The sequence below is a fragment of the Neofelis nebulosa genome, chromosome 7 (genome assembly GCF_028018385.1).
Source record: "Neofelis nebulosa isolate mNeoNeb1 chromosome 7, mNeoNeb1.pri, whole genome shotgun sequence".
Classification (NCBI taxonomy): Eukaryota; Metazoa; Chordata; class Mammalia; order Carnivora; family Felidae; genus Neofelis; species Neofelis nebulosa.
The window spans coordinates 20,774,773-21,737,692 of NC_080788.1; the positions used below are offsets into that span (position 1 = coordinate 20,774,773).

Sequence of the window (962,920 nt, forward strand, 5' to 3'; positions counted from 1 at the left end):
GAAAACCTAGTGAGTGAATGTCCACTTGTGTTACGTGAGTCAGTTCCTCCTCTGTTTGACTTAGTGCATTTTCACTTGGTGCAGCACACATCCGGCATCACCCAGGTGGAGGTCCAGGTGAGGGGATGCGCATCTGGAGGCAGTGGCTCTGGCCTGGATGGGGACGCAGTGGCCAGGAAGGATGTGGCAGCATATGCAGGCAAATGGAGAATCCAGGGTTTGTCGTTTGCCTTGACTGGCAGCTTGAAGATTGCTTAGTGGCTAGGAAGCCGGCTCCCGTCACAGAGGTGTCCCAAGGTGGGTCATAGAGGAAGACTCCCAGCACTCTGTGCTAACCAAGCTTTCCCAGAGAGAGAGCTGGGAAAGCCCACTGTAATGTGCAAACTGACAGAACCATGTTGTCATCCCAATAAATTGGGTCACAGTTAAAGTAAGATCTGTTAATGGCATTTTTAACTTTGCTTTCAAACCACTTGACAGCAAAGGGACAGTTACCCGGGTGTAGAAAATTTGGTGTTTTCAGAATTCACAAAGAACGTACATATTAAACTTGTTCCAATCCTATTTTGTAGGAAACTGCGGCTTTACAAATTGTCTTTAGGGCTCACCGTAGAGCCTCTTTCTTCCGGGCCATGGGTGAGCATTCAGGTCCGCTGGAAGCTGGCACACACAGGGCTCACACAAGACCGTCCTGAGCCCTTGGTCTCTGCTCTGTCTTCGCAGGTTAGGCTCTTCTGAGGGAGCTCTGTTTCCAGTTGTCTTAGAAACCACATACCTATGAAGGCTAAAAATTGAGTTCTGTTACCATGAGTATTTTCCCTGCAGGGAGGATGTAAGCCAGTTTTCACTTGGTGCCCCTGACAAGTGGGGCTAACAGAATGCACAGGAGCCCCCCACGGCACAGCCCATCTCGGCTCTGCAGGGGGAAGGTCACACAAGTGTGCGGGGGTTTTGGCGTTCGTGTATTCACATGAAGTGTGAAGTCACAACTTTTTTTTGAGACAGCGACAATACCATTCATCTACAGGCGTCCTTCTAGTGTGAAGTGGATTTGAAACCTAACAGTCGTAATTCTTTCTTTTTTTCTTTTATGAGACACTGAGATGGAAAATGTAAAAACAGACGGGGAACCAGTATGCTAATAAGATCTAAATGTTAGGGAGAAAAGCACAGTATTCACACTTAAAACCCTTCAGTGCTTGGCCGCTGGGTTTATGACAGAAACAAGCCTCAAATCAGGACAGAGGGTACCGTTAGCTAGAACCCTGGTGGTGGGGCTTCTTGCAGGGGACGTTGAGGACCTGGGATTTCCCAGAGCGTCTGGAAGAATGAGTCCCTTTCATGTTGTATGAGGACAACTTGAAGGTGAGGGCAAGTCTGGCGGAAGATGAAGCTTGTCTTTGGGCCCTGGTCTTGGTGCTTACCAGTTGGAAAGAGTCATGAGGGGGGCAGCTGTAGGGTTTCAGAAATCCTTGAAGCCAAGTGATTTAAATCAAAATTGACTTTCTCAGCAGACTGTTACTTACTAGACAGTGTAATGCAACAGTGCCAGGGTTTCACTGGGTTCATCCGAGCGAACCAGGGAGGAGGGTGGATGTGCAAATGGATGCTCCCCAAATAGGGGCCAGTGCCCCGAGAAGCTGGGGCCCCCCTCCCACCCCTGCCTTCATGCCTCTGCTCCTCAGGACAAGTGTGTTTTTTTTTTCCTCTTCGTTTTTTAATATTAGAGTAAACGTAGTTCAAGTGTTGTATCAGGCCTTGGGGACCTGCCCCCTAGTTGTAGCAACTGTTAATGCGCCACATTTGTGACAGCACGGACGCTGGGAAGCATCCGAGTGGGCGTGCAGGATACTGCTCCTTTCTCCCCCGGCTTGTGTGCGGACGTTGTGGGGACACAGCACAGTACTGAGAGCAGATTGAAACCAACAAGGCCAGAGCAGCTTTCCGCACGTCCCGGCCTCAAGCCCCCAGGCAGTGCCCCTCAAAAGAGTTTTTGTGAGGGGCGCCTGGGTGGCGCAGTCGGTTAAGCGTCCGACTTCAGCCAGGTCACGATCTCGCGGTCCGTGAGTTCGAGCCCCGCGTCAGGCTCTGGGCTGATGGCTCGGAGCCTGGAGCCTGTTTCCAATTCTGTGTCTCCCTCTCTCTCTGCCCCTCCCCCGTTCATGCTCTGTCTCTCTCTGTCCCAAAAATAAATAAAAAACGTTGAAAAAAAAAAAATTAAAAAAAAAAAAAAAAAAAAAGAGTTTTTGTGAATGTCTCCCCAGAAGTGAGACCAGAAGTTCAAGTCCATGACCTACAGGGTCAGAAGTTGACAGCAAAGCTGGGAATGTTCTGCTGCTCTGGGACAAATAGGGTTAATGAAGGGATGTGGCTATTATCTTGAAAACTGCCCGAAACTGAATCACCCACTTGCCTGCAGGAACCGACCCCAAATTGCACTTAGTTCCTCTTTCAAGTGCACCCCTGTTTCTTACGCACAAACTTCTCAATCTCAATTAAAATTTAGAGGAGGCATGAAGTGCATTTTGTCTTAGGAGAGAACACTCGAATACCCAGGGCCATGCTAGTATCAGGAAGTGTGGGTGATAGGGAAGGTTCCAGCCCATTTGCCTTCAGAGAAATTCCACAGCGGTTACCTGTTTACAGTGTGGCAGAGGATGCCTTTCTCCCAGGTTCCTGGCACCCCTTCTTGGTCCTGGCACCCTCCAGCCAAACACCCTCCTCCTCTCTCTCTCTCGTTCTCAGTGACCTTTGCCATCCCTGAACGTGCCACACTTCTGGCCCAGCCCAGAGAAAGGCTCTCACACTGTCCCCTGACAACACACCCACCCTGGGACAGAGCAGTAACTGTTCAGCTTGGTGGGGCTGCTTGCTGGAGCAGTGAGTCCGTCCTGACATATACACTGATTTCCCCAAACTGGAGTCTCCCGGCAGGTGTCACCCTGGAGAATGGTCTGGGACACTGCTGAGAACAGCTCAGCACAGAAGGGTGTGCATGGCACGTGCCCTGTGAACAAACGGCAACAGTCTCTAGTCAAAACCCCTCCCAGTGAAACCTAACTGCTGGTTCCACCCAGAACTCTGGCCTTATCAAGGGCAGGTTGGAATGTCAGTGCTCATTTCCTGGTGACCCTTGGCAGCACTAAAACTGTAACTTGAGGAAATTGGCAAATGGGAACGGGCTCACCCAGCCGAAAGCTACTCCGGCCTGACTGTGGATGGAAAGGACTCCAGTGCGTATGGCTTCCTGCCCTGCAAAGCCACACAGCCTGCATTGATGAGAGCTGCTGGAACTGCAGAAGGATCTGGAGCGTCCTTGTGGACAGAGGATGCTAAGTCACCTTCCAGCTCCACTGCAGTACTTGGGGGAAAGTCACACAAGACCAGCCAGCCTTTGTGAAAGTGACCACTTGTTAACTTTAGGCAGCACTGGGTCCACAGACCTAGGGAGGGGCTAATTCTGGTGTCTGTGATGGACAGGAGGATCTGGGCCCACAGCCACGTAAAGAGAGGACAGTATGAACGATCCACACACGCTCAGCCTTTGCACAAAGAATTTGGAGCCTAAATGGTTTTAGCTTTAGAGGGCAAGGAGGGACTTAAAAGTCATTAGAGCCAAAATGAGTGTTTAGGGCAGTTGTCAGGTTGCAAATGGGCAGCTGCATTTCCCATTTGCCTTTGCCGTGATGCCGAACAACTGGGATCCGCAGGAAGGTTCCTTTCCTCCTGCTGCCAGGTCATCCGTCTCCCAGGACCTGTGACCAGGTCACAGGCTGAGGGCCCAGGCTCATTGTTTATGGGATGAGTAGGGGTGTTATTGGGGACCCCTTTAAGAAAACCATCCTGTTTCCAGAAGGCGAGAGAAACCTCCCCTCCAATGCATAACTGATTTGGCAAGAATTCTGCCTGCTCAGCTGATAATTTGTGGAATCATAACTCTTATCTGCAGAGGCGCTGCCCCACCTCCCTATTTTCTCCGCCTTATTTTATGTTCAATAGCAAGAAAGTGCAGGAAAAATTACGAAGCAGCCTCAGTCCTGTCCACTCTGGGCAGAATGGTCAACCCGCGCGTGGCCCGGTCCGCAGGGTCTGAACCTGCCCGCCCTGCGGTGACGGCAGCCATTTTTCTCAGGCAGCCAGGCTGCCGCTTTCCACATGATGACTTTCGCCTCCTAGATGAGCTTTTCTGCAAACATTATAATTCTTGTCAACTTACTGCAATTTGAATTTCATGGCAGTTCTACATTTTATGCTAAAATTACTCATTTTCCCCCATTGCGGCAGGATGATGAATACTGTACAGATGGCAACTGCTACTGTTCTCATGAGCCTTGCAATTAGGAAGCAAACGATAAAAACCCCAGACTTGTTACCTACTGAACGATTTCCAAGTTTGAAATGCACTGAAAAGAAAAAGTTGTCACCAGCCCTGCTGGGAAGGGAGCAGGGGCTTCATGAGGACAGAGTCCTACCCTGACCAGGCAGGGCCTCTGACCTTCTGGGTCTGGGTCTGGGTCTGGGCCTCTCTTCCTCCTCCTTTCCTTCCTTCCTTCTTCCCTCCCTACCCCCTCCCTCCTCCATCTCCTCTTCCTTCCTCTTCCTTTCTCTCCTCCCCCCCTCCCCCTCCTTCTCCTCTTCTTCTTCTCTTCACCTTCTCTTCTGCCTTCTCTACATCTGGGTTTCCTGAGGAGATAAACAAATACCCATGGTACTCAAGGCAAGTGACTTTAACCAACACTGCTGACCACGTGCAGGAGCCCTTGGCATGACCTGATGAGAGAGGCCAAGGCAAGTGACACGTGGCCCCTCTCTCGCTGGGAGAGATGAGCCACGTCCACAATTACCCATTCCTGCAGGGGCCAGCCTCTCCTGCTTGCACGACCACCAGCAACCCTGAGGCCACGGCTCCGTCCCCATCCCCCTGGGCTCGCTCCGGCTGGGGCTCCTCCACAGCCCCACACACCAAGGCGCTGCTCTTGCTGCAACGTGGACGGCAGGCTGGCCTCTCCGACCTGCATTCCACACAAGCCAGAGCAACTTTCTACCCTGCAGCCCTTCGGCCTCCTCATCGTCCATGTCCATTGTCCAAATTCTAGCCCCTTCCCCTTGGTGTCCCAGCCCTGGCTTAGCTCAGCCCTCCCGGCCGCACCTTGGCTCATCTGCAGGAAGTTAAATTACCTGTTGCTCACCCACCCATTTTGAAAGTGGGGATTTCATCTCTATTCTCACATTTATCTCTTTTTAAATTTCTTTTATGTTTATTTTTGAGAGAGAGCATGAGTGGGGGAGGCACAGACAGCGAGGGAGACACAGAATCTAAAGCAGGCTCCAGGCTCTGAGCTGTCAGCACAGAACCTGACGAGGGGCTCAAACCCACGAACTCCGAGATCATATCCTGAGTCAAAATCAAGAGTTGGATGCTTAACCCACTGAGCCACCCAGGCGCCTGCCCCTCTTTTAGATTTTCTTTTTTAATTGAAGTAATGGTTTCAGGAGTACAACATAGTGATTCGATGAGTTAGTACTTCACTCGGTGCTCATCTCCATAACTGTAGTCCTCATCCGTCACCATACAACGTTATTGCGGTATTACTGTGTTTCCTACACTGTGGTTTTCATCAGCATTATTTACAAGAGCTAAGATAATGAAGGTAGCGTAAATGCCCATCAGTAGATGAATGGATAAAGGTGGTGTGTACACACACTCACACACACACACACACAAACACACACACACACACACACACACACACACACACCCCACAGTGGAATATTAGCCATAAAAAAGAATGAGACCTTGCCATTCACAACAACAGGGGTGGACCCAGAAGGTATCAACCTAAGTGAAATAAGTCAGAGAAAGAAATACCATATGATTTCACTTATATATGGCCTCTTTTAGATATTTTAAACACATTTTATTATGACAAATTTTAGGCATACAGAAAAGTCGGAATAGGGTAATGATCTATATACTGTCTTGATTCAACAATTGCTATGCTAACTTTTCTCCATGTTTGCTTTATATCGATCTATACACACACAGTTGCAGACATCATGATAAATGTGACATTTCTTATAGACAAGGGAAAGATAGACTCTTTAATAAGTGACATTGGGACAGCTGGCCAGCCCCTTTAGTGGGGAGTTGTGCCCACTGCAATCTTTGGCTAAAATAAATTCCAAATGAAACAAAAATTTTAATCTGAAAAATTCTATGATGTAAGTACTAGAGGAAAATATGGGTAAATATTTAATAATTTGGGGACAGGAAAGGACTTTTTAAATGTGCTGTAAAACTCAAAAGCAATGAAGAAAAAGAGATAAATATGACAACACAAAAATAAATATGGTAAAAGCATGCCTCACGAGCTGACTTTAAAAGAATAAGAAGGGCACCTGGGTGGCTCAGTCAGTTAAGCATCCCACTCTTTGATTTCAGCTCAGGTCACGATCTCACAATTCATGGGATCAATCCCGATGTTGAGCTCCATGCTGATAGTGTGGAACCTGCTTGGGATCCTCTCTCTGCCTCTCCCCTGCTCGTACTCTTTCTGTCATTCTCTCTCTTTCAAAATAAAGAAACTTAAGAAAAGGTATGGGCAGCAAATCAGAAGTCAAACAGAAAATTTTCTCCTAGTCACATGACTATTTAAATTTCAACTAATACAATTAAATCAATAAAAAAATTCAGTACATTTGCTCTTGTCACAATTCAAATGCTTCACAGTCACGCAGGGTCAGTGGCTACCATATTGAACAGTGCAGATTATAAGTCGTTTCTATCATGGTAAAAGAAATTATTTGCACCACGTTGTACAAAGAGGTCTTGCAGCCCAGTTTTAAAAGGAAGACAAATCCAAGAGCAGAGCTCAGTAATTGGCAGTTCCCAGAAGTGTAATAGCCAAGAAACATGGAAACACGCTCAATCTCGACCACCACGTGAGAAATGTCAAAGAAAACACCAAGGTCTTGGTGTCCTCTTGGGTCTCATCAGCTTGCAGAAGACTGAAAACCGAGATGACACTTGGAGCAGGGCCCAGCCTCGGGAAACACGCACTCACACAACAGAGTGGCTCTACCCTCCCCAAGGACAAGCACCTCTTCTGGTGAGCCAGAAACCTTGAATTTCAAACTTCCAAATCCTTTGGACCCAGCAATTCTGCTGCTAAAAATTTACGTCCCAGAAAAACAAGCGTGCAAAGTCAGATCTACAAGGATGTTGGCTGTGGCGCTCTTTGTAACTGGGTGGGCGGGAGTAGGGGGAGAAGCTAGAAAGGATCCACTCTCCATGAATATGGAAATAGGGGACAAATGGCTGGAAACCCAGCCTGGCTGTGATATGGTCACAGTGAACAATGCAGACACGCAAGACTGCTGGAGCTGACAGAGAGAAACCAAGAAATGATGAACCCAGAGGCTCTGTGTGGTGGGGAGCCGCGTTCCCAGGTGAGCCCGCTCCTCTGTGCACCCCGGCACCTGTCATGGGGTGGGGAGGGGCTTCGACTCTGTGCCTCCACCTCCCCTGTCCTAGAGGTGACAGCATGGAGCCTGCTGTGGGCTGTGTCCTCCCCAATTTCATTCCATGCCACCCTCACCTGCAATGGGCTGGTATTCAGAGGTGGGCCTTTGAGAGGTGATTAGGGGTAGAGGAGGTCACGAGGGGGAGGCCCCATGATGGGGTTAGTGCCCTCACAAGGAGAGACACAGCGACGCTTGTGTTCACACTCTCTAGAGCTCTCTCCCCTCAGATCCCCCAGCGTGCTGGAACAAAGGAGAGATCACTTGAGCCCCGTGAGAAGGTGGGCATCCACAGAGGGAGCCCTCACCAGCATGCAGCCCTGCTGCCGCCTTGACTTAGACCCCCCCAGCTTCCAGAGCTGTGAGAAAATGCCCACAGCCTGTGGCACTGTGCTGTGACCACCCGGGCTAAATCAGAGCCAGTAGGATCACTGCTGTTTAAATGAATAAATCCACAGGAAGCACATGGTCAATCTTCAGCAAATGTTATTGTTATAACATATCCATTCTTTTGTTCTGTTTTGTTTTGCAAGAAAATGTAGTGTCTTTCTTTCTTTACAACTGACCTGACCTTTTTTATTGTGGTAAAAAACACAAAAAATTAAATATACCATCCTCAAGTCTATATTGTTAAATGGACGTATCTATCTGTGATGTATACGTATTGGCATAGAAAAGATTCTTGAGGAGTATATATCAAACTTACCAAAGCTCATCTCTGGGACTGGAGAGGCGGCAGATATTATAAGGGTTCTCTCTCTCTCTCTCTCTCTCTTTTTGAGAGATACAGAAAGAGGGAGAGAGACAGAGCTTGAGTGTGTGTGCACATGAGGGAGCAGGGGAGGGGCAGAGGGAAAGGGAGAGAGTCCCAAGCAGACTCCATATCCAGCTCAGAGCCCAACATGGTGCTCCGTCTCACTTCCATGAGATCAAGACCTGAGCCAAAATCAAGAGTTAGACACTCAACCCACTGAGCCACCCAGGTACCTTTAGGGGCTCTTAATAAATGCCTATAAATTTTACATTTTTTCCTAACAAGGATGGTTCATTTTTATCATTGGGTAAAGGATAAGAATAGAAAGGGGTAACCCTGGCTGTCTTAGTTGGGCTGTTGTAACAAATTATCATAGACTGCGTTGGGGGGGAGGGTCTTTAAGCCATGGAAACATAGTTCTCACAGTTCTGGAGGCTGGAACAGGGTACCAATATGGTTGGTTCTGATGAGAGCCTGTTTCTTGGTTTATAGATGGCCATCTTTTCATTGTAGCCTCACTGGGTGGAGGGGCAGGGGGACTCTCTGGGGACCCTAATCCCATTCTCTCTGGGGACCTAATAATCACCTCCTCCAAACCCCACCTCCTAGTTCCATCAGATTGATGGTTATGAGCTTCTGCATATGAATTTGGGGGGACACATACTTGCACTCCATGACTGTGTAAGCCAAAGACCTCACTTCCAGATTTGTGGTCATGCTGGCTGTGTGGGGACCTCACGATGTAGCAGTGCCTGTCTGCTGGCCTCTCGCAAAAATCACATAAAGGGGCACAGGCACCAGCCCCCCCACCCCCACCCAGCAGCTTGCCAGGGCTAGGTGTCCGGAGGGGTAGTCTGGAACCAGCAGCATCCCCCAGTCCTGTGGAGGGACCATCCAGGCTCCCAACTGCCCAAGAAATAGGTTTCCCCTCTGCAAAACCTGTCACTTTGAGGTTGCCCCAAAAATTCTCCCTGAAGCAAGCCTGCCATTCACCAGTTCTAGTTTCCAGACTTCAAGGAATCTGACAAAGCGGTGTCCCCCTACTGGAAGAGGGGACTCCCTTGTGCCTGTGGCATGCCACAGCCTGGCCTTCGGTGAGTGGGACTTACGTCTTCATTCTGTCACCAACAAAGCCGAGATGTAGGAACTCACCATTTTCAGGAACAAGGAGGGCTTTTTCCTTCTCTTTGCATAGCAGAAAGTTACAAAACAGTAAGTTCAAATTTGAGAGGGAAAATGTGTTTCAAATACATTTTGTTTGTTAAACACAGCCAGCTAGCATGCTGACTTACTGGTGAAGGCTGGCTTTTAGTGTTAAAGGAGAAACTCCATGTATCTGATTCCTTGACATTCCTTCTGAAAGAGAGAGCATGTAAGTTTTTTTCTCACACCACAACTGGGCTTGTAGATTTCTTTAGCTTTTTGCCCCAACCATTTAGTGAATGGTTCCCTCAGCCCGTGGGGAAATGTACATTGGTTTAATAAGTTCAAGTGTATTTTTCGAGTGGCTGTTTCTTTGTTTACAAACTTGGAGCAATGAGAATACAGGAAAGGGACAGGTTCCTGGAGAGGGACAGAAAGACATGACAAATATCTCCCCTTGTCTCCATCCAAGCCCTGAGCACACTGCTGAACTGCGTGGAGATCGATGATGGGTAGATGTGATGAGATAATTCATATCAGTGGGCTGTGCTCTATGAGAAACACCTAGAGAGCATCGTAAGAGCAGTCCTAAGAACGAAAGGGTTCAGAGCTCAGTTGACTTTATAGAATTCTCACATGCCTTGTTTCCTAAGGAGTCAGATAAGTGTGGTGACAGTGAGCTCTTCCTGCAGCCTGCTTGAGATCCTTCCCCAAGCCAGTGCAAGGCCCCTTTAGCGACAGCATAGACACCAGGAGAGAGCGGCTGCTCTCTTCTCTGTAGTTATGCCAGGACCCATCCTTGTCTAAAAACAAATCTAATACCTAGTGAACAAGGAAGCAGAGCTCCAATAATACCATTTGAACACCTAGATCCAGCTGTGACTGAAGCATCCCTTGAATGTTCTGCAGGACAGTCCTTTCCTCTTTGGGGGTTGGACATCACTGAGCTCCAAGCAACTGGACACGAAACCCAATGGCCACCCAAAACTCTGGGCTTGGGAATCAACTCTTCTCCCCAGTCTCTTCTTGAGGGTTCTGATGTGGAGACATACACAAGGTTTATCAGTGACTTGTCATTCCTCTAATAAGCTTTAATTTTTCCTCCTCCCTGAGGGTCCACCACCCAGGAGGCTCACTAGCATAGGTAAGGGCATGAGTCCTCAGCCACCTGAGTATGCAATTACTCCCACAGCACAGTGGATATTTAAGCTGGGAGCGTTTACCTTATGGCAGCATTCACTGCCCCCACCTGCTGCAAATGCTGATCTGGCAAATGGCAGGAGTTCTGCCAGAACAGCAGCCCCCGATGAAGCTACTCTTCCAGGGTCCCTGCAACCTCTTGTCTCTCCAGGGGACCGGCGTTCAGCCATCACCTTGCCTCAGCCCCTGTTTTTGCTGCAGGAACTCTGGATGACTCACCTGCTGGCTAGGCGGTACCCTGGGTCCGCAGCCATCACCCAACCTCCAAACCAAACCAAGTGCAAACCACCTCCAGAGCACATCCACCGGTCCAGGGCTCCCTTGGGAAGCTTCCCATAAGGTCTTCCAACTGGCTGGCTGTGATTGTGGCCCTCTGCGATGTGTCCACAGCCTGAACCTACCCTCACCTCTCCCTGTCTTCCCCTGCCACCCTGCCTGCCTCCTGAATTTCACCTCCTCCATGGAGCCCCCATGATCACTCATTCCCCAAACACTATATAACCTGGCTTATGGATTCTGGGCCAGAACATCTCAACTTTTAACACCTCAGATGAAGGAGCAGGACTTATCTTAACACAAACAGCTCAGGGTCACCCGGAGTCTGACATTTCCTGTGTGTTCCATGATCTTCCCTGGCTAAAGAAAGAAACCCACTACTTCTTATTTGCTGTACTGAAAAACCCTCTTCTAGGGAGAAGGAGGACCACTACATAGGAGGGCCACCAGGCAAAATCCATCAAAAGCACACACCGGCCGGCCCAGCAGTGCCCTTTGGGATCTAATTAGTACGTACTCACGGGGAGGTGGGGGTGACAGCCAGGAACCCTCTGCCTGCCACATGGGATGGAAAATCTCTCCACCACCACTGCGTCCACATCTGAACCAGGCCCAGAGCAGCCCATAAAACCCCCTCGACACCAGCTACCAGGGCAGGACATGGAGGGGGCATGATTTGGGGTGGCCAGAGAAGAGGGTCTGTGGGAAATGAAGAGAGGGGTGGAGAATAGCCCCAGGAGAGGGGGACAGGACTGGGGAATTAAAGGAGAGCTCCTGGGAGCAGAACCCACAGGGCTTAATAAGGGAGCAGAGGTGGGGGGTCCAGAGGTATCTGTAGGGTGGCTCATGGGAGGTGAGCCAACAACCAGGAGACAGACCCTGGGAGGGGTGCAGGAAGGGGATACTGAGGACACAGTGAGAATGGGGAGTTGTCAAGGGCTCCTGGGTCATATGTGATAGGAGCCTTGCAGTAATCGGGCTGGAGACCCTGAGACACACTCCTGACCAAGAGAGAAGGGCCTGGGTGAGACTTGGGGAGGTGTTGGAGCTGAGGCAACCTGAGTGCCCAGTGGCCAGGTGAGGCCAGGGTGGACATAAGGGTGTGGCCCTCTCTAGACAGATGGCATTTGAGGAGCCCCGAGGGGTTGGGTGAACTCAGGGTAGGCTGCGAAAGACCTCCAACTACTGAAGAGCCAAGAAGGAGGCCGTGTGGGAGGAGGAGAAGGAGCATGGAGGAGGTGACAGCCATGGAGGAGGCCAGCAGAGCAGAGCAGGGGACAGGAATTGTGAGGGGTTTGACCTCGGGATGGAGGCCATTCCCGGGGGTCTCTGTGAGGGGCGGGAAGGGGCAGGAAGTGCAGGGAGGGGTGTCCAGTGACAGGGTCCCCCTCTCTCTCTTCCTCCTTCTCCTCATGCCTCCCTTGCCTGTCTTGTTTTTCATTTGAAAGATTTACATATATTTATATGCTGAGAGGAAAAACTGTCCCTTCTTTTCTTCTTCCTTCCATTCCTCAAAATTCTTAATCCCTCAAAGCAGTCCATCTCATGGGGACTTAGAAGAAAGAAAAATCTGATTAAAACTTTGCTCAGCCCAGCAGGGAGAACAGGGGAGCATTTGCTGACTCTGGGGTGGGGACAGGCGGGTGAGGGAGAGGGCTTTCTTGGCCCCCTTGGTCTTATCCAGTGTCACAGGCCCCTGAGTGAGTTGAAGTTTCTCCTTCAACTTCCATGCTTTTTACCCAGGGCTGACACCCAGGCAGCCTACAGCCCAGGACACCACCTCTGAGAGCCAGGGAAGGCCTCCTGTGGCCAGCCAGGCCAGCAAGGAGCCATGACACCATTTCCTAAGTGAACCTCCTGCCTGGCCCACAGGGGAGTGAGGTAAGTGGCCATGCATGCTTGTTTTTCCAGATTCCATTAGAGCAAAACAGTCATAGCCGAATTCTCTGAACATACACACAGCAACTGGACCTGGGTCCCCATGTCCCAGGAAATGGGACAAACTTGCAGGTCAACCTACCCCCAATTCTGCCTGTGAAAGCATGCACTTAATGATAAACCTTCACAAAATGGCACCTGTGGGCCACGTGTGGTAACTTCTGATCAACCTCAGTGTTCCAGTGGCTAAAAAACTCCAGTCATCCTGGATAACTGGAATTTCCCAGATTTGATTTGATATTTAAGAAGGGGAAACAAAAAGAAGGCAGCAGTGTTTTTCTTAAACTTTCACCTGGAAATCTTTGAACTTTATGGGGTGGTTAAGGACCCTTTGAAAAGCTTATGACTGACTTCTTCAGAAGAGCAGGACCTTAAAAGAAACACTTGAGGCCGCACGAATGCTGTGGTGAGGTCTCCTCAGAACCTCACAAAGCCATGGTGGGTGCTGCATCCACTGCCAAAGCTGATGCCACTGTGGGTGGCATTCGAGGAAGATGGGGCTCCTCTGGGACACCATGTGCTGCCTTTGAAGGGGGCCACAACCTCATGGCCTCGGAAGCTGGGAGGCTCGTTGGGGTCACCTGTACAAACAGAGAGCCCACAAGGACCCCAGGGTGCATGAGGGGACTCATATCTGGAGCCAGCTTTTATGTTAAAAGGAGTGTCTTTCTACTTGGTGAAAATTGAAATGTCGGAGCAGCAAATCAAACAAAAGCTGCCTTATTGACAAATGGAGAACAGCTTCCCATCTTAGTCTTCCACGGGTGTGAGGCCTTGGGCTGCTGAGTGTCCTCTGGGCCTGGGAGACAAAAGTCCTTGCCTTGCAGAACCCTTCCCTGGACCCCTGAGGAGGGCCCCAGTAATTTTGTGTCATCATTTTGTATTCTTTCAACTCTATTTATTTTGAGAGAGAGAGAGAGGGAGAGAGAGAATCCCAAGCAGGAGTTATGCTGTCAGTGCAGAGCCCTACGCAGGGCTTGAACCCATGAACTATGAGTACAAGACCTGAGCCCAAACCAAGAATCGAATGCTTAATGGACTGAGCCACCCAGGCGCCCCCTATATTCTTTTTCTTTTCTTTTCTTTTTTTCTTTTCTTTTCTTTTCTTTTTTTTTTAACGTTTATTTATTTTTGAGACAGAGAGAGACAGAGCATGAATGGGGGAGGGTCAGAGAGAGGGAGACACAGAATCTGAAACAGGCTCCAGGCTCTGAGCTGTCAGCACAGAGCCCAACACAGGGCTCGAACTCACGGACCGTGAGATCATGACCCGAGCCGAAGTCAGACGCTTAACCGACCGAGCCACCCAGGCGCCCCTATATTCTTTTTCTTTAAGAGTACTCCCTAGTCTTATAAACTCTGAGCCCCATAAATCTTTTTCAGAGTGTCGTGATTCAGTGTGGCTTTTACTATCACAGAAGTTCCACAGAGCCTTGAATGAGTAAACCCAGTCTAGCAAGTTCGTAAAGTGGTGGTAGTGTGGGTCAGAGTACATGCCACCTCAAAGGGCTGGCCCTTGTCCACAAATACCTAGTCTCCCCAAAGACTTGACTCAGTAGGTCATCCCCAAACAAACCGGTGGCTGGGAATGGATGCTGGAACCCCCGTTCTGTGCTCCCAACTAAAGTCTTCACGCGGCCTGCTCGAGGGTCACTGCACTTCTAGCAGAGCAAGTCTGGCCCTGGTGCCCTGTCCAAGGACTCAGCACTTTTTTCCTGTCACCCATGTCGCCTCTCCCCTGCCTGCCGATCCCACTGCCATCCTCTCCCCCCAGCCTCAGGCCCCCAGTGTGGCTCTGTCTTGAAGGTGAATTCCACAGGCTGCATTTAGCCCAGATTAAAATTGCTGCAAAATGAGATATTCAAAATCTGCGTGTCGCTCAAGTTCATCACAAATGAGAGATGCAATCAAGTCCTTTATCTTGACAGCAGAGCTGACGTGGCTTTGCAGTCAGTGGCATCTGGAAGCTCTGCCTCGATGTGGCAAGAACTTTCGGTGAACCCCGGGCTGGGCTGGAGTGACAGGTGCCCCAAGGACTCCGCTCCTTGCCTCTTCCAGGCAGCGATTTCCAGGCTAGCACTTTCTTACTTTTGGCAAGGGGGGACGGGGATGAATGATGGGGAGCGCTGAAATCAGCACATCATTCAAAATGGGACGTACATGGGGAAGTGACTAGATCTCTGCTTCCCAAGGCCCTTCTGAGGAAGCTTCTAGAAGACCTGAAACGGTCTGGGCCCTCCTTGAGCCGAGCAAGGCAGTGAGCAGCCTTCATCTCCTCTGCGAGGAGCCTGACAGGAACCAGACAGGCCTCTGGGTCAGCCTTGCATGTGATGAGCAAGTTCCTTAAGATCCAAGTTTTCCTCCTGAAGTAGTTCTAGTGAAAAGTGTCTTGAGCCTCAACACTGGTTTGTTCGCAGGCAACTTAACTCTGCTTTGGGCGCCAGTGAAAAAGCAGTGGGTGCCCTTCTGTGGGGGTGGGACTGGAGGGTGGGAGTTTGAGTGGGGGTGAGGCTGGGGGGTGGGCATGAGGAGTGGGGGTGAGGCTGGGGGGTAGGGGTGAGGAGTGGGGGTGGGGGTGGATGAGCATGAGTGATTGCGCAGATGTTTGTGTATAAACGTGAATGTGTGAGAATGTGTGTGAAAGTATGAGAGAATGTATGCATGTGTAAGAGACTGGGTGAGAGGATATGTGTATGTGTGTGAGTGCAAAAGTGTGTGCCTGTGACAGAAAGGAGTTGTATGTACAAGAGAAAGCATGCATGTGTGAGAATGCGTGTGATGGAGTGTATGAGTGTATATATGTGTGTGAGTGTGTAAATGTGTGTAAGAGTATGAGTGTGTGTGCGTGTGTGTGTGTAAAGCTGTTTCATTAACTGGAGAGCGAGGAGCCTGAGCCCTGGGGCCGGCTCACCCGAGGGAGGGAAGCGCCCGCACACATGGACACCAGGGTACCCGGGTGGTGCCTCCACTTCCTGCAGCCCTCCCTCTGCAGCCACCCTGCATACCAGGCTGGCTGGTACCTGGCGTCCTGATTCCAGCAAGTTCATCCTGAAATCCACCCAAGTATACTGGGCAATTTTTTTTTTGTCTCAAAAAAACACTTATTTTTCTGACTTCAAAATATGACACTTTGAATAAAAACGTAAACAAAAAAAATTACAGTGTGTGAATCCACTTCCTTCAGATACCATGGTTAATACTTTAGTCTATTTACACTGAGTTTTTTAATGCCCATTTTTATGACATGGGATCATAATGACTATATTGCTTATTAGCCCACATTTTCCCACTTTGTGACTTCAAGAATTTCCCCTGATACTAAATATGCTTCTATTTTTAAAAATGTTTATTTATTTGAGAGAGAGAGTGACTGAGCAGGGGAGGTGCATAGAGGGAAAGAGACAATCCCAAGCAGGCTCCACACTGTCAGTACAGAGCCTGATGTGGGGCTCAAACCCATGAACCATGAGATCATGACCTGAGTTGAAACCAAGAGTCAGACGCTTAACCGCCTGAGCCCCCCCAGACGCCCCTGATATTAAATATGCTTCTAGACTCCAGTGTTCTTCACAAGATTCATTCATGTGGGCAGGTCATGATTCAACGAATTGAGTACATTTTTTTCTCAGTTTTATGAAAGTGTCTTCTATATATTCCTGAGGTAAATTCCTAGAAATTAAGTTACTGGGGCAAATATATAACCATTTAAGATTTTGGTTCCTGGAAATGTAAAGGATGAAATGTGAAATAGGTACTTGACCTACCATATAAACTTTTACTATTACAGAAATTGCTACTTAATCCTTTTTTTTCCCTGTACCTCATGTCTAGAAACAGGGTCTCATCATAAAACAGTGTACACGAAGCAGGTTTGGAATGACCTCAAAACCGGCACAGCAGCTACATTTGTGTGGGTGGGTTTTTATCTGCCCCAGCTTTTTTTTTTAATTGATAATTTTTTTTCGATGTTTCTTCTTATACATTATTTATTAAGATAAAATTCACATATCATAAAATTCACTTTTAGGGTATTCTCTTCAGTGGGTGTGAGTATATTCACAGATTTGTGCAACTTTCACCACTATCTGATCCCAAACATTTTCTTCACCCTCAAAATTAACCTACACCCATTAGCACCTGCTACCCATTCCCCTTCTGGCCCAGCCCATGGCCACCACTAATCTACTTTTCGTCTCTGGAGTCGAAACATTTCGTATTAATGGCATCATAATATGTAGTCCTTTGTGACTGGCTTTTCTCACTTAGCATGGGGTTTTCAAGGTCCATCCATGTTCATGAATCAGCATTTCCTTCCTATTTACGGTCTTCTGTGTGTGGATATACCCCATTTTGTTTATCCACTCATCAGTTGATGAGCATCTAAGTTGCTTCCACTTTGGGGGTATTATAAAAATAATATTGCTATGAATATTCATGTACAAGTTTTTGTAGGGACACATTTTCATTTCTCTTGGGTCTATTCCTAGAAGTGGAATTTCTGGGTTACGTGGTAACTCCATGTTTAATTTTTTGAGGAACTGCCAAACTGCTTTCCGAAGTGGCCAAAAGTTTGGGTTCTCATTTTTGCTTTTATTTTTATCATTACTTTGCATGGCTGCTAGGTTTCTTTTTCCTGGACCAGCAATAGCAGATCACGGGGTATGCGCAGTCTACCTGGTTTTGCAGATCAATTGCTCCCTCTTCTGTTGCCAGAGTGAAGGGCACTTCCTTAAATAAATGACACCTTTTTCTTCTACCATATTTTGGGATGGTGCAATCTTGCTTCACGCTTGCGCTTAGTTTTTGCTATTTTCTTCTTCGCCTGCCCCTTAGGTGTGCCATAGACATGAGCAATGGGTGGTTTGGTTTTCTCTCCTTGCTCATCTGTACAATTTTTAGGAACATGGGTGGAGAGAGTTGAATTTCAACAGCTGCCATTGTCCTTTGGGACAGCCAAGTGCATTATTTTTAGACAGTGGAAAATGCCATAGGGGAAAAAAAGCAGGCAGTGATGATAGAGCAAATCAGTATTCTACGTAGACAGGATGTAGTTACAAGTTACCTTGTGTCCCTTAAAAAGATGTGTTGAAATCCTAACCCCTAGTACCTGTGAATCTGACTTTATTTGGAAATAAGGTCTTTGTAGATGTAGCTGAGGTCATACTGATTGGGGGAGGGGGTCCCCTAATCCAACATGACTGGTGTCCTTATAAGAAAAGGAGAAGGTACACCAATGTAAAGGGTAAACTCCAGGTGACAATGGAAGCAGAGATTGGGTGACTCATCTACAAGCCAGCATTCTGTTGGGGACCCCAGAAGCTAAGGGAAAATGTAGAACAGATTCTTGCCTTGAGCCTTAAGAGAGATCCTGGCCTGGTTTGACCCCTTGATTTTGGACTTCCGGCTCCAGAACCTTGAGGGAATCTGGTTCCCTCACAGTCACCCAGCTTTAAACCACCCAGTTTGTGTTTCCTGCAGCCTTAGCCAACTAATACTGACATCAAGCAAGGGCCATTCTACTGGCTTACTTCCCAGGGAAGAGATTTTCCCTGCGGAGGGCACAGCCAGTGCAAAAGTTCTGAGACAGGAGTTTGCCTGGCAGGCTCAAGAAGCAGCAAAGAACATAAGGTGATCATGACCAAGCTTAATGTGGCCACCATTCTCACTGTGCACTTGAAACCATCGTGTTTTACACCTTCCATTCACACCATGTTATTATATTAACGATCGTGCAATAAAACTGGGGGGAAGGGAAGCAGCAAGGAGGCTGGGGACAGAGCTCGCAGGGCAGCAGACTGGGGGGAACACCTGTCCACCCGCTACGCTCGGCACCCAGAGGACTTCAGATCTGATTTTAAAAGGGCTAGAGGGCCGTTTTCAGCAGGGACAGTGCAATCAGAGTTTCACGATGCAAACCGCCTAGCTTTCCTGTGGCGAGCAGAAGCGACGAGACAAGAGTGGAAACAAGATGGCCACCGGAGGAAAAATGGTGGCTCTTGGGGCCACAGTCGGGCGGGAGGGGGCAGAAGTGGTGCGGGCGGGCGTAGCTGGAAAGTCAAGCCAACAATATCGCGATGGGTGGGATGTCGGGTGAGCGAGAACCAGAGGCCAGTCAGGCTGAATTTTTGGCCTGCACCGCTGACACCCTGGGGGAGATGGAGCCGGCTGGAGAGAAAGGAGAAAGACAATTTCGGGTTCGACGTGTTACGTCTGAAATGCCGATTAGACATCCAAGTGTATAAACAGCTTCTGTTTTCTCTCTAAAGAGGATTGAAACACGTTCCCGGAGTTTCTTAAATGCACACGCCTAGGCTTTGCAAAATGCAGATGGGTCATCGCTGGAACATTTAGACGTTCGGAACAGATCCCGTGATGCGCTTACCCATCCTGTTAGAGGAACGGAGGGCGCCTGTGCCGAGAATGGCTGCGGGTCGGGCCTGTGCTGCTCCGGGAGACAGACTATGCTCAGCCGGCGCTCCCGCGGCCTGTCAGCGCAGTTCCCCACAGACTCTACGCCTTTAATGGCAGCTTTTTATAGCGCAATCCAGTTTCCTCCCATGAGGAGGGAGTCGGAGGGGTGTAAGTGTTCCCTGGAGGGTCTCCATTATCCCCAGCAGGAAAGCAAGTGGTAGCAACCCATGTTGTGTGCCCCCCACAGCGAATGATCTGTGTCACCCCTTTTAGAGAGAACCTTTTCATCTAGGGGGAGCACAACAGTTAGTTAAGAGAGAGAGAGAGAGAGAAGGAGACCAGGATAGTTGAGCAATATTTGCATTTTGGCTAGATAGAAAGTACTCAGCAGCTGCTCTGTAAGCGGTGTTTGAGGCATTAAGGCCGCTGTGTGTGTGTTTACTATTGAACTAGGCTCTGCTTATAGAGAATTCATCATACCGAGCCCAGAGCACAAAAACAGGCTCTAAGAGAGTGGAAGATGCAGGAGAGAAAGGGCATGAGGTAAGGCAGTGTCCCTGTGGAGGTCAGAGGCTGGGATCCAGTGCCCTGGGAAGGGCTGGGGTGTGACTCACTGGCAGGACAAGGAGAAGATGGAAGGGTGGGCGCAGATATGGGGGGCTCAGAGCAAGTTCCCAAACCAATGGCTGAAACTTTTTCTTTGAAGTAGGAAGGGAGAATGAGAATCAAGGGCTTCAGGAAACCAAAGACTTGAAATAGTCACAGCAGAGGGTGGTAGAGGGAGCTGACTTGGGGGCACCTTAGGTTTGCGGGGCATGCGGCATCCCTGCTGAAGGTGAGATTTCTCTCTGGCAGTGCCCCACAGTGCTGGTATGTAAAGACAGGTAGATGCTGGTCCATTTAGCTCAGGTTTACCCAGGTAAGTATAAAAGGATAAAGGCACAAGGGAGTTCCAAATGTTGGCGAGAAGACCCCAAGATTGGTTGAGCAATTTGTCAGTGTAGCCCAACTGTGATAACCATCAAAATGCCCACGTTTTAGCAAGTTAACACTACAAACTAGATTTCACAGCCCAGTCTGGGGTCAGGTCAGTGGGACACTGACAGCACCCAGCCTGAGCACGGGGAAGGAACACCAAGTACTGTGGGTCAGACAGAAGTGGAGGCAGCATGGCCTCATCTAGCTGCAAGGGATGCTGGGAAATTGTTGGGAAAAGTTGTATGTGTATGTTGTATGTTGGGAAAAGGGGGAAAGGGGGTTTGCCAACAGCTTCAGTCTCAGCTGTTCTTGATGAGACAGACCATGGAATCCAATGGCACAAAGGGAGACGGGGAAGTGAGAAAGCCCCATAGGAGTTAGAAGAAAAAGAATCTCTTCCCACTAGAGGAAAGTATGGCAGGTTTGAAAAACAACCTGGAGCGCTGCCCAGACCTGCTGGGACAAAGCAGCTGTGGGTTCTCCACTTTGGTGCGGGGAAGTTCAAAGAGACTGAGAAGCCATCAAGCAGGCTTTGGCAGATGAAAAAAGGAGGTAAAGTTTGGCATCACAGCTGCAGCCCCCAAACCAAGGATTACTCCCCACCTTTGAGATGCAGAATGACCACGTGTACATTAACACACTTGTCCTTAGTTCTAGTCACAGACTGTCACCACAGCTTCAAGAAAATATGGCCCTTAACTTTTATAGTGTAAAAGAATTCACATGTAAGAATTCTTTAGATTTTAAAATATTTTTAAGTCAATAGGCGCTGATTGGCAAAATGTAAGGCTACCCCCTGTATCCAGTGCTGTTACTAAAAATGATTCTTAGAAATGACTCCCTCTCATTCTCCCCGTATCCCTGTGAAGCACACTGAACATGTGTGTGACAGATGGAGAGGCTGAGGCTCAGAGTATTAGGACTCAGACCTGTGCCCATGGGGGTTAAGAACTCCACTGAGCTGGGCAGAGGTCGAGGCAATTATGGATCTACGAGAGGGTCAATCTTGTGGATGGAGTGGGCAGCAGGGGCAGACAGAGAGAGATGTGCTGGAAGGTCTGGATGGAGTACCCACCCCCATGAAGGGAAGCAAAACTCCCCCCTTCCAGGCCAGGCAGCAGAGCCTAAGCCAGTAAAAGTGGCCCTGTCACGAGTGTCACAAAGCCCAGGCAGTGCCATGAAGAGGATGGCCCATGAATATCACTATGCCGGGACATGTGTTACCCTATTAAAAAAATTGTTTTTATTTCAGGATACATCCTCACAAATCTGATTTTTATTTAGTTTTTGATTTAGTTTTCTTTTCCTTTTTATTTTAGGAGGAGGGAGGGAGAGAGAGAGAGAGAGAGAGAGAGAGAATGAGAATCCTAAGTAGGCTCCACACTCAGCACGAGGTCCGATCTGGGGCTCGATCCCACAACCCTGGGATCATGACTTGAGGCAAAATCAAGAGTCCAACACTCAACCAACTGAGCCACCCAGCTGCCTCACAAATTTGACTTTTTAAAAAATACACACAATAAGCAGGAAAACCAAAACCATGACCCAGTTGTCTTTTTGACCTATCTACTGGTTCTTCTTTCTGGAGGCTCCATATTCCCAAGTAACCAGAGTAGGGGATCTTTGTGAGCATTCAATCAGGCATCTATATTTTCTTTAGGTAAATAGTGTTCTGATCTAAGTAGATGTGGACACGGAAAAAACATCCATGTTTTAAAGGTTAACGAATGTGTCATTGCTCACATTTGTATTCAAATACTTTTTACACTAGTTTAACAATGGTGCTGAGAGTATCCATTAACAGTGAAATGGAGACTGTAAGCCATTAATGGTTTTATGACTTCTGTGTATTACAGCCATGGAGTCTTGTAAATTTGTGTACATGTGTATAGCTCATTAAATGTTCTACTGAATTGTAATATTCAGCCTAATATTAGGTTGTTTATAGTCAGGTTTTAAAGTAAAATCTCAGAGACAAATTAGGTCAGCTAAATTAAAACACAGGGAGGGTGTCTGAATTCTATTATATAACCTTTCTTCTTCTCAAAGGATATAATTCTCTGCATTCTTCTGAATGGAATTTTAATTTCCTTTTTCAATTAAAACACTAAAGAACACTTTTGGCTTTGTTTGCAATTTACATTAAAAAAAGGAATTCTTTACAAATCAGTGAAAAAAGAAAATGCTGCCTTTATGACCTACCATACTCTTTTTTTTAATGTTTATTTATTTGAGAGAGAGGGATAGCATGTGAGCATAAGTGGGGGTGGGGCAGAAAGAGAGGGAGAGGGAGAGAATCCCAAACAGGTTCCTCACTGTCAGTGCGGAGCCCAACACAGGGCTCTGTCTCGTGAACTGTGAGATCATGATCTGAGCCAATATCAAGAGTTGGATGTTTAACTGAGCCACTGAGCCCCGCCCCCATGACCACATTCTTAATCCATCTAAATATTAATGTTTCACAATAGGTTTGTTTATTTATTTATTTATTTTAATGCTTATTTATTTTTTGAGAGAGACAGAGCATGGGTGGGGAGGGGCAGAGAGAGGGTGAGATGCAGAATCCAAAGCAGGCTCCAGGCTCCACAGTGTCAGCACAGAGCCCGATGCGGGACTCAAACTCATGGACCCGACTGTCAGGAGATCATGACCTGATCCGAAGTCAGATGCCACTGAGCCACCTAGGCACACCCCAGAATAATTTTAATAACTGGATTCTAATGGCAAAAGACAGAAATAAACAAACATTAAAAACTTTTACATGCAAGTGTGTATTTGCACAATTTGTCAACAAGAAATATGAAGAAATACTGATTGAATTTGTTCATTACTTCAAAATGTAATTTAATTTTAAATTAGGAATACATTCCATACTTCAAAAGGTATATATCTAAAAGGCATATAATAGAATGCTCCTTACAGCATTGTTTATAATACCTCAAACCAGAAACAACCCAATGTCCCACAGTAGCACATAGATAATTATAGTGTGATATATTCATGCAGTGGAATATCATATAGCAATAAAAAATGAACAACTACTTACGCAGCAACGTGGATTCCTGCAGCCATAATGTGGAGGGAAAGAAACCAGTAATAAAATTATCCATATGATTCAGTATGATACTATTTCTGTGAAGTTCCAAAAAAGGCAAAACTAATCCATGGTGTTAGACATATGATAGTTGTTACTTTCAGGGAGGAGAAACAGGACAGTGTTTGGACAAAAGCATCCCTTCTGGGGTGCTAGTTATGTTCTATTTCCTGATTGGGGTAGCGGCTATCCAGCTATGCTATTAAAGAAAGAAGGGCTACTTTGTTATTAAAATGTGAGTGCTGCATTTATGGATTTCACTGACTGGTTCCCCAAGGGGAAAAATCAGGGATTTTACATGCTAGAAAAGAGAGGTTCATTATGGTTTTGCCAATTATGGATTGCAGCTTGTACTGAGGATTGGCCGGGAGGAGTCCCTATGGATGTATATCTTTGTGTGAAGCCCATCTTGTTCTGTAGCCCAAGAATTAGGTTGGGTGACCCTAACAGAAGTCATTCAGACTCTTGGTTGTTTATCAGCTTTTCTAGTGCACTGCTCAAAGTTTACTTATTAGCTTATTTATCAAAGTCATTTATCAGCTTGGGCTGGTTAGAACAGCATTCAGATTTGATAAATGCCAGGCAAGTGTTGCAATGATTGTAAAGTTGTTCTTTCACAAGCACTTTCTAGTGGCCCTGCCTTACTCAGGGATAAAAAGTTGAACTCAAAGGATAAGAAAATTATCAAGGCTTTCCTATCCATATTAGGTTCAGATCAGTTTTGAGTATTGTATCAAATAGATTTTTTTGTTTTATTTATTTGTTTTATATTTAATGAGGTGTGATGTATACACAGGACAATTCTTTCTTATTAGTATACAGTTCTCTGAGATGTGACAATCACACATAGTTGTGTAACCACTGCTACCACCACGCACACAATCAAGATGCACAAAGATCCCCTCACCCATAAAAATTACCCCCTTTCCTAATTCTCAGTCGTTGGAAACCCATGATTTATTTTATTTCCCTATAATTTTGCCTATTTTAACATGTCATATGTCTTTAAAAAAATTTTTTTTAACATTTACTCATTTTTGAGAGACAGAGCATGAGTCGGGGAGGGGCAGAGAGAGAGAGGGAGACACAGAATCCGAAGTAGGCTCCAGGCTCCAACGAGCTGTCAGCACGGAGCCTGACACGGGGCTCCAACCCACAAACCATGAGATCATGACCTGAGCCAAAGTCGACCGCTTAACCAACTGAGCCACCCAGGTGCCACAATGTCATATGTCTTTTGAATCTGACTTCTTGCATACAACATAAGGCATCTGAGATTCATCCCTGTTGTTGTGTTTATCAGTAATTCAGTCCTTTTTTTTTTTTTAAACCAGGTTCCATGCCCAGCACAGAGCCAAATGTGAGGCTTGAGCTCATGACCCTGAGATCAAAACCTGAGCTGAGATCAAGAGTCAGATATTTAACAGACTAAGCCACCCAGGCACCCCAGTAGTTTATTCCTTTTTATAGCTGGGTTGTGTTCCATTATACTGATGTACCACAATGTAGTTATGACCTTTCCCCAGTTGATGAGCAAACAGGAGATTTCCAGTGTTTGGTGATTATGAATAAAATGGCTTTAATCACTTGTATACAAATAAAGGTAAGTTTTCATTTCATTTGGGTAATACCTAGGAGTAGGATTATTGGGTCATATAGTAAGTATATGTTTACCTTTATAGGAAACTGACAAGCTCTTTCCCAAAGTGGCTGCCCCGTTTTGCTTTCCCACCAACAATGTGTAAGAGTAAGTTGCACTGCATCCTCACCAGCAATTGTTATTGTCCGATTCTTAGAATTTCAGCCATTCTAATAGGTGTGCGGTGGTATCTCATTGTGGTTTTGTTTTTGTTTTCTCTAGTGGCAAATAATGTTGGGCATCTTTTCATTTTTTGTATTGATCCAAGTTTCTGTCTGCTATCAGAATTCTTCTACCTTAAAAACTTCCTTTAACATTTCTTATAATGTAGATCCGCTAGTAATGAATTCCCTCAATTTTTGTTTGTCTGAAAAAGCTTATATTTCTCCTTAATTTTGTAAGATATTTTCATTGGGTATATATAGCATTCAGACATGAGAGTTCTGTTCTTTCTGCACTTTAAAAATGTTCCATTGTCTCGGGGCGCCTGGGTGGCGCAGTCGGTTAAGCGTCCGACTTCAGCCAGGTCACGATCTCGCGGTCCGTGAGTTCGAGCCCCGCGTCAGGCTCTGGGCTGATGGCTCGGAGCCTGGAGCCTGTTTCCGATTCTGTGTCTCCCTCTCTCTCTGCCCCTCCCCCGTTCATGCTCTGTCTCTCTCTGTCCCAAAAATAAATAAAAAACGTTGAAAAAAAAAAAAAATGTTCCATTGTCTCTTGGCCTGTATAGTTTCTGAGGAGAATCTACTGTAATTCTTACCTATTTTCCCTTTATCTTGTGTATTTTTTCCCCTCTGGCCTCTAAGATACTCTCTCTCTCTCTCTTTCTTCTTGTATTTGACTCTTTGAATATGATGTGTTTAGATGGATGGTTTTGAGGAAAGGCAGTATTTATCTTGCTTAGTATTCAACAAGCTTCTTGCATCTGTGGTTTATTTCTTTCATTATTTCTATAAAAATCTCAGCCATTCTGTCTTCAAATATTTTTTATGTCCCTTTCTCACTCTCGTCTCCTTCTGAGATTCATATTATATAGTGTTAGGCTGTTTGATATTGTCTCACAGCTTTTGGATTGTCCTCTTTTTTTTTTTTTTCCTGTTTGTGTTTTGATTTGGGTAATTTCTGTTAACCTCTTTTCTAGTTGATTGATCCTTTCTTCCATGGTGTCAAGTTTTTTTTTTTTTTGAAAGTTTATTTTGAGAGAGTGAGAAAGAGAGACAGTGCAAGCAGGGGGGAAAGAGAATCCCAAGCAGACTCTGTGCTGATAGCAGACTATTCTGCTGATAACGCAGAGCCTGACATAGGGGTCAGTCTCACTAACTGTGAAATCATGACCTGAGCTGAAATTAAGAATTGGTCACTTAACCAACTAGCCACCCAGATGCCCCTGGTGTCAAGTCTTCGTGAGCCTATTCAGGCATTCATCATTTGTTTTTACCATGTTTGCTTTATTCTCAATTCCTATTTGATTCTTCCTTACAGTTTTTACTTCTTTGCTGAAATTCCTCATCTTTTTTGCATATTGTCAACTTTTCCATAAATCTTTAACATATTAATTGTAGTTATTTAAAATTTCCTATCTGATACTTACAACATCCAGTCATATCTAAATCTGCCTTTGTTCATTGCGCTGTCTCTTGAAAGGAGTTTGCTCTTTCTTGACTTTTTGTCTTGCAATTTCTGGTTGAAATCCAGACATGGTGTATTGCTCAGTAAAGGCTGAAGTAAATGGTATTTGCACTGAAATAGGAATGGGAACATCTTCTTCTACTAGGCATTTAGGGTTGGAAGTTTAGTCAATATAAGCAGTAGCCTGGTTTGGTTTATCTTGTTTCTATGGTTACTCTCAGTACACCTCGGGCTGCAAAATTCTCTGGTTTTACCTTATGCATAGATTGGGGCTGTGATGACAGAGTTTTTCTCTTGTTCCTGTTACATTCTCAGCTTTATGTTTTTCCTATGGTCCCATGCTTCAAAGAGGATATATGGAAGAAGCTAAGGACACAGAGAAGCATGAAGAATTGGGGCCATCACACTCTATCATAGGTACCAATCTCTCAGAAGTTGTATTTATTAGAATTGCTTTAGAATCTTTTTGATTCAGGATCATGATGTTTGATGAGATGTAAGTATGCTACAGCATTTTAGAACCTGTTTATATATAATTTGACAACCCTACTGATTAGAAACAGAGGTAGAAAATGCATAACTAATATTTACAAAGCACTCTTCCCTTTGCCAAATTCAGGCCATGTGAAAAGATCCTATGGTACATTTTGTCAGATTTTGGATAACCAGTTGGCTTTTTCTTGAGTTTTATGTAAGGAACTCTCATTTATCCAGTTTTAACAGGACGTTTAGCCAGCAAGCAAATATTGCCTTATCATCCTAGTGTATAATCTAAAGCATTTCTGTTATCTAGCATCACTTCATCAAGAAAGTTCAGGCTTCAAGTTTCTTGGATTGGCTTCCTCTGCCTTCTGTAATATATATATATATATATATATATATATATATAAACTCATACATATAACATGTTAATATACATTTTATATATTTATATATGTTATATATATATATATATATATATGTATATAATATATAATATATATAATTTCCCCAAGTGACCAATGTTGACCCATAGGCAGGGACATCTCTATGCCCCTATTCAGTAGGAAGAAGTTACAGAAAAGAAGACCTTCCACCTTCAGCAACCTTAAAGATTTAAGGGTCAAAATTGTTCACAGGGGAATGATGAGGGAAACAAAGGTAGAAAGAAATGTAGATAAAATGAAATTTCCTTATTGTGCAACCCACTGACAAATACCTGAGGCAGGCAGAATATGATATTCTTACAGGAACTCCAAGCTGTTTTAATGTTATCATCATGATGATGAGCATAAGATCTTTATGGGAACATGTCTTAAAGAGATTAAAAAGCATAACATAATTCATAGTATATTAAGTATCAACAAGGTTAACTTACAAAAATAAATCAGTATCTATAAGGATTAGACACAGAAGTGGAAAGCATAAAGAAAAAGAGTTTAAAAAGAAGGAAGTAAGGGGAGAAAAATAGTGGTTTTGGGTAGTCTTGTTATGGTGATCTTGGGTAGAAGCTGTCTACGTCAAGTATTCATCAGCTTGGTTCAAAGTACTTGGGTAGCTACTGTCAGCCATAAAGTAGTTTACTTCATCTGGATGTAAATTTAAGGCTCAGTTTGAGACAATATTCCCAGTTGTCCTCTACTATCAAATCAATTTCTATGACCTTCTTTTGCATAGGAGATAGACACATGGATCCAGAATAAACTCTTTGTAGTTTTATGACAGTATCTGTTGTTAAGATGCCTTCATAGGATCCTTTCCAGCATTGTACCAGAGAAGATTTCCAATTGGCGTCTTTTCCAGAATACTTAGTACCTAGGTTGAAGCAGTGAAGAGGTTCTAAAGGTGAAATTTTTGAAAATCCAGCTTGCACCCATGGAAGATAAGAGTAACTATTGAATTTCATTTTGATAGCACTTAGCTAGATCTGTATGATGCAAGGTCAAATCAGCGATGTGTGCTAAGACTTACAGGTGCATGGTCTTCTAGTTATTGTCCCAGAAGTTTATAGTCTATGAGTTTCAGAATGGGCTGACCTGATGGCCACTAGGGGTAAAATTCTCAGCCAGGGATGTTCAAGAGTTTCAGAGAACTTGACCAATTTCAGTTTTTTCCCCTTAATTTAGAGCTTAGATTTGACTTATTTTTAATTTTTATTATTTTTATTACATTACATTTATTTATTATATACTATTCATATTTTTGCATTGACTTGCATTATAAAATCAAATTTGTTTAAATAGGGGTACCTGAGTGGCTCAGTCAGGTAAGTGTCTGACTTTGGCTCAGGTCATGATCTCACAGTTAGTGGGTTCGAGCCCTGTGTCAGGCTCTGTGCTGACAGCTCAGAGCCTGAAGCTTGCTGTGGATTCTGTGTCTCTTTCCCTGCATCTCCCTGGCTCGTGCTCTCTCTCTCTCTCTCTCTCTCTCTGTGTGTCTCAAAAATAAATAAACAGTAAAAAAAAATTTAAATAAAATAAATTAAATCTGTTTAAATAAAATAATGTTCAGCTCTAATAAATCTATAAAAATGCAGTAAATTTAAAACAATTAAACCATCAAAATCTTAGAGAACACAGGCAGCAACCTCTTTAACCTTGGAAGTAGCAACTTCTTACTAGACATGTCTCTGGAGGCAAGGGGAACAAAAGCAAAAATGAACTACTGGGACTTTATCAAGATAAAAATCTGCACAACAAAGGAAACAATCAACAAATTTCAAAGGCAGCCTATGTAATGGGAGAAGATATTTGCAAATGACATATCTGATAAAGGGTTAGTATCCAAAATCTGTAAAGAACTTACCAAATTCAGCACCCAAAACCAGATAATCCAGTGAAGAAATGGGCAGAAGACATAAAAAGACACTTTTTCCAAAGATGAAATCCAGATGGCCAACAGATACATGAAAAGATGTTCAACATCACTCATCATCAGGGAAATACAAATCAAAACTATGATACCACCTGATAACCTGTCAAAATGGCTAAAATGAACAACTCAGGCAACAACAGATATTGGCGAGGATGTGGAGAAAGAGGAACTTTTTGCACTGCTGGTGGGAATGCAAACTGGTGCAGCCACTGTGGAAAATGGAATGGAGATTTCTCAAAAAGTGAAGAATAGAACTACCCTATGACTCAGCAATTGCACTACTAGGTATTTATCCAAAGGATATAAAATACCGCTTCGAGGGGGCACATACACCCCAATGTTTATAGCAGCATTATCATCCACAGCCAAATTATGGAAAGAGCACAAATGTCCATCAATTGGTGAATGGATAAAGAAAGATGTGGTATGTATGTATATACAATGGAATATTAATCAGCCATAAAAAAGAATGAAATCTTGCCATTTGCAATGTTGTAGATGGAGCTAGAGTGTATTATGTGACACAAAATAAGTCAAAGATAAATATCATATGATTTCACTCATATATGGAATTTAAGAAACAAAGCAGATAAAATAAGGGAAAGGAACAAAAAGAGATGCTGGCAAACTATAAGAGATTCTTAACTATAGAGAACAAACTGAGGGTTGATGGAGGGGAGGTGCTGGGGGATGGGCTAGATGGGTGATGGATATTAAGGAGGGCACTTGTTGTGTTGAGCATTGGATGTTATATGTAAGTGATGAATCACTAAATTCTACTCCTGAAACCAATATTACACTATATGTTAAGCAACTAGAATTTAAATAAAAATTTGAAAAAAAACATTTAAAAATGATAAATAAGAAAAATCAACACGAATCCAATGACATTTATCTTTTTAAACTTTTTTTTTTATGTTTATTTACTTTTGACAGAGAGAGAAAGAGACAGAGCATGAGCGGGGGAGGGGCAGAGAGAGAGGGAGACACAGAATCTGAAGCAGGCTCCAGGCTCTGAGCCGTCAGCACAGAGCCCAACGTGGGGTTCGAACCCACAAACCGTGAGGTCATGACCTGAGCCGAAGTCGGTTGCTCAACCGACTGAGCCACCCAGGTGCCCCAACATTTAAATATCACACTATTCCCCACAAAAGAGTTCAATGTAAAATAGGTGTTGCCTGACATTCAGTTTGTGTCTTTATCTTTATTCTCAGACAAATATTTTCTCTTAAGACTAATGCTTTAACTGTTCCTTGTAAAAGATATTTAATTTATTCAATAATTCATTCATTATTTGCATTATCATCTATGACTGATCATAAGTAATTAGCTATTATCTTTCTAAAATTTTAGGTTAGGAATAATTATTATATTTATTAATAAAAAATACCCTTAATTTTTAAAATGTCATTATTTCTTGTACTCTTTTTAAGTAGTTTGTTTTACTGAGGGTTTTGTGGATTAAAAATAAATAAATATTTCTATTTCCTAAGTTGATGAGATCTATGCAGCTCTTTATTATACCAGATATTAAAACCTTAAAAGTTAATCCTCATCATCATTGAAAATTTTTATAGGGGTCAATTGTACCACACTTATATTTGTAGGATATTTTGCCCAGCTGCTCATACCGGAGTAATGCAACTCAAAGAAACCAGACTGTAAATTAGTATCTGTGTCTAACTGATACTGATACTTTTTTTTTTTCAACCTGTATAATTGATCTTCCAAGGCATACGGAAAAGGAATACAATATTTAACTTTAGCAGGATTGCTAAAGTATTGGCAACCAACCAATGCCCTGTAAACACTTTTATTTTGGCAATGGTCCACAAAGTTAACTTCTAGAGAAGTTACAATGAACTTCCCGATACAATGAAACAACTCAAGACAACTAGACTATATAATAATTTTGAGAGAAAATATATAAATTAATACTTGTTTATAATTACTTACAAAATGTATGTATACTACAATTGCTACAGACAATAAGGTACATACCCTTTAGAAAACACAATTGGTCACATATTGTTCTTTTTAGAAATAGTCATATATATTGGGGCGCCTGGGTGGCTCAGTCGGTTAAGCGTCCGACTTCGGCTCAGGTCACGATCTCGCGGTCCGTGAGTTCGAGCCCCGCGTCCAGCTCTGGGCTGATGGCTCAGAGCCTGTAGCCTGCTTCCGATTCTGTGTCTCCCTCTCTCTCTGCCCCTCCCCCGTTCATGCTCTGTCTCTCTCTGTCTCAAAAATAAATAAAAAACATTAAAAAAAATTAAAAAAAAAAAGAAATGGTCATATATAAATGGAAAGAGACATTTTAGCATCAATTCTTTGTTTTAAGTTTATTTATTTATTTTGAGAGAGAGAGAGAGCAGAGGAGGGGCAAAGAGAGGGAAAGAGAGAGAATCCCAAGCAGGCTCTGCACCATCAGCACAGAGCCTGATGCGGGGCTTGAACTCAAAAACTATGAGATCACAACCTGAGCTGAAGTCAGATGCTTAACTGACTGAGTCACCCAGGCACCCCCATTTTTGTTTTTTTTAAGCATCAATAGGTTTGATTAGCAAATATCATCCATGTAGGTATGACTGCCAAATCACGAGCCAAACGAAGTATGCCTTTGATTCTAATCATTATTGTAACTTAATAAACTGTAAATTATATCATGACTTGTAATCCCTACATACTACCAGAATTTGTAATATATGGCCATTCTAACTCACAACCCTGAGATCAAGAGTCAGATGCTCAACCAACTAAGCCAGCCAGGCGCCATATATGGTGATTCCAAAAAACACCCCTCAAAAACAAAAAACAAAACAAAACAAAAAAAACCCCACAACACCATGTGCACACCAGTAGGTTTTCCAAACCTCCCAACAGAGATATTTTTCTTTAAATGTTCAAGTACTTCATCATATCTGTGTGAACAAATCCTGGTGCAACAATACTCACTCTAATTTTCTTTCTTGTTACCTTTAGTAAGAATATGTGAAAATCCAACTAATCCTCCTTTACCAGTGCTATGCACAGACTGGCCAGAGTTGCCTTTTAAATCAAATATGTGCTATATTAACAAGAGGCCTTCTTGGTTGTTGAATCATAGTCTTCATGGCAGCTTTACAAGTCAGCATGGAACCCAAGAGATTAGCATGAGCTGAGATGTCATATCTTCAGGTTTTGTTCTTGCTAAAAGGCTATCCTGTTCATTCTAGCTGCATTTACCAAGAAATAAACTCGATCTAAGTTTTTCTCCATCTCTTCAAATGTATTTTGAACCTCATGTTTTTTGGCAGCATCATAGCTAAATACCAAAAGATCTTCACCAAGGTCACCAGGGCCAGTGGCTTTGGCCACTTCCAGATTCCTGGAAATGATGGCCAATCAGTAGCGTTTCTGGGCCATTAATTGGGCCACTGCCCTGCCAATGCTCTGGGAGCCTCCTGTGCATCTTGGACCTGTCCATCTTGCACACTGTCCATCTTGGACGTCAGAATCACAAACTCAGAGCGAAGAGGTCTAGGAGTGGCAGCTCCCTTCCAGATTCCCTCGGTTCTAAAAAAGCCAAAGTGCCACAAAAAGCTACCATTGTACACCTCCTCCTACTGCCACCCCAATATAAAGTTTTTGATAGCTGCATTTTACCTCTACTTTTCTTGGAAACTGTGGTAAGAGCAATAAGATTTTTGATTAAACGAGAACACCTTACCAAGTCCCTTTATGACTGTCCCAGTACCTAGGGAGTAGGGATGGTGTCCCCCAGGTGGGAAAATTACTGTCTAACAATTTGTGTAGTTATTTCAGTGCTTGGAGTAGCTTTTCTGCTAGAGAAGTCTTCACCATCCAGAGAATTTATAAATGATCCCAAGTACATATTCATAATCTTGTGACTTGGGTAACTGGATAAAGCCCATCTTTATGTGTTCGAAAGTCCTCTGGGATATGGCTCAGACCCATATGTATCCCACTTTTTAAGTTTTATTTTTTCCTGGGTTATGATGGTACAGATGAGGCCTAAGCCCTCCACATCTCTAGATACCAGTGAGAAATTTCCCCACAAACTCTTATTCATGGTGGAAGCAGTATTTTTACATTTTGGTCAAACTTTACCTCGTTTTTTGGGTGCAACCACATGGCCATCTTAGCTGCATTAGAAACCATTGAAATGGACAGAACAACTTTATTTTAGCAAATGTTTCTTTTGTTTCTGAATATGAGGCTGAATATCCTATGTCTGAAACAGACTTTATGCATAAATATATTCATTTTCTTACATTCGTCTCATCATAAATGAGTTCTCTCAGCAAGGCCAAAAGTGCCACTTATTTTGTTTAATGATCTGCCAGTGCATTCCCTTCACCTTCTTTTTTTTTAAAAAAATGTTTATTTATTTATTTTGAGACAGAGAACAAGCATGAGTCAGGGAGGGGCAGAGGAGAGAGAGTCCCAAGCAGGCTCCATGCTGTCAGCACAGAGACTGACTTGAGGCTCAGTCTCATAAACCGTGAGATCATGACTTGAGCCGAAATCAAGATTTGGATGCTTAACAGACTGAGTCACCCCAGGTACCCCACCCTTTCCCCTTCTTTATAATTGCTCTTACTATGTGCCTTAATGGCTATTAATTCCACCACTTGGGCTGACCCAGCTTTGGTCAGTTTTATACAAACTCTTACACAGTTTTATGTAGTCTCTGTCTAACCTCGATGGCATTGACCTCAATCATTTAAAAAGAGCATTTGTTCTGGTTGCCTGTGTGGCTCAGTTGGTTAAGCATCTAACTTCAGCTCAGGTCATGGTCTCGTGGTTCATGGGTTTGAGCCCCGTGTTGGACTCTGTGCTGACAGCTCAGAGCCAGGAGTTTGCTTTAGATTCTGTGTCTGCCTCTCTCTCTGCCCCTCCCCCGCTTGCTTTTTGTCTGTCTCTCAAAAATAAATAAATGTTCAAAAAAAGTTAAAAACAAAACAAAACAAGGAACATTTGTTCCCCATTCCATAGGGTAACATCAACTCAATCTTCCTCTTGGACACTCAATTTTACAGTTGCTGTTATATAGACATGAGGGTCTCCTTCATCAAGTAGTGGAAGCAACATGGCAGGATTAAGATTATAACAGTGACAAATGGTCACACAAGAGACAAACAATAGGGGCCAGTCCTAGTTAATCGGTTGACTGAGCAATGCTGGATGTTGCTTGTTAGTAATCAGGACTGAACAGCATGTAGAACCTATGAAGTTAGTGGTGTGGCAAGGATGTATCCACAGATGCATCTACCAGTTTTGCATCCATGATCATGGCACATAACAGGAAGGAAGACACTAGCCATTGAATCTAGAAAAATATGTAAACAGAAAGTGGTTCTTCCCATGTTGTTGAGCCAAAGCCTCTATAATTGATACCTTCCTGCCAACCCTTTTTTTGCTTCAGCACAAGGAAATGTACAGAAAGGACATAAGATGTGCTTTCTTTGTTTTTGTTTGTTTGTTTTTGTTTTTGTTTTTATTCCAGTAGACCTGGGGTTGCGGTCTCCTGTAATTTAGATTTCAAAGTGACAAAGTCAGTTCCAGCTTTTCAACTAAATTCTGGTCACCTATTTTTGGTTAAGTTCTTGAGGGAGTCAAGTTAGTCTGGAAAAGTTGGGAATCCATAGCCTAAACTTAATACCTCTTAAGTTTTGCAAATCTTACTAATTTCTATCTGGTTGTTGGGTTTAGATTTTGCTGGACCATCTAATCCAATTTTGGGGTAGAGTGCTCTCTTTGGTGGAGAAGTCACCTCCTAACTAATGTACTATCTTTTGGCAAAATTGTAAATTTTCTTTAATGGTTAACCATATTCAGCCACTTGCTCTTTCAAGAGGTAGACTGCATCCTTGTTTTCCAGGAGAGGTAAGTTGAGGTAACGTCTTCAATATTGAATGAAATCTTAACTTTTTAGGAGTGTTACCTTTTTAAAATAATTACTTAAAGAATAAAAAAAACAAGAAACAAAAAAATCATAAAGGTGCCTGTGTGAATCCCCAAGGCATTACTGCCCAAATATATTGTTAGTCTGTTCCAAATAAAGGAAAACCTATCAACTGTCTTTATTTAGAGAAATGCTAATGAAGATGAGCCAGGCCACTACTGTGAACTATTTTCCTGTTAAGTGGAACTGAAGAGAGAAGAACATTAGCATTAGGCACTCTGGAAACCTAAGAATGACTCACTGAATGGCTCTTAAGTCTTGCAGAAACTGATATCGCTTTCCACTAGGTTTGTAGGAAGGCCATGCTTAGACTTGTGAAAAGAATTTTGTTGTTGCTGTTGTTGTTGTTGTTGTTGTTGTTGTTCTGAGGATCTATGACTGGTTTATTCCTTGAATACCTTCTGATTTCAGAAGACATTAGAATGGCTTAGAAGGATACACCTGTATCTCTATAGGTTCTGTTCTCAGCATTTTCCTTCCATCAATAGAGCTTTTGTTCACAGATTGCAATGTACCAGTTGAAGTAAGGGCTCTAAAGTTCCAAAAGTCATTGTCTAGGACAGTTTAAGAAAGTTAAAGGCACAAACAGCATGCTGTGAAATTGTGTTTCTAGTGATTCTTTATTTTCTAAGAATAAGCTTTCCAGTGAGCAGTTAATCTGACAGCTGCATTTATATAAAAGGCTTCTGCCAGGTAGTTGAAAGGTATGGGAGCACAAAGGAGTAATCAGTATTGTTCTGTTGGTCTTAATATGGTAGCCAAAGGCTCAATATGTGTAGAAAAGGAAGTGGGTTTTATTTTTTTATTTTTTTAATGTTTTTTATTTATTTTTGGGACAGAGAGAGACAGAGCATGAACGGGGGAGGGGCAGAGAGAGAGGGAGACACAGAATCGGAAACAGGCTCCAGGCTCCGAGCCATCAGCCCAGAGCCTGACGCGGGGCTCGAACTCACGGACCGCGAGATCGTGACCTGGCTGAAGTCGGACGCTTAACCGACTGCGCCACCCAGGCGCCCCAGGAAGTGGGTTTTAAATACCACTGTAACACATCAATTTATCTGACTGGTTGTTGTAATGCAGTGGGGCTCAGGATAGAAAGGGTAGCACTTATGTCAACTAGGAATTGGCCTTTTTGTCCCTTTATGTTTACAGAGGTGTAGGCAGGGTCCTAACAATGCCCCCTTGCTCCAGGAGTCCTAGTGCTGGTTATAGAATCAAACATTAATGTAGGTGCTGCCAAGAAGGGATTTCATAGTTGTAATTAAAGTTCCAAGTCAGATGACATTAAGATTCAGAGGTTATCTGCATGCACCTCATCTAATCACAAGTCCTTAAAAGCAGAGGACTTTTTCCAGCTGATGGGAGAGGAGTAAGGTAGAAGACGAAGGTAAAAAGGGAAGTCAGAGAAATTCCAAGAATGAGAAGGAATCCAGGTGCTAAGGCTGGTGCAAAGATGGAGAGGCCACATGTGAAGGAGTGTGGAAGGCCAGTCCCTGGTCCCTGACTGACACCCAGAAAGAGAACCAGGACCTCAGTTCTTACCACTGAATTCTAACAGCTTCCTGAATAAGCTCTGAAGTAGATTCTTCCTCTGAACCTTCATATAAAAACCCAGCCTGGCCATCACCTTGGTTTCAGCCTTGTGAGACCCTGAACAGAGAGCCCAGCTGAGCCAACTGCGTTCTGACCTACAGAGCTGTGGAATAATAAATGGGTATTATTTTAAGATGCTAGGTTTGTGATAATTTGTTAAGCATCAAAAGGAAATGAATACAATAATTTTTCTGAAAGAGGAAAACAGGAAGCATAGCTGAGCACTTTTACGGCCTTTGGAATTAAGTCTCTGGAGCTTTTTTGGTTTCAACTAGCATTTTGTTTTCAAGACAAGCCCGGTATGGAAGCAGAAACCTGATATTTTGCCCCACCTCCACAATGGCATGTCATGGTCAGGAAGAATACCACATAATTCACTCTGAGATAAATCAAAAAAAGCAAGGTCTTAACCTTTTATTCTAGCCCCGCCAATAGATAAAATATCAAACATGTCCCACAAAACTACTGTGATGTTTATGAATATGACAATCAATGAGAAACATGTGAGCAATTTCTGGTTTCTCACCAGAAACAGACAGGTGTTGTATATGGGGCGGCCTTGGCAATATTGCAAGAGTTTTGTATGTGTTGGGGGGATTTGTTTTTGTTGTTCTTTTAAACTTTTGTGCTTTATATTTAATGAGTAAATGCTTCTGAAGTCTGACCCCCTTGCTCTTTCCGTATAAACTTGGCCTTTTCTTTCCCCAATACTTTTGCCTCTGAATCTTCCTTTGATACTGGACACATTGTTTTTTTCAAAGTCCCTGCTGTTGGCAGTATCTCCATCTATTTTTTTCACCATTTTAGTCTTTATTCTGGATTAACTGAGAACAAGAATTCTCACATGTCTATTGTCCCTGGGGTTCAGGTTTGGTGTTAGCTCCCTAGATTGGAGGGCCATGGATTTCTTTCCTTTTCTATATTCTTCATCTCTAAGTGTTCTCTGATAATGTCCTACTCTCTTTGGCAGTTCCTCTAAGTTTGTGATCCACCCAATTTCTTCTTATTGATGTAGCAACTTGGGGACTCAATTCTATCATGACTTCTTCAGATAGTGCCCTTTCTGGTTTGCTTCCTTGGCTATAGCTGACTCATAATAGTTTTATTGAAATGTTATTCATACACCAGACAATTTATCCATTTAAAGGGCATGATTAAATTTGCATTCATATATTCATGGAGTTGTATGTCTATCACCACAGCCCATTTTAGAACATTTTCATTGTCTCGAAAAGAAACTGCATCCCTTAGCTATTACCCCTCTCCCAGCCCTTAGCAACCACTAACCTACTTTCTATCTATAAAGATTTGACAATTTTGGACATTTCATATAAATAAAATCATACAATGTGTGGTTCTTTGTGACTGGCTTCTTTCAGTTAGCAAACGTTAATCCATATTGTAGCATGTAACAGTGCTTGATTTAATCTATTTGCCAAAAAAATTGCATTGTACAAATGTACCACATTTCATTTATCCACTCAACAACTGGTAGACATTTGAGTTATTTCTACTTTTTGGCTACTATAAATAATGCTGCTATGAACATCAGTGTACAAGTATTTGTGTAAATATATGTTTTTATTTCTCTTGGGTATACATGTAGGAGTGGAATTACTGGGTCATACGGTAACTATTTAAGGAACTGCCAGACTGTTCTCCAAAGCGGCTGCACTATTCTACATTCTTACCAGTAGTGTCTTAAGTTATGAAATTGGGAATTTGGAATCCTACAACTCTGTTCTTTTTTCAATATTTTTGGGTTATCTTGGGTCTCTTGAATTTCCTTAAGAATTTCAGAATCAGCTTGTCAGTTTCTGAAAATAAGCTTAGATTTATCATTTTCTGAAATCAGCTGAGATTTTCATAGGGATTACATTATTTTGACAGATCAATCTGGGGAATATTGCCATATTAACAATATTAAGTCTTTTAATCTATAAACATGGGAAGTCTTTCCATTTTTTTTTTTAGGTCTCCTTTAATTATTTTCTTTCTTTTTAAAAAATGTTTATTTTTGAGGTGCCTGGGTGACTCGGTTGAGTGTCCAACTTCGGCTCAGGTCATGATCTCACAGTTCCTGGGTTTGAGCCCCACTTCGGGCTCTGTGCTGACAGCTCAGAGCCTGGAGCCGGTTCAGATTGTGTCTCCCTTTCTCTCTGCCCCTCCTCCACTCACGCTCTGTCTCTTTTTTTTAATAAAAAAAACTATTTTTTAACGTTTATTTGTTATTGAGAGACAGAGAGAGACAGAACGTGAGCAGGGGAGGGTCAGAGAAAGAGGGAGACACAGAATCCAAAGCAGCTCCAGGCTCTGAGCTGTCAGCACAGAGCCCGACAAGGGGCTCGAACTCGCAAACTGCAAGATCATGACCTGAGCTGAAGCCTGTCGCTTAACTGACTGAGCCACTCAGGCGCCCCTGTCTCTCTTTCAAAGATAAGTAACCATTAAAAAAATAAATATTTATTTTTGAGAGAGAGGGAGAGAGAACGAGAAAATGTGCACAAGAGAGCATGTGAGTGGGGGAGGGGCAGAGAGTGAAGGGGACAGAATATCTGAAGCAGGCTCTGTGCTGACAGCAGAGAGCCTGATGTGGGGCTTGAACACACGAACCATGAGATCATGACCTGAGCCAAAGTAGAATGCTTAACTGACACAGCCATCTAGGCAACCCTTCCTTAATTTCTTTCAACAATGTTTTGTAGTTTCCAGAGTACAAATTATGCACTATTTGGTTAAATGTATTCCTAAGTATTTGCATTAATTTTGATGCTCTTAATAGATGGAATTATTTTCCTAATTTTATTTTTGGATCATTCATTGATGGTATATAGAAGTACAGGAGCACCGGGGTGGCTCAGTCTGTTAGGCAGAAGACTTTGGCTCAGGTCATGATCTTGTGGTTCACAAGTTCAAGCCCTACATCAGGCTCTGTGCTTTCAGTTCAGAGCCTGGAGCCTGCTTCAGATTCTGTGTCTCACTCTCTGTTCCTCCCCTGTTCATTCTCTGTCTCTGTCTCTCAAAAATAAATAAACATTAAAAGAAAATTTTGAAAAGAAGTACAATCGATTTTTGCATATTGATTCTGTATCTTGAGACTTTGCTGCACTCATTTATTGGTTCTAATATTAATTTTTTTTCATGAACTCTTTCAGAAATACAAGATCATACCATCTTCAAATACTGATAGTTTCATTTCTTTCTTTTAATTTTGAAGCCTTTTATTTCATTTTCTTGCCTAGTTGCCTTGGCTAGAACCTCCAGTACAAGGTTGAATAAAAGTGGAAAGAACAAACATCTTACCTCATTCCAGATCTTAGGGAGAAAGCATTCAGTCTTTTCCAACTTAGTATGATATTAGCTCTGAGATTTTCATAGATGCCCTTTATCAGGTTTAAGAAGTTCCCCTTTATTCCTAGTTTTTAGAGCATTCTCTTTTTTTAGATAATGAAATAGTATTGAATTCTGCTGAATGATTTTTCCACATCTATTACAATTATCATTTGTTTCATCTTTTATTCTTTGATGTGGTATATTACAGTAATTTTTAGATATTTTTGAAAATATTTATTTATTTATTTTTGAGAGAGAAAGAGAGAGAGGGCGGGGGTGGGGAAGAGAGAGAGGGAGACAATCTGAAACAGGCTCTATGCTGTCAGCGCAGAGCCTGATGCAGGGCTTGAACTCACCAACCCTGAGATCATGACCTTAGTGGAAGTCAGATGCTTAACTGACTGAGCCACCCAGGTGCTCCAATAATTGTTGGATATTAAGCCAACATTGCATTCCTGGGATAAATCCTGCTTGGTCATGGTGTATAATCCTTTCTATACGTTGCTTGATTCCTTTTACTAGTAATTTGTTCAGGATTTTTGCATGTGTACTCATAAAAGATATTGGTCTCTAGTTTTTGTTTGTTTTTTCCCTTGTAATATCTTTGGCTAATACTGACCTCATAGAATGAGTTGGGAAGTGTATCCTCCTCTTCTATTTTTTGGAAGTTGTATGAAAGATCAGACCCCATTAAATGGTAGAATTCACTAGTGAAACCATCTGATCCTGGTCTCTGTGGGAAGTACTTTTTTTTTCTCAGTTACTAATTCAATCTCTTTTCTTCATATACGTATATTTGGATTATATATATATTTTTTTCTTGAGTCAGTTTTGGTAGTCTGGGTCTTTCTAGGAATTTTTCCACTTCATCTAAGTTATCTAAGTTGTTGGCACACAAGTTTTTCATAGTATTCCCTCACAATTATTTTTTATTTATGTATAGTGGTAGTAATGTCTTCTCTTTTATTTCTGGTTTCAGTAATTCTATTCTCTTTTATTCTGGAGCAATCTAGCTAAAGGTTGGTATATTCTGTTTGTTGAATGATCTAACTTTTGGATGTATTGATTTTCTCTATAGCTTTTCTGTTCTCTATTTTATCAAATTCTTCTCCAATTCTTACTCTTTCCTTCCTTCTGCTTGCTTTGGGTTATTTTGCTCTTCTTTTCCAGTGTCTCCAGATGGGAGGTTATGTTATTGATCTGAGATTTTTTTCTTTTCTAACATAGGTGTTTACAATTTTAAAGTTCCCTCTAAGCACTGATATAGTTGTACCTTGTAAGTATATGCCTGACTTTTTTTTAAGTTCATGCAGCCTGAATTTTATTGTGTTATTGTAGTAAAATATACATAACATTTATCTTTTTAAAAAATTTATTTATTTAAATTCAATTCGTTAATACACAGTATAGTACTGGTTTCAGGAGTAGAATTTAGTGATTCATCACTTACATATAACACCCAGTGCTCATCCAAACAAGGGCCCTCCTTAATGCCCATCACCATTTAGCCCATCCCTCCACCCACTTCCCCTTCAGCAACCCTGTTTGTTGTCTGTATTTGAGTCTCTTTGCCTCCCTCTCTGTTTTTATCTTATTTTTTCCTTCCCTTCCCTTATGTTCATCTGTTGTGTTTCTTAAATTCCACATATGAGTGAAATCATATGATATTTGTCTTTCTCTTCCTGACTTATTTCACTTAGCATAATATACTCTACTTCCATCCATGTTGTTGCAAATGGAAAGATTTCATTCTTTTATTTTTTTAAGTTTATTTATCTATTTTGAGAGAAATAAAGAATGAGTGGATGAGGGACAGATAAAGAGAGGGACAGAGGATCCAAAGCAGGCTCTGTGCTGACAGCAGACAACCCAAGGCAGGGCTCAAACTCACCAACTGTGAGATCATGACCTGAGCTGAAGTGGGTCATTCAACTGACTGAGTCACCCAGGCTCCCCAAGATTTCATTCTTTTTGATTGCTGAGTAATATTCCATTGTATGTATATACCACATCTTCTTTACCCATTCATCAGTTGATGGACATCTGGGCCCTTTCCATAATTTGGCTATTGTCGATAGTGCTGCTATAAACTTTGGGGTGCATGTGCCATTTCAAATCAGTATTTTTGTATCCTTTGGATAAATACCTAGTAGTGCTATTGCTTGGTCATAGGGTAGTTCTATTCTTAATTTTTTAAGGAAATTCCATACTGTTTTCCAGAGTGGCTGCACCAGTTTGCATTCCCACCAGCAGGGAAAAGGTTGGGAAAGAGTTCCCCTTTCTCTGCATCCTAACATCTGCTGTTTCCTGAGTTGTTCATTTTAGCCATTCTGACAGGTGTGAGGTGGTATCTCATTGTGGTTTTGATTTGTATTTCTTTGATGATGAGTGATGTTGAGCACCTTTTCATGTGGCTATTAGCCATCTGGATGTCTTCTTTGGAAAAATGTGTAGTCATGTCTTCTGCTCATTTCTTCATTGCATTATTTGTTTTTTGGGTGTTCAGTTTGGTAAGTTCTTTACAGATTTTGGATACTAATCCTTTATCAGATATGTCATTTGCAAATCTTCTCCCATTCTGTAGGTTACCTTTTAGTTCACCATTCTTTTTGATGGATGAGTAATATTCTATTGCATATCTATATATCACTTCTTCTTTATCCATTCATCAGTCAATGGACATTTGGGCTCTCTCTATAGTTCAGCTATTGCATGGCTCTATGGGCCCACTGGGCTCAGCTGGGCTCTGATGTGCTCTAAGGGTCCCTTATCTTCTTTTTTTCCTTTCCTTTCCTTTCCTTTCCTTTCCTTTCCTTTCCTTTCCTTTCCTCTCCTTTCCTTTCTTTTCCTTTCCTTTTTAAAATACATATAGAGAGGGAGCATGAGTGGGGGAGAGGGGCATGGGTGAGAGAGAGAGAGAATCCTAAGCAGACTTGGGATTTGTGGAGCCCCACTTGAGGGGGATCAGGAACTGAGTTGAAAGCAAGAGTCAGACACTCAATGAACTAAGCTACCCAGGCGCCCCTAGGGTCTCTTATCTTGTGACCAGCAGTGACTGGGACATGTGCTTCTCATGGTGAATGGCCAGAGCCCACGCACTGAGCCAAACTGCACAAGCTCATTCAAAGCCTTTGCATTTGCTCATAATCTGAATAACCACAGATGACAAGATGCTTTCACATCTGTTAAGAACTATAGTTTTGGTGAGAGGTGTGGCAGCAGGGTTTGAATGTGTAGTGATTTTCAGCAAAGGGTCTGCCTTAACCCAAAGCAGTTTTTGGTCCTTTCTCTCCTTGAAGTAGGGACGAGCTCCACTTCTTCTATGCCTGCATCTCTGGCCTCCTATATAGTAGGGTCTGGCTCACCATGGGAAGTAGATATTTGGTGTCAAATAGATTTATGTTCTGAGGCATTTTCCTTCCCAAATATCCTTACATCATCAGAATGCAGATGGGACCTGGCCCCAGAGCTCCTGGTATCGATGACACCAGCCAATATTTTAGACAAACCTTTTCCTTGCATCAGCAATGGCAGCTTCATCTGACTTTATAGGGAATGAGTGGGGTTTCAATTAATGCCCATAAATCACACTGCCTGGATCAGACTTCTCTTTTTTGATTCCTCAATATATTGTGGACTCATCAAAAGGGCTCAGCTAAGACTTGGTAAGTGAGTCTCATGTGACCAGACTCAAAAGAGGGCAGCTCAGTGTGACCCTAAACACACAATGACAGGCCCTTGCCCTACAGTGCTCGGCCATGTGGACCCCACCAGGTTGTGCTTTTGGCTTCACCTCCCAGGGTAGCCTCATGTCTTGTTATTCCTCAGTGGCAGGAGACTATGGGGACACAGTACATCCCTGTGGCACTTCCAAGCTCCTTCATGTTGTCCATGTTCTCATCCCACGCACATCCCTCCCTACAGCCTCTACAGCACAGGATTCCTAAACACATTTGGATGAGGCTGTGTGTGCCAGGCTCACAGACCCCTAAGGACATCTCCACACAAAGGGAGGGCATTGGATGGAAAATGTGGCCAGAGCTGGCAGTGAGTTACAGGTTTAGGCCCCAGCAGCACTAGGCAGAGATCCTAGCCTACTCTGGGAGAAATAAAATGGAGTTCTGGCCTTGTCCCAGACACAACAACCGGCACTGAATTGTGGCAGTTATTACCCTTTAGCTTTCCAGGCAGCTCCCACCTATCTGGAAAACTGGCCAAGCTTCATCTATGCTGTACCCGGGGGCCTCTCCCTCCCCTATGATAAGCATCTATATCTGTTGCACATGAAGGGGCATCTGGAGGCCACATCCTTGGAGCATCACTACTCACAGCACCAGAGATTGCTGGGTGTGGCCAGTCTGGGGCGGCCAGGGGCAAGAAGTACCATCCATGCAACTGGAAAGGCCCAGGTTAGACACTGAGCACTGAGACCACAATAGAACTCTTACCCCATTTGACAACATGGCTGCCTTCTGAAATTTCTGCCTGAAACATTTTGCATAAGCTTATTGAGGTTGTGCTTTTCCTTCCCTACCTTTTTATCTTTGTGTCCTGCTTTCCTGGTTTGCCTGTTGTTTTTTTTTTAAACACTAATGACCACACCCCCAACCCTACCCCATCATATCAAACACATTAAAATGTTCCCATCTCCAACATCAAATGCAATTTTTATCTCACTATATATCAGTTGAATTACAATCGACTATTTGACATTAAAAATACATGTTATAGATATTTAACTAAAATTAATGTTGATCTTGTTGCTTTCTTTCAGAAGTTGGAATCAATACTCTCCCCTTCCACACCCTCCTCAGGCTGCAGGCCCTTGGAAAGCTGGTACTTGTGCTTAGTCAGCCTTCTGGGCCCTCCAGTGGGACTTGCAATGTGCTGTCATCCAGCCCTGGAGAAGGGCTGACAGTTGGTGGTTCCAGTCTCTGCACTGTCACAGAATCCTGGGGTACCCTGAAGGCAGATTTCCAGAGAACTTACTCCCATGGGAGTTTGCAGTTGCAATGTTCCTCCAACTGCAAGTTTACTTATTCAGCAATCAGAATTCATTCACATTGTGTGCGATCCTAATGCCGATGTCTGTTTTATTCCTGACCCTGTCCCTGAATTGGGAGCCTGGAGTAAAGCAGGCCAGGTATGTCAAGTCTCATCCCCATGTAGATGACCTCCTGACAGACAGGTGGGCCAGGGGCAGAGTGGCTAGCCTTTCTGTGTCACGTCCAGATCACCAGTGTCCCCTATAAGACTGGGATCCCCAGGGAATCTTCCACCTGAGTGCCATGGGTGCCAGGATGCCGATCCTGAAAGACAGGTGGAAAAAGCAGAAACCAGGCAGGAAAGCAGAAGTAGAAGTGACAGACCGAAGCACCACAGGGTGATCCAGACCAGGTGCCCCTGATGGGCTGCAGTGTATGCATTGCAAAGCTTGCTCTTGGGGCCTGCCCATAGCAGCCATGGCTGCAAGCGGCTCTGGACAGAAGTTGCTCACGTAAAAGGTGGTAGGTCCGTGTTCCACCTGCATGGGCAGGTCAGAGGGCTGCAGGTCTTCTGAAACCATAAGTAAGTCACATCTCAGGGAGCACATAGCTTTTATGCACAGGATAACCAATGAAATGGTTGGGCTGGACTCTTGGATTATTATTGGCAAAGTGGCAAATGCATTGTATTTATGTTGGAGATGATTATGGAAAGACAGTGCATGATTTAAGCTGTGGGATTTTGTGTTTCTCTTGTCCAATTCCTTCCAGCCCCTCTTGTGGCACTGTTCTGGGACCTGTTCCTCTGTCATGGTGGTGCATGGGGAGGTAAACTTCTGTCAAGTGGTCTGTAATAGCAAACACTTGGGGGTGCTCTGCAGCAGTGTCATTTGTCATAGTTAAGGGAGAGTGAGACAGGTCTTGAGGTTATGGAGCTCACAGAGACACCTGTCCACGGAGAGCCCAACCTCTCATTTCAATACTGCAGAAAGTTAAGAAACAAACCAAAGAAATCTTTCCTCCAATGACTCTATCATGTAATGCACAAATGCATGTATTTCTCTGGCACAGAAATTATGATATACTTTCAGCTAAAATAAAATTTTCTCTGTTAATCTAATTCTTGATCACTTTTTTTAGACTCCAATTCATGATTATTTAGGCATAATAAAAGGAAACAAGTAGATGATATTAAAAAAGAGTGTGTAGTTCAAAGTTTGCTTTGTACAAAGTGCTTGTACAAAGTTGCTAAAAGAAAAAAATATATTTTTAAATACACTTTATGTTGACCAATACAAACTGGGTGTTTTTAACAATTTTAACTAAAATGTAGTTGACATACAATATTACATTAGTTTCAAGTTGTACAACATAGTGATTCAACATTTATATACATTATGAAATGCTTGCCATGATAAATATAGTTATCATCTGTTACCATGGAAAGCTATTACAGTATTATTGAATATATTCCTTATGCTGTACTTGATCACATTTTAATAAGCATATTATAAGACATGTATATGTTTGAAAAATACACTGATTTACTCTGATATTAAAAAAACAAATTCCAGGAATTTTAGCTACAAAATAAAAGGGGGGAAAACCCCTAGTATAAAAAGAAACAGTTCTAGAAAAGCTTATAGAGACTCACTTCTCTCAGCTCCTTTCTGCTAAGAAGAACTAAAAGCCCTGGATATAATTCTTTACCCATTCAACTATGGATAGACATTTACATGGCTTTCATATCTTGGCTATTGTAAATATGCTGCAGTAAACCTAGGGGTGCAATTATCTTTTCAAATTAGTGTTCTCATTTTCTTTAGGTAACTACCCAGTAGTGGCATTACTGGATCGTATGGTATTTTCCTTTTATTTATTTATTTTTTGAGGAACTGCCTTACTGTTTTCCACAGTGCCTGCACCAATTTACATTCCCACCAACAGTGTGCAGTGTTTCCTTTTTCTTGATGTCCCCACCAACACTTGCCATTTCTTGTCTTCTCGATTCCAGTCACTCTGACAGGTGTGAGGTTATATACCATTGTGTTTTTGATTTTTGCATTTCCCTGATGATCACTGATGTTGAGCACCTTTCCTTGTGTCTGTTGGCCATCTCTATGTCTTCTTTGGGAAAATGTCTGAATAGGTTCTCTGCCAATTTTTTAATCAGATTGGTTTTTGATGTGGAGTTCTATAAATTTGTCATATATTTTGGATATTAACCCCTTATCTGATATATCATATGCAAATATCTTCTCCCATTCAGTAGGTTGCCTTTTTGTTTTGTTGACCGTTTCTTTTGTTATACGGAGGTTTTTTATTTTGGTATAGTCCCAATAGTTTAATTTTGCTTTTGTTTCCCTTGCCTGAGAATATATACCCATAAATACGTTGCTAAGACTGATGTCCAAGAGATTATTACCTATGTTTTGTTTTAGAAGTTTTATGGTTTCATGTCTCACATTTAGGTCTTTAATCCAGTTTGAGTTTATTTTTGTGTATGGTATAAGAAAGTGGCCCAATTTCATTTTTTTGCATGTAGCTGTCCAGTTTTCCCAGAATCATTTATTGAAAACGCTGTCTTCTCTTCATTGTATATTCTTGCTTCCTTTGTGGTAGATTAATTGACCATATAAGGATGGATATATTTCCGGGCTCCATATTTTGTTCCATTGATTTATGTGTCTATTTTTGTGCCCCTACCATATTGTTTTGATTATTGTAGCTTTATAGTATATCTTTAAATCTGGGATTGTGATACCTCCAGCTTTGTCCTTCTTACTCAAGAATGCTTTGATTATTGGAGATAATGATCTTTGATATAATCAAAATTGATACAGTTATGGACAAGATTCAACATCATTTTATGAAAGAGCCTCAGCAAACTAGGAATAGAAGGAAACTTCCTAAACTTGATTAAGAGCATCTACAAACAACCTACAGCTAACAGAATACTCAATAGTGAAAGACAAATTTCTTTCCTCCAAGATCTAGTGCAAGATAAGTTATGTCTGCTTTCCCCATGCTTACTCAGTATATACTGAAAGTCTTAGCTCCATAAGGCAAGAAAAAAAACATACAGGACAAAAAAGAAGAAATAAAACTGTCCCTGTATGCAGATGATATGATTCTCTATGTAGACAATCCAAACTATCTAGTAAAAAAAACCTTAGATCTAATAAGTGAGCATAGTAAGGTTGTGGGATCCAAGACCAACACACAAAAATAAATTGTATTTTTATAAGCAACAACATGAAGAAATAAAAATTTAGGAATACAATACCATTTGCAATTACTTGAAAAAAAGAGACAAATATTTAGGTATAAATCTAACAAAACATGTTCAGAATCTGTGTGCTGAAACTACAAAATACTGGTGAATTAAATCAAACAAGATCTAAAGAAATGGAGACATACTGTGTTCATGGATTGGAAGACTCAACACAGTAAATGCATCAGTTCTCTCCCAAGTTATTAATTTCCAGCCTTTTTGACATAGACAAGCCTATTTTAAAGACACATCTTAAGAAAGAAGAATAAAGTGTGGGGAATCACTCTAGCAGATAGTAAGTCTTACTATAGAGCTATTGTAATCAAGACAGGGTGAAGGGAGAGACATAGTTCACTGTAACTGAATAGAGAACCCAGAAATTGACTCACACAAATAAGCTCGACTGACAAATGCATAAAAGCAATTCTATGTAGGAAAGATAACCTTTGTGATAAAAGACGTTATAGCAATTGAACATCTTACGGGGGACAAAAAGAATCCCAACCTAAACCTCACATCTTATACAAAAATTAACTCAAAATGGATGATAGATTTAAATGTAGAATACAAAACTATAAAACTTTTAGAAGAAAACAGAGGAAGAAATCTTTGGGATGTAGAGCTAAGCAGACTTAAGACTTTACCCTCCATACCACAATCCATAAATAAAAAAGCAATACATTGGACTTCATCAAAATGAAAACTTTTAGTTTGTCAAAGACAATGAAAAAACAAGCTATGGATGAGGAGAAGATATTTGTAAAACACATACCCAACAAAGGACTTGTATGTAGAATACATAAAGAACACTCAAAACTCAACACTAAAAGCAATAATGACAGCAACAAAAACAAAATCAAACAAAAAAGACCATTTAGACAAATGGGCAAAATATATGAGTAAAACGTTTTAACAAAAGGAAATGCAGAGGACATATAAGCACACAAAAATATATTCAACATTATTAGCTATTAGGGAAATGCAAATTTAAGCCACAATGAGATATTACCACACACCTATTAGAATGACTAAAATAAAAATAAGGATAACACCTAATATTGGCAAGGATGTTTAAAAACTGGAACTCCCAGACCTCGCTGGTGGAAACATAAAAATGATATGGTTACTCCTGAGAATAGTTTGGCTGTTTCTTAAAATACTAAATGTGCACTAACCATATGATCTTATGGTGAAATGAAAAGTTATGTTCACATGGAAGTGTGTACATGAATGTTCATAGCAACTTTATTTATACTAGTCAAAAAATGGAAACAACCCAAATGTTCTTCAAAGGGTGAAAGGTTTAACAGACTCTGGTGCTTCTATAGAATGGAATAATACTCAGCAATAAAAGGAACAAACTATTGATTTATGCAATGGCTTGGATAGAACTTAAGGGCAGGATGCTTAGTGAAAAAAAGCCAATCTAAAATGGTTACATGTAATGAGTCTATAAGCACCTTCAAAAGACCATAGAGTTGGGACACCTGGGTGGCTCAGTTGGTTAAGCGTCAGACTTTGGATCAGGTCATGATCTCATGGTTTGTGAGTTCAAGCCCCACATCAGTCTCCATGCTGACAGCTCAGAGCCTGGAACCTACTTTGGATTCTGTGTCTCCTTCTCTCTCTGCCCTCCCCCGTTCATGCTCTGTGTGTGTCTCTCTCAAACATAAATAATCATTAAAAAAAAAAGCTACAGAGTTGGAGAAAGGTTAGTGGTTGTCAGGAAACCAAGCCAAGAGTTGGGCAGATAGGTGAGATTATAAAGAGATGGTATGAGAAATTTCCTTACCGATGATGATGGAACAGTTCTGTGTCCTGAGGATGGTGTTACATGAATCTGTACACAGAAGAAAACTGCAAAAAACCACACACACACATACGCACACATGCATATGCATACATGCACACACACAAACATAGGTTAAAAAAAAGTAAAACTGAATAAGGTCTGTAGTCTAGTTAATAGCATGTGCCAAATGTTAATTTCTTGGTTTTGAGATTGTACTATGGCTACGTCACCATTTGAGGTCTCAAGAAACTCTGTATTATTTTTACAACTTCTTGTGAGTCTACAATTATTTCCAAATAAACAGTTAAAAAAGAAGTCAGCACTGATGCTTGGGTTTTTTCCCCTTTAATGTAAATTTTCTTAGATTCTATAGTTAGATCTCACTCAGTTCTCCAAAATAACATCACTAAGTTACAGCAAAATCATGTGCTGTTCTGGTTGGAGACAGAATGGCGTTTACATAAATCTAACATTTTGTGGGAACACAACTCTGATCAGGTGGAGACATGTCGCCTTACACATAGCCCAAGGCCAAGAAAATGTATGGTTACACCACCCACACATTTGATTTATGGCCAGAAACTTGAGTTAGAGTGTTTTCTAGATACTACGTTGCCTATATGTGCGTGCGTATGTGCACCCTTTATTGGGGAATAGAAGAGAAGAGATAAATTCTTGCGACTTTTCTGCTATAGCAAAGCTAGAAATGTTTAAAATTGCATTTGATAATAAGAAATGAGAGAATAGGTACCATTGGAATTTTTGGAGAATTGCATGGTGGCATGTGGACCAAGAAGACACTGAAAACCCGTCAAAAGGTGAATAACAAGTAGAAGTGCTGATGGGCAAAGGGAGTTCATATCCTGCATACCTCATGGTTTATAATTGGTACAAAACTAATAATGATAACTACAGATGAAAAAAAGAAGGACAGAAATATGGAAGGAAGGAAAGGAGGGAGGGAAGGAAAGAGGGAAAGAGGGAAGGAAGGAAGGAAGGAAGGAAGGAAGGAAGGAAGGAAGGAGGAAAGCAAGCATAATTCTCAGGCCACAGGTCCAAAGACAAACAGGAAGAGGGATGAGGTAAGGTGAGGGAGCTAGGGCAGAGACCCTCCCCTACATACACACACACACACACACACACACACACATTCCAGCCTGTATTGACTTTCTTTCCTACCATCTGAGTTTTTCCTTTCAACACCTAGATTTAAAACCCAAAGCAGTCATTTGTTCAGGTACCAAGGCATCTTTGACCTCCTCCTGGAATCTGGATTTCCAGAGTTCTGCACTGTCTTGTTGTGGCTTACACCTCAGTCTACCAAAATCCAGGCTGCATGGTGGAGAAGCCTGTGGGCTCTATGCCCTTTCCCACCTGGGTGCACGCCTCTTGTCTTCCAATCACTGGCTGTGACCCTGGAACAAACCTGATTTTGTTGTCTTGAAGGATTAGTTCTCCAGCTGGAAAATGGAGAGAATTTCAGTCTTGAAGTGTGTAAGGATGAAACTGGATCACAATTTGCTATTGTAACATCCTAAGCTTTGCCCTTAGCTTGAATACCATGGCTTTAGGACCCTACACTGGAACCGATGAGGGCAAGGGGTGCCAGGCCATTCCTTGCTCAGATGTTGGTACTGCAAGGATATGTGTGGTTTGGTGCTGAGTGCACCCTCAGGGGAAGATGGCCTCAGGGCTCCTGAGGAACGGCAGGTGCACCTGTTTTCACTATGTTTCAGAAATGACTCTTCCTTCCTCACCTTCTCTCATGACACTCTGTCCAAAGTTAATTTAACAAAGCATAAAACAGCAATACAGGTACTGAAGAAGATTCATATATTTTTAATAATTTTTAAATTTTTAAAGTTTATTTATTTTATAAGAGAGCACAAATGGGGTAGGGGCAGAGATAAAGGAGAGAGAGAGAGTATCCCAAGTGCTGACAGCACAGAGCACGATGCAGGGCTTGAACCAATGAACCGCAAGATCATGACCTGAACCAAAACCAATAATCAGACATTTAACCAACTGAGCTACTCAGGCACCTCGGAGAGTTTATAAATTTCGACTGCTGCAGCAGAATTGCAAATGTGATCATAAAGCCATGGAAAATGCTGTTTGGGGTGAAAGTGTTTATGAACAGTCATCCGGCCCCACAAGGGAAGTGCCTAACTTCAAGGTTCAGGGACATTCCTCATCACTGTGACCAGCTTCAGCCTCACACTGTTCTCTCCCATGCAGAAAGACTCATTTGCTCCATGGCTACCATGCCAGCTCTGGTGTTATCACAGCAGAGCCAGTGAGGACAGTGGATGCCTGGTTACACACTTAGAGCAAAAGAAAACGGTTGCCTGAGTGGCTCAGATGGTTGAGCATCAGACTCTTGGTTTCAGCTTAGGTCATGATGTCATGGTTTGTGGGTTCAAGCCCCACATTGGTCTCTGCAGTGACGGTGTGGAGCCTGCTTGGGATTCTCTCTCTCTCTTCTTTCTCTGCCCCTCCCCTGTGCACACACTCTCTCTAAAAATAAATTAATTAATTAAAAAAAATAGAAAATACACATTGTAGTGTAGGTAAATTTCCATTTTAGTTTTCCCAGATGTGAACATTGAAACAGGAAAGGGGAGACTGGAGGTCAGAGTACCCTCTCTCTGCTGCTCCAATTTATCAAAGAGGATAAACATGTTTTAGTTTGGCATATGTACCCCATGCTTAGAGCAGTGCTAACAACAATAGCCGAAGTATGGAAAAAGCCTAAATGTCCATCAATTGAAGAATGTATAAAGAAGATGGGTATATGTATACGATGGAATACTACTCAGCAATCAAAAAGAATAAAATCTTGCCATGTGCAACAACATGGATGCAACTAGAGTGTATTATGCTAAGCGAAATAAGTCAGGCAAAGAAAGACACGTATCATATGATTTCACTCATATGTGGAATTTAAGAAACAAAACAGATGAGCATAAGGGAAAGGAAGGAAAAATAAGATAAAAACAGAGAGGGGCGCCTGGGTGGCTCAGTCGGTTGCCCGTCTAACTCCGGCTCAGGTTGAGATCTCGAGGTCCGGGAGTTCGAGCCCCACGTTGGGCTCCGTACCCATCGCTCGGAGCCTGTTTTGGATTCTGTGTCTGCCGCTCTCTCTGACCCTCTCCTATCCGTTCTCTGTGTCAAAAAAATAAATAAAGGTTAAAAAAAATTTTTTTAAAGGATAAAAACAGAGAGGGAGGCAAACCATAGGAAACTCTTAAATACAGAGAACAGACTGAGGTTGCTGGAGGGGAGGTTGGTGGGGGATGGGCTAAATGGTGATGGGCATTAAGGAGGTCACTTGGGATGAGCACTGGGTGTTATATGTAAGTGATGAATCACTGAGTTCTACTCTTGAAACCAAACTGCATATTAACTAACTTGAATTTAAATTAAAAAAATTTTTTTTTAAAATTACAAAAAAACATGTTTTGGTTGATGAAGACATGGAAATTAAATATTTTCAATAAACACTTCCCTGTTTCAACATTCTTCCTCACATTAAAAAATTGTGGTAAAATATATACAACATAAAAGTTACTGTCTTAATCATTTTTAAGTGTACATTTTAGTAGTGTTAATTATATTCACATGTTGTGCAACCACTACCACCCGTCTTCCCCAGAATTTTCATTTTGCAAAACCAAAACTCAGCATCCATTAAATACTCACTCCCCATTCCTCCCTCCTCCCCATCCCCTGGAAACCCCCATTCTACTTTCTGCCTCTATGAATTTGACTACTGTAATGCCTCAAATAAGTGGAATCATACAGTATTTGTCTTTTTGTGCCTGGCTTATTTTATTTAGCATAATGTCCTCAGGTTTCATCCATGTTGTAGCAAGTGTCAGAATATCTTTCCTTTTTAAGGTTGAATAATATTTCATTGCTTTTATAGACCGCATTTTGCTTATACATTCATTTCTCAACAAACACGGGTTATTTCTACCTTTTGGCTGTTGTGAATAATGCTGCTATGAACATGGGTGTAAATATCTCTTTGAGTCCTTACTTTCAATTATTTTGGATAAATACACATACATGGAATTTCTAGATCATATTATATTCCAATTTTTAATTTTGTGAGGAACTCTACACTGTTTTCTGCAGTGGTTGCATCAGTTCACATTCCCACCAACAGTGCGTGAAGGTTCCTGTTTCTCCACATCCTCGCCAGCACTGTCTTTTTCTGTGTTTTTGACAGTAGCTGTCCTAATGGTGGGAGATGTCTTCTTACATTTTAAGCAAGAGTAACTACTGCCATGACCATTCCTCAAGTGTAGTAAGGGTGGGTCCTAAGGTAAGACTTGAGGTGGGAGAGCATGATGAGATACTTCCTACATGACCTGGGATCATCTGTTTACTCTTTGTGTTCCTGCTATACTATCTTCTGAGGTTAAGGCACATCTTTTACATTTACTTTCAGCTTCTAACAAGAAACATCCAATCAATGGTGAACTGGTTGAATGGAAGGGATTCATTCATCAGTCCTCCCTTCCTTCCCGTCCTTTTCCTAGCCTCTCAGGAAGCCCGTATCTGCCCAAGGGAAGCCTCCATAACAGGCACAGTATCCAAGACACAGCTGGGCAGGTTCCAAGGACTCCTCCAACCTAGGTCTTTGGGTCTTAGCAGCCACTGTGGACAAGAGCTGAGCAGTCCCCTTTGCAAGATTTCCAAGTAGAAGGGAAGAAGCAGCTGCATCATTTTTATGCTTGGAGCAGGAGCTCTACAGCCCAGGCACACTGTCCCAGATGCTCTACATCACCTCACTGGCACAGGACAGCAGCTGGGCCTGCAGGAGTTAGCTACCACCAGTTCCCCTGCTCCAGCCTGCCTGACCATGGGGCCAGGACTTTGCTCATGTCCATAGTGAAGGTTTCTGCAGGTAGAGGTTTGGAGACAGGGAGAAGCCAGGAAGGGTTCCAAGATCATCTTGGAGGGTTCCAGCTTGGATTCCTTGTTCTCCCCATTTCATGACCATCCATACTTCCTAATGGCCAGTCCAGGAGCAGACTTCAGCTCCAGCATCAGACAGAAGCAGCAGCTGTACATTAACCTTTAACCAGTTCCCATAGATGTGTGAGGTCAAATCCCTACAGTAAATCCTACATTCCATATCATTCTTTGTGGTTTTGCTTCCCTGATTAAACCCTGGCTGATACAGACTCACCCACTAGGACTGAGGACACTGGGGAAGTCAAGATCAGTCTTCTAGCTAGAGTCTGAGGATTTGAGTTTCCTGGGATCTTTGCATTGCAGAAGCAAACTTTGCATGACGGGAGAACAGAGAAAGCCTCAGGAGATGGTCCAGGAACAGAAAAGCCACCTGGAACAGAGACAAGAGGGCCTCCTAGCTCACAGCCAAGAGGAGAATGACAAGCCTGGCAAGGACATGAGTGTGAAGTGGGAGGATGGCCAACAGGATTATTGGTATCAGGTAATCTTTGGTGTCTGTCCTGTGATGGTCAGTGGAAACTCAGAGAGCACCAACCGCTTCTTTCCTGAGCAATCAGATCTCCACTTGACATTATTGCAGTGAGACAGTTGACACTTTGCCCTTTGCAGGCACTGTTCAATGTTGTTTCCTTGTCCTTCAGGGGGCAGTGTGTTTGATGGGTAAGTGAGTGGGTCCTAGAGTTGATAAGTCTAGGTTTGTGTGTGTCCCAGCTGCGCCATGACCAGAAGTGTGATCTTCAGAAGCTATTTAACCCTTGTGCCTCAGTTTCCCCACCTGTAGATAAGGATATCTACATCACAAGTTTGTTGTGAATGTTTAATGCATGTCAAACACTCAGCACATGCCTGACAATGTAGTAAGTGCTCAGAAGATGTGATTTGGCTTTAAAATTCAGATGGGCTCCTGCTTAGTGCCTCACCACTGGGAGTATGGTCCTTCTCCAGCACCAGCCATGAGAATCTTTCCCAATTCTCATCCATTCAGATTATGTCTCCTACATGTAACTTTCTTTCCTTAGTGCCTACAGGGGCTGTCTTAGCTGATTCTCTGCTTTATCACCAAGAGTACTGTGGTTCTTTCTTGAGGACGGGGTTAAGCTACTTTCCACAGAAGAGGAAAACTCTTTTGTGTTTTTCCTGACATTGTGTAGACCCCTGAGCAGGACAAGTCTCTGTTAAGTCTGTGGGGACTGCCACCCTGGTATGGGAGTGCCATGTGACCAGACTAGAAGAAAAAGTTCCTTTTTCAGGGGATCCTGCCTGCAGCCACCATCCATTAGGGTAGCCTTTAGGGGCCTGAGGTTTTCCTACATTGTGTTTCAGAGAAGAATTGTACTAATTTTCATTAGGAGATAATGTAATTTCTTCTTTTTTTAATGTTTATTTTTGAAAAAGAGAGTCAGAGTGTGAGTGGGAGAGTGGCAGAGAGAGAGGGAGACACAGAATCTGAAGCAGACTCCAGGTTCTGAGCTGTCAGCAAAGAGCCCGAAGCGGGGCTCAAACTCACAAACTGCGAGATCATGACCTGAGCCAAAGTCGGCCACTCAACCGACTGAGCCACCCAGGTGCCCCAATGTAATCTTTTCTTTTACCTGGATCATGTCTGTAGTTTTTATTAAAAGAATATAGTAGCAAAGCTCTTCTCATGGGTTTCTCTATTTCTCTATTAAAACACAATGAAAAACAGATTTAGGGTTCCTTCATAGATGGTTTCCTGGGTCACTTGTAAAAAAAATAATCAAAAGCAAAAGCATACCACTATGGCCATAGCTACAGATACATGAACTGTTATTTCTAGGATGTGGAGGAAAAGGAACCCTTGTGGACTGTTGGTAGGAATACAAACTGGTATAGCCATTGTGGAAAACAGTATGGAGTTTACTCAAAAATTTTAAAAGTAGAACTACCCTATGATCCAGTAATCTCACTGGATATTTAGCCAAAGAATGTAAAAACACTAATCTGAAAGGCTATAAGCACCCCTGTGTTTACTGCAGCATTATTTACAACAGCCAAATTATGGAAGCAGCCTAAGTGTTCACTGATAGATGAATGGATTAAAAAGATGTGGTATATAAATATAATGGAATATTATTCGGCCATAAAAAGAATGAAATCTTGCCATTTGCAGTGAAACAGATGGAGCGAGAGTATTATGCTAACAGAAATAAGTGAGAGAAAGATAAATACCATAATGATTTCACTCGTGTAGTTTAAGAAAAAAACAAATGAACAAAGTGATAAAAAGAGAGACAAGCCAAGAAACATATTATTTTTAAAATTATTTTTAAATGTTTATTTTTGAGAGACAGAGAGAGAGAGGGAGGGCATGAGTGGGGGAGGAGCAGACAGAGAGGGAGACACAGAATCTGAACCAGGCTCCAGGCTCTGAGCTGCCAGCACAGAGCCCAATCGGATGGTGAGATCATGACCTGAGCTGAAGTCAGACACTTAACAGACTGAGCCACCCAGAAACAGACTAACTATGAAGAACAAATTGATGATTACCAGAGGGGAGGTAGTTGGGGAGAATGGTGAAATAGGTGATGGGGATCAAAGAGCATCCTTATCATGATGAGCACTGAGTAAAATGTAGAATTGTTGAATCACTATACTGTACCCCTGAAAATAACATAACACTGTATGTTATCTATAACTAGAGCTAAAATTAAAAACTTAATAAAATTTTTCAAAAATGAAATAAAAATCTAGGAAATAGGGAGGTAGTTCACAAAAAGTGGAAAACAGAAACAGGTAGAAGTGGAAAAAGTCCAATCCTAAACTGACAGGAAATAGCCGGTTGGTTAGAGAATGGAGACCCAGATGTGAGACGCCGGGAATTTGTGCAAAGAACTCTGGAAATGAAGATATCAGCTGCAGGCCTTCATCTCCCACGTGATAAGCTGAACACCCAGATGTGTGTCAGACTGCCCCAGGGCCTCCAGCTTACCTGGCCCCCTCCCCACTGCCATGCAGCTCCCAGCTGACAAGCTGCTTCAGGCTTCTCTGAGGGATGCCACAGCACAGTGTTCCGTACTGAGCGCCTACCCCACTGATCTGTATTCTTATGCTTAGTGACTAGGGGGCTTGGTGGTTTCAGTATCTTTCCCCCAAAGCCTTTTCAACTAAAATGCACCTGTTGATGAATTGTGCTGAGGTGGTTTAACGGATTCAGTCAGAGTTATTAAGGCATCAGCTAAGAGTTGAGTCAAAGTATTTAGTTGTAAAGGGGAGATGAGATTCAAAATATTTTAGAAGCTTTCTTTCCCTCTTTGTTATAGTTCGCATAGCACAAAGTGAAAAACGAATATTCAGGATTGATGATGCCAGCAAGATGATGAAGTAGGAAGTCCCAGATCCTCCTTATCCCCACAAACACACTGATTCAGCAACAATTCATGGACTGATTTTCTTTGTGAGAAATAAACTAATTGAAAGGCTCCTGAATCCTGGAAGAACATGAAATCAGGTTTGTTGAATATGGCAGTGAGATTTGGGACACTTTGTCCCCAGAGACCCTGTCCTCAGCACAGTGCCAACAATCAAGAAGGGACCCCTTAACTCCCAGGTTCACTCAGTGGAGAGAAGGGTTTGCTTCAAGTGTCTAGTGCCCCAACTTTTGAGGGGAGCTGCCCAAAGAACTTGATTCTGTTTTGCAGGTCTTGGAGCTCTAATGGGTCCAGCACAATCCAGCCACCTGGGGGGAAGAGAGGTAGCTGCTTAGGCTGGTAGATTCCAATGATTCCCCCTCCTGCTTAGCACAGACTGAAGGATGAAAAAGCCCAGGTCTTAGCTTCCCCTTGGCTTCCCAGGGAGGGAAAGAGTTGATCTTTGTATTCAGTACCCTAACTTCTCTGGAGCTGCCCCAAAACTATATCTGCCTCACCAGTCCACTTATGGGAATATATCAAAAAAGTAATGATCAGAATCCTAAACATATATTAGCACTACAATGTTCATTACAGGATTATTCCCAATAGCTGAAATATGGAAACAACCCAAGTATCCAACACTAGATAAATGGATAAATAAAATGTGGTATATACATACAATGGAATACTATTTAGTCCTTAAAAAGGAAACACTCCAATATGCAACAACATGGATGAAAATTGAGAACATTATGCAAAGTGAAACAAACCAATTACAGAAAGGCAGATACCCCAGGATTCCACTCATATAAAGTATCTATAATAGTCAAATTCATAGAATCAAAGAGTAGAACGGTGGTTACCAGGGGCTGGGGACAGGGGTAAATGGGAGCTACTGATTAATGGGCATAAAGTTGCAGACAAGCAAAATAAATAAACTCCAGAGATATGCTGTACAACATTGTACCTATAACCAGCAATAATATATTGCACACTTAAAAATTTCTTAGGAAGGTATATCTTATGTTAAGTGTTCTTATTGCAATACGTTTAGAAAATTAAAAAAGAAAGAAAAGTTCACCAGTGAGCACAGTCATAGAGATCTAACTGGTATTATTACATAAATTATGTGGCAATACAAAAATATAGACAAAATGGATAATTATCTTATAAAATGGGTGCCATTTGTTGTTCCTAATGAGTTATACTCAAAGCTTGGTATGCTTTTTTTAAAATGTTTATTTATTTTTGAGAGAGACAGGGACAGACAGGTTAGGGGCAGAGAGAGAGGGAGACAGAATCTGAAGCAGGCTCCAGGCTCTGAGCTGTCAGCACAGAGCCTGACGCGGGGCTCGAACTCATGAGCTTTGAGATCATGACCTGAGCTGAAGTCGGACGCTCAACTGACTAAGCCATCCAGGCGCCCCATAAACTTGGTATGCTTTTAGATATTACTATATCCATATACCCATTAGTATGGCATAATTACATTAGCTAAATTGAATCAGTTGTGAATCTGAAACAATGCCTTTTGCTATTTCACAAACATACACACATAGGGAAGCAAATGTAAGAATCTACCTCAGGTCTCTCTTCTATATTTTCAAACTAATCCAAAAAATAGAAGAGGAAGGAAAGCTTCCAAATTCATCCTATGAAGCCAGCATTACCCTGATACCAAAACTAGATAAAGACACTACAAAATAAACAAAAAACAAAAAACAAAAAACAAAACCCCTAAAGGCCAATATCTCTTATGAACATAGATGCAAAAATGGTCAACAAAATATTAGCGAACTGAATCAAACGGCACATTAAAAAAATCATTCAGCACAATGAAGTGGGATTTATTCCAGGGATGGAAGGGTGGTTCAATATTTGCAAATCAATTGACATAATACATCACATTAACAAGAGAAAGGGTGAAAACCATCTCAATAGATGCAGAAAAAGCATTCCACAGAGTACAACATCCATTCATGTTAAAAATTCTCAACACAGTAGGTTTAGAGGGAACATACCTCAGCACAATAAAAGCCATTTACTAAAAACATATACTAACATCATACTCAATAGTGAAAAATTGAAACCTTTTCCTCTAAGATCAGGAACAAGACAAGGATGCCCACTCTTAAAACTTTTGTTCAACATAGTACTGGAAATCCTAGCCACAGTAATCAGACAACAAAAGAAATACAAGGCATCCAAATTGGTAAGGGAGGAGTAAAACTTTCACTATTTGCAGGTGACATGATACTATATATATAAAACTCTAAAGACTTAACCAAAAATCTATTAGAACTAATAAATGAATTCAGTAAAGTCACAGGATACAAAATCAATGTACAGAAATCTGTTGCATTTTTATACACCAATAATGAAGTAGCAGAAAGAAAAATTAAGAAAATAATTCTGTTTACAATTGCACCAAAAAATAATAAAATATCAAGCAATAAACTTAACCAAGGAGGTGAAAGACCCTTGCTCTGAAAACTATAAAACATTGTTAACAGAAATTGAAGACGACACAAGCAAATGGAAAGACATTCCATGCTCAAGGATTGGAAGAACCAATACTGTTAAGCTTCCCACACTACCTAAAGGAATCTAAAGATTTAATGCAATCCCTACCAAGATACCAACAACATTTTTCATAGAACTAGAAAAAATGATTATAAAATTAGTATGAAATAAAAAGACCCTAAATAGATCAATAGAACAGAACAGAAAATCCAGAAATAAACTCATCCTTGTATGGTCAATTAATCTACAACAAAGGAGGCAAGAATGAGGAAACAAATGAGGAAAAGACAGTCTTTTCAATAAATGTCACTAGGAAAACTGGACAGCTACATACAAAAGAATGAAACTGGACCATTTTCTTATGCCATACACAAAAATAAACACAAAATGGATTAAAGACCTAAATATGAGACCTGAAATGATAAAACTCCTAGAAAAATATACAGGCAGTAATTTCTCTGACATTGGCCATAGCAATATTTTTCGAGATATGTCTCCTGAGGCAAGGAAAACAAAACAAAAATTAAATTATTGGGACTGCACCAAAATAAAAAACTTTTGCACAGTGAAAGAAGCCATCAGAAAAACAAAAAAGCTACCTACTGAATGGGAAAAGATATTTGCAAATGATATATCTGAAAGGGTTAATATCCAAAATATAAAGAACTTATACATGTGGCACCAACCCCCCCCCCCCATAATCAGATTTAAAATGTGCAGAGAACCTCAACTGAAATTTTTCCAAAGAAGATTATACAGATGGGAACAGATGCATTAAAAGATGCTCAATGTCACTAATCATCAGAAAAATGCAAATCACAACCACAATGAAATATCACCTTACACCTGTCAGAATGGGTAAAATAAAAAACACAAGAAATGACAAGTACTGATGAGGATGTAGAGTGAGAGGAGCCCTCATACCCTGTTGGTGGGAATACAAACTGATGTGGCCACTGTGGAAAACAGAATGGAGATTCCTCAAAAAATTAAAATAGAATTATCATATGATCCAGTAATTCCACTGTTGAGTGTCTATACAAAGAAAACAAAAACTCTAATTTGGAAAGGTACTCACTCCATGTCTATTGCAGCACTATGTACAACAGCCAAGACATGGAAGCAACCTGAGTGTCCATCCACAGATGCGTGGATAAAGAGGTGGTATACACACACACAATGGAGTATTACCTAGCCACAATAGCCATGATCTTGCCATTTGCAACAACATGGATGGACCTGGATAGTATAATGCTAAGTGAAATAAGTCAGTCAGAGAAAGACAAATATAATTTCACTTATATGTGGGATTCAAGAGACAAAACAAATGAACAAACAAACAAAAAGAGACTAACAGGAAAACAGACTCTTAACTACAGAGAATAAACTGGTGGTTGCTAGAAGGGGAGGCAGGTGGGGGAAATGGTGAAATAGATAAAGGGGATCAAGAGTTCACTCATCTTGATGAGCACCGACAAAGTATAGAATTGTTGAATTATTATATTGTACACCTGAAACTAATTCACACTGTATTATATTTCAATAAAAATTAATTAATTAAAAAATTAAAATAAAAACATCAAAGGGTACAAACTTACAGTTAGATGGATAAATTCTGGAGATCTAATGCACAGCATAGTGATTATAGTCAACTATACTGTATTATACACTTCAAAGTTGCTAAGAAAATAGATCTTAAATATTCTAACCATAAAATACATGGTAATTATGTGATATGATAAAGGTGTTAGCTAATGTTATGTGGATAAGCCAATTGCAACATAGGAAAGTCTCAAATCAATGCTCTGTTCACCTCAAACTTATACAATATTATATGTCAATTATATCAAAATAAAAATGTAAAAAAAAGAGAATCCATCTTAGGCATGTCAGGAAAAATGAAGTCATGTGTTTTGATGGATTTATACTTTTGAACTTTGGCTCCCCCACCCTTTTTTTTTTTTTTTTAAGTTTTTAAAAAGAGTTAAACAAAAAGATCAGTTATAATTATGGAAATAATATACATTGCGATAAAGTTTAGGGGATCCCTGAAACCTTAGTGCTTTCTAGAGTAGCAGAAACCCTGGTATATTTTCATTATGTTAAAAAATTAATAGTTTCAATTACTTTTTACAGTTTGCCTAGACTACCACATTAACATTTGTTGCATTGCTCAGGACTAACGGCAACTTGGGGTGACAATATGGTCATCTCATGCTACTCAGAAACTCTTACTGAAAGATCTCTGATTCGTTCAAAAGAACAAATAATAATGATAAAAATAAAGGCAATTTGAGGTCTAAAATCTTTCAAAATGTGGCATCTGTGAGGAGACTAACAAAAAAGACATATCTAGTGATGGAATATAGGACTCATTAGTTGAGTGGAATCTTAATTTGTGCATATCGTATGAGGAAATGGTGATCTGTGACTGGACCAGCCCTATTTAGCAGATGATAGTGATACTTGCTCAAAGGAAGTGTAAAGTTTATTCATTAATGATGAGCTTTTAAGCAGGCTAAAGCACATTATGTGCTCATCTTTAGCTCATTCGTGAAGAAAAAATTCAAGATTTTATTTTAGTAAAATTTTCATGTTCCCTCGTCCCCAAACTATGGAGTAATACAACTCATAATATGAGTGAATCGGGGGGGTTGTGCTTGAAATATCACAGAAGGGAATTTCTGTCGCCATAAAAGGGACCCCTCAAGCATTCTTTAAATAGAAAATTGATTCATGTTTTGGTTGTTCTCAAATGAATTTCTTTATTGAAAGATTAGTTACATTTAATCTATTCTTCCAGAATTTATGCTGTAAACTCTTACAGGCAAGCTCTGTGTCTTATTTTGTAACATTATAATTTTCTTTGTGCCTGGTAGTTCTATGAGATTTATTTATGATTCCTCAAGTAGCCAATGTTACAAATGAACAGCCTGCATTTTTATCCACCATTTCCCTTTGGCAATGTCCACTCCATTCCACTCAATACAAATGCCCTTCTTTTCAGCCTCTGTGCTTGATTTTAGGGATACAAGCATGAATGTCATGGTCTTTGCTCTCAAGAAGTTAATTGAATGTCAAAAAATGAACTATTAATTGTACAGTTGCAGTAAAAAAAAAATGGATGTTCTACTTTTGGCTAAAGGGCATTCTCAATGTCCTATACATAATAGCACCATAAACAATGACCAGTGCTTCTACATATGGCCACTCTGGTCCTAAAATAGTAGATTTATTAAACATGAATAACTATGTACCAAGACTTGTGTTGGCTTCTGTATGATATGATATTCCATATGACAGAAATTCTTTGATCACTGTTAGAATAATTCCAGGTGCATTGCAGGCTCTCCAGTAATATTTATTAAATAAACAAATAAAAGCACAAAAAGAGAAAAATTAATAATAATAAAAATGCAACCAAATTAACATTTTGTGAAGCAAATGTGAAGCTTTGTAAAAGCTTCCATGACTTTCTTTCTCCTTTCCTTCCTTTCTTTCCCCCTTCCTTCCTTCCTCTCTCTCTTTCTTTTTTTTTCTTTAACGTTTGTTTATTATTGAGAGACAGAGCATGAGCATGAGCATGGGGAAGGGCAGAGAGAGAGAGGGAGACACAGAATCTGAAGCAGGCTCCAGGCTCTGAGCAGTCAGCAGAGCCCAATGCAGGGCTTGAATTCGCAAACTGCGAGATCATGACCTGAGAAGAAGTCAGACACTTAACCAACTGAGCCACCAAGGTGCCCCTCTCTCTTTTTTTTTTCTTTTTTATTCTTTTTCTTTTTTTTTTTTCTTAACTTGACAGTGTGACTGCCTCACAGAGCAGGGGGATTGAGAAAATAATCTTGTGTCTGAGTGCTGAGATGTTGGTCTATCACAGCCTCTTTATCTGGTATCAGAGGCTTCATCTTTTCACACGGCAGGCTAACTTCTGCCACGTACTAGTAAAAGAAAGTCTGACCTAGGGGTGGTACTCTCTGTTAGTTCGTTCACAGATATTCCTTAAAAAGGAGCTTTTTGTGAATAACTAAGGGAACGCTCTGCGTCACCAAGGATTTATTCCAAACTGAGGGATAAGCATTAAAAATGATTTGCCTGCTCTGGAGGTTGAAGAACTACTGTATCTTTCTGTTGTTCAAGGTACATTGTCTAGCAACAAAATATGTGTAACCCTCCAACAGATGCTGCAGTGTGTGTGTGTGTGTGTGTGTGTGTGTGTGTGTGGTGCGGGGGGTGGGGGGCGGTCCAAGGAAGCTTGTATGATGGTAACTGCTCTCTGGGCTCTGGTGGGAGTTACATGTGAAGGGAGTTGCCTTCACATCCCTGTGCTCAAGTGACAGGGCACATGAAGGAGACCAACTCTCTGGGCACCTGCTCTTCAGGCTTCTGAGCCATTAACAGAGGCAGCATTGACCTCTGTTTCTGTGTGTCATGCCATTAAGATAGGTAAGAAGGACAGTCTTTGCACACTGGTGTGTTTTTCCCCCTCTAGCTTTATTGAGATATAACTGAAAAAAAAATATTTAAAGTATACAATGTGATGATTTGTTAGAGCTATACTTTGTGATTACCCAAATCAAGTTAATACATGTAGCCATCACCTTACACAGTTATCTTCTTTTTGTGTGGTGAAAATGCTAAGATCTACTCTCTTAGCAAATTTCAAGTAGGCAATACAGTATTACTAACTACAGTCTCCACTCTGTACCTTAGAGCCCTAGAACTTATTCATTTTATAACTGAAGTCTTGTACCCCTTGGTCAGCATCTCCTCCACTCCCTAACCCTGGTAACCATCATTCTACTCTGTTTCTATGTATTCAACTATTTTTCGGTTAGATTTCACAATAAGTGAGATCATAAAGTATTTGTCTTATTTCGTTTAGCATAATATCCTCCAGGTGCATTCATGTTGTTGCAAATGGCAGGATTTCCTTCTTTCTCAAAGCTGAATAATATTTAAGTGTGTGTGTGTGTACATACTAGGCATATATATATATATATATATATATATATATATATATATATAGATGTTATATATAGAGAGTGATGTTATATAGAGAGATGTTTTATATGTCTATATATATGTTATCTATCTATCTATCTATCTATCATCTATCTATTCCCATATAGTTCCTGAATGCCAGGAAATGTATGGGAGTGCAGGTATCTCTGAGATGCTGATTTCATTATACACACATGTACATACATACATACACACACACATACATACATATATCCATACATACCTAGAAGTGGGATTGTTGGATCATGTGGTAATTCTACTTTTAATTTTTGAGGAAATGCCACAATGTTTTCCATAGTGACCATACCCTATGTATGTTTTCCATAGTGGCCATACCCAATTTACATTCCCACCAACAGTATACTAGGGTTCCCTTTTGTCCACATCTTTGCCAATACTTGTTATCACTTGTCTTTTTGATAAAAGCCATCATAACATGTGTGGGGTAATATTGTGGTTTTGATTTGCATTTCCCTGATAATTAGTAATGTTGAACACTCTTTTGCTTGTGGATACTCAGTCTTTCCAACACCATATATTGAAGAAACTACCGTTTCCCCACTGTGTGTTCTCGGTGCCCTTATCAAAGTTTTGTTGACTGTATAAGCATGGGTTTGTTTCCCTATTCTGCTTCATTGGTCTATATGTCTGCCTTTATGCCAGTACCATGCTGTTTTTATTACTACAGCTGTCTAATAGTATAGTATTTGTATAGTTTGAAATCAAGAAGTGACCATACTCCAGCTTCATTTTCTTTCTTAAGGTTGCTTTTGCTTCTTGGAGGTGGTTTATATGGAGGTGGTTCCGTATGAAGTTTTGGTTTGATTTTTTCTATTTCTGTGAGAAATAACAGCAGAATTTTGATAGGAATTGCATTGAATCTGTAGATGACTTTGGGTAGCATGGACATTTTAACAATATTAATTCTTCCAGTCCATGAACTCACATTCTTTCCATTTGTTTGTGTCTTCCTCAATTTCTTTCATCAAGGTCTTGTAGTTTTCTGCACACTGGAATGTTGAAACAAGAAATGCAAACTCAGAACCAAACCCATGCTATCTCCTCTCTACCTGATCATAGATCCATCTGAGCACTTTCTCCCTGGTGGTAAGCTCAAGAAAATGGCTCAGAATTTTATCAGAGCTGATAAACCCACAAAATATTCCTATAGCAGAGCCTCATATTATACAAATTGAGAGTACAAAGTATTATGAGTATGAACTGCACGTGAAGTGGATGCCAAAAAATGTCAAAAGTCAAGGACCATCATCAATGACATGAAGTAAAAGGCCATGCCAATTGCCTCTTAAGGAGAAGACAAATGACAGATGTGTAGAAAATCTGGCATCTGTTTAAAAATTCCACAGAGCAGCCACATTTGCAAAGTAAGAATGCAATCTCTTTTACACATATTTTGGGAATTTAATTGTCCAAATAAAATTAGAGAACAGAGCTCGTGAATACAAGCTTAAAAGGGTGGAGTTATGATGATGGAGACAGAAATGGCAACCTTGATTTAAAAGAAACAAAATAAGTGAAGGAAACCCTTGGTAGTTGCTCAAAGACGTTTCCTGAACAATGAGATTTTCATGCCAGAGAAGGACAAGGAAGGAGATAGTCAACTCTTCACCCATTCAACATTTATGAACAGTGTGAAATCTTGGGAAGGTTTGAAAGCAGCAAAGAATGCCAAGGCACTGGGACCAAGACATTGGAGCTGAACACAGAAGGAAAAACAGGAAATAGACAAGTGGAGAGGGACCAGCATGCTGGGATGTTTGTAACATGCTCAGAGACAGCAGAGTAAGTGGCTGGGAAGGGCAAAATGAAGATCAGAAGGCAGAAAATAAGGTTGAGATGTGGATCGAGGCCATACTTTCAATTGTCTTCTTCCATGCCCAAGGGTGTTGACTCTAGCCACTTGACACTGGGGAATTATGGGCAAATCTATGTCAAGGAGCAGGAAAAAAACAAAGTGGTGTTCTTTTTTATAACATTTTTTATTTTATGAGCTCTAACGTACCTCCATCTGTCTGATAAAGACAGTCTCACCACTGTTTCTTCTTCCCTGGGTCCCAGGAGGGGTGGGTCATTTCCGTGCTGACTGTGAGCTTTTGTGATCCAAGGTTCAAAGAAAAGGAGGTGTGGAAGAGTCTCAGAGTCCAGGGCTGGGGGCTGGGAGAGCTTAGAAGTGAAAGAGCACAGGAAAAGCTGGAGGAAGTAACAAGAGTGAGGGATAGACAAGTAGGGATTTTGAGAAATGTTTCTGTGGGCACTGTGTCCCCTGTATGGTGCGAGGAAACAAATAAAGAACCTGAGTGATTTTGAAAAATACAATGTCTGCTGAACTGCATATTTTTAAACATCCCATTGGTCTGAGAGCAGCCCATGTGAATCAGGCTTCAAAGGGGTGACAGGTTGATCTGGAAGCAGAACTTATAGAAGATAATCAGAAACAGTAGAGAACATATAAAGATGATCATGGAATGGCAGCAATAGAATGGAGTTTGGGGATTGATTTGAATGGTGTGTTTTATCCAGTGTTGCTTGATTGTGAGTCTGAGGGATAGTTATCATTTAACTACCAAAGTTGTCCTGAAACAAGGAATGCATCTCCCTTCTGCACAGTGAGCTCTGCCACGGCAGAGACCTCTGCTATATCTCCAAGCCCCATCACAGTCAGATGCATATGCCGTCAATACATAATTGCTAACAGCCAGTATGTAATTGCTAACTGGAAGAATAAGTCAATGTCTTTTCTGTTTCTCTCTTCTACTCAAGGGGTCCCAGAATTGTACTCAGTAGAGTCTGTCTTAGTTACATTTCTCACAATAGGAACCAACCTGAGCTATAGACTAGAACAAATTTTTATTACTATTGTAAAACATATTGTGAAATATATTTCAATAAATGTTTTTAATCAACAGACATTTTGAGTACCTATTGTGGTTGTATCCTTTGATTTAACTGCTCCTCCTCTAGAAATTTATCCTACAGATATGCCTGTAATTGTGCATCAATTGTGTGCAAAAGGTATATTGATTGTCATAGCCAAATTCACACTTTACATGTCCATCAATAGGGGACTAGTTAAATAAACATAGTGCCCTGTTATATAGAATGAAGCAAGCAGGTCCTATCCAAGGGGCATAATTTTTCATTATTCTCCAATCCCCACACAGACACAGAGAAACCACATAGCAAAACCTAAAACCCACAGACAATATTAACAACAAAACTAGATGACAAATGATTTCCACTAACCCCAACGTGTGTAAGCTACCAATAGCCTCAAGACCTGTATGGTATCCAATTATGAGGGGTTGAAAGAAGTTAGGAAGCAAGGGGTGTGTGTGCCTGATGACCTGAGAACAGAAGAACCTCCAAACAGACTAGGTATTCACTAGAAAGCACTGTGAGCCAATGTGAGAAGCAGAGGTGGCATCAGGACAGTGGACTCTCCAGCATAGGGTGGTGTTAAGGGCTCACAGTAAGAAGGTCAGACCAGGCAGCAGCAGTTGGGCCCAAGGAACACTTAAGACTAACCAAGATGGAGCCTCACACTTGGGAAGAAGTGCTGGGAGAGGAGTCAAAATTGAACAGGATGAGAAAAAGGAAGGAAAAAAGAAGTTTCACCATGAATTGGGGGAAGGGAAAAACCAGGGAGTCCAGGAAAGCAAGTGACCATATTCTTTGACACAGAAATAGTGCCTTGTGAAATTTGAAAAGCTCTCTTAAGCTTTGCTTCATTCTAAAAGTTCAGGAAAACAGATTTCACATGAACAAACAAGCAACAAAATAGTATCAAGGTCAGTCCTATAAAAAGTTATCAAAAAAAAAAAAAAAAAAGGAAGAGCAAAGCAACTGCAACTGACAATAAAGTTGCAACAGAGAGATGTAGTCATAAAACATCAAGCTTCAGTTTTGATCTATTTCAGAGGAAAAAAAATTAAGCAAATGATAGACATGAAAGAATAACATCAATCAGAATTAGAAAAATTCAGAAATAAAGTGACAAAACTTGGGAAAAAAATAGAACTAAAAGAAAAGGTCACCAAGGAAGGAAGCCTTAGCCTACAAGGAATATGAGAGCAAATAAACAACAGATATTACCTCAGGAGGAATACAAAGTGAAAAAAGAGAAAAAAAGTAAAAAATGAAATAAAGAGATAAAAAGGATTTAAGAGGAGGGGCGCCTGGCTGGCTCAGTCGGTTAAGCGTCCGACTTCAGCTCAGGTCATGATCTCATGGTCTGTAAGTTCGAGCCCCATGTCAGGCTCTGTGCTGACAGCTCAGAGCCTGGAGCCTGCTTCAGATTCTGTGTCTCCCTCTCTCTCTGACCCTCCCCTGTTCATGCTCTGTCTCTCTCTGTCTCAAAAATAAATAAACATTAAAAAAAATTTTAAAAAGGATTTAAGAGGAAGTACTGAACACTGAAGGGTATTGAACATAGGATTAAGAGATGTTCCTCAAGAAGAAAACCAAAACAAGAGCCATAATTCAAGAAAACTTCTCTGAAATAAAAGACTTGAAAGTATGCATTTAATTCGTGCAATGCATAATTGACAATATTGGCCCAGAATGACCAAATCAAGACATAGCCTCATAAAATGACTACAGTTTAAAGAAAAAGAAAAAAAATTAACTTCTAGAAAAAGAGAGAATATGACTTATAAGGAAAAGAAAAATAGACTTTGTCCAAGACTTTTTGACAGTAACACTTTATGCCAAAAGAGAATGGATTAACATGTTTAAAATAGTGGAAAAAAAAAAAAAGGAAGCATAAGCCGAGGGTTTTATACCCCGAAAAACTGACCTTCGACTATAAAGGACATAGCAAATTTTTAACAACATGAAAGAACTCGTGGACTATTATTCCCATTGGCCCTTCCTGAGGAATCTTCTACACAACAAGCCTCAGAAACTGAAACGGTCAGAGACGCATTAGTATGAGGACTGAAGGTGAGCATTAAATATATAGAACGAGGCTCCTGGGTGGCTCAGTTGTTAAGCATCTGACTTTGGCTCAGGTCACGATCTCACAGTTCATGAGTTCAAGTCCCACATCAGGTGAGCTCATGCCCTGCTTCAGGTGAGCTCATGCCCCACTTCAGGTGAGCATGAGCCCCACATCAGGTGACCATGAGCCCTGCTTTGGGTGAACACAAGCCCCACTTTGGGTGAGCCCCACTTCTCTCTCTGTCTCTGTCTCCCTATGCCCCTCCTGGGATTCTCTCTCTCTGCCCGTCACTTGTGCTCTCTAAATAGATAGATGATAGATAGATAGATAGATAGATAGAACCTGTAGAACTAAGAGTAGATGAAGGCCAAGAGGAAAAGAACAGAAGGTAATAGCCATGTGCTCTGACAATGAGGACATAATACAACCATTATAAAATGAAATGACAATGAGGAAAGCATATGAGCAAAATTCTTTAATATTTTCAGTTAATCATATTATTGGTATTATTCTATTATTCTGAGCATGTTATGTTTGTGATATGAGATAAAACAAATGATTTCAGGATGCTTTAGTTCTACCATCACTTGTGTCCTTGAGAATCAGTGTTTTCTAGATGAAAGGAAAGACATACAGATGTAAGAGAGAGAGTTTTGTGAAAGCCTTGTGGTATCAAATTTAAATCGGAAATACTAATATTGTGATGGTTAATATTAACCATCAACTTGCATGGGTCATGGGATGACCAGATATTTGGTTAAACATTATTCTGGGTATGTCTGTGAGGGTGTTCCTGGATAGGATTAACATTTGAATTGGCAGACTGAGTAAAGTAGATTGTCCTCCCTAATGTGTGGGGGCCTCATCCAATCAGTTGAAGACCTGAGTAGAACAAACAGGAGCAGTAAGGGAGAATTTGCTCTCTCTGCCTGTCTCTGAGCTGGGACATCTATCTTCCCTGCTTTCGGACCTCAGCTGGAATTTACACCATCAGCTCTCCTGGGTTTCCAGCTTGCTTGCTAACTTCAGAGTTTGGAACTTCTCAGCCTCCATAATAATGTGAACCAATTCCTTATTATCTATCTCTATTTATCTATCTACATACCCACAAACGTTTTATCTACATTCTATCTATCTATCTATCTATCTATCTATCTATCAATCATCTATCCATCTCTCTCTCTCTCTCTCTCTCTCTCTCTCTCTTATTGGAGCTATTTCTTTGGAGAACTCTAACTAAAACAAATATAAACTTAGGAGGTATTTTATTTATATACTTTGTGTGTTTGTTTTTCTAGCTTGGTCCACTAAAAAGGCCTAGAAACAATGGTACACTCAATGGCACTGAAATATTACTTCTTCACACACATAGAAACAAGGGCTTCAAAATGATTGATTTGAGGCCCGGAGCAGGAAATGTACAAGATGAGCATAGAATATCTTGTCACACCAGATGGCAAAGAAGCTATCAAGGACCACTACAGTCAGATCAAAAGGACCCAGGAGCCAATTCGAAGAGGCTCCCATTGACCCAGATTGAATAATTTGAATTTCATTAGGATAATAACTGAAATGTGTTGAAACCCATCAGATAAGTCAAATCCATGAATTAATAACAACATTAAAACAAAAAAATTAATCACTATCAGAAGATGTGAGGGCACCAACTTTTTACCTTGGAAACTGGGAAATAAAAGGATAGATTTCAGAATTTTCATGTCCTTCCTACATGAGCCACATCACTGGGTAACCAGATAGTAGATGATTGAAAGTGAGTCTTTATAAAAAAGCCAAATTATTGGAAATTTTACTTATCAAACAGCCCAGATTCTTCAACAGATAAATTATAAAGAAATGTAAGGGAGAGAGAAGAAAAATATAAATTAAAAGAGATTAAAAGACATATCAAAATATTTTTTAAATAGGTAGGGCTGAAGTATAGGGTTTATGGAAGCATATTTGGGTAAAAGATGAAAGGAAGGTATTCGTATAAAAGTCAGATTAACATTTCTTATGGTGGGAAGAAGGAGACAGTGGTCAGTATGGGGTCAGGGCAGGGCTTCTGGGGCAGTGGGCAAGGTTCTATTTCTTGCCCTAGTGTTTGCCTTATAATAATTCAGTAAGACAACATGCTTGATTTGTGTAGTATTCTGTATCTGTATTTTATTTAAAATAGCATGATTTAAAAAATGAGTGACATCTAACATAAAACCCAAGGGGGATTTACCCAATTAAAAAGAATGCTTTGTGAACTAAGTTATTAATCAGTGATGCAATATTTGCTGTCTTTGGCCTGTGAAGATTTTTTATGTATTAAAAAAAAACTGAGTGAGATCCAGATATACTGAAATGGACCAATTTCCAAAATATATGGTCAAGTGAAATAAGCTAAAATAAAAGAGTGTGCATAATATGATCCATACATTTATGTGTCTGGGCAATATTTGTATGCACATAGACTATTCCATGGAGCACACTTAGGAACTGGGGAGCCGGGGACTGAAAAGCAGACTTACTTCCACTATATACCTTTGAAACTTTCACCATGTCCATGCTTATCATTCAAAACAGCACTTAACTATCTTTTTAAAAAGGTATTATTCCCAAAGAGTCTGAACAGCTCTTCCCTCTAATTTTATATCTGTCATCCACATCTTGGTCCCTGGTCATTGAGGAGGGTACACGTGCTGACTGGTGGGTGGGCCAGTCAGGCTTTACATAAACTGCAGGGCTTTTCCTCAATTTAAACATTATCTCTTATATGTATGTTTGTCAGCTGACAGTGTTTGAGTCTCACCTGTATTTGAATACCCTGTAAATATTGTGGTACATATCACCCTGTGTAGGGCACACAGAATAAGGACTGTTCTACCTCCTCTGCAGGACCACCCTCTACACACCCATGGAATCATTTCTTCTCTCTAATCAGCTTCTTTAAATGTTTTATTATTATTATTATTATTATTATTATTATTTATTTTTGAGAGAGAGAGAGAGAGAGAGAGTGAGTTGGGGAGGGGTAGAGAGAGGCAGACAAAGGATCCAAAGGGGCTCTGGGCTGACAGCAGAGAGCCCCAAGTGGGCTTGAACTCACAAACCAGGAGATCATGACCCGAGCTGAAGTCTGTTTCTTAACCAACTGAGTCACCCAGAGTCCCCTCTAATCAGCTTCTTTAGAACAGACTGGATCTCAGAGGGAATGAAAGCTTTTTCTTTTTCTTTTTCTTTTTTCCTGGTGAAAGAGCTCTCTGTTGAGATGCTTGGCTGAGAGAAAGGAAAATATTCAGCTTAAATTCCACATGGAAATTCAGAATAAAATATTTGAAATGTTCTGAGTCAGTTATTCCTTTTGAATTTTTTTGTTATTGTTAGATATTATAATTCCTTGGGTGAGATGCATAATGACCTCAGGGATTTATAACATAATTACTCTGAAAGTAAACTGAGAATTACTTGACATAATACGTTATGAATAAGAAGGTATCTACATAGAAACTAAACTGTCTTATAGTTTATTTCTTTCAAGAATTACTGTGGTATGTAACTCATGGGATTTTTTTTTCCTGGTTCACAGAGAATGTGCATTTTGAAGTTTTAAAAGATACTATCAAATTATCATAACCAAAGTTTGTACCAATTTATATTCTCACTAATAGTGTACACTGTGATCTATTTGCCCATTTCCTGAAACTCTAATACTGGATGTTACCTAGCCTAAAAAATTCTTATGCCTTTTTGACAGGCAAAAAGACCTATCCCGTTGTCATTATCACACTTCTTTGATTACTAATATGACTGATTATCTTTTCATTCATTATTAGCCAGTGTTTCTTTGTTTTGTTTCTTCTTTTTTTCTTTCCACTCGCACCTGTTAACCAGTTTCCTATTGAGTTCTTTGCATATTAGAGATACTGACCTTCCCCCCCCTTATAAATGTTAAACATATCTTCTCTCCCTCTGTTAGTCATCTTAATTTTGGATTAGAAATCTTACTACATAGAAATATTTAATTTTTAGGTTGCAATATGTGTCCTTCAATCAGAGTTTCAAATTAATTAGAACTTAAGAAGGGCTTTTATTGTCTTTTTCCTTAGTGTTTGACAGGGGTTTTTTTTGTTCTTGTTTTCTTAAATCCAGCCCTGGCAGAGTGAGAGCTACCACTGAGGCCCTGGGCAAGAGCCTCCCTTGCTCATATGCTTCTGTTACAATTTCTTCTCTCTGTTCTATTACCTAGTCCAATAGATTCACACTTAAATGAGAGTCAGAATCTCCCACAGGGCTTCTGAAAACCCCGATTGCTGGGGGCATACCTCCAGAGTTTCCAGCTTAGCAGGTCTGGGATAGACCTATGAATTTGTATTTCTAACAAGTTCCCAGCTGGTGCTGATGTTGTTCCAGAACCAAACTTGGAGAACCACTACTCTGGAACATTGTTTTGATATCTCGATATCTCTGGAATCTATTCACTTGTCCGTATCTTCATTGGTTCCACCAGGAGCCAAGTCACATCATCTCTTTTCTGGGCATTTGCCAGAGCTTCTTCTCCCATAGCCATTATGACTCTCCTTCTATCCACAGTGCAGCCAGAGCAATTTCAAAATTGGATCATAGTATTCTCTTCCTTACGATTCTTTCCCTGTGGTCTCTGGACCATCTTGTGATACTTTCCACATCTTTCTGCACTTTCTGCTCTTTGGCACATTGGCCTTTGGTAGCTAGATAATACCATGCTCTTTCTTGTTCCAGGGCCTTTGCACATGCTGTTATCTCTGCTTGGAATCCTCTTCTCTTTCTCTTTACAGTACAGTAGTATTTGGTCATTTGGATGACCAAATGGAGATTCCAATTCCATTTTGAATTTATAATTTGAATTATCTTTATAGTTAGGCTGCTCTATAGATCAGATCACATAGCTCTTAATGAACCCACATGACTGCCAAAATTCATATGTCAAAATGACTTTGTGTTTTTGACTCATTAAGGACTCCTAGGAACACTGCAAGGAGCAATACATCCTTTTCTCTAAGAAAAAATGGCCTTCAAAAAAGGCATTTTCTAACAATGGTGATTAAAGTGTTGAGAATATGAAGTCTAAGAATCCATAGTTAGAATATGGAGTTTTAGATAACCATTTGTAAATTGAATGAGCTTACCACATGCTTTATGTGTGTGTGTGGGGGGGGGGAAGCATCATCAGCATTTTTACAACTTTATTTTGTTTTGCCATCAGGTATATTAATGACGAATATTACTCAGCAGTGATATAGCATAGGGTTTGTTTTATTAGTAGAATATTTTAGTGGCTTTATAAAAATGTAAAAAGTTTCATTCCCACATTTAGAGACTCGCTAAGGGTCTGAAAGAGTCGTTTACAATTTCTAGTTGTAATTTTAACATTTTGGGGGTCAATTTTTTGCATGAGCATCATTTTTGGCACAAAACCAGAGATCTCTAAAGGTTTCAAGCTCTGTGTCTTGTGAACGTCAGAGGTCTAGACTGAACAGAACTCTTTTCCTTCTGTACTAGGAGAAATGGAGTGACATGTGATATAGTTAAAACTGTGGGGAGCGAGAGACTAGGTGAGTGACACAGTATCAGTGGAGAATGGAAGGGGACCAAGTTATATCTTTTCCAAAGCTCAGGTTCACACTATGAGCATGCAAAAAAGAAAGGGATTCCACCAATTACCATGGCATAGTGACTGTTAATTCCTTAAGCACAAACTCTGGTGCCAGCTCTCCAGTCCACAAATCACTGTGTAAATAACATGTGCATCATGACCAGTGACCAATCACGGCGATTGGTCCCTATGCACCTCTTGCTCAGTTCATGCACTGACAGCAAAGTGTGCAGTCACATTGCCTCCTTGTTTCTTGGTGATAAGACCATGTGGCATTTTATAAAAATGGATAATCAAAAGGAAGAATTGGCCAATAGAAATGAAAGTGCATCAAAGAAATAAAAAGTGATAAAGATGGAAGTGAAATTTTAATTGGACATAAATGGCCTCATAGAAGAAAGAGCTGACTATGGAAATGTTAACACTGCCACCTTTGGAATGACTGCACATGTGCAGCCAGATGAATTTACTGAAGGCAAAATTACAGACATAAATGAGGAAAGTAGTTGTGATAAAAATTAAAAATGAAGGTGTCCCAAAGGAAGTTAACACCAGCAAAAAACCACTTTGTGTTTTAAAAACTCTGAGATGTATTTTACAACATTTGAAAGAATAAGGAAAAAATGTTGGAAGTCACCCAACCTTAGAAAGGAGGAGACAATTCACCAAGGCATAGAAAAGTTAGTTGCTCCATATCATCAGTTCTAAATGAGAAAGAAATTACTGTTCAAAATATTCTTGATCAGTCTTAAAAAAACCCCAGCACTTTAATTATCAATGTTTCTAGTGTTTTACATTATAGTGTACTAAGTACTTAGTTTCACTACTTCTTTTCTTGTGAATTTGCAACTGACAGTAAGAGAATTTTAAATGTTTTGACAAATATTAGTAAATGTCATTGAAAAATCATATTTTTCCACTTAGAATTACTTTGCACTGTTTCAGGTTGTACAGTCATTTTTACTGTCTTACACTACCATGCAAAGTGAGGACTACATGTATATGAATAACTAAATTTTAGATTATTCAATAACACATCATGATACAACAGGAGTCAAAATAACACATGATTGTCATTAATTTTTACACATGCTAATTTCCCTAAAAGGCCGAGAAAGATAGAGAGAGAGATCTCCAGGCTGGGATGATAATGACCATGATGATGATGATGACGACAACGATGATGATGGAAGTCCTGGGATGGGCTTTGGAATTTCCACTTCGGAAATTCCAGACAAGTGGAAAAGTGTGCAGAATAACATAGCAACCCATGCAATATTATTGTCATAGGAATAATATCAACAAGGTGAAGTGATTGGCTATGGAATTTGTTCTTCTTCAAGCAGCTTTCCTGACAAATCACTTGATGTCACTGTGTCTATCTGTACAGACTAAAGGCACAAAGAACAGAATAAGCAGAATATAGATATTCTAGTGGATAAAGTTGTTTCTTGGGGGTATGGGTTAACTAGTCTGAAGCCACTCTACATGTATACTGGAATTAAACAAGTAACTTAGGTAAATGGCAGAAGTTAGGTTTCTCACTGTAGGAGTAGGAGGTTACAGATAAGCAAGATAAGGAGGCTAGAAGGATCTATGTGGTAATGGATTGGAATTGGAGACCTCAGTATGAACTCATGTTTCTCTTAAATATAGTTATATATAGAAATATCTATAGATAGGAAATGCACTCAGGTTAGTGTACACTAACATGTATTTCCTTTCCCTGTCAGCTGAGAGAGACTCCCAGCAATGGCTCCCAGTGACAACAAGCACAACCACTCTTTAGATTTTGCTTTCTAATATTCTTCAGTAGAAGGAACCAGAGATCCTGGAGAATGGGTGAATCTAGGTCTCAGATTGGAAATATACCAATGAACCTGGAACATCTTGTAGTGCCATAAAGTAAGGAAGTGCTCAAAAAAAAATTCTCCACTATAATGGAGATAAGTCAAAGGGACACAAGAGCCAACTGAAAGAATTCCCAATGGCCAGAGCTGGAATTATTTGAGCAACAAAACCAAGTTATATATAATCCCAAACATAAATACCCACAAGTCCATATTTATATAAATGGTTGAATATATAAGTAAGTAAGTAGTGGAAAAGATATAAATCTCCTAAGCAGAAGAATTCCAAGTAATTTATGTAGATAACTCTGCCTTTAAGGAAAGGGAGCACAACATTTACTCCCTATGTGTGGGCTGCATATAGTGATTTTCTCCCAAAGAGCATAGAATGGAAAGTGTGGGGAGTAACTTTACAGTATAAAAACCTGACAAACATTCCCTGTGCCCAGATGATCAAGGTCAACATCAAGAGTGATAAGTCATGTTGATATAGGTATCCTTGATGTGATGTGCTGAGAATGTGCTTTACCTCTGTGGTCTTCCTCCCCCCAAACTATATTACCCCAGTCTAATCATGAGAGAAATATTTTTAAAAGTTCCAGTTGAGGAAAACTCTGCAAAATATCTGACTAATAATCTTCAGAACTTTCAAAGTCATTAAAAACAAAGAATGCCTGAGAAACTGTCACAACCAAGAGGAGTCTACAGAGACATGACAACTAATTGTTAATGTTGTGTACTGGAAAGAATCCTAGAACAGAAAAAGACATTAGGGAGAAAAACCAAGGAAATCTGAATAAAATAATGACTCTAGTTAATGATAATGTATCAATATTGTCTCATTAATTGTGACAAATCTACCATAGTAACATAAGATGTTAATAATAGGGGAAACTGCATGTAGAGCATATCAAAACTCTTTACTACCTTTGTAATTATTCTGTAATTCTATAGATATTCTAAAATATAAAAAATTCATTTTAACAAAGGTGATTCAGACTGTTTCCTTCTTGTACTTAAAGCTCTTCCAGTCATTTGCTCATTCAAAAAATTCAGACTGAGAGACTCTTAGGTTCCAGCCACTGTGTGTGGTACTGAGGATTTAATTATGAGTAGAAAAAAACATTGATTCCCATAATATGATAGGGAAGATTAGATATGTTTCACCTCTGAAGAAAAGGTTCAAGGTGGCAGGAAAGCCTGTAAAAGGGGGCTCGATGAGGTCTAGGACTCACGGGAGACTGCTCAGAGGTGGATGAGTTGGAGGGCATGTCACAGCGGAAGCCTATTGCATGCTAAGGCATCTGGGAAAGCCAGCGTGGCTGGAGGGCAGCGAATGAAGGCTAAGGGTGGTAGGAGGTGAGGTTTGGGGGTTGACAGGGACCATCAGGGAGACTATAAGGCCTTGTTCAGAATTCTGGCTTGTTCTAAGAGTGATAGGAACCATGGTCAACTCCCAACTGCCCTTTCTCAATGATATGAGATAAGACATATGGTCTGCTTTGCTCATGACACTGTCTTCAACATCTAACACAATGCCAGGAATGACAGCTTGATTTCTTTTTTTTTTTTTAACTTTTTTTGGGTATATAATTATAGATTCACAAAAAGTTCCCCCCAAAAATGTACAAGAAAGTCCAGTGTACTCTTCACTCATTTTTCCTCAACGTAACATGTTCCTTAACTATAGTACAATATTAAAATCAAGAAATTAACATTGATACAACCCAGAGAGCTTGTTCAGATATCCAGTTTTATATGTACTCATTTGTGTGTGTCCCCCCAGTTCTGTGCAATTTGATCACATGTGTAGACTCACTTGACAACTACAATCAAGATACTGTCCCATTACCCCCAGGCTCTCTCAAACTACCCCTATATAGCCACACACTCTAACCCCCTTCCCTAATCTGGCAACCATTATTCTGTTCTCCATCTCTCTATATTTTATTTATGAATTACTTTTAGGAAGAAGGTTGACATGTTCAGAGTGACCTGAATTGTGAAAAGTGTTCCCTGCTGCTGTGTGGACTGGATTGGAGGGGCAAGGACAAATATTAGTCCAGGGGAGAAATAATGGTGGAAGGGTAGTTACAGGTAAGCGATAAATCCAGATGCAGTGAAGCAGAACATGGAGGTGGGGCTTTGCAGGACCTAAGAGGCCAAGGCTGCTGGGTGGGTTGTCATAGGATATTGAAGTTACTCAGGATGATGGCATTGCTTGAATAGAGAAGCAAGCAGGAATGAACAGCAGGACACACAGAACAGAGATTACAAGGGGAGATTTGTGGCTGACACTAGCTTGTTAACCAGTATAGGGAGTAGGCAGGTGATAAAGGTGTGACAGTGTATTATAACCAAATGGTAGGAGCCTCTATGTTATAGCCAGAAAAACACAAGGAAAAAAATGGAGCAAAGTCTGGAGCAGCTCTAATAATGACAGATTTAGGTAGGAGAGAGGAGAGGGACCTCCCTCCCACAACCTAAATCTTTAGGACTTTTCATGACTCTGATTTGCCTGGTTTTGCCACAGGTGAGAGCTGTATATGAAAGGTGAGACTTGGTCAGAACAGAGCTTCACCATCCCTGGGTTCAAGAGGCAGATGGAGGAGGAAGAGAGAGCAAGGGTGGCATACTGGCTTGCTGGGATCACTGCGATAAACTACCACAAACTGGTGGCTGAAAACAGACCTTTATTCTCTCATAGCTCTGGAGGCAAAATATCCAAAACCAAAGTATCAGCAGGGCCATGCTTTCTCTGAAACTTGCAGGAGAGAATCCTTCCTTACCTCTCCTAGTTTCTGGTGTTTGCTAGGAATCCTTGGCATTGCTTGGCTTGTAGATGCATCTGTGTTTCTTCTCTTCCTATGAGAACATGAGTCGTATCGGATTAGGGTCCACTCTAATGACTCCATCTTAACGCGACTACCTATGCAAATGCCCTATTTCAAAAATAAGGCCACATTCACAGGTGTTGGGGGTTAGGACTTCAACTCATCTTTTTGGGAGACATGATTCAACCCATAACAGCTGAGATGGGGATCAGTGCTCTCCAGGTAATGTGGTCCAATTATGGATCAAGTAAGTCACTCCTCTTTTATAGGGAGGAGCAAGTGAACTGAACTGTGCATGCCACACTGCCCCTTGTGGGGCATGAAGATGAGGAATAAGTTTCCCTTAACAAAAGTCTTCGAAAATTGACTGAATACTTTAAAAGAAGATGGAAAAACTAATTAGGCACTGATTTCAAGAGAGTTAATTCTTTTAGAAGGATTGACTTGCCACAGCATCTTCTAGCAAAGACAGAATTTTCTGAAGTCTTTTGGTATGTTCCAGAATTTGTGAAAGGTTTAAAAAAAAAAGGTATGTTTTCAGGAAGAAAGAGATGAGAAATCGTATTTAATAATGACTGAAGGGAGACTGGCAAAAGAGCTGACAGTAAGGTTTGAAGATTGAATTAATGTATAAGATTAATATAGAAAGTATTAATAGCTAATAATTTACAAAGCAGTTTGTTAAGCTTCTGAGGCAAAGCACATTATAGGTCCCCTGGGGCATTATTTGCATATTATCAAGAATTTATGTGAGAGCATTTATAAAGCACAGTCATTCTTACCATGTGTTTATGAATATTTGCATCCATTAGAAACCTTTTGGTTGCATCTTTAAACATCCCATTATATCAATCATGCAATTTTTTTCTTCCTTCCTTCTTTCTTTCTTTCTTTAAAATTTATTTTTCCTGAAACTTGAAAGGCTCTGGAATGCTCTGAAATCTTGTATCCATTCATGTGGAGCTATAGCTGTTCAAGAAATCTTTCCTTAAAAATGCAGGGAGGACCCTTTTACCTCCTAAGGACCCTTGGTCTTTCCCTTCTTCATGAATTATAATTAAGCTAGACACTTCTTTCCCAACACAGAAGCTTTCCCCCTTGTCCAGGCTCATCTAGAAGGGGCATTAAAGATTTTAGGTCACTGGGATACCATTCACTAAGTTCTGTGCAGTAAATTATTCCAACCGCCCTGAAACCCTAATTTACTAAAGAGTAGCCTACTTTTTACTAAATTACAACTGTAATTTACTAAATTTTACCGAGGAAGTAATTTCTTTAATGGTACCCTAGTGGCCTGGACAAGCAATTACAGTTTCCTGTCTTATCTAACTTACTTTGAGGACACAGACTACTGGAAAAACTGTCAGGCGCCACAATTCTACGGATGTGCTTCATCAAAAACTCACTGGTCTGCACTGTACCCACCAGAGCTGAGATGAGGCTGAATTGGGAGGAGGACCTTGAAAGAGTCAGAGGAAAAAGCAAGAGAGCCTTGGCACACAGAGTTTGTCACACTGGTGGCCAGGGCTAAAGCCAGCCCACAGCATGGTATTTCCAAGTAGAAAATACCAAAAAGAAAAGCCCCAGGTCAGGGTACCTGGCCTTGATGGGGTGTCCTTGTGCAAGGCACAACCATACCCAGTTGCTCAGCTGCTGGTTCCATTTCTTATCCATAGGGCTAAGACAGAGCCTGGGGGCACCACAGAGAGAGATTTGGTGGAAAGGATGGTGGCATAGAATCCAGAAGAACTACATTCCTCATGGTTCTGCCTGTCACTAGTTCAAAGAGCCTTGACGAGAGAGGTTGGAAGATGGTGGTGGAGTAGGAGAACCCCAGGTTCATCTCATCCCACAAATACAACTAGATGACTATCAAATCATTCTATTATCCCAGAAATTGACCTGAAGACTGGCAGAACAAATGCCACAACTAAAGGGAGAGGAAAGACTATATCAAAGAAGGTAGGAAGTGTGGAGACACAGTTTGGGAGAGAAATGGATCAGTCTCCACAGTGGGGAAAGAGCTGCGGTTGTGGAGAAGGGCAAGAAACAGAACAGCACACAGGAGAGCTCACAGGGAAAACAAATCTCCATAGCAATCGGCTTGGAAAGTGAGAGGGGCTGAATTTTGTGACTTCTAGTGACCAGCACAGCTTAAAGCCTTGAGTTTAAAGATCACCAGGGTTGGCTAGGATAGAGCCCAGAAGACATTGTGCTGCTCTTGCAGAGAAGGCAGGCAAACAACCCGTGCACATACAATGTGGAAATAACAACCTGAAGAGCACCTGAGGGACATAGTGGAGAGGTAATTTAGAGTGTCCCAGAGAAACAGCATTCACAGAAAGACCTCGAAGAACAAAGGAACTGGCTAGTGCCATTTCCCTCCCCTGCCTCTCAGCACAAGCACGGGGCCTCCTGTGGGAACCAATGTAGTGCTGACACTGGTTATCTAACTTGCTTACACCAAGCCCCACCCTACCATGCTCTGGAGGATCTGCCCCTCCCAGTCACACTTGCCTCAGTCCCACCATGGTGGGCCCCTCCTTAAGAAGACTGGCCCAAATCCCCGTTCACACTGCACCTCCCTATTCAGAAGTTTTGCAGAACCTCCATTCTGGCAGCAGTGGCAACAGGTCTCATTTCACAAGCAGACCAGAGCACACCTAGTTAAAATGCACCACATTCATTACAGGGAGGAAACACTGCCCACAATAGGCAAATAGAGCCTCTGAAGATGACTGGTCTGAAGGATAAAACGGCCAGAGCAAAACAGCAGTGAATATGCAGCACACATTGGAGACATTCATGCAAGTGTCAGGCCCTGGGGAACAGGGGACACCAAGTGGCAGGGCATTACAGGATCTATTCTTCATAAGGTCATTACCCTCAAGAACAGGAGACAGAGTTGACTTCCCTAACACACAGCAACAGGTACAGAGACTTAGGCAGAATGAGAAGGCAGAGAAATTTATCCTAAATGAAAGAAGAGGACAAGGCCACAGCCAGAGATCTAAGCAAAAAAATATAAGTAACATGCCTGATGGAGTATTTAAAGCAATGATCATAAAAATACTCACTGGACTCAAGAGTGGGAGACATGAGTGAGATCCTTACCACTGAGCTAAGGAATAACATAGCAAAGACAAAGGACTCAATAAAGGAAATGAGAAACATGCTGGATGAAATGAACAGGCTGGAAGAAGCAAAGGAATGAATGAATGACCTAGAAGACAGAGGAATTGAGAGTAATGAAGCTGAACAAAAGAAAAAGAAGTATTATACAACATGAAAATAAAGTTAGGGAACTCAGTGATCCATCAAACATAGTAACATTCATATTATAGAGTCCCAGAAGAAGAAGAGAGAGAAAAGAGGGCAGAAAATTTATTTGAAGAAATAATAGCTGAAAATTTCCCTAATCCGAGGAAGTTAACAGACATCCAGATCCAGAAGGCACAGAGAACCCCCAATAAAATCAACAAAAGCAGATCCACACCAAGATGTATTGTAATTGAATTGGCAAAATACAATGATGAAGAAAAAAATTTTAAAGCAGCAAGACAAAAGAAGACATTAACATATAAAGGAACTCCCATAAGGTTAGCAGGGGATTTTTCAACAGAAACTTTGTAAGCCAGAAGGGAGTGCCATGGTATATTCAAAGTGCTGAATGGGAAAAATCTGCAGCCAAGAATACCCTATCCAGGAAGGCTATCATTCATAACAGAAGGAGAGATAAAGAGTTTCCCAGACAAACAAAAACTAAAGGAATTAATGACCACTAAACCATCCGTGCAAGAAATATTAAAGAGGACTCTTTGAGTAGAAAGGAGAAACCGAAAGTGACAGTATAAAGGTAGGAAACACTAGAAACGAATATTTCTATAAAAAATCAGTCCAAGAACTCACAAAATAAAAAAGATGTAAAATATGTCAACATGTACCTAAAGTAAGGAAAAAGAGGAGTAAAGAATGGGTTCAAACTTAAACAACCATCAACTAAATATACACTCCTATATGCAGAAGATGTTATACACAAACTTAATGGTAACCAGAATCAAACAACATTAATAAATATGCAAATAATAAAGAGAAAGAAATCCAAATACATCACTAAAGAAAATCAGCAAACCATGAAAGAGAGAAAAACAAGAAAGGATCAGAGAAAATCTTCAGTAACAACCACAAAATAATTAAACAGCAATAAGTACATATCTTTCAGTAATTACTTTGAATGTAAATGGACTAAATGCTCCAATCAAAAGACATAGGGTGACAGAAGGGGGAAAAACACAAGATTCTTCTATATGCTGTCTACAAGAGATCTATTTTTAGACGAAAAACACCTGCAAATTGAAAATGAGGGGATGGAGAGGTGCCTGGGTGTCTCAGTTGGTTAAGTATCTGACTCTTGGTTTCAGCCCAGGTCATGATCTCCTGGTTCATGAGTTCAAGCCCCGCATCAGTCTCCGTACTGACAGTGCAGAGCCTGCTTGGGATTCTCTCTCTCTCCCTCTCTTTGCCCTTCCCTTGCTCATGCTCTCTCTTTCTCTCAAAATAAATAAAGAAACTTAAAAATAAAAGAAAGTGAGGGGATGGAGAAACATCTGTCATGCAAATGGATGCCAAAAGAAAGTTGAAGTAACAATACTTATATCAGACTTTAAAGCAAAGATCATAACAAGAGACAAAGAAGGACACTATATAATAAAGAGGACAATTCAACAAGAAGATAAAATAATTGTGAATATTTATGCACTTAACACCCAAATACATAAAACAGTTAATAACAAACATAAAAGAATTAATTGATAATAATACAATAATAGTCAGGGACTTTAATACACCACTTACATCAATGGACAGATCATCTAAACAGAAAATCAACAAGGAAACCATGGCTTTGAATGACACACTGGACCAGATGGATTTAACAGTTATATTTAGAACATTCCATCCTAAAACAGCAGAATACACATTTTTTTTTCAAGTGCACATGGGACATTCTACAGAACAGATCACATCAAAACAAATTCAAGAAGATAGAAGTCATATTATGCATCTCTTCTGATCACAACACTATGAAACTAGATGTCAACCATAAGAAAAAACCTTCAAAGACCACAAATACATGGAGGATAAATAACATTCACCTAAACAATGAGTGGATAAGCCAGGAAATAAAAGAAGAATAAAGGGGTGCCTGGGTGGCTCAGTAGGTTAAGCATCTGACTTTGGCTCAGGTCATGATCTCATGGTTCGTGGGTTCCAGGCCCTCATGGGACTCTGTGCTGACAGCTCAGAGCCTGGAGCCTGCTTCAGATTCTGTGTCTCCCTCTCTCTCTGCCCCTGCCTCATATGCACTCTGTCTCTCTTTCTCAAAAATAAATAAACGTTAAAAAAAAGAAGAATTAAAAAGTACATGGAAACTAATGAAAATGAAAATACCAATTGGATGCAGCAAAAATGGTCATAAGAGGGAAGTATACAGCAAAACTTGGCTGACATTAAGAAGCAAGATAACCTCAAGTAAACAATCTAACTTACATCTAAAGGAGCTAGGAAAAGAACAAGGAAAACCTAAATCCAGCAGAAGGAAAGAAATAATAAAGATTAGAGCAGAAATAAATGATATAAAAACTAAAAATACAATAACAGTTCAATGAAACCAAGAGCTGGTTCTCTGACAAATCAATAAAATTAATAAACTTCTATCCAGATTTATCAAGAAAATAAGAGAAAGGATTCAAAAATAAAATTACAAATAAGAGAGAAGAAATAACCACCAACACCACAGAAATACAATTATAAGAAAATATTATTAAAAACCATATCCCAATAAATTGGACAACTTAGAAGAAAGAGAATTCCTAAAAACATGTTACTAAAACTGAAACAGGAAGAAATAGAAAATTTGTATACACCAATAACCAGCAAATAAACTGAATCAGTAATAAAAAAATCTCCCAACAAACAAAAGTCCAGGACCAGATGGCTTCACAGATGAATTCTATCAAACATTTAAAGAAGAGTTAATAGCTATTCTTCTCAAACTACTCTAAAGAATAGAAGAAGGAAAACTTCCAAATTCATTCTATGAGGCCAGCATTACCCTGATACCAAAACCAGATAAAGACACCACTAAAAAAGAGAACTACAGGCCAATATCTCTGATGAATATAAATATAAAAGCCCTCAAAAAATATTAGGAAACCAAATCCAACAATACATGAAAAAAATCATTCACCATAATCAAGTGGGATTTATTCCTGTGTTGCTAGGGTCGTTCAATATTTATACATCAATCAATATGATACACCACATGGAACCATATGATCCTTTCAATAGATGTTGAAAAAGCATTTGACAAAGTACAACATCCATTCATGATAAAAGCCCTCAACAAAGTAGGTTTAGAGGGAACATAACTCAATATAATAAAGGCCATATATGAAAAATCCACAGCTAACATCATTCTTAATGGGAAAAAACTGAAAGCTTTTCCTCTAAGGTCAGGAAGAAGACAAAGATGTCCACTCTTACCACTTTTATTCAACAAAGTACTGGAAAAGTACTGGAAGTCTTAGCCACAGCAATCAGATAACAACAACAACAGCAAATAAAAGGTATCCAAATTGGTAAGGAAGAAGTCAAACTTTCACTATTTTCAGATGACATCATACTATAACCCAAAACTTCACCAAAACACTGCTAGAACTGATAAATGAATTCAGTAAAGTTTCAGGATACAAAAATCAATGTACAGAAATGTGTTGCATTTCTATATACCAATAGTGAAGCAGCAGAATGAGAAATAAAGAAAACAATTACATTTACATTTGTATCAAAAATAACGAGATACCTAGGAATAAACGTAACCAAAGAGGTAAAAGGCCTGTACTCTGAAAACTATAAAACCCTGATGGGACAAATTGAACAAAGTAATGCAAAGACATTTCACGCTCATGGATTGGAAGAACTGTTAAGAATACCCACAGCATTCTATTGATTTGATGCAATCCCTATCAAAATACCACCAGCATTTTCCATTAAATTTTTTTAATGCTTATTTATTTTTGAGAGAGAAAGAGAGAGAGAGAGAGAGAGAGAGAGAGAGAGAGAGAGAGCATGAATGGGGAGGGGCAGAGAGAGAGAGGGAGACACAGAATCTGAAGCAGGCTCTGAGCTGTCAGCACAGAGCTTGACGTGGGGCTCAAACTCATGAACCCTGAGATTATGACCTGAGCCAAACTTGGATGCTTAACTGACTGAGACACCCAGGTGCCCCAACACCAGCATTTTTCACAGAGCTAGAACAAACAATCTTAAAATTTGTATGGAACCACAAAAGGCCCTGAATAGCCAAAGCAATCTTGAAAAAGAAAAACAAAGCTGGAGTCATCACAATTCCAGACTCCAAATTATACTACAAAACCGTAGTAATCAAAATAGTATAGTACCGGCACAATAGACACATAGACACATAGATCAATAGAACAGAATATAAAGTCCAGAAATAATTCCAAAAATATATGGCCAATTTATCTTTGACAAAGCAGGAAGGAATATCCAATGGGGCAAAGACAGTGTGTTCAACAAAAGGTGTTGGGAAAACCGGACAGCAACATGCAAAAGAATGAAACTGGACTATTTTCTTAAGAAAATATACAAAATAAATTAAAATTGATGAAAGCCCTAAATGTGATATCTGAAACCATAAAAATCCTAGAAGAAAACACAGGAAGTAACTTTTTTTACATCAGCCATAGCAACTTCTTCCAAGATGTCTCCAGAGCAAGGGAAACAAAAGCAAAAATAAACTATCGGGGCTATCTCAAAATAAAAAGGCTTCTACACAGCAAAGGAAATAATAAAAAAAAAACTAAAAGGCAAACTACAGAATGGGAGAAGATGTTAGCCAATGACATATCTGATAAAGGCTTAGTATCCAAAATATATAAATAATTTATAAAACTCAACACCCAGGAAATAAATAATCCAATTAAAAATGGGCAGAAGACATGAACAGACATTTCTCCAAAGAAGACATACAGATGGCCAACAGAAACATGAAAAGATGTTTATTATCACTCACCATCAGGGAAATGCAAATCAAAACTACAATGAGAAATCACCTCATGCCTGTCAGAATGGCTAAAATCAACAACACAAGAAACAACAAGTGTTGTCAAGGATGTGGAGAAAAAGGAATACTCGTGCAGTTGTTGGGAATGTAAACTGGTGTAGTCACTCTAGAAAACAGTATGGACTTTCCTTAAAAAGTTAAAAATGGAACTATCCTATGATCCAGCAATTGCACATTGGATATTTACCCAAAGAATACAAAACCACGAATTGACAGTGACACAAGCAACCCTATGTTTATAGCAGTATTATCTACAGTAGCCAAGATATGGAAGCATCCCAAGTGTCCATCAGTTGATGAATGGACTAAGAAGATGTGATATGTATATATATATATATATATATATATATATATATATATATATATATATGTATATATATATACGTATATATATGTATATATATACACATATACGTATATATATATATATACACATATACGTATATATACGTATATATACACATATATACGTATATATACACGTATACACATATACGTATATATACGCATATATACACATATATACGTATATATACCTATATATATATATATATATATATTCCCCACAACGGAATATTATTCAGCCATAAAAAGAATGAAGTCTTGTCATTTGCAATGATGTGCAATGATGTGGAGCTAGAGAGTATTATGCTAAGTGAAATAAGTCAGAGAGAGACAAATATAGGATTTCACCCATATGTGGAACTTAACAAACAAAACAAATGAGCAAAGGGATCAGAGAGAGAGAGAAATCAATAAACAGTCTTGGGGCACTTGAGTGGCTCAGTCAGTTGAACGTCCAACTCTTTATTTTGCCTCAGGTCATGATCTCATGGTTTGTGAGATTGAGTCCTATGTCTGACTCTGTGATGATAGCACAAAGGCTGCTTGGGATTCTCTCTCCCTCTCTCTCTGTCCCTCCCATCTCGTGCGTGTGTGTGTGCAGGCTCTTGCTCTCTCTCAATATAAATAAATGAACTTAAAAAAAAAAAAGAAAGAGACTCTTAACTATAAAGAACAAACTGATGGTTACCAGAGGGGAGGTGGGTGGGGAAATGGGTGAAATAGGTGATGAGGATTAAGCAGAGCACTTGTGATGAGCATTGGGTGTTGTATGGAATTGTTGAATCACTATATTATACACCTGAAACTAATATAACACTATATGTTAACTAACTGGAATTAAAATAAAAACTTAAAAATGAGAATTAGGACAGATACATTTCTGTTGTTGTTTTGTTGTTTTTCAAAACCTGTAAGATGAACTCTTACACAGAGCACCAAGAAATAAATTGGATGATGTAGAACTGCCCAGAAGGAAATAGCAATTGGGGTCAGAGTCTTGTGCTTCTCTTCTTCCTGGCCCTGAGGCAGGTGTTGAAGTTGGGCATGGAACCCTGGAGCTCCTTAGAAGGGACACAACATGCCACTCAGGTCAGATGGCCCCAAGACCCCCCTTGAGGCCTTCATGTTCCAAGACTACCTCTCTAATCCTTGGCTTACTAGTGGCTCTGCCACAAGGGCATCCACAGGGTACTTGAGCTCTTTTGCTCATTACTTTGCATTTGATGGGGCAGAGTCTTGATGCGACCCATTATAGGGTCTAGATGATGACAGAGAGAAAGAAATTCATTGCAAGTGAGCTGTATAGGAGTAATGAAGACACAATAGAGTTGTAGAGTCCACAAGTTGCTTTTCTATTTATCACCTCACCAAAGCCTTATAACACCTTGTGGATAACCCCCGCTTTCCAGATGAGGCAACAGGTGCAGGAATATCAAGTGGCCGGCCCCTGATCACATAGCTAGGAAGAGTCGCTGGTTGAGCCAGGTGTTTTTATTCCAAGCCTGCTGTTTTTTTCCACTCTCTGCATCACAGCTGCCTGTTTTGAGTAATCTGCTGCAGATTAGGTCTGGGAGGAATAAAGAGTTGTCATCCAAATAGCTATAAATCCACAATGGGGCAGACAGTCTACACTAGCATCTTAAAAGCTGCAGTGGTAGCAGAGAGAAAGCTGAATGAGGTGTTCATTGCCACAGTTTCCTTTCATTATATAAAGGGTTTGCTTGTCAAGCACCATCTGGAAGATGATATGCAGCCACTTACCCAAGATGAATGAAGATGCACAGAGGCATATTCCAGGAGAACAGGACATACATCTTTGTTCTGTGATGTCAGATGCAAAATTGAGTTGTTTAAAAACTTACTCTCAAATACAGACACAGAAGTCATGGTATAGAAAAGGCATGATGAATTTGGACAAACCAAGAATGTGAGCTTTTCATCTGAAATTGTAAATAAACATGCTTTTGGGGTGAGATTATAAAAATCTTTTTACGGTGTGGTAAAACAGATATAGAAATCGACACACATCAAGTGCAGAGCTAGATAAATTATTTTAAGGAGAGTGGCCTTGCAACCATTCCTCCAGGTTGAGAAATTAAACAGCCAGCTATCTCAGACTTCCCTCCATATACCCTATACCAGTGACAACCCCTTCCTTCTCCTCCAAGCAACCGTTATCTGGCTTACAGTAATCATTTTCTTTCATTTCTTTATAGTTTTATCACTCAAGTATCTAACCCTAGACACTATAGTTCATTCTTGCCCATTTTAAAAAATGTAATGTGTCTGTCTTTAATCTTTAGGTTTCCTCTCCATCTTTTTCTTTTCCCTACAATTTATCTATTGACGAACCCAGGCTGTCTGAGAGTCCAGGTTTCGCTGAGTGCGTTCTCACGGTGCAGTTCAACCATATTACCCTGTGTTCTGGGTTTCCTGCAAATTGGCAGTTGGAATCAGAGACTGGATTGGAGTCAGGCTCAACCCTTTATCAGGATATAATTGATGTGTTCTTTCATCAGGAGGCACATTGTGTCTGTTTTTCACTGTTTGGGGGTCAGGAGCTGTTGGTGCTCACTGTCTATATCTAGTCATTGTGAGTAGCAAAATGGTGATATTTTAATTCAATATTTCTTTTTCAGCTACTGGTTGTAGTATTATTGTAAAATGACACATCTCATCTACTATCTGGTTGCCTAATAGGATACTTCATATAGGAAAGTCAGGACAAATGCTTAATTATTTTCTTGTTATTTTCTAGTTTTTAAGATAATGAGTTGTTTCCCTATCATTGTTAACAACCAATGAGTTATTTTAAAAATACCATTATGAGCTTGTGAATTTAAAACATATTGGACAGTTTTAAAAGCATTTCAGTGAATATCCTTATTGACACTCAAACTTCCCCATATTTAGCAAGTAGGAATATCTAAAATTGACTCCTCAATCCTTTTGACATCACCCTAGTAGTCTTTCATAGCATTTTTGCTATCTGATATGATCTCAAGCCTGGAATCAGCCATTTCTTGCATTGAAAAATGGGATTTCAAGACAATAATTAGGGCCCGAGGGATGTTTATTGTTCGGGGTTTATCATTGTTTCTAGAATCTTTACTGGACAGAGTTAAGAAATGCGCACGCGCACACACACACACACACACACACACACACACACACACAACTATACAGATAAACAAGATATCTCATGAATTCATACTGCTCTTTCCCATTCAGATTCAGGACTATAGGAGTTTTATGTAACTTAGCCTATATTCTATCTCTGACTTCTTTCCTCTAGGAAAAGACACAAGGGATGGTATAATTAGAATAACTCATAATTCCTCATTTGCTTAATCCAGAATTATGCAGCAAGAAGTCTCATGATAATTATGTGAATACTATCACAACCAATTAATTACTGAGAGAAGTTAAAGTTTTTTCATTTGTTCCCCCCATTCAACCCCAGCTTAAAAAAATAGCTGCATTATATCTACATTGTCATGGCATGTCTTAGTTTGTTTAGGTTGCTATAGCAATATCACAGACTAGGTGGCTTATAAACAACAGAAATTTATTTCTTCCAGTTCTGGAAGTCCAAGATCAAGACACCAGCAGATTTAATGCCTGGTGAGGGCTTGTTACCTAGTTCATAGATGGCCATCTTCTTGCTGTGTCCTCACATGGCCAAGGGGCAAGGGAGCTCTCTGGGGTCTGTTTTATAACAGGCCTATGAGGACAGAGGCCTCCCAAAGGCCTCATCTCTAGATATCATCACAGTAGGGGTTAGGTTTCAGCAATATGACTTTTGGAGGGACACATTCAGTCTATAACAGAGCACAAAACCAGTACATACTGTACTCTTTTTAACACTCATTTGGTCTTTTGAAATATAACAGCTTGTTTTAATATAATTCATATAACCACAAAATTTACCCTGTTAAAGTATGCAATTCAGTAATTTTTAGTGTGTTCACTGAGGTGTGCAACCACCACTACCTAAGTTTAGTACCTTTTCTTCATCTGACAAAGAAATCTGTACCCATTAGCAGAAACTCCCATTTCTCCTTTCCCTAGCCCCTGGCAACCACTAAGCCATTTCCTGTCTGTATAGATTTGCCTCTTCTGGACATTTCATATCAATGGAATGATACAATATATGATAACTTTTATGATTGGCTTGTTTCACATAGCATGTTTTCAAATTTCATCTCTACTGTAGCACTTATCAGCACTATATTCCTTCTTATGCCTGAAAATGATTTCATTGTTTGGATATACCATATTTTGCTTGTCCAGTCATCAGTTGGCGATTTTTAGGTTGTTACCATTTTTTGGTTACTGTGAATAACAACACTGTTATCAATATTCATGTACAAGTTTTTATGTAAAAAATATGTTTTCAGTTTCTCTTGGGTATATACATATGAATGGAATTGCTGAGATATATGGTAACTTCAAGTTGAACATGTTGAACAACTGGCAAGTGTTTTTTCCAAAGTGGCTGTACCATTTAAATTTCCACCTGCATAGATGACATTTCCATTTTCTCCATATCCTTGCCAAGAGTTGTTATTGTCCGCCAGTTTGGTAAAACCTTTTTAGTGGCTATAAACTGGTTTCTCATTATGGTTTTGATTTGCATTTCTCTAACTACTAATGATATTGAACATCTTTTTATACATTTATTGGCCACTTCTCTATGTTCTTTGGAGATATGTCAGTTCAGATCCTTTGCTCATTTTTTTAATTGGATTGTTTTGTTATTGTTGAGGTGCAGGAGTTTTAAAAACATACATGTGTTCTGGATTCTAGATTCTATCAGATACATAATTTATAAATACATTTCCTCTTTCTGTGGATTGCCTTTTCATTTTCTTGATCTGTCTTTGGAACAATTTGTAATTTTGATAAAGTCCAACATGTCTATTCTTTCTTTGGTGATTGTGCTTTATTTTTATTTTTTTTAACGTTTATTTTTGAGAGACAGGGAGAGACAGACCACCAACAGGGGAGGGGCAGAGAAAGGGAGACACAGAATCTGAAGCAGACTCCAGGTTCTGAGCTGTCAGCACAGGGCCCAATGCCAGGCTCAAACTCATGAACCCTGAGATCATGACTTGAGATGAAGCTGGATGCTCAACTGACTGAGCCACCCATTGCCTCATTCAAGGTCATGTAGATGTATAGCTATGTTTTCCTCAAAGTGATTCAGTTTTAGTTCTTATATTTAGGCTTTTGATGCATTTTTTTCATAGCTAAAGAACTTTATTTTTCATTTTTACTTTTTAACATAATGTTATATTAGTTTCAGGTGTACAATATAGTGATTCAACAATTCCATATATTACTTATTACTCAGTGCTCATCAAGATAAGTGCCCTCCTTAATACCCTTCACCTGTTTCACATACACCCCCACCTCCCCTCTGGTAACCATCTGTTCTGTATAGTTAAGAGTCTGTTTCTTGGTTTGTCTCTTTTTAAAAAAATTTTTTTAATGTTTTTATTTATTTCTGAGACAGAGGGAGACAGAGCATGAGCGGGGGGGGTGGCATAGAGAGAGGGAGACACAGAATCAGAAGCAGGTTCCAGGCTCTGAGCTGTCAGCACAGAGCCCGACACGAGGCTCGAACTCACAGACCGTGAGATCATGACCTGAGCTGAAGTCGGTCGCTCAACCAATTGAGCCACCCAGGTGCCCCAGGTTTGTCTCTTTTTTTCTCTTTGTTTTTTGTCTTAAGTCCCATATAAGAATGAGTGAAATCATATGGTATTTGTCTTTCTCTGACTAATTTTTCTTAGCATTATACTCTCTAGCTCCATCTGCTGTAAATGGCAAGATTTCATTCCTTTTTATGGCTGAGTAATATTCCATTATATAATATATATATATATATATATATATATATATATATATATATATATACCACTTCTCCTTTATCCATTTATCTATCAATGGACACTTGGGTTGCTTCCATAATTTGGCTATTATAAATAATGAAATAATGCTTCAATAGATATAGGAGTGCAGGTAATACCCATTAGTGTGATGACTGAGCCATAGGGTAGATCTATTTTTCATTTTTTGAGGAATTTCTATACTGTTTCCCACAAGTATTGGCCAAGTGTGGGGAAAAAAGGAACCCTCATGCACTGTTGGTGCGAACGCAAAGTGCCTCTTTAATGCATTTTTGAGTTAAGTTTTATATATGGTATGAGATAACGGTTCTCATTTAGTCTTAGTTCTAAAAGGAACTATGTATTTAATGTGTTCCACCTGTATTTATATTAATGTCTTTCCAGTTATTTTGGTTGTTTGAAGTTCATGAATTAATAAGATTCTTCAGAAGGGGTTCATGGAAATGCTAATCCCCAAGTTCTTACAGTTCTTAAACTGATGACAGTTTATTTGTTACCTTTATACTTGAATTCAGTTTTACTAGATATGAAATCCTTGGGTGACATTTTCCTTTTTTTGGTTATCTTAAAAATATTTCAGGAAGTGGAACTGGGTGCCAGGAGTAGCGGGCATGGTGGGGCCAGGACCGAGCAGGGCCAGATGGACCCCAGAAGGCAACAGAATCACTCTAGATGCCTGGGAATCCTCATTGGATCACTGTGTTTCACATAGAGACCTGTGAGCAGTCTTTCACCTTCATCCAGGAGGAAGTCACCATTGTGTTCTCTCTTCTTGGGCCACCAGGGTGAGCAAGGAAGGGGAGGGGATTCTCCCTTTGGGTCTGTGGAGATCAGGACAGTAATTTTATGGGAAGATATTTTGTTGTTTAAAAAGTAAAGTCAGGAGGAGGAGCCAAGATGGCAGAACAGCATGGAAAATTTTTTTGGGTCTTGTGTCCATGAAATATGCCAGGTCAACACTAAACTATCTTGCACACCTAGAAAACTAATTTGAGGATTAACACAACAATCTGCACAACCTGAACCACAGAACTCAGCAGGTACACAGCATGGAGAGGTGAACTAGGGGAGAGAGAAGCCGCAGAGGGAGGGAGCTGTTTTTCATGTGCCGAAGGAGGACGGAGATAGGGGAGGAACAATATGGGAAAAGCCCCCCCACACACACACACAAAGCAGCTGGAGAGATAAAGTGGAAAAGTGGAAACAGCTGCAGGGACTGAACTAAAAAGGGAGATAGAAGAAAGGAGAGGGTTTAAATTCTATGAAGACTCTATAAACAGGGGGAGTGCAGAGTCTGAAACTCTGCAGATTGATACCTGGCGGTGGTCTGGTGAGAAGGGTGAATCCCCAGGAGCAGAGTGAAGTCCGGGGCTCTTCGGGTTACACAGGGAGAGGCGGTTCCCCTGCTGGGAGGACATCTGGTAGAGGCTGTGTGGCTCCCTCATCAGCAGAGGTCCCAGTGCCTCTGGAAGACAACCACCGCTGATGCTGGGACAAGGTGGTGGGGACAAAACCTGGTGCTGGATGCATGTTGTGATTTGCCATAATCCCTGAAGTGCTGCTGCTACACGATCTTGTGAACTTTTTCTGGGGTGGACTGGCACCCAGCCGCAGTTTCTGGGCATTGGCAGCAGCACAGTCCTGTGAACGTTCCTGGGTGCGGCTGGCATGTGGCCGTTGATCAGTGAGACCCTCCCACAGAGGGGCAGAATGGGTCAAAGCTGCAGTCCCTCAGAAATAAGGGGTTGGGAAAAACAGCCGCATCTGAGATAAAACTCAGGAGTGAGGTGCTGTCTGGGGCTTGGTCACAGACCATGTAAAAGCAGGGAGTGGACAGAAGCTGAAGATAAAGGACAGGTGCACGATTGCTGATTCGGGAGAAAACAGAATTCTGATACTAGAGATGGGGTAGCTGGGTGACGCCATTTTCACTGCTCCTGTGCATGCACATACACACCTACAAGCGCCACAACAATCCACCCCAAGAAGCTAAGCAGCGCCATCTAGTGGATAACGGAGCAATTACACAAAGCCCTGCCCAATGGAGCCTACCTTCAGGATTGTGAGTCTCACTGACTGCTTAGTGTACAGACTATAAAGCACTTCATAGTGTGACTTTTAGAGGGAAATGAGGTAATTTCAATTGTATTTCATTCTGTTCGCTGGTCCATCAATTCGATTTTCTTTTTTTTTCTCTTTCATTTCTTTTCTTTTTCTTGAACACAGAAAGAGAAAAAATATTTTTCAAATTTTATTAAAAATATTTTTAATTTTTTCTACTGTATTTTTTACTTTTGTGTAAACCTTTTCAAATTCTTTTCTACTTCCATCATTTAATTTTATTCTATTTCAGTGTATTCATTTTTTCAAACTTTCAAACAATTTCCTTTTTTTTTTCTTTCCCCTTTTTTCTCTAATCTATCAAGCCCCTTTCAACACCCAGAACAAAACACACCTAGGATCTAGCATAATTTATTTGATTTCGTGTGTGTGTGTTGTTTTTCATTCTTTAATTTAAAACTTTTTAATTTAAAATTTTTTTAATTTTAATTTTTTTTACCTTTTAACTCCTTTTCTCCCTTCAAAAGATGAAATGAAAGAATTCACCCCAAAAAAAAGAGCAGGAAGAAACGACAGCCAGGGACTTAACCAACATATACAGATACATCAGATACAAGCAAGATGTCTGAACCAGAATTTAGAATCACGATAATAAGAATACTAGCTGGAGTTGAAAATAGATTAGAATCCCCTTCTGCAGAGATAGAAGAAGTAAAAGCTAGTCAGGGTGAAATACAAAATGCTATAACTGAGCTGCAATCTCGAATGATTGCCATGATGGCAAGGATGGATGAGGCGTAGCAGAGAATCAGCGATATAGAGGACAAACTTATGGAGAATAATGAAGCAGAAAAAAAGAGAGAGACTAAGGCAAAAGAGCATGATTTAAGAATTAGAGAAATCAGTGACTCTTTAAAAAGGAACAACATCAGAATCATAGGGGTCCCAGAAGATGAAGAGAGAGAAAAAGGGGTAGAAGGGTTATGTGAGCAAATCATAGCAGAAAACTTTCCTAGCCTGGGGAAAGACACAGACATCAAAGTCCAGGAAGCACAGAGGACTCCCATTAGATTCAACAAAAACTGACCATCAACAAGGCATATCATAGTCAAACTCACAAAATACACAGGCAAGGAGAGAACCATGAAAGCAGCAAGGGAAAAAAAGTCCTTAACCTACAAGGGAAGACAGATCAGGTTTGCAGCAGACCTGTCCACAGAAACTTGGCAGGACAGAAAGGAGTGGCAGGATATATTCAATGTGCTGAATCAGAAAAATATGCAGCCAAGAATTCTTTATCCAGTAAGGCTGTCATTCAAAATAGAAGGAGAGAGTAAAAATTTCCCAGACAAACAAAAATTAAAGGAGCTTGTGACCAGTAAACCAGCCCTACAAGAAATTTTAAGGGGAACTCTCTGAGGGGAGAAAAGATGAAAATACATACATACATACATACATACATACATACATACATACATACCAAAAGCAACAAAGACTAGAAAGGACCAGAGAACACCACCAGAAACTCCAACTCTACAAGCAAAATAATGGCAATAAATTCATATCTTTCAGTACTCACTCCAAGTGTCAGTGGACTAAATGCTATAATCAAAAGACAGGGTAACAAGAATGGATAAGAAGATAAGATCCATCTATATGCTGTTTACAAAAGACCCATTTTAGACCTAAAGACACCTGCAGATTGCAAGTAAGGGGATGGAGAACCATCTATCATGCTAATGGTCACCAAAAGAAAGCTGGAGTAGCCATAGTTATATCAGACAAACTAGATTTTAAAATAAAGACTGTAACAAGAGATTAAGAAGGGCATTATATCATAATTAAATGGTCTATCCACCAAGAAGACCTAACAATTGCAAACATATATGCTCCAAATGTGGAGGAACCCAAATATATAAATCAATTAATCACAAACATAAAGAAACTCATTGATAATAATACCCCACTTACAACAATGGACAGATCATCTAATAAGAACTTCAACACCTCACTTATAGCAATGGACAGATCATTTAATCAGAAAATCAGCAAGAAACAATGGCTTGGAATGACACACTGGACCAGATGGACTTAACAGATATATTCAGAACATTTCATCCTAAAGCAGCAGAATATACATTCTTCTCCAGTACACATGGAACATTCTCCAGAATAGACCACATACTGGGACACGAATCAGCTTCAACAAGTACAAAAAGAACGAGATCATACTGTGCATATTTTCAGACCACAATGTATGAAACTCAAAATCAACCACAAGAAAAAATTTGGAAAGGTAACAAATACTTGGAGACTAAAGAACATCCTACTAAGAATGAATGGACTAACCAAGAAGTTAAAGAGAAAATTTAAAAAGTACATGGAAACCAATGAACATGATAATACCACAACCAAAAACCTCTGTGATGCAGCAAAGGCGGTCATAAGAGGAAAGTATATAGCAATCCAGGCCTTCCTAAACAAGGAAGAGAGATCTCAGATATACAACCTAACCTTACACCTTAAAGAGCTGGAAAAAGAATGGCAAATAAAACTCAAAACCAGCAGAAGACAGGAAATAATAAAGATTAGAGCAGAAATTAATGTATAGAAACCAAAAAAACAATAGAACAGATCAATGAAACCAGAAGCTGGTTCTTTGAAAAAATTAACAAAATTGGTGAACTACTAGCCAGTTTGATCAAAAAGAAAAAGGAAAGGGACCAAATAAATAAAATCAAGAATGAAAGAGGAGAGATCACAACCAACACAGCAGAAATGAAAACAATAATAAGAGAATATTATGAGCAATTATACACCAATAAAATGGACAATGTGGAAGAAATGGACAAATTCCTAGAAACATATATGCTACCAAAACCGACACAGGAAGAAATAGAAAATTTGAACAGACCCATAACCAGTAAAGAAATTGAATTAGTAATCAAAAATCTCCCCCAAAACAAGAGTCCAGGGACAGATGGCTTTCCAGGGGAATTCTACCAAACATTTAAGGAAGAGTTAACACCTATTCTCTTGAAGCTGTTCCAAAAATATAGAAATGGAAGGAAAACTTCCAAACTCATTCTGTGAAGCCAGCATTACCTTTATTCCAAAACCAGACAAAAACCCCAATAAGAAGGAGAACTATAGACCAATTTCCCTGATGAACATGGATGCAAAAATTGTCAACAAGATATTAGCCAATGGGATCCAACAATACATTAAAAAAATTATTCACCATGACCAAGTGGGATTTATACCTGGGATGCAGGGCTGGTTCAATATCTGGAAAACTATCAGTGTGATTCATCACATCAATAAAAGAAAGGACAAGAACCATATGATCCTCTCAATAGATGCAGAGAAAGCCTTTGACAAAATACAGCATCCTTTCTTGATAAAAATCCTCAAGAAAGTAGGGATAGAACGATCATACCACAAGATCATAAAAGCCATATAGGAAAGACCCAACACTAACATCATCCTCAATGGAGAAAACTGAGAGCTTTCCCCCTAAGGTCAGGAACAAGACAGGGATGTCCACTCTCACCACTGTTATTCAACGTAGTATTGGAAGTCTTAGCCTCTGCAATCAGACAACCCAAAGAAATAAAAAGCATCCAAATCGGCCAGGAGGAGGTCAAACTTGCACTCTTTGCAGATGACATGATACTCTATATGGAAAACCCAAAATATTCCACCAAAAAGTGCTAGAATTGATTCATGAATTCAGAAAGTTGCAGGATATAAAATCAATGCACAGAAATCGGTTGCATCCCTATACACCAACAATGAAGTGACAGAAAGAGAAATTAAGGAATCAATCCCAATTACAGTTGCACCAAAACCCATAAAATACCTAGGAACAAATCTAACCAAAGAGGTGAAAAATCTACAAGCTGAAAACTATAGACGCTCAACCGACCGAGCCACCCAGACGACCCACACTTTTGTACTTTTAGTTAGCCTCCATTTATGAAATCCTTTCTTCTCTCTCTGTTTTACATTTAAGTCCATAATCAATTTTTACTCAGTTCTTGCATAAAGTTGAAGTTCATTTTTTGTTGTTGTTGTTGTTGCTTATAGATGTCCAATTGCTCCAATATCATGTATTGGAAAGGTTGTCCTTCCTTCTGCATTGAATTGCTTGTATGTCTTTCTCAAAAACCAGTTGCATATATTTCTGGGTTCTATTCTGAGTTCTCTATTTAGTTCCACTGATCTCTCTGCCAAAACTACAATATGTTGATTAGTGTAGATGTATAATAAGTTTCAGTATTGAGCAGAGTGATCCCTTCCAGTTCAACCTTCTTTTTCAAGATTGGTTAGCTATTCCAGGGCTTGTGCCTTTTCACATAAATCTAAAAATAAGTTTGTTTATGTCTAAAAAAAGGTTCGCTGGGAGTTTGATAGGAATTTCATTAAAATGATAGAGAAATTTAGGAAGAATTGACATCTTTACTATGTTGAGTCATCCAGTCTGTGAACACAGTATGCCTCTCCATTTTTTCAGGTGTCTTTAAAAAAATTGTTTTTAATGTTTATTTATTTTTGAGAGAGAGAGACAGACAGAGACAGACAGACAGACAGACAGACAGAGCATTAGCAGGGGAGGGGCAGAGACATAGGGAGACACAGAATCCGAAGCAGGCTCCAGGCTCTGAGCTGTCAGCCCAGAGTCCGATGTGGGGCTTGAACCCACAAACCGTGAGATCATGACCCAAGCTGAAGTTGGATGCTCAACCGACTGAGTCACCCAGGCACCCCTGTTCAGGTTTCTTTTGACTTCATCACTGTGATAGTTAATTTGATGTGTCAACTTGGCTGGGTCATGGTGTCCAGATATTTGGTCAAAAAATATTTTGGATGTTTCTTTGAAGGTGTTGTTTTGAATAATATTAACATTTTTAAAATGCTGTACCTTTCATTCCTGTGACTTATTCATTCTATACCTAGAATGAGGTATCTCCCTCTCCCTTTCACTCAGTCTTCCCATCTCCTCACATCTCTTCCCTCTGGCAGCCATCAGTTTGTTCTCTGTATTTATGGGTCTGTTTCTGTTTTTTTGTTTGCTTGCTTATTTATTTGTTTTGTTTTTTAGGTTCTACATATAAGTGCAATCATACAACATTTGTCTTTCTCTGACTTATTTCACTTAGCATAATACCTTCTAGATCCATCCACGTTGCTGCAGATGGCAAGGTCTCACACTCTTTTATGGCTAAGTAATAGTCCATAATGAACTAGCAGAATGAGAAATTAAGAAAACAATCCCATTTAAAATTGCACCATAAAGAATAAAAATTATCCAAATTATTAAATTAAATTTAACCAAGGAGGTGAAAGGCACGTACTCTGAAAAGTATAAAACACTGATGAAAGAAATTGAAGATGATACAAACAAGTGGAGAGATATTCCCTGCTCATGGATGGAAGAACTGATATTGTTAAAACATCTATTAACCAAAGAAATCTACAGATTCAATGCAATCCCTATCAAAATACCAACTACATTCTTCACAGAACTAGAACAAATATCCTAAAATGTGTATGGAATCACAAAAGGCCCTGAATAGCCAAAGCAATCTTGAAAAAGAACAAAGCTGGAGTTATCACAATTCTAGATTTCAAGATATACCACAAAGCTATAGTAGTCAAAACAGTATGGTACTGGTGCAAAAACAGACACATAGATCATTGGAATAGAACAGAGAGCCCAGAAATGAATGATATTAACATTTAAATTAGTGGACTTTGAGTTAATCAGATTACCCTCCATAATGTGGGTGGGCTTCATTCAATCAGTTGAAGGTCTTCCTAGAACAAAGACTGAATTTCCAGAGCAAGAAGGAATTCTGCCAGCTGACAGGCTTTGGATTTGAATTAAAATTTTTCCTCAGGGGGCGCCTGGGTGGCGCAGTCGGTTGAGCGTCCGACTTCAGCCAGGTCACGATCTCGCGGTCCGTGAGTTCGAGCCCCGCGTCAGGCTCTGGGCTGATGGCTCGGAGCCCGGAGCCTGTTTCCGATTCTGTGTCTCCCTCTCTCTCTGCCCCTCCCCCGTTCATGCTCTGTCTCTCTCTGTCCCAAAAATAAATAAAAAAAACGTTGAAAAAAATTTTTCCTCAGGTCTCCAGCCTGCTGGCCTATCCTACAGACGTTGGACTTACCAAGCCTCCACAATTGTGTGAGCCAATTTCTTAAAATTCTCTCTTTCTTGTGCTTTCTCTCTCACCATCTATGTATACATCTTATTCTGTTTCTCTGGAGAACTCTAATTTATACAATCATCATTTTGTAATTTTCAGCATACAGATTTTTTACCTTTTTTTTAAAGTATAATTAATATACAGTGTTGTATTAGTTTTAGATCCTTTACCTTTTTTTGTTAAATGTTTACCTAAGTACATAATTTTCTTTGGAGTGATTGTATATGGTATTGGGCAATCTGTTTTTAATTTCAGTTCCTATGTGTTCATTACTAGTTACAGAAATTCAGTTGATTTTTGTGTGTTGATATTGCATCCTGTGGACTTGCTGAAGTTGCTAAAAATTTATTTGAGTAGATGCTTTGGGATTTTCTACATTGGCAATCATTAATATCTGCAAATAGCAACACTTTTATTGATTCCTTTCCAATTTTTCTGCCTTTTATTTCTTTTTCTTGCCATATTGTAGTGGCCAGGACTTTCTTCAAACATGTTAAATAAAGTGAGAATAGATATCCTTGCTTTAGTCCTGATCTTGGAGGGAAAGCACTCAGCCTTTCACCATTAAGTATGATATAAACCTTTAAGTTTTTTTGTAGATGGTCTTATCAAGTAGAGTTTTCTTTTTATTTCCATCTTTTCTGAGTTCTGTTCCTTCTTTTCTATATTTTACAATTTTTATTTATGTTTTTCTTGCATTGTTTTTAAATGTCTATTACCTTGTTTTCAAACAGTATGTCTATTACCTTGTTTTCAAACAGTATGTCACAATTTTGATCTATTTTGTAGTTACATATGTCTGGTATGTTTTTATTGTCTATAGGGATGTTATTGTGTTCCTTACTCCCTCTTTTTTTAGAATATCCTCCTTAAGAATTTAATTCTTCTTCATCCCTATGAGAAAAGAGTAGGAAAGGGACTTCCACATCCATGCCAGGTAAGAGAATTATGATAATCAAGTGTGGAACCCCCCTAGAAAGTGGTTTTGGACCAACCCTCATCTATCTTCCTTCCTTCCTTCCTTCCTTCCTTCCTTCCTTCCTTCCTTCCTTCCTTCCTTCCTTCCTTCCTTCCTTCCTCTCTTTCTTTTTCTTTCTTTCTTTCTTTCTTTCTTTCTTTCTTTCTTTCTTTCTTTCTTTCTTTCTTTCTTTCTTTCTTTCATGTTTATTTATTTTGAGAGAGAGTGTGTGTGTGAGTGGGGGGAGTGGCAGAGAGAGACGGAGAGAGAATCCCAAACAGGCTTTGCTCTGACAGCATTGGGCTCAGTCTCATGAACTGTGAGATCATGACCTGAGCCAAAATCAAGAGTTGGTTACCCAACCAACTGAACTACCCAGCTGCCCCCAAGCCCCATATTTATTTTTTTAATGTTTATTTATTTTTGAGAGAGGGAGCAAGCAGGGGAGGGGCAAGGAGAGACACACACACAGAATCTGAAGCAGGCTCCAGGCTCTGAGCTGTCAGCATGGAGCCCAACGTGATGCTAGAACTCACAAACCGCGAAGTCATGACCTGAGCCAAAGTCAGATGCTTAAGTCACTAGGCCACCCAGGTGCCCTACCCACAGGCCCCCAGGCCCCATATTTAAATCAGTAAATAATTTCTGGTTTCATTTCTTGGCCCTTTTATTAAAAGCCTATTGAAATAATTATATAATTGGAAGACTAGAACTAATAAAGGAATTTCCATAATGCCTGTTGAATTATAGATGGGAATTAATCTATATGAGTTATGATGCCTGGCATAGCATCTTATTGCTCTTTACATGTTTAGGGCAATGCCTTGTACATAGTATCACTCAATAGATATTTACAGAATAGATAGATAAAGTTAGGAACAGAAGAAAAAAATAAAAAAAATTCCTTAAGAAAGCCATATCAATATCAAACAAAAACTTTTACTATATCTTTTATTCTAAAAAGGTACTATTTTGAGCATTGTAGGAAATCCAAAGAAATATTCATTGTGGAGTCTCTCTTCAAAGTTATGCTACATTTGAGGAAATAGCTTAGTTTGCTTTTTCTTATGGTAGCCTGGAAGATGGCTTCCAGATACCAAGTCACCTTGGCTGGGCATCTCTAATCTGCTCTTAGTCTACCAATGGTGTCAAAGTTCACCTGTCCTATTTTTGTTTGGTTTGGTTTGGCATTTGAGACCTAATCTGTCTTTACCCTCTGGTTGCAAAACCTGTGTATTTAACCTGCTTTTTGGTCTTTTCCGACCTAACTTGCTCTGCATGGGCCAGGAGAAGCAGAACCTAACAAGAGTGCCTTCATATAGCTGTGGTGTTAGAATAATAGAAAAATAATGAGCACTTAGCATTTGCTGTATGCTGGTGCTGTTCTAAGTACCCTAGAGAAATTAAATCATTTAATCCTCATGAGGAGCTTATAAGGCAGGGACTATTATTATCCTCAGTAGGAAGTGGTGAACTAGGGTCTGAACCTAGGCAGTATAACATCTGAATTTGTGCCCTAACTACCTGCTGGCCTGCCTCTGAGATGTGAGAAAAGACCTAGAAGAGAGACAAAGTTTGCATAGGTGATGAAGTAGGCTGTTCTCAGCAGGAATGGCTTACCAATGTCCAGAAGCTAAAAAAGGAAAGGCCCATGTCCTAGTGGAGTAGAAGGCTAGAGAAACATGCTGGAGAGGGTAGAGAGAGAAGCTGGGTTTGCTGGATGGTCTGGGCTGTGATGTAGACTTACTTGCATATAGCATACAGCTTAGTTGCATGAAAAAGGCTAACGTATCCCTGAAGAATTACATCTTAGCAATGTACTGTTGCTGTGAAAAGTGGGCCCAATCATATAACTGACACTAAAGATTAGTGAGTCTTAATGTTTATTTTTCCAAAGACTTCCCATTTATCCATGAGCCAAGTGTTTCACTTTTGTTTCCTACTTAAAAAAAAAAGCTATTCAAGGAGTTCTAGTTGAAGGTGACTCTCATACTTCAAAACCAAATGATAAATTTTACTCCATTATTTTCTGTTTGGTTGATGGATGAGAATTCTTAAGTTTCATGTGGCTTGACTCATAATTTTTATACATTTTCCCTAAAGGCAAAACATTACTTTCATGTATAATTTTGTTTGAGTCAGTGTGTATGAATATGAATAACTGCTTATTCTAATGAAATCATTACAATATATGTTCTAATAACCTGATTTAATAGCGCTAGTTAAGTGGAACTTACTTCTTAGCCTCATTATACTACCTGACTAATCCAGCATCATTCATTTCTCAGAGGCTTCTCACAAAATTCTAGTCAGTAGCTCAGAAGTATTAAAAACTTCAATTTCAACATAGAGTGTAGGATATAGAATTCAATTGAATAAATAGTAATCGAATACCGCTATCTGCTAAGGACTATGCCAGGTGCATTAGGGGATTGCAAGCATGAATGAAACTGTGTTTCTGTCTGTAAGGAACTCATTACTAATGAAATAATGTCACCTAGAATTCATAAAGTGCTTTAATGTTTGCAAAATACTTTTATATATTCACGATCTAATTTAAATCTCATCACAGAACCTATGCGGTATTGTAAGTGTTTCAAGTCCTGTCAAAATTAGATCTCTTTCCTTCCTGCACTAAATTGTACTTTAATTAGTTTAAATGTAGAACACTTGGGGTATAGACATCTGAATGTTGTCTTCTTATCCACGAACACAGTGCCTTTCCATTTATTTAGGTTTTCTTTGATTTCTTTCAGCAACGTTCTGTGCTGAAATGTTTGTAGAATTTTCAGTGTACCAGTCTTTCACCTCCTTGGTTAAATACTTAGATAGCAATGAGACAGACATTTTATAACCCAATGAATAGAGACAAGTCAAATTTTTCATACATGCATTATTCTCTATTAAAGTCCAGAGATGCCCACACTGCTCCCATCCCTGCAGTTATAATTATCTAAACAAATATGCTCCAGAGCTGGTGGTGATGACTAGAGGACATGAGGAAACAAGTTCAAGTTGCTGATTTTCAATTTTATACCTAGACTTGGAATTACTGGTCATGTGATAATTCTATGGTTACCTTTGAGAAACTGCCAGACTGTTTCCACCTGCACATTTTGCTTTCCCACTAGCAACGAACAAGTGTTCCAATTTCTCTACATCCTTTCCAACACTTGTTATTTGCAGGGGTTTTATTATTATTATAGTCATCCTAGTGGATGTGAAGTGGTATTTTACTGTGTTTTTTTCTTATTGTGGTAAAATACATATAATGTAAAATTTACTATTTTAACTATCTTTAAGTGTGTAATTTGGTGGCATTAAGTACATTCACATGGTTGTGCAACCATTGCCACCATCTGTCTCCAGAAGTTTTTCATCTTCTCTTTTTCATCTTGAAACTCTGTACCCATTAAACACTAATTCCCCATTCCCCCTCCTCCCTGGCAACCACCATTCTACTTTCTGTCTCTATGAACATGACTACTCCAGGTACCTCATATAAGTGGAATCATACAGTGTTTGTGCTTTTGTGACTGGCTTATTTCACTCAACATAATGTCCCAAAGGATCTTCCATGTTGTAGCATGTGTCAGAATTTCCTTCCTTTTTAAGACTGAATAATATTCCATTGTGTGTGTGTGTATAAATGTGGCATATATATACATATATATGTACATATATATACATATATGTATATATATGTACATGTACATATACATATACATATATATACATATATATATACATATATGTGTGTGTGTGTGTATATATATATATATATATATACACATCATTTGTTGATGTACACTTGAGTTATTTCTGCCTTTTGGCTATTGTGAATAATGCTGCTATAATCATTAAGTGCATATTGCTCTTTAAATCCTTGCTTTCAATCTTTTTGTATACATACTCAGAAGTAGAATTGCTGGATTAAGTGGTAATTCTGTTTAATTTTTTGAGGCACTTCCATACTGTTCCATAATGGCTGCACCATTTTACATTCTCACCAGTAGTGCACAAGAGTTCCAATCTCTCCATATTCTCTCCAACACTTGGCTATTTTCTGTTTTTTAATTAATTTTTAATTAATTAATTTTTATTAATTAATTAATTTTTATAATAGGCATCCCAATGGATGTTAAGTAGCATCACATTGTGGTTCTCATTTGCATTTTCCTAATCAGCAATGTTGAGCATCTTTTCATGTGCTTCTAGGCCATTTATAGGTCTTCTTTTATATATATATAATATATATATATATATATATCTTCTTTGGAGAAATATCTACTCAAATCATTCGCTCATTTTAAGCTGGGATGTTTGTCTCTCTGTTTTTCAGTTGTAGAAGTTCTTTATGTATTCTTGATAGTAAAACTTTATCAGATATATAATTTGCAAATATTTCTTTTCAATTCTATAGCTTGTCTGTTTACTTACATGATAGCATTATTTGATGTACAAAGTTTTTAATTTTGATGAAGTACAAATTGTCTATTCTTTCTTTTGTTGTTCATGGTTTTGTTGTCATATCTAAGACTCCACAGCCAAATCCCAAATCATGAAGATATATACCTATGTTTTTTTTTCTAAAAGTTTTATGTTTATTCCCTTACATTTAGCTCTTTGATCCATTTTGAGTTAATTTTTATATATAGTGTGAGGCTGGGGTCCAACTTCTTTCTTTTGCATGTGAAAATCCAGTTGTCTCAGCCCTCTCTGGTGAAGAGACTATTCTTTCCCCATTGAACAGACTTGGCAACTTGTGAAAACTCAGTTGGCTTAAGATAGATGTATTTATTTCTGAACCCTCAATACTATTCTAATGGTCTATCTGTATATCTGTACCACACTGTATACTGATTACTATAGCTTTGTAGTAAGTTTTTATATCTGGAAGTATGAATCTTTCCAACTGTTTCCTCTTTTTCAAGACTGTTTGGCTATTTGGAGCCATTGCAATTCCATATGAATTTGAGGATTGGTTTTCCCATTTCTGCAAAAAAAAAAGTCTATTGGAGTTTTGATACGGATTTCTTTGAATCTGTAGAGCACTTTGGGTATTGACATCTTAATATAAAGTCTTCTTATAGAAGACCATGAACACAGTGTCTTTCCATTTGTTTAAGTCTTTAATTTCTTTCATTAATTTCTTGTGCTTTTCAGCATCCAAGTCTTTCATGTCCTTAAATTTCCCAGGTGTTTTATTCTTTTAGATGCTATTGTAAATGGAATTGCTTTATTCTCTTTTAGATTGTTCATTGTTGGTCCATAGAAACACAACTGATTTTAGTGTGCTGATCTTATACCCTACAACTTTGTTGAATTACTGCTAGTAGCTTTCTTGGGGATTCTTTGGGATTTTCTATAAATATAGGATCATATCATTCTGCAAACAGAGATGGTTTTAATTCTTCCTGTCCAGTTTGGATACCATTTATTTCTTTTCTTATCTAATTGCTCTGGCTAGAATTTCTAGTATGATGTTAAGTAGCAATGTTGACTGTAGACATCCTTATCTCATTCCCGATCTTGGGGGAAAGCTTTCAGTGTTTCACCATGGAGTATGGTATTATCTGTGGATTTTTCATAAATTCCCTTTATCATGTTGAGGGAGTTAAAATGAATTTTTAAGATGCTATTTGTAGAAATAATTTGAGGCCTGGGGTGAGATTGTCATTCTCCAGAGGTGATTTGCTATTGGTTTTGCCAGCTCCTCGTGGCCTAGGCAATGAAGGATTACTTTAAGTCAAATTCAGGTTTGGGATTTCTGGGCATCTGCAAATAGAGCAAAGGGTGGCTTTTTCCTTTACTCCCTGGGTTCAGCCATCTAGGGTTCTATCACAAAGCAGGGGACTGATGCACTGGGTCCTTATTTTTCAGGGTCCTGGACTCAAAATTTGTCTTTCTAACACTGTTTGTCTGCCAAAGCCAGAAGTATAAGTGTCCAGGGCAGAAGATTCCCCGATGGTGCACACACCTTTCTGGATTCCTTCTCTTTAACCTTTGCCTAGTTTTTCCTCATTGTCTCCATACTTTTTTTGATACTTTAAAGGATATATATATATATATATATATATATATATATATATATGTATTTTTTTTCACTTCATCTTGCTTCTTAGTTGTCTTCAGCAGGAGAATTTGCTAGCCTGATGTTCCTGGAAATGGATGGAAGTTCTTTGCTGATTATTACTCTTCCAGAGGTGGAGATTGTGAAATCCAGTACAACTTTCTTCTGCCTTATAGTATGAAGGGACACATTTATTTTTCATCCATCTATGGAGATGTATGTTGGAAAGAGCAAGAATCTGATCAAGGGTACTGTAAGTGAGGCATTTGTATTACTCATCTTCCTGTTGGTGCAAGCAGGTATGCAGGCTGCCTTTCAGTAAAATCTCAGCCACCTTGTCATGCTTTGCTTAAGAACAATGGTCTCAGTCTGTTAGTCTCATCTGATCTAGCGAGAAAAAGAAGTTGCTATACTTGGTTTCAGGGATCTCCAAGAATCTCCCATAATACTAGGACATGTACTATTATAGCCTTTTGTAAGAGAAAAACACTGAGGAGCAAAGAAGGCCAGTGAGTTGTTAGGATCAGAGCTAGGGCTAAGCCATCTCCCTCCCTTCCTCCTTACTTCCATCCATCCTTCCTTTCTGATTCATTTCCATGAAAATGACTCTGTTTATATCTCCAAATTCCAATTGTTTATCAAGAGAACATTGGCTATTGCATTAATTACAACAGAATTTTAAAATTCTCTACAATTCAGAAATCATTTTTAAAATGGTGAAGTTATTTTAATTTCTGGATCAGTCTCTCCCTTTGCTCCCAAATCACATTTCACAGAGAAAGTAGATCCCTCCCCTAACCCACCAACACCAAAATCTTCTGCTGTGCCCCCTGGAGCTCTCTTTCCATGTCATTTATAAATAGAAGGTATTGATTTCCATATATTTTGGAAGCACATCTAATACATAAATGGGAATTCACTGAAGGTTTCTAACATTCGGTACTCTCCCCATGATGTGCCAACTGGCACCACACTATATTTAATTCATCATTGATACCTCCCAAGTATCTCAAATCCATCCAGTTCTGGGTATCTCCACCATCCCTACCTTAATCCAAAATACTGTCATTTCCTGCCTAGATGACAGCAATAACATGTAAACTCTACATTCTCTTGGGCATCCCTCAATCCATTTTCTGTAGAGGTTGCTTTTAGGCAAACAGACTTGAGTAATGGAAAGGTCCCACAGTGACCACCTGGCTGGATACAGACAGGCCCATTAGGCGATTCACCTCAAAATATCCATAGGCCTTAACTGACCAATGGGCTACTTACAACTAGGCACAGTTACCAAGACAGAGAAAATTCCATTTGTAGCCCTACCTCCTTGCCTTCCCTCCTTAAAAGCAGCACCCTCCCACCACCTCTCCTCAGCTGTCCTGTCCACTGCTCCCTTCTATCTCTTTTGTTCTGCCTCAGGTTGAGAGGCACCTCCCTTGCCAAGGGCTTCCACCTGACCATCACCCCATATTTGGGGACCCCCAACGGATAGGACAGATACCCTAGTTAGGCACCACATTTTCTATATTGTGGTCAGAAAGCTCTTTCCAAAGCTCCTTATTATCTGGTTTTTGGCACCATGTAGAATTCTCCGTCACACTGAACCCAGCTGCACTAGGCCTTGGAACAATGATCTGTGTACTGTCAATCTAACCACTAGACTGAACATTCCCTACCTTGGTGGCTTTTGCTAATCCTTACATCCTCAGTGTCTGGCACATAGTGGGTGCTTAACATAATTTTGGAATATTACATTATTCAATAACTCTGTAATTTACTTATTTATTCTGTTTACTGTTTCTCTCCTACCCAGAAGACATGGATTTTGTCTGTTTTGTTCACTTATGTATTTTAGGAGCCTAAGAGGGCCTGGTGCTAAGAATCCCTTGTAAACTATTGTGGAGAAATGGATGAAGGAGGGAGGTGACTCCAGTGAGAACCTAACATCCTGGCAGTCCAAGGATCTTGCTTTGGTATGGTGCCAAGACCTTAAAAAGCGCTGCCTGAGAATTTCTAGATAGAGAATGTCTCCAGGAAATTTGAATTTGTACTCCAGTGCTCTAAATGACGCCAGCCTGAGGCTCAGCCATGTTATAGATAAAAACTGGAGGAAAAGGCAGTGTTTGGCCACAGGCCAGCATTTTGAGGTCAGCCACTTTATCTGTGGAATTCCCCACCCCCAGTTCATCCCTTGGCCATCCCTTTAAATTGGAAAATAAATCCCATTCCTGCTAAGGTGTTGGCTGATAAAGGCTTGAGCTATTGCCCCTTCAAGAGGAATTTGCATTTTAATAGAGCCTCGTCAAGCCCCAAAGGAATCAATATCTCTAACGGTGAAATTTCAAGCACCAGCAACTGAGATGTTCCGGGCTAGACTCTCCAGTGTTTCGGGCCCAGCAGGCGACTCCTTCAGTTCCACAGTACAATTGTGAAAAAATGGCCTGGGGAATGACCTCCCATTGCCCTTTATTACTATGAACTTTGCCTTTCTGGCTTGATTCCTTCAGACTTCTTAACACTCCTGGGTCTCTTAATACGTGAACACATCCTTTTCAACACCAGCGGTCTTAAAGTTGTCACATCAACAGGGCCACAAAGCGAATTATGACAATCAGAACTTCCAAGTTTTCTTGGCATCTCAAAGAAGCTGATAATCAATTTAAAACCTTATACTGGCTAAAGGGAGTAGGGACGATTTAATAGGCCCTTAATGACGTTGTTCATTTAAATTCGTTTTGTGCAATTTGTTTTAAGCCCAAACTTTTCATTTGCATCAAGAGCCCTGCAAACTAAAGGTGGGTAAGAGACGTCCGTTTGTGAACTGGGAATGTTTTAAATGCCGAGTCCTCCCGGGCCCAGTTCTCAGACGATGGCTTGGGAAATTGCGGAACTGCAGAAAAGCGGCATCTTGGATCTTGGAATTCCGCATTTGGTAGGCGCTGCTGCGCGCCACACCTGGGGCAGCGCGCTCGGAATTCACCTCCTCTCTTCTCCCCGACTGGCCGCGCGGTCTCCCCCTGCACCCCCCGCCCCCGCCGCCGCGGAAAGCCCGGGTCTCGGGCTGGCCCCGGGCTCGGCCCGCGGCTCGGTCCCTGCGGCTCCGGCCGGCCCTCGGGGCCCGGCTCCCGCGGACTCAGGGTTCGGTCGCGGAGGCTGCTGCCCTCGACCTTGACGCGCCTGCGGTCCTCACTCCCGTCCCGCGCGGGAGGCGAGAGCGCCGAGGCCCGGCCGCGGGGACCGCACCTGCGCCCACCCGCTGCCGGCTCGCGCTCCGGCCCCCCGTCCCGGCCAGGCGCGCGGCGGCGGGGCTCGCGCCCGGGGACGGCGGAGGCTCGCCCCCGCCTCGCGGCAGCGGCGGCGGCTCGCGCCCGCGCTCGGGCGAGAGAACGCGCGGGGCGGGCGGGAGAGGGCGCAGCGCGGCGCGGCCGGCGGGCGGGCGGCCCTGCGGAGCGGCGGCGGCGGCATGGGCGCGGGCACGGGCAGGGGCAGCGGGCGCCCGGCTCCCCGCCCGGCCCGGCCCGCTCCCGGAGCGCGGCCGCCGCAGCCCCCGCGGCCCGCGGGAAGGCCGTCCCCTCGCCCGGCGCAACTTGCCTCGGACCCTCTGTGAGGAGAGGCGGCGGCGGCGGCGGCGCGCGCCGAGGCCGGGCGGGAGCGGGGCGAGGCGTGCGGGCGCCCGGCGCGATGCCTCGGGCCGGCGGTCCCCGCGCGCCGCGCCCCGCCGCGCTGCCCCGCAGCCTGTCCCGCCTGCGCGAGTGCCCGGGCCGCTCCCGCATCGTGCTGGCGCTCGGGGCCACGCAGATGGCGCTCGGATGCCTCATCGTGGCGGTGAGCTTCGCCGCGCTGGCGCTCACCACCTCGGCCCGCGTCCGCCACTCCTGTCCCTTCTGGGCTGGCTTCTCGGTGAGTGTCTTCGGCCGGGCAGGGGAGGTGTGCTCCGGGCCCCGAGGCTGTGGCCCGCCTGGGACGGCACCGAGGGCACCAAGTTCGGGGCGCGAACACCCGGGGCCGAGCTGCTGCAGCGCGGGGTGCAGTTCAGAAAACTCCGGGCTGAATAACTCCGGGGACCTTACCGCTCTCGGAGCATCGCTTTCCCTTTCCTGGAGCGCTGATCCCCGAGTTACTTTTCTTGGAGGAAACCGAAGCCGTGCGCCCGCCCTCCTCCGGGTGAGGGTGGGCAGCGCGCGCGCAACCGGCCGCGGGGTCTCCACTGGGCCCTCGGTGACTCTGCGCTCTGGGGACCCGCGACTCGCGACGCGCCCCGGCCGAACTCGGTGCTGGACCCAGCAGCCAAGAGGCCCTGACAGAAGCGGGGAGGCGGGGTCCGAACCGGGTGCGGGGCTGCGACTCTGCGCGCGTCTCGCCTTCGCGGCGGCCGGAGCTGGGGCCTGGGGCGGGGCGGGGGGTGGGGTGCGGCGCGCTGGGAGCGTCCCGTCCGGGTGCTGGTCAGTCCCGGCGCGAAGAACGGCTGGTCCCCCTGCGGCCATTCAAAGACTTGGCATTGGGGATTTCGCGTTTCCCGCGTGCGTCTGGAACGCAGTGCTCTGGGGGCGGCGGAACTGTGCAGGCGACCCGAACCCGGAGTCCGGGGGCGTGTTTTCTGAGCTTCAGACCTCCACGGTGCCCGATTTTCAGGCTCTTGACCCCCAAATTAGAGAAGCCAGTGACTAAGAATCCTCCACAGGAGAAAGCCACCAGGAGAGCTGTATTTTAAGGAAGTGATTGTCCGTCCCCAAGAGTTAATTGGGGGAGGGGGCATTTTATAGCCTTTTGATGAAAGTTGTGTTTTCCTTACGTTAGTAAAAAATGGACTTACGGAAATGGAAGAAATACACGCAGGGCATTTGTGAAGAGAAGCACTTGTTCTGAGAACTCTTGACATCTGTAACTACATTTGGTTTATGGTGCTGGAGTACATTTTATAGGCTTAAGCTGCAAACTCAGTATGTTTTAATTCCATCTCCAGAAATCCAAACTAAGCCTTTGTAATGAACGTTTACTGTTTGTTCTTGAATGTTGAAATTTAACAATTCTACCCAGCTTTGCTTTTTTCGTGTTGTTGCTCTTTTGTAATGGCCTCTGTTCTCCCAAGTTCACGCATGGTTTTTAAAATGGGATCTGAGTAAAACTGACTGTGAGACACCCTGATCGATACAGGTGTGGTCCTTCATCCTAATGGGGGTATTAATTTTCAAAGCTTATTTCAGACCACGGTTGAGTCTTGGAGAGCTGATTAGGAACAACAGTATGTGTGGCCACAGCTCAGAGTGTTTAAATCAGAGAGAGGAGGTTGGAGGCAGGAACCGGGGAGCCATGATTCAAACGGACCACTATATATAGTTTTCACACATCTGTTGCTCAGTTTTTAGCATTATTTAATATGCATTATTTTCATGTCGTCTGTTTTGTGGGCACTGATGTTTATGTCTGCTGCAACCAGCCTACAGGTGGCAGACTGGTAAATTAGCTTCACTTCCTGGCTCCTCCCTGAGCCTCCCTTTCTCCCACTTAGCCTTAGCTATGATTTTGGTACTCCCAAAGGGCAATGAAAAACAGCTGCCTTTTAAGAATAAAGCCAAAGGGGAAAACATTACCTGGACACGGTGGTAAAACTATTCATGTGAAAAATTCATACTCCAGTTTAGTCTACAGAGGCAAGTAAGTATGTAAAACAATAATTCACTTTGCATTTCCGGTGTTATTCCTTTCAACGACTACAACCTATTCATTTTAACTTCCCATAATTCAGAGTGGTTCTGCAATTGTGTCTACGTGCAGGCATTTCTCTGGGTTCTGGGGACAACAATGAACACAACAAACTCTGCCTACATTTTTGAGATTTTAAAGTAACCTCCACCCTCCATCTGTCTCCTACCCTACCCCCTCACATCCACTTTCTCATTGCCTTGTTTTCTTTCTTCAAACTTAATCTGCTGCAAGCACCATTGAAATTCTTTTAATACAGTGTATTCCATTTTTCACGTATTGCTTCTGTCCTTTGTAGAAGTGGTGGTTGATTCTAGTTATGCTGGGACAGGTTTGCATGTTAGCATGGCTGTGAGTGGTTAACATTGGCCCCTTACCTTATGTATGCCTATCCCCTGAGACCTGGAAACTTCCCTGAAAGGGTATTTTTCATTTAAGAACAGTGACTGGGGTATCTGACTTTATACTGAAATCAGATTGTGGGGTTAGGGCCACACTCTGGTTCCTCTGCATCTTCTGTAATGAAATATGAGGGCTCTAGAAATCTCTAGATTTCTAGGCCTTCTCTATGCTTTGCACGTAATGAAGACTCACTGTAAAAATGAGTTGCCTCTATTTAAGAAAAAGTAATGCATCAGAAAAAGAGCTCACATTTTTTGAGCCCGTACTGCATGCCAGACTTAAAGCTGAGTGTCTTATATGGTGTGATAGCACATTTCGTCTGTGGCCCTCGGTGCTCACGCTCTTGTGCAGTTCCCTCCACTTGAATTTGGACCCGGCTTCTGACTTGCTTAGCCAGTAGAATCCTGATAACAGAGGCAGTCTCAATGCTGGGCCTGAGCCCTAAGAAGTCTTGGCAGCCTCTGCTGAGCACACTGAAATGAAGGGCGATTAAATCACTTGCTGTATTTATTAGTCGAGGTTCTGCAGAGAAAGAACCAATAGCTTCTCCTTCATTCAATTGAATTGGCTGACATGGAAGCCTAGAAAGCCCGTGATCTTGCCATCAGGAAAGCCGGTGGTATAATTCACTCTGGGTCCAAAGGGCCAACAACCAGCGGTCAGTGGTTTAATTCCTGGTGCAAGTCTGAACATCTGAGAACCAGGAGTGCTGGTATCTAAGGGCAGGAGAAGACGGATGTCCCAGCTGAGTCAGAGAATGTGAAATCACCCATCCTCTGTCTTTTTTGTTCTCTGCAGGCCCTCAAGGAATAGGATGATGCCTGCCCATCTTGGTGAGGGCCATTAGTCAGTCGACTGATGCAAATGCTAATCTCTCCCACACACTCACAGAAACCTTTTACCAGCTATCTGGGCATCCTCTAGCCCAGTCATGTGGACACATAAAATTAACCATCACACCTGCTTAAGGTTACCCAGCTAAGAAGTGGCCACTGTTGGGTTTGAACTTAGTTGCTTTGAAGTTAGAGGCCACGCTTCCAGCCCTTAGACTTAAACTGTGCACCTCACCCCCCCTACCCCAGGCAGAGGCAGAGGGGATGGAATAAAAAAAGTACAGTAGTAAAGAGTCAAAGGTAAAGGCCTCAAGGAGGTCACAACTGTTTCTTAGGAAAAACACAAAACATGCATGGAAAGGTGAAGATTCAAGAAAAATTTGGCGGGGCATCACATTCGGGATGGATATGTAAGGTTTAGGGAGTACCTTGGCAAAGGTGGAGAGAGGCAGCGGGGCAGTTGGTATATCAATCACCTGCAGACCACCTTCAAATGGCATTCCTGCCCTGGGTCCTTGCTACTCAGCGGGGAGTTGGGGGGTGGACTGTCTCCCTCATAGATGAAGGTCCAGCCCATTTTGAGAGCTGATGATCTATAAGAAGAGTTTCTAAGACTCACAGAGCTAGGTCTTGAGTAGTTACCCTTTAGCAGGGAAGCTTCATTATGTTTCTTTGAAAATTTCGTAAGGCCCAGGACATCGGAGACAAATTCACAATGTGAATTATCCACATTACCAGTTACATAGTTGATAAAGACATAGTCATTGGGAGCCGACTGTGTAACTGTGTATGTATGTGTGTATGTATATTTTTTTTTTTCTGTAAAAGCAACACTGTTGGATTTTTTCATAGCCCAAAGGCAGTATATACTTGTTGCGGTAACTGAAACAAAGAAAAAATGAGAGCAGTGCCTCCTTCTATCCCAATTCTATACCCAGAGGTAACCTGTATTACCAGTGTTGGGTAATGTTCCATGCTTTTCTTTACAATCACAAAAGTGTGAAAATTTATGTATATGTGTGGAATATGTTTCTTTTCTTTTGAAAACATTTACAAAAGGATTGTACTGTACACCTTACTCTGTGACTTTTTAAGTCTAGTATATACTAAATATCCTTAGCCATAACCCATTATTATCATTATCCCCATTATTTGTAATGACTGTATTAGAGTCCATAGTATGAATTATCATAATTTATTCCATTCTCCTCCTGTTGGAGATATTCTGGTTGTAGCAGTTCTCCGTCTCTACACACATTGCTGCTTATCTAACCTTAGGGGCCAATCCTTGTTTTTGAATGCAAATTCCCCAAAGTGGAATTGCCACAGGGTATTCAAATTTAGAATTTTGTTGGGCGTTGCCAGATTAACTTCCACAGAAGATTGTAGTCATTCCTAACCACAGGAGCATTTTATAAGTGTGCCCTTTGCCACCCTCTCCCCAGCACAGGATGTTACAAGTACAGGATTTGTATTTACCCTATGGGAGAAAAAAGACATTTCCTGTTTTCATTTGATCTGCATTTCCATGGTTCCTTTATTATATGCAAGTATTTTCTTGCAATATCTTCACTTCTCATTTGGCTTAATTTTTGGCATCTTTTGCCCTATAGAAAATTTAAGGACTTTTTATGTAGTCAGTTTCGTTTGTTTTCTCTTTTACAGTTTCAGGGTTCTTTTCTCTGAGTTAAACGGGTCGTCATTACAGAGGCCACACAGATACTTCTTTTCAACTTCCTTCTGATGTTTTCAGATTTTAACTCATCCAGAATTGCTTTTGCATATGGTATGAAAAAAAGGGCATAAGTTTATTTGCTTTTAGACAAATATCCTATGTGGTTCTGTTTTGGGGCTCTATTCAGTTTTACTTTTTAAATTGTCTATTACAAAGTCAATGCAGCATCATTATTTTGATTATAGTAACCACATGTTTCACTCTCTGGTAAACCATGAGCCTCCCCACTCTTTGCTTTTTCAAAAGTGCCTTAGCTGTTATTCCATGTGAACTTTAAAATATCTGGTCCACTTATTCTTTACTTTAGGATGCCTTTATTTCATTTCTGTTCCTGAAGGGCATTTTCACTAGGTATAGAATTCTGGGTTGGCAATTCTTTCCTTTTAGGGTTTAAAAACATCCTAATTCCAAAAATAATAATAATAAAAATATCCTAATCCCTTAAAAAAAATCCCTATTCCTGCTGTCCTCCATGTTTTCTGATAGAAATCCATGGTGATATAAATTGTCATTGCCAAGAAGGTGACAGACATTTTCTCCTGTCATTTCCATTCTGCCATTAAACTCATCCAGTGAGTTTTTATTTTACTTATTATCTTTTCACTTAAGAAATATCCCTTTGGTTCTTCTTCATATCTCCTATTTTTTCCCCCTTACTTTTGTGTAGTTTTCATTCATTTCCAAAATAGTGACCCTTACTCATTGGAGCATTTTTATTATTGTTGCTTTAAAGTCTTTTTGTTTGAGAATTCCAAAATCTATCATTGTTTTCCCATGGAAGTTGACATTTTTCCTGAATCTGTGCATGCTGAATAATTTTGGATTGTGTCCCGGACATATTGAATATTATGTTGTGAGTCTCTGGATATTGTTTGAACCCTAAGGAGACTGTTGATGGTTTTGTTTTTAGCAGGCTCTCTTTCCTCCTGAGTTTAGACCACAGGTTGTGACCAGCTTACTGTGGGTTGTGGTTCTAACGTCAGTTCATTTTTCAAAATCTCTGCAGTCCTATTCAGATCTGTCCTGCACATGTGCCACTCAGTGGCCAATCTGGCAATTAGATGGTGATCTGTCCTGTAGATCTGTTCCCAAAGTTTGTGTTTTCTATTTAAGGTAGTATGTACACATGCATACCTTGCAGATGAGCCCATGAGTTCATAAACAAACTTCAGGGATCTCTTTCCCTGGCTCCTTCCTCTGTGATATGGGTGTCTTCTATGTTCCTGGGGCTTTCCTTATCCAGTCCTCCAAGGAAGCTAGGGCTTTACCTTGCTTTGCTGCATAATTCCTGTGCCTGCATTTGGCTAGGGGACATACAGTAGGAGGACAGATAGAGAATCAGCAACAAGGCTTTTCCCTGTCTTCCTGGGACCAAGCTCCCACACTCAGAGAGGAAGATTCTTCTGTGCCTTGCCTGTTCTTGCTGCTGTTATGGTATTGTGTGGGGGCGGGGGTGTGAGAGAAAGAAGAAAGAGAAATCCAAAAGAGAAGACAATGGCTATTGCCTTACTCTTTTATGGCATTGGGAGGCATATTTCCAAATCCTTGAGCCAGAACTAGAGGGCTTCCAGGCTCTTTGGTTGCATGAGTGTTCAATTTTGGGTTTCAGGCTGTGCTGAGCTTTGGCTAGGGGGTACTGAAGAGGGAAAAATGATAAAGTACTGCCAATTTGGTGGTACTTTGAATTGTATTGTTCTTCCCTAGTCCACCTGGTACTTTATTTTTCAGAGTTTTCAAGCTGTTTATTCTATGCATTCTGTTAGGTCTTACAGGTGTAATCAGTGGGAGACACAGGGTAATGTGTGCTTGCTGACTCACCTGGAATGAGAATCTCAGTGTTTTTAATATACTTACTACTTGAACCAAACATCCTATATTCAGATAAGTGTCCTTTTTAAAAGTCCACAGACACACAGTTTTCCATTTGCAATAACTGGTAATATTGAACCCAGGAGGAGTTTACTAAATAATGAGCTTCAGAAAACGATATGATGACTGTCAAAGATTTTCATAAATCAAAGGGATGAACGTTGACTATATTTAACTGGAGAACTAAAACATGACAGGGCACCTGGGTGGCTTAGTCGGTTAAGTGTCTGACTCTCAGTTTCTGCTCAGGTCACGATCTCACAGTTTTATGAGTTCTAGCCCTGCTTCTGGCTCTGTGCTGACAGTGCAGAGCCTGCTTGGGATTCTCTCTCTCTCCCTCTCTCTCTGCCCCTCCCCTGCTCACACTGTCTTTGTGTCTCTCAAAAATTAATAAATAAATTTAAATAAAAAAAAACCCTAAAACATGACAATAGGGGAGCAAATCAATGCATAAGTGTTACATGCTTTGATTATATAGAATTGTGCAGTTAAAAAAATAAATGGTAGGAGATGAGGGGAAAGTAAAGAGAAAGTAGCATATACTCCTTGTCACATTAGCTAAATTAACTAGGAGTAGAAAATGTCTCTTGAGGCCGACGAAGCAAGTAGGAGAAAGTTAAATTTATTTAAGACTATAAAGATTAGCACCAAATTAATACTAGAGACTCAAGCTGATGGTTTGAGAAGAGTGAGGGAGGAAGAAGCATCTCCTGGCTACTTGCATTATTGCTTGTAGCCGTGAGGTCATAATATCTAAAAGAAGAGGTTACCGAGGGGGTTATACAAGGTACTAATATACAAGTAGTAACTAGAACCCACATCCTTCTTGCATACCTAAAGAAATGCAGAGAGAGATAGAGAAAGCAAGCAGAAACTGCAAGCCCACATGCCTAAAGACTTTGTGTATGCGTGTAGGTGTTTTAAATGTAAGGTTAAAAAAAATCTGCCAAAGCTGATGCCAAATATATAGACTGTATTAATATATGTAAATGGGCTTAATTAACCTAGTTAAAAAACCTTTTCAGGTGAGTAACAAAGCAAGATCCAGAGATAGACCTAAAAAAAAAAGCTGGAAAGGCTAAAAGTAAAAAAAAAACAAAAACTGGACAAGATACACCAGGCAATTTCAAATACAGAGAGGGCAAGTGGACAGACAAGGTGCAGTTCATCTATTCTTGCTTATTCATGATACAAGATAATGCCATTTTCATATTTTTATTCTCCTGATGAACATTTTGACAATACTTATTGCTCCTTTATAGAGAAATGGTTTATTTCTTTTATTTAGAAATTTTCTTATTCTGTTTATTTTATTTACTTATTTTCTTAAACTCATTGTTTTTAAGTTTATTTATTTGTAGAGAGAGGGTGCACATACGTGTGCATGAGCACAAGTAGGGGAGGGGCAGAGAGAGAATCCCAAGCAGGGGTGTGAACCCATGAACCATGAGATCATGACTTGAGCTGAAATCAAGAGCCGGATGCTTAACCAACTGAACCCCCCAGATGCCCCCTTTTTTTAAAGAGACAGAGCATGAGCAAGGAGAGGGGCAGAGGGAGAGGGAGAGAGAGAATCCCAAGCAGGCTCCGTGCTCACTCAGCAAGGAGCCCAATGTGGGGCTTGATCCCACAACCGTAGAATAGGACCTGAGCTGAAATTAAGAGTTGGATGCTCAACCAACTGAGGTAGCCAGGCGCCCTTTACCTATTCTATTAATAAAATTTTTTTTAATGTTTATTTTTGAGAGAGACAGAGTGTGAGCAGGAATGGGCAGAGAGAGAGGGAGACACAGAATCCCAGCAGGCTCCAGGCTCTTAGCCGTCAACACAGAACCCGACGCAGGGCTCGAACTCATGAACTGTGAGATCATGACCTGAGCTGAAGTCAGACTCTTAACCAACTGAGCCACCCAGGTGTCCCATTACTTATTCTATTTTTAAGTAACTTTGGGCTTTCTATACCTACATTCATGTCACCTATAAATAATTTTATTTTTTCATTTCCAGTATTTTTCATATTTCAATATTTGTTTTCTACTGCTTATTTCTTTTAGTTATTGCATTGATTGAAACCTCAATAATTTCAAAGGATAGTTTGAAAGGAAACACCGATGTCTTGTTTTTCATTTTAGCTGGAATGGCTTTCATTTCATTGCTTTAAGCTGATGTTTGATTTTATTTCTTAGTAACTAGGTAAGTTTGAATACTTAAATTTTGCTACAATTTCAAACTTATGGAGAAGTTCCAAGAAAAGCCCTAAGACTCCTTAGTCTAGGGTATGTTAATAATTCACCAATTATTAACATTTTTTTTTGCCTCATTAGCTTTATCACTTGCAGATGCCCAAACGTCTGATTGACCAATGGATCCATCAGTAATGCATCTATCTACATATTTTTTCTAAACCACTTGCAGGTACATTGCAGACCTCATGCCTCCTTTCCCCTAAATACTTCAGTCTTTCCTTGTAAGGGCATAATGTACACATGGGGCACTAATAAAAGTCAGGAAACGAACAGTGACACAACAGTCCATATTCAAGTTTTGCCAATGTCCCCAAAGTGTTCCTTATAAATATTTCTCCTGCCTGCTCTCTAGTCTAGCATTCACACTAGGAGTTTAAAATTCATACGTAGGTAGTTAATTTTTCAGGTATTTTCAGTTGTGTATTTATATAATCCCTTGGTTTTTCTCCTTCAGTAATCGATAAACTGAAGTACGTTGATAGATTTCTTAACATTGAATTATCCTTGGATTTCTGAAATAATCCTTATCACTTATTCTCTTAACATAGTATTGGAATTCATGTCCTAACGTATTAAGATGTTTGCTTCTATGATTACATACAAAGGTGGGCTGGAGTTTGTGTGTCCATGCATGTTCACTGGCACACACTATCTTTATTAAGTTTTGTTAAGTTGTGCTGGCTTTGTAAAATAAATTGGTGAGTTTTCCATATTTGTCTGTGGATTAGCATGGGAAAGAGCTGTTCTTTGTAAAGTTAGCTCATCTGTAAAGCCTATTGCCTATTTTAAGTGCTAGATTAATAACCATTAATTGTCTTACATATTGGTCTATTCAAGTTGTCATCTCAGGAAATTTTGGCTTTTGGTTTTATTTATTTTTTTCTACTTGAAAATTGTCACTTGCTGTCTATTATAATCATTTCTAGTTCATTAAGTTCCACTTTTTATCCTTATTACATTCCTCCTCTATTTTGTTTTATTTTCTTAGTTTTGTAATTTTTAAGTTGCATATTTGACATATTTATTCTTGTTTAAATAATAAAAGCAATTATTTACCATTTTATTCTGTGTATAGGTATATTTGTAGCACATAGATTTTTTTAATTTTTTTAATGTTTATTTATTTATTTTGAGAGAGACAGCACAAGTCGGGGAGGGGCAGAGAGAGAGACAGAGAGAGTGTGTGTGTGAGAATCCCAAGCAGGCTCTCCACTGTCAGTGCAGAACCCCACATGGGGTTTGATCTCACAAACTGTGAGATCATGACCTGAGCCAAAATCAAGAGTCGGATGCTTAACTGACTGAGCCCCTGAGGTGGCTCACAGATTTCAGTAAAGTGTTCTTCCACTTATATTCATTTTTAGAAGCTTATAATTTTAGTCTTGATTTTTATTTTGATCCTGGGTTTCTGTAAAAGAATTTTTCTTAATTAGCAGATAGTCTTTTTTGAGAGGTGGAGGTTGGGTGTCATTGTTGTGTTACTGATTTCTTGTTTTACTTAATGATAGTCAATGCAGCTTGCCAAGTTTCTTTTTGTTATTTAGTAGTTTTTAAAATCATCAGTACATTGTTACTTTTTCAAAGTTAAATATTTTACTTTTTTTTTGTCTGTGTGATTTGTCACATTGTTTGACAGGTGTGTCAAAGTCATCCCCTGTTTTATGTTTTTAATTCTTGTATTTCTATGACTTTGCTTTATGTTATGTTGTTATTTATTTATTTATTTAAAATGTTTATTTATTTTTGAGAGAGAGCATGTGTGTATGCCCACATGCACATGAGTGGGGGAGTGGAGGGGGAGGGAGAGAAAGAGGATCTTCACTGACAGCAGCAAGCCCAGTGTGGGGCTTGAACTCACAAACCACAAGATCATGACCTGAGCTGAAGTCAGATGCTCAACTGACTGAGCCATCCAGATGCCTGCATTGCTTTATTTATTTATTTTTACCTTGATGTTGTTTTGTGTGTATGTGTTTATGACTATGCCTTATTTATTTATTTATTTATTTAATATTAAATTCATTCTCAAATTGGTTTCCATACAACACCCAGTGCTCATCTCAAAAGGTGCCCTCCTCAATACCCATCACCCACCCTCCCCTCCCTTCCACCCCCCATCAACCCTCAGTTTGTTCTCGGTTTTTAAGAGTCTCTTATGCTTTGGCTCTCTCCCACTCTAACCTCTTTTTTTTTTTCCTTCCCCTCCCCTATGGACTTCTGTTAAGTTTCTTAGGATTATGCCTTATTTATTGATGATACCTTCTGTCATAACATAGTATACATCTTTGTTGTGAGCTTTTGGTATTGGATTCCACTTTATCTGATATTCGTATCACCACTCCTGCCTTAAAAAAAATTACTACAACATTAGAGACTTTTATTGTCCCTGTAATTTTTGTAGTCAACACCTTTTTGTAGTCAACACATATTTATCAGTTTCTTTGGCTTACCATTGCTTCTTATATCCTGTTACTTTCTTGGGGCTTTAATTTATTCTTTAGTCAAAGTATCTTTAGCAATTCTTTCAGTGAAAGTTTGTGAGTGTTAATTTGTCTGAAAAAATTCTCTATTTCACTCTATCTTTTGAAAGATTGTTTATCTGGCTGTAAAATTCTAGGTTGACAGTTATTTTTCCTCAGTATTTTGAGGATGTCTTCTAGCCTCTGGTTTTGTAGAAATTCTGTTCTTATAGTCGGCTTGTAAGAAATCTTCCTTTTCTTGGGTTGCTTTTTAAGTTATCTTCTTGACTTGATGGTCTGCACTTTCAGTGAATGTGGATTTACAGCATGAATCCTGTTCTCAAGTTCAGCCTTTTGAGGATTGATCATGTCTTTCCATATGTATCCTGGACTTCCTTCTATCTTGCCAGTCTGTTTTCCTCTTGTTCAGTTTGTCTGACTCTGTCTTTCTGTGCTGCATTCTGAATACCTTCCTCATGTTTCTTCCATTTCATGAGCTCCTTTTAGCTGTTTATTATCAGCTTTTAAACCTGTCCTTTGAGTTTCTGAACTCAATGACTATGTTTTTTATTTCCAAACCTTCTATTTTTCTCTTTTCTAAGTCTGCCTTTTCTTCTGTCATAGTACTTTGTTCTTATGGTCTTGATCCTCTCTTTTATGTCTTCAATAAATTTAAGCAAAACTGGTTTTATATGCCTTGTCCTTTGGTATTTCCCTTACCAGAAGTCCTGTGGACTACTTCTGTGTGTTATCTGCTCATGGGCAGGGGATGTGGTTTCTTGTATATTTTGTAATAGTGTTTTGTAGGGGGCAGAGGGGTTGAGCACATCTTCAGTGGCCTTTTGCTGTGGAAACCTCATGTGGTCTAAAATGAGCATTCGTGGGGCGCCTGGGTGGCGCAGTCGGTTAAGCGTCCGACTTCAGCCAGGTCACGATCTCGCGGTCCGTGAGTTCGAGCCCCGCGTCAGGCTCTGGGCTGATGGCTCGGAGCCTGGAGCCTGTTTCCGATTCTGTGTCTCCCTCTCTCTCTGCCCCTCCCCCGTTCATGCTCTGTCTCTCTCTGTCCCAAAAATTAAAAAAAAAAAAAATGTTGATAAAATGAGCATTCGTTCCTTCAGAGAGGCTTTACAGAACTTCTGTTAGGCTCCAGATATCACCATCCTGGGACCAATTTCTGTTAATTTATTTGCTTGAGAGTTTCTGCCTCATGTGGTTGCCAGAAATATATTGAGTGTTTATTCTTTGAGCTTTATGCTTTGATTTTAGTTCTGGTTTTCCCTACCTCTTGTGGACCAGAGTTCCTGACTTTCCTTCCAGCTCAGGCATTAGCTAAGCCCCTGGCCATCACATCTGTGACTCCCCACCCAGTTGCACTCAACATGAAATGTTTTGTTGCTGCCTGTTCAGTCCTTCTAGCTCTCAGAGGTGGGAAGGTCTCTGTCTCAATAGAGGCTGCCATCTTGCCTGGATTGGAAGCTGATCTCTTTTTAAAACTCGTTTTCTGTGTGCCTCTTGTCAATAGAACATAGCTGGACTTTGATTTTGAATCTAACCTGTAAATCCTTATGATCTGATAGAGGGAATTCAAGGCATTCCCATTTATTAAGATAAGTGGATTTAGTTTTATTCCTTTTGACTTAATTTATTATTACACATTGTCATTTTCTGTTTTTTTCTCTTCCTTTGGCTTGCCTGGGCAAGTTGTTTTTTTTAAAAAAATATTTATTTTTAAAAATTTTAAAATGTACATAACAAAATTTACCATCTTAGGCATTTTAAAGTGTATTTTTCTGTGGCGTTAAGAACATTCCCATTGTCTACAGTTGTCACCATTCATGTCCAGAACTTCTGCCCAGCTGAAGCTCTACATTCATGAAACACTAACTCCTCATTCTCTTGTCCCCCAGCCTCTGGCAAACACTATTCTGCTTTCTGTCTCTATGAATTTGGCTGTTCCATGTGCCTCATGTAAGTGGAATAATATGATATTTGTCTTTTTGCTATTGGCTTATTCTACTCAACATCCACAAGGTTTATCCATGGGGTAGCATGTATCAGAATTTCCTTTCTTTTTAAGGTTGAGCAATATTCTCTTGTGTGTACATACCACATTCTACTTATCCATTCACCCTTCAGTGGACACTTGGGTTGTTTCCGTGTTTTGGCCACTGTGAATAATGCTGTGTGTGGCTGTGTAAATATCTGTTCTCAAGTTGATTTTTATTCCATTTTCCAACACTCCTCACCTCTGCCTCTCCATTCTTTGGGTGGTTCTTATTTTCATCTTGGACAATCTATTTCGTTTCCTTTCTTTAAAGTTAAGTTTATTGATTTATTTTGAGAGAGAGAGCATGCAAGTGGGGAAGGGGCAGAGAGAGAGAGAGGGAGAGAGCAGTGCACAGCGCAGAGCCTGATGCAGGGCTCAAACTCGGGAACCATGAGATCATGACTTGAGCCAAAGTCACATGCTTAACCGACTGAGCCACCCAGGTGCCCCCTGGACAATCTATTTCAACCTGAATTTTCTTTTTTCTTGTTAAAAAAAATTTTTTTTAGCGTTTATTTATTTTTGAGATGAGAGAGACAGAGCATGAACAGGGGAGGGTCAGAGAGAGAGGGAGACACAGAATCTGAAACAGGCTCCAGGCTCTGAGCTGTCAGTACAGAGCCCGACGTGGGGCTCGAACTCATGGACCGCGAGATCATGACCTGAGCCGAAGTCGGACACTCAACCGACTAAGCCACCCAGGCACCCCTCAATCTGAGTTTTCTAATAGCACACCAAATTAAGTGAGTGATATGATCACTATCCTTTTCATTCAAGCCAAACTGTTTCTTCACCCTTTCCCACCTCCCAGTTCCACCAACTCCTACCCCCTGACTGGCAGCCCCTCAAGAAGAAGCCTCTGGAACCTTTCTGTGTCCCTGATTCAGTTTTAAAGGCTAGTTCAAAAGGAAATGGATTTTGAACATTATACAGTATACATACTTTGAACATGTGAGGGAGAATATTTTTTACTTCATATGTCAGGCTTTTACTGGGGAATTTGGAATTTGAATCTTGAAAAGGTCAAAAAGTACCATATCCTATGGTTTTATTGAAGAGTAAAGAAAATGTAATAAAGCCCTTGATGGTTTCCTAGACTACTTGGTATTGTTGCCATATTTGCTGATGAATTCAAACCATGTCTGAGGCACTTTGCCCTTCCAGAGCTGGTGTCAGGGTGACAGCAACAGGAGAGATGTTGATAGACACAGCAAAAGCTAGGATAGGGCTTCCTCTCAGCCCCCAGCACCCTACCCTTCTTTGTTCTCCACAGGCACCTGCTGCTGAGAACACTACCCATTGAAGGGAAGACCTTCACAGTCCTTGGAGAAACCCCATGTGTCTTTCTCACTGGGGTAGTCTGTGTAATGGCTCCTGTTAGCTTTTCTGGAGGCTCCATAGGGGTTCCTACCCATGTGCCCACCTGGGATAGCCCTGGGGCCTTTCTTTGAGAGACGAGGTGTGATTTCTTTCTTTTTTTTTTGAATGTTTATTTATCTTTGACACACACACACACACACACACACACACACACACACACACAGTGTGGGTGGGGAAGGGGCAGAGACAGAGGGAGACAGAATCTGAAACAGGCTCCAGGCTCTGAGCTGTCAGCATGGAGTGGGATGTGGGGCTCGAACTCACAAGCCATGAGGTCACCACTTGAGCCGAAGTAGGACACTTAACCGACTGAGCCACCCAGGCAGCCCAGCCAGGAGTGATTTCTAGTAAAGGTCTGATTTCTAGGTCCACCATCCCTGCCATGCCTAGGTTCAGGGTACCTGAATTCTGTTTCTACATTTAGGCACTTAAACTTACCTGACCTAACATGAATAACATGTTTTGGAATTGTAGTTTCAATTTATTATCATGACCTGCTTTTATCTCCGCTACTGTTGACGAAAACATCATATTTTACTTAATGGGTATAGCATAGTGAAGTGGACGGTGATTTAAGGAGCCTACAGGATTTGGGGATACTGGCATTTTTGGGAGAGAGGGAGGTGTCAAGTCAAGTATTCAGGGCCCGGCAAATGTAAAAAAAACGACTTCTTTTGTATCAGCAGCTACCAGAACCTATTACGTACTTATCTACCACATAGGCATGAGGTTGAATTGTTGTAAAATAAGTTCTTAAGATTCAAGCACATTCTTTTTTGGAGAAAATGTAGAAAATTTGAAATTGATGAGAAAGTAAATTTTTAGTTGAAAATGCTAAAGTTATCTAATTATAAGTGAAGTGTTGGCTTGTCGTCCATGATGAGAAATTATAGATAATGGCTTTGATAGTGAACATGGATGGTGATTTTGAAATAGATATTTGGAACACTCAGCAAAATTTGAAAGGACTATGATAATGACACCTACTTAACATGTTAATAAGCAACTTAGCCACAATGAGCATATACTCATCAGAATCATCTGATTAAAAAAAAAACAAAACAGAAAGTTCTTTTCAGCTATTCACAAAGGGACACTACCTTTTTAGAAACTAATTTTTGACCCAGTCTCAGAAAAAGGCAGGGGCTCCTGGGTGGCTCAGTCGGTTAAGTGTCAGACTTTGGCTCAGGTCATGATCTCGAGGTTAGTGAGTTCTAGCCCTGCCTCGGGCTCTGTGCTGACGGCTCAGAGCCTGGAGCCTGCCTCAGACTCTGTGTCTCCCTCTCTTTCTGCCCCTACCCTGCACACACTCTGTCTCTCTCTCAACAATAAAATAAAATAAACATTCACAATTTTTTTTAATTAAAAAAAGAAAAAGGCAAAGAAAACATGGCATCTTCTTTTCACCTGCCAGTTTATTGATTGAGCATTGGTGTTCTCCATATCCACTCTCCAAGTCGTTGGTTGCCTTTTGGTGTCACTAGAAGGGGGTGAGGCTCAGTACCCACTCTTTTCTCTTAAAAGGAAATAACACCTAAGAAGTGCTAGTGGATTAATAGAGCCTTAAAGGGCACCTGGGTGACTTAGTTGCTTGGGTGTCTAACTCTTGGTTTCAGCTCGGGTCATGATCTTGGTGGTTTTGTGAGTTCAAGCCCTGCATTGAGCTCTGTGCTGCCAGCACAGAGCCTGCTTGGGATTCTGTCTCTTTTTCCTCTCTCTCTCTGCCCCTCCCCCATTCGCACTGTCTCTGTCTCTCTCAAAATAAATAAATAAATAAATAAATAAATAAATAAATAAATAAATAAATAAATAAATTTAAGAAAGAATCGAGCCTTAAGTCTCTTGTAACTGGTGGTAAATAACTTCTCCCAAGATTGACTTTCTCTTTAAAAAACAGGGTGTGGGCACACCTGGGTGGCTCAGTCAGTTAAGTGTCTGACTTTGGCTCAGGTCATGGTCTTGCCCTCTGTGAGTTCAAGCCTTGCATCGGGCTCTGTGCTGACAGCTCAGAGCCTGGATCCCACAGTGGATCCTGTTTCTCCCTCTCTCTCTGCCTCTCCCCTGCTCACACTCTGTCTCTCTCTCTGTCACTCAAAAATAAATAAACATTAAAAAAAAGAGGATGTGTAATATATATATATGTATCATGGTATATATATTCCCTGATACTTTATTTTTTGCTATATAATAAATAACAACAACAACAACAACAACAACAACAAAAAAAAAACCACACACATACACACAAAAGAAGACAGAGAGCCAGGAACCCCTTGAGCAAGGCACTGCCCACTGACTTCAAGAGTTATGCCAGTGGCTGTTCCCTGTAGTCCAGATGGCACCTCTCAGGTGAGGGGAATAGAATCAGAGTTTAGGAGAAAGAGAGAGAAAATGTTTCTGCATTGGAGAAACAGCCCTGGGAATGCATCTCTAGAAAGCACATATTTGTCTCTGTATAGTTTATGATGGTGACGGTGATTATGGTGATGGTGACAAAAAAGCATTAGCTATTTAATTTTGTGGAAATTTAAATTGAAATAGTGTGGAATGATACAGACTGAAATGCAAAAGCCATCATCCCTCAGCCTCTGCCTTCCCCATTCCTCAAAAAGTTAAATATTTTCCACCTTTCTGTTGTTATTTCTTTGGTGGCAGGCACCCTGTTGTCTTCCTGTCTCATATGTCACTGAAGAAAGGTCCGATTCCTATCTGGCTCATTTTCTTTTGTTGGCAACCCAGCCAGTTTCTCCTTTGTGGGAGCTTCTAAGGTCTACTCTTTGTTCTTGGTGTTCTGATATTCTGTAGTGTTTAGTGAAGAGACTTAGCCATTCAATGTGCCCCTTCTTTAATGCTGGAAATCTTGTTCTTTGATTATCTCTGCATCTCATTTTTTTTTTTTCCTGTTCTTCTTTTATGGAACTCCTGTTCACTGGATGTTTGACCTGGGTTGATCTCCTAGGCTCTTTAGCTTTTTCTTCCCTATTTTACATGCCTTTGTCTTTTGCTTTGTCGTCTGAAAGATTTCTTCAGCTTCGTCTTCTGGATCACCTATTGAAATTTAAAAAAATAATTACAACCGTGACACAGGGATGGACAATTGAAAGGATTCTGGAGACTGCAGGGTGTACTTGGGTAAGGCTTTAATGAAGGGAGAGAATACAGTGCAGCAACAGAAAGAAACACAAGCAAATATCAGAGAGGCCCAGGCCACCCGGGGCCAACTCCCGGGATCCTTTCTCTGTCACACAGGATATGCTTGGACTAAATTGTGAACTGTCATGATATGAGAGCGACAGTCTTATCTGAAAGTGCATCTTTTCTACCCTTCCTGGTCATGTAGCCAAAGCCAGGCTACACAGCCAGGTTCAAAATAAATAAATAAATAAAAATAAATCTAAAGCAATCAAGTGCACACCATCAATCTAAACATTTTCTATAAATGATCTGGTGAGTTGGTGCTGGTTGCCCTGGTCTGTCTGGGACCCTAGCAGAGGTTGATGTTAATTGCTGGTTGGTGCATTTCATTCTGGTTTGGCTAACTGTCTGCACTGGTGGTTCCAAGTCTCCCTGGAGACTAGCATAGGTTGCAACAGACTGGGTGAGATTAACTCTATACTCACCCAGCAATCATAATTAAAGTTGCAATGATCTCTTTCATATTTTCAGCTGATTTTTCTCAGCATTTGTCTTCCTTTCTGATTGCGTTTCTTTTTCATTTCCTACCTGATAGTACTAATTGGAAATAAGTTAAATACGTTTTCTTCTTATTCTTGAGTTCTGTTTGCTCTAGGGTCAGTCTTTTTATTTTCCTAAATCTGCCTGTTTTGTGTGTCTGATTTTTCTTATTGGTCTGGGGGTTCTTGGTTGTCCTTTTATAATGTAAGGAATATGAAAGTCGATTAAAAGATGTGCTTGGCATGTCTTCCTCTACATTCCTCTCCTCCCATCAAATGAAGGCCCAACTTCACTCTGTCTGGACGTGGGCACCTGTGGGCACTTGGACTGTGACCCAGCTGGCTGCCTCTTCCCCTTATCTTGGGCTGCTCTGAAGAGTGTCTGCTGTGAGGGATGACTTCTCTCTGTGGAAGCAGACGAGGCAGAAAGCTCATTTCTTTGGTGCAGACAGCATTCTTTTGATTTTTTTCCTGCAAACACACACCAGTGTTGTACATGTTGGGGTGAGTGCCTGGGGGCCTGGGGTCCTGTGGTCCATCTGTAGTTCTGCAGTCAGCCTTTGGGCACCCGCTTTAGGTCTCATTTCTTCATTTTTTTCCTGTGACCTGTGGTCTGGGGACTCATTGATACAGATTAGCTTACCTCTCTAAAGCCTTCTCTCCCGGATGCATGGATCTGAGACTCTTCCATCTGATTCCTCTTGTTAACTTGTTTTGCATTCCTTTAAATGGTTTTCTCTTTCTCTTCTTCCACCCAAAATATGTGCATTGGTGGGAGAATGCCAGGGGATCAACTCACATAGTCTGAGACTGGATAACAGAGCCAATGTCCTGATGGCTCTCCCTTGAGTCCTGCCCCAGTTTCCCAAGCTGTGTTCCATACCCCTCTTTCACTAATTGGTGCCAACTTTCTGGACCTCACTCTAGTTATTGCAAGAATAATGTTTTTGATCATTTAAATTGACCCATTTTTTTTAACTTCCTGTAAATCATGTTACCCTCCAGCTCTTCCACCCATTAACTCAAGGAGTTGCTTTGGGGGAAGCGCAGGTGCTCCCTAGAACAAAGCACTCATTACTCAGCTTTGAGTCACAACACTTTCTTGAGTCTCTAGAGAGACTTGTAGTCATGAAAACCATGCTTTGTTTCAAGTAAAAAGGAATCTCTGAATTCTAGGAGCCTTCCTTTATACACGGAGAACAAAGCTTAAAGGCCTGAAAATTCTTTTACCCTCATGTTCCATGTTGATAGGACAGAGGATATGATGGGAGGGAAGTTCTCATCCAACAGGAAGCAGGGAGGAAGGGGAAGCAAAAAGCCCACTGGGGCTGGAAGGAAGAGTTTTCAGGAGTTGGAGAAGCTTCTTGGATCCCTGGGCATAGCACGATGGCACCCCATTGCTTCTGCCAGATAGATGAGTAAGAATCTGAACACTTAAGCTGGTGGTCCCCTTACCCTTCATGCCCTCCAGCCTGGTGCAGGAGCATTAAGGTAGCATTTATGGAGAAGGGGAAGGAAATGTCTAGAGCGGGGGTTGGAAAACCTGTTCTCTACAGGGTAGTATTTTAGCCTTTGTGGACAAGATGGTCCATGTTGGAGCTACTCAACTCTGTCATTATATCATGAAAACAGCCCTAGTAAGTGGGTATAGCCATGTTCTGACAAAAATTTACTCACAGAAACACAGCAGGCCATATTTGGCCCAAGGGTTATAGTTTTCTGATCTCTGGTGTAAACGATTAGGCTTGAGATTTCCCACAGTTTGTGTGGGGAATAAAGACCTCTGGAAGTTTCTGTGTGGATGTGAGACATGTTAAAGGGAGCCAGAAGAGAAGAGTCAGGCCTCCTCAATGGTGAGGAAAGATACTCCCCTAGATGAGTATCTAGGGTAGACTATCCATAGCTGGGGCCTGTGGAGGCCATAGCCCAGTATCAAGATCTTCAGGACCACCCAAAAATGAGGTGAGGTAGGTCGGAGGCAGTGAAAGGCAATGTCATGCTCCCTGGGAGTGATCATGTTACGTTGCTCTGTGAGCTGCACCTCTGCAGGGGACACATGAAGGGCTGGACTGACTCTAAAGAGATGGAAGGGGCAGAATGAGCTACGTTTCACAGCTGGTCATTATGTGACTCAGACTCCTCTCTCCCTGCACTAGTGGGCACTTGTGTGACTCACAGAGTTCTTCACACTTGAGACGGTTACCTCCCTCCTCCCCAAACACCCTACTGCCAGCTTCCCATCTGCACTTGGACATGTTACAGATACCTCAATTTCAGGATGTCCCAACCTGAAATTTCTCATCTTCCCCTGCATACACATTTCTTCTCTTCTGTTCTTACCCATTTCTCAAATCAGTTGACCCAGTATCTTGTTGGTCACAAAGTCCTGTTGATTCTTCCTCTAACATATCTACTTCTACCTATCATATGTATCTCTTACCCAGAATATTTCTGTAGCCCCCTAACTGGCTTCTCCACTTCTACTTTGGATCCCCCCTCCCCCCACAACAGTCTGTCCTTCACACATTGGCCAGAGTTGTGTTTAAAAATGCAGATATGGAGGGGGCGGTGCCTGGGTGGCTCAGCTGGTTCAGCGTCCGACTTCGGCTCAGGTCATGGTCTCATGCTTCATGAGTTTGAGCTGCGCATCGGGCTCTGTGCTGACAGCTCAAAGCCTGGAGCCTGCTTCGGATTCTGTGTCTCCCTCCCTCTCTGCCCTGCTCATGCTCTGTCTCTCTCTGTCTCTCAAAAAAGGAATTAAAAAAATGCAAATATGGGGGTGCCTGGGTGGCTCAGTCTGTTAAGCGCCGACTTCAGCTCAGGTCATGATCTCATAGTTTGTGGGTTCAAGCCCTGCATCGGGCTCTGTGCTGACAGCTCAGAGCCTGGAGCCTGCTTTGGATCCTGTGTCTCCCTCTCTCTCTGCCCCTCCCTGCTCACACTCTGTCTTTCTCTCTCAAAAATAAAACAAACATTAAAATTTCTTTTAAAAATGCAAATATGTAATGTCATACTGTGTTCCAAAATGGTGGACTAGTCAATTTGGACCAACCCAACTTCTCAGAATGAGAAAAGCTGGATATGTCAAATGTGTTAGGCTAGTGTGGTTGGCTGAAAGATGGTCCCCAAAGATGTCCATGTCTTAATCCCTGGAACCTGTGAATGTGTGCCTTATGTGCTGAAAGGGGCTTTACAGGTGTGATTTAGTTAAGGGCCTTGAGATGAAGACCTTATCCTAGATCATTTGGGTGGGCCTGATGTAATCGCAGGGATCCTTATCAGAGGGAGAAGGAAGTCTGAGTCAGTATGAGGAGATGTGATGGAAGCAAGATGTTGGGAGTGATGTGGGAAAGGACCACAAGCTGAGGAATGCTGTTGGCCTCTAGAAGCTGGAAGAGGCAAAGAAATGGATTCTCCTCTAGAGCCTCCAGAAGGAATGAGGCCAGCTAATGCCTTGACCCCCAGCTCAGAGAGGGTAATTTTACACTTCTTATCTCCAGGACTATAAGATAATACACTTGTGTTGGCTCTTAGTCACTCAGTTTCTGGTAGTTTGTGACAACAGCAACAGGAAATGAATACAGTGGAGAAGTCTGGTGGGTGTAGGGGTAGCAGGAGAAATAGAGGGATGAAGATTGTTTACATTCTGATATGGGCCAAGGATGATGAGCCACACATACAGCTGGGCTTTAGCCAGACAGAACACAGGCCTGTCCCAGGTAGAATGGAATGGGTGTTACTTTCCAGTTCCAAGGACCCCTTCTCAGGTGAGTGCCAATAGAATGTGCGTGGCTGCATGTACATGATGTTAACTGTAATCAGAACAATCTCAAGAGGTAACGTGTGTTGAGTGCTTGCTTTTTGGCCAGACACTATCCTAAGGTTTTACACATTAACTCATTTATGCCTGCAGCTCTCCCATGAGCAGGGAGAAGTATCTTTTCCCATTTTGTAGATTGAAAATTGTCTGAGAAGTCCTCCTGGGAGGAAGCATTTGAGAAGGTTGGGAGGGATGTGTGCAGAGGATAGAAATGAGATGGTGGGAGAGGTTTGTCTTATACTGTAATGGAGAGGGCCTATAGTGAGCCAGGGCCCTGGGGACTGGCTCTGGTCCCATGGGCCTGTGTTATCTCCTGTGGCATGGTCATAGTTGGCATGGATTGAGTGTGTTTGGAGATCCATATTGCTTTCCCTGTTTGACCTGGTGGACCTGGATGCCTGGGGGTGTGGGGGAGGAGTATCAGACCACAGGTGTGGGAAACAGTAGAACCATTCTCCTTGTGGGGTGGCTTCAGCAGGCTGCTGAGCAGTGAGAGCAGTAATCACACAGGTGGCAGCCTGCTGTTCTCTGAGTATCCCCCCCCCCCTCTTCTCCTCTGCTCCTCTTGCCAGAAACCTCCCCACCCACCTCCATCTTTCAGGGAATGGGTGAATTTATAAGGGCCCTTCATCACCTGGCACAGGTGGCTGTTCAAGAAAAGTTTGTGCAATGACCAGAAGAATGACTTCTCTGAGACTTACCTTTATCATTTGTGGAAAGTGGGGCTGGAACCTGAGTTCTTTCTCCAAACCAGACTATGCCATGGACAGGCAGAAATATAGAAAGTCGTCATTTTACCCATTCAGACTATCCAAGTATATAATGGTGTAACATTCTAAAATAAACAAAAGCAATTGGCACAGATTTCTAGGCATTGTGGCTGGGCCGTGATTTCTGGGTTCTCAGGTAAGGGGGAAACAGTAGGAACTTGGTTGTTCAGGTTCAACTTGAGGAGGGAGTGGGCTCCTTTCTCATGGTTCAAGCCATGGAAAAGGTCACTGCAGGTGTACTTACATCACGATCCTGTAAATGAATTGGGGTTTATTCTCTTGTGGCCCCCAGTGCTTGCTATGTACTGCCTGTCGAGGTGAACATTAAGTGCGTATGGTTGAAAATAGTCCTGCCAGCCCCTCCTGTCCTGTGTGTCAGAAGGGGACGCTGGAGCCCAAGGACAGCTTTATTCCACCAGGAGTCTCTTGAATGGACTCCCTTAATTGCCTAGAGCAAGCCTGTGGGTGCCTTTGGGGGGCAGTGGGAGAGGGGCCCGTGATGGGAATTGTTTGTGTCTCAATTGTTGCTCTGTTCCTTGTGACCCTTGACCTCGAAGCTGGTTGCTGGGAATAGAGCAGATCAGTTTGTAACCTTGCTTTGGGGTTTTATTTTTTGTTTTCTAAAAAAATTTTTTTAAATGTTTGTTTTTGAGCGACAGAGACAGCATGAGCAGGAGAGGGGCAGAGAGAGAGAGACATAGAATATGAAACCACGAGATCATGACCCGAGCCAAAGTCAGATGGCTAACCGACGAAGCCACCTAAGCACCCCTACCCCTGGCTTTGGGCTTTTAGAGAAAAAACCCAAACCCCAACCCTGCCCCCTGAGAGTCAAAGTTAGGGTCACCTAGGGTGGTGTTGATCCAAGTCTGCTGGCCTTAGAGAGCTGTGGGAAGCCCAGTGGGAGCTCACTCTATAGGGAACCTGGGCCAGGGACCCCTCCTTCACAGGAAGACCCAAGGTGAGGGTGGGGGGTAGGCATGTGTGGGGCTGGTGCCTGCCAGGTGTGGTAATGAGGACCTATGACAGATTTCTGACATAATACAAGCCGTGTTGTAGAAAGACTAATCCTTTACATGTGTGTTCTTTATAAGTGAGGTTAGCTCTTGATGTACTGGCCTGCCCATGGTGAGGAACCGGTGGGTTATTTGCAGGAGGACAAACTTATAAGCCCAGAGGAAGGAATACGTTGTGTGCTCCCCACTGTCAGGTGTTCAGGAACAAGTGGCCAGCCCTTTGGCCATGGGATGGAGGGCTTCAGGGCCTGAGCTGGGTGTCCCAGTTTGTACCCTATGATGGCACGGCCTCTCCAGTCAGCCTGGGAGTGGCTGATGAGAGTTAACATTCACAGGCACTCCATGTAGGGAACTGACATTTAGGTGTGGGACTAGGGAGCCACCTGTGTAGGCCTGAAGCCAGGGGACAGAGAACTTCAGAGGACAGAGCCTTGAATGGAAGAAGACATTGTGACAGAGACAGGAACATTGGAAAAGGTAGGGGAGCCGGAAATGTGCAGGAGTCAGCCAGGTGGGTACCCTGAAAGATCTTGCAGGAAAGGCTCAGAGTAGATGTTTATTTTTATTACTCTTGGCAAAAGTATTTCCTGACATTTTCCAGTGATGAAAATACTGAATAAACCAACGACTTAGGAAATTTGCATTTTCTCTGTGCCTTGGGAACATTGATTCTTTCTTTGGGGGAAAGCTATCACATGCGTGCAAAGATTTGGGGGGACTGTGGTAAGGAGTGTGGGAAGAGGCAATGGTGAAGAACGAATTGTTTCGTTTGTGACCTGGGGTGTGTCTGACTTACTCAGGGCCACCCAGGTCATACTGAGCTCTGGAAAAAGGAAATGTTGGAGAAGTATGCAGGCCTCAAGAGGGCTCAGTGCACATCTTTTCTTCTCTGGTTCTGAGCTGATTTGGCATGTGCCAGCTTGGCTGGAGGGGGTGATCTGAGAATAGGTGAATAACCAGATGACCAGGGTGGTACCAGATAACCACAATGGTGTTCCTTGGAATGGTGTGCTAGGTTCACATAAAGCATTACTGATCACGGTGGTGTTTGCAGTGGGATTCTGTAGGTTTCATACACTTACCAATAAATAGAATGTATTTTAAACCAGTTTCATATTTTCTTGCTAGAGCGTTTCTTCTTAAAAAAAATTTTTTTAAATTTAAAACTTACCATTGAGTTAGTTTTAGAAAACACAAAGACTACCAAAAGAGAAATCAAACCTTCCTGGCAACCTTGATTCCTTCTTTGGAGAGAAGCTGTCACAGCCCAGAGAACCCCTGTGGGCGTTTATAAGACAAAAGTGAAACTTGTACAGCAGCTTGTTAGAAAAAGTGGTTCGGAGAAGTGCAAGATGAGAAGTCACAGTCTTCCTCCTCTCCCCAGAGGTGTCCCCAAGGAAAGAGGCTTTCTTTCAGACCAGGGGTGAGTCAGAAGGATAGATGCTGTTTGCACTGTTCTGACTCTTCGTATTGTCACTTAACCATGTATCTTGCTTGCAGCTCTTTGCTGATACGGCTCATCTGTTTTTCCTGAAGTCGTCACGGTGCTCTATCGAATGTCTAAAACGTAATTTATTTAATAAGCTTCTATTGATCCCACACTGTGGTGATTTTCATTTCTGTTAAAACATCCTTGAGAGGAAATGCTAGCTTGTGTAAGAATCTTCATAGGGTGTTTCCTAGTCAACAAGTTTCTAGGTTGAGGGGTACCTACATTTTGGATTGAGGTAGATTTTGCAAATTGCCTCCAAAACAGGCTGTACGGTTCACAAACCCAACATCAGTGAGAAAGCTCCAAAGCCTTCAGTGTTCTCTGCTCCATCATTATCTCCTCAGAGAGCCTGTGCTGACCCCACTATTTTAAGAGCAATTACTACTCTGTTATCTTGATTTTTATTTTCCTTCAAAGCACCTAATATGACCTGAAATTAAATTGGCTTATTTGTCTAACTAAAATCTAAACCCCATAAAGGTAAGGGTTTTGTTTATATACCACTGTGTGGTATATATACCACTGTTTTGTTTATATACCACTGTTGAGCCTGGCCTGCAGTAGAGCTGTGGACATTCACTATATATTTGTTCAATGAATTAATGAATGGACTTTGAGTCATTATGTTTTCAAATGTGATAGGGCTCCTTTTTTTTCTTTTTCTTTTTCTTTTTCACAGAACTTCCTAGCAATTCCAGTTACTTTTACTACACAACAAATTATCCCCATAGTTAGCAGCTGAAAACAGGTATTTTATTTTGCTCATGAGTTTTTCAGTGAGGAAGTTGGACTGGCTCTGTGGGGAGATTCTTATCTTATGTGATTGTGTCAGATGTCAGCTGGGGCCGGAATCATCTGAAGACTTGACTGGGCTGGATGTGGTTGCTCACATGCTGGCAGTTGTCTCTGGCTGGCTGCTAGAGGGGAACTGAGACATGTGCCTACTTGTAGCTTCTTCAGCCCTGTGGTCTCAGGGTGGTTGGACTTCCCAAATTATGGCTACTCCTTTCAGAGTATATGTCCCAAGAGCACTGGGTGGAAGCAGATGGCTTTTTCTAGCCTAGTCTCAGAAATCTCACCGTGTGATTCCTTCTGCACACTCTTGGCTAAAGCAGCCACAAGCCTGCCTGCATTCAAGGGGAGGGACACAGCCCCCGAGTCTTGATGGAAGGTGAGGCCGGGTCACACTACAGAAACGCATGTGGAATGGGTGATATTGTAGTGCCCATCATTAGAAAACATAAACTGTCACACCTGGTAATTATCACCTGTTTGTTTTTTTAGATCTACAATTGATTATCATTTTGTCAAGTTCCAAAACAAGTCCCAAATACTCGTGGTAGTTTGATAGGTTTGCAGTGAATTTATGGATTAATTTAAGGGGAATTAATTAATAACTTTACAGTATTGAATCTTCCTATACAAGGACATTGTTTTTAATTTTTAAAAATCAATTAATTAATTTTTAAATTTACATCCAATTTAGCATATAGTGCAACAATGATTTCAGGAGCAGATTCCAGTGACTCATCCCTATACGTCACCTAGTGCTCATCCCAGCAAGTGTCTTCCTTAATGCCCCTTACCCATTTAACCCATCCCCCTGCCACAACCTCTCCAGCTACCCTCTGTTTGTTCTCTATATTTAAGAGCCTCTTATGTTTTGTCCCCCTCCCTGTTTTTATATTATTTTTGCTTCCCTTCCCTTATGTTCATCTGTTTGTATCTTAAAGTCCTCATATAAGTGAAATCATATGATACTTGTCTTTCTCTGACTAATTTCGCTTATATTATACCCTCTAGTTCCACTTAGTAGTTGCGAATGTCAAGATTTCATTCTTTTTGATTGTTGAGTAATACTCCATTGTGTATATATGTGTATATATATATATATATATACATATACGTATATCATATATGTATATATATATGTATACATATACATATATGTATATATACGTATACGTATACGTATATGTATACATATATATATACATATATACACACTACATATTCTTTATACATTCATCTGTTGATGGACATTTGGGCTCTTTGCATACTTTGGCCATTGTCGATAGCGCTGCTATAAACATTGGGGTGCATGTGCCCCTTCAAAACAGCACACATGTATCCCTTGGATAAATACCTAGTAGTGCAATTATTGAGTCATAAGGTAGTTCTATTTTTAATTTTTGAGGAACCTCCATATTGTTTTCCAGAGTGGCTGCACCAGTTTGCATTCCCACCAGCAGTGCAAAAGAGATCCTCTTTCTCCGCATCCTTGCCAACATCTGTTGTTTCTTGAGTTGTTAATTTTAGCCAATATGACTGATGTGAGGTGGTATCTCATTGTGGTTTTAATTTGTCCTGTACAAGGACATGTTATTCCTTTCCTTTAACTTTCTTTTTTGTGCCCCATGTGAGAGCTGTCTGCTTAAGTTTAGCCTGTATCTGCTTAAGTCAATTCCCCACTGTTACTGTGAATGAGTTCTTTGCAAGCCTGTGTTTTCTGTTTTTGTTTGTTTATAGGAAGGGGAGATATTTAAAAATTTTGCAAGTTGTCAATTAGCTAAATACTCTATTTCTAATAGTTCTTAAAGTTGGCTTTATGGGTAAATCTTGTTATTTGCCAATAATACTAATTTTGTGTTATCTAAACTTGTTGATATCACAGATATATTTGGTCCTAATTTTATTACCCTGGCTGCTGCATAGTTTATCTTTGTAATGCATTTTTTCTTTTTTTTTTTTTTTAATTTGGGTGTGTCTGTGTGGTATTCCTTTCTGGTGCATTGGATTGTTTAGAGTCTGCTTTTAGTTTTTCCAGTGATTACTCATCTAATCCTATGTATTTGTGGGTTTTTTTTTTCATTAAAAACAATTTTTTTTATTAGAAAGAGAGTGTGAACAGGGGAGAGGGGCAGAAAGAGAGAGAATCCTAAGAAGTCTCCACGCCAGGAAGGAGCCCAGAATCAGGGCTTGAATCCCAACCCAAGACCCTGGGATCATGACATGATCCAAAATCAAGAGTTCAACTCTCAATAGACTGAGCTACCCAAGCACCCTTAAACCTATGTATTTGTTATATATAATGTTCTACTTCTTGATTTAGCAATCCTTTTTTTTTGGGGGGGAGGGGAGAGAGAGAGAGAGAGAGAGAGAGCATGAACAGGGGAGGGACAGAGAGAAAGCCAGACTCAGAATCTGAAGTAGGCTCCAGGCTCCAAGCTGTCAGCAGAGAGCCCTACATGGGGCTGGAACTCACGAACTATGAGATTATGACCTGAGCCAAAGTCAGACGCTTAACCGACTGAGCCATCCAGATGCCCCTAGCAATTCTTAAATTATATCTACTGTTCACATATTATGAAAATGTAAAAAAAAAAAAAAAAAACAACAAAAATAACCCCACATTTCCCCTTTTATCTCCTGAGTTTTATTTCTTATATTTTTATTTTTAGGTGTTTTTTGTTGTTGTTATATTTCACCTTTACAGACCAACTGGAAATCTCTGTGTCTGGGTTTGCCAATGTGAGGCCCTATCTTAACGACTCCCCTCTAAGACAGATGAGGAAATGAATGCATTTCTACATCTTCCCCTTTCTCACTTCATACCATCCAATTCAGAAGACTGCTGCTTTTACATTGTCATGTTTAAACATTTCCCATCTGTAACCATAGGAAAGTTTCTTACTTTCCTCTCTGCAGGAGTCACAGCATTATTTTCATCTCTGGGGTGATGTGAGGTGTTGAGGAAAATTCTGTCTAGTCTCTGGAAGTTACTTTCAGCTGCTTCCCTTCTGCTCCCCTCGAAGTTGGTGGCTGTTAGTGAGAACCTTCAGGACTGTTTTGACTTGCTTCTCCCTTGCTTTCTGCTTCCAAGAAGGGTGGGGCTGGGGGCTGCGAGGACCTGGGGTGCGGTGCAGAGGCTTGACAGCAGCTCTGTTCTGTTGTTAGATTTTAGGGGAAAAGATAATTTTATTATTGCTTTTCACTGTGCCATCTTCCTAATGTTTTTTTCTGTAAAGAGGCATGTGACAATTCAGTACATATTGCCATAAGTGCAGTAGTCCCATCATTGTCTTATTACTTATTTGTTTTTATTTTTTAATGTTTACTTATTTTTGAGAGAGAGAGCAAGCAGGGGAAGGGCAGAGACAGAGGGGGACAGAAGATCTGAAGTGGGGTCCGCATTGACAGCAGCGAGCCCCGTGTGGGGCTCAAACTAACGAACCATGACATCATCACCTGAGCCAAAGTTGGACCCTCAGCTGACTCAGCCACCCATGCGCCCCCCCCATCATTGTATTTTTATAGAAAAGAACCATCTAGATTAAAAAAAAATTAAGACTTAGATAGATAAGCACAGTATCCTGTGGTTCATAGTGAAGTTTCACTTGATCTTAGCCAGAAGGCCGAGAAGCGATTCATAGTGAAGTTTCAGGCATAATCTCTCTTTACTTTGAATGTAGCCCCTAGGGACATCTCCTGAGAATGTGGATAATAAAGTACCTAAGTGGGATATGAGTCAGGATTCTTATTTGCAGAAACCAGAGTCCATTTTAGCCAGTTTCGGAGAATTCCATGTAGTGAGGACCAGTGCCAAGACCAAAGCACTGGGCTTGGACAAGTGAAGACAACTCTAACCACCACTCAGCAAAGATACCCCAGCTCCCTCAGGACTGATTGCCAGCAGTGCTGTCACTGCTGCCTCCTTCCCTCCTCCACTCCTGCACACTGTCTCACGCTGCTCACCCATTAGCAAAGCCGAGGCACGAGCCTAAGCGCTCGCTGCCAGGAGGGCTGGATGGGGTCTTTCTTCTACCTTGGGGTTGTTCTCCAGACATAGGAAGGGTGTTCAGAAAATGCTGGGTGGAAACAAATTTAACAAAACAACTAGTAGGGTAGTGCTCTCTGCTGGGGGGAGGACCATGTTGGAGGCATGGTGTAGTCCTAGGGAAGGGAGTGTGCCAGGAAGGAGAAGGCATCAGGCTGGAGTTGAGGAAACTTGATCGCTCACATGTTTTCTCATATAGATTAGCTCTGTGGCTATGGGCAGGTCACTTACTCTCTTTGACTTCAAGTTCCTCATCTGTAAAAAAGGGCTTAGGAATGGCAGCTGGGTGGCTCATTCGGTTAAGCATCTGACTCTTGTTTCCTGCTCAGGTTATGATCTCATGGTTTGTGAATTCACACCCCCCACCAGGCTCTGCACTGATGGTACACCATCAGTGCAGAGCCTGCTTGGGATTCTCTTTCTCGCTCCTCTCCCACTCCTTTTCTATGTCTCTAAAATAAATAAACTTAAAACAAAAAAGGGCTTAGGAAGTGTGGTGTTTCACATCCCTTCCAGCATATGTAAGACACTTAGTAGATGTTTGCTGCATCATGCATGCATGAATCAATTTGTTATCGGATGGCCTTGGAGAAAGATAAATGAGCACAAAGAGACATCATGGTTAAGTGGGTTAACTTTCAGTTACGAATTTTGTTTTAAATTAGAGTGGTTTGAAAGTTCTGGAAAATCTTCACATTTTAGCTTTTTTTTTAAAGTTAATTTATGGCAAGAACAAGGAAGCAAAAAAGTTATCAAGAAATCTTCAATGAAAATGAATTATTAATGATTATCTTACCATTTAGGATGTTAGAATTTTTATTTGCTTTGGTAACTGTCAGACTTCAAGATGATAACATCCAGATAAAATAATAGGATGGATCTTTTCCTAAGCAAGTTAAATTATTTATAACACTTGCTTTTGCAGTACATGGAATAAATGGTATTTATTGAGTGAGTACCCAGAGGAACTTCTCAGCCTCTTCATCATCTTTGGTAGGGTGTGTTCATTGAGTGTGAACTCTATTTTAATTATATGCCGGATCTTCCTTAATTTTGTTTTTCTTGGTTAAGATTAGGAGAAAGTGAGGGATGATTATTTCTAATTTGTTCTGTCTTCCTCTGATGAGTGTTATAAAAGTTGTCCCATCTCTAATGGGCCGTGTGATTTTTACATAAAAGTTGTTAGGTATACATAGCAGGGCAAGGGTCTAGATATGTCCTCGTAGCAAATCTGGATGTGTCTGATGGTTTCATGAAGGTTAGCAGAGAGATAGTGTCTGTGAGGCTGAGAAGTGACTACAGGACCAGGACTGTGTTCTCTGCTGTAGATGCCTCACAGAATCTGTTTCTCCTTTGTTGCTTCCATTTCCCTTTTCTGTTCTTAGGATTGACTCTACCGCTAACTCCATGAGAGGGTCCTGCTCAGTTTGACCTAATCATTATATCCCACTATACCAGCAGTTAAAGGAATGTGCACCCAATTCCAGTCAGTGTGAAAGAGTGAATTCCAGGACCTGAATGGAAGTTTCTAGAAGAAATGCTCTTGCTTCCTTTAATATGAAGTTAGACTGGAAACTACCACAGACATTTAATCATCATAAGAGGGAAGTCTGAAGGTTTCTATGTGAACCCCAAGGATGAAGCTGATGCCACAGAGGCAGAGCAGAAGGTAGAAAAGAGTTGGGACTCTAGTGACATTGAGTTCCTGGTTCAAGCATGCCCTGAAGACACCACTCATCTTTAAATTTTTCAGTTGTGGGAGCCAGTAGTTTCTTTTTATTTTATGTGTGAACGTGTGATTAAATATTTCAAGTGTGCAGACGAGTGAAGAGGGTATTATAACAAATTCCCATCTTTTATAATGAAAAATCTAACTTTTTTCACTTGTATCAAAGTGCAGTTCGCCCCCCCTCACCCCCAGAGAACTAAAGCATAACAAACAGTGTTGGAAGTACCTTCTGCTGCTTCTGTACAGACAGCCCCCAACTTATGATATTTGAATTACCAGGTTTCAGCTTTATGATGGTGGAAAAGTGATCTGCATTTAATAGACAGCTTACTTTGAATTTTCATCTTTTCCTGGGCTAGCCATATGTGGTATGCTTCTTTGGGAGTGGCAGGGGCCACAGCTCCCAGTCAGCTATGTGATCACGGGGTACACAGCTGGAGCACTACCACCAGTCTGCTCCATACAGCCATTCTGTTCTTCACTTTCAGTACAGTATTCAGTAATTACATGAGATATTTAACAGAAAATAGGCTTTGTGTTAGACAATTTTGCCCCACTGTAGGCTAATGAAAGGGTTCTGAGCACATTTAAGGTAGGCTAGACTATGTTATGATGTTTGGTAGGTTAGCTTTATTAAGTGCATTTTTGACTTAAAATATTTTCAAGTTACGATAAGTTTATTGGGACAAGCACCTCTGTAAGTTGAGGGAGATACGTAGTCCTATTTATTATCCTTTCTCCTTTAATGATTTTGCTAGAATATATCTTGGTGTGGCTGCTGTGGTATTTCCCCCCCCTTTTTTTCCAGCAATATAGTGTGCCCTTTCAATATAGTAGTTAATTTAATTTATTTTTTTTAATTGTTGTTAGATACCCATAATATGAAGTTTACCATTTTAACCATTTTTGGTATACAACTCTATACAACTTCCTTCCTTCTTTATCCTCCTCTCAGTCTCTACCAACCACCATTCCACTTTTTGTCTCTGAATTTGACTACTCTAGGTGCCTCATATAAGCAGAATCATACATATTTGGCCTTTTGTGACTGACATATTTCCCTTAGTGTAATGGCCTCAGAGTTCATCCATGTTGAGCATGTGTCAGAATTTCCTTCGTTTCTAAGCCTGAATAATATTCCATTCTATGGATGTACCACATTGTGTTTATCCATTCATCCATCGATGGCACCTGGATTGTTTCCACCTTTTGGCTGTTGAGAATAATGCTGCTGTGAACAGGAGTGTACAGGTATGTTTGAGTTCCTGCTTTTACTTCTATTGTATATTTACTCATAAGTGAAATTGCTGGGTCATATGGTAATTCTGTTTTTAATTTTTTGAGTAACAGCCTAGTGTTTTCCACAGTGGCTGCACCATTTTATATCCCCACCAGCAGGGCACAGGGTTCCTGAGCCTCCATGTTCTTGCCAACACTTGTTATTGATTGATTAATTGATGACAGTCATTCCGATGGGTATGAGGTGTTACCTCATAGTGGCTTCAGTTTGCATTTCTCTGATAGTTGGGGATGTTGACCATCTTTTTGTGTGCTTGTTGGAAATTTGTATATCTTCATTGGAGAAATACCTATTCAAGTCCTTTTCTTATTTTAAAAGTGGAATCAATATGTAATTTTAAGTATTTTATTTTTCTTTCTTTCATTTTTAATCTTTGGGAATGTCTGCATGGATTATAATTTTTGGAAGTTTTTCTTTTCTTCCCCTCTACTCAGGAGTCTAATTATACACACGTTGGACCCTCTTTGCCTATCTTCTCTGTGGCTTTCTTTTCAATGTTCTTGATCTCTTTTTCATTTTATTTTATTAAGTATTTTCCTCTTTTCCATTTTCTTTTTTTTTTTTTTTTTTTTTTTTAATTTATTTTTGGGACAAAGAGAGACAGAGTATGAACGGGGGAAAGGCAGAGAGAGAGGGAGACACAGAATCGGAAACAGGCTCCAGGCTCCGAGCCATCAGCCCAGAGCCTGACGCGGGGCTCGAACTCACGGACCGCGAGATCGTGACCTGGCTGAAGTCGGACGCTTAACCGACTGCGCCACCCAGGCGCCCCCTCTTTTCCATTTTCTAATTTTATTATTATCTGTGATTGTAGAAAGGATATGTTTCTAGTTGTAGTTCTGGCATTTTTTGTATTTTCACAAAGTGATGAACACTTTGGCCATGTATTTGGTGAGATTTGCCTCTTCTCCAATATGCAACTTGTATCTGGCCCTTCTCCTTCCTTTGCCCCTATTATTTCTACTTCCAATTTTGTTTCTACTCCCAGTGGTCTTGTATTGTAAATTGGAGCCTGAAGAACCCCTGCAGTGTTATTGTTGTTCTTATACTGGCACTAGTACTTCCCAGGTATTATCTGTTGGTGATTTTGGAGTTCTCTGGCTTCCATTGTCCATAGATGTTTTATTGCTTTTCTCACACTGCCTTATACCTTACATTACTTTTATCTTAAGATGGTTCCTTTACTTTTTCAGTGTCATGGGCTAGGGCTTTCCCTTTGGTATTAGAGTTGTTAATTTTGGTACTATTTCCGGCTTTCTAGTTTGAATTTCCAATATCAAATGATCCCAAAGCTTGTCTTATCAGAAATGTCTAAAATTCCATTGTTGGCATAGGTAACATGTGTCTGCAGTAAAGGCAGAAGTAACCTCATCAAGTTGTTGATTCTGTTTGTGAAACTTCAAGGTCTGGTGATGATATAGACTTATTACATATACTTTCATTGTTTTCCTAGGTTGAACGTATTTTCTTCTTGGATGAGCATAGTCAATGACCCCAATTTTACACATGTTAAACAATGCTTGGGTATACTTAGGATTACCATTGGTAGCTATTTTCAGTTGTTTATTAGTAGGAGGTTTGAATTTACAGTACCCATATGCAACTTAAAAAAAATCTGTATTCTGTCTCCATCAGAAGAATTTGCAATGAGTTTATAATAAAAAGTGAGAGACAAGGTGGCCTTCAGCAAGTACCTTCATTGTGGAAAAAAATGACTTGGTTCATCATATAATAAGTTACTGTAGCATAAAACCTGTTCCGTTCCTTCTATTACAAAGACCATTCTTTATTAAACAGTATCTTTGTAGAAAAAAGAAATACTATATTAAATGTAGTTTCCATAAGATATCTAACCTATGCCATCATAGTAACTATGGTTACATAGTTGGTAGTTACATTTATCGCAGTGTCATACTGTTTCATCTTCAATATCACAAAGTTTGAGTTTTAAGCTCTCTTCTCATTCATAGTATAATTTTTTCTTATCTCTTTGGCCATTGATGGTTGTATTGGCAACCTTCATCAAAAAGCTTTTCTTTTTCCATGCTCATGTTCTTGACCTGTTGTACCCCTTGGGATTTACAGCATAATGTCAAGACATATTGAAAATTACTGGATGCCTGCATTTCCTCTTTGGTTAAGCTCTGAATTTTTACTTTTTCCATAATTGCCTTATGTATCTGTGGAAATTAAACAGCTGTTCTGGAAAGTCAGCTGGAACTTTGGACAGAGAAATGTCACAGTGCATCAGTCACTCCCACCAACCTGTCCTGACTTTGGGTAGTTGATGACGTACCCAAAAGAGTTCATGGTTGTAGCTTATTTTAATTGTACAGCTTAGCCATGTGAAAGCCAACCTTCTGCCCACACAATAATGCTTAGTTTTAGTCCTGTATCATTGTATAATCTTTTTGAAGACATTGTTGAGACAGTAGGTATTCAAATTTAAGTTCAAATTCAACCACCTGATACCACCAATGCAGATGTGTCACTAGGAACTGATACCTTTTATGCCTGGTTAAGTTTATACCTGCACAGGCAGTCATGGCTGTTTCTCAGCTTACACTTCTGCTTGGCAGGTAGCAGATTTCTTTTGAGAGGAATTGTGTGAGGCACCTCAACATCAGGACTGTTAACATGTGAAGAAATGTTGGGGTTAGACTTAGGGAAATTCATTGCTGTGCCTCTTCTGCTCCAAAGCAGACATAACACCTTGCTCCAAGAAAGGTTTCTTCTGCTAATTTTCCTGGGGAATTAGGAGTAACTATAGTGAAGGTTTTCCTTAATCTGAGCCAACCCTGGAACAGTCTTCTCCTGCTGACCAGTGGCCAGTCCTGGCTAGCATTACTTATTCAAAACAAAATGTATCTTTTTTAATTTGAAAAAATTAAAAGCAATTTAAAAATTATGGTAAAATATACATAAAATTTACCATCTTAGCCATTTAAGTGTATAGTTTGTAGCGTTGAGTACATTCACACTGTTGTGAAACCAACCACCAGAACTCTTCTCATCTTGCAAAACTGAAACTCCATACCCATGAAACAACAACCCATTATTCCTCCTTCCCCCAGCCCCTGGCACCCACCATTCACTTACCATGAGTTATTTTGTTCCATGTGTCAATTAATACTTAATGTGCAAATGTCCTTTCTCTAATATCTGTTTATCTGGCTTGGAGAATGTTCTAATTCTTCCTTCTGCAGTATTACTGTATTTTACAAAATTAATAGGTTCCTTAAAGGGCCATGTACCAATTTTTAATATTTAATTGTACTGAATCAGATTATTTAGAATAAAACATTTTAATAAGGCAAATACAAATTTGTATAAAATATATGAAATATAAATATTAAAAAAAATTTTTTTTTTATTTTGAGAGAGAGAGAGAGAGAGGGAGGGAGAGAGAGAATCCCAAGCAGGCTCCACACTGTTATCATGGAGCCCAACACAGGGCTCAATCCCATGAACTGCAAGACCATGACCTGAACCAAAATCAAGAGTCAGACACTTAACCAACTGAGCCACTCAGACAACCCTAAAAGTTATGTTTAATAGAAGGTGTCTTGTAAACACCTCTGATGAAGTTAACCCCCATGTATACAAAATCTGAGTAGTAATAAAAAATAAAGAACAAAGAGAGGGATGGAAGTTTGAGACTATTTTGATACTGGAATCAAGACAGCCTTGTTGGTCACCTTCATTATGAAATTTAGACAGATTGCAGATTTGAAAAAAAAATTGGAGGAGGGAATTTTTGGTCTCTTTTGGTCTCTTTTCTGAGATGTGTAATAGGTTTCTAAAGCTAAATTTTAAATTCTTTGAAAAAGTCAAATGGCATTTTATTTTCTCCACTAGATAACTTGAAAGGAAACGAAAACTATCTCCTCATCAAGTTTCCAAGACCAGGTATGTCACGTATTGGAATCAAGGCCATGACCTATGTCATTAGCAGTGTGAGCCTCTGGCAGTGTGCTCTGGGAGCAGGGGTCTACTTCTGGTTCAGAGGCATGGTGGGAGTCCTCTGGTTTACACAGCTTTAACGGACATGGTCATGATTTGCTCCACCTGCACTCAGATTTTATTGTAAAACGCATATGACCAAGTGTAGAGAGTATCTTTAAATTTTTTTTTTAACGTTTATTTATTTTTGAGACAGAGAGAGACAGAGCATGAACAGGGGAGGGGCAGAGAGAGAGGGAGACACAGAATCTGAAACAGGCTCCAGGCTCCGAGCCGTCAGCCCAGAGCCCGACGCGGGGCTCGAACTCACGGACCGTGAGATCGTGACCTGGCTGAAGTCCGACGCTTAACCAACCAAGCCACCCAGGCGCAAGAATTTAAAGTAAATTCTTACTTTAAAAGTAAGAATTTACGGGGCGCCTGGGTGGCGCAGTCGGTTAAGCGTCCGACTTCAGCCAGGTCACGATCTCACGGTCCGTGAGTTCGAGCCCCGCGTCGGGCTCTGGGCTGACGGCTCGGAGCCTGGAGCCTGCTCACGGTCCGTGAGTTCGAGCCCCGCGTCGGGCTCTGTGCTGACGGCTCGGAGCCTGGAGCCTGTTTCAGATTCTGTGTCTCCCTCTCTCTCTGCCCCTCCCCTGTTCATGCTCTGTCTCTCTCTGTCCCAAAAATAAATAAAAAACGTTGAAAAAAAAATTAAAAAAAAAAAAAGTAAGAATTTACTTTGGTGGGGGATGCCTGGGTGGTTCAGTCAGTTAAGCATCCGACTCCTGATTTTAGCTCAGGTTATGATCTAATGGTTCAAGAGTTTGAGCCCTACGCCAGGCTCCATGTTGACGTTGCAGAGCATGCTTGGGATTCTCTCTCTCTCTCTCTCTCTCTGCCCACCACCCCCCTCAAAATAAATAACCTTAAAAAAACGAAGATATTTTTGGGTCTATAGCCCAAGGAACTGAAAGCAGGAACTTTAAGAAGAGGCGTTTGTACCTGCTGTTCATAGAAGCATTAGTTACAGTAGCCAAAAGGTGGAAACATCCCAGCTGTCCACTGATGGATGAATGGCTAACAAGATGTGATCTATACACGCAATGGAATATTATTCAGTCTTAAAAAGGAGGGAAATCCTGACACCTGCCGCAACATGGGTGAACCTGGAGGACATTATACTGAGTGAAAGAAGCCAGTCACAAAAGGACAAATACTGTATGATTCCACTTGAGGTTCCTAGAGTCGTCAAATTCATAGAGACATAGAGTTGGGGATTGGGGTGTGAGGGGACTGGAGCATTAGTGTATGAGGGGTTCTAAGTTTCAGTTTTTCAAGATGAAAAAAGTTCTGTGGATGGATGGTGTTGATGGATACACAACACTGTCCATGTCTACTTAATGCCACAGAACTGTACACTTACAATTTTTTTTTTAAATTAAATTTTAAACAATTTGAAGAATTAACAGTTAAAAAAGCAAGAAGTTAGGAACATTATGTGAATGACATAAAAATATAGTGCACCTTACCAATTGAAAGCAAAGAATAAAAGATGAATTTTGCTTTCAGTACATGTGATCATTCTGATTGTGTCTGCCCCAGTCAACAAGGTAACACCTACTTTTCTCAGTTCCTGATGTTCCTGGATAAAGTACTTGCTCTTTAGCTGGTCTCCGAGGCCCCTCTGGTTGGGACCTGTGGCCCACCCCTCAGACCATCCTGTGCAGCTCCTGTGTGGTTTCTGTGCCCACGCACAGTAGCTTCCCAATGACTAACCCCCTCTCCCAAACCTTGCCCCTTCCCTCCAGTTACAGGACACTTATGCCTCTTCTTTCCTCTGTCTGGAAAACATCCGATTTCTCATTTCTAAGACTGAGGTATGTAATTCTCCTCTGAACCTGGACTCCCAAGTTCTCATAACTCCTTTTTATGCTTCATGTCTCACCTTTTGGTTGCTTTCAGAGAGGGCTCTCCTTGACCTCTGACCCCTCCTCTTGCTATTATAAGAACCCCAGCCCCCAGCCCTGGCCTACCCAGCCCTGTTCTCCTGCATCGTCCTCTCTTCTTGCTTGCTTTATCTTCTGTTTAAACTGTTTTCACTATCTGAAATTCAATTTCACTGATTCTTTGTCTTTCCCCATGGAGCACAGACAGCCTGAGGCAGGGGTCTAGGTAGGTGTGTCTACCCTGCCTCTAGGACCATACTTGGCCCACAGCAGGTGCTCAGCAGGGATTTACAGAACAAGCCAGTGAACAGATGAAATGAGCCTCGATTCCTGAAGACATACAGCTCTGTGTCCACTGGTTTTCAGAAGTGGGTCTGGTGGGCCTTTGCCAATTTGTGATGCCTTTTATAGTCAATGTAGGTCTGTGAATACCTAGTGGTTTATGATCATCAGGCCAGGAGTCATGTTGATGTCCAAGAACTGCTCTGGCTATGTCATTTTGAGATGCCAGCTGGATTCTTTTTAATGGGCTTTGTTATTTAAAAAAAAATATTTTCTTTGTATCTTCAGATAGATGCTATGTCTAGTCCAGTGGTCTCTAGAATATCATTTAAGATAACTATTCAAGGTTGTAGGACTAATTTACTGTCTACCTTTCACTTATTTTTCAAATGTTTTTTTAATTTATTTTTTAGAGAGAGTGTGAGTGGGGGAGGGGCAGAGAGAGACAGGGAGACACAGAATCTGAAGCAGGCTCCAGGCTCTGAGCTGTCAGCACAGAGCCCGAAACGGAGCTCAAACACTGGAACCGTGAGATCATAACTTGAGCTGAAGTCAGATGCTCAACCAACTGAGCCACCCAGGCACCCCTACCTTTCATTTATTTTAAAGGTTGCTTTTTATGTTTCTGTTTAGAGAAGACTGCTAAAAATTCCAGTGGTATCATCTCTATGAGCCCTGGTTGGCTTTGGCACTTTCTTGATCACACTATTTAGGGGAGATCCCATGTGCAGTTTGTAGGGTTACATCACTTTATAAATGCATCTTAAATGCTTAAAAACAAGACGATGGAAGAGTTGACAATTACTTTTATGATGTCAAGTAATTATAGGTAGCAAGCAAAGTCTTAGGCCTTTCTCTCCTGACATGTTGTAGGTCTCTTGATATATTATTTTAAGATGGCCATATTACCATAAAAGTAGAAACATATCTACCTACATTGGCTTGGTTTCCCCCTTTGAGCATGATGTTTCCCCTCTCTCTTGGCTGGTGCCTAGAAACAGTTTCATTCAGCCCTGGTGAGTGAAAACAGAGTTGACAGGCTTGCATTTTAATGCTCTCCAGTGGACTCTTTGAGGTCCCTCTCTCTTTTCATCTAAAGACTGTGGGTATGGCTCCCAGAAAAGCTAGAGTGTCAGGAAGGGTGGGGTGCAGGTAGCCAATGGGCCATGGGCTTCAGCTGTCAGGTGTGGCTCAGACCAAGGAGTACCCTTGAGGCCCTGGTGTATTTGCCCACACTTGCCTAGACCTTTTCTTGGGAGTCTGTGCCTCAGGGAAAAGTAAGAACAGTGGTGGCGGCAAGCATCTGTGGCATGGTGGGCTTCCCGGGAAGCACTGCTGTGGCATGAGGGCCTGTGTCCAGCTCTAGGAGTACCATCTATACTCTGCTGCTCAGAGTCAGCATGGAGCCCTCTCCTGCTCTGGGCAGGACTGTGGGCATTGTTCTTGGTTTTCTAGTCCTCAGGATTTCCTTTTGCCTTCCTAGGGATTTTGTAAGCCATCCAATATTATTTAGGCAAATTACATTTTCCACTTAGCTCAGCCAACCTGTATTCTGTTGCTTGCAGACAAAAGCCCAGAATAATACCAGGTGGGAGTAAGAAGTGGACACGGGGAGTCCACAGTCTGGTCAATGGGGGCAGGGCATCTGCGTCTGGGAATTCCCCCAGGTTAGGGCAGAAGGCTGGGAACTTCAGCCAAGACTGAGTGACGGGTTTCTGGCAGTCTGTGGCAGGTGGAGGGGTGGCAGGTATTCAGGTTGTTACTTATGATCTTCCAAAGCAAGAGGTGAGCCAAAAGGCACTCACTGAAGGCAACAATGGGGGGATGGAAGAGTAAGAGGTGCCTGAGGAAGTCAAGGACTGGGTCAGTTTGGAGAACAAGGAGGGTGATCCCAGAGTCTTCAACTTTCCCTTTTCACCATAGCCTGAGCATGAAAGATTTCTGATGATTGCACTGAGAGAAAGGGTGTGTGTGTGTGTGCACGCTAAAACAGAGGAGTGGGGAGATTCAGAGTGTGACCCCTCTGGTTGCTGATCACATTAGCAGGTGTGTTCACAGCCTTGCCTGGCTCTTGGTTATGGAAGACTGTGTTGGCATGTGGGGGCAGATTTGAAAGATGATCCCCACAGTCAATCCCCGCTCAGTTGTCTTCACCAACCCAAGCAGGTCTCGGTGGCTCTCACTCAAACACCCCACCTGGGAAACCAGTTTCCTCATGCTTATATCCCACCTCCCCTTATCATATCCAGACTTGAATCAGACCCCAGAAGGGCAGGTTAGTGTAGCCACTGTTACAGAGTCTACAAGGAGAGAGCTTACATACAACTGAACTTGGATTTTGCTGATCTACATAGATGCAAGTTTGGCTAATGTATGCATGAGTGGATTCCAAGGGTGCTAAGCCAAGGAGAGACAGACATAATTTTAGATTACACCAAATTTATCAGTGTGGGTGTACTTCCTCCAAAAAGAGCTTAAATCCCACATTGATCTGTAATCCATTGATTCTTTATCTTTCCATGTCCTTTGTTCTCTCATGTCCTCATCTCCTTCCTTAGGCAACCTCATTTCTTCCCACTTGCTTGAAGAGTCAGTCATTATCATACTTCTGTTGTTTGCCTCTTTACCTTCCTTGCTCTTCTATTCATCAAACTCTTTTGGCAAAACCCCAACCATGTTGGGTCCAACTCTTTGCTTACTCCATGTGTGAATCTGCCCAGCCTATGTATGGCTGGTACAAAGCAGGAGACCATGTTTAGTGGTCTAAATACCCACATTCATGACCACCTCTTCTTTCCCTCATTCACATATGTGAGAGACCCTCTCCTAGACACTTCTGTGGGATGTAGCAGGGTAGGCAAAAATCCCTGTCCTCATGGAACATACATGTTAGTGGAGGATACAGATAATAAACATGAAAAATAGGTAAAATGCATAGTGATAAGTCTTAAGAAGAAGAAGAAATAAAGCCAGGAGAGAGGGGCTGAAGGGTCAGTGGGAGGGCCTCCTTGATGAGGTGATTTTTCAGTAGAGACCTGAAGAGGTGAAGGAATGAGCTAGGCAGATACCTGGAGAAGGGCATTTCAGACAGGGGCAGAGCAAGTGCAAAGGCTCTGAGGCTAGAACCTCCTTGGTGTGTTCAAAGGACAGTATGACTACAGTGGAGTGAAGAAGAGGAAGAGCAGTAGGAAATTATTGGTGGACTAGGAATCCTGGTCATCTGGGGCCCTAAAAGTCATTGAGAGGATTTTGGCTTTTTCTCTTGGAGAAATGGGAGCTACTGGAGGTTTCTGAGAAGAGGAGGAGAATGACCTGACCTAGGTTCTAACAGGATCATACTAGTGGTTCTATTATGAATACTTTGAAGGAGGGGGAGCAGGGAGACCAGTTAGGAGGCTATTGCCTTGACCCAAAGAGAGATGACTGTGTCTTGGGCTTGAGGAAAAGTAATTGGATTTTGCATATATTTTATATAAGGTGCATTGCTCGTCCTCAGTTTATGAGTCAATCTCTAAATTAGTCTTAAAAGAGGAATCAGGAAGAAACTGAAGGAGAGATAGACATTATTCAAGACCCTGAACTTGGACTAGAGTTTATGTGGTGTGCTTTTGGTTGCAGAAGAATCATGGCATGCTGTGTGAGGCAGTAGTCTGTGTTTGTGTGTGGAAGTGTTACGTTAGGCCCAAGGGCACAAGTGTTAGGTTGGGCACAAGGTGCTGATGCTGGGTGGTTACATGGGTGGGTGTAGAGGACATTTGCTCCTTGTGGATGCTTTCTCTGTTTGGCGGCCCCCTCCTTTTTGGGACCAGTACCAATGCTAAGTACTCTTATTGGTCAAGTTGCTTTCAGTTGCACATACAGGCGTCTTCAATTCCAAATGGCCGAAGCAGAAGGAAAATGTTGTTTCAGAGTAAGAAGTCTAGACAGAAGAAGGTCTATTCGTTTCCTGGGGCTGCCCTAACACAGTACCACCAACTGGGTGGCTTAACACAGATTTGTTCTCTCACAGTCCTGGGGGCTAGACGTCTGAAATCGGGGTGTCAGGAGGCCATGCTCTTTCTGAGACTCTGGGTTGAACCCTTCTTGTGTCGTCTCCACTTCCAGTGGTGCCTGTCCTTAGTATTCCTGGATTTGCAGCTACATTGCTCCAATCTCGGCATCCATCCTCACATGGCCTTCTCCTTGTGTGTCTTCACATCATCTTCCCTTTGTGTGTGTCTGTGTCCAAATTTCCCCCTTTTAGAAGGACACCAGGCATCCTGGATTAGAGCCCAACCTAATTACTTCATTTTAATGTGGTTAAATCTGCTAAGGTTCTCTTTCCAAATGAGGTCACTTTCTGAGGTCCTGGAGGTTAGGACTTCAACATATCTTTTTTTTTTTTTTTTTTGGAGGACACAATCCAACCCATAACAGAAGATTTCCCGCTTGTTAATGTAGTGCCTGAGTGACATCATCAGGGACCCAAGTGCTTCTCATTTTTCTGCTTTGCTGTTAAGAACAGCTTGGCTTGGGGCACCTGGGTGGCTCAGTCGGTTAACCTGAGAGAGTCGGTTAACCGGAAGACCTGAGTCGGACTTCGGCTCAGGTCACGATCTCACGGTTGGTGGGTTCAAGCCCCGTGTCGGGCTCTGTGCTGACAGCTTGGAGCCTGGAGCCTGCTTCAGATTCTGTGTCTCCCTCTCTCTCTGCCCCTCTTCAGCTCATGCTCACACTCTGTCTCTGTCAAAAATAAATAAACCTAAAAAAAAATTTAAAAAAAGGAAAAAGAACAGCTTGGCTTGTCTTCAGGCTGAATGGCTGCTGTAGCTCTAGGTATTGCAATCAGAGATGACAGTGTCCAATAGGAGAGAGAGTGCTCATTTCTGTCTCTCTTCTTAATGGCAAAGAAATCTTTCCCAGGAGCCTTTTATCAGATTTCCCCTCATGTCTCAATGGTCAGACTTGAGTCACATGCTCATCCCTAAACCAATCACAGGCAAGGGGACTGGGCTAATTAGTAACCCTTCCCCTGGATCTAGAGGTAGATTTACTTGACCCTGAGTCACATGGGAAAGGGATGGACAGCCCACACAAAGCTGGGGATCTGTCCATGAGGAAGAAGGAAACATGGTTTTGGGCAGGTTGCCTACCGGGTCTGAAACCCTGTGTTTAGGGGCTGTTTTCTGGCCAGACTATGCGTCTCTGATTCCAAATCCTCTTAGAAGTGTTATAACCGGTGCTCCAAAGCAGTGACTCCCACACTGTCAAATTTTGTTGTATAGTAAAAGTTTAAGAATATTTTGGTGTCCAACATAAGTCTGCTAACTTTGTTTTTTCAGAATGAAACTGTGATCTTCTATCATATCATTTCATTACATTAAAAAAGTTTATTTTAATAGGAGGAAGTTATAAAGGACACTTAGGTTAAAGGTTAGCTTTATTTTTAAGGATCGTTCTTTACATGTAGTAAGTTCATCTCCTGACTTTTGATAAGTAGACAGTGTACTTTCACTCATTCATTTGTTCCATCATTCCATCAGGCTATAGCTAGTTACTGGTGCTTCCCCCCCCCCCCCCCACCCAGGAATTGCTTTTATTTTTCTCATTTTGTCTGGGCCAGTGAAAACTTTGACTCTGGCCTTGGTGTGGTACCCATGCCTCAGAAAATTTAACTACCATTGAGGTACAGTTAAGGTTTCTTCTCCATGATGCCTTGCAACATGCTTACCATGTTTTTTTTTTTTTGTATGGGAATCTCTGATGGACTAAGACTGCCAGAGATTTAACTCATCTCCTACTAAAAATAAATAAGCCCTCAGCCCTTAAAAGAATTTGGGGGATTTATTCTTACTGTCTTGGCATTTCATTGCTGAAAGAGATTAAATATCTTCCAAACTTGGACACCTAATCTGGGTCATTTATAGACATTTAAGAAGTATAATTCTTTATCCTTTACTTCTGTTGCTAAAGCATCCCTTTTATTCATGGTGAAATAAAACCCCTTAAATATTTTTAAGAGCAAGAAGGAATATAAATAAAATAGTGGAGTACAAACAAGTAATCATAATATCCTGGAAGCTCAGTTTTCCATTTTAGGTTTTGGAACTCATGAGCCACATTTATAAAGTCTAACATTTTATTGCCATGAAACCCGTTTTAGTCAGGTGAAAATCCATCCTCCTAAAGACTCTAATGCAGAAATCAGTTCCTGATATTTAGGATTATAACAAGAGGATTGGAGCCAGAGTTTAGTTGGCTCAAACATTCTCATGAAAGCACCTTTTTTTTTTTTTTTAAACCCAGGGGCACCTGTGCTACTGTGGACTTGGGGTTAATGTACAAAGTTGACGTTTTTGCCGGTCACATATGGTCCAATTTGGGCATAGCATACAGTTCAGCCTAATGCATCTTAAGTGCCTGAATTATGGAGAGTCCTAGGGCCCTGGCAGAGCACAACTGAGGAGATATAAAACAGGCCCAAATGCTGTCCTGTTTCTCATTGCTTGGGCCCACTGTGATCTGCAGGTGGCTCATTGCTGAGGTAGGAGTGACGTTTTCCTTCTTTTTCCTTTCAAAGAGAACACTGAGCCTCTGTCTGCCCAAGTAAGAGGTTCTCTTTCTATAGGGGAGAAATGCCAGCCTCTTGTTTTTTCACTGGGTGTCAGACCAGCTCATTTGAGAAGGGTGGGTTCCATGGTGAGGATGACCATAGGTGTGTGAAGATGGAGTTTCTGCCACAGTCCCTTTGGAATGGACCATCTGGACCTGGAATACAAGAGACTCAGTGGTGACCATGATGGACATCTCCCCAGATTTTCTGGCTGCATAAACTGCTTAGGATTTTTGTACTATGTGGTGAAATTGAATTTTTTGCCAGGTGGACGGGGGGAGGGTTGTACGTATTTCATTTAGGAAGGAATGAAGAGGTATTTCTTGTCCCTGAGTCTAGCCTGGCTGTGTCCCTGGTCACTTCTCTAGCTACTGCTTCCTTCCCCACTGGTTACCAGTACATCAGCAGTCTAGAGCATCTCTTTAATGGTCCTGACGTCTGATATGTTTAAGGTCACTCCTGCTTACTGCAACCAAAATGCATAATTTTTATGATACAAGAAAAACAGGTTGGTTCAAACATTTTTGGAGAATTGACGTTTGGTGTGCTGTGGATTCGGGAGCTGACAGACATGATACACCCAAAAAGAGTGGAGGCCTCTTTAGACCCGCTTAGCACTTCCTGCCTGCATAGCCTTGGGCGAGTTTCTGAGCCTCCATTTCTACAACTGTGGAGTGGTGATAAGGAGCCTATCTGTGGGAAATCCACAGGCAGAGAGAATTAACTGAAATAGGCTGTAGGCAGTACATTGAACATGTACTCAGTGCATGTTAATCTCCGCTTGCTCCTACAGATGTCAGAGTAGTATGGAAGGGTCTGCTGTCTTTGGGTGGTAAATGTGTAACCGAATTTCAATTGTATAGTTGAGAATCTTGGCTGTAATTTTGGTCCTTCCGCTTAATGCCTTTTATTCATTTATTTTTCCTCTGGTGACATGCTAGTGGAATTTATGTATTTTATAAGTATTTCAATCTGAGCATTGCTTTTAATTCTTGGGAAGACCTTAGATTCTGTAGGCTTTAAAATCTAGTAGGGTTAAATCCTATGGGCAGGCTCTCCAGTTTTGTTAAAACAACATAAATCCTTATTTGCTATTACAGCATATATGGAAAGCTTTCAAAATCAAAACTCAGGCTTAAGCATTGGTTTGGCTAACTTAATTGGTCAACCCATTTGTCAAGGTGAGATTTTAGTTTTAGGTTAGAAGGTGATTCTGTTTGGCACATCAGTGACCAACAGGCAGTCCGTGATCGCAGCTTCTCTTAGAAGTTGCTAGAACAGCCGGTGTTGGAGCTACTAAAACAAGTGTGTGGGATGCATCAGTTTTGTGTGTCTGCCAGCAGGAAGGTATGACCATGTTTCCTGCCTACGATCCTGAACGGATGCCTAAGTCATCAAGCAAATTTTTAAAAAAAAAAATTTTTTTTTCAACGTTTTTAATTTATTTTTGGGACAGAGAGAGACAGAGCATGAACAGGGGAGGGTCAGAGAGAGAGGGAGACACAGAATCGGAAACAGGCTCCAGGCTCCGAGCCATCAGCCCAGAGCCTGACACGGGGCTCGAACTCACGGACCGCGAGATCGTGACCTGGCTGAAGTCAGACGCTTAACCGACTGCGCCACCCAGGCGCCCAAGCAAATTTTTTTAGTAGTGTATCTGGGCTGTGAATACCGCAAGTTAGGAACCACTGTCTCTCTCTTGTATAACTACATTTTATCCTCGCAGAATATATTAAACTGTACTTGAAAGTTTTCATAAACACAGATCACTTCTTTAGCTTTTTGTTCAGTGATGTTTTCTGAATAAAATATTTTCTCTAGATTCCAGTGTAGTGAAATAAATTTAAGACTCCTCTCTGTAATATAGGATAAACATTAAAAATGGGACATTTCAGACAACCTTTTGATCCCATGGCCCTTCCTACTCCCATGTTTGGCTCTCCTCAGATTGGCCTTGCTTTTTTTCTTTCAAGTTCCAGACCCTTGATCTCCCAGTGTCTCCTCAATGTGGAAGATGCTATTACCCCACAGTGGCCTACTTTCCATGTAGTAAATGCTTCTAATGTGAAATTCTGAATTCATTTAAGTTCCATGGTTAGTTTCAAAGTTTGGAATGTCTTTGAGGAGTACTGGTGAAAAAAGTAGGCTTTTCAAATATGTTTATTAAATGAATCATTGGTAGCTAAAATTGTTTCATTCCCCCTCTAACTCCCCATCTCAAGAAGAGTCACGTATAAAAAATTTGCAAAGGCAGGAGTGATAAAGAGCCACTGCAGGTAAGAAGAAAAGTTAGAGGAATGTAAGACACAAACAAACTGGGGCAGAGGATGTGCATAGGGGCATCCACTTCTCCACCTGTGGCTGGAGACACTAAAGGAAGAATAAAGAAATGCACTTGTCTCTTTTCTTCTTTGTTCTTTCTCTAGCATTGATACCAGGCCTGTTGGGGGAGAGCCATTTTGGAGATGGGTCTTCATTTGAACTCTGAAATACTGACAGGATCTAGGGTAGAGCCCAGAGGAAAGGCTGCAGGAGGCATTTGGCCAGAGCCAGTTCTGGGCTTGTGGTCCAAACCCATCGGACAACACAGCACTTGATTATAACAATATTTTTATTGTATCCCAAAATGAAAGTCCTAGAAAATCCGACTACTTTCAGTTAGGATTTCAAATAGCTTTATAAAGCCCTAAGTATAGTGTAAAAAAATAAATGAAAGTAATTTTCAATAAAATAATATGTATTTTGGTGCTAAGGCATGTCTCCCACTAAGACACATAATGACCAGATACTTGGACCTCTGCCTACCATCACCATGGATGTGACAGTTGCCCCTTGAGGCCAGGATTGGATACTGTGTTGGAATGGCCTTGTCATTATGGCATGATTTTCTAAGATTATGACCAGCCCTGGATAAAGGTCTGGACACACTAAAGTTCCCTCAGTTGACCTGGTAGCTGCGGTCCTGGGTAACTCAGTTGTATTAGAACAATGGAGAAACATCTTGAGTTTAAGCATGAAAGAGAGTCTTAGACTGAGATTATTATCTAAACAGACATTTCACCACATTAACATTTAAAGGTTAGCACCTCTTATGTTGAAGATGGCTGCCATTCCTGGCCTGGCCATCATTCCCCAAATGCCAGGAACAGCACAGTCATATGATAGCCCAGAGTGCCCACAGGTGCCTTGAGAATTGCCATAGAGCGAGGTTCAGGGAGCTGTAAGGTTGTCTGGTCCTGTTTCTTGGTGTGAGGAGACCTCTCAAGACTGAATCTGAAGCCTTGTTCTGGAGCACCTCCTCCCCACTGAGCTATATTCAGCATATCTGGATGTGGGAGATGTGAGCAGGAAAGACAGCCAGACTGAACTCTTACAACAGAGAGGGACCTAATATACCCTGGGTCCTCATATATCATATGAGCTTTTCTGGTGGGGACTGAAGTCTACAGAGGCTGTGTGGTAAAGAGCTCAGGCAAAGGGCTGGAAGAGAAGGTCTGGCCTACTTTTACTCTGCCTCTATTTAGTCAGGTGACTTAAGGAAAGCTCCTTAGCCTCTCTGAGCTTCCATTTTCCTCAGATGCGGAATGGGCACAGAGCCGCCATGCTTCAGAGTTCCTGTAAGGTCTAAAATGAGGTGATGTATGTAAATGCTGTGTAAACTTTAAGGTAGGATTTCTATTAGCTCACCTGAATGTAGTCAAATCAGTGAATGTCTCTGGATGTCATTCTGTGTAAGACAGGGAATCAGTGTGTATTAATCGTGTCTTTTTATTTTATACATTCTGATGCTTTGACATTTGGGGACTTGCTGACCCTGGTGGGATGCCCCTCCCAGTGCTAGCTAATTCCTAGAGTTAGCAAATGACTTGCCTGCAAGTGCCTATCAAGTACAAAGTAACCAATCCAGAGTGCAAATCCCCAACCACCCCATGTATTGGGCTCTCATACTGTGGGCCACTATCTACCTATCCACCTGCTTTGTCCATCTGAGGGTCAGTTACCAGACAGCTAGGGATAGCCCCTTCACTTAGGGCCCACTGAAATCCTTCGAACTAGCTATTCCTGTCTGTTTACTCTGCCTCACCTGATCCTTCCTGTGGAAACCACAACAAAGGCTCATGCCCACACTTCCCTCTCTCCCACTGCCCCCTGCCTGACCCTGGTGCTTCATCATATGGCTATTTGGTGTGCTCTGCCTTCTGTTTCCAGGCAACTCTGAGTCAAACTTCTTCCTTGATGATAGGCACTTTGTGTCTGCATGTCTAACCACACCTGATCAAAACAAATCCTGGATGCTCTTAAAACACGGTGCCTGTTCATGCCTGTCCACAGGTTTTCAGTGAGGCATAAAGAGGAGAGTGCACACGAGAGGGCCTGGAAGTCTGAAGACTAGTGTGATGATGGTCATGTGGTCTTTCTAAAACATGTTAGGAACAGAGCCAGGAGGAAAGGTTGGGAATCAATCTTGAGTTCATCTTGGGATTGTTAGAACAGAGGCACCAGAGACTCCTGAGGTGAACACGTGGGTCTTTCTTGGTATGTTCTTGGTAAAGATGTGGGAATCTTTGCCTCAGTGGTGATGGTTAAGGCTATGGAAGTAGACACAGTTACCCAAGAAATGCATGTATGGTGAGAGTAACTCGTGGCTGAGGACAGAACTCCAGACAACCATGGTGTTGTAAGGAAAACCGGAAGAGAAAATGGGAATAGATGGAGGAGTGGTCCAAGAAGTGGGAAGAGAACAAGAGGAAAGTGTCACAGGAGTCAGTGGAGTGTGTGGGCAGCAGTATCTTTAGTTGTGCAGAGGTCAGAGCATTTGGGGACCAAAATGTGTCCACTAGGTTTGGCAAGGAAAGGATCAAGGGTAAATTGTCTAGAGCAGTGGGGACAGAAGCTGGATGGTGTGAGGAGGAATTAAGAGGTGAAGATGGGTGGGAAGGTGGAAGACAGGTAGGTGAGAGTGGAGGCTGACTTTAGGGAGAGGCAAGATGGGGTTTAATGGTGTTGAGTGGTTTTGTTCAGATGAGAGAGAGAGAGAGAGAGAGAGAGAGAGAGAGAGAGAGAGAATGAAACCAGTGGAGAACCGGGATCCAGAATGCATATGGAGAGACTCGTCTCCAGCAGAAGGGAGCTCTGCTTTCTCTTCCCCTTGGGACTCTTAAGTTGGGAATGTCATAGTTGTAGGTATGTTTATGGTGATGGGAGAAACCAAATGAAGACCCACCCTGAAACTCTAGGGGGCAGGTTATCACAAGCCTTACAGCTGCCTATTTCAGGAAATAAAACCCCATCAGGGATTGTTTTGAGAAAGAAATGAGTTAATATTTTTGGAAGACATACTGTCTGGCACCTAGGAAGGACTTTAAAAAAATGTAGTTTCCCAAAAGTAAATTATGGTTTAAATAGGCATTTATGGGTTTGGCTTGGAATCTAACCTCAGCTGTTTATAGCATGGTTTCTTTGGAAAAATATGTTCCTAGTTCCAAATAACTGACTCATAAGCAAAATTATGGAATGCAACTTGGGGTATTGTCAGTGATAAACTGTGGTACCCTTCCTTCAATTTGAAACATATTAAGGAGAAAGAAAAATATCACCAATAATCCTAAAACTTCCTTTGAATTTTATAAACTAGAATCTCCTCTTCCTTTGCCTTCTACCCTATTATAAACTATGTGAGCTATAGCCCTTGTGTGTCTATATTACTAGGTGTGTGCTCATGCATGCGCGCACACACGCACACACACACACACACCCTACCTTTATGTGGAGTTTTGCTACTGGAAGCTCTTGGGAGCTCATGTGCTCACAGCCATTTAACTGGACATATGAGAGGCCTTTGCATTGCAGGTTGGAAAATCCTAGGGGAGACTCTAATAGATTTATTTCATGTTATGATTCCTATCCCTGGAAAAATCACAGTGGCTGGGGGTGGGGGAGCATGTAGAAAGAGTATGATTGGAAGTTTGAAGTAGAATCACCTGGAATGAAGGAGAATTTATAAGAAAAATGGAGTTTTAGGCAGATAAAACAACCACATATCACTTGAGTAACATAATATAGTGTTTTTAATGTTTATTTTTGAGAGCGGGGGAGAGAGAGAGACAGAGGGAGAGAGAGATGGACAGAGTGTGAGTGGAGGAGGGGCAGAGAGAGAGGGAGACACAGAATGTGGAGCAGGCTCCAGGTTCTGAGCTGTCAGCACAGAGCCTGACCTGGGGCTGAAACTCATGAATTGCAAGATCATGACCTGAGCTGAAGTTAGACGTTTAACCAACTGAGCCACCCAGGCACCCCATTAATATAATATAGTTTACCCAGTTATTTTTAATGGCTGCATATTATTCTATTTAATGAATATAATATATGTAACCATTTTCCTATTGGTAGAGCTTAGATCCTTAATTTTTTTTTTTTTTGCTATTTGAAACACAAAAATGTAATTTGCAAGTGTGGAGGTCTGTACTTAAGTGAATTACAAAACAGCTTTGGCATATAGCCTTTCATCGTGGAACTAATCCTCCTACTATCTAGCATTACAGTTCTTTGTAATGAGACTTTTGGACTTGATTTACCATCAGAGGATGGGTTTTCTGAGGAAGTATAATTTGGCTCATTTTTAGGGGCTCTGTTTTTATATCTTTATTTTTGGGTTTCTTTACCATTTGAAACTGGCTTGTTATCTTTTGAGTGGGCACAAGGCCATCATACCAGATGGCTGTGACTGTAGGCATGCTGGGCAGGAATGTGTGACTCTCACTTGGGTAATAGAGGCTAGATTTCTCCTGGGAGTGGTGAGCCAAGAGGATGAGCATCCCTTCATTCGTTTAGGAGGACATGTGGCTTCTCTTTCAAGTCCTCCTCTTCTTTTTCTTCTTTTTTTTTTTTTTTGGTCAGCTCTCACATTGAGACTGTAGCTTCTAGTTTCAAAGGGTGTAGAGGTGTTGTAAAAATCTTGATGTTTGGAATGGAGTCTCGAATGCTATAAAATGATACTGCTGATCACCCAATATCAAGGATATCCCTTCAGCAGGGTATCTACTTCCTGAGGGAAGCGATCATGGAGTTCTGTCTTCTTCAAGCAGAACAGCACTTGGAAGGTAGGACGAGCTCAGGAAATATTTGTTCAGTGAATGGATCTGTGCCTTCTTCAGGGCTGCTCTGTGGGCTGAGAGGTATCAATTATGATGTGCACTTTTCATTATCATTGGGCCTAATTTGTTGTAATCCTAGTGGTGAATGTGGGAAACCGGAGAGAAAGGAGGTCTCGGTAAGTCAGGAGGACCCCCCCAACAATCCACAGTATGGGGTGTTTTGCTTGAGTCCATGGGCTAGGCAATGAGCTTGAGGGGTTGGACCTTGAAATTTTACACAGAAGCTTGGGTCTTGTGTATGTGTTCATTTTTCTGAGGAGGGGATTCCATTTTTCATCAGTGTCCCCACGGCCTGTGAAAAACTGAGGTTGCAAGACTAGTGAGTCTACAGACCCTGTCTCTTCTTGCTTCTCTGATTCTGCAGCCTGGTAAGGAAATGAGGCAGCCATTCTTGGGAATTACCTAGGAGTAAAGCAGTAAATTCTGTGTTTCATATCATCCAGGACTAAATTTCAGTAAGGGAGGAAGAACAGAAGGTGGTACAAGTCTTGTGAAATAACTGGTGAAAAAAGGGAAGAGAACTAGCTGACTGGTTTATTTTTCCTAAGAATGTTTCAGACATACTTGTTTTTCTGCTTAGAAGTTGAGGAGAGGGTCGTGTTTCTCAAGCTGGTCTTCCCACAGAATGTTCTTTTTAATGCAGTGTTAACTCAAATCTCATGAACCAATTAGAACTAAGCGTCCTGAAGTCCAGAAGAGGTTGGGTTGGTGAAACAAGGTGAACAGGTACGTACATATGGCATTGGGAGCAGGAAGAGTAATGGGCAACAAATGGGGACAGTGTGGAGAAATTAGGGGCTTTGCCTGGACCCCGAGGAATTCGATTTAGAAGCCCAGAAGAGCAGGCAGAGCCAGTAAAGGAAACCAACAGCATGTGGCTGGATCAGGGGAAACCAGGAGAATGTAGTTAAGGAGTTTGAGAGTGGAAAATATGATGAGAAGGAGCGTGTGTCCAACTGGGTTGATGACATCTGAGAAGTTGAGCAAAAGAACAGAAATGCCTCCTTTGGATTCCACCACATGGAGATTGTCAGGGGCCATCGGAGGACAGGTTTTGTGGAAAATAGGTGACAAAGTCAGATGGGGTGATGGAGGAGAGAGTGGAAATGTGGGAGCACATGTGGTTCTCTGGAGGTGTTAGGCTGGCAAGGATAGAAAAATGGGGAGGCACTGGAAGCATGTGGGTTTCACATGCTGGAACATCCAGGAGAGAGGGGGTACTTGCCAACTGGCTGTTCTCAAGTTTCTGCTCAGGAGTCAGTTAAGAAGTAGCAGACTGGGGGCTTCTGTCTTGAAACCAAAGTTTGTCAGTGGGGATTGGGGAGAATGATACGGAGGGGCTAAGATAGAAACACCATCTTCTAGAAGCTTGAGGGGAGCATTTGGATTTTGAAAGAGGGACACTTTCACTGTGATAGAATGGAATTGTGACCCTATTTTTTCCTCTTTTTATTTTTTCTTTTACCAGGTGATTGAAATGTTTGCAAACATCTTTCAATTCAATCTACAGGAATGCTTTTTCCCTCCAAGCTTGACATTATATCATAAACATGGAATTTTAATTTTCCTTTCTGCATCCAAGCTTGAACAATTAATTCTTGTACTTCAGTATATAGCATGCACCTCTCTCCCTGGCACAGCATATTAAATCTTCCCATTGGAAACATTTGGATTTAATAAATACAGGATTGATTAGCTCAGTTTTGAAATAAGTCTCAGTTAAATTGTTCTTTTTTGAGTTGCAAAAAGTTTTTCTAATCAATTACTAAAATAATGTGCACGTTAGGAGAGGAGGGATTTATTTTTGTTTCTTTACTTTCTGTTTGTGGTAAGGTTTTTGTTTCTGTTTTGTGGGTGTACATTCCTATGAATTTTAACATGTGTGTAGATTCCTGTAACCACCGCCAAAATCAGATAGAGAACAGTTCCATTACCTTAAAAAAACTCCCTTATTTCACACTACTCTTTTATAGTCACTCCCCCCCAACCCCTGCCCAACTACTAATCTGTTTTCTATCACTGTAAGAGGTTTTGTTTTTTTTAGAATGTCATGTAACTGGAATCATACAGTAGGTAACCTTTTGAGACTAGCTTCTTTTACTCAGCACGTTGCCTTTGAGATGAATCCATGTTGTTGCATGTGTCCGTTGTTTATGTTTTAATTATTACATAGTAGCATTCCATTGGGTGTATACACCAAAGTTTGTTATTTATTCACCTGTTAAAGGATATCTTACTTTTGGACTTTTGTGTCTGGCCTCTTACCCTTAGCAAAAGGTTGTGGCATGTAACAATACTTCATTCCATCTCATAGCTGCATAACATTCCATTGTATAGATATGCCACCTTTGTGTATCCATTCATCACATGGTGGACATTTGGATTGTTTCTACTTTGTGGCTACTGTGACTAATGTGAACAGTCATGTACAAGTTTTTGAATGAATGTATGTTTTCAGTTCTCTTGGGTATGAACCCAGGAGTGGAATTACTGGGCCATGTGCAATTCTGTTTAATATTTTGAGGAACTGTTAAACTGTTTTCCAAAGCCGCTGCATTGTTTTGTATTCCTGCCAGCAGTGTTTTGGGCTCCAGTTTCTCCACATCCTTCTCAACGCTTGTATTTTTCAGTTCTTTGTTTTTATTATTGCTATCCTAGTGGTTGTGAAGTGATATCTCGTTGCGGTTTTGATTTACTTTTCCCTAACAACTAAAAGTTTTGAAAACGTTTTTGTGTGCTTATTGGTTTTGAATATCTTCTTTGGGGGAAATGTCTATTCAAATACTTTACTCATTTTTCAGTTGGGTTATTTGTCTTTTTATTACTGAGTTATAAGAATTTGCTTTATATTCTGGATACTAGATCTCCATCAGATACATACTTCACAAATTTTTCTCTAATTCTGCTGTCTTTTCACTTTCTTTTTAAAAAATTTTATTTATTTTTAGAGAGAGAGAGAGAGAGAGAGAGAGTGAGCATGGGAGGGGCAGACGGGGGGAGAGAGAGAGAGAGAGAGAGAGAGAGAGAGAGAGAGAATGAATCCCAAGCAGGCTCCATGCTGTCAGCGCAGAGCCTGATGTGGGGCTTGAACCCATGACCCTGGAATCATTCGTGACCTGAGCCCAAACCGAGTCGGATGCTTAACTGACTGAGCCACCCAGGCGCCCCATCACTTTCTTGATAGTATCCATTGAAGAACAAAAGTTTTTAATTTTGATGAGATCCAATTTATCTGGTTTTTCTTTGCTTGTACTTTTGGTATCACACCTAAGAAACCATTGCTTTTAATCCAAGATCATGAAGATTTCCATCTCTGTTTTATTCTAAGAGTTTTCTATTTCAGCTCTTATATTTAGATCTTGGATCCATTTTGACTTAAGTTTTGCATATGGTATCAGAGAGAGGTTTAGTTTTATTCTTTTGCATGTGACTGTCCAGTCGTATCAGCACTGTTTGTTGAAAAGACTATTTTTCCACATTGAATTTTCTTGGTACTCTTGTTGGAAATCAATTGACCATAAATATATAGGTTTAGTTTTGGACTCTTAGTCTTTTCCATTGATCTGTATATCTGTCTTTATGCCAGAACTACACTGTTGATTACTGTAGCTTTGTAGTAAGTTTTGAAATCAGAAAATGTAAGTCTGCTATTCTGGTGCCTAACATTTCCGTATAAATTGTAGGCTCCAATGTTGTCCACTTTTGCAGAAAATCTAGTTGAGATTTTATTGAATTTGTAGATAGGTTTGGGGAATAGTGCCCTTTAAACAGTATTAATTCCTCTAGTCCAGGAACTTGGGATATCTTTTTGTTTATTTCAGTGTTTCAATGATGTTTTATAGTTTTCAGCATACAAGTCTTATATCTCTTTTGTTAAATTTATTTCTATTTTATTTTTTATGCTGTTGTAAATGGAATTGTTTTTTGAACTTATTTTTGAATTGTTCATGCACATTTACAGAAATATTATCAATTTTTCATATTGATTTTGTATCTTGAAGCCTTGCTGAACTAATTAGCTCTAATAGTATTTTTGTGGATTCCTTAGGATTCTGTATCTAGAAGATCATGTCATCTGCAAGTAGAGTTTTAATTCTTCTTTTTCAATCTGGATGCCTTTTATTTCATTTTCATGCCTCATTTTCCTGGCCAGAACTGCCAATATAATGTTGACTAAAAAGAAGTAAGTGATGAGAGCAGATATCATTGTTTTGTTCTTGATGTTAAGGTGGAAAGCTTTCAGTAAGCTGTATGTTCTTGGTAGATGTTCTTTATCAGGTTGAGGATATTTCTTTTCTTTCTTTTCTTTTATGAGTGGTTTTTCTATTCCTTTCTATTTGAAGTTTGTTTTTTTTTTCCAGTCATGAAAGGGTATTGGAGTTTAAAGTTTTTTTTTTTTAATATTTATTTATTTTTGAGAGAGAGAGAGAGAGAGAGAGAGAGAGAGAGAGAGAGAGAGAGAGAGAGAGAGAAAGGGGTGGGGCAGAGAGAGAGGTAGGCACAGAATCCAAAGCAGGCTCCAGGTTCTGAGCTGTCAGCACAGAGCCTGATGTGGGGCTTGAACTCACAAACCACAAGATCATGACCTGAGCTGAAGTCAGAAGATCAACTGACTGAGCCACCCAGGCACCTCTGGGTGTTGGAGTTTTTAAATGCTTTTACTGTGTCTATTGAGATGATCATATGATTTGCTCCCCCTCTTTTTAATTGATATTTTCTTTTCTAAGTTGTATTTGAGAGAGAGAGAGAGAGCGGGGGGGGGGGGAGAGAGAAAGAGAGAGAGAGAGAGAGAATGAGAATGAATCTTAAGCAGGCTCCGTGCTCAGTGTGGAGCCTGATGTGGGATTTGATCCCACAATCCTGGGATCATGACCTGAGCCGAAATCAAGAGTTGGACGCTCAACTGACTGAGCCACCCAGGAACCCTTAATTGATATTTTCTATTATATTGGCTGATTTTTGTATGTGGAATCAACTTTTCATTCCTGGGATAAATTCCACTTGCTCATGCAGTGCAATCTTTTTCATATGTTGCTGGATTTGGTGTGCTGATATTTTGTTAAGTGTGTTTTCAGTCTTATTCATAAGGAGTGCTATTCTGTAGTTTTCTTGTGGTATCTTTGTGGATTTTGGTATCAGAGTAATACTACTTTTACAGAGTGAGTTGGAAACCATTCCTTTTCCTTTTTTTGGAGGCTTGTCAAGGATGGATGTTAATTCCTCTTTAATGTTTAGTTGAAGCCCCAGTGAAGACATCTGGTCCTGGGGCCTTTATCTCCCTTCTCTTCCCCTTCCCCTTCCCCCTTCCCCTTCCCCTTTCCCTTCCCTTCCCCTCCCTTCCCTTCCAAAATGTTTTAGTTATTTATTTTGAGAGGGGGAGATGGGCAGACAGAGAGGGAGAGAGAATACCAAGCAAGCTCCGTGCTGTCAGCACAGAGCCCAAAGTGGGGCCTGTGAGATCATGACTTGAGTCAAAACCAAGAGTCCTACGCTTAATCAACTGAGCTACCCAGGCACCCCTCTTCCTTCCCCCTCCTTCTCCCCTTCCTCCCTCCCTTCCTTCCTCCCTTTCTTCCTTCCTTCCTTCTTTCCTTCCTTCCGAAGCTTTTTGACTACTAATTCAACCTCTTGTCTATTCAAGGTTTCTATTTTTCTTGATAGGAATTTGTCTATTTCATCTATGTTGTTTAACTTGTTGGCATTCAGTTGTTTGTAGTAGTCCCTTGTAATTCTCTCATTTCTGTAATGTTGGTAGTAACATCCTCACTTTCATTCCTGATATTTGTGATTTGAGTCCTCTCTCTCCTTCCCTTTCTCTTTTTCTGCCTTTCCCTGCTCTTCTTCTCTCCCTCCCTCATCCTCTCTGTTAAGTCAGTGTAGCTAAAGGTTTGTCAAGTTTAATTTTTTTAAACTTTTATTTATTTTTGAGAGAGAGAGACAGAGTATGAGTGGGGGAGAGGCAGAGAGAGAGGGAGACAGAGAATCTGAAGCAGGCTCCAGGCTCTGAACTGTCAGCACAGTGCCTGGCGCTGGGCTTGAATCCATGGACTGTGAGATCATGACCTGAGCCAAAGTCGGATGCTTAACTGACTGAGCCACCCAGGCACCCCAAGGTTTGTCAACTTTAAAACTTGGTCTTTGTAAAGAACCAACTTCTAGTTTTATTGATTTTCTCTATTTAAAAAATTTCTTGATTTTTTAAAATGTTTATTTATTTTTGACAGAGAGAGACAGAGCTTGAGCAGGGGAGGGGCAGAAAGAGAGGGAGATACAGAATCCGAAGCAGGCTCCATGCTCTGAGCTGTCAGCACAGAGCCCGACGCAGGGCTTGAACTCACAAACTGTGAGATCATGACCTGAGCCAAAGTCAGACTCTTAATCAGCTGAACCACCCAGGCTCCCCTCTCTTGTGATTTCTTATGTGACACATTGGTTATTTAGTAGTGGGCTGTTTCATATCCATGTATTTGGAATCTTATAGTTTTCCTTCCATTATTGATTTCTAATTTCTTTTCATTGTGGTCAGAGAACATACTCTATATGGCTTCAGTTGTTTCAGATTTATTGTTTTATGGCCTTGCGTATGATCTACACTGGAGAATGTTCCATGTGCTCTTCAGAATAATACATATTCTGCTGCTGTTGAGTGGAGTGTTGTATAGATGTCTGTTAGGTTCAGTTGGTTTATAGTGTTGTTCAAGTTTTGAATTTCCTTATGGATCTTTTGTCTAGATAGTCTTTCCATTTTGGAAGTGGGTTATTGAACTCTGGAACAATTATTGTTGAGTTGCCTATTTCTGCATTAATTTCTTCCTGCTTTTGTTTCAAGTATTTTGGGGTTCTGTCGTTAGGTGTGCATGTATTTATAATTGTTATATTTTCTAATTAGAGTGATATTTTTATCATTATTAAGTCTTTGTCTCCAGTAATATTTTTTGTCTCAAAGTCTATTTTGTCTGATATTAGTATAGCCATCCAGCTCTCTTTTGGTTACTGTCTGTATGGTGTATCTTTTTCCATCCTTTTCCTTTCAGTCTGTATGTGTTTGAGTGTAAAGCATTTGCCTTATAGACAGCATATAGTCAGATCATGTTATTTTTAAAAAACCCATTATGTAAATATCTGCCTTTTAAAATTTGAGTAAACACTAAATGTCAATGTTTAATCCATTGATATTTAATATAATTATCAATGAGGTAGGATTTATGTCTGCCATTTTTCTGTTTGTTTTCTGTATGTCTTAATCTTCCTCTATTCATACATTACTGCCTTCTTTTGTGTTAAATACATATATTCCAGTATACCATTTTATTCCCTTGTCTTTTCTTTTACTACATTTTTGAGTTATTGAATAGTGGTTGCCCTGGAGATTAAAATTAATGTATTAATTTATAAGAAATACTTCAGATTAAAACTTAATTACAACAGTATACAAAAACTTTGTTTATATGTATCTCCATTCCTTATCCATCATACAAATTACATTTTTAAACATTATGTTCTTGATCAACACAGATATTTAATTATTTTTTTAAACATTTATTCATTTTTGAGAGACACAGAGAGACACAAAATCCAAAGCAGGCTCCAGGCTCTGAGCTGTCAGCACAGAGCCTGATGCAGGGCTCACAGACTACCAGATCATGACCTAAGCTGAAGTCAGATGCTTACCTGAGTCAGCCAGGCACCCCTTATATAAATGTCTTTTAAATCAGATGTTAGAAGAAAAGAATTTCAAACAAAAAAATACATTTATCATCTTTTGTATTTACCTTCCTGGTGCTCTTTTTTCTTTCATGTGGATTTTAGTTATCTAGTGTTCTTTCATTTCAGCCCAATGGGTTCCTTTCAGTGTATCTTGCAGGGTAAGTTGGCTAGTGATGAATTATCTCAGTTTTAGTTTCCCTGGGAGTGTCTTAATTTCTCCTTCCTGAAGGATAATTTTTGTATATGAAATTCTCAGTTTAGAGTCTTTCTTTCAACACTTTGAATATTTCTTCCCGCTGCCTTCTTTTCTTTCTTTCTTTATTAAAATTTTTTTTAATGTTTATTTATTTTTGAGAGAGAGACAGAGTGCGATTGGGGGAGGGCAAAGAGAGAGGGAAACAGAATCCACAGCAGGTCCCAGGCTCTGAGCTGTCAGCACAGAGCCTGACTCAGGGCTTGCACCCATGAAGCATGAGATCATGACCTGAACTGAAGTTGGACATTTAACTGACTAAGCCACCCAGGCAACTTCCCTTCTGATGACACCTCCCTTCTGAAGCCACCCAGGCACTGCCTTCTGATGACAAATCAATTGTTAGTCTTATAGAGGATCGCTTGTACGTGTTGAGTTGCTTCTCTCTTGCTGCTTTCAAGATTCTTCTTGTCTTTCAATAATTTTTTTATGCTTTGTCTAGGTGTACATGTGTTTGAGTTCATCCTAATTGGGGTTTGTTGAACTTCTTTGATGCTACTTCTCATATTTAATGTTTTTCATGAAAGCTTTCACCATTAGTTATTCAAATATTCTTTCTGTTTCTTTCTGTCTTTTCCTTCTGAGGCTCCCATTATGTGTATCCTGGTATGATTGGTAGGGTCTTACACATTGCTGAGGCTGAGGCTGTGTTGATTTTTTTTCATTCTCTTCTGTTCCTCACAGTGCATGATCCATTAACCTTTCTGTAAGTTCACTCATTGTTTCTTCTACCTGCTCAGATCTGTAATTGAACCCCTATGTAAGTGTTTTATTTTAGTTATTATACTTTTTCTAACTACAGAATTTTCATTTCATTTTAGAAATGTAATTTCTATCTCTTTATTGGGTCCTCTATTTGGTGAGACAACATTCTTGGCCTATTTCAGATACTTTATTTGAAGTCTTTTTCTAGTATGTCCAACATCTAGGCTTCCTCAGGGAGTTTCTGTTAATAGCTTTCTTTCCCCTTTGTATATGGGCCATATTTTCTTGTTTCCTTGGATGTCTCATAATCTTTTGTTGAAAATTGGACACTTTAAATAATATAATGTGGCCACTCTGCAAATTTGATTATTCCCTTTCCAAGGGTTTATTATTATTGCTATTTGTTGTTGCTTATTTAATGACTCATAAACTAATTCTGTAAAGTTTGTATTTTTTGTTATGTGTGGCTACTTAATTCTCTTCACAGTTAGCTTAGAGATCAACTAATGATCAGACAGAAATTTCTTAAATGCCTAGCATCATTTAGACTTTTGGCAGTCTTTACAGAAGGGCTGTGTGTGCATTTGGGGACATATGTTCAACACTTAGCCAGTTAGTTTATAATTCCACTTTAGCCTTTACTTTCTGCTTGCACAGAGTCTCAGGGTCAGTCCAAGATGAGAGCTTAGGACTTTCTCAGGCCTTTACTGAGCATACGCACAATTCTTGGCATGTTCATAGCATTTTGCATGCTCATGGCCTTTTTTGGATATTCAGAAGTATGTTGGAGCTTTTCAAAGACCCTGTGTATATCTCATATTTCATGGCTTTTTCCTTTAAGCTTTTTGGTCAGCCTGTCTTTTGCCCTTTTGTTATCCATTGCTTCTAGTAGCTGTGATTGTTAATAATTGTTGTCAATTGTTTTCCACAAATATCCCCAGGAAAAAGACTTCATACTGAGCAAACTCTGAGTCACGTCAAGTAAAAAGAAGTCTTCTGAGTGAATTCTTTAAGACAACAACAAGACAGTTCAAATAATGGCAGTTCTCTGGGAATGGGACCTTGAAGGAACTTCAACTGTGTTTTGTCAGGTTGCTGGTATGCATCATGATTGTGGGCTGTTGGTTTTCAAGGCTGTAGCAGAAAATGGGAAGTGGCATGGGACTAGGGCAAACTCAAATGTCATAAGGCTCATTGTTCTTACTCAGATACAGCCATTTTTATTTAATAAACACTCATTAGATTGCTGCAAGCCTTTTGTTTATTTCTAGAGTTCTGAAAAAGTTGATTTTTACATTTTTTGGCCAATTTTCTCATTTCTTTTATGGCAGAGAGAATTTTCATTGGTCCTTAGTCTGCTTTTTTTTTCTTTTGCTGACATCCCTGTTTTTATTAAAGTTTGAGGGTTCTTTCTATATTCTAAGTACAAATCCTGTATGAAATATGTGCTTTCCAAATATCTTATCCCACTATGTTGCTTGTCTTTTCATTCTCTCAGCAATGTTTTAGTGTTTTTAAAAAGAGATGTAAAATTTTATGAATTCCAGTTTTTCAATTTTTTTATTTTATAGATAGAGATCATGCTTTTAGTGTTTTGTCTGAGAAATCTTTGTCAGATCCAAGGTCACAAAGCTTTCTCTCTTTGTTTTTTCCCTGCAAATTTTACAGTTTTCAGTTTTATATTTAGGTCTATGATTCATTTGAAATTAACTCTTGTGTGTAGTTTGAGATCTGGATTAAAAGTTATTTATTTTTGGGTGCTGGGTAGTTCCATCGGTTAAGCCTCCAACTTCAGCTCAGGTCATGATCTTGCAGTGTGTGGGTTCAAGCAGCGTGCCGGGCTCTGTGCTAACAGTTTGGAGCCTGGTTCTGTCTCCCTCTCTCTCTGCCCCTCCCCCTCTCACACTCTGTCTCTCTCAAAAATAAATAAACATTAAAAATTTTTTTTTAAATAATAATAAAAAAAGACCCATATGAATATCTAGTTTTTCCAGCACCATTTGTTGAAAGGCTGTCCTTTCTTTGTGGAATTGCCTTTGTACATTTCTCAAAAGTTGTTTTTTTTTTTTTTTTTTTTGTCTATATGTGTAGGGCTATTTCTGCAGTGCTCTGTTGGTCTATTTGTTTATCTTGATGCCAGTACCACACTGCTTGATTAATATGCTAAAAAGAATGTGTGTGTGAGTGTGTCTGTGTGTGTGTCTGTGTGTGTTTTCTGGTAGGAAATGAGGTCTCTGTATCAGAGAAGAAACATTTTATTACTCATAGTGCATCAGTTTCCTTAGGAGAAACATAGTGCATGCTAGTTTTTCACCTGTGGGTACAGTGGCATTGCCCGATAGCAGAGGGACTGTGAATTCAAATAAGATGGTTGGCATGTTTGCCCTTTTTCTCTTCTACAGAGAGAGAACAGACTCTTACTCTGCAATGTAAACAAATTCTTTCTAATAAAGGGCCATTTCCTAGGTTCATTACACTGGAATATAAGCAAATGGCTGTAGGGGAAGTAAATCTCTTTATCTCTCCTGAGCAATACATTTTTGCTACCTTTCAAGGCATTCAAATCACCCTTTAACTGTGTATTCCAGTGCTGCTTGTCCAGCAAGTCCAGACTTTGGAGTAATTCATGGAGAATTCTCTCTCAACATACTGTAACTTTTATATTAAACCTTGAAATCAGGTTATGTTAGTTCTCCAACTTTGATCTTATTTTTCAAAGTTGTCTTGGCCATTCTATGTCCTTTGAATTTTCATGTGAATGTTAGAATGAGTGTTTCAGTTTTACAATGAAGCATGCTGAGATTTTTATTGGAATTGCATTAAATTTATAGATCAGTATTTCTCAACCTTGACACTAGAACTCTTGACATTTTGTGCTGAATAATCCCATGTTATGGGGGCTATTTTCTGAACTGTAGGATACTTAGCATCATTCTTGGCCTTTAACCACTAGGTAGCAGAATTATTCCTTGCTCACAAGTTACAACTAATAATGCTTTTAGACATTGCAAATATCACCTGGGGGAACAAAGTCATCCCTGGTTAAAATATCACTAATATAGATCAATTTGGAGAGAATTGATGTTGTAACAATATTTAGTTTTATGTTCTGTGAGCAAATTATACTTCTCTGTTTATTTAGGTCTTTAATTTTTTCAGCAGTGTTTTTTTATTTTTTTAGTTTTCAGTGTAGAGGTCTTACACATCTTTTGTCAGACATACCTTTCTCTATTTCATGGGTTTTTTTTCATGTTTAATGCTATTGTAAATGGTATTGTTTAAAATTCAAGTTTCTGATTACTTGTTATTAGTATCTAGAAATTCATTTGCATCTTGGGTATCAATCTTGTATTCTGCAACAGTGGTAAATTCTCTTATTAGTTTTTGTAGGTTGTCACTAAGGCTTTTCAATTTTGTTTTTAATTTCAATGCTATTTCTTAGGTATAAATTGTATGTGGATTACTCCTTTAGTTTTCCAATTGCTTTTTTTCATAGGAAACATGGGAGGTGTTCTGTATAATTGGTGAGTACAACTTAATATAGGGTCAGGTCGCCAAATGTGGAATTCCATTTTTTTTTTTTTTTGGTGAATGCTGTAGTATTTTTAAAATTTAAGTATAGTTAAAATACACTATTATATTGATTTAAGGAATATAACATAGTGATTTAATATTTATAAACTTTATAAAATAATCACAATAAGTCTAGTTACCATCTGTTACCATAACAAAGTTATTATAATATTAGTTTTTAAAAGTTTTAAAATTAATTAATTGATTATGTAATTTATTTTGGGTGGAGGGGCAGAGAGAGAGGGAGAGAGAGAATCCCAAACAGACTCCATGCTGTCAGCGCAGAGCCTGATGCACGGCTTGATCTTATGACTGTGAGATCATGACCTGAGCCAAAATCAAGAGTCGGATGGATGCTCACCAACTGAACCACCCAGGAGCCCTTAAATATTATTGACTATATCCCTTATTCTGTACTTTATATCCCTGTGACTTACTTATTTTATAACTGGAAGCTTGTATTTCTTAACTTTTTTCACCTGTTTTGCCCATACTGTCACCTCCCTCCTTACCCTCTGGCAGCCACCAGTTTGTTCTCTGTATTTATGAGTCTGTGTTTTGTTTCTGTTTTCTTTTGTTTGTTTTTAGATTCTAAATGTAAATGAAATATTATGGTATTTGTCTTTTTGTGACTTATTGCATTTAGAATAACACCCTCTACGTCCATCCATGTTGTTGAAAATGGCAAGATTTCATACTTTTTATGGGCAAGTATGTGTATGTGTATGTCCGTTCATATATCAATGGACACTTATGTTATTTTCTTATCTTGCCTATTATAAATAATGCTGTATTATTTGTATTATGTGATAATTTGATATACCTATTCAATTGACCCTTGAACAACATGAGTAACTGTGAAGGTCCACTTTTATGTGGAATTTTTTACGGTACAGTACTACAAATACCTTTTTTCTTCCTTATGACTTTCTTAACATTTTTTTTCCCCTAGCTTACTTTATTGTAAGAATATAGTAAATTATACACTAACATGCAACATATGTGCTAATCAACTGTTAGGGTATCTGTAAGGCTTCCTGTCAATAGCAGACTATTAGTAGTTAAGTTTTTGGGGAGTCAGAGTTACATGCGTGTCTTAACTGCATGGGGGTTGGTGTCCCGACTCTTGTATTGTTCAAGTGTCAACCGTATACTGTAAAATGATTATCACAATTAAATTAACACAACCTTTACCTTATATAGTTACACTTTTTTTTTTGTGGTGAGAATGCTCAAGATTTACTCAGCAAATTTCAAGTGTATATACGGTATTATTAACTACAGTTACCATGTTGTACATTATATCTCCAGAACTTATTTATCTTATAACAGAAAGTTTGTACACTTTGACCAACATCTCATTTCTCCCACATTCTAGCTCCTCATAATTACCATTCTCTGTGTTTCTACGAGCAATTTAAAAAAAAAACAAACAGATTCCACATAATATGAGTGATAATGGTGCAATTTTCTTTCTCTGTTTGGCTTATTTCACTTAGATTTCACTTAGTATAATGTCCCACAGGTTTATCTATATTGTTGCCGTGACAGTATTTTCTTATTTTTTATGGTTGAATAATATTGCTCTGTGTGTGTGTGTGTGTGTGTGTGTGTGCGCGTGCGTGCGCACGTGTGCACGCATGCACATGCATGCACACACACACACACATATTTTCTTTGTCAGTGGACACACAGGTTGTTTCCATATTATGTCTATTGTGATAATGCTGCAGTTAACATGGGAGGACAGATACCCCTTTTGAGATACTAATTTTGTTTCCTTTGGATAAGTACCCAGCAGTGGGATTTCTGCATTGTATGGTATGAGATGATAGCTCATTGTGGTTTTGGTTTAAATTTCCCTGATGGTTAGTGATATGCAGCATGTACTTCTTGGCCATTGGTATGTCTTCTTTAGGAAAATGTCTATTCAGCCACTTGCTAATTTTTTATTAGATTATTTGTGGTGGTTTTGTTTTGTTTTGTTTTTGTTTGTTTTGCTATTGAGTTAAGTTTGAGTTCCTTCTATAGTTTAGACACTAATCCCCTATGTGATGTTTTGCAAATGTTTTCTCCCATTCCATGGTTTGCTTTTTCATTTTGTTGTTTCTTTTTTTTTTAGAAGCTTTTTAGTTTGATGTAGTTCCACTTATCTGTGTTTGCTTTTCCAGGGCTTTTAGTGTCATTACTAAAAAGTCATTGCCAAGGCGAGTGTCGAGGAGTTTTTTTTCCCATGTTTCCTTCTTGAAATTTTACAGTTTGTCTTATATTTACATCTTTAATCCATTTCAAGTTAATTTGTGTGAGCATTGTAAGATAAGGTGCCGGTTTCATTATTTTGGTTGCGGATATTCAGTTTTCCTAGCACCATTTATTGAAACGACTGCCCCTTCTCCCTTGTGTGTTCCTGGCACTTTGCCCAAGGTTAGTTGACCATACATATAGTTTGTTTTTGGGTTCTGAAGTTTGTTCTGTTTGTCTGTGTGTCTGTTTTTATGCCTGTACCATACTGTTTTGATTACTATAGCTTTATAACAGTTTGAAATCAGGAAGTGTTATGTCTCCAGCTTTGTTGTTTTTTGTCAGGATTATTTGGCTATTCAGGGTCTTTTGTGATTCCATAAAAATTTTAGGATTGTTTTATCTGTTTTTGTGAATAACGCCATTGGGATTTTGATGTGAATTGCACTGAATTTGTAAATCACTTTGGGCAGTATGGACAATTTAACAATATTAATTCTTCTAATCCACGAACATGGGATATCCTTGAATTTATGTGTGCCTTCTTCAGTTGGCTTTCATCAATGTTAGTTTTCATTGTGCAAAATTTTCACCTCCTGGTTAAATTTACACCTAAGTATTATATTGTTTTTGACGCTATTAAAAATATGATTATCGCCTTAATTTCTTTTTCCCATAATTCATTGTTAGGGTATAGAAACACAACTGATTTTTGTATGCTGATTTTGTATTCTGCAACTTTACTGAATTTGGTTATTAGTTCCAACAGCTTGTTTTTGTGGAATCTTCAAAATTTTTATATGTAAGATCATATCATGTCCAAGCAGATACTGTTACTTCTTCCTTTCTGATACGGATGCCTTTTTTGTCTTTTCATGCCTGATTGCTCTGGCTAGGACTTCCAGTACTATGCTGAATAAAAGTGGTGAGAGTGGGCACCTTTTTTTGGTTCCTGTATTTGAAGAAGCAGTCACCTCCTGTAGTCTTTACTGACTGACTTTGGACTTTAGTCAGTCCATGTAGCGATTCTGATGCTTTTTCCAACCCTCTATGGGTATGCCTGCTGCATAGTTTTCTGTTTTGCTCAGGGAGGGGTAGTTCTTAAGATCGTATGCTTTTTCTCAAGCCCACAAAGCCAGGGCAGGTTCTGAGAGCTGTACAGATCCCCTCATTATTCCAGGCGGAACAAGAAAGAAGTAGTCCTCTCGGGTAGTGTCCTGTACAGCTAGGGAAGCTGGGCAAAGCTCTTCCATGTTTTCACTTTCCCCATGGGAGACATCACAGTTTGAGGGGTCTCTCTTGGCACCGAGCTGTGCTGCCTGTGGGAGGGCTGATGCAGGCAAAGTGAAACTGTTTCCCTTACTGTCTTCATTGTGTCTGTTTTTGGATTTTTTTGCTTCAACACTGTGTTGAAACTTCTCTGTTGGACTCCCACAGAGATACTTTCATCCATGGGTGGTGGTCAAAATTGATATTCTGTAGGAGATGACAGTAGAAAACTGTTTTACCATCTTGCTGGCATCACTCCACCATTGCTTCTTTTAAAGATATTAATTTTTATTTATTCACATGACACAATTATATTTATTGATACTCTTCAAGTTATACTTTAGCTGTTTAAGTTACCTTAAAGAGAACTTTCTTATCTAATGAGTGTGAGAGTAGGTGTATGTGAGACGAAGAGACAGATAGAAAGAGGGAAGTGTATATTAGAATACCAAAGAATTTGGTGCTCCAAATAAATATACAGGCTTGGTTCTCTGATATCGTAAGGCAAATTTGTAAGGCACAGCTCAGAAAGCATTTCAGGCAGTATCGGGAGTACTTACTGGTGGAGAGATATTTTATTTGGTAAAATAAATGTCTGCTTTTGTATCACAGTGGTGCACATATTTCTTTGGAACATAGTTAAGCAGTTCATCCCCAAACACCTTTTATCTATATATGTTGTCCTCCTATTCTGTGACCTCTCCTCTTTTTTCTCACTGTACTAGACTTTGTCAAGTGGTGTTCTTTTATGTTTTTGCATTCTGATAGAATTTCCGAAGCTTTCCCCTGTATCACTAGTTTGGTTTTCCAGGGTATAAGTTCTGATCTTTACTTCCTTCAGTATGAACTCTTCTTCTGTGCTTATATTTTTAGTCTCTGTGGCATTCCTTCTTGCTTCAAGCGCATTGCTTTTCATCCTGTCCCTTCTGAGCACAGTCTGCTCTCTCCTGGGCTCCGTGCCCTTGGCTCACGGAGGCTCTGTCTGCCTGCAGTCCACCCAGGATGCAATCTTCAAAAGACGTTTCTGATCCTACACATCATTTTTACAGATATGCTCTCCCTCTTAATGTCTACAGTCTCCCCCTTTTCCCTGTTTCTATGGGAGGCACTTTGATTGGCACTTTTTTACTTATCCTTTTCAAAATATTACATGGGCATTTTATTTAGAATAATTTTGTTGTGAAAAATAACAAATACAATACAAACATTCACGCAATACACATTGGTGTAAAAAAAATAAAGGAGAAAGCCACACACAAAATGCCACCTCCAACAAATAGCCCATCAATGTGCCATCTGGCGAACAGCATTTCAGGCATCCCTCTGTTTATGGATATAAATAGAGAATATGTGTATAAAGAGTTTTATATACACTTTACTGTAAGGATGAGCACGAAATTTAAATTTATTTTTTTTTAATTTTTTTTTCAACGTTTTTAATTTATTTTTGGGACAGAGAGAGACAGAGCATGAACGGGGGAGGGGCAGAGAGAGAGGGAGACACAGAATCGGAAACAGGCTCCAGGCTCCGAGCCATCAGCCCAGAGCCTGACGCGGGGCTCGAACTCACTGACCGCGAGATCATGACCTGGCTGAAGTCGGACGCTTAACCGACTGCGCCACCCAGGCGCCCCTAAATTTATTTTTGTTATAATTTAACAAGAAGCTGAATATAAATATGCTTCACAGTCCAGTGGAAAATGTTATGAAAAATTTTAAGTGGTTGGAGTCATTTTTTTCAAGAACTAGAAGTTCCAAGTTTATGGTGTCTCTTGACTGCCTGTTTAAGTGCAGAGGAAATTAGCAGACACATACTTAATTTCACAGAACAGTATAGGATGGGGGTTAATACTTGGTACTCAGACAGCTTGGGTTCACATCCCAGCTCTGCCACTTGACCTTGGGCAAATCATGGAGCCTCACTATGATTTAGTTTCCTTTGTTGGTATGATAGAACTAAGAACAGTATCATTCTCACAAGGTTGTCATGAACATTAAGTGAGTTATTATCATAATTTATAATTTATGGCACTTAGGGCAGTGTCTGGCACATTAATATCATTATTTCCCCTCTCTGATTTTTCTTTAGTTAGAGTGGTAAGTTCCTAGGGCAGGGTTAGTAGCATTTGTATTCTCTCCTTCCCACTTCCTTCAATATTTCACCTTTGTCCCATACTCAGGTACATTTGGTGCACACCAGCAGCCCGGCATCTTAGCCTCTATTCCTTCTAAGCTCCTTTCTTTACTGAGGGCAGGCCTAACTTCCTCATTTTGGCCAGCTCATGTGTGGCCAGATTTTGTTGTCCACTAGTTTTTTTTTTTTTAATGTTTTATTTATTTTTGAGAGAGCACAAACCAAGGAAGGGTAGAGAGAGGGGGACAGAGGAACTGAGGCAGGCTCTGTGCTGACAGCAGTGAGCCCAGTGTAGGGCTTGAACTCATGAACTCTGAGATCATGACCTGAGCCGAAGTTGGAAGTTCAACCATCTGAGCCACCCAGGCACCCTTGTGTTTTGCTTTTATAGAATGGTTCATAATTACTTTGTCCGTTAAATTCTTTTTTTTCCCCCTAAAGTGATCTCTGCACCCAACATGGGGCTTGAATTCACAACCCTGAGATCAGGAGTTGCAGGCTGTACTGACTGGGCCAGCCTGGTGCCCCATCCCTTAAATTCTTGAAGATAATTGGTTCTTCACTTGAAGGAAAACCTACCTAGGAATAAGTTTCTTTCACTAAAGACAACATGGTCCAGCCAACCCCCTGAGAGACACCCTCACTGGTGCTGCCCTCCGTGGGATCTACTTATTCTTCCTAGAGATTCATATGTTGGTCTCTTCTGTTATGATGTAAAAAAATTTTTTTTAATGTTTATTTATTTATTTTGAGAGGAGAGAGAGAGAGAGAGAGAGAGAGAGAGAGAATGAACAGGGGAGGGGCAGAGAGAGGGAGAGAGAGAATCCCAAGCAGGCTCTGCACTGTTAGCACAGAGCCCAATGTGGGACTTGATCTCACAAACCGTGAGATCATGACCTGAGCCGAAATCAAGAGTTGGACATTCAACCAATTGAGCCACCCAGATGCCCTTGTTATGATGAAAAATTTAACGCACCCAGAAAAGTATAGAAAAAACACATATAATATACACTTGTGTCATAACAGCTACGTATAACAAATAATAACTTTTCGCCATAATTGCTTCATCGCTTTTTAAATGAAATAAGTTGCTATGTACAATTGAAACTCTTGGTACCCATCCCCTAGCGCCCCACCCCCACGGCATCCTTTTCACTCCCTTTTTGGCAGTTCGCCACCGTCTTGCAGTTGGTGTGTGTTCTTCCCGCCCACACTTTTATACTTTCTATTATACACGTGTCTATAATCAACACAGAACACTGTTTGGTGTATTTTAAAATTCACATAAATGGTATTGTGTTGTCACTTGTCAGTGCTGTCTTCTATTAGTCAGTGCTGTGTTTTCTATACTTACCCATGTTGATATGTGTAGACCTTGTTGTTTACTTTAGTTGCATATGTAATGTTTCATTGCATGAATGGAAACCTCAAGAGTTTTCCACTTTTTAGTATTACAAGTGGGCAATTCAGCTACTATTCGTATCTGACTGTGTGTGCTTTTGTGTGACTATTTCCCTGGGAAACTGGGTTTCAAACTTGCCTGCACATTTGGGTCCTTTGGAGAGTTCAAAAAAAAATGCTCATGTCTAGATCGCACCCCAGGTATTGTGATTTAATTGGTCTGAGAGGTAGCCTGGGCATTAGCATTTAAAAATCTCTCCAGGAAAATTCTCACAATGTAGCAGTGTTTGAGAACCTCTGCTTTAGACACTGCTGTCCAGTATAGGAGCCACAGATCATGTGTGACTATTCCAATTTAAGTTAGTTAAGATGAACTATATTGAAAATACAGTTTATCACTTGCAGCTTTCAAGTGCCTACTAGCCCCAAGTGGCTAGTGGCTAGTGCATCGGACAGCACAGATGTAGGGCATTCCCACTGTTGCACAAAGTTTTGTGGGAGCACTGCTCTAGGGTGCATACCTAGTCAGGCACTTGGGGCCAGGGGACACCTGCGTGCTAGCTGTGGATGTGCTGCTTTTTAAAGCAGCTGTCTTTGTTTTTTACTGCTGCTACCACACACCGCTACATGTTTAGTTCTAGGAACCTGACCTACCTGCGATGTATCGATGTATCGTCTCCCTCTTCTCTGTGCTGTGTGGATACTTTTGTGCTTCCATTCCTCGCTGGTTCTTTTCTTTTGAATGGACCAGTTCCTTGCTGAGTGACCTGGGCCTGTGCTGGGAAGGTGAGAGGCAGAGCGCTGGGGTGGGCATGGCTTCCATTGAGTGTGGTGTCAGGATCTGCCTCGCCATCATGTGATCCCTGAGATCCCTGTCTCTGAGCTCCACTGTCTTGGGCTTTAGTCCTTCTCCACCTCCAACTCTGCACCCCCACCTGGGCCAGAGTCTTGGCTCAGAGCTGGGTTTCAGATGATGGCTGACACCCTCTAACCTCCTCCTGCTCCCTGCTCTGCTGGACTGAACTGACATCTGGGTCTCTCCCACCCCCAGCCCTGTGCTGCCACCACTCCCCACCCCATCCCCCCAAGGGCCTGATGGCATTTCGAGAAGAGGGGATACGTGTGTCCCAGCATCTCCCCATGTTTGGCAGGGATACTGCCTCACGTGCTTTGGGCCTGATCATAGCTTCGTTTCCTGACCCTGCACTTCTCTGCATTTCACTCTTTTCTTTAGGGTGGAGTTTGGGACTGGGAGTTGGGTACAAGTGACCCCACCATTACCCTCTTTGTTGCTCGAGTGCCCTCTCTCTCCTTGGACCAGGAGCAAGCTCAGGCTAGACTAGGGACTTCTCAGTCAGCAGGACTGGAAAGGGCTCACATGGGCCATGGCAGTGTCGTCTCAGCATTGGGTAGTGGAGGGGGGGTGGCTTGGTTTTGGTGTGAATTCTCAGCTTCTGGAAAGCTCTCTTCCAGAGGCCACACCCCTTCTGTGGTGGCCCAGAGGCCTGACTCTGATGGAGAATGAATACTCCACGGTCACCCCAGGTACTGACATCAGGGTCCTGTTCCCACTTGCCCAGTTCAAGGGGGAGCTGCACCTCCCAAAAGGTCGTCAGCTGCAGGGCTAGGGTCTCACTGTCTTTGGAGAGGGGCTGAGCTGTCTTGGGCATAGGGAAATGGTAGGGGCAGGGAGGAAGGGGACAGTGCTGAGGCTGCTGGGGTCAGCATCTGGCTAGCATTTAGGAAAACCAGAAAAGAGGACACCTCCTTCCTGCCATTTTCCAGAGTTCAGCCTGGCCAGGTACTCATCAGCCAGGGTTTCTTGCCTCCTCAGTTACCTGCTGCCCTGAGTTGGACGCTTGAGTGTGGTGCTCTGGTTCTCCTTTTTTTCTCTGTCTTCTTCGCCGATATTTCAGAGGAATGTAGCTATTATCTTGCCCTGCTTTGTGAAATGGGACTCTTTCTAATTCTTTTTTTTAACTTTCCAGTGGATGCCATGTTCTATAAGGTTTAAGTGATCTCTCCCAAATTCTGTGTCAGACCCAGCTCGGGTCCCTCACCTGAGCCTTTAGCCTTCTGCATCTGGCTGCCTCCCTGACCAATGTGATTGTCTGTCTAGTTGACATTTTATTTATTTATTTATTTATTTATTTTAATATAATTTGTTGTCAAATTGGCTTCCATATAACACCCAGTGCTCATCCCAACAAGTGACCTCCTCAGTGCCCATCACCCATTTTCTCTTCTCCCCCACCCGCCCTCAGTTTGATATTTTAAACTCAGCATCTGCAGAGTGAACTCCTAGGCTCCCCATACCTGCTCCTCCCAGTGTCCCCCCCCTCCCCCCGAGCTCACCGCAGCCTTGTCCTTCCAGACCTTCAGGCCAGAGATATTGGAGGTATCCTTGACTTCCTTTTATCTCTGACCAACCTATTGGCAAATACTGTTGACTCTTTCAGCATGTATCCAGAAAGCAGCTCTTTCTCAACACTTGTCACAATGGTTCCAGCCACCACTGTTTCTTTTTTTTTTTTTTTTAATTTTTTTTTTAAACATTTATTTATTTTTGAGACAGAGAGAGACAGAGCATGAACAGGGGAGGGGCAGAGAGAGGGAGACACAGAATCTGAAACGGGCTCCAGGCTCTGAGCTGTCAGCACAGAGCCCGACGCGGGGCTTGAACTCACAGACCGTGAGATCATGACTTGAGCCGAAGTCGGACGCTCAACCGACTGCGCCACCCAGGCGCCCCCAGCCACCACTGTTTCTTGAGGGGCTACCAGGGCAGCCTCACTGCGGGGCTCCTGCTTCCACCTTTGTCCCCCAACATGCTGTTCTCAGCATGGGATCCCCATCAAAGCATGAATAAGATCACATCCCTCCCTGCTTTGTACCTTCCAGGGGCTTCCCACTTTTCTCTGTGTCTAAGTGCCCCACAGTGGCTTCCGGGCCCTAGATGACCTACCCAGCCACCCCCTGCCCCTCTGCCTCACCTCCTTCTCACCTCCTTGCTTTCTACAGCCACACTGACCCTGGCTCTGTTCGCTGGAGCCCACAAGGCATGATCCTGCCTCAGGGCCTTTACAGGAGCTGCTCCTTCTGCTGGGAATGCTTTTCTCCCAGATATCGGCATTGCTCACTGCCTCCCCTTGTTCAGATCTTTTCTCAGGAGTCACCTTCTCCATGAAGACTACCTTGACCACTCCATTTGAATATCCTTCCCCACCCCTTATCCCCACAGCCTGCTCTGTTTCCCTGCCACTGCCCATCCCTGTCTAGCACACTGTAGTATTGATTTGTTTATTATTTTTATTCATTGTTTATTGCCCACCCCTCCTCTACAAAGGCAGGAATTCTTGTCTGCTTGTCTGCAGCACCTAGACCCATGGCTGGCACATGGTAGGTGCTCAGTAAATCGATAGCAAAGAAAGGAAGGCATATGTGAAAGAAGATTTTGTGCTGAAATAAAACCTTATGAGATTTAATCTGACACATTTAATGGGAAACATATTTAGTATTACAATATAGGCTTATTAATCAAGAATGATCCTTTTTCTCTGATTAATATATCCAGAGTTAAACCAGTTATTTTGTGTTTCTTCTTCTTGATTGCTAGTACAATATATAAAGATAGCTTGAATGACAGTCAGTAATAATACCATCTGTAAGGCCAAGCGGTACTGGACCCGATAGCTTGGCACCCTGAGTTTTTAGCAACTTTCTACCCCTCAACACACTCACTTACCTGCCCCACCAAAACTCTGTTCTGTGGTCGCAGCTGCAGGCCACGCTGTGTGTCCCTTCCCTTCACAGGGAGATGGGAGGGGAAGGGAGATGAGGAAAGTCAGACTGTCTTTTGATGAACTCCTTCTTCAAGCAGGTTGCCTTCAAGGTAAACTTTAATATTAGAATCAAATAAAAAATATATAAAACTTTTGAAATGAGAGCCCTTAGGAAAGAGGTCTTCTGGAATTTGAAACCCTCGATGGGTTTATTGATTTCAGCTTTCACCCGGGCACACACGGCCACCTTCACAGATCAGACAGCTAACTCATCCCAATTGCTTCTCTCTGTGGACGCTGTCACGAACCAAATGAGGGGCTGGAGGAGCCACTGGATAGGCGTCAGTGCTAATCAGCGGTGGCATCAGGGTAATTCTTAGCATGCAAGTGTTTTATTTTCATATGCTGCCTAAGAAGCTGGCTTGGGCCTCTCTGCTTCCTATATTTTTCATTTGTAATAGATTTAGTAAGTCACCAGTTGGCAGACAGCCAGGACGGGTTTGCTTTTGGTGGAGTGAGGAACTCACATCGCTCTGTAATGTCTCCCTGTGCTCACCTGTGCACTCTTGTCCCGCAGGGCATGAGTCTTCTGTGAAATTGTGGGGTGTCCTTTCTCGGCTCTGCTGCCCTTCTTGGCACCATGGATACACACATCACATTCCTGATTTACATGACCTGAGCATCAGTCACAGGGATTCAGTTTCTTAGTTGCTGTGTGCTAATTACTCCCCTTGATTGACATTGTCTCCTATATATTTGCTGATGAGTGCAGTACTGGACATGATTTTTTTTTCTTCAATATATTTTTAAATGCTTATTTATTTTATTATTTTTGAGAGAGAGAGAGAGAGAGAGAGAGAGAGAGAGAGAGAGAGAGACAGAGTGTGAGCAAGGGAGGGGCAGAGAGAGAGGGAGACACAGAATCCAAAGCAGGCTCCAGGCTCTGAGGTGTCAGCACAGAGCCCGACACGGGGCTTGAACTCATGGACTGCGAGATCATGACCTGAACCCAAGTCGGATGCTTAACCAACTGAGCCACCCAGGTGCCCTAGTACTGGACATGATTTTAAATGTTCACCATTAAAATTCATTATAAATGTACCCCATAGTGAGTCTTATTGTTTGTATACAGGATCTCTTGTCTACTGCCGGTAGGTGTGGGCTGCTGGTCAGCACTCAGGTATGACCCGTCCTGACTGAATTCCCTGCACTGTGTGGCTGGCTGTCCTGCCACTTGGTCAGGATTTGTAGGGTGGTTGAGTGGGTTGTGTCTGGATTATTCAAGACTTCAGGAAGTCACTTCTCAATTTTGAATTCTTAGGGTTCCTTAAACATGTCAGAACGTTTCTTTCCAAAATTCTGAAGGAAGGGGCACTTGGGTGGCTCAGTGGTTTAGCGTCTGACTCTTGGTTTCAGCTCAGGTCATGGTCTCATGGTTTGTGGGATTGAACCCCACATCAGGTACTATGCTGACAGTGCAGAACCTGCTTGGGATTCACTCTTTCTCTCTATTCCTCCCCCACTCATGCTCTCTCTCTCTCTCAAAATAAATAAATAAACTTTAAAAAAAATTCTGAAGGAAGCCTTTAAGGTGGGTTTTCCTGCTGACCCTGCAGTTTTACTGGGGGGCTGTTCTTTCATAGGAAATAAGGACAGTGGGGCCCTGAGGTCATGGGCAACATTGTGCTGTCACTTTAGCCTTGTAGATGCAAATGGCGAGGGAATATCTTTTGGGCAAACTGACAGGTGCCTGTGAAGATGTGCCACGTGCTTGCTTGTATCCATAATTTATTTTTAATTCTCCATTTTTACTCTTTTAATGCACTTTGGCCCAAATGGCCCCATGCTTTGACGAAATCTGTCTTCAGAAAATATAGGTGATTGTGAAGTCTGTGGGGGGGTGGTTCTGAGCATGCAGGTATGCATTGTGTAGTTACTGATAAAAGAGTGACAGGAAATAGATTAAAATTGGGAAGTTTCACCTGCATAGAAGGTGGACAGAGAGCCACAGAGACCATGCAGAGGAGAGAAGTGTGGCTCCCATGGAGGCAGGAGTGAAGGAGGGTCTGTGAGGTGCATGGCAGTGGGAGAGAGAGAAATCCAAGCAGGCTACATGCCCAGCATGGAGCCTATTGTGGGGCTCTATCTCCCAAACCGTGAGATCATGACCTGAGCTGAACTCAGGAGTCAGATACTTAACTGACTGAGCCACCCTGGCACCCCTTGCCTCTTTCTTCCACTGCCAATGCAGGCCCAAGCCACTGCCATCCTCTTTTGGTGACTGCAGTGCCTCCTTGTGGCTCCCACTCAGCTCCTTTAATATGGAGATTGGCATGTCACCACCCCGCTCAAGATCCTGCCCCCTTTGTATGATCTGCCCCCTCTGACCTCAGCACTGTCTTCCCCTGGCACTCTTGGGCTTGCTCCCCTGCTCAGCAGTCTCTCAGGCCCCCTGGTGGTCTTCCTGCTACATGAGGATGCTCCCAGCACAGCACCTTGGCTCTGGCCTGTCCCACTCCTCCTGTCCCACTCCTCCTGTCCCCAGATGTTCTCATGGCTCCTTCTCTCTCGCCACCTTCTATTTTCCTCAGATTCCAGCTTCTAATAGAGAACTACCTGGACTACTCTGTTTAAAACAAGGCTTTTCCTGATAGGATCTTGAAGAGATAACTGTACTCCCATGTTAATTGCATTATTCTCAAAAGCCAGGATATGGAAGCAACCTAAGTGTCCACTGACAGACAAAGACATGTGGTATACCCATACCGTGGAATACTATTCAGCCTTAAAGAGGAAGGAAATCTCGTTATATGCTACAATGTGGATGAACCTTGGGGATATTAAGTAAAAGAAACGGCTACAAAAGGACGAATACTCTATGATTATACTTACATTTATATGAGATCCTTAGTACTGGGGAGGGAGTGGGCGGTTGTTTTGTGGATAGAGTTTCTGTTGCACAACAGTGCATAGAGCTAACACCGTTGAACTGTACCCTTAAAAACGGTTAAGATGGTAAATTTTATATTATGTGCTCTTTACCACTGTAAAAAAAAAAGCACAAATAAAGAAAAAACTAGGCCTTCTCTGTCACTCCCCATCCCCCCATTTAGTACCTTTTTTTTTCCCACACTGGAGCACCTGCCACTCTCTTATGCACTTAACTTACTTACTTAGGATGTCTCCTCTAGAACATAAACCACACAAAGGTAAGATTGTTATTGATTTTATTCACTGATTGTCTAAAACAAAAACAGACACTTCATAAATATGTGTCAAGTACATGAATGTGCCCTAAATGTCAGCACAGCCAGACCTCAGGGACCAGGACATGGACGTGGGGGTGCTCCCAGTGATGAGTTGTGTGCCTGTTAACCTGAGGATTTGTGTTCGGGTAGGAATGCTCCTTGCAGAATAGGGATAGATGAGGCAGGGTCTTGAGGTGGGGAGGGGCAGAGAGAAGGAGAGAGAGAATCCCAAGCTGGACATGGGGATCCATCTCACGACTGTGACATCATCATGACTTGAGCCGAAATCAAGAGTCGAATGTCTAACCAACTGAGCCATTTGGGTGCCCCAGAAGGTATGCTGCGTGTTTTTAAGTTGGAGCTAATATATACCATTTCTGAATGACTGTTGTAAAAGTCTTGCTGAAATGAGAATTTCCTGTTCGTCCCGCATGCCTCAAGCTGTGTGTCGTGCAGTTTCCTTGTGGTATGGTGGGGTATATGCATCACAGCAGGTATAGGTCTCCCTCCTCTGTGGACAAGGTAGAGGAGACCTGGCTTTTGCAGAGGGAAGAATCCTGCATTCTGTTTGCTTCTCACTTGATGGTAATGCAGAGCAATGGTTTTCAAACTAGGTTCCAAGGAACCTTAGGGGTTTGTCATTCCTTTTCATTTTTTTTAATTAAAAAAATTTTTTTTAATGTTTATTTTTGAGACAGAGAGAGGCAGAATGCAAGTTAAGGAGGGGCAGAGAGAGAGGGACACACAGAATCTGAAACAGGCTCCAGGCTCTGAGGTGTCAGCACAGACCCCAATGTGGAGCTTGAACCCATGAACCACAAGATCATGACCTGAGCCAAAATCCAGTGCTCACCTGACTGACCCACCCAAGCTCCCCTTGTCATTCCTTTTCAAAGAGAGCACTTTAACTTTTAGTGGCTTTACGTGTTGGTGCTCAACCTAATGGCTTATTTGGCAGAGAGTTCTGTTGCATATGGCTTTAAGTTCCTTGGGGCCAGGTATTCTAACTGGGTTTGTCAGTTGCCCCCTCTACTGTTGGGTAGTTCAAAGCAGGTGGCACTGAGATTCTTTCTTTTGCCATTTTCAAAGGGCAGGGAGTGCATATCTAAAAGAAGGCAATGAATGGAAAACAACTTTTCTTTAAGGTTCAGTACTTAAGGCTAAGACATCACACAAAAGGGGATGTTTAAAGAGGGATTTAAAAAGAAAATCTCACTGCAGATGAAAAAAGGCTGACTTTCTAAAGAACCTGACAGATTCCAGAGAAAAGAGAATCCTTGGGTGCATATTCCTGTAGCATGTATAAAATGCTGGAGCTCACCATTTATGAAGGGCAGTGGTGTAAATTGATGAGTTCATCAGTGGGGTGGGTGCATGACCAGGTACGATCGTTAGAGGGACAGCAGGTGTATTAGTTTGGATGGCCAAAACAAAATACCACACATTTCTGGAGGCTGAAAGTCCAAGATCAAGGTGCCAGCAGAGTCATTCCCTGGTGACACTCGCTTCCTGGCTTTCAGATGGCCACCATCTTGCTTTGTGCTCACTTGGTAGAGACCACTCTCTCTTCCTCTTCTTATAAAGGCTTGAATCGCATTGTAGGGGCTCTACCCTCATGACCTCATCTACCCTAGTCACCTTCCAAAGGCCCCACCTCCCAATACCATGACATCACAGGCTTAGGGCTTCAACATTTGAATTTTGTGGGCAGAGCAGCAGCATTGATAATTATGAAAAGGAGAGGGAGGATACTGATTTTATCACCTGGATGTGATGGTCTAGGCTTGGTTTTGTCCTCACCTAAGTGGAAAATGTTTCCATCTCTTTTTTAAAGCAGTAAGCACAGACTTATTAGATACTCCATATGTGTTTATTCTAAAGCAGGTCATAGTCTTATTTATTTTTATTTTTTATTAAAAAATATTTTTAATGTTCATTTATTTTGAGAGAGAGAGAGAGAGAGAGAGAGAGAGAGAGACCACTTCACACAAGTGAAGGGGGGAGGGGCAGAAAGAGAGAGACAATCCTAAGAAGACTCTGTGTTGTCAGTGCAGAGCCCAATGTGGGGCTCACGAAACCGTGAGATTGTGACCTGAGCCAAGATGAAGAGTTGGATGCTTAACCAACTGAACCACCCAGTTGCCCCGAAGGCAGATCATAGTTTTATGGGGCCTGAAGCATATACAGCTTGGAGGGCTCTTTATCACAAACAGTGCAAAACCCCAAATACTAGACAAGCTGGGCCCTCTCCCAGCCTGGAGTGTAAGAAGCCCGGAAGCTTAAGCTTCTTTAGGTTCACAGTAAATCCAATTGTCTCATTTTTTTTCCTTTTAAAATATTGTTTATTTGTCATTTTTGCTAATCTTAGCTGTAATACCGTTCATTGTAGAAAATTTAGAAAATACAGATGGGCCCAAAAACCTGCCCTAATTTCATAACTCTCAAATAATCGCTGCTCATATTTTATTATGCATAAGGTATTTTGATTCCAGGATGTGCATATTTTCACTTTTCAACACTTCCAGAGCCTGGATGGGTCTGCACAAATACACGATGTGTCAGCATGTGCCGGTGCGTGCCTTTTCTCCTGCGGCATGACTGGTTGTTGTTGGCATCTTCGATGATGCTGCTGGCATCACTAACCTCTGTAAGCATCCACCCAGGTTGGATGTGATGGAGGACCAGAATCAGCGGTGTGCATGACTGAGTGGGAACCATGCCCCGCTGCTTACTGTCATGTGCCTGTGGATGGAGGTAAAGTCCTGTGATGTGGCAATGAGAGCCCTTACCCTCACAGGGTTATTAGGGGATCAAATGAAACTGTCAGGCATTAGACTGTGCTTGTGCTTGGTATTTTGCTTGCACAGGTCAGTTCACAGATCTTTTGGAAGAGGTCTGTGAGGTTCCAGGCTGCAGGCCATGGCTAAGTACTTGGGAGAAGTTTGGAAACTCTTGACGCTCTGGGAAGGCTGCCCTTAGAGTCCCTATGACAAAATAAGCCCATCTCCCCACTTCTTCAGAAAGCCCACCTGACACACCTGAAAAAAAATTGTTTTTAAATGCAAGCTCTAGCATGCATTGGTGTTATAGTGGTAAATGCAAGCTCTATGCCCAATGTCAGGCTTGAACTCACAACCCTGAGATCAAGAGTCGCATGCTTTACTGACTGAGCCAGCCAAGGTGCCCCGTGAAAGTGGTTTCTAAATACTGAAATATTCATCTACACATCACTTTGCGTGTCTGCATGCACATCTGCCTTAGAGTCATGGTTTATTTAATAAATCCCCATTTACCCAAAGTTGTTGGGCATTTTGGTTGTTTCCTTTTTATCTACAAGGTGACTGGACACTGTACGTCTTTGTATCAAAGTGTTCGCACAACCTCAGGACAATCTAATTAGGGTAAATTGCCAGATTAGAACTGCTCCCACCTAAGGAGATCTATGTTTTCAAGGGTTTTAAAGGGCAAAATGTGACCGTGCTGCTGTCCCCAAACCTTTGCCAGCCTGGGGTACCGCTGTGGGGGGCAGGGTCGGCCAGGGGTGGGGCCAGATGCCAAAGCTTCCAATTCAGTAGCTGAAAGCTGTTAACACATTATTATTAGCATTTCCTGATTTGCTCATGACTGTTTTTACCCCCTTGTTGGCAAGTATTTTTTTTTAGTATTCAAATATTTCTTCCACTCAGGTTCTTAGCCTCGCCTCAGAGAAGAAAGGCCAGAGAGTGGTCCTAACTATAAGCATATATGCACAATGCAGCATTTAGATGCCTAAACTTTGAAATATTTGCGTCCGTTCATCACAGTATTCTTAAAGAATGAAAACATTGCAGAGCCAGTTATAATCTTGTTTGTATCCTCCCCCAGCCTGTCTGTCCCTTTCAAAAACCAAAGAGAGCATTGCTTTTTTATTTCATTTTTATCTGCAGAACAAACATGCAGTGCCTATACATGTGCTTAAAAAAATCACACAAGTGGGATTAGCTGCATGCATCATTCTGAAACTTGCGAGCAGCATTTTGTGTTGTTTTCTTTGTCCATCCAGGTTTTCTGGATTCCTTTACCACCTCTTTAGAATTCCTTTGTGAGAATATGTCCTTGGTCATCTGCATTGTGCTGTGGTGATCATTCAGCTTGTGTCTCGTGTTCTGCCTTTACGATATGGCTATGGAGAATGTCTTCTCCTGTGTCCCCTGTGCTGAGGTACAAACATATTGACAGAGCATATATTTAGAAGTGGAATTTCTGTGTCATGGGGAATGGGCACCTTAATGTTACTGAAATTGTCAAATTTCTCTTCCAGTTGTTCAGATCAATTTGTACTCCTGGTAGAGGCCAAGAAGCGTTACGTTTTCCCACTTCCTCTGTAGATGTTGTGGGACCCGACTTTTATAGTTCTTTTAACGGAAAGAAAATAGAGCACCTGAGCGGCTCAGTCGGTTGAGAAGCAACTCTTGATTTCAGCCCAAGTCATGATCACACGGTTCGTAGGTTCAAACCCCACATCGGGCTCTGCACTGACAGTGCACAGCCTGCTTGGGGTTCTCTCTCTCCTTCCTCTGTCCCTCCCCAACTTGCACGTTTTTGTCTCTCTCAAAATAAATGAGTAAACATTTAAAAAAACAGAAAGAAAACAATGTTATAAATACAAATTTAGTCATGAAAGTGGGTATTTACTTAGAATGAGACAATAAATCACAACAAGTTACAAGTTTAAAAAAATGGTTTGAAATGTACCAAATAAATCACACGATCCAGAAAAATAACATTTGAAACAATTTAGGAATTGCATGGCACAGCTCTGTAATAGTTTTCTGTATTATGAGACCACATATTCTTTGATTTGTCTATTCATATGACAGTGATTTTGTAATTTCCTTTTCTCCAGATTCTCAAAAGATATTTAGTTGTTTCTCTCTAGCATCACTGATTAAAATGATTCTGTTATTTTCATGTTTTATTACTGAAATAGTCACATAACAAAATTCACCATTCTAAAGTGTACAATTTAGTGAGTTTCAGTATATTCCAGTGTTGTGCAGTCATTACCACTAGTTCCAGAACATTGCCATGAACTCCAGAAGAACTTCCATACCTGTTAGCAGTCACCTCCGGTTTTTCACTTACTCCCAGCCACTGGTGACTACTCATCTACTTATGTTTCTATGGTTTTTCCTGTTTCTAGACATTTCATATAACAGGATTCATGCAATGTGTATCTTCCGTGTCTGGCTTCTGTTACTTTGCATAATGTTTTTGAGGTCCATTCCTGTTATAGCATGAAATAGAGTTCCTTCCTTATAATGGCAAATTATTTCTGTATATCTAGAAGTAGAATTGCTGAGTTCAATGGTAATTCTGTGTTCAAAATTTTGCAGACTTTTTTTTCAAAGCATCTGCACAATTTTGCATTCCCACCAGGAAGGTATGAGAGTTCCAGGTTCTCCGTAGCCTCACCAACACTTGTTATTTTCCTTTGTTTGCTTTTTGTTTGTGTGAATTGGTATCTTATAGTTTTGATTTGCATTTCTCTAATGATATTGAACATAATTTCATGTGCTTACTGTCCACCTGTCTATCTTCTTTGGAGAAGTTTCTAGTCCAGTTATTTGCTCATTTTTAAATTGGGTTATTTATCTTATTGTTGAGTTGTAGCAGCTTTTTATATATTCTGGATATTAAACCCCAATCAGATATATGACTTGTAAATATTATAAATGTCTTTAATTCTGTGTGTTGTCTTTTTACTTTCTTTTTTTAAAGTCATTTTTAAGCAATCTCTACACCCAACATGGGGCTCAGACTTACAGTCCCAAGATCCAGAATCACATGCTCTACTGACTGAGCCAGCCAGGTGCCCCTGTCTTTTAACTTTCTAAATAGTATCCTTTGATGCGCAGAACTTTTAAGTTTTGATGAGGTCCAGTTTATTTATTTTTTCTTCGCTTCTCTGTGCTTTTGGTGTCCTATCTAAGAAACGTTGTTTAACTCAAAGTCATACAGATTTATACCTATGTTTTCTTCTAGGAGTTTTATAGTTGTAGCTCTTATATTTAGGCTTTTGATCCATTTGGAGTTAATGTGTTTTTTTTAAGTTTATTTTTTTTTAGTAATCTCTACACCCAACTCATGAACCCAAGATCAAGAGTCACATACTCTTCCAACTGAGCCAGTCAGGCACCCCTGGAGTTAATTTTTATGTATGGTGTAAGATAAGGGTCCAACTTCATTCCTTTGCATGTGGATATCTAGTTGGAAAGATTTTATGAGAAGATTTTCCTTTCCCCATTGAATGGTCTTGGCCCCCTTGTTGAAAACCAATTAGCCATAGATCTATGGGTTTATTTCTGGATTCTCAGTTCTATTCCATTGATCTGTTCAGCTGTCCATCTGTCAGTACTACACTCTTTTGATTACTGTAGCATCACAGTAAATTTTGAAATCAGAAAGTGTGAGTCCTTCAAGTTTGTAGTTCTTTTTCAGAATTGTTTTAGTTTGGGTCTCTAGCATTTCCATATCAATTGTAAGATTCATTTGTCAGTTTTTGGAAAATATCTAGCTAGTGTTTAGATACAGGTTGCATTGAATCCATTAGCAAACACAGGCTGTCTTCCCATTTACTTAAGTCTTCTTTAACTTTATTTAACAATGTGTCATAGTTTTCAGCCTACAGGTCTTGCGCATCACTGGTTAAATTTGTTCTTGTTGCTGCTATTGTAATGGGATTGTTTTATTGATTTCATTCCAAGTTGTTCATTGTTAGTGCATGGAAATACAACTGACTTTTGTATATTGAACTTGTATTCTGTCACCTTGCTGAACTTGTTTACTAGCTTTAATAGGTTTTTTTTTTTTTTTTGGTGTTTTTGTATATTCTTTAAGGTTCCCTAGATAAGATCAGGTTACATGACAATGGAGATAGTTTTACTTCTTTCAAACTGCATACATTTTATATAGTTTTATTGCTTACAACTTCTTTGCCCTGGCTATAATCCCCAGTATGATGTTGAATAGAAGTGGACATCTCTGTCTTCTTCCTAATTGTAGGGGAAAGGTTTCATTCTTTCCTCATTAAGTGTGATGTTAGTGAAGAGGACCTGAATAGACACTTTTCCAAAGACATACAGATGGTTAACAGACATAAAAAGATGCTCAGCATCACTAATCATCAGGGAAATACAAATTAAAACTGCAATGAGATATGTCACACCAGTTACAGTGACTAGTATCAAAAAGACAAGATGTAACAAGTGTTGACGGGGATGTGGAGAAAAGAGAAGCCTTGTGCACTGTTGGTGGGAATGTAAATTGATGTAGCCACTATGGAAAACAATATAGAGGGCCCTCAAAAAATTAAAAATAGAAATACCATACAGTCCAGTAATTCCACTGCTCAGTATTTATCCAAAGAAGATGAAAAACACTAATTCAAAAAGATACATGCACCACTATGTTTGTTGCAGCATTATTTACAATAGCTGTGGCATAGAAGCAACCTAAGTGCCCATCCATAGATGCATGACTGAAAAAAGATATGGTGTATATATACAATGGAATATTAGTCATAAAAAAAGAATGAAATCTTGTCATTTGTGACAACATGGATGGACCTAGAGGGTATCATGCTAAGCGAAATAAGTCAGACAGAGAAAGACAAATGTCACGTGATTTCACTTGCATAGGGAATATAAAAAAGAAAACAAATGAACAAACAAAGAAACAGAAACAGATGTAGACTTATAAATACAGAGAATAAACTGGTGGTTGCTAGAGGGGAGCAGGTAGGGGGATGGACATGACAGGTGAAGGAGATTAATAGGTACAAATTTTCATTTATAAAATCAATAAGTCATGGAGATGAAAAGTATAGCATAGGGAATATAGTCAGTGATATTATAATAACATAGTATGGTGGTGGATGGTAACTATGCTTATGGTGAGTGTTGCAGAATGTATAGAATTGTGAATTCACTATGTTGTACACCTGAAACTAATAAAATATAATGTTAATTATACTTCAGTAATGAAAGAGTATGATGTTAGCTGTGAGTTTTTCAAAGATGCCCTTTATCATATTGAGGAAGTTCCTTTGTATTTCTAGTTTGTTAAGTGTTTTTATTATGAAACGATGTTGGAATTTAGCACTTTTTCTGCATCTGTTGTTAATGTAGGCTTTGTGCTTTATTCTGTTAATATGGTATATTATTTTTTATTGATTTTGATATGTTAGACTAGCCTTATGTTTCTGGGACAAATCCCACTTGGTTATGGTGAATAACCTTTTCTATTGGATTCAATTTGCTAATATTTTGTTGAGGATTTTTGCATCTATATTCACAAGGGATATTGGTCTGAAGTTTTCTTCTGATGTCTTTGTCTGGTTTAGGTATCAGAGTTTTACTGGTTTCACAGAATGAATTAGGAAGTGTTCACTCTGCTATTTTTAGAAGAGTTTGAGAAAAATTATTGTTAGTACTTTAAAGTTTTTGTAGAAGTTACCAGTCAAGCCATCTATCTGGTCCTGGGCTTTTCTTGTTGGAAGTTTTTAAATTCCTGACTGTCTTAGTCAGTTTGGGCTGCTATAACAAATACTGTAGACTGGGTGGCTTAAACAATGAACATTTATTTGTCACAGTTCTGGAGGCTAGGAAGTCGAAAATCAAGGTGCTAGCTGATTTGGTTTCTGATAAGAGCTGTCTTGCACATGGCTGTATTCTTACTATTAATCTCATATGGCTGAGGGAGAGATAATCTCTTTCATGTCCCTTTTAATAAAGGCACTAATGTCATTCATGTGGGCTCCCCTAAGGCCCCACCTCTTCATACCATCACATTGGGATTGGGGCTTTCAATATATGAATCTGGAAGAGACATAAACATTCAGTTCATAGCACTGACTCATTCTCTTTATTTGTTACTAGTCTATTCATGTTTTCTATTTCTTCTTGAGTCACTTTTGATAGCTTGTGTATTTCTGGGAATTAGTCTATTTCATCTGGGTTATCTGATTTTTATCAATTTTTTATACTTTTTGCTTAGAATCTTACTAATTTTGTTTGGTATTAATTGTGTTTGCTATTATTCTTTTGGTCAGTCTAGCTGAAGTTTGTCAATTTTGTTGATCTTTTCAAAGAATCAACTTTTGGTTTTGTTGATTTTCTCTTTTGTTTTTTTGTTTTTTTTTTTTTTTTCCTCTCTTTCATTTTTTTCCATTATTCTCTTTTTCTTCTGTTTGATTTAGGTTTTTTCTTCTCCCTAGTTTGTTATGGTAGATTAGAAGAAGAAGATTATTGATTTGAGATATTTTTTCTTTTTTAGCATAGGATTTTCTAGGTATAATTTCATTCTGAACATTAATTTCATTTAGAGGGAGGAAACTCTTATGAATGATTAAATTTTGGTATGTTGCATTTATTTTTTTATTTATCTCAAAGTACTTTCTAATTTTCCCTGGAATTTCTTTGACACATTTGTTATGTAGGAGTGTGTTGTTTATTTACACATATTTTGGATTTTTCCAAATTTCCTTCTATTATTTTTTAACTTATTGTGGTCAGAGAACATAGTTTGCATGATTTGAATATTTAAAAATTTGTAGAGACTTGTTTTGTACCTTAACATATGTTCTATCATGGAGAATGTTCTATATGCATTTGAGAAGAATGTATATTCTGCTGTTTTGGGATTGAATATTCTATAGATGATTGTTAAATCTAGTTGGTTTATAGTGCTGTTCAAATATTCTCTTTCCTTGCTGATGCTCTGTCTAGTTGTTCTATAACTGAAACTGAGATATTGAAGTCTCCAACTATTGCTGAATTGTTTATTTCTTCCTTTGATTCTGTCATTTTTTTATATATCCTAAGGTTATGTTGTTAGATATATGTATATTTATAGCTGTTATATTTTCATGATGGATTAACCTTTTTCTTATTATATCATGTTCTTCTTTGTCTCTAGTAGCAGATTTTGTCTTGAAGTCTATTTGGTCTCATACTTTAGCTGTTCTTTGGTTCCTGTTTGTATGGAATATCTACTTCTATCCTTTTGGTTTCAACCTATTTCTGTCTTTTAATCCAAAGTGAGTCTTGTAGGCAGCATATAGTTTGATCATGTTTTTAAGTCCGTTCTGCCAATCCCTGCTTTTTGGGGGAGCATTTAATCCATTTATATAGTGTGTAATTACCAATAAGGAAGAAATTACTTCTACCATTTTGCTGTTTATTTTCTGTACATTTTATGTCTTTTTTGTTTCACATTTCCTCAGTTATTTTCTTCTTTTGTGTTAAAATATTTTATAGGGTGCCATTTTCATTCCTTTGTTGCATATTTCGTTGTATATTTTGAGTTATTAGTGGTTGCTCTGGAGGTTACAATTAACATTTTAAGTTGTAACAAAATAGTTATTATTCATACCTACTTAATTTCATTTGTGTACAAAAACTTTGCTCTATTCTCCTCTCTCTTACTGCTGTTATTGTCACAAATTGTATCTTTTATACATTGTCCATCAGCATAGACTTATAATCATCACTTCATGCAGGTGTGTATTAAGTAAGGTAGAAAGAGGGGCGCCTGGGTGGCGCAGTCGGTTAAGCGTCCGACTTCAGCCAGGTCACGATCTCGCGCTCCGTGAGTTCGAGCCCCGCGTCGGGCTCTGGGCTGATGGCTCAGAGCCTGGAGCCTGTTTCCGATTCTGTGTCTCCCTCTCTCTCTGCCCCTCCCCCGTTCATGCTCTGTCTCTCTCTGTCCCAAAAATAAATAAAAAACGTTGAAAAAAAAAATAAATAAAAAAAAGTAAGGTAGAAAGAAATGAGTTACAAACAGAAATCCATTTATATTGTGTTTTATACTTAGCCATGTAGCACCCTTACTCGTGTTCTATATTTCTTCTCATGGATTCGGGTTACTATTTAGTGTCCCATCACTTCTGCCTGAAGAACTCCTTTTGGCATTTCTTGTAGGACAGCTATGAACCCTCAGTTTTTGTTTGTCTGGAAATGGCTTAGTGTCTTCTTCAGTTTTGAAGGACAGGTTTTGATGGATAGAGAATTACTCCTTGCAGCTGTTCTTGTCTTCTTAATTTCAGCACTCTGAATATGTCATCCCATTGCCTGATGGTCTCCATGGTTCCGATGAGATATTAGCCTTTAGTCTTATTGAGGATAACTTATACATGATGAGTTGCTTCTCATTTGCTGCTTTCAAGATTCTGTCTTTGGTTTTTGCTAGTTTGGTTATGGTATGTTTTTAGGTGAGTGAGTTTATCTACTTGAGTTCCTTGCTGAACTCTTACTAGGTTTGTATAATCTTTGAATATTGTAAGTAGACAACCATTCTGTTAGTAAAAAATAATAATATCTCTCTCTAATCCTTATTGCTCTTTCTTATTGTTTATCTCTCTTTTTTAATTCCTTGTCTTTACTAGGAATACTTCTAAATAATCAGCATTAAGTGTGCTGCTTGCATCAGGATTTGCAAAGTTCTCTTTATCAGTTGAAACAAGTTGTCTGAGAACATGGGAAACACTTGTTGTTGAATTGTTAGTAAGTTCATTAATTTTGACTTCAATTGAATTTTTTGTCATTTAAAATAACTTATTTCTACATAAACTAGAAATACTATTTTAACAGTAGGTGGTATGCTTGATAACACATAGAAAATTATCATTGCCTTTTCTTTCCCAGCAGGAAGCTATACCCCTATATTAATATTTTCAACACTTGAAGTCATAATGCAGTCAGATTGTAGACTTTTAGCGGCCTTTCTCTGTGCCCCCCATGGCCTTCAAAGTACCTCTCCGTGTCCTTAGAGTTCCACAAAACACTTTGACAACCTGATCTAGAACATACTCCTCTCCTTTCTCATAGAGGGAGATTGGGACTCACCCATAACATATGGAAATTGTAGAGTCATAACTAGAACCAAAGTATGTTAGAACAAGGTGCTTCCCACTAACAGGTGTGAACTGAATACTGCATCTAATTACTAGCAGGTAGTAATCAGTGAATCCTTATCATACTTTTAGTCTTCACAACAACTTTGCAGTCTGGGTATTATTTCTCCCATTTTGCAGGTGATTAAATGAAGAGTTTGAGGAATTAAGTAAGTTACATGTGGTGAATGTGGGTTTGGCGTAGGCTCTACTTGAGATTGTTTTCTCCTGCCTGAGAATTTTAGCTGCCCCTGCCCACCCAGAAACCCACAAACTAAACAAAATTCAAACCACCAGTAGAAATAAAAGTATTGTGCCAGATGGTTAGCACATTATAACAGGTTTGGCCTTGCTATTTGATTGTAAAAAATATAAGTTTGAAATCCTGAGTTTTTGAGTCTTTGGTTAACTAGTGCAAGAAATGAACAGTCAGATAGCTAGTGTGGGAAACATTTTGAGTTTACTTTGTTCTTCCTTTAAATCAGAGGCTACATGCATTTAAAGGGCTCTAGAAGAAAAAACCTGGGGGACCTTAGGGTTCACAGGATTGGAAATTAAAGTTCCAGGGAGCAAATTAATTGAATTTTTTTTTCTAGAAAGTGTACATAGTCAGACTCAGCAGACCCAGACATGTTCACTGACGAGACAAGATGGACAGCACTTGACTATACTCATTTTCCTTTGTTAAACTTCTTTGGACTCCATGGAATCTTTGAATTTTTTAGTACTGTAGAGCTATTTAGAGAAAGTGACATCATAATTTCAAGAGAATTAAAATATTTTGACGAGTATGACATGCGTTAACATTTTTTATGATGCTCTTTAGAGGAAAATCCTCAGGAAGTGTCTAAATCATCAGCTGTCTACTCTTTTGGCATGGTGTAGTTGGAAGAAATATGCCATCACAGGCTCTAATTGTGGAGCTGAGTGATGAGTCCCAGAATCTGCACATGTTTCTGGCTTCGTGGGCTGCATCAGGCAATGGCAGATCCACCTGGAGCGGTGATATAAGTTCTCTCCCACAGAACTGCAGACACTGATGGAGGGTTACCCTTTAGGCTGCATACAGGATATCCAGACAGATGCAAGGTTCTCTGTGTGAAATACTAGTGTTCTCGTTAACTGAATCAGAATTGATACCAATAATTGGCATGGGGGCTGCATTTATAGCATAAAATTGGTTAAACCAGTTTGTAACTGTTTTTTTTTTTTAATTTCTGTGAAATATCCACACACAAAACCAAAGAAACGGTGAAATGTAGGACAGCCCTTGAATGTGAGATTCTATTGTGTTGCTGGATGCCAATAAAAGTTGCCCTCTCTGTTGCCTGTTCATGCCCAAGGGTAAGGTCTTACTTGGAATAGCAACTCACTAATTATGCTAGATGGCTCTTAGCTCCATAAAGCATAATGTATATTGTGTTGCTTTTTGGTATTTCTAAAAAACTTGATTAGCATATTATCTTAAACCGAGGACTGCCTCTCAGATGCCCGTGGGGCCAGTTCGGTAACTAAGGAGGAAAGTAAGCAGTGGGCAATCAATGCTGCTTCTGCTGATAATGCTGATTCAGCACTTCTGCCAGTTTGACAGAAGCCAGAATTTTGTGCAATTTTCAATTTTTAGTTTATTGAGGTGTAATTTACATAACATAAAATCAATCATTCTAAAGTGAGCAGTTCACTGGCATTTAGGACATTCACATTGCTGGGCAAGCACCACTTCTATTTAGGCCCAAAACATTTTCATCACTCTGAAAGGAAACTCCATATGTATTAACAGGTGTATCTTCTTTCCCTGTTCCCCAGCCCATGAAAACCACCTGTCTGCTTTCTGTTTCTGTGTACCTACTGTGGATACTTCAGATAATTGGAATCATATACTATGTGGTTCTTAATTTCTCCTTTATTGTTGAATGATAGCTTTATAGGATACACAATTCCTGGTTGACAGCTTTTTTTTTCTCTCTCTCTCTCTCTTATAACAATTTGAAAATGTTATCCTGGGGCTCCTGGGTGGCTCAGTTGGTTAAGCATCTGACTCTTGATTTCAGCTGGGGTCGTGATCTCGTGGTTCATGAGTTGGAGCCCCACCTTGGGCTGTGCACTGACAGCACAGAGCCTGCTTTGGCTTTTCTCTCTCCTCCTTTCTCTGCCCCTTCCCTGCTCATGCTGTCTCTCTCAAAATGAATAAATAAACATTAAAAAATTGTTATCCCATTACCTTCTGGACTGCATGGTTTTTGATGATAAATTAGCTATTAATTTTTTTTTTCTTTTGACGATCATTAGTATGTAAGGAGTCACTTTTCCCTTGCTCTTTTTAAGAGTCTTGCTGTCCTTGGCTTTTGACAGTTTGGTTATAATGTATTTCGGTGTGGATTCCCCTGTGTTTATTTTTTGTGGCGTTCACTGAGCTTCTTGAGTGAATAGATCTATACCCTCTATCAAATTGGGACGTTTTTGGCCATTTATTCCAATGTTCCTTATGCTGCTTTATTCCCTGCCTTTCCTTCTGAGATTCCTGTTACGCAGTTGATTTGGTCCTCCTGATGGTATCTTGCAGATTTCTTAGGCTCTGTTCATTTTTCTTAATTCTCTTTGCTTCTCAGAGTAGATATTTTCCATTGTCTTATCTTTATATTTACTGATGCTTTCTTCTGCCTACTCAAGTTGAAGCCCTCTGGTGAGTTTTAAAAATTTCAGTTAGTGTACTTTTCAGCCTCCATTTACTTGGCTGCTTTTTTAAAATTTCTATTACTGTCTTCTAATTGTTAACACATCATTCTCCTGGCTTCTTTGGCTCTTTGTCCATATTTTCTTTAAGCCTTTTAGCATATTTAGGACAGTTGATTCAAAGTTTTTATGTGGTAGGTCCAGTGTCTGTTTCCTCAGGGACAGTTTCTGTTAATTTCTGTGAATGGGCTATGCTTTCTTGTTTATGTGCTTCATAATTCTTTTTTGAAAGCTGGACATTTTGAATATTGCACAGTCGTGATTTGGGAGGTCCGGTGACTCCTTGGGGCTTGGTGCTTCTTGCTGTCAGCTCTGTTTGTTTAGTGAATATTAAAAATTTATTTTGTGAGGCCTGTTGTATATAATCTCTGCAGGTTCTGTTAAATATTTCTTTAGCTAGTGCTGCCACACAGATTTCCTTGAGTTCCAGGACGAGAGAGGGAGAGAGGGAGAGAGAGAGAGAGAGCATCTCTCCTAGTCTTTGCAGAATGCTGTGTGTTGGAGCCCTCCTTAACTACCTAGCCAGGCTATTTCAAACTCTTCCCTAGCCTTCGCTTGCTGGGAAGACCATCCAGAGGTGAAAGATCAGTGTCTTCTCATGTCTTTTCTGAGCATGCGACCTGCTGTGAATATACACATGGCTGTCTAACCTTCCCAGTATGCATGGGTGGTTTTGAATGCCCAAATTACCCAAAGAAGCTCTCTCCCCAGCTTCTCCTTTTAGGCTTTTGGATCTCTGTTGTATGCTTCAGTGGTAATCACCTGTCCAGGATTGCTGCCAATAGTTTATTTGCCTTACCATGTTTTTAAGGAGGGCTTGCTGATCTTCTACCCTCAGAGAGTTAGTTCCATGTTAGATGAGCCCCTTGTGCCAGTTTTTCAGACAACCTCCGGACAGGTTAGAACAGACACAGTTTTTTTGTGAATCATGTCTGCTCTGCTGCTTCTGGAACAAGGGACCCGAGTCCTGCGCTGGGAACATGGGCTGTATCTTTAACCGTTTGCACCATTAAGCTGGAGAGGAGGGTGTCAAAATGCACAGAACTTTCCTTCCATTTTTATGTTACCTTTCTTTTGTTTCAGTGTTCCTTTGGTTGCTGTGAACCTTTTACTGCTTTCCAGAATTCTGACAGAGTTGATTCTATTTTTGCTTGAGTTTTCAATGTTTCTGTGGAGGGATGGGACCTTGGAGGTGCCTACTGTGCATTTTTGCTGATATCCCAGGCCGGAAGCCAGAAATATTTAGTTATTGGCAACAAAGCATGTTGTGGCCTTGCAGAGGAGGTTTAGGATTATAGCTTTAAGGCCTTAAACAGGCTAAGTGCTCAATGAAACCCAACAAGAAATAGAACAATAGAAATTCTGACTCACAGCTTTATGGTTTCTCCCCCTGCTATGACCCTTAGCTTCTTTTGTAACTTTTGGTGTAAGGATGCATTCTTTTAAAAGGATTTTTCTTTCATATTGTAAGCAATAGATACTTTGTTACATCATTTCATATTTCATTCAGTGAAGAATTTATTCACGTGAGTCATATGTGTAAGCTGTGGCAGGCCCCTGGGAAGCAATACATTTATAAATCAATGGGGCAGCATATTAGGGGAGTCTTTCTTTTCTTTTCTTAATCAATTAAAAAAATTATTATTTAAGTATGGTTAAGATACAGTGTTATATTAGTTTCATCAGAGTGATTCAATAATTGTATATATCACTCTGTGCTCACCACAGTGATTCTAGTCATTGTGCAATGTCATTACAATATTATTGACTGTATTCCCTACGCTGGATTTTTCATCTCTCCATGACTTATTTATTCTATAACTGCAAGTTTGTACCTCTTAGTCCCCTTCACCTATTTCACCCATCCCCTTAATCCACCTACTCTCTGGAAACCACCAGTTAATTCTCTGTATTTAAAAGTCTGTTTGTTAGTTCTTTTGTAGATTTTACATATAAGTGAAATCATACAGTATTTGCCTTTCTCTGAGTTAGTGGTGTTTCTTTTAGCATGACCACTTACAAACCTAGATTTGTTTGCATGTATGGTAAGCCTTTTTCTTAGCAAAAGATAAGCAAATAAACATTGTGGGTATGTGTGTCTGATAGACAAATGATTATTTTCTGTTGGCTGTATCTGTATTTGTTATAGTATATGTTTATACTGTTAATAGCTTGTGGTTTGATACTTAAAACGCATAAAATTTTAACCTTCATACAAGAATGCTCCCGGGCCTCCTGAGCCTGTACTGTTGGTGCTGTGATCAGAGATGTGTTCTGAAGCCAAAATAGACTCCCACAAATATAGTCAGCTAATCTTTGGAGCCCTGGGCTGCCTTCTGAACAATTTTGGTTGCTCACGTGACGATCTTGAAAGGGGTCCCCACCCCCACAGGTAATCCATGTACACCGGTAGATGTTGTGAACAGGGAGGGCCATGGGGTAGCTTTCCATTGTAACTAAACATTTGTATTACTAGGTGTGAACAACTCAAGTTGTTCTAGTTTGTGAAGGAGCATTCTTGCTGTCAGCCTGCACTGTGGCACATTAATAGATTAAAAAAATCTTGAAAACATTTTATCTGTTTCTTCTGAGCATTGGCATCCTGGGAGAGCCCTGGCTGTTCCCCTCCAGTTTGTGTAGTGTGTGTACCTGTCTATGCCTGTGAGTCCTGCAGGAACTCTAGGACCATCAAGTACCTAATTGGCAGTGAAGTAATCATAGCATGAATGCTTTAAAGGAGGAATCACAGATTTTATAAAAGCTGAAACTTAGGATCTAGCCAGATCTAAAATTTCCAATGAATTCATAAAACCACTTGCTTTATAATTACTTGAAAAGTAGATAATGATCAGCAGTCCCAGCACATTATTTTGTGGATATTGATAAACTTACTCTAAAGCATAGATGGAGAGGCAAAAGACCTGGAGTAGCCAATGTAATAACAAAGGAGAACAATCAAGTTGGAGGACCGATGCTGCCTGACTTCAGGACGTATATAAAGCCCTAGGAGTCAAGATGTTGGGGTAGAGGCAGAATAATATACTAATATATCGATGGAATAGAATAGAAGTCCAAGAAACAGACTCATGCAAATGTAGTCAGCTGATCTTTGACACTGGAACAAAGCCAGTTCAGTGGAGAAAGGATAGTGTTTTCAACAAATGGGGCTGGAATAAGTGGATATCCACTTGCAAAAACTCTTTGTGAAAATAAACTAAAAATGGATTATGGACCTAAATGTAATGTAAGATGTAAAATTATAAAATTTGCAGTAGGTCACGTAGGAGAAATCCTGAATGACTTTGGGTTTGGCTATGACCCTAAACACAACACCAAAGGCGTGATCCGTGAGAGAATTGACTTCATTAAAATAAAAAACTTCTGCTCTGCAGGAGATGCTGTCCAGAATATGAGAAGACAAGGGGCACCTGGGTGGCTCAATTGGTTAAGCGTCCGACTTTGGCTCAGGTCACGATCTCATCATGGTTGGTGGGTTCGAGCCCTGAGTTGGGCTCTGTGCTGACAGCTCACAGCCTGGAGCCTGCTTCAGATTCTATGTCTCCCCTTCTCTCTGCCCCTCCCATGTTCATGCTCTGTCTCTCTCTGTCTCTCAAAAATAAATAAACATAGGGGCACCTGGGTGGCTTAGTCGGTTAAGCATCTGACTTCAGCTCAGGTCATGATCTCTCAGTCCGTGAGTTGAAGGCCCATGTTGGGCTCTGTGTTGACAGCTCAGAGCCTGAAACCTGCTTCGGATTCTGTGTCTCCCTCTCTCTCTGCCCCTCCCCCACTCACACTCTGTCTCTCTCTACCTCTCAAAAATAAAGAAATGTGATAAAATTTTTTTTTAAAGAATATGGGAAGACAAGCCACAGACGGAAAAATATTTGCAAAAGTCATATCTGATAAAGGACTGTTATGCAAAATATTCAAAGAACTGTTAACACTAAGAAAATGAACAACCTGATTAAAAAATGGGCAAACTATCTGCACCGACACCTTGCCAAGAAAGACATACGGATGGCAAGTAAGAACATGAAAAATGTTTCCACATCATATGTTGTTAAGGAATTTTGCATGAAGACAACGGTGATGTGCTATTACACACCTATCAGAATGGTCCAAATCCAAAATACCAACACCATCAGAGGCTGATGAGGATGTGGAGTAGCAGGAACACTCATTCGTTGCTGGTGGGAATGCAAGATAGGAGAGCCTGTCTAGAAGACAGATTGGCAGTATCTTACAAAACCTAACGTTCTCTTACCACATGATCCAGCAGCCATGTGTCTTGGCATTACCCACATGAACCAGAAACTTTTGTCCACACAAAAACCTGTACACGAATGTTCTTGACAGCTTTACTCATAATTACCAAAACCTGGAAGCAACCAAGATGCCCTCCAGTAGGTGAATGGGTAAACAACTTAGGCACCTCCAGGCAGTGGAATATTTTTCATCACTAGAAAGAAATAAGCTATCAAGGCAAGAAAAGACTTAGAACTTTAAGTGTAGGGCGCCTGGGTGGCTCAGTTGGTGAAGCATCTGACTTTGGCTCAGGTCATGATCTTGCTGTTTGTGAGTTCGAACCCTGTGTCGGGCTCTGTGCTGACAGCTCAGAACCTGGAGCTTGCTTTGGGTTCTGTGTCTTCCTTCCCTGCTCACTCTCTGTGTCTCTGACTCTCAAAAATAAATGTTAAAAAAAAATTAAAAATAAAGAATTTTAAGTGTGTATTACTAAATGGTAGAAGGCAACCTGAAAAGTTACATACTGTATGATTCCAAAAAAAAAGGAAAACTGTAGAGACAATAAAAAACATTGGTGGTTGCCAGGGATCTGGAGGGAAGGAGGGATGAATAGGTGCAGTACAGGGGGCTTTTAGCAAAGGGAAACTACTCTGTATGATACCATAATAGTGGATACATGTCAGTAATTTGTTGAAACCCATGGAATGTAGAACACCAAGGGAGAACCCAAATGTGGACTGTGGTCTTTGAGTGATCCTGATGTGTTGATGCAGGTTCATGCATTATAGCAATGTTTTATTCTGGTGGGGGCATCAGTGATGGGGAAACCAAGTGCGTGTGTGTCTGTGGGGAATATGTGGGAACTGTACTTTTTGCTTGATTTTTGTTGTGAACCCAAACTGCTGTAAATAACAAGAATCCACTAATGAAATAGAATTTAACTTAAAAATTTTTTTAAACATTTTTATTTATTTTTGAGAGACAGAGACATAGTGTGAGTGGAGGATGAGCAGAGAGAGAGGGAGACACACAATCTGAAACAGGCTCCAGGCTCTGAGCTATCAGCCCAGGGTCTGACACGGGGCTCCAACCCATCAACCATGAGATCATGACCTGAGCTGAAATCAGATGCTTAACCAACTGAGCCACCCACACGTCCCTGAAATAAAATTTTAAAATGCAACGTTTGAGGGTGCCTGGTTGGCTCAGTCGGTTAAGTGACTGACTCTTGATGTTGGCTCAGGTCATGATCTCACGGTTCATAGGATGGAGCCCTGCCCCGTGTTGGGCTCTGTGCTACTGGCATAGAGTCTGTTTGGGATTCTCTCTCACTCCTCTCTCTGCTCCTCCCCTGCTCTCTCTCTCTCTCTCTCTCTCTCTCTCAAAATAAATAAATAAACTTAAAAAAAATGCAGTGTTCAGCAGTATTTGGGGCCAGAGGTGGAACCTGCCCATTCATCAAGTCAGAGGAGCAGTGGAGCACTCCTAACAAGGAAAGTGTCTGGGCCCAACTCTGTGATTCATAAAGGAAGATTAAGGTGCTGCTTGTTTATTTACGGGCTTCTCCTTGCCATCAGCCCTGTGTGTGCTGAACCAGGATATGTTAGGCCTGTAATTTAATATTTTTAATCTTTATGCCCTGTAAGTGTTTACTTCGCAATTTTCATTAGATCCTAAGGAGGTATGGTGGAATTGCAGAATGGGTTCACACTAAGCTCAGATGTGGAGGGGGCCTGTCAGTTCCTGATTTCTTTGTATAACTGGTCTGTTTTATGTATGAATCTCCCATCTACTTGAAAGTCAGAGTATATTAACCATGTGATTTAATATTTTTAATCTTTATGCTGTATCAGTTTTAAAATTAATTAATTTCTGTTTAATTCAAACAGATTCTTTAAGCCCTTCCTTATCACTTGAAGTGTGGCCCATAGCTGGGAGTGTGTGCATTTCGTGGGAACCTGCCAGAAATGCAGGACCTCAGGTCCCACCCCAGATGAATCAGGACTTGCGTTTTAACCATGTCCCCAGGGGATTCCTATGCACTGTTCAGTTTTGAAAAGCACCCCAGAGGCACTGCTGGGCACCTCCCAGTTCTCAGCCTTCTGCCTCCCTGCAGGCTCCTTTCTGGGGTGGCAGCAGGTTGTAGGGAGGCTGTGGCTCTATTACCTCCTGGAGGTGAGGAGCAGGGATCCGGGTGCAGAGTTCTTCGGTGCTCTGGGATCCCAAGGCAGCATCCCTTCTCCACCTGCTTGCTGCTGTCCTGCTGTCCATGGCTCAAGTTAGGCTGGAACAGAGTGTCCTCTGGTTCCTGTGACTGGGTATAGTCTGCCCTCCCCCTTTCCCACCTGACTCAGCTCCCCCTGATTCCTCATGGAACCCCTGAGCATTTGACATGTTCCCATCATACCTTTAGGGTCACTTCATCTTGCCATTTTGGGGCCAGGCTCTTTGTTTCCCTTCTAAGCTTCCCAGCCACCACCTTAGCCACCCCCCTTCCCTCTACCATGGCTGTGGGATTTTCTGGGTCCTACTTACCCTTCTTGGGAAGTTAGAGTGGCCTGGGAAATGGAACATTTAGTGCCGCCTCCTGCCTTGCAGGTTTGCTCTCACATGTCCAGTCCAGGTTGGTGTAGCTCTGCCCTCAAGCCCCTTCCTTCCTGGACACTCATCCCCTCTGCTGGGATATGGGAGACTGGGAACCAATTCTTTTTCTCTAAGTCTTCCCTAACTCTCTGCACACCCTCCTCTGTCCGCCAAATCCCCTTCTGTGCCTCATGTCCTCCTCTGACTGTAAATCATCAAGCCTTGCAGTCTCCCTGCCCCAGCCAAGGAGCTGGCCACTCTGAGAGGAAAGAGCACTGTGAGTAGGGGTCTCAATGTTCTCCTTAGGGCTGGACACCCAGCTACTTCTTGGTGTGTTTATGTGTTTCCCTTTTTATTGTAGTGAATGTTTTTGTGTATACATTGTTGGATACTTGTCTGGTTATCTCCTTGGGATGAGTGCTTAAAAGTGAATTGTAGGTGGTGCAAATTGAGATATGTGCTGTATGTGTAAAACACCCGTCACATTTCACAGACATGGTATACATAAAAGAATGTATGCACAACATTCTCATTAATAATTTTTTATATTTTTAACATGTTGAAATGATAATAATCTTGATGCATTGGTTTGGAGAAATATGTTATTAATTCCTTTTTATTTTTTTAATGTGGCTATTAGATTTTAAATTCTACCCAAGGCTTGGATTATGTTTCTATTGGGCAGTGCTGCCTAGAGGCAAGTGGGATGTGATCCACAGAGGAGTAATTGTCCAGGGGAGTAGAAGCAATGTTTAAAACAGGTCATACTTGGGGCGCCTGGGTGGCGCAGTCGGTTAAGCGTCCGACTTCAGCCAGGTCACGATCTCGCAGTCCGTGAGTTCGAGCCCCGCGTCGGGCTCTGGGCTGATGGCTCGGAGCCTGGAGCCTGTTTCCGATTCTGTGTCTCCCTCTCTCTCTGCCCCTCCCCCGTTCATGCTCTGTCTCTCTCTGTCCCAAAAATAAATAAAAAACGTTGAAAAAAAAAAAAATAAAACAGGTCATACCTTTCAGCCACCTAAGGTCTACATGGTTCATTCTTCTGGATATGTACCTTAAGAATGCCTGGAAGTAGAATTAGTGGATCATATGGTAATTCCATTTTTTATTTTTTAAGGAGCCTCCATACTGTTTTCCACAAATAAAATGAAAGCACTAATTTGAAAGGATATATGCACCTGTATGTTTATTGCAGTGTTATTGGCAATAGCCAAAGTGTGGAAGAAACCCAAGTGTCTATTCATAGATGCGTGGATAAAGACACATACACACACACACACACACACACACACACACACACACAGGAATATTCCTCAGCCATAAAAAGAATGAGATCTTGCCATTTGTAATGGCATGGATAGATCTAGAGGATATAATGCTAAGTGAAGTGAGTCAGTCAGAGAAAGACAAATACCATATGATTTCACTCAGATGTGGAATTTAAGAAACAAATGAACAAAAAAAAGAGGCTAACAAAAACAGACTCTTAAATACAGAGAACAAACTGATGGTTGGCAGAGGGGAGGTAGGTGAGGGATGGGTGAAACAAAGGAGATTGAGTGCCCTTATCCTGATGCATACTGAGTAATGTACGGGAGTGTTGAATCACTATATTGTACAACTGAAATAAACACTATGTTGGTTATGCTTAAATTAAAAAAAGGAAAAAAGGAAAAAAAAAAAGAAAAAATAGAATGCCCTTAAGTGCATTTACCTCCTCCCCAAGAGGTTGGTACCTGGAGGCTTGCCCAGCTCAGGGTCTGGGCATGATTCGCAGGTACCTTGGTCCAGTGAGCCAGGAGATCTCCCTAGACCACTGTTCCCCACTATGTCTGAGATGGGGCTGCAGCTCTTTTTTTTTAAAAATTTTTTTTTCAACGTTTTTTATTTATTTTTGGGACAGAGAGAGACAGAGCATGAACGGGGGAGGGGCAGAGAGAGAGGGAGACACAGAATTGGAAACAGGCTCCAGGCTCCGAGCCATCGGCCCAGAGCCTGACGCGGGGCTCGAACTCACGGACCACGAGATCGTGACCTGGCTGAAGTCGGACGCTTAACCGACTGCGCCACCCAGGCGCCCCGGGGCTGCAGCTCTTTGACCCCCACATCCTGTGGTCCAGGGGCCAGAAATTGGCAGATGCTGGCCAGGCTTGGTGTTTCTCTGGTGCTAAAATTCTCTGAAACATGTCATAGGCTTTAGCGTGTATCCATACTGCGAGTTGTAAGGGCAAATAGCCAAAGCCAGAATTCTGGTGTCTTTGTCTCCTAGCAACAGATTCTCTCCCCAGCACCCCCCCCCCTTTTTTGAACTTTTTGTTGAAGTCTAACATACATGCAGAGAATTGTACAAGTTGTTGAGTGCACAGCTCAATGTGTGTGTAGTGTGGTTTTTTAAATTTAATTTAATTAAAAAATTCTTTTATGAAATGAGCATCTCTGTGTAAGCAGCACCCAGATCAAGATGCAGAACCTCTCCTGTGCCCCAAGAACCTGTTGGGCTCCCTTCCAATTGCTCGCCTCCCCAAGGTTACTCTAATTCTGATTTTTAGCATTGCATGTCAATATTGCTTATTATTTGAACTTCATATAAGTGCAGTCATACCTTAAGTATTGTTTAGCGTCTGATTGCTGAGTGTAGTTGTGGTTCATTTGTATTCACTGCTGTGGCATGCTCTAGAGGAGGAATATGTCATATTTATTTATCAGTTTGGCTGTTGATGTGCATTTGGGTGGTTTCTCATTTGGGCTAGTGGGGTCAGGTCTGCCAGGTGCATTCTTGTACGTGGCCTTTGGTGAATACATGCTCCATTCGGACGGGTGTGGGTAAGCGAAGGGTTGCTGGGCACAGGGCAGGCATATGTTCAACTCTGGTAGTTACTCCAGCTTTCCAGGATGTTGTCCTGGTGTCCACTCCCTCCAGCAGTGTGCGAGACTTCTGCTTGCTCCTTGCTGGCATTTCTTGGCATTTCTTGGCCCTCATTTTGGTGACCCTTGCATGGCTTCTGCCCCAGAGAGGAATGAGACACTCACCCATCCCTTGCCTCCCCTCCCCTCCCCCACCCCTGTCCCTACCCCCACCCCCAGGTGGCATTTCTGTTCCATCTTTGCCATAAATGTCTCCACTCAGGCAAGGGGCCAAGTAACAGGGTTTGCTTGGGAGGGGCTTCAGGCATCCTGTTCCTTCTTGTGGCCCAAACTCTGGGTCCCCTTCACTGCCACGGTTTGTGCTAATTTTAGATTGGTGTGAGAAGTCAGATTATCCACTTTTGGAAATTTAAGATTGCTAGATTCTGAAGCACATTGGATTTCAGGCTACAGGCTGAATGGGCTTTTCTCAGTGAAGCTCTTTTCTCTACTTTCTCTTCATTCTGATGGTGCAGTTTCATCCTGAAATACTTTGAGGGTCACAGAATATAGCCCATGAAGGCCAGCATACAGAATTTACCCTACATGTGTCCAAATGTTGCAGCCTTCTTAGTTCATGGGTGAGCCCCAGAATAAAACAGGGGACCAAGCAATAGTGGTTGTGCCTCTGACTTCCCAGCTCTGAGGAGAGAGATTCTCTCTGCTCTCCACCCCATCCTGACCACCCAGGCTAGAGACACAGGCGTGGAACCTGGACAGGACCCAGGCACTGCTCCACTGTGCAGAAGCATTGCTGTTGGGATGCATGGATCCCTCCCACTCTTTCCATCCTCACGTCACTTTGCTTGAGATTGGAAGTCCAGAGAAAGGCCCTGTGACCAGACTTGGGTCACAGGTCTGTGCCTTGACCATTGAGTGCTGTGGGGGGGATGATATACCAGCCCTCAGGACTACCAGACCCAGTATACACACAGACTGCAGCGAGCAGGGAGAGGTAAACACAGGAAGGGGCAGTAATGTGTTGCAAATGGCAAATCTAGGGAAATAAAAATAAGGTGACAGAAGGAAGACAAATCCATATAGATGTCCCTACAGTTAATGGTTTAAAGTCCTCTATTAAAATAGATGTGGTCAGAGAATAAAACTCAGCTGTGAGTTTCTAAAATGTCACATGGGTAAACCAAGAAAGGTTAAAAATAGTGGGCAAAGATACACAAGACAGGTACAGATGAAAGGAAGTGATATTAAATCAAAGCAAAAGGCATCAAAAAGAATGAGTAAGTTGTTTTACAGTCACAAAAGGTAGATTGCACAGTGGAATTGAAATTGTTCTGACCCTTTACAAAAAAATATACCCTCAAAATACATAAAATAAAAATTATTAAAAATGCAGTGAGAAATTGACAGAATTATAGTCTGTAAGTTTCTGATTTCTTTGACAGATAAGATAAAATGAGTAAAGATATGAAACAATTTAATAATATAAAAGAACAATTTAGTAGCTCTGCCCAATATTCTGTTCTTCTAGAAGAAACTACCCATTTATTTCAAATATTGATGAACCATTTAAAAAGTTGATTATATTCTGGATCTCAAGGAAAAACATCAGCTTATCCAAAACAGGAATTATATATCTATGACCACCAGGTTATAATTTAGAATTTAATAAAGAAGATAGATAAGATAGCTGGTTGTCATTTTTTAAAAGGCAAACAAATAAAAATGAATAGTAAACACAGCCACTAGGCCCATAACCTTTCAATCAAAGGGGAAATCAAAAATGAAATGTCAGACCCTTTTAAAAAAGCCCAAATAGTACATCATTTGTATAAAGTTTTAAGATACACAAAACTATCATTTTAGGGAGGCTTCATTTGCATTGTAAGTATAAAGTGCATAGAAATGACACCAAATACTGAATGAAAATTAAAAATAACAGCAATACTCTCAATCAAACTTCTGTACATGTTCTTACAGGAAAATTTATAGTTTCAGTGCTTTTATTGTTAAACAAGAAAAAAATTTTTAAATTGAACTGAACGCATAGGGGCACTTGTACCCCAATGTTTATAGCAGCACTTTGAACAATAGCCAAATTATGGGAAGAGCGTAAATGTCCATCAACTGATGATTGGATAAAGAAATTGTGGTTTATATACACAATGGAATACTACGTGGCAATGAGAAAGAATGAAATATGGCCTTTTGTAGCAACATGGATGGAGCTGGAGAGTGTTATGCTAAGTGAAATAAGTCATACAGAGAAAGACAGATACCATATGTTTTAACTCTTATGTGGATCCTGAGAAACTTAACAGAAGACCATGGGGGAGGGGAAGGAAAAAAAAGTTAGAGAGGGAGGGAACCAAACCATAAGAGACTCTTAAAAACTGAGAATAAACTGAGGGTTGATGGGGGGTGGTGGGAGGGAGGGGAAGGTGGGTGATGGGCATTGAGGAGGGCACCTGTTGGGATGAGCACTGGTGTTGTATGGAAACCAATTTGATGATAAATTTCATATTAAAAAAAATTGAACTGAACACACCACTTGAATAGAGTAGAAAAAAAAAACCCCACAATAATCCACATCCAAGTAAAAATAGGAGGAGGGAATAAAGATAAAATTGGAGATGAAAAATTGGGAAACAGAAAAATAGTAGAATTGATGGATAAACCTAAGAGTTCATTCTTGGAAAAGCCCAATAAGATTTTTTAAAAAATTGTGTGATAAGAATAATCTTCCAAAAGAAGAAAAACAAAGAAAATATATTGAACAAAATGAGCATGTAATGCAGAGATAAGCATTTAAATGTAATAAGTGTGTGTGTGACTCTGATATACTTGAAAACTTTATTGAAATAAATGTTCTTTGAGGAAAAGATACCATCACATTTTCTCAAGAAGAATCAAAACCCCAAATGGGCTAGTGTCCAAGGAAGAAATAGAAAAACAACATTCAAGGACATTTTTATAAAGGAACAGGAATGAAAGATGTTTCCAGCTAGCTATTAAAACGTTATTACTGGTTCAATAAAATTAAATGCAAACAGAAAGCCCAGAAAAAAGTTTGCCTGTGGTAGGAAATGTATTAAAATATTTGGACTTTATTTTTATTTTTATTTTTTAGAGAGAGAGCATGGGTGGAGAGGGGCAACGGGGAGAGAGAATCTTAAGCAGGCTCCAACGTGGGGATTGATCCCATGACCCTAGGGCTGACCTGAGCTGAAATCAAGGGTCAGACACTCAACCCACTGAGCCACCCAGGTGCCCCAATGTATTAAAATATTTAACGTGTTGAATCTAACAAATCAATATGAGAAAAAAGTCCAGTAGAAAATCAGTAAAAAAATAATGAATGAAAAGCATATAAATGGCCAGTCAATATAAGATGCATGATTGGAGCCCTGATAAACCTCACTAGTAATTAAATCAGTAAGATTGATGATAACATGGTGCTTTTTGGTTTTGCAGGCAGCCTGGACTTTGGAGTTTTGTACTCAGGCTCATGGCCTCCCTGGCAGTCTTTAGCATGTGATTTGGGGCATGATGCTTTAATTTCCCAAGCCTCAGTTTTCTTACCTATAAAGTGGGTATTATAGAGCGTGTGACTCTTGATCTCGTGGTCCTGAGTTGTAGCCCCATGCATTGAGCGTAGAGATTATTTAAAACAAAAACAAAAAACAAAAACCACAATAAAGTAGGCATAATAATTCCTGAGTCTTTGGATTGTTTAAAGGTTAATAAATAGGATAATTTATGCAAAACTTTTTACTGTTACTATGTCTAGACCGTGATAAGCAGTTAATAAATAGTTGTTGTTATTACTGGTATGTTATGTCAATAAATAAAAAAAAAGATTTAAAGAATGGTAAAACCCATTGTTGGTGAAGATATGAAGAAACGGGCCCTTATACACTGCCCCCTTGCCCTGAACATGCTCTCAGAGATCAGGGCCAATGTCTGGCCTGTTTATTGTCACATCCCCAGCACCTGGCACAGCACCTGGCTTGTCACAGGTAGTGTTTTTTTCTGAATGAGTTGCACTGAATGCTGGCAAGTATTTGAGGGCTGTTGGCAGTATGATCCCAAAGCCTTAAAAACGTGTGTATTTGACTCAGCAGTTCCATTTTTTTGAAATTTATCTCGAGAGAATGGCCCATCATTAATGCAAAAATATGCATATAACAGCAATATAAATGAGAACATAAATGTCCTCCTCAAGGGGATTAGCTAAGTCAGTGTTCTCACAGAGGATGCTGTTAGCATTTTGGGCAGCTGTGCACACGAGAGCCACACATGCCTGGGCCCATCCCCATCAGCACCAGTAACACTCCCCAGTCCTGTAACAACCCACTGACAACTGAAGGATTCTCTTTACCTATGCTGTGAAATCACATATGGTCATTACATATTATTTTGTAAAAGCATATTTGTTGATGTGAAAAATGTTTATGACATATCAAAGAAGAATGAACAATTCATAAAAGTTCACAAAAGAGTATGTACAGAATGACCCCCTTTTTGGTTCATGCACATTTATGTAGATGCATGTCTCTAAGAATGTGTGTACATCAAGAAATTAATAGTGCAGTCTGGCACTCATGTGACGATGGTTTGTTTTTCTTCCTGGTGTTTTCTGTATTTTCTACAGTGAACATGCCTTAAGGCTTGCTCCACAGCATACAGGAAGGGTACGAAGCAGCAAAGTGCCCCAGAAAGGAGCTGATATCACATAGCACTCTTGGCCTTGAAGACACAGAGGGAGGTGATAGGACAGCAGGCTGAGATAGCTATGCTGAACCCCAGGTGGCTGGACCTGAGTGGGCTTCTGGGCTGGTTCCTGATAGAATGGGGGCTGCCTGACCTCTGGGGGAGGCTGCGAGCAGCCAAGTTCAGGGTGGGCCTGCAGAAGGACAGGCCTGAGGAAGGGCAGGAGGCAGACCATGTGAGAAGCATGCTCCCCGTGGCTTCTGGTGAAAACATCCAAGGCCTGGAATCTGGCTGGGGAATTGGAGAGTGGACAGGGGCAGAGGTAAGGGAATAGGGACACATGTCCGGCAGACCCGCCTGGATGGCTGTCGTGGCTAAGCCACGAGGACAGACATGCCTTTCCTCTTTGTAGACCCCGTGCTGACTTCCTTGGTGCCTGGGGACAGTAGGCACTCAGTACCTGTTTAGTGAATGAAGGTTCTAATGTCATTTTCTTCTTGTGTTTTACTTCAGAGAGCCTTCTGAAAATGAGGAAGGGTTATTTAACTGCTCCCCTACAATTCCTAACAGATGTGAATATAGACTTTTTCCTTTTAGGGGATGGTGGGGTAGTGGGAGGTGAGCTTTACAGTGGTTCCTGAAACTGTAAGCATATACTATCATACACAAAATGCTTTTCAAAATATTAACCCCTTATGTAAATAACCAGTTTCATTTTACTTTTATTTTTTAAAACATTTATTTATTTATTTTGAGGAGAGAGAGACAGCATGAGCAGGGGAGGGGCAGAGAGAGAGGGAGAGAGAATCCCAAGCAGGCTCCATGCTGTCAGTGCAGAACCCGACACAAGGCTCTAACTCACAAATGGTGAGATTCTGACCTGAGCCGAAGTCAGGAGTCAGATGCTCAACCAACTGAGCCACCCAGGCACCCCCAGTTTCATTTTAAAACAACATTATTTTAGGATAAAAAGAATTGCAGATTTTAGCTGTAAAAATTACAGAGCCAGAGTTTTATCTGTAACAGTATAATTTGCTGTCTAAAATTTTTATGTAAGTATTATGTCTCTAGATTTCAGTCATCCCTTGACATTTTATAAGCTTGTTTTCATTTACAGATCTGTCCCATTTTCTCTGAATAGGATTATTTTGTCTGCGAGTATTTCTTAATGGGCTATTATCTCATGGATGGATATTAATGTGAACAGGAGACAGATGCCCACTGTTGGGCAGGGACATCACTGAGAAGTGAAATAGAACACCTGTTACCATGGGTCAGTCTGGCTTTCTGTTGGATCTGGTTTTCCTGGAGCCTGGAAGACATGCCAGTAGAGGTTAGATGGTTGGCTAGGGTGGGTGGAAAGTAGGAGAAGGCATCCAGAGTGCTAATGAGTCTCTCAGAACTCCCATTCTGTTCTGTGATGGCTTCATTCCCCTCTGGGGAACAGTGTGGACCCTTCAAAGAAGCCGCCTTCTCTTCATCTTCTCTCTGTTTGAACATCTAGGGCTGCATCTTGCCTTGGAGTCCCCTCTCTTTGCCCTGGCTGTGCCTTCTGTCGGCCTTAGTGAGAGTCAGCTTCAGACCTCCTTAAAGTTAATTGTGCTCTACAGAGCCTGGAGTGGATGGGCCCTCCACATCCTGGTCTGAGTTTGTGACTGCAGGTGGTTGCCAAGGGAGCCAGGTGGAGTGTGGCACGTTTTCCAGCAGCCCTGTGACCCCAGCCCTGCATGGGAGAGCCATTGTGGGGGGCACTTTACTGCTCAGCTCAGTGGTAATAACAGCAATATATAGAGCTTGCCTGCTGTGAGCCTGGTGCTGGCCTAACATTCTTATCAGTCCCCAGCACAGTCCTTGGAAGCAGTAATTATTATCAGCATCATGCATGTGAGCACTGGAAGCACAGGCTGGCCCCCAGACCACACTTGTTGCTTTCACACCCACCCTGCCTCTCTGTCAAATGCTGCATGTGTGTTGGCATATTTTGGCATGACTCTGTGCTCTTTATGGAGGGTCAGATTCTATTCTGGTTTGTATAATTTAGGACTTACAGGATTCTCTACGATAATAACAGGGAGATGCTTCTATAATGGGAAAACGGGTTTCCTTCCAAAGTAAAATGAGGAAAAATCAGCATGTAATGAATGGGACCAGGTGTCTACAGATATCATCCTCCTGAGAGATGACTTTGAACTCTGTGGTCAAGGAGGTTTAGGGACACCCAAGTCCACATTTGGTACCATGACATGTAGATTGTCGGGGTGGGAATGGCCAAAAAGATTGGACCTAACTATGAAGCTGAAATGTAACCGTTTGTGTTTTGTTTGAGAAAAAGTTTGCACTTACTGAAAGACTCATCTCTGTGGACTGTTTCTGCTGCCCTGGCCCAGGAGGGTTGCCCCTGCCAGCTGGATGTAGCCTTTCTGGATGACAGAAGTGATGGCACTTGCCAGGCCAGAGCTGGCAGCATTAGGAAAGCCTGGTTTGTCCTGGTGCTCAGTCCTGTGCTTTCCAGGCAGCCTCCTGGCTACCTTTTAATGTGCCTTTTCCTGTAGGGTTGTGTTGAGTGGCCAGGCTGCTGGGAGGTTCTCCTCATCTGGTAACTAGCTGGTTGGCTGGCATACTGGCTGATAGATCAGCCCGTTGTGGAATTTTGAAGGAAGACCCAGCAGGAAGTGGTGACTGGATGGGAAGGGACAGCTTGGGGACTAGGTGACATCCCGTCCCTTCCACAAGGGGGATGTCCTGGTTAGTTAGTGGGCAGGAGCCAGGTTACAAGGAAGGAGTGGATGAATTACAGGGAGATGGAGAATACTGATGGTGGCCATGGCCTGCTGACCACACTTGGGTGGTCAAGTTTGGTGCTGACTTGTTTTCGAGGGTGGTGCCCACCAAAGGTGGTGGTCTCAGGTGTGGTGGACCTAGACCTGTAGGCTGAGCCATCTGTCTCTGGTCACGGGCAGCACTTGCAGTTAGGCATTTTCCCAAAGCCCCTGGCCACTAAGGTCGCAACCATTGATGGGCTCCTGACGGGTGGGAGCCCTGGAGGACAAGGACCATGGCTGGCTTTAGCACTGGTGGCCATGCACAGCCAGCCCTTTCCATCTGAGATATATTTCAGGGATGGGAGTGGGAGCCTTAACCACATACAACCCTGGTTTTGCTGCTTGAGAACTCTGATGACCATGACACAAGGATCCAACATCGAGGGAAACAGTTATAGATGGTTTTTCTTTGCCAGCTTCCTGGAATCTTTAGTAACTTCCTTCTCTACCCACCAGTTCTGAGCTTGGTGATTTGGACTTTCCCTGAAAGTTTCAGTGAAGTGAACACTGGTCTTTACATGATGTGGGCCTTTGCTGCGATTTCTTTAACAGCTGGAGTATGCCCCTAATTAGGGCGGATGGGAGAGAAGTGAGTTTTCATGGACCGCAGCGTTTTTCTTTAAGGTCCTAATGATGCCCAGGCTCCAGGTGGGTGTTTAAAGGTTGTCAGTACTGTCCGGACGCCTGGCTGGCTCAGTTGGTTAAGGGTCTGACTCTTGATTTTGGCTCAGGTCATGATCTCATGGTTCATGAGTTCGAGCCCCATGTCGAGCCCCAATGACAGTACAGAGCCTGCTTGGGATTCTCTGTCTCCCTATCTCTCTGTCACTCTCCCACTCATGATCTATCTCTCTCTCTGTCTCTGTCTCTGTCTCTGTCTCTGTGTGTGTCTCAAAAATAAATAAACATTAAAAAAAAAAAAAGGCTGTCAGTACTGTCAACCAGGAGACCCAGCCTTGACATGGGAACCCTGTGTTTGGTCCTGACCATCCTATGTGCTGGGTGGTCTTGAGCCAGGTGTAGAAGCCCTTGCACCTCAGGTTTCTCATCGATTTGTTAGATGAGCTGTTGATGAAGGCAGTAACACCCCTCTCAAGGTCTGGGGCCCCTTTCAGAAGCGGATGGAAGCTGTGAGCCCATCACAGATGGGCTCACAGTTCTTAGGGCTTCTGGGAGCCTGTCGGGCCCTCCTGGTCTTGAGATTGTCAGATTGTCATGAATGAATGCTGGAACACCAGCACGCACCCAGGGAGACGAGAGCTGGGGGCTCAGCTGACGCCCTGAGGTCAATCTGCTGTGAGCCTGAGGTGGGTACTTACATTTCCTGCTCTCAACTGAAGCCAACCTGTGCTTCCTTGCCGAATCAGACATAGCATCAATCAGTATAGTAGACTTTCTGACAATTATTATTATTATTTTTAACATGTATTTTCCTGTTCACCCTGAACACAGAAGGATAGCTTTTGGTTCATAAAACCAAACCCGCAGGTGTTCATCTGCCACTCCCAGATGTGTTTTATTTAGCTCATGCAGTGTTTAAAAATGTTTAATTACTTCCTAATACTTAGAACTTGGGAGACTTCACAGTAAAATATGGATTTTGAGTTCTTTTGCAAAATTGGAAGATCTGGCCCCACTGGGTGTGAATTCTCTCAGGGCAGCTGCCTTCCCGTGAGGGAAGCTTTCTGGCAGCCACGGCCCCCCTTTGTTGCCTTGTCTTTGGCCTCGTCTTTGTCCCTCCTAGCGAGGGCTTGGGAACCTCGTGTCTGAGAGGGGATGCCTTCTGCAGTGCTGTGTACTTCCTGTCCATGTGCCCTCTACTTTGTACACACAGCCATTGTTTCAGTGCCCTTCTCTAGCAGGTGGTGGGGAGCACGGAGTAGGACATGCTGAGCAGCACAGGATTACAGCAGCTTTAGCATTTCACCTAAAGGAATGCTTCCCAGTCTGATGATGCTGGCTTTTAAAAAAATTTTTTTAAGTTTATTTATTTATTTTGAGAGAGACAGAACAAGCAGGGGAGGGGCCAAATGAGAGGGAGAGAGAATCCTGATGTGGGCCTTGAACTCAGGAACCGTGAGATCATGACCTGAGCCAAAATTAAGAGTTGGATGCTTAACCGACTGAGCCACCCAGGCACCCCAGTGTTGGCTTTCTTAATTTGCTTGAAGTAGTACGGATTTTCTAGGGAAAGAGATGCTGACATTCAGCTGCAGAAGAGTGCAGACTGCCTTCAACAGATATTTGTAATGTGTTTTTAAAAATTTATATATTTTGAGAGAGAGAAAGAGAGCAAGTGGGGGAGGGGCAGAGAGCAAGGAAGACAGAATACCAAGCTGACAGCACAGAGCCTGGCACGGGGCTTGAACTCATGTACTGTGAGATCATGGCCTGAGCTGAAACAAAGAGTTGGACACTTAACTGACTGAGCCACCCAGGTGCCCCTATAATGCATTTTTATTTCCTTTCTAATAATCATGTGTAAGTGCTTGTAAGCTTAACCCTTGAACCTTTAAAAAATAGAGAAAAGGGGATTCTTTTTTTGTTCTGTTTCATTTTATTTTTGAGAGAGAGACAGAGTGTGAGTGGGGGAGGGGCAGAGAGAGAGGGAGACACACAATGCGAAGCAGGCTCTAGGCTCAGAGCCATCAGCACAGAGCCCGACGTGGGGCTCGAACCCATAAACTGTGAGATCATGACTTGAGTTGTAGTCGGACACTTAACTGACTGAGCCACCCAGGTGTCCCAAGAAAAAAGGGGATTCTTATGTGTGTATATGTGTATGAGTGTAGTGTGTACTTGTATGTGGATATATGGATGTATTTGTATATATGCATGTATACGTGTATATATGTGTGCCTGTGTATATGTGTATATACAGGTGTGTATTTATATATGTATAAATGTAAAAATGTATGTGTGTATATATGTGTGTATTTATATATGTATATGTGTACATATGAATGAATGTGTATGTGTGTGTATTTGTGTATATGTGTGTATTTGCATGTATATATGGGTGTGTGTATACATATGTATGTATGTATGTGTGTATGTATATGTGTGTGTTTGGGCATGTATATGTGTGTGTATATATTTATGCATGCATGTGTGTATGTATGCATGTGTATTTGTGTGTGTATTGGGGCACATATATATGTGTATATCTATGTGTGTATGTACTCTAAAGCCAGAGATTCCTTGTTGAAAGTGGTCATCATTTTGTGACATTTTCAAGGTGGGTTTGGATATTCAACAGTTGCCCTTCAGAGGCTGTTCTCCTCTTATATCTTCTGCTGAATTGTCACTGCTGACCCTGGAAGAATTAGATAACAGAGTATGGCTTTAGCCGTTGAGCTGTCTCCAGAGATGGAGACAAGGTAATGCAGCTGGTGCCATCAGAAGAGCGTTGTTCTATAAAATGTAAATACCAGGGTCACTTATGATCCCTGTTTTGCAGTTCTTGGGGGAAAAGATAGAGCACAATTAAAGCGGCTGCTCCACTCGGCTCTGGCTGCTACCCCCCTTCTGAGGTTCTTCTTTTGTTATGGGGTGCTCCTTGGCCCTGTGCTTGCCTGTGCCCCATTTCTCCTGCCCACAGAGCATGCTCACCATCCCCGCCCTGCAGGGCTCCTGTTTTGTGCTGCCCTTTGTGCTGTATTGGCTCTATTCCTGCTTAGAAGTGGCCTCTCTAGGGCTTCTCAACCTCAGCAATCAATTGCTGGAATTGCCCCCAACCAGACAGAATACTGTGCCCATGGCCTGGGCCCTCTGGTTCCTACCAGAGGTTAGGGTTACCTACCAGGGTTAGGGTTAGGGTTAGGGTTAGGGTTAGGGTGCTGCCTGGAGCAGTGCCTCTGAATCTCTGCATATACAAGTGTGTGTACAGCTGGGTAGTAGCTCTTTTCTCAGAAGAAGGCATTGGGTGGAAACACTGTGTGCAGTCCCTCTGGGACAGCCTGCTGTCTTGCTCTGTTGTATCTGCTGACCCTGGGGACCCTTGGCCACTTTTCTGCTATGCAGGTTATGCTGGGTGGGCAACCAGGCACTGACCAGCAGAGGTCTGGTCCTTCCTTTGTTACTAGTAAACCACCAGTCCTTCTAGCTGTTTCTTCGAAGCTCCTGCTTCTGTGCTCCCCGTGTCTCCAGGCTCTGTGCCCCTTGCCTTTCTGTCTGCCTTCCCCAGTGCTCACTCTCTCCCCAGCCTGTGCCTTCACTTCACTGTCTGCCTCTGCTCCCTCTGTCCTTCTTGTTTCCCTTGCAAGGTATATCATTCTGTCACTGCTGTTTTCCAAAGCCACTCCCATTCGTGGCTGGTGGTTTCCCTTCCTTTTGCAGAAGACTGGCTCCTCAGCAATGCTGTCAAGAAGGCTCTGCCCCCAGAGCCTTTGCCTTCTTTGTTCAGCACGACCTTCTGGTCCCTTCAACTTGTTCCCAGCACGGCTCAGACCCTGGAATCCAAGTAGCACACACTTGATCCTTCTGGCTGCCCCTGTAGCTGCAGAGGCCCCTGGGCTGTCAGGAGAAATGCCTGGTGGAGATTTTCATATCAGTGTGTGCCCTCTGTGTACGATGCTCCACCCAACAGTTGGGAAATAATCTGTTGATAGCAGAGCCTTTTCTTCCCCTGAAAGGCTCAAAATAGTTTGCTTTCGTGAAATGTGAACATGGAGTTGATCTGGATGAGGGTGCGGGCCTGGGCTCATGCCCTCTCCCCTTGGCAGCACCCCCACCTGGGAAGACCCTGATCCCCCTTCTAGATCCCTCTGGGCTCTGTGCAGCGCCCGTTGAGATCCACTGCACTGGGCTGAGCTCTACCAGGCGAATTCTGGAAAATGCAGAGTAATTCCACAATCCTCCCCTTGGCTTACTTTCAAGAGGCAGTCACTGGGGGCCAAAGAACAGCAGCCAGTATTTTATAACATTATAAGATCACACCCAACAGTGGTGGCTAATGTAAAACAAGATATGATGTTTGTCAAATAACTGTGTGAGCTAGAATGATTTTTAATGGTGACTTGGTACCAAGAAATGAACACTAACTAGCAATCAAGCAATGAATTAATCGAACAAGAGGGTCAAAGGAAGGGATTTTTCAGCATCAGTAACTTTGTCTGCTAATGCTCATCATTTGATTGTGGCTTCCAGCAGCTTCTGGAAGGATGGAGAAGGATTTTGAGGTGCATCCAGGCTTCCACGTGGTCTGTTAGCAGTGTCAACCATGGCTGAGGGGAGGGGCCTGTTGCCCTGGTAACAAGTATTTGATACCCCTGGATTGACCTGCAGGAGGAGGGAGGGAGTATGTGAGAGGGTGGCAGTGAGTTGACATGAAGTTTGCAAAGTTGCTAGTGGGCAGGTGTCCTGAGATGAAGCCTGAGAACACGCTTATCTGTTCACAGGTGACGTGCACCCTGGGAAAAGGGCATACAGACCCAGATGGGCAGTGCCCACGGTGAATTCAGTGCACCGGAAAGCAGCCAACATGACAATTGTGGTGGTCCCCTGGCAACCCTCAACCCCCACCCACTGGGCCTTGCCCTGTGCTTCCAGAGTTCATGGGCACGTTGTAATTTTCTGTGGTATGTTTGTGGAGGTTTATTTAATTCAGCATCCGTTCTTTGATCTTGTCTTAGGCTCCTTTTAGTGATTTAAAGAAATCCATTCTATGGTTTTTAAAGCTGTGTTGAACATACATAATATCAAATCCCTGCTGCTTGCAGGAAATCTGTGGTTTTAGCTCTTACTTGTGAGTACCTATTAGCATTGATTTTGGAAAAGGAGAGCAAAGTGCATCCATGGTGGTAAAGGGAGGTATGTGTTGAAGGCAGCCATTGGGGCTGGAAGGGAGACCCCTTTTTCAATTTTTAAAACATTTTAATTGTGTGTGTTAAATACACATAACATAAAATTTACATCTTAACCATTTTTAGTATACAGTCCAGTACATTCATGCTGTTGTGCAACCAACCATCTCCATTCTCCATCTCCAGAATTCTTTTCATTTTTCCCAAACTGAAACTCTGTCCCCATTATACATTAACTCTGCGTTCTCCCCACCCCCAGCCCCTGGCAACCACCATTCTGCTTTCTGTCTCTAAGAATCTGATGACTCTCAGAACCTTCTATAAGTGGAATCATATAGTATTTGCCACTTTATGACTGTCTGATTTCACTTAGCATGATGTCCTCAAGGTTTGTGCATGTTGTAGCAGGTGTCGGAATTTCTGGAAGGGAGACCGTTGCAATGGGGTGGGAGGTGGACATCTTGGACGCTTTTCCCTCACCCACCTCAAGGGCCAGCCTCATCCCTGAGAATGAGGGGGAAAACTATCTCCCAATATTTGGCCATGAAGGATTTCTCAAATGGCCTTTGTGCTGGTTCTATGAAAGGTATTACATTAAACTAGAAGAACTTTAAAAAATGGTATTTACACTTTTTCTGCATAGCTTAACAGTTGCTGTAGCCACCCTCCCCCCAAACTAGGGTTATGTAAGAAGCTCTTTACACATTCAAGAGCTTCAAAAACATATTTACTCATTATAAAATTATTTTAAAAATGATGTATTTATGGGCTAATGATTAGGATTGTATCTTAACATAATATTCAGAAGCTTAATAAAAATGAGTCCAGGGGCACCTGGGTGGCTCAGTCGGTTAAGCATCTGACTCTTGAGTTCAGCTCAGATCATGATCTCTTGGTTTGTAAGATTGAGCCCCACGTTAGGGCTGGGCTCTGTGCTGACAGCATGGATACTACTTGGGATTCTCTTTCTCTCTGCCCCTCCCCTGCTCATGCTTTCTCTCTCTCTTTCAAAATAAATAAACAAACTTTAAAAAATTAAAAAAAAAAAGAATCCAAAAAATAATTGAGGAAAAAAACTTTAGACATGATTGAGCTTTACTAATTTGTTTAGCCAAATCTTCAGATGTCCATTTGGGTTATTTATCCATGTTCCTTTTTATTAATTACTCACTTTTGAGTATGATTGGTGGTCCAGCACTGCAGATTAGATCCCACCTCAAGGACCACCTTGTAAAATGAATATTTGCTAGATTGGAATTTCTCAGTTAAGTTCAATATATACTTAGAAATATTTATGACTTCACAACTTTGTAAATCTCCACTAGTTAATCAGTATTGTGTGTATGTATCTGGGGTGGGGGTGTGCTCTCAGTGCTAAGAAACACTGTTTTGTGTTCTTTGGGGGCAATAAAAGCAATACAGTGGTGGTCTCTGCTTTCATACAGCTTGCATTCCATTCAGCACATGCCATCTGTACTCAAGAGAAGGAGCAGTGAATAGTCCGCTCTTATGCGGGATCTCTAGGTGGTGGTTCAGTCAGCATCTGGATGCAGGTGAATGTTTTGGAGGCAGGAACAATCAGAAGAGGCTTCAGGGAGGAGGAGAGACAGACCTATGGATGGTAGATAGATGGGGTTTGTCCGATGGAGAGTGGAGAAGGGCAGTGGAATGTGGGTTGGCAGAAACAGACTTAGTGTATTTTTTTTAGAGAGAGAGAGTCAGAAATAGAGCAGGATGGAGGAACTGAGTGAGAGAGAGAGAATCCTAAGCAGGCTCCATCTATGGAGCCTGACATGGAGCCTGACATGGAGCCTGACATGAAGCTTGGCATGGAGGCAGACATAGGGCTGGATCCCATGACTGTGGGATCATGACCCAAGCCAAAATCAAGAAGTCAGCTGCTCAACTGACTGAGCCACCCAGGCTCCCAGGCAGAGTGTATTTGAGGGCTGATGAGTCACACTGCAGAATGGGCAGTCTGGAAGTAGAGCAGGGCTGGACAGCTCCTTCTGTGCCCAGCTGTAGGTGGTCATAATCTGGGCTACCGATGTTCAACTTCAAACCTTAAGGGTAACGTGTGTGGTCCTATAAGGAGTGATGTTATGATAGCAAGACACTGGTCATTTCACTGTGTTGTTTCCACATTTAATCACTCTGACACAGCCTCAGGAAGTGCCTGTAACTGGGACAGACCAACCACAAAGGCATCACAGCCTTCAAAAGCATCCTTGTTAACCTGCATGTCACACTGTGCTCCCATTGAATGCTCAGGTGTTTTGTTTTTTTTTTTCCTTAGCATTTTAGTGGAGGCGCTTCCCTGCAAATGGGATCATATTTTATTCTGGACATTTAGTCTCCATGGTGAGTGATGTTCTGCCTTTGTCCATCCTTGTTTAGTGGGAGATGAACAGACCACAGGTCTGGCAGTTACTGTTTTGGCAACTGCTGGGATTTGAACTTTGGCTGGGACACTGGTTGGGCACATCTCCAAAAAGTGGCTTCTCCACTTGTCTATCATTCATGTCAGAAGCCTAAGAGGCATTCTTGATTCCTCTTTTTCCTTCACCCTTACTCCTCACCTCTGCTGTAGGACACACCCAAGTTTGCTTCCCTCTCCCCATCCTGGGGCTCCTTCTCTGGGCTGAGCCCCTGCTTCTCACCTAGAGGCTCATCTGTGGCTCACTTGTGGGCCCTGCATCTGTGTGTGGCTCACCTGGGAGCTCTGCATCTGTGGCTCCCCTGGGGACCACTACATCTTCCTTGCTAGTCCCTTCACTGTCTTCCCTGCCTATCCACTGACCACTTCTGTCCACCATCCAGAGTAATCACTACAAAAATATAAATCAGACCTCATCATCCCCCCATGTAGATTCTGTCAGTGCTTTCTCTCCCTTCCTCACCACCCTTTTGCTTTCCAACTGGGTGGATCTGGCCCTCCTATGTCTTTCCCCGATTCATGTTGTTTTTCCTGATCCTCAAACCAGATTTTTCCCTCCCCCAGGAGTCATTGCCCTCTCCACCTACAGCTCCAGAACCTCACATAGCTGGTGGGGTGCCCCCCGGCCCTGCCCTGTTCCTTCTCAAAGCTCCCCTTCCTGCACACTCAGCCTAAAGGAGCCCTCAGCATCTGCTCCCTGTGTTCCATTTGCCTGTTTCCTCCTGTATGCTGTAGTACCTGTTTCTCCTAGTTTCTTGGCGACCACACGGCATCTATCTTGTTTATGGCTGACTCTCCAGCACATAGAACAATGCCTGGCACTTAGTAAATGTATGTTGGATAAATGAATGAACTTAATTCATCAGTATTGGGAGGAGCAAGGCCTGGCCTAACCTAGCTTCAGTGATCCAAGATCCCATGGAACAAACAAAGGAAATGTCTACTTCCATGGGAACCTACTGCCTCTGAAAATTGTTAGGTAGGTCACTGATGTCTCTAAAAGAAGAAGCTTGGTGGGTATTAATATTAATTAGGTGTCAGTATTAAGCAATTAGTTTCTCATTTAAACTGGTAAAATTTTTCTTTTAAATGTAAAGAATTTTGAAAATCATTTAGATATGACTGTCACCCTAAAGAATTCATGATTTACATCAAATATCTTTATTTACTTATTTGTTTTGGTTTGCTGATTATAGGTATAATGGACCACAAACTTCAGGAATCACGGAATTGCAGGGTAAAGATGCATTTACCCAGCATTGCCCAGCTCTGGTGAAAACTTAGTAAATGTCAGATGGTCTTTTCATTGCTGCTATAATTATGATGGCATATGGTATTAGAAGGTGTTTTGGTTCATTTTAAATCACCTCTCTGCAGAAGGCTTCCTTCAGTGGTATTCATGGGTTCTTGGTCTCCTGGAGCCAGAGATGGGGAGCTCACCACATCACAAGCTCCATCAATAGGAAGAAACAAATAATTCTGCACACCAATTCTACTTCTCCAGTTCTTCCTGCAGAATTAGGAAACGTCCTTATTCCCCTTCCCATAGTGATGTCTTCCAAGTGGGAGACCACATCTGCACCCTGTTCCCTACAAAGCTTTTTGTTCTACTCATACATTCAAAGGCTTGTCACCCAGCTTTCATCTGGTGGTTGCTGGGCATTTTGTCCTTCTGGACTAGCTGGGGGGACAGGAGGTGGACCATTTCCACTGCGATCTGGGCAGCTCCTGACCACATAGCCCACTGCCTTAGGTCACAGTGATGGTCACCTAAGACCCCATGCTTTCTTCCTTTTTCCCCTGTGGTCTACTACTCATGGCATTTTATGAAGTGTGGCACCAAAATGCAAAACATTTGTAGCATCTGTTTACTTTGAAAGTTAGCATTCTAGCCTAGGGAGATAATCTGATCTTAGTTTGGTGTCCTACTACTTTTTTTTTAAATGTTTATTTATTTATTTTGAGAGACAGAGGGAGACAAACAGTGAGCAGGGGAAGGTCAGAGAGAGACAGGGAGACAGAGAATCCCAAGCAGACTCAGTGCTTTCAGTGCAGAGCCCAACCTGGGGCTTGAGCTCATGAACTGTGAGATCATGACCTGAGTCAAAATCAGGAGTCATACACTCAACCGACTGATGTCCTGTGTCCTACTTCTGAGGACACAGGCTCAATGTTGTAATCCTCGTGATGTTAAACAAGTACCCATCATTCATCCAGGTCTGGCCGGTGCTCTGTGCCCTGGACCCCCTCCTGTGTCTCTCAAGGCCATGCAGAGGGTGGCTGTGCCAGCCCCAGTGTGTTAACATCTTGCTGAAATAAAGGTCCTCATCTGCTTAGCATTCCTCTAATATGCCAATCTCGTAACCTTATTAAAAGAGAAAACGAGATGAATTTGCCTGGCACTTCCTTCCTGAGTACTCACGAGCCTGCTGCTCAGATGATCCACTCCCCCCACCTCCCGCCTGATGATCTGGCCCATGATTGACATTGGGCTTATTGGTGTGCAGCTTCCTCGATTTGCTTTTCTTTTCATCTCCGCTGCTTCCCATTATGTTTTAAAATTAATATTAAAAAATCCATCCAGTGCACAACAGAGTTAAAACCAAATAGTGTTGAGAAGCTGGTAATGAAAACAGCTGCCCCTGCTTCACCCTTGTGCACATGCACCCCCAGCCTCAGCCCCAGGACAGCCACTTCCAAGTGTCTTAGCTAGCCTTGTTTTGATTCTTTCCTTTCTTGGTGAAAAGATGTCATTATTGGGGTACATGGGTGGCTCAGTCGGTTAAGCATCCAACTTCAGCTCAGGACATGATCTCATGGTTCGTGAGCTCAAGCCCCACGTTGGGCTCTCTGCTGTCAGCACAGAGCCAGCTTTGGATCCTCTGTCCCACCTCTCTCTACCCCTCCCTGGCTCGAGCTCTCTCTCTCTCTATCAAAAATAAGTAAATATTAAAAAAGGAGAAAAAATGACATTATTTATTAATTTTGTTTTACTTTGGTAAAAATACCCATCAGATAAAATTTACCATCTTAACCATTTCTATGTGTACAGTTCAGTGGTTTTAAGTACCTTCACACCGTTGGGCAGCTATCATCACGACCACTCATTTCCAGGACTTTCTCATCTTGCAGAACTGACACTCTGCACCCACTTAGCACTAACTCCTCATTCTACCCCTGACCCACCCCCGCTCCAGCCCCTGGGAACCACCATTCTACTGTTGGTCTCTGTGAATTTTACAATTATAGGAACTTCATTTCAGTAGAAGCAGACAGTATTAATCCTTTGGTGACTTGCTCTTTTCACTCGGCATAAGGTCCCCGAGGTTCATCTGTGCTGTAGCAGGTGTCAGAATTTCCTTCCTTCTTAACGTGGAATAATATTCCGTTGTGTGGAGAGCCTACATGTTGGTTATCCATTCATCAGCTGATGGACACATGGGTTGTCCTACATTTCAGCTTTTTTGAACAATGCTGCTGTGACCTTGGGTGTACAGATATCTGTCCAAGTCCCTGCTTTCAATTCTCTTGGGTGTATTACACCCAGAAGTGGAATTGCTGGATCACCTATGGTAATCATTCCTTAAGTTTTATAACTGACCTTATATTGTGCTCAGACTCATATTCTGCCAGGTCGTAGGAGAAAAAAATGGAAAACTTCTTAGTTGATGATATCTTGGTATTTTGGTTACGTCTGTCTGTCTGTCTGTCTATCTGTCTGTCTATCTATGTATGTTTTCTTGAGGTTTATTTACAAACCATACTATTCACTCATTGTAAGTATACAATTTTATGATTTTTAGTAAATTATGTAGTTGTGAAACCAGCACCACAACCCACTTTTAGATACTCCCATCCCCTAAGCAGCTCCCTCCAGCCTGGTGAAGGTCAGTCCCTGCACCCAGCTCTCCTCGAAGCCCTGGGTCTTTGGACCTTACGTGGGACTAGTCTTCAGGATCCTCCTGGGCTGTGTGTGTGTGTGGTTTTGTGGCTTAATGAGACAAGTGTAGGGATCTAGGGCCTGATGAAACATCCCTATTTTCTACACATGCCCTGGTATCATCCTGGTGGACCTGAAGCCTACCTTCCTGACACCTGGTAGCTTTGACCCCACATAGCCTTCCAAGTTCTGCAGGGGGATCCACCTGTACCTCCTCAGCTCCTCCTCCCTGCATCTGCCAGTTTGATCACCCTTTTGTGTCCATGTCTAGGTTTCTAAAAATGCATTGGGCCCTCTTACACATGGTCACACCTCCCCATCCCCTTGTCCTTATGGATCTGTACCTGTGAGCTTTCACGGGAGAAGAGAGATGGAAAAGGTTATCACTTTTTTCACATTTTGAATATTTATTTATTCTGAGAAGGGGGGAGAGAGTGAGTGAGAGAGAGAGAGAGAAAGAAAGAACAAGTTGGGGAGGAGCAGGGAGAGAAGAAGAGAGAATCCCAAGAAGGTTCCATGCTAAGCATAGAGCCTGATGCAGGGCTTGATCTCACAACCATGAGATCATGACCTGAGCCAAAATCAAGAGTTGGGAGCTTAACCCAACTGAGCCACCCAGGTGCACCTCAAGTTATCACTTTTAGCCAGAATTTCCTAGTTTTCATTGTTTTCCAAAACTATCAAGACGATCAGAAACTGTATATTAGAATTCTGTTACTGTTTTATTGTAAAGTGTTGTAGTTAATTGGAATTTCTTTTTTCCCAGGGTAAGCTGCAGGCACTATTTGCCCAAAGCTTGCCTGCAGTGGGGACACCAAGATGTCATGCTCCAGAGAGAAGGATTGCTTTGCTAAAGAGATAGTGATAGAATTCTTTTTTTTAAGTTTATTTTAAGAGAGACAGAGACAGACAGACAGACAGATGGGGAGGGACAGACAGGGAGAGAGAATCCCAAGCAGGCTCTGCACTAGCAGAGCCTGATGATGTGGGGCTCAAACCCACAAACCGTGAGATTTTGACCTGAACTGAAATCACAAGTCAGACACTTAACTGACTGAGCCACCTGGGTGCCCCGATAATGATGGAATTCTTAATGGTTCCAAGAACTTGCTACTGAGTTCACCATCACTTGCCCTCTCAAACTATCTAATTGTATTATTAAAAAACACCAAATGAAAAATGGCATGGGAATTTCTTAAAACATTAAGCAGAATTATCATATGATCTAGTAATTTCAATTCTGAGTATGCATCCACAAGAATTGAAAGCAGAGACTCATAGAGATCTTAATTTGCCTGCCCACATTCACAGCAGCCAAAAGGAGGAAGCAACCCAAGTGCCCATCAACAAATGAATGGATAAGCAAAATGTGGCATATACAAACAATGGAATATTATTCAGCCTTGAAAAGGAAAGGAATTCTGACATGTTACAACATGAGAACACTATGCTAACTGAAATCAGCAAAAGGAAAAATGCTGTATGGTTCCACTTCTATGAGGTACCTAGGACAGTCAAGTTTATAGAGATAAGAGAGTAGAATGCTGGTTGCCAGGGTGGGTGCTGATGGAAGGAGGGGAGGGGAGTTGTCTGATGGGTATGGATTTTCAGTTTTGCAAGATGAAAAAGGTTCTGGAGATTGGTTGTACAACAGTATGTATGTGCTTAATGTTATTGAACCATATACTAAAAAATGTTGAAGATGGTAAGTTTTATATTATATGTATTTTATCACAACTTAAAAAGTATACCAAATGAATAATTAGCTCCTTTGGGGGTAAGATATTGGGATACTTTTGGATCATTAACCAATTTGAGAACTAACTTGTATTTTCTGACTTATTGAAATTGGCATATGCCTTGGTTTAGAACACAGTCTTAACTATTATATTTGGCTGACAAACTTCCGTGATAGTAGGAGTTAAATAAACTTGGCATTTATAAAATAAGGGGAAATAAAGGATAGTCAGCAGGGTGCTCTGTGACAATACATTTATCACAAAGATCACCGAGAACAAGGCAATAAATTTACAAAATAGGGTAGTGTCAGGCATGTCCAACACCCATGAAAATAGGTAAAAATAGATTTCTTGCAATCAACCTAGTGTTGTCAGGATAGTTATTGTCTTGAGAAAATCCCATTTGTAGAAAATAAATGCTCTGTAGCGAGGCACATACAAAAGTTGTAACTTGACAAGTTTTCCATTAAATGAAAACTAGAAAGAGATCAGAAAATAACTGAAAAGCTGGCTGGCTTTTTTTTCATGTCAATTTAGAGCTCATAGAAGACTGACTTCTAAGTTTTATTCACCACCAACTGCGTATTAATTGGAAAAGAGGGACGGTGACCTGGATTGGTGGTGTCAGCCAGAGTCTTTAGTTTTTCTGTATCTCAATTGTTAGCTTAGAAGAATCCTAATAATCTTTTTGTGATTGCTAAATTTCTCAAATATGTTATGACTTGAGCCTGGTTCAACATGAAATTTAAGAATTGCAACTGACCCATGGATTGTTTCATCTTTTTGGAATTAAACTTTTAGTCTGAAAATGTCTTTAGGTGTTTATACTTAAGATTAGAAAGTAGATCACTTTACAGCCTTTAATGAAGTATGGGCATATTAGCATAGCTGTAGGTAATGGCATTTATACTAACAGAGGGAACTGACTTACCCAGTCAAGTAATGAATTATGACTAATGCTGATGGAAGAGTCACTACATACAGGTCTGATTCCCCAGCACAGAGCATGAGCTGGGGGCTAGTGGGCTTCCTGGTCCAAGGGCTTTGATGCATGGGGGACTCATTGGAGAAAGTTGTCACCATGGAACACCTGGCTTTGCTACCTCCTGGCCTTGCCCAAGTCTGCATTCCAGTCTCTTAGGGGTTAGGAATGATAACTCCTTTCTCTTCATGATATTCCTCGCATAACCTAGTGGATGATTTCTAGTTTGATTAAAATATTGTACATAAAAAAACTTCAAGAGATGAGGCTCTCTTACAGTAACAGTGAAGATACTTTATAAAGCTCATGGAATTGTCCCAACTCCCTTCACCTGCTAGATCAGAGTACCTGGCCTCAGGGAAAACAATGAGACCCACTGTCCTCCCCCAAAGAATGTCATACTAACAATTGTATAGGGATTCCACCCCACCAGAGTTCATGGGCTGGGTTTCCTGTTCCTTTCCACCCCAACTTTCTAGTCTGTTCTGAGACTATATTCTTAGAAAATGACTGGGTTGACCAGAAGGACGAGGGCTGGTACTTTTGGATGGGAAAACATGGAGAGATTGACTGAGTCCTATGGCAGTGCAGGAGGGGAAATCATAGTTTCTTGAGAGCCCCACTGATTGACAATATCAGAGAGAAAGGGAGTGGGTGTAGAATCATCCCAGCTATGGATGGCAGCTGGTTGGAGAGAATGCTGCCTCATTCTGGGCAGTTCCTGTAGTTTTGGGACTGGCCCCACTAGCTCTGCACCTGGGAAAATGTGAGAATAAGTATCAGACACCTTTGGAAATCCACATAGTCCATCTATTAGCAGACTCAGGGTCTGGATCAGTCTTCTTCATTTGAGGAAGAGCAACCTGAGGAAAAGCACTCTTGGGTCTCCGAAAAAGAAAGCATTACTGCTTAAAAGAAAGGGGATGTTTTCCTGAACAATTGGAGGAGAGATATTCCTCTGAAAGTGAACAAGAGTGTGACCCAGAAAAAAAATTGGATTAAACAGTTTGTTACTCTGAGTAGAGAATTTCCCCTTTTTATGTATAGGTAAAATGTATTTCTAGCTTTGGTTGTTTAAACATAATGGTACTGGGGGAAGCTGGACAGACTCAGCATCCAGAGGAGGCATGACCATGACTTTGGCTCATCTCAAGTGCACCACTCCTTGTAAGTGGGACACATACGAGGTTGGGAAGGGGAGATCAGGTGGGCTCCTGATTGCTTTCCTTCTCCATGGTGCCCAAGACTCCCCACTCCTGGCTCAGGCCTGGGCTTTGGGGCTGAGACCCAACACCCTCTTCTGCAGGTTACAGGTGACAGGTTATGAACTGGCTGCAACATCATTACCCAGAGTTTGGGGTTGTACATAGGAGTTTCTGCAATGAGGCACATAGCAGTCAAACTGGGCCCTGACAGCAGGTGTCAGCACCAGCAGGACGGGTACAAGTCAAGGCTGTGGACTCACTCTGATCTCTGCTGAGCCTCTGCCTTGAGTACCCACTGCTTCCCACTGTGTGATGTCTGCCAGTGACCAGGGAATGGTTTGTGCCCTTGCTGACCTCAGGGCCATGAGCAGGTCCTATAGCTCAGGGCTCTGTTCATTCTTAGATTTTCATTTCTAAACTTTTAGGATCAAAACTGATATTCAGTATAATTTAAAAATAAATAATTTTCTTAGTGTACTCATGCCTGCTCTCTACCAATTAATGAGGGGGCAGGAACATCTTGATGGATGTGTGAGAGAGCTGGAGTCTGGTTGGCCACCTGGACATCCTCTGCTAGGAATTGTCCTGGTTTTGACATCGCCTTGTCCTTGGGAATCATGCTCCTCCTGCCATTTACTGAGTTCTTGGGATAGGCAGGTCTTGGAGCAGCTCCTGCATGCCAGGGATGTTACAAAACTGTTTCAAGAGCAGAGGGATTCGTCCTTGGTCTGTGGTCTCTTACTCTCCTTACCTAAGAAAATATTGTTTGCTCATTTTCTTTGATGACCTAGCACTGAGGAATTCTTCATCAGATCGATCCTTACTCCTTCATCAAACTTACTTCTTAGTGTACCTATTTGGCCTTTCTATGTTTACCAAGTAAATCTTCTTACTGTACATGAGTTATTTATTCCTGTTTCCTGCCTTTACACGCACCCTCTCTTTGCTAAATCTTATGCCTCAAATTCTGACTTCCTCCAGGAAGTCTTCCGTAATTGCCCACAGGAGCTTCTAAGCTCCCCTTCGCCATTATGTTCTGTGTATTTTATCAGCTTGTAAACTGATGGATTACTGTGGATCCATACATAACAAATATGTGGATTTGTATATGTGATTTGCAGAGATTTTGTACGTGAGATTGTGTCTCCACTGAGGCTGTGAATACTTAGAGAGCTGGCACCGAATAATCTCTGTTTATACTCTGCCCATCCCTTCTCAGTGCCTAGTACTACACTCAGAAAGAGCTTGTGAAATTCTATCACTGACTGACTTCAAGACTTGGGACAGGTTTAGTTTCAATTACAGAGGAAAATTGGCCTTGGAACCATCCTTTTGGTAACAGTAACTCTCTCTGCCTCTTCTACCTGCTTGTCCTAGATTGCTATTGTCATTCTTCCCTCTTCTCTGGCACCTTTCTGAGAAACCTCACTGCTTCCTCCATGCAGTCAGATTAGTGCGTATTTCTCTTGGCATGTCCCAGTAGAAGAACATATAAAATCCTGGCCCAAATTAAAACAAAACAGCTATGGTGTTGGTTCAAGATTTGCTAATATACTAATAGAAGTGATCAGTGACACACATTAGATTCTAATATACAAAAACAAGATATTACAGTTTTATGAAGAAGGGGAAATTGGCCATGTGGCAAAATGTTAAGTTAGATCTTCACCTAATATCATATACCAAAATAAGTTTTCAGTAGATTGGCTCAATGTAAAAAGTAAAAACATAAATGCAGTGTTAGGAAATATGTGTGACCATTTAACTGATCCCCAGATAATGAGGACAGTAGTAATAAGAATGTCAGCTGTGTCTGTTATCACAGGCTGTGTGACAAAACAGCCCAGAACTTCCCAACACCAACTTATTTTGCAGAGGAGTTGTGGTGGAAATTTAGGTTGGGTATGGCCAGTGGTTTTTTTAACCAGGCTCATTTACGAGTCTGCAGTTGATGGCCTCACACATCCGTAGTGGCCAGCTATTATGCACAGAGTGCAACAAGGAAAGCAGGTACAGCAGGCTCCAGCAGACTGGGCTTCTTCAAATGGTGGCAGCACGGCTCCAAGAGTAAGTAGCAAGCAGGTGCCTTTCAGATTTCTGCATTGCGTTTGCCTCTGCTCTCTTGGTCAAATTAAGTCACACGATCAAGTACAGTCAGGACATGAAAAAGGATTCCATTCTTTCATGGGAAGAGTGGCAACATATTCGACTATTTTTTGCAATCTGCCATAGGCACTATTTGAAGTACTTTACATATATCTTGTATTAGTTATCTCCTGCTGCATAACAAATCACCCTTAAACTTAGCAGCTTAAAATAGCAAAGGCTCTTACTTCACAGTTTCCATGAGCTAGGAATCTTGGCATAGCCTGTGTGGGTTCCCTGGTCAGGGTCTTGCAAGGCTGAAGTAAAGGTGTCAGTAGGGGAAGACTGTATTCTAAGCTCACTCCATGGCTGTGGACAGGTCCCTAGTCCTTGCTGGCCCCCTGAGGGGGTTACATGTGGACACCAGGAGACGGGGTTATTGGGGGCCAGCTGGGAGGCTGTCTGCCAATTACTAATCTTATGTAGTAAATACACTCAATTATCCTTCATTTTCAAATGAGGAAATCGAGGCAAAGAGAGGATCACCTGGTTAGCTAGTGGGGAAGCTGGGGTTGGATCCCGGGCTGAAGGACCTTGACACTCTATTTGCAGTGGAAGGTATAATAAGGGGAAAGAAAGACTGATACAATTGACCACAAATCCATTAGTGTCCCTTGTGTGTCAAACACCATCACCAGAATTGGCAAGTCAGGACATAACGCTGTCTGCCTGCCAATCCATCCCTATTATACTAAAAGCAGTCATAAATCAATAGGAAAACATTAACATCACATGGAAAAAGTCTGCCACAGACTCTCACTGGCAAGTCACTGAAGAAATATGAAAGGCAAATAAACAGAGTTTCTGAACCTCAGAACTCACCAGAGACATGCAAATTAAAATAATTTTCTCTCTCTCTCTTTCTCTCTCTCTCTTTCTCTCTCTCTCTCTCTCTCTCTCTCTTTTTGGTCCACCAGACTGGTCTTTTAAATATTAATTCTCAGTGTGGGTGATTATATATGAGGATAGATAGATTCTCTCACTCCGCACTGGAGGAAATGTCAGTGGGTGTAACCTTGCAGAAAACAAATGTTTATGTCCTTTGACTCAATCATCTTATCATGAAGGGTTTATACTAAAATTAGAGATAAATTTATGTGTGAAGATATTCACTAGGGCTTTGCTTATCTCAGTTGGAAATTGGAAGCCTCCTGAATCTCAAGTGATAGCAGGATGGTTACATCATGCCATTCTTAGATTATATGATCATTAAAACCCTATTTTCAAAGAATATTCAGTGCCCTATTGAAATCCTCCTCTCACGTTAAACGGACACAGCAAGATCCTTGCTGTACAGTAGAATTCTAATTCTGTACAATATGTGTGCAGGGTAAAAAATCCCAAATGGAAACAGGTCACAATATGAATAGTGGTTATCACCAGGTGGTCATGTATATTATTTCTTTTATTCTTTTCTGTTTTCTTCACTTCCTTCCTCAGTCTTATATTAACTGTCATAACTGGACACAAAAGCAGCCTGAAGCATCCAGACCAGCCTAAAGCATCCATGGGCCAGCAGGTGTGTCCCCCACCCTGTATTCCCTGGGGACAAAGCTGGCCAGTCCTGTCCCTGGGCATCCTCAGCAGTGGGCTGTGACGAGGGGTAGTCCATAGATCTCTACAAAGATTCTGCTCAGCAGTAATGATTTTCTGTATTTCCCTGTATTTTAAAATCAGGGCCAAAAGCCATGGGTAACATTTCAGTTAGGTAAGTGTGTGTTTTTCATCCCTTCCCCAAAAAGATGAGGTTGGTAAATCAGCTTGTTGAACCATACCTTCTCCTGTCCTATGAGGACATGGTTATGAAATTGTGTTGAGACTCACCAGAATCTCTGCCTTTTGGGGAAGCTGTTCAGTTTTCTCTCCTTGTACCGGTGTGTCCAATGATGGCTGGTGACTGTGGCTGTCTTCTCAGGGATAGCTTGCTATGTCATTTAAAAGTTGGTATCCTATTGTCATAAAAGGCCATTTGTGGTCAGTATCTCCATGTGAGTTTTAGAAGGGACAGGAAACAGGGAGGCATTTCCTTTTATGTTGTCTCATTATTTGTGTCTTACTCCTCTAGTTTAATTTCCTCTCAGCCCTTCTCTGCTTTTCCTTTCATTTCTGCCCACCTTTCCTGCACCTCCTTCTACCCCTCCAGCCTGGCCAGACCTCTGAGTTCATTTCCTTCTCTACCCTTCCACCTGACCCTGCTTCCACTGGGCTATAACTGCCCTTTCCTTTCCATACATCCCCTGGCTCCAGTGCTTTAGGGGTTTGCTTTTGGGTATTGTTAGAGACACCAGTTAAATATATTCCTTTAAATTGAAGATATATAGTCTGTGTCTTAAAGATGTGAGGCAGAAAAATATTGAACAAAATAAGACATGTGGAGATGGACAGCATTCTTTTGAGAACATCACTGAAGTGTGGAGGGATCCGGTAACACCATTCCCTGAGCAACAGTGGGGTTTCCTTCCTTTCCTCTTGGAAATCAGAGGCAGGTAGGAGTGCTAGATGGTGCAATGTAAGCATCTCTGATAAGCCCGATACTACCTACAAACATGAAACAGGTGACACGTAATGGCCACCTGTGTTTCGGGGCCATGGTCTCCTTATTAGTCTAACAGTTACTTGAGCCCGACTCCTCAGAGTGTGGCAGGTAAACCTCTTTTTGGTATTTCTGAGGCTTCTGGCGGGTAAGGTCCTTGGGTTACCTTCTCTGATGACTTCTTGCTCAAAATCTCTCCTCCCTGGGATTCCCATTATCAGTCCTCTGTACTGCCTGTATGGAGATGGGAACTGAGCAGGGTGGGTGGGTGTATGGATTCCTCAGCTTCTGATTTTGCTGGGAAAAGCAAACAACCCGGGTTGTGTGTGGGGGTGCCTGGGTGGCTCAGTCTGTTAAGCATCCAACTGGCTTAGATCATGATCTCACGGTTCATGGGTTCAAGCCCTGTGTCAAGCTCAGGCTCAGAATCTGGAGCCTGCTTCGGATTCTGTATCTCCCTCCCTGGACTGTGCTTGCGCTCTCTCTCAAAAATAAATAAATAAACTTAAAAAAAAAAAGCCAGCAACCAGGTAAACCACTCATTGTTTATGCCTCAGTGTGAATGAAGCATGCATTATACATTTCTAGTTTGGGTTTGTGGAATTAATGGAGAGTTGTCCCTATAGGAAAATCTACAAGGTGAAGCTAGAAAATATGCATTTTATTTATTTATTTATTTTTAAATTTTTTTTTAACATTTATTTATTTTTGAGACAGAGAGAGCATGAACAGGGGAGGGTCAGAGAAAGAGGGAGACACAGAATCTGAAACAGGCTCCAGGCTCTGAGCTGTCAGCACAGAGCCCGACGCAGGGCTCGAACCCACGGACCGCGAGATCATGACCTGAGCCGAAGTTGAACGCTTAACCGACTGAGCCACCCAGGCGCCCCTAGAAAATATGCATTTTAAAGGAGCCAAGGTAACAATATAGAAAACAGGAATTTTACATTTGAACTCTTACTTTCAGGAAGCATTTTTTGAAACTCTTAACGGAAGACTAAACTTCATGATTGTCTTTTTGAGCACTGCCTCTGAGCCATCCTTGCTGGTGAGCAGGGCTCCTGGGGAGCAGGGCCTCATCTAGACACGGGGATGGGCAGTGGGTGGCCCCTTCAGGGAACCCTGCAGAGTCTGGGTGGGGAGGGTTCTTTGCCAGTCAGCAGTCTCTGTTCTTCACAGATGGTAAGGACCCTCCCACCGTGGGCAGGGGGACTGCTGGGTTGTTTCTAAACCTTCCTTTCTATTCATTCATGCTCTGAGTCATCCACAGCTGTCCTGGCCCCTTCTTTGCCTCTTTGTTTGGACATGCCTGGCTTTTTACCAGTCCCCCCCCCCCTTCCCTTGGTCCTCTATGATCCCTGCATCAGCTTCCTGTGATTGAGGTCTCCTATTGACCCTCCCTGAGTCTGCGTGCTATGTTTGCAGGAGGCTCAGCTATGAATAAATAGAGCCAGCTGCTGGCCTGGTGCTGTAGACTTTTGGAGGAAGGGGCACAAGGGGTCAGGGGGAATGTGGAGAAATCCCATGTCCCTAACAGGGCAAAGAGTTTGGAGGGGTATGGGGGGAGCTGCGACCTCCATATCATGTGCACTTCAGTCCGGCATCTGCGAGACCCTTGGGCTCTTTCCAGGTCCTGTGGAGATTGGGGCAGGGCCACTGGGGGCTCAATGGGAATGGCCGGGGGGAGTGGGCATTTGGGCATGTGCTGACAGTTTCTCTTATTTATTTGGAGCTGTTAATACTCCTTATTAGTACAAATGATTTCACCATAATTGAAAGTATATTTAAAAGACAAAGAATCATCTTCCTTATTTGTAATACTCTACAAAATGCATGGCTAATTAAAACCATAAAGTGATCTAGGGTCTTTGAGGATGGCAAAAATAATAAATAAAAGTCTTGAGTCTTAAGTCAGCATATTGTTTTGGTTAGTGGTTTGAAGTGTAACTGTTGATATTATAAGATCCATTTTCTTCTTTATTATTAAAATTTTTATCACCTGTTATCTTAACTGTGCATAGTCTTCTCTGCTTTCGGGTGGTATTTGAGCATGGCTGATGGCAGTGCTGATTTATTCTGCTGAATTTCTTTCCTACAGAAGAAATAAAGGGTAATTATTCATATTCGGCACATTATGAATGTAGAGAATGATAGTTATTTGTGTTTACATTTCATCTGCCAAGCTCCTTCCTCTTTCTCTTCTCCCTTGTTCAATTGGTGATGAAGTCCTTCATCTTCTTGATGAATGTTCCACCTTCCCTGGGCGTCCCCATCACAGCACCACTGCTGGATCCTGAATCTGGCTGCCCACCCCCTACCCCAGCCCTGACTCAGATGTCTGTGAACACTGCCCTCCCTCATTCTATCCCAGACTTCATGTCTTTCTCCTCTTCAGTCTGACCCCTCTGCTTCTCTCAGGTTGGTTTCCTAGATAAAGGGAAAAGCCAAGTTGGCAATTACAGTTTTAATGGCCGGTGCTCTTTTTCTTCTGGTTCATTCTGCAGCTGAACAGTTTCATCCATGAACAGTGTTCCCCTCCCCCCATGAAGGAGAGCTGTATTCTAGTTTCCATCAAGTCTTGTTCAATTTAGTGATTTTTTTTAAAGATTTAAAAAAATGTTTTTTTGTTTTTGTTTTTTTTTTTCAGTGAGAGAGAGAATGAAGGGAGGGGGCAGAGGGAGAGACATCAAATCCAAAGCAGGCTTCAGGCTCTGAACTGTCAGCCTAGAACTAGAACTGTCAGCCTAGAACTCACAAACCACAAGACCATGACCTGAGCTGAAGCCAGATACTTAACTGACTGAGCCACCCAGGTGCCCCTAATCTAGTAATGTTTAAAATTGAAGACTAACTGGACAAGATTAGGGGGCAGTGCAGGAAGGGGGGCAGCCTGTGTCCTTGCTAGCCTCTCCTTTAGTGGCCAGGATGGAGAATGTGGACTGCTGGGGGGCCTTCAGGGCCACTGGGGTGGGGAAGAGCATCAAGAGAACTGTGCTCTTGGAGGTAAGTGTCCCTGGACCATCTTCTCTGGAAAACTCAGCTTGTATTTGTGTATTTTATATTTTCAAAGTTGTTTTCACATTACTTTTTCAAAAGCTGATTTCGAATAAGGCAAGATACCTGGAAAATAGGATGGAAAAAAGCTAGAATAAATTTGATTCACCTGGTTGAGCAGTCTCCTTTTCATCTTTACTGATGTCATGCAGCGTTTATCATGTGGGAAAGTTTACAAAAGATTGCATATGAACTATTTCATTACCGATTAAAAAAAACACTCTGCAGTCTTTGTTCATCCTGATTTGTTCTTGAAACGAACATCATCATTGTTGATTGAGTATCACACGTACAATTACATAGGTTGATGTGAACACTCAGTGCCAGGATAATGGAGGATGGAGTCATTAAACACATTTAGGATACAGTACAGAGTGGATTTTGTGACCTGGGCTAAATTGCACATAGCAGGCAGTCAGACCTGTCCAGCTTGGTGCCTGTGTACCCATCCTGAAGTTCCAGAAGTAGGAAAAATCCATCTTGGGAAGATGTCTATGAGGGCTGAATGATCAACAGACACCAGCCATAGGGAATCTTGAACAACCACTATATGTCTTTGTTTCAATCCACAAAACCCCACTATCCAGAAGGATGTTGTTCCCTCCCTTTGTGCTGTTTCAGAGAGAGCTTATGTCTGGACAGAAAAACAATCCACCTGCAGGCCAGTGTTTTTGTTTTTGTTTTTGTTTTTGTTTTAAGCACACCTGATAGCTTTAATTAGAAAGGAGAAGGATATCATTAAGTTTATTACATTAAAAACCTAAATAACTAGATGTTGCATAGGACTTATTTATTTTTAAGTAAACTAAAAAAAGTATTCAAGAACATGCATGCTTTTTGGATGGGATATGAATCATTATCTCAGACAGACATACAGGGGGTAGGGAGCAAGGGGCCTCAGCTTGGTAAAGACTGTGAAGGGATGTGGTGTGTATAATTCCCCCCTACTCTGCATTTGGTGAGTTTTAATCCAGGCAGGGAACCTGCTAGGTTACATGGCAGACGGGGTATGGAAGGAATTAAAGTTGCTATATATGCTGACCTGGAAAAGGGAGATTATCCTGGATCATCTGGATGAACCCATGGTCCTTACAAGTAGAAGAGAAATGCAGAAGGAGGAGGGTTAGAAAGAGGCATAGCTGTGGAAGAATGGCACGAGTGGCCTCCAGAAGCTGGAAAAAGCAAGTAAATAGATTTACCCCTAGAGCCTCCAGAAAGGAACATAGCTCTACTGACACCTTGATTTTAGTCTAGTAAGACCTGTGCTGTACTTCTACAGAACTTTAAGATGACAGATTTGTGTTGTGTCAAGCTGCTATGTGGTAATTAGTTACGACAGCCATAGAAAACAAATACAGAAGCAGAACAATATGAACTCTAAAGAAAAAGCCAATCCTACCCCATTCCCCACCCCATGGTGCTACTGGGGATCCAGGCTCCTTTTCCTCTCTGCTTGCCATCTTCAGCATGTCGACTCTGCCCCATGTTTCTTGTCTCAGGGTTAAAATGGGAATACTGCCTCTCCAGGTAACATGTTTATCTTCCAAGCAAGTATTGGAAACATAAAGGGGTAGCACCTGTCTCGGGAAAGACAAAGTCTTCCAAGAACCCCCAAGGAGACTTCCACATACATCTCATTAGGCAGAATTGTGTCACATGGCTGCTCCTCAGTGAAAACAGTCTGGGAAAGCAGTGTTAGTTGGGTACATTGGCACCCCTGCAGATGGGTTCTTTTGTGAAGATGGAAGATATTGACATTGATCCACAATTCTGTCTTTTGTAGTCTTTGTCCAAAGTCTGATATATCCATGCTTCAACCTTACTGGTACCTACAATTTCTCCCTCTTCTAGAGTCAGGGTCTCAGAGTGGTCAGTGGGCAACCACAACCACATGAGTTCCCATTTTAGAGACTGTTGGCTCTCCAGCTGTATTTACCTAAAGGGTGTGCCCATTATATCTTGTATTCAAGGCTGGTTATCCAGCCTTCGTTGTGCAAGAAACACCCATCAGAATTGTGATCATCACATTATTTTCAGCATAATCATTGCCCCAGTCTGTTTTGATGGGCTAACATATGCATAGTTAATCCTGCTACTTGATTATTCCTAACTCACTCATTCCCAAGGCATAGCCTTTTCCCTGGATTTCTGGTGTTTGCTTTTAAAGGGAGAGAAGGAGTGGAAAAAAGGAAATTATTGGCAAAGAATCCATTGTTTTAGACAAGGTGACTCTCCTAAGGCGAATGCAGGGGGGTCTATCAATCAGTTTTCTAGTGCTGACCAGAAAATTCCATGTTGACTGTTAAAACTTACCTTCCAGAGTCGCGGAAGGAGGGATTGAAACTGCAGTCAGGTTAGGTGTTAAATCTGGGTTTGTTGATGTGGAGCCCTTAACATAAGAGACTCTATTTTGGGCTTGTGTGTGTGTGTGTGTGTGTGTGTGTGTGTGTGTGTATGTTTAAACAAGTCTCTCCTTTTGATTGGACTTTCAATTTAGCAGAAAGATGTGATCAGAATTCAAGGCTTCAGTGCCACTTCTGGCTACCACTCTGTGGTCCTCACAGCCATTGTTGGTCCTCATGGTGGCGTTCATAGGTCATGATGTTTTTGCTTAATCTTTGTGATATTCATGCGTTATAACCTTCTGTTCACAGTTTTTATGTTGGCCATTTTCTTTGTTCCTTTTCTGATGTTCGAGTCTTAGGGAGATCATTTGTTTGGTGGTTAGCAGCTAAGAACACACATTCAAAGCTGTTGAGAGAATACAGTGCATCAGGGAGATTATTATGATTTTATAAGCAAGACAATTCCCCATGTTTGGAGTACATTTCAGAGCTATGGTTCCCAAGACCCAAACCAACCATAAAAGAAGTCAGAGAAAGACCCTGCTGAAGGAGTCACCTTTCTAAGCCAAGTGGCCTGCTCAGTGATTTTATATAATTGAGTTTCAACTTCCCCAGGTGCAGCAGCTGGTGTTGGTCACAGCACAGGCTACTCTCTGCTCAGCTAGAAGATAATCAGGGGTGTCCTATTATCAAGGACAACTTGGCCAGAGGATATAAGGATCTCTGTTGGGCAGCTGTTGTCTTAGCAACAGATTCCACAGTATCTACAAGAGTTAAGGAGAGATTTCTGATCACATTCTTATGTATATTTACTCCTAACTATGAGAGAATAATCCTTGTCAAAGGAAGTGAATCTTGAGTTGTGAATGCCTCTTGGTAATTCCTTTCTAGCTCACTGACATAAATCCAGGGAGTCAACCAATGAGGTCCAACCGTTAGGGGCACAGCTAGGTAACCTAGGAATCATTTCCTGGTTATACACCAGCCATCTAGGTTTTCATGGGCCCAAGGAGACTAGTAAGAACTGTAGACAAAGATCAATTCTGTGAGGGCACAGGCCACTTTCATTAAGGTGGCACTGTTAACAGATAGGACTTTTTGATGACAAGTCCAGCTATCTGAAAGACAAAGCTTAACCCTAACTTTGCCTCTCGCCTCCTGCCTACTGCCCCAGCAGTGGCCTGGGAGATAGGGATGTTGGCATTATTTTCCCAGGCCAGTGCCAGAGTAAAGGAAAGAAAGGGAAGACGAGAGGGTCTCATGTTTAAGATCTTGATCTGGCATCTTGGGAGGAAGCAGTCCACCTCAATGTTGACTACTTCTCTTCCTTGACAATTTGATTTGGACTGCTTCCATCATCTGTATGGGATTAGATGTCAGGTGAAGCCTTCTTTAGGTATGAGATGCATATTCAACGTTCAAGTCCCTGACATTTGGCTCCCATCTGGGTAGTAAGAAGGACCTGGTATAGTCCCTTCCAAGGAGATTCAAGGGAAGTCTGTTTTTACTGATACCAAATTCGAAGGGTAGGAGGAAACTGGAAATATTAGTTTGGAGGGTCATAGCCAGATTTTTGAGCAAACTAGAAGAATTCAGGATTCAGTCCAATTTATAGGTATATAAAAGAGATATAAAGGCAATCAATAGGATTAGAATCTAATATAGACAAAGCTCTAAATATAATTTCTTCTCTCTACATTTATCCCAACTTTGTATAGTACAATGCATTAAACTTTGCCTGATTATTTATGTAAGTGTACCAAGAAAAGTGATTGACCATATAAGCTCTTTTACAGAATGCTTTGCTTTGTAAGCAAGTTACCAAGCCAATTTTTACATCTCTCTCAAACATGACAATCCAGTCAAAGCCTTTGTATTATGGCCCGTATTTCTAATTGTGTCCTGTTACCAGCAGAACAGATTCTCACTGAACTTATGTAAATAACTATTTTTCCATGAAAAGAATACTCAAGAGTTTCTGAATTTTGGAGGGATCAAGTAGGAAGAAAAAGTACACATTTCATCTTTGTTCACAAAGGTATATCATACCAAATTTTTAATAGCTTAAGAGAAAAGAGAAAAAGATTTCTTAAAATTGAAAAAAAGCAAAACATTAGTGATGTTTTATTATTTTTTTAAATTTTTTAATTAAAAAAATATTTTAATGTTTATTTTTTTGAGAGTGAGAGAGACAGAGTGCAAGCAGAGGAGAGGCAGAATCTGAAACAGGCTCCAGGCTCTGAGCTGTCAGCACAGATCCCGACGTGGGGCTCGAACTCACAAACCGTGAGGTCATGACCTGAGCTGAAGTCAGATGCTTAACTGACTGAGCCACCCAGGCACCCCTAGTGATGTTTTAAATAAGAGTCATAAATATAATCATCCTTCCCAAAGTTCATGTATTCCTGTTACTGATTCTTATTATGCTTGAGTCCAATTTTCCTTCTAGTTCCAGAAATTCTTACCCAGTTGAGTTGTATGATCTGAAAGTTATCAGAAACCTACATCCTAGAGTACTTATCAGATTCTCTTCCATGAATTTCTCTGAAGATGAAACACATTGGCAGGAAGCTTTGTAATAGCATCTGAATAAAGCAATAACTGTCTGTAATGACAAGAGACATGAAATGGCATTGTTAAAGGCCTGATTAGAGTTCATTACAGTGCAATTGACAATGAAATTTGGTTATTTCTGTGACATAACAAATTTTAAGATAATAACTGGAATTTTGACTGATAACATTAAACCAGGACATATTGGATTTCCAGGAATTTCACATAATTTTCTGGAACACTTATATAGCCACACAACATAAAGAAGGCTTAATATTTTTACTTGATAATGCTTCCTATGTAATTTAACATAGCAAATAAGCTATTAGTTTAGCATCTAATAAGCTATTATTAGTTCCTCTACATTATTAGATGCTAATAAGCATCTAATAAGATGCTATTAGTTTAGCATCTCCCTTTTTGTAAGGAGAGACAACAAATCCTTTGAGATGTCCCAGGGTCCCTCTGAAACATCTCAAAGTCAATTCAAGGTCAAAAGACTGCATTTAGAATTTGATTTGGGGGGAAGTTTGTCAAAAATATCAAAAGGTTTGGGGAGGAGCCAAGATGGCAGAACAGCATGAAAGTTTTTTGTGTGTCTCATGTCCATTAAATACAGCCAGACCAACACTAAACCAATCCTGCACACCTAGAAAACTGATCTGAGGATTAACACAACAATCTGCACAACCTGAACCACAGAATTCAGCAGGAATTCACCCCAAGAGAAAGAGCAGGAAGAAACGACAGCAAGGGACTTAACCAACACAGATACAAGCAAGATGTCTGAACCAGAATTTGGAATCACGATAATAAGAATACTAGCTAGAATCGAAAATAGATTAGAATCCCTTTCTGCGGAGATAAAAGAAGTAAAAGCTAGTCAGGATGAAATAAAAAAATGCTATAACTGAGCTGCAATCTTGAATGGATGCCATGATGGCAAGGATGGATGAGGCAGAACAGAGAATCAGCGATATAGAGTACAAATTATGGAGAATAATGAAGCAGAAAAAAAGAGGGAAATTAAGGCAAAAGAGCATGATTTAAGAATTAGAGAAATCAGTGACTCTTCAAAAAGGAACAACATCAGAATCATAGGGGTCCCAGAAGAGGAAGAGAGAGAAATATGGGTAGAAGGGTTATGTGAGCAAATCATAGCAGAAAACTTTCCTAACCTGGGGAAAGACACAGACATCAAAATCCAGGGAGCACAGAGGACCCCCATTAGATTCAACAAAAACCAACCGCCGACAAGGCGTATGATAGTCAAATTCACAAATTACTCAAGCAAGGGGATAATCATGAAAGCAGCAAGGGAAAAAAGTCCTTAACCTACAAGGGAAGACAGATCAGGTTTGCAGCAGACCTGTCCACAGAAACTTGGCAGGACAGAAAGGAGTGGCAGGATATATTCAATGTGCTGAATCAGAAAAATATGCAGCCAAGACTTCTTTATCCAGCAAGGCTGTCATTCAAAATAGAAGGAGAGGTAAAAAGCTTCCCAGACAAGCAAAAATTAAAGGTGTTCGTGACCAGTAAACCATCCCTACAAGAAATTTTAAGGGGGACTCTTTGAGGGGAGAAAAGATGAAAATACATACATACATACATACATACATACATACATACATACATACCAAAAGCAACAAAGGCTAGAAAGGACCAGAGAACACCACCAGAAACCAACTCTACAAGCAACATAATGGCAATAAGTTCATATCTTTCAGTACTCACTCCAAGTGTCAGTGGACTAAATGCTCCAATCAAAAGACATAGGGTAACAGAATGGATAAGAAAACAAGATCCATCTATATGCTTTACAAGAGACCCATTTTAGATCTAAAGACACCTGCAGATTGCAAGTAAGGGGATGGAGACCCATCTATCATGCTAATGGTCGCCAAAAGAAAGCTGGAGTAGCCATAGTTATATCAGACAAACTAGGTTTTAAAATAAAGACTGTAACAAGAGATGAAGAAGGGCATTATATCATAATTAAGGGGTCTATCCACCAAGAAGACCTAACAATTGTAAACATATATGCTCCAAATGTAGAGGAACCCAAATATTTAAATCACTTAATCACAATCATAAAGAAACTCATCTATAATAATACCCCACTTACAACCATGGAAAGATCATCTAATTAGAAAATCAACAAGAAACAATGGCTTGGAATGACACACTGGACCAGATGGACTTAACAGATATATTCAGAGCATTTCATCCTAAAGCAGCAGAATATACATTCTTCTCCACTGCACATGGAATGTTCTCCAGAACAGACCACATACTGGGACACAAATCAGCCTCAATAAGTACAAAAAGATCGAGATCATACCGTGCATATTTTCAGACCACAATGCTATGAAACTTGAAATCAACCACAAGAAAAAATTTGGAAAGGTAACAAATACTTGGAGACTAAAGAACATCCTACTAAGAATGAGTGGGCTAACCAAGAAGTTAAAGAGGAAATTAAAAAGTACATGGAAGCCAATGAAAATGATAACACCACAAACCAAAACCTCTGTGACACAGCAAAGGTCATCATAAGAGGAAAGCATATAGCAATCCAGGCCTTCCTAAAGAAGGAAGAGAGATCTCAGATACACAACCTAACCTTACTCCTTACAGCTCTGGAAAAAGAACAGCAAATAAAACCCAAAACCAGCAGAAGACTGGAAATAATAAAGACTAGAGCAGAATTTAATGGTATCGAAACCAAAAAACCGGTAGAACAGATCAATGAAACCAGAAGCTGATTCTTTGAAAGAATTAACAAAATTGATAAACCACTAGCCAGCTTGATCAAAAAGAAAAAGGAAAGGGCCCAAATAAATAAAATCAAGAATGAAGGAGGAGAGATCACAACCAACACAGCAGAAATGAAAAAAATAATAAGAGAATATTATGAACAATGATACACCAATAAAATGGACAATCTGGAAGAAATGGATAAATTCCTAGAAACATATACACTACCAAAACTGAAACAGGAAAAAATAGAAAATTTGAACAGACCCATAACCAGTAAAGAAATTGAATTAGTAATAAAAAATCTCCCAAAAAAACAAGAGTCCAGGGACAGATGGCTTTCCAGGGGAATTCTACCAAACATTTAAGGAAGAGTTAGCACCTATTCTCTTGAAGCTGTTCCAAAAAAATAGAAATGGAAGGAAAACTTCCAAACTCTTTCTATGAGGCCAGAATTACCTTGATTCCAAAACCAGACAGAGACCCCACTAAGAAGGAGAACTATAGAACTATTTCCCTGATGAACATGGATGCGGAAATCCTCAACAAGGTATTAGCCAACTGGATCCAAAATACATTAAAAAAATTATTCACCATGACCAAGTGGGATTTATACCTGGGATGAAGGGCTGGTTCAATATCCACCAAACAGTTAATGTGATTCATCATATCTATAAAAGAAAGGACAAGAACCATATGATCCTCTCAATAGATGGAGAGAAAGTCTTTGACAAAATACAGCATCCTTTCTTGATAAAAATCCTCAAGAAAGTAGGGATAGAAAGATCATACCTCAAGATCATATAAGCCATATAGGAAAGACCCAACACTAATATCATCCTCAATGGAGAAAAACTGAGAGCTTTCCCTCTAAGGTCAGGAACAAGACAGGGATGTCCACTCTCCCACTGTTACTCAACATAGTATTGGAAGTCTTAGTCTCAGCAATCAGACAACACAAAGAAATAAAAGGCATCCAAATCTGCCAGAAGGAGGTCAAACTTTCACTCTTTGTAGATGACATGATACTCTATATGGAAAACCCAAAAGATTGCACCAAAAAACTGCAAGAACTGATTCATGAATTCAGCAAAGTTGCAGGATATAAAATCAATGCACAGAAATCTGTTGCATTCCTATACACCAACAATGAAGCAACAGAGGAATCAAGGAATTGATCCCATTTACAACTGCACCAAAACCCATATAATATCTAGGAATAAATCTAACCAAAGAGGTGAAAAATCTATACACTGAAAACTATAGAAAGCTTATAAAAGAAATTGAAGAAGATGCAAAAAATGGAAGAAGATTCCATGCTTCTGGATAGGAAAAACAAATATTGTTAAAATGTTGATACTTCCCAAAGCAATCTACATATTCAATGCAATCCCTATCAAAATAACACCAGCATTCTTCACAGAGCTTGAACAAACTGTCCTAAAATTTGTATGGAACCAGAAAAGACCCCGAATAGCCAAAGCAATCTTGAAAAAGAAAATCAAAGCAGGAGGCATCACAATCCCAGACTTCAAGCTGTACTACAAAGCTGTAATCATCAAGACAGTATGGTACTGGCACAAGAACAGACACTCAGATTAATGGAATGGAATAGAGAACCCAGAAAATGGACCCACAAATGTATGGCCAGCTAATCTTTGACAAAGCAGGAAAGAATATCCAATGGAATAAAGACAGTCTCTTCAGCAAGCGGTGCTGGGAAAACTGGACTGCAACATGCAGAAGAATGAACCTGGACCGCGTCTTACACGATACACAAAAATAAACTCAAAATGGATGAAAGACCTAAATGTAAGATGGGAAGCCATCAAAATCCTTGAGGAGAAAGCAGGCAAAAACCTCTTTGATCTTGGCTGCAGCAACTTCTTATTCAACACGTCTCCGGAGGCAAGGGAAACAAAAGCAAAACTGAACTACTGGGTCCTCATCAAAATGAAAAGCTTCTGCACAGCGAAGGAAACAATCAGCAAAACTAAAAGGCAGCTGACAGGATGGGAGAAGATATTTGCAAATGACATATCAGATAAAGGGTTAGTATCCAAAATCTATAAAGAACTTATCAAACTCAACACCCAAAAAACAAATTATCCAGTGAAGAAATAGGCAAAAGACATGAACAGATACTTCTCCAAAGAAGACATCCAGATGGCCAACTAACACATGAAAAAATGCTTAACATCACTCATCATCAGGGAAATACAAATCAAAACCACAATGAGATACCACCTTACATCTGTCAGAATGGCTAACATTAACAACTCAGGCAACAACAGATGTTGGAGAGGATGCAGAGAAAGAGGATCTCTTTTTCATTGTTGGTGGGAATGCAAGCAAGTGCAGCCACTCTGGAAAACAGGATGGAGGTTCCTCAAAAAATTAAAATTAGAACTACCCTACGACCCGGCAATTGCACTACTACATATTTATCCAAGGGATACAGGTGTGCTGTTTTGGAGGGACATATGCACCCCCATGTTTATAGCAGGACTATCAACAATAGCCAAAGTATGGAAAGAGCCCAAATGTCCATCGATGGATGAATGGATAAAGAAGTGGTATATATATACAATGGAGTATTACTTGGCAATCAAAAAGAATGAAATCTTGCCATTTGCAGCTACGTGGATGGAACTAGAGGGTATTATGCTAAGCGAAATTAGTCAGAGAAAGACAAATATCATATGACTTCACTCATATGAGGACTTTAAGAGACAATGATAAAAGGTAAAATGAGAATCTTTGTTTTTCTAAGCGGATTATGTTAAAGTTAAAAACCTTTTGTTTACGATTTGGGTTTTTTTCAATTTTTTAATGTTTGTTATTTATTTCTGAGAGAGAGAGCGCATGCAGTGGGGGATGTCAGAGAGAGGGAAACACAGAATCCAAAGGGGGCTCCAGGCTCTGAGCTGTCAGCACAGAGCCCGATGTGGGCCTCGAATCCACGAACCGTGAGATCATGACCTGAGCAGAAGTCTGATGCTTAAACAATTGAGCCTCCCAGGCACCCCTGTTTACAATTTCTTATTAATAGCAGACCAATAATCTGAAAAACCTTTGTCCTTTTAACAGAGAGAAAAACTAAAGTCTAATTTTATACCAGTGTACTTTTTATATTAAAACTCATTTAAGAAAATTCATTTTAATCTTAGCCAGATTCCTTTTCCACAGACCTTCTATAACTTTCTTTTTTACATTCAGATTTTGGCCTATATTTTTCTTCTTTATATAACCAGCCTTACTTTAGGACAAAGTTACTTTCTTTTCCCTTAACAAAAATATACTTCCATTCTCCATACCTTCTTTTACCCAAACACAGTCTCCTTTTTTTTGGGGGGGGGGATATGGAGATGTTTCCCTTATTCTAGTTGCTTTAACCATATATATTAGAAATCTTAATCCTTAGGAATCTTAACTAAGAAGTTGACTTAGTTGTGAACTGTCAGTTGGCAAACTTAACATTTTTCTTAAGTGATTTCTTGGAATTTCTCAGTGTGGCATAAAACATGTTTACTGAGAGATCCAAACATCTTTAGTTTCACTGTAATATGAAAACAAAAGTAGGTAAACTTAGACTTGGTTAGCAATGAATGTTTCAGTATTTTATCTTAATTTGGAAATGATGTGGATATTCAGTGATTTTTAAAATTTATTTAACATACTTTGACAAAACTCTAAAGTTTCAGGTTACCAAAAAGATTTTGGAAACTTATTTTTTAGTACACATACCATAAAACATCATTTTTGCAAAAAAGTTCACCTAAAAGCTTATCTCATATCTGTTCTAAGTCATTTGCTCCCAACAATTATGTTTAGATTACCACAAAGACTTCATGAGACATTAGGCAAGATTAGCCATCATTTGTCTTGTTAATGAATTTTGTAAGTGATAAAACATGAAATGATTTGATTGGCAAACTTAGGGAGAATAAAAAGTATATTTAATATTGATAACTCTAAAGATACATCTGTTTTAATGAAAACAACAATCTTACATTAGCTTTAATACTATCTTTCCAAATCATGTGAACCTGAAAAGCATTTGGGTTCATTTCTGTTATATTTCTGAGATTTAGGGATACGTAATTTATAAATGTTCATTTTAAGCCAATTAAATAGAGCTCTTTACAAATTAATTTTAGCAATACCATCTGGCAGTAGGAAATGTCACACATCTTCAACAGACATGCATAAACGTATAAACAGAGACCTTATAGCTATTGTTTTAAATTTTCTAGCCATGAGACAGGTTTGATAACACAAAATTCACTAGTACATAAAAGAACAGTGGGATGCAGATTGTTTTTCTGGCAAATGGAATAAGTTAAAGTTACCTGCTCAGATGGCTAATGTGTTTTCTACTAATACTTGTGGAGAAGACATTTAAGATTTGTCATTAATCTCCCTTTCAAATGACCATTCCCCCTTTTGTTCTACTCCTCGTAAGAATTACCTCTCTGAGGCTGGCATTTTTAGGATTTTCATCTTGAAAGGCACAGGGAAAAGAATGCAAGTTTCTCCAAGAACTTTGGTTTTCTAAGACCAATAACTTACAAACCTTTTGAGATAAATAGGGGAGATTTTAGAATTGTTAAAAATAATAGGTGAACTCTGAATTGGTAAGATAAGGACAGTGGCTTTTAATTTTTCAAAGAATTGGGTCATAGCCTGGATGTTAAAGAACTGACATATGTACCCACCTATGTTGGAATTACATTTTTTTGTTTGTTTTCCCTTGGCTGTTTAAGGGAATTGGGTAGCAGTGTATCAGAAAATCCCTCAGAGTCTTGTCAGTTCTGGAGGAGTGCATAGGCCGCCCTTCTTTGAAGGTGGATATGGGGGTATCTGTAACGTCATTAACTTGGTAGACTTTGTTGCCGGTCATGTATAGGCAGTTCAGAAAGAGAATAACTAGAATGAGTATTTGAATAAAGGAAGATTAGGGAAACAGTAAGAATTACATCATTCCTACAGTTTTTGTCTTAGGGACCTCTTGTGTCTTTTTGATTTTTTTATCAGATTTTTGTAACAAAACTTTCAGTGAAGCTCTTTTTGGAATTTTGAAGCCTTTGTTTTTCAGTGCACTTCTGAAATAGTCTTATCTAATTGGAACATTCCTCATAATGGCTATTGTAATTCCAGGTTGTAATTCCCCTGAGGGCTGGCCACAGTTTGGTAGGATCCTAGCCACAAATGGAGTTTAACCCACATCCAGTGGCCATATCTAGCAGCACATGGGATGCAACTCACATTTCTGTCTGACCTTATTTTGCGGCCCCCAAACTGATAGTTACCAAGCCAGATTCTTCAGGACACAAAACAAGCTTAGTAAGATTTTGCCATCTTTGCTAGCTATCTGAGGCTTCCAGGACTACAGTTTTTAGACATAAAACAAGCAGGTGTGCTGGAAGGTGAGGGGCTCAACTCTTTGGATTTAAAGGATTCCATTTCTTTTCTAAGTTATCTTTTTAATCTTTTTAAAGTTTATTTATTTTGAGAGAAAGGGAGAGAGAGAGAGAGAGAGAGAGAGAGAGAGAGAGAGAGAAAGGGAGAACGAGCTGGGGGAAGGGGCAAAGGGAGAGAGTGATGCACAGAGCTGGATGCGGGGCTCAAGCCCGTGAACTTGATCATGACCTGAGCTGAAATCAAGAGTCAGACGTTTAACCGACTGAGCCACCCATGCATCCCTAAAGGATCCCATTTCTTTTAGCTACTAGGCCGTCAGGTTTTCAGAACTGCACTAACATCTAAGAGGGATGTGCCATGGGGTTTGGGAATTGTGGGAGGTTTTATAGTGTACCTTGTTGGCACAGAAGTTTTCTTGAGGTTGGTGTCAATCTAACCCATTCTGTGACCAACTTATTTTATCAACCAGAGTCTTCAGGTGGTGAGCTCAAATAACATTTAAATGCTTGACCCGTGCCCACTAATGTTTATAGCCTTTTTTTTTTAACTTTTGAGATTCCCATTAGCACTGGCCTTTATCTAAAATAAAGTTTTATTCACTCAAGGCTTTGCACTGGACCCAGTACAGCTTAAATTGGAATAGCCTGATCCCAGACCCAGTCTGATTCTGTTTTTTTTTTTAATTTTTTTTAACGTTTATTTATTTTTGAGACAGAGAGAGACAGAGCATGAACGGGGGAGGGGCAGAGAGAGGGAGACACAGAATCTGAAGCAGGCTCCAGGCTCTGAGCTGTCAGCACAGAGCCCGACACGGGGCTCGAACTCACGGACCGTGAGATCATGACCTGAGCCGAAGTCAGACACTTAACCGACTGAGCCACCCAGGCGCCCCAGACCCAGTCTGATTCTGGACCCAGTCTCATTTTCAAGTCAGACCCAGCCTGACTCTAGCCAGTGTCTACCAAAGTTCCCTATGGGGAATCTGGGGATTCAGGAAAGGATTGGGGTTTTCCACTCAAAATAGGGAACTGTGCGAAGCCAATTAGATCTGGAACTCAATGCAAAGACAGCAGAGCTCAGAATTGAAAGGAACTTACCTACAGCCCATGGAAATGGCAAGAAAATGAAATGAGAGGGTTCATGGGGTGCCACAGCTGTACTTCTCATCTCCAAATGCCACCGGAAGTTCACTTTGAATTCTATCCCTGCCACCAAATCTGTTAAACAACAGAATTCAAGTGAGTAAATTTGAAGATCGAATTGGCTTTCTTAAACAATCCATCTAGCAAATAGAAAGAGCTCCATTGAGTTGCAGAAAAGGAAAGATTTTTAAAGGTAGACAGGAAGTGGAAAAAAGGAAATTATTAGCACAGAAGCCATTGTTTTAGCACAGGTTGCCCTCCCAAGGGGAATGGAAGGGGCCTCTCAGTAAATTTCTTAATGCTGACCAGGAAATTCTATGTTGACTGGTTAAAGGTTACATACCTGGGGGTGGGGAGGTGTTGAAACTGTGATTAGGTTAGGTAGTAAGTCTTGGTTTGTTGACATGGAGCCTTAACAGAAGTGACTGCATTCAGGGCCTGTAGTTTTCTTCTTAACACCACCCACCTAGCTTCTTCTTCCTGTCCTCCAAGTCTTTGCTCATCTGCTAGCTTCTTGTGGAGGCTTACCCTGACCACCTGTTAATACTGCCCTCCCCATGCCACAGGTGTTCTGACCCCTCTTACCTTTTTCCCTTTTACCCTTGTTTCCTGTAACACCTGTTACCTTCTAACATACCTTAGAGTTTATTACATTTTTCACTTTGCCTCTTCTGGCTCAGACGTAAGCTCTGTATAGGAAGGGATTTTTGTAATTTTCATTCATGTGTTCCAAGTACTTGGAATGCTGCTGGTTGGCTCTCAATAAATATGAATGAATGAATGATCTCACACCAGTGAGATCTTCCCATAGACATGCAAGAAGGCTTTACTCTGGGCAAAACGTGGAGCACCATATGCCTGGAGGAGCTGAGGATGCTTCCCAGGGCAATGGTGGGCTGGGTCTCTGAGGATGAATGTACATCATTTCTGAGCAGAAGTCCTGAGAGCCAGCTCCTGGCTCACCCTGTCTTGCCCTTTGCCTCATGATCCGCCATGTTGCAGGAGCGGCTACTCCATCAGCCTGTTCTGGAGGGTGGATAGCGTGACTTGAGCCACAGCAGACCCCCATGGACTAATTAGATGGATGGGAAATAAAATGTTATTGTTATAAAGTGCTAAGATTTTGGGGTCATTTGTGACTGAGTCACAGAAGCAACTGTGAGACAGTAGAGGTTCTAAAACAAGGAACATGGATCTTAGGGTGGATCTGAGAGGATGGGGCTGGTGCAGGCTTTGTTGCATTTGAGAGGCTGTTGGGTGTCCAGATGCAGATGTTGGGTGAGCACATGGTGTCATTGTCAAGCTCAGCAATGAGGTCTGGTCTGGAGGAGACTTGGAGCCATTGATGTGGAACCGGGCAGAGAGTCATCAGAGTGCATGAGCTCACCTGCTCACATGACAAGGAAAGAATCCCAAAGAATCCATCATATGAAAATGCCAGAAGAGAAACCAAGGAGGAATCATTGGAGGTGTTGGTGGAGAGTCAGGAGGCAACTAAGATAATTTGAGGGAATTCTGTGAAATGATATATGTGAATACCTGCATGGTGCCTAGTAGTAATAGTAAATCTTCAATAAATAGAACTATACAAACATAGGATTCATGCATATGTGTAAATAAATGCATATCCATCATTATTTTTTAATGCTTATTTATTTTTGAGAGAGCACAAGATGGGAGGAGTGGAGAGAGAGGGGGACAGAGGATCCAAAGCATGCTCTATACTGACAGTAGCCAGCCTGATGCGGGGCTCGAACTCATGAACTGTGAGATCATGACCTGAGCTGAAGTGAGACGCTCAACCAACTGAGCCACCCAAGCACCCCATATCCAGCATTATTTACAATGTATAGTCGCACCCATCTGCACATACAACTGTCCCTTGGTGGATAAGGTAAGATCCAGGACAGCAGTGGGCTCATAGCTGTAGAACATGTTGGCAGCATCAAATCCTACAGATTTCTGAGACTGTGTTACCTGACAAAGCACTGGTTGAGATGGGGGTTTGACTGCTTGCCACTCGAAAGCCAATACTCAAGAGACAAACATTGGTGGGAAAGGAAAGGTTGCTTTATTTAGGAAACTGGCAGCCTGGGAAGATGGCATATTAATACCCCAAAGACCATACTCCCCCTTCCAGGCTATGCAGGAGGTTTTCAAAGGAAAAGATGCAGGAAATGTTGAGGGGACTACGTGCCAGAGAAGCTGGTGTTCAGCAGTTAATCATTCATCCTTGCAAGGCTTACAGATTCCTCCGCTAGGCCAATTATCAAGGCTCCCAGGTGTCTCTCAGTAAAGGATACCCCTGCAGCACCACAAGCTGCATCTTGGTAAGGCAGTCCATACTCCTCCCCCTGCAAGAATCAGGGCTCCCATGTGACTCTTAATGAGGACACCATGGTCAGTGGCGGCTCTTCTCAAGTGCAATAAGGACTTATCTTCCAGAAAGTATGGTCCTTTATTCCTCAAGACCAGCAATCTGCAGGATCTCAAGGAAAGTAGGCTAATTCTGCTATAAACTATGGAGTTTAGATCAGCAAGCAAGGGGTGCATAAGCTTGAAACAAGTTAGCCCTTAAAGGAGTGGGTTGGGGGCACCTGGGTGGCTCAGTCAATTGAGCATCTGGCTTCGGCTCAGGTCATAATCTCATGGTTTTTGTGTTCAGGCCCTGCATCCAGTTACTGCTGTCAGCATGGAGCCCACTTCAGATCCTCTGTCTCCCTCAATTTCCCCGCCCCCACACTGCTTGCACTCTCTCTCTCTCTCTCTCTCTCAAAAATAAATAAAAATTAAAAAAAAAGGAGTGGGTTGGAGTGCACTGACAAATGGGCTATTGGACTGGCAACTGGGGGGATGGTTATGAGTCACTTTAGTATATAAGATACCACCATCCATCCATGGAACTCTCCCATCTTCCCAAACTGAAACTGTGTATACATTAAACACTAATTCTTCAGTCCCCCACCCTGCAGCACCTAGCAACTACCATTCTGTCTGTGGCTATGAATTTGACTGCTCTGGGGAATCTCATATAGGTGGTATTTGTCTTTTTATGACAGTATTTGTCTTTTTTATGACCAACTTATTTACTTAGAAAATGACCTCAAGGTTCATCCATGTTGTAGCAGGTGTCAGGATTTCCTTCCATTTTAAGGCTGATTCCTCTGTATGTATAGACCACATTTTGTTTTCCATTCATTTGTCCAATGGACACTTGGATCACTTCCACCTTTTGGCTGTTGTGAATAATGCTGCTATGAAGACTGGTGTAATTTAGTTCAAGTCTGTGCTTTCAGTTCTTTTGGGTACATACCTAAGAGTGGAATTTCTAGGTCCTAGGGTAATTTTATAGTTATTTTTTTGAGTACCAAAGGGAAGCTTTGTTTTTAGGAAGGGGAGACAAACTGTTTGCTGATGGTGGAAGGACTAGGTGGAGAGACTGAAGGGACAACCTGCAGAGCTGAGCCTGAATGGAGGGGGCATGGGAAGAGAGAAGGGAGAACAGTGATAGTGGTTCTGAGGCAGAGGCAGGTGGAGGGGAGGTGGCAGGGGAGAAATGCTTATCATCCAGGGCTGGCATAACCCCCTAGTGAGAGGCCTGGCAGCAGGTCTGGCTGAACCTTATGGTTGGGAAATGGGGACTCACGAAATGGCAGCTGAGCTAAAGTTGAAAACTAGATACTTAGGGCAACATCAGTGTCACTGTTTTTCTCCAGCAAGACATGGAAACTTGAGAGTGAACTTTTTTTACATGTTAATGTTGGAAATGAGGGGAGGTTTTTTAATTTTACAAATGTGGTGTTAACTCAAGGTTACTGCTGAAAATTTTTATAATTAATGCATACGGTTCCATTATAGGCAGAATAAAAAATGTTTTCTCTACCTATAGTGTTTTATGCAAAATGACATGTGTATTAGCTGGTGCTAGGCATTAAAAAAAGAAAGGGAAATTAGATCACTGCTGTAATAATTATTTGAGTCCTTTGGGGGGGATTTGTTCAGAAATCACTTTTAAAGAACTATAGTATTTTATGAGTCCATTAACAGGAAGTTCAAAAACAGGTAAAATTCATCAATGGTGATGGAAATTCTAATAGGTTGCCTATAGAGGTGGGGATTCACTGGAAGAGGTACAGGAGAACTTTTTGGGATGGTGGAAATGTCCCATATCTTGACTGGGATGTTAGATAAGGTGTATGCATTTGTTAAAACTCAAAGAACTGCACATTACAGCCTATGAATTTCACTGTGTGTACATTTTACCACAAATGTGGCATAAAATAATCTTGTAGAGTTATGGTACATTCTAAGGATTGAGACACATCCACAGAAATGAGAATAATGATGTTTAAAAACTGTAAGTCACAAAACCTAAACTGTCTGCAAGGTAAAAATTGTCTGGATATCTCCTGACTTTGAGGTTAGTAACCTATGGCATCAAACAGGGCCTTGGAAACTAATTTCTGAGGTGAAGTGGGAAAGGGTGTTTTATGTATATATATAAAAAATCAACGTACTTATGTAGTTATCCCATGTGCAATAATAAAAAGCACACATATATGGCATTATATGGTATGGACTGAATTGTGTGAAAAATGTGGCACTAAATAGACTGTTAAAAGTATATTTGTTTAAAGTATGAGAACTGAAACAAGAGACAGTTGTCTTGTTTGACTTCAGCTGGAAACCTCACCTGGGAACGTGTGCCTCAAATCATTTGCCATCCTGCACATGGGTATGTCTGTGAATGACTGCAAAAGCACCAGGAGCATTCATTCTGGGGTATGCATACGTTTTAGTGAGTGGATGAATTTGCAGATGTAGAAGCTGTGAATAACGAGGATGGTCTGTATGTATACAAACCCAGGGAGACACACATGTCTGTATTTCTGTGTTTCTCTCTCTTTCACTCAGTCTAACCCTGAGTTTGTATTGATATCTCCAGCTCTAACCCAGCACCACTGGGTTCAGTCAAGGGCTCAATCCCCCCGCCCCCACCACCTTGCTTATTGTAACTTCTTTCTCTGGCTTCATTAAATTCTTTTTAATCTAGTAAAATTCCCATTTTATTTATTTATTTATTTAATTTATTTATTTAATTTATTTAATCTATTTAGAGAGAGAGAGACAGAGAGTGGGAGAGAGAGAGAGAAAGAGAGAGAGAGAGAGAGAGAGGAAGAGAAAGAACCTCAAGCACTCTCCGCGCAGAGCGCAAAGTGGTGCTCAATCTAAGGAACCCAGAGATCATGACCTGAGGCAAACCAAGAGTCAGATGCTTAACCGACTGAGCCACTCAGGCACCCCTCACCCATTTTATTTATTTATTTTTATTTTGATGGTAATGACTCATTGAAGAGGTCATTTGTCCTGTAGAATTGTCCCACATTCTGGGTGTGTCCTATGGCTTCCTCATGGTGCTGTCTGACCTGTTTCTCTATCTCCTGGCATGCATTTCAATCCTCTGATTCCACTTTCCCTTACCAGGGAAATTGCCTCTCTGATCCTGGTAAAAGTGGCCATTGGTGGAGACCTTGTGCCAGGGAATATGTGAGGCACTGCTCCTTAATTATACTTGTAATCTCTCCACTGCCATTGGCAGGGACTGTGGGTTACCATCTTCTTTTGAAGATGAAAACACCAAACTCAGCTTGTGATGTGCAAATCTATGCAGCTGCCCAGGGCTAGAGCCAGGATTTGGATCCAGGTCTGTTGTGTTCAGTCAAGGCTGTGCTGGTCCCAGGACTGGGGAACTTGGCTCTCCAGGACGGGGCTCAGGCAACTGTATTTTTAGTTTGCTGGCTAGGTGATTCTTTGGCTTTTAAAATTTGTATTGAATTCTTTGGACTCTTACTCCTTGTTCCTACTTAAGTAACAACACATTTTCCTACATGTTGAGGCCATATCTAAGACGAAGCCTAACGTTGTGGTCACTGGCTTTTAGGATTGATGTTCAGGCCTGGATGGGAGTGTGAGTTCTGCCATTCAGGAAGACACTGCTTTTTTTTTTTTTTCCTACTATAAAGAAACAGCATCTTCAGGGGAACTGTCTTACTTGAAAACATTCTGGGAATTCAATTCTTTGCTGCAAATACCAATGTGATTTGCATTTACTTTGGAAATTCAAGCACATCTTATCCAACCTACAAGCACTAATGAAGAGCTGATGAACCACAGAGATGCTGGTTCAAATAAATGATTACAATTGGCAAGAGAAGTATAAACATGACCCTGATGAATTATAATCAAGAGTGAGTAGAAGGAGTGAGTTTATTAATTATCCAAACTCTAAATCTAGTTTCAGAATTGTGAATAATAATAGAAATTAGAGCTGGAATATTATATAAAGTGTTCAGTCACTTTGAAAACAGGCCACTTGAAACAGAAGACTGTTTTTAGGTTCATCCTGTGACATTTATTTATTTATTTTTGTACTTAGAACTGGATGCTAATCTCCTCTTAGAATCCAAATAATCAACTTAAGTTAGTAATTAAACATTTACTTAATTTCATATTTTATAGTTAGTTGCAAAAACATGACAATGGAGATGCTGGGAAGTTGCAGGATAAGCCAGGGATGTCTTCCTGGGCTTAAGTTTTGTATAATTAGTGAAGTAGAATGTAAAAGACAAGTTAAAATTACAGTAAGGTTTTAGTAACATTTTGCTTGTCTGGCCCCAGCTCCTGTCAGTTCGCTTTCTTTGGGCCTTATGAGTCCTTGGAAAGGAGGTTTGTAGTCATCAGGGATAACAAAGTAAATTGAACTGAAATTTTGTCTAAAGATTAGGTGTGTACCAGGGCACCTGGGTGGCTCAGTTGGCTAAGCGTCTGTATTCAGCTCAAGTCATGATCTGGCAGTTCATGGGTTTGAGCCCCTCGTTGGGCTCTGTGCTGACAGCTCAGAGCCTGGAGCCTGCTTCAGATTCTGTGTGTGTGTATGTGTGTGTGTGTGTGTGTGTGTGTGTGTGTGTGTGTGTGTGTGTATGTCTCTTTCTGCCCTTCCCCCACTCATGCTCTGTCTCTCAGTCTCTTAAAAGTAAATAAATGTTAAAAAAATTAAAAAAAAAGATTAGATATGTACCAAAATAGCATGTTTTAAAATATAACACTGTTGGAAATTCCATAATGTTACAGATATATTTGAAAAATATTTTCTACTGAGTAATTAATATTTAAACTGGTGGATAAGCTATGCATTAGTTCATTTTAATGATTGAACACTGAATTCATCCATTCTCTTGAATTTTGCTTGAAGCTTCTGGATTCATTTAATTTAAGAGTCTACTAAAATTGTAAAATCAAACTCATCTGTATTCAAAATTTTCTCTAGACTGGACAACCGAAATTAAATTCAGAAGTAAATCATCTTCATAGGCAGTATCGTGACTTCGGGTGCCCTTTATAGTGCCAATTTCCAGCTTTACTGTCCTTTTGGCTGAATCTGTAATAAATATTTTAAATGTGAACTTATAAGATAAATCTCTGATAACAACACCACTTTTGTCTGTTAATTTAGGAATTTTGGGGGGAGGGGAATAAAAGTTCTCTTAAAGTTTAAAAACTATTGACCCTAAGTTCATGTTCCCTGTAGGCTGTATTACAGGCATTTCCTCAGGAATAAAGTCCATGGCTCTTTGCACATGTAGGTGCACTTAGATAAGATCTATGGAATATTGCTGACATATAAAAGATAATTTGAGTATGTTGTAAAAGAATCAAACAAGTACATTTTCTCTCCAGGTGAATGTCAGTGTTTTACAATGTAATTCCTATGCATGAACAGAGAGTGACAAATGGCAAAATATGTGACGTCTGAATGCCTACTAGACCGAGTGGTGGGAATTTCACATGCTCTCACCCTATGAGTGACATGGATTGCATCCATGGGCACACGGGTTCTTCCTAGCCCAGATTCCCTATCTAGCTTTGTCGCCATTGGGCTCTCTAGTATATTGGTTGCCTAGTCAAGAGCAAAGGGTTTTATCGTTCTCCCAGTAGGTACATATACTGTACTCTGCTGTAATGTTGGATATAATTAGGCTGACCAACTAGAACTGAGGAGGTGCCCAGGATGTAGGACTTCCAGTTCTAAAATTCAGGAAGTGCCAGGCAAACTGGGACATGACATTTTTGTAGTGACATTTACATTTTTGTATTTTCTTTTGGCAACATTATTTTGAAAGAAGCTGAGGGCTCTTATTTTTATGTCTGCTTTTCCTTTTCAAGGCAGCTTGACCAGAAGCAAAGGACAGCTTTTAAAATTACACCACAAAGAATGCTTTGAAGACTTGGGTCGTTTTTATCATCCAATAAGAGAGAGATAATATCAATGAATGTTAAAAGTTAAATAAGCAGTAATGAAAACTTTGTCCCAAGCACCATCCAGGAGGCATTATCTTGGTAAAATATTTCCTCATTCCCGGAGGGTATCAGGGCATGTACCCAAATCTGGGTCTGGTTCCATCTGCAAGTTGTTGAAGAGCCAGGGGCTTTCCTCCTCTGAAATTGGCATTATTTCTTTCTCTTTGCAGGCTGGAAAGTCCATTTCCACCTTGGAACAATTTGAGAAGCTACAGATCTCTGAGCTCACGGTTTTGCAGGCTTATTAACACAAATGCTAATGGGATTATGGCTCCTTGCTTAATTAGATTCCATACACTCTTTTTTAAAAGGTTGTGTTCAGAGATCTTTTTTTCCCTGAAGAAGGAAGAAATCTTTGATTTTTAAGTTACTTTTATTTTTTAAATTACGGTACAGTAAAATTGCCTTTTTGGCTGTACAGTTCTGTGAATTTTAACACATGTACATCTTATATGCTTCAGAATACAGAATAGTTCTGTCACCCCAGAAAACTCCCTCAAGCTGGCCCTGTATAGACAAACCCACCCCCTACCCCTGACTGCTGGCAACCACTGATCTGCTTTCTATCACTATAATTTCGTCTGTTACATATAGTCATGTAAATGGAGTCATATAGCAGGTAACCTTTTCAGACTGGATTCTTTTGCTCGGCATAATTAATGCTTTAGACATCTATCCAAATTGTTATTGCATAAATACTTCTTTTCTTTTCATTACTGAGTGGCATTCCATTATATGAATGTACCACTGTTTGTCCACTCATTTATTGAAGGACATTTGGGTTATTTCCAGGCTTTTGGGCAACTATGAATGGAATTGCCATATCCTGTAGTGTATACATTTTTCTGTGAATATGTTCCTATTTATCTAGGCTGCGTACTTAGGAGTGAGATTGCTGATAAGTATATATTACAACAAACAAATAAACAAGCAAAATGCAAATTCCAAACAAAGGCAAACTCCCCAGAAAGGAAAATGGGGGGAAACACTACAAGGAAACACCTGTTTGTCAAGTAAGGCACAGTAAGTGGGAGAATACTGGAGAGTGTCTGGAAGAGGGAGAAAATGGGGAAGAAAACAACCAAGCCATTCCAGCCCCTTGACACAGGCCACAACAAAATGGCCACAGGAAACAAGCCTCACTGACATGAGAGCAATTTCTCAACCTTGCTCACATCCGAGATTCCCTGGGAGCCACAAGCTCCCATTTGAGAAACGTGGTGTTGGACTCGCATAATGGTTGGCTTATGTCTGCTGTGCTCTCTTGCTGATTCTTTTACCAGAATTCTACTTTGGAATATCCATTGGCACACAAGCCTTTTTCACAGTGTGAGACATCCTTTCTCAGACCTCAGCTTGACAATCATGGGATGAGCTGTAACATTTCCTTCCTGTGGAACTAGGGTCACTTATGCTTTAGGTTGAACCCATTGGAGCAAGACTTTTTTCTCTTTAGCTCTTTGGCAATATATGGATATATCTTGTGTTCATTTGGGCATTCTGTGATTTGTAGCACACGAGCCTTTCAGGGACACCAGATCTTATACTCCACTGTATAGCTGTGGATTAGCATGAGACACAGGTGAAGGAATGTTGATGAAAGGCAAGAATGTGCTTTTAATCCCACAAGTAATCATAAAACTTTTTACACAAATCTTGTTTTGGAAGACCAAGGAAACAATATACAGTGGGGCCCTCTGCACCAGAGAAACACATCTTTTTGTTGTTATTATTGTTAATGTTTATTTATTTTTGAGAGAGAGAGAGAGAGAGAGACAGAGCGAGAGCAGGGGAGCGGCAGAGAGACAGAGGGAGACACAGAATCTGAAGCAGGCTCCAGGCTCCGAGCTGTCAGCTCAGAGCCTGATGTGGGGCTCAAACTCACGAGTGGTGAGATCATGACCTGAGCCGAAGTCAGACATTTAACTGACAGAGCCACCCAGGTGCCCCAGGGAAACACATCTTTTTTAAAGCCTTCATGAAGGGGTGCCTGGGTGGCTCAGTCAGTTAAGCAACTGACTCTGGATTTCAACTCAGGTCACAATCTTGCAGGTTGTGAGATTAAGCCCCACATTGGACTCTGCCCTGAAAGCATGGAGTCTGCTTGGGATTCTCTCTTTCTCCCTCCCTCTCTCTCAAAATAAATAATCATTAAAAAAAAAAGCCTTCCTGAATACCAGACCTATCACAGATCACCAGTCTCCTCCAAAGCAGAAATAATGAATTCCATGGACCTTCACTCATGGATTGCTGAATTCTGTGATCAGGGAAACCCAAATGACTGCTTTGAAAGATTGCAGGGAATTCTTGAATGCCTAAAAATCAGGACATATGCTAAAATGGCATGCTAGCTGGAACTACAGCAATCATACAATCATTAGCTCATTCAGCACATTTTGTTGGTCATCTCTTTCTAGGTTCAGATATACAAAGCTTATAGGCTCTAGGAGAGACAGAGTAAACAGACAAACACATAAATCTGCAATGGAAAGCCTGGCCATAGTAAGTCTTATGATGACAAATACAGTAGGATGTGGGGCTAGAGTGATAGGTTGGTGGTTCTCAATCAATCATTAGGTAAATGGATTGCCTTTGGATTCTTTTTTTTTAACGTTTTATTTTTTATTTTTGAGACAGAGAGAGACAGAGCATGAATGGGGGAGGGTCAGAGAGAGAGGGAGACACAGAATCTGAAACAGGCCCCAGGCTCTGAGCTGTCAGCACAGAGCCCGACACGGGGCTCGAACTCACAGACTGTGAGATTGTGACCCGAGCTGAAGTCGGACGCTTAACCGACTGCGCCACCCAGGCGCCCCGCCTTTGGATTCTTTATGAAAAGGTGAGGGTGGTACAGTTTAGGTAAGAAGGATATAAAGGATATAAAGGCCTTAGGATCAAAAGGTAGCTATAGCTTCTTCTGTGTCAAGGTCCCCAGATTTGCTTATTAAGAACTTCCTTTGGTGTCTTTGAGGTCTCCCCACGAAAAGCAGACAGTGGAAGACAAGGGCTCTGGGGCAGGCTTCCCTCCTGGGAATCTCCACCAGCCACCCATGGACTGTGGGGCCAGCCTTTGAGACCTGTGATTGGGGGATTTCCTCTTGAGTTCATCAAGAGCCAAATTGGGAGAAAAGGAACTTTCTTGGAATTATTTTTATCTTGATTCAAAAGAATGCATTTTTAACTAGCTATGTTATGTGATGGGAAGTAAGATTTATACTATTAGATAAATTGGCCTTTCTTTTGTGGATATGTGAATTAATATCAGCAGCCTTAAGAAAAAAAAAATGTAAACAGGGAGACTGGGTGGCTTAGTTGGTTAAGCATCCAACTTCGGCTCAGGTCATGGTCTTATAGTTTGTGGGTTTAAGCCCTGTGTTGGGCTCTGTGCTGACAGCTCAGAGCCTGGAGCCTGCTTCGGATTCTGTGTCTCCCTTCCTCTCATCCCCCTCCCCTGCTTGTGCTCTCTCTCTCTCTCAAAAATGAATAAACATTAAAAAATTAAAAAGGGGGGCGCCTGGGTGGCTCAGTCGGTTAAGCGTCCGACTTCAGCCAGGTCACGATCTCGCGGTCTGTGAGTTCGAGCCCCGCGTCAGGCTCTGGGCTGATGGCTCGGAGCCTGGAGCCTGCTTCCGATTCTGTGTCTCCCTCTCTCTCTGCCCCTCCCCCGTTCATGCTCTGTCTCTCTCTCTGTCTCAAAAATAAATAAACGTTAAAAAAAATTAAAAAAAAATTAAAAAAGAAAAAATGTAGGTAAATTGCCATTGGAAGTTTAGGATTTCTAACAGCCAAGGAGATTTTTGACCATTAGTTCAAAAAAGAAAGGTGCATCAGAAAGGGAAAGAAAATCACATTTGTGATTCTTTCAAGGCAGGCACAGCTTTTAATTTTGTGACTAGATTCTAGTTACTCACTGTGATGAAAATGCATCCCAAAGGCTCAGTTCACTGGGGTAGGTTGGAACCTACCCTATTGGGCTAGAAACCCACCCAAATGATGTGAGGGAAGGGTACTGTCCCAGATACTGGAGCTGGGAGTGGTTCTGACAGTTCCAGTGCACAGTGTCAGAACCCTGAGGAGGGAGCATCCCAGAAGGCCCATGTGGGCACCTCAGGTTCTGAGGGGACCAGCATGGGGAGCTGTGGGTGTGGCTGAGCTTTGTTTATGCCGGGAATTCAGTCATAAATAGGACATGGTCTCCATTCTTGTGGAACTTCAGTCAGTGCTGAAGGATAGATGTTCCCACACCATGATAGAGGCCTGCCTGGGAGTACAATGAATGGGTGGAGACCAGGTGAATATACTTGGGTTACCCTGGGAGGGTGGGGGTGGGACAGGGATGATGCGGGAGGCAGGAGGTCAGTGCTGGACCAGCAGTCGAGTTGGCCTGATTTCAGGCCTGCAGGGATAGCGGGGGCTTGTCCCATCAGTGTGGATCCCAGAGTCTGAGGCTGCAGCTTGGGGTAGAGGGAAGGGCTGAAAGCAAGGCCAGGATGGAGCAGGGCCCACTACACCCCTGTAGGTGTGAGCTGCTATGTTGCTTCTTGCTCATCTACAGAGGTGCCATCCTGTGTGTGACCCCCACAGTCTTGGTCATTAGCTGTCCCTGGAGGCCTCCTGTGTGTACTGAGGACTCAAGAGTCCTGGCTCCAGTGGATTTTACAGTTGGGGCTGGGCTGAGATGGTCAGACTGGAGACACCTCATAAAGGTTTGAGGGAGATAATATAACATAATGCATATGCAAAGACAATAACACTAGAGCAGTTCTTTGGGGCGGATTGTCTGGAGGAGGTGAGGTTTGAACGGAGACCAGAGCAGTGAAGACCATTCTAGGCAGGACAGATAAACCAAAATGCAAACCAAAAACATACAGGGAGTCCTGAATGATTGGTGTGCTCATAGGACAGAGGACTGGTATGGCGGGGCTAAATGCATGGGGGGAGCGGTGGAGAGAGCCAAAGCCTAGGGCTGGAGGCAGGTTTTATTTTAATTGCAAAGCATTCCAATTGAGGTTATAAACAGGAACATACCGGAGTTACCTTGAGCTTACGGAAGTCTTTAATTTAGAATTAGAGTTGATGCGTTGAGAAAACATGTCACTAATTTCATATTTAACACGATCCACTTTGCCTCCTCATTTGAAGGTAAGTGCGTTTTGCAATGATATGGCATATTATGGCCAGAGAGCCATTTTAGAGCAACAAAGGATGAAATCTTCTGCAATTTGTCATGGCTTTTCTAACTATCAGAATAGCCTGTTCACATTGAAAGAAAATGCAAATGTGTTGGCATTCCATTATTTTCATACTTCCTAATCATAGCGGTCTTGTGTTCATTTCATTAATTTCAAGAATAGAAAATGAGGATTTTTAGACCTGGAGTAAGAGGAAAATGGATTGATCTCGTTGCTTCCACCTCCCACCCCTTGTCCTCATAAAAATGGTATTAAAAATTTTTTTGTAGGAAAATAGGCTTATAAGATTTATTTTACTTTTTAATTTATTTACTGATTTTTCCCAGGCTATGCTCTCTATGTTCTGTGTCTAGAGATGCCAGGGATTATAAGATTACAATCAGGCTAATGAGTTTACCACTGCTTGGGTTTAAAAATAACTGTAACAAAAATGGTTATAATATATAAATTTGGGGAGAGGCTTCCACAAGATAAATTTTACTTTGTGGGTTCCATTTTTGTTAAAAGCATGCCTGTAAGATCTCTCTGGGGGCAAGTTCTAAAATGATAGGACTAAAATGATATTGTCAGGAGAGTGATTCCAAGTATTGTCTAGCAGTTGTAAAAGATTCAGAATGACACATAGGTGGACCCCTCCCCACCCCTGTAGACCTGTTTCATAAACATTTAGATTCATAAAAAAGATAAGTAACATGGAATTCTTTAAGTATGGACCACTAGTTCCATCACAATAAAACCATACCTGCAGGGGCCTGGAAGGTAAGTACAACTGACGTTTGGACAATACTTAGGTTGGGGAACCAATCCCCTGTGCAGTTGAAAATCCGTGTATAACTTCTGAAACTTAACTACTTAACAGAAACTGAACTACTTTTAGCCTACTGTTGACTGGAAGCCTTACTGATAACAGAAATAGTTGATGAACACATTCTGTATTGTGTATGTATTGTATGCTGCATTGTTACAATAAACTAAGCTGGAGAAAAGAAAATCGTATTGAAAAAATAAGGAAAAGAAAATAGATTTGCAGTACTGTACCGTAGTTATTGAAAAATGTCTGCATGTGCATGGACCCATGCAGTTCAAACTTGCGCTGTTCAAAGGTCAACTGTATGTGGCGGTCCAGAACACAGGTACTAAAGCTGGATGGCCTAGGTTCACACCCTAGCTCCTCTATTGCCACCAGTGTGGCCTTGCATGAGGTTCCTGGCCACTTGACCTGTTTTTCTTCTTTAGAATATCAGATCTTAACAGTACCTCCCTCTTCAGATCTTTGTGAGCATTAAACAAGTGGAGTGTGCAAACATAGATGCACATAAAGTGTGAAGAACCGTTTTGGCACATAGAATGCATCAGTAACCCTTAACTATAATTTACGCTTCTGGAATGGAGTGTATTGTGGGCCAGCAGCAGAAGCCAGTTTTGGCTAACAAGCAAAAAGGAGACTAGCAGAAGGTTGTTGGGGAGGCGGGAGCTCACAGAGCAGGGTCAGTCAGTAAGACGAAGAATGGGACAACCCTGATGCTGTCTAGCTCAGTTTCATCAGATACTGCCCATTTTGTTTTCTTCTGCTCTTTTGTCAGTTCATCCAATACTCAGAGTGGGTCCTTGGCCATTTTGAGGGAGGTGGTTGTCTCTAGGAAAATTAAAGCTAGATTAGATCAGGCCTTGTGCAGGATGATCCTTCTCTCCTTCCTTCCTCCTTCACTGCCTTCCTTCTTCTTCTCTCCCTCTCTTCCTCCCTTTTCCATCCACCCATTCATTCAGCCATCCAGCCATCTACCCACCCATAATAGTCTGAGTTCCTGCTGTGTGCCAGGTCCCATGCTAAGAGATGGAGATATAGTTTGGATAGGACACACCAGGCCTTTGCCTGGTGAGCTTACATTCTGGAGCAGGGGGACAGGCAATACATAAGTAAACCATTTCATATAGATACATGTGTTGAAAAAGAAATAGAACTGCAATGCAATAGACAGGGTCAGGTCTCTGCCATGGATGGGGAACTCAGGGAAGGCCTTTCTCTAAGCAGGTGACATTTGAACTGACACCTCTGTGATGGATAGAGCCAGTCATGGGAAGAGCCTTCTATCTCAATGCAGAGAGGCAGTCATTATCTCTAACTTACCCTCTGAAAGAGAAAAAACTTCCTGCCTCTTCCTACTTTGTATGTTGCTGAAATCATATGCACATTTAGTTCCACATTGCTATTGGTTTTACCTCATCATCTCTTGGATCTAGGGACATCAAGGGCCTTGTTGCCTGGCCTTGACCTTTGTCTCCTCCCACCTTAGCCTGGGGTGACACATCCATATCTGCGAATTTCCATGGGCTCCTTGCCAACTCCTGAGCAGGCTTGGGGCTTGGGTAGAGTGGTCAGCAGAAGTTTGCACTTTCTATTTCCCAGTCCTTTCCCTCAGAGTTGATTTCTCCTTAGAGACAGTGTGTCCATGATGGTTGGGGTCTGTAACAATGGCTTCTGGGCATCAGAGAAGGTATAGGTTAAATAGAATTGGAAAGTCTGTCCAGCTTCTCCTGTGCAGGTAAGGGTTCATGGCCTTACATCAGGCATGGATGACTAAAGCAGTCCAGCTGGTTAGGGTGGACTTGTCATTTTGACTTCTTTAATTGGAGCTCCTTCCTTCACCTGTCACCTCCAATCATGGAGGTGTCCTCACTCTAGCTATAGGATTGGGTATTGCTTCATCCAGTTGGCATTCTAAAGCTGATTACCTGGTTACTTCTCTGAGAGTCCTGAGAAATACAGTTTCAGATCATTGCCATCTGTAGGTTTCAACCACAAACTTACTCGTTCCTCCCACCAGATCTTGTCAGAATCAGGACAGAGGTGAGGAAGGACTGAAACCAACAAAGAAGGTGACATTTTTAATGGGTTATATGTGACAGAGTATACACATAAATATAAAATCCCAGCTTTAACATAGGATACCCAAATCCAGCAAAGTAAATATTAACAGTGCCGGCATAAGATAGAGAAGACCTATCATTTTGGCAGTTAATGTGAAAACATCTGGGTGTCTCCGTTGAGAGCAAGTTTAGTGTGAGCCAATGTGATAAGCTACCTGACAAATCCTAGAGTCTTTCAATAATCCTGGTACATCTCTGTGCAGTGAAAGTTGTTGCTTATAATTCTGATGACCCATGACTATATTTAAACCTTTTTATTTGGCAAGCATTAGGGATGACTGATAGCTCTATTTTTGTATTTCACGGTTTCTAAATGTGATGCTGTTTCTTGACATTTTCATTATACTTTTATATCAGCTGGTGAGTGTAAGCTCAGGAAACTCCCACTTTATAAAATCTGTCAATTCTGGATGCTATTTATAATAAAAATAGTGACACATTTGGAAATCTGGGTGGGCATGTACTAAGAACATTGGTCATTTTAAATTCTGTTTTCTAATAATGTATTTCAACAATTCAGAAATTTTATTTTCTTTTGGTAAAATATCTAAAGAAAAATTGGAAAAATGAAGCTTTAAAAAATGAAAGTATATTTTTTGAGTGTATGAGAGTCTAGCTGTCCAAAAGCTTGGTGTGAAAGAACTGATAAGGAATTTATAAGGTTAGCCACAGGGGCTCTTCTTGATTTAGTTGTGGAAAGCAGACTTCTAGTGATTCCATGAATGTTCCATACCAGGTTTTTGGTCTGACTGTTATTTTACTCTACTGACTCTTCAACATGTCTGTTGTCTCATTTGATATCCCATTTAAAAATTAATTCTTATAATAAGTAGGTTGGCTATAGGTCACAATATTTAATCTTAATAAATAGCCGGGGAGTATTCTGTTTATATTATGATCAATTTCTTTATCTCTGTGTCAGTTTTGCACTTTTAAAGTAAAAAGGACTGGGGCACCTGGGTGGCTCAGTCAGTTAAGCGTCCGACTTCAGCTCAGGTCATGATCTCACAGTCAGTGAGTTCGAGCCCCACGTCGGGCTCTGTGCTGACAGCTCAGAGCCTGGAGCCTGTTTCAGATTCTGTGTCTCCCTCTCTCTCTGCCCCTCCCTGGCTCATGCTCTGTCTTTCTATGTCTCAAAAATAAATACAAACATTAAAAAAATTTTTTAAGTAAAAAGGACTTAGAGAAGGTCCTAATTCCAATGACTATGTGATGACCTCTAGTTTGGTATTCTCAACACATATTCTGTTAGTTCTGATTAAAAGTGCAGATTCCTGTGTGTGTAGACAGAATAATGCCTCTGCCTCCAAGATGTCCATGTCCTAATCCCCCGAACCTGTAGATGTGTTACTTTATATGGCAAAAAGGACTTTGTTGATGTGATTAATTTAAGAATTTTGAAGTGGGAGATTATCCTAGATTATCTGGGAGAACCCAATGTCATCATAGGGGCCTTCAGAAGGGAAAGAGAGGGACAAGGGGGTCAGAGAAGGAGGTGTGAGGATGGGAGGAGAGTTCAAGAGTGATGCTGGACCACAGGCCAGGGAATTCAGGAAGTCTCTAGAAGCTGGTAGAGATAAGAGAACAGATTCTTCCCCTTGGAACCAGAAGGAATGCAGCTCTACCAATCCATTTTGGACTTTAAACCTCCAGAATTGGAAGACAGTACGTTTATGTGTTTTAAGCCACTAAATTTATAGTAATTGGTTACATCAGCCATGGACCTTCCCAAGTTGAATGGTCTGGGAGTTGAGACTGAGGTGGTTTGCCCTTCTGTCCTCCCCCCCCCACCCCCATACACACTGCAGGATTCTTATGAATTGTGGATCAGGGGAAGTTATTTACTCATATTAATTTGAAAGTAGCTGCAGGGTAATGATTTAGGCCTTGGAAGCTTTGAAAATAGAACCATCAGAACAACAATATTACACATAATGTTTATAAAGACAGATTACAACAAAAATGTCTAGTTTGCTTTAAATCTAAGCAAATAAATCACCTATAAACATGTAATCTGGGGTTAAAGAACAAAAAGAAAGTACTACTAAGGTATAAGAGTCCACTCTGACATCTTCTTGGAAACCCACATGCCTACATGTTTCTTTGGCCTTCCCTCATCATTTACTCAATGATATGTATGATACATACATATATGTACTGTGTGTGTGTGTGTGTGTGTGTGCATATATATATATATATATATACACACACATATATATATATATATATATATATATATATATATATATTCTGGAAATTTTTCTGAATCTCAATGGTTAAAAAAATCAACAATAAGCATTAAATAGGAAAAAGTAGGCCTATATTCAAGGGAAAGAGAACCTGACTGATATTAGATTTTAATCCTCAAAAGTAAGTGCTAGAAGATAATGCAGCAGCATTTATGTTTCATAAAGAATAAGGTTGTTAAGTAAGATTTTGTAGGCTTTCTACATGCAAGATTTCTAAGCTCATTCATGTAAATGGGCAAATAATAGTTATCTTCAGAAATACAATGGATTTAGTGTCTGCATCCCATTTCTGAAAGAAAAAAATTCTTGAAGTGCATAAGCCAAATGAAAGAATTTATGAATAAAGATAAGGCAAGAAATGAGAAGCATTGGTGTAAATGATTCAGCAGTGAGCCATTGAACCCATAAAATATAAAGTAGGAGTAGTTGATCTAATGTGGTTGCTTCAGTAAAATCTGGGAGGTAGAGTGGAGTAGAAAATCTTGCCTTCTTGCATAGAGCCTGTAGGTTTATATTCCATTGATATATAAATGTTAGATATGTAATTTTAAATAGATATTAAAATTTAAATAGAAAAGCTATGTATAAATTCCAAATGACCAGAAAAAGAAAATAGCAAATAGAAAAGTTGACCAAAATTAAAAAAGATGGAAAATTAGAAAAACAAAAGATCAGAAAATACAATAAACAAGCATAAACATAAGAGCAGGAAAAAAAAAATCAGACATGTCGACTATCACAATAAATGTAAGTTGCTTAAATTCCTCTATTAAGAGACAGTGCTTTGGATTGAGACCAAAAGTAACAATCAGATGGATGCTATTGAGCAAAAAATGTGTTGAATGAAAAGACCCAAGGCATATACAAGGAGATACCTGGCAAGGGACAAAAAAAGAAAAGAGAGAGAGAGAGTAGGGCTATCAACAATATAAGATCAAATAGAATGTAATACAAAAAATAATTAAACAGTAAAGAGGCTTTAGAACTATTAGTAAAGTGTAATCATCATCAAAGATGTTTGGGAATACATTGTCTGATGGGTTTTGATGACAGAAATAAAATGTACTAAGTCAGTAGAATTAGTAGAACATGACCTTGTTGATAAGAGCAAGATACTGATAGACACAGACACGATAAAGACTTATTTTTGTGGCTACCAGTGAGTGAGGAACTGGGAGGGATGTGGCAGGAATTTTTTCAGAACACTGCTTTCAGAAAGACTTGAATTATAAGTAAAAGGACATGTATTGAAACTGTGAGCTTGAGAATACCTGGGGGTGGGGTACTGCCTGACGTTTAGGCTTCATGGTCATGACCAGAATAAAGAAACTGAGAGTTCACAGAACCACTGTCCTTCTTCTTCTTCCTGCTATCAGTGTTCTCATGTTGGGCTACAAGTGGTGCAGGCAGCCTGTAGCCTCTGTTTCATTCCCTTTACCTGAGAGCATAGAGCCTGTCCAGAAAGGGTAGTAGAGGGCCAACAGTGACATTAATCTCATCTTTTTTCATAACAGACAAATTCTTGAGACAGTCTAAGTGTCTATTATAGGAGGATTGGTGTCCACAGATGTCCACAATACCTTTTTAAATGAAAAACTGTACTGTGAGCCTAGCCTTTATAAAAAAAAATCAAATGAACTTAATAGAAAAAAAAGCTAGATATAAATACACCGAAATATTGCCATTGGTTTATCTCTGCATGCAGTAGTATAGGTAATTTTTACTTTCTTCTCTATAATTTTTCATATTCTCTAAATTTGGCAACTTGAGTATACATTATTTATCTAGTCAGGAAAAGCTACTTCCATCTTGAAAAAAAGGTACTCTACCTTATCTTTCTCTGAATTCCTACTATAATTTCCTATGCCAACATTTCCTCTAAGGGTGCAGTGAAAGATTGCTTTACAAGGTGTTAAATATGTATTTTGAATGAAAAAGAGATTCCAAGGTCACATTTGGGGAAGGCCTAGTTATTCAAGGTTGAAATGTTTTCTTTCTGTACTATGTATTAGAACTTGCAGAGTGTTTGTTATTCTGATGTGCACTGTCACTCTTCATGAAAGGGATATACTGTGTCATGTTTTCAGACCTCATTGACTATGGAACCTTTTTTTGATATGTGTCCCTTGAGAAACTAGTACTCTGTGGGAAACACTCCTAGACACACTCATTTATCCCAGAATTATTCATTTGATGTATCTCAGATTCCATGCAGGCACTCCTTGGCCTTCAAGATCTGGCATTATTGACTGGGACCTGCCTGGTTATTGTGTTCAGGATGTCCCAGGCAGTCCCCATACTTTCTTCTAATTCCCACAGATTATGTGCTCCATTCTCTGGAATCTCCATGCTCACGGACTACTTCAGCACTGCCCTGTCTTATTCAAATCTGACAGTCAAAAAACCTTTGTGAGTTTTTGTCAGCTTCCCTCTACCCTGGTCTACCCATACAAAGGCATTTTTTTCTGAAGCATTAAAAAAAGATTACTGATGATTTTGTAGGGGACGTGGTAGAGGGTAGCAGATTTCCCTTGCACGGTTGAGTGCCAACAACTTTCAACATGTATAGATATCAAGAGTTCTTTGGTCTTAACAGCCAAAAAGGATTTCTCTGTTATTCTTCTCTCATTTAATGTACACATGCTGGCCATTCTCTTCCAAACTCCTGGAGTTTATCTTGTTGTCCCTTCTTTTCAAATCCAAGAATTAAACATTTCTTTTCCTGCTATAATTCAAGGGCTTTTTACTTAGACCTGGCAGCCTCTCTGAAACTGTCCCAGGGTTGTAAAAACTTACCAAGAGGCAGGAGAGGAGATAATGTGTCTGTGGGGCTCTTACGTAGGTAAGAGGTCACTTGCTCAGTGCCATTGAGCTGGCATGTCTTCTTGTGTTTCTCATGTGTTTTTCAGGGCTCCCCCATGCCATCTTCAGCATCTGGAATGATGTTGGCTGCTGTCCAGTACTTAGAGCCCATTGCTCATGAAATAATAATTGAAGAAATTAACTGATCTTAATCCTTTTGGTGCTTTGTGGGCAGAAATGCCAGATTTACTTTTCCCCACAGTACCATGAAAAATAGGGCAATTTGGGAGCTTTGGTACAATTTAGGAGAGTTTCAACTCTTAAACTAAAAAAAATTAAATGTAAAACGTTCAGCTGTTTTTTCACAGGTATGATAGATGTTGGCGTTATTCAGGTGGCTTGAGCATTTCAAATTTTATGTTAGTAAAAAGAAATATATTCATGTTTACCTCTTTTTAAAATTAATTTTTATGTCATCTAACAAAATAAGGACATAGTTTAAAAAGTCAAATAGCAAATAGGAATACTTAGTAGTTCTCTGCCCTAACTTGTCCAGAGACAATTACTTTTGATTCTTAGTTTTTTTCCCGAGCACTTACAACATTTCTATAGTAAGATCCTGTTTTCTTTGATTAATCAGTCTTAGACACCATTTTAGACTTCTTATTTTGGTAACCAGTATTTAGCTTTTTAACCTCATTGTCCCTTCTTATTTCCTTATCTTACTCCCCAGAGTAGGTGTATAAGTTAAGTCAGTATTTGGGTTTAAATTACTGCATATGTAAATATTATTTATTCCAGAGCCATGTAGTGAATTATGAATTATTGACTAACTTACCTTTTTTCCCCTCAAGTTGATACTTGCCTTCCTTTTTCATTTGCTTTATCATTCAGTACCTCCCCTTGCTGTAGCTTTTCATGCAATTTTATACAGTCCATTCCAGCAAGTAATCTTCCTGTTCCCTTTTTCTTCTTGGATACCTCATTTGCTTATCTTGGGTTGATGGCTTTCCGGGCCTGCTGTACAGCTGTCATCTTGGAAAATGCTGTTATTTTTGGAATTCTCTTTACCCATTTTCTGGATCTCAAGTCTTCTTCATTCTGGCCTTGCTCCCTTGTTTTGGTGGAGTACATCCTATATTGATTTCATCTAAAAAGATGCCGCATGGTTTCAACATACCTTCTCTTAGCTCACTCTGCTGTAATGTGAGCTAGTGCTGGTCAGTCCCTACACCACAGCCCTTTTGTTTTTTTCTTTTCAGGGAACAGGCCTGCAGAATTCTGCTAGGAGGAATTTATGAATCTGTTTTCAATTGGCCTTCCCAATTTTTCCTTGTTTTAGCTCCTCCTTCCCAATTGTTACATAAATGGCAAAGATGCTCTCACTCTCTTTTGTGTATTGGCCCCTAGGTGGTTTATTTCCTCACCACATATTGAAACCTATTAACTTAAAAGCTTGCTGGTGCTTGGGCACCTGGGTGGCTCAGTCAGTTAAGTGTCCGACTCTTGGTTTCAGTTTATGTTATAATTTCATGGTTCATGTGATTGAGTCCTATGTTGGGCTCTGCACTGACAGTACAGAGCCTGCTTGGGATTTTCTCCTTCCCTCTCTCTCTGCCCTTCCCCTGCTTGCTCATGCTCTCTGTCTCTCTCAAAATAAATACACTTAAAAAAAAAAAAGCTTGCTGGTGCCAAACTTCAAGTTTTAACACATCCAATCATTTTAAAGAATAGCATGAGTAAACAGATCTTTAAAAGATTTTTATTTTATTAAATTTTTTTTAGCATTTAGAGCCTCCTTGCTTTGCATAATCTGAAAGACCTCCCTCAGCATCTGGTGGCTGTTGATAAGATCCAACCTTGTAGTTAAAGGCCCCATGCTGCTGCTGCCCCTTAAGCTGTCTGACCCTGAGGCTTCTCACTGTGCTGCTGAGTGACATCCCCTAGATGTACGCCCCTCTCTGATGCCCCTCTACCTCTACTCTAGGAGGTCCCTTGCCCTCCTTCCCTCCGGATGGTGGCCAGCTGGCCTTAGGCCCCTGGACAGTGTCATGTTATAAGGCATTTCCATTCTTATGAAACCAGGCATCACCTGATAAAGCGCATTGTGGATTACTGCCTTTTTTGGCCTTTTTCCTTGATCAGCTCCTCAGATCTACATTAACTCAGCTCTGGCTCCAGGGATGTCCAGAGAGGCCCGTGCCTGAACTTTCTGGGAATTCTGAGAATTCCCAACTGGTTGTACACCTGGTTCTGTTTTCTGCTGCTTTGGAATTCATCTTTCTCAATTCTGCCAAATCAGTGCCATCTGTCTATCTTTTTCCTAGCTTCCAAAGTTTGTTTGCCATCAATATTTGTTTATCCCTTCCATCAGTCTTTATTCCTTCCTGTTTATCTGGGCTTCTCTTTGGGTCAGTGTCCTTTAGCTTTTCTTAGTGCAGCTTTGCTGGTGAAAAATCCTGCTCTGATTGTCTGAAACAGTCTTTATTTCACATTTGTTTTTTGAAGGTTGTTTTCTTGGTTATAGAATTCTAGGTTTGTAGTTATTTCCTTTCAGGAAATTATAGGTGGTCTCCATGACTTTGCTTAGAAATTGACTTTCAGTTTTTTTGTTACTTCTTTAAAGGTAATGTGTGTGTGTCCAATTCACCCCTTTGCTGGAATTATTGAATAATTTGTGGTTTGTTATTTTATATGTTTTGGAAAATTCTCAGCCATATGTCTTCCACACTCTTCTGGGGTTTTTTTGTTTTTTTGTTTGTTTGTTTTTGTTTTTTGTTTTTTTTTCTCTCTGGGACTCAAATTACACATGTCAGGTCTTTTCATTATGTGTTATATTGCTCTAATATTATTTTTTACTTTTTTCTCTTTCTCTTTTAGTTTGGGTACTTGTTTTAATTGACCTGTCTTGTAGTTTACTAGTCCTGCTTTCTTCTGTATCTAATCTGATATTAAACCCATCCACTGAATTATAAATTTTGGGTATTTCTTTTTTTAGTCCTACACTTTTTCTCTTTGATTTTTAAAGCTTTTAATTATCAAGTGAAATTCTTCCTTTCATTTGTTTTGTCCATCTTTTGTTTTCTTGGACATAATGATTCTGAAGGTGCCCAACTAACTTCATTATCTGGATTGTTTGACAGCCATCCCCTTATGCCAGGTGGGGACTGATGTGTCAGAAGTAGTGTGTAGTCCAGGTGAGCTGCAGTCTTTTTTTGGTAAGTCCTGGCCTTGTGGGGTTTTCAAATGGTACTCTTTTGTATTCTTCATAGACCCTCCCTCTGGGGTTTCTGAATTACAGTCTTTATCTTCACTCAGCTTTTCAGTGCCTTTTTGTTAAAGATTTATGTGCTTTACCCTCAGAATTTGGAAAATATCCCAAGGGGTAAGCCAAACCTGTGCTTGCATCCCAAGTCTCTGTGTAAAGTCAAGCCAGGGTTCTCTGGCTTCTGCTTCTGCCACAAATTGGCCAATGTCTCCAGGGTAAGGACGTTGCAGAGGTTAGCTCCACTCTAGGAGGAAAGTTTTCTCCTCAGTGCAACTGCTCTGAATTTCATTGCTCTCAGCTTCTTTCAAAGAGTTAGTTTCCATATTTTATCTAATTTTTCCAGTTGTTCTTGTTGGGAACATTGATGTGCTGTTAACTACTCCAGCCTACTTAGAAGTAGAAGACCTTAATGACTGTGAACTGCCTTTAAGAAGCATAAATCAAGCTTCCCTTCTGCATAAATAATTGCATCCCTCTAACTGCTCTGACTTATTCAGTAGGACCTTTATGTAGGTAAGACATAGCAATATAAATTTTAAGTAATGGTGCCTGGAACACTGTGTCAGGGAGGATTCTTCATGGTGTCCCCTCTGCACTTGGCCAGGAGTGGTGCTGTGATGGAGGAGTTTTGTCTGTTTTGGTTGTGGGAGGAAGTTGCCCCCTGTTTGCCTTTCCTGTTGAAGGATTCCACTTCAGTACTTGACAGACATTTGGACAGAGCTCTTAAAGAAAACAAAAGCACATTAAGTTAAATGCTGCTTTTACACTGGAGAGAGCTGGTGGGCAGGAAGTGTTTGATAAAAGCTCAGGTTTTTAGAGTGCTGTTATTAATGTTTTGATAAAATACTACACTCCCTGTGCATTTTTTGTTTATGTCGTGCATAACTTAAACTTTGCAGTAGACTTCATGATAGCATGTCTTTAAAATGTGTTTGCTGTAAATTCTGAATAAATGATCCCAATCATTATTCTAAAATGTTCTAAATTGCTTCTATTCTTACAGTTGTTAGTATGCCACATATTATTCCATTCTGATTTTTTGCTGAGCAAAACATAATTGCTTTTGTGGAATATAGCTCTATTGATGGTGTAATCAGATATTAAAAATAGTATTGCAGAGTTTTGCAGAAAATACAATTAAAGAAGCAGTGAATGTGTGTGTCTTTCCACTCCTGTTCATAACTATTCTTTTCAGACTAGAGCCATTAGAGAAAATCAAATCTTGATTTGAGATTATTTATATGGAAAATAGCCATGAATTATATTTGTAAGATAATACATATTTTAACCATAGGAAAGTTTCTTTTTGTACTCAGATTATTGCACATGGGACTGGGGACTTAAAACAGTCTTTCCTAAGCATGAAATTTCTTCTGTAGTATGTCTTTGCTGTTCACGAGTGTTGACTCTTTCATGGAATTGGTTAGGCTTCTCAGTGTTGACTTTGAAACTTACTAGATCTGTTTCCTTCAACAGATTATTTCACATCTTGGAGACTTGGTTTCTTTGTCTGTAAGAAGGGAGACAATGAGCCCCTCCTGAGTTGATGCATAATGAGGTACTCGTTGTGATAGTCCTTGGTGAGAGTTGTTCCTTGGGTTCTACTCTTTGAGGCTAACCAAATGCTCTCCATCTCTCCACCTTTCCATGTTTCCCTGAACCACCATTTTAGGCATCCAGGCAAAGGTTTAAAAGCTGTAAGGATGCCTGGGTGGCTCAGTCAGTTGAGCGTCCAACTGTTTATTTCACTTCAGGTCATGATCCCAGGATCATGGGATTGAGCCCTATGCCAGGCTCCTTGCTGAGTGTGGAGCCTGCTTAAGGTTCTTTCTCTCTCTCTCTCTCTCTCTCTCTCTCTCTCTCTGCCCCTTCCCTGCTCTCACTCTTTCTCTCTCTCTAAAATACATACATACATACATACATACATACATATATACATACGTATATAAGTGATGATATTTTCATACAGTAGAATATCATTCAGCCATTAAGGTGATGTAAATGAATACTTACAGGATGTTATGTCATGATCATGATACATTATATGGTAATGATTATTGACAAGACTATGAGCCATTTTTTAAAAAATCTAGTTAAGTAGAATACAATAGGGTCCAATCTATAACAGAAGTTATGGAAGTGGTGAGAAATAAATTGTTTCCTTTTCTTCCTTTAGCTTGTAGGGCTTTCCAGAAAGCCCATATATTTTTATATGTTGAACTTGCATTACCTTTGTTATAAAATACAGAGTAAAAGTAAGAACACCGCTGCTTAGGCTGTGCTGCCTCATTGTGGCTACAGAAGTGGACAGGTGTGCAGGTGAGGGGGATGGGTAGTCTTGGGAGGCTGAGTGTCTGCACACCAAGAGCCTTCAGGAACATCACTTATGCCCAGGCCCTTTGCTCAGTTTGGGGACTGCCCACATGAAAAAGGTATGTCCTCTGCCCCCAGGACTTGCTGCATGCCAGGAAAATGGGCACATGGATGGGATGTGGGCCCTGGTGCCCTGGTACCATGGTTCCGTAGCTTTCTCCTGGGGGGCTGCACATTCTGGTGCAGGAAGGGGGAGGCCCAAGCAATTCATTGTGGTGGAGGGACCTGGATGAGGCAACACAGATAGGCAGGAACTCTCTGGGCCTAAAGATTTGGGACTTACCCCAAAGGCAGAAGAAGGGAAGAGTCTCAGAAGAGGACAGGGCGTGGTCATATCTGAATGGACATGTGATTCTGCAGAATGGAGAATAGGTTCGAGATGCAGTCAGAAGTGGGGGCAGGGAGACCTGTTGTAGAGCTGTTACTGTAGTTCTGGTGGTGAGGTGACAGCCAGGTAACCAGTGTGGGTGGAGGGTAGAGGCATGGGCAGAGGAGGTGTATCCAGTATGAGTTGGACAATGTGATGTACCTGCTTTGGATAGGATGTGAGCATGAGGTGGGTGTCAGGGAGGGAAGCGGTGTAACTTCAGATTTCTGAAAGGCCTCAGACCGAAGTAGGAAATGTCCTGGCTGGGGTGGAGGTGTGATGGCATGGTTGGCACTACTGAGTCAGACCTGCTAATAAGGCATCCAGCAGGTTTCCATAGGCTTGGGGATATGCACAGGGACCTGGAAGGCAGAGAGGCTGGGGGAAGAGGTTGGAGACACTCAATGAAGGATGCAGCAGCAGTGAGAATAAGCTGTCCCAAGACAGATCACCTATAGAGGGAAGGAGAAGGGTTGAGGAGATGGGCAGGGGATGTTTCAGGGAGGGGTGGCTGCAGGGACCAGTGGCAAGGAAAGGGGAACAGGACTGGAAAATAGCAGTGGTCCTGACCCCTGCTACCCAGCCCTTGGGGAGGCCACTACATCTATTCAGGGCCATTAGGGGGAGATCCCCTGCATGCTGCCAGCATGGCACAGCTGTGCAGGTTCCCCAGCCTCTGTTTGGGGGTCCTAGAAGTATCTAAGCCTGTGGGTAGATATAGACCATGAGTGAGGGGTGGGGGCCAAGGTGTCCCAGCATGAGTCCCTTCAATTGGACGGTCATCAGCAGGCATGGTCCTCACTCTCATGGGATGGTCAGCAGTATAGAAGTGCTCCTATGCCCTCTCATAGGAATCAAGTCCCCCTACCCCCTTCCCCTGTTATCCCAACCCTCTGCCTCCTCTGGGGACCTCACTAAGTTCCAGAAAGAAGACTCGTTCTGCACCCAAGTCTCTGTGTATGGCTTGGACAGCTGAAGAGGACCAGGGTTGGTGCAAGGACATAGGGATGCCTGGTGGGGGGGTAGCACCTGTCCCCCTGGACTGCAAAGAAATCCTCCAAGGGGCAACTGTGAATGTACAGGAATTCAGGGGACCCTGCACGATCCAGTCTATAGGCTCAAGGGATTCTGAGAAGGGAGTGTGACTTGGGACAAGTTTAACTCAGAAGACTCAGGGTTTAGGAGCATAGCCTCTGGCCCTGAGAATAGGCTGCCTCTAGGAAAACCCAGGCAAAGGCACCTTTAAGGAAAAGTCCTAGATTTTGGAGTTTGCGTGAAGTGTGCGGTTTCTAACATTAGTACAGTGGGCCTTTATTCATAATCATTTGGAGATGAAGGAGCAATTTGTCTACCAGGCAGGTTCACTTCCTGTTGTAATTCCAGTGGATTTAAAAGTTGATGCGGGTCTGTGAATTTGCTTACATAATTATACTCTGATAGCTTTTCATTATACTTGATGTGATTTTAATGGAATTAATGTTCTGTATCAACAAATACATTGTTTTTATTGTGCAAAGAGGAGACTTTTAAAAGGAGAGAACCAAAATGATTTGCACATGGTTTCTATGGTATTCTTTTCCAAACTGGGAAGTATACCTGCCCACTTCATATTTTCTTCCCTGTGTTGGTTGAGGGAAGTAGAAGGGCAGGAGGCTTTTACACACGTTTGGGTACTAGTTGGAATTCATCTTTGAAACTTGCATTTATGTCTTCAGTTCTTACTGTTCTTCAATTCTTCCTATTCTCCATCAAAGAATAGCAGCCATATGGAATTGCCTATGGCCACCTGCCTATGGCATCTTACCTGGCAGACCAGGCCTCCCCACACACACCTTGGATCCCTACCACCTTCTGGACCCTCATCACAGTGCTTGTGATTCTGGTTTCTTGTCTTCTTAGTAAGTCCATAAGTCTTCAGAGACCCTCAACATTGTTCTGAAGTAAGGGGCCCTCAGTGCAAGTTGGAATTTGGCCCCATCCACCTCTCCCACCTGTGGAAGGGAGCATTAGAGGGAATTATGTCCCTCTTACCTGGGTATACCCATCCCCTTAGAAGGTAGAATCGGCTGTTGTTAGCTTGTGTTTCAGTAAAGTATTTTTTCTATTATTTATAAAACATGGGAACCTAAAAAGTACAAGGAGGAAGCCAAAGTCCCACTCTACAGAGATGATCATGGCTGTCTTTGGGATCTAGTGCTGATTTCTTTATGTATTTTGTGTGTTTGCATTTGTATTTATTTACTTAATGCAAGGGAAATTATCCTCCCTCCATACCATTTCGTAGCCTGCTCTTTCTTTTCTTCTTTTTCTTTTATGTGGTGTGAACATTTCCACACAGCACTAAATATTCTTCTACAACATGATTTAGTGGCAGCAATTGGAAAAGACCTAATAAATATAAGCAGTTCTCTCTTGCTAAACACCCAGGTCATTTCCCATTTTCAAAATTATAAAGAACACTTTGATTAATACCTGGAATTCTTAGAAGTGGAATTACAGGTTCCAGTGGTATGCATAGTTTAAAATATTCATGATATAATGCGTGCACAGATCAAAGGTTAGTATTTCAGAAAGTTACACATTTAATAGCAAGTGTTTCTTCCCTTCCTCTCTCTTCCAGTTTCCCATTGTTAAGTTCCTTGTGAATACTTCCAGAGAGAAACATTTATGTATGTACTAGCATCCATCCATTTCTCTGTTTATACAAATGGGATGATTCTATGCACACTGGGCTATATCTTGTTTGTCAATTATTTATGCTTGAGATTTTCCGCAGTAGCATAAACAGATCTATCTCAAATTTCATAATGCATATATTCACGCTCTATGTAAATATCAAAGTTTATTTAACTAGCCCTTTATTGTTACCCACTTGTTACAGGTTTTTGCTATAAACATCCTTGTGTAAGTGACTTGCGATACCTCTGGTACTGTATCCATAGGCTGTGTTCCCAGTAGTGAAATCATTCAATATAAGTATATGCATTTCCTATTTTGAGAGATTTATGAAATTGCCATGAAATAAGACTACATCATTTTATACCAACACCAATAATATTAAAGAGGAACTTCTTTTTCCTCTGTTCTTGCCACCACTGGGTTTTATCATACTTCACCAAAAAGTTGGCAGCCTGATAAAAAGTATTTGTCGTATTGTTTTGGCTTGCTTTTAAAAAATTAGAGTAGGTTTAAGCATCCCTTTATATGTTTATCCTCCATTAAAAATGTGAACATATTTGGCCATATTTTCTATTGAGTGGTTCCCCTTTTGTAATGTTCATTTATTTAGAGAGAGAGAGAGAGAGCACACATGCACGCATGCCAGCAGGGGAGGGGCAGAGAGAGAGAGAGAGGAAGAGAGAGAATCCCAAGCAGGCTCCATGCTGTCAGCACAGAGCCCAATTCAGGGCTTGAGAACCATGACCTGAGCTGAAATCAAGAGGCAGTGCTTAACCAACTTAGCCACCCAGGTGTTCCCTTTCTTATTAATTTATATGAACTGTATAAATTAAGACAATCAACCTTTTGTCTGTTGTTTGTGTATTTTAAGTATTTTTCCCATTTGGAACTGGTCTTCCATTTTATGTTCTTTTTAAACCACAAATGTTCGTCGGCTCTTGCCATGATAAGGCTGCATGAAGAAGCACCCCAAAACTCAGTGGTTGGCAGTATCCAGTCTTTGTTTTCTGCTCTGGTTTGCAGGTCATTGGGGTGGCCCCAATGTGTGCTATATGTCCATTCTGTGGCCCAGGCTGCATGTGATGTTGGGTGGCAGGCAACATGAGATGCCCCGGAAGTCCTGGGAGTGATGGCCACCTCCACCCTGTGTGGCCAAGCAAGTTCCGTGGCCGAGCCCAGCATCGGGAGAGGATGAGTACTGTATGCACTCTCATGGGAGGCTTCCATGTTACCCGTAAGAAGCATGGACTTATGCTTCTAATATGGCGAGGCCCTGGGATTGAGAGCAAAGATCCAGTCTACTATTACATATGGATTCTTTTAATATAAACATTTGAAATTTACTAATCTTTTCTGTGAGGACTCTTGATTCTGTGTCATGCCTCAAAACACTGAATTCCTTTCAAGATTGTTTTTAAAAATGCTTCCATGTTCTTCCAGGTCTTTCAGGTTTTAATTTATGATTTACTCTTTGATTACTCTGGAATTTATTTTGGTATAAAGAGTAAGGTAGAAAATAAGTTTTATTTCTTTCCAAGTGACTAACCCATTGTTCCAATGCGTTTTATTGAATAGATTTCCTTTTTCCCTTTATAGTATTTTAATTAGAATTTCATGGACTTTGTGCAATCTGTGGTCTTTCTATTTTAAAAAATGATTTTGGGGGCGCCTGGGTGGCTTGGTTGGTTAAGCGTCCGACTTCAGCTCAGGTCATGATCTCACGGTCCATGGGTTCGAGCCCCGCGTTGGGCTCTGAGCTGACAGCTCAGAGCCTGGAGCCTGTTTCAGATTCTGTGTCTCCCTCTCTCTGTGACCCTCCCCCGTTCATGCTCTGTCTCTCTCTGTCTCAAAAATAAATAAACGCTAAAAAAAAAAAAATTAAAAAAAAATGATTTTGGGGGGGGCGGTGCCTGAGCCTGGGTGGCTCAGTCAGTTAAGCATTTGACTCTTGATTTTGGCTCAGATCATGATCTCAAGGTTCATGAGTTCATGTCCCATGTAGGACTCTGCATTGACAGTGCAGAGCCTACTTGGGATTCTTTCTTTCCTTCTCTGTCTGCCCCTTCCCCTTCATATTCTGTCTCTCTCTTTCATAATAAATAAACTTTTAAAAAATTTAAAAATGATTTTTTGTATCAAATATGAGGACTTTTATATTCTCAGTAGATATTTAAGATTTTGATATTGTTCTTCCTCATTTCATACTAGTCGTTGTGTTCTAAGTCATTCTGCCTTTTTCCTTGCTGTTACAAATGGAATATTTAATTTCATTCTCTTTTCTAATCAGTCTTTGCATGCATATAGGAAAGCTATTTTTTCTGTAGTTCATGAGCTTATATCCTGACACTGTAATGTGGGCGAGTGCTTTAATTTTCTCATCAGTGCAGTGGGGCACAAAAATCACACATGCCTTTTAGGGTTGTCAGGACACAAAGAATTAAAGTATAAAGCCTTAGTAAGTGTATGTCATACAGTCAGTGTTCACTAAATATAAGTAGTGTCATAATTTTTAAATATATTAATTTTCTAGCCATATGATTTACTGAATTCTTCTGATTGGCCTCTTTTTGATCAGTTTGCTTCAGTGTTCTAGATGGAGAAGCGTGTCATTTTCAAGTGGTAATAATTATTCCCCCTCTTTCCATATTTATAACTTTTTGTTTGTTTGTTTTGTTTTATTAGCTGGTTGTATTAGTTTTCTATTGCTATAGAACAAATTACCACAAGCACAGTGGCTTAAAACAGCACAGGTTTAGTGAGTCTGGAGTTTCCATGGGCCCAGAGTCTGGAATATTTGGGTTTCTGTTCAGGGTCTGAAGGCTGAAATCAAAGTAAGACCAGATGCATTTTCATCCAGAGGCTTGATGAGGGAAAGATCTATTTGCACAGTCCTCAGGTTATTGTGTGGTTGTATGACTGAGTTCCTATTTTCTTGCCAAGTGTGAGCTGGAAAAGATCCAGCTGTTAAGAGCTGCTCTCAAGACACAGCAGCTTACTTCTTCAGGCACAGCAGAATCTCCCTCGTGTTTCAAATCTTTGATTTCACGAAGGGCCCAGACTCAGAGGGTTTGCCTGATGAGGTCAGGCCCACCCAGGAGAATCTTCCTCAAAACCAAACTTATTTTGGACCTAAGTGTGCAGAAAAATCCTTTCAGCTTTGTAAAATACTGTAACCTAACCACAGGACTGAAATTCAACATATTCACAATCCCCCACACACACTCAAAAATAGGGGATTCTATAGGAGGTGTACACCAGAAGTTAGGGATCTTGGGGACCGCCTCATAATTCTGCACACCATGCTGGTATTTTCATATTAATTTTAAATACAGGTGGCAATTGTGGGCATTTTTATTTTGTCCTATTAAACTAAGGTGTGTTTTTTTTCATAAAAAATAGTGATTGAATTTTATCAAATGCCATTTATACCTCTTTGGAATGATAATTTTCAGTTTTGTCATATTAATATGATTAATTTTACTACTGTGTTTCCTCTTACTGAACTATCTTTTCATTCCTGGCATGAACCCCTCACCTTGTTCTTTATTCTTCTAACTGTATTGCTGACTTCTGTTTTACAACATTTTATTTAAAAATTATATACCTCTATTTATAAGTAAAATTGGTCTGTTTGTATTCTTGTGATGTTTTACAAGTTTGTAACTATTATGCTGACCTTTGTAAGAAGAATTTGGAAAATTACCTTGTTTTTCCCCTCTGTGCTCAGAAAAAAATTAAATAGTGTTGGAAATCTCTATACTTTAAAGCTTTTGAAGAATTTGCCTGTGGCTGTTTGACCACTTTCCCAATTTCTTGGTGTTTGTAGGTACATTTGGTGTTTTGATTTTGGGGGGACTTAATTGTAGTAATTTGTATTTTCCTAGAATTGTGATCACCTATGACATCCTAGGTGCGATTGATTGAATGTTTATGTCCCCCTAAAATTCACATGTCAAATCCTTATCCCCAGTGTGATGGTATTTGGAGGTGGAGTCATTGAGAGGTGATTATGTCACAAGAGTGGAATCCTCATGAATGGGATTATTGCCCTTATAAGAGAAACTCCAGAGAGCTCCCTTGTCCCATCTACCATGTGAGGCCATATGAGAAGATGGCTATCTATAATCCAGAAAGTGAGCCCTCACCAGACATTGAATCCACTGGCACTCTGACACTGGACAAAGGACACGATCCTGGACGCATTGCAGGTCTCTGGGGTCCACTACCCCACCCTCAAACAAACAGTACACAGTGAATCAAGGCCAGAGGGGCAGGTGGCTGGAGTCTGAGAGGCAGGGAGCAGGGTCAGAGCAGTATGTAGCTGGAGCAGGCATGTGCCCTGAGCATGAATCTGCACTCTAAGGTGAGGTGGAGTGGGGAGGGCTCAGACAATTTCCATGCTGAGCCATGAGCTGAGCCCCTTGGAGATCAGTGTTTCTAGATGCTGGATGCTTCTCAGTTACTGGCCGAAGCATACCTCTCTTGGGGAAAATTTCTCCATTTGGGGTCCACAGAACGTCACTGATTAAGAGCAAGCAATGTGTTGACAACAAAAGACTTGCAAGCCTGCAAGCATCAAAGAAAGCAAACTGCAGTAAGTGAGAGTCAACAGAAACAACAAGTGACAGACAGACTTAGATGCCTTCTTTCACTATACATCTTGGACTCTAGACATCTGCATATGAAATATTTAAAGCAGGTATGGTCAGAATCATACAGATGAGCATGCAGCCAGAAACTATCTGAAGCAAATAGTCATATTTGGGGAAAGATAAAAGCAGAACTTGTAAATACATAAAATATAAACGTTAACATTCTCTAAAGAAATGCAAATGTTCAACAGCTGATGAAACGTCCTTCAGGGAAAATTGGTCATCTGGAAGGCAAACTTAAGGAACTTATTCAGAACAAAATGCTGAGTGACATGGGTATGGAATATGTGAAGGGAGAACTAGGAGATTTGGAGGATGGAATGTGCATGCGGCTGTTGGAGTCCCTGACAGAGAGACTGTAGGAGAGGTAATATTTGAAGATATATTGGCTATATAGCTTCCATAACTAATGAAAAATATAAAGTCAGTTTCAGGGGCACCTGGGTGGTTCACTTAGTTGAGCGTCTCTTGATTTCAGCTCCGATCATGATCCCAGGGTCATGGGATCGAGTCCCGTGTTGGGTTCTGCGCTAAGCATGGATCCTGCTTAAAATTCTCTCTCTCCCTGTGTCCCTCCCTGGCTCGTGCTCTCTGTCTAAAATAACAATAATAAAAAAAAAACATAGTTTCAGAAGCACAGTACATCCCAAAAAGCATAAATAAAAAGAAATCTGCACCTACACATATGCAAAAATCTCGGAACACTAAAGGCAGAAAGTCTTTAAAATCTTCAAAGAGTAAGGACAGCTTCACATTTCAAGGAACAACAGTTAAAAGGACTGCTAGCTTCCTGATGGCAACAGTGGAGGCTGGGGTCACCTGAGTGGCTTGATTGGTTAAGCGTCCAACTCTTTATTTCAGCTCAGGTCATGATCTCATGGTTTGTGAGTTTGAGCCCTGCATTAGGCTGTGTGTAGACAGTGCAGAGCCTGCTTGGGATTCTTGCTCTCTCCCTCTCTCTCTCTCTGTTTCTCTCCTGCTTGTGCACTCTATCTCTCTCTCAAAATAAATAAATAAATTTAAAAGAAAAAAAAACTGTGGAGGCCAGATGACAGTGCAATAGTATCTTCAGACTGTTGAGAGAAGAAACTATCAACTTAGAACCGTATACCCAAACTACTTTCCAAGCATGAAGGTGAAGGAAGACATTTCCAGATAAACAAAAAACTGGAGTTTACCACCAAAAGGTCTGCACTAAAGGAACTTCTGAGTCAAGGGTTCATACCTTATGGGATTGCAGTCTAGGGAAGCCTGGGGACCCCATCTCAGATTAAGGTTTTCAAATGTGTACAATGAAATAGGATTACAAAGGAAACCAATTATTTTGAAGTTTTTTAAAATCAGAATATTTTAAGGGGACCTGAGTGGCTCAGTCTGTCAGTGTCTAACTCTTTGATTTCAGCTCAGGTCACGATCTCCCAGTTTGTGGTTCGAACCCTGCATTGAGCTCTGTGCTGACAGCACAGAGCCTGTTTGGACTATTTTAAAAATGTGTTGTAATAATACATTTGCTACTTTATTAACTCATTAAATAACAAAATCCAGTTGCAGGTGTAGTAACTACCCTAATTTCAGAGTAAAGAGCCCTGGTGAAAGGCTGCATCTCACAAGGCATAGTCAGGACAAATGAGTTTGGTACCAACCAGTATATGAAGGAATTTGCATCAAAGAAACATTCACTGAAGAACAGACTATGTTGCATTTCACTTGGATTTCCTTTTGACTCCTGGGTTATTTAGAATATCTTAAAACATTTAACTTTTTTCTTTTTTTCTTTCATGGGGCTATCTTTCTAATCATTTATAGTTTTGCTACTATACAGTGAGAGAATGAAAGCTATAGAATTCTTTTCTATTATGGAGGAAGTAGGCTGAGAAGGAGAGTGGCTTTCCTTGTTGACATTTTGAGTTTCATGTATTGATGCAGGCTCCAGTGGGAAGTGGCGTGGAGAAAGTCAGAACGACAGGTGAGCGTGATGGTTAGGAGAGAGAATGGTGGGTTGGGAATTGTTCTGAAGGAAGGAGGAAGAAGCCATGGATATGGGGTGGATATGAAGATGTATGTTTCCCAGAAGGGAGTTGAGATGGACATCGAAGGCTGAGGGTTTGCATGCTGGAGTGAGCCATGCCATGTGGCCCTAGGGAGACTCAGACACACAAAACCACTCAGAAAAGAAATAAAGTAGGAGGTTCAGCCACTCCATGAATCAGAAGACTTTTGCATAGCACAGGTCTGACATCTGAAAAGCTTTGAGAGACGGGGTCAGTAGACTTTTTTCATTCGGGGCAACTCAGAATATTATTTGCTCCATTTTTTTTTACAACAACAGTTCTTTTGCTAACGCTGTGAACCCTGGCTTCTTAGTGGTAAATTGATACCACTGTAGCTATTAGGCACACCTGCCATATGTTTCATGAAAGAATTTAATTGACTTTCAAGTCTGCATTCTAGAAGGACTTGCTTCCCTACCTAAAATGTTGCATTACCATTTGCCTTTGAACCAGGAATGAAGCTCCAAAGAAAATTCTTGATTTGGGGCAATGAAAGAGGACAGGATTTAAAGAGCTAATTTTTTCCAGGCCTCTGTGTTCAGGCAGCAATACCAATCAAACAGGAAGACCTTTGGCTCTAAAGATGCCATTACTTCCTGGCAGTCTATTATCCCCTTTCATCACCCTCAACAGCAGGAAATTCTGTCTCATTTTTAATATTATCTCTTGCCTCTATTTAGGCTGGGTGGGAAGTGGAGAAAAAAGTGGGTTGGTGTCCTTTTAACAACTTGCAGGTGCTTGAAAAGTTAAGTCCCCCTCTCTCTCTGAACAGTATCATGCCTTTCCCATTTTTTTTTTTTGGTCTTTTCTTTCACAGCCACTTAATCATATATTACTCTTCTCTGACCCTCTTAAATTTCTTCATATTCTGTGTAAACTGTGGACTTTGAATAACGATATTGGCAAATTAAATGGGACAAAGGTTTCACGAGCTGCAGTAATTTCACGGCTAACTAGCTCCATGACCCCGTTCCTCACCAGAGTGGTACAAAATAAACCTGAGGAATTACTGAGCTGGTGGAACATGCAACATAATTCTCACCAGTAGCTGGAATTGAGCAAAAAAATAGTTCAAACTCAGACCTGATCATTTCTGAGCAGAGGTACACTCCATTCTTCTCTGTTGCCAAGTGGACCAGGAGGCATCCTCAGGGAGGAGGCATTGTGGCACCTAGGCTTTGAAGACTCTCTTCCAAGCCATTCTCCATTCTCCTGTGCCTCCCTCCCTTGTTAGCGTGGGTACCAATGCTTCTAGGTCAGAGGAGCAGGGAAGTCAGCTTCTGGTGGGGGGAGACACGGGGAAAGAGTGGACATTTGAAAACAAGAATCCAATATTGCACTCTGGTTGTATTAGTGTATTGATAAGCTTGAGCTGCCATAACAAAGTACCATAGTTTGGGCAGATTAACCAACAGTTAAGTTAACCTCACATTCTGGAGGCTAGAAGTCTGAGATCAGGGTTGAGTTCTGGTGAGGACCCCCTTCCTGTCTTGCAGACTGTCAAAACCTCACTGTGGGGGAGCTTGGGTGTCTCAGTGGGTTGGGCATCTGACTCTTGCTTTTGGCCCAGGTCGTGATCTCATGGTTTGTGAGTTCAAGCCCTGCCTTGGGCTCTGTGCTGATGGCGTGGAGCCTGTCTGGGATTCTGTTTCCCTGTCTCTCTCTACCCCTCCCCTGCTCGCTTTCTACCTCTCTCTCTCAAAAATACACGTAAAAAAAAAACTTCACTGTGTCCCCACATGGCCTTTCCATGGTGTGTGCATATGGGGAAAGAGAGAGAGGGAGAGAGATCCTTCTCGTCCTGTAAGACCACCATCCTATCATGAGGGCCCTACCCTTACAACCTAATCTAACCCTAATTCCCTGCTAAAAGTACTACCTCCAAATACCATCACATTAGGGGTTAGGACTTCATGTGGATTTGGGGAGGACACAAACATTTAGTCCATAGTAAGTAGTTTTCTATGTTGTGTAGCAAACTTCCACAAACTTTATAGCTTAAAACAACACCATTTAGTTTCTTAGGTCAGGAGTCTGGACATGGCTTAGCTGAGTCAACTGGTCAGGGTCTTACAAGGCTGCAGTCAAGGTGTTGCCAAGGTAACATTATTTTAAGAGGTGCTAGATAGGATCGCAGGAGTGTAAATTATATTGATAATTACCATAATTTATCATTGATTATCGTATTGATAATCAAGGCTACAGGTCATCAGGGATCATCTCAGGATTTCCATGCCCCACTGAGTCTGATGATTTTATTTTTTTCCTTTGTATAGGGGAATTGAATCCACCCTCAATTAGTTATTAATGATTCTTAGAAATGTAGTTTTCCCCAGTAAAGCAAATTGTCCATATTTGTTGGAAATAAAATTATTTGAGGGAATTCATAGAATGATAACTTTATGATGGAAGTAAGGAAAGTCAAGAATTCATACTGTGGCCTTAGTTAAGTGATATTCACTTCCTTTGTGTTTATAAATGCCTGCTCTTTGGAGGTTTGTGGGTTTCCAATAATATTTCTGTTACGAGTCACTTGGTCACTATAGACATTTGATACTTTTATAAACTTCAGCTTAGGAGAGATCAAAGAGTTCTGTCTGAGCTTATTAAACATGCCTTGAGAGATCTGGTCATAGTTTAGGGATTTAGTGGGGCCCCATGTACTCATGAATTCAGAGGCCCTTCCTGAGTGAGGAGGCATTGGGCCATGTCTTAAAGAATAGGTAAAATTTTATATGGTGGAAGTGAGAAGTAGAAGGAAGAGTATAAAAGGACATTTTCTGGGAGGCATGCTTTCCCATCCTCTATCCAGGTTTTGTCTGGATGAGGCTGGTGTTGGTGTGAAGGGAAAACAGAGGACACTCTTTGGAAGTCACATCCTAAGGAGATGGCAGGGTCAGAGCCAGCTGGGCCAAACCACCTCCAGGATTTGGGTTTTAGTGACCAAGAGGAGGGATGCCACAGTGTCAGGAGAGATGACAAGAGGGAGACTGTGTTGGATACAGATGGGAAAGAGAGAGGTCATAGGCATTGTGGAAGAAGAACGAGGGACTGGGCTCAACCAGACACAGGAGAACAGTAGTCAAGGGTTTCTTTACAGGTTGCAGCTGGGGGGCATCATGAAGAGAGATTTGGGAGATGGGAAAATGTTTGTAAATAATATTGTCAATATTGACTTATTTGCAGGATGCATGCATTGAAGAAAATATACATATATGACATGCTTGGGAGCAGAGTGCCCTGTTGAGCTCTCTCTGATTCATTTGTGTGTGTGTGTGTGTGTGTGTGTGTGTGTGTGTGTGTGTGTGTGTCTGTGAGAATAAGGTTCACAAGTCTTTCCTATGAAAGACCAGATGTGTTCCTATGAAAGACCAGATGTCCAGATGTGTTTGGAAACCCACCTGAGGCTGGTGCAGGGTGTGAGAGAGACTGTTGGGTCTAAGACTTGGCCTCACCCACTGCAGAAGTGTTTGCCAAGGGGACCTTGGGGGTCTATTCAGCCAGATACTCTCTTCTGGGGACTGATTCAGTCCTTTTGGAATTCCAGGGGGAAATGCTCCAAAGCCCTCCATCCCAGGGCCCAACTGCCTGGTCCATACCCACAGCAGAAAGTTGGGGTGATTTATCTTTACAAAAGACCTTGTAAGAAAATCCCTTACTTGTAGTGGGGCCTCCCAGCATATTTCCCTGTCAAAGGGGGAGCTGCAGCCCTCTCCTCTTTATTGTGTGTGGTTGGATGTTGGCCTGTCTCTGGAATTTGCATCTGAGCGACCAGGAGGAGGGGTGCCATTGTGGGAGGTAGAGACGATAAGAGGGAGACTGGGTTGGGGAGGTAGAAATTGCAGGTGCATTTTTGGACATGTTGAGGTGGAGAGTGACACCAGGAGCAGTGCCCGGCAGGCAGTGTGATTCCGCAGTCAGGGACCGACCTGCAGGAGGTGTTGGTGGATAGTGTTAGAGGATCCCCAATGACAGATGGCTCAGGCAGAGCCGGAGCCTGAGTAGAGGTCTTGGGAAGTGGGAAGGGGAGGGAGACATGGAAGGACAGCATGGAGCAGAGGATGGCAGCCAGAGAAGGGAGAGTGTCAGGGGAGTGACACAGAGCCTAGAGGACAGTGTGCCACCCATAGGTAGATGTGGTCAGCCTCCTGTCTTCAAGCCGAGATCGCTGTACTTGTGTGTTGCACTCAGGGACCCCTTATGTGACCTTGGGAAGTGTGTCTGCCAGTGGCAAGAGCTGAAGCCACACTGTAGTGGGGAGAGAGCGGCTGTGTCTCTCTGATCTGTCTGCCCTGCCTGGACCCAAGGAGACTGGGAATTTCAGGATCAGCATCCAGTGTCTGCCTCAGGGAATATGGGCTTGGAGCAGCCTGGGGGAAAGGTTGGCCAGGAGCTGAGGGGTGGTTCTCCTGAGAACAGAAGACATGAGGGTGTTCCTGTGGTTAGGGCTACCCAGAGGGGAGGGGCCAACAGAAGGGAGTGGCTGCCAGAAGATGTTCTGGAGGAGACAGCTCTGTGGGTCCTGGGGCAGCAAAGCCTGGGGGGCTGGCCTGGGAAAGAAGCGAGCAGCTCAGAGTCAGCATGTGGAAAGCCGGGACCTCATCTGGTGGCACCCCTTCCTGGTGAGGTGGGAAGCTGGCTGGGGACCAAGCGTGTGAAAGGGTAGAGGGGGGCCTGGTAGGTCTGCTGTACCCAGCACCCATGCACAGAAGGCATGCGCTCAGGTGACATGCAAGGGGGGTGGCTCTGCCTTTTCCCAAAGTAGTGTTTTCAGTCCTCTCTGTGATTTTTAAGTCACAGGGCTAAATGACTCACAGGACCAGAGGGGAATAAGTGCCCAATGGAGACACTTTCAGAAAGCACATTTGTTCTTGGGCCTGTCCATAAAGAACATAAGTGACCTGTCAGGACCTCCTGGTGGTCTCAGAGGCCCGTGTGCTGCAGGCTCTGAACGTCTGGATGGACCACACACCTCATGGTCACCCAGCTCATGTATGTGAGCCATATTCTAGAAGTCATCCTTCTTTGGGTTGATCAGCTAATACTGTGTTTTGATCATCTGTTAACGGATTCCAAAGAGTCTTACCTTCCTGCACTGTCTGTCCTTCCAGGTGCTGCTGTCAGGACTCATTGGCGTCGTCTCCTGGAAGAGGCCTCTCTCCCTCGTGGTAAGTCCGCACGCAGTCTCCCTGGTGGCCTTGGAGCAGGGCCCTCCCCGTGGAGATGTGAGTGCTTTAAGGGCAATGGCAAAGAATTCTGGCTCTGTGCAGAAAACAGGATGCAGACCTTCATGAAACTGGCACTTGTCAATGCAGACGGGCATGTAGTTAACAGCCACCATGCATCTTCCCTCCGTACATCTGAGGGTAGCCCTCAGGTGTCTGTCTGAGATGCTCATGTGCCATCTTTGCGATGGTTCTCTTTGGGTGCCCTCCTCCAAGGACGTGCCAGGAACAAAGACATTGTAAGAAGTGTAGATGCAAGCGTTTTCTCTAGGTGTGTGAACACGTTCGTGCATATACATATGCATGCGTATGACCACAAAGGCAGCACATATTTTATCAGAGTTCAAGACATGTTGGCTGTTTGTATGTTTTGGAGACTGAAACTTGGGAGTGTAAGAGAAGACATTTATTTGAGTAGAAGAGTGCAGGGGTACCGCTTGAAGCCTTTCTCTCATTGCTATGTCACTGTGTTGGGAGGAGGGGCAGGCCTCACGGGGGATGGAAAGGAAATGATGGTTTTTCTCTCTGAAAAGTACCCCAAGCAAATTCATGTCTATTGATTTGTATGCGTGTTTTTCTCAGTGTATGCATTAATATATTTATGCGTCCGTGTCAGGACCAGACGAAGAGGTTTTCTAGGTTTTGATGGATAATGAAAAAACATGGTGTGGCCTCTTTGTCTTTTGTAGTAATCAATTATTTAAAATATCTTCTTTAAGTGATTAGATTTGGAGATAATGACATGTACTAAATATTAATGGAAATAGAAAAAACCCACAAGTCTGCCTGTTGTAAACACCTCCTCCTCATGAGAGTTACCAGGGCGTCCTGAAGAGGCATGGGGAAGAGAAGGAGTGGCATTAATTCAGTGAGCCTCTTCTCCTATGACCCATCAAGAAATTTTCTTTGCAAAAAAAGGTGTTATTTTTTTTATGTAAAAAGTTTCAAACATGCATAAAAGTAAGAGAGGCTAGTATAATAAATCCCCGTGTAGCCCCCATCTGTCTTCCATAAAGATCAACACTGGCCTGTCTTGTTTCATCCAAGCCCCTTGCTGGAGTATTTTAAAGCTAATGCCAGCTAATGTTATCAACAAGCTGACTCTTATGCAGAGGGAAATGGTGGTGGACACACCAGCTGTGGGGTCTGATGTCCTTTGGCTGTGCTTTTGGGTGTCCTTTAGGGACATGGAGGGACAGCTTGCTCCATTCCTCCTCACCTGTCCTCGCAGTGCAGGCAGAGGAAGGCCTCTGAAGGCAGGCAGAGGATGCCAAACAAGAAGAAGCCACAAATCCTTTGGGTGGGTATGTGGGCAAAAAGACAAGAGGAATGGCACCCATCACTCAGCCACCCTTCACACCTGCCCCCACACCTGGCCCCAGGATGGAGATTCTCATGAGGTTGCGCATTTTATTCTGAAGGATGCTGTGCAGTTTATAGCTGACAAGAAGTCAGGACTCCTTATGGATGTGGCTCAGGTGTGTCCTGGGGAAGCCAGAGCAGTAGGGTGGGGTGTTAGGGACTCACCCTAGGAAGCAGGATGAAACACCAGACTGGGATACCACAGCAGAACTTTCAAAATGCCTGTCCACTAATCCCTGTCCATTGGTGTAGAACCAGCTGCTCTCTGGGCAATGGTCAGCGTTTCCTCCCATTGATTTATTTCTGCCCAAGCCCCAGATAGAAGAGAAGGGGGTCCCCTAGTTTGACTGACCACTTTCCTTACTTAGGTGTGTAAGGGGGTGGCTTAGGATAACACTAGGTGCTATAATAAATCCCAGACTTTCAGTGGCTTAACATGACACAACTTTGCTTCTCGAGTGGGCATTCCAGGCAGTGGCCATTCCCCATCACGGGTGATCCAGAGACCCTGGTTGCTTCCATCTGGGGCTCTACAATTTCCTAGGCCTGTGGAGTCAGCTGCATTTCAGTGGAAGAGAAAATAGTGGAGGAGGCTCTGAAGATGACCTTCATCACTCAACACAGAGCCTGTCACATGGTCCTGTCTGGCTGGGAAGGAAGCTGGAAAATTAGTTCCTTCCCGGGCAGGCACTTCCCAGAGGCAGCTCCATACTATGAAGAGGAGGGCAGTGATTTTGGTAGACGGATGGTTGTCTCTACCATAAGAACGTTCTTCTAGTTGTGTTTACCAGGACAATCTAGTCTTGATTCATTAGTAAATCTCATTCTCTAGACTCAGCTAGAATGGCTTGAAGTCTTGATTTAAATAATTCTTTTATCCCAAGCTCCTGCTTCTGTCTTGTACCCTAATCATAGTGTTTCCTTCCTTCTGGGGGTATAAAGCTGAAGAAGCTACCATGAGTATTCTGGTTCATTTCCAGGGGATACATCACCCTCTGCCCCCACTAACAACCTCTCTGAAAGAGGCTGTCTCCCATGGGGTGGTTGGAAGAGGCAGTTCTGGGCCCTACTGCTCCAGGGCCTGCGTAGCCAATGCCTGACACCTTGCAGGGGTTGCTGGATGAGGACAGCAATGCATGGGCCATGCTGATGGCGGGATTTTGGTGCTGTCATTGGTTTGCTGGCAATATCTTTTCCTGTGAAGGGCTGGTGCATGTGTGCCCAACCTAATCTCTGCTGCATCTCCTTTCTTTTTCAATACGATCTTACATGACAGAATGGGATGAAGAAGGGTTTACTTCTTGCCCAGAGTGACTGATATGCTGGAGGGAAGCCTCAGTTAGGAAAAGGGAAGGGAGAGAGGCAGCAGGCTGTCTGAGAGCAAGGGGCAGGAGACTGCCCCTTCCAGGCTGGTGAATGTGATGCCAGAGAGAGGAGGATGAAAATTTCTGCCTGGTATTTTATAAGAGCTTTTCATATGCTGAAAACTAGTGATAGCTATCTCAGTAGAGAATATGTATTTTTGCATTACTGTGGTTCTTTTTTCCTTTTTTATTGAAGCATAATTAACATACAGCCTTTTTTTAAAGTTTGTTTATTTTGACAGATAGTAAGAGAGAGCATGTGGGCGTGCAAGCAGGGTGGGGCAGAGAAATAGAGGGAGAGAATCCCAAGCAGGCTCTGCAGTGCCAGCATGGAGGCTGATGTGTGGCTTGAACTCATGAATCTGTGAGATCGTGAGCTGAGCTGACTGAAATCAAGAGTCAGATGCTTAACTGACTGAGCCACCCAGGCACCCCAACGTACAGTGTTAATACTAGTTTCAAATGTACAATATAATGATTCAACAATTCTGTACGTTACTCAATGCTCATCATGATAAATGTACTCTGAATCCCCTTCACCAATTTCACCTATCCCCCCCCCAACTTCCCTTCTGCAACCACCCGTTCTCTGTTTTTAAGAGTCTTGTTTTTTGTCTCTTTTTTTTCTGTGTTCATTTGTTTCTTAAATTCCATGCATGAGTGAAATCATATGATATTTGTCTTTCTCAGTCTGACTCATTTCACTTAGCATTATGTGCTTTAAGTCCATCCGTATTATTGCAAATGGCAAGATCTCATCCTTTTTTTATGGCTGAGTAATAGTTCTTTGTGTGTGTGTATACCACTTTTTCTTTTTTTGTTCATTTTTTGATGGACATTTGGGTTGCTTCCATATCTTGGCTATTGTAAATAATACTGCAGAAAACATAGAGATGCATATGTTTTTCTAATTCCGTCTTTTCATTTTCTTTGAGTAAATACCCAGTAGTGGAATTACTGGATCATATGTATTTCTATTTTTAATTTTTTAAGGAACATCCATACTGTTTTCCACAGTGGCTGCACCAATTTGCATTCCTACCAGCAGTGCACAAGAATTCCTTTTTCTACACATCCTCACCAACACTTGTTTTCACCTTTCTTTTTTAGTCTAGTCATTCTGACAGGTGTAGGGTGATAGTTCATTGTGGTTTTGATTTGCGTTTCCCTGATGGTTACTGATGTTGAGAATCTTTTAATGTGGGAGTTGGCCATCTATATATCTTCTTTTGAAAAATTCTATTCAGGTCCTTTGCCCATTTTTCAATCAGATTTTTTTTTGGCATTGTATATATAAGTTCTTTATATTTTGTTAATATTAACCCCTTACCAGATATACCATTTGTAAATATCTTTTCCCATTCAGTAGGTTGCCTTGTCATTTTGTTGATGATTTCCTTCACTCTGCAAAGGTTTTCATTTTGATGTAGTCCCAATAGTTTAATTTTGCTTTTATTTCTGTTGCCTGAGGACACATATCTAGAAAAATATTTCTGTGGCTGATGTCAAAGGTATTACTACCTAAGATTTCTTTTAGGAGTTTTATGGTTTCAGTTCTCACATTTAGGTCTTTAATCCATTTTGAGTTTATTTTTCTGTATGGGTAAGAAAGTGGTATAGTTTCATTCTTTTGTATGTAGCTGTTCAGTTTTCCTAGCATTATTTGTTGAAGAGACTATCTTTTCCCCATTGTATGTTCTTGCCTCCGTTGTCATAGGTTAATTGACCATATAATCATAGGTTCATTTCTGGGCTCTGTATTCTGTTCTATTGATCTGTGTGTCTGTTTTTATGTCAGTACCATACTTTTACTTTTGATTACTAGAGCCTTTGTAGTATATCATGAAATCTGGGATTGTGATACCTCAGCTTTTTTCTTCATTCTCAGGATTGCTTTGGCTAGTAGGGGTCTTTTGTGGTTCTATACAAATTCTAGGATTATTTGTTCTGGTTCTGTGAAATTGTTGTTGGTATTCTGGTAGGGATTGCATTAAATCTATAGATTGCTTTGGGTAGTATGGACACTTTGACAATATTGGTTTTTCCAATCCATAAGCAGGGAATATCTTTCCATTCGTTTGTGTCATCTTCAATTTCTTTCATCAGTGTTTTTTAGTTTTCAGAGTACTGTTCTTTCACCTCCTTGGTTACATTAATCCCTAGGTATTTTATTTTATTTTTTTTTTGGTGCAGTTGTAAATGGGATTGTTTTCTTAATTTCTCTTTCTGCTACTTAGTTGTTGGTGTATAGAAATACAACAGATTTCTGTATATTGATTTTGTATTCTGTGACTTTGCTGAATTCAGTTTTTAGTTCTAGTAGTTTTTTGATGGAGTCTTTAGAGTTTTCTATATATAGTATCATGTCATCTGCAAATAGTGAGATTTTTACTTCTTCCTTACTAATTTAGATGTTATTTATTTCTTTTTCTTGTCTGATCATTGCAGCTAGGACTTCTAGTACTATGCTGAATGAAAATGGTGACAGCAGACATCCTTGTCTTGTTTCCGATCTTAGAAGGAAAGCTTTCAGTTTTTCACCATTGAGTATGATGTTAGCTATGGGTTTTTCATGTAAGGCCTTTATTATGTTGAGGTATGTTCCCTCTAAACCTACTGTATTGAGAGTTTTTAACATGAATGAGTGTTGTACTTTGTCAAATACTTTTTCTGCATCTATTGAGGTGCCCATATGATTTTTATCCTTTCCCTTACTAATGTGATGTATCGTATCAATTGATTTGTGAATATTGATTTTTGCATTCCTGGAATAAATCTCACTTTATCATGATGAATAATTTTTAAATGTATTGTTGGCTTCAGTTTGCTAATATTTTGTTGAGGATTTTGCATTTTTGTTCATCAGTGGTCTTGGCCTGTAGTTTTCTTTCTTTCTTTCTTGCTTTCTTTTTGTAGTCTCTTTGTCTGGTTTTGGTATCAGGTAATGCTGGCCTTATAGAATGAATTTGGAGGCTTTTCTTCCTTTTCTATTTTTTATAATAGTTTGAGGAGTGTCTCCTATGATTGAGATAATCGTCTTTCTTACATTAAACTATGAAAGGTTCTACATTATGCTAGATTGCAATTAGGAATCAGATTATATAGCTCTGATTTAAGTAATTTTTGAAAGATTCAGTGAAATATCTTGTGATTGCTTATATATCAGTAATGGAACTAGTTTCACACATAATCACAGGCAGCATATATATTTTTTTTAATTTTTGAGTGCAGTAGTACCGAGATGGCCATTAGATTATTTGTAACAACTAATACTGTTGGGAGAGTAATAAGCATGAGGCTAAAAACATTTTTTAGAATTCATTTTTATAAATAAAAAATTCCATTTATTTTGTTCAGTTTTTTTTAAAGCAAAGTAAATCTATTTTTAAAAGCACTGATTTGTAGGACTATGAGTATCATATGGATCCATTGATGTATTTAGTGCTGTTTGAATTTTGTATTATAGTTTTTGAGGAGTCTAGCTTTTTGATAGTGGTTTACTTTTGTGAAATTTTATCAACCAAGATGGAATGTGTATCAGTGAAGGTTTAATTAAAGAAATAGAACTTCTAGGAGCCAACACCTAGCATCTCTATGAGTCATACTCTTCTAATCACTTCTTTGGCCCCACTGTCCATTACAGTAACCACACTTACCTGGTCTTTGGTGATAAAGTGCTGCCACTTGGTCCCTGCCACCCTAGAATCCAATAATCCTTATTGCATTTAGGGAACCCAGTTTGATGGTACTGACATTGACACTCGGATTTCTGACTTACAGAGAAGAGTCACCGCAAAGTTCTTCAAGGATGCTAGAGTTCCTCTCACAGATTTCTTATAGTTGTGGTGAAAGATGTATTCTCTGGATCTTCCGGGGTGGGTGAGCAAGTCTTATAGGATCAATGCACTCTTATCATTCCAGTCTCCTTAAGCCTTTAGATCTCTTCCTCTTGTGGTATACTATGGAAGTCTGGCTTTTCAGCTTCATTTAGTGTAGCCCACCTTTGGATTCCTATGTCAGCTAACCAAACAAACTGAGCTTTTCTTAACTGCCGCAGCTAAACATTGAATGCCAGAATCTCTGCTTAGCTGGTAGCAATAAATCTGGCCTGATTCTACTGTATATTTCTTCTATCTTGATCCTCCACCATTAAGAGTAAGTCCTAACATTGTCCCTAGCTGTGAGACAGTTTCCAGACTGCTGCACAGGTAGGGGAAACTTGGGCAGAACCTGGTACACTTGCTGAGTTAAGGAGAAGAAGGTGAAGGTCTAGGGATCCCAAGATGGCTAGAATTCACAGAACAAAGTACCACAGAGGAGAGACTTCCATAGACAGAGAGTTTTGTAGGTCTGCAGAGGATCTCCGATGAGTATTTAGCTGACATTCATCAGCTCTTGCATGGGAGGAAACTACCTGAGGCTAGGAAAGAATCATCTGAGCAGATTAGAGGGAACAGAGCAGGCATAAAAGCAGGGTTTTCCTACCAGGCAGCCTGGAATACCTCGTGATTCACTGGGGCAGTGAGTAGAATACTCAGAAGAATCTTGCCTCGGTATGGGGATTAATTAGCTCCAGAGTACATGTTGCTCCAGTCCTTTCTGACAAATCTTAAAAGCAAGATCCAAAATAATCAAACCATTTCCAAGTAATTTAACTGTGTCCCAGAACAAAGTTCAAGAATGTTCAGTACAAAACATCCAGCACCAACAAGATAATCATCACAATGTCTGACGTCCAATCAAAGATTACTACACATGCCAAGAAACAGGAAAATACAACCTGAAATGAGGAGAAAAATAAACCAATTTAAACTGATAAAAAAAACTTACCACATGTTAAAAATAGCAGACCAGGACATTAAAACAGTTATTGTAACTGTATTCCAGATGTTCAAAAAGTAGAGACAGGAAGGTATAAAAAATACCCATTTGAACTCTGAGTGATCAAAATTACAAGGTAAGAGAGAAAAGATTCCCTGGATGAGATTAATGGCAGATTCAATAAGAGAGAAGAAGAGTTTAGTGAACTCAAGACATTGCAATAGAAATTATACAAATGTAGAACATGGAAAAAAAAGAATTTGTGAAAAATGAAAGGAGCATTAGTGAGCTATATGGGACAATTTTAAGAAGCCTAATATATGTGAAATGGGTGTCCCTAAAGGAGTGGGAATGGACATAAAAAATATTCAAAAATAAGAGAGTAGATCTTAAAAGTTCTTATCATAAGAAAAAATATTTTGTGACAAGGTGTGGTGATGAATGTTAACTAGACTTACTGTGGTGATCATTTCATAACATACATGTATCGAATCAGTATGTTGTATGTCTGAAACTAATATAATGTTCTATGTCAGTTGTATCTCACTTTAAAAAAAGAAATAATAGCCATGTTTTTTCCCAAAAATTGGATAAAAACTATAAACTCACAGATCTAAGAAGCTCAGTGTACACATAGAACAGGAAATCTGAAGAAAAACATATCAGCATATTGTGGGATTTTTAACATATGTAGAAGAAAATTTGTGAAAAAAAAGAGTATAAAGGTGAGGAGGGGGTATACAGTGTAAGACTCCTAAAAGATATGTGCAGAAGTATGTCATTTGAAGGCAAACTGCTATAAGCTAAAATGTATACTATAAACTCTAAAGCAACCACTGAAATAAAAAAATGAAGAGTTGGCTAATCCACCAAACATGGAAATAAAATGGAGTCATGCAAAATATCTAATTATCCCAAAGAAACCAGAAAAAAAAAGAAAAAAGAATAGAGAATAGATGAGACAGAAATAAAACAAATAGCAAGATTTTATTACCCATTTGAATTTCTTTGAATTGCTTGTTCATTTGTTTTTTCTATTGTCTGTAAGACTGTTTGCTTGGTATTCAGAATTTCTTCACACAGTAATTCTTTTCTGCTTTAAGTGGCTAATATTTTATTCTGGCCTGTGGTTTGTCTTTGTCTTTTTAGTTTTAATGAAGTGTCTTTTAAAAAAATATAGAATTTTTAGCTTTTTATCTCCCAAACTCTGTTGTTTTTGTTTCTTATGCGGTGTTTACGCTTGCTTACTTTCAAAGATCTCTCTTGCCCCACAATTCTGAAATTATTTTCCTGTGTATTTCTAAAACACTTATAGTTTCACTTTTTTATGTTTAGGTAATAGATCCCAAACTTACTTTTATATATAGTACGAAGTAAAGCTCTAACTTTATCTTTTCCAAATGGATAATCATTCCTCCAGCAGCAATTGTTGAATGTTCAATATTTCTCCTCACATGTGAAGTGTCATCGTCCTCCCACTGCTATGGACATGGGTCTGTTAATGAATCTCTGTTCTGTTTCATGAGTCTGTTGGCCCATTTTTTAAAGTTTATTTTGAGGGAGAGAGAGAAAGAGAGAGCAGAGGAAGGACAGAGAGCGAGGGGGAAAGAGAGAGAGAGAACGAGAGCGCGCGCATGAGAGAGGTGGGGGGGGGGGCGGGAAGAATCCCAACAGGCTACTTGCTGTCAGCACAGAGCCTGACACTGGGCTTGAGCTCATGAACCATGAGATCATGACCCGAGCCAAAATTAGGAGTCGGATGCTTAACCGACTGAGTCACCCAGGCACCCATGTTTAAGCCAATACAATAATGTTTTAATTAGTCTAGCTTTATATTAAGTCACTCTTTTATTTTTTCATAATTTTCTTTGCTACTTCTGTGTGTTTTCTCCAGTAAATTTTTGAATCAGTTTGTCAGGTTTTACACTGATAATGGTTTGATTTTGGTTGTGATTACCTTGATTTTACATATTAGCTTCTGGACAAATAATATCTATATAATTGAGAGATGGGAATAGATTTTATGTGATAATTTCCAAAAGATATTGTGTGTTCATCTTCTGTCTGGCTATAATACCCCATAGTGAGCTGTTGTTCTGGATCTCATTAGTTGTCTGTTGGATATTTCAAGAGAAATTTTCTCGGGGAATGTCTTCCATTAAGTTTTTGATCATATCTCTTCTCATATTTCTCTGCCTTCTTGAATTTATCCCACTTGGAGTAGGCAGGAGGATATCCTATCTGCTAAATTGAGGCCAAATAATTCTTAACATTTTTAATATTTTCCTCTTTTTTCTTACTTTTTGGGATATTTCTTCTGTTTGATTTTCTGGATCACTAATTTGGGCCTCAGCCATCTCTGTTCTACCGTTTGACTCTTCTGCTGAATGTTTCATTTTGATGGTGCATTATTTTCAGAGAACTCTCTTGTTATCTAATTGCTTCTTTTTCATAGCAATATGCTCACAGTTCATGAAGCATTCATTGTACGGGTGCAGTCTCCTTCAGGGAAATTAATTAGAATTTTATTTATCAGGTTTCCTCGCTCCCCTGTATTCTCACCTCCCCCCATAGGTCAGTTGGTCTCTTTACTCATCTAGGGTTTTAGGAAATTTGTTTTCCTTATATGTCAGCCCCTCCTTGGTTATCTTGCTCCTATTTACAGAAGAAGGACTGTGTTGATGAGGGGAGGTTGTTGGTGTGGTTGGTCGCTTGGGGTCTTGTGTTTTCTTTTCTGGGGCAGCATGTAGCAGGACCTGCCCCGGGATGGGAAGGCTGTCTTTGGGATCTGTGAAAGTAGAGGCCCACATCGACGGGCAGGATCTACTTTAGGCCTCCTGGGAGAGGCGCCCAGCTCAGGAAGGAGCACTAGAGTTTATTTTCCACCAAGCAGAGCTGCCTTTCCAATCTCCCTCTCCAACCTCATTGTCCATGGTGAAATTTCAGAGGTTCCTCAAGCCATGCTTGTCTGGGGCTGATGATGATGACGACGATGATGTTGACAACGGTAATTACTAATATTTATCAATCATTCTCCGTGTTCCAGACACTCTTCTAAAGACCATTCTATGAAGTGAGTACAACAAAGTTTAGTCGTGCCCAGCTCATCAGTGGCAGAGCTCAGGTTTAAACCTGGGTAATATGTTTCAGAGCCCATGCTCTTAACCTCTAGGCCAGCCTTCATCCTGCCTGCACATCAGAACCACCTGAGGCACTTAAAAAGAAAAATACTAGTTTAGACACAGGGCATCATTTCCATTTAGCTTCTTTACTAACAAGCATGGATGTAAAACATACTATGTACCAGACCTTTTTCAAGTATTCTTACCACTTGATTATTATGATACCCTGGTGGGGCACCTCCATTACCATCCCACCCAAAGGAGGAACTGAGACACAGGACAAAAGGAGGGGTCAGTAAACAGTGGGCTGGGTACCAGATCAGGACGATGGGTCCCTGTGGGCTCTGCTCCTAATCATTGCTGCCTTACTTGAGATCTTTAAATTTAGCAACAACAAAAAAAACCTCTTTCTTTAGCTTACTGAGGCATAAATTCAGCTTCCTTAGCATGTCAGGCTAAGACTTACTGCAGCACAACATCAGACTAAATAAAATGCTTTTATGTCCAATTCATTATTTCATGATTCCCTTTTCATTAGAAGCTGCCAGATAGAGGAAGGTTTTGTTGTTGTTTCTTTCATATTTTCTTTTCTCAAAAAAAGGCAGTTTCCATAGTTTTGCATTCATTCCAGCAGGTGTTTGGATGGTTCTTACACTGCAGGGGGCTTGATGAGCCCAAGTGTGTGGCACCAAGAGCTGTGATTAGCTCCCCCACTATGCTGGGCACTGGCCAGAACATCTCCAGCCCTTTGGAGCTTCATTCATTAGAACTGTCCCAGGAGTGGTACCAATAGGTGTTGAATAGTCACTCCTAGGCTTAGAGAAACCAGCCCCATATATTTTTACCTGAGTATAAATGACCGGCTTTTATAGCATCAGTTTTATTGGAAACCTATACACAAATGATGAAAAAAGATAGCTTTCACCACCCTTCCATCCAGCTTGGATTCTGTTATTTTTGTTTTATCTCAACTGCCATATTTAATGAAATGTGCAAATGCCAAGGAATTGGAAGTGTATGATGAATGAACTTCAACCTGGATTAGGGTGTTTTTTTCTCTCTTCTCATTGCTATGGCGATCATTTTCTAATATAAGAAATCTTAAAATCTTATGCAGCATCTCATGCGGCATATATATATTCACTTCTTTTTAAAAGTATCTTTGAATTTTTGTACTAACAGAAATGTTTCCTGCTGTGCCTATCAGAAATTCAGTTTTAATTTTACTACAGAGTCACATGTTTGGCCATATTTTGTGGAAGAAAATGTATGAATCACTTTAACCTTTAATATGAGTTATAGAAAGCCTGTAGGGCTTTCTTTCAAGCCCATGAATTGAGCTCAAATATAACTTTAATACGCGATTTAAAAATATAGGTGAGCTAAAAGGTTAATATATTTAATGTAAATGTATTTGGAGTCATTATTTATTCAGAAAATTCGTTATAAATCCACTTTGGGGGTTTCTTACAGTCAAGATCATGACCTCTCTTTGAGAGAATGTATTTTGCTTGATTACATTAAAGATGAAGCCCTCCTTCATTCCTTAAGTGCTGAAGAGGAGAAGGAAGAAAGATGTGCACATATTTGTACAGGTTCTTGAAACAATGCAGACTCTTACTCTGCTAATAAAGCAGCTTAAGTATCTAAAACCCTCTATCTTGTTTATGAAAATAGACTAATACACTTGTTTTTAAATTTACTAACAGTATTAAATTTCATTAGGGAAAGATAGTCTCACTAGAAAACCAAGACAGAAACAGACTAATTAAAGTAGAGCATAAGAAAATCACTCAAGGCCACGTGAAATTAAAAATGGTCAATGGTAAAATACCCATTTTTATTAAAACATGACAGCTTTATTTTTATATTTGCTTGAGTCATTTATTTCTCAATGAAAATTCTTTTATTTTGATCCATCAGGTACATTTTTAATAGAAAATGTAGTAAAACTTTTTACAAGAGACAATGAGCTTGGATAAGAAAATTACAAACAAGGTAGACAAAGACATCTATCTAGTAAGGTAGTCATATGCCTAAAAGCATAATGAATTAAATGTATTATTTTGAACTGTACCTGGAAAGAACTATAATAAGCCTTCCCCTGGTTGTTGTTTCTGAATTGCTGTTGAGAATCTTTTTAGAGAGCGGTAATTATTTCCACAGGCCAGTCTGGGGAATTTTGCTTTCTCCCACCGAGGGCAGAGAGTGATGAGTGATGAGGTCCATAGGAATAGCACCGAGGACAGGCAGGTGGTGGTCTTTGGGAGCTAAGGAGCCTTATGGAGCATACATACCTCTGTGCTACAGATGTCCAAGTATGTGCCTCTGCATGGAGTCCTGGGCTCTTTCTCTCTCTGTATCTGTCTGTCTATGGGTTGAGTGGTTTACTTGTAATTCATGTCCATTGGTTAATGTGCTGGGAGATGAGTTGCATGTAGCTGAACCTCCAGACCTTGATACGTTTCTTGATTTTGATAAACCCAGTATGTAGTATCCCCAGTTGTGGGCATCACCAAATTTACGATGTTTCCAGAAGAGCAGAGTTTGCCCCGCTGCTGGTTACTGAGGCTTGGTTATATGTTTCCTGGTATGCTTCAGTAGATGACCTTCACATGTATAACCCTGGGTTGACTCTGACTTATAGCCAATTCTTTATTCTGTGTGTTCTGTACACATAAAGGACATGGTCAACAAGCAGTAATGCTCAGAATTATCATGTAATGAGGCTCAGAGTCTGTGGTACCACAGTAGTCCTCCAGATAACAAAATGCACTGTGCAAGGCACTGAGCTGCAAAATAAGTTGGAAACTAGCGTAAGATACAGTCTTGCCTTCAAAAGTTTGGATTCTAGGTGAGGAAATTATATGATTTGGGAAAATTTAAATAGCAATAAATGTATTAAAAGTTAATATAAGATAATAGGAAACAGTTGCAAGTTAAAACTTAACAAATCAAGAAATGTATTGTACATAATTTTTATTTAGAAAGATGAAAGGAGATGATGCCTTACTGGTGCTTTTTGTGTATCAGCTCATAACAGCCCTACAAGACAAGTGTTCACTATTACATGTGAAGAACACATTTCTTCCAAAAGCAATATATAACTGGCCAAGGTCACAGGGATGGTAATTGTCAAAGTTTGGATAGAGAAACCTAGGTCCATCTGCTTCTAAAGGGTCTGCTCTTTTCATTAGGCCCTGCTGCTTCCATGAGGGTTGGAGTGGGGAAAGACTGATTCAGACTACATCTTATAGGAAGAATGGGATTCAGTCTATATATTGGATGGCCGGAATTTGGGCAAGTGGATTGCACAGTGCAATCCTTACCAGCCATCAGAACGACATCAACAAAATCCAAGAAACAAGAAAAGCACAGGGCCAAGGGTCCAGGAGAAATTCAACTGCAGAAACTTTGGGAAGAAAGGGATGACAATGGTTGAGCCACCAGCTGGTTCTTGAATCTTCTTTCTAGCTTTCAAAGCTGTCCCCAGCCTGTGTTTGAACACTTCCGGCAATAAGACATAGGTGACTGACCTATACCTGCCAATCTGTGGAGTTGTTTCTTAGAAGTGCTTCCTGGTGATACTTAACTAACTGGCTCCTGACCTCACAGGGCCATATGGACTCATTTTATTGCAGCACTGACCTAATCCCCCAGTGCTTATGGTATGGACATAAAGGTATGGTAAAGACAGAGTCAGCTGTCAGGGCAAGAGGAGTTCTGTCTCCTGATCTGAGTGGTTTAAGCAGGGTGTTCTGGTGGGTCATAGCTGACCAGGGAGGAGGTGAGGGGTGATCCCTCAACTGAGTAGCAGTGGCACGGGCAGTGACATACTTAATGTGTGTTTTGCTGTGCTGGCAATTTAATTCACTGTATTAATGATGAGTCTTGCAGATTTCATAGCCTTTGTTTATAGACATTCATCAAAAGGGTCTATAGTTAAAGGAAGTGGGGGATCTCCTGTACAGTGTGTTTTTGACAAGAATTGTCAGATGTCCACCTTAGAAATTCTTGCTGCCTCTAAAATGCCTCTCTTTCCTAATGCACTTCCTTTGCCCTGGGGTCTTCATGGTCTCCTAATAGAAAAAAGTCATTAAGGAAAAAAAGTCTAATATGCTGAGGTAGCTCTAATATAAGAAAAGTAACAAATGAAGTGTCACTAGATTCAAACTGCATATTCTTTCAGAAAAAAGGCAATTACTGTTATAAAGATATAGCATTAGAAAAATTATTGCAGCTGAGAAGTATGTGGTATGTCTATCGGTGGCACAGTTAATTTTAAAAGTATTACCAAGCATACAAATCATAAGACTGAAATGCTGAACCATATTAATTGAAAGTGAATTTAATATGCAATTCGAGAAACTGTCTCTACTTATCCAGCTTTAAAAAAATTGTAACTTATAGGCTATTAGTTATCAGATTTTCTTTCAAATGTCCAACCTCTTTTAATGAAGAATATTACTCACGGACCTTATCTTTGATTCCTGAATAATTTTTTGCTGTACAATAAGTAATGGTAATATTGGAACATCCATATTTTACCCTGATTTTTATGTGTATTGGGTCAAATTTCTGTAGGTTCCAATTTTTATTAAAATACAAAAATTCTGGTTAAGAATGAAAAGGAAACTCCAAGGTTTCAAATTTGATCGTTCTGCTATTCACTTTGCGTGGTTCAGCTATTGATAAAAAAATTGATTGAAATTGATTTAAAATAGCACTATACATATATAGGCAGTGTTATCTAATGACTAGCAGAAGTTTCTAAAATCAGTCACACTGATTATTTGCAGGTTGACTTTAGGAAGAAGAAAGAAATTCTTATATGTGTGATATTACTAAAAACAGGTCTTGATGCAATTTTCCCCCCACCCTATGTGAGTATTGGATATATATTCTAGAAAACCTGGAAGATGCAGGGACATAACTGAGGAAACACCTGCAGGGTTCTGCCCCCCCCGCCCCCACCCCCACCCACAGCCACTGTTAGCCTCACCTAGTCTTTTCCTACCGCTATTTGCTCTATGATCCATATTAGTATCTTGCAGCTCTGTTTTTGCCAATTTATCACTTCTGTCACTGTTTGCTCTCTTTGGATTTTTTGTTCTTAAGGATATTAGTGTTCATTATTTGTGGATTATGTCATCTGCTAATATAAAGTGGTCTTGCACAATTGAATGTTTTATTGCCTTTGAATTCTGCTTTGTCAAAAATTAGAGCATCACCCTCATTTCTCTTTTGTTCAGATTTGCCTATCTTTGCCTAGCATTTTTATTTTATTTCTCTGTGATATTTTATTTCAGTGTGTCTCTTAATACATATTGATTTGCTTAAACCTATTTATTTTAACTATTTATTGTTAAATCTCCTCTGTATGTGTGAATTATTTCAAGTTGTTCTTTCAGCTTTCTGCTTTTACATGGTTTTCATTGGTACTTGTGATTTGTATTGTTTTTTTTTTTCTAAAAGCATTCCATTCAGTGTGCTTTACACTATACAGATGTTTATTTTTATTTTATTTTATTTTTTTAAATATGAAATTTATTGTCAAATTGGTTTCCATTCAAACATTTAAAAGGTAAGCAGCTAGCTTCTTATTCTGCTGGCAGTTACATTTTAAAATATAGTTCATCTTTTCAGTTTTAAATTGTGAAGTATTTATTAATAAAACAAAATATATGATACATACAATGGAATACATGTAAACTATGAAGCATAACCTTGAAGCAAACAATGGATACCCCCCACCAGTCAACATAAGAAATGTAAAGTACCCACACTGGGACCTGCATTATGGGCCCCTCCCCATCTCATCTCCTGCTTCTGTGCAGAGCAGGGGTTTGAGGTTCATCATTCATTTACCACATGGGTACATCTCCCTAAATAATACAGTATTTTTATTTGTTTTTGAGCTTTATATAAACAGAATGGTTTTCTATTCTTCTATGACTGGCTTTTTTTTTCATTTCATCATAATATTTGTAGATTCATCCATTTTGTGTGTGTAGCTCATCCATTTTATTGCTGGTATAGTATTTCATTATATGAAGATATCACAACATATTTGTCTGTTCTCCTTTAGTGGACACATGGGCCATTTATATAACTTTTTTGCCACTATGAACTAAGCTACTATGAATATTTTAATACCCATCTCTTCATATACATGAGAGCTTTTCCAGTATATGCACCTAGATGTGGAATTGCTGGATCATGGGGAAAGCTTATCTTTACTTTCATGGAATAATGTCAAATCGTTTTTCCAAGGCCAACGTAGACACCTAGCAGTGTCCCACATTTTTTCTAGAACTTCATAGGGTTTGACTTGAAAAGTTTGCCAATCTGGTGCATGTTATGTAGTATTTCATGGCCTCAGTTTGCATTTATTTTATTCCTGATGAAGTTGGCCAACTTTTATGTCTTTATTGGCCAATGTGTTTCCTCTTCTGTATTAGGTGAGTTTGTGCTTTACTCATACTTTACTGGTGAATACAGATGTAAAAATTCTCAACAAAATCTAGCAAACCAAATTCAGTAGCACATTAAAAGGATCGTACACTATGAGCAAGTGGGATTTATCCCTGGGATACAAGGGTGGTTCAACATAAAAAGATCAATAAATGTGATATACCACATTAACAGAATACAAGATAAATATCATATGATCATCCCAATAGATGCAGAAAAAACATTTGAGAAAATCAATGTCTTTTCATGACAAAACCTCTCAGCCAATTTGGTATGGAAGACTGTATCTCAACATAATAAACACCTTATATGACAAGCCCACAATTAATATCATACTCAATGGTAAAAGGTTGAAAACTTTTCCTCTACAAACAGGAATCAGGCAAGAGTACCCACTCTCACCACTTCTCACCACTTGTGTTAGAGCAATTACATAAGAAAAAGAAATAAAGGGCAACCAAATCAAAAAGGAAGAAGTAAAATTGTATCTGTTTGTAGATGATGTTCATATATAGAACGTTCAAATGACTCCACCAAAATACTATTAGAACTAATAAGTGAATCCAGTAAAGTTTCAGGATACAAAATCAACATATAAAAATCAGTTATGTTTGTATACACTAATGATGACCTATTTGAAAAAGAAATAAAGACAATCTCATTTACAGTAACAAAAAATAATAACATATTTAGTAGTATATTTAAGGAGGTGAAAGATATGTACACTTTGAACTATAAGATATTGATGAAAAATTGAAGTGGAAAGATATTCCATGTTCATTAGAAGAATAGATATCATTAAAATGGCCATACTACCCAAAGCCATCTATAGATTCATTGAAATCCCTATGAAATTCCAATGGCTTGTTTCACAGATAGAAAAAGCAATCCTAAAACTTGTATGGAACCACAAAAGACCCTGAATAACCAAAGTAATCCTGAGAAAGAACAAAGCTGGGGGCCTCATACTTCCTGATTTCAAACTATATTACAAAACTGTAGTAATCATAAAAGTATGGTATTATCATAAAAATAGACACATAGACCAATTGAACAGAATTAAGAGCCTGGAAATAACCCATGGATAAATGGGCAACTATTATCTGACAGAAGAACCAAAAATATTCAATAAGGAAAGGACAGTCTCTTTAATAAATGGTTTGGAAGAACTGGATATTTACATGTAGAAGAAATATATTGGACCTTTATCTTATACCTCTCAGAAAATTAACTCAAAATGTCAACACCAAAAAACAAACAGTCTGATTTAAAAATGGGCAGAGGACCTGAGCACATATTTCTTCAAAGAAGACATATGAATGGCCAACAGACACTTGGAAACATGCTTAACATCACTAATCATCAGGGAAATGCAAATCAAAACTACAATGAGATATCACTTTACACCTGTCAGAATGGCTAGAATCAAACAGACAAGAGATAATAAGTAAGGATGTGGAGAAAAAGGAAGTCTCATGCATTGCTGGTGGGAATGCAAATTGGTGTGACTACTGTGGAAAACAGTATGGAGGTTTCTCAAAAAATTAAAAATAGGATTACCATATGATCCAATAATTTCACTGTTGTGTATTTACCTAGAGAAAATGAGAAGACTAACTCAAAAAGATATATACATCCTATGTTTATTGAGGCATTATTTATAATAGGCAAGATATGGAAGCAGCAGTGCATACACACACACACACACACACACACACAAAGGAATATTACTCGCCATAAAAATGAATGATCTTGCCATTTGCAACAACATGGATGGACCTAGAGGGTATTATGCTAAGTGAAATAAGTCAGACTGAGAAAGACAGTAACTTATAATTTCAATTGTATGTGGAATTTAAGAAACAAAACAAAGGAACAAATAAAGAAAAAAGGAGACAAACAAAAAACCAGACTCTTAAATACAGATAAAAACTGGTCATTGCCAGAGGGTGTATGGGTGTATGGGTGAAATAAAGGGTACACTTATCTTTTTTTATAATTTAATTTAATTTTTTTAATTTAAAATTTTTAATTTTTTTTGAGAGAGAGAGAGTGCAAGTGGAGGAGGGGCAGAGAGAGAGGGAGATATAGAATCTGAAGCAGGCGCCAGGCTCTGACCTGTCAGCACAGAGCCTGATGCGGGGTTCAAACACATGAACCATGAGATCATGACCCTCATCAGCCAAAGTCGGACTCTTAACCAACTAAGCCACCCTGGCACACCTAATTTTCTTAATTTAAATTCTAGTTAGTTAACATACAGTGTAGTATTGGTTTCAGAAGTAGAACCCAGTAATTTATCACTTCTATATAATGCCCAGTGTTCATCATAAAAAGTGCCCTCCTTAATGCCTATCGCGCATTTAGCCCATTCCCCCCACCCGCTTCAGCAACCTTCAGTTTGTTCTCTATATTTAAGAGTCTCTTATGGTTTTCTTCCTTCTCTGTTTTTATTTATCTTTCCTTCCCTTCCCCTATGTTCATCTGTTTTGTTTCTTAAATTCCACATTTGAGTAAAATCATGATATTTGTCTTTCTCTGACTGATTTATGTCACTTAGCGTAACACACTGTAGCTCCATCCACATTGTTGCAAATGGCAAGATTCTTTATCCATTCATCAGCCAGTGGACATTTGGGATCTTTCCATAATTCAGCTATTGTTGATGTACTGCTGTAAACATTAGGGTACATGTGCCCCTTCGAATCAGGATTTTTTTATCCTTTGGATAAATACCTAGTAGTACAATTGCTGGGTTGTAGGGTACTTCTATTTCTAATTTTTGAGGAACCTCCATATTGTTCTACAGAGTGGAGGCACCAGTTTGCATTCCTACTAACAGTGCAAAAGTGTTCCCCTTTCTCTGCATCCTCACTAACATCTGTTGTTTCCTGAGTTGTTCATTTTAGCCACACTGACAGGTGTGAGGTGATATCTCATTGTGGTTTTGATTTGTATTCTCTGATGATGAGTGATGTTGAGCATCTTTTTATGTGTCAGTTAGCCATCTGGATGTCTTCTTTGGAAAAGTGTCTATTCATGTCCTCTGCCCAGTTTTCTCTCTCTGGGTTATTTGCTTTTTGGGTGTTGAGTTTGGTAAGTTCTTTATAGATTTTGGATACTTTATAGATTTTGCCCGATATGTCAATTGCAAGTATCTTTTCCCATTCCATTGGAAGTTGTGATATATATATATATATATATATATATATATATATACATATATGTACATATGTATATATATATATATATGCATACATACACACACACACACATACACACACAATGGAATATTACCTGGCAATCAAAGAAGAGTACACTTATCTTGATGAGCACTGAGTAATGTATAGAATTATTGAATCATTATATTGTACACCTGAAACTAATATAACACTGTATGCTAACTATACTTCAATAAAAAAAGAAAAAAAATTAACTCAAAATGGATTAAAGTGTAAATAAGACCTGAAACTTTAAAACTCCTAGAGTAGTTAGGAAGAAAGATTATTGGTCTTGGCAATGAGTTTTTGGATATGACACCAAAATCACAAGGAAAAAAAAAAAAAGAAACCAGTGACAACATCCAACTAAAAAGCTTATGCACAGTTTTAAAAAAATTAAAAACGAAAAGATAGCCTACAGAATGGGGGAAAACATTAGCAAGCCATATATCTTATACACAGTTAATATTCAAAATATAGAAGCAACCCATATAGCTCAATATCAAAACCAATAATATAATTAACAACGGGCAAAGTACCTGAACACATATTTTTCAAAGAAGATACACAAATGGCTAACAGGGACATGAAAATGTTTTCAACATCACTAATCAGGCAAATGCAAACCAAAACCATAATGAGATACCACCTCATACCTGTTAGAATGGCTATTAGCAAAAAGACAAGAGATAAATATTGGTAAGGATGTGGAGAAATGGGAACCATTGTGCACTATCAGTGGGGATGTAAATTGTTGTAGCCACTATAGAAAACAATATGAAAGTTCCTCAAAAAGTTAAAAATGGAACTACCATGTGATCCAGCAGTACCACTTCTAGGTATATATCCAAAGGAAATAAAATCACTCTTGAAGAGATTTTTCTGTATTCCCAGTTTCATTGCAGCATTATTCACAATAACCAAGACATGGAAACAATCTAAGTGTCTGTGAATGGATGATAGCATAGAGATAGTGTGTGTGTGCATGTGTATGTGTGTGTGTCTGTGTGTGTGTGCGTGTGTGTGTACATACACACACGCACACACACACTGGAACATTATGCAGCCATAAAAAGAAGGAAATCCTGCATTTGTGACAACATGACTGAATCTTGAGGGCATTGTGGTAAGTGAAATAAGTCATACAGAGAGAGACAAACACTGCATGATCTCACTTATGTGTGGAATCTACAAAAGCCAAACTCACAGAAACAATAGGTTGATAGTTGCCAAGGGCTGGGATGTGGGGTAAATGCAGAGATGTTGGTTAAAGAGTATGAACTTCACGAACTTCCAGTTATGAGATGAAATGTTTTGGGGAATTCATGTATAGCATTATTACCATAGCCAGCAATACTGTATTGCATATTTGAAAGTTGTTAAGAGAGTGGATCTTAAATGTTCTCAACACTCACTACAAAAAAAGTAATTATGTGGGATGATGGATGTGTTAACTAACATTATTGTGGCAATCATTTTGAAGTACATTCATGCATCAAATCATCATGTTGTATACCTTAAACTTACACAATCTTATGTCAATTATATCTCAAGGTTGGAGGGGAAAAAAACCCTTTTCCTACCTTTAAGGTCGTATAAGTATTCTTTTTTTTTCTTAAAAATCTGAAGTTTTACTTTTCACATGTAAGCATTTATTCCACTTGCAATTGAATGTTGTGTATGCTTTGAGGTAGGAGTTCTCTTTTCTTTGTCTTTTTAATGTGGATAACTGATTGTATCAGCATCATAGCTTATTCTTTACCCAGGGATCTGTAATGCCCATTTTGTCATAAATGTTTCCATATCTGTGTGTGTATATGTGTGTGTGTGTGTGTGTGTGTGTGTGTGTGTGCGCGCCTCTGGGAAGTCAATGCTATTCCTTTGGTTCATTTTGTTTGTTCCTGTGTTATAACATTCCTTTAAGAAGGAAAGATCCTCTATCTTCTTTTCTCCAGGAGTATATTGACTGTTGTTGGCCCTTGTTCTTCCATGGAGATTTTAGAATCAGCTCATGAAGTTTCCTGAAAATCTTTGTTAGGATATTTATTGGAATTTTATTGTATCTGTGTATTATCTTGGGAGAATTGACATCTTTACATATTGAATGGTCCTGACCATAAAATACTATATCCTTCCATTTGTTTAGGCCTTTTACAAAGTATTTTGAACTGGGTTTTGTGATTTTCTCTGTAGAGGACTTTGATATCTTTTTTTTTATGTTTATTTTTTGAGAGAGAGAGAGAGACAGAGTATGTTGGGAGAGGGGCAGAGAGAGAGAGAAAGAGACACAGAATCCAAAGCAGGCTCCAGGCTTTGAGCTGTCAGTAAGAGCCCAATGCAGGCTTGAACTCATGTACTGTGACCTCATAACCTGAGCTGAAGTCAGATGCTTAACGGAGTGAACCACCCAGGCGCCCCTGATACTTTGATGGACTTATCCTTGATACCTTACTTTAATGTCTATGTAAATGATATCGTTTAAAAAAATGCATTTCACCTTTTCATTTCTGGACTACTTTTTGATTTTGTGAAAGTGTCCTCAATCCTACATTTACCAAATTACCAATCAAAGATACAATCTTCTCTTCCTCACATAGAACAGTTTGCATTTGTTTTAAGTATAAAGTTCATTGCATTTCAAGAAAAGTAAATACCTGGGTGACCATCACCATTGTGGAACTAGAGAACATTTCATCATAGAGAAATTATACCCGAAAAGAAGTTGTATTTTAAAATCTTCTCCTTTTGGAAAATGCATGTTAGCATTTTTTATTTTGTGCATATAAAACACCCTTTACATTTTCATTTTAAATTTAGACCTCAGGTTATAAATCTTTCTCTTTGTGGGACCCCCTTTATTTAACGTAGTGGTTTCACTCCCATGTTAGATGTCCAGTGACTGACTTAAGTACTACTGTATTCTGAATTTTCATTCATCTCTTTGGATTAGGTACATGAGGATGTATGTTCCCCAGGCCATGTATAAACCAAAGTAGCCATCTGTTATTTTAACACAAGAGCAGTTGGGTTAGATTCAGTATTCTTGAGTAATCATTTTTTCTGGCACTAGTAATTTGAAGGAAAGTTATGAAACCAATGTAAGTTTCATTCTGTAGTGAGAACATAATTATTTGTTTGAGATTCTTTTCTGGAATTTTATATTGGTCATTTTAATTTACTCTAAGTGAGAGATTTTTCTCTCTTTATTTTTATCTCTCTTTTTCTTTTTTGGCATCCTCATGAGTGCTTCTCAACGTTTTTTTTTATCAGCAGTTGTTTTGGAACTACTTTTTAAAAAAGCAATTAGAATGCTTAAAAACTCAAATTATTGTCTAAAACCAAAATTTATTAAAGAGATAAAGAGGCTGTCTTAGGGGTTGCCTGGAGCTCTGCATACTCAGTATTCTTTAGGGTCTAGCAGGAAATAGACGACATACTCAGTTTGGTAATGTAGAGTTTAATGAGAGACTATTTACAAAGGCCGGGGAGAGCTAAGGGAGGCCAGCAGGGGATGCTGAGAGCTGTGTAGCTGTGTAGGCCTGAAGGGCAGAGGGAAGAAGTGGCACCAGAGCCTGGAAAGAGCAAATTCATTGGAGAGTACCACCTGGGAAGAGATGTGGCCTTTGGTAGAAGAATGTAGGCTCTTATACAATGGTCCTGCAGAGAGGGAACAAATACCCCAACCTTTCTCCCCTTCTCACTATAGTTTCCCCCCAGTGCCTCACATATCTGAATTCCTGGGAGAACAGGAGAGCCCAGTTCATGTGGCCCATCAAGGTCAGCCTACAGGTTGCAGTAGAAGGTGCACAGTGGATTTGGAGACAAGTAGAAAATCTAGCAAAATTTGGAAAAACATTTAAATTCTACTATATGGCAAATATTTTTTTTAACAATTTTTATTTTATTGTTATTTTTGCAATGTCTATAGCCTGCTCTTTACTGTTTCCAATGCAGAGTTTAATTTGGCATTTCTCTTTTTATGTTTTTTTTTATTGTTTTTGTTGTTCACCTTCTTCTTGTCTTGGTGTATTTCCTTCTGGTCACCAGCTATTCTTATCTCTTCCTTTTTTGTCAGTGCAGCCTGTTCGTGTTTCATAGAAGTAATGCCTTTTTATTGTTGGGAAACTTACAGACAATTTCTAAGAATTTCTTTGGCTTTATTAAAATATTTATTTAAAAATTAGTCCTTTTGCCCCTGGTGTCTTGGAAAATGCCCTCATTCTTTTCTGATAGGAAGGCCTTATTTAAGTTGTATATTTGTGTGCATATACATATGCGTGTCTGTTTATACATTCTCGAAAGGAAGGTGATCTTTTCTTCAAGGGATAGCAGTATTACGTGGTAAAGAGCACGGATTTCATTTCTTAGTCACTGTATGACTTTTCAGCAAGTTTCTGAACCTCTATGTTTCAGTCTCCCCACTGATACTATTGGAATAGTAGGATTTTCTGTCTTGGTTGAATGACTCCATCTCCATGCAGGCTCAGCTCACTCAAGTGTACAAATGGGGAAAATGATAGAACCTGCCTCATGGTGAGCTCAGGGCACATGGTAACCAGTACGTATGTGGTGGCCATTGGTATTTAGATTGCAAGGTTTGTGGGAATGACCAGTTAAGTACTGCATCTGGGTGCTGGTTATGGAGGTGGTACTGGTTACGGAGGCTTCCCTGTGGGAAGCACAGCTGGCATTCACTTGCTTACATACATACATACCTACCCCCCCAGATACTTTCATACATATACACAATACACACATTCCCATACGTTCTTATATATACATGCATGTACAGTAGATAATTACATATACTGTGTGTGTATATATACACATGTACATATATATTCATATCTCTACATATGTATATATGTACACATATGTATATATGTATATGAATCTCTCTCTCTCTCTCTATATATATATATATATATATAGATATAGATATAGATATAGATAGATAGATATATATCCATGCATGCATAAATACATACAAACATAAACAGTCTGTCCAGGCAGGACCCTTCAGGACCTCCTTTCATAATTTTTCAGGTATTTGGAGCTCATGTCCAATGCACCTGTGTTCTTCTCTTTTGTAGACTAGTTCTTTTTTGTAGGCAGTCCTTAGTCCCATCTTTTTTTCTGAAGAATGTACTAACAAATGCACCAATTTGAAGGAGACTAAATAGAGAATCTTTTTCAATTCTCAGGAGAGAACATATTGCCATTTTTATATAATGAGGGGAATAAATTATATATTTTTAATACATTTTTTAAGATGCTGCTGCGTGGTATTCTGTAAAATGCTACTGAAAAATCAGATTTTCCTTCCTATAGAAGGAAAATGGGCATTTTAGTCCAGATTTCAGATGCCATAGTGAATACATGCTAATTTAAATGTCATTCTCATGCAAATTCTAAGTCGTTTTACACAGAGCAAAACCTGTATGCATTTCATCTAATAGAAATAAGAGATAGAATGTAAATGTTTATCTATCTTGACTAATGGAATCTAAAAAGCTGTCAAATGACAAGGGATGGATAATATCATAGGATAATAAGCAAATGAACTGAATGGTTCAGGAAGAAAAAAATCTAGGAAATATTCAAAGTCAAGTTAATATGAAAAAAGGAATAAAATAATCTGACAAATGAGATAATAGCAGTTAGGAGAAAAAGTACTGGCTTGGCTGGCGGACGGTGACAGGCGGTCGGCTTGTCAGAATGAGCGGCAGCCGGGGTGTGGAGGATGAATGTGCCAAAGGACAGGCTCATAAACGGCAAAATGATGAGTGAGTTAGTAAATCTGTCAGATGATGAATGAGCTGACAGTACACGTTGGACGGATGACGGAGGAGAGGCCATGTGAAAAAGGCAGTCAGCAGAGACATTAAGGGAAGGAGGAAGGCTGCATTCCTAAAACCAAAAAACTTTCACATTTAATATCATAAGCAGGAAAAAAAGTGGTGCAATTAATCACAGTACCTGATCTGTTTTGACGACTGTTAAAAACATAACAAAACTTCCATTGAAGACACTAAGACTCTATATAATGTGCTCATGGGTATTAATAATTATTTGCATTATATACCTGTCACTTGCTAGTTGTTACCCTATCCATTCCTGGGGATTTTCATCTGTGAAATGGAATAATAATTATAGTACCTTTCATCCTTTCATATGCAGACATTTGAGGGTTCATTTCATATGAAATACTTAGAACAGTACCTTGAACATAATAAATAATGAAGAAAGTATTGTTAGTTGCCATTGATATTATTAATCATACTATTATTACTACTATTAATTTTTTATTTTTGTTTTCTTCTTGGAGTGTAAATTTCCACCTTACACATCGTTGGTGCCTAATTTAGCATATGGATCTCCCTAAAGACTCCCACATCAGTCGAATAAATAAAATACTGATGAGTTCCCTTATCTCTTATTAATAAATATTGCAAAATTTTTTTTTTAATTTTTTTTTTCAACGTTTTTTATTTATTTTTGGGACAGAGAGAGACAGAGCATGAACGGGGGAGGGGCAGAGAGAGAGGGAGACACAGAATCGGAAACAGGCTCCAGGCTCCGAGCCATCAGCCCAGAGCCTGACGCGGGGCTCGAACTACGGACCGCGAGATCGTGACCTGGCTGAAGTCGGACGCTTAACCGACTGCGCCACCCAGGCGCCCCTTTATTGCAAAATTTTTTTGAGAAGGAGAGGCTTCTAGTTTTTTTTTCAGAGTTTAGTTTTCAAACTGTATAAACACCAGAGATAAATTTAAACTCCTGTTTGTAATTAATCGAAGTAAACGCATAAATCCACAAAAAGAATAATTTAAGAAGACTAGAAGGAAAGTGATGAAATTGAAATCCAAGGAATAATAAAGGCAGTCAAAAAAAACCAAAATTCTTTGAAAAGTTATAAGTACACAAATCTCTTATTATAGTTTAAGATAAAAACAGAGAAGAAACATGAATAGAGAACCAAGAAAGGAACATAGCAATGTAAAGAAGGGATTTTAGACTTTATATTATAATTAGAAACATTATGCACATATATTTGAAAATTTTAAACTAAATGGCTGGTCTTCAGAAATAATATCAAGAGCCACAATTAATGTGAGAAGAATAAAAAACCCAAGCAGAGCAATAGCCATTAAAGAACTTGAATGAACTTATTCAACTGATGGACACCTTGATGGACACCAGGCTTTGATGGTTATACAGGTGAATTTTAGCAAACTTTTAAGAAACAGTGGTAGAAAAATGAGGGGAAATTACTCAGCTTATTTTATGAATCTGTTTTAAAACAATAGCAAAACTTAGACAAGGAAAGTAGAGGAAAAGAAAATTATAAGCCAGTTTCACTAATGAGCATGAGTAAAAGAGAAAACATCGCAAATCAATTCTAGGAATTTATATTGAAATGCGGTATAACCTAAACAGCTTATTTTAGGGAAGAACGAGTGGATTAACTTTTAAAATCCACCAACTTACATAATTAAAAAATTAAATATGACAACCATATTATTTTTCTCAGTAAAAGTTGCAAAAGTGTTTAATCAAAATCTTAATGTAAAAACAGAAAACTAGGATAGACTCCTTTAATCTAATAAAGCATGTATCTACCTATATGCTATATAACTCATAGAATATACCATATTAAATTTTTTAAATGTTTGAAATTAAATTGGGAGCAATACAGGAAGCTTACTTTCATCACTGTTACTCAGTTTTGTCCTGGGAATTCTAGCCAATGCAATTAGATAAGAAAAGAATAAATCATAAGTATAGGAATAAGAATGGAAAAAACATAATTATCTTTACAGACTGATTATCTACATAGAAAATCTATAAACTATTAGAACCAATAAGAAGATTGATTCAAATTACAAAAATAAATAGCATTTATATATAATAGCATAAACCAATATGAAAATTGTAATTCATAATTTAATTAAAAGCCATGATTAAATTTAATGAATGATACAGAAGACTGTTCTTGAGGGACACAGAATTCCTGATTTAAATGAGGAAAGGGCTTATTGTAGACAGGGAAGTTTGGTGTCCTAAAGATGACAGACCTTCTAAAATCAACCCATAAATTAAGTGCAATTCTTATCAAAATCTCAGATTTTTTTTTGTGAAACTAAATAAACTGATCCCATAATTTATACAGAACAGTAAAGATCCAAAAATAGCCAAGTCAATTTTGAAGTAGATCTAACAAGTGGGACTCACTCTACCAGATATTTTTTTTATAAAACCATAATAATTAAAATTGTGTGGTACTGGTATAGGGATAATTGAATAGATCAGTGGAACACAATAATAAACCCAGAAACAGACCTGTGAATATTGGAATTTGATTTATCACAGAAATGATGTTATTTAAATTGACTGGACAAGGGTGGACAACTGTTCAATGAAAGCTGTCTGTACCACTGAACATCCACGTGAAAAAAGATGGGGAATGGTAGGAGACCTTGCCTCGTACAAGGTCTGAAAATAAATTCCCTATGGATTAGAGACTTAAATTTGAAAAGCAAATCAAGACAAAAGCATAAAGAAAAGATAGACCATGAAGGAAAATATTAAAACTAAAAAGTTGTGTGCATCAGAAAAATACCATAAATGTAAAAGGTGAGCCACTTGTTGGGTGAAGATGCGTTCCAAATGTGTGATCAAGCAAGGGCTAGTGTACAGAATGTTATGAAGAGCCACAGAATAGTAAGAGGCAAAGAACTCACTAGGAAAATGGGTGAAGAATCTGGTATAGGGGTGCTAACAGTGAGGTCACTTTCTTCTGCCTCTTTTTTCCCTGCCTCCACTACCTCCATTTCTCAGTGGCTGAAGTTGTTTTTTTTTTTTTTAATGAAATTTATTGTCAAATTGGTTTCCATACAACATCTAGTGCTCATCCCAACAGGTGCCCTCCTCAGTACCCCTCACCCACCCTCCCTTCCCTCCCATCCCCCATCAACCCTCAGTTTATTCTGTTTTTAAGAGTCTCTTATGCTTTGGCTCCCTCCCTCTCTAACCATTTTTTTCCTTTCCCTGCCCCATGGTCTTCTGTTAAGTTTCTCAGGATCCACATAGGAGTGAAAACATATGGAATCTGTCCTTCTCTGTATGACTTATTTCACTTAGCATAACACTCTCCAGTTCCATCCATGTTGCTACAAAAGGCCATATTTCATTCTTTCTCATTGCCACGTAGTATTCCATTGTGTATATAAACCACAATTTCTTTATCCATTCGTCAGTTGATGGACATTTAGGCTCTTTCCATAATTTAGCTGTTGTTGAGAGTGCAGTTTTAATGATTTGATGTTAATTTTTCTGGTTGTTACATCCATGTCACCAAATAACATGACTGTATTACCATTGCTTGACTTACCTCTTGCTCGTTTATCCTTGGCTTTTATTTGCCAGATGATAGACTGTCTTCTAATGTAGCTGTATGCTGTCTTTACTCTCACTGTTGGTGACATCCATAACATGAATACTATCCTTAAATCTCAACTTATTAATCCATCAACCACAGACACTACATGTTCACACCTAATCTTGTAAAATGAGTAAGTTAGCTTGGTGTCTTAATTTGAAAACTTGTGTAAAATAGTAAATAATTTATTGCTTGGTTGGTAGTGTTTGTATCCCCAAACATAAGGAGGTATTTTTTTTTTTTTTAATTTTTTTTTTTTCAACATTTTTTTAATTTATTTTTGGGACAGAGAGAGACAGAGCATGAACGGGGGAGGGGCAGAGAGAGAGGGAGACACAGAATCGGAAACAGGCTCCAGCCTCCGAGCCATCAGCCCAGAGCCTGACGCGGGGCTCGAACTCACGGACCGCGAGATCGTGACCTGGCTGAAGTCGGACGCTTAACCGACTGCGCCACCCAGGCGCCCCAAGGAGGTATTAAACAGAGATGTCTCTGGTCAGGAATAAGATGCTTTTGAGCATCTTCAGAAAATGGAAACAGTTCATAGTAATTTATTCTAGGTTGGTATGCTATTTCCTCTGTGCCTTGCTGTGAATTAATTGTGTCATCACTGTAAGTTTTTCATACTATAGGAAGCTAAAAACACTGCCTTCTTCCTGTATCTGGCAGCTTGGGATGTTTCTAATTTGTGTTATCTTTTGTACTGTTAGTTTACATTCCGGTTTGCCAGCGTGCATGTAAATAAGTCCCATGCACGAAATGTGAAAAGCCAAAATTCATGTATTCATGATTGATGCCGATTTGTATGCAATATAAGCTTGTATACTTCCCTGATTAAACTGTTCTCTGTATTTCAATGGATGTGTTAATCTGGGTTTCACAGTCCAACTTGCATTTTGTCTTTGCAATTGTGTGGACATAAAAGTGAGTTGACTTCATTTACTATGGGGATGCATGTTAGGAATTTGGGTTTTGTGTACCCTGTGGGAAGGAGCACACCCTCTGGCATTTCCTGGTGGAAGCAGGTTTTGCAGCGCAGAGGAAGTGACGCTGACCAAATGTGAAAGCCTGATACATGTTCAGGAGGGTCTGGGAAAGCAGACGGTGCGGTTGGGGTAGCAGCCCCAGCCAGTAGGCCTGGCTCCAGGGTGGGGAACATCAGCTGTGCGTGTGACAAAATGGGAAGAACTTTGAGCAGCCAGATCTGCTGTGAATTGTCCCATCACATGGGCCCTGCTACTCCAACATAAGCTCTCAAATTATGTCTAAGATGCTGAATGATCTTGTTAGCTAATGTTAAAATATTTGATCAGGGGATGCCTGGGTGGCTCAGTCGGTTAAACATCCAACTTCAGCTCAGGTCATGATCCCACGGTTTGTGAGTTTGAGCCCCGCATTGGGCTCTATGCTGACAGCCCAGAGCCTGGAGCCTGCTTCAAATTCTGTGTCTTATTCTCTCTCTGCCCCTCCCCCACTTGTACTCTGTCTCTCTCTGTCTCTCAAAAATAAATAAATGTAAAAAAATTTTTAATAAAAAATAAATAAATATTTGATTGGAAATAGATATTAGTTCACAATTATATGGAAAGAAAAAAATTGACTACTTTCATTTACACCATTTAAATTCCAGGAGGCATTTTTTCTAGCTCATCCTTATTTTATTTTATATATGTTTTTAATTTTTTTGATGTTTATTTATTTTTGAGAGAGAGAGGGAGAGAGAGAGTCAGAGCATGGGAAGGGGAGGGGCAGAGAGAGAGGGAGACACAGAATCTGAAGCAGGCTCCAGGCTCTGACCTGCCAGCACAGAGTCTGACACAGGGCTCGAACTTATGAACCATGAGATCACCACCTGAGCTGAAGTTGGATGCTTAACCGACTAGCCACCCAGGAGCCCCAGTTCTTCCTTAGTTTTATATGTAATTGTATTATTTTCCCTCTCCGGTTGTACTCCGTATCACCAAGAAGTGGGTTTATGTTTCAGGTGAGACAAGATAGGCATGCAGGGGTTTGCCTGTGTTATTCATTCACCCAACCAGTGTTTTCACTTGGAGGCGCCTCTGAGTGAGACTCAGATGTTAAGGATGTTAAGGACAAATGAGGGCTTGGAGCTAGTGGTCTGCTGGGAGAGTTAGAAAACAAGAACACCAACAGGGAAATAATCCAGGTGTCAAGAGGCCTCTGAGGCAGCCAAGTGGAGCATCATGACTCCAAGAATGCCCAGGGGCAGAGGCAAAAAAGCCCTGAGATGACAACAGCTGGTTGTGTTTTTAAAAAAATTGCGAAAGGTGCCTCTGTGAACTTTGGTGTTTTCTGGCTGCTCTCTGCCCTGAGCTGTTCCAGGTGACAATTAGAATTTCGTGTTACGGCCACCCCCGACCTATCCTTCCTCCCAGCCTCTAGATCTTGGCTCAGTTCTCTTGTTCTTGTATTCCTTTGTCAATACTACATCTTTCTGATGTTCTGGGTTTCAGACCTGGTTTTCTATTACTCTGACTCCCAGTGCTAATTCTCATATTTCTGTTCCTGGCCTGTAACCTAGACTTCATCTACTGATTGGCAGGCAGTTACCTTCTGGCAGATGTGTGTCACTACCCCAGCCCTTAGGTTCCAAGATGAGTTAAGTCCCAGCATCAAGCAGCTTACAGTCTGTGAGGAAGGATCAGACAGACAGACAGACAAGTGTAATTCTAATCAGAAGTCATAAATTACATCAAAATGGGTTTCCATGCAGGAGAGTATAAAAATAACCCTAGTTTGAAACTTCACCGGGGCCTTTATGGATGTCCTCAACTAACTTTTTATAGAGTGCCATGAAAATTTTTTTATTCACTTGAAAATATCCTCTTAACAGTTGCAGAACTGATGTGTTTCCAGTGATGTCTCTGACTTTGCCATGTGGTTATAAGAACTAGGATGGCTGGGGTGTGAGGGGCTGTTGCTCTTTTGCAACATAAATTTATTAGGTAGGCTTGTCAAAATGTACTCTTTGCTCAGACCTGGGGTGATGGGTTTAGACTGAGGTTCCTACACTTGCAGTTAATAGCTTCCAAAATGTCACTGTGTCATAACTGGGGCCCCTTGTGGCCCAGCCTTAGGGTGGCTCCTGCAGGAACCTTGATGAAAACTATAGAATTAGATCTTAACTATGAATCTCCTTAAAGTGGCAGCCCATCACATAAAGAGTATCATAAAAATCCAGTTTGGGTCTCTTTCCCAAAATTTTATGCTAATTGTAAGCGGCTGACATCATTTATTTCATCTGACCTCTACACCTACTAGCTGACCACCTCATGGCTCTTTGTCTCTTTTCCTTATACCTGTTCTCACCCCATGCCACACTCTCCAGCCCAGAGGGCGTGGTGTCACCTCATTCTCCTTCCTTCTGAAAGCAGGTGTGGGTCCCCAGGGGGTTATATATTTTCTCTCACTCTGCTTTTTTTCTGTGAAATCCTCAAGGAAAATTTTTTCTTTTCTTTTTTCTTTTCTTTTCTTTTCTTTTCTTTTCTTTTCTTTTCTTTTCTTTTCTCTTCTCTCTTCTTTCTTTCTTTCTTTCTTTCTTTCTTTCTTTCTTTCTTCTTCTTTCTTTCTTTCTTTCTTTCTTTCTTTCTTTCTTTCTTTCTTTCTTTCTTTCTTTCTTTCTTTCTTTCTTTTCCCCCTCCTTCTGTCTGTCTCTCTTTCTCCCTTTCATGAGCGGGGGAAGGGCAGAGAGGGGTGGGGGGAGATAGAATCTTAAGCAGGCAGGCTCCACACCCAGCATGGAGCCCCCAACACAGGGCTCAATCTCACACCCCTGTGGTCATGACCTGAGCCAAAATCAAAGGTCGGACACGTAACTGACTGAGCCACCCAGGTGCTCTATGGAGAAAAAAAATTTCAAATAAAATTTAATATTTGCATCTGAGCTGCAAAAGTTGGGTCAGGAAGCAGAACCTGAAATCAGATTTAATGTGGAAGGAAAACCATAATGCAGGAGGCTGCTTTTCCCACACTAAAGCTGTATTTGTTTCTCAAGGTGGCCATAACAAATTACCACAAACTTGGTGACTAAAATAACTGAAATTTATTCTCTCGCAGTTGTGGAGGCCAGAAGTCCAAGAGCAGAACTGGGCTCTGAGTGAGGATCCTTCCTTGCCTCTCCCCCAGCTTCTGGTAGTTGTGTGAATTCTTCGTATGTGGATTCTGCCATTTTCTATTGGGGCTGGATTTTTATCAAGATTGTATAAAGTCACAGGTCATGTTATAGAAGCCTGTTCACTGAGCTACTCTTGTAGCCACAAGGATTCTTTCAAATCCTCTGTCAAGCCTGTCACACCCATATTGGAAACTTTCCAAGGAGTCTCCAATTCCTCAGAATAAAAGCCAGAGCTCCCCATGTCTGTGACCACCTTCCTCTCTCACTCCAGTGCCCGTCTTCTGGACTCCCCTTGCTCATTCAGCTCTGGCCACACCCTTCCTCACTGTTTCCTGAGTCTAGAACATTCTGACCCTAGATAGCTGCAGTGCTTCAGGTATTTGCACAGATGTCAATATTCAATGTGACCAGTCCCATTCAAAATTGCTGCCCTACCTTCTTGCCCCCTCCCCTGTTTCAGGTCCCCCCCCCCTTTACCACCTTTTAATACCCTATATGATTTATTTAATTCCTTGTCTCCTCCCTCCATGAAGTTTACTGATTAGTTTTATTCACTGTCGTAGCTCCATACTGACAGTAGTGGCTGGCATGGTAAAGACACACCACAGTGCTTTTGAACTGAATCAGTGAAGTCAGAATTCAGAAATTTAAAGTTGATCTTTTTGGAACCCAAGTACAAGATAGGCTGTTTATCCCCTGTAAACTTCTTTGCACTCATTTAGAGCCTATGAACCTCCCAGACCCTGATTCAGCAATATAATGATATTCTCCATTTGTCTCCAGTTGAGTTCTCTGTAAATTTGTTAAACCAGACTCCCCATGCCTCCCATTGAACACTGGTGATGGTGAACAGGAAGGTTGGTCCCCAGGTAGAATTCTTTTGTTAAGTCTCTGTACTGCAAGAGAGAATACAAAATGCAGCTGATCTGTGCCACCCACATACACTGTGTCTGCACCACCTTGGTCCAAACAGTGAAGTCTAGGCTGTTCTTATGAACTCCTCATGAGACCCTCTAGGTGCTGACCAACTTCACGTGAAAGCCTTGTTCTAGTTATCCCTTGCCCTTTTTTTTTTTTCAGTCACCATAATACTTGTCCATCTTCTGGCACTTTCCTTTCTCTATGATTTTTCAGGTGAAGACTACTCTGTTGTAGCAGGGATGTTTTCTGTTTCTGATTCAGTTTAAGATGAAGCCCTTAGTCTCTCTGTGTTTCCTTGTATGTGTGTAAAATAAAGTGATGTCCTCACATAGGAAAAAAAATTGATAAAGATCTAAATTTTGAAAAAATATTTATATATTTTTTTGGAGAGCACAAGCGGGGGGTGGTGGGCAGAGAGGGGGGTACAGAAGATTCAAAGCCAACTCTGCGCCAACAGGCTGACATGAGCGAACCCCATGCAGGGTTCGAACTCTCGAGTCGCGAGATCATGACCTGAGCTGTAGTCGGATACTCAACCGACTGAGCCACCCAGGTGCCCCAGATCTAAATTTCAAAATTAAGAACCCATAAAAAAGATGAGAAATGATTCTTTCTTTAGAATTCTGAGAACAAAGGAAGGTCTGGTCCAGGTCGTATTTAAATGGGGCATCTCAAGAGCATTTCAGATGGTTGTGTGTGTGAAGCCATTCTGAGATACATCCAGACTTTTCTGTGGACTGTAAATAACTAGAGATCAGATTGTAAGCAAATCAGAAGCTATAGTTTTAATTCTTGGCCTATGACTTAAAATTTTGAGTTATGCCCAAATAAGCTGGAAAAGACTAGATTTCATCAGAACTTGCCTTTAAGATGTGACTGGTCCCTTTTGGAGTCTGACCTTAGCTTTCATTTGTGACCAAGAATCCTTAACATGAAAACCACCAAATTGGAACATTCTTATGAAATTTACATCATCTTTTAAGGAAAAACAAACCCTACTAAATAATAATGGCAACATAAATCTCGGTTTACACAGAAGACGATAGGCTTTCACTGAATATAATAGGAAAGTGAAATGGTGAATTTGGAAGTCAGCTGGAAAGGACTGTTTGAAGCTGAAGAAAACTGCCTTTTGTGGAGCTGTTCTGTAAAATAACAAAGACTTTTCTCAATGCAAATATTTGACTTTAATGGGATTAATTCATGGAGAAAATGGAAACCAAAGACCCTACCCACTGACTTCTGTCCCTCTATCTGTCTGCTCTGTGAGGCACCTAGGAGAGAAAGACAACTGGCTTAGGCAGCAGAGCCCCGTCTGGACTTTGGCTCCACGCACCTTCCTAATCCCTCACGGGGCCCAGCAGGTGACGTTCTGAGACCCTCTCACTTGGAGTGTCTCATCAGGAATTGGTGACCATTCTCTGTCTTCTGCCAACTTCTTTCTTGGTCTTTGGACTGGTTTTGTTTTCCGCTTTGGGCTTCTTCCCTCCCTTTGCTGGCTGTTCTTTTCCTTCTCGATTTCTATGTGCCTGGGTCCCCCAAAGCTCTCCTCTTGGTATTCCTCATGTGGGATAGCTTCTGCTAAAGAACACAAACCCTGGAGCTTACCTGTCCAAATTCGATCCTAGGCTTGGCTGCTTATGAGCTGGGTAACCATGGAAACTGAGTTACTTTCTCTGTGCCTCCATTTCCCCATTTGAGAATTAAAATGGTTTATAAGGTGCTTGGATCAATGTGTGGCAAGTAATCAGTGTCAATTATCACTGTTAATTTGCCTTACTAGGGAATGTGTTTTATAGGCCATGGTCTCAACTGAAGGATTTGGACAGGAGGTGGACATACTAACCACGCATGCCTGGGCATATGTGTGACTGAGGCCTCAAGTCCTTGGTATCTTCTTGGATCACAAAGAACTCTCCACGCTGGAGTTGTTTTTAGGTTACCCTAAAGCAGAGCCCAAGCAAGGAAGCAGGCCTGAGGAGCTGGGAGAGTGAGTGGATGGGAGGAAGGATCTCTATCAGGATGCAGCAGCAAGGTTGTCACTGTGGGCAGTTGGGACTGGATTGCCCAGGATGACCCCAGAACTGACACCACTGAGTGTTATGCCTGGAAGTGTTGACTCTCCTGTATTTGAGGAGGACACATGTGCTTCCATGGTTGAGGGGGGTCCTGTTGCAGAAGGCAGAGACACACCGTGGTGACCTGAGATGGGCTGCTGTCACTCTGGGCAACCCTGTCTACCCTACCCCAAATGCAGTTCTTTCCCAACCTCATGTTCTTCTCTCAGATTTTAGAATATTATATATTTTTAAATACAATATATAGTATTATGTTAAAAAAATCATATCTTGGTGCTTTTAAAAAGTGCCTTCTTCCTCAGGAATACATCTTCTGAATAAAACTGGACAATTCCCTTTTTTGTGTCTTAAATGAGTACAAAGCAGATAACATGTATCCCTTCATTTATACGGCATTTGTTTTAGTTTGTATCTAAAAGTTGATTTTGTCCTAAACTTCACTTTCTATTTTGAATAGGTAATATATTTATATAGTTTAGAATTTCTCAACATAACAAAGTCTAAGTTGAGCATTCCTATTTCCATCCTATTCTAGCCACCTTTCTCTTATCTCTCCTATTCCCAGTTATTTCATTCCTTGTGGAAACCTGCCTGTGTTCCTGTATGAGTCAGGGTTCTCTGGAAAAACAATCCAGTGTGTGTGTGTGTGTGTGTGTGTGTGTGTGTGTGTGTGCACATGTGCATGTGTGTGTGTGTGTGTGTGTGTGTGTGTGTGTGTGTAGAAAGAGGGAGGGAGAGAGATTTATTTTAAGAAGTTGGCTTATGCAGGAGCACCTGGGTGGCTCAGTAGGTTGAGCATCCAACTTTGGCTCAGGTCATGATCTCATGGTTCATGGGATCGAGCCCTGCATCAGGTTCTACACTGACAGTTTGGAGCCTGGAGCCTGTTTCAGATTCTGTGTCTCCCTCTTTCTCTGCCCCTCCCCTGCTTACACTCTGTGTCTGTCTTTCTCTCAAAGATGAATAAACATTAAGAAAAAATTAAAAGAAAAAAGAAGTTGGCTTATGCAATTATAGGGGCTGGCAAATCTGAAATCTGTAAGACAAGCCAGCAGTCTAGAGATTCAGCTAAATGATGATGTTGCAGTCTTGAGACCAAATCAGTTAGGGCAACAGGCTGGAAACTGAGTCAGGGTTTCCATGTCACAGTCTTAAGATTTCTTTCTACTTCAACAAACCTCTGTCTTTGCATGGAAGGCCTTCAACTGATTGGATGAGGCCCAACCACATTAGCTTTATTCAAAGACTGCTGATTTAAATGTTAGCCACATCAGGGCTCCTGGGTGGCTCAGTCTGTTAAGTGTCCAACTTTGGCTCAGGTCATGATCTCGTGGTTAGTGAGTTCGAGCCCCATGTTGGGTTTTGTGCTGACAGCTCCAAGCCTGGAGCCTGTTTCAGATTCTGTGTCTCCCCTACCCGCCCCTTCCCCCGGCTTGTGCTCTGTCTCTGTCTCTCTCTGTCACTCCCTCTCTCTCTCAAAAATGAGCAAACATTAAAAAAAATTGTAAATGTTAATCACATCTAAATAATACCTTCACAGCACCAGTTAGACTGGTGTTTGGCCAAACAATGGGGCACCATAGCCTAACCAAGCTGACACCTAAAATTAATCACCACAATTCCCTTGATGAAAATATAAGCAAGTAGAAACATAGATTCCCACTTTCTCTTCTTTCTGACACAAAAAGAAGCATACTCTATACTCATTTGCTTTTCCCATTTAGCATTACATTTAGATTAACGTTACATTTAGATCTTTCTAAATCTGGGCCAAATAGCTTCCCCATTCCTTTTTTACCAGCTCCAAATAGTGTTCTTTGCAGCTATAAAATTTTGTAAATGTGACTGTTGTAAATTTAAAATGTAAATGTGACTACATAAAAGCACAAAGCTTTTGCATGGCAAAATAATTAATGAGTTAAAAAAGCAATTGGAAAAATGTCTGTTCAGGTCCTCTGCCCATTTTTAAAAACAGATTGTTTGCTTTTTGGTGTTGAGTTGTATAAATCTTGTATATTTTGGATATTAACCTGTTATCAGGTATGTCATTTGCTAATGACTTCTGCCATTGGGTAGGTTGTCCTTTTGTTTTGTTGATGGTTTCCTTTGCTGAGCAGAAGCTTTTTATTTTGATGTAGTCTGAATAGTTTGTTTTTGAGTTTGTTTTTCTTGCCTCAGGAGAAATATCTAGAAAAATGTTCTTGTGTCCAACATCAGAGAAGTTACTGACTATGCTCACTTCGATGGATATTTATGGTTTCAGGTCTCCCAGTTAGGTCTGTAATCCATTTTGAGTTTATTTTTGTGTGTGGTGTGAGAAAGCAGTCTAGTTTCATTCTTTTGCATGTAGCTGTCTAGTTTTCCCAACACCATTTATTGAGAAAACTATGTTTTTCCCATTTGCAAATTTTTGCCTCCTTTGTCAAATATTCATTGACTATATAATCATGCATTTATTTCTGGGCTCTCTATTCTCTATTCTCTGTTGATCTGTGTGTCTCTTGTGCCAGCACCATACTGTTTTGATTACTACAGCTTTGCAATATAACTTGAAGTTCAGAATTCAAGCTTGAGAATTCAAGCTTGAGCTCGAGCTCTGTTCTTTCTCAGGAATCCTTTGGCTAGAGGGGTCTTTTGTGGTTCAATACAAATTTTAGGATTATTTGTTCTAGTTCTGTGACAAATGCTGTTGGTATTTTGATAGGGATTGCATAAATCTGTAGAGTGCTTTGGGCACTATTGATATTTTAACAATATTTGTTCTTCCAATCCACGAACATGGAATAAATTTCCATTTTTTGTGTCATCTCCCATTTCTTTCAATAATGTTTTATAGTTTTCAGAGTATAGGTCTTTCACTTATTTAATCAAGTTTATTCTTAGATACATAGTTGGCCAGCAGACACATGAAAAGATGCTCAACATCACTAACCATCAGGAAAACCCAAATCAAAACCACAATGAATATCACCTCACACCTCTTAGAATGGCTGGAATCAAGAAGACAAGAAATAACAAATGTTGGTGAGGATGTAGAGAAAAAGGAATGCTCATGTACTGTTGGTGGGAATGTAAACTCGTACAGCCACTGTGTGAAACATATGGAGATTTCTCAAAAAATTAAAAAATATAAATACCACATGATTCAACAGTTTCACTCTTGGGTATTTACCCAAAGTGAACAAAGCATAATGTATCAACTTGTCAAATCACTAAGTTGTACGCATGAAACTAATATAATATTGCATGTCAACTATATTAAAAATAAATAAATTAAAATTTAAAAGCAACTACATTCAAAAGCAAATATCAAGCTGGGAGAAAAATATTTCCAACTTCAATCACAAACAGTTCCCACTTTGTGGAAGTTGATAAGATAAAGACCAGACATATCCAAGAGAAAAATGGACATGGAGAGAGAGTTCATAGAAAAAGAGAATCAAATGGACTTAACCTTATGAAAATACTGTGTCACTGGTGGTAACAGAAAATCTAATTAAAACAACATGGAGATACATGTTTCACCTTTCAGATTGGACAGAAGCCCACAATTTGGATGACAGAATCTTCTGATGAGGCTGTGGAGAAATTGGTCCTCTCCTCCTTTGCCAAGAGGAGTGTACAATGGTACGGCCCCCGGAAGGATTACTTGGCAGTATTAAACCAACTAGAGGTGAATTCACTGTGTCAGGAATCCCAGCAATTCCCAGGGATTTGATCCTGTGGGTAGACTTGCACATCCCTGAAGTGATGCCTCAGGGCAACATTGTCTGTGATACAAAAGACTGAAAACAACCAGGAGTCCATCCACAGGGGAGCAGGTTGATAAACTATGGCACATGCACAATGAAAAACCTGCAGCATGAAGCATTTCTACAGAACTGAAAGCTTGCATTGGGGCCTTAAAAATAGTATATAAAAGATACGAGGCATACTTAACAATCTGTTTCTCTCACTGTCCTACACAAATGCATATTCAGTCCTGCCAGGTTTTCCTTCAAAAGCTATCTGCCATCCATTCTCTAATCTTGGTCTTTATAGCCACCTCTTTTGTTCCAGTTACCATCTCCTGTCACCAATCCCCTAATTTATGCAGCATCCAGAATCAAGGAACCTTCTGCTCTACACAAGGGCCCTGGCCAAGAGGTGAAGGCTGGAATCTGCTACATCACCTAGAGGGAGTGGGGCAGCTTTTTCTACTTAGAAAACACCCCTATGGTCTCAGGGGTCTGATCAGTATGCTTCTTTAAAGATACACATAGGAACCAGTCAGTGGCTCTTCTAAAACTCTCCAGTGGCCTCTTATCACATGTAGGGAAAAAAAATCAAACTTTTCCCCTTGGCCTGAAGTGCTCTGCCCAAGCTGCTGACTGTATCCAATGATGCCCTGTGCACCAACCCTTCTGGCCTCCTGACAGTTTCTAGAACACCCCAGCTTTTTCTTTGTTTGGAATATTCTTCTCCCGGCTCCTTTCGTGTAGGCTCTGGGCCAACACATCACCACCTACTCCACAGAAAGCCCCCAGGACTCCCAGCATGTCACCTGCTTAATTTCTTCCCGAACACTCATCACAAGATGCAGTGTCTTTGCTTCCTGCCTCTCTGCCTCCTGACCGTGACCTCTAAGAGGGCAGGTGTAGGGTCTGTGTAGTGCCTGGTGCATGTCAGCCTGCACTGCATATAGTGGAATTGAGAACTCCTGCTCATTCTCTGGTTCTTTCGGGGTCACTTCTGAGAAGCCTTCACTGAGCCCTCCAGCCTCATTCAGCCTTCTTTCACCAGCAGATGCACCCATCGCACCCATGTTCGACTCAGTGCAGCACCCATAAGCCTGGTATGATGCCTCATACCCCAGTACCTCTCAGCTGGACAGGAGGCTCACATCTTCAGTGCCTGCTCTGTGTATATTTGATGGATGAATAACTGGCTGAACGTTGAAAGGATGAATGGACAAGGGAACAAACGTACAAATGAATGAACAAAGGAATACACCAAAAAATGAATGAGCACAGTGAATGTGGTAGAAAAAGTGCTAGGCTGGAAATGAGGAATTCTAGATTTTAGTTGCAGCCCCACAGCTAGGGAGGTGTGCTTGAGCACATTGAGATATGTCTACCACCTGGGCCTCGAAAGGCACCTTGACCTCTCCTTGGGAGTGTTTCTCACAACTGTACTTGAAAACCAGATGTGCAGGCGCTTGACTGTCTGCTTCACGGGAACGGCAGCCCCAGGTGCAGAAGCTGGTTCTGGCTAGTTCATTGCTGTGTACCTGCACTACACCAGCACGGTGCCTGGCATGTTTGAGTAATGAATAAATGAAGCATTAAATTGGAAAGGAAAAAATAGAGTGGAAACAAAACTCAGGGGCATGTAGAGAAATAGGAGTAGACAGTCCATGGCTCTGACACCGTGGAAATCTTGGAATGGGGCTGATGATTCTTGCAGGGGTTTTAGACTTTTCTATCACCCGATCCCTCACACATGTGATTTCCTCAGCCATACTGCCAGATCGTCATTGTTACTTTTATATTTCTATTTTTTATTTATTTTTTTTTCAACGTTTTTTTAAATTTATTTTTGGGACAGAGAGAGACAGAGCATGAACGGGGGAGGGGCAGAGAGAGAGGGAGACACAGAATCGGAAACAGGCTCCAGGCTCCGAGCCATCAGCCCAGAGCCTGACGCGGGGCTCGAACTCACGGACCGCGAGATCGTGACCTGGCTGAAGTCGGACGCTTAACCGACTGCTCCACCCAGGCGCCCCAATTTCTATTTTTTAAATCAAATTAGCAACATTCTAGTCAACAAACATGGGGTGGGAAACGGTAGAAGCTTCCCAGGGTAATAACTAGTTTTCTGTTAAAAAAAAAAAAAAAAAGAGAATTTTAGAACTGTCAGAACTTGTAAAGATGTCTGTGTGTGGTGTTGCCTTCACAGTCCCACTTATGCTTAGCTTTATTGGAATGACTCTTGTCCCAGTTGGTTTTGGGTGAACTGATCTGACTCCGCTTTCCCAGTGAGGATGCAAACACATTTAACCAGAAAACATAGTGTTCTTCTAAGTATCTCTCCCCATCACTGGCCTTCTGACCACCCCTGCCTGGCTCCAGATCCATCCTGCTCACTATCGAAGATCTAGTTATTTGCTACCCTGCTCAGTGGCCTCCTGTGCCCCACTCCACACCCTGTCTGTAGAGGAAAATGCCAAATTTATTAGCAAACAGACACCTGACCAGACACCTGACAGTCTCCTGTGATGTTTTTGTCTCAAGGTTCCATGCATTGTACATGCTAACGTCCTCCTGAAATGCTTTCTTAGAGCCAGTGCAGCTGGAAAACTCCTGTTAATCCCACATAACCCACCTGAAGCCTCATTCCTGACCCTCCAGGCTGACTTCATGGAGTATTTCTTCATGTTACCACAAAATCTGGTGTATGAACTGAATTGGATGCAGCATGAGTCTACCATAATTTGGGGCAAGGTTGAAGAATTATGGATATTTTACCGTCTTTTTGTGGCCACCATGATTGCATCTGACTGACAGACTTCGTAATAATTTCATCTTGCAATAACTTTGAAACAACCCTTAAGAAAAACTGTTAAACACCAGTGCTTAAAGAGAATCTTAAATCTCCTACCCTAATACAAATTCTAATTCAGACCTAGACCAAGCTAGAAAACCAGGATATAATAACATGAAATAAAAAAGAATCTTTTATGGCAAAAATACTCATTGTCTGGCTATATCGAAAGGTATGGGGTGTCCATGGTCGATGACATTGGGGAGCACTGAGCAGACATTGTGCAGCACCTTTTCTGTCACGTCCCACTTTGGGGGGAATACCAGGACCATGTTTTACATAGCCACTTTATTAAACGGTAACATTTTCATATGTTAATGAATGACTTTGTAGTGATGAGATTACATGCCTTACAGTGACAGTTCTTTATATTTGAAAATCTTCCTAATTAGGCATCTTTCTCTGCAAGTCAAAAGATGTAATTTATCTTGAAGTTATGCATAAATTGGAGCACTGCTGGGTGCTGCTGCTGTTGTCATTAAAACATTATTTGGTAAATTAAATCTGTATTTAGTTCAGATCTAATGATTGAAATATTATTATGACATATGGTAGAGGAAGGGCCAAGCAAGTTACAGTGTGCAAATCCCCTTTATGCCTTCACTTCAGAGATTGCCCCACATCACAAAGCCACAGGCAGACCTGTCCCAGCACAGCACCTATCCTTGGAGGGGCTCCTGTCACTCCCGGTCTGTCCCCATTAAGTCCTGTTTACTTTTTTCATCTCCACTTCCTTAGGCATTAGAAATCATTCTTATTTTTCCTTCTGGTTTTCCCTTTACTTTTCCCCTTTGCCCTCACCAGGCTCAGAACATCAATGGAATAATTCGGAAATGCAGCGCTGGTCACAGATTTCTGCAGGTGCTGGACTCACGTTAGAGCCGGTGAATCAGGAATTGGCCCAGTCCTGCTGAGATTGGCAGTATTCTTGAGGACACAGAAGGCTGTGTTCCTGCAGTCCCAAATGTGGAGGACAGGGCCAGACATGGGGTCCGAGGTGCAGTGAGAGCTAAAAGTTTGAAACTGAGTGGGAGAGCACTGTTTGCTGGGAATCAGTAATTCATTTTATGATGTATGTTTTAAGCATTTATGATGCCTCACACAGTTATTTGGGAAGGGGCATTTAAAAAAAAGTTATTTGACAATTATAGACAAGGGCATAACATTTTTTCTTAAAAGTAGTTTACTCCTGTTGCTCTGCATAAGTGTTGAACAGGTATTAAAGGATGTCATCAGTTGGAGCATTTGGGACAAATGCTCAATAGGGAGCTGGGCTATGAGTCAGCCAGGTCTCATGGATGGCTAATGAGACAGAGGAATATCTTCCTGCCGAAGCTACACAAAGAAACAGTCCCTATTTGTGCTCTTTGTCCTGACTGGGAGCCAGGTGGCTATGTCCCTGGTCAATTTCTGCCAGCCAAGTTTCTTGGCCTTGTTTCTCGTTCTAAGCACCATCCCACCTCATAACCCCCTCCTCTGCACTCTTTAGATCCACAGGGGCTGTGACAGTCAAGCTTCTATCTCTCTGAACAGTTCCATGCCATTGGCTTTAGTGTCTCTTTGTCACAGCCAGCAGTGCTGGCCCCATCCCTTTGGGATTCAAGCTGCACTGAGGGTAGTAAGGGCCACAAACATGGCAGCAATGGTGTCACCGGTTCTGCAATACCTCCCCTGTTCAAGCACCTGGCAAGATGCTTTACTTTTGTATATATAACACGTTAGTGTGTCCTTCAGAGAGGTCCTTCTTAACATCCTCACTTGACAGATAAGGAAAATGACCCTCAAAGGCATTGAATGATTTACTACAAGTCAACACAACCCTTAAGTACCACAACATATTATTGGAAGTGCAGGGTGGGCTGCTTGGGTCAGAATCCCAGCTCTACCATTGACCTAGGATCTAAGGACAATTACTCTCTGTGCCTCAGTTTCTCATCTATAACATGGGATAGCATTAGGGTTTACTCATGGGTTGTTTGTGAAAATTGAATGACAACTCACAACAAACAGTTCTTGGAAAACTGCATATATGCAACAGAATGAATTGATACCAAATACAGAACTTAATTTAAAATCGTTGAAGGACCTAAATGTAAGACCTAAAACAATGTAAAACTCTTAGAAGAAAGCATAAGACAAGGCTTTACCACATTGGATGTGACAATGATTTCTTAGATATAACACATGTAACAAAAGAAAAATAGACAAATTGGCTCCAAGAAAATTTTAAAATTTTGTACATCAAAGATACTACCCACACAGTGAAAAGGCAACAGGATGGAAGAAAATATTTGCAAATAATATATCTGAGAATGGATTAATAGAATATATAGAGAACTCTTACAACTCAACAACAACAACAAAACAAGCAATCTGATTCAAAAATAGGCAAAATACTTGAATAGACATTTCTTCAAAGAAGGTATGCAAATGGCCAATAAGCACATGAAAAGATGCTGAATATCATTAATCATTTGGGAAAGCAAATCAAAACTGCAGTGAGATACTACCTCAGACCCATTAGGATGGCTACTATAAAAAAAAAAAAAAAAAACACCAGAAAACAGTAAGTGTTTGTTCAGGACGTGGAGACATTGGAACCCTTGTACACTGTTGGTGGGAATGTAAAATGGTGTAACTCTTACAGAAAACAGTACAGAGGCTCTGCAACAAAATTAAACATAGAATCACCACAGGACCTGGCAATCTCACTTCTGGGTATATACACAAAAGAATTGAAAGTGGTGTCTGAAAGAGGTATTTATACACCTGTGTTCACAGCAGCATTATTCACAAAAGCTAAAACATGGAAGCAATCCAACCGTCTGTCTATGGATGAATGGGGAAGCAAAATCTGGTCTATACATACAATGGAATACTATTCAGCCCTAAAAAGGAAGGAAATTCTGACACTTGTTACAACATGGATGAATCTGAAGAACATTATGCTGAGTAAAATAAACCGGTCACAAAATGTCAAATACCATATGATTCCACTTATGTAAGGTAACGAGAGTAGTCAAAAACATAAAGATAGAAAGCAACATGATGGTTTCTAGGGACTGGGGGAGGCAAAATGGAGAGTTCGTGTTAACATGTACAGAATTCAGTTTTAGAAGATTTAAAAAGAGTTATGGGGATGGATGGTAGAGATGTTGCACAACAATGTGAATGTATTGATACCAGTTAACTGTACACTTAAAAATGGCCAAGGCAGTAAATTTTAGAAGAAAAACACGGAATGGCAGTGTATGTAAAGAGTGCAACCAAGGCCCTCAATGATATAAACTATTACTGGTCTCTGATTTTAAATTACTCTCCCCTTGGGTTGATCTCAAAGTCTGCATGTTCAGCCACAGGTAATGTAATGCTGTCTGTCCTCTTTAGCTGCATGCTGTACATAAATATTTATTTCTCTTCAATTTCTGCCTTATGCCCCAGAATTACAAGCACAATACAGTCTCATTGTGACCAGCCAAACAGTAGAGGAACGTCTATAGAAGGAGGGAGGCACACCCCCTTGCTCTGACCCACTCTCCCTTGCTAACCTAAGTTGGACACTTGTGAGTCTCCACCCACACCATTCTGCTCCTTCCTACATACAGATATACACAGAGGGTTTTCTGTTCCTTGATTTTATTTGAATAGGAAATGGACTTACATGATACACAGTCTCCATCAGCTTTATACTTTTCACTCAGCATTTGCACATTCCTTCAGGTCAATAAATCAGACCTAGCCAATTTGCTTTCACCAGCTACTCAATACCCTCTTGGAAGGCTGCAGGAAATTTGTAATCTAAAATTAATTTTGCTTGCCTCACATAATTTAAAACACCTAACAACAGGGTAACTGAAAGCTAACAGCCCTTTAAACAAAAAACCTCAGACCTGAGAATTCTGGCCATTTTGCCCTGGGATCTGCGGAAGAGATCTCTAGGATGCCCAACCAGATGCTGGGGGCGGAGTTGGGATGAGAAATATTTAGATGTGTGCAGTGCATAGACGGGAGGACCTGAGCATTGCTGGAGGTGGTGGCATTAGGTTGGCGTGACCCAGACCTTTTCCTTGCAGGCTCTGGCATCTGGTAGGCCTGGGTTTGAATAATGCTCCACTCAGGACTCGCTGTGGAACCTGGGAGAGCTGCATATAACATCTCTGTGAAAACGGGGCTGGCACAGGCTTGACCTGAGGCCGGAGGAGATGGTGTAGCTGTGTCTATGAGAACAGTACTCCTCAAAGTGCAGGCAGATTCCAGTTGCTATTAACATTGGATTGTTTGCTTTTCATTTTATTTTATTTTTAATATTTTAATGTTTTTATTATTTATTTTTATTTGAAGGAGAAGGAGAGAGAGAGCGCACAAGCATGAGTAGGGGAGGCACAGACAGAGGGCGAGAGAATCCTAAGCAGGTTCTGCACTGACAATGCAGAGCCTGACACAGGACTTGATCTCACGAACCTTGAGATCATGACCTGAGCCAAAATCAAGAGTTGGGTGTTTAACGGACTGAACCACCCAGCTGCCCCTTACTTTTCATTTGAAAACAATGTTTTCGTTGTCCACTTGAAAATCGTTTGGTGTAGGTTGTCTATAAAGCAGATACTACACATCCAATTATCATTGGTTGTAAAGTCAAGTTTAGAAAAATGTGGCAATAGGATTTACATTGTACCAGCAAGGAATATTTTTATGAGACCTGAGGAAGCTGTTTTGCTTCTAAAGCCAGGGCCACCAGCAAAGGTTGGGGTTATGTCTCTGAAGAGACACATTGGGGAGACATCTCTCCAGTCATGTGGGGCTATCTCTCTGGAGGTGATGCCTGGGTGCGTGACCTCTGGCCAGATGCATGACCTGTGGCCCTGTCGAGTAAGAGGAGCCCATGTTTCTATAATCGTCCGCCACATTATCTTTGGAATGTCTGATGCCTTCTTGAAATGAGAGCTGTGAAGCCCATAAATGGCCAGTTAAGTTCACTTTTACTGAGTTGAATCACACTTTGCTTCTAAGCATTGTGGTAACACTCTTCTAATATCCTGTCTTATCCTCCATTTTAGTTGGGCAGCTATTAGAGAGTATAAACCTGTGATACATATTTTACTGGGTAAGTTCACTGTGTAAGCTATGGTTTGACAAAGTGCACTCCTTTATAATGGGAAGATGTATTTGTCTCGCTAGTTTGTTAAAGAGCATCTTTAATGGAATTTCAATTACGCTGTAGCCTCCAGACAAACCCACCTAACTCAGAACTAGAAAGAAAAAAAATACTTCATAGAAAGGCTGTTCCAGTTATCCATATTGCTGCATGAGAAACCACCTTGAAACTTAGCAGCATTAAACAACCATCCTTTTATTATGTTCATGATTTGGGGAGTGAGGAATTTAGGCAGGGCACAGTGGAACTGTCTTACCAATGACTAGAACCTTACTGTGGCTGGGATGTCTGTACTGGGGCCATATGTCTGGGGACTAGGTTCTGGCTATCAGCCAGCTTGCCTGATTCTTTTTCATGCCCTGTCTGCTGGAACTGGAGTATCTAAAAGGCTCCTTCACTCACATGAATGTGCGGTGCCTGGGCGGGGATGGCTGGAGCATCAGGGGCTGGCCTGACACCCCTGTCTTTTCATGATGTTTCCATGTGGCTTTTTGGGCTTTTTTAGAGCATGGTGATCTTATGGTAATTGTACTGATTACATGGTGGCTGGCTTCTCCCAGAGTAAGCATTCTAGGAGACTCAGTTGGAAACTGCCAGGCTTCTTATGACTCAGGCTCCTGTGTCCCAGAGTGTTGCTTTTGTCACATTTCTTGATCAAGGAAGTCACCAAGTCTGGCCCATATGCAAGCGGACCAGAATTACACTCTACTTTTCAGTGGAAGAAGAAGCCATCTAAATTTCAATGTTGAAGCACTTTATTATTTTTTAAAATTTTAGTTATTTATTTTTGAGAGACAGAGAGAGAGCATGATCAGGGGAGGAGCAGAGAGAGGAGAGAAAGAAAGAGAGAGAGAGAATCCCAAGCAGGCTCCACACTGTCAGCACAGAGCCTGATGCAGGGCTCGAAGTCATGAACCATGAGACCATGACCTGAGCTGAAATCAGGAGTTGGGTTCTTAACCGACTAAGCCACCCAGGCGCTGAAACATTGAAGCATTTTAATAAATTAAGTTGAGATTCAACTTAAAGTCCTATTTTAATATCTAATATTTTATTCAAACACTTAACCATAATAGCAGAAACTATATGATCTTATCCTTAGAATCCTCTGATGGTGAAAACATGCCTCTTAGAATTGATTGATGTGAGAAAAGAAACTGCTGTAAAATTCTTATCTTCTTGAAAAACTCAGCTGTGCATTCAAGATCAAGCATTGTGTCTGCAGTGGGCAGTGCACATCTCTGAGCTTGTTAGTAGGGTCATTAAGCTTCCGGTTGAAGGCCTGAGGGCCTCCCATGAGTCATGTGCAAGCCCCTTGAAGTGTGACAATGACAGCATCTCCCCAGGGCCTTCTTCCCTTGTTTTCTGGGTTATCATATCCCAGGGAAGTTGTGGGAACATCTGTGTAAGCTTATGTGACAGGCTGTTTTGGTTTGCTGGGTAGGGCTCCCGTAGCAAAGTCCCACAAGGCTTAGCAGAAATTTAGTGTCTCATAGCTCCAGGGGCCAGAAGCCCACATCAGGATGTCAGCAGGGTTGATGTCTTCTGAGGGCCCTGAGGGAAAATGTGTTCCAGGCCTCTCTCCTAACTGCTGGTGGTTTCCTGACCGTCTTTGACATTCCTCAGTTTGCAGACACATCACCGCAATGTCTGCTTGTGTGTTCACATGACATTGTGCCTGTGTCTCTGTGTTTCCAAATCTCCCCTTTTCATAAGAACAGCATTTCTACTGGGTTAGGGCCCACCCTACTTTAGTGTCCCTCATCTTAGTTCACAACATATGCAAAGACCCTACTTCCAAACAAGGTCACATTCTGAGGGACTGAGGGTTAGGATGTCAACAAGAATTTCAGGGGGATGCAATTCAACCTGTAACATAAGACAATCTCGAAAACTAATAATTTTGATTATATGTCCTTGGGAATAAGAGAAAACAGTTGAAGCTTTGGGGAAAATGTTATCACTAAAAAATAATAGAAATCAGTAATAGACATCACTGCTAGGAGTGGGGCATATGTGCCTGTTGACTGCACCTGTGCCTTGGCCCTGCCCCCACCCCCCCAACACTGGTGCCCTGAATGTCCACGTGGTGTCAGCACAGAAAGTGAGGTGTTCTTTCTTTTCTTTCAATTTATTACCACAGTATAATTGACATACAATGTTAGTTTTAGGTATACAACATACTGATTTGATAATTATATATATTAGTGCTCTGAACCGCAGTGAGTGTGGTCACCATATGTCACCATACAACATTATTACAATATTATTGACTATGTTCCCTGGGCTGTACTTTTCATCCCTATCACTTACTTATTTTATAATTGGAAGGTTGTACCTCTTAGTGCCCTTCACTATTTCACACATTCCCCATCCCCCTGTGTTCTGGAAAACATAGATTATTCTCTGTGCCTTGGAGTGTATTTCTGTTTTTCTTTCTTTGTTTGTTTTGAAAATTTTTAATGTTTATTTTTGAGAGAGAGAGAGAAAGAGCGTGAATAAGGGAGGGGCAGAGAAAGAAGGAGACACAGAATCCAAAGCAGGCTCCAGGCTCTGAGCTGTCAGCACAGAGCCCGACGTGGGGCTCGAACTCACAAACTGTGAGATCATGAACTGAACCAAAGTCGGATGCTTAACCGACTAAGCCACCCAGGCGCCCCTGGTTTTGTTGTTGTTGTTGTCATTAGATTCCACGTAAGACCTAAAGGGTGAGTGAAATAAGTCAGACAGAGAAAGGCAAACACCATAGGACTTCTCTCATATGTGGAGTGAGATGTCCTTAAAGGAGGCAGTTCACCCTGACAGGCCCCCTGCATATCTCATCAGGCTGACTGCTTATTGGGGTCATTTTCTGAGAGGGGCATTTTTGGAACTTCTTCCCCATTTCCAGCAGTGAAACCTACCTCCCCGTGTGCACTATTAGAATGCATTTTGCGAAGACTCATGCTTAAAATCCAAGTATTAAGTGTTTAGAAAAATGTGGCACACTTAGTTTCCTGAAGATGGAAGGTGAGGGTAGTATTATTGTGTGCATTTCGGGTGCTGGCAGTCTCGCTTCTTGTCACCGCTATTTATTTATCACAACATTCATAGGCAGAAAGGGAACGTGAGAGACCACCTAACACTGTCCTCCCTTAAGGAAAAACTCTCTCAAAGCTCTTCAGCCAAATGAGAATTTATTCCTTGTTTTTTTTCCTACTTAAAAATATTCAATATTGACTTCCATTAGAAGCTACCTATAAATAACCAGTATAAATAATTGAGTGTCAGTGATCTAAAGGTTACCACAAATTTTGCACTTTAAATTCAGCATTTACATGTAAAATTATGGCTATAGAATTACATCAGAGTCCTGATTTCATGTTTCATTCTCGAATTTTTATGCCACCTTCCTTTTACCATTTCCTGTTAACTTTCAGTAATTTCTTCAAGGATGGTGTGAGAAATCTGAAAGCTTTCTATGACCTCTTACATTTGCCGGTAGTAGTACAAATTTTATTAGGCACTTTTTTTTTTCAGTCAGAAGTTTTGCCCTCATGACAAGTGCACTTCATCTCATTGTATATCTAAGCTATTGACATATGATTGATGCTTTCATGATCAGATATGAATGGTATATATTTATGTTTATAGTAGATAGTTCCAAAATGCAATTTAGGTTTTTATATTAACTTAATCATTACAGAAGAACAGAGATGACAGTGTTGGAGAAGTTCTTCAAGAACATTTGATTGTGGTTTTGGGGGTTGAACAGAGCCTCTAGTCTTAGACTTTCCCCAGGGAAAAGACCTCAGTGGCACAGGTAAATGAATGCTACTGGTGTGATGCCTGGGGAAGCCAGATTCTTGGGTGGGCCCCTACCTATCTCCTGAGGATCCTGAACTGTCAGCCATGGGGGCCTCAAAGTTTTAGTGCTTTTGTTTTCTTTGCTTGTGTAGAGTTGCTTGTGAGGGAGGGTGGAGCTTATAAAGCTTGTCTGGCTTGTCTGGTGGATCAGCTTACATTCTTGCCACATTAGCAGTCATGCAATTGCTCAATGTAGGTACCCCAGGGTTTCCATTAAGTGTGCTTGCTTCATGGGACATCCTGAAATGTCACAAGGGAACCCTCTGACTATGGCAGTTGTATGCAAGGAGATGAGACTCTCCCTTTTTTTTTTTTTAACGTTTTTTTTTTTTTATTTATTTTTGAGACAGAGACAGAGCATGAACGGGGGAGGGGCAGAAAGAGAGGGAGACACAGAATCGGAAGCAGGCTCCAGGCTCTGAGCCATCAGCCCAGAGCCCGACGCGGGGCTCGAACTCACGGACCGCGAGATCGTGACCTGAGCTGAAGTCGGACGCTTAACCGACTGAGCCACCCAGGCGCCCCAGAGACTCTCCCTTTTTAAAAAAAATTTTTTTAAGTTTATTTATTTAAGAGAGAGAGAGACAGAGAGAGAGCACAAGCAGGCTCCACACTGTCAGTGCAGAGTCCAATGTGGGGCTCGAACTCACAAACTGTGAGATCATGACCTGAGCCGAAATCAAGAGTCAGCGGCTTAATTGACAGAGCCACCCAGAAGCCCTGAGACTCTCCCTTGTTAAGCTGCATTTGGAGAGTCTGCTTCCAGAAATGTGAATGAAATGGCATAGAAGACCCTCATCTTGAGCCCTGGCACCAGTGACACCTGTGCTTCCTAGTGACTCTTGACAGGAACCCAGGCAGCTTTCCTGACTCAAATCCCAGGCTCCTGCTACATTGCGCTGTGGCCTTCATGACAAGGCAGCATGAGGGAAAATGCCAGCCCATCTGGCTGTCTTCAGACATCTCTCTCCTGTGTATCCATGTGATTTTCTCTGCTCCTGGAGTCCCTGTTTTCTGGCACATAGGGGTGGGCTGCTACCTGCTGCTAATTGAAAAGCCCTCTCTGGCCCTTCTGAAAATCATGTTCTAAGATTGTTTGTGTCTACATCAAACAAGCAAGAGTTAACCCCCCCCCCCCTTTCAACAGTCTAAAACAGTCTAAACCACATGTAAATTAATTTGATTCGGGGATGGACTCCAGGGCCAATAGCTCACTGGCGGGCCCTGTGTGTTGTGAGGACACAGTCCCAGAGCCCAGCCCTTGGGGATTCTGCAGCAACCAGCCTCTGTTTGTTTGCAAAAGCGACCTGCGGTGAAGTGGATGTGGCTGACTGAGATCTCAGATCTTTGCGCTGCATGATTGCTGTTTGGATTTTTTAGAATAAACTTCATCTTTTAGAACAGGCTTAGATTTACAGAAAAATTGCAAAGGTTGTATAAAGAATTCCCATAGTTTTCCATTAGTAACATCTGACATTAGTAGCACACATTTTTTTTATGATTAATGAGCCAATATTACCATATTATTATGAAAGCCCACAGTTTATTCAGATTTCCTTCCTTTTTATATAATGTCTTTTTTCTTCTCCAGGATCCCATTCAGGACACCATATAACATTGTCATTGTGTCTCCTTAGATGCCTCTTGGCTCTGACAGCTTCTCAGTCTTGCCTGGTTTTTAGCGGTCTTGACAGTTTTGAGGTGTACAGGTCAGGTATTTTGTAGGATGACCTTCCATTGGGATTTGTCTGATGTTTTTTCTCATGATCACACTGGGGTTATGGGTTATTAGACTCTCCCGCAGAGGGAGAATACCATGCTCAGTGCATCCTCTCAAGGGCACATTCTGTCAACGTGACTCATCATTGTTGGTGTTGACCTTGATCACCTGGCTGAGGGAATGATTGTCAGGTTTCTCCACCATAAAGTGATCCATTTTTGTACTGTCTTTTTGGAAGGACATCAGAATGCATAGCCCACATTGGAGGAGGGGGTAGTTTTATTCTTCTTCTTTGAGGGCAGGCTGTCTACATACATTATTTGGAATTCTTCCACAGAGATTTGTCTTTCTTCTCCCATGTATTTATTTATTTGATTTTTTACTTGTATCAGTGTGAACTCAGAGATTTTATTTTATGCTTTGAGATATAGACCAATGGTAGTTTATTCTGTTCCTAAAACTGTTCCATTGGTACACACACTATATGTATATGTGTGTGTATGTATGTGTACATATTCTGTGTGTATGTATATTCTTACTTCCTGGCACTACAAAAATCCTCCAGGCTTATCTTACATATTTCTTGCCCCAGTCCTAGAATCAGCTATTTCTCCAAGGAGACCTGGTTCCTTTTATTGGAGGATGGTCTTAGAAACCAAAATTAGGGTGTAAAGTGTGCTCACTGCTCCTGAGAGTCTTTGTGTCTAGGTCCTCTCAGCCAACAAAACCCAAAATATACATACATATATACATACATATACTAACACCTGTGTATATTCATACTATAAATATTTCTGTATGTGAAGGAATACTCTTCTGTTTCTCTCCACTCCACTCTAAATACTTCACTTCTGGTCACTAAATGTGTGTGGGGTTTTCCCATACCAACCAATTCTCTGGCAGTCCAGGCACCACGGGGTATCCTATACTTCAGTTCAATTCTGACATTATCTGAGGTTAGTGCAGACCTTACAGGGTAAGGACTCAGTCCCACAAGACTGCCCCACCCACAGCTCACCCCACTTAAGATGCCAATTGCAAGTAATGAGTCTTAAGGTTACCCACAACTTATGCCTGATTGGGCTACAAACCAGGGCTTCTGTGACCCCCTCCTCAGGTTTGGTAATTTGCTAGAATGCCCTACAAAACTCTGGAAAATAGTTTTACCTATTAGTTTACTAGTTTAATATAAAAAGATATAACTCAGGAACTCTCTTCCATCTGATGCATAGGGCAAGATGATGCATGGGGCAAGGTGATAAGGGCACTCTGTGTCCTCTCCAGGCACACCACCCTCCCAGCGTTTCTGTATATCCATCAACCTGGAAGCCCTCTAAACCCTTTTGGTTAAGAATTTTTATGAAGGCTTCATTACTTAAATATGACTGATTAAGTCATTGGCTATTGGTGATTAATTAGACCTCCAGGCCCCTCTCCATTCCTTAGAGGTCATGGGGTGGGACTGAAAGTTCCAACCCTTTAATCACAAGGTCTGTTGCCCTGGCAGCCAGCCCCTGTACTTAGGGGCTTTCCAAAAATTACCTCATTGACAACAACTCAGGTGATTTGCAAGAGGATTGGTATGAATAGTAAAAAATGCCACATTCACCCTTATGTTGTACAGCTATTTCAGGAACTGGGGACAGAAACCAAATTTTACATCAAAAGATGCTCCTGTCACTCTAATCACTTAGGAAATTACAAGGGTCCTAGGCGCTCTGTGCCAGGAACTGGATGTAGATACAATATATATTACTATATTATAATATGTAACCATTGGTGTCTATATTAAACTAAATGTGAGGGTATAGTGATGTCTCCAACTTTAATCCAGTACCAGTGGATCCTTCTGTTACTGGATAAGTGTCCATTGCCCAGTGTGCAGTGAACTTAACACAGACACAGGCTTTTGCAGAGAAAATGGTTTTTATTGCAGGGTGCCAAGCAAGGAGACAGAAGGGCATTTCTCGTATCCTCCTCCTAGAGGAAATGGGAGCTGAATACTTATGGGACTTTACTGGGAAGGGTGGTTCTTAAGGTGGTTGTAGTGATTGGAAGTTGGAAAAAAGTGAGGTAAGGGGTAAGGGATCACTGCTTCTCTGCAGGCGCCATCCAGCGACATACTTGTACATATGTCATATGTACACAAAAATTGGCAGCATTGGCATGATGCATATGGGGGAGGGAGGTAGATGTTAGGGGTGTCATCACAGAACTTACTTTCTTTCACTTTTGGTCCCTTTTGCACGACTGCAAGAAATTCTTCCCAGTTTGCTCCTGTCTTAGCTGGTCTTATTGGTGGTTGGTCCACTTTTGCAAAACAGATTTATAAATAAGTCAGGTTAGCAGAGTTTTCTTAGGGTACACCAGTCATACATTTGTTAACTTAATATGATGGTTTCACTTCTAGTCTCCCCTTTGCCCCCATTCCAGCAGTGAGAAGCTTGCCACTCACTATCTACCATTTATTTACTTATTTGTTTACTTCCACTATACTTGCCTAGTGGTATCAGAACTGTTAACCAGTACCCCCATGAAAAACAGTTCTGTCAGCTAGAGTTCAATGCTGACATACAGTTTCTTTTGCCTTTAGTTTTACAGACTCTAGTCATTTCCAGAGTTAATTGGGCTAGTCCCCTTCCCCCTACCCCTTTCAGTGAGATTGTTTCATGTTTTTGTAAAACAGATTGTTTTGCTACATTCTGCATTCCGTCTTTGAATCTTCCAGCTTCCTAAAGACTACTTTTTAAATTGCAAACATAACTTTAAAAAAAAGAAGAAGAAGAAGAAGAAAAACTTAAGCCTGACTGGCTCAGTTGATAGAGTGTGCAGCTCTTGATCTCAGGGTTGTGGGTTTGAGCCCCACAGAGGGTGTAGAGATTACTTAAAAAAAATCTAAAATTGCATACATTGTACTGTATGATTCCATGGACTCTGACAAGTGTGTATAATTGTATCTGTAATTATAGTATCATAAGAATAGTTTCACTACCCTAAAAAACTCCCTATGCTTCACGTATTCAATCCTCTCTGCTCCTTCTAACTCCTGACAATTGCTCATTTTTTTCACTGTTGCTATAGCTTTGCCTTTTCCAGAATGTCATGTAATTTGAACCATACAGTGTCTTAGTATTTTCAAGCCGCTATAACAAAATATCACAGACCAGGTAGTTTAATTTATTTCTCACAGGCCAGAAGTCTGAGATCTTGGTGTGGGGATAGTCTGGTGGAGGCTCTCTAGGTCACAGACTTCTTATATTCTCACCTGGCCAAAATGCCAGGGATCTGTCTAGAGCCTCTTTCATGAGATACCAATCCCATTCATGAGGGCTCCACTTTCATGATGTAAGAGCCTCCCAGAGGCCCCACCTACCGATACCATCACTTTTAGGGGTTAGGATTTCAACATAGGAATTTGCAGGGAAACAAACATTCAGACCATAGTGTATAGTAAGTAACTTTTTCACACTGGCTTCTTTCACTTAGCAATATGCATCTAAGATTCACTCATATCCTTTTTTGTGGTTCGAGTGTTCATTTATTTTGTTGCCAAATAATATTCCATTGTGTAGAGGTACCATAGATTCTTTATCCATTCACCTATTGGAAGATATCTTGGTTGCTGCCAGTTCGGGGCAGTTATGAATAAAGCTGCTATCAACATTCATGTGAAGATATTTTCAAATAAGTGGGGTATGTATCTAGGAGTGTGATTGCTGATCATATGGTAAGACTATGTCTAGGCTTGTGAGAAGCTTCAAAACTGCCCTCCCAAGTGGCCATACCATTTTGCATTCCCACCAGTAATGGATGAGAGGAAGCTTCTGTTGGTCTGCATCTTCAGTAGCAATCCATATTGTCAGTTTGGGGATTTTAACCATTGTTATAGGTGCATGGTGCTATCTTATTGTTATTTTAATTTACAATTCCCTAATGACAAATGATGTTAAGCATTATTTCAAATGATGATCTGCTGTCTCTGCATCTTCTTTGGTGATGTATTTGTTCAGATATTTGCCCATTTTAAAACTTGGGGTAGTTTTTTTGTTTTCTCATTGTTCCATTTTAAATTTCTTTATACATTTTGGACACGAGCCTTTTGTGAGACATGTGTTTTGTAAATATTTTTCTTTCAGTCTGTGGCTTGTCTTTTCCTTCTCTTAACAGTGTCTTTTGCAGAGCAGAATCTTTTAATTTTACTAAAGTTCAAGTTAGCATTTTTTTATGAAGATCATGCTTTTGGATGTTCTATCTAAAAACTCATCCTCAAAACCAGGATTTCCTTGATATTGTCCTATGTATTCTTTTTTTTTTTATTTTTTATTTTTTTATTTATTTTTTTTTTAAATTTTTTTTTTTTTCAACATTTTTTATTTATTTTTGGGACAGAGAGAGACAGAGCATGAACGGGGGAGGGGCAGAGAGAGAGGGAGACACAGAATCGGAAACAGGCTCCAGGCTCCGAGCCATCAGCCCAGAGCCTGATGCGGGGCTCGAACTCACGGACCGCGAGATCGTGACCTGGCTGAAGTCGGACGCTTAACCGACTGCGCCACCCAGGCGCCCCATGTCCTATGTATTCTTAAAGGAGTTTTGTAGTTTTGCATTTCTCATTTAGGTCTATAATCCATTTTGATGTAATTTTTGTGTAAGGTGTAAGTTCTGTGTCTAGGTTCTTTGTTCTGCATATGGATGCCCAGCTTTTCCAACACCATTTGCTAAAAAAACTGTTCTTTTTCTATTGAATTGATTTTGTTTGTTTTAAAAAATCAGTTGACCATATTTGTGTGGGTCTATTTCTGGGTTCTCAGTTACATTAAATTCATTTATTTGTCTGTTCTCTTGCCAATGCCAATGCCATGTGACTTGATTATAGTATCTTTACTGTAAGTCTGTAACTTGGGCAATGTGAGTCCTCCAACTTCTTTCTTTTATCCTCCTCAGTATTATGTTGGCTATTCTAGGTCTTTTGCCTCAAAATAAACTTTAGTATCAGTTTGTCAATATCTAAAAAAAATAGTTTTCTGGGATTTTAATCGAGATTGCATTGAATTTATATATATAGTTGGAAAGAATTGACATCTTAATATTGTCTTCAAGTCTGTGAACACAAAATATCTTTGTAGAGCATCTTTGAACTTCCTTCATCAGAGTTTTCTAGTTTTCTGCTTTTAGTTCATATACATCTTTTGTTAGATTTATACTGAAGTGTTTCATTTTTGGTGCTATAGTAAATGATAGTTTTTAAATTTTCAAATTCTAGTTGTTCATTGTTGGTACATAGGAAAGCAGATGATTTGTATATTAACATTGCATCCTGCAACCTTGCTATATTCACTTATTAGTTCAGGAACTTTTTTGTTAATTCTTTGGGATTTTCTGCAGAGATAATCACATTGTCTATGAATAAAGACCTTCTTTCCTAATCTTTGTTTTGCATTATTGCACTAGCCTGTGTATAATATTGAAAGGAGTGGTGAAAGAAGACATCCTAGCTGTGTTTATTCTTAGGAGGAGAGTGTCTAGTCTCCTCACTAGACTCATCACTCTAATGATGTTAGCTGTAGATTTTTTGTAGATGCTATTTATCAAGTTCAGGAAGTTTATCTCTGTTCCTAGTTTGTACAGAATTTTTTTTAATAAGTAGGTGTTAAATTTTGTCAAATGCATTTTCTGCATCAATTGATATGATGATATGACTTTTCATCATTAGTCTATTGATGTGAAACATTACATTAATGTTCAAATATTGTACCAGCATCCTATACCTGAAATAAATACCCCTAGTTAAAATATAAAATTCTTTTTATACATTGTTGAATTCAATTTGCTAATATTGTGTTGAGAATTTTTGCACTGAGGTTCATAAGAGATGGGAGAGTGACCTTTTTCTTTCTTTACTGTTTATATGATGTTGTCATTAGGATAATGGTGGTCTCTAGAATTCTAAGAGAATCTAAAAGGAAGTGTTTTCTCTGCTTCTGTTTTGTAGAAGTGATTATGGAAAATTGATGTAATTTCTTTCTTAAATGTTTGGTGGGATTCACCAGTGCAGTCATCTGAGTCTGGTGTGGTTTTTTTTCTTTTTGATAAGATTATTGATTCAATTTCTTTAGTAGATACAGGCCTACTCAGATTGGTGTATATCTTCTTGTGTGAGTTTTGGCAATTGTGTTTTTAAAGTAATTGGTCAATTTCATCTATGTTGTCAAATTTGTAAGTATACACTTATTCATAGTGTTCCTTTAATTATTGTTTTAATGTTCTTTGGATCAATAATGATGACCCTAATTTTCTGATATTAGTAATTTTTGTCTTCCCTCTTTTTTTCAGTCATCCTATTTTCTCTATTGTTTTCCTGTTTCAATTTTATTGATTTATACCCTAATTTTTATTATTTCTTTTCTTCTGTGTGCTTTAGGCTTAAATTGCTCTTTTCTACAGTTTCTTTTTTTAATTTTTTTAACATTTATTTATTATTGAGAGACAGAGAGACACAGAGCATGAGCAGGGGAGGAGCCAAGAGATGGAGAGACACAGAATCTGAAGCAGGCTTCAGGCTCTGAGCTGTCAGCACAGAGCCCAAAATGGGGCTTGAACTCACAAACTGTGAGATCATGACCTGAGCCAGAGTCAGACACTCAACCAACTAAGCCACCCAGGCACCCCTCTTTTCTCCAGTTTCTTAAGGTACAAGTTTAGAGTATTGATTTTAGATCTTACTTCTTTTCTGATGTAGTCACTTAATACTATAAATTACCCTTAAACACTGCTTTAACTGCACATGACAAATTTTGGTATGTTGTATTTTCATTTTTGTTTGTTTCAAAATACACTTTCATTTCAATTGAGACTTTTTATTGTAGATGACATAGAATGTCTTCTTAGTTTCAGGTATACACCATACTGATTCAATAGTTCTGAACATTACAAAATGCTCACCATGGAAAGTGTAGTTACCATCCATCACCATATAATGTTATTACAATATTATTGACTATGTTCCCTATGCTGTTCATCCCTGTGACTTGTTTATTTTATACCTGGAAGTTTGTAGCTCTTAATCCCCTTCACTTGTTTCACTTATCCCTCCATCCCCCTCTCTTCTGGCAACTACCAGTCTGTTCTTTGTATTTATGAGTCGGTTTCTATTGTTTTATTTGTTCATTTTCTTTAGGTTCTACATGTAAGTGAAACCATGTGGTATTTGTCTTTTTCTGTCTGATGTATTTCACTAAGCATAATACCCTCTAGATTCTTCCATGTTGTTACAAATGACAGGATTTGAGACTTCTTTAAACCATATAATATTTAGAATTATGTTTTTAAATGTCTGTATGTTTGGTACATTTTCAGATTTTTATTGTTATTGATTTCTAGTTCAATTCCATTGTGATCTGGGAACAGACTTTATATGATTTCTATACTTAATTAAATTTGTCAAGGTGTGTCCTTTTTAAAAAATTTTTTGTAAAGTGTTTATTTATTTTTGACAGAGAGAGAGAGAGCTAGCGTGAGCTGGGGAGGGGCAGAGAGAGAGGGAGACACAGAATCTGAAGCAGGCTCCAGGCTCCGAGCTGTCAGCACAGAGCCCAATGTGGGGCTCGAACTCACGAATCATGAGATCATGAACTGGGCTGAAGTCGGATGCTTAACACACTGAGCCACCCAGGCGCCTCATCAAGGTGTGTTCTTTAGCCAAGAGTGTGGTTTTCTTGATGAATATTCTGTGTGAGCTTAAAAAGAATGTGTATTTTGCTGTCATTGGGTGAAGTAGTCTATAGAGGTCAGTTAGATCAATTGATTGTTAGTGCTGTTCAGTTCAACTGTCTCCTTACTGATTTTCTGCTGGCTTGATTTATCAATTACTAAAAGAAAGTGTTGATGTCTTCAACTACAGTAGTGGGTTTGTCTATTTTTCCTCTCAGTTCTATTAGTTTTGCCTCATATATTGTGACACTGTGTTGTTAGGTGAAGACACATTAAAGATGGCAAAGTCTTCTTAGAGAATCCACCTTTAGTTCTTTCTGTAATGCCCCTCCTTTTCCCTGATAATCTTCCTTGTTCCAAAGTCTTTTTTGTTAGAAATTGTTATTGACACTCTAGCTTCCTTTTTAATTACCATAGCATGATATAACTTTCTCCATCCTTTTTCTTTTAACCTATCTTTTAACCTTTCTTGTAACCTAAGTCTTTACATTTAAAGTGAGTTTCTTCTAAGGGTGGATGGGAGGGCGGGGGAGAGGGAAAATGGGTGATGGGTATTGAGGAGGGCACTTGTTGGAATGAGCACTGGGTGTTGTATGTAAGCCAATTTGACAATAGATTATATTAATAAAAAAATACAGTGAGTTTCTTGTAGACAGCATATAGTTGACTCTTTTTTATTCACTCTGATGGTTTTTATCTTTTAATTGGGGCATTTGAGTCATTCACATTTAAAGTGATTACTGATATAATTGGATTAATATAGTTAAATACATATCTGACACAAGACATATCTAGCACGTTGGTAGATTTTTCTAGTTTTGTTTGCTCTTTGTTTTTTTTTTTATCTTTTCATGCATTCTCTGGTTTCAGTTGAGTATGTTTTTATGGTTCTATTTTATCTCCTCTTTTAGCACATCGTTTATGCTTCTTTTACAGTTTTGTTGTGATGATTGTCCTGGGGTCTTCAATATATATTTTTAACTAATCTATACCTACCTCCAAATAACACTGTACTGATTCACATGTAGTACAAGTATCTTGTAAGAGTGTTCCCAATTTCTCCCTCCTGTCCTTTAGGACATTGCTGTCAGCCATTGCATTTATGCATGTACTATAATCACCCAACAGATCGTTACTATTATTTAAGCATTTACCTTTTTGATCAATGAAAAATAAAAGAATTTATTTTACCTCCTTTATTCCTTCTTTAGTGTTCGTCTGTTCTTTATGTAAATTTGAGTTTCTGACCTATTTCATTTTCATTCTCCCCAAAGAACTTCTATAAACGTTTTTTAGGGCAGGTCTGCAGGTTAAATTTTCTCCATTTTTGTTTCTCAGAGAAAGTCTTTATTTCTTCTTCAATTTTGAAGGATAATTTTGTTAGTTGTAGAATTCTAGGATGGTGTTTTGGTTTTGGCTTTTTGGTTTTTTTTTACCACTTAATTCTTTTTAATGTTTGTTTGTTTGTTTTAATGTTTGCGTTATTTTTGGGAGAGAGACAGAATGCGAGTGGGGGAGGGGAAGAGGGAGAGGGAGACACAGGATCCGAAGCAGGCTGCAGGCTATGAGCTATCAGCACAGAACCTGATGAGGGGCTCGAACTCACGAACTCAACTGATGCTCGACTGAGCCACCCAGGTGCCCCCCACCCCTTCTTTTTTAAACCACTGTAAATATTCATTCTGTTTATGCTTGATGTCTTGATGGGAAAGCGCTGTAATTCTTATCTTTGTTCCTCATTAAGTATGGTGTTATTTTTTTCTCTGACTTCTTTTAAATTTTTCTCTTAGTTTGTGGTTTTCTGAAGTTTCACTATGATATGCCTAAGTATAGATTTTTTTTCATACTTACCCTGCTTTAGTGTTCTCTGAGCTTTATTTGTGGTTTGGGGTCTGTCATTAAATTTGAAAGTTCTCAGTCATTATTACTTTAGGCAATTTTGATGTTTCTTTCTCTCTTCTCCTTTTGGTATTCTGCATTTATTATACCCTTTGAAACTGTCCCATGGTTCTTGGATTTTCTGTTTTCTGTTTTGTTGTTGTTTGTTGTTTGGGGTGGGGGGAAGGGGTTGTTTTGTTTTTTCACTTCAGCTTGGGTCATTTCTGTTGACCTGTCTTCAAGCTCACTAATTTTTTCCTCAGCTGGGTCCAGACTACTAACAAGTCCATCAAAGGCCTTCTCCATTCCTGTTGCAGTGTTCTTGGTTTCTAATACTTTCTTTGATTCCTTCTCAGAGTTTCCATCTCTCTGCTTACATTACCCATCCGTTCTTGCATGTTGTCCAATTTTTCCACCAGAGCCCCTTAGTATATTAATCATAGTTATTTTATTTATTTTATTTTTTTTTGAGGGGCTTCTTTTTTATTTATTTATTTATTTATTTATTTATTTATTTATTTTTTAATATATGAAATTTACTGTCAAATTGGTTTCCATACAACGCCCAGTGCTCATCCCAAAAGGTGCCCTCCTCAATACCCATCACCCACCCTGCCCTCCCTCCCACCCCCCATCAACCCTCAGTTTGTTCTCAGTTTTTAACAGTCTCTTATGCTTTGGCTCTCTCCCACTCTAACCTCTTTTTTTTTTTTTTTTCCCTTCCCCTCCCCCATGGGTTTCTGTTACGTTTCTCAGGATCCACATAAGAGTGAAACCATATGGTATCTGTCTTTCTCTGTATGGCTTATTTCACTTAGCATCACACTCTCCAGTTCCATCCACGTTGCTACAAAAGGCCATATTTCATTTTTTCTCATTGCCACGTAGTATTCCATTGTGTATATAAACCACAATTTCTTTATCCATTCATCAGTTGATGGACATTTAGGCTCTTTCCATAATTTGGCTATTGTTGAGAGTGCTGCTATAAACATTGGGGTACAAGTGCCCCTATGCATCAGTACTCCTGTATCCCTTGGATAAATTCCTAGCAGTGCTATTGCTGGGTCATAGGGTAGGTCTATTTTTAATTTTCTGAGGAACCTCCACACTGCTTTCCAGAGCGGCTGCACCAATTTGCATTCCCACCAACAGTGCAAGAGGGTTCCCGTCTCTAATCATAGTTATTTTAAATAGCTCATGTAATAATTCCAAAATATCTTCCATTTCTGGGTCTAGTTCTGTTATTTTCTGTGTCTCTTCAGACTGTGTTTTTCCTTACCTTTTAAACATGCTGTGTAATTTTTTGTTGGAAGCTCAGCATATCATATTGGATAATAAAAACTGAAGTGAATTGCCCTTAAGTGTGAAGTTTTATCTTTCTATGGCTGGGACTTGGGCCCTGTTAATGTTTGCTCTTCCTGGAGGTCCCAGAGGCCTCAGATTCACTTATTTTCCTTTGTTTGTCTCATCTGCTTTCTTTAGACTTTCCTAAAAGCTGCTCTTTGTGTCTTGCAGCTCTTTTAGCTGTAATCTGCTGCCATTATACTGGGGCCCTGTTCATATGGTGGGAAGTTTTATGTGTGAGGAAACCATTCAATAATTGCAGTGTCCTAGGAGGCCAGTGTCCCTGTACTGTGTCCTTCCTAAGTGTTTCTTAGACTTTTAATCATTCTTTAGGTGAGAGCTTGAGGGACACAGAGTCAGGAAATGCCCTTTCCACAAGTGGAACAAGACTTGGTAAGGGATTTTTACCTGCAAAAGTAGGCCTTTCTTGTAGAGAAGCTTTTGTTCACATCCCACTATGATTACTCTCCCTCCCCCTGCCACTGCCATCAAGCGATCTTTCTAGGCTCTGTACCATGAGAATCTGGTGGTGTTCTTAAAGGTAAAACACACTATAATATGAGGATCTCCCAGAGACTGTGGCCCCATGCTCAGGCTAGTTCATACTCAGTTTCCAGCTGTTTGTCATACTTGACATAGTAAGTGTTCCTACCCCTTTGTGGCTCCAGCAGCTTCTCCAGGTGAGCAGACCTCCTCTGTGACTCTCTAGTTCCAACTTTACCTTCAGATTTCTAGGTTGCAGTTTGTTCTGAAAACTTTGTTCCCCAAGGAGCCTGAGAAAAGTTGTTGATCTTCATTTTGTTATGTGTTTTTTCTGGTTGTGAGGATGGGAGTGATGACTTTCAGGCTTTTTCCATGTCAGAGCTGAAATTGGATATCTCTGTTTAGATAATTAAAGAGAACTTTGTTACTCCTTATGAATTCCTTGTTTGTAGATACACGTGAATTAGTGCAGGAATATTCATGTTTGGCTGTCAAATGGATGGCAGTAATTAGTTTGGATAGTTGGGGATTCAGAGAGTTTTTCCATAATTGGCAATCTTAATAGTTCATTCGATCTAAACATCCTCATGTTACCGCAGAGGCTCAGAAACTCAGGCTGTCTGAGCTTCTTGTTCAAAATAACTAGTTAGTCTTTAAATTACTGGTCTGGCTCAGGCTTTCTCTGACTCTCTTTTACTAGTCTGTAATGAAAAAAACCTGCAACTTAATGGCACTTATAAGACCTGTGTAATATAATAAATACATGCATTTGTTCTTTGTTTCTGATTCCTGGCACTAAGTGCCTAAGACCTTTTCAATCTCCTGAGTGACAAGAGTAGCTGTATCCTGCTGGGATGACTCTTGGCCCAGAGCCTGTAGATAGTTTCAGGAGTGGAAGGTCTCTAGAAAGACCAACTTTTTATTAGAGGATTGAAACTTTCTGCAACCCCGCCATCCTCCTGGGGCAGCAGAAGGGTTAGGGAGGTTAGGTTTGATCACCAGTGACCAATGATTGAATCAAGTGTGACTTCATTAGAAACCCCTAAATAATGAGGTTTGGAAAGCTTCTAGGTTGGTGGACACATTGAAGTTCTGGGAAGGTGGTATGCCTGGAGAAGGCATGGACACTCCCGCTGGCACTCTCCCCAAACTTTGCCCTATGTATTTCTTCCATTTAGCTGTTCTGAATTTCATCCTTTATAATAAAGCGGTAAACATAACTAAAGTGTCTTCCTGGTTCTGTGAACCATCCTAAAAAATTATTGAATCTGTAGAGGGGATTTGGGGAACCTCTGATTTGTAGCCAGCTGGCCAGAAGTGCAGGTGGTCCCAGGACTTGTGACTAGCTTCTGAAGTGGGGGCAGTGGTGTGGGACTGAGTCCTTAAGCTGTAGGGCCTGTATTGTGGCTAGTTAGCGTCAGAATTGACTTGAACACCCTGTTGGTGTCTGAGAATTGCAAAAAACCTCACACCACCTCATGGTTCCATTCATATTGAAATGAAAGAACAGGTAGGCTGCTCTTACTGTATTCTAATGCCTCCGGTATCCATGGAAGCAATGCCATGCTTTCTGGCACCTCCTCGCAGAGCTACCGCTTGGCTTGAGAATATAACACAGATGTGGAAAGGAGGTAGTCTTACTTTCCATAGCTTTTTTTTTTTAATTGAATAGGTACGTTAGGTGGCATACAGTTAAATTTTAGGAGTTAGCTTTATGTGTGGTTTTTAGCAAGTTGGCTTGTCTTTGGTAACAGCTTTATAGAGGAAAAGGTTGTGTGACGGTAGATGTTCCTGGCAAACGAGAGCATTCCACATGCAGACAGTGGTTTCCACCAACTCTTTACCACTTTGCCTCCATTTTACTAAGCCAATTGATAGGAAAACAAACTTGTGTGTGGTTGAGAATTTGCCATCAACGTACGAACAACTGTCTGGAAACAAGGAACACTTATACCTCAAATCAGGAGTTGTTTGTTAACTTTGAGGGCCAAGTTTGGGTGGGCCTTCAGTAAACCCAGCCAGCACTCTTTTTCAAAGGAAGCCAGCTGCGAAGTGAATTCACACGGTTTCAGTATGGCTTTGCACCTACCAGTGAAGAAGCCACACCCAAGGCATCATCATTAGAGTCTGTCTGGTTTGGTCACTGGTTTATTCCTTTGACCTCAGCCCCACTTATTTTCTGTGGATCTGTGCTGAAAATTCTCTCCATCCCACATATGTCTTTTCTGGGCTCCTGTGTAGCTTTTCTGGACTTTCCTTCAGTAACACTTTCTGTCTTTTTTGAGTGGGTTGGCCTCTAAAGCAGTAAGACAAATATTGTCGGAGTCTGTAGCATTTCTCATTGCTTTATGGTCAAACCCCATGTTTTCTGGGTTAGTACAGAGGCATTACTGGAATTACACAATACTGAATTTTCCTCTGGCATATCTAATATGCTTGAGTGTTTTAACAAACCAGCGGTTATGATCATTTTAATGGGAGATTCGTGTTCCATTTTGCATACGTGATGAATTTAAATTTGATTGAGTCTTTGAATGTAAGTCCCTAGAGTACACAGATCTAGTTCCTTAATGCTTTGAGGTCTGTCCCTGCCTATTTTTATTAAAATATTTCCTCATTTTAAATTTTTGTATTTACTAGAGTATTTTAAAAGGAGCAGTATTTTGCCTGTGGCTTTATAATTAACCTAATCTGATTACTGTGTGTGTGTGTGTGTGTGTGTGTGTGTGTGTGTGTGTGTGTGTGTGTTTTAATGGGACAGTAGGCATACTATGTCAGTGAGGTTTTAGGAACAGTAGGCTTAGCATAGCATCTGTGGTCCCACACATTATGTATTATTTATGGCAATAGCCTATGTAGTTTTATGGACTAGTTACTTAGAATAACTTCATTGCACATACCTGGGATTTGAGTTTTGCAATATTGAGCTATACATTCAGGCACCAGTTTGGTTCTATTCTAAAGAAACAAGGCTGTTTTGCATAATTATCAAACTGAAACAGCTTAATTCTTTATTTCTTTTTCAAAGGTTCTTTTGCAAAACCAATTTGATTTTGTGTTTAACAAAATACTTTATTTTTTTATTTTTTTTCAATATATGAAATTTATTGTCAAATTGGTTTCCATTTGGTTCCCAGTGCTCATCCCAAAAGGTGCCCTCCTCAATACCCATCACCCACCCTCCCCTCCCTCCCACCCCCCATCAACCCTCAGTTTGTTCTCAGTTTTTAAGAGTCTCTTATGCTTTGGCTCTCTCCCACTCTAACGTCTTTTTTTTTTTTTCAAAATACTTTAAAAATTTGGCAGAGTTATACTTATATATTTATTTGTTTTATATTTAGGTAAATATAAAAAACAACTAGACTTTCTTCAGTTTTGCTACACAACTGACCTTAATCATTATATCATTATATATCATTAATCATTATATCATTAATCATTATATCATTATATCATTAATTTGCCTTATGACTTAGGTTTATGTGTCCTCTTTTCAAAATGTAGGAACTGAGGTTTCCCAAACATAGGGAGATTTTAAAATCTGGCTACATGACAAGGAGCTAGGGTCTGAACTGATATCTTTCCATCTCTCATCTTTTTTTTTTTCTTTTAACTGTGGATAATTTCAAATATATACAAAGGTAAAGAATGCAGTATATTGGGCTTCAAGCACCTGTCAATCAGCTGTAACACCCCTTGGCCATTCTTGTTTCACTGATACCATTTGTCCCACTTAGTTTTTTTTTTAATGTTTGTTTGTTTGTTTGTTTTAATGTTTATATTATTTTTGAGAGAGAGACAAAACGTGAGTGGGGAGGGGCAGAGAGAGAGGGAGACACAGAATCTGAAGCAGGCTCCAGGCTCTGAGCTGTCAGCAGAGAGCCCGATGCAGGGCTCAAACCCACGAACCGTGAGATCATGACCTGAGCCAAAGTCGGTCGCTTAACCCACTGAGCCACCCAGGCGCTCCTCCCCTGGATTATTAAAGCAAGTCTGAGGCATCTTATCATTTCATTTCAAAATCCTGAGTATGCTATCTATAAAGGAAAAGGATTCCTTTTACAAAATGATAAAGTCACAAAGCCATTACCACACCTAATGAATACCAGTAAATTTGTTTTATCATAAAATATCCCATGTTCAGATTTCTCAAACTATATCTATCTGTGTCTCTTAAGTCTCTTTCTCTTTTGTTTGTTTTGTTTTGTTTTTCCTGGACCTGACGAGGGGGCTGCTAGAGCCCACACAGCCCTTGTTATCCCTTTGGACGTATACCACTAGAGAGATAGAGTGCAATTACTTATTTTAAGGTTACCTTAAAACTACTCTCTGTGGTTGAGCCACCAACCTAGATACTAATATGTCATTTTGCTTTTGATTTTAGGGATTTATTTTTCAAGTTTTGATTTAATTTTGTATCATGATCATATAGAACATTTACTGTTACAAAGTCAGATCTATACAAGAAAGGATTTTTGGAGGCTTCTGGTTGTCATCCTGTCCCCTTTATCCTGTTTCTATTTCTGTCTTCCTCCTGTCCCCACCACCTCACCTCCACCCCCATAGCAACCAGTCTTATGGGTTTTTGCTTTATACTTTCATCTAAAAATTATAAATCTATGTGTGTACTCTATACATACTGCATGCACATTAGCATACTAGACACACCGTCTTTGCTCTTGGTTTGTAACTTAATGATCTATCCTGGGGACGAGTCTATAGCATTATATAGAGATGTTTCTCCTGCTTTTTACAGCTGCACATGTGAGGGGTATTAATCCTTGTCTATGATACAAGTCACACACTCTGCCCTAATTTATCATTGCCTTTTTTATTTACTTCCGGTGGGTTTTTTTAATATGTAAAGATTCTAATTTTTACATACATAAGTTTCCTATTCTTTTTCCTTATTGCTTTGGATTTTGAGTAATTGGAAGTATTTCTCAAATTATAGGTTGTAGAGGAACTCCCTATTTTCTTCTAATACTTAAATGGAATCTCTTTCCATCTTCTCTCTCTCTTTACTTTTCCACTTACATTTCTGATCAATTTAGAATAATCCTGATATAATTTGCATGAAACAAATCTATCTTTTCCCTTTTCCACATGACTATCTGGTTCTATCAATACCACTTATTAGAAAGTCCATTTTCCCCCCAGTGGTTTTAAACAACACTATTTTCATATTCTAGAGTCCCATAGACAAATATGTCTATTTCTGGATATTTCAGTTCTATTCCACTGGTCAATTTGTACACCAATACTATGCTGTTTTGATAATAAAGGCTTTATAATATACTTTAATATCTGGTAGGTTAGCCTTCTTTGTTGTTACTCATTTCTAAGATTTCTTAGTGATTCTTGCTTCAGTTTTCTTCCAAATGAACTGCATAATCAATTTGCCTGGCTTTTAGGAAACAGTGATGGGATGTTTTTATTGATATGGTATTAAATTTATAGATTACCTTTGGGAAGAATGGTATCTTTAATGTTGACTCATGTCTAAGAACATGGTGCATCATTTCATTTATTTAAACCACTTTTTTCTTTTTTGAGTGTTTTGCAGTTTTCTTTATGTAGGCTTCAGATTTTTTGTCACGTTGAAAGTAATGGTACTTATTTATCTGTTTTATTACTGTAAATGTGGTCTTTTTCTCTATTACATTTTCTATTTGCTGTGAATGAACATTGTTTTGTATACTAAGTTTTCTTTTTGTGTTTGGGTGTACTAGTTTTGCATGGATTCTTTTGTTTTACAAATATATAATCACATGCTCTGCAAATAAAGATATTTTTACCTCTTCTTTCACAAACTTTATGGGTCCAGTTTATTTTTCTTGTCCAACTGATGGGTGAATTACTTGAACTCAGTGTTTAAAAGTAGTTCACATTGTGGGTACCCTTTTCTTGTTACACACTTTAGCAGAAAAGCCTCTAATTATCTGTTGGCTTTTGTGGTGATATATAAGTTGTATATGTATATATCTTCTATTATGTTGTGTTGTGACTTTATTATCTCCCTTAATTCCTGTTTTTTTGAGTGCTTTTCATATGAACTGATGCTGAGTTGTTTACATATCTTTGCTGTATCCTAGAGATGATCATATGATTTTTCTCCTTAGCTCTATTAATATAAGGAATGTATTTCCTAATGTTAAATCACTCTTGCATTTCTGGAATGAAATGCATTTGGATTAATCTTTGTCTTCCTGAATCTGCAGCCTTCCTTGATTGTATCTGCAGCTGGACAAGATCTTAGTCTGGTTTGTATCTTCAATGTCTAAAAATGCTATGTGTGTGTGTGTGTGTGTGTGTGTGTGTGTGTGTGTGTGTTTATCTAAGGAATGTTGAATGGATTTTTTCCTTTTATAATAATGATTATATGTGTGTGTAAATATATATATATATATATATATATATATATATATATATATATATATTAGAGAGAGAGTGGCATAGAGGGGCAGAGGGAGAGGAAGAGGGAATTTTAAGAATTTTAAGCCTCCACGCTTAGCTTAGCCCTAATGCGGGCCTCGATCCCATGACCCTGGAATCATGACCAAACTCAAGAGTCAGATGCTTAACTGACTAAGTCACCTAGGCACTCCAGTAATGATTATATTTTTAAAAACAAAAACAATGCATATTTCTACTAAAATAAGCAACATAGAAAAGTAACAACAGCAGAAGCAATGAATTAACTCAATTACACAATCCAGAAATGATCTATATTTTAAATTTTTTTTAATGTTTGTTTATTTCCAAGACAGAGAGAGACAGAGTGTGAGCAGGGTAGGGGCAGAGAGAGAGGGAGGCACAAAATCCGAAGCAGGCTCCAGGCTCTGAACTGTCAGCACAGACCCTGACGTGGGGCTTGCAACTCACGAACCCATGAGATCATGACCTGAGCCAGAGTCAGACACTTAACCAACTGAGCCACTCAGTTGCCCCAATCTATTTTTTCATATAGGTGGCCATAAATTCAGAAGTCTCTAAATGGGTATAATGATAAAAGAAGAGAGTACAAGGGAATAACACTGTGTGTGTTTTAAACAATCATTTTTATTTGAAATTAACAGAAGAAGCACTGAGGTGAAATTAAAGTTAATTCTAAACTTCAGATTGGTGTTCCTTTATGGTAAGACACATTCGTTTCTAGAGCTAATGGAAAAAACATACCTCCCAGCTGCCATTCAGATCCCCTTCATTGTAATTAATCACATATCACTTTCCTCCCCCACGAAATTACTGTGGCGATCTCACACTTTCCCCCATGCCAGTACTGTGATTTTCACTCTTGTCTACTATGTTCTTCACTGTTTTCAAATTATTTATTAGATGTGCAATGGTGAGGGTTTAATTCTCACTTTGTAATTGGTTTCCTGAGTTCTGTCCCTAGTGTCCTGTAAGAGCACTGTCTCCGTTTATCACCTTGAGTGCTTCTGGTGTTGGATTTAAATTCTTATTAGGATCTTAGGTTCCATGAAGCACTTGTGAGGAGCTTCTGTTTCTTGGTTTATGTTTTCTTCCTCATTGTCAAGCTCTGTTTTCACAGCCCTTCTGCCTCTGTTTGTTTACTTGCTTGCTGTAGCAGTGGATGTTTGTACACGCACCTGCCAACACTCTGTCTCACTCATGTGCAGTGCCACTGGCTCTGTCCTTGTGTTCCTTGGCTCCCATCTGTGTGACTCCTCTCCTATAGCCCTTACCCGGCTTATTATCCCCTGTCAGGGACAGATGTTACCTGTCAGCCTTTTTTTCTAGCCTCCAGGAGAGGATGGGGATAGCCATGCAGGCTGAGCACTGCCCTTGCAAAGGCCCTGGGGTCTTGCTTTTCCTTTGGAAACCCCACAAAATGACCCCTTGGTGGAGCCCTGGTGGGTCTCACTCCTGTGAGTACTGGCTCATCCCTTCAATCTTGGCCCTTTCTTCCTCTGTTGAGCCATGAGATACACTGTATGGGCTTCTATTCCAAAGGGATTTTAAAACAAAATTTCCTAGAGCCAGCTACCCCCAACTCTGCTCACATTGTTACCGGACAGAGAACTGATTCTGAACTCAGGTTCGACCGCTCCCTCTGAGAGACAAGGATGTTGGGAAAGGAAAGGTTGCTTTATTCAGGGAAGCCGGCAACCTGGGAAGATGGTGGATTAACGTCTCAAAGACCATCTTCCTCATATGGGGGAAGCTGCAGGTTTTTAAAGGTGAAGGCATGGGAGAACAGAGGGTTGGGGAGCTGTAGGCAGGAGAAACAGGTGCCCTGGCAGTTAGTCCTCTGTCGACACAACCCTGAGCAGATTTGCTGGCATCGGTGACAGCTGTTTTCAAATGTAGTCAGGGCCTTATCTTCTGGAAAGTGTGGTCCTTTGCTCCTCAAGGCCAGTGGTCTGCAAATCTCCAGGAAAGCAACTTAGTTCTGCTACAGATCGAGGGACTTAGGTCAGCCAGAAAGAGTGCATAAGTTTGAAGCAAGTTCACCCTTCAGACCAGCTGGAGTGCTGTTACAAGGTCACTTCAGACTTGCAGGTATTACTGGGAACTCTCAGGACTCTATTTACCTTCTGTGCTCACAGTGACTTTCGAAGGGGAGGGTGGGTAAGGAATCATATGCTGTTGGAACCTCCTCTTCACTTATTTTTGTACCCAGCGTCCCTCTCCAGTTCAGATATTGTGCCTTTCTCTTCCTTTTATCTTTTTCTTTTTTTTATTGTGCTGGTGAATTTCTTAAAATGTTTGTCCTGTGTTTTTCATGAAGAGCCGGAAGAGGGCCCTGTGGTCTTGCCTCATACGGGTATTTAGGTGAGCTCCCAGGCCCTGTGTTTCCTTCCCATGTTCCGTTACATACTGAGGCCAGTGTGGACACTTTTTGAGGGACACTGAGTGCTGAGAGTTCTGATGGGCTCAGCATGTATCACTGTCTTAATCTTTCCAATTGTGTTTTGGGATAGGCATTACTATTAAACGTGTTTATAGACAAGGAAACTGAAGCACAGAGAAGTCAAGCAACATTGACTTGATTTGAACTCAGAGAACCCTGATGTAGAACCTGAAGTGTTTTGTGTGATGTTGCCTCTGGGTGAAAACACATGAAGGAATCTCATGGAAGCCAGTTACTGACACAGGGATGGCAGTCCCCCAACGTGTGAGCAGGCATTGGTATCACAAGAACTGAAAATGTTTTTTAAGGAAACTACCCTGGGAGCTGTCAGTATTACCACTCTCAGATTAATGACTTCTGAGTGTATTTCTTCTGTCATAATTCAGTCATTCTACAAATAGCTTTCTGTTAGGTGCCAGGAACTGCCTAGGGTGCTTTATGAATATGAATCTTTCACCCTTCCCCCTTCCCACTGACCTGCAGGAGGCTCTGATTTTTGTGTTACTGACGGAGAAAGTGGAGGTCAGAGTGAAATGAGGGGATTCCCCAGGTCACCTGGCTAGTGAGGGGTGTAGTAGCTGGATTCAAGTCCAGGTTCACGTGGTCCCTGAAGTGAAGCTCTTTGAATGATGCTCCCCTGCCGGGGGTTAGGTCATCGAACTTTTGTCAGTGAGTTTTGAAGAGCTCTCTGCTTTGCCTGTGACCGATCTTTACCATCTTTTTTTTAAAGAGAGTGAGAGAGAGAGCATGCACATGCACGAATGGGAGTGGGGGACAGAAGGGAAGAGAGAGAGAATCTCAAGCAGGCTCTGTGCTCAGCATGGAGCCCAATGTGGGGTTCTATCCCACAATCCTGGCATCATGACCTGAGCTGAAATCAACAGTTGGATGCCCAGTGAACTGCACCACCCAGGGGCCCCTAATTTTTACCATCTTTAACGAAAGTGTCAAAGAGAGTCCTCACCCTTTTAAACAAGCATCAGAAGGGAAATTGTTGGGGCAGCAGTGTATGAAAGAAGTGATCTGTAGGCAGGAATCTTGGGGGGAAGATATTGACTTAATTTTCAACTGTCTCCCAGAAAAAAATAATAGAAGTATATGAAAACATTATTACTTATAAGTTAACATTTAATCCAACATATTGTTTTCTCTTCTAAAGTAAAAAATAGAAGTAAAATCTTCATAGGTATCTTAGCTTGGGCTACCATAACAAAATACCATAGACTGGGTAGCTTAAAACCTGAAATCTATTATCTCTAAGCCCTGATTGGGTTCTGATGAGATTCTGCATCCTGACTTGTAGATGGCTGCCTTCTTGCTGTGTTCCTACATGCCTATTCCTTGGTGTACACATGGGGAAAAAGAGTGATCTGTATTTTTCCCTATAAAGGCTACCAGTCGTATCAGATTAGAACGCTGCCCTTGTGGCTCATCAAACCTTAATGATCTCCTTAAAAGCCTCCCTCCAGAAGCAGTCACATTAGGGGTTAGAACTTCAGCATATGAGTTTTGGGAGGACATGATTCAGTCTATAGCAATAGACACAATAGAGAAGATGTTTTCATTTCTCTCTTTTATTTTTTTTTTTTGCTGTATTTATATTTTATCCAAGTTTTCAGCTGGATTATAAACACCAGTGGGAAGGATGTGTCTCTAAATGTCTAATTTACAAACCACCCAGCATATTGTTCTTTTTTAAAAAATTTCGTTAAGTTTATTTATATACTTTGAGACAGAGAGAGAGAGAGAGAGCATGTGCACTAGTGGGGGAGGGGCAGAGAGAAGGAGAGACAGAATCCCAAGAGGCTCCATACCATCAGCACAGAGCTGGATGAGGGGCTCGAACTCACAAACCATGAGATCATGACCTGAGCTGAGATCAAGAGTCGGACACTTAACCGACTGCACCACCCAGGTGCCTCTGTTCTTAATGTCTTCCCGTCAGGTGATAATTATCATAGAAGGTAATGAGGGTGATCAGTGTTTGAGTAAAACTTTGAATATTTTATATGGTAGTTGAAAAATAACATTCAATCAACTTTTAAAAGGTGTGTCCATCCAGAAGAGGCTGTAAAGCAACTAAAGTATTTATTTGTGATTACAGTCCCAGAGACACAAAGTCTAGTGACATGGGAAGTTTGCTCCAAATTTGCTAGCAGGAAGGGTAGATTTGCAAAGGCAAAACCCAGGTTACATAACTTGTTTTGAAAGAATTAAGATTGATGTTGGCAGAGTTTAAACTAACAGGTGGTACATTATCTCTAGTTCGGTCCAAAGTAGAAGGATGTGTTCCAAGAAGTGGTGGAGTTGCAACTGATTCAAGGGAAAAGTTCATGGTGTTCCGGAAACTGAAACAGGAGAGGTGCATGGGGTCTACTTCCCCAATCTCTTTTCAACTCTATTTTGAGTGACTCTCTTCACAATGCTTATTTTATCTTGAAACTCCTTCCACAGGTGGCTGTGCATATTTTCATTCTACCGGATCAGGTAGACATCCTGTATGTTTTATGTAAGAGAAAGGATAGGATGCTCTGTATGGTTTTAGTGGAGAGATACATTTGGAATTTAATGCTCTCATTTAGTTACAGAAAACTAGAGAGAACCGCTGCTTTAAACAGTTGGGTTCTTGGCAGATGAACTTACAAAAGAATATTGCCAGTTTTTTTTTTTCCCTGTGGGTCGTAGGTGCCTTGATATAACTAGCTCTTAGGGGAAAAAAAATATATGAGGCAAGTATAAAATGTGGCTCAGTGTGATTAGAAAGGAAAGTCTATCTTTTTAGAAATGTGTTGAACTCTGAAAGTTTTAATTAAAACTCAGACATTGTCACATGATATTCTAAACTTGTACTTAGCCTTTCCCTTGAAAAGAGATACCTCTTTCTTCTCTGTAAATGTAACTATCCTGGTGTCTTAAATCTTCCAGCTATATAGGATCACCATGTCCCTTAAGATTCAAGTGAACCTGTTCACACCCCAGTGTCCTGCATTTGGGAAACCCAGCATGCTCTCTCCCTCTCCTCCTTCCCCAAGGATGGCTATACCTGGCCCTGGAGATTTTTCCGGTCACCCTGACTACAGTTTCCTGCCTCTGCTGAATGTTCAGGCTCCCCTGAGCACTGGGTCTCCCATGACCAGCCTGTACCTATTCCACATGCTTCAGTCTGGGCACTGCTCCCCATCTCAAAGGACCTAACACAGATGACAGCAACCCATGTGGTACCAGCCATACTGCCTGGCAGTTCTGGAACACTTCCTGCATTCGTGTTGTGAATCCAGTGGTCATCTTTGGCTCATCTATTTTTCCATGTGCTTTCTAGAGCAGTAGAGTCTCACCAGTCTCCCGTATATCACGGGCTGCCCCCTCTCAGCCTCTCTGGTGCCTCTTTCTCCTGAAAGGAGAAAAGGGAGAGCCAAGTCCATGCTCTCTTGCTATGGTGGCTTCAGCTAGACCCATGGCCTGAAATACTAGCTCTAGTTCAACTTCTTTCTTGGACTCCTGCAGACTCATGTGTCCCACTGCCCAGTCACCATCTTTATATGGATGTCTGGTAGGCATCCCAAATGGAATACATCCAAAGCAGAAGTCTTCATTTCCCTCTCAAGTCTGTTCCTCTTAGCCCTTTTCCACACAAGTAACTGATACTTCCATTTACCCTGTTGCCCAGACCAAGCATTTAGCAGTCTTCCTTGACTGCTTTCTCTTTCTCTGCAGGTCCATCAGCAAGACCCATTAGCTCTCCCTCCATGATATACCCAGAATCTGACTCCTTCTCACTACCTCCACCATGACTTCCCTAGTCGAAGCCACTATAACCCCTTGCTGCACTAATGCAGCCTCAGTACTATCTACCTAATTCCATTCTGGCCTCTAAGTCTGTGAGCCACACAGGTGCCTTGGCGGTCATTTAAAAACTTAAGTCACATGACGTCACTCCCTAGTTCAAAATCCTCATGGATGCTAGTCTCACCCAGAATATTAATCTGAACTCCTCATCATTCCCTGCAAGGCCCTGTATGATTTGCCCCTTGCCCACCTCCTGGACCCTCCCCTTCTGCACCAGCCACCTTCACCTTCCTGCTTTTCCTTGGGCACCCACATGCTTGCCTTTCTTAGGGTCCATGTGCATGCTGTTCTTTCCCCTGCCATGCTCTTCCATGAGATTTTACTCTGGCTTTCTCCTTCGCTTCTGTCAGGCCACTACCCAAGTGACAGCTCTACACAAAGGCCATCCCTGAGCACACTACCTAAAATACCGTCCTTGCCCCTTATAATTTTTATGCAACAAATTCTGGTTCTCACTCTCCTTTGCTTCCTTCTTCCAAAATGAGTACAGTTGATGAGTGGAAATGGAGAGGAGAATTAGGAATGGAGGGACTCTGTTTTCTAGTGTTGAACACTAGATAAAACCATTGATTTTCTTAAACAAGGAACCAATTCCTTGAGATTAGCTTCCCTAATACCTGAGGACAGCTGAAATTATAAAGCTAAATTTTAAAAGCTAAAATATTAAAAATTTAGATTTTTTTTCCTTCTGGCTACATAGCAAATGGAAAGAAATATTGTTATATTGGTATTCCAACTGTGCTATCCAGATAATACACAGTTCTAGAATGCTTGTCAGATATCGTGGGTCCTGTATCTCAGGGTTAGCAGGGATTTTCATATTTATGGCAGTGAATTTTAAATATTTTAAAATTTTACATACAGTAAAATTCACTTCTTTTTGACATGCAGTTCCATGAGTTTTAACATATATACAGATCAGTATAACCACCTTCATCACAACCCCCCCCCCAAATATTCTCTTATATTGCCCCTTTGTAGTCAAACTTTGACCCTACTATTAATCCTTGGAAACAAATGATGTGTTCTCCATCCCTAAGGTTTTTCTGCTTCCAGGATATCATCTAACTGCACTCATGCAATGTGTGCCCTAAGAGACTGGCTTCATTTACATTTGAGGCTCATCCGTGCCTTTGTATATATAAATAATTTTGTTCCTTTTTATTATTAGGCACTATTCATTCATATCGATGTAATACAGCTTCTTTATCCCTTAACCCATTAGAACACCACATTATTTCTACTTTTTGGTGATAGTGAACAAAGCTTCCATAACATTTGTTTATAGGTTTCTATATGGACATACATTTTTGTTTTCAATAAAAATAGGTGGAGTCAGGATGGCTGGGTCATATGCAGAGGGACCCTCAACTTTGTAAGACATAGCCACACTCTTTTATCAGGGTGGCGGTACCATTTTCATTTCCCCGAGCTTGTATGACAGTCTGGTTGCTGTGCGTGGTCACCAACCTAGTTTGTTTCCTTTGCTCTGCCATTTAATAGGTGTGCACATAGTAGTATGTTACTGTGGTTTTCATTTGCATTTCCCAACAACCAGTGATGTCCAGTGTCTTTCCATATGTTTATTTGCCCTCCGTGTATCTTTTCACATAGGAATATCTGTCAGCTCTTTTTCCATTTTTATAGGAGGTGTTTGTTTGGAGATTCTTTACATATTCTAGATGTTGTTTGTCAGCCATATGATTTGAAAGTGTTTCCTCCAAATCTGCGGCTTCTCTTTCATTTTCTTAACAGTGTCTTCCTCCAAGTAAAAGCTTTTCATCAATTATTTCTCTTCCAGTTAATCAATATATTTTTTCTTTTAGGGATCATGCATTTGGTGTTATAGCTAAGGATCTCTGCCTAAGCCAAGGTTCTGATGATTTCCTTCTATGTTTTCTTCTAAGACTTTTTTTTAGTTTGATACATTACCTTTAAGTCTACCAAACATTTTGAGTTAGTTTTTGTATATGATGTGAAGTTTATATCTTTTGGCATCCAGGTACCAAATTGTTCCAGCACCGCTTTTGGAAAAGACTACCCCTTCTCCACTAAACTGCCATTGCACCTTTTTCAGAGTACATTTGGCCACATTTCTGTGAAAAGATGTTCTGGGCTCTCTGTTCTGCTCCGGTGATCTGTGTATCTACCCTTCGCCAGTCCCATACTATATCAATTACTGTAGCTTTACGGTAAGACTTTAGATCATGTACTGTGAGCTCTACAACACTGTTCTTTTTCAAAAGCTGTTTGAGTTTTCTCCTGCTTCCAAGAGGCACCTTTTATCAGTGATCTGACCATAAAATGTAGGGTTTTGCATTCCCCCACTCTCATGTACTTCCCATTACTGCATTTGCCTCAGAGCAGAGTGTGAGAGGAAAGAACTTGGTTGGGGGGGTCAGTGTGGCCACCCTCCTCCCACCCCAGCCCACCTCCCACCACCCCAGCACCAGCTCCTGTCACTGTAGCTTCCACTGCAGGCTCTCCTCAGGAGGGCCAGGAGAATCCAAATAATTCGGTCTAACAGTTGCCCCTTCTTGTCCCTTTCCAGAGGACTCTGAACAAATAGAATGAGTTTTTTCTTGGAACTTTTATGTCTGTATGAACGTCTAAGAATCTAAGCCAGAGGATACTGGTGGGAGAAAACAAAACTAAAAACAAACAAAAAGTAGGGAATCCATCATCATATGATTCTTTGAGGTTCAGTTTCCTTACTCAGTCTACCTACTCTTATTAACTTTTCAGACTCTTAAGATCATTGTTTTGTACACTCTGCCCAGGGTTTTGAGTTGTAAACAGTTGGCGAGAGAGGGTGGAATGTGCTTGTCCCATCTTAACTGGAACCAAAAACTCTGACCAAGAAATCTATTAAGAAATGTATCTTTGTATTTTATAAGTCATTTGTTCATTCATTCATTCATTCATTCATTATTCATTATTCATTCATTCAACAGCTATTATCACCTTCTAACTACTCGCACTATTCTGAGCATGTAAGATGTATCAGTGAACAGATCAGACAGAGAGCTGATATCTTAATGATGGTGTTGAGTAATAAAATTAAAAGAAGAATGTTGTATGTTTGAAAGTGATATGTGCTAGGGAAAAAGGAACAGGTGGAATATAGTACAGATATACTATACTCTCTAAGAGATATACTATACTCTGAGAGAGAGAGTGATTAGAGGAGAGGTTGCTATTTTAAATATGGTGGTGACAGCAGGACTCGTTGAGCAGGCTATACTTGGACCAAGTGAAGGAATGAGGAAGTAAAAGAATTAGCCATGTGGATATCTGAGACAGAAGGAATAGTCAGTGCAAAGGCCTTGAGTGGGAGTGACGGGTTCTAAAAATATCCAGGAGGCCATTGTGGTGAGAGGCAAGTGAGCATGGGAGGAAGTGGAAGATGAGGCCGTAGGGGAAAGGAGCAGAAAAGAAAATGTAGCTCCTTTTAGGTAACCTGAAGGACTTTGACTTTTTGTAAAACAGGGAGCCACTGGAGAATGTTAAGCAGGTAGTGACATGGTCTGATTTAACTTTTCAAAGGATCATCTGACTGCTGAGTAGAGATGAAATGCAGGGGAGCCATGCAAGGAGGAAAACCAGTGAGGGGGCCATAACGGTGTGATGGCTAATTTATGTGTCAATTTGGCTGGGCCAAAGGTATCCAGATGTTTGGTCAAACATTTTTCTGAATGTTTCTGTGAAAGATTTTTGGATGAGAGTAACATTTAAATTGATGGACTTTGACTAAAGCAAATTCCCCTCCATAATGTGGTGGGACTCATCCAATCAGTTGATGGCCTTAATAGAACAAAGATTGACCTCCCTTGAGCAGTAAAGAGTTCTGTCAGCAGACTGCCTTTGGACTTGAACTGCAACTCTTTCTCAGGTCTCCAGCCTGCTGGCCTGTCCGATTTTGGACTTGCCAAGCCTCAATGATCATGTGATCCTGTTCTTCAAGACAGTATCTCCCTGCTCCCCTCCTCTCTCTCTCCCCCCACCCCCACCCTGTGTGTGTTTGTGTATGTGTGTGTGTGTGTGTGTGTGTGTGTATGTGCGTACACACAAATGTCTCTCTCTGTGTATACACACACACACACACACACACACACACACACACACACACATCCTGTTGGTTCAGTTTCTCTGGATAACTGATTAGTACAAATAGTAACCCAGATAAGAGATGGTGGTAGCTTGAATCACATGGGGGGTAGCAGTGGGGCTAATGAGAAATGATTTCATTTAGGGTAATCTGCATAACTTCCTGAAAGTTTGGACATGGGATTCAGAAAAAGAGAAAGGTTAAAGATGATTCAGAGGTTTTGTACAATTTCAACAGAACGACAAATGTGAGAATGCTAGAAATCAGGGTGATACTTAATTTAAAAAGCAAACTCCTTTAGGTACCTGGGTGGCTCAGTTGGTTAAGCGTCCAACTTCAGCTCAGGTCATGATCTCACAGTTTGTGGGTTCGAGCCCCACATGGGGGGGTGATCTACCTTAGCTCCCACTATGAGTGCAGAGCCTGCTTGGGATTCTGTCTCTCTCTGCCCCTCCCCTACTTGTGCTCTCTCTCTCTCTCAAAATAAATAAACTTAAAAAAAGAAAACAAAACTCCTTAGAACATTTACTGGAAAAGGAGATCCTTCTTTAAAGTTTTATTTATTTATTTTGAGAAAGAGAGAGAGAGAGAATGAGCAGGAGAGGGTCAGAGAGAGGAAGAGAGAAGAATCCGAAATAGGCTCCACACCATCAGCACGGAACTTGACACAGGGCTCAATCTCATAAACTGTGAGATCACAACCTGAGCTGAAATCAAGAGTTGGAAGCTTAACTGACTGAGCCACCAGGTGCCCTGAAAAGGAGATCCTTTTAAAAAATATTTGCAAAACTGTAAAATACCTAGTCCTAAAATTAACAAGAAATATTAATAACCTATAGGAAAATAAAAACTCTGGAACTCTACAGAAAATCATAAAACGTATTTTTTAAAACATAAATAATAGATAAATACTCAATGTATTCAATACTATGAAGATGTCAGTGTTCACTGAGATGACATATAGATGTAATGAATCCCATTTAAAGTAACAACTGCATTGGAATAGGTATTGGTTTCCTAGGGCTGCTGTAACAAAGTACTGCAAATTGCGTGGCTTAACACTACAGCATTCATTAGTAGAGAATTGGCCAAATAAGAATTTACCGGGTGGTATGCTTTGGAACACTGATATCCCATAAATGAACCTGTTATAGGTGTTTTCGGGTGGCTTGGTGGATTCCCATATCTCAGATTCCTTGAAGGGTGCCCCAAAAGAAGCTGGTTCTGAAAGTACATGCCATGGTCTCTGCAGGGAACAACATCGAGCACTCCCTCTACCATCATGATACTCTGAAACTGTGCTGCTCATGGAGGGCTCAAGGCCCATGGAGCTGATGAAGGAGTTTGTATTCCAGCTGTCCCAAGGTTGTGGGTGGTTGGGGTTTCAGAAAGGCCAAGTTCCTGGAGGGTGTAGCTATAGTTGGTGGCATCAAAATTCCGTCTTCATCTGTATCAGATACTTCTGGTTGTCTGAGCTAATGTGTCCTTTCAGTGCTGTCTCTACTAACCACAGGGCAAATAATCCCACAGGGCAAGCAGATTCTGCAAATTACAGTACCATGATCCTGTGGAAATATGAATAATTCTGAACAGATTTGAAATCCATTTGCATTATTAAAAGACATTTCACTATTACATTTATCAAGAAAAGCAAAAACAAAAGCAGTTTTCTATTCTGTAAGTATAATTTCATTTGTAAAGGTGTGTGGCTGGAAACACTGTTTTTAAAATGTTATCATCTACCTGTATATATCTCACAAATAAGACTATCAAAGGGCGCCTGGGTGGCTCAGTTGGTTAAGCGCCTGACTTCGGCTCAGGTCATAATCTCACGGTTTTTGAGTTCGAGCCCCACGTCAGACTCTGTGCTGACAGCTCGGAGCCTGGAGCCTGCTTCCAATTATGTGTCTCCTTCTCTCTCTGCCCCTCCCCCACTTGTGCTCTGTCTCTCTGTATCAAAAATAAATAAATGTAAAAAAAATTTTATAAAAACAAATAAGACTCTCAAAAATTTAAAGAACTCGTTATTTTAAAAGCCTTCTCAGAGACTTCTGCTGCCCACCATGGTGAGGTAACTGGAATTGAATTCATCCTCCCACTATGAACAGTTATAACACTGGACAAAATAAATGAGGCGATTGTTTTCTGATATTAGATAATAAGTGGTGCAAAACTACAATCCTTCAGAAAGGAGAAATTCATAAGTGAGTTCTATAGTCATCCTAGTTTTCTGCCTTAAGGCACTTTCCACGCTACAATGGAAGGAAATGGAGCCTAAGCAGAGCACAGTTGTCTCACTGAGGTTGGGGGACTGAGACCAGAGTATTGAGCTGCTAAAGTAAAAGGAGTTTGTAGGGAAGCATATTGGAGAGAAGAGAGCTGTACATAGAAGGAGCTCCCGAAGTCTTCATAAGAGTCCCCAGTTATTTAGCCAAATAATTTAGCTGTACATATGCAGGGTGAGATTCTGCAGGCCCTGACAGAGAAGAACTGCTAGAGGGCAATGAGCCGAACAGATTCCAGAAGTTGCACAATAAGGCAAGGAGTTCCAACCATGAGCAGACATCACTGAACAGCCTGAGCACTGAGCTCACAGCCCAGAAAGATCATGGCTTCAGAGTAGATCTACCTTAGCTCTAGAGTAAGGATTACTCTAGACCGTGGTTTGACAATCTATGGTTCATGGGCCAAATATGGTATGTTTGCCTTTTGTTCAACCCATGAGCTAAGAATTATTTTTACATTTTTAAAGTGTTATATTTTTTAAAATAATAATGAAGAAAAATATTCAACAGAGAAAATACATGACCCACAACATGTAAAATATTTACTGTAGAGGAAAAGTTTGCCAATCCCTGCTCTAGACCCATCATAATAAATCTTAAAAAGACGCTCAAAAGGATTGAGCTTATCCACCACTAAATCAACTACTTGCTAGAATTAAATTCACTCTCTGAAGGAAGAAACTAAAATCCAGATTCTAACAGTATCATAGCCACAATTTCCAGCATACAATCAAAACTTACTAGATGAATTCATTAGAGAACAAATTTCAAACAACCAAAATGACCTGAGACATTGACAAAAGACAATTGGAAAGCTTTTACTGGCCAAAATTGGGACAATATGTTCATCAAAAGGAATAAAATTGCAGAGGAGTGAAACATATTAAATGTATTTTGATCTATGGGTTCATAATGATCTTTACAAAAAGTGGATTTCTACTCCTAGATGATGCTAGAGAACCAATTTATTCTCTTGAAGACTAAATAAAGAGAAAGATTTAATCACAGTAGATAAATAGGTCCATCTCCATATGAAAGAATTCAGACTAATAAATGAGGAAGAAATAATATAATTAGAGTATCATTACTTTGCAACTTCCAGTATATTAATGAATCTGGGCATTGGCAGCCAAATTTGACAAGCTTTCTTGTGATTGAATACAGTATGACCTGTCATCTTACCAAAGAGAAAGAACCTGAGTCCAATCAGGCCTCTAAATCCTGTCGCTTATTTTTTTTGTTGTTATTGCTTATTTATAAGAAATTCATCTGAGAAATACACATTTTGAACTGCACCAAAAGTAGACAATCATTGAATCCATACAGGAGACTACAGATGAAATGCCTGAGGTCCTTCAACAGATAAAGTATAAGGAAGAGGGAAGGATTGAGAGTAAAAAAAGACAAAAAGTCATAACAATTTTTAAAATGAACAGATGAAACTTCAGTGTCTTGGGATGCACATTTAGTGTTGAAACAATAAAAGAATGCAGCAGCAGAATGCACATGGTTCCTAGAACATTTATAAAAATTGGCCATATGCAGGGCGATAAAGCAAGCTTCACCAAATGTCAAAGGTTTGAAACAGAAGAGAGTGTGGTCTCTGAGAACAGTATAATTGAGCTAGAACTACATAACCAAAAGCTAACTAGGAAAGCTCTGTATATGGGGCACCCGGGTGACTCAGTTGGGTGTCCGACTTTGTCTTAGGTCATGATCTTGCAGTTCGTGGGTTCGAGCCCTGTGTTGGGCTCAGTGCTGACAGCTTGGAGCCTGGAATCTGCTTCAGATTCTGTGTCTCCCTGTCTGTCTGTCCCTCCCCATCATACTCTATCTCTCTCTTTCTCAAAAATAAATAAACATTAAAAAAAAGAAAGCTGTGTATGCTTGGAAATTAAGTACTATACTTCTAAATAGCCTATGGATCAAAGAAGAAATAACAATCAATATTAGAAAATATTTCGAACTGAATGATTATATCAAAACTAATGAGATACAAGTAATGCTGTGTTTAGAGGGAATTTATAGCCTTGGAAGTATATATGAGAGAAGAAACAAAGCTGAAAATTAATGACTATTCCTCTCAAGAATTTAGGAAAACAACTTAAAATTAAATGGAAATTTAATAAGGAAGAAATAATAAAGAGTAAAGATAAGTACAGAAAGTAACCAAATAAAATTTCAACATATAATAAAAAGGATGAATAAAGGCCAAAGAAGGTTTGTTGCTAACTCGTAAAATTGATAAATCCATGGCAAGACTGTTGAAGAAACCAAACCAAAGGGATAAATTACTAATATCAGAAATGAAAAGGAAATATCACTTAATTTTTTTTAACGTTTTATTTATTTTTGAGACAGAGAGAGACAGAGCATGAATGGGGGAGGGGCAGAGAGAGAGGGAGACACAGAATCTGAAACAGGCTCCAGGCTCTGAGCTGTCAGCACAGAGCCCGACGCGGGGCTCAAACTCACGGACTGTGAGATCATGACCTGAGCCGAAGTCGGACACTTAACCGACTGAGCCACCCAGGTGCCCCAGGAAATATCACTTAAGATCCTGCAGACATTACAAAGACAATGAAAGATATTGTCAACAAATTCATGACAATGCATTTGAAAATTTACATAAGATGAGGAATGCATAGAAAAACACAAACTACCAAAACTGACACAAGAAGAAATAAAAAATTTGAATTAACGGTTAAAGAAATTGAATTCATAATTAAATTCCTTCCCCATAATTAAATATCTCAGGCCTAGAGGACTTCACTGGCAAATTCTACTAAACACTTAAGGATGAAATTGTGTATATTGTACATGAATTCTTCCAGAGAATAGAAAAAGAGGGATTATTTTCCATTGCTTTTATTTTATTTTATTTTATTTTATTTTATTTTATTTTATGTCTTATTATTTACTTTTTTTGAGAGAGAAAGAGAGTGGAGGCAAAGGAAGGGGTGGAGAGAGAGGGAGTGAGAGAACACAAGCAGGGTCAGCATGGATTCGAACTCACAAACCACGAGATCATGACTTGAGCTGAAATCAGGAGTCTGATGCTTAACCAGCTGAGCCACCCACATGCCCCTCCCATTGCATTTATGAAGGCAGCATAACTTTAGTACCAAAGCTAACAAGGGCCTTATGATAAAGGGAAATTATAGGGCCATATCTATCTTGAATATAGATCCAAAATTCCTTTAAAATTTTTAATAAACGTAACTCTAAAATGAAGGGGAAAAATCAAAGGAAATATGTATAGACATAAAATTGGCGGTGTTTTCTGGAAGGAGTCAAAAGATACCAATGGAAGTATCAAGACTGGAATTCAGGTGATACTGGAGATCTTACCTTCTCATTTAGTCTTTCTCTTCACAGTTTGAATTTTCTAACCATGCTATTCATATTTTTGCTTCAAAACATCAGAAGGGGTTTTCTTGGTGGCAAAGGAGTTTTTCTTTGCAGTGCTCATTGCTAAAATAATAATTGCTATAAAATAAAAAAATAAAGGTAATTTCATTTAACAAAATTCATGAAAAGCATTGCTAATCTTTAGGGACTTCCTTGAAGTACGGAGAGGTCTTGATGCATCAAATAAACATTAGTTGACACTCAGTATTTTCTATTTGCTAAGGCTGAAAACTTTTACTTGTGTCCTTAAGGTATTCTTCAACAAAAATTTCAGGTCATCAGAGTGCTCTGTTCCCTATACTATCTGCTCTCCTGTAATTTTATTCTAATTCATAGTAGATTGACAGGCTATTAGCATATGGGCAAAGTTTTAAAATTTTTATACTAAGTTTTATGTCTGAGTCTGTGGCTCCGGATGTTGCCCTTGACTCCATGGTTATCAATTAAATTATAGCTCCCTGGAGTTCTCCAGGAAAGCAGGACTTTTGAAGCCCTGGGATCTTTGTCCAACTTTGTGTAGTTAAGCTATAAACCGATGTCCATTTTCTCTGTGCTTTTTCACTTTTGATGTTTGCTCAGTTTGTAGCATGTTTTCATTGTTCATCCTCACTACAAATATCTGATGTAATACGGCATTTTCTGGAGGCTCCTTTTCTGGTAAAATCCCATGAGGAGAATGAAAGACAAATACGTTTTTTGGAAAATTTAAGAAAGTCATTTTAAGAAATGTATATGATTACCAAGACCCACAAAAACGATTTCATTTATCATGATTACCTTTTCATCTATCTTTTCATCATAGGATGTGAAATGTAAGGTCCCCATTTACTGACTTTTTTTAAGTAGGGTGATGCTGGCTCAGAGAAGCGCAGACTCCAGTGTTTTAACGGGCCTGTGCAGCTCACTTACACTGACGGCAGATAAGAATTAATTCTAATGGAACTTGATAAAGTTTAAGTCCATCAGCAGCCACACTACTTTATATTAGATTTTCAAATGAATGAAAAATTAATGAAGAGCTCTCACAATAGCTTCATAATGGGCATATTTATAACCTTATCCTGCTTTCCAAAAATAATTATATCCCATTTTTTTCCTGCCAACCACTTTAACGCCTTTCACAGAAAATGGGAAAAGGGAGTTGCTGCAAGTAGGGTGTTTCCTACAAGAAAGAAGAAAGGTTTTGGAATCTTTGAGCAACTTGTAAGTCTTTTCAATTCTGGAACACTCTGTTTTGGAATGTTTCCTATATTTATGTTTATTTGTTTACATATCATTTATCCTTCAAGTCAATTACACATCATTTGTTTCCAAATTCCATAATTATGAAAGTCTGGCACCACGATAGAAGTTGCTTCTTATGGTGCATCAATTGTCTGCTGAGGATCCTGGATGTGTTTTAGGAGCTGAGGCTGAACTCAGTGACCCCTGCTGACCTGATTCTGGGTTACCCCAGGGAGGAGCACACCAGTCTGACCAGACTTGGTGGGGAGAGAGGGAGAAGGGGGGACTTGCTTCTACTTAGATCCATCTTGTCCCCACTCCACCCTAAGCCTCTGAGGGATTTCCTAACCCACCCAGCCCTCTTCCCAGGAGCTGCACAGTCTTGTCCACCCCTTGGAATATGAGCCTTTGGCACCTGATATTTCCTTCTCAGTCCTAGGGGGGAAGCCACTGAAAAGGAGACAAAAGGATCCATTTTTTAACATTATATGTTTTAGTATTATCGCTGCACCTTTAGTTCATAGCTGGGTGCATTTATTTCACTTTTTAGATTTGTATTATACACTCTGAACAAGTTATGTTTGTTTCTTTTTTTTTTTTTTTTTTTTTGGTCAGTGCCATCAAATTTACAGAAATGTGTAATGTATGATCAAAACAGTTTTTATTTTGACTCTAGAGTCTTAGAGGGTTTTTTCAGGTGGATCTTGGGCATTCTTAAATTAAGAAAATATGTCTAAGTGAACATAGCTTTAAAATGAGAGTTGAATTAATAAAGTTAGAATTAATTAAAAATGAACTACCCTTTTTAGAAAAAAAATGTTAAGTAATCATAAAAGTAAAAAGTGAGAATGGTCAGAACAGGCAGGGATCACTGGACAGAGCACAGAGAAGAGATGAATTTTATGCTTTGTATGTAAATTCCTTTTAAGAAAGTTATGATTTCTTAGCATGGTGATCGAGTCAGGGAAATTAGAGAATATGAATCATGATATCACTTAGAAAAATGATTATATACAACCTGGAACAAACAATATATATCTGCATTTTGTTTTCTAAGTATAATTACATACATTAATGACACAAATTTTGAAGTATAATTTCAATAAAACCAGATTACTGTTGCAAAAAAAACAGAAGGAGCTCTAGCTTTAGACCCATTCGTTGGCTCATTTGTTGCTATAGAAGAAACAGTGTATCCTTCATATTTGAGAGATATATATTCTTCTCATGATATTTCCTTATTCAAAACCTGTTGCATTGAGTACAGATTACACCATTACAGTCATCAAAGAAATAATGCAGTTGTTAATTAAAAAACAATTTCCTCCAATTTTATTGAGATATAATTAACCTATAACATTGTGTTATTCCCAGGTGTACAGCGTGATGATTTGATGTATGTATATATCACAAGACGATTACCACAGTTTAGTTAACATCCATCACCTCACACCATTAAAAATATTTTTTCTTATGATGAGAACTTTTACGATTTACTCTCTTAGCAAATTACAAATATACATCACCGTATTGTTAACTAGAGTCACCATGCTGTACGTTACATCCCTGGGACTTCTCTTATAATTGGAAGTTTGTACCTTTTGACCACCTTTACCCATTTTGCCCACCTCTGATAACCATCAATATGTTCTCCATATGTATGAATTTGTAGTTTTTAGATTCCACATATATTTGTGGGTTTTTTTTTAGATTCTACAAAGAGTTGTCTTTTTCTGACTTACTTAGCATAATACTCTAGGGGTCTGTCCATGTTGTTCCAAATGGCAGAGTTTCCTCCTTTTTTATACCTGAATAATATTCCACTATATATACATATGTATATTACATATACATTCATACATATGCAATTTCTTTATCCATTCATTCCTCAGTGGGCACTTAGTTTCACTTATCTTGGCTATTTAGAATATATAAATATTCTATATTTATTTAGATATTAAGAAAATATATTTAGAAAATATAAATATATAAACTGCAGTGAGTGCAGGAGGGCAGATATCTTTTCAAGATAGTGGCTTTGTTTCCTTGTCTCTTCTTACATTTTTTAAACTCAGGTGATTTCTGGTTCTGTACCTCTTCCTGCACAGTGGACCTCCGCATCAGCCTTTGTTTCTCCCACCTGGAGATGCCGTGGCTGCTAGCTGTTCCACTGCTGCCTAAGTGGCTCTGGGTGGGCTGCAGGGAGCCCCTCTCCTCTCTCAGGGCTATGGCCCTTGGTGGTCCAATTCTTTACCCTTGTACTCAGCATCTTCCAAGAACACCGGGTGAGAGAGGGTTGCAGGCTTCTGCCACTTCAGGGGGACCTCACCCCCATGACTTCTTCCCAGTCTTGGGGAATGCAGCTCTCCATGGGGCCATGCAACTTTTCCCTGTGCCGTCCCAGAAGCCCTTGCTCCCTATTGTCCTTGTGAGACTCCAGTTCAGCACTCTGAGGATCTGACATTTCAGGCAAGGTAGAGGCTGGACTGTTCTTGGTTTTCCAGTGCTTTGGGAATGAGATCTAAATCTGAGGATCTTCATGTACTGGCCTTGTCATCTTGTCCCTCTTCTTTCCCTTCTGGTAGTTTGGTTCTCAGTGCCTGGGGGGCCAGTGCACCACCCCCTCCAACGTGGCGGGGATCATGCATTCCTCCACTTTTAGTGGAGGAGCTTCTAGGTTCCAGAGCTGCAGGAAGGCTGGCTGCAGCATTGCTAAGGACTTCCTCTCCCACAGATGAGAAATCATCCCTCAGCCAACTGTGACCTGTGCCCCAAGAACAGGAAGGTCCTGCCACTTTTGTTGTTTTCTGAGTAATTGTAAATAAGACACATTCAGTCTCCTTGGGGGAAAAAAAGCATGATGTTTTACATCAATCACTTCATTGGAACTCTTCAAAAACTCATATTATATAATTATATATAAAAAGTGTATATATATTATATATTAAAAAGTCACATATAATTATAATTAAAATAAATATATTATTTTAATATAATTTTGTACTTATGGAACTTTTATTACTGAGATCTGGCCCTTATCTTTTATATGTGCTTGTTCAGTTTCCCGGGTAATAACAGTGACTGGATCTGCATCTAGGAAATGTTCTGTGAAAGTCTCCATATTTGTCAACCAAACCTTTAAGGTACTGCGAACTTGGTCTACATATCAGAAGAGGCACATGTTCTTCTCATTTCCTCACCAAGGGTGCTGAGGGCAGATTCCTTCCCCACCACTGACCTATATAGCTGCACCAGGACAGGTGCAGTTACGTGCCTGGGCTTCCATCCCACCCCCCCGCAACCCCCCCACCCCCGCCACCTCAGTGTACTTGTAGTTTACTAGCAGGGTGGGGGTGTGGCTGAAGGCAGAGTTGGTTCATTCTTGGTGCTAGCCTCTAAATGTTAGGCTCTGCTCCTACATTCCACATGCGTTGAACTTCCAGAACCCTGGCGTGTTTCCAGGATTTGCCAGTCTTGCTTTGCCCTTCCTGATTACACCTGTTTCTTCATTCCTGGTCTTCCATCCTCGCTTCCTAGGCTCTGAGCTCTGGTTTCCTTGGGTGGACTGTCCCACCAGAGGGGTCTCATTCTGATGTGATTCATTACGTCCTCTTTGGCTCTGGGCACCTGGCCTATAGGTTAGAGGCTTTTGCTGCCGGCCTTAGGCTGCAGGACTCCCTGGTGACCACATGAGGGGGGTGAGGAGTGGAGGTCAGGCTACAAGGAACAGTAGGATCATAGGCCCAGCATCTCTTTGCTGTTTTGCAGTTGCTACAAGGCCCCCTGTGAGGACAAGATGAGTGTATTGATTTGGATATAGCAACTAGCGCACAGTAGGCTAAAGAGTTCTGCTCCTCAGGATATCTGGACTTAAATCAGGGTGTCCCACAGTCAGTGTGTCTCCATTGGCAGAGTTTGAAATGTGCTGCTCAGTGCCACCTACTTTTGTGCTCCCTGTGTGTGACAAAAGCCATGCTCCAGGGAGAGAGCAAAGCCAAGGACAGAGAGATGGATTTCTATCACAACCCAAACCTACGTACCTAGTACATATGCCCACCTCCGTGTTCTGTCCTCTACAATAATGTTTGCCACCCAGGAGGATTTTAATCCAGACTGGATGTCATGATAAGCAATGGCTGTCATGCTGTGAATCATACAGAACCATCCTGCTGGTGTGTTTATGTGACAGCATCATTGACACAGGGTCTGTCAAACAGATTCTGTGTGCATTGCTGCAGAAGAGAGAGGGTCATCACTGTATTTTAATACTAAGTAGTATTGAGAAGCAGGAAGCTTTGCTTTTTATCTTGTTTTCCATGGCAAATTTATTTGACCTGCATCGGCATTTTTTAGAATCACATTTTTTTTTTTTTTTTTTTTTTTTTTGCCGGGGAGTGGGCTGGGTCTCCTCCCCCAGCCCTCCCAAAGGGAAGGACCTCTCAGGTTCCTGGAAGAAAATGGGTGCAGGGGAGCTGGACGGGTGTCTCCGGCCTAGCTCTCTTCGGAGGGATCGTTTCCCAGGAAGTTCGTGCTCCCCTCCTCAACCCCCAGCTTTGGACGGTCTCAACAGCAGAGCTTTCTTAAGAAAATGCTTGTCATGGCAACAGCTCCAGCCAACTCGGGCCAGACTCCGGCTCACCAGCTCTCCCGGAGCAGTGCGGGAGGAGAAGGGGGAGGAGCGAGAGCTGGAACGGAGGTGGGGCTTGGCTGGAGGCCAGACCATTACTCTACTGTTAAGGTGGCCCGATTTGGAGCCGCAGCTGCTTCCTGGTTTGTCTTAAGGGGGAATGGCGAAATGGAGGGGAGAAATCCTCTCTCGGGTTTCCACCCTGCCCTTGATGTCACTTGTGGGAAGGAAAGTAAGGGTGGGGGGTTGGAGGTGGGAAGTGGATGTGGGTGGCGGTATTCAACCGTTGCTGGGTGGAGGGAAAAAAGGAATACCTAAGACTAGAAAAGAAGTGAGAAATGAAAGAAGCATTATCCTCCCCTGCTCTGTTCCTTTTTAAACCAAGATATGCAGTGGTGAACCTCTGTATTTTCCAATCCCAAAATATATCTCCCCATTATATTATTGTACATTTTTGTGTTTTGTGACCTAATCCTATTAAAATTCATATATGAAATTATGGAACCAAAGCCTGTGATGGTTGGTATTCATATATTGGCGAAATAACTTGTTAAGGTCCTGAAAGTATTGGCAAAATTACAATCAGGCCTCAGCTAGGTATCCTTTGAGTGATACAGGTGAATTTTATTGAAGGTGGGAAAGTGGGATATAAAATATAGCACTCAAGGCAGTGTCTAGTTGTAGAAAATCAGAAAAACATGAGATGGGAGCTGAGATTGTGTCCCACTGTTTAGGTGGTGGACAGTTTCTAAGCTCTCACGGGGCTTCACTCTGTGTAGCTTTAAAAAGATAGCAATAACATTTCCTTTTGTTCTTTTAGCCTGACATTTTAAATGGACATTGAACTACTTGGTATTAAGTGAGGGTCTGGAGAAGGGTGAGGCTGCATCTCCATCTGCCATCTCAGCCTCCCTCTTTGCAACTCCCAGAGTGCTGACTGCTGGTCTGAACCATCCTCGGGCTGAAGCACGAGACTTCCCTTCCATAGAAATCCACTGTCCAAGGGGAGAAACAGTCACAGGTTCAGAGAGGTAGGGGACCCCCCAGTGAGGCCTGCACTGGTAGAGAAGCTCCTCCTAAGGATAGAGAGCATCAGTCATTTTAGGACCTTTTATGTGGTCGCTCTTAAACAGGATTTTATTGAACACCTTCTGTGTGCCAGGAAATGTTCTGGATGCTGAGGATATAGTGATGAAAAAAATAGACAAAATTCCCATTCTCATGAAGCTTTATTTTAGGTAGGGGAGATGGAAAAACATAGATAAATCCTATGTCACATGCAGGTGTTAGAGTGAAAAAGGAAAACCAGGAAATAGATAGGGAGTGTGAGGACTGGGGAGCTATTTAATAGAGTGATGAGAGGTGCTCTCCTGTTGCTGGAGACCTAAGGAAGTGAGGGGGGGTGGGGAGAACTTTCCAGGCAGAGGCACTAGCCAGTGTAGAGGCCTCCACATGTGGGCATGCTTGGCACACTCCAGGAACAGCAAGGAGAGGTGTGGCTGGAGGGGAGTGTGTGAAGGGAAAGTTAGAGGCACACCAAGGGCTACCTTGTGTGGAGACTGGTGGATGATTTAAAGGACTTTGCCTTTTACTCCAAGTAAGGCTAGGACCACTGTAATGGTGAGGAGAGGAGGGGCTTTTGAGAGGGTCCCTCTGGTATCTTTGTCTTGGCAGGGCAGGGCAGAATCCACAAAAGCAGTGAAGAAGGAATGAGATTAACTCATGTTGCATTTAGATGTGGTGCCTTAATTCTCCCTGCTGTGTTGTATTCCATTGTGTGTATGTCCCATATTTTATTTATGTATTTTATTGTGGATGGACAGTTGGATTATTTCAATTTGGTGACTATTGCAAATAATGCTGCTATGAACACTGACTTACATATCATTTTGTGCACCACTTAGGAGTGAAATTCTGGGTGCATGGATTCAATTTTAGTAGATAATGCCAAATAATTTTCTAAAGTGGTTGTTCCATTTACATTATCTCCATTATCACCAATACTTGGTATTGCCACTTATTTTCCTTTGAGCCATATGGTGGGTGAATATGGTAACTCACTATAGTTTTATTCTGCATCTCCTTGATTATTAATTACGCTGAATGCCTTTTCACATGTTTATTTGACATTTGGATCCCCTCGTTTGTGAAGTACCTATAAAAGCTCTTGCCCATTTTCCATTGTGTTGTATGTACTTATTTGTTTTAAAGAGCTCTTTATATATGCTGGAGATAAGCCCTTTGTTCAGTTATTTGTAATTTGTCAGCTGTGTCTATATACACACATATATGGATTATCTTCTTGCATTCAGGGGCTTGCCTTTTCATCTCACAATGATCTTTTTGGTGTCTTGATTGAAATAAAGATTTCCTACCTCAAGGCTAAAAAGATTTTTGTCTTGCGTTATCTTTAAATAGTTTTATTACTTTTCCTTTTGCATTGGAAACTATAATTTACTGAGAGTTGATTTGATTTTTTTAATCAAAAAATATAGTTTCATTTTTCCATATGAATATCCAGTTGACCTAGGTCCATTTATTCAAAAGACAGCCCTTTTCCTCACTGCTATGAAATATCATCTTTGTGATGTGGAAGTGTTCTTATACCCATGGGTCACCTCTTGGATTCTCTGATCTTTTGGTCTATTTGTCCATACCATACATTGTCTTAAGTAACTGAAACTTTATAAGTAAATCTTGGTATCCAATAAAGTAAGCACTTTTTTTGTTCAGTGTTGTTTGGTTATTCATGTCCTTTGCATTCTTGTATAAATTTTGTAGTCAGCTTGTCAAATTCTACAAAGAAACTCTGCTAGAATTTTTGATGGGTTATAGTGGATCTGTAAATCAATATAAAGACAGTGACATCTTTACCATAGTGTGTTTTCCATCCTATGAGCATTTATTTAGATCATCTTTAATTTCTCTCAATATTTTGTTTTATAATTTTCTGAGTAGAGACATTGCATAGCTTTCAAGAGCTATAAATCCTACCTTTTATTTATTTATTTATTTATTTATTTATTTATTTATTTAATTTTGGCGATGTGCATAGTGTTCAGTTATCTATTGCTATGCCACAAGCCACCTCAAAATATCATGGCTTAGATATCTATAGTTTATTATCCCTGATGGTTCTATGGGTATTACGTCTGCTTGTCTTGCCTGGAGTCCCTCCTGTGATGGTGTTCAAATTATGACTGGAAGATGCCTGATAGTCCCAATGGCCTCACTTATATGTATTTGGAACTTTGATGCCACTGAAGTTGGGCCTCTCCTGTCATCATTCAGTAGTCTAGGTGGGGCATCTGTCCATGACAAAGAGAGCTCTGTGAACGGGAGTGTCCCAAGAGATCAAAAGCAGAAGATACAGGCCTCTTCAGTCCTGGGCTCCAAAATCCACATGATGTAACTTCTGCCACACTCTGTTGTTCAGGGCAAGCCATGAAGTCAGTCCACACATGAAGGGTGAAACGATTTTCCCCACCTCTTGATGGGAGAAGCAGCCACTCACATTACAGTACAAAAGCACATGTGAGATCCATCTCTGGGAAAATGTATCACATATGGCATATATTTTTTATTCCATTTTCTGTTTGCCATTGAAAAATGGAAATGAAACTGATTGATGCTTATTGACCTTATACCCAACTACTTTGATAACTTATTGGTTCTGATGGCTGATCTGTACATTCTTTTCAATTTTCCACATATAGAATCATGTCATTGGAAAAAGAAAAGACAATTTTGTTTCTTTCCAATCTTCATAATTAAAAAAAAATTTTTAGCATTTATTCATTTTTGAAAGGCAGAGAGAGACAGAGAGTGAATGGGGAAGGGGCAGAGAGAGAGGGAGACACAGAAACAGAAGCAGGCTCCAGGCTTCAAGCTGTCAGCACGGAGCTGGACGCAGGGCTTGAACTCACAGACTGCCAGATCATGACCTGAGCCGAAGTTGGCTGCTTAACGAACTGAGCCACCCAGGCACCCCAATCTTCATAATATTTATTCCTTATCTCAGAGGGAACATTTTCAACATTTCACAATAAAGAGCGATGTTTAGTGCATATTGTTTGTAGTGATCAGTTAAGTTCCCTTCTATTTCAATATTGTTAAGTTTCTTATTTTGTTAGTATTAAAAAAATTTTTTTAATGTATATTTATTTTTGAGACAGAGAAACAGAGCATGAGCAGGGGAGGGTGAGGGGTAAAGAGAGGGAGACACAGAATCTGAAGCAGGCTCTGGGCTCTGAGTTGTCAGGACAGAGCCCCATGCAGGGCTCGAACTCATAAACTATGAGATCATGACCTGAGCTGAAGTCATTCACTTAACCAACTGAGCCACCAAGGTACCCCTGTTTTTTTTTAAGATCATGAGTGGATACTGAATTTTCTCCTATGACTTTTCTTTCTTTTTTTAGATGACCATAGTAAAGTTCTTTATTCTGTAATATAGTGAATCACGAATCACCTTGATTGATTTTTGAATGTTCGCTTTCCTAGATTGAACTCTGCTTTCTCATGCTGAATCTCTTGATTTTGTCAATGTTTTGTTCAGGGCTTTTGATTATGTGTTTGGGAGGGAGACTGGCCTTTTATCCACACTTTTCAAAATGTCCTTGTCAGGGTCTTGTATACGTTTTATTTGGTTATGTTTTTCTAGGAATTTGCCCATTTCATCTGTTTTCAAATGTATTGGCAAACATTGTAATTAATATTCTGTTATCCTTCTAATATATATAGGGACGTCCCTTGCTGTTGTTCATACCTGTGTGAGAGCACAAGAAAGCTGTTTCTGGGAGTGTTGAAAGAAGTTGGAACCAATTGTTGCTGTCAGGGCAGAGGTATTGCTAGGACCTTACTGGCAGGAAGAACAAGCAAACAGAAAGAAGAAAGTCCTACACCTTACCCCACTTTTCAGGCTACTCCATTGCCCCCTGTTAGAAGACTGCAACATGAAGCCACCTAACAGAAGAAAAACATAGCTTACAGAGATCCAACCCCAGTATTAGAGAGCAGTGGAGGGGCGCCTGGGTGGCTCAGTCGGTTGAGCGTCCAACTTTGGCTTAGGTCATGATCCCATGGTTCGTGAGTTCTGGCCTCGCATCGGGCTCTGTGCTGACAGCTCAGAGCCTGGAGCCTGCTTCACATTTTGTGTGTGTCTCTCTCTCTCTGCCCCTCCCCAACATGCACTCTGTCTTTCTCTGCCTCTCAAAAATAAAGAAAACTAATAAAAAATTTAAAAAAAATAGAGAGCAGTGGATTTGGAACTGAGAGATCATAGCTTAATAAACAGCACACTCTCACACTAAAATATTTTCAGTACCCTCTTGACCTCACCCCACCTGGAGAAGACTCTTAGAGTCATTTTTCTTTCTGTTCCATCTCCCCACTCTTCTCCTTTTTCCTGGGGTATTCAGAGATCGTTTGGGTCCGGGTTCTTACCAAAATCTTCCTTCTTCTATTTCAAGAATCCTTATGAGCAACTGTAGTACAATTTACATTCACATTATCATTGTCCATTAAGATTTTAAAATAAATATTACAAGATTTGTTCTCACTATTGCTTACTAAACTCTGTCTTCACCTCCCATGGGTGCTTGTTTGATTTGGTTCTTTGGCAAGACTATACTGGAGTGTTCTCAGAGAGGACACCTGAGACCACTGCTTCCCACTGTGCACCTCCCATAATCTGCTCCTTGGTACTCACATAATAATATGTTGCCTGGGCTGAGAATTTTTGGATTACAAGTGAAAAATGTGATGTTAAACTGATTGTTTCTAGAAACAACTTACTCATTTTCTCTGGAAGCTGATAGGATTGTTCTTGAAATTTTAGCAGGATGGATCTAAATTCTGCCTTTTCAGAACCCTATCAAATCCAAAGCCTTGTTTTTCCTTTGATATAGTTTCTTTGCTCATTCTCTGTCATATGTTTTGTTTTCTCCCCCAACTTCTGTGATTTATGTATTATGCCTTCTGTTTCTGCCCTTTATATCTTGATATTTCACTTATTATTTTTATTTCATTAACTTTTGTCGTGTATCTTTCATTTGAGCCTTCTAAAATAGTAATTTGGCTTTCAGCAGGGACCATTCTCTTTTACAGTACCTCTACTAGAATTTTACATTTAAAAATCAAGAATTACTCTGTTCCAGAAGTATCTTATTGTGCTCTAATAATATCTCCTTGTGTGTCCTCATTATGTTTTTGATAGTCTTAGTCTGTTTCTTCTATTGGTTGCGCTCCATAGTAGCCATTTGTTCTGGAATTTGGCTGTCTCCTTCCTTAAAACCACTGTACTTAGGTGTATGTATGAGTTTACTTTGCCTGATCATTTTGCTTGGAGTTTCCCCAATGCTGGTTTGGGCTCAGCAGGTGGCCATGACAGGATCCCCTCAAGGCCATGGTAAATAGGAAGAGATGGAAGCAGATAGCAGAAGTATTTTCCCTCTGTGGGGAAGGGGTAACTGGGCCTGGCAAACTACATTGTCTTGCTTTAGATATGGCAGGGGGAGGGGGGAGGAAAGGGATAGTGTCTGTTTTCAGAATCAAATAGGGTTAGCTTATCTTCAGGCCCACCTTGCAACCTTTTTTTTTTTTTTTTTTTTGTAAACATTTATTGTTGAGAGACAGAGAAAGAGCGTGAGCAGGGGAGAGACAGAGAGGGAGGGAGACACAGAATCTGAAGCAGGCTCCAGGCTCTGAGCTGCCAGCACAGAGCCTGATGGGGGGCCCAAACCCACGAACAACAAGATCATGACCTGAGCCAAAGTCATATCCTTAACCCACTGAGCTACCCAGGTACCCTGCAACTTGTCTTTCAACAGGACAGTGGAGTGACACCTCAGGCAAGCCTTACAGGCTCTCTCTCTGCTCGGAAGACCCCCTGGATCATTCCACTGTGGCTTGGAATGGCAGTTTCTCACTCTGAGCTCTTCCAGAAAATGCAGCCTTCCTCCATACTGCCTGACCTTTGGCCTATAGAGTTTTACTGATTTGGGCTTCCTGTGCTGAGCATGCACCTCTACCATAGGCCAGCCATGGGGTGCAACTGTGAGTCAGCCTGTGGGCACATGCTACGCATCATCAGTAGCCACAGGATATAGGAGAACATGTGGCTAGCTGGCCAGCCTGGGGCTGTCAGAGCTCAACTGTACCCTGGTCATCATATTAGGAACACTTCTAGGCAGGAAACAGGGCTAGACTTGGGGGTGCTGCATGAGTCACTTGGGGGTGCTGCAAGGACACACTGGAACTCCTGAAAACCTCCAGAGCCTCAGGTTATAACTTCCTGTCTTCTCTTTCCAAGAAAACACGGGGAACAAGTTTGTAGCATAGAGTAAGGTCTTAGGGGTCAGGGACCAGCTATAGGCCAAGTGGCAGTGAACGAAAGACTCAGTCCCCTGCAGGATGGCCTGGAGAAGCTAAAATTCCAAGTCCATCAGGTGGATAGAGAAATGATGACTTTGCTGGAAAGTAAGAGCAGTGGGAGTTTGCAGTATCCCCTTGTTCTAGTGTATGGCCGGAGTAAACTCCTCAGTAGGTACTCACAGGGAACCACTGGCTGAGGATGGGAATCACTCAGGCTAGGGTGAAGTTCCTGAAAATGAGGATGCATCTTCAGTACTTCCAAGCAAATTCTGCCTTTCCAACTTACAGACTGTAAATATCTGGGCAAACCATAGATCCTCCCTGTTCCCAGATAACATCTAAATGTCTTTTTGCACAGAGAGGGAGGCTGACAGCCACCTTGTGGGCTTGTACCACTACCTTCAGCAGTGCTTCAAGCTGGTGTTCAAATGTCTATAGATCTCAGAGCTAGGTGGAGGGGTTGGCACATGGCTAGTGACTGGGAGCCATGGCTTCACTAGGTGAAATCTGAACAACCAACTGATATATTCCCTTTGTTGGGATTCTCTCATCCACAGAAATCAGTTGGGATGCTTTGGGCTACAAGTGATATAAAGCCCAACTCACAAAAGCTTCAATGCCAAAGGAGGTAAATTATCTCAAATAACAAGTTCAGAGGTGGGCTGCTCCAGAGTTAGTTGGTTCAGCAGCCTAGAGAAGTCATCCGGGATTCAGCTTTTTTCCAGCTTTTCATTCTGCCAGTTTCAATATTTTGATGTGTTGGCTTAGCTCTACTCATGGTCACAAGATGATTGCCACTGCCTGAGGCATTACACACAGATGTAAAATGTGTAGAAGAGGATTTTTTTCCTGTGAACCTCTTTTTGAGAGCAAGTAGACATTTCTCAGACTCCCCCCGACCCCCCCCACCCCCACACACACACTACCAAAATATTCCTCACATCTCACTGGCCAGAACTGGGTCACATGTCCACTCTTAAACCAGTCACTTGTTATTTTGGTTGTATAATTTATTTATAAATTTAAAAAATACTGCCCTTGAATAAGATTAATCAAGTGAACATGTGAATGGATGTTGATATTAAGTGGCAATAAGTTGGGCTAAATTTCTGTAATTTGCACCTAATAATCACACCTGGACACAAAGGATTAGCTGTAAGCATAACAGATATATCCACATTAATCATTGTGTGAAATTTCTCAATATACAGTTTTTAAAGGTCCAAAGTAATAACCACACTGAATTAGGTAATTTGCTTACAGGTGCATGTGAAAGGAAAAGAAAACATGCATGAGTAGTATGAACCACTTGGATAATTACAAACAACTGAACAGCTCAAGAAAATTTCATAAGCACATTTTTAATGACTGATTGGATCCTAGGAAGCAGTTAATTAGCTAACATTTGCTTTTCCCATGCCACCTCTCTCAAACCTGTGGGATTAATAAAATCTGAATTAAAAAAAAAAAAAAAACACCTCTTGTTTCTCTTGAAAGAAAGATGCCCTGCTTTATCCAGCCAGATAAAGAGATGTTGTTGCCAGCTTCAGGAGGCAGGGATCCTTCAGGAAACCAAGCTCCTTGGCCTCTTGTGCATTTAGGGCTGGCTTTCCCACGGTGGCTTCCTGGTTGCTGGATGCAGCACTGAGGCCAAGCCAGCTGGGCAGGCACATTAAGTAGGCAGCAGGTTCTTCTCTGCACTTTCTTTCTTTCCTGATGCATGTGATTCTCACCCGATGTGCAGGGCTTTCTCTCTTCCTTGGATCACTTTCTCACGCACAGCACTGGTACGTTTGCTGTCCAACATGTTTGTATTTATAAGGTTGCTACTTTCCCCTGGTGTTACAGGGTGTGTTCTGTTTTACCTATTCTGTTTCTTCCTTCACCAGGCTTTGTACCTCCTTTTGTCCAATTGAGGTCAAACTTGTTTATTCCCTGGAATGCCATTCTTTCTTATTTTCTCTGTTCAAGGCTTCTGAAAGCTCCACAGAGCTGCCAAAACATCTCATGCACATGCAAGGAAAGCACTTAGAGGATCCGGGACTGAAGTTTCCTTTAGTATTGAGCTTCTGAGGGTATCTTCTAAGAGAACTAGGGACGAGTTGGTCAAATTCTCTTCTTAGCAGGGTCGTCACATATGCCCTATATGATTCACAAGTTTGCATGGAATTAGAGTAGCAATTGGTCTTTTAATGGTCTAAGACAAGTGGATAGAAGTGAGAGTTCTGGTTGAGCATAGGTTTTACTTATTCGAATGGTTTTCATACTAAGAAAGGCAATGATCATCATACCTTTTTGTCCAGGTGAGAGAGAGAAAGTCCAGGTAAGAGAAAGCGTTGCCCATGTACAAAGGACAGAGCATCTGACTTTCGTATTCCCTCCAGGGAGAAAGATACTTTACATCAATTCTTAATTTCTGAAAATATTTTTTGGGGGAAGTATCACACTTACTGGACTATATGAACTGAAAAAAACTATTGTTGCTGTTCTTCTCCTTCTTCTTCTTTTACAGTTAAGATTTTCTTTTTTCTACCAGATGGGCAGCTTCCAGAAGGTACACATGGAAATCTGGTCAGCCAAATTAGTGAGTGGACTGAACCCCATGGTCAATGAGGTGACATGTCTCACCTGAATCACTCTCACATTTCTAGATTTTTTTTCTCTAAATTTTATTAAGTTTCACGATCCTTGTATAGTTCTTGTATATAATCTCATTGTTTCCGGTTGTCGTATTTAAGAAACTGTAGGAGCTAAATTCAATTCAGTATAGTGTAGTAAAGATATGACATCAGGGTAAGGGAGACTATGTCAAAGTTTGGGCTAGATCAATAAGCAAGTTATGTATGTCTTCCTTATTAATCCATTGCATGTGTCTGAAAGGCTATTTTGGGGGTGGGGGTGGGTGTTGCCTTATTTTTTATTGTAGATCTTGTCTTCAGTGTTGTATATGGAAATGAAAAATGAGCCTGTGAAGCAAGGGAGAAGAACTTAAAATCACATACCATAAAATACTTATACTTTTGTAGATGTTAACTTATTTTGCATTTTTTTGTGAATATCCTGCATTCAGTTATACATACTGCACAATGATTAACTCAGAGGCAATTTTCACAGTATAGGTTGATATGTTTTGATATGGTAGATCTCTTTGAGAGAACAGGTACTTGTTCTTGCTCGTGAGTGGGAAGATACAGTTTTGAAACCACTGGATCACAATGCATGCACAATTGACTTTATTACCTATTTTTGATTTTGCCCTTCTCTCAAAAATATTTGAGGGCCAAGGCTATTTATGCAGCCCCCAAAGCCTACCTTTGTCTGATGTCTCTGGTACAGGAAGCCAGGAAGCAGCAGGAACAACCAAAGCCCCCATTTCCTCAAGATATTTTGCTGCTGTTAAAGATTCATTCAACATTAGAGTGGTTTTTAAATGGAGACTTCCACTTGTCCTAGAAGTCACAGAATTGTGTCACTTAAAGAAAAAGAGAGCCAAGTTAGGAAATTTATTGTCTTATGAGCAGATGCTCTGGGAAACTCAGGATGCTCCAGTATATGGACATCTAATAAATGAGGAACCAGGTATTTCTTTACATGTTACTTTCAGGATGGGCTTTCTATTTTCCTTCCAATATGTTTGTATGATTTATGATTTAGAATTCTTTCATATATTAATCATATTTTGTAGCTGAAAGTTTGCCTAACTCAGCCCTGCCTTTCTGCAGGTGAAGAGGCTGAGACCTAACCAGTGAGAAGTCTTCCAGGACCCAGAGGAAAGAAATTGGTGGCAGAGGAAGGATGAAATTGTGTTCCATAAACCATATAGCATAAGGATGTTCATTAATCACCTAAAATATAAACAAAAATCTTTGTGACAGTGGCAGAAATCATTATTTCAACAGTAGACTCTCCTCCACTTTAGTTTAACTTTTTAATTAAAAAAATCTTTCTGTTGGGGCGCCTGGGTGGCTCAGTCGGTTAAGTGTCCAACTTTGGCTCAGGTCATGATCTCACGGTTTGTGTGTAAGCCCCATGTCAGGCACTGTGCTGACAGCTCAGAGCTTGGAACCTGCTTTGGTTTCTGTGTCTCCCTCTCTCTCTGCCCCTCCCTGCTCGCTCGCTCTCTCTCTCTCTCTCTCTCTCAAAAATAAACATTAAAAAAAAATTTTTTTTAATTCTTTCTGTTGCTATTGATCCAGAAAGTCTGGGTGCCCTAACTGCATCTACTTGATGGTTCTCATTACTGTTTTCTTAGTCTTCTTTTCTGATTTCATCTCATTACACTTCAGAAGGAACATCTTATTAAAGATTCTTCAGCTTGACCTTCTTCAGGTTCTTTTTTAAACGGGTTTATAAAGACATAATTAACATATCATAAAATTCACTTGTTTAAAGTATACAATGTCTTCTTAGCATACTTCAGAATTATGCAGCCATCATTATCTAATTTTATCACATTTAATTACCCCAAAAAGAAATCATATACCCTTTAGCAATCACTCCCCATACCCCACCTTCCCCACAACAAAACTCTGTTCCACGGAAGCTGTAGCGTGTTACGGTCCCACCAGCAACATAGGAGGTTTCTCTGCATCCTTGCCAAACTTGATATTATCTGCCTTTTTGTTTAAAGCTATTCTGTTGAATGTGAAGTAGTATATATGGTTTTGATTTTGCATTTCCCTAATGACCAATTGTGGTGAACATCTTTTCATGTGATTAGCCATTCTTACAACCTTGGAGACATGTCTACTTAAATCCCTTGCCCAGTTTTACAATTGGATTTGTGTCTTCTTATTGAGTTGCAAGAGTTGTTTATATGTTCTGTAAATATGTCCCTTATCAGATACATGATTATTTGCAAATAATTTCCCCCAGACTGCATAGATTGACTTTTCACTTTCCTGAGTCTCCTTGAACACACACAAATTTTTAATTTTTATGAAATCCAACTTCTCAACCTTCTTGTTTATCACCTGGGATTTTAGTGTCTTATCTAAGAAATCATTGACAAATGGAAGGTCATGAAAATTTGCTCCAATGTTTCATTCTAAGAGTTTTTGAATTTTAATTCTTACATTTGGGTCTATGATCCACTTTGAGTTAATTTTGTATGTGGTGTAAGGTCAGGGTCCAGTTCATTCATTTGAATGAGGATATCCATTATCCCAACACCATTTGTTGTTATTCTGCTGAATTATCTTGGTCCCTTTTTTGAAAATCTGTTAACCATAGATGCATGGATTTGCTTTTGCACTCTCACTTCTACTCTACTGCTCTGTATGTGTATCAGTTTACTAGAGTTGCCATAACAAAATACACAGACTGGGTGGCTTAAACAACAGAAATTTCCTCACAATCTGGAGGCTAGAAATCCAAGACCAAAGTATTAGCAATAGTGTAGTTTCCCCTGAGCCTCTCTTCTTGACTTGCAGACAGCTGCCTTTCCACTGTGCCCTCAAATGGCCTTCTTTCTGTGTGCACATATCCCTGGTGTTTCCTCCAGGGATGAAGAAGGATGATGTCCTTATGAGGGCATTAGTCTTATTAGATTAGCAACCCACCCTAATGGCCTCATTTTAACTTAATCCATTTAAAGACCTTATTTCCAAAATCAGTCACATTCTGAGGTAGAAGGAATCGGGACTTAAACTTATGAATTTGAGGAGGAGGGAGACACAATTCAGCCCATAACAATATGTCTTATGTTTGTGCCAGTACCTCACAGCTTTGATTAGAATAGTGTTGTTCTGACATTATTGTGGAAGTATGAGGAAGTGGGAGTCCTTCAACTTTGTAATTTTTAAAGAGTGTTTTGGCTATTCTGGGTCCCTGGAATATCCTTATGAATTTTAGGATCAGCATGTCAATTTCTATTTAAAAAAATGCAGCTGCGATTTTGATAGGTAGTGTCTTCAATCTTTTATATATATATTTATGTATATATTATATATGTATACACATTTGGTTTGCTACTATTTTGATAAGGATTTTTGCATCTGTATTTGTAAGAAATGTTGGTTTGTAGTTTTCTAATAATGTCTTTGGCTGGTTTTGGTATCAAGACAGTACTGGACTCAGAATGAGCTGGGAATCGGTTCTTCATTTTCTGGAAAAGTTTGTAAACAGTCTTAATTCTTTTGTAAAGAATTTTGGTTGAATTCACCGATGAAACCATCTGGACCTGGGTTTTCTTTATGGGAAGTTTTTAAACTAAGTCAATCTTTGTTTCTTTATATTTTCTATTTCTTCTTGAAATGTGTGTTTCTAGGAACTTTTCCATTTCACCAAATTTACCTCATTTGTTGGTATACAGTTGTTTATTACTCATAGCATCTCCTTATGAACTTTTTTTTTTCCTTTTTAAGGTTGGTAGTGATATACCCCCCTTCATTCCTGATTTTTTTGAATTTTATTTATTTTGAGAGAGAGAGCATGCAAGTGGGGCAGAGAGAGAGAGAGAGAGAGAGAGAGACAGAGACAGAGAATCCCAAGCAGGCTCCGCACTTTCAGCACAGAGCCTGACATGGGGCTCAATCTCACAAACTGTGAGTTCATGACCTGAACCAAAATAAAGAGTCAGATGCTTAACCTACTGAGACACCCAGGTGCCCACATTCCTCATTTTTTTTTTTTTTTTTTTTTTTTTTTTTTTTTTTTTTTTTTTTTTTTTTTTAAATTTTTTTTTTCAGCGTTTTTTATTTATTTTTGGGACAGAGAGAGACAGAGCATGAACGGGGGAGGGGCAGAGAGAGAGGGAGACACAGAATCGGAAACAGGCTCCAGGCTCCGAGCCATCAGCCCAGAGCCTGACGCGGGGCTCGAACTCACGGACCGCGAGATCGTGACCTGGCTGAAGTCGGACGCTTAACCGACTGCGCCACCCAGGCGCCCCTCCTCATTTTTTTTTTTAATCAATATGGGTGTTCTTTCTTGGTCAGTGTAGCTGTCAATTTTATTACTTCTTCAAATTCTTGGATCATCGTTGATGAGTTTTCTTATTTCACCTGTGCCAGGTTTGCACTTATTTCTTTCCTCTGCAGATCATTCTTTTGGGAGTTGCTGGTAAGGTATTAGACTGGAACAAGTGGTGAGAGGCCCAGAAGTTTCTGGCACAGCTGACTTTGCTTTTATAAGCCATTGTGAATCAAAGAACACACTGTTTACGTGTCTCCTGAGGCACCATGAAGCAGTCTCTAGGAGCCCAGGCTTAAAAGGGAGCAAAACTGCTCAAGGCCTCATAGCATTTGACCTGCCTGCAAGGCTTCTGCTGTGGGCAATTAGTCAGCAGCCTGGGGCAGGTTTTTGGAGAACTAGCCTCAGAAAGAAGACAGCTGCAGGCTCTCAGAAGGGAGACATGGGTTTCTGACGGCTGAATATCCACAAGTACATGATCCTGGGTCTTCCCAGGCCTTGGAAAGGGGCAAGCCTTCTCCTTATCAGGAGCCTAAGTTCTCATTTTCATCTCAGGGAGGAAGAAGCCCTGTACTAACTCTCTTCTCTGCAGACTTTGAAGAACCCATGGTCTTTGTGTACTCTCCAGCCTTGAAAGCATGCCTGCTTCAGTTGTTAAGTTAACTCAAAGGAGGGAACCAGGAAGAAGAGGGAATGAGAAACAGAGGACCTGTGCAAAATTATCATTTCTCCAGGATTCCTACAGCTACCTCTAAAGTACCTCAGAATATTATTTCTGGTTTTCTGTTTATAATTGTTGTCTCCTTCAAGACCACTAGTTATGCATAGGTGGGATCTTTCTTGTCTGCCTTCATTATTTCTGTGTTTCGTTCCAATTCCCTTCTTTTATTCTTAACCCATTTCAATTTGCTCAGTTTTCTCAAAACTTATCTGTCTTATCCCTCTCTGGGTATTAGTTTTGTCCATTCTCCTTCTTGGTTCCCTTGCCCTGTGAGTTACCTCTGTTACAGGCTAAAGTGAAATCTAGAAGAAAAGAATGAGGCTTCTGTCATCTTGAACGGTGTGGCCTGTAGGGAAATGCTTTGGGTTAAATAGGAGAACACAGCTACTCTAGAATAGCAAATGTTTTCAAATATGTTCTAAGTCATCTGAAACTTCTTTCTGCAGAGGTAAATCACCAGATTAGCTCACATGTACATTCTATATGGAAAAACAGTCTTTCCTGGTTTTTACTTTGGCCTTATTGCCAGCAATTAAAATCATAAGTGCATTCCTCAACCACAGAATATGCCAAGAAACAATAAAAATATCAAATTATATTCAGATAACATCTGATTACATTCAGTAACCTTACAGGTAATATTAACTTTGTCTAGCCCCCTCCTTTTGAAACAAAGTCTCATTCCTTAATACCCTCTTTTCTCCTGCTTCATTGGGTTTGGATATTGCTTGGTCAGAATTTTTTCAGTTCCAAGTGAGGAGAACCAACTGGAAGCAGATAAAGCGAAAGGACATCTGACTTGCTTCAGTAAGTAGTTATCCCTAGTTTGACCTTGAACTCAGGATCCAGGAGTTGGCAGCATTAGGATTTCTCCATCTCTTAGATCTCCTTTGAGCTGGCTTCACCATGAAGCAGGTTATGCCCAAGCAAAGGCAAAGGAGGCTAGGCTTCCATCACTGTTTAGCTTGTTAGCTCAGGGAAAGAGAACCTATGTGAGCCTCTGAAAGGATGCTGAATAGACTTCCGAACCAGTCTCTGTGGCTGCCCTGAATCATGTGCACTCAGGAAAGAAAGGTAGAGCCTTACTAAGGTCTCCTAGAGATGGGAAGCAGTTCCTAAAGGGAAAAGATGCAGAACAAGTGGCAAAAACAAGCAAACAAAAAAAATTTTTGGCCACCACTGAGAGACCTTGTGTATTTGCAATTTTATAACTTAACAGACCTTAATGATTTTCATAAGTAAAAGGCTCCAGGTAACTGGAAGGTTTATATTTCTTGAAAAGAGTCTGAGAAGGTGCTTCTGGGCCAAATGGCTGCAATGCTTGGAAAGAGCTATCTCATCAAACTGCACCTCTCCACCACCACCCCCCACCCCCGCCTCTTCCACCAGTCAAGGACAGCTCTCTTGCCACTTAAAAGTATCCTTTCAAGAGAGATAAAGTGTTATCATGTAGTCCTGCTGTGTGATTTAACCCGTATGGATCGTTGTTATGAATGGACACAAGGGATTTTATTACAACCATTAAAATATCTGGAATCGTTTTCCTCCTGTCTACTCACCAAAATAGTATCTGCCTCCCCCGCTCCAACTCCTTTGCTCACATACTGCATACGGTCCCACTTTCTTTCACTGGAAAAGGCAGTGAAGCTGCTCATATATGATGGCTGCATGCTTTTATCATTGCTTTTCTCCCCCAAAAGCCCTTACCTGCTTTTTGCACTAGGTTGCTGGCAGAAAATTTTAAATCTTTGTCTGTTTCTGCAAGAAATACCAGGGAGTGAAGAGGAGAACCTAGTAAATAAAGATGATTAGAGATTGCTGGTAGTCATTTGCTACCAAGGAGATGAAATAAAGCAATTAATTACTCAGACATCTAAAGAGCAAGTGATAGTAGGCATTTCTTTGTTCAATGCATTTGAAATCTCAGCTAGCTTAATTTTTGCCTCAAATAATTTTTACTTTTTTGTCTAGTAATAAAAATATTAAGATCATTACCATAAACCATTTGAAAATGTTCTTCTTTTTAAACCACTTGTCTTTATTACTTCACTGGCTGAACAAAAAGTCATAAATGTCATATTCAAGTCACACTGAATTTGCTGAAAATTTGAATGTGTATAACTGCTACGGCATGGTGTCACCATGAAGTCAAAATCATTGAGAATGTATTTCTCATTTATCTCCCAAGCAACACAATCAACATTAATTTCATTTTTAAAATAATTTTAATAGCACCTTAATATGTTTTTTCCATACTTTTTCCTGATTTTTGTATGTACTTGTGTTTCACTGCAGTAAACATCTTTCTATATACAGCTTTGTAAAGTCCTCAGACACTTTCCTTAACATACACCCTCTGGAAAGAAGCAATCTATTATCAACTACCCTGTCCCACCTTATGCGAGGTACTTGGCAAACCTCTCATCAGTTCCCTAATGCCTGGATTATTATAGTAGTCCCCCCCTTATCTGTGGTTTCACTTCCCACTGTTTCAATTACTCTTGGTCAACTGTGGTCTGCAGGCAGATGATCCTCTTTCTGACATAATCTCAGAAGGTCAATAGCCTAATGCTACATCACGATGCCTGCGTTATCCCCCTCACTTCATCTTATCACATAGGCATTTTATCATCCCATATCAGAAGGGTGACATTTTGAGGGAGACTACATTTACATAACTTTAATTACAGTATATTGTTGTAATTGTGCTATTTTATTATTATTTTCAGTCTCCTACTGTGACTAATTTATCAACTTTGTTATAGGTATATATATGTATGTATAGGAGAAAACATGGTATATATAAGATTCAGTACTGTCTGCAGTTTTAGGTATCCTTTGAGGGTCTTGGAATATGTTCCGCGTGGATCAGGGGAGACTACAGTAATCTCATTTCATTGATTTGGAAACAGAAAGGAGTGTCAGTAGCTGCCTTGTTATCACACAGGTTCCTAATCTAGGCCCATAAGGCTCCATAACTTTGCTTTTTTAAGGACACCATGTTTATGTTCTGTCTGCTTTAACATATGGTTAAGAGGAGTCTCTGAAGGTGCACTGTCTTAATTCAGAACCGCCACTTACTTGCTATAGGACAGTTAATATTTTCTCTGTGCCTGTTTCTTCCTTTGTGAGAAGAGAAACATAATAAACACACAGGCCTCACAGGGTTGTTGTAGTGACTGAAGTAATATATGTACACCACTTAGAATAGTCTGACCCTTTGCAATAATCATTAGCTGTTGTTTGTATGTATTATTATTAGTGTTTGTGTCATTATCATCACAAGTTTTTCCTCAAACATCCATGGCTTCCCATGTCAATCTAAAATGGAGTGTGGGTCTGGGTGACTTCTCCATGTGACGCCTAAACTTCATTCTAGTATTATTGTATGTCTGTCTTTTCTCATGTGCATTCTCCTGGACACAGTGTAGGGAGGTGTTTTAACTGAAATCTTTTCTGACTTTGAGTATGACAATCTGCTGAGTAAAGATGCTGCTGAAGGACACTGCAGATTTACAATGAAAATGCAGCCTAATTGTTGACAGTGGCTTTCATCTCATTTTGCACTTCTCTGTTATCTGTTGGTTGCTGATTCTTCCTCCCTTCTTTCTCTCTTTCATCTTTTTTTTTTTTTTTAATTCACGTTACAGCTGATTCTATTGGACGGGACTTTTGCAGAATTTTTTATTGCAGGAGGTTTAACATGAAGCCCAAATTTGTAAGGAAAATGAAGATGAATTTTCTCATTGTAAAAAAAAAAAAAATGAGTGCCTTGATGATATATTTGTTTTTCTTAGTAGGCTTCTGTCATTAAGATGGATGCTTGAGGATATATTGTTAGATCTTGCGTGGAACAGTTATTACTCATAGCTCACTAGATTTTAGCATACTTGCATCACAACATGGAGTATCATTTTACATTTAGTATTGCAGTTCCAATGCCATTATCAGATTGCATTTTCATATTGAATTACAAACAAAACTTTTATGTTACTAACACTTAATGAAATTTTAATAAGGTTGTGTTTTGATGCTATTATTCAAATAATGTGTTTTGAATTGCTTTCCTTTGAATATATTTGCATTAAAGAGGAACTCACTTTGATTTGGTTCTTTCAAGAGTTTTCCCACTTTCTGGGCGCTGCTTTCAATAAGATAAAGCAGGAAATTCAGTTTCTTCTCTGCAAGTCAGTAAATAGAAAAGGAACACATTTGCTAAGATATGTAGAAGTAATGGCAGCAGACTGCAGATGGTTTGAGCTAATGAAATGACTCATGTTGGCTATGAGGGTTGCACATGATACCCCTGGGTTCTCTTTTCTTTGAGCCCTAAGGCTAATATATTAAAAATTAAGAAATTTAAGAGATTCGCATTATTGCAGTTCTTGATCAGTGATGCCCAAAATTAACTGAGAATCTCTTGAGAGAGCATGTTTCTGTTTGTAGCGTTCTTATTCATTTCTGCGAAAATTGTGGTTGTGGGCCCAACGCAATTTACGTGAGCAAGTGCTTTCCAGGAGAAATAAGCAAGAACACTTGATTGTAACGTGCTTTATGTGGTGGTTTGTCCTGGTTGTCTACCAGGGGGAGTTTGATGCATAATTACAAATACTGAAATAGCGAAAACATGGTTAAGAGTCCTGTTTACAAGGCAAGCCTGTCTTTACCAAACATTCGTTTTTAATAAACTCTTCAGGGCATTAGAGAAAAGTAACTGGTGGTAAATGTTTAGGCCGGTTTGAACCTGCACCGAGGGGTGGGGGTGGCAAAGACAAAGCAAATTAAGAGTCATCTGGGTCTTTTATTTTTTCAACGTCGCTGTATGTAGAGAGAAATGCTTTTACTTCACTTTCACACTCTTACCTTCCTCCTCCCCTTACTTTTCTCCTACATTCGTTCTTTGAGTTCCCTCCATCTGAAAATACTCGCGATTTTAAAACTCGTAATACTTCTGCAGTATTTGCCTGAGTCTGTGTGGTCCTAAAACGAGCCGCACACTTGCTTAGGAGTTTTGGTTCCTGTCCTCTATTTGGGGGCTTGGTAAGGACACCACTTTTAATTACAACAAAAGCCACTGCCGTGACTCGAGATGAAGCAGAGACCACCTTCCTTCGGCCGACGCACGGCGGCAAGGCAAACGCCCCTGACGCAACGCGCAGCCCTTGTGACGCAACACGCAGTCTCCGCCGACGCAAGCGCAGTCTCCGTGATGCAACGCGCCCCCCCCCCCCCGGCCCCGCCCAAGGTCGCCCAGACGTGCCGTACGCCGACCCACAATTCCCGCTGCGTGCTGCTGTCTCGCCGCCGCCTCTGCCGCCGCCCGTTACGGCTCCCGCCGCTGGGGACATGTTGCAGAAACCGAGGAACCGGGGCCGCCCTAACACCCAGGCCGAGAGGGAGAGGGACTGGGGCCGCGGCGCCGCGGAGGAGGCCCCGAGCACCTCCCGCGGGGCGGGAGGCTCCCAGGAGGCCCGGGGCACGTCGTCGCAGGGCAGCCGCCGGGCCGAGGCCTCCCCCGAGGTGGGGCCCAGGTCCCAGCAGCAGCTGGAGCTGAAGGTGGCCGAGCTGGTGCAGTTCTTGCTGATTAAGGACCAGAAGAAGATCCCGATCAAGCGCACTGACATACTGAAGCACGTCATCGGGGACTATAAGGACATCTTCCCTGACCTCCTTAAACTGGCTGCCGAGCGCCTCGAGTATGTCTTCGGGTACAAACTGGTGGAACTGGAACCCAAAAGCAATACGTACATCCTGATCAACACTCTGGAACCGGTGGAGGAGGATGCTGAGGTGAGAGGCGATCAGGGCACGCCCACCACCGGCCTCCTGATGATTGTTTTAGGTCTCATCTTTATGAAGGGCAATACCATCAAGGAAACGGAGGTCTGGGACTTCCTGCGTCGCTTGGGGGTGTACCCCACAAAGAAGCATTTAGTTTTTGGGGACCCAAAGAAACTTATTACCGAAGAATTTGTGCGACAGCGTTACCTGGAGTACCGGCGGATACCCCACACTGATCCTGTAGACTATGAATTCCAGTGGGGTCCCCGAACCAACCTGGAAACCAGCAAGATGAAAGTTCTTAAGTTTGTGGCCAAAGTCCATAATCAAGATCCCAAGGACTGGCCAGCACAGTACTGTGAGGCTTTGGCAGATGAGGAGGCCAGGGCCAGACCTGAGACAGGTGGCCCCACTCCCTCCTCTTGAAGTCAGAGAGAGAGATTTGAGCTCCAGAGGAGGTGTCAAAGGCACTGGGTGATGGGGTAGGGGGGTGGGAGGGAGCATATTTCTGTAACACTCAAATGTGTGTGGCTTTAGGATGTGTTTGCAAACTTCTGTTCTCTTTTAATATTGTAAGTTATTTGGTTCCAGCTTTTCACTTACAAAAATATTAGGAGAGGATTTTTTGTTTTAACTTGTGTTATTGTCTGTGTATTTTGGCATAAAAATTTTGCTAGCTTTATGCAAGTAGTTGGAAAACTTTGCACCATGATCTAGAACAGGTGTTTAAGAAAGAACACATTGGTCAATTGCTTTGGCGCCAAGAAAGTAAAAGCAAAGTGACTACTATCTGGTGTCTTAACTACCCAGTTTGTAAGTTAAAATAAAAGACTTTATAAATTAAAAATAAAAATGTAATTGCTTATACTTTTTTTTCCCTTAAGACAGCTATTATATATTTATATATTTTCTATGTATATAAGCATTATGCATCATCTAAGCAATGTGCATATTGTATTTTCTCCGAATAATAATTTTTTATATTCATAATTCTCACCTCTGGCCAACCATTTAGTTCCATTTAGGTTTTTTTTTCCTGCTATAGTTGTAATAAATACAGTATCTTTGAAGCAGTTAAGCACTGTGCATTTTTCAATCGTGATTCATGAGATTAATTTCTTGACTCAAAACCAGCATCTTAAAAACAGGTTTTTTTCTTGCTACAGATTATTAAGGTAAAAGCGTTTTGTAGAAGTTGCTTTACTTTTGTGTGTGTATGTGCATATTGCATCACAATCTAAAATACATTTCCTACTGGATATAAAAAAGTTGATAAAACTGTTAGTGATTAACCATACTTGGCAATCTGACTACCTGGGTTTAGATACTGGTTTCACATAACTAGCTATATGAGCATGTTACTTATATACAGATGTTTCCTCACCTGTAAAATGAGCTCACGATGCCCATGTTATGTGTGATAATGTGGTAATTTGATACTGGAAGTGTATGTCAAGTTCTTGGCACAATGCCCAGTGTGGAGGATTTTAGTTGTTAACTTTGTTCCTTAATTTTTTAAATTTGTTTTTTGTTGTTTATTTATTTATTTTGAGAGAGAGCAGGGGTGAGGCAGAGAGAGAGAGAGAGAGAGAGAGAATCCCAATTAGTCTCTGCACTGTCAGCTCAGAGCCTGACCAGGGCAGGGCTCGAACTCATGAACCTTGAGATCATGACCTGACCCGAAACCAAGAGTCAGAGGCTTAACCTGACTGAGCCACCCAGGCATCTAATATTTTAATCTTCTTGGTTTGGAGCAGTTAAATTTTTTTTTCAGGTTTTCTTTCATTATCTTCTAAATCATAGAATAGGAGTTCTGGTTCAAAAGTTACGACAATATTCTTCTAGCCTGATTCTATTGTGTGGTTTCATGGGAAAACATAACTCATGGTATATTGTGAGTATAGCCCACATAAAGTAAAACAGGACAGTTAGACCTAAGATCTCCCCTGGGCTTGAGAGCTAATTTTTTAGTGGAAAGGATATGGGTTTTGAGGTTGACTGACAAATGGAATTTGAATTCTGGCTCATACTATGTCAGCATGGTGACTTGGGGTCGATTTTAAGTTTTCTGAATCTCAATTTATCTGTAAGATCAGAAAAACAGTAACTATATTATAGTTTGTTATATGTATTAAATGAATCTGAAGAAAAGAGCTCAGTCTCCTCTCATTCCTCCATAGCTTCTGGCAAAATGTTGTTTATATTCAGAGATTCAACAAATAATTATTCAGTGAGTGAGTAAATTTAATTGTTTGGGGGGAAGGGACTACAAATTAACCCCAAAATGAGATAAGTACTTCAGTTCAAAAAAATGTGGATTTGATCAACACTGGACTAACTGCCATCTAGAAGCGTCTATGGTGGGTTTGTAGTGGTATGACAGAATGTGATAGGCTGATTGTTTTTTTGTTTTTTGTTTTCATTCTGTTGAATTGTAATTTGCATTTATTTCATCAGTTAGAATATAACCGGTGCTTGAAGGCATTTCTCCTTGGTTTGCATTTTATTTCAGTGTATAAATTACCTTGCGACTAAGCATCCTGCTTACTGGTCCCTCACCTCACTGACTGCTTTCCTCTCTGGAGTGTTTTAACACTGGCATTTTCCTCTGTATGTGAAAATTATCATTACCCAGCACCCACTGTCAGTTATGTCTGAGGCAGATATCTTCTCCCAACACTTTTCTATAGAGATGTTAGCCATTTACCTTTAATGAGTTACCGTTTTGTTTCAGGTTTTTTTTTTAAAGTTTTTATTTATTGGGGCGCCTGGGTGGCGCAGTCGGTTAAGCGTCCGACTTCAGCCAGGTCACGATCTCGCGGTCTGTGAGTTCGAGCCCCGAGTCAGGCTCTGGGCTGATGGCTCGGAGCCTGGAGCCTGTTTCCGATTCTGTGTCTCCCTCTCTCTCTGCCCCTCCCCCGTTCATGCTCTGTCTCTCTCTGTCCCAAAAATAAATAAAAAACGTTGAAAAAAAAAATAAAGTTTTTATTTATTTATTTATTTTAAGCAATCTCTACAGCCAACATGGGCTCAAACTCTCGATCATGGGATCAAGAGTTGAATGCTTCCAACTGAGTCAGCCAGACACCCCCATTGTAAAATATAAAACATTACAGACCAGATCAAGTCCTTAGAGGTTCTACCCTTCCCGGAGGTGTCTAAAGTTTGTGGGTATCATTCCATTGTATGATTTAACACTTTTACCATGTATGTGTATATACATGAACAATATATAGTAGTATTTTGTAAGCTTTGATGACTTCTATATGGGGTATCATACTGTACCCTTTTGCAACTTGGTGTTACAACTTACCCTGTTTTTGACATTTAGATACAAAGATCTGATTTATTCATTTTAGTTGTTCTTTCATGTGGAAAAAAAGTTACAAGTTTGTTTATTCATTTCCTAATGGTTAGACCAGTTCTTTCCAATTTTTTGCTATTTGTTTGCAGTATATAGTGCTTCCTTATACATGTGAGTTTCTCTAGCCAGAAATAAATTGAGCAATCATGGGGCATTGCCAAATTGCTCTTGAACTTGTATTAAGTTACAATCCACTAACATTTTATAGTTCTTTTTCACTGACCCACCCTCCTACTTCATATGAAAATTTGTCCCTTCCAGCCGTACAGTGGGTATGTAGTGATAGTTTATTGTAGTATTAACTTGCACCTCTTATTTACTAGTGACGTTAAGTATCTTTTGTTTGGGGTTTTTTTGCCATATTATTTTGTTTTTTTACCTGTTAGACCTGTTTTTTAATGATTTGTAAGATTTCTTTATATGTTCTGTGTATATTACTCCATTGTCATATCGTGCAAATAGCATGTCACGTTTCATTTTTTCTTTTGTCATACAGATGATTTCATTTTAATGTGTCGAAATCATCAGTGTAGTGCTTTAAAAAAAAGTCTCCCTAATCCTGATAAGTGTTAAAATTAATAAGTTAAAATTAATAAGTGTTAAAATTTTTGACTTACATACACATTTTTTTAAAAAGTTTATTTAGTTTGAGCGAGAGATAGAGTGCACGCACTGAGTCAGGAAGGGGCAGAGAGGAGAGAGAATCGTAAGCAGGCTCTGTGGTGTAGTGCAGAGCCCTTTGTGGGGCTTGATTTCATGAACTGTGAGATCCTGACCTGGGCTGAAATCAGGAGTCAGAGGCTCAACAGAGTCACCCAGTCACCTTACATTTATGTTTTTAATCTTTTTTTGTATCATGATTTGAGGTATGGATATAGTTTTCATATTTTTTCCTATACAGATTGCCTAGCATCAATTTCTCATAGTTTATCCTTTCCACACTGATTTATAACATGCTCTCTTATTATAAAGCCATAACTCATATAAATAAATTTATGTCTAGGACCAAATTGATTTATTTGCTATCTCTTTGCCAATGCCATGCTATTATAATTCTATAGCATCATAAGAAGGGTTTTTTTCTCCTTTTCCACTTATACCTTTTATTTTAGTCTTTTTTGCACTGGCTGGAACTGCAATATGTTTTTTAAAAAATTTTTAATGTTTTTATTTTATTTTAGAGAGACAGTGCAAGTGGGGGGAGGGGCAGAGAGAGGGAGACACAGAATCTGAAGCAGGCTCCAGGCTCTGAGCTGTAAGCGCAAAGCCCGAAGCAGGGCTTGAACTTCAGGACAGTGAGATCAACCTGAGTGGAAGGAAGTTGGATGTTTAACCGATTGAGCCACCCAGATGCCCCATGGAACTGCAATATGTTTTTGAAAAGAAGTGGCAATGTAGACTTCAAGAATGTTCCTGATTCCTTGTTCCTGATTTTAAAGGGAATCATATTTAAAGTCGTACATTAACTAGGTTTGCTTTTAATTTTTTCCCCAACAAATATCTTTAATTGTGTTTTTATATTCCCCCTTTCTAGCTTGCCTAAAGATGTTTAAAAAACTTATGCATAGCTTTTTAAATTTGTATCATGCTCTTTATTAATCTGCTAATGTGATTAAATTTTTATTTTTACTAAGTTCAGTATACTTTTTGATACAGTTTAGTGTAACAACACTGATAGGTTTTTCTGATATCTGACCATCCGGCAAATCTTCTTGTGAGTGATACATATAAAAGATAGCTTTTTATTTGCTAAAAATTTCTAAATTTTATGTCTTTGGTCGTAAGGGGAATTAGCCTGTAATTTTCCCATATTTTATTGTCGTTATTGGCTTTGAGATTACACTTATTTTAATTTTTTAATGCCCATACTTACAGAAAAGTTGCAAGTACAGTGCAAGGAATTCCACCCCCCCCCCCCAACTATTTGAATGCATTAGTTATCATGTTTCTTTAGTCTCTTTCAATTTGCAAACAGTTCCTTAATCCTTCCTTGACTTCCATGATCTTGACACTTGAAGACTCCAGGCCGTTATTTTGTGGAACATCTGCAGTTAGGGTTTGTCTGCTATTGCTTTGTGATCAGATTCGAGTTCTGCATCTTTGGCAGGAATACCACAGAAGTGATGACAGTGTTTTTCTTTTTGGATCCTATCAGTGGCACAAAATATCAATTTGTCCTATTATAATCTTGATCACTTTGGTTGAAGAGATTTTGTTTTTTGGGGTTTTTGTTTCTGTTTTGTTTGTTGTTTTTTCATCATTCCTCTCTACTGTGAAATTGTTTTGTTTCTCTCTATAATAAATCAGTAAGTTGTGTGGAGATACTTTGAGACTTTGTAAAATTGTATTCCTCACCAAATTTTCAGTTTATTCGTTGTCTATGTTTATCTGTATCTGTGTAGACTCATGGGTGATAATCTTGTACTGTCATTATTTGATACACAAATCATCCCTGATTTGGCCAGTAATAACCTTTTTCAGCTGGCTTATGTCTTCAGCCCACCCCCATCATTCTGAGACTTCCTAACTTTCTGGATCTGTCCACTATCTACTGAAAACTGGGATCACATTAATAATATCATTTCCACTCTAACACCACAGTGTTTATTCTAGCTTTTCCCCTTTCTGTCTTTGTATTTATCTTCTCCAACGATGAGCAACTTAGATCCTGTTATTCTCATAATGCTTATTTGATCAATCCCCCTATAAATAACAAGTCTCCTGTTGTGGCTGCCATACCCTCCCACATGGGGATGCCCTTTGCCCCCCAGTGCTGAGCTGACATCCTGCAGGAACTACCCTTCTGGGCATGCACCCTCCTCACAATGTTTGAGCTCTGGCTCCCTCCTGGGGCTTTTGCCTTTCTCCTCCCATATATGTATCTTGCTCTGTTATGCTTCATGGCTTTAGCACTGAATTGCCCAGGAAATAGGAAATATTATTCTGTTCTCATAAATGAGTTGGGCTGCTTTTCTTCTGCCATATTATATAAGGATTTCATGTTTTTTAAGGTTTTGAAGAAATCCACCTGTAAAATTCTCTGGGCCTGGTGTTTTTGCTGGGTAGATTTTTAACTACTGCTTTTATTTCATTAATAGGATGTTCAAGTTTTCTCTTCAAATTACTTCTGGTCACTTGTATTTTCTAGAAAGTGTTTTCATCAGTTTTCTGATGTATTAATATAGAGTTGTTCTTAGTATTTTCCTTTCATTTAAAAATAATTTTATTACATCTTCTCTTAATATCCACTTTTGCATTCTCAGAATTATTTTTGCTTTCACTCTTCTTTTCTCCCCGCACCCCACCCCCCTGCCCAAAGCCAGTTTTGCCAGGAGTTTTGGTTATCTGGGGTCCATTGAGATTTCATATGAATTCTAGTAAGGGTTTTTTATGTTGATTTATTTTTGAGAGAGAGAGAGAGAGAGAGAGAATGGGTGCATGAGCATGAGTGTGGGAGAGGCAGAGAGAGAGGTAGAGAATCCCAAGCAGGCTCCACACTGTGAGTGCAGAGCCCGACATGGGGGCTTGAACTCACAAACCGTGAGATCATGACCTGAGCCGAAACCAAGGGTCAGATGCTTAACCAACTGAGCCACTCAGGTGCCCCAATTTTAGTGTTTTTGAAAGAACATAAATTCTTGGTTTATGTCAGCACATGGCTTTACTTTTAGCATGTAAATAAAACATTTTCATTTATTCCATAACTATATAGAGAATTGTCAAGTGTTCTAAGGATCCTATTATTATGAATATGTGATGAGAAAAATAGGATTTTTAATTATTTCCTTTCCATTTAGTGAACAGAACATGTATTGAATTGGCCATCTTGTGGCTCCATTGTAGTTTATCAGCCTCGGGATACTCCAGAGTTCCTGAATGTCAAAATCATGTTCTCTGGTTATAAACTGACAAGTCCTAAGGGTAGTCAGGGGGAATACAGTGGGCTTCCATACACATTTGTTTTCTTTGTTCTGATTTATATGGGAGGAAGCAGATTTGAAAAAGTTTAAGTGTTATACCATATGAAGAAATGACATAGAAACTTCTATAGAGTTACTGTAATGACACAGCTGATATCTACACTTGATCTTAGCCAAAAGGCCGAGAAGCGATACACAGCTGATATCTAAAGATGAATTGGAAGTGAAATTTAAAGGAAAAAGATGGTCTTTTAGGGTAACAGAACAGCACAGTGACTTCATTGGCAAATCATTTTTCATGGTAGTTACTTCATTTTGTACATTTGTGAGCTTTTCTTGTTTTCTCACTGGGAAATAGCAAGCTTACACAAGTACCCTATAAAACTTAAAAATGCATTTTCCTTATTTGGCAAATTAGATTCTCATTTTAGCCATTTCTTTTTTTTTTTTTTTTTTTTTTCAACATTTTTTATTTATTTTTGGGACAGAGAGAGACAGAGCATGAACGGGGGAGGGTCAGAGAGAGAGGGAGACACAGAATCGGAAACAGGCTCCAGGCTCCGAGCCATCAGCCCAGAGCCTGACGCGGGGCTCAAACTCACGGACCGCGAGATCGTGACCTGGCTGAAGTCGGACGCTTAACCGACTGCGCCACCCAGGCGCCCCTAGCCATTTCTTTTTAAAGTAACAAATGTGTCATTGTTTCTTGCCCTTATATAGGAGATGTTATAGTTAAAGTAATCAGCCATGTTATGGGCTTTGTGGAGGTAGCACTGATTCCTAATTACTGGGCTGTAATTCTTAAGAGAAATTACTGAGTTTATGACAACTGTAGCCATCATTTGTTGGATTTTTCCCCATGTGCTGTCCTGCATTTGCATTTAGCCCATTACATACTCAGACCCACTTACCTATCTCGTTTACTAATACGTGATGCATTTTGTTTCATAAGTTATGCTTTAAAGGACTAATTAGCTCTTATAGTTTCAAAAAAATTTTCATTGTTAGATCAATAATCTGCCTGAATACTCAGATCCCTGTTAACAACTTAATTTTTCTGTCTTGGTCTCAGATATTCAAAATCGTTTTCCTATTCTAGGGCCAAAGTTCGTGGAATTTTAAATTATTCTGCCACAAAGTATCCATAGCTCTGTGGTCACGAAAATGTGTGTTCATTGCTTGCTTGAGATTGGACTGAAAGTTTTGAAAATCTAAGTAGAAGAGTTTTATATGGACTAGAATTATATCTTAATATCCATGTTTAAAAACTAATTTGGGGGGCGCCTGGGTGGCTCAGTCGGTTGAGCGCCGACTTAGGCTCAGGTCACAATCTCGCCGTCCGTGAGTTCGAGCCCCGCATCGGGCCCCTGTGCTGACTGACAGCTCAGAGCCCTGAGCCTGTTTCAGATTCTGTGTCTCCCTCTCTCTGACCCTCCCCCATTCATACTCTGTCTCTCTCTGTCTCAAAAATAAATAAATGTTAAAAAAAATTTTTTTTTAAAAACTAATTTGGTTCTGTACTAATGCTTGGAATTGGGTCTAGGAGAGCCACTGCAGCAGTACTGATCTTTGAAGATGTAAAGGTAAAGACAAAGAACCTTTCCCAGGTCAAAGACATTCCCTAAAAAATTCCAGATTGTGGGCAGAGTCTCGGTGATTTAATTGGATCTTGACTAGAGAGGAGAATGTGCATCTATCCATTTTGGCATCCACACCACTTTTTACAGCTTCTGGCCCCTGGTGGAGGCTCAAAATATGCTGAATCAGTTAATGAATGAATGGTCCATTAGTCCTTACTTGCGTAGTCATATTAATAACAGCTGACATTTAGTAATCTTGTTCTCTGCTTGCCATTTACGCAGTAAGTGTTTGATGAACTGTCAAGCTGATCCTCAGTGACATTGTTTTCTCCTCCTTACTTCTTGCAGATACTTGTTTTCATTTTGATCATTGTGCAAGAGCTGCTTATGTATTTCCTCACCATAACCTTTCTTGTACTTATTCAATAAATACTTTTCAACACCTCCTGTGTATCAGCCACTGAGAATGCAGTTGTGGGCAGGGTACACACGATCTCTGCTTCTGTAAATCCAGCCTCATCTACAGGGATCAATGAAGGCTTCTCAGAAGAGGTCAATATCATATGATGGCTGAGGGATGAGTAAGAATCAAGTGAAGGAACCAAAAGGGTAAAGCAGCATGTTTTGGGAAAAGAAAATAACATGAACAGAAACTTAAAGAATTCCTGGAATTAAAAGACCCTCACTATGGCTAGATGGTAGAGAATGTGGCAGGGACAGCTGGAGACAGGCTGAGAAAATAGGCAAAGGCCAGGTCAGCCATTTATAAGGTTTGTCAAGTTTTGGAAATCCAAGCCAAGGAGTTGTATTAAGGCAAGGAGATGCTACTGAAGAGTTTTAAGCAGAGGAGTGATGTCATTCATTCATTCATTCATTCATTCACTTATCCAACAAATATATATCAAATGCCTAGCTGGGCTCTTGGGCTAACCAGTAAATAAAATACACCCCTGCTCTTGATAATCCGTTTATATTTTAGTAAGATAATGCCAGTCCCAGACTCAAGGAAGTCAAGACTGGAGGCAGGAAGAACAAAGAAAAGCCATCCATGGAGAAGATGGTGATCATTGAAATTATAGAGTGGCACCAGTAAGGGTGGAGAGAAATTTCTTATGTAGAATTAGTAGGACTTGCTGATTTATTAGATGTGGTCAGAGTAAGGGAGGGTGAGTGGAAAATGTCTCATGGCTCTAATGTGGGAAATTAAGGAGGATGGTGATGCTAATAGTTGAACAGCATTTCAGGAAGATCTTCCTGGGTTTGATTTTCTATGCTAAGTGAGTATGAGGAGCCTCTGAGGTACACAGGTAGAATGTTGAACAGACAATTATGTATATAATTGTACAATAGGTCTGGGAGTGAGACAAAAATAAGAACCATACATCATGTTCTTAGATAAAGTAACAGAGGGGATTTACAGTATAAGAACAATATACGGATGTTGTGGTTATTGGGGATGTTCACAAATAAGTTATTTCCTTTCAGGACATTTGGTAGGACTGTATTTCTTCATCCCATTGGATGTTGAGTGTGGCCATGTGGCTTCTTTGGCCACTGAAATGTGAACAGATCTTGCATGTGACACCTCCAGGCAAGAACTTTAAGTTCTATAGCTGAAATGATTGTAGGAGCATCACTGAACTGAAGCCTTCACTGACTTGAGTGCCTGGGTGAATTTGGGGCAAAACCTACTTGACCTGTTTTGGCCATATAATGCGAGCAAAAAATACACTTCTGTTGTGTTAGGCCACTGAGATTTTAGAGTTATTTTTAACCTATCCTATCCTGATTGATCCAGAAATTGATCCAGAAATCCCACCCTGATACAGAGGAGATTGGAAAATGACCATACATGTTATATAATGGAAAAGCATTTGATAAAAGTGACTTTTGTGGCAACTTGAAGCAGGCCATGCACCTAATGAACATATAACTCTAAAATTAAAGAAGAGAACCCTGGAATGAACATATACCTTTAAAATTAGAGAACAGAACCCTGGAAGTGTGAACGTTGGTGCCTGTGACTGCATCTAGAAAAACTGTCAGGAAAGAGATGAAATTGGAAAACACTTGGTTGGTATGTATTCAGTGATAAATAGAATAGAGAGAATCCAGAAGTGTATAGATATGCAAGTGCTTCTGAATCCCCAACCAATAAAAAATAAAAATGAGGGGCGCCTGGGTGGCGCAGTCGGTTAAGCGTCCGACTTCAGCCAGGTCACGATCTCGCGGTCCGTGAGTTCGAGCCCCGCGTCAGGCTCTGGGCTGCTGGCTCGGAGCCTGGAGCCTGTTTCCGATTCTGTGTCTCCCTCTCTCTCTGCCCCTCCCCCGTTCATGCTCTGTCTCTCTCTGTCCCAAAAATAAAAAAATAAAAATAAAAAAATGTTGAAGAAAAAATAAAAATGAGAGACAACGGTGAATTAAGCCACATTCTTGAGGCAAAGATCAAATACATGGTATAGTTGTCATTCCCATTGTCAAAATATGGGAATGTATTAAAGTGGTTTAGGATAAAGGCTTAACTATGAGTTGGATGTCCAATATTTTAAAAAGAACAAGATGAGAGAAAATAATTTAAATGTGGTCTGTCCACCAAAAGCATGAAGACCGGAAGTACACAATCAAGTAGAGAAAGAGGAACATGATGGGAATGTATATATATACATACACATACATATATATATATATATATATATATATATACACACACGTATATATATACATATATATGTGCGTGTGTGTATCAAATAACATTTCATATATTTTGATATATATATCAAAAATATATATAGCAATACATTATACACACACACACACACACACACACGCATGCATGCAAATCTAAAATGTATGCCTAATGCCTAGAAAAGAAGTATACAGGTATGGCTATTGGCACATGGCACCAATTAAAATCAAATTGTATTTAGATATTTGACCTGTCAAAGAAACCCTGGCCTGAATTTGCAAAAGGTGATGACTATTTGAGGCTTAAAATAACCCTTAGATCCCCACCTTTTGTGAGCCAATGCCTATAGTCCATGTGGCCCAGAAGGGTACTGGAAAAGATAGAACCCCAGATTGGAGTCAAGGTATACAGTTTCAAAATAAATGTCATTACTTTATTTACATAAAAATGATTAAAATCTTATTTTTTTCACCATGGCCAAGTAGGATTTATTCCTAAAATGCAAGGATGGTTAAACACATGAAAAGCAGTGTAATATGCCACATTAACAGAATGATTTGAAGAAAAACAAAGCTTGGGGACGCCTGGGTAGCTCAGTCAGTTAAGCGTCCAACTTTGGCTCAGGTCATGATCTCGCATTTTGTGAGTTTGAATCCTGCGTCGGGCTCTGTGCTGACAGCTCAGAGCCTGGAGCCTGCTTCAGATTCTGTGTCTCCCTCTCTCTCTCTGGCCCTCCCTCATTCACACTCTGTCTCTCTCTGTCTCAAAAATAAACATTAAAAAAATGTGAAAAAAGTTAAACAAAAAACAAAGATTGATTATCTCAGTTGATAGAGAAAAAACATTTGAAAATTCAACAACCTTTCACTATAAAAACACTTAAAAAACTAGAAATAGAAGAAAACCTTTTTAGCATAATAAAGCCAGTATAAAAAAAAAACCACCCACAGGTGACCTCACACTTAATGGTGAAACACTGAAAGCTTTCCAAGATCAATAATAAGACAAGGATGACCACATTCACCACTATGAGTGAGCACAGTATTGGAAATTCTAGCCAGTTAGGCAAGAAAATGAAATAAGATATATTCACACTGAGAAGGAATAAGTAAAATCATCTCTGTTACAGACGTAGATGTATCTTATATGTAGAATTGTAAAGGTTCCACTAAAAAACTCTTTGAATAAATGAATTCAGCACAGTTGCAGGATGCAAAATCAAAGTGCAGCAATTGGTTGCAATTTTATACAACAGTTAACAATCTAAAAGGGGAGTTAGAATAACAATTTCATTTACAATAACACACAAAAAAGTACTTTAACCAAGTGCATGGAAGACTGCAGACTAAAGATGATAAATTTATTATTGAAAGAAATTAAGGGATACATAAATACATGGAAAGACATCCCATGTTCATGGATTAGAAGACTAAATATTTTGAGATGTCAGTGGTGCCAGAAGTAATCTGTGGATCCTATGTCACCCATATCAAAATCCCAACATGTTTTTCAGAAATAGAAAAACTCATCCTAATATTCATATGGAATCTTAAGCAATCCCCCCAATAACCAAAACATCCTTAAAAAGAGCAAAGGTGGAGGATTCACCCTTCTTGATTTCAAAGCTTTTGAAGCAATGTTAATCAAAACTGCATGGTACTGTCATTAATGACAGACATGTAGACCAATGGAATAGAATACAAAGCCAAGAAATAAACCCTCACATATATGGTCAAATGATTTTGGACAAGGGTGCCAAGACCATTCAATGGGAAAAAGACAGCCTTTGCAACAAATGGTGCCAGAAAACTGTATATCCACATAGAAAAGAATGAAGTTGGATCCTTACCTTACACTGTATATAAAAAATAGCTTACAGTGGATTAGAGACCCAAACATAAGCACTAATAATATATAACTCTTAGAATAAAACATAGAAATCTTTATGACATTGGATTTGGCAATGATTTTTTGGATATGGCAAGCAACAAAGCAAAAATAAATAAATGGGACTTTATCAAAATTTAAAACTTTTGTGCATCAAAGGAAAATCAACAGACTGAAAAAGCCCTCAGAATGAGAGAAAATTTTTGAAAATCACATATATGATAGAGGATTAATATCTAAAATGTATAAAATTAGTATTCAGAATATATAAAGAACTCTCACAACTCAATAACCCCACATAAATCACCCCAAGTAACCCAGGTGCAACAATGGACAAAGGACCTGAATGTATACCTCCAAAGACTTCCAAAGAAGATATGCAAATGACAAGCACCTGAAAAGATGCTCAATATCACTAATCAATTAGGAAGATGTAAACCAAACCACATAAGATACCATTTCACATCTATTTGAATGACTTTTATTAAAAAAACAGAAAATACAAGTGTTGATGAGAATGTGGGGGAAAAGCAGAACCTTTGCACATTGTGCATTGGAATGTAAAATGGTTGTAGCCATTCTGGAAAACAGTATGGTGTTCTCCCAAAAAATTAAACATATAATTACCATATATGATCTAGCACTTCCACATCTGGGTATATATCCAAAAGAACTGAAAGCAGTCACTTGAACAGATATTTGTACACCTATATTTATAGTAGCATCATTTACAATAGCCAAAAGTGGAAGTAACCCAATTGTCCTATGGCAGATGAAAAGGTAAAGGAAATGTGGTATATGCACAGAATACAAGGTTGCTCAGCCTTAAAAATAGAAGGAGGGGTGCCTGGGTGGCTCAGTGGGTTGAGTGACTGATTGCAGCTCATCATGATCTCACCATTTGTGAGCTCGAGCCCTGCATCAGGCTCTCTGCCGTCAGCGTGAAACCTGCTTCAGATCTTGTCTCCCTATCTCTCTGCCCCTCCCCTACTCATGGGCAGGTGCTCTGCTCTCTCTCTTTCAAAAATAAATAAACATTAAAAAAAAAGGAAATTCTGACGTGCTACCATGTGGATGAAACTTGAAGACGTTATGCTAAGTGAAATAAGCAAACACAAAAGAAAAAATTCTGTATGATCCCACTTATATGAGATCCCTAGAGTGGTCACATTCATAAAGATAGAATGCAAAACAATGGTTGCCAGGTTCTGAGAGGAAGAGTGAATGAGGAGTTATTGTTTAACATCTATGGAGTTTCAGTCTGGGACGATGAAAAAGATCTGGAGATGGACGGTGGTGATGGCTGCACAACGATATGAACTTAATGCCACTGAACTGTATGCCAAAAAATCATTAAAATGGTACATTTCATGTTATGTACACTTAATCACAATAAAATAAATAATTAAAGCATGGTAAATTTTTTTGTATGTGTTTTACTGCCATTTTTTAAAAGAGTAAACATGAAAAAAATCTTATCTTTTTTTTTTTTTTTTTTTACTTCCTAGCATCATCTATATAGTTGAGCACTTCCTGTGTCTCAAAATAGCCTCTTTTCTTGGCTTCTGTGTAGATTGCTGTCCCAATGTTTTCAATAATAATTTTTGAGCTCAATTTTGAAACTTTTCAGGCCAGTTTATCTATAAATGATTTGAATGATATTATGGTACTGTTGTGACATCTAATATAGAAAATTAATGCTGCCCATTCTGTGAAGTTAAACCTTCCCAGGGGATGCTGTAAGAATCCATAGCTACTAGAATCATTGCAGAAATATTATTAACATGAACTTGAAATATTTCCTAAATTAACAAAACATCCTCTTTTTTTTTTCTATCCTGTATATGTATTTTAAACGAAAAATAGGGGTGCCTGGATGGCTCAGTCGGTTCGGCGACTGACTTCGGCTCAGGTCATGATCTCATGACTTGTGAGTTCAAGCCCCGTGTCGGGCTCTGTGCTGACAGGTCAGAGCCTGGAGCCTGCTTCAGATTCTGTGTCTTCCTCTCTCTCCTCTCCTCCTCCCACCTTGTGTTCTGTCTATCAAAAATAAATAAACATTAAAAAAAAATTTTTTTTAAGGAAAAATAAATTTTGCTACATTTGGTGGAAATACACTACATTTATGGGTAATGAATGGCAATAATGATTTTTTTCTATATTTAATTTAGCCAAAACTTTTTAGGTACTAATAAAATATTAAGACTTTTTCACTTTTATATATTGCTGGTAGGGATGAAAAATGGTACCACTTCTGTGTTGGAGAATTTGGCAGTGTCTAGCAAAATTAAATATTTATCTTTTGATGCAACAATCCTACTTCTAAGAATATATCCCAAAGTCATACTGCAATCATTTAAAAGATGTATGAATATGGCTGTTTATTGCAACACTATAGTAAAAAATAAAAGACCAAAACAACTCAAATGTCCATCAATAGGAACCTGGTTGAATAAACTGTGGTATATCTGAGCAATGAAGTACTAAACAACTATAAGAAGGAATAAGTATTTCTATGTATGCCTATGTATGCCTACAGTTCTTCACTGTACTGGGTCAAAAAAAAAGTAGATAGAGAAAATATTTATAGTATGCTATTATTTATTTACCTTTACTAAAAACCAAATAATAGAAGGATTAAATTTAAAAATAAATGGTTACCTATAGAAGAAAGGAGGGGGAACATAATGGAGATGATAGAATAAAAACTAGACTTTTTTGAGACTTCTTTTATGGATATGACTTCGGAATCCTTTTATACAATTCCAAACAAAGCTAAACTTAAAAAAAAAAATCCCTAACAATAAAAAATGAAACCAATGAATCTGGGTTCCCAGTCAGTAGCATAACCACACATAAAGGAACCATGGTGACTCTATCACACCATAATTTGACTATTTTTTCTTGGTACAATCTACTCTAAGGATAGAAAGAAAAATCTTAAACTGTTTTCAATAATCATGTTTTTGGTGCTAGTATTAGCATTGTTATTTTGAGACTGTTGTGTGGATATCACGAGATTAAATCAGATGGATAATTGTAATGAGAAATAAGGTTTTTGTCATGGCTGAAAGGAAATAGAGATATCAGGTTGATAGAATTAAGAAAAAACCCCGTAGTTTTGAATTTGAATCAGAGACATTAGTATGATCTTATAATATATTGTATCTAACAACTGAAAATATTTAAAACTATGACCAAGTGGCAAGGATACTTCTGGCATGAAGAGTGTGGTATCTAAATATTATTCTCAGTGAAAGGAACCAAGACGTACTGTAGAAATTGCTGATTCCAGGTCTGGGGCAGGGGATACGTATGATGATTCTGGAACATCTTGTCATAGCTTTCTTGAAAGCAGGAAAACTTTCAAAGTCTACTAGAATTGTGTCAACTTGAATTGACTCTATCTTGTTAATGACTCCAGTGAATGAAATATATCAAATTTGTTTGTTTTGGGCTCATAACAAATCAAACACACACAACCCCTAAACAAACAGTACCTTTGGAGGATGCCAAAGACCGAACTAATTTTTTTTAATAAACATATATCAAAGATTATATTTGACTCGTTATTTAATGAGGGAACCAGTAAAATTAACAACCAGTTCCAAGGATAATTCAAGCTATGTGCACACATAGGCCACCAGCAATGCTGAAATAAATTTACAAATAGATGTGAAAGTGGTCAGCACCCATGGGATGGCGATCATTGCATTCTACCAGACAAAATTCATTTATATTTATATTATCAAAAATAATTTACATTACTAGTCTTATTCTGTAATTTAGAGTTGTAAAATAGCTTAAAGACAATGAAAGGCACAAATAACTCAAAAGAGTGCACTAGACAGGATATCCAGTATTTTTTTCCCATTTCAAAGTCTTTAACAAGTTTTCGTGACACTCTCTCCCCTCTTGATCATATTAATATTAAAGATTATTCTTGATTACAAGAAAAATTTTGTTGAAAGTTTTGTTTCATTAGAGTTAGCCTGATTATTTATATAGGTGCAGCAAGAATATTAACTAACCATTATAGGCCCAAGTTTATTTAGTAAATATAGCACCATATCAACTAACTATTTTGAAATCTGGAAAATAAAGAATTGAACATGCATCCTGGTTTTCCTATATGAACTGTACTCTAGAGTGACAAAACAATTGATGAGGAAAAGTATTCTATACTGATCCCTGGGAATAAAGAAAGAAGAAATGATGGATTTTACATAGCGTTTTGGAAACACTAACAATTTAATGATCTAAGCAATCATTAAGAATGGCTGCCAACATCATAGAGAGACACATTATTTACCTTCTATTAGTCTGAATGTTATCAAATCTCTGTGTGTAACCACAAAATTACAAGATATCCAGAGGATATGGAAATTTTAACTAATAGGAGGAGACAATCAGCAAAGTTAGGCTGTAGAAAACTCTATGGGACAAATAAACTAATTTCTTCAATAACTTTCTTGGAAGAAAAAAATACAATGGAGGGGAAAACCCATAAATGAAAAAAAATATCTTAAGATTTAGAACAATTAGTTTCACTTATGGAACTCCTTTGTATCCTGTGTAAACTGATTCAAAATAAGATAATTAAGGAAACGTGAACTGTGAACATTTGATATTAATGAATGATTAATTTTTCTAGAGGTGATGACATTATTTTGGTTATGTTTTCAAAACCAATCTTATTTTAGAAATATTCACTGCCATATTTAAGGATGAAATCATACAGTGTCTGATATTTACTGCAAAGTAATCTAGAGTGGAGAGGGTATAAATGAAATGCAACAGACCATTTGGTTAGTTGTTGAGTCTGGGTGATAGGTATGTGGGACTTGATTAAACTGTCTTCTCTGGTTTTGCATCAGTGGGAAGTTTTCCACAAAGAAGTTAAAAGAAATAAATTTAAAGGCCTTCTAATAAACAAACTCCTTCCATTGGTTTTCTTTAGTAATTTCTAACTTGTTTTCTAGACTGTATAAAACTATTTTGTAGTTTTATAGTATTTTCAAGTTTAGCCTCTAAGATATTTTACAATGTAATTCAAATTAAAAAATAATACTGCCCTTTAAAAAATATAACTGTTATTCATACAGTTTTTTGATCAACTGAAAGCTTTTTTAAAGCCAAATCACTTTTCCTTCAAACTTCTCCAAGTGAATAATCAATTTTTTGTTTGGTTTGTTTCCAGATAACCTTTTTCATGCTGCTCTCTGCAGTGTGCGTAATGCTGAATTTGGCTGGTTCAATTCTCTCCTGTCAGAATGCTCAGCTAGTCAACTCCCTAGAAGGCTGTCAGTTGGTGAGTAATGAAATGCAAACCTTTTGATAAAGGTCATAGGCTTTGATTTTACCTGAAAGTAATTTTAAAGATAAATTTTGTTATATCCTTGGATTTATTGTGATATTTTATAATTGTGTAAGGAATTTAAGTTGACTCATTTCTAAAAACTACGTTAAATTAAAAGCTGTCCTCCTTGTAAATCAGTTACGAATAGGATATTTTTAAGGATCACAGTGTAATGCTGTTTTAGAACAAGTGTCTTTAGTAATGATTATATTTTGGCATTTGTTGCATTGATTTTTATCTGCACTGAATTTTAAAAAAATCAATTTTACAAGTCAATCTTAAGTGCTAAAGATACATGTAAGCTTGATAATGGGTGCTAGTTCACAGTTTTTTCAATTAAAAAAGTGGATTATCTTTTAGGAATAGATCTAGGAAACTTGTAGACAGTGTGCTATGTACATTGTAGGGGATCAATAGATGGTTTGTTAGCTAGAACCTTCATTCCGTATCATGAGTTAGCTCCTGGTACGGTAATATGTGCTTCTGGGTGGGGCAGAAATCGAAGTGTATCCAGTCACATTCAGTAAGGGTATAGTTTGACTCCCGATGTGACCATGGCTGCTGGATGCGAGCCATTGGTATTTGTTTATTTACCTTGGAGACAACACAGGGCTACCTTTTAGAGCCATTCTCCTCCACAGCTGCCTGTGTACGTGCTGGGCCCATGGTGATTATTTCTGGGAGGTCAGGGGCTATACTGAATTACCTAAAGCTTTTCTGTAGCAAGGCCGTGCTTACTTTTCCTGTGGCCATGCTGTTTGTGTTCGAAGGAACAGCTGTTTCGAAGTGCTGCTCTCTACAGTTCTTAGCAGCAAAACTAGAAGGACTAGTGTAAGTTGGCACAGTTTCGATACAGAGGCACCTACTGAGTTCCCAAAACTGTGAGAGCTTCATCTTGCTATTTTCTGTTCGGTATGGCCTAGACCACCTTGATCAGATTTCACCCCAATATGATGTACAGAGTATCCCTTGGTATGATGCAGTATTGCTTGTGACTAAGAAATGATAAAACCTGGAGTGCCTCCACCATCAGAAAGGGTCACTTGCCAGCTTGCATCCATAACTGGGTCAGCCTCTTTATTCCTAAATACAGGGTGCTGTGAATATGATAACATCTGGCAACTGACAAGAGACTGCCCATTTTTCCTCTGATCCCCATTTTTCAATGCAAGGCCTTGTGTTTGGGAGACAGTGTTTGGGGTGATGAGACGTGCATGGAAGTCTATATCAAGCAGAAGGCCCACACCTAGTGTCCCATCTCAAAAGGCTGACTCCTGTGGGTCTTAATCCCAGACCCCATTTTCCTACATCACAAGCAGCATGAAAGGATAGAACAGGTAGATTTGGTTTCCTTTATTCCTTTCTGTCTTCAGTACCCCCCTGAATAAATTTAATGCACATCATGTACACTCATGCACAGTCACATACATCTTGGTTATATAGCACTGTGGAATCATCAATATTTATCTGACTTTAGAGCTTAATCCTAAGCATCGCTCTGCCCTGGCTCATACATGGCAGGTAATTCCTGAATGAGATCAGTGTATCTGCTTACTGAAATGCAGTGTGTATAGTGGAGAGAGTAGTGGATTTGGAATCAGCAAACCAGGATCAAAGTCATGGCTTCATAACCGACTACTTATATGACTTAGGACAAATCACTTTCCCTGTATCAGCTTTACTTCTCTTTCCTCTTATGTGTGGGTATTACCTGCCCTGAGCTTTTCATGAGATATTTAATAAAATAGAATGTATAAAACACATAAAAAGTATACTTCTTATTAAAAATGTATAATTATAATATATAATTACTATATATAAAATATATAATTATAATATATAATTACTATAGAAAATTAATAATAACTATAGAAAACTTAGAAAAAATACACTTGTCACCCTACAATCCAGTCTTTCCAGTCTTTTCTGTGCATATGTGTGTATGTGTATGTATTGTGCATATGTACTTGTATACATATGTGTGTGTATTTAATGTACATTTAAATGTGCTATACTCTTCATGGAGCTTCATGATTTGGTTTTTATTGACTGTAAACATTATTTCATGCTTTAAATTTTTTCTACAACTTTACTTGTAGTGGCTGCTCGGTATGAATGAATATAGCATTATTTATTTAACCAGTCTCTCTCTGCTTTTCTCATGTATGAAGGTTGCCATTATCTTTAAAGCTTTTGTTACATATTGACCTACTGCCTTCTAAAAGAGTTTACCAATTTATAATTCCAATTTATGAGAATGCTTTTCTTCCCACACCCTTCCCAGCCCTGAAAATTGTTACTTTTTAAAATTTATGCTAATTTGAAATGACATCATTGCTTTAATTTGAATTCCTTTAATAAGATTGAACTTTATTTATAATTGTATATATGTAAGTTTATATATGTACATGCATATATGCAATTATATATGTGTGTATACACACCATTTATATTTCTTGTTCAGTGAGTCGACTGTGACCTTTACCCATTTTTAGAAGTATTTATATTAGTGATTTGTAAGAACTCTTTATATATGTAATTGTATAATTCATTTATTTTATAACTGTACATACATATATATGTGTGCATGTACATATATGTAATTTTATATGTATATAATTTATATTTCTTCTATGAATTGACTGGGGCCTTTACCCATTTTTAGATTTAACTATCTTATTGATTTTTAAGAGAGTCTTACATTTTGAGTCCTACAGCTTGTATTGGTCAAATGTATTTCCTGGATTGTTAGTTGCCTTTTATGTTTAGTGTATTTAAATCTATGAATGTTTTCCTTTGTGATCTTATCTTGGAACCAATAAAAAGACATTCTTCCCAAAATCATGTTACCACCCCCCCTTTTTAAATATAGTTAACTCTTTTATATTCTGGAATTTGTTTAATGAATTTAGCTATTTTCCCCAAATGAGTAGCTAACTTTCCTAAAATGATTCCCTGAGTAATCTAATAATTTCCTGATTATTTGAAATGCCACCTAAATTCTAAGAGTCCTTTGGTGGCAAGCTACAAAAACTGACAAAGCCATAGGCTACTTATTGCAAAGACGATAGAGCCTATAACCAAGAGAATTAAAGATTAGGCTTGGGAACTGGCTGGTTCCAAGGAAGCTTCTGTGGATGAAGAAGCCTGTCCCAGATCGGCTGCAGACACCCTGAACTCATGGGGGTTTTGTTCTGCACAAGTGAACAATTCCAGTGCTTTATAATCTCTGTCCTATTTACTCTAGAGTCAGAACCCAGAGAGAGAAAGCATTTGATAGGCCAGGTCAAGACAGAAATCTATGAAACTGTTCCACTAAACTGAATCCAAGGCAATTTAAGAGGTAATTCCCAAAAATGAATTTAGGTGCTATTAGGAAGGGGAGTAGGAGGAGGCAAGAAATGTATGGTAGGTGGTCAAAAAACAACCAATATCTACTCTACCAGCATTATCATATATATGTACACATGCACGTAGATACTAGTGTCTATTTGCGTATGATTGAATTTTTCATTCTCATCTCCTCCTATGTCCATTTATTTATATTCCAAACAATATTACTTTAATTACACACACACACACACACACACACACACACACACACACACACACTAACTTATAGGGCAAGCCCTACCCCCACTGGCCTTCCAGACTTTAACCTGCTTCTTAAAAAATATTTTGGGGGGCGCCTGGGTGGCTCAGTCGGTTGAGCGTCCGACTCAGGTCACGATCTCACTGTCCGTGGGTTCGTGCCCCGCGTCGGGCTCTGTGCTGACAGCTCGGAGCCTGGAGCCTGTTTCGGATTCTGTGTCTCCCTCTCTCTCTGACCCTCCCCCGTTCATTCTCTGTCTCTCTCTGTCTCAAAAATAAATAAACGTTAAAAAAAATTAAAAAAAAATATTTTGGGGCGCCTGGGTGGCTCAGTCGGTTAAGCATCCGACTTCAGCTCAGGTCACGATCTCACGGTCCGTGAGTTCGAGCCCGGCGTCGGGCTCTGGGCTGATGGCTCAGAGCCTGGAGCCTGCTTCCCATTCTGTGCCTCCCTCTCTCCCTGCCCCTCCCCCGTTCATGCTCTGTCTCTCTCTGTCTCAAAAATAAATAAACGTTAAAAAAAAATATTCTTACCTATTCTTAAAAGTTTAGTCTTCCAGATGAGTTTAAATCTTTTTTGGTCAAGACTCAAAAGGAATATATTTAAGAGTTGAATTGGAATCACATTAAAATTATAGATTGTCTTGGGGTAGAATTGACATGTTAACATACCATGTTTTCCCATTCAGGAACATTGTGTGTGTTTTGGTTTATCCAAATTGTTTTAAAAATCCTCTACTGCAGTTTTTGTTTCCCTTTAGGATATCTAGTATATTTCCATATCTGTATGTATGTTTGTCTTTTTCCTCTGCATAATTAAAAATTAACTCATTTTCTCTGCATATATATAATAAAATATAATATAAATATAGAATATAAATATATCTATTTATATATTCTAAATTTCTTTTCTATTCCAAACTCCCACCTCCTTCCAGAAAGTTTTTGGTAGCCAGACATTTTGTATGCTTATTTTGTATATTATCATTTTTACACACATGCAAAGTCTATTCTATAAATCATTATTCACACTGCTTTTGTCAGCCGGCCATGTAACTTGGCAACACATTGTATAACAGCACTTGGAGATCTTCCCAGCTGTTAAATAGAGAGCGGCAGAGAATTCCACTGGATAGATGGATGCAGGATGACTTATTCAACCGCCACTTAATGAAGGACAGGTTAGGGGTGTTTCTAATGTTTTGCTAAAACAAACATGGCAGAGATCACCCTTTGTGCACATTCCTTACTCAACAAATAGAGAGTGGTTATTATCGCTGCTGTGGGGACCAGACTAGAGTAAAGGGTACCGTGGCCAACCAGAGAGGGATATGCAAGTAGATCTCCAGAAGAAATTACTAAGAGTGTCCTTTCAGACAAAGTATAAGAACTCACTTTAAATTTAGAATGTTATTCCTACTTTAACCTCCAAAGATGGGACACTGGACTCTTGCCAACAGTATATGACTGTGCCCGATTATCCAGATGCATGCAAACTTCTGTGTGTCATCAGAGATTTTTTAGTCTTTGCTAATCTGACAAAAATGTAAGATCTTAATCTGTAATTTGGATCTCTTTAATTAAAAGCAAAGTTGAGCATCATTTACGTTTGTTTAGAAGTTATTTCTTTAGGGGCACCTGGGTGGCTCTGTTAAGTGTCCACTCTTGATTTTGACTCAGGTCATGATGTCACAGTTGGTGAGATCAAGCCCCATATTGGGCTCTGTGCTGACAGTGTGGAGCCGGCTTGGGATTCTCTCCCTCTCTCTCTGCTCCTCTCCTGCTCTCTCTCTCTCAAATAAATAGACTTTCTTAAAAAGTTATCTTTTTATTTGCTAACTGCCAGTTCATTTTTATTGTCTATTCTACTGTCATGTTGTTGCTGTTCACAATTGATTTGTAAGTGCACTTTCTATATTAAGGAAACTGCCCATTTTTATATGTGTTGCAGGTATATATTTTTCATAGTTTTTTTATTCATTTCTTGACTTTTTTTGGTATTCTTGTGTGGAAATTTCATACACTCAAATTTCTTTTATTCGTTTATATATTTTTACCCTTAATGATTTCTGGTTTATATGTTTTGCCTAGAAAAGCTTTTCCTGCTCCAAAATTATAAACAGTTTTTTCATTTTCCTTCCAGAATTTTAGGGTTTCATTTTTTAAATATTTATATGTTTCATTAATCTTAGATTTATTTTGCTATAAATATCATTATAAAATATTATTTAAAAATAATATCATTAAAAAAACACATGTGGACGTTCCATATTTCCTTAAAATTTTAGTGCTAGATATTTTAAATACCTTGTTGCTCTGGTGGGTGCATTTTTAAAAATTATTGTTTCATATTAAAAGAAGACCCTAGTGGTGTATAAGACTTTCAGTGATTTTTTTATTATTTATATTTAATGGTATGTGACACTGAATGTACAATTGAGTCTTTGATCCATAGTTTGTCAGAAGAAATAATTATAATATTGTCTCTGCTTTCCAGCATTTTACTTGTTTTTTTGTCCTGCCTACTTATTTTGTTTAAAATTATCAAAATAACATTAGATATTAATGGTGATTCATCATTTACTTTTTATTCCTGAATATAATGATTCACTGTCAAACATGGTACTGAGCTATAGTTTCAGACAGCTTTTTTGTGATGTTAAGGTGATAAAATTCTATTCATATTTTACTGAGAGTCTTTTAAAAATAAAATGGAGGTTAAATTTTATAAAGTTCTTTTGATATCTGTTAAGATTATATATTTTTTATTTTGATCCATTGGCGTGGTATATTACATTAGTACTCTCAAGATTAAGCTACATGGAACATAATTGGAATGAAATCCCCATAGTCTTTTAAAATATTATTGGATTCTGTCTGCTGATATTTTATTTATGATTTTTCATTTGTATTCATAAATGTAATTAATTTGTAGTTTTCATTTGTCTCCTACCCTTCCATATTTTGTTTCATGATTATAAGTAATTTTTTATAAAAATTAGTTGAATAAATGAAATCTCAGGAATTTTCTGTTCCTTGATGAATATTGATACTCAAATGTATAATTCTCTGGGTCCAGCACTGTTTCATAAAATAGTTATTTAATGTAATTTTCTATTCCACCTTTTTTTCTATTTCTTTCTAAGCTTTTGACAATGTCTGTATTATTAACATTTTTTCATTGTATTGGCCTTTCCACATTTATTAATATGAAGTAATGCAGCGAATTGTCTCAAAAATATCTCTTGTAACATTATGTTCTTATTCCTTTTATGTGTATTCATTCTGCTTTAAATTTTCTATTTCTCTTCCTTTCTTGTTATATTTTTCCAGAAATGTATCTATTTTATTTATTTGATGATTCAAACTACCAAAGAAATGAAATTTTGAAAAATTTCAAAACTACAGAAGTATAAAAAGTCCTCTTTAATACCTCTTTAATGCCCTCCATAAGGGCATGTACCCTTATGGAAGTTTCTATATGTAAAATCGAGAAATAGCCTCAGATCCAGTCCTTCTTTTTGACTCCTGCATTAGGTTCAATGGATGCAAGTTGTACCAAGCCCCAACCTACAAGGCACTTAAATGGTCTCTAACTTCTAATGTCATAAATAATCCTGGAGCTCATTGTCTTATAAATAACTCTGTGGACAAGTCTGTATGTATTTATGTAGGACATTTCCTAAAAGTTGGATTGATGGCTCAAAAGGTAAATGTATTAAAATTTTTGGCTGGTAATGCCTTCCAGAAAGGGTTACATTCATACACACTTCCACCTGCAGTCTGTGGGAATGAGTGTGCCCCACTCCTGTGCCAAAGTTACATACTACCAATGTTGAAAACGTTTGCCAGTCTAAAGGATGAAGAAAGAAATCTCCTTATTTTAATTTGCATACCCTGGTCATTAGGTTGAGCTTTTTTTTTTTTTTTTCAGAAGCAGAATTGAATGTAATTGGGAAAGAATTGAAATCTAGAAAGATCAAGTCTTTTTATCCAGAAATGGATTCTCTCTTGTTTTCAGGTCTTTCATGCCTTGAGGAAAGTCTTACACCTTTGTCAAGTGCTTAAACATTTTGTATTAACTTTATTCCTAGTTTGTTTGCAGTTTTTGATGCTAATGTCAAGGGTATTTTTCATCATTTTTTAAATAAATGATTATTGCTGTAATATAGGAAAGCTATTGATTTTTTTTAAATTAAAACTTTCATTTTGAGATAATAATGGATTTGTGAAAAGTTGCAAGAAATTATGCAGACAAATCTTGTAGATTTTCCCAGTTTCCTGCATTGGTAACATCTTACAGGGTTACTGACATTGATATAGTCAAGATGCAGAACATTTCTACCACTATGAAGTTCCCTCATGTTGCTTTTTTATAGATATACTCACTTCCCTTCTACCCCTTCTCCCTCCTTAACCCTTGGCAGCCACTAGTCCACTAGAATACTCCATTTCTTTCTTTCTTTTTTTTATTTTAGAGAGAGAGAGTGCATGAGTGAGGTAGAGGGTAGGAGAGAGAGAGAGAGAGAAAGAGGGAATCTCAAGTAAGCTCCATTCTCAGCACAGAGCCCAACTTGGGGCTTGATCCCACGACCCTGGGATCATGATCTGAGCCAAAATCAAGAGTCGGTCACTTAACTGACTGAGCCACCCAGGTGCCCCTCTGTCTTTTTTTTTTTTAATTTTCAAAATGTTATATAAGTGGAATCATACAATATTTAACCTTTAGAATTGGCTCTTTTTATTCAGCATAATCCTCTGGAGATTCACTCAGGTTACTGCACAGCCTAATAGTTTTTTCCAGTTTACTCCATAGAGCAGTATTCCACCACATGGATATGCCATCGTTTGTTTGACCATTTACCTGTGGAAGGACATCTGGACTAATCCCACTCTATTACAAATAAAGCTGCTATGAACATTCATGTAAAGTTTTTTGCATGAACATAATTTTTCATTTCTCTGAGATAGATACCCAGGAATTGCTGGGTTGTGTATGGCAGGAGCATGCTTCTTCTTCTTCTTCTTTTTTTTTTTTTGAGACACTGCCAAGCTGTTTTCCAGATTGCCAATATCATTTTACATTCCCACCAGCAGCGTACAAGAAGAGATCTAGTTTCTCTGCATCCTTGCTAGCATTGGTGTTGTCATTTTTTTTTTAACTTGAGCCATTCTCATGGTATGGAGTGATATCTCATGGTGCTTTTAATTTGTATTTCCCTGATGAATAATGATGATAAACAGCACTTCCTGTGTTTCACTACCATCTGTATATCCTCTTTGGTGTAGCATCTGGTCATATTTCATATCTTTTCCCCAATTTTTTTAATACTATTGAGTTTTGAGAGTTCTTTGTATTCTAGATCTAGTCATTTGTCAAAGATGTGCTTTGTGAGTTGTTTATCCCTATTTCATCCTCTTAATAGGGTCTTTGACAGAGCAAAAGTTTTTGATTTTGATGAAGTCTGATTTATCTATTTTTGCTTTTATGGAGCATGCTTTGGGTGTCAAGTGTAAGAATTCTTGACTTACTCCTAGATCTTACTAATTTTCTCATAAGCGGGGGCAGGAACTGCATTTCCCTGGTAGGCCTCTAATTATACCTGCCTGGCTGGGAAGAGTGGGGGTGCCTCACGACTGCTCCCCAGATGGCTTATACTGACAGGGGGTGGGAGAGGGCCTCATTCTTACTGTGGGGTAGAAGCCCAAGCTCTCTGTGCCGTTTCCCTCAACACTGTGGGTGGAGGGGAGCTTAGCCTTCATCTCCAAATATGGGATATATGAGGCAAAAAGAAAACCCAGGAAACTCATCGCTGTTCCCTTCCCTGGGTCCTGAGGTCCCTAACCAGTCTATGCTTTTCAGAGTATTTTAATATACATTTTATATATAATATAGGGGTTTGGGGTTGTGTTTACAGAAATAAGAAAAGGTATATCTCTTCTTTTCCAGAAGTAGAAATGCTATTGATTTTTCTTTTATAGAACTTTTTTATTCACTCAAATAGTTTTTCCAATATATCTTTTTCATTTCCAGGTGGACTACCATATTTCTGTGAAAATAAGGGAAGGGTGTTGCCCATTTATTATGAATATTTATGTCCATATATTTTTTCTTGGCTTTTCACATTGATTGACATGGGTTTAAGTTGGCATTCAGTACCCTGCAACATAATATGCTTTTAATCGAACCACTGAGCATCATAGACACAGGGTAGGAGACATGGCAGAAAGAAGGGAGAGAGCATCTTCACACCATTAGGAGGTCCAACAGCTTAACTTACTCATTAGCTACAAAGCTGTTTACTGCTCTCACAGAAGAGGTTCAAGTATGCACAGGCTACTTGACTCAGAGAAGCCACAGCCTCTTTCCAGCAATTGATTTTTTGTTTGTTTGTTTTGTCTAACATTTATTCATTTTTGACAGCCAGAGACAGAGCATAAGAGCAGGAGGGACAGAGAGAGGGTGACACAGAATCCAAAGCAGGCTCCAGGCTCTGAGCTGTCAACGCAGAACCCAATGCGGGACTTGAACCCACAAACCATGAGATCCTGACCTAAGCCAAAGTCAGAAGCTTAACTGACTGAGCCACCCAGGTGCCCCTCCAGCAGTTGTTTTTAATCACATGTTTGTAGTCACAGAGCCCCAAGGCCTGCCTGCCAGAGTTCTCCTGATCAGGTGTCTTCCGAAGGGCAAATGAGGCAGACAGAGCATTTCCACATTGGTCTGTGGTGTCCAAGAAAGCAGTGACACCAGAAGTCAGAACTTTCAGGTCACTTTTCCCCAAGTTAGTCTGGATCAGCCCAAACCCTATGTCACCTCCTACTCATGATGAGGATTTACAAGGGAAAAAGTTTGACTAATAAGAGACCTTTTTTTATACCATGTTTTATTCCTGACTTTCACAGGTTTGAAAGTGAAAAGGGTTGACCTGAGAGGTCACCCTTTAGTGTAATGTTTGCTGTCAGCTTACGAGAAAGGTGCCCTTGGTAACTTAACGGCACTTCTGTCTAGCCTGGCTGGCTAAGATTTTTATTTTAATCAAGAATGCATGTAAATTTTATCACCATCTTTCAACATCTGTGAAGCTGATCATACGACTTTCCTCTTTTAGCTTATTAATGTAGTGATTTGAATTAATAGGTTTTCTAATGCTGAACCAGCTTCCCATTATGGAAATAGGCCCTCCTTGGTCCGGGTGCTTTTAAGGCATACATATTATTCTGCATTCAAATTGCTAATATTTAAGAGCTGTATGCCTAAATTCATACATGGGATTGACTTACGGTTTACCTTCGGTCATAGACTTGTCCAGTTTTTGTATTGGAATTAAGTATTGGATTGGAATGCTATACTTGGAGGCATTTGGTTCGATCTGAACGGAATTATTCAAGTTTGTTACATCTTGGGGAGTTGATTTGGCTGCTTTTAAATTTTTTAATAGGGCCATTGTGTTATTTACATTTTCTTGGTAATTTTTGTTAATACATATCTTTCTAAAATTGTGTATTTCATCTGTTTTCTGATGTATTCTTATAAAACTATGGGTAATGTTCTTTTATAATTAAAACAGAACTGTTTAGCAAATCTATAGACATAGAAAGTAGAATGATAGTTGCCTAGGGCTGGGGCCTTAAAGGAAAGTAGGGAGTTTGGGCAGAGTTTAAGGTTTATTTTTGGAGAGATAAAAATGTCCTAGAATGGATTGTGGCTGCACAACTCTGTCAAGATATTAAACACCAATGAATTGTAAACTTTTCTTGAATTGTATGTGATTTGTCCCTCAATAAGGCTGTTATAATTCTAAAAGTCTTTTGGTTGATATGTTTTCTCTGATTTCTTTTTTTTATAATGTTTATTTATTTATTGAGAGAGAGAGAGAGAGAATGAATGAGCAGGGGAGGAGCAGAGAGAGAGAGAGAGAGAGAGAGAGAGAGATTCCTAAGCAGGCTCCATGTTCAGTGCAGAGCCCAATGTGGGGCTCGATCTTACCACCTTGAGATTATGACCTGAGCCAAAATCAAGAGTCAGACATTTAATTGACTGAGCCACCAGGGACTCCTATTTTCTCTGATTTCTAATGCCAAATTATATTTCCTCTCCCTTGATTTAAAGGTTTTTTTTTTAATGCTTATTTATCTATTTTGAGAGCATGCATGTGCACACCCCAGCGTGGGACAGAGAGAGAATTCCAAGCAGGCTCCAGTCCACACTTCCAGCACAGAGCCTGAAATGGGGATCAAACCCACAAACTGTAAGATCATGACCTGAGACAAAACCAATAGTCAAAGCTTAACCAACTGAGCCATCCAGTTGCCCCACATTTATCTTCTTTTTTTTTTTTTCCTCAAAGACCCAGCTGCTAGTTTTGTTAATCAAGATGTGTTGTTTTGTTGACTGTGCTTTTTTTTAAGTATTAGCATTTTTTTTTTTTGAGAGAGAGAGAGAGAGAGAGAGAGAGAGAAAGAGCAGGGGAGAGCAAGACGGAGGGAGAAAGAGAATCCCAGGCACACTCCACACTCAGCACAGAGCCTGATGTGGGCTCTATCCCACGATGCTGGGATCATGACATTAGCCAAAATCATGACTTGGACTCTCAGTTGACTGAGCCACCAGGTGCCCCTACCGTCTTTATTTTGTTAACCCCCTTCTGCTTTCCCAAGGAATATTATGTTTATTTTCTACCTTTTATACTTGAGTGCCAGGGGTACTACTGATAACCCAGTGCTCTCTCTGAGTGTCACTGAATTACAGTGAAATTGTAATTTCATTTTTGCTTTGCTATTTAAGTATTACTTAAATTTATGTTCTTAAGTTCTAGGTAGCTAGAGTTTCTTTCTTTCTTTCTTTCTTTTTTTTTTGCTGTTTTTTTTTTTACTGTTGATTTCCAATACTATTGCATGAGAACATGTGTTTTCTGAACATATATATGTATGTATGTATTTTCTCAGTGTGTAGGATTCAAAATGCATTCACACATTTTTGTGTGGAGAGCCTCTTAAGATATAAATTCAATCATGTGCTTTCCATCACACATAGGATGCTGTGCAGAGAGCCCTCCTTGTGGCCTGTGAGCTCTTTGATGTGACCCCTCCTGTTTCCTATTCCTTTGGAGCCCTCCTGCCCCACTCCTCCTCCATGGAGCCTCTTGTGATGCCAACCCCCCAGCTTCCCACTCTTCCCCTAGGCCTCCAGCATTTCTCCATACTCCTACAGCCTCCTGTGGTGGTCCTTAACATCCCCTCACCCTCCCTTACAGCTTACCCTGATACAACCCCCCCCCTCACTATATTTCCCCCCAAACTTTCCATGCTGTTCCTGGGCTTCCCCCACTCCTCACCCCAGCTTTCCCAGGGTGCCCTTTGGTCCCCCCACTGCACCCCTGGCCCAGCAGAGGGAGTCCTGGGCTCTTGCTCACCTGGGCTGCTCTTAGTGCTGCACTCTCTGCATGGGCTGTTCTTCCTCCAAAGTGGCCAGTGGGAGGTTCCTTTTCATGCTCTAGATTCCAGAATAAGCGGTATATCCCCTGAAGGGCCTTCCTGGACCACCCTATCCCAGAGGTTCCACACCTGTGTTATTCTTTCCCTAGGGCATTCCGTTTTCCTCTAGAGAATGGGGGGCCTTCCCCCCACCCCCACCCCCCATCATTTCCTACTTGGCAAAGCAACAGAGGGGAAACAGCCACAGCTGTGTTGTGCCTTCTCCTACATCCAGGGCCTGGTGCCGTGCCTGGCCCAGAGCGCCTGTGAGTGAGTCAATCAGTGAATGTCTCCCGGCTGCTATTTTCCTAAGAGCCCGGGGGGGAAGATAAAAAATCATTTTGGGATTTTAAGTAAACATGCTGTTTTAGGTTAATTACAAGAAAAAGCATTGTTGGTTTCAAAAGCCTTTTAAAATGCCTCATCACGTTTTGTTTCATTGGAGGCTGCTCATACAATGAAATATTACAGAATCAAACATTTGCTTAAAGATCTTTTTCTAGGCCTTTTTTTTTTTTTTTTTGGTTCATTCTGCAAAAGTTTTGGATTTAGTTTCACACTTTTCTTGCTCTTTTTAAAAATGTATTTTTGGGGCCTCTGGGTGGCTCAGTCAGTTAAGCATTTGACTTCGGCTCAGGTCATGATCTCAGTTCACGAGTTCAAGCCCCATGTCTGTCTCCGTGCTGTCAGCTCAGAGCCTGGAGCCTGCTTCAGATTCTGTGTCTCTTCTCTCTCTGCCCCTCCCCATCTCCCGCTCTGTTTCTCTCTCTCTCTCAAAAATAAATAAACATTTAAAAAAATAAATAAAAATGTATTTTTCATTGAAGTATAGTTGACACACAATGTTGCATTAGTTTCAAGTGTAAAACAGTGATTGACAGCCCTGTGTGTTAGTTCTTACATTGCTTTTAAATGAAAGCATAACAGAATGCTCTTCAAATGCAGATCAGTACAACATAATGCATTATGTGTGTTGGTAAGTATTTCGTCTTAAATGAGAAGACACTGTTTGCCTTTTTTTTTTTTTTTTTTTTTAAATCGACTTTATTTTTTTATTTTTATTTTTTTTTCAACGTTTTTTATTTATTTTTGGGACAGAGAGAGACAGAGCATGAACGATGGAGGGTCAGAGAGAGAGGGGAGACACAGAATCGGAAACAGGCTCCAGGCTCCGAGCCATCAGCCCAGAGCCTGACGCGGGGCTCGAACTCACGGACCGCGAGATCGTGACCTGGCTGAAGTCGGACGCTTAACCGACTGCGCCACCCAGGCACCCCTGTTTGCCTTTTTTAATATGAAATAAAACATTAATAGATTCTTGTTATAAAAGATGCAAGCAATACATAAATTAGAATAAAAATGAAAGTTCCTCCCTCACTCTCTGCCTCCCACTCCCTGCCACACTGGGTAATTACTTTATGAGGCATCTAACTCTCTTTTTGTGCATTCATATTTATGTGCATCTGTGTGTACATGTACGTGCACAAACATACAGTTTTTTTCACACAGTTTTTTTTTAATTTTTTTTAACGTTTATTTATTTTTGAGACAGAGAGAGACAGAGCATGAACGGGGGAGGGTCAGAGAGAGAGGGAGACACAGAATCTGAAACAGGCTCCAGGCTCTGAGCGGTCAGCACAGAACCCAACGCGGGGCTCGAACTCACACACCGTGAGATCATGACCTGAGCCGAAGTCGGATGCTTAACCGACTGAGCCACCCAGGTGCCCCAGTTTTTTCAGAGTTTTTAAAAATAAACTCACATACTTAAAAAAATTTTTTAATGTTTATTTATTTTTGAGAGAGGGAGACAGAGTGTGAGTAAGGGAGGGGCAGAGAGAGAGGGAGACACAGAATCCAAAGCAGGCTCAAGGCTCTGAGCTGTCAGCACAGAGCCTGAAACGGGACTCAAACTCAGGAACCATGAGATCATGACCTGAGCCAAAGTAGGACACTTAACTGACTGAACCACCTGAGAGCCCCTAAACTTACATACTTTTGCCTCATTTCCCTCCTTGGTAATATTTAGACATTTTCCCTGCTCAATGATATTATTTCAGACATTTGGGTGGAAGTACATAATTGACCCTTGAACAGCATGGGTTCATTTATACAAGGGTTTTATTCAATAGATACAGTACAGTACTGTAAATGTACTCTTCCTCTTCCTCATGATTTTCTTAATAACATTTTCTTTTCTCTAGCTTATTTTAATATAAGAATACAATATATAATTCATATAACATACAAAATATGTGTTAATCAATGGTTTCTATTATTGGTAAGGCTTCTGGTCAACAGCAGACTACTGGTAAAGTTTTGGCAAACTTAAAAGTTTTATGTGAATTTTGGACCATGGGGGGTGGGTGTTGGCACCCCAACCCCCTTGTTGGTCAAGGGCCAACTGTATAAAGGGAGTTCCTCATTCTTTTAAAGGCAGCTGTGTGCACTTCCCATAATGCACCATATTTACCTGTGCTGAGAGGCAGTTAATTCATGCCCACTGTTTTGCTATCACAGACATGACCAGAGTAAACATGCATTTTTGTCCTTGTTTTTTGGTAAATTTAAATATAGTCAGGTACTAACTTTATTAAGAAGAAAATAGGAGTGTTAGGTGGCTCAGTCAGTTAAATGTCAGACTTCAGCTCAGCTCATGAATTCAAGCCCTGCGTTGGGCTCTGTGCTGACAGCTCAGAGCCCAGAGCCTACTTCGAGTCCTGTATCTCTGGCTTCTCTGCCCCTCCCCCACTTGTGCTCTGTCTCTCTCTCTCTCTCTCTCTCTCTCTCTCTCTCTCTCTCTCAAAAATAAACATTAAAAATTGTTTTTAAAAAAGAAAACAAACGTAATCTCCATCACTGTAGTACAGAGTGGATTAAAATATTTTTCCTACTTAGTATTGCTACAGGAACTAGACATTTAAGTGGAAAATTTCATAAAAGATCTATATTTAACTCATTTTAATAGATGTTTAGATATAATCTTAAAATGTGCTCTTTGTTATTTTTATACAAAACGAGTACTGATTGCTATGTGATGATAGCAATGGAGGTGATCACTGAGTTTCTTGAGCACTTGTTATGTTGAAGGCACTGCTCTGAGCACATTATATATGTTCCATTCACTTATTCCTGACAACTAGGAATAGGGGACAGGTACTATTTTATCTCCACTTTACAGGTAAGGATATTGAGACCTTGGGAGTTAGGTCATAGAGGTAGCCGGTGCTGGCTTCAGTCATCCTATGCCCATAACCACTGGCAAATCATTACATTTCTGTTTTACATAACATTTTTGCTTTAGAGTGATACTAACAGCTAAAAAAGGAGGAGAGGATGAGAAGCACCAGAAAGTGGAGGTAAAGCTTATGTCTTATTTATTTTTGGTCAAGTAAATCATTGACTACATGGGAAATACTTTCCTATATAGACAAGAATTTCAAGGAACCTAAAGCATAGTTTATATGTCACAAGAAAGAGAAGTGAAAACTGCACAGTTTTATAAGAACTGTGAGCTCTCCTCCAGCCACATCAAGCATGTAACTGGGAGAAGTATCTTTCCCTGTAAGTAAACAGTAACATGAGTTATGTTGTGCTTATCCATGATCACACCACTGTTTTTCTGACCCTAGGTCCTTTTTAATTAGATCCATCACACTGCAGGGACAGTGGGATATATTCTTGTCAGCTGGAAAGCCTGGCTATCCCTGATCCTGCTGTGCGTGTTATCTGCACACTAATTGGACATCTCTCATCTCTGCCCTGTTATGTACCTGTAACGCCAAGAACAAAATAAAAGGTGGCCTCAGGAGATATGACACCTGGGCAAGTGTTTTGACAGGAAGCAGATCTCTACCTTCTTCTTTCTTGTTTGTTTGCATTTCGGTTTGGAGAGCTTGATTTCAGCCTCTCCCCTGTGAATGCCTCCCAGGTATGATGAATGATTTCTGGTAGGTGAAGCCAGAGTACATCCTCTGTTCCTAAAAGTAATGAGCAAAGAATATTTCATAGAACCCAGGAGAACAGGTGATAAAAGAAAAAGCATTTGATAATGAAGGAAGAAGTCATGATATACTTGGGAATTATAATTTCCACCTTATCCTTATTTCCAAGTCCACCTAAGAGATGTGGAAGGGATTATGATTTTGTTAAGAGACTGTTTCCTGCATTTGTATGCAGAAAGGATGTGCTGGAGTAGGCTTGTATTGACTTGGGAGAATGGCTTATTAAATTACCAGATTTTGTGATCTGGTTATAGCCATTATTAAAAATTATATTACATAAATTACAATTAATTGCTTTCTATTAAAAACAAAGATAATATATATTCAAAATTCACCATTTTTTAAATAAATACACTTTTCTGCTTTCATGATCTTAAGGTTATTTACATCTATTATGTCCTTATGCTAGAAATACTGTAGAATGTATTATATTAATAAGGTTCTCCAGAGAAACAGAACCAGTAGGAGATATGCAGCTGACCCTCAAACAATACAGGTTTGAACTGCTTGGGTCTACTTATATGTAGATTTTTTTTTCATACAGTACAGTACTGTAAATGTATTTTTTCTTCCTTAAAACTTTCATAGTAACATTTTCTTTTCTCTGTCTTACTTTATTACAAGAAATAATAAAATTAGCAAGAACTGAGGGTCTCATGGGTGGCTCAGTCGGTTAAGCATCCAACTTCAGCTCAGGTCATGATCTCACAGTTTGTGAGTTTGAGCCCCGCATTGGGCTTTGTGCTGACAGCCCAGAGCCTGGAGCCTGCTTCAGATTCTGTGTCTCCCTCTCTTTCTGCCCCTCGCTCTCTCTCTCTCTCTCCTTCTCAAAGATAAACATTAAAAAAATTAACAAGAACTTAGATAGACTGATATTCTTTCTGTATCTGATAAACTATAAATAATTATGACTTTAAAACTATAATAGAAAAAGTTAAAACACATGGATGTTTAATATTCAAAATAAGAGTTCTAAGAAAGAGAATTCAGTGTCTTGAATATAATACATATGACATACAAAATATGTGTTAATTGACTACTCATGTCACTGGTAAGGCTTTTACTCAACAGTAGGCTATTAGTAGTAAAGCTTTTGGGGAGTCAGAAGTTACATGCAGATTTCCAACTGTGCAGGGGGCTGGCACCTGTAACCCCTGCATTGTTCAAGGGTCAACACATACATATATACCTGCATATGTAAACATAGATTCATTCAGTCATATGTGAAATTTATTATATACGAAGAGGTCTGTTATGAAGAATTGGCTCACATGATTGTGGAGGCTGAGAGGTCCCATGATCTGCTGTCTGTAAGCCGGAGACCTAGGAAAGCCAAAGGCATAATTCAGTCTGAGTCCAAAATCCTGAGAAGCAGGGGAGCGTACAATGTAAATTCCAGGTGAAGGGCCAGAGAAGGTGAGGTGAGATGTACCAGCTCAAAAATGAGGTAGGAAAACAGGGAGTGAATTCCTCCTTATTCCACCTTCTGTTCCATTCAGGCCTTCAGTGGATTGGATCATGCCTATACACTTTGGGGAGAGCAGTCTACTGAGTCACCAATTCAAATGCTACTCTTATCCAGAAATACCCTACAGACACACCCAGAAACAATGTTTAATCTGGGCACCTGGAGTTGACATGTGAAATTCATCATCACATGTGGGCTTCTCCTGCTTCTCCTCACAAGACTTTCACTGATGTCCTGCTGGTAGCTTAAAACTGGCCATGGTGGGAGTAGATATATTTTTTAATCATGTTGCTTTTACTAAGACATTGGATTCTCTTTCTTAGAACACTTATTTAGAATGTTAAACATCCATGTGTTTAAACTTTTTCTATTATAGTTTTAAAGTCATAATTATTTATAGTTTATCAGATACAGAAAGAATATCAGTCTATCTCAGTTCTTGCTAACTTTTTAGCACTTCAGTGTTAATTTGACTAAGATGCATCTTGGAAATCAGCAAAGACTAAAAATCAGGGGTTTATTTATTATCTTGCTCATTGTCCATGTCAGGTATAGATTTTCTTCTCCCCCTCCCCCTCCTCCCCCTCCTCCTCCTTCCTCTCCTTCTTTTTTTGGAAAGGCCAAGTAGTAAATATTTCAGACTACAGGGCAGGTGGTGTCTACTGCAACTATTCAACTCTAACACTGTAGCACAAAATCAGTCAAAGACTATAATTCAATGAATGGGCATGGCTGTGTTTTGATAAAACTTTATTAAACCAGGCAATGGACTGGATTTGGCCCATGGATGACAGTTTGCCAACTCTGGGTATAGATTTAAGAAAGTAGTGGAAAAAATATTAATAATGCAGATTAAACATTTAAGTGTGTTGTGTCTATAGGCATTACACTGAATATAGCACAAAAAGTTGAGGGCATACTCTTCCACTATCCAAAAGTAATATGATTCAGCAAAGAAGTTTCTCATTTCAGGTAAATTTCCAAAAGTTTTTTTTTATTTCACTTTTACCATTTTGGTTAACGTATACAAAAAAAAAATTACCCATCAATCATTTATTTATAAACTGATTTATTTGAATAATAAAAATGGATAATGAATTTTATAAGAAACAGCAAGTCAAAAAGTTGCTACAGATAAGAAGGCCAAATCATAATGATTAAAATGTCTACACAACAGGAAGATATGGCAATTGTAAACATATATGTTCCAAATAAGAGAACACTAAAATATATGAAGCAAAAACTGATAGAGTCACCTGGGTGGCTCAGTTGAGTGAGCATCCGACTCTGGAGTTCAGCTCAGGTCATGATCCCAGGGTCATAGGATTGAGCACTGAGCACCGTGTCAGGCTCCGTGCTGAGCATGGAGCCTGCTTGGGATTCTCTCTTTCTCCTTTTCTTTCTCTCTCTCCCTTCCCCGCCTCTCTCCCCTGCTTGTGCTCTGTCTCTAAAACAAACAAACAAACAAATGAAATATCTGACACAATGAAGGGAGAAACAGTTTATTCCACAGTAATAGTTGGAAGCTTCAATACTACCATTTCAGTGATGGATAGGACAACTGGACAGGAGATCAAAAAGAAAGTAGAAGATTTGAACCACACTATAGACCTGACAAACATTTATAGCACACTCCACCTAACAACAACGTATTCTATATTCTGTTCATTTGCACATGGAATATTTTCCAGGATAGACCATATGTTAGACCATAGAGTTCACTGACTACAGTGAAATAGTCAAGAAATAGCAAGTCAAATTGAAGTTATGGTTGTATAAATCATAGTTATGTATGTAGAATATACTTATGTATGGTATATAGATTTTTGTATTTTTATTATTATAAATTGCTTGTTACAAATCCTTTGTGCTATTAAAATTTATAATTGGTTCATATATGTATACAGTTTTGTTCAGAAGAATCCATTGTTAAACATTTATTAGCACATCTCTGTACTGGAGTTTTCTCCTTTGATTCATTTTCTTCTTGCTCCTTTCATTAGTACATAATTTCTTCTTTACCTGAACAACTTTTTTTTTTTCTTTTCCCCACCTTGCTTACTACATTCCACTCCAACCTGGATATTTTATTTACCCTTTTGTTCATGTTTCCTTTGTTCCAAATTCTGGCACTGAAAAGAGAAAGAAAAGAAAGAGGAAAGAAGGGAGGGAAGGAGGAAAAAAATAGTTAATGAATTAATGATGAAAATAAAGCACATCTTGTCTTCCATGTATAAATGCCAAAGTGTACTACACCTTACTCAGACATTATGTCTGGAGTCAGGACAAAAGTATTAGGCAAGAGCTTCATCATCCACTATTCCTAGGATGTTATATCATAGACTTCTTTGTATTTGATGCTACTTGACAATGAGTGTTATCACAGTGGTTCTGCCTTTCTTTGTATATGCGTCTGCCTCTATGTTGTTATTGCTCATGTATTTTAGGGCACTTGGTAAAATCATCTAGACCCTTTATTTAAGCTCTTTAGTTATTCTCTCGGCTCTTAACTGTTAGTGGCTAACTTAAAGAAGCAGTGATGTAGTTAATTCAATACAATATGTCAGTCCCAAATTTACCTACTTTGGACAACAAATCAGTTTTACAGTTTATAATTGAGTGTGGCATCCACTGTTTTTGTAGGAATTTTTAATTCAAAAAGGATCATGCAGTTATTCATATTTTCATTCCATTCCTGACCCCAATCATCTCATAAGTTGTTACAAAGCAGTTTTTCAGAGATAAGAAAAGAAATGAAATGTTTTGGTTTAAAGTGTGGCTAAATCTGGTTGTTAAGGACTTTAAAATGCATCCAGACATTTAAAGAAGAGTTATTACCTTAGTACCTATTCTTCTCAAACTGTTCCAAAAAATAAAAATAGAAGGAATGCTTCCAAACTTATTCTGTGAAGCCAGAACTACCTTGATTCTAAAACCAGACAAAGACCACTTTGGTGTTCTACACAACAAAGGAGAGTTACAGGAAAATATCCCTGATGAACCTGGAAGCAAAAATTCTCATCAAGATACTAGCAAATCGAATCCAACAGGACATGAAAAGAATTATTAACCATGGTCAAGTGGGATTTATTCCTGGGCTGCAGGGCTGGCTCAATATTCACAAATCAGTCAACAGGATACACCACATTAATAAAAGAAAGGATAAGAACCATATGATCATTTCAATAGATACAGAAAAAACATTTGACAAAATACAGCATCCTTTCGTGATAAAAATGCTCAAAAAAGTAAGAATAGAAGGAACATACCTGAACATCATAAAGGCCATATATGAAAGGCCCCCCAGCTAATATCACCCTCAATGGGGAAAAACTGAGAGCTTTCCCCCTAAGGTCAGCAATAACACAGGGATGTCCACTCTCATCACTGTTATTCAACGTAGTACTGCAAGTCCCAGCCTCAGCAATCAGACAAAAAGAAAGAAAGAAAGAAAGAAAGAAAGAAAGAAAGAAAGAAAGAAAAGAAAGAAAGAAAGAAAAGGCATACAGATTGGCAAAGAAGTCAAACTTTTACTCTTCACAGATGACACGATAACTCTATATTGAAAACCTGAAGATTCCACCAAAAAAAAAAAAAAACCTGCTAGAACTGATACATGAATTCAGCAAAGTCTCAGGATATAATATCAATGTACAGAAACAGTTATATTTCTATACACCAATAATGAAGCAGCAGAAAGAGAAATCAAGAATTTTATTCCATTTATAACTGCATCAAAAACCATAAGATACCTAGGAATAAACCCAACCAAAAAGGTAAAAGATCTGTACACTGAAAACTATAGAAAGCTTATGAAAGAAATTGAAGAAAACATAAATAAGTGGAAAAACATTCCATGCTCATGGATTGGAAGAACAAGTATTGTTAAAATGTGTATACTACCCAAAGCAATCTACGTATTCAATACAATCCCTATCAAAATAATACCAGCATTCTTCACAGAGCTAGAACAAACAATCCTAGAATTTTCTTGGAAACAGAAAAGACCCTGAATAACCAAAGTATTGGTGAAAAAGAAAACCAAAGCTGGAGGCATCACAATCCTGGATTTCGAGATGTATTACAAAGGTGTATTCATCAAGACAGTATGGTACTGGTACAAAAACAGACATATAGATCAATGGAACAGAATAGAGAATCCAGAAATGGACCCACAAATGTATGGCCAACTAATCTTTGAAAAAGTAGGAAAGAATATCCAATGGAAAAAAGAGTCTCTTCAGCAAATGGTGCTGGGAAAACTGGATAGTGACATGCAGAAGAATGAACCTGGACCACTTTCTTACACCAAATACAAAAATAAACTCAAAATAGTTGAAAGACCTAAATGTGAGACAGGAAACCAGGAGAAAACAGGCAGCAACTTCTTTGACCTGGGCTGCAGAAACTTCTTACTAGACATGTCTCCAGAGGCAAGGGAAATAAAAACAAAAATGAACTATTGGGATCTCATCAGTATAAAAAGCTTCTGCACAGAGAAGGAAACAATCAGCAAAACTAAAAGGCAACTGATGGAATGGGAAAAGATATTTGCAAATGACATATAAGATAAAGGGTTTGTATCTAAAATCTATAAAGAACTCATCAAACTCAACACCCAAAAAACAAATAATCCAGTGAAGAAATGGGCAAAAGACATGAATAGACACTTCTCCAAAGAAGACATCCAGATGGCCAACTGACACATGAAAAAATGCTCCACATCACTCATCATCAGGGAAATACAAATCAAAACCACAATGAGATACCACCTCACACCTGTCAGAATGGCTAACATTAACAACTCAGGCAACAACAGATGTTGGCAAGGATGTAGAGAAAGAGGATCTCTTTTGCATTGTTGGTGGGAATGCAAGCTGGTGCAGCCACTCTGGAAAACAGTATGGAGGTTCCTCAAAAACTAAAAACAGAACTACCCTACGACCCAGCAATTGCACTACTAGGCATTTATCCACGGGATACAGGTGTGGTGATTCGAAGGGACACATGCATCCCAATGTTTATAGCAGCACTATCAACAATAGCCAAAGTATGGAAAGAGCCCAATGTCCATCAATGCATGAATGGATAAAGAAGATGTGGCATATATATATATATATATATATATATATATATATATATATATAATACTCGGCGATCAAAAACAATGAAATCTTGCCATTGGCAACAACATAGATGGAACTAGAGAATATTATGCCAGGTAAAACAAGTCAGAGAAAGACAAATGTAATATGATTTCATTCATATGTGGAATTTAAGAAACACAACAGGTGAACATAGGGGAAGGAAAGGAAAAATAAGATAAAAACAGAGGTAAACCATAAGTGACTCTTAAATACAGAGAACAAACTGAGAGCTGCTGGAGGGGAGGTAGGTGGGGGGATGGGCTAAATCAGTGATGGGCATTAAGGAGGGCACTTGTTAGAATGAGCACTGGGTGTTTTATGCTGGTGATGAATCACTGGGTTCTATTTCTGAAACCAATAGTACACTGTATGTGAACTAACTTAAATTTAAATAAATAAATTTTAATAAATGCATTCAGACTTCGAGCAAAATAATACATGCTAGTGTGGAGAAAGAAGCAAATTACAAATCAACTTCCTCTTTTTTCTTTTTCTAAATTAATACTTTTCATATAAACAAGTAAATTGGAAATTGGAGGAGAATGAACACAGATATAGAGCAAGAGTGAAATTTAGAAATTATTTATGGTTAATCCTCTCATGTTAGAAATGAGCAAGGTGAATAGTTCTATCTATATTGATCAGATAACTTATGTAAAATTAGAATAACTATAAATCCCCCTGTTTTTACTCCCTATAGATACTGGATCTGAAAAATCTCAAGAACCCTGTGAAAATAGGTACAAAGACTTGTTTTGTATTTAATGCTACTCTACAATGAGCATCTATAGAATTGTCACCTACAAATGCTTTGTTTCTAGAATGGAAACAGAGGAGGGTTAGGATTGTTAATATATAATTTAAATTTTTTCCATTGAAATTTTTACTAAGAAATTTGTAGACTCACATGAAGTTGTTAAAAATAACAGAGATCAACTGTATTCCTTTTCCAGTTTCCCCCAATGGCAACAATATCACAACCACAGTATTGACACTGATACAGTCAATTCATCTTATTCACATTTCCCCATTTTTGCTTGTATTCATTTTTCTGTCTGTATGGGTGTTATAGAGTATGTATATGAAGTTTCATGCAATTTTGTCACCTGTGGACGTTCATATATCCACACCACGGTCGAGATACTGAACCACATATTTCAATACCACAATACAAGTATTCCTCATACTAGTCTTTTTATAATGACACCCACATCCTTTCCACCTCATCCTAGGAACCACTAATCTGTCCACCATTTTGAAAATAATGTCACTTCCAAAATGTTACATAACTGAAATAATACAGTATGTAACTATGTGGAATTGGCTTTTTTCATTCAGCACAATTCCATGGAGATTCATCTAAGTTGTTGTGTATATCAGTAGTCTGTTTCTTTTAATTGTTGTGTAGTATTCCATAGTACATATATATGACTATTGAACCATTTATCTGTTGAAGGACATCTGGGCCAACTCCAGTTTTGGGCTATTATGAATAGGATGCAATGAACTTTCATGTACTGGTTTTTGTGTTATCATAAGTTTTCATTTCTCGGGCATGAATTCTGAGAATGCAATTGCTGTATCATATAATAATTATCTGTTCAGTTTTATAAGAAACTACCAAACTGTTTTCAGTATGGCTGTGTCATTTTACATTTCTATCAAAAATGTATGAGTGATCCAGTTTCTCCATATCTTCATCAGCACTTAGTGTTGTCAATATTTTTTTTTTGTTTTTAAGCATGTAGTGATATGATTGTGGTCTTATTTTTCATTTCCTTGGTGGCTAATGATGTTGAACATCTTTTTATGTGCTTCACTGACATCTCTGTATATGGTTTAGTGAAATAAATGTTCACATGTCCATTTTCTAATTTACTTATTATTTTTATTAAAATTTGTATTTTACATTGAATTTTGAGAGTTCCTCACATAATCTAGAAATGTCTTGTGTCAAATATGTGGCTTGCAAATATTTTCTCCAAGTCCATAATTTGACTCTTCAAACTCTTCTGAGAACAAAAGGTTTTGCTTTTAATAAGGCCCAATTTGTTAATTTTTTCCTTTCCTAAATGATGATGTTGGTGTCAAGACTAAGAACTAGTCTGACAATTTTTCTCTGATGTCTTTCCTAAAGGTTTTTTAGTGTTGCATTTTAAATTTAAGTCCCAATTGAATCAGTTTTTGTGTAGGGTATGATGTTTAGGTCAAGGTTCATTATTTTGCCTGTGATTATCTGATTGCTCCAGACCATTTATTGAAAAGACTATCCTTCCTCCACAAAATTGCTTTTGCACCTATGTGAAAATATCAGTTGAGAATATTTGTCTGGGTCTATTTCTCTGTTTTCTGTTCTGTCTCATTGATCTATGTGAAACTGGGAGCACTGTCTGCCAATACTACATTGTCTTGGTAGAGTGATTCTTCCTCCTTTATTCTTTTTTTCAAGATTGTTTTAGCTATTGTACAGGCTGTGACTTACATGTAAATTTTAGAATGTGCTATCTCTGTCTTCAGAAAGTATTGCTGAGATTTTAATAGGAATTATATTAATTTTATATAGCAGTTTGGAGAGAATTGACATCTTCCTGTGTTGAATCTTCCAATACATGAATATGGTATATCTCTCCATTTATTTACATCTTTTTAATTTTTTCAACAGCATTTCATAGTTTTTAGCATACAGATCCTCTACATATTTCTTAAATGTATATTTAAATATTTTATTCTCTTTGGATTGATGGTAAATGACATTTGTTTTTAATCTTAGTTCTCTGTGTTTATTGTTACTATATGGAAATGTGAATGATTTTTATGTGTTGATTTTGTATTCTGTGACCTTGCTGAATTCATTTTTTAGTTCTAGGAATTTTTTTGATAGATTTCCTGGGCTTTGCTTCCAATATGTGTGCATTTTATTTTTCTTTCTTTCCTGTTTGTAATGACTAGAATTTCTAGTATTATTGTATAAATGTGGTGAGAATGGACATGTTTGCTTTGTTTGTAATCTTAAAGGGAAAGCATCCAACCTTCCACCATTAATGTAATATTAGCTACAGGATTTTTTTATACATTGTGTGTGTGTATGTGTGTATGTGTGTGTGTGTGTGTGTGTGTGTGTGTGTACGTGTTTCAGAATGAGATCATTTCCTTCTATTCCTAACTTGCTGAGAGATTTTTAAATGAATAAATTTTGTCAAATGTCTTTTGTTATTAATATGATCACATTATTTTTTCTTATTTGGTTTACCAATGTGGTGGATTATATGGATTGATTTCTAATGGTAACAAGTTATATATATCTAGAATAAATATTTCTTGGGCATGGTGTACAATCATTCTCATACATTTTTTGGACTTAGTCTGCTAGGGTTTTGTTGAGGATATTTTGCATCTAAGTTCATGAGAAATGTTGTGTTTTGTTTTGTTTTGTTTTTTTAATTGTCTTTGTCTGGTTTTGGTATCAGGGTAATAATGGCCTCATAAAATGAATTACAAAGTTTTCCCTTCTCTTTTCTGGAAGAGATTGTGTAGAATTGGTGTTAATTTTTCTTGAAGTGTTTGATAGAATTTTTTAATGAGTCCATCTAGACCTAGAGGTTTCTTTTTGGAAGGTTTAAAATTATGAATTTAACTCCCTTAATAGTTATAAAACTATTAAAATTATCTATTTCATATTGGTTGAGTTGTGGTAGTTTGTGTTTTTCAAAGGAGTTGATTCATTTCATTTAAATAGTGAAATTTATATATGTAGAGTTCATATTACTCTGTTATCATTATTGTAATGTCTTCAGAGTATAGCGATATCTCCATTTTCATTTCTGATATTGTCATTTGTATGTGCCTTTTATTTTTTTCCTTGTTAGAGATTTTTCTTTGCTCTTGTCAAAGAACAAGTTCATCAAACTAAAAATGGTGGTATTAAAGATAATTATTTGTCAATTTTTGTATTTTTTCATATTTGTGATTAATTTCAGCTTTGAGTCATTTTTTAAGTCATAAATATAAAGTTTATAATATTCTTTTATACATATTTTATAATTTTTTGTATATTTTTATATCTCGTGTTCCTCTGTATGCAAGATTTTATCATATCATTGCTAATTTATGCATCTTTCTTTTTTCTTCTTCATTGTGTTTAAGTGTTAATAATTAAATGGTATATTAATCTGCTTATAAAGGCAAGAGTCTTTTTTCTTTTTTTTTCATTATGGTAAAATACACATAACATAAAATTTACCATTTTAACCATTTTTAATTATATAATTCAGTGGCATTAAGTGCATTCACATTGCTGTGTAACCATCAGCACTAGCCATTTCCAGAACTTTTTCATCCTCCTGAACTGAAACTCTGTGCCCATTAAATAGTAACTTCCTGTTCCCTCCTCCCCGCAGCCTCTGGCAGCCACAATTTTTTCTGTCTCTGTAATTTTGTCTACTCTAGGTACCTCATATTAAATCATACAATATTTGTCTTTTTGTTTCTGGCTTATTTCACTTAGCATAATATTTTCAAGGTTGCTTTTTTTTTTCTTTTAACTGGTAAGTTTAGCCTATTTATGAGAGTTTGGGTGTAATTCCTATTGACTTATATGTGATGTGTTTAAATTTTCACAATATGCCTCAGAACTGCAGAAATGCAATCCTCGTTTTCTGTAATGCACCTTGACTTGGCATGTGTCTACTGATTTGGGAAAAATAAATTTGATTCTTATCACTTCCCGGTGATTTAGTCTCTATCAGTTTAAAACAGTCTCTCCTCCAAAATTAACTCTATCTCTTTTCAGAAGGTATTTAGCCCTTCAGCACTTGTTCCCTCTTCATCTTCTTCTTTTCTGTCCCTGGTGTTAATCTGGGTTTGGGAGACGCAGATTTAGCATCACAGCAGTGGGGGTGGGCAACATGTCACCTGTTCTGTCTGTCCTCCGAGCCCTTTCTGGCCTGCGCGGATGATGACCTATGGCCCACCCAGCTGGATGGTCTGTCCTGGCATCTTCTAGGGATGTTTGAGGCCCTTAGCATGGTCTCAATGCAAGACCTACTTGCTTGGGATTCTCCTGTCTCTCCTTAGGACCGCCTATGGCACAAAGGAATTCTGGGACCCCCTCACGTCCTACATGTCCCTTATGAATGTAGATATGAGGGCAACATCTCAGACCCTCTCACCCTAAATATGTGACTTCTTTACTTTCACTTCCTTGCAGCTGTCCCAGGTTAGCTCCAAACAAAGGACACTGACCCACAGATGCACACCAACATGTTTAGGGTTTCTGCAGGCTCGTAACCCTTCTCCCTTATTCTCAGCCTGATGTCAGAGGCATGAGCGTTCTGGGCCTCTAAGAAGGGACCCTGGGTGAATTCTGACCTTCCAGTTCTTTTCCTGGCTGGTCAAGGCATTGCTGTCTTTCTTTTTGGAAACTCTACCCTTAGGCCATATCCTTGGTCATCTTTCCTCTAGCCAGTCCTCTACACTGCTGCTCTCCAAAACTCCTCCTTCTCTTGGGATCCAGCACAAGGCTGTGACAGGAGCTCAGGAAACATTTGCTGAGTGCTGGTCTGAGCAGGATCTTCACAGGAAACCTCACATCCTGTGTGTGACAATCCAATTCACTTAGCCAAAATAATCAGATTAATAGTTTCTTGATTCAATCTGTTACTGTATGAACCAGTTTTTTTCTATCACTGGGGTTTTTCAGGACCCTAGGTTGAGACCCTCAATGGCACATTTTGGAGGAGGCCCTTAATTTTGTGACAATCTCATTCTTTCCAAAGCCTGTTAGAATTTTTTCTTGAGGCTCCTAGCTGCATTTATTACCACCACTCCAATCTCAGAATTGAAAGCATCCAGTAACCAAGCCAACACCAATTATGTAGCCACAGCCCTCAGAAGAGCCCCACAGTAACCAGGGCAACCCTGATTTAGCTTCATCGTGATGAATAATAAATTACGAGAGGACAGGGCCATAGGCTGGGGCTGTTGGAAATGCCTGGCTTTAAAGGTGAAGGGAAAGTTGGCAGAAAGTACACAGCGCCTCACGAGGTCTTGTGGGCCTGAGCTCCTTCATAATTTACCCTATTGCCAAGGGGCGTAGCTTTTATTCTACTAATCAGGGGTCAAGAAGAGTCATGGTGTTGTGGCCTCTCTTGGCTTCACAAGAAATTTAGCATTTGACTGCTCTTTCTGCTCTTTGTGGTTTGTCGTGATGACACAGAATCTTTCCCCATGTAGCAATGTAATTCTGTTTTAACTCATCTTCATGTGAGTGTGCCATTATCCTGGCTAAAGCTGCAATTTGAAAGTTGATTCCAAACCCCAAAGTTTTCTAGCAAAGAACACATTCTCGGCAAAATAAAAACTGATATGTTTAAAGTAGGCCAACAGTGCAGTTCCATACAAATATTTATCTGCCCTGTGTACATTCCTTTACTCTTTAATTCATTGGGTCAGTACAGTTTTACAGAGGCAGAGCGTGTATCTGGACAGACAGGTCCTGGCTCTGTGCCCTCCATGCGTGCAACTCTCCTTCTAAGATGAGGAGTGAATGACAAACAAAGGAGACCATTTCCAACAACTGGAAGCACTACAAGGAAAGAGGCAGGGAAGGGGCACCTGAGTGGCTCAGTCGGTTAAGCATCAGACTTTGGCTCAGGTCATGATCTCACAGTTTGTGAGTTTGAGCCCTGCATTGGCTCTGTGCTGACAGCTCAGAGCCTGGCACCTGCTTCAGAGTCTGTGTCTTCCTTTCTTTCTGCCTATCCCCTGTTTGTGCTCTTTCTCTCTCTCTCTCAAAAAGAAATAAACATCAAAAAAAATTTTTTTTAAGAGAAAGGGCAGGGAAGTGTTAGAAGGAAGCCCTGTGCTTCTCTGAGCATGTGACTTGTGACCTGGGGCCTGAGCAACTCAAGGAAGCACCTGAGGAGCAGAGAGGAGGATTTCAGGAGTGGGCACAGCATGGAGGAGGCCTTGAGGCTAACTGGATGAGTTTGAAGAACAGGAAGGAGGCCATGCAACTGGAGCCCTGTAGGTGGAGAGAGGCACAGGGACTGAGACTCCCAGAATTTACACCTTAGCCCTTGCTCTATGTCCTTCTGTGTGTCCCATGTACTCAGGCCCTAAGACTTCTATCCACTGAGATCACTGGTGGTTTGTGACTTCTTGGCTGGGGCATTTTGTGACCTTTTCACTCTGTCTTTCCAGTGTCCTGCCACCTGCTAGGTGATGCTTCCTCATCCCTGTATGGAGATATGTGTAAGCTGTGGGTGGGACTGTTTCATTGCCCTGACTCCTACAGTTCATGGAAATGTGAGAAGAACTTGAAGGTGAACCATTGTCTGTCCCAACAATGTGGACTCCAATAGAACATCTAGCACTCTTTAGGAGACCCCCAAATGTCAACATGTGTAGGTGTTTCCTCTTGGGCATGCCCCCCTCTGGTTCTCTGAGCATACAGTGGGGCTACCTGTGTTTGAGCACAAAGCAGGAAGGGAGCTCGGAATGGGCAGCTTCAGACTTGACTTAATCCTTTTTGGGACTTTTCCAGCCTCCCAGCCCTCTGTCAGCTGTGGCTTCTCTGGAAGAGGGTCGTCATTCTCCTGAGATGTCCAGGGTATGGAGGGATGAGGCCACCTTGCAGGGGCTGGAGATGGAGCTGGAGGTCTGGGTGCTCCAGGACCAGCTTCTCAGGTGACTTTTCTGTCCCTTCCGCCTCCTGGCCCATGGGTCTAGCGTTGTATTTATCAGGCCTTTAATATCTGCTTGGAGCGTGGTCTCTACAGGGGAAAAAATAGTAATTAAAACCAGCTCATTCTCAAGGTAGCTGACTCACGGACTGCTGAGGGAGAAGCCAGATACAGACTCAATCCAGCCTGCAGCCTTGCCTTGAGGAAGCAGCTTCCACCAAAGACCTAGTGAGCCTGAAAATGGAAACTTTTCAAGAAAAGCTGGAAATTTTATGTGAAGTTCCTCAGTTTTACTCTCAAAATTTTTTATGTGAAGTTCCCCAGTTTTACTCTCAAACGCTAGGTGAGTTCCCCCAAGAATAAAAGAAAGTTAAAAAAAATCATTGTCCAGTGCCCTGAGGGTGACTAGTCCACAGCCTTGCCTACATTCTTCCTCTCTTGGTTCTTCCACAATACTGTTGGAAGATTTTTTTTTTTACCTCATCAATACCCAGGATTCATCATCTCACTGCTTCAAAGACTGAAGAGGTGGACACAGAATAAAATAAGCAGCAGGCAAAAGTTTATTAGAGTATAAGATCATAAAGGAAGAATAGTTTGAAAAGTCTCTTTACAGAGAGGGGACATTCGAAAATGAATGCCCATGACTATAGGCAAGGAACTTTATTTTATAGGGTTTTGGTTGGCCCCTTCCCTCCCCCGCCTTGTTCCTTCTCAGGTCCTACCCTTATTTTTGTGTAGGTAACTCTAAATGCCTGGTCATGCCTTTTTGATTCCCTCCTTTCCATTGGATAAGGGGTGGTCTATGGCCATACAGTTCCTTGTGGGTCATAAGTTTTATGGTCTAACTATTTTTAGTCAGGTTTTTGTCAATTTCCTGAGGGACACCTGAGGGGGAGTAGGTGGTGTCTGTTACATTTTTTAAGAGGAACTTTATGCCTGAGGGAGCTTGCTAATGGTTGGATGCTCCCAGGATTTTTTTAAAATATGTTTTTCCCACTCAGGGGCCTCAGGTCCTAACCTTTCCCTCTCTGCCTATTTTATCCTATATTTCCCTATCATAATGCCCTCTCCCCTTACTGGATATGCTCACACCACTGAAATTGATAAGCAGATCGTCATTTGTTAAGGGCCAATTAGAGGTCTAGTTCTGTAGTAGTAGCAGTTTCAGTTTTACCTAGAAACATACCACAACACTGTGAGCAGTGCATTTTTGTGTATGACTCCAAAAGTTGTGAGAATATCACATCCTATTAGGTGAGAGACCAGAAGGAATTTAAAACTAATAAAAATGCTCTTCTTTACTGGTTAATATTTATGTTATGTTCTAGGAATGAACAGATACTAGTTGACAGGCATTTGCGTCTCTAAATCCTGATTCCAAGTGGGAAGAGCAGGAAGGAGTTGTCAGCCCTGAACTTGCCCCGCTAAAGCAAGGGGTATGGAGGGTAAAGGAGGCCCCCAGCTGCCCCTGAGCATGAGTTGCTGAGATGTGAATGGATGTTCTTTTTTCTTATTTATCTTTAGTTATTTATTTTGAGAGAGAGAGCATGCCAGCATGGGGAAAAGCAGAGAGAGAGAATCCCAAGCAGGCTCCATGCTGTTAGTGCAGAGCCCATTCCGAGCCTCTATCCCACCAGCCCTGAGATCATGACCTGAGCCGAAATCCAGAGTCAGATGCTTAACCAACTGAGCCACCCAGGCACCCCTGAATGGATGCTCTTTTAAAAAGAACGACCAAGAGGGACTACACGCCCTAGGTTAGTAAATCTGAGAAGCCATGCATAGAGGGAGCCCCCTTTAATTCTTTAACACACTATTCTGCAAGTTAATTTGACCACAGAACCTCATTTAGCTTCTTTCCAATTTTTCTGTTATTCCAAACACGGCTGCTGCAAATACTTGTTTGGGCCTTTCTGGAAGAAAAGCATTAAATGCTTCTCATTTTCTTGTTAACCAGCACCATTGTTCCAGCCTTTTCTCCCTTTCTGCCAGCCACGTGGAGCTCTGCTTTGATTACAGTGCTAACTAATGAAATTTCAGTCTGGACTGAAAATGCAAGTCTATGTATGTAATTAACCAAAGGCGTCTCAGAAGGAGATGAAGGCATGGCCCCTCCCCTGTGGGTCCAGAAGAGAAATCTCTGTGTTCAACTAGTTCCACACTTCTCCAGTGATGAGAACATCTCAGGAAGAGTGGTCTCATTTTCATGTGCATAGGGCGGCTGGTGTGAAATATTCATAGCTTTCCAACTTACGCTGTCCTTGAAAGTATCATTTGAACAAACAGGTCTTGTAAAAATTCCCAAGACTGTGGAAATCATTGCCATGTCCTGTGAAGATAACCTTCAAAGAGGGCTGGGAGTCTGGCTTAGTGTTCTCATTTGACCACTGCTGTCTGGCAGGAATGTTGCAAATGGCACCTTCAAATTTCCACACTCCCTAGATTCTCTCTCTTATCAGGATGGCAAACACATGATGAAAATTTTGAATAGGCAGAGTATAACTACACAAAGACAAATAAAAATAAAATAGCTGATGACAAGGAGGTATTTTTTTTCTCCTAAAAGATCAGGGAAAATTATGTCTTAATTCCATGATTATATATATATATATATATATATATATATATATATATATATATGTACACACACATATATATATACACACACACACATATATAGTTATACATATATATGGTATATATATAGTATATAGTTATATATATATATATATATATATATATATATATATATAGTTTTTTTAACAAAGCAGAAACTTTCTTTTTAAAATTTCTTTAATGTTTCTTATTTTGAGAGAGAGAGAGAGAGAGACAGAGAAAGACAGAGCACAAGTGGGGGTGGGGCAGAGAGAGAGGGAGACACAGAATTGGAAGCAGTCTCCAGGCTCTGAGCTGTTTGCACAGAGCCCGACACAGGGTTCAAACTCAACGGACCGTGGGCTCGTGACCTGAGGTGAAGTCCGATGCTTAATCCACTGAGCCACCGGGGCGCCCCTGGTTTATATTGTTAAAAAACAAAGTCCACTGAGTGCATATGAAGATCTAATTGGTGTTATTACATGATTCTTGAATCAGGCAGCACCCCTTCTGGCAAGTAGAGGGAGCCCTGAGTAGTTGTGCAAAACTTGGGAAGTTTTCCAAAGGAAGGAGGGTGAGGCAAAGAGTCAATAGGAAAAGAAGAGAAAGGACTGTTCCATGTGTGGTCACTTTCTCCTTCTTAGGGGGAACAGCAGGGGGTCCTCTCCTGCAGATGACCTCATCTTCCTTTGGGGGATGGAGAGGGCCCCATGACAGATGACCTCCTTGGTACTGACCAGAAAATTCCTGACTGACTGGGTAAAACTACATTTCTTCAACTGCAGTTAGGTGAGATAGTAAGCCCTGGTTTACTGACTTGGGGCTTTAAGCTAAGTAATGCCATTTGGGGCTTGTGGGTTTTTTTTTTAGCAACATAAGCTGCAATAAAAGTCCTATCTTGTGGAATTAGATAACTTTGTCCTTAATTGTTTTGTATTCACATGCACATGTGCACACACATATGGAAACAAAAAAACAAAAACTAGGAGCACCTGGGTGGCTCAGTCGAGCGTCCAACTTTGGCTCAGGTCATGATCTCAGGGTTCATGAGTTCAAGCCCCGTGTCAGGCTCTGTGCTGACAGCTCAGAGCCTGGAGTTTCGGATTCTGTGTCTCCCTCTCTCTCTGCTCCTCCCCCTCTCACACTCTGTCTCTCTCAAAAATAAATAAAACGTTAAAAAACAAACCACCTAGATTCTCCTCAGCTTTGGGGTTTTAAAAGAATACTTTCTATACTGTCCCTTTGATGCTTGTTCCAAAGCACAATTAAAGAATGTTACAGCTCTTTGCTTTCATCAGCATCATGAGTGCACTTCCTGTACCACCTGTCTGTGTTGTAATGTACTTTCATTATATGAAAAGTGGAATTTGGAAACATTGACCCATGGTAACTGCCAAGCTTCTTTGATGGTGTAAAATGTCATAATGAAAGGTGTAGGGACCAAAAAAACTCTGTCAGTGTAAAGATGGAGATTTAAATTCTAATGAGTTTGGAGAGATAAACCTAATGGAACCTTCATGGTGCTAGATTAACCTGGTCAAGCCCCAGCTATGGGGCTCACCAGCAGGCCCAGGCGCCCTGGGGGTGATCTCTGGGGGTGGTTTAGGGCAGAAGGAATATTGCCCTGGAGTGTGAGATGTAGATGCTGGGTGGTTGGGGCTGTGCTCCACTGTGACTGGTTTGCATATGAAAGGCAGATTAGATTCACAGACAAGTTGTTTACTATTTTGGTATTAACTAGCCCTGGGAACAGCAGTCCCTCCAGGATCTACAAGGCCCCAGGATGTCAGAGCATCAGATAGTGCAAAACATAAACATAATTAATACAGAACCTCTTTGAAGCTTCTAAAATCTGACTTAATTAACCCAATCGATACTTCGCGTCCATCTTTTTTGTATACTAACTCTCACACATGCATTTATGTCAGTCGGTCCTGCCAGACCCCAGCACTGGGGTGGAGAAGGCAGTGCTTATCCTAGTATGATAGGGAAAAAGGATGGGATCAAATAGGTGGAGAGGGAAAGGCCTAGGACCTGAGGTCCCTAGGTGGGGGAAACACATATTTTGGAACAATGCTGAGAGTGTCTAACCACAGCAAAACCCCCTCAGGTGTAAGGTTCCTCTTAAGATTGTAACAGACACCACCTACTCCTCCTCAGGTTCCCCTCAGGAATTTGACCAAAGACCTGACTAAAAATAAGTAGACCATAAAACAGATAACCCACAAGGAACAGTATGGCCATAGACCACCCCTCATACAACGGAAAGGAGGCAATCAGGAACGGACAACCCAGCACCTAGAGTTATCAAGCCAATAAGGGTAGGAGTTGAGAAGGGACAAGGGGGAAAAGTCTAATAAACTTTTACCTGCTGCTTGTTTTGTGTCCAACTCCTCATTCTTCAAAGCAGCAAGACAATGAACCCCAGGTATTGAGGTTTAAAAATCCTGCAACACTGGGGCAGTTTACACTCTGATGGGGTGTCAGTGGGCAGTGTGCACAGTGCCCTGAGAGACACTCGCACATGGGGTGCAGGGGAACTTGAGCCTTAGGGTACTGAGTCCCACTGGGGCAAGCAGAGGCAGCTTCCAGAGTGGGGGATGCTTTTGCCAAGTCTTAGAAAATACAATCCTGCCTTTGTATTCTTCGCCTTGGGTGACGGCAACAGTGTGAGGTGGGAAACAGAATGTGTGGGAGGAACCAGAATCAAAATGCAACTTTCTAACTGGTTCCCATCATCACTTGAAGGTGTCCCCCTGACATATTACAAGTGTCCAGCTCCATGACTTTGCATAAACCCATGGAAGCAGCACCAGGTGCAGAGATAGCATGGCCAACATCCCCAGGAGGCCCCATCTTTCCTTCTCCTAGGGGCTCACCCTCCGCAAGAGCAGCCCTATCTTAACCTCTGTCAGCTTTCCTAACTTTCAACGTTTTATAAATAGTATCCTACGTCAGAATATTGTTTCCTGCTTTTTTCATTCTTGTGTCCGTTGAAGTCCATCATCTCATTGCAAGTAGCTCTGGTTTCTCACTGTATGGACATACCACAGTTCATTTTCCCATCCTTCTCTTGATAGACATCAGGGTATTTCCAGAGACGCTGTGGAGGAGGGTGCTGCTGTGAATATTCCAACACGCATCTTATGATCAACATCCCATCCCCATGCCTTTCTGCTGGTCATGCCTACAAGTGCGGTCTCTGGGTCCTGGGGTACACATGTGTTTGGGTTGGCAGATGGTGACAAACAAGTTTTCCAGAGTGGTTTGCACGTCTTCACTTCCACCAGGAGTGTACATGCATCCATTTGCTGAGGAATCTCACATCTGTTGTGTGCTGGTGCCTCCCCCAAACCCGGGCTGTAACTTGGGGTGGAAGCACTGAGGACAGAATCGCTTCTCCCAGCTGCCGGGCAGAGAGGCAAGGAGAGCACTTGGGAGCCTCGTTATGTGCCAACATTTCTTAGCCATTTCAGAGTAGACTATCCATGTTTAAGGAATAGGCTAATTCTCCCTTAGCTGAGCATCAATGTTTTATCCTTATGTACTTCAGTTGGAAACAGGTTTTTATTTTTTGTAGCCACTATCTACTATGGCATGTGGGTTTCACCCATGTGCCAGTTTTCATCATCCGGCACTAAGTGCCGAGAGCAGTGTGTTAAGTAGGAATCTGAGGCTGTGTCTGGGCTCCATGGGGAGCAAGCATGAAAGCTGTTTTTACCACGAGCCAAAGGGGGAAAGGATGGGATGTGTGTCTTGTGTTCACCATCCCTTCTGAGGAGGACGCACCAAGTAAGTCCCAGCTCTCAAGAATTCTAACAACAGTGTTTTAGGAAGAAAAAAACAGGTAGAGTTAAAAAATCATCATAAAGCAAATTAAAGTGAGTGCTATCATTAAGAAATGAGCTGCCATCCGGTGCCTAGGTGGCTCAGTCAGTTGGGTGTCCGACTTTGACTCAGGTCATGATCTCACGGTTCATGAGTTCAAGCTCCGCATTGGGCTCTGTGCTGACAGGTCAGAGCCTAGAGCCTGCTTCAGATTCTGTGTCTCCCTCTCTCTCTGCCTGTCCCCTGCTCTCAGTCTGTCTCTCTCTCTCTCTCAAAAATAAATAAACATTAAAAAAAATGAGCTGCCAAATCTGGGAGAAGAGAAGACAAAGGTTTTAGACATACTGTGGAGATCAGGAAAAGTTTACACAAAGGAGGGCAGCTGAGCTGGGCCTTGAGAGATGTGTTTCCTGGAGGGAGTTGGTTCAAGGGGGCAGTCCAGGGAAGAAACACTAGTAATATGGGGCAGAATGAGAATGAAAATGTCTCAGCTATGGGGTGCCTGGGTGGCTCAGTCAGTTAAGTGTCTGACTTTGGCTCAGGTCATGATCTCGCAGTCAGTGAGTTCAAGCCCCATGTCGGGCTCTGTGCTGACAGCTCAGAGCCTAGAGCCTGCTTTGGATTCTGTCTCCCTCTCTCTCTGTCCCTCCCCTGCTCAGGCTCTGTTTTGTCTCTCAAAAATTAATAAACGTTAAAAGTTTTTTTTAATAATAAAAAAAAAATGTCTCAGCTTGTCCTAGGAACGTAAGCAGTTTGGTGTGTCTGAAACACAGGAAAAGTGGAGAAAGGATGATGTGTACTTAGAGCACAAGTTCTGGATTCAGTCCTCCTCCGTTGCTGACCAGTTCTGTGACCTCAGTCAAGCTACTCTCTGAGCCCCATTTTCCTCATTTGTAGAGATAGTAGAGATACAAAGTTCTTAACACAGTTCCTGGCTCACACAGATTTCAGTAACTGTCACATCATAGACACCAATTATTCATTACAACACAGTGGTTTTGTGTCCACGTATAGTTAAATGTAAATATGCATGTGCATATATCAACATATATGACAGCTGGAAAATTTCACTTCAAAATATTTATGTTTATTTTAGTGCTGAACAAAAGTCATTTTTTTCAATCCTTTTGGTCTTATTTTACCTATTATTATTATTATTATTATTTTGGAGACAGAGCACAAGCAGGGGAGGGGGGCAGAGGGAGAGAAAGAGAGAATCTTAAGTAGGCTCCATGCTCAACACAGAGCCCAGTGTGGGGCATGATCCCACAACCCTAGGATCCCCCAACCCTGAGCCAAAATCAAGAAGAGTCAGACACTCAACCGACTAAGCCACCCACGTGCCCCTGTATTCTCCCTTTTGTTTTTTTTTTCTTTTTATTTCTTTTACATTTTTTTAATGTCTATTTATCTTTGAGAGAGACAGAGTGCAAGTGAGGGAGGGGCAGAGAGAGAGGGAGACACAACCCGAAGCAGGCTCTAGGCTCAGAGCTGTCAGCATAGAGCCCGACACAGGGCTCGAATCCATGAACTGTGAGATCATAACCTGAGCTGATGTCGGATGCTTAACCAACTGAGCCACCCAGGTGCCCCTCCCTTTTCTTTTTAATAACTTTTTTTTAATGTTTATTTTTAAAAAAAAATTTTTTTTAACGTTTATTTATTTTTGAGACAGAGAGAGACAGAGCATGAACAGGGGAGGGGCAGAGAGAGAGGGAGACACAGAATCTGAAACAGGCTCCAGGCTCTGAGCGGTCAGCACAGAGCCCGACGTGGGGCTCGAACTCACGGACCGTGAGATCATGACCTGAGCCGAAGTCGGACGCTTAACCGACCGAGCCACCCAGGTGCCCCAATGTTTATTTTTTAGAGAGAGAGAGCATGAACCGGGAGGGACAGAGAGAGGGAGACAGAATCTGAAGCAGGCTCCAGGCTCTGAGCTGTCAGCACAGAGCCCAACACAAGGCTCGAACTCACGAACTGCGAGATCATGACCTAAGGTGAAGTTGGACACTTAACTGACTGAGCACCCAGGTGCCCCTATATTTACCCTTTTAAACCCTGTAGGAACATAGGAAATTTCACTTTATGTTTCTTAAGAATGTAGAAATTTCTAACTTTGTCATATTTTTAGATTATTTGAAAAATGTATTCGAAAAGGTTTTCTAAGGGTAAATCCATCTTTATAATGTATCACGGTAACTGAATTGGTTTAAGAATTAACTTTGCAGGGTGCCTCATGGCTCAGTCAGTTAAGCATCTGACTTCGGCTCGGGTCATGATCTCATGGTTCATGGGTTCAAGCCCTGCATCAGGCTCTCTGCTGACAGCTCGGAGCCTGGAGCCTGCTTCGGATTCTGTGTCTCCCTCTCTCTCTGCTCTTCCCTTGCTCATGCTCTGTCTCTCTCTCAAAAATAAATAAACTTTAAAAAAATCAACTTCGCTAATGAAAAAGGCATTCCCATTTCAAAGTCCTAAGATGAGGTAGAATCAGTGTATCCTGTATGTATATACCTATTTACTTGACATTCTTTGCATTTTTCTTTCAAAATATTCAAGATTCAGGCTGTGAGTTTTTTAAAATCCCAAACATTTCCCAAGAAATAAAAAGTGGTAGGAAATCTATAACTAATTATTAATAGTTTTTGTCATTACTTATTGCTCTCTTGGCGAAAATGTTCTAAAATAAATTGTTTGATTACATGGTTACATTTTAAAAGGATCGTTTTCTCTTTAAGAAAAAAATATCAGCCAAGGCCCACCTATGTGAAACCCAAATCACAAGAAAGCAGAAGCCATCCACATCTGGAATGTAGTCAGGGGGCTGTAGAGGGGGGCACAGTTCCATATGCTGTGGCATCTCTTCTAGGCCATTAGATGTTGACTTGGCTTATGGTCTCAGAAAGTTAGTTAGTTATTATGGTCTCAGAAAGTTATTTATTTATTTATTTATTTATTTATTTATTATTTTTTTGTCTGAGACCTTATAAGCTGATGGGAATTGAAGATACTGGCTTTTTAAACTCCCACACAAGCCATGGTCTGCAGGTTGGACTTGGGTTCCTTCCTGGCTTCTCTGCGTGGGTCAGTTGCATAGTAACTTTCTCATGAAGCTGTTGTCCTTGCTCCTGCTTGGCCAGCAGGCTGGTTCTGCAGAAGCTATTACTCCTCTCTTCCCCAGGGTAGGTGACCAGCGGAGGCAGAGTCATGGATATACCAGAACTACTGCTGAGATGTGGTACACCTTAAATTCACACAAGGTTAGATGTTGGAGGTATTTCAATTTTAAGAAATACAGCTGAGACTTAGGTATTTCTGTATTTTCTTTTAATGTTTATATTGGGAGGTGGGGGCAGAAAGAGAGGGAGACAGAAAATCTGAAGCAGGCTGTGCTATGACAGTGCTGAGCCCGATGAGGGGCTTGAACCCATGAATGGTGAGATCATGACCTGAGCTGAAGTAAGATGCTTAACTGACTGAGCCACCCCGGTGCCCCTATTTCTGTATTTTCAAAGTCAGAATAACAGGTTACAAGCCATGATTGTAAGGACAGGCTACCCTAACCCATCTCAATCCCATCCCTGCCTAGGAACAACTTACTAAGCCCCTCAAGGAGAACCAGGTCAGGAGGGGTAGCATGTGGGGCTGTGTCACTGGCTTGGCAGGGAAGCTGGAGTGATTGTGATGGGCTGGCTGGATCCCCAAGCCTGGCAGGAACCCTCTGCCTCTCACGGGAACAGACGCTCCAGTCCCTACTGCCTCCCGAGCAAGGAAGAGCCTAAAAGGCCAGGAAAGGGTGCCAGCTGCAGGGGCTCCTGTGGCAAATAGATTCAGATGCTTGGGAAGGAAGGGGGTAGTCCTGCTGTCACCAGCCCAGAGAGTCCCACTAATGCTAAACTCCCAGCAATGTCACATGCGGGAGGGAGACCGTGATGGAGAAGGTAGAGTTCGTTGGTCTTAAACTTTCTGTGTTCATGGCACTCTTGTGAATATTAAACATTATGGCAGAACATTGAAGCTAAGTCAGTAATTATCACAATGTGATGGTTATTGTTTCTTTTTTTCAAACACCTTTATTGTGATATAATTCATATATCACACTAGTTACTCATTTAAAGTGTACAATTCTGTAGTTTCTAGTGTATCCACCAATATGTGTAACCATTACCACAATTTTAGAACATTTTCATTACCTCGAAAAGAAACCCCATATCCTAAGCATCATCCCCCTATGTCCTTATTCCCACCTCCACCCCCAGCCCCAAACAACCACTAATCTACTTTCTGTCTATTGATTTTACTGTGCTGGACATTTCATATGAGTGGAATCCTATACTGTGTGGCCTTTTGTGTCTGACTTCTTTCACTCAGCATAATGTTCTCAGGATTTGTCAGGTTGTAGCATCATTACTGGAGTTTCTGGGGTCTTGTCAGTGTCATTCAGTGTCCTGAGTGCCCACCAGTATGAGAGTTACCTAGTCCTACATCAATAGGGCCTGTGTTTTAGGAGCCCTCCACTGTCAACAGCAGGGTGGCCACAGGACAACAGAGGGGTCACTCAGAATAAGCAGGACTGGGATTGGCTGAGCCGAGTTATTGAGTTTGGCAGATTTGACAGATTAATGAGAATGTCTGCAAAACTGATGTAATGCTAAAAGTATTCAAAAGTAGTGGTGAATTTTTGCAAACCTATTCTCCAATTAAAGTAATAAAATGAAAACACTAACAACTAACAATATTTGCACTTTGCACTTTTACCCCAAGAGCGTGAAGCTCAGAGAACTTCTGTGACTTATCTTGGGTCATTCTTTAGCAGACAGGACCCTGAATGGATCTGACTCTGTCCCTCATGCTTTGCTTTTCTCTGTGGCTCAGCAGGCTTGTCACCCTCAAGGACGGTCTGCCCAGTGAGCGTCCCCAGGGTCTGTGGGCTGCCCCCAAGGTTCAGCCTTCCCCACTGCGTTCCTTTTAGGAGTGTCTGAAGGTCACATATCTGTCTCATTTGTGCATCTTAAAAGAATCCAGGGGCATCCTTCTCTGTTGTCTAAGCCCTTTGTACTCCCAGACAGGCTGATGGACCATAAATAAGGGGTGTGGGGGGGGGCAGGCTGGCTGTTAAATGCTCCAAAGAGATTCATGAAAAATTACTGCAGCTTCATTTGCAAAGCTCTGCTGTGTTGTTCCCAGTGACCCGAACACTGTGGGGGCACTCCTGAAATAAATCTGTCAGCCTTCCGCACACCCAAGATGTTGAGGTCAGAGAACTGATCGGGAGGTTTCCAGAATTTTTCTTACAATTAATCACAAATTCAGTGAAACAACTGATGGAAAAGATTTATTTTGATGTCTATTCCCCGGGGTCACTGAAGGGTTATTTGACGTGATAATCTCTGCTTCCCAGCCAAGCCAGGCCTCTCCCTTCCTTTTTCCCCCCAGGAAGCAGTCTTGCCATTTACATGAGCTCCTTCAGTCTTCGTACCAAGGTAGAGGCATGATCATGTGAAATCATTCTTTGCATGTTTTTGAGATGTGAGAAAGCAGACTATATCAGAACTCTGGACACTTTGTCCAGTTGATCAAAGTGGAAGGACACAACAGAGCCAAAGGCCATGCTCCCAGATCCCAAGGTCGTGAATCCCCAGTGGTGCCTGTTAGCCAGTGGTCATGGCATGATGTGAACTTGCCAGACTGTAATTTGACTCTCGTGTATTAATATAGTTACATGGGTAGAAGAAAAGGAAAACAAGCATTTGATACATTTCTTATAGTTTCTTTTTGTGAGTTGATTAGACTCTAAACCAGATGCGACTTTCTGGAGGACCATTTGGCCCACTTTCTTTTGGGCAACATGTCTCCCTGTTATGTGCATTTCTGGTGCCCAGCACCTACTCAGCCATGAGGCAGGCCTGTGAACCAAGCTGCTCCAACTGGAGTTCTTCTCCAGAACTTGGGATCTTTAGGAAAGTTACCAATAGGTGAGGGAAATGAGGGACCTTATCCCAGCTGTGCATCCAAAGAAGATGGCACATGTTTTAGGCCACTTAGATGTCCTTAGCTGCCGCCTTGTAAGATTCCTTCTATGGTTCATAGTCTGTTCATGTTTTTGCAAACCTGGCTGTTCCAGTCTGTTTTGTTTTTCACATTGCCAATTTTATCAATTGATGTTTGCATAGAAAATCATCTATTTTTTCTAGATTTTCAAATTTGTTGGCGCAAAGTTATTCCTAGCATTTTCTTCTTCTTTTAATCCCCTCTGCATTTGTATTTATGTTCCCTTTCTCATTCCTAAATCTATTAGGGATATTAAGTCTTTGCTCATCTCCTGAAAACATATCTAGGAGCTCTAGACCCATAACCTAGAAGGTTAGCAGTCTTGGTGGACATTGTGTGTATTGTGATTGCTTTGTACTCCAGGCCTGGCTGGCCAGAGCCTTTGTTCTTATCTTTTATTTTGAGACTTTTCTAGCTTTCTGAGATTCTTGGTTTGCCATTAAAAGGACTCTGCACCCCATGTTTGTGCAACCATCCTTTTACATTTTCCTGAGTTTTTATTGTTTTAATTTAGATTCTTAGTTAAATATATTTTATTTTTATGTTTTGAGACAATTATAGATGAATAGCTTACTATGCCAGCACTATTATTAAGCAAACTGTCTTTTTCCTACTGAATTGAAATGCCACGTTTTTCATTTACTAATTTCCTATAGACTATCAGTCTGATTTCTGAAATTTTTCTATCCCATTGTACTCTTTATTTATTTTTAAGCCATGACTTTAGTGTTTTGATTACAACATTAATATCTGTTAAGACATCCACTGCTCTCCCATTATCTCTTTTGGTTTTCAAAAATTTTTTGGATAATTCTTACATGTTTGTTATTTTATAAATCTTTAAAATGATTTTGTCTGGGGTGCCTGGGTGGCTCAGTTGGTTAAGTGTCTTACTCTTGACTTTGCTTCAGGTCATGATCTCATGGCTATGAGATGGAGCCCCACGCTGAGCTCCATGCTGAGTGTGGAGCCTGATTGGGATTTTCTCTCCCTCTCTCTCTGCCTCTTCCCCACTCATGCTTGCTCTCTCTCTCTCTCTCTCTCTCTCTCTCTCAAAATAAATGAATAAACATCAAAAAATTATTTTGTCCAGTTCTATCCACTCCATTGGGATTCTGATTGGAATGCCAGCACAAGTGTGCATTCCTTGGGAAGGATCGGCAGTTTGTAGGATATTACCTCTTTCCATTTAGGAATAGGCTGTGCACCTCCATTGATTCAGGCAGTAGGTGTCAGTCAGGACACATAGTGAAGAAGCCAACTCAAGCTAGTTTTCACCTAGAAGGGACCCAAAGAGTTCACAGAGTCTCCAGGACAGCCAGAAACCAAGTTTGGAGGCTATAAGGCCAGGAAAGGAAAGATGCTTCAAATTATACTCAGGAACTGCTTTGAGGAAGACCCCATCATCACGGGGCCAGTAGTGTGACCCTGCAGACCCTAGGCTTTGGATACTGTCTCCAGAACCTCACTTCCTGCCTCCTCTGGAAACTGGCTGTGTCTGCTGCCCCCTATTTCAGAATGGAGTCCATGCAGTACATACCTGTGTCCCAAGCTCCCACCTAAGTCCTGTGCAGGAGTGTCTCATAGTGGAGCCCTCCTTTAAGGGCTCCCTCCCAATTAGGCAGGCCTGGAAAGCATTTCTGGAGAAGGTAGACCGACTCATAAGGTGAGTATTTCCCAAACTGAGGAAGAAGGCTTAATGGCATTGGGCGGCCAGGTAGAATGACCCATATCTGTTATACCTGAGTTATTGCTACATAATAAGATTTTATATATAACTTCCCATTGGTCATTTTATTTTCATATTTAATTTATTTTATGTTAATGTATTTTTAGGTATTTTGTATTTGTTACTATTAACTGAGTACAATACGTTTGTCATTTTTATTTTTTAATTTTTTTTAAGTTTTATTTATTTTTTTAGTAATCTCTTCACCCAGCATGGGGCTCAAACTCATGACTCCAAGATCAAGAGTCGCATGCTCCTCTGACTGAGCCAGCCAGGCCCCCTGCCGTTTTTATTTTTATTTGGTTGTTACTAGTATCATATTTTTAATAATCAGTATAACAAATAATCTTAATTCCAGTTTTTTTAGTATATTCTCTTAGGTTATTTTAGGTAATCAATCATATAATTTGGAAAGAAAGACAATTCTGTCTTTTCCAATATTTACACAACTTACAATATTTTCTTATTGCATTAGCTAAAACATAGGAATTATCTTTCCATTAAAGGTCACAAGCAACTCAGCTTGAAATACCATTTTGGACTTCCCAGTATCTTTTATGGTTATTGGACTTTGGGTTTACTGCATCTTTTGGATTCAGTACAGTAGTTTATATTTTGCTATGAAATTATCGAGGTTCTCCAGATTTTTGGATTTATGGCCTTAGACCTGCCTCCATTCTCTAAATCTCCAACATTCTATATTTAAAGCTCCTTTCTCATTTCTAATCATGTTTGCTTTGGCTTTTGTTTTGTTTTCTTTTGTTTAGTCTTACCTGGGGTTTGTCTATTCAAGAATTATCTTTAGGCTTTATTATCCTAATATCTTTATTCCTATCCTCTATTCCATTACTCTCGCTTTTTATGTTAAATTCTTTTTTGCTATTTTCTGTAAACTTGGTTTTGTTCTTTTCCTGATTTAAGTTTTACATTTTATTTTCAAGCAGGCCATTCATTTTTAACCTTTTTCCTTGAGAATATAAAACATATTTAAGAAAGTCTGCAAAACAAAAATATAAAGCTCAGCAGTTTATCATAAGGCAAATATGCATGTGACCTCCACTAAAATCTACAAATAGAGCATCTCCAGAAACCCAAGGCCCTCCTTATGCACTCCCAATTCACTGCCTCTCTGTTCCCAGTGAGGATAGTCACTAGGATATTACAATTAGGATATTACATTAGATTGGGTAGAAATCTTTAATATAAATGGATAATGCCAAACTGTATTCCAAAGTTGTCCCAGTTCACAACCCCATCAGGAATGTATAAGAGTTCCTGTTGCTTCACATCCTTATCATCAGTTGGTATTGTCTATTGTAATTATTTTTCAATTTTAGCCATTCTGGTAAGAGTGTAACCAACATCATATTGTAATTTTGATTTCTATTTTTCAGATTACTGTTGTGGTGGGGCTCCTTATCACGTTTCACATTGGGTTGTCTTTTCCTTAATGTTTAAGTGAGGGGTTTTTTGTTTGTTTTGGATATAAGTTTTCTATACTTGCATGTAATGCAAAATCTTCTATTTTACTCTCATTTGGGTATTATTTTATGAAAAGTTTTTCATTTCAAATACATTAGTCATTTGTTTATGATTAATACATTTTGAGTCATGCTTAAGAAGTGTTTTCCTACTCCAAGGACATGAAGGTATTCTTATCATCCTCTCACAGTTTTATTGCTTTGACTTTCATATGTTCATCTATAGTCCATGATAAAAATGCCTCCATGAGCAATTATGAACATTCCTGAAATAAATGAATTAATAAAAAGTCTCAGTAAAAAAATAGAAGATCTAAAGAGCCAAATGAAAATTTTAGAACTCAAAAATGAATGAAATAAAAAGCTCCATAGCTGGGCTCAATGTCAGAATGAAGGGGAATGAGAAAAGAATCAGTGAACAGAAAAATGGAACAGTAGGTAGAAATTACCCAAATTGAACACCAGAGAGAAAATCGACAAGAAACAAAAATGAAGAGAGCCTCAGTGGTTTATGGTCTAACATTCATGTCACTGGAGTTACTGAAAGAAAGGATTAAAAAAGCAAGGCTGGGGCACCTGGGTGGCTCAGTCAGTTAAGCGTGGGCTCTTGATTTCAGGTCAGGTCATGATCTCACAGTCATGAGTTTGAGTCCTGCATTAGACTTCACGCTGCCAGCTTGAGTCTCTCTCTCCCTCTTTCTCTGCCCCTCCCCCACCCATGCTTGCGCGCGCGCTCTCTCTCTCTCTCTCTCTCCCCCCCCTCTAAAAAATAAATTAATAAACTATTTTTAAAAAGTAAGGCTGAAAAATACTTGAAGAAATAATGGCTGACAATGCCCCAAATTTGGCAAAAGACATTAACCTAAAAATTCAAGAAGCTGAGCAAATCCAAACAGGATTCTCCCAAAGAAATCTGCACCAAGACACACCATAGTCAAACTTAAGAAAACTAAAGACAAAGAAAAATCTTGAAGTAAGTCATTAAAATAATGATAATTTACCCATAGGGGAAAAAAAACAATTAGGAAGAAAAGATTCTCTGTTTTCTAAAACCATTATAATAGTAAGTGTCCTGTTTATAGTTTATAATTCCTTATTTCCTCCTTAGAATTCTTTATTTATATAAATGCTTTATTTCCTGTCTCTATTCTTGCCGTAGGGTATTTACATGGTTGCCATAATTTACTGTTTCATCTTACTCATAGTGTAAGTTTCCTTTGCTATTATGGGGAATATTTCTAAACATGTGGAAGTTAAACAGCACACTTCTAAATAATCCATGAATCAAAAAGAAGCCTCAAAGGGAATCCAAATATATTTAGAAAGGAATAAAAATAAAGCATGACATATCAAAATATGTGGGATGCAGCTAAAGTAATACTAGGGAAATTTGTAGCACTAGTTGCTTTCATAAGAAACAAGGAAAGGTCTCAAATCAATAACCTAATTTCCTACCTCAAGATACTAGAGAAGAAAGAAAATCAACCCAGAGCAAGAAGGAAACAAAGAAGATAAGAGCACAAATCAGTGAAATCACAAACAAGAAAATAATTGAGAAAACCAATGAAACAAGGAGCTGATACTTTGACAAGATCAACACAATTGACAAACCTCCCCTAAGAAAAAAAAAGATAAAGGACACAAATTACCATGTCTGGAATAAATTGGGAACGTAACTTCAGACTCTGCAGACATCAAAAGATAATAAGAGAATAATATGAACATTTTTACACAAATAAATTTAACAACATGGATTAAATGGATCAACTTCTTAAAGAACACAAAACTACCATAACTCACACAATATGAAACAGTTTCAATTACACTATAACTATTAAGGAAATTAAACTTTTAATTTAAAAACTCCCCAAAACAAAATCTCTAGGCCCAGATAGTTTCACTGGATAAGACTACCAAATATTTAAAGGAATTAACACCATTTTCACATACTGTTTCCCAGAAAATAGAATAGGAATGAACACTTCCAAGTTGATTTTATGAATCCGGTATTACGATCTACCACAACCAGAGAGAGAATACAGTAAAAGAACACTAGAGACCAATATCCCTAATTAACATAGATGCAAAGATCCTTAACAAAATATTAGTAAGTAGAATTCAGCATATATAAATAAAATTACATATCATCTCCAAGAGAGGTTTATTCCAGGGATGCAAGGCTGGTTCAATATTCAAAAGTCAATCAATGTAATCTATGATATTAATAGATGAAAGAAGAAAATCACATGGTCAGATCAACTGATACAGAAAAAGTACTAACAAAATTGAATATCCTTCCATGATAAACAAATCCTTAGAAAAATATGCTTAAAGGAGAACTTCCTCAACCTGAAAAAGAGCATCTACAAAAACCCTACAGTGAACACGAAACTTAATGGGAAAAGACTGAAAACTTTCCCCCTAAGATCAGAAACAAAGCAAGCATGCCTGTCTTCACCACTATCGTTCAATGTAGTATATATAGTGCTAGAAGTTCTAGTTAATGCAACAATGTAGGAAAAGCAAATTAAAGCATACGAATCAGAAAGGAAGAAATAAAACTAACCTTATTTGTAGATGACATGAGTGTATACATAGAAAATCCCAAGGAATCTCCAGAAATAATCCCTTAGAACTAATCAGTGAGTTCAGCAAGCTCACAGGATACAAGATAAACATACAGAATTCAGTTGTATTTCTCTATATTAGCAATAAGTGTATGGGCACTGAAATTGAAAACACAGTCCTATTTATAATCACTCAGAAAGTGCACAGGGGTAAATCTAACAAAATATGTACAAGACACGTACACTGAAAAACTACATAATGATGAAGTAAATCAAAGAATTCTATGTAAGTGGAGAGACATACTGTCCTCATGAATTGGAAGAATCAGCATAGCAATGTTATAAATTCTCCTCAAATTGATATGCAAACATAATGCAATTCCTATCAAAACCCCAGCAAGTTTTTTTTTTTGTAGACGTAGACAATTTTATACTAAAATGTATACAGAAAGGAAAAGAAACAATTTTGAAAAAGAACGAAAGGGGAGGAATCAATTTTACTTCAAGACTTATAGCCACAGTAGGCAAGGAAGAGAGATAAGTAGATAAATGGAACACAGCAGAGAACCCAGAAATATGCCCAACTGATTTTTGAAAAAGGTCAAAAGCAATGGAGAAAAGATAGCCTTTTCAACAGATGGTGTTGGAACAGATATCTATGGGTAAAAATAACAACTTCATCCTAAGTGCCATAGTAAAAAGTAGACAAGGTCTAACCACTCTCCGAAGTGGCTGTGCCAATTTACACACTCACTAGACCTGTCTGAGGGTCCCCAGTGCTCCACATCCTGGCTTATTCTTGGGAGTTTCAGTCTTTGTAATTTTAGACAGGAAAGTACTGAAGGAACTTACTTCCCCCAAAATGAGATCGTAAACCAAGACACAAGAGAAGAGGGGATCTAACAAAGGAAAGAGAATTCGAGGTGATAAAAGAAAAATGTCCCAGCATGTACATGAGTAGTGTAGACAGACCACTTATAGATTGACGAGTCCAGATTAAAGCAGGACAGAGAGGCTCCATGGAACTGTCTCTAAGAAGAAAATAAAGCTGACAGAACATCTGATGAGTAGGATTACACTCAGGGTATATTTTCAGTTCTCTTGGGGAGATTGGGGGTGAATTAGAGACAAGCACATAGGACACTAAACAAGCAATAAAACAAAAACAGTTAAGACTTTAGAATGAAAGACAAAGATCGTATATAGTACATGGTTTATTTGACTATGTGGTTTGCACATATTTTCTCAAGGTCGATAGTTTGTCTTTCATTCTTGTAACGGGTCATTTGTAGCACAAAAGTCAATTTTTGCTCATTATATTTTTGGTGTTACTCCAAGAACTCTTTGCCTAACCTTAGATCCTAAAGATTTTCTCCAGTGTTTTTTTCTAAAGACCGTATAAGTGTTTTTTTTTTTACATTTAAATTAAATTAAAATTAAAATACATTAAAATTAAATTAAACCCCAGCCACAGCACAACAGAGTTGGTCACAGTAAATTGCTGGGATGTGCATTTACTCATGTGGGTGATGATTGGTCTTGGGCATTACCTGAGGCACTAGGTACTTACTGTAGCTTAAATAGATTTTCCCTGTTTATAGAATCTTAATTCTTCAGTTGGAAAAAATCGTTGTGTGCTCTGTAGCAAGTACTGGGCTGTGGCTTTGAATTCAGAGCAGGCATACTTTAACAAGTATCTAGCGTGAGACACCATTTCAAACTTATTATGCAGACTTGGCGGTGGGTGCCTTGAGAATCTTGTTTCAGGCCCTTCTGTTCCATTGAAGGAGACTTACCTAGACCTGTCTGCTCCCCGCAAATTATCTCCTCCTTCCTCTTCCAGCGTTAGGTTGTTTTATCCCCACAGAGTGCGATGTGATAAGCAATTTACATGAGTGTAGCTAGTGGACCATGCGATGTGCTGCCTCTTTCCAGGAATCTGTTCATTCCAAACAGGCTGCACCTCATGTTGTTCAGCCAGGGTGGCAGGCAGCAATGGAGAGATTGGGAGAGAGAGCCGTTCCCAGCCAGCACTGTTGTAAGTTCTGCGTGCATCTGTGAATAAGACAGACCCAGATCCTTCGCTTACACTCTGATGGGAGGAACAGAAGATAAACAGAATGAGTCCATCTCAGGGCATGTGAGAAGGTGGTAAATGCTATGGTCAGGGGAGAGAGCACAGGAGAGTGAGGGGGATCCAGGGTGGGGCGGAGGGAGGGAGGGAATAGGGAAAGGCAAAAGTGGGACATCAGGGGGAAGAGAGTGGATCTCTGGGGAAAGAGTTTCTACAGTTTAAGTGCCTGACATTAAGCTTTTGATTGTCAAGGTATTCATTTCAAAGACCTCCATCTCAAATAAACACATTGCCCAGAGTTACAAGTCACACAACAAATAAGGAGCCAGGCTGCCCCAGCCATGAAGTTTCCCTCCCCGCTGGGCGACCCAGATAACTGACCTCTTGAGTTATCCTGCTTTTCCCTTCCCATGCCCTAATTCCTGCTCTTAGGGTTTAAACTCACCAATAAAGAACAAACCCGTGAAGCCCTAAACACCCCACCCTGGACCACAGTAAAGGCAGAGCCCCAGGCCCCCTCTACCCTTCACCCCCTATCATGACATCACTACATGGCCCTAGGTATGCTGTGTCCCCTCCAGGAACTGCAGCCAATAAGCTTTGTTTTGTCAAAGTTCCCTGACAGTTGTTGCTGAGGAGTGTTTTGCAATCATTTCAAGAACCACGGGGCTGGTCTAGCCACAAGTGTCTGTGGGGAGCTCATCACAGGTAGCATGGGCCCAGGTGAGTGCCTCCAGGCATTCCTGATCAATAGCATCACTATCAATAGGCTGAGACCACCACAAAACAGTTCCCATTGCAAAAGCAATGACTGACTTCTCAGTCCTTCTTCATTTCATGGCATCTCTAGTTGGAAGAGAACCTGAGGGGTCTGTTAGGGAACAAAGTCCCCACAGCCTCAGCCCAGCCCTGGCCAGCCAGCAGGAAGGGGCCTTGCCCAAAGCACATATCTGGTGTGCAGGATTGAGGGGCCCAATCCCAGCTGTCCCTGAGTTCTGTGTGTTCTGTGGATCAGCAGGACAGGCTGCCTCATACAAAAGGGGGACTTGTACTGAACGACCTGGCCCTGCACACCTCCTGTGCACCTCCACTGTGGAATGTTGTTATGGGTGACAGTGTTGTTAGGGCTCCCTCAGCTGGACTCCATGCTCAGGGTGGACTTCAACTCCGGAGACTGGAGACATCACTAAAAGCATAAAAGCAAAAGCAACCTTCCCAGCCCCCGGCCCGTAGGTGGGGTGGCGGAGGCTCCTGGCAGTGGTTGGTGCAGGTATGGCTCTCCTCCTGCTGGCCTCCGCCCTCAGTTCTCCTCCTCCAGTCTGTCAGTCATCATTTTAGATCAAATTAAAAGAGCAGAAATTGAAGCATAAAGTAGGTAAAGGATAAATTAATTTGAGGTTTAAAAGATGAAAATTTGGCCCTGGACAATACCCTTGACCTATGGCTGTCCCTTTTTATTTCACTTCCCTGGAAGTCTGTGTTAGTGAGCAGTTGGGTGTGTAGGTGACAGCAGCTAGGAGTGGAGGACTCAGCCAGCAATGGGAACAAGTCAGTGAGGGTGGGTGCCTAGGGCTGTGAGTTGCAGAAGGCAGTGACTTCTCATTTCTGCAGGCTGGCGATGCCCGGTCCACTTGAGGCTGCAGGGAGGTGGGGGGGGGGGGGGGGGCGGGGCAGGCGTGCTCTGAGGGTTTCCTCCTGGGCTCCAAGCTTTCAAAACACTTGAACTGCATTTTTTCCTTCCCTGGTTTTTAATTTTCCAAGACATGTTTATTTACACAGCATTTATTGAAATGCCACACCTTATCACATTGTGAATCCTGTGACTGTAACATGTGGTGGTTGCCCTCGGGGAGCACACAGGACATAAATAACTACAGCTAGATAAAATAAGTCTCCAGCAGATCTGGGGGCGGAGTGCGCTGCCCAGAGAAGAAGCAAGCAGCTCCGGAGAGGGAAAACCAGACAAGTCCTCAAGGATGACATGGGAGTTGGGTCTTGACAGATGAGTAGGAGTTTGATAGGCCATGACATTATAGTGAGGAAATTGCTGACCCAGGGAGCGGAACATGCCAAGACACAGAGCTATGATAACATGTCTCCATACATAACTCAATAGGAGTAGCATTCTGTTCATTTCCTTTTGTTTTTAATGTTTATTTTTAATTTATTTTTGAGAGAGAGAGAGCAGGAGAGAGGCAGAGAGAGAAAGAGTGACAGAATCCCAAGCAGGCTCCGCAATGTCAGCACACAGCCCGATGCAGGGCTCGAACTCACAAACCATGAGATCATAACCTGAGCCAAAATCAAGAGGAGTTGGACACTCAACTGACTGAGCCACCCAGGAGCCCTTCTGTTCATTTACTTTATCTCTTTCTGTGACTCCTCTGTAACTGTCTGTTACTATCGCTTAGGTTTCTTCAAGCTTATTTTTTTCTTTTTCATTAATTGCTTTGAAAATCGGAATTTGAAGTTATTCCTCCTGGTGTGTGTGTGTGTGTGTGTGTGTGTGTGTTTCCATGGCTTTTGTCAAGATAAATCATTTGGCTTTATTACTTAAAGAAAACTGAACCAGGGTGCTCTGAACTGAGGCATTTTCACATGATCTTAATTGTGTAGCTCAAGTGTACCCACCAGGGCAGAATGCCGTTTTAATTGTGAGATCTGTCTGTGTTCCTCTGTCTAGATTAAGTTTGACAGTGTCGGGGTGTGTGTCTGCTGTGAAATGCAGCACCAGTCATCCGGCTGCAGCAACCTTGGGGAGACGCTGAAGCTGAATCCGCTGCAGGAGGACTGCAACGCCGTGAGGCTGACGTTGAAGGTGATGGCCAAGGGCACTGCTTATTCATGCATTCCATCCCATGCATTTACAGACATTTTAGGAGGGCTTTACTCATGTATCTATTCCTTCCACTTCTTAATTCATCTCTGTAGCTGAAATGCAAGAGGGAATATCTTTCCGGAGAACATTTTATAGGATTATAGATTTTCACTTTAAAGGTGTTGCTTTCTGGATCTCGTTTTCCATTTTTACCATTTCACTTTCCTGCCTCTGACATATGTGGAGTAGGATATGAATGGTTGAAACAGGTCTTTACAAATGTGGATGTGATGCATTCTACTGCTTTTCTAACATTTTTGCTGGTACACCATCAGGGAACAGATGGGCATTTATTTTGCCTTTTTTAAAGATATTTGGAGAAAGACATTTTACAATTTCCCACAGCAATCTATTCTTGTGTACAGCATCTGATTTTTTTAAATGACATAGAAAATTGTTTATATTATTCCTTTCTTTTTCTTCCTGCAAGTTTTATTTTCTCCTGAAAATCAAAATTGGCTGCTTAAAAATGCATATGAACAATGAACCCAGTTCTTCTCTTTTCCCTGGGTGAAAATGTGCTAAAACTTTTCTAAAAGGATGCAGCAAGGTCAAAGGAATGCTTTATGGTGATAAAATTGTATTTACAGTATGTAGGGAGCTCTAGAGTATGTCCATAGGGAACACAGTATGTGGGGAACTGGAGACTCGAAGAGTCACCCTGGAATCGGGGGAGAAAGGAGGAAAGTGTTGCCCTCTGGAATTGAGTACCTGGGTGTCGTTCCAAATGCTGGCCACAATGACCTGTTGGTCTGGGCGAGCTCCCTATTAGTCCAGGGCACTGTGAAAACATGTGGCAAATCGGCAGTGACGTAAGAGAAATAGGAAATGTGCCTAAAGTACAGGGTGGGACTGACTTCCTCTCGCAGAGTGGTTCCAGCAGCTCTCCAGAGTAACAGATCCAGGAGGCTCAGAGGAACCCAGACTGCAGCACTCAGGGGCCTGTCCTCTTATGTGCAAGGTGGTTCTTGCCACCTCACGTTGCATACAACCATGGTTTCTCTCACTATGGGCTTGCACAGGGTCAGTGTCTGAGGCCCACCGTGGCCTTTCACAGCCCTCCTGGAATGGGGACATGGGCAGCTAGTGCTCACTCTGAGATCTCATTCTGACAACTCCTAAGTCACCTCCTGACTTTTTCTTTCCGTATTTAAAAAAAAAAAAAAACAAAAACAGGGGCGCCTGGGTGGCTCAGTCGGTTGAGCATCCGACTCTTGATTTCAGCTCAGATCACGATCTCACAGTTCATGGGATGGAGCCCTGCTTCAGGCTGTGTGCTGACCATGCAGGGCCTCCTTGGGATTCTGTCTCCCTCTCTCTCTCTGCCCTTCCCTGGCTGGCACTCTCTGTCTGTCCCTCAAACTAAATAAACATTTTTTTTAACTTAAAAAAAATTTTTTTTTAATTAAAAGAAATTTTTAAAGGGTATTTCTTGCTGCCTATAACAAGACAATAGGTAATTATAATTAAATTACAGTGCAGTCACTGCCCCCTGGAAGAGTGCACAAATCCCCTAGGGAATCTCTCAGTCTGGAGGCCACATGGGTGCGTGCATGCAGTTAAATAGCTATGTCATGTCCCACTCAGTTGATGGGCTAGAGGTATTTGGTCTGAAGTCCCAAGACCTTGGAGTCCTTTATGACACCTGTACTCAGTGGGACCCTCCCAGGACCTGTCTTCTTGACTCTCTATCCCCTGAGGAGTGGCTGTGGCCTGAAAGATGGTGCTGGAACCACAGTGCTCCCTCTAAGAAGGCCCAGGCTGGGCTGACAAGCCTGCAGTCCCACCCACCCTTTCCCAGTGTCCCTGGCTCTGGTGCCCTGATGAGGAAACCACTTGGGAGGGGATAACTACAATGAAACAAAGTGAAGGAGACCTAAACAGTTCAAGTCAGTGCAGGGGAGTCTTCTCAAACGGCTCATCCCCATGGGTGTTCAAATTGCCCAAGACAATTGTGAGAGCTGAAGGCCTGAGAAAGACTACACCAAACTTCTGAATAAATTTGTTTTAAAAAACTTCTCTGGATGTAGGAACTGTCAGAGCTGGTGGCATGAGGCTCAGAATAAGGAGGATTTATGATTGAAAAAGAGGGAGAAGTGAGCAGCCTGCCCCCCAGCTGAGGGCCGGTAATGAGAGCAATGGCCTTGAGTGTATAGGGTGGGGAGCTGAGTTTCATCTGGAATCTGGTAGATGAAAGACACTTGGAAGGGAGGGTCTGTTTACTGCTGTCCTCTAGCTTTGTTATTTTCTCAAATCATTTTGGCTATCCTAGTTCCTCTGCATTTCCGTGTAAATTTTGGAATCAGCTTATCAGTTTCTCCAGAAATCCTGCTGGTTTTTTTTTTTTAATTTTTTTCAACGTTTTTTATTGATTTTTGGGACAGAGAGAGACAGAGCATGAACGGGGGAGGGGCAGAGAGAGAGGGAGACACAGAATCGGAAACAGGCTCCAGGCTCCGAGCCATCAGCCCAGAGCCTGACGCGGGGCTCGAACTCACGGACTGCGAGATCGTGACCTGGCTGAAGTCGGACGCTTAACCGACTGCGCCACCCAGGCGCCCCCCTGCTGGGGTTTTGATTGGAGTGGCATTCACTCTGTATCTCAGTTTGGAGAGAATCGACATATTCGTGATATAGCTCTCCATTTACTTAGGTCTTTAAACATTTTTTTTAATGTTTATTTTTTATTTTTTGAGAGACAAAGAGAGACAGAGTGTGAACCAGGGAGAGGCAGAGAGAGAGAGGGACACACAGAATCCAAAGCAGACTCCAGGTTCTGAGCTGTCAGCACAGATCCCAACATGGAGCTCAAACCCTCAAACCATGAGCTCATGACCTGAGCTGAAGTCAGTCGCTTAACCAACTGAGCCACCCAGGCGCCCAGTTCTTTTTATATTCTACTAGTGTTATACAGTGTTTGAGATATCGATGTTAACATATTTTCTTTAGTATTTTTGCTTATGGTATTTCATGTTTGTTAGTGCTATTTTATTGGTGCTTAAAAGTTTTTTAACCATATCTTGTTCATTGCTAGTATATAGAAATTTGATTTTTGTTACTGATCTTGTATCCTGTGATCTTGTTAAACTCACTTAATAGTTCTGGTAGCTCCTTTATAGATTCTTTTGGATCTTCTCTGTAGGCAGTCATGTGAAATGCAATGAGAGGCAATTTTACATCTTCCTTTCCAGTCTGAATACCTCTTCCTTCCTTCCTTCCTTCCTTCCTTCCTTCCTTCCTTCCTTCCTTCCTTCCTTCCTTCCCTCCCTCCCTCCCTCCCTCCCTCCTTCCTTCCTTCCTTCTTTCTTCCTCCTTTCTTTCTTTCTTTCTTTCTTTCTTTCTTTCTTTCTTTCTTTCTTTCTTTCTTTCTTTCTTTCTTTCTTTCTTTCACCTCATTGCAGTATTGGATAGACATGGTGAGAGCATACATCCTTGCTTTCCTGATTTTAGGAACTAAATATAGTGTTAGCTCTAAGTTTTTCTATAGATGCCCATTATCAGGTTGTAGAAGTTATCCCTGGTTTTCCTAGTTTCCTGAGAGTTCTTTTTATCATGGATGGACGTTGGATTTATTCGTCTTTTTCTGCATCGACTTAATGTTCATGTACTTTTTCTTTTTTGGTCTACTAACATGGTGAATAACACTGATTGACTTTTGACAGTGAACCAGCCTTGCATCCCCAACATAAACCACAGTGGGCCATTTTCCCCTCAGCTCTGCTGAGTCTGTTGATGCCTCAGAGACATCCTTCATGTCTGTGATTGTGCCTTTCCATTTGATTCTTCCATATAGCCTCTGTCTCTATGCTGAATTACCTACACGACCCTGCACATTGCTCACCTTTTCACTAAAGCATCTGTCCCAAGTGAACACATGCTCATGTTTCTCAACATGGAGATTCCCATGTCCTTAGAATTTGGGTTGGTTGGTTGCCGTGTGACCTCAGCTGTCTGATGGATTCCAATTAAGTTGTGAATTTACAGAGTGTCCAGCGTTTGGTCATTTAAATGGTAGGGGCAATGCTCTTTTTAGCTTTCTGCATCATTATCCATAATTGAATATTGAATATTGCTACAGAGAAAGACCTTAAAGTCAGCCTAATGCTTTCTCCCTTTTGGGCATGTGGTGGTCATTAATTCTGTTTAAAAATACTTCTAGCTCTCTAACTTCCCTCAATGTGGTAAGATCGTACTTCCTAGTCTCCTTGTGGTTGTTCAGTGCCATGTGAGCAAAACTTCTATGTATCACTTCCAAGCCTGAGTATCCAGTGGTCTCTTTCCCTCTGGCATGGTAATAGGCAAGTTATAGATGGGGGCTGCACCATTAGTCTAGGTACTACAATGGGTAGAGCCCCCATAACTCACCCACATTTACTCACATTGGACATTTTAGCATGAGTGAGAACTAAACTTGTTGTTTTAACCCACTGAGATTTGGGGGATACTTGTTACCACAGCATAACCTAGCCCATCCTAGCTGATGTAAGGCATCATTTTTTGTTTTTTGTTTTTTTCTTGGTTTTCTTTTTCTTTTCTTTTCTTTTTTGGTATAGGTGTCAGTAATACTTTTAAATTATCAAGTCCATTCGCTTCACTGTGATACATCTTGATATTGATCAACCTTTCTCAAATTTCTTGTGGTACCATGTACCCTTTGCACAGTGAGTTTTCATCTTGCTTTATTTCAGCAAAGTTTTCTTAAAGTATAAATCTGAATTTTTCTCTGTTGTCTTTGTTTTAGGATAGCTGAATCTCTTGGACTGCTTTTATCCATCTTTCCTATCATCCCCCCCCCCCCCAATTGTTTACATTCTTCCTTTTCCATCTCGTTTTGCTCAGTTTCTCTTAAGGCTCTCTTCCCACCTTGTTTTCTGCAGTGAATATTATCTTTGTGCTCTGCTTTTGATGCAATCTTGAGCTCTGGGCAGTCCACTTCTCAAGTCTTTGCTTCTCTATTGCTTTTTCCTTACTTATTCCGTGAGCACTTGTGTCTTTGCTTTTAGCCCTTGGATTACAGCAACCTTCTCTGTTTGTTCCCAGTTGTCACCACAGATGTCTCTAGGTGGTTAATTACAGTGGAATTTTCAATGTGTTTCATATCTTTCTTAGATCTTTTCTGATGTGTATGGATACTTCAAAGCACAAAAGCCTATTCCTAACCTATATCAAGCATTGTGCTCTATTTAAATAGGCTTTAGCATAATGAAGATTTTATACTTCCTTCTCATAAATATAGGTACTCCTTCCTCTGAGATTCTTATAGATCTAAGTGCCCCGTTCTCTAGTTTTCTTATAATTGCTGGTGCAGTCATTTTTAATGTGATCATTACTCTTAAAGTCATTCAAGCCACGCTGTGTTGGATGACACCCCTGCAGTAAAAGGCTTTGCAGCAGGCACCTGGTGTTTCTTCTCCGCATTAAAACTCTCAGAACACACAAGGGTGGTAGGAAAGAAAGGCGCTCTTGTAACAAGGAACAAATTTCTGTGGGAGCCCCTCCCTGTAGCCTACAGATGTTCTTAACCCTTAGCCAAAGGAAATGCAAAAGGGGGATATTATTTTCATTAGTTTCTCTTGCTCTTATTTTTTTGGCCAGCAATTAGAGCAGGTTCACTGGTCTCTTAATAGTCTGATTTGAGGTTCTAGCTATCTGATTAGTAATACTTCATGCCTAAATTTCCATATTAAATTATGGATTATCCATACTTTGTATCTAATGAATTCAGTTTGTGCTGGGGAAATCTCATGTAATTGGTTTAGGAATCAAAGCGCCTTTGATTTTAGTTGTGTTTGAGTTAGCTGATAGGGACTTAATGAGATTGGTCTAACTACTCACTTACCATTATGCCACCCTCCTTCCCCCTCCCCTGCTACTACCCACCAATACCAGAAAGTTGTACAGGCACAATCTGTCATCAGGGAAAATGAACAGAAACCAGTCTTCTTCCTGGCTAATGAAGAATATATTTGGAATCCAGAAAATGACGCAGACACTGCTTCACTCACCCCTAAGATTGTTTTCTATGGCTTGGAGGCCTGGAAGCCCTCTGTCCCTTGGTCTCTTTCCTGCCCTTCCTGACCACTCCTATTCCTGGATTCTCTTGTTCTTCAGCAGAGAACCCCCGGGGGCACACAAGCCTCTCGGTTAGGGTATTGATTGCCGGGTAGGGTAACAGGTAACACCTCATGTCCTACCAAAGTTTACTGCTCCACCCTGATAGGAGTGAGGGCAGGGCAAAGGACAGAGGCACAGAGGAGACCTAGAACTCCATTGTGCCATGCAGGGATCCCAGGATTGCAGAACCAGAGTCATGGACCGTCCTGTTGTCCAGCAGCTTATTGTGTGGGTAGAGTGAGGTCAGATGGCTCTGCAGGGGTCCCTGAACAAGTCCAGTGTTGGGCAGCACTCCTCAGAGGGTCTAGTTCTCCAAGACTCAAGTTTCAGCTCCCTGATGACAGGACCTGGCTGTGGGCATCACATTATGAATGTGATGAATGTGATGAATCTGTAAAAAGGGACTGAAAATTAGGATTTCAGAAGCTATTTTTCCAAAGCATTAGACAATGGTGGGCAATTTTACCTAAAGATGAAGTCTACACAGATCCCCTCTCCTGATAAAATAATATCAAGGCTTTTGTAAGATAAGATGATAAAATAAATGATAAAGGATGTTTTAGTAGTGTGATGTTTGCCTTTGCCAAGCCAAACCCAGCACAAGATTGTGACATATTTCCTGATCAGTATTAACAGAATTTTTAAAAGGTTACAAAAATCAGAATTGTTAACTGGTAGAATATGCTTCATCATATGCTGATATGATATCCATCCCAGCTTTAATTCTTTCCTAGATCCCAGAATGTCATTATGGTTTTATTATAATGATATAATTCTAATTCAGAACAGAGTTAAAAATCTATTTCTTGCTTCATCTATCTGGATTTAATTTATTGAGCCGTAGGAAACCAAATTACCCAAAGAAACATTATCAATGGACAAGGAGATAAAAGATTCCCAAGAAATCAGTTATTGAATTTATGTGCTTTCTTGTCTTATCTTACAGATGGTTTATCTTTGTCTCTAAAAACGTAAAAAAAAAAATGGGGGGTGGGGAGGGTGACAAGATAATTTCCAAAAAAAAAAAACACCTAGGGACTTGGAAAATGGACTCATCATTTAGTATCTAATCTTCAGTAAGTTCTTAACCATGCTAAAGAAATAAAAATGATTCTGAGGATAAGTGAATGGTCAACATTTTGTGACAAAAGTCACAGCATGGACTGGCATTGTGCAACACCACACACACAGACACACACACACACACCTGCTAAATGTGATGTTTCCATTTTGGAACTGGGCAGCTACATAGAGTAAGGCAGATGTATCATATCTCTGTATAGCTTTCTTCTCACCTCTGGACTTTTTTAAAGTTTATTTACTTATTTATTTTGAGAGAGAGAGGGAGAGAGAGAGAGAGAGAGAGAACAAACAAGCTGGGGAGGGACAGAGAAAGGAGACAGAATCCCAAGCAGGCTCCATGCCATCAGGGCAGAGCCCATTGTGGGGCTCGAACTCATGAACCATGAAATCCTGACCTGAGCCAAGATGAAGAGTCAGACGCTTAACTGACTGAGGCACCCAGGTGCTCCTCTCACCTCTGGATTCTTAAGGGAAACACCAATGAGTCCCTCTGGTCAGGTGGGATCCTCTCAGAGATGAGGTACTATCACACTTAAACTAGCAACCATGGGACCCATGCAAGGGGATGTCTAGAAATAGTTCTCCTGGCCACTGAACACAACTCATGTCATGATGTCCCTGAGTGGCATGTTCTGTCCCCTCCAACACCACTGGAAGCCTGCCTTGCCACCCTCCGATCTGGTGGCATCACTTTCTGTGCACGGCTGTAATACCGAGTCTTGTGGGACATCTGCAGTTACAGATCCATTTAGCATCAGTACAATTAAATGCCCTTTGGAATAATCCTATGGATCAGAGGTTCCACCCAAGAGAGCTGTGACTGACCTGTACCTGCTGAGTTAAAACAAGGTCCAGGATACTCAACATTTGAGGTAGAAGTATTTTGAGTGATATTCACAGAAGTCCCCTCCCAGGCAGGTGGCCTTGCTGGACTGGTTCCAGCAGTGTCCTCCCAGTGTCTCTTGGCACTTGTAGCCCCACTCAGGACTGGTGGATGGGCTTGCAGGTGCACCTATACCTCCTCATGCAGTCAGTTAAATGAAGGCCCAGGCATGGAGAATGCAGGCCCCAGAGGGGCTTGCTCACTGCTGGGGAGCAGGACACTTTCAGTGGTGCCAGTCCCTTGCCTTTGTCCCTCCCTTCAGTGGTTTTCCCCCAAAGTCTCCTCTTTCTGGGGAAAGTACATGGCATTTCAGGGAGATGCCTCATGCAGAGCCCTGGCATCTCATGCTCTTAACCTCCCTGCTCCAGAACCCACCTTCTGCACAAGCCCAACAGCCCTCTCCAAGGTCACTACACAACCTGGTATTTTCCCTGAACCCAGCCACCCCTCAGGGAGGCTTGGCAGGGCACCCCAGTTCTCCAGCCCAGGCATTGTCACCTTGGGCTTGCTTGTACAGCTTCTACTCCCACCAAGCCTGCTGTCTGGCCTCAGTTGGACTCCACTGTGCAACACCACCCTTCTCCCTGTCCTTGAGACATATTCACCATCTCAAGGACACAGGGACCAGTGCTCAGGCCTCCTGCACTCACTTTTCCTAGCTCCTCTCTGGCTGGTTGGCCCATACTCCCTGGATGGTGTGTTCTCTCTCCATGACTGCACCCTGACCAGCAAGACCCGTAGACCTTGCCACGAACCCTGTGCCTTATGCCTTAAACTCATGGTCACCAGCCTCATCTAGCAGTCTGTGCTGCTCAGCACTTCTCCTGCCTTCCTCCTCTGGCCATCTCATTGCTCAGCTCTGAAATCTCCTCAGTATTAGGGTTCGCCAAAGTAACAGAACCAGTGAGATGTGTGAAGCAGTACACACACATGCACGCACGCATGCACACGTATACTATACACACAGACACACATATACACACTATATTTATATTTATATATGTATATATAGACACACATATATAAACACAGAGACAGACAGATACTTTAAGGAATTGGCTCATGTGATTATGGAGGCTGACAAATCCAAAATTGCAGGGTGAGCCAGCAGCCTGGAGACCCAGGGAAGGGCCGTCATTGCAGTTCAGGTCTGTAGGCCATCAGTCTGTGGAATTTCTTCTTGCTCTGGAGAGGTCAGTCTTTCATTCTCTTTATGCCTTCAACCGATTAGATGAGGCCCACCAACATATTGGAAGACAGTCTGCTCTACTCTGAGTCTGCTGATGTAAATGTTAGTCTCCTCTAAGAACACCCTCATACAAAAATCCAGAATGTTTGATCTCGTATCCAAACACCACTCCAACCAAGTTCACACACAAAATTAACTATCACATCCTCCTCCACCCTGGTCCAAGTACATTTTCTGTCCCCTGCATCACACCATCATACATCGATGTTAAAATTGCACAACTGATTGCGTCACCACTTGCTTTTAGGGCAAAGCTCTAAATCTTGTGCGTGTCTTACAGAGTCATTATCTCCTCTCTGGCTTCAGTTTTTGTGACATTCTTGCCTCTCCCCTTCCCTGCAGTCACACTGGCTTCCTTTAGCCTCCAGGACACCCCTCAGGGGTCTCTCTGCACCATAGTCTTGGCACACAATGCTCTCTGGTCCAGAACATTCCTTCTCCTCATTTTGGTGAGCTTATTCCTCCGCACCCTTCATCTTTCACCTTCCCCCTCAGACTAGCCCTGGCCATCCTTGTGCTAAATTCTCATAATTCCTTGTACTTTATTTTCCCATGAAGCTATCACAGATTGTAGTTATGCATTTGTGTAATTTCTTTATTAATACCTGCCCCCTCTCCAGACTATAAGCTCAGTGAAGGCAGAATGGTATCTTTGCCTTACTGTGGCTTCCAGAGAAGGACATGGCATGATCAGCACTCTGTAAATGTTTCTGAAATCAATGAGTTTTTAATTCATTCATTCAGGAAGGTTTTTTTTTAATATTTTATTTTTTTGTTTTGTTTTTTTTTGAGAGAGAGAGAGAGGTGGGGGAGGGGCAGAAAGAGAGGGAGACAGAGAATCTGAAGCAGGCTTCAGGCTCCAAGCTGTGAGCACAGAGCCCAACATGGGGCTCGAACTCGGGAACAGCGAGATCATGACCTGAGCCAAAGTCAGACACCCAACCAACTGAGCCACCCAGGTGCCCTGAAGTGTTGTTTTTTTTTTTTTTTACGTTTGTTTGTTTTGGAGAGAGAGGGGAACAGAGGATCCAAAGTGGGCTCTGTGCTGACAGCAGAGAGCCTGATTGATACAGGGCTCAAACCCACGAACCGTGAGATCATGCCCTGAGCTGAACCAACTGCCCTGAGATCATGCCATGGCTTAACCAACTGAGCCACCCAGGCACCCCCTCATTCAGGGAGTTTTTTAAGCATCTTTTTTTTCATGCCTGAGTTGGACATCAGATGTGCAGAAATAAATAAAAGGCAGACTCTTCCCACCAGGTCTAATGGGGAAAAAGTCACAAGCACAATAGCAATTTCAGTGCACTATCTTATTTCCACTGTGAGAGGAAATAAAAATATTAAATTATAAAAGAATTTTCAATCCTCCACTCTGTCCTAAGGGAGGGCCATTATTTTGCTGAGTGGCCTGATGGATAAAGTGTTAGGTATACACAGGAGATGGAGGTGGGTTAGCTATAAGGACAGAATTGGTGGCACCTGGGAAACTGAGGGAGTAGGAAGATAGGATAAATATTTTGGATTCTGTCACTGAATGATCCCAAGCACACCCAGCTCTAGGTGCAGTGATAATGTGACCACAGGCCCCACCTAACCCTAACTGAAATAACTGAATGTCTATAAAAATAGATGTATTCGTTCTCCAGAAAGACAGAACCAGCAGGATAGCTACAGTTATAGGTATAGACATAAATACAGATATATGGAGATTTATTATAAGATATGGAGACCAAGATGTCCCATGGTCTGTCATCTGCCAGCTGAAGTACCAGGAAAGCCCCTGGTAAAATTCAGTCCAAGTCCAACGGCCTAAGAATCAGTGGGGAGCGGGGATGGCAATGGTGTAAGCTGTGGGCTGAGTTTGAAAGCTCAAGAAGCAGGTGCACCAGAATCCAAGAGCAGGAGGAGTGGAGAGAGAGAATTCCTCCTTTCTCCCCATATTTGTTCTATGCGGGCCATCAGTGGATTCGATGATGCCCATCCACATTGGTAAGGATTATCTTCTCTACTGAGTCTACTGATTCAAATGCTTCTGTCTTCTAGAGACACCCTCACAGACACTAGAAATAATGTTTTACCAGCTTTCTGGGCATCCCTTAACCCAGTCAAGTGGGCACATAAAATTAACCATCATGATAGGGAAAAGCCTGCATCACAGTGGACATTAAGGGTATCAACCCATCCTTTTCAGAAAGTTCCAGAATTTTTTGCCAGTTATATTGCGTGCAAGACCAAAACAAAGACAGATAGGGGAGCACAGCTCACAACTGAGCTTACAAACTCATCTCTGTGTGATCTTCCTGGAGGTCACTGGAAGCCATCTTCCACACTTTAGGAATGTGCCCTAATTTTTTTAAATATTTATTTATTTATTTATTTATTTATTTATTTATTTATTTAGAGAGAGAGCAGGGGAGGGGCAGAGAGAGAGAGAGGGAGAGAATCCCAAGCAGGCTTTGCACTTTCAGCATGGAGCCAAATGTGGGGCTCAAACTCACGAACCATGAGATCATAACCTAAGCCAAAACCAAGAGTCAGATGCTTAACCAACTGAACACCTAGGAGCCCCAGAATGTGCCCTAATTTTGAAGAGCCAGGACTGATAGGTGAGGTGGTTGGTGGGGCAGATGTGGAAGCAGCAGTGGTGACAAGGGGTATTTTAGACCCTCACCATCTCCATAGGCTGCACTCCCATTGTTTGAAATGGACAACAGACATTTTTAAGGTCTGATGCAATGTGCTTTGTAAACACAGCTTCAGGATCCCACCACCACCCAATTCCACCTAGATTACTGCCCTCAAGCCTCCATCATGTAGATGTTCTGGAGTCACCACCAAGGGATGTGCTGCCTTTGGAGTCCTTTGGCTGTTGTGGTGAAAGCAGGATTACATGCAGCTTCTTAGGGAGACACCAGGACTGGGGTCCTATGCCACACAGGTGGATACCTCTCCACCCCCACACTGGGACCCACAGTCCTTGGCACATTCAGGTAAGGAACCACAAAGAGTTATTGGCCCAATTCCTTCCTCTGTCTGCTACAGGATTGCTTCAGTGCCAGCACAGCCTGGATTTAAAGATCTGAGGGGAGCATTCTGACAAGAGCGAGCAACACACTGTCTGGGACAGTCGCAGCACAAGTAATAATAGACAACCTTTTCACTCGTAAGAGTGTCCCAGTCACTCTGGTGTCCAAACAAAATCAAGGACTCCAGGAGGAGCGCTATTGCTTTGTCTGGGGGCAAACAGACTGGTGGAAATGCTAAGGATTGATATAAATGAACGGGAGGAGACAGTGTGGGGACCACTGTTGGAGATGAGAGGCTATTTCTAACGCCTTTAGTTATTTCCAGGGCTCTAAATTAATATAGGGATGCTCAGAGGAGGAGGGTGTGAAGAGGAAAATAAGCAGTATGGGAAATTTTTCAATATAATTCAATGATGAGGCCATTTGAAGGAATGCACAAAAATGGCAAAAGGGAACGTGAATGCACAAAAGTACTTATAACGAAGGAGCCAGATGCAACTTTTGAGTTCAGGACGTAAGTTCACTGTCTCGATTGTGGTTCTGGCTACACAGGTGTATGTGTGTGTCGAAACTCATCACATTGCCCATTTAGAAATATGTGCACTTTATCGTATGTCAGTTACACCTTAATGCATCTGTTAAATGTCTTTGTGACAGGTTAAGTGAGTAGGGGAAGATGAAAAGTATTAAAGCAAAGACAGGGAAGGTAGAGACGGGACGATGCAGGAATTCAAAGATGAGTTCAGGGCATTTGATTTGATCCAGAAATCAATAAGCAACTGGTTGCTGAAACTTGGGGAAGAAATGACATAATCCTGGCAGGGCTGAACAAAAATGTTTTTGGGCCACAGTGGAAATGGGCGAGTTGACAGGGGTCACAGGACAGAGTGCATTTGACTTAGGAGCAGAAGGGAGGAGAAGGAAACCGCTCAGCAGAGGAATAATGTATAATAGTTTACATTGGGCCCCAGTAGGGCTTTTCTGGGTGGTCATCCTCTGTGAACTAGTTTGCCAGTCTGTTTAAGATCTACCACACTGTTGTTTTTTTCCTACACATTATCCCAGCTCCAGTGAAGTCTTAAAAGGCAGACTTTATCATTTACATTTCAGAGACGAGAAAATGGCTCCAGAGTATGCAGGGACTGAGCTGTGGTCTCCTAACTGGTGGTGGATCCAGATTTCTGTCTTTCATGCCCAGTCTGGTGCTTCCTCCCCCACCACCACCATGATCTGCTCAGGAGGAGGCAGACACAGAGCAGCAACAGGCACAGGGTCATTTCTGTTCAAACAGAGATGCCCTAGGCAGACCCTGCACTGTTCTTCTGCAGGCACAGGAACTGACCCCTCTGCCTTGCAAACATTAGGAGCAAGTTCAACATATTGGAACATCTGAGAATAATGTAGCGAATACCATCCAGACGGGCCCAATCTTATTAGGTTTATAAAATTTGCTTCTAATATTTCTAAAAATAAGACATGTTATTATATATTATTACAAACCCAGCTGAGTGACCCCGCCCCAGCTATGGCTCCCCACTCTCTCTGTCTGAAATTAGAAGGTGCCCAGGGTTAGTTTTGCCATTCCCATACACGTTCCGATACTTAACAAACATTGTAGCCAAAATGTGACATAATCAGTACCATAAGCAGTTTTCTGTCTCACCCACCATCATGGTGTTTATCCATGTGGATATATGTAGCTTTAATTCTGTCTTGTCAACTTCTGCATAGGTTTGTAAAACCCTAATATTCTGCAACTCACTTATCCAGTTCATGTTAACAGACATTAATATGTTTTCAGGTTTTCGCTGTCACAACAGTAATAGAATGGAAGTCACGCACTCATCAACGTGCGCTCATGGGCTAGATTTCCTTTAGCATGCATACTGTAAGGGTGCAGTGATGTGCACCTGCGCTTTTACAGGACATTTCCTATTTCCTTGCAAAGAAATTGCACCTGCCTGCTCTTACATCCGACGGAGGAGATGTCTTTGCTCGGTCCATGTCCTTGCCAAGAATTCTTGACATTCAGACTTTTTATATGATCATTTCCTATTTGTATTTTTCACCTGTGAACTGCCTGTTTTGTCTGTTTGCCTGTTGGGTTATTTGTCTTTTGTTCCAAATGATACCCTTAGTCATAAAAAACTTGCATGCAGTCTGTGACTTGTCATTTTGTTATGTTTTGGATGGCATTTGTCAGAAGTTTTCAGTTTGAATGGAGTCAAATTCTTTTCTAAATGATGTGTCCTTTTTGTGTTGCATTTAAGAATTATTTTCCCTTCTGGCACAGAAAAACTGATTCTCCCAGGATAAAATATAATACAGTTCAGGGATGCCTGGGTGACTGAGTCAGTTGAGCGTCTGACTTCGGCTCCGGTCATGATCTTGAGGTTCATGAATTTGGGCCCCACATTGGCGTTTGCTTCTCTCACTGCAGAGCCTGCTTTGGATCATCTGTCCCTCTCTCTCTCTCCATTCCTCCCTGTTTGCACTGAGTCTTTCTCTCAAAACTAAATAAATATTGCCTTTCCTGATCTTTAAGGTAAAGTTGAAATCACACCCTTACTTGGGCTCTTGATCTATCTTCCTTATTTTCTTTTAATTCATAGCACATTTCACCATGAAACATACTACTTATTTTGCTTTTTCAGTCTCTCACAATTAGAATACAAATTCCACAAAGATAGTGATAGGGCAAGTTATGGTGATGGTGGTTAAATTTCATATTCCCAGTAACTAGAAAAACACCTGACATAATTGGTCTTCAGTAAATGTTAGTTAAGTGAAATAAATATGTTTTGTTGAGTGAAAAAAAAAAACTAAATAAATATTAAAAATTTTAAAAAATGTATAATACAACTGTATTATATATTGTATATATTGTGTCATTGTAAGTACTTATTTGAATATTTAAAGTATCAGTTTAAAATCAGTGAAATTTGGGGGTGCCTGGGTGGCTCAGTGGGTTAAGCATCTGACTTCGGCTCAGGTCATGATCTGACAGTTTGTGAGTTCAAGCCCTATGTTGCACTCTGTGCTGACAGCCTAGAGCCTGATTCAGATTCTGTGTCTCCCTCCCTCTCTACCCCTCCCTTACTTGTGCTCTCTCTGTCTCTCAAAAACAAACAAACAAATAAATAAATAAATAAATAAATAAATAAATAAAATCAATGAAATTTGGGTGCCTTGGTGGCTTAGTTGGCTAAGCATCCAACTCCTGATCTTGGCTCAGGTCATGATCTCATGATTAGGGTGTTCGAGCCCTGCTTTAGGCTCCTGTCGGATGGTGCAAAACCTCCTTGGGATTCTCTCTCTCATTCTCTCTCTCTGCCCCTCCCCCATTCACACTGTCTCTCCTCTTTCTCTCTCTCTCTCAGAATAAATAAACTTGGGGTGCCTGGGTGGCTCAGTTGGTTAAGCGTGCGACTTTGGCTCAGGTCATGATCTCATGGTTTGTGGGTTTGAGGACCATGTCCGGCTCTGTGTTGATGGCTCAGAGCCTGGGGCCTGCTTCGGATTCTGTCTCATTCTCTCTCTGCGCACCCCCCCCCCCCCCCACCTTGCTCCCTGTCTCTCTCTGTGTCTCTCAAAAATAAATAAATGCAATAAATAAATAAATAAATAAATAAACAAACTTTAAAAAATAGAATTATTTTCCCCTCTGGAGGTCATATAAATATCCTATATTTTTTTTCCTGTAAGTTTTGAAACTTGGCTTTTCACATTTATTTAATTCATTAATCCACTGGGGTTTAATGATGCATTTGTTATGAGATATGGATCTAATTTTATTTTTTACATATAATCATCAGTTACTACAGCACCAGCCTGCGCCATTTATTTGTATGGTCATATGTCAACTTTCTATATTCAAAGACATCTATATCTGAGGTTTCTTTTCTTTTTCATTGGTGTATGGCTTGCCTCTTTGTCAATACCACATCATATTAAGTGCTCTTTATTAGTCTTATATCTGGTAGAATAAGCCCCCACTTTGTTTTTCAAAATTGTCTGGGCTATTTTTGGTCCTTTGTCTGCCTTCCCTTTCCTCTCACCACCCCCTGATACTAAAAATAAAAAAGTTCATAACTGCATTGCATTTTTAGGTTAATTAGGTCAGAATGGTCATTTTTACATATCTCTCCATTTATTTAGCTTTCTGTTATGTTTTTCAATAAAAATTATATAAATTTCAGTATACAGTGTTGATCATCTATTGTTACATATGTTCCTAGATGTCATATAGTTTTGTTGCTGTTGGAAAAGTAGAAAATTTTTAAATTACATTTTCTGATTTTTAGATTAAAAAATGTAATGCTTATTTATATTTGAGAGAGAGAGAGACATATGCAAGCAGGGGTGGGGCAGAGAGAAACGGAGACAGAATCTGAAACACATCCAGGCTCTGAGCTGTCAGCAAAGAGCCACACTCAAGGCTCCAACTCACCAGCTGCAAGATCATGACCCGAGCCAAAGTCGTTCGCTTAACTGACTAAGCCACCCATGAGCCCCTCTGATTTTTAGATTTTTATATAGAGAAATCCATGTGCTTTTGTTCATTGATCTCACATCCAGTTACTTCTCACTCCATTTGCTCCAGAAGTTTGCCTGTTTGGTATTGTTTGGTATTTTCTATTTAGAAGGTTATATTGTTTGGGAATAACTTTGCTTCTTCCTTTCCAATCTTGACATTTATTACTGATTTTTCTTATTTTTTCTTGTCTTCCTGAACTGGCAAGGACTTCTGGTACATTGTTTTAACATTTTTATTTTAATCACCTGGTGCTCATCCTGACATGTGCACTCCTTAATCCCCATCCCTTGTTTCACTCATACCTCCTCTGGTAATCATCAGTTTGGTCTCTAGAATTGAGTCTGTTTCTTGGTTTGCCTCTCTCTCTTTTTTCCCCTTTGCTAATTTGTTTTGTTTCTTAAATTCCACATGTGGGTGAAATCAAATGGTATTTGTCTTTCTCTCACTGACTTATTTCACTTAGCATTATACACTGTAGCTCCATCCATTCATTGCAAATGGCAATATTTCGTTTTTTATGGCTGAATAATATTCCATTGTATGTATATACTATGTCTTCTATATCCATTCATCAGCTGATGGACATGTGGGCTGCTTCCATACCTTGGCTATTATAAATAATGCTTCTGTAAATGAGGTGTATGTATCCCTTTGAATTAGTGTTTTTGTATTCTTTGGGCAAATATTCAGTGGTGCAATTGCTGGTTTATAGGGTAGTTAGTTCTATTTTTCACTTTTTGAGGAACCTCCATACTGTTTTCCAGAGTGGCTGCACCACATGGCATTCCTACCAACAGTGCAAGAGGGTTCCCTTTTCTCCACACCCTCACCAACACCTGTTGTTTCCTGTGTTGTTGATTTTAGCTATTCTGACAGGTGTAAGATGATATACTATGTAGTTTTGATTTGCACTTCCCTGATGATGAGTGATGTAGAGCATCTTTTCATGTGTCTGTTGGCCATCTGTGTGTCTTCTTTGGAAAAATGTCTATTCATGTCTTCTGACCATTTCTTAATTGGATTATTTGTTTATTGGGTATTGAGTTTTGTAAGTTCTTTATTTATTTTGGATAATAACCCTTTATCAGCTATGTCATTTGCAAAAATTTTCTCCTATCCTATAGGTTGTCTTTTAGTTTTGTTGATTGTTTCCTTCATTGTGCAGAAGCTTTTTATTTTGATGTAGTCCCAGTAGTTTATTTTTGCTTTTGTTTCCCTTGCCTCTGCAAAAATGTCTAGTAAGAAGTTACTATGGCCCATGTCAAATAGGTTGCTGCCTGTGTTCTCCTCTAGGATTTTGATGGTTTTCTGTGACACATTTAGGTCTTTACTTCATTTTGAATTTATTTTTGTGTATGGTGTAAGCAAGTGGTCCAGTTTCATTCTTTTGCATATTGCTGTCCAGTTTTTCCAACACTGTGTGTTGAAGAGACTGTCTCTTTTCCATTGGATATCCTTTCCTGCTTTGTTGAAGATTAATTGACCATTTAATTATGGGTTTATTTCTGGGTTTTCTATTTTATTCTCTTTATGTGTCTATTTTTGCGCCAGTACCATTCTGTTTTGATTACTACAGCTTTGTAATATAACTTGAAGAAGTCTGAAATTGTGATGCCTCCATCTTTGCTTTTTAAAGATTGCTTTAGCTATTTGCAGTCTTATGCTTCCATACAAATTTTATATTTTTTTTCTAGTTCTGTGAAAAATGCTATTGGTATTTTGATAAGGATTCCATTAAATGTATAGATTGCTTTGGGTAGTATAGACATTTTAACAATATTTGTTCTTTCAGTCCATGAGCATGGTATGTCTTTCCATTTCTTTATGTCGTCTTTAATTTCTTTCATCAGTGTTTTATAGTTTTCAGAGTACACACCTCTTTGATTAGGTTTATTCCTAGGTATCTTATTATTTTTGGTGCAATGGTAAATGGGATTGTTTTCTTAATTTCTTTTTCTTTTTTTTTTTTTTAATTTTTTTTTTTCAACGTTTTTTATTTATTTTTGGGACAGAGAGAGACAGAGCATGAACGGGGGAGGGGCAGAGAGAGAGGGAGACACAGAATCGGAAACAGGCTCCAGGCTCCGAGCCATCAGCCCAGAGCCTGACGCGGGGCTCGAACTCACGGACCGCGAGATCGTGACCTGGCTGAAGTCGGACGCTTAACCGACTGCGCCACCCAGGCGCCCCTTAATTTCTTTTTCTGATGCTTCATTATTGGTGTATAGAAATGCAATAGATTTCTGTACAGTGATTTTGTATCCTGTGACTTTACTGAATTTATTTATCAGTTCTAGCAGTTTTTTCGTGGAATCTGTCAGGTTTTCTATTTATAATATCATGTAATCTGTAATAGTGAAAATTTAACTTCTTCCTTACCAATTTGGATGCCTTTTATTTCTTTTTGTTGTCTGCTTGTTGAGACTAAGACTTCCAGTACTGTGTTGAATAAAAGTGGTAAGAGTGGACATCCTTGCCTTGTTCCTGACCTTAGGGGAAAGGCTCTTAGTTTTTCCCCATTGAGTATGATGTTAGCTGTGAGTTTTTCACATATGGGCTTAATTATGTTGAAGTATGTTCTCTCTTGACCTGCTTTGTTGAGGGCTTTTTAGCATGAATGGATGTTGTACTTTGTCAGATGTTTTTTCTGCATCTGTTGAAATGATTGTGTGGTTCTTAAACTTCCTCTTATTGATTTGATGTATTCTGACATGTTGTTGAGTGGAAATTGAGGCAGCAGGCATCCTTGTCTTCTTCCTGATTTTAAAGGAAATGAACCCAATAATTAAGAATAATATATTCAATAACATTTGTTGAAAATTTCTGGTACTAAATAGTATTTGCCAGGTTCAGTTTATTACCAGTTTGCTAAGAGTTTACCACTATAGAGTTTCAGGGCGCCTGGGTGTTTCAGTTGGTTAAGTATCTGACTCTTTGTTTTGGCTCAGGTCATGATTCTACAGTTCATGAGTTTGAGCCTGGGATTCTCTCTCTCTCCCTCTTTCTTTGCCTCTCTTTCTCTCAGAATAAATTTTAAAAGATTTATTTAAAAAAGAGTTTTAAAAAATTTAGCAAATGCTACATCTCTTGAGATGAGTATGTATGCATGTGTTTTCATATACATACATATACATATACATTTGAATATACAAACACACACACACATATATATATATACTGATCTCAATAAGATACAATGCTCAGACACAGCATTTGCTAAGACTTAAAACTCTAATATGTATTTAATATATTACATAAATAAATGTGAATGTATATCACTCATATATATATATATATATATAACTTGATTCTGTTATATATATATATATATATATATATATATATATATATGTAATGAATTTCTAAAGTGGAACCATTCTTGCATTTCTGGGATAAAACTCAGTCACACTGTTTTCATATGATTATGAAAATCCACTTTGCTTACATTTTATTAAGGATTTTTCATTATTACTCATGTCATATTCCTCCTTCTTGAGATAATCTTAGTATATTTTATTTTTCTGGAAGAATTGTCCATTTTGATTATATTTTAAATTCACTGATATGTGAGTACTGTGCTTATAATTATGTCTCTATTAATTTCTCATCTTTGTAATTTATTCATTCTCTTTCTTTTGTTATTCAGCCTTGTCAGAGACTAACCCATTTTATTAGGTTTTTTTTTCCTCAGAGAACAAACTTTAGGTTTATTGATCCTGTCTACTGTTACTTTCTTCAAATTTCCATAATTTCTGCTCCCATCTCCATTGATTCCTTCCTTATAAATTCCTTTTCCTTTTTTTCCCTTCTTGTATTGTGTGTTTTGTTAATAAACTTCAATCCTTCTTCATTTCTCATATAAGTATGTAAGATTTTAGTGTCCTACCTGCATACTCCAAAATTTGCTGTCTTGTCATTTTTTTTTCAGTTCCAAGGATTCTCTAATTTTCATTATGATTATTTTTCAATCCTTGAGTTTCTTAGCAATGTATTCTGAATTGTGCAGATATATGGAGGGTTTTCTTGCTTCTCTTATTAATAGAAATGTAATTGCACTGCAGTCAGGTAACTAATGTGCCTATGTTTTTTGATGTTAGTTTGCTGAACTTCACTTTGTGCCCAAGTTTGTGTCAAGTCTTTGTAAAAGCCCCACATATCATGTTGGGTACAGGTTCTGGTATGTGTGTATTAGATCTGGCATGTTCAGCTCTTCTCCGTCCTTACTAATTGTCTGTTGGACATGTTGACACAGGTGGTGTTAAAACCTCCACAGCAGTGGTGGATTTGTCCACGTCTACTCCCAGCTGCTCTTGGTTTCTGTCTTCTCTCTGCTCATTTGCATCTCGAGAGGCTCCTCTTCTCCCTCCAGAATCATGACCTGATTCTGGGTTCTAATACAAATGTGCTTTTGGCATTTAAGGAGAAGTGTCTCCTCTGGCCAGATAGGAAAAGAGACATGCCTATACTTTTAAAGAAATGCTAGAAGATCAGTGAAGTACAGATCAGAAATGTTATTTCTGGTTATAAATAGTTCCAAGTACACAAGAGGCAAAGGTTAATGAGATCATTTCAATTACTTTTGCATATGATTTGTATTTCCCACGAGTCCCTCCATTCCTTTTAACTTCATCTTGATCTCCCTGGGCCTCTAATCAGACTACATTCTCTCACCCTTAACCTTGAAGTTGAGGGTTAGGGGAAAGGGCGGCAAAGAAGCAGCCATGGGGCAGAGCTTTGGGGACACAGAAAACTTGCAGAACAATGAAAAGTGGACAGACATAAAATTTTTTTCCCCATTAGTCGAACAAAAAGTGCAACAATATAGGAGCAGTTTAGAATACTGAAGTGTAGTCTTGGGTGGGCACCCAATAATTTTTGGTGCTATTTTTTCCTGAAGCTTTCATGGATGAGGCGTAAAGGTCCTCTGCTGAAATTATGTCTCGGACCTGTGTTTTCAGTTGGATGGAGGCACTCACATGGCCAGCCATGTATAATAATCACAACCAGAGTTGATTGAACCTTGCCGTGTGGCAGGCATTGCTCCAAGCACTTCACATTTATGAGCTAATTTAACCTTCACAACAGCCCTGTGAGGTGTAGATATCGTTATTCCCATTTTACAGATGAGGACACTGAGGCACAGTGAAATGAAACAACTTCCCAAGGTCATGTAGATCATAAAGGTGGAGCCAGGACTCCTGGCCAGGCAGTCAGCTCTGGACACCCAGCTCTCACTGCCATCTGCAGGGGACAAGTAGACCTGCTACCCAGGACCATGGCCATGGGACAGTGAGCACACATGCTCAGAACAAGCTGAGGCCCAGTGGAAAAAAAAATTGCTTTGTAAATTACCAAAAAATTAAATTATGCTCACTCTGCTTTATGGTCATTGCCTTAAAAAAAATCCTTTGAAAATTGATAAACCACAAATTCATGTACTACGTGAGTGATAATACTCTTAGAACAGAATTTTTTGTGATGCATAAGTTCCCTCTCCCAAGCAGGCCAGGTGAAAGGCCTTAGCATGTTGTATATTCTGCTTCTGAACTACTCTGTGAAGAGAAGTTCTTGCTTTACAAAGCAAAGCATTAGGGCTCCCAGTATAAGGTGTCTAGTTTTGACAGACTCCTGGTGAAGTCAGTGTATCCCTTCCTTGCCAGCTGAGTAACATGTCAGTGAAGTTACCCTGCAGTTCCATTCTCCTGTCGTGCAAGGAATAAACTGTCATTTTGGTACACGGGGAAAAAATGATCCTCCATGAAATCAACAGTGACACGCAAGTGATGAACGACTCATAGGGATCTCCTAGGGAGTGAGGACGCATCCCAGATCTCAGGGCCAGTGCCTATAACCAAGTCGTATCTGCAGATATCTTCATTCAGGAAATCGCAATCTTAACAAGTTCTCATTTGCAGATTTTTCTTGAAGGGTTATGACTGTCTTATTTTTCCATTTAAAATAATGCCTGAAATAAGGTCTACTACATTTTCTGAATCCTGAATATTTCCCCATTCATCTAAATGAGTGGCATTTTCTTCCTTTCTTTTCTTTCTTTTTCTTTCTTTCTTTCTTTCTTTCTTTCTTTCTTTCTTTCTTTCTTTCTTTCTTTCCTTTTCCTTCCTTCCTTCCTTCCTTCCTTCCTTCCTTCCTTCCTTCCTTCTGGCTGTCAAGAGATTAAAATATTTTTTTATAGTTTCTGTATTTATTTTGAGAGAGACAGTGAGCATGAGTGGAGGAGGGGCAGAGAGAGAGAATCCCAAGCAGGCTCCACACTATCAGCATGGAGCCCAACGTGGGGCTTGAATTCAGAAACTGTGAGATCACGACCTGAACTGGTCAGACACTTAACTGACTAAGCCACCCAGGCACCCTGGCTATCAAGAGATTAATTTTAACTGTAGAGCTTTCATTTATAAATACTTGTAATCGACTTTTTTTGTACTTGCTAAGTAAGAGATTCCAAGACATTTTAAAGCAACTAAAAATTTAATTAGCATTAGAAAGTAATGCAAATGTGGGTCATTATTATAAGTGTTAAATACCTGGAAATGCTTCATAATGTTCATAGGTGAATTCACAGCTACCTAAGAGTTGGCCTGTGGAGATATTGGTCTCTCCAAGGATGTTCCCATGGCGATGAGGCAGAGAGGAAGATGGAGAGAGCAGCAGGACAGGGAAGCAGCATAGATTTTGTTCAGCTGCCTGCAGGCATCCTTTGCAGACTTTAAGCTGGGAGGGACAGGAAAAGGTACCCAGGAGGCTCTTGGAGGGACAGGAACAGGTGCCAAGGAGGCTCTCAGAGGGGGCACTGCAGATGGCGGGAGAGGACCCTGGGGAATTGGGAGGCCCCCAACAGTCTGAGGACAGGATGAAGACTCTGCTGAGGGACAGGCAGAGGACAGATTCTGGGGACCTTGCTAGACACCATGGAAGATTTGGACGTGGGGGTGCAGGACAAGTGGAATCAAGGATGACTCTAGGATTTTAGCTCCACCAACAGCACAGATAGCATTTTGGTTAAGCGAGAATAAGGGACGTTGTAGAAAGGCAAGGGGGCCTGTGTTCCTCTTATCCTCTCCACTCCCCCTATTCCTTCTCCCCCCACAGACTCTGTGGTGCCTTGGTAATGGGGTGCCTACTTGTTTCCTCTCTCCTCCCCACTGCCCTGCACCTGTTGAGACCTCACTGCCCTTCCCTGAGGATGTGGCCCTCTGTGTACTTACCGTGATGTAGGACCTTATGTGTCCAGAGCCCCTCATCTTCTGACCTCCCTCTTCAGCTGGACCCCCTCCAGATGGCTCTGCAGCCACTCTCCATGGAATATAACAAGAGAGGCACCAAGTGGATTAATACGGTGCCTACCCAGGTAAATGACTCAATCGGTTACTGTCCTTCATAATCAAAATGAATTCAATAAATAATGATGGAGTAACAATTTACTGCTTTGATCTGATCCCCATAGTCCAGGCCTCATGACTGTGTAGATTTATAGGGCCAACTAATTGATTCCTAAAAGATTTCCTTTTAAGCAGGCTCGAATCTAATTGGTCTTCAATTCCTAAGCAAAAGAGGTACATTAAGAGTACTTTCATGAGTTGAAAACACTCCACTGCTCTTGGTCTCCTTAGAGAATTGTTTTGTGGGAGGAGATGAACCACACTAATTGAAGCCAATCAAAGTTAACCAAAATGTGCCTGGCAGCACCGCGTGAGGGGCCTTTTGTACACTTGGTCAGCATTGGTTTCTAGACCTTCACAGTCAGGGTTATATGACAAGAGTGGTTCAACACAAGATTCTAAATCGCTTTCCAAGAAGTGCACAATGGAGTGTCTAAAGCTACTATGTTGTTAGTCTTTTTCTGTTCTTTTTTCTTTCTTTTATTTTTTTTAAATTTTTTAAAAAATGTTTTTATTTATTTTTGAAGGAGAGAGATAGAGCATGAACAGGGGAGGAGCAGAGAGAGAGGGAGACACAGAATCCAAAGCAGGCTCCAGGCTCCAAGCTGTCAGCACAGAGCCCAATGCTGGACTCAAACTCACAAACCTGAGATCATGACCTGAGCCGAAGTCAGACGCTTAACCGACTGAGCCACCCAGGCACCCCTCCTGGTTCCTTTTACTAATTCCTTTTATTGGAGAATGGTATTTAGAAACCAAAGTCTGAGTGTTGAGAGGGCTTGTTGCTACCGAGGTGACATGGTTTCTAGCTCCTCTCATTGGACAGAGATAGGAAATCGAGTGTGTATACTGACCTTTGTACATCCAACATACCTCCCCTTGCTTTTTGAATACATGGCCCCATCTAATAGCCAAGCCCTGGACCCAGTGTCTTTTTCTTTTTTAAAATTTTCCTCCAGGGGCGCCTGAGTGGCTCAGTCATTTGAGCATCTGACTCTTGATTTCGGCTCAGGTCATGATCTCACGGTTTTGTGAGACTGAGCCCCATGTTGGGCTCTGCACTGTCAGTGCAGAGCCTGCTTGGGATTCTCTCTCTCCCTCTCTCTCTGCCCCTCCTCCACTCAAAATAAATAAATAAACTTGGGCCACCTGGCTGGCTCAGTTGGTTAAGCGTCCGACTTCAGCTCAGGTCATGATCTCGCCGTTTGTGAGTTCAAGCCCTGCATCACACTCTGAGCCTGGAGCCTGCTTCAGATTCTGTGTCTCCCTCTCTCTACTCCCCTCCCCTGCTCACGCTGTCTCTCTCTCAAAAATAAATAATAAACATTTAAAAAATTAAATAAATAAACTTAAAAAACTTTCACTTGCAAATCACTTTACATGAAAACACCTCATGGGGCATTGTTTCAAGCGATGACTGATTGAGTTGGAGTCCTTGAGACGTTTTGTAAGAACCTAATCACCCCCTCTGAGCCACCCCTCACGCTGCCTCCATAGGCATTGGGTCACATGACTTACAGAGCTCTTTCATGTGACTTGAGTGTTTGGGTGTCCATCACTGCCTCCAGCAGTGCCTTGTGGACTCTCCTGTCTTAAATGACACTGCTTGGGCAGTTTCTCTAACTTCTGGTCACTTTCAGCTTTTGACATTGAGTTTGGTCCCCTTCAAATCTTCACATACAGTTTAGTGCCCCCTTCTCCATGGTCCCTCTCGACTCTCTCCACCCTAGCAGCTGTGGAGTGAGACCGGCTCCGTCCCCTCCATCTGGGGGCTGGTCTCTCTGGGGTATTGGCAGGTGAAGGGATGAGGGAAGTAGCCTTGTTCTTCTTCTTCTATCAGGGCTGGGCCTGCTCTGCCTGGCCTTGACGAGGCTGATTCCTCAGCTTTTGTGGTCGCCTCTGTGTACATGGTGGGGTTGGTTTCCCATGGCATCAGTGTTACCCTGTCTTCTCCCTTATTCGGAGGGTCATCCATGCTTTCTCTCATCTTGACAGCAGTCCATGCCCCTAAATTCATCACCCCCCCCCCCCATTGCTCTGTGGCTCTGTGGCTCAGGAGCCATGAGGACGCTAAGTTCCAATAGCCAGGATGTGACCCCAGAGTGGCTGTGTCCTTTACTGGTGAGGAAGAATTTGCCAGCCTCTGGACACTGGCTTAGCACCCTCATGTTACCAGTGGAATTGTTTTCAGAACCGGACATGGTGTCAGGAAGATGCCAAACTTCTACCACCACTAAATAGATTTGACAGACGCTCATTCTTTGAACTTCAGCTCAGCCTGAAGCCCTGTGTCTGAGGAAGGCAGCTTTGCTCTGCATTGGCTTTCTTGTCCCAACTTCGCCTTGAATAGCCAGTGACAAACCATCGGTTATCAGTGCTTTTCTTCTCAAAGCATTTGTTGTGAAGTTATTATTGGTGGACAAAACATCTAAAACGGATCATTGCCAATAAAACTTCTCTTGCCTGGAAGGCTGGTTTAAATAATTTGTAATCCATTGGTTTTTCTTTTCCCCGTCAACTATTTTTACATTATCTTGGCATTTATTCAAGAAAACTTATAGCATTAGGACCGACTGAATGTAGTCTCCAGAATGTAGAGAGTTATGACAGTTCCCAAAATTATTCCAAGAGGAATTTTATACAGTAAATTTTAGGGCTTTTCCTTAATATTCCATTGATTTAAAAAAGAACTTCACTGAATGTTTTTCATTGTAAAAGCAATACCTCACCATTGTGAGAGTTTTAAAAACTAGACAGATAGGTGATTGATAGATGATAGATAATACTACAATGGATACATTGTCTTCTAGACTTTATTCTGCACAACACTCACTTATATATGTAAATATTTTAACACATAGCAGGAGCTGTGTTAATAGTATATTAGCAACTTGGCTTTTTTCAATTAATATATCACATAAATAGATAACAGATATGCTAGTTACTGAATATTGGTTATTTCTCTTTACCCCAGCCCCTCCATCCATTATCCACTCTCTCTCAGTCTTGCGTTGGCCCCTCAAGGATGACCCCCTATGTCCTTCAGACTCCATTCCTCTGGCATCTGGTTGGGTTTGCCCAGTGAGAAGCACCAGCAAGATATTGGAAGGTGGGAAGAGAAGTCAGGACATTTATTTCCATCCTCTCCTGCTCAGAGAGAAACTGTGGGCTTTTACCTGTAGCCCCAGGTCTTGTGCAAGGGTTCCCTCTCTTGGCTACACTTTTGCTGAGTCCAGCTAACATGGCTTCCTTCCTTCGTAGCCTGGGGTACTAACAGCTCCCTATTGTTGCTCATTGCTGGATGATGTGCCTTTCTTCATTGATTTAATCAACCCTGTCCACAGAGATTATTCATTAAATTTTCTCCAGTCAGTCTCAATACTTAGTACTCAAGTATGCCAGCTGTGTACTGCCAGGACCCAGACCGACAGAGATGGATGGATGCCTGCATAGATATGTGTGCAGGTGGACCTCATTCTTATAGTGCTGTAGAGGGTTCCACTGTATAGGCTCCTTACTGACATTTTTTATTTACTAGGCAATGCTTAAGATACACAGAATGGTTTAGAAAATGATACAGTTAATTCCCATGTGGCAGTCATATGTACTAGAAAAGAAGGGACTCTCAGTTCAGTAAAAGCACCTCTCCACAATTACATCTTGTGTCCCCCATCCTTTTGTTCATCACAGTTTTTCTGCATGTATTTGTGTCCCTAAATGATGGTTTCAGTTTTTGCATGTTTTGAGATTCCTATACATGGTATTTAATATATCTGTAGTCACCTTTAACTTATGTGGAATATGGTTTGTGGAAGTCATCTATGTCGGTGCGTAGAGCTCTATTTTGCTACTGTTCAGTCTTCTATTGTGTGGATATACCAATACTTATTTACCTTTCCTCTTGTTGAAGGAAATCTGGACTCTTTCAAAGATGTTTTCATTACAGACAGTATTGCTCTACACACCCTTGAACATGTGTCCCTGGGCTCCTGTGTGAGCATTTCTCTAGGAAATGTTTCTAGGGGTGGCATTTCTGGCAGGCATCTTCCACTTTGCTAGGTATTGCTGAGTCATTCTCCAGAGTGGTTGTGCTAACGTGCACTCCCGCCAGTGCTCTTTCAGGATCCCCATTTCTCTATGTCCTTGCCAAGCCTTCTATTTTTGCCATCACGAAGAGGAACAGAGTATCTCATTAAGTATGTCATGTGCATTTTTCTGACCACAGAGAGGTGAAACATTCACATGCTAAGGGCCAATGTGTTGCCTCATATGTGTTCATATCTTTTGTTGTTTTTATATTGGGTTGTCTTTTCATTTTTAAAAGTTTTTTAAATATCCTGAATACTGATCCTTTATTTGTGTGTTTGTAAGTATGCATGTATTCTCATTCTATAGAGATAGGTAGGTAGACAGATTTTTTTTAACCTTTTTATGATGTCATTTGTCATAGAGAAGTTTTAACATTTCAATGTAGCTGAATTTATCAATCTTTTCCTTATGGATTGTGCCTTTTATGTCTTGTTTAGCAAATACACTTGATTCTCGCTATTCATAGTGCTGATGTTCTATAAAGTCATTGCAAACACTGAATGAGTGAATACCGAACCTTTGTTCCTAGAGGAAATATGGAGTTCCCATGAGCCTCTGGTCAAGACATTTTGATCAACCCATCAGTACAGATCCTTGTTTCATGTGTGTTTCTGTTTAAAGACATCTTATTTAATACATATTGTGGATTCACTAACATTGAACTCAAGGCTAACAGCACTATAACTCATCCCTGAATAAAGCTCATCCAGCACTCATATTTTCTCCATAAGGCACATCACAGCCTTCCCGCACTTTAGGAATACCAGACAGCACTTTAGCACCTTGCTTGGGGTACATTTTAAATAGCAAAATCACCAACATGAAGCAGAAACAAAAAATGTGGCACTATTTAGGCCACAAAAAGAATACTTGTTTACAGTGTGAGAACTGAAACAAGAAGATGGAATGTCTCCTTGGTCAACTTCAGCTGAGAAATATGCATGGCAGGCAACTCAAATTTTGTGCATGTCCTCAAATGACCAGAAAAGCCCTGCAGATGATTTTTGGGGTTATAAATAAATTTTAGCAAGTACATGAATTTGTAAATATGGAATTTGCAAATAATGAGAATTGACCGGGGCACCTGGGTGGCTCAGTCAGTTAAGCGTTTGGCTCTTGGTTTTAGCTCAGGTCATGATCTCAAGGTTCATGAGTTCAAGTTCAGAGCCTGCTTGGGATTCTTTCTCCCTCTCTCTCTGCCCCTACTCCACTTTCACACTGTCACTCTCTCTCAAAATAAATAAATAAACTTTAAAAAATGAGTATTGACTACACTTTCCTTTCCCAAAGATATAACAATAATCTCTTACTTTTTCTTCTAATAGTTGTAGAGTTCTGTTTTTCAGATTTAGATTTTTTTAAATTCGCATTTGTGATTGGTTGTGAAATTAATTATGATTCTGTATGGATAAACAAATATCCTAGTACCATTTATCGCTCTATCCTTTTTCTACTGATTTGCCATATGTAAATTTTCTATATACACGTAGTTCTTTTTGTTAACTCTTCTGTTCCCTTAGTTTATTTTTCGGCATTTTATCACTCTGCTTTTATAATAGATCTTGATATCTTATGAGGGCATATCCTTTCACCCTTTTTTCTTTAATTTCCATTTAATATCTTTTAATGCCATAATGGATACAACAATAGAGTATTATGTAGATTATAATGCATAATAATAAACACCTGGGACTCACTAGAATGTCACCAATCCTTGGCATCTACCTGTGTGCTTCTCCAGCAAAGGGAACTACCATCTTGAATTTTGTGCTTTTTATTCCTTTGTTGATTTTTTATAATCACATAGGTACATATGCCTACATTTAATACTGTTTATAGTTCTGTGCTTTGCTTTATAAGTGACATAATGTTGTATAAGCATTTACTACTTATTTATCCATGTTGTTGTGTATAGTTGTACTTCATTCATTTTCGTGGCTGTGGAACATTCTGTCTGTGAATGTCCATGTATTCCTCACTTCCCCTGTGGAATGACATTGGGTGGGTCTAGTTGTTTATTCTTAGTAACCATACTTGTCTGAATGAACACCTGTGCATATGTCTCATGGTACATTTGGCAAGAGCTTCTGATGGCAACAGTCTCAGGAATATGATTGTTGCAAATATTCAACTTAAGAAGATGATGCCCAGTTATTTGCCAAAGTGATTGTAGCAATTTTTACTCCCATCAGAAATTTGTTTCCTCATCAGAAATTTGTTTACCATCAGAAATTTGAGTCCTTATCAATCCACATCTCCAGCATTTAGCATTTTTAAATATATTTTGTCAGTCTAGCAGTTGTAGGAAAGGTACTTTATGATCTCAATTTGGATTTCTCAGTTATTACTGAAATAGATAATCTTTTTAGATAGTTATCATTTATGTTTCCTCTTCTAAGAATTGAGTTTCATGTCTATTGCCTGTATTTTTATGGTTATTTGTCTCTAATTGATTTGTATGAGATTTGTTTTTTTGTTTCGTTATAGAAACCCATCCGTATTTTGAGGACATAAAGCTATTCTCATATATGTATTTTACTTAATTTTCCCTTTCACATTTATGTCCTTCATCCATATGGCAATGATTTTTGAGTATGATGTACGAATAGCCAATTATTTTAGCATTGGTTATTGAATAGTCCATTCTTTTCACAAAAATCTTTGCTCCATCTGTTATGCTTCATTTTAATATTTATTTGCATCTTTTTCTAGGCTTTCTACTCTGTTTAGTTAAACAAATCTTTTATTTTTCCTCTTTTGGTACCACACTGTCTTAGTGGCTATAGTTTCATGATAAGTCTTGATATGTGGTAAGAATTTAGGCTTATAAACTTACTCCAAAGTGAAGCTGTTGTTTCCTCCCTTGAGTGTTAATATGTAGTCCTTACATTTGATATTTATCACTCCCTCTGTCCTGAGCCTTTCCCTGAATCTGAGGACCACTAGGGCATTATGGCTGGCACCCTGGGGCCACTGGTGTTAGTGCTGGGCTCTGTCTGGTTGGCTGGTGCTCAAGCTGTACCAGAGGTTAAATCTTTGAAATCTTACTTCTGCCCTTAGCCAGCAAAACTAAGCAAATCTGTTGAAGCTTAAAAAAAATGTTTATTTATTTTGAGGAGAGAAAGAGAGGAGTGGGCAGGGGAGGAGCAGAGAGAGAATCCTGAGCAGGCTCCACACTCAGCTTGGAGCCTGACGTGGGGCTCCATCTTACCACCATGAGATCATGACTTGAGCCGATACCAAAAGCCAGACAATTAACCAACTGAGCCACTCAGGTGACTCTCTGTTGAAACTTTTAAAATAGTTTTTAAATCTACCTGTTCATTTTTTTGTTTTTTCATAATTTATTTAACACTGGTTTGCTTCGTGAATTTCACAAACCAATAGCATAGTGGATAATGACTCTTAATAAACTAATAAAGTATCAGCATACTCCAAATCAATGATAGAACTATTATTCCATGCAAATGGAGATAAAAGAAATAAAGTCCAAATTTATTTCAGTTGTATCTGGATAAGAGTTGATACTCATGACCTCCAGCTGAAAAAAAACTACCTGTCCATTCTAGATCATCTCTATTCATTATTCATCATTGTGCTTCCATTTGTTAATATTTTCTTAAACATTTTGTACATAGCTATTCCATGTACCCCATGTCTAATAATCCTGGTATTTGAAGTCATTTAGAATCTAAATCTGTAATTTATTCTTTCTATGCCTCCCACTGGTAGATGGCTCATACCCTCATATACAGGATGATTTCTGATTGAGAATTTCATCTTTCCTCTCTTGGAGGCCAGGAACTGCTGAGCACTTTAGTTTCTTTTGAATGTCTGAACTTCATTCTGAAGTCTCTATTCAACTGACACTTCTTACTGCTAGCCCAAGGAACCAAATCTCGATGTTGCTGTTAGCAGTTACTCTTAGGACAATCTTGTTTCTACACTTGCTCTCTGCTCACATTTTGTAGCTCCAGGTTTGGTTCACAAGTTGGTCCTTTAATTTGGAAGGAGGAGTGAAAATGAGGAGGCCTTTGGAGATCGCCTCTGTTTTCTGCAAGGTCAGCAATGTATCAAGAACAATGCGTTGTTCAGAATCTGTTCTGTAGCAGGAGGGACCATCTCAAGAAATCTTCCAGCAGTACTACCTGAAGTGGAAGTCTGCCATGGCGATTCTTGGTCTTATGCTCTGCTATCTAGATTTTAGTGCCATCCTCTTAGTCTGCACACACATACACAGAACCTTGTTGTGATCTTTATTGGGATTCCATTAGATATATAAATTAATTTGCATAGATTAACATATTACTGAAAGTGAGTCTTTTTTGTTTTGCTTTTTTTGTGATCAGACAGAATGTTTATTTTTTATATTAAATATAATTTGTTGTCAGATTGGCTTCCGTACAACACCCAGTGCTCATCCCAACAAGTGCACTCCTCAATGCCCATCACCCACTTTCCCTCTCCCCCACAGCACCTCAACTCAAAGAGTAGAACAGATCAATGAAACTAAGAGTTGATTTTTTGAAAAAAATAAACAAAATTGATAAACCTCTAGCCAGGCTTCTCAAAAAGAAAAGAGAGAGGACCCAAATAGATAAAATCATGAATGAAAATGGATTTATTACAACCAATCCCACAGAAATACAAGCAATTATCAGGGAATACTATGAAAAATTATATGCCAACAAATTGGACAACCTGGAAGAAATGGACAAATTCCTAAACACCCACACATTACCAAAACTCAAATGGGAAGAAATAGAAAATTTGAACAGACCCATAAGTAGGGAAGAAATTGAATCAGTTACCAAAAATCTCCCAACATATAAGAGTCCTGGGCCAGATGACTTCCCTGAAGAATTCTACCAGACATTTAAAGCAGAGTTAATACCTATCCTTCTCAAGCTGTATCTCATTGTTTTTTAGTTATCAATATGCTATTTATCATTTATTCCATTTTTCTATATTCTTAAGTACATTTTGTTTCTATTATAAGTCATATATTTTTTTAAAAATCATACTTGCTGTTTGTTGCTGGTGTATGAGAATGCAATTAATTTTGCACTTTGCTCTTCTATCCAGCAATATTTCTCAATAGTATTATTTAATTTAAATATTTGAACATGTTCTTGGGTTTTATATGTAAATAATCATTTGGGAATAATGGAAATTTTTCTTCTTATTGTATACAGTTTATTTCTTTTTAATGACTTATTCTAATGGTTGAGATCTGCTATATGGTGTTGAATAGAAGTGATAATGCTAGCCATCCCCATCTCCTTCCTGATATTTGCTGTAGGGCTTCTTAACCTAAAGGAGCATTCATCTATTTCTAGTTTATTAGGAGCTTTTAAACTTGTGTTGAAATAAATAAAATAGCAACTGCTATTCTGCATCTATTGAGATTAAATATGATTTTCTCATTTAATGTGGTAAATTCCATTAATATATTATCTTATGTTAAAACATCCTTATAATACAGGAATAGGGTGCCTGGGTGGCTCAGTTGATTGGGCATCCAACTCTTGATTTCAGCTCAGGTCATGATCCCAGGGTCATGGGATCACAACATGGAATCAAGCCCCACTTTGGGCTCCATACTGAGCATGGAGTCAGCTTGAGATTCTCTCTCTCTCTCTCTCTCTCTCTCTCTCTCTCTCTCTCTCTTTCTCTGTCTGTCTTTCTCTCTCTCTCCCCCTCTGCCCCCCTCTCCCACTCATGTGGTCTCTCATTCTCTCTCTCCAAAATAAAAAATAATTTAAAAATACAGGAATAAACCAAACTGGGTCATAATGCATTTTTTAATATGCCATTGGATTTAGGTTTCCAGTAATTTGCTTAGCGTTTTTGCCTTTATGTTCACAAGAACGAATTTTCCTCTCTCATCCTTTTCATATCTAGATTTGTATTATTTGTTTTTTTAAATAGCCAATTATTCCAACATGGGTTATATAATGCACCATCATTATTACAAGGATCTGCATCTATACTCTTCTGTTCCTTATCAGTGTCACATTATTCTGTGATCGTAGATGTATGGTACATTTTGATGTGTGCAAAGACCTTTTTCTTGTCCAAAGATTTCTTGACAACACTTGTTTATTTTTTCTTTAATATAAATATATGGTAATGTTTTGTTTGACACTGTTTTAAAGCTAGAGACTAATTAGAATCACAGTTTTTAGAAATTCAGAATTTATAGGAAAAATATATGTTATAAAGGAATATAAAGAAAGTTATATTTTATAAAATATGTAGACTGTTAATAACTATATTTTATGTAAGCCTCTTGGTAACCACAAAGAAAATACCTATAAAAGTTAAACAAAAGTAAAAGAGAAAGGATTCAAGACCTATCACTACAAAACAAACAAACAAACTGGAACACAGAAGAAGACAGTGGTGAGAGGGAAAAAGGACCAGAGGCCTTCAAGACAAACAGAACACAGTTAACAAAATGGCAATAGTAAATCTTTCCCTATCAATAATTACTAAATAGACTAAATCCCCAGTTAAAAAAAAATACAGAATGGCTGGATGTACAAAAAAAAAAAAAAAAAGCAGTATCTAACTGTAAGCTGCCTATAAGAAACTCACTTTAGATTCAAGAACACACATAGGCTAAAAGTGAAGGGGTGCAAAAGGTATTCCATGCAAACGGTAACCAAAAGAAAGCAGTGTGGCTATACTTATATCAGACAAAGTAGACTTTAAGTCCAAAACTGTTTGTAGACAATGAACGTCATCGGTAAAAAGTCAATTCAATGAAAGATAAAGCAGTTGTAAATATATATGCACTCAACATCGAGCACCTATGTATATAAATTGATATTGACAGCTTTGAAAGGAGAAATCAGCAAAACAATAATAGCAGACTTCAATATGCTACTTTCAATAATAGAACATCCAGACAGAAAATCAATAAAGAAGTGGACTTGAACAAAATAGACCTAACAGATACATACAGAGCTTTTCACCCAACAGTACAAGAATACATGGAACATTCTCCAGGATAGATTACAAGTTAGGTCATAAAACAAGTCTTAAGTCAAAACAAGTCTTAAGAAGATTGAAATCATACAAGGTATCTTTTCTGACCACAATAAAATGAAACTAGAAATCAATAACAGCAAGAAAACAGGAAAATTCATTCTATATATATATATATATATATATATAGAGAGAGAGAGAGAGAGAGAGAGAGAGAAAGAGAGAGAGAGAGAGATACACATATGGTGCATGCAACACACACAAAGAGAGAAATTTATTTTTTACCTGATTATCCTTCCTTAAATTTCAGAAACATGGCAAACAGTTTTCTTGATCTTAAAACTTGATAGAATTATAAGAAAATAATTAGTCTATAAATTACAATTATTTATATAGTTACATAGGCAATTTACATCCACCAACTAAAAACTGAAAGCTATTGCTTCAGAGGGCAGAGAACAGGTTTTGAATTGGCAAATAAGGTGCAGTTCTGCACCATTGTGGAGAGTGTAAATCTCCTCATGAGTCCTTGCTCAAAGTTAAAAGTGCCATTGAACAAACAGCATATATTGTATGAGAAGCAAACCTGTCCTCTCCTGGTAGCATTTGTGTTATTGATGGTGCCTGAGAGACCAAAGCAAGGCCAAAATTCACTTAAATTTGTAGGGATCCTAAGTAGAATGTTTGCATCTTGAAATTACAAGTTTTGCAGATTCCTCCATGAATCACTTACCTTCTCCATATGACAGCCTAATTTTAGCTCCTTTTCTAAGATCAGTATTCAAGCCAGCCACGAAAACCTCTGTCTGCAAGAACTGCTTTCTACAGAGACAAATTAAATGGCCTGGGATCTGTTCCAGGATGTAACTCGTCACTTGAGAAATTTTATGGAAAATAGAAGTCACAAATTTTACACACACACACACACACACACACACACACACACAAAGATCATACTACCAACAAAAGTGTTTGTACAGATACAGAGTCTTGCACATCCATTAATTTGTTTTGGTGATGATGAATTTTTCTCTTTGTGTGGTTGGAAATTTGGAAATTAAGCATAACATTTCCTTCCAGTCTGAACTTTAAATTCAGAATAGAATAATGAAATATCCCATACATTATCAAACAAATGTTTACCAGTCATTTGTTTTGAATGAGATATTCTACTATAGAGAAGAGCAGAAGACTCGTTCTCTGTTCATGATGCCCTCTCAAAATGAAGACGGAAATATACTGTCAGGAACTGTGCAGAGTCTGAGATTTTACTTGCTTTCAAGCTAACAAAGTAGCCTGTTAGAATTAACTGTTACTTCTCTGGCAGAAGACGTGAGACTCATGGTTCAGAGACAAAGGACTTTCTATTCATGGTGAAAGCAGTAGCCTGAGCTTCATGTTGGTTTGTGTGAGTTCCCTGTGCCCAAGTCTTCAGGGATGATACAAAGGATCCATCATGGATGCCTGCACATGCAGTGAACTACATTAGGCAGAGAAGCACTGAGCCTGGGGAATGTGATGCATTTGTAATAAACCCATCCTTTGTCTAGGGGCAGTTACCTCCTTCTTCAAGCTTGCTTGTTGCAAACACAACCCTGGGAAATAGGCAGGGTAAAGAGCTGTCAATGTTTATCTTCTTGGCATGCCCAGCAGGAACTTGCAGGCATGCTCAGGACCCAGAGCAGACTGGCTCTTCCAACACAGATCACATTACATGTCAGGTAACAGTCTGTGACCAGTGTCTAACATCACAGTGCAATAGAAAATATATGGTGCAGGTTGCCCTGTGGGTTCAAAAGAGGAAAAATTTTCTGTGATATCAGCTGTTGGAGAAGATACTGAAGGAAATGAGATTCAACCTGGCCCTTGAAAACAGAATCACATTTGGATCCAAGAGACAAAGAAAGATAAGAAAGAACTGTAATGAGAGAAGCCCTTTAAATACTCCTCCTGGGCAGGGTGAGTCAGAAGAGGAAGAGAGTGGTTGTGAAAATGGGGTAAGTTGTCCAGGGACATAGGTGTTAATGAAGGTCTGAGCTGGATAGGCACTGAATTTGGGAGGGGAGGGACAGATGGGAAGGACCTACGGAGGATATGTAAGTTCAAGCTGGTGACGTGAGAATGGTGTTGAGAGTTTTGAAATCTTCACATATTTGCTTTGTTCTCAGAGCAGAGCAGCCCAGTAATGAGTGTACCTTGTGCTTTAATGCAGGAGGTTCTAAGCTCTGGAAGTCACTGAGCTTGGCCGTCCCCACCTGGAACACAGAATGGGATGGCAACACATGTTGTTTCTGGTCATACTCTCCGTCACTCCCACCCAGCTTTTCTAACATCCTTTTTTCCCCAACATTTGAATCCCTTTCCTTCCATGAAAGACCCGCTGATATAGTTACCCCTGCATCGAGTAATTAGGAAGCTTCAATAGGATAATTCTGATAAAACCCAACTCCCAATTATAACACACTTACAATTACTATTGGCTGTGGTCTCATTGGCTATGGTATAATTTTTATACCATGAGCCTTTCCTTACCTTTTGTCATTACACTTTGGCTGATAATGGGATCTCTTTCTTTATTCAAATTAAAAAAATGTTGAAAAAAACTGGTCAAGGAGCTAATAGAAATGAATGTAAGATCATTTGACCTCTGGACAATGGTATTTCAAACAACCAAAGGAATCAAACTCCTGGATTTTTAATGTTTTTTAATGCATAATTTATCATGTCTGTCACCTTCCTCTGTTAATCGTGTTATTAATATTCAGAATTTACTTGGATTGGAGAGAATTTTAAAAGAATTCATCACATGTAAGTTTACCTAAGTATTTCCTCTTGGTTTTGTTTTATACATGATTTGTTATATACATGATTTCCTAGTTTTATTAGAGGAAGTATGCACAATGGCTGACAGCAAACTTAGTATCCACAGTGAAAGATGCACCCTGTTTTAACACTTGCCATTTTGAATGACCTTATAAAAATATTTTATAGAGCACAGCTTTCAGTACTTATAGAGGATTCTTGATAAAGCTGTCAAAGAGCAGAAGTAAAGGCATTACTTAAGCCAGAGAGAGAATTCCAAAGAAACACATAAACGTAATTCCAGGTGATGTACAGTTATCTAAAAAAAAAAGAAAAAAGAAAAGAAAGCCAAACATTTTAACAGCTGGAAGAAGAAGAAGAAAGAAGAAGAAGAAGAAGAAGAAGAAGAAGAAGAAGAAGAAGAAGAAGAAGAAGAAGAAGAAGAAGAAGAAGAAGAAGAGGAGGAAGAAGGCGTCTTTCTGGTGTGTGTTTCAAATGAATATACGCCATGAGACATAAAGTGGCATTTGCCTCCTGATGCATATTCAAAAAAGGTTGTGATTTGTGTTTTTTGTGTGTGAGTGGTTTTATGTGGTTGCAAATGAGAGTATATACAAAATTAGTGTTCTTTTTAAAAGGGCATTCATTTTAATGACAGTGGAATATGTGGTCAATAAAGTTGAAATTTTTAGATTGAGGACAAAATTCAGGTACTGTTTATGTTTTTGGTTATGGTACATTAAGAGATGTCACTATATTGGTTCTAATTTTGAATTGCCTCCTGAGAGATAAAAAATATATAATTAAGATTTATACATACTATCTGAGGTTATTCTCTGGTGTGTCTTTAAGGGGAGGATGATAATTTCATCCAAGAATGCCCTCTTCTCCAGGGAGTCTGGAGCAACCTAATCCCCTGTGGTCTGGTAGGTCTGGAGATGGGAAAGAGTGAACCCCAGGCCATCAGATACATCAAGGGCACCCACAGGTGAAGGCACATCTTGATTCTGTAGGGATGACACCTAGTCCACATCTTCAGTCCTGACCTCCATAATGTGCTCCAGACCCGCCTTTCCAACTGATCAGTAACGTCTGTGTGGGCAGGCTCCTGGTAGCTCAGCTTTACATGTCCCAGACCACATTGGTTATTCTCCTTTGAAGATTGCTGCTTTCTCACAGGTCCCTGGCACAACTGCTGGCATCTCATGCTCCCACTCACAATGTATGCCTCAGAATCATCTCCTACCCATTCTTCTCCCACATTCCAGTCTGCCCCCAACCAATGGCCATGCCCTGTTGGTTTTAGCTTCAGAGTCACTCTCAGACTCCCGGTCTCCATGCTTCCTCCATGCACTTTGGTTTCATTCCTCTGCAGCAGTGACAAAATGGTTACCCCCATGTTTCCAGTCTCTCATTTCAACACATATTTATTGAGCACCTGCTACATCCCAGTTTCTATGGTAGTAGGCCCTGCAAAAGGTGTTTCTCTCCATCGTTTGTGAAAATAGCTTACATTATCTTTTTCCCAACATCACACATCTTCAGAGATATCTCATCACTTAGGAAATAAAAAAAAACCTCCTTAGCCTTTTTCCAACCACATCGTTGTGTGCTCTTTTCCACAACTGAGCTCCCATCCTGCTCCATCCTTAGTGGCTGCAGGAGCAGGGATGACACTTGAGATGGCCATAGTAATGTTGCACAGAAGACTTAAGGCAGATGTCTAAGCCCTGCTACAGCCGCTGAGAAAACTGAAACAAACAAAAAAAAGCCACCAAGAGCTTTTGGCCAAGACAGAATTACAGGAACTGGATTTAGTCTCCCACCTGAAACAATTCCCCACACCCACTCCCGCCCCCCAAAAAATAGACAAAATATGAAGACATTGAACATCAGACAGTGAAGGACAGTGATCCCTGCAATATGGTCAGTAAATGTCCCAGCTTACAGCCTCAAAAGACTCCAGGTCACAGATCAGGGAAGGGGGACTCAGGAGGATCCCTACAGACTCCCTGAGTTGGGGACACAAAGCTGAAAGTCCTAGGGAGACTAAAGCCTAGGGACTAGAGTTCCCAGGACAGGATAGTGGAGGGGAGAGAACTCTGGAGTCTTTAGAGGTTCCCTCTGGAGTATTCAGTTGGGTAATGATTAGCCCATGCACGTAAAGAAACTATTGGAGTCTAGGGAAAGAACCACAGAAAAGGTTTAGAGAACAGTGTCTATTCTCAGATGTGCTCACACAGGTCTGAGAGTAGCACTTGTTCCCACATTATTCAGAGTAATCAACACAGCTTTCCCTCAGGAGTGAGGAATAATTAGCCTTAGACTGAGCCCTGCTCATTTCTGCCTAACAAATCTGAAAAACGAGACTCAGTTCTCTGTCTTCACATTGTCATTGAACAGTTTAACCTTGGGTATTTGTTTAAACATGGTATGTTAACTTTGTCCCCTATAATATAATAACCCTCCTTTTTGGCTATTTTACAAGTCAGCTTTGAGAACAAATGAGTGGGAAAGGGATTGCAGAAAGACTTTGTGATCATAATGACTTACAGGAGAGTGGGGAACTTTCTTAAAGGATGAGATAGATAACACGTGGGTTCATGTGTAAAGGGAATTACATTCTGGGAATGCTCCCAGAATAGAAAGTCATGTGGACACATACCTCATGCATGTATGATGCATGTCAGGAAATGCAATACTTCCCACCTCCTCTTGAGGATTTGTCAATCCCTTGATTAGATCACTGAAACTAACCTCATTAGTGCCATGGTCTTTCAGGTGAAAGATCCAATTTTCCTGATAGCTTTTTGAGTATGTACAGTATTTTGTACATTTTTGAATGAGTAAAATTGAATTTGAGGCCATATCCTTACAGGTAGACCTTGTTTTATTGTGCTTCATTTTACTACACTTCTTAGATACTGTATTTTTTTACAAATTGAAGGTTTGTTTGCATCAAGCAAATCTACTGGCAACATTTTTCCCACAGCACTTGTTCATTTCATGTCTCTGTCACCTTTTGGCAATTCTCACAATATTTTGACTTTCATTATTATTATATTTTTTATGGTGAGCTGTGAGAAGCGATCTCTGATGTTTTACTGTTAAGATTGTTTTGGGGCACCATAAACCATGCCCATGTATAAAATGGCAGACTGAATTGATAAATGTATGTGTTCTGACTGCTCCACTGACCAGCCATTCTCTGGTGTGTGCTGTCTCTCTCTCTTTCTTTCTTTCTCTCTCTCTCTCTCTCTCTCTCTCTCTCTCTCTCTCTCTCTTTGGGTCTACCTTTTTCCGGAGACATAACAATATTGAAAGTAGGATAATTAATAACCCTACAACAGCCTCTAAGTGTTCAAGTGAAAGGAAGAGCTGAATATCTCTCTCTTTAAACCAAAGGCTAGAAATGATTAGGCTTAGTGAAAAAGGCATGTTGAAAGCTGAGATAGGCTAAAAGCTAGAGCTCTGGTACCAGTCATCCAATTAGTGAATACAAAGAAAATGTTCTTGAAGGAAATTGGAAGTGCTACTCCAGTGAGTACATGAATGTTAAGAAAGAAAAACAGCCTTAATGCTGATGTGGAGAAAGTTTTAGTGGGCTGGATAGATGATCAAACAGCCACACATTCCTTTAAGCAAAAGCCTAATCCAGAGCAAGGCCCTCACTCTCTTCAGTTCTACAAGGACTGAGAGAAGTGAAGAAGCTGCGGACAGAAAGTTTGAAGCTAGAAGAGGTTGCTTCATGAGGTTAGGGAAAGTCTCTGTAGCATAAAAGTACAAGGTGAAGCAACAAGTGTGGATGTAGAAGTTGCACTAAGTTATTCAGAAGATCTAGGTAAGATCATTGATGAAGGTGGCTACATTCAATAGTAGATTTTCAATGGAGAAGAAACAGTTGCCTATAGGAAGAAGATGCCATTTAGGACTTTTATAGCTAGAGAGGAAAAGTCAATGCCTGGCCTCAAAGATTCTAAAGACAGATCGACTCTGATGAAGATGCACAAGGAAAGTAATGTCGTTTTCATGCCTGCTAATACAACATCTGTTTTGCAGCCTAACGATCAAGGAGTAATTTTCAACTTTCAAGTCTTCTTATGTAAGAAATACATTTCATTCAAGCCAAAACTGAGGTGAGATATCACCTCACACCTGTAAGAATGGCTAAAATCAAAAGCACAAGAAATGACAAGTGTTGGCAAGGATGTGGAGAAAAAGGAACCCTCTTGCACTTTTGGTGGGATTGCAACGTGGTGAAGCCACTCTGGAAAACAGTATGGAGGTTCCTCAAAAAATTAAAAGTAGAACTACCCTATGATCCAGTAATCACATTACTGGATATTTACCCCAAAATTACCATAACAGTAATCCAGGAGAGAGTGGTTAAGATGGTGGAGGAGTAAGGTGACCCTAAGCTTGCCTCATCCCTCAAACACAGCTAGATAAATATCAAATCATTCTTAACACCCAAGGAATTGATCTGAGGACTGAGAAAACAAGGCTGAACATCTACAAGTAGAAAAATGACCACCTCATGGAAGGTAGGAACTGTGGAAGTTGATTTGAAGGAGAAAAGAACTGTGGGTGCTGTGGAGGGGAGGAAACCCTGATCATTGCAAGAAGAGTGAGAGAGAAAGACTGAAAAAAGAGTGAAAATGCAGAGGGTACTGCACAAGAAAACCCTTCCTAAAAACCATTGATGGGAAAAGGAGAGGGGCTGAATACTTCAAGTCTTTATACACAACAGACTAAAGTTTTAGAGATCCACGCTGCTGCTGGGGTTGTGCCTGGTTGGCTTAGCAGTGCTCTGGTGGGGAAGGAGGGCAGAAACCCGGGAGCAGGCAGCATGATTTAAAAATGCACTAACCAAGATGCAAGCCTGAATGATGCCAAGACAAGGAGGATGGACGAATCAGAGGAACAAATCAATGATATAGAAGATAAAATTATAGAAAATAATGAAGCTGAAAAGAGGAGGAAAATAAAGGTATTATATCATGAATGTAGACTTAGGGAACTCAGTTACTCCTTAAGGCATAATAACATTCATATCATAGGAGTCTCAGAAGATGAAGAGAGAAAAAGAGGGGCAGAAGGTTTATTTCAGCAAATTATAGCTGAAAACTTCCCTAATCTGAGGAGGGAACAGATGTGAAAATCCAAGAAGCACATGGGAGCAAGAGAACTCCCAATAAATTCAATAAAAGCTGGCCATCACCAAGACACATCATAGTCAAATTCACAAAATACACAGACAAGGAAAGAATCCTCAAAGCAGCAAGGGGAAAAAGTCCTTAAACTACAAGGGAAGACAGATCAGATTCACAGCAGATCTGTCCACAGAAACTTGGCAGGCCAGAAGGGAGTGGCATGATATATTCAATGTGCTGAATGGGAAAATATGAAATATGCAGCCAAGAATGCTTTATCCAGCAAGCCTGTCACTCAGAATAGAAGGAGAGATGAAGAGTTCCCCAGAGAATCAAAAACTAAAGAGTTTGTAACCACTAAGCTAGCCCTGCAAGAAATATTAAAGGGAACTCTTTGGGGAAAAGGGGAACAAAGCCAACAAAGACTAGAAAGGAATACAGAACATCACCAGAAACACTTACTTTAGAGGTAACACAATGGCACTAAATTCATATCTATCAATAATCACCCTGAATGTAAATGGGCTAAATGCTCCAATCAAAAGACATAGGGGTTCAGAATGTATAAAAATAAAAACAAGACACATTTATATGCTGCCTACAAGAGACTTATTTTATAAAGACCTAATGATACCTGCAGATTGAAAGTGAAGGGATGGAGAACCATCTATCATTCTAATGGATGTAAAAAAAAAGAAAAAGCCAGAGTAGCCATACTTATATCCGGAAAACTGGATTTTAAAACAAAATCTGTAACAAGAGACGAAGAAGAGCATTATACCACAATTAAGGGGTCTGTCCATCAAGAAGATCTAACAATTGTAAATATTTATGCCCCCCCCTTGAGAGCACCCAAGTATATAAATCAATTAATAACAAACATAAACTCATTGATAATAATAGATAATTAATAATAGATAATAGTAGGAGACCTTAATACCCCACTTACAACAATGGACATATCATCTAAGCAGAAAATCAACAAGGAAACAATGGCTTTGAATGACACACTGGACCAGTTGGACTTACCAGTTATATTCAGAACATGCCATCTTAAAGCAGCAGAATACACATTCTTTTCAAGTGCACATGGAACATTCTTTGGAATAGATCACATATTGGGTTATAAATCAGTCCTCAGCAAGTACAAAATGATGGAGATCATACCATGCATATTTGCAGACCACAACACTATGAAACTTGAAATCAACCACAAGAAAAAATTTGGAAATCCCACAAATACAGGTTAAAAACATCCTACTACAGAATGAATGGGTTAACCTGGAAATTAAAGAAGAAATTAGAAAATATATGGAAGCAAAGGAAAATTAAAACATGAAAGTCCAAGCCCTTTGGATGCAGCAAAGGCAGTCCAAGAGAGAAGTATATTGCAATACAGGCCTGTATCAAGAAGCAAGAATAGTCTCAAATACACAACCTAACTTTACACCTAAAGGAGCTAGAAAAGGAGCAATATAAAAACCTAAATCTAGCAGAAGGGAACTAATAAAAACTAGAGCAGAAATAAACGAAAGAGAAACAAACAAAAACAGAACAGATCAATGAAACCAAGAGCTGATTCCTTGAAAAGATTAATAAAATTAATTGATAAACCCCTAGCCAGACTTGTCAGAAAGAAAAGAGAAAGAACTCAAATAAATAAAGTCATTAATCAGAGAGGAGAGATCACAACTAACACCACAGAAATACCAAAAATTATAAGAGATTATGAAAAAATATATGCCAATAAACTGCACAAGCTGGAAGAAATAGACAAATTCCTAGAAACATACAAGCTACCAAAATTGACACAGGAAGAAATAGAAAGTTTGAATAGACCCATAACCAGAAAAGAAATTGAATAAGCAATCAAAAATTTCCCAACAAACAAAAGTCACCAGATGGCTTCCCAGGGTAATTCTACAAGACATTTAAAGAAGAATTAATACCTGTTCTTCTCACACTGTCCTCCCCCCCCCAAAAAAAATGGAAGGAAAACTCCCGAATTTCTTCTAGGAGGCCACGATTACACTGACTCCAAAACCAGAAAAAGACCCCACTAAAAACAGAATTATAGGCCAGTATCCCTGAACATGGATGCAAAAATTCACAACAAGGTACCAGCAAATTTAATTCAACAGTATTAAAATAATTAGTCACCACAAGTGGTATTTATTCCTGGGCTTCACTGATGGTTCAATACTCACAAATCAATCAATGTGCTATACCACATTGATAAAAGAAAGGCTAAGAACCACATGATTCTCTCAATAGATGCAGAAAAAGCATTTGACAAAATACAGCATCCTTTCTTGATAAAAATTCTTAAGTAGGGATAGATGGAATGAACCCCAACATCATAAAGGCCATATATGAAAGATCCACAACTAATATACCCAATTGGGGAAAAAAATTAGAGCTTTTACTCAATGGTCAGGAACAAGACAGGGATGTCCACTCTCACCATTACTATTTAACATAGTACTGGAAGTCTTAGCCTCAGCAATCAGACAACAAAAAGAAATAAAAGACATCCAAACTGGGAAGGAAAAAGTCAAAATTTCACTATTCAAAGGTGACATGATACTCTATGTAGAAAACCTGAAAGACTCCACCAAAAAATTCGCTAGAACTAATACATGAATTCAGCAAACTCACAGGATATAAAATCAAGGTACAGAAATCTGTTGCATTTCTATACACCAATAATGAAGCATCAGAAAAAAAAAATCAAGGAATCAATCCCATTTTACAATTATACCAAAAACCCTAAGATACCTAGGAATAAACCTAACCAAAGAGGTAAAAGATCTATACTCTGAAAACTATAGGACACTTATGAAAGAAAGTGAAGAGGACACAAAGAAATGGAAAAACATTCCATGCTTATGGATTGGAATAACAGATACTGTTAAAATGTCTATACCACCCAAAGCAATCTACACATTCAGTGCAATCCCTATCAATATGCCATCAGCATTTAAAAACAGTCCTAAATTTTGCATTGAAGGACAAAAGACCCTGAACAGCCAAAGCAATCTTGACAAAGCAAAGCAAAGCTGGGGGCATCACAATTTCAGACTTCAAGCTGTGTTACAAAGCTATAGTCATCAAAACATTATGGTACTGGCACAAAAACATACATATGTATCAATGGAACAGAAAAGAAAACCCAGAAATCTTCACAATCTTGGATTAGACAGAAGTTCTTAAACTTGACACCAAAAGCATGATCCATAAAGTAAAATTGGTAAGCTGGATCTTGTGAACATGAAACTTACAAAACTTGTGTTCAGTGAAAACTTGTGTGAAGAGGATTAAAAGACAAACTATGGACTGGGAAAAAATGTTTGCAAACCACATATCTGACAAAAGAGCAGGATCTTAAATGCAAAAAGAACTCTCAAAACTCAATAAAAATGCATCCAGTGCATTTGGGGAATGGGCAAAAGGTATGAACAGACACTTTACCTAAGAGGGCATAGATATCCAATGAGCACACATAGGGTTGCCTGGGTGGCTCAGCTGGTTAAGCGTCTGACTCTTGTTTTCACTTAGCTCAGGTCATGATCTCACGGTTCATGAGTTTGTACCCCACATGGGTTCTGAGCTGACAGTTCAGAGCCTGTGTGGGATTCTTTCTCCCTCTATCTCTCTGCCCCTCCCATGTTCATTCTCTCTCTCTCTCTCTCTCTCTCTCTCTCTCAAAATAAATAAATAAACTTAAAAAACTGAGCACACATGAAGATGTTTAGCAGCATTAGCCATCAAGGGAATACAAATTAAAACCATATTGGTATATCACTACACTCCCTATCAGAATGGCTAAAATAAAAATGGTGATACCAAGTGTGGGCAAGGAAACAGAGAAGCTGGATCATTCATACACTGCTGGTAGGAACGTAAAATGGTTCATCCACTGTGGAAAACAATTTGGCAGTTTCTCATAAAACTAAACATTCAATTACCATGTGACTCAACAACTGTACTCTTGGACATTTTTCCCAGAGAAATAAAAACCTATGGTCACACAAAGACCTTTACACAAATGTTAACGGTAACTTTATTTGTATAAGCCAACAAACTGAAAACAACCCAGATATTTCTCATCTGGTGCCTGATTGAGCAAACTGGGTACATCCAAGCCATGGAATACTGCTCAACAGTAAAAAGGAATGAACTACGATACGTGCAACAGCGTGGATGAATCTTCAGGGGATTATGCTGAGTGAAAAAAGTAAGGTTACATGCTATATGATTCCACTTGTATATGGTTCTTGAAAGGACAAAATTATAAAAATTGAGACCAGATTAATGGTTGACAAGGGTTGAGCTGGAACAGGGGGAAGGAGGTATGTTGGTCAATGAAAGGGCAACATGGGGCAGGGAGCCTTGTGATGATGGAAATGTTCTTCTTGACTGCATCCACATCAATCCTGGCTATGATATTTCACTATAGTTTTGTAAGATGCTACCATGGGGGAAACTGAGTAAAGAGTATGCAGGATTTCTCTGTATTATTTCTTATATACCTGCATGTGATTCTACCATTACCCCAAGGTAAAAAGCTTAATTTAAAAATTTGGCATTTTAGGGGTGCCTGGGTGGCTTCCTCAGTTAAGTGTCTGACTTCGGCTCAGATCATGATCTCATGGTTCATGAGTTCGAGCCCCACGTAGGGTTCTGTGCTGGCAGCTCAGACCCTGGAGCCTGCTTCAGATTCTGTGTCTCTCCCTCTCTGCCCCTCCCCTCTTCGTGCTCTGTCTCTCTCTGTCTCTCAAAAATGAATAAATAGTAAAAAGGAAGAAAAGGAAGGAAGGAAGGAAGGAAGCAAGCAAGCAAGCTTGGCATTTTATTAAATACTTAAAAATGTTGAGATACATTTTATAATTAATAAAGATTGCCCACCCACTTAAATGCTGGTGATTCCAAGATTTTCTTAGACAGTGACTGCCTAATCATGATCAAAATTGTGAAATACATCATTTAGTATCTAATAATTCGATCAGCATTGTAGAAGAATAAACAGATGTGTCTCTATTAAAGTCCAGTTTTGATTATGAAGCAAACAAAAAGCTACAAAACAAAACCTCCATGGAGTGGATAACAATTGGCCACACTTTTTCTGGACCTTGATGGAAATGCTAAGGATCTGCCTTCTGGGTTGTCAGGATGAGACTGACTTTCTTCTGCCTTTTTCTCTCTCACAGGATCTCCTCTTCAGCGTGTGTGCCCTCAATGTCCTCTCCACCATCGTGTGTGCGTTGGCCACAGCCATGTGCTGCATGCAGATGGTCTCTTCTGATGTCCTGCAGATGGTGAGTGGCCCCCTTCCTTCCCAAGCACGCTCAAGATGGCTAGCCTGACCTCCTTCTCCTCCAGCCAGTTTGAAACCAACATAGAGTGGACACTTCTAGCTTCCAACCAGAAACCCCAAGGATGATAGGCCCTGAGGGTCCATGGAGGCCACCTCATGCTGCCCTCTGGAAGACAGAGAACCTGTACATTTGGTGCCATTAACATATTTATTTTAGGCATTGAATGCATGTTAACAGAGCTGCATGTTAACAGAGTCCGGCCACCCTCATGCCCCTCTAGATGGCCTCTACTGTGTCCCCTGAATAATTTTAGTGACAATCCTGTAGCCCTAGACATCCTCTGGGCCCAGCACCTCCAGAGTGATGTGGCTTCTTCAAGCTTTAATGTTCTCTTTTAATAAAGGGAGGTGAGTTCTTTTCAAATTGAAAAACTGCTCATCTGTGCTTTTTAGACTTCCTAATTAACCCTGAGCTCATAATCTACTGGCAGGTCACTGGCTGGCCCTCATGACCACCCTGGCCAGGGTCTTACAGTCGAAGAACTGCTGCTCCCAAGGGAGAAAGATAAGAACAGGAGCAAGGGTCATACACATATTAATACACGTTTATAAGTACATCCTTAATAAATAATGAAGGCTCTTTATTATTCAGTGTAAATGAAACACAGCCCATTGTTTGCTGTGTCACCACTAAAGTCAGTACGATAAAGAGAAACTAATGGGAAGATATTGTTCTCTAGTGCTCAGGGTAGGAATCATCTGTGTGTGCGTGCATCTGTCTGTCTCTGTGTCTCTGTCTCTTGTGTTGCTTCTTCAAGATCCATCTGCCTCCCCCTCAGTGTTTTATGCATCTCACGAAAAGAAAAGCAAGTTATTCTTGTAGTAAGCTGTTTTATTTGCTCTTTCTTATCCACCCCATGGCAATACATCAGTTCATCAAGATACAGGGCCAGAGAGCATCATTACCAAGATGTTAAAAATTCATTGGTTCTAATCATATGCAACATCCGCCTCTTTGTCCCAGTGTATATCTACACAGCTGTCACAGCCAGGGCTGACCTTTCTGAGAAGTGGCAGTTCTCCGAAAGGTATCTAATTAAGCAGTTATTCAGCAGCGATGAACTTTTGGCCCTGCTCACCGAGGCCTCATGTTGGTGATTTTCTCCGGCATGTTGTGTAAAGGAAAGGTTAAGTACCATGGGGTTCTACTCACCTCTGCATATTTTACTATTGATCTGTAAATATCACACCAATTTGACCAAACTAACAGAACCAAAGGGCTATAAATGTAAACGTTTGCATTTCCTGGTTTGAAGTGTTAGAATGAAACCCACCAACTAAACAAGCATCAGGCCTATGGAAGCTGTGATAGAGTATACAACTGTAACATCAAGAGCAGGGTCATTCTATCATTCTGCCACAGGGAACCTGAGCGGGCCTGGAATCCTGGGCCTGACGACAGCCATGACTGGGTTGGAGTCCCACCTCTTCCGCATATGAGGCAGGGGACACCGGACATGTCACTGAACCCGCCAGAGCCTCAATTTCCTCAACTCAAATGAACCTAATGGTATACCTGGTGAACATTCAAGAAACATGACCTAGTCCATCCATAAATGTGGGCAGAATATTAGTTACTGGGCTATCTCAGCCACGACTGTGAATGCCATGGCCCTTGATGTGCTTTGCCAACTGTAAAACACCACAGGGAAATAAGGTGTTTTTACAATTACCACAGCCACCCTCACAACCTCTGGTTGTTTCATAGCTGAGTGTTTGCGGGTAAGTTTGCTTCTAGCCCCTGGCTTAGAAGTAGAAATCAGTTAAATTCCTGCAGGTGAGTCCTTTTCCCTTTGTGGCTATGGGCTATGGGACCAGACAAGGCTCAAGGGGAACAGGTGGTATATGACCATGGTGCATTGTGGAACCAGTGCATGATCTTGGGCACATCCCTGCCTATTGGTCCCAGTTTCCTCTGCTCTATGTAAGACTGTTCATGTTCTGCTTCCTCTTGGGTCTGCTGACAGAGGAATCACATAATGCATGTGTGTGGACTTTGAAAAACCCTGGTGTCCATGTGAAGGAGGTGGGCTTTTACCACATGGGTCAGAAGCTGGGTGAAGCTGGCCACACAGGCTGCACCCGTGAGAAAGGAGAAGTGGGAAGCCCAGGGGCTCATGGGTACGCCCTGCAGGATGGAACCTGGTACTAGTTATTCATGAAAATGCCTCAGGCTCTTTTTACTTTTTTAGAAAAGTCTTCTCCTTTTTCTCCAGCTCTACTCCATTGCAATTGACTTTAATTTTCTTACTTAATTTCATTAGACTGTTTAATTAAAGAAGTAATGTATGATCACTGAAACAAGTAAAACATAGAGATAAAGGCATAGTTAATAATCTGCCTTCTCCCATCTTATTCTGTTGAGGAAATTTGCATTAAATCCTTCCATTTCTTTATTGACTTCTTAGTGTTTATATTAACATATATATAATCTATTTTCCTTGTTCCTCCTTCCCTTCTTCCCTCCATCCTTCCCTCTCTTCTTCCTTCCATTATTTCTTCCTTTTAGCCAAATAGGATCGCACCATTCATTATCACTCTGCAGTGTGATTTTAATAGCCTGAAACTCTCATGGACATCCCTCTAGGTTAATCTACACAGAAATATATTCCTGTCTACATTGATCCATAATATGGATGTAACGTCAGTCAGTTGGCTATTTTTCTATTCGATCCATGAATGCTTGAGTTCTTTCTTTTTTTGAAAGAGGGCATGAGTGAGCAAGGGGCAGAGAGAGGGAAAAAGAGAGAGAGGGAGGGAGAGAGAGAAGCAGGGCTCATGCTCACCCAAAGTGGGGCTAGAACCACGAGATCATGAACTGAGCTGAAGTCAGATGCTTAACTGACTGAGCCACCCAAGCGCCCTTTTCTTTTCAAAAAAAAATTTTTTATTAATGTTTATTTATTTTTGAGAGAGAGAGAGAGAGGGACAGAGCGTAAGCGGAGGAGGGGCAGAGAGAGGAAGACACAGAATCCAAAGCAGGCTACAGGCTCTGAGCTGTCAGCACAGAGTCCAATGCAGGGCTCAAACTCACGAACCGTGAGATCATGACAGGAGCTGAAGTTGGACACTTAACCAACTGAGCCACCCAGGTGCTCCATGGCGCCCCTTTCTTATTTTTGATTTTGGTTTTGTTTATGTCATTGTGATCATATAGTGGTTAGTACTCTGTGTTGTGGTTTTGTTTATGCCTGTGCAGATGGTGCTTCAGTAAGCACATATAGTCATAACTCCCTTAGCCCACCTGTGCTGACCCTACTAGCCGGGTAGCCATGGTCTCCATTCCACCGATGATGCACTGCCTGCTCCCCACAACACATTTGTTCACCAGCAGCCTCCGTGGTTCACCCATGTGCCTTCTCTGCTCCCAGTAGTTGGGTCACAAGCTTTCCAAGGGACAGTTGTATCTGTCCCCAAACCAGTCTATGTCAATGGTATTTGGATTGTTAAGTGCATGTTTTAGTGCTATATAAGCTGATGAAATAGTGCAAAAAAGAGAATTGTTTATTTTACAAAAAAGGATGGAGTTCTTTGGGAAGATTCAGAAAAAAAAAAGGGGGTCCCTGGATATACTGCTCTCAATTTTTGGTGTGGGTGAGATAATTATAAGAGGTTGAGATACAGAATTTTAAAAATCTAGGAGGCATCTGCACACACATTGTTTCACAAGTACCTTTAAGCTCCAGCCCTGCTCCAAAAGCACAAAAATGGGAAGTGAGTTAATTCTCATAGGTGTAGTTTATACAACAAAGAAGACCACGGGGAGCTCTAGACAACAGACTGAGACTCACAGCAAGAGCCTTAGCCTGGCATGGAAGGAACCCGCAGCTCCTTTCTTATTTCTGGGGATCAGCATTTTGGGATAAATAACCATTTGGGGAACTCATATAATGAATGCATGTATACATGAGATGCCTAGCGTCAGAATTTAGAAAGCTGAAGTACTGTAATATGTTTGGAACTAGTGGCAAAAGGCGATCTGAGTATAAAATTCAGTTTATAGATATGGTTTTATGGAGAAAGCTTTTACCTCCAAAGTGTCTCTAATCTCACATTTTTAGTTTTATTTCTTGAGCATAATCTCATTTTTCCATTTTTCCATTCAGCTCTTTTCCTCCCCACGTACTTTATCGCCAGCCACTTTAGCCCAAGAGACATCATCTGCTATTGCATGCATCTCCATTAGGAACTTGCCTGTGAACTTCATCTTTTATTATTGTCATTTATGTTCTCAACACTAGTCATGTGCCCTGTAAAGCAGAACACCTCCAGAAAGTGCAGACAGAGCATCGTTGCCCACAGAGCTAGCAAGGGGTGTCGCGGCCAGGGACGATTGGGACACCACCTCCTGGGAGCCCCAGAATCGCTCAAGTTCACCAGTATCTTCACCTCTCTGGCTCACTCCACTGCTGGTTCAGCACCCCACGGAGGCTGGCCCTCTTTGGACCCACAGTGGCCTTCCTTGAGGTTTGGGTTTACCAGAAACGTCTCTAGGTAGTAGGTGCTACTTATGTAGGACTAGGGGACTAGGACCAAAGGGTGTCTGGTTAATCTTAAAATCTAGTTACAGCAGACAATCCTAAAAGTGATACATACAAGCTACAAACATTTTATTTTGACTTTAAATATGCAGATGAGCATTTATCCATCAGGGTTTTGATTTGGGGCCAAGATCTTCTGTTCAATTATGGGTCTACACATTGCTGTACTGAGTTGCATTTCTTTTTTTTTTTTTCTTAATATTGATTTATTTTTGAGAGAATGTGAGTGGGGAAGGGGCAGAGAGAGGGGGACAGAGGATCCAAAGCAGACTCTATGTTGACAGGCTGACAGCAGCAAGCCTGATGTGGGCCTCAAACTCACGAACTGCAAGATCATGACCTGAGCTGAAGTAGGACACTCAACCAAGTGAGCTGCCCAGGTGCCCCCAAGTTGCATATCCTGTATAAACTTCATAAAAATATCACTCTCTGCAATTTCCAGATCCTTGAAATTGGCATGAGCCAGGCAAAATGAGATGCACGAACTCCCCTGGATATCTTCTGACTCCTCTCCCTCCCTTACAGCTAGCTGCCTTGCCAGTTCCCATTTTGGCAGTGGTTTCTGCTCAGCTGCTCTCCTGTGTCGAGTCTTTCCAAAGCGTCCAACTTGGTTCTCATAGAACGAGCGAGTTTTCCTGCCTGCATTCATATTTCATTATGAATTACAGTAGTAACTAAAACTGGCCTTTAGCTGTTCGGGAATGCGCCCCTGTGTCCTGGGTAGGCAGGAAACACACATGGTACACCTGGCATGGTGGCAGGACTGGAAAGCAGCAAGGTGCCTCGGGCAGGCGTCACTCCAGGGTCTGGGGCATGGAAGGAAACCCCAGCTCATCAGATCTGTTGGCCAGGAGAGGTGGATTAAGAAAGCTTCTACCATAGTAACACTAGAGTATTTGTACCAAGTCTCAGGAAGGGTAGAGGAAGAGGCCTATTCCTCTGTATTTCTTAGTCCCTGAGGGAAGTCTCAAAGGTGTGTGTGACCCATTCAGGAGCCAGAATGTGGCAGGGAAGCTGGGAAAGTGTGCTGTTCCCAGCGAACCAGAGAGGCAGCTGCTGGTCAGGAGCCTGGGGAGGGTGTAAAAGGAGGCTGGTAGGCTTGTCCTGGGGCCTGGAGGAGACGAGTCTGCTCATAACTCAGAGGAGTTTGTGGAAATTCCAGCCCCTTGTCTCCAGACCCTGCAGGCCTGTCCTGCCCTCCATTCCTTACTTCTCCCCCTCCCCCTGTGGCCAGAGATAGAGGCATAGGGACTGAAGAGCTAATATTTGTGATGTGGTCTTGTTTAAGCCCCACAACACTGCCGTCTGGGTCTGTGACCTAGAAATGGTGTTTCCCAGTATGACCCTGTCAGGCCAGGTGGGGTGAGGAAAGGAGACGAAAACTCAAAGGGGTCAGTAATATGCTTATAGTCTTGTGGGCCCTCAGTGGTCAAGCAGGACCACCTGAGGCCTGCCGACCTCTTCACCCTTCATCTCAGACAACAGACTGTGCGCTGTTCTCACAGAGCCAAATTTTAGGGTCTCTGCTAAGTGGGCCTCAGGAAGCCCACCCTCCACCCTGGTTCCAGGGCACATGTAAGGACAGCACATGCCTAAGTTGGGATTCCCTCTCCAGAGCAGACATATGGGAAGAGACTTCCCTCCAGCAGGGTCTAAAATGCACACTCCTCTTTTGTGGATGATGAAGGCTGGGCAATAATGAAACTCCCATCAGTTGTGTGAACCCCTTGGGCTAGAGGAACACAAGGGTAGGAGTGGGGAAGGAGCAGGATAATGTAGCTCCTTTCTTCCAGACTGCCCCCCCCTCTAGCACCCCCTGTTGGCAGAACCCAACAGTTAGCCAGCTGGCAAGGGAGTCTAGGAAATGTGGTTTGCAGAGGTCTAGCCCCAGCATCTCAGAGCAGAGTCCAGAGCAGGCGACCTTGGCCTTGGAGACAGCCCCTGCCTCATTAAACGGATACTGGTGGGGGCAGGGGGAATATGTCAAGTGTCACTTGCAGCCTCCCCTTGGGGAGGCTGAGAAACCTAGGGGAACAAGCTCAGTTTGCAATGGACTCAGTCTGAGTTGGTTCCATAAAGGTGAAGCCAACACACTACTGGAAAGGCAACGTAGAGTTTAGAGCAGAAGTGGTTAAACCTGTTGTTTAACCTTTAAAAAGCCGCGGGTGTATGGGAGCATTTAAACCTCCTAATAGGGTCATCTGGGGTGCCTTGCCTCTCATTGAAAATGCTCCTTGTCCTCATTCCTGGGGGGATTGTACCTTCAGCAGGAAAGCATTTTGGCTTTTGCATTTCCTGCTTCAGTGTTTTATTGATTTTTCTAATTTGTGATACACACCAAATCAGAGTATGTCTCAATTAGACCTCAAGGACATTTGGCCTTATCCTAACTGCTCAGCTTTGTGCTATAAGCATCGGGGCTGACAGCTGTCCAAGGTGGAGTATGACAGACACACATTCGACCTGCTCATAGCCAATGACTCATCTCTATTTCAGACAATTAAAGCCACGGCTCAGACCCCTTGGAAAGGCAAGGAACGTGCTCTGTGTGTTAAGAAAACCCACACGAGACAATTTCAGTCTGTGATGTTGCATGTGTAGGCATGGTCACTATTCTTTCGCTGTTAGTCTGGAGCAGGCTAGTTTCATGGAATTTGACCATATTCAAAATTGTGACCTGACCCACACTTGGGCAAAAATGTCCTATCATCCCAGCCTTTTTTTCAAGTCCAGACCACCCTACCCACGGCTGCCAGAGGCACTTCCTACCACACAGCTTTAATAGCACTGCTCCCTAGCTCTAGCACCATCACTGGCTCCCCAGTGCCCCAAGAATTAAGAATTAATTTCTAGAGCCTTATATAAATTTGCTTTTCTTAAACACATCTTTCACTAGCTCACCTGTTACCTTCTTGCAGGCCCACCTGTTGATATCCTACCAATCTGCGGACCCATTCAAATGTCATCTTCATTAACCCTTTGTAGACTCCAGGTCTCCACACAGTGCTTGGAGAGCTCACTGACTAGTGGAACTGTCCTTGCTTGGCCATGTACACTTGACTGTCTCACGTGTCCCTCACCCCCCATGCAGTGGGAGGTCCCAGAGCCTAGCATTCACATAACACAGAGTCTTGTTGGCCCTACAGGAACTCACAGTGAGGTGTTGACTGGAACTGCAGCAATGGCTCAGGTATCTCCATGCCACAGGTAACCCCTTGGGAGCAGTGACCAAAGGGTGGGAAGTTATTGGCCATTGCTTCCCATTGGCATAAATGGAAAGCTAGGCAGAGGCAGAGTTCTTTTTGCTTAAGAGATTTTACCTCAGTTTGCTCAAGCAGCATCTCAGTTTTAAGGTTGCCTCACAGAATGTTCTGGAGCTCATCAAGGATTATTTTCCCTCAAAACAGTGTTTTTACAAAGTTTATGAATTCCCTAGGACTGCAAAACACTCATCGATACTATGTGTCCAAAGGGATCCATAATGAAATATTTGAGAAATGTTCCACTAATGATTTGGGGGCACCTGTGTGGCTCAGTCAGTTAAGTGTCCAACTCTTGGTTTTGGCTCAGGTCATGATCTCACAGTTTCATGAGTTCAAGCCCCATGTCAGGCTCTGCACTGATGGCACAGAGCATGCTTGGGATTCTCTCTCTCCCTCTTTTTCTGGCCCTCCCTGCACTTGCACTGTCTCTGTCTCTCTCAAAATGAATAAATAAACTTTAAAAGGGGGGGGGGCGCACTGGTGCAGTCCTTCTCAGGGCCTTTAACACTGTAATATACATTATAGGGCTCCAAGAAGGGAGTACAATATGTGGCATTTCCCAGTACTTGTTTTTTTGTTTTTTTTTGTTTTTTTTTTGCTGCAGGAATTTGGGAGGGGGTGGAGAAGAACATCTTGAGAGTTTGGTGTTTCCTCATGAATGAACTTCGGGAAGTACTGTCTTAAATCGTGGACCTTAGGCACCATTTTTGACTACAGGTTTTAGGTAGTATAATCTGAAGAGGAAGAGTTAGTGGTGGGGATAGAATTAAAGACTTCCTAGATTGGAGGTGCCAGGGTGGCTCAGTCAGTTAAGCGTCTGATTCTTAATTTTAGCTCAGGCCATAATCTCAGTGTGTGGGTTTGAGCCCCGTGTCAGTCTCTGCACTGATAACACAGAGCCTGCTTGGGATTCTCTCTCTTCCTCTCTCTTAAAATAAATAAACATATGTAAGAGAAAAACAAAAAAACAAAACAAAACAAAAAGACTTCCCTGGGGGCATCTGGGTGGCTCAGTTGGTTGAGCATCTGACTTCAGCTGATGTCATAGTCTTGAGGTTCCTGGGTTCCAGCCCTGCATTGGGCTTTGTGCTGACAACTCAGAGCCTAGAGACTGCTTCGGATTCTGTGTCTCCCTCTCTTTCTGCCCCTCCCCTGCTCACATTCTCTTTCCCTCTCTCTCTCTCTCAAAAATAAATAAATGTTAAAAAAAAAAAAAAAAAAAAAAAAAGACTTCCCAGACTGTGTTTTTCCTTAGAACAGAGGCATTCTGCATAGCAGTGTAAGAAACAAAGCCTAATGAAGCTTTGGAGGCGAGGCGTTCCTCACAGAGCCATCATTTTAAAGTGTGTGTTTCGCCGTCACAGCCCGACGGTTTAAATTACATAAGTTCCAAACGGATCATTAAAGCTTATGTGTAATTAGCTTAATTAGACACAAGCCACACAAGATGTCCCAAATAACTCCGAATCTCTCTGTTTTCCAGTTCCTTCCACAAAGGGCGCATTCCGCCAGCCCTGCCTGCGTGACCCCCCATGGCACCGTTCTCCACCAGACCCTGGACTTCGATGAGTTCATCCCCCCTCTCCCACCTCCACCTTATTACCCTCCAGAGTACACCTGTACTCCCACAGCTGAGGCCCACAGGTGGGTCTTTCCGGAGATGGTGGTGGTGACTTGTATTGACACCAGGAAGATAGGAGGCAGTCTGGGAGGTGGGACTGGCAAGAGCCACGCTCATTTTCAGTGGGGCAGTTGAGCCAAGGAGAGCAACCATAGGAAAGCATGTTTGATTAGAGGGCAGGGCGCGAGCAGTGAAAGAGCTCGAACCCTGGCTTAGATAGACCATGTCTACTGGGTATCGCTGCCGTGCAACAAAAGAGAACCTAGCCCGACGTGAGCAGCTCTATTATGTTCTCATGAAACGCAAAACTGCTATTGAGTAGTGGCCATTAACATAACACGTAAAATGTAATTAAAGATTTAATCGGCTCTGTGATTATTTTCATTTTAATGGACAGGGCCATAGAGTTTACTGAAAATGTCGATATCTTTCCAGAAAAAAGAAAAAAAAGAAAAAAAAACCACAAGAGTTAAAACTGCCTAGCAAATTAGACTTTTATTTCACAAGCACGATGAGTAATTGACCAGGGGAAACCCTGACAAGTGACGTGTTGATTGCCTTGAGAGAAATGTCAGCCATCCAGGCTCCTTCCCCCAGGAGTGACAGTGCAATGGTTCTGTCTTTTCAGGGGCCTCCACTTGGACTTTGCTCCCTCTCCATTCAGCACTTTGTATGATGTTGCCATCAACAGCCCTGGCCTGCTGTACCCCGCCGAGCTCCCCCCACCCTACGAGGCCGTGGTGGGCCCGACTGCCACCAGCCAGGTGAGGCCCAGGCCCCAGACAAGCCAGTTTCCTGTACTAAGACGGGCTCCTTGCATTTGGTTTTCTAATGTTCTATTTATTTTTAAGAGGGCACAAGTCAAGGAGGGGCAGAGAGAGGGGGATAGAGGATCTGAAGCGGGTTCTGGCGCTGACAGCAGCGGGCCTGATGTGGGGCTCGAACTCTTGAACCGCAAGCCGAGGTCGGACACTCAACTGACCGAGCCACCCAGGTGCCCCTGCTTCTTGCATTTGTATTTCTCTCTAAGCCTTAGAGCAAACCTGTGGTCTTATCAACGCTCGTGAAGAGCAGGCAGCAGCCTCGGGGAGTAGAACCTGCAGAGGCCCCACCCCAGGCCTGGAGATGCCACCCCAATATTTGTGCATTGCCCTCTTGGCTCTTTTTTTAAATTTTTTTTTTTCAACATTTTTTATTTATTTTTGGGACAGAGAGAGACAGAGCATGAACGGGGGAGGGGCAGAGAGAGAGGGAGACACAGAATCGGAAACAGGCTCCGGGCTCCGAGCCATCAGCCCAGAGCCTGACGCGGGGCTCGAACTCACAGACCGCGAGATCGTGACCTGGCTGAAGTCGGACGCTTAACCGACTGCGCCACCCAGGCGCCCCTGCCCTCTTGGCTCTTGTCAGTTGCATGTGAGCTAGTGTGTCTGGGGACACAGTGCCGAAGGAGCTGGTACAGATTCAAACGCATGAGCAGGGACAGAGCTCAGGCCGTGAACCGGGAACCCAGGGGAGTCTGGCCTGTCCGGCTGCACGCCTCTGTTGCTGTCTCCTGGGAGGTGAGAAGCAGTGCTGGATCCCTGGTCTGAGGCCTGGCAGCTACAGGCCAGGGAAGTGCCAGAGCCGCAGGTAGGAGTAGCTGGCTTTCTCTGAGCTGGGAAAGCCAGGTGCTCCCACAACCTCCCGGTGTCTGACCCACCACAGGCACACACTGGGGATGTGTTGGTGGAGCCTCAGTTTCTTCATCTGTAAAATGGGGATCATAACAGTACCAAGCACATGGGGTGGAACGGGATGTTTGTAATGGACCCAGCACAGTGTTTGATATAGAGTGGGCTCTGATTCAGCAAAAGCCAGTTGCCCTTTTCAATGGCATCATCCTCATCATGGTTATCATCACATGTGTCGCTCCTGAATATCCAAGGCCCCTAGCCAGGGAGGAGAGATGTGAACACTCAGAAGGTCACACAGCACCCACGTGTGGGACAGGCTGTGGGGAGGCCACAGGTTTAGGGGTGCACATGGGGAGCACAGCAGTCCAGCAGAGAACAGGCACATGCAGGGGAGCTGAGAAATCCTGCCAAGAATGGGGGCTGCAGCCTGTTCTGGGCCCCGAGCCCCAGGCAGAGGAGAGTGGGCAAAATCATGACCAGGAGCAACCACAGGGCACCAAGACACAGTCCTGGGCCCGTCCAGATTCACGCACCTTTGGGCTTCTCACCTGGCATCCCAAGTCACCTGCCAGGAAGTGGTGCCAGCCTCAGACCTGGCCCAGACCTTCTGTGTCCTCACAGCCCCTTTGAGATCTGGAGCCCACATGGTGAGAAGGCCAGGAGGCAGTCCTGTTCTCTTCTGGGCCACTCCCTGGGGGGCTTCTGGCCCTAAGGGACCTCTGGGGGTGCAAACCTAAAATGGCTGTTCAGACTCAGCCTCCATAAGCTTCCGGAGATAATTGCACCCACAGGGGAGACCACATTCTGCAGGCTGGGCGTTGTGGGACAGAAAGGGAAGGTAAGACCTGTCCACCTCTGTGTCCAGCGGGACCTTGGCTACACGGTTTTTGCAAGAAGGATTCTCCGCGAGCGTCACTTGCGCAGGTCTGCTCAGCCCATCCTCAGCCCACCCTTGCAGAGGTGACAGCCTAGCCAGCTGAGCCTCTGAGTCTCCCATCTCTGCCTACTCTCGCCCTGAAATGTCCTGGCCCAGCTCACCAGGCTGCAGACAGCAAACAGGGACTCGGCCAAGGACTCGTGGCCTTTTTTCTGTCCACAGATGTGTAGGAACCGCCTGAGGTCCGGGTGCAGAGGCAGAAGGGAGGGGATTCATTAGTGAGGGGGCAAAGTGTGACTGAAATCCCATTTCTAAACTTACAATGATTGAAATCCTCTTGAATTTTTAAAAAATCTGAGTGGAGAATTCTACCTTTCCGAAATGATTTCTTTTCTTCTTGATGATAAAAATAATTCAAATCAATGTTATCAATGGCAACTGTGTCCTGTGAAGAGAGTCAGAAGTACTCTGAGGGGAGCCCCCGTGCACTGCTGGAGGGTGCTGAAAAGGGGCATCCAATCCATTTTTGGGGGACCCGGGGAGCCTCTGTGAGCTGAAGGCTCAGGCTGAGTGGGGTGGCAGGTGGCTAGGCTCACAAGGAGGGACCACGCAGCATGCATATCCTCAAAACACAAAGCCACTCAGGATGAGTCTGAAATGAGTGCAACATGGATGGAGGGTGACCTCAGTGAGGCTGGTTGGATTCTGGGGCCATCAGGACATCCAAGCAAGTGTCCATGAGGTGATAGGGTCTATGGCTTGGAGCTTGGAGAGATCAGAGTTAGCCACAGAGGTGGTCACCAGAGTCAGGGAAACCAAGTGGGGGTGGGAGAGCTCTATGGAATAACAATACTTTGGGGTGCTAGAGAAGGAGGCTCTCCTAGCACAGGCTGCAGAGTAGACAGAGGGCCTGGACTCACAGACACATGGTTCAGGAAGGGAGAGAGGGGCCAAGTGCTGCCCAGAGGCGGTGAAGGGCTGACCCTGGTCCCCCGCTGGCTCACCATCCAGAGATTGCTGGTGACCGTGGCAGGAGGAGCTGCAATGGGGCAGTGGGACAGGTGCCAGCATTGGCTAGAGGCAGGGATGAGACGTGGGGAGGTATAGCAGTGGTCTGTCCCCGTGGTTTTTGGATTCCAGTGGGCATCCCAGGCTTGTCAATCAAATACAGATGGCTGAGCCCACCCCAGAGTTTCTGAGTCCATAGTTGGGGAAGGGGAACCTGCCAAGAATTTGCATTCCGGGGGTTTCTGGGTGGCTCAGTCGGTTAAGCGTCTGACTCTTGATTTCAGCTCAGGTCAGGATCTCAGGGTTGTGAGCTCAAGCCCCATGTTGGGCTCTGTGCTGATAACACAGAGCCTGGTTGGGATTCTCTCTCTCTCTCTCTCTCTCTCTCTCTGTCTGTCTGTTTCTCTCTCTCTGTCTCTGTCTCTCTCTCTGCTCCTCCCCTGCTCTCACTCTCTCCCTCTCTCAAAATAAATAAATAAACTTAAAAAAAAAAAAAAGAATCTGCATTCCTACCTAAGTTCCAGCTCCTGCTGCTGTGTTCCTCTAGGGACATGCTTTGGGTACTGGAGTGGATCACTCTTGTGAGATGCTTGGCAAAGAGGAGAGAAGATAGGAGATAGTTAGGGAGACTGTGGGCATAGGGCATGAGGATGTTACCAAAGGGACGTGGAAGGGTCCAGACGTGGGAGCACCTGAGCCAGGATTGGGGAGGGAAGTCCCTTGAAGGTGGAAGGGGGATGCTGAGCCAGCCTCAGATGGTCTGCTCTGCCCTGTAACCAGCAGGGGCACCAGGCAGGGCAGCAGATGGGCCTGGAAACCCCAGCAAGCCCACAGGGGTATGTGATTCTCCATTGCTGCCTTGGGGAGAAGGAGGAACTCTGCCACCACCCCCCAGCTGCTGCCAGTTGCCATCACAGAATTTGAGCTCCATCCTGGGGCTGAACTTCGGCCTGCCCATCTGTCCTCCCATTTGTGAATGGTTACTCCCATTTCTAGAAGAGAAAATGCCACAGAAGGGTGAGTGACTGTGCACACTGCCCTGTAGAGAGCAGCAGGACTTCTCAGAGCCCTTTGCTTCTCAATCCTGATGACAGGGAACACCCACCCCCAACAACACTCCTCATGATGAGTGTGGAATGCCCACCTCCAAGCCTGTCAGGGACCCTGGATGCTGGAAAGTGGCCTCTGCATTTGGGTGTGACATTCGATGCACACCATACTGGCATACCAGAAGGCTGTTGAGGAGTGTTTTATCGCTGATTTACTCTTTTTTCTGAAGCATATAGAATACAGATCTTCCTTGACTTACAGTGGGATTTTCAATCCAAGAAACCCATGTGCTTTGAAAATATCCTTAATACCCCTAACCTACCGAACATCGTAGCTGAGCCCAGCCCAACTTAAGTGTGCTCACAACACTTCCATTAGCCTGCAGTGGGGCAAAACCATCTAATACAAAGCCTATATTTTAAAAAATATTTATTTATTTATTTATTTATTTATTTATTTATTTATTTATTTATTTATTTATTTAGAGAGAGCAAGGAGGGGGCACAGAGAGAGGGAGAGAGAGAATCCCAGAGAGAGAATCTGCACTGTTAGCACAGAGCCCAACATGGGGCTTGAACCCATGAACCATGAGATCATGACTTGAGCCAAAACCAAGAGTTGGATGCTTAACTGACTGAGCCAACCAGGCACCCCACAAAGCCTATATTATAATAAAGTGTTGACTATCTCGTGTAATTTATGGGACACGTACTGAAAGCAAAGAACACAATGGTTTTGTGGGTACAGAATGGTTTTGTGAGGGTGTCCGTTGTTTACCCAGTCAAGTGGCTGCCTGGGAGCTGTGGCCACCCACCTCTGCCCAGCATCATGAGAGAGTACCATACTGCATATCACTATCCTGGGGGAAAAAAATCCAAAGTCAAAACTCAAAGTACAATTTCTTTCTAACTGAACGTGTATCACTTCTGTACCATCGTAAAGCCAAAAAATCCTAAGTCAAACCATCATAAGTTGGAGACCGTTTGTATGGGGGAGGATAATACTGGTTCTAATATGACACCGTTCTCCAAAACTATTGAGAATTCTCTAAATGGAGATTTCTTTCACATGATTTTGGTGAGAAAATCCTTAAGGGCAAAGGAAGGCCTGTCTCCTATTGCATTGGCTCAGAACCCACCAGCTTACAAGTGCCTGCACAAACATTATGTGTGCAAGAAGTACGTGTCTGAATGGCCTTTCTCTGGGCTGGCTCTTTGGGGAGGGGGGCAGCATCTGGTGATTACGGGGCCACTGCAATGCTCCCCTCAAGGGGAAGCCTGTGCCTTGCTGGGCCCATTCTCTTTGACCCCGTGGTCTGGCAGCACTTTTCAATTCCACAGACACCGCTAGGAGTCTAGAAGCCAATGAAACTCGTTCCCATCCACAGAGGGAAGGCTGCGCCAGCCACCTGCCCCCCTCCCCTGGGGCAGTCCCCCCACCTGAGGACAGCAAGGAGCTGTACCCCCTTTACGGCACAATCCTTTGTCACAGGGCAAGGCAGAGGTTAATTACTTCCCCTTATGGACAAACAGCACGTGAATTGTCTATCAGTACTCGTTTGGATAAAGAGAGGAAGACAGACTGACAGAGGAGCAAAGCAGGCATTGTGTGGGCTCTGGACAGGCGGCAGGAGGCCGCTCCTTTGGGAGAACTTTTTGATGCGGGAAGGAAAAGCTCCCTTGACTGAGCACATTCATTCTGACCCATTCACTCTCCTGGATCGGTCACAGGCACGTTCTGTTCTCTGTTTGCAATGTCCTTCTCTTTCCCATGGCTTAAGACCATACCTTGAGGGCAAGATCAGAAGGAGTGCATTTCTTTCTATAGCCAGAAAGTTACTGAGAATTTGCCAGTGTGCTATTCCTGTGGATGACAAGCTTACATTTCCAAGGACCATGGAAAACTGTGCTGTATTCTGTAGAACACAGAGCCATGAACTGAACAGAATCCCTTCCTTGTGGGACTCACAGGCTGGCATGGTAACAGGACGGCCTCCAGTGAACTTTGCTGGGACTTCAGGGGAAAAAGGTAGAGTGGGATTGGCGTGTGAACAATGGAAAAGGTCTCCAAGGTGCAGTGTAGACAAACAGTGCTGCGACAGCCTGGGACCCGGCTGGGGAGCTTAGGGTAATGAAGGAGGTTCATTGACATCATTTGGGTACAGATTTCATGACCCTGCATGTCAAACTATAGCAGTGCCTTTGACGAGTTTGACATTTGGAGTTGACACGATCCAGCGGCACCTTGGGAATTTGAATTTGGTGGCAGTCTGGTGAGTAGGAGGGCAGCCTGAGGTACAAGGCTAGAAATGCTGAGGCAATGGACACAGGAGAAGTGCAGCCAACCACAAGTCCTAAAAGTCAGTATTTATATTTTCAAACAAAATCACCTTTCCATTCAAAAATCTGTAAGCAAAGTAGCTTCAAAGATTGCCTTGGGACACTAGGCTAAAATCTTAATTCTCATTTTCTGTGATTACAGCCAATTGCCCCCAAAGAGCAGCTCTTTATAGTTCTGATACTAGCTGGTTGACCTGACCCAGGAGTGGGGAATTTGCTACCAGAAATAGGGGAGAGTTTTCACGTGGTGTGTCTTAGCCACAGAGCTTACCAAAAGAAAGGGAGATGAGGAGATGCGGCTTATTTGCATAAATGCCAACTGACTTTTTATTTTTTATTTTTTTTTCAATATATGAAATTTATTGTCAAATTGGTTTCCATACAACACCCAATGCTCATCCCAAAAGGTGCCCTCCTCAATACCCATCACCCACCCTCCCCTCCCTCCCACCCCCCATCAACCCTCATTTTATTCTCAGTTTGTTTTTTTTTTAATTTTTTTTTCAACGTTTTTTATTTATTTTTGGGACAGAGAGAGACAGAGCATAAACGGGGGAGGGGCAGAGAGAGAGGGAGACACAGAATCGGAAACAGGCTCCAGGCTCCGAGCCATCAGCCCAGAGCCTGACGCGGGGCTCGAACTCACGGACCGCGAGATCGTGACCTGGCTGAAGTCGGACGCTTAACCGACTGCGCCACCCAGGCGCCCCTATTCTCAGTTTTTAAGAGTCTCTTATGCTTTGGCTCTCTCCCACTCTAACCTCTTTTTTTTTTTTTTCCTTCCCCTCCCCCATGGGTTTCTGTTAAGTTTCTCAGGATCCACATAAGAGTGAAACCATATGGTATCTGTCTTTCTCTGTATGGCTTACTTTACTTAGCATCACACTCTCCAGTTCCATCCACGTTGCTACAAAAGGCCATATTTCATTCTTTCTCATTGCCACGTAGTATTCCATTGTGTATATAAACCACAATTTCTTTATCCATTCATCAGTTGATGGACATTTAGGCTCTTTCCATAATTTGGCTATTGTTGAGAGTGCTGCTATAAACATTGGGGTACAAGTGCCCCTATGCATCAGTACTCCTGTATCCCTTGAGTAAATTCCTAGCAGTACTATTGCTGGGTCATAGGGTAGGTCTCTTTTTAATTTTCTGAGGAACCTCCACACTGCTTTCCAGAGCGGCTGCACCAATTTGCATTCCCACCAACAGTGCAAGAGGGTTCCCGTTTCTCCACATCCTCTCCAGCATCTATAGTCTCCTGATTTGTTCATTTTGGCCACTCTGACTGGCGTGAGGTGATATCTGAGTGTGGTTTTGATTTGTATTTCCCTGATGAGGAGCGACGCTGAACATCTTTTCATGTGCCTGTTGGCCATCCGGATGTCTTCTTTAGAGAAGTGTCTATTCATGTTTTCTGCCCATTTCTTCACTGGGTTATTTGTTTTTCGGGTGTGGAGTTTGGTGAGTTCTTTATAGATTTTGGATACTAGCCCTTTGTCCGATATGTCATTTGCAAATATCTTTTCCCATTCCGTTGGTTGCCTTTTAGTTTTGTTGGTTGTTTCCTTTGCTGTGCAGAAGCTTTTTATCTTCATAAGGTCCCAGTAGTTCATTTTTGCTTTTAATTCCCTTGCCTTTGGGGATGTGTTGAGTAAGAGATTGCTACAGCTGAGGTCAGAGAGGTCTTTTCCTGCTTTCTCCTCTAGGGTTTTGATGGTTTCCTGTCTCACATTCAGGTCCTTTATCCATTTTGAGTTTATTTTTGTGAATGGTGTGAGAAAGTGGTCTAGTTTCAACCTTCTGCATGTTGCTGTCCAGTTCTCCCAGCACCATTTGTTAAAGAGACTGTCTTTTTTCCATTGGATGTTCTTTCCTGCTTTGTCAAAGATTAGTTGGCCATACGTTTGTGGGTCTAGTTCTGGGGTTTCTATTCTATTCCATTGGTCTATGTGTCTGTTTTTGTGCCAATACCATGCTGTCTTGATGATGACAGCTTTGTAGTAGAGGCTAAAGTCTGGGATTGTGATGCCTCCTGCTTTGGTCTTCTTCTTCAAAATTACTTTGGCTATTCAGGGCCTTTTGTGGTTCCATATGAATTTTAGGATTGCTTGTTCTAGTTTCGAGAAGAATGCTGGTGCAATTTTGATTGGGATTGCATTGAATGTGTAGATAGCTTTGGGTAGTATTGACATTTTGACAATATTTATTCTTCCAATCCATGAGCACGGAATGTCTTTCCATTTCTTTATATCTTCTTCAATTACCTTCATAAGCTTTCTATAGTTTTCAGCATACAGATCTTTTACATCTTTGGTTAGATTTATTCCTAGGTATTTTATGCTTCTTGGTGCAATTGTGAATGGGATCAGTTTCTTTATTTGTCTTTCTGTTGCTTCATTGTTAGTGTATAAGAATGCAACTGATTTCTGTACATTGATTTTGTATCCTGCAACTTTGCTGAATTCATGTATCAGTTCTAGCAGACTTCTGGTGGAGTCTAACGGATTTTCCATGTATAATATCATGTCATCTGCAAAAAGCGAAAGCTTGACTTCATCTTTGCCAATTTTGATGCCTTTGATTTCCTTTTGTTGTCTGATTGCTGATGCTAGAACTTCCAACACTATGTTAAACAACAGCGGTGAGAGTGGGCATCCCTGTCGTGTTCCTGATCTCAGGGAAAAAGCTCTCAGTTTTTCCCCATTGAGGATGATGTTAGCTGTGGGTTTTTCATAAATGGCTTTTATGATGTTTAAGTATGTTCCTTCTATCCCGACTTTCTCCAGGGTTTTTATTAAGAAAGGTGCTGGATTTTGTCAAATGCCTTTTCTGCATCGATTGACAGGATCATATGGTTCTTCTCTTTTTTTTTGTTAATGTGATGTATCACGTTGATTGATTTGCGAATGTTGAACCAGCCCTGCATCCCAGGAATGAATCCCACTTGATCATGGTGAATAATTCTTTTTATATGCCATTGAATTCGATTTGCTAGTATCTTATTGAGAATTTTTGCATCCATATTCATCAGGGATATTGGCCTGTAGTTCTCTTTTTTTCCTGGGTCTCTGTCTGGTTTAGGAATCAAAGTAATGCTGCCTTCATAGAATGAGTCTGGAAGTTTTCCTTCCCTTTCTATTTCTTGGAATAGCTTGAGAAGGATAGGTATTATCTCTGCTTTAAACGTCTGGTAGAACTCCCCTGGGAAGCCATCTGGTCCTGGACTCTTATTTGTTGGGAGATTTTTGATAACCGATTCAATTTCTTCGCTGGTTATGAGTCTGTTCAAGCTTTCTATTTCCTCCCGATTGAGTTTTGGAACAGTGTGGGAATTTGTCCATTTCCTCCAGGTTGTCCAATTTGTTGGCATATAATTTTTCATAGTATTCCCTGGTAATTGTTTGTATCTCTGAGGGATTGGTTGTAATAATTCCATTTTCATTCATGATTTTATCTATTTGGGTCATCTCCCTTTTCTTTTTGAGAAGCCTGGCTAGAGGTTTGTCAATTTTGTTTATTTTTTCAAAAAACCAACTGTTGATTTCGTAGATTGCTCTACAGTTTTTTTAGATTCTATACTGTTTATTTCTGCTCTGATCTTTATTATTTCGCCAACTGACTTTTTAATCACAACTGGTCAATATAACGTGTCTAGGAACAAATAAATGCAGCCTCTGAGTGTCCCATGTGAGGCCATACACACAGCATCTCCTCTCAGTGGCCCTCTCCTGCAAGAGCTGTGTTATAAACTTTTATTGCTAAACTAGAGTTTCACTTTAAATTCTGTGCCACAAGTATGTTTCTTCTCCACCCTTTTCCGCCGCCCTTATATTTAATCGAAAATGCCGTGTGAACCTCACAGCTATTTCCTCCACAGCTTTCGTGTGGCAAGGTGGCGTTGGCCATGAGGGAAGGCCAAATTCAAATTAAACCCTTGACACCCTGCTTACCAGATGTGATAGATACACTGCCAGGAGCTGTCTCCTCTCAAAACCAGATTTGACCGGGAGCCAGAGGGAAGCCAGTGATGCTTCTATGAAATATGAAATGAATCCAATTTCCTCCTGACCTTGTCCCACGGCGCATTTTATTCCTCTTGTTTTATTTATATTTCTTTATTACCAGAAGCTTTTCTTCAGGCATCAGGCCTGGAAGTTGCCACCCATCCCTGCAAAATTAAAAAAAAAAATGTTAAGGGTCAGGAGTATGGAAGGAAACACACCTTGAGGATATTGTTCCTTTTTGTGTGATTTTGCAGAATATTCTCAACAGAGATTTCCAACATTGGTTGTAGGCATAGTGTGATTTCAGTGAAAAAGAAGGTGAGTGTTGGTGGTGTGAGTCTCCCTCCCCCGATTCCCTCCCCAGCAGAACAGGATTGTGCTGAGGAAGGAAAATAGTGCATGCAGTATTACACATAGGTGGGATCAAAGGGAACATTTAGGCAGCTCTGGTTCTTCCCCGCAAGTGCGGTTCTTGCCCCCCAAACCCTGTCGCACATTCCCCGCCCCCGGGGGCACAGTTCACCTGTTTTGTGTTGGTGAGAGGCCTGCAGCCTGGTTGAAAGAGCCGAAGGTGATCAGCTGTCTGATTGAAGTAGCAGGAGACAAGGGAGGCAGAGACGTAATTACCTGAGCTGGAATGGGACCAAGCCGCAGGGGACCCCCTGAACTTCCCAGGCCTCCCCCTGAGCTCATTATTTGCAAGCAAGTCCCCAAAGCAATTCTGAAATAATACAAGGATTCAGAAATCATTTTCTGAGATAGCACAGGGGCACATGTATGTGGTATTTGTGACACCCAGACACATGGCCCATGTGGGACCATTGTGCCCTACAGTAGGGGTGGAACAGATGTGGTCACAGTGGGAACCGAGTGTGTGAGCAGAAGATGGGCAAGTGAAGACAGGGCAAGAGGGCAGATGTGCCCTACCCTCACCCAACCAAGAAGGCCTGGTCTTCCCCTGCTTGTCCTCCCGATGGCCTCTCTGGGCTGAATGATCTATTTGAGAAGAAATCTGCAAGAGCATGATAACTTCCAACATGATGCAAGCTTCACAGCCACTCAACATGACAGGACAGGACAGTGTGCCCAGGGCCACGGGGCCTGCGCTCAACCCGGCACATGGCCTGAGTGGATCTGGACCTTGAACCCAAGCTTGGACAGGGAGGAAAGCCTTCTGAGTAACCTCTTGATTCCATCTGCAGAAGGCAGGAGGGAAATGGGGCAAGTACACGCTATGGGGGAGTGTGAGAGCTCACCGAGGCCAAAACTGTCTACTAAATGCCCACCCTGTGCCCAAGCCATGCTGGCCCAGAGCATTACAGGTCTCTTGACTGTCCCCCTGTGGCTTTATTCTTCCTGGTGTGGAAGCAGGGAAAAGAGTTGTTGGGAGGAAGGGGTTAGAAGTGAGGCCAGGGGCTCTCCTACCTCCTGCAGTGACTCTGGAGGATCCTATTGTGGCCTCTTTCAGTCCCAAAGAGTGCTCCCTAGAAGTGGAAGGTGAGTGGGCTGAGGGTGGCTGGTACCTGGCTCTGGTGGGCTCTTGGGGACTGCTTGGCACTCTGATTTCAGAAAGAGAAACAGGCTTTGGCCTTGGCAGCAACCCTCTGGCCTTGGCATCCTCACAGCCTGACTGCATAAATTTAGGGGAGAATGGCAGACATGTAAGTACATGTCACTTAGTACTTCTTTCTAGAAGATGAGCTCTGAAGTCAGCCTTGATTTCTGGAGTCTGTTGTGCTGTGCCCTTCAAACTACCTGATGACCTGTTTCTTGCTGTAGCTTACGAGTGTAGATCAGCCGGCGACTGAGCCCAGCCCCGCGGACCCAGATGCCACTGCTGGCTTCAGCACACAAGGTAATCTTACCCTTTTGATCATTTGAAATAAGTTTATACTTCTCAAAGCATGTTTCCTTCCCTCCTCCTACTTCCTTCTCTCCTCCTTCCTGCGACTGCCTTCCCACCATTTCTTACTCTTTAAGGGGATAGAATTTGCTACAGCTTGTGCTGTTTAGTACCATATTAGTTCTCCACAGTTCCTCCCTTACCGGCAGCGGTAGTAAGTCAGTACACCTGGGGGATCTCATGCTTTCTCTGGTGGGATTTGCCCCCCTCTACTCCAGCGCCTTTCTCCTCGACTTGAGGGATATGGGTTTGAAGGAGCGCTTGACTCCATCTGGGATGGACCCTTCCCTGAGCAAAAACTGTACCAAGCTCACATCCACTGGGCTCCTCCCTCAGGAAGGGGCCAGGCCTGGGCCCCTGGGCCTCTGGGCCCACTGGCTTTGAAGGGGGGCACTGGGGAAAGGACACTACCAGTTGTGTCCTGGAAGGCATTGAAGGAAAAATGTGGAAGGTCCGATCTCAGATGTGGGGTGGGAGCCGCAAGGCAAAGCCAGAGGTGAGGAGGTACTTGAGGTGTCAGGAGAGCAGACAAGCCTGAGTAGCAGAGGGACACATGGATGAGGGTTGGGTGTTTCCATCTTCTTTGGGTCCCCAGGTGGGCTCATGGTTCAGAGACAGAACTCAGCTAATTCATGAGAGGACTAAAGGTCTCAGAAAGGACACGCATTATAATCCCGGGGCTGTCTGCCCTTGACCCCAACTCTTAGTTAACATCTGAGAAATATGAAGGGGCCATCCTTCTGTGAGGATGCCTCTGGGTTGTAGGAAGCCTGGTCTCTGCAGTTGTGGGATTTGGAAGTGACCTTGTCCTTTACTTGGTGGCTCCAAGCAGTCATCAAAAGCTGTGTCTAAGAAGTGGTGTCCTGTGACCTTCCTAGAGACTACTTCAGGGCACAGTGTGTCTCAGTCCCCAAGTGCATTCTAGACTTTGGGCTGAGGGGGCTCCCCCTTCTCCATTCCAGCCCCATCACTCCTGAAAACACAAGTTCTGGAGGAAAGCATGGTTGGAAAGGCCGAGCAGCCTGGTGGCTCCTGGAGTCCAGGGCAGATAGTGATGGACAGAGGAGTCAGGAATTCATCTGGGCTAGGCCTTCCTCACTGCTCAGGCTCCAGTTAACTGGGCTTGACTGAGAAGCTCGGGGCTGCTTCCAGCACCGACTCCTGGCAGAGGCGCCAGGCCTAGAAGTGGGCAGGAATATATGGAGAAGTACTGACAGAGGTTCATGGGATGGCAGACCAAGCAGGATTCACTGTAGAAAAGATGCCCCCCCCCCCCACTGGGTAATTTCTGTATGGGCTGAGGTTGAGGTCAATGTCATTTTTGGGGCTGTGCATATCCAACTGTCCCAGATCATTTATTGCTTTTGTACCTTTGTCAAAACCCAGCTGGACATAATGGCATGGGTCTATTTCTGGGCCCTCTTATCCTGTTCCATTAATCTGTGTGTCTGTCCCTCTGCCACTAGAACCCTCTCCTGATGACTGTTGCTCTGTGGTGAGCCTTAATATCAGGCAAGCCCAACCTCTGCTTTGCTTTTCTTTGTCAAGATTGTTCTAGGTACTCTAGGGTCTATGTATTTCCATGTCAATTTTAGAATCCACTTGTCTGTGTCTATAAAAACTCTAGCTGGGAATTTAATAGGAATTTCATTCAATGTGGGGGGGAGGTGGTATTTATTGTTTGAGAGAGAGACAGACGACAGAGCATGAGCAGGGGAGGGATAGAAAGAGGAGGAAACACAGAATCCAAAGCAGGCTCCAGGCTCCCAGCTGTCACCACAGAGCCCAACAGGTGGCTTGAACTCACCAATCATGAGATCATGACCTGAGCTGAAGTTGAACACTCAACAGACTGAGCCACCCAGGTGCCCCAGAATTGCATTCAACCTGTAGAGCAATTTGGGTAGAATTTCTATCCCTGCAAAGCTAAACATTCTTGTGTAGGAACATAGTACGTCTGTCTCTCTGTTTATCTGGATCTTCTTTGATTTCTTTCATCAGTATTTTATCATTTTCAGAATGCAGATCCTGAGCATGTTTTGTTAAGGGCATACTTAGGAATTTCATTTTCTGTGGAGCAGCTGTAAATGGTATTCTGTTTTTACTTTTGGTTTCTGCCTGCTTATTGTTAGTACATGTGCCCAACCATGGGACAGATGTGATTCATTCTTGTGTGATTTCTCTTGCATCCTACAACCTTGTCGGACTCACAAATTTAGCTCTAAAATTTTTTGAGGGGGGGTGGGAGGGAGATAAATTCTAGTATTATTTTTCACCTATTGAAATAAAATAGTAATGGGGATATGGATGCTGGCAAGGCCGCAGGCAGGTGCTTTACCCAGCCCTGACTGGCAGCTTGGAACTCAACCCTTTTGACAGAGCATCTTGATAAAGAGCCATAAAATGTTTATGCCATGAGATGTGGTGATCACACTTCTAGAACCGCCCGAGGGGAATAATGCAAAAAAAAAAAAAAAAAAAAAGAAGAAGAAGAAGAAGAAGAAGAAAACAAAAAAGAAAACCATAAGCATGAAGATAACTTTTGTTTTTCATAAGAATAAAAACTTACAGGGACAATGAAGTCCATTGGTAAGAGTTAAGGAAAATATGTTACGTATGCTAAATATATCATCATACATTAATTAGGAGAAATTGTGATCTATTTAGGTGAAAAACTGCAAGTTCACTGGGATTATTACTACCGTACAGTCTCACAGCACAAGCCAGTGAGGGTGTACAAGAATGAGTTACCGTCTTGGCCTATGAGCTTTTCCTAATCTTATCTTGAAGATAAGATTAGTTACCCTAATCTTATCTTTCCATTACTTATAGATATTCAGAGCTAAGTCACATTTCTCTCTCTGTGACCCTGTTTTCCTGATGAACTCAGCCATTGGATTATCACAGACTTTAAGAAAATTGGGACTGAGGCACCTGGGTGGCTCAGTCAATTGACTGAGTGTCTAACTTTTGATATCAGCTCAGGTCATGATCTCACAGTCATGGGATCGAACCCCATGTCAGACTCCACGCCGACTAAGGAGTCTGCTTGGGATTCTCTTTCTCCCTCTGCCCCTTTCTCTCTAAACAAACAAGCAAACAAACAAACAAACATTATTAAAAAAAAAAAATTGGGACCAAGGGTATATTATTATGTCCAGTCTCATCAAATGGTATATATTAAATACATACAGGTTTTTGTATGTCAATTATACCTCAATAAAGCTGTAAAAAAGCAAGAAAGCTGAGTTCAAGGAGGATCAGCAGGAAATAAATATTCTTCAAAATAGTCTTAATATACTTCTGCGTAATGTTGATAGAATTAATAATTATGCTTTCTGGTTTGAAGTGTTCTAATGATACAGGGAAGTATTTCTTCTCTACATTTATACATTCACCTTTGAGTGTTTGCCCAATCAATTCCTTAGAATAAATTCCTAAAAGTGAAATTGCTGAGGCCAAGAAAATGTGTATTTTAGGTTTTGATGTGTTGGCCACATTGCATTCTGGGAAGGTTTTCTTGCTGGTTTGCACACCCACCAGCAGTGTTTATGACACCCCAAACATCGTCATTCCTGGTGATCTTTGTCACTCTTGCAGGTGACTGTAGTACACACACAAGATTGAGTGTGAACGGCTTTTTACACATTTAGTACCTATGTGTAGGTCAGTTTAGGGTCCACTTTTTTGCAGTGTTTTGTGGGGTTATTTCTTTCTTTCTTTTTTGGTAGATTTATAAGAAAACTGTTACTTAAATAGAGACATTTTCTCACTTTTCCTATTCACTGTAGGGATGGTTCCCTGTTAATGATGCCTGTTGCTATACACAGTTTTAGAATTTTTCTTGCCAGATTTATCAAACTTTTCCATTCTGGTTTCCGTCATGGTGACAATGTCTTTCTCCACCCTAAGTGTAGACTTATTCTCCTATTTTCTACTACTATTCTTCTAGTATTTTAAAAAAGAAAAGGATTAATCATTCTGAAGAATGTTTATTTAAAGTTTATTTTGAGAGAGAGAGCATGTGCAGGGGAAGGGCAGAGAGAGGGAGAGCAAGAGAGAATCTCAAGCAGGCCTCACACCATCAGTGCAGAGCCCAATGCAGGGATCGAACCCACGAACCGTGAGATCAACACCTGAGCGGAAATCAAGAGTCCGACTCTTAACTGACTGAGCCACCCAGGCACCCCTGAAGATTTTTTTTTTTTGCATATGATTTGTGAGGTTCGGTTCATCTTTCTGTTTTCCAGAAACAGCATCTATTGAGAGGGCAAGGGTAGACAGTGCAGGGCTGGGGAAGCAAGAGCACTCTAGAAGTGGGCTGCTTCCAACCGGCTCCACCACTTGGCGGCCTCACACCCTCTTCCCCTGAGGTCGCTTAACTGTGTTTTGGAGTGGTTAGCTGGTGGGCCATGAGGATTACGTGGTAAGTCACCTGTAAGCCTCGTGGCAGTGGGGAAGCTCCCAGAAACAGAGCGCACTGGAAACAGAGAGGCCTCCCACAGGACCCACAGAAAGGGATGGATGGGACAGACCCCAAAGCTTCCCACCCTGGAGTTGTTCAGGCTCATGTGAGTCTTACAAAGCATCCCCCAGGTGAGCTGCTCACCTCAAAAATCTACCCCTGTGGAGTGATTTGCCTCACAGCAAGCAGCTGCGACGTTGCCTGGTGATGGGATCAAAGAGCAGAGGGAGCAATGCTTCTCAAGCTTTAAAAAATGTGCACACAGGTCCCCTGAGATTTTAAGACAGATTTTGATCCAGTACCCCCGGGTAAGGAAGGCCCTTGGAGTAGTGAGGGGCTAGAGCCCGATCTGACCAGCATCACAGGGATATAACAGTGGGTCGCACACTTAAGGGGCATCAGAATCCCCTAGGGGCTTGTTTGAACCCCCATGGCTGGGCCCGCCCCCGAGTTTCTCATTCATTGGGTCAGAATTCTGCCATATCCCCAGGCAATGCTGATGCTGCTGGCCTGACCCACACTTTGAGAACCAGGTGGGCATCACTGGGCTGGTTCCCGTACCTGCCTGACCAGTGCACGGCTTGCACTCGAGGCCCCAGGCTGTACCCCTCTGCGTGGGGCAGGCAGGTTCTCAGGCCCATGAGGACCTGGCTAGGATGCCCTGATGTCCCTCTAAGCCCTGCCCTTCTCTACGTGGACCCTGTTCATCAAGCACCCTCTGACCTCCACCTTCCTGTACTTCAGATCCCCCGAGGGATACCCTGGATAGGAGATGGGGCTGGTTTCCAACTTTTAGTCTCTTGTGGAATGTGAAGGGTATACATGCCCCCACCCTATACCCCTCCTGGGAATGATTCTTGAGAGATCATTTGGTGTCCCCCAAAACCTTTTTAACACCACAGAGCATCTGTAGACCTGTTCGGTGTTCACACGCCCCCAGGATTACAGGTTTGTCTAGATTTGGCATTGAAGGGCAGACTGCTCAGGCCCCCTATGGGGGAGCTCCAGGAGGCTGAGATTTTCACTCTCAGCTCCATCAGGGGTGTGAGCAGGCACTGTGCTTGTCTCGGGTGGCTCTGTGGTGGCCCATTGCCAGTTCTAACACTGGGTCCCTTGCCTTGCAGAGCCCGCAGATAGCTCGAGCCTCCTGGCATCCGAGGGTGCCACCGCACCAGGCCTAAGCCCTGAGGGCCCTGTGGGTGCCTCACAGCCCCTGCCACCTGACCTCGAGTCCCCTGAGGGCCCTGACCAGGGCACGCAGGCACTGCCAGGTCCTGGGCGTGTGGCCCGCTCCACCAGCGACCCCACTTCGTGTGCATCCAGTGTGGCAGGTATGACTGGCCCAGCCCCTTTGTGCCCCCAGCGTGTGCCCTACTCTGCCCTGGACACTGCAGGCCTCAGTGAGCTGAGAGTCAAGGCCAGGCCTTGGGACCTCAGCTTAGGGGCCACTTTGGGAATGTGGTCTTAATGCCCTAGGGCTCTAGGGAGGGAGAGACAGTCAGGGGCCCCTGTTGTGTACCCACCAGGCTTTCCACTTTCTGGCTGGGGAGTAAGGAGAGAAAGGATGGAAGCCTCGGGGTGATGAGAGCCCACTCAGGGTCAGCCAGCCCCTGATATTAGCCTGCTGGTTGTACCCCAGCTCTGGGGCCCAGGTGGGCACTCAGGTCAGGCAGATGACCACAGGCTGTACCCATCCATCAGCCAGGACTACCCTGGGCTCCACCCTTTTGGAAGTGCCAGTGCCTGCTGAGTGGTCTGGTGGGACCCAGGGCCACATAAGGTATGTCTATGTCTCAGTGATGGCTCTAGGTGGGTGGGGTGCCCTCAGGCTGGAGCTGCCCCCAGCAGAAGGGGTGTGTCTCCAGTAGCATTTCCTGGGCACCCTTGGCAGCACTCCATGTGTGTGGCTTGGAGCTGGGGTCAGAATCACCCACATGACTCTTGAGTTGGGCGGTGCCTTCCCTGGGCTGCAGGACATGGCATCAGAGTTCCTGGATTTGCACTTCACACCAGCTCCCCAGGTGGTCTTGTGTATCCTGAGGTTGGAGAACCCATGCTTCCTCCCATGATGCTAGGTTTTGAGGGGGGAGGACAGACGTATCTTTGCCAGTAGAGACTAGTGGGTATCACGGCTGCAGGGCCATTGGACTACACACTTCGTCCAATGAAACTGTAAGAACCCTGAAGAGGCCCCCTGGCTGCCTGGACTCAGTGGTGTTGGGCCAGCTGACCTCCAAATAGACAAGACCCATGCCCCAGGAAAAGTGTATCCCTGGAAGGAACTAGGAACCCACGGAGGTCATTGCCTACCAGGGCCCTGCTGGTGGAGACGTCAGAGTTTGCACCTGGAAGCTCTTTGGCCTGCAGTCCACTATCTCGCTACCTCCCCTCCCACATTCAGTTACCAGCTCACTAGACAAGATCCCATAAGACTCTTCTCCTGAAGCACCCCCCACACACACACACCTCCTTCCCCTGTGCTGGGCTCCTCTGAACCCAGGCTCAGCCTTCTCTCCTCCCTGCTAGGGCTATTACACATGCATGTTTAGGGGAGTGTCTACTCTGTGGCCCCCTGATGGCTTCCTTTGGCCTATCCTCCCCTCAGGGAAATTTGGACTCCACAAACCATTACATTTTAGGGGTGAGGATGGAGAGAAGACGAGTCACAGTGCCTTCTCTGCGTCCCCACACCACCCTGTCGGCACAGCCTCTTTGCAGCTCCACAGGACAGTTACTGTTCTACTTGTCAAAAGCATGTGCCTCCCAGGGGTCTCTGGGGACCTTCAGACATGGGATGGGGCGGAGGGGAGGCATTCTGATGAAATACACTGGGTTTGCTTGTGGCATTGGCTGCTGTGCTGTGCCCAGCCGGGGGACACTGCCTGCCCTGTGGCAGATGCCAGCTGTGGGGCTGCTCCTGTGTGATCCATGCACGGGTTTGTGTAAGTTCACGAGTTTTCCTCTGCTTATCCAGCATCTAAAATCTATCTCTTACCTGAGGGAGGGTGATTATAGTGTTACCGGGAATGCCTTTTTCCGTTTCATGTGTTACCGGAGTTCTCTCTCTGATTAAGGCAACACCTCTTCGCATCCGCCCTCCTGCAGCCAGGACCTTGAAGCAGGACTGGCCAGGGCTGCTCTGGGGACCGGTGAGATACTCTTCTAAAACGCTTTGACACCTGCTGCGAGATGGGGGGCTGGGGAGTGACTGGTGGGCTTTGTCTGAGGCCAGCCCTCCCGTTGTCACCCGTGAGCACGGGCTCTGCAGCCCTGTGGGCTTTGAAAGGATGGCCTTCCCTTCCCTTCTCTCTGAAGAGGACATGTTAGAGCCTATAACTGACTTAACATGCATGCGGCCATTTGTTTCACTGTATTTATGAGATGCTATTTTGGAGGGGAGATTGGCCTCATGTGTGAGGGTTTTTTTTTTGTTTTTGTTTTTTTTGGGGTTTTTTTTACAGTTTCTCATGCTTAATTATCAGGCTTGCTCCATTGCTATCAAAAATAGGTCAGACGACCCAGAATGTGTTTCCTCTGTGGGACCAGACACATGCTGTGGGCAAGTCAGGCCTTAATCTGGTCCTTGGTGAGTTGGTCACAGGAGACTGGCCAGGGCTGGCTTTCTCTGGAGGCACCATCAGACCAGTGCCTGCTCCTTGGGTTATCCAGAGCAGCCATGGGCCCTGTTGGAGCTACTTCCAGGTCCCCTGGCCTTGGGCCTGTGGGTACTAGGAGCAGGGCCCTGATGCATCTGAAGTGGCTCCTGTCCACCCTTGACCTGGTGGGGGGTGCTCTCCTTGCCCCTCTGGCACCCCCAGCTATGATCTTGAGGCAGACCTGTCTCTAATGCCATTGGACCCACAGGGGCAAAGGTCATTGAGGGAGGGAAGGCTGAAAAGGGTCAGTGCCCTGTGAGCTCAGGAATTCTGGCAGAGAGACAAAAGGAAGGGGGATCCCTACCCTGCACCTGCCCTTCTCTCCCCGCCCACTTCCCATTTTGCTGTCCCATCCCCAGTCCTTCAGCTCCAGGGGGCTGTGGGCCCTCTAGGTTAACAGCAGCTCAACTCAGGGCTGAGAGGGGCCAGGCCACACCAGGGATGAAGGGACACAGGACACTCCTAGGGCACCAGCCCAGGATCATGGAAATCCCAGGAAAAAGTTTGTCTCAAGCAGCCTTGTGTTTGCTTTGTAAAGAATTCATTTAACAGCTGCCTTCTGTTTTGTTTTGGTTGTTTTCAGATTTTATCTTTTCCCTTGATTTTTAGTTTCCCTATCTCACTCCGCCACGGCCTCCTGTGCTTGTCGGCACCGGCTCTCGCCACCTGGGCAGCTAGATCCCTGGAAAACGGACCACCGGTTAAAGCCAGAGGCCTTACAGACGGTCTTCAAAGAGCAGCCACACTCATTAATGGACGGCAAGGCCCATGCAGACACCAGGGTTTTGGTGGCTAAATTTTTGGAACACTCGAACTGTGCCCTCCCTCCTGAGGTACGGCACGTGGTGGGCACCTTTCGCCCGGCTGTCACGTCCGATGAGCACCACGTGGACGAGGCCATCTTCAGTGCCAATGTTCTGGACCAGGTGTGAACTAGTCACAGGTCTTGACATGGACACGGACAGGCCTGGGCCAGAGTGTCCTTGCTGGAGGCCACTGTGCGTGCAAGGAGGGGCTGAAGCCCAGGAGTATCTCTGGGTGGCTCAGACGGGGAACTGCTGTCCCTCTCTTGCGAAGGATCCAGTCCATTGTTTTCTTGGGGATGACACCTCCTACCTATTCCGGTGATGCAGAAAAATGACTCTCGTGGCCATTGTGAACTCTTTGGGTTTTTATCAGGCATGTAGCACCTGGAACTGGAGACACTAAGCATCTTCAAAATCATGGCCATCAAAAAGCAAAATTCTCCCTCACTTCTGATTTAGTTGAGTGTTTAGTGGATAGAGGAGGACAAGTAATGAGACCATTTTCTTCTATGGTTTGTATCACTCACTAGTCAACCCTTTATCATGTTCTGACTGGAAAGAAAATGGGTAATTCTAGCATGGATGGCAGCCCAGGCCCAGCTCTCTGCCCGCAGGAAGCAGGGCTGTTGTGGGAACAAATCATTATAGGGGGCCTCACGGTGGCCCAGGCCACCTCCAGGCAGCAAGCCGGTACGACAGGAAGCTTTCCTGGACACGTTCCCCCCCACCCCCCCGCCACCTCTGCCCCACCATCACCTAGTCTCCTGGGCCTCCCCTCTCTACCCTCCCTCCATGGGGTGCCCTCCCCACTTTCTCTCTGGCTCTCTGTCCATGGTCTCCTATTCTGTAGATACTTTTGGGGACCCCCTTTGGGGGTTTTCCCTGTGTCTGCCCTCCCCAGGATGGCCTGGATGGGTGAAGGTCTGGGGAAAGAGGCCTGTGTCCCAGGATCTGTGCACCTCTTGAGAAAGCAAGTCTCTGATGACCCAGAGCAGTCCCTTCCCAGCCAGGCAGTGGCCACATCTGCATTGGAGCTTGCAGGTTGTAAGTCATGTCTTTCTATAAAACACACACTGAGCTGGGGACGTGGGGCAGGCAGGCCCAGCCTCTCTGCAATGGCAGCTTGGGCATCTCTGACTTTCTTGGTCCCCCTGCCCCTCATGTTCTGGCAACATTACCAGCTGCCACTTCCCAACAATGGCCCTGGAGCAGCACTGTCTTCAAGAACTTTCTGCGGCAGTGAGAATGCCTGTATCTGTGCCATCTACAACAGTGGCCACTAGCACCTGAGCTGTGGCCTGCATTGAACAAGGCAGCCCAGAGCTGACATGTCTGAACCAAGAGCCCAAGGGCCTGGCATGTGGAGCGCGGGGGGAGGACCCGACAACTGCCCACTGCTGCTTGGTGTTCAGCAGTCTGGGGTCTGCATGCTGTCCTCTGCCTTGCACCCCACTGTAGCCAATGTGCGGAGGGCACGTCCTTGTGATTGGAAGCTGGGGAGGGAGGGGCAGGGAGGGTCTGCAGCCCAGACACCTGGAGCCCCCAGGAACTGAGGTGCAGGAAGCCTGCAGGGACAGTCAGCTTCGAACACTGTGCTTCAGTGATGGTATTGGCCATTGCCTCCCTCACCTCTGGGTGAGGCAAGAGAGCTGAAAAAATACCCATCAAGGCCTTTTGATGCCAACCGGAATGTTTCCATCGGAAAACCCCAGAGATGAATTATGAGCACTTTATCCAGACTATAAAATGGGAAATCCCTTCTCTAATTTTTCTCAGCTGAGGGCTCTTGAAGTCCCTCAAAGCAAATCCCTTCACAGGTACAGTTAATTGATGGTTTTTCCAAAGTCTCCCCTGAGCCTGCCAGCAAAGCGTCCATGGCTGTCGATGCCCTGGCCTCTGAATTCAGGGCATTTTCAGTGTCTCTGGGGTGGGGAGCCAGAGCCTAGCAAGCTGCAGGGGTTTCCACCTGCATGTGGGGGGCCCACACTTGAGCCTGGGGGCCTGCACACAGCAGTGTCCCTGGGCCGAGCCCTAAGCCTGCAGTCTGAGGCCAGCCCCTTTCCTTCCTGCTCCCACCTCTGGGCTGGAGCTGGGGCATCAGTATTATGCAGCCATCGTGAGCGTGAGCGGCCACTGGGAGCCTGCCCTGCTGTTCTGTGGCTTTTGCTTCTCCTCCCTGCGGTGGGACACTGTTTTCTCCGCCATCTGGGTCTCTTGCTGCAGCCTCTGTCTCCATGTGGGTACAAGTGGGCACTCTGGCCCGAAGTCCAGAGGCCTGGACATTCTCAAGGGCTCTGCCCTTCTCTCATCCTTTCACGCTCAGTTTTGCATTTGCTCTCATAGTAACTCTACCTTGCGATTGAGGAAACTATACCCAATTTTATACCACTCAGCTAGAACCTTCTGCCCATTCGTTCAGGGCCCCAGCTGGCCCACATGGGCTCTGGCGGGGCCCTGGGTCTTGGCTTCCAGCAAAGGTCCCGGGAAGAGAGGAGTACCAGTTAGAGCCACCAGGAATGAGCCAGGGACCCGACTCGCCAGTTCCAGTACCCAAGACCCTGCTCTGCTCAGCGGCATGTGGGAGCCAAGAGCCCCAGCAGCAAGCGCCCCAAGCCCAGACCATGTGGGTGCATGGCCAGGGGGAAAGTTGTTTTCTTTCCCTCGCTGGTGCACCCTCTCCTACCCCTCTTGTTAAAGCATCAGCAGGCCAGGGAAGAGCTTGACGGGCTGTGCCAGAAAGCTAAGGCATGGGACCCCCCACCTGCAAAGGCCTGGGTCCTGGGCACTCTCCCTGCCTTTTCCCCACCACCCAAAGGAGGTCAGCTTGGTGTGGGGCCACAGCCTGTCCAGACACTGCCATTTGCCTGGGGGCCAAAAGAACACTGAGGTGGGGGAAGCTCTGGACCCCATCTCTGTGGCAAACAAGTGGGGACTCATCCTTTACAAGGACTTAGTCTCCTTCAGCTGGTGACAATGCAAATTAAATGCTTGTAACAAACGGTGTAACAGAAAGCTTATTTCAGATGGATGTGTTTCCCCTCCCCCCCCTCAGCTGTATTGATTCACAGATGCTGCTATTAGGCAGAATTTATAGGAAATTGTTTTCAAGCCACAGGAGACCTGTTTGTACAACTTGAAGGTTGTATTTATTTAATGTACCTCAAGGTGTTTTCATAATGATCAGTGTTTTAATAAAAACTATTTCTGGCCTCTGTGTCTCTGGATCTAATTGGGACAGAGGCAGAGAGCCCATGTGTGCCTCTGAAGCCAGGATCTTGAGGAGGCAGCAGGGAGCGTGAGGCATCCGTGGCCGCCCAACTGTGTCTCCCAATATCCTTCCAGAGAAGGGCAGGGATGAGGGGGCAGAGGGCAGGTGACTGCACACATATAGGTACCACCAGTGCTGGCCCAGAGCTGCCCCTCCGTCTGTGCATGTGACATCCGAGGGTTCCAGGAGGAATGCATGCCACTGGCTCAGAGATCTCTTTCAATCTGAACTTTTTATGTGTATCAAAACCTTCTGCCCATTTGTGTGCCCCACCCCCTGTGTCATCTGCCCACAGATTTCCTCCCCAGAGTCTGTTCCCCTGCCTTGTCTTGGACAACACAACCACATACCCCTGGCTCTCCTGAGCTGAGGCCCTTTCCCTCCAGCTCCAAGGGCATGGGCCATTTCTGGCTAGATGTGAAGAGCCTCATCAGTAGCTCACAGCATGGAGAGCAGATCGCTTGTCAGCAGAGGTGGGTCCTACCAGGCCAGGTTCCCTAGATCAACAGGGGAACACCCATCACCAGGCCTTCTAACCAAAGCCTATGTTGACCCCTGCCTCCCCATGCCAGGGGACAGGCCACAAAAGACCCTAGAGGTAAGCAGACACCACTGGGATGGGTGGTCCATACACACATGGACTCACAACTCACCTCTTCTGGAGATCACTGAAATTTAAACCAAGAGAAGCACAAGGCTTCTCTCCCTTATTAAATTAGCAGCCCGTGTCCTCCCTGGGATGGGGTGGGCCAGCAGACCTGGTGACCTGTCTCCGTCACTGACCCTGTAGCCACTGCACGGCCAGCCCAGCCTGACATCTGGTGCCTGGAGCACCTACCTCTCCAACCTCACTGGAAAGGGCCCCCGGAGGCCCTGGCCTGGAAGGGGATGCCGTCAGCACATGGCACCATTGTAGAGCCGTGCTGTGAGGTGTTGAGGTTGAGGGAAGCTGGGCATCCATTTCTCAGTTGACAAACCAGCCACGCACACAGCTTTTTTATTATGACTTCAGTTTATTAGTGATATTAGCGAGTCTTCCTAAGGTCGGCTGCATGCAACACACAGGTCACTCCTTGAATACAGTAATCCTAAAGCTTTAGTTACTGCATGGTAAGGCTTCTTAAGTCACAGTGTATTCTTCAAGGCCTGGGCCAAAAAAAGAGACTTCCAGACAAAATGACGTCGGTTAACATTGACCTCGAAGGAACTGAACTAGACTACGTTTCACCGTATTTACACACGCTGTAATACTTCTCACGGTGACGCCTGGCTCGCCCAGTGATCTGCGCTCACCGCTGGCTGCCCCTGGAAGGGCCGAGATTCCCAGGATGGTTTTGGTTTTGGGGGTTGGGGGAGGGAGCTCGTGTGTGAATGCGTGTGTGTAGACAGAGATTTTTAAATAGAGGGCAGAAGCTGTGCCCCCCGTCCCTGGGAGAAGGAGCCAGTGTGTCCCGGCAGGTGGGGTCTGAGGGGGAAGGGGTGGCCTCGAGGGGAGGACAGGAGTGGCAGGCGTGGTGACAGGTCATCTGAAAACCCTGGAGTCTGAAGAATGGCTTGTCAAAGTAAAAGTCAAAACCGTGAGATTATCTAAATAAATATGGAGTTTCTGTGTTGTAGCCATCATCTTTTATTTAACTCAGGAACGTCTCCCTCCTCTTTAAATACAATCACATGTTCCCAGACGTCACTTACAAGTCACACCCCGAGAGCCGGCCGCAGCGGCAGAATCGGCCCATTCGGGGCTGTTCGGGACTGTCAGGGTGCCCTCCCCTGAGGCACCCCGGGCCCCCAGATGGGGGGGGGCAGAAGGGACGGCCACTGGCCCCCCAGAGCTTGCTGTCCTCGCGGGGCCCCTCCAGGGCCGTGTCCGCAAGCGCCCACGTCCGCTCTCCATGGCTTCAGGGAGGAAAGACACACTCCACACCACACAGAGCTACAGACAAACACCCTTGTCCGTCGCAGTGAGGAAACGGGTCAGAATGTGGCAAAACACTTGACTGTTCTACACAGATTGGTTCCTGTGACTCTCCTTGGATGAAAAGATACCCCTTTTTGTCCAAAAAAAAAAAAAAAAGAAGTGGGTCGTGAGGGCACACCCTTCAGAGAAGCCAGTGTCCTTGGGTGGGCTGTGGGGTCAGGGGTCAAGTCCTGGGTCCAGCCTTCCAGCTCCTCTGAACCCAGGTGGGCTGGGCGGTGCAGGCTGGGTGGGCCTAGATGTACAACGGGGTCTCCTGGCCCGTGAGGAGCCTGAACATAGCCGCAGGCATGGTCTTCATGTGGATCTGTCAATGAGAGACAGGGGCTGAACAGACTCTCGCTGCTCCCGGCTCTCCCCTCCCCTTGAAGGCCTCTCTCCTCCGCCTGATGCAATCAAGTGAGAACAAACACTCCAGCAACTGGCTGGCTGCAGAAACCCCCCAAGGGTTTTCTGTGCAAAGTACCAGCTTTCAGAGTGCAGGAGAAATGACCTCGTCTATGGAGGTTTAGAAAGCGTTTCCTGACACTGTATGCTCTTACTGGACCTCCCCATCCGGGTCTTCAGAGGGTTTCACACAAGCTCAAGTGCTAGTTTTTTCTGCAGCTCAAGCTGACAGCAGAAGGGCAAAAAATCAGATTTTTAATTGTGACTATGATTTGCCCACTCAGCTGGAGGCAGGCTGGGGGGTTCCCAGGCCTCTGAAGCCCTTCCCACGCAGCCAGGGAAAAGTGAGGGTTCTGGGGTCTGAGAATATATGGAGGAGGGCCAGGGACCTCGGGCCCCTCCATCCTTTGGGGTTCAGTTAGCAAATGAGCCTTTGGGGGCCTGGCCTCCCTCCCTGGATCCAAGGGGGCCCGGGGGGCACAAGCAAGGCACAAGATGGCCCCCCAGGGAGACTGCCCTTGTGGGGCACATCCCCCCAAATCCTGTGAGGGCACTGGGAAGAAGAATGAGACCAGTGGATGCACAGAAAAGGTGGTTTCTGCTCCAGCAGGGCCAGCCCAGGGCTGTGCCAGGCTCAGGCCTTGGGGCTCTGGGAGGTGTGGCTGGCACGGGTGCCACTAGCTTCACCCTCCTGGGTGCCTAGCAAGAGGTGACCTATGGCAGGGGGGGACAGTGCATGGTGTGGCCTTCCAGGGGGCCGCCCTTCCTCAAGCAACCAGGTCTCAGGCCCTTGGGTGACCAACCCAGAGAAGCCAGTTGTGCAGATGGCTTTTACAGTGTCACCTGCCCCCTGCCTGTCCCTGCCCCTAGGATATGTTTGATCAATTTAGATTTTAGTGCACCCACCACCCCCAGCATGGCTTTTTCCACAAGAATATTCTGTGTAATTCCTCAATCTGAAACCCACCCCAAACCTCAAGTCTTGTTATCGAGGAACTAATTTTCCAAATGTGTTCAGGGATGGTGGAAAACACAGGCAGATACTTCAGTCTCCTAGCCACACCCTTGGCCGCTTTTGTGCCTCTTTGAATATCAATTCATCTCAGGTCTGAAGAGCTGAAAACATTTCTCCTTCACTCCACTGGCTTCTTCATAGGTGTTGAGGCTGATCGCCCCAGTGGGGTGGCCATTTCAAACATAAGATTTTCCTTCTTTGGAAGGCCTTTGTAAAAAAGGACACTAATGGTGCCAACCTGGCCCCCTCTCCCTTTTGAGAGCCAGCCATCAGCCACCATCAATCTATGGAAAATAGGATTCCTTCCCCAGCCTGGTAGTTTCACAAAAAACAGAGTAGACCTCAGGAATTGTGGTCAGAAACCCCCTCAGAAACAGCATCCACCCAGGGACCAAGCTTCACCCCCAGTGGCTACCAAAATGGAAGCCACACTCTTCCCCACATGGCCACAGAGCCTGAGTCTGCTCTGCCCAGCTCAGCCCCGCTCAGCCCTGGGGGGGACCCCCAACAGCCCTCAGAATTAAATGTAAACTCCCACCCAGCACGGGCCCCTTTGCAACAGACCCCTCTTCCGACCCACCAGACACACTCGTGCTGGGTGAGGCCTCCTTCCGTTTCACATACTCCAAGCACCTTACTTCTCACCCCAAATTACCCTGTTCACCTGTGAACTCCTTGAGGAAAACTGTGCCCCTCTCCTCCTACCCCCGTCCACCTCAGGCTGGCATTACTCCGATGCCAGAAAGAAGTAGAAGAGGAGGAAGGTTAAAGCCAGAGAAGCAGGAAAGGGTGCATCAGCCATGGCTGGCCTGCTCTGTGGATGGGAAGACGGCAGGAAGCAGGCGGAGCAGTGACCCCACTTCTGGGGTGGCCAGAGCCTCGTGCCCTGGAAGGGCAGGGGTCCTGCAGAAGGAAGAGCTCCCAGACTGAGCATGCACATCCAGTTCTAGAAAAGGTGTCAGCCACCTTTGCCCTCTTGTTGGCTGCACAAACAGAGCCAGAGTGAACAGCCAAATGCAGCCGTTCAGCCTCGTCACAGGTACTCCCTGGGTGAGAGGCCCAGCCCAGCAGCTCAGTGGGTGTCCAGGGCTCCCTAGAGAGGAGGTGGGTCACACAGGTCAAGGTGGAAGCACATGACTAGCACAGACACGCTCCAAGATTCCAGCAAGGATGGCTCTCCTGAGAAGGCAGGTATTCCTGGGCGGGGGCGGGGGGGAACCAGTGGCTTTCCTGAGCACCTCACATACCCCACTCAGGACACAGCTGTCAGTCATGGAAATGTAGGGCCCAGATGGCCTTGGACTCAGGTTCTAACTCCAGCAAAGTGACAGGCATGGCCTTACCTCTCCAACTGAGTTAGAAAGAGCCTGGACTATCTTCTCATGGGCTGTGGCCACCACACTCTGCCCGTTGATCTCAATGATGCGGTGGCCGACTCGGACGCCTCCTCGCTCTGCGATGCCCCCTCTCATGAGGCTGCAGATCTAAGCAGACACGCATCAGGTCAGCATGCAAGTCCTCACCATGCCCACAAGGAGCTCACTGCTGTCCCCAAACACAGAAGCAGGGAAATTAATCATGCACAAAGAGAAACCCACAGGACAACTGCTTATGTATGCAATCTGCTGACTACCAACGGGCACATTTATGATTTGGAATAGGCTAAAAACAATAAAGTCAACAGCTTGGCCTGTGGGAGACCCTTGCAGGCCCTCAGATTCCCTACAGTGGCCCTGCCCCCTCAGCCATCCCAGAGCCTCTGTTCCTGGGTCAGGGGAGTGTGGAGTACTGGTAGTGTGTGCAGTTGAAGCACATCCTACAAGATTCTCCACCAGCCACACTCTGCTCCTCTTTGAACTGAAGAAATCACTGTTCCCACCTCAAGAGGAGGTGATGCATTCACGAGCCAACAAACAGAAAGAGCTGGGGGAAATGATGAGGGCCCTAAGTTTTGTGAAATGCACCCACTTGTGGATTCACTAAAGACAGTGGCATCAGAAAGGTGGACGCCCGCCCAGACAACGCAGAGAGGGCAGCAGGTCCCAGATGGGAGCTGCTGGCTCAGGGAGAGGAGGGGGGCCAGCTGCACTCTGATGGCTCCACAGGAGCAGTGCCCAAGTCCTGGAGATACAGAGGCAGGCAGGGGCAGAGAGGACACCAGGTACCTCCCCACCGCACTTTCCAAGGACCCAGTGCAAGGGCAGAAGCAGGTCCAACAGCAGGGACCCTGGAGCCGAGGCATCCTGAGAACCCGCTGGCCACCGGAGGTCTCTCCTGCCTGCCCCACCCTGGCACCTGACCACAGGCACTGCGGCTGGCACTGCCTAGACCCCGGCTGCCCCTTCCTCAGCATTATCTCAGAAGCCCTGGAAGGCTGCACCCCACCACCCGTGCTGGAGAGTGAGCCAGGCAGCAGAGGCCTAGGCTGCCAGGACCCCGTCCTCAGAGTGCCCAGGGGCCACCCACGTCATCTAAAGGCCTCACGAATTCACGGTGGCCCTTTATCCTCACAGTCTGCTTTCCTCAATCAGGAAACACTACCAAAACAGTTCTCATCTCATTGAGGATTTTGTGACTTTTTTGGGCATCTTTAGACTTGAAAAGGCAGGGAACCCCAACCCAGAGTCAGGAAGGGTCATTCTGGTCAGTACCCTAAGAGGTCAAGGGCCAGCCTGCCAGCAGGAGGCATAACCACAGGTGGTGGAAGATGCAGGGGGACAGCCAAGCCCTTCTTCCTGACTCACTGTTCTTTTCATTCCATAGCAAGGCTCGACATGACCCAAGACTCTCCTCCATGCCTTGTGGTGCACACCCCCTGCCCTCATCCTAAGGACCCCTGCCTGTATCAGGCCAACTCCTCATCCAATCCCTTGCCAGTCCTGCTCATTCAGCTGGGGCCTCTGATTTCCAAGGTTGCTGGGGGGAATGACCGTCCCCTTAAACAGGACAGCTTTCCCCCACTTGCCTGCCTCCCCTTCTCTCCCTTAGGACCTGGCATGGCAGCTTTTTAAGGCCACCATAGGCTTACAAGGCCACTGACCACAGGCTGGCCCTGGCACCACACACAGGATTCCCATCTGTCATTTGTTTTGTGGATCCTGTCTTGTCACTAATGTCACTTATGTTAAGTTGGCCTTTCTAAACCAACTTAAAAAGTGGGTCCCTCCCAACCTTCAGGGTCCCTGTCTTTCTGGTAGAGGACATATATACAGACTGATGTCATAGTCCCAGGCCACCACTGCCCAGGCAACTGGACTCCTGCCCAGAGCTGGTCACAGTACTGGAACCTGAGCACTCGGTACAGTCCAGGCTCAACCAGGGGGTAGGCAGAGGGAGAGAAGCAGGGTGAGCTGTGGCCACCCATTTTCCAGAAACGGGGAGCTCCCTGCCTGCCTGACTGCCCAAATTCTCCATACAAGAATTAAGGAGTAACTCCTATTCCTTTCCTCCCCCCTCCCAAATGATTTAAGGGCATTTTGTCCCCACTGTAACTGTTTCTCTGAAGATCCTGAAGAAGGTGCTTCGGGGTGACCTGGTTCACTTCCCAGCCTTACCAAGAAGAACCCAGTTTGCTCCCGGCCACAGCAGGGAAGGAGACACACCAGAGAAGGTGCAATCTTCAATCCCTGGTGGCAGCTTCCTCCATAGTCATGGAGGTTCAGGACAGAAGGTGAAGAGGGAGGAGAAAACAGCTCTGCACCCTCAGAGGGAGTTGCCGGGAGGATGGATCCCAACCCTGGCAGGTGACCCCGGCTGGAATCTGGGGGTCAGGCAGATGGAGAGGACAGAAGGGGAGCAGGAAGTGTTGAGGAGAAGGCCGTGTGCACACACAAGCACACACATGCACACACACACACTGGTCCCAGCCTTCCCAAACAAGGTGCCCACAGGAACCAGGGTGTGGGGCATTCCAACTTCACGGGGTGCACTTCCGTGGGGGAGAAGGCTGGTGTCTCCCAGCGGGAGACATCTTGATTTCTTGAATGGTGGTGTGGAAAGAGAGAGGAAGGATCCGTTTAGAAACAGTGCTAAGTGGGTCATCCGTGGCCTGTCTGCAAACTAATGCACTGTACTCTGGGTGTAATGAAGCTGAAAATGGAAAAAGCACTTGTGCAAGACTAACTCAGATGTCAGCAAACTTTTCCAGAGGATTCAGGGGAACTTGACTGTGTGGCACACCACTGTCAGCGGGCACAATGGTCCCTGCAGTCCTAGTCAGAGGAGAGACTGGCTGGCCCACCACTGAAGCCCTCATCAAGGCTTCAGGAGCACTTACATTGGTTACTAATGCCCTGGGCGCTAGATACAAACTTACTGGCCCCTGCACTGCTCGTAAATGCTGTTAAAGCCATGCACACGCTCCCCCTGACACCCTCCCACTGCATACAAGTGTCTGAAGGTGGGCAGTGGGAGTGTGGGTCTGCTCTTCCCAACAGCTGGCCTCAGGCCCAATGCCTGCTCTGCTCCAGCTGGGAGTGTGGAGGGCAAGTTACTTCACCTCCCTGTCCCTTAGTCCTCTGTGAAATGGTGACAGAAAATGCCATTCCCTAATTGGACCAGCCTTGCAGACACCAGCTCCACAGGGATGCCCTATGGTTGTGGCTCCATTTCCTGGTTCCTAGAACTGACATACAGATGGACTGACACCCCAGACAGATGGATCAGGGGGCCTCCGAGTACTGGCAACAATGAAACTAGATAGACTGGAAAAATGGAAGTCCTGCACACCCATGTTTAGAGCAGCATGAGTCACTACAGTCAAAAGGTGGAGGCAACCCAAGCCTATCAATGTCCATTGATGGATGAGTAGAAGACCACATGGGGTCTATTCCTATAATGGAGTATCATTCAGTCCTAAAAAGGAATGAAATTCTGACACATGCTACGAGGTGGATGAACCCTGAGGACATTATGCTGGGGGTCAAATAGGCCAGTTGCAAAAGGGCAAGTGCTGTCTGATCCCACTTATTTCCATAAAGCACCTGGAGTAGTCAAGTTCACAGAGGCAGAAGATAAAATGGTGGCTGCCAGAAGCCGGGGGCGGGGGGGTGCAGGAATGAGAAGTCAGTGTTTGGTGGGTGCAGAGTTCCACTTTTGCATGATGAAGAGTTCTTGAGATTGGCTGCCCAACTGTGTGAATGTACTGAGCACTTGAAAATGGGTAAGATTATAATCGAGGGGCTCCTGGGGGGCTCAGTTGTTTAAGCGTCCAACTCTTCATTTCAGCTCACGTCATGATCCTATGGTTCATGGGATTGAACCCCTCTAGGCTCTGTGCTAACAGGGCAGAGTGTGCTTGGGATTCTCTCCCTCCTTCTCTCTTTCTCTCTCAAAATAAATAGTGTTTTAAAAGATGATAATCAATTTTATCACAATTAAAACAAAAAACGGATGTCCTAGGAGACAGCTGGGGCTAAAGAAAAGGGGGTGAGAGAGGCCGATTCTACAACATAATGTAGCTTCTTAGCCACATGGGGCCTCTCGTTCTGGAGGAAAGACAGGGTCACTAAGCTCCAGGAGGAGGCCAGAGCCCAGGCTAGCACGTCCCCCAAACACACGTGTGCACACACGTACAAGCACACACATATGCACATACACATATGTGCACATGCACACTGACAGCTGTGCAGAGGACCCCTCCCTCTCACCTATCATGGGACAGCACCAAGATTTACTGAGATGCCCCAGTGGGACATCCTTCAGCTAACTGCTTACCCTGCACATTAACCACTGCCACCTGGTGCAGGAAGTACTTCTGTAGTGATCAAGGCAGGAAACCACAATGGGTCTGCGCAGGAGCTGACTGATGCCGGTCCCAAGCCAGGCATCCTGCCACCATCTACCCAGCTGTGGTCAGGTGCTGTGGAGGCTGAGGGACTCCCTGGTCACAGCTGGCCTGCTTGGAGGACACCGGCTGCCTTGTGGCTGCCCCAGGCCAGCTGGAGCCAGGTCTCCTGGTGGGGCTTGGTGAGGGGAGAAGGGCACATCTGAGAGCCTCACTGGCCCTGGGGACAGGAGGCTGGTGGTCATGAGAGAGGCGCCACCCAGGGGAGAGCTCCAGTACTGCAAGGCAGCAGGACACTACATGGAGGGAAAAGTTACCAGGCCAGGCCCCTGTGGGGAGGCTGGGTGAAGCCACTCCAACCTGAGCATGCTGTGAGGGGTAAAGGATAGCTCTCCTGTCCTCAGAGGAGGCCGTTGGTCAGGAATAGCCAGCACCCTCAGGCCTCCAGAATGTTTTCCCAAACACTCTCCTCCCACAAGGCCCCTGCTGAGCGATGGAGCCTGTGGCACTCATCAGCCCCCACAGATGACTGACGTGGCTGAGCTGTGGCTGTGGTGGCAGCTGCCTGGTAGATGGGCCTCACACCTCCCAAACCTTCCAAGAAGCCCCCCTGCTCTCCTCACTGCCCTCAGCCTCCCAGCCACTTATGTGGAGGTGGCATGGCCAACCCCACCTGCAGAGACCCCCCTTCATCCCTCCTCAGTCACCTGCCTTCTTCCCAGCTATTCCTCTCCCCTGTCTCTGAGAAGGAAGGCTCATGCTTCACCTCAAACCCCCATATCTGTCCTCACCACTACTTCCCCAAGGACGTGTCCCTTTACTTTCCTGCTTGCCTTAATTCACCACTGACCAAACGCAAACAAGAGGCCCTCCCCTTCCAACCCCCTATCCCCAGCCTCCTCCACCATGGTCCCAGATGGCCTCACTAGCTGTGTGACCAGAGCAAGTTACTAAACCTCTCTGTGAGGCAGCCACCTCCTCACCAATACCCATGCTCCTCCTCGGGCTGTTGTGATTTTTTAAATGTTTATTTATTTATTTTTGAGAGAGAGAGAGAGAGAGAAAGCACAAGGAGGAGAGGGGCAGAGAGAGAGGGAGACACAGAATCTGAAGCAGGCTCCAGACTCCGAGCTGTCAGCACAGAGCCTGATGCGGGGCTCGAACCCATGAACTGTGAGATCACAACCTGAGCTGAAGTCGGAGGCTCAACCGACTAAGCCACCCAGGCGCCCCAGGCTGTTGTGATTAAACAAGCTGAAGAAAGGAAAAGTGTTTGTGGGGAGGAAGGGCATCGGGCTTGTTCTGGGCTCATAGTCCCCAAGAACAGGCAGCTCCCTCAGCCACCAGACAGGAACCCAGAAGGGAGGCTACTCCAGAGAATGATACTCAGGTAGGCCCTAGAAGGCCACTCTCAGCCCCTCCCTGAGCACGGAGCCCATGCCATCCATGTAATGTTCACAGCAGCCACAGGCAGAGACCCCAGTCAATTTTTTGCAGAGGCCCTGGGGTAGCCATTTGTGCCCAGGGCACCTATGTATGCAGGGTGTTGGCAGGGCAGGGCCAGGCCAGACCACCAACTGGCCTGCTCCTGGGGCAGATACACTGTCCTGGACAGAAGTCTCAAAGGGGATGCAGACATGGGCACCTATGCCTGGGTGCAAGTGCCAAGAGGTCTTTCGCTGCAGAAAAAATGTCTCAGTGTACTTTATAGGTTTTCTTAATTACTTTCACAACGACATTTCGAGGAAAGCCCCGAGAAGTTAAGTGACTCACCCAGGGCCACACAGCTAGGAAGGTGCAGCCAACATTGGCCAGATGGCCCCACACCCTTCCCTTCTTTGTCATCGACACTGTTGGCCAACTTTCCAGCCTGCCCTGTGTTTTGTGGTGTGAATGACTGAGTTCTGTCTGGCCGGGGAGGGTGGTCAGAAATGGCAAGGGCCACACCCATGTCCCTGTCTTTCTGCAGGTGCCAAGCAGACACACAGCAGCTAGTGGGGGCCACTGAAACCCAGGTGAGGGCAAGCCTGGGCCCCTGAGTGGCTCTGTCAACGAAGACCCCTCCCACAGTGGACTATGGTCTGAATGAGAAATTGGCTCTTAGTGTGTCGAGATCTGGGGACTCTTTGTTATAGTGGTAAGTGTGTGCTAACATGGAAGGGACAGAAACGGGCCTTAAGCCCAACCCCTGTAACTCTCCCCAGCCCCGTGCACCTCTCCACATTTCTGCACCAGACAGCAACAGGGAAAACTGTGACTCATTTACAGTTGCCTTTCTAGAATGTTCTCCCATGGTGTTTCCTCTGTGGCCACGGGTGGGCACACACATCCTCCCCACCACCTGACACTGCTACCACCTACTGCACAACCTCTCCCTCAGGTCTTTAATACCAGGGCTGCCTTAAGCAATCTGGAAATGACTGGCCTCCCCTCTTCTATCCTCCATCTGTAGCCATGTCTTTGCCCACCAGGACCTTTTCAGGAAGAACATCCAAGGAAATGGATTCATGCCAGCCAAACGCAGGTTGAACAAAAGGCGGGAACTCTGAATCCAGAGCTTTGGCCTAAGGAACACGCAATGTTTGGGCAGACCAACACTCACTCAAGCCCAGAATCACCTCCTCCTGGAAACCCTCCTGCTTCCTCAGTGCCTGACATGGTGCAGATACCTCACAAATGGCTCTGGGTGGGTGAATGAACGAGCAAATGATTGAATATCTGTTTGTTGAACACAGGGAGTCAGATGTCGCCATTGGCTGTATGTGTCCAGACTGCACTGGGGAAAAAACTCCTGCCTCTCCTCCAAAGCAGGTGTTTGCCGAGAACAGCCATGACAGGGACAAGGATGCTTCATGTAGGGCCTGAGGACCCATTCCTAGGCCACACGTCAGCCCTCCCTCCCGGCTCAGGCCTGCCCTGGGAGCTGCTGAAAACTCCTGCCCTGTGTGGCCTGGCTGCTGGCCATCGTGCCCACCAGCTGGGGCCTGTCCCATCAGATGGGAGCGGTCTCAGGGACAGAGTGGGTAGAGAGCGGCCATCCCCCAGCCCCCTGAATCTGGGCCCACATGTGCACAATGAAGGTGGCCAAGGTGGAGAGGGCAGACTCACGATCCCGTTCTGCACACTGAAGCCCAGCTGGTACTTGAGGTCAGGCCGCTTGATGAGGACCGTGGTGACTGGCGGACAGCTGACGATGTTGAGTTTCACCTGCGTCTGGTTCTTTAGACCCTGCAGAGCGGGGAAGGGGTCATGAGGGAGCCTTAGATGCCACCTACCAGCACACTCTCACAGGCCTAGACCGAGGAGGAGTCGGCTGGCAGGGGGGTGGCCCCTGGATCCGGTGGGTCAGTCACCTCTCGGCCTCTACGTCCCTCTGTGCTACCTGTACACAGGGCCACTGGCTTTCCCATGTGGCAACGGGTGCCATGGCCCACCGTGTTCTGCTGTGCCCTCTGACCCATGTGAAGACAAGCTGCTCCTGGAGCCGGAGGCCAGGCCCTGAGAACCACTGTACACAACCAAAGAGACAGCACCAGGGTCACCCTCCGAGGATCATGGGAGGGGCCCTCCTCACACTGCATGCAGAGGAGCACTTTCTATCTGGAAGGATCATGGGGAAGCCTTCCTCCAGACAAAACTGCTGATGGGTCAGGAAGTGACAAGCTCAGTGAAAATCTGTAAGCCGGGGGATCTAGCATCCACACAGAGACCGGGCCAGCTGCAGCCAAGGGTGACCTCAGGCCCCAGAGAGGATGCACCCCAGGCCCCTATTGTGAGGTTAAATGCGGGGGTGAGGTGAGGATGGGGGGGGGGCAGGCCTCAATGTGGCTGCAGTTTCAGCTTGTTCCTCTGGCCGGTCGTGAGCGTTGGATGCTGCTCAGAGCTGCCTGGATATAGTGGGCACTCTGCTCCCTGCACAGCCCCATCAGAGCCTGGGTGACCAGGTACCTCAGGAACTGCAGCCCTCGGAGAGAAGCTCCAGGCAGACAAAACCTCTGCTACTGCAGACTGAGGCCTTTCCTGTGTCTACCATCTGTCTTCCTAGGTGGTTACTCATCAGGCAGACGCTCTGCTGGGCTGGCTTTGAAAGCCGGCTCCTGGGATGCTCTGGCCTTGAGAATGCCCTTTATCTCCCAGGTTGACAAGGGAGGGCAGAGGGGTGTCCTCCAGCACCAAGACCATAGCAGATGAGGAGGGAACAAGCCATAGGGGCTGGGGGCAGACCACAAACAGAAGGCCACAGGATGGCCCCCAAGCGGGCAGAACCGTCTGGAGACCCTGGACAGAGAAAAGGCAATGCTGTGCCAGGCCTCCCGGTCTCTCTGCTCTTTCTGTCCTGGGGCTCTTGGAGACCTGGTTTAGGTGTGAAGACCTCCCCCAGTCCCTGCAGGGGCGAGCAGCTCAGCATCTTCCAAAAGCCCAAGCTCACGGGTTGGACGGTAGGAGCAGCCTCCCGGCTCTCACACCCATGCAGGGTGACCATCCCTCTCAGTATGCCCCAGAAACGGGACTCTTGGAGTTAACCTGAGAAAGTCCCATGCAAATCAGGTCACCTTGCATCTGTGGGTCCTCGGCCCTTGCCGGGGGTCCGTGTCCCTCAGAACTGGCATAAGTGAAACCAAACATCCCCTTTTCACCCCCAAGGGCAGCCCAGGTCCTTCTCTGATTTCAGTGATATGGTGTAGTCTTGGGGTCAACATCACTGGGTGGGTCTGTCTGCACCTGTCTCCTCATGTGTCAAGGGGGGATTACCATGCAGTGAGAATAAAACAAGGCAGGGGCCCTGCGTGCGCACCTTGATGATGCCCTGGCAGGTGGCGAGGGGCAGCCCCACCAGACTGGTGCCGTTGATGGACATGATCTGGTCCCCGATGCTCAGCTTCCCTGAGCGGGCGGCTGGGCCGCCATTCATCATGTTCGCCAGGATCACTGTAGGCAGGATGGAGCCCCAGCCTGACTCCACCACCACCACGCCCAGGATCTCCCCCTTGTGCTTCTCCAGCTGCAGCTGCAAGGAAATCAGCAGTGAGAGGTGCCTGTGATGGGGGCCGGGGACCTGCCCGCCTACCCTCCAGCCTCACCCAGCTCTGGCTCCCAAGCCCTCTTGGGGTGCCCCCAACAATCCTGGAAACCAGGAGCAGACTCCCTCCCACCCATGCCCAGCATGGACTCCCCCAGGCCCAAGCATGGCTCCAGTGTCCTGCCTCCCATTCTCCTCACCTCCCACATACCCATGGAGGAGGCAAGAAGAATGTTCTCAGACTCCAGGCCTCATATCTGCCCCTGGCTCTTGCTCTTGTGTAGAAAAGTCCTACATCCCATCCATCCCAAGGGTCACTTTCTCAGAAAGCTGCCCATCATACATTCCGCAAGAAGCCAGGATCATTCATTCATTCAATCATTCAATAAGCAGCCTGATTATTCATTCATTCACTCATTCAACAAGCAGCCAGGGTCATTTATTCATTCAACAAACAGTAAGGGTCATTCATCCACTCATTTGCAAGCAGTCAGGGTATGGGTCATCCCCAGGGTATTTGCTCTTGTGTCTTAGGATAACTTTCTAAGGCCCTCCCCCCACACCCCCCCCCCCGCCCCTGCCCCCCAACAGCACACACAGGAACCTGCTGAGGCCTCCACTCCTGGCAGCTTTGAAACTCCCCTGGGCAGAGCACCCAAGTTCCCTGTTTTAAAGATGCTTCTCATATGCTTTTCAGAAACACCTCCTGGGTGCTGAGCTCCAGTAGATGATAATAGCAGCATTAAAAGGCACATTTTCAAGGTCATTAAGACTGATTGTAATCAGCTCCTTTGTTACAACAACACCTCATTTCACACACAAGCGCTCAGCTCGAAGGCAGGAGCAAGCATTCTGGGCAACACTTCATTCTGCAATGAGGACAGGGATTTGAGGAGCCCTTTTAGGGCTCCAGTCCTCTGGCAGTGAGCTGGTGTAGGGCAGTGCTGGCTGGCCCCAGCTCTTCAGGGACCCAGCATGGGTGGCAGAGGCCAGTGCAGCGTGGTGCCCGGGGCCCGCCGAGGGTGCGTGCAACTCACCTCCTTGCGGTTCTCTGAGTTCGAGAAGTGGATGAGATCATCGTTGTACATCTCCTGGGTGTTGATGATGTCGCTGTACTCTTTCTGGCTCAGGTCTTCTGGGTTGATGCCGTTAGCCCGCAGGAACTCCTGGTAGGCCACACTAAAGGCCTGGCCGATGGACTGTGCGATCAGCTGGGCCTGTGGGCAGGGAGAAGCCCACTGGAGACACCAGCACAGGCTCCACGCTGCCTGGAGCAGAGTGGCTGCGGCAGGGCTGGGGGCAGAGTGCACACAGAAGCCTACAAAGGACCCCTGTCCGGGCTAAAAGGAACAAATGGGGGCTGGTGCCCGAGCGGCCCCGTGGGTAAGGCATCTGACTCTCAGTTTCAGCTCAAGTCATAATCTTGCTCTTCTGGAGTTAGAGCCCCGCATTGAGCTCTGTGTTGACAGTGTGGAGCCTGCTTGGGACTCTCTCTCTCAGCCCCTCCCTTGCTTTTTCTCTCTCTCAGAATAAATAAATAAACAACAACAACAAAAAAGAGGGGTGCCTCGTGGCTCAGTTGGTTTGGCTCAGGTCATGATCTCATGGTTCGAGGATTTAAGCCCTGCGCTGGGCTCTGTGCTGACAGGTCAGAGCCTGGATACTGCTTCAGATTCTGTGTCTCGTCCTCTCTCTCTGCCCTTCCCCGACTTGCACTCTGTCTCTCTCGCAAAACTAAACATTAAAAAGAATTTTTTTAAATTGTAGGCTCTCTTCTGGTGATAGCTGTCTTCCCACTAATGCCCCCTGGTCGGCTGACTATCTGCCGTCAGGGACCAATCCTGACTGCTCCCACCTGAGCTATTTAAGTCCCAGACCATCCAGAACAAAGCACAATTTCAAAAAGTCTGAGAAAATTATGAATTGTTTGCTAAATATATTTTTGTTGCTTCCATTGGTGACTGTCCTATATTTTCTTTCCACCCCTCTTATTTCCAAAATAGACTAGAGGTATGTTCTTCAGGGAGTGTCACAGAGACTGTCAGTTGTCTCCCCAACATTTATGTCTCCTCAACAACTGAACCCAATGGCAACTGGGGAGGCAGGTGTGTGTTCAGCTGTTCTGGTGGGGGGTGTGGCTGTTCCAGGCTGAGGTCTATAAGAAGCACCAGACCTAGGGACACCAGCACAGACCCCACAGAGAAAATCACTTCTTTCCACTTCAGGGAACCACTTGTGTGGACATTACTGAATCTCTGACACTGCAGAGCCCTGGACATTGAAAAGTCATTGTCAGGCATTGCCTGTCACCAGCCAGTGTGCAGATGGGGGATAGGTGGGTGGCAAGAGCTAAACCCCGAGCTCCCAGAAGGATGCCAAGCACACTAACAGCTGTGTGGCCCTGGAGAGCAACAGGGCTCCTGGCGGCTTGGCCCACAACAGGGCCTCCTCCCCCAGCCCTGGAGTGAGGGGACCCCAGTGCTGGTCTACCCCCTGCCACCACCTGCCTCCCCAATAGCCATCAAGGGGGCCTTCTGCATGGGTGCCCTCAGCAAACCTCAGGACTGGGAAACAAAGGATTTGACCTAAATGCCTAAATCCCTTCTTCCTTCTACACACTGCATGATTTAAGTGCCACAAATGACTATGTCTCTGTAACAAAGTGGGCTGGGCTAGGTAATAATGGCAGAGCGTGGAAGGCTTTCCTGAAATAGGTGCAGATTCTAGATTGAACTGCCCTCCTACACTGGGCCCTCAACAGTTTACAGGAAGGACAAGCCAATGTTCACTGGAGTAAGCCCTGCCCACTCCCAAGATCAGTATTTTGGTATTTTGGCAGTGCTGTTTGGGTGGACAGGGCAGAGATGCTGTGTCCTGGGGACCACTAAGTGACACCCCAGCCTGGACATGCGTGGATCGGAGGGTGGGGAGCCTGGGAGAGGCACATCAGAGAACAGCAGAGCAGCAGCCAAGGCCAGAGGGTGGAAGGTGAGGGTAGGGGGGACAGGGAGCCTGGGAACTGTCCTGACCCCCTGGGGTCTCAGGACTTGCTGCTGGTTGCCCCGAGGCCTCCAGGTCTGTCTCCAGCTGACTGAGGTCCTGACAGGGTGGGAGTCTGAGAGCAACACTCCCTTCACAGCTGCACTTATAGTCTGGCAGGGCTGCCCAGTGCCCTGGGATCTACCTAGGGTTCTGCCTGGGTGCCCCAGCCCAACCCATAGGAGCTCCTAGGGACAGTGGGTTCCCTGGGGTGCCATCCAGGAGCCCTTGGCATCTCCCCGCCAGCTGCTGGTGGCAGTCTCCTATTTCCCCATCCACCCTGTGTCCTGGTGTCTCTCCCCGCTGGACTGAGGGACATGCTTGGAGCCCCTCAGACAAGGGGCTCACCTGCCCCCCAGCTCACAGCCTGGGCCTGTGGGTGCTCAATGCTGTGAGGCCAGGAGTCCCACCCAGGAAGGTAGGGAGTGCAGGGGGCCTCAGCCAGGGGCTGGCATTGGCAGGGTGGTGCCCAGAGGTGACCGACCTCCTGCAGGAGGTGAGGAAGGGAAAAGGGAGCTGCCATACCCCCAGCACTCCTTTGTGTGGCTCATCTACACCGGCCTCAGCCCAGGAGCAACTGTTTCTAGAGGGAAACTGAGGCTCAGAAAGAGCCCTGGTATCCTTACTGCCACTCCTGTTTTCTGCAGGTGTCCCACACCACTGTCACCAGACCCTCAGAGATCCCTTACTCATCCCCAGCAGCCCCCATGGACGGAGCCACCATCCAGGTCACGCTCTGGGCAGCTGCTCAGCGTCCCTGGACACACCCCAGGGGGTGGGTCCTTCCCCTCCCTCCTTCAAGGACCACTTGGGAATCCTATTCATGCCCACCTTTATTGGCCCTCAGCCTTCTCTCCTTGCACTGAAAACACTGGGCCACAGCAGCACCCCCCTACAGCAGTATCCCTCTTCTACCCCTTGGCCCACACCCATCCACAGGGGCGGGCACCTCCCCTTTGTGCACCCTGCTCCTCATGACTTCTATGCCAGCAGACCATTCACCCTCTGCTGCTGGCCTACTCCTTGTCTTACCCTGTCTTTCACTCATAGCCCTTCCCAAGGGCCCATCTTCACCAACCCCCCCCCCCCAAGTCTCTATGACATCCTCAAGCCCTGAGTCACACAGAAGTGCCCAATTAGGTGTCCACAGATATCTGTATTGTGGCAAAAAGAATATGTGTAAGCACCAGTGGGTGTGTTTAAATTTCTTCTCCAATCAGTATGCCATCACTGCAAAGCACTTCTACCTGTCTTCAACTTCTTAATAAAGATGGCTGCCTCCATCCCTACAGTCTCCAAATGTAAAAACTGGGGCGGGGGGGGGGGGGCGTTCCCCTCTGCTTCGGGTTTCTAACCTGCAAGTCCATATGTGAACAAGAATGATCCTTGCCAAGTGTCCATGGAGAAAGAGATTGATTTTTAAAAATTCTACTTTGGGGGTGCCTGGGTGGTTCCGTTGGTTAAGTGTCAGACTTCGGCTCAGATTATGATCTCGCAGTTCACAACTTCAAGCCCTGCATCGGGCTCTGTGCTGACAGCTCAGAGCCTGGAACCTACTTCAGATTCTGTGTGTGTGTCTTTCTCTGCCCCTCCCCCACTCAAGCGCCCCCCCCCCCGCCCCGCCTCTCTCTCTCTCTCTCTCTCTCTCTCTCTCTCTCTCTCTCTCTGTCTCTCTCTGTCTCTCATAAATAAACATTTAAAAAAAAGTTTTAAAAAAATAAAAATTCTACTTTGGCAACAGCCACAACAAGATCTTTCCACCAGGGGGCAGCAGAGAGACCCAGGCCCATTCTCTCCTGTTCTCACCTCCTGGCCCTGGGCTCCCTTCTCCCATCCCTATTATCCAATTCCAGGCTCAGAAAGATGCTCTCATCCCATTGAAGGAAAGAGTCAAAGGGTTCATGGTCTCCTAGCAAGTCTGCAGTATTTAAGCTTCAGAATTATTTTTCAACTTATCATGATGTGAAGTGATCACGAGTGAAAGCAGAGCTACTCCCCAGACGCAGATGTTGCCTTTCTTGTATGCAAGCCCCACATGTGACAATGTGCATCTTGACAACAGAAAAAAGTCAAGGAGTATTCTCTTTTAGGAGGATAAGGTTTTGTTAAAGGATATCTTCAGATAGCTAGCCACCAATCCCCCCGCTCCCAGCCTATTTAACTATGGTTCAATTTATAAACAGCCCTGAAGTGAAGAAGAACTGTGTTCACCATCTCTGCAAACTCTGAGTGTTAGAAAATACATCAATGACAGTGCATGGGATTTCTACCTGAGACTTGGCTTCCAAAAAGCCTGGGATGCCGGAGCCCTGGTGAAGTCTGGGCTGTTGGGAGAGGGGTGTGGCACGCCTGTGTGGTTACTTACGTCCTCGGACTCGAACACGTGGCAAATCATCTTGTACTGCTTCTTCCCCTCCTGGGCCCCGGGGGTGGTCTCAATGCAGTCCTGAGAGGCTGACCGGGGCATGCGGCGCCTGGCCATCAGCACCACGATGTTCCCAATGTCTGCGATATAGGAGATGGTGCGCAAGGCATGGTCCATCATGGTTTCCTGTCAGGAGAGAGAGGAAGGGGTCCACGTTAGGAAACGTCAGGAAGAACAAGCCATTAAAAAACACTCAAATGAAACACCTGGGTGGCTCAGTCGGTTAAGTGTCCAACTTTGGCTCAGGTCATGATCTCGCAGTTTGTGAGTATGAGCCCCGCGTCAGGCTCTGTGCTGACAACTTGGAGCCTGAAGCCTGCTTCGGATACTGTCCCTCTCTCTGCTCCTCCCTGACTCATGCTCTGTCTCTCTCTCTCACTCTCAAAAATGAATAAATGTTAATAATAATAATAACAATAAATAAAAATAAAAATAAAAAACACTCAGGTTCAGAACTTCTCAAACTTGACACTGATGATGTTTGGGGTGGGTCATTCATTGTGAAGGGCTGTCCCATACACTGTAGGATGTTCAGCAGCATCCCTGGCCTCTACCCACTAGATGCCAGTAGCATCTCCCCCTTCCTAAGCTGTGACAACCAAAGATATTTCCAGCCTTTGCCAAGTATCCCCTGGTTGAGAATACACTGCTCCAGTGAACACAGAATTTCAGGGGAGCGATTCACAGTCAAGGTGAATCTGCCTTCACCTTCAGCCTACAGCACCCTTCCACTGCTTCTTGGAGGCACGATGTTGGGGTGGAGCTCATGGTCCCTGCTGGAGGGAGAGCAGGGAGGCTGCCGGCAGTGAAGCCTGTCCCCACCTAATCACAGGTAGTCTGTGGCTCTGGAGAAGCGTTCCTTCCCTGGAAGACATGTGTTTCTCCCTAGCAGATAAGGAAGGCTCGAAGGCCAACATTTTCCACAGATAAGTTCTTCCCAGGGAGCCCAGGCCCCGGTCAGGGGACACTGAGGCAGCTCCCCTGACTGATGGATGGGTCTCAGTAGCCATTCAATTCCCTGGGCTCCTGGCAGGTCCATTACTCTTGATGGCTTTTGTTGTCTGACAGGACTCTCCACTGAGCGTCTTGCTCGTGACCCCTGCCTAACAGGCTGCGTAAGAAGGCTCAGAGAAACTAATCAGTTGTTCTTTTATGTATTTGTGCTTTTTGCACAAAAGAAAACTGGGTGCTTTGGCAGCCTCTGAAGCCCCTTTTCTTCCTCACGAATCCATTTTACAGCAGGTATTGCCCCACGTCTGTCTTCTGGGAGCTGAGCTGTTTTCTGGCGAAGGCTACGTTTAAAACCACAAGGGCCACTTTTCAGAAAGGGGGACTGGAGAGGGGCCAGTGGTGGTGGCTCCTCAGCATTTCCTGATTTCTGCCCGCATGTCCAGGGTAGAGCCATTGTCCTCCCAGACGGAGGGGCACCTAGGAACTCACAGCCTTCTAAAACACATGTATTGTCTAGCTCTGCTCGTTGCAAGGGCCCAGGAGCAACGACGCACCCACAATGCTGAGCACAGCCAGCACGCAGGTCTTTGTTGCTGTATGTCATTCCCCACACTAAAAAGAACTGTGTGCGGCTCCCTGAAGAAATGGCTGATTCCAGGTCTGGGGCAGGGCAAGTGTAAGGGGAGCTCAGAATACCTCACTGTCTCAGAAAGCAACGACAAGAGCAAAGACTAGAGGGAAGATGTTAAAAACACACAGGACCCAGTTTAAAGGTCTCTGGCCGGCTGAATTTGGGATCACTGGAGCACCAAAAAGAATAAGGAAGTTAACAGAGGTAACACAAGTTAAAAAATAAACATCAGTCCACAGTGAAGACAGAGAGAGAGAAGGAAACAAAAGGTCTTCTGCACAGATAGAGAGAGGTCTGATAATACAAGTGGAGAGCGTGACATGATTAGAAAATCACCATTTTGCACTTCCAATGTTCGAACCAACTCAAGCAAGATGATCACTGGATGCTAAAACCTTTAGGCGAAAAAGGGTGTGAGGGAACGGGGTATCCACACATCCAGTGACACCACACAGATTACTCGCTGATGACAAAGAAGCAAAGGGGTCATTACCCCGGCATCTGGCCGTCCTCAAAAAGGCCCAGTAATGGAGATCTGGCCCCAGAGTGAATGGGGCCTCCCTCTCAGCAAACCTCAAGCACACAGCATTGCCTGAGGCCTTCCCGACCCCTCCCTCCATCTAACCCTTGCCCTTGGCCTCCTTCCCTCTTTCTCCTTCTCAGCTCATAGGCGTTTATATCCTGCATGGCTCACTTCCTCCTCATGGATCTGTCTTTTCCACCAACAGCTGTGTAAAGCACAGGAAAAATGAGAAGACTCTGGCCACAACACATGGTTTACAGGTAGAAAATCTTAAGACAGTCCCCCACCGACTCTGGCCCCCTGATGGAGGACCACCCATTCAGAGGGCAGAGGGCTGCCACAGGATTTCCACCCTCCAGCTCCATTCCCCGGACCCAGCATACGGAGGTTTCAGGAAGGCCATTCTAGAATCCTGACGGTGAGCACACACAGCTTCCGAATCCCGATTTCCTTCCCCTTCATTTCGTCTATTTAATTCAGCTGCAGCCAGCACACCTACATCCCGGGCGTCTTTATCTTCCCGGCCTGATGCTCCTCGTTCCCCTGCAGCTTACTCTAGAATCCACAACCCATTCAAGACCCAAGGTCCGGAGGAGCAATGGTCCTTGGGGACAGCCATTCAGCTCATCCCAGAGGGAAAGTTCTCCTGTGATTAGAGGTGGGACGTTAGGGGTTTAATGACAGGATTTTAAACAACGGTCTTTAAAACCTTACCTGTGTGTCCGCATTTAACACCTTGATCCTCTGGGTGGAGATGAAGAGATCCACTTCGGTCAGAGTCTGGGCATCCCCCTCCGAATTCTAAGAAAGGACAGTGGATACTGTTACAAATTAAAAAAAAAAAAGAAAGAAAGAAAAAAGAAACAACTAACTTGAACAAAAGCCTGACAATTTTACTAATGACCCTGAGCGCCCCTAGAGGGAAATGCTGCCCCAGCTTGGAGCAGCCATGGGAAATCTAAATTGCACACCGCCTTCCAGCGCAATCTGTAGCGAAGTGAGTTCTAAAGGCAGTTTGCACAGGGCGTGAAGGAGGAGGGAGGAGACAGCTTCCGGAAGCCTGAGCATGGAGGGGGGCTGGACGCCAGGGGTCTTATGTCCCAGCATCCAAAGCGCAGCCCTTCCACTCCCTAAAAAGAAGGCCTGCCTGCCGACCCTTATCAAGCCCGGTGAAGGTACAGGGTCTCTGTACTCAGGCTACATGCGTTTCCTGGATTTGGGATTCCAAATATCCCCAGGAAATGGGGAAGAAATTTTCAAAGAAGTTGGATTAGATTGTCAGCATCTTCTTCTGATTTAAATAATCCTAGTCATGTCAACCGCCCAGCAGGCTTAATGCTGGTCTTCCAAAAACCCTAAGGGAACTAAGACTCCAGCCGGACTCAGTGCTGCCCTCCCAGCAACATCAGAGAAACCAGAAGAATCTGTCACACAAATGCCCCTGCTTTGTCAGCTCCTGGAATACCTTCATCATATGGTCAATTCTTATGTGTACATGGAATGTTCTAGAAGCTGAGTGCACTATTTATTTAGGGTCTGCCCTCAACCAAGATAGCTTGTCATTAGGTTTTACATCCATGGGAATCCTAACTGCTGCTGCACAGTGGCAATGAAATACAAATTCTTCCGGTGTACCCACTGAGGTAAGTAATTCTTTGTGATCACTAGGAGCCCACAGTGGCATATCTTCCACTTCAAACGAGCAGAAAGTGTGATTTAATTCCTCACTAAAAAATCTGAAATCAGAAATCCCCCTGCTGACGATTCCTCAAGAATTCAGTCACAGAGGGGCCCTGTATAATATTGATAAATTCGTATTTTAGCTCTGTTTTCAAGGGAAGCAGTCTTTGGGGCTTTCAGCCCACCATGAGATGACACTGCTTTTAACTGATTTTAAAGAGAACACACTTCTGGGGCGCCTGGGTGGCTCAGTCGGTCGGGCGTCCGACTTCAGCTCAGGTCATGATCTCACAGTCTGTGGGTTCGAGCCCCACGTCGGGCTCTGTGCTTACAGCTCGGGGCCTGGGGCCTGCTTCGGATTCTGTGTCTCCCTCTCTCTCTCTGCCCCTCCCCTGCTCATGCTTGGTCTCTCTCTGTCTCAAAAATAAATAAAAACATTAAAAAAATGATTAAAAAAAATACAGTTCAAAATAATCCAGGTGAAAATACTTTGCAGGAATGTAGAAGAACTACTTTTTCTCTGATTTGAAAAACCGGGTTATATCCTACATCCACATGCTTCTAAACATTATAGTGTGGGGCTGTTCCTCAAAATCTTTTTGCTAAAAAACAAAACAAAACAAAACAAAACAAAACAAAACAAAACAGGTTGGGGCAGAAGCAAAAAAAAAAAAAGTTTGCAGGAAGTTGAGCACTATGATGTACTTGATCAGAGAACAGGGACACACACATAGAGCTGAATGAGCTCAGACGGGGGCAGGGGGTGAATGGATTAAGCCAAAACCTGATCGGGGCGCCTGGGTGGCGCAGTCGGTTAAGCGTCCGACTTCAGCCAGGTCACGATCTCGCGGTCTGTGAGTTCGAGCCCCGCGTCAGGCTCTGGGCTGATGGCTCGGAGCCTGGAGCCTGTTTCCGATTCTGTGTCTCCCTCTCTCTCTGCCCCTCCCCCGTTCATGCTCTGTCTCTCTCTGTCCCAAAAATAAATAAAAAACGTTGAAAAATTTATAAAAAAAAACCTGATCACTAATGGTGAACAGCAAAGCTCACCCCATTGTACTCTCTGCTGGAAGAAAGGGGGAGTGCACCGTGCATCCAACAGAGGGCCAGCAATCAGGTGGGCATGTCTGTGGATGGGGCCACCATGACCCCACAGTCAGCAGCACGTCAGCTGTGTGGGGATGCTGCTTACTCCTCGTCCTGGGCTCCTATCAGCACTTGCCTGGCTAGATGTGAGCACACCAGAAAAGGAGCCTCAGCCACGATCCTGAACATCCCCTTGCCCGAAGGGAAGAACAACTCTCCATGGATATAATCAGGTGAGCCAGCCGCAGAGGCTCTTCTGAGCTGGGTCTGCCTGCTCCCACCCATTCGGGCTCTCTGGACTACAGATCTGAGGACCAGGCACAACAGAGCCCTGTTCCAGCTGCCTGGTATTTGGGCACAGGGGTGTAGGGGTGCACCGGGCAACTGCAGGCAAGGGACACCTCCTCCTTGGTGGGGCGGGGGAGCACACCCCAATTACAGGTCTGCAAAGCCAACCCATCTGCACTGCCTGGAGGCTCCCAGCAGAAAGCCGGCTTGGGCAGAGGGAGATGGCTGAGTTCCTTCCTCTCCTACAGATCAGGGAATCCAAGGAAACACCGCGGGACAAAGAGCAAATGTCACGGGGAGAGAAGTCTCACTGCAGGACGAAGGGAGCCACCAGACAGGCTCCTCTGGCCACACAGACAGAAAACAGGTGTTCTAGGTGAGGGTGGAGGACTAAATCTCTTGCTGTCAAAGCACCAAGCCTGCACCTGCACCAAGTGAGCATCTTCCAACACCAAGCATTTGAGATTTCCTGTATCGGGAGGACCCAGCATTTACTAAATGACCAGTTTTACAAACAAATGACCAGGGGGTCACCTCAATTTTTTTTTAAAGTTTGCTCATGCCCCAGAAACTCTTACCAGTGGAGAACGCAACTCATGGACAAGCTGACCTTCTCATTATCCTGATTTAGTAAATTAAACTTAATGAGTCTTTAAATATCAGAACAATTTAATTAATTCTGTACAGGAGGCCGAAGCACTCAATGCATCACATGGTCATGTGAAATGCTACATGTGAAAGCCGTTGATGGGAAACAGTAAGGTCACAGCATTAACCATGTTCTGGCATGAGAGACTGAACAAAAACGTAACAAGGGCAATGATGAGGTTCTTCTATAAGTGGGTGGTTAAAAAAAAAGTGTCCGTGGTTTTGTTCAAAAATCTATTTATCTACCAATGGAAGAGGAGGAAAAAGCTGTTTGCCACATGATTTGTGTTCCTACAAATAGGACCGCCCCCCAAACTGCATAGGACAAAGCCCAGAAACACCAGCAAACCCCTTGGTCCTACACACCGCTTTTTTCTTGATTTTAGCAGCCTTTTGCATCCTCTGAGCAGCATGTAAGAGAAAAGAAAAACAGACAAAGGAAGAAAGAAAGGAAGAGAAGGAAGGGCAGCAAAGTTATTTTAGACTTACGGTTAACACCCTGGGACTCAGACCTTGTGCTCAGAGGAAAGGGGCAGGGGCAGGATGGGTGCATAGCCATCACTTCGGGGAGCACACACACTGACCAAGAGAAGCCCACACACGTCCCCCAAGCGCTGGAAATTACCAACAGCCACCCAGATCTACGAGGGTAAGACTAAGGACAGAGAGATGCAGAACTGGCAGAAAAGCGTCAGGCTCTAGGCAGGGGAGCAGGACTGGGGTCTGGGCAGGAGGGCCCGGGGCTCTGTGCATCTCCTCCCCTGACCACCATGGGCTCACACCACAGACCCCTTTGCCTCTATAAAAGAGGTGGGGAGGGGTCTGACACGATTTCTCACCCCATAGAGGCCAGCAGCATCCACAGACCCTGAACTGCCCAGAGGGGCACCTCCTCAAGCCACCACGCCCTTCTCTCCTGACCCCCTTAGTTTTGCTGACTTGGCCTCATCTTTCTCCTGCCCGTCTGCACCCACTGTTCAAAACCAGGCAATTCAATGGGTACCCAGAGCAGCAAATACGTCAGAAATTTCTATTTAAACAAACAATGTGATTCCTTTGTTTCCCCTTCTGCAAGCACTTTGGTGCCAAAGATATACAGACCATCAAAATGGGATTTGAGCCTCCACACAAATGTGTTTTATGAATGGAATGCGGTGGAACCTTTAAAAATTGTGTCTCCAGTGGCCCGGTGGTGGCTCCTCATTAAGGAGCCAGCAGCCTCTGTCCCTAGCCCAGCATTCTTCTAGACAGGCCAAAGTCTCCCTTGGCCTCTCCAGGTGCCTCAGGCATTCCCGCTCTCCCTGCTGAGGGTGGTTGCATCCCCCTTCCCAACTCCAGTGCCTCCCCACAGTGAACCAGGGCTCTGCTGAGCCCACCAGTACCTTGACCCGGCTGACGGCCTCCTGTGCCTGCATCATTCTGATGTTTTTGGAAGGGTTACGTTCTGAGAGCAGCTGGGTGGACCCCAGGTAGTTGGCAGCAAAGATGATCCCATCAATGAGGTCTTCTGGTTCGCAGGGCCCTGGAACTGAAGAGGGCACAGTTAGCATCTTCCCAGAGGACAAAGGAACAAGGCAGCAGGGGCAGGGGACAAGGGAGAAGGGCTGAACCATTGCCCATCTGCAGCCAGCAGAGGGAGGCCAGTCTGCTTCCCTCCTCACTACACAGTGCGTGGTATAAGCAGTTTCACAAAATCAACACCCCGGTCAGAAAACTCTACATGCATGATACAGGAGGACAATTCCAGGCCCCTCAAGGCACCTCAGCCTCCATGGTGACAGCCACTTGCTACAGTCCCAGAGATGCCCCGTCCCCAAGTGGGCAGCATTTCCATGCCTGCCCCAGAGCCCTCTGGAACTCAGGACAGTGAGCAGACACTGCCTGCTACCCTACAGTTCTTCTGGGGCTTTCTCCTCCACTTCTGCACTGTAGGACTCTGGCCCTGTCACATGCCTGGGTGGGCACCCCCATCCCATACACCTCAGGTCCAGGCTGGGTGACATGGTGCTTGCTCCACCTGCTGCCTCTAGGCCAGCGCTGTCAACAGCATTTCCTGCTATGATATTGAACGTTCTATCTTCGTGCGGCTCAGTACAGGAACTGCTAGCCATGTATGGCTTTGGGGCACTTGAACTGTGGCTACTGCAAGAGGAACTGAATGTTTTTTTTAAGTTTATTTATTTATTTAGAGACAGAGAGTGTGAGCAGGGGAGAAGCAGAGACAGAGAGGAAGAGAGAGAGAATCCCAAGCATACTCCACACTGTTAGCACAGAGCCTGATGCGGAGCTCGAACCCACAACTGTGAGATCATGACCTGAGTCAAAACCAAGAGTTGAACGCTTAACCAACTGAGCCACTCAGGAGCCCCAGAGGAACTGAATTTTTTAATTTTATACAACCTAACTAATTTACATAGAAATAGCCACATATGGCTAGTGGCTCCTGTCCTGGACAGGCAGCTGGAGGTAAGATCAGCAAACCTTTTCTAAGGGGCTAGATGCAAAATATCTTGGGCTTTGCGGTCTGTCTGTCCTAGTCACCTCTGCACCTGTAGGACAAAAGCAGGCACAGGCAATATGTCTAATGAGCAAGCACAGTCCTGAGTCCGTAGTTTGTAACCATCACTCAGCTTGCCTCTAAGACCCACCCACCTTCCTTTCCAGGTCACACGGCCTTCTTCCCTCTCCCTGCCTGCCTCTGGCCAGATCCCTCCTTGTGAGGGCCCTTGGCTCTGGTTCTCAGGCTCCCCCTCGCTCCAGTGTCCCCAGGGCTGGCTATCCTGTGGCTCCCCAGGCCCCAGGGCCAGCAGTCCCCTCTGCCAGCTGTTTCATGTTCTCACCTCTGACCCACTCTGCTTCTCAAAGTATCCACTCGCCTAGCCCAGATGCCACCGTTCACCAGTCCCATAACATCTGCCCACTGCCCTTGAACATCTGCCCCCGCCCCAAGGACTCAACAGAACTCCAAACACCCATTTTCTGGGAGGCCTGAAGCTGGAAAGAGAGCCGCCCAACAAGGCAAGTTGGTTCCATTACAAATTCATGGACCAAAATGCCCTCAAAACTTGTTGGCAACCCTGAGAGGTTCCTCTGAGAAGTGCCTCCTCTCCCACTGTGCAAGCACCATTTCATAGCTTCCCCCATGTTCTGGAACTTCCAGTTGCCCATCCCCCTTCACTGTACCTGACAGAGTGTCACCTGTGCTCCCTGAGGGACAGGCAATCTAAGCAGTCTTCCTTCCCAGGGTTCTGTGAGGCAGTGGGTCCCCACTGGGGGCTGAGGATCACCTGTGACCCCATCCCTCTCAGAGTCAAGTCCTATGAGTTGGGTCTTCTCAGGGCTTTTAAACACCCTCCAGTGTCCCCTGGCAGGTTCCAAAGCCTCCTTCACCCATCCCCGCCTCCAGTGGGCCCCCTCACTCCTCCCTCTCGAAGGCAAATATCTGGAAAGAACTGCCTCAGCACATCCCAACCTAGCCGCTGTGTCCCTGCTCCAATGTCCCCCACACTAAAGCTGCACACGACCTCAGTGCCCTCACATTCAGTGGGCCTTCTGGTCATCGTGTCACCTGCCTCCTTCTTGAGACATGTCTTCCTCACTTGCCTGTCACTCAGTGTCCTCCTCCGTCTCTGGCTGTTCTTTCTTGGCTCTCTGCAGGTACCCCTTCCTCCACGAGGCCACAGAATGCTGACATCCTGGGGACTTAGTGCCTTGGGCTTCCATGACCACTTGCTTGCTGATGAGGGGTACTGTAGTTCTCCAAACCCCAACCCCATGTACTCAGCAGCCTGCTTGCTGGCTCTCCTGGGATGGCCCCATCTCAACACGTCCAAAGCAAAGTCCCAATATCCTACCACCATCCGGGCACTGAGCCTGGTTCTTCCTCTTGGACACCACCACCCTCCCAGCTGCATGGCCTTCACATCCATATCCAACCCATCCCCTGAGTGCTGTCCACTTTGCCACCACACCTATCCTGAGTCTTTCTCCAGTTGCCCATTTGTGTCCCTTCATTTCCTATGTTGAAGTCCTAAGCCCCAATGTGATGCTATTAGAAATATGACGTCTGGGAGGTGATTAGGTCAGGAGAGTAGAGCCCTCATGAATGGGGTCCGTGCCCTTATAAGAGGGACCCCAGAGAACACCTTGCCCTCTTTCTGCCACAGGAGGACATAGAAAAATACCATCTGCAGCCTGGAAGGGGGCTCCCACCAGAACTCGACCACGCGGGCACCCTGACCTTGGAGTTCCATCCTCCACAACTGTGAGAAATCAATGTCTGTTGTTTATAAACTGCCACAGCCTCTGGTGTTTTGTTACAGTGGCAGGACTAAGACATGAATCTTCCACACAGACCATGCTGCCACCAGAGGTCCTTCTAGATGGGAGATCTGATCATTTATCCTCCCCTGCTATAAACTTCACGGGGCCTCTGATTGCTCTCAGGATACAGACAGAAGTCCCTGAGCCCCCAAACACAGTGTTCCCATTCAGAGGTACGTGTCCGTGAGGGGACAAGGAGAGTTTCACTGGCCTCATCCTGACGTCAGCAGACCCCGGAGTCTGGGGCCCCGGCTCCAGCCCACACGCCCACCAGGCCACTCAGGTGCCAGGAGCCCAGTGTGTGGCCTGTAGTGAGCAGGCTTTCACCCTGAGAAGTGATTGTGCAACTTCCCTGAAACCAGGCCCACCGTGGGTTCAGGGCAAGTTTTCTAAATGATTCTGAAACTTTAGTTCTCTTTAATCCACAGGAGAAAAGGGCACACAAAGCTGAGATGCCCCAGGAGGGGGAGCGTACATCACGCTTTCACTGGAACAAACCTCAGCTCTGTGGACATGAAATTAAAGCTCCAAAGCGGGTCATAGCATGTGTGCATTAGTCTACATTGTCTGCCTGAAGATCCATACCCAGGGGCACACACATCAGACTCACACACATGTGGGGAAACCACAGATACAGAACTGCTGTCATCTCTTCCACAGCAGTGCCACGGCTCCTGCACCAAAGCCAATTTCATAAGGTGCTTTATTTTTTTTTAACGTTTATTTATTTTGAAAGAGAGACAGACAGAGACAGAGAGAGACAGAGCATGAGCAGGGGAGGGGCAGAGAGAGAAGGAGACACAGAATCCGAAGCACGCTCCAGGCTCTGAGCTGTTAGCACAGAGCCCAATGCAGAGCTCAAACCCATGAACTGTGAGATCATGACCTGAGCTGAAGTCGGATGTTTAACGGACTGAGCCACCCAGGTGCCCCTTATAAAGTGCTTTAGAACAAGGTGAAGTGTTCTGAAGTTTGAAAGAAACCTATTAGTAATACCAGGCCCTGGCAGGTTCCAACTTAGGAATGCCCCAGGTCATGCCCCATGGAACGGTGGGGGCCCTCCCATCCTGACCCCACTGTCCTGGGGACCCCGCCCCTTCTCCCCACTGACCTTGACAGCCTCCGCAGAGCCCCCAGATGATGTACCCCTTCCTCTTGGGTGCTCAGTGGTTTACTCCAGGGATCTTTGATAACACTTGTGGAAGCCTCTAGCAAACCCTCAGGGAACCAATCCCAAGGCTCCAGCCCTCAGCCCCCCAGCACTGTCCGCAGAAGCCACTGATGCCTCAGGACCTCCCTGGCTCTCCCCATAGATGACACTCTGGAAACTTCCACAGGCTGCTGGCAACACCTCTCAGCAAGCCTGAAGCCCCTCACCCGGCCCCAGCTCTGTCGTCCATGTCTGGAGGAAAGAAGCATCGCCTGCTACAGAACCAAGAGAAGGGGTCCCTTCAGGAGACTTGGGCTGGGGGCTGGGTAGGGGGAGACATGACAAAGGGGGTCCCCTTTCCTCCAATGTCCACACTGTGGGTCTGGGCCCTTTGGGATGGCCTCCCCACCACATCCGTGTCTCTGGAAAAGTTCTTCCCACACAGGTGACATTGCTGGGTCTGGAGGAGGCTGCCTGTGACAGCGAAGGTGGGTAGCCAAAGTGTTCAGGGGGTCAGTGAGGACAGAATGGGTGCAGGGGGTCTCGATGGGGTGGGGGGGCATGAGGGCCTGGTGGTAGGAGGGACTGGGGTGGAGGTTGGGAGCTGAGGGAAGGTGGGTGGGAGGGTCTGGGGGTTACCCTAGCTTCTGGTAGGTCTATAAGCTCCCTCTTTTAGTGCTTAAAAGACACCGAAGAAAAGCATACCGACCCCTGATGCATGTATAGATCAAACGTTTTTCATGCCACTGTTACCACCACCTTCCCCAAAACAGTGGCGGTCCTCTGTTGTAGGATGGTGACTTCTCCTCCAGCCCAGCTGACCCACATTCCTCCCAGGCCACCCACTCTGGCCTTCAGTCCAGTCGGCACTGGCTCTGGTGGGAGAGAACCAGCCCATCACAGGTACCTGGGTGGTAGGACCTCTGAGGGCTCCTCCCAGACTCTCCTCACCGAAAGTCCAGCACAGATCAACAAGCCCTCACCCCCCCCCACACACACAACACACAGGTATGCACACACCCACCCACGCATGTACACACACACACACACACACACACACACACATGAACGCCACATGAGCAGCGCTTGCGGCTCTGACCCCCCAGGGCCACACCTCATAACCGGGCCTGTGCACCCAGTGGGGAGTTGAGATGAAGTGGCCACCACGGCACCTGGGCCCGCAGATACAATGCGGTGCTTTCTGTGGGCGGGCACTTTAAATTATCAAGTTAATAAAGCACCTATATTACCACAAGCCCAAACACAAGAGAAAGAGGAGTCGAGACCCGAGAGGAAGGTAATCCTGGCAGCAAGTGGCCTGGCACCCCGCATACCCCGGAGCGTGGCCCTGCTCCATGACCAGCGTCTTCACTCTTGTGCGGAGAGTGACAGGGGAGACCCATGGCTGAGGCCTGTTAGAGAACTGAAGACCAGAAGGGCCACCCAGGAGAGGGGCCACACCTCTGAACCCGCAACTCCCCAGCCTGTGACCCCAGGACCACTCACCCCAGGGCCCACGCATGGTGCAGTGAGGCAGCACCAGCCAGGGCTTAGCAACCCATCAGGCACAGAGAAGGGCTCACCAAGTTACGTCACTGTCATGACTGTTTTAATATTGCAACAAGGCCTGGGGGATCTCTGCTGGGTGGGGCGGGGAACTGGCTGGTCCTCCTGATTCGGCAGAGAGGGAAGGCACCTGCCTCTCCCCCTCCTGCCTGTCAGTGTTGAGGGCCAGGCTGTGTCCCCAGGGCTGAGACAGCCATGGCAATGACTGGGACAAGGCTGGGAGGTGCCCTCTCTCAGATGGTTGGGTAAACAAAGCAAAGGAAAAAGTAAGGTTTTTTCAGACAGGAAGTAGGAGGCAGGAAGCAAAACCTGGTGTGAGGTGACAGGGACTCAGTCGGGATCTGATGAGAAGGGGAAAGGCTGCTCGCAGAAGCTAAGGGGCACAGGACCTGAATGATGGGAAGGGAGATACTTGAAAAGGAGTGTTTTCTGGGGTGTTCTGGGAAACTGACACCCTCCTTTGTGCCCTTTGGACAGTCCTCTTCCTCTCCCTCTCTCCTCTCTCTCACTTCCTCTCTTTTTGCCTCTATTTTCTCACCAGCAAAATGGGCTGAGGGGGAATTCCTGATTTCTATCTCCTTAGGGTTTTCACAAAGTTAAGATTAATAGGATAAGCTTCATAAACACTAAAAGCATATAAAGTACAACACATTAATTGCTGAATTCATAGCTTTTATTTGCACCTAACTCAAAACACAAGTCATAGATGGCACTTAGCTGAGGCAGGGCCTTGAGCACCAGACGAGGGAGGCAGCAGTGATGACAGCAGGCAGTGTTCAAGGCCAGCTAATGCACTCGCATGGCCTTGTGGGCAGGCTGCAGGACAGTGCACCGAGGCTCACAGGACAAAGGGATGCTGTGACCAGGCTGATATTAAGTGACAAAGTGGGGACCAGACCCAAAGGCAGCCACATCCCAAACGGTGGCCTCCACCATCATCAACATGAGGAACCTCCCGGCTGCAGATACAAAGTGGTGCAAACCTTTTCCAAACCCTGTACCGGATGGGGTAGGGGGGATGTGGCAGGTCATTGAAAACACCTGAAGCTGCAGCACATGAGGACAGAAAGAGGGAGAGAAGAAGATCCCAAGCAGCTCCTTCTGTGTCTGGAATCATGCTCAGAGACCAAGGGGCCTGCAGAGTCCCCAGCCCCATCTGAGAAATTCTGCCTCAGTGGACCCAGAGTGGGGCCTGGGAATCTGTACTACACCCCTGCCCCCCAGGTCACACTGAAGAGCAGTCAGTGTGGGGATACCTGATCTCCAGCACACAAGAACTCACCCTCCCCGCCATCTTAGAAGCGAAGCCCTCTGGGAGGCCAGGCCAGTGTCAGCTTTCTCACGCAGCCCCAGGTCCCAAGGGTGAGACTCCCACCTGCTCCTTCCATCTCAGGTGCCTTGGTCCTCACTCTGGAGATGACAAATTTTCTCCAGCTGGCCAGGGCTGGGGGCACCAAGGGAGGGGAAGAGGGGACAGGAGAGGGGTGGCTGCTGAATGGGGAGGGGCATGGAGGGAGGAACCCCTCCCTGTCCATCCATCAGCAGCCCTGGTGTGCACTGCAGGCACACAGGCACCTGTCACCAGCTAGGGGAAGACAGATGTCACCCCCACAGAGGGCAAGGGGACTGCCAATCACATGGCAGCACCTTCCACCCTGACCGTCAGGGCTTCTGACTGAAGTATGTGCATTTCTACTATCTCACCCCATCTTCCCCTCAGGCCTCATTCTCTCCAGTGAGTGTGGTTCCAAGTGCCCATCATTTGCCCAAGGTCACCCCATAGCTGGGCCCAAGCCACCCGTCCTCCCTGCAATGACCATTACTGACCACTAGATGGTGCCTCTGCGTTCTGTGGGAAAGTCTGGGTGGTCCTTGCAGCCTGGGGTAACCACCCACCCACACCCTCAGCCAGCACTCAGGGAGGGATCTGGGCCTGGGCAAGGGTCTTCATGCCCTATCTGTGGGGTGGGAGTCGAATGGCACTCTGTGGAGCCCATCCCTGGGGCAGGGAGGTAGGCCTTGCCTTTTCAATTGACTCCCACCCTCTGAGGTCACTTTTACCAGTTCCCGGGGTGAACATGGGCAGATCGCCAGACCTTTCTGAAGTTCATTTCCTGTTTAAATCTATGTCCCTAAATAGATATATTAAAAGCTGGCCCCGTCTCTCCCACCACTCGAATAAGCCCTGCCGGATCAGGGGTCACAGACTCCTGTGTTGTGAGGACACCCCATCCCAGGCAATGGGGTCTACCACCAGCACCTATGGACGCCTGCTCCCTGGGAAGAAGCCAGTGAAAAATTCAGGTCTTTGTTACAACTCCGACAGATGCCCACCTCCCCCGCCTCCCTCTGCGGGAGGCTCTTGTCATTCCTGCCTTGTTCTTTTTTTTTTTTCAAAAAGGAAAGAATACAAAACAAAAACGGTGCCTCCAGCATCCTGCCTGTCAGACCCACTCCTACCTGCACATTTATTAGGAAGCTGAGAAGAGCGGCCGGTGTGGGGAGGGGGCGTATTTCAGTTCACAGACACTGCTCTCAACTCCAATCATGAAATGCAGAACCAAAAATCAAACAGCTTCATTACAATACTAAAGCAGCTGGCCCTACATGTTTGAGCACAAATTGCTCTAATTTGGCCCATCTCTTGAACTAACCCTATGCCAAGACCACCAGAGGGAGACAGAACAACAAAAGAATAAAGAGAGGTTTAAAGGAGATCCCATCTCCCCAGAGAGTGATTTCTCCTTTTTAATTTTCTTGTTATGACATATATTATACAAACATAAGTGTATGTAGAATGTATCTGCCAAGTTTGGACAAAGAAGAATAGGGGGCAGCAGCCTCCTTCCTGCTGGGGGAAGCCTCCATATGAAAACATCTGTTGGAAAATCTAAGCTCTGCCAACCTCTCTAAACAGGGAAGTGGCGGGGGGGGGGGGGGGTCCCATAGAGTCAGGCCTTGGAGGCCCCTGTCCCTGACAACTTTAGGGGAAATGATCATGAGGTGGGTGGTGGAAAGAGCTTCAAACCAGTAGCCTGGCCCAGGTGATCACATGAACTCCAAGGCCTGTGCCTTTTTCTGTCTTGGATCCAGGGGGCAGCTGGGTAGAGCCAGAGCACAGCCAAGGATGGGAGTGTGGGTGTACATCTGAAAGGTCACCGAGTAGAGCCCCCACCCCCTGACACACCGCACCTCTGTGTGTCACAAAGGTATAGATCCACTCGGTGCTCAACAACTCATGAAGCAGATCTCAAGGTCCCAATTTTACAAATAAGGACAGTATGCACAGGGTCAAATGGCTTTGCACAAGACCACTGCCATTGATTCAGGTACTATGCATTTTTGAGCGTGAGGATAGAAAACATGGAGCTCACAGGCTGACATCACTCCCACAGTCAGCAAATAAATGCATCAGGATGACCCATGATGAACGCCATGGAGGAAGGACACTGTGCCAGGGAAGAAGCAACAGGGAAGCCTGCCCTCTAGAGGAATTTGGGGCAGCTGCTCTTTGCACTCAGGTCTGAAGGATGCAAAGCAATCAAAAAAGCCAGAGACAGAAAGGAGAAGAGAGCTTTCCAGGCTCAGGCAAGAGCAGTGCAAAGCCCCTGGGGTGGCCAAGTACAGCATTTTACAAGAACTACAAAATGTTCAAGCTGCCCAGGTACATGGGGTGGGCCAGCAGTCAAAACAAGTTGAGGCTGCAGAGAGAGTGCCAGCCAGGCCTGAAGGTTCTGGAGCTACACCAAGGACTGTCACTAAAGAGTATTGGTCAGTGGCCTGACCACCGTTTTTAGAAAGCAACTCTGGCTGCATAGAGGCAAACCACAGAAGGGAAGAAGGGAGAGCAGCTGGGAGGCTACTACAGCTGTCCTAACGAGTGATGGTGACGGTGATGGTGATGGTGGTGGTGATGATGGTGATGGTGATGATGATGGTGATGTGATGGTGATGATGGTGTGGTGATGATGGTGTGGTGATGATGGTGATGGTGATGATGATGATGGTGGTAATGATGGTGATGGTGATGATGATGGTGGTGATGGTGGTGATGCTGGTGATGATGATGGTGGTGGTGATGATGGTGGTGATGATGATGGTGATGGTGATGATGATGATGGTGATGATGATGATGATGGTGGTGATGATGATGATAGTGGTGATGATGGTGTGGATGAGGGTAATGATGGTGCCAGAGAGACAGTGATAGACTGGAGGTTCAATTCACAGTCTGGAATATGAGGTGAGGATGAGGAGTTCTGGAAAGCAGGTTGTGTGACTAGATGGACAAAGCTCATCTCACTGAGGAGGGGAACCTGGGAGGGGGCTGGGCTTGGGGATTCTGGGCACGTCTAGATGCAGGAACCTGAGCTTCTTCCAAAGAAGCTCAGGAGACAGCTGGACTCAGGAGTCCTACTGAACTCCTGGTGGCAGGTGAAGCTGCAGACACAGAAGAATCCTTGGGAGAAGGGGTGGGGTGGGTGGGGAAAGGGCCCAGGACCCAGCTCTATCAAGCTCTGTCACTCTGTGCCCAGAGGGGCGTCCCCAGCTGTGCCCAAGCTGGCAGGAGGAGAAAGGATCCCTCATGCTTCTGGTGCATAGTGACCAGGAAGCCAGCGGTGACCTTAGAGAGCTGCTTTGGAGAACACCAGGGCAGGGCAGGAGCCAGCCAGGGGGTTGTGGAGTGTAGGAGAGGTGTGCAGAATGAGACAACCATTCCCAAAGTCTGGTGTAGAAGAAGAGGAAGGTGGATTGGTGGCTACAGACACATGCAGGTTGGGACAGATGTACTCAGAAGCCAGCAGAGGGGAGAGTGGAAGATACAGGAGAGAAAACACGTCAGATTCAGTGAGTTTCAACAGCACATACAGGATGTTCAACAGTCTCAGCTGGGGTGAGGGGCCACGGCCCTCTGAGGAGAGGCTAGGAGCAGACAGAGTGCCAAAGCCACACGCCAGGCAAGCCACGGAGATAAGCACAAGAGCTGACCCAGGGAAGGTGTCAAGAATAGGAGAGGAGGCAGGAGGGGATGAACCTCAGAGCTGTGAAATTGAACCTGAGGTTAGACCTTCTCCCCGCAGACCTGGGGCATGGTCTCCAGGCTCTGGAAGGGTTCTTCCTGCCCTGAATACCACCCCCAGCCCTGCCACCACACCAGCGTGTCCCAGAGCCAGACACCCCTGCACTGCCATGGGCTGAGCTGTGCCTCTATGAAGCCTCTGTTAAAGGTGACCCTGTAAGAAGGCTGATATAAACAAGAAAATGCTGAGAAACCAGAGCCCTGGAACATTCAATGGGGAGACGACATGCCTGGGGCTGCAGGACAGGTTGGGTCATCACTGAAGGAAAGGATTTGAAAGTTCCACAGTGTGGAACATTGGACACCCAATAAGCAAGATGAAGTCACTGGCTGCCAGGAGGAAGAGAAAGAGTCAAGGAAGGCCAAAGCCAAGCTCAAAATAGTACACAGATCTGCCCAAGGCAGGTCCTAAGCATAAGCTTGTACCTGGGGAGAATTATAGCGCAGAAAAAGGAAAATGAATACAAAAACTGGCAAAAATGGGGAAAGGCATAGACAAAGCAGCTCTCTGCAGCAGTATTTATAAGAGCAAAGCCCTGGAAACCATCCTAACATTCCCACAGAGGGGATATCCATCCACACAGTACAGGTCTACAGAACAGCACAGAATACCTCTACTTACTGGTCTGCACTGTGTGGAACTTTGGCAAAATCTCCAGGGTTTAGTGTTAAGCATAAAGAGCAAGATGGAGAAAAGGGTATCTCTAACTCATTACCTTTTACCTAAGAAAGGGGAAGATTTACCTAAGATAAATCTTGGAATGTTAAAACTGGTTACCTCTACTGGAAGGAAAAGATTTGGGGTGTGCGATAAAAGGGTAAGAAACTAGACATCTGTGCACACACCCTGTTTTGCATACTTGACTTTAGAACCATGTAATTATTTTATATAATTATAAAACCAAATTCAGTGAAAAAAAGCAAACTCCTAAGAATTAAAAGAAAAATCCATCTAAATATGTATGCAGTACGCATTTATGACATAATAATGGAAAGAAGAACTATTCTGAATGATTTTAAAACACAGTAAATTGATGGCACATCCCTCTTGGGCTATCCTCTAAAGACCAAAGTCAATGCAAATGATCTTGAATTGTATCTATAATCACATGTCCTTGGCAATGTTGGTCTTGTTATTCTGAGACTATTGTATGATTGAAGAAATAAAACAGATGCAGAATTATGTTGATGTCCTTGAGAACAGGGATTTGGGGCATAGGAAAAAGAAGGTGCAAATGTAAAAACATTACAGTCCTGATAATATGAATCATGATGCATTTTATCTGAAAATCAGTAAGAATCATGATGCACTTTATTTTAAAAACATATAGTATATTAGTTATCTATATACATGTAACAAATGATCCCAAAACTTAGCCTGAAAACAACAAATATTTATTATCTTAGTTTCTGAGGGTGGGGAATCGAGGGGCAGCTGAGCACTTCTGACTCAGGGGCTCCCCCAAGACTACAGCTGTTTAGAACAGAGAAGGCTCCACTTCCAAGTTCACTGATGAGGCTGTTGGCCAGAGAGAGACATCAGCAGGATCTAGATTTCCCAACCAGTGTTTCAAAGGGAGGCTTCTGCCATTTCATATACTAATATAAATGTAATATGTGGCAAATAAAAATGCCAATGGGAATTTTTGTAACTATATAAGCTAATCCTAAAGTTTCTATGGAAAAATAAATATGCAAGAGGATCTAGGGAAGTTCTGAACAGGGATGACAGTGACAGAAGACAGACATCAGCCTTCCAGGTAATAAAATGCATGGTAGGTAAATCCCCAGTCAAATAAAGCAGCCTGGTTCTGGGACCTCAGTGGAGATCCAGAAACAGACCTAGATGTATATGACAATATTATATGATAAAGGCAGCATTTCATTTCAGTGAGGAATGAAATTCATGGAATAGTTTTGGCACAAATAGCTGTTTGGAAGAAAATGCTTAAAATGTAACTCCTTCTGGATCCATATACCAAAATAAATTCTGGACAAATCAAATATGTAATTCATTAAAATCATAAAAGTTCTATAAGAAAAAAAATAATGGTAAGCAGCTAATCCCAAAGGTCATACTAATCCCAAAAACCTAGTAACTTCAAAGGAAAAAGATGCATACAGTTGACTAATAAAATGTTCAACAAAGTAAAAATATGGAGGTTCCTCAAAAAGTTAAAAATAGAACTACCCTGTGATCCAGCAATTGCTCTACTAGGTATTTACCCCCAAAATACAAAAGTACGAATTAAAAGGGGGTACCTGCTGGCACCCAAATGTTTATGGCAGTATTATCTACCATGGCCAAATTATGGAAAGAGCCCAAGTGCCTACTGACTTGATGAACAGATTGAGAAGATGTGGTGTGTGTGTGTGTGTGTGTGTGTGTGTGTGTGTGTAAGGAATATTACTTAGCCATAAAAAGAATGAAATCTTGCCATTTGCAGTGATATAGATGGATAAGATAGAGGGTATTATGCTAAGTGAAATAAGACAAAGAAAGACAAATACCATATGATTTCACTCATATGTGGAATTTAAAGGAAAAAAAGGAGCAAAGGGAAAAAAAGAGAGAATTAAACCAAGAAAAGACTCTTAACTATAGGGAACAAACTGATGGTTACCAGAGGGGAGGTGGGGAGGATGGGTTAAAAGGTGATGGGGATCAGGAGTACATTTGTGATGAACACTAAGTGTTGTATGCAAGCTCTGAATCACTATATTGTACACCCGAAGCTAACACTGTGTGTTAACTAATTGGAATGTAAATAAAAACTCTACTTTTTAAAAATATTTTTTAATGTTTATTTTTGAAGGAGACAGAGAGAGTGTGAGCAGGGGAGGGGCAGAGAGAGAGAGGGAGACACAGAATCCGAAGCAGGCTCCAGGCTCTGAGCTGTCAGCACAGAGACTAATGCAGGACTTGAACCCACCAACCGTGAGATCATGGCCTGAGCCAAAGTTGGATGCTTAACCAACTGAGCCACCCAAGCGCCCCAAATAAAAACTTTAAAAAATGCAAAAAAGCAAAAGATGACAGTAGCTTAAGGAAAACTTTTACAATATAAATCAAAGGGCAAATATCCTTTATATGTAAAGAACAGTACAAATCAATAATAAACACCAAAACTCCAACAGAGGAGTGGGCAAAGGGACAAACAACCATCACGCAGGAAAATCAACACAAACAGCTTGTAAACACATGAAACGGCATTTGGCTTCACTTCCAATGGAAGACGTGCACATAACATCAAGAATATATCACTTTTCATCTGTTGGCCTGGCTAAGACCAAACGGTTGGATGGCATGCAGTGTTGGTAAACCAGCATTCTCACACACAACCCTGTCTTCCTCTTGGGCCATTTCTACCCAAATTGGCATGTGGCAGGCTGTAACCCTGCTCTATCTAGGAATGGCTTCTGTAAGAGAACTCATACATGGACACAGAGACATATCCATGAAGCTGCTCACTGCTGCACTGACTAAACACAACCAAACAATCCACGGGGGACTCATTAATACCCATCATATGTCCATGAACCTGAATCCTGGGCAGTCACTTAACAATTAGGTGGTTCTAGAGCTGTTATCTCCAAGATGTAGCAAGAAATGAAAAAGCAAAGTACAGACCCATTTGTCCCAGTGTAATATCTATTTTTAAGAAAAGGGTCTATAGTTTTATATATGTCCAAGAAATTTCTGGAAGGATTCACAAGAGACTTAACAGTAACTTCTATTCCAGAAAGGGATTGGGGGTCTGGGATGGGCAGACGGAAAAGGGAAAAGTACAGGGATGTGCAGATAGAGAAGGGAAATAAGGATTTCCAGGGTAGAATGCATTTTTAATTCTTAGGGATTTTGGCTTGATCTAAGCACTACTCAGAAATATCTTAACAAACCTCCAGTGAATAGAAGTTCCTATTTTAAAATCTGTCTAATCCCTATTCACGACTCCATTTGGAAAACTGGAGACAAGATCAAATAATGTTTGTAAAAAAGGAAAGTTATTTTTTTTAACTTTATTTATTTTGAGAGAGAGAGAGAGAGGTAAAGAGAAAGGGAGAAAGAGAATCCTAAGCAGGCTCCTCAATGTCCATCTCATGGACTGTGAGATCGTGACCTGAGCTGACATCCAGAGTCAGACACTCAACTGACCAAGCCACCCAGATGCCCCCCAAAAAGGAAAGTTATTTTGGCTTTCACAACTTCCCTTTGGAATGCTCTGGGCCCCTACAGCCCAGGTTTACCTTACTCCCATCCTCCCACCAACAGCATCCCAGACACATGCCCACCAGTCCCCCAGGCCTGCCCACTCTGTGATTCAGGAGCCTGGCCCCTCTGACAGGCTGGAGAAGAAAAGATGTGAGCTGCCTTCATTTTAGGAGTCTTAATCTGAACAGGTTCACCACAAGTGCTCATTTTAAAAGGTCAGATCATAAGTTCCCACTACATGAAAACAACCAAGGGGCATTATCATGGTGAGGACCCCTAAAAGGTGTGAGGGGTAAGCTCAGCAAGGCCAGGAGCCCTCATGTTCTATGAGTGGCCAGCACAAGGGGGAAGTTGACACGGTAGAGACAGGTTGTAAGGGACCCCAGGGCCCTGGCACCTGAGGACAAGCAACGTTCTAGCATAAGCCTAGAGCTGTTGGTGGGGTGGGGTGGGGTGTGTCTTAGGACATCTTGCATAAGCTTTGGCTGTTGGATTAGGAGAACAGTGTGAGGAACAGAATACAATCTATCAGCCTCTGTTGTTTTGTCCTGAAGCTGCCACTGTCAGACTCCATTGCTTTGGGGCCAGCACCAACTTTTTGGTTTTATGGAAAAGCCTTTTATGTATACTCATTTAGAGGTGGGCAACCACCTAGTCCACTTGGACTTATGCCACTGCCAGCCTCCATGTCCCTCAGAAGGGGATATCCTGGGGTCCCGCCATTCCTCACCACTCCAGGATTCCTCCCACAGGGAAAGCAGTGGGTCCTCCGTCCAATGGGCCCTTGCACAAGATTCACCCTGCAGCATCAACCTTTCTGGTCTGAGACGAGCCAAGAGGATCAACAGATCCTGGGGTATTTTCCTGCAGATGGTGGTCATGGGGGCCTCTTCACTCAGGTACCTCTGATGAGACAGGGCTGTGACTCTGAGCCTGAGAGGGGCCAATGGCTCTGACCTCTGGAAGGTTCTCCTGTGGACTCCCTGGAGTCTGAACCACGTGTCTTCTCCATTCTTTTTCTATTCTTTTTCCTCACCTGCTGCATGCTAAGGGTTGCTCAAGCAGTACAGTTTGGGGATAATGAGCTCAGACTCCCACCTGGGTTCCAATCCCGCTCTGCCACATACTACCTGGTGATCTTGAGTGAATGACTTACCCCCTCTGAGCCTCAGTTTACTCATCAGTGACAGCACCTACCTCTTAGTGTTATCAGGAGGACTGCTGAGTCATTTAAGAGCTGTGTCTGGCTCAAAGTAAGCCCCCAATAAGAATTCCCTGGCCTCAAGAGCACCTGGGTAGCTCAGCTGGTTAAGCATCCAACTCTTGATAGCAGCTCAGGTCATAACTCATGGTCCGTGATATCAAGTCCCACGTTGACTCTGCTTTGACAGTATGGAGCCTGCTTGAGATTCCCTCTCTCCCTCTCTCTCTCTGCCCCTTTCCCACTTGTTCTCTGTCTCAAAATAAATAAACATTAAAAAAAAGAATTCCCCGGCCTCTATTGATGGTAGTGGTATATGAAGGCATGTCAAGAAGGCAGAAAACCAGCCTGGTGAGGAATTTATGCTGCTAAGTACCCAGATATGGGTCTAATATCAGCAACCAAATGACCTCAAATGAGTTACTTGAACCTCATTTTTCCTATCCTATAGAATGAGGGGAAGCATCTGCCCTTCCTGTGGTGGCTGACCTGAAGCAGGTGCACAGCACACATCCCTGGCACTGGTGCACACTAAGCCCCCAGTCGATGTTAAGATGGTGTCTGTTGTCATTGTATAGTAACTGTTATTATTTTTCATTACTATTAACAATTACTAGGTGTGAAATAAGGTAGGACTGAAGGCCATCCCTCATAAAAACTCCAAGGAGCTTTTCTTCCAGTGTGATTTCTCAGACCCAGAGGAGGTGGGAGGTCTGTTTTCCTGTCATAGTTATACTGGGTCCTCTCAGCTAATCAGACTTTCAACCAGAAGACTGAACAAGCCCTGGAGGTTCCCCCACACTTGAAATGCTTGTTGGCTGGATTGGGTGTAGCACTGGGGTAGGCACTGGGGGCTTGTTACCCCAATACTCATTTCTAGACCTTCTCCCCTGCCCTCCCGGAAAGCCAAATACTTGATCCTCCAGTCAACACTGAAGTTGACCAGGGCACTGGTCATATGGTACAGCTCTGGCCAATGAGAGACAAGAAGGAGTCTGTTGAGTAGGTCTTCAAGGTCTTTTAAGGTTCAACTAAACATACAGATTCACAAGGTCTCCTAAGTACAAGTAGACATGAGGCTTCTTCCTCAAAAAGAATAAGGCAGGAGCCACAGTTTGCCAGTGGCATTCTTCTGTGAGTGTACACACAGCTGTATAGGAGCTAGGCAGGAGCCCAAGGGTGTGAAACACCCATCAAGGAAGATGTGTGCAGCCATCCCAGTTGAATTCAGACCCTCATATTCTCACGGGCCAATATCTCTGACAACCATTGCATGGGCATAGCTAACAGGAAATTCTAAATTAAGGCTATCTACACTGGTTTGAGCTGGTCACAAGCAGCTTTAGCCAAACTGAATTGGTTTGGGGCATCCAACATTGTTTTGATTTTATATATAAGCTGGTACAGAGAAGTGAGTTTTCTGGAATGCTAGAAGTGAGAGGTACTTCTCAGAGCACCTGGGCATTGATACTGCTTCCTGATCCTTCTCCATCTGCCTCCTCTGTACCTAGGGGGCTGACTCAAGAGCCAGGGGAATCTAACATCCGAATCATTCCCCTAAGCAGTTTGAGGGAGCTCTGCCCAGATGACACCATGATACTTTGAAAAGTGAGCTTCTTGGACCCACAAGAGCCCACCTCACTGAAACACTGTGACTGGTACACCCCGTTGCGGCATTCTGACCACCGAGGAAAGTGTACAACTTTCCCTATTTATGAGATGTCGAGTCCTCTGAATCAGGAACCCAATCAACCCTACAGTGGGGGCATGGAATGGGTGTTGTCTCTTCATGCCAGTCATCGGGTCCTGAAAAAACCACAACTAGCCAGCTGGACCAGAATTATCATAACCTATTGTGCCCTGAAGAAAACCAGTTTGATCCAGTTTTAACTTGCTAAACCTTACCTAGAACCACATGTAAACAGCTGGGCAAAACCCATTTGAGCCTACCTCAATTGGTCGAAATGGAACCAAGTCTATTTGAATGGTATAACATTGATTCCAACAGTTCAAAACTGTTTTTAGTATCAGTTTGAGCCACACTGAGCCAATACAATGTTGAACCAGTTGAAATTGGGTTGAGCCAATAAATTCATTTTCAACCAGTTTGAATTGTGTTAGCCTGGTTCAAATTAGTCCCTTGAAAGGGAACTGGAGGGGGGCCTCAGTTTCCCAGGTGTCACTTCTTTACTAAAAAAGAAAACCAGGGTAGGAAAGGTTTTAAAGTTACTTATCTCTGAAGACTGATTTACCTTGCACTTTTAAATTTTCATAAAAATTAATTACCAGCTTATTGAAAGAATTAATAAAATTCACACTGTTTATTGTAACACTAGCAAGAGCAGGAAACACCCTCCTGGCTGAAGAAAGATCCTATTTAAAAGGCTCCTTAAAGGGGTGCCTGGCTGTCTCAGTCGGTTGAATGTCTGACTTTGGCTCAGGTCATGATCTCGCGGTCTGTGAGTTTGAGCCCCGCGTCGGCCTCTGTGCTGACAGCTCAGAGCCTGGAGCCTGCTTCCGATTCTGTCTCTCTCTCTCTCTGTGCTCCTCCCCCACTCACACTATCTCTCTCTCCTTCAAAAAATAAACATTAAAAAAATTTAAAAAAAATAAAAGACTCCTTATAGTGGTGTTGGAGGACCTTTGAAAGGGAGGGCCCAAGGTTCCCTGAAGCCCTTCAGACAATGCAAAGTTGGTTATGCCAAAAGGCAAGCAGGCATTCTCCCCACACCAACAAGTGGTACAGAACAGATTGGTTCTGGTTTTTTGATCGAATGCCGAAATGCAGTATTAACCCCCTCAAAAAAAAGACAGGAGAGCGGAGGGAAATGAAGAGTCTAAAAAAGGAGTAACAGCCTGAATTTGGATGCAATTATATCCACTGTAATCAAAAGTGTTAGATCATAATTAGCTGCTTATACAGACACATTTCAATCTATTAATTCAATCATCAGTGTCATGTGTGAGGCCATTACTGAGGGTGTAATTAAATGGGATGGTCTACCGTTCCCTAATCAACTGAATCCCCCTCCCTCTATAACAATATGGGCTTACAAAGTGCTCAAACAACAAAATGCCTAAGCACCTTTTCTTATTATAATATTGTTTTCATCTTGAAGGTGTGCTTTTTAAACAAGCTTTGCAGGAGAAAACAAAAGTAAAAATACCATTTGCTTGTAGAAAAAAATGCAACTGTTTCCAAATATTAAATTCAAAGTCACTTACCAGCCACAAAACTTGGAAATGATGCCACCTTCTTTGTCTGTTAGGAAATATGAAAAAAAAAAAAAAAGAAAAGAAAAACAAAAAAGAAAACAAACACATGACAGTTTTAAATAGATGGCCCATAAGATCTAGGCTGAGTACCATATGTGAAAAGTTAAACCCCACTGAGTAACTGATGTTCCTCAAAAGTCAGCTCCATAAAGCAAACCAATGTCATTTAGGCACCATGGTGTTTAGGCAGGACATATGGAATCAATTCCCATGAGAAAACATGGGGTACAAAGGCCATCATCTAAAACTTAGGGACCCCCAGATTAGCCTGCCACTGCTAAAAGAGAGCCTAGAGACCATACAACCAATGGTTCTCCAACTGGTAGGCATGAGAATTACCAGAGCTTGTCTTTAAAAGTAAGATAAAGGAGATTGGACACCACTCTATGGGGTGGCCAGAGTTATTTCACCAAAGCTGGAAAATCCCATCCAAACTATGTTCTACAGAAAAGGGAAATAAATTATTTATTAAGGCCTCATTTTAATAACCTCCATCAAGGCAGTGTTTGTTTACACAGAATTGTTTTTCAAAATCATGTTGTTGGTTTAGAACAGTGGCTCTCAACTGGGATGATTTTTGTCTCCAAGGGGACATTTGGCAATGTCTGTAGACATTTTTGGTTGTCACAGCTTGGGGAGGGGGGTGTGAGCTACTGGCATATAGTGGGTAGAAGCCAGAGATACTTCTAACCATCCTACAGTGAAAAGGACAGCCCTTCACAACAAAGAATGTTCTGGTCCAAATGTCAATGGTGCCACAGTTGAGTAACGCTGGCTTAGAACATAACTGTCTGATAGTGGAGTATAATGAGTTTCTGTCAAACCAGGGAGCACAAATGATCCCCCACCCCCCACCCCCCCCGCCAACAAATATACCATTAGCAACACATGAACACACAGTGGTATGAGCCTGAACAGGAAAGAACCTTTCCTTCCTCCTCCTACAGAGACACCCAACTTTGTTTGACTTGAACCCCCCACCTTCCCAGGCACTGGGTGGGATGAGAACATCATGGAGAGGCCGAGAAGACCATGATGGGGTATGCAGGTCCAACATCAGAATCCTAAGCCACAACTCTTATCCTTAGAGAAAATCACCTCTGGGATGTTGTTATTGTCCACGGGTCCATTGAGATCAGAACGCTGCTGCTTCCTTGGCTGCTCCAAGCCATTGCAAACCTGGAAACCGGGAAGGGAAAGATGAGATGGTGCTTTTACACATTAGAGAAATACACCAAGATACAGTATGATACAATTTTGGGAAATGCGTAGGTAGGCATGTGTGTGTACATGTATGTGTGTGTGTGCACATATGGACATAATTTAAACTCTTCTGCAATTAGCTTGTATTCTTTTATATTTATAAAATGTTTTTGAATCATATTTTCTCTTTTTTTACCATCTGTCACCTTTATTACAATATTATTGACTATATTCCTATGCTGTACTTTTCATCTCTGTGACTTATTTTATAACTGGATGTTTGTACCCTTTAATCCTCTTAATTTATTTTGCCCATTTCCCCCTCATTACTCTCAAAACCACCAGTTTGTTCCCTGTATTTATAAGCCTATTTCTGTTTTTTGTTTGCTCATTTGTTCTTTTAGATTCCACATATAAGTGAAACCATATGGTATTTGTCTGTCTGGCTTATTTCACTTAGAATAATACTCTCTAGGTCCACCCATGTTGTTGTAAATGGCAAGATCTCATTCATTTTATGGTTGAGCAATATTTCATTGCATACATATACCACACCTTCTTTATCCATTTATCTCTTGATGGATACTTGGGTTACTTCCATATCTTGGCTATTGTAAATAATGCTGTAATAAACATGGGATGTACATATCTTTTCAAATTAGTGTTTTTGTTTTCTTTGGGTAAAGACCCAGCAATGGAATTACTGAATTGTATGGTAGTTCTATTTTTAATTTTTTGAGGAACCTCCATATTGTTTTCCACAGTGGTTGCACCAATTTACATTCCCACCAAGAGTGCACAAGAATTCCTTTTTTTCCACATCCTCACCAATGCTTATTTCTTGTTTTTTTGATTCTAGCCATTCTGGCACGTATAAGGTGATATCTCATTGTGCTTTTGATATGCATTTCCTTGATGATAAGTGATGTTGAACATCTTTTCATGTGTCTGTTGGCCATCTGTATGTCCTCTTTGGAAAAATGTATGTTCATGTCTTCTGCCCATTTTTTAATCTGTTTTTTTGGTGTTGAGTTGCATAAGTTTTTAATATATTTTGGATATTAACTTCTTATTGGATATATCATTTGCAAATATCTTCTCCCATTACGTAGGTTGTCTCTTTGCTTTGTTGGTGTCTTCCTTCGCTGTGCAAAAGCTTTTTAGTTTGGTATAATCCCAATCATTTATTTTTGCTTTTGTTGCCCTTGCCTCAGGAGACATAGCTAGAAAAAATGTTGCTATGACCAACGTCAAAGAGAAATTACTGCCTGTGTTCTCTTCTAGGATTTTTTTGGTTTCAGATCTCACATTCAGGTCTTTTAATTCATTTTGAGTTTATTTTTGTGTGTGGTATAAGAAAGTGGTCTAGTTTTCCCAGCACCATTACTGAAGAGATTTTCTCTCAATCATATATTCTTGGCTTCCATGTCGTAGATTATTTGACCATGTAAGCATGGATTTATTTCTGGACTCTATTGTGTTTCATTGATCACTATGTCTATTTTTGTGCCAGTACCATACTGTTTTGATTACTACTGCTTTGTAGTGTATCTTGAAACCTGGGATTGTGATACCTTCAGATTTGTTCTTCTTCCTCAAGATTGCTTTGGCTATTTGGGGTCTTTGTGTTTACTTACAAATTTTATGATTATCTGTTCTAGTTCTATGAAAAATGTTATTGGTATTTTGATAGGGATTGCGCTGAATCTGTAGACTGCCTTGTGTAGGATGGGCATTTTAAAAATATGAATTATCATTCTATGAGCATGATATATCTTTCCACTTGTTTGTGTCATCTTCATGTTTTGAATCCAATTTTCTAATTTTATTATCATTTTTTAATTGTGGTAAAACATATATAAAATTTGCCACTTTTAACTGTGTAGTTCAGAGTCATGAAGTACATTAACATTGTGCAACTATCACCACCATCCATCTCCAGAATTCTTTTCATCTTGCACAACTGAAATTATGTATGCATTAAACATTAATTCCCTATTACTGTCTCACTCCAGTCACTGGTCATCTCTATCAATTTAACTACTCTAGGTACCTCATATAAGTGGAATCTTACAGGATTTGTCTTTTTGTGACTGGCTAATTTCACTCAGCATAATGTCCTCAAGGTTCATCTATGTTGTAACATGTGTCATAATTTCCTGCCTTTTTGAGGCTGAATAATATTTCACTGTTTGTATATATTACATTTTATTTATCCATTCATCTGTCAGTGGACACTTGGGTTGCTTCCTCCTTTGGGCTACTGTGAATAACACTGCTCTGAACATGGGTACAAATATCTCTTAAAGTTCCTGCTTTCAATTCTTTGGGTATATACCCTTCCATGGAATTGCAGGATTACACTATAATTTTATTTTTAATTTTTGATGAACCACCATACTTTTTTCCATAGCAACTGTACCATTTTGCATTCCCAACAACAGTGTCCAAGAGTTGACACCATATTTCTAAAAAATATAAATTATTAGTTTAATGCAAATTCTAAACTCTAGGATCTAAATTCTTTAGTTAATGCAAATTGGTCAATCTACTACTAGAAAAAACAAAATGCCCCAAGGACAAGTCACAGGTATTCTCTTAAAGAGGACATCAAACCAAAATTTCTTTTACTTCAATTAACAAAATTTAAAGTTTAGGTATCTCTATTTAGTGCCTTGTACCATCCAGAAGATAAAGGCCAGATCCACAGCACTAAAATCACTGTCCAAATCCCAAAGGAGGTGTCAGTAAGCCATCATGTGAAGTTTCAGAACTTTCTAGAAATAAAGTATCAAGCAGTAACAATATAAGTATGAGGATGATGATAACAATGACATTAATAAGTTATAAGGAAATAAGTTTATATTTATATTATAAATATACACTACACTTGTGTTTATTTATAAATTTATTTTCACTTTATTTATAAAGTTATTTATAACTGACATTATTCCCTCTCCTTTTTTACAGCTGAGACGACCGAGGCTCCAGGTGTTGGCACTAATGGCTAGTTCCCACAGGTCCAGGTGGCACAGTAAGAGGCTGTTGCCAGTCTTCTCTATCTAGATTGTCACTGCTGTGTTCTTTGATGTCATTCAATCTCTCTGGGAGGCTTAGAGAAAGCTCAAGAGACATGGGCCCACCATCCTGGCACTGATGGCACCAAGCAGACCAAAGATTCCTAGCTGAGCATCCCCTCTGTGACTAAAAACACCACCGCGTTTCAGAGGCATTGGGAGGTGAGGAGGACAGGGATGGTTCAGATGGGAGGTGGAAAAAGTGGGACTGGGCTTTAAGCATGGGGAAGATTGCACACAAAGGGGAAAAGGAAGGTGTTGCCATATCCTGAGAGAAATCAGAACTCAAGCTACAGGAAGAAATGAGGCTTTCCTGGAATAGAGGGGATGCAGAGGTGCAACTGGGGCCAGGAGGGTCAGATGTCTGGTAGGTCCCTGCATCCTTGGCTGGAAGCCCAAAACACTGTCTCTATCCCAAGCCCTGTGAACAATCAGACCATGCACATGGGTGCTGGCCTCCCTCTGCTGCCCTAGTATGTCCCCAAGTTGGGGGGCTCTGGGGCTCAGGCCTGCCTGGGACCACTGGCATGCTCCTCTGCCCTCCTTCTGGGACCTGAACCCATCCTTCCCTAGATGAGAGGGCTGTGATGAGTGGACCCTATGCTGACCAAGCCAAGCTGACAGTGTCCCTTCTTGTAGCGCTGACCCTGGCTTGGGGACCACTGCCACCAGGGTCCTACTGGAGTCAGGCTTGTTTCCCAAACTCCTAGTTTAGGTCTTCCCTCTGCCCTACTGGCTCTACACCACCCACTGTGGCCAAGGTATGCCAGGCAAAATCTCCCAAAGGGGATAATGGGAACTCTCACTAGAAATACTATTCCCATCCACTTTAAAGTAAAACTCAAATTTGCGACATCCTCCCAGAAAACCTTCTGTCGTCTTTCATGCGTGGCTATTTCAAGGTCCACTTAGAGCATATCTGTGTTTTCCCTCTTGTTTGTAAGGTCTCTAACCTGGTGACTTTCCCTAGGCTGAGTTCACCGACTTCATTTCCTGAAGGTCCGCACTACCTTACTAGGAGCTGAATGGACACTAGTCATCTCCAAAAACCCTAAAGAAACAAACCAACCACTGACAAATGACAATGGGTCAACCACACCTATTGTAGACTGAATGTCTGTGCCCCCTCCAATTTCATATATTGAAACCTAACCCCCAAGGAGATGGGGCCTTTGGGATATAATTAGGATTAGACGAACTCATAAGGATGCCACCCTCATGAGTAGGATCACTGTCCTTATAAAAGAGACTCCAGAGAGCTCCCTCGCCTCTTCCACCATGTGCAGACACAGTGGGAAGGCGCTGGCTATGAACCAGGAAGTGGCCCCTCACCAGACACCAGATCTGCTGCCGCCTTGATCTTGGACTTCCTGCTTCCACAACTGCGAGAAATAAATGTCTGTTGTTTATAAGCCACCCAGTCTATGGTGTTTTTGTGATAGCAGCCCAAACGGACTAAGATAACACCGCATCTACAAATGTTACAGCTTGGGGTGGAATCTAAGTTTTCTGCCACAGATGTAGGGCGACAGTCTCTCATCCCAGTGCCAAATCCATTGTGAAGAAAAGACTGCTGCTTGTCTTGTCTTATACTGGGTGCCTTTGGCAAATGGAAGAGGTGCCCCTCTGGGGGATGCAGCCCCCACAGGGTTACAGCTTGGCCAGGTGGGCATAAGCTGGCTGCCTACACCTGTCCATGGGACACCTGGCACGGAGCCACGGCATGTGGTGACAACAGGCAATACAGGGTCTCAGATCCACTCACAGAGGCAACTTCTCCCCAAAGCTTCTATAGGCTCGACCCTATCCTCCATGTCAACATTCTCTCCACTCATCACCATGACAACCACAGTTCATAATAAACAGCTGGGGTTGTTTTCAGAGAGGTGGGCTTGGGAGAGGCCATCTGGTGCTCTAATTTCCATCTTGAGGGCAAGGTGGGGGCGCGCTTGGCAGCATGGGGAGCAGCATCTGAAATTAACATCATAGAGGCCCAGGTGGATTTGGGGCTCCCAGCATCTCAGATGAAGATGCTACTTAAATCCTTTTGTGCACTCCCCAAGGTACAGCAGCCAGCCACACCTCAAAAAAAGATGCCAGCCAGGGTTACCTCAGTTCTTTCCAGCCAACAGGGACATGAGGGCCATGTCCCTCGCCAAGTAATTGCCGCGGAGTGTTCCCGCTGCCATGGGCTGGAAGCCACATCAACCATCCACTGAGAGAAGATAGTGAGTGAGACAAGTTAAATGAAATCTGGCATAGGCGGTGGGACACCCTCCCCAGAGTCCTGAGAACAGAACACGGACCTGTGGCACAGACTGGTCCTAACATGTCAGGACCAGAGACTGCTGCTCAGGGCAGAGATGATTTGTCTGCAATAAAAGTATACTAATTTGAATAAATTGCTCTAATAAGTATCTTGGCTCCAGTTGGTGAAACTAAAGCTAGGATTTTTTAAAAGTGTCAATTCTGATTTTGTCTGCTTGATTAAATGGAAAATAAGCAATATAACCCACATTACTTGAGATGAAACAATAGCAAACAAGTGCACACACACTCACGTCATCTGTAATAAAAATCAAATACAAGCATTCTCCTGAGTGACAAGCATGTTAGTGACACATGGAGGGACACAACATCAGCTCAAAGCCAGGCAAGCCACAACCTTCCCACTGACCTGTCCTATCTCCCCTTCCACAGGACTTCTTGTCAGAGAAATTCCAGGCTTGCAAATAACTCAGGGGTTACCTGGGTGGCTCAGTCAATTAAGCTTCTGACTTCAACTCAGGTCATGATCTCACAGTTCGTGAGTTCAAGCCCTGCATCGGGCTCTATGCTGACAGCTCAGAACCTGGAGCCTGCTTCAGATTCTGTGGCTCCCTCTCTCTCTGCCCCTCCCCTCCCCCCTCAAAAATAAATTAGGTGACAGCCTTCTCTGGTGACAGCACTTCATGCTCCCTGTTTCCAAAGGCATCAGTCACCCCTACTGGTCCGATGTTCCTCTGTCCCCACTCAACAGGGGTCAGCCAGAATTTGCTGCATGTTGGGTGCTCCATGGCCGGGCTGAGAGCATAAGCCACCATGGTCCAACTGAAGATCTGACTTAGCACACTAAACATACTTCACAAGCCCCTTTATCTGTCCCCTGACATTCAGGTGGCTCAGAAAAATGACAATATTGTTCTTCTTCTGCTCCTCTTACAATTCTGATCACTCCCATGGTATTTGTCTGGAGGAGAATGAGAGCTTGGATGAAGTATTTATTCTTATAATGGTCATCCCCATGGGGGTGATCATATCTTTCTAAAGCCAATCTGTGGCTTAAAAGAATCATGACAAGATCCATTAGGGAAACCAGCCAGTAGGTCTATCTTTTAACATCTCCTGGCTGGGCCTGTGAACGGGACGGGGAAGGAGAGTTCCCTCCTTACACTCCCTCCACCCTGCCCCCATCCATATTTCATGGAACATACCAATACTAAAAAATTATTCACCATTTGTCTGAAGTTCAAGCTTAACTGGGTATCCTCTTGTTATTTACTAAATCTGGCAGCCTTACCTAGGGGTAGCCTGATGAGCTGCCATTTCCACTGAGCCCTACGTTGCACACTCATGGCCTGGTCATGTTCTCTGTGTCTGGTCTGCTAAAACATCCCCTACCGCTGACCACAGGACCACCTGGCACGTCTTTGACTTTATCATTCACTCTCTTCACTGAAGCTTCATAAAGGGCAGGTGGTGCCTGGGGTACCTCTGCAAGCCAGAGAATGAGAAGACACACGGGCAAACAAGGGCAGTTCCCGCGTGACCAGGCCTGAGGGGCTCAAGAGGTGAGCCCAAGGGCTGAGCCATTAAGGTTTGGGGGCTATTAAATCTCTGCCATTTGAGAGCAGCCGGGAACCCAGGGCATTTCTGGTGGAAACACAAAATCCTCACCATGGTGAAAAACAGTTTGTGAATCCTTAAAAAGTTAAACACCACCCATGTGATCCAGGAACTGCACCCCAAAAAAGGAGCGAGAACAGCTATCTGCACAAAGCCTTGTACCCAAATGCTCACAGCAGAATTAATGACAACAGTCAAAAGGTAGAAACAACCCACATGTCTATCAACCAGTGAGTGGATAAATAAAGTATGGTATATCCCTTGAACAGAAGATCACTCAGCCATGAAAAGGAACAAAGTCCTGATGCGTGCCATAACACAGGTGAACCCTGAAAATATTATGCTAAGTGAAAGAAGCCAGACACAAAAGGTCGCATACTGTATGATTCCATTCGGATGAAAATGTCCAGAAACAGGCACATCTGTACACAGAGAAAGCAGACTTTGCATTGGCAGGGGCTGGGGGGAGGGGAGGATGGGGAGTGACTGATTAGTAAGTATGGGCTCTCCTTTTAGGATGATGAAAATGTTCTGGGGCTAAATAGTGATGGTTGTACAATGCTGTACTAAATGCCACCAAACTGTACATTTTAAGATAGTCAAAATAGTATATTTTATTTCATGGGTATACCACTACAATTTGAAAACAATGTGGAGGGGTGCCTGGGTGGCTCAGTCGGTTAAGCATCCAACTTCAGCTCAGGTCATGATATCACAGTTCGTGAGTTCAAGCCCCACATCAGGCTATGTGCTGACAGCTCGGACCCTGGAGCCTGCTTCTGATTCTGTGTCTCCCAATCTCTCTGTCCCTCCCCGACTCACACTCTGTCTCTGTCTCTCAAGAATAAATAAACATTGAAAACATTTAAAAATAAATAAATAAAAACAAAAATAAAAATAATGTGGAAAGAATAACCTGAAGGTCACCTGCCAGCTTGTGCAGGACTAACCCTCTCCTTGGGCACAAAAGCCAAGAGAAAGGATGGTGGGCCCAGGGAAGAAGGTGGGCGATCCAGATGGCACAGATGTTCTTCTCTCCCGGTTGCCTGCCTCACGTACCAGGATGTCACCCTTGGATTCGTTTGTGGGAAAGGAGGGAAATCTACCTCTTAAAGCAGAGTGTGCTATGGAACTAGGGAGTCTTCCATTTGGTTGTGATCAATTATCAAAGGAGAAAACCTACAACCACCCCTTTCTAAAACTGTGGCTGGCCACCATCATGGCTGCTTCTCCCATAGGGTCTGTAAGTTTGCTGCAGACATTGGCACATTTTCCCATCCTTCTGCTTTAAAGATGAGAAGCCCTGTGTGAGCAGAGTTTCATGGCAGCAGCCCTCCAAGGCAGAAGAACAGTCTCTTGGATTTATGGCAGGCTCCTGCATTTGCTCAGGAGACCCGAGGCCTCTCCTACGCCCAGCCTAGAGTCCTGCACTCACATTCTGAGAAAGCTAGCTTGACAGCTGAAAAATAAAGAAAACGAAGGTCCATAAATTGAAAGGAAATAAAATGACCAATACTAAGTCAATGTTAGAAACCCATTCCCAGGGCATTTCTTTCTTTTATTTCAAGTTTTTATTTAAATTTTAGTTAGTTAACACGTATGGTAAAATTGGCTTCAGGAGTAGAATTTAGTGATTCAGCACTTACATACCAAACCCAGTGCTCACCACAGAAGTGGACTCATACAGGATTTGTCTTTTTGGCACTGGCTTACTTCACTAACTGTAGTGTCCTCGGGGTGCATGCATATTGTGGCAAGTGTCAGGATTTCCTTCCTTTTACAGGCTTAATAATATTCCACTGCATGCCAACATCTTTTCTTTTGTACTTTATCACTATGACTGTGGCACAGTCCTCCCACAAATACTGAAAAAAGTACCATGCCATGATTTCTGAATATAGGCCAAACTGCCCATAGTTTAGATGACTTGGGATTCTTTGGGTTAATTCATTATGTTTCATTCTTCTTGGCATTTAAAAGAGGGTTGGAGATTAAATATTAATGAAATATTAGGCAAGAAAAACCTTGGACAGCAATTTCACTTCCTAACATCTCCCATAATTAGCAAATTCTATGCAGCAAAAAGAGCCCTGACCTGCCATTGGTCTGGTTTCTGGAGCAGGTTTTGAGGACTGGTGGTGGCTAGATTATCCCTTCTCTCTTGAAGATTAACATTCATATTTCTCAAAGTGACTAATGTGCTATTTTTACATACTTGGGCCCGAATGAATGACTAAATGAATGAATGAACAAAGCAGAGGATAGATCACAGTGAGGAAGAGCTTCTATTTTCATGACTAGAAACAAAGGAAACAGCAGCAGCAGTGGTCAAAAGAACCCAAAAACCTCTGAGATACCTGGCGTGGGTTTGGTATGGTCCAGGCCTAAGCCTGTTTGAAGAAGACACGTGGGCAGGTGAGTCTGCATCACAGAGCATCATGGTCAAAGCCAGCAGACCCAGAGGCAGTGGGAGTGAAAGGAACAGATGTCTCCCAGCTGGCACCAAGAGCTGGTGTGAGGGGAAGCAAGAGACCCAAGACTGGGTGGGAAGTGTTGGGGGTAGTGAGGGGGCTGCATCGGAAATCAGAGTGGGCAAACAGATCTCAGAGGCAGAATCAGAGGCCACCTGCAAATGGTATGGGCCAATGGAGAGGGAGACTGACCAAGGAGGGTGAATGGACAACTTTCCTAAACAGCAACATCCCTCCAACCTTACGCCATGCCCAAGCTGCTCTCCTGGGCAGCAACCCCACATCCAGAGTCTAGTTCAGGCACCTGACCTATAACACCTGACTGCACCCACAGCAGGACACAATGGCCAACCATGGGGGCAGACCCAGCAGCACAATGGCACTGAAGACAGCATAAGGCCATCTCTGGAAATGTCTCTTAAATGGAGACAGGAACCAGATGCAGGTCTGGACTATGTGCCCCCTGCTAAAACCAGAGGAGCCAAACAAATAGATTCTGTAAGTCCAGTTCTATAAATCCTTCAGCTCCAACAGTTCGGGCCTTGGCTTGGTCTCAGGTGGAAAGACACCAGCTTCTCTAGTGTGAAGGCTGGCTGTGGAATCGGCTAACAGACCCAGACCTGGCAGGTTCTAGAATGCACCAGCAGCCCTGGGGGCACCATTCTGTCCCATACCTCCTTTCTCAAAGTTCCTGAGATGTGCTTAGTCTTCTCCAGTTGCCCATGGTCTTATTGATACAGAGTTGGGAGGCATTCTTTGTTTGCCTCCTGTGATCATAGTCCCACGATGTTTTTAGTAACTGATTAGCATTGGTCACAATCTGAATGCTTCGGGTTGAAAACCCTGTGCCCTCCATTGCCATGCTGTCACATCTCAGGAGCGGGCACCATGTATTACATTACACATCTCTGAGTCTCATGTTCAGCAATGTGGTCTTTCTTCCTGAACAGCAGATGTTTCTAAAAATTCTTCCATGGAGTCTTGTGCTTCCTCGGGGTTGTCACGTGACAGTTTTGTCAGCTGGATGCGTCTCCAGCCCCTGGAACATGTGAAGGACCATGGGAGGTGCTGCAGGGGCCTGAGGTCGGGAACTGCATGTGGGCCAACCCCCTGCCTCAGTCCCATGCCCACCCTTCCCATTCCCCAAATCTGCCCTAGACACGTCACTGGCAAACTGGTACTACTCAGATCAGTGCAATTCAGTTCAAGCTCCATGTGTACTGGGCACCTCATCAGGCCCCTTGCCTCTCATCCTTATAAACACTCCTTCAGTTCCCACATGTGAACCTCTGCCCTCGCAATCCATCCAAGCTGCTCAGGGGCTCCCCAGAAACATCTCCCCGAACTGCCCTGCTGGGGCTGGCCTTCCAGATGTCCCTGCCCCTAAGCTCCCTCCTGGCTTCCCCCTCCCAACCAAGGGCCTTTCTCCCTCTCTCCTCTCCTATTACCATCAGAATCCCACGTGACCTCTCTCAGGGCTCTCAGCCCCCATCACAATCCCAGCCCCCACGCACCTCCACATTCAGCCTCACCTGGTTGGCTCACTTCCCGAAGCTGCCCTCAAAGTCCCAGAGCCTCTCGGCTTATCATCCTTGCTGCAGCCAGCCCCTCTCCTGAGCACCCAGCCCCATCTGGACTGGGAAGCATCTGTGGTCTATCTCCCTCTAGAAGGAGGTTCGCAATACAGACTTATGCCATTTTTAATCTTTGCACCTCTGGTGCCTGGTACATCACATGGGCTGTGCAGAAAGGAACACAGGGGCCAGCAGCCCCAGGAATCTGAGCAGCCTGGCTGGGGCCAGTTGGCTTTGAAGGAGAGTGGGAGTTATGTGCAGAAACTCGAGGTTAAGGAGACACCTTCGGACGGTGATTTGGAATTAGTGAGAGATCAGTGCGCCAGAGCCCAGCTCATCTGGGTGGGGTTCTTGGTTAATTTCCTATTGGGAACAGAGTGTGAGAAAATCAGGGCAGCCCTTGGAGGTGCCTTGTTGCCCAAAATTAGAGACCCCAGTGAAGAAAGGGACTAAGGATGTCCCCAGGAGGGCATGTGAGAACTATCCCTCCTGGAAGTCCCTGCAGGAGCAAGAGCCCACCTGAGGAAGGCCTGCAGAGAGAGGAGAGACTGAGGACATGTGGGAGCTGCCCCCACCTCACTTGTCACCTCTGCTCCCTCAGGTTTCAGGCTGCACACACACTTCCTCTGTCTCCAGTGTGTCCCTGGCCAGTTGGTCCTCCTCCCAACCTGCCTTATAGTGGTGGCTTTGTCCCTCCCTTAATGGCACTCCAGAAGGCAGTGATAACAACTTGCTCATTGGTGTCCTCAGCCCTGCACAGTGTGGCCCTGGACCTAAACTGTTTGCAGAGCCTCAGCCAGCTGCCTCCCCCATATCCTGAAAGAGGCTCCTATGGATTTGAAATCATCATTGTCACCATCAGGGCAAGGGCTCCACACCCCTTACATCCACTGCAGACTCAGATCCATATCAACTCTGCTCCCTGCCACCCCAGGAGATAGACAGTTGTTGGCGCAGATAATGTGTCCAGAATGTTCCAGAACTGGGAGCCAGATGGGGTGCAGGCTTCTTGCCACTGGCATTTGCTTTCCTAACCACTGCACCTTGCTCTTTCTTCAAGGGCTAGAGGTGGGGAAGTTTCTTTCTAGATTATTGTTAGTGGAAGGGCTCTCCGTGATTTTCTTGGACAATAAAACAGTGTTTTAGAGACCCTGGCTTTAACTAGACTTTAAAAGCGCTGAAGCCATCCCAGATTCCTGCTAAATAAGCTGCTCTGTGACAGCAACAGCCACCTCTGGTCACAGGTCTTCAAGAGGCCTCATAAAAATCAAATAAGGCCATTGTGCTGACTTGACAAATAGGCCCAGAGAAATCAAGTTTGGAAGCCTGAACACATCAAGTGAGGGGCTGACAATGCCAAGGCAGTACCCTCCTGGATTTTGTTTCTCAGGGTGGCCCCAGGAATTAGTTATGGCAGGTGCTACAGCTATTCATCACAGCACTGGGAGCAGAGGAGGCTGGGGAAGAGCACAGGACCCCTGGGAACTCTCCTGTGCTACCTCCTCATGTGCACAAAAAAAAGGCAGGACCTGATGCCAGAAGAGCCGGAGCACCTGCAGAATCAGGGTCAGGGCTGTGGGAAGAAAGAGGCCACCTACACTCGAGAGAGGCATGGGGGTGGGGGGTGAGGACCTTCCCCTTCCCTCGACTGGGCCATGCTCTGTGTCTCCCAGAAACTCCTGTCCTCAGCGCCTACCCATGAGGTCTTTCTCCAGCCCTGCCCTACCTATAGCCAGGTTTGGATAGACCGCTCCCTCCTGGGCACAGTGCGAGCACCAGATACCTTTGCATACCTGCTGCCCTATGACATGCCAATGGAGCTTACCTGAGTGCCAATGATCCCAGGGTACTCCTCTCTCAGCCCCTCGGGGCCTCTTAAGACATGGTACCCTTTACTGTAAAGCAGGTGCCCATATTTACTTCCTATGACACTGAACAGGGCATGTAGGAGAGGCACCAGCCCACAGGAAGCACTCACAATGCCACTGCCCACCCCACCCCCCGGGAAGGCCCAGGTCACCCATGCACTTAGCATCGTCCCTCCCCATCTGGTGCCAGCATTCCTATCACAATCTCAAAAGGTCCTTCACAAAGCAAGCCTCGACTGAATGCGAAATCACAGCAAAGCCATCTCCACAAGGAGCAAGGATAAACACTTGTATGTTTGATGTGGTCTCAGGGCCCTGTATCATGCCTCCATTTAACTGTTGTATTAAGTTGACTATGATGTATTGACTTTCCTTTTTTTCTATTGTCAGAGGGCCCTTTTTAGAAAGTGCTGGCTGGACCGATGATAAACAGAAATCATGAAAACCCCCAATAATCAAAAAATGCATTTGGTGTGCCATCCTAGCACACAGCACTATTCCGTGCAGTTGCCGCATAAATCAAACACCTTGAACTAGATGGCCGTTGAAGTGCTGACGTGCGCCCAGCCCACAGAGTGCATGGAACAGGACAAGGCATGCCTGGCCGCTTGAGAAATCTCCAGAGCCCAAAGGAAAGGAATAAATCTATTAAGGGAGAATTTCAGGCACAGAGAAGATATTTTCAGAGTACTTTTTCTCAAGATATATGTCACAGGCTAACACATGAGAAAGAGGGGGATTCCAAAAGAGTCAGTCCAAACCAAATCCAGTCCTTGCTGAACCCAGATGCACAGAGACTACAAGAACCTGCTATCCCAGGCCGCCACCAGATCTATGGAACTATGATCTTTGGTGCTAAACAAACATGTTCTTACAGGAGCATGGAGAAGCAGCCCCCAGGGGAGCACTGATCAGCAAGTCCCTGCTCCTAGGAGGTGTACTGATGACCCGCCAAGTCCCCAAAGCTCACTCCCGAGCTGTGAGACCAGAGTCCCACTGAGGTCCTCTCTCTACACACACAGCAGAAGTAGGTGCAGAAATGGCGATTCAATCTGGATATTCAATACAAACTAGGCTGGATGCAACTCACATAGTCTTCAGTCACTGTATGTAAACAACAAAACATATCAACAAAGCTCCATAAAAGTAAGGAAAGTGGTACATGAATGATCTCTACTTGACTACTCTAGGACCTGAGCCCTCATGAACTCAGGATGTTGGGATGATTTTACAGACTGGAGGTCTTGTGTCCACTGGTCACCCCACTGGTGTCATGACACATAGGCTACGAACAACGGAGCATGTCAAGCCCTCATAATACTAATGAAATAAGGACAAAATAGAAGAGATGGCCACTCTCTGGGAGGAATACTGCCCAATTCACCTACGTGGACTCACTCACCAGCAGGCAGGTTCAAACACATCCTGCCACAGAAGTCAGCTTTACCTCTTCTAGAGGCCCTTCTAGAACTGCACAGTGCAAGGGCACCTGGGTGGCTCTGTTGGTTAACTGTCCAACTCTTGATTTTGGCTCAGGTCATGATCTCATGGTTCATGAGTTCGAGCCCCGCATCTGGCTCTGCGCTGGCAGCCCCAAACCTGGTTTGGTTCTCTCTCTCTTCACTCTCTTTGTGCCCCTACCCTGCTCATGCATATGCTCTCTCTCTCTCTCTCTCCCAAAATAAATAAATAAAAGTTTTAAAAATTAAAAAAAAAGATAACCGCACAGTGCAGCAGTCAAAGGCATGAATTTTGGTGCAACACAGACTGTTTACCCCTTGAGCTGTGTGACCATGGGTGTGGTAGTTATCCAATGTAGGTCTTAACTGCCTCATCTGTAAAACAGCAGCAACCCTAGTCCCTATCTCTTCTAATCATTCTAGGCTTCACTTAGATCATACACATGAAGTCCTTCACATAATGTTGGCCATGACCACCAACACCAGGGTCAGTTCCACCATCACCCAGGGACTACCCACAAACAGCAAAACAAGAAACATTAACTCCTCAGAAGCCAAGGGTCCCAGTGGTGAAACAGGTGACCACTTGTCCCCCATCAACTTTCTGGGTTGATGTTGAATCATCCTGGGATTGAGCCATGAAGCAGGGAGATCTTGGGAAATTGTGTGATCCGGCTTTCTGTCCCCTAGGATATGCAACTGTGGTCAGTAACTTCCTGATAGGCCCTGCCTGGGGAGAAAAGGGACTAATAACCAAGATTTGGGGGAAACATTGGCCAAGCAGGGCCAGGGGTATCTTTGTTTCAGTTAAGTCTGGGACTTCACACAGCACATGTACAACCAAAGGAGTGAATCTCTGAGATGGGAAATCTTTGCCGTAAAGTTTCTCAAGCTCATCTGCCAATCAGATACAGTCAGTTCTCCTTGTTCAGGGCAGTTACATTCTCTAAACCTGCTGTGAACTCTGCATGTATGAATACTGACCTACTTACCTCCTAGGAGAAATACAGGATGAGGTTCCTGCAAAGCCTCTGCTCACCATTTTTGTCAACTAATCAATACATAACCTTGTTTTCCATCTGTTTCTTTTTTGTTTTTGCCTTATGTGTGTTTCTCCCTAAAGACACCTTATTTAATGTGTATTCCTCACAGATTTTTTCCTTATAATAAAACTAGCTAAGAAGAGTTTAACATTTTCCTGACCCTGGATAAGAAGACCGTAAATTTCTTTGGCTCCCAGCCTCATCACAGTGCCTTCACCATGCTCTTTTTATTAATGGTCACTTCATGAATCCACAAAGTAACCCCCTTTCCCAATGCTTCCTCACACACTATAGATGTTACTTTAGCGCTTTCCAGATCAACCTCATGTACAGATTGGCGAATTTCCTCTTCCTCTTTCTGGCTGTACCATATTGTTGACTCATGGCCAACAGCTCTATCATTCACACCTACATGAAATATCTAACACAACGTATTTTTCTCCATAAGGCACATCATAGCCTTCTCATACTTAGAAACATCAGACTGCACTCCAGCACCGCAAGTGGGGGTCATTTTATCACCAAACAGAAAGCGCAAAAATGCAAAAAACATGGCGCTAAAAGGCCCATGAAAAGGACACCTGTTTGCAGTATGAGAGCTGAAACAAGAAGGCAGAGTGTCTCCTTGTTCAAACTCAGCTGGGATCATGCATGCTGACTGACTCACGTGCCTCTGCCTCTCTGTGAGTGTCCACAAATGCTTGCAAAAAGCACCATGAGTACTGATTTTAAGCTTACACATAAATTTTAGCAAGTAGGCCAATTCACAAATATGGAATACATGAACAATAAGGATTAGTCAGGATTACCTGGGTGGCTCAGTCGGTTAAGAACCGACTTTTGATTTTGGCTCAGGTCATGATCTTGGGCTCTACACTGGCAGTGCAGAACCTGCTTGGAATTCTCTCTGCCTTTCTCTCTCTCTCTCTCTCTCTCTCTCTCTCTCTCTCTCTCTCTCAAAATAAATAAATCAACTTAAAAAAAAAAAAGAACAAGGATCACCCATGCTTTGTTTACACATCTAACAGGATGCTAGTTTGCCTCTTTGATTTGAAACTCTCGGCAACAGAATTTGGCCATGCCATGTGACAAAATATGTTTTTTGCTTATATTTTCCAAATTTTCCTCAATAAACATGGATTGCTTTGAAATAGCTCTTTCTTCTCTAGAAATACTCATGCACAGATCTCTGTTCCCCCAATCACATGTGTCTTCCTGCAGTTTGAGTCTATTTCCTTTGGTTTCTCTCACATCCTGCCCTCCCTCCCCCACCCCCATCGCAGACCTCTTGGTCTCATCAGCATTACACAGGAGAGAGGTCTACCTGCAAACTGGAGCCTTTTCAAAAGCAAACACACCGAAGGAAACATCTGTAACAACAAGCAACATCTAGAGCATATAAAGTTCTCCTAGGATATAGAAAAGCACTCAGACTCCACAAGATAAAGAGCACAAATCAAACATTCATCGAAAAAGAGTAGCAAAGGGTGCCTGGGTGGCTCAGTCCATTAAGCATCTGACTTCAGCTCAGGTCATGATCTCTCAGTTTGTGGGTTCAAGCCCCACATCAGGCTCTGTGCTGACAGCTCAGAGCCTGGAGCCTGCTTCGGATTCTGTGTCTCCCTCTCTCTCTGCACCTCCCCTGCTCATGCTCTGTTCTCTCTCTCTCAAGAATAAACATCAAAAAAAAAAAAAAAAAAGAAAAGAAAAGAAAAAGAGAAGTAGCAAGATAACATGGGGAGACGGTTAAAGTTCATACCCAGTATGGGAATTTATTCTCAGGCAATAAACCAAAAGAAAACTTGTACATAGATGTCTGTGCCAGTCCAATGTGTAAGAAACAATCCCATCTGCAACCTGTATGCTTGGTGGCAGGGTATGTGCAGAAGAATGAATTAGATGGCACGTGGCCTAAATGGAACATTCAAAGGTCAGTAAAAATGATCATGAAAATTATAAGGCAACACAGAGAAACACTTGTAACATGTCAGATTTTAAAAGGTGGATGGCAAAATTACATCTGGACTGCAAAGACAACCACATGCATTATTCATATTCAATGCTAGAGTCTGAAAAGTAACACAAAAAAACCAAAAGAGCTCATCGGCTAAGGCAGCAGGAACCATAGAGGATACTTTTTCTGTCTTCCCATTTCTAATTCCATTGTAATACTGTTGTCCACACAAAGACAAAATAAAAGGCTATGCAATACTCTTCAAAGTGTCCATGATGTAACTTTTCAAGCTTTAAAATGAGGATCAGAGAGGTGAGGGATGCTATGCAATTCTTCCTCCAGCAGAAGCCTTCCACGGTATTGCCTCTCGAACTTGAATGTGACCTCTTGTCACATGTGGATTCAGTGGTTCTCCGGTGGGGCCCTCCAGTGGGGCAACACTGCTGGGCCATGGATCACACTTCAGAAAGCAGACTCCAGGTAGCCACCATTGCCCTTTGGCCGTTAGCTATTTTGTTTTGCTTTGTTTTGTTTTACTATAGCCTTAATCCCAGGCTATGACACACTAACCATAGAAGGCCCAGGGAAAGGCCAGCATGGGACTCTGGCCCCCTGTCCACCTATTTGAGGCTACTCTTTTGTTGGCTCCTGCCACACAGTCTGGCTGTCCTGGGGGGAGGAAGGGACTCCTTTTAGGAAGCAGGCTGTGATCTGAAGCAAGGAGTCACCACATTTCCCACTGGACCTCCTTCACACACTCTGGCTTTCAAGATGATTCTATCACAGTGGTTCTTTTTGGTCCAATTTCAAAAGAGTCCTCATCTGGAGAATGGGTCACCTGAGTCTACAGGATGGGAAGACCCAGGTCACATTCACCCAGGCATAGCAGAGTCCCCCAAAGGAATCCTTAGGCCCCATTTTCATCAGGAACCCTTGTCAGCACTGAGCTTGGCATCATCAGGTACTCTCTTTGATGGAGTTAATTTGTGAATGAATGAGTAAACCAAAAAAGCTATGCAATAAATAACCCGTTTAAATGAGCTTCTCTAGAGTGTCTCAGAATCACTTTGAGGAGACACTATTTAGGGAGAGAAGTTACCTGCTCTTTCACTCAATGCCATGACTCTGAGGAACAGAGCTCCTACTGGGTCTCCAACAATGGCTCAGGATGTCTCCCACCTCCACCTGCCCTTTGAAACCACCACCACCACCCCCATTCATTCCATCCTATTCATCCATCCCTCAGGCTCTCCAGCCCAAAGTCTGCATTTTTGCTCAAATTAGCATCTGGTACAGCACAAAAACAGCAAAACGTCAGGTCTTGCCCACTCCCCGTCATACTCTAAAGATAATGTTCTCTTTACAAGAACTTTGTCAGGGAAGTCATTTGTTACAAGGCGCAGTATGCCCTGTGTAGCCCACGTTAGTCCCTGTGGCGCCATAGCCACTGTTTGGCAATGAGTCCAACTCTGCCAAAGTGAAGAAGGCCGGCAGTGCTTGGGCTTAAAGCCCAGACCTTGGGCCCCGAGCCACCTGCCTTTGGGGGCAGCTCCCCACATCCACTCGTGCAACAGCAGTTTCTCTACATCCCAGAGCCCTCGGTGCAGGCACAACTGCCTTGAATGACAAGAACACCCCAGAAGTGAAGTCAACCTACATTTAATGATCTTTAAAAAGAACAAAAGACATCAACATGCAAGTAACAGAAACCAGCAGCAAGTCATATGACTTATATCCCAAACACACGTCCTTAGTGTATAAACTCATGGACTCCTCTGGGGGAAAAAAAATACTAATTAAGGCTTTAAAAAATATAAAAGCATTTCATTGTCATTTGCCCACAGAATTGGCCAAACAGAAGTTCCTTTACACAAGTGTAATAGTCATATTTTTTTTATATATTCACAGAGGGCTGTTGTTTTTCTTTTGTTTTTGAAAAGCAGCTTTTCAAATGTAGCTATCAAAATATATGCTCACTTTGATACAGTTAAAAGAAAATAAAGTTATGCTTAAATCCATTGGCCTCATTAATATGCATTTCTTCTCCAAGACTTTGTCAAACCTTCAAATAATTATTTTCAAAATAGTTATTTACAGCTAATGGCCCATAATGCCAAGCCCCTGAGCTTTCAGGAAAGTGTTACTGGGATACAATGGTCCCTGTGAAATGCACGCAGGTCACTACCCCTTGTCACTGGGGCATCCAACCACTGCCTGCCACAGTATGCACTCCCCAGCAACCTCACAGCCTTGTCAATGTCCCCTCAGCCTGAGGAAAAAAACCTGGTAGGGGGATGGTAGTCACACGGGGCCACCCCCAACCATGAACAAATCCAGCACAAACAGGCTAGAGACTCAATCTCTTTTAGGTGGGAGGGGGGTACCTTCTGGAAGGCACTAGAATGTCCACATACCTGCTACATAACTGAATTAATGCAGAACTAAACATGCACTTGAACTATGGGCTTTGGCACCTGTGTGGGCAATACCAGAGTATCCTTTGCTCTCTGGGCCCCTCCACCCCCTTCCCTCTGGGGACAGCCAGAGTCCTACCTGCTCTTGGGGCCACTTTGGCCTCTCCTCTGGAGTTCTGGACTTGGTCTTGAAGCCTCTCTGGGGGTCTCCGGAGTGCTTGGCCTCAGGAGGGAGGTTCAGCGATTTGGGCCTTCCCTCATGTCTGCTAGGGCCGTGGCTGGCCTCACTGGGTGGGCAGGCCTCCGTGGAGTCCCCGGGCCCCGGCTCGGGTCCCCGCACCAGCGCGTGTTCAGGGCTGGCCTCACCGGTGCTGGTGATGCTGGTCATGCTCAGACTCATCTTGATCTCAGCCACGATCTGGTCGATGTCCTCCTCCTGGTCCTCCAGGTCCCCGTCCCCACGCCGCGGGTGATAGGGGGAGGCAGTGCCCGTGTTCCCATTGGCCTCCGCGGGGTAGTAGTCCTGGTAGCCCTCTTCACTGGGACAGTAGTGGACACCTTCTTCCTGGTCCTGGGCCTCCAGGACGGAGGCCTCGTCCTCCGGGATGGGGAGGTGGCCGTCCCGGTAGTCCGGGCTGCCTTCGTCCCCGTGGCCATGCGGATGGGGGCCTGCTGAGTCCGTCCACTCCTCCACGGCCTCCTGGCACTCATCCGTCTCCAGGTGGCGTGTGCCATGGGCCAGGTACCCCTCCCCGTTGCAGTCCATGCCCTCCAGGTAGCTGTCATCCTCGGGGCAGTAGCGGATATAGTAGGTGATGCCCTCCTCCTCCTCGGGGAGGCCCTCATCATAATCCTCCTCCTCAGAGGTGTTGTTCACATAGTCGGAGCTGGAGTCCCCATCGGGGCTGTGGTCGTGGCACCCCTGGTCTGGGGGTGTGGGGCTCTCGGGTTGCAAGGTGGACAGCTCCAGGCCCTTGGGCACATACTCTGCCAGGGGCAGCTCTGCGTCCTCGCTCTCAGGCTCCTGGCCATGGGGGACGGGGCCAGGCCTCACCCTGTGGTCCAGCATGCTGCTCACCGTGCTCTGACGCTTTCGGTTGGCCATGGCGGATGCTCACGCAGCCATCATCACCTGCAGGCAGCCACTGTGGGGAGGAACGTTGAAGAGGACAGTCAGAACCCCACAAAACATGGCCAACCCAAGGCTCCCGCCAGGCTGCCAGCAGCAGGACCCACAGGAGTGTTCCACCACCATGTTGTCTCAGAGCAAAGTTAATGCACACCTGTTCAAATAATGTGATGTCCCCACTGCAGCTGACTCATTTGTGGAGAGCAACGCATGCCCATGCCACAGAGAAGGGGGACACGCAGGGCTGAGGGGAAAGGAGGCAGGGGCAAGGCGGGGCACCTGCCATTCACCAGGATGACTGCCTCTTTCCCAGAACCTCACCAGCTCATTCATGACTTCTTAAGAATGCTCACCCCGTTTGGGTAGCCAAGGTGACAAGACAAGGAGTCATCAGATCATGTTATTTTGTCTCAAAAAGCAAAAGAGAAGCTTTCATTCAGAAGACATGAGGAGGTCTAATGAGGAGGTAACACTACCTTCCAAGTCTAAATCCACTGCTCCTCAAAAGCCTCAAGTCCCCTCCCCTACCAGCTGTCTCACCCTCCCCAGTGCATAGAAGCCTCTCCTTCCTCCTCGCTCCAAACCAAGAGGATTCCCCAAGTGACCAGACTTGCCAGGAACTGTCCAGGCTGAGCCCCATACAGAGAAGCTGAACCTGAGCCCTAGCCTCACAGGCTTAGCAGGGTGAGGGTACAGGAAAGGGGGACGCCAGGGGGAGGACAGCACTGCCTGGCCATGGAGAGAGGGCAGAGGGTGTGGCCACAGCTTGCAGGATGTGGATCATGGCTTCACGGGGCACTGCAAAGATCCTGTAAGTCCAAATGGGGGAGGTCCTGAGGTGCCTGGGTTGCTTAGTCTGTTAAGCGACTGACTCTCGATTTCAGCTCGGGTCATGATCTCAAGGTTCGTGAGTTCAAGTCCCGCAACGGGCTTCACACTGTGTACATCCTGCTTAGGATTCTCTCTCTCTCTCTCTCTCTCTCTCTCTCTCTGCCCCTATCCCACTCGCTCTGTCTCTCTCTCAAAAGAAATAAATAAACTTTTTAAAAATGGAGAAGGACCTTACCCCACCCCCCAGGACTCTGCATTTTATCCCACAAACCACGCAGAGTTATCAGGCAACTTTCAGCAGGTGCATGACACGCAGGATTCCTGTTTTAGTCTCATCTCTCTGAGCCCAGGGTGGAAGAGATGCTGGAGGACAGAGAGCTGCAGGGAGGGAGACCAGTGAAAAGTCTATTCCAGCTCTAGGGAATGTGAGGGGCCAGCATCAGGGGAAAGCCATAGGGGATATTCAAACGGATCATTAATGTTTTATCTCTTCAGCTGAGTGGTGACCCAGATGTTTGCTTTATTCTTTAAATGGTACTTTGACATTACTTATGCCTTGTTTTTGTTTACATCATAGTTCATTTATTTTTAAAAACTTCTTCCAGTGTCCAGAGAAGAAATGAGAGCCTGTACACATGAAAATAGTTACAATGGTAAATTTCATGTTATGTATATTTTACAATTAAAAAAATTATTTTTAAGTAAGTGAGAGCTTAAGGCAGTGGAAATGAGAGAGGAGCTGTGGAAGCAATGGGCTCAGCAGGATTAGAGAGCAGAGACAGAGACTCTCATGCCAGTTCCTGCCCAGGCTCTGAGCATCCCTGGCTATACATCCTCTTTCTTCTACCTTATCTCCCCCTAAAAGTCCTAAACTAAAGACCCTTTGCATTCTGTATTCCCCAGAGCACCCACACAGCATTTTGCTTATAGTGGTGCCTAAAACACATTTTTCTACGAGACTGGGTTTACCAGATGGCCACAGTCACAGCATTATGAATATTCCCCAAAGAACGGAAGAGATAATTATTTCATCTGTCCAGACACTCAGAATGCGAGCATCATTACTGATTGAGCCACATGCTTCTGACATGTGAATTCACTCCAAGAAAACTTCCTATTACAAGAGGCTCATGAATGTCTTGGTAGCATCACTAGATGCTGAAAGATTCACAGAGCCTTCTCCAGAGCAGCCCACGGACTAGAAAGATAGCCCACCAGGAATATTATCACTGAGATGGACGCTGTAGGCTATGAATGTCCTCACAAGTTACCCCATCCCCAAGCCCCAAAACTGACAGGATAATCCCAGATATTTATTCCCAGGTAGGGATCGAGGTGCTCAGTGTTCACTAAAATACAGGTGACCAGAGGATGCATCAAAAGCACTGACCTGCCTCACAGCCATTTATCATTTTACAACAGACCTCTTACCTGCACAAAAGATAGCTAACCACCAGGGACATGCATATGCTGTAGGACTGACGGAAGGAACTTGGCAACCACCTTTTTGTGGACACAATCTCTAGAAACAACCCCCAAAATGGTTCCTAAAGCATGCAGTGAATGCAGTGGCTAAGAGACGGCCAGATTCCTACACTTTGAGAGTCAGGATGGTCAAAGGCAAATGGAGCTGGTAGTCAGTTGCCCCTGAACACTCAGTTCCTATTCCTTGGGAGTAACTCTATCTCTATATCTCCCCAGGTCATACACATCCACATCCTTGTTAACAAACAAACTAAGGTACACCGTACCTCTTAACTTCAGATTCCATCTTAACCTCAAATTCTATGTCATTTGAGGGATAAAATCTGTATGCAAATACAGACGTGTGTATGCCCACATCTACATATGACACCATCTAGGCCAATATAAGACTCAAAGATGAAAGTACATACATTACAGTAATGTGGGACAGTCCCTAATCCCATAAATAATTTACCCAAGCAATCTACAATGTGAGGCTATTCCAGCCAAAATTCCAACAGAATATTGGAGAAACTGTGACCCAATAATTCTTAGGTTTATTTGGAAGAATAAATTCGTGAAAATAGCTCAGAAAGTTCTAAAAATGAGAGTAATTAAGAACTTGCCTTATCAAGTATGTAAATATACTCTGAAGTTTGGGGCCTGAACCCATGACCCTGAGATCAAGACCCGAGTCGAGATCAAGAGTCAGATGCTTAACCAACTGAGCCACGCGGGCACCCCCATTTATTCAAGACTTAAAAGGTCTTTCAACAGCATTACAGGATTCTTCATACCAAGTTTATTCTTAGATTTTATTATTTTCTGGTGGCTGTAGTGTCTGCCATTATATATTCACCTGGCTATTGTTGGTACATAGAAAAATACCTATATTGATCTTGCAAAAGTGCATGTTCAAATTCTAGTAATTTTTAGTTGGTAATTTTGTTTCTCTCATTTCCAGCATTTTATCACCCTGTCTGGATGCACTGCCCTCGAGTGCTACTACACAGTTAAATGGTGGAGCTAGTAAAGGTCAGCCTTGACTTATTCTTAATTGCAATGAAGATGTCTTTCTTCACTTCTTACCAGGGCCAGTCCAGGATAAAGCACATATGGCACTCACCTCAGTCATGAAACTTAACAGGGAAGGGGCCCCTGGGTGTCTCAGTCAGTTAAGTGTCTGACTCTTGGTTTCAGCTCAGGTCATGATCTCCCAGTTTGTGAGTTCAAGCCCCATGTCAGGCTCTCTGCCCCCCCTACCCCACGTTTCTCTTTCTCTCAAATTAATAAATAAACTTAAAAAAAAAGAACAAAATTTAACAGGGCAACAAAAAAGAGACTAGTTTAATACAATACTTAAAAAAAAAACTATGCAAAAATAGATGATAAAAAATACCAACATGTTAAATAAAGACAAGATCAGTATTATTGATTTTTCTCTTTGGCTCAGGTTCCCATAGGGCTCTGGCTGGACACTGTGAATGATCCAGTTTTTCAAAAGTTTTCACCATGAAATACCATGCTAGTTGTTGGCTTTTCTAGAGTTTGATAGAGTGGACCTTCTGATCCAGTTCTCTTTTCCATGGATACAAATGGAAAGGGACCCACAACAGAATCCTGGACAGCAGCAGCCGCGTCTTTGAAGGTCTGCAGAATTACATTTAACCTACTGGGGCACTTTTGGTATAAGAGAAAGAACCCTCCTATTAAAGATGAAGACAGAAGGTCTGTGTTTAAATTCAGACCTCCATTTGCTGTCAGGCCTTGGGCAAGATATTTAACAGAGCGATGGTCTTCTGCCCTTGGTAAATTGGAAATGATAGCACCTGCCTTCAAGGCTTGAAGCGGGTTAAATAGGAAAATAACCAGCGGAGGCCTCAACTCCTTAACGTTTGTTTTTTCCTACTATATACAGGGAACTGAGGAAAATTTTAAATGAAATGTGAACGGAGAGAATGCCTGACAAGGTGTGTGTCTTGGGTGGGTGATGGGAACTCTGCCGACACAGCTAGCTAGAAATGGCTGTTGTCAAGTGACAGTTACCCTGGCCAAGGACACAATGTGCATGTCTGCAACAGGATATGGGTACATAAAGGCAGGACTGCAGGAAAGGAGGAGGTGTTGGGGAAAGCCAAGAGCTGCTCCTCAAAGCAGTGGTTCAGTCACTTTGTTGGGTAGAAGGCCCACCTGGGGAGTATGCAGGTTCATGGGCTCGAGATTCTGAGCCGGTGAGCCAAAAGCCAGGCCTAGAGGTGCAGGTGGTTCTGATGTCTGGGGCTCTAGGACTGCACTCCGGGGACTTTCCAGAATGGATTTGACCTCCTTGCCAATAAAATACAAGGCCCTTCCCTAGATGCCCAGGCCATCATGCTCCACGCATTCTCTATTCCTTTTCAAGATCCAACTCCTGGGTCACCTATACTCCCTGCCAGTATGACAAAGGTGGGTGGCCTGGGTCCACAAGGGCTATTCAGAGAACAGCAGGCACCTCCCAGACCAGGAAGGTGTGGTAAAGTCAAAGGGATGGGAGAAGGAAAGGTGGGGCGAAAATATCCTTGAAGCAAAGTGGTTCCTGAAAAAAAAGGAGTTCTGAGTTTATAATATCCAGTGTAGTCCAATAAAGGTGTGTTTGAAAGCACAAGGCACTAACACACTGCCTTTGCATGGGAGGGCTTGCAGCTCGATGACAAAGGATTCCAGTTATAACACCTCAGTGACAAGCAGCTTTTTCAGCACCCTTCATGTCTACAGGGAGGTCCCACACAGCTGCCAAACCTCACCTTCCTGGGCCCCAAGGTTCTGCAAGCTCATAGGCAACATCTCATGGAAAGATCTGCAGTCACTTCAGTGCATTCTCCTTCTGGGGGTGCAACTGTTTCAAGGGGACAGCTGCCCTGTAGGAGGCTATGAGGAGCTTCACTCCCCTTGGGAGAGGGCAGGACACGTGACTAATCTTAGCACATCATTTGTTAAACGAACGCAGGCAGATTTTTATACCCAGAGGTGACAGCTTCTCAGGGCATGATACTTCCCAGAGATAAGGATCACGATTTGTTCTGTGGTGTATTTAAATAGGGAATATAGAGAAGAGATACTCTCTCATAGCTGTTCCATCCACAAACAGCCACCGTTGATTTTGTCCTGTATTGCCTTCCAGAGGTAAGGATCACGATTTGTTCTGTGGTGTATTTAAATAGGGAATATAGAGAAGAGACACTCTCTCATAGCTGTTCCATCCACAGACAGCCACCGTTGATTTTGTCCTGTGTTGCCTTCCATTCTCTTTTCTATACATACATCTCTTTTGTGTGGCTGAAGTCTTGCTATAAACACTGCCATGTTCTCCTCTCCTAACATAATATATAAGCAGTGGGAACTCTCTATAATTATGATTTTAATGGCTACATAGTATTTCCTGGCCGAATAGACAGAATCTAACTATTCTCTATTGATACATGGATGGTGTCCTATTTTTATATGATAAATAATGTCCTGATGGTTCCCCGAGGATATACTCTAGGCCTTTTACCCCCTTTAATCCAGAATCCTTTAAACTTTCCTCCAATCCGAGGTCCAGGTTCTCAGAAAAGCTCCAGGAGGACTGTGGCCAGGAGAGAGTTAACCACCCCTACCAGGGGCTGGGCGGTTTGGCATGGGAACATGTGAACAAACATATTGAGGTCCTCTGCTTCTGATTAATCATATTAAAGATAAATCCTTCACAACAGACCATCTGGAAAGCAATTCAAATGTACAGAAGAAACACGATTACCTGCTATGCATCCAAGAAAATGAAAATGAGGCCCTGTGTCCAGACTCAATTAATTCTAGAACAGCAAGCACATAAATCAGTAGAAAATGCAGACCCTGATTCAGTGCTTACCACTCTCCTCCTGAAACATGCTAATGAGATGTGGGAAATAAAGGCTTATTGTCAACAATGAAGAGCCCCAGTGTCCTTATTCTAAACCACATTTTTCTTGTGCATGGGAAAACAACATTAGCCAGTTCTTAGAAGCACTACTAACAGCAGACCAAGATGAAAAAGAGTGATTCGGTGGCCACACTACAGACCAGGTAAAAATGTTATCATACAAATGTGATATTTACTCAACCAAATGGCTACTGCCCACAATCTTGTTCCTCAGTTCGGTCTCACAGGTTGTAAAGATAATAGCCTTTTCTTCCCTTTCAAGAATTTAGTTGTTTTGACCACACACAATCTGAGTTTACACAGCCCTAGAGTACACCTGTATAATCAGTTCAAGCAACCCAGGCAAAAGTCATCAATAATTTCCCCAAAACCAGGCTGAGTTCTAACACTGTCACACAAGACACTGCAACCTAGTTCAGCTCACACAGGGATATGCTTCTCTTTGAAAACTGGCAGGAAATAAAGGGCAAAAATGTCGAACCTTCAATAATAGGCTCTTAGTTAAGCCAATGTTAACACATCCACAAGACAATTATGCAGCGATTAGAGTATTTACAAAGAGCTTATCATATAAAATGCATTATTATAATTTATTCACAACACAACCAAATAAACAAACTGTGAAGAAATACATTCAAACACCAGCAAGGGTTTCCTTTGAGCAATGGTGGAAAAAATGTATTTACTTCCTTTCCTTCTTCATTTCTGAGTATGGTACTTCTATAGACTAGTAACATATAAAAAGACAAGTACCATGGAGTACAGCCCTCTACAGCCACAGCTGCCAAGTGATACTTCTGCATAGGAAGGGCATAGGTCTCAGCATCCCTTGAAAGAATCCTGGGATGAGGGTGAGGACTGATTTGTTCCATCTGGGCCTTTCAGTATGCCAGGATATCTGCCCCACTGCATCCTTCAGCTCAGAACGAGCAAAAGGGGATGATCTAACCCTGAAATACAATTTAAAAATGCTGTCAGCCCTTCACCAATGGCAAGTCCCCAGGAGCTGGTATTTGTATCCCACAATGTAATCTACACCTGAAACCAGCATTCACACCATAATGCATGGCAGTATGGTACCCATGTGTATGTGTGGGCCAGCAGACACTGCTCTTGTTAGTTACCCCTAATTGTAAGAAGTGAACTTGCTCCCACAAGAACTCCCGGAAGTGTTTGGCTTACCCAAGTCAGCGCCTGTTCTTATTTGCATTCAGGAGGAAATCAAGGGTCTGGGTAAGAAGGCAATGAAACAACACGAAAATTATCGGCAATATGCTTGAGAATGTTGAGAAAAACACATAACGTCTGCATTTGCCAAGGCCTTGTGCCAGGAAGGACATTCTAAACACATCCTTTACCAAATCCATCCTCAGAGACAAAGGACTCAGTACCCCCAGAGAAAGCAGCCACAAGACCAGAGAGAAAACGAGTCGTTTGTGCTGGCTGTCCAGCTATTTTTGTATTTTCCTAATCACTTCCAAACACATGCATCACTCACTGTGCAGATTTAAAATAAGCCATGATGGGCTGAACTGTGTCCCCTCCACCTCCAAATTTATACCTTCATGTCCTAACCCCCAGTGGCTCAGAATGTGGCCTTGTTTGGAAATGGTCACTGCAGATGTAATTAATTAAAAGAAGGTCATTAGGGTGGGTCCTAATCCAATATGACTGATGTCCTTATATAAAGAGGAAATTTGGAGACAGACCTACACAGACGTACATCATGTGAACATCACCAGAAGCTCTGAGAGAAGCAGGGAACAGATTCTCCCTCACAGGAACCAATACCACAAGCACCTCCATCTCAGACTCCTGGCCTCTGAAACTGTGGAATAATAAATTCCTGTTGTTTAATGCCACCCAGTTTGGGCTACTTTGTTACAACATCCCTAGCAAACCAATATGATCCATAAAGATTATGTGTACATTACTCAAAGGAACTCCTTTGTTTTTTTTATCTTCTGGAAAATTCTCCAGCATGTAATCAGGGATGTGTTTCCACCTTGAGTCCGACCATTGTGTCAATTATTCAAGTGTCCTTCCTTGCCTTTCCACCATATGCATTTTAGAATCATCTTATCAATACCTTTAAGTTTATTTATTTATTTTAAGAGAGAGAGAGAGAATGTGCATGTGTGCACAAGTCGGGGCGGGGGACGGGCAGAGAGAGAATCCCAAGCAGGTTCAGCACTCTCAGTGTGTAGCCCGATTCAGGGCTCGAACCCATAAACTGTGAGATCATGAGCTGAGCCAAAGTTGGACGTTTAACCAAGTGAGCCACCCAGGTGCTTCTAATACCTGTATTTTTAAAAATCTTGCTGAGAATTTAATTGGGAGTGCATTAAATCTATAGATCAACTTGGATACAATTAATATCTAAACTATACTGAACTTTCCAATGCATAAATATATCTTTCCATTATTTAGGTCCTCTTTGATTTCTCTTATCAGTATTTATAGCTTTTGGCCTACAGTTTTTGTACACGCTTTGTTGGAATTATATATATTTCTTTTGTCTTTTTTTGGTGCATTGTAAATGTTCTTTTTTACTCACAATTGCTTTATTTATATAGTATAGAAATTTAACTGTTATATAGTGAACTTGCTAAATTCATCTATTTATTTTAGCTTTCTGTAGATGCCATTGGACTTTGCAGACAATGATGAAGTCTGCAAGTAAGAATTGGTTTTATGTATTCTTTTGCAATCTACCTCCCTTTTATTTCTTTTCTTTGCCTTACCACACTGGCAAGGACATCTAGTATGACGCTAAATAGGAGAGATGACAGCCACCAGACCTTGCCTTGTCCCTGATCTTGGTGGAAAACATTCGATCTTTCACCACTCGTATGATCTTAGCTGTAAATATTCTGTAGATGTCCTCTTTCAGATTGAAGAGGTCTCCATTCCTGTGTGCTGAGTGTTTTTTAAATCATTAATGAATGTTGAATTTTGTTAAATGCTTTTTTCTACCCCTACTGAGATGCCCTTGTGGTTTTTATTCTCTATTCTGCATAACACACTGGCTTAGGTTTGACTTTCGAAGCAGTCTTGCATTCCTGAGCTAACCCCACTTGGCCATAATGTATTATTGTTAAGTATTGCTGGATTTACCTTGCTCATATATTATTGAAGCTTTTTCTACCTCTACATTCAGAATTATGTCAAATTACTGTGCATTCAAGCTTTGACCTCCATGCCAATGGTGTTGCTTTTTATTCTGTCCAGAGTTTTTAGTTCTAACGAATGAGAGAGACAGGCTTCAGTGGGCTTAATCTTGGCCAGCACCATATATCCTCCATTGATCTGCTCATAGATTTTGAAAGGTACATTAAGTAAAAACCTACTTATTTTTATTTTGTTCAATTCATCAAACATGTACAACTGCAATCAATGATACTGGCTCAGCCTGCTATCATCAGCACCATCAGCAGCAGAGAAGCCAGGCTGGAGGCAAATGGACAACTTGTACCAGTCCCAGGGTCCTCAGTCCCAGCTGCATGTTAGAATCACCCTGGGGAGCTTTTAAAAACTATCATTCCTGGGGGCGCCTGGGTGGCTCAGTCGGTTAAGCATCTGACTTCTGCTCAGGACATATAATATCTCATCTCATATATCCTCATATAATATCAGGACAATAATGATTCATGGTTCATGAGTTCAAGCCCACATAGGGCTCTGTGCTGACAGCTTGGAGCCTGGACTCTGCTTCAGATTCTGTGTCTGCCCCCCCCTCCCCCACTTGCACTCTCTCAAGAATAAATAAAAATTAAAAACCATCATTCCTGGACCTGTCCCAGTCCCATGAAGTCAGGATTTTGGGGTGAGGCCCTGATACCAGTATTTTGACTATCCCAGTGACTGAAATATGGCCAAGGCTGAGAGCACTGAATTGGAAATATTGAAAGTATGGTTGATGGCCCTTCCAGGAAGACCCTATAACCCTCAAGGTTCACAGTCTCCAGATAAGAAGCTCTGGGCCAGGAGAATAAGGGGCAACCGTGTAGGGAAAGGGAGCTTCATGTTGCTGAAGGGTTGGCCATAGCCTCTCCTCTACCACCCACTGCTGCAGGCATCTGAGTCTTTGGGGCCTTTATCTAATAACACATACCATCTCTAGGGCTCTCCTGACCCTGGTCCTTCATAGCCATCTTCCCCTTGGTCCTCAGGGAAGCAATGCTGCTCTTCAGCACAGGCCCTGACACACACAAAGTGGCTTTCTCTTTTACACCCTGGCATGAAGCTGAAATAAAGTGATATGTTTAGAGGACATTTTTAAGACTGGGGATCTCCCTGCTTCTACCTCCTACTTTTGCCAATAAGGTTCAATCAGCTCCAGCTCCTTCTAGGAAATGCACACAGGCAGAAAAGGGGCTAGGAGGGAAGTGTGCATGAGGCCCCTAGGGCCCCCAAAGCAGACAGGAGTCTAGGGCTTCCTTCCCTTAACACAATGCTTTAGCACTGGCCTGGGGGCTCCAATTACAGGACTGAGATGCTGGACTGTCAAATTTTCAAAGTAAAGCTTTGCTGATTTGGCTCAGCATTGTATAAACAGGATATGAAACCAACCTCTATCATGGAAAGATGTCAGTTTCCAAAGCTAACCATCCAAGGATAACCTGCGATTTAGATTTCCGTACCTCTGACCTCCTCCCCAGCTGGGGTCCTCTTAGTTCTCAAGTATCCCTCTGAAGCTTTGGTCACTTGGAGCTGGAAAAGGGGGTTCCCCAGGGCTGTTGGAGAGGGCAGTGCCTGGAAAACAGCTCTGTGGGAAGCCACAGTTCACTACTACCAAAACCAAGGGGGTCTTAGAATTCAGAAAGTACTGGGCAGAGGCTGTCAAAGCACAGGGCCAGCCATCACAGTGCCACCAGCCCTGGCCAGAGCAGAGTGCCAGCAGCTGGCCCAGAGATGGTAGTTGGAGCACAGATCCAGCACAAGACATAGGAGCCCAGGATCCATGGGGAAGGACAGCCATTCCAACAGGGGGAGACAAGAGTCCCACTCACTCTGGCACTGATTTCTCCCCAGTCCTAGCTCATTCAAACAGGAAATAACCAGGCCAGAGAGGTACCATCCCTGCCTGCCTTGGGCCCTCACCCACAAGGGGTGCCTATAGACCCTCCTCTCCTGTGAGGCTCCCACCCCAGTTCCAGAAAACTAGTGAGGCACCAGCTCACTAGTGATGGCCCACCTGTGATCTCACGCAATTTTTCATTCACTTCACCCTTCTGGCAAGTCCCCCCACCAAGCCATCTGGTTGGCCTTCTGGAACATTCTTTAACTCTCTGCAGATGGTGCCGACACACCCACCTGGTTCATAAGTCAATGGAGGCAGGGGCTGGATCTTGTATTTGGGGGTCCTCCAGTGCCTAGGAAAAGGGGCTCAATGAAAGCGGCTGAAAGGGTGTAAACGAAACTCAATGAGGAGATGAAGCTCCGGAAGTGGATTTAAATTGTCGGCTACTCAATCACTTTGTCAAATGATTATCTTCTGAATAAAAGATCTCCCACAGGAATTTCTTTAAATAGCCAGCTTCTCCTGGCTCATTTAAAATGACTTAACTTTATTTATGTATAACTCTTTTACAAATGTTTCCACTGTGGGAAGCAGGGAACTTGGGTACTTAGCGGAAGCTAGGGAGGTGTTGCAAAAGAGAAGATGCACAGTCGCCTGCGGGCCTGTGGCCACCCCTCCTCAGGGGTGCACCGTGGTCTCCATGCCCCCAAGCCCCCCACACAGGTTCCGGAGCTCCGAGTGAGAAAGCCCCTCATCCTCTGCTGGGGAAAAGCCAGCTCCACCCCATTCCCCAGTTTTGGGGGTCTGCTGACAAGTAGCTCACCAGATTTCTCCAGAGCTGCTCCCAGCCACCCCCTGGGTTGAGCTGTTAATCCACCCTCCTAGCGGACATTTTGATCCTTTCCACAAGATACCCAGGATACCTTTTTCTCCTAAGTAACATTTTCTTCCCCTAGAAAAGTGTGGTAAACAGAGAGATGGTGGGTATTTTCAAATTAGGGCCCTGGCTGTAGCTTTTCAAGACAAAAATAAAAAACAGTATCTGGTGGTCGCGAGTCTGAAGCAAAGCAGCCAAGTGTGGCTGGCAGGTAATGGAGAAGTCTGGGGGCAGAGGCTCACAGCTGTCAGGACTCCTGAGTAAGGGGCAGGATGGCCCCTGGCAATGGCCCCGAGCACTTCTCCAGCCTCCTAGGGCCCCTGGGGTGTCCCAGATGGTGTAGCCAGGGCAAGCTGGCAGGGGCCCCCAGAAGCTTCTGGGCCTTGGCCTCCAACTGGGGACAAATACCCCAGAGCTGCCCTGGGTTTGGGGGCTCCAGAGCCCTGCCTCCTTTGTCCCCACATGGCATCTCTGGGCTGCTTTGTTTCCTGACAGCCCCTTCACAAAGTGGCCCTCACACTTTAAGTCACTGGGGTTAATGGAGAGATTAGTAAAATCCAGAGTGCCATACCCCACTCTCAGTGCTTCTGATTCAGGAGGTCTGGGGTAGGACTGAGAATGTGCATTTTTAGCAGGTGCCAGGTAAGGGTGATGCTGCTGGTCTGGGGCCAAATGTGAGGCACCACATTTGGTGAGACGCCAGGCCCTCCTGTCTCGCCTTCAGCACCTGCATCTCTGGAATCTATAATAAAAACCCCAGGAAAAGTAGCGTAGCAGGTTCCAGATCTGAGAGGGGCTAAAATGCCATCATCACAGTATGCCCCTGAGGCCTCTCTTCTCAAGGTACGGCCCCCAGTCCCACCACCCTAAGCATGAAAGAGAAAACAGGATTTCAAGGCCACACTCACCCATTTAACAGGCCTGCAGATTCCTGAGCTCACAGGAGCCCCTGCTGGAGATAACAGCCGACTCACCCTTTCCTGCCAAAATCTGAGTAAATACACCTAATTGCTCTCTCAGGCTGTTGATGAACCTATTTTTCAACACCTGATGGCTATTTATTACAATTATTCTAATTATCCCTCAACTGTAATCCATTAAATGTTCATTCACTACTTCACTGGCAAATCCTCACTGCTCAGCTCCTCTGGCTCATGGGCTCCTAGCAGTGAGGGAAGGTCAGTGTCCCCAGGTGACAAGGCCCAACAACCAACGCGGAGTCAGCCTATGGCCTCATAACAAGCTTCAAGAGCAGAACGGAGGTCGCATGCCCTCCTGGAAGTCAGGGCTCCAGAACCAAGCTTTACTGACACCCCTATCCAGAGCTGAACACTCACTGCAACCCTCAGCTATCTGAGGCTACAGTCCATACAGGAACTTCTACATGAGTCCAGCAATTTCCATGAAAGTCAACCCAGTCATAAGATCCAGTGTCTGAATGCAGCTGGCAGCCGGGCAGGGGCACCACGGCAGGAAGAACCTCCTTGGGAGCCTGTGTGTATAAAGTGATGTCTATTCCAGCCAAGTTTTCCATCCTGTCACTGCAGTTGAAAAACGATGGCCAAGAATCCAAAGTGACAACACAGCAAGAGGATCCACTTTGGTGGTTCTCGAATCGTGGCTCCTGGACCGGCATTGTCGGCATCACCTGGGGAGCTTGTCACAGATGAAAACTCTTGGCCCCAGACAGACTGAAACTCAGGGTGTGGCCTAGCAATCTGTGTTTTCTGATGCATGCTCAGGTCTGAGAACCACTACCCCTCATTACTGTGAATTTGGATTTAGAGCAGCTGTGCCCCAAGAATTTATAGGGCAGCCGAAGAAAATGTGCACTAGTTCTAATCATGCTTCGATCTTCAAGGCAAACAAATGACATACATACATCCTTCTTAACACTTTTTTTTCATATAGCCTTCATCAGAGTGGTTGGAATCTGGCCTGAAACCTAAAGGAACTCCAAGCCATTCTTTGTTAGCTACTAAACATGATAGCAATCCGTGGGTGTGTAATAAAGAACTTGGCTGGCCCACATCCCTGGTTCCTGGGAAGGAGCCTCCAAACACTAGGGATTCCTGAGTGGTAGGAATGTCTTATCAGGTGAGCTTCCCTTTATCTGATTCCTGTCACACTTCCATGCTGGGAGGAGAACACATCCCTGAGGACTACAGTAGCTTCCTGTTTTGGAACCCTCCCAGTCTTTGTCCTGTGTGTCTCTTGGCTGGTTTGGACTTGTATCCTTTTGCTATAATAAAACTGTCATTGTGAAGTATAGTGCTTCCTGAGTTATATGAGTCATTCTAGCAACTTACCAAACCTAAGAGTGGTCTTGGGAATCCCCCAAAATTGTAGTCAGCTGGTAAGAAGTGAGATAGTCCTGGGGACCTGAGGACAATAGAATGTGGCTAACCTTGGGTGGCTGCTTGAACAGCTCCCTATGTACAGAGCATGTGCAGAAACAAAAACAACCTTCAGGAAAGGCCATGGCCCCCAAGGAGCTTCCAGCCTAGCTGGGGTTGATAGGACATGAGTAAGAGGCAAAACAAACAAAAAAACAAAACAACATCCAAAAATGCTAAACATTTGCAAAATGGTTAAGTAAACAGTTACACCCATACAATGGATCACTTGCAGCCATTTAAGGTGGTAGAAGGTCTCAGACCCATGTGCACATTAGTGTTCTCTGGACAGTGTTTTTAAAATGTCAATGCCCCACAGTCAAAGCACCTGATTTAATTGTCAACAAGGAAAAAAAAGGGTGGGAAGGGGGAGAAACACTGTATATGATATCTCTCTCTCTCTTACTATTCCACCTTCCTCCAAAGAAGTTTCAGATGCTCACTGAGTCTATTCTCTTCTTCGTGTTTTTCTGCATCTTCCACATATTTGGTGATAAACACGCTGTGATGGTTAATTTTATTTTTATTTTTTTTAATTTTTTTAATGTTTATTTATTTTTGAGACAGAGAGAGACAGAGCATGAACAGGGGAGGGGCAGAGAGAGAGGGAGACACAGAATCTGAAACAGGCTGCAGGCTCTGAGCGGTCAGCACAGAGCCTGACGCAGGGCTGGAACTCACGGACCGTGAGATCATGACCTGAGCCGAAGTCGGACGCTTAACCAACCAAGCCACCCAGGCACCCCTGTGATGGTTAATTTTATAAGTGTCAACTTGACTGGGCCATGGGACACCCAGATATATGGTTAAGCATTATCTCTGAGTGTGTCCATGAGGATGTTTCCAGAAGAGATTAGCATCTGAACTGGTGCCCCAACATGGGTGGGCATCATTCAACTCGTCGACGGTCTGAATAGAACAAAAAAGCAGAGGAAGGATGGACTGGCTTTCTGCCTGAGTGATCTTTTTCTGCCTTCAGTGCTCCTGACCCTCAAGCCTCCACACCTTCAGACTTGGGATAGAATCTCTACCATTGTGTCTCTGGCTCTTAGATCTTTAAGTTACTCTACTTACTGGCTTTCCTGGGTCTCTAGCTTACAGACGGGGGATCACAGAACTTCTCAGCATGTGTGTATGTCCTGTTTCTCAGGAGAACCCTGACTCAAACTTATGTAACCAGAACAAAATGAATCTCCTAAGGCAGTGATAGAAAGGGTGTCTTGCCAAAATTCAGCACCCTTTCTTAATAAAAACCCTTGAGAAAGTTGGGATAGAAGGAACATACTTAAACATCATAAAAGCCATTTATGAAAAACCCACAGCTAACATCATCCTCAATGGGGAAAAACTGAGAGCTTTTTCCCTGAGATCAGGAACACGACAGGGATACCCACTCTCACCGCTGTTGTTTAACATAGTTAGAAGTTCTAGCATCAGCAATTAGACAACAAAAGGAAATCAAAGGCATCAAAATTGGCAAAGATGAAGTCAAGCTTTCACTTTTTGCAGATGACATGATATTATACATGGAAAATCCGACAGACTCCACCAAAAGTCTGCTAGAACTGATACATGAATTCAGCAAAGTTGCAGGATACAAAATCAATGTACAGAAATCAGTTGCATTCTTATACACTAACAATGAAGCAACAGAAAGACAAAGAAAAAAACTGATCCCATTCACAATTGCACCAAGAAGCATTAAATACCTAGGAATAAATCCAACCAAAGATATAAAAGATCTGTATGCTGAAAACTATAGAAAGCTTATGAAGGTAATTGAAGAAGATATAAAGAAATGGAAAGACATTCCCTGCTCATGGATTGGAAGAATAAATACTGTCAAAATGTCAATACTACCCAAAGCTATCTACACATTCAATGCAATCCCAATCAAAATTGCACCAGCATTCTTCTCGAAACTAGAACAAGCAATCCTAAAATTCATATGGAACCACAAAAGGCCCCGAATAGCCAAAGTAATTTTGAAGAAGAAGACCAAAGCAGGAGGCATCACAATCCCAGACTTTAGCCTCTACTACAAAGCTGTCATCATCAAGACAGCATGGTATTGGCATAAAAACAGACACATAGACCAATGGAATAGAATAGAAACCCCAGAACTAGACCCACAAACGTATGGCCAACTCATCTTTGACAAAGCAGGAAAGAACATCCAATGGAAAAAAGACAGTCTCTTTAACAAATGGTGCTGGGAGAACTGGACAGCAACATGCAGAAGGTTGAAACTAGACCACTTTCTCACACCATTCACAAAAATAAACTCAAAATGGATAAAGGACCTGAATGTGAGACAGGAAACCATCAAAACCTTAGAGGAGAAAGCAGGAAAAGACCTCTCTGACCTCAGCCGTAGCAATCTCTTACTCGGCACATCCCCAAAGGCAAGGGAATTAAAAGCAAAAGTGAATTACTGGGACCTTATGAAGATAAAAAGCTTCTGCACAGCAAAGGAAACAACCAACAAAACTAAAAGGCAACCAACGGAATGGGAAAAGATATTTGCAAATGACACATCGGACAAAGGGCTAGTATCCAAAATCTATAAAGAGCTCATCAAACTCCACACCCGAAAAACAAATAACCCAGTGAAGAAATGGGCAGAAAACATGAATAGACACTTCTCTAAAGAAGACATCCGGATGGCCAACAGGCACATGAAAAGATGTTCAACGTCGCTCCTCATCAGGGAAATACAAATCAAAACCACACTCAGATACCACCTCACGCCAGTCAGAGTGGCCAAAATGAAGAAATCAGGAGACTATAGATGCTGGAGAGGATGTGGAGAGACGGGAACCCTCTTGCACTGTTGGTGGGAATGCAAATTGGTGCAGCCGCTCTGGAAAGCAGTGTGGAGGTTCCTCAAAAAATTAAAAATAGACCTACCCTATGACCCAGCAATAGCACTGCTAGGAATTTATCCAAGGGATACAGGAGTACTGATGCATAGGGGCACTTGTACCCCAATGTTTATAGCAGCACTCTCAACAATAGCCAAATTATGGAAAGAGCCTAAATGTCCATCAACTGATGAATGGATAAAGAAATTGTGGTTTATATACACAATGGAATACTACGTGGCAATGAGAAAGAATGAAATATGGCCTTTTGTAGCAACGTGGATGGAACTGGAGAGTGTGATGCTAAGTGAAATAAGCCATACAGAGAAAGACAGATACCATATGGTTTCACTCTTATGTGGATCCTGAGAAACGTAACAGAAACACATGGGGGAGGGGAAGGGAGAAAAAAAAAAAAAGAGGTTAGAGTGGGAGAGAGCCAAAGCATAAGAGACTGTTAAAAACTGAGAACAAACTGAGGGTTGATGGGGGGTGGGAGGGAGGGCAGGGTGGGTGATGGGTATTGAGGAGGGCACCTTTTGGGATGAGCACTGGGTGTTGTATGGAAACCAATTTGACAGTAAATTTCATATATTAAAAAATAAATAAATAAATAAATAAATTAAAAAAAAAAAAAAAAAAAAAAAAAAAAGAAACTAGAACAAGCAATCCTAAAATTCATATGGAACCACAAAAGGCCCCGAATAGCCAAAGTAATTTTGAAGAAGAAGACCAAAGCAGGAGGCATCACAATCCCAGACTTTAGCCTCTACTACAAAGCTGTCATCATCAAGACAGCATGGTATTGGCACAAAAACAGACACATAGACCAATGGAATAGAATAGAAACCCCAGAACTAGACCCACAAACGTATGGCCAACTAATCTTTGACAAAGCAGGAAAGAACATCCAATGGAAAAAAAAGACAGTCTCTTTAACAAATGGTGCTGGGAGAACTGGATAGCAACATGCAGAAGGTTGAAACTAGACCACCTTCTCACACCATTCACAAAAATAAACTCAAAATGGGTAAAGGACCTGAATGTGAGACAGGAAACCATCAAAACCATCAAAACCCTAGAGGAGAAAGCAGGAAAAGACCTCTCTGACCTCAGCTGTAGCAATCTCTTACTTGACACATCCCCAAAGGCAAGGGAATTAAAAGCAAAAATGAATTACTGGGACCTTATGAAGATAAAATGCTTCTGCACAGCAAAGGAAACAACCAACAAAACTAAAAGGCAACCAACGGAATGGGAAAAGATATTTGCAAATGACATATCGGACAAAGGGCTAGTATCCAAAATCTATAAAGAGCTCACCAAATTCCACACCCGAAAAACAAATAACCCAGTGAAGAAATGGGCAGAAAACACGAATAGACACTTCTTTAAAGAAGACATCCGGATGGCCAACAGGCACATGAAAAGATGCTCAACGTCGCTCCTTATCAGGGAAATACAAATCAAAACCACACTCAGATATCACCTCACGCCAGTCAGAGTGGCCAAAATGAACCAATCAGGAGACTATAGATGCTGGAGAGGATGTGGAGAAACGGGAACCCTCTTGCACTGTTGGTGGGAATGCAAATTGGTGCAGCCACTCTGGAAAACAGTGTGGAGGTTCCTCAGAAAATTAAAAATAGACCTACCCTATGACCCAGCAATAGCACTGCTAGGAATTTACCCAAGGGATACAGGAGTACTGATGCATAGGGGCACTTGTACCCCAATGTTTATAGCAGCACTCTCAACAATAGCCAAATTATGGAAAGAGCCTAAATGTCCATCAACTGATGAATGGATAAAGAAATTGTGGTTTATATACACAATGGAGTACTACGTGGCAATGAGAAAGAACGAAATATGGCCCTTTGTAGCAACATGGGTGGAACTGGAGAGTGTTATGCTAAGTGAAATAAACCATACAGAGAAAGACAGACACCATATGGTTTCACTCTTATGTGGATCCTGAGAAACTTAACAGAAACCCATGGGGGAGGGGAAGGAAAAAAAAAAAAAGAGGTTAGAGTGGGAGAGAGCCAAAGCATAAGAGACTCTTAAAAACTGAGAACAAACTGAGGGTTGATGGGGGGTGGGAGAGAGGGGTGGGTGGGTGATGGGTATTGAGGAGGGCACCTTTTGGGATGAGCACTGGGTGTTGTATGGAAACCAATTTGACAATAAATTTCATATACTGAAAAAAAAAAAAAAGAAAGGGTGTCTTGAACCATTCATTGATTCTTTTGCTAATTCAGATTTAGCACTTCCTGTACCAGGCACCCAGGTCAACTGCTCTGGGGATGGAGTCCTTGCCCTTCAGAATACCCACTGTGAGGGGTGCATGGGCAATAAGGGTCTGAAACAAACCCCACTGGCACTGGGGTTCCTAGAAAGGCGGGTGTCCCAGCCACACAGCACTACAAATGTGGGGGCCCTCCCAACAGAAATGGAACTTGAAGGAGAGTGCATAAGACTTTGCAGGGGAGTGCAGACAGCAAGAGGGAAGGCCTGGATGGATCATTAGTGACACCAACAATGGAAAGGGTGGTTCTGCATCGGGGCTAGGCACTGAGATCATATATCCAGTTGGGCTCTATATCACTGGCCCTAAACACTCTGATTCATTAGAAAATTTCAGCATTCCCAATTACCCAAAGCTCATCCAGGTTGAGAACCATGGATTTAGGGGCAGGGAAAGATGTGGTTGGTGAAGAAGACTTTAAGACCATTCCTGCTGCCAGGAGAGAGGTGTTACCACATAAACCAAGGAAAGAGGACATCAAGAGGCAACATCAGGTCAGGAAAGCTATAAAATAGGAGCAGGCCCCAAGCAGCGGATGCAGGTCTTGTCAAGCCCTGGGTCACAGATCACCCTTCTGCAGCCTTTCCAGCACCCAGCCTCTCAATGTGTCAAGTGCACCAACTACCTGGGCACCATGCTGCTATGCCAACTCAGAGAGATTGGAGTGGACCCACGGCACAATCTCGGAGGGGCCCGCCCCAAGCAGCACTGCTTGGATAAAGACAGAAGATGCCCCCAATACACAGTGGACAAGAAAGCCAGCCTCCTTGTTGACCCATCGTATCAGAACAGCCCATGGAGTGACACTGCCCACGCTGTGACTGGACATTCAGTGCATTTGTCTTTCTGACTGGTCTGCATGTATTGTCCACCCCCTGTGTGATTCCCACTGCAGGGTGGAGCAGGCTGGAAAGAAAGGCTCCCTGACCTCAGGGCTCGGGACGTGGTGTCAGAGGGAAGATTAACAGAAATGAAACAGAACACCGCCCAGCACTACACGAGGCCAAGTGTGAAACTCTAGTCTTGTGTGAACTGGGCACAAAGAACAGAACAGGGCTAGTCAGTGCTACTAAACAGAAGGCAGAATTTGGGGATGGGTGATATAGCACTGACACTGGGGATGAAGAGTCTAAGAGACAGATGGCTTATCTCTGAATCTAAGGCTGTCCCATGTCAGAAGTTAGTAAGATAGCCAGATGGATCACCTAAAGATTAAAAACAAACAAACAAAAACAAAAAACCTGCTGCATCAGTCAGGGGTCTCCAGAAAGAAAGAACCAATAGGATATATAGAGAGAGGCAGATTTATTTCAAGGAATTGGCTCAGAGAATTCTGGCAAGTCTGAAATTTATAGGGCAGGCCAGCAGACTAGAAATTCTGACAAGAGCTGATGTTGCAGTCCTGGGTCTGAAGGTGATTTGGAGGCAGAATTATGTCCTCTTCAGGGGACGTCAGTTTTTTCCCTTAAGGCTTTCCACTGATTGGATGTGGCCCACCCACATTATGGAGAGTAATCTGTTTTCAAAGTCTACTTATTTAAATGTTAATCACAAGCTAAAAAAAAAAAAAAAGAACTTTCACAGCAACATCTAGATTGGCACTTGACTAAGCAACTGGGTACCATAGCCTAGCCAAGATGACACATAAAATTAACCATCACAACTACACAAGTATTATTCTGTTCCTTCAACACACACCAGCCACCGGTACCAGGGAAACACAGGCAAACAAGACAATGTCTTTTTTCTCATGGAGGTGTCACCTCTTCCTGTTCTGCCAACAGATGGACATTCTTCCTCTCTATGGCCCTTCCAAGGACAGTCCTCTTTGCCACATACTTATGGTTCCTACCCATGATCTCCTCCTGTTAACACCACTTCTTTTTCTCAGTATCAAGACAGCATCCTGTCCATGGCTTCCTCTCTACCCACAACCTCCCCTGGGGTAGCTGTGGACACCCTGGGATTCAGAACTTAGGTATAATGTGGCCTGGCTGGCAGAGTCCTAGGCAGCTATGCTGTGGAAATGAGATCTTTACAATTCCAAGCTCAGTTGTCAGGCTCACCTGCTAACTGAGGAACAGGGTCCTTCCTTCAGAGATTTTTTGGAGGTATCAGACCTTCCCTCCACCAAACTAGAGGACTTTATCAGAAATCAATTTTCTCATCCTATCTTCAAGTATACTCAGAAATTTTTGCCATCCAGACACTACAACTCATTCACCAGAAACTCCAAAGGACCACCTTCTATGTAATTTCTATGTAGAGTTGGGTCTCATAATTATAAAATGGTAATATGTATCATATATTGACTTTCACACATATCTCAGAGTCTTTTCCACTTATCCCAAGACCTTAGGAATTCCCCACCTTCTCACAGCAACTAAAGCTACTTTTTCTTAAAATAACTCATTAGTAGACAGAAATGTGTGCCAAAATGTATGCATAACAGAGGGAGTTCTGGGGAAAGTGAACAAGACTCCAAGGTTGCTCTAATACAGTAGATTGAAGGGCATCAGGGGCCTTGAGCAAACAAGGGTGACTAGGTAGAGTTACTAGAGTAAGGATCAGCAATCCTTACCCCTTATGGGTAGAGGCATTCAACTCTACCCATGCCAGACCGCCATATAGTATTGGGGTTTTGTCAGCAAGGAAGAAAAAGAGTGAAGAGAATGAATGTTAAGAGACTGACCAACAGTTGTGCTGCACACATTCATGGTGAATTTTCAGGGTGGCAAGGATGAGAACAAATCCTAAAAGCTTTGAAAGGCAGCAGTGGGGATTACAAAGAAGCAAAAACCAGATTATTGGATTGATAGCAGACTTTTCATCAGCAACACTGAATGCAAGAAGACAATGGGAACATAGCTCTAAAGGTATGAGTAGGGGCACCTGAGTGGCTCAGTGGGTTCAGCATTTCGACCCTTGATTTCTGTCATGATCTCGTGGTTTCATGGATTGAGCCCTACATCGGGCTCCACACTGGCAGTATGGAGCATGTTTGGGATTTTCTCTCTCTCCCTCTCTCTGTCCTTCCCCCATATGTACTGTCTCTGTCTCTCTCAAAATAAATAAATAAACTTAAAAAAAAAAAGAGCAAAAGAAAATTGGTCAGAATTTATATCCGGCCAAACTATCATTCATGTGAGAGGTTAAGATGCAGACGTTTCCAGCCATGTAAACAGAATATGAATTCATAATGACAGTCCTGTCACACTAAGAGGAAGCACAAATACAAGAGGAACAACAATGATGGGGAGAGGGAAGGTGAAACATTACTAATCATAAATAACTGATGAGCATGAAATGGTTCAGTAATCTGGCATTCTAAAAGGAAGATCAGAAATTATATCAACACGGAGGAAAGGGCAGGGGGAAAGTGGAGGGAAGTAGGAGTATGCCAATATTTTTGTTTTGTAAGAGAGGAGGAGGACATATTCCTTTTCTCTGAATGGCAACACAAGATTGCAAGTTTCTCTTTGATCTCTGGAAGAAAGACTGAATGCAGAATTTCTAAAACAAATGGAACTCAGAAAACTCAATCCACTCAACAAAAGGTAGAAGAGAGTCAAAACAGAAACAATAAGAAAGTATCAACAAACTACAGTGTCAAGAATAGTCTGAGCATGTCAGCATCATCTGATTAAATTCACTTAATAAAAGAGATTTTCAGATTAGTCTGAAAAAGCAACACAAAATTCAGTTATGTGCTTGGTTGGGCTGAATCATGTGCCCCCCCCCCAAATTCCTATATTGAAGTTCTAACCCTTGGCACCTCAGAATATGATTTTATTTGGAGATAATTACCTTTAAAGAGGTAATTAAGTCAGGGCACCTGGGTGGCTCAGTCAGTTAAGCATCTGACCCTTGATTTCAACTCAGGTCATGATCTCACAGTTTGTGAGTTCAAGGCCCTCTCGTCAGGCTCTGCACTGACAGCCTGGAGCGTACTTGGGATTCTCTCTTTCTCTCTCTTTCTCTCTCTCTCTCTCTCTCTCTCTCTCTCTCTCCTCTCTCTCTGCCCCTCCCCCAGTCTCTCGCTCACAAAATAAATACACATTAATTTTTTTTTTAAAGTTACCTTAAAATAAAAAGGAAATTAAGTCAAAATGAGGCCTAATCCAATGTGACTGGTGTTGTCCTCATAAGAAGCAACTACCAGTTTATTCTTTTTATTTATAAGTCTGATTCTGCTTTTTGTTTTATTCATGTGGTGTTCTGTTTTTATAGATTCCACATATTAGTGAAACTATCACATGGTATTTGACTTTCTCAGTCTGACTTACTTCACTTAGCATAATACCCTCTAGGTCAATCCATGTTTCAAATGGCATGATCTCATTTTTGTATTTTTTTAAGTAGGCTTCATGCCCACTTAAGATGTATGTGGAGCCTGATGTGGGGCTTGAACTCACAACCCTGAGATCAAGACCCGAATTGAGATCAAGAGTCAGATGCTTAACTGTATATCTCTCTGGACATACAGAGAGACACCAGGGGTGCACAGGCACAGAGGGACAGCCACGTGATGAGGCAGAAGGGAGTAGCCACCTGAAAACCGCAGAAAGAGCTCTCAGAAGAAACCAATGCAGTGGGCCTTTCAGGCTCCAAACTGTGAGAAAATAAATTCCTGTTTCTTAAGCCCCCAAGTCTGTGGTGTTTTATTATGACAGCCCTAGGAAATTAATACACTGTTCTTTACACTGTCTTTTAGTCTGTCTCTTTGAAAAAGATAGATTTTCAGATTGTTTTAGAAAATCCAACCATGCTGTCTTAGTCCATCCAGCCTGCTATAACATAAAGACAATAACCTAGGTGGCTTATAAATGACAAACACTAATTTCTAACAGTTCTGGAGGCTGGAAAGTCAAAGATCATAACACCTGCAGATCTGGTGTCTGATGAGAACCCTCTACCTGGTTCACAGACGGCTGTACCTTCTCACTGTGTCCTCACATGACAGAAGGGGTGAGGGAGCTCTCTGGGGTCTCTTATAAGGGCACTAATCCCACTCATGAGGGCTCCACCCTCAGGACCTAATCACCTGCCAATGCCCCAGCTCCTCATACCATCACATTGGGGGATTTCAACATCAGAATCTGTGGGGAGAACAAACATTCAGACCGTAGCATCGAGTTATTTATGGTCTCTTGCATCATTATACCTAAAACAAAATGATACGAGACTTCTAAAGATAGAAGTGGATAAAAAGATATGCCAGACAAATGTCAACAAGAAGAAAGTAGGTATGGCAATATTAATCAGACAAAATAAATATGAACAGCCAAGTATGGAAAGGGACAAAAAGAAAAATTTCTATTAATACGAGGAAATAGGGGCGTCTGGTGGCTCAGTCGGTTAAGCATCCAACTCTTGATTTCAGCTCAGGTCATGATCTCAAGGTTTCATGAGTTCCAGCCTCACATCATGCTCTGTGCTGACAGTGCAGAGCCTGCTCAGGATTCTCTCTCTCTACCCCCCACGCCCCGCCCCCTCTTGCACTGTCTCTGTCTCTCTCAAAATAAATAAATAATTTTTTTTAAAAAAAAGGAATACTACACCAAAAACATCATGCTCTTGTATCAGTTTAACAGCATTCCTTCAAAATATAAACAAAGTGAATAATTACAATAAAAGGTAAAATTAGTACTCATGATCATATTGGAAGTCTGTAACAGAAGTAAAAATAACTAGATGAAATTAAGTATATAAAGATTTAAATCAAAATTAACAAGTATGACAAAGAGATTTACTTACAATTTTGTACCCAACAAAGAAAGCAGAGTTAAATATATATATGTATACACACACACACACACCATGTGTGGCTCCTCCCCTGATCTTGGTGTGTGTAAATACACGTGGCCTGTATTTACTGAACTTGAAATATCAGAGCTTCCCTAGCATGACCTGGAGGAGGTAATCCAAAGCCTCAGAGGGACACAAATGTTGGACTGGATTTATCATGTGTGACCTACATATTCAATGATTCTTCCACTATGCTCCAAGAGAAAGCCCAAAAAATACTCTATTCACCATGGTTTTGATAAATACATTAGTGAAAGGAGCACTTGTACCCCTGAAAAGTAATGTGGTTGCTCACTTTTCTAGGCCAGCGTGACAGTAGGGGATGCCACCACCAAGATGAAATCCATGATGCAAAGGGAAAGATAGGATCCCAGAATATCAAAGGCCAAATGGTGGGAATGTTAGCCATAGAGAAAAGCAGGAGTGTGTCAGTAATCCAAACGCTTTGGCCTTCAAAGATCTTTGGTGGTGGTTGACTGGTCATGGTACCCCAAGGAATGAAATAGATGGACAGCCTTCTAGAGTATGGCTTCATCTACATGATAGGAAAATCTCAAAATACATGACTTGAGTTGCCAAAGTAGAAAATCATAGTTTCTTACTCAAGTTTCCAGAGTAAGTCAATTCACACACCCAGGGTCCCTTGACTGAAGAAGAGACTGAACCCTCGTGATGAGGAACTCCATGTGCTATAAATCTTCCTTGGTCTGGCCATTCTTTCAGTGCAGAACCCAGAACCCCACATAGCCTGCCTGACAACCCCAGCAAGTCCTGGTGCAGGGTGCAGTCTGGTTCATACAACTGCCTGCCTATGTGTGTCCCTCAGCAAGCACCCCTGCAGAGCCTACACACAGCTACCTGTCTGGGCTTGGCTGGCAAGCCCCTGACAGCCTGCATGCAGCAAGGACAGTCACACACCAAGCAGTCATTACTTCTGCATGCCCTCATGTGTCTTCTGCCCTGGCCAGCATCTGAGCTCCCAGAGAGCCCAAACCACCAACTGCTGATCACCTGCCCCTACCTGCACCCTCAGGGTGGCCTACTGTTACAACACAAACTTCCCTGCTCTCAGGTGACTAATCTATACCTTATCCAAGGAGAGCATGTCCTTCCTTAGATCTCTCCCAGGTTTATCTTTCTTTGGGTACTCTCCATCATTCCTAGGGTACCATAGAGGATTTCCTATATCTTCTAATTATTCTTCTAAAAGATTTAATAATTCTTGCGGTACCTGGGTGGCTCAGTTGGTTAAGCGCCTGACCCCTGGTTTCTGCTTAGGTCATGATCTCACAGTTCATGGGGTTAAAGCCCTGCATCGGGCCCTGTGCTGACAGTGCAGAGCCTCCTTGGGATTCTCTTTCCCTCTTTCTCTGCTCCTCCCTGCCGATCTCTCTCTCTCTCTTAAAATAAATAAACTTGAAAAAACATTTAATAATTCTTTTTTTTTCAAGTTTATTTATTTTGAGAGAGAGAGTGAGCAAGCAGGGGAAGGGCAGAGAGACAGGGAGAGAGAGAACTACAGACAGTCTCTTTGCTGTCAGCACAAGAGCCCTATGTGGGGCTCAAACGCATAGACTGTGAGATCATGACCTGAGCCGAAACTAAGAGTTGGACACTTAACTGACTGAGCCACCCAAGTGCCCCTTATTAATTCTTTAAAGAAAGCTCTCCCCATTTAACCTACTGCATGATTTCTATCACCTGGATGGACTCAAAATGCTACATGGATAGTAAAAAACAACTACTACATACCTTAGGTTTAAAAAGTATGCAAAATGTAAATTATAAATTTTTAGAAATGAACAAAAAGTTGGATATCACAGCTATGGGATATGGCCAAATTAGCACTCAGTAGGAAATACACACATTTACTAGAGAGTTTTTTTAAGTAGAGAAGATGGTCAAAGGTATAAAACAAGCTTAAAGAAAGGAAAAGTGAATATTTAAGATAAAAAGCAGAAATCAGAAGAATGTTAGGTAAAAAATTTTAAAAGACAAAATCCATCAAAAGTTGGCTTAATGTGAAAAGAACATACACTAAGGCAAACATGATCAAGAAAAAAAATGAACAAATATATTTGGAAAAGTGGCCATAATTATAAGTGAACAAAAGTTTTAAAATTATAAGCATATGCTTTTTAAAACTTTATACTCATAAACTTACAAATCTAACTGAAGGAAAAGAAATATTTTCTTAAAAATAAAAATTACCACAACTGGCTCAATAAGTAGAACACATGAATAACCATAGAAGATATTTTAAAATAAATAACAGGTGTAACTTCATAAAGGCACCAGATCCAGATAAACTTATAAAGTGAGATTTATCAAATTTTCAAGGAACGTCATCATGTCAGATCCCAGAAAAAGATGGAAAACTAAAGCAACTTGTTTTATGAAAACAAGACCAATCCAGTCTCCTATGTGGACACAGGTGCAAAAACCCTAAATAAAACTTCAACAAATAGGTTGAATACTCAGTGTAAGTATTAAAAGATTGATACACTATGACAAAAAATGTTTATATCATAAATGGGAACATGGTTTGACCTCAGAAAATCTACCATGCCATTAAAATTGGCTATTATACCAACTTCATATTTTGAAAATTAATAATTGAAGGAAAACAGCCAAGCATTTATTCTGTTTTAACAACAGAAATTATATTTTTCAGGATGGCCCAGTTGATGGGAAAAATCTATTTTTTAATGAAGAATGCCATAAATGTCATAAGTGCAAATGGTATGAGAGAATTATTAAATACAATTTATAACCTTTAACAAGTTAATTGGTTCAGGCCAGGATCATCAATGGATAATGCAAGGTTAAATGAACACCCAATATATATGGTACCAACGAGTCTCAAGAGGAATAAACAACTTTACAACAGATGATCAAGCTGTCATCATCTTAAGCATCATCATAACCAGTCAGATCAATTAGTAAAAGTGAGACAACCATACACCATGTGTGAGTTGTGATATGTTACAATATGAAACACACAGCATCACTTATAAAATATTCTTGCCAAGAAATTTTCATCTGAATCCAAACACGATTTAGTAGATTAATCACTGAATACATACCCCTTCTTCCATGGGAGAAGGATCCCAACACCCCCCCACACCCACTCCATTGATATTGAGCTTGGCAATGTGACTTGCCAATGGAATGTGGACAAAGTGACAATATGCAAGTTCCAAGACTATGCCGTGGGGGGCCATCTCGTATTTCCACTCACTGCTCTCATTTTCCTAGGATCCGCCATGAGCCGTGCATGCCCTAGGCAGTCCCTGGGGCTGAGTCTCAGAATAACCAGGCTGTCTCAGACCAGCCTGGGTCTCAGATTAAGCATGTGTAAGGCAGGGCCACTTCGGCACATCTGCAATCTGAACAAACCTGCAGTAACTGCCCCATAGACTGTGAATATAAAGAAAAATCCTCATTGTTACATGTCAGTTCGATTCTGTTGTTGTGATGCAGCAAAAACTAACACACAAGTGTATGGATCTAAATTCCAGTTTACAAGAACCACAAGAGATGAAGAGAAAGTTAAATGATACCACAAGAAAACAATCAAAGATGTAACTTGATACACAACAATTGGTCTGGTTCAGTCTTTACAATCAGTAAATATAATGGAAAAGAAAGCAGGGGTCGGTGGTGGTGCGCCTGCGTGGCTCAGTTGGTTGAGTGTCTGACTATTGATTTCTGCTCAGGTTATGATCTGGTGGTTCATGGGATGGAGCCCCACATCAGGATTTATTCTCTCCCTCTCTCTCTGCCCCTCCCTCACTTGCACTCACTCTTGCTCTCTCTAAAAATAAGTAAACTTAAAAACTTAAAAAAAAAAAAAACTGCAAGAGCCAAGATGGCAGAACAGCATGGAAATTTTTTGTGTGTCACACATCCATGAAATACAGCCAGACGAACACTAAACCATCCTGCACACCTAGAAACCTGATTGGAGGATTAACACAACAATCTGCACAACCTGAACCAAAGAATTCAGCAGGAATTCAACCCAAAAGAAAGAGTAGGAAGAAACGACAGCCAGGGACTCAACCAACACAGAAACAAGCAAGATGTCTGAACCAGAATTTAGAATCACGATAGTAAGAATACTATCTGGAGTCAAAAACAGATTACAATCCCTTTCTGTGGAGATAAAAGAAGTAAAAACTAGTCAGGATGGAATAAAAAATGCTACAACAGAGCTGCAATCATGGATGGATGCAGCAGCAGCAAGGATGGATGAGGCAGAACAGAGAATCAGTGATATAGAGGACAAACTTATGGAGAATGAAGCAGAAAAAAAGAGGGAGATTAAGGCAAAAGAGCATGATTTAAGAATTAGAGAAATCAGTGACTCATTAAAAAGAAACAACATCAGAATCATAGGGGTCCCAGAAGAGAAAGAGAGAGAGATAGGGGTAGAAGGGTTATGTGAGCAAATCATAGTGGAAAACTTTCCTAACCTGGGGAAAGACACAGATATCAAATTCCAGGAAGCAGAGAGGACCCCCATTAGATTCAACAAAAAACAACCATCAACAAGGCATATCATAGTAAAATTCACAAAATACTCAGGCAAGGAGAGAATCATGAAAGCAGCAAGGGAAAAAAAGTCCTTAACCAACAAGGGAAGACAGATATGGTTTGCAGCAGACCTACCACGGAAACTTGGCAGGCCAGAAAGGAGTGGCAGGATATATTCAATGTGCTGAATCAGAAAAATATGCAGCCAAGAATTCTTTATCCAGCAAGGCTGTCATTCAAAATAGAAGGAGAGATTAAAAGTTTCCCAGATGAACAAAAATTAAAGGAGTTTGTGACCACTAAACCAGCCCTTGAAGAAATTTTAAGGGGGACTCTCTGAGGGGAGAAAAGATGAAAATATAAATACATACATACATACATACATACATACATACATAAAATACATAGATGCATACATAACAAAAGCAACAAATATTAGAAAGGACCAGAGGGGGCACCTGGGTGGCTCAGTCGGTTAAGCGGCCGACTTCGGCTCAGGTCATGATCTCGCGGTCCATGAGTTCGAGCCCCGCGTTGGGCTCTGTGCTGACAGCTCAGAGCCTGGAGCCTGTTTCAGATGCTGTGTCTCCCTCTCTCTGACCCTCCCCCGTTCATGCTCTGTCTCTCTCTGTCTCAAAAATGAATAAATGTTAAAAAAAATTTAAAAAAAATCTTTAAAAAAAAAAAAAAAAAGGACCAGAGAACACCACCAGAAACTCCAACTCTACAAGCATCATAATGGCAATAAATTCATATCTTTCAGTACTCACTCTAAACGTCAATGGACTCAATGCTCCAAACATAAAACATAGGGTAACATAATGGATAAGAAAACAAGATCCATCTATATGCTGTTTACAAGAGACACACATTAGCCCTAAAGACACCTTCAGATTGAAAATATGGGGATGGAGAACCATCTATCATGCTAATGGTCAACAAAAGAAAGCCGGAGTAGCCATACTTATATCAGACAGTCTAGACTTTAAAATAAAGACTGTAACAAGAGAAGAAGAAGGGCATTATATCATAATCAAGGGGTCTGTCCACCAAGAAGACCTAACAATTGTAAACATTTATGTGCCAAATGTGCAGGCACCCAAATATATAAATCAATTAATCACAAGCATAAAGAAACTAACTCATCGATAGTAATACCATAATAGTAGGAGACTTCAACACCGCACTCACACCAATTGACAGATCATCCAATCAAAAAATCAACAAGGAAACAATGGCTTGGAATGACACACTGGACCAGATGGACTTAACAGATATATTCAGAACATTTCATCCAAAAGCAGCAGAATATACATTCTTCTCCAGTACACATGGAACATTCTCCAGAATAGGCCATGTACTAGGACACAAATCAAATCTAAGCAAGTACAAAAAGATCAAGATCATACCGTGCATATTTTCAGACCACAATGCTATGAAACTCAAAATCAACCACAAGAAAAAATTTGGAAAGGTAACAAATACAAAAACTTAGCCCAATGAATGGGCTAACCAAGAACTTAAAGAGGAAATTAAAAAGTATATGGAAGCCAATGAAAATGATAACACCACAACCCAAACCTCTGGGACACAGCAAAGGCAGTCATAAGAAGAAAGTATATAGCAATCCAGGCCTTCCTAAAGAAGGAAGAAAGCTCTCAGATACATAGCCTAACTTTACTCCTTAAAGAGCTGGAAAAATAACAGCAAATAAAACCGCAAACCAGCAGGAGACAGGAAATATTAAAGATTAGAGCAGAAATTAATGCTATTGAAGCCAAAAAAACAAAAAAAAAAACAAAAACAAAAAACAGTATAACAGATCAGTGAAACCAGAAGCTGGTTCTTTGAAATAATTAACAAAATTGATAAACCACTAGCCAGTTTGATCAAAAAGAAAAAGGAAAGGGCCCAAATAAGTAAAATCAAGAATGAAAGAGGAGAGATCACAACCAACACAGCAGAAATAAAAACAATAATAAGAGAATATTATCAGCAATTATACACCAATAAAATGGGCAATATGGAAGAAATGGACAAATTCCTAAAACATATACACTACCAAAACTGAAACAGGAAGAAATAGAAAATATGAACAGACCCATAACCAGTAAGGAAATCAAAGTAGTAATCAAAAATCTCCCAAAAAACAAGAGTCCAGGGCCAGAGGGCTTTCCAGGGGAATTCTACCAAACATTTAAGGAAGAGTTAACACCTATTCTCTTGAAGCTGTTCCAAAAAAATAGAAATGAAAGGAAAACTTCCAAACTCTTTCTATGAAGCCAGCATTACCTTGATTCCAAAACCAGACAGAGACCCCACTAAAAAGGAGAACTACAGACCAATTTCCCTGATGAACACGGATGCAAAAATCCTCAACAAGATATTAGCCAACCGGATCCAACAATACATTAAAAAAATTATTCACCACCACCAAGTGGGATTTATAGCTGGGATGCAGGGCTGGTTCAATATCTGCAAAACAATTAACGTGGTTCATCACATCAATAAAAGAAAGGACAAGAACCATATGATCCTCTCAATAGATTCAGAGAAAGCATTTGACAAAATACAGCATCATTTCTTGATAAAAACCCTCAAGAAAGTAGGGATAGAAGGAGCATACCTCGAGATCATAAAAGCCATATATGAACAACCAAACGCTAATATCATCCTCAATGGGAAAAAGACTGATAGCTTTCCCACTAAGGTTAGGAACAAGACAGGGATGTCCACTCTCGCCACTGTTATTCAACATAGCATTGGAAGTCTTAGCTTCTGCAATCAAACAACACAAAGAAATAAAAAGCATCCAAATCAGCCAGGAGGAGGTCAAACTTGCACTCTTCACAGATGACATGATACTCTATATGGAAAACCCAAAAGATTCCACCAAAAAACTGCTAGAATTGATTCGTGAATTCAGCAAAATTGCAGGATATAAAATCAACGCACAGAAATCGGTTGCATTCCAACAATGGTTGGTGCATTGCACCAACAATGAAGCGACAGAAAGAGAAATCAAGGAATCAATCCCATTTACAGTCACACAAAAAACCATAAAATACCTAGGAATAAATCTAACCAAGGAGGTGAAAAATCTACACACTGAAAACTAAAGAAAGCTTATGAAAGAAATTGAAGAAGACACACACACACACACAAAAAAAAAAAAAAATGGGAAAAGATTCCATGCTCCTGGATAGGAAGAACAAATATTGTTAAAATGTCGATACTACCCAAAGCAATCTACATATTCAATGCAATCCCTATCAAAATAACACCAGCATTCTTCACAGAGCTAGAACAAACAATCCTAAAATTTGTATGGAACCACAAAAGACCCCGAACAGCCAAAGCAATCTTGAAAAAGAAAACCAAAGCAGGAGGCATCACAACCCTGGACTTCAAGCTATACTACAAAGCTGTTATCATCAAGACATTATGGTGCTGGCACAAGAACAGACACTCAGATCAATGCAACATAATAGAGAACCCAGACATGGACCCACAAACGTATGTCCAACTAATCTTTGACAAAGCAGGAAACAATATCCAATGGAATAAAGGCAGTCTCTTCTGCAAGTGGTGCTGGGAAAACTGGACAGCAACATGCAGAAGAATGAACCTGGGCCACTTTCTTACACCATACACAAAAATAAACTCAAAATGGATGAAAGACCTAAATGTAAGATGGGAAGCCATCAAAATCCTTGAGGAGAAAGCAGACTTTGATCTTGGCTGCAGCAACTTCTTACTCAACACATCTCCGGAGGCAAGGGAAACAAAAGCAAAAATGAACTACTGGGACCTCATCAAAATAAAAAGGTTCTACACAGCGAAGGAAATAATCAGCAAAACTAAAAGGCAACCAAAGAATGGGAGAATATATTTGCAAATGACATATCAGATAAAGGGTTAGTATCCAAAATCTATAAAGAACTTATCAAACTCAACACCCAAAAAACAAATAATCCAGTGAAGAAATGGGCAAAAGACATGAATAGACACTTCTCCAAAGAAGACATCCAGATGGCCAACTGACACATGAAAAAATGCTCCACATCACTCATCATCAGGGAAATACAAATCAAAACCACAGTGAGATGCCACCTGACACCTGTCAGAATGGCCACCATTAACAAATCAGGCAACAACAGATGTTGGCAAGGATGCTGAGAAAAAGGATCTCTTTTGCACTGCTGGTGGAATGCAAACTGGTGCAGCCACTCTGGGAAACAGTATGGAGGTTCCTCAAAAAACTAAAATAGAACTACCCTATGACCCAGCAATTGCACTACTAGGTATTTATCCAAGGGATACAGGTGTGCTGTTTCGAAGGGACACACGCACCCCAATGTTTATAGCAGCACTATCAACATTAGTCAAAGTATGGAAAGAGCCCAAATGTCCATTGATGAATGTACACACACACACAAAATGGAGTATTACTCTGCAATCAAAAACAATGAAATCTTGCCATTTACAACTACATGGATGGAACTGGAGGGTATTATGCTAAGTGAAATTAGTCAGAGAAAGACAAATATCATATGACTTCACTCATATGAGGACTTTAAGAGACAAAACAGATGAATATAAGGGAAGGGAAACAAAAATAATATAAAAACATGGAGGGGGCAAAACATAAGAGACTCATAAATACAGAAAACAAACTGAGGGTTACTGGAGGGGTTGTGGGGGGGGGGATGGGCTAAATGTGTAAGGGGCACTAAGGAATCTACTCTTGAAATCATTATTGCACTATATGCTAACTAACTTGGGTGTAAATTTTAAAAAATGAAAATTAAAGGGGCGCCTGGGTGGCTCAGTTGGTTGAGGATCGGCTCAGGTCATGATCTCACGGTTTGTGAGTTCGAGCCCCACGTTGGGCTCTGTGCTGACACCTCAGAGACTGGAACCTGTTTCAGATTCTGTATTTCCCTCTCTCTCTGCTCCTCCCCTGCTTGTGCTCTGTCTCTCTCTTTCTCTCTCTCTCAAAAATAAATAAACATTAAAAATATTTTTTTAATGAAAATGAAAAAAAAATTAAAAAGCAGGGAAGCATCCTAGTTAAAAGAGAAGACTTAAGAGACTTTACAACCCAAAGGGCTATCTGGTCCTTGACTGGGTCCTGGTAAAGAGATCAGCTATAGAAGACATTCTGGGGATGACTGAATATTTAATACAGACAGGGTATTAAGTCATATTAAGGAATTAATGTTGACTTTGTTAGTATGATAATGGTATCAGATAAGTTAGGAAGATGTGCTTCTTTTTAAAGGGCATACTGACTTTTCATGGGCAAACAATGACAGCTTTAATTTACTTTAAAAACTTCAGCAGAAAAGGCAGAAGGAACAAATGTGAGAAATAATCAGCAACAAAAACCAAGTGAATATGGCAATGGATATGCCTGTGTATTATGGCTTTCTCTCTTTTCCTATAAATTAGAAAATCTTTAGTTCAGTGAAAAAAAAGTATTATGACAGTCAGTTAAAACTTATCACCACTACCATCACCTCCTCCCCAAAGCTATCAATGCCAGGCAATGCCATTTGATCATGACAAAAAAAATAAAAAGGAGCTTAATGACATCCATGAATCATTCTTGATTGAAAATCAACCTTAAGAAGTAGATCAAGAAGCAAATTTCTTAACTTGATCAAAGATATCTAGCAGCAAAATGCAGCAAATATTTTATGACAGAACAACAAGAGTCCTCCCTTTCACCTGAGGAACAAGGTTAGGATGCCTGCTATGGCTAGCATGATTCGATTGTGTGCTGGTAACCCCAGACAGGGCTGCAAACACAAGGAAAAGTCTTGAGAGCGGGGAAGCTGAGAAGGGGCATTTTTGCCAACCGTATGGCTATCTTTGGACAAAAGCAAGAGAATCAACTGACCAATTACTAGAACTAAGAAGGTTAGTGAGGTGACTGTGTGCAAGTTCAACATCTAAAACTCAACGGCTTTCCTAAACATTAGCAATAACCACTCAGAAAATGTAATAAGAAAAAGATTTCAGATACAACATCAACAAAACTATGAAGCATCTAGGAAAAGAGCATAACAAAAATGCACAAAGCTTTTATGAAAAACATCAATCATATTCCTGGATGGAGACAACAGATAATATTGTAAATGTAATAATAAGATAACAATATATATTTATATATATGTAATATAAATGTATAAATATACATATGTATATGCACAATATATATTATAACATAGTTATTATATAATTATTATACCAATGTTACAAATATTTTGATTTGGTCCAAATCAATTTATAAAATCTACACAATTCCAACAGAACATGAGTACAAATAATAAAACACAGAAGGCAGAGAAATCAACTGTGGAGACACTGCAGAACAATGAAAGATATAAAAATTTAAAAATAGCAATTTTTTACCAGAATAGGAATACACAAATGAGCCAGTAGGAGTGATGAGTGTCCAGAACAGCCCAACATCTATGATAACTTAAAACACAATAAAGGCAAGATGCTTGGGTGGCTCAGTCAGTTGAGCATCCAACTTCGGCTCAGGTCATGATTTCATAGCTCGTGAGTTCGAGCCCTGTGTTGGGCTCTGGGCTGAAATCTCAGAGGCTGAAGCCTGCTTCAGATTCTGTGTCTCCCTCTCTCTCTGTCCACCCCCAACTCCCATTCTGTCTTTCTCTCTCAAAATATAAATAAACATTAAAACACACACACACACACACACACACACACACACACACACACAATGAAGGTAACATCGCAAATCACTGGGTTGAGGGGGGGGATGGGTATAATCATTGCAACCCACTGAGGAAAAAAGATATGCCTGCTTCATACTACTCATGAAAGTAAATTCTAGATGGACCGGTGATCTCAGTATAAAAGAGATGACTCTTCAATATTAAAGAGTCCAGGTAGGGAAGAAGGCCTTCTTAAATAAGACGTAATGAAAAATCATTAAGACTTATAAATTTCCCACATTAAAATTTTAAACCTGCATGAGAGAAGAAAAAATCCACCTAAAACAAAAAAGACAAATTTACAGACCAGAAGAAAATAATGGGAGTATATGAGATAAAGGATTCATATATAGGATGTGTTACATTGTTTGCCTATGCACCACAGACCCAAACATTCACACCAACACCAAAACACGTCCTATATATCGATAGGAAAAAGACAAATTTTCCAGTGGGAAACAAAGAGCAAAAATAACAAAGGGGAATTGACCCAAGAGAAAACACAGATGTTCTTAACCTCACAAATAATCAGGGAAAATGACAAAGTAATACCGTAATCTTCCTTCCATTATATCAGCAAAATTATAATATCCAGAACTGATTAGGCTGTAGGGACAAAACCACTCTGTAGCCACTCAGGAAAGAACAGTATAATATACTATTACTATAGTAATCCCACTCCTTGCTATGCACTCTAGAGAAACATGAGCCCACAAACATCATTGTTTATACACCAAACGTCAGGAACGACCCAAAAGTTCATCACAGGAGAGTGTTCATACAATACATAGTACACGCAGTCACTGGAAGCCTATGTAGCGGTTAAAACAGAGGTGGTAGCTCTCCTAGGCAGTAAGTACTGTATGTAAGTTCTCCGAAATGTGCCATGAGACACTCAAGGGGCAGAACGATGCACAGACTCTGAGATACGCTCCATTTGTGTAGAAACAAAGTGTAGCCACATGCTTGTACAAATACATATACACTTGTGTAAGTGTGTGATAACAGATCCAGAGGGACACATTCTAAACCCCTTAGCATAGTTCTCTCCAGGGAGAAGAAGAATACTCTAGGTGGTCAAGGGAGCATCTAGCTTTATCTGTGACCTCTCAGTTTTGTTAAAGAACGCACATCTGTGGGGCACCTGGGTGGCTCAGTCAGTTGTGCGTCTGACTTCGGCTCAGGTCGTGATCTCTTTTGAGCCCCGCATCAGGCTCTGTGCTGACACCTCAGAGCCTGGAGCCTGCTCTGGATTCTGTGTTTCCCTCTCTCTCTGCCACTCCCCTGCTCACAGTCTCTCTCTCTCTCTCAAAAATAAATGAACATTAAAAAAAAAATTTAAGTAATAAAAAAAAGAATGTACATCTGTGTTGCACAGATCGTCAAATGTTTTACAAAGAAAATACAATTTTGGCCTTTCTAAAATATCCTTAATCAAAAATAAATTGTCCCGAGCCAACAGAGAATGCAGAAGGCCACCTTCCTCCTTGGAGAAGGGCAGTGTTAGACTCAGCCCCACCCCAGGGGAACAGGACGGGTAAAAGGGAGACATGAGGCTAAGGAACAGGGTTCCCTGGGGCCCTCCCACCCAGAGGCCAGTACCTCTCTGCCCAATGCACTGCAAGTAAGAGGACAGCCTAGGGAGTGTCCTGGTCTTCTGCTTATTCCTTCTCCCCTCCAACTTCATGCCTTATCCAGTCTAAAAGTTCAAGAGCAAACTTGATCTCTGCTGCATGGGAGAAGGTTATACCATAAACACCAAACTGGCCTCTTGTGCTGCAGCCTCCATAGCCCATCCCCCAACACACACCAGCACATTTACTTTCTTGCTAGGCAGGGACCATCATGATCCTTCCTTCCCAGTGGGACAAGCCAAGGCTCCGAGAGGAGGTATGGCTAAGGTGAGGTCACAAGGCAATGAGGGATCGTAGCCCAGGCCTGACCACCTGTCTCAACACTCCTGTGCTGTCCAGTCCTTCCCATGCTGCCTCTTCACTCTCAAACCACAGCCTCTTTTTATTATTTTGTAAAGTTTATTTTTATTTATTTTCAGAGAGAGAAAGAGAGAGAGAGAGAGAAAATAAGAGAGAGAGAAAATAAGAGAGAGAGAGAGAGAGAGAGAGAGAGAGAGAGAGAGAGAGAGAGAGAGAGAGAATCCCAAGCAGGCTCCACACTGTCAGTGCAGAGCCCAACATGGGGCTCAATCCCACGAACCATGACATCATGACCTGAGTCAAAATCAAGAGTCAGACGCTCAACCAAATGAGCCACCCAGGCACCTAGCTTCTTGTTATTACTGATGTAGATGTATTGACACTGATATACCATAACCTGCCACTCCTGTCCTCCACTGTTCTCCCAGTGGTAAGGAGAGGGAGGACTGACCTCACCAGAGCCCAAGGGCCAAACTCTCTGGACTCAGTTGAAGCTCCTCTCACAGGTCCCGTCCCATCCCCCAGCCAGGGCTGCTCCCTGGCCACATCTGCCTCAGATTGGCCCCTCCTGGATCCCACTCTTCAGATCAGCTGGGCTGATCTGCTTTCTTCCCACATTTCTTATTATAGCTGCATAGACGCCTTTGGCAGATATGAGCTTATCCTTCCTGCCCATGGGTTCCTGAAACTTAAGGCACTGAAAAGTCCCACTCTGCAATCTGCCAAAGGTGCAGAAAGACAGAATATCATATGGAGGTAATCAGAGTCTCCTAGGTACCCAGTGCATTAAAAGGCCCTAAAGTGGTTTCAACACGTGGTTATTATGCCAACTCTAGAAAGAACCAGCATTGTCACCCAGATGGCATCCGGCTAAGGAGTGGATCCTGGCTCTGGCTGAACAATAGAATTACTGGTGAATTTAAATCTATGTCTCCATCTCTATATCTCTATCTATCAATCTGGTCAATACCCAGACCACACTCTGAAAGATCTTGGTCCAACTGGCCTGGAACTGACCCCCAGGACTGATACTTTTTAACACTCCCAGGTGACGAATGGGCAGTCACAGTTGCAAACACAGACTCCAATCCACTTTTGGGGCTTTCCTCCCAAATGTGACTAAACCATCAAGGATCATAGACTGGGGAGGAAAGCCTCACACAGGAAAAGGAAAATCCAGATTAAATGAGTGCAAGGAAACCAAAGGAGACAGGAGACACTGTCAAAAACAAAAAAAGTAGTAATTAATACCTTCAACAAATGTAAGAAGTTACTGCTCCCCAAACAGGAAAGCAGAGCTACCAAAAAAAAAAAAAAAAGATGACAGACTAAAAAGAGCTCTTGGAAATTAAAAGTAGAAGAAAGCATAAACATTTATTATGGGAATTCAAAGATAAAGTCAGAAATATCCTAAAAAGCACAATAGAAGGGAGCTGGAAAAATACAAAAATACACAAGATAAGAGAAGCATATAGGATGAAATCCAGAGGTCCAATGTCAGATAAGTGGGAATCCCAGAAAAAGAAAGAAGAGAGAAGGAAATTATCAGTGAGAAAATAAAAGGAAGTTTCTCAGAGCAGAAAAGAGTGCTGGGTGAATCTGCTCTGGGTTCTGATTCTCTCTCCAGCACAACCACTGAGATGCACCAGCTTGGGGAGCAAAAGCATCAAACTCTGAAGTTTCTCATTTGTACACAGCAAGGCACCGTGCTGCGCAAACACATCACTGAAACAGTTTGCCCCAGGACCCAACCCTCCTTCCTCAAAAACTCTGTATACAGCTCCTGGCACATAAATGGTTCTGGTCATCACAATAAGTCTGTGCAAGTAGAAGGGGCAAGGGAGGAAATCGAGACTTTGCAAATAACCTGCCCTAAAGTCACACTGCTGGTGTCCCTGTCTCCCAGCCCACACCTCCTCCTTCCATTCTTGCTACACCCTTGTCCCCTCACATACCTGACTCACGATCTGCTCCTTGGGTGCAGACATAACAGAGCAAGCAAGTATTCCAAACAGTGGGTGGATCTTCCTAAGCTTGCCTGATGACTCCTTTTTTTTAAAAAAAAAAAAAAAAAAAGTATTTTCTCAACTAAGGATTTTCTTCTTCCTGACGTGACAATACACTCCACCACTAACAATGCTGTCCAAGACCTGGGTCCTGAGAGATTTCCATCTGCCCCTCTCCTCCTTACCATCCACCAGCAAACCAAACTGGTGGGTGTAGATCCTGGGGTGGCAGCCAGGCACAGGACAGAGGTGCTACCCACTAGCAGTTGACACTGTCACCCCAGGACAGCTGGGGGCATCTTCTATCGTTTAAAAAACAGGAAAATTTCTTCTGGGGCCCCTCGATGTTCAGTTGGTTAAGCGTTCAACTTCAGCTTAGGTCACGATCTCACAGTTCATGAGTTCAAGCCCCGCATCAGGCTCTGTGCTGTCAGCACAGAGACCACTCTGGATCCTCTGTCCCCCTCTCCCTGCCCCTCTCCAGCTCATGCTCGTGCTCTCTCTCTCTCAAAAATAAACATTTAAACAAAACAGGAAAATTTCTTCTATTAAAGATGTTGTATAAGGCATAAATGAGGGACCCCAGACACTCATTTTACAGGGTCCGCATGCACCATAATTGCCCTCGATGGCATCTACCGAAGGAATAAGACAACCTGGCTGATTCTCCGAGTGCATGCCTCTATTCTCTCTCTGATTAGAAACAGACATTCTGGACAAGCAATACAGATCACATTCTTTTCCCTTAGCAACCATAGCAGTCACATGAACACCAGCAAGATGGACGGTGCTCTTCCTCAGGTACAAATCCTCAGTAGCAGATGTGAAGAAATGTTTCATTTCTTATGCAACCTCCTTGAAAGCCAAAAAGGTAGTCCCTATCCAAGATCCTCCTTATAGACTGAGCTGGGCAACAGAGGAACGGAGTTCCTTTGATGCTGATTTTGGAGGAAATGTGGGGAAAAAAGGTGAGAAAGACTGACTACAGGAAAACACCATGCCAATGTGTGTAAGAGTCAAATGATGACAGGGCAATCTGCAGACCAGTGCGCTCAAATCTGATTCTAGAATCAAGATTTTAGGACAGCTGTTCAATAAAACTTTCTGCAATGTTAGAAGTGTTTTATCTGCCCTGCCCAAGACAGTAGGCTTAGAGCACTTGAAATATGGCTAGTTTGGCTGAGAAGCTGAAGTTTTAACTTGCTTAATTTTAGTTAATTTAAATTAAATATAAATCGCCATGTGTGGCTAGTGGCGGCCATACTGGACAGCAAAGTTCTAAAATGCACTTTTTAATGGGTTGGGTTGTGATCACCTTTAAGAAAAGTAACCACTGCAAGAGCTAACCATGAGTTTGCGAAATTACTCCCATTCTCTCTCTGATAGAGTATGTACAGTGGTACACGAAGGAGATCCTGAAATAAGAATGCACCTGGATTTCAACAAGATACAAGCCAGGTCCTTCCCAACATTCTTGTGAATTATGTTGAAATGGATGTGACACAATGAGATGGATTTGTGCCTAATTGAATGATCATACTAAAATGGCATCAATTTATGGATAACTCAATCTGTGGGGACTTTCCCAATGATTTGGCTGTGTTCCATCATGGGTGATGAACAAGGAAGACAGCTGCTCTTCAGAACTGCAGAATACACAAAACTGGAGAGGTAGGGAAATACAAATGTATTTTCCCCAAGTGTAGGGATGGCAGAGGCAAGCTTAGCCAGAGCATGCTTGGAAGACCTGTTATATACCCTGTTCAATCTAGTTAAAGGGACGCTTTCACTGCCAGACACCCTAATGTGAGTCACAGACTTTACCTCTGATGTTCGTACACAAATCCATCCTTAACCATATAGAGAGACTTAATTTCTTTAAGGTCTAACCAAAAAATTGCATCAGTAATTGTACTGTTGCTAGGTCCCCAAGATCAAAGAGCCTATTTCACAGAGCCCTCTCCATCTGTTCCTTTCATCAGAAGCTTTATGATGAAGGCTATGTTCTTCCAAGATCATTATTTTTTCCCTTACCTTGAAAAGAAGTCAGCAGAGAATCCTTTTTCATAGCCCTTGTGACTAAGGGTATAGATAAGGATATGTAAAGAATGATTCATTCTCCTACATAACATATAAAATATGTATTATTGAGGATACTGGATGACTGGGAGCAAAGTATTAGATCTTCAAATAATATGAGGCACCATTAACCAGGACATAGTGGATGGAGAAAACAAACAATGTTATTATGCCCGATGAATCCTACTTCAGGCTATGACACACCAGCTTGTGCCAGACTAAGCCTTCCACCAAGAACAACCAGCAGCTCTTGATGACTTTTTAAAAAATCTCTATGGAAGCATCAGAGATCTGCCAAGGCAACTAGGACTTGAGGGGCTGAGATCCTGACAACCAAGAAACTATAACTGAAATAAGCCGAGCATTTTGTGTGGCTTCTCTAAAGCATTAGTGGATCCATAACTGGTAGGAGCCAAGAGGTTTAAAAACCAAGCAGAAAATAAAAGTTAAAAAAAATTAAAAAAAAAAAAAAAGAGGGGCGCCTGGGTGGCTCAGTCGGTTAAGCGTCCGACTTCGGCTCAGGTCGTGATCTCGCGGTCTGTGAGTTCAAGCCCCGCGTCGGGCTCTGTGCTGACAGCTCAGAGCCTGGAACCTGTTTCAGATTCTGTGTCTCCCTCTCTCTGACCCTCTCCCATTCATGCTCTGTCTCTCTCTGTCTCAAAAATAAACGTTTAAAAAAAAATTAAAAAAAAAAAAACAAGCAGAAAGTGGTGGTCAAGAAACAACAGGGCTAAGCAGAACTCTTGGCAGTTTTATGAGGGATATAAAAAATTATAGTTTCAAGCTCCTAACGCAGTGAGAACCTGAGAAGCCAAACTCCTGGAGAGAAGAGGGAACAGAAAAGTGAGGCTGATATTCGGATATGTTAAGAAACAGTGAAAGGTGAAACAATTTGAACGACAGTATAAATAACACAGTACTGAGTTACAGCCCAAAGTACAAAAAAAAGATCCACAAATCCACATGGACATAAATAAATGCATGAGTGTATCAATAAATGACAGAGAAGGGACAAATCTGTGGGTTAAGAATTCCATATAATCTGTTAGCTACCGCCCCCTCATGGAGATGAAAGATAACTTACAGGTGATATAGGTGAGTATCAAGGGATGTGTTATGTACCCTTGATTTGAGATGATGGGAACGGTGCTCTTCCCTATGCAGTCTTTTGACCCAGAGCCTGTAACTCCTGTATAACCATCAGAAAAAAATGAGACAAACCTAAACTGTAGCATATTCTATAAAATACCTGAGCAATATTCCTCAAAGCTGTCAAGGTCATCAGAAACAAGGAAAGCCTAAGAAGCTATCACAATCTAAAAGTGTCTAAAGAGACATGAAGGTTGAATGTAATGTGGATGCCTGGAACAGAAAAAGGATGTGAAGTAAAAAATAAAAAATAAAAAAAAATTAAGGATGCACTGTAGTTAATTATGAAGTATTCAGACTGGTTTATTACATGCAAGAAATGTACCATGCTAATGTAAGATGTTAATAGGGAAAAATGGGTGTAGGATACATGAGAACTCTTCTACTATCTATTTGATTCCCTGTAAATTTAAACAGTAAAAAATATTTTAAAGAAAGTTGTTGGTGTAGTTACATTGATAGACAAAGTACACTTTAGGAAAAGAGGCATTTCTAAAAGAGAAAAAGAAATAATTCACAATAAAACATAGGGCAATCTGCTAGGAATAAAGTCTAAATTTAAATTCCAAATTTAAAGTCTAAATTTAAATTCTAAATTTATATGTATTTAGTTATATGCTCTCAGAATGTATAAAGGGGAAAACAGACAGAACTATAAAAAGACAAATCTAACATCACAGTAGAATATTTTAACATACTTCTCCCAGTAAATGATATAACAAGCAGAAAAGAATCAGAATGGAAATAGACATGAACACCATAATTACCAAAATTTTCCTCGTTGATATATGTAAATTACTGTACCAACAAACCACATACAAATGCACACAGAAAATTTATCAAAATTAATCATATGATAGGCAAATCTAAAATGAGTCTAAAAAATTTTGAAATGTTAAAAACCATAAAGGATGTATTTCTGACTATAGTATAATTAAGCAAGAAATAAACAACAAAAATATGACTAGAAAATATGCAGACATTTGGAAATTGACCACTTTGAAATAACTCACATATCAAAGAAGAAAATAATCATAAAATTTAAAAACATTTGAAGAGATTAATAATGAAACTACAACATACCAAAAAATAGTGGGGTGCCCTGGGTGACTCAGTCGGTTAAGTGTCTGACTCTTGATTTCGGCTCAGGTCATGATCTCACAGTCGTGAGATGGAGTGCCACATCCAGCTCCAAGGGAGGCATGGAACCTGCTGAAGATTTCCCTGCCCCTCCCCCACTCTCATGCATGTGTACTCTTTCAAAAAAATAAAAAATAAAAAATGAATAAATAAAAATAAAAATACTTTTTAAAAATAGTGTTGCATACTCATATTCATAGCTGCACTATTCACAACAGCCCAAAGGTGAAAGCAACCCAAATGTCCATCAATGGATGAATGGATAAAGAAAACATGATATAAACATACAATGGAATATTATGGAAGTGGAAGGAAATTCAAACATATGCTACAGCATGGATGAAACTTGAAGACAATATACTAACCTAAAAAAGCCAGTTGTAAGGACAAATACTGTATGATTCCATTTATATAAGGCACCTAGAGTAGTCACATTCATGGAGACAGAAAGAACGGCAGTTGCCAGGGGCTGGGGGTAGGGGAAAAAGAGAAGTTACTGTTTAATGGGTACAGAGTTTCACATTTATAGGATGAAAAGGTCCTGGGGATAAGTTTCACAACAATGTGAATATAGTTAACACCACTGAGCTATACACTTAAAAAGGGCATATTTTATGTGTTTCTAACCATAATAATTAAAAGTAGTAGATTACAGCTAAAGCAGGCTTACGGGGAAATTTATAACTTTAAATTTCTTTATTAGAAAATTTTAAAAGGCTACAAAAATAACCTAGATATCTATTTATTTTCAATTATTTTGAAAATAACAGCAAATTAAACCCCAAATAAAGTTGAAGGAAATAATCAATATGGGGGCAGGAAAAAACTGAAAGAGAAAACAAATGTATAATAGGGGAAAAGCAATAAACCCAATGTTGGTTCTTAGGAAGAATATTAAATTTGTAAATCCCTAGCATGATAAAAGTGGGAGTAGGAGATAGGAAGGGGGAGCATGCACAAACTACAATATCAGAAATGAACAGGTAGATATCATTTGTAAAAGATAATAATAGACATAATAAATGACTTAACACAAATAACTGTCACAGTTTTTATGAAATGCACAGCTTCCTGAAACACAACTTAGTGAAACTGACACCAGAAGAAAAAACATCCAATGGTCCTGTATCTATTAAAGAAACTGAATCTGTAATTAAACTTCTCAAATAATTTCCAACCTCAGTGGCTTCCCAACTCTTCCAAACATGAAGGAAGGAAGGAAGGAAGGAAGGAAGGAAGGAAGGAAGGAAGGAAGGAAGGAAGGAAGGAAGGAAGGAAGGAAGGAAGACAGGGAAGAAGGAAGAAAGGGAGGGAGGGAGGGAGGGAGGGAGGAAGGAGAGAGGAAGAGAGGGAAAGGGAAACACCAATATTGCCCAAAATCTTCCAGGGAACATAAAAAGAGGTACACTTTATAAAATCATCACTACTTTGATGCCAAAACCTGACCTTGACATTATATGAAAATAAAAGTATAGGCAAAACACTGTTAAAGACAGTTGCAAAAAGAGCTATTAAAAATCATTAAATCAACATAAAAACTATATCATATCTCAAATCAGTTGTAGTCCAGAAATGCAAGGTTGGTTTAATATTTGGAAATCAATCATATAATTCACATTAATTAAAGGGAAAATAGTCTTTGACTAATTAGAGGCAGAAAAAATATTTGATAAAATTCAACCCCCACTCATGATAAAGCTGTAGCTAACTAGAATAAAAGGAAATTTTTTGTTCTTATAAATAGTATGCACACACACACAAAAATGAGAGCAACCAGCTTAATTCAAAGTGAAATACTGAAAGATTTTCCCCCAAGAGGGAAATTATTGAACTGGGGTTTGCAATCAGCACAAAAAGGAAAAAAAAAAACTCTCATTATTCATAGACAGCATGATTATGCATGTAGAAAATCTAAAAGATCTTACAAATAAACTACCACAACTAATAAATGAATTTAACAAGGTTGCTAAATATAAGGGAAACATTTAAGAAACAATCACATTATAAATACCCATGAAAAGGAATTATAATATAGAATTAAAGAAAAACACTTATGATAGCAATAACAATAGCAAACAAAACAATACCCAAATACCTTGGAAGAAATCTAACAGAAGATGTTATACATACAAAACTATAAAATACATCAAGAAAACTTGCATTAAGTCCAAAGAGAAAGAAATTACATGTTCATAGGTTAGAAGACAATAGCATAAAGTCTCCCTCTTAATGGAGCTATAATTTGAAGAACTCTCATCAAAACCTCAGTAGTATTTCACAAGCAAGTGTTTATACAGAAATTGACAGAATGATTCTAAATTTTACATGAAAATGCAAAAGGCCAAATATAGCAAGATAATATTGAAAAGCAAAACTGAAGGACATAAAACTAACAGAAGTAAATACTTACTATAAAATCACACTAATTAAGATATTGTGGTATTGATGGCATTCTTGGGTTCTAGTGATGCTTTATTTCTTCATTTGGGTAATAGTTTACATGGATGCGTTCACTTTGAGAAAATTCATGGCAATAATTTGCACAAGCAGAAAAGTACACCTCAATTTAAAAAGCTTATTTGGGGGCACCTGGGTAGCTAAGAGGGGTTGAGTGTCCAACTTTTGATTTCATCTAAGGTCATAATGCCAGGGTCATGGGATCGAGCCCTGCATCAGGCTCTGCACTTGGCATGGAGCCTGCTTAAGATTCTCTCTCCTTCTCCCTCTCCTCCCCACCCCCTGCTCATGCTCTCCCTTTCTCCCTCTCAAAAAAAAAAAAAAATCTAAGGGTTTCCTGGGTGACTCAGTTGGTTAAGCATCTGACTTCAGCTCAGGTCATGATCTCAGGGTCCATGGGATCGAGCCTCGGGTCAGACTCTGTGCTAATAGCTCAGAGCCTGAAGCCTGCTTCAGATTCAGTGTCTTCCTCCCTCTCTGCCCCTCTCCAGCTCGTGCTCTGTCTCTCTCTCTCAAAAATAAACAAACATTAAAAAAAAATTTAATTTAAAAGAATCAAAAAATAAAAAGCTTATTTGAAAAAAACATATTATGGTCTATATTGCTGATCTTGCACACTATGCAATTAACAACAGAGGCCTTGAAAAGGTGAGTCTCCAGAGCCTCCTTCTGTTTTCTATCACTTTGTAAGTCCAAGTGGTTGTTATGCGGTGTGGACTGTGACAGGGAAGGAAGAACACAACTCAGATGAGACTAGAGAAGCCACCATATTATGGGCAAAGGCTCACTTTTTAAAGTTTTCTTTCAGATTTTATTCTGAGCCAGGGGCTCCGCCTGCTGTCATGGCACTGTAAACACTGCCCTCATTTCTGTGAGTCAGGCTTCCTGGAGCCTCCTCTATGATGTCCTGGTGCGCTACGGGGTTAAGGGCACCTGGGGACGATCCCCAGGCTAGGCTCTCTTTTACTAGTCCAGCATCTAAAAGGAGGATCCAGCCTGCTTCCCCTACACATACACCCACACCCCCTCACACACTCAGAGACTCACTCACATCACTCTCACCCACAGACACAGACTGATACAGACACACTCACATAGACTGAGACACTCACACTCACAGATTCACACACTCTTCAAACACAAAGACTCATACACATACACACACACAGACACAGACACAGACTTATACATACACACAGATTCGCACATCTCAAACACATAGACACATACACACACACTCATACACACTCACAGACACTCACACATAGACTCATATCCACTCACTCACACTCTCTCACACACATTCACACGCTCTGACCTGATAAAACCACCGTAGAGAACAGCTTCCCATCTGAGCCAGACTAGAATAAGGACAGAGATCACGATGACATTTGGAGCAGAGTAACAGGAGAGAGGAGAGACTGGAAACCAAGTCCCTGAATGATGGGAAGGCACAAACTCAGGGGTGTGAAGAATAATTGTAGATAGAATCTATACATGTTAAGTGTCTCGGTGATGGGCCCTGTGCTTTTAATAACAACATTCAAGAATACGGTGCTGTGTTCCTTCTGTTTTTTACAATGTGCTAAAATATAGGGTGGCTCAGTTGGTTAAGCGTCTGACCTCAGCTCAGGTGATGATCTCATAGTTGGCAGGTTCAAGCCCCGCGTCGGGCTCTGTGCTGACAGCTCAGAGCCTGGAGCCTGCTTCAGATTCTGTATCTCTGTCTGTCTCTGCCCCTACCCCCCCTCAAAAATAAACATTAAAAAATTAAAATGTGCTAAAATAAACATAATAAAATTTACCATCTAGACCATTTTTAGGTGTACAATTCAGTGGCATTAAGCACATTCACACTGTTGTACGCCCATCCATCCCAAGAACTCTTTTCTTTGACAAAACTGAACTCTCTACCCATTAAACTCCCCATTCCTCCTCCCCAAGTCCTTTGTTGGATGAGAAAACAAAGAGGCATCAGGTCACAAAGCAACTTTCCCCTCAGAGCAGGGCTGGGCTCAGGGCCACTGGGGGTCCTCCCCCTGCCCAGAGGCAGTAACTGCAGGAGGCCGGCAGGCACCTCTAAGTCTGCAGGGGAGGTGGGGAGAGGTGTGCTACGTGCTTCATTCACCGTGTTGTGCCCCACAGCGCCCAGCTCAGTTGTATACTGTCTGGCCATGCCTAAGATATCCTGCTTTAAATCTATCTTCTCTGTAAAACAGAAATCATGACATCCACTTACAGAGTTTAAGGAGCTCTGATTAAGCCTGATTCTACCTTTGTCTGGTGCACAACTGTGCTCAATAAAGGAATGCTACTGTTTCATACCTCTGGATCTGAGGCGTAGGGAAAAGGAGTGCACTGGTAGAAGTGAAATCATCTGCAAGGTGCCTTCCATCCAGGGGCTGCCCCTGCTGGACCGCACCAAGAAACGGAGGCAACCAGGGCCTCTCAGAGCCTAAAGGAATCCTTGGCTTCATGACTCGGTGACTAAAAGAAGTCACCCAGGGAGCAATGAATGTGGGCGCAGCTAGGGTGCTGTGAACTCTGGCTTGCACCCGACCCCATCCCCCCAGAGCCCTGAGAAAGGAGAGGAAGTTATGATTTATCTCAAAGCTAATTGCTCCCCAAAGCTGATGGGATTTTCTGATATGGAGTCTCAAGTTATCACACACAGGAGCTAATTTTCTTTGGCAACTGACAGGTCTCTCAGTCTGGAACAACACCCTCGCTCTCCTGTCTTTGCTGCAGGACCATAAACAGGACTGTCAAAACTGCGTATAGACAAAAAGCCAAACACTCCAATGAGTGTCATTTTTCTCAGGACCTGGGGAGACCACACAGATACTCCAGTCTTCTCATGGCTAAAAATAACAGTGGAGGCCGGTTGTCTTTGGGAATGACTTTCAAAATCAGGATGAGTCAAATCCACCCTCCCAAAGTACACTTGCCACTACTGGAGATATTTGCTCAAAAGATTAACACAGGTGCTGAATGTATTTCCATCCTGGTGACTCCTTTCTGCTCTTCACAGACTTGACTCCCACCTCCCAGAGAGAACAGAGGTCACAGCTAGAAAGGCCCAGAGTCTTCTCCTCCAACACTCCCTCCAGGAAACAAGAAGCTCTCTTCATTGGCACCCAGGCCCCACTCCATTCTCCCTCCTCGCTGCGTGTGTTACACGCACCGCTTCTTTCCTCACCCATAAACTACACTGAACAATCAATTTTCCACCTCCACAGAAAAATACCTTGTTCCCTTCTGTTCCCACCCCCTTCTCTTCTCCCCTTCTTAGTCTGTGCTCATGAAAAAGAAAAATCCCACAGCCACATTCTCTGCCTTTTAAAAATCCCATTTGGTCTCCCAGCCGATGAAAATCCTCAGCCCCCTTCCTTCCTGGTTTCCACCCACTTTCTGGCCATTCTCCTCAGGCTCCTTCACTCCCCGTGGGGGTCACCCCCACCCACAGCCTCAGCCAGCCTGGCCTAAGAGACTGACTCCCCAGCCCCACCCCCACCCCCTCAAAAGCTCCTTGGCCCTTCATGAAGTAGGAATTCAATAATTCTATTTCCACCTCAAATATGGTCTTCTCTCCGAGTTCCCAACTCCTGCTCCCTCCACATGGCTCTGCTACCTCTTCCTCCTTGGTGTCTGTCACCTCAGTCCTTGCCTCCACACTCTACCAGCCTTTACTCAGGACACAGCATCTTTCCCCAGGAACCATGTGAGGAGCCTCCAGCACCTGGGCCTTCACTCCCTCTGCCTGCCTTCCACAGTCACCTATGGTGTCAGCCCTGTTAGGCTTCTCTATGGCCATGTGAACAGGACAGTCTGGCCCCTCCTACTGCATCTTCTGTCTACTCTGTCAAGCCAACTGCGGCTGGCCATTGAACAACATGGGTTTGAACTGCTAGGGTCCACTGAGGTGTAGATTACTTCAGCAAATGCAGTGCAATACTATAAATGTACTTCTTCCTTATGCTTTTCTTAATAACAGTTTCTTTTCTCTAGCTTACTTTACTGTAAGAGTGTTGTATATAATACATATAACATACAGAATGTGTTCATCAGCTGTGTATGTTATTAGTAAGGCTTCCAGTCAACAGTAGGCTATTTATTAGTAGTTAAGTTTTTGGTGAGTCAAAAGCTATACACAGATTTTTGACTGCATGGTGTGGGGGGAGTGGGGGGTCAGTGCCCCTAACCCCCACATTGTTCAAGGTCAACTACATCCCCTAGGGCCTGTCATGTCACTTCATGTCTCCATGCTTGAATCATACACATACTTCTGTTTGCCTGGAATGCTCCACCTTCCTCTTTCTCTGTGTCTGTCTGTGTGTCTGTCTGTCTCTCCCCCCCGCCGAGAAATGTATACTCCCCCCTCAAGATGAAAGGTTAAACCTCACTCCTCCTGCATAACCTACAGGACTGATGAGTCACCTCTCCCCAAAATCATCTCCTCTAACACTCTACATTCTACATCACAACACTCTACACTTCCCTGAAGTGGCTGGGAAACAAAATGGAGGGCAGTTGTCCCCTTTCAAACCTCCGACAAAGACCTTGCCAGGAGGTGAGTGGTTCTCTCTCTCTGACCCTGAGGCCAGGACATGCTCAGTAACATGGCCTCCTTTGTAAATGAGGTCTCTGCCAAAACTGGTAACCACTACAGGAGCCCTTCACAGGCCAGGAGTGAAGGAGGCCACTTCTAAGTACTCTCACCTTGACAGCCACCCTGAAGGGCCGGCAAGTCACCACCATTTTCCCCTGCAGATTGACCAAAGGAAATTAACTGATACACCCATGAAAAGAGATTAATCTGTACCAGCCCTGGACTCTGAAAGAAAAACTCTTGGCAGTATGGTCTGCCACAATACAGACTCCAGCAGTGCTACCCTGGAAGACTTAAGGAATGTCCTCATCAACATATATGTTGCTTATCAACCAGTCCAAGCACAAGCTATGGCATAAGAACTGTTCTGACTTCAGTTAGCATTTTCTTATGTATCTAGAAGCACCTGTAGTCAAAATCAGTTTGGAAAATGAGGAGTTAAATAGAATTAAATAAGCAGCTTTCTTGCAGGACTTCAAAAGGTCTTTAATATGGTGCTCTGGGACTCTCCAAGAGGGGGCAGTACAGACAGCGTGTCCCAGCCTGATCTGAATGCGGATTACTATTTTCAGGAACATCTCCTGGGACTCCACCGAACACAGTTTGAGAATGCCAGCTTACACACTCATGTAATTAATTAGAACTTGGTATAATTAATTAGATCTGAATATCATGAATAAAAAGTTACATACAGTAATGGCTAACTTCCTTCAATTTAATCACACTAATTATGTGGAGCTCAACCTAGTAGCAGCTCATACTGCTATTTTCTTAACACGTTTTTCATCCTTTAAAAAAGGTGTTGATGAAATGTTTTCTCTCTTAACACGTTGCAACTTTAAGAAAAAGAAAGTTAGGTGTCAGAGCAGGTATTTTCAAGTATTTGAAAACACACATACCAAGCCTGAAAGCAAATCATAATGGCCAGCCTCAGATCCTCTCCTTGCTTCCTCCGGGGAAGGACACCAATAATATTGGGCAGCAATTACATGCCATGCACTCTCCATCCATGATGTGGTTCATTCTCACAAGTAGCCCCGAAAACCACAAGTCCCCACTTACAGATGAGGTCAATGAGCTTCTGGAAGTTTAAGAAACTAGAGCTACACAGTGAGCACAGCCTTCTGAAGCATCTACTATCCATGAGGTAACTGGGATGGACATTTGAAGGATGCAGAAGAAGCAGGCATGCAAGTCCATGGAGAGATCGGCAGTGAGGCAGGAGAGCACAGAACAGGCTCACCTGGGGCTTAAGTGTCCAATGAAGGCCCCAAAAAGGGTGGCCCTTGAGCCTTGTCTATCAAGATGGGGAGAAGCCCATGGAAGAGGGATCAGCCACACAGAGAAAAACAAAAATAAAAAAACCTATGGGAACATTGCTGTTGAAACAACAGGGCAGATCAGTGTGCAAAGCCTGGCTCATTCAGCCAAGACATAGAAACAAACCAAATGTTCATCAACAGATGAACAGATAAAGAAAGTGAGATATATACATACAGTGGAATATTATCTAGGTTTTAAAACAAAGGAAATCCTGCCATTTGCAACAACACAGGTGGACCTGGAGGACATTATGCTAAGTGAAATAAGGCAGTCACGGAAGAAAAAATATTGCGTGATTCCTCTTACATGTAAAGTCCTCAAAGGTATAGAAGTAGACACTAGAAGGGTGGTTGCCAGGGGCAGAGGGGAGAGAGAAATGGGAAGTTGTTCAATGGGTAGAAAGTTTCAGTTACGCAAGACGAGTAAGTTCTAGAGAACTGCCATGAAACATAATGCCTATAGTTAAGCGAGGTATTATGTACTCAAAAAAAATTTTTTAAGAAGGCACATCTCATGTTAGGTGTTCTTCCTATAAAACAAACAAAACACAAAGGGACACAAGGAAATTTTTGGAGGTAATGAGTAAGTCGTGGTGACAGTAACATGAATGTATGTATATGTCCAAACTCCCTAAACTGTATACATGAAATATGTGCACTTTGTTTACCAGTTACACTTCAATAAAGCTGGGAAGAAAAAAAAGAAAGGAAGAAACCCTAACCATTTCAATGACAAGACAGATGCAGAACTACCCATAAGAAGGGGAGCCTAAGAAGTCAGCAGTTCCAGTCGAGTCCGAGGATTAGCTAGTACATAGGAGCAAGATTGCCCTGCCAGACAGACACAAGAGCAGAGAGGTTTGTGTGGGTCTACAGTGAGTTGTGCATTAGAATCTATTCTTTTATCAACTTTCTCAAATACACAAAAATGAGTGTACAGAGTAACGTGACAAACATCCATGAACACACCATTTAGGCATCCCTAACGTTATCATCCCACCTCCTTCTTCTTCATATCAGTTGCTCATTTTTTTCAATTACATTGTCTTTTTCTAATTGATTTGGAAGAGTTCCTTATTATACAGACAGAATGCTAATCCCTTACAGTAAATACATCTCAGATATTTATTCCAGGTGATAGTTTGTTTCAAGCCTTTAAAAAAAAAATTTAATGTTTTTTATTCTTGAGAGAGAGAGACAGACAGACAAAGAGCAGGGGAGGGGCAGAGAGAGAGGGAGAAACAGAATCCGAAGCAGGCTTCAGGCTCCGAGCTGTCAGCACAGAGCTCGATACAGGGCTCAAACCCATGAACCACAAGATCATGACCTGAGCCAAAGTCAGACACTCAACTGACTGAGCCACCCAGGCCCCCCTAAACCTTTATATGGTGTCCATGCTCTTAAAGAAGCTGCTAACATTGCTGTTTAATTAACTGATCTTTTCTGTGCCTGTGTGTATGTCTTACCTTTTCCTACCTCAGGGACATATAAAAAATCTCTGGTATACAATTTAACATCTTGCCCTTCATAGTCATTAATTCTACTGGCATTTATTTGTGTATATGCTGTGAGGTAGGGATACCATTTTAGCTTCTCCCATGTGGACAACCAGTTGCCCTGCATCACTTCCCACCTTGTCAATAATATATCTCTGCCACCTCCTATGTTCCTGTACATGTGAGAGTTTGTTATTAGGCTCACCATCCGGTCCCACTCATCCCACAAATATCACACAATCTTAATTGCAACCTTCTATCAGGAACCTCACTGCCCCACCTTTATGCCAGCTTCCCCTTAACATTCCAGTTTTGTGTTTTCTTTTAATGTCTAGTAGCTGGGAATTTCACTGCCTTTCTTTGGATCTTATAATTTTTTTTAATGTGTGTTTATTTATTTAAGAGAAAGACACAGCAAGCGAGCAAGCACAAGCAGGAGAGGGGCAGAGAGAGAGAGAGGGAGAGAATCCCAAGTAGGCTCTGCACTGTCAGTGCAGTGCCTGATGCAGGGCTCGAACCCACAAACAATAAGATCATGATCTGAGCCAAGATCAAGAGTCAGATGCTTAATCGATTGAGCCATCCAGGCTCCCCCCTGGATCTTGTATTTTAAAATAATTCTTGGTCAGCTTTTACACAGCATTTTATGTGTTTACACTTGGGCGAGAGCATGCTGACATTACCAAAAATCGTAAAAATTTTTGCGAATGCAACATCTTCTAACTTAACATATTTTCTGAGACTGCCCATGATTTAAACACACCTTATTAATCTTTCCACCATTCCTTCAGGAAATCACTAAATTTATATACAATTGGTCCTTGAACAACATGAGTTTGAACTGTACAGTTCTACTTTTAGGCAGATTATTTTTTTCATAAATATGACAGTACTGTAAGTGTACTTTCTCTCATGATTTTGTTAACATTTTATTTTATCTAGCTTATTATAAGAATACAGTATATAATACATACAACATAAAAAAATTTTACATACGTGTTAATTGAATGTTTAAGTTACCGGTAAGACTTTCAATCAACAATAGGTGATTAGTGGTTGTTTCTGGGGAGTCAAGAGTTATATGCAGATTTTCAACTATATGAGGGTCAGCATCCCTAACCCATGTTGTTCAATGGTCAACTGTAATTACAATCCAAACACTATAGAGATCAACAGCCCGTAGGATTGATATCATAGGATACTGAGGCCTAGGATTTAATCCCCCCCAGGGGGAAAAAAATGGAACACAGCCCCCAACTTTTACCATAAGCGGAAGCATATTCACCAAATTATTTTAGAAGGAGATGTCAGGCATAGACTCTGGGTATTAGTATTCTGATCCTACAGAGTGGTTCATTTGCAGTAGAAAAATAAATAAACCCCGGTCTCTTCTCTCTGCAGCTCTCCTCACAGAGATTCATTCCAGCAATAATTGACATTTAAAAATATCCATCTCATTGCCACTTTTCTCTCACAGAAGAAATACGCTTTTCTGCAGGGAAGCTGCAGAGAATCATGACGAGTGTATTCACTTAAATGGCAGTCCCATTACACTGCAGATGAGCGAGCACAATCGGAAAGAGAGTGAGACGTCTTGTCTATTGCAGCTGACTTTGATACTCTAATAGTCTTTCAGGATACGTAAAAATCCCACTAGGTCTTTTTTGGGCTCAAAAGAAAGAAATACCTTATACCTTAGAGGCACAAACAGAATTGCCCTGCGGTTCCATCAAAAAGCAACAACAGCCCCAGTTTCATTTAGATAAAACTTCAAGAGGCCAATTTCACACTGGACAGTTCTGAGAGGCTGGATGGACTGCACTGGCTGGTTGACCTTGGGCTCCCAGAAGTTCGGAATGTCACCACAATTTGTGAGACCCATTCCCCATAAGAACATCTCTCTTCACAAGCTACCCTTGCTGCTAATTGCAAAAAAATCTCCTCCCTTCCCAGCATCCCCTAAAATTCTTCAGTATTTTCATAGCTAAGGGTAGCTGAGAAATCTATATGGGATGGCTCAGTCAGTTAAGCATCTGACTCTTGATTTGGGCTGACTCTTGATTTGGGCTCAGGTCATGATCTGACGGTTTGTGGGTTAGAGCCCTGCATCTGGCTCTGTGCTGGTAGTGTGGAGCCTGCTTGGGATTCTCTCCTCTCTCTGTCCCTCCCCTGCTCGTTCTCTCTCCCCCTCCCTCTCTCTCAAAAATAAATAAATAACCAAAAAAATGAGTCTAAACAGAAAATCAAACAGGGGGTGCCTGGGTGGCTTAGTCGGTTAAGCATCTGACTCTTGATTTTGGATCAGGTCATGATCTTGTGGTTCATTAGTTCAAGCCCTTCATCAGACTCTGTGCTAGTGGCAGGGCCTGCTTAGGATTTCCTCTCTCTCCCTCCCTCTCTCTACCCCTCCCCTGCTCACATTCTCTCTCTCTCTCTCTCTCTCTCTCTCTCCCTCCCTTCCTCCCTCCCTCCCTCTCTCAAAATAAAATAAACATTTTTAAAAAAAAAGCAAACGAGATTGAAAAGGCCTCGTTGAGAGCATAGAAGTAAATTCATAAACATTAAAGACTGACAATTAAGGAAAAGTTAGAAAAATACTCATTTATTCTTATGCCCAAATGCGTTACAAGTCATGCAGTTCCTGCAACATTTCCCCCTCTACTTCCTTGGAGAGGGGCTGATTATTCTAACTCTTAAATGCCTTATGAATGTGCCACCCTCCCTACCCCCAAAGTGACCACACAATCCAGCCAGGACATGTGTGACAAGAAAAATCCCCAATACAATGTGAGGTGAATTCCTGCCCATGAATAGCACAGTGCTTATGGGGAGTTACCTAATGTAGGATAGAGGCTGGATTAGCAAGTAAAATAAAGGCAGCTGCCTTGACTTACAAAAGAAGGCTCTTTCAGTAGCTCCAAACAGCAGGCCTTGTGTCTTCCTACTGCCCCAGAGGCAAAACGGTGGTTTGGGACCCAGTCTTGAGGCTCTGGTATCCCAATTCTGCCCCCTCTGATCTTCGTCTTTATCCTCAGATTGGCACAGAACTTCCCCACTGGGAAATCCCAAATTACTTCTCTCATTTGGAAGTCCCCAAGCCACTACTTCCCTCCATATGACACTCTGGACTGCTGACCAGTGCTGCCCTATCCAAGCCCATGGATGCATAAGAACCCACGGAATCCATCAGAAGCTCAGACCTGCTCTGGCATCAAGACACAGAGACAATTCCTGGTCCCCAGCTGCCTAACCTCCAACAACAGTCTCCTCTCCACCCTGCTCTCCAAACATACCCCAACCCATACACCAGCTTCTCCACAACCCAGCCACTAGGGTATCTTTGGTCCAGGAAAAAGAACACCTACTCATCTTTAGTCAGAACAAATCTCCTACAAGTGTCCCCTCTACCAGGCAGCCAGCTGGCACTGGGGCTACAAAGACCTATGCAAATCTGCTGCTACAGGTCCTACGGGGCAAGAGCAAGCCAAGGGCTGACCGTGGGTCAGGGGGATCAGGGCTGCAGAATAGCTTCACCCACAGGGCAACAGCAACACGGAGCCATCCCTCATCCCTGAGAAGATTAGGAGGGCTCTTTCGGATCAAAGTTAGAGTCTTCCTCTCGGCGTCCTGATATTTCACAGTGGTGCACTTCTAATTAGACACAATGTCGCCCAAGTTTGAGAGTGAAAGGTTGCAAATGGCATTTATTGTTGGTGATATACATTGATTTTTGATATAAATAGGAATCTAGATAAGAGTTTCACAAATAAATGACTGAAGCTGGTTTGGACTACAGTTTTCAGAAGCACTAGTATAGTGAGGAGGGGATGGGGGGGGGTTGTGATACTGCTGTCTCAGGGGTGACAGGGAAAGACGTCCATTCTAGGCAATATAAGCACTCTGCAGTGAGCCCAGTGCTCATGGGCTCCTTGGCTGTGAATCAAGCCCCAGCCTCAGACTCCCTGTGTGGAGGCTCGCACTGAATTACACATCCCAGCATCCCAGGAAATAAAGAACCGTGGCAGATGCCCAGATCCACCTAAAGTGTGGCATCCCTCGAGGAAAATAATTCCATTTCACACATGTCAGAAGCAAAACCGCACTCCATGCAAGGCGACCTCATATTTCTTACCGAAAACAAGTGGGTTGGTAATGTCCCCCAAAACCTCCTGGTGATGAAATCTTTCTGGAATAAAACAGAAGGAAATAGAGGAAATTACTTGGGTTTCAGAAAAGATACAGGTGATCACATAGCGCTCCTGCAAGTATAGACATCTGAACGAGTGAGAGGTTTTGAATTACCTGTAAAAGTGAACCGGTTCTCATTCTGATGAGACCATCACAAATGACCAGAAACAAATAATTAAAATGTTTCTTTAGCCATTCCTCACATAATTATTGCCTTAAGAACATCATGTTGGGCAAATAAAGCAATGGCTTGTGTATCACTCTGTAAGAAGAGGCCTCCGCATTTTAATGAAGCTCCTCAAAGCCCTCATGAATATGTATTTCCCCACAACAAAGCTTGACCCCACTAGTGTGCAGAACCGGTATTCTGGGACACTTTCAGAGGGAGGTAGGTGTGCCTGTGGGGGCTGGGGAGATGAAGACAGATTAAAAGAAAGAGAAAGGAAAGCGGGCCACTGCTCATTTCCTCTGCCCAGATTCACAGCCCACCCCTCCTCATGGGCAACGGGGTGTCAAAAAGAGAACAGAAAACAGGCCATCAGGTTTCACACTCCTCTTGGACAGACAGCTTTGCAAATGAAAGCTGAAGAGAAAGTCTAATAGGTTCAAGGGCTCAAGGAGAGGCCCTGGGTTAGATCAGGAATTCAAGGTAGGGGCAGCGGACAACCCAGAGAAGCTGGAAGCCCAGGATGGTGCAAGAGGAGGGGGATTTATTGGTCTTATATATCAAATCAAAATTCCTCTTTTCCCAATACTGTATGTTAACCATACTGGAATTAATTTTTTTTTTAATTCCTCTTCTCCCTCCAATTTGGCTAAAGACAGAATGCGTTATAAAGGAATGTCTTTGTTCCTTTCAAAACCACAGCAATGGCAGCCTCTTCCCCGGGTCCTTGTCTGCTGGGAACAGAAGGTCCAAGAGCATAGCATTTCATGAATAGCTGTGCTGGCTGGACAGTTCACCTTCAGTCTGGTCCTGAAGTCACAGGGGATGACATCATTCCTAGGGGGGAAGGTAATATGGTCTTGCTATTGGCACAGGCAGACACTGGCTTCTACTTTATCACAAAGGTCTAACCTGGAACCAGGGTTGACACTTTTTTAATGAAAACTGACAGTCATTCTCATTTCCCGAGACAGACATTTCTAGGAGTGGGTTTTAATTAGGGAATTTGGGGGAGTTCCCTGCCACCCCAAACTGGCCCACTGCAGATGCCTCTAGTTCAGACATTTTTAAAAATGACTAGCTATCCCTTAGAAGGCCGCAGGTACCTCCCTTTTGGCCAAGCCATTTGTATATCTGTAATCTGCTGGTCTCTGCTCAGAGGGAACTTGACATTCACACAGTTGTTCAAATTCTTCCAAAGGGTATGGTGCTTTCTGCTGCCTTTTTTTTTTTAAGTTTATTTATTTCTTTTGACAGAGAGAGAGAGAGAGAGAGAGAGAGAGAGAGAGAGAGAATGAGTGAAAGCAGGGAAGGGACAGAGAGAAAGGCAGAGAGAATCCCAAGCAGGCTCTGTGCTGACAGCATGGCTGCATCCCAAGAACTGTGAGACCATGACCTGAGCAGAAACCAAGAGTCAGATGCTCAACTAATGGAGCCACCCAGGCGCCCCTTCAGTCGCCTTTCAAATCCCCTTACATTGTCGGCCTCAGCTTCATCATGTGCAAAAGTAGACAATAAGTTTGATCTTAAACGTGGCTGGGAAAGCGCAACAAAGCCCCCAAAACGCTGCCTGGGAATACATTACCATCAAACGGTATTTCCTTTTTTACCCCCAAATCCCACCATCCCAGGACTTCCAAAAAGAGGTGATTTCAGGGTCAGAGCACATACTAAATGCTATGTCCAGAGGCAAGAACACTTCACTGGTGGTCGTAAGACAGGGCCTCCATTCTGCACTCTGCTACAAGTTGGCTCTGTGAACTCAAGCAGGTCAGTGAGAAAGACCTTGGTCCTCTCCCAGAATCCACCACTCTAGCAGTTTTGATCAAGAGGGCTGCATGGAAGAGACTAGAAGCCTTGGTCTACTAGCACAGGCTGGAATTCTCCTCACATGTCCACGGTGTCCTCCCCTCCCCTCTCAGAGGTCTACAGCTACCTGCATTGTCCAGAGCCACTGTGGGCCTATGGAAGTGTCCTTCTGCCCACAAGTCCAGCTTCTGCCACTCCCAGCCCAGAAGCAGCTCAGGGAAACTCAGAGCCTGCCTTCAGGCTCAGCTGGGCTTCCCTGCTCCACCTGGAGGAAGGAGCCCCAGCTCACTCACTCGCTCGCTCTTTTTCTCTCTCTCTGCCTGCCCTCAGTCTGCAAGTCTCCCAAGAGGACAGAGTCTCATTCATAGGTAGCCCGAGCATCCCCCACATGCTCCACACAGATTCCCAACAGAGGCACAGAATCGCCAAACTGCCTTGGAAAAAAGGCAGAGCTCTGCACTTTACATAATGCTCTTCCATAGGAGGAAACAGGCCCACATCTTAATTCAATTTAGAATCGGTTTTTAAATGTCTATTTATAGGCATCACACAAGTACCCCTTGTGGACGGTGGAGGAATCAGGGCTCCGGGCTCTGGTCCACCACTATTCATTAGCATTCTTTTCATGTCTGTCTTCTCTAATTTCCCCAGCAGCTTTTTAACTCAATAGCAAGGTCACCTACCACTTGGACCCAGCACCACTTTCCATTTTCTCTGAAGAAAAATATGAATTTTCTCTTCCGTGCAGCAGTGCCCTCTCCCTGTCCTCTCAGGGCCCCTTGCCTGCATTGGCTGAAGCAGGGTTGTGTTATTTTGGTGAACTGTGTCTCTGGACAGACAGTTTACCTTAAAAAAACCAACAAAGTCATGAGCACCGAGACCTGGGAAGGTCCTTGGGGGTCAGCTGGTCCCTGCTGGCTCTGAGTCCCTCACCTGGCCAGGCACATCCAGGGAAGGCCTGCTCCATTCCAGCAGCTGGAATGAACACAAAGGGTCACCTACAAGTTCGGAACAGCCACGCTTTTCTTCTCAGCCATGTTTGGCCAAACACACATCCCATCCTCTTTTCTAGCCTCTCTGGAGGCATTGAGGGCCAGGTTACTTCCCCTGTTCATCTTGGCCGTTTGTGATTAGACAGAAATCTGAGAGTCTGCTCTTCTTCAGGCAATGCACAATCATTTTTGGAAACATCTCCTACTTCTTAGCAAGCCTCAGGGTGGAAATGAAGTACACAGGTCTCCCTGTAAGATTTAAACACTCCACTTTCCAAGTTGTTGGCCCACCCACAAGTTATTTCGGGTGGGTGGGGGGAGGGGGAGAGGGGGAGGTTATCATGTATTCCAGCTTCCCAGGGGAGATGTGAAATACAAAGCCACAGGAGCCTGGGAGATGCCATGAAGGCTCTTTCTGTCTGCATGCTGACAACTGGATTCTCCAGGGTCCAGAGACCCCAGACCTTGGAACCAAGTACAGAAGGAAAGGCAGGCCCTGGCCTGAGGCACTGAATCCACAGCAGAATTCAGGCACAGAGAATACTTCCAATAAAGAGCCCTCCAGCAGCCTGACTTCAAATACCACAAGGCTCGGCTCTCTTATGACTGCTGTTGCTGAGGCAGTTGGTATTTGGTTTCAGGATTAATTAACTTTCTCCCAGGATGCCCACTGCAACCTGCCATTGTGGGTTCTCTATTATGCGGCATGCACATTCCTGGCAATCAATTGGATCTCTGATCAAACAGAGCCTTTGAAATGCCACGTTTTCAGACACTCAGGAGGTAAACAGAAATCCTAAATATTGCCTAGAGTGGACAGTTCATAAATTTGATGATTGCCTTTGATATTATGTCAGGGGAGGCGATGGGAGGCCCCAAATCCACAAACCATCCTCAGGGCTCCTTAGTGACTCAGGTGGTTGGGGAGGAGGCCCGAGACAGGAAGCTACTTAAGAGAACCTCGATGAGCCTGGATAGAGCAGCACGTGCTAGCCTCCACCCAAAGCAGGAGATGCTAGTCCTGGAACACACAGGCCGATGCTGTGCTGGGGGAAGCAGGTGTCACAACCAATCTGTATAAGCACTTCCTTGGCAAAGTTAAGGCAACACTCACAGTTTTATGGACTCTCAGACTTGGAAGGTGTCCTGGGAGGATGCCTGGCGCAGAGGCGGACAGAGGTGGATGTGTCCAGCACAGAGGCAGGAAGGTTGATCTTAGAGCCTTACAAACTGGCCAGGGACCTGCACAGCAGTATCACCACCCCACTGTCATAGTAGCATTTCTTCCTCCAGCAGACCTGAGAGCTACACCTACAGTTCCTTGAACCAAAGAGGCAACCCAGCGCTTTGCAAGAGTCTGGGCCCTGGGTACGCGGGTTTGGGGATCTTATGGTATGTTGGGGTTGGGTTGTAGAACAAGTAGAATTTGATGAGCAATAATAACCCAGATTCAACGAAATACATGCTGATGGAAGACTGTGGTCACAGTGAGCAGAGGACCTGGGAGAGGGCTGGGAAGGGTCTGCACAGAGCACAGTGGCCAGAATGATAGGGGAAGGGTCAGGGTGTATCACAGGCAGAGTGCACCAGCTGCACACTGTAGCCAGTTTGAGTGTAGCTCTTTCTAGTACCAGCCCAGTAGCTGCAAAACCAGGTATTCCATGGGACTGTCGACACCTCTGCATAACAGAGAGCAGGTGGCCTTCATGGGCCAGCCCAGGTGACCATGGGGCTCATCTGCACTGGGCTGTCTCACAGAGTGGAACAGGCAGCTGGCAGAGGTCAGCATCTGGCAGATAAGCTGCTGAGTGAGGAGGCCTCCTGGGACCTGGGACTGTAGCTACCCCAAGCTGCCCTGAGGGGGCTGGAACCACAGGATAGGACTTTGTGGGGGTGAGGATGCTCCCCAGGTTTAATGTGAGGCTGGGGCAAGGGGGGTCTGCCACTTCCTGATGAGAAGGACACACAGGGACAGTGCTAAGTTGGGCACAGCAGGGTCCTTCCAAGGGAAAGTAAGAGGTCCCTAAGGAACCATTTCAAGTACTGGCCCCAGACCAATTACAGTGAGAAAACAGGAGCTGGGCTCAGAGAGGGGCTCCAGGTCCTCAGAGCCAGATAACAAAAGGATGTAGCCCAGGTTATGGTGGGAAGGGGGCTGGGGAAGGGGAGGGGGGTGGGCAGTGATGGTAAGGTTGGAGGATTTTCCAGCTTGAGTGGACATGAATAGACTGTTTACAAATAAAAATCTCAAAATTCTGAATAACTGAGCCCCCTACTAACTGCAAGGTAAAGTCTTCAAATGCTACTAACTCCATTTATAAACACCAGCATGTATTATTTTTCTCCTGGGCAGGAAGCTGCATCTTTAGAATAAAGAGCTCAAACCTTGAGATTCTCGTTTGAGCAAATGTTTTGGGAACAAACTGGATTTAAAACTCTGTCTTCAAAGGTCTTGAAGTTTTAAACAACAATGGTTTCATCTGAGAAGGTGGCTTCTAAAAATGCTATTACAAAGAATTAATTATTGGGGCACCTGGGTGGCTCAGTCGGTTAAGCGTCCGACTTCGGCTCAGGTCATGATCTCACGGTCCGTGAGTTCGAGCCCCACGTCGGGCTCTGTGCTGACCGCTCAGAGCCTGGAGCCTGTTTCAGATTCTGTGTCTCCCTCTCTCTCTGCCCCTCCCCTGTTCATGCTCTGTCTCTCTCTGTCTCAAAAATAAATAAACGTTAAAAAAAAAATTTTAAAAAAGAATTAATTATTAGGAGTCACCTACAAATTGCTACCAACGAAATGGCCAAAACTCTCCATTCATGTAAGCTTATCTTTCAGTCTGGAGGTGACAGGCCACGGAGAATGAGCCACATTCTACCACCAGATTCCTTGGTTTGGGAAGATCCTCATTCCCTGCTCCAGATTCCAACACAGAGACTCTCTATACGTGATTAGTTTCCACAATAGGGACTGTTCTTTCAAGGTGATTATTTGTTTCCTCTCCGTGGGGCCCATGAGGCCACCCCGACGGCAGAGTTGGGGGTACAGACATGGATTATTTCGATCCGTTTCAAAACCTAGAAATTTGCTCTAAACCAAAACTGGCTCTAACATCCAATATCGCTAACTTACTTTTCCCACATTTGCTTTTATGTAAAATCCTCTGAGGCTCTACCAAATAAACCTGAGAGTTCCTTACATCAGTATTGATCTAATTTATTCATGTTGGGGTTGAAACTAAAGGTGACCAGATCCAACCATGTTTTAATCTCAATAGATCTGCCCTTGAGCAGCTGACGGCATTCCATGGACAGACACATGGCTCCCAGGGCTCCCAGATTTACCCTGTAACATCTGACCTGTTTCTCTGATGATTCTTGGTATTAAACAGAGTCCTGTGTTTGGAGTTCTTGCCTGGCTTTGTGGAATGAGAGAAAAGTGCAACACTGAGGTATGAAAACCAGAATGCAGTGCCAAGGCTGTCCATGTGACAGCCAAAAGTGGTGCCGTAAGAGACAAGGGTGAAGGGCAAAGGGAGGGCTGGCAGGGAGGGTTCAGGCAGGTCTGCACAGACCCAAGAGATGCAGGGGAGGGTTCAGAGGCGCCTTCCAAGCCTGCATCTGCCGGGCTCTCCTCATTATTATTCTCTCCTAGGCAAATGAGGCTTCTATTTTTGCTGCAAGGAGTCTGCTGCCTTCCAATTCCCCCACGTCCCCTGGAGGGAGGCTGGGATTTCGTGTTCTATTCAAGCAGCTCAGGGATGCTGAAGGGAGGGTCATCCAGACGGCTGAGAGCCAGAGAGAAGCACTGCCTGCCAATCTTATCAAATGAGGACACAGTGCTTGAGAAAGCTCTGGGCAAGGTGATGATGCATGTACGTGGTCTGGCATGACCATGCAGGGCACATCCGGGTTTATTTGGCCCATACCATGCTTCCTGAAACAGGCACTAACTGTTTCAGAGATGTGAATCTTTTAATCACCCCCATTTTACAGATGAGGAAACTCATCTGTACACAAAAGGCACACAAAAGTTATTAAGTGGTGTGCCTAAGGCCACACAAGAAATTCTGCAGCTGGAACTTCATCCTGGCAGCGTGGCCCAAGAACCCATGCTCTTAGCTCCCACATTTTGTTAGTACAAAGAAATGGGAAAAGATGTTTACAATACATAAATCAGATGAAGGATGAAATGATGGATAAGAAAATTCAAAAAAGGGACAAAAGGTATGAACCAGTAATTCACAGAATAAAAAATATATGAAATAAATATACATCAATATAAGAAAATAAATCCATGAAAAGAGGTGCAACCTCACTGATAGGCAGAGAAATGCAAATTAAGACCCCCTGCAGAGGCCACTTTCACCCATCAGACTGACAAAAATTAAAAAACATCTGATAATACCAAGAGGTATCAAGGACAAGGGGAAGGGGAGCCCACACACCACTGGTGGGAACATTCATTAGTAGGCCCACTTGGGAAAACAACGTGGCCACTTCCAGAAAATGTAAAGATTCATATGTTCTATCCTGTGGCAATTCCAGTCCTTGCTACATATTCTAGACAAATCCAGCTCATGGCCACATAGAGACACACACATGAGTATTCCTAGCAGCCTTGTCTGTAGCAGCAAGAAACTGGAAACCATCTGAACATCCACCAATGAATGGAGAAAGAATAGAGTGTATTATGTTCCTACAATGAAATGCCACACAGCAGTGAAAAGGGATAAGGTCCAGCTACATTTTCACGTGGATGAAACTCACAGATATAATGTGAGGCAAAAAAAAAAAAAGGGCAAGCTACAAACACACACACACACACAATTTGATATGATTTACACAATGCTTAAAAACATGCAAAAATAATTGGCATAGTGACACTGACTAATGCAGTAAGATAAAACGTGCACCAAAACTCTAATAACTCTAATACCTCTGCATGGGAGACAAAGAAATGCAATCAGGAAGGGGCTCCAGGTATACTGGTAATTATGACAGTTTAAAGTATGTCCACTAATTCTTTTTCACTCCCTTCAAAAGGTGGAGCCTAATTCCCCTCTCTTTGAGTGTGGACTGGGCTTAATAACTTGGGTCTAGAGAACAGAACAAGGCAGAGATGATGACGTGTGGCTAAGGAGTCTAGGTCATAAAGGCACTGCAGGGTTCTCGAGACTCTTGGATCACTCGCTCTGAGCCAAGCTGCCCGCCATGTTGCAAAAGAGCACTGTGGAGAGACCCCATGGAAAAGAACAGAAGCCTCCCGCCCACAGCCATGTGAAGTAATCCCAAAAGTGGATCCTCCACGATCGCCTGGGTGGCTCAGTCAGTTAAGCTTCCGACTTCAGCTCAGGTCGTGATCTCATGGTTTCTGAGTTCGAGCCCCGCACTGGGCTCTGTGCCGACAGCTCAGGGCCTGGAGCCTGCTTTGGATTCTGTGTCTCCCTCTCCCCCTGTCCCTTACCCCTCAAAAATAAATAAACATTAAAAAAAATTTTTTAATAAAATAAAAAAAAAAGTCATCTCATACCTCAAGATGACTATGGCCCTGGCCCACACCTTGACCCTGAGACAGAATCATCCAGCCACGCTGCTCCCAGATGGACTGTATGTGTGAAGTATCAAATGCTCACTGTCTTACGCCTTAAGTTTTGGCATAATTGGTTACACAGAAGTACAACCAATATAACAATATTCTTTACTTTAACTGGGTTGTGGATACACAGGTGTTCAGGTACATAATTCTTTTTACCTTTCTGTATGTCAAATATTTTATAATGAAAATTTAATCCAAAAGAGCTGAGTTAGGTCAACACTGGCTAACAGGCAGAAACAGTGGATGGTAAAAGACACAGAAGATGATAGGAAGCACATCACCCTCCTGGGTGACCAAGGAATAGCTTCTCTCCTCAGGAGCATAAGGAACATAGAAAAGTGCCATCTAAAGTGGAAAGTCATGGGTCCTGGTCGGTGGTGGGGAGAGGAGGCAGAAGGATTTGCTCTATTAACATTAAAATAGGGAGTCTTGTTAGGCTAAGAGAGAATATGCCCTGGGGCCCTTGGGTGGCTCAGGCCTGGGTTAAGCACCCAACTTTAGCTCAGGTCATGCATGATCTCATGGTTTGTGGGTTCAAGGCCCGTGTCAGGCTCTGTGCTGACAGCTCAAAGCCTGGAGCCTGCTTCAGATTCTGTGTCTCCCTCTCTCTGGCCCCTCGCTCTCTCTCTCTCTCTCTCTCTCTCTCTTTCTCTCTCAGAAATGAATGAACATTAAAAGAAAAATTTTTTAAATAATTTTTAAAAATATGCCTGAGCCTGAGAGGCAGGCCAGCAGGGATAAGGGGGATGTGGGAGCAACACCCAGGGTGGTCCACCTCCTCAACTGCTCCTCCCAGGTCTTGATGCCACCAGAGAAGGGCAGGGTTGCCCAGAAGCCAGGATCTGGGCCCCATCACGTCTCTCTGTATCTGTCTTCCTCTCTCTGACTTCAGCTTCCAGAAAAAACAAATGTGCGTTCCTTACAAGCAGTTGGGCTGGTCAGAGTCAACTGATCCAGTAAAAGCAGTCAGAACCAGTTACATCTGGCAGAACCAAAGCATATCAATCCCGAGGAACCACCATAAGTACTTCAGACCACTTATTTTCAATCCTCTTTAAGAGCCTAAATCCCCCATCTCACAACTTGTGCTGTTTTCTGCAATTTACTCATTCAAAGAAGTCTGTCCAAAATCCATTTTAATTGAAACAACCACTTTTCTTGCTATGAAGTGACAGCTGAAGCAACAATAATGCTTAATATATATTCCATGCTTGCTTTCCTTCTTAAAAAAAGCAACAACAACAACAAAAACCACTGTCAAGATGACAGAAGGGCGTAGCACTCTCCTTTCGACCTTGACTTGTTGGGAAAATGGCCACTGGGAATCTGGGTCCCCTGCGCTTGTGCTCAATACTCACCACTCTCTGCCTGGCCCTTGTGGACAAAGGGAGGGAGACAACGTGGTGAGAACTAGAAGGAGTGAGGGGAACGTGTGTGGTGTTGGAGGCGCCGATGAAAGCATCAGAGATGGTACAGGACAGGCAGACGCCCCTGTGTGTCAGCTGTCACCTTGCAGGGCGGGCAGACTGGACAGGCCAGGCTCGGCCACTCAGGACCAGGACACCCCAGGGCCTCCCTCCTTCCCCGGCCAGTTAAGGCCTGGCTCAGACAGGAGCCCACACGGCGTGATGCCCCCCAGGTTTCCCTGCCACAACCACCTCAAGCTCAGCCCTGAACCCCACTAATGAGGTATCAGAGCACCGAGCTACACAGAATCCCAGGCCGTTCTTCCACGCCCCAGAGATGGCAGGGGACAGTGAGACGGCCAGTCTTCTGAGTCTGAGACCCAACTTCAGATCCTGCCTCTGCTTACGAGCTGTGACCACAGTGTGTCCCTCCCACTGCCCTGAGCCTCAGAGGCCACATGAGAAACAAAGAAGGCCTCACAGGATCATAAAGCTCCCTCAGTCCCTCCTCAGCCTTCAGGACAGAAAGCAGCCCTCCCTGGGAGGAAATCAAGACAGAGGCCAACTCGGGGCCCGGGGGTGCGTGCTGGAGCAGGACTCAGTAGCTCTGTAATCTTAAGCCTCAGTGTCCTCGGCCATGAAATGGGGATAATAAGAACTGCTTGTAAACCTGCATGGTGGGATTGCTGTGTGGCTTACAGGAGGTGCCAGCAGGTACTCAGTGAGAAATTCATGCTGGCTCTTGTTATAAACCCAATGGAGCCCTGCTGCCCTGGAGCCAGCCCCACTCCCTCTCTCACCCATCCCCCAGTGCCCCCAGAAGGAATGTATCAGGTACGTGTTTACCACCCACTGTGAGCCCCTCAGAGGGAGGACCCCAGACCCAGGCCTGCCTTCACGGCACCCAGCACAGCACCTGGTACGTAGGAAAGGTTCCAGAACCCCCACCCATGCCTCCTCTGCAGCCCTTGGCGGCCCTTCTCTAATGAGCTGGCAGCATGCCTCACAGCAGAGCATGAAAGTCAGGGTGCTCTCCCAGGATGTGCCATTTTTCAGAGAGAAAGCTCAGTAACTCAGAGAGAGGCAAGTTCCTGGGGCAGGTCAGGGGGCTCCCAGGACCCCTTATACCTCAGCAGGACCCTGGCCCAGGGGTAGAGGCTGCAGAGTGGCCTGGGTGCTCTGGGTCACAGAGTCCCACATTACTACTCTGAAACCCCCTTGTGCACATCCCTCCCCAGTCATGGGTTTCCCAAAAGACAGGATTCTGTTGTGGTGGCAATTGAGAGAGGTCCTCCACCTCGTGGGTGAAGGAGCTCAGCTGCCTCAGAGCTGTCCCCAGACCAGGCCCCTCCAACCCACCCTGGGTTGCTCCCTCACATGCTACTGGTGAGGACTGAGTCCTCATGGAGGTCACCTGTTCTCTGTACCACATACCCCGGGGGCTTCCGCACCCCACAGCAGCCTCTATGAGAAAAGTTAAAGTCGAGTCTGGGTTTTAAGTATGCTAGAAGAGACTCTAGAAAATAATATATCAGCAGAAGCTGAAAGGAAACAAAACTGGCCCCCAAACTGCACATCAGAACAGGATCTTTAGCAATGTTAACACTAAAACCAATGACTCACCACACATACACCACCAACAACCAGCCTCTCATCAAAAAAACAAATGCAAAGAAATGAATTTCAATTTCAAAATAGGGCTCTACTCAAGCAAGGATCATCCTGCATTTCCCTCCCCACACAACAGCTGAGCAAAACACACAGGGAGATGGGGGCTGGGCTGGAGCTGTCTGCAGACATGTTCTACCAAACCTCAGACTTCTGGCAGGTAATCCAAGCCCACCAAAAGACGGGAACAGTGTGGTCACTACAGGGTCTGTACAAGGGAATCCCACAACCAGCTTGCAGAGTGAGGACACGAGTAGGCAATGGGCAATGACTTCAGTTTCATGAGCTTCTCCCCGACCCTGATAAACCCATGCCCTTTAGGTGCCAGGACTTTAACCCACATGCAAGGCTGCCTTTGGTTTAATGATGTCTTTCATTATCATTTTCATTCTTACCTAAAGAACACTACAACCTGGACTCATCATCAAGGCTGATCGATTACTGAGGTCTCTAATTGTGCTTCTATGGAGCAGACTGGATGCTGGCCCTACAGGTGGGCATGCAATGTTCCCAGGCAGCCTGGTGAGAAAGCTTGCTCTAAATACAACAGCAAAGTGTCCTTCAGATGGTGGTGGTTGTCAAACACCTCTTGCTATTCTCACTTTATCATAGTAATTTGCTGTTTTGTTTTGGTCCCACCTTATCAATTTATTTTCCAAAGGCTAGTCTGCAAATAAGACAGGAGTACTACGGGAACCTAATATAAGTCCTCTATTGTCAAAGCAGAAATAGACACAATCAGAATATTCTTACTACACCAGCCTTGGGATGAAGCTGATGTAAAAGAAGAGAGGGCTGAGAGAAGGAAACTGGACCCATGATACCAAGGTCAAGCTGCTAGATCAAGCCTTGCCTAAAACCATGCGTCCAGACTTTCCAATTACACAACAAAAGTTTATGTTACCATGAGATGGGTTTTCTGTTAACATCAAGTGTCTTAACGGATAAGGAAACTGAGGCCCAGGGGGGTAACATGACTTTGCCCAGCCCACAGAGCAACAGAATGAAAACTCAGGTATGTTGCAGTAAGTCTTGCCTTGTGTCAAAATCCTAGGCTGTGTTCATTGTGATTTACACAAAATCCTTAATTCTTTACAAGTGTGAAGACAGGTCAGCTAGTCAAGCCTTACATAATCCAAATCTAGCAGAAACTACATTTAACTCAACCAGATCTTTTTTACTTTTCCAAAACCAACAGGGCAGGCCTAAATGGTCAGTGGGATTCTACCAAGCATGCAAGATAAATAGCATAATTTACATCTAACATTTCTGTACCACCTCCCTCTCTCAGACAGCTCTGACCCTGGCTCACACTTTTGTGCTTACAGAAAACCTCAAGGCAGCTCTCAGACAGAAGTGTTCTCTTAATTGACCTCATTAATACGCACTGCTCTGGTGACTGGCTGGCTATGGTTGTGTTGGCTTGCCTTTTCTTTCTCTTTCCTGTCTTTCTTCTTTCCCTCTCTCTCTCCACCTCCTCCTCCTCCATCTTCTTTTCTCTCTCTCTCTTTTTTCTTTTTCTGATGCAAAGGCCCAAGGAAGTATTAGCAAAACCATGTCTTAACACCCCTGTCTGCTTTAGACCTGACAATCCAGAGGTAGGTGACTTTCTCAGAGTCACAGCCTGAGCCAACCCTACAAGGTCAGAGAACCCTGGTTCATTTCACCCTACACTGAGCCTCCCTCCCAAGAAACTGTGCCACAGAGAACACCATCTGCTCACCCAAGCCTGGTGACCAGACGCAAGTCTGGCCTCTGCCCAGGACCCGGGTGACGTCGGGGAAGCAGGAGCTCCCAGTTGCCCATGACCCCTCCAGGTCTCCACAGAGCAGTCATCCACACTGAGAGGAGCCCACCACACTTGGGACACATGTAGGGGAGGAAGAAGGTTCCAGAAGAATTTTCTGCTTCACAATGGCCCCACAGGAAAAGTCCACAAGCAGCAATGATGAAGGTTCTGGAAACCCACAAGGAGTCATAAGCAACCTTGGGCAGCTGTGCCCTGAAGTCTCTTGAGTCTGCCTGTCCTCCATCACAGAGTGTCCGTCCTGCTGTCTCCCCCATCCAGTTGCCCCTTGTACCTCACTAGCCTTTCCACGGGCTCAAACTGGCTGATTGGAGTCTGGCCCACTCCTGGCTACATCCCTGCCCACCCTGCCACCTTAGTCTCACCTCTCCTGAGCCACCCAGGACTGTCACCCACTCCTCCCACAGCTCTGTAGCATATGCTAGAGCTGTGTGTAGCCCCCCCCCCCAACCCTGGGGTGGGTAACACAAGGAGACAGTATGTCTCCCCCTTCCGTGTCCCAGTTCTTCCCTGATGAGGCCTTGGGGAGATGCTTGTCCTGTTTCTGATACAAACAGGCAACTCGCTTTCCATCCTTCTTAGCTGCATTGGAAAGTGATGCTGAAGGTGGTCTCCCCAAAATGAAGAGCAAACATCTCACCCCCGAGGAGAGAAGGTGGGCCCTGCCAAGACCTCCTCCACTTTGTGCCAGCACCTGAGCCCAGCCCAGGGCTCCCACACACTGACACTATTAGCAGCCACTTTTGTTCAAGTGTGACCCTCAGGTGGCACAGCTGTGGGGGCTGGGCAGCAGGTACTGAGGGTGGGGTCAGCCCTCCTGACACAGACAGCATATGCCTACCCACTAGAGCTTGATGGACAAATGGACAGACCAACCAACACAAGACTTGCTCCAGGAACTGACATCGGGGAGGGCTCGCATGGTAAGGCAGGAGTGAGCCCAAGACCGCCAAGTGAGGACCCACACTGGACCCACACAGCCATCTGCCCACAGAGATGGGAGGGGGTATCAGGAGGATTTGACAAGAAGAAACACAGGGCTCCCCCTCAGGAGAAGAGTTCCCCCCAACTTCCCCACCCTGCACTCCCAGAGAAGCCATGCTACCCTGACAACGGCCGGTGGTCCTGCAAAGCTGAAGGGCCCTGTAACCCCTGCCACAGGCAGGTGTCAAAAACACTTGGTGGGCAAATCAAATGATATATGCCTGGCCAGGTAGGGGCTGTCTGACTCAAAACAGAACAAAGGCCCAAAGGAAATTCCATTAGACGTTCTCAACGTTGAGAGAAATGGACCAGGGCTCAGGAGGGCCACTTGATGCTGAGGGACAGGGGGTGGGGGGCAGAGCAGAATGGCCAATGACAGAAGAGGGCTAGTGAAAGGAAAACTGGGGCACAGGCAGGACCCACAAAAGAAGAGCTAAGGAGAGATCAGGAGAGGAGAGGGGATGGGTTAGAGGAGTAAGAGGCCAGAAGTCCCAGGGCCAGGCAGGAAGTATGGATAGGGAGATATGGGCAGTGCACCCTGGCAGGCGCTCAGAGCTCTCCTCTCAAATTTCTGGAAAGTTGAGCAGACTGCAGCTCTTGCTCGACCCCAGGCACAGTGAAGCCACAGTGGCTGGAGGGGGTCAGGGCCACAGGATTTTAAGATCTTAACATCCCCTGATTTGGCAAGTGAAGAGCCTTTGCCCTGATCAAATGCTTTGCACCATTAAGCAGTTCAAGTGTTTGGGAAGATGTATCCCAAACTCCCGGTGGGAGCAGAAACCTCTCGACCGCCTGCTACATTTCAGGCTGTAGAGAAGGACACCACATGCTGCTCCATTCCACAGGACAGACCTGCTGGTTATCACAAAGGGACACGAACCTCACATCCAGACCACAAAGATCCTCACAGTTGATGCTGTTACATCTCACAAGCTGCCAAAATAGCTTTCATGATTTAAAGGAAGGTGGGAAGAAAGAATCTTAGAATGTTACAGAACATTAGCAGTATGGCTCACTGTGTGGGCTCAGAATGGGCTTCATGGCCCAACAGCTGGACTTGAGGGTCCCATCATTAAAATACTCCAAGCACCCTTCCAGGGTATACCATGTGCCCAGAGGGTGTAGGAAGCCCTGTAGCTGTCCCTGGCCCCATGAACCTTGGGTGGCATCCCCTTCCCAACAGTTCACAACACTCAGCTGGGTTTCAGAAAACTCCAGAGCTCAGAATGGTAGGCCACCCTGAATAAAGGTGGCCACAGGTATCTTCTTGCTCTCTGTGATGGTGAGGGTGAATGATGCTTACAACTCCCACTCTGCAGCAAGGCAAAGATAAGCTGGGTAAGCGACATGACCAAGCTGGTGGCATACCTGAACCTTCCCTTGGCAAACACTCAAGAGGGACAAGGCTCTCACCTTTGAGTGAGATGGAAAGGGGGCCAAAGAAGGGAGAAAGATGCTAACCCACCAAGCCAGGGCACAGCAGCCCTTCACAAAAGCCTCCACAGCTTGACCTCACCAGACCCTTTGAGACAGATCTATTCTGTTTCATTTTCCTAGTTTGTCAGCTTTAGATGATGTGGCTCAGAGCAGTCACATAGCCCCTAAGTGTCAGAGCTGGCAACTGAACTGAGGTCTGCCTGAGACCACAGCCCAAGCTATGGATGTGGCAGACTGAGGATGGGGCAGACTGGTAAGCGGGTCCAATCACCCCAACTTTCCACTGTTTAAGAGACATATGGTAGCCAGTCAGTAACATTCTCCTTTCTGTGTGCTTCTCAGCATTTCTGTGCTAGGCATCAAGGCATTTTCTAGAAAGGGTATGTGCCTGACACGCACAAGAACAGAAAGGAAGGCAAAACATGCCATGGTTGGAAGATAGCTCACTTTCCCCAATTCCAGAATGTTCCAGGGACTTGGTGTGCTGGACAGAACCTGGAGGTAGCCCCCAGCATCCTGGAAGCTAAGCATGCCCTAGGCTTGTTTTCTTAATGAACCAGTGTCTCTCACACACGGCATTCACCACCTTCACAGGATAGTGGGAAGGCTGAATCCCAGGGGACGGAATCATGCTCCCACTTTGAGCATCCAACACAGGGAGCAAGGCCAGAGGGCTATTTATTATTTATTCACTTAGGAGAATCCTGGGGTGGGGCTCACACAGTCACAAATAAGAAAAATGGTAGTGTTGAAGGAAACCCACCAGTGAGGCAAGGTTTATTTCTGCATTCTGAATAGACTTTATTAAAGTCAGAAACTGCCCACAAAGTAACCCACCAGGACTCCAAGGTGTTACAGGTGAGCTTTAACGAGACCATCAAGGAACAGATCATCTGTCTCATGTGTCCAAAAAACTGAATATTACGGGTCCAAAATAACCTCTCTACTAAAGCCAAGAAAAAATAAAAAATAAGAATGAGAATGGTAAATTTTGGCCAAACTCACTTATAAACACAGACGCAAAAATCCTAAACGAAACAGTAGCTGAGTGCACCCAGTAATTTCCAAGCAAACACCTCATGACGAAATACTGATTCATCCCAACAATGTCAAATTGGTGTACTATTAGAAAAGCTGTTAATGCTATCACATAAGTCATCACATGAAAAGATCATCTCAATTGTGCAGAAAAAACATTTCAGAAAATTCAGTACTCATTCATAATTAAAGAGGGGGGAAAACTCAAAGGAAATGAGCAGAAAAGGTGTTCGTGAACAGAAGAGTGTGTCCACAGAAAATATCATGTTGGATCATTAGATATGGCCCCACAGGAAGGAACAAGACAAGAATTCACAGCCTCACTGCTTCTGCCTAACACCGTCCTGTCACTCCTAACCAAAGAAATAAGAAAACACAACAAATCAAAGAGTGAGGATTGAACTGGATGAGATCCACCTGGAATTGTTTACAGGGGACATGCTGTCCATGGGGAAAATCTAAGAGTCTATAAACGACTCAGGAAGGTTAATGAACAGCAATACACCAACTCAACAACTATCACAAAAGGTCATTTCCAAAGAAATGCCACTTGGACAGTCGCCAAAAATAGATACCTAGGAATCAACCTAATGTAAAAATACAAGACCTTTATAGAAAAAGACCTATTAACTTTTTAAAAAATTTTTTTTAACGTTTTATTTATTTTTGAGACAGGGAGAGACAGAGCATGAACAGGGGAGGGTCAGAGAGAGGGAGACACAGAATCTGAAACAGGCTCCAGGCTCTGAGCTGTTAGCACAAAGCCCGACGCAGGGCTCGAACTCACGGACCGTGAGATCATGACCTGAGCCAAAGTCGGCCACTTAACCAACTGAGCCACCCAGGCGCCCCTGAAAAAGACCTATTAACTTATTGAAGGATATAAAAGAAAACCTATTAAAATCAGGTCTCTATATGCTATGAAAAAAAAAAAGTGTGTGTGTGTGTGTGTGTGTGTGTGTGTGTGTGTGTGTGTGTGTGTGTGTGTGTTTAGGTGTTCTCTTCCAAGTAAATTCAGGGAAGTAGACGGCTGGGGCAGGGTCAAGGCAGATCCACTGGGGGCCAGGCTGTCCATCCCCTCAGGGGCTTGGAGCATGTTGTTGTTCTCCACAGTCTCACCAACAAAGAGTGCTGTCAACCTTGGATTTATGCCATTCTTGGCAGTGAGAAATGGTATCTTAGGCTAGTTTTAATTTACATTTCTTTTACATCTTTTCATACACTTAAAAGACCATTTGCATGTATTTCTCTGTAAACCCTCTGTTCACATCTTTTACCTATTTTCTATTTACATTTTGTGCCTATTATTCCTTTCAATTTTTATTAATTCCTTATATTTTAGGAAAAATAAGCTTTGTTCATGATCTAAGTTGCAATTACTTTTTCCTGGCTAATTATTTGGTTTTTCCCTTTGCTTATGGTGTTCCCCACACCCCATCTAAAAGGGATTTTTTTTCCTAATGCACTTGAATTTATCAATCTTTTTCAATGATGTTTTTGGATTGTGAATCATAATTTCCTTTACCTGCATGTATAAAAGAATTCATGTGCATTTTCTTCCAGTACTTGTGGTAACTAGCACCTAGAGCCATTTGAAATACATGCCCATAGATAAATTTTATCTTTATCCAAATACCTATTCTGAGATAATGAAACTACATGTTAGTCTCTGCCCAGATTCCTGGCACAGGGCTCCAAAACCCCTTATAATTATTTAAATGATAGGAGCACTAGGGACCTCTTTTGCTAATTTGATCTCTGACCTCTATTCCTGACACAGGGCTCCTGAAAACCTTGGAATTCCCTGAGTGATTGGAGTGTCTTTGTTCTGAGGGTGCCTGAGTGGCTCAGGTAGTTAAGCATCTGACTTTGTCTCAGGTCATGATCTCATGGTTCACAGGTTTGAGCCCCGCATCAGGCTCTGTGCTGACAGCTCAGAACCTGAAGCCTGCTTCAGATTCTGTGTCTCCTTCTCTCTCTTCCCCTCCCTGGCTCTCATGCTCTCTCTCTCCCTCATAAATAAACATTAAAAAAAAAGAGTGTCTTTGTTCTAATGGGGGAACTCGTGGTGGGCTCCCAGATGGCTGTTGGATGGGAGGCTGGTCATCAAAAAGTACAAAGCGTAATTCTCATTCTCTTGAGAAGGGAGAGGGGCTAGAAATAGAATTCATGATTCATCATGGCCACATGAGGAAGCCTTAAAATCCCAAAAGTATGGGGTTCAAAGAGCACCCACGTTAGTAAACACATCTATACTGGTAGGGTGGCGTGCCCCAACTCCACGAGGACAGAGGTTCCTGCGATTGGGACCCTGGCAGACCTCGTCCTATGTATTTCTTCATCTGGCTATTCATCTGTATTCTTTATCATACTTTGTAATAAACTGATAAACATAAGTGACTATTTTCCTGAGTTCTGTGAGCTGCTCTAGCATATTAATTGATTAATTCTAGGAGGAGATCAGGGAAACCTCAGATTTATAGCCAATCTGTCAGAAGGACAGGTGACAACCTGGACTTGCTGTGGGATGTGACGCTACCTCCAGGAAGACAGTGTCAGAACTGAGTTAAAGTGCAGGATACACAGCTGGCGTGCTAAAGAATTGCTTGGTGTAGGAAAAACCTCACACATCCGGTGTCAGAAGTGTTGTGAATGTGGTAGCAGTGTGTGTAAAGGAGAAACACAGGGAGGAGGGCAGGGATGCTGGCTGGGTGTGTTTCCTACTCAGGAGGAAAGATTGCGTTTCTCCCATTCGGTGATCCAGTCGTCCCAAAACCAATTTTTAAAAGGTTCTCTCTGCTGACATTTTATTTAGGAATTTTACATCAATATTCCTAAATGAGATTGGTGTGGAAGCTTCTTTTATCAAATAATCTTGAGGTTTCCATTTTTTTTCTAGGCAGTAGAATAAGTAGCATCGAGATTATCCATTATTTGAAGATTTGACAGAATTCTCCTGTGAGAAGCTATATAGGTCTAGAGATTTTTCTGGGTTTTTTTTTTCCAGTGGAAATTGGGTTGTTTAAACGTTATGTGTCTACTGGGGTCCATTTGGGTAATTCCATTTTCCTAGAGAAGTACGCTTTTTATCCAGGTCTTCACATTTATTCGCATAGCATAGTAAAAAGTAACTTCTAATGATTTTTTTAACATGCTGTATTTTGTTGATTATTTTCCTATTATAATTTCTTATTGTGTGTATTTGTACCCTATCTCTCTCATAATTAGGTTAGATAGTGGTTTATTCATTTGAATTTTTTTTCCTAAGAGTCAGCATTTTGTTATTACTTCTTTGTTTTTCTCTGTTCTAATTCATTGGTTTCCAACTTACTCTTATTTGCCATTCTGCTCACTCAGTTTATTTGGTTGTTTTATCTAAAATTTTCAGTTGGATGTTTAATTCATTTTTTTGAGACACAGTTTTATGTGCATCCCATAGATTGATGTATTTATAGAGTTTAATCTTGTGATTTTCCAAGTTGAAAGGCCTTTTTGTTTTTTATCTCATGATTAACGTCTAGTTTTATTGCATTGTGATGACATAACATTGTTTATATCATTTCTATGTTGCAAAAACTTATTGAAGTTTTCTTTGTAACCTAATAGATGTCAACTTTCATAAATGTTCCATGTATTCTGGAAACAAAGTTGTATCCTCTATTATCATGGTACAAAGTCTGGTATGTCGGGGCATACTTCTTTGTCTACTTCACATGTCTTGGATACAGAGTGGCTCTCATGGTCTCCAGAATTAGTACACTTCTTTCCACATCTCCTGCCTCACATGTGGTCTCTGCTTGATGGAGGTTCTATCAATGTTCAGTGTAGCATTCATAACCACAATTACTATATTTCCTCTGCAAATTGCAGCCTTTTGTGTTATACAGTATCCCTTTTTGTTTCATTGCATGTTTTTGGTCTGAATTCTACCTTGGGGATGTTGACTTTAAAAACAAAAACCAAAAAAAGAGCCAGCCATTTTACCTGCAAAATGAGTTTATTCGGGAACAGCAGAGGAATTACAGTGCAGAAGAAGAAAACCAGGGCAAACCATAGGCAAGTCCAGAGACTAGCAGAGCGGGGCTTGCATTTAGGAGGAAAGGAGGAAGGTGGGAGGGGCTGTTTCATAAAGTCGAGGGTGGTAACTGGTTTCTCATTGGCTAAATGTGGCAGTTTCTCATTGGCAGGGCTGTTGCTGGGCAAGGGAGAAATTCTTCATTCTTCCTGGGTGGAAAGTAAGCCTCCTCCTGCAGGGGTATGGACAGCAGTATTTGAGAGTTCCTCTTCAGGACTTCCTGACTTTGTTTTTAATGAGGTTTCTTTTATTTTCACAGTTGAAATCAGGATTAAAACCCCTAATTTCTTTCTCTTCCCACTGGCTTCATTTCTATACACCCTCCCATCCTTTCCAGCTTTTCTAATTACTTTGTTTTAGGTATGACTCTCTTAAACAGTAGAGCTGGGTGCCATTGCATGAACCAATCTGAAAGTCTTTTAATCAGTGGATTAAATCCATGTACACAGAGAAGGAAAAAAATCAGCAAAACTAAAAGGCAAGAAATGGAATGGGAAAAGAGATTTGCAAATGACATATCTGATAAAGAGTTTGTATCCAAAATAAATAAAGAACTTATAAAACTCAACAACCAAAAAACAATCCAGTGAAGAAATGGGCAGAAGACATGAATAGACATTTTTTTCCAAAGAAGACATCCAGATGGCCAACAGATACATGAAAAGATACTCAACATCAGTCACCATCAGAGAAACACAAATCAAAACAACAATGAATTATCACTTCACACCAATCAGAAAGGTTAAAATTAACAACACAGGAAACAACAGGTGTTGGTGAGGATGTGAAGAAAGGGGAATCCTCCTGCACTGTTGGTGGGAATGCAACATGGTGCAGCCACTATGGGAACAGTATGGAGGTTCCTCAAAAAGTTAAAAATAGAACTACCCTATGATCCAGCAATTGCACTACTAGGTATTTACCCAAAGGATGCAAAAATACTAATTCAAAGGGATATATGCACCCTGATGTTTATAGCAGTATTATTAACAATAGCCAAATTATGAAAAGGGCCCAAATGTCCATCAACTCATGAATGGATAAATAAGAGGTGGTATATATGTATATATACACACACATACATACACACACAATGGAATATTACTCAAACATAAAAAGGAATGAAATCTTACCATTTGCAATGATGTGGATGGAGCTAGAGAGTATTATGCTAAGCAAAATAAGTCAGAGAAAGACAAATACCATATGACTTCACTCATATGTGGAATTTAAGAAGCAAAAGAGATGAACATAGGGGAAGGGGGAGAAAAAACACAGAGAGGGAAGCAAACCATAAGAGACTCTTAACAATAGAGAACAAACCAATGGTTACCATAGGAGAGGTGGGTGGGACAGTGAGTTAAACAGATGATGGGAGTTAAAGAGTGCACTTGTGATGAGCATCAGGTGTGGTATGGAAGTGTTTTACACCTGAAACTAATACTAGACTGTACGTTAACTGTAATTTAAATTAGATATAAAAAATAAAAAAGATGTATTAATCAACTCATAAGTAGAAGGAAAAATAAATACATACTCTTTAAATAGAATTTAAAAATAAAGAGAATTAAAAGAAATAAATCCACTTAAATTTTATCAGTGTTGGCTGGTGTGATTTCAGCTGTCACATTATTTTGTGTTGTAGCTACTGTATTTCACGCTGTAGTCTATTTTCTTTTTTTAAATATAATTTATTAGCTAACATATAGTGTATACAGTGTGCTCTTGGCTTCAGGAGATTCCCATGATTCATCACTTACACACCACACCCAGTGCTCATCCCAACAAGTGCCCTCCTCAATGCCCATCACCCGTTTTCCCCTCCTCCCACACCCCTCATCAACCCGAAGTTTGTTCTCTGTATTTAAGAGTCACTTATGGTTTGTCTCCCTCTCTGTTTGTAACTATTTTTCCCCTTCCCTTCCCCAATGATCTTTTGTTAAGTTTCTCAAACCACATGAGTGAAAACATATGATATCTGTCTTTCTCTTACTGATTTCACTTAGCATTAATACCCTCCAGTTTGACCCACATTGTTGCAAATGACAAAATTTCATTCTCTTTCATTGCCAAGTAGTATTCCATTGAATATATATACCACATTTTTTCTTTCTTTTTTTTTGGCAGGGAATGGCATTTTATTTTTTTTTCCATATATGAAGTTTATTGTCAAATTGGTTTCCATATATAACACCCAGTGTTCATCCCAAAAGGTGCCCTCCTCAATACCCATCACCCACCCTCCCCTCTCTCCCACCCCCCATCAACCCTCAGTTTGTTCTCAGTTTTTAAGAGTCTCTTATGCTTTGGCTCTCTTCCACTATAACCTCTTTTTTTTTCCTTCCCCTCCCCCATGGGTTTCTGTTAAGTTTCTCAGGATCCACATAAGAGTGAAAACATATGGTATCTGTCTTTCTCTGTATGGCTTATTTCACTTAGCATAACACTCTCCAGTTCCATCCATGCTGCTACAAAGGGCCATATTTCATTCTTTCTCATTGCCACGTAGTACTCCATTGTGTATATAAACCACAATTTCTTTTTTAACGTTTTTTTTTTTTTATTTTATTTTTGGGACAGAGAGAGACAGAGCATGAACGGGGGAGGGGCAGAGAGAGAGGGAGACACAGAATCGGAAACAGGCTCCAGGCTCCGAGCCATCAGCCCAGAGCCCGACGCGGGGCTCAAACTCATGGACCGCGAGATCGTGACCTGGCTGAAGTCGGACGCTTAACCGACTGCGCCACCCAGGCGCCCCTAAACCACAATTTCTTTATCCATTCATCAGTTGATGGACATTTAGGCTCTTTCCATAATTTGGCTATTGTTGAAAGTGCTGCTATAAACATTGGGGTACAAGTGCCCCTATGCATCAACACTCCTGTATCCCTTGTATACCACATTTTCTTAATCCATTCATCAGTTGATAGATATTTGGGCTCTTTCCACAATTTGGCTATTGTTGATAGTGCTGCTATAAACATTGGGGTACATGTGCCCCTATGAATCAGCACTCCTATAAACTTTGGATAAATTCCTAGTAGTGCTTTTGCTGGGTCATAGGGTAATTCTGTTTTTAATTTTTTGAGGAACCTCCATACTGTTTTCCTGAGTGGCTGCACCAGTTTGCATTCCCACCAACAGCGCAAGAGGTTCCCCTTTCTTCACTTTCTATTGTCTCCTGAGTTAATTTTAGCCACTCTGACCAGTGTGAGGCGGTATCTCAATGTGGTTTTGTTTTGTATTTCCCTGATGATGAGCGATGTTGAGCATCTTTGTCTGTTGACCATCTGGATGCCTTCTTTGATAAAGTGTCTATTCATGTCTTCTGCCCATTTCTTCACTGGATTATTTGTTTTTTGAGTGTTGAGTTTGGTAAGTTCTTTATAGATTTTGGATACTAACTCTTTATGCAATATGTCATTTGCAAATATCTTCTCCCATTCCTTTGGCTGCCTTTTAGTTTTGTTGATTGTTTCCTCTGCAGTGCAGAAGCTTTTTATCTTCATGAGGTCCCAATAGTTCATTTTTTCTTTTATTCCCCTTGCCTTCGGAGATGTGTCAAGTGAGAAATTGATGCAGCTGAGGTCAAAGAGGTTGTTGCCTGTTTTCTCCTCTAGGATTTTAATGGTTTAGGTATTTATCCATTTTATTTTGGTGTATATGTGAGAAAGTAGCCCAGTTTCATTCTTCTGCATGTTGCTGCCCAGTTCTCCTAGCAGCATTTGCTAAAGAGACTGTCTTTTTTCCATTGGATACTCTTTCCAGCTTTGTCAAAGATCAGTTGGTCATACATCTGTGGATCCAATTCTGGGTTCTCTATTCTATTCCACTGATCTATATGTCTGTTTTTGTGCCAATACCATACTGTCTTGATGATTACAGCTTTGTGGTACAGGCTAAAATCCGGGTTTATGATGCCTCCTGCTTTGGTTTTGTTTTTCAACATTACTTTGGCTATTTGGCCTCTTTTGCAGTTCCATACAAGTTTTAGGATTGTTTGTTCTAGCTCTGAGAAAAATGCTGGTGCTATTTTGATTGTGATTGCATTGAATGTGTAGAATGCTTTGGGTAGTATCAACGTTTTAACAATATTTGTTCTTCCAATCCATTGGCATGGAATGTTTTTCCATTTCTTTGTGTCGTCTTCAATTCTTTCATAAGTTTTCTATAGTTTTCAGCATACAAATCTTTTATCTCTTTGGTTAGGTAAATCAATGTACAGAAATCAGTTACATTTCTATACACCAATAATGAAGCAACAGAAAGAGATATCAAGGAATCAATCCCATTTACAACTGTACCAAAAACCATAAAAAAATATGTAGTCTGTTTTCTTCATTCCCTTATTTAGTTTTTCCCCCCTTTGAGTATTTAGGAAGGTCATTATTTGTTTCAGGCATTATTTTTTCTACCAACACTTCTTACTATTCCATCTGTCAACTTTCAGTGTTATCCTTCACCTCACTTTCCTACCTGCAGGACAATCAATGAGCTTTTTCTACTTTCCTCTTTCTTTCTCCTTATACCACCTATTATTGTTTGATTATTTCCATTTTTTTCAGTTTACATACATTTATATCTATTCTCCCACATCTACCCCTACCTTTATTTTAGTTCCTACATATATAATTAATACTCACTACCAGTCCCTTTCCCAATGTTTCCCCAACTATCTTTTAACTGAATGAAATCTGTCCTCTACCACATGGCATATATATATATTCAACACCCGTAGTGGATCATTTTAATACCTCCACCATCTATATGACAAAAATATTTTCAGTAGTCATCATCATAATAACCAGTAATTGTCATTATTTCCTTAACATGATCTGTAACTTAAAAAACAATTTAAAAGAAAAATCTCTGGGGTACCCAGGTAGCTCAGTTGGTTAAGCATCCAAATCTTGGTTTTGGCTCAGGTCATGATCTCACGGTTCACGGGTTCGAACCCCACATTGGATTCTGCACTGACAGTGTGGAGCCTGCCTGGGATTCTCTAACTCTCTCTCCCTTTCTCTGCCCCTCCCCTACTCGTTCTCTCTCTCTCAAAATAAATAAATATTTTTAAAAATGACATTTACATTTTTGGGGTACCTGGGTGGCTTACTCAGTTAAGCATCCAACTCTTGATTTCAGCTCAGGTCATGATCTCACAGTTGCGAGATCAAGCCCCGCATCAGGCTCTGCACTGGGTATAGAGTCTGCTTAAGATTCTCTCCCTCTCTTGGGGCGCCTGGGTGGCGCAGTCGGTTAAGCGTCCGACTTCAGCCAGGTCACGATCTCGCGGTCTGTGAGTTCGAGCCCCGCATCAGGCTCTGGGCTGATGGCTCAGAGCCTGGAGCCTGTTTCCGATTCTGTGTCTTCCTCTCTCTCTGCCCCTCCCCCGTTCATGTTCTGTCTCTCTCTGTCCCAAAAATAAATTTAAAAAGTTGAAAAAATTAAAAAAAAAAAAGATTCTCTCCCTCTCTCTCTCTCTCCCCCCGCCCCCAATTTTGCCCCTCCCCGCTCGTGCTCTTTCTAAAAAAGATACACACACACACACACACACACACACACACACACACAAAGAAATTTCCATTTTAAAGATACAATTCCAATTCAACACAGTATTTCCTATGTTGATTATTTTGTTATCAAACAAAAATACTACACTTTATAGTACGCTGTTCTGTTTCAATTTTAAACACAAATGAAACTGCCAAGCAGTCACACAAAATGATGGAATTAAAGAAATGAAAATTCTGTTTCTTTGTCTTCACAGTTACTGTGCTAGCATTATTTATTTCTAAGTCTACTATTTAAGTGCAGAAATATGTAGTCCCACAGAAGAAGCCTCTACATGAAGGGAGCTTGGGTGATTCTGAACAGTTACGAACTTAACTCTCAAAATAATCCATGTGTACCTGAGCCTATGTATGTCAGAGGATGACTAATGGGGAATTCTTCAAATTAAGTGCCATGCAGAATGCAATGTTTATTTACAGTTGTGCTAATTTGAAGCTGATGCATGGTACTAAAAGGAAAAATTGCTTAGAAAGTAGACCAAAAAGAGATTTTTTTTTTTCCAGGAGATTTTCATTTTCACAACTGATATTCTTTAACAGTGCTGGAGCACATTGATAATATAAAGCAACTTTTTAGTAATTTTTACTATTGTTTTTAAATTATCTGCAGATGAAGCAACTTCTAATTGCCTTCATCCAGGGCAGACCACTTCTGCCACCCCAGCCTACAACAGAGTCTGGTAGATTCTTAAAATAGGACTGGTAGGTACAATATTCTTTCACTTCTTGCATTTTTTTTTACTATTTTACTAAAACCTTGATACTGAAAGGCCAGTTGGCTGAATATAAAATCCTTAGTTTACATTTTCTTTTCTTGAGTTTCTTGAAAATGTTGTCCCACTGCTACCTTTCTTTGGATGTCATGGTCACAAAGTCTGATCGTTACTTGGCTTTCTTTCCTTTGTAAATAACTTGGTCATTTTGCCTGGAGGCCCAGCTGATGGTACATTTACCTTTAATGTCCAATAGCTGTACAGCAGAAGTTTGAGTTGATCATTCCCAGAATGACAGTGGATTACAGTTGGCCCTTGAACAATGTGAAGATTAGGGGGCCCATCCCCACACAGTTGAAAATCCACATCTAACTTCTGACTCCCCCAAAATTAAACTACCAATAGCCTGCTGCTGACCAGAAGCCTTACTGATAACATAAACAGTTTCAATTAACACATATTCTGTATATCAATTATATACTGTATTCTTACAGTAAAGCAAGCTAGAGAAAAGAAAATCTTATTAAGAAAATCCTATGAAAGAAAAAACATAGTTATATGGTACTGTATTATTCTTTTAAAAATCCACACAGAAGTGGACCCATTCAGTTCAAACCCACATTGTTCAGGGCCAACAGTATTTCCATGTAGATTCAGATATTTTGTTTCAGCAATTTGCTCTTGAATTCTTTTTAAATTTTAGTTCTGTTCATTGCTTCTCTTTTCTACATCAAGGTCTCCAGCTATAGGTATGTTGGATCTTCTTCTATCAGTATGTTTGGGGCCTTTCTATCTATTTCTGTTTCATTTTCTTGCATCTGTCCACTTCTAACCTTACTGTATTTTTGTTTTGAGAAAGAGAAGGGCACACATGACTGGGGGAGAGGGGCAAAGGAAGAGAGAAGGGGGAGAGGGGCAGAGGAAGAGAGAAGGGGGAGAGAGAAAGAAAGACAGGGGGAGAGAGAGAGAGAGGATGAATGCCAAGGAGGCTCTAGGCTCAGTGCAGAGCCCAACGTGGGGCTCAATCGCAGAACCCTGGGATCATGATCTGAGCCAAAATCCAGAGTCAGACGCTTAACTGACTGTACTTTGAGTTGCAATTACTGTCCCCCTGGACACCTTATAATATTCTAGTAATTTCAGAAATACTTTTTTTTTTCAGAGAAACTTCAATTCCTTCCCTTAGTTTAATAAACTCCCATTTGGGGAGCCATCTTGGACCCAGCTTGTCCCCGTCTAGTGACCAGCAGCGCTGGGCCAGGCTCTGTGCAGGGGGTTGGGAAGCACAAAGAAGTTAAGTAATTTTACCAGGTTGACACCAAGATTATAAGCCAGGTAGTCTTCAGAGCCTATGTGCTCAGCAAGATCCAATGCTAGCCTCATCTTCATTCGTTTGGAGGAGTTAAGATGGTGGAGATTTAGGGGGACCCTGGGCTTCCCACATCCCTCAAACACAGCTGTACTGAGGTCAGATTCCTTGGAACACTCAGGAAATCAATGTGCAGAGTGGCAGAAAGATCCCCACAGCTGGAAGGAGACAGCTTAGCAGGTGCAAGGTACATGGATGTGAGTTGGGGGAGAGAAAAATGGTGGAGCCATGAAGGGGAGATAACCCCTTCTGTGGAGAGACAAAAGAGAGAAATAGAGAGGGGCTGAGATAGTGCGGCATCGAGTTAGCACAAGAGGAAAACCTCTCTGGACCACGAACTGGGGAGTGAGAAGCAATGAGTGCACCAGTTCTTTTTTGCAATCAGCGTGTAGAGCTCAAACCCTGAGGTTTTGGAAATGTGCAACTTTCTCCTGAGTGGAGTTGCAGCATGTGCTCCTGGGAAGGAGGGAGCTGTCCCCAGAGTGCATAGCATGGTGTAGCAATCACCAGGGTACACTGGGAGAGAACAGTCCCCTTCCTTGAGTACTTTCGGAAGAAGGTTTATTAGCTCTCCAAGGACAAAAGACCCTGCAGGTGCCACCGAAAGGCTTTTCATTAGAGGTTGGAGAGGCTCTACCACAGAGGAGGGGAGTGGATCTGCACCATGCCAGGTCCTTTAAGATTTTGGGGTTTTTTTCAAAGTTTATTTTTAAGAGGGGGGGGGGGGAGGAAGGGGCAGAGAGAGAAGGAGACACAGAATCTGAAGCAGGCTCCAGGCTCTGAGCTGTCAGCACAGAGCCCAGCGTGGGGCTTAAACCCACGAACTGCGAGATCACAGCCTGAGCCGAAGTTGGATACTTAACCAACTGAGCCACCCAAATGCCCCAAGACTTTGGGTTTTGAATCCTAGCCACAAGCCAAGGAGAAGTCGCAGGATAGTTGTGGCACAGGGCCACCTGACTGCCCTCGCTATTCTTTGAGGGCTGCCTGAACAGCAGGGGCTGAGATCCTTAATACAGGGATGAGAGATTGGGGTAGCAATATTTTTTCTCCCAACACCACTCAGGGTGGTACTTCAGAGAGCAGCACAGTGACCCCCAGTGGAGGCAAGACACACTTACACCAAACCCCGCCCCTCCGTGCCCTGCAACTGCTTATTTACTGGGGCACAAAGGACTCTGAGCCAATGCAGCCAGCCTCTGTTCCACACCAGCATAAACACCACCCCCCCAGGCACCAAAGGACAACTGTTTTCTTTTCTTCCTCTTTCTTTTCTTTTGTAATCAGGCTCATAGTTTCTGACTGGTTTGGGGGTTTTTGTAATTTTATCTTTTTTTCCCCTTGGATCAGGCTTTCTTTTTATTCATTTCTTTTCCTTCTTTTCTCTTTTCTTCTGATTTTTCTTTTTTTCTTCCTTTATCCTTAGAATCAGCCTTATGGTTTTTTGATTCTCTGTTTTGTTTTTTGTGTGTTCCCTTTCCTTTTCTCTTTTTATGGGATCAGCCACTCCCCCCATTTTTTCCAGGACTACGTCAACAGACAAATCAAAGCACACCCAGTTAAAGGTTCAAACACTCCACCACTGCAAGGAAGGGGGAGCTCTGCAGAGGACTGACCTTAGGCTAAGGGCAGCTAAAATGCAACAGCAGAGTGCACACAGCATACACCAGAAACACTTCCTGGAGTACCAGCCCATAGACAGTGTATGACCATTTTTAATAAAGTAGTACTCTCAGGGCAGGACACATAATAAGCTTTTAAAACATGCAAAAGATATAGGGCTCCTGGGTGGCTCGGTTGGTTAAGTGTCTGACTTCATCTCAGGTCATGATCTCGCAGTCTGTGAATTCGAGCCCCACATTGGGCTCTGTGCTGACAGCTCAGAGCCTTGAGCCTGTTTCAGATTCTGTCTCTCTCTCTCTCTCTCTCTCTCTCTCTCTCTCTCTTTCTCTCTCTCAATCTCTGCCCCTTCCCTGCTCACACTCTCTCTCTCTCTCTCTCTCAAAAAAAGTAAACATTAAAAAAAATGTGTTTTTAACACACAGAAGACAGAAACTTAGCTAAAATGACAAGATGGAGAAATTCTCCCTAAAACAAAGGTCAGGAAGAAATCACAGCCAGGGACTTGCTCAAAACAATAGAACAATATATCTGAACAAGAATCGTAAGACTACTAGCTGGGCTTGAAAAAAGCATAGAAGACACCAGAGAAACCCTTGCTGCAGAAATCACAGACCTAAGAACTAGTCAGGATGAATTTAAAAATGCTATAACAGAGATGCAAAATAAACTAGATACAGTAACAGTGAAGATTAAAGAAGTAGAGGAGAGAATAGGTGAAATATAAGATAAAGTTATGGAAAATAATGAAGCTGAAAAAAAGAGGGAAAGGAAGTTACTAGTTCATGAGGGCAGACTCAGAGAACTAAGTGATTCTATGAAGCAAAACAAGATCGGTATCGTAGGAGTCCCAGAAGAAGAATGAAAAAAAGGAGCTGAAGGTTTATTTGAACAAATTATAGCTGAGAACTACTCTAGTCTGGAGAAGGAAACAGGCACCCAAGACGAAGAGGCACAGGTGACTCCCTTCAAAATCAACAAAAACAGATCAACACCATGACATATAGTGAAACTTCCAAAATACAAGGTTAAAGAGAGAATTCTGAAAGCAGCTAGGGACAAAAGGTCCTCAACCTACAAGGGTAGACACATAAGGTTAGTGACAGACCTGTCCGCTGAAATTTGGCAGGCCAAAAGGGAGTGGCAGGAAATATTCATTTTGCTGAACAGGAAAAATATGCAGCCAAGGATCCTTTATCCAGCAAGGCTGCATTCAGAATAGAAGGGGAGATAAAGGCTTTCCCAGACAAACAAAAACTAAAAGAGTTCATGATCACTAAAATATCCCTGCAAGAAATTTTAAGGGGGGACTGAGTGGAGGAAAAAAAAAAAAACCAGCATAGACTACAAAGGATCAGAGAACATCAGAAGAAACATCAAATCTACAGATGACACAATGGCACTAAATTCATATCTTTCCATAATCACTCTGAACATAAATGGACTAAATGCTCCAATCAAAAGACACAGGGCATTAGAATGGATAAAAGAACAAGATCTATCTATATACTACCTACAAGAGACTCATTTTAGACTTAAGGACACCTGCAGATTGAAAGTCGGGGATGGAGAACCATCTATCATGCTAATGGAGGTCAGAAGAAAGCCAGAGTAGCCATACTTATATCAGACTATAATTTAAAATAAAGGGGCGCCTGGGTGGCGCAGTCGGTTAAGCGTCCGACTTCAGCCAGGTCACGATCTCGCGGTCCGTGAGTTCGAGCCCCGCATCAGGTTCTGGGCTGATGGCTCGGAGCCTGGAGCCTGTTTCCGATTCTGTGTCTCCCTCTCTCTCTGCCCCTCCCCCGTTCATGCTCTGTCTCTGTCTGTCCCAAAAATAAATAAAAAACATTAAAAAAAAATTTTTTTTAAATAAATAAATAAAATAAAGACTGTAACATGAGATGAAGAATGGCATCATATCATAATCAAGGGGTCTATCCATCAAGAAGATCTAACAATTGTAAATATTTATACCCCGAACTTGGAACAGCCAAATATATAAATCAATTAATCACAAACATAAAGAAACTTATTGATAATAATACCATAATAATAGAGACTTTAATACCCCACTTACAACAACGGATAAGCAGAAAATCAATAAGGAAATAATCATCTAAGCAGAAAATCAATAAGGAAACAATGGCTTTGAAGGACACACTGGACTGGATAGACTTAACACATATTCAGAATATGTCATCCTTTATAAAGCAGCAGAATACACATTCTTCTTGAGCACACTTGCAACACTCTCCAGAAGAGATCACATACTGGGTCACAGATCAGCCCTCAACAGGTACAAAAAAATTGAGATCATACCATGCATATTTTCAGATCACATTATAAAACTTGAAATCAACCACAAGAAAAAATTTGGAAAGTCCTCAAATACATGGAGGCTAAAGAACATCCTACTAAAGAATGAATGGATTAACCAGAAAATTAAAGAAATGAAAAAATACATGGAAGGCAATGAAAATGAAAACACGACCATCCAAACCTTTTGGGATGCAGCAAAGGCAGACCTAGGAGGAAATTATGTTGCAATTCACACCTATCTCAAGAAGGAAAAAAGGTCCCAAATACACTATGTAACCTTACACCTAAAGGAGCTAGAAAAGGAGCAGCAAACAAAGGCAAAAGCCAGCAGAAGAAGGGAAATAATAAAGATTAGAGCAGAAATAAATGATATAGAAACAAACAAAAAACAGTAGAAAAGATCAATAAAACTAAAAGCTGTTTTTTTTAAAGAATAAAAAAAATTGATAAATGCCTAGCCAGACTTCTCAAAAAGAAAAGAGAAAGGACCCAACTAGATAAAATCACAAATGAAAGAGGAGAGATCACAACCAACACCACGGAAATACAAACAAATTATAAGAGAATACTATGAAAAATGATATGCCAACAAACAGGACAATCTGGAAGAAATAGACAAAATCCTAGACACCCACATGCTACCAAAACTTAAACAGAAAGAAATAGAAAATTTGAATAGGCCCATAACCAGCAAAGAAACTGAATCAGTTACCAAAAACCTCCCATCAAATAAGAGTCGTAAGCCAGACAGCTTCCCAGGGGAATTCTACCAATTTTAAAGAAGAATGAATACCTATTCTTCTCAAACTGTTCCAAAATAGAAATGGAAGGATGGGGCGCCTGGGTGGCTCAATCGGTTGAGCGTCTGACTTCGGCTCAGGTCATGATCTCATGGCTTGCAGGTTCAAGCCCCATGTCAGGCTCTGTGCTGACAGCTCAGAGCCTGGAACCTGCTTCAGATTCTGTCTCTGTCTCTCTCTCCCTCTGCCTCTCCCCTGCTCATCCTCTGTCTGTCTGTCTCTCTCTTGCTCAAATATAAATAAACATTAAAAAAAAATTTTTTTAATAGAAATGGAAGGAAAGCTTCCAAATTCATTCTATGAAGCCAGCATTACCTTCATTCAAGAACCTGACAAAGACCCCACTAAAAAGGAGAATTATAGGCCAATATCCCTGATGAACATGGATGCAAAAATTCTCAACAAGATACTAGCAAACCAAATTAAACAGTACACTAAAAGGATTATTCACTATGGTCAAGTGGGATTTATGCCTGGGCTGCAGGGCTGGTTCAATATTCACAAATCAATCAATTTCATGCACCACATTAATAAAAGAAAGGATAAGAACCATATGATCTTTTCAATAGATACGGAAAAAGCATTTGATGAAATACAGCATTTTTTTCTTAATAAAAACTCTCAAGTATAGGGATAACAGGAACATTCCTCAACATCATAAAAGCCATATATGAAAGTCCCACAGCTGATATCATCCTCAATGGGGAAATACTGAGAGCTTTCCTGCTAAGGTCAGGAACACAACAGGAATGTCCATTCTCACCACTGTTATTAACATAATACTGGAAATCCTAGCATCAGCAATCCGACAACAAAAAGAAATAAATGACATACAAATTGGCAAAGAAGAAGTCAAACTTTCATTCTTCACAGGTGACATGATACTCTATATGGAAAACTCGAAAGATTCCACCAAAACACTGCTGGAATAGATACATGAATTCAACAAAGTCACAGGATATAAAATCAACATAGAGAAATCAGTTGCATTTCTATACACCAATAATGAAGCAGCAGAAAGAGAAATTAAGGAATCAATCCCATTTACAACTGAAGCAAAAACCATAAAATACCTAGGAATAAACCTAACTAAAGAGGTAAAAGATCTGTATGCTGAAAACTATAGAAAACTTATGAAAGAAATTGAAGAAAACACACAAAAAAATGGAAAAATATTCCATGATCATGGATTGGAAGAACAAATATTGTTAACATAGTGATACTACCCAAAGCAACCTACACATTCAATGCAATCTCTATCAGAATAACAACAGCATTTTTCACAGAGCTAGAACAAACAATCCTAAAATTTGTATGGAACTACAAAAGACCCTGAATAGTCAGAGTAATGTTGAAAAAGTAAACCAAAGCTGGAGTCAAAGCTATAATCATCAAGACAGTATGGTACAAAAAAAACAGAACAGAACAATAGAACAGAATAGAGAACTCAGAAATTGGCCCACAAATATATAGCCAACTAATCTTCGACAGAGTATCCAATGGAATAAAGACAGTATCTTTAGCAAATGGTGCTGGGAAAACTGCACAGTGACATGCAGAAGAAGGAAACTGGACCGCTTTCTTATACCATACACAAAAATAAATTCGAATTGGATCAAACACCTAAATGAAACAGGAAACCATCAAAATCCTACAGGAGAAAACAAGCAGCAACCTCTGTGACCTCAACCACAGCAACTTCTTATTTGACATGTCTCCAGAGGCAAGGGAGATTAAAGCAAAAATGAACTATCAGAACTTCATCAAGATAAATAGCTTCTGCACACAGGAAACAATCAACAAAGCCAAAAGGCAACCAATGGAATGGGAAAAGATATTTGCCAATGACATATTGGATACAGGGTTAGTATCCAAAATCTATAAAGAACTTATTGGGGCACCCAGGTGGCTCAGTTGGCTAAGCATCTGACTCTTGACTTCAGCTCAGGTCATGATCTCACAGTTTGTGAGTGTGAGCCCCATATCATGCTCTATGCCAACAATGCGGAGCCTGCTGGGATTCTCTCTCTCTCCCTTCCTCTCTTTGCCCCTCCTGCACTTGTGCTGTCGCTCTCTGTCTCAAAATAAATAAACTTTAAAAAGCCCTGTATATATTTTTTTAAAAAAGAATTTATCAAACTCAACACTCAAAAAACAAATAATCAAGTGAAGAAATGGGCAAAAGGCATGAATAGACACTTTTCCAAAGAAGACATCCATATGGCCAACAGACACACGAAAAGTCGCTCAATATCACTCACCATCAGGGAAATGCATGTAAAAACCACAATGAGATACAACCTCACACCTGTTAGAATGGCTAAAATGAACAACTCAGAAAACAACAGATGTTGGTGAGGATGCAGAGAACTTGGAACACTTTTGCACTACTGGTGGGAAAGCAAACTGGTGCAGCCACTCTGGAAAACAGTATGGAGTTTCCTCCAAATGTTAGATTAAACTACCCTACGACCCAGCAACTGCAATACTGTACAGGTATTCATCCCAAGGATACAAAAATGCTGATCCAAAGAGACACAAGCACCCCAATGTTTATAGCAGTGCTATCAACAATAGCCAAATTATGGAAAGAGCCCAAATGTCCACCAACTGATGATGGACAAAGAAGAAGTGGTATATACATACAATGTAATACTACCCTGCAATCAAAAAGAATGAAATCTTGCCATTTGGAACAACATGGATAGAACTAGATTGTATTATGCTAAGCAAAATAAGTCAGGCAGAGAAAGACAAATATGATATGATTTCACTCATATGTGGAATTTAAGAAACACAACAGACGAACATAGGGGAAGAGAAGCAAAATCAAGATAAAAACAGAGAGGGAGGCAAACCATAAGAGACTATTAAATAGAATAAATTGAGGGTCTCTGGAGGGGAGGTCAGTGGGGGATGGGCTAAGTGGCAATGGGCATTAAGGAGGACACTTATTGGGATGAGCACTGGGTGTTATATACGTAAGTGATAAATCACTGGGTTCTACTCCTGAAACCCAAACCAAACCAACCTGTATGTTGACTAACTTGAATTTAAATAGATAAGTTTAAAAAATAAAAAAACAAATAAACTCCCATTTTGTATCCCCTGGTGTTTATCCATTTTCAGTCTATTTTTTTTTAATTTCTACACTCATCATGTTTTTTTCCATTTGCAATTGCTTGTTAATTATACATGTCTCTTTACTTCTTGACTCTTCATATGCCTATTTTGTGACTCAGTTCTTTTTTTTTTTCTTACAGTAACATTGTATGGACTCTATGTTTGTTTAAATTTATATTTATTTTAGTTAGACTCTCCAGTTTGCCTGGACCAGCAATAGCAGGAGATGGGGGTGGGGGGAGGAGTTGGGGGGAAGGTCCAGTAAGAGAGATCTGTGTGGCTTGCTTAGGCACTTGGCTCAGTTACAGCCTCCTTTCTTACAACTCTCAAATATAGTTTCTTTAATAAATAATAGGATTTTCCTTCTCTTCCCCCTCGCCTTCTTCCTCCTTCTTCTCCTCCTCCCCTCCCCCTCCTCTCCTTCCCCTCCTCCCTCTTACTCTCCTCCCCTCCCCCTTACCCTTTTCCTCCTCCTTCTCCCCCTCCCTGGATCCTCTCCCCCTCCCCTTCCTCCTCCTTCCCCCACTTTTTGGTTTTTCTCATTCTCATTCCTTGATGCTTTGTTGTTTCACTAAATTCCTTACCTCCAGCTGATTCCTTCCTTCTTTTACACCTTGCCTCCAGGATGCACTCTGCTTCCCAAGCTGCATCCCTCTCCCAGAAGCAGAACCTCTGATTCCATGCACTTTCCAAGCCCCTCTTTTTCACTCCCTCAACAGTTATCACATCTCAGACCTACTCTTGGCATTTCCCCACTGATGGCAGGCATTCTCTCTCTCCCTCATACTATAGGAAGTTTTCTGAAAGTAGGCTTCCTGATGACTTAGAATTACAAGACATTAGGATGGATTTTACAGGACACTTTAAATATGACAAGCGGTACACCTGGACTTTGCTACACCGAGACAGTGAAGTACATGTCCGAAACGTTCCTTTAAAAATAGTAAGTAGTACTGATGCTAATAGAGAGCAGAAAATACGTGTCTCTGTGTATTACTTTCGTGTCTCTGTGTATTACTTTCAAAACCAGTGGCATGTATGTTTGTGGTTGCTGCATACTAGGTTGTGTTGTGTACATTGTATGATTTTGGTTCTGCAGAATAATGAGAAGGGTTTAATATTACTCTGCTGCATAAAGGAAAACATGAGAAGAGAAAAGATGCAAAGTCACCCAGCCTCAAAAATCACATTTCAACTTGAACAAGCAGTGAAAAGCTCTAGTGCGTTTCTGAGACACATAAATTTACAAAGCCAGGCAGGCCTTTAGGATGTTCCTCAACTCTTGCTTCACTTGAGAGATGCTGGTGTTTCCTTGGCAGACGCAACACCTCAGACAGGCTTCGTGAGGAAGTGCTGTACTCTCTCCAGGTCTGGCTTAGATACCTAAGTGGGAACATTCCAGGAACTACAAAATGATTCAGACAAGTTTGTCACCATCCCCATCTGGAATTTTGTAAGCTTTGGCCCCTTCATTCCTCTCCATTTTTAGCCTTTTCATTTCCATCACATGGGAAATCTACACACTGGATGATGTCACCTTCCTTCTCTGGACTTCTCCCCCCCAAACCCTCTCCTGGACAACCCAGGGGTCAGAAAACTAATGACTGGTACTTTACTTGCCAGAATGCAGGTTGATTTGGGAGGTAAATGTTTTCAAACCATCCTCTCTGTTTCCTTCTATCTCTACACTCAGGGCCCAGACAGAATATTCAGTTGTTTCGTTTTTATTTTTTTTAATAAAGTCAAGGGGCACCTGGGTGACTCAGACAGTTAAAATCCAACTTCAGGTCATGATCCTGAACATGAGTTCAAGTCCCATGTCGACCTCTGTGCTGACAGTTCAGAGCCTGGAACCTGCTTCAGATTCTGTGTCTCCCTCTCTCTCTTCCCTTCCCCCTATCCTCTCTCTCTCAAAATAAAAAATAACAATAATAATAATAAACTTTTAATAAAATAAAATACATGAAGTCAAAATTGCTTTATTACCTAAAAATCTGCTTCAGTTCTGTCTGGTCCAGTTTGCTAGTCAGAACTGACTAGGTAAAATCAGAACCATCTAAGGGAGCATCACGTGTCTATCTATACAGTCAGACCTTGTCATAACTAATCAGAACATAAGTAGATTCAATATGAATACCACAGCTCTCCAGATACTGTCCTAAAATCAATCTTTCCATGCTAGGCCCAGGTACACAAACCTTCCAACTTTTCTCATTCCCTACAAGGACAGAACCCAAACTTAAATGACCTTCTCTTACTTCTTTTGCCTCTCATCATTACACATGTGTGTGAATACATGTGTCCACATGCACGCGCGCACACACACACACACACACACACACACACACACACTCATCCTTGGTCACTGCCATACTAGGCCATCAGTGTTCCATGGCCAACATGAAGTCACCAACAGCTTGGCTCAGACCCACACAGGTGACAGCTGCCCATGTCCTCTACCAGCAGACACTCCTTGGTCCCACTGATGACTCTCCATTCATGCTTCAGATCCAGTCTAATTTGTGACTCATGACGGACTATAATTACCCCCTAGGTCTATGAGGAACTGTCAGGATTTCACCCCACAGCAGCCATGTTGACAAAACTCCTTCCCATGCAGACCTTCTGCATATCCTATGCTCCATTCCTGTGTGAAGTTCTTAGACTCCCAGCCTCCAGAACTGTGCAACAAGACATTTCTGTTGTTTAAGCCCCCAGTCTATTACAGCAGCCCTGGCAGACTAACACGGTGCCATTCTGCAGCTCTCTGTGTTTGTCTCATATGTGAAAGTCTGTTGGAGAAAAATACCTAATGAAAAGGCCAACCAGCCAGTAACAGTCCTTAGGATGGCCGCCGCCAGAAGAGTGGGCAAGGTCTTAGGTGGGTCATTCTAACCAACCTGCTGAAGAAGACACTCAGCCCAAAGCCACATGGCACTGCCTGGTGACAGGGGAATCCATACCACCACTCACCAAGTCATGGAATTGGCTAGAACAACGGTAGACCAAATTCCCAGGGTCTGTGCACCCCAGCAGCCCATCACAGCCTCTCCTTTGCTATGGTGTCTAAACCTGCCACTTGGCATCTGTAGAGTACATTCTACGTAGACGTAAATGTTGCTTACTTTGTTCTTTTTGCCTAAATCATATTTCTCTGTGATACAAATAAGGGAAAGTTGCAGGATCTTGCCCTCCACAAGGCATTCTCCCACCAACAATGCACAGAAGCATCTCTTCCCTTCCAAATCTACCTTCTAGTGCCATCTGGATATGAACTAGTGACTTCGCAGAACCACAAAAAAGAACAGATGTGCTCCAATGCTGATATTCAGCAGTATCGTATTGACAGCACAGGCAATAAGCAAAACCTAGAGGCAGGGTGTGGGGAGATGTCAGTGTTGTTAGTGGCATGGTTTTGAAATCTCCTGAAATGCCCACATAAAACAAATATAGCAACTGTAGATTCAAACCCAAAAACCACAGACAACATTTATAACAAAACTAGGTGTCAGTGTTTTCCCACAAACCCAAAAATACAAGCAGGTGGGAAGAGACTTCCAACAGCCTCAAGACCTGTGTGGTCTTGACATCTGCAGAAGAAACTGGGAAAGAAGCAGGGTGTCTAAGAAACCTGACAACAGGGAAGCCCCAGAATAGCCAGTAGACATTAACAGAAAAAACCAACAGATAATCTGGGAAGAATGCTGTCCACAACAGTAGTGGGATAAAGAGTCCATAGTAGATAACAAGGTGTTCTGAGTGCTCCGAAAGGAAACCAGAGCTCCCTTTCAACTCAGGGCCCACACGGAGGACACCCACTGGGAGTGGCATCAAAGTTAAACAGGACTGGGGCACCTGAGTGGCTCAGTCAGTTAAGCATCCAACTTTGGCTCAGGTCATGATCTCATGGTTTGTGGGTTCGAGCCCTACATCAGACTCTGTGCTGACAGCTCAGGGCCTGGAGCCTGCTTCAGATTCTGCGTCTCCCACTCTCTCTACCCGTCCCCTGCTCCCAGTCTGTCTCTCTCTCTCAAAAATAAACACTGAAAAAAAAAGTTAAACAGGACGGAGACTACAGAGATGAAGGAATGAGGTCCAGGTACAAGTGGGGAAGAGAAATATTGACTTTTATTATGTAACACTGCATATAAGTAACAGAAGAAATAACAAAACTGTATGTGCACAGAAAAGTTCTGCTAAACCATGTACCCTCCAAAAGTTCAGGAAAACTAATTTCACATTAAAAAAGAATAACAACAAAAAATCAAGATCAAATGCCATGACATGAGACCATGAAAAGGAAAAAAAAATGAGGGGTGTCAGAGAATAAGGAGCAAAATAACACCCTTCCAGAAAATAAAAGCATGCCAACAATATATGCCCACACAGATCAACATCAACTTTGTTCCAAATTGAGCTAAAAGAAATCTTTAAAAAACATGAATCAAATTTAGAAATACTCAGGGGCACCTGGGTGGCTCAGTTGGTTAAGCGTCTGACTCCTGATTTCAGCTCAGGTCATGACCTCACAGTTCACAAGACTGAACCCTGCGTCAGGCTCTGGGCAGATAGAGCAGAGCCTGCTTGGGATTCTCTCTTTCCCTCTCTCTGCCCCGCCCCTCCTCCCACTCTCTCTCTCTCCCTCAAAACATTTTTTAAAACATAAAACATAAGACATTTTTTAAAAAATACTTAGAAATCAGATGACAGGACTCAAGAGAGAATTAGAAGTGTTTTCATTAAAAGAAAATAATTATTTCAGAAATTAAGACTAAACTAGAAACAATGCAAGAGCAAATAAACAGAATAGAAAATTCCATTAAAAAATAGAAGATGAAGGGCGCCTGGGTGGCTCAGTTGGTTAAGCGTCCGACTTCGGCTCAGGTCACGATCTCGCGGTCCGGGAGTTCGAGCCCCGCGTCGGGTTCTGTGCTGACTGCTCAGAGCCTGGAACCTGTTTCAGATTCTGTGTCTCCCTCTCTCTCTGACCCTCCCCCGTTCATGCTCTGTCTCTCTCTGTCTCAAAACTAAAAAAACTTTAAAAAAAAAATAGAAGATGAAGAGGAGGAAAGTGTTAAAAGCCAAAAGGAAGGTAAAAATGAATCCTAGAGGAGCACCTGAGTGGCTCAATCAGTTAAGCATCCAACTCTTGATTTCAGCTCAGGTCATGATCTCACAGTCTTGAGATCAAGCCCCAAGCTGGGGTCTTCTCTGACAGCACAGATACAGAGCCTGCTTGGGATTCTCTCTTGCTCTCTTTCTCAAAATAAATAAATAAGATTTAAAAATGAATTCAAGAGAAAGTGACAGCTACTGAGGATGGGCCAGGAAGATGCAGCACATCCGTAACCAGAGTTCATAAAGAGAAAAACCAAAGTAAGGGAAAAAAACAAATACTGAAAACTTCAAGAAATGTTCTTAAAATTTAAAACATAAAAGTGTCATTACATATTGAAAAAGAAAAGGGTCACCATATACATGAGAATGCTGACCCAACATGACCAACATCAAGACATACTCCAGTAAAATTACTACACACGTGTGCACACACACATGGAAACAATATCCACTAAGCGTATAAAATAAAAGAGGACACCATCACACATAACGGAAAGAAAATTAGATAATCATCAGACTCTTTGATAACTATGATTACCTCCAGAATAAAATAGAGCAGCATATTTAAGACACTCAAGGATCTACTATCCAGAAAAACTGCTTTTCAAGTATGAAGGGCATAAGCAGACTGATACCAAAATGCAAGGACATGAGGATTTCCATCCCATGAGGTCTTCCTGACCTATTGGGAGGCAAGCATCAGAAAACCGAAATGACCAGCAAGCCACCAACATAAGAACTAGTGACCATATGAGTTTGCTAGAGCTGCCATAACAAAGTTCCAAAAACTAGGTGGCTTAAACAACAGAAATGTATTGTCTCACAGTTCTGGAGGCTAAAAGTCTGAGATCAAGGTGCTGGCAGCTCTGGTTCCTTCTGAAGGCCATGAGGGAAGGATCTAGTCCAGGCCTCTCTCCTTGGCTTGAAGATGACCATCCTCGTCTTCATATGGCATTCTTGTTTACATCATCTTCCTTCTACATATGTCTGTATCCATATTTCATCTTCTCCTAAGGACACGGTTGTATTGGATTTGGGCCCACCCTACTGACCTCATTTTACCTTGATTACCTCTGTAAAGACTGCCTATCCAAGTAAGGCAACATTCTGAGAGACCGGGGCCTAGGACTTCAAAATATGGACTTGAGGAGGACATAAATCAACCTATAGCAGTGGTGCTGAGCACTAACAGTTGCTACACTCACAGAGATGATGTGCTTCCTCTAAACTTGTCAAAAATCTGGAGCACCTGGGTGGCTCAGTCAGTTGAGCGTCTGACTTCAGCTCACAGTCAGTGAGTTTGAGTCCCTCGTCAGGTTCCGTGCTGTCGGTGCAGAGCCTGCTTGGGATTCTCACTCTGTCCTCTCTCTCTGACCCTCCCCCACTTGCACTTTCCCTCTCTCTCAAAGTAAATAAATAAACTTTAAGAAAAGAGAGAGAGATAAAATCTAAGTCTGACAAAGGTACTGGATCCAGCTGCCAATGTGCACAAGACAGAAGATGAAGGCACATAGTGAATTGCCTCATAGGTATAATCATCCAAAATAAGACTGTAGGACATTCTACAGGTCAAATATCCCAGAATCTTCAATAGATATTTTCTAAGGAAATGAAGAGGATAGATAGCATGGCAATTCCTCAAAATGTTAAAAATAGAATTACCACATGATCCAGCAAGCTGAGTACATATCTAAAAGAACTGAAAGCAGAGAGTCTCAAAGAGATATTTGTCCATAGCATGCTCATAGCAGCATTATGGGCAATAGCCAGAAGATGGACATAACCACATGTCCATTAACAAAGCCATTAATGGCAGTGATGTATCCATAGGATGAAATATTATTCAGCTTTAAAAAGGAAGGAAATTCTGACACATGCTGTAACATTATAAAGACATTAAGCTAAGTAAAATAAGCCAGTTACAAAAGAACAAATAGTGTAATTATTCTACTTATATGAGGTACCTGGAGTAGTCAAATTCACAGTCATAAAGTAGAATAGTGGTTGCCAAAAACTGTGGAGGCAGGGAATGCAGAGTTGCTAATAGGTAGAGAGTTTCGTCTTGCAGGAGAAAAGAGTTCTGGAAATTGGTTGCATAACAGTGTAAGTGTACTTGGCACTACTCAACTGTACACTTAATGGTTAAGATAATAACGTCTAGGTTATAAATATTTTATAACAATTTTTCAATTTTTAATTAAAGAAAAAATAAAAAGACGAAGAACCTCTTTTTACAAAAGATGTGAAAAGATACATTAACTTCTGGCTCAGAAACAGGATCACATAGGGACAACTGGGTGGCTCAGTTGGTTGAGCGTCCAACTCTTAATTTCCACTCAGGATACGATCACATGGTTAGTAAGATCGAGCCCCATGTCAGCACAAAGCCTGCTTGGGGTTCTCTCTCCCTCCCTACCTCTCTCTCTCTCTCTCTCTCTCAGAATAAATAAAAGAAACATTTAAAAAAAAAAAAAAGGGGGGTGCCTAGGTGGCTCAGTCAGTTAAGCGTCCAACTTCAGCTCAGGTCATGATCTCATGGCTCATGAGTTCGAGCTCTGTGCTGACAGCTCAGAGCCTGAAGCCTGCTTCAGATTCTGTGTCTCCCTCTCTCTCTGCCCCTCCCCCACTCACGTTCTGTCTCATTTTCTCTCTCTCAAAAATAAACAAGCATTAAAAAAAAATTTTTAAAGAAAGAAACAAGATCATGTAAATTACTTTCCTTCTCCTCCTTTCCATGATATGCAAAAATTCAAACTTAAAAATTTATTACATGTTCTAAAATTAGATTGTGGTGATGGATCACAATTCTGTGAATATACTGAAAACCACTGAGTTGTACATTTTAAAAGGATGAATTACATGGTATATGATTTATATCTCCATAAAGCCATTACCCAAGGAAAGGAAGGGGAAAAAACAGACATACTCAAAAAAAATAAAAACTATGAGAATTTGTTATTAGCAGACCTACCTTTAGAGAATGGTTAAAGGAAACTCTCCAAATAGAAAGAAAATAATAACAGAAGACTAAAAATATCCTAAGCCCTCATGAGTTACTTTAATCTTATTTTTATTTTTTTTTAACGTTTATTCATTTTTGAGAGACAGAGACAGAGTGTGAGGGAGGGAGGGGCAAAGAGAGAAAGAGACAGAATCCAAAGCAGGCTCCAAGCTCTAAGCTCTCAGCATGGAGACCAACACAGGGCTTGAACTCGCTGACCATGAGATCATGACCTGAGCCGAAGTCAGACGCTTCACCGACTGACCACACAGATGCCCCACTTTAATCTTATTTTAAAGCTGAAGCAAAAGTCACAGCTTCATCTGGTATGATACACAGTGAATGTGGAGGAAATACTTAAGACAGTTATATTAGAAAATGGTGAGGGTAAAGGGACTACTGTGCTCAAAATGGTAAAACTCTGATACCAGAATTCTGTGACGATATCTACAGTAGTCACAAAGAAAACCATACATAGTGGTATGCTCAGACATGTCATAAATATGGAAAATGGGATGCTAAAATATGTTTAAGTAACCCACAGGAATGTGAGGAAAATTAAACAGTAATAAAAAGAGGGAACAAAAAAAAAACAAATTATAAAATGCAGACATAAGCTGTAACATATCAATAGTTACTTCCAATATAAGAAAGTCATTGGCAGGGTCACTTAAAAAAATATAACCCACTTATATGCTATCAATAAGAAATTCACTTCAAACATATGACATTGATAGATTGAAAGTAAAGAGATGGAAAAGTTTTGCCATGCAAACATTAATCATGAGAAACCAAAAATGGGGCACCTGGGTGGCTCAGTCATTTAAGCATCGGATTCTTGACTTTGGCTCAGGTTATGATCTCATGGTTCATGAATTCGAACCCTGCATTGGGCTCTGGGCTGAAAGTGTGGATTCTGCTTGGGATTCTCTCTCTCCCCATCTCTCTCTGCCCCTCCCCCTGCTTGCACTTGCACTCTCTCTCTCTCAAAAAATAAAAATAAAAAAGAGAAAGCAAAGTGGCTACAGTAATATCAGATAAAATAGACTTCAGAGTAAAGAAAATTAATAAAGACAAAACAGTATATTACATAATTATAAAATTATCAACCTATCAAGAACATAAAGCAATCCTAAATGTATACTTACCAAACAGCAGAGCATCAAAATACATTAAGAAAAAACTGATCTAGCCAAAAGGGAAAAAAGACAAACTCACAATAATATTTGGGAACTTCAGTATCCTAGCTCTCAGAAACTGAAGGAACTACTAGACAGAAAATCAAGGATGCTGAAGAACTGAACAACACCATCAACAATTACAATTAATTGACACGTATAGAGCACTCCCCCCAACAACAGCATGGTACACATTCTTTTCAAGAATCATGAAACATGCAGTAAGACAGATCATATCCTAGTCACAAAATAAACCTTAATCAATTCAAAAGAATTGAAATTAAGCAGAATAACTTCTCTGACCAAAAATGGAATCAAATTAGAAATCAGTAGCAGAAAGACTACAGAAAAATCTCCAAATACATGAAAACTAAATGACACAGTTCTAAATAATCCATGGGCCAAAGTGGACTTCTCAAAGGAAAATTTTAAATACACTGAAATGGATTTTTAAAAACAGGGACGCCTGGGTGGCTCAGTAGGCTAAGTGGCCGACTCTTGATTTAGGCTCAGGTCATGGTCTCATGGTCCGTGAGTTTGAGCACCACATTGGGCTCTGAAGATTCTCCCTTTCCCTCTCTCTGCCCTTCCCTTCCTCTCTCTCTCTCTCTCTCTCTCTCTCAAAACAAACTTTAAAAAATTAAAAATAATAAAGGTAAATAAAAAATCAAAAACCACAACCTACCAAATTTGTGGGATACTGCCCATAGTACTTAGAGGAAAATATATAGTTCAAAACAAGGCTTCAAGATATAAGATCAATACACAAAAATCAATTGTATTTCTTTTTTTCTTTTTTAAATGTTTATTTATTTATTTTGAGAGAGAGAGACAGAGAATATGAGCTGGGGCTGGGGAGGGGTAGGGGGTAGGAGTGGGGTGGCAGTGGAGAGAATCCTAAGCAGCCTCCATGCCTCTGTGCTGTCAGCACGGACCTGGAATGCAGGGCTCAATTTCACAAATCATGAGATCATAACCTGAGCCATTCTCAATGAACTGAGCCACCCAGATGCCCTCAACTGCATTTCTATATAATGACAATAATAGAAATCATGATTTTAAAAAGAAATACCATTTACAATTGCTTCAAAGATAATGAGGTATCTATGAATATTTTTAAATGTACAGGATATGTATGATGAAAGTTATAAAGTGCTGGTGAAATAAATCAAGGAAGATCTAAATAAGTGGAGAGATATACTATGTTCATGAATTGGGAAACTCAACATAAAAAAATGTCAACTCTGCCCTAAAGAGATCTACAGGTTTAACAAAAGTCCTATCAAAATCTCAGCATGTTTTTTTTTGTTGACACAAATAAACTTATTCTACACCTTATTTAGAAAAAAAAAAGAGCCCTTGAATAGCTAAAATATTTTTGAAAAAGAAGAATAAAGTGAGAGAAATCACTCTACTCAATATTAAGGCTTATGGTAGAGCTATAGCAATCAAGACTGTTTGGTATTGGCAGAGGGATAGACAGATCAGTGGAACTAAATACAGAACCCAGAAAAAAATGATCTACTCAAATATGCCCATTTATTTTTTGAAAAAAAGAGCAAAAGCAATTCAACAGATGAGAGATAGCCTTTTCAATAGATGGCACTGGAACATTTGGACATATATAGGCCAAAAAAATTTTTTTTGTCCTATATCTCATAGGTTGTACAAAAATCAACTCAAAGTATGTCATAGAAAATAAAAACATAAAACCTCTAGAAAGAATACCATAGGAGACAACTGTGAGACCTAGGATTTGGCAGAGTTCTTAGATTTGGCACCAAAGATAGTATCCATAAAAGGAAAGTTGAACAATTGGGCCTCATCAAAATTTAAAACTTTCCCTGCCGAAGGTCATGTTAAGTGAATGAAAAGACAAATTACAGACTGGGAGAAAATATATGCAAATCATCTACCCAACAAAGGACTTGAATCTAGAATATATAAAGAACCCTCAGAACTCAACAGAAAAAAATATAATTAGAAAATGGGCAAATGACACAAAAGACATTTCACCTAAGAAGACACACAGGTGTCAAAAGAATCACATGAAAACTGTCCAATATTATTAGCCATTAGAAAAATGTAAAGTAAAACACAATGAGATATCACTACACACCTATCCGAATGGCTAAACTAAAAAACAGTAACAACACCTGGCAAGGATGCTGAGAAATTGGACCACTCATACATTGCTGTTGGAAATACAAAGTGATGCAATCACTGGGAAATAGGTTGGCCGCTCCTTTAAAAATAAAAGTAGATTTACCATATGACTTAGAAACTGCAGATACTTGGGCATCTGTCTCAGAAAGAAAACTTATTTTCACATAGAAACTTGTACATGAATGCTCACAGCTGCCTTATTCATAATAGCCCAACACTAAAAACTACCCAAATGTCCTTTGATGGATGATAGGTTAAAATAGGGTACATGCACACCACAGAATACTATTCAGCAATAAAAAGGAATGAACTATTGACACATCCAACAACATGGATAAACCTCAAAGAAATTATGCTGAGGGCTAAAACCAAATCTCAAAAAGTTACATATCTTAAGACTCCTTACGACCTTGATGAAATAATACAGATATGAAGGACAAAACAGATTAGTGGTTGCAAGAGGTTAGGAATGATGCAAGAGGGGTATACATGTGTGTGTGTGTGTGTGTGTGTGTGTGTGTGTGTGTGTGTGTGTGTATGTGTGTGTGTGTGGCTACAAAGGAGTAGCAGGATTAAGTTTTTGTATGATGACACAGTTAAATATCCTGATTGTGGTGTTGAACCCAGAAGCTAGCTACACATGTGATCGCATCAAACTACACACGTACGCACACATGCACACATACATTTGTACATGTATAACTGGTGAAATCTGAATAAGTTCTATTGTTTACAACAATGTCAATTTCCTGGCTTTGCTATTATTGTGCTATAGTTATGCAAGATGCTAACACTGTGGAAGATTAGGTGAAGGGTGTATGGGATCTCCCTGAACATTTCTTTACACCTTCCTGTAAATCTAAAGTTATTTCAAAATAAAAAAGTAAATTGAAAAGAGTATATCAATTCACCCCAAAAATATGATAACAGTTAAGACAATGCTTCCTTCTAATTTATATTCTAAATCAATTAGAAGCCCAGTTTAATAAATAAACTTAAAAGGGAGGGGGCACTCGTTGGCTCAGTTCGTTAAGCATCCGACTCTTGATTTCAGCTCGGGTCATGATCTCACAGTTGGTGGGTTTGAGCCCAGCATCAGGCTCTGTGCTGACAGCCCAAAGCCTGCTTGAGATTCTCTCTCTCCCTCTCTCTCTCTATCCCTGCCCCACTCACAATCTGTCTCTCTCTCTCCCTCTCTCCCTCTCTCTCTCTCTCTCAAAATAAATAAATAAACTTTAAAAAAATAAAATAAAACAAGTCTATTTGGTCAGAATATGTTGTCAATGAGAACTGATCTCAGCCAGACCCTTTCTTTTGGCTGGAAACAGAAGTCAGACAGACTTAAGTTCAAATCCCAACTCTACTACCTGCCAGCTGTGTGGCTTTAAGAATGTGTCCAGAAGGCTCTCGTGAAGCCTCCACTTTCTCATCTCTCAGATACTTGAAGAACTAACTTACCACACAGGTAAGACCCTCAATAAAAGGTCAGATGCAGGGGAAGGCCTCCCACCTAGAGAAAAGTTGGTGCCTATGAGTATTCAAACTCTCATGCTGAGATTCTTAAATGAATCCCCCTGCCAGCCCTGGGTTGTATAATTTTCATTTCAATTCCTATAGCACCTGAATGACAGGAGGATCTCTGACAAAAGGGCATTCCTCTTTCCCAACCCTTAAAGGATCTATACACTGAAAATGCCACATCATTATATCAGGTCACACCAAACAAACAAAACAAAAAAAAATTCTTAATATATGAACTTGATAACCAACTAAGAAATTCACACTGGTCCTTATTCACTGAAGACTTTTGGTAAACCCCACCCATTCAACCGTGGATGCCACAAAACTCTCCTGCACAACTCTCAAAAAAATACTCATGTAAATTCTTTGTATTGACCAGGAAGTGATTTAAAGAAGACTCAATAATCACTAGAGTTTAGAAGTAAGGCTGCAAGTCATAATGTCTAGGATAACCACTAAAAGAATGATAAAGGAATGTGTAACTAAGAAGCTGGTGGGAAGGGATGGAAAAATAAAATTACTTCATTTAAAAAAAAAAAAGGCAAGGAAGCTATCAAAGAGAACTAGGATTATATCAAAAGGTCTCAAGGGCCAAGTTGAAGACACTCCATTGGCCAAAGGTAGAACAATTTAAATTTCAATAAGGTTTAATGAGAGCAATGGTTTGAAACCTACAAATATGTTCAAGTCCATGAGTTCATAATGATAGTTTAAAAAAACTAACTGATCAACTTTGGAAGATTATGGGAAACACAATCATCATTTTTGAAACTGGTAAATGAAGTGAAAGAATCACGTGTGCACCCTGCCTTGTCTCCATGAATTGTCCCCCTTGGTAAACACAGAGGTGGGAGAGAGGTATCTACAGAATCATTCTGGCTGATATGTGAAAAAGAAATAGAATATTATTTCATTCAAAAAAATTTTTTTAATACTAACGTCTGAAAAAAAAAGACAAAAACAAAAAACCAATGTCTAAGATCTATCCCAGACCAATGAAATCCAAATCCCCAGGAAGGGGGCCCAGGCATCTGTGCTTTCCAGGTGGCTGGAATGTAGCCGGAATGTGCAACCAGGGTTGAGATTTCAGAGTATCCCTTCAATTCCCTGATGCTCTCACCTGCGACAAGCTTCTTCCTTTCACCTCAATCATCTACCCATAATCTCCCCTAGGATGGTGTTCCTCCATCTGGAATCCCCTCTAGCCATCCTTCCTTACCCAAAGACACTCAGTCCTTCACACCCAGCCTACTTCCTCCTTGGAGGAAGGGAGCCTACTTCCTCCAAGAAGACTCCCTTGATTTTCCATGGAGCTGAACTGAGTGTTTTTTACAGCTTCATGGAGGTATAATTTATATACCATACAATCCACCTATTATAAGTGGTGACAATTTTAGTGAATGTATTCAGTTGCTCAACAATTACCACAATGCAGTTTTAGAATGTTCCCATCACCTCCATGTCTGATTGCAGCCAATCCCCACCTACATCCCCAGGCTTAAGCAACCACTAATCTTCTTTCTCTACCTATAATTAGGCTTCTTCTAGAGGCATCATATAAATGGAACCATGCAATACGTAGACTTTTGTGTCTGGCATCTTTCACTCAGCATAATGTTTTTGAGTGAACTTGGGTATTTTTAAATGTAACATGGGACTTTGGTATTTAAAGGAATGCTGGATGAATCCATCTGTAAGCAAATGAATCACTTCTCAGTGTGACTCCTCATCCCCGTCTTTATTGTATAAGAATGGTGTTTGCATCCTGGCTCCTCTTGAGGTCAGCTGGCTCCCAGAGGTAGCCTGAGTCCCCATCCACATGACAGGTTTGGCTTGACAGAGGCAAAGCTTCTTGGGCCATACTTACTCCATTTTCATCCAATTTACACCATAAATCCATCTAATATCTGAAGCCTTGGTCCCTAAACATTGATGCCAGGAGAGCGTTAAGTGTTGAAGGGCTCTGAGAATTCATCTGTATCCCCAGCACTGCTGGAAGACAGACTGCATTCTGTGTTTTGGCAATGGTTTCTGAGGCATACAGATGTTGTGGAATTACAAAAATTCTAAGTGCTATTAATTACAACTTTGCCTCATGAATTTTTCCAGTTCCTATAGATGGCAAGCTTCACAAGAGCAGGTGCTATCTCTAACTCTCTGCTGTATGCCCCATGCTCGTGGCACATCAGAGGCAGCCCATAAAAATTATTTAAATATTGAAAATGCAGAAGCTGGAGGATATTATATAGGGAACTTATGAATCTGCTAAGGCTGGCATAACAAAGTAAAAGTCTGGATGGTTTAGACAACAGCAATTTATTTTCTCACAATTCTGGAGGCTAGAACTCCAAGACCAAGGTGTCAGCAAGTCTTGTCTCTTCTGAGGCCTTTCTCCTTAGCTTGTGGATGGCCACCTTCTCTCTGTGTCCTGACATCATCTTCCCTCTGTGTGTGTCTGTGTCCTTATCTCCTCTTCTGATAAAGACATCAGTCAAATTGGATTGGGACCCATTATAATAAACTCATATTAACTAACTTACCTCTTTAAAGACCTATGTCCAGGGGTACCTGGGGGGCTCGGTTGGTTGAGCATCCATGACTCTTGATTTTGGATCACGATTATGATCTCACAGTTCTTGGGATTGAGCCCCACATCAGGCTCTGCACTGACAGCATGGAGTCTGCTTGGGATTCTCCCTATCTCTCTCCCTCCCTCCCTCTCTCTCTCTCTCTCTCTGCCCTTCCCTCTCTCACTCACTCTCTCTTTCTCAAAATAAATACATCAACTTTAAAAAAATAAATAAAAGGGATGATTGGGCAGCTCAGTCAGTTCAGCATCCAACTTCAGCTCAGGTCATGATCTCACAGTTCATGAGTTCGAGCCCCACATCAGGCTTGCTGCTGTCAGTACAGAGCCTGTTTCAGATGCTCTGTCTGTCTCTCTCTCTCTCTCTCTCTCTCTGCCCTTCTCCTGCTCATACTCTCTCTCTCAAAAATGAATAAACATTTTTAATAAATAAATAAATAAATAAATAAAATACCCGGTCTCCAAATACAGTCACATTCTGAGGTCCTGGGACTTCAGCATATGAATTTGGAGGTGGGGTGGGATGATGGAGTGGGAAGACACAATTCATCCCATAACAGGAACTGATGATGTAATTCTCTCTGCTTTTGTGGGTATATGGAAAATTCTATCGTGGAAAGTTAAACTTTACAAGATTTGTTCAATGAATAGTTACTGAATGACCAAAACAGTATTAAAAATGTGACTACAGTCAAGTAAGGAAGGTCTGGGAAATGTTTTGATGTTAAAAAGGCATTTCCACTTTCAAAACCAGCTGGCAATAATTACTAAAAAGAATGACCCTCCTGCTTTGGAAGTGTAAGGAGATCCACAGAGTTTGGGGTTGTCTCCCAAAAATCTAAATTGGCTCTGGATTTGCTAAGCCCCAGAAAACACAGAAGTCATTAAACGCAGGTGGAGCTGCTCCCATGTGAGCTCCCATCAGCTCCCAGCCCCACCTGGGGCAGGCTGCGGGCCACGGCAAGCCAGGGCTGTGTGCTGCTGGCAAAATGAAACCATTAACATCCAATAATTAATGCTTTAGCCAGAGACTTACCTACAGGAAACCGCAGCCCACTAGATGTTCTGCTACATCTGAGGGGTTCATTACCTCCAGGTATGCAGAAAGATATGGAGTTACCCCCAATGCTACATCTTCATCTTAACCTACCTCTGTATGTAAAACACTTTGCAGGTTCCTCCTAGATCAGTCAGGATAGGCTAGGTTGTGCTGCAGTAAGAAACAACTCCTAAATCACAGTGCCATAGCTTAGTAATCGTTTCTGTCTTGCTCACTCAACGTCTACTGTGGGTCTGGTTTACTCTCGAGGGCAGACACCAGCCACTTGGATATTATGGCAAGAACTTACTATATGCTTCTAGGATTGATGTGACTGAGGAAGACAGAGCATGGAAAGGCTCTTAAAGCTCCTACCTGCCCACCACTTCTGCTCCAATTTCACTGGCCAAAACAAGTCACATAGCCATCTCTAACTGAGGAAATGGAGAAGCACAATCCTCCCATGTACCCAGGAAGAGGAACAGTGAAAATACCAGATGGCAGCACTAATGCCCACCACTCCCACAAAGGCACCCACAGCAACAGCCATGGCCTTCAAATGCTCTCCCAACTGTCTCAGCTCCTCTGCCAGTAGTAGCAGGAACAGAGTCTTGGAGCAATCGTAGTGGGTTGAGTGCAGACAGGCCACCTGTCAAAATAAACAATGCTCCTTCCTGGTTTGGGGACAGTATCCTGGACACACCATGTTCCCACAGAAGCCACCAAAGCAGCATGTAGGAGGCTTGATCTGCAGGTGCAAGGAAGCAGTATCACCTCCACTCTACACCCCCCACCACAGAACTGCTCAAAGTTCCCACGGTGCTCCCACATGAGGGAAGATGCCCCACACCACTGACCATCAGGGAAATGTGATCAAAGCCACAATGAAATACCACTTCACTCCCATTAGAATGGATACTATCAAAAAACAAACAACAGAAAACAACAAGTGTTGGAAAGGACGTGGAGAAACTGGAACCCTTATGCACTTTGGAAATGTAAAAGTACAACCAATGGAAAACAGTATGAAAATTCCTCAAAAAATAAAACTAGAATTAGCATATGATCCAACAAGTCCACTTCTAGGTATTCACCCAAAGGAATTAAAAGCAAGAACTTGGGGTGCCTGGGTGGCTCAGTCAGTTAAACCTCTGACTTTGGCTCAGGTCATGATCTCACAGGTCATGAGTTTGAGCCCTGCATTGGGATCTGTGCTGGCAGCTCAGACCTGGAGCCTGCTTCGGATTCTGTGATCCACTCTCTCTCTGACCCTCCCCCACTCACACTCTGATTCTCTCTCTCAAAAAAAAAATAATAAACATTAAAAAAAAATTTTTTTAAAGCAGGAATTTGGATATTTGTTCACTCACGTTTGCAGTAGGATTATTCACAATAGCCAAAAGGTGGAAATAACCCAAGTTTCCACTGACAGTTGAACAGATAAACAAAATGTGGTGTATTCATATTATTCAGCCTTAAAAAGGAGGAAAATTCTGACACCTGCTACAACATGGATGAACTTTGAGGACATCATACCAAATAAAGTCACAAAACATAGTTATGTGATTCCACTTAAATGAAATACCTAAAATAGTGAAATTCATAGAGACAAGGGGCACAATAGTGGCTGCCACTGGGGGAGGAGGGGAATGGGGAGTTGTTTTGTAATGGGTACAGAGTTTCAGTTTTGCAAGAGGAAAAGAATTCTGGAGATGGATGGTGGGGATGATAGCACAACAACGTGACCGTGCTTAATGCTGCTGAACTAATGATATGCTTGAAAGTGATTAAAACGGTAAATTTTATGTTTTGTATAGTTTACTATATGATATGGTCTGAAGGTTTGTGTCCCGCAAACTTTATAAGTTGAAAATCTAATCTTCAATGGGATAGTAACAGGAAGTAGGGAACTTTTGAGAGGCGATTAGGTCATGAGTGTAGAGCTCTCATGAATAGGACTTGAGTCCTGATAAAAGAGACCCCAGGGAGCTCCCTCACCCATTCCATGATATGAGGACACAGGGAGAAGGTGCTATGAACCAGGAAGCCTTCACTAAACTCCAAATCTTCTGGTACCATGATCCTAATTCCTCATTTCTCATCCTGATTTCCAACCTCCACAAGCATAAGAAATAAATGTTTGTTTTTCCTAAGTCACTCAATCTACGTTATTTTGTTATAGCAGCCCAAATGACTAAGATACACCATAATTTTTAAAAATTTGAATTTTTTTTTTAATTAAAAGAATTTTTTACAGTGGCTCCCATGACCTACTGGATAAAGTCCAAATATCTTGAGTTAAGATTTAAATAACATGTGGTATATAAATATATATATATATATATATATATATATATATATATATATATATATATACATACACATACATATATACACACAATGGAATGCTACTTGGCAATGAAAAAGAATGAAATCTTGCCATTTGCAACATGGACAGAACTAGAGTGTATTACACTAAGCAAAATAAGTCAGAGAAAGACAAATATCTTATGATTTCACTTATATGTGGAATTTGAGAAACACAACAGATGAACACAGGGGAAAGGAAGGAAAAATAACAGTGAGGAAGGCAAACCATAAGACTCTTAAATACAAACAAAAATCTGAGAGTTGCTGGAGGAGAGGTACATGGGAGGATGGGCTAAATGGGTGATGGGCACTAAGGAAGGCACTTGTTGGGATGAGCACTGGGTGTCATATGTAAGAGATGAATCACAGGGTTCTACTCCTGAAGCCAAGACTACACTGTATGTTAACTAACTTGAATTTAAATTAAAAAAATAAACATATTATAGCAGTTCTTTCAACAATAGCCAAATTATGGAAAGAGCCCAAATGTCCATCAACTGATGAATGGATAAAGATGTGGTTTATATATACAATGGAATATTACTTAGCAATGAGAAAGAATGAAATTCTGCCATTTGCGAAGTGGATGGAACTGGAGGGTAATGTGCTAAGTGAAATAAATCAAAGAAAGACTGATATATGTTTTCACTTGAGAAACTTAACAGAAGACCATGGGGGAATGGAAGGGGAAAATATAGTTTCAAACAGAGGGGGCGGCAAACCATAAGAGACTCTTAAATACAAACAAACTGAGGGTTGATGGGAGGGCAGGGGAGGGAGGAAATGGGTGATGGGTACTGAGGAAGGCACTTGTTGGGATGAGCACTGAGTGTTGTATGTAAGTGATGAATCATGGGAATCTACCCCCAAAACCAAGAGCACACTGTATGCACTGTATGTTAGCCAACTTGACAATCAATTAATTATATAAATATAAATAAATAAATACACACACACACACACACACACACAAAATAAAACAAAAGAGGGGAAAAAATAAATAAATAAACATAAACATAGATTTAAAGCCTTCCAAAATCTGGCTATCACCTGCCTCCACTGCACCAGGAGCAGTCCTGCCTCCCTATCATTCTTCATGCAGCTCCCCCTGCTGGGGACACCCTCCCCTCCTGTTCTCCCTCATGCATCCACATCCTGCCTGCCTCTGGGCGCCTACAGCACTCCTGCTTTCTAAAACACCATGATTTATGACTGTGTAGCTTGCCCTTCATTCCCACTAAACAGCAATGCAGGGAGAGCTCTGCCATAACTCTTTCTTTTTTTTTAAATGTTTATTTTTGAGAGAGCACAAGTGGGGGAGGGGCAGGGAAAGTGGGATAGAGGATCCCAAGCAGGCTTTGCACTGACAGCAGCAAGCCTGATGTGGGCTCAAACTCATGAACCACGAGATCGTGACCTAAGCCAAAGTCTAACAGTCAAACAATTGAGTCACCCAGGTGCCCCTGCCATAACTCCTTCTTATCCTAGCACCTAGCATGGTGTCCTAAACAGGTAGCCAAACCCTAATAACTCTGAGTTTTGGAGGCACCTGGGAGGCTCAGTCGGTTGAACGTCTGACTTCAGCATAGGTGGGTTCAAGCCCTGCATCAGACTCTGTGCTGACAGCTCAGAGCCTGGAGCCTGCTTTGGATTCTGTGTCTCCCTCTCTCTCTGCCCCTCCCCTGATCATGCTCTGTCTCTCAAAATACACATTAAAATTTTTTTTAATAAATAAATAGTAATAATAATGCTGATTTTTTGAGGATGACCAATTAGATGATAAAAATCTACAAACCAAAAACCCAAATCCTCAGATTTGCTCCAACCATGATGTGCATATAAATCCTGTGCCTTGTTAACATGGAGACTCTGTGTCAGCAAAGCTGGAGTGGGGCCCAAGATTGTATTTCTCGTAGCTCCTGGCTGGGTCCAACAGCCAAAAACAGCCAAAAGTCAAAAGTAACACCTACACCCAGGGCCCAGTTTTTGTCCCAAGGACACCTAGCAGAATGGGGCTGTGATCCCTACCCACAGCCCTGCACCTGGGGCACTATGTGGGAGCTGGTCCAGAGTCCTACAAGGGCTGGCATACCTCCCAAGGTGAACACCTTTCTAATTCAAATCACTCATATGTTGCCATAGATGAAACCAACTTTCTTACTTAACTTCATTGTTGTCTACAGTTAAATCAATGACTATAAAACCAGCTTCTTAAACTCTCTTAATTACCAAGAAGAAATCCCACAATAGATGCCATTTCCCTGAATAGAGCAGGTGGGCAGCTACAATAAAATTTCTTTAATAGAGCTGATGTTCCTCCTGGAGTAATTTAAATAAGCCACAATGGCACAATCATTAAAATTAATTATAAGGGCCTAAAAAAGCCACAGGATGGGAATCTAAGGATGGGGTTCTAGTCTTGGTTCTTTGGCAAATTAACTGATGTGACCTTAGCTAGACTCATAGCTCTTTAGGGCTCAGAAGTCTCTTCTATAAGATGATAAGCTTGGTGGAAAGAGCCATGGCTTATAGACTGCTGGGAACCCACAGGCAGATCATAAAGTCCATTTACTGGGAAGCAACCAGAATTTTCAAAACAAAGAACACTACATAGAATGCATCACCTCTCATGAGTGCAAAAAATTGTTTCCTGAAATTTCTGTTTGAGATCTATAATGTATGGATGTCCTACACGGTGAAATGAGGTGTTTTTTATTGTGATTTAAAATAAAATGTCTGAAAAAGACCGACAATCCTAGCTCTATTCAATGCAACAAATACAGAGAAGTATTGTTGGGAAGGCCCAGGGACTGAGTCACCCTGTGGGTGACAGGCATGAAGGGTGGGGTGGTTGTGCCTCTGGCCTAGCCCTCTCTGGAGGAAACCAAGCCCAGCAGTCAGTGTCTACTTGTATGCCACCATGGTGCCCAGGGTGAGGGACCCCTCCCCCCAGATGGACACCCACAGAGGCCAAGCCACCAAGAAAGGTTGGTCCTGGGGTTCTGACATTGGGGGCAGACTGGGGCAAGAAGTTACCTGACTTTGCTCCAAGTAGGATCAGGACTAGGGTAAGCCAAGTGAGGGGCCCAGACTACAAAATTTAAGGAGGCCCTTGCTGCTGAGTGAAGACTGTCACCGTACTGGCCTGCCAGCAAGTGCCTCCTTATGTCATGTGTCAGGCCCTGGGGACCCAGGGCTGAATGAAGCCAGCCAAGCCCCTGAGCTTCTAGGCTTCCACTCTGGAGGGGGTGCAGGCAATAATCAATATGTTACAGAGATGACATGAAAGGTGCTCACGCCTGGTGAGGGGGATACCAGGATTAAATAGGGTGGTCTGCAGAGGCCTCATGGAGAAGAAAATGTTGACCCAGCATGTAAAGAAGGCGATAAACTTAACCAGCTAGATTTTTGCAGGGAAGAGTTTTAGTAAATAAGTCAGAGAGAAAACAGTTGAGGGGAGCCACCAGCAATTACTGTGAGTGAGGGTTTTGGATTGAGGAGTGCCATGATCTGATTTCAGATGTAAAGCCAATAACCCTGATTTAGGTCTTAAAGCTGCAGCAGAGACAGACCTGGCTAGGAAGATATGTGGCCAGGGTAGAAATAGGAAACTGGAGACTAGTACAATAATCTGGCAGGGAGATAACTGGGGCAGTGCAGGTGGTGACCAGGGATGGAATTCTGCAACAGCTTAGATGTAGGACTTGAGAGAAAGATGAGAGTCAAGGCTGACTCAGAGTCTATGGTCCAGGCATCTGGAAGGATGGAAGTGCCATCTACTGCAATGCAAAACTCGTGTTGGGAGGGACAATGGGGGACAGATGGCACCTGTTTCTGCAGGATGTCCGCTAGACCTCCAGGGGGAAGCGTTGTGTGGGCTTGGGTACACGAGTCTGGCGCTCAGGAGAAAAGTCTGAGCTAAGATATAAATTCGAAGTTCTTCAGCATATGGATGGACTTAGTGTGACAAAACTGGATGAGACTAACCAGGGTGTGAGTATGGATCAAGCAGGGAAGAGGTACACGGGTTGATCCCGAGGACACTCCAACACCCAGAGGTCAGTAAGGGCACTAAGAGAAGTGAGAAGAAAATCCCAGGCATATGGCTGCCTGAAAGGCAAGGCAAGAAGCATCTCCTGGGGAAAGGAGAGGATAAATGCCACGACAGGTCAAGTAAGAAGAGGACAGAGAAGTGACCGCTGGATGTGGAGTCTTGGAGGTGCTTAGTGAGCTTGATGGGCACAGTGTGGGCAGGGTTGGTACATGTGTCAGCAGAAGGGGCAAACAGCTGACCAGCGCGGGTTTAACAGAGAATGGGAGGGGAGGAACTGCAGAAAGCCAGTAGAGACAACTCTTTCCAGAAGTTCTATAGCAAAACAAAGCAGAAAAATAGGACAGTAGCAGGAGGAGGAGGTGGGAGCAAGAGACTTTTTTCTCCTTTCTCAGATGGGAGAGGAAAGCGGCATGTGTGAATGTGCAGAAAAGGATCCAACAGAGACAAGGGAATGGCGCTGGGCGGGGGGGGGGGGGGGGGGGGGCGCAGAGAGAAGTTCCAGGCGCGGCATCTGGCACTAACATAAAGAGGGGGTGGCTTTGAGCCGGATACATTATTTCCAGTCTCAGGAGGAGTGCAAAGGATATGGGCACAGATGCTGGCAGGGAAGGATGTGATGAGGGGGTGGGGGTCTGAACCAACCATACAAGTCCTTGTTTCACCAAAACTTCTGGAGCCTGCAAAACCCCAAGGGAGGCTGGGATTCCAGGTGAAGGGAGATGTTAGGTCCTCCAGGCCACAGGGTGCAACCAGGTCATGAAGGGACCATGGAGACTAGTTTCATCTTCCCTTCCCTGATGAACTTCAACATGTATGTAATACAACGAGCACAGACTTGGTTTCTGAAGATACACTTTTGAGCCCATTTTTACTAGCCACTTGAGGTTGGCAAAAAATCATATCATTACTGGAAGTTCTGCTTCTCTGTCAGAACCATGGAGACAGTTACTCTCATGTTTCTCAGGATTGCTGAGAAGATAAATACAAGAAGATAAATAAAAGTTCTCAGTTAATGAAAATTCAAGTTGCAGGAACACAATAAAATATCATTATAGTTTTATGACCTACATAATAAGAGATATCATTTATGTATATGCACAGAGTAAAAAAATAAAAATGTGCCCCCAAAATACTAAACAGTAGCTTCGTTTTAGTAGGCTTCAAAAGGGTGATTGTGGAGAGGCATTCACAGCAGCTTGAACTGCACATACTTTATTTCTTAAACTGCGTAGTAAGTACCCAGATGTTCACCTTATCATTCTCTATATTTTTTCTATACCTTGAAAAGGATCTTTTGTTTTTTCCTGCTGTATTCAGCCACCTGTCTAACATTTCCTTTCCACTCTGGGATGTGTCGGCATGGCACCCATGAGTGATCAGGACACTGGGTCCAGGGCTTGGCTATTAGATGGGGCCATGCATTCAAAAAGCAAGGGGAGGTATGTTGGATGTACGCAGGTCAGTATACACACTCGATTTCCTATCTCTGTCCAATGAGAGGAGCTAGAAACAATGTCACCTCGGTAGCAACAAGCCCTCTCAACACTCAGACCTTGGTCCCTAAATACCATTCTCCAATAAAAGGAATTAATAAAAGGAACCAGGGACCCTTAGAGAAACAGCTGATTCTAGGGCTGGGGTATGGAAAATGCAAGACAAGCCTGGAGCATCTTTCTGGGACAGTAAGGAAGTACTTAAAAAATAAAATTTAAGGGGCGCCTGGGTGGCTCAGTCGGTTAAGCGTCCGACTTCGGCTCAGGTCATGATCTCATGGTCTGTGAGTTCGAGCCCCACGTCAGGCTCTGTGCTGACAGCTCAGAGCCTGGAGCCTGTTTCGGATTCTGTGTCTCCCTCTCTCTGACCCTCCCCCATTCATGCTCTGTCTCTCTCTGTCTCAAAAATAAATAAACGTCAAAAAAAATTAAAAAATAAATAAATAAATAAAATTAAAAAAAAATAGGGGCATGTCAAAGAGACAGGTGCCAACCTGGAAAAGCTTCCATTGGTCAAAGCTGGAATAATCTGAACAAAAAAAATAGTGTAGGACTATATTATAAATACCCGTGAGTCCATATTGATATAAAGAAAGGTTTAAATAAATGGGAAAGAATAGACAAGTCTCTGGTACAGAAAAATTGCAAATAATTTATGTAGATACTCTCCCATCAAGGAAGTGGAACATAACTCCCCACTCCATAAATGTGAACTATGCATTGTGACTTCCTTCCAAAGTGGAATACAGAAAGGGGGTTAGGGTAACTTTACAGTGGAGAAACCCAGCAAAGACCACCTCAGCTGGGTGAACAAGGTCAACCAATGGCGATGGCGATAAATCATGTTGACAGATGCACATCTGAGATGATATGTTGAGAATGGCACCTGACCTCTGTGGTCCTCCTTCCAAAGACCTATAACATAGTCTAACCATGAGAAAAATGATCAGATAAACACAAATTGATACATTCTACAAAACACCAGACCACTACATCTCAAAACTGTCCAAAAACTGCCACAGACCAGAAAAAGCTAAGGAAACATGATAACTAAATATAGTGTGGTATCCTGCATGGGCTCCTGGAATAAAAAGAGGACACTGGATAAGAACTAAGGAAATCAGAAAACACTGTGGAGTTTAGTTAGTAGTGATGTACCAAATGTATCATGTGTATGCAAGATGTTAACAAGAAGGGAAGCTGTGGGGTGCCTGGTTGGTTCAGTCACTAGAGCGTGTGACTGTTGATCTCAGGTGGTGAGTTTAAGCCCCAGTTGGGCATGGAGCCCACGAAAGAAAGAAAAGAAAAGAAAAGAAAAGAAAAGAAAAGAAAAGAAAAGAAAAGAAAAGAAAAGAAAAGAAAAGAAAAGAAAAGAAAAGAAAAGAAAAGAAAAGAGGAAAGGAAAGGAAAGGAAAGGAAAGGAAAGAGAAAGAGAAAGAGAAAGAGAAAGAGAAAGAGAAAGAGAAAGAGAAAGAAAAGAAAAGAAATTAAGAAGAAAGAAATTTTTTTAAAAAGAAAGTTGGGCAAGGGGTACTTAGGTACTCTCTATACTATCTGCACAACTTTTCTGTAAAACTAAAACTGAAAACAGTTCTAAAACTCAAAGCTTGTTAACAACAACAACAGGGGCGCCTGGGTGGCTCAGTCAGTTAAGCGTTTGACTCTTTGTTTCAGCTCAGGTCATGATCTCACAGTTTGTGAGTTTGAGCCCCGCATTGGACTCCGTACTGACAAGGCAGAGCCTGCTTGGGATTCTCTCTCTTCCTCTCTCTCTGCCCCTCCCCTGCTCATCTCAAAGTCTACTTTGAGTTCTGTGTCTCCCTCTCTCTGCCCCTCCCCCACCCACACTCTGTCTCTCTCAAAAATAAACATTAAATTCTTTAAAAACAAATAAATAAAACAAACTAAAACAACCACCACCACAAAAAGCCAACAGGAAAGGCATCCCTCCTCAATGAGGGCAGGCACCACTCCTGAACAATCCAGAGAAACTTCTGGTTTACACACCTTTCCACAAACCGTGCAAAGCCTCCAAGACTTCTGCAGAAACTCAGGCGGCTTCCATTCCTGAAGCTGCCGCGACTTGCTGCCTCCACCAAATCCTGGTCTTCTAAAAGTTCTACTCCTTGTAAGCATTCCTTCCTCTCTTCTCTGCCTGATGTACACACTTGCACGCACACACACACACACACACACACACGCTACTCTGTGGGTGTGGCAGCCTTACTGAGGGTTCCAGAGCACAGCAGTCTGTACACAGACATGCAAAGACAGCAGCTTTACCACTACCGCATGCTGCTGAGCCTCCAATCCCTCTCCTCCCTTCTCCCTTCCTTCTCCGCACTTGAACAAGAAACCAAACAGGTAAGACAGACAACAGCCAAATCAGTGCTGTTTCTCAGGCAGAGCCTTTGGGCAACCGTATTAAAAAGTGGACTTGCTGACTACCCCCAGGTGACGCTTGCTCTCTGCCACCTGGAACCTTATCGCCCCCCTGCCCATGCCAAACTCACAGACCACCCAGCCTCTCCTCCAGCAGTATTCACTAAGCACCTACTGTGTGCCTGGCACTGCACAACACTTAAGGGACTCGAGATTTCCCCCATAATTTGGGTCATTCCCCTATAGTTCCATCCTCTGCCAGTTTGAAGTGAGCATCACCAAATGTGACATGAGCCCCCTTAAGAACGAAGATCACACGCCACAGTTTGTATCCACGTTTACAACGTCCCACCTCTAACAAGAGAACAGGTGCAGTAAGCCCACAACACAGGGACACAGGACAAAGAAACATCCTTATTAACTTTCACTGGGCACAGGTGTAGGCAGGCACCACTGCTGGTAAACAGAATTAAGCAGGGCTGCTGACCGTTATGAGGCTGGAAGGAGAAAACTGGGGCCACCCTTGCCCTCAGACACACAGCTTCCCCCCTCACCTGCCCAATTCTGAAGGTACACAGAGCAGGAAGCTCAAAAGTCAAACCAAAACAATCAATCAACCAATCAATCAATAGCAGACTTTTCTTCAATCTCAGGGTCCAAAAATTTTAATGCTTTTTTTCCAAAACTAATCAGAGTCCCCTCGGGTCAAAGGGAACAAGAATATTGGGGAGAAAGAGGAAGGATAAATAGCCATGATGGCAAAGAAACAAAACGTACACCCTGGAAGAGCCGGCAACACAGAGGGGGCACCAGCCTCGGCACAAATGCCAGCACCCCCTGTTAGGAGTGCAAAACCCTGAACTCTTTTGAGTCTCGGGGTCCTCCTCTGTACAAATTAATCCCTACTGGGCTGTTCTGAAAAGCAAATGAATCCACATATGCAAATGTCCCATTTTCCCAATGGTGTAAGGACCCAGATTTCCATGCCCCCACATGGAGAACCGGGCTCTCCAGAACCCTGGGGTGTCTCTGCATCTCATCGTACTAATTATTGTTGAAATTTGCGGTGTTCCTTGAAAAGCTATGTTATTTATAAATAAGTTGCCTGAAAGCAAATCTTGAACCAGAAGCATTAATCAGCATCGAACGTTTCCACTTCAAACATCAGCAATTTAGAGGAAAAACCCATAAACAGACTAGAGTATAATCCGAGTACTGAATAATAAATCCATCATTAGCTCTGAGCACTATTTACGATTGAGCTTTCTTAATCTCGGGAGGCGCATTTTTAGGCTAAAGCAGCTATGATTTTAAGGCTCATTTTATGATGACACAGGACCGGGAGGTCTGGTCCCACAGCAGCTACACAGACAAGCCTTTCTATCCTTCATGGCAGGGGCCAGGCTGCCAGGCTCTGAGCTCCCAGCCGCAGTTGTGGAGTTGGTCAGAAGAAATGAAGAAGCCTACAAAGCCCAGGCTGAGGGCAGCCATCTCATCCCCAAGACTGAGAGGCAGGCAGCTCAAGGGACCCAGTGCTGGTAGCAGGACAGGACAGGACCGTGAGGACCACTTCCTGACAGCTCTGGCTCTGGAATAAGCAGGGAGAAGGCATTGTCCCTCAAGAACATCTCAGTTCTTGGGGCGTCTAGGTGGCTCAGTCAGTTGAGCATCCGAATGCGGCTCAGGTCATGATCTCGAGGTTCATGGGTTCAAGCCCCATGTCTGTCTCTGTGCTGACAACTTAAGAGTCTGGAGCTTGTTTTGGATTCTGTGTCTCCCTCTCTCTCTCTGCCCCTTCCCCATTCACACTCTGTCTCTCTCTCTCAAAAATAAAATAAACGTTAAAAAAAATAACTTGGTTCTCTTTGTCCACCTGCACACACACCTGGCCATGCCACGAGGATGGACAGTTGGTGCAGTTGGCATGCAGCCAACACATAAGCCTAAAATACCCAGAGGGGAGCACAGCTCAGGTGCTAGCTCTCAGGGACACCCTGCAGGTTTCTGTTCATCATCCCCCCATCCCAGGGAGCTGACTTTCATTTCACCAGATGTTTCCCACTAATGGCCCAGCGTATATCATTCCAGAAGAGCAGCAGGCAGAACATCCACCTCCCAAAAGGTACAAGTACATCCAGGCAGGGCAAAGAAGATTTGGTGCCCAAAATAAGCTCCCATTACTTACGAAAGGCAGGCCAGTGCTGCAAGAACTTAGCAAAATGACCAGGACAACTGGTCAACCTTGCCACCCCCTTCAAAACTCAGCCGGTGTGTCTGTCTTAGTTTCCTATAGCTCTTGTAACAAAGTATCACAAAGTCAGTGACTGAAAGCAACACAAATCTACTGCCTCACATGGGTCTCACCAGGTGAAAGCCCAGTTGTTGACTGAGCTGGTTCCTTCTAAAAGCTCTAGGGGAGAATCTGTTTCCTTGACTTTTCCAGCTACTAGAAGCCATCCACTTCCCTTGGCTTGTGGCCCCTTCCTCCATCTCCACAACACATCACCCCAACCTCTGTTCCCATAATCCCATCATCCCACCACCTCTCCTCTGACTCTTCCAGCCTCTCTTAGAAGGACCCGATGATTGCATGGTTATCCCTAGATAACCCAGGATATCACTCCATCTTCGTTCCATTCACTCAGTCACATCTGCAAAGTAACAGACAGGATCCAGGGACTAGGGTGTAGACATCTTTGGGGGACCATCTCCTTAAACTGGAATCCTATCGGGCCACCCGGGCGGCTCAGTCAATTAACTGTCTGACTTGATTTCGGCTCAGGTCATGATCTCACAGTTTGTGAGTTCGAGCCCCATGTCCGGCTCTACACCGACAGTGCAGAAATTCCCTGAGATTCTCTCTCTCCCTCTTTCTCTAACCCTCTTTCTCTACCCCTTCCTCTCTCTCTCTCAAAATATATAAACTTTAAAATAAATAAATGAATGAGTGAACGAATAAATAAGTAAATAAATAGGAATCCTATCTACAACAAAACCAAGATCATAAGTGGCTTTTTTTAAACAAGCAAGGCTCATGAGGCAGAAACACATGACAAGGGTGTGCTCGGCTTCTCCTCATCTGCATAATGGTAATAAGCTCATTACCCATCTACTTCACAGCAGGTGTGGCCAAAACAGCCAAACAGCCTTGTTCGGTGAAAACCTTTTATACCGCAGGCCCAGAATCCCTCTCTATCATGACTCTATTCAAGATGGCCTGTAAATAAAGTGCCACCCTCTTGACCACACTTTCTGCCTCCAACCGCCTTGCCTTCTTGGGAAAGCAACACAACAAAAATCAATGAGTATGGATCATTACTTTAAGACAGCTAGCCACTGGCAACACTAAACACACACTGAAAATCTCACTTCCCCCTTTATTTTGCAATGTGAAATTTTCATTATCAAACCCCCAAATCCTCAATGCTGACAAAACAACCCTAACAGCACCACCCGGTGTGGCTGTTTCAGGCACCTTGGGAAGATGCCAGAATCGACACGCTCATAAACATTAACGGTCAGCGGCCAAAACCACCCCGGGATCACCTTCTGCATTATTACTTATGTTGCTTCCCACGTTAACTTTTTAATTATTGAGATAAGTACTTATGCTCTGCTAGTCTCCTTGCCTCAGGCCCTCCCCACCCCAAACAAAACTTCATTTTTTATATATGTTTATTTATTTTTGAGAGAGACACACACACAGAGTGTGAGCAGGGGAGGAGCAGAGAAAGAGGGAGACACAGAACCCGAAGCAGGCTCCAGGCTCTGAGCTATCAGCATAGAGCCTGATGAGGGGCTCGAACTCCTGAGCTGCAAGATCATGACCTGAGCCAAAGCTGGACGCCTAACCGACTGAGACCCCCAGGAGCCCGAAAACTTCATTTTTCATGAAGTCCCGACAATCATACCATGGCAAGACAACAAGGTACCACATGGGCCCGTACGTTCCCTGCCTGCGTGGCTGTGGTGTGCTTGGAAAGCATGATGCTCCCCAAGATGCCTCTAAGAACAACGCTGTATCCTTCAGGGCAAAGTGTGAAAGAAAGATGAAGCCCACTGCTTCCCTACAAGAGGTGGGAGGGGTTCTCCGCCCCAGCCCAGGGACCTCACACTCCAACCTTCCTGCCGGCCTCTGGGCTGCTCTTCCAGAGTCCACAAAACTCCAGAACCTCCACAAGGCAAGTAGCCTAGCAGGACGGCAGCCTCTGTCTACTTTTCTCCGTGGCACCATCCCAAAACAGGAAGGGGCTCCTGATGACCACCTCTCACATTCTTCCCCATATTCACAACTGAGGCATGAAGCAGTGGCTCTTTCCTACCCCATCTCTGCACATGTCTACATACCTTAGAGCTTTGGCATTCATTCCTCAAATATCCACTAAGCTCCTTCTACATGCTAAGTACTACATTAGGTTACAAAAGGCACAGGTCGTTCCTGCCAGGAGCTTTCACCCCCTGAGGGACATCAAATCCAGGGAACAGACAGGCTGGAAGGTGTGTGACCAGTAGTGTGAACAGTGGTACACAGGGTGGTCCCTCACCCAGCCTGGGAAGGCCTCCTGGGAAGAAGACTAGCTGCCACATGCAGAAGAGAAAGACCACTTGGAAGCGGAGGACATGGGGAGGCTTCCAAGGCCAAAAGCACAGGCCACGGTGCCTGGGCGGTTCAGTTGGTTAAGCGTCCAACTTGGGCTCAAGTCATGATCTCTCATGGTTCATGAGTTCAAGCCCCACGTTGGTAGTTGGTAGAATGGTAGTTGCCAGGGGCTGGGGGAGGGGGAATTGGGGTATTGCTATGAGTGTGGTATATAACTATATATCTACGGGCATACAGTTTTAATTATGCAAGATGAACAGGTTCTAGATATCTGCTATGCAATACTGTGCCTACAGTTAAGAATACAGTCAACAATACCAAATTACGTGCTTAAAAATGTGTTGGGGGGGCACCTGGGCGGCTCAGTCAGTTAAGGGTCCAATTCATGATTTTGGCTCAGGTCATGATCTCAAGGTTCATGGGCTCAAGCCCTGCTTCGGGCTCTGTGCTGACAGCATGGAGCCTGCTTGGGATTCATTCTCTCTCTCTCTCTCTCCCTCTCTCTCTTTCTCTTTTAAAATAAATAAATAAAATTGTTGGAGAGCTAGAGCTCATGTTAAGTGTTCTTACCACAATAAAAAATAGAGGAAACTAAATGGAAAAAAAAAAAAAAGGATAGGAGGCTGGTCTGGACATCCGGGAGAAGCAGTGGGGTTAGGAGGAGGGGGAGCCCTGGCTGCAGATGGAGGCAGCTGAGGGAGTGTGCATTGGGGCCAGCAGAGCACCATGAGGGACCACCCCAGCCTCCCCAAGCAGGCATGTGAGGCCGGCAGAAGGGGGCTCTCTGGGATCCATAAAGAACCTATGGGCGTTTGGGTCTAGAATGAGAAGTGAGGGGTGGCTGGAGCTCAGGTGCAGCTACCACCCAAGGTGGGGATGAAGGAGGCAAGGCAGTAAATGAGAGCCCTGCAGAGCAGGAGCCCTTGACTCAGACTCAGGTCGGAGAAGGTCTCACACGAGTGCCAAGGGACAAGTTTACCTCCGTCCAGATGGACATTCTTGGGATGTCTGCAGCTCTGAGCTCTTACCTCCCAAAGGTAGCACCAAAAGCACGCCCACCTCTGAGCCTCGGTTTCCCAGCCCATCAAATTAGACCACCTGGGCCAAGAAGGCCTTGTTGTGAGGGCCCACATGACCAGTGCTCTCTGGAAGCCTGAAGGTGCTGTGCACACACCGGGGCTGGCATGGACAGCTGCTGCTCATCAAATAGGCTGTGCGTCCCCCACAGGTGTTTCCCAGCCTCCTGGGGTTGGGCTAGTTCTGGCCCATGAGGATAAGCAGAGGGGGCCTGTGTCACTTCCAGACTGAGGCAAGTAAGCTCCAGAAGCTTCCATGGGTCCACCTAGGAGACAGAAGGGTTGCTTGGCCCAGAACCTAGGCACAGGGGCAGGAAACAGGTGTTCAGTGCAAGGCCCCAAGAGTTCACCCACACAACCAGGCAGACATCAGCAAGGCCCCAGACACATCCGAGGCCTTGGTTAGAGGACCATCTCATTCTGAACTGGATTTTCCCCAAACTCAAGGAACCGCATGAGCAAAAGGAAATCTATAAATTCTGAATTCCATATTAGCTTGGCTCTATAATGTTGGGTGAGTCACGGTATTTACAAATTAGACAGTTGAAACCATTACAGAGATGCTCCAACAGAAGCCCCACTTGGCAGTGAGCACACTCATGGGCTGCCCCACGGCTCCACGGCCATGCGATGGGGAAGGCTGGGCCGAGGAGGACCCTAGCCTGACATTCACTCTCTCCTCAGAGGGAAATCCTAGGGGTAAGACGAAGCAGCCGCCCATGTGGATGTGTCCTTCTGGTCTGCACACCTGGGTCTGTTCAACAGCAGGTCACTCCAGTCCCGGGGGTGAGGGCACCTCACGGATCACCTATTGGAGGGGGAGCCGCCCATATGTCAGGGTGCTGGTGGGAAAGAGACAAAGACAGCGGGGAAATCCTGGACTGGTGTCAGTGTGTCCAACTGCAAGGCTGGGTTTGCTGGCAAAACACTGCACCAAGGAACTCCCAAGAAATACCAAAAGTAACAGCAAAAGCTTACACGTGCTCCTCCCACAAATCCTCATAAGGAAGGCCAAGAGGCACTGTAACCAAATCATCAGATGAATGTCTCCTGAGCTCCTCAGAGCGCTGGCTGGCTGGGCCCAACTCTGGAACTCACATCGCTGCAGCTCTGTGCAGTCATGCATTCCTCCTGTCCTGTGGGGCAGCTCCCAGCACCACCTCTATTCCACAGATAAGGAAACTGAGGCACCGCACGGCTACATAACTTGGCCGGGGTCATACATCAGTAGGGGGCGCCACCAGCATTTGAACCCTGGCCATGTGGCTTCAAAGCCCTGCTCCTAACCACCACACCACACTGCCATCCACAGGGAATTCTTGTAAAGTCCCGAGGCAAAGCCAAATGGCAATCTGCCAGAATCAGGGTTTCAGTGATTCACTCGGTCACCTTGAGATGCCACACAGCAGATGCCACACAGCAGTGTCTGCACAGGCCCCACATCCCAGGGACTGAGCACAGAGGGGACACTAATGCAGACCCCTCCTTAGGAGCCACAGGGCTCCCCCATCAGCACTTCTGGTCCAAAGGGTATATAGGTATCTGTGCCTTCCTTGGACTGATGCCTGGAAGCTTCCACCCACCCACCTCCCCTTCATGTCTGATGGCTCCCCCTGCCCACCCTCAGGCAGTTCTCCCAATAAAATCCATACATATCTAATCCTGCCTTGGTGTCCGCTTTGCAGAGGGCCGGCCCCTAACACAGCTCCTTACAAGAAAGAAAATGGAATAAAAATCACAGAAACAACATCCAAAACACCCTTTGTAAAGCACAGAACCAAAGACAACAAACAGGGATGCCTGGGTGGCTCAGTCGGTTAAGCGTCCAACTGCAGCTCAGGTCATGATCTCACACTCTGTGAGTTCGAGCCCCGCATCGGGCTCTGTGCTGACAGCTTGGACTCTGGAGCCTGCTTTGGGTTCTGTGTCTCCCTCTCTCTGCTCCTCCCCCACTCATGCTCTCTCTCTCTCTCTCTCTGCCAAAAATAAATAATTTTTTAAAAAGTTTAAAAAAAAAAGACAACAAACAGATTTAACGGTAAGTTTACAATAAAAGATCCGAGATACAAAATACTAGAAATGACAGCAGTCAGCTGCCTGTGCTGTAGGAACGGGCAAAAGGGATTCAATGATGGGATATTTCACACTGCCAGGACAAAGCAGGGTCAGAGAGTAAGCAGACCATACGAGGCCGTTTCTCCCCTGGCCTCTGACCCCCAGCCCTGCCCTCTCAGAGCAGCCACGCTCCATCTGACCCCGCCAACTGTGGTCATGGCCACACACCAAACACATTCAGTGATGTGTGAATTCAGCCACGGCAAAAAATCGCCAGGAGGGGCTGCTCTCCCATGGAGGAGAGCATGACCTTCCCACCTAAGAATGACCTTCTCAACATATCCTTGGTCATGGCCAAGCCCACACAGATGGGGAAGGAGACGAGATGGGAAATGCCCTGCCTCCCAGCCCAGCCCCACACACCTTCACTGCAACAATGCCTCTGCTGGGCCTGCTGGCCATACTCTGCCTCTATGGCCAAGGCAGGCGTGCATCTTCTGCAACAACAGGGATAACTCTCATGGAGGTAGAGCCAGGAAGACCTGAATAGTGCTTTGCTATCTGTCAACTGCTTTCTCTTTCTGCATAAACAGATTTCCATTACGCTCATTTCAGAGACTGGAAGGAGGAGAGACTCAAAGAGTCTCAAAGAGGCCTGGGGCTCCCACTGGGCATCCCAGTCCGCGAGAGGATGAGTCAGGGCCCGTTTCTGCCTCTGGTCCCATTGTCCTCTCTCTGCTCTCTTGGGGACTCTGTCTCCCCACCCCACCTGCTCTCACCCATCTTTGCCAAATCCCCCAATGTGCACCCTGTCCAGGCCCTTCTGCTTCCCTTTTGCTTTCCTTGGGGTCCATCTGCCCGTCCTTGGGTGGCACAGTCCGCTGGGAGAGCCCAGGACCTCCATTTGATGGGCTGGAAATGGCCAGGTGAACTCTGGCCATTGCCAGCCCACTCTCTGAGCCCCCTCTCTCCTCTGTGGGGGAGCTCAGCCACAGAGAGGAACACATAGACATCAGGCACCCAGTTCTCATCTCATGCATGGGTATCATCTTTCAGCTGGAGCCATCAGTGACTCCTGGGGGGTGAGCTAGCCACTCACCATGTCCACACATGCTCTGCCAGGGCGCTCCACTCCCAGCTCCTCAAGGATGCTTTTCCTGCCAACGGCTTTGCATCCTGGGGGGCAAGGGGCCCACAACTCCCAGCATAGAGCTGGTCTGGAAGGTCACAGGGCAGCAGACGGGAGACTGACAGCCCACAGCTTCCACCAAAACATCTTCCTCAAAAACGAAAACGTACAAGAGGGCTGGCCGAAAGGGAGCCACGTCTCAAAGCTGGAGGAGCAAATGCAAAACCACCAAACATCACACACGCGGGAGGCTCCCAACACCTCCAACAGACCCACTGCTGCAGTTATTGGAGATGCCAGGATCACTGCAGAAACAAATTCTGTATCTACTTTCAACTAGATTGAAATACCTCTGGGGGGGCGGGGGGGGGGGAGAAATTCCAGCAAGCCAAAAGCCTTCATTCCTCCACAGGCAATCGAATCAACAGGCAACAAGACAAAATGAGGGTCTCAAAAACTTATCCAAATGCACATTCTCCATTTCACATTCCGGTTTGGGAACGGCAGCTCTGCCTGATCATGTATCCTGGTTCATAGCGATGTGCCCTGCCTCTACAACTAATGGTTAAGGAATGGGACACAGCATGACACTAAGCTAAAGAGAAATTAACTGTTTTCTTCTCTTGGATAAGTAGGGGTCACGCTAACCAGGGACACGCTCGCTAGCTGCTGCCTCCACTCCATCCTCATGGTCTACACCATCCTCACACCGGAGCAGGAAGCTAAAGGAAGGCGTGTCAGATGGCAAGGGGTCCTGAGGGCTCAGGCCACTGTGCAGGGCTCTTGCTCTGTTCTGGGAGACCTGTGATTTAGGGAAGTTTCAACCAACATAAAAATTCAAAGAAATATGGTATAGGAGAACTGCCTCTCCCACTCCCAGTTCCCTGTGGGGGGAAAAAATGGAAAATCCCTGCTTTTATCTTTTATAATAACAATAATGGCTATACCAAGTGTACCGGGACCTATGTGGGGCATAGTTTACTGTTATCCACTCATTGCTCACCATGCCCTGGGAGGATAAAGAAACCCTCACTTTATGAGCACACGGCTAGTCAGTTCTACAGAGTGGATTACAGTCTAGATCTTCAAACTCTGTCCCATTCAGCAGCCTGCCTCCCCTGCCACCCGCTTGTCTTTTAAGGACACATTGCAGAACCAACCACAGCAGTATCCAAGCAGCAGAGCGGGCAACAGCTGAGCCTGTGAGGTCCATGACTCCTCTTCGTCTTATTCATCTTTGACCACCAGTGCCTAGCACATGGTGAGCACCAGCAAATGCTTGGGAAAGAGGTGGCAGACAAAGGAGAGGCAGAAAGAAGGCAGGCCAATAGGCTGGCTTGCTTTGGAGCAGAACAATGCCATTGGGCAGATGTTTCCGGGAGGGCTGGTACTCTGGAAAATAAAACTCATACTTTAATCTGAACTGTACAGCCTCCCCCATTTAGCTAATCGGGGCCATGTAACTAGCTTCTGGCCAAAAAGACTTTTTAAAAAATGCAACAGGGACTCCCAGGAAAGATCCTTAAAGGCAGCTTAATCAGCACGGAGGTGGGCCCCATTTGCTCACCCTTCCTCCTTCTGCTGCTTGGAATGCAAACCTGATGGCTGGAGCTCCAGCAACCACGTAGGACCATAAGATGCTGTGCAATGCAAGCCATGTGTTAATACAGTGGAGCAAAAAGGCCTAAGGGTTCTTATCTCTGATGATCCCATGGAGCTGCCTACATCTAGGCTTCTTTCAAGTGAAAAAAAACATTAACCTCTTTCTTGTTAAAGATACTGTTACTTTGCCATTTCTGCTTTATGTAGCCAAACTTAGTCCTAACTGACGTTACAGGATGAAGCTACTACTTCATAGAGCAGGTCCTTTGCTTAAACATTGTTTTTCCTTTTCCTGACCTCACTCTCTGACAGTAAAGCTACGACCCAACAGCCCTGGGCAGCCAAGCTACCAGGAGCAGCATGGGGAATCTTTCTTTCTAGGACTATGAAAATCCTCTCTGGCTCTGGGGATGCCCCTGAGGATAAAGCACTGAGGCTGACAAGTGACAGCCCAGAGCCACCACAAGCCCCAAAAACCCACAGCCAAGGCAGAGCCCACACAGGCGCCCCAGAAACCACGCCTGCCCAGGCCCTGGGGATCTCACTGGTCGCTGCATGACCTGCACTCTGCTTCCAATGTGTTCCCCTCTTTGTTGTCTCACAAAGACTAGCATTTGTAGACAAGGTCTACACAGCAGACAAGGATGACTGAACCCCAAGCAGACAGGCACCTGCTTTTGGACAATTGGGGCCAATTACTGATCCCTGGTCCTCCCCTGTGGAAAGGTGTGCACAGCCATTAGCGGCATCTGCCATCCCCCACATCCATTCCCACATTCAGAATCACAAACAGCAAGTTCTGTCCGGTCTCCCCCAACCCCTGCTCAAAACCCTACAAAGGCCCCACTGCCCCAGGACATAGTCCAAGCTCCGTAACTTTGTTCTCGAGGCTGCAGGGGTCTGGCCACCCGCCTGTTCCACTCACCTCTGCTCCAGTCTCTTCTACCCAGAACTTCCTTTCCTTCAATTTATAGGCCAGTGGTAAATAGCCCTGCACTCCCCACCTTGTCCCCACACACGGGCAACTCTCTCTGCCTGGAAGCCACCCCCCATCTCCCTTTCTCCTGGGCTGATCTTCTCCTACCAGCCTCAGCTAGTAATCACATCTTCCTGGAAACTTCCCCAGTGCCCTTTGCTCCAGCTCACCATGGGCTGACCCTCCTTGAGCTCCGGCATCATACCCCAGACCATGGGCTCCTTGGGGCAGGAAGTGTGTCTGTCACGCTTCCCCCTTCCACAGAGAGCCAAACTGGCACACAGCACAGAGGACAGGGTGCACCTGAGAAAATGTCTCCACAGGCTGACTGTGTAGCCTGTCAGCACCCGCAATGGCCCCTCACTTCACGCCAGCAAGCTGTGGACTCACAGACTCTGCTTCCAACTCAAAGGTAAGATCTTAACACCTGAGGTTGCATTCAGGGCTTGCACTTGGTTTTAGTGACTGCTAACCAGCAGACAGGGCCTCACCTGGCATTCCCCACGTCTCTTTCAAGGAGCAGGACGTAGTACACTTGTCTGAAGGGCCTTGATGTTCATTCCCACTGCAGGTTGAGACAGAGCTGGCTTTAATCTGCCCAGTGCTGAAATTCATAGGCTGGCCATTGAGGTTGTGGTCCCTTCTGCTGGCAAGACAGGACTAACCCGCTTCAGGGGGGGCCATCCACCGACCATTAGAAAGCGATAGTCATCCTGCTAATGGCCCCTGCAAGAAGCTGAGGCATTTCTTTCACTGTCCAGGGGGATAATAAGAGTGTGGTAAAACTCACGTGCACCTTTGTGGCCGCGAAGGCAGGTGAACTGCAGAGAGCACACGCTGGCCCAAAGACCCTCAACATTGCGTGTGGGCACACTTCCCTCATGGTTGCAGAGTCCACCCACTGGTCTCACCTCACAGACTGGCTCTCTGCTGTTCAAGAGGTTTCCTGCTCTTAAAACTGCCTGAGGCAGGGAGGCAGGGTCTCTCCACGCCCATCCCTGCACAAAGTGTGGCCTCCTGCCCAGATGCCATCACTGCTCATCCGCACATCCTGGTAGGCTCACTGGGCTCCAGAGTCTGGACAACACCTCTGTGCCAGGGCCTAGCCCAGCCTAACCTGGGGCCTAGAAATTCCTGAGGGGCTGGAGAAACTTGTGTGTCCTGAACGGAGTGCTCTGAATGGGACCTCAGGGGTAAGGTGTATTAAGGTGCTGAGTAAAATCCTCTGTGCCAGGAAGTGCCACAAACAAGCATTTGCAAGTGCCACAAACAAGCATTTGCAAGTGTCACTGCGAGTCATGCCCAGAGCTCTCATACAAGATGCCTCTGGGGCATGGAAGACATGGTGGAAGTACCCAGCAGGTCCTGCCTGGAGACCATGGTGAGGGGCTCTCTTGTCCCTCATCTACCCCTGCCCAGCTGCTCTGTAGGACAGCAGGAAGGAAGGGAGCATTCGGGGACCGTCCCAGGACCGACACTTAGAAGTCAACAAAGACAAAGGGAAGAGGCCCACTGGGTGGCTGCCAAGGCCTCCTGGGACACTCCCCCTAGGTCAGCAGCCCCCAGCGCTCTGGTCACAGAAGCAGCTCCCTCTCATGACTGCCCAGTGGCCAGCAAGCACCCACATCCTATACATGAGCAGGGGAGAGACCCTCGGAGCTCCTCGGGGACATCCTGTGGGGTGAGCTGTCCTCAGATTTTAAAACCCTCTATGCTGGGTCAGCTATTCACCATGCCCATGACTCCTGGGCACAGGAGCCAGTAACCCCACACAGTGCAGGGTGCAGGCCCACCTGGGGACTCCAGAAACAAAGTCCTGGTGAACCTGAAGCCCCTCTACCAGCACCACCTCTGACGCCTGCCCTCATATACTGTCTCAGAGTTTTAAGGGTATACCTCACCCTTTTACCCCTCCTGCTCTCCCCACCTTGGTTTCTCCCCTCCCTTCTCACAGATGCCTCACCAGAAGCAGAGACATAGACTGACCCAAGTTCAGGCCGTGCCACAGTGACAATGCAGCCTCTGTTTCCTGGCACCTGACAGCAGCCAAAAGGAGGGCTGGATCCAGCCAATGCTGTGTTTAAAGGGGCTTCACCTGCAGCCTTGTCCAGAGGCAGACCAAGGCGGAGGTGGAAGTCACCTGTTTCCCTGCCGCGGAAGCCGTCTTGCACACCCTCTCCCCGCCAGGGCTGAGGCTCACCCACAGGGACCTTTCTTTCCTCGAACATCTGTGCATTTTAATATAACTTCCCAAAATATTACTCTGCAATTATTTCCAGGGACTTAAATGGGATCCCCAAATACATACAATTAAGACTAAAATTGTAATTTTAAATTAACTGCTAATTTGAATAAACATAAAGCTTTCCCATCTCCAAACCAAATGCAGACAACAACATCCCAATTAACCCTTAGACACCACCAAACTCACGAAAACAACCACTCTGGAACCCTCCCAGGGAGAAACCGCTCCTAAACCATGTGGACCCCTATCACTACAAACCCTGGAAATAGTCATTTTTTTCAGCTTTGCAAAATGAGAGTGTGTCTCCAGCCAGCAACTAGAGGAGAAGCACTGCCCTTGTTGAAAAGGTGGCAACGACTTGATCTCTGGTCTCCAGCACCAGGTCTCTGCAGGCAGGGGATCGTCATTTACTGGGTGGAGGCACGGAACTCCCTCTGAATCACAGTGCCCTTTAGCTCTCTGTCCTCACTGTAACTTAAAATGTGGGGGCCCCCTTGAAAGTCCAGGAGCTCCAGGGTGACTGACTCCGGGCTGTCTCTCTTGGGAGGCTACCAGCTGTGGGACAACACACTGTGAGAGCAGTCCAGCTGCCCCTGGGCACCGGCAGAGGCGGCAATCATGCCCATGTCCTGCATTGACAGAGGCCCCCTGACCACATTCCCAAGCCATTTTTCCCAGTGTTCTGGCCCACAGGAGACCAGGAGAAAGGCAGAGGCCCAACCCTGGCCAGCAGGGACAGAGGCGAGAGAAGGGAACAGGGGACACACACAGCCCTCTTTCCACCGCCCCTTCCAAGACAGGTCAGGCTCCAACCACCTAGAAGAAGCTCCAGAGATTCTATGATTACTCATTTTGTTACCGAAATGAGATTCCTAGGACTGAAAGTAACCAGAGGAACATTTTATTGCCTTAGACCAACGGAAAGTTCCAAGACTTCCCTGAATGTTCAGTTGGGCAGGTTCGAAGTGACAGCAGTGGTAGAAAGAAAAAAAGAAAAAGAAAAAGCTATCTTTCACTCATTTCTTCCACACCCCAAATCATTCAATGTAGTGTATATAGTGGCATCAGGCTCTGATGTCTCAGTGGACAGCAGCATTACCACACGCTGGGTATGAGACTAGACACACTTCTCCAATAACATTCTCCTGGTGTCCTCCAGCTGCAAAACTCCACATGTGCTGTATGTATGTGCATTTTGTTCCAAGTGTTTGGCCCAAACCTGATTCAAAACCACAGAATATTTGCCCACATCCACATGTGGGGTTATGATAGGGAAAGATAGGATTCTGTAGACAGAAAGGGAGAGGCTGGGGTTTGAAGGTCCCTCCCTGGGTGGGGGGGGGGGGGACACATATTTTAAAACATTTCTTCTTGGTTAGATGGCGGCATAGGAGGATGCTGGGCTCACCGCACGTCCTGCTGATCACTTAGATTCCACCTACACCTGCCTAAATAACCCAGAAAACCGCCAGAAGACTAGCAGAACGGAGTCTCCAGAGCCAAGCGCAGACGAGAGGCCCACGGAAGAGGGTAGGAAGGGCGGAGAGGCGGTGCACACGCCACAGACTGGCAGGAGGGAGCCGGGGCAGAGGGGCGGCCCGCCGGCCAAGCAGAGCCCCCGAGTCTGGCTGGCAAAAGTGGAGGGGCCAGACAGAGTGTGTTCAGACAGCAAGAGTGACTTAGCATCTGGGAGGTCATAAGTTAACAGCTCTGCTCTGAGAGCGGGAAGGTTGGAGGACAACGGGAGGGAGAGTTGTTGAGCCCCAGAAGACAGAGCTCAGCTTGGCGGGGAACAAAGGCACTCGCCAGCGCCATCTCCCTCGCCCATCCCCCAGCCAAAATCCCAAAGGGAACCAGTTCCTGCCAGGGAACTTGCTGGCACCACGCAAACACCCAACGCTGTGCTTCTGAGGATCCATCCCTCCAGCGGGTCTGACTCCCTCCCGGTGCCGCAGGGCCCCTCCTGAAGCGGATCTCCAAAGGAAAAGCGAGCTGAGCCTGCCCATCCCGCCCCTGTGCACCCTGCCGATCCATCCCAGGTAATACGCCAGATCCCCAATACCACAACCCTGGCAGTATGCAAGTAGCCCAGACAGGCCACGCCACCCCACAGTGAATCCCGCCCCTAGGAGAGGGGACACACCAGTCTGACTGTGGCCCCAGCGGTGGGCTGGGGGCAGACATCAGGTCTGACTGCAGCCCTGCTCACCAATGCAAGTTATTCAAGACAGCACAGGGGAAGTGCCCCGCAGTCCCGCACCACTCCAGGGACTATCCAAAATGACGAAACGGAAGAATTCCCCTCAGAAAAACGTCCAGGAAATAACAACAGCTAATCAACTGATCAAAAATTTTTTAAACAATATAACAGAAAGTGAATTTAGAGTAATAGTCATAAAATTAATCGCTGGGCTTGAAAACAGTATAAAGGACAGCAGAGAATCTCTTGCTACAGAGATCAAGGGACTAAGGAACAGCCAGGAGGAGCTAAAAAATGCTATCAACAAGTTGCAAAATAAAATGGAGACAACTATGGCTCTGGTTGAAGAGGCAGAGGTGAGACTAGGTGAACTAGAAGATAAAATTATGGAAAAAGAAGAAGCTGAGACAAAGAGAGATAAAAAACATCCAGGAGTATGAGGGGAAAATTAGTGATGCACTAAAGAGAAATAATCTACGCATAATTGGTATTCCAGAGGAGGAAGAGAGAGGGAAAGATGCTGAAGGTGTACTTGAAGAAATAATAGCTGAGAACTTCCCTGATCTGGGGAAGGAAAAAGGCATTGAAATCCAAGAGGCACAGAGAACTCCCTTCAGACAGAACTTGAATCGATCTTCTGCACGACATATCATAGTCAAACTGGCAAAATACAAGCACAAAGAGAAAATTCTGAAAGCAGCTAGGGATAAACGTGCTCTAACATATAAAGGGAGACCTATAAGACTCGTGACCGATCTCTCTACTGAAACTTGGCAGGCCAGAAAGGAATGGCAGGAGATCTTCAATGTGATGAACAGAAAAAAATATGCAGCCGAGAATCCTTTATCCAGCAAGTCTGTCATTTAGAATAGAAGGAGAGATAAAGGTCTTCCCAAACAAACAAAAACTGAAGGAATTCGTCACCACTAAACCAGTCCTACAAGAGATCCTAAGGGGGATCCTGTGAGACAAAGTACTAGAGACATCACTACAAGCATGAAACTTACAGACATCACAATGACTCTAAACCCGTATCTTTCTATAATAACACTGAATGTAAATGGATTAAATGCGCCAACCAAAAGACATAGGGTATCAGAATGGATAAAAAAACAAGACCCATCTATTTGCTGTCTACAAGAGACTCATTGTAGACCTGAGGACACCTTCAGATTGAGAGTGAGGGGATGAAGAACTATTTATCATGCCACTGGAAGTCAAAAGAAAGATAGAGTAGCCATACTTATATCAGACAAACTAGACTTTAAATTAGAGGCTGTAATAAGAGATGAAGAAGGACATTATATAATAATCACAGGGTCTATCCATCAGGAAGAGCTAACAATTATAAATGTCTATGCACCGAATACGGGAGCCCCCAAATATATAAAACAATTACTCACAAACATAAGCAACCTTATTGATAAGAATGTGGTCATTGCAGGGGACTTTAACACTCCACTTACAGAAATGGATAGATCATCTAGACACATGGTCAATAAAGAAACAAGGGCCCTGAATGATACATTGGATCAGATGGACTTGACAGATATATTTAGAACTCTGCATCCCAAAGCAACAGAATTTACTTTCTTCTCAAGTGCACATGGAACATTCTCCAAGATAGATCACATACTGGGTCACAAAACAGCCCTTCATAAGTATACAAGAATTGAGATCATACCATGCATACTTTCAGACCACAATGCTATGAAGCTTGAAATCAACCACAAGAAAAAGTCTGGAAAACCCCCAAAAGCATGGAGGTTAAAGAACACCCTACTAAAGAATGAATGGGTCAACCAGGCAATTAGAAAAGAAATTAAAAAATATATGGAAACAAACAAAAATGAAAATACAACAATCCAAACGCTTTGGGATGCAGTGAAGGCAGTCCTGAGAGGAAAATACATTGCAATCCAGGCCTATCTCAAGAAACAAGAAAAATCCCAAATACAAAATCTAACAGCACACCTAAAGGAAATAGAAGCAGAACAGCAAAAACAGCCTAAATCCAACAGAAGAAGAGAAATAATAAAGATCAGAGCAGAAATAAACAATATAAAATCTAAAAAAAACTGTAGAGCAGATCAACGAAACCAAGAGTTGGTTTTTTGAAAAAATAAACAAAATTGATAAACCTCTAGCCAGGCTTCTCCAAAAGAAAAGGGAGATGACCCAAATAGATAAAATCATGAATGAAAATGGAATTATTACAACCAATCCCTCAGAGATACAAGCAATTACCAGGGAATACTATGAAAAATTATATGCCAACAAACTGGACAACCTGGAAGAAATGGACAAATTCCTAAACACCCACACACTTCCAAAACTCAATCAGGAGGAAATAGAAAGCTTGAACAGACCCATAACCAGTGAAGAAATTGAATCAGAGATTCAGAATCAGAGATTTTGATAAATCTCCCAACAAATAAGAGTCCAGGACCAGATGGCTTCCCAGGGGAATTCTACCAGACATTTAAAGCAGAGATAATACCTATCCTTCTCAAGCTATTCCAAGAAATAGAAAGGGAAGGAAAACTCCCAGACTCATTTTATGAAGGCAGCATTACTTTGATTCCTAAACCAGACAGAGACCCAGTAAAAAAAGAGAACTATAGGCCAATATCCCTGATGAATATGGATGCAAAAATTCTCAATAAGATAGTAGCAAATCACATTCAACAGCATATAAAAAGAATTATTCACCATGATCAAGTGGGATTCATTCCTGGGATGCAGGGCTGGTTCAACATTCACAAATCAATCAACGTGATACATCACATTAGTAAAAGAAAAGATAAGAACCATATGATCCTGTCAATTGATGCAGAAAAGGCATCTGACAAAATTCAGCAACCTTTCTTTTTTTTTTTTTTTTTTTTTTCAACGTTTTTTTTTAATTTATTTTTGGGACAGAGAGAGACAGAGCATGAACGGGGGAGGGGCAGAGAGAGAGGGAGACACAGAATCGGAAACAGGCTCCAGGCTCTGAGCCATCAGCCCAGAGCCCGACGCGGGGCTCGAACTCACGGACCGCGAGATCGTGACCTGGCTGAAGTCGGACGCTTAACCGACTGCGCCACCCAGGCGCCCCACAGCAACCTTTCTTAATAAAAACCCTCGAGAAAGTCGGGATAGAAGGAACATACTTAAACATCATAAAAGCCATTTATGCAAAGCCCACAGCTAACATCATCCTCAATGGGGAAAAACTGTAGGAACACGACAGGGATGTCCACTCTCACCGCTGTTGTTTAACACAGTGTTGAAAGTGCTAGCATCAGCAATCAGACAACAAAAGGAAATCAAAGGCATCAAAATTGGCAAAGATGAAATTAAGCTTTCACTTTTTGCAGATGACATGGTATTATACATGAAAAATCCGATAGACTCCACCAGAAGTCTGCTAGAACTGATACATGAATTTAGCAAAGTTGCAGGATACAAAATCAATGTACAGAAATTAGTTGCATTCTTATACACTAATAATGAAGCAATAGAAAGACAAATAAACTGATCCCATCCACAATTGCACCAAGAAGCATTAAATACCTAGGAATAAATCTAACCAAAGATGTAAAAGATCTGTATGCTGAAAACTATAGAAAGCTTATGAAGGAAATTGAAGAAGATATAAAGAAATGGAAAGACATTCCGTGCTCATGGATTGGAAGAATAAATATTGTCAAAATGTCAATACTACCCAAAGCTATCTACATATTCAATGCAATCCCAATCAAAATTGCACCAGCATTCTTCTCGAAACTAGAACAAGCAATCCTAAAATTCATATGGAACCACAAAAGGCCCCGAATAGCCAAAGTAATTTTGAAGAAGAAGACCAAAGCAGGAGGCATCACAATCCCATACTTTAGCCTCTACTACAAAGCTGTCATCATCAAGACAGCACGGTATTGGCACAAAAACAGACACATAGACCAATGGAATAGAATAGAAACCCCAGAACTAGACCCACAAACGTATGGCCAACTAATTTTTGACAAAGCAGGAAAGAATATCCAATGGAAAAAAGACAGTCTCTTTAACAAATGGTGCTGGGAGAACTGGATAGCAACATGCAGAAGATTGAAACTAGACCACTTTCTCACACCATTCACAAAAATAAACTCAAAATGGATAAAGGACCTGAATGTGAGACAGGAAACCATCGAAACCATCAAAACCCTAGAGGAGAAAGCAGGAAAAGACCTCTCTGACCTCAGCTGTAGCAATTTCTTACTTGACACATCCCCAAAGGCAAGGGAATTAAAAGCAAAAATGAACTACTGGGACCTTATGAAGATAAAAAGCTTCTGCACAGCAAAGGAAACAACCAACAAAACTAAAAGGCAACCAACGGAATGGGAAAAGATATTTGCAAATGACATATCGGACAAAGGGCTAGTATCCAAAATCTATAAAGAGCTCACCAAACTCCACACCCGAAAAACAAATAACCCAGTGAAGAAATAACCCAGAAAACATGAATAGACACCTCTCTAAAGAAGACATCCGGATGGTCAACAGGCACATGAAAAGATCCTCAACGTCGCTCCTCATCAGGGAAATACAAATCAAAACCACACTCAGATATCACCTCACGCCAGTCAGAGTGGCCAAAATGAACAAATCAGGAGACTATAGATGCTGGAGAGGATGTGGAGAAACAGGAACCCTCTTGCACTGTTGGTGGGAATGCAAATTGGTACAGCCACTCTGGAAAACAGTGTGGAGGTTCCTCAAAAAATTAAAAATAGACCTACCCTATGACCCAGCAATAGCACTGCTAGGAATTTACCCAAGGGATACAGGAGTACTGATGCATAGGGGCACTTGTACCCCAGTGTTTATAGCAGGACTCTCAACAATAGCCAAATTATGGAAAGAGCTAAATGTCCATCAACTGATGAATGGATAAAGAAATTGTGGTTTATATACACAATGGAATACTACTTGGCAATGAGAAAGAATGAAATATGGCCCTTTGTAGCAACATGGATGGAACTGGAGAGTGTTATGCTAAGTGAAATAAGCCATACAGAGAAAGACAGACACCATATGGTTTCACTCTTATGTGGATCCTGAGAAACTTAACAGAAACCCATGGGGGAGGGGAAGGAAAAAAAAAAAAAAAGAGGTTAGAGTGGAAGAGAGCCAAAACAGAAGAGACTCTTAAAAACTGAGAACAAACTGAGGGTTGATGGGGGGTGGGAGGGAGGGGGGGTGGGTGATGGGTATTGAAGAGGGCACCTTTTGGGATGAGCACTGGGTGTTGTATGGAAACCAATTTGACAATAAACTTCATATATTGAAAATAAAATAAAATAAAATAAAATAAAACATTTCTTCTGGGAATGTCTGACCTTGAGCAAATTCCCTCAGGTGGAAAGTTCCTCCTGAGAATGTGACAGACACTACCTACTCTCCCTCAGGCTTCCCCCAGGAATTTCACAAAAGACCTGACTAAAAACAAGTAGACCATAAAACGTATGACCCACAAGGAACAGTATGGCCATAGACCACCAACAGTATGGCCATAGACCACCCCTCATACAACAGAAACAAGCCAATCAAAAAGGCACGACTAGGCATTTAGAGTTCCCTAGACAATAAGGGTAGGACCTGAGAAGGAACCTGTAAATCAAAGTCCCTTGCCTATAGTTGCAGGCATTCACTTTCAAATGCCCCCTCTCTGTAAAGAGAGCTTTCAAACTATTCTTACTTTCTGATCTCACACTCTACTAAACTTTTTGCCTGCTGCTCATTTTGCTTTGTATCCACCCCTTCAGTCTTCGAAGCCACAAGACAACGAACCCTGGGTATTGAGGTAAAAAGTCATGCAACAGAATGGGAGGCACAGGTCTGCCACGGACACAGAGGCTCCCCACCCAGTGCCACAGCTTGGTGGTTATTAGCACTACCAGCTGGGCACGGGCCTGGAACAAACTCACAAGAGCTTCTGAGGGCAGAAAACAGCCCCCAAACTTGGCCTTCTTCCGGAAACATCCCCAGCAGCAGCTGGCGCAATGTATCACTGCCAGCCCATTCTCACCCTGTATCCTAGAGGGCTGAGGCCTCAGAGAGGTGAAGAGACATGGTCTTTGGGCCTTTGCATTGTTAAAAAGAAAACCCCAGGCCCAAAATGGCATCACTTAGGCTAAGTCACCAAACAGGGGCTTAATATCTAACCCAATTACAGTTTCAGCCTCCCCCAGAAATGTAGTCTTGCTCAGTTGGTGTAGAATTTTCTGATCAGCATCAGTGAGGTCATCTGTCACAGGGCCCTCTCCATTCCCCAAAAGAAAATTATATAATCTCCATGATATGGGCCACCTAACTCTTACCCCAAAGGGAAAGTGACCCTGCCTGAGACAATCCTTTCTTTTCTTTTGCTAACAACTTCCTTGCTTCACCCTCCTTCCTATAAAAACCATCCATTTTGTACAACTCCTCAGAGCTCCCCTCTACTTGCTGGATGGGGTGCTGCCTGATTCAAGAATCATTTAATGAAGCCAATAAGATTTCCAAATATCCTCAGTTGGATTTTTGTTCTTTAACGGCATCAACTTGGCTACTTCTACCTTTCTCCAAAAGTTCGTTTTATACAGAAGTAAGTGGGCCAATATTGTCCTTTCAGTAAAATAACTGTTGTGAATGCCTCAATTTGGGGCAGAGGCAACCTTATCTTTAGTGAGTGGGTGCCAGATCCACACTTCCTCCACGAGAACTTTAGTCTTTAAGAATACATATCCCTCCCCCTTCCCCATTCCCCTGATGAAATCGGGATAACAATATTTCTTACACTCGTAATTAAGAGCAGAACAGATGGCAATGGTTGAAAAATCTGTTCATGAGAAGTGATGCTGGCAGCAGGATCATCAGCAAGATGGGGAGCACGGGGGCGATTTTGTTTTTCTTGATGTGCAGAAGGCCTACCACTGTAATCCCAAAAACAAGGTCCTGGGAATGGAGGGGAAGGGGTGGGATGCAAGATTCATCCACAATAAGAGGGCAAAACAGCTGGGCCATTTAGAAGCGACCACAGAAAAGTCACCTGCTTCTGCACTGGCTGGGCTGACCCTGCCTCCCAGGGAGCTCAGCTTCCAGAGCCACCATGATAGACCATCAGCACCTGTGAGAGGCAAACAATAGCCTCCTGGGCTTTTTCCTCTGTCTGGTGAGGACACCTGGACACCTCCTCTATGTAGTCACATTCATCTCTGCTTCAAATCTACCAAAACCACAATGCACAGGAGAAAATGTACAAATTAGCAGCCACCCATGCCCAGGTGGCCTGGCAACATACTTTATCACTTTTATTCATTCAGAATGTGCCAGGCACTCTTTTGGGTGTGAGGATGGCAGGGAATAGACGGACGATGTTCCAGTCTTCCGGGTTTTATGTTCTAAGGAGGAAGCCAGGCAAAAAAATGACTGAACCATCAAATAAAGTACAGTAAAACCCTGGATTGCAAGTAACTTGTTCTGTGAGTGCTCCACAAGATGAGCAAACATTTCTAATAAATTTTAATTTTAACTTGATAAAGGAGTGATGTCTTGCAATACAAGTAGTACATGACGCCAAATGTCACATGATCACAACTGAGCCAAAGGTTCTTGAAATTCGCTTTGATATACAAGTGTTTTGGATTACAAGCATGTTTCCAGAATGAATTATGCTCGCAAACCAAGGTTTTACTGTATGTAATTCTAGGTGGTGACAAGAGTCATGAGGAAAACTGAAGCCCAGGGAAGGACTCTGTTTCAGCTCGAACACGAAAAGAGCTTGGAAGTTGCCACTTGAGCCCTTACAATAAGAAAGAGCTGGACAAAGCGAACATCAGTGATTTTTCTTGGACCCATCAATGAACTAAGTTTGCAGACGGCCCCCCGAAATCTGAAGGACCAAGAAACATCTCTTGATTCTGGCAGAGGGAGGAGGAAATAACCATTGTGAAACACCCAGAAACTTCTCCATAACAAAGGTCTGCTGTCCAGGGGGAAAGACTTAGCCAGAATCTTGTCTCTGGGGACAAGATTCCCTGTCCAGGGAAGGGTGGGGAGGGCATTTTGCTCACTGAAGCCACTCTAGCCTCTCTCTCTAGAGTGTGCCAGGCACTCTAAGGGGGCTGGAAGAGCCATGTGAGAAGAAACTCTGGCGAAAGTCACAGGCTGGGAGCACAGGCCCACCTAAAGATGGAGATTTCATCATAAGATTACAGAATACTTCTGCTCCCCCACAGCTTCCACCACACCACAGGGCTCCAGTATGACACCAGTGGATTAAGCTAAAGGAGCTACCCCAGATTCTCTAACCAGGAGCGCCAAGGGAAGGCCACAGTCGAGGTGGGACAGACAAAACCAAGGAAGACATGACATATAGCCCAATCCCTAATGAGATTTACAAACACTCACACTAAAGGTTTCCAACATAATATGCCTGGCTTTTAACAAAATATAAGGCATATCAAAGGCAAAATAAGTAAGTAAATAAATAAATAAATAAATTTTTAAACCCATGTTTAAAAGAAGTAAAGCAAGCATTATAACCAGATTCATATGATAGTTTTTGGAATTATCATAGTGGGAAATTAAAGTAACTATGACTAATGTGCTACGGGTTCTAATGGGAAAAGCAGACAACACAGAAGAACAGATTGGTAATATAAACACAAGGATAGAAAGTCTGAGAATCAAAAAGAAATGCTAGAAAAATTTTTTTAAAAATAGTCTATAATAGAAATGAAGACTACCTTTGAAAATGAAGAATACCCATCAGTAGATTCGAGATGGTTGAGGAAGAAATCAGTGAGCTTAAAGACAAGTCAACAAAATTTCCCCAACTGAAACACAAACAGAAAAAAGAATGGGTGCAGGGTGGGCCAAACGAGTATCCAAGAACGGTGGGACAATATCAAGAGATGTAACATACATGTAATTGGAACATCAAAAGGAAACAAAAGAAATAATGGAGAAGGAAAAATATTTGCGGTAACAATGGCCAAAAATTTTCCACACGAGGCTCAAAAAACACCAAACAGAATAAATAAATATTTTTAAAAAAGAAAACAAAAACAAAAACAAAAATACCTACTCAAACTGCAGAAAACCAAACAGAGAAAATCATGAAAGAAGCCAGAAGGAGGTGTGGAAACATTTTATCTAGAGAAGAACAAAGAAAAGAGTTAACAGCAGATTTCTCCTCAGAAACCATGTCAGCAAGAAAAGAGTAAAGGAAAATCTTTAAAAGTTTTAAAAGATAAAACCACCAACCTACAAGTCTATGTCCAAGCACAGTTATCTTTCAAAAGTGAAAAAGAAATAAATATTATCTCGGACAAACAAAAACCAAGGGAATTTGTCACCAGCAGCCAGATCGAGAGAAATGTTCAAAAACTCTTCACACAGAAGGAAAAATATATAGTTGGAAACTTGAATCTACATAAAGAAAGAAGAATATCTGAGAAGAAATGAATGAAGGTAAAATAAAATCTCTTATTTTTGTTACTGTTATCTGATCTAAAAAAATAATTTTTTATTTAAAGCAATAATAGTTACAACATGTTGTGTAATTATAGCTTATGGGTAAGTGGAATGAATAATAGCAATGTCATGAGGAATGGGAATTACTAATACTCTGTTTTTACTCTGTTACTTGCACTAATATGAAAAGGTATTCTTAGTATTATTTGAAGATAGACTTCAATTATTTTAGAATGTATATCGTAAACTCTGAGGTCAGAACTAAAAATTTTTAAAAAGAAATATAAATGATAAACTAAGAGAACATTATGGAATCATATAAAATGGTCCATGAAAACCAGAGAAGAAAAAAGAGCCTGTTGCAAAAATAAAAGCTATTAAAAAGTTCGATATTAATCTAAATACTCCAACAATAACCTTAAATGTGAATGGTCTAAAAATACATCAAGTAAAAGACAGAGGTTATCAGAGTAAATAAAAACACAAGATCCAACCACATGCTGTCTATAAGAAACCCATTTTTTTCTTTTCAAATTTTTATTTAAATTCCAGTTAGTTAACATACAGTGCAATATTGGTTTCAGGAGTAGAATTCAGAAATTCATCCCCTACATACAACACCCAGTGCTCATCACAAGTGCCCTCCTTAATACCCATCACCCATCCCATCCCCCACCCACCTCTCTCCTTCAACCCTCAGTTTGTTCTCTATCTTTAAGAGTCTCTTATGGTTTGTTTCCCTTTTTTTCTTTTTTTCCACCTCCCATATGTTCATCTGTTTTGTTTCTTAAATTCCACATGAGTGAAATCATACGGTATTTGTCTTTCTCTGACTTATTTCCCTTAGCATAATTCACTCTAGCTCCATCCACATTGTTGCAAATGGCAAAATTTCATTCTTTTCGATGGCTGAGTAATATTCCATTGTGTGTATATGTGTGTGTCCATATATATGATATATATATCATATACATCATATACATATATGTATACATGTATACATGTGTGTATATATCATGTATACACATATCACATACACAAACATACACACACACATTGATATATATATATAGATATATATAGATATATATATATATCACATCTTCTTTATCCATTCATCAGTCAATAGACATCTGGGCTCTTTCCATAGTTTGGCTACAAGAAATCCATTTTAACTATAAAGATTCTGGGGTGCCTGGGTAGTTCAGTCAGTTAAACATCCAACTTTGGCTCAGGTCATGATCTCACAGTTCTTGAGTTTGAGCCCCACATTGGGTCTCTACTGTCAGCATGGAGCCTACTTCAAATTATCTGTCTCTCTCTCTCTGCCCCTCCCCTGCTCATGCTCTCTCTCCCCAAAATAAATAAACATTTAAACAAGGAATAAAAAAATAAATATAAAGACTCTGATAGGTTAAAAGGAATGGAGAAAGATAAACCATGCTAACTCCAATCAAAAGAAAATTAGAGTACCAATATTAATTTCAGACACAGCAGACTTTAGAACAAGGAAAATCATCATGGATAAAGAGGGAGCATTACATAATGATATGTAATTCTATTCAATTATTCAAGAAGATATTACAATCCTAAACAGCTATGCACCTAACATCAGAGTATTAAAATATATGAGGCAAAAATTGATAGAATTGAAAAGAGAGACAAATTCATTATTATAATTGGAGGCTTCACCATCCTCTGTCAGTAACTGATATAACAAGCAGGCAGAAAATCAACAAACATAGTTCACTCAAACAGCCCTATCAATCAACTGCTTCTAAATGACATTTATAGAATATTCTATCCAACAACAGCAAAGCACACATTCTTCTCAAGCTTGCATGAAACATTCACCTAAGTGTCTTAGCCCACTGGACTGCTATAACAAAATACAACAGACTGGGTGGCTTATAAACAACAAACATTTATTTCCCATAGTTCTAGGGACTAGAAGTCTGAGATCAGGATGCCAGCATGGTCAGGTGTGGGTCCCCTTCTGGGTCTCAGACTTCTCACTGTGTCCTCATACAGCAGAAGGGGATAGGGAGCTCTGTGGAGTCTTCTTCATAAGAATAGTAACCCCATCCCAAGGGCGCTGCCTAATCACCTGATCACCTCCCAAAGATGCCATCTTCTAATACAATCACTTTGGGGGGGGTATGATTTCAACATAAGAACTTGTAGGGGCTGGGGAGATACCAATATTATGATCATAGCACAAAAAAAGACCACATTTGGGACCATAAGACACACCTTAACAAGTTTTTTACAAAACAGGTATCATACAAAGTATTTTCTTAGACTAGAATGGAATTAAACCAAAAAGCAATTAACAGGAAGACAGGTGAAATCTCCAAATACCTGACAATTTAACAACACAATTCTAAATAACACATGGGTCAATGAGGAATTACTGACAAATTTAAAAAAAAAAATTTTTAACTAAACGAAAATGAAAATACCAGTTGTCAGAATTTGCAGAAGGCAGCAAAACCAGTATTTAGAGAAAAATTTATAGCACTAAATGTATACATTAGAAAAGAAGAAAGATCTAAAATCAATAACCTAAGCTTCTACCTCAGGAAATAAGATAACAATTTTTTTAATGTTTATTTATTTTGAGAAAGAGAGCATGCATGCATATATGCAGGGAAGGGGCGGAGAGAGAGGGAGAAAGAGAATCCCAAGCAGGCAGGCTCCATGCTTAGTGCAGAGCCCAACACAGAGCTCGATCTCATGACAGCGAGATCATGACCTGAGCCAAAGTCAAGAGTTGGACACTTTACCAACTCAGTCACCCATGCACCCCAAGATAAAGAACAATTTTAAGCCTAAATCAAGCAAAAGAAATATAGTGAAAGAGTATAAATCAATGAAATCAGGAATATGATAGGAAAAAAATCAACACACTAAAAATCTGGTTTTTTGACCAAGCTAACCAAGAAAAAGGAGAGAAGACACAAATTACTAACATCAGAAATGAAAGAAATACTGATCCCACAGACATTAAAGCCATAATAAAAGAATACTACAAAGAACTCTATACCCCCAAATTTGATAATTTAGATAAAATGGGCCAATTTCTTAAATGATACACACTACCAGACTCATACAAAGAGAAAGACAAACCAAACAGCTATCTGTGTTAAGGAAATTGAATCAATAATTAATAATCTTCCCCGCAAAATCACGAGGCCCAGATGACTCCTCTTAGGAATTCTACCAAATGTTTAAGTTAGATAGGATACCAATTCTCTACAATCTACTTCAGAAATTAGAAAAGGAAGGAACCCTTCCTGACTTATATCATAAACCCAGTATGACCCTAATATCAAAAACAGATAATTACAAGAAAGAAAACTAGAGACCAGTATCTCTCATGAATACACACCTAAAAATCTTCAGCAAAATATTAGCAAATAGAATCCAACAATATCTGAGAAGAATTATATATCACAACCAAATGAGATGTATTCCAGGGATGCAATGTTGGATCAACATGAGAAAATAAACTGATATAAGCCATCACCACACAGACAAAAGAAGAAAAAATATATGATCATATTAATTCATGCAGAAAAAGCATTAGACAAAAGACAACACCAATTCCTGATTTAAAAAAAAAAAATTCACCAAATTAGTCATTGAGGAGACCATCCTTAGCTTGACAAGAGGAAATACAAATCAAAACCACAATAAGATACACTTTACACCCGGATGGTTGGCCATCACTTTAAAAAAAAAAAAAGAAAGAAAACAGTAAGAGTAGGTAAGGTTGAGGAAAACAGGAACCTTCACATCCCACTGGTGAGAATGTAATAAAGCAGTAGTGGAAAACACATTGGTGTTTCCTCAAAAATTACCATGTGATCCAGCAATTCCACTCCTAGGTATATACACAAAAGAACTGAAAACATGTATTCAAATACCTGTACACACACGTTCATAATAGCATTATTCATAACAGGCAAAGGTTGAAACCACCCAAATGTCCATCAACAGATGAACGGATAAACAGGACGTGGTATATAAATATACAATGGAACAGTACTCAGTCGTAAAAGGAATGAAGGTCTGATACCTGCTACAACTTGGATGAACCGCATAAACATTATGCCAAATCAAAGTCCATTTGGGCTGCTGTAACAAAGTACCAGAGACTATGTGGCTTGTAACAATAATTCTCACAGTTCTAGAGGCTGTGACACAAAAGGTCACATACTGTATTATTTCTAACTGTATAGGAAACATCCATTATAGGTAAATCCACAGAGACTGAAAGCTGAGTGATGAGGTTGGGGGGTGGGGGAGAGGGAATGGGGACAGAACACTTAACAAACATCAGCATTTCCTTCTGAGATGATGAAAATGTCTTGGAACACAATCGAAGGGATGGATCCCCCACGACACAGGAGAAGCATTAAATGTTACTAAACTACACACGTTAAGCTGGTTACTGGTTAATTTCTGTTATGTGAATTTTATCTCAGTTTTTTAACAATGTAGATAACATCATATTTAATGGTGAGAAACTAGAGACTTTCCCCCTAAGATAGAGACCAAGGCAGAAAGAGAGAGAGGAAAAAACAACAACAACAACAACAACAACATCCAAACACTGCAGGGCACTCAGGATGTTGACAGAAAATCATGTGTTGGATTTGTCAACACTGGGTGTTGGTGACCTGGATGAGAATTCTCAGTGGGATGAGAGAGCAGGAAGCCAACCAGAGTAAGCTAAAGAACAATTGGACTGACTTCTGGTGTTTAGGAAACAGGGTTAGAAACCTTTCTTCATCTTCTCTTGAAACTGCTCAAAAACAAAAGGAGAGCCAGAAACATAAATAAACACTATACCTGCTAATCAGAAACTGAATTTTTTCAGATCTAGGGGATGTGTGTTAACTGTCTCCTGATTTAGTCTATCCTGACTGATACACGTTTTATAGGGATTTAACCCAAAATTATGAAATAACTATACTGGTTAAATAGAGCATCCCTACAAAATGAAAACTGTGAGTTAAAATCATTTTCACCACCATAGGAAGTTCAGAAATAAGAGTGCATGCATAATCTTTACAAATGTGTGATAAATCTCAGAAGAAACAGCTGAAAGCTGGAAGTGGTGGTCCACAGGGAACAGGATAGGGCAGGGCTCGCGTGGGGATAGTAGGAGCGATAGCCAAGAATCTGCTATTTTTTCACAAACCTTACATAACTCCTGACTTCTTAAAACATGTATATGTATAGGATATCAATAAAATAAAAATAATATTTGAAAAAGCAAACCCAGAGCTGTCAGGGGGGCTAAGGGCAGGTGGGGCATGTCATGTCACAGCCTGAAAGGACCTGGCCAAGAATGCTGTGTAAGCACACCTGTGCACAGGGCTGGGTCCTAGCTGCCTCAGTTTCCACAGCACCCAGAACAGGACCCAGCATAGTGTTGGAGGTGTGGCTGAGGCTTTGGAACTGCAGCCGTGATTTTAAATCCCAGCTCTGGCACTTTCCAGGTCTGTGCATGTGACCAAGAACCTCACTTTCCTCCCTGGCCTTCAGCGAGCATTCAGGGAGTCACTCTGTGTGGCTCCCCCAGCACAGTGCCTGGCCCACTCAGTACAGAACAAATAGTGCTCTTACTGCTTTTAAGTTCTCCACGTAAACTTGAAGGAGCTGCCATGCTGCCAGGTTGAGAGGCAGGAGGGAGACATAATGGGGTGGGTCAGGATGTTTCCCGAAAGACGGTGTAAAGTGGGGTTGGCACTGAGCTGCTCAGTGGGGTCTGGATTAGGGACCAGATGGTGGAGAGTGAAGCACAGCAAGGATTTGGGGGGAGGGCAGAATGGGAGCCAACGAAGGTGCTGTATAAAAACAGGGAGCCGGAAGGCCAGGCAGACTGGCCACTGAAGGATGGAACGTGGGCTGGGAGCTGTGGCTGGCTGTAAGCTGCACTTGGGGACCCTGCTAGGAAAAGGTCTCATGTGGGATGATTACACAGCTGTTGATGTCCTCTCCCCTTTGCAGGACAAGCTGGGCCGCTCCACTGACCACACCCCACAGGCACCTGGAAGATGGGCCCTGTCCTGGGAGGGGGCTTGCTATGGGTTGAATTATGGCCCCCAAGGCAATATTCAAGTCCTAACCCTCAGTAGCTGTGCATGAAACCCTAATTGGAAACAAGGTCTCTGCAGGTGATCACGAAGATGAGGTCATTGGAGTGGGCCCTAATCCATTTTGAGTGGTGTCCTTTTAAAAGGGGAAAATTGGGGGGCACCTAGGTGCTCAGTGGGTTAAGTGTCTGACTTGTGGTCTCAGCTCAGGTCATGATCTCACGGTTCATGAGTTCAAGTCCTGCGTCAGGCTCTACACTGACAGTGTGGAGCCTGCTTGGGATTCTCTCCCTCCGTCTCTCTGTCTCTCTGTCTCTCTGTCTCTCTCTCTCTCTCTCTCTCTCTCTCTCTCTTTCTCTTCCCTTCCCCCACTTGCTCACTCTCTCTCAAAATAAATAAACTTTAAAAAAAATAAAAAGGGGAATTTTGGACACAGAGATAACGACGCAAGGAGAAAGCTATGTGGGGGTTACAATAATAGCAGCACAAGTCAAGGAAGGCCAGAGACTGTCAGCAAACTACGAGAGCTGGAGAGAGGCCTGCAACAGACTCCCCCTCGCAGTCCCCAAAAGGAGCCCTCCCTGCCAACACCTTGATTTTGGACTCCAGAACCGTGAGAAAATAAGCTTCTGTTGTTTAAGCCACCCAGTCTGTGGTACTTCGTCACAGCAGCCCTAGATAGCTAACACAGGCTTGCGGCTCTCACTGCCAACAGGTGACACCCTCAGACACAGCCTTATCTAATCCCTCAGTCACAGCCTGAGTGCCCGGCTCCATCCACTTGGGGAGACTTTCCACAGTGGCCCCCAGTCCCCAAGCTGCCCTGCCCCCACCTGGTGACCCTGGAGAGAGCCCCTAATGGCAGGACCTCAGGTCAACCACCTGGGTCGATGAATAGCCTGGAGTTGGGCAGGGTTGGGCGGGGAGACCCTGCCCACATCCTGCTGGCCCTGTTGCACTCCCAGGGAGAGCCACTCACTTGGATGTCCCTGGCCCACATGCACCTAACTGGAAGGGGGGCTGCCTGGGGAGGCAACACAGTGCCACGCAGAACACAGTGCAGCAGAAAGCACCCTGGTGAGTCTGATAGGGGACACAGGCGGGGTCATAGGAAACAGTCTACTGTGTGGCCATTGGTCCTCTAGGGACACCCTGGACTCCTTCTTGCCTTTTTCTGCAAAATAAAGGTAAATTTGTAAAAACAGAAAGCAATGAAAAATTTTAGTGTGGGTGCATTTAAGCTTTTCTTAGAGAGAGGTGGGGGCCACAGGACACAACACTGTTCTCTCAGCTCCCATTCAGCATGGGAGCCGAGGTGTATACGAAATGGCAGGTGGGGCCCAGCACAGTGGTGACTATCACCCAGTGAGTGGTGAGGTCCTACTCACTCGCAGTCGCCAGGCCCAAGAGGACTCTCAGCCATCCGCAGGACGGTCCTGGCCTCAGAGGCTGGTTTGCCCACACGGGATTCAGCAAAGCTTAAATCTTCCAGAGACTGAAACAAGAGAACACAAATAGGGTATCAATGGGCTGCAAGCAAGCTGCTTATGTATGAACACATGGCAGCTCTCTTATCTGAGCGACGGACCACACGTTTAAAAAAAAAGAGGCTAACAACTCCCTGCACCGAAACGTCAAAGGCGGCTCGGAACTGCGGGATCAGAACTCCAAGGTTCTGCAGAACAGCTGAACATTTTGAAAATCAAAGACCTGCAAATAGATCGTGAGTCTCTCCAAGTTTTCAAGTGAGCCCTCCTGCTCATTCCCAAAGGTCAGCACACACAGACAGCTAACGATTTTGAGGCCACCAGCGGCCGGGCCTCGATAGAAAAGAGTGGGGAATGTATTTCTCTAACCCTTTTGGAAGAAGACACAGGAAACCCTATAGCATTAATATTTCAGGTTTCACTTGCTCTAACAGGAAATGAAGCACATTCTTCAAAGTTCTGTTCCCAATTTGTTTTCCAAAGAAGCAAAACACTACACAGAATACAGAGCTTCATGTCACCTGCAGTATCTTAAAATCGTATGTGACATACATGGCTGGGAGTTCTACAAAATATACTGAACAAAGCCTTTTCAAAGACAGAGTGATCATATATGCACATGTGGGGGCACAGTGCAAGTCATCCCCTGTGCAAGTGACATCATTTCCTCCCTGACACATGGGGGCGCAGCGTCCAGCCTGCAGCCTGCAGACCAGGGCCACCCTGGCATGGGCCATTGCCTGGATCTGTGCAAGGAGCTGGACTACGGAGGCACCTTGGTTGACATCCTAACTCTGCCTCTTACAGCCTGGGAGGACTAAGGAACCTACCCATGCCTCAGTATCCCTACTTCAGAGGAGGATGGGAGCACTAAGATATTGGGGTTCAGGCCTCACCTCCAACACCAAGACCTTGGTCTCCCTATCATGTCAAATGAAGGCACCGACCCCCATGACTTACAAGGTTAAGCTTTTTTTTTTAATTTTTATTTTTTTTTTAGTTTATCCATTGTTTGAGAGAGAGAAAGAGAGAGCAGGAAAGGGGCAGAAAGAGAGGGAGAGAGCATCCTAATTAGGCTCTGCACTGTCAGCACAAGCCAGATGCAGGGCTCGAACTCACGAACCGTGAGATCATGACCTGAGCTGAAATCAAGAGTTGGACACTCAACCAACTCAGGCACACTAGGTTCCTTGAGCTTCAGTGTCGATGGCTGGTGCCATGTTCCCTGTCCACAGAACAGGCCATCCAGCTGAAGGCCTCCTAAATCCAAACATGGAGCCCACCCCCAACCATGGGCCCACTCCAATACCGATGGACGAGGGCATCACTGTCCATGCAGGTAACAACCAGGCCAAACCACACCTGTGCCTGCCCCAACCACAGCCAGGGACACTAATGGGGTGCATGGAGGCATGATACTACATGACATGGTCATTGACTTGACCACAGCATGCAAAGCAGCCAGCTCCCAGGCCTCAGCCTTGACCACTGCTTCAGTCTCCCCTCATCATTCCCCAAGGCCCCATGCCACTGGGGCTTCACCCCTTTCCTGCCAGTGTTCGAGTCATTCCTTTTTTTGTTCCTCCAGAATCTTATTGACAAACTCCTATTCACTCTTCAAAACCCAACTGGGAAAGGCATCCCTGAACTTCAGTAGTAAACACACTCTTCTCAGTCTGTCCGGCTTCTGCAGTTTTCATTCTCAACCATATCCCCTGCTCCCTCTAGGAGCCTACCTGGCCTCATGAAGGCAGCACTCCAGACTACAGATGCCACAGCAGCCAGCAAACCAAGGACACGGGCCTCAAACATAGCCTTCAAGAAAGGGGAGGGTCAATGCAAGGAGCTACAAAGACCGGGAAAGGGCTCTGAACGGGAGCACTGGGTTGGGGTCACAGACACCAGCCACAGCAGAAACGGTGAAACATGCCACTGAAACCATACTGAGCACTCAACACCAAGCTCTGAGGCCACCAGAAGTTTCTGACTGTGGAGGGGGGTTATCAGGTCAGTTTGGTGCAGGATGACCTGGGAAGAGAAGGGCTCATCCACGAGTCCCCGGAAGAAATGCAGAGGTCCCTGTAGGGGTCAGACTTGCAAAGTCCCTTGGAGAGAAGTCCCCCAAAGGGTATGTTTATGGAGCCATTCAGAAGAGGCTGCACAGAAAAGCTCCTTCATGACTTCCCCCTGCTCTCCATGACTCCAGGCCCTGCATTCTGTATGGAAAGCCTCCTGCCAGCCCCCAGAGCTGCATAATTACCACACTGCACAAAACTGCCTTTCACCAACCTGCTAACCGCCATGAGCCATAGGCTGCCATGTGCAGCATGTCCCTGAGGCTAAAAATACAACGACCTTCTCAGGGACACTCCTCCTCCAGAGGCCATCCACAGAGGTGGAGGTGAGGCTGCCTGGGAACCAAAGAGTCTTTCTTGGTTGCTTACCTCCCTCCATTCAAAAGCCAACTGTGGAGCCAACCTACTATGTGCCCAGGTTGGGTCCTCAGCTCTCTGCCTTCTGCAATGTCTGGCAGACGACCCTCCCTGGTAAGAAGCAGGTGACACTGTGCCCCTCCCCACTCCCCCCTGCCCTACACTCAGCAGCTCACAAGGCTTACCCAGAAAAAAGGTTCACAAGGAAATGGTAAACACTCCAGAAACTCATATATCCCCCCAGTCGTGAACTGACTGGGAGTAAAGTTCAGCGGTGCCCTCCATGACTCCTCTTCAACCCCAGAAAGAATACGGGAAGACACGGGGGTAGACAGGCATGCCAGGCCAATGCTAGTGCTCTGCTCATGACAACCAGCCAGCTTGGTCCACCTCACAATGAATGGTGACTGGTGGGATGAAGTGACCCTGCTGTGAACAGACAAGCTAGGGCTGGGCCAGCAAAGGGAAGCTGCCTGGCCTGTTGGGAGGGACACGATGCTGGCAATGTCACACCCAGCTCCACCAGGTCCACCCTGACACTGGGCCCCTGGACAGCAGATAAATGACCAAACTCAGGAAGGCAGAGCTCACAGGGTCAGGCCTGTCCCCAGGGTCAAGGGCAGCCCTAACCTTTGTAGCCTGCTAGAGTCACTTCTTGCCTATGGCCCTCTATGTGCAGTGGCTGGACTGCCCATTCCTGCCCCGCCCCTGCTCACACTTCAACAGACCACTGTGCACAGAGCATATTGTCTTCTCTCAGTCAGAGGAAGGTCCCACCATGTCCCTTCCCCCAGGCCAACAGCGCAAGTGAGCTTGGTGAGGCCTTTCTCCACCCAGTCCCTAAAGAATCTGAGACAGAAAACACCCAGATGACCAACAGGTACATGAAATGCTTCACACTGCTGATCATCAGAGAAATGTAACTCGAAACCAGAATGAGATATCACCTGACACCTGTCAGAATGGCTAGTATCAAAAAGACAGGAAATAACAAGTGTTGATGAAAATGTGGAGAAAAGAGAACCCTTGTGCGCTGTTGGTGGGAAGTATGTTGGTGGAGCCACTGTGAAAAACAGTGTGAAAGTTCTTCAAAAAATTAAAAATAAAACTCCCATTTGACCCAGCAATTCCCCCGGCGGGTATTTATCTGATGAAAATGAAAGACTAACCCCAAAAGATAACTGCACTCTTATGTTCATTGCAACATTATTTACAATAGCCAAGATATGGAAGCAACCTAAGTGCCCACTGACAGATGAATGGATAAAGAAAACATACTAAAATAAGTGTATATATACACACAGTAGAATATTATTGAGCCATTAAAAAGGGGGTGCCTGGGTGGCTCAGATGGTTGAGCATCCGACTCTTGATTTTGGCTCAGGTCATGATCTCACTGTTGTGAGACTGAGTCCCATGTTGGGCTCCACGCTGCGCATGGAGCCTGCTTAAGATTCTCTCCCTCCCCCCCCCCCGCCCCTCGCGCCCGTCTGCCTCAAAAAAATTAAAATTAAAATTAAATTAAATTAAATTAAGCATTTAAAAACAGGAAATCCTGACATTTGCAACAATATGGATGGACCTTACCAGCATTATGCTAAGTGAAATAAGTCAGACAGAGAAAAACAAACACCATATGATCTTGCTTATATGTGGAATCTAAAAAAAACAGAAACTAACAAACAAAAACCCTGAATTCATAGATGCAGAGAACAGATTGGCAGAGAACAGAATGCCAGAAGCGAGGGATGGGGGTTGGTGAAATGCGTGAAGTGGGTCAAAAGATACAAACCCCCAGCTGTAAAATAAGTCCTGGGAATATGATAGAGACCATGATGACCATAGTTAATATTGTATTGCATATTTGAAAGCTGCTTAGAGAGTAAATCTTAAAAGCTCTCATCACAAGGAAAATAATTTTGTAATCATGTGTGGTGATGGCTGTTAACTAGACTTAATGTGCTGATCATTCCACAATATATACAAACATCAAATCATTGCTCTGTATACCTGAAACTAATATAATGTTATATGTTAATTATACCTCAACTTCAAAAAAAAAAAAATCTGAGAAGGAAAAAAGATCAAACCTAGGTCTGAGAAGACAGAAATGAGAATATACAGACCAGGGACAGGGACCCAGATATGCAAGCCAGAAGGTTCTGCCCTGAGGCTCTGCCCTGCACAGACACGGCCCAGCCTCCAGGTGGCAAACAGCAGCTGGGGGAGCCATATCCTCCTCACAGCCCTCAAGCAAATGGCACACAGCCCTGGCAGGTATCCTGACACAGCCCAGTCAGTGTCCAAGAAGCCCTTCATATCTCCTCTACCTCCAAGAACCAGAAAATCAGGGGCTGCTGTAAGTGTCTGTCTGGGAAGCCAAACATGGGTCCGCTGATAGACAGAACATGGAGAACTTGTTCTCAACATCTCCCAAAGCCTTCCCATCTCAGCTGATGGCTACTCCCTTCAAATTGCTTAGGCTGAAGCCTCAGAGCCATCCTGGGCCCTTCACCTTCCCTCGCCCTCACACTAATCAGGGAAATCATGCTGGCTCTACCTCTGAAGTCAACACAGACTCCCAGCACTGCTCCCCCATGACCACTGATGCCTGGGCTGAGCCCCCATGCCCTGTATGGCTGTATGGCACCTAACATCTCATTGCCTCTATGCTGGCCCCTGCAAATCTAGCCCTGGTGCACCAGACCAAATGATCATCCCCAGTGGTAAGTCCTCACCACAGTCTCTGAGACCTTACACAATCTAGCATGCATCCCTTCCACCACCCCTCGTGACCTCTCCCTCTATACCTGTGCCCTCGCTCATTCAGCACCAGCCACCTGGCCTCCTTGCTCTTCCCTCAAAGATAACAGACAGATGGTACCCCAGGGCCTTTACAGGGGCCATGCCCCTGGCTATCCACATGGCTCCCTCCATGCCGCTGCTCATACCTTACTCTCCCTAACCACCCTACTTAAAACCACGATACCATCCACCAGCCTTCCCTGGCCTCCTCCCCTGCTCTATGTTTCTCCATAGTTATTGCCACCATCTAATACCTGATATGTGTCTTTTATTTATCTTGGTTATTGCCTGCCTGCCCTCCCTGGAAAGCCAGCTCTATGAAAGCAGATTTTTTCAACCAACATTCAATAAAAACACATGGAATGAATGAATGAGTACATCCTCCACCTAGGAAGAAAGCAGGACATGCATATGCCACAGCCAGAACCAAGTGGCCCAGGGAGCTGATGGGGACACAGCACTGCTGCCCACTTCAGTGACAATGACATGACTCCAGCACCGCCAAGCGGCCCAAAAGGAAGAAAAGGAAGCCCTTCTTGGGTCCAGATAAGCCCCAAAAGGATGCTACCTAGAGCCTAGAGCTGGAAGCACCAGCTCCGCCCTTTCCTTTTGCAGATGAGGAGCTGAGGCTCAGAGGCCAACACAGACCCTCCACACCCCATCCCAAGCTTTGCTGTAGTCTGCCCCTTGACCCCGGTAGCAGTGAGCACAGGGCCCAGACCCAAGGCTGGCCACAAGCACCCCCACAGGCAGTTGCAAAGTGGCGAAGAGCCCATCTGGAGCCAGACTCCCTGGGCTTGCTTCCTGAGAATCCCAGCAAACTATTTAACTCCCCTGTCCCCTCCTGTCCCATCTAGAACATGGGGGACCTCAGACATCTCAGAAAGAACATTAACATGCACCAAACTGCCCAGAGCAAGATCAGCCAGGGATAAGTAAGCACTGTGACACTCTAAAGCAACACCTTCAATACGAGGCTGTCCTGGGGCATGGGGAAATGAGAAACGAGAAAAGCACCCTGAAAAGATGGAGAGGAACTAGAACTTTAAGCAAAATAATGAGAGGAAATAGAATTAAATGGTCCACATATCTAATGGCTCTGTCCTCAATACTCTCCCAGAATTCTCCTTACTGATCTAACGTGAGCATGCTCCACAAGGTCTTCTAGAGAACACTTTGCAGACAGGAAACACCAAGATTCACCACAATTTTCCTGAAAAAAAAAAAAAAAAGTTCTTCCTATGATGGTGTGGAGTAGGGGGTCTGGAACAGTAGTCCTGGCTCAAGTCCATGGCTGGATGACAAGAGCCTACTCCCTGTTGCTGGGCTCCCAGACACAACCCACAACAGATAAACCCAGACAAAGACAGGCACCTCCATGTCCTGCTTTCCCAGGAAGGGCAAGCGGGTAGAGAAATGACACCACCCTGTGCCCTCATGTTCCAATCCTCTACAGAGCCCTGGTCTCCCAGAGCACAGATAAGTAAACGGGACTTGAGTCCACCCCAGCCAACAGCTGGCAGGCAGAGGGGTACTCCCTAGCTTTGGGGGACCATGCTGGGCACTGGCTTCAGGGAAAGTCTAGGGTGGCCACTTCTGCAAGACTAGCCATGGGGGCGTAGGGCTGTGCTCTCAGGTGGAGTCCAGGCCCAGGACAAAGGTAAAGGGGGTCCACTCCCTTTCACAAAATTTCAAATCCACAGGTACACCCCACCTCAATGGTGCCACCCTAGGAGTCAAGGTGTGTTCTAAAAACATCTGTGCCTGGAAAGGTACTCTGCTCTGTTACATGTGACAATGGCCATATAAGGCCATATAAGTCTGCCATATGCAGACTCCTAAGGCAGCAGGGCCACCCAGTCAAGTGAGTGGGATCAAAAAAAAACAAAAATCAGGATCGACTGTGAAAGACCCAAAATGGTGACTTTGTTTTTGTTTTTAATGTTTATTTTGAGAGAGAAAGAGAGAAAGCATGAGCAGGGGAGGGACAGAGAGAGAGGGAGACACAGGATCCAAAGCAGGCTCCAGGCTCCGAGCTGTCAGCACAGAGTTCGACGCGGGGCTCGAACCCACAAACCATGAGATCATGACCTGAGCCGAAGTCAGACGCTTAACCTACTGAGCCACCCAGGTGCCCCTAAAATGGTGACTTTGCAAAGCAGTGACCACAGCCTCCATGTATCTCACAAAGTGGTGCCGGGGGTGAGAGGGATAGCAAGACACAGGCCCCAGCAGAGAGAGCAGAGGGGCACACAGTGTTTAGGGCAGAAGGATCAACACAAATCGAACCCACTGGCCCAGAGTGGAGGGTCCTGGTCCTTGTCAGGGAGCCCCTTGTCCTGCAAAATACACCAGGGAAGGCCCGCCTTCCAGGAAAGACTCCAGGTCCATCTGCCCAGCAGGAAGGAAGCCAGTGAGTCTGGAGCCTCACCCCCAGGGAGTCAGCACAATAGCCCTGAGGGAATTCTATTCTTATCCTGCACGACCAGGCCAGCAGAAGCTAAGGAAGGGCAAGTAAGTCACTTGCTCAGGGTGGTAGGGCTAAGCTCCAGGAGAAGTCGGGGCCCAAACCCTGGGGTGACCACATTCTGAAACCCTCTCTTTTCTTATGCCCACTGTGCTGCCTTCCACCTGGGCATCAGACACGTAGCATCCAATGCAAGATATGATGATGTGGCCGCACTGAAGCACTTGTAGGTATACTGTTGTACTTTGCCAACTTTTGAGAGTGTTATCATTTTGTTCTATGCCAAAAGGACACTTCTCTTTGACTGTCACAAAAATCTCAATATGATCAAACAGGGTAAGTAAGATGATGGAAATCCCACTAATTGTGTAAAAATTCTCCAAATGGACTAAATTTTTTGCCTACTATATGAGGTATTCTTAATTTGATGGATCTGAATTGGGAGGAAATTTGAGGGGAATCTGGCACCTGACTGGATCCCCAGATAAGTAAAAACTAGAAATAGGTGCTAAGCCCCCAAACAGCTCCCTCGACTTCTGGTTGGGTCACCACACCTGCCACAGGAAGCTGATGCCCCTGAACTGCACCCCAGGCCTGCCATGACTTCAATAGTCTACAGCTGTGGCTGGGTGGGCGGTCCTTTGATGGATGTGCAGACACCAAGTACAGGACCATGGACTGAGACCCATCTAAGCTGAGCACTCCCTCGTGTGTAACTCCAGCTGAGTTCTCTGGAAGTCCACACCCGCCATCCACTTCTCAGTTCCTCCAATGCGTGTCTATCAGGCATCTTGACCTCAGCATGTCCAAGGTGGGCCAAACTTTACCTGGAGATCCAGCTCCACCCACAGCCTCCTCCACTCCCAGGTGATTACAACTCATTGCCCAGTTGGGGACACCCTTGACTCCTCTCTCACCAGTGCCCAGTACTGGCTTGAGCTTCAGGTGCCTCCAGAGCTCTACCTCCTCTGGTCCTCCCCACCACCCTCCCCAGCCATGGCCTCCATGGTCTTGTGCCTCCTAACAGGGCTGCCTGCTGCAACCCTCACTCTATATAGCACCCTACCTTAGCGGCCAGGGTGGTCCTGAAACACAACACAGAGGAACTACATAGTGTCTCAGTTAAGCTTGGGCTACTAAAACAAAGTACTACGAACTGGGTGGCTTAGCCACACAAATTTATTTCTCACAGTTTTGGAGGCTGGAAGCCTGAGATCAAGGTGCCAGCATGGTCAGGTTCTAGTGAGAGTCCCCTTCTGGGCTGTAGGGCACCAACTTTTTGCTATGTCCTCACATAGTGGATATCCTCACAGAGCTGTCTGGCCTCTTCTTATAAGGGCACCAGTCCCATCATGAAGACCCCACCCTCGTGACCGAATCACCCACAAAGGCCTCCCTCCTGATATGGGGACTGGGTATTTATTTCCATAATGAATTTGGGGGGACACAAACATTCAATCCAGGATGTGTGTGCATGCCCTTACGGTAGGTACACCTCAATAAAATGTTCACTTAAAGAAATCAAAAAAAGGGGGGGTAGAGGGGTGCCTGGGTAGCTCAGTCAGTTAAGCGTCCAACTTTGGTTCAGGTCACAATCTCACAGTTTGTGAGTTTGAGCCCCTCGTCGGGCTCTGTGTTGACAGCTCAGAGCCTGGAGCCTGCTTCAGATTCTATGTCTCCCTCTCTCTCTGCCCTTCCGTCACTCACACTCTGTCTCTGTCTCTCTCTGTCTCTCTCAAAAATAAACATTAAAAAAATGTTTTTAAATAAAAATTAAAACAAAAAGAAATCAAAGGCATTGTAATAGGGAAGGGGAAATGGGGGGTGCCTGCTGAAGGGTATGGGTGATGGGAATGTTCCAGGATTACAGGGTGGTGGTGGTTGCATAACGCTGTGAGCATATTAAAAAACTCTGCACTGTATACTTTAAAGGAGTGAATTTTACAGTATGGGAATTATATCTCAATAAAGCTGTTATAAAGCTTTTTAAATCATAAGTCAGATCACATGTTCCTCTTCTCAACCTCTTTCTTCCTCCAACAGCCCACTGCCACTCAGAGTAAAAGCTCTCACGATGGCGGAGAAAACTTCCTCTCCCGCATCCACACCCTCTGGCTTTCCACCCAGTCACTTGCTCTGCCCCTGCCTCACAGGCTCTCTGCTGTTCCTCAGACACATCCGGCCTGACCTCCATGGTGTCCCACTCACCCCGAGGCTGCATCCCTTGTCCTGTCCTGCACCCATCCTGATCCACCTCATCTGCTGGGGTGGACACCCCTCAATTCCCACCTGCTGTGGTCTATGAAATACTCCCCTACCTACAGCACCTACAGAAATGCTCAATGGCAGCCCCTTGGATGTTGATTCAATGACAGGACTGTCCCCAGGACACACACAGACTGATGCTCAGGGAGACCCATGGCCAGGTGGGCAGAGTGGCCACTTCAACCAGGGTCTGAGGACTTCAGCTATAGCTTGCCTACCAGCCCCACACCATGTTTGGGACCAGCTCACTCATCAATACTTCCTATGTGCCAGGCACAGGCTGGGGGTGAGCAAAGGCCCCAGAGGTAGGACCTGGAAACACAGATCCCATCTGTGACTTGAGGGGAAACTGCCTTCCCCACTCAAGCCTCCAGCTACAAGGGCTTGTGAGGCCTATAGAGCCAGGCCTGCTGGGGAGGAGGGCCACATCCCCACCAAGCACACAGAGGGGGACACAGGCTCTGCCTTATGAATGGTCACAGTTGGAAGGATGCCGTTAGGGAAACCTCCCCTGTAGGACTGTGGGAAAACAGCCTGTTCCAATTGAGACACCCACATCCAGGCTATTTCCTGTTTAACAAAGAAAGGTATCGGTTCTCATATGGAAGAGACCTCAAATCCCATCCCATCTTCCTCTATATTCACATCCTCCCCATGAGCCAGCGGGGACAGGAACACGGACTTCCCTGAGCACACGTGAGGCCACAGCGGCCCGTGTGTCTCCTGGCTGTGCCATGGCATCAGCCCCCACAATACACCACACTGCTGCCCACTCTCCACCCACTATAGGGACAACAAGGCCGGGCAGCGGCCACCCTGATTCCTGCCTCCAAAGCCTGGCTCCTGCACAGGCCCCGCATCCCCACCCCCCACGCACACCCATCCCCACCCCGATATTCCTTTAAAATCCTATATCTTGCCAGAACATTACAAGACAAACAACACAGAATCCAAGAGGGAATAAGGAACAAAAACTGATGAAGAGGAGCATTGGGGGTGGGGGGAGGGGAGGGAGGAGTGCTTCCTTGCAAGGCCACCTTGCCTCACCTTGCTGCCAGTTCAGAATCTCACAGAGGCTCCCAGTGATTATTATTATTGTTATTTAGGCTGAGTAGTTGGGGACCAATTAGGGCAGCCAAGTCGCCAGCCCCTCTTTGCCCCACAATGGCCCATAAGCGGTGGGCAGCTGTGCTGAGACAGGTGGACGCAAGTGGACATGGGATAAGAACCGAGGAGTCGGGGGACCAGGCCACCACAGGAGCACCAGTCCTCAGACACAAGCCAGCACCGCAGCACCCCGGCCCTCCCCCATGCCACAGAAAGCAAATACTCAATGGGTTATCACAAGTGGCGCCTGGGTGGCTCAGTCGGGTAAGCTTCTGACTCTTGATTTCAGCTCAGGTCATGAACTGACAGTTCATGAGTTCAAGCCCCACTTCAGGCTCCATGCTGACAACACAGAACCTGCTTAAGATTCTCTTCCCCCAACTCATACACATTCTCTCAGTCTCTTTCTCAAAATAAATAAACTTAAAAAAGAAAAAAAAAGGCTATCACAAAAGGCTAGTCCCAAAACAAGTACACAACTAGTTGAGTCAAAACATTTGTCAAAATCCATGAATGCACAACACAAAGAGTGAGACTTCCCCTAATTTATAGTAACAATAATATATCAGTATTGGCTCATCGATTGTTAACTAATATGCCATATTAAGACTGTATGTGAATAATAGGGGAAAGCAGGCATTTGAGAGTGAGGAGGCAAAAGGAAACTCTGAACTTTCTGCTCAGTTTTTCTGTAAAGCCTAAAACTGCTGAAAAGCATTAACCTGCTAACTTTTTTAAATATAATGGCTGATTGAGAGCTAAATGTAAGAATAGATACCACTGAGGAGCTAATGGGTAAACTGGAAGATGAGGTTTAGGGATTCTCCCAGAATGCAATGCAAACAGACCCTAGGAAGCAGCCCTACAGGAGGCCAGGTTTCCCCTGACTGCTGAGAGCCATTAGGCTCCAGGAACATCCTCCCCAAAGCCAGCCACCACAGCCTCCTGCTCCTCAAATTGAGGAATGTTAGTAAGTTCTCAGGGTTTCAGTTATTCACCTTCTTCCCCACCCCCAGACTGGTTTTTGTAGGGTTGGGGGAGGGGTGGTGGGCAGCAAGTGTGGAGACAGCAAAGGAGCCTTAGAAAACACGCAAAACCTTAGCCTGCGTCCTTGGCCTCTCCCAAGCTGCTGCATTTCCGAGTTCATGGCCTGAGGGAGTATTCTCTCTGTATTTGGCTGCTGGTGGTGAATGACCTTTTTTGCGAGCTTTCTCTTTTTTTAAAAAAAACTATTTCTTTAGGAGCCCCAATGAAGCCTTTCAGAAAAGCATTTCAGCACTCTCTTTTCAGAAACTTAAATATGCACATCCTTTCATGCAACAACGCCATTTCCAGGAGGACTCACACAGATCTGAAATGATGTCTGTATGAGGGTTTTTCATTGCAGCCATCTTTTTAAAAAACTTAGGAAACGGGGCGCCTGGGTGGCGCAGTCGGTTAAGCGTCCGACTTCAGCCAGGTCACGATCTCGCGGTCCCTGAGTTCGAGCCCCGCGTCAGGATCTGGGCTGATGGCTCGGAGCCTGGAGCCTGTTTCCGATTCTGTGTCTCCCTCTCTCTCTGACCCTCCCCCGTTCATGCTCTGTCTCTCTCTGTCCCAAAAATAAATTAAAAACGTTGAAAAAAATTTAAAAAAAAAAAAAAACTTAGGAAACAACCTAAGTGCCCATAAATAGGAGAGCAGTTAAATAAATTATGGCAGAGTCCACACACTGGAATACTCTGAGGCATTTTTTCTACAAGAGTACAGACCAGTACGTACTGACAGGGAGAAATCTTAAGGCCTACTGTTGAGTGAAAAGCGGAAAGATAGCTGGAGGCTGAGCGTCTGTGTACAGATCCCAGTTAGAGATCCATCAAACCAGCTAGAAAATGTATACGTATCTGCAAGTTCATGTATGGGTGCAAAGGCATCCAGAACAGGCCAGAAAGGGCAGAACGCTTGTCAGCAGTTTCCTCTGGGGAAGGGAGTAGAAGTACGGGAGGGAGGCTAAGGGGGTGTTCACTTTTAATTTATTAAATATGTGTGTACTTGTTGGGTCTTTTGCCCAAATACATTTATTATTCCCCAGCACTGTAATGACACCCACAGCCCACGCCTTCCAGGATTTCATATTATAGTCAGGGAGCTGTCTGCAGTAAGAAAAATGACCAAGGGGAAGGGGAAGGATCAACGGGAAGAGAGCAAGTGGAGCTTCCCACGCAGGAGCCACTGCTCCTGAACATCAGGAAAGGGTGGGGGGGAGTCGGAGTCTCTTCAGGAAGGCAACCCCTGGCACAGAGATGCAACCCTCCCAATTGATCAGAACATCCACACACATCACAGGGTGAGCCCAGAGATGACAAAAACACACGAGGAGGCCGTGGCCCAAGAGAGAAATAAAACAAGGGCTGGGGGACCTTGGGGACTAAGATGTTCTAGGCCAGAACAGTGGGTGATGCTGGAGTATTAATCTGGGAGGGGGAAGGTAAGGAATTCAGTTCCATTCACTGAGCGGTTTAGGCACAAGTGTGTCAGGGGTGTGTGGATGTGTGTGGTGGGTGGTGCGTGTGCGTATGAGGGGGTGGACATGGGAGTGTGCACGAGCATGGGTGGTGTGTGTGTGTGTGTGTGTGTGTGTGTGTAGGAATGTGTATGTTGTGTGTGCCGGGTGTGTGTGCAATGTGTATGTGTGGTGTCTGTGGTGTGCACAGATGGTGTGGGCTTATACATATGTGCTGGGTGGTGTGGCTGCTGTGTGTGGAGGACTGGGGAAGACAGGCAGGCCGGCAGCCTGGGACACACCACAGTGACCTGCTGTGCCTGGGCAGGGTTCAGGGCCAGGGGGTGCAGAGCAGCAGCCCCTCCCCTACCCCACACCGTGACAACCCCAACAGCTCGGGCATTAGGCTGTGGTGCTGAGCCTCTAGGTGGAGAGAACTAGAAGCATCTCCTTCTCCCAAAACAGCACTCACGAAGGGCAGACCCCAAGTGCTCTGGATGCTTATTTTCTTTAACCTTCTCTGGGGAGGGGGAGGTCGGGAATAAGCTCAAAGGGAGAGCCCCGTGAGGGGGACTGCGCCACAAGGAGGAGCAGGTGGCAGACATGCAGAGTCCCTGAAAGTGCCGCGGGGAACACAAGCAGCTTGTCAAAACAGCCACCCTTCTGAAATCTGGGCAGCATATCTGCTCCCACGGTGCAGCGTGGGCCTCGCGGGCGTCCACAGCACAACAAAAGCATCCAAAATAGAGACTTTGCTGCAAGATGGCCCCAAAACCCCAACCTGCTTCAAACTTCTGCTGCAATGTCGAATCCTTCCTAGGCTCAGAAGCAAACATACGTATCTTCCTGTGTACAGATCTTCCCTTTTAAAGCCACCTAATAAAAATTAAATTCTCAGGGCGCCTGGGTGGCTCAGTCGGTTGAGCGTCCGACTTCAGCTCAGGTCATGATCTCACGGTCCATGAGTTCGAGCCCCGCGTCAGGCTCTGTGCTGACCACTCAGAGCCTGGAGCCTATTTCAGATTCTGTGTCTCCCTCTCTCTCTGACCCTCCCCCATTCATGCTCTGTCTCTCTCCGTCTCAAAAATAAATAAAAGTTAAAAAAAAAATTTTTAATTAAATTCTCATATAGACCATGCGTGGAAGAGAGCCAATTTCCCAGGGTGCAGAGACCCCGGATGCTGTGGGCAGACTACCAGATTCACCCCATCTCATCTGCACCATCCCAGGCACTGATACCCAGAAGGGCAGCAAGGAGATTCTCTTCCAACCCCGCTGTTAGGAGGTACTCACTCTCACATCATTAAAAAGCCAAGAAGTTGGGGCGCCTGGGTGGCGCAGTCGGTTAAGCGTCCGACTTCAGCCAGGTCACGATCTCGCGGTCCGTGAGTTCGAGCCCCGCGTCAGGCTCTGGGCTGATGGCTCAGAGCCTGGAGCCTGTTTCCGATTCTGTGTCTCCCTCTCTCTCTGCCCCTCCCCCGTTCATGCTCTGTCTCTCTCTGTCCCAAAAAATAAAAAAATTAAAAAAAAAAAAAAAAAAAAGCCAAGAAGTAATTCTCAGACCAGACACAATGGAAACCTAGAATATTTTCTAAAAACCAAGTTTCTTCTAAAGTTTCTCTCCTCAGGGCACCTGGGTGGCTGAGTCAGTGAAGCATCTGACTCTGGATTTTGGTTCAGGTCATGATCTCACGGTTCATGGGATGGAGCCCCGCATCGGGCTCCACTCGGACAGAATGGAGCCTGCTTGGGTTTCTCTCTCTCTCTGCCCCTCCCCCCTGCTCTTGCTCTCTATCTCTCTCTCTCTCCCTCTCTCTCTCAAAATAAATAAATAAACTTTAGAAATAAATAAATAAAGTTTCTCTCCTCAAGGACTTCCACAAGGAGAAAGAAATACCACGTGGCTAGCATAGTTATCCAAGACAAAGTGATTTTATGTCACAACTAATGGAACTTCTTCCAAACTTTTGATAACTGCTAAAGTTGTAAAGACCGCGAGCCACACGTGGTGGGAGATACCCTCTCCCATCTGCTTCTGTAACTCCATCACCTGACCCAGCGCGCACTGGGCAAGGGCCACTGCTGAGACCCCAGCCTCAACCCGCTCTCCTGCCAACCCCGTGGGCTACTGTGAAGACAAAGCAACTAACAGATGTGAAGGTGTTGGTGTCACACACAAATGGCAGGGATGGCAGTATTAGGAGGGGTGGACCCACCTGTTTTAAAGCCAGTCACTGAGCAGGCTGCCCCAAGCCCGCCTCCAACTGTCCAGAAGTTCTTGCACTCAGGCCTTGTATGTTAACACACGCACACTGTGGTGCGGAGGTGTTCTGCTTTATATGTGAAAAAACTCAAAAGACCTTGCCCCAGACAGTGCTGATGTGGGAAATATTAGAATGCAAGGCTCCATGCAACAAGGAAGCCCTCGGCTGGCCCACCGCGGTGCTTGGCAGTAGATGTTCAATAAGTATTTGCCGAATGATGAATGAGTGGATAAATGGATGGATGTGATGTGTCTTTGAAATCTTTTCCTTGCAAGTTTTTAAAGGTGTATTTTTAAAGTAAATACACACACAAGATATCTTCAAGTAAAAGGCCCAGGGAACAAAGGATAAAAATCAGGAAGCATTAGGGCCAGGGGCCTGCCCTCTGACATCCTTGCAGCTTGAAAGGATTTCCCGATAACTGCATAAGAGTGCCTAGAAGAAATGAGGCCAGCTCTTCTTTTGTTTCCAGAGAATCTGAAGAGTAAAGAGGGACAGCCCCGGGAGGGTGCCGAGTTTTAGCCTCCCACCAACCAGCCATCCAGCCTCCTCACTCCGCTCCTGCCCAGTTAAGTGACCAGCAGCCTGGAATTCGTGGCTTTGCATTCGGGGTATGCATCATCTTAACAGCCTGTCTAGAGCTCCATGTGGTTCCGGGGGGGGGAAAAAAAAAAAAAAAAGCCAGTCCTGAATGAAGGCAAAAGCCTATTCACAGATTCTAAATCTCCATGTCACTGAGGCCCCAGTTTCTCCATTTCAGATTTCAAAGCATAAGAGGACAAATCTTTGAATAACCCATGCTTCCTAGTCCATAGTATATCCTCAGAAATAAAAAGTCTCTCTTCTGGCCTTTCATTGAAATAGCCTGGCTCTTACATGTGACAAAATGATGCAAAGTGGCATCTCCATGACCCAAATACGAATGCTAGAAATACCCCCATGTCTTCCGAGTGGCAAAAAAAGTATTTAACATAATTTAATAACAAGCCCATTTAACAGAATTCAAAATAGCTTCAGCAAATACACTATTAGAACGGATATGGAATGACAAATTCCAACAGATACAGCTATGTAAGTAGGATTGAAAAAAGAAAAAAAAATCACTTCATAGCTATATAGGATTTCCAAAGATGACGCTCTTGAAATCTCTTTTAAAACAATATGTTCCAACTTCCTACTAATCCAAATTACTCTAGTGACGTCTGGCTTCAGCGCTAGCTGCAAATATGCTGCTTCATTATTGTACTTGGAATGGCAATAACAAGGAAGCATCTATTTCCATCCTGCCATCACTAAAGCTAACATACATCTATAATCTGCATTGTTACAGCTCCCTTTCTGAGGAGAATCAGAAACACTTTCAGCTGGGAACAGTCCAGGGGACTGTCCACAGGGCACGGTGTGGGGGTGGGTGAGGGGGTCACCACGACAGCTACCTTTTGTTTGTTTTTTAATGTGAAACGTTTCTGGATAGCTTAAGCACAATGTATTTTGATTTAAAAGCTCTACTAAATTGAAGAGAGAGAACCCATACACAGCCCCTGACAGAACGAGTGAATATCATCAGCCCCAAAACTGTAAATGAAATGCAGGGAAGTGCACTGAATGAAACCCCCTCCCTGACCCCAGCATAGGTCCGGGCATCTTATCTCCACCAACCAGGCCAGCAGACAAGCCGCAGCCACACAGTCCTGTGCAAGCCCCAAACGCCAGCATAACACTATCTTATTTGTTCAGGGGAAGCAAAATGGTCCAGCGCTGGTGGCTGTGTTCTTTTTTCCCGACAAGGCCTAATTGCTATTGTCCTTCTCTGGGATCCAGTCTCCCTAGATAAAGAGCAGGAAAGCAGCCAGCAGAACTCAAACCATTCACTCACAGGCTCTTCCCTCGTAACCAGACCTCAGCGCACCATAGTTTCCAAATCAAAAATGCAGAACCCATGAACAGAGAACCTTCTGTTCCAGAAGGTATTTATATGAAGTCGAAATCAAAATCACATCTTCCTATGGTTGTTTTTTCTTTTAACACAATTAATCAACGTTTCTTACTGCAAAGCCTAGAAGAAATTTAACATTTATAACCAGAAGCATTGTTCTTATTGGAAAACCAGAAAATGTAAGTTATTCATATAGTGACCCTTGTTTTTGGAAAAGAATCACATTTAAGAAATTGGGACATGCCCCAAAAATCACGACTTTATGATCCTAGAAACTCAAAATATCCTAATTTTTAAATAATTTCATATCAAGCCCAGGGAATAGAATGCAAACTATCTCTAAACCAGATACACTACTAAACAGAACTGATACAAAACTAAAATTTCAAATAGATACAGCTACATAACAAAAATGAAAAGATAAAAACCGGTTCATTGCTATGTAGGATTTCCAAAGATGATGTTCTTGAAACCAGTCATGGTTTTGATGTTCTTGAAACCAGCCATGGTTTTGACATCTATAAAAGCAAATCACTGCAGTGCAATGGGACAAGTGTTCTAAGAGAAAATGGTGGGCACACACATTATTAAAAAGAACAAAGTTGGAGGGCTGGTATTCCCAGACTTCATGACTTACTATAAAGCTACAGTAATCAAGGCAGTATAGTATTGGTGAAAAGAATAGACAAAAAGATCAATAGAATAGACTAGAAAGACCAGAAGTAGGTCTACATAATAATTATCAATTGATTTTCGACAAAAAAGTCAAAGGCAAATACAATAGAGTCATTTCTACAAATGGCACTAGAACTGGACATCCACTTGCAAAAATATGAATCCAAACACAGACTTCAGATCTTTCATAAAAATTAATTCAAAACGGGTCACAGCCCTAAATGACAAACACAAAACTACAAGACTCTAAGAAGAGAACATAGGAGAAAATCTAGATCTAGATGACCTTGTGTTTGGCAATGACTTCTTTTATACACAACACCAAAGGCAAAAACCATAAAAGAAAGAATTAATAAGCTGAACTCCATTCAAATTGAAAGTTTCTGCTCCGTGAAAGACACTGTCAAAAGAATGAAAGACCAGCCAAAGACTGAGAAAAAAGATTTACAAAAGACATATCTGATAAAAGCCTGTTATCCAAAATATAAAAGAACACTTAAAATTAAACAATAAGAAAACATACACTCCAACTATAAAATGGGCCAAACGTGTGAACAGACACCTCACCAAAGGAGATATAAAGATGATCAATATGCATATTAAAAAATCCTCCACATCGTGTGTCATCAGAGAAATATATTAAAACAACAGCGAGGGGCACCTGGGGGGCTCAGTCGGTTAGGCGTCTGACTTTGGCTCAGGTCATCATCTCACGGCTCATGAGTTCCAGTCCCGTGTCGGGCTCTAAGCTGTCAGCACAGCTGCTTTGGATTCTGTGTCTCCCTCTCTCTCTGCTCCTCTCCCGCTCATGCTCTGTCTCTCTTTCTCTCTCAAAAATAAATCAACATTAAAAACAAGAAACAAAAAAACAGTGAGACACCACTATACAACTATTAGAATAGCCAAAATGTGGAACACTGACAACACCAAATGCTGGCAAGAATGGAACTCTCATTCATTGCTGGTGGGACCACAAAATGGGACCGCAAAATGGGACAGCCAATTTGGAAGACAGTTTGACAGTTTCTTTTTTTGTGTGTGTGACAGTTTCTTAACAAAAATAAGCATACTACTCTTACCATATGGTCCAGCAATTGCAATCTTTGGTATTTTAACCCAAAAGAGTTGAAAATACATGACCACACAAAAACCTGCACATGAATATTTATAGAAGTTTTCTTCATAACTGCTAAATTTGGAAGCAACATGATGTCCTTTGGTACATGAACAGAGAAACTGTGGTACACCCAGGCTATGGAATATTATTCAGCACTAAAAAGAAATGAGTGATCAAGCCATGCACAGACATGGAGGAACTTTAAATGCATACTACTAAGTGAAGGAAGCCAAGCTGAAAAGGCTACTTACTGGATGATTCCAATTACATGACATTGCGTAAAAGGCAAAACTATAGAGACAGTAGAAAGATCAGGGGTCGCCACGAGTCTCTGGGGTATGAGGATGAATGAATAAGAACACAGGAGACTTTTAGGGTGATGAAACTAAGTCTGTTGGGCTGTACGACACTCTAATGGCGGACACACATCATTATACATTTATCCAAACCCACAGAATATACAACCAAGTGACTCCTAATGTGATCTATGGGCTGTGGGTGATAATGATGTGACAGTGTAGGTTCACCAATTATCACTAATGTACCACTTTGGTGGGGATGTTGATAATGGGGAGGCTGTGCATATGTGGGGACAGAAGGGATATGGGAAATCTCTTTACTTTGCCTTCAATTTTGCTGTGAACTTACAACTTCTCTAAAAATAGTCTACTAAAAAAAGAAGACAGTAGAAACTTTCTTTCCCAACTAACCCTGTTGGGCATGACATGGAGGCTTTAAGTCTAGGTGCCACAGATTGAAAACTCCTTCACCAACCCCCTTCATGGACTAGAAATGCTCCAATCCTCGTTCCTCTGACACAGGACAATAAAGGTTGCTGTCAAGATGCAAGTAACATCCACCTAGGGCAGGACATTAATTTATTGCTCACCATTAATTTCATTAGGAATTACTGTGCCAGATACTATTACCCCACCAATCACTGAGCACTTCTCATTTCCTGCCTTCTGCTGTTGGGCACGTTATGCTGTGGCCGCCGTCCCCGCCCTACCCACCTGCAGACAGACACCTCTGTCTCAGCCTTACCAGGTAAGCAGGCAGATCGGTCAGTCGCAGGCTGCTGCAAGGCTCTAAAGAAATGACATGATTCTTTCACTCAGACTAAATAATCAAATGAGGAAAGGGCTTATAAAGAAAAGCCACATTCCCTGACCCAGACTTCCCCACTCCATGGCCAATCTTTTTTATCATTTCTGATTCTAATTCTCCTGGTAGCTGTTTCCACCCCTCCAGATAATGGTTTTAAACTCTGTTTTAAAATAGACACAAGAGGCACGTGGGTGGCTTAATAGGTTGAGCATCTGACTCTTGATTTTGGCTCAGGTCACAATCTCACAGTTTGTGGGATTGAGCCCCACATTTGGCTCTGTGCTGAACATGGAGCCTGCTTAAGATTCTCTCTCTCTCTCTCTCTCTCTCTCTCATTCTCTCTCTCTCTCTCTCTTCCAGTGCCCTTCCCTCTCAAAAACTAAATTAAAAAACATTAAAAAAATAAAACAGACACAATAAGGGGCACCTGGGTGGTTCACCTGGTCGAGCATCCAACTCCTGATTTCAGCTCAGGTCATGATCTCACAGGCTCTGCACTGACAGTGTGGAGCCTGCTTGGGATTCTCTGTCTCCCTCTCTCTCTGCCCTTCCCCTACTCACTATCTCTCTCACAAAATAAATACCTTTTAAAAATGAAATAAAATAGATACAATAATATATACTCTGAATATATTATTGACTTTAGATAAGATGTATTGACATCCTTATATGAGAGCTGACATTTGAAGGACCTCCCACACTCTGGTGCAACTGACCATGATCATAGTACCTACTATAGAACACACAATGGGAGTTCCCATCTGTGGTGGGAGCTCTGGGAGAAACACATCCTTCCAAGAAGCTCCCACCCAATTCTGGAAACAGATAAGCATCCTTCAGATGGCTTATAATCATGCAGCCTTCAGGATGAATACAGGCTCTTTTCAAAAACCAAAACAAACAAACAAAAAACCCCAAAACCTTTAAAAGCCCTAGATAGGAGCTGGCATTAATTTGGTATGTCCCTGCTGATCACTGTGAACAGGAACGGACTCCTATCACATGTGCATTGCCTGCACTCAGAACCAGGCTCAGATGCCTAGAGGGATACCGTGTTTGTCTGCTAGGGGGCAGGAGTGAGCAAATACCACTTCAACCAAGCCAGTGCCTCCTGACTCTTTGACAGCAGAGGGTGTGAGTAGCTGAGACCAATTACCTACTCCTCGCTTGTTGCTTCATTCTTTCTACTATGTGAGATACCATTGATGTCTGATGGAAAAATGGATAAACAAAATGCAATGTATACTTACAAAGGAATATCACTCAGCCTTAAAAAGGAATGAAATCCTAAGCATATAAGGAACTCACACAACTCAGCAAAAAAAAAATAATAATAAACTGATTTAAAAATGGGCAGAGGACCTGAATAGACATTTTTCCAATGAAGACCTACAGATGACCAACAGACACAAGAAAAGGTGCTCAACATCATTTATCATCAGGGAAATGCAAATCAAAACTACAGTGTGATATTACCCTGCACCTGTCAGAATGGCTAGTGCCAAAAAGATGAGAGGTAAGTGGTGGCAATGGTATGGAGAAAAGAGAACTCGTGTGCACTATTGGTGGGGATGTAAATTGGTGCAACCACTATGGAAAACTGTATAGAAGTTCCTCATAGTATTTAAAATAGGACTACCATATGATCCAACAGTCCCACTTCTGGGCAAATATCCATAGGAAATGAAATCAGTAACTCAAGGAGATATCTGCACTCACATGTCCATTACAGCACTATTCACAGTAACTAAGGTATAGAAACAACCTACATGTCCATCAACAGATGACTGAACACACAGAGACATACACACACACACACACACACACACACACACACACATATTCAGCCATACAAAAAAAGGAAATCCTGCCATTTGCAACAACCTCGACGAATCTTGAGGACACTATCCTAAGTGAAATAAGCCACACAGATAAAGACAAATACTATGTGATCTCACACACAGAATCTTAAAAAGTTGAAACAGAACCAGAGAACAGAATGGTGATTACTGGGGTGGGCGGTGAGGAAATGGGAAGATGGTGGTCAAACGATACAGACTTTTAGTTACAAGATGAATAAATTCTGGGGACCTCATAGTGACTATAGTTAATAACACTGTATTAAACACTTGAAATTTGCTAAGAAAATAGATCTTAAGAAGGCTGCTATATAAGGTGATATAAGGTGCTATTTTGACTGAGGCGATCATTTCACAGTGCATACCTATGCACTATCATCATGTTGTACACTTCATGGAAACACATCACACTGTACAACCCAAATATAGAGAATTTTTATATATTAATATGATTTTGATAAACCTGGGAAAAAAAGGGAAGGAAATCCTGACACTTGCTACAGCATGGATGAACCTTGAGGACATTATGCAGAGTGAAAAAACCAGTCCCGAAAGGACAAACATTGTATGATTCCATTTCTATGAGGTTCCTAGTGCTGTCAAATTCATAGAGACAGAAAGTAGAATGGGGGTTGCCAGGGACTGGGAGGAGGAGAAAACAGAGTCTGATGGGGGCCAAGTTTCACTGTGGGAGGTTGAAAATATTCTAGAGGTGGATGGTGGTGATGGGTGCACAGCAATGTGGATGTATTTAATGGCAATGAACTCTACAATTAAAAATGGTTAAAATGGTATATTAGGTTACATATATTTTGCCACAATTTAGAAAACTAAAAAAAAAAAAAATTATAATATCCTGGATACTGGAAGACAGAAGAGGGGTGATGCTCCCAGAGCATTTCCTCTGCCCACAGAGTAGCCCCAGGTCTGAGGTCACCCAAAGAGATGCCTCAGTCTAAGAAACAATCAAAGCCTTGGTGGAGTGGCTCTGAGCAGGAAGCACACAGCAGCAAGACAGCACAGGAGGGGAGGCAGGGGCTACAGAATATACTCTACTCCCATGAGGAACTCAGAGGACCTTCTCAAAATCAGGGAGAAGTGCCTTTTCTACAGTACAAGCAGTTCACAGCAAGTCACTAGGCCAGTGAAAATATGTAAAATCCAGGGGATCTGGCCATGCAGGGGCACCATGATGTGCTCAGGGGGGACCGGAGAGAGGCCAGAGGTGTAATTTGCAAACTACATAAGAGGTATTTTTTTTTTTTTACCAAAGGTAAAGTTAATTTTTGTTAAGAACCCTAAGAGTTTTTAACAGACTTTCAAAATGAAAGGGCTCCCTTCTGCATGTGTCAAGAATGACATTTTCTTTCTGACACTTCAGCAGGCCTCGTCAGGGTCGGTTCAAAGTGAAAACACACCTTCGGCATCTGGGATAAGGCAGACTTTGTGGCCCAAAGACACTCACTCCCTCCAGAACATGTCAAGGGACAGCTACAGGGAGAGGTAGTAGGCAGTCATGTGAATGACAGGGCAGGGGGACTTAGAGCATGACCGATGTCTACAACAGCAAACAGTTTTGGTGCAGAGTGGCCAGGCCCTGCCAGGCTCCTAGGGACCTGAGCTTCCATCCCACCTCGGTGCATGCCCGCCTCCTCATCGGGCCACTGTCTCTGGTCTTCACGCAAGCCCGTGTACTACTGCTCTGCCTTGCTCCTGCTGAGGGCCGACAGCAGCACAACTCTGCCCTGAATACAAGTGTTTCTAGGCAAAACACAGTGAAATAAAAGCCACATGGGTCCCTGAGTTGGATCTGGGGCCCCTCTTCCGCTGCCCTCCCCTCCCCTTCTGGCTGTGGCTGGCCCGTGTGACCACACACACAGGTGGCCTCAGAGATGAGCTGGGATCTGCCCAGGCCACTGTGGGGAACAGAACTGTGAAGCAGGATTTGGCTACACATTTCCCATTAAAAGAAAGAAAAATGGGCTATTGTGAGCAGGCATATGAATGCAGTGAAATTCTGTCACAGTCCACTCATTTGAAATAAAACCCACCCGATTGGGAACACCGTAATTACAGCCCATTTCCACATTCCGGTCTATGAGGCCGACTGTCGGAAGATCAGGTTTAAAACTGCATATCAAAGAGCTATTCCTCAGTGGTTCCCAGGAAATGAGGTGCACACGAGCAGATATTAAACCCGTCCCCACACACAGCAGCCCCTGACCAAGGTTCCTAAAAGTTACCTTACAGATTTCCAACTTTCAAGCAAGACATAATTAGGTATGTAAGTCCTTACTAATGGTGCACAAGCTGAGTTACTGGATTTTAACAACACCACCTCTCCGGTTCAGGAGCACCTGACAAAACTAATCCCACTATCATGAAAGGCTGCCTGTGCCTTTTTCATCACTTAGAATTCCAGAACCCATCCCAAACTGCAGGGAAGGACTCAAACAAAAGAGAAACCGTGTCTGGCTAACCAGGGAATAAATAAGTCCTTCTCAAATAATGGAGACCCAATGACCCAAGACCCTCAGATTTGCCATCTATCTTCCTGTCTCCATATCCGTCCTTCTCAAATAATGGAGACCCACTGACCCAAGACCCTCAGATTTGCCATCTACCTTCCTGTCTCCATATCCCACATCCTGGGGGCTACCTGCTCTTCAAAGGGGACTTCCTGTCCTTACTCCCAGCCATTCCTCTCACCAGAGTTTCTTGAGCCACAGGCAGAGTGGATTTTCTTGCTAGTTTCTCTTCCAGTGGGTTGTGACATGGCTGGCCTAGTTTTGCCTCCATCAGCTCTGAAGACAGCATGGAAAACCATGCAGCCTCCTCCTGCTGTGCACCCTCCTGTGAGCAGAGGAAATGAGCCTGAATGAGGCTGGAAATGGGGTGTCAAGGGGCCTGAAGGAGAAATGACTTCCTGCCTGATGGGATGCTAAAAAACAAAAACACCAGGTCTCGAGGCCACACTTCCAGGCAGGCTGCCTCTCCTCTCCATCAGACTTCCACCCTCCTGGACCTGGATCTCCCATCCGGGAAGTCTCAGACCCCCCACCCCGGCCTGCCACCAAAGGAAGGCGTGGGTCATGCCACGGCACAGCTCAGTCCCCTCTGGAGGCTTAACCTGCACAGTCAGTGCCCATCATACCCCAAAGTGCCAAGCATCAGCACCACCTCCTAAAGGCACTAGGTGGCTGGTTAACCTCGTAAAAGGAGGAAATAGTGTCCATTATCCCAAACATGTTATTAACAAGTATTGATAGCTATAATATGCTCAACAAACATTCTACATGAAACTGGTGAAAATTAATGCAAAAATTCCATGGCGTGCAAAATAAATTAGGAAACCTAACTTGCAAGAGCAGTTCTCTGCCATCTGTCAGAAAGAAGCACCAAGAACTGGACAATGTGATGCACCAGGGCCAAGGCTACAGCATAAACAAGAGGAATCAATGTTTTTGTTAATGGTTTGAACAAAGGGATTCAAGCAAGGGGATCCCATATTCAACTCATCTCCTCCTCCCCCTCCAACCCCCTGACCCTTCCCCCCCACCACTGCTGCCTGGGCTCACTTCCTGAGGGTGACCCTGAGTGACTATCACCACAGATTCTAGGGCCTGCCCCAAGGATCCAGGTAGGAGTTTTGTAACCTTAGCAACACACTCTTGGCAAAGTTGTGACAGGGCATTCTTTGGGCAGTCTTGGCCAAGGCCCACACTCCCCTGCTGGGAGCCACCTCACTGGGCTCCCCCAGCCTCTGACTCCCATATGCTGGCCCACCATCTGAAAAGGGGAGCTTCAAGAACCCGGGCTGTATCCTACACTCTTCACCCCACCTCACCCCCAACTTGTGCACCCACAGGGCCACCACTATTGACTGGGAGGGCCTTACCAATTCAGGGGAGGAGCAGATGCCAGGCTGGCATGGGAGCCCACAACATCCCCCATTAGCCTGCCCCTACTTCAGGACCGAGCATGTGGCCTGAGGGGCTGTGAACCCACTCGGGTCCCACGAAAGGGCCAACCCCAGTGACGTGAAGTAGACAGGCATCCTGAAGGGGCCTTCAGAGCCCAGGTGCTCACAGAGCAGAGTAATCAACACTCCCTACAACAATGAGCCAGTAACAAAAAGGCACAGATCAGGAAGGAAAGGTCAACATTGGCAAATGATCCCCCAATTAGAAATCCAAGAGGAACAACTAACCAACCAGGTAAGCCAAAGGAGAGATTTAAGCCAGGTGGGCAAAGAGGCCAGCTCTTCAGAAGTCAACAGCTTTCCTGTATACCAGCCACAATCAGCTAGGAAAGGAGGCCGGAGGACGGGATGGCCCCACAGACAGCAGCAACAGGAGCCACAAAATGCCTATGAATAAATGCAACAGGAAATGCTTCAAATGTACACTAACGAAGCAATGAAACACTAGCAACAGATATAAAAGGCCTTCTGAATAAGTCAAAATATCCAGATAAGAAAATATACAGATGTCTCTTCTCCCTCAAATAAACCTCTAATGCAATCCCAACTGAAATCCCAATCAGATTTTGGGATGAATTTAGTTTATTCTAAAGTTTGTCTGGTCAAGGAAATGTACGAGAAAGGTTAGAAAAACACGGGAAAAGGAAAATAATGAAGAGGCAGTGGCCCTTTAAGGTCAGAGAGTATAACAAAAGCCACAGTAACTTAAACAGGAGATGTTGGCAGAAAAATACACCAGGGGCACCTGGGTAGCTCAGTCGGCTAAGCATCCGACTTCAGCCTAGTTCATGATCTCACCATTCCCAAGTTCAAGCCCCGTGTCAGGCTCTGGGCTGACAGCTCAGAGCCTGGAGCCTGTTTCAGATTCTGTGTCTCCCTCTCTCTCAGCCCCTCCCCCACTCATGCTCTATCTCTTTCAAAAATAAATATACATTTAAAAACAATTTTTTTTTAAACGGACAGTCCAGACACACAGGACAGTCCCACATGCCGGGACACAACAACAACTTCACACATGACAAACACGCATCACAAAACAGAGACAGAGATGGGCTATTAATAAATAATGCAAGAAAACTGTGTGAAAAACCTCCATCTCCAGCTTACACCATACCTAAAACTAAATTCCAGATGAATAAAAGATGTAAATGTCAAAAAATCTGAACTGTCAATATTAAAAGAAAATACACCTATACGGAAGATACTTATATAGACTTAGGGCAGAGAATTCCTTTCTCTAAGTAAAATACAAAATTCAGGAGCTCTAACTTAGCTTGATAGATCTGACAACATAAAACTTCCACATTTTTCTACCATCAAAGATGCCTTTAAAATGAAGTTGAAGAATAGAAGACAATGGGGAAAAATAATCTACAATGTATATAGTAAAGGAGAATTATTATTCAGGTACGAAGAACGCCTTTTAATCAACAAGGAAAAGATGAACAGGTCAACAGAAAAACAGGCAAGGGTGTGAAGCAATTTAGATTCCTATTAAGCACCTGAAGGGAAGCTTGTTGTTAAAATTCATAATTTTAAATAAGTGATAACTTTATACCAATACAACTGAGTGAAACTACAAAGATCGTCATCATCTGTTGGGGAGGACATGGAGAAACAGCTGTCCTACACAACCAACATACTTTAAAATGGTCAGAACTTTGGTGAGATCTATTCATGCTGGAAATGCTCAGACCATTCGGCCCCACAAGTTTGCCCCCGTAACCTTTGCTACAAAGACATCCCAAGGCATGTGCAAGGATATACGTGTGAGACACCACATTTCAGCATGACCAATGTGTGGACAATGGGAATGACCCAAAAGTCCATCAGTAAGGAAACAGTCAAGTATCGTGCAATGTTTTAGGAAGGATAACGTTACTATGCACAGCTGACAAGGAACGTCTAAGACACAGTGATAGGGGGTGGGGGGAAGTCTAGATACAAATCACATTGATAATCTAATCTCAGTTCTTTGAAAAATATTAAAAATAATAAACAAATACGCATTTGTGTAAAACCTAAATAAAACATTTCTATAAACAGACAAACAAACAAAAAGGAGGAATCTGTATCAAACCTCAACAATGGTTGTCTTTACGGGGCTTTCATTTTCTACATTATGGATCCCTATAAAGTTTGAATCTTTATAATGAATGGATATTAGCTTTATAACCAGAAATAAAATTAAGTAAAAAAAATATATATATATACCTATATAATATATATTATATGTATGTACCAATAGGTACATGTACCTATATAGGTATATACATACATATATAGGTATATACATACAAGTATATACATACCTATATACACATATATATACACCTGTTTCTGCAAAACCAAGACCAAAAGAATCCCAGATCTACAGTATGTCAGACATCTTCCTTGTCAATAAGGCCAGGGTCCTTCTCAATTTCAAACTCTGCTGCCAGAAAAATGGCTCTTTCGTCCTCTAGAGATACAAGATACTTGTTAGAAGGCACTGTTTTGAAAACAGAGATGTATCTATTCATTTTAATTATTAGCTCTTTCACCATTAGCTAATGCCACTGCACGCAATCTCTGAGTATCACCAGGCAGTATATACCCAAAACAAGTTCAGGGTCACTCCAGTGTTGCATCTCACCCTTCTGACTTCTTCCAAGATCTTTAGGAGGGGGTGGAAGGAATATTTACCCCTGGTTACAAACAATGCTGCCAACATGGGGAGAGGGGAACTGGGGCAGAGGAAGGTAGGTTTCCCCAGCTGTCCCCTACTCAGGGTGGGGGAGTAATGCCTTGCAGGCCTTGATGGGGCAGCTTCTGGTTTTCAAGACTCCCAGTATTTGAGAATGGGACTAATAGACAAGCACTTTAAAATTCGTTACCAGAAGGCTCCCACCAAATGTGCTTCCACACATAGAAAACAGTTCATTTTTCCAATAACGTGCTTAAAAGTCCAATTTTGGGGAATTGATACAGATGTCCCATATGAGGTTCTTCAACCAGAGGAAATTTCAAAATTCTTCCTTCCAGCTCAGCAGAGAGAATCCATGAGTCTATTGCTTCTGCAAAAGGAGGACAAAGATCCTCCTGGGGCCGCAGAATTCGGCAGATTTTCCTTGGATTCTCAGGGCAGCCAATGGCTCCAGGACAGGACACCAGGCCAAGTGTCCCACAATGGCAACCAGCCACCTGACTCACATGCAGTCTAAGCAGTCTCAGGCAGTTCAGGAGGAGAAGGCTTGGCATCACTCCACTTGCCAAATTACCAGAAAAATAAGACTTTTTTTAAAAATAATAATGGCTCGTGAGCTCAGGGTTTGGGTCTAGCCCACGAGGCCAACACCCAGTGCCCCCCACATGGTGGGGGGTGGGGGCAATCAGGAAAGGAATGTCTCCCTGTAAGAAATGGTACCACACCTGAGTCATCAGCCCCACGCTGACTGGCCACCTGTGTGTCATTGGGAAGTCTCTGCAACTCTCCAGAGGCTCCCCCACAAGTTATTGGTTTCCTCTTGAAGCACCACAAGGAAATCCTGTAAGACGAGCCACAGGGAGCCAGTGTGCCATGAGGCACCAGGGGGTGGCTGGAGTGCTATCTACTGGACTGCTGTTCAATGGGGTCCCATCCAATGTGGAGGAGGGGAAAGGAGAGATGGGGGAGAAGGGAAGGAAGAGAAGGGAGAGAGAGGGAGGGGGCTGCCTTCCCTCCCTCTCACACCATCAGCGAGCAAAGAACCTTTCTTGAGATCAGTCTGAAGCTTTCACATTTGGTCCAGAAATTGTACTAGAAATTTATCACCAGGAAAGAAACAGAGTTATCTGCAAAAAAAAGAAAAAAGGAACTGCACAAATATTTATAAACAGCATCATTCATAGAAGAAGAACATTCAAAATAGCTCCGACGTCCAAGCCTGGGGGCCTGGGTCAATGAATGATGTGCAACAGCTATCACAGCCAGGTGTAGAAAAAAACACGATAGCCAGAGATCCTGACACACAGGGAGAATCAAGTCAGCAGCCACGCAAGTGCCCAACTCGAGGAACCCAGTGTGAACAACAGTCCCCTGGCAGGGAGACCTGGGTGTTACAAAGTTTCTTCTGCTTGTTTACCTCTATTTTCTTTAAGTTTATGTATTTATTTTGGCAGGGGGAGGGACAGAGAGAGAGATAGAGAGAATCCCAAGCAGGCTCCAGGCTCCTAGCACAAAGCCCCACACAGGGGCTCGATCCCACAAACTGCAAGATCATGACCTGAGCCGAAATCCAGAGCCAAATGCTTAACCAACTGAGCCACCAGGCACCCCAACTTATCTCTACTTTCTAACACAATGAATTTGCAAGTATGGAATAACTAAAAATAAACTTTTTAAGATAAAAAGTATTCTCTCTTGCCAAAAACTGCTTTAACACTAAACTATTGAATTGAACCATAGGAAATTGTTTATATTTGACCACTTCTGACTTAACAAAAATAGCAGGTTCACACAGTTCAACTTGATGTTGTCATAAAATCCAGGTGAGTTGTAAGACTCACTTGGGAATCATTTCCTCTGGCTCCGGGACACGTGAGGGGCCCTGACTTGCACAAGGTCCTCAGAGGTGTAGGTACCCTTTCCATAAGCCACAGCACACAGCCTCACCCGCCCCACCCCAAGCACCTCCCGTGTGCCAGATCCCACAGTGACGTGCTGCACACATCATCTCTCTCATGACTCGTGCCATCTTGCAAAGCAGGTGTCACCTCTGGCTACAAGTGGAGGAGCTGGAAGATGCACCCACCACTGCCCAGCTGGGCTTCAGGGAGCAGACTAAGCCCCAGGGAGGCCCTTACAATTCTCCATAAACCACAGCCATCCTGGCTGGCTGTGCCCATTTACAGGACAGCAGGGATCCTAACCAGGCTTTTCCCTCCCCCTGGGGACTCCTCCTTTCCCTGTCTCCTATGCCTCCTCCAAACATATAGGAAGTGATGTTTAAGTACATTAGAGAAGATGAAATTACCCAAAACCAGGGGATCGGCTGCAAGGCAGACCTGTTCTCCAGCATCCCTGCCAGCCGGCCCTTCCTATGGGAAAAAAGCCATTCCTACCACCTACTTGGTGTTGGCCATGAATCCTCAGCACCAGCCCAGCCCAGAGACACCCGGCTCCTTTTGCCTCCTCACTGGACCATCAACCACACACACATCAGCTTTGGTCCACATTGCCTTCTGTGACCAATGTTACCCCTGAAAAATGGCCTCTGGTCACTAACTGTAGGTGACCCAGGGACAGATCAGGGAAGGGCGGCAGCTCAGGAAATTTACACTTGGAATGCTTTCCTTTTCCAGCACACATAAGGAACCAGAAGGAAACTCTGCTGTCCAGTCGTCGGACAGAGGGAAGCTGGCCCACGTGCTCGTGAGTTTCCTGGCTGGGCTTGGCTCACATGGGGGAGGTCCCCAGCACCCAGGCAGACCACGTCTGAGACACTGTTATTTTCAAGCACCCAGAAATGCAGGGGCATACAAAAATATATATTCCAAGTTCTACACTGAACTTTCCCCCCAGTTTTCCTGCAGAAAGTAAAGGAAGAGGACCAGCAAGGACGACAAAGTCAAGAGGGTCTGAGCTGGATAAGGAGCAACAGCGAGGCTCAGACTTTACTTTTTAGAACAGTGTGAGGCCTCCAGGAAAACTGAGCGGGGAGCAGAGTTTCCAGATACCCCAACATCCCATTTCCCATTAATGTAAGATCACTAACATCCTACATTAATGTTCTACATTTGTTACAGTTAAGGAACCAGTATCAATGCATTACTGTTAACTAAAGTTCACACTTTACTGATATTTCCTTAGTTTTTACCCATTGTCCTTGTTCTGTTCCAGGTTCCTAACGAGGACACATCACAGTTCATCATCATGCTTCCTTAGGCTCCTCCTGGCTGTGACAGAGTCTCCGTTTTTGATACATCAGTGTTAAGGAGTCCCAGGCAGGTATTTTACAGACTGCTCCTCTGTCGAAATTCAACTGCCATTTTCCTTACAAACAGATGGAAGTTATGGGTTTGGGGGAGACAGACCACAGAGGTAAAGTGCCATTTCCATCGCATCCTATCAAGGGTGCATACAGTCAACATGACTCATCGCCACTGGTGTTGACCTCAACCACCTAGCCAAGGCAGTGATGGTCAGGTTTCTCCACTGCCAAGTTACTGTTTCCCTTTCCATCTGTGCTCTCTGGAAGGATATAACCCAGTACAGTCTCGTCTTGGTATACACACCCCCTTATCACCTTCTGATTTTTATTAGCCACCATCAGAATGACCACCTCATTCAAGTATGCATCTTCCTCCCTGATGCCTCCTTGCAGGACCCCTTTTGACCCTTTATTTTTTTAATGTTTATTTATTTTTGAGAGAGAGGGAGAGCACAAGCGAGGGGAAGGGCAGAGAGAGAGAAGGAGACAGAAGATCTGAAGTGGCCTCCACATTGTCAGCAGCAAGCCCAATGTGGGTTCAAACTCACAAACCATGAGATCATGACCTTAGCCAAAGTCGGATGCTCAAATGACTGAGCCACCCAGGCGCCCCTGACCCTTTATTCTTATATCCATTGATGATGACATCCCCCCCTCAACAACAAACTCACCAAATCAAAAGCCCCAAGGGCAGCATCCAGTCCTCACCACACTGTTTCCTGTGTGTATCAGAACCCAGCATGATGCTTTGCATACACACACATGGAAATACTCGCCCCTGAGCTGTGCCAATGTCCCCAGGGTGGCCAGGCCACCAGGAGTAGTCCTTGGACCAACACAGGCAGGGCATGCTTCTGGCAAGAGTCCAGCTCCATAGCTAATCGTCCAGGGCCAAAACTGCTACCGGCCCAGGCCCGCCCCCAACTCCTCCCACCCTCCCCCCACAGTGGAGCACCCCCATCCTCAGCGGGCTCTCCATGCAGTAGGATGAGAAACTCACAGTATGATGCCAGGTGAATGGTAAGTGCCAAGAGAGAAAACAACATCAAGTAAGAGGAGGGAAAGGGAAATGCATTTCAGACAGGGATACCAGGGACGTGTCTTCACTGGGAATAGGTCTCAGAAGCAGCACCGAGAGAAAGGAGGGAAGAGTTAGGAAGCTATGTCTGGTCCAGGAGAAAGGGGACAGGGGGCATGAGGAGGTGAGGGAGGTGAGGAGGACTTGGGTTCTGGGCCACCCAATTCTCTCCCCAGCCTCATAAACAAAGCTTCCACACACACGCTGGGATGGAGATACAGCTAGAGAGCACCCATCAGGGACTCAGAGACTCCACGCTTCTAGATGTCTGATGTACACCACCATACACACCAAACACGTTCCTAAAATCACAGTGACGCCCCCCACAACAAGCAGAAGTGCTCCCCACATCACAAATACCAGCCAGAACCAGGGCCGCAGGGCCCCACTGCACCAGGCTGGCTCCTGATGGGCCCAGGCCCCACAGATCCCCCAGCCTCTGCCTGCCTGGGAACACCCCTCAGGCATCCCTTCCGGCCCTCTGGCCATGTGGAAGAAGCCACCATGATGTCCCTGTGCCAAGTCAAGGCTGACAGTTCACCAGAGTGAAGCCAGGGACACACAAGGAACCTCCAAGCCTGCACAGTGACTCTGTCACATGTCACCACTCTGCCTCCTCCTTTGCCATCTCTGGAGAGAAAACGTGGAAAAGACCACTGGAGCAGGCTGGTTATGTAATGCAGTCTCAGGGACAGAGCCTCCCAGCACAGCAGGGGTACCACCCATACAAGGCCGAGAGGGATGAGAAGGAATTCACAGGCAGAAGGGGTAGGAAAAATAGACCAGGGAGAGACACAGGCAAAGACAGCAGGGACCTCTGGGGACCTCTGTGTGATGGGCAAGGTGGCCTGAAGGGTGCATGGGGTACATGATGGGAACCTCTACCTGGATTTCTGGGCTGACCCAGAGCTCATACACACCATTTCCCTCTACTCGGTCTTAACACTCTTGGATTTCCTTCATGCCCACCTGAAAGCGCACAGCATCTGACGCTCACAAACCTGGGTTGTTTATTTGCTTGTTTCTTAAAATTCATTTATTTTGAGAGAGAGCCTGTGCGCAAGCAGGAGAGGGGCAGAGAGAGGGAGAAAGAGAATCCCAAATTGACAGCATGTAGCCCAACACAGGGCTCAATCCCATAAACCGTGGGATTGTGACCTGTGCTGAAACCAAGAGTCAGACGCATAACCGACTGAGCCACCCAGACGCCCCAACACCTGGATTGTTTGTGTCTGGTTTTAAGAGCACAGCTGCCTTCACATGCAGGGATTAAAACTCATTCCATCTAGATAATTTACCCATGATAATTACATGCATATAGATCTTAACATCTTACTTGGGTTTTTCTCTGATTTCATTTAGAAAGTACAGTTGGGATCTAAATATTAATAAGCACTTGTTGGAATAGCAAAACTTCATTATCTCACATTAAATGTAATCTTGATTTTGATATTATTGTTCCAGCAGTAAAATAAGCCATGAGTCAGTCAATTGAAAGTTCTTCTTGAAAATCTCAAGATGATGCACTGCTCTTTTTTTTTCCAGCTTTTATTGAAGAATATGTACTGAAAAGTTTCGTATCATAAATTGGAACTCACCCATGCAAACCACCACATGGCATGTTTCCAGTACCTCCAGAAGCTCTGCCTGGCCTCACCATGCCTTCTCTGATCACCATCTCCCAAGGGCAACCTGACTTCCAGCCCCACAGATGAGAGTTGTCTGTTGACCTTCCTATCATGGAAACATGCAGTAAGGGACTCTGAGCTGTGGGTTTTTTTCACTCAACAGTAGGTGGTAAGACTCATCCATACTGTTGCACACACTTATAGAATATGCACTCTCAGCTTGCTTGAGGGCGTTCCACCTGTGAGTAAACCTTGGTGTGTTGGGTGAGTCTCGGTGTGCTGGGTGAGTCTGCTGCCAATGGCATCTGGATTGTGTGCAGTTTGGCAATGACAGCCATGCTGCAGTGAACACTCTCGCGCATGCCTCTTGATGGCCACCATAACAAATCACCACAAAACTGAGTGGCTTAGAACAACACACATGTATTCTCTCACAGCTGTAGAAACTAGAAGGCTGAAAGCAGTTCCACTGGGCAAAAACCAAGGCCTCAGCAGGGCCATGCTCCCTCCAGAGGCTCAAGGGGAGAACTCATTCCTCTCTTCTTCCACTTTCTGGGGGCCATCAGCATTCTTTGACGTGTGGCCACATCACTCCAATCCCTGCCTCTGTGGTTACATAGGCTCCTTCTCTCCTCAAATCTCCCCCTGCCTCTTAGAAGGACCCCTATGTCTGCATTTAGGGCCCACCAAGAAGATCCAAGATTACCTCATCTCAAAATCCTTAACACATCTGCAAAAGCTTTACCATATAAGTTAATGTTTATGGGCTCCTGGAATTAGAACCTGATTATCTTTAGGGGCCAGCAAACAGCCCAGGGGCCATATGCATATTTCATGTAGCTTTATTCAGAGGGGGGTTGCTGATCAGAGAGATTATGTATTTTTAACTTTAGTAGGTACTATAAAACAGCCTCCCAAACTAGTTGTACAAATATATACCCCAGTCAACAGCGAGAGTTCCAGTTGCTGCCCAACACCTATTTTCTTTTAACTTTAGCCATTCTGGTGGGTATATAATGATATCACATTGTGATGGTTAATTTGATGCATCAAACTGACTAGGCCACAGGGTGCCCAGATTGATCAGTGTAGTGTCTCTGGGAGTGTCTGTGAGGGTGTTGCTGGATGAGATCAGCATCTGAATCAGTGGACTCAATATAGTAGATGGTCCTCCCCAATGTGGGTGGGCACCATCCAATCCATGGAGGAACTGAACAAAAACAAAAGGTAGAGGAAGGTAGAATTCACCCCTTTGTCCTGCCTCCTGGTAGAGCTCATTTCTTCTCCTGCCCTTGGATTGGGGTTTATACCCCTGGCTCTCCTGGTTCTTAGGCTTTCAGACTCAGACTAAACTACACTACCAGCTTTGCTGGGGCTCCAGCTTCCAGATCATGCGGCTTCTCTGCCTCCACAATCACATGAACCCATTCCTCATAATAAACACACACACACACACACACCCGTATCCTATTGATTCTGTTTCTTTGGAGAACCCTGACTAATGCACATGTTTATAATTTATTTTGCATCTCCCTGATGACTAATGGAGTCAAGTATCTTGCCATATGTTTACTGGGATCTTTTTTAGGTGAAGTGTCTTTTATCCCCTTTTTCTACTCAGTTGTCTGCCTTTTTCTTATTAATTATGTAGTGCATTACTTTAAGGTGAGTAATTTGTTAGACTACATTCCACGAAGCACATGTGTCTGAAGGGAAAAAACATTTTTGGTGTCAGGGCCTGAGATGTGAGGTCTACCTGTGTCCACATGATTACCTGACATGAATTCTGGACAAACGAACACCCATCATGGACTCCAGGCCTCTGTGAGCTTACAGTTTCTAGAAGGAATATGCAGGAGAGCCTGGGAACTGGGGTGGGTGAGTTAAAAATAATCAGCCCCAAATTCATGACTTCTCTATTTACCTCCTGAAACCAAAGCTAATTTCACTGCAAGGATGGTCATTAAGAAAATAAACTCTAGGGTACCTGGGTGGCTCAGTTGGTTAAGCTTCCGACTCTTGATTTCGGCTCAGGTCATGATCTTGCAGTTCATAAGTTCAGGCCCCACATCGGGTTCAGCACTGTTGGTGTGGAGCCTGCTTGGGATTCTTCCCCTGCCCCCCCCCCCCTCTACCCTCCCTTCTCTCGCTCTCTCAAAATAAATCAATATACTTTATTAAAAAAAAAAAGAAAGTAAACTCTATTTGTACTTCTACAAATATGTGTGGATTTTACAGGACTCTTCTGGCTCAGGAGACAGTGACGGCCAGTCCCTCAACAAAGACATTCATTGGTTCCCTGCTGTGGATGTCATGCATGAGCATGGACAGGCTGTCATGCCACCAACATAATTATTTGATTTCTGCTGTGTATCATCAGACATTGAATATGCCATGGGTTGGTTTCTCTACCATGGTAAAGGAAGAAAGCAGCTTTGGGAATCAGTCAAAGTGAACTGCAGTGTGGTATCAGGTGCTTGATAAAATCGTCAGGAGAGTGAGCCCTGAGACCCCCTCTCCAGCACGATGCTCAGTGCTGCACCGCACTCTTCCTTGCCTAGTGCAACCTCGTGGCCCATGGGCAGGATAAAGGTCAACACACAGGTACCACCCCCCCCCCCCATCAAACAAAGCTTTCTCTCAACAAATCACGATTTCTAAATAGCCCAACAACCAGCAAGCCATTTCCAGACACTGTGTTTGACAGTAAGTAAAGGAGAAGACGTCAGCTAGCGCCCAAGCCTGGTCCAGCAGGCAGTGACAAGGGCCATGCTACAGGCCTCAGCGGGGAGAATGGCGCTCACCCCCATGCTGTGCCAAAGCAGAAAACAGGCTGACCACTCTCCAAAGAGGAAAGCAACTGTAACAGATGTTTTTGGAGCCATCACAACCCAGAGGAAGAAGAGCCACTGCAGCCTATTAGAGCCTGAAAAGGGAAGCAAGGGCACGGGGTGTGGGTGCCCTGGGGAGTCAGGACCACTGACAGGAGGCGTCTGGAAGCCAGCCCCCTGTGTGCCTCAGCACATCTGTCCAGCAACTGCACCTCCTCCTTCCTTCCCCATTCCCTCTGCCCTCTGCAACAGGGGTCAGTCCCCCTCCCTACAGAAGGCCAGAAAGCCACCAGGAGCCCTTGCAATGACCACCAGGCTGCCCGAACAGGGCAAAGATGGCCATGTGGCGGGCAGGGCGGCCACTGCGACCAGGCTGAGGCAGCACCTGCCACTGTGACCTGTGTCCCTCTGGTCTTTCAGTGCTCGCTGACAACTGGAAACTAGGCTCCTCTGTTTTCATGACCGTCCTTCCAGTAAGTCAGCAGAGCTGCAGAGGTTAACTCTATGTGAGCAAATTAATAATGTGATTTATGGTTTGTCATGGATTTTGTCGTTTTTGTAGAAGAACAGTGGCAATTTAATCTAGAAAGCCTGTAAATCTCTAAAGGGTAAAATTAAACATCCGTGCCAGCAAGGCTGGGACTTGGCAGCAGCAGCGGCCTCCTCCTACATAAGACGGTAGGGAGTGAAGGCCCTGGAGCCACATGGCTCTGAGAGGTGCCAGGATGCGGCCTCGGCCTTCTTTCAGCCATGCATGGGCTCCCACACCCTCCGCACATGCCTCCCCACGCGCCCCTCCTGAAACCCCTGCATGGGCCCTCCACATGCTCTCAATGAGCCCCTCTCCCATGTTCCAACTAGTTGTGAAGTCTGCTGATAGAAAACACTGTCCTAAAGATCTCTCGGCAAAGTGCATGTCATTTTTATCCCACCTCCTCTGCCCCCAACCCGCAGCAAGGACACCCCAGGGCTTCAAAGGGCAGCTCAAGGCCCTGGTGGTCAGGACATCCCTTCCCCCATCTCCAGCTCTGATTGGCACAAACCACAAATGCCTGGTGCCAACTACACAGTCCATCCCTCCCCCCATCCTGCCCGCCGTATGCCCCACTCCAGGCTGCCCCCCTTCTGTCTGGAGGGTTCTTCTGGCCTGAACTCTGGAGAGGCAATTCCACACAGTCTTCCAGGATGACCACTCCCACCCATACTGGGGCTCTCACCCTCCAATCTGTGCTTTGGACCCAGAGCCAGAATTGAGGCCTCTGATGCCATCCCACATTTTCCAGCAACGCCTCTTTGCTCCTTCTCTCCTGACTTCACCTAGCTCTAGACAGGGCTTGGGAAAGACAGGACAGAGCAGTTGTTCAGAAAATACCTGTTGAGTGGATGGATGGATGGATGGATGGATGGATAGAGCTCCCAGCAAAGAGTTCAGAGATATCTAACATGGAGGCACCTGTCCCCAATGCCTGCACTGCAGAGGCCCCACTTATCAAAGGGGGGTGAAAGACAGGTGAATGGCAGGGCAGGGTGAGGGGCTGCCATTTAAGTGTCCAGCACCCCACTGTTTCCATCAGTAGTAAGCCATGGATACAGGCTGGATAAAAAGAATGGATAAAAAGAATAACACATACAGAGAGTTAAGACAGGGTTCCCATAGCTAGCAGGGGGAGAACACTGCCACATCCAGGGGTCCCCCCAAGGCAGGCACCGACACGAAGCTGATGCAAGTCAGAGGTGCCTCTGCAGGCATCACATCAAATCTAGAGGCACCAGCTCATCGCTGATTAAGCACAGACCAGCCTGTGATGAGGAAGAAAACCATTACTTAATGAAATGCAATTAACTTAGAAGCCGAAATCTGTTAAAGCCCAAAGGACAGACACAGTCAGGAGTTCTGGGTCTGGAGGGGCTTCTGCTCTCAGAGTTTCCGACCCAAGAAACACCTCAGAGACGTCCCCGCAAGAACCAAAGGCAGATGGCACATCCATGCTGCCATACGTTGGCATGCTCCTCTCCAGCACCCAAAGGGCAGAGAAAGGCCACAAGCAGAATCTTCACAGTACATACACAAAGAAAGGCGCAGCTGGTAGGGGGTGTGGGTCAGGCTTAGCCCACCACCGCTCCCTGGAGAAACAGCCATCCACACGAGCAGGCTGCCTCAGGGGCGTGATCTAACAGTCAGGCCAGGTGGGCAGCATCAATTACCCATCCACTGGTCAGCTGCCCGCTTTCACTGTTACCAGCCAGCACCAGTTAGGGACCCAAGGAGTTCCTGGTGTCTGAGGCCCATCAGGCAGGCTGGGGAGAAACACACACACACTCTCTCTCTCTAACCCTGGTGACTGGCACTGATCAAGCAAGCACTTTACTGTAACAAAACGCTCGCCCACATCTTACCTCACTTCATCTGCATAACTCAGTGTAACTCAGCGGCTGGTGCGGAAGGAAGCGCAGACCTACGTGTGCCCTTTTAAGAAGGATTTAAGTCTGAGCAGCGACGATCGCTGGCTGTTTGGAGGCAGACCAGGGCTTTCTAGAGCTTCCAATTCCTAACACAGGCCCCGCTCCCACTCTACCCCACCCATGACAGCTGTCACCAGCTCTGGATAATACGGACAGATGTTAGAGCACATGGCTCACTTATTGCACCAAAAGACCGAGAAACGTAAAGTGTGTTTTATTTGAACAATGCACACACTTGCTGCCGGAGGACCTGAGAAATCCATCATCACTAAATGCATGCACTCACTCAGTTAATGGGGCTCCTGTTATTGAAACAATGGATTTTTCCGAGACAAGTGATAATCAAGCCAACAGGGAAAAACAATACATTATATATTTTTTATTAAATTAATGACGCATACAACAATTCAGAGAAATTCATATTTAGGGCTGCCTTGCTGGGGAATCAATTCCAGGAATGTAAATTTTAAATCAATTTTATTTTTTTTTTATTTTTTTTATTTTTTTTTTAATGTTTTTTATTTATTTTTGGGACAGAGAGAGACAGAGCATGAACGGGGGAGGGGCAGAGAGAGAGGGAGACACAGAATCGGAAACAGGCTCCAGGCTCCGAGCCATCGGCCCAGAGCCTGATGCGGGGCTCGAACTCACGGACCGCGAGATCGTGACCTGGCTGAAGTCGGACGCTTAACCGACTGCGCCACCCAGGCGCCCCTAAATCAATTTTAAAATAGATAGATAGATAGATAGATAGATACAATGTATACATGCATATATATATATATATATATATATATATATATATAAACGTGTATTATATATAGATATATCCCAACCGAGAATTCTAAATGCAAATATTGTTCTCCTCACTATTTACTTATTAGAATTTTCAGAACAAGGGCCTGAGCATTTCAGAGCCAAGTGACTCTCTGCACAGTTAATTCTTGGGGCAGGAAATGCAAAGAATCCATGTTAGCTCAAAGTGCAAAAAGGAAAACACCTTACAGACCCACCAACAGTGTTAGCTATTTTGCTGGGTGGCAAGCTCCCAACCCTCTCTCTGTCCCCATGAAGGGCCCCCGGGCATCTGTGACATGTCCATGACTCTCCAAACACCAACCAGCACTCACGTCCCACTGGTCACAAGCTATCAGAGTCTCTAAGTACATGTTGAAAATTAACCCTTGTATGTATCACATGAGTGGTCATAAACCCTACTCACACCCACCCAGTTTAAAAACTTAGTATGATAAGAACTAAGCTGCAGTGGGATGGGAAGTTTGGGGGAGAACACGGGCCTTGTGCTCTCTCCAACTGAGGCCAGAATCCCAGCTCTAACTGCCCTGAAGGTGCTCTCGAGCCAGTCACAGTCGCCTGGTCTTCAGCCTTCTTGCTGCCAAGATGAGACAACAGATCTGCCTCTCAGGCAGATTTGGGATTAAATGGGAAATTATTAAAAATAGCAAACACCGAGGAACAGAACTCAACACACAGAAGTGCCCACCAACTGGGTGTTTAATTGGGTTGGTCTCTCCATCAAAAACCATCTTCAGATGGAGTGCTTCAGTTTTCAGAACCCCACCAGACAAAAACATTTTCTCAGTCGGTAGATGCAAGAAACTCAACCGCATGTTTTTTTCCTTCTTCATTTTGATCTTTCAGACACAAAACAACAGATGTAACACTTAACCTGAGAACAGCACTTTGGAGTTTACAAAACACCTACGCTACATTCTCTTACAAGGCTGTAGTTGAAACTACCAAAACCTGACCCTTCAAACTCCCCAGTAAAATAGGAAAAACCACAACAGGCCTGCAGGCCACATAGGGACTCCACGAAGCCCTAGCCGTGGTAAAGATACCTCGCATCAGTTCAATCCTGGGGCTCACCTATGCCCCCAAAACAACCACAGGCAAGAGCTATAATGTAAGTATGACAGATGCAGAGAAAGACTCCCAAGGCTGGTGACCTGTCCAAGGCCCCAAGGGTTAGTGGCAGAGGCAGGTTCTCTGAATCCAGTTCTCAGTACTCCAAACCCCATCCTTTCCCAATCTCATGCTGCCTTCCTCCTTATAAAACCAACACACCTTCCCAGGCAAGGCCACGGCACAGGCACAGAGAATCAGGTTGGGGGAGGCTTCTGGAATGGAAGGCTGGCAAACGGGCAGGCAGGGCTGCTGGGAGCCCTAAGATGTCGGGTCTGACGTAAGGTACAAGACAAGTTTAGAAATATCCAGATGGAGGAAGAAGGGAACCTGGGCAAGAGGATGCCTCATTCCCAGCGCCTCTATCTCCCAGGTGACTATAGGGATAACGCAGGGCTGGCTCTGGCAGTAGGAACAGCCCTAGTGCACACCAAACAACCAAGAATCCAAAAAGGAGTTTCTGTGAAGAATCAGAACACCCACTCCTTGGGCCGGCTTGCCTTTCCAACCGTGTTGTCTCCTGGCCTATGTGAAAACACGCCTGCACTGTATAATTCCCCAGCTCTTTCCTGTCTGCCCACTGAGCACAAGGTTCTGTGCAGAGCTCTAGGAAGGATCCACCAACCGTGAATACAAATGTGACTAATGTGACTACAGCTCAGTTCCAGCCCTGGGTCTTAGAAAAAGGATGAGCAGGGAGCCAGGCTGAAGGGAAGAAGACCCCCACTCCTGGGGGTCTCACTCATTCATTCATCCACCACGTAGCACTGAGGGTCTACGAGGTGCCTGGTACTGTTCTAGCTGCCAGGAATACAGAGAACAAGGTCTTTACATTGGAGTGGTAAGAAGCAATTTAAAAAAAAAGCAGCAGCAAGGGGTGCCTGGGTCGTGCAGTCAGTTAAGTGTCTGACTTCAGCTCAGGTCATTGTGAGTTCGAGCCCCACATCAGGCTCCATGCTGACAGCGGGGAACCTGCTTGGGATTCTCTCTCCCTGTCTGCCCCTCCTCCACTCATGCTCGCGCGCTCTCTCTCTCTCTCTCTCTCTCAAAAATAAATAAATAAATAAACTCTAAAAAAAACAGTATGAAAATAACAAATCAAAGGTTAAGTACTAAGAAGAAACACAAAGCAAGAAGAAAGGGGGAGGTGATGGAGGCAACTGGCACAGAGACAGAGATCTGTGAGGGAGAAAGCAAGGTGGACACCTGGAGGCCATGCCAAGGAGAGGGAAAAGCAGGTGCCAATGCCCTGAGGCAAGTATGATCTTGGCAAATTTGAGAACCAGGGGATAAGAGGAAAGCAGTCCACATTTAGCTGGGATCATCAAGGATGGACACAAGGGCCCCAGGCCAAGGTGGCAGGCAAGGACAGGGTGGGAACAACCCAGGACAAGCCTGGGCAGTGATCCTGTCTGCCTAGAGGAACCAGACCAAGGGATGTGCATGTGGAGTAGGCACTGGGAAGCCACTGAGGACTTGAGCAAGAAACACCAGACCTGGCCTAGGCCCCATCTGCTGAGAGGCAACCCTGCAGCCCAACTTAAAAACCCCAGAGCCAGCCAAGAAATCCTAATTCACAGAGCAATGGCACCCCACCAATATGTAGGGCTCCCAAGCAGACTGGGGAACCGTAAGCCCCATGGAGAGAGCCTGGCTTTGTGACCTTGAGGTTACTGTCCTCCCTGGGCTCCCTCGTGTGTCCAAGAGAGGACAGGGAGAGAATGAACTGACTTCAGGAAAGGCGAGGGAAGACAGCCCACGCCAGTTGACTCAGCCTATGCCAGCAGGCTCCTCAGAGACACAAACTGGACCCAACCCAGGTGGTGGGCGGGGGACACAGAGAGGGGGATGGAGCCACAGAATCCTCCCTGTGGGCACATGGTCCAACCACCAACAGGCACCTGGGCTGCCTTTTGGTGAGCAATCATCAGATGGGACTTACATTAGGGACTGAGCTGCATGAGAGTCCATGCCTACACCTGTCCATTCGTCACAGCCACCTGGCAAGGTCAGAAGTATTGGCACCTGGGCTCTCCCTCTCTCCATTTCTCTAAGGCCGAGTTGCAAGGCAGGCATGCTCGTTTCTGCCACTTGTTCCAGAAAGCCCTTAAGGTCAGCAGCTGATGTGTTCAGGGCCTCTGTGCCCACCTGCCCTCCCCTGACAACAAAGGTTTCTCCAAGAGTTCCAACTGCGGTGTCACCAGAGGCCCTCACCTGTTGAGTCACCAAGTCCAGCAAGCCGAGCCAGGATAGGGAGAAGCTGAGGCCTAGGGGGGGTCCCCCGTGTATCTCTCCCCCGAGACAAGCCACACAGTCACCCAATCCAAACAAAGTCCAGCCCGATGCCAACCTCCCCATCCAATGTGTCTTTCCTCTGAATTCCTCAGTTGTGTCTAGGAAACATCAAGGTGTTTTAGCGCTCCCTCTCAGCTTCCAGGGGTGCGACTGGTATCTTTTACAATTATCTTTTATTTTTATCAAGCATTTCTTAGCTCGGTTGGCAAATTGAATTATTTATGCACCTCCATTTCACAATCCATCTCCACCAATTATTCCTGTGAAACTAATATTTTATATTTAAAAAGGCGGCAGGGAGAGAGACAGAACTACTCAGAGGATGATCATGCAAACAAGTTAACGAGCCACACTCGGCCTTGGGTGTCCAAGGAAGCACATACCGGGGAAGAGTAAGAAGTTGACCACCACAAGCTTCACTCTCCTGACAGACCTACCCCACCTCTCTCTCTCTCTTTCTCTCTCTCTCTCTCTCTCTCTCTCTCTCTCTCACACACACACACACACACACACACACACACACACACACACATACACACACACCCCATCTGGTTCAGCCTGCAAATCTCCCAGGTGCAGAAGCCCAGTACTGGCTGGTGGTGGAAAGGCAGGCAGTGGGGGGAGGGGCACCACAGTGCCCCCTAACAAACGACAAGAGGTCTGGAGAGAGAGAGGCCCACAGAAGACCCTGGCTGTGCCCCATCACTACTGCCACCACCAGACGCAAGCCCCGCTCTGGACACCACTCCAAGGGTCTCCTGGCCAGTGCTGGGGGCACCCCCTGGAGAGGCTGCCAGCTCAGGGAGCTGACCTCTAGCAAGCTCCAACTGGTCCACTAACTCCCTGGACACCACCCAGAGTCCCAGCAGCTCCCAAGCCGACGTGGTCCTTCATCCAGGAGACCCACTGCAGCCCACGCTGTAGACGCAAGCAGTGGAGATCGTCACCCTGGAGTGAGGACACTCCAGGGCAGGACATCCTGGCAGCTCTGGACTAAGAAACAGGACCGTGTGGCCTTGCATGGTGGCGGCTGCCCACAGGAGGAGAAGCCTCCACTATCACCTCAGCAGGAGGAGGTCTAACCGGGAGGCCGGGTACCCACGGAGCACCTCATATGTGTACTTCAGGAAAAGTTGTCCCGCTTCTTCTCCGGAAGCTTGCGGGGTCATCATTTCTAAAACCACTGTTGTTTCTTAAACTGACATTGGGGGGCGGGGGGGGGGGGGGGGCGGAGTCCCAGAAAAGAGGGCAGAGGCTGAAGAGGCCAGGGACCACCCCACCCACAGGAAGAAGTGTTGGGATGGGATTCCTGATTGGGGGTACTTCACCGTCTGCATGGCCATTTGTGAGTTTGTTTTAACCGCAGATTTGAGTCCGGTCCCTGTCAGGCAGTGAACGAACTGATCTGAAAGAATTAAGTCCTCCTCCTGCAAGTAAATACGAAGTTAAGACCAGCAGGCTCAATCTCAGCCTCCGAGCACTGGGAGGCTCAGACAGGGCGGGCCCCTCGCGGGCGCCCTCCGGACCCTTCCTCGGCGCCCGGCCCCGGGCAAGTTCGCCCCCAGCCTCGGCACACCAAGGCCCGCCGCCCGACCCGACCCGCGCCGCGCAAAGCCCGGCTTGGGGGCCGGGGACTCGATGTCCGCCCGGATCGTCGGTGGCCCGATGCCCCAACAGCAACCTGGCCAGGCTGTGCCCTCCGTGAGGCAGGGGCCGACGCGAGTGGCGGGTCGCGCCGCACCCCCAGCCCCGTGCCGGTGGCCCAGAGGAACCAGGGGGTGAAATTTTTAATTGAGGAGTTTTTCCCTCTGGGCCTCATTATAAAGGGAAATTGGGGGGGGGGGGGGGGAGGCGAAGATCTGGGCTGGCCTTCCCGGGAGGCAGGGAACCCATAAGCGACCCCAAACTCAGGACTTGCTCTGCACGGGGACTTGGTGCCAGCGCCAAGCGGGGTCGCGGTACGCACCAGCGGCCCGGCCAGCCCGGCGGGACCGGAACGGGCAGCCACCGCCGGCCAGCGCCCCTTGTCCGCGCAGGGTCGCCCCTCGCCGTGGCGCCCCCCGCCGGGCATGCCTTAGCCTCCGACTCGGCCTCGCCGCGCCCGCCCGCCGGTCGGAAGGGGCGCCGGTCCGCACCCCCAGACTCCAGCGGCGCCCGGCGGCGCCGCAGTGCCGCCGGGTCCGGGGGGCAGCGCTCGGGCCGCGGCATCCGCGCCCCGCCCCGCGTCCCGGGTCCCCCCACCCCCGCGCCGCGCCGGCCCGGGAGCCCCCAGGCTGCGGCCGCGGCCCCCAGCTTACCTGGGCCGGGCGCCGGGCTGCGCGGGTCCACGGCCGCCCCCGCCCCGCCGCCTCCGGCTCCGTCCGCGAGGCCGAGCGCCCGGCCGCCGCCGCAGCTCTTTGTGAGCCCGCGCGGAGCCGCACACCGAGACTGCTAATGAGCCCGGGAAGCTGAATAGCGGCGGGCGCGCCCCGGACGCGGCGTACGGCACGCAGGGCCGCCTCTGCCGGGCGCACGCGGCGCGGCCGCCCGGCGCTCCCCGCACCGGCCTGCGGCGGCCGCCCGGCGCCCGCACCACCGCCCCGCCCGGCCTCGCCCGCCGCCCCCCACCCACAGCGCCGGCGAGCCGCGCGGGTCGGAAAACGCCCGCGGGCGAGACCGTGCGGCGGGAAGAAAGGGAGGACAAAGATGCGCTGATGCCCAGCCCCCTGCCCGAGCCCGGCGCCGGGACAGTCGGCGGGGCGGGCGGGCGCACCTGGGGCCCCGGGCTCTTCGGGGCTGAGCTCGGGGACCGGGACTGGACCCCGGGCTCTGGAAGCCGCGGCGCCCCGTCACCCCCCCCCCCAACGGGACCCTGGGGAGCACACAGATTCCCGGGAGCGCCCCGGACCTGCCGGATCGGGAGCCGTAGTGGTCTGGTCCTCTGGCAGGTCGAACAGGTGACGGCGAGCTCCACCGCGCCCGCACTCTGCCCCCGGCGCCGCGCTGCCCCCTGGCGGGCTCGGGAGCTCGTGCCGCGTGGTGGGGCCGAGGCGACCGCGCCCTGCTCGGCCCCGCGCGGCCGCGTGCGGAGGCCCCAGGCGAGAAGCCCTCGGGGATCACAGCCTCTCGGGAAAGCCCCATCTGGGAGGGGAGGCTCCCCCACCGCAGACCCCCCCAGTCGTGGGCTGTATTCCAGGTCTCCAGTCTCTTGTAACCACCCATCACCCTTGTTTCTAATGCCCAGGGCGACCTGAGCCCTCCACTGCTGACTTCCCCTACCTAGAGCCTCGCCCGAGCCTCCTCTCTCCTCGCTGTCCTGAATGCAAAGGGCCCTAACCTCGTCCATTTCCAGATACCCACACACATCCCAAACAGTGTCGGTGATGCCCCCCCCCGCCCCCCGCCCAGAATGTGAATAATCCCCCCTGAAGTCCTTGGAGGTTGTGCTGGAGACGCTAGTGTCACCTTTGACCCCTCTGGCCTTTTCATTCAGTCCTGGGGCAGATGTAAGCTGTGGGCTATACCTGGATGCCTTGTGCACAGGGTGCCTTGTATGCTCAGGGCAGAGGCTCAGGTACCTCCTCCCCCATGTCCTGCTTATTTGCCTTCTGTTTTCTTTTCTCCTTTGGCTTGATTAGGGTGAAAACGAGGAGGGCCGCAAAAGGAAGAGGAGGCCTGGGTGGGGGGAGGGGCTCCTGCAGCTCTGAGGGCCAGAGCTGAGACCCTGAGGAGAAAGAGCTGGGTAAAGCTAAATCCTGTGCCTGACTGGCACTAACAGCAGACTTGGTGTGGACTTCCTGTAGCCTTGGGCAACCTTCCACTCCCCAAACCTCTCTCCCAGCCCAATAAACACTCACAATGACGCAGAGGGCCAGAGCCTCCCCTTAGAGGAGAAGCTGGTCCTGGCAGGGCAGCTTTGTAGCCCAAGTGCCAAACAAAAGCAGAAACAGCAGAGCCCAAAAGCAGGCCAGGAGCAGATTCCTGACCTACCGCCCCTTGCTGCTTGAGGTGGGCTTGTCTCCACTGTTTGTGTTCCACCTACTTAAATATGCTGTTCATCTAGCCAACAAAAAGTTCAGCTTCATCTAGCCTTCTAGGGGCCCAGCTTCCCACCCCACCCCCCACCCTGAATGTCAATCACTGGATAGCAACAATTGGGAGGAAATGATTCCATAGCCTTAAATGTCAAGTATGGAATACAAATGCTTTCATCTTCTTGCCTTTCTCCCATGTGGTCAAATCCTGTAGGAAACCAGACACCTATGCCTAGAGATGATCTGCACAGCCTTGTGCATCTGTGGATAGGGGTGGGTGGCTAATTCTGACCTGTTCCCTTCAACAACTCTCCTGAAACTCTTCCCATGGGCAGCCTCTGGGCTAACCCTGGTGTTGGACCCCATCCCTTCACGCAGGAGCAGTAGTGGCTGATGTCCACATTCCACAGGGTCAAAGGCACAGGCCTGCCTCCACCTAACTCAGGACTCCTAAATCTGGTGAGCCATAGCCAACCGTCACTATTGAGAGAATTTTGAAAGAATTTTGGAGCAGAAAAGGCCTTTGTGTCTTCCACAAAACTAAAAAGCCATAACATAAAAGATGCTAAATTTGACTTCAGAAAACTTCCTACATAGCAATCATCACCATAAGCAAAGTCAACACAAATAAGGAACAAAATACTGTATTTGCAACTCAGATCACTAACAGTTCATTTCCCTAATATATACATAGCATCAAAAATAGATAAGAAAAAAGAACAATTCAATAGAAAAGAAACAGACAAAGATATGGAGCAAACAGTTCACAGGAAAAGAAATACAAATGACTTTTAAACATCTGAAAAGGTATCCGTCTTATTCATAATTAGAAATGTGAGTTTAAAAATACACCTAGGGGTGCCTGGGTGGCTCAGTGGGTTGAGCATCAGAGTTGGCTCAGGTCGTGACCTCAAGGCTGTGAGTTCGAGCCCTGCGTCGGGCTCTGTGCTAACAGCTCAGAGCCTGGAGTCTGCTTCAGATTCTGTGTCTCCCCACCCCCCCATCTCTCTCTCTCTCAAAAATAAACATTAAACACACACACACACACACACACACACACACACACACACATATACCTAAACACCACAATTTTTACCTATCAGAGACCCAGGAGTGCATCAACACAATATATCCCGAGTGCGAGGGGAAATTTTGGAAGCCTGCACTGCTCCTGGGAGTAAAAATTGGTACAACTTCAATAGAGGAAAATTAGATCACTTCTATTGAAATTACAAGTGCACAAGCCCTTTGACCTAAAAATTCGGTTCCTAGGAATTTATATACACATATACTACACACATGGAAGATAGCCATGAGCAGAGTTGTTTTGTTTGTGTGGTAAATGCCTGCAAATAGTCTTGATACCCATGAATAGGGGACTCTTCAAAACGTGAGGGCACATCTACTCAACTTATATGCAGCCATAAAAGGAGAGAACAAGGAAATATGATGAATTAACATGGAACATTCAAGATATATTGTTTGAGAAAAAAAGAACAAAGAGAAGAAGGTGTATGTGACATACCCGTGTGTGTAAAACAGACAAGAAAAAAGAGAGCATATGCATGTGTGTTAAGCAATCATAAAGCCTCTGTTGAAGGATCATAAGAAACTAATAAATGTTGGTCATCTATGGAAAGGAAACTGGTGGCTAGAGCAGAAATGACAGAATGACCTTTTACTGATTATATTTTTTGAAGTATATAATATTATTTATCTTAAAACAAAAATTTTAATTATCTCTCATAACCATGATTCTTAACCCTTTGTTTTTTTAATGCTTTATTTTCGAAAGAGAGGGGGAGAGAGACAGAGCATGAGCTGGGTAGGGCAGAGAGAGAGGAAGACACAGAATCCGAAGCAGCCTCCAGGTTCTGAGCTGTCAGCACAGAGCCCCTTGCAGGGCTGGAGATCATGACCTGAGCTGAAGTCTGACACTCAACCAGCTAAGCCACCAGGTGCCCTGATGCTTAACCCTTTAAAGAGTAACAGATTTTTGAAATCTCTGGTCCTTTCCCAAAGGGAAAAAAAAAAATAAGACACTCTGATCCAGAAACTAAAGTACATACACTGCCATGACTCCCAAGATTGGACCACAGGGCCATGCCACCTACCGCCACTTGGTGGCACCATTCATGAATTGCAAGCTTGGTGCCAATATCATTCAGACCAGAGGATCTCCTCGCCAGGACAGATTTCCTACAGGGCATTTATAAAGTGGAGCCAAAAACTTGTCAATTCCTCAACACTCACCATAACTTAGTTGTAAAAAACAACACACGCCTTCCTTATATAGGGCAGAAGATTAATGCTCTGCCTTGTTGGCTGGGGAGGACCTTCCCTTATAAAACTCCTGCATGACAGAATATTAATTTTTCTTCCTAAGCTGAGTGTATAAATGGGTTTGACTGATAAAGACATGTCCTCTGTCTGTGGGGAGGGTAGACTGATAAAGATATGTCCTCTGTCTTTGGGGAGGGTAGAACAATTCATCTCCCATAAAGCTACCACTAGGCCATGTTGGGTCTCCCCTCTCTTGTAATTCTGCACACTTGAGCTTTTCTTCCTTACCCCTTCAACCCTTCATCCTTGTGTGGTCAAAATACCTTCAACTGGCAGCCAAGGGTCCTCAGTTCTGACCCCAGCTAAGGCACCAGCCAGAACAAGGCCTCAGGTAGATCGCCTGGAGCCTCAGTGGTATAATTTCCTCCTCTGTTTAGGTGAGGAAGTTGGCCCCCAAAATCCCCAAGGTTCCCAATGTATCAGAAGAAATGTCATCTAAACTACCCCTGGAGAATCTCTTCATTCTTTTTTTTCAGGATTTAAGTCAGTGGGAAAATTCACCAACCACAACACACTCTGGTTCTTCCAAGACCCAGTGCTTTACTTTAGAAAACACAGAGATAGAGTTGCCTGGGTGGCTCAGTCAGTTAAGCGTCGGCTTCAGCTCAGGTCAAGATCTCACCATTGGTGAGCTGAAGCCCCTCATCAGACTCTGTGCTGACAGCTCAGAGCCTGGAGCCTATTTCAGATTCTGTGTCTGCCCCTCCCCCACTTGCACTCTGTCTCTTTCTCTCTCAAAAATAAATAAACATTAAACAAAAATTTAGAAGACACAGAGACACATAGCATGAAAATGCCTTGACAATTGTGGAAGCAAAATATCTTCCTAAAAAGGAAATACCATTGATTTTTTTTTTTTTTTTACCGATTTCAGGACACAGATTCTGCACCAAATTCCAGACTTTTATAGCAATAAATGGATTATTATAAACAATGAAACCTCTGCCTCCTGACCGTCCAGATCCTGGCCTTGGGAGCTACAGAGAAAAGGCTCCAGGAACATTGGAGCACAGAGCTTACCCTTGCATTGGACCTTTGAAGAGGGACCCATTGTGTGGGCGCTGGCATGAGTCTGGGAAAAGCAGAGGTCTGTTGTTTCTATGAGAGAAGATACCCATTGCGTTTTGATAACAGCACGGGGCAAGAAATCACCACAGTGCAGACCTTCTTTATCATACAGACTCTCTAGTGTAGATAATGGAGGGGAGATAGCAGAGACCGTGAGGTATGAACGTGGGTAGTATGTTGGTGCAGATGGGAGGTAGATCGTGCAGCAGAGAGAGCAGAGTGGATCAAGTGTGATACAGTGTGGACAGTCACTTGAGCATGCCTACTTACAAGGAATGGGACAGGTCACCACCAACAATCTCACTGGGGTACAGAGGATGGGCCAGATCGTGACAGGCACAAGGCTTCTCTTGTGTCCAGAGAGCATGTGTTTGGGGATCAGTGGCCAGGCATGGCCATAGACTGGGGGCAGAGCCCACTGCGCAACTTCATCAGAGCGGGGATCAAGCAGGGCCAAGAGGACCGGCAGGACCCATCTTGAGGGCTCTTGTTGGTATCGAGAAGCTTCTGCCTTCAAGGTCTGACTGCACCTGTTCTGGATCTGCTGAGCATTTGGAAGGGATCTGCACCCCTTCAGCAAGAACAGTTTCAAACAAGATGCTGATCACAGACTGAGCATTAACAATTAACAAGGAAAGGTAAAGGAGCAGTAGCCTCGATTTGTAACTGGTATTTGTGAGGCGGGTGGTATGATAGGGTAACACATCCTTGGCTCTGGGCTATGGGGTTCATCTTTTTGCTTTTCCCTAAGCACCAAGACCATCAGATAGTTTGTGTAGCAATGAGTTGCCCTTCTTCTGGTAGTGGCCACACAGATGTTCCTCTGAGGAGCTGCACTTCCCTTATCCTCAGTCCCTGTAGCTTAGGAGAAGGGGCCCCTTCGGCCCACTCACCCCTCCCATGGAATGGGTACCTGGAACGGGCACATGAGTTGGGTCAACCCAAATCTGTATGTTCTTTTCCCCTGACTTTAGGGCTTTGCTCAGGAGTAGGTATGCAACCCAAGTAAGTCCCTTAAGATTTAGTCCTGGGGCACCTGGGTGGCTCAGTCAGTTAAGAGTCCAACTCTTGTTTCGGCTCAGGTCATAATCTCTCGGTTTCGTGAGTTTCGGCCCCACATCAGGCTCTGTACAGTGTGGAGCCTGCTTGGGATTCTCCCTCTCTCTTTCTCTCTCTCTCTCTTTCCCTCTCTCTCTACCCCTTCCCCCACTCATGCTGTCTCTGTCTCTTTCAAAGTAAATAAGTAAACTTTAAATTTTTTTTTTAAATAAAAAACAGAGGGGCGCCTGGGTGGCTCAGTTGGTTGGGCGGCCGACTTCGGCTCAGGTCATGATCTCGCGGTCCGTGAGTTCAAGCCCCGCGTCGGGCTCTGCTGACAGCTCAGAGCCTGGAGCCTGTTTCAGATTCTGTGTCTCCCTCTCTCTGACCCTCCCCCATTCATGCTCTGTCTCTCTCTGTCTCAAAAATAAATAAACGTTATAAAAAAAATAATAAAAAATAAAAATAAATAAAAAACAGAAAGATTTAGTCCGAGGACTTTTGCTGAAAGTACTGTGAAAGAGACACACTTTCCACTGAGATTGTACACAGTAAGGATAATGCAAGCCTAGAGCTGTCAGGGCCCCCACGTGAATGGGGCCTGCTACAGACTAAAGCTAAGACAGAGGAAAGCAGGGCTGAAGGGAGGAGTAGGCCATGATGATCTCATTTGAAGCTCAGGATCCAGCCATGCCTGATCTCCCTGCTGCTAGACTTTTCAGTTATGTAAGCTAGTTTAAGCTGAGTTTCTGTCTCCTGTGACTTTAATCGTCTTGTCTGATACAATGAGAATCATGAGGGTTATTCATGGTAGCTTCCACCAAGTACTAGGAAGAAAGAGAACCAAGAGATTCCAGAAAAAGCAGCAGCATTTACTGTCACAGGGCCTATTTCAGTTCCAAAAACAGTCACACTTGAGCACCCGGAGAACCTTGGAACCATGTCTTAAAAGGAACTTTGAAAACTGGGTACATAAAGCTTGCAGAAGGAGAGCTTTGGGGAGGTCTTCAGAGAACCACTTCTGTAGCTGGACCAGTTATTGTACGGGGAAGGACAGATCCATGCTGGATCACAATGGGGTCCACGGTGGGGGTGTTGCTGTACAGAGCAGCTTTGCAGTCACTGGTGCTGGGCTCTGTAGGGACCTTCAACATTTGCATGGGCTCACGTGGTGCTCAGATGAGGGCTCCAAGCACAGCTGTACAATGTGGTTTTTCCAGGGGGACCCCAAGCTGAATGACTTCACTCCAGGTTCAGAGTCCACCTTGTCTCCAAACCTGCTGTCCTTGGTTTACACAAGATGAACCACATTTCCCAGTCACACATCAGAACTTGGAGCCTAACCCTGGCAGTGTCTGGAGACATTCTGAGTTGTCACAGATGGGGCCAAAGTTACTGGTATCCAGTGGCTAGAGGCCAGGAGTGCAGCTAAACAGCCACAATGCTCAGGACAGCTCCTCACACAAAAAGCAATTTGGTCCAAGCCCAGATGTCAGTAGTGCTGAGACTGAGAAACACTGCCATATTATCTTCTAATGTGCCCATTTATCTACATGAAGAAAATCTTGTGAATACCTAAAAGTTAATCACATGCAGGGAATGACTTAAAATAACAAAAAGCCATTACTATATTTCCATGGCATGGGAAGATGCGGAACCAGACAGTGGCAGGGCTGTGGCCCCAGACTTAAGTCCTGGTCTGAAAGAAGCCTGACCCACAGTTAGGGCAGGGTCCTCCTCATAGCCTGTTGAGTCGTCGTGACTGGCTGCTCCAGACCTGAACAGTGGCCCTTGTGAAGAGCTTCCCCCTCGCCCAGACAGAGGGCTAGAGCCCATCATCCCACATCTAGGTACAAATGAATGCATGGGGCACCTCGATGGCTCAGTCATTTGAGCGTCTGACTCTTGGTATCAGCTCAGGTCATGATCTCAGTTTATGGGTTTGAGCTTCACATCGGGCTTTGTGCTGACAGCACAGAGCCTGCTTGGGATTCTCTCTCTCTCTCTCTCTCTCTCTCTCTCTCTCTCTCTCTGCTCCTCCCTCACCTGTCAAAATAAATAAACATTTTTTTTTAAATGTAGGCCCAGCACCAGAGGAAGGGACTGGTTCCTGGCATGTTCATTGGCTCCTCTTCCACAAGCATGATTGAGCTCCTGCTCTGCTGGTGGAGGTCCCAGGGCCTCGGTCTGGCAAAGCCTGATGACAACCTTGACCCCTACATTAGGGGCAAGGTAACAGATAGATGGTTCCCTGGTGAGGAGAAGGGCTGTGGGGAGGGCTTCCTGGAAGAAGTGCATCAAGCCCACAAGAGGCTGCCTTGTACCTTGGTTCCCTCCCTGCCACAGCCCTCTAATTCCCCATTTCCCCACTGGTACCCTGCCCCAATCACTGGGCTGGATCCCCTTTGTTTCTTTGGGTCAGTCTTAGAACCCTTTACACAGAATGCAGTGACCCCAAGAAGCCTCCTCATAACTTCCAGAAAGGACTTTGAGATATTGTTCCTTTGCAGCAGGGTTCCTTTCTCTCTGGAGTGGGCTCTTTGATGCTTTCTCAGGGAAGCTCTTGTTAAAGACACCCCAGGCAGAAAGCCCAGTCTTCCTGGCAGTGCAGGGCTCCAGCGGACTGGCAGCTTCCCCCACACCCCTGCCTGACAACTGTTCCATTTTCTCAGCTGCCTTCTCTCCCCACAGGGGCCTTGGCAATGTGGGTGCCCCCCTTGAGGGCCCTTCTTACAGGGCCTCTTCGCTCTCCAGGAGAGTCTGCTCTCACCATTTCTTTGTATGATCGCTGATACTGGAGGCTGTACATGCTACTGATGCAATGAGGCCGCTCAGATCAGCTTTTGCACTTGAATTGTTGCCATCTCTATCTAATGGATAATCATGGGGCTCTATCCTATTTGGGAGTATTTCGTGGGTTTAGGAGGCCACGTCTTGGTCAGTAAGGCAGATAAAGATACATGCCCACAGCTATCCAGCTCAAGAGAGCCCAGAGCATGCCACAGTGCATCAACTTTAGCATTTCATATTTTAGCATCCGTGATGGACTGAGTTGTGACCCCCAACAATGTTAAGGTCCTAACCTTTAGTACCTATTGATGAAGTTTTGGAGTGATGGTGGGGTTCATGGGGTCTGGAGCTGATGGCCAAGAAAGAATTCTTGAAGATGTCTTTGGAGCAAAAAGGTGATTTTACTAAAGCATGGGATGGGACCTGTGCACAGGAAGAGCTGCACTGGGGTTGTGAAGAGTGGCTCCTTCTTTACTATGAAGTTGGCGAAGTACAGTCAAAAGGGAGACCACCAGAAGGACTTTGATATGCTAAAGAGGAGTCCTAACACACCTAAGGCCTTGCTATTGTCAAGCTAAGGTTGTTTTCCCTCTATTAAAGCATTAGGACGGTAGGGGGTTCCTGGAGAAATGTTATAGTCTGTATTTACCTCAAGTATTTGTCAATGGGCTGCAGGTTGTAAGGAAATTTAATTTTACCTGCAATTTCCTTCTTGCCTTTGTTCCTCACATCACTATGGAGGGGTGATATTAGGGGCTCCAGGAAACTGAGGCTTTAGGTTTTTGGAGATTAGGCTATTGATAAGATTGCCTTTTTCTTGTAATTTACCAAGACATTTGCAAACTGATGGAGATTCATGTCCTGTATGACTGTGATCTCTATTAGTTAACCATTTGTTTTCTTTCCTTTCCTTTGTCCTTGGGCAGCCAAGAGTGCCTGGGGAATATCACACATATCCCACTTGGGGGGGGGGGGATGGGGGGGTGGCTACCTTGCACTTTGTCCTCAGCCTGCCCCATACTCCCTCATCACCTGTGAATGTGACTTATCTGGAAATAAGGTCTTGGCAGATGACCAAGTTAAGATGAGATCATTAGGGTGGACCCTAATCTAATATGACTGATGTCCATATAGAAAGAGCGTATTTGGGGGTGCCTGGATGGCTCAGCCAGCAAAGCATGTGACTCTTGATCTCCGGGTTGCGACTTCGAGCCCCACATTGGTGTAGAGATTACTTAATAAAATCTTGGGGCGTCTGGGTGGCTCAGTTGGCTAAGTGTCTGACTTCGGCTCAGGTCATGATGTCACAGTTCAGGCCCCTCATTGGGCTCTGCACTCAAAGTACAGAGCCTGCTTAGGATTCTCTTTCTCTCTCTCTCTCTCTCTCTCTCTCTCTCTCTGCCCCTCCTCTGCTCATGCTCCCTCTCTTTCTCTCTCAAATAAATAAACTTTAAATAAATAAAATCTTTAAAAAAGGGGGGGAGGTATTTGGGGGTGCCTGGCTGGCTCAGCCCACAGAGCATGTGACTCCTGATTTCAGGGTTGTGAGTTTCAGCCCCACATTGGGTGTAGAAATTACTTTAAAAAATAAAATCTTTACCAAAAAAAGAACGGGGATATTTGGACGGAGACAGACATGCACAGAGGGAAGATAATGTGAAGACACAGGGAGAAGACCATCTATAAACCAAGGAATGCCTGAGGCCACCAGTAGCAAGAACAGGGGCCTGGAAAAGATTCTCCCTCATGGCCCTCAAAGGGAACCAGCCCTACCAACACCTTCATTTCAGACTTCTAGCCTGGAGATAATACATTTCGGGTATGTAAGCCACCCAGGTCGTGGTACTTTGTTACAGCAGCCCCAGGGAACCAATACATCTTTGAAATTAGGATGCTTCAGCGACACGTTGCAACTGACACCAACTGTGCCCACCTGATCCCATGAGCACCCTTCCGCCAGCTTTGATGGGCTTTCCTTCTAGGCTGGTCCCTCCTCTGCTGTCCTTGGAGAACCACCTTCACACCACTGGAGGGCTGGAACTTTCTGGGAGTAAACATACCCCAGGGCAGCAAGTGGTACAGAAGTTGGAAGTTCTCTTACCATGGAGTGGGACAAACCCAGAGGGGTATATTGACCCTTCCCAGCCCCACATGGGATGGACCTGATCTGGGAATTCACCTGAAAATTCACCCTTCCTCAGCTTCTTCCAGGGCCTTGTCCTGCTTCTCCCAACCCCCTTGCCAGGCTCTCCTGGGAGCGGTTTCCTAGAAGCCACCTCCACAGGCATATCCTTCTCAGGCCCCCAGACCTAGGAACAAGGGTGCAGAGTAGCCCTAGGGTGCCGCCCCTGGGGCTGGGACTCTGGAGACAGATGCCTTACCAGGCAGAGGTGAGTGGAATGCCAAGAAGCCCACAGGCTCCCCTTCTAGAGCACTGCAGTCCTAAGACTCTCACCTGTGTTGAATAAGACTAGAAACCAAGAGGAAGGGGATGCACTGATTGTGTGGTTCCTGGTGACCCAAGTAAGTGGGAAATGACAAGAAACCATCAGCTCAGGTTGATCAATTACCATTTCAAGGCACATGGCAGCATTTGAGCAAACCCTCCTCTCCTGCATCAGAGAAGAATTGGTCAGGTCACCTTAGGGGAGATGGCTGCATTCAGGGCCTCAGCAATTCTCCTGGAGCAGAGGCAAGGCCCTATTAGCAAAGGAGTGAAGCCCCACTCAAGGAGGTCCCTGAAAGGTAGTGCTGAGGGGGAATCCTCCCATAGTCAGACTTCAAGCAGTGTACCTGGTCAGCCATTCTGAATGGTGAGAGAAATGACCCATATTTACATAAATTGAACATACTTATGAGTAGTAGTAAATGTCTTGTCTGGTTGGTCAGTACCTAAGGAGCAAGACTGGAAGCTCTGTGTCATGGTGACCACATGTGGATGGACCTATGGGAGTAAGCACCCCGTGGAGGGATCTTGGCATTGCACATTAATGCCCACCTGACAACACCCAGTGCAAAGGAAGTATGACATAACCAGGTAAACAAAGGGACTCATCTGAGAGAAGTCCACCAGTGTCTGTCCTCAGCCGGCCCAGGGTTTGGACGAGGGGCCTGTGAAAAGTTACCATGATGGCAGAGAAGGCTATGCATGTCCCAACAGCATGGACTTCCTCTTATCGAGACTGATCTCTAGCTACAGCCACTGCTGAATGTCCCACCTGTCAGCAACAGAGACCATGCTGACCGCCCCCAGATATGCCACCACCCCTAACAGAGACCAAACAGCCACTTGGTGGCCAATGAATTACCCCTTCTGTTCTGCAAATTCCAACAATTCATCCTGATTGGGAATGTTGCATATTCCAGGGACGGATTAGCATTTCCTGTCAGAACCACTATTTGAGTACTTATATTGTCTGATACGAGGTCCTGCACATTACCTTGGACCAAGAGGCTTACTTTATGGAAAAGGAGGCATAGGTAGCAATGAGCACATGGTCCTAAGATCCAGGTTCCCACAAGATTCTACACCAGCCAGAAGGTTTTGGCCTAGTGGGGCATGGGAACAGCCTCCTAAAGTTTAGCCTCCTAAAGTTGCAGCTAAGTTGCCAACATAGAGATACATCCTGCAAGGTTGGGCACTGCTCTTCAGGCTGGCACAAGCCTTCAACTAGAGGTTAACGATGACTGGATGCACAAGCCGAGGAACAAACAGGGGTCCCTTGTGGGAATCATCCTGCTCATTATCGTTCCAAGCAACCCACACAGGGAACTGGTGCTTCCCACCACCACAATTGTAAGTTCTGTGGGTATGCTGAGGGTCTAGGTGTCCTCGTTGCCAGAGGGGGAGGGATCTTCCACTGGAGATCCAGTAGGAGTCACACTGGACTTACATGTACAGTTACTACCTGGTAATTCAGGGTTCCCTGTGCCAGGAGACAAGTGGGTCAAGAAAAGAGTTGCCATCCTGTAAGGGGATAGCCCTATTCATCATGTAGAGAGAGGAACAGGAGAACTGTCCTCGAATCGGGGCTCCGTTGTGGCATCTCTGGATGCTCTCAAGTCCAGTTTTAACCCTGACCAGACAGCACTGCAGCCATGACCTGGTAAGTGCATGGTAACCAGGGGCTCAGATCCCCAGAGATGAAGGTGATCCCACTGGGCATACCACCCAGACAGTAGTGCTGGCCAAGCATGAGAGGAGTTTAGGACAGATGGTAGCAGTGTGTATTAGTTTCCTGGGGAGCTCATAGCAAACTATCATAGACACGGACATAAACAACAGAAATGCCTCACAGCCCTGGAGGCCAGAATCCCAAAATCAAGGTGTCAGTAGGGCTGTGAAGGAGAATCCGTGCCAGGCCTCTCCCTCCTTGGCTCGTACGTAGCCATCTTCTCCCTGTGTCCTCACATTGTCTTCCACATGTTCACATCTGTCTCTCTGTCCAAGTTGCCCCTTTTTTACAAGGACACCACCCCTAGTGGATTAGGGCCACCCTAACAGCCTCATTTTAACTCTATCACCTCTGTAAAGACCTTCTCTCCAAACAGCCACATTCAGAGATATTGAGGGCTATGATATAATATATGAATTTGAAGTGGGGGATGAGGGGGAATTTGGTGGGGGACACAATACAGCCCATAACACAGAGGAAGATATTGAATATCATTTATGGCCTGAGGACCAACTGCAGCTGTGGGTCTGAAGCTCATCCCCTGACTCTGCCTGGCAAGATCTCCCTCAGATAATACGACCAAGCAGGATCCCCAAGAAGCCAGGACAGGATTAGTAAATTTACTAGGAGAAGCAAGCAGCGCCAGAGAGGTATAAGGGCTGGGCTTAGCAGACACTGTGGGAGTTCCTGTCAGATCACTAGTATTCTTTTCATCATTGTGTGCTCCTGGCTACAGCTTGCAACACACTTCTCTCTAGAGACCTGCCATTGGGTGACTGAAGTTGCTGTGGGTGGAGAGCTGGACATGTCTGTCACTTTGTAGACCCTCAGAGCAGCCTGAAGACAATGACTATTGTGTATAATGGTAGAAAAATGATAATTGCAACAGTAATCATTGGTAAGGATGGGTGTCTTCTCTGCTTAATCACTGGACATCTATGTATGTCACTGAACGTCTGAGCTAATTTGGCAAAATGACTGAGCCATTTCTAGAGAAAGGCTGCTCAAAGGCTCATACCCAGTGTGCTGTTTCTGGGTATGAGGCAGATTCCTATCCAGCAGTTGAAGCAAGGAGCCATCTACTTGGCTTCAGGGGAGGGTGCATGTATTAGTTGCTATTGCTGCCATAACAAATCACCACAAAAGTAGTGGCTTAAAACAACACGTTGATTTTTTTTAATCTTTATTTATTTTTGAGAGAGAGAGAGAGAGAGCAAGTAGGGGAGGAACAGAGAGAGAGGGAGACACAGAATCCAGAGCAGGCTCTAGGCTCTGAGCTGTCAGCACAGAGCCTGACACAGGGCTTGAACTCAAGAACTTTGAGTTCATGACCTGAGCTGAAGTCGGATGCTTAACCGACTGAGCCACCCAGGCGCCCCCACAGTTGTTAATTTTAACATATCTGTAGGTTAGAAGTCCTACAGTGATCTCACAAGGCTAACATTCAAGGTGTTCACAGGGCTGGTTCCTCCTGGAGGCTCCAGAGGAAAATCTATGCCTTGCTTCTTGCAGCTTCTAGAGACCACTCACACACCTTGACTCATCACATCCTTCCTCCATCTTCACAGCCAAGAAAATTGTATTTCTCTGGCCTTGCTTCTGTCTTTGCATGTCTCTCTCTGACCACAGGTGGGAGAGGTTCTCTGTCTTCAAGGACTGAAGTGATTAGATTCTGCCCACCCAGATAATCTCCCAATCTCAGGTCCTTAACAACATCTGCAAACTCTCTTTTTCCTGGAGGGTAATTATTCACAGGTTTCAGAGATTAGGATGTAGGCATCTTTGGGGAGCTATTGTTCTGCCTACCACGGCGCACAGCTGCTTAGAAATGTCTGTTCAAAGGAAGCAGTGTGCATCATGATGAAGCAACCAGACAGTCAAGCCAAAATTCTGGGCTATGACCCCAGGTAAGTGGTCCTCCTCTACACAGCCTCAGTTTTCTCAGCTGTAGAATGGGGGGAATATCATTACCTGCCTTAGAGGTTTGTTGTAAGAGTTGAATTAGGTGGCACATGTCTCTTAACCCAGAGCCGAGCATATAAAAAGAGTCAATTCAGGTTGGTCAATTATTTTAATCACCATTGCTGTAAAATGCACATGTCCATCTATGATGGCTTGTTGCCTTCTTGACATTTTTTTAACCTCCACCTGAAACTTCAGGTCCATGGGGTTCCAGGTAGGGCTGGGATTCCTCAAATGCAAAATGGGATCGTTGTTTCTTCTTTAGAAAGTAGTTGTAAGAATTTATTTCATCATTAATCGTATGTGTTAAAAATACTCCTGTGGGGCACCTGGGTGGCTCAATTGGTTAAGCGTCCGACTTTGGCTCAGGTCATGATCTTACAGTTCATGGGTTCAAGCCCTGCATCAGGCTCTGTGCCAACAGCTTGGAGCCTGGAGCCCTGCTTCAGATTCTGTCTCTCTCTCTCTCTCTCTCTCTCTCTCTCTCTCTCTCTCTCTGTACGTCCCCTGCTCACTCTCTGTCTCTCTCTCTCAAAAATAAAATAAAACATTAAAAAAAATACTCCTGTGCCACACACTGACCTGGAATGTGACCTGAGGCCTGGAATGTAGCAATAGCAAACTGGCTTGAGCCCTGTCACTGGCACACTGATAATAAAGGCCTGACTGGGAGCAGACAGCAGGGTGGCCTCCTTGGGCATGGACGCTCAGACTGAGAAAGATGGATCAGGAGGTTTGGCCATGCAGGATGTGCTGGCATTGATGCACTCATCTGAGATTTGGCAATAGTAGCTTCAAGTGACATAATAGTCAGCTGAGTTGGCTGAGTCCTCCAATACCTGTTTAAGCAATTCTATATCTTAAAATCTCTCTTTTAAAATAGCCAGAGTGGGTTTTGTTTCCAAGCCTAGACCCTGACAAACACAGTGGCAACACTTGTCATGTTCCCTAGAAACAGACCCTCTAAGACAGATTCTGGAATTGGTCTGGTCATGTCCCAAGGCTTGAGCACAGTGCTGAGCTCCTTGACAGTGGGAAACATGGTGCTGGTAATCCATGCCATGCTGGGCATTACAATTCGTCAAATTATTGCCCGTGGTTGCTTTGGGTGAAGTCCTTACTAAAGCCAGAGCCCTGGGGGACTAAGTAACTGCCACCCTTACATACAGTAATGGTGACTTCAAGGGCTATGGAACTGGCTGGGTTTTCTAACTATACCAGAGATCCTACAGAAAGAAAATGACAAATTTGGAGTTTAAACTTAGAGCTCAAATCACAGTCAGGAAACCAGAGAACTTCTGTCATCCTCTGTGTTATAGCCATAGGGTTAACTTTGCCTAACTTTGTGAATATTGCAGAATTACAATGTCGGTTGAATTCAAAGACTTGACAGATATCTAAGCGAACATGGAAAGGAACATGGCCTTGAGGTTTGGAATGCAACATGTTAGGAGACTCAGATGAAGGTGAGAATCTTGAACCATGAGTCTGTCTGAATCTGAGTCTGTGTCCAACTAGTGGAAATGGCCTGCTCTACTGTGTCTAAGGATACTAGCCTTCTCTGGCTTAAAGACTCTGGGCTTGGTCTCCTGTAGACCAGGTCTGATGGTGGGAAATGTCACTACTGTTCTCCTTTGTGTTGGTGGGACTGCACAACAGCAGAAACCAAGTGGCACGTGCTTAACAACCAAAGACAAGGGAGTATATTTGTTGTAATGAGCAGTAAGACAGAAGTCAGCAGAATGCTTCGACCCACATGACCTTTGGCAATGGCTAATGGACCCTTGAGAATGAAATTAACAGCAGCCACATTTTCAGACTGAAGCCAGTTCCCAGACCCAGAGTCCTTTGATTAAAGGGGAGACCTAGCATCCTGAGAAAAGACCCTGCAATTGCCACAAAAATGGGCTGTAAATCTTCCTCCAATTCTTCCCTGTTGGGACTTATGGTCATGTATAGGGTGGAAAATTGGAAATGGCCAAGACCTTTTGGAGATTTCTGGACATTGGCTCCAAAGTGACATTAATTCTTAGGTACTGCTATGAAAGTTTTTCAGAAATCAGAATGCCACACACTCTACCAGTCAAAGTGGGGGCTTGTGGGGGCTTGAGTAAATGGAGCTTGGGCCCAAATCTGACTCATAATGGGCCTAACAGCCTGCAGACCTACCATGTAGTTATTTTCCCACTTCCAGAATGTATCATTAGAAGAGACATTGCGGAGTCCCCAGATGGGCTCCCCTGACCCATGGGATGAGGGCCATTGTAGGAAGAAATGGTAAGGAACTGCTCTTCCCTCCTGGGATAGCAAACCAGAAGCAGCACTGCATCCTGGGAAGCTGAAAATATCACAGTCATAATCAGAGACTGGAAGGGGTCGGGGGGCAGATGTCTCTCACAGCCCCATTTGATTTGCCTCTTTGGTCTGTGTAGATGGCATATGGATCTTGGGAAATGACAATGGATTGTCATAAAACTTAATCTGGCAATGATTCCAACCACTGCTGCTATTCTAGATGGGGTTTGGAAATATTCCAGATGTACATCTACACTGGAGCAAAACAGAGTGCCTGGCACCTGGTATGCTTTAAGTTAGCTGGCTGTTTCTTTTCCCCTCCCCCGCTCCCACCTCCCCAAATGAACAAACTGGTTAACATTTTAGGTTCCAACTGAGAATTTGCCTGAGCTGACATGATCCTACAATAATAATATTGTGGCCAATGAGACATCTTCATCCAGGCAAAGAACAGGAGGGTAAAACAGCGGGCTGCAAGGGATATCTCCTTGCCTGCCCCTCCAGACTCACTCTGTACCCTTCCTGCCCTGCTCTGTGCCTAGGAAGCTGACCTCTGTAAACTGTGTCCATGGAGTCCCTGGCCCTCTAGCTTCCAGTTGGGCTTACCTCTGATGGGAGATACTGGCAGGAAATTGGAGGGAGTAAAAAGGGTGATGTTGGTGGATTTCCCCCAGCTCTCTTCCTTCCAGAGCACCATGAACTGGCCATGTTCTTCTAGCAAAGATTACAGCTCCTACCTCACAGCCCTTTCCCACAACTGCATGTCTCACTAGATTGCCATAATTGCTCCCTCAACTTGCTCCTGGGGTACTAACGGCTCCCCAATGTTGCCAGCCCCAGAGTACTAGATTGTTGATTTCTCTTAACCCTGCCCCACCTTTGAGACAGTTCTTTCCCTAAACTCTCCTCATTTATTTCTTATGAAGATACCATCTATTTCCTACTAGGACCCTGACCAATTCAAGGAAAAGACTTAATTCATTCACCTAATATTTATTGAGTAGTTACCATGTAATTTAGGGGTAGGCCTTGGGGAAACCATTGAAACAAAACCAGACACACTCTCTGCCCTTCCAGAGCTTTCTGAGACAGGCATTAATCCAACAGACATAAAGGGGAAGGTAAATTAAACAGAGGAAAGGATGGACACATGGTCCTACAAAAGCTCATAGTGGGAGAGGGTAGTGTTTTCCCCTTATATTTGAGTCAACATTTCAGGTAGTGAAAACAGCATGTGCGAAGGCCTCAGGACTGGCAGGAGCACAGCATGTTTGAGGAATTTAAGAAAGGTTTATGTATAGGAGACTGAAGGGGTTTGGGGGCGGGTGGGGGGCGGCATGCAGATGGCAGGCCAGGCTTACTAGGCCTTATCAAAGTCTTTGTCTTAATCAAGAACAAGTAAAACCATCGGAACATGTGATATGTGGCCTTTTAGACAGGCTCAATGATCCACACCTCCTGAGATTCATGCCCTTAAGATTCCTCTCCCTTTGAGTGTGGGCTTGACTCATTGGCTTGTTTCTAATGAACAGAACGCAGAAGTGATGGGAGATCACTTCTGAGACTAAATTATAAAAAGACTGGGGCTTCTATTTTGGATGCTTTCTCTTTTTCTCTCTCTCTTGGTTTACCAGCTGCCATGTTGTGAGGACACTCAGGCAGCTTATGGGTGACCCATGTGGTGTGGTCATTGTCAACATACACATACATGAGCCTGCAAGCAGATTCCCCAGCTCCAGCTAAGCCTTCAGGTAACTGTAGCTCAACCATACCTTCACAAGAGACGGCGACCAGGGTCACCCAGCTAAGCCATGCCCAGATTCCTGACTTACAGAAACAAGGGAATAATAAATGTTGGTTGTTTTATGCCAGCAAGTTTTGGGATAATTTGTTACATAGCACAAGATCATTGATACAGAGCATATTCCTTAAGGGGCTGGCATATTTCCATCATTTAGCAAATACTGGGGAGCTACCATGTGCCAGGCCTGTTTTAAGCGCTGACATGATATATTTTATAAATTTCTATGCACTTTTTGGAGTGGGTAACAACATTGTTAACACGGTTTAAAATTCCAAAGTAATGATAGGGGACAGAAGGAAAAATCTCTCCCTACAGGCACTCATCTCCTTTGCCATGGCTTACTTAATGTTATCCATTTCTGGATACTTCTAAAACTCTTCTAGAATACTGGTACTCTTCTAGAATACTAGTATCTTCTGGATACTTCTAGTGTACTCTTCTAGAAAGATTTTATGCACATACAAACAAATATACAGTTAACTCTTGTACAACATGGGTTTGAATTGAGTGTATCCACTTATTTTTTTAAAATTTTTTTAATGTTTATTTATTTTTGAGACAATGCCAGAGACAGAGTACAAGCAGTGGAGGGACAGACAGAGGGAGACACAGAATCTGAAGAGGGCTCCAGGCTCTGAGCTGTCAGCCCAGAGACTTACGTGGGACTCGAACTCACGAACTGTGAGATCATGACCTGAGCTGAAGTCGGATGCTTAACCGACTGAGCCACCCAGGCGCCCTGAGTGTATCCACTTATGTGTGGATTTTTCTAGTACAGTACTGTAAATGTATTTTCTCTTATGATTTTCTCAATAACATTTTCTTTTCTCTAGCTTACTCTATTGTCAGAATACAGTATATAATACATACAACATACAAAATATGTGTTAATCAACTATTTGCATTATTGGTGAGGCTTCTGGTCAACAGTAGGCTACTAGCAATTAAGTTTTTGGGGAGTCAAAAGTTAGACACAGGGGCATTTGGGTGGTTCAGTTGGTTAAGCATCAGACTCTTGATTTGGGCTCAGGTTGCCATCTCATGGTTCATGGGATTGAGCCCAGGCTCTGCACTGACAGCTTAGAGCCTTCTTGTGATTCTCTGTCTCTTTCTGTCCCTTCCCCACCTGCACACACAACACACACACTCTCTCTCTCTCTCTGTCTCAAGATAAATAAACTTAAAAAATTAAAAGGAACATTCTATGACTATACATGGGGAATTGCCTCATTGTTTTTCATAGCCATATAGAATTCCATTATATGAATGTAACCCCTTAGCCTGTCCCCTATTGATAAACCCTTTGCTAGTTTCCAATCATTTGCTATTACAAACAATGGTGCAACAAATAATCATCACCATACAACATTTTCCCCTATAGGATAAATTTGTAAAAATGTATCCAAAACTATGCAAAAGCATAACTTTGATAAATATTGCCAAAGTACCATGGCCGTGGTACAGCTGGATAGAAGCTTCCTAATGTACACGGCCATCAGCAGCAGTAAGAGTTTCTGCTTCCCCACGATTGTCGACAGTGTTATCAAACGTTTTCATCTTTGCCCATCTGATCAGTAGGAAATGGTATCTTAGTGAGGCCTGAAGTTATCCTTTCTGTATTATGTGTGAAGTTGACCTCTTTGACATGTTTAATAGCTGCTGCATGATTACGGGTGTTTTGTAAATAATAGTAACAATAAATGTCATTAATGATAATAATAGAATCAAACAAAAAACACTCTTGCTGCCAGAGTGTAGAAAGACTATGGGGACCAGAGCTGATGCAAGGAGCCCAGACAAAGGAGGAGGGACTGCAGCAGATGGACCCTGGGGTCTTTCAAAGACTAAATAAAGAGGACTTTGTGAGCGCTGTGTGTGTGTGTGTGTGTGTGTGTGTGTGTGTGTGTGTAGGCGCGCATGCGCACTTTGGGAGCCATTGGTTGGGGAGAGGCTGTGCCAGGATTTATTTTCAGTCTCTGGCTTGTGCAACTTGAACAAAGATGGTACCCTTCCCTGAGACAGGCAATGCTGAAGGAGGGCCAGGTTTGTTGGGAAAGATCGAATATGTTTTCCACTGTTGCTATGAGAACCACTAACTTCTTGCCTTTACTGAATGTGCGCATTACTCCTACACCTTAGTGGAGTTTTAAACAGCAACATGTATCTTGGATTTAAAATACCAAGCTAGTAAATCACATGTGCCAAGAGGTATGTCAGTCCATCTATAAAATGTTAATTCTTTCCCTGGTCTTCTGCAATGTGCTGGGGAATGGGGTGCGGGAGAAAGTGGCAGAGGCTGGGAGTCGCCTGGAGTTGTGTTCAGAGCAGGAAGTGGCGGCTCAAATATAAACTCAAGCAAATGATGCAGGTGAACAGGCTTCCCTGAAATTGGTTTTCTCCCGCCTGTGGCCTGTGAAGCCACTTGAGGCATCTGAAGCTCTTCAACTTTTCACTTCCCAGGAGCCTTCTGATTCAGAGTGTATAACATTAATGTTCTGGTGGCTGTGCTAGATCCCATTCAGTTCCTAGAGTCTGTCATTCCAGGTGGAGGAGGAAGTAACTACCAAAAAAAAAAAAAAAGAAAGTATTGTTTACAGTGACATATGTATATATCTTCTTGGAGGGAAAAAAAAGACTATCATCTTAAAATACCAACTAAACTGGACAGATGATACTGTGATAATCCATGTTATTTTTTTACCACCCTTCTCCTAACCTTCCAGCTCAGGCTCCTACCTGTAAATATTGTCCCCAAGCCACCAAAATCAGAGACTATGTCAGTCAAATTCCTGGCTCTTCTACTTCTGAAGCTAAGGTCTGGGGATAAGAAAGAAAGAACAGTTCCTGCTCCTCTGTCCAGGACAGTGATTTTCAAATTGTGGTCTCCTAACCAGCAGGATTAGCATCATCTGGCACCTAGTTAGAAATGAAAATTCTCAGGTTTCGCCCCAGACCTACAAAATCAGAAGCTCTCATGTGTAGGGCCCAGAAATCTATATTTTTAACACCCTTGGGGTGATTCTGATGCACAGTGAAGTTTGGGGACCACAGGCTGAGAGAGTTACCAGGTCCCAATGTGGAACAGTAAAAACAGTTGAAGTACTACCTGAGCAGTGGGAACTGAAGCATCAGCCTCACAGAACTCCCTGGAGAACAGCCAAATGCTTTCCCATGAGGCCTGGAGGCTTGTTGGATGTAGATGGTCCACACCCCACTTGGTGCCCTGACCCGTGACAAATTGAGCTGAGATGTGGAACCTGACCAGAAATCCCCAGCCCAAAAGGGAATCACAGATACCTCAGCCAACACCAGCAGGAGCGCTGAGTAGGCACAAGAGAAGACCATACACCATTGCCAGCAGGAGACAGAGGACCCCTGATGAGGCCCAGATATTGCTCTGCCACTCCAGTCTGGTGCCAGATTTGGCTAGATATAAACATCTACTATCAAGACAGCAGCTTGACCACATGCTAAAATTTCTTCCTTCTACATAACATCTTTAGATGTGGTAGAAAATACATGTAAAAGCAGAATAATAAATTCATAGCTAAGACTGAAGTCAAGAAAGGGAACTTCCTTGGATTTGAAATGGTAAAGCTTTTCTTAAAAAAAAAGAGAGAGAGAGAGAGAGGAAAATGCATATGGGAAATAAGAGAGGCTGTAGCCATCTGTATGTAGCCTGGAGGCCAAGACTGATACTGGCTGCGCAGAGATGCCTCCAGCTGGCTGCCTGCAAGGAGCAGTTCACAACTCAGAACACACTGGGGAGAGTTTTCTCCTAGAAGATAAGTGCAGAACCAAATATTAACAAATACCCAAGGAAGTTTTATACTATAAATGCAAAACAATACAATTGATGGAAGAACCAAGGGTATAGTGATAGTAGAGCATCTGAAAAAAAAATATTTAAAATACATATACCTTAGAGAAATAAAGGAAGAACTCATACTAGAACCAATTTTGATCTTTCAAAATTAAAAAAAAAAAAGCAATTACTAAAATTAACAATTCAATACAGGGGCTGGGCAGGCAAGGTGCTGAACAGAACTTGCAAAGAATCATGTGAATGTGTGGCCACGTGCATGCACACACACACACACACACACACACACATAGACACACACCATGAAACTTCAACACATCAAGGATAATGAAAAAAGAGAGAAGCTTCTAGAGAGAAAAAAATAGATTATAAGCTAGTTACAGAGAAATAAAAATTGGACTAATCAGATTTCTTATTAGCAAACTTTGAAGCACAAAGATGATGAATAAGAGTTTCAAAATGCTGAGGGAAAATACTGGCATAACTTGGAGCCCAGAGTACCATACCTAGGAAAATTATCTTTCAAGAATGAGAATGAAACAAACTTTCAGGCACATTTAGAAAATTTCCCACCCAGGTATCTTTGCACAAAGAACTACTAAAGGATAATGCATGAAGGAAAGTGAACCCAGGAGGAAGTAATAAAATTCCAGAAACATTAATGAGCATATAAGTCAGTAAAACACTTTAGTAAATTTAAGTGAATTTTGATTTGGTGGAATTGGGAGAGTGCTTTTGAACAGCAGGCTGGGAGTAAAATTCATTGGGCGGGAACAAAAGAACCTCTCTTGGCTACTTGAAGTAGAAAAGGAACCTATTAAATGAAATTAGATAAATTAATGAATCTGCAGGTGGGCCAGAGACTCTTGGCAGGAGCTAGATGGTAGAAATGGTGCTCAGATTACACTGCAGGACACTACAGGTGAATTTCTGCTGTTCCTATTGACACCTCTACGAGTCACAGGTAAGTTGTCTCTCCATAGTTCATGCTACTACCACTGCAGCCCTGGGAAGCTAGATGTCTACCACTACTGAGGCCAGAATGGCTTCTGCATAATACTTACTTCTTATTCTTTCTCTCTTGAATAAAATCTTATGGAGCCTCACTAATGGCATGTTTGCACCCTGGATGCTATGGAGGCTGAGATGTCAGTTTCTGGTTCCTGCCTTGGGGAGACATAAGCTCAAAAGATAAGAAATTCCTCCAAACTTAGAAATTTATGAAGAGGTTGAGTAGCCCCCAAAAGCATGACAATTTTCTGCTATGAGCAAGAAAAGATAATTTAAAAAAAGAGAAACATAGATAAAGCATAATAAATAAAAAACAAAAAATAAGATATCAGAAAAGAGTCCAAATATTTCTTTAATCACAATAAATATAAGTGAGTTAAATTCACCTATTACAAGACAGAGACTCCCATACTGAATGTTTTCAAAAATAATTTAACAATAGAATTCATTTATATAATTATTATATATTTGACAGGAGCTTGATGACCCACTCAAACTGGGTAATTTGAAAAGAGTTTATTAATACTAGTTACTTTAAAGAAACAATAAAACAAAACCTTTCGCAAGTGTGATAAGAAAAATCAACATTAGGGCCAAAAAGAGATGAGAGATCATGGCTGCAGAGTTACTTTTCAAAATCATAATACATAAAAGGCATATTGCTGGTTTTAAGAGGACAGAGTTAAGATTTATGTGCCTCCTTCTCCTATTATAAATTACTCTGAAAAGTTAAAACATTATGAAACAGATATATGAAATCTATTTCAACTAAAGTAGACATCTCTAATCTTCAGTCACAGTATAGGAATATATATGAATAAATATATCACATATCATATATAAATGATAATTTAATAAATGTGATATATATCTGAATATATATATTTAATTTTCCAAATTAAAAAATTATTGTCAGATTGGACTTCAAGAAAAAAAAAGTAAATTTAGTTATTTCTTGCTTCTGAAAGACATGTATAAAAAAAATGCAGATATTGGGGCACCTGGGTGACTCAGTCAGTTAAGCATCCAACTCTTGATTTCAGCTCAGTCATGATTTCATGGTTCATGAGATCAAGCCCCACATTGAGCTCTGTGCTGACAGTGCAGAGCTTGCTTAGGATTCCCTCTTTCTACTCTCTCTGCCCCTCCTCTGTGTGTGCTCTCTCTCTAAAAAATAAATAAATAGGGGCGCCTGAGTGGCACAGTCGGTTAAGCGTCGGACTTCAGCCAGGTCACGATCTCGCGGTCCGTGAGTTTGAGCCCCGCGTCAGGCTCTGGGCTGATGGCTCGGAGCCTGGAGCCTGTTTCCGATTCTGTGTCTCCCTCTCTCTGCACCTCCCCTGTTCATGCTCTGTCTCTCTCTGTCCCAAAAATAAATAAAAAACGTTGAAAAAAAAAATTTAAAAAAAAAATAAATAAAAAATAAATAAATAAACTTAAAAAAAAAACAAAGCCTATTCTAAAATGCAGATACAGAAAAACTGGACTGACCAAGCAAAGACTAACTAAATGAAAACAGGTGTAGCTAAATTATCAAAATAGTCATTAATGAAACAGCAGTATTTGAGATAAAGAGGGTATTTCATAATGATAAAACAGAAGCCACTAGTAAGAAACAGGAATTCTAAATTTGTTTATACTTAATTACATGGCCTTAAAACACAGAGAGCAAACATTCACAAACCTAAAAGAAATAAATTAACAATAATTGCGGGGAATTTTAATATATCTCTCTCAGTACTTGATAAAACTGACAAAAATATCAGTAATAGAATCTTTGAACAAGAAGCCAGACCCAAACTAATACATCTCGTATAATTTTAGTCATATAATGTTCAAAATTAGGAAGTCTATCCATATCAGAAACTAAGGTATTGGTTACCTCTGCCATGGAGAAAGAGGAAAAGGATTGGGAGAGAATATGGGAAGGGGGTGCCGGGGTGGTTCAGTTGAGCATCTGACTCTTGATTTCAGCTTTGGTCATGTACTTGTGGTTTGCAAGTTCAAGCCCTGCATCAGGCTTCATGCTGACAGTGCAGACGCTGCTTGGGATTCTCTTTCTCTCTCTGCTCTGCCCCCACTTGAGCTCTCTCTCTCTCTCTCTCTCAAAATAAATAAATAAACTTTAAAAAAATTTTAAAGAGAATATGAGAGGGACTGCTGGGTGTTTATATAAAGTTCTTTTTTGAAATTTGGATAATGGTTACAAGGCAAGTTCACTTTGTCAAGTTCCTCAAAGTGTAAACTTATGATTTATGCATGTTTCTTTCACTTTATTTCAATAAAATGTTTATTAAAAGTAAAACTACTATAAGATGACAGAATAGATTTTATTCCATATATTTAAGGATAATCTAAAATTATAGTAAAAGATGAAAACAACATGAGCTATTCAGTTGATGCCCCTCTTAAATAATATCAAGTAGGATTTCACATGTGTTAATCCAATAAGAATAAGTGAAATTTATAACCTGGTGAGGACAACATGAAAGATACTACTTGTTGCTTACTTGTTATCCCCTTCTTATTAATGGAAGAGGTGGCAACATGCCCAGTTATAAATACTTACTGCTTGCAGTTGAGGACTGTGACATAGCCTAGTTGCAGCCAAAAAAGATGAAAATGGAAGTCTAATCCTTAAACTTTGGAAAAATCTATGTTTTTCAGATAAAAGGAGATAGACTTGGCCTTTTACTCTACCCACTCCTTCTACCTGGAAAGCAACCCAAGCCTGGAGGAATAGCAGCCATATTGTGACTATAAGAACAAAAACCACACAGTAAAGATGATATCAGGAAGTTGGAAAGAGACCTGGCTTGCCTTCCTCTGCATATTTTAGGTGACAAAAATGAAACCTATATTTCTTTAAGTCATTGAACCAGGTTTCTTTTTTATGCAGCTAAATGCAGTCCTAACTGATATATCTACCAAAAATCTACAGCAATCACCATGCTTAATAAACAAATAATAAAAGCATTAAATTTAAAAATAATACAATGATGCCTCTTTTCACTACTGCTAAGTAACATTGTATAACTATTCTCTCTGATAAGATCAGACAAGAAAAATACCTAATATATAAATATTAGAAAGGCAGTTGAATAATTATTATTTGCAGACCATATGATTGCCTCCCTGGCAATCCTAGGAAAACCAACTAATAAACTATTAACCTATTAAAATAATTCAGCAAGGTGATGAGATACAATACCAAACATATAAAATTCAAAAGTTCTCATATACTTCATCTATAATTAATCAAAAAATTAAAAAAGAAAGATGGTGATATAAATAATAGAACGTAAAATTTAATTGAAGGACATAAAAGAAAGACTGAATAGACAAAGCAATCCTGAGAAATAAGAACAAAGCTGGAGGTATCACAATACTAGACTTCAAGATATACTACAAATTTGTAGTAATGAAAACTGTATGGTACTGGCACAAAAAATAGACACATAGATCTATAGAACAGAACAGAGACCCCAGCAATAAACCACATTTACATGGTCAATTAAATTATGACAAAGGAGGCAAGAATATATAATGGAGAAAAGACTTCAATAAATGGTGCTGGGAAAACTGCACAGCTCAATGTAAAAGAAAGAATGTAGACAACTGTCTAATACCATACACAAAAATAAACTCAAATTGAATGAAAGACCTAAATGTGACACATGAAACCATAAAAGTCCTAGAGTAGAGTACAGGCAGTAATTTCTCTGACATTGGCCATAGAAACGTTTTTCTAGATATGTCTACTAAGACAAAGAAAACAAAAGCAAAAATAAACTATTGGGACTACATCAAAATAAAAGGCCCTTGTACAGTAAAGGAAACTACCAACAAAACAAAAATAAAACCTACTGAATGGGAAAAGTTATTTGCCAATGATATAGCTGATAAGGGGTTAATATCCAAAGTACATAAAGAACTTTTACAACTAAGAAGAAGAAGAAGATGAAGAAGAAGAAGAAGAAGAAGAGGAAGAAGAAGAAGAAGAAAGAAAGAAAAGAAGAAAGAAAGAAAGAAAGAAAGACCTAAACAATCAATTAAAAAAGGGACAGAAAACCTGGACCTGAATAGACATTTTCCAAAGAAGACATACAGATGGCCAATAGACACACGAAAAAAATGTTCAACATTACTAGTCATCAGAGAAATGCAAATCAAAACTACAATGAGATATCACCTTACAGCAGTTAGAATATCTGAATTCAAAATGGCAAGAAATAACAAGTCATGGCAAGGACGTGGAGAAAAAGAAACTCTCATGCACTTTTGGTGGGAATGTAAATGGTACAGCTACAGTATGGAGGTTCCTCAAAAAATTAAAAATAAAAATACCATATGATCCAATAATTCCACTATTGGGTATTTATCCAAAGGAAATGAAAACACTAATTTGAAATGATATGTTCACCCTTATGTTTATTGCAGCATTATTTATAATAGCCAAGACATGGAAGCAACCTAAGTATCCATCAAAAGACAAATGGATAAGAAAAATGTGGTGTAAGGGTGCCTGGGTGTTTCAGTCAGTTGAGTGCCTGACTCTTGACTTTGTCTCAGGTCATGATCTCACAGTCATGGGATTGAGCCCCACATGGGACTCCCTGCTGAGTGTGGAGCCTTCTTGGGATTCCCTCTCTCCCCCTCTCTCTGCCTCTCTCTCTTTCTCTCTCTCTCAAAATAAATAAACTTTAAAGAAGAAAAAGAAAAAATATATATTTACTATGCAGCCATAAAAAAGAATGAGATTGTGCCATTTGAGACAACATGGATGGATCTAGAGGGCATTATGCTAAGTGAAATAAGTCAGACCAAGCAAGACAAGTACCACTTATGAATAGAATCTAAAAAACAAACAAACAAAAAGCAGAATCAGATCTATAAATACAGAGAACAAACTGATTATCGCCAGAGAGGATGAAGGTGTGCGAATGGACAAGATGGGTGAAGAGGAGTGGGAGATACAGACTTCCCGTCATGGGAGGAGTAAGTCACAAGAATAAAAGGCACAGCATAGGGAATATAGTCAACAATATTGTAATAGCATTGTATGGTGATAGATGGTAGCTACACTTGTGGTGAACATAGTATAATGCATAGAGTAGTTGAATCAGTATCTTGTACACCTAAAAATAATGTAACATTGTGTGTCAATTATACTCAATTAAAAAAAAAATTAGGTGTGCCTGGCTGGCTCAGTCAGTTAAGCGCCCAACTCTTGATTTCAGCTCTGGTCATGATCTCAGGATTTGTGGGGTAAAGCCCCCATCAGGCTGCGGGCTGACAGTGCAGAGCTTGCTTGGGTTTCTCTCCCTTTCTCTCTCTGCCCCTTGCCCACTCTCTCACACACACTCCCTCTCTCTCTCAAAATAAATAAATAAAAGTTTGTTTATTTTGAGAGGGAAAGAGAGCACAAGGGGAGGGGCAGAGAGAGGGAGGGAGAGAGAGAATCCCAAATAGGATCCACACTTTCTGTGCAGAGCCCAATGTGGGGCTTGAACTCATGAACCATGAGTTCATGACCTGAGCTGAAGTCAGACACTTAACCAACTGAGCCACTCAGGCGCCCCGCCCCCCCACCAAAATGTTTTTAATGTGAAATACTATGACCCACAATTCCATCTCTAAGTGTCTAGAAAAAGACACATGTTGCTAAGGAGATTTGTAAATGTTCTCTGCAGCATTATATGTAATAGTGAAACACTGGCAATCACATAACTGCTTAGTAGGGAAACTCCTAAGACATGGTGGACCAGTAAGCATAGTGTGCCAAGTGCTTTTGTTTATGAGGTAAGCTGTGAGCACATTGGAAGGAGAAATGAATTCTAACTGTGAGTAGTCAGGAGAGGCTTCATGAAGAGACACAATTTGAACAAATACTTGAAGACAGTTGGAGATGCCTATGGGCAGGAAAATGGGATGAAAGGTATTCTAGGAAGAGAAAACAAGTGTGTAAGACATAAAGGTTTAGAACAATGTTCAGGAAATACATAACACTATGAGTCACCATAATAGAGACTGAATAGCTGAATTCACCCTTTCCAAGACTTTCTTCCTTCTAGGGGGACACATGGGATGCAGATGTGGTCAATGAGACAAAAGAGGAGGTCTGCTCCAGGGGCTGTGCAGCTGCTTTCCTGATAAACAGAAAGATATTGCTTATGTGTCCTCTTTTTCTGTCTTCCTGTTCTAAATGCAGATATAATGGCTACACAGACATCTTCTAATCATGAAGGATAGGTTGAAAGAATCAGAGATGGTTGACCCTGACAATATGGAGCCTGCAAATGCCTACCTCAAATTACATAAGAAAAATTAACTGTATTTATTTAAGCCACTGTAGTTAGGTTTTCTCTCACTTGCAGCTCAAATAATTTCCAATTGATTTACATTTTTTTAATTTAAAAAACTTTTTTATTGTAGGCTCCACACCCAATGTGGGGCTTGAACTCAAGACCCTGAGATTACAAGTCATATGCTCTACCAACTGAGCCAGGCAGGTACCCCTGATTTAGCATATTTTTCAAGTATGACTATCATAAAAGAGAGCCAAAAGAAGCCCCGAAAATGATGATGAAAATCTCATAGTAAAGCTGTTGACTGTTGACCTACCAAACTACCACCGGAAGATCCTTTTGATTAAACATACCTAAATCTATTAGGCCAACTGCAGTAGGGAAGAAAATCACGTTGACAGATCTTAGTAATGTCTCAACAGTGGGGAATCAGTGAAAGATATTTATCAGGTTTTAGGGTCCAAGCTGGGTGATTTTCAGAAGGGTCTCACAAGATGGGAAAGTGGTTGGATGGATAATGTTTATGACCTGATGGATTTGGATCATTGGGCACAATGAAGCAGGGTTCTTCGAGAGCCTTGATGAGTATGTTTTGAGTCCTGATAAGTAAAGTATTTTAGTTGATTCACTCCTTAGAGCAAGTGTTTCCTGAAGTAAGTAATAAGTTATTTTGCCATGTCCCAGTAATGTTTAGTACAGGGATAGGAAAGAATTTTGGCTGAGTCCTTCCAGCTGAGTGCAGAGGACAACTCAACCTTACTGGAGCAGGTCAAAGAGTTTTAGGAAAGGCCTATTAAATAAGATGAAAATTACATCACCCTTTAAGAAACATCTTAAAGCTGTTTCAACATGTTGATATAGGAGAAGGCAATTGAAGGGTTTGGGTCATTTATAACTGATCAAGCAAAGAGACAAAATTCAATCATTTACTCAAGAAAAAAGGAAAGCATTCTGCAAGGAAGGAAATTACAGACACTACATAACTCTGCCATAATCATACATGACCATAATAATGAAATGTAATAATATAATTACCTAATACTAATCTAACCAAAATTATTATGTTTGCATCATGGGAAGAGAATGGGGTATGTATGTGTGAAAGCACACTAGGTGCCAAGGGAGATATTTAAGAGATTAATTTTTAATCTTCCATAAAAAATGTTAAGAAAAATTACAAAATAGTAATGAAAGTATATTATTTAGTGATATGAAAGTAAATATTAAAAGAATCAGCTAAAATATTTTCAAGGGATTGTGTCTGGAGAGAGAGAAATGGTATAGTGGTATGTTAATATTGGAGGACTTATGTTTTTCATTAAAACTCTTGAGAAGTGTTTGATTTAAACTATGTGCTTAAAATTTTTTAACAATTTTTTTTAATTTTAAAACTTGTAAGACAGAAAACTGTCATTCATAGTCTGAGACTGAGTTGCATCCAGACTGGATTTTGTGGTCTAATTATTTTTTATCCATTTTTACCACATCTTCTGCCACAAACTTTCTTAGAGAAATTGATCTTGAGCACATGTCAAAGTTCATTAACTTGCTAACAAGGGAATCAGTCAGGGGGTGAAAGAAACCCTGGTGCCAGGCCCAAGAGGTTATGGACAGAATGCATACATAAACGGCTAGTTTTAAAAAATAAACATCTAATTAAGTGGGGCATCTGGCTGGCTCAGTCAGTTAAGCATCTGACTCTTGATTTCAGCTCAGGTCATGATCTCACAGATTGTGAGCTCAAGCCCTGCATCAGGATCTGCACTATTAGTGCAGAGCCTGCTTGGGATTCTCTCTCTCTCTCTCTCTCTCTCTCTCTCTCTCTCTCTCTCTCTCTCCCTCTTTCTCTGCTCTCTCTCGCTATCTCTCAAAAGAAATAAATAAATTTTTAAAAACCAACTCCTTAAGTAAATAGTGCAGTTTTATGTCACATGGTCATAGAAACACCATGTTTGTATCAGTTCTGAGAAACAAAATCAGGAACAGAAAGCCTAAGGAAAAAAGAACAGATGATAAGGGAACATCTGTGGTCATTAAGTGAAGAAGAAAGGTTTGCCTCCCAGATGGCCCATTTAACAGAGAAGCATTTAAGTTTATAATATTTATTTTACATAAACCTTTCACTGTGTCCCATCTGTTAGAAACAGATCGTGGAGGAGAGCTGACTTTGCACAGTGAATGCACATGCTACTAATAAAGTTGGAGGGTCAAACTGACCATTTCTAATTTAGGGACACATATTTTTGACAATTCGCACTAAAGTAAGATCAGGGAACCAGTAACGATAAAGAGAACTTGGGTTTCTGTTTTCTAGAATGATAAAATCATAAAACAAAAGAATTTCAGGCCTCAATAATCACACTAGAGTTTTAACAACTCTGTCTCACAGTATGCTTTGGGGGACAGAGCACCTGGTTTTTCTTTGATATATTCCTGAATTTTATGTGTTAATCTTGTATTTAGAATTCATGCATTTATAGTTTTCCTTTGTCAGTGTTCTTAGGTTTTGAATTAAAGTTATAGGATATTGTACAATGAGCTAGGAGAGCTTTACATCATTTTCTTTCTCCTGGACTTTTCCAGCTAATTAGCTGTTCTTTAAAGTTTACATAAAATTCAGTTATAAACCCATCTGTTCCTAGAGACTTTTCAATGGTAGAATTTTAATCACAGTTTAAATCTCTTGTATTTGAAATTGGTCTATTAATGTTTTCCACTTCTTCTTAGTTATGGTAATTCATACTTTGCTAGGCCAAAAAAAATTCTCCCTGGATTTTTATTATGTCCTCTCTGTCATCCATTTTAAAGGAGAATACATACTTTATTTTTAAACATCTTTAAGTATTAAGGCATTTAAGTTTATAATATTTCTTTTACATAAATCTTTCACTGTGTCCCATATGTTTGGGCGTGGAATGTCTGACTCTTCATTGTTTCTAGATAGCTTATAATTTTCCCTCGTGGGATACAACTAAAGCAGTACCTTACTAAATGCCTATATTAGAAAAGAAAAGTCAAATCAATGAATTCAGTGTCCACCTTAAGAAATTAGAAAAAGGAGACCAAATTAAGCTCAAAGTAAGAAGAGGCAAGGAAATAATAAAGATCTGAGTGAAAATCAGTGAAATAGAAAACAGAAAAAGAATATAATCAATAAAATCTAAAGATGGTTCTTTGAGAAGATCAATAAAATTGATAAACCATTAGACTGATGAGGAACAAAGACAGAAAACACATCTTACAAATATCAAGGATGATAGAGGTGACATCATTACAGGTCCTACAGATATTAAGATTATAATAAGGAAATATTATGAGCAATATTATTCAATAAATTCAACAACTTTGATGAAATAAACAAAATCCTGAAAGACATAAATTGCCAAAGCTCACTGAAGAAAGACAAACAATATAAATGACCCTCTATCTATTAAAGGTACTGAATCTTAATTAAAAACCTTTCCACAAAGAAAACTCCAGGACCATATAGATTTACTAAGGAATACTTTCAAAATTTAAGGAAGAAATAATTCCTAGTCAGCATGAACTCTTCCAGAAAGTGGAAGAGGAAATAATGGTTACCAACACACTCTGTGAGGCAAACATTACCCTGTTACAAATCAGAAATTGAAATAAGGTAAACCTCTACCATAACATCAAAAATATTAAATATTTAGGGATAAATCAAATAAAAGATATGCAAGATATGTACACTAACAAACCAAACATTGCTGAGAAAGATTAAAGAAGACCTAAACAGAGAGATACACTACATTCATGGACCAAAAGATTTGACATTGTTGACATATTAATTCTCCCCAAATTAATATATAGAGTCAGTGTGAACCTAATCAAAGCCCTGCTTTTTGGAGGAATTAATAAACTGATTCTAAAATTTTAGGGAAAGGTATTACAAGAGCCAAAACAACTTTTAAAAAGAAAAACAAAGTTGGAGGCTTATATTACCTCATTTCAAGACTTAGTACAAAGCAACAATCAAGAGAGGTTTTATAGACAAAAGATAGACATAAAGACATATAAACATATAGACATAAAAGTAGACAAAAACATAATAGAACTGAATACAGGATGTAAAAATAGACCCACATATATATGGATAATTAATTTTCAAAAAGGCACAAAGGTAATTCAGTGAAGAAAGGATAGGATACTGGAATAAACACAAATCTATATTTTAAAAAATGAACTTCATATCTTTACCAAATACAAAAACTAACTCAAGTGAGTCAAAGATCTAAGTATAAAACTTAAAACTATAGAATTTCTAAATCATATGAGAAAATCTTTGTGACCTTTAGCTAGGCAAATATTTTTGGTAAGACACAAAATCATAAGTCATAAATGAAAGAACTGATAAATTTGACTTCATAAAATTTTAAACTTCTGTTCTGGAAGTGGAAAATGCTATTAAGAAAATCAAAAGACATATGGAGTAGAGTTAAGATGGCAGAATAGTGTGGGGACCCTTAGCTTGTCTCATCCCTGAAAGGCAGCTAGATCAGCATCACACAATTTTGAACACCTAGAAATTGATCTGGGGATTAACACAACAATCTGTATAATTGGAGCCAGAGAACTTGGCAAGAATGCGGTGTGGAGAAGTGAATTGGGGGACAGAAAAGCTGCAGGGCCATGGAGGTCAGGGAGCTGTTTTCACAGAGAGAGAAAGAGAAAGGGTGAGACTGGAGTGCATCAGGATCGTACAAGAAAGGCATTCCCCCCCAAAAGTAGCTGGAGAGAAAAAAGAGAGAAAGAGTGAAAACACTTGCAGGTCACTGAACAAGAAATCTGTTCCCCAAAACCATTGACAGGGAGAAAGGAGAGGGTTTCGGTACCACCAGGATTCTACAAACAGTGGATCACAGAGTCTGAAGGCTGGGAGCTCAGTGCCTGGCAGTGCTCTGGTGAGGAAGTAGGCTAATCCGCAGCAACAGGCAGGAGGGTCTGAGGGGTCCATATGCCACACGGGGAGAAGAAGTTTCCTTTATGGGAGTGCATTTGGTAGAAGCTATATGGCATCCCTGTGGGCAAAAGTTCCGGCCAACCCTGGAGACCAGCCACATTTACCAATATGTGAACAAAGACACCAGAGTACAGCAAAACCTGGTGCTGTCTGTGTGTTGTGATTTAACATTAACTCTGAGCCTCTGCCACCGCACAATTGTGCAAACATTTTTTAGGACAAGCTGGCACCCGGCATTGCTTGGCGAGAACTTCCCCCAGAGAATCAGCATGGGTCCAAGCTGTGGGGGTCTCTGAAATGTGTGGTTTTGAAACACAGCCCCATCTGAGACAAAACTCTGGAGGGAGGCACCACCTGGCAGGCAGATAGCTCAAACACAGAGTAAAGGCGGGAGTGGATGAAACTTGAGACTAAGGAGGGGTGCTTATTTCATGTCTGTGAGGGCACAAAATTCCTGTACCAGAGATTAGAGAGCTGGGTGAAGCCATTTTCACTCCTATTGTGTGTGCTCACACACTGATCCACCCGAGTGGTTCTAAGCAGCACCACCAAGTGGAGAGTGAAGTTGATACACCAAACCCCACCCACGCGTGTCCTCGAGTCACATCCCCCAGAAGACCAGCACAAATCCCTTCCACCTGCTTAGTATGGACTTTGGTGTGCTGCAAAGTTTCAATTCTAGGGGAAACTGGATGTAAATTCATTCAGTTTCCATTCTGTTTGCTTGTTTGTTTGTTTGTTTGTTCATTTTCTCTGTTTCTGTTTTTGCTTATGTTGTTTTCTTTTTTCTTCTCTTTTCTTTCTCTTTCTTGGATACAGAAAGGGCAATTTTTAAAAGTTTTGTTACGTTTTTATTCTATTCCATTTTCTTTATTTTATTCTATTTTATTACGTAATTTTGTTTTTAATTTAAAATTTTTTAACTTTTTTTTCTCTCTCATTCTCTCTCTCTCTCTCTCTCTCTCTCTTCCATCAAGCTTCTTTCAACAAGCAGACCAAGCTAGGATCTAGCTTCATTTATTTGATTTTGTTTTGTTCTGTTTTTAATTTTTAAATTTAAATTTTTTTATTTTATTGAATTTTTTTCTTCCTCCAAAATGACGAGATAAAGGAATTCACCCCAAAAGAAAGAATGGGAAGAAATGATGGCCAGGGATTTAATCAACACAGATATAAGTAAAATGTCTGAACTAGAATTTAAAACCACAATTATAAGAATATGAGCTGGGGTTGAAAAAAGCAAAGAACACACCAGAGAATTCTTTTCTGCAGAGGTAAAAGAACTAAAATCTAGTCAGGTCAAAATTAAAGATGCTATAGTTGATATGCAATCTTGAATAGCTGCCATATGCCAAGGATGTATGAAGCAGAGCAGTGAACCAGTGACATAGAAGATAAAATTATGGAAAATAATAAAGCAGGGAAAAAAAGAGGCAAACAAAGGCAAAAGATCACAATACAAGGTTTAGATAACTCAGTGACTTATTAAAGAGGAAGAACATTCATATAATAGGAGTTCCAGAAGAGGAAGAGAGTTAAAAGGGGGGACAATGTTTATGTGAGTAAATTATAGCTGAAAACTTTCCTAATTTGGGGGAGGACACAGACATCGAAATCCAAGAAGCACAGAGAACTCCCATTAGATTCAACAAAAGCTGGCAATCACCAACGTTTATCATAGTCAAATTCACAAAGTACACAGACAAGGAAAGAATCATGAAAGTAGCAAGGGAAAAAAGTCCTTAACCTCTCAGGGAAGACAGATCAGGTTCACAGAAGATCTGTCCACAGAAACCTGGCAAGCCAGAAAGGAGTGGCAGGATATAATCCATGTGTCGAATTAGAAAAATATGCAACCACAAATTCTTTATCTAGCACGGCTGTCATTAAAATAGGAGAGATAAAAGCGTTTACCAGAAAAACAAAAACTAAAGGAGTTCATTACCACTAAACCAGCCCTGCAAGAAATTTTAAGGGGAGCACTTTGAGTGGAGAAAAAACAAGAACATCACCAGAAACAGGCAACACAATGGCACAAAATTCATACTCTAAATGTAAATGGACTAAATGCCTCAATCAAAAGACATGGGGTATCAGAATGGGTAAAACAACAACAACAACAAAACAACAAAGATCCATCTAAATGCTGCCTACAAGAGACACATTTTAGACCTGAAGACACCTGCAGATTGAAAGTGAGGGGATGGAGGGGCGCCTGGGTGGCTCAGTCGGTTAAGCGTCCGACTTCAGCTCAGGTCACGATCTTGCAGTCCATGAGTTCGAGCCTCGCGTCGGGCTCTGGGCTGACAGCTCAGAACCTGGAGCCTGCTTCCGATTCTGTGTCTCCCTCTGTCTCTGCCCCTCCCCCATTCATGCTCTGTCTCTCTCTGTCTCAAAAATAAATAAACGTAAAAAAAATTAAAAAAAAAGAAAGTGAGGGGATGGAGAATCATCTATCATGTTAATGGAGGTAAAAGAAAGCCGGAGTAGCCACATTCATATCAGGCAAAATAGATTTTATTTTATTTTTTTTTCAGGGAAAATAGATTTTAAAGGAAAAACTGCAACAAGAGATGAAGAAGGACATTATATCATAATTAAGGAGTCTATCCGTTAAGAAGATTTAACAATTGTAAATATTTATGCCCCCAACTTGAAACACCCAAATATATAAATCAGTTAATCATGAACATGAAGAAGCTCATTGATAATAATACCTTAATAGTAGGGGACTCTAATACCCCACTTACAACAATGGGCAGATCATCCAAGCAGAAAATCATCAAGGAAACAATGGCTTTGAATGATACACTGGACCAGATAGCCTTAACAGAAATGTACACAACATTTCATTCTAAGGCAGCAGAATGCACATTCTTCTCAAGTGCACATGGAAAATTCTCTAGAATAGATCACATACTGGTCCACAGATCAGACCTTAACAAGTACAAAAAGATTGGTATTGTACCATGCATATTTTCAGAACACAATGCTATGAAATTTGAAATCAATCACAAGAAAAAATTTGGAAAGATCACAAATACTTGGAGCTTAAAGAACATCCTAGTAAAGAATAAAATGGTTAACCAAAAAATTACAGAGAAAATTAAAAAGTACATGGAAGCCAGTGAAAATGAAAATACAACAGTCCAAAACGTCCCATTCTGGGATGCAGCCAAGGTGGTCATAAGAGGAAAGTATATAGCAATCCAAGCCTTCCTAAAGAAGGAATAAAGATGTCAAATATACAACCTAGCCTTACATTTAAAGGAGCTAGAAAAAAAGAACAGCAAAAAAGCCCAAAACCAGGAAAAGGGAAATAATAAAAATTAGAGCAGAAATCAATGATATCAACACACACGCACACACACACACACACACAGTAGAACAGATCTATGAAACTAGGATGGGGTTCTTTGAAAGAATTAACAAAACTGATAACCCCCTACCCAGATTTATCAAAAAGAAAAAGGAAAGTACTCAAATAAATAAAATTACAAATGAAAGAGGAGAGATCACAACCAACACCACAGAAATATAAACAATGATAAGAGAATATTATGAGCAATTATATGCCAACAAACTGGACAACCTGGAAGAAATGGACAAATTCATAGACACCCACACTGTACCAAAACTCAAAAAGGAAGAAATAGAAAATTGAAACGGACCCATAAAGAGTAAATAAATTGAATCAGTAATAAAAATCTCCCAACAAACAAGTCCAGGGCCAGATGGCTTCCCAAAGGAATTCTACCAAACCTTTTTTTTTTTTTTGGTAAGGAATTCTACCAAACATTTAAAGAAGAGTTAATACGTATTCTTTTGAAGCTGTTTGAAAAAATAGAAATGGAAGAGAAATTTCCAAACTCATTCTACGAGGCCAGCATTATCTTGATTCCAAAACCAGACAAAGACCCCACTAAAAAGAATTACAGACAAATTTGCCTGATGACCATCACGAATATGAAAATTCTTAACAAGATACTAGCAAATTGAATCCAACAATACATTAAAAGAATTATTCACCATGATCAAGTGGGATTTATTCCCGGGCTGCAGGGGTGGCTCAATATCTACAAATCAATCAAAATGATACATCACATTAATAAAAGAAAGGGTATGAACCACATGATCCTCTGAATAGATGCAGGAAAAGCATTTGATAAAATAAAGCCATCCTTTCTTGATAAAACCCCTCAAGAAAGTATGGATAAAAGGAACTTACCTCAACATCGTAAAGGCTGTATATGAAAGACCCACAGCTAATATCATTCTCAATGGGGAAAAACTGAAAGTTTCCCCCTTGAGATCCGGAACACTAGATGAATGTCCACTCTCACCACTGTTGTTCAACATAGTGTTGGAGGTCCTAGTCTCAGCAATCAGACAACAAAAAGAAATAAAAACATTCAAATCAGCAAGTAAGAAGTCAAATATTCACTCTTTACAGATGACATGATACTCTATGTGAAAAATCCAAGACTCCACCAAAAAACTGCAGAACTGATACATGAATTAAGCAAAGTCACAGGATATAAAATAGATGTGCAGAAATTGGTTGTATTTCTCTACACCAATAATGAAGCAGCAGAAAGACAAATCAAGGACTCAATCCCGTTTACAATCTAATTTACACCAAAAATCATAAAATACCTTGGAAAAAACCTAACCAAAGGTTAAGTACACTGAAAATTATAGAAAGCTTATGAAAGAAATTGAAGAAGACACAAAGAAATGAAAAAACATTCCATGCTCATGGAAAAAACATTCATGCTCATTATTGTTAAAATTTCTATACTACCCAAAGCAATCTATACAATGCAATCTCTATGAAAATAACACCAGGATTCTTCACAGAGCTAGAACAAATAATTCTACAATTTGTATAGAATCAGAAAATACCCTGAATAGCCAAAGTAATTTTGAAAACAAACAAAACAAAACAAAAAGCTGGAGGCATCACAATTCTGGATTTCAAGCTGTATTTCAAAGGTGTAATCATCAAGACAGTATGGTACTGACACAAAAACAAACACATAGATCATCGGAACAGAATAGAGAACCCTGAAATGAACACACAAATGTGTGGCCAAATAATCTTCGACAAAGCAGGAATAAATATCCAAGGAAAAGGACAGTCTCTTCAACAAATGCTATTGGAAACACTGGACTCCAACATGTGGAAGACTGAATGTGGACAACTTTATTACACCATACACAAAAATAAACTAAAAATGGATGAAAGACCTAGATGTGAAACAGGAAACCATAAAAATTGTAGAGGAGAAAACAGGAAACAACCTCTTTGACCTTGGCTGCAGCAACTGCTTACTAGACATGTCTCCGGAGGCAAGGGAAACAAAAGCAAAAATGAACTATTGGGACCTCATCACAATAAAAACCTTCTGCACAATGAAGGAAACAATCAACAAAGTTCAAAAGCAACCGGTGTAATGGGAGTAGATATTTGCAAATGACATATTGGATAAGAAGCTAGTATCCAAAATCTATAAAGAACTTATCAAACTCAACACAAAAAAAAGAAAGAAAGAAAGAAAGAAAGAAACAAAGAAACAAAGAAAAAAAGAAAGAAAAGAGAAAACAAATAATCCAGTGAAGAAATGGGCAAAACATATGAACAGACGCTTTTCCAAAGAAGACATCCAGATGGCTAACAGACACATGAAAAGATGCTCAGCATCACTAATCATCAGGGAAATACAAATTAAAACCACAATGAAATAACACCTCACACATGTCAGAATAGCTAAAATGAACAACTCAGGAAACAACAGATGTTGGCGAGGATGTATACAAAGAGGAACCTATTTGCACTGTTGGGAATGCAAATTGGTGCAGCCGCTCCGAAAAACAGTATGGAAGTTCCTCAAAAAATTAAAAATAGAGCTATCCTGTGACCAAGGAATTGCACTATTAGGTGTCTATCCAGACGATACAAAAATGTTGATTCAAAGGGGCGTGTGCACCCCAATGTTTATAGTAGCGCTATTAGCAATAGCCAAATTATGGAAAGACCCCAAATGTCCATCAACTGATGAATGAATAAAGAAAATGTGGTATATATATATATATATATATATATATATCCCATTGAGTAATATTCCATTATATACATTGTATATATTATACAATGGAATATGTATATAATGTATTATATATAATATATATACTTTATTATTATATTATTATTATTATACAATTTATTATTATATAATAATATATATTATAATATATATATAATATATTTTATATAATGGAATATTACTTAATGACCAAAAAGAATGAAACCTTGCCATTTGCAACAAAATGGATGGAACTAGAGTTAATATGCTAAACGAAATAAGTCAGGCAGAGAAAGGCAAATATCATATGTTTTTACTTATGTGTAGAATTTAAGAAACACAACAGATGAACATAGGGGAAGGGAAAGAAAAATAAGATAAAAACAGAGAAGGAGGCAAACCATAAGGAGACTCTTAAATGCAGAGAACAAACTGAAGTTTGCTGGAGGGGTGTTGGGTGGGGGGATGGACTAAATGGGTGATTGGCATTAACCTTCATAGAGAGACCCTATGGGAAATAGCTGTTTGAAATTTTCTCCTTATTTATCACAGGGATGTGATGGAACATTTTCCATAAGCTCAAAGTGTCCTCTCTATGAGAAAAAATTCTCTCAGGTGTCACTACTAGAAAATCCTGATTGTTTTAGGTTATGGGCAAAGTTTTATCTTCTGGAACCTCTGCAATTTACAACCAATTGTTTTCTTATGTTATTTGACTATTAAGATCAGAGACAAATGTGTGTTGACCTCTGGAAATTGCACAGGAGTGCAATTACTTCACTATTTCACTAATCATATCTAATTCCAATTACTGTGACCTTTAAAATCTATTTAATTCTGTTGTATTACATATACCTTTGTAACATGTATATATATGTACATTGCCCTCACATGAGGCAATATTGCATAAAACGAATTCAAAGACAAAAATAAGTAAAATGTTGACTTTTCCATTGTCTTTTGCTGCAATTTATATCAGGCTATCTTGCAACAATGGAGACTAATTTCAAAAAACCCAGCTCTTTCCCAAGAGGCCTAGAAGTGACATTTACTTTGGTCTATCTCCCAGCCTGCCCAGATCAAAAGATTGATTTGGGCATAACCCAAGTGAGCCTGTCTTATAGGGGCAGACATACATTAACCAAACCAACAGAGACTGATATACGAAACAGAATTTTATATTATTAATTTTGGATGAAAAATAAATTCATCATGTAGTCCTTGGATGTTGCATTGACATGTTTGATGAACTTGGAATGCCAACCAAGAGAGTTAATTTTATGCCCAAAAATAATAATAAACAAACCCGAACATCTAGCATCAGCGGGGATGGTGTGCTCTGGGATGGTGATTAGAAATGTTCTGCTAATCTTCAGCTCATTGGCCATCCCTTTTCCCTGTTCTCAATCTTCCTTGCTATGTCCATAGTCTTGTTGCAAAAAATCAATATTTTAGTTAGTAAATTATTTTTGCATTCCTGTTTTCCACTCTGAACTTAAATTTTTATTCTGATCAACTTGATAGGAGTTTGGGGGATAACTGCTTAGTTGTGCATTTGAAAACAATATCTTAGTTTGCTTTCTGGAAAAAATTGCTAATCATATCCACTACTTGTGGATTTTACTTGTGTGCCTGGCAAACGGCAACCCCTTTTTTCTCATCTCTGCATTCTCAGGAGGAGTTACTTGACACTTCTCTTAGTAAAAACATGGCAGCCTTCTTCACTTACAAAAAACAATTCTTTTGATTTATAAAAACAAAGACTTTATTTTTTCTTTTAAGCAACTAAGATTTGGATGCAAACAGAGGTAGCTTTCTATATACAATAAGCATTCAAAAATAAATTACTTGTCCTACTGGTGAAAGGAACAGAAATAACACCTACTATTGCTTTAAACTCAGCAGGGTCACACCATCCACACCCACACCCTGTGGATGCTGGGGAACTCTTTGTAAGTCACCCTGAGATATAGGATCCATTTTTTGTAGCTGCAAGCTGAACATGGCTGTCTGACCAAAAGGTACATACAAGCCCACAATACTCTCAGTCCATTCAACAGCTCTGAGAAAAGTAAATTAAAATATTTTGGTTGAGAGATACAGAAAAAAAAGTTTACTCTCCTACCCCAGACTCCAAGAATAATTTTCAAGACTAGATCTTCTCATTCACTAGATCATCACTCTGGTCCTGTTCTTTTCTAGAAGCGTGCTTGTTGCACGAGTACCCACATCCACTCTGTGCCCATTGTCAATGTAAAGAGAGCAAGGAACAATGGATTTAGATGGAATATCTAGAGATATGCAGGTCCATATTCAGGCCTCCAAACAGGTATATATTCCCCTAAGACATTTAGTTGTTTATTTCTTAGAGACAGAAATACTGGAAGTAGCATGATTTAGAGACATCAGGCAGAAGTGGGTTTTTACCCCAGCTCTTTTCTCATTTGTAAAAGGGGGTTAATATTAGAGCCCAATCTGATAGAACTGTTGTGAATTTAAAGCATTTAGCATAAGTTGAGGGATGGTGATTGTGCCCATGTAAAAATTATCTTTAAGCTGAGGTGAGAATTATCTACCTAGGGAGGTGACTCAGAGAGAAGGTAGGTGGGACAAACCCTTGGGACACAGGAGGGATAAAATTCCCCCCCAAACTCCCACAGACTGAAGGTTCTGACAGCTGTGACTGACACCTGTAATAATGCCTATACTAAATAGAGTAGAGAACACTCAGCAAGCCACTGCAAGGTGGAGCAGATTTCAGGACGGTGTTCTCCTCAGAGTTCAGTAAGAAAAACCTCCATTTGTTGGCTTAACTGCCCAGTGGCATGAAGCTTCCTGGATCTCTACGATCCTAGTGGTCTCCTTCCTTTGCCAATACTAAGGAGGCCAGTGGTAAGTGGGCCAACTGCAAGCAACCCCTGTTCCTTCACCTTTCCCTTTTGTCCTCAAGAGACACAGAGAGGAGCAAGTATAATGGTCTTTAGACTTTCCTAATGACATTTTCAGTAAAAACATATTGTGTATGTCTCCCTATATAGGTGTACTTAATTATTATAAATATATATAAATATTATTATGTACATTATGGAACATAAAAGCAAAATTTGCAATGACATAAAAGAGAAATGGAAATGGAAATTTTAGTATTTTCTTTCTGTATTCCAATAGATTGTCTCATGCACAATTTAAAACCATGGGGATTCCCTATCCCCTGCCCGACTAACTACAGATTAAGAAAAAGTCACAGTAATGGGAACTTTAAGAAAACCTGAATTGGGCTTTGAAACTCAAGTCTAGTCTTTCCACCAAAGAGCCATTCTACATGTTTTTAAAATGTTTCTCCGAGGGTGCCTGGCTGGCTCAGTTGGTGGAGTGAGCAACCCTTGATCTCAGAATTGTAGGTTCAAGACCCACGTTGGGTCTTAAAAAATAAAATCTTCAGGGAAAAAATGTTTCTCCAGCTTCACCACAGATTCTTTAGATGTTGGTGATCAAATTTTTGTATAATTAGAAAGCTCCAATATATGAGTATCTAGATTTGGTAAAACCAATAGGTATTGGTTTATATCCATTGTGAAAGCAATGTGAAGGCGTTCCCCACCTTGTGTTTCTTCACATGCCACTATTCCTGAGACATTTTAGTTAATTAACTTGTCCTTAATTTTGGTTTTTAGAATCTTTAATTCAGCTGACTTTCTCTGAAGTCTCAACATAGAAAGACAAGAAACACAAGGTAATAGTTTTAGTAATTCTGGAAGAAGATATTTTGAAACTGCTTTGAAAAAAACCAGTATTAAAAAGCTGATGCCTTTATGTATTCCCTAGAGAGTGAAGTGTCTGTTAGCCATCAAGCAAGTGTCAAATGGAATGGCTTACAAGTATTTGTCTTTTCTGGGGACCTTATTTGATCTAAATTCAGCAACCCTAACACCCTGAGATTAGTGTCATCAACCTCATTTACAGCAATAAGGTGTGCACCTGCAACACGCTAATTCAAAGCTCAAACAGGTCAAAGATATGGTTTAGTTGCCCCTATCTGCTGTAAGCAAACTTATCAGGATTAAGAATCTACAATTTTACATTTTATTAAACTGATTTCTAAAAAGGTTAAACCAACAAAAGTAATGTATTCAACAATTTACTGAGCATTGGCTAAATGCAAAGTGTTGTATGAGCACTGGAATATAACAGTGAACAAAACAGCTTACACCCTAAGTCATTCTCACATGTCAACTACAACCATTACTAACTTGATGAAATAGTTAAACAATTTAAAATGTAATATTTTAAAATCTATTTGAAAAAAAACTACAAGTGGCCATTAGCTTTTTTCTCAATGATATACTATTGAGTTATTCTTGACATGAATTGTGAACACTTCATTATTTTTTTTTCTGTACTTGAAACTAATTAGAACTTTTCCATGTAGTTGTGGGGATTTTTGTTTGTTTCATTTTTGTGGTTAATTGTACTTTACTAGGATGCTTTCAGCTACATAGAGATAGCAAAAAACTCTAATCAAAGTGGCTTAAAAACTAAGGATATTAATTAGCTCATATAAAAGGCAGTTCAGAGGGAGAGTGATTTCAGAACTGAACAATCCAGCAATTAAAAATATCATTGAAAACTGTAGACTTCCAGTTTCTGATCTGGAATATAAAGATGTTGCACCTCATCATTCCATCCTAACAACAAGTGAAAAGCTAAGCAAACTAAAAAATTAATAACTCATTTTATAGCCATCAGAGAAGTGAGGTCACAGAGCAAACGGCAGCCCCCAAAATTGGAGACACAGAAAGGTAGATACAGAGAATCACACCTTACCAGAGCAGAACTCACAGGCAGAAACCACTGTGGGGACCAGTGCCATAGTGGAAAATGTATATTATAAGTGATGAATTGCTGGAGATACATTGTGGACATGTCTATGAGTTAAAAATTCCAGTGGGGACCCCACGCTTTTGTGAGTTTTACCCCCAGAAATTTTACCATGTTCCCTCAGTGAATATAAGAAAAAGAAAATTTCCCCTGGGTAGGGTGAAAGCACCCATTTTGAAATGTGCCAGAGCATTTTATTCTTTTTAACAAGAAAAACAATTTTGCCAGATCCTAACTTATTGGTATTTTATTAAAGTCTAACCAACATGGGGGAAAGAAAATATCCAACTCCAGCCATTCTGTCTCACTTAAGGAGGAAGAGGGAGGAATTCAGAGGCACTAGTGAAATTCACAGCCCAGGGTACAGGTTCACTAAAAGACATAATCATAGGACTACTGAATGTTTCCCCTCCTTCCAGACATTACCACCACATTAATACAAGTCCTGTTTATTGGGATTTCTTTTACCCACTGCATCATAAATGGCTTTCAACAACCACAAAAACAAATTACAAGACATACTAAAAGTTAAAGCACAGTTTGAAGAAACTGCGAGCATGAGAACCAGACTCAGGTACAACAGGGATATGGGAATTATGAGACTGAGAATTTAAAACAACTGCGGTTGATATGCTAAGAACTCTAATGGATAAAGTAGACAGCATGAAAGAACAGATGGGCAATGTAAGAAGAGAGATGGAAATTGTAAGAATCAGAAAGAAATGTTTGATATAAAAAAGAGACACTGTAACAGAAATAAAGAATGCCTTTGATGGGCTCACTAGTAGACTGCACATGGCAGAGGAAATAATCTCTGAGGATGTGTCAGTATAAACTTTTAAAACTGAAAAGCAAAGGAAAAGGCTGAATAAAAAAAGAACAGAATATGTATGTAATTGGAATAACAGAGAAAGAAAGATAGAAAGGAATAGAAGCAATACTGGAAGTGATAATAATAAGAATTTCCCTAAATTAATGCCAGACACCAAACCACAGATCCAAGAAACTCAGAGAACAACAGGTAAAATAAATTAAAAACAACAACAAAAAACTACACCAAGGCATATCATTTTCAAACTACAGAAAATTAAAAATTAAAAAAAATCTTGAAAGAAGCCAGAGGGAAAAACAGCTATAGAGGACCAAAGACAAAAATTACATCTGACTTCTCCCCAGAAACCATGCAAGCAAGAAGAGAGTGAAATAAAATATTTACTGTTGATAGGAAATAAAAACTACCAATCTAGAATCCTGTAACTTGCAAAATTATCCTGCAAAAGTGAAGGAGAAATAAAGACTTCCTCAGACAAACAAAAATTGAGGGAACTGGTAGCCAGTAGACCTGCTTTGCAAGAAACATTAAAACAAGTTCTTTAGAGAGAAGGAAAATGGTATAGGTCGAAACTCAGACCTACATAAAGAAAGAAAGAGTATTCCAGAAGGAATAAAAGAAGTAAGAATAAAAACATTTATTTTTCTTATTATCAATTGATTTAACAAGACAACAGTTTATTCAAATTAATAACAATGATATATTTGATGATTATAGCTTATACATAAGTGAAACAAATGGCAGCAATGTTACAAGGGATAGGAGGAAGGAATTAGAAATATTTTGTGACTATAAGATAACTGCACTACCTGCTAAATGGAATACTGTTATTTGAAAGTGGACTTGGATTGGTTATAAATGTATATTGTAAACTCTAAAGCAATCACTAAGAAAAAGTTTTAAAAAATGGAAGTAAAACTTATGTGCTAAGAAAGGAGAGAAAATGGAATTATATAAAATGCTTAATGAAAACTAAAAGTGGCAGAAAATTATAGAAGAGAAAAATAGGGAGAAAAAAAGGCAATACATAGAAAAAAGTAACTGACATGGTAGATATTAACTTAACCGTATAAATAATAACTTTAAATGTTAATGGTCTAAATATGCCAAGACAGATTTAAAAATTTAAGACAGATTTTAAAAGTCAAAATGAATAAAAAAGAAAACAAGACCTAAGTATATGTTGTCTACAGGAAATCTGCTTTAAATATAAGGACACATATAGATGAAAAGTAAAGTGATAGATGTACCATGCAAACATCAGTCAAAAGAAAGCTGGAGTTGCTATATTAATTTCAGACAGGGTAGACTTCAGAGCAAGGAAAATTACAGGGATAAGTAGGAATATTACATACTGATAAAGAGGTCAATACTCCAAGAAGATATAGCAATCCATAATGTGTGTATGGCTAACAAAAGACGGTCAAAATACACAAGGCAAAAACTGATAGAACTGTAAGGAGAAATAGATGAATCCATGACTATAGTTGGAGACTTCAACATCCCCCTATCAGATATGGACAAAAAAATTTGTGAGGACATAGCTGAGCTTAACAGCACCACCAATCAACGAGGTATCATTGAAATATATAGGCAACTTTATCCAACAGCAGCAGAAAACATCCGTCATAAACTCACAAAGAACATACACCAAGAAAGATCACATTCTGAGCTACAAAACGCATCTTAACAAATTTAAAAAATAAAAATAATACAGTGCATTCATTCTGACCACAATGGAATTAAAATAGAAACCACATAGAGATTAAACAATGCACTTTTTAAACATGGGTTAAAGAAGAAACCTCAGGATAAATGTAAAAATATTCTGAACTAAATGAAAATGAAAATATAACTTATCAAAATTTGTGGGATGTAGCAAAATCAGTGATTAAAAGGAAATTTATAGCAAGGAATTAATACATTAGAAAATATCTAAAATCAATAATCTAATCTTCAACCTTAGGAAACTAGAAAAAGTGCAATTAAATAAAAAATAATACAAGAAAAGAAACAATAAAAATTAGAGCAGAAATCAATGCAATTGAAAATAGTAAATCAACAGAGAAAATAAAACCAAAATGTGTTTTTTAAAAAAGATCAGTAGGATTGATAAGCCACTAGCCAGGCTAACAAATAAAAATTACTAATTTAGAAATTACTAATATTAGAAATCAAAGAGGAGACATCACTACAGATCACATGGACATTAAAAGCATAGTAAAGGAATGCTATGAACAAATGTATGCCCACAAAATTGATACCCTAGATGTAATGGGCCAACTTCTTGAAAACACAATCTACCAAAACTCATAAAAGAAATAAGTCAATCTGAATAAGCCTATATCTATTAAATAAATTGAATCAATAATTAATAACTTTACAAAATAGAATGTACCATGGGGAGCCTGGGTGGCTCAGTCGGTTGAGTGTCTGACATCAGCTCAGGTCATGATCTCACGGTTCCTGTGTTCGAGCCCTGCATTGGGCTCTGTGCTGATAGCTCAGAGCCTGGAGCCTGCTTTGGATTCTGTGTCTCCCTCTCTCTCTCTGCTCTTCCTTTGCTAGTTCTCTGTCTCTCTCTCTGTCGCTCAAAAATAAATAAACGTTAAAAAAAAAAAAAACAGAATGTACCAGACCTAGATGGGTTCACTAGTAAATTCTATCAAACATTTAAGGAAAAACTTATACCAATTCTCTACAATCTTTCAGAAGATAAAGCAGAGAGAATACCTCCTAACTCATGCTATGAGGGCAGGATTACCTTAATCCCAAAACCAAAGGCATTACAAGAAAACTACAGACTGATATAGTTCATGAACATATATGCAAAAAACATTAATATATTAACAAATCTACTCTAACAATGCATAAAAACAATTATACACTAAGGCCAAGTGGGATTTATCCCAAGTATTCAAGGCTGATTCAACCTTCAAACATCAATTAATGCATTCCATCACACCAACACGCAAAAGAAGAAAAATCAGATGATCCTATCAATAGATGTAGAAAAAACCATTTGACAAAATCCAACACCCATTATGATGGTTAGTTTTATGTGTCACTTTGAATGGACTAAGGGCAGCTGAGATAGCTGGTAAACATTATTTCTGGGTGTGTCTGTGAGGGTGTTTTTGAAAGAGATTAGCATTTGTGTTGGTTGGTAAACTGAATAAAGCAGATGGATGGCTCTCCCCAATGTAAGTGGACATTATTCAATCCTCTGAGGACCCAAATAGAACAAAAAAGTGTAGGAAGAACAAATTCACTCTCTGCTTCAGATGAGGCATCCATCTTCTCATACCCTCAGACATTGGCTCTCTTGGGTTTCAGACTTTTAGATTCAGGTTGGAATTTACACCATTAACTTCCTGATTCTCAGGCCTTGGACTTGGACTGAACTACACCAGTCTTTCCAGGTTCTCCACCATGCAGGTAGCATATCTTGGTACTTGTTGGCTTCTATAACCATGTGAATTAATTCCTGCAATAAATTGTATCTATCTATCTATCTATCTATCTATCTATCTATCATCTATCTATCTGCCTGTCTATCTATCTAAATGTATATATATTCTATTAGTTCTGTTTCTCTGCATAACCCTAATACACCTATCCATGATAGAAAAACAATCTCAGTAAACTAGGAATAGAGCAGAATTGATTGATTTTTAAAAATTTACAAAAACCCTACCACTAACATCATACTTAGTGGTTAGAAACTTGAAGCTTTCCTACTAAGATCAGGCACATGGCAAAAATGTCCTCTCTCACCACTCCTTTTCAATATTGTATTGGAAATTCTAGCTAATGCAATTAGACAAGAAAAAGAAATGTATACAGATTGAGAAGGAAGAAATAAAACTCTTTGTTCACAGATGATGTCATCATCCAAGTAGAAAATCCAAAGAATCCCTCCAGGAAATACTAAGTAATTACAGCAAGGTTGCAAGATACAAGGTTAATATGCAAAAATCAATTGCCTTACTATATAGCAACAATGAAAAAGTGGAATTTGAAATTAAAAACACACTATCATTTCCATTAGCACTTCACAAAAAATGAAATACTTTGGTAAAAATCTAGCAAAATGTACAAGATCTATATGAAGGAACCATAAAGCTCTGATGAAAGAAATTAAAGATGACTTAAATAAATGGAGAGATAGTCCATATTCATGGTTGGGAAACTCAGTAATGTCACGATGTCAATTCTTCCCAACTTGATCTACAGATTAAATACAATGCCAATCCACATTCAAGCAGGTTATTTTGTAGAAGTCAACAAAGATATTCTAAAGTTTATATGACAAGACAAAAGAGTAAGTACAGAGAACTCAATATTGAAGAACAAAATCAGAGACTGATATTACCTGATTTTAATATGTACTGTAAACCTGTAGCACTCAAGCCGTGTGGTATTGGTAAAAGAATAAACAAATTAATGAAACAATAGATAATAGAAATTAAAGAAAATGTGAATAAATGGAAAGATAGGGATGCCTTGGTGCCTCAGTTGGTTGACTATCCAACTTCAGCTCAGGTCATGATCTGGCAGTTCATGGGTTTGAGTGCCACATCAGGCTCTGTGCTGATGGCTCAGAACCTGGAGCCTGCTTCAGATTCTGTGTCTCCTTCTTTCTCTCTGTCCCTCCCCTGCTTGTGCTCTCTCTCTCTCTTTCACTCAAAAGTATATAAATAAACATTAAAAATAAAAGAATATCTAAATGAGAAATAAGCATATGAAAAGGTACTCCACATTATATGTTCTCAGGGCAATGGAAATTAAAACAACAAGATGTCATGACATATCTATTAGAATAGCCAAAATCCAGAACATTGGCAACAACAAATGCTGGCAAGGATAGGAACTCTCCTTCATTCCTGATGGGAATTTAGAATGGTACAGCTACTTTAGAAGACATTTTGGTGTTTCTTAAAAGTAAACATGCTCTTTTTTGGTGGGGAGCAGAAAGAGAGGGAGAATTTTAAGCAGGCTCCATGACCAGTGTGGAGCCTGATGTGGAGCTCAGTCTCACAACTGTGAGATCATGACCTGATCTGAAATCAAGTCATATGCTTAACTGACTGAGACACCCAGGCAACTCAAGTAAGTGTACTCTTACTGTAAGATCCTGTATTTATGTTCATTGTATTTACTCAAATAAGCTGAAAAATACGTCCACACCAAAACATAGATGTTTATTGCAGCTTTATTCATAACTGCCAAAATGTGGAAGCATCCAAGATGTCCTTCACTAGATGAATGGATAAATACACTGTATTATATCCAGATGATGGAATATTATTCAGCACTGAAAAGAAATGAGCTGTCAAATAAAAAAGACAATAAAAAAAGACTGAGTACTGTATGATTCCAATTACATGACATTCTGAAAAATGCAAAACTATGTAGATGCTAAAAATATCCGGTGGTTGCCAAGGGAAAGACGGGAGGGTGGGATGAATAGAGAGCAGAGGTGTTTTAGGGCAGTGAAACTAATCTGTATAATACCATAATGGTGGATACATGTTGTTATACATTTATCAAAACCCATATAAGGTTTAACACCAAGAGTGAAGCCCAAGGTAATCTATGAGCTTTGAGTGATAATGATGTGTTAATCTAGGTTAATTTTAACAAATGTACCATTCTTATGTAGAAGTTGATACTGGGGGAGGCTGTGCATTTATGGGGAAGGGGTTATATGAGTACTCTGTGCTTTCTGTTCAATACTGCTGTGAACCTAAAACTGCTCTAAAAAATTAAGCTTATTTAAAAGAAAAAAACATATATGTTCCACACAGAATAATTGGACATATCAATAATTTCCAATATATAAATTCTCAATTATAATTTTGATGAAAATATAAGCATTTTGTATTTTAAAATATTATCATAATAGAAAATTTTTTTTGAAAAAATGCAATGAGGTATTACAGATACATAAGACTAAGGCATTTATTAAAGTATATGAGTAACAAGAATAATTATTTTGCTTGTTTTTTAATGTTCATAAAGCCACATCAAGCTTTTAAAATAATTACGTAGATGTACTAGATAATTATTTTTATTTTTTAGAAATAATTTTTCAGTGAAAATAGTTTTCTTTTAATTAAAAAAAAACACTGATAAAATGAACTCAACTTGTTATTCAATAATGAACACTTTTAAAATACCATTGAAAACAGAAATATAGATTACATGTTATGAACCCATCATTGGCAAGGTAGATGGAATTTAAGGCCAAATGTGAGACTTTACCTGAGGTTTATGTGTGTGTGTTGTGGGGGGGAAGGTAGGGAGGGAGCATGAATAAGCATCGATACCTAACAAAGTCAGAATTTTATTAGGGAGAAAATGAATGGACGCTAAGAGGCTATCAACACTATAACACATAATATTGTGTATATATTGCTACCAAATTTTATTCTGCTTATGAAAACAGAATTGTATTATTAATTGATGAATTAAATTCACAAAGTTAATTTTATTTAAAAGATTATGGATTTTAATTTAGTTTAAGTGTTTTTTATTTCCCTGAGATTTCTTTCGTCTTTGACACATTATTTAGAAATTTGCTGTGTAATTTACAAGATTCTGGAGACTTTTCCTATTATTTGTGGTTTCTAGTTTAATTCAGTTATGACCTCAAGGCATTTTTTATGGCTTTACCTTTTAAAAATATGTTAATGCTTGCGTTATGACCTAAGATATGGTCTATCTTGGTGAAGGTCCCCATACATTTGGAAAAAATGTGTATCCTGTATTAGTTAATGGTACTGTTCAGTTCTTCTGTATAGTTGTTGACTTTTGTTTAGCAGTTCTATACAATGCCAAAAGAGGTGTTAAAGTCCCCAATTTTAACTGTGAATTGACCTATTTTTCTTTCAATTCTGTCAATTCTCACTTTGTACTATTTTGTAGCTCTGTTGTTTGGCGAACGTACATATATTGTTATGTTTTCTCATGACCTGGTACTTTTATCATATGCAATGTACCTCTTTGTTCCTGGCAATTTTCTTTAGTTCTAAAGCCTACAACCACCCTAGTTTTCTTTAGTGTTTGCAAAGTATATATATTTTTCATTCTTTTATCTACTAATACCATTATATTTGAAGTGAATTTATTTTTTACTTTTATTTTTAGAGTGGGAGAGAGAGCAAATGAATGGGAGATAGGGAGAGAGAGAATCTTAAGCAGGCTCCATGTTCAGTGTGGAACCTGATGCAGGGCTCAATTGCACACCCTGGATCATGACCTGAGCCAAAATCAACAGTTAAATGCTCAACAAATTGAGCCATCCAGGAGAACCTGAAGTGAATTTCTTGTACATAGCATGTAGCTGGGGCTTGTTTTTTATCTATTCACTGAATATCTCTAAATTGTTGTGTTTAGACCATTTACATTTAATGTAATCATTGATGCATTAGGATGTAGGTCATTTTATTGTTTTCTGGTTTTTTTCTGTTTCCCCTTATCTGTCTTCAAGTGGGCTTGAAGAGAAATTCAAGTGAATTTTTTATATTAAATATTTTTATATTTATATATACTTGTATGTTTTTATATTTTACATATAAAATATAATATTTTAATACATTATCTACTATTCCATTTTTATTTGTCTACATATTTTAGTGTTAACTCTGTATAGTATTTTCAGTGGTTACTCTAGGGATTATAATATACATACACAGTTTATCACAGTCTACTAGTATCAAGTTACCTCTTCAAGTGGAATGTAGATACTTAATCACCATTTAGGTTCCATTATCCTTCCCCCTCCCTTATGTTACAGTTGTCTTGAGTATTACCTCTACATACATTGAGAACCACATCAGATGCTATTTTTCCTTTTAACTTTTAAGTGACAAGTATAACTAGATGTGTACTTGTCTTTTATAACAAGTTCAGTGTGTACCCCACTACTCATTTACTCAACATCCAATCATCCATGAATCTGAGACATTAACCACTTTCCCATACATTATGCATTTTATCCATCCATCCAAGATTCTTGAAATTCATCTTGATACTTCTACTATATTATAATCTGATATACCCCTAAGTTCATCCTCTGAGATTGATATTCCTTTCCCTTTCCTTTTCTTTTCAACTCCTTCATATTGCTTTGTGCGTATTTACATTTACTTCATGAAGTAGTTTTCCCAACTGGACCATAATTTCTTGGCAATGGGTTTCTATTTATTTTATATTTTTCTCTAGGATGTGGGGTATTCCATCACCTGAAGTGATAGATAACCCTACAAATTCACTGCCCTCTCAGGCCTACTGATTAGAAAAAAAAAAAAAAATCAGCTACCTATGCACTCACTAGATCATGCATGAAGTTTTCTGCAAAACTTATTCATATACCTATCACTAGCACCCAAAATACCTGCCTATATGGAACCCGAACATGAATTATTCCAGAGGAGCACAAATTTTGTCAAAATTCCGTTAAGTTTAAAAGTTTGTTCTAAAAAACTTTCCCTGGGGCGCCTGGGTGGCTCAGTTAGTTAAGCATCCAACCTTGGCTCAGGTCATGATCTTGTGGTCTGTGAGTTCAAGCCCTGCATCCAGCTCTGTGCTGACAGCTGGGAGCCTGGAGCCTGCTTTGGATTCTGTCTCCCTCTTTCTCTGCCCCTCCTCCTCTGATGCTCTCTTTCTCTCTCAAAAATAAATCATTAAACAAATTTAAAAAAATTAAATTAAAAAAACTCTCCATAACATCCTCAGAAAGCACTTTGTCCCAAATATGTAGCTATGCAACTGTCAGGCATCATTTCATAACTCCATCCCACCTCACACACATGTGCATGTGCATGCACGCACACACGCGTGCACACACACACACCGTCACACAGTAACATATTGTAATCAGTTACCCCATTTTGGACAGGAAAAATTTATTTCTATGAATATGATTTTAATAATATTCCCTAAGTATTTAATAACCAAGGATTCCTCCAAATCAGAAAAACCCCAAATTAACAAATATGTCAAATATATATTATGTGTATATATAATTTTTAAAAAATCTCTTTAATTTGGCTTTTAATTTTGAACTTTTCATTGATAGAAGGAGTGAAGAATTCAATGCCGGAGTATAATTTGATGGGGTTTTTCAGTATATGTTGATGGGAATTTTTTAAGTTTCTTGCAAATATAAATCAAGCTTGCTCCAATTCCACAAGAACACCACCACAGTCTTTAGGATGGAGAAAAATCACTGGTTTTCCATGTGCTCCTATTTTGGGATCTTCACTTAGAATACGAATCTTCTTCTCTTTCAAATCCATCACAGATGCATTTATATCATCCACCTTGAGAAAAGGAAATAAATAAGAACACATTTGAGATCACAAAAATACCAAATTATAGCATCTTAAGTATCTCAAGAGTTTGAAGAAGAAAATATCTCCTCCAGTAGCTTTAGGCAAAATCATCCTTAAACTTTCAAAAAATTTCAGCTTAATGCTTCCAGAAAAGTAAAAGAAGTTGCTAGATTTCCATAGGTGAGCAACCACAATGCTTAAGAATTTTCACCATTATTAACCATTTCTCCTTGTAACCTAAAAAATGTATAATTTACAATATTTTCTTCTAGAAGTACTCTTGGTGATACTGCACATATTGTTTTTTCTTAAGAGCCCTGGGTTCTTAATTTAATAGAGAGAAGAGGCCTACCATATAAATGGGCAAGAGATTAAAATGGTAACAGATAAGAGTTTATGACACAGATTATGGTAGGTACTCAAAAGGTAGGAGTGCTTCCCTGGATCCCCAAACCTCCCACCTGAAAAACCACCAGGTTATGACTTTTGAGATTAAAACTTGGTATACATGGGGTGCCTGGGTGGCTCAGTCGGTTAGATGTCTGACTTCAGCCCAGGTCATGATCTCACGGCTTATGGGTTCTAGCCCCACATCTGGCTTTGTGCTAACAGCTCAGAGCCTGGAGCCCACTTCAGGTTCTGTGTCTCCCTCTCTCTCTCTGCCCCTCTCCTGCACACACTCTCTCTCTCTCTTAAAAATAAACATTAAATAAATAAAAATAAAACTTCATACATATGAAAATGACTATTAAATTGCCACCAAAATGTTTTTCCCCATTCTGAAAAATCCAAACATTTATAGTTGTATAACTCTCTTCTCAATCATTTCTATTTTCTTCATATATACTGGCAGGCTAAAAAAGGAGCAAATGTGTTTCTATACACTTCATGAAAGAATGATTCTCCACTATTTTGGAAAGTCATCCTCCTTAGACTGGCTCAGTTGGTTAAGTGTCCCACTCTTGATTTCAGCTCAGGTCATGATCTCACCGTTTGTGAGTTTGAGCCCCGCATCTGGCTCTGGGCTGAGAGTGTGGAACCTGCTTGGGATCCTCTCTTTCCACCGCTCCCCCACTCACACTCTGTCTCTTTCAAAACATAGATTTTTAAAAAAACTTTTAAAGTTTATTTATTTATTTTGAGAGACAGAGTGAGCAGAGGCAGAGAGAGAGAGAGAGACAGACAGACAGACAGACAGACAGGATCTGAAGCAAGCTCTGCACTGACAGCAGAAAGCCTGATGCAGGACTTGAACTAACGAACTGTGAGATCATGACCTGAGCTGAAGTCAAATGCTTAACCAACTGAGCCACCCAGGCGCCCCAATGGGAATAAATAAACTTAAAAAAAAAAAAACTACTTTATAAAAATAAAAAGGTTACCTAATCATTCCCCTACTAATAAACATTTAGGCTAGAAGGGAAACCTAGACCCTTTTCAATGGTTAGATGCTAAATTGCCAATAGAACACAAGAGAGCTTGGTGATTGAGTTTATGGGCAAGATTCCATTGACATTTGAAGATATAAGCACATGGCAGGAACTGGTGGAGATATTTAAGAAACATTAAAACAAAATTAAGAGAACAGATTGACATATTCTACCAAAACTGAGCTAAATCAAAAAAGAGAAGGGGTGCTTAGGTGGCTCAGTTGGTTAAGCAACTGACTTCGGCTCAGGCCATGATCTCACAGTCCATGAGTTCAAGCCCCATGTCTGGCTCTGTGCTGACAGCTCAGAGCCTGGAACCTGCTTTGGATTCTGTGTCTCCCTCTGTCTCTGCTCCTCTCCCACTCATGCTCAGTCTCTCTGTCAAATAAATAAACATTAAAAAAAATTGTACATAAAATAGCAGAAGGAATGTAAAAAAGAAAAAAAGCTAGTCAATCCAAAGAAAGGCAGAAGGAAAAAAATAACAAAAACCAAAAATGGTAAAAAGAAAATACTATATGATACAGTAGAAAGTAAGTTCCAATATGGAAAACAGATTAAATGAATTATGAGATTGTCAGAATGAATATAAAATTTAAAAAATATGTTTACTGAAAGAGATATATGCACCCAACAATAAAAAAACTGCAATTATACGCTCCCTAGAAGAGACTTACCTACACAAAACCATAAAAGATGAGTAAAAGGATGGAAAAAAGATATACCAGGCAAATATTAACCAAAAGAAAGTTGATACAATATTAGTATCAGCTAAAACAAAACTTAAAGTGAAATACACTAAAGACAGATAAAACATAAAATGAACAATCCACCAAGATGACAAAACGATATCAACTCTGTGTGTACCTAATGATACTACCTTGAAAAATAAAAAGTAAACAAACATCCATAGCTCTCAGTATCTGATATATCTATCAAACAGACAAAAGATTAAGGATAAAGACAAGTCGTAAGTTCTTTGAATATAAGTCTGGATATAACTCCCTTATCAGATATGTGATTTGCAAATATTCTCTCCCATTCTGTGAATTGTCTTTACACAAAACGTTTTAATTTTGATGAAGCCAATGTTATTGGTTATGTTTTTGGTGTTATATCTAAGAAACCATTGCCGAGCTAAGGTCATGAAAACTTATGCCTTTTTTTTTTTTTTTCTAAGACCTTTATAGTTTTAGCTTTTACATTTAGGTCTTTGACCCATTTGGAGTTAAGTTGTATATATGGTGTAATATAGCTTTAAGCGTTTTTGAAATGCTGTCCTGACCCAGTTCTGAGTCCCTGGCTAGAGGCTGGTCAGTTCTTGAGCAACTGATAAAAGGCCACCTCTCAACCATCTCCCTTATTAAGCTCTCACACTCTAGGGCCATTATGTGGCCACTTTAATTGCTCCAGAGACAGTACCAAACAACCAGGTACAGTCCATATACCCCAGAGCCCACAGAATTATTCAAATTAACCAGGCTGAAAGGAGCCTATGAAAGCTAACCCCAACACATTTGCTTCATTAAGCTGCCCCCTACAACTGCAGCTTGCTGTTACTCTGTCCCAGGTGCAATCCCATGTGGCCTACATGGCAGCGTTGTCATTTGGAGCTCTAAAGAACAGTTTTGCCTTTGTGTCCCCACCATCAAAAGAATCTTATAAATCTTTAAATCTTATCAAACATATGGTGTGACCATGTGGCTATCCAGCTGTCCTAAATGCCATCTGTTGAAAAGACTGGTCTTTCCCCATTGGATGGTCTTTGTACCTTTGTTGAAAACTTACTGTAAATATGAGGATTTATATCTGACTCTCAGTTCTATTCTATTGATCTGTATGTCTATCCTTATCCTTGTACCACACCATTTTGATTACTATACCATTGTATAAAGTTTTCAAATCAGCAAATGTGAATCCTCCAACTTTGTTCTTCTCTTTCAAGATTGCTTTGGCTATTTGGAATCCCTTGCGTTTCCATGTGAATTTTAAGATTAGTTTGTTCATTTCTGCAAAAATGCCAGCCAGAATCTGATAGGGCTTACATTAACTCCATGTATCAATTTAGAGAATGTTGCCTCCCTAACAATAGTCATCTGATGCATGACAATATTTTTTTTAAGATTTAAAAAAATTTTTAATGTTTATTTATTTTTGAAGAAGAAAGAGACAGAGAGTGAGTGGGAGAGGGGTAGAGAGAGAGGGAGACACAGAATCTGAAACAGGCTCCAGTACAATTTCTGCAGTTCCCTTGTTCAATTGATTCCTAAGTATTTTCCTCTTTTGATGCTATTATAAATGGAACGGTTTTCTTAATTTCATCTGCAGATGTATAGATTTTAAAAAAAATTTTTTTTTCAACGTTTTTTATTTTTATTTTTGGGACAGAGAGAGAGACAGAGCATGAATGGGGGAGGGGCAGAGAGAGAGGGAGACACAGAATCGGAAACAGGCTCCAGGCTCCGAGCCATCAGCCCAGAGCCCGACGCGGGGCTCGAACTCACGGACCGCGAGATCGTGACCTGGCTGAAGTCGGACGCTTAACCGACTGCGCCACCCAGGCGCCCCTGCAGATGTATAGATTTTTTTAAATGTATGGGGTTTTTAAAAATCCAGATATATAAACTTTGCATTTTAATTAATGTTTAATCCATTTACATTTAATTAACATTCATACAGTTGAATTTGTTTACCATCTTATTTTTTTGTCTCATTAATACTTCATTCTTTCTTTCTTGACTTCTATTGGTTGAACATGCATTTTGGGGCGGGGGGGAGGAAAACCAAGAAACAGACTCTTACAAAAAATTTTTTTTAATGTTTATTTATTTTTTGACAGAGAGAGCATGAGTGGGGGAAGTGCAGAGAGAGAGAGGGGGGCAGAGGATCTGAAGCGGGCTCTTCATTGACAGCAGACAGCCCAGCGCGGGGCTAGAAATCATGAACCGTGTGAGATCATGACCTGAGCCAAAGTCAGATGCTCAATCAACTGAGCCATCCAAGTGCCGTCCCCCCAATTTTTAAAAAATTTTTATTTGAGACAGAGAGAGAGAGAGAGAGAGAGAGAGAGAGAGAGAGCGCGCGCGCATGTGAGGGAGAGGGGCAGAGGGAGAAAGAATCCTAAACAGGTTCCACATTCAGTACGGAGCCAGACGCTGGGCTCAATCCCACAACCTGGGATCATGACCTAAGCAGAAATCAAGAGTCAGTCACTCAATGGAATGAGCCACCCAGGCGACCCCAAGAAACAAATTCATAACTACAGAAAACAAACTGATGGCTACCAGAGGGGAGGGGGAGGGGGATGGGTTAAATAGGTGATGGGGATTAGGAGGGCCCTTGTTGTGATGAGCAGTGGGTGTTCTAAGTGCTACATCACTAAATTCTACACCTGAAAGTAAGATTACACTGTATGTTAACTGTAATTTAAATAAAACTTGGGGAAAAAAATGTATTTTTGTACTTTTTATTTTATGTTATATTTTAGTTTTCCCTTGTTTAATTTTCTTAATGATTATTCTAGAGTTTACAATTCATATTTTAATCTTATTAGTCCACCAATGCACATATAAGAAACTTACAACAGGATACTTCCATTTGCCCAATTCCCGTCCTTTACACTTATTTATTCTGTTATAAACTCTACATTTAAAAAACTTCAAGTCAATTATCTCTTAGATAATTTAAGGTAAGAAAAAAGTTGTTATTTTAACCTACAAATTTACCATGTCTAGTACTCTTTGATCCTTGTAAAGATCTGAATTTTCATCTGGTATTATTTCCCTTCATCCTGAAGGGATGAATACTAAATATACATCCTGAATACTTCCTTAGTATTTCTTATAGCGCAGGTCTACTGGACAGGAATCCTCTCATTTTCTTTTAAGATGTTTCCATTTCACTTTCATTGTTGAAGGATATTTTCATCAAGTTCAGAATTCTAGAATGACAGCGTTTTTGTTTTGTCTTAAACTATCTTTTTAAAAGCAGTTTTACGTTCACGAAAGTGAGCAAAGGTACAGAGATTTCCTATTCATATAACCCCTGACCACATGCATGCATAGCTCCCATCATTATCAACACACCCCACCAGAGTGGTACATTTGTTACAACTGATGAACCTATACTGACAGCATTATCACCCAAAGTGCAGTTCACCATAGGGCCACTTTTGGTATTGTACATTCTACAGGTTTGGACAAATGTATGACATGTACCCATCATTGCGGTATCACACAAGGTACTTTCACTGCCCTAAAAATCCTCTGTGCTCTGCTTATTCATCCTTTCTCTCCTCTCCCCCCGACCCGTGCTTTGAACCGCTGATCTTTTTACTGTCTCCAGTTTTGCCTTTTCCAGAATGTCACACACAGTACGTAGCCTTCTCGGACTGGTTTCTTTCACTAGTAATATGTACTTAAGATTCCTCCATGACTTTTCATGGCTTGATAGCTTACTTTTTTTCAGTGTTGAAAATAATCCACTGTTTGGATGTACCAACTTATTCACTTACTGAAGGACCAGAGCAGCCTTGAATCTAGGACTGATTTTCCTCACTGATAAGGCAAAACCCTTCTAAATACTCTACCCAACACTCCGTAAATTACAAGAACTTCCACTATGGTGGGTAAGAACACAAACTGGTCCAACTGGTGTAAAGATTATTCTGATGCTTTCAAAGGGTTCTACTCCCAGGCTCAGGTAGCTTCCTCACATGTATCATGCACTGATCAATACTCAGATGAAGACTTGAGAAGTACTGCAGATCTCTGGAAAACTCTCTCTGGAGCTCTCTCTTCCTGTACTTTATACTGCAAACTCAATCCCCGTGGCCTCCCCAGACTTCAACTTCTATCTCCTCAACTCAGGGAGGCTGCTAACCTTCACTTGGATTCCCCCTTCCTATACTGCAGCCTGGAAACTCTCTCCAGCCAGTAAGCTGGAAAACTGCAGGGCTCATCTTGTTTCCCTTCTTTCATGAATCAATGAGTTGTGCTGTCTAATGTCAGATTTTTTGTTTGTTTGAGGCAAAGGGATAAACCTGGCCTCTGTTAACTCAGCTACAATTAGAATTCTACATTGGCAGGGGGTTTTGTATGTTAAAAAAATGTCATTACATATTATGTTATTTCATCATTTCTGTTGTCTTTTTTTTCCCCCCTCTGATTGCTTTTAAGATTTTTCTCTTCATTTTGGCTTTCAGCTTGATCATAGTGTGCTTACGTACTGTTTTTTGAATGTGCCCTACTTGGGGTTGCTGAGCTTCCTGAATTTGTGGGTTGATGTCTTACTTCAGATTGGTAATGCACTTGTACACTATTTCTTCAATTATTACTTATGTTTTCTTCTCCTCTTTTTCCGGGATTCCAACTATACTCTGATAAAACCTTTGACCATGTTCTACATCTCTCTCTTATGATCTACACTGTTTTGTTCTTTTTCTTCTTCCATATTTCTTCCTATTGATTTTGGACTCTAGGCTCTAGAACTTTCTAAGAAGATAAATTTCTGCGGTTTTAAGCCACCAAGTTTATGGTGATTTATTATAGCATCCCTAGGAAACAAATACAGCCATTATATATCCATACTGAAATTGAACAATTAAATAAATGGATAGCAGATGGTGGGAGCCAAGTTTCTCACTGTTGGAATGGGCAGTTATGAACAAAGAAGGCTACAGTGATCCATGTAGTAATGGGTTAGAGTTGGAAACATCAGTATAAACTCATGAGTTCATGAGTATGCTATACATAAATCTTGTAAGTTCTATCTGGTTATATAGAGAAATATCTATAGATATATGTATATATACACATATATACCCTTGCTGTTAGCTCAAAAGGCCAAGAAACAGTGACACTCTAGTAGCAACAAGCACATACAGAGCTCAGATCTTGGTTTCTAATACCATTCTCTAGTAAAATGAACCAGGGCTCCTTGGAGAAATGTCTGGTTCTAGGCTAGGGCAGGGAATACAGATGATGAGTCTGGAACATCTTATAGTACCAGAAAGTAAGCAGGTGTGGGAGGAAAACAAACAAAAAAGACGGGGTATATCAGAGACACAGGAGCCAACCCAAAGTGCCCTTCTGATAAGCTGGAACAATTTGAGCAACAAAACAAAGTAGTTTGGGATTATAATCCGAAGTATAAATACCTATACATCCTCACTGATGCAAATAAATGTCTGAATCACTAAGTAAATTGCTGAATAATGAATAATTGAGTAAATAAATGGGGAAGAACAGACAAATCTTCCATTCACAAAAATTTCAAGTAATTTATGGAATTATCAAAAAGATGGAGCATAATTCTCCATGCCTTCAGCACTGGCCTCACACAGTAACTTCCTCCCAAAGTTTATATTATGGAGAATGGGGGGGGGGGGGGAGTAACTTTACAGTAGAGAAACATGATGACATTGCCTCAGGTAGGGGATGAAGGGCAGTATCAACAGTAGTAAGTCATGTTGATAATATATACCCTTGATGTGATGTGATGAGAATGACACTTTACCTCTGTGGTCTTCCTCCCAAAAATCAATAACCCAAGTCTATCTAATCATGAGAAAAAAATCTCATGAGAGTTCAGGGACTCTACAAAGTAACTGGTAATCCTCAAAAATATCAAGGTCATCAAAAACAAGGAAACTCTGAGAAACTGTCACGGGCAAGAGGAGCATGAGGAGACATGATAATTAAATGTACTGTGAGATCCTGGATGGGATCCCAGAACAGAAAAAGGACACTGGGTAAAAACTAAGAAAATCTAAGCATAGATTTTAGGTAATGATAATGTTATCAATTTGGTTCATTAATCATGACAAATGTACTATACTAGTAAGATGTTAATAATTTTTTTTAAAAAAGGACCTAAAGTGATTAACAATCATTTGTAATAAATGGACACTGTTTAAGTCTTGATTAGAACAAGTCAACTCTAGAGACATTTGTGAATTAATCTGATAAATCTGATTTATGGACTATTATTTATGATGGTGACAAAAGATTTATTTTTAATTTTGATCAATATGATAATGTCATCATGCTTAATTTTTTAGAGACACAAACTACATAAAGGTGAAATGACATGTTGTGAAGGACTTTTAGTTTAAGGAAAAAAGTAATAAAGCAAATGTGCCAAGATATTGAAAACTGTTGAAATCTGGGTGATGGGAATATGGGACTGCATTACATTTTTTTTCTACTTCTTGTATGTTTGAAATATTTCATAACAGAATCATGACTTTTTTCAGTGTCCTTTTGATAACTTCTACGCTAAATATGATCATGGATATTTTCATTAAAGAACATTCTACCCAAGTACAAATATCTACAATTCTGATATTGTACTCAGTTTTTAGTATACTGCTTCTTCAATATCCTTTAATCCAATAAATACGTCTAAGATTTAGTAAGTTAATGTCCATCAACCGACGAATAAATAAAAAAGATGTGGTTTACATATATAATGGACTACTACTTGGCAATGAGAAAGAATGAAATCTGGCCATTTGTAGCAACATGGATGGAACTGGAGAGTATTATGCTAAGTGAAATAAGTCAGGCAGAGAAAGACAGATATTGTATGTTTTCACTCCTATGTGGATCCTAAGAAACTTAACAGAAGACCAGGGGGGAGGGGAAGGAGGCAAACCATAAGAGACTCTCAAATACTGGGAACAAACTGAGGGTTGATGGGGGGGTGGGGGAGAGGGGAAAGTGGGTGATGGGCATTGAGGAGGGCACCTGTTGGGATGAGCAATGGGTGTGGTATGGAAACCAAATTGACAGTGTGTGTATATATATATGTATGTGTGTATATACATACATATATATATAAAAGATTTAATAAGTTAGATTTATGTTTTGAAAAACTGCCGAATTAACATTGCACTAGCATCAATTTCTATTTCTGTTACTGTTTCTATTACTGATTTTGATTTTAAAGACCTCTACCACATTTATCCTTCTGCTACAGTGTTGCTATAAACTTTACAATTCTTTTTTTTTTTTTTAATTTTTTTCAACGTTTTTTAATTTATTTTTGGGACAGAGAGAGACAGAGCATGAACAGGGGAGGGGCAGAGAGAGAGGGACACACAGGATCGGAAACAGGCTCCAGGCTCCGAGCCATCAGCCCAGAGCCTGACGCGGGGCTCGAACTCACAGACCGCGAGATCGTGACCTGGCTGAAGTCGGACGCTTAACCGACTGCGCCACCCAGGCTAAACTTTACAATTCTTTAGACGTACTCCTAATGTTTTGCTTGGCAGTTATAAAAAGAATGAAATGAAAATGTTTTAATTTTCTGAATTGAAAGTAGATGCATTATCTACTTTAAGGTTATAATAAATGCAAAGCAACTTGAATTGGGAAATTAAGTCTTTCCCCCTAAGTAATAAAAATGACAGTCAATAATAAGCCATCTACAAATTTTTCCTTTTACAGTCCTTTGTACAATTACAGTTGTGCATCTTATAATTCCATAAGACCTTAAATACCACTGGTGAAAATCTGGGCTACTGATTTCAACTTATTGGCTTTTTTCTTTTCTTTCTTTCTTCTTTCTTTCCTTTTCTTTCCTTCTTCCTTCCTTCCTTCCTTCCTCCCTTCCCTCCCCCCTCCCTTTTCTTGTCTTGTCTTGTCTTGTCTTGTCTTGCCTTGTCTTGTCTTTTCCTTTTAGTGGTAGTGGTCATGGGATTGTACCTGGTATCTGGAAATCTATTTTGATTTTCTCCTGTCATTTGTAAATTAAGAGTGACAATACTCCAAATAAAAGATGTTCAGACTGTCACAATTAGAATTCAGAATCTCTACGTAAATCTTATACTCTGGTCCTTAACTGCCTCATCTGAAAATGTCAATGCAATCTTACTTGCTTGAAGGCAAGGAGTTGAACTAAATAACATCTTTTTTTTAAATCTTAAGATATGGGGGGGTCCCTGACTGGCTCAGTTGGTAGAGCATGCAACCCTTGATCTCAGGGGTGGGAGTTCAAGTTTCACGTTGGGCATGGGCCTACTTAAAAAAAGACAAAAAGAAATTTAACAAAAATCTTAAGGTCTATAATTCTCAGTGACCAAATTTTATGAACAATAATGTGCTGCTTAAAAAAAAGTTTTTATTGAAGTATAATTAACATACAATGTCACATTAAAATCAGGTATACAACAATACTAATTCAATAATTCTACTTTGAGTAATGCACAGAGTAATGTGCTACTTTCAAGGATGCATGTTTTGACTAATTTCAAAGATATAGGCTTTTTATTTTATATAAAATTATGAGGCTAAATGATATCAACAATGAATGAAATGTAATCTTCAAATTGATATAAATCCATGACAGTTAAAATTAAAAGCCTGGATAAAATATTTGTTTCAACTGTCTTTCCCCCCCAAATTAAAAACTAACTAACTAAATTATGCAAACTTCACAATGTTCTCACTTCGCATGGAGTTCAGAGGGTTCCTGTGTATTCTTGAGAATTATTTCAGAAGTGCATATGCCACCTCAGCTTTCACATTTGTTTAATTGTAGGACTCTCTTATTTCAAGAGGCTCTCTCCTTTTCCTTCTTTATTTTTTCTTGGTAATATATTGCTCTTAGTTTTACAAAATGATTTTAGCTGTAGTTGGAAGTTAAAATTTTTTCCTTACTTAATAACACAGAAAGTTTAAAACCTCATCACACCGCCCCCTTTTTTTGTTTGGTCTCTGGAAATGTTATCTTTAAATGAAACTCCCACATCTGGGAACTGGCGACATACAATTCACTGGAGGAGCTTAGCTATTCCCTAGGGCTTATCATAAAGCCAAAAAGAAAATGGAAATTTTTAAAAAACAGAATTTTCTGCCTTCTTGGTTGAAGAACAAACACTCCTCAGCATGCAAAAAATAAGTTGTCTTACTAGCCTTACAATTTTTCTTTCATAAATAATATATGCTCAATGGCAAAAGATCTATAAAAACAAACAAATAAAAAAATAAGTCATCCATTATGGGACCACTCAGAAAATAAAACTGCTACATTTCTTTACGCTGTATCTTTTTTTTATTATTTTTTTAAATGTTTATTTATTTTTGAGAGAGAGACAAGAGCACAAGCAGGGGAGGGGCAGAGAGAGAGAGGGAGACACAGAATCTGAAACAGGCTCCAGGTTCTGTGCTGTCAGCATAGAGCTTGACATGGGTCTGGAACTCAGGAACGGCGAGATCATGACCTGAGCCAAATTCAGACACTTAACCAACTGAGTCAACCAGGCACCCCTGTATCTTATTTTTTTTTAATGTTTATTGAGAGAGAGAGAGAGAGAGAGAGAGAGAGAGAGAGAGAGAGAGAAAGAAAGCCCACAGAAGACGAAAAGAGAGAGAGGGAGAGAATCACAAGCAGGCCCTGTAAGGTCAGTGCGTGATCTCACAAACCATGAGGATCAAGACCTGAGCTGAAATTAAGAGTCAGACACTGGGGCTCCTGGGTGGCTCAGTTGGTTAAGTGACTGACTTCAGCTCAGGTCATGATCTTGTGGTTCATGAGTTCAAGCCCCATATCAGGCTCTGTGCTGACAGCTCAAGGCCTGGAGCCTGCTTTAGATTCTGTGACTCCCTCTCTCTCTACCCCTCCCCTGCTCCTGCTCTGTCTCTCTCTCTCAAAAATAAATAAACATTTAAAAAAATGAAAAAATAAAAAGAGTCAGACACTTAACTGACTAAGCCACCCAGGTGCCCCTGTCTTATTTTAAAAAATTAAAAAAAAATTTTTTTTAATGTTTATTAAACATTAAACTGTAAGATCATAACCTGAGCCGAAGTCAGGCACTTAACCAACTGAGCCACCTAGGCACCGCCCCCCTAAAATTTTTTAATGTTTATTTATTTTAAGAGAAAGACAGAGCATGAGCAGGGGAGGGGTACAGAGAGAGGGAGACACAGAATCTAAAGCAGGCTCCAGGCTCTGAGCTGCCAGCACAGTGCCTGATGTGGGGCTCGAACTCATGAACCGTGAAAGCATGACTTGAACTGAAGTTGGATGCTTAACCAACTGAGCCACTCAGGCACCCTAATCCTGTCTTATTTTTTAAATAACATTTTTATCATGTGCTTTTCCCCATCAGTCTGGTGCAGTGAGGATTATCTCCAGATGAAATCCAATATCCTTTCTGTGCTTGTAATGCGATTTCTTGACTGGGAAACCTGACTCCCATGATTTTCACTGTACTTACTTATTTCATTAAACCCTCTAAGAAATCAGCCCCTATCCCTGCTGCTGTACCTCCCTCAGCAATGCACTCTTCACCACAGGTGTGTCCCCTGACTCTTCACCTGGCTGCATCCCCCACTCCCCCTGAGCTCCCAGTCACCACGCCATGTTACCAGGCCCCATGTGGAAGCCTCCTGACCCACTTGGGTTCGGGCACTCCTACTTTAAGCCCTCCTCACCATGTCTGGGCCCCAACTTCCTGCACAGAACTGTCCCGATGTATGCATACCCTTCACTCCTTGTTTGAGCTCTGACTCCCTATATCTTCTGCCACCCCATGTGGATGTCTACCTCACCCTGGTCAGGCCCTTGCTCCCCATATCAGGCCACCCCATGTGACAACATGCACTGTCCCACTTGGCTTCAGCTCCCCACACTGAGTCACCATTTCCCCTTGTACTGATGCACTCCTCACAGGAGCCAGGCCCTGATTCCCCATGCTGGGTACCCCCTACACGTACGTGTGCGCACACACACACACACACACACACACACACACACACACGGTGTTAATGCCTCCTTCACCCTATTCAGGCTCTTACACTCCATGATGCTCCCCCCACCCCCATGAATGTCACCCTCCACTAGTGTCAGGCCTACACTAGGTTAGCCTTCCATGCTGATGACCTTCTCACTCTGACACCTGAAGCTGAGCTGCCTCTCTGCAGGTACGACCCCCACCCCACTCTGCTCAAATACTGCACCCCGAGCTGGACCTCCCCAGGCATGGGCATCCTACTTGGTCTCTGGCTTTCCCATGGCAGGCATCTCCCACCTAAAGATGCTCTTTTTACCCTACTCTGGCCACAACACACCCTGATTTGGGCTACTTCGGCTCTCCCCCCAAACACGGGAGTGCCCTACCTAACGTCTTCAAGATTGAATTGTACAGGAAGGGAAGGAAGGGAGAAGGAGCCATAATTATTTTGAATACTGTTCATTTTCTCATTTGTTTTGGCCACCACAAAGCATTCTTTGGCAAAGCAAATAGGTGCACTAATCTTACCTTTAGTTTTATCTTGCCTTACATTTCCTTTTTGTTCTAACTTGCACTATTACTACTGTCCTTGTTTTATTTCTTATAAGCTGCATTTTGGTCAGTCACCACTAATCCTCTGTGGAAAATGCAGGGCATGTTGTAAACACATGAAGCAAGTGGGCCACTCAGCTACGTGTCCCCAGCAGCTAATACAGTGAAGATCAGAGTGAAACCGAAAATACTCAACAACCAGCAATATAATATAGACAAAGACACCAACCAAATAGAATGGGGGGACCTCACTGAGGATCGGAGTCCTGGAAGACCCCTGCTGAACGTGTTAACCCTTTAGGAGATGAATTGTGCGTGTGTGTCTGTGCATGCGTGTGTGTGTGTGTGTGTGTGTGTGTGTGTGTGAGGAGTGTAGGGGTCTCAGGGAAGGGTCCTTCTGGAAGAGGGATGTTACTCAGGAGGTTTAGAGCAGGAGCTGTTTAACCAACTAGCATGGAAGCATTAAAAAACATTTTGAAACCTTAATACAAATTTGCTGAACAAGAAAGGCTTGCACCGTGATACACCTTGCTGTCTGGGCAACTTCTTTAGTGAAGTTCTTTAGTGAAAGCACAGCCTATTCTCCTCAATACCAGAACCATCTCCTCAGGGAGGGGCCTGCAGAAGGCAGGAAGTGCACATGGGCACCATCAGTACAAGTTGTGCCAGGAAACAGCTGGCTACCTGGTCCACACATAAGCAAGAGAAGACTTCGAAACTTCCTCTAGTGAAAGACAAACCACACAAGTGTAAGAAATGTGGGCAAACCTTACAAGAAAAAATGGAAACCAAAAGCCAACTTTGCCAGAAAAATGTTGGTAGTGGGTGAGATACTAATCTACGTACAAGAAAAAGTACATTTTTGTCTAAAATCTGTTAAGCCTCATGGGAATCTACCCCCAAAACCAAGAGCACACTGTATACACTGTATGTTAGCCATCTTGACAATAAATTATATTTAAAAAATAAAAATGAAAAAATAAAGTCTCTGTTAAGTCAACTAAGAGCTATGATGCACACCCACAAGAGATAACCTGCTAAACCAGAGGTTTTATGTGAGGTCTCAGTGAAAAAGAACATAAAGCATCCTTGTGATAATTACAAAGAAAGTCACTTCTCTGAAGGGGTAGATTTAACATTTTAAAAGAAGGAATGGTGTTAAGAAATAAATGGCTATGGGCCATAAAATAGAAGATTATGAGCATTTTCAGAAGACACATTTCTGAATGCTGTCTATTCCCAAAACAGGAAAAGCTGAAGTCTCTGGTTTTTGTTTATGTGATATTTATCATCTTCTACCTTATCAAGCACCAAGCTCAAGTCTCTTTACATTTACAAAGGCTAAATAGGTCACTTCCTCATGCATATGAGAATATTGTTGGTTCCCACCTCTGGCTAGTTGAAAATAAAATCATTCTACAGCATTTAAAAGTTTTCCACATTGTCCTTTTGTTTAGAGCACATTAGTATATTGATGGCTATACACTTTTAAAACTTGTCCATGGACTCTTTGCTGCTCCTCCCATCAAGAGGTAGGGTCTTTGTCCTCTTCTCACATAGTTGATCTGCCTGAAAAGTTTGTTTATGACCAAGACTGCTGTGGGCCTTTTGAGACTAGGACAGAAATGGCCATATGGTCCTGCCTGGCTCTCCTGGGACACTCACTCTGGGGGAAACCAACTGTGCAGTTAAGAAGTCCAACGATCCCAGGGTGCCTGGGTGGCTCAGTTGGTTAAGCATCCTATTTGGACTCAGGTAATAATCACATGGTTCGTGAGTTTGAGTCCTGCATCAGGCTCTCTGCTGTCAGCACAGAGCCTGCTTTGGATCCTGTCTCCCTCTCTCTCTGCCCCTCCTGCATTCATGCTCTCCCTCTCTCAAAAATAAATAAACCTTAAACAAAAAGAAGTCCAACTATCCTTAAACTACTGTCAGCAGGTGAAGATGAATAGGTTACACGCAGGTGCTCCTACTGGAAAGCTGGGCTGAGCAACCAGCTGCTGGCTGGAATCAACCGCCACCTCAAGTGAGGCATGTGGGATGCCCAGCCCAGTTGAGCCTTCATATGACTGCAGCCCCAGCCAGTATTTGACTGCAAGCACGTGAGAGAGCCCAAGTTAGAACTGCCAGGCAGAGCCTTCCCCCAAACTCCTAACCCACAAAATCCTAACCAAAATCAAATAGTTGCTGTTTGCCACCCCAAAGTTGTGGGATAATGCGTATCAATGGCAACAGTAACTCTAATGACCAAGGAAGTATTTTCTGACCAATTCTATCCCTTTTTGTACTTTCAGTAGAAAGCAATTTCAGACCCAAATTGTATTAGCCAGAATAGACTAGGTTACACTGTGCTAAAATAATTTACCCTGAAATCTCAGTGGCTTTATTCAGCAAAAATGTGTCCTGTTCAAGTATAGGCAGGGAATTTTGTTCCATTTGGTGAGTCAGGGAATCAAACACCTGCATGTGATGACAACTTGATCTCACATACTGCTGCAGCAGGTAACACTAACTCTCTAATGCTAACATCCCATAGCATATCTTCATTCGGAACAAGGGTCAAGCTATCTCGGCAATACCATTTTTTTTAAATTACCAAGTGCAGCATAGATTGGTGGTCTCCAACATGCATTCTCCTCTTGCTCCTTTTTAAAAATTTTTTTTAATGTTTATTTATTTTTGAGAGAGAGACACACACACAGAGTGTGAGTAGGGGAGGGGCAGAGAGAGAGGGAGACACAGAATTTGAAGCGGGCTCTAGGCTCTGAGCTGTCAATATGGAGCTTGACATGGGGCTCGAGCTCACCAACAGTGAGATCAGACCTGAGCCGAAGTCCGATGCTTAACTGACTGAGCCACCCAGGTGCCCCACCTTTTCCTCCTTTTAATTATAGCAACAGCCCAAGTTTTAGCAGGGCACATAACTGCTTGACTCAGACTGCACTTGCAGCCAACCATACCATGTGACTAAGCTTGGGCCAACGGGACGTGAACAGGAGTGATATGTGTAATTTCCAGGTCCTTTCCTTACAGGACTCGCCTCTAGGACACTTAGCTTTTAGACTAAGAACAGAAAAAATAAAATCATTCTATCTACTTACCTACCTATCTACCTATTTCCTATCTATCTATTGATTGATCGGTCGATCTAGTTAAGCCACTTTAATTTTTACAAAGAACAGAGAGCAATGGCAGGGGGAGGGGTGTCATGCTAACGTAGCAACAACTAACTTTTCACACCTTTTCCTATTACACACCTTCATTTTATACTGCTATACATTTTTATTTCCCCCTCTTAATCTGTACTTTTGAATTTGCCGTTACATTACTGAACTTCCACTATTCTTACTTAAACTGAACTCACATAGCAGCTTCCTTTGAAGACATGGGCTCTCTGATGTAGGACACAGACACCGTAGTGTGGGAGAGGGAAGAGTGAATTCAAAGGTTTATGATCCTGCCTCTCATCCTGGAGAGATCTTTTTCTTTTAATTTTTTTCATGCTTTATTTATTTTTGAGAAAGAGTGAGAGAGAGAGAGAGAGAGAGAGAGAGCACGCATGAGTGGGGGAGGAGCAGAGAGAAAGAGACAGAGAATCCGAAGCAGGCTCCAGGCTCTGAGCTGTCAGCACAGAGCCCGACGTGGGGCTCAAACTCACTGACTGTGTGATCATGACCTGAGCCAAAGTCGGACACTTAACCGACTGAGCCACCCAGGCGCCCCTCATCCTGGAGAGGTCTTAAACAAACCCTCAAGTCTACTAAAATAAAGACCGGCAGGCAAAATTAAACTCCTAAAAAAGGGGGTAAAAGTTAAATATTAACAATAAATAATACCATCTTACGGCTCCCTTACCTCAAATTTTAAACTCAACCAATACAATGAAGGCAATCTGGCACCATTGCCAACAGTGCAGATCCTGGAATCAGAACAAATCTGGGCTTGAACCTCAGCCTTGCCACTTACTACTAACTTGTCTATGGTAAGTTAACTGCTCAGGGGTGCCTGGGTGGCTCAGTCAGTTAAGTGTCTGACTTCAGCTCAGGTCATGATCTCATGGTTGGTGGGTTCGAGCCCCGCACTGGGCTCTGTGCTGACAGCTCAGAGCTTGGAGCCTGCTTCAGATTCTGTGTTTCCCTCTCTCTCTGCCCTTCCCCCCACTTGTGCTCGCTTGCTCTCTCTCTCTCTCAAAAATAAACATTTAAAAAATGTTTTCATTTAAAAAAATAAAAAATAAAAAAGTTAACTGCTCAAGTCTCTGTTTCCTCACCTGAGGAAGGTGAGTAGAGTAGCTCATAGAATAGCGATGAAAATTAAAGAAAATAATACACATAGAGTACTTCGTACACAGCCAAAGGATTCAATGCCAGTTGTTACGGTAACTCTATTCCTTTCCATATGCTATTCCCTCTGCCTGGAATACTTCCTCCTCTTGTGGACCTGGGGAATTCCTTCACATTCATTACAACTCATGCCCTGTGGTGTGTTCTCACCTCTTCCACCTGCCAGGGGCAATCAACCTTTCCCTCATTTGTGTTACCGAGAAGACATGTATGTTAATTCTCCTTATCAAAGGATACTGTAATTGCTTGTTTAAACAGCTGCCCCTCCTCACTGTGAGCACAGTCCATTTCTTCTTCGCTAAATCCCACTCTCAGTACAGTACACATTGTAGGTTCTCAAATATGTTTGTAATATGAACTGAATAAACCTTTGAGTTCACTCTACAGTCAACCCCTTTGTTTTCTACATTAGGAACGAGGCCTACTTATTAAATATTCCATTCTTTTTTATCAAAAGAATTGTCCTACCAAAATAATTTAAACCAAAGCATAATTAGTATTGATATTACAAAAGGCAGTTGTCTGAACATGAATATCTACAGATACAGGCTCTCTAATGAGAATATTCTTATCTAACATTTCAAGTTTTTCTTGGGAATTGTAAGCAGATGCGATTGAAAGGTCTTAAAAACCACGGTCAGTAATTGAAAATGTACTGCTTTTGTAATAAGGAACAAGGTATTAGAATTTTAAGGATAGAAAATAATCATAAGAATACTTAGCATATATACGGAAATTATTACTGTATAAAGTCTTTTCACCTGCTTCTTCTAATCACCTTGTGATAGTGAAAGCAGCTGTATTCCTATTATATGGAAGGTCATGTATAATCAATAAACACTACAGAAAAGATGTAAATCTGTTTTGGCAGCTTTGGTGGCCTTTATTGTGGCCATTAAATCCAGACTTCAATAAAAGATGTTATTATTATTATTTATAATTTTCTATAGGGCAAGAGAATATACTGATAGATCTACCTTAGAGTAAGACCAGAATTACCATTCCCTTTAAATAACTTACTACCAGTTTCTGATGACAGTGACAATACATGGTCTTAAAAAGTAAAAGACACTTTGTAAGAGAAATTGGAAACAACAAACATTAAAATAAAATACCTCAATGCAGACATGATGCATTCCTCCAGCCTTGTTTCTCTGCAGAAAACCTGCAATTGGGCTGTCATTTCCCAGTGGATGAAGTAGTTCCATCTTGGTATTTCCCAGGTTGACAAAAACAACAGATACACCATGCTCAGGAACAGGGACCACCTCACTTACCTGGGCCCCCAGAACATTCTCATAAAATGCCTTGGCTTTTTCTAAGTCTGGCACTGCAATTGCTACATGATTGAGTCGACCCAGGTTCCACACAGGACCTGCCACTTGATGCGAGGACTGTGATGTGGAAAGAGCTTTTACTTTCGGAGCTGAAGTCTGAAGTCTGGAAAAAAGCCCTGAAAAATTGAACAGCCATTGATAGCCTTCTTGAGAATTGATGGATTTATAAAATTAATTAAAAAAAAAACTAAATGACTAATACATATAAACATTATTTATATACATATTCTGGTTTTAATTACTGAAATTAAATTGGGGAGTTTAATGGAAAAATGACGTCAAAATTACTCACTCTGCCATTAAACAACTGTCTGGAATTAAAAAACTAATTGTGAGCTTTTTAGATTTAAAACAAAGATGGCATTTTTCATAATAATTTCTATTTATTGATAATACTTCAAGGACAGCTACATAGCATTAAGAATGACTTGCAGGGCACCTGGGTGGCTCCATGGGTTAAATGTGTGACTTCAACTCAGGTCATGATCTCGCATTCGTGAGTTTGAGCCCCTTGTTGGGCTGTGCTGACAGCTCAGAGCCTGGAGCCTGCTTTGGATTCTGTGTCTCCCTCTCTCTCTGCCCCTCCCCCACTCACATTCGTTCTCTCTCTCTCTCTCTCTCTCTCTCTCTCTCTCAAAAATAAGCATTAAAAAAATTTAAAAAAAAGAATAACTTGCTATTCTCTGTATTTCACAAGGGGTAAGTTTGAAGCTGACAGGGACACAATACTCATTTAATGATGAGAACAAGCAATTTTCTCCTCTACCTATAACCAATTTTTTGTCTTATATTCTGCAATATGTATTAAAGCCATGCCCATTACAGTGCTCTTTAATAAGATTTTATTTTAATGATTACTAAAGAAAAGAAAGACAAGCAAACATTAAGAGGATCCTTAAACTTATGAGAATTCCCTCTGAGACCAGTTTTTTCTTATTGTTTCTTTTTATAATTTTGAAGACGAGAAGAATTGCTTCTGAATGTGAAGAAACTTCTTTCATTAAGAAACTGAAGAGACCTATAATGTGTCCTCCCTGTGGATTACTGTTTCCCCAGTTCCCAAAACACTGGACTTTAAGAGCCAGATTCTCCCCAAGATGAAAACTGTATACATATATGAGGTCTAAGAATAATCTTGTAAAACTACATCACTTAATTAAAAAAAAGTACAAAATAGCATATTGAAGAACACATATTCTAAACAATCAGGTTTAGCTCTTAATGGAAAATACTTTAAATAGTACTTAGTATCACAGAGCTAAAAATAGTTAATTCCTTTTTACTGAAATTTTTGATAACAAGGAAATTAAAGTAACACTACTATAGACCATAGACCTTGTGGGGAAAGGCAGTCTCATATGTTAACCCCCACTTAACCACAGAAGGATGAAAAGTTCCTTGGCAAGAGATAAAGAGCCCACACAGCCTGTGTATCACACTGTGCTGGGAATATCTTTCCCTCTTCCATACTCAGTGAGTGCTCTTTTGTCTCAGTTTAACGTGTGTGCATCATACGGCAAACCTGTTATAGCGGTCCTCTGCAGAGAGGGAACAGGGTTCTTTGAACTGTGACACAAGAGGGGCGTGCGCAAACTGTCCTGCACTGACCACTGGGAGAGACCCATTGGTGATGGTGGACCAAACCCACCATTAAAGATAATCTTGCCCTATCTCATTTCTATGTAAGTAAAGCATTGTTCCATCTCTGATGGACTCTGATACCAAGATGCAATGGGCAGAAGTGTTTAGATTCTTCCTCTGGGACTGGTAACCAGTGCATGGTACTCTGCTTGACAAATGTGATGCATCATAGGTCAGCAGAAGGCAAAATTCCACCTAAGATAGTCTTCTGGTATGCTCAAGCCTGTATTATTGGTTACTGAAATATCCAAAGTTTGTCATTATCAATAGGTTGACACAGCCCAGTTCTATGGACTCATTGTATTATGAAATTCAAGCATATGACAACTTAGTAAGCACATACATAAATGTACAATTGAAAGTAAATCTCATGAAAGGCATACCTAATCCTCAATAGATGTGATGCACTCTGATATTTTCTACTCTGTTGTATTTTATTTCAGTTTTTAAAAAATTCTGGTACTACCTACCAAACATCTACCTTGTTAAGTTTGTTGTATAGATATTTGATGTAAAAAATATAATACAGTGCCAGACATATATAACAGGTGCACAACAAATTCAGCCATTCTTATTGTTACTGACATACAATAATTGTTTGCTGAGTGGCATGCAGAAATTATCTCAAGGGCACAGTGGTAGTGAATTTTTAAAATGCTAACAACCGGAACACCTGGGTGATTCAGTCAGTTGAGTGGCTGACTCTTGATTTTGGCTCAGGTCATGATCCCAGGGTCGTGGACTTGAGCCTCTCACTAGGCACTGCATTGGGCATGGAGCCTGCTTGGGGTTCTCTCTCTCTCTGCCTCTGCCCCTCTCCCCTGCTTGTGTTCTATATAAAATTAAAATTAAAAAAATGAGAACTAAAAAATCATTGGTCAAACTGCTCTTTCCTTCTTTCTTTGCATCTCTGTCTGTGCATTTTACAACGAAAGTTCGATACAGAATGTGTTTGTATTTAAAAAAAAAAAAACATGGTAGGTAGGGCCAATGAGCTTTAGAATAAAATGGATAAGTCCTTTGCTCTGTGAAATTTTAAGAGTATGTCAAATACGGAGCCTAGGTATTTCTGAATTGTCCTTACCAGTATTATCTCTACAAGAGATGGGGCAACTGGTATTTCCTTGGCAGGCATCCTATTACTTAGCAATGGGACATAAATATCAAAGGAACAAACAAAATGTCCAAGCAAAGGTAAAGTTTTACATACTATACCAGTTTTTTGGGGGACATTTCTAAACCTCTGGCACTGAAAAGGAAGTCCAAGCAAGCCATGTCATTAGAAGCCTCAGTATAGCCTGTCTTTCTCCATAACCACCTTACCATTTGGAAATGGGAGAAAAGGAAAAAGTTTATTGGAATGACTGGTTCTGTTTCTTTTTAATAGAACATAAAATGAATCTTCACTCTATGTTAGGAAAAATAGATAATAACATCTTTATGTAATGTAAAAGTCAAGACTTTGTGGCTCTACAGGCTTATCTTATCTCTAGAAATGTAAACTAGATTGAAAAAAGAAACATCACTATATTGGTTTTATTTGAGCCTTAGGAATAGAGTAAAAATAAACACAGGGATGCTGGTAAGAATTCAATAATTCTATGCCACATTGGCATAGAGATTACTTAAATAAATTTTTTAAAAATGAAGGGTTAAAAACATAAAAATAGCCAAAAAGCACATTAAGATCCTCAATATCATAGCCATTAGGGAAAAGCAAATCAAAAACACAACAGGATACCATTTCATACCCATAACAAAACCTGTTGATGAGGATATGGAGAAATTGGAATCTGCTTTTTACATTGCTGGTAAGAATGTAAAATGATAGAGCTGCCATGGAACAGTTTGGAAAACTCAAAAAGTTAAATATACAATTAGTATATGACTCAGAAATTCCACTCCTAGGTACCTAAAATAATTGAAAACATGACTTAAACAGAAACTTGGACACAAATGTTCACAACAGCACTATTCCCCAATAGCCAAGCAATGGGAGATGATTCATAGCCATACAATGGAACATTATCCATACAATGAATATGAAGCAATGATACAACATGGATGAACCCTGAAAACATTATGTGAAGTGACAGAGTCAGACATAAAAGGTCATATACTGTATGACTCCATTTATATAAAATATCCAGAATGGGGAAGTCCACAGAGACAAGAAGCAGGATAGTGGTTGTCAAGGGCTAGAGGGAGAAGGGAATGGGGATTGACTGAATTGGCATGAGATTTCCTTTTGGGGTGGGGAAAATGTCTTGGAATAAATAAAGGTGAAGGTTGCACAACATGATAAATGTAATAAATGCTGCTAAATTGTACATTCAAGAATTTTGTGTTATGTGAATTACCTTAAAACAACAACAACGGGATGATGCTATGGGCAAAATGTGAAATCCTGTAGACCAAGCAAACTGGAGCAGGAAACACGGAATAAAGGGGTACCGTGATATAGATCCTTGTAGACACTTAATAAAAAATGATCTCTGAAAAGTCTGTGAACCTTTAAAAAGTTATACTTTCTCCTTTGCCTTTGGCAACTTTTATTTTAAAAGGTTTCCTTTTAAAAAATATTTATTGTTTATTTTTGAGAGAGACAGAGAATGAGCAGGGGAGGGACAGAGAGAGAGAGAGAGACTCTGAAGCAGCCTCCAGGCTCCGAGCTGTCAGCACAGAGCCTGACACAGGGCTCAAACTCATGAACTACAAGATTAAGACTTGAGCCGAAGTTGGACGCTTAATTGATTAAGCCACCCAGGCGCCCCAAGTCCTTGGCAACTTTTAAAAGATATTTTTATTTAAGGTTGACCTCTGACTGGTTGGAATTTACAAGTGTAGCTTTACGTTTCTCTGTCTTCCATCTCAGAAAGGTACAACTGCATTACTTTGAACTCTATAATGTGCAATTTGTGACTATTCCACATAGTTTCACAATAAACTACAATGTACAAATATATGAATAAATACATCAGATATTTAAAAACAGGAACATTAAAATCCAATAGGATTGCAAAGATGAGTATCTACAGATTTATAAAACAAATGACGTCCACATATCAGGAAATCTGATATGCAAGAAATAGATATGTTACCAAATCTGGTGTGTATGTTAACTCTGACTCCTATCTGTCCCTCAATATGGCTCTTGCTAAATACTGTTAGTGCCATGACTTAAAAATAACATTGCATTTCCTTCCATCCATTTATTTCATACACCAGGCTTTCCAAACATTGGCTCCAAATAAGTAAAGGTTTAGTTGGAAGGGTCTATACTCAAATGGATTAATGGTTCTTACTGTTTAAAGACACTGTATGTTAAATTTGTACATAAAGTTTCACAGAATTGTGACAATCACTTGTAATAAGGTCTTGCTAACATCTTATTGAGATATAATTTATACACTATAAGGATCACCCATTTGAAGTGTACAATTCAATGTCTTCTTACATATTTTCAAAGTTGTACAAACTTTACATAATCTAATTTAGAACATGTAATAAGTTGTTAAGTCTGAACGTTTGCATATCTTGTTCGAGGAAATGTAACACATTTAGAAAGCCAATCATCAGAAGTGCCTTCAAGATGGTTGGTAAGAAGACCGCATATTTTGAGCATTCAACAAGTGGATTTCACAGTATCATGTAATATTTTTGACCTATTTAAAACTATGGTCAGGAATAACTTTTTATTCATCACAGTCAGCGAACAGACCATGTTTCTGTTGCCCCACTTACACATGACTCCATAATAAAAGTAAATGTCTCCTCACAGTCCTATAACTTGGCCACTGTTGTCTCTTAATTGGTTCAACTTCCATTTTTAAAACTAACCTTTTCACAAAGCCAATCCTTTGCAAGCCAAACTGGAATTTACTGTGTGTGCTTGACAGCATTCATTTTTCTGAGCTTCTCCTATTTTTCTGTGAAGTATTATGTTCCTTAAAGATGGAGTCATAACATAAAATTACCACATGATCCAGCAATCCCACTACTGAAAACTGGCTTTTGAAGAGATACTTATATATCCATGTTCATACATGTATTATTCATATTCACAATGGCCAGAATGTTGAAATAACCCATGTCCACTGACAGATGAAAATTATAAAATGTGGTGTACACTTACAATGGAATATTTGTCAACCTTAAAAAGGAATGAAGTTCTGACACATAAGTGTCATGCTTTAAAAACACGCTAAGTGAAATAAGCCAGTCACAAAAGGATGAATATTATATAATTCAAAAATATTATATGATGCTGTGAAATCCACTTGTTGAATGCTCAAAATATATGGTCTTCTTTCCAACCATCTTGAAGGCACTTCTGATGACTGGCTTTCTAAATGTGCTACGTTTCCTCAAACAAGATATGCAAAGGTATAATATTGTACATACAGCATGTGGAGTAGTCAAATTCATAGAGAGAAAGTTTTACAGTGGTTGCCAGGGCTAGGGGAAGAGGATAATGGGGCAGTTATTGTTGAATGGGTATAGAGGTTCAGTTTGGGATGATGAAAAAGTTCTGGAGATGGATAGTGGTGATGGTTGCACAATACGGAAATACAGTTGACTCTTGAACAAAATGGGGGGGTTAAGAGTGCCAACCCCCAACACAGTTGAAAATCCACATGTAACTTTCGACTACCCCAAAACATAACTGTTGACTGGAAGTCTTACTGATAACATAAACAGTTGATTAACACATGTTTTGTACATTGTATGTAATGTATATACTATATATTCTTACAATAAAGTAAGCTAGAAAAAAAGAAAATGTTATTAAGAAAACCAAGGGAGAGAAAATATACTCACAGTACTATATTGTAAAATTGTGAGTGTAAACGGACCATGCAGTTCAAACCTGTGTTGTTCAAGAGTCAACTGTATTTAATGTCACTGAACTGTACACCTAAATATGGTTAAAATGGCAAATTTTGTTATGTATATTTAACTATGATAAATGAAAAAGTGGGGTTATTTACGGTTGAAGCATCTGAAATAGGATAAATCAAAGCCAGCCTTTGCAGAATACTGTTTTCATTTTACTTTTCTCTATGACAAGATGTCTATATAATTTTTTTTTAAAAAATGTATATTAGTATTCAGTTCTTGCAATAAATGTATGACTTGTTGGAAGTTACATTCCCTTCTTCTTTTTAAAAAAAATTTTTTTTAATGTTTCTTTACTTTTGAGAGAAAGAGAGACAGAGTATGAGTAGGGGAGGCGCAGAGAGAGGAAAACACAGAATCTAAAGCAGGCTCCAGGCTCTGAGCTGTCAGCACAGGGCCTAATGCGGGGCTCGAACTCACAAACCATATCATGACCTGAGCTGAAGTCGGACACTTAATTGACTGAGCCACCTAGGCGCCCCATCAGTTTGTCATTTTCTGCCTGTAAGCACTCAAGTGCACTCAGAAGGATCCAGGCCACATCACAGGCCTTACAGTTGTCACTACTGCCGTAAGAGTCAAGCATGGCAGCTACTTGGGTTCACAAATTACATGCTTCTGTTGCCACTTCATCTGTCAACCACAGTTCATACCTTGATTAATTGTGATGCAACTGTATTCCATGGGTTACTAGCATCCTACCACCCACCTTTGGCAAGTTCAGCACTGCACTCAAGGTTAAGAGCATGACCAAACCAATCCCCAAATCTGGTCTTTAGGGGTCTACCTCCTAGGACCACTCCCAAGACCAATTTGTCATAGGCTAGGTCTAATCAAGAGGTAGAAATGACACATTGTTAAACAAGGAAAATCTGGTAAAAGGAATGATTAACTGATAAAACAGTAACTGTGAGATATATGGAAACTCTGTGTGATACCTTAGAGCTGAGCAAGAATACTTGAGGGACAATCTTGGAAGGGGTTCAGACTTTATGGGAGAAGGTATGATTCAGCCAGCAAATAGCAGACAAGTTGGTGGGTTTAGGCAGGCCAGAGCTGGTTGAGGGTTGTTACCCTCCAGAGTGCAGGCAGGGAGCAGGCGATTGGCAACTGATGGTGTGCAGTGGGAATTCAGGCACTGGCAGGGGCAGAAAGCCTTGAGAGTGTGCAGGGCATGCAGAGGGGATGACAGTGCAGTACACAACCCTCCAGACCATGACAGAGTCCAGGGTGTGGGAGCTGGATCTCACAAGCCTGGATCATGACCTCAGCTGAAATCAAGACTATGACGCCCAACCAACTGATCCAGCCACCCAGGTGCCCCCAGATGGCTTTCTCAGAGATAATGAGAGATGACTTTTGTCTTATGAGTTTTTTTTGTAAAGGGTTACTTGCAATTGTGTGTGAGCTAAGATACTGTTTGTATTTTACCAAGGAGAGGAAGGACAGGCTAGGAAGGTGTGTTATTGTAAGAACCTGAGAATCACCTATTAATTAGATTCATTTCAACAAGGTGTGCTCAGCCTGTTACAATATTTTTTCATGTATACACATCACCTCTTTAAACTGCTAAGTGCTGAGACAATTAAAACTATTAAGGTGCACTTCTTTGTATGTGGCTCGTCACTTAGCCCTGGTGACTTGCCATGATAAATGCAAAAGAAACATTGTGGCTGGTAAGAAAGACTACAGTGATCGATAAAGAACTGCTTCAGTTTGAGATGGGACTTCAAAGGAAGACTAGAACTGTAAGTTTGGACACAGCACTATCTAGCAGAGAGGCCTAACATTATTAAAGATTCGTCCCCTTGAACACTTTTTGAAGGTTGCTAAGCTGAAGGCTTCAGGACAAATGTCCAGGAGTAACTCTGAAACATTACCACTTGGCACTCTTCCTAACAGGGACTTTCAGATTAAGGGAAATAGTGACCCTCTGATGAAGGAGAAAAAAGAAAAAGAGAAGAAAGTGGGTGGCCTGGGAGTCAGAAAACTTGAGTTTCTGTCATTACTGATTCTATCCAGCTTTTTTTTTTTTTAATGGAGGTGTAGAGGACTCAAGCAACCTTCCAGATCCGTCTGCCTTTATCTTTCCTGTTTACATACAAGATAGTAAATATATTACTTCACGAAAGGAAAAACACTCCTTTGGTATTTACACAACTGACCTCCAAGTGTTCCCAGCAGGACACTGGAAGTACGTGGGAGTTCAGTTTACGTTTTTTTAAACTACTTGCCCTTCTTTCTAGTTTCTCCCCAATCTCTTATGGTGCACTGTAAAGCTAAAACTCACTGTCCCTATTGCATTTACCTCATCTACTTATGTCCCGGCCTTGCTGTCAGTCCCCTTGGGCAGGTTCCCTCGCCTCTTTGGGAGCCACCTATAAAGAGGGGCAACGTCAACTGCACACACTTCCCAGGGTGGCGGTGAGAATCAAATACTATACGGAAACCCCACGCTAACCGGAGACATTCCTTGGATATACCTCCTGCCCACAGGTGCAGAGAGACCACGGAACGCGCCTCCTGGGGGGGTGGGGGAGACAGAGTGCAGAGGATGTGGCTGCTCTGGCCACCCGCCGCCTCCTCCAGCCCCCGGCCTCGCGTCCCGCGCGTCCCATCCCCCGGCGAACCCCGGCCGCACGAGGTATTCACCTACTGCGCCCGAAACAGCCGCCACCGCCTTCAGTAGGCTCGCCATTTTGGAAAGCGACCCACTCTTTCCCGAGGTGCGTCAGAGTGGGAGAGGAGCTCGGTCGAGGGGCAGGGCAACCCGACCGGGGGCGGGGCATACGATGATTGGGGGGGGGGGGGGGCGTGGCGAGCGTCGCTGTGTTCTTGTGGTGCGGCGGACGAGCTCCCCAGTGTATCTAAAGAGGAAACTTAAACGGAGGAGGCGTCACCCCTATGAGCCCCTCAGGACTACGAAACAGAAAGTTTGGAGAAAGTTCAAAAGCGCTAGAACTGATCAATGGCCCAGTGAAAGTTCTTGCACTGCCACTGACTCTGGCAGGGGGTGGGTCCGGAACTTCTGAGCGACGGAACCTTCGCCTCCAGGGTCTAGGCTGCGCGAGGCGCGTCTTTGTGGCGCGGTTTCCGGGCAGCGCTTTCCCTTTACATGCGGCGCTGTGTGGAGAGTGGCAGACAGCAATGGCCCCGCGGGTCTGGCGTCGACGAGCCCTGGAGCGGTGTCTGAAGGAGGTTGGTAAAGCCACCGGCCGGCCAGAGTGCTTCCTCACGTAAGTGAGCAGAGCCGGACTCTGGGTGAAGCCCGGGTCTCAGCGTGGGTGCGGACTCATGGCCCCCAGCAAATTCTAGAGTAGGGGGAAGATAGAGGGAAGCGTACACCTCTTTTTCCCAAATTTCATTTACTTGACGCACCCTTAGCCTATCAAAAATTTTAAAGTTGTTGAAAGCTGTACAGTGCAGATTTCCGAGTCGTGTGCTAACCAAACTAAGCTAAGTTATTAATGCCCAGAGGCTTCCATTGAGTCTTAACGCACCCCCCGACTCTTTACACACAGGCGCGTGCACCCTAGGTTGGTTGCTCTTTTCTCCAATATGCTCTCAATCCACCCAGTGCTTACTTATCCATATCCTTCATTGGAAGTATTAAGTTTGTCACTTGCCTGTCCACCTCCACTTCTTGAGAAGCTTCTCCAGCTTCTTGAGAATTAGGACTGTCTTTCATATCTCTTGCCAGCATAAGCTCTTTGTATTGTGTTGAAGGACTTAAAATACGTTGTGTGAAAGTATGGCTCTCAGATTTGTATTTCAAACCCGACCTTTCCCTTCAGCTTCAGGCTCACAGCAACTACAGCCACATATTCTTTCAGCATCTCAAATTTAATATGTGCAAAATGAGCTGTTGTTTCTATTTAATTTCCTGTACAGTGCCCTCCGTGATACTTTTTCCCCATGCTCCACCCTGCCTCCCCTATCTCAGCAAACGGCAGCTCTATTTTTTCTGTTGTTCAGACATATAACTAAGCGACTTCTTTGCTATCTTCCTTTTTTCTCATTTCTACATATAATTCATCAGCCAATTCTGTCGGTGCTGTCTCCAGACTGTATTCTGAATTCGACTGCTTCTCACAGAATCTGCTCCCCTAACCCCTGCACAGTTCTTCATCATCCGTTGCCTGGATGGCTGTCAACCTAATCACTGTACTTCTGTAACGTTTCCTCTACTGGCCATCTTTCCAGAGTGTAAATTCTATCATTTTGCTTCTCTGCTTAAATTCTTCTGATGGCTTCTCTTCATACTTAAAATGGCAAACTCTTACCTCTGAGCCCTGAACGATTCACCTCCGATTCACCTCCCATCTACCTCCCTAACCTTCTGCCTCCTTCATCACACTCCAGCTATGCTGGCATTTTTGTTCCTCAGACTCACCACGCTCATTTCCATCTTAGGAAATTTATTCTCACTTTTTCCTCTACTTAGAAGATAATGTTTCCAGAGCTTTGAAAGACTATCTCCTTATGTACAGGTGTCGTCTCAGACGTCACATCTTCAGAGAGGTAGTCTCTGACACTCTTGCCAAAGCAAGTTTTGACCATTGGCTGACTGAATGATGGAGTGGCATATAACATAGCAGAGTTGAGCTTTTTAAGACTAAGATTCACTATATATCTTGAGGCAAAGAGGTGTGTAGTAGTTTCCCTGTCTAAAATCCATACAGCAGATTCACAGACACTTAGCTGACTCTTTTTTATATATTAATGTGGCTCATCTGCAAGATAATACACTCTTGGGAGCCAGGATCTATACTTAAAATTGATATTTCATTCAAGTTTGGTTTTGCACAAGAGTTGGGCTTTTTTTGTCTAATTCACAGTGCTGTGAGATTATTATCTATAATTATAAATCTCTTTAAACTTCCTCCCCATGCCCCCTTAATAGGATTCAAGATGAATTGGCATCAAAGTTCACTTCATTAACAAAAGTACTTTATGATTTTAACAAAACACTAGAGAATGGCAGAATCCACGGAAGTCCTTTAAAAAAACTGGTGATAGAGAATTTTGATGATGAGCAGATTTGGCAACAACTAGAATTGCAAAATGAACCAATTTTACAATACTTCCAGGATGCAGTTAGTAAAACCATTAAAGACGAAGACATCAGTCTTTTTCCAGAGAATGAAGAGCAGGAGTGTGAAGAGGATGGCTCAGAGGTGGAGGCTGATGGCCAGGAGGCCCTTGAACAAGATTTGGAGGAGGAGGAAGTGGCCGACCTGAGTGGTGATGATCCTACAGGGGATGAGAAAACGAAAAACTCAAGCACAATTGATCTGAGGAAAAGTCCAGTTTTCAGTGATGAAGATTCTGATCTTGATTTTGATATCAGCAAATTGGAGGAGCAAAGCAAGGTGCAAGACAAAGTGCCTAGGAAACCAAGAGAGAAGTCCATAGTAGATGATAAATTTTTCAAACTATCTGAAATGGAGACCTTTTTAGAAAACATGGAAAAAGAAGAGGAACAAAAAGGTGATGAGGAGGAAGATATTGATTTTTTTGAAGACGTCAATTCTGATGAAGATGAAGGAGAACTGCTTGGAAGTCAAAAACTTAAGGTAAAGTCTTGGGAGAGGAGAGAAAGAGGACTTTCTACCTCATATGAGATTTTGTTCTGTTTCTTGAGAAGAGGTTTCAAATACCTCAAAACTCATCAGGGCACGAATGAAGTATTTAGATCTGTTGAAAACTGGACTGGAAAAATTAAACCAAAGCTTATCACAAAATATTTCTTTTGTAGCTTAACAACCATAACCACACATGTTAGAGGTATTCAGAATTTCCCTTAAACATATTTTCACCAAACACTAAAAACGATAATAAGTGAAAGGAAGGCATCTGTTTACTTTAAGCTGAGATATCTTGGAAATAATTATAGTTAGAAGATTTAGAGATAGGAATATTGTGCTCTGTCTTCAGTTACAATGAATCAATACTTCCTTCCAGTTTGTTACGGTCTAGTAGTTCTTACAGTTTTATAGTAGTGTTGTAGTTGCCAGTTTTCCTTATAAAACATGCATACACAGGGGCCCCTGGGTAGCTCAGTCAGTTAAGTGTCCGACTTCGGCTCAGGTCACGATCTCACGGTTTGTGAGTTTGACAGCTCAGAGCCTGGAGCCTGCTTTGGATTCTGTGTCTCCCCCCACCCCCCTTCTCTCTCTCTCTCTCTCTCTCTCTCTCTCTCTCTATCTCCCCCTCCCCCTCTCTCCCCTCCCCCTCCCCCTTTCTCCCCCTCCCCCTCCCTCCCTCTCCCTCCCTGCCTCCCTCCTCCCTACTCTCGAAAATAAACGTTAAAAAAAAAAAGTCTTTTAAAAAAATATGCATACACATATATGCATGATTTAATGTGTTTTTCTCTTCTTAGTCAGAAGTTTGAAAAGTCTTTTCATTTTAGTCAGGTAAAAGTTCCAGAAACCTGAAATACAAAGACTTCTTTGATCCAGTTGAAAGTGATGAAGATCTAGCAAGTGTTCATGATGATGAACTGGATCCAAAGGAAGAAGACGAAGAAATTGCTGAAGAAGAAGAAGAAGAAAGCATTTCTGAAACGTGAGTAGTTTGAGTCCCTTACATTGTAAGCTAGAACTGTCCAATTATATGTGTGTACTCATAGTTGTCAAATATGTTTATCCTAAGAAGCTATATTCTCTAACATCAGATAGTCTCAGGGTAGCCAGAAGAAAGTCTCTGAATTTAAAGAGTCATTAGAGATCATCTAATGAAGATAAATATCACCGGCAATCAGATCTTTATTTATTTGCTTTTTGTGCCAATAAAAATACCTTATTGTTATTTTTGTGAGATAAGTTTGTACTATAGATTGAGGAATATTTTCTATATATTGTACACTTTTTGTTCTATTTCACTGAAATAATACCTTCTGGTCCTTAATAACTGAATGACTTTGGAATTCTGAATATATATTTGCATTAGGTATACAAAAGAATTTAAATTACTAGACAATAAGTTTTGTTTTCCTAATGAAAAGTGGTGTATTATTGTTTTTCATAAGTGTTTTGGTATTTATAGGGATGAAGATGATGACTTTGAAGAAAGTGAAGACAGTAAACAACATAAAGAAACCTCAAAAAGAGTGACCTTTGCTTTGCCAGATGATGAGGAAAATGAGGATACAAATATCTTAAATGTACAGAAGGATTCTGATGAAGTTAAATCCTCTTTTGAGAAAAGACAGGAAAAGGTAATGATTAAGAATTGAAGGAATTTTGTATATACTTACCAGGACTATGGGACTCCCAGATAACTAATGTACACTGTTTTTCTTGGCTGAATGCTTAATTATCTTTTAAAAACAAAACAAAAATCTTGCTGCTATTCCCTACAGCACACCATATCCAGATGCCCACGTGGAAGGTAGCTAATTTGTAAAAATCAGTGCTGCATTTCCCACCCTTTGACTTTCAGTTTGTGTTAAAAGCTGTTTTTTTTCCCTTTGTCCCTGGTTTCTTTATACCTAGTGGCATGTTTTTCCTAATTAGCTGTCTTGTGAACCTCTCTTTGTAGCTCTTTCAGCTGCTCTTAAGGATACTGCTTCTTTCAGATGCTCTGTGGATGGCTCCACATACCTGAATTTTAATTAATGCCATCTCAAATACATTTTCTAAAGTTGATAAAAATTATCTCCTGTGACATGATTTCAGGCAAATGAAGTGTCATTTGCAAATAATAGATAACAGCCTGGCTCCAGTTATTTGTGTCATTTAACCACCTTAAAATTATATCATGCAATTAGAAATGAGAATAGGCAAATAAATATACCAAGGATATCAAAAGAATTATTAACAAAAGAGAATCTGAGTTAAATCTATGATTGTCAGATTGTCCCCAAAGAGATAGATTTAAAGGAGGGGGTGGGGGGACCAGTACCTCGTGGCTCAGTTGGTTGAGCGTCTGACTTTAGCTCAGATCGTGATCATGATCTCGCTTTTCATGGGTTCACACCCCACATTGGGCTTGCTGCTGTCAGCTTGTCAGCGTAGAGCCTGCTTTGGATCCTCTGTCCCCCTCTCTCTGCCCCTCCCCCACTTACACTCTCCCAAAAATAAATAAATATTTTTTTTTAAAAAAAGGAGGAGGTGGGGAAGCACTAGGAAACAAAATAAGAAATTTCATTGAGTTAGTGTCTTTCCCTCCCTATATCCTCCCTAAGATAAAGACAAACAGGTTTAGTTTTATTGGGGAATTATATCAAACTTTCAAGAAGTACAAGTAATGTTGTTTAATCAATTTCCACGTACAAAAAGTAAAGCTTCCAGACTTTTTTTCTTGTGAAGCTATTAATAACGTGATACCCAAACCTGACATTAAAACACATGCACACACACAGTTTCATTTATGAATAGTGATGTGAATATTCCAAATAGCATAATGAAAGACTGACAACACCACAGCCAAATGGGCCTCATTTTCTTGATTTAGGAATAAGAAATCTATTAACGTAATTCTTGGTTGTAACAGGATAAGGAGAAAACTGTATGGTTCTCTCCATATATGTCAAAAAGACATTTGATGTGGGCACCTGGCTGGCTCAGTCAGTTAAGCATCTGACTTGATTTCAGCTCAGGGCATGATCTCCAGGTTTGTGGGATTGAGCCCCATGTCCAGTTCTACACTGTCATTGGTCATTGTGGAGCCTGCTTGGGATTCTCTTAAAAAAAAGACATTTGATGAAATTTAATTTCATCCTTAATTTTTTTTCACCTGCAGTGAAATACAAATGCATTTAACCAAAAGGTGCCATCATGCTCAGTGGTAAAATTCTAGAAATAGCCCTTTAAAATGAAGAGTAAGACAAAATGTCCACTATTACCTTTACCACTGTTATTTAACATCCTTGTGGAAGTGTTAGTGCAACTACAGTAGAAAGAGATACGAGGTAAGGAAAACTGAAATGAGCATTAATATTTGCAAAGGATACTAGAAAAACCTAAGTAGATGAACTGAAAGCTATTAGAAAAACAAGGGAATTCAGTAAGGTAGCTTTCAGGCTGGCATTTTCTACACTGTAAAGTCATTATAGGGCTGCCTGGGTGGCTTAGTCGGTTGAGCATTTGGCTCAGGTAATGATCTCATGGTTTGTGAGATTGTTCCCTGTGTTGGGCTCTGCCCTGACAAGCATGGAGCCTGCTTGGGATTCTCTCCCTCCCTCTCTCTGCCCCTCCCCCATTCGTGCTTGCACATGCTCTTCTTTCTCAAATAAACTTAAAAAAAAAGTAGGGGCACCTGGGTGGCTCAGTCAGTTGAGTGTCTGACTTCAGCTCAGGTCATGATCTCATGGTTCGTGAGTTCAAGCCCCGCATTGGTCTCTGTTCTGGCGGCTTAGAGCCTGGAGCCTGCTTCAGATTCTGTCTCTCTCTCTACCCTTCCCCTACTGTCTCTCTGTCTCTCTCTCTCAAATATAAAAAATAAAACATAAAAAAAATTTTTTAAGAAATGAAAATTAAATAAAAAGTTATAGATGTCTTCTAAAAGTTAGAAATAATTTGGATTGGGGGTGTGAAGTCTAATGTTCAAATAAAAATTAATTTTGGAATGCTCTAATAGTTAAAATTGATAGTGGCTTGGGAATGGATAGATCATTTGACTAGAACAGAGCCCAGAAATCTGTCCAGAATCTTCTGGGGGAATTTAGTATGTTATAAATATGGCATTTCAAATCAATGAGGGAAAGAAGTCATCTGCAGTGCCTCACCCCACCTCGGGTGTTAAGAATAGGAAGTTACTGTTGGCTTAATAATAAAATGGTGGCAAGAAAAAAACAAAAATGTATTGAGAAATAATACATTTCTTGCTTTTGTGCTTTTTTTTTTTTTTTTATAACGTTTATTTATTTTTGAGACAGGGAGAGACATAGCATGAACAGGGGAGGGTCAGAGAAAGAGGGAGACACAGAATCCGAAACAGGCTCCAGGCTCTAAGCTGTCAGCACAGAGCCCGACGCAGGGCTCAAACTCATGGACCGCGAGATCATGACCTGAGCCGAAGTCGGATGCTTAACCGACTGAGCCACCCAGGCGCCCCGCTTTTGTGCTTTTAAAGTAGTTGTTTTTATTCAGCTATAAGCCTGATTTGTTTCCTAAATGTGTAATAACTTTTTGTTCCTTTCTTAGATGAATGAAAAAATTGCATCTTTAGAAAAAGAGCTGTTGGAAAAAAAACCTTGGCAGCTTCAAGGGGAAGTGACAGCTCAAAAGCGACCAGAGAACAGCCTTCTAGAAGAGACTCTGCACTTTGACCATGCAGTCCGCATGGGTACGTGAGCCCATGGGGCTCCTGCAGATGTTCGTTTCCATGTGTTTTCTATGACTTTATTTCATAGGAAGATTTGAAATGATATTTCTTTTCCCCCAACTTTTTATTTTAAAACGTTGCAAACATACAGAAAAGTTGACAAAATAGTACAACAAACACATATATGCTATTCAGCTGGATTCACCAATCGTTAACATTTTGCCATATTTGTTTTCCTTCCCCTATGTATGTATGTGATTATCTGTGTGTACTTTTTTCCCTTGAATCATCTAAAAGTAATTTACCAATATTATGACACTTCATGCCTAGGTACATTTACATGTATCTTCTAAGAAATAGGACATTCTCTTATACAGTCACAGTACTATTAATTTACCCAGGAATTACTGTTATGCTAATTCATGCCTAAATCCATAATCATTTCTGCTAGTGATCTGTATACAATGCCTGGTATCATTTTCTACTGATGAAATTGTGAACTCTAGCCAGGAACCCTGGTCATCTCATCAAACTCTTTCTTGTACCTGTGAAATCAAAATGAATTTCCATTTTATTCAGTTCTAGAGAGATTGGAAAAGAGGGTGAGTACCCAGGTGCATGGACTAAAAGTGTAAGCACTGATTACTGGATATACTCTACTTTTGTGGTTCTCAAACTAGAGGGAGCATGAGAGGGCTAGTTAAACACAGATAGGTGGCCCTTTCCCCCCACCTTCTGATTCAGGTGGTGTGGAGTAGAGCCTAAGAATTCACATTTCTAACAAGTTCCCAGGTGTTGATGCTGCTGGTTCAAGGACTACCCTTTGAGAACCTCTGGTCTAGTGTATACCTATCTCATGAGTACATGTTCTGTTTCCTTTAGCTCCTGTGATTACAGAGGAAACCACCCTTCAACTGGAAGATATCATTAAGCAGAGGATAAGAGATCAAGTCAGTAAGAATGAAATTTAACTGAACTTAAAATTCACTGGAATTTTTAGAAATAACATATGAGTATTTTGGGAGCAGGACCAACACTCTTCATTGTTTTCGTAGAAATTTTGTTTATATCAGTTCTTCATTTAAAGCTTAAATCTACACTGAAGGCTACTACTGCTTAAGTCTGCACTATCTTTTGTTGTGTGAGGCACTGCCTTTCACTAGAGCTCTGGAAAGCCTTGTACTTGAGGAGAAGGGGGAGCCAGAGCCACTGCCAGTCTTTCCTGTGCCTTGCTCATCTGCCTGGTGGCGCCCGGTGAAACTGGTAGAGGATGACAGGCGTGGTGACTGATTCTGACTTGATAGGGTCATACTTGGGACCTTTCATCTGGCACACAGTATCTGGGCACAGTGTGACAAAGGGTTTATTTTTTTCAAATGTTAAAAACCTATCAAAGTTTTTGTTTAAGAATTGATTTTATTTTGTAAACTTAGAATAAAATTGGGCATATGACACGTACAATAAGAGATGGCTTTAAAATGTGTATAGTGTTTGCTCAAAATACGAAGAGTTTGAAGGGTGGGTACTGTATGCAGAGTATCCTTAAATTTGAAATGAAATGAGAAACTCAAGTATTGACTTGTAAACAAACCTTGATGGGGAAATGTGGAATTAAAGGTGGTAACGAGGAGAAAGGTGCATTTAAAACAAGAACAAAAAAGAATACTTAAGTAATGCCCTCTTTATTTTTCATAATACCTATGTTTGGTGACTTGAATAGTCATTTTACAGGTTGAAATTAATTACTTTTTACTACAATTTGCTTACCCTGGAATGATAATAAATATTCCAGAGGAAGAGTCTTAAGTGAGCTTAGAAAGAAATGATAGATTTTGTTAATTTATGGTCCTTGTGCCTTTCATATTTCAGGCTTGGGATGATGTAGTACGTAAAGAAAAACCTAAGGAGGATGCATATGAATATAAAAAACGTTTAACGTTAGACCATGAGAAGAGCAAATTGAGTCTTGCTGAAATTTATGAACAGGAATACATCAAACTCAACCAGGTGAGGACTCCCCGAAGGCAAAGGCATTGTTATTAAAGTAAGAGAAGCAGACAGCTGGCTCTTCTGGTTCTACTGTGATGGCTGAAAGTCAGGAAACAAATCTTATGCTCTTGGTTCACCTCATTGAAGTGTGAGACAGTGTGTTAGAGAGGTTACAATATGACCCCTGAATGTGAGAGGGTAGGGGAACTTGTTTTGCAGTTAGTCATTGTTCACCTGATTGTTCCAAAGGTAATTATTAACTTTCTAGAAATTATTATAGTAGTCCCACAATTTTAAAATCACTTCTCTTTCATTCTTTAGAAGTTACCAGTATAACATTATCTGTGAATTCATTCACGTGTTTAGGTCTGGTGGGTTATGTGGTTTTGGTTTTCTTTTCACTTAGATTCTTAAAAAAACTATCTGGTTAAGTAGGACACAGTAATTTCCAGTAATATTATATTACCAGTTAGTGATTGGATTATTTTTCCACATTCGATTTATTCAGAATGTGGTCAGTATGTACTTGGGGGTAAAATGGTATTTTTTATTTGCAAAAGCCATTTGATTAATTAATGCCACTTTCGCAGCAATAGCAAACCGTGCCCTTGATGCTGCTTTTAAGTTGAAGATCTAGAAAGATTTGAATTAAAATTCTTCCTGGCTGCTCTGCAACCCAAAGTGGTAGTTGAAGGAACATATTATTAAACATTGCCCAGCTACTTTGAGAGGATTCAGTAAATACAGAAAGTATTTTGTAACCATGAGAGTTAAAAATATGTAATGGGACAGCTGTACCAGCTCTGTAAATACCAGTTTTATTGAGGTCTCAGAAGTCAGTAGTCAATCATAAGTTTTTGAGTATGGATTTAATTTAGGCTAATTCTAGACCCATTCAATTAAGAGTTAGTCTGGGGATGATGATAAATATTTCCTGAAGTTTGGTAGCTGTCCTAGAGGTAATAGGCAACGTGATAATAAATAGCACATGAATGAACTTCTAGTTGTATATAGATGATTTCACAGCCAGCCCCACGTCGGGCTCTGTGCTGACCGCTCAGAGCCTGGAGCCTGCTTCAGATTCTGTGTCTCCCCCTCTCTCTGCCCCTCCCATGCTTGTGCTGTCTCTCTCTGGGTCTCAATAATGAATCAATGTTTAAAAAAAATTTTTTTTTAAAGATGATTTCACAGCCATTATTATCTGGGATAAGGCAAATGACACTTGGAGGATAAAAAAATGAGTTAAGTTAAACTAAAGCAATGACAAATGCCTGGACGTGGCTGGAAAGTGGGCTCTGGTGACAGAATTAGAAACAGACCTGGATGCATCTCTGGTATCAAGGTGGTGCAGGCAAAGAGCCAGTGGCTTCCCTGTTCTGGTGTGTGTGGTTTTGTTTTGTTCTGTTATGCCTTGATAAAAAAATAAAGAGTCTTAGCCTTTTAGAGTAAGCATTATGGGCAGAAGGAAAAGGGGATTGTGAGCATTTGGGCTGTTTCTACCTTTTGGCTGTTGGGAATAGTGCTGCTCTGAACATATGGCTACATGTATTTGTTTGAGAACGTCTTTTTTTTTTAATTCCTTTTTTTTTAATGTTTATTTATTTTTGAGAGAGAGTCAGAGTGCAAGCAGAGGAGGGGAAGAAAGAGAGAGGGAGATACAGAATCTAAAGCAGGGTCCAGGCTCCCAGATGTCAGCACAGAGCCCGACATGGGGCTTGAACTCACAAACCATGAGATCATGACCTGAGCTGAAGTCGGACGCTTAACGGACTGAGCCACCCAGGCGCCCCTGAGAACCTCTTTTTTAATTCTCTGGGGTATTTACTTAAGCGGGGAGTTGCTAGGTCATACGGTAATTCTCTGTTTAACTTCTTGAGGAACTGCCTATTCATTTCCATTGTGATGGCACCATTTTACATTGTCACCAGCCACACACAAGGGTTCCAGTTCCTCGACATCCTCACCACCACTTGTTATCCGCTCCTCCCTTTTCCTAATGATAGCCATCCTAGTGGGAATGACTTAGTTCTTGACAAATAAATACCAAGGGAATTAAATTGTAAGTTCTGAATCTTAGAGGTAGTGATTGCTGCAGCTCCTGAAGTGCAGAGCACATCCTTCTTTGGCTAGTGCTGGCACCGTCATGGTATTGAGAACTTGAATTCTGCCTTGTAATGTTTTTTTTGGAGCCTTGATGATGAGAAATGGGGAGCACCCTTATTGACCTTCAGGGTTTTGCCCTGTGATTTGTATTAGGCTGCTTAATCTGATGTTGTTGAATTCATTTCCTAAGCATAAAACAGCAGAAGAAGAAAATCCAGAGCACAAAGAAATTCAGAAGATGATGGATTCCCTCTTCTTAAAATTGGATGCCCTCTCGAACTTTCACTTCATCCCTAAACCGGTAAGTGTGTTAACATTTCAATGTGCAGTCAGAACAGATGTGCCTTTAATTCCTCTTTGAGCTTTTGTGAGGCTAGCACTTTATTTGGTTTTAGATACAAACCTATAGGCATTCCCTGTAAATTACAGGCAGGGCCTGTCTTGAGGAAGGCTTACATCTAGTCCTGGACAGTTCTGGCTTCCTCTGCTGATCCAGCCTCATCACCAGATGGGCCTTTGCCAGACCTAAAATCTTAGCCACAGGGTCTCTTCATTACTCACTCTTTCTTGTTGTTCAGTCTTGGGTTGTATTTTCATCCTGTGGTGTGTCTGGAGACCTGTGATGTCTGTACCTGCTGAATATTTTCTGAATACCTGCTATGTACCATATTAGGTTCTTTATGTATGTGAACCCCTTTTCCCCAATTTTATTAAGATAAAATAGACATAGTGGTACCTGGGTGGCTCATTCGGTTGAACGTCCAACTCTTCTTGATCTCAGCCCAGGTCATAATTTCACGGTTCGTGAGCCCCCATGTTGGGCTCTGCAGTGACATCGAGAAGGCTGCTTGGGATTCTGTCACCCCCTTTCTCTGCCCCTACCCTGCTTGCACTCTCTCTCAAAAAAAGAAAAAAAAGATGAACTTAAAAGATAAAATAACATTGTATACATTTAAGATGTACAACAGTGGTTTGATATAGAGGTTCCCCCATCATCAGAAAGTAGAATGTTCCTATGAAACGTTTCGTAAGCCTAAATGGATAAACCAAAGAAGCAATTACCATTAACTAAATGGAAAAGTTTTTGAGCTTTTCAGACCCCAAAAAAGAACCTCTCCTAGGCTTTTCTGTTACTTCAGAACCAGTCTTGTAACGGATGCACAAACACGTGGAGATGCACACAAATGCTCACAGACACAGTTTAAAGCTCTGGTGGCCTGATGCTGAGATGCCGAGTGTGGTTCCTGCAGAAGGAGCTGGGCAGGGGAGCTCACTGCAAAACAGATGCTGAACACTACTTTTGCTTTCACAAAAGTAAAAATTCTTTTCAGATTTCTTTCAGTTAGCAAAAACAGGTACTAATCTAAGTCTTTTGTAAAAGCAAAGTGGCCTAACATGAACTTTGGAAGGGCACAGAATACCCGCATGTGTATATTGTGAAATGATTGCCATGGTAAGTTTAGTTATCCATCACCCAGTGTAGTTGCAGTTTTATTTCTTACGATGAGAGCTTTTTATAATGTACTTTCTTAGCAACTTTCAAATATACAATACTGTTAACTCTGTCTAGAACTTCTCTTATAACTGGAAGTTTGTACCTTTTGACTACCTACACCCATTTCCCCCACCACCTGGTGGCCACTAATCTGTTCTCTATCAGTTGGGGGATTTTTTTAGAGAAATCTAAGCGAGATTGTTACCCAAAGTTAAATGGGAAAGGAAAGAAGAAGCCTCAGTTCTCTTGGCTGCCATGGTAAATAATTTCAGTGAAACAAAAGTAAAGCATAGAAAAATTGTATTCAAGTATACTCCACAGGAGGAGCCTGCCAGTCAAGAGAGACACAGGCCCCAGAAACTCCTGACTGTGGACTTTGATCTTTTTTTTCTTTTGGGTGGGCCTTAGGGTCACAACATTTGAATGACAGACCAGGATTATATAATAATTACCCAAATTCTCATGTCTTTTCCCAAGATGTATTTGAAATGCCTGCAAGGGTAGGAAGCCACAACATTATTTCTTTTCTGGAGACATAGGTCAAATAAGGACAAGGGGCTGCTCTGTGCACAAGTGCCACATGCACAACACACTTAACTCTTCCTCTGCCAGGACGTTGTAACCACAGACCCACCGCTAGAGGGGTGGGTTGTGGTGGTCCCTGGGTGGTCTCCAGTAGAGCTCTCCATCTGGATGTCGAAGGTCCATCCTCCTGCTGCTCATGCCTAGTTTCCTACCTAACAAGATCATACAGTATTTGTCTTTTCTCCATTTGACTTATCTCACTTGGCATAATGCCCTCAGGGTCCGTCAGTGTTGTCACAAATGGCAGTATTTCCTTCTCTTTATGTCTAAATAGTATTCCAGTGTGTGCGTGTGTGTGTGTGTATACCATGTTGTCTGTATTCATTCATCTGTTGATGAACACTTCTATTGTTTTCATGGCCTGCTATTGTAAATAATGCTGCAGTGAACACGGGGGTGCAGATACTTCTTGGAGCCAGACAGGGGCACCAGCTTGGCTCTACAAATGGTCAAGGCCGCTGGCTGGGATCTCTACTTGGACACTGCTGCAAGGAGGAACCTGGTCTGCCAAGATCCAAGCACTAATTGCTATAAGCCCTGCCCTTGTTCTGCATCCTAGTCTGATCCCCAGTGGTCAATCCCCACAGACTTTGGTGATCCCTATGACACTGACATGATTGGGCCTGTCTAGAAGTGTCCTACGATGCTGGGGAGTTACAGGTCTACTTAGGCTCTCTTCCCACTGGAGAAACCCTAGGTCCAGGTGGTCTCTCACAATGGGGTGCTGTGCCGGCTGGGGGGAGGGATATGGTCAGAGTGTAGCCTGTCCTACCTTTCTAATGCAGTCCTTCTCAGTCTCTGTGGTCCAGGGGGTTGCTTCAGCCTCACCCTTGGGTTCTGGGATATTCACAATGCTATCTCATCCATGGATAGTTGCTAGTTGGTCTTGTGAGGACAACTAAAGTTGGGATCAACTTGTGTTGCCATCTTGATGATGTCAGTGTCCCTGCACATTAACTCGATCCACAAAACATTAAGGTAGATGCTATTCTTTCTGTTTTGCAGATCAGGAAACCAAGGCTTAAGAGGTTGGGGTGGGGCGGGGGGTGGTGCCTGGGGGCTCAGTCGGTTAAGCATCTGATTTCACTTCAGGTCATGATATTATGGTTAGTGGGTTCAAGCCCTGTATCCAGCTCTGTGCCAACAGCTCAGAGCCTGGAGCCAGCTTTGGATTCTGTGTCTCCCTCTCTCTGCTCCTCGCCCATTCTCTCTCTCTCTGTTTCAAAAGTAAACAAACATTTAAAAAAAAAAAAAAAGGTTGGAAGGGTTGGATCTAACTCTGGGTCCATGCTATCCCCATTGCCTCATGCCCCCCCTGTGCCAGGCCCAGACATCCAGTGACCTCTGTCTGTCTGATTCTCACCACACTTGACTCAGTGCCTCTTTACTCTTTGGAGCTGCCTCTCCCACTCACTACACTCTGTGAACCCATAAAATGTGTTATGCCTTCCTTTTAGTACTTGCCAACCTATTGCCCCTTTGTGTTGCCTAGAAATGAGATGTCATGAATCTCAGAGACTAGTCTAGAAGTCAGAAACCTGAGTCTGAATCTGCCCCTGACTAGCTTTGTGAATTAGACAAATTGCTTCCTTCGGATTCTTTGATGGTTAGGGGATTTTTCCTGTGTGAGTATCTTGTCTTCTAAGACAGTCTGCTTTTATCACCTGGCTTTTTGTTTTGGGTTAATCAAGGTATAATTTGTATGACAGTAAGTTTGTGGTGGCAGGAGCCATTTTTAGAAACCAAAGTGCCAGGTATGGCTGTGGAATAAATGAAGGGAGGAATTTTCATCCCCTCTTGGCCAGCAGGTCTTACTGTGAAAAAGTTACTAATATGAAGAACATGATCCCTTCCTGTGCCTTACAAGACCGTACGTGATCTGGCTCACTCTCACCCCTCTAGTCTCCATAGCTTGCTATCCCCCAGCCACACTGGTCTTCCAGTGCCTTCAGTGAGCAGAGTGCCTCCTTCCTCACATCTTCCTGCTGGACTTTCCTCCTCCTGTTAGGCTGCGCTTCCTTCTTTCCATGGTTGGCTCCTTCCTGTCTCTGGGGTCTCAGGCTGAGTGCCATCTCCTTCCCGCATTCATCACTGCTCTGCGCATTTCCCTCATAGCACCATCACCGTCGTTGCTTGATGGCTAATTGTTCTCTACTCGTTTCCAAGCCAGCACAAATGTGTTTTGTTCACTGCTGTTTCCCTGCTGTGTTCATCACACTAACACAGAGCCTGATATGGGGAATTAGACATTCCGTGGAATCTTGGGAATTGAAGAAGGAGAGAATGCATTTGGGGCTACATGCCCCAATATAGAAGCCTTTCTTTTTTCCTCTTCAGAAATGTAGAATTTTTGGTACAGGTTCCTTTTAATAGGAACTTTTTTTCATACTCAGTTTGGTATTTCACAATCTCCATAAACCCTATTGACCAGTCATCATTTTTTTTTTCTTTTCTGGGCTGTCTCCGTTTTCTCTGTTTCTCTTTAAATTACAGAATGGAAAACAACATTACTAATAAGTAAGTGAACAGTCAGTAGTCCAGTGGAAGAAATTTTTTCTTTAACACTCTGACATTGTGTGAAATGTCCTTTTTATTCTTTCTGAAATTTCCCGGGACACACATCTGTCCAGTTAACTGGGGTAGGGACAGGACTGTGGTAAGAAAAAGGAGTGTGCAAAGGGATCAGTGACACACTCTGTAGTAGAGCCCCCTTTCTCCTGAGTCTCAGTGCCATGTTCTCTCCAGGGCACCTGCTGTGTCCCACACTTCCATCTCTTACTCTCTTCTAGCCAACAGAGTCCCTGTCCCTGTGCCCTGGTGCCCCTCAGAGATGTGCAAGAATTAGATACAAAGAGCATTAGTGTAAGCATTAGGTAAATAATCAGTAGTGTTCTGATCAGTATGAAACCTGTTGTAATTTCTGAATTTCCTGAGAAGTTCTTTCAAAAAAAAAAAAAGGCACCTGGGTTCCTCAGTTGGTTAAACTCAGGTCATGATCTCACGGTTTGTGGATCCAAGCCCCGCGTCGGGCTCTGTGCTGACAGCTCAGAGTCTGAAGCCTGCTTCGGATTCTGTGTCTCCCTCTCTCTGCCCCTCCCTTGCTAGTGTGCGCGTGTGCTCACTCTCGCTCGCTCTCTCTCTGAAAAATAAACATTAAAAAAAAAGACTGGTGAGCATTGCATTCATTTCTCCTTTTTATAATTAATAGGTTTGATTTATTTTGATACTGTTTTACTTTTCCAAAGGAGTTCTGTATCATTTCATATTTCTGTTTATAAAGTTATGTTTTCAGTAGCTGGAAGATGACAAAATTTGTTTATCAGGTAGTCTATTTTGACTCATTCCTATAAGCATTTTTCCTTGCATCTTTTTGTATATATTTCTTATTGCTGGCCTTTTTTCCATAACCGAAGACAAGGTAATATTCACAAATATCAATAGATTTATTTAACACTAGATAGGAATGTTTGAAAATGTCCACATCTGTTACTGATGGGAATAATTTAGTAAAATTAGGTGAAAGAACTGGTGTTGAATATGGCAGAAATGTTCCGCAAAAGTGTAGAAATAAGGGTTCTTGGTGTAGTAATGAGAAAGAATAGTTCCTAAAATATGCAGATTATTAATTCCTCAGGTAGCCCATGTTGCCCACTGACACTGCCATCATTCCAGTTATCTTAAGATTTTTGCTGTCAACACATCTCATATTTTAAATAATCTCCATAGAGTATTTTGTGTAGTATGCTTTAATAGGTTCACGATACAAATATTTTGTGTTAGGACCATTTCTGACTTCCTATTAAATGTGTTGTCTCTTTTCTAGCCTGTTCCAGAGATTAAGGTTGTGTCAAATCTGCCGGCCATAACCATGGAGGAGGTAGCCCCAGTGAGCGTTAGTGACGCAGCTCTCCTGGCCCCAGAGGAAGTCAAGGTAAAAAGCCAGTGTGGAAACATTAAGGTTTTTTTTTTATAAGTTGGTATATAGCTAGATCTCTACTCAATGTCATTTTCCTGGAGTTTTAAGTATAATCAAATAATAGTGTTCAGTTTTCTATAATCAGATATTAGGAGGTACAGATAGAATTATTAGAAAAGCTGTTTGTAAATATCCCATATCTATATCTTGTTATAATCCAATTTGAATACTATCAGTGATACTAGGTTTAAAATAAATTGTTTATGTTGTTCATATACTAGTAGTCCTTTAATATCAGCATTTCCCCCATTATTTTGTTCATTTAATGCTTACAATAATAGAATCAGTTTCTAGAATAGAACATTTGAGTTATTAGAGGACGTGGGACATACCAAGTGTAGGCAGTCCCTACCTCATGAACACTGAAGCTCATGCAGTAAAAAGAAATGATGCTTTCTAACAGGTCTCATCTTCCCAGCTGGCCTGGCACATGGCTCTTCGTCCCTCCTCACTTTGCTGCACCCACACCCATCCCTTTTAGCACCTTTGCCACCTCTACAGTTGACAGCCCTGGCAGGATAGGCTGGCAGCTGGGGAGAAAAGAGAGGAAATCGATTGTCAGTATATAGATATTTCCCTTCCATTTTGGGGAACCCCTCCTGCCGCCAGTGGCTGTCATCAACAGCTTGGCGCTGAGGTTGTCCCTGGAGTTTAAGTGCTGTAAGGGGGCTTGCTTCTGGGACTGTCAGCTTGCTAACCTAGCTCTCCAGGCTGCCTTTGTGATGTGCTGATGTAGCCGAACTGTCACTGTGAGAGTCTGCTTCATCAAAGAATGAGTTCCAGGCCTAAAGAACTGAGCTACCAAAGCTCTTTGGGGTGCAGATAGGTACTGCGTACTCACTCTTGGCTGTAGATACACAGCCTATTGGCCACATTCTGTGGACTTGCTTCCCTTCTAATTTCCTGAGTTGTGTTAAGTTAGATCAACTAGGGTGCCGGTGATTATTTTAATAGGAAAAAAATAAAGCTGGAGATGTAAAAACAGCTGCTGAGAAAACAGCTACAGACAAGAAACGAGAACGGAGGAAAAAGAAGTATCAGAAGCGTATGAAACTAAAGGAGAAGGAAAAGCGGAGAAAACTGCTTGAAAAGAACAACCCAGATCAAGCCGGGAAATACATGAAGGCAGCAGCTTCAGAGAAATTAAAACAGCTGACCAAAGCGGGCAAAGCTTCGCTATTAAAGGTAAGGATGCAGGAAGGAAAACCGCAGAACGGGGCCTGTGTGGGGAAACTGGTGGCAAGTGGTAGGTGACATCGATCCACGGAGGGTCAGACCCAGCTGACGCTACCCACCTGCCTAGTGAGAGGCCGTGGGTGCCTGGCTGGAATAACAGCCCAAAGCACATGGCCCTCCCTGACGTGGGGCCTGGCAGGAGTTTTTCTTCCTACTCACTCCTCCTTTAAGTCACAAGAATATCACAGCAGCATAAAACGTGTATAAAACCTCTGTGCAAACTGATGTGAGTTTTCATAATTCCTTGTCCATTTATGGATATTTATATTTCCATATACATTGTTGTAATCATTTGGCTTTTTTTTTAACTTACAAGTGCATTTTATAGTGTGAGTGTGTTACTGTCTTTAATTGCAGGATGAAGGTAAAGACAAAGCCTTGAAGTCATCTCAAGCATTCTTTTCTAAATTACAAGATCAAGTAAAAATGCAAATCAGTGATGCAAAGAAAACAGAAAAGAAAAAGAAGAAAAAGCAGGATGTTTCTGTTCATAAATTAAAGCTGTAATATATTTTGAATATAATGTAAATATTAATGTGTAAGCTTATATTCTGTCATTGTTCTGTTTTATAATAAAATTTGAGAACTTTTCTTTTCATGAATGGCAGATATTTGAGAATTCCACAGTTTGAAAAGACAAACTCCCAACTGTCATTGGAAAACCCTGAATTGCTTCTTCTGGGCATGAAGCTGGATGTAGCTGCCAAGCCCCTTTACACACTGTGTCCTTGCTGTGGCCCAGGTGAAGGCCAGCATGGGCCCACCAGCTGGTGAGCAGGAGCTGGTCTGCAGGCTGACAAGGGCACAGGAGCCAGCCACCCCTGTCACAGGCAGCTGTCTACAGCAGGGGTCCTCACTCTTTGGGGTCCTGACTTTCTTCTCCCACTGCTTGGTCATCCTTCTACAACACAGTGACATTGCCATGCTCATGTCTTACATCTTTCCCTTTGGGAGGTGATCTCACGTCACACGGACAAAGACTTCATGTAGCCTATAGAGTAGTGTCCACAGTCAGATGCAGAGAGGGCAGATACAGCCTAGATGTGATAGAAGGTGAACACGCAAGGAAGGTAGACTGGCAGGTGTGGTGAATCTTCCATGACCACCAGGCTCTCGCCTCCCCATCCAGGGAAAACTGCCTTTTGTCCGACAGGACCTCATATTATGCTTTGATGGAAATGCTGTAAGCTTTACCTCCGATGGGAAGAAAATGAGAGCAGCTTTTTCCGAAGCTGTTTCGGTTTTTCATCCACCGGGAACAATGAGTGGGCAGGAAGAGCCTGTGGCGGGTTGTGTCTTTAGGTCTCCAGGTCTCAGTCCAGCCTTAGTGAAAGTGTCATTTGGTTTTAGTGGTAATTGGAGTATTCTATGGCTCTAGGAGTTCCTGCTTTCTTTTTAAATTCAGTTTGCCAGTCCCCATTCAACTGCTGGCTTAGTTCTCTTTCCCTTGAGTCTTTCTTTCATAATGATTAGTCAAGATCAGAATGTTTGATCCCAAAATGATTCATCTTACCTGTCCAAGGGCAGTTTGATGTTTTGCATAGTTAGAATCGTTTTTATCTTCATTTCTCACCCTGCCTGTAGGTGAGGCATATCTGTTCATTTGCTTTTTTATGCAATATTTGACACATTCTAAAGATTATGTTCATTTTATATACCTACTTTGTGCCAGGCAATATCCTAGGTACCAGCGAGATAACCGAACAAAAGGATTCTTATACCTATGAAGTGTACATTCTGGTGGAATATTTACGTACTTTTTCTATGTAAATTAGAAACATAACGTAAACTTTTTTTTTTTTTTTTTTTTTTGCCTTGTTGCATCTGAGAAAGCAAGATGGGTCACCAACAGCTCTACCAGAGCCATCTGAGGAAAGAGGAAATTTGGCCAGGGTTCTCACCTTGCCGCATCTGCTCACACCAGTACTGTGTGATCTGGCAATATGGCCTCAGTATGTGCCGCCAGTGTTTCCATCAGTTCACAAAGGATATAGGCTACATTAAGTTAGACTAAGTGAATCTCCTTGAATGGGTCATCCAAGATACCTACCTACCTTAATGCCAACTCATTGTACATAAAATAAAAATACTTCAATTATGAAAAACAACACATTGGAGAAACCACTCTTTCTCTAAAAACAAAACGGGGGCACTGGCTGGCTCAGAGCCTGGGACTCTTGATCTCAAGGTTGTAAATTTGGGCCCCATATTGGGTGTAGATTACTTTAAAAAAATAAATTCTTTTTTTTTTTTTTTTTTTTTTTTTTTAATTTTTTTTTAACGTTTATTTATTTTTGAGACAGAGAGAGACAGAGCATGAACGGGGGAGGGTCAGAGAGAGGGAGACACAGAATCTGAAACAGGCTCCAGGCTCTGAGCTGTCAGCACAGAGCCCGACGCGGGGTTCGAACTCACGGACCGTGAGATCATGACCTGAGCCGAAGTCGGCCGCTCAACCGACTGAGCCACCCAGGCACCCCAAAAAATAAATTCTTTAAAAACACAAAACAGTACTCAGTGGTGCTCTTCATCTACTTCACATATGTTAAAGAAGTGAGAAAACCAGGGTGCCTGGTGGCTCAGTCCATTGAGCATCCAACTTGATTTCGGCTCAGGACGTGATCCCAGGGTCATGGAATTGAACCCTGTGTTGGGCTCTGTGCTGAGTGTGGAGCCTGCTGAAGATTCTCTTTTCCTTCTACTCTATCTAAAATAAAAGTTAAACCATGGTTCTGAGTTGTGTTCATCGTTCCTTTACATTTGTATGTGTTTGACCATATATATCTCTTCATGCATTGTTTACTTCACTAGTACTTGAATTTTATGAAAATAAGACACTCTATGTACTCATCTATGGCTTGCTTTTTCACTGTTGATTTCCCTCATTCATCCATTCATTTACAGCACTGCACAGTATATGCATCTACCACAATTTTATTTACCCAGTCACATGAAGACATTTGTTTCATTTTATGCTATTAGGAACAATGCTGTTTTGAACCTTCTGTTCCCACACAGTGTTACTCTTATGCTCTAGCCTCTAGTGTCCTTTAGAATAGAATCGCAGGGTAGAAAGTGCAAAAGACTTGCTTTTGAAAGTTGCTTTTGAAAGTAGTTGTACAAACTTGGACTTGTATCTTTGTCAGAGGTTGTATTGGCAGAGTTTAAAAAATATTTTGCCTTTCTGCTGTGTACACCTCAGTGGTCTTCATTTATGTTTTCCTGCTAATGAGACGGGCATTTTTGTTGTTCTCTGTATCATTTTTAACTCGTTTATTTTTATGTTTTAAAGTTACAGCAAAATTCTAGTAAATATAGTTTCATTTGCTTTACTATTTTGTTTTTTTCTGAACAGTTTGAGAGGAAGTTAGAGACATCATGGCCCTTTCACCTAAATGCCTCAGTATGCATTTCCTAAGAATATTCAATAATCAGGGTGCCTGGCTGGGTCAGTCGGTAGAACTCGTGACTCAATCTCATGGTCATGAGATCAAGCCCAACAATGGGCACAGAGCATACTTAAAGATCATAATTTAGGGGGTCGTGGGTGGCTCAGTCAGTTGAACATCCGACTTTGGCTCAGGTCATGATCTCACAGTATGTGAGTTAGAGCCCTGCACTGGGCTCGCTGCATCAGCGTGGAGTCTGCTTAGGATCCTCTGTCCCCTTTCTCTCTGACCGTCTCTAGCTCATGCACGTGCACATGTGCTCTCTCTCAAAAATAAACATTTTAAATAATAATAATTAAAAAAAATATTCACTAATGTATAACCACACTATAATTATCAAAGTCAGGAAATTTAACGTCAATACAATGCTAGTAATCCACAGTCCATATTAGGATTTTATCACTTGTCCCAATAATGTACGTTCTAACTCTTTCCCCCCGGTCCAGGATCAGGTAACCAAGATTCCTCACTGCATGTAGCTGTCATGTCTGTTTAGTTTCCAGTTCCTGAGCTTTCTTTGCCTTTCTTGAATGACGTTTTTGAGGTATACAAGCCAGTTATATAGACTGTCCCTCAAAATTGAATTTGCCTATTTTCTCAGGATTAGATTTCAGGTTATGCACTTTTGGCAGGAAGGCCATAGCAGAGGTGTGTCTTTAGTACCTCATATACAGAGGTTCGAGATAATCGGTTTGTCACTTTGAAGCTGGAGATGAAAACATTTTGAGTTTGTTACAGTGAGGGCCACCAGGTTCTGAGTTCTGATAGGTTCCCATTATTCTCTGAGCACTTCCTCATTTTCTGGTGCTACTGAATGTTCCAGGCATATCCTGTCTTTTCCCTGGAATTGGTCATTTTCCCACAGAACGCTGGTTCCTTTTAGTGGAGACTGGTATTTTAAAACAAAGATGAGCAAAATAAGCATGCTCATTGCTACTAGGCCCACTCACCAGAGCTAAGAAATTATGGTTGTGTGTGTGTGTGGATTCTGCACATGAATGCATGCCCAAACCTCTCATTCTAATCGAATGCCCCTGCAGATTATATTCCAGTATTCACTCTTTCCACGTCTGTAATGCCTTTTCCAACAGTGAGAAATCTTGCTCCTATTGTCTTCAATATATGTATTCATTTACTCAAGGCTAGAATATGCAAGTGGTTTCAGAATTAGTGAATTTATACCACCGAGAAGAGGAAAAAACATGTGTTCTATAGTTGTTAACTATAGTGTTCTGTATTTCAATTAGTCCAAAGCTTTAATATTTTTGTTCAATTATCCTTACTGATTTTTTTGTCTAGTTATAAAATTAGAGAAACATTTTTAAAAAGCATATAAAATCTCTATGATTGTGGAGTTTCTATTTCTTCCTTTAATTGTGTTATTTTTTGCTTCATGTATTTTGAAGCCCTACCATCAGGTACATACTCATTTATGATTTTTATGTCTTTCTCATGAGTGTTGACCTTTTTTTCTAAAGCATCTTTTCTTTTTTTATTAAAAAAATTTTTGTTTTTAATGTTTATTTATTTTTGAGAGAAAGAGACAGAGTACAAGCAGGAGAGGGGCAGAGCGAGAGAGAGACACAGAATCCGAAGCAGGCTCCAGGCTCTGAGCTGTCAGCACAGAGCCCGAAGCAGGGCTTGAACCCACAAACCACGAGATCATGACCTGAGCTGAAGTCGGCTGCTTTACTGACTGAGCCACCCAGGTGCCCTATCTTTTTTTTTTTTTTTTTTTTTTATGTTTACTTATTTTTGAAAGAGAGAGAGAATATAAGTGGGGGAGGAGCAGAGAGAGAGAGAGTGAGACACAGAATCCAAAGCAGGCTTCAGGTTCTGAGCTGTCAGTACAGAGCCCATCGTCGGGTTCAAACTCACAAACCGTGGGATCATGACCTCAGCTGAGGCACCCCATGAGTTGACCCTTTTGACTATAAAATGACCTCTTTTTTTCTGGTAATACTCCTGTCTTTTTTTTTTTTTAAGGTTTTTTTTAAACTTTTTTTTTAATGTTTATTTATTTTTGAGAGGGGGAGAAAGAGCATGAGCAGGGGAGGGGCAGAGAGAGGGAGACACAGAATCCGAAGTAGGCTCCAGGCTCTGAGCTGTCAGCACAGAACCTGAAACGGGGCTTGAACTCAGGAACCACAAGATCGTGACCTGAGCCGAAGTTGGACTTTTCACCGGCTGAACCACCTAGGCACCCCTCTCTTTGTCTCTTCTAATTTTATTGTCTCTTCCTCTTTTTCTACTTTTTAAATCAAATATGTTAATATTCTATTTGAATTTCTCCCTTAATGTATTAACTCTACATTGCATTAATTTCAGTTGTTTAGGAATTACAGTATGCATCCTTGACTTAAAACAGTCTACTTAGAGGGGCTCCTGGGTGGCTGAATTGATTGGGGAGCCGACTTTGGCTCAGGTTATAATCTCACAGCTAGTAAGTTCAAGCCCTGAGTCGAACTCTGTGCTGACAGCTCGGAGCCTGGAGCCTGCTTCAGATTCTGTGTCTCCCTCTCTCTCTGCCCCTCCCCTACTTGCACTCCGTCTCTCTCTGTCTCTCAAAAATAAATAAAAATGTAAAAAAGTTTAAAAACAGTCTACTTAGAGTTAATATTTTACCACTTCATATAAAATGTAAGACTATATTGCAGCAATATAGTTACATTTGCACTCTCATTCTTTTTGCTATTGTAATCTATAATTCATCTAGGTATGTCAGAATCCTACAATGGATTGTTATTGTTTTTGCTACTGGCCCTCCAATTTCAGACTACTTTTGGTCATTCTCCAATGTTTTCAAATAGGCTTTGGTGTTTTACACTTTGCAATTGCTTATAATTTGTTTAAAATTGTCACCAAACATTTGTTTCTGTAATTTTTATATTGTTTATAATTTTTACATTGTTAATACTTGTGATATGCAGTATTTTAGCCTAGTAAAATATAAGCTACACAGCCATTGCTAGAAATAGAAATGGCCATTATTAGAAAGTTCTTAATTTAACTATAGCCATATTTATCAATCTCTGACTTTACAGTAGCAGTTTTTCTCTTATTTAAGGAATCCTATAATACCTTCAAGATAATAAAATGATCTCCTCTTCAGGCATATCTCATGTTAACTGCCCTTCACTTTATTGTACTTTGCAGATACTGTGTTTTTACAAATTCAAGGTTTGTGGCAGCCTTGTGTCGAGCAAGTCTATAGCATTTGCTCATTTCACGTCTCTGGATCACATTTTGGTAACTTTCACAATATTTCAAACTTTTTCATTTTGTATTTGTTATGGTGATCTCTGATCAGTGATTATGACTCCCTGAAAGATCAGATGATGGTTAGCATTTTTAAAAAATAAAGTATTTTTTAATGTTTATTTATTTTGAGAGAGAGAGAGAGAGAGTGCAAGTGAGGAAGAGGCAGAGAGAGGGACAGAGAGAATCTGAACAGGCTCCACACTGTCAACACAAAGCTTGACACAGGGCTCGATCTCATGAACCGTGAGATCATGACCTGAACCCAAAATGAAGAATCAGATGCTTAACCGACTGAGCCACCCATGCCCCAGCAGTAAAGTATTTTTAAATTAAGGTATTACATGTTTTTTTTAATACATAATGTTCTTTCACACTTAATGGACTGCAGTGTAGTGTAAACATAATTTTTATATGCATCAAGGAACCAAAAAATTCATTTCATTTGCTTTATTGTGATATTCACTTTATTTTGGTGGTCTGGAACCTATCCCATATCTCTGAAAAATGCCTGTATTCCAAAAGTTTTGAAGCTTTGCTTTTCACAATTGTTACTTTAACCTATTTAGCCTTAATCTGTGTATTTATTTGGTGTGAGGTAGGGATCCAGTTTCATTTTTCCACGTAGGTAACCTGTTCTCAAAAACCATTTATTGACTAGTCAGATTTTCCTCAGTACCCTACAACATTTACTGTGTTGAGTACTGGATTTATTGCATTCCCATAAATACTTTGGGATTTTGTTGTGCTGTGCTATTTCATTACTTGGCCAACCCCTTCACTTGCAGCCTGTATCCTATCCCCTCACTTACCTAAGAATATTCCTCCAGCAAGTCTTCTCTCTCCTGCTTCATATTTTACTCTACCTGAGTGTTCCTATCAGCATATAAGCACATTGTTATTTTTCCATATTAAATAAACAAAACTCAACCTCACTTCCCCCCTTAGCTTTGGCTATACCTTGCTGCTCTCCTTCAGTACGAAACCTCTACATTTACTGTTGTTGGAGAGGAAAAACGTTTCCTCTGCCCTCTTAGGTTTATTGTCTGGGGGCCTGTGAATTCACCTGACAGAAGAAGATTGGAAAGAAAAATTATGGGAGCTTACAAAAGAAGTAGCTTGATAAATGGTTAACGTTAGTAGGGGAAAAAAAGAGGGGTAGAAAAAGCCTTTGGGGGAAGAGCACCTGGGTTTCTAGAAGAACAAATGGGAGATAAGAAAGTTTGTGATAATGCTTGTTCATGCAGGTGTGGGGTTTTTTCCATCTCCATGGCCATAAGATTCCCCTGGAGAGAGAATTTATGGTAGATATATTCTAGGTCTCCTTCCTGGTAATGAAAGTCCACCTTCATCTACCCCTCAAAGAGGGAATTTATGGCAGCCTTACTTCCTAGAAGTCTCTTGTAGTCAGATAAGGGAAGCTCCAAGAAGGCTTCTTTCTGTATCCGCTGATGCCTTCAGCTTAAAATAATCTTCATACCAGCTCTGGGGTTCTGAATGGGTTCCTGCATTGTCTCCAATTCCTGTCTCCCCTTTCTTTCCTGAATCCTATTCAATCATTTCACAGTTCCACAATAGCTTTTGTCAAAGTTACCAAATGACTTCCACATTGCTAGATGTAATGGTTGTTCTCAACATTCATCTTACTTCCACTCTAGGTGCATCTGATATCCCCCAATCCTCAACACACATGATTCACTTGGTTTTCTGGATGCCAAGTGTTTTCCTTCTTCCTCACTGGTAACTTCTCAGACTCCTTTGCTGGCACTCTCATCTCCCCTCTTTTTATTGTAGTGTTAGGTCTTCCTGCACTTTTATAGATTTTTTAAAAAAAGTTTATTTATTTATTTTGTGAGAGAGAGGGAGGGGTAGAGAGAGAGAGAGAGGGAGAGAGAGACTCCCAAGCAGGCTCTGTGCTATCATTGAGGATCCCAATGCAGGGCTCAAACTCACGAACTGTGAGATCATGACCTGAGCAGAAACAAAGAGTCAACAGCTTAACCAACTGCGTCATCCAGGTGCCCCAAGTCTTCCCGACCTTTTAATTCTCTATTTGTAGTCACTCCTTAGTGCCATATATTAATACTGTATAAATCCTGATGACTCCCAAATTTTTATTTCCTGATCTTATTTCATTAATAAATTCATGTGTCTTTTCATCCACAACAATGTCTAACTGGCATTTCAAACTTACATGTTGCCATGGTCTGAACATTTGGGTCTGCCCTTCCTCTTTTTTTTTTGTTTTTTTTAATGTTTATTTTTGAGAGAGACAGAGAACGTGAGTGGGGGAGGGGCAAAGAGAGAGACAGACACAGAATCCGAAGCAGGCTCCAGGCTCTGAGCTGTCAGCACAGAGCTGGATGTGGGGCTCAAACCCACGAACCATGAGATCATGATCCGAGCCGAAGTTAGACACTTAACTGACTGAGCCACCCAGGCACCCCTGCCTGGGGTCAAGAGGAAGCCTCTTCTACCCCAAATTCATGTTGAAATGCCAAACCCCAGTGTAATCGTATTAGGATATGGGGCCTTTGGGAAGTGATTGTGTCATGAGAGTAGAAACCTCATGTATGGGATTAGTGATCTTATAAAACAGGCTCTACAGGGCTCCCTAGCCCCTTACACCATGTGAGGATAAAACAAGAAGCCTGGGATCCAGAAGAAGCACTTGATTGTGTTGGCACCGTGATCTTGGACTTCTAGCCAATAGAAATGTGAATAATAAATTTCTATTATTTATAAGCCATCCAGTCTGTAAGTGGCCTGAATGGACTAAGACACATGTCTGAATCTAAACTCTTGATTTATTCCCTTCCATCCTTCTAGTTGATAGAACAGTTTTTTCCTTCCCTCATACCTTAACATCCTGTACCATGAACAAATTGTTCATTGGTTATACCTACTAAATGTATCCAGAATCTTGCTATTTCTTATCAACTGCAACACTAGCACTCTGACCCAAGCCACTATCATCTCTTCTGGGATTACTTCATTAGCTTTCTGTGTTCCCTGCTTCCACTCCTGCTTTCAGTCCCTG

At 42.2% G+C, this 962,920-nt stretch overlaps 6 protein-coding genes, 2 long non-coding RNA genes and 1 pseudogene across 16 annotated transcripts; 4 read left to right on the plus strand and 5 right to left on the minus strand.

Annotated features, from left to right (window-relative positions):
- Nucleotides 1-27,658: 27,658 nt before the first annotated feature.
- LOC131517893 (3-oxoacyl-[acyl-carrier-protein] reductase-like) lies at nt 27,659-37,796 on the minus strand (annotated as a pseudogene).
- A 76,833-nt stretch (nt 37,797-114,629) lies between these two features.
- Nucleotides 114,630-578,222, plus strand: ENTREP2 (endosomal transmembrane epsin interactor 2). Of its 4 annotated transcripts, none has more exons than XM_058736804.1 (12): nt 114,630-115,151; nt 306,779-306,835; nt 440,358-440,468; nt 494,897-495,031; nt 519,266-519,352; nt 543,631-543,738; nt 553,085-553,245; nt 553,851-553,986; nt 565,962-566,037; nt 571,675-571,881; nt 573,625-573,699; nt 574,816-578,222. In XM_058736804.1, the coding sequence occupies exons 1-12, from the start codon at nt 114,933-114,935 to the stop codon at nt 575,136-575,138; spliced, it is 1,695 nt and encodes a 564-aa protein (XP_058592787.1). In that variant the 5' UTR covers nt 114,630-114,932; the 3' UTR covers nt 575,139-578,222. The 4 variants fall into 4 exon arrangements, with proteins under 4 accessions (XP_058592787.1, XP_058592790.1, XP_058592788.1 ...); XM_058736807.1 differs by having other exon boundaries at nt 574,790-574,933; XM_058736805.1 differs by lacking the exon at nt 519,266-519,352 and having other exon boundaries at nt 114,631-115,151.
- LOC131516157 (uncharacterized) lies at nt 409,648-411,815 on the minus strand. Its single transcript, XR_009263919.1, has 2 exons — nt 411,619-411,815; nt 409,648-411,272 (listed from the first exon to the last, which is right to left on the minus strand). It is a non-coding gene; the product is annotated as an uncharacterized LOC131516157 (long non-coding RNA).
- On the minus strand, nt 415,989-421,130 carry LOC131516158 (uncharacterized). The gene is made up of 3 exons (XR_009263920.1): nt 420,803-421,130; nt 417,647-417,730; nt 415,989-416,285 (listed from the first exon to the last, which is right to left on the minus strand). It is a non-coding gene; the product is annotated as an uncharacterized LOC131516158 (long non-coding RNA).
- Nucleotides 421,173-423,873, plus strand: NSMCE3 (NSE3 homolog, SMC5-SMC6 complex component). The gene has a single exon (XM_058736808.1). It carries the CDS (start codon nt 421,286-421,288, stop codon nt 422,144-422,146), a length of 861 nt encoding a protein of 286 aa, XP_058592791.1. The 5' UTR covers nt 421,173-421,285; the 3' UTR covers nt 422,147-423,873.
- Nucleotides 578,223-579,273: 1,051 nt separating the features above from the next.
- Nucleotides 579,274-849,810, minus strand: APBA2 (amyloid beta precursor protein binding family A member 2). 5 transcript variants are annotated; one of them, XM_058736799.1, is made up of 15 exons: nt 849,715-849,810; nt 802,059-802,165; nt 705,738-705,791; nt 645,628-646,633; nt 625,638-625,718; nt 624,489-624,525; nt 605,113-605,258; nt 604,097-604,132; nt 600,746-600,832; nt 597,867-598,052; nt 593,500-593,679; nt 592,238-592,450; nt 590,551-590,670; nt 583,001-583,141; nt 579,274-580,562 (listed from the first exon to the last, which is right to left on the minus strand). In XM_058736799.1, the coding sequence occupies exons 4-15, from the start codon at nt 646,591-646,593 to the stop codon at nt 580,491-580,493; spliced, it is 2,265 nt and encodes a 754-aa protein (XP_058592782.1). In that variant the 5' UTR covers nt 646,594-646,633; nt 705,738-705,791; nt 802,059-802,165; nt 849,715-849,810; the 3' UTR covers nt 579,274-580,490. The 5 variants fall into 5 exon arrangements, with proteins under 5 accessions (XP_058592782.1, XP_058592785.1, XP_058592786.1 ...); XM_058736802.1 differs by lacking the exon at nt 705,738-705,791; XM_058736803.1 differs by lacking the exon at nt 604,097-604,132.
- Nucleotides 849,811-905,271: 55,461 nt separating this feature from the next.
- MCEE (methylmalonyl-CoA epimerase) lies at nt 905,272-934,324 on the minus strand. Of its 2 annotated transcripts, none has more exons than XM_058736810.1 (3): nt 934,177-934,324; nt 924,759-925,096; nt 905,272-905,566 (listed from the first exon to the last, which is right to left on the minus strand). In XM_058736810.1, the coding sequence occupies exons 1-3, from the start codon at nt 934,307-934,309 to the stop codon at nt 905,414-905,416; spliced, it is 624 nt and encodes a 207-aa protein (XP_058592793.1). In that variant the 5' UTR covers nt 934,310-934,324; the 3' UTR covers nt 905,272-905,413. The 2 variants fall into 2 exon arrangements, with proteins under 2 accessions (XP_058592793.1, XP_058592794.1); XM_058736811.1 differs by having other exon boundaries at nt 934,173-934,306.
- Nucleotides 934,325-934,617: 293 nt separating this feature from the next.
- Nucleotides 934,618-953,775, plus strand: MPHOSPH10 (M-phase phosphoprotein 10). The gene is made up of 11 exons (XM_058736809.1): nt 934,618-934,756; nt 936,424-937,096; nt 937,933-938,087; nt 938,568-938,739; nt 941,669-941,810; nt 942,672-942,739; nt 943,659-943,796; nt 946,072-946,182; nt 951,785-951,892; nt 952,892-953,122; nt 953,531-953,775. Exons 1-11 carry the CDS (start codon nt 934,668-934,670, stop codon nt 953,678-953,680), a joined length of 2,037 nt encoding a protein of 678 aa, XP_058592792.1. The 5' UTR covers nt 934,618-934,667; the 3' UTR covers nt 953,681-953,775.
- Nucleotides 953,776-953,919: 144 nt separating this feature from the next.
- Nucleotides 953,920-955,417, plus strand: LOC131516162 (small ribosomal subunit protein uS14-like). The gene has a single exon (XM_058736812.1). The coding sequence runs from the start codon at nt 955,011-955,013 to the stop codon at nt 955,185-955,187; it is 177 nt and encodes a 58-aa protein (XP_058592795.1). The 5' UTR covers nt 953,920-955,010; the 3' UTR covers nt 955,188-955,417.
- The last annotated feature ends 7,503 nt before the right edge of the window (nt 955,418-962,920 follow it).

Bases quoted from the DNA above. Each gene is read 5' to 3' on its own strand.
- ENTREP2 (XM_058736804.1), top strand. From the start codon at position 114,933: ATGCCTCGGGCCGGCGGTCCCCGCGCGCCGCGCCCCGCCGCGCTGCCC. The intron at 553,246-553,850 runs GTGGGTCTTTCC...CTGTCTTTTCAG, and splicing joins CCCACAGCTGAGGCCCACAG to GGGCCTCCACTTGGACTTTG. The intron at 553,987-565,961 runs GTGAGGCCCAGG...TTCTTGCTGTAG, and splicing joins GCCCGACTGCCACCAGCCAG to CTTACGAGTGTAGATCAGCC.
- NSMCE3 (XM_058736808.1), top strand. From the start codon at position 421,286: ATGTTGCAGAAACCGAGGAACCGGGGCCGCCCTAACACCCAGGCCGAG.
- MPHOSPH10 (XM_058736809.1), top strand. From the start codon at position 934,668: ATGGCCCCGCGGGTCTGGCGTCGACGAGCCCTGGAGCGGTGTCTGAAG. The intron at 937,097-937,932 runs GTAAAGTCTTGG...TTTTCATTTTAG, and splicing joins TTGGAAGTCAAAAACTTAAG to TCAGGTAAAAGTTCCAGAAA. The intron at 943,797-946,071 runs GTGAGGACTCCC...TCATTTCCTAAG, and splicing joins AATACATCAAACTCAACCAG to CATAAAACAGCAGAAGAAGA.
- LOC131516162 (XM_058736812.1), top strand. From the start codon at position 955,011: ATGGGTCACCAACAGCTCTACCAGAGCCATCTGAGGAAAGAGGAAATT.
- MCEE (XM_058736810.1), bottom strand. From the start codon at position 934,309: ATGCCCCGCCCCCGGTCGGGTTGCCCTGCCCCTCGACCGAGCTCCTCT. The intron at 925,097-934,176 runs GTAGGTGAATAC...TCAATTTTTCAG, and splicing joins TGGCGGCTGTTTCGGGCGCA to GGCTTTTTTCCAGACTTCAG. The intron at 905,567-924,758 runs GTATTTTATTTT...CCTTTTCTCAAG, and splicing joins TGCATCATGTCTGCATTGAG to GTGGATGATATAAATGCATC.
- APBA2 (XM_058736802.1), bottom strand. From the start codon at position 646,593: ATGGCCAACCGAAAGCGTCAGAGCACGGTGAGCAGCATGCTGGACCAC. The intron at 598,053-600,745 runs GTAAGGTTTTAA...CTCTCCTGACAG, and splicing joins TGTTAAATGCGGACACACAG to GAAACCATGATGGACCATGC. The intron at 583,142-590,550 runs GTGAGTCTGCCC...GTGTCTGCTTAG, and splicing joins TCAGTGTGCAGAACGGGATC to ATCTGCAGCCTCATGAGAGG.